The following is a 1,153,433-nucleotide window of genomic DNA, read 5'->3' on the forward strand; positions in this document are numbered from 1 at the left end:
TCTATCAGAGAGACAAAATTGTGTGTGATGCACATATGGCTCATTTAGGCAATTCATCTCCCTCAGAAATGGGGCAGGGTAGGGGGATGGGAAGGAAAATGACATTGTTTTGTTGTCTATATGGAGAGTTCACTTTAAGCATGTCATCTGTGTAGCGGTGGGATGAGAGGGCCCACCTGTTCTTCCATCATGTGAATGGAATTCTACTCAGTTTGTGTATCTGAACTGGGCCTTTTTAAAACACACGCACACACACACATCAACACTGGTTTGGGGAAAATACGACAGCAAAAGATTCACTAAGTTACTTAAGCTCAAGGAGAGATTTTGGCTCAAGGAGATGTAGGGTCAAAAAAGACAAAACTGACGATGCAATGGAGCACATCTGGACAAACTTTGACATGAAAGAAGTGTTCAGATGAGAACCCAGGGATGGTTTTGCCAGGTAGCTGCTCCAAATTTAATGGGCACACTAGAACGTGGATGACTGGCTGTTTGCCTGTGCAATGTGAACCACCTTGCCCATATTTAATGATGCCAAATCAGTTTTCATTTGACAGGGATCATTTTTCACTGCAGCCCTCTAGTTTAGAAGCCCTTGCCAAACAGCGTTAAGTTCCTCAGCGCATTTGGGAACAGAGTTCCTGAAGCAGCTTTTGATAAACAGAGAGAATAATGAAGGGAGATAATTCTGCAAAACTTTTTCCTTTACAAAAATGAAAAGAAAAGTGAGGAAATATTAACCATCCAGTGCAGATAGCCCTATTTTTTTTATAATAAGGCACGCTAGTGTTTTGCCTCATGCCTGCTTTGTTTATGCATCACAGTAAAATAAAATTATTAATGCGCTTTGTGCAATGTACAGTTCTTAGCTGGATAATACTAAAATTGTAAACGTTGCTTCATTAACAACAAATAACTGTTACAACTATAGGAGAATTATCCAGGTCAAAGGCTTTCCTTTTTTGTGAATTATCCTAGAAATCCACACACAGAGAGATACTCAGAGGCCTCAACAATTTCATATTTAACAAGTACTGTTATCTTGCAAGGCACAGCCTTGGACTAGCTCTCATTTGTGAACACTGGTTTATAATCACATTATATAGCCTAACATGGTTTCTCACATGTGCACTAACCATGAGCATGGGAAGTAAATAAAGTAAATAAAAAAGTAAACAGAGCAACAAAATAAATAGCTCACTGATGACACGTGCAGACCAGACAAGGCATCTTACTCAGCATGGAGTACAGGCGGGCCCCGCTTATATGGCAGGTTCCGTTCCGGACCCCCGCCGTAAAGCGGAAATCGCCATAAAGCATAACCCCATTGAGTATAATGGGGCACGTCGTGTGAAAATTCTGCAAAAGCGGCTTTAAAATGGGGAATGAAAGCCGCCGCATTAGCAGCATGCCGGTAAGTGAAGCGCCAGTAAGTGGGGCCCTACTGTATCTTCCACAAGAGCAATCTGCCAGATCTGGGGACTTATAGACAAAGTGGGAAGTACAGCCCATAAGATGGTGACACACAAGTGCTGGTCAGAGACAGAGGAAGGATGGCTGCCTGTTCCATGGTTTTTTTTAATTGCACAGTCTTATTATATAGCCACAAGAGTGGCATAATAATAGAGCCAGTGTGGATTTTTTGCATTCTGCAATGTTAAATGGAAAATACCCCCATGCCATTCTGATGCTTCCCATAAGTTCATTTCAAAACAAAACCTTACAAAACTTATAGTCCTGAACTCAGAAACGCATGCTTAACAACCCTCTAAATTTTCATGGCGATACACAAAACAGTCAGAGAGAATCGAGAGTTCAAAATCTAAAAAGAGAGAAAAAAACCCAAGAGCCCTTTTGGACTTTTTTCTCTCAGAGTTCTCATAATTTGTTGAAATTAATTAAAAATCAGCATGTTCACAGAGTACCTGTAATCCTATTACTGACCTTTCTGACCTTCATCTTCTGCAATTTAAAAGTTTAAAAAATGCCTGGCTGATTTTTAATTAATTTAAGAAACTTTGGCTTGAACTCAATGATAGTATCGGGCATGCTCAGTAAGAACCAACTGTCAGTGTTCTAAAAGCCAGACACCCAGCTGCTGGGCTTACTAATCATGGGGCCACACCAGAACTTGGAAAAGTAACTTTTTAAAACTACAACACCCATCAGTCCCAGCCAGCATGGCCACTGGATTGGGCTGATGGGAATTGTAGTTCAAAAAAGTAACTTTTCCAAGCTCTGGGCCACACCCACACCAGACTTTGATTTCATGTGAGACAGACGGTCATGACTTCCCCCAAAGAATCCTGGGAAGTGTAGTTTGTGAAGGGTGCTGAGAGGAGACTCCTATTTCCCTGACAGAGATCCAGTGGCCAGAGGGGTTTAACAGTGAGCCATTCTGATTGAAGGTCTGTGAGAGGAACAGGGCATCTCGTAGCAACTCTCAGCACCCTTCACTAACTACACTTCCCAGGATTCTTTCAGAGAAGCTATGGCTGTCTAAAGTGAAATAAAGGCCTGGTGTGGATGTGGCCAGGGACAGCTTTGGTTTAAATTTGGGTGGGAGGCTTCTTATTCTTCTTACTTTGTTTCTTTTGCTTCTGTTTCTGTGAATATGTGAAACAGAGCAACACTTTGCAAAATATACACTAAAAAACTCCAAAAACAATTGTGGAATAATAGCATTCACTATTCTGCAGAATAGTCTCCAGTGGACATCAGGAGTGTTTGCACAAGATAAAACAGAGGGAGGTGAAATATACCATAGGAAATTTCTAAGTGTGCTCTATGCCATTGACCATGCCCACCTTTCCTTAAATGAAGTGGTTTAAACATAGCAGGCTGAAAACATGCATCTTGGACAGGCCAAGTTTGTTTTTTTCAACAGCTAGAGTAATTGCTGAAGTAGCAACATATTGTAATCAGTCTGATTTTACATCAAACTGCAGTTTCAGATTCAACTGTTAATGTGCCCAAAATAGAAATAGAACATAACCTCCAGTTTGAAACACAAAAGGCTGTCATCACCATCATATAACATTGACCAATAAAAAGGCTTTGAAATTAATAAAAATAAATTTGACACAGTTTTCTAGGATAAATAATGAGGGAAATAAAATTTTCTAGATTAGATTCTCTGTAAAAACAATAGTAACATGGGAAAGAAGCAAATTAAGAACACCAACAAATATACAAAAATGTAATTCTCCAACTTTGAAGATGGCAGGTGTTGCCACCACTCAACCTATGGTCAGAGGCACGTTACCAAATTCTTCCAAGCTACACAGGAAGTAGATTGGACTGTGAAAGACCAACCTGAACTGTGTTTGCATTTTACCAAATTTGTAGGGCAGTCCAATATCTCAGAGAGGAAGTCAGATCTCCTGCTCCCCTGGTGCATTCATTATAGCTGCCCAATTTCCCTGCTTTTTAAAGTTTGAGAGAAATATCTGTGGGCTATAGGTACGTTCTTAAACCGCAAGGTTTTTTGCCTATTACTGAATATGCATATTTACTTAGATGTAACTTCGTCTTTGTCCAGTGGGGCTTATTCCCATATAAATGTGCATCCTGCTCTTTGGATATGGGCTGGACAAGGCAGCAACAATAACAGACACTAAGCAAAACAGATGAATGAAAAAATATACTGAACAAATAATAAATAAAAAATAACTACAAGAAAAGCAACTTAGCTGAATACTTCAATAGAATAGTCAGGAGACTGCTCCACATCAGAGAGCCTGAAAAGCTGTCTGAAATAAACTGCTTTAGCTTGCTGCCATAAAGCCAATGAAGGAAGCTGTGGCAGGGAACAAACTTCCTCATAATGCCAGTTGCTGCTGCTGCTGCTTTATCAATGAAGCTGGGGTAAAGTGCCAGTACTGGCCTCTGCATGCTAAGTTGTTCTTGTTAAATATTCCTCATCTGCTAGGATGTAGGCATGAAGTACAGGCAAAGGCATAATTAAAATCACAGTATTGGCAGATACACCTGCTACTGCAAAAGCAGGATTAACTGAAACTGTGGGGAAGGTGATGAAAATCAGTGACATTTATCAAACTGAGAAAAGCAAATAAGGAAGAAATCATCATCAGTCTACGTTTCTCTTTCTGGCCTATTTAGTTATATTACTTCAACATTCAATCAGATAAAATTCTCTGTCTCTTCATTCTAACTTTTAATCTTAGTTTCCCCCAGTTTTATCCTCCAGATAACTAAAAAGTTTTCATTTAGAAACCTGCTTCTGTCCATGTAGTGCCTACAAGTGGATCAGTAGGGAAGTCTTTTGCTACTTAAAAAGCAGATTTGGTCAAGAATTGGCAACTGTGGATATATTTGTGCTCACAAAAGTTCCAAAACGTTTGTGGGATACCTTGAAAATATTAGATACAGACTTTGGGCACTTCCAGACAGTTGCTATTTTTGAGTGGGATTCAATCACACACCAGCAAATTCAGCTTGCACAATTAAGAGTTGATTAGGAGGCCTTGCACAACAAGCCTGCTGCCCCCCTCCAAATATTGGATTTTTTTGCAATAAGGAAAATGCACTGGAAAGTGCAGGATGACACTTGCTTGACTCAACGTTGTCTAACCTCTCTACAAACAAATCAGGATGAACGCTTAACACGCAGGTCATTTGGAAGTGCACTTTGTCTCCCACTAATGGAAGGGATCCTTGATCCAGTGGATGAGCCCTGCGAGTGGACCAGGGGAGGTAATTTTGATGGATTCCCACCTCCCCATGCAGCCTTTGTATCCTCTGAAATCTGTTCTGAAAGGTTGTGATACCTCCTGCTCTTTCTGCTGGCAGGAGTGTCATGAGGAAAATACTATTCAGAGAATATTCCAGCTGTTGGGAACAAACTCTGAATCCAACCCTATAATTTCCCCTCCCCTTCTCCGGATTTCCTTTTCCCAAAGGTAAAAGTAAAAACATAGGGTAAAGTAACTTCTATAGAGATGGAATAAATTCCTCTCTTTATAGCCTCTTATTTAAGGTTTAAATTCTATGCTGTTGTTTTAATAACCATGCAGAAATGTTTAGCAGGACATATTCCATCCTAATTATTATCTTTGCAAATAAAAATTCAAATTACTTTTATAAGGATTCTAAGAATTTTTGGAGAGGTTCAGTGATTTGTTTCCTTCAAGAAAAGTAGTGAGTTTATTTTTACTTGAAGCATCATTTTGAGACATCCCCCTGTTTCGTGAGTGATGGCAAATTAGTGGGATTCCCCATTACTTGCTTGGCTGAGTTTACAGAGGGCTGCGAAAATGCCAGGTCTTCTACAGATCCATTTGTAAGATGGGAATGGACATTTTTCTTTGCAAATTGAGGAGCATAACTCATAATAGTCAAACTACATTTGTAAATCATGGCCTTAAAATATGATTTTAATAATTAGTAAGGATGAGTGACAACAACAGCTCAAGTTCCTCCTTTAAAATGCTATTTATTTATTTTTAAAGCTCTCCAGATTTAGTGCCTTTTCATCAGCTGGAAGTATATTTCCTCAGTCATTTGGCAAAAGACCTTTTTTGCAGCTAAGCACAAGCTGTAAATTGTCCCATATCTGCTTTCTTTTCAATGCTCAAATAAAGGCCTTTGCCTGCTTTGCTCTTATTAGGACCACATAAATCAAAGTCTATTAAAGGGCAACTTTGGTAATCTGAGAACACAGCTTGCACAGTCTCCACATCGGAATTGCTGCGCACATTTGCCTTTGTGCTGGGCTCAAATAAAGTAAAACTTCAGAAAAAAGTTTCTATGGAATCCTCCGCCAAGAGCCAGGAGACAATTTTGTACATGAAAAATGCCACCTTAATTATATTATTTACGTTGCAATCCTTAACATATTGGCAGAGAATTAATGGGAACAGCTAATAATTAAATTTGATTATGATCAGGGTGTACATTGTCCTCTCTCTCAATGCATTGGCGCTTTTGTGTGGGTCAATTACATATTGCTTTTGTGAGCAATTAGTCATGCATTTGGCACTACAGTTTGAAAGTGCACTGGTACCCACGTGCAACTGAGCCAGAGTACCCATGCAGCACAACACCTGATAAGGTGCTGCTCCTGGGGATCTGCATGCCTTCAGGAGATGCACTGCTCTTACATTATGCCTTGCTTGCAAGGCACAAAATATATCACAACCTTTCTGCAGACATGGCTTCATGATCCTGTTTATCCGAGAGAGAGAGAGAGAGAGAGAGAGAGAGAGAGAGAGAGAGAGAGAGAGAGGATTCACATTTGCAAACACGGGCAGTCTGGGCAGTCTAAGTAACTTATTAATATGGTGCTCCCCAATACATCTCACAGGTGGCAGAGCCCTTTGGCATGTCAGCACCTCTTGACATCAAACATGGTTCTGTGAATAATAAGAGTCCCTGCAAAACCTTCTTCTGCCCTCCTCCCTCCAGCAACCCAGTACAGTGAACATTTGCCCATTATCCAGCATATCACACATTGCTACCACTCCATTGTTTTTATATCATCTCACACACAGTGGCTTTTTTAATGCCATCAGCTCACATGTTAATCGCAGAGTAAGCAAGAGGTGACAAATCAAGGGGTATAAATGCATGTGGGGACCAGTCCTTGACCAATGTTGCCTTGGAAGAATCTGTTGTATTACAGGGGGGCAGGGCTCAGGCCCAGGGCCCAATTCTCTCCATTTGGCTCTCAGGACTCTTCCCAAGCCGCACACCTTCCCCAGCCACATCCTCTTTCCACCCCTCCCCCCTTGCTGGTCTTGCTTCACATTCTCCTCGAGCGTTTTTGCCAGGTTGGAATGTGTCCTGAACTCTGGTAACGCCCCTAGCTTGGAAGACAGAGAGGAGTATGTGAGTGTGTGTAGAAACTAGCCTATTGTACAATGTAAAATGTAGGAACACAGGAAGCTGCCTTATGCTGAGTGAGACCATCGGTCCATCTAGCTCAGTATTGTACACTGACTGGCAGCAGCTCTTCAGGGTTTTAGGCAGGAGTCTCTCCCAGCTCTACCTGGAGATGCCAGGGATTGAACCGGGGCCCTTCTGCATACAAGGCAGATGATCTACCCCTGAGCTATGGCCCCTCCCCAAATTCATATTTGTTGCTCCACCCACTTTTTGCCTCTTGCCATATGGCCCTAGGGCAGAAAAAGGTTCCTCATCCCATCATTACAGGTAAAACTATTACTCTTTTCTTTGTGATCAGAGTTCACAGTATACCATAATGTTTACTAGAAAAGCAGGGGTGGGGAGTCTTTCTTGGGGGGGGTGGCAGAATTCTCTTGAGAGCAATCAGTCAGGGGCGACAAGTGGTGTCTCTCTCTGCCTTCCCACTCACATTCAATTAGGCCAAGGACAGTACAAACATCACTTAGCTTCTGCAAATGAAGCCCCACGGAGCATTCTATAACTGCCACTTTGGTAACAGCATTTGCATGGTAGCAGCTGATGAAGGTGGAAGCCGAAACGTTTTGCTAGTAAAAGAAAAACCTCTGTTTTGTGAATCACAATTACATATTTTATATATAACTTGGGCACTGTATAATCAAATGTTCAGTCCTAATTGCTAGTTTTCATTTCCTGGAAGGGCACCTTAGCCACTATTAGTTCCTCTCTTTTTAACACTGCAGTTGCTGCTGAGTTCTCTTTGGGGAATTAGTAGTCATTCACAGTGATCTCAAAGACTCCTGACACCCCAAATTAAGCCACTCTTTGAACTCCAGCCTGCAACAACTGGCCTCTCTGCTTGAGCAACTTGCTTCTGTCACATTATTTGAACTTCTCAAAATTCCGAAGTCAACAAACAGCAAGGTAAATATATAATTAACTGTTTGGCTTAGGAACCTCAGCATCACTTTCAGAAAAACGTCCCCACTTGATGTCTTAGCTCCAAAGTTCTTTGTTGCTGAAAGTTAATTTGACAGGAATTCCTTTTCAAAAGAATCAGACCAGGTTCTTTCACATCTTTAAAAAGGCAACCTGCAATGTAAACAAAACATAACAAAACAGTCAGCCCTGGTACAGTAAAAGTTTTTTTTAAAAAAACAGACACCAACCACATCCAAAACGTCACTGTTTTCCATACCATATTGTCTAGTGAACAATGCAGAAAAGTCCTCTTATCACTTACCAGGGGGAAAATGACCCCAGATTGAACTTCTCAAAGAAAGTTTATTTTCCCCCTTTAATTTGTTCCAAATATTATTTTCAACATATGACCTGTTATTCACTGGGTTCAACATAACATTTTCTAGTAAAATAAATTAGATAAGGAGGTTCTGACTCCAAATGTAAATAATGTCACTTGTGTGGCAACATAGCTTTTACACACTTTGCAAACTGCACTATAAAGCACAAAGAACATTTTGTCTTGAGTTAACACGTTTCACTTTGGAACTTAATAAGCCTTGAAGAATCTGGATTACTATATCGAAGCAGACCTTGCAGGAGATGCCTAGATGAGAATTTACAAATAAATGAGAAATCTTAATTATCTACTGCTTTAATCTTAAAAGCATGGAAACAAAGCATTTTCATATTTTTAATTTTAGCACCAAGTTGATCAGTTTAATAAATGTATTTCCGTCCTTTCCACTATAAAACACCCTTGGTTTACCAAACAACGAACATAACACACACTCAACTGCAATAATTAGAACAAAAATCTCTCTCAAAGCAGTCAAAGCTGATGAATGCTAATTGCAGTTAATAGTGTAGGCAGACAAGATAAGACTGCAGCATTGCCAGAGAGCATCAGCTTGCCTTCATGTTGTCCCCACATCTCTCATTTTATAGTAAAAGTCTTACTCTATGACAGGCAACTGGCAAGAACAAAAAAGGATGTGTTTGCAGGACTAGTTGCCAACCAATCTCTTTTGACATGGACAAGAGAGGATCTAGCCAGTAGCGCTGGCAAGACTGCATGAATTGGGCTGTGTTGCCCTCCTGGCTTTGCAACACCCTGCACTGCTGTCGGGATGCAGTGAGAGGGAGACAGTCTAGGCAGCAGGGGGTTCAGCATGGTGTGGCACAGCAGTGGAACCAATCCATTGTTTTGTGAGGGGGCAGTATGTAAATTCTTTTATAAATAATTTTCTAATGCTCCCAAAGCTGCGCCAGCACTCTGCTCAGCTTCCTGCTGCCTTACCCCTCTCCCTCTTGGTAACTGGCAGAGGCGCATGGTGTTGGGAAGCCGGGAGAGCCATGCAGCTCCACTTGCACAGCCCTGCTGGCCTCTACTGATTCCGGTCCTCTTTGCTTCAGGCTAAGGAGGTCTTGGACTCACAAAAGCCAAGGTCCCCCCTCCACCTCCTAATGAAATCAGAACACCAGCTTGCTACTCTTTAACTGATAACTGAGAGGTCTGAGCTCTTGTGTGACTTTCCAAAAAATATATATTCACACACATCCAGATTCAAGTATTCAGACAAGCAGAGACAGTCAACCCAACCCTTTTGGTCACCTGCAAATTCTTCTTTCAGTTGCTACCCTAGTTTTTGTTTTCTGCAATTGCTCTGGACTTTGTTCTTTTTTGTTTGGGAGAATCCCTTTTGGTATCCACATTGCCCTCAACTCTCTCTCTCTGCCCTGAAGATCTCAGCCAAGGTGCATGCTGTACTGTCCTTTTCTGGACTGTGTCCACTCCTTGAATATGGCCTGACTGGAATCTACTCTGCCTGATATGCTCTGGGGGGCCCTGGCCTGGGTGCCTGGTTTTACATGCTCACATGCCACTATAACTGCTCAAGAAAGATTTGTTGCGGCTTTGAACACCCAAATCCTGCTTTGCATTTTACCTTGACACTGGGGATATCTGTTCCCCGTGACAGTTCATAAAGAAAGGATTGGTAATAATTACATCCCTCTCTTTTTCTCACTCTAAACCTCTCTCTCATCAGCTTCCTATGCTCCCTTTTCTTCTCCCCCAAGCGCGTAAGGATCATCCTACAGCTGCCTGTCGCTCACTGCTACCTTCACTTCTCTCTCCCTCCTCCTTCCCATTGGAACAGCCTTAAATAATTCAAGTTGCAATTTATCGTCTAATTTACCTTTATCTACAAAAAACCCTGTCTTGGAAAACCTCTGGCCTCGCCTCCATTCCTTCTTCTTGGGTACCTTACACGGCACTCCATTACCAAGTTTCTTACGTTGCCCACAGTGTTCCTATGCATTTAGTAAAGCATGCCAGTTCCCAAGCCAGAATGGAGCCAGAGGGAAGAAGAGATGTAACCTAGCACCAGATCAAAATTATCCCCAGTCATTTGTGTTCCTGAACACGGAAAAGTAAAGTTTCAGATGTTAACAGAGATCTCTCTCCTAAGCAAGAGCAAGTGTGGTAATACAGTCAGGTGCCTCACTGACAATAATAATAGGACTAGGCAAATGAGTATGGAGAGAGAGCACCACAGCCAGGGTGCTCTTCACCAGTAGCCATCTATCTAAACTCGGAAGGGGGTGAGCTTGAAAAAGGACCTCAGAAGATCTCAACTGACAGGCAGTTTCATATTGTACAGTGAACAAGGAGGGAGGGAAGCATGGGCACACTGGAGAAGGACAAGCCTGTCTTTGAGAACAGTTTGGGAGTTTAAGCAGCAACAGATTCATTCGTTCTTTTACACTTATATCCTGGCCTTTTCCCATCATGGAACATAAGGTGGTGTGCATGCGGTTCCCTATCCAGGCACTGACCAGACCCAGACCTGCTTATCCTCAGCAAGGTGATGGACTTGCGTGCCTCCAGACCATACCATGAAATAGCCTGGATCCTAACAAGCCTGGGCATATTTCAAAAGCACTGTAGAATCAACCAGGTTGGGTTGGCTTTGCTCTCCTGAGCAAACTTGGCAGAGATTGGATGTGATGGATTTTTCCATTCCATTTCACTGGAGTTTCATGCTTTTGGGATCAACCGTGGATCTACTAAAGAGGGCAGGTGATAAATCTATATAAATAAATAATATCACAGAAGGGGGTGAAATAATTGATTGCGCTTTGAAGAGATTACCAAAACTACAAGGGGGAAAAGAATCAGAAGAATAGTTCTAGGGCTGTAGCAACACAGCAGGAAAAGCTTCATTACATGGAGTGTGACCTTTCCCCCTTCTCCCCTTGTGATCTTTGGAGCAGCGATGTGTCATCTGCACAGGCAATTACAGACCTAATACTACCCTGCATCACAGAAAGTTTATAGCCCCTATGCCAATGTTATTCTAAATTGCCACTGAGCGTGCTGGGAAGCTCCACATGTCCTGGGTGTTATTAAGTGCCTCTATAAATCGTGGAGAAGAAAGCAAAAGAGGACACTAACTGAAGGAATGCTTTGCTCAGATTTTACTCCACAAAATCCTATAGGGCAACTTGTGGTCTTCTAGATGCTGTTGGACTTAGACTCCTGTCAGCAACTGTGCCAATGACGACCTCTACCAGTGCCTGCAAGGCCTCTACACTTCCCCACCTTTTCTCTCTTCTCAGCTTTAAAAATTACATAAAAGTGAGAGAGAAAGCAAGAAGGGTATTACTCTTTCCTATTTGTCTTAATTCTGTGAATTCTTCCTGCCTTCTGTGATCTGGCCACACCCATTATGGCAGCCATTTTGTGAATGAGGATACTGCCCACTCTGGCAGCTACATGATTCAAACTGCGACCATGGGTCTAGAAAGGTTAGCAGCCCCAGTGGCATAAGAACACAAGGAGCTGCCTTGCATCTAGTCAGACCATTGGTCCATCTAATTCATTATTGTCTACACTGAATTGTAATGGCTTTTCATGGCTTCAGAGAGAGCCCTCTTCAAGTCCTACCTGGAGATGCCAGGGACTGAACTGTCTACATTCAAAGTCATGACTCCTCCCCTATTATATTAAGAACAATACTTCAAATTCCAATATATGTTAAGTGGGGTCATGATTTCCCCCAGATAAGTCTTACCAAGTTATTACTGGCATACCAGTGTTAAGTAAAGGCTTCCTAAGTAAAACCTGGTCCACACCACTATGACATTCAAAATGGAGATCCACTCAATCCTAGATCTCTGATGAAATCTGTGTTTCCAAGCACATGGTTGTCTCACTCATGGGGTACAAAGTGCCCCTAATTCAATCTTCAGAACCAAAGGGGAAGAAAATGACACTTATATCCACAACTTAGCAAAATATAAGCAAAATTCTATTACAATTAAGTACCTCCTCCTTATCATCTTAAAAGCAAGTTCCTTCAGCTCATAGTTATCCTTGATAGCCTATTCATTTGACAATGCAGTGATGACACTACTTTCCCAAGACTTTTATAACACCTAATGCTCTGCTAAGGCTGCAATTCACAACCATCACCCCAAACAAATACAAAAACACAGATGTCAAAGAGCACAGCATTTTGTGTATCCCAGAAGAGCTCCACTGGTATGAGGTCAAGTAGAGTGCAATTCACTTTTTGGGGTAGATATTAGTAAAAACATAAGATATACACACATAGCAGAGAAGTCCTAGGCTGCTCTCATTAGGAGAACAAATCCTATAAAAGAGCTGGAACAGTGTGATAAATATAAATGATAGTGCTGGGATCTAGGTCTATAGGGTGGTAGTTCTGAAGGGGATAGCTGGAGGTGTTAGCTAATATAGCACAGGGCTATTGCATAGGACACAGATGGGGATCCTTTCGCTTTAAGGCCTCGAGCATTAAAAATCGAATGGCTAGGAGTACCAAACAGAGCAAAGAGGAAACTTTTGGAGAGTATACTGAGGATTTCCTAAAGCCTTTTCACTATTGTGTTTTCTTCATCTATTATGTACTTCTCCTTGTGTAGAATTAAAAATATATATCTTTATTTTAATTTTCTTATACAGTACATAACACAGCAACATGTGATTTCATTTACTTAATATGTTCCTTATAAATTCCAAATATTTAAAATAGATCATATACAAGTTTTATAAATAGTGCATACATAACAAATAATTATTAAACAGATAATGTTTCATATTTAAACCTCTCTGAATAAAATTGACACATTTCATTGTTTTACCTGCTACATTATAAAACCAGATGATGACCCACCCCATCCTCAGTTATTCCTAACTCCTTCCTGTTGCATTCCTGTCCTTCATTTGTTCAATCTTTCTTTATAATCCCCTTGCTTCTTTAACACTGTTGATGTGACTATTGACATTTGTTCCTATAAACATCGAATTAACTCTTTTCTACTAGGCTTACATTCTTCTTTCCATTACTTTTGAGTACATAAACCTGGCTAAAGTTAATAAGGCCAAGTTTGAATGTTTTATGACTGTCCATGTAATTCAAAACAGATAAATGATCAATCTTGTCTTAAAAATTTCATTTATGACTTATAATATCATCTTCCAATATTGTTTCACCTTCCAATATCCCCACAATCCTGTGCGTTTAAGGTCATAAGCATTAATAAAGGTTAAGGGTACCAAATAGGCAAAGAGGAAACTTTCTGGGAGGATACATATTATTTCCTAAAGCCTTTTTACTATTCTGTGTTTACATCATCTGTTATGTCATTCTCCTTATGCTTCATTATAGTTTGTGGAGAGAGATAGTCCACCAGCAATAACATGCGTTTCTGCAGGACCCATTACATTTTGTTAATAGGCAGAATGTTTTGTCAGAACACATATGATTAAATGAACTTGCTTTATACCAAGGCAGACCATTCAATCTGTCTAATCCTGTTTTGTTTCATCTACTCCATCTGGCTGTAGCTTTCCAGGGTCTCAAACAGAGATCCTTCCCAACCATGCTATCTCAGATAGTTTAACTGGTAATGCTACTGACTGAATCTCTACCATTGAGCACATGCCCCAACCCATAATGCAAATTTTCAGAATTATGTAGCAGCCTGTTCCTGGCTGCTTTCACCTACTGGTGACCACCAGTTCCAAACAAGTAGTGGATCTCTCAAGTCAGAAGGGGTAGCCAACTAGGACCACATTCATACCATACATTTATTCCACTTCACTCATGGCTTCCCCCTAGGAAATTCCAGGAAGTGTAGTTTGTGAAGGGTGCTGACAGTTGTTAGGAGACAACAACAGGAGTGGTTGGCATCCAAAGACAGCAGGAGAAAAAAGGAGGGGGAACCCCAAGATGCCGAAGAAATTGATTTCTTGAATTTATTTATTTATTATTTATTTTGTTTCATTTATAAACCGCCCATAGCTAATAGCTCTCTGGGCGGTGTACAAAACAGGATAAAATACAGGAATATTACAATAAAATCAGATAACAAATAATTAACACAATCAACAAAATACAACATAGAATGTAAACATTAAAACATTAAAATGCCTGGGAGCATAACCAGGTCTTAACCTGGCGCCTAAAAGAAAGCAGCGTAGGCGCCAGGCGTATCTCTTCAGGGAGGCTATTCCACAATTCGGGGGCCACCACAGAAAAGGCCCTAGATCTAGTAACGGTCCTCCGGGCTTCACAATAAGTTGGTACCCGGAGGAGGGCCTTATTTACTGAGCGAAGTGTACGGGTAGGTTCATAGCGGGAGAGGCGTTCCACAAGGTATTGCGGTCCCACACCGTGTAAGGCTTTGTAGGTCAAAACCAGCACCTTGAATCTAGCTCGGAAACGGATAGGAAGCCAGTGCAAATGAGCCAGCACAGGTGTTATATGCGCGGACCGGCTGGTCCTCGTCAACATCCTGGCCGCTGCATTTTGCACTAGCTGAAGTTTCCGAACTGTCTTCAAGGGCAGCCCTACGTAGAGTGCATTACAGTAATCCAGTCTAGAAGTTACCAGAGCATGAACAACTGAGGCGAGGTCATCTCTTTGAATGGAAAATCAAATAGATTTTATTAAAAAGGAAGAAGCCCAATGCGTTTCGGCCACTCGAGCCCTGTGAGAAGAATAGGAGTCTTCTAACAATTCTCAACAACCTTCACAAACTACACTTCCCAGGATTCTCTGGGAGAAACCACAACTGAAGTAGAATAATAGTGGTATAAATGTGGCCTGTGTGTCCTCCAGATGTTGATTGTCTCTAACTCCCATCAACCCCAGTCAGTACAGCCAATGGTCAGGGATGATGGGAGTTGTAGTCCAGCAACATCTGGAGGACACCACGTTGGCTTGGCTACCCCTGTTCTAGGGAGATCCTCTGTTTGTTTGGAATTGGCTACAAAATTTAATGATTGTATTTAAGCTTTAAAGAGACTATCTCCAGTGTTTTCCACAACACTCTGACCCAGGCTTGTATGCCTGTGGTTTCCAACTAGACAGTTTAGTCATCTGGCAAGATCTACTCATATTCACTTTACAATCTTCTGATCGATAAAGGGGATAACTATCTTCAGAGGCTGCTAATTGGTGGAAGTAATCTGGCATTTTAGCAGCAAAACAAAATAGCTGGGGCTATTTGAGTGGGAAGGATAGGAAGGCTGTCCCAAAAAACATATAAAACTTCTAAGGTGAAATCCATTTATAATCCCTGATAGTAAAACTTTGCAAGCTGATAGCTTTTCTAAGCACAAGCTATAATGGCTAAGAAACAAAAGCTTATACTTGACAGGCAATGTGTTTTAAGAAAACAAGGCCTTCCAAGTTCGACGTACAAAAACTATTCTGTGGAGTTGGCAATAGAGATACTTAGATACAAGAAATGAATGAGAAGGTGAGGAAAAGCTCAAAGTCAAAGAAGAAGTCAAAGTTTTGAACAGTTGTGGCAAATAGAATGCCTGGCTTGAATGAGATAAAAGAAACGGATTTATTTTTCAACACTGCCTTCTTGCCTAGGAAAAGGGCAAGCAATTCAACATGAGACACATGAAGACTTGACATTAGTCACATGCTTCTTTCCAAAGTGGCAAAAAAATGAAGCTTCGAAGGCAGGCATGAACAATTAGCTAAATAAGTTGCTTCTGAATAGCTCCTAAAATATATGTATTTTTTCAAAGTACAAGAAAGGAAGAGGCTGAAGCAGAGGGGCTCACATTACTGATTTACCTGGCCTTTCAAAATGCAAATCCTTCCATAGCAGCTCATCTCAATAAATATAGCTTAAAATCAAACAATAAACCTCTGCAGGATAAAATCACACACATACACACACAGCAGAATTTCTTCCTAAAAAAGCCTTGAGAAAGAAGAAATTCTGCAGTGCCCTTTGAAAAGCAGCGAAAGAGGAGTTATGATGTAGCTCTTACAGAAAGCAGCTCCATAAATAGGCTACCCCTAAAAAAAGTTGTGTCCTTGATACACACCAGTATGATCTTCCCAACTGGAGGTCTTCTGGGCTTCTGCGGCAGTTAAGGTCCTGGTAGGTTCATTATGAAATGCCCACACCCCACTTCAAATATTCTATTGTCTGTCAGTAAGAAAGCAATCTTAACTGAACTATACCTTAACCAACAATCAGGCAGACTGTGGTAGGGAACCTGTGGCCTTTCAGATGTTTCTGGACAATTCCCATCCACCCCAGCTAACATGGCCAATAGTCATCTGGATCCCTGTCATCTCCAGTTAAGAAGAATCTCAAGCAGGAGAGCTGGGAAAGGCCTCTGCCTGAAAACTTTGGAGAACTGCTGCTGGTCAAAGTAAACACTACTAGGCTAGGTGGAACTATTTAACTCAGCATGTGACAGCATCATATAATATTATTCTTTTCTTTTTCAAAGTTAAGTCTATAAGTTAAGTCACTCTGGTTTTTCTTTTACCATCTGTTGAAGGGTACTAGTTTTCTAATACTACCCTAGGCAGTCGATATGAAGCAGAGGTAAACACAAAATAGAGAATGGTGTTCCTTTGAAGATCAATAGTTGCACAAGTTTACTTTAAGCTGCCTTCTTTGCTAATGTATCATAAGCATGCCGAGACATGACCAAGCTTCAGAAGTAAAGACAAAATGCAAATAGCTACTGACTCAAATGGGATGACAGAAAGCCTTTCAAAAATACACTACAGGTTTCCTAAAGGTAGATACTACTTTAATGTACTGATGTGTAAAAAAAACTTTTTCCGCTTTTCTCTTCCATGGTCTTATTTTTTTTTAATTGTTTTTAATACACTTGTTAGCTGTTTCTCAAAAAGCAGGTAAGAATACAATGAGCAGACTAAAAAAAACAGGTACACTGAGACCAGCTACCTAACCTACCACAAAAACTCTGCAGGATGCCTGGGATATCCTTGCCTTGAGGACCTATGATAGCTGTAATACACATCCAAATAATATCCAAATATGGGTATCACCTAACTACATCACTTCCAATTGGACTGTGCAATTCATTTGTGCAAGAGTTTCTATATTTAGCCACTGTTTTGACCCCTTCAAACAGACTGTGCAAGAATTTATGCTTCCAGGTGTCAAACATTGCTTATTCCAGATGAAAAGGAGTATCGGATAACGACATAAGAACAGCACTAAGGGAGAACTACAATATTTGGCTTGGAAACTGAACTTGTGCAATTAAACAAAGCACCCTTGTTTAAAGCTTTAAAGGTGTATGAAAAAATGAACAAAAGATTTCTTGGAAACAAGACATTGAATGGCTATATTAAAACTGCATTTCATTCAGTATGTATGCATATATCTTACGAATCTTCAGTTAGATAAAACAAACAGGTTACTGACAATAAGCCAATCAAAGGAAGAGTTGGTTAAAGAACATGACACACCCCAGAATGTGATTAAGGGGCTACAACAAAGTGCAGAAAACCAGTGTAATTTGAGAGAAGAAAATAAGAGACTGAAGAACACAGCCCATATTTTAGAAGAGAAACTGAAGTCCCATGAACAGGAACATAAAAATATGGTTGATAGTTTCATGAGAGAAATCAAAAGCAAGGAGAAGGAACACAAGCTTGAACAAATCCAAACAATGGAGAAAGAGCACAAGCTACTAATAGAAAAGAAAGATGTGGAGATTTTAGAATTAACTAAACAACTTTTAAGTTCAAGAAAAGGAAAAACAGAATGAGATAATGAAATTGCAAATTGAGGTATGCACTAGAAAAGCTCACAGACAGAAGCCAGAAGAGAGAAGATTGTTGGGTCTATTTTATAAGGAAGCATATACAAATCAAAGTACAAATAGGAAGTATAGCTTTGTATGGGGAACCTAGCCTGTTATACTGGGCAATTTGTAAGAGCCTTACCTCAGGGCCTCAGGCTGTTGTTCTACAGTACCTGGGGAGTAATTTCTGCTGAAATTAATGGGATGTATTCGAAGTAAATGAGTTTTAGGTTATGGTAGTAGAACTATATTGCTCATATTTGTGTTTCCTTGCCCATTATATTTCTGAAAACTCAGTGTGAGAAAAATATTTGAGTTGTTTTGTGTCTAGTAGCACTGAGAATGTTTATTCATATTTAGAGTGTTTTACTATCCTGTTTTATCACAGGACTGCAATTTTTCTTCATTGCCTCATATGATTTCAGTTATAAACTTCAGAAAAGATGTAATCCAGCCAATTAACATTATTAATTAATAATTTATTTATATTACATTTAAGAACATATATTTATTTAAATTACCTTTTAAAAACGTGTTTTTAAATTTGTATATTTGTTTTCAATGTTTTCAATTGTTGTAAGCTGCCAAGAGAGCTTCGGCTATGGGGCAGTATACAAAGGCAATAAACAAACTAACAAATATTCCTTGAAAAAATGGAAATGGACTGCCTTCAAGTCGATCCCGACTTATGGCTACCCTAGGAATAGGGTTTTCATGGTAAGTGGCATTTAGAGGGGGGTTTACCATTGCCTCCCTCTGAGGCTAGTCCTCCCCAGTTGGTTAGGGCCTGCTCAGCTTGCCACAGCTGCACAAGCCAGCCCCTTCCTTGTCCGCAACTGCCAGCTGGGGGGCAACTGGGTCCTTGGGACTATGCAGCTTGCCCACGGCTGCACAGGTGGCAGGGCAAGTAACCCCTGAGCCACTCACTGTAGGGGTGATCTTTAGCTGGCCCTTGACACCCAGGAGATACGTGTGGGAATTTGAACTCACAGACTCTGGACTCTCAGCCAGGCTCTCCTGCCCACTGTGCTATACCAGCTGTCAGCTTATGAACATATCATTCTGTATTTTCAGAGCATGAATGACAAAGACCTACAAGGGAATGTAAAGAGGCCTATCCAGAGCTAGCCTTGCCACAGACATGATGTGACAGATTACACAGGAGCACCATTTTTCTGCCTCTAACTTTCACTTGTGTAACATTAAAACAAAGGAACAGTAGGAGAGTGCATCCATTTGACTTTTCATCTCAGGTGCAACCTTGTCTAGGTCTGGTCACTGGGGTTGCCTTCAAGAATACTGCCAGCGTTCTATAGCAATTAACACTGATATATATTTAAAAAACTAGACTTCAAAAAGCACCCACAGAATTCCAGATTTTCCTAGTCAATACCAGCTGGTTTGCTTTTGCAGTATGGCAATTACTGCAAAGATCTGCATGCCTCAGCTAATGAAGCTAACTAAGCAGCACATATTTTCTGCATGAAGTGATTTAAACCACAGTAGACAAAAAAGAGAAAAAGATGCCTGTGTGTGCATGTGGGGGGGGGGGCTGGAAAGACAAATTTAACTAATGCTCCACTGGGTCCCTCACAGGTAACAGCCCTCCTGCTTCTTATTCAGCTGCCGCCTTCTGTTTTGGTTGCCCTAGAAGTAGATGACAAAGCAGAATGGCTGGTTCCATCTTTCAATGACAGCAAAAGGTGGCACTTTGGCTTCTGTTGTAGTGTTCCAACAGTATTGGAATGGCATTAGAAAACATTAAACTTCGGCCCTCTAGACATTGTTGGACTGCAGCTCTCCTCAGCATTGTCTACTGGCCACACTGGTTGGAGGCTGATGGGAGTTGCAGTTCAACAACATCTGGAGGGCCACAGCTACCCCATCCCTGCATTAAGTGCAGCGGGACGGGGAAGGAACAGAAGGCCAAGATATTTATTTCAGAAAAAAGAAATTATATGTGGACCTATATTAACTAAAATGAAATAAAACAGAAAAGTAAATTTGCAGCCCAGATGATCTCTTGTATTGGAACTGGTTAGGCATCTGCGTTATCTAGGCCCCAGAAGGCACCAATCTGTTCCCTGGAGCACATGTGAAATGCAATCAACAAACTGCTAGCAACAACTTTCTGCGCCAAATTCAAAGTGCTACTTTTAACCTACAAAGCCTTATATGGCTTGGGACTTCATCAGCGTGTGGAATGTCTTTGCCCAGTATGGTGTAGTGGTTAGAGTGCTGGACTATGACCTAGGAGAACAGCCATGAAGCTCACTGGGTGACCTTGGGCCAGTTACTTCCTCTCAGCCTCAGAGGAAGGCAATGGCAAACCACCTCTGAATACGGCTTACCGTGAAAATCCTATTCATAGGGTCGCCATAGGTCGGGATCAACTTGAAGGCAGTCCATTTCCATTTTGCCCATATGAACCTGCCCAGACCCTCAGGTCATCTTTGCAGGCCCTTATCCAAGTACCCCCCTCTAAGGGAGGTGCAGAAGATAGATGCCCGAGAAAAGGCCTCTTCTGCAGCGGCTCCTGTCTTTGAAACACTCTCCCAGGGAAGTGTGCCTGGTTCTGCTCTTAAGTCTAACATCTTTTCAGTGTCAGACAAAGATCGCTCTATGCATCCAAGCATTTGAATGTTGATATCTGTCTCTAAATCACTCAGTGGATGGTATTTAGCTGCTTGCTGTTTTATGGAGATCACATAGTAATTTTATGGCATGAAATGTGTACGTTTATGTGCTTCTTGTGCGGAAAACTGAAAGACCTCTTGAATGTATCCTGTTCCATATTAGTTGTAGCCTTGGGAAATGTTTCCCTTAAAAAAATTACCTATAATTAGCAAGAATTGATGCACACTAGGAAAGACAAATATAGACGCTGAAGAGGTGAGGCATTAGCAGCCAAAGATTAATTAATAATCCTATTAGAGCTATCTACACCAAGAGACTCTGGAACTCTTCCTTAAGCTTGCCTTGTCACAAAAGGAAAGCAAAATCATTTTTCATGGTTAAGTAGGTCGGACAAAGAATTTCCAAAAAAATGGGGGTGCGAGAGAAGCAGATTTTAGGGACAAATTGTTCCCATGTATTAAAGCAACATAAAGCTTGTATGCTCGTTTTTTAAACACTTTTCTTGCCCTGTTTCTGTGCAAACAATGCTGCTCTCTACGATTATTGCTGAATTCACCCACACAATTCCTGTACCCTCCCCTCTGGAGGGCCATAGCCCAAAACACACAGAGACTCGAACACACGTTCAGCTTGCTTTACTTCCATGTTACACTGTGAGAAAGGGGCTCACTCACAGCACAGAACAAGAGCTGGCTGGAAAAGCAGTGTGCTCTGTTCTGGCTTTGCCAGCTTGATCTTCAGTGGCCAGTATGGAGGCAAACTGGGCTTGCAAAGCAGAAAGAATGCTCCGCTCCATCATCAGCCCAACTACTAGAGTATAGATGGTGAGGAGTGTGGCCTGGAGTGTGCCTGGCAATCTGCATTTGGCTGATGGGCAGGAGGTTTCCCACTTCTCTCTTTAGTCTGAAATGGTACAATCCATTCTACCATTGCTGCATTCTGCCACTTTTTCCTCCTCGTGTAAACCCTGCTTCTCTCACAACAAAGATGTGTTTTTAAATTAGTATATTTGTTTTTAATGTTTTTAGTTATTGTAAACCGCCCAGAGAGCTTTGGCTATGGGGCGGTATGTAAATACAATAAATAAATAAATAAAAGGGGAGAGGAAAAGGCAAAGTAGGCTATGAGCATCTTCACGTGCAGTTTCTCCCAATCCGCTAGGTTCACTCTCTCAATAGTTATTATGTAAGGTAATAGGGGGAAACATGGAGAGACTGATTAGTCTAAGGCCATGCAATGCAGAATTGGCAGAGATGAGACCAGAATCCTTCTTCAGTTCATCTTTCCTTACAGAATTGAAGAACGGCCTCCGCCAGTGCAACAAAGGCACATTTACTAAATATTTCCATACAATTTATTTTCACAAATAAATATTGATTTCAAATACAGAATTAAAGTTTATTTTCTCCTCCCCTGCTATAGACTTCACATAACTGGGACTGTAAAGTACAATTTCCTCCTACTGTGCTTACGATCTATTGATTACAACATCTACAGATTTTAGTTGATTTTAGACAAGGGGAGTGGGCAGCAGAACTGGGTAAGGGTCCAAGCAAAACCTGGGAGATGGGAAGAGAAGAGATGGGTTATTAATCATTATATTTGATGATGTTCAGGCATTTCTTTCTAAGTTAGCTCAGACAAGCCTGCTGTCACCAAACTAGCTCAGCCTTTGCTTTTTCTAAAGTCACTGAAAATATATTTCAGAAAGTGCTTTTTAAAAAAACATCAACCATGGAATTTTATTTTGAAATAAAGTTAAAGTTAAAAATACAAGCAACAAAAAGGAAGAATACATAGCCAGTCATTGCCTCCCAGCCTACCCTATCTCACAGGGTTGTTGTGGGGATTAATTGACGAGGGGGAGAACCATGTATGCCACCTTGAGCTCCTTGGAGAAAAGGTGGGATATAAATGCAATAAATAAATAGCAATACAATAAGATAGCTAATGAAGAGAGAGGGGAAACTCACCAATTACATTATATCATGAGGTAACTTTGGGTGAAATTAGAATTAGCCTAAGGAGAAGCTCAAGAACTGTCGAGAGAATGTTTGGGTAATTTATGCATCTAAATTTGATGGGAATGTCATCAGAAGCTTGCTGTACACTGCTACCCAAAGGCATCAAGAAGCACAGAGCATATAGTAGGTACAAGCAGTTAGATATGTATCATTTCCTTCGCATTTATGTTCTAACAGATTTACATTTTCAATAAAAACATTGGGGAGGGGGAAGGCATGAACCAACACAGACTTTAAGCAGCAGGAATGAAATTAAATTAGTTCATTGCTAGAAGCATGAACCGTTAATGAAATGTAACTGGAGAACTTTCTCCAACATTTATTTGGTGTAATTAAATTCTTTTATTCAAAATCTAGACTTAGCCAAGCATAAAATATTGCCCCATCATAATAACTGCACAGTGTACTCAAGAACTGAACTATAAGCATCTCATTCCTTTTCATAGCAGACTGAAGGCGTTAAATCACTTACACTGTTTGAAGTATATTCCAAAGGAAAGATGAAAAAGAACCTGCTTTAACCAGCTACTAGAGTTCCTAATTCATTTTTATTTCTTTTTAAGAAAGCCATCAGTCTGAAAGCTCTCATTGAATGCCTTTATGCAAAGGCTGTTAGCAATAACCTTTATGCTACCACCTACTGTTCCCTGGAGTCCCTAAAACCCATGAATGGGAAAGATCAAAGACTTTATATGCAAAGTCTCCTGTGGTACTGGAAGCTTTGCACCTCCATCAACAGCGGTAGGGTTTCAGGAAGGAGTTCCTGCAGCACAGGGAGATGCTACAGCTCATGTTTTGCATGCATATAGATTCAAAGTTCAAACTCTGTAATTTCTAATTTAGAAAAGGAAATCAAACAACAGGACCAGCGCAGCCCTGAGACTCAAGAGGCCAATCAGTAAAATACTAGATAGTTCTTTCTCAGTATAAGGAGAATCCTTATTACAGAAGTGTGGCTCTGTAGTTAGGCATTCTTGCTAAAAGCCACAACATTTCTATTCCTAATAAAACTGAGACAATTTCTCCTGACTCTATTCATTTTATGCCAATTATCTCAACTTTTACAGTGTTAAATATTGCAAACATTAGTCTAAAGAGCCAGACATGCTTGCCATATACAGTGCAAATCAGGCCCAAATCAGAACTTTTTTTTTAGTTACTAATTTTAAGTAACCTTTGGGTATAAGAGGATCTAATATCCTGCTATAAAATATTTTAAAAATGGTAACTCTAAGCAGGATACTAACTATAATTCTTAAAAACAAGAGAAACATCTCCTAATGGAATATATCCCCAGGACACCCAGGAGCAGGCACCTGCAATTAATTGAAGAAGTCAGTAGCTCCCACTTTGCAACAGAGCCAAATTCAGCTGAAAGCGCACTTACTAACTGTGGCTATAAAAAAATGTGACTTGAAGCAGGAGGGTTGTGCTTTGTTTCTGTCTGTTCAGCAGGATTCTTTACTCTTTACTTTCAAAGCACATCGCTGATTTCATATATATGGAAAAAAGGAACCATATTATTTCTCTGTATGGTCTTCTGTATTCCGTGTTCCTTTCTCCTTTAAAAGGGAGGTAAACACCCCGCATGAATATTAAAAAGAAAATAAAAAAAGAACTTAAAACAGAAGTTATAGCCATTACTTTATCTGTTCAGTGCATTACTATGTGTCACATTATAGGAAACCTCCTTGATAATACAACTCCACAATCCTATCATGCATTATGAACCAAAGAATTGCAAACAGCAATGTGTCACTCCAGAAAAGCAGCTGTAGGAAGATGATGATGAGAACAAACAGAAGAATATATTCCAATATAGCATTACTACACATTACATACAGGTTCGGTGATTTTCTTCTTTTGCTTTTTTTTTTTTTTTAAACCAAGCTGTGAATCAGGATACACACAGAGAGAGAAGTTGATTAACACTTTCCCTTCTGATCATTGTGAAGGTCAAAACCAGTGTCCACATGCTGCCTTTTCACTCACAAAGGAAGTTGGGGGGGGAAGCTGATGGAAAGCTGCCTTATACTAAATCAGACCATTGATCTATCTAGATCAGTACTGTCCACACTGACTGGCAGCAGCTCTCCAGGGATTTAGGCAAGGGACATTCCCAGCCCTACCTGGAGATGCCAATGACTGAACCTGGGCCCTTCTGCAGGCAAGGCAGATGCTCTTCCATGGAGCTACGGTTCTTCCCTATCTTTTTCCCTCTGGGAGACAAAGCAACATTAGGGAAGGGCAATTTTAAGCATCCTTTCTCCTTCCAGACTTCCTTGCCACAACTCACAACCTGTGTCCAGGCAAGATTTTATTTTTAACAAGTAAACAGAATGGTACAAAATTTGGCTTGAGCTCTATATGGAAAATAATAAAATCTGAAACCAGCTATACACAGTGACCCAAGAGAATCAGAATTCTGTTACAAAAAGGTTTATCTTGCATTCCAGCAATAATGGTGGAAGGGAGCAGAAAGATCAGATTTCTTCTCCAGTGTATAACAGGATGAACGAATATGTGGGACCAGACCTTTTCAATTGCAGAGCCATGACTTTGGAACTCCCAAAAGAGGCCCAGTTGTTTCCTGTCACCAATGATTTTTAGCCAGGCAATTAAAACTTTTTTTAAAAAATGGACAAGCCTCTCACTCATTTCAAATGCTTCCTTGCTATTTGTTCTCTTGCTCCACTCTAACAGTCTCTGTATTTAGTTTTGGTATTGTATCATTTTAATGTGCAAAACCTACTGGGGGTCCTTTTGCAAAGTGGAAGGTGGGGTAGAAATAATCTCATAAGCAAACAAACACAAAAAGCAGCAATAAACAGCAGTTGATCTCCTCTGCCTGCCCTCTAAATGAATTCTGCTTGGGGGAAGTGGTTACTCAGAACTAAGCATCCATAACAACTTTGCTGCTGCCCCTCTCCTCCTTAGCCTTGCACATGGGATGAAGGTAAAGACAGTCACAATTGGGCATATTCTTTTACCCCCACCCCAGATTGGCCCCACAGAACCTGCCACCTTATATCTAGCTATGTGGTGGGACATCCTTCTGCTCTATAGTGAGCACACCAAATTCCTGTGTGTTGTCAATTTACACAGCACACTTGCTTTCAGTGATTATGGGTCTAATAGGCTATAACTGTCTCAGGGGATAATTAATGAGTTAAAAAGAGGTGGCTTGATTGGAACATGACTTCAACACCACTACTGATATGATGAGATGAAGGGCTTTAATATCAGAGTGCAGACAACTTGTACGGATCTGACAGAAACCATCTTGAAGGAAAGGCTGGGACACACTGAAAAACACCTCCTACACTTCAAATGGCAAATACAAGACAAGCTTAATAACTTCTCCACTCTAGTGCACTTCATCACATCCAAATTGCTTTTCTGTTTCACAACCACATCTTGTAATGTGCAGCAAGCCCGGTAATTTTGTACATTTCCTCTCTGAAGAGATGTCAGTGTCACTTGGCTTCCCTACAACCAGATGATCATCTCTTAAATTTGCTCTGAATGGGTTGCTGAGCAAATGTGTTGATACAGTAAAGGAGTTTTATCTGTTAAAAATAACTTTCCAAGTGGGTCATGCCCCCTCTTTTGAAATCTCTAGTATTTTCAACAGTATCTACCCAACTATGAAAATACAGTTGGAGTTCAATAAATCTGTATCCTTGTACATCATACATGCATTTCATTGTTTAGATCAGAGCTGGTTAACCTCCAGATGCTGCTGATCTAGGAGCCCTGTCAGTCTCAGTCAGCATGGCCAGAAGCTGATGGAAGTTGTAGTTCAGTAGCATCTTGGGGGGGGGCACAGGTTGGCCAGTCCTACTGAATATGCATGATGAATATTAACATACAGTATTCTTTAATACCATATTGTACACTTTTTATGGGTGTTGCAAAATTCATACAACAATTTTTACTTAAAAGGAAGGATATCTATTCTTATGTTACAAATGACTTGCAATTTCCCAGAAGCCATAGTTAGCACTTTTGTTTGTGGAAATTCACTCTAATACTCAAGCAAACTTTGGCAACTCTATTTACTCATCTGAAAGCACAGTGAAAGCATATGTAGACAGATCTTGTTCTTTACAATTGGAAAGCTTTTGGTACCTTCCAGGTATCATCATCAAATTTTAGTTAAGAAACATTCTTCTGTTCAAAATAGACAAAATTACAGAAACCTACAAGTTCTATTAATCAGCCCTATGCACGTTTAATAAGCTGCTGGGTTCCTTAGTGTAAGATGATGGTCCAAGAGAGCTGCGTTTTAGTGCTTATGCACAAAATCAATTACAAAGAGATGCTTTAAGTGACACACAATCTCTACTGATATTTTGTTAGCATTATCTTGACTTTTTTTATATCTAGGAACACAGGAAGAAAAGAAAAAAAACTCCAAGCCACACAAGACACTGAATCTTTATGATGATTCATTAGGCCATTTACCACATTTCTCTCAGGGCTGCTGTTGCAGAAAAAGCAAATATTTTACTTTAATATCCATCAGACATCAACTCTGAAGGCTACAAAGTAAAACAGGGATTGCTGGAGTTAAACAGACCATACTGTAGTTACTTTCTTTTATGGGTACATGAAATGGGGGAGGGGGAGAGAAGAGGAGATTGTGTTCTATAGACTCTAGTTTTCATTACTCTCTTTCAAGCATGGAACTTACATGTGTATTAAGTCCTTCAAGCGAGAAATATGAAGCCAATGCAATCAAAGGTTAACCTTCACTTAATATATTAGATTATAGTGAGCAGCGTTGCTCCCAGAGTAAATACTGTATCGAAATGTATTGTACTGGATTTTACTTTTAAAGACACACAACTCTTTTAGGGGAAGAAAACAAAAAATATTGCCCTAGCTGAAATTTATAGACTGCATATGCTGCTTTCCTACTTTCCCAGTCTTCAAAGTGGCTCACAACAATAAAGTATTAGTAAAAAGGTAGCAAGAAGGTTTTAGTCCTAAAACTGCAAAACAGGGACAGATAAAAGCAAAAGAGTAAAGAAACAACCAGCATTAACACCATTAAATTATCCACTAAAACTTTTTGAATAAATATGTTTCAGCTTAGCATCTAAGTTGCCAATACTGGTGCCTCTCTAAATTCTTTGGGGAGAACATTCCATAGACAGGGCACTATCACTTAGAAGGGCCTTTTCCCCAGATGCCAACCTCCTTGTCTCCTGAAGATAAGGACAGCTGGAAAAGGGTCTCCTCCTCAGATCTCACAGACCCACCCTCATGCAACCTACACATCAAAACAAAGTGCATTTCTTTACTAATATATTACAATACCCAGTCATCTGCATTATGTGTGGAAAGAAAACACTAAAGTTGGAAAGCACTCTGCACATGCATGAGTCACTGACGTAAACAAGGCTAGGAATGGCAGAGCACATTATTTGATTGATTAAATTTATATCCCGCCCTTCCTTGCAGAAGGAGCCCAGGGTGGGATTGAGGATCACCGCTTATGATGTTCAATGCAATATTGGAAGGAGAGTGATCAAGCAATGCAAACTGTTGATGCTGATGCTGGCTGGAGTTTAGGCTTAAGTTTTGCTGTTTTCATAATGAATGCATGATTTTATTGTGTTTTATTTTAACATGCAATCTGAAGTTAAATTTTTGTTTTAAAATTGCTGATCTTATGTATAGTTTGGTAAAATTATGTCAACTTGTTTTTAATGTTTTGATTTTATCAATAGTTTTAATGAATATTTTATATTGTTCTGTGTAAACTGTTTTGAGCTTTTACAAATTAATAATATAGGTTATATTATTGTTTATATTGGCTGTTGTATTGTAAGCCACCCTATGCTCTGATCTGGAAGAAGGATGGGGTATAAAAATGATTTTTATTTATTTATTTAGAAAGAAAGCCTTCACACTGTAGGGTTATAGATTATAACTCAGGATGACTTTTAAATATATATATACATATATATATTTAAAAGAACAAGATTATCTTTCTGCTTCTTGTCAGATGGACTAACTAAAAGCTTTATTTGGGCTAGAACTTAACCTTGGATTTCTCAAACAGCATTCCCCCATGTCTCATGAGAAATTTCCATTGTATAGCGCTTGGGGCACTGAAGCTTTTGGCACTGGCTGGCTGACATGACATCATAGAATGTTTGTTAACATACCAAGTACCCAGGAAACAAAACCATCAGAATATTTGTGCAATCCTATTCTGTGCAAAAAGGCCAATGTTCCCATTTGAGATTACAAGTACACATAATCCTTGGGATAAGAATGGCTCTGTGGGACAGTTTTAGGATTTGAAAAAGATCCCAAGAGGTAACGAAGCTAAAGAATATTGAACCAACAGGAAGGCTGAAGGAAAGATACAAAGTAGGAAACAGAACAGGACCACAGGAAGGTGAAGAAAAAGTAAGCTTGAGGAAAAGAGGAAACAAGAAATACAAAAAGGCTAGTAAGAGAAGGGATGGCTGGGTTTGAATTTCACACATTGATTTGGACTAAATGTATAAGTATATTCATGCTGGTGGCATACCGCCCTGGTATCCATAAGGGTGAAGGACAGTTTGGAAAGGTTTTCAGTGAATAAATTCTAGCTGCTCTTGAAATTTGTGGATATTTTAAAAAATAGTTTGAAATATAGGATGGCGGAGGTGGTCTGCTGTTAGAAGAAAGAACTTCACGGAGGTCACGCTATTTGGATCCCAGCCACTTCCAACTGTGTTTTAGCCAAAACAGACACAAATCCCCCTTGTGGAATTATGTATTAATACACACTTATATATCAGCTTTCTGTATATGGCCAAGGGCAAAAGTAACAATGAAATAGCTAAACACTGCAGTTAAGAGGAAGGGCTGTAACTTAGTGGCAGTGTATGCTTTGCATGCAGAAGTTGTCACACACCATCTCTGGCACCTCTATGTAGGGATGGGAATGCCCCCTCCCCTGGTCAGAAACTGTGGAAAGCTGCTGCCAGTCAGAGTAAACAATGTGGAGACAGATGGACCAATGGTCTTACTCAATATAAGGCCGCTTTCTGCGAATTATCTAGAAACTAGCAATTTAACAGGTGATAGCAGGGAAGTGCTTCACACACAGCAATAGAAGAGAACATTATATTCCTTGCTAAGTACCTCCCTATATCAAGGTAAGGCCAAAAGAGGCCACCCATTACAAAGCCCTACTAGACAGTCACATAAAAATATCCCCCAAAATTGATTATATTCACATTGCTTCTTAATCCCCAATAGACTAGGGCGATCTTATCTATGCTTGGAACAGTAAACACATTCATCTTGAATCACATAAATGGAATGCTCACCATATACTAAAGACCAATACATAGACACAATTTTTTTCATACTTGGTATGTTATAAGGTGATCTTGTTCTGCAGACAAGCAATATATATCTCAGTTCCATTAATTAGGAAGTACAGCCTAGTAACGATCCCCCTTATATCCATGTCCACAATTAACAGCTCTGCTTAAATACACAGCACAGATTGCTATCCACTTGAAAATCTCTTAACACCCAGTGTGCCTGGAGATGTATGTGGTATGTATGCAAGCTCAACTGCTGTTCAGGGCTGAAAAAAAACAAGCTATTTTTTTCTTGGTTTTATCTGTTTGCATTTTTTAACTTATTTATTGAAAGTCGCCCAGAGAACGTTATGTTATCAGGTGGCATATTAAAAAAAACCAATAAATACAATTAGCCTCCAAATAATGAAGGAAAGCCGACTTACTTGTCCCACTTGCTCATCTCACCAGTACAGTTTCCCCCCAGTAAACGTTTTCCTGGAAGTCTCTCCATGGACAGCGCTGAGGCCCTTGTTCCAGCCCAAAATTGGAAAGTGGTCTGCAACAGCACCCTTCAACCTTGGATCCCCAGATGTTGTTGGACCACAACTCCCGTCATCCCTGACCATTGCCTAAACTGGCTGGGGAATATGGGGACTAGTCCAACATCTGAGGACCCAGGGTTAAAAAACACTGCTCTGCAGGATTGGTGGGTGTCTCTAGCGACTGGACATAGCCAAGCTATACTGTGAACTCTGACACTAGGAAAAGAGAGCTGCAACAGCAGGAAGGAGGGCAAGCAGATGGAGACTGCTACTCATCTGCTCACTTCAAGACAAAGACATTAAAAAAAGGTATAAAAAACTGCCAGACTACAGGTGCATCTAATTTAGTAATGCTCACTTGGAGCAACTCTCCAATGTCTTGAAGGTTTAGCTTTTTCCAAGCCTAGCTACCCAAGGTACCAGGGACTGATTATTATTATTTACATATATAAGGCCATCTAGGTACATGCCTGTTCTTTGTAAAGTGCCATGACAGGTCTCTGCCTCTAAAGGGGCTTACAATCTAAAATAAACATAGGGAAACGGAAGAGAGGAAATGAAGGTATAGGCAAGCAGATGTGATCCTTTATATTACAGGCACTTTGGCTTAATCATAATAAGGTACAGGAATTAGAGGGATGATTCAAAGGCTTCCAGGAAAAGGCATGATGGATGGACTTAAAGGAAATAAGGGATGGTGGAGGTTACACACAGTGTTCTGAGAGGCAGTCCAAGGCATAAGGTGAAATGAGCAGAACCATTGCAGGGAGACCTAGTAGCTTCAGAGATCAATGAAAGAAAAGATCATGGGCTAGCTGAGGAAACAACAGTTGCAGAAAAAAACAGGACAAGGAAAGCAGGGGATACAGTTTGGAGGTAGAGGGCCACAATATTTTCAGCAGGTATAATCAGGAGCTCAAGCAGTCAAGACACACACTAACACAGGTTCTACAGGAGCTTTTGGCAATTGCTAGAGCTGTTAAGATGCGATTAGCCACAGAAGAGCCACATGGGCCAAGAAGTCAAACCCAAGCAGTCCTGATTCACACCTTACACAGGCAAAGCGAGTGCTTTACTGCTGAATTATGTGCCTTTCTCTCATATGCCAAGTGGAGCAAGTAAAAATGGTAACACTAAGATGACACAAATATTATTCAACTTGAGTTGCTATACATTGCCACATCTTCAGTGAAGATGTGATCCACTATTTTTATCTTGGTGATTTATCTTTAATAGCATCTAGCTCAGATTCTATCAATTTAATCTTTTTCCAGCCTATTTGTATTCAGAGCAGCGCTTCCCACCATCTTTACTGCACCAGTATTGCACCAATCTACCCCTCCTTCCCCCAAACAAATGAGTTTATATTTTTCACTTTTGATAGCAAAAGTCACCACATGGTGATATTTTCCCATCGTGTTCATCTGACGAGGCTTTCTTCTGAAAGTCAGCTTTATATTGCATGAGGATTTAAATTACATTCACAGAGGTACACAATTATTTCAAAATACAAATCTCACTATGTTGTACTGGTGTTTTCACAATAGAATTCAACCACAGGAGAATGTCAGAAAAAAGTTACAGCGTGGAGTTCTGCCTGCCAAACAAATGACTGAATAAACATATCTGAAGAATAGAAATGGCAAATGATTGCATGTACTTGCCCTCAGTTCACTGAACTGTAGTTATATTGCAAGCAGCGTGAACCATATCTTATTTCTAAGACAACTTACTCATGAATTTCTTGTCTCTCTCTTTCACCTGGGCTTGTAATATGTCATGACCCACTTGCCAGAACCTAACAATCTATCCATATGGTTTTACTGAGTCTCTGATGCATCCCAACATGTAACTTTAAGTCATGGCAACATCTCTTGAGACCTTATTTTAAATGCAGTTTACATTAAGCTCAGTTTTAAATTGGGACAAACCTCTGTTTCAAAGTCTGTAACAGCAATTTTTTTCTGCATAAATTTGACAAAAGCAACACTCTAAGGCACAATTCAGAAGAAATGACAAATCATGATTTGTCATTATGTGTGAGAGCTATGGTGGGCCTCAGGCTCATTCATTCATTTCTGTTCACCATTTGTAACAAACCACAGTTTTCTACTTCATCCATGTAAGGGAAACTATGGTTTGTACAAACTATACTTACTTAAGAAACGAGATGATCAAACAAGGACCAAACTGTGGTTTGATATTCAGGTTTGTTAACCTTTGGTTTTGGACAATTATTGGATTCTCTGTTTTTGTAACATTAGCTGTATTATAGGAAAGACCATAATTTTTTTACCTGGAAAGAATTCATCCAACGAAGGGAAGGTGGCAATGAAATGTTACTCCGAGACAGTATCAGCAGCAGTTCCAAGCAGGTTTTTAATGGAAATGTTAGAGAATGTACTCCCATATCACTTTTCCATGCATCAGCTAGGCTGGAAAGCAAGCAGAACTCCTGTTTAATTATGTGGGAAATTCAGAGTTCCAATAAATAAATTACTGTACAGAACATGTTTTGCTTATAAACATGCTACAATATGTAGCGCTGCTGGGATTAACATAACATGCACCTCTTAAAATCTCCTATTGATTACATGGCAAAGTGACATCATAATAATAGTCTTGCTAGACCAGACCAAAGATCCATCTAATGTAGCATTCTGTTTGCAGCAGCAGCCAACCAGATGCTTCTGAAAATTCACAAGATTGGAATGAAGAGGTTTGCCATCTTCTGTCTGTCCTCAGTACCTGGCCAGTATCATTCCAAGTCTGCAAATGACAGCAACTCAAAACGGTGTGGTACAGCAGACAGAGAAGGGGGTAGCCAACGTAGTCCAGTGGAATATAGGAAGCTGCCTTATACTGAGTAAGACCATTGGTCCATCTAGCTAGGTACTGTCTACACTGAATAGCAGTGTGTCTCCAGGGTTTCAGGCAGGAGTCTCTCCCAACCCTACCTGGAGATGCCAGGGGCTGAACATGGGACCTTCTGCATGCAAGGCAGATGTTCTATCACCGAGCCATGTCCCTTCCTCTCCTGATGTTTTGGACTACAACTCCCATCAGCCCCATACACCATGGCCAATGGTAGGACTGATGGGAGTTTTAGCCCATAATCTCTGGAGGACATAATATTCGCTATCCCTGGGAATAGACTGTGGGGCTTAAAGTAAAACATTTTTGGTTCAAATCCTCATTAAGACATGAAGCTTGCTGTCTCATAGCCTAATCCAGCACTCCCCAACTTGGTCCTCTTCCGAAGTTTTGGTCTAGAACTCCCATCAGCCTCAGCCAGCATGGTTGCGATGAGAGTTGTAGTTCAAAACATCTGGATGGGACTAGATTGGAAAGGCTGGCCTACAACTAATCCACATTGTTCTTGGTAAGCAAGGAAGCATAACTTCATGTACACTATCCTGAACATTTTAGGGGAAGGGGGGGAGAGACTAATGTGATAAGCAATAATATCTCCAACTCAGCTGTTTCACGATTTGTGGTCTAAGTTGTTCATTACAACGGAATGTGCCACAGATAACTTCTCATGTGTGTGTGTGTGCATGTATCAAGAGGCCCAATTATCATCACCATTTCTCACTTACACAGGAAGTCAGGTTTTTTTTTATAGTGTGTAGCCTCACAATGAGGAGCATCCCCCACCCACCCACCCTTATCCACAGTAGTGGGAAACCCACTCAGCTACCATTACTGAGAGCTGCTGAATCATTTGTGGCAATGACTGATAATGGGAGGACCTGGAAGTGGAGAAACAGGATACCTGGCATGACCATTAGGGCGAGGAGAAGGGAGAGGAACAGATAAGGTCAGATGAAGGTTTGGGGAAAAGTAAAGAGAAATGAAAAGACTGGGCAGAGCAGCCTAAAGAGGGGAGAAAAAAGCACTGAAATGTTGGGAAGATGACTCCCGTGAAAAAAAGAGTGGCCTCAAAAGAAGGTAGAGGGAGATTGCAAAGGTCTTGGAGATGGGCCAAGGAGAAGGGGAGAGGACTCCTTTGAAGAGGCAACTATTTTAGGAAACCCATCCATAACCAATGCCCAGCAAAACTCATTGTCCTGGGGGCAGGAGAAGCTACCTGCAAAGAGATGAGCCTGAAGGGGAAGAAACTTGAGGGGAAAAGTCAGAGACTTCAAAGATGACATGATTGCTTGAGTAAAGGATATTAATCGCCGACTTCTTTTACTGAGCGGTATGAAGGAAGAATCCAAGGTTCGGCTGCCCCCAAACCTTATGACACGGATTACCTTTCTTGTTCTTGCAGTAGCTCTGGGTCAAGAAGGCCATCACTTCTCTCATTTTACAAACAGGCAACAGAGACATTAACTTGCTCAAAGGGCACTGAGCAAGCATGTGCGTGAGCTGAGATTCAAGTTTTCATATCCACTCCATCACTAAATTGTAGTCACCTATCTCTAAAGCATTTTCTAATTCCTCAATAAGGTGATAACCACTTTCAAGTAGCCACTACACAGTTAATAACAAAACATCCCATGATGTTCTTTAAAACATTGCTTACAATCCTCCCCACAAGCTGTCATTAGAACTGCTTGTGGCTTTACTGTTTTAGCCCAAAATATGTTCCTAATACTTTTTAAAATGCTCTGTTATACATCAAAAGTGCTAATACAGTAATTATGTGGACAAGAAATGTGCAAGTTACAAGTAGATGGCTGGCACATATAAGTAACCTGAGAAGTAATTTGAACCCAGATCTTCCAAGTCCAAAACTTACTATATTACATGGACTCCCAAAGACCTGACTGTCTGCTCAAAGACTCCCCTCCTCTTTGCAGCTCTACACCCAGGTTAAGGTGCAAAGATCATATTTTATAAATTCGGTGACTTTTGATATGGTGATTCTGTTCAGAATGGAGAAGCAAAGGTGCAGCTCCTACTGAAGCACAGAGAGAAGCTGGCTGCAGTTGCTTATTAATACCTAGTGAATGCAAAAAGTTAGCTATGCAGGTCCAGAGCATGATATAATCTACAACATCTCAGCAGTGAGTCAGAGACTGTCTCATTAAAAGAGACTAAATAGCTCTCAGAAAAAAATGGCTTGCAAGTGCTTGAAAAGGGTTTTTCTTTCATTTTTAATTGCTCTGTTCACTGAACAAAGGCCAGGTCTATTGCACTTCAACTGCATCTTCATGAAATTGATATCCTAATGAAAGACAGAAGGATGGTGGATAAAACAAGAGTGATAAACACAGATTACTTAGAATCTCAGCCGCTGCAAAGAGAAGCAAACGCAAGGCATTTGGATCAGTTGCTTGAGGTGTGAGCACCTGCATGTTAGCTAGAAATAAGGAACAGGTTAACAATGCACCCCACTTTTGACTACCAGAGTTAACATCAATCATATATAACATTTGTCTTCCAAGTAGCATTTCTGCAAGGCACTGCAATAGCTATGGACAAGAAAATGAACATAAAGCATTAGGTAATTGGCACACTCATTGTTGGTGAAGTGTAGAAACCAAGAACATTAGCTGTGAGAAAGTCATCCCTAGTTCAAATTTCCACTAAGAAACAAATTCAGTAGGTGGCTTCACGCAAGCCACTATTTCTCTGTCTCAGCCCCAATCTGTAATGTGGAAATAAATATAATAGCCTAACTTAAGGAAGGATCACTAAGGAAATGTTATGGTGACTGTTAAGTATGTTTGAGAGCAGCCCTATATAAATAGCAATATTTTATTCCCAGTATATATACAGCCCGTTGGAAACGCTTCAGGCTTACTAGAGAGTGTGTGGGGACAACTGACCAACCCATTCTTCCCCATAGCTCCTGCATGCACTATAACCTCAAGCCACTAGACTGTCATGGCAGTCACATATACCAGTCTTAAGCCTGCCTTAGGAGAGGGTGATAAACATTACAACAGCAAGAGGCGGATGGCCAGCCTCCTGTCATGTGCACAGAAGACAGCCACAACTTCTTGTAGCTATGAGACAACTATATCCCATGATCCTCTGGGGTCACACAGACCTACACCAACAACTGCTGCTGCAGCAACTTTATGCTTCTGCCAAATGAGATTCTTTAGGAGATGTTTTAAAGACTTTTTTCACCAATTTGTATTTGAAATATTTTATGGAGCTGTGTTCTAGCACATGTTTATCTGCTGCTGTTATTTTAACGTTTGTGTTTTCAGCTATTTTATAATTTGGAACTTTTGTTATTGTATCTTTATTGTGTACATATGCACCATAACTTCATATGTAGCTCACCTTATGAGGGGAGATACCTTGAAAGGCAGTATAGGAATCGATATAATAATAATAATAATAATACTTCTGTCAGTCTAGATAGTTTTATGAGTTTATATGCTGGAGCATTTGACTGAAGTTTAGCCACTAAGCAATGACTATGTTCTTGTATTCCTTACACTCTGGCTGCCTGTATATACAATTCCCTACTGAATGATGTATGCTGAAGAATATCACATCTTTCAATATAAACTCACTGTATCACCTTTCAGAGGATGCAATATGAAAACACTGATGAATAGGGCTCCATTATAGGAGATGTGCTGTGGGTTTGTTTTTTGGGGTGTGCGCGTGTTAAAGCACCATCACAGACATAGAAGCAGTGGTTGAAAATAGGCTAACACTGACTTCATGAAATTACCTCTTCTGGAGACGTTTGTAGTCTAAAGGGATTTCCAACAACTGTGCAGTATTATGGATTTTTCCTTCTTTGCCTACTGAGCTGAACCTTTCAGCTTCAGCTCTCAACAATTCTTGATTGTTGCTTGGTCTCTTAAATTAAATCTTTTCAAAGCTAGTAAATAAAAATTGCAGATAGTCATACTGGTCTATGAGAAGAAAATCCCAAAGTAACACTAAGGCAATAAGACCATTATTAGGGGCAATTAAGCTATCACAACATAATGAGCAGCTTTTAAGTACCCCAGAACTATTTTTCAAGCTGGATGTTAAACAAGCAAGCAAACAAACAGGTGGGGGAAAGGAAAAAATAGGGGCATGGTGGAAGATGCCCACAGTCTGCAGGAGATGCACTTCAAACCAGGGTGACTGATTCTAGTTTGCTGGTGAATCACAAACCATAGTTAGCTGATTCAGACTCATGCAAAAAAAACATATTTAAGCTTCCTTAATAATAATGTTTTGGTGCCATGTCAGAGCTGAGCCATAGCTTGACCAGGGCTGCATAGAGAGTGGAAGGTGTGGGTATATGGCACCTTTTTATATAGGGGCCATAGGATAACATCTGTATTATTTCTTCCCTTTCCTTCAAGAAAGAGAAAAGAACAACATATCCTTTTGTAGCTTTTCCTTTCAACACAGTTAGATAGCCTTTTTCAGAGCTTATCGTGTTTCCAACATTACTTTCTTGAGTGGAAGTTGCTCGTTCAATACCCAATGCTGTATGAGCGTAATGGGGGCAATTTTTCTTAATGCACATCACTTTTCACTTATCAGAACTCACTATTTCCTGGCAGGGGAAAAAAGTTATCTCTTCAACAAACCTCTCTAATCTAGAGAAATAACCTTAGAAACCTGGGATGTGTTGTCACAGTTAACACTTATCTTGGCAAAATACATTCAGCACAGAAGGAAAATCTCCTCTCCTTGATTCCAGTTTCCCTCTGTCAAATCTTATTTACTCCCAAACAACAGTACAGCCTCTGAAAAAGGAGCTTTACATTACCTGACTAATCTTGGTGGGGGGGCTTTTCGTCTTTAATAAGAGCTTAAGAAAAATAATTCCAAATCCCAGTGGGCCTCATTAAAGTTGCCTCATAAAATTTTTACACTCATATATGAGTTTGGAGAGGAAAAAATGTCAACCTAGCAGTTTGAGCTCATGCTGACTAATGTCACCTTAGGGAAGAGATTGTCGAAATTCATGTGCCTAGCTATTTCAAATGGATGTAAAGCAGCCAATTATGATAAATCATTGCAGGCTTTGGCAAATGACAGATTATTTTCAGACATAATCATCTCATTTTTACGTAAACAAAATTACAAAGGCAATGTCCGACTATCAGGGAGCTTAGCCATTTCATTTATGTGAACTGCAATTGCATTTTTCTCATCTCTGAGGCAAATAAACCTCAACACAGTTTTATAATGTGGAGGATATAAACTTCTCTCATCCTGTAACATTCAGCCCATTGATCATAGGTAACAAAATACCAAAGGGCCAGTAAACATTCCAGTAGTTTAGCTTTCAGGGACTGAACCACTTCAGTTTGTGGGGACAGGGTGGGAGAGAGCACATGCCTGAATGTTCATGTTCATACAAAGTCAGACAGACACCCCTCTCCCCCTTCCTGCTACGTTCAGCCTAGCCTTTTCATCAATACTGCAGATAGATTACTGTAATGTGATGTATGTGGGGCTGCCCTTGAAGACATCTGAAAGCTGCTGCTGGTTCAAAATGTGGCAGCCAGGCTGTTAACTGCGACTGAGCACCATAACCATATTATACCAGAATAGAAGATCTTCACTAACTGTCAGTTTATTTTGGGGCTCAGTCCAAAGTGATGGTTTTGGCTTCAAAGGCCTAAATTGCCTACGGCTGGGGCATCTTAAGAGTTGCCTTCTCTCACCTCTTCAACAGAGGCCCTTTTCCAGCTGTCCCCATTTTCTGCGATTGAAAGAAAGGAGAGAGAGGGCTTTCAGTATTGGCTCCAAACCCATGCAAGAGATTTTTTCCTATTCTTCATGCCTGCCCCTGAAAAATGCTGAGTCAGGGCTACCAGGAAAGGAACTGACTTGCTTGAACAAATAAAGATGGCACTTCCTGTTTGAGGGGGATCACTGGCATGGACTGTGGCATTTAGAGTGTGCTTTAACACTTAAGTCCCTTTGCCATGCCCCTGCCCTTGGATGCCCAACAATAAATAAATAAGCATGTGTGGGGAAGAGAAACCCCTCTGACTTCTGTGGGGTTGGAATGTAGTTACTGTCTTGTCACATCTGTTTCTCTATTCACTTTTTCACTTGGCCCTACCCAGCACTGGCATATGGTGCCTCAGAAGGTTCGCCACAAGAAAAGCAGCCTTCAAGCTGAAAAAGATTCCCCCATCTCTGCAGTAGCCTGATGTGGTGTAATCCAAGTAAATAATAACCTAAAATCCCCCTCTCTCCAGGCAGCCCTCTCACCCCACACTGATCGGGAGGCACCTTTCAACACTCCAGTGAGGTTTGTCAGGGATACAGGTAGCTGCAGGATGTTGGTGACAAACTTTCATCCTGTGAACTTCCTCAAGTTTACTCCTCTTAGGATCCAAGCACAACTGTTAATTGAGCACTTACCAAAGTGAACACATTTTTCAGGCGACCGGTATAAATGCAACACAGTTTTAGGCTACTACCACAGAAGCCACTAAGGAGGTATTCTTTACCTAGGTGGTGTTCTCACAAAATGTATGCGCAGCAGACAGCACAGCCCCTGCACTTTCTCCAAAAGAACTTCCAGGCTCAGCAAAGTTACAAGAAAATACACACTTCTCCCCTCTCGAGAGAGGTCATCCTTTCAGCGGTGCGTATTAGGAAAGGGGTTGAGCCAGAAGCAAATCTTCCCTCAGCTGTTAAGTTCACAGTAGATGATCCTGGACCAGTCACCATTTCTCAATGTAACCTTCTTTGCAAAGATAAAATGAAGAGGACGAGGGACCATGCATGCTACCCTGAGACCCTTGGAGGAAGGATGTGATCACAGTGTAGCAAAGTAAATAAAATTTAAATTAGCAAAACAGGGCAAGAGAGGAGTCCTATAATGGCGGAACATTTTTTTCTTTACCACATTTATATCCCACCTTCCCCCCCCCAAGGAGCTCAAGGTGGCATACATGGTTCTCCCCCTCCCCATTTTATCCTCACAACAATCCTGTGAGGTAGGCTAGGTTGAGAGATAGCAAGAGGCCTCTGGTCACCCAGTCAGCTTTGCAGCTGAATAGGAATTTGAATCCTGGTCTTCCAGATCCTAGTCCACCACAATGTTCTACAAACGTAATAAATTGTTGAGTAACGCATCACTGCTCCCCACAACTTTTTATTTTTATTAAAAAGATACCCAATGGTCAATCTTCACTGTTAATATTTAACAAAACTAACAAGACACAAATCTTGTGTCTAGAGCAGCTAGCTGGGGCTGATGGGAGTTGCAGTCCAACAACATCTGGGGTCCCAAAGGTTGGGAAAGGCTGGTCTACAGCTAGCTTTCAACTGCAGTGAGGGAAGTGGTCTGCCATGTACAAAACTCCAGAAAACTAACTTAACTTTTTCTTGTCCTTGTGTATTTTGTACTTGTCCAGTCATTATATCCTAAGTCTGTCCTTGTTGAGCATTTGCAATGAAAATGAAAATGATTTTTAAAAAATTTCTAGCAGCTACTTTATTGAGGGATTTATTATTCCACCAATACCCAAGAGATGTCCTGTCTTGTGATTCCTACTAATGGTGAAAGAAAATTTGACACTATAAAAAGGGGATTTGGGGGGGGGGGAACTCTGACTTGTACTGCTTTCTGTATTACAGAAGCAAAAAGAGAATATCAGAACTCTAATTAGAGTATCTAATTCTGTCTTTTGAATACATAATATTTCAGGAGATCAATAATGCCTTTCAACCGATTAAGTGCTTGATATATGAAATCCTCAATAATATTTCAAATTACAAAAAGTTCTTACTAATTGCTGGAAGATTTACCAACACCAAAAAAAAAACACCAACACACTTTTTAATAACTTCGCTTGATAAAAATGAGCAATAAATGTAACATTTGTCATTGAGTTTTATGGTATGCAGTACTGAAAAAAAAAAGTCTCTGGAAGCACCTTCATTATAGGCAAATATTTGTGTAGTAAGAGAACCAACCTTAAAGGCAAGTCCCTACTTCCCTCATCATGCAGAAACAGAATGCCCATATTGCAGGGATCTTCCTTTCCACATATTTGCAGGGTGTAATCCAGAAATGCAGAACCTATGGCCCTCCAGATGTTGTTGGATACCAATTCCTATCACCCGTGGTCAGGGATGATGGGCACTGTTGTCTGGAGGACCACAGATTCCCTATCCCTGTCAGTTCTTTATGTCCATGAGATTGATACAAAAGGGTTGTGACTAGCCAACTGGTGAAGCTATTCTACAAGCTTTAGAGAGATCTCTCACAAGACTACCAACAAAAGGAAGCAACCCTCAATATTCAAAATAACTGGGAGAAACCATTATGGGGAAAGTGATACTGTCTTGCTGGCTCTCCTTAGCCTGCAGAATGAGTCAAAGCAACCAATGTTATCAGAACTAGGCCTCAGCCCAAAGAAGGTGAAGCTGATTTTGTGACTACTTTCAGAAATCTTTTAACAGATCACTGCAAAGAGAAAAAAATACGTTTGCCTCTATAGTGAGCATTGCCCTGAATAGGCTCTCTGATTGGCTAGGGTAATTCAGGACATCTTGTCTTCACCTAACTTCATTCATTTTTAGTGTGTCAGCATGTAGACAGGTATAATTTACTAACTTGTGCAGCCTTCCACAACCTGGAGCCCTCCAGATGTTGTTGGACTCCAACTCCCATCAACCCCAGACACATGGCCAGTGATCAGGGATGATGGGTTGTAGTCCAACAACATCCAGAGGGTACCAGGTCAAGGAAGCCTGAGCTAGTATCTCAACACCACTATCTTCACTATATGATCCCTCATTGGCTGAGATAAGTCTATGAAGGAGAAAAAGTCTTAAGAAAAGGAAAATAGTGCAGCTTGATTAAAGCAGGAACCCACTCAGAGAATGGTCTAAAGGCACACACCATAGTTCCACTTCTAAATCCAAGCAACTCTGAACTCAGGAACAACCTAGGTAGGAGATTTCCTGACAGCCTTATGTTAACCATTCTGAGCTCTTTGGAGGAAGAGCAAGGTACAAGCAACTGATAAAGATTAAAAAATGGGTAGCTTTGTTCCTAACATAGTTCCACAGGCAACGTTGGGTCTGAAGGTAATGAGTCGTTGAGGGTGCAACACTTCCTCCCGACGTAAGTCTACCATCAATCAGTGAGCTCCATTGAAGTGAACACAACAGCAAGCTTAGAACAATCTGCATGTGAGCATGGGGCACTTGGCCCACTTTGCAGAAAGAACAACATGCCACATAAAAGGCTATTGTGGGCAAATTTAAGCACATGATTCTAAACACATTATATGGAAGTCCAGTTGATTTCAATGCAATTTACTTCTGAAAGCAGGTGCCAAGGATTGTAGTCCAAAACTACTTAGGATAAAGAGAATCCAGAGCAGTTCCTGAGCTAGGACTGAATACTCAAAATCAGATTCAACAGCGAAGTAAATAATTTTGTGAAGCAGCAGACTGACAGCAAGTGTAAATTACCCAGAAGTACTGGGCTGATATACAAAGAGCCTGCTGCATGACAGAAAATAAATTGTCTTGGTGGGACCAAGCTTTACCTCATACTGGTTTTGTTTTGAGTTTTTTTGCATAGCTTGGAGCAATATTCTGATAGAGCTCAGATGTTCTCAGTTGGATATGGGTACTGGGTACAATAGTTAGCTAACCCATCACCCAGTAGGATCCAACTGAGTACATCTGGGGTCCACCAAAATATAACAGATAAAGAAAGAGGAACAAGATCATACAGCCATGAGACTATAGTCAGCCTGGATTTTTCACATTCCACCATGTGAAATTGAAAATACCCCCATGCCATTCTGCTGCTTCCCATAAGCTCATTTCAAAACAAAATCTTACAAAACTTATAGTCCTGAACTCAGAAATGCTTAACAACCCTCTAAGTTTTCATGGTGATATACAAAACACTCAGAGAGACTCTAGAGTTCAAGATGTAAAACAAGAGAAAAAAAACCCAGACCTCTGTTGGACATTTTTTGTCAGTGGTCTCATAATTTGTTAAAATTAATTAAAAAGCAGCCATGTTCACAGAGTATCTGTACTCCTGTTACTGCCCCTGGCCCATACTCTGACCTTCATCTTCTGCAGATTAAAAGTTAAAGAAATGCATAGTTGATTTTTAATTAATTTAAGAAATTAAGCATTGAACTCAATGACAAGGCCGGGCATGCTCAGTAAGAAACAACTGTCAGTGTTCTAAAAGCCAGACTAACAGCTGTTTGGCTTGGCTAATCAGGGGGCCACACTCACAGCAGACTTTATTCCACTTTAAACAGTCATGGCTTCCCCCAAAGAATTCTGGGAAGTGTAGTTTGTGAAGGGTACTGAGAGTTATTAGGAGGCTCTATTCTCTGTCAGGGGAATAGGAGTCTTCTAACAACTCTCAGTACCTTTCACAAACTACACTTCCCAGGATCCTTTGCGGGAAGCCACTGTTTAAAGTGGAATAAATATCTGGTGTGAGTGTGACCAGGGACAGCTTTGATTTAAATTTGAGTGGGAGACTACATGTGTCTGCTGTAGAATATAAATGTGTGTGTGTGGGAAATAATGAGATTTTTAACAATATTTTCCTTTTAGAAAGGAAAGGGACTTTCCCTCTGCCCACCCAATCTCCCCTTCCCCTTCCTTCCTACCTCTACCCTTCCTCCTCTCCTCCCTGCACCTTCCCCAGGTCAGTTTTACCTATCCTAAGCATGATTGCACAGGAGTAAATCCCATTGAATCAGCAATCAGCAGTCTTGATTGCTGGTGTTGCCACCACTCACCATATGCTCAGAGGCACGTTACCAAATTCTTCTGAGCTACACAGGAAGTGGATTCGACTGTGAAAGACCAAACGGAATTGTGTTGCATTTTGACAAATTTGTAGGGCAGTACAATATCTGAGAGAGGAGGTCAGGTCTCCTGCTCCCCTGGTACATTCACTATAGTTGTCCAATTTCCCTGCTTTTAAAGTTTGATAGAAATGTCTGTTGGCTATAATAATAAATAATAATAAAATTTTATTTGTTAGTCACCCATCTGTCTGACTTAACAGACACTCTGGGCGACTTACACAATATAAAACACAATTTAAAACATATTCATACAACAGTAAACCACCTGTTAGTAATAGCCTAACCCACCCCAGAAATCCCATAGGCCTGCCTGAATAACAAGGTCTTTAAGGCTCGACGAAAAACCATCGGTAAGTATGTTCTTAAACTGCAAGGTTTTTTGCTTATTAGTGAATTATAGCTTTAAATGCTACCACATTAAGGTATATGCTGTATGACCGAAAATAAATTAAAATGGTTCTAAATCTAAACCTTCCTTTAGATGACTAGAGAAATCTGGAATTAATTTGGGCTTCTCGGCTTTAACAGCAAAAAATGTACAAGGTCACAAGAAAAAAATCAATCAAGAGCAAACAGAGGATTCCGTTTAACACCTTCTACACCTGAGAACTTAAGATATCATTTTTCTGCTCAGAAGGGAATACTGCGCAAAGCTGTTGACAGCAATAGATTCAATGCATCGCAAATAAATGCCCCAAACATAAGAAGTGTTTTGCCTCGGTTTCTTTGAGTCACTGTTCTTGCTTAGGTCCTGTTCAAACAAGTTGGAAACATTACTGACGGTTTGCCTTGTAATGTAGGCTAACCTGAGCATGTGAGAATGTTCCATGATCATTTGGTGAGCTTCATAGATAAGTCAGGATTTGAATTAGAGCTTGCCATATCGAACCTCATCGCTCTAGTCTAGCCCTACCACACTAGCTACATAGCAGTAGCTTTCTGCCTTGTGCCATAGTCCAGTTTCTCAGATAAGCCAGAAATGTCCTCGTGATTATGTGCATCAAGCCAATATACCCACCCATCTCTTTAAAAATGCAAAGAAAGCAAACTGTTTGGGGCATCATGTCCCACATAAACCTATTATGAATGTCCCTTAAAAGTAAAAACAAACAAAAAAGAGCTAGAAAGTATTTCGTCTAGGGAATTCATGTAGGAGTTGTGCTTATTAAAAACAACAACACTATCAATCAACAGTCCTGCAATGGACAAATTTAAAGACATTATCCTTCTTCTGCTTCCAGAGGTACAAAAAGGATTACTGTGTAAATTGTTCTTTACAACAAAATAAGTGTGACATACAAGAAAGAGAAACAGTATCTCTTCCAGGCTGGGAAATGCATACATGCTAGGTTTAACCAAGAACCACACAGAGAAAATTAAAATCCAGCAAGACTTGTGCCCTAGCAATAGCAACACTTTCACCCAGTTAGGGCTTCTGTGCCTTTCGTAAAAAAAAGTTAACAATACGAGAAGGGGGGAGGAGAGAGAACCCAAAACACAAAATTAAGAAGTAAAAGGAACGCTTCAGAGGGGTAGCCATATCTTTCTCTTGCAGCAAAACCAGAAATCTTCTATAATAATAATAATAATAATAATATCCCACCCTTCCTCCCAGCAGGAGCCCAGGGCGGCAAACAAAAGCAGTAAAAACACTTTAAAACATAAAAACAGACCTTAAAATACATTAAAACAAAACAACTTTAAAAACTTTCTTTAAAAAAGCTTTAAAAACATCTTTTAAAAAAAGGGTTAAAAACATATTGTTTAGAAAAAAAAATGTTTTAAAAAAAACATATTAAAAGCAATTCCAACACAGACGCAGGCTGGGATAGGTCTTAAAAGGCTTGTTGAAAGAGGAAAGTCTTCAATAGATGCCAAAAAGATAACAGAGATGGGGCCTGCCTAATATTTAAGGGGAGAGAATTCCACAGGGTAGGAGCCACCACACTAACGGTCTGTTTCCTATGTTGTGCAGAACAGACCTCCTGATAAGATGGTATCTGCAGGAGGCCCTCACCTGCAGAGCGCAGTGATCGACTGGGTATGTAAGGGGTAAGACGGTCTTTCAGGTATCCTGGTCCCAAGCTGTATAGGGCAGCCTTTCCCAACTAGTGGGCCACCAGATGTTGTTGGACCAAAATTCCCATCTTTCCTGACCATTGGCAATGCTGGCTGAGGCTGATGGGAGTTGTGGTCTGTGATGTTCCTATATTAATGTATATATGGTAAGTGTTGGTTGTTTAGAAGATACATGGTAAGTGGAGTGAAAGAGGAGGGGGAGTGAATGGGCAGTAGAATGCTAGATGATTGGCTGAGTGTTTAAAATGGCTGAACGTATAAAAGAAAGAGTGAGAGTGGAATCTGGGGGGAGAAGAGAAAGAGTGGGTTGTTTGGTGGGTTTGAGAGAGTGGTTTACCAGGAGAGAGTGGAGAAGGAGGGGGGTGGAGTTCGGATTAGTATTGAGTAAAACCATATGCTTATGTGCCTTAAGAAGAAATCTTGTTAATCTTGTTAGCTTTGTTATCTTTAATAAATACTTAATTTGGTTTACCAAAGGCCTGATCCTTGGCTGGGGTTTCACAGACCAGAAGGGAGGGTAAGGTACTGACCAAGGCTGAAGGGAAACTGTAACAAATGGTGGCAGCGGTGAAGAGAATAACAATACCAGTATTCAGAGTCTCTGGGAATACTAGTATTAGGACGTGACTGGTGGTTGCCTAGCAGGGGGATCTGTTGAGATCTGTGCTAGAGCGGGGAGAGAAACAATAAAAAGGGACAGTCCAGACTGGTGGAGTCCCTGGTGGTGCCTAGTGACAGGCAGTAGCCACGCGCAGGTAGGAACCTGACAGGGAGAGCCAGGGAAGGGCGTCACATGGTCCAACAACATCTGGTGGCCCACTAGTTGGGAAAGGCTGGTATAGGGCTTTGTACACCAAAACTAGAACCTTGAACTGGCCCGGTAGCAAATGGGCAGCCAGTGCAATTCTTTCAGCAGCGGGGTGACATGTTGGCAATACTCTGCCACAGTGAGCAGTCTCGCCACCATATTTTGCACCTGCTGCAACTTCCGGACCAACTTCAAGGGCAGCCCCACATAGAGCGCATTACAGTAATTCAGCCTGGAGGCTACCAGTGTGTGGACAACAGTGGTCAGGCTATCCCGGTCCAGAAACGGCCGCAGCTGTCTTATCAGCCAAAGCTGGTAAAAGGCACTCCTAGCCATGAAGGTCACCTGGGCCTCTAGCGACAAAGATGGATTCAGGAGCACCCCCAGACTATGAACCTGCTCTTCCAGAGGGAGTACGACCCCATCCAAAGCAGGCAACTGACCAATCATCCAAACTCGGGAACCACCAATCCAAGGCACCTCTGTCTTGCTAGGATTCAGACTCAGTTTATTGGCCCTCATCCAGACCACCACTGAGTCCAGGCACCGGTCCAGGGCTTGCACGGCCTCTCCTGATTCAGATGTTATGGAGAAAGCTGGGTATAGTCAGCATACTGCTGACACCTCGCTCCAAATCTCCTGATGACTGCTCCCAAGGGCTTCATATAGATGTTAAACAGCATGGGGGACAAGATGGTACCCTGAGGCACCCCACAGCACAACTGCCAGGGGGCTGAAAGATAGTCAACCAATGCTATTCTCTGAGAGTGACCTTTGAGATAAGATCAGAACCACTGTAAAACTGTGCCTCCAATACCCATCTCACCAAGTCGGCCCAGAAGGATACCATGGTTAATGGTATCAACAGCCGCTGAGAGATCAAGTAAGAATAACAGGGTCGCACTCCCCCTGTCCTTCTCCTGATAAAGGTCATCCATCAGGGCGACCAAGGCCGATTTAGTCCCATAACCAGGCCTGAACCCTTCTAGCACCTTAAACAGCCTTCTAGCACCTTAAACAGACAAAAGAAAGTACTTCACACAGTCCATTGTTAAACTATGGAATTTACTCCCATAAGATGTAGTGATGGCCATTAACTTGGATGGATTTCAAGAAGATTAGACAAGTTCATGGAGGGAAAGGCTATCAATGGCTACTAGACACAATGGCTATGTTCTACCTCCACTGCTGGAGGCAGTATGCCTCTGGATACCAGTTGCTGGAAAGCACTCAGGTTTGGTTTGTGGGCTCTTTGCAGGCATCTGGTTGGCCACTGTTGAACAGAGTGCTGGACTAGATAGGCTTTTGACCTGATCCAGTGGAGCTGCTCTTAGGTTCTTAAAACTGATTATGGTGCAACCTAGGAGTAAAGCAAAACTGTGATTAAGATGCCAATTACTTAAAACTCAATTGCAGTTAAAAAAACCCTTTTACCTCTAAATCCATGGGCTTCTTTAGATTTTACTTTTCTTCCACAGTGACCACTTTTGAATTTTCATAGAACTCTCATGTTCTGTTCTTCTGAACATGCTAACAATAACTATCTGTAATGTAAAATTAATCAACTTGCTTGTGTTGTTGTTGTTGTTATGTGCCTTCAAGTCGATTACGACTTATAGCGACCCTATGAATCAGCGACCTCCAAGAGCATCTGTCATGAACCACCCTGTTCAGATCTTGTAAGTTCAGGTCTGTGGCTTCCTTGATGGAATCAATCCATCTCTTGTTTGGCCTTCCGCTTTTTCTACTCCCTTCTGTTTTTCCCAGCATTATTGTCTTTTCTAGTGAATCATATCTTCTCATTATGTGTCCAAAGTATGATAACCTTAGTTTCAACATTTTACCTTCAAGTGATAGTTCTGGTTTAATTTGATCTAACACCCAATTATTTGTCTTTTTCGCAGTCCATGGTATGCGCAAAGCTCTCCTCCAGCACCACATTTCAAATGATTTTTCTCTTATCTGCCTTTTTCACTGTCCAACTTTCACATCCATACATAGAGATCAGAAATACCATGGTCTGAATGATCCTGACTTTCGTGTTCATTGATACATCTTTGCATTTGAGGATCTTTTCCAGTTCTCTCACAGCTGCCCTACCCAGTCCCAGCCTTCTTCTGATTTCTTGACAATTGTCTCCATTTTGGTAAATGACTGTGCCGAGGTATTGATAATCCTTGACAAGTTCAATGTCCTCATTGTCAACTGTAAAGTTACATAAATCTTCTGTTGTCATTAGTCTTCTTGACATTCAGCTGTAGTCCTGCTTTTGTGCTTTCCTCTTTAACTTTCATCAGCATTCATTTCAAATCATTACTGGTTTCTGCTAAGAGTATGGTATCGTCTGCATATCTTAAATTATTGATGTTTCTCCCTCCAATTTTCACACCTCCTTCATCTTGGTCCAATCCCGCTTTCCGTATGATATGTTTTGCGTACAGATTAAACAATTAGGGTGATAAAATACACCCCTGTCTCACACCCTTTCTGATGGGGAACCAATCGGTTTCTCCATATTCTGTCCTTACAGTAGCCTCTTGTGCAGAGTATAGGTTGCGCATCAGGACAATCAGATGCTGTGGCACTCCCATTTCTTTTAAAGCACTCCATAGTTTTTCATGATCTACACAGTCAAAGGCTTTGCTGTAACCTATAAAGCACAGGGTGATTTTCTTCTGAAATTCCTTGCTCCGTTCCATTATCCAACGTATGTTTGTAATATGATCTCTGGTGCCTCTTCCCCTTCTAAATCCAGCTTGGACATCTGGCATTTCTCGCTCCATATATGGTAAGAGCCTTTGTTGTAGAATCTTGAGCATTACTTTACTTGAATGGGATATTAAGGCAATAGTTCGGTAATAACTGCATTCTCTGGGATCCCCTTTCTTTGGAAGTGGGATATATATTGAACACTTCCAGTCTGCGGGCCATTGTTTAGTTTTCCATATTTCTTGAGAAATTCTTGTCAAACTTTGGACAGTTTCAGTCTCAGTAGCTTGTAGCAACTCTATTGGTATGCCGTCTATTCCTGGTGATTTGTTTCTTCCAAGAATTTTAAGAGCAGCTTTCACCTCACATTCTAAAATTTCTGGTTCTTCATTATATGGTTCCTCCATGAATGAATCTGTCATCCTGGCATCTCTTTTATAGAGTTCTTAAGTGTATTGCTTCCATCTTCCTTTTATTTCATCTCGGTCAGTCAGTGTGTTCCCCTGTTGATTATTCAACATCCCTACTCGTGGTTTAAATTTCCCTTTCATTTCTCTAATCTTTTGGAATAGGGCTGTTCTTCCCATTTTGTTGTCCTTTTCTATTTCTATACAATAACTATTGTAATAGTTTTCTTTGTCCCTACGTATTAGTTGTATAGTTGCATTTAGGGTTCTGACCGTGTTTCTATCTCCTTTTGCTTTCCTTCTCTCTTTAACCATTTGAAGAGTTTGTTCAGTCATCCATTGAGGTCTTTCTCTCTTTTTAACAAGAGGTATTGTCTTTTTGCATTCTTCCCTGCTCATGAGTCTGACTTCAGTCCATAGTTCTTCTGGTTCTCTGTCAACTAAGTTTAAAGCCTCAAACCTGTTCCTTATTTGATCTTTATATGCTTCTGGGATGTTACTTAAATTGTATTTTGGCGTTATGAGCACTTTGTTGTTCTTCTTTAGCTTCACTCTGATTTTCGATACAATCAGTTCATGATCTGTACCGCAGTCTGCTCCTGGTCTTGTTTTTGCAGAAAGTATAGAACTTCTCCATCTTGTTTCCAATTATATAATCAATTTGATTCCTATATTGACCATCTGGTGATGTCCACATGTACAGTCATCTTTCTGGTTGCTCAAAAACTTGCTTGTACTCTAGTATAAACCTGGGCAGACAGCAAACTATTAGAAGCTATTGTCCTCTTAAACTATCACAGCAATTGAAATAAAAGGTATAAAAATGACTTTCATGTTCACAGGTGGGGAACTTGTGATCCTCCAAGTGTTTCAGGATTACATTTCCCACCATTTCAGACCAATGGCTGTCGTAGCTAGGGCTGATTGGAAGTGAGAGCCCAACAATATCTGGAGGGCCACAGGTTCCCCATCCCTGTCTTAGTCCATCTTGGTCTAGTCCCAGTGAAATCAGAAGTGCTCAGCTTTGGCTGGTTCACACCCTGCATGAACTTCCATTCAGGCACTGACAAGGCCCAGACCTCCTTAGCTTTAATAATGTTATTACATCTTGTGTCCTTAAGCCATTGCTTATTTCATAACTAAATAAGGATGCTTTTTGTTACTCCAGTAGTGAAGCCATTTTCTACCTATTTCAAGAATGCTAAATTCTGGATTCTTGGACACTGCATTAGAAAGATTTTCATTCCCAGTAATGAAACTTTTGACTGCCAGTGAGAAGGACAATTAAACACTTCCAATAACACAACACAGTCCTACACACGTCTCTTCAGAAGTTAGTCCCATTTTGTTTGTATAGGACTGCATTCTAAATCTATTATTACAAGGGTCCAGATGTTGCCAAGGTGTTACCCTATAGAATGAATGTCAGAAAATACACACAGAGTAGCCCCTATTGGACCAAATGGAGGGTTCATCCAAACATTGATGGGTTTTCTCCCCATTTTCGTTGGGGTATTTAACCCCTGATCCATGTCTTTTCCGATTTACTGGGTTTTCTGCCACAACACTAGACACCACTGTTAAAAAATTATACAGTTACATGATTTATTGCAATATGGATTTTTTAATTATAAGTGGTATTAATATTCCACCTGTCCTCCATGCCTGCTCACATCTTCCTGCAAACACATAAATGGGGGTGCTGGGGCAGATTGTGCTTTCAACAACTCAGAGAGGGGAAAGCCTCTGTGAATCAGCAGAAAGGAAGGAAGAGTAGCCAAGGTGATTAGAAAAGGCAAAGTTGGCATGCTGATCAATTTCAAGCTCCTAGTCTGGGAGCTAGGAACTCCTCCTCTTGAGGCTTGACGAGCCTAAAAGTCAGCAGCCAGACAATTGCATTGTCTTTTTTCAGCTTGTCAGATAGCACTCAGATAGCATTTGCATTTTGTCAATGAAAGAAAGGCAGATCTCCAGGGATGGACAAGTTCTGATATACTACTTTGTGAGGTAGGGGAGCCAAATAAAGTCCAAGGACATTTTCGGAAATAGATGGATGTATACTTAGCAGCTTAGTTTTTTTTTTAGTAGCTTACATTTTTAAAGGAATTCCAACCTACAGAAAAGCAGATGATAGGTATAAATCTGAAGAGTGATTAAAAAAAATAGAATAAAACCAGGAGTCTAAAATACTAGCTTGCCAAAACAGAAGATATCCCATGTGCTCTATGTTTATGGGAGGTGCATCTTGAAATTCTAAACACTGCAATTGGGACTGACATTCAGGGGTCCATCCAACCTAGAACTGGAGCCCTGTAGAGCTCCATGTTTCTCAAGGGGGGTGGAACATTTTTAGAAAGGAAAAATAATTTAAGTCAGCGTTGCTCCTTGCATAGAGGAGTTCTGACAAAACTGAGGTACTGCTCGTGGGAGACAAGGGAAGGTTAGGGGATTTGGACCTGGCGCTCAATGGGGTACAACTGTGCCTGAAAGACCAGGTCCGCAGCCTCGGGATCATTCTTGATTCCCAGCTGTCCATTGAGGCTCAGGTCTCAGCTGTGAGCCGGGCAGCACTGTATCAACTCCATTTGATACAGAGGCTGCGCCCCTACCTTCCCAGTCACCTGCTCCCATCGGTGGTACATGCCCTGGTCTCCTCTTGCCTAGACTACTGTAATGCGTTCTACGTGGGACTACACTTGAAAACGGTCTGGAAGCTGGAACTGGTACAGAATGCGGCAGCACGCCTGATTAAAGGCAGCCGCCAGCAAGATCACATAACTCCAGTGCTAAAAGAGTTGCACTGGCTACCAGTTGCTTGCCAGGCCCAATTCAAGGTATTGGTTTTGACCTTTAAATCCCTATACGATTTCAGCCCAGTCTATCTGAAGGAGCGCCTCCAGCATCATCAGCTATGCCGTCCAACAAGATCAGCCTCAAAAGACCTTCTCTCTATCCCATCAGTCAAAACAGCCAGATTGGTGAGGACTAGAGAGAGGGTTTTTTCAATTGTGGCCCCCACCCTGTGGAACTCCCTCTCAAATGATCTCTGCCATGCCCCCTCTATAATGAGTTTCCACCGGGCCATGAAGACCTGGCTCTTCAGGCAAGCTTTTGGGGTGGGCTAGATTTTATTATCTTGTGTCCAGATTTTTAATGTTTATTGTATCTGTATGCTTATTTTGTACATCACCCAGAGTGGCTGGATAGCCAGCCAGATGGGCGACCAAGAAATTCAATAAATAAATAGAGGAGTTCTGCAAACACTAGTATTTCACACGCCAGCTGAATGCATGGACTGTTGGAGGAAATGACTGCAGTGCACAATGGTAGCAGGGGAGAGGCTAGCCCATACATACCCTCATCTTGTACCACATGCCACTAGCCTCAGCTCACCATTAGAGGGAATTACAGATATGAAACACCCACCAACATGCACACTGAAAACAGGTTTTCAGAACCTCAGATTGCTTACATATTGCCATGTAAAAGCCAGAATCAGGAACATAGACAAAAAAAGCAAATACACCACAGGCAGACATATTCCTTAAACTGTGTAACTACCAAAGCAATTAAATGATGTTCTATCAGTTAAATGCCTCAGCAGAAAATAATAATAATTTATATATATCCTATAATATATTGTTTCAGCCGAACAGTATGTTGGCAAAGATACAGTTTGCTGTGTTCAATTTGAAAGGTAGCTGAAATAAAAGATTTCATTGGCTTACTTTTTAAAAAAATAACCGCAGGCACCACATTTCATAACTGCCAAATACTGGGTGATCTGAACAATGGCAATAAAAGAACATAACCTACAACAGAGTTTTTATGGAAGGTACACACACAGCTGATACTTACTCCTTATTTCTGCTTTTAACACAGGGATGGTAAAGGACCTTAACAGCCTTTCGAATCTCTAACAGCCTCAAATTGGATGATGTATCATGTTCAAGCACTGTAAAATTATTGCTGGAGGCCAGGTTTCCCAAAGACTCCACCAACAGTGAGTCAGAATTCAGCAGCCACATCTGTGGATGAAGAGACAATCCTAGAAGTTGCTTAAGGAAAAAAAAGCACAACTGTGGCCTAGTCAGTTTAGGAACACAAGAGCATCCCTGCTGGGTCAGACCAAAGGCCCATGTGGTCCAGATGCTGTTCTCACAGCAGCCAACTCTTCCCATTTATGTACCAAATCAACTGGTATTTCGAGGCATACTGTCTCCGATACAGACATCATGTCACAGTTCTGTGACTTACCAAGATGTAGATTGTCCCATCAGTTCCTTTTATGGTGAATCTAAATGTGTTTTTAGCAGAAGAAAGCTCTTCAAGGCACTGGGCTACAATGCTCTGTATGAAGGGAGACCTGTTTTTGAAAAGGAAAGAGATTCATATGAAGTATCCACAACTGCCGTTGTGTGAAAAGCAAATGAGTATATGGGGGGGGGGGGGAATCAAGGTAATTCACATGGAAAGGCAAGGCAAGGGTAGAGGTGCCACTAGAAAATGCAAATGTCCTACTAAATATTTTTGTAGGAGCTGGAGGCTTTAGACTAGCCTTTCCCAACCGGTGTGCCTCCAGATGTTGTTGGACCACAACTCCCATCAGCCTCAACCATTGGCAAGGCTGGCTGAGGCTGATGGGAGTTGTGGTCCAAAAACATCTGGAGGCACACTGGTTGGGAAAGGCTGCTTTAGACAGTAGCAGCTGTGAACGTAGTAAAAATGACAGGAAGAAGCAGCAAAGCATGATGGGTGCAGCTAGTTGGACAGAGAAAGGAACAGGCATAAAGCAGAGTCCTGTTCAAATCACCTTGTTGGGGTAAAGCTCACTCATTTAACATGTAGTGCCACTAACTGTTCTGCAGTCCAGAAACAAAAGCAGTTTGGAGTTTTTAGTAACAAACCTGCTCTCCCCGCCACTCCATCCTCACCCTTCTTCCTCAGCAACAATTCCACCCCCCTACCTTATAATAAATGGTCACACCTAATCTAATCTTGTACTATGTCTCAGAAAGTCCAAGACAAGGGGATTTAGATGAATGAAAACAAACTCCAGCATCTTACTATGTGAGCCTGCTGTATATACATGGCAGACCCACAATTTGATGGAAGCCAGACCCCAACTCCCTCCAACAGAGCTTATGACCCCCTCAGAACTAACATATATAGAACTATGATGTCTCTTCAATGCACCCTTATCCTCTTGTATCTCTAACTTTCTGATTCCAGCATGCAAAACATGAGCTAACCTTTCCCCCCTACTTCTTTATAAACAGAAAAGCTAATTTGTATCATCACCACCACCAGAACACAAGGTGGGTTGCAGTATGCTGTATTTTATGGTAGTTGCAGCATAGGTACAGTTGCAGATTGTTTGAAAATCTTTTATTTAAAAGGCATCCTTCCAATTAAAAAATGGAAGAAAGCTTTAATTGAAACAGAGAGCTGTGCAGGTTAGAAAAAGATGACCAAGTATTAGCTTGTAATTGGCAATTATATCTTTCATGGCAGAAATTAATTAAAGTAACTTTTAAGTTTGCATAATTTGCTGTTGATTAACCCTAAGACTTGCCACAACAGCAAATGAAAGCTCAGGTTGGGAATTATTAATACTGTTGTAAGTACATCACAAACAGTGCTGTTACAAGGGCAATGCAAGGATGTTAAGAATGATTTTGAAGGACAGGGTAACCAGTAGAAACATTTGGGGTTGTAGTAAAAAAAACCTGAAGTCTTAACAGTACTGGTGAAATTGTTAATTTGGCTTTACAATATGTTTTCTGGTTTTATTTTGATGGAGTAGAACAGGTGTGGGGAACCTCTGGCAATCCAGATGTTCTGAACTGCAACTCCCACATCCTTGGTCATTAGCCATGCTTGCTGGGGCTGATGGGAGCTGTAGTTCAGCAGGATCTGGAGGGCCAAAGGTTCCCCACACCTGGTGCAGAAGAGCAATAGCTAAGGAAATACATAGATTAGCATGCAATCTGAAGATATAAATTCAACATCAATAATGATGAATGGCTCCGATCCAGAAAAGTAAACACACATGAAAAAGAGAAGACATTCAACACAAAATCCAGTCTAAGAGCTTGAGCAGCATGCAAACAACCATAGTCATCACATATCTTATACCACATATCACATCTGCTTAGGACAGCATTTCCCAACTAGTGGGCCACCAGATGTTGTTGGACCACAATTCCCATCTTTCCTGACCATTGGCAATGTTGGCTGAGGCTGATGGGAGTTGTGGTCCAACAACATCTGGTGGCCCACTAGTTGGGAAAGGCTGGCTTAGGAGAACAGAGGGAAAGCATAGGGGAGGATTAAAGTATCTCCTGAACAGATTATTCATACACAATCATATATAGCTCAGGCTCCTGGAGTGGACTTTCACTTTAATATCATGCAGATTTTCTTCTGTTAAGATAAAATAGTTATATTTTAAAAAGTTATCACATCTGATGGCTACAAAGAACCACAGAATCTGGCATACCTTAATCAGCCATATAAGTCATCTGAATGATTTATAAGATTCAGATGACTTTTGACTTCAGTCATTCCATCTACTAAAGCCACAATTTAATTACACTTCTGAGCAGGAAAAAGAACAGAAAAAGCAATACATGCACTTAGTTAACATGGACACAAATAGTGTTAAATATTTTTACATTTCATGAGATGTTTAGAAGAAAAGTGCAATAAAGGTTTAAATATTTAATGAGCAACACCACTGAATTTTTTTTTAATTGCACAAAGCTCTATCACCTTGGTATCACGCCAAACCTGACTTTCGAAGGCTGAACAAACAATTCGGTGAAATAGTATTTTGTGGCACCTAGAAGCAAAAATATATCAAAGTAAGTGTATTATATAATCAAAATGAAACTTACAATTGAAGTCTTACTGAGTCATGTAAATGGGACAAAGCACTAATACATAAATTACACACAGACCACAGGAATAAAGAGAGTATTCAAACGGGGTGGGGGCTTCAAATGTGAACTCCCCTCCTGTTTAAAAAGTTGCGACCATTTCAAGTCTGTCCATGGATCGTGATCAAGACTCAACACAGCGCTTGCTTGCTACTCTCCCTTACCTGCTGAATTTCTCCACCGCTCTTCACAAGCACATCCACACCACCCATACTCACACCATTTTGCAAAACAGAAGCAACTGGCACTCAAAGGGAGTCTTAGCCTGACCAGCCTGCTGTTCTAACTGATCCAAGAAGTTGAAAAGACAATTCTGCTTGAAACATAGCAAGAAGTGAGATTTCCTGCCAGGGGTTTGCAGTTTTCAAGACATTCAGTGATGATGATGACTACGTAGACCTTCAGATGCAATATGTCACTAAATACCAGATCCTATGGAACAACAATGGGAAAGACCTGTTGGACTCATGTTGTGCTTGTGGGCTTCCCAGAAGCACTTTTTGGCCACTGTTGGGACCAGGATGCTGGACTCAATGACCCTTAAGCCCGATCCACCCGGTCTTCTCTCCCTGCCACAAGTATTACTTTACTTTATTGATCAACAAGGTTCCATTTCGTACCTTTTCATGGCATAGAAGTAAGTGACTTTGAGGTGGTGGTGGAATCTTTACCCGATAATGTTTCTACATGTCAAAGGACAGGAGTAAGGCTAACTAAAAACACATGCCAATTACCCTTATTGACCAGCCCCTTTTCCCACTGAGCATTTCAAGCTATTTATTGGAAATATTTACAATGCACCTCACGCACCTCTCATTTCTCAATAACGCTAACCCCAGAGTAAAACTAAAAAGATCAGAAATCAAAACAGTCTTCAAAAGCTGAACAATCACATTTAAAACAAGTAACAAATTATATATCTAAAGGAGTCTTATGTTCCATATATTCTTCTAAGCCAATGGGGCCGTTGTGGATGTCAGCAGCCATTTGAAATGTTGTAAATTTGTTTTTAAGTAGAGCCGAACCACTTCATACTCCATATGCTTCTCAACAATTGCAGGATCTGTCGACCTGTGGTGTCTCACCATTGCTCACTTTTCAATCTATCTAGCTATCAAATATGTTTAACCTACTATGCTATAAAGCAGTGGTTCCCAACCTGGGGGCCGGGCCCCCCAGGGGGGCCGCGAAGTAATCCAGAGGGGGCCGTGAACAGTAAAGAAATGAATTATTTATTATTTTTTAAAGAAGTCTTCACTCCCTCGACACTGTATGCTTCCCACTGCCGCTGCAGATGACGCCTCCCCCTTGCTCCAAACAAGAGGGGAGGCCTTTTGCTGAAGCACCAGAGCGTCTTTCAGGCGCACTACGGGCAGGCATCTGCCTATAAAATACATGGCAGATGCCAAAGGAGGCTGAGGGTGGAGCTACCAGGAAGAAGAGGGGATTACTATCACTGATACCCGTCTCCTTGCACTGCTGCTACTGACAGCACCCTTACTTAGAATGAGAGGAGAGGGCTTTTTGTGAAGCAAAAAGAAGCAAGGCTGCACAGAAAGGCTGCTTTCCCCCTTCCTTCCTGGCAGCCAGCCTGCCTCCCTGGGGGGAGGGGGTCATAATTTTTTTCAGCTTATAAAGGGGGTCCTGTGCTCATAAAGGTTGGGAACCACTGCTATAAAGGATCCAATTTAGCCTACTGAAATGAATAGAAATTGGGGTTCATTTTGAACTCATTAAGTTCATCACTAGCAAGGACATTAAAAAGGTCTACTGGACTCCAAATAGCAGATTGGTACCATTGAAAAAGAATGGTGTGCGAACATCAAAGGCCTCCGTAAGTGGTGTCTAATATAACGCAAGCAGGAGTCTGCTCATGCAGCTGGGTGTCTCCTTTGCGTCATCCCCCCCCGCCCCAAACTTTCTGCATGCCCCTGGAATCTGCTCCAGAGAGTTGGGGGAGCCTCAAGAGAAGATTTTGGGGAGCACAGAGAAGGAAGAGAAGAGAAACTAAAGGTGCCATTGTGCACGTAGACTGTTAATGTGCAAGTGGGAACACATCGCTAGATGTCAGTGTTTTTGTAACTGGTGTCATGAATAAAATCCCCAACCCACAAGTGATTAGAGTGGCCTACGAAGGTTTGGTTTGCATACTCCATACCTGAGGGGACACCCTCTCCCAACAATGCCTTGCAGCGCCTGCAAAGGACTCTGCTGTCTGCCGTTGAATTCTGTAGGGTAAAGTAGTAACATTTCAAAGACTTTCAGAAAAAGCTGGATATAAAACATGTTAAATATGCCACAACCCAAACAAAGAGTTAAATCTGTTGGAACAATTTCACTCAAATTCTTCTTGGTTTTACTTTGCATCCCAGAACGAATGGCTTCATTTCTATTTCAAACTCATTTATCATTTTCACATTAAGGAAGATTATTACCGTTCCAGAAAGACTCATCATTCTAGTCAACCTTTTAAAAATTATTGCACCTGGTCCCAGCCGTTACAATTTGTGTCAAGATCATCTAAAATACAGAGCAGTGGTGATCAGCTGTTAAATACATTGGAAGCACTGGATGATAAAAATATGTAATTGGCAGGGAACGCTTTATCAGATGGCGGGCATAGGGATATAATCTCTCGCTGTGTACATCTGAAGACTTCTGCATGGATTGTGTAGGACAAATACCGATTGTTGTAATGTAAAATGATTGGACTTATATGAAGCTTTACATATGAGAAAAGGATGAATAGTAAATAATTATATAGTGCTTCCTTAAATATTCATAGCACTTCACATACATTAAGGCTGCAATTCTAACTCCACTTAACTGGGCGTAAGCCCAAGTGAATTCAATAAGACTTATTTCTAAGTAGACAAGGTTAAGAATATGCTACAATTCAGTAACTTTCACAGCAGTTCTGTAAGACAGGAATAATAATGCTGACCTATATTTTATTTATATGCTGCCTTTCCTCCAGTGAAGGCTGCATATAGGGTTCTTTTCCGCATCTTTTATCTTCGCAGCAACCCTGGGAGGTGGGCTAGGCTGAGAGATGGTGACTGGCTCAAGGTGACCCCAGTGAGTTTCATGTGATTTGAACCCTCATCTCCTAGATCTTAGTCCGATACTCTAACCACTATACCACACTGGCTCTCCAACTTTCTTATATTGCAGCACCTTTAAAAGAAAGAGGCTGTAGTTCCGTGGGGGAAGATATGCTTTGCAGGCAGAAGATCCCATGACCAATCGCTAGCCACCCAGTGTATGTTTTCTTTCTACTTCAAACCATATATAGTGGCAGAAGAGCAACGGACTGAGACTTCAGTGTTTTCACTGGTTTGAACAGAAGTGGCAATACCTTTTTTGCCACACAAATTAAATCAATGTATCTTGTGTTGATAACTTTCAGCTCCTGGAAATCTCTACTCTCTTAACATCTTTTTTTGTGCTTCTACTCCAAAAGGTCCTTGACACAGAACAAAAGTACTTCCCCCTAGAGATAATTGCTAGAATGCTGTGGGGTGGTTAAAATTTGTATTAAATGATGATGTGCAGAAGAGTTGCTTTGCTGAGGCTAGACAGAAAGAGTCAAGAAAGAAAGAAAATAAGGCCGTTATCAGCTGTTATTTGGGCTGTTTAAGCACTCAAGTGCATAACTCAACAACTCATTCATCAAGAGCATATCACATGTTGAGTCTCTGCAGAATGCGTAAACTGCTCCACTGGAAAGTACTGCTTCAGGTTGTTACAAAAGATTTAGAAGATCAAGCCAAGCTCTCTGCACTATGGTTGTTTCACACATCAAGTTACTGCTTGACATTACCATTACTAACGCAGTACTTGCCTGACACATGAAGGGTTAAAGCAGGAAAGCTGCTCTTCAGAACTTTGCAAGATTAGCACAAAGATCTGGTGTTGAGAAATCTTCCCGTAAAACTTGGCTCACTCAGGGTTTCCAACCATAGCAACATTTTAAGCACATTCCATCGAACCCACTTTAAAAAAACAACACCACTTTTAGAATCTGGTGCTAATCTCACAAAGATGTAAAGAGCAGCTGGGGCACCTGGGGATGTTGGAGGCAGGATGTGCACGGGTGCATCTGCCTCCAGCCCCAGTTTAACCCTTCACGTGTTCAGCTGAACATCTCAACATGGCTCAAGTGATGAAAACAATGCACCAGCCCTCCCTAAAAGTTATGAGAAATAGATTTCCAAAGAAATGCAAATCATTGAAGAGGTGTGGGACTGGGTGGAGCAAGAAACCTCTTGCACTTTCAGACACGGCACTTATTATATGAACATTATATTTTAAATTCTTCTTTTGAGAGATGCTTTTGTGTGGGTGGGGAGGGGAGGGAAGGTCTGTATTAGAGCTGAAAAGTTTTTATAAACAAACGTTTTTTAAAGAAGTCATTTCAGCTCCCCCAAGAGGCTCCTTTTTGTTTGCTTCCACCTTGCCTGTGCTCCAATTCCAATGCCTATCTCCATATGCAAAGGATCCCCCCCCCAAAAAAAGGTACAGATACACAGGTTGGCTCAAAGGGACCTCTCAGCAGGAAAAGCATGATACTGGGAGTCACTTTAAGCAACTGCATGGTATATTCTGCAAGACAGTTATATGAAATCATATGAGCGTATCTATATTAACAAAACGAGGCCGCCTTATACAGAGTCAGACAACTGGTCCTTCTAGGTCAGCATGATCTCCTCTGACAGCTATTGGGTCTCCAAAGTCTCTAGCAATCCTTTTAACTCATGCATGGCCTGCAATCCTTTCATTTCAAGAGTGGGCAAAGAAGAAGAAAACAAAGGACAAAAAAGGAAGTAGCTCCACCCACTTGGGGAAAATGACCCTGTCTATTGCTTGCTTCGGCCCAGACAACGGCCACCATACAGCCCCCCTCCCCCAACAAATTACCCCCAAGGCAAGGATGGGGAACCTGTGGCCCTCTGGATGTTGTTCAACTCCCATCACCCCAGCCAGCATGGCCAATGGTTAGGCACAACTGGAGCTGTAGTTCAACAACACGTATAAGGCTGCAGCTTCCCCATCTCTCCCCTATGGGAACCAAGCCCTTGACAGAAAATGCTGGCCTGCTCCTGTTTTAACTGGAGTTACTGGAGAAACAAACCTGGGTCCTTATACATGCTCTTTACCAATCCTGCAAAATAAAAACAAATATAAAATGTAGGCTTATTCATCATTCCATGTCCAGTGTACTCACCGTGACAGAACTACTGCCTCTAGAAGTAGCATCCTGGGACTCTGAATGAGGAATTTTAGATTCTGGCCCAGGTGACTCACTTCCTGAGTTAACCAGGAAGTAGTTGTGTCCAAGGAAACAGTCTCCATTTTGTGGGTGAAACATGCTATCATTGAAGGGATTGGGGTGACAGCACCATTCCTCCACCAAATCACTCCAGTCCTCACCGGGAAGAGAAAGAACTCTGAGAAATGTCCTAAGAAAGATGAAAGAGATTGTTGTTATGACAGGGACAACTTAGTGTGTAGTCAAGCCATTTCCAGAGAGCAGGAGTTGCCAATATGGTGCCCACCAGATCCTGCTGGTCCCTTCTCCTTGGACCATTGGCCATCCTGCTGGAATTGATGGGAGGTGGAATCCAACAACATCTGGAGGGCACCAGGTTCCCAAACCCTGTCCTAGGCTAACCCAGCTAAGAGGAAAGTCGAGGGTGACTCGACAGGCTAGTAAGCAGCTTCTGGTTGAGAATCCACATCACTCCAGAGGGGAAAGCGAATAGGAGAAGAGAAAAACAGCCCGTATTGAATTTGGCAGGCAGAGAAACATACGGGCCCAAACCCCCATGGTTTTTTGAAATTAATGGCAAATTCTTGAAGTGCTGCTGTGGGAAACTGAGACTTACACCATCCTTTTCCTTTGAAAGAGCTGCCCACTATGTTCATGCAGACAAGTTTATATGTATGCACCAAAAACTTAAATAACAAAAAACTTAACTGTTTGAGGAAGCTGAGGGAGAGAGGGTGGAAGACAGAAGCATATTAATTTTCACTAGTAATGTCACAGCCAATAGACACCTCATGCAATACTACATATATTTATTCCCACAGCATCTATTGCACTATTAGGAGCTTGTGTTGATTTTTTTTAAAAAAACACACAAAACCAGTTAGTCCAGCAACCACTGTGGGGAAGGGGGGAAAATGGGGGAAATGTAAACATTGCAAGCAATGGCAGCTCTCTCATATCACCTCTATCACCCTGATCTTCTGTTAAACGAAGAAAATTGCCTTCCTTCCAACAGCCTAAGAAAACATATGAACATTTAAAAAACTAACCAAATGGGCAGTTAAGGTAGGATGAAAAATCAGTTGTAAACATTTATGTACCCATATATAAGTGACTACATCTCATCCTAAAAGTAAAAATACTGAGGTCTTATCTGCACCATATATTTAGAGCAGTGGTACACCACTTTAAACAGTTGTGACTTCCCCTAAAGAATCCTGGGGACTATAGTTTGGTAAGGGTGCTGAGAGTCATTAGGAGATTCCTATTCCCCTCACACAGCTACATTTCCCAGAGTCCCCTGGGTTAACTATGGTTAAAGTAAAATGTTGGGTTTCCACGTAATGCCAAATCATAGTTAAAACAAATCAAGGTTTGTATGCCAACAAATGAACCATGCCTTTGGTTTGTGGTTTGACAACAGTAAACAATCCATAGGGAAGCTTCTGGGCAGGGTTTGCACCCAACACTTAAGCAATGATTTGGTAAAGCATAGCTTAATAAAACACAGATTAGAGTTATGTGCCACTGAATGGCTTGATAAGGTCTCAGATTCCATGCTATATGGACTGAGCCTGGCAAGAGTGCAATTATTTGGTGGATATTCAGTAAAGAGTCAACATAACATTGTCTGGAGCAAATTTCCCCCTTTTGATGTCCACTGTCCCATGTACAATCACATAAAAAGGTAGGAAGATGCCCATGACACAAGTCAGACCAGACAATATCAGCCCTAGGAAAGTACCTTATGAGACTACCAAGAAATACCTTTTTTTAAAAAACAGAGCTACATTTGCGAAATATTTATTTCAGTGTATTTTGTTGAATCCCTTCTGTATCTAGTTCTATAAGCCTGTGTCATTTTTATTTTTGCAAAAGGAATATACAAATCCAGTTTTGTAAGAAAGAAAGAAAATACAGCAGACGCTCAATCCCATGACTGTGCTAGGAGCAATATATTTTCCTAGCGTAATAACCCAAGCCTTCTATGTATGCTAGGAAATTAATACTCAACACATAAGCTGAAGCTTAAACAGATGACACCTTCTGCATTTCATTTTTCAGCATACCTGTATTGCAAATGTGCAGTGATATTTGGAATTAATGGGGAAGGGTCAACGTCAGAAAAGTTAGTGGAGGCAAATTAGTTTAAATACCACTCTGCTCATTTCTCCAAGAGCAGCTCTGAAAAGCACTGTTCTCTCCCCCCCCCCATTTGTCATGTATCAAAGAAGCCTCTGCAGCACCTGATTAGGAAAAATCACTCATGGCCTCCCACCAAGATAGATACGAGGGAGGGAGGGAGAAATCTCGCTTACGACCAAGGTAACAAAAGAGCCACGGAACGCACACACACAGGTAGCAAACAAAACAATGCCGGTCACTGTGCGTGCTCACTGCAAAACAACCCAGGAAAAGTATCATTATAAAAATTCCCTTATTAAGATCAACTAAAAAAAAAATCACAAAACAGTAAGCTAGCTTTCCAACTAAACAGAGCCATTCCTCAGGCTTGATGATGATTTTCTTTTATTTGGAAATATTAATATCCCGCCCTTCAGCCAGAAGGCTCTGAGAGAGGCAGAGGATAATTTAAAATGTAGCAAACAAAAAGAAATGGTGTTAAATGAAAACAAAGGTGGTGGCAGGTGAGGAAGAAGGCAGAAAGGGAAAAATATTCACAATGGATGCAGATGAGTAGAACAAAAGGTAGTTAAGTTGTTAGACCTCAAATTCTCTGAAGGGAATTCTAACTTAAGAGTGAGGAAACTTTTTCAGCTTGAGGGCCGCATTCCTTTCTGGACAATCTTCCAGGGGCCACATGCCAGAGGTGGGTGGGGTCAGAAGCTGGAGCCATGAATGTAAATGTTACCGGTACAGTAGACTAGTTTCTACACATACCCTTCTCTATCCTCCATCCAGACAAGCAAGCAACCTTATTCAAAAACACATTCTAGCCAGGAAAAAGAACTTTGGGTACAACGCAAGGCCAGTGAGGGGTATGGCCTAGGGAGAGAGGTCCAAGGGCCAGAGAGGCCTGGAGGGATGCATAACTCCTTATCCAATTATTATTATTTTTTTACCACCACAGCTTTACACTTTGCTTCCTCTCCTGGTCAATACAAACTACATTTCCTGGAGTTCAAGCTTTCCCTAGGAAGGCTTCATATGTTCAATTTCAGCATGATGCAAAAATATTTATCCACGGGCAAGCTTTAATGGGAGTACCACACTTACCGGTCCTTTAGTACACTCTCACCACATGACTGGCAGTAAAAGGTACAACTCTTCTTGGGTTTGAGGACGTCACCCACAGCTGGTATTAGTTCTGAAAACATATTGAAGAACATGACCCACATTAGCCTAAGCATTACAAAGCAAGCAATATTACCCTCACATTCACGCCAGAAGACATTCAGGACCCACAGGATTCACAAGAAAAATACAACACATTTTATTTTATTTATTTATTTGTTTCATTTTTAAACCGCCCATAGCGAGTGGCTCTCTGGGCAGTGTACAAAAGATTAAAATACAGAATATAACAATAAAATCAACCTACCAACAGTAAACATAAACAGCAAACAAAAAAGATATTTATTTTAAGGTTCAAAGCAGTCCATGCATATTGCTCAGTTATGATACAATGGGCCTGAATGGTGAGCTCATATTATTATTGTCGTACAACACACAGTGGTTTGAAACTAACAAGAATAATGGCCACTTATCAAGTTCGTAGTAGAGACAAACCAGCTGTTACAATGTCTGGGGCTTTTTAGTTTAGAGAAAAGGCATGTAAGAGGAGACATGATAAAATTATATATGGGCCACATTCATACCATACATTTATTCCACTATTTCCCCCACATTAAACCATCATGGCTTTCCCCAAAGAATCATGGAAAGTTTGGTAGTTTAAGGATAATACGAGTTTTTAGCAGATCCCTAATCCCATCACACAGCAACGGTTCTCAGAGTTCCCTGGGAAGAGGGATTGATTGTTCAATTACTCTGGGAACTGTAGTTCTGCAAAGGGAATAGGGGCCTCCTAATAACTCTCAGTATCCTTAACAAACTTCACTTCCCAGCAGGGCTGTGGAGTCGGAGTCGTGCTGTCGGAAGCAATTTTGGGTGGAGTCGGAAGAAATGTACCGACTCCAACTTCAAAATAAAATAATATTTTTATTTATTAATATTAATAAGTTAATATACATTTGCCATTTATGAAGGAGTCAGAGTCGGAGTTGGACAGTAGAAAAATAGAGGAGTCAGAGTTGAAGGTTTGACGTTCCAACTCCACAGCCCTGCTTCCCAGGATTCTTTAGGGGAAACCATGACTGCTTAACACAGAATAATTGTGGAATAAATGCATGGTGTGAATGTGGCCATGATGTGGAGAAAGTGGACAAAGAAAGGTTTTCCAGCTATTGGGAATTGCAAGTGGGGAGAGCAATATTGCACTGAGGTTCTGCTTGTAGGCATGTGGTTGGCTGCTGTGTGAACAAGATGCTAGAATAGTTTGGCTGATCCAACAGGACTCTTCTTCTGTTCAGAGATGTGGCTTGTCATTCAGTCATTTAGCTATTACCCTTACCCTTCTCACATGGACAACAAATGGGATAGTCTCAAGTCATATTTGACAATTATGCATGATTTTCTTCATAACAATGCCTCAAGTAAGCACTGATTTTGCTGAAGACATAATTTTTCTACTACTGAAACTTTTTGTAAAGGTTCCCCCCCCCAGGTCTTGTTAAAAGGTAATCTTTAAAAAGTTCCATTAATATACGACTGACTAACAAGATAGATCATTAGAAATAATCTGCCATTCCAGGGAGCTTTAAATATAATAAGCACAACTCTAATCAAAGAGCAATATAAAAGAATTTTATCCATCTTAGAATATTATGCTAGGGATGGGGGCTGCTATCTCCAGAATTCTTAGGCAAGCTAACATGAAGCTCTTATTTTAATGCTGCAAGACTACTTTGTCATGCATTTATTCTGCTTGTAAAGGGAGATTTGTTACTAACTTTTTTTTCTTTAGGATACACCATAGGAAGTAAATCTAATTAAATCCAAGCTGGGGTTAATGAAAGAAAGAAAAGGAAGCTGTGCACACTATGAAGTCCATTCAGGCAACTCTCACAGCTAAAAGTTAAACCATCCCCACATTGCTAGTAATAATAATAATAAAGTCATTCTTACTTGTATTCAAACCTGCTTGAACTAGCAGTCTCATATGTAAGCCATCCCCAAGCACATACTGCAGTCCTCGACAGGAAGAAGGAACAATCCTGACCTCTGGTGGAAAGTTGATTGTTGTGCATTCTTTAACGTTTTTTAGCTCTATGGATGATGGCCTCACAGTAATATCCACTGGCCAGCTTTCTGGCTTTAATTTGCTAAAGATATTTAAGACAGACCATTTATGTTCCATTCCAAAGAGCATTGCAATGACAAATTGACAGAACTGGGCAAGTCTGAAAAGAACAACTTTTATTTATTTAAGGTGTTTTTAATGTACTGCCCTTCATAAATATTTACAATGCAAATTAAAAACAGGAAAACAATGGGTAATATCCAACATTACCTGAACAGGCTTCCCCAAGTGTGACAGGCCTTTCCCTCCTTCTCCTTCCCCCCCTCCCCGCCAGCCCACCATGCCCTTGCCAAATCTCTGGAGGATTCCCCAACTTTCCAGAGCAGTTGGGGGAGGGATCTGTTCTACAAATGATGTCTGCCATGCTGACAGATAACTGTTGAAAATTGCCCAATTTATAATAAATCAACAAAACAATGAAAATCAACAACATGCACACAATTAAACAACAATCAACTGGAACAGCAAAGTAAAAAACTCCACTGCCAGTGTTTAACATGCAACATGCTGCCATTCCCATTAAAATGCCTGAGAATAAAAATGTCTTAACTCAAGGTATTAATGAGAAATATTGACTGCAGATTGCACATCAAAGAGACACATCAATGCTGACAATATTTATCTCAAAATCTTTTTCACTTGCTGTTTTTCAGTTGCTATTTATGCATGTGTGGACAAAGAGTTGGAGAAAGCCACTAAATACACATTCTGGTCAATGTTAAGTATTATCGCGTTGCAGATCAATTTAAGCAGACAAGCCCTGTTCATAAAACTTTCTCCACAAACAGGGCTACTGTGTAGAGTGGGAGAAAACTTCTTTATCCTGCCCCCAGACATCCTGCTGCCCCTACCTCCCATCTACATGCTGAAAGCAGACGCTACAAAGAGGTGGCTACTCAAGGTCAACCACGCTCCAAGGAGATGTTACACATCAGGCTTAAATAAAACTTTTTAAAAGTTCTGTTCCAGATAAACATACATAGGTGCTCCATGTGATCAGGACCTCTGTGTGAATGGGGATATTTTTGCCATATGCTTGGAGAATTTCTAAACCACGGCTCCATATAAGCCTAGCATGCGACATCACCATGGGATATGTGTACAAGACAAACCTAGACTTGTTTTAATCCAGTTCAACTATCGTGGCTTCCTTCAAAGAACTCCAGCATTTTCCAAAATTCTATGTAATATCATAGCTGTAAATCTCTTTTGATTTTGTTAGGATGGAGGGACTACAGAAGTTAAACTGCTTACATTTATAGTGCAGTCCACACCCAAGAATGTTCTGAAGAGCCAAGTGAACCTAAAATGAAATCCTACTCTAGGTTCTCCCACCTACTTATGCAGGTTATTTTCTTAGTATATTGTCTGCTTTTACATTAAGTTGTAGTTAAATGAAATGAATTTTTTTATTGTATTGTTTAAATGTTGTTGCTCTCTCTCAGATTGTGTGAACGTTTAAGAGTGGATTACAAATAAATAAATTTCCGTGTTTTTAAGTATATGGAGCCTTCAGAGGCCTTTCATTTATGGCACCACCATTATTGAATGCCTCTCCTACGACTGTTAAAGGAAGGCTTCAGTGGAAGGTAGAGATATTTCTACGTGAAATATATTTGCTGCAAACGGTGACTGACTTTTATCTTTGCTCCTGCTGCTGTGCTATTTTTTTTATCAGAAAAAAATACAGCTTGCTGGATATTAACATATTTTCAGTATTGTGCTATTCTTATTTGTACTTTATTATGACATTAACAAAATAATAATAATGTGAATCAACTGCTTGATTTATAGAATCTACTATTTTAGCATTTAGTACCTGCACACTTTTCCCTCTTAAGCCACAAAATAAGAACAGCAGCATTGGTGCATATTAAGTATTAATTCCCAATAAACGCTATCAACTCAGTCGAACACTACCAGAAGGTATTCACCAGTGTCACAATCATTTATATGAAGTACCATAAGACCATTTAGGATTCCATCGCAAGTAAGTTTCTACAACCACATGACAAATTCTAATTGGTGTAACCAAGTTAGTATCTTGCAGTACAATTCACAGCTGAAAAACTACCACATCTATTGTGTCATATACTTGTATGGTTTGGAGCCTACTTCACTATATTTAGGAACTACAATCCTGACGGCAAATATATATACACACATGGGACGTGGAGGTGGGATATAGAGATGAGCTCAGAGGGAAAATGCAAAAGAACAATAATGATTACTTGAAAGCAAAATAGTTATAGGGACCAATTAGCAATAGTTAGTCAATGGTTTCTGATTTTAATGTTTACATGGTTTTACTGTGTGTGTGCATATATAGGCATATGATGGTTGTAAACCGCTTTGATTTTTTATGAATAGCAGTATATAAATATTTTTCATAAATAAAACAAGAAAATGTATGCCATAATAGATTTAAGTATTTTCCACAAGTCCTTTTGCTATATTTACTACAACAGAACACAGCTACCCTTCCAGCAATTTAAGAAAAAATTCCACAGCCATCTTTAAAGGGAGGAGGGAATACAGGATTATAAAAGCAGGAAGAAACGTTATGTGGGAAGGAAAGACTTATAAAGAAATGTGAGGAGTTTGAGTATGCGTCCCTGTTTATTGAGGATTGAAGTCTTAACCTCCCTTCCCCTACATAGATGGCAGGGTTCTCTGGGTTTATCATGGAAGGGGGAAAAGCTTTACATATGCCTCCTCAGAAGTAAACCAATACGACTTGCTACTGGGTAAATGTGAATAGGACTGCAGCCTTCATGCCCTGTGTTTAGCCCGAGCTCACAGGGGTTAGTTTGCAGAACTCAAGAGCAGTCCTATGACTTGCTGTAATGTTCGAAGATACCGTGCTTTCTGCCTTCTCTGAATGTACAAGCACCCATGCATTTGTGGAATTTCATCGGTAGGATTTCAGAAAACAAAGGCTCCTTTCCCTGCAACTTTTCCTGTTCTCCAAAAAGTTATTCTTGGATTTTAAAGGCGTTGCAAGGCAATGTTCTCCAAAGGGTATCACATGTGTCTTGTTTTTTATTACAGGACACACACATCCTCCAATCCAAAGCCTTTGTTTTTGTTCTCTTGTTCATTCTGATGTCCGGAAGCGGATAAATGGGACACCGTCTGTAGAGAGATCGTGTAGCAACCCAAACCGAAGCCAATTTACCTTTAGCCACTGCCTGGAGAAGAGATTGTATGGGAACCCTAAGGAAGTCACCTCAATTTCCATAATAGAAAAGTGGGCTATAAGTGACAAACGATTTATGTTCATTATACTTCTCCCAAAACAGGAACGGAGAAGGGGCCAGTTAGAAAGAGTTAAAATAAGTACCGGATGATCAGCAGCCCGCTCTGCGTCCTCTGCCTAATCTCCAAATACAATGCAGCAGCGTCCATTACGGCAGCGTTCGCCCCAGAGATCCCAGGCCGAGGGAAAGGAATCGAAATACCCGCGGTGAGATTCAGAACTGCCCAGGGAACGGATCCACGTGGGGAGGAGGAGAACGACCAAGCTCAGCCCAGGAAGCGCTTAAACACCATCGGACTCGGCCGGCCAAGAGAGAGCCCAGATCTCTGCCACAGCGCCCTCTGCGTCGCCAATCAGCCAAGGGCTCGGTTTCAGGTGGCTCCGCCTCTACCGTTCGGAAAGAGAAGAGCCGCCCTCTCTTCTTCCCACGCGCAAACCTGTGGCTGCGGTAGCGAATCCTCCGGTTGCTCTGAAGAAAGAATATCTCACTTTTTCTACGGCTTCGATTTAAACGGGTCCAGCAGGGCTGCGTTTTTACGAAAGGGTTCCGCCTGTTGGAATCGTTTGTAGTCCACGTGGTTTGAGCTAAGGCTAATAAGCCGCTTGAAATGGTTTTGGGGTTTTTTTTTTTGTCCGGCTCCCCCGCAATCGCTCCATCTTACAATCAGAAGAGGCTTTTTATTTAGTGGTTTAAAAGGTTCGCCGCCCGATCATATGCATCTACTCAGAAATGTCCTATTGTGATAACAGGGTGTATTAGCACACACGGGATCGCAGGTTTACAGCACAATCCTGTACATAGGGAAAGAGCTGTAGCTCAGTGGTAAAGCGTCTGCAGAAGGTCCCAAGTTCAATCCTCTGCATCTCCCAAGTAAGACTTTGAGAGACTCCTGCCTGAAACCCTGGAGTCAATGTAGACAGTCCTCAGCTAGATAGACCAATGGTCTGACTTGGTATAAGGCAGCATGTCTCCTCAGAAGTAAGCCCCATTGAGCTCAACAAGACAGTCCCAGGTGGGCATATAGGATTGCAGCCTAAATGGAAATACAGTATAGATAGAGTAGTGCATCATGCCCCTAACCATTGGGTTCATAGGAGCTGGACACATGGAGGGCCACAGATTCTCCATCACTGAGGTAGAGCCTCCATATTTATTATATTATTATTATTATTTAAATTTCCATACTGCCCCATAGCCAAAGCTTTCTGGGCGGTTTACAACATAAAAATCAATGTACAATATATAATATACAATTCATATTTGGTACAATTAAAAGGAAAAACAATACATCACATTTTAAATAAACATAAGTAAACAATAAATCTCAACAATACACATAACAGAATAACAGAATAAATAAAACAAACCAAACATAGCAATTATAACAATATCTACAACATATTCTCCAATGTCCCACTGTGCTTCTCCTCACCTAACCCCATCTTCCATAACCAATAGCACTATCTATAAACATTTCTTCCATTGTCTTCTTTCTCCAAAACAACCCCGATGATGCTAAGTGTGCACTTAGTATCACACTTGGCACGATGCCAAGGTGCTGCCTCAGGCAGCTCTTCCCCTTCATATACCTGGAGCAGAAGACACAATATGAAGGCAGGGTAGGTGGCTACAGCTACAGCAGCACTCAGAGTCCTTCCAAATACACACACAGATGATTACCGGTAGTTAAAGGCAAACAGGGAAAAGCTTTCACTTTTATGCCTTGCTTATTAGCTTCTAGAGGTATGTGGTTAGCTGCTGTTGGAAACATATAATTTTAATTGGATCTTATGAGACAATTCCTATGTAACTTAGGCACACTCTTGCACGCGCGCTCACAGTGCAAGGATTGCCTTGGGCAGGTATAAAAGGCGACTCAAAAGTATGACTTCCTACTGAATGAGCCATCTACTAGATTACGCAAGTGGAGGTCTATCTATAGGATTGCAGCCTAGAAGAATGCACATTCAGCGGAGAATGAACGCACGACCGCTTAGGACTAACACCCGAGACAGCCTGCGGGCTTTGGCGAGTTCGCCTAAGTTCCGGCAGGGGGCGCTGTAGCGCTAGGAGTAGCGTCTTGGAGGGAGGGCGGAAGGAAGCCGCACTGCATCCTGGGAGCTGTCAGTGCCCTCTCCGGTGTGTTTAGGCGGCGGGGCTCTTCCGGCTTGGGGCGCCAAGGTAACCCTTTTTCCCTGTGACATTCTCGCTTCCCCCTTTCTCCTCCCTTTTCTTTCCCCTGCAGCTTTTGTTCTTCTCTGGTGCTGGGCTGTGATGGGGACGGGGAATAGTTATGGGAAGGATTTTAGGCGGTGGGGGGCTGCTGTTGGAGTGTCTTCTCCCTGGGGGGAGATCCAGAAGTATAGGAAAATTAGAAGGATGGAGATGTGCACTTATCCTTATCTCTCTGAAGATGCTTATGAAACAATTCTCTTGCCTGCCATCGCTGTTCTCTCATTCCCATTCCATTGTGACCCCTCCTATTGGAAGGTTTTAAATAAAGGGGGGCAGCAGAAAAAGACTTTCAGATTATTATTATTATTATTTTATATCAGTAACTTGTACCACTCTAGTTCGTTTCCTACCTTCATCAGATCCACTTGCAAGATGCACCAAATAAGGGTTAGTTAACCTGTCTCTTCCAGGTTACCACTTTTTAGGTACCCTGATTGCATGAATATAAGGGAATTTCACTTCCCCACCAGTTCCTTCTTCTAAAGCAAGAATTCAAAATCTGCTTGTTATACAGACATTACACCTTTGTACTTTGTGCTGATTGATTTAAAATAACTGCCAGTTGTGGTTTTTTACACACCTTAGGTTCCTGTTCAATGAACCTAATAAAAAGTCATTCATTTATTACTCAGCATCTGTTAAATGATAAACTAATCCACTCTGCAGTCATGAATCTTCACCCCCTAGTAACTGGAATAAAAGACAGGAATTTATGGTTTTTTGGTTTAGCTGTTGGAGCATAACAATGTGATATTGTCATAGTTGGTATTTTGCATTGTTTACTTTTACTCATTCAAGCTGCATACTTAAAAAGGAAAAAGCTCTGTTAAGAACATAAGAACATAAGAAGAGCCTGCTGGATCAGGCCAGTGGCCCATCTAGTCCAGCATCCTGTTCTCACAGTGGCCAGCCAGGTGCCTGGGGGAAGCCCGCAAGCAGGACCCGAGTGCAAGAACACTCTCCCCTCCTGAGGCTTCCAGCAACTGGTTTTCAGAAGCATGCTGCCTCTGACTAGGGTGGCACAGCACAGCCATCACGGCTAGTAGCCATTGATAGCCCTGTCCTCCATGAATTTGTCTAATCTTCTTTTAAAGCCATCCAAGCTGGTGGCCATTACTGCATCTTGTGGGAGCAAATTCCATAGTTTAACTATGCGCTGAGTAAAGAAGTACTTCCTTTTGTCTGTCCTGAATCTTCCAACATTCAGCTTCTTTGAATGTCCACGAGTTCTAGTATTATGAGAGAGGGAGAAGAACCTTTCTCTATCCACTTTCTCAATGCCATGCATAATTTTATATACTTCTATCATGTCTCCTCTGACCCGCCTTTTCTCTAAACTAAAAAGCCCCAAATGCTGCAACCTTTCCTCGTAAGGGAGTTGCTCCATCCCCTTGATCATTCTGGTTGCCCTCTTCTGAACCTTTTCCAACTCTATAATATCCTTTTTGAGATGAGGTGACCAGAACTGTACACAGTATTCCAAATGCGGCCGCACCATAGATTTATACAACGGCATTATGATATCGGCTGTTTTATTTTCAATACCTTTCCTAATTATCGCTAGCATGGAATTTGCCTTTTTCACAGCTGCTGCACACTGGGTCGACATTTTCATCGTGCTGTCCACTACAACCCCGAGGTCTCTCTCCTGGTCGGTCACCGCCAGTTCAGACCCCATGAGTGTAGTGGGATGTATTTCTAAGTAAACAGCATAGGATTGTATAGGTGCTCGCTTTTTTCTTCATGCCCTTCTTCAAATTCAGTCTGCTGCTGTTGTGTGGTTTTTATAGCACATACGGCAACACAGATTAGTAACACCTATATGTATTTTCGCTGAAAGTCCATTTGGAAATGAGGAATTGACTTTCCTTCTGTTCTCTCAGTTGACTTGCCTTCTGTTCTCTCTGTGCTATGTTCATGTGGATGATGTCTACAGAAGCATGTGGAAGTCCTTGTGGGTTAATCTGCATTACATTGTATAAACACTGTATTAGTATTCTTTTTTCTCTATGTCTCTTTTCTGCCCTTTCTCCACTGCCAAATATGTGACCTAGTTGATTCCATATACATTTATATCAGACACTGGGAGGATTTTTTAAAGGCATTCCTAGCTCTGGCTTTGCTGTTAAAAGAAAGTACTGTAGTGTTTTTTTTGTGTGGGTAAATATTTCCCTTATTGTGAACAGAGTAAAATGTTTTCAGCTCTATCCTAAACATCTTTAAGTGAAAGTAAGTCCCACTGTATTCTTACCCATCAGCAAATATGCTCAGGATTGCAACTGTCATCTCTGATTTTGCATGCATTGATTTTTCCAAAGAGGGGACCATAGAATAAACACTCTTTTGTTGAGTTGCCAGAAAATTCAGTAGCATTTGAGCTTCAGATCACACAGTGTAATGAAGAATTTCTTTATGGTAGATCCTGTCTGTAAAGGATGTTTCTGGGTATGGGGTAAGCTGTGGTTTTAATGGACTGTGCTGAAAAGATGTGTTTATAGGATTAATATATTCAAAGGAGTGACCTTCAGTAGTAGAAAACCAATGCAAAGAACAGATCCTGACAAGGGATGTAATATATAATCTCCATTTGCTGAAACCTCAGAATCAATAATAAACAATAGCTGTGACACCGCATGGGGACATTTGAGATAATCCGTAATCTTTGTTTTAGGGAAAGTATCAACTTTGTTAGTGAACTCTCTTCAGCAGCTTGTTTTGTCTCCTGATTTTTTTTTTTTTGTTAAGTTCAGTAACGATAAAGTTAGAGAGAGGATGTCCAGAGAAACTTGAATGTTCCTTTTCTGGTTTCTGTAAATTTTTGTTTTAACACTGCAATCAAACACATGTTTACTTGAGAGTAAGCACAATTGAACTCTGTGGGGATTGCTTGTGAGAAAACCTGATTTGCAACATGCTATGCATGTTTGAATTGTGCCCATGTATTTTCTTATCAAGAAAGAATCCAGTCTGGCTCTTGTAAAGTGCAGTTGTTGGCAGGTGTTTCTACCTTCCAACCCAATGAGGCACTGGATGCTCATGTAATACTGTGAATAGATAGTGGGTTGTGGACCTGGATCTTAAACAGATTACTATCTCTCACAGTGCAATCTCTGCATTGTGTTTGATGGGGCTTACTCCTAGGTAAGTGCACATAGGAATGCAGCTTCAGTCTTTTATATATACAAAGAAAATAACAAAGCCACAAACCCATTGGATGCTGAATAACACATTGTGTGAGTGTTTTATCAGCAATTCATCAGAATTATTAGGTTTCTACAATTTCAAAAGTGTGTGTCTTCCCCCCCCCTTTCCCCCCAGAAAGGTTGTTGCTGGCACAAGTAAATGAGGGATGAGCTATATGCAGAGCTTGGAAGATTACTTTTAAAAAGTAATAAATAACAGTTACAATTACATGGCCCAAAAAAGTAGTAATTACCGTTACAATTACAATTGCTCCGAAAGTAACTGATTACTTTTTTTCAAAAGTAATCACTACAATTACATTTCAGTTACTTTTTTAAAAAAACGCCTACAAAGTGCTGGCCTTGGCTGCTGCACATCTAAGTACAGTAGGGCCCCATTCATACTGTGGGTTACATTCCAGACCCCTGCCGAAAAGCAAAACTCGCGGAATAGTGGAACTCCGTAAATAATATGGCACCTGATGCTCAGCTGCTGAGTGCGTCATGCCGAAAAACACTGTAAAAACAGAACAAGTGGCGTATGAGTGGGGCCTTACTCTAATTGAAAACTGCCATATTAGCAGAATGCCGAAAAGCGGGGCCCTACTGTAGCCTAAAACAACATTAAAAATAAACACACACATACAGAGGTAGTAGAATAATTCTTTTTATCCATAAGATAGCAATGGTGGTCTCTCCGCTGGTAAGGGAGGTGGGGAGGGAGGCTGAGGCCACTACTCAGATCTTTGCACATCAAACCAAGTACAACCTCTTCCCCCACTCAGCCAGCAAGCATAATTGCTCTCACTTAACCACCTCCTGGACCCTGCCCTGCCATCAACTAACGGGCATACCCAAGCAAACATTTTCCCCTGAGATGCAAAAAAGTTAAAATACTGCAAATGCAGCACAGTAGCCAGAGAAGGTGGTGGAGGCCACTTTGCGTACCAAGTGCAAACACAGTTCGTTCTCTCTCTCTTGCACGCATGCATGCACACACACACACACACACACACACACACACGTTGTCATCTTTCACCTCCACAGTTCTTTATCTCTATGCTGCTGCTGCTGCCTCCTTCTCCTCCTTTATCCATGTTCTTGACCTCCGGCTCCTTTTTCCCTCCACTCCATTCTTCACCACCACCATCCATTTTTTTAAACAATTGTTTTCTCTACCTCCTCCCTCGTCGCCTCCTACCCACCCACAGAGCACGAGGGAAGAGCAACGCTGCGCAGAAGCCCAGTTTGAGGCACATGATTTTCATCCACAAATCAGAGGAGCAGAAGACTTCTCCTGCTTCCTCCGCCCCCAAGTAATGCCCTAAAGTAATGCTGGAAACATTACAATTACTCCACAAAAGTAATAAAATTACTCTTAGTTCTATTACAATCAAAATGTAAAGAATTTACCCACTCGTTCCTCAAAAAATAATGAATTCCAAGTAATTCGTTACTTGTAACAAATTACTTCCAAGCTCTGGCTATAAGTAGTGAAGAGTTACAATGAAGACCCCTTACTGGGATTTAGAAAAAAAATCTGGTTATTTGCCTAAGAAATAATAGCTCTAAAACCCTTGAAGGGCCATCTCTCAGTAGTAAAACCATCTTCTTCCTTTGCATGCAGAAGGTACCAGCTTTCAGTCCTTGGTGTCTCCAGATAGGGCCAGGAAAGACCCCTACCTGAAATCCTGGAGAACTGTTGCCAGTACTGAGCTAGGTGGACCAATGATCTGACTCAATATAAGGCAGCTTCCTATGTCTCTATGTGAAGATAGATGAATAAATTGTACTGCCTTATACTGAAGCCGACCATTGTTGTTGTATTCTGACTCCCATTAGCCATGACCAGGCCCACAGGTTCCATCTCTAGTCTCTCATTGGCAGTGCCTCTCCAGGGTCACAGGGAAAGGTCTTTCCCATCTCCTGATGCCTGATCTATCTTACCTAAAAATGCTGGGAATTAAGTCGTTGCACAGACATCCTGTACCCCTGCTAAAGACTTGTCTTGTCTCTCTTACAATATCTGTCCCCCTTTCAATATATCATAGTTGAAACATTAAATAAATTGAAAGAATCAATTTCACAATCTCTATTTTTTCTTGCATCTTCATGGAAATAGATAACCTAGTTTACTTTTCCCTCTCTGTGCACCCTGTCAGATTAAGAAGCATTCAGGATTTAATTCAGCTTCCTTGGTGTCTTCAGCAATTCTACTCTGGAATGTCCTTATGTGCCACAGATTTTTTTTAAAAAAACCCCAAGAAGCAGCATTTGAAAAATACTCATAATCAGATAAGATTTTTTTGGGAGGGGGGGTGTAGGATGATATTTCTGGTGGAACAGATCCCAAGCCTGTCATTCTGCACGTTATTCTATATAAAAACAAAAACTCTCTTGGATAACCTAATTGTTTCTACTATCTTAAAATCAGCAAATTTTACCAGAATTCTACAACGCTCATTACCCGTTTCAACTATGATATATTGAAAGGGGGACAGATATTGTAAGAGAGACCATTACAGCTTTTGTCATTAGAGCTGCTATTTATTTTTAAATTTCTAGAGACCTATGATGGCCTCTGTTTGAACTGAGTAAGGACTGACACAAAGAGCTTTTCCCAATATGGAAAGCCACAGACGCTTTGGCACAGTCCCCCTTATATACACCTCTGTTCCCTACTGCTAGGTGCCTGTATCTTGACTCCAATGGGGGATATGAGTGGCTGAAGTGCACCAAGGGAAAATTCCAAAAGAGCCCCAATTAGGAAATCAAAGAGCCTCTTCCTTGGGTCTCAGCATAGGGAAAAATACAGCTGAGGTGGGCAGCCGCACATGGGTGTATCCTTTTGTAGCTTCTGCCTAGTGAGGAGGTTTTGCAAGGGAGGAGCAGGGGGTGGTGTGTGTTTCTAGGAATTCCCCACCCACCCCAGTTGCACTGATGCTGTGCCCAGCACAAGACACAGCCTGGTGCCGTTTTGTAAGATTGACAATATGCCTCCCTTGTGTTGCTGCCAGCTATTAAAAGAAATTACTGGAGGCTTTCCATTGTTAAATTTCTGGTCACTATTGGTGATCCTGTTTGTGGACCCTTATCCCACCTTTGGAGTTTATGGTGGAATTTGTCTTTGATTTTTTTTTTAAAGATGAGTGAAAGAAAGCATGTTATCCTTCCAACTTGTGTTATAAATAGGTGTGTGTGTGATTGTAGTAATATTTGAGGGAACTGGCATAATTGCAGTGAAGCTGTAAGTGTGACAAAATGTTACTCTCTCTTGTATCCATCTAATGAGCACCCAGGACAGAGTTTTAGTATGGTAGCATTCACACTTTGGAATATTGTTGCGCGCCTCCCCCAATCTCCGAGTGGTGAGATTTCAGGGGGTCCCTGCGCCCATCCAGGGTTTGGTTTCCTTTGGGAAGAAGGCCAGCGGAGACTGCAGTGTCTTTATGAAATATGGTTTATTTATGTACACACATTCCAACCTGAGCTTAGGATGGAGGGGTTCAAGGCATCAGCAGTCTAATATCCAGCTTTTCCATCCGGGTGCAGGGGCATCCTATTGCCACGATGCAGGGAGCCAGCCTCTGCACATGCCTGCCACCCTAGTTCTCTAGTACACCCACTTCCAGTTCCAAACACACTTCTCCCCGCCCAGGAGTGGGGGGGAGACTCTCCTCCAGTAGAGTTTAAAATGACAAAAAGGATCTTCCTAGCCCCTTTCACCAGTTGCCGGGGCAACTAAATAGGACCATTAACTACCTAGCCACTCTATTTGATTAACAAAGGAGATTCATCTGGCTAGCAAAGCCAGCCTCCCAGGCATAGGATTCCAAAATCAGAGGCTGGAAAGGTGACCCACAGAAACCATCCATTCCAGCCCCCCCCCATGCTCATAACACTACACCCTTCTCTGAAAGAGGTCTGTCCCAGACCTGCAAACAAATCACAGAATAACAACTTTTCCTACAAGAAATAACAGATACAGGTTAGCAAGACATTGCAATATACATCATTAAAAGCATAGTCATATTACAGTCTCATTTCCATACAAGTACAAAAACAGTCCATTCCCTTACAGCACCTTTTCCCATTAATTACTCTCTCTTTGGGCTTCCTCTTATTTCTTGGAGCTCCCAGTCACAGTTCTGCATCCAACAGCTTACCCAGTCCTCATAACTTGGCAGTTGCCTGAGTTCCTGACATGTTTAAGCATGCCCTCAACCACATGTACATTTACTCCTTGCTCCCCCAAACAGTTGTACATACACCCACAATCCAAGTCACAGAATAACAAATCCTAAACATTAAAATCTTATTACAAAAAAAAACCCCTATCAGCATGATTCCTAAAAAAACCCATTAAACTGCTCATATCCCCACCAGCATGCAGAAAGGCACAAATCAACAGCATTACACAGTCCCATAAGCACAACCCCCACCCCGAAGCCATGCGGTCGCCAACATGGCCCTTTGTCTTGGGGCTTCATGGCGTTCCCAGTCCAAGCTGATCCCTGCTGCTGCCTGCAGGGGGTTGGGACTCCTTTCCAGGAACAGATTTGTTTCCTCCCCAGCACATGGCAGGCTGTAGCCATGTTCTTGCCACTCTCTGCTCTGGGAAAAGTCTTCAAGCCAGTCCACTTGGTCTCCTGCCCCAAACGCCAAATCAAACTTCTGCCACAAGTCTTTATCCGGGGGGATCTTCTTAAAGATTAGCTGGCCTAGTCCACCCAGGCTGGCAGAAAGAAATCTTCTCTGTCCTCCCTCACAATCTCCAGTATGAAACATGGGCCCAAACAGAGGCAGGAAACCCTCCCAGTGTCTCTTACCCTCCAAACTCACTGGGTACTGGGTGCCTCTCACCGCTGGAATTCGCCCAAGGACTGCACCCATCATAGGAGCTGCATCCCACCCCACAAGACCATTATGGGGCACCCAAGGGACGAAGTCACTTGGGGATTTTATCTCACCCATCTCTCCAGGCGCTGGGAGCTTCTCTTGGACTTGACCTCTTGGACTTGGAGCAGGTTTCTCCTGCTGCACCTTTTCTTTCACAGCCATTTCTCCAGGCTCTGGCAGCTCCTCTCCAGCCTCTAGTTCACCTTTGTCTGAAGCTTTTCTTCCTCCTGCACTTTCTCTTTCACATTCCCCCTGGAAATTAGGATGGGGCCAACAATTTGTTATTTTAGGTGCCTTCTTAAGACTTTTTTAAATTCACCCAGTCTTTTTAAGGTTAGCATTGATTTTACATAAGGCTTTCATGCATTCTTAATGTTTTAACTTTGTGTTTTGTTTTTTTGGGGGGGGGGTTGTATACCACCGCAATATTTTTGAATGGTGAGCAGTTTATAAATTATTTCAATTAATATTTTACAAAGAAAGAATTGATAGAAAGCAAACCTTAAATATCTCCTAATTTAGAAAAATAATTATATTGCTGTCAGAACAGGAGATGCTGCGCCAGCTTCCTTAGAATGGGAGTACACAAGAGCTGATTATTGTGTGATTAACAGCAATTAGAATAAACAAATGTGTTGTTAAATCGGTAGCGTTGTTGATAGTAAAGGGGATGGGCTATGAGCTGTTATATTTAAAGATTAAAGGCATACTATCCACTCATATTTATAGTGGAAAATATCGCCCTACTGGGTACAGAAAGTTGATTGTTTGATCTTGCATTCCGATTTTTTGAAAAACCCTTTTGTCTCCATGTTCCTTCTATATTCATTTGAAGAATATAGTATTGTTTGCCTTTAGCTGATAAGGAAGGCACAGTGACCAAAGCTGTTTTAGTTTTCATGTATAAAATTTTGTGCTATTAGATGCTTTAATAACTAGTTATCCACGTACTCTTACAGTACATTGTAATCTGATAAGACCCCGGTGTGAATCTAATGTGGTTTTAGGCAAGCTATTTTCTCTCAGCATAAACCTTCCATCTTCAATTTGGGAATAACAGTACTAACCTACTTTACATGATTGCTCTAAGGATTACTCAGATAATGTATGTAACGCTACAGTCCTATACCCACTTACTCCTAGATAAGCCCCACTAAAGTCAATAGGATTTACGTCTTGGTAGACATGTATTGGATTGCACTGCCAAATGTTTTGATACTCAGAGGTACTTATAAATACTGCAAATATTATTTTATTCCACACCCAACATTCATAAAGATGATTGATGCAATAAACTCTTAGGAAGTGATACTCTTTGACGTTCCCTTCTTAGCAGAATGTTTGTCTTTTCTCAGGAAGTTTGTGAGTTTATAGAAGACTTTACCTACCCACTTACTTACTAACTAGATGGCAGTTTACAAGGGAATGAAAGCATGACCATGAAATATACAAACACAAACTAGAAAAAGTATAATTATAGTGAAAATCATAGTATCAGGCAAATGAGAACTTGTACATAAGCACTGTAATTAGGATTTAAAGCATTTTGCCTGAAAATTAGGCTGTTAATAGTTTCCTGCACAATTGGATATGGCTGTACAGTCCACTAAGAGCAGGTCTGTCGTTGGACCTTGAGTCTGGCAGAAGATAATAATCAGAAATAGAATCATGGTAAGAAAAAGAAGTAAAAAGTTGGATCAAGAGACTTATAGCGCATCTTTTGATGTCTACTCAGAAGTCCAATTGAATTAAGTGGGGTTACTCCTAGGTAAGTGGGGATAGGTTTGCAGCCTTAGTCGTGCTTAGAGCAGACCCACTGAAAAATATGAATGTAAGTTCATCATGATTAACTTAAGCCTCATTGATTTAATTGGGTCTTCTCTAACCATGACTAAGGCTGGATCTAAACCTATATTGTTCAGCTTTAAGAAAGCACTGCTCCAGAGGGATGTGGGAGATGCCCCAAGCACAAATAGCCTGGCTAATGACTTGCATGGAGCTAATACGATTTTTGAGACTTAACATTCAGAGCATGAGTCAAGTCACAGTTGAAAATGGGCCAATGATGATGATAAAAATGGGCCAATATGGATTCCTGGACAGCCTTGACATAGTCAAGAGTTCAAATATTGCTTTTGATTGCTTAATGTGTTAGGATGCTGCCTTGGAGCAGGCAGCCCATTTGTACAGCCTCATAACTATTACCATTACCTGTCTAGAAAAAGACACATTATTAATCCAAACTAACAATGCATCTGAATTTTCTTCAGTTTTCTCTTTGTCAACCACTGCATTTTAGTCTGTCACCAAACAGAACTTCTCTTGCTGAAATGAGAAAGTTTTGTATTTTTGAATCTTTTCTTTGAATGCTGCATCCAGGGTACAAGACTTGCTTTATGCTACTCGATAGTCCTTAAGGTCAGTAGAATGTTCTTTACAGAAAGAAAAGTGGATTTTCCAGGGTAGGCTTTGAAATGACAAACAGAAAAATTAATTTTCCAGGACCTTTGGTAAGGTGACAGTGAAAGCATTTTTTTCCAGCTGGCAAGCCATGAAGAAGATAATACCATGTAGTTTATCTTTGATACCCAATATTTGAAAAAGTGCAGAACCATTGTTATTTTAATTGTCTCTATTATGTATTCCCACAGGTGTGATAAAGTTACCTTCTCCACATACATCTTTCTTTTGCTGAATATTTATTTTATTTTTTAGGTAGCTACTGAAAGACAAGTTGGAAGACCTGTTTCTGTGCTCGATACTTCTATTCATGCTTTCATTTTTCAAAGATTATTATAGTTCCTTTCTTTTCAAGACGATGTTCTGTAGTAGTAAACAGTGACATACCGTCTCTGAGCTTTGAAGGTCGATATGACTATCAGGGCTAATGGCCAGTGATGGACTTATTGGTCCATGGATCTATCTAAACCCCCTTTTAAAGCCATCCAAGTCAGTGACCATTACATCATATTGGGGCAGGGAATTCCACAAAGCAGTTATGCAAAGTGTGAAAAAATACTTCCTTTTGTCTGTCCTGACAAAATTGACAACTGCCAATCAGTTTCAGGGTGCGGCAGAGGTGGTGAAATCTGCTTTTTACTCTAGAAACTGGGATCCCCCAGGGCCAAGGATCAGGTTTCCTCACCATGCTAATAAAATCCCTAAATGTGTGCTTTTACTCTCTCTCATAATAAGCAAATACTTGCATTTATTTCTAGGGAGGGTGGGTAGAGTGCTGCACTTGGAGGCAGTTTTGTGATATGGGTTAAACCTGCCCACGACTCATGATGTCAGGTGGCCAATTCATCACTAAGAGGAGCCTGAGTGAGAAATGCCCCATTGCTGAAGGTAGATCCAGAGTTATGAGTAGGAATGATATGTTCTTCCCCCTGTCCCAACTAAAAGTGCTGTTCAGGGTGGAAGGAAATACAAAGTGTTGAGGAACTTCCTACAGCATGGGATTAGTCACCTCAGTGACCAAATTCTGAATGCCCTCAGGCAGAAATGATTAAGCAAGGGGTCTTCAACTTTTTTGGGCCTGTGGGCAGAATTGCAAACCAGAGAAATTGTTGAAGGCACCACTCACCACAAGCAACCATTCACTCTAACCTTGTATATTGGTACAGTAGAATGCTTTTTCAAGCCTAATTTCAGGTGTGTGAGGGAACCCTCCAGGCTCTGGGGAAGGTTCTACAGGCACATATGTACCTGTGGGTGACCTGTTTATTTAAGCTGTTGGAGTGCCAGCCAAGACATTCCATACAGGTGTTGTAGCTAGTCTAAAATAAAGCTATGATCTATAGTGTCAACAGTGTTGATAAGCTTTGTTTTTTAAAATGCTTCTTTAACAGCTCAGCCCTATTTGTGTCTACTTTGAAGTCCCACTGAGTTCAGTGGGCCTTGCTCCTTGGTCAGTGGTATAGAATTGCAACGATCATGTTAAACTATATGCTGAATAATACCAGTTGGAATTGTACTTACCCAAAAGTGAAAATGAATTATTTGTGAATCTAGTTCTAGGATTCAGTTTGCTAGCTATCTCCAGTGTTTGCAGTGCTCTTCCATCCTAAGGCCTCATGCTTTTTATGCAGTCATCCTCTTTGACTGAACTGCATATTTTAGTTCTAGCCAACTATGGCATAACTCAGTGGTGGAGCATCTGCCTTACATGCACAATGTTCTAGCCTCAATCCCTGGGTAGAGTTGGGAAGGACTCCTGCCTGGAGAGCCATTTCCAGTCAATGTAGACAATACTGAGTTAGATGGGCCTATGGTCTGACTTTCAGTGTAAGGCAGCTTCTTTTGTTTATCAGCTATGTGTATCAGCTATTTTGCATCTTTCATAGTTCCCTTGACTTTGTGTGATCATTTTTATCACAATTGAATGAAGGTTTTGTACTTCACCTACATTGGTGCAGTCCTATATATATATGTTTGTGTGTGAGACAGAGACTTTTTGCTCTTCATAATTACAGAATAAAGTCTGTTTCGCACTTTCCAGATGCTAAATCTGAGTATGATTACCAAGGTTTAAAATTAGTTTTTGCAGTATCTATTTTGAAAGTGTGTGTGTGTGTTTTGGTTGCACCTATATCTTGGGATAAAAGGTTGCATCATCTAACTTGTATAATTTTGAAGGGGTTTTGCAAACATAGATTTGATTGGCTGAGTTGGCCATGTGAGCACACATTCCCCTTGGGCATCTGACTTTAGCACATGTTTGCACAACTTGTGACCCATGGAGCAAAATTCAGTGCCTAAGCCATTGAGGGTTGCCCACAAGAGGTGTGATAAGAATTTGTCAAGCAGCTGACACACCACAATATGTCAATCACAAATTGTGTATACCTAACTTAGAATTGTATAAAATTAACGAGATTCTCTTCATGCTCAATGTAGATTATTTTTCTGCTTGGAGAATTTGATCATTATCTATGAAGCCAATGAGATTTGTTTTTCGTTTGCTTTTGCTTTTCACAATAAACTTCACTAGCTTACAAATATGATAATAGTTTTACACACTCCATGTTACTTGTGTCTCTAACATAGCCATATATATTTTTGGTTAATTTTCTGAATCCAACAGTAGTTAAAAGTTATGGATTTGGGAAAACCTGTTAAATCTTTTTCAGCTCACAACTTTACATGAATTGCAAGCTGGTCTCTAGTGGGACTCTGCGGGAGGATGAATGCGGAGGAGCTGGAGCTAATGGGTGATTCCAAGTACAGGAACTATGCAGCAGCTGTTGACAAGGCTCTGAAAAGCTTTGAGTACTCCAGTGAGTGGGCTGATTTAATCTCATCACTTGGAAAGCTAAATAAGGTATGATGGAGATGCTCTCCGAAGAATTAGAAGGATTGGGTGAAATGCATGCAAAGCTTTGAGGGGGGATTGAAATTGATTTAATTTAGTACGGTATACAACATTTAGAATCTAGATTTCCCCCCACACACACACAAATTGGAAAAAGAGTGGGCTGGCAGATAATTTTAAGCATCAAGTTAAGGTAGTGGGAGTCAGAATTCTGACATGATGAACTCTTCTGTTAGGCAGATACTTTCTTCTCGCCTGCACACCAGAAAAAGGCTGTGCTTGTGTTTGGAATGAGTTATTGTGAAAGAAACCAGCCTAGGGGAGCTTTGGGTTCATCCTCCAGTAATGAGGAGATCAAAAGCTTTCATTTCAGCCATAGCATGCCGTATCCTCTAAACCCAACAAATTGTAGTTAATGTTAACCATGGTTTATTTGAAACAAACCAACTTCCAACCATGGGTTAGGAAGCTGGCTTATTCCAGCAAACCATAGTTAATATTAATCACAGTTTACATGCAACATTGGGTCATATCCCGTTCTGCAGCTCCATTGGTGTGACAGACTTCCATTCGCACCCTTGAAATCTGCTTTGGAGGGTTGGAGCGCATGGGTGGATGAGAGGAAAAAGAAGTCCCATTGTCCCAGTTGAACTATTCACATGGAGCATTGGAAACAACCCATTAAACTGTGGCAAAAACGTACAGTCTCACGGCCATGCCAGACAAAGGGAGAAGCATGCAAGCCCAAGGCTTCTCTAGTCTCATTCCTATCACAATAATTTATTAGAGCGGTTACTACAGTAAGAGCAATGCAGATATTCAGAGAGTCCATGAGTGCCCCATCCTCCCTGTATGCCCTTACTGTGAAGAAGATGGTAGGTGGGTGAGCCAGGACTTTGGCTTTCTTGGGACAGAATGGTGTAGCCTGTAGGGAAAGATCAGCTAAGCAGAAAATGAGCTTAATATCCTAGTTTTGGGTGAGCAGTGGAAGCACCTATCACAGGCTGCCATGAGAGATTATTGTTGTTGGAAGAAATGACTGAGCTGATGTTACAGACACATACAATGGACAGGCAACATGTTATAGTCAGCTATGATACCTCTACTGATTAGCATTTGGTGAAAGATTTAAGCAGTCTAAATAGGACATTATTATTGGTGTGCGAATTCCAGGACAGACATCACTCTAAAACTTGATTTAAATGGAGATTTGGATATGGTATCTTTATTACAAGAATATGTTTGTGTTTTCTTTGGTTAAAAAAACAACTCCTGGTCGTGATCATGAATTTCATATTAGTTTTCTATTTATTCTTTTTTGTATGCTGCTGTGGATGCTTATTGTAGAAGAGCAGAAAATAAATACAAAATAACGATAAACCATGGCTTCATGTGACCTCTGAATATTGGTGTTCTTTCATCTGCATTATCTTTATAATTCCAAAAGGAAAGCTTGTGTACATAATGAGCAGATGGGCCTTTTTCCTCCACTCATGCCAAGAATATAAATTAAAAAGCTAGAATTCTACCTGGGCCATTTCATAGCAACACTCAATAGTGAACTGTAGCTGATCCTGGCTTTCTGACTGGTATGTCTATAGCAGGGTGGGGCCACCCACCTGATGTCAAGTGGCTGATAGCTGTCAAAGTTCAGAGAAGGTTGCTGTAATCACCAATCAGCTGATTGGTGGTTAGAGCAATTCCTTTAAAGATGCACTTCCAGTATCAATCAGCTGATTGGAGGTGGGAGTGCACCTTCATTGAAGCTTATTCTGGAGAGAGAAAATGCTACAGAGAAAGCAATTTGGTACATATATAAATAATTGTGTAATTGTATGAATATCATTAATAGACAAAAAAAGCCCTTGCGGTTTAAGAACGTAGCATAGTCAACAGATATTTCTATCAAACTTTAAAAAGGAGGGAAATTGGGCACCTATAGTGAATGCACCAGGAGAGCAGGAGACCTGACCTCCTCTCTGAGATACTGGACTGCCCTACAAATTTGTCAAAATGCGAACACAATTTGGGTTGGTCTTTCACAGTCCAATCCACTTCCTGTGTAGCTCAGAAGAATTTGGCAGCTTGTGCCTCTGAGAATATGGTAAGTGGTGGTCCAGGAGGTAAGAAATAGGATCCTGTGCAAGCTTGCTGAGAATGGATTGATCATTGGCATGCTTATTGAGTGCAGTAGGATTTACTCTGGTGCAATCATGCTAAGGATAGGTGAAACTGACCATGGGGGAGGAGTGGGAGAGGTGAGGGAGGGTATTGGGAGGGGAGGGGAGGGCAGGTGTGATAATTTGCTTGCTTATTGAGTTCAATGGGATTTACTCCCATGCAATCATGCTTAGGATAAGTAAAACTGACTATGGGGGAAGAGTGGGAGGGGATTGAAGTGGGAGGGGATTGAAGTGGGAGGGGATTGAAGTGGGTGGGAGGGGCAAAGGAATGGGGAGGGAAGGGGCAAAGGAATGGGGAGGGAAGGGGCAAAGGAATGGGGAGGGAAGGGGCAAGAGGGAGGGGATAGGAAGGAGGAGGAGGAGAGGACAGGTTTGAACCTTTGCATGCTTTTTGAATTTCCTGTGCAATCATGCTTAGGAGAGGTGAAACTGACCTGGGGGAGGGGCAGGGAGGGGAGGAGGAGGGCAGAAATGGAAGGGGGAGGGGAGGAGATTGGATGGGTGGGCACTGGGCAGAGGGGAAGTGTCAGGTTTTCACTGAGACAGCAACGTCGGTGGGGGTGCAGGCAGGGCTGGAAATTCCTTGGTAATTGCCAGGCTGTAAGTCCTCAGCTGACAGCTTGGCTATAAATCTGCCAGACTAGCAAGGAGAAAGCAAGATAAGGGCAGGGGCCGTTCCAAGCTTACATGCCAAGCCAGAAATCCAGAAGAGATGTCAGTGAAGCTCCGGGTCCAGTTTGCCGAGAGATCAGTCCGAGTCAAGGTTCAGGGGATAGGAAGACACACAGTGGTCACACCTGATGTTGTAGTCAGCAACACGCTGAAGCCAGGGTCTGTCTTTTAAAGAACACCTCTGCAGATAGGTGGGAACAATCACCCCTCTGCCTTCTGCAAGCGTGCCGGCCTTAAGCGGACAGGCCAGCCCCTCTGCTGCTTTCTGTCGTCTTCGCTCTGTAGGTGGGAGAGGAGCCTCCTGGTCACTGTCTGACTCTGGCTGAAGAGCTTCAGCTGCGTCTTGGACGCTCTCCAGCTGAGGGGGAGTAGGAGCTGCATTCTCAGGAGTTTCCTCTGTTTCCCATTCTGGGTCTGTGGCTGTTACTCCCGAGTCATCCTCGTCTGACAAGTCCTCCGAAGGGGCCATGACAGGAAGCCCCTTTCCTTTCCTAAAGGAAAACATTGTGAACAGTATCAATGTTTTTCAGGATTTCCCCTACCTTTTTATTCTACATCAGGCACTTTTAGTCTCCCACCAAAATTCAAACCAAAGCTGTCCCTGGCCACATCCACACCAGACCTTTATTTCACTATAAAGAGCCTTGGCTTCCCCCAAAGAATCCTGGGAAGTGTAGTTTGTGACGGGTGCTGAGAGTTGCTAGGATATGCTCTATTCCCCTCACAGAGCTACAGTCCCCAGAAGACAGGCTGACTGTTCAACCACTCTGGCCCCTGGAGCTCTGTCACGAATAGGAGTCTCCTAACAACTCTCAGCACCCTTCACAAACTACACTTCCCATGACTCTTTGGAGAAGCCATGACTGTCCAAAGTGAAATAAATGTCTGGTGTGGTTGTGGCCCTCTGATTAGCCAAGAGCCAAACAGCCGTCAGTCTGGCTTTTAGAACAGTGACAGCTGGTTTTTACTGAGCATGACCATGCTTATAATTGACTTCAATGTTAAATTTCTTAAATTAAAAATCAGCCAGGCATTTTTTAACTTTTAAATTGCAGAAGCATGGGGCAAGGTCAGTAATAGGATTACAGGTACTCTGTGAACATGGCTGATTTTTAATTAATTTCAACAAATTATGAGACCACTGAGAAAACAGTCCAACAGGATTCTGGACTTTTTTCTGTTATTTTACACGTTGAACTCTCAATTCTCTCTAAGTGTTTTGTGTATTGCCATGAAAACTTAGAGGGTAGTTAAGCAAGTATTTCTGAGTTCAGGACTATAAGTTTTGTAAGGTTTTGATTTGAAATGAGCTTATGGGAAGCAGCAGAATGGCATGGGGGAGTATTTTCAATTTAACATTTTGGAATGCAAAAAATCTATACTTGCTATAGTATAGAGCCGCTCTCATGGCTATATAATATTTAAACAAAAGTTCCCCATGACTACCCCTGAAAGACTTCATCCCTACTGATTCCAATAACAGAAGTTTAGTTTATGCCACATGATGAACTGCTATGCATGTCTGTCTATATCTGTTTTGATATGTAAAATATGGCATAAGGGTCTCAAAAATAAAGAGCCTTTAACTCAGGGATGGGGAACTTGTGACCCTCCCAATGTTGTTAGACTTCATCACCCATCAGCCACATCCAACCTGGCCAGTGGTCAAGGTTGATGGGAGTTGGAGCCCAGCAACACTGCAAGGGCTACAGGGTCCCAACCCCTGCTTTAACCAGTTATGGCTTACTGTGAGTGCATTTTATAATATAAAGAAGGCAAAAAGTTAACAAAACAAGCCACTTTGTTAAATTGGAGGGTTGGGCATCTGTATGGGAGACAATTTTCCTAATGCATCATGACTTACTAAGTAGAACAGATTCAGAAATTTAAAACTGATCAATTCTGTACTTTCTGTCTGAAATTAGCTTTAAAATGTTTTGCAATGTTTCCTGTCAGGTTCTCCAAAACAACGCAAAGTACCAAGTAGTACCAAAAAAGCTGACCATAGGAAAGCGCCTAGCACAATGCCTTCATCCTGCCTTGCCAGGTGGGGTGCACCGAAAGGCACTGGAGACATATGAGATTATCTTCAAAATCATTGGGCCCAAGCGTCTGGCCAAAGACCTTTTCCTATACAGGTAAAAATAATGACCTTTGTATTGTACTCTAAGCATTAGCTTGCCTTAATCAAACATTGTTTTTATTAGAGTAAGCTCACAGTGTATATCTTACAAGCTTTTGTAAATCCTGCAAAGTATTTCACACATGTCAGAATGTGGATAAATTTAGCAATGTGAACTGCCACTCATACTATAGTAGAAAATTCAAGGCAAATTAACATGCAATGCACTCCTAACGCCCAGATCAGCACTGCTGGAAGGGGGTTAGGATTTGGGGTAGGTGTTACTCCACCAGGCTCTGCTGCCATGGAGGCTTGCACTGTGCACATCGAAAAAGAGGGCAGTTGAGAAGCCACACCAGGCGTGTTCCCACCTGCAGTAGCCAGCATAAGGCCCCAAAATGCGGTGTATCAGGGTAGAAGTAAAACAACTATGAATCCACCAGATCCAAAGCTCCTCCATCTCCCTTAGAAGGGCCAGATTTGGGCTCCTCTGCTGTGCTAGTCTGGAGCTGGTGCAGCAAAAAATAAGGAAAAAAAACACACTACCAACTTTCACCTTTGCTAGAACAACTGGCAGAGGTTTGGATGTGATAGTGGCCCCTCTGCCATCCAGCTCCATTTAGGATCGCTTTGCCCATTCTCTTCTGTAGGAGGGCAGTTTTTTTAAAACAAACAAGCAGTGCAGAAACAGATACTTTGCATATTAAAAGTTTTCCCAGTCCGTTTAGAAAGGTGATTTGTATTTGCCTAGAACAACTGTGTAATTAGAAATCTTCTTTGATACTGAGAGTTAGAAGAGAGATCAGAAGGTCAGTGCAAGATGTTCTTTTATAACACAGAAAGAATAACATCAGTGAAAATATTTGAGATACATAACCCATTCCTTTTGTCATAATCCAATAATAAGTATGAGTGTTAGAGCAGAATGCTAAGATCAATTGTTTGGATATTCTTATCTTGGCAAAAAGAAAGAAGGGGGAGGGGAAATCAGAACAAAACAACCTAACTTCCTTTTATGTTCCTCTGCAATGACCTTTTCCAGTATTAAACTAATTAGTTTTGGCTGTTAGCAGATGGATATTGAAACTATTTTCTTTGGTAGAAGAAATAATAAAAATCAAAGAGTGGTTGGAGAATGTGACATGGTTGTAGAGAGATTCATAGGGTACCAACATATTATGCAACTTGTTATCAGTTTAGAATAGTGGAAAAATAATTGTTTTTCTGAACACAGTGAAACGCATACTCACATAAGCTATAATAAAGTGAAAACCATGAGATGGGTGTAACTTTGAAACCTCTTACCGGTTGGTTATGAGGATTTGGTTACCAAATAAGATGGGCATGAAGGGAGATTAAAACCTGCTCTGACCCTAATTTTGTCTTTTATCTCTTGGTTATACTGCACATCTGCTCTGTCTGCCCTCCTAGAGGGCAGGAGCACAGAAACCTGCTAATGCCCGCAGACAGAAGAGAGAGAGAGTTGCTCAGTTTGAATGGAGTGGCAACAGCATGCTTATTAATAAAGACATCAATAATTTTCAGCTTTTTAAAAAATGGAAAGAAATTGGCTTTGTTGTTAAAGTGTAGCTTTGTGCTTGCATGTTTCACAGGATGATCTCCACAAATGTGACACATTTCATTATCAAATGCAGAGCATCTCATTCAAAACAAGCCTTTGTGCTTGCTTGGATATCCCCAGAAATTGTGATATTTTCGAGAAAACTTACTGGGACTGTGGATTGGATCCAGAGTTTTTAGATTGGAGAGCCATTCTTTCTATTATTGGTTATCCTCATATGGTGAACTTTATCCATATAAAGCAGTCCATCCTCTTGATAAATGCCATATTGGCCTCTTGTATCTATAGTTTGTGGTGTTTTTTTTTTTTTAACAGTTCTGGGCTTTTCCCTCTTCTCGCCAATGCTGCTATGTCTGTCAAACCAGCATTACTCAGTCTGTATGAAGTTTATTATCTTCCTTTGGGCAAAACCTTGAAACCAGGCCTGCAAGGGTTATTAACTGGGATACTTCCAGGCTTGGAGGAGGGTTCCGAGTATTACGAGAGGTAAGGCTATAGGTTAATGTCATGTTACCTTTATAACATCCTTATGTGTTGTGAAATGTTCAGAGATGCTAATCTTAACGGGCTATCCCTGGATACAAACACTATAGGAAGGGCGTACTAGAGATGGAGTCACTTGGAACATTCAGGAGGATATAGTCCAACAAACTAGAAATACCCAGAGGGGCAGACTCCTCCACAGAATCATTGTGGGTGGTGGTACCAGACCCTAAGAATACTCTGAGGATGTGCTATTGTCCCGTGACCAAAATGTCTAGGGTGATCTTCAGACCAAGAGCAAAAACAAGGAGACACCCAAAGGAGGAGGTGCTATAGTAATGGATGACTTCACTTGTCCTCACTTAGATTGGGTGCATGCATCTTCCAGTCACAGCAGAGGCGAAATTTCTAGATACCCTAAATGACTGTGCCCTAGAACATGGCCTAGTCGTGAAACTGACTAGCGGAATAGTGACCCCTGTGCTTAATCTTACAAAAGATGACAAAAATCATTACAAAACAAACGCTAAAAACTAAAACTGGTATAAGCACAACAGTGCAAACAATTTAAAACCAGTATGCAAACAGCAGAAAAGAAACTTGGTGCAAATATTTAATGTAGCGGGCATATCTTTGACCAAGTTGGTGGGTTTTTTTATGGCCTTGGGTTTTAATTGGTGAAAATCAGGTGTACTGAACCAGATTTCTGAGCCTTCCAGATTTATTTGCTTGTTTGCTTAATTACTCACACAACCCCTTGTTGCTCATGCCACAGAACCAACACGCTATTGGAGAAGGTAGCTGCCGCAGTGGACCAATCGGCTTTCTACAGTGCATTGTGGGGCAGTCTTCTTACTAGTCCTGCTGTTCGGTTGCCCGGAATTACTTATGTCCTCTCCCATCTAAACAGGAAGCTTTCCATGGAAGACCAGCTTTATATAATAGGCAGTGACATTGAACTGATGGTAAGAGTCAATAAAGCTTAATTTATGTTATAGCCCAGGCCCAGGTATTTGTCTTCATCACTTTTTGAAATACTTGTTGCTTTCTAGCAGCAGATGAATTGCAAAGAATCTGCATGTTATGTGGTATTAAACAGTATTTTTAAAATGCTGATATAAATTCTGTGAATGCTTTTAAAAGTGTGGTATTTTGTTGCTCATCAGACTAAATCAGAGGGCATACTTTAATGAAGCACTTTTTAAAGTTACTCTGATTTCAGTGAGAGGATTAAGCTTTTCTCATTGAAATCAGACTTAAAAGAGGTTAACTTTAGCTGGCGTTGCCCAGGAGACTTGCCCAAAGAGCCAAGTAATCCTTGATACTTTTAAAGTAACTTTGCACTTATGATATCAGCATTCTAAAAATCGTCTATCTGAAAGATGATATTTTGTTTTGTAAAACAGTATTTAACATGTAAAGTGTTTACAACATAGCTACTGCCAAGTATATCTAAATATGTATTTCGTTATGGAGTATGCATGGGCAAATAGTTACATAACATATTCTAGTATTTTCTGTATGAGATATTCACTGTGTGAAATAACATGGTATTATAGGACTGAGTATCTAATAATATATATATATAACTGGGCCACAATTTAAAGGAGTCTGTGAAGCTTGTGTACATATATGTAAAATATATATATAACTGGGCCACAATTTAAAGGAGTCTGAAGCTTGTGTACATATATGTAAAAATAAGCAAGGCAACGCTACTGACTGTGCTTGTTCTTAATGTCAAATTTATTTCAGGTGGAAGCAGTAAGCACTTCAGTGCAGGATTCCAGTGTATTAGTACAGAGAAGCACACTGGACCTGATACTTTTCTGTTTTCCATTCCACATGAGTCAGGTAAAATGCTATTCAGCAAAATACCCTGTTGTATATACATATTACCCATGTGTGCAAGATTCAACCAACTTTTCTTAAAAGATTCCCCAAGGTCTGAATAATAATAATATATAAGAGACTAGCAGAGCAATCCAACTTGTTGGAGGCTGGAGGAGCGAAACCGGCGGAGGCTGAGCTTGTGGAAGGGGCCGCGACAACCGGCTGCTGCTCTGAGGCCTTGTGGAGGGGAGGATGCCGGCTGCACCGGCAGGGCACAGGGCAAGGAATCAAAATGCATGTTTTCTTCCCTGGCACCTTTTCCCCTTGGCCATCCTCTGACATGGCCCTTACACATGGCTCGGCTTCCCTGGAAGACCTCTGGCTGAGCCAGGTTGAGGGGCTTATGCTGGCGTAGTGTGGCTGAGCTGGGACTCAGCCAGAGGTCTGCTACATCCAACTTCCCTTGGCTCGGCATTAATAGCAGTTGGATTGTGCCCTAACTCTCCAGCCAAAATATCTCCATATCTCTTAAAATATTTTCAATATTTTGGCTGGGTCCAGAGGATCCACTACATACATATAAACATACATATAAACTGCAATATCCCATTTTTCTTTCTGGTGGTAATTACTCATGTCTTAAGGAATCCTGAAAGGTTCCCTAGATTTCGGCAGTGGGTTTTTGCCCAACGTAACAAGCCGCTGGAAAGGAGAGAATGAAAAGACTATGTGTGTGTCTTTTGTCCTGGCCCTTTTGATGATAGTCATGGCCATCATGCTGATCAATCATGTTTTAAAATAATAAAATGAGTTTGTTCTTTGATCAAGAATGCTACTGGGAATTTTCAAATTCACTGTCTTTCAAGTCCACTAATTGTTTTGAGCCATTGCTATTGACCCACAGCTTGCATGCAGTGTAACATGTATGAAAGATTCACATGCAAATTGAAATGTGCATCAGAGCTATTGCTCCAAGAAGAGATTACCAGAGCAGGCCAGTCAGGTTCAGATAACGCCATGCATTGTATCAGCATCTATTAGGATTACCTTACTGAAATAGCAACATGCATTAAATTGTTTTAAATGTTTAAATTGTGTTTTAAATTGTTTTTAAAAGATGTGTTTTAAATTTGTATATGTGTTTTTAATGTTTTTAGGTACTGTAAACCGCCCAGAGAGCTTCGGCTATGGGGCGGTATATAAATGCAATAAATGAATGAATGAATGAATAAATAAATAAATGAATAAATGAATAAAATTTTTACAAGCAAGAGTAGCATTATTTGGCAGTGAGTAAAACTTAGTAATTAGCTGGCATATATTCTGTGTCAACTAGAGAAAAAGCACATTTTAAAAATTGATAATCATTTCCTAGAGAACAGGACTGGCACCAAATTGCAGAAGACCTTGTGCAACGGACTACAGCAGGCCTTTGAAGGTGGTGACGCAGCAGTACTACCACTGTGGGCTTAAATAGGCCCAGTTGCATTAGTGTGTTAGCATGCTGCATGTGCACGCCTGCCATCACTCAAGATGGCAGGGGTGTGTTCATACCCCCATCGCCATCTTGGGTGATGGTAAGCATGTGTGTGCTGATGTGGCAATGTGGAAAGTGGCACAGCCAGCCTGCTCTGGCAGTGTGGGTGGTGTTGCGAGAGTGGCTCACACTCTGAAATCTGCACCAGTCACGGGGCACATGATTCGCGACCTGCTGCTAGCACGGATCGTGGAGTGGAAGCTGCAGTCACCCAACCCCAGCAGGAGGGGCTCCTGTCAACTGCAGGGACCCTCAGACAGTGCCCAACCTAGCCAACCACTGACTCCGGGCCTGCTAGAGAGCATCTTCATAAGTGTAACCAACTGATTTTTAATTTGTCTTAAAAACAGATTGGCGATTCTGCTTCAGTATTGTTTCTTTAATATGCAGGAACTTATAGGAGATCAATATAATCATCAGCATTTAACTGTGCTTTAAAATAGTGTTTTAAGGAGAAAACCTTAATTCTTTTCCCCCTGGTGATTATTTTTATTGCATTGTAAGTAGGGTTTGCTTTCAATGTTCTTAATCAGATTAAATTGCCTAAAGCTAGGTGTGGGTTGAGAGCCAGTGTGGTGTAGTGGTTAAGGTGTCGGACTACGATCTGGGAGACCAGGGTTCCAATCCTCGCACAGCCGTGAAGCTCACTGGGTGACCTTGGGCCAGTCACTGCCTCTCAGCCTCAGAGGAAGGCAATGGTAAACCATCTCTGAATACCGCTTACCATGAAAACCCTATTCATAGGGTCGCCATAAGTAAGGATTGACTTGAAGGCAATCCATTTCCATTTCAGGCGTGGGTTGCAAGGAGTGATGTGGTTATTGTCTGCTGATGCCTGCAGAAGCACAAGCCACTTAGAAGGCACTGATAAAAATAAGACACACTTGATTTTTGTCAGGCTGTAGATCCCGCCTGTATGAATTCTCAAGTACTGAGGTGTTGATTAAAGTCTCCATTTTCCTCCTATACAACAAAACGCTTGAATGTGACACCTGTTGCTGTTTGTTGTTTAAATGTAACATTCCCAATTTTAGGCAACACGCCCAGACATGATCAGAATTCTATCAGCATCTCTTCACGTAGTCCTACGCAGAGATATGTCACTCAATAGAAGGCTTTATGCTTGGCTTCTAGGTAGGTGCAGGATTTATATTCTTATAAAATCAGCTAGTACTTAACAGTAGTTAGACCATAAGTGAATTAGATTGACTTATTATGTTTATCATTATATTTCCCCCCATTATATACATTTTATGTATTTTAGTATGTGCAATTTTATTTTGGTCTAATGCCTGGTAAAAAACATTTTGAATGTTCTGAATCTATTGAAATTGTATGATGGCTGCCTAAAGATACAATCAATTTACAATATATTTGTAATTTATAATATGCATTGCAGTTCACAAGAATTCTTAAAGCAGGGAACTTTAAAAAAAACTAAAAATACAATTTAAAACATCAAGAGTAATAAAAGAATAACAGAAACTGATCCAGTAGCTTTTGTCCACCAGAAGAAAAAAATAAAATACAGGCCAAATAAACTCCTATCATATTAGACAATAAAACTTAGTGCTGGAGAATGGCTGCTCACCTCTTGGGATTTGTCCTGTGTAGTCTGCAAAGTTCTGTACTGCCTCACACCCTCATTACATTTGTCATTTTGGGATGAGGTATTGTTAGTATTCTTGGCTCTATTTCTCCTTGTCAAACTCAGTGCAGAGAAGATGGGGATGTTAATGGCGTTCCCCCCCCCTCCGGGGGTAGTATGCCATCAGGAGGGTTATAGCGCTGCCTAGCATCCGAAGACAGGAATGCACAGGACTACTCTTTCCAGTCCCTGTTCCAGTCCATTCCTGCCTTCCTCTGTGGCGGATCTCTTCAGCTTAGGGTTTGCTCTTCATGAGTTTGTGTGTGACAGGGATTGTCTATGTGCGTGAGCTTGTTGGATGAGTGTGTGACACCTGGGTTGTGAGGTCCGTGGCAGCTGCTGCTCAAGTGTGGGTCCTAAGGAGGATTTGGGTGTGTAGTTTTGGGATGCTGCTGGACTCAACATTGCCCCTGGTTTTCAGGAGCAGTCTTTTATCAGCTGGTTTGACAACTATAGCTGCAAATAGCAAAAGACAGCTTGCCTATTACAACGTGCCTTGGTAACCTCCAGGCTAGACTGTAATGTACTTTATCTGGGACTACCTTTAAAGATTATTTGGCCATGGGGCAGGATATAAGTAATAAATAAATTATCAAGTTATTCAACTTGAACTGGATAGTATATCTAAAGCAACTATATAAGATAATGTGCATATTATTATTATTATTACCTGCTCTTTATTCTAAGGACCCAGGGCAGCTTCCAACATATAAGAATCATCCAACTTTAGACTGTTTCCTTGGTGTTAAAATAAAATTCAGGTTGAATTACATATGCAGAAGCTAGACTGACTTTTCATCGGCAACAAGGTTTCCACTCTTTTGAGAGACACTGGCTGAAGACTTTTTGGTAAAATGCTTAACAATGCAGCCCTATGCAGGTTTACTCAGCTTAGTGCTACTGTGTTCAGTGGGGCTCACCCCAAGGAATGTATGTTTGGAATTGCAGCCTAACAGACTAAACTGTGAACCAGGAACTCCTTAGTTCAAATCTCATCCAAACTCTGAACTTATTAAGTGATCTTAGGCATGCCACTTCTCTGTCTCAGCAATGCATGCTAAGTTATCTCACAGGATGATTGTATGTAGTAGGACAAGATAACACGTGAAGCACTTTCAACACTCAGGTGCTATGTGTTAAGTAGTGTTGTTGTAGAATTTTGATCTTAATTCTTGTGAAATATAAATACATATTTTCCCCCTGGGGAAGCACATATTTGGCATTCATCATCATCCGGAATGCCAGGAATTCCTATAGTAGTGAAAATATTCTGATATTTTGCTCTTAATCCTACAAGTTGCCTTTTATTAAATAAAATTTAAAATGGTCTTTCCTCTTGCCAACAATATTTGGACGGCAAAATGGTAAGTTATCAGAACGAAGCCATTGTTGTCACTGTTTGTTGTTCTTTACCAGTTTATTTAAGCATTGTATAAATTTGCCATGTACTTTTCTTTGCTTGAAGGTTTTGATAACAATGGTGCCATTATAGGACCTAGAAGCACAAGACATAGCAATCCTGAAGAACATGCTACATACTACTTCGATACTTTCTCTAAGGAAATGTTAGTTCAGGTAGTCATGCTTTTAATGTGTTTGTGTAATTTTGGGTATGTTTCGGGGGGAGGGAGACTATGTATAGTATCAACCTGCGCTTTTTTATTTATTATTGTTATTTGTTTATTAAATTTATATCCTGCCCTTTCTCTCAGAAGGAGCCCAGCTGCTCTTATGCCATTAATTAAATACTATCTGTCTATAGATATAGAGAGATAGATATGGGTATTTTTGTATGTTGGCCCTACCTAATTTTTTGCCCTCCAGATGTTTTGGGAGACAGCTTCCATCAGCCCCAGCATACCCCAGGAATACACTTGACAGAAGTTCCATGGATTGGATCAAAAGTGTCCCTTCCACAAATTGAAGGGCCTCTTACAATGGAAAGGACTGAGATCCAGTGGATGTTCCCATTGAAGAAAGTGTGTGTGGCAGTTCTTGCCAATTTACCCCCCTTTTCCCAGCCAGTTTCACACTGTTCTGTAGGGGCCCCAACCCTCTGAAGCAACTTTTTAGGGGCATAGAGAACTGCAAAGGAAGGAAGAATCACACATGCACACACTTATTCTTCCAGTAGGAATATCCATGAGCAGAATCCTTTGCATGGGAACTCTGGATCCAGCCCCATGTCCTAACAAGCTTAGCTGATGTCAGTAATTGGTGGCAGGCAAGGGTAAGGACTGCTGTATGAATTTGCTATTTTTCATGACAAAATTAACCTGATAGGGAGCTTGCTGTACTACTCTTTATTAAATAAATTAATGTGAACAGATAGTTGACCTTGTACCACCAACCTTACTACTGCCACTATTACTATCTACTAGCAACATATCCTCAAGGGAGGGGATCAGATTATAAAAGATAAGGGTCTGTATGTAGAAGGCTAGCATTCTAGGCACTGTTTGTAGACAAGGCTGGCTCCAGACTGCAGCAGACCCTTGAGCACCAGACTGCAGGGGCCTTGAAGGCGGCAGTGGCAACATGGCTGCACTACCGCAGCCGGAGGCTTAAATTGGCCCTTCTGTGTCAGTGCACTGTGTTCATACACCTGCCAACACTTCTGTTGATGCCCCTGCTGCCATCTTGGGTGATGGCAAGCATGCATGTGACACAGAGATGTGGCCAGCCCATGGTGACGGTGGTGTTGCCTGGGAGGGTGGCTCCCGCTCCGCGATCTGTGCCAGCATCAAGTCGCAGGGTGCATGTTCCATGACCTGATGCTAATGTGGATTGCTACATCCACCCAGCCCCAGCAACAGGAGCCCTTGGCCAGTGCCCAACGTGGTTGTTTGCTGGCGCCAGGCCTCTTTGTAGAAATGGGGTATATCACCGTGAGTCGTTCCTTACTTGCGCTGTGTTCACTGTCTCCTAAACTCTTTGTCTCTTATTTTTTAATTCTAAATTCTCATCTTTTACAGGCAATGGTGGGGATTTTGCAGATCAATGTGCATGGAGAGGAGAGTACATTGATGCAGGACTTAAAGCCATTTCGGATTCTTATCAGTTTACTGGACAAACCTGAGCTAGGTAACTATATGAATGTTCTTAGATGCTAACATGTTTTGTCTATGTGTGTATATATGTATGTATTTGATTGACTGTTATTGTATAAGGAACAGTCCATACAGTGGTAATAGCAGGCAAAAAACCATCCAGGCATTCTGAAGTACATTTATGATGGTAATGAAGACCTGAAATGTAGGTTAAAAAAGTAGCCTTGATCTTTTCATTCTTTCGTACGCCCTCTTGCCATTTGAATGACTGTGATGAGGCTTACTCAGCAACATTTTAAGCAGCGGTCTGTGATCAGCAGATGGGATAGAACCTTGTAGCTGTACCTCTGTTCCCTTGTCCTAAAAGTTGTCTGCTATTCCATTCACACAGATCTTTGGCAATGCAATGTTGCACTACCATTGGAGGGGGAGGGAGTGCTGCTTTGCTGGTGCTAGAAGGTACCAGGGAGTGGTAAGAACTGCACTTTTGCAGAATATAACAGCTAGCTTATATTTCAAGGGTGTTAGTGCAGTGTTGCAGCTAGATATGTTAGCTGGCAGGCTTGGGGTTAGGTTGAAAGTAAAAAATCTCATAATTCTGACCACCAGAAACCAATTGAGCAACAATGTTTTTGAAAGAAAAAAATCTCTTTTTTTCTTTTTATAAGTGGGCTTCGTCTTTTTTCAGTTGCGGCTGAAAGTTCAGCTGCAGTTTTACACAGTCTTATGATGCTTTTCAGATTAAGATCACAGCCTAAATTTTTAAATACAGTGTGTCCACATTAAGGTTAATGAAATCAATGCAGCCATAGGTACTGTGTTAGTATGTTGCACTGGTAGTGCCAAGAGATCGTATTACTTCTGAAGTTAATGGTACCAATGTCATCCTTTCCAACAGTTTTCAGAGCACTTTAACCTATTTTAAGGTAACAATGTATGAACAGTTTTACTTGGTTCATAAATTCTGTGCTTCCGTAATGTAAATGCACAATTCAAATGCAGGTAAACACTTTGCAAAGGTGCCTATAATCCTTTCCAGCTAATAATATTTTCATGCAAAAAATGCATAGTAGTTGTTCACCTGTTAGGCGGTATCCAGAGAGTTTTCCTCCAGGTAATGCAACATTATGTCTCCAGGAAAGAGAAATCCACCCTCCTTCCCAGCACATATATAGTGATTTTAAGTAGGAGTTGGAATAATTGTGGAAGTGTGTGTGTGTGTGTATTGGCTATTAGAAGCTTTCTTTGTCATTCACAGGTGAAAGACAATGCAGCTGCCACAAATGGTTGTGACATTTTGTGATTTATTTGTAGTTTCTCCAGTGGGCACCATGACACCCCCAAGTGGGTATTGTCTTCCTCTCCTGTTGCTTCAGGCAGGAAAGAGTTAACACTTCAAAGGACTCTCACCACGGAGTATTAGTTTTCTTGCCTCACTTGAGCAGTACTGTTTTTGCCTTGCTCTTCAGTGTGGCTGGCTTATATCCTGATTTAAAATCTCAAATCTGTCTTTGTTTTGATCTCTTGTTTCTGAATGCCATTTTGAGTGTTGCTTACAGAAATGTTCTAATGAATATGTGTGTGTGTAACTGTTATGTGTCTGTTGATCAGTTTATTATATTGTGAAATTAATTGTCCTAAGCACTTGATTCCCTAAATTAATTAACTTGATAATTAGCTGAGGGGTTCAAATTAATTCCATTTTCATTTAATGAATTTCCTGGGTTGATTCAACTGGTTACTGAGCAGTAGGTTCCTGTCATTAAAAAACAACTACTATTTTTGTTAGAGGCAAAATGCCTAAGGATCAAACTAAAGGTACATCAGAGCACTCTAAAAAATTAAAAACAGTGCAAAAAGCAACAAGAGCAGTTGGCACGGTAGCTGAAGTAAGAGCCCTTTGGAGTGTTAACTGTTTCCTGCCTCAAGCAATGGGAGAGAAAGACAACTACCCTGGTGTCCTCAGAGAAACACCTTTCTGGTGAGTAAAACGGTTCCTTTTAGTTTCTTTAAAGATAGCATACACTGAACATTGTGCCACTCCAGCACAGAAGTGCTCATCAAGCTCTTTAATAAAAACAAATATAAGCTGGGTTGTCTCTTTTCCTACCAGGTATGGAAAACCTTTTTTGCTCCACCCTGCAGGCCAACTTTGACAAGTGGGCGGGACACCCCACCTTCCAATTGCATGCCATCATTATAACATTACGTGTTTGATAGATGGGTCGTCATGCCCACCTGTCAATCCCATACCGGCTAGCCTGCCAAGTGCTAGGGAGTACAGCACGAGGGGTGTTGTCAGCCCTATCCTCAGCACTGTGGGAAGTACCAAACAAAGCACTTTTTTCTTCAGCTGATAGGGAGGGAAGAAAAAAGGCTGCTATTTGCAAGCATTGGCTGCAGGCAGGAATCCGCTTGCAGCCAATGCTTGTAAAAGTTGGGTCCCTCTCACAGTCAATACCTGCAAAAAAACTTGGTTGCTTGCTTTGGCTGAGCATGCCTTTTCCCAGCAGGGAATAGGTGGGTGCAGCTAAATCAGGTGGGATTTAACCCTCACCCCTGCTCATCAGCTGCAGCTGAGGCAGAATTGATCCATGGCCACCAGCTGATGTTGGGGAAAATGGCTTGTGGGCTAAGATTGGCCCACGTGCTGAGGTTCCCCACCTCTGTCCCACAGCAATGTGTTACTTCACATATAACATATAAAAGTTATTTCACCTATTATTGAACTACTTCTGCTTCTTATATATTGTGTTTTATGAAGGGTTCATGATCCCTCTCCCATGCTAGAGCACAGCAAGTAGGGTTAGCTTACAAAGGAAGGGTTTGGCATCTCCAGGTAGGGCTGGGGAAAGACTCCTCTCTGAATCCATGGAAAAATGCTCCCAGTTTATCTTACATTGTATGTTCCAGTATTCCTGCATCTTGAAATTTAGCTTTGAAAGCATGTATTTCTGTCCATCTATAGTATTTGCATAGCCAAATGTAATAAGAAAGCAAGAAGACAGTTGCAAGTTGAGTGTCTTTTTTGTACATTATCTAATTGTACAATTGGGATTAAACTGTAGGTATAATGAAATGGACCAATTCAGACAGAAGCCAGTGGAATTCTTAATCTATATAATTGCAGTTCTTTCTCTTGTTTCTTTTAGGACCTGTAATATTAGAGGATGTATTGATTGAAGTGTTTAGGACATTGTATACACAATGCAAAGCAGAGCTGGATCTTCAAGTAGAATCCTCCTTCACCAAGGACCATGCCCAGCTAAGCAGGTGATTATCCAGAAAAGAAAAAAAGAGAAATCACTTCCTGTAGCCCACATTCAAAGAGTCCATGTCCCCAAGGCTGCTGTAGACATGTGCTTCTTAAACAGCAGCCTTCCATGCTGCTTGGCAAAGGAATTTTGAGAATGTGGGAAGTTGCAAAATTGATTTGATATGTCATAGAGGTGGAGGAGTGCATCAGCTATTCAAAGAAAAAAGGTCAAAAATTCCACTAGGTGAAAAAGACAACTCTTCAGGCCAGCCTAAAATTGTGGTTTGGATCCCAGCCAGTATTGTTAAAGAGAACATTCTCAAAATATTAAAATGGTTAGCAAAAATTGTTATTTATTTATTATTAAATTTATATCCCACCTTCCAAGGAGTTGAAGGCAGCATACACGGTTCTCCCTCTCCCCATATTATCCTCATAACACTGTGAGGTATGTTAGCCTGAGTAATGAGGAGTGGACCAAGGTTACCTCTCAGTAAACTTCATGGCTAAGTGGGGATTTCTATCCTGGGGTTGAATTCAAAGTGGCGCTAAAGAGATTGTTCTGTCAGTGCAGGAATTTCTGCTTCCCTGATGTTACGATATCCTCTCTCCTCCCCCCGCATGCTCCCAACCCTCTGGAGCAGATTTGGGAGTGGGAGAGGGCGGAAGGCCTATCACACTAGCGGGAATCCTTGCCTTGGCTTCCATTAGTGCACCAAGTTAGTTGAATACAACCCCTATTCTCCTCAGTTATAGTACAACACTCTAACAACTACAGGACACTGTCACGTCTTATTAGTGATAAACTGGTGTGACAAATAGAGCACATTCTATCAGTGAAAATCACTGAATACATGGTAAGCCAATAAAAGCAGATAACTCTTATTGAAAAGGGAATCCAAGTGAGTGTTGAAGTAGAGGAGGCTGAGGAAGCAGGCCTTTTTTCCTTTCTGCGGTAGATGCGAGTGCCTATCCTGGGGATGGAAATAGAGATCACAATTCAATAGTTATGTCAGTTCACAGAGCTTTTCCTGTAGTTAACCTTGGAAAGGTTTGTGCTCAAAGGCATTTACACTGCAGAGCCATATGTAGGTCCTCCTGGTTTGGAAGCCAGCAAGTGTGTCCTTAACAATGGATGCCCTTCTCATTTACTTCTCTGTAATTCATTCAGAGCAGCTTCAGCTGATAAGTTATACCGATAAGGATAAATGGTTACCTCCCTGAGGAAGCTTGTGATGGGCAGTTCAGCAGCATCATACTCTTATCTTGTCTACCGTTTGGAATGCTTCCTGGTTTTGAAGAGGCAGTAGGGCTTTGCCTCTGGCAGTGATGGCAAGGAGCAAACGAGACAACAGGACTGGAGGAGGGGGAAAGAAGGTGGGAAAGGGGGAGATAGTAGTGAGGAAAAACAGAAAATAAGGTTAGAGTAAGACTGCAAATAGAGGAATACTTCTGTCCTTAATACTGCTCTTGCATTTTTCTTTCAGTAAATTGAGGGAAAATAAGAAAACAGCAGAGCTGATTAAAACTGCCAATCTTCTGTTCAATTCCTTTGAGCCTTACTATATGTGGGATTACATTGCCCATTGGTTTGAAGAATGTTGTAGGTAAGTTATATTTCATGGGAGATGTTTTGCCTTTTTATGTGTCCTGGTGGGGAATGTCATTAGTTTAATATACTTCTGATTTTTAAAAATCATATAATTCTAAGTTTTCAAAGTGTGTAATAACTTTTTTTTAGAAAGAAGAATCTGTACAGATATTATTACTTTATTCTTGGAGCCACTTTTCATGTCTATGTGCATCACATCATTATTCAAATTATTGCACTAGATGTCTGTGGTAATTCATCAAGTTCATGGACGGGGAATTTGTGGCCCTCCAGATTTTGCTGAATGACTGTTCCCATCATCCTTGGTCATGCTAGCTGAGGATCATGGGAGTTGTAGCCCAACAATTTCTGCAGGGCTACAAATCCTCCAGCCCTAATCTAGTTCTGTATAAGTATTTGGTTCTAACTGTGTGAAGAAGACTGTGGCAACGCATGGGGCTAGCCCCATTCCTTCTATGATGATGTGTGCATTGCCCATGCCACAAACTGATACATGATCAGTGTTCAACTGAAGGAAGTTGTTTCTATATGCACAGAATTTCCAAGATTAGAACAGGAGCCCTGATCATGCATCATCTGGGATGCATGGCTGGTGCACATGTTGTTGATTAGACAGGTAGGGCTGAGGCCAAGGACAAGATGGTGCCCCCTCTCCATTCCATGTACAGCAACCAACTGGATTGGCAGGTGAAACTTCAGCACTAGTGACAGCGTAGCATCCTCCACTTCATCTCATTCAGCAGGTCAGATTAAGGAGCCCAGGACAAGCCATGTGACAACAGAGGAAAATGGTGGTGGTGGTGGTGGGCTCAGAAGGAACAGTTGGGGCTGTTGCTGCTGCTCCCCCCAGCATCTGCCACCTGAGACAATTGCCTCACTCTGTCTAATGGTAGGGCCAGCCCTATGGACAGGGATACTCCTACATGTTCCCATAGAACCCTTCATATGATGGTCCATTCAGACATGCAATTCATTACTTGATGCAATAGTGAACATGTGCTTCTTTCATTTGCTAACTTGCAGCCTATGAATCCTTAATTTCCCTGATATTTTAGATTTAGGTTCTTTTTAAATTACCTGTTTTCCACAACTGTTACTTTCACTAGTTTATTTTTTAGAAAATACTCTTACATTATACAGCCTGTTAATACTACTAGTTACACAGTTGTGCTGCTACTGACAAAAAAACCCCTGTACTTTGAATTCATAGGAGGACATTGCATGCCCGACTACAGACTGTGCCTGGAGGTGGTAGTGAGCCCGCTGAACTCCCCCTTACCAATTTCTGCCTACTAGTTGACTTTTTGTTGGATATAGTATCATTGGTAAGATTTCCATTACTCGCAGTGCAGTACTTGTACTCCTGCTGCTACTCTGTGATTTTGTAAAATAGGTAACAATCCAGGTGGTGTGTTGGGGGGGGTGTCTTTAATCCAATTAGATGAGTAAGCATTGCTTTAAAAGTGATTATAAGATAGGGATGGGGGAACCTTAGGCCTGGGAGCCAAATGCAGCACACCAGGCCTCTTTGTCTTGCCCTTGCAACTCTCGATAGACCACGCCCCCTCCCGAGCCACTCCCCTCACCAGTTGTGCTCCACCCCCCTTTGTGTGTTTTTGCCTGGCTGTAAATGTGACCTTGAATACTGATGATGACTATTCCTGATGGAGAATTGAGAGGGATGGGTGAGTGTGTGTATAGAAACTAGCCTACCCGTGCAAAGCTAAACATTAATTGCTCTTCCTCTTTTGGCCTCTGGCCATGCCCACCACTAGCGTGTGGCCCTGGGAAGGTTGCCCAGAGGGAATATGGCCCTTGGACTGAAAAAGGTTCCACAACCCTGTGGTAGGGTCTGAGTTTAAAGAATGATTGTATCACCCAGAGATCAGTCTATTTTATTTGAATACAGGATCTGTCTCCTTTCTTTCTCTTTGGAATTTGTTGCCACCCTCCTCCTTTTTCTGTTATTATGCTGGCTGACAGTAGATGTTTCAGTGTGATTTTGTTAAACCTGTTAAATAGCAGTAGTTCTTTATGCATGTTGCAATCATATGTTTTCTAAACATTGTATAGCTTAATGAAGGCTCTTAGAAATGCTTTCCCCTGCTGTTATTTCTCTCTTTTGTCTTCAAATTCTTTGCTTTCTCATTTCAAAGCCTACTAGAAGTATGAGAGTGCTCTGTCAGGTATGACATTCAGACTGTTTTCCTCTTTTAATTCAAAGTGATCTTTTTACATGTTTGGGTAACATTAGAAGTGAGAGAATTGTGAATATTTTATTACCCTCTATGCGATTCTAGAGTTATTATCAGTTTGTAGTTTTAGAGTGTTTTCACATGACAATTTTTTTGCATAATAAATGCCCATTTCCACAGCAGTCATATCAGGTTGCGCTTCTCTTGATAATATATCACCTCAGAAGCTTAATCTGGGAAAATGCAATTCTCCAGATAATGCTTTCTTCGCTATTATAACAACTTTGTAGAATGTAGATTCAACAGGAGGGGGCAAAACATGTAGCCCTCACTCCTGAAATACTTTAAAGACTGTGCTGCTTCCTCTCCTGTGCTTGAATACATGTGCAACCTATTTGCTCATAAACACCCACAAACACACGTTACATAGATATAGCCACAGACATAGATCTAGATATACACAATGATCTGTATTTAGGAAACAGCAGCACTGTTCTCTAACAATCTCAATAAAGCCAGCTACCCACAGCAAGACCTCCCCTGCATATTGTGACTTTACTTAACAAATTATCAGTATTTAATATTATAAGTACATCTGTTTAGTGTGAGTGATATCCAAAGTTGTGCAAATGGATTTCTCCTTCCTCTCCTCCCTTTGCAGCCCTCCACGTTCTCCCCCCATCTGCTTGAGAGGGTCCTCCAACTGTCCAAAGCAGATTTGGTGGGCACCCAGGGGCTGAGGAGGGGGAGGAGAAGGCCCATTGCACAAGTAGAAGTCCATTCCACTAGTGGACAAGCACAACTGGATGTCACACTATGTGTTTAAAAAGGTGTTTGTTTGTTTTGAGTCTTGTTTTTTTTAACTTTAATATAAATGGAACTATTGAAAGTTGTAGCTACAATTCATTGAAAGGGTAAAGTATAGAAATCATTTATATCAGTGCTAATTATATTTTGTTATTAGGAGACCTATATTGAAATACAAACTGAACATCTGCCTCAGCTGTTACTCAGGATGATCTCTGCACTGACGAGCCACCTCCAGAGTTTACACTTGTCTGAGCTAACAGATTCCTTGAAACTCTGCTCAAAGATTCTTAGCAAGGTCCAGCCCCCGCTGTTATCCGCTGGTTCTGATGGAGCCTTGCAGCTTCCCAGTAGGCATAGTGCTATCAAAGAATGGGAAGACAAAAAGGTAATGCATAAAATATTGTTCTGGTTTTATTTAAAAATAAAGCCTCAACTTTTGAAATGGTTGCTATGAGCTTAATTCTCATTCTGTTGCTTGAAAACCTGTGACCTACTTCAAGAATGGACTGATTGCTACATGCAGGTTTTATATTATAAAAGATAACTTAGTGTGCCATGTGCAGCAGGAATACAGAAAGGTTTAAGCAGCTGGGAGTATGTATGCATGTTTTTCCTTGGTAGTGTAAAAGACCTGGTCCTTAATATTAGAGGCTCTGCTCTGTGCCCCCCCCCCTCCCAAGTGAAGTGTGGCCAGGGAAGGTATCTTCTTGGTGATGACACCCTGGTTGTGGAAAAGCCTCCCCAGAGAGGCTTGCCTGGCACCTTCTTTATTGTCTCTTCAGGCCCAGTTCAAGATCTGTCAGGGACGTCTAAATGACTAGCTTTTTAAACAAAATCTGAGCTCTTATTTTCTAAGCTGTGCTTTATTTAATTGAGCTGCTAAAAATGTTTTATGCTGCATTTTATTGCTTTTTTATTATGGTTTTAATTATTACCTTGTATTTTATTCTTTACACTGTAGGTTTCCCAGGGAACATTTGTTGATGGGTGGTCATATAAATCTAGTAATGAATAGAATTTTTTAAAAAAAGAATAAAGGAGAAATAAGATCACTGGTAGCTGTAGCTTGTGGCTAAAGGTACTGGGTCTCTACTATTGGCAACAGGGTGGATTGTTTTAAATCAAAGTGATTTAGATCAATGATTTTAAATCAGTAAGAAAAAAGACTAAGGCCACATTCACACCATACATTTATTCCACTATTATTTCACTTTAAACAGGCATGACTTCCCCCAAAGAATCCTGGGAAATGTAATTTGTGAAGAGAGCTGTTAGGAGACTCCTGTTTTTCTCACAGAGCTGCAATTGTCAGAGGAGTATAACAGTCAGCCCCTTTTCCCAGAGAACTCTGAGAATTGTAGCTCTGTGTCTCATAACCACTCTCAGCAGCCTTCACAAACTATACTTCCCAGGATTCTTTAGGGGGAAGCCATGCCTGGTTAAAGTGGAATAATAGTGGAATAAATGTATAGTGTGGATGCGGCCTGATTTAAATTGTTGCTTTTTCATTGATACTACTTTGTATACATGCTCAAGAATGGTGTAAATCTGACTATTAAACCATGTTGATTTACAATTAGAGGATTATTTACAGTTTAGTGCTTTCTACCAGGCTTTCCATCTCTTTTTGTCACTATGGCCCATTTTCATAGTGCTAAACTATAGTTTATTTAACAAATTACTAGTTGTTCCACAGATGATCAAATAAACCATGGCTTGTTTCTCCAAAGTTCTGGTTTGTTTTCCATCTGCTCTTGCCTTGAGTTTTGTAGTTTGGTGAGTATCTGAGGTGGACTGGCCAAACAAACCATAGTTAAGGAACGGTGCTGGGTTCATATGAAACTTCAAGCTATAGTTAAAACAAACCATAGTTTGTGAGCCAACAAGAAACTATGGCTTGAGATTGTGGTTTGTTGGCAGTAAACAAATCATAGTTAAGTACTTAGCATTGTGAGTAAATCAGGGCCATTGTATACATTTTGCATTCTTTCATTGTTTACCTAGAGCGAGAATGACTTTTAAAGTACTGTCATAGAGGCGTTCGTACAACCAGCACCCTTGATAGGCTGCGAGGCTAATAGCATAATCCTACACAGGTCTACTTGGAAGTTCCATTGAGTTCAATGGGACTTACTCCCAGGCAAGTGGATGTAGGATTGCAGCCTGAGTATAGCGGTTCAGGATCATGCACGCCGGACAGTTTTGTTTTTCTTCCAGTGTTGTTCATTTCTGCTTTGTTCAGCATTGGCTCAGTCCCACCCTCACAAAAACAAAATAGCAAACAAAAAATAGGAAATGCTGATGACTGATAGGCAGGGTGGCCGGGTGAAGAAGAGGACAGGCTGTAGCACCTTTCACAGTTGTGTAGAAGAAGTCATTTCAACAGGTTTAGATTCCATGACCCCACAAGGGGTCAGAATACTTTTTGATAGTACACATAGGAAGCTGCCTTATACTGGGTCAGACCAGTGGTCCATCTAGCTCAGTCTTGTCTACTCTACACTGACTGACAGCACCTCCCCAGGGTTTCAAACATGAGGTTTTTCCCCCACCCCCACCTGGAGGTGCCAGGGACTGAGCCTGGGACCTTCTGCATGCTGAGCAGAAATTACTGCCTGTAGTTACTGAACATACTAGAGTAGTTTATTTTCGTTAGATGAAAATGAAATGCCTGTGTTTGGTAGTATAACTAATTAATATTTGAGAAGTGATCAAATTGGCTCTTCATTTACATAGAAAAGCTGAAAAGCCTCCTTTACTGGTAGAGGTATTGATTCAGTTTAGAACTTATTTTTATTTTCAGTACCAAGTATTGTTTTAACAACTTGTCATCCTTGCAAAATTTACATAACGCACCACTCAAATGTAGCTATAACATCTAAGTAATAACGTGAACCTCGATGGATTCCACCCAGTTTTTCAAATTTTTCCACATGAAATTGGCTGTGCTCATCATCCTTCATACAAGCCCCGATATCCAAAAAGTCCATCATGCTGTATGGGATCCCTTCAAATATCAATTCCAAAAAATGCCATGAGTTGTGGAAACTGGTTTTCTGAACTCCCCTCCCCCGACGATTAGCAAACAAATGCAGTGCGTTTGCCTCAATTAGATGCCGCTGGTTTCTGTGGAGAACCCTGGGGATGTGTTCGAAGATGGTGAAAATCCTCCAAGCAGTCGGTCATCTGAAAGTGGCTTTACAGAGTTTGTACAGTACCAGGCAGATACGGCCGATGAGCTTGACAGGATATTGAGTGGGGGACCTGGAACAACTGCCATACCCGTTATAGGCAGCACCTCTTCAGAGACGGAGACTGCCTCCACCGTGGGGTCTGAGGAAACCATTGTTCAGCCTTCTTTCCAGACGACCCAGGGGACAGGATTGCGAAGTGGGAAGACGACAACTGTTCAAAAGACTGCAATGCAGTGCTGTTTGGAGTATGTCCAGCAGTTTTTAACCAGATTTATCAACCTGTACATCATTCCAAGCAACTCCTTGCCTCGGCCTTTGGCGGCTGAACTTCAGGAGGACCTCGCTAGAGGGAAAGGAGAGGCTGCACAGTGCACTAGAGAGTCACAAGGGGATGCAGTTAAAGGGAAAAAACCCACTAAGAAGACATCACCAAAAGAATACCTCTCTGCCTTTATTGCTGCATGTCAGCTCTTCCTTGAGTGTTCAAGTTTTCCAGTTTACATTGCAGAGGGAAACCACACATCAGAAATACATGCTGAGCAGACAGATGTTGGTAAGTCATTTCCTACATTGTTAATCCCCTCCCAACTAAAATTGCTTTCGGGTTTCATCTTCAAACACACTTTTTGTAAAACCAGATTTGGCTACATTACTTTTGATTTCCTGTGTTTCCTAGTAAAAAGGTTTGGTGGGAGATATGCTAGGGCTTGATTTGGGTAATCTGTTAGAATGGATCTTGCTACAGACTTAAGAATTTAGCAACATTTGTGTCTGTCAGTGTTCAGTATAACATTAGAATGCATCAGATGTGGACTTACTCACTTCCAGTGTATTTTATGTGTATTTTTAGCTTATTCTCATGCTTCATGTGACATCTGCTGAAATGTTATTACTATTTGCAGCTGATAAGCTCCTGTATTGAGTATCTAATACATAGAGAACTTCATGGCTCTGTTGACATATGCCAAATATAGGATCACATCTTTCAAAGAAAGGTGGTGGTGAGGATAGTAGTATGTTTTTTCATTAGTCTCAAAGAATAGGCATTCATTTCCTGTGGGGCTTCTGAAAAGTTTATGTTCTGAGATCTTCTAGGCTCTTGTAAATTGCTATAGTTTCCCCCCCAAATCATATGGATGTGTGAAGCTGACTTATAGTCAGATTATTTGTCTGTCAAGTTAAGTGTTGTCTACTCTGACTGGCAGTGGGTGTCCAGAGTCTCAGGTGTAGATGGGCATATCCTATGACTGGCTACTTGGTTCTCTTAACTGGGAAAGCCAGGGATAGAACCTGGAACCTTCTGCATGCAAAGCATACGCTCTATCCCTGAGCTTCTTTTGTCAAGGCATCGTCTTTTAGGGCCCTCTTCTGAAGCAGTTCTATATTGTCTGTGTGAGGTTACTGACCTGTGACTTCAACAGCCAACTTGAAGTTTCCTTAGTTGAAATAATAGCCAGATCATTAAAGTAGCTCCATTCCAGTGATGACAACATTGTGGTGCTGCTAGTCCATCTTCTCTAAGTGCTTAGCCTTCCCAACCATTTGGGTTTTATTTTATTGATATATTCCAGGTGTAGCCAAAATGGTACTCTCCAGATGTTGTTGTATTACAACTCCCATCATCCCTAATTGTCGGCCTTGCTGGCTGGGACTGATGGGAGTTGTAATCTAATAACAGCTGAAGGGTGTGACATCGATCGCCCCTGCTATACTCTGCCACCTTTTTGATGTTCTTTTCCAGTTCAGTTTTTGAACACCAAGTCTGGTTCTTTGGAGGCATGACAGCTAAAGTACCAGGATGCTGCATACTGATAAAAAAGCAGGAATAGAATTGAGTTATTTTGGAAGGTGGTTGGTTAATGGTTGGAAGGCAGTTAATTCATAATTCCCCCCCCCCCATCAATACGGCTAATTCATACAAGCTTAGGAATTCTGATGTGTGTACCGGACCAGTGAACCTACCACCTGTACTTTCAATGGAATCTACAGATCAGCATTCACGTTCAGATCTGATGTCTCCATTGAAATAAATGGAATCTGTCACAGATTGTAGCAAACTAAGTAATACATAGGGTAGACCCATTGAAATCAGTGGACTTAAGTGAGTCATGCCTACTGATTTCAGTAAGCCTACTCTGAATACTAGTTGGATACAACCCCTTGTGTGTAAATCAAATGCACATCCTAGCTCTAAGTTGGGGCCCATATTTTTATTGCTGTCTGTGCTCATTCTCTTTCTTTTTTAGACTGCAAGTAATCTCTCATTCCCTCTGTTTAACATTATCTGTGTAGTATTATTGCTTGTCATAATCCCTTGAGATAGGATCCATTCCAAATCTAAATAATGGCCATGATCCAGAGAGGTATTTTTCAGGTATGCCCAAGTGCCTGCTGCATGTGCATCAGGATTTTTTTTTTTAACATTTTAAACAGCAGCTCCTTCATACTAAGCTGATTTTGAACACTGACTTTCAAAAACAGCTTTCCTGTTTGGGGCAGAAAAGGGCTGGTCTGCTGTATGAAAACAGTCCATCGAAAGTCCAGCTACACATTATTTATTTATTTATTTATTAGATTTATATCCTGCCATTCCTCCCAGTAGGAGCCCATGTAGAACACAATACATTTCAGTAAACTGCATTCTGTTGCTCATCTTACTTTTTTATTCGAGTTTTACCTGTTTGGAAGTAGCTGATGGAGATATAGTAGATATCAACTAGAAGCCTAACAGAAGCTTTTTTTTCCTTTCAGACTGCGAGCAAGAGCAGCCCCCTTTGTGGCTCCAAACTCTTATGGGTGCTTGCAGACAAGCAAATGATTTTAGCATCCAAGGTGTCACCATTTCGTTAATAATGGACTTGGTTGGATTGACTCAGTCAGTTGCTGTTGTCACTGGAGAAAATCTGAATAGTGTGGAAGCAGCACAGCCACTTAGTCCAAACCAGGGAAGAGTGGCTGTTGTCATCAGGCCTCCTCTCACTCAAGGCAACCTCCGATATATGGCTGAAAAGACAGATTTTTTCAAGGTACAGTGAAATAGCCATATGGCTTCTGAAATTTATTATTTATTATTTGATTTATATCCCGCCATTCTTCCCAGCAGGAGCCCAGGGCAGCAAACAAAAGCACTGAAAACACTTTAAAACATCATGAAAACAGACTTTAAAATACATTAAAACAAAACAACTTTAAGGTTAAAAAGCATATTATTTTTTTTAAAAAAAGGTTTAAAAGCATATTAAAAAGCAATTCCAACACAGAAGTAGACTGGGATAAGGTCTCAATTTAAAAGGCTTGTTGGAAGAGGAAGGTCTTCAATAGGCTCTGAAAAGATAGCACAGATGGCACCTGTCTAATATTTAAGGGGAGAGAATTCCACAGGGTAGGTGCCACCACACTAAAGGTCCGTTTCCTATGTTGTGCAGAACGAACCTCCTGATAAGACGGTATCTGCAGGAGGCCCTCACCTGCAGAGTGCAGTGATCAACTGGGTATATAAGGGGTAAGACGGTCTTTCAGGTATCCTGGTCCCAAGCTGTATAGGGCTTTGTACACCAGAACTAGAACCTTGAACTTGGCCTGGTAGCACATGGGCAGCCAGTGCAATTCTTTCAGCAGTGGGGTGACATGTTGGCGATACCCTGCCCCAGTGAGCAGACTCGCTGCCACATTTTGCACCAGCTGCTGCTTCTGGACCAATCTCAAGGGCAGCCCCACAGAGAGCACATTACAGTAATCCAGCCTGGAGGTGACTAGTGCATGGACAGCAGTGGTCAGGCTATCCCGGTCCAGAAAGGGCCGCAGCTGTCTTACCAGCCGAAGCTGTTGCAGACTTACCAGGAATATGATTTAAAGCAAGTTCTGGCTAGTTAAACACAGTTTGAAGTGGGCTTGTCTAGAAACTGTTCTTTGATTTTTTAAAAGAAATCATATTTGGATGAGGGATGTGTCCTTAAATTGGTAGGACTTAAGTAGAAGCAGCTTACCACGTGGGGCAGCCCTGCTGCGCTAGCATCCTGGCAGGTGGGTCGCTGTTACTTATTAGGAGTCAGAGGGGTGAGGCGGTGGGGAGGGCATTGCAATACAAATATACTGGCAGAGCCAATCTGGTGCTTCTGTTGGTGTATTTACACTACGCCAACCTTCCCACTCCCTCATTCCTCCCTCTCTTTCTCCCGGAAAGCAACAGTGCTCCACCTACTAGGAAGCTTAGTGTAGCTGGTCTACCCCACCTGGCTAGTCACTTCTGGACTTAAGCAGTACTTAATTTCTCAGGACTGCACCCAAACCTTTGTCCTTAGAGAAGCTGTTACCACTATTTCAGATTTAATGAAATTTATTACATTACTCATTTGCTAAAAACATTTTACCTGCGATCCTGATATAAATATTTGAGCTTAGTTGATTCCTCTGCAAATACAGCAGGCAGATTCTGTAGACAACAGTGAAAAGACAAAGAGGCCAAGGCAGCAAAGATTAAATATTTAATTGTTTAAAATATCATTAGTAATCTCTGGTAAATTATCTAGTTCAGGAAACTGTGTTTTATAATCTGTCCCTCCCCTGGCCGAGGTTCTGAGTCATTGCAGGAAACGTGGCAGTATTATGGTGCTCATGTTGGGCTTTATAGTGAAACAGAGTACTCCCATTCGTTTACGTTGTTTGTTTCTTCCATAATGATCCGGTGCTGTCCCTCTCAACCGCTGCACAGTATTATTAAAATAGTTTATTGTTGGGACATTTCTATCATTATTGTTCATGACCTTGTAAGAAATTCTCAATGTAAGGGAATAACTAACTGAAAGTACCATTATATTCCTATAGAATTAAAGCTAGTGACTCTGTGTTAGTAAGCTTAATTTTGTAGCAATATTTTGGTGTTATCATAGAGCTGCAACGTATCTTGCAGGTAATCTAGTCCAGCACCTTGCTCAGTGCAGGATGAAATTATAGTATCCCTGACAGATGGTCTGTTTGTTTAATCCACACAAGCAGAAGTTCAGAGGCTGATGTTAAACTTTTCTGAAATTTCTTTTTGGGCCTTATGAAGACTTTGATCCAAAACCATGAGTGGAACTCTGCTTGCTCAATGGGCTCTTTCATGCCCTCCTCTGCACACAGCCCCTGAAAAGTCACTTCTGAGGGTTGGAGAACTCTATGGAACAATGCAGGAAGTTGGGAGGCAGAGCTGGAAGCAGAAGGAGAGACTTGGCAGAAATCAGGGCAACCACCTTGTGCAAATCCTTCCCATTGTACAGGAGCACCTTTGGATCCAACCCAAAGTGTTTTGCAACTTTTCCGGCAGCAGAGGCCAACTTTTGCATATCCCCTACAATATCCTCTAGCTGTTCACTCTGATAAGGCAGATTCTTTCCTAATATGTAATATTCTCTCTCTCCTGTGTTCCTTTCCAAAGCATGTGGCATTAACTCTGTGGGACCAGTTGGGGGATGGAACTCCTCAACATCACCAGAAGAGCGTAGAGCTTTTTTTCCAGTTGCACAACCTAGTTCCATCATCCAGCATTTGTGAGGATGTTATCAGTCAACAGTTGACCCACAGAGACAAGGTAAATATTGCTTCAAACATATTGTGCACTTTGAGGTATGCTAAATATGGGAATTGAGCCGGTAAAGATATTTTAGAATCCTATATTGTCACTGAAGATGGTGCAGGTAAAATGCAAGCTATGAGAGCTTCATAGTATTGGCGGTGAATGTGGTGGTGAGCAGTGCCATCTAATGCAGACAATCTTCCTTCCTTGCAGTAGTGTCTTAATTAAAAATAATAATGAAAATCCGAGTCCATTTTAACCTTTTCCACTCTTGCCTTCTTTCTAATGTGATTTGTTTTACAACAAGACTTGTTCTTCTTCCAGTTTTCTTCAGCTTCTTACATGGCACTATAGAAATAAATAACAAGCTTCATATCACTCTGTCATCTTATTTTTGCTTTCTCCTTCCCAGTCTATGCTCAAATTGACTAGTGTTTTTTGTTACTTGTATCATTATATGTTCACTATGAAATGGCTAAAAAAATAGATGGCACTGTTACTTCATTATATCTTATTCTCTTTAAATGTGAGAATCTCATATTTCATATAAAACAATAAGTATCTATGTTTTGGATAGAAATGTTCCAAGTGGGACTTTCATAAGCAACATCTTAGGCTGAGATCCTAGATGCACTTGCTTGGAAGTAAGACCCATTGGACTCAGTGGGACTTTCTTCTGAGCAAGCCTACTTAGGCTTGCATTGTAATGTAAAAGAGAAATGTTCTGTCTACATTTTTCATCTTCTGTTGGCCAATTCTAACTCATGATCTCTGACAACTTGCTTTGTCATGCTGGTATTCCAACTTATTTTTAGTCAAACATAGTAAGCTTTCTCCCACTGATCTTTTATTATTTATCCTTTACCTTTTCTTGCCATTTCTGAAATCTTAGGGTTTTATGTGTGTTCTATCTTTTGGAAATTTACGTCTCTGCCTTCCTTTTCTGTGATTTGCCTCTCTTTTGGACCACCTGTCAAATCTATTTCTTCACAGTTACGGTTGTCTTGCTAAATTGCTCATTCAGACAGTGTCAGCTGTTTCTCCCCCCCCCCTTTAATGTCTTCAAGGACCTAGTATAGTCTTGCCCTCCTTTTTTTCTGGACACAATTCCATTTTCATCTTGTTTTCAACTTTCTGCTTTTTTCTTTCTAAATGTTAATGTGTTGCAGATCTCAGATTTCAAATAGCATCACTGCATGCTGGGTTTGCAACTGTATTTTTCATATCTTATGCCAGTAGTCATGTCATATTTTTAGTATGTTCCATTTCTTTAATTATCTAGAACACTTATGCTTTGCTTGTATTGGTTCCATCCCATAATAATAGTTCATAATTTGCTAGCTCAAATTGTCTTATGCTTGAGAAACCATGTGTCTAAATGATAACTCTATAGAAACGTGATGCAGTACAATAACCCTGACCAAGCATTTTATGTATTAATTACATGTCATTATAATAGTGATTTTATTTAATGATTTGCCTATAGATGTTTTTTTATGGATAATGTTGAAAAACTTAATAGCTGACTCAACAAATAAATCTGATCTGATATTGTACTGGGGAAAGGAACAAAAAAAGCATTATGAACCAAAAGCCAGCCTCTGTTTTCATTTATGCTTTAACCACATTAATAATTTGATTATATTATTTTGATGTGTTCTGGCTCTGATCTAGGTTACTACTTTTTTTTACTGCTTTCCCTAAGGAATTTATTAAACATGGATTCATCTGTCCTTTTATTCTGCAGAACATCAGGATGGAGGCTCATGCAAAGTTTGCAGTACTCTGGCATCTCACCAGAGACCTTCATATTAACAAGTCCTCCTCATATGGTCGTTCATTTGACAGGTTGGTGAGATTCATAGATAGGTACAGTACAAAAATAAATGTTCAAACTTTAGTTGTCTCCATAGAAATCCTGTTCCAACAGCGTAATTTGGAAATCCCTTATGTGTTTTTTGTTTGTTTGTATTTGACAAGGGCTGCATTTTAAGCACAATTGGTGCCTGTTACCAAGATTTCTAGGTAACTTTTTTGTTTTTTGTGGGTTTTTTTGGAAGAGTGGGGTGTGAAATGACAGTGACTTGGATCCAAAAGTGTTTTGTGTAAGAAGAAAGGTACTTGCACAAGACAATCTCTCTAAAGTTTCCTATCCCATACTGTTTCAGAGTGTTCCTCTTCCTTCAGTAGGGTATTAGGGGAGGGGTAAGAGAGAGCAGGGTTGGCCCAAGATATTTTGTTGCCTGAGGAAAAGGACAAGATAATTTCCCTTCCCTTTCCATACATAGAAGCTGACTAGACTGCCAGTTGAATCTTACTTCAACGCTAGTGACTGGACAGTGTCTTCCACTGCACCCAAAGCCAGCAGTCTCACTTAGGGGATATAGGGCAGGCTGTGGGGCACACATGGTTCTGTCTTCCAACATCCTATCCCCACTCTCTACCCCCCCCGATCCATCACCTGAGGCAGCGACCTCACTCTGCCTAATGGTAGGGCTGGCACTGGTGGGGAGGAGCCAGGAAAGCCCTATTGCCCAAGTGGAGTTCCACATGCATAATTTATGGTCTTGCACCAAAAATGAGTTGCAAATACATACAAAATGCAACAATATATATATATGCATGGTATGGAGAAAGTGGATGGAGAAAAGTTTTTCTCTCTCATAAACACTAGAACCTGTGGACATCCAATGAAGTTGAACATTGGGAGATTCAGGACAGACAAAAGAAAGTGCTTCTTCTTGCAGCGCATAGTTAAACTACAAAATTTACTTTCACAGGAGGCAGTGATGGTCACCAACTGCCCATTGTTACAACCATTGGACAGTATCCAACTACCATGTTCCACCAGCAGAAGGATATTGGTTTCCACAATGGAACTTTCCCCCTCTCCACATGACCCCCTTAAATCTGTTCTGGGAGTCCCCCAACCCTCCAAAGCACTTTTGGTGAGGATGTGGGGTACGCATGGGAAGAGGAGAGAAGAAGTTCCATTATACAAGTGGATATCCTTGCGCTGATAAAACAATTACTTAGCGCTACATTAGATGCAGCCCACAGGAATTTTTTGGCTTATTGTAGATACAAGATACATTCTTTAATTTGGATTTTTTTTGTCCTCAGGTCCTTGTTTATCATGCTAGACAGCCTTAACAGTTTAGATGGCTCTACCTGGTCAGTTGGTCAGGCCTGGTTAAATCAAGTACTCCAACGTCATGACATTGCAAGAGTTCTTGAACCTTTGCTTCTGCTGCTTCTCCACCCCAAAACTCAACGCATTTCTGTTCAAAGGGTGCAAGCTGAATGCTACTGGAATAAGTCGTCTTGTTATCCTGAAGATGAAAATGAAAAGAATTTTATGCAGAAATTTAATTGTGGTGGTTGTAAGTGCTGTGTTAAAAACCCTAATTTCATATATAGACCTTAATGTTATATTTTTATAATATGTAACATGCTTCCATATGGGGTCATATCATGAAATCTAGCTTACTAGAAGCTTTGCCCCTGTGTGCTTTGTACACCAACCCCACATACGCATACAAGCACACACAGAGAGGAACTCCCAATCACACACACACAAAGGGACTCCCAAGCATGCGCCACAGGGACTCCCAAACACACACACACGCAAACAACTCCCCAAACATCCCTCCACCCACCTACAGGCTACCCCCAAAACGTGTCCACACACACACACCCCGTTGGTAACTCATCAACCCCTGATGCTGGGCCACTTGCCCCCTGATGCCTGCCTGCCTGCCATTCTTGCTTCCAGGGCTGTGGAGTTGGTACGCCAGACCTTCGACTCCGACTCCTCTATTTTTCTACTGTCCGACTCCGACTCCTTCATAAATGGCAAATGTATATTAACTAGTAATAACAAATTTACTGTAGTAAAATGGTAGCACAAGGCATTTCATCACCACCACGTGAATCCAGAGCTTGGAAAAGTTACTTTTTTGAACTACAACTCCCATCAGCCCCAGGGATTGGACTCATGGGAGTTGTAGTTTAAAAAAGTAACTTTTCCAAGCTCTGGATTCACGTGGTGGTGATGAAATGCCTTGTGCTACCATTTTACTACAGTAAATTTGTTATTACTAGTTAATATACATTTGCCATTTATGAAGAAGTCGGAATCAGAGTCGGAGTCGGTACATTTCTACTGACTCCGACTCCACCCAAAATTGCTCCCGACTCCACAACTCCGACTCCACAGCCCTGCTTGCTTCAGTTGCTCCCTTGCCTCCAGTGGCTCATTTGCTTGCCATCCCCCAGGCATCCACAGTCCCCAACCCAACCAACTTGCCTTGGTTGCTGCTCCCCTGCCGCCACCCCAGAGACCCTGCACCTAGTCAGCCATGTTTGTGTCTTGCCACCCTGCTGCCGTGCCCCACCCCGAAGTCATATTGTGTGATGCCATGACAGCGTAACTTCTTGCTTTTTTATTATATAGTAAGATAAGAAGAATATTAATAAATTGGTAGCTGAGCCAATGTTATGCAAGTCATTACTTATCTTGGAGGGGATGGTGCAAAGTCTACAATGGTATGATAGAAAAATAGAGTCCCGTGGTAGTATCCTATGCAGATAAAATTTTCTTGCAGCGTCTAAATTTAGTCAACATATAAGTTCAGATGGGCCGTTCACACTGCACTCATCAATAATGATAATATTACCACAACCAGATAGTGTCTTTTCTAACCATTATTTTCCTCCTATTATGTGGGCTGCCATCTGGTCAAAGAGTTTTAGCTTATTTAATGTATAGACACTTTGGATTATTGTTTGGTCATTCTAAGCTCGCTTACTAAGAGGAACTTTGTCCAAGTATACAAGTTATGAATTGGGAAGTTAGTTACATTTTATACTGGATTCTTGATAATCTGATTATCAGGATTTAATTTGTATACTTTACTAAACTAACCCTTTTATTTGATTCTGGTATGGATTGTTTTCCATTTATTACTCATCTGTAAATGTGACTTTTAATTTGTTCTCTATCTTTATATGGAATTCTTGTGGTGCCAAATGAGAACTTATTTAAGGCATAAACCAAGTAGAATGTCTATCTTTTTTCATAAATTATCTTTTGGTATGCTATCTATTACAGCTGGCAAAGCCACCAGCAGCATTTAATTAGTAGTCAAACATTTTGTTTTTCAGATTTAAAGCATTTAAAAAATATGTCTGAGTCCTTTTTCTACTTCCATTAGGTAATCACTGGTCCAAAGCTTTGTTGGGGTTCTAATGTCTCTACAGAGATTTTTTTGTGACCAGGGCATTCCTTTCATTTCATTGTTGGACAATACTTTCATCCTTATCACAGCTTGTGAGTTTGTGGTGGAGCATTTAGACCAGGCTAAAGTATGCTACTTAAATGTAATTCATACAGACTCAGAATTAGAGTCTTGTGCACATAAACTGTCAAGAGCAGTCTCTAAAGTCCATTTGCAGCTAGAGAATGTTATGTGATTTATGTTAATCATAGAATAGTAGAGTTGGAAGAGGCCTATAAGACCATCGAGTCCAACCCCCTCCTTAATGTAGGAATCCAACTTAAAGCATGCCCATCAGATATGCTTACTCCGTGTCTGTCCAAATAGGAAAAAAAATCTGCTAATTTTGCTTTTTGTTTTAAGCATTTACCCACATTCCGGCAAGTCAAGAACAAGACATTTCCGCTAAAGAGAACAATGAAAAGCAACTTGTCATGGATGAAATGGAGAATTTCAGTCTTACTGTCAACCCATTAAGTGACAGGATTTCCCTACTGAGTACTAGCAGTGAAACTCTTCCTATGGCTGCGTCTGATTTTGATCTTCCTGACAATCAGATAGAAATAATGCAGAGTTCCGACTCTGGCTGTTCCCAGTCATCTGCTGGGGATAACCTAAGCTATGAGGTGGAAGGTGAAAGCCTGATGGCAACAGATAGTTCTCAGCATTTGAGGGGAGATTCACCAGATGAGATTGTCCAGCAGGTGGTCACTGACTTGATTTGCAAGGTTGTCAGTGGGCTTGGCGAAGATACCGAACCAGTTAAATGCTATCTTTATCCAGACGATACCTCCACCAAGCTAAATACTTTGGATCCCTCTGAAGAGGTGACTAAAATTGAAGACCCAAACATTCAAGACAGTCAGAGCAGTTTGCTTAGCAATGACAGCTCTCAGTTGCTTTCTGCCTCAACTGAGACAGGACTTGACAGCATTTCCAATGAAATCTCTCGAAACAATTCCTCTCCTTGCATCTCAGTAAGTCAGCAGAGTCCCGGTGAGCCAACATCAATGGAAGCCAAGTCTCGGCAGAGAAGTCACAGCAGCATCCAGTTCAGCTTCAAAGGGAAACTGCCTGAAAAAGTGTCTGAGAAGGAAACCATCGTGAAAGAGTCTGGTAAGCAGCCAGGAGCAAAGCCCAAAGTCAAAATAGCCAAGAGGAAAGATGAAGAGAAGAAGAAAGCACAAGCTGAGAAACTTAAGCAAACCAGTGTTTTCTTCACTGATGGCCTTGACTTGGAAAACTGGTACAGCTGTGGAGAGGGAGAGATCTCAGAAATTGAGAGTGATGCAGGATCACCAGGAATGCGAAAGTCGCCTCACTTTAATATACATCCTTTATACCAGCATGTACTGCTGTATCTTCAGGTGTATGACTCCTCAAGGACGCTCTATGCTTTTTCTGCAATTAAAGCCATCTTGAAAACAAATCCTTCTGCTTTTGTGAACGCCATCTCTACCACCAGCGTCAACAATGCCTATACCCCCCAGCTTTCCTTACTTCAGAATCTTTTGGCTAGACATCGCATATCTGTTATGGGCAAAGACTTCTATAGCCATATCCCAGTGGACTCTAATCATAATTTTCGAAGCTCCATGTACATAGAGATCCTTATTTCTTTGTGCTTATACTATATGCGGAGCCACTATCCAACCCACGTGAAAGTCTCCTCGCAAGACCTAATAGGGAACCGTAACATGCAGATGATGAGCATAGAAATCTTGACTCTTCTCTTTGCTGAGCTAGCAAAAGTGGCAGAGAGTTCCACAAAAGGCTTTCCCAGCTTCATATCGGATATGCTGTCTAAGTGCAAGGTCCAGAAGGTGGTCCTGCACTGTTTGCTGTCCTCCATCTTCAGCGTCCAGAAGTGGCACAGCGAGAAGGTTGCTGGCAAAAACATAGTGTTCATTGAGGAAGGCTTCTCCGAAGACAGTCTCATTAACTTCTCTGAGGACGAGTTTGACAACGGCAGCACCCTCCAATCGCAGCTCTTAAAAGTCCTTCAGCGGCTCATTGTTCTGGAGCATAGAGTAATGACTGTTCCAGAGGAGAACGAGGCAGGCTTTGACTTTGTCATAACTGACTTGGAACACATCAACCCCCAGCAGCCAATGACTTCCCTTCAGTATTTACATTCTCAGCCAATAACCTCCCAAGGCATGTTTCTCTGTGCCGTGATAAGAGCATTACACCAGCACTGTGCCTGTAAAATGCATCCCCAGTGGATAGGCCTAATTACCGCTTCTCTACCTTACATGGGGAAAGTGCTCCAAAGGGTGGTGGTTTCTGTGACCCTCCAGCTTTGCCGGAACCTGGATAACCTGATTCAACAATACAAATATGAAATGGGATTGTCTGACAGTAGGCATGTGTCTCTTTCTTTTCCTCTTGGTAAATTTTACCTTTTAAAAAAAGTGTTTAATTTATTCCTTGCAAAATTGCAACAAATTCAATGTTGTATTTTAGGCCCCTTTGGATGGCATCAGTTACTCCACCAGATATGATGCTGACTCTTTTGGAAGGCATTACAACTGTCATTCACTACTGCCTACTTGACCCATCTGCACAGTATCATCAAGTAAGCATGTTCAAGGATTTAACTACATCAGGTATAGCCAAAATGGTGCCCTCCAGATGTTATTGGACTACAGTTCCCATCTTCATTAACTATTGGCCATGTTGGCAACGGCTGGTGGGAGATGGCGTCCAACAACATCTGGAGGACACCATGTTGGCTACCCCTAGACTATGTTTTTGCCCGAGTATTTATGTGTGTTAATAATCTTATCTCTGTGTGTCATTTGAAGGAGAAGAAACCTCTATTGAGCTGAATATACCTCTTGATGCTCTTTGCTTTGCTATGACGACAGTTTAGGAGGCCATAATTTGGTATCTTCTGGTGGCGCCAACTAAGTCTGTATGTTGGGTAGTTTCCCTACATCTAATGTACATTGGACTGGTTTACAGCAATGAGTTTACTAACTCAGGGTACAGACCGCAGGGCCATCCCAACACATTTGCTGCTTGAGGCAGAACAGCAGATGGCACCCACCCAAAGTCAAGGTACATAGCACCCATGGCTATCAAGTTATTTTGGCACCTGAGGCAGAAAATGCCACAAGTGTCTCCCCTCATTCCCTCCCTGGAAGTAAGATTACTATAATAATAAACTAAATAACTGACGATTGACTGCCCTTTTTTGTCACCTGGAATTAGCTGTCTAAGGCAACCAACTCTGTTCAATAGTAGGGCCAGGGCTGGTAGGAACGTTGGAAGCTATTAATGCTATGTCTGCATTTTTTACGTTGTAAGCATTCAACTCATTGCAGACATAACACTAATGAAAAGCAGAAAGGAGAAAGAGGGAAGACTTCAAGGGAGAAAAGGGATGAGTGTGCAGGCCCAGCAGAGGAGGAGGAGGAGGAGGTGGTAGGGGGTTTCCTGTTCACAAATATCACTGAGAGTAATTGAGAGCTTTTTTTCTTCTTTATTGGTACCAGCTTCTAGTAAATGTAGACCAAAAGCACATGTACGAAGCACGCAGTGGGATCTTGTCCATCCTTCACATGATCATGTCATCTGTGACTCTTCTGTGGAGCATTCTGCATCAGGCAGACTCTTCAGAGAAAACACGTGCAGCAGCTGCTGCATCTGTTACCACAATTAATCTTGGATCAACAAAGGTCAGAACATCAGTGGTTCTGTGTGTGTCTGTGTACTGTGTGTATGACTTTGTCAAACTAGATAGACTTGTATTCCTTTATATGTAACCTGCAAATTGTTTAGTAGATCACTAACATAGTGTCAGAAGAACTGCTGGAGGTGAACTGAATCTTAAATGTTCAAAGGGAACCCAAATGAAAAGACCAGAGCAAAACTCTTGAAATGCTTTCCGGAATACCAAGAATGTACATGTTACTGTTAACAGGTGCAAGCCTTGCCTTGTCTGTAAACTCTTCAGCATTACTAGCAGGGGTGTAGTTGTCTGAGGTCTCTGAGGGTCTTAGATCCCCTACTTTTTTAGGAGCAGGGTCCCAGCAGGGTCCCTGTGTCTCCAGCATCCTACGAGCCAACCACCATGAAAAAGAAGTGTGTTAGACACTGAGAAGAGTCTTTTAACATGCTTCCTTGTCCTTTCCTGCTGATTGGAGCCAATCAAAGTGAAAGGAGGTGAGTCAGCCACTGAGAAGACTCTTCTCAGTAGCTAACTCTGTCATGCTTTTTGGCTCCTAGGGATGTCTGTTGTTGTGGGAGAAGGCATTAACAAGGATCCCATTCTCAACCGCACAGCAAAAAAAAAAAGGTGGTGCAGCTGTGACTAACATGAAGGGACCTGCACTTCTGAATGTGCCACTATACTACTGATTACTAGTAGTTCAAAATGAGCCCCACATTAGTTTTCACTAAGCAATCCTGTAGGTCACAGGTGGGGAACCTCTGGCCCCAGGTCAAATTCCCCATGGGAACTCAAATGCACAGCTGATCCCTGAGGAAACCATCTTTGCCAGCCCTATGTACAGTGCTGAGGATCCACCTTGTGCAGCTCTTCCTAAACATCTGATAGCAGCTAGTTTGCTGGGCATTCGTAAAGCCCTTTGTGCTATAGTTCACAAGCATCCGGCAACCAGCTGCTATCAAGTGCTGCACAAGGTGGATGGGACAACCTATCTATCGGTCATCTGGTTTCATAATGACATCATGTGATTGATGGGCAGATTGTCCTGCCTAGCAGTCAGAGTTGGCGAGACAGGGTGGGGACCTGACCAGAAAGGTTCCCCACCCCTGCTCTAGGTTAACAAAGGGTGAACCTGTAACTTCCAGTTCCTCTTAAAATTGCCCTGTATCCAACCTTAGTTCCCAGTACCAAATATCCACAGAATTTGTTTCTTCTATTTACAAGGGGAATGATTTGCCTGCATGCCCCATTTCATTTTAGATGTGTTGATATCTAAAATGTATCTCCAGCACTTAATTCAGACAAGAAAACTTGTTCAAGAATTGTTAGTTGAAGGTAAATCTTTATGATGGAAGCAACATAGTTAACAAAGAAACAAATTCTCTATTTTTCACTGTAATTTTAATGTTAAAGATTTAGCCCTTAACTTATGTCTTGTTAGCACTTGCAGTGCTTGAACAGCCAACACTAACGTTCACAGAAAAAATTCAGAAGATAATCGAGGAGTGTCTCTTCTCTCTGTTTTGTGTCTGTGCATAGGAGCGCCATTATCCCACCAGACGCTTAGTTGTAGTTATTTCAGTTCCTAGATAATTGTAACATAGAGTTTCTTACAATAACTCACATGATTGGTAATGAAAGAATATCCAAAGAGTACATAGTATCTGCATTTTGTGCCCAATGTCCCTGCTACTAGGTGGTCTGTCTTAAAGCTTAGGTTACAAGTCTTATGTATCGTGTATTGTTACAAAATTATCTAAATTCTATTTTTTAAAATCTGAGTTCATATTTCAAGGACTGCAGGAGGAAGAGTGCACAGATACAAAGTCAGTATGGACATCACACAAATCATAGCTTGCAGTACCTATGGTTTAGAACTGTTTGTTTTCGTTTTCCTTTATTTATTTATTATTTGATTTATATCCCGCTCTTCCTCCCAGCAGGAACCTATCTGCTCAGCACTCTCATTTCTAATGTGTGGAACTAGGGTGGTTATCCTAGAGCCGCATTCATCACCCGCTGAGTCTTTTTTTTTGTGGACCCCAACCCCAAATTTGTAATTTTTTAAAAATTTGAAATTTTGTTTAAAAAACAACGTTTTGTTACTGACTGTGATACTGATGCAAAAGCGTTTTATGAGCCCACCACACAAAATCCCCAAATTTGTCCTTTATTTTTAAAAAACTAAAAAAAATTGGCCATACCTGCTTTGACATGTGACACCCCCTCACCCCTGAAGGATTGACCACGGGTCAATATAGCCCTCTGCGTGAAAAAGGTTAGCCACTTGAAGCATAGAGGCTTTGAGAGGTGGAGCAACAACTGCAGCTATGGTTTGTCTTTCCAGGCAGAATGCCAAACTGTAGTTGGTGCAAACCATGGTTTCCAGACCCATATGAGTCCATGATTTCTGATTCTGGTTTTCTTTTTCACTGAGCCAATGAGTTGTTCAGACGTGAGGTAGCAGTGAAGAATTTAAAACACCATGAAAGCTTCCACACAGCAACATCGTGTCATGCTATTCCTCTGGACACAATCCACTAAAAAAAGAAAATGTTTAAGTTACATTTCCCTTTATTTACTGTCTTCTCACAATAGCAAAATAGCTGGGTGCATAATTATTGTTTTTTCAATTTCAGAATCTGAGGCAGCAGATTCTTGAATTGCTGGGTCCTATTTCAATGAATCATGGTGTTCATTTTATGGCAGCTATTGCATTTGTGTGGAATGAAAGGAGACTACACAAACACACTTCAAGGACTAAGGTATGTTAGCCAATGCAGCCATTTGAAAATAGTTCCCATCTTATTTCTGTTAAATGCGCTTAAAGGATTAACGTCTAGATTGAGGTCTTAAGTGCCCAATGCTTTCTACCCCTGGGCATGCAAGTTAGGAGCCTGTCAATCTCGCTGGTTTCACTGATAAGGTGGGCCAGAGCAGGGGAAGAGAATATTTTTGGCCTAAGGGTCATGTTCTCTTGTGGTTAGCTATCTGGGGACTGCATGTCAGAGGTGGGTGGGGCTAATGCAAAAAGTAGATGGAGACAATGAAAAAGTGGGCAGGGCTGCAACTATCCCCCCACTATAACCTTTGCACCCTTGCCCCAACATGTACCAGACTGGAGCTTTTTTGAGCCTACTTGCTGGGAAGGGATCTTGTTGGAGATTGCAATGCATGGGGAAGGTTAACCCTTCCCTTCTCAGCTGCAAATCCCTGAAAATTTCCCTCTGTGCAGAAATTAGGTTTTGGAACCATTCTACCAAGGAAATAGTGTTTTTAAAATTGACTTGTAATTCTCAGCCTGAACTGAATTCTCAGCCTGTTTAAAAGAGTTTAGGATGCTAATAGTGCAGTCCTATACAGGCTTCCCCTTAAATAAATGTTTGTATAAGAAAGCCGCATAAGTCACTAGTGTAATTTTGAAATGATTAGGACTTACTGCTGGACTCAACAGTATATGTATACTTTTCAGGTCATTCCTACTCCCAGTGAAGAGCAGCTCCTGTTAGTGGAGCTGGTTCGTTCTATCAGTGTTATGAGAACTGAGACTGTTATGCAGACAGTGAAAGAAGTCTTAAAACAGCCACCAGCAATAGCCAAGGACAAGGTATCAAAACAACAACATTGCTGTGCATTTAAAGTGATTATTACATTTTTCAAAAAATATATTTGGGGTAAGATGGTTGTGCTGTAATAGACAGTGGTGATAACAGCATTCCTTCCAGTTAGATCAAGGATGACTTGTTTAACATAAGTTTGTTGAGTTTTTAGAAAAATAAAATTTAAAAAATATTCAATAAATGGATTTCAGTTAAAACAGGTCAAACGTGTCAGATTGCTACCGCTTTATAGGGTAACTAAATTCATCTGTATGTTTGATTTCTGAAGTTCAGGCTAGATGATCAGTTGTGGATAAAACCTCATTTGAATTTTGGAAAGAAAATGGATATCAATTCTGAATTTAAAAGATATGAAAACTTTAGATTGTATCCATACTTGGAGTATACCCATTGAAAATCCATTGATTTCAGTGGGTCTGCTCTGAGTATAACTCACGTGGATGCAACACTTTGATAGGAGCATTGTTTTATGCATTTCGTTCAGCATCCAGTAAAAGTCCCCTTCTATTGGTGGCTCTGTATCCCCCCCTTTCTCACAAATACCAGGAGCAACGGCAACTTTTCTGAAATGGGCTGAGTTCCAAACCCACCTCCCTTTATCATAGATTACCACAACTGGCATTCCAAGCTCCAGTTAAGGTTAGAAAGATCTTTAAGAAAAACATTAAGAAATACTATGCTTTAACTCCTTGCCACCTCACCATAGGACTTCTTGAAATTATGTTGCCCAGAAATCACGATGTGTTGATTTTAGCAAGGTTTGCATTAATTTTTTTATTCCTTGCTTTGTAGTCACTTTGGGGCCTTGGGAAAAAATGCAACCTTTCTCTTCTAACACTGGATGTTTTAAACTCTTTCTAGAAGCATCTTTCATTGGAAGTCTGCATGTTGCAGTTTTTCTTTGCATACATTCAGAGGTAAGCCAGCAAGGTTATGGCTAATTTTCTTATCTCATTCAGTGTCATCAAGTGAGATGTTTTCAAAAGGACATGTTTTGTTGCAACAGTTCTGAGAAATGTTTACGCTGGTTTTGAGAACTTGTGGCAGAAGAGGAGCTGAAACCTATGTCCAACTTCTTTGGAATTAGGCTTCTTTCCAGTTAGGCTCGCTCAAGTTTGAAAATCAACAGGATCGCTCTCTGACTTCTGGTGACATATTTCCTTCAGTGTTCTGTCTTATCTGTAGAGCCATTCATTGAGAGAAAACACCACTTTTAGATTGCAGCATTTTTCCAATTTGCTTGAGACTAGACTACAGTATGAAGAAGCACTCTAATGACCTTTGGATACACATATGACCCTCTGTCTCCTCCCCTGCCTTGCAGAATCCCGGTGTCCAACATTGTAGACAGCTGGGCATCATTACTGCTTCTTCTGAAGGATTCTGTACAACTTGGCCTTCCAGCTCCAGGGCAATTTCTCATACTTGGGTGAGTCAGTTTGTTTGCATGAGCACCGTCATTTTTTCCTTTTGAAAAATACCAAGATGGAGGGGAAATAATCTATTTTCTGAAGCACCCTTGATGAGGAATAGGGAGTACCCATTATGGCTTTTGGAGAAATGTTGTTTTCCCTATGAGTCCGGCCAGCTAAAACCCGTTGTGATGTCCGTCCTCATAGGAAAATCACCCTTCAGGTGAGACCAATGGTCCAATCTCTCTTGTCTTTGGGGACTGTGTGTGTTGCTACTTCATATTTGGCAAGTTTGTTTGGCCTTTTTAAGTAAGGCTGAACTCCAGCTGATGGCACATATAACCCAACCCCTATAATTGACTCTAAAACCACCAGCACAGCCCTTACATAGGTGACAGTGAGCAAACCCTGGCTGCACCCACAGTAAGTACTTAGGGCCTGATCCCATGAAGTTCAGTGGGAGAGTTAAGTTCTCTCGACTCAGAGAGGAGAGAGAAATCCAAAATGGTGCAAGCTAATTATGGAGTGCAATGCAGTTTGAACTAGAGCTCTTTTTTAGAGGAGTAATTTTTATTGAAAGATAAATAACCTTTATCAAACTGCACCTGGGCATCAGAATTCACAAGCTCAGAGAACAGGTCTTGTCTTTTGATAAAAATGGTTCCTCTTAATATGAACCTTGGCTGAAAATGCATCAAGCTTGCCCCATTTTGGATTCTTCCTCCCCCATCCCTTTTGTGCATGTGTCATTGTGCTTGATCTGTTTTTACTTAATGGCTTAGATCTCTCCCACTGAAATCAACAGAACTTAAACATGCTTTATTTTGCCATGTTCCTGTCCTAAGTAAATGGGTACATGCAAAATGAGTGACTGACAGTACAATCTTCTATATGACTACTCAGAAGTAAGTCCCACAATGGGGCTTAATCCCAGATAAGTGGATATAGGATTGCAGTGTTAGGGCACAATCCACCTGGTAGATACGCCAGGCTGAGGGGCTTCAGGATGCAGCGGAGGAGGAGGAAGGGTGTGGTCACAGCTGGGTTCCACCAACAGAAGACCCTCACCCAGGCACAGCTGTGGCGAAGTCAGGGAACTCTGCCACCACCCGAGCACAGCCGGGGCCCAGTTGGCTCAGTTGAGACCTGCACAGGTGGAGCCGGTAGAAATCCCGAAAAAGTGACGTTCTGGAGTACGTGTGTTGGGAGCGGAACTGAGAGGAGGGGACTTCTACCACATCCTGAGCCTGTTTGGCTCGGTCCTGTGGCCTTCTGTCCCGGCAGCCGATACACTGGGAAAGGGGGTGGCCGAAGGAAACATGCATTGCATTTTCTTCTTCTGCACCTTGCCGGTACAGGCAGCATCCTCCCCTCTCAGCGGTGCCGGAGTGGAGGTTGGATGTGGTGGCCCCTTCTGCCAGCTCTGCTGCTGCCAGCCTCTTTGAGTTGGCATGCACCCTAAGTCACACTGGCTTAACAAGGCACCTAACAAGGCACAGAACTGTTGCTAATCTTTATTAATTTGTCCCCATTTCACTGATACAGCAAATATATTAAAAATGTGTAGTGTCACACTTGGACCTGGGAGACCAGGGTTTGAATCCCCACTCATTTACAAAGCTCACTGGGTAATCTTAGGCCAGTCACTGCCTCTCAGACTAACTTACGTTATAGGGCTGTTTTGGGGATTAAATGAGGAGGGGGAGAACCATGTACACCACCTTGAACTTCTTGGAGAAAAAGGTGGGATATAAATGCAATAAATAAATCTTGATTCCATTATGCTGAGCCATCTAGAACCACCCTCTATACTTTCACATTGTCAAAAGGACTATATATTTTCCTAATTTATGCATAATATTAGGAAGCAGCATCTATAAATCATAGGTAGGGTGGCCATTTAATTACATGTTAATTTATTTTGATGTATTGAAGCATCAGTTTATTATGTAATCTGGACTTGGCTTATATTCTATTTTTAAAAAATTATATTTTTATTTATTAACAAATATATATAATACCAGAGTTCTCTGACAGGCTTGCATTAAAAATATTAAAATACAATCCAAACAAAAATACAGCATTAAATTAAGCAACAGAGAATAAATCAATAAAATCAATTGGAAACATCAGAATTCTCAGGCAACACAGGCAGAACTTTGAAACTTTGGGATTTTAAATCCTGCAACCCTTAAAGACCATCAAGCTCTTAAAAGCCTTTAAAACTCCCATGATGATGATCAGGTCTGTGACACAAAAAACATCTGTCATCCATGACTTGATACTGGATGAGCGCGCAGACATGGTGTGTATTACGGAAACTTGGTTGGACGAGGCCTCAGCTCCCATCCTTGAGGCCATGTGTCCACCAGGTTTCCATTATGCGCAGCAACCGAGGGTAGGAAGGCGGGGAGGTGGTGTGGCAGTCATCTATTGGGAGTCTTTGATTTTCACCAGACCCCTGCTTCCTAAGACCAAGTTTGTTGATTGCATGTACTGGAGGTTGGGCTCGAAGGGCAGTTTGGGGATTCTGCTTGTGTACCGCCCGCCCCGCTGCACGGCAGACTCCCTGACCGAGGTGCTAGAGGTGGTCTCGGATGTACGACTGCTCTCCCCAGAACTGTTAGTGTTGGGGGACTTTAACGTGCATGCTGAGACCACTCTCACCGGAGCCCCTCGGGATTTCCTCAAAACCATGGCTTCTTGGGAACTGCACCTTAGTAACACTGAGCCCACCCATGTAGCCGGTCATGCCCTTGACCTTGTATTTGTCTTGGGAATAGCGGGGAGTGTTCTGAAGTTGGGGGCTATTTCTTTTACCCCCGTGTCATGGTCAGGTCACTATCTGGTGAACCTTGACCTCTCATTGCCACACACCCTCTGCAGGGGTAAAGGACCTATTAGAATGGTCCGCCCTAGGTGCCTGATGGATCCGGATGGATTCCTGACTGTGCTTGGGGAATTGGAACCTGCTGAAGGTCGCCCGGTCGAAACCCTGGTGATGGAGTGGAATGAGGAAATCACCAGGGCATTAGACCAGGTGGCTCCGAAACGTCCTCTCCCCCTGAACAGAACTCAGACCGCACCGTGGTACACACCCCAGTTGCGAAGTCTGAGACAGGAGGTGAGACGACTAGAACGCCGGTGGTGGAAATCCCGCTCTGAAGATGTTCGGACACAGGTTAGAGCAGCAATAGCTGCCTACCAGGTGGCAATAAAGGCAACAAAGGATTTCTTTGCTGCCTCTATTGCATCTGCAGAGTGCTGTCCCAGGAAGCTGTTCCAAGTGGTCCGAAGCCTGGTCGGTCCAGTTGCTCAGGAACCCTTGGAGCATTCAAGTTTATCAGATGGAGCGCCTCCAGCGCCACCAACCATGCCGCCCAACAAGATCAGCCACACAGGACCTTCTCTCAATCCCGCCAACTGAAACAGCTAGGTTGGCGGGGACAAGAGAGAGGGCATTTTCAGTGGCGGCCCCCACTCTCTGGAACTCCCTCCCGTATGACCTTCGACATGCCCCTTCCCTGAATGTATTCCGCCAAGCTTTGAAGACCTGGCTCTTCAGACAGGCCTTTGGGACTTACGGGGAGGGTTAAATTTTTACGACGAATAGCCTACTACTCTGTACTGGAACTGTTTTATTGTTTTATTGTTATATTGTATTTTATGATGTATTTTATTATGATGTAATGTATTGTTGTTAAATTGTACGTCGCCTAGAGTGGCCATTGGCCAGATAGGCGACCCACAAATTAAATTATTATTTTATTATTATTTCCTGTGACAAATTGGCAAAGCACTTTGCCGATAAAATCGAACACCTGAAGAACTCGATCCGTACGCTGTGGATGCAGTAGAAGATCCAGAGTTGACCAATTGCAATCCGGTTCAGTGGGATTGGTTCCGGCCTCTTCCTTCTGAGGATCTGGACAAGGTACTTTCAACGGTGAAGCCTACCACCTGTCTGACTGATCCTTGCCCATCATGGTTCCTTATGAATTGTAAGGAGAAATTGGGCGAAGGGATCAGGGCGGTGGTAAATGCATCCTTGAAAGAGGGTGTACTGCCACCGGCCCTCAAGGAGGCAGTTATAAAACCCATTTTGAAAAAACCCTCCTTGGATCCCCAAATCTTGAACAACTTTCGCCCCATTTCGAATTTGCCATTTTTGGGCAAGATCATTGAGCGAGTGGTGGCTAGCCAGTTGTCAGCACACTTGGATGAAACGGATTATTTGGATCCATACCAATCGGGTTTCAGGACTGGACATGGTACTGAAACAGCCTTGGTCGCTCTGGTGGATGATATGAGGAGGGCATTAGACAGGGGAGAATTCACCTTTCTTGTCCTCCTGGATCTCTCAGCGGCCTTTGATACCGTCGACCACGGTATCCTGTTAGATCGCCTGGAAGGACTGGGAATAGGAGGCACTGTTTTACAGTGGTTCCGTTCCTTTCTCTCTGACAGGCATCAACAGGTAGCATTGGGAGATGAGGTTTCAGACCCTTGGCCCCTCACTTGTGGAGTGCCACAGGGTTCTATCCTCTCTCCTATGCTATTTAACATCTATATAAAACCGCTGGGAGCTATCATCAGGAGTTTTGGGCTGCGATGTCACCAATATGTTGATGACACGCAGCTCTACCTCTCTTTTAAATCTTCACCGGAGTTGGCTGTGGAGACCTTGTCCAAGTGCCTGGAATCCGTGAGTGGGTGGATGGGAAGGAACAGGCTGAAGCTCAATCCTGATAAGACCGAGGTGCTGCTTGTGGAAGAGGAAGAGGAAGGTTGGGTGTTGTTGACCTGAGGCTTAATGGGGTGAGTTTACCCCTGAAGGATCAGGTCCGCAGCCTCGGGGTTGTTCTTGATTCCAGGCTGTCCATGGAGGCTCAGATTTCGGCAGTGAGCCGGGCAGCTTGGTATCAACTACACCTCATACGGAGGCTGCAACCCTACCTCCCTATTCATCAGCTCCCCCTAGTAGTACATGCCCTGGTCACCTCTCGATTAGACTACTGCAATGCGCTCTACGTGGGGTTACCCTTGAAAACGGTACGGAAACTACAATTGGTGCAGAACGCGGCGGCTCGGTTGCTTACTAACAGCCGCCACCATGATCACATCACACCAGTGTTATTTCATCTACATTGGCTTCCAGTTGTTTTCCGGGCCCAATTCAAGGTGTTGGTGTTAACCTTTAAATCCCTATACGGTCTCGGCCCAGTTTACCTGAAGGAGCACCTCCAGTACCACAAATTAAGCCGCCCGACTAGATCAGCCACGCAGGGTCTTCTCTCAGTCCCACCAACGAAAACAGCTAGGTTGGTGGGGACTAGAGAGAGGGCATTTTCAGTGGCGGCCCCCACTCTCTGGAACTCCCTCCCGTTTGATCTTCGCCATGCCCCTTCCCTAGATACATTTCGCCGAGCCTTAAAAACTTGGCTCTTTTTACAGGCCTTTGGGACCTCCGGGGTGGGCTAATTTTTCTGTGATTGTTTATTGTCTTTGTGAAAACTGTTACTGATTGCCCTACATAGTTTTATGCCTGCATTAGTGTTGACTGCATTGTATTTTATTCTGTACTTATTGTATTTTACTGAATTTTAATATGTACGTCGCCTAGAGTGGCTTCGGCCAGATAGGCGACACAAAAATTAAATTTATTATTATTATTATTATTATTATTATTATTATTATTATTATTATTATAGTAGTTAGTCTTCACTTGCTTCTGAAAAGAATACTGGGCAGGTGTAGGGCAAGCCTCATTTGGGGAGGGGGTGGATTTCATAACCGAGGTGCTATCACTAAGAAAGTCCTCTTTAAAGTATTGTGTGTAATTCAAAGAATTAATTTCACAGATCTAAACCCTTATGCCATCTTGACTGCCTGTAGTATCTTCTTAACCTCGTGCTATACCAGCGTGCAGTCATGTTATGTTTCATTGCATTGGATATAGTAGATGATAGCCACAACCTAAGTATTTGCTGCTATGGAAAGTATTAATAGTCACTTGTTCAGTCATTCCAATAAATGCATTGAGTAGAATCCCAAGTGCTACATAAGGATCTTTTGCTTAGTAATGGGATCTTTGAGGTCTTCCCTTTTCCCTTCAGAAGCCCCTCTGCTAAGCCAAAAGTTGGGTGACCCTCTGGAGTTCAGTGTAACATGAGAGAGCTGCAGTCTTAATGGGAAATTTGCGCTCCTTCCTCTTTGCATATAGACATTCTTGAGGATGCATGTGGATTTCTGCTATTGTTGTCCCTTTGGTTTTAAATATTTGATCTCTCTATTTTATGCAAGACTTTATATGAACGTTTACTTCTTTTTTTAAAAGCATTTTAAATGAGTTTATTATGAAAAACCCAAATCTGGATAATAAGAAAGACCAGCGAGATCTCCAGGTAAGAGACTTATGTCATCAGTTGCTTCTGAGTACAAGTGTGCTATCTTTTTTAATTGAAAGCACCAATCTGGTTGCAGTATTTTGTTCAGCAGTACCGTATCTTTATTGTGCGCTGAAAGTAAGCATTTCTTCACAACAGATGTGCTTGCTTAGTTATGCTGTTTAGATTCCTGGCAAACTGAGCTAACTGGGTCCTACTTCTTAAATCATTGATGGGAGTGGCTTATACTCTGGGTTGAAAAATTTCATCCAGTGACTCATACTCCTGCAATTAATAATTTTAAAAAATGAAGAAGTAGTACAGCACGGCATAGTGAGGCAACAAGTCCATCAAATGCAAGATGCACATCTTAACCTTCAAGTATGAAACTCACAGCACCCACTTCTAGGAAATTAAGTGTACATAAATCTCATTGAAATCAGAGGTAAAAGTGTTTTAACTGTTCATTAATCAAAATGATCCCCTCTGAAGAATAGTCTATTCTGTAGAGGCAACATGTGCAATTAACAATGAATCAGACTACTGCTAGGATAGCATTAGAAAAAGAAAGCCACTGTTCATGGTTGCCGTTGGGAAAGCAACCCAGGTAAGCCACAGCCTTTCACTGTCTGCGCACCATATTTGTGCCATTCAAGGATCATGCCCACAGCCATCTAAAGCTTTTTCTCCTAGCTTTTTCCCTTTCAAAACAAGGTCTTCGGGATGCACTTGCATGCAAGCACTGCTCTGTGCCATTGAAAACACTGGAGCACATCAGACTAGTTCTCACTTGATCAGTCTGTGTCTGGCCTGTACCATTTCAGGCAGCAGATGGAGGCTCTCATGAGAGAATGTTCCTTCATACAAGAGCACTCTGTGCACAGAGAAAACTAGCATGTTAGGCTAGACTAGAACTCTTTCCCCTGAAATGTAGTTTTCCACGTGAGGGATGAAAGCAATGATGATTTTGCACTGCGCAACACTGAGACGTGCGAGTCTTCAGCCATCATTGTACAGGTTCTCACCAAAATGGTAAATCCTATCCTAAAAGCAGTGAGTTTCCACACATCTGCCACTCTCCTACGCTACAGAAGAGAAGTGAAGGTGTAAACAGCAGTTTAGCAACTCTTCCACCCCCGGCTTGCGGGCTGGCACACTAGGCGGGCAGGTAGGTGGACTCCTCAGCCACTGCCAAGAGCTTTGCCAGCCAAGAGTTCTCGTTGAGAAAGAGCCAAGCAAATGGGCGGGAGAGCAAGTCGCGAAGGAGAGCCAGTTGGGTGGCGCACAGGCACTCTCCAGCCCGTCTGATGCCACGCTGGCTCTTTTGCCTCAGGTGGTAGGGCAGTCACTCAGTGCCCCCTGATCCCGTTGCTTACAATCTGCTTGCCTCAATGTATCAAAATCCTTTTGCATTTTATCATTGCACAGGTCTCCTCTGGAGCGTTTCTGACACTTTTAATCTTTGCACCATCAACATTTATAGTTTTAAATATAAACTCTGAGCACTCTGAATGCCAGCGATCAGCTGTTCATGACATCTCATACAAGGGCACCGCCTTTTTGGGTGCTATCCACTGCCCTTGTATAGAAATAGATATTGCAAGAAAAAAATGATTTTTTTTCTTCTCTTATACCCAAGAATCTTTTCGGTGTCTGTGTTTCTTCTCCCTCCCACCCCCTCGCCCCTAGGATGTAACCCACAAAATAGTGGATGCCATTGGAGCAATTGCTGGCTCATCCCTGGAACAGACTACATGGCTCAGGCGAAACTTGGAGGTTAAACCGTCCCCCAAGATAATGGTTGATGGAAACAACTTGGAGTCTGATGTTGAAGGTGATTTTGTCTCTCCTCCTCCATCCAGAATATCTAATGAGCATCTGAAATTCCTTTTATTGACTATAATAGTAGAGCAGAGATGGTGAACCACTTTGGGCCTGAGGGCCTCTGGGAGCCACATTTCTATAGTGGGCAGGCTGTTTTGGGCAAGCCACACCCGCCCGTCTATCACCAGAGGGACAGGTGAGCATGGCTTGCCCAAAACAGCCTAGTGGCCTAGTTAGGCATGTAGCCTGGAGGTTCTTTACTGCTGCAGTAGAGAAAGACACCTGTTACCTAAATTCATGTTAAATCTACCTGAGGGCTACGCACTTCTACCTGCATATCCCTACCTGCATAAGAAACCGCGTGTGCAAACAGCTTCTGTGTGCATGGTTTCCTTGCCCAATCCAGCAGCCAGGGTCGTGCTCACTGAGCCCGTTTAAAAAAAAATCTATGAAATACCTCCCCAACACTTGCCAAACAGCTAAAATGACAGGATTTTATGGTTTCCTTGGAGCAAAACAGACCACGAGTGTTGAGTCAAACGTAATACTAAGCCAGCCAGCCACTCTGTACTTTGCTTTCTTGCTGGGGGAAAAGAGGAGCATAGTGGGAGAGCTCAAGCCGCGCCCACTAGCATGCAGCACATGCATAGACTACTCTGCTTAACCATCGCTTATAGCTTGGCGTTGTGTCCAGTGTACCTGCATTTTCTTAACCATGATTTACGGCAGGGGTAGGGAACCTCTGATCTGCTGCAGGCCAAGTTAGGTTCAGCATGTGTCCTAAATTGGTCTGAGAGGCCGTTTGCTCCAAACTACATCCTCCTGCCCCACTCCTGACGTCATACGTGACACCAGGTGGCAGGCAGATAAAGGTGTGACCTTCACTTTAAAGTGTGTTTTGAAGTAGTTTCAGTAGAGACAACTTGGAAACTCACTACAAAATATGTGCTGGGAGAGCACTTTGAGGTGCGTTTTGAAGTGATTTCTATTGAAAGAGCTTGAAAATACAGTTCAAAAGCATTGTCACCTGATGTCATTATGGTATCAAGTGATTGACAGGTGCGTGTCCCCACCCACCTGTCGGTCTGCGGGGTTTGGATCTTGGCTTGTCTGGTAGAAAAGTTCCCCACCCTGGGTTTATGGCTGAGGGTACAATCCTGCCTCCCCCAAACGGGTCTTTGCAGAATGGTGGGGCCACCACTGCATCCACAGTCCGGCTACTCAAGGCCACGGCCAAAAGCAAGAGGAGCAGTACAGCCAGCCCGAGTGCCTTTGCACGATGGCAGTGAGACTGGCTCAGGATCCCACCTGTATGTTTGGCAGCAAGCTGGCGTAGCCAAGAGACCCGGCTGAAGGAACACCACCTTTTTTTCCTCCCCCCTCCAAAGAACAGGGCTTGGATGGCTTGTTGTGTCTGAATGCAGCCTACGTAAACTCTGATTTCATAATAATTCTTTATTTTAATGGAGCTCTAAGCATCCGTTCTAAGCAAAAAATTAGACAACTTTTGAGGTTTTTAGTTTAACTTTAAAAATGTGGTATTTTGCAGGATTAAAAATGTCCATAGTTGAATGCAAATATGACACACTTCGCTTTGGTCACATTTCAGGTGTTTGAATAAATCTGGTGAAATTTGATCTTGTAGCATACATTCTAGTGTTTATGTTAGATTATTTCATAATTAAAAACCTGTGTTTTCTTTTTTAAAATGCCTTAATAGATATTAACACTTTTGGCTTTATTTTTAGCTGTTGTTTTTTTCTCCCAAAATTTATTTAGATATGTTGTCTCCAGCTTTGGAAACCTCAAGCATAACTCCATCAGTTTTTAGCGTTCATGCCTTAACGCTGCTATCAGAAGTAAGTTTCTCCCTTTTAAGTAGGCTTTATCTACGCTTCTTTGTTTTATATATAACTATGTACGGCCACATAGAACGTTAAACAAAATTATTGCACTGCCCTAAGGGTTCTCAAATTTTACTATAGTCATTTTGGTAGTAAATGGATGTTGAGGACTTGGACCACCTCTTGCTGAGGAGACACCCTGACTTCTCAAGATATTCAGAGACAGTGTTGACTACCAGACAGAACAGTTCCCTGATACTTTCATAGACATGAGGTTGTCTTCTCTGACTTCTGTTTGCTATAGAACAGGGGTACCTAACCTATGGCCCGTGAGCTTCATTCACGTGCTCCGCGGCCTGTCCTCATTAAATACTCCTATTGGTTTTTTAATGGAATTTGTGTTCTTTCTTTTATTTCTTACATTGTATTTTATCATATGACAATTTGAATTCTATAGAATGCTACTATACAATACAACACAAGAAATAAAAGAAGCAATATAAATGCAATGAAGAATCATACAGCACCTAGCACAGCCCATTACAATTGCTACAACAGACAGCAAAAGCATAAAGCGGATCGCCAAGACCCTCAGCAATTTTCAAGTGGTCCGTGGGGAAAAATGTTAGGGTACCACTGCTATAGAAGATTATGCTTCTTTTTTCCTCATTAGATTTAGCCTTATCTCTTGGAGCAGGTTCATTTTCTATTTTTAATGTTTTATGGAAGGAAAACAGAGATTGGATCCAAACTTCATCACTGCTCCCAGTAGACCCATAAAGTTGATTCCTGTGGTGGATTTGTACCAGTGCAGGGGTGTGGAACCCTTTTCAGCCCAAAGGCTGCATTCCCTTTTGGGCAGGGCCAGACGCAAAAGTGGGTGGAGCCATGCATGCAAATTTTACCTTGGCACAGTAAGCTAGTTTCTACCGTCACTCATGCATCCCTCTCTGTCCTCCACCCAGGGAAGAAGAGTTGTAATCACAGTTCAGGGACACATGCCAGCCTGGCAAAAACACCCAAGGAGGGTACAAAGCAGGGCCAGTAAGGGATGTGACTTGGGATGGGTGTGGCCTGGCAGAATCCCAAGAGCCAGATGGAGAGACTTGGAAGGCTGCATCTGATTCCCAGGGCTGAGGGCACCTGATTTTCAGAGATCTCTCTTATCCAGTGCAGGCTCCTGTGCCACCCAAAAGCTTCTCAAGATTGGGGGACCCTGTGGAACAATATGGGACATGGTATAGATGGCTGCAATTGGTGGGAGGAGGAATGGGGTGCTGCTTTAGACCAGTAGAAGCATTTTAACTAGCACAAAGCCACTGGTGGATGCCACCCACTGAACCAATGGAACTTAATTTTGGCGTGGCTGACTGGAGTCCCATTGATTTCAGTGGTCTACTCAATCAAGCATGCCTAAGGCTGCTATCCTAACCCCACATAAGTGAGAGTAAGCTCCACTGAATTCAGTAGAACGTCTGCATAGACATGGTTAGCATTGTGCTGTATGTTTGAATCCAACCCCATGTCTCTGGAGAGTAGAAAAGGAAGTGTGTGTTGACAAAAGCACATGCTTGGACTGTTTTTCCCCCTTTGGAGAGGAATGAAATTGAGCAGAAGGATGATATTGTATGTGTGTTTTTTGCAAAAGCACAGATCACACCCAGAGGTCAGTGAGAACTCTGCCCCATAGTTTTGGTTATAAAATGGTCATGTTTATGTGCACAGTGTGGGCCAGGATTTCTGTGGGTCAGTGCTAGTGTCATGCATTCTTAAGAGGAGAATGAAACAAAATCATCTTTACTGTCATTTGTATACTTAGACTTTGTGGATTTATTGAAACAACCATTTGATTTAGATAGGTAGGGATATTTCCAAGAGAGCTTGTTAAATCATGTTGTCTTCATGACATTTTGAAAATGCTAAATATAGTTGGAAATTGGGCAGTCATCCATTGAAAGGATATTAAATTTTTATTTATGTTATATAAATATTTTTAAATCTTTTAAGCAGAAGACCTGGGCTGACAAAGATTATGCTTGTAAGAAACCCCCCCCAAGATTTTCAGTATTTCTCTTCTCTTGTAGGTCTTGGCTCATCTTTTGGACATGGTTTTCTATAGTGATGAAAAAGAGAGAGTTATTCCACTTCTTGTAAATATAATGCACTATGTTGTGCCTTATCTTCGCAATCACAGGTACCTCCATAATTACATGTACAACTTAGCTTAACTATAATGTACACTTTCAGTGAAGTTACTGTTAGAGTTTACATACCATACCCTCTGGATGAGTTTCCCAAGCCAAGAAACAATGGTTGTTGGCTTCAGAACAAGCCAAGATATTAAGCCAACTCCAAGCCATGGCTTAATATCCTGATTGTTCCAGAGCTGTCAGCCATCATTTCCTGGTTTGGACAAAGCAGGCAAGTATAATTACCTAGAAACATCCTGATTTGTGTGCTGACTCTTGTGAAAAAGCTGTATGTGTTGCCAAAAGGCTCATTCATCTCTCAGCCTATTAAGAGGAGATGCCACTGTTTGAACATGGTCCCCCTGTACAGTCTTGAAATGGGCAGCTAATATTTGTTGTAAACAACCTTCTTTGCTTGCTTACTGACCTTCAGGAGTGGCTTTTGGAGGGGTACAGTGGGTGGAAGTAGGCCAAGATCTGATGTTTGGATCCAAGCAAGAATCAGCTTGAATGAATGTAAAGGTGGTATGTTCAGATTACTTTTGGACAGGAAGTTTTGAGCACAGTGTTTGAAACCTTTTCAAATTGGATTGATTTTCTTCTTCTAGTGCTCATAATGCACCCAGTTATCGAGCCTGTGTCCAACTGTTGAGCAGCCTGAGTGGATATCAGTACACAAGGAGAGCATGGAAAAAGGAAGCTTTTGACCTCTTCATGGATTCCAGTTTCTTTCAAATGGATGCTTCCTGCGTTAATCAGTAAGGGGTTTTGTTGCTTCTCTTTGATATTAGTCCTTGGCAAAAAAGAGAGTGAAAGTGAGAGTGGTTTCCCCAAAACAGGGATTGTCAGCATGGGGCTTCCAGATATTGTTGGACTCTAACTCCATCAGCCAGCAAGGCCAAAGGTCAATGATGCTGGAAGCTGTAGTCCAGCAGTATCTAGAGGCCACCATGTAAGCTACCCAGTCCTAAGACATATATAGACAAAATTCTGGCAATCACTTCCCAGATGACTAGTTATTCCCATCCACTCATATAATCTTCTACTGGCTGCAACATAATAGGAATCTAGCTAGGTACTGTATTGTCTATGCTAACAAGCAGTAGGGATTCAGAGATCTTTCCCCAAGTTGTTAGTTCCACACATACCCTGCCTTTGCTTGATTCCATACACATCTCCTCTAGGTGGTGGTTCGTAGCTTACATAGTGTGGTTTCTGATGTTGATTCCAAGACCAGGGTGGTTCATACAAAAGCTACTGGTTTACTAAGAGCTTTTGAAACAGCTTTGATCAAACCTGAACCAAGGCTATGTTCTACCTCCACTGTCGGAGGCATTATGCCTTTTAATACCAGTTGCTGGGAATCCCAAGTGGGGAGAGGGCTGTTGCACTCAGGTCCTGCTTGTGGGCTTCCCATAGGCATCTGGTTGGCCGCTATGAGAATGGGACACTGGACGAGATGGGCTTTTCGTCTGATCCAGCAGGGTTTTTCTTACTTTCTTGCCTCTTGCTTTCTTTTCCTCTCCCAGATTCCCCCCATCAGCAGAAACAGTAGCCTGGTTCTTAAGGACCTGCAACTTTCAAACATTTCGGTCTCAGATTCTGGTTTACAGAGCAAAATTGTGAAAGGGTTACCGCACTGACACTCTCTTTTTTATTTAAACCAAAGTAAAATACCATGCTTTTTTAACATCGTTTTTTAAATTCTTTTTTAGTTGGAGAGCAATCATGGACAATTTGATGACACATGACAAAACCACATTTAGAGATTTGATGAGTGAGTCCTGGCTTTTTACTCTTTGTGTAAGATTTACAGTCACTTGCATGTTTGAAAATCATTCTAATAATATTACCTACTGAAGTGTAAAGGTTGATTCTTCTAATGCTTGCATAATAGACCAAATCACAAGAGCAAACTGCTCTGCAACCCACAAAAAAGTGCATCTTAATCCAGACTGTATTATATCCCTTTTAAAAAATCACTTAAAAAATATCTTGAGAGAACATGCTTAATCTTAGAGTGCTGTAGACCAAGACTTGTTTTGACTGCACTGACCGCTGAACTACAAATTGTGCCAGGTCTATCCTGCAGACGCCCCCAGGCTAATGATGGGGATCAACAGCAGGAGAGCACTATTGCCCTCATGACCTGCTTGTACTTCCCCGGTTGATCACTGTGTGAAACTAGATGCTGGACCAGGCGGGCCTTTGGTTTGAACCAGCATGGCCCTTATGAGAAATGCACACAAATATTGCAGTTAACTCTTGAAACATGTGTTTCTTTCTTAGATAGGATCCTCGTAGAGTACATTGTATCTGGCATATGTGCTTAAAGTACAAAATAGAATCTAGACATTGACCTAAGGAATTCCGATTAGTGACTTTAATAACATATCTTAAATTATCTTATAGACAAGAAGTTTGTCCTCACTAAAAGCATCTTCTGTGCTGCATGATTCCTCCTTTAGCGCGTGTGGCTGTAGCTCAGAGCAGTTCACTCAATCTGTTTGCCAATCGGGATGTCGAACTGGAACAGCGAGCAATGCTTCTGAAGAGACTGGCGTTTGCCATTTTTAGCAGCGAAGTGGACCAATACCAGAAATATCTTCCAGATATACAAGGTGAGTAAGAACTTTTATCATTTCCCCAGGGGAAAAATATAATATGTGCCCTATAGTAAGATATTATCAGTGCTTTATCAGTTTCCATTTAAATCCAGGATGGGGAACCTGTGGCTCTCTAGATGTTGTTGGACTACGACTCCCACAATCCCTTGCCATTAACCATTCTGGCTGAGACTTATGGCACTTAGTGTCCAAAAACATCTAGAGGGTCATAGGCTCAAAGTAAAACAAAAAAGTCTAGGATAACAAACTTAAATAAGTTATTTATTCACTCTACATGTACAAAACATCAAATGTCTAAAATTCCCATAAATATATCTATAAAATTTATTGCATAAAAATTGGGTTCTACTTTATAACTTCAAAAGGACATCAAGAAACAAAAATACAAAAAAACACAAAAAACACCAAACCAGAAGGATGATATTGATAGGCTCCCCATCCATCCCTGTTCTGTGTGTTGTCATATATTTGGTCCCTGCCCAACAAAGTAGAAAAAAAAATCCTGCTAACCTCGATCATACCATTGACTTTACTACTGTTATGTCTCTGAAAGCGCACTATGAACTGTTTTGCTTTTCAAAAACTGGTACATCTCTAATATATATTCTACAGTGGGGGAAGGGCTGTGCACAAACACCCACGTAGTTGAGATTAGCTTAATCTCTTAATCACTTAAATTTTTCTTCAGTTGGGTTGCAGCCCTCCTAATCAGCAGTTGTTTGAGCTAAGAGATCCGTGCTGACTTTTCTGTTTCAGAAAGACTGGTAGAAAGTCTCCGTTTGCCCCAAGTGCCCACCCTTCACTCCCAAGTGTTCCTCTTTTTCCGAGTTTTGCTTTTAAGAATGTCTCCCCAGCACCTTACCTCTCTTTGGCCTACCATGATCACAGAACTGGTGAGTTGCAGTTGGCATTCATGATTGTGTGTGTGTGTGTGTGAAAGCTACTAATTCTTCAATATGTGTATAAGCCAAGGATACCCAACCTGATGCCCTCCGTATGTTGCTAGAATACAACTCCCGCCAGCCCCACCAGCATGGGCACCTTCTGGCTAGTTGGCTATTCATGGCATAAGCTCTTCTTCCATCAGAAATTTTAAATGTAGCAGGCTCCAGTGGACAGGATGGATTACACTTTTCCCAAGACACCATTCCATGTGGTGGATTAGATCTTATTTAAGCCACAGAAAACACTTTTTGTCTTTCCGTTTGATGTGGAAATAGTGTTGCTCCTTGCTTGGCTTCCCTCTCAATGCAGATTTTCACAGCCTTCTCTGCTCTAGTTTCCATTGCACTCCATTTCTGTCTGATTAAATGTAGAAGAAAAAGGTAACCTGATAATAACAACTGAAGCTATTGTTAATTCTACCCATTGTATCCATGTCAGCTGTAAGAGTTAAAGCACTGTATCACTTTACTGTTTGCCAGCGTAAGTTTGCTCAGTTTTTGCTTTCCTTGCACCTGGGCTTTGCCATCTCCCCCGTTACAGGATCTAATAACTGCGTATGACTGTGAGTGTCAAGGATGGGTTTGTCCTTCTCTTTTTTATGAAGAGGGGAAAAAACGCCAAAGCCCTCGTGGTTCCAAGGGAAATCCTAAAAGCTGGAGCTGGAGGATTGCAGATTCTAGTGTTTGGGGGGGGAAGAGTGGTTTCCTCACTCAGCAGAATTCATAGCCTCTGTGTCACTTGTCCCTGCTTACACAGTTTGTAAAAAGACAAAAGGAAGTGCAATGAGAATTAAGCACGGAGAGTAACTTAAAAGCGCACAGTTCTGCTCACTGTTAATACCTCTTGCTGGCTTTTAAAAAAATAAGTGGAGGGATTTATTTGTGCTTAGACAAAGAAACAATAGTGATTTTGAGCAGTCTGAACTTCCCTGTGTGGACCAGTTCAACCCTGGCCATGAGCAGTTGAGTTCCCAAAGCCTTGTCTCACCTGCTTCTGATCTTACTGAGGACATGAAGTATGGCGCAGCAGGGAGGAGGCTCTCCATCCCGCATCACGCTTTCTTGGGAGAATGACCCTAATGACCATTTGCGTCAACTGATATCAGCATGGAGGCTTTCTGTTGTGGCCTCTCCTTTTTATCAGCTTGTCTTCCCATCACTAGCCCTGCTCTGCCGTCTTCTTGAGTGGCTGGAATGTGTCCGTGAATTGTGATGTTTCTTGCTTACCTGGATAAGGAGATGGGGGGGGGGAGACGGGAGTGTGTAGAAACCTCTGACTTCTGCACAGCTGAAATGTAGTCTACTGCACATAGGTAAAAGTCTTATGTGTTTCCCTGTCCGCATTTGCCTCTGGCCCCATCCACTACTGGGATGTGGCCTGTCGTTGTGCCAACACCCTGCCTGGAACAGGAAGAGATACTAAGGGTTTGCATCTTGGAGGTTTCTAAATTTGTTGAAGAATAGTTTTCTACTGCTTTATGTTCTCTGTTCCTCTAGGGTCTTGTATTCCATGCAGAGCTACCATTGGGGAGTGGTGTGTGCCACTAAATTCCATGTGCTGCATCATGCATGAGGATACTGGGGTTGCACGGATTGGGCCAATTGCATGGCTCTTTCCCACCCGATTATCAGCCTGGAGGGAGGACAGTAATGAGGTGGGAAAGACCAGGTGTTTGCCACCCCTCAGCCCATGCGATTGCACTGTTTACATGCATGCTGCCCCTGCATGGAATAAAAGACTCCACATTGCTGTAGATGCTGATGGGGCCTGATTGCTGACAGTTGGTATGAACATTGGCTTTTCTTTCTTTGCCTGGTGGGTTCTCATCAGGCCTGCTTAAGTTGCATTCCCTCTGCATTTGGAAATGAAAGACGTTTAGAAATGGGATCTGGCACATCTATTTATGAAGAATCTTGTTAAAACATGTTTGCTTGTTTTTACCTTTAGGTCCAAGTATTTTTACTGATGGAACAGGAACTTACAGCTGATGAAGATATCTCAAGGTAAATATCAGTTTCTGTTTCCTTGTTCATCTAGTTGCATAGCAGTTAAAATACCATTGGATAGATTTATTGTAGATAAAAATCACCTTATTACTCATTTGAAAGATTTTTTCCCCAGTCATGCTATCCAAACAAGAACATAATCTGTGATGATGATCAGGGCCGGCTCCAGGCATGTGGGGGCCCTTGGGCATCAGCTTGCCCTGGCCCCCCAGTGGGTGGGTGTGCGCACCCATATGTGTGTCCGTGCCCCCCCCCACAGCCCCCATACCTGTCTGGGCATTAGCATTGCCCTTAATGAAGGTCTGTTTTAGCATTGCCCTTAATGAAGATGGTGGCCGTGGCTTCCCTAAGGGGAATGAAGCCTCTGCCACCATCTTTGTTGATGGCACACGTGCGTGCTACTCGCACACATCTCTGCCATCAACTAAGATGGCGGCAGCAGCTTCAGTACCTTAAGGAAGCTGTGGCTGCCATCTTCATTAAGGGCAATGCTAAAAAGCCGGCTGACAGGTAAGTGGGGCCGTGGGGGGGCACGGATCACGTGGGGATGGGGCGGAGGGCCCCTCAGGGGCCCCTGTAGCTCTGGGGCCCTCAGGCCAGTGCCCACCCTGGCTGCCCTTTAGAACCGGCCCTGATGATGATAATAATAAAAAACAGGAGTAAGCAAATTATTCATTTCACTTCATGCATATCTAACACTTAATATGTGATCAAGTTACTCAGGCAGGGCTCTCCATTGTAAAAGGAACATAACAGAAATAAGTAAGTAAAATCAGACATAGTTACATATTAAAGTTGTGATACTTGCTGAAAGACACAAAAGCAAAAAATAAAGCCCTCCAATACTGCATACCTCCCTTTCCTTCTGTCTTGGGCACTGTTCTGCAGGTGGAGTGCAGATCTCTCCTTGCTGATTCACTGCACATGGAGCGCTTGAGGCTCAGCTGGGAGCTTTCTCTTTGTCAGAGCCTGCTTAGCTCTGTTCGCATCAGACTTTGCTCTTGCTTCTCTGCATCCCTGTCTTTTTCCCTCGATAGACAATTATTGCAGGCACACACACAACATGGACTCCTGATGCCAGCTCTTTCATCAAACTACCACAGAATTGCTGAGACTTTTGGGATGTATTGAAATACTGGTTTTGGGGGGGGGAACATGCTGATATAGAACCATCAGTTCTTTTTAAGCTACATTATCAAGCAAGCTGTAAACAGAATCTGGAGGTACTGCTTGCAACTTGCATGGGGAACTTCTGTCCTCTGTACCAGTCATGACCCTTCAGGCAATCCCATTTAGTCCCCAAGGGCATTTTCCCCAAACCACACCCATCAGATGATGTCATTAGTGACATCAGCTGATGGGTAGGAGGACAGGGTTTAATCCTGCCTTGACTGTATTCCCCAAAAAGATTTCCCACCCCTGGTTTACATCATGTTTCCAGAAGATGTAAACTTAATCTGCTTGAAATGAATTTGAGGCTTCTCCAAGTAATCAGCATTGATTAATAAAGTGTGGATATATCTGATTAAGAATAACCTGTAAATGCATTGCATTCGAATTGTAGGACTTCAGGACCATCAGTTGCTGGTTTGGAAACTACGTACACAGGAGGCAATGGATTCTCAACATCCTACAACAGCCAGAGATGGTTAAATCTTTATTTGTCAGCTTGTAAATTTCTGGATTTAGCGCTAGCATTGCCCTCTGAAAATCTTCCTCAGTTTCAGATGTAAGTAAAATTGGTCTGATTCAAATCCTAGTGTGAGAAAAACTATCACGTTAAGAGTGATGCTTCTCTGTGGGGAGGTATATTTCTTTGTTGGCTTCCAAGGAGGGCATTCTGCCTTCCATTTGTCACCTTACCTTTGTGTTTTAGTAATCACAATGTGGCATAGGGTAGCACAGCTCCCTATCAGAGAAATGCCCTCCCCCTGGTGTTGGCAAAATTTGGCAGAAGCAACTTTGCTGTGTTCCTCTCCCGCATAGTCCACCATCAGCCCATGTGCTATGAAGTATCACAGGATGCTTCTGTAACTGTATAAGGCTGCTTTCTAATAACTACTGGAGGCCTGCGGTTTACAGCCATTTGGCAAAAAATACAAAAAGAAATCAAAAGGTGAGAGGCTGAGTAGAACAAAGCAAATGATGCTGTGGAAATATTCCTCCTTAAAAGCGGCTTCTGTGGAACATTTTGCTTTCCACCCTTTTATGAATCTGATTTTACTCCTTGTTAGAAATCAGTGTATTAGAATGGCAGCTTAAACAACATGCCTGGATACATACATGGGTATAAAATGCCTCAGCCAGCCAAGGATAGGTGTTATTGCCAAAGCTGGCTTACTGAATATGCAAATAAGAGTGGTGAGCATCCAATTCGATATGTAGAAAAAGGGGGTCAAAGACCAGAATGCTGAAGTATTTTATAGAAAACTGGTTTTATTGCGAGATTTTTTTCAAAGAAGCCCAACGCGTTTCAGCCTGTAATCACAGGCCTTCATCAGGGGATAATGAACTTTTACAATGGTTAACCAAACAATTTTGGTCAAAATATTCTGCAATAAAACCATTTTGGTCTTTGACCCCCTTTTTCTACTTACTGAATATGCAAACCATTGTCAGTAGTAAATTTGCCCTACTTTTTTTAAAACAGGTATCGGTGGGCTTTTATTCCAGAAGCTTCAGATGATTCAGGGTTGGAGGTGCGAAGACAAGGTACATACCAAAGGGAATTCAAACCATATGTGGTGCGATTAGCAAAACTGCTACGAAAGAGAGCAAAGGTATTTCAATTTTTGTCTTTTCATAAATTATAACTGGAGATATATAGTCTCCATTATTCAAACTTGTACATAAGGAATGCATATTTTGCATCACTGCATCACTGCATCAATCATAAACTTAAGCTCTGATCCAACAGGGCAAACGTGTGTGTATGCCCAAACAGGTGCTGCATGTGTGGCTTTCTAGGCTGAAACATTCACTTAGGTTAAGCTGCAGTCACACCAATCATTTCTTGTCGGAGGCAAGGGGTTTGGTTTCAGACTTCAAGACAGCGTGACTCAGTTTGCGCACATACAGTTCCCAGCCTCTTGATCCAATTTTTCAACCCTGGGAAATGCACAGACAAGACCCCTTTATAGCCATGTCTTGTCTGCTGGATCAAGTGCATTAAGGTGCGGTTTTCCCCAAGGTTAGAAATCCAGGGATGAACTGATCTGGCTATTTTTATACCCCTCTGTTGAGTAACTCCATTTTTGCCCACCCTTGGGGTTTCTTGACCAAAGCGTCCCAGATAAGCTGTTGTGATTTGGACTCTGCTAAGAACCTAGAATAAACTTACTAAAAATGGGATTTAATAACTAAGTTTCTGTTGGAAAAACATAGTTTATCTATACAATGTTGCATTATGCTTTTGGGTGCTAGTGGCTACCAGCAGTTAGATGGAACTTGGAGCTGTGGTGACCAGCAACATGTACTAAAACTACATTTCCATATTTGAAAGGCCTTTTAGCAAAATATACTTCTGTCTTAATAGATTGCAGCTTAATAGATTGCAGCTGGTACAAAATGCGGCAGCACGCTTGATAAAGCAGAGCCGTCGCTGGGATCATATCACCCCAGTGTTGATCGATCTACACTGGTTACCAGTTGCTTACCGGGCCCAATTCAAGGTGTTGGTATTGACCTTTAAAACCCTATACGGTTTCGGCCCAGTTTATCTGAAGGAACGCCTCCAGTATCACCAATTATGCCGCCTAACAAGATCAGCCTCACAAGACCTTCTCTCGGTCCCCCCGGTTGAAAACAGCTAGGCTGGTGCGGACCAGAGAGAGGGCATTTTCGGTTGTGGCCCCCACCCTCTGGAACTCGCTTCCTTTTGACCTCCGACATGCCCCCTCCCTGATGGGTTTTCGCCGAGCCTTAAAGACCTGGCTATTCAGGCAGGCCTATGGTCTTCCTGAGGGGGATTAGTTTTTATGGTATCTTAACTGAAGATGGTTTTAGTTGAATTGATGATGATGTTGTGTTTTACTGATTTATATATTATTTTATATTGTATTGAATTGTTGTTGTGTTTTGTTCTACGTCGCCCAGAGTGTCCGTTAATTCGGACAGATGGGCGACTAATAAATAAAATTTTATTATTATTTGTTATTATTAATATCCCCCCCCCCCGTATTTACAGAAAAATCCAGAGGATGACAGCTCAGGTAAAACACTAAACTGGGAACCTGGTACCTTGCTCCTGACCATCTGTGCTGTCCGCAGCATTGAACAGCTTCTGCCTTTCTTCAATGTTCTGAGCCAAGTGTTTAACAGCAAAATCACCAGCAGAAGCATTGGTCATTCCGGGAGCCCCATACTTTATCCAAATTCTTTCCCTACCAAGGACATGAAAATAGAGAACCAAAAGACATTGTCTAGCAAAGCAAGACAGAAAATTGAAGAGATGGTTGAGAAGGACTTTCTGGAAGGTGTCATAAAAACATGAGGTGTATGTGGCAAAATATTTAACTTGAGTAATGTAACTTCAGATGAAACCACGCCATCCTTCCAGCGTGTATAGTTTTCTTTTTCATACTTTGTATGTAATGTATACTTCAGGATGTATTTAATTTAGATACCTGTAAATAAGTTCTGGATGTGGCCTGAATCAAGTTAAATATCGCTGGCTCATATGGATTATGGTGCCTAATATTTATGGTACATTTTGTTTTTGTCATCTTGACGTCTGTCTTTAAGAAAATCTACCAATACAAGTTGCACATTTTTCTAGCTGTGTCTTTTTTTCTGCATAGACAGGATAAAATCTTATTCATTGTGTTAAATTTTTCATGCTACCTTTAAGACCAACTTTGACCCTTCTGTTTACATTGAATCAGCCCTGCTCTCAAACATCCACTCCTCTAAATACTATTTCTGGCATGGCAACTACCTCTTGCCCATTTTCAAACAGGTATTTGAATTAGCTGACTTTTGTATGGAGTGCAGATCTACATGTGTGTGAATCTGAATGTTACAGCTGTACATAATTCAGTGTGCAATAGACATGCTTCCATTTACTCTTGTACATTGTGACCTCTAATACTGTTTGGGTTCAGAGCTGTTTGCTGTCACATTACAAACTGACCGAAGTAAGGTTGTGATTGATTTAATGTAGCAGCTCTTCAGTTTAGTCACTAGAGGGGAAATACTGATTACACCTATTGAGCACAACGCACTTAAATGGTGTAAAGGATTTTAACAGAGCCCTGTGAATCCCCCCTTTCTTTCCTGCTACATGTTGTTTATTGACAAATACACTCTTGCAGAGGGGCAATTGAGGCAACCTCTGTATTTAAAGCACTTTAAAGACTGCAGCCTAAATTTAGAAAAATAAGTCGTTACTGTTGTCCAACAATATGATTGTCAAAATTCAATTTTATTATCTTCTATTTGACAAATAGTCGGGTTTAAAACAGCAGTGATCCGATAAAGTTCACAGAAAGGACAGTAAGCAGCTAACCCACGTCTAAAGGAACCTTTTTTAAATAATCAACATTAATTTGGAGTCACTTAGTAAAGGTTTATATGGCAAAGGGGTGGTTAAAGATTGAGCTTGAAGATTTGTGCTTCATCATACTACAGCCTTGGGCTGTTCTCCAACTCCCCCAGCTAAGTGGTAGACAGCCAGGCTGACTTCGTGTGCAAGTTTATCTGCATTTTCCTGAAAAGAAGAACGATTACAGCATGAAGATTGAAACTCAAGGGAACAGTCAATCATGTCTTCCTAGTGTGACAAATGCTTTGGTCAGCTGTACTCAAAAACCGAGCCTGCCAACAGTGACCATATTTTAAAGTACCTCTCACACCACTTGTTGAGTTCAGTTCAGATTAACATTTTTTCTCCCAGCTACAACAGAGCAGGTCCCAATAATTATACCAAGGAGGGTTTCTTCCCAACACAGTTTCAAAGAGCAGTTCTTGCCAAGACTGCAGAAGGGTTACAAAGATCCAGGCAAGCTACTGCAACCGTCATAATTAAGACTTCCCCACAAGTGGCTACTATTTGCATTTAGAAAACAGCATGCAAGTTAAGTGCGCATGAAATGCATTTAATATCAAGTTTAATTTGGCCCACAGACACTTTGAAAGTAAAAATAAAAAAAGGGGGGGAGGGATGGAAGATGTGCAAGCAGATTTCTTCCCAGCAAACTACTCTGGTCCTCCCTGTTTTGTTTTCTTGAGATTTCCCCCAACACACACAACTTAGAAAGCAAAAGGACACAAGATCTCTTCTGCCTGCCCTTTTCTGTCACTCCCCTCTTGCTTCTTCCAGCTGTTTTGAAGCAGGGGAAAGGAGGAGGAAGAGAGGAGCACACACAAAATCTTATAACCCAAACTATGGAAAGTCGGGGAGGGGTTGTTCAGAAGAGGGTGCACAAAGAATAAATTTCATATGTCTCCCCAAAAAAAGAAGCCCCAGGGAAGAGGACAGTTGGTGAGCAAACTGGGGGAGGGAGGGAGGGAGGAAGTTGCATTGAGTCTCTGAGCTGCTAGATGCTGAACTGTTTGCCTGTATTTCCCTCCCAAAGATTCCTGGGAAGAGGGACTGACTGCTAAACCAATCTGGGAATTGTAGCTCAGTGAGAGGAATAGGAACCCTTCTAACAACTCTCAGCACCCTTCACAAACTACAGTTGCCAGGCTTTTTGGAGGGAAGCCATGACTGTTTAAAGTGGAAGAATACTGCTTTAAATGGATGGTGCAGATGGGACCTACATTTAGTAACAGTTTAAACGATGATAAAACTACTTTAATGTTAGCAGCTGGGGGGGGGGCAAGTGGAAATCTACCACCTGCACTCAAAATTCTTCATCCCCACACTGCACTATGGATCTGCATTCCTTCAGTTCTGACCTGTGTGTCAGCTTCAGCATAGACTCTGACAATGTCTTCCGTTCCAGATGGGCGAACAAAAGCTCGAGCCAATTTAAACGTCTTGGCAAGGGTATCAATTTTCTCTTGCAGCCCTGGGGGTGTGACTGCTCGTCTTTCAGCATCCGTAGTGTCAATTATGCATCTGTCAGCAACCTACAAGTCCAAGAAAAGAAAGTGACATAATCTGGCTGGTTAAAATGCTAATGGGACCTGTAGACTTTGCAACAATAGGAGGAGGAAGAATTGTTCAGCAGGAAAGAGCTAGGACTCAGAGCTGGGCTTTAATCTGGATTTGACGGGAGAGCTCTACAAGACCCTTAAGATACTGTCAGTTCTGCACAAACTTCCACTTACATTTCTCAGTCTTTGGTTATCAATGGCTATATCCTCCCACTCACATGTTCCTAGACCTAATCCACTTTTTATTTTTGTCCATCACTGAATCTGCTCGACTGTTACAAGGTTTCTATCTCAACATCCCAGATCTGGGTTTTTTGACAGGTGCACAAGTCAACTCACACAGTATTAACATATGCATAACAGCTTAGCAAGGGGGTGGGGTGGGGTAAATCCACAAGCTAAATTGTTGTGATTGTTTTTATTATTCTTCCAAAGGAAAGGGAGAAATGTTTTCCCCAGGTAGCATGCCATCACATGGGTAATTGCGCCATCTAGCACCCAAAGGCAAGAATGCACTAACGTCAAGATCCGGGGCAACCATGCCCCTCCCACTCCAGTTCATTCTCGCCTTCGTCCGAGGCTAGTCATATCTTTAGCGTGAGGAATTCGTTTAGGAGTTCTAAGGACACATGGTTGGCTAGTCAACATCGAAAAGAGTCATCTCAAGCCAACTCAGCGGCTGCAACATCTGGGAGCAATATTGGACACTGCGCAGGCCATGGTCTTCCTGTCTCCCAAGCATATCACAACCATCCGAGACATGGCAACTTGGCTGATGCAACATTCAAAGACGGATGTAATGCTTCTGGCAAAAGTTCTTGGGACGTTAGTCTCCACCATTCATATCATACCGTGGGCTCGTCATCACACCCGACCACTGCAGTGGGCCCTATTGCCATTCCAGGCGGACATTGCCAACTCCAACCATCACGTGATACCCTTGAATCCATCACTGCGTGCGTCTTTCCGCTGGTGGGTGACCACTCAACGCCTCAGCAGGGGTACTCCGTTCCGGGAGCCAGACAAAACTATAATAACCACAGACGCCAGCCTGACTGGCTGGGGGCCCCACTGCAACTCTCTATTGGTCCAGGGGGTGTGGTCCAGAGGGGAGCAATGTCTGAACATCAACTGGCTGGAACTAAGAGCTGTCCATCTTGCCCTTCGGCATTTCCAGTCAATCTTGAAGTTGGAGCATGTGCTAATCCAGACGGACAACACGTGTAAAATCACATTTGAACAGGCAAGGGAGAACCAGGTCTCAAGTCGTCCAGATAGAGGCGACTCGACTCTTCGACTGGGCCGAGAATCATCTTTCGTCACTCAGGGCAGAGCATCTCAGCGGGGTTCTGAACGTAGTGGCGGACTGGCTCAGCAAGCAGCAAGTGAGCCCGGGAGAGTGGAAACTTCGTCCAGCTGTGTTCGCCCTTCTTCAGCGTCAGTTCGGCACTCTCTCGGTGGACCTCTTCGCATCGAGTCACAATTCCCAGCCGCCCCACTACTTCTTGAGGTATCTGGACTTGACAGCAGAATCAGTGGATGCACTGTTAACTCCCTGGCCGGACGGTCTGTTGTACGCTTTCCCTCCAATACCTCTTCTGGCCAGGACACTGAGGAAACTGTGCCGCGAAGGGGCTCAAGTGGTACTGTTAGCCCCCTACTGGCCTCGCCGACCGTGGTTTTTGGACCTTCTCTCTCTGTCAATAGCAGAACCCCTGAGGTTGCCTGTCGGACCGGACCTTCTCTCACAGGGACCGATCTGGCATCCGGATCCCGACTGGCTGTGTTTGATGGCTTGATGTTTGAACGGAAGCAGCTGAGTTCCACAGGGCTACCTCAGGGGGTGGTTGATACCATTCTGGCATCTAGGAGGCCTTCAACAAATCGTATATACCAGAGTACTTGGCTGGCGTTTTCCAACAGGTGCACGTCCCAGGGCCTCTTACCTTCTTGAGTCACAGTACAACAGGTTCTGCAGTTTCTGTATAGAGGGCTGAAAATGGGACTGAAAGGGAACACACTGCGTCGACATGCCCCTACTATCTCCTCAGTTCTGCCAGTCTTTTCGTCTGCTGTACCCTTGGGCTCGCATCCGCTTATCAAACATTTTTTGAGAGGGGCTGCTCTCCTTTCTCCGGCCGTGCATCACCATTTCCCCTCTTGGAGTCTGCCAAAGGTTCTACAAGCCCTGCAGCACCCTCCATTTGAACCTCTTGCTTCAGTTCCACTGTGTCTGTTATCCTTCAAGGTTCTGTTTTTGGTGGCAATTACATTGGCGAGAAGAGTCTCAGAGTTGGGAGCCTTGTCACTGGCCTGCCATCTCTACATTTTTCATAAGGACTCAGTAGTATTGAGGCCAGATCCATCTTTTTGTCCCAAGGTCAGCTCAGTCTTCCATTGCAACCAGGACATTGTTCTTCCATCATTCTGTCCAAAACCCGTACATCCATTGGAGAAGGCCTGGCACTCGCTAGATATTTGCAGAGCTCTTAAGCTCTATCTATCTCGAACCCAGGACATAAGACTAACGGAATCACTATTTGTATCCTTTCACCCAAGGACCCTAGGAAAAAAGGTCGCTAAATCCACTTTGTCGTGTTGGTTGCACACCTGTATTACTCTAGCTCAGCCTTTCCCAACCAGTGTGCCTCAGCCAGCATTGCCAATGGTCAGGAAGATGGGAGTTGTGGTCCAACAACATCTGGAGGCACACTGGTTGGGAAAGGCTGCTCTAGCTTATGAGTCACTTAGCCTTCCAGTGCCTACTAAGATAACGGCACATTCCACCAGGTCAGCCGCTACTACGGCTGCCTTCGCAACCAACGCACCTCTTGCAGACATCTGTAGAGCGGCTGTATGGTCTACTCCAGATTCCTTTATTAAGCATTATAAGATAGACCGCTACGCTTCTGCTGACGCCTCTTTTGGGAAGCGTGTTCTGCAACAGGTTATTTCTCATGAATAATCAGTGGGTGGTCCCTCCCTATAAGGGCTGCTTTGGTACATCCCACGTGATGGCATGCTACCTGGGGAAAATGGACCATTGGTCTCACCTGAAGGGTGATTTTCACAGGTAGCATGCCATCACAGCCCTCCCTGTTGGAGGATTTGGGGTGTTTTTTAACATTATTTAACGGATTACTATTCCCTGTTTTTTATACATTAGGTCAAGATCCTTTGTTATGTTAGGAATGTACTTGTTCCTGTATTTTCCTTGCTAGTAGGCCAGTTGGTCATTATATTCTTTCAGATATCCCACTTTGGACTCGTCGCGAATGAACTGGAGTGGGAGGGGCACGGTTGCCCTGGATCTTGACTTTAGTGCATTCTTGCCTTCGGAGCCTAGATGGCGCAATTACCCACGTGATGGCATGCTACCTGTGAAAATCACCCTTCATGTGAGACCAATGGTCCATTTTACTGGTATAGGAGACAAAGCATATTTCCAGCTTTAGTGGGAAATGGCTGCAAGGACCAACACACCAAAGCACAGGATGAAAATCTGTCCCCAATTTCAAGGCAGAGAAGATGACAAATTCTGCAGGTTTTGGTGCACTGGAAGAAGTGTGGCAATGAATTTAGCTTTTTGCCATCCAGCATAACTATTTCCAGACATGCATGCTCATCACAGAAGGGCTTCCAGGTACGATTATGTGATTAGAGCTAATTCCTACTGCAACATTTAAAATTACTGCATCGTCTCCTGCTATAGGAAATGCCCTTGAGCAGCCATGCGCTGTTTCATACCAGGGCCAGAGCCAGTAAGTTGAAGAGTTATCATTACAGTGCATAGTATGTGGTGTGGTGTTTTTTTAAGGTATCCTACTTTTTTAAGTATTTGCCTAACAAACAAGGAAGACCCGGAGAGTGTGAAAAGTCTCCTAGTGTGCAATACAACAGTCATTTGTGTTCATATGCAGATGAGAAAGCAAGGTAGCAGGTTACTGGAATGAGCCATTGCCGTAAGCGACAGCATCTCTGACCAGCACAGGTTTCCCAACACTGTTTTCCCACTAACCTTCACTTTGAGTTGCCGGTTGGGAAGATCTGTGTACATGGCATCCCACTGTTGTACCGTGAAGTTCTTCAGAGCCAAGATGGCTTCAATCACTAGCATGTCTGAGATAGCATCACCAACAGTCTAGTGTATACAAAAAAAAAAGGGGGGGTGAACAAAACCAGTAAAGAAAAGCAGTATGGCAGAGTCAGCTTTGATTCCAGATGATAATCTAGATTCTCACACTAGGTGAGCCTAAAAACTGACACCTATTGGATATTTTTTTCTATATGTAGGCCTTGCACCGCCTCTTCTGGAAAAAAGATGCTGGTTTTTCATAGCAATAAGAAAACCTTAAGGAGTTTGGGTGTGCAAGAATGCAGTTTATTATTATTAACATTATTATTCTTATTTACTTATTTATTACTACTAGTACAACTACATTTATATCCTGCCTTTCCTGCAAGGAGCTCAAGGTGGTGTACGTGGATCTCCCCTCTCATTTTATCTTGACAACAATCTTTTTACGTACAACAGCCTGAAAGAAGGTGACCAGCCCAAGGTCAGCCAGTGAGCTTCATGGATGAGTGGGGATTTGAAGCCTGGTCTCTCAGGCCCTAGTCCAACACTTCAATCACTACCATCATGCTGGCTATCAATGTGCCATTTCAATGTCACAGTAAACTGTGATTTGAATGAGCCACAGCAAGCCTCAGGGCTCACATGTTTCCTCATCCCTATTCCTCCCTCTGCCATGGCCACAAGGTTCCATTTTTGATTAACCAAAGTTTAGCATAATGCCTGAATCTTAACTATGTGAATCTTAACTACGTTTTATTGAATTAAGTCAAATTCACAACACATGGTTTGATGTTTTGTTTCAAACAAAGTAAAGCCACCGTTTATTAGATTTAGACAAAGTGACGAGCTGTCGTTAATCAAAAACAGACATGAGAGCTTCCAAACTTCTTCCAGGTGGAGTGAAGGTGAAGAGAGCAGTGTGTGAGTCCAAGGCTCACTGCAGATCACTCCCATCACAATAAACCGTGGTTTATTGTGACTTCTGAACTCAGTATTATTTATTTATTTATTATTTGATTTATATTCCTCCCAGCAGGAGCCCTGCATAAGCATGGCCTAATGGACTGCCTTCAAGTCGATTCCGACTTATGGCGACTCTATGAATAGTGTTTTCATGGTAAGTGGTATTCAGAGGGGGTTTACCATTGCCCTCCTCTGAGGCTGAGAGGCAGTGACTGGCCCACGGTCACCCAGTGAGCTTCGTGGCTGTGTGGGGATTGGAACCCTGGTCTCCCGGGCTGTAGTCCAACACCTTAACCACTACACCACACACTGGCTTTCATATAAGCAGAGGCTGGTTTAAAATTTATTTGTGTAAAAGAACTAGAAAAGAGATTCAGCAGACATCCAAGACCTGTGCGCTCCGTTTGCAAAAATATTGGATACCCATTAATTAACTGAAGTGCAAATGTTTTGTATCGTGGAAAACTGACCTAGTAAATAGTAGGCATTTTGACTATCCAAAAGCTGAGGTGATAGAATTGCTTGGTTTGTGCCTGGCAATCTGGTCCCATCAGGAACGATTTCCAGGACTGAGATCATCCGGCAGTCTAAACTGACTCTGTTCACCATCTGTGTGCTACAATGCCCTAAAGGAGCTGAGAAATGTCAAGCAGCACTGTGTGAGGCAGGATTACTTAAGTAGGAACAGACAGCAGCAGGTGCAAACCTTTTCAAGATCTGACCCAGCACAGCGCGAGTGAGCACCATACGCCCACATGCAGGGTGAAGCCCTTATTTTTAATTTAAGAGCATAGTCCTAGGGAATGTGAAAGCACCTTTGAGCATGTGCATAGTTCCCTCCCCCCGACCAACCACACCGGGTATCAATATATCTGGCATCTGAACAAGAACTCTTCAGTAGGTCTTTAGAAATCAAGTTTTGGCAACGGGTGTAAATGCAGCCACAGCACATCTGTAAATTTGGGGACTAACAGAACACCTCTCTGTTTCATTGCCTTTGGCAACCCATTTGCCACCCTGGGCTCCTGCTGGGAGGAAGGGCGGGATACAAATTAAATAAATAATAATAAATAATAATAAATAATAATTCCTTGTTGACCCAAAACGATACTTATATGGCAACCTGTGGCTCTTCAAAGGTTGTTGGGCTCCAACTCTCATCAGCCCCAGACAACATGGCCAATGGTGAGGGGAGTTGTAGTCCAACAACATCTGGAGGGCCACCAGTTCCTGTCCTCTACTATAGGCCCACAAAACGTTGATCCTGTCTCCAGTTTATTTCCAAAGTGAGAATGATCGCTAACCACCATCAAAACTAGCTTTGGTTATTTTTCATAACGTTTTCATTGAGCCAAGGAAGCCAATTCTCATCAGAATCTCTGACATTAAAAATGTCTTGCAGATAGCAGACCCTCACACTCATGGAAAAAAATCATCACTGGATGTCAAGCTCACATAGTCACTCTTGTCCACTCCTCCTACTTTGTAACCTGTAAAATCCTACAACAGACTCTAAAAATAAGTTCACTCCTCCTTTCTTTTAGATGAAAAAAAAGGGGGCAGAAAGTTTTGAAATGGAGATCATTACAAATAAACCACCATGGAAAGCTGTGATTTTATATTGGCCAAAAGGCAGAGCCCATGATTCTGTAGTACCGTGAATTGACCCAATAGTCTCTAGAACAGCTGAATGCTTAAAACAGAGGGGGGAGGAATATCCTCCACAATCTCCCAGTCAAACGTCATAGGTAAAGCAAAGCAATTTGGGAAAACAAATATATTATTGGGCTATTGGGAACTATATAAAATATAAATCACCACAGTCATTCAATTTCTCAAGGATCAAGAGGCTAAACGCCAAACCTTTATCATCAGATTCAAGTCGCTACCAGGGATAGAGTGAGCATTCAAAGCAAAGGTTCTTGACTACGTGAGCACTCTTGCTAACTGTAACAGGCAAATCAAAGCAGACCACTTGGACTCCATTGGTACTCCCTCCCCCAAGGACGCCTCCTCAGCAAAGACTGGAGAGTCCAAGGGGACAGCTCATCCAGTGGCAAATGACACAAAATGACATTCTTCTATCAGGGGATCATGGTCCCACCCATTACATATGGATTCCAGATCATCAACTTCCTAAAAAAATATAATTTACTCCGCCGACATGTGCTACTGTCTTTTCAAACCAGAGATGTCTTGTAGCATCTTTGAAACTCTTAGCATTAACAACGTAAAGGCAAACTTGAGCTCTGCGTCAACATTCCTACCTGATTTATCAAGTCAATCATGTTTTCAAGCATCTTTGCAGCTTCTCTTTTTTGGTTGTTTTTTTCCTCTTTCGCCTGGTATCTAATCTTCTCTTCTGCAGCTTTACTGAACAGTACCTGGAAGGAACAGCATCTACAATCACCTGAAGCATGGCCATTACCACCTGCATCTTCCAGTTAACACAAAGGATGGGTTTTCGCCAGCTGTGTCATGGTGGCTTTGAAAGGAAGGCTGCTGCTCCCGCCCCCGCCCAAATGGCGAGTCCATAACGATAGTGATATGGAAACATGTGAGTGTGCTAGGTTTTATTCACATCCTATGAGAAGGATCCTATCCCAAAAAAGAACTGCCAAGATCACAGCAAAGCTCCATGCAGTCCAGCTCCCATTTCTGACACCAGATATATTGATGGGAAGCTCACAAACAAGGGCAAGAGGTCCCCCAGACTTCCTCTAGTGTCTGACCCTGGAATCTTGTACTCAGGTTCTAGACACAAGGCAGTTATTTTCAGTGGAACTTTGATTGCCACCCACTGGAGGCAACAACCTTTTCATTGGTTACATCAAGGGTGGGCAACTTGCCTCTGCCTAACTGTATGCAGCCTTCAGGCTCATTTCAACAGCACTCTGCAAATGAGTGATCCAGATCTCTGGCAAATAGTAGCCTTCTGGGCTAGGAGGAAGAAGGGGGCATAAAGAGATAGATAGATTAGACAGAGAAAGAGAGCAGGTGGTATAATGGGTTAAGAACTTAACAAGGCCCATCTAGATGAGCATCTTGTTCTCAGTGACCAACCCAAAGCCTATGGAAAGCCCACAAGCAAGACCTGAACCCAACAGTGCTCTCCCCACTTGTGATTCCCAGCAACTAGTATTCAAAAGCATCCTGCCTCCAAGAGTGTAGGTAGAACATAGCCACTGCGGCTAGTAGCCATCGGTAGCCTTATCCTCCATGAATTTATCTAAATCTTTTAAAGAAAGAGGCTGCAGAAGAGGGAGAAAAGGGATATGCCCATATGCACTGCTGGCGTTGGTCTCACTCACCATCCGCATGTGGCCCAGACAGAAAAAAAGCTTGCCCATCCCAAGGTTACATACTCTCTTATCCCCATTAAGCAAAAGCCAGGCAGAAACCACTACTGAGACTGCCAAGCTCTTAACTCACTCCAGCCTCTGGTTTACTTCTTGGCAAACAAATTAGGGGAAAAACTGGGATGAGATCTAGGATACAACAGCATTGGATACAGGAGACAAGAAAAGGAAGGATTCATGGACGTTATGGTGGTGTGGTGGGGAACAAGAGAAAATCCATTTTACCTGTTAAGACAGGGTGCAAAGCAAGGTTTGTTCTCTTTTACTCTTGGGACTTCGAGATGACGCTTATAACAAAAGGTGGGCAAAGGGGGGAGAGAGAGAGACTGTGAGCCCGAAATACTTACTGTGCCGTGACCGTTTGCCTCAAAATAAACTCCAATGTCAAATTCCTGAGCCTTGTGATGCAGGTACTTCACTCCTGTTTTGGCACAGTGGACAGGCACCTAGGAGAGGAAGACCAGGGGAACTGTCTGTGTGCGCCACCGGAGAGGGGGGTGGAGGGAGACCTCCAGTGTCGCACTTAAAAACCAAGATCTGGGACCAAGGGAAACGCTGGAAGTTATGAGCCCAGGACAAGTGTAAGTGCTGCAATTCCATTTGAAAAAGCTTTTATTTTTTAATGTGAGGCCAGCTCATAAGGACAAAGTTGGAGAAGGTGGCTGCTTGAACAACGTCCAGGAGCGCACTACAGCAACACGATTGCTTCCCTCCCCAAAAAGAGACACAGCAAAGAACTTTCCTGGTTGTTCCTGGTGAAACGATCAAGCAAGCAGCACACATCTTTTGGCCAGCGTCTCCAAGTGTGCTTTCTGGGACATTCAGAGGGATACCTTGGAAAATGGAACAAGAGAATCTCTCTGTTCCGCTTGGCAAACGGTTCTCCTGACTACTAGGGCACAGCAGCACAGGACTACGCTATTGTTCCTGACTCTCAGGCTGCCCAGAGAATATTGGAGGTTGGGATACAGCTTCAACAAAAGTATCAAGAAAGTTACAAGTTGTCCACTGCCAGGAGAATAGCTTCTTCTACTTGTACCAAAACTAAAATCTCATGCCTGCCATAAAACCTGCAGGAATGTTAATGCAAAAAATGTTTTAAACAATAGCAGAGTTAGGTAATGTTAGATTTTGGACTTAATGGTCACATGCAGGGAGGGGGGCCCTTAAGATGGCAATATTACTTCACTTACTTCAAAATCAGGGAAACCAATCCTGCTGCACTTGGGGACCCTTCTTCTCATTCTCCTGAGTGGAGCCCTGGACTTCTGTCGCAAAGTCCTGCACTCATAGCACCACTGGTTATAGACAGGGTCACCTATTTCACCAAACTAATCGCCATGAAATCCAAGACCCTGAATATGAGGGCCAGGATCAATTCTGATTTTAATTATTATTTTGGAGAAAAAGGTGGAATTCAGTAGCATCTCCTCCTCAAGTCTTGGTTATAAAAAGATTTACTTGTGCTGTATGTGCACGTATGATTAAGCTTAGATAATTTCTAGATTACTTTTAAGCAAAGACACAAACGAGATGGTATGGCATGGCAAGGCAGAGGTAAATTAGTACCTTCATGGTTTCTTCCAAATAACGCGTAGAGCTCCCATTGGCATAGGCTGTTTGTATGACTGCAAACGATAAGGTCTGCCCAGCCTAAAGGAACAGAGACGCACAATTTTCACAATCAGATACGCATCTTCATGAAAACACTGGACAAAATAACAATATGCCTTGGACGTTTATACATCCCAGTTGACAAATATGTGATAACACTTCACATTGGGACAGGATGTGTTCTTCACTTGAGCTTTCAGAACTTGAAAACAGGGCAAGAATGCTATTGGCAAAGGGCGAGAGTACATTTGTTGCAGAACTTGGAAAAGTTACTTTTTTTGAACTACAACTCCCATCAGCTCAATCCAGCGGCCATGCTGGCTGGGGCTGATGGGAGTTGTAGTTTTAAAAAGTAACTTCCCCAAGCTCTGATCTATGGTCATCAATTTTGGGTTGGCATGTCACGTATTCCACAAGGCTTGAAGAATCGCCTTGCTTTCTACTTAAAGGCAACTAACTGCCTTTAATGAGTAATTTTAAGGAGTTGTTGTTACTTTGTTTTATTCTGATCTAATTTCTTTTCAAAAAATTAACTATATGCTGACCTGCTGTTGAAAAACAAAAACAAAGAGCTGTTCAGTGAAACACTGTTAAAAACTGTAATAATTAATTACATTTTCAATTGTTAATTTCGTTGATTCACAATAACAGTTATGGCTGCAAGGCTATGCACAGGTACCTGTAAATAACCCCCACTGACCACATCAGGACTTATCAGTAATATGGCAGAGGTCACACTTCCAGGACATGCCTCAAGATTATAAAGAGTTTTAGAAAATTGTTGGTGCCATCAAGAATGTGACAGGCTTTGAGCGTGTGTGGGACTGTGAGTTAGGTTTTTTTGCTTTCTGAAATCCATAGTCCTTCCATGTACAGAAATGGACTTACAGCAAGGATGTCTATCAGTCACAAATGCAAAGAACAAAAAAGGAAAAAGCAGGATCAGCCCTTTAGCAGCGATTAACTGTGCAGAGTTTGGGACATTGTATCCGTCTTCTGGATCATGCAAACTTTCTTAGAGGTGAAGCAGACATTCAGTGCACTGGAAAATGGAGCCGATCTGTGACATTTCAGAACAAAGTGCACCAGGTTCTCCAGTTATTATGGTAATTAATGTAGGATGAAAACTTCTTATACAACTTGGATTGTAAATATCCTAGTGAATTATACAATACCTTTTGCAACATTATTATTACTGCTAGCTTTTGTATCTTTTTAAATTATGGGAAGAGTGTGGAATTGGATCAGTCACAGCAAATAGTTGCCCCTATTTGCCTGTACCGATCAGCACTTTTACACCCTTCTAATATAAACATTTTTATATATAAATAAAGACTAAAGAAAACATTCACAGGATTGTAATTAGCATAATCAGCAAACCGTTTCTCTGTTTTTGTCCACCGTTATTTCCCTGGCCAGCTGACCAGATGGGTCAAATGTCTGACACTGATGCAATACCATACACAGTGTCTGCTTTTCAATGTTGGGAAGTCATGTAAGATTTTTTAATATTATTGTATATTCTATAGGCCACAGGTTTTTTAACTCTTCAGTATCTATGTAACAACAAGACATAAAGGTTGCTTATGTAGGTTCTCCCCTTCCACCTCCTAGCGTCTCTCCCTTCCAAAATCAAAACAGTAACTGGGATCCCCTATCCAGGCAAAGGTAGAGCAGGAGGTGGGAAGAACCACCACCACTGAGCCTCACGGCAGGTGAATTTGCTCTTTTTGCTGAAAATACTGATCAAGCAAACTGCTTTTAGACTGAACCATGGCTTGCCCTCTTCAGCAGTAGCAAACAACAGCAAAGCTCCAAATGCACACAGCCCATTCTCTCCTTAAACTCATCCTGAAGGACCCTCTGGCAATGATGTCTGTTAACATCCTTGCAGGCTGATCACCAGCATGAACTTGTCAGCAGAGGGGCACAAAATGTCTTCTTGTACAACCACACAGTGCTTGGGAACAGCCGCTCCAGGGCATTTTCTACTGTACAGATGTACTTCCAAAGCGGTTTAACCTAGCATTGTGAATAAACCCCTCAAAGCTACCAGCTTGCAAGATGCTTTTTTTCTTTTTTCTCACTTGCTTTTTACTCATAATAGGGGCTGGTAGTGGATGAATAGATCACTTCTTTCAATCTTTGCCAACTGGCTATAATTTTTTTTAAAAGATTGCAGGCTAGACACACCGCAGGCAGCGTACTCAATGCCTCCTCCAAGAAACGACTTGGTTTCTAAGCTGAGCACACAGGAAACATGTGCACAGTTCAGAAACCAAGTGGTGTGATAGAAGAGGCAAAGGTTCACCACTCCTGCATCTCCAGCATAGGACTGGAGGAACAGAGCAATACATCCTTCCTTTGCCAGCCTGCTACATTTCTGTGTTGGCCACAGGGGAAGGCTCTTTGCTTCTTCCGCAGCCAGCACAGAAGCCGTGAACTAATGAAGAAGGAAGAGAGTATTGCACCCCTCTTTTGCTAGCTCGCACATTCACCTAGATAGAATTCTATACACTCACCTGCCTGAAATTCTGGGTCACCTATGGCGACCAGGTAAATAATTAAATACAGGGCTGGTTTAAGGTCTTCCATTTTTTTGGCCACACTATTGCAACAGCAGTAGGTATTCTTGAAAAACATACATAGTTCTCACTACGGAATTCCATGGCTCTTTCTATATTGAGAACAAACCAAGTACATACGAGTGTGTGCTCATGGTAGATCAGGCAAAATTTACTCTTTAACCATCCAGCAGACTAGAGTAATACCCTTAACTGAAATAATTTGTTTACCCTGACCAGAAGTTCTTTAAGGAAAGTGCTGATTAGAGTTGCTATTTTATCTCCATCGAGAAGATGAAAATGGCCAGCAGCATCGTTGTAGTAGTAAACAATTCGGTCAGCGTCACCATCAAATGAGCAGCATCTCTCACTAGGCTTCATTTCCAATCCTAACAATTGGGGGGGGGAACAGAGTTGTTCAACAGCAAAAACACTGGTGCTTAAGGTTAAGACATTCTGTGTTCTGAATACTTTTCAGACCAACCTACAGACTAAGCAGAGGATAGGAGATAGCTAGAAATGAACTACTGGTTTTGTGAGGATTTCCTTGCAATGCAAGTTGCCAAAGTCTACATTTCTCAAAGAGGCATAATACTAATGATACAGGGCTCAACTGTGAATAGCGTATGCATATAGGCATGGAGAAAACATCCTTGAAGAAGATCCACATTAAGACTGTTTCCTGAGGATAATGAGAGGGAACAGAGGATTGTAAGAAATAAAATGGAGAAGGGGACAGAGAGTTGTTGTAGAGAGGATTAGTGAGAGAGAGTGAAATCAAATGGAAAATTTAAAACTCTACAGCAGGGGTTCCCAAACTGTGATCCATGGTTTTCATTCAGGTGGTCTGCAGCATGTCAGCAGTACACATTCATATTGATTTTTAATTGTATTTTTATTGCTTGCTTAATTTCTTACAAATGGAATGTATATTGTAATACAATGAAATCAAATAAATGATTTTTTTAAACAATATGTTTTAACCTTTTTTAAAAAAGATGTCTTGAAAGCTTTTTTAAAAAAATGTTTTAATGTATTTTAAAGTCTGTTTTTGTGATGTTTTAAAGTGTTTTTAGTGTTTCTGTTTGCCGCCCTGGGCTCCTGCTGGGAGGAAGGGCGGGATCTAAATCAAATAATAAATGAATAATAAAATAAATAAAAAGGCAATAAAAATACAATTAAAAATCATACAGCATCTAACACAGCATATTATAATCGCTACAAGTTGCAGAAAAAGCAACAAGTGGTCGGCTAAGACCCTCAGCCATTGTCGGGTGGTCCGTGAGGGAAAAAAAGGTTGGGACCCACTGCTCTGCAGTACAAACCTGTTCATTAGCAGGCACTATCCAATGTTAATCATATTCATAGCAGATCCATTAAAATAATGGTCCTGGCTAACTTGTCCATTGGTTTCAATGGGCCTACTCCAACTATGATTTAGCCGGTTATCACCCAGTGTTACCAGACTCATAACAAGCAATGGCCAAAAAAAGAATGCTTGAAGGAACTTAGGAAGTTGCCTTATATAGAGTCAGATTATTGGCCCATCTAGCTCAGTATGGTCTACACTGATTGGCACTGGCTCTCCAGGGTTTCAGAAAGGTGACTTTCCCAGCCCTAGGAGATGCCTGGGATTAAACCAGGGATCTTCTGCATGCAAAGAATGTGCTCTGCCACTGAGCTTCCTCACTAATATGGAGCATTAAAGTTTTAAAGTATTCAGTAGTATTAAAAGTATTAAAACTAATGAGCTGAGTGTGGATAGTTTCAATTCCAAACAGCAAGAATGGTCATCACACTAACCATAATGCCAATAGGCTACAATAATAGCAATCAAGAGCTTTGTCAAAAAGAAAAATAAACCTTTTGCATAATAGCCTAATGTGCAAAGTAGAAAAGGTATATTTAAAATGGAAAAAAAGTTTTTTGGTCAAATTAAAATACAAAAGCTAAAGTTAACTTTGTGGTCCAAATAGAAATGTCACATGTCAGCCTGCCCTACATTTCACTAAGCTAAAGCTGATGGAAGTTGGCCCAGCATGAAAATGGGGAATTTCAAAACATACTTCACAAATCCCAAAGCTCTATCTGCAATATGGTCTCATCTACTCTTAGCTGGACAGAAAGAATTAGAAAAATCTGGCCTGCTAAAAGAGGATATATTCATATGCCTCACCCAAAGCATGTTCAGTTATAATTAAAGAAACTCTTATCCCTTGGTATCTAAGCAAATATTTTTGAACACCTCTATCATCAAAGAGAAGTGAACTCCTATCTGCCAAGTAAGGTGAGATGGGCTTCATCTAAGAGAGCCGCTGGCCTGAGGAAACTGAGAAACTTGAATACGTCAATAACTCTCATATTTGACAACTTCCAGACGCAACTAGACTTGCCTGATAAGACTGAATATATTAGTAGAAAAGAATGGTCTTTTGAGGTGACATCCATCATCCATTTTGGGGCTCTCTGCTTTTTTATATTTGAAAGAATTATTAAGAAATATACACTTCTAACTACATACCCACAGGAGGTTTCTGATGAACTTTTACAAAATCGGCACCACATAGGTGATTGAGTTCCCCTTTAGTGCCATCATTGTCGATGTGCATTACGAAGCAGCCTGGAAGATAGCGTTCCATTTCTTTGAGTTTGAGAGCCCCTATGCCGTTTGCACAATCTATCTTCAGAGACATATGGCCATCCCTTTGGCTGGTAGCCTGCAGAAAAGAAAGCCCCAAAAATGGTCCTTAAACAGCTGCCAGCTCCCACCACCTGCTCAATGCAACACTGTGTTCTGAAGCAGACAGCCAACCAACCAAAAAGAGAGAGGCCTCAAATTGGTACTAAAAAAAAATCTGGAAGTTGTGAGTTGTAATATTCCCACCATGTTTAAATCAGGGGTGGCTGGTGCTCATTGGGACTAGTATGCAGGGAGACCGATCACAAGTGGGGCCACAGCCAATGAGAGGCAGAGCCAATGCATTCTAGTCTTGTCCATATCCTCCTGCCTGCTACATTCTATAAGAGCCACAATGAGGTTAAGGAGGAGGAAACTGACAGGCAGTGATACCCCCTGGACCAAATGTAAGTAAGGAGGCAGGCGGGGGGGGGGGCTGGCTGAGGGCAGGCTGTGGTTGGTGGGGCAGTGCTCCACTTGTTCGAACGTTTCATCTTCCTCAGAAGCAAAACACATCTCACTCTCTCCTGTTACAATGACAGCAGCTCTGACACATAATAGCCATTTTTTTTAGTGCTGGTTTTAGGCCTGCCTCTTTCCCCCCCTTTTTCCTTAAAACCTGTGTTGCTACCTCTCATTTCTTTCTCCTAAAACGGGAGAGGCATTCCATCAGGTATTGTGGTCCCACCCATGTAAGGCTTTATAGGTTAAACCCAGCACTTTGAATCGAGCTTAGAAACATACAGGCAGCCAATGCAAGCGGGCCAGAATCGGTTTTATATGTTCGAACCGTCTGGTCCCTGTTACCAATCTGGCCGCTGCATTTTGCACAAGCTGCAGTTTCCGAACCATCTTCAAAGGCAGCCCCACATAGAGTGCATTGCAGTAATCTAATTTGGAGGTTACCAGAGGATGGACAACTGAAGCCAGGTTATCCCTGTCCAGATAGGAACGTAGTTGGGCCACCAACCAAAGTTGGTAGAAGGCACTCCGTGCCACCAAGGCTACCTGAGCCTCAAGTGACAGAGATGGTTCTAGGAGAACCCCCAAGCTACGAACCTGCTCCTTCAGGGGGAGTGCAACCCCATCCAGGACAGGTTGGACATCCACCATCTGGTCTGAAGAACCACCCACTAACAGCATCTCAGTCTTGTCTGGATTGAGCCTCAGTTTATTAGCCCTCATCCAGTCCATTGTCGCAGCCAGGCACCAGTTCAGCACATTGACAACCACACCTGAAGAAGATGAAAAGGAGAAATAGAGCTGTGTGTCATCAGCATACTGATGGCAAAGCACTCCAAAGCTCTGGATGACCGCACCCAACTGTTTCATGTAGATGTTGAAGAGCATGGGGGACAGAACTGACCCCTGCGGAACCCCATACTGGAGAGTCCAGGGTGCCAAGCAATGTTCCCCAAACACCACCTTCTGGAGGCGACCTGCCAAGTAGGAGCGGAACCACCGCCATGCAGTCCCTCCCACTCCCAATTCAGCCAGTCTTCCCAGAAGGATACCATGGTCGATGGTATCAAAAGCCACTGAGAGATCAAGGAGAATCAACAGAGTCACACTCCCCCTGTCTCTCTCCCGACAGAGGTCATCATACAGGGCGACCAAGTCTGTTTCTGTGCCAAAACCAGGCCTGAAACCCGACTGAAATGGATCCAGATAATCGGTCTCATCCGAGTGTCTGGAGCTGGCCTGCCACCACTTGTTCAAGGACCTTGCCCAGGAATGGAACATTTGTACTGGCCTAAAGTCATTAAGATTTTCTGGGTCCAAGGAAGGTCTCTTCAGGAGTGGTCTCACTACCGCCTCTTTCAGGCAGCCAGGGACCACTTCGGTTGGTAGCCCAGCTACGTCCCTATTTGAGTAAGGAGGACCTCACATCAGTTGTACATGTTCTGGTAACCTCGCGTTTGGACTACTGCAACGCGCTCTACGTAGGGCTACCTTTGAAGACAGTTCGGAAGCTACAGCTAGTGCAAAATGCGGCAGCCAGATTGCTAACTAGGACCAAGCGGTTCGAGCATATAACACCTGTTCTGGCTCGCCTGCACTGGCTCCCAATATGCTTCTGGGCCAGATTCAAAGTGTTAGTATTGACCTATAAAGCCCTATACGGTGCGGGACCACGATACCTGTCGGAACGCCTCTCCCGGTATGAACCGGCCCGTACACTACGGTCTTCTACGAAGGCCCTCCTCCGGGTCCCGACTCATAAGGAGGCCCGGAGGGTGGTGACAAGATCTAGGGCCTTCTCAGTGGTGGCCCCCGAACTGTGGAATAGTCTCCCCGAGGAGGTGTGCTTGGCGCCGACACTATTATCCTTTTGGCGCCGAGTTAAAACCTTCCTCTTCTCTGAGGCATTTTAATCTCAATTTAAGTTAATCTCAATTTAAGTTAATTCAATTTTAAATATGTTGTAATTGATTTTAGTTTGTGTTGTTTTTATATGCTCTGTTGTATTGTACTGTGTGATTTTATTGTACTTGTGATTTTATTGTACTTGTGTTCACCGCCCAGAGAGCTATTGCTAGTCGGGCGGTATAAAAGCTGAATAAATAATAAATAATATAATAATTAATCACTTCCCTGGCCCAGCCGGCTGTTCCTTCCCTGCTAGCTTTTATTAGCCAAGAAGGGCAAGGATCCAGCACAGAAGTGGTTGCACGAACCTGTCCAAGCACCTTGTCAACGTTCTCAAGCTTACCAACTGAAACTCATCCAAGAAATCAGGACAAGACTGTGCTCTGGATACCTCGCTTGATTCACCTGCTATAACACTGGAGTCTAGATCACGTTTAGCTTCTATGGTTTAAACAAAAAGGCCCAGCAACAACAACTAGGGCAGGAGTTCAAACAGAAGCTGAGCCACCACTATAAAGGCCCTGTTCTTTGTCCATAGCACTGTAATATCATATAGAGTTGGCAGTCAGAGCAAAGCCTCTGCTGCTGTTCTTAATGGGAGGTTTGTATGCACAGAGGCACTCCTCTAAGGGCGTAAGCAAGGATATGTAAGAATGTAAGCCAGAAGTGCAACTCTTTCACCTGCTTTGTAAGCTCCACAAAAGCCTTGGAGAGTTTTTGGTAGTAACCTTCAACTGTCGCAGCCCCATAACTCCCACAAGTGTTTCGACAGCAGACCATGTAGTGTAGCTGTGGTGTTGTTAACAAGCTGTAATCTAGTTTCAAACAAACACATAAGTCAAGGATTAATGCTATTCAGCTTTGGAGACATATTTCAGAACATTACATATGCTCAGATAAAGGAGCAGAAAAGAGAAATAAGAAGATTTATGCTTTCACTGAAATACTTCATAACTGATCTGTTTCCTATCAGCCACTATGAACCAGAAGAAAAAGTCATTAATGTTCAGATGAGCTACTAATCAAGAGAGCAACAGGGCGTACCTTGGTAATGACCTCCAAGAACAGACACGCCAACAGTTACCAATTGCGAAAGTTTCTTACTGCTAGGTCTGGATGCAAGACACAGAAATAAGGTTACTTTTGTTGAAATATTAAGTAAGCACACAAGCTTCCTCCAATTCATTCTTGGCATATGAACTCAGATGGAACACATCATCATGTAGGCCACAATCCACAGCCTGCCGAAGCAGCCCAAATGAGATCTACACCTTCAGAGGAGTAAATCACGGTAGTCCAAGAGATAGGAAAGTTCCTGGCACAACTAAAGAGGCCCAACGTGCCACATCTTAAATAAAAAAAAAGAATTATCCCTAATTGTAAAATATTTTATTTATACTATATTTATCATTATTTTTGTTTAGTATGTTTATATCCTATCTTTCTTCCATCTTAGAACTTGCCTTACACGAGTCTCCCTTCCAGACACTGACCAGACCCAGACCTGCTTAGCTTCAGCCAGATGGCTGCATCATATACCTGAGATGCAGATTTAACATATTAACAGTTCAACGATAGAAACATATAAGATGTTGCATGCAGATTCTCCATAAAAGTGCTTTTGGCCCTGATAGGTACCATTAGATTGGCAGGCATGCAACATGCAAGACAGGGCCTTTTCTGAAATGGTCCCACGCTCGTGGAATTCCCTCTTTTAAGGAGCTACATACAGCCTCTACTCTATTAGCTTTTAAACAGACCCTATAACATTTTTATTTCAAATTGCATTTCAGTAACTGCTGTTTTAATGCTCTAATGTTTTAATATCTTAGTTTTATATTGTGGTTTAATTCATATGTTGGCCTTGCCCTGAGAGGCAGTGTAGACTTTTTGAAAAACAAACAAACAAATAAATAAGAATGAATGTGCTTATTACGCCCAGAGATGTCTATCAGGTTTAAATTACCTGGTGTCTCTACCAATAACAACGAAGGCATCTTGCTGAAGGTCCACACCTTCCTTCTGGCAGATGTCAGTCAGCACACACTGCAATTCATGTTCTTCTGCGTTGGCTAAGCGTGTCGCATGTGCTTCCCAAGTAGGTGCCAACATTTCACCCAAGGGATCAATCAACTTTGCACCATTGTCTTCCTTGGGAGAAAGCAAGATATTATAAATAAAGGGCCTTTGGTATGTTAAAATAATAAATATAAGCTTCTCTTTCCAGAGGAGTAGCCATGTTAGTCTGCTGCGGCAAAAAAGCACACACAAAAAGTCTTGTAGCACCTTAAAAGTTAACAAATTATGGCACAAGCTTTCATGGACTACAATCTACTTTATCAAATCTGAAAGCTTACACCATAATAAATGTGTTAGCCTTTAAGGTGTCACAATACTCTTTGTACTTTAACTGTCTCTGAAGACTTAACAGGAGGCGGAAATCAAAGGTATAGGAGGAAAAACTGAAGGAACAAGGTAGTGTAACTCACAAAAAAAATCACCCTTGACAATATGCAAATAGCTAACAATATCAAAAACTGCAAATATAAAAAAGGATGTCAAGAAGAAAGAGTGGGATTACTTCCTCTTATCCAGAGGAAAGAGGATTTAAGGCTGCAGTCCTATACACACTTACTTGGAAGTAAGCCCCATTGAACTCATTGGGACTTTCTTCTGAGTAAACATTCACAGGATTGCACCGTAGGGACAGCAGGGAAAGATTCAGTCTACATGTTACCAACTAAACCCCTCTTCCGGTTAAGAATATTGGGTGCACTTAAAAAGAGCCTAATTTCTTTGGACTGGCCCCCAATCATAAGGTCAGTCCAGCAATAGAACATCATGTCTAGTGAAGTTCCTACTTTGGTGCCGTTGATGAAAAAGGCTTCTTTAAACACAGACGATCTTGACTTAGGAACAGAGGAACTGGCCTAGCTGACCCACTTAGTACTACAGATCTAAAAACATATGGTTAATATTAAAGTCATAGTTTCCATATGGCCCCTCTTCCTTTGTAACTCAACCTCTTTCTCCCATCTGAAATACTCGCTCTCTTACTTCAGGGTTGTGAGAGGCTGTAACCATAACACCAATGGTGGATTTTTTTTGCTTGGACCTCAACACAGCCAGCAAGCCCATGCGAAACATCGTGTGATCAAGGTTCTCTGCTTTAGTACGGAAACCAGCTGTTCCATACTGAAGGGACAGTCCTGGAGGTTTGGCATGCAGCTTTGAGTACTTCGAAATTGCTTCAAAATCCATCTCTGTAAGAGGTAAAATAAAGTGTTATTACTATTAATATTACAGGTGAGCATATTATAAATAGCTAAACCAAGAAAAAAGGGGGTGGTGGAACAGGACTTTATTCACATCAGAACAAGACATACGAGATGAAGCCGTTTAAAAATACATTTTTTAAAACCAGAAGTACAATTATTTTTTTACACCATAGCCAATGTGGTTTCTTCAGACACTGTGAACTCCATCAGCCCAAACAACATGGCCAATGACCAGGGATTATGGGAGTTGCAGTCCGAACTTCACATTGGTTTGCTCCTGGTTTACACAAGGCTAGCACACTAAATTAACAATCTCACTATCTCAGACTATGTAAATAAGCTTTTAGACCTGTCTAGAGTATCATGGAATGGAAGAAATGGATTAAAGGCATTCACACACCCATTTTTATACTACATATGCCATCATGTGCACTCCAACACAGATTATTTCAGTGATAAATTGAAGCTGTGTTGATTTTAGAAGGTGCCTTTGCTTGAATTGTGGGTCAGGAGGCAGCTTTGCACCTTGATCCCATACTACTGCTGCTTTTTTCCAAGCTAAAAACAGTCAAGCACTGTAACCTTTCCTCGTAGGGGGAATTGCTCCTACCCCTTGATCATTTTGGCTGCCGATTTCTGAACCTTTTCCCAGCACTACAATATCCTTTTTGAGATGTGGCAACCAGAACTGTACACAGTATTCCAACTGCGATCATATCATAGACATCTATAATGGCATTATGATATCAGCGGTTTTATTCCTTTTTATTGTGTTTTAATTCTTTTTAATATTGCATTTTACATTGTGTAACCTGCCCTGGGACCTATTGGTGAAGAGCAGACAATAAACTATCACTATTATTGTTGTTATTATAACAACAACTTTCAGCCCGTTTCCTAAATGTTCCTAAAATGCTATTCATCTTTTGTCAATCACTGCATAGTGAGTGAACATTCTCACTGAGTTATCCACCACCACCACCAAATCCCTTTCCTGGACAATCACCGCCAACTACGTGAAGTTAGGATTTATTTATTTATCTTACCCTAATGTGCATCATTTTACTGATGCTTAAGTTGAACCACATTTACCCTTTTAATACACATTCACTCACTTTGGAGAGGTCCTTTTGGAGCTCCTCACAATCCCCGTTTGTTTTTACCACCCGGAACCCCCACCCTGCAACACTACCCACCTACAGATGTGCATTTCCCTACGGCTCTGCAAGCGGACGTGGCTCTATCCAGCAAAGCCTCCAACGCGCCCTTCCGGGATCCGCGAGAAACTAGCCTAGTACACACGCGCGCTCTTTCTCGGTTGCACCAATCACAGCGCCGAAAGTCCCAGGGACGGAACGTTGGGCGTCGCGGCGTTCCACGGAGGCAGGCCGTTCCCCGGGCGGGGCAAACAATTCCTCTGCCTTGCAGAACAAGGTGCCGCTCGATCGCAACACGCGTCCCTTCGGAAGTAAGCCTTTCATTCGGGTTGAGTGGGCCTCCTCTCAGGTCAGCGTGCAGCCAGGGAAGGCGGGGTGGCTCTGCCCACGAGCCTCTTGTTAAAGCACAGACTTACGTAGTCATCACATAACAACTGCCCAGTTTGCAGAGACAAAAACACAATATGCGGTAGGATTAGTTTAGAAATAGAATTATCAATGGAATATCAAGTAATGTGTCTTTGATGAACGGAGGCAGGGAGGGCGGGACTTGTTCACACATTACACTGAACTGAAGCTGTCTCTACACGTTTTCTCTAGGTGCTTTTGTGTGAAAGTGTACACGACCATTTGTACACCTTAACTGTTGTGTACGCAGTCAACACTAGTTGAATGAGGTGTATAAGAGTGTACATCTCAACCAGTTGCGTATACAGGTACACAGGTTGTCTTCTTGTTTAATCTAACATGAACACCCCTTGAATTGCTGTGCAATGAGGGAGGTTCTGACAACACTATCCCCTGGCGAACAAATGAGTGAAGGGTGTGTATGTCATATAGGGTTGCCAGGTCAGAAGCATCCCAAAACCTGAGATTTTAGGGGCGGGCCCGAGTGATGTCATTAACCATGATACATTAAGCATCAGCCACAGTTGCTTGGAGCATACAATTAAAAAAAAATCTGACTGGAAATTAAGCTAGACATTTTAGCTAAAAGATTGAGCCTGGGTAGGGAACATTTAATCTAGCCTACTTGCTTTCGGCAAGAAGGATTTAAGTGCTTTCAGGCCAGGCCAGTCACCAGAAGGCCACTTTAGGAAGAAAGGAGCCTAGTGTTGTGGAGATATTAGATGGGAGCATACAGGAGTAAAGATGGATGCCTCTGAAGGCTGCAGTTCTAAACACATGTACTAAGGGACTAAGCCCCCATAGAACTCAATAGGACTTACTTCTGAGTAGATATAGTTTGGATTGTGCAGTCGGTAAAGCTTGACTAGGGATCCTCTGCGAAGATATCCATATCCAAGCAGGGTTGGCAGCCCCCTGCCTGGAATGCCCTGCCTCTACCTTTTTACATGGCTGCTCCAAACTTCTTTACAGATTTGACCCTTCACTTCAGAAAGAGGTCTGAGAAATGAGTAAGAGTAAGAAGATTCTCTACCCGCAGTGGCATCTCATAGAGGACACCCTCCCCTTTCATGGGGTGTATGATTTGTCCTGGCCCAGAACAGATTTTGGGGTGGGCACCCCCAGGTACTTATTTTTCCTGTATGTCTTTTTCTGCGTTGATTTTGTATAGATGCTCTCTTCTGTGCCCTGCGCCCAGCAGAAGCTCTGGGGCAGGTGGGACGCAGTGGCATCTCATAGAGGACACCCTCCCCTTTCCTGGGGTATATGATTTGTGCTGTCCCAGAGCAGATTTCGGGGTGGGTACCCCCAGTTACTTATTTTTTTCTATGTGTTTTTGTCCATTTTGATTTTGCATTGATTCCCCCGTGCATGCCCGGCACCCAGCAGAAGCTCTGGGCTGGATGGGATGCACTGGCATTTCGTAGAGGACACCCTCCCCTTTCCTGGGATATATGATTTGTCCTGGCCCAGAGCAGATTTTGGGGTGGGCACCCCCAGTTACTTATTTTTTCCTGTATGTTTTTGTCCATTTTGATTTTGCATAGATGCCCTCATCCTTCCCCTGCGCGCAGCAGAAGCTCTGGGCCAGGCGGGACGCAGTGACATCTCATAGAGGACACCCTCCCCTTTCATGGGGTGTATGATTTGTGCTGTCCCAGAGCAGATTTTGGGGTGGGCACCCCCAGTTACTTATTTTTTATGATTTTATGACATCATTATGTATTTATGATAATATCAGAAGCCTGATGATTTTGATTGCATAAATGTATTGTTATTCTTGACGGGGAGAGTCCCCCGATCACAGTGATATATCATACAGGGTACCCCAACATATATTTTGGGGTTCAGAGACATGTTAAGTTTGGTTTGAAGTTGCTGTAGTTGTCAACTCTTCTTTTTTAGTGTTTTGAACTTTCATGCAAATAAGGAACTGGGAGCTAGGAACCAACTTCAGTGTCGTATCAGTTAAATAAATTAAACAGTCGCAGGGTGGCGGCTGACGTTTTGGTGCATATCTTGGGAACCAGACCCCCTAGAAACTTAATTTCTTTTTTAAATTGAAGCTGAGAGTCCGGAGATTAAGGGTGGAGAGTCAGAGGGCCCCCCAAAACCTGGAGACTCTGGCCAAAAACCAGAGACCTGGTAACTCTAATGTCATAGAACCATGTGGGCTAGCCCTGCCTGTAAACGTGTCTGGAAGCCATGCCCCTTAATGTCCGCACAGGGAACCAGTGGGTGAAGAGGCTCTGTGCGGTCAAACTTGCTGACAGTGGGTTGTGTCAGGGACTAGCGTACACAGCTTCCCTTATGTGCTGTCTTAATATATGGTGTGTTTGTTGTATGACACACAGCCCTTTTGATGACTTGTCGCTGAATGTGCCAACTAACTGCACTGAAAAGGCCATATAACTGTAACGTATCTGCTACCATGATGCTCTCTTCACAGACAGACGCCATCACTAAATGTTGTAGTCATCTAGTGAGGAATGAGTTTTAACTAGTTTTTGTAAGCTGCTTTGGGAGAGCTTTATTCCTTAGATAAATAAACATGCATCTGAACCAGCTTTCTAAGCAATGAGAGCTTTATAACTGACATGACATTAGTATGTGAGTATCTTTGCCACTAGCCAGTTTGTTGCACATGAAGCTGCTCTGAGTGTCAGTTTGGATTATTTATTTGCTAATACTGCTTGATGGCCAAGGAGGCTTCTTGGGCGACCAGGATGGCAGCGTGGTGGGGCTGTGCTGCTCATCTGGCCTCCCTCTGGCTGCTGCGTCCCAATGCACTGGCAGGAGCTCCTTCAGGGGGGTCAAGTACAAGCCCTGGTATAACAGACTGCCTTGGCATGACTTTTCCAAACTAAGACCGTGCCTTGAACTTTTTCATAAGATCTTATGCAATATGAAGTGGAACGCTTGATTTAAGTGGCTGGACTTTATCCTGCTGTTCTCTGCACTGCAAGATAATTCAGGAGCAGCAATAACTAGCAGTCTGTACTCCATATTAATCCGCCCCATCTAAGTGCTAATTGTTCCAGGTGTGCTCACAATGGCGTTGGAGATAATATGAAAGAAAATTAAATAATAACGGAAGGACTTTTTTGTGTGTGCAATTACTTGTCTTCATGGTTTCTCCTTCTAATAGATTGCCTTTGATAGGCAGCTAATGGCAGCTGCTCCCTAGATTTCCTTTCACCAAGGTCTGAAAGTGTTTCACACACTCAGCTCTACTGCTTTGACTTAGTAGAAGGTGCTGCTTGGAAGGCAGTAACCAAAGGATTATTACTCTATAGGTCACAAATCGGGAGAAGAGTGAAGACAGAAAACTGTGCCTGAGCATTCCTGTATAATGTCAGACCCATGTTGATTCTGTTCCCAAGATCTTTAAGGTGACTTTGTTTTTTTTGTAAGCTGCTTTGAGAATTGCTTGGGCCTGTAAGATATAATGTCTAAATAAATAAATAATCTGTTGGTGTAAAAAGAAGCATGTAGAATCACATAGATAAGGAATAGACACCGTCCAGGAACTTTGTAGAAGAAGAACATTTATTTGCTGCACACAAATATCGTTCTAGGCATAGACTGATCAAACAAACATACGTTGCAATACAAACAACATAGACTCCTTCGCCCCCACACAGACTGCTGCCTGTCACCCACACTTATAGGCCCTAAAACAATTACAGACAAAACTCCTGCAGCCCTGTGATATCTTGCAGCTGAGCCATTACTGCAGGCTCTGCTCATTTAACCATTTAATCCCCTGTTTTCCTCGGGGATTGAAAAAACAAACTGCAAGTCATAACCAACATAATCTCCTATACCATGTGTATGCAAGAGGGGCAAGGGAAGAGTTTCCCCTTTGAGTTTCTCCGAGCACAAGCATCTTCATGAGGGTACAGGGAATTGTATGAAAATAAATATCTCTCTCAGAGATGAAGTGGAGTACTCTGAATTGGAACCCAGCACATGTGTTAGACAGCTGACCTGATACGTGACTGAAAGCAGTACAAAAATAATGGAACAAAATGGCAGATGTTAGCAAGGCTGTGGCGAGTGTGAGGTCTAAGAAGGAGGTGAAGACATTGCACTGGGCTTTGTGAGACCTCTGGTTGGCCACAAGCAGAGACAGTTTTAGATCAGGTTGGGGAACATGTGGCCTTCCAGATTGGACCAAACTCCCACCACCCCTGACCATTGTCTGGGGCCACACATTCCCTATTCCTGGGTTAGATGGACTTTTGACCTGTCTCAGAAGGGCAATTCTTATGTTTTTAAATTACAACTGGAACTGCCACAGGGAAACATGATACCATAAGCCCATGCCATTTTGGAAAACAATTGCTGACTAAAACAAGTGGCACAACAAGTGACTAAAACAACTCTTGCCTACCTTCCATAGAACTTCTGCCTACTATGCGATGATGTGATTGCATCACAAGTCACTGGGTGGGATTTGTAAAGGGAAAGTGAAGAGTCATCACCATAACCATATGTGACAGCATGACAAAATTGTGTCATATGTGACTTGACAGACCTCTAGTTGAGTCTCTATGGAACATTCATAGTTTGTATTAAACTCTCAACAAATGTGAGTAGCTTACAACACATTACAGAGGAGTCAGGGTCTGTTGGTTGAGGCTCCATGAGTGCCTCCACAGAGTGCCTTCTATCAGCTTAGACTGGTGGTCCAACTGTGACCCTGTCTGGACAGGGATAACTTGGCTACAGTAATCTACGTTCTGGTAACCTCAAGGTTGGATTATTGCAATGCCCTTTATAGTTTGGAAGCTTCTATTTGTGTAAAATGCAGGTGCCTGATTGTTGACAGGATCAAGGTGAGCAGATTATATAACACCAATTCTGTTCCAGTTACGCTAGCTTCTGAGCTCAATTCAAAGTGCTGGTTTTGACCTGTAAAGCTCTTTATGGCTCAGGACTGCAATATCTTTTGGAATGCCTCTCTTGATAGCAACCTACTCAGGCCCTTAGACCTTCTCCTGAGGCCCTTCTCTAGGTCCTCCCTCCGAGGGAGGATCGGAGAGTGGTGACAAGGGAAAGGGCCTTTTCAGCTGTGGCTCCCCATCTGTGGAATACGTTCCCCAGTGAATTCCGCCTGGTACCTTCATTGACATACTTTTGGCTCCAAATAAACATTGATCTTTTCCCCCAGCATTTGATAGACTAAAATGATGTATTAGTGTGCTGCCCAAGGTTTCTGTGACTGTAAGGGGTGATGGTTGTTCTGTTACTTTGTTTTAATTATTTTGGTTTTTAACAATGTTGTAAGTCACTTGGAGACCTTTAGGTAACAAGCGACTAATAAATAATAAGTATCAGTCCAAAAATGAATACTTTTTGGCATTGATCTTTGGTCCCTTTCCGGACAGCAGAGACTTCTGAGAATATTCGAGGCAAGGCAGTAGAGCTGAATGCTAGAACTCATTCAGCCCTTGATAAAGGCAAGATTTCCCATGCTGGCAGATGCAAGAAACAAGGCAGCCACCTGATATAAACAACAGAGAAAGCCAGCCTATGGCTTAGTGGTACTGCATGAGTGTGTAGGCTCCCAGAGAGGAGCTTGCAGCTCCTTTGCTCCTCCCTGGCCCTTTTTACTGCCACACCACTGGCTTAGCATGTCATCTGAACCAGAACTTGTGGTTACGCTCTCTCCTCGCTAACCAAAGGCTGTAGCCAAGGTTTGTTCCCTGAGAACAAAAATGATCAGGAAGAAGTAAAGTGACTGCAAGTTCCTCTCCTTCACACAGTCCTAGTAAGCCATAGTTTAGCTTACCATGTCATGCGAACAGGCCAGCAACTGCCATTAGCTGTTAGACAAGGGCAATATATTGGGATGAGAAAACAATCAGTGACACTCCTTCAGGTACAATGTTATTGCTCACCATACCAACAGAATCCTCAGGTTACTTTGCATGGACACGATTTTCATTGACGAAACTGGATAAATGTTAATGATAGTAATTTTATGACCCATGCAAAGTTGAATGCGTGAATCAATACTATTATTACCACTAGGCTTTCAATAGCCTCCACATCTTGTTGGGATTCTTCATATCCATTGTAATTCACTTCATGTGTTTCTTAATGTTTGGATTGAATACATTTATGTATGGCCTTGATTTTACCCATGTAAATACTGTAGTCTCTTTGAACTCCTTAAGACCCAAAAGCTAAATCTGCTTGAGTATTATAGGTTTCATAAACTACAGGGGTGTTTCATATTATGAAAAGGATTTCATTCTGTCTAGTCAGATTTTTATCAATTACTTTACAGTCTATATTTGAGTGAGGGGGAAAGTATTGGGAAGTATATGAACAACTTTGTGGAATTGGTTTCTCCCATCTCCAGGCGGCTGACTTCACATCTGTAACAATGGCTGACATAATAAAAGAAAGGATTGAACTTCAAATGGCAGAATTAGAAATGCTTTTTTCTATGTTTCCTAATAAAGGAGAAATAACTCTTCAAGATGAAAATACTCTCCTTAATGTTCAGAAATACCTGAACAATGCAAGTGAAAATCTGCCACATAACATTGAATACTCTGTTGCTGTTGCTGTTGATGAACCAAAGGTGAGATCTGCTTTGAGCTGGGGTGTTTTTCTTTGCCATATTGTCTCTTGAAAAGCTGATGGTCTTTTTACTTGATCACTTAGTATTTGTGCAAGCACATCCACCTTCAACAAAATACTAACTTGAGCCAATATACCTTATGGTATATGAAGCCTTGTGGTAAAGGGCAGGTAAGAAATCTAATAAATAAACTGTATTGCATGCTCACAGTTGGACTTTGCCTCAGCCATTCATGCTTTATTTAGTTGCTGCTAGGTTACTTTACTATAATGCATTGCATGTAGAGCTGTTCTAGAAGACTGTCTAGAAACCTCAGTCGCTCAGCTTCAGTGGGTGTCAGTTCATTTACAGGCTCAATTTAACGTGCTTGTTTTGAGCTTTAAATGGTCTGGACCCAACCTATATTAAGACTGTTTCCTCCTGTATGAGCCTACCTGAGAACTTAATGGTCAATATAGGAATCAAATTGATTATGTAATTGGTAACAGAAGATGGAGAAGTTCCATACTTTCTGCAAAAACAAGACCAGGAGCAGACTGCAGTACAGATCATGACCTGGTCATATCGAAAATCAGAGTAAAGCTAAGGAAGAACAACAAAGCAATCATAATGCCAAAATACAATTTAAATAACATCCCAGAAGAATATAAAGATCAAATAAGGAACAGGTTTGAGGCTTTAAACTTAGTTGACAGAGAACCAGAAGAACTATGGAGTGAAGTAAGAGACATTATCAGGGAAGAATGCAAAAAGAAAATACCTCTAGTTAAAAAAAGAGAAAGATCTCAATGGATGACTGAGGAAACTCTTACAATGGTTAAAAAAAAGAAGGAAAGCAAAAGCAAAAGGAGATAGAAACATGGTCAGAACCCTAAATGCAACAATACAGCGACTAGTACGTAGGGACAAAGAGAACGATTACAATAGTTATTGTATAGAAATAGAAGAAGACAACAAAATGGGAAGAATAAGAGCCCTAATCCAAAAGATTAGAGAAATGAAAGGGAAATTTAAACCACGACTAGGGATGTTGAATAATCAACAGGGGAACACACTGACTGACTGAGATGAAATAAAAGATGGAAGCAATACACTGAAGAACTCTATAAAAGAGATGCCAGGATGACAGATTCATTCACGGAGGAACCATATGATGAAGAACCAGAAATTTTAGAATGTGAGGTAAAAGCTGCTCTTAAAATACTTGGAAGAAACAAATCAGCAGGAACAGATGGCATACCAATAGAGTTGCTACAAGTTACTGAGACTGTATCTGTCCAAATTTTGACAAAAATTTGTCAAGAAACATGGAAAACTAAACAATGGCCCACAGACTGGAAGCATTCAATATATATCCCAATTCCAAAGAAAGGGGAACTCAGAGAATGCAGTAATTATCGAACTATTGCCTTAATATCCCATGCAAGTAAAGTAATGCTCAAGATTCTACAACAAAGGCTCTTGCCATATATGGAGCGAGAAATGCCAGATGTCCAAGCTGGATTTAGAAAGGGAAGAGGCATCAGAGATCATATTGCAAACATACGTTGTATAATGGAACAGAGCAAGGAATTTCAGAAGAAAATCACCCTGTGCTTTATAGATTACAGCAAAGCCTTTGACTGTGTAGATCATGAAAAACTATGGAATGCTTTAAAAGAAATGGGGGTGCCACAACATCTGATTGTCCTGATGTGCAACCTATTATCCGGACAAAAGGCTACTGTAAGGACAGAATATGGAGAAACTGATTGGTTCCCAATAGGAAAGGGTGTGAGACAGGGATGTATTTTATCACCCTATTTGTTTAATCTATACGCAGAACATATCATATGGAAAGCGGGATTGGACCAAGATGAAGGAAGTGTGAAAATTGGAGGGAGAAATATCAATAATTTAAGATATGCAGACGATACCATACTACTAGCAGAAACCAGTAATGATTTGAAACAAATGCCCACTCACGCCAAGTATTGTAATGTTGATATGTTCCATTTCTTGCTTGACAATTTCTAACTTTCCCTGTGTGCATCATACAACTCCGGACTCTCCTTTTGCATCTGTGCACATCAGTGTCTGGTCTTCCTTTCGGCTTTGACCCAGCTGCGTCATTAGTCACAGTGCTACTCGTACTTGTCCTTTGTTCTTCCCCAGTAGCTCGGTGAGTGCCTTCTGACCTGGGGGTCTCATCTTCCAGCACTATCTTGTGTTGCATTTTGGATACTCTGTTCATAGGGTTTTTGTGGTAAGAGAGATTCAGAGGTGGTTTACCATTGCCTTCCTCTGAGTTTGGATGCATCTTAGTCTGGTGTCTCAGCTTTGACCATTCCGCCATGGGTGCCCCTGCTAGGAGTCTAGCCTCTTGGTCTAGACTCCTGACGGCATGGCTCTCAGCTTCTTCAACACTCTCAAACCCCTCACCACATTCTAAAGGGGGATACAAAGGGTATAACCAAATAAATGAAGACATAATGCTAAAACTAGTACGTAACAAACTTACCAATTCACTAGCGCTGCTGCTACAATGAACATATATAAATGTTTGCAGTCCTTTTATAAGGCATCAGAATGTAAGCCTAAATAAACATTAATGATAATGGTGTAATATAGATTAGAAAGGTAGTAAAAATATAATTCTCTCTCTCTCATACACACCACACACACACACACACACACACACACCAAATTAGCAAACCTATAAAAACTCACCCACCGGTCAAACTGAAAGTAAAATAAACTCATAAATATATGCAAGCACTCAGGAATACATGTACAATACATACACAAAATGAACCACAGCTGGAACAAATCCCACACCCCTCTACAAGAGCTTCATTCTGTCCATACTTGAGTGGTTCATTTTGTGTTACATCATTGTTGTGCTGCATGCTGACTCATGATAGATAGATAGATATAGACCAGCCCTTCTTTCAACATGTATTGCTGAGGGGACTGGGCATCTTGTTAAAACTGAAGGAAGAATGGATGGAGCAAAATACAGGGAAACACTGCAAGAGAAACTGCTTCAGTCCACTAAAAAACTGAAGCTTGGGAGGAAATTCACTTTTCAGCAGGACAATGATCCCAAGCACAAGGCCAAAGCAACACTGGAGTGGCTCATGAACAAAAAGGTGAATGTCCTCCAGTGGCCCAGTCAAAGTCCTGATCTCAGCTCCATTGAGAATCTGTGGTGCTCTTTGAGAATTGCAGTCCACAAGCAACGTCCAACCAACCTGAACGATCTGGAGCGAATCTGCCAAGAATGGGCCAAAATCCCTCCGACACTGTGTGCAAAGCTGGTACATACCTACCTCCAAAAGGCTCACAGCTGTTATTGCAGCAAAAGGTGGCTCTACCAAATATTAATGTGTGGAGGTTGAGTACTGACGCAAGCAACATGTTTGTTTTTTATGTTTCTTACAAACATTTCCCAACATAAAACCAATGTCATCTTACAGTAATTTATTTTGAGTTTCAGTGTTTCAAAAGAAAATATCATATGGAATGAAATTACAACGTACCATTTGTAATTCAGTAATATGAGAGCATTGGTCAGGGGTCTGAGTACTTTTGCAAGGCACTGTATTGTATGCGTATCACAAGGAGCACCCAATTGTGGGATATGTTTTTGATCCTGTACAGATAATGTAGGTGTCTACTTGTAATATGCCCAAGGTGATTATGTGAAGGCCGTAGTCGGTGTTATCAACTGGTCCTAGCTTTCACTGAAATGAATGGAAAACTTTTGAGTTACTTTGAATTGGGTTCCAGGCGGGTAGAATAAATGTTTCTGAAAGTTTAACTACCAAATATTACATTGCGAGTGGTAATCTACATTTTATGAATATATATTTGCTTTTTTATTTTTAGGAAAAAGTAAATTTGCAGGTAGCTTTGCCTCATGACTACCCCCAGGTGCCACCACATCTTTTTGCAAGATCAAATGCTCTAGACAGACAGCAACAACTGCAGCTCAACAAGGATCTCACTTCTTTTATTGCTTCTTTGGAGCCAGGAGAACTTTGCATATGTACAGCTATGCAATGGTTGGGAGACAACAGTGCACGCTACTTACAAAATAGTAAATCCCACTGTGAAAGTGCACCAAAAGAGAGAGTACTTAAAACGGTATTTAACTGCATGTGGATTTACAGCCACCACATATATAGACAAGAACTAAGAAAAAAGATTTTTGATTGCGCAAATAAATTAAATCTCACTGGTTTCTGCCTAACTGGCAAGCCTGGGATCATTTGTGTGGAAGGTGTCAAAGAAAGCTGTGAAGAGTTTTGGCACGTTATAAGATATCCCAACTGGAAACACATTTCCTGCAAACATGTTGAGAATAGAGAAACTGATGGAAATGGGGATAATTTACGTCTCTTTCAGACTTTTGAAGATTTACAGTTCCAAGCCCATGGAGATTATGGCCTGAGGAATGACTATCACATGGACCTTGGTCAGTTCCTAGACTTCCTTAAGGCGCATCAAAGTGAACATGTATTTCAGATCTTGTTTGGCATTGAAGGCAAATGTTCTGACAATTAACAAATAAACTGTTTTTAATTTACTTGTCTCTGTTAATAGAAACTAAATCCATCCATGAATCTGCCACAATAAAATAAAAGTATGGATGTAGTGAATGTGACAAGTAACTTAAAAGGTCAAGCATGGAATCTTTGTTTAATATTTGAACAGTATGCACATCAAAGTTTATAATTTTGTTCAGAGTAGAACTAAAATTGAGCAATGGCTGCAAGAACATGGAGAACTAATTTGTACCAAGTCAGACAAAAGTTGCATTTAATTCCAGTCCTTACAGGCAGTTCCCTACAAACCAAGTTCTCTAGGGAAGGAGTGGACATTTTTGAGGTCAAGGGAACAGTAGTTGGAACTTTATACTGGCAGTAGGCAGTGCCAAAGTTGGGAACATCCCTTTTCTCTCCTTATCCATCCTCAATTCTCTTCTTTTTCTCTCTCTCGCAAACATTCATCCACATCACAGCAATCTGCCCACTCCCTATTCCCCCTGCATCTGCATCCTCCCCATTAATACACCTTCCATCCAGCTTTCCTTCCTTGGTGGATGAGGGGGGGCTTTTTTCTCCCTACCTAGAAGGGAAGGGTAGCAAGCTGCTAAGGCAGGAACTGAGTAATCTGTTTCTCCACTGATAGCTCACTTTTCTTTCCATGCTGAACAGCACTTGATCAAACCAAAATTCAAGGATAACAAGGATGCATTGAAAGCCACATTATGTGAGGGCAAGGGCTGCACGTAGACTGCAGGTTGCCCATCTATGCTGTAGGGCCTCAAGTTTAAGTCACTTTCAGCACCATTAACAGAAGCTTGCAGAGGTTCAAGCTCAGCTACTAAGCCACAGATCCTCAAAACAAATATTTTTGTTATCTCAAGCCCAAACTGTACAAAGGCGGTCTTTTAGAAAATACAGGAGCACCTCTTTCAGATATTGCCACAATAGTGGCTATATGGTTTACTTGTTCATCCACTTGCTACTAAGCCTTGTAATGTCTAAGCTGGAACAAGTGTGATGATGGCATTCTGTGTTATTTTTGTGTGATGCAGCCACTAATACCTTGTTTGCCTTTTTTCATAGTTTATACACTCAGAAGAAGGTTCTGGTTTGCTTTTAGTAATCTCAACAAAACTCAGAAGAGATGCCAGTGTCTTTAAATTAGGCTTTCCATTGTGCCCAGAAATCTTTGTGGAGTACAAGCGTTATGTTCCTTCATGCCCCTCCCCTATGTAGTACACCATCAGTGGCAGTCATGAAGGGCATCCCAACACAATTATCTGCCCATAGTTATGAGTCCTGTGCTTAAGTAGTAAAGGAAATGGTGGCAGGCTTTGTACCTGTTGGAATTGGTGAAAGCCATTCCGGATCCCCACTGCAGCATTAAGCACCAGGGACAGCAGTGGATCCAAGGAGAAGCTCAACCCTGTAAATCTCAGTGACCAGGAAGGCTGAAATCTATTGTGGTGGCAGTATTCATTACCTTCTCTTTGTAAGGCCAACCAACATTATCACATTCCTTTTTAATTCTGCTTCAGGTGGGGGTGGGAAGCTGTGGCCCTCCAGATGTTGGATTCTAACCCCTTCAGCCGTAGACAGCATGGGCAATGGTCAGGGACAATGGAAGTTGTAGTCCAGCAACATCTGGATGGCCACAGGTTTCCAACCCTGGCCTATTGAATCCAGGACCTCACAACAGCCAGACCATGGATGACTATCGAGACTGCAGCATCTCAATCTGTTTTGAAAAGGAGGCACAGCAATGGGCACTATCAACATGTAAATAGCAACTTGGGGTTGTATCCAACTAAGTTCTACTCAGAGTAGTCTCACTGAAATGGAGACCTAAGTTAGTAATTCCCATTCATTTCAGTGGCCTACTCTGAGTAGAACTTAGTTGGCTACTACTTCTTCACCTCTCGTTCAGCTCTCTGTTATATACATTGAACAGTAGTGGCAGCAGAAAGAATCTCTGTGGGTTCTTATGGGTGCCAGAGTGACAATGAGAAAACATGCATTACTACTTTTACAGACAGAATCACTCAAGAGCATCCCATCCCAGCATCAACAGTATCAAAACGTCTGAAAGATTACAATTATACCTAATAACCTCTTCGTCAATATTTTTCAAACTGATTCTAAAGAAAGTTCCTCAGATAGAGTATCAGCAATACCTGACAAGTTTTCCTGAAAAAGCTATCTCACCCACGGAGAAAAGGCGGGATAAAAATTTAATAAATAAATAATAAACAAATCACTACTGATCTTCAACATTGTGGAGCCTCAGGAATTTCGGGTGTATCTTAAGGTACACTCTCAGTTTGTACAAGGCAATTATTATGCCCAATGTGCCCAAAATCTAGAATGAATGGATATGGCTCGAGAGTGCACCTTGGGACATGCCCCCCAAGGTTTGTGTGGTAGACAAGTTGATGAAGAAGCTCTTAAATGAAAGAGTGAAAATCAGTGCTATACGTGAGCATCACTAACCAAATACACAAATGCAGTCTCCTCTGGATTTCTGTGGTCTTTATAACTATCTCAGTATTAGTTTACATGAGTCTGAAGGGCTGAAAATGTTTAATTAGATCATGACCTATCTAATATGACTTGCAGTATTTGTATAACTAGTTGCATATTCTCTGGGAAATAAAAACCCCTTCTGAATACACTTTCAGCAGAATGGAAGCCACTTCTGAGTGGTGCTATGCCATGCTGCATTGTGCCATGTGGATAACATGAACACATCTTTCTCACACAATCAGTACCATCAGGCAGGTGCATTTAATATTTCTGATATTTCAGAAAGTATTTTAAACAGTCCCAAAATTAAATGTGTGAGCTCTTACCTCAAATAAGGGAGGTTTCTTTGCTACTTGTTATTTAGTAAAATTCTCCTTGGATGGGAGTCTTGTGGGTTTTGTTATGTATGTTAATGAATTACTGATTCATTAGTTATATAAATAAAAGAAAATATACTCCTAAGGGATCCAAGCACCAATGCTTATGTGGCCTGCTAAGCAGATGGCTGTCAATTTGTCTCTACAAACCATTAAATCATCAAATGTTATATTCACTGAAGTTTAATATTGACCTTATGTATAATGTAAGAGTGTTTAGAAAGATCTTTAGACAGATTTGGAAGAAATAAAAAACTAGATCTTGCTTTGTGTAGTGAATTATGTGCAAGATTGTGTGTGTGTTTTTAAAAGCAACGGATATAAAAAGTTATATAAATTAGTGTTACAGCATTTTAACTCACAGCATTTTACAAGTGCAAAACTGGTTGACCATGCATATTAAACATGTTCTATACTCTTGTTTGCTAAAGTGAGTACTGAAAACTAAACTGAGAATGTCAGCAAGCATTGAATGTGTACCTAGAAGTGATCTACTAGACACTGTGCATGGTTGCTCACAAAATGCTCCTGAGTACACTTAGATGGGTCATCTCATGGATTCAGGGGTAGCTAAATTGGTACCCCTCCAATTGTTTTGGATTATACCTCCCATCATCCACAGCAAGCATGGCCAATGGCCAGGGATGAGGAGAGTTATAGTCTAGAATATCTGGAGGGCACCAGATTGGCCACCACTGGATTACTGGTTAAAGAACAAGAAACTAATAATAAGAGTAGATGGGAAGTTTTTATAATAAAAGTAAGTAAGCAGTGGGGTCCACAACAGCAATTGGTGCTATTTGTGTTATTTGTAAACACAGATCTGACATTTGTGGTAAGCAGCAAGATAGTGAAATTTGCAGGGGACACCAAATTTCAGGATCCTGAAAACCCAAGCAGATGCTGAGTTCTAAAAAGACCTAACCTGGTAAATGGACAACGAAGTGGCAAACAAAATTCAGTGTAAGTAAATGTGAATTAGTGCCGCCCCCCCCCCCAAAAAATTCACATATATACTAATGGAATCTGAACTTACTGTGACTCTCCAGCAAAGAGATTATGAAATTGTAATGGAGAACTTAATGGAAAATGTCAACTCTGTAGTAGTAGTACAAAAGGGAAAATCTGTGTGCAGATTTTTTAGGAAAAGCACTGAATATAAAACTTAACAGTATTATAATATCTTTAAATAAATCTATGGTATCACCACATTTAGAATAGTTCACAGTTCTAGTTTCTGTGTGTCAAAATTATATTTTAGAGCTGGAAATGATGCAGAATGGACCATTGGTCTCACCTGAAAGGTGGTTTTCCCAGGTGTCATACCATCAGGTGGGTAGTAGATCCGCCTAGTGTCCAAAGGCAGGAATTCATGAGAGTCAAGACTTCGGCTGCTCCTTCCAACTTGACCCCATTCCATTCCGGACTAAATGTGCACCGGATCCGGACATCTCTCCTCAGACAGAACACTCTCAGCCAGACATTAACATAATGAGGCAGACAATAATAAAAGGAGCAGCAAACATAATAATACCCAGCTAGACACCGTACAGGAAATGTGCACAAACAGTGAACAACTGTAATTCCAGCAAGAACAGCCTTAGCAGTAAATGTAATATAATTTAAAATAAACTGTATTTATTTGAAACACATGGAAGAGTTATTAAAGAATGGACAAAATTAACACCAGAAAAAGCTAGGCTGCCCCCCTCAACAGGGAGCACCCTGATGGTATGATACCTGGGAAAACCACCTTTCAAGTGAAACCAACAGTCCATTTTCCCCAGGTAGCATACCATCAGGTGGGATGTACCAAAGCAGTCCCAGTAGGGTGTGCCCAGGCTGCCTAAAATGAAGATAATACGTGTTGTAGAACTCGCCTACCAATGAGACATCTGCTAAAGCGTAACAATCCACTTTATAGTGTCTAATAAAGGAATTTGGTGTGGACCATACAGCCACCTTACAAATATCTGCAGTGGGTGCATTGGTTGTGAAGACAGCCATAGTGGTCGCCAACCTTGTAGAATGGGCTGTGATGTTCTGAGGCACTGGTATCCAAAGAGACTCATAGGCCAGGGTAATGCAAGCCCGCAGCCAACAAGAAAGTGCTGAGCTGGTGACCTTCTTCCCCAATGCCCTCAGATGAAATGAGACGAAAAGTGACTCAGATAGACAAATGTCCCAGGTCCTGGTTAGGTAGATCTTCAGGGCTCAACATACGTACAGGAAGTGCCTGGCCATCTCCAGAGGATGAGTCGGCTGAGGGCAAAAGGAAGGCAAGACGATATCCTGACTACAGTGAAAGATGGAAGAAACGTGAGGTCGAAAAGCAACTTCACAGAGTCTGTGTGGAAGACGCAGAACTGGCAGGCAATGGACAAGGCTGCCAGATCTGATACCCTCTGGGCTGAAGTAACTGCCACAAGAAACAGACCTTTGTACGAGAGCAAACGTAATGATATAGACTTGAAAGTCTCAAAAGGAGGATGCCTGAAGAACTTTTGGAAGGCTCCAAGAGGGAAATCGATGAACTACATGCGGTGGCAAGAGAGAAGGCCCTCAGGAAATGCTTGACCAAGGGGTGTGTTCCAAAAGAAGGCTGGTCCGATCGTGTGGACAATATGGATGAGACAGCTGAGGCCTGCCTGCATAGAGTATTACACTTCAGTCCCATTGAGAGACCTGCATGGAGAAAATCAAGTAGGTGATTAACCTTAGCCCTGGACGGACGGATTTGCTGTTTAAAACACCATGCAGCAAAGGCTGACCATGTGGCTTGTTATATGCAGACTGTGGAAGGACTTCTAGAGGCCAAAATGGTAGCTACAAAGTCCTTAGAGAACCCCGAACACCTCAAGTAAGACCGCTCAACACCCAGGCTGTCAGACTAAGCCAGCCAGGGTCCAGATGGCGAACTGGACCCTGAGATAGCAGGTCTGGTGACGATGGTAGACACCACCATTCCTGGGTCGAGAGAGCCAGCAGATCCAATAAACATGGCCTGCGTTGCTAGTAAGGGCCCAGGAGAACAATTTGAGCACGTTCCTGACGAATCTTCCTGATCATGCGTCCCAGCAGCAGAACTGGAGAGAAGACATAGAGTATTCCTCTTAGCCAAGTAGTTGACAATGCATCGATTGCTTCAGCGCCAGCACCTTGTTGATGATAATTGGGTGAAAAATGTTATAAGTTGGGCATTCTGAGATGAGGCGAAGATATCCACAAAGAGACCGAATCAAAGGTGCAGTTGATGGAATACCCTGGGATGCAGTTTCTACTCCCAAGAAAGAACCTGTTGTCTGCTGAGCCAGTCTGCTACTATATTGAAGTCGCTGCTGAGATGCTCCACTCTCAAAGAATGTCGGTGACGTTCAGCCCAGTTGAAGATGAGAGCTGATTGCGCCTGGAGGGCCCTCAACCGTTTGCCCCTTTGACGGTTCAAATGCGCCTTCACACTGACTTTGTCAGTATGAATGAGAATGTCGATCAGATGGAATCTTGTATGAAAGTGGAGGATGGCCCGATGCACTGCTTGCAACTCCAGCAAATTTATGCAGAGGCGTTGCTCAGAAACCATCCACTGGCCTTGAACAAAGAGGGAATTGCAATGGGCACCCCACCCGAGGAGACTGGCATTGGTTGTAATCAGGGTTTCTCTGAAGGGAGGGTCTGTCGGGTTCTCTGAAGGGAGTTCCTTTCTGAAGATTTCTGGCTACCATCTACCAATGAAACGACGCCCTCAGACGAGGTGAGAGATGCACCCTCCTGTGTCTGGAATTGGCGATGTCCAGCTGAAAAGGTAACAAAGGTATGGTGGTGAGCCCAAGGGACAATGTGAATGGAAGAAATGAGGAGTCCCAGGGCCTTGGATAGAATCATCACATCCTCCATCCTTCTGGTCATCAGATGGCAAACGGTGCAAATGGTGGCAGCTATTCTCTCGGGGACAGAAACATCGTCGCACGAGATGTGTCCACAATGGTGCCCAGGTGAAGACACTGCGTCGGAATCAGGTGGCTCTTCTCCAAGTTCACAAGGAAATCATGGTCCCTCAACGTCGAGGGTGAGACATACGTGGATGGATGCCTGAGACATGGAGTGTGCCCTCACCAGGAGGTCGTCCAGGTAGGGGTAAATGTGGATCCCCTGGAGCCAAGGTATGCCACCAGAGCAACCATCAGCTTCATGAACACCCTCAGAGCTGACGAGAGACCAAACAGAAGGGCCCGATATTGGAAGTGAGCCCGGTCATAGATGAACCTCAGGAATTTTTGATCGTTGGGCAGGATAGGAACATGCTGGTAGGTTTCCTTCAGATCAATGAAGACGTCCAATCACATCACACACGTATAGACTGCAGGGTGCGGTGGAAAAGCAATCCACACATGCACAGGTAGAGGGGTGTAGTGGATTGAGTGAGGCCAGTAGAACATACCCACAGTACAGGGGAGCAGTATGACCTCAGAGCAGCCAACTCCTTCCTTTTTCTTCTTCCCAGTAATCTGGTGGTTGCTCCCCTGCTAGGATTAGATTCCGATGACCTGGTGGCCCTTCCAGACAGAAACTTAAGGGACCCTAGAGTAAATCAGGCTGGCCGAGCTTTCTTTAAGCTCCTGTTTAAATATCAATTGTTTATATGCAACGGATCGAACCTAAGCCGTGCCACTGATACATATACCTATACGGGACTTAAGGGCAGAAGTGTCATCGATTACATGGCCCTATCACAGCCTCTTATTCCAATCATAAAATCCTTCGAGGTAATACCGCGACCCGAGAATGACCACATGCCTTTACATGCCAGCTTCTCCCTCCCACTACATCCCCCCTATACTAACATCATTCCTCCCGAGACACTAGTAGTCCAGGGGGGAAGAAGGCTACGGTGGAATGGGAAGCTGCATGATGAAGTTGTATCTCTTTTAAATCTGCCACTGCTTCTGTCACTGAGAGCCCACCTCCTTGCTGACCCTGACCCCATTGGTTCTTATGAATCCATTGTGAGGCTGTTAAAACCCCTGCTAACTAGCTCCCAACTAGGCAAACCGAAAAGTAGGGGCTGGTTTGACTCTCTGTAAACTCGAAACGCAAACTCGGACAGTCCATTAGGGCCCTTAGAAAGGCTGATACACACGAAAAATTTTCTAGATTCCTGGACCAAAGACGGGCCTACAAAAAACTGTTATCCAAAAAAAACCTTGATCATACTTAACTCCTATGTAGAGAGTTGGGTCTTGCTGTTGGGGAAAAAAATACGTCCAAATTCTGGGAGCTGGGAGCCGGCGACCTAAGGGGAGAGTGCTCTCATACTGACAACCAAATTACATCAGACCAATGGGCCAAATATTTTTCATTGCTCTATAAAAATCCCTCGCCCCTCACACAGGCCATCCCTCTAGACCTTATTGGAACCCTACAACTCTGCCCTGTGTGGAGCCCGGTCTCAAAAGAGGAGGTAGCCTCTCTGATTCAATCGCTTCCGCATAATAAAGCACCAGGCGAAGATATGCTCCCCTCAGAGCTTTTCAAGTCCAACTCTGAATGGTGGGCTCCTGTCTTAGCCAAAGTGTTTTCTCATATACATGCTTCTGGCCAAGTTCCGAAGGGTTGGGGAACAAGCATAGTTATTCCGCTTTACAAGAGTGGAGCCAAGTCTGATCCAAAAAACTTCAGACCCATTTCATTGCTGGACATTTATCCAAACTATACTCAAAATATCTGCTAGCGAAATTGGATAGATGGGCCAGTGAGAATGGCATAATTGTTAAGGAGCAGGCTGGATTCGTTAAAGGCAAATCCACAATAGATCAATGCTTTGTACTGCTGCATTTAATCCAGAAATAAGCATTCTATAAAGGGAAAGAACTTTTTATCACATTTGTAGACTTCACATCGGCTTTTGACACGGTAGATAGAGATCGACTTTGGTCCTTGTACTCAGCCTCTCAATCAACCTTTTCAATATGGTATCCCTGGTATAAAACCACCTTTATCATGGAACCATATCTCTCATTCTTAACAATACCCTCCTTGAGGAGATTATTCACGGCCCTTCGATTACAAACAATGGCCACTTCCTTCCTCGAAGGACGCTACGCCAATACCCCCTATCACGCACGAGTTTGTATATGTCAGATGGGGGAGGTCGAAGACCTGGCCCATTACCTCTTGAGATGTCCCCTTTATGCGGACTTGAGATCGAAAACTATATCACCTATAATTTCCCCCATGGTGGATAGGGCCATTCCAGAACAGATTGCCATCCTCTTGGCTGGCACAGATATTTATACAACTTCCAGGGTCGCCAACTTTGCATCGGTCGCATACAAGATACGGGCCAAATGTGCTAAACTGCACAAACCAGCATAACTCTGTTTAATCTGTCCCTACCTGTAGTCCCCCGGACAAAAATGCAACCTCCCAGTTCACTCCTCATACTCTCCATTATGACCCTTTTGTAACGGTGGTCAATAATATTTCCTTGAAGTGTCCAACAGTTTTAAAAATGTTAGTTAGTTTTAAAGGACAAGACTACGCGGCACATCCGGACGCCTCGTTACTAAACAGTTGGCAGGGATTTGTCATAGGGCTAGGGTCACCCCATGCACTGGAGTAACGGGTAGTGTAAATTCTATGTATAATTTTTGTGATTTTGTTATATGTGCCTTACTTGCGAATTACCCATGCTCATGTTTTTTTATTCCCGGATTGTGATGGCCTATGGCTGTAAACAATAAAGTATTTTACCTTTACCTTCTTCTATCTTCCCTTATTTTATTTTATTTTTGTAATATATGAATTCCTTATTACTTCCCTCATTACTTCTTCCCCTTCTCTGTTGCCTCCGCTTCCGTGCTTGTCTCTGTAATTCCTTATTATTTCTCCCCTTTCCACTCTATTGCCTCCTTTTCCATGCTTGCTCCTTGTCTAAGAAGGGGAGTAAACAGGAGGAGGCCAGGAATGGATAGGCCCTGGTGACTGAGGTGAAGAAAAAAGGCAGAAAAAGGACAGCCAAAATGGTGGACAGAGAAAAAGAGCAGGAAAACAGCAACACAAAATGGCAGCTCTATAGCACCTATGAGGAAGATGGCAAAAATGGTGGGAACCATAAAATGGCTCTATAGCGCCTATGAGGGAGAGGACATGCAAAAAAATGGTGTAAAGCAGTAGCTGCAAGCTTCTAAAGGCAGTCTGGGGAGGGAGAAGAGAAGCTGCCACTTGCCAGCTCCGAGGGTGGTGAATGGTGTGGAAAATAGAGAAGACTTGAAAAGACAACGTAAAAAAGGAGAAAGAAATGAGGAGAGCAATAACAAAGAAGACTCACTGACAGGGAGCTAAGGCTGAAGGATCCCCCAGGACAAAGGCAGGAATGGAATGTGGTCAAGCCGGAAGGAGCAGCCGACGTCTTAACTCTCATGCATTCCTGCCTTTGGACACTAAGCAGCGCTACTACCCACCAGATGGCATGCTACCTGGGGAAAATAGGGCTGTTTTGTTGTGGGGGCAAGTTGACATGATAAGGGTTTATGAATCCTGTGTAGAAAGAAGATGAAGGTAAGTTTCTCCCTTGCGGTAGAAGTCAGAGTCATCCAATAAAACTGATCATCAGTCGATTGTCAGGACAGAAAAAGAACACAAGAAGAACCCTGCAAGACCAGACTAAAAACTCATCTAGTCCATCATCCTGTTCTCACAATGGCCTACCAGATGCCTATGGGAAGAAAAAATACTTCTTCATACACGGAATAATTAATTTATGAAATTCATTATCACGACATATGGTTATAGCTCTTGGTTTAGGTAACTTTCAAAAGTGATTGGACATAAGTCTCTCAGCAGTTACTAACTATGAGAGCTACATGCAAGTTCCACATATAGGCAGTGTACTGCTGAATACCAGTTGCTAGGAGGCAAAGAATGGGAGAGAGTGGTTGCTTTCATGCACTGACTATGGGTTTCCCAGAAAAATTTGGTTGGTCACTGTTGGAAAAAGGATGCTAGACTGGAAGGTCTTGTCCTCTGTGCTCTTAAAATAAATTCTAACTTTGCTGAGAGAAAAGGAAATATATGTACCTATTCTAACAAAAATTAGGGCCATAACTCAGTGGTAGAGCATCTGCCTTGCATGCAGAAGGTCCAAGTTCAAGCCTGGGCATCTCGTAGGATTGGGAATGTCCCCTGCTGAAACCTTGGACAGCAGCTGCCAGTCAGTATAGACAATACAGAACTAGACTAAGAAAAGCACAGCATTTGCTATCCTGTTCATAAACTATTGTTTGATTTGTGATGAACAGCCAAGACTCTCAGACTAAGGCATAGGAGAGTTTTATTACAGACCATCTCTTTTTTATTGGTTTGCCAGCTTGCTTCACTGTGAAAGCCCTGCAGCAAGCTGCTAGCTGAATACTACTCTTGATAGAACTCACATTACTTTTTCTTGACTAGGAGTGCTTGATCTGACATCAGAAAGCTTCTGGTTAGAGATACTTAGCTTGTTATCATGCCATTGCTATAGGTGTCCCCATAACAAAATATTAAAACAAATAGCTGAGCCACATTTTAAATGAAGATATATTCCTTTGTCATTTGGTTGCAATATTTCTTCATCTGAACTTAATAGCAAAACTGAAATATAGGACCATAAAGAGTACATTTCTTCTGCACTTCCACAGTATTGTACTGTCTGTAGTGAATGTAGCAGTGCCCCTTTAAAAGAAATGATCAAAAAACTTGTGTCTAAATTAATTTTTATTCTCTTCTGTTTGCACTATTTAGCTTAATTAGCTTCACATGGAAGAACTATAACATTTCTAACCAAACTTTCATGGCTTTAAAAAGTATTCAATGCTGTTAAAAAGGAAAACAAATATATCCTTCCTGACAGATTGCGTTATGATTTAACAAGATGAAAACTACCAAAGATCTGAGTGCTTCCCGTATTGTTGCAGTGCAGCTGTCTTTCTGTTAAAAGTTTCCAGTCTGTATTTTCATGGCTTCTTGGGGCCAGGTATAATAGTCTGTCAGAAAGTTTTCATAGTCAATGCTATAAACCTGGGAGCGGATGAATGCTTCCTTGTCTTTTGGCTCAGGGTAGAAAGTGGCTGTCTTGTTGCTGTAGGCATCCTCTACAATCTGAGAGAACAAGACAAATCCTTCATTGTTAGAATTTTGCATTGATTTGAGAGATAGCATGGTATACAGTGAAGTTCAACATTTAATATCAGGTCTCACATTCTCATCAGATTCTTCACAAATGAAGCTATAATCTGGCCAAGTAAACATTAAAAAAGGCAGCCAATTTTCTGGAAGAGATCACCAATATATACATTTTGAAATGAATTCTGCTACCAGCTCATATCAGTCATAATCAATCATCAGTGTTTGTTTCACTGACATATTAATTATGGGCAGATCTGATTATATTATGGAAACTATTTGGGGCTTAGATGCCAAAATCTGTTCATAGTTTCAGTCTTCTGATGTCAGTACAATACAACAACTTTTAGCTTGCCATCACTAATGGTGTTGGTCTCAATACACTACATTAAGCAAAATCCTATGCAAGTTACTTGGAAAATAGGATGGGCAAGTGATTCTATTCCTAGTCCATGTCACTTTCACTTTTATTCACCCATAAAACTATTCCATCCCATTTCTGCATTAATTTGTGATATATATTTTAATCCATATGAAAATTTGCATTTATTATATACATTTCTAAACATATTGGGTTATAGCCAGCTACGTTTACTCATAATAGATATTGAAATGAATGGACTTTATCACACCCACTAATTTTATTGGATCTACTCTGACTATGAATAATGTTGAATACAATCAATTTTCTCTCAAAATATGCATTTTAACCTATTTTTATACACATGTTGGAATGTTCACAAAGTGCAATAACTCATGGATAACTAAATAACTAAACAAATCTGCTCAGGAGGGTTGGGGGAACCCATAGGACAGATTTAGGGGGTGCGCAGGGGAGTGGGGGACGGACCGCTATGCAAGCAGAAAACCTTGCACCGATAGGACTGTGGCTTAATGTTGCTTTGGATCCAGCCCATAACATGTGAAGTGGCTCTTATAGCCCAGTTCTCACCATCCCTGCCAGTGGAAGTAATTGTAACTGATTTTCTTGGGACTTATTTCTAAATGAGTATACGTAAGAGTATGCCTACATCCATGAAAAAATACAATGTGTAAGGCACATGTTTCTCTGTAAATAAGGGGCACATTTGGATTTATTACAAGTACTTTTTAAAAAAGTAGCAGAGATCAAAATTTTCCTTTCCTCCTACAGCTAAGTATGAAATAATCCAATGCTGTACAACTAGAAAAATTTACTAAAGCACGTTTATCATTGCCAAAATGATTTTGGAAAGCCTAAGAACCCAAACACATTTCATCCTTGCTTTTTCAAAATGAAAAGTATGAGCTGACTTAGAGAAAATCTCCATTCCTGTCACAGCCATTCATAAACTGTCTGTGGAAATGTGGTATAAAGTAAACTGACTATGAACCCAACACATCCTGAGCTGAAATTTGCTTTCAAAATAAATTGGAACTAAATTTATATAGAAGTAAATTGCTTCCCCTTGATATAGCACCTACACTCTAGATTAGAAATACTGATAGGAATTTTGTTATATATTCATTTCTTTTCCTGAAAAGTTCATTATATATGTTGATAAACATTCCTTAAGAGTGGAATGTATTGCTATAAATGTACAATTACTCAATGTATTTGAAGGCGGTTTTCAAACATGTCTGTGTTTTTTGTGTACATCTTCTTGCTTTATGGGGTGTGGGAGCACTACAGGTTAAATATTTTCAGTTTGGATGTCCAGAAGCTAGACTAATAATAAAATCCCATCAATCGTATATCATATCTGACTTAAACACAATTAATATTGCTATAATGAAACAAAGAAGCCTTCTAGAGGGATTCTAAAAAGGTTTTGCCACACACAGAGTGCTAGATTTCAACCAGAGAAGTCTGCATAAATGTGTTTTGACATCTATAAGATATATGTATTATGAACTTGAAGAGAAATAAAATATGACAACTCTTTCTACATGGAATCAATTACTACATAACCCTGAAGGAGTGAGTTCATGAATAGAAGCTTACTGACAACAAAAACTGATCTTTACATGAGAGATTATCTCTATCCAGCTCAGCAATAAAAATATGACACCCTATTGGGAGATAAAGAAGGAAATGAAGTTCATGGAGTAAGAACCATGGGCCTAGATATAAGAGATTCAGCCTTGGTCTCCTGTCCCTTTATATTTTAGGGAATTTGGACTGGGATAACAGCGCTCGAGAAAGAACTTTTTTCCCCCAGTACCATTTTTCCAATGAGTGCGCGCACACGCACACGCACGCACGCACACAGAGCTACCATATGCCCCACCAGGGAAAACCTACATGCCACGTAGTGTAATGGAATATTGGACTAGGACTGGGAAGACCTAGGTTCAACTAACTCCTCAACAGAAAATATCAAAAGGTAATTTCTAAACAATAAGCAACTAGGAAGAAAGACAAATGCAAAAACAATAAAAATGAAAATGTGAAGTAGCAACATCAGTCATTACTAACACTAATGATCATTATCCATCCATAGAGTGCTTCATATATGTCTTACTCAAAACAAGTACTCATAAAAATGTTAATTCCCCTGCCATCTGTAACCCTGTATTCTACCAATTCCTATAGCAGTCAGGAAGGAAATCGGTAAAATACATTCTTGACCAGTTGGGCTAGATTTGGAGAATCTTTGGATATTCCTATTGGCAGGGGAACCCAAAATTTTCTGAGTGTTCTTTTTCAATATGGATGGATAATTATTATTAGTGTTAGCCATGACTAGTGTTACTTCACTTTAAAAAAAAAATGGAATCTATCTTTCTTCCTAACTACTTAAAGTTTAAAAATGATCTTTTTATAATTTGAATTCCTGCTAAACTGTGGACCACTGAAAACTGAAATTCATTTGGTCTAGGTTTCATACTCTATAGTTTTTAAATGTTTATTAAGTTACAGTGTTTCAGGTTTTTAAGTTAGCAACTGTAATGTCAATGATGTTTTTTTATTTGAATTTGTCATATAAAATCATTTTAATAGATTCAGTGTCTGAGCACAACCATTACAATTGTCCTGTCTGTTGGGGTAGAATTCCTTTGTGCTCAACTTTCAACTCACCACTGAGCCATTGGGCTCCTGCTGGGAGGAAGGGTGGGATATAAATCAAATAATAAATAAATAATATAATAAAATAAATGAAGCTGAACAGGTGACTGTGTGCCAGGCACTGCTCTTAGTTTAACCTTTTAGGATTATTTTGAGGATAAAAGGGGGAGGAGAGACAGGGTAAAAAACCATGATTAGTACCTTAAGATCCTGGGAGGAAAGGAAGAACATAAATGTAATGAATACGTAACTCTGCTTTGGGTAAAGAAACTTTGTTTAGGCAAAAACCATTTCAAAAGAGTTAAAAACAATAACAGATTCACAACAAATTAATTTCATGAAAGTGACCAGCAGGTGACACAACCCAGGATGCAGATAAATTCTACTGATGTGCTGCAAGACCTAGTATGCTGTAATTGTTTTGAGGCAATTTTAAAAACGTTTTTGATAGCAAAAAAAAAACACAAAATATGCCATCAATATATTAGAGCCTTTAACAAATAACATTAAGCCTATTTTTAATCAGGAACTGCAAAATAAACTTACTTTCACAGCTATTTTCAGAGAGACATCTCGAATTGCAGCTAGTGGTGGATACAAGCGGCCCTCCTCTAAATGTTTCTTTGAGACCTGTTGACATATGACCTAGGAACAAAATGTAAAAGTTTTACTTTTAGGCTCTCATTATGCCAATAACCTCATCTGGAAAACCACTGCCTGCAAGTGGATGTATGCAACCATTTTTCTACAACAAAGTAGTCAGGGCCAGCATCAACATCCGCATCCTTGGGCATCCCAGGACCTTAACTAGCAACCACCACCACCTTTTCATTTTTTTCAGCCTAGTACTCTGAGCCTCTATTTTAATTTCCCACAATTGTCCTGACAGTATTGCTCCAGGGCACTATGGGAATTTTAAATGGCAGCAAGATCCAGCCACTCTGCATTGCTGGGCACACTGCTACTGCTGTCTGCTGGCACCACCAAGGAAGCCCATCAGGACCCACCAATGGAGGAAGGAGCCTACCAGATGACAGTCTCTCCAGGGCCTCCTCAAATCTGTTTTAGGGCAGCTTTTTCCTATTTCAGACAAACATTTACACAGGAATAAATCTCTGGACTTGTCAAGTGCCACTTCTCCTATGCTCCATTTCATTACAGAAGTCAAGCAGAACCATGCTCATCACCTTCCCGAGCATGGCTCGTTCAAAAAAGTTCTCTGTTTCTTTCTCTGCACATGAAGAAAAAGATGGACCTAGCAAATAATTAGTCACAGACATGAAGAGTTAAAAAGCAAACATTCTTAGCCTTAGCATTTATACAGCAATTTCCCTTAGCATGCAAAGCTTCTCAGTAATGCAGGGAATCTAAATTTGAAAAATCTATTAGAAAGTTAAAAGGAACTAAGTTTGAGACACAAAAGAGTGCTGATGAATGGAGGGCCACTGTCTTGAACCTCCAATTCTGCTGTAATTCCAGCTATATGGTACTGGTTAATAGTGGACAGCAGAGGAATTATATTTGTCACAGTTATTTATATAGATAGGACTCAGCTAATAATACAACGATAGCAAGGCACTTTGGACACTGAAAGTATAGTGGGAAATCATTAACAACAACAAATATGCACACAGTGACTGGAATCTGCTTGACAGTAACGTTCATTGGAATGCTCGACCCCTCTGGTTAAATAGGGCTATAAAAGGGAGGCAATCTCATCTATTTTACTTCTAATCTGTGACTCCCAAGGCACTGGAAGAGCCACTTTGCCTTTGAGGCAAGTGGTTATGATACTCCATACATGACCGTACAAGAGATGTCAAGAACACTGAGTGGCAAAATAAGAGCTACATGAAGGCTTCACAAGCTATGAGACGGTTAGTGCTGGAAGTTAAAAATAAGTTTTATTCAAAAAGATATGGATTGATTGTTTTATGATCCTGATTTCCATACACTGTTGTTTTTTCAGGGATAGTACTTTTGATATTTTCTTTCTCAAGGCCTAATCCATCACTACCCTCACAAGCAGTAGAATTTTTACTCGCGTAAAATAATTACCTCTGAGCGTAATATCTTTCTTTTTTCATGCTTAACACAATCTTGTAGCCTGGCAGCCATAGGCAACAAGGAACTGTATGCAGGTGAGTGAGGCAGAGAACTCTGTTCCTCCTCTGTATCCAGCATAGAAGCCAAGGTGGCTGCCAGAGGAGAAAAGACCTCTGCACTGTATCCAACTTAGAAACGTAGCAGGCTGCTGCAGGACATATGGGGCTCTTTTGTTTCTCCTCTGCGAGATCCCAGCAGGCTGGTAATGCTTATTTATTTATTTTTGCAGGCGAATAACTTTTGTGGAGTAATTTACAAGGCTGGCTTAACATGAAAGAAAGATTTCATATCTTTTTTTTTTTAAGGACAGTATTAAAATAACTACAGACAGCTATTGTAATAATTTTTTATTTTTGTACATTAGAATCCACAAGAGGGAGCCACAGTAAAAGGAAATGTAATCCTGCCATTTGTTTTTGGTGAATCAACAGGCTAGCTATTGCTTTTTCCTGGGATTCATTACCCCTTGCAGGTCAAGCACAGTTATGTCTACAAACTGATGAGAAAGGATTCATGCTGTGATGTGGCCTGTCCTGATTTTTATTAAGTTCTGTTGAGGCCTCAAAACATGGCAATGTCAGCTGCAGTATAATTCAACACAAGGATGCTATCTGCTCTGTGACAGGGTTGAATAATAATATCTGAAATGGAAAGAGATTTTCCCTACCTTTCTTACATTATAAACAAGCTGTTTAAAAGAAGTAGAAGGTTAGAGGCAGGGGCTAAAAAGCTACATAGGCTCATGCAAAGAATGGATGTGAGGCAAGTGGAATTACTGACCTCCTCTACCCCCATTCCCTATCAAAAACCACTTTTGAAACGTCCCCTCCTCACTTCCAAAGCAATTTGCCATGCAGCATGTAGGCCTACTTGTACTTGAAGAAGTATAAAACACCCTTAGAACTAATTGTAAGGATCCTTGGATCCTGGCCAGAGTTTCAAGTGCTCAGCCATACTTTTTTAAAGGAAATGCAGACAAATATTAAAAGGGAACAGAAAACACTCTTCTTACAGTGTCCCCCAAGAATACGTTCAATAGTAGGCTACATCATGGTCAATGCAACTAGTCTTTAAATTATAAATATGTTAATTTGTCATGTTAACATTACTATGAAGAGAAACTATCTCCTAGATTTTTACAGACACCAATTTAAGAGTGAGCAGCTTGCCCTTTTGATAATATATTTTTCTCTAACTGAAAAGCTAACAAAATTATCTCTGGAATGACTGAAGCATAAGCATGGACAGTTGCACTAATTATTCATTAGCTCACAATTCTCTGGCATTTTAGTTCTGCTTGGTCAGGCTTAGAAGAATGCCGCTTGTCATCACCATGAAATTGCCTACAATTATGGCATTATAGCTTACAGGGCCCTAGATTTATAATCCCGAAATCAAAGCTGAACTCTACTCGGCATGAAAGTAAAAACACCTGAGCACAGGACTTGCTAGTCTTACAATGACTAAACTGTTTCTCTTATCAGCTTTAACTGAACAGGTGACAAATTAACAGACCCATAGTTAGAAACATGTAGCCATGTTCAAACTTTTCTCCATCTGGCAAGCCATGGCAAGAGATTATCTTTCCGACACCTTCTCATTTCCCTGGTTAAGATCTATTGTACAGGATGACTTTTATCTCCAGGTTCTCCATATTTTTGCCAGTGGATTGGATCCAGTCTAAGTAAGTCATGCTTTAGTTTAATTAAAATGAAAGGGATAAATTAGTCATGACTAACTTAGGTCCCATTAAATGGAGTTAAAATATATCTAACTTAGTCTGCATCTGATCACATATGTCTAACCCTGCAATCCTATCTATATTTGTTCAGGAGTAAGCACCACTGTGCTCAATGGAGCTTATGGCTAGGTTAGTATGCACAGGATGCAGCCTAAGACTCTGAATTTCTACAGTGTGGAAGTTGACAGACCCAGAATACTATTGTTTTTGTTGGCAGTCACCTTTTAACAACAAACGTAAAAATTGCCTTACTGGATCTGATCAATGTCCATCTGGTTTTGCTATTCTGTTTCCAACTGTGTCCAGCCAGATTACTTGGGGAAGCTCCGAAGTTGGCCATGATGTAATAGCCATGCCCTCTTCGCCTCGCAGCAACAACAAATCAGAGGTACACTGCTTCTAAGCATACAGGATATGTTTAGATATTTTGATTGGATTGTCACAGCTAATATCCTTTTAAAATTATTATTAATTAAATTTGTTAGCATGGTTTATTCTAAAGTGCGGCTAGCCACATTTTATGCAATGTCAAAAAATTGTGCAGTGTGAAATAAGTTTTTCTCTGCAGTTGAGCAGATGGTAGGTAGTTTCTAAAAAAGAAATAGATGAGAAAAGATAAAAAGAAATAGAAAATGAAAGTATATACTGGTTCCTTTCAAACCTTCATAACCTTATACTACTAGTCAGTGCTTTTTTGGTAAAAAAAAAAAAAAAGAGGTGCCAATACTTATATCTTGATAAAGGTACTGAGGATGCCAGTGCAAAATGGCCGGCATGGATGGCAAAAAAAAAAAAAAGGTGCTGATACTCCATAACGGCAAGTACTGTCACAGAAAAAAGCCCTGCTAACAGTGTATTATCGGACTTGTTAGTTGGAATAGTTGGGGGACAGGCAGTATGCTGGTTGCTTGCGCAATAGAAAAAATTTAGAATAAACCTTGTTAGTCAGTTGATTCAAAAGGTCTTCAAGCAGTGTACAACATATTGAAAACATAAACATAAAAACACATTCACAGAAAAACACACAGTTCAAAAAAATACACAAAGCGCCGCTGCCCCAGCAGCTGCCCATTACATTATATGTTGTGGTAAGGAATTCTCTTAAATTATTTATTTATTTAGAATACTTATATTCTGCTTCATAGCCTGGAAAGGCGCCTGAAGTGGCTTACAAAAGGTTCTGACAATAAAAATTACATTCACGTCTGGAATTAGGAATAGAAATAACAGTGTTCCTACGGTGCTAGGATTATTCAGGTGGCATTTCCTGCCCCCAATTATGTGTTGTGTGGAGAACTAAAATGCTTCCTTCTTCCCAGATCAGACATAATTAGTCAAGCCAATTCAACATCCAAATGTGCTGTTGTCTCCTTGTTAGTTTCTACAACGATTGGAACCACACAAAAGTGCTCTTACAGCTGCATTATGACTGTGAATTGAACTTCAAGTCATCAAGAGAGTCTGTGCATCGCAAAGATGTGTGTACATTAATCTTATGCAAGCCTACATAGAAATAAATCCCACTGAATTTAATGGGACTCATTCACAGGTAAATGTATAGAGGATTTCAGACTGAACAAATAACCTAGATGGCAAAATTAGGACTCCATGCAGCCATCAACAGATAGCATCTGTCTTAAGTTATTTCAAAATATCTCTAATTTTTCTAGTACTTTTTCCTGCTAAAATTGTCTGTAAAGAAAACCAATTTTTGCTGACTTCCTCTCAAGTTTCACATTTGAGAGGCTTTGCATGGCCCACCTTTCATTTAGGGAGTTTCCAAATCATTTTACAAATTAAACATAAATTGCTTCGCCAAACCAATCTGAGCACATTCTAGAATTTTTTAAAAGGCATGTATTTTATAATAGACATGGCAGTTTAGGACAGAGAAGCAAGAGTGCCATATAGAACTGAAATTACAGGGATAGGTTTCAGCATGGAGGATAAAATTAACCAACTTCTTACTTGATGGAGCATTGCCCATCTTCGCTGGTCAAAGCCAGTGGAGAGAATCTGGACCTGTTACTGGTTTTTGCATATGGTAGGTGTCATTCACAAAGTTAAAACAATGTGGCAAAAGCTTTTCTGGACTAGAATCCACTTCATCAGATGGAAGATGTGTCATCCTGAGTTACTTGTGGGTGGGTGGGGGGGCAACCTCTGACTTGTGTGGTTGGAATGTAGTTTACTGTACAAAGGGCTCATCTACATGGGAGAATTTCTTTGTAGCAAATACACTGCTTTTATGTTTGTGATAGATTTGCACCATCAGTGGTTCCTGCTCAATGTTAGCTGCCAACTGGTTTTTCCATTTTCCCTATGAGTCCGGCCATCACAACGGGATTTAGCTCCACCTATCGTGCGAAGGCAAGAATGTCTTTGAAGTCAAGACTAGGGGCGTCAGGCCCCTCCCACTCTCTAGTTCATTCTTGCCCTCGTACGAACAAGATTGGAATTTCACATAGCATTTAGCTAAGTCTCGTATTTGTTTGTGTATTTGATTTTAAAACCTTTTTTCTGTTTTGTGTTTAGCCTCTGAGGGTTCCCTCAGAGACCGTGGCTGCGGCTTTCTTTACCCTTCCCTCAGAGCTATTCAATCTATTTTATTTCCTTGACTGGGGGCTCCCTCTGAGACCGCGGCTGCGGCTCTCTTCGTTTTGGCAGTTTCTAGCCCCCCCCCGCTCTGTTGTATCCTTAGCCTGGGGGCTCCCTCAGTGACCGCGGCTGCGGTTCTCCTTTTTTGATCGCTTCTGATCGCTTTTGACCTCCCTCCCCCCCCTGATCTGTTGCCGCGGCTGCGGCTTATCCGATCTCAGCGGGAGCTTGCAGCTGCGGCTCCCGCCGTTAACCCTCTGCCTCAGATCGCCCTCGCTACGTGGCTTAAATTCCACTGCGAAGGGCTTTACAGACCGCGACGGCGGCTCTCTCTGCGGCGGCTGCCGTTTTTTTCCCTACCTGTTTTCTCCGGGGATTTTCTAGAGCCGCTACTGCGGCTTTCGGCGAGACCGTGCTGGGCAGCCCTTCCCCCAGTTCGCCTCCGACGGCTGCCATTGCTTCTTCCCTCTCCGCGCTCTTTTTTTCCGGGCGCCATTTTTTCTTTTTGATTTTAATTTCCCGCCTTTTTTGTTCCCCTTATTATCGGATACCTCCCCTGCAGGCTATCTATCCGTACGTTTGTGTATATGTGCTGCTGACAAATTTACACACGGCTGATTTACACACATCACTGTGGCTGTAATCATAGTGGCTGAATTATATTATCAAGGCTGGAGCTCCAATCCTAGTGGGCTGGATTGTATTATCAAGGCTGGAGCTTTAATCCTAGTGGCTGGATTACATTATCAAGGCTGGAGCTTTAATCCTAGTGGCTGGATTACATTATCAAGGCTGGAGCTTTAATATCAGTGGCTGACTTGTATTAAATCTGATTTACATTGTATATCCTGCCCCCTCTGGGGCCGTGAACAAGCCAAAAACCCAGCCTACAGCACTAATCTGAGTGTGCCAACTCTAAAACAGCCTATATTATATTAACGCTGATACCTCAGTGCATTCTGCCCCCTCTGTGGCAGTGCATTTCGCCATCTGCCAGTGTATCCTACCCCCTCCGTGGTAGTACGCTGTGCCAGTTCGGGTCTTTACATCCTGCCCCCTCCGTGGCAGTGTACTGCACCCAGGTTTATATAAGATGGCAGAACAGCCAGGCATGTCACCATCAACACACATGGTGCCAGATCAGCCAGACATGCCACAATCAGCCAAGCCACAACATCCTAACACGTCTAAGATCAGACATGCCAAAGCACTGGCTAAGACAAAACATCTTTCCAGCCATAGTAAACCAAAGCGCCCTCGTTATGTCTCTGTGCCAACCACCACCACAGCACAGACACACATAAGTGATATTTTCCATTCTCCTGCTACTGCCTCTGACGAGGAGGAGTTTGTTGGCTTTCCCCCTCACTGTTCGCCTAACGAACCTACCTCTGGCTTACCGCCTCAGACATCTGTTCCAATAGTTCACCAGGCACATACATCTCCCACATCTGGTCTGCAGCTGTCTCCTGATTTCCTCTCCCAACTCCAAGCCATGCTGGCTTTTTTCACACGAATGCAGTCACTACCACAAGTTCCTGCCATACCCCCACTCAACATGGACCAACGTGCGTTCCATGATGCTCATCCTTCCTGCTCACCAGATCCCTTTGATGTAGCCAGAGGCAGATGTACGGACGAAGCCTCGTATGCGGAGGAGTCAACTTTCACTGACCATGTTGAAGGAGACGACTGGAGCGACTATTCAGATCATGAGGAGGATACATCGTATCGCTGGTTCGATACCTCAGATTATCAACCCCTAGCACGTAGGGTACTTCATACCCTTGGTCTCCAGACTGCGCCTTCAACTTCGTCCGCCCCAGCTATCAAAGGGGCCAAGGTCCTCAAATCCCCTGCACCTACTGAACACTACATCCCGGTGCCGGACCCAATTGCCAAATTAGCCTCCGAAGAATGGGCCCACCCACTCAAAGCTCGACGCTTCAAGAACCTGGCTGACAGACTTTACGCCCTAGCCCCAGACTTTGCCACCAAGTTAGATGACCCTGGCATAGATGAACCAATCGCTCGCCTCGTTTCACGATCTCTTTTGCCCAGGGAAGGGGAATCCCACCTAAAAGATACTACTGAGCGTCGAATAGACTTCGCCCTCCGCAAGAATCACGAGGCCACTGCCCTAGCCATGCGTGCCTCCGCTTCAGCCTCCATCTTCTCCAGAGCATCTATGATGTGGATGGATGACCTTCTAGAGGATGCTAACCCTGATCCTGTCGCCTTCAAAAGAGCACTATTGAAATTACGTAAGACAGCAGCTTTTGTGGCCGATGCCACTTTGGATGCCACCCAATTAGGGGCACGAGCCATGACGACTCAAATTGTTGCTCGTCGCACCCTCTGGCTTCGCCACTGGCAAGCTGATTCGGCGGCCAGACTGAACCTGTCCAAGGCTCCCTACTCCGGATCTCTACTCTTCGGCGAGGAAGCTCTAAAGGCAGTGCTGGTTGATCCAAAAGATGCACACAAACCGGTTCTGGCCACAGTCAAGAACATCGACCACAGGCCCTTCAGGCGATTTTCCTCCTTTCGTTCCAACCAGTCCTTTCGAGGAACGCGGCCAGGAGGACGAGGCTGCGACTTCAGACCCTATGACCCCAACGTATTCAGGGGCTTCTGGAACCGACGCTCCCAAGGCAGAGGTCAGTACCAAGGGCGCAGGGGCAACTCATCGTCCTCATATAAGGGAGGCCCCCGCCTACTCAAGTAGTATTAACGTACTCCCCATAGGCGGCAGATTACTTAATTTTGGAGATCGATGGTTGCGCCTTACTACGGTCTCCTGGATCAGGGACCTTTTCACTCATGGCTATAACACAGAGTTCTGGGCAACCCCACCAGACAGATTCCATCTTTCTCCTTGCCCAAGGACACCAGCCAGGCACAACATCATGCAGACAGCTATACATCACCTCTTGGACATAGCGGCGATAGAGCCAGTTCCCACAACTGAGAGGTCGGAAGGGGTATACTCCCTCCTATTTGCTGTGCCAAAACGAGATTTATCTTGGAGGGCAGTATTGGACCTCAAGTTTGTCAACCATTTTGTAACATATCGCAGGTTCAAAATGGAATCTCTCCATTCCATTACCGAGAGTCTGCATGAAGGAGACTTCCTGGCTTCTATCGACCTTAAGGAAGCATATCTCCATGTGCCCATTCGCATAGCCCACAGAAAGTTTCTTCGGTTTGCCTTTGGCCACCAACACTTTCAATATAGAGCGATGCCATTTGGCCTCTCCTCTGCTCCAAGAGTGTTTACCAAGGTGCTACTCATCCTAGTGGCTTACCTTCGGACCCAAGGGGTTCATATCTACCCATATTTGGATGATCTGCTAATACGGTCCAAGTCTGAAGAGCTGGCTCAGCATCATTTAATGATCACCCTCAATGTTTTGCAGACCTACGGCTGGCTTGTCAACTTCGACAAGAGTCAGCTCCAACCAACCCAACGCCTACTACATCTTGGAGCAATGTTGGACACCCTGCAGGCAATGGTCTTCCTGGCTCCAGATCGCATCACTGCCATCACAAGCATTGCAAGGTCCCTGATGCAACAAACATCCGCAGACGTCATGCTTCTCGCCAGAGCGCTCGGGATGTTTATCTCCACAATCCACATTGTGCCCTGGGCTCGAGCCCACACTCGGCCCCTTCAGTGGACTCTGTTGCCTTTTCAAAAAGACATTGCCAGCTCCAAACATCGCAAAGTTCGTTTGAGCCCCGCACTGCGCCTCTCCTTCCGCTGGTGGACCAAGGTGCAACACCTCTCCAAGGGCACGTCGTTCAGAGAACCCCGCAGAACCGTTGTAACCACAGATGCCAGCCTCATAGGTTGGGGAGCCCACTGCAACTCCCAGTACGTTCAGGGGCTTTGGTCCAACGCAGAGCAATCTCAAAGCATCAACTGGCTGGAACTAAAGGCTGTCCAATTAGCTCTATGTCATTTTCAGTCTCTGTCCCCTTTGCATCATGTGCTCATTCGAACAGACAACACGTGTGTAAAATCACATTTGAACAGACGGGGGCACCAGGTCTCGTCCTCTGCAGGACTTAGCCTCCCTCATTTTTGTCTGGGCAGAACAACATCTACAATCCCTGAAAGCAGAACACCTCAGAGGGATTTGGAATGTGACAGCAGACTGGCTCAGCAGACAACAGGTCTTTCCGGGAGAATGGAAACTTCATCCAGCCATTTTCCATCGTCTCCAGTGTCGGTTCGGCGCCCTCTCAGTCGACCTGTTTGCTTCCAGTCGCAATTGCCAGCTTCCCAGGTACTTTGCCCGATACCTGGACTCAACAGCAGAAGCAGTGGATGCTCTAACAACACCGTGGCCAGACGGTCTATTGTACGCCTTTCCCCCCATACCATTGTTAGCCAAGACCTTGAGGAAGGCGCGAACCGAAAGGGCACAGCTGGTTCTGATAGCACCATTTTGGCCACGCCGACCGTGGTTCTCAGATCTTCTGGCAATGTCAATGATGGATCCTTGGACACTTCCAGTAACGCCAGACCTCCTATCCCAGGGTCCAGTACTGCACCAGGACCCTACTTGGCTCAATCTAACAGCTTGGCGTTTGAACGGAGACATTTGAGGTCAGCTGGACTGTCTGACGCTGTGATTGATATTATTTTGGCCTCAAGAAGACCATCTACCACTCGCATTTATCAACATACCTGGGCGGCTTTCTCCAAGTGGTGTCAGTCCCACCACCACGATCCATCCCAGACCAATGTACATCAGGTGCTCCAATTTCTCCATAGTGGCTTTATGATGGGACTTCGACCCAACACTCTACGTCGACATGCGTCTACTCTGTCATCCATTCTCTCAGTGTCCTCTCCTGGAGATCATATTTCCTCACATCCGTTCATCAAACGTTTTTTGAAGGGAGTCTCCCTACGCTCTCCGGCTGTTGTCCATCGGTTCCCCTCATGGAGTTTGCCTAAAGTTCTGCAGGCTTTGCAACGCCCTCCATTTGAACCAATCAGGACTGTGCCCCTACGTATACTGTCCTTCAAGGTCCTGTTTCTGATCGCAATCACATCTGCCAGGCGCGTTTCGGAGTTGGGCGCATTGTCTTCTGCTTGACACCTCTGCGTCTTCCATAAGGACTCTGTTGTGCTGAAGACTGATCCTTCCTTTCATCCCAAGGTTGATTCAGTTTTTCATTGCAACCAGGACATTGTGTTGCCTTCCTTTTGCCCAAATCCTACCCATCTTCTTGAAAAGGCTTGGCATTCGTTAGATGTCCGGAGGGCTCTCAAGACCTACTTGTCCAGGACCCAAGAGATTTGACGAACGGAGTCTCTGTTTGTATCCTTTCATCCAAGGTCTATGGGGCACAAGGTTTCCAATCCTACTTTATCCTGTTGGTTAAGGGCATGTATCACTTTAGCTTATGAGTCTCTGAACATGTCAGTTCCAGCTAGTATAACGGCTCATTCTACCAGGTCAGCGGCCACTTCGGCTGCCTTTGCCACTAATGCTCCTGTTGCCGATATTTGTAGGGCTGCAGTCTGGTCTACCCCTCACTCGTTTATAAGGCATTATAAAATTGATCGCTATGCCTCTGCTGACGCATCTTTTGGCAGACGAGTGTTGCAACAGGTTCTTAATGAGGATTAACACGTGGGTGGTCCCTCCCTGTATGGGCTGCTGTGGTACATCCCGTTGTGATGGCCGGACTCATAGGGAAAATGGACCATTGGTCTCACCTGAAGGGTGATTTTCCTATGAGGACGGACATCACGACCCTCCCAGTTGGAGGATGATTATATATTTTCTAATGTGTTATATATTACTGTTACGCTATTATATTTAAATTCAAAAGTGAAGTCAAGACTTCTAGTTCTGTTATACAGCTATGTTGCAGTCATGTTACTATGCATGGTACTATTGTGTTATTTTCCTGCTGCCAGGCCGGTTGGCCTTGTTTTTGTATGTTTAGATCTTTATCCTGAGACTCGCTGCGAATGAACTGGAGAGTGGGAGGGGCCTGACGCCCCTAGTCTTGACTTCAAAGACATTCTTGCCTTCGCACGATAGGTGGAGCTAAATCCCGTTGTGATGTCCATCCTCATAGGAAAATCACCCTTCAGGTGAGACCAATGGTCCAATTCACACAATTAGGCGTCCCTCTGGGAAGTATTAATCTCATTGTTTCCTTGTATCCCCGCCCTCTAATTATACATTTCCACTCCCTCTGGTCGCTAGGTGACCGAGCATGCTCAGTCTGTTCTATCAGCTGAAGTACGTTCCTTTAAAAAAACCCTGGAAGTGCAAGTATCTGTTTTCTGTGCCTACAGGTGGTAGGATACAGCTGAAACACAAATCTTTGTTTGAGCTATGTTATGCTTTTGTGCACAAGTTAGGGGGGAAAGAAAACAAAAGCACCATTTGCAGCAGCATAAAAAAGCCAGCAGAACAGAGGAGAGCAGCCAGAAGTTGCTTGTCAGCCCACAGGAAACAAAATGAAAGCAGGAAGGTAGAGATAGCGAGTATGGAGAAGGGAACAATGGACTCACCCACCTAAAAGCATTGGAGCAAAACATTTGCAAGCACTAGAGAAACTGAGTGGGGACTATTTTCCCCACTTTTCGTATTATCAGTGGATTGGGTTAGTACGGATTTACAGGGGGGGAACTGCGTGATAGTTTCTGTTTGCTACATCATGTGAACTATGCAAATTTAAAGGAGATGTGAGTACCACCAAAAACACAGTAAACCACTGGGCCCAAAGACATCTATTGTTCCACTTACTTTTACCTCTGGCCACTCCCACTTTTAACCCCTGGCCATATGTACTTTCCCTCTAGCCCTGTCAATCTGTGACCCTCCCCCAGAAGTTTTCCCAAGAGAGAATGCAGCCCTCAGACTGAAAAAAGGTCCTCATCCCTGCTGTAGATAATGACTTAGAAGGGTTCTGTTATGTTTCTGTATTGAAGTAGCTGCGTTGATGGTACTGGCAATGCTTCCAAACTTCCCTTAAGCTGAAGGCTCCTCCAGGCAACCTATTTATTGAGCATTATTCAGATTTGCTTGTACAAAGCTTATGTGGAAGATTATAACCAGCATTTATTGAGCATGCATTCTGATTTGCTGGTGGGGTGTTTGCACATGTTCCCATTAGGCATTCATTTTTTCCCACACTTTTCACTGAATTTCTGCATCCCTTTCCAAACTGCAGAAAGTTCAGGGTTATTTTTTTAAAAAAGCAGATTTGTTGTGCTAGGGCAACAGAGCACTGCAATCCACTTTAAATGCACAGACCTAAAGCTTTAACATGCAACTGAATCACTCCTGCAAAATACTGACAGCCTAGTGGTGCCCAAATTTATCTCTGGATTTTGGAATTCCAAATTACTTGGTTTTGTTTCTGAAGTGGAAGGAACAAAATGGAAAATTTGGTCATTCTGTGGTATGACCTTGGCTTTGGTAAATTACTTTACACTATCCCTGCTTAGTTTTATTGTTGTTTTAGATTAAAGAACAGATGCCTTGATTCCCCCCCCCCCCGATTATTATGTCATTATCACATTGGTGGGAACAGATGCATTTATACTGAAGGGATTATTGGCAGGATACTGAACAGGTTTTATTACACATTCTGGATAGTACATATAATAAACCATTAGAAAATGGTTTCTAAGTTGTCATTGGCTGCATTCAATCATGTTTTGGCTTAATAAGCTGAGATATAAACAAGCCTTTTATCTGTGCAGCCCCTTTGTTCCTTCCTTCATAGCATGCGCAAACAAACCAGAAAGTCTTCAATTAATCATAGTTCTCATTCCATCCAAACTGGCAAACTATAGTTACTAGAACAAACCAGAATACTGGTGAGGAGCTGGTTTAATATCCTGCCTTGTTCTAAAGTTGGTAACCATGGTTTCCAGGTTTGGACAAAAACAAGTAACTATTGTAAATTAGAAGCTTTCTGGTTAATTGTAGCTTCCATGAACAGGCTGTGTTAGCAGGGGAGAAGCTCATTCACATTTCGGCTTTTTAAGCTAAGATACTATTGTACAAACCAGCTCATTATATTGTATAACAGTGCAGTCTGTACAATAACTAAGCACTCTATTCTGGGAAAACTATGCAAAACTAGTTGAGTCATGACTACATTGCAGCCAGTTAGCAACAGCTTTTCACTGGCCAAATAAAGGCAAAGGAAGCCCTGTGTGTGTTGTGGGGCATGTCTATTTAAGCATAAGAGATTATACTCAGGTATATAAAGAACTGCTAGTACCTCTGCAGTCATGAGGAAAATTTCTTCACTTATATGTCTTATTCCACATGAAACAACTCCAAGGGCAACTCCTGGAAACACATAAGCATTGTTACCCTGTCCAGGAAAAAATGTGCGACCATCTGGAAGAGTAACATGATCAAAAGGACTTCCGCTTGCAAAAATGCCACGCCCCTGAAACAAACAAATGTTTTGCAAATGTTATTGGCTGGCCTGGAGGAAAATCAGAACATGCGTTTGTATCTAGAAATCAGTATATCCATAAAATAACTATCACAGAAATGAATAAAAAGCCATATCACAAGGAATTTTTGCTATTCTTAATATGTACTGTTAACTAAGTATCTCTCCAGCGCACTCTCAGTATTAAGGCAATTTCCAAACCAATGTGGAGCTAGTAGACACCTTTATCGTGATGTCTGTCCGTGTCCACTCTCATGGTGGAATTACAGAACGGATTTATGTCTGTTTCATATGCGTTCTATTACTTTATTTTTCAGTTTAGGAAGAATTGGAATTTACTATCTTCAGACTAGGTTCAGCCATCCATATAAATTCAAGTCCACAAAATTGAGACTAAAATTATGACTGTGTAATAGCATGTATAAAAATACTCTCTTCTTCCAGGAAGGACCAGAATGATTTCCAATGATGCCATCTAAAACTCTAACGCTGTTTATGGCCGTAATCCCCATCTGCTAGGGTAAAAAGTGGCATGAAAGAAACACAAACCCAACATCTATCTGACTAACTTGCTGTCTGCTGCGATCCAAGTGTAACAAGACAACAGATAGTCCTGTATGCATAGAACTTCCAGTGTTGGAACATAAGCTCTAAAATACTTGTCACCCTTCTTAAAATGATTTACAATGCAATCCTATGTGTGTCTCCTCAGAAGTAAGTCTGTTGGCAATCAGTTAGACTTACTCCCAGGAAGGGGGTATAGGATTACAGCCTTCATGATTAAATTTAACTTTTAAATATAAGGATGCTTGTTTAATTTAGAGAACTTGAAATATTTATTTATTTATTACATTTGTATACTGCCCCATAGCCGAAGCTCTCTGGGCAGTTTACAACAATTAAAAACATTAAAAATAAATATACAAATATACAAATTTAAAAACACATTTTTTAAAAAACAATTTAAAAACACATGCTAAAATGCCTGGGAAAAGAGGAAAGTCTTGGCCTGGTGCCGAAAAGATAACAGTGCTGGTGCCACGTGCACCTCATCACAGAGATCATTCCATAATTTGGGGGCCACCGCGAAGGCCCTCTCCCTTGTTGCCAGCCTCTCAGCTTCCCTTGGAGTAGGCACCCGGAGGAGGGCCTTGGATGTTGAGCGTAGTGTACAGGTGAGTTCATGTCGGGAGAGGTGTTCCATCAGATATTGTGGTCCCAAGCCATGTAAGGCTTTATAGGTTAAAACCAGTACTTTGAATTGAGCTCAGAAACATACAGGCAGCCAATGCAAGAGGGCCAGAATTGGTTTTATATGTTCGAACCGTCTGGTCCCTGTTATTATTTATTTATTTATTTATTAAATTTATATACCGCCCGACTAGCAATAGCTCTCTGGGCAGTGAACATAAAACAGCATAAAAATACAATAAATAACAAAACAATACTAAAATACAAGCAACAATCCAACACAATAAACATTTTTAAAATTAAATCAGTGTAACTTAAAATGCTTCAGAGAATAGGAAGGTTTTGACCTGGCGCCGGAAGGAGAGCAAAGTCGGCGCCAGGCGTACTTCCTCAGGGAGACTGTTCCATAGTTCGGGGGCCACCACAGAGAAGGCCCTAGATCTTGTCATCACCCTCCGGGCCTCCCTGTGAGTTGGAACCCGGAGGAGGGCCTTCGTAGCAGAACGTTAACAGACTGTTAACAGTCTGGCCGCTGCATTTTGCACAAGCTGCAGTTTCCGAACCATCTTCAAAGGCAGCCCCACATAGAGTGCATTGCAGTAACCTAACTTGGAGGTTACCAGAGCATGGACAACTGAAGCCAGGTTATCCCTGTCCAGATAGGGGTGTAGCTGGGCCACCAACCAAAGTTGGTAGAAGGCACTTTGTACCACCGAGGCTACCTGATCCTCAAGTGACAGAGATGGTTCTAGGAGAACCCCCAAGCTATGAACCTGCATGGTACACAAACAAGAACAGTATCTAGTTATTCAAAACAGTAGCTTGGTGTCATGTAGATTTATAATGGCCTCCTCAATATATTTTGTTGGACGATTAAATATTTCAGTATATCTTTAGCCTGGTTACCAGATGGAACTGCCCATTATAACCATACTTTTAAAATATTTGCATTCCTATTTCATTCATGCATTCACTCTAATGTGGCCTTTTCAGTAGGAAACTAGGATATGCTTAACATTTGTTTCTATAGGATTATAGAGCTATCCTGAATCAGTAGAGAAATTCAAGGGGAAAGTGTATGACACCAAAGAGAAAATAAAAAGTCTGCAATTGACATGCGGTAGTATTTAGCATTTTAATTATATGTCATTTTATTCCTGCTACATCCTCCAAGTCATTGGACCAAAAACAAACTAGATGTCTTACAGCCTAATCCTATTCCACTTCTCCATGTTGATGGCTAAAGAGAATTAGGATGGTATATTGGTGCCTCTCCTCCAGCAGAGAGAAACACCATCAGTAGCAGGGAGCTTTGCTATGATGGAGGGCCCAACTGAAACCAGGTGGCAGCCCCAGCCCCCCCATGAGGTCTTGGAGGGAGCAATGGTAGCTTTGGATCCACTGGATTGAAAGTCCCTTGCCTCCACCCAGCTATGCCAACCTTCAATCCACATTTTGTTCAGCTTTTTAGAATCCTCCAAGAGGCTGCTCCACATCTCTCTTTTCAAGTCTGCTTCAACCCCAGATGCCTGAAAAAGCTTAGTTGAACTTACCCTTGTATCCTCCTTCTGTCTTCCTCCTTCTCAACTATATTTGTTGTTTTCTCTGAGATTAATCTGCCCCCTTGCAGGGGGCACAAGCCAGTATTATGCAAAAGAAAGCCTTTTGGATAGCAAAAGGAGGGTTATTAGGAGGGTTCTCAGAACCCAAGGTGGTATTCAGAATTGGCTTGAGGGCTGCCTTATTGGCTACTGAGCCTAATGGTACCTTAGTGAGAGAGTGTCAACTTACTAGCCTCTCTGCATCTGAGTAGACCAGCCACTCACTCTTCATTAAACTGCCACAAACCTCAGACCCAGCCATGACTGTGCACCTGCAGCTCACAGTGAAACTTGGGAGACCACTTCACTTTATTCTCTCTGTTCCCCAGGACAGGAAATTATTAGCATTCTTCCTTCATATCTCTCCCTTTCTCATTTCCCTAATCTCCCTGTCTCTGAATCCTCAGCATCAGTCCAAACCCATCATTTGCATTCAAGTTGCCTCCCAGCGCATTTAGGCCTCCACTGCCTTGTTTAGTTTCCTAAGGTAATTTCTCTACTTATCTCCATCTCTGTAGTAAAAAGTGTTTAAACTTAAGGCCCAGGCAATGTCTGTTTGAGTAATCTGTGATATTTTTTAACAACTACCCATCTGACTATTTCGTATTTCTGCACCGGCACTTTTTAGGTGCACAATCATTTTGTTCATTGTCCACCATGTTGTGTAAAACTATATTCATTTATATTGGCATTTGTTGGTTCTTGATAATTCTGTCAAGTATGCAAGACAATGCTAGTATTTCCAGAATATTAATTCAACTAACAATCTTTAGGTGTGCAATTGTCTCCAGTAAAGATCCCCAAAGTGATAGTTCCATGATCACATGTAAGAAATGAGTTCACAAGTACATGTATACAGACGTGCAAGCAAATCTGGTAACAATTCCTTTTTCTACTGCATGTCATTTCGGATCTTCTACATTGATAATCATTTTGAATTTATTCTCAGATTGTTAGAGAAGTAATGTGCTTTCATTTAGTTCAAGAAGTACAGTACACAGACATAAGAGACTCAAGAACTATGCACTTTAACATGAATATCAGGGGTGGCAAACCCATGGCCCACATCAGGCCAACCAAACTGTTGCCAACAGCCAGTTTACTTGTAGGAATTTACTAGGAGGTCCTTCCCCGATATGCTCATTAAGATTGCGAGGGGGAAATCACAGTGCTAGACTGGGTGGTTTAACCTCTCCGCCCAATTCTGCACTGAGATAGAGATTTGAATAAATCACCTACCTACTCTGCTCATCAGACTGATCATCTGATGAGTGTGGAGGGCATCTGCATGGATCAGCTGAGGAGGGGATGCTGTGCGTATATGTGTGCATGTCTCCTCTCTGTTTATGTATCTCCTGTATGTGTGCTGATGTGTGCATGCAAGAGTGTGTGGGTTTGTCACCTCTAGGGATGTACAAATGTGCCTCAACTGGACATTCATTTGCACTTTCATCTGTTATTTTCCATTCAGCTGCAATTGGTTTATTTTGCACAAGTCTTTCTTCCAGTTCATAATCTGCAGGTGTGGAAATATACATTTTAATGTATTTTTAAACATATTGTAGCACACACAATAGCCATGCATATCTTAGCCAACCACAGATATTTACAAATCAATTACCTTCCTTGTGGGTTACCTTTCAAAGAGAATGAATTTCCAGAGGTAGCCCTTTTAGTCTTTTGCAGCAAAACCAACCAAGTTTTATAGCATCTTAAAGTGGCTAATGGCCCATCACAAAGCCATCTATGGCTGCAATCCTAACTATATCCACTCAGAAGTAAGTCCCTTTTAACTCAGTGGGGCTTACTCCCAGGTAAATGAAGTTAGGTTTGTGGTCTATATCATCAGCTTGATTTCACAGTTCAAGTCATTCTGTCTTGTTTCCTTCATTGAGGCATCAGAGAGGGAGGATAGGAACAAAGCAAGGACACTTTTTAAAACAAAGATTGGGGTGGTCAAAAATGAACAGTAAAATCCAGATGGATCTTTCAATTTTGACAAGGCTTGGACTAACTTAAAAGCCCAGATACTAAGTCCACAGGTAACAAAACAAAAATCACTTCTTTCCATGCAAAAAGAACAATAACTAACAATGTATTTTATTGGTTTTTAAAATTCACAGTAGGAAGTGAATTATGGTTGCAGTCCTAACGTAATAACCTAGAAGGAAGCCGAGTGAATTCACTGAAACTTACTTCTGAGTAGATATAATTAGGATTGCAGCCTTTATGGATATATAGTCTGCAGCTGTATTTAATTTGTTTTAAAAATATCTTTTTATTGTGTTATTGCTTGTTGTTTGCCGTCCTGGGCTCCTTTGAGAGGAAGGGCAGGCTATTAAATAAATAAATATATAAAACATAGGCTACCTCTAGCAACAACAAACACTACTTCAGAAGAAAAAAAAACAAGCAATGAGGCAACTATTAGGGCAGCGGCAATTATAAGTCAATGAATGCATACATAATGCCTATTGCAAAGCAGTTTAAGTATCTATTTATGTAAAATGTGTGCTTGTTTTTTTAAAAAAACTTTTGTTGTAGAGAACTAAGGCAAAAGCATTCATATCAAGAGACTGTGGCTTGATACAGGTCAAAGGGACAGACTGAAGGAAATCTGCTTGGTAGTCATTTTCAATGGATTCCTCCAACATCCCTAGCTACTTGTGGGTGGCTACACAAACTATTAACATGTGCCCCTGGGAAAGTTGGCCAAAAAGGGTTATCTACCCCTAATCTATACAAGCTGCTGGGTGAGGTTTATCAGATGGTTTGAAGCAAGATGTCATCAGCACAAACAAACAAGTTCTGTTTCGAAATCCTACCTGCAAAACATGAGGGCTTTTACCTGGCTGTCAAAATAAAATTCATTAAGAGTAAGTAAAATTAAGCATAAATTAGCTTTCCCTACTTCAGTTAGATGGTAGCAGTCCTCAGCGGAGCATTCTGCTTTGCTGGTTGGGTTACTCAGCGCAAAAATAATTGGCCTCTTGTTGAAGGAAGCCATATCCTTGATAACCTTTTTTGTAAATGCACCACCAATGGCAGCAACTCCTAAAGAAGACAGAAGTATAACAGACTGTTATGAAATATACAATCTTTTCTCCCCAATACTGCTGTGCAAAAAGTGTCACAAAACTTCAAAATGATTTTTACAGTAGCATATTTTTTTCCTTCTATCTGGTTGGCACATAAAATTAAATAAATTAATAACTATTGAGATAATTATGGTAACAGTCTAATGCTAATATTTGATTAACTGAAATTAGTAAGGTGCACTGGGAGCAGAACTACACAATACAGGTGACATGAAGATGCTGCCTAAACAGCTCACACTCGCAACATTATCATATGTGTTTCCCACCCATGCCAGGCAAGGATGTGGAGTAGAAATAGGGAATGAACAACATGGGTAAGTATACAGAAAGGGGCAACTTTGACACAGGGGGCAGTATTCAACTAAATTCTTGCACTAGTGGAATAACTTTAACTAGCACAGCAGGATTTCCTTCCCCCACACCATCCTCAAATCTGCTCTGGAAGGTTGGGAGAAAATCCAGAACAGATTTAAGGGGCACAGAGGAGAAGAATGTTCTGTTGTGCAAGGAAAAATCCTTGCGCTGACCGAATGTTTGACTTAGCACTACGCTGACTTTCAACCCAGGGCTGCCATTTTTGACAGCATCTTCACGTTGGCTGCACCTTAGAATTCCTCATGATAAGTATTTATTTATTGAATTTATATCTCACCCTTCCTCCCCAAGGAGCCCAGGGCGGCAAACATAAAAACCAAACAATTTAGCAAGGACAAAAAATACATAATATAAAACATCATGTGGCAAGTCAGTTTACAGGAAATAACTGTGCATTGCCCTATAGTCTTGTATAAATGTTGTATCTTCCCTAATGAATTGCAGATATCTATAAATCAAAACCAAATTCTTTGAATTTGTTCCTTCACTTAAGATGTTTCATATAACACAGCAATTCTCCCACTTAGAAAGTATGGGAATTATCCCAGTGAACAGTCAAAAAGAAGTATACTCTGTTTCTTGCTTTGCAAAGAGAATGATTCCTGACACACTAGATTTAGAAGACTTGTTTTGGAATTTTGGTTTTTAAGAATATTAACAGTGTGGTCATCTCCAACACTTTGTAGAAATTTCAGAAGGCCCTTACCCTTAGATTTCTTTTGCTGGCATGAAGTGCTTAGAATCAAAATACCAACACCAATACCAATTTCACAAAATGAGCTTTTACACAGACTTGCAGCAATATTGCACCAGTATTCAGGCAACTGCAATGGCCAAAAGTTTACAGTTATGGGTCCAATGGCTCTTTCAAACCTTTTTATTTCAATTTACCTATGCCATATATTTACACAAAGAATCAAATTTATTTTGAATGGTGAAAGTAATCCCGAATATCTCACTGTTATATGCATAATTGCCCTTATTTGACCTAACAACCTTCGTATAGCTTCCACTTTTGTTTCAGCAAATGGGGACTTTGGATGAAATAATTTGTTTTGATAATTCACTCACAGGAAAAAGGCACAATCCACTAGAACTTCTCTTGTGTATGTTGTGCTGATATGCATGGATAATGTACCATTGGGAAAATTTCATTTCATTTTAATGAAACTGATGCTGGAGATGTTTCCAGGGGGCCATGCCGGGAATGAGAAGCTTCAGGATCTTAAATAGTTGACATTTTGACTCATGTTAAATTAAGCTATATGAACAGGTTCTACAGTCCTGAAAACTGTAGGCCCAGCCAAATTACCGCCAGCTTAAACATATATTCTTCCAGTTTGTTTGTTTTGCTCTGACATCTTAGGCCTCTAAAACAAAAATGCATTTCAAAGACTGGCTCCCAGAATTTTTAAAGGTTAATTGGGCTAAACAAAAGATACTGTCACTTGCTCTACATTACGTGTATTTTGCTTCTAGACAGTTAATGGAAAGAATGACAACTTTTTCCAGCCAAATGGGTAAAATAAACTAGAAGGCATAATTTCTAAATGGATACATTTATTGTCTTATTAAAATAATTGTTTCTGTTCCTGGTCCAACAATAACAAGTCCTCTTCCTGAGCAGAGTCTAGCAAGACTCCATATATAGCATTTGCTGAGATTTGTTTTAATGAAAACCTTGGGGAAAAATCAGACAACTAAGCAACTCCAGCCATACATGGAGATTTTTAACAGTTGATCATTCAAATAGGAAAAACAATCTCAAATTTGATCATTCTTTCTTGCTTACACAGCACATACACATAAACATGACATTTAAAAAAATGTATTCTTTTCACATACTGAATGGCATACAGCATAGGGCACAGAATAATCTGCTAAATTTCATTCACTGCAAAACAATGTCACTATATTCAGGTTAATTTTATTCAACATGAAGTTATTCATGCAGAATTTGAAAGCGGGGAAAGGATAAATTACAGACTATTCTGATTATATTATGCCTCAGGTAGAAACAGAAGATCAAGATTACCCAAGGAATGGATTAATATGTATACCCAAGTGTACCAAAAGTTATGAGTTCTTCCTGATGTAAGGTATTATCTGTCACTTATAGTACAGTTCAGAAGTTTCCTAGATTCAGCCATTGAAGGAAACGAAACAAGTTATTTTATAATTGCTAACATAACTTCCTGAGTTTTTTTGGACCAGAGGTTAGAGACATTACTCATAGGTAATCAAAACCTATTTTTGTAATCACACACATATCCACAGTGTATATATCAAGTAATGGATGAACTGGCAAAGGTTATGTGGATGGAGAAACAAACAGAGATGTAGATGTTACCTATAAGAACAGTTGGCCTTATACTGTTTACAATATCTTCTAAATTTTTCATCTCATCGTGTTGATGGGCAAAGCGCTGTTTCTCAGACGTTAGTGAGGCACGGCCCTAAGTTAAAGAAGAGGATTAGCTTATTAAAATATATAGATTTGTATTTGTGTTTTCGGTCTCAATGAAAGGATACAACTTTTCTTCAAAAACACACCTATTCTGTCACCTTACCAGTCAACCTGACAATATCTACACCACATGCCAATCTTCCTACAACCATTATCTGAGAGGGCATTAAAGTTCTTCCAGACACAGGCAGAGCGGTTTAACTAAGCATTTCTGTAGATTTTTGGAAGAATAGATTCGATTAATGAGGGAGACATGCCCACACAACGGCTGGAAAAAATTCTCACAGACTTGTATGAGAAAAACTTACAAAGGTAGCAGTGGCATCACTAGGGTTGGTGTCACCCGGTGCGGTAAGTCATGGTGTCACCCCCATGGACCTCCTCCCGTACCAGACCTAGGGTGCCTAGGGGCAGGACAGCTCTGGGTTAGGGTTGCCATATTCCAGTTCCACAAATCCGGCAGGCTAATTTGCATATTATGCAAATTATTTGCATATTAATATTTGGATTGTCCAGTTGTTTTGTTTTTGTGCCTAGGAATTACCACCAAAAACTGGGGAAAGATGTGAGAAATCTTTTTTTTAAAAAAAACTTAACATTTTCAGCCTTAAATGCCTAGACTCTAGTTTCCAACACTATGGAATGCTGATTGTTTAAGAGGATTTATATCCTGCCCTTCTGCTGTTAAAAACAGAGCTCAGCACAGCTTACAAATATAATAAAAACAATAAAAATGCACAATCAATATAAAAACATAATAAAAACACAAAATAGCAACAAACATAAAGTAAGTCAGGGCAGCAGTACGGTTAACCATTACATATACGATATATTTCAGAGATGTGGTAGGTGGAGAAAAACAAGCCAAAATGTTAGGAAAAGGAGTCTTTCACGCCACATGCTCAGTTCTAAATACTGTTGCAGCAAGTTTTACAAGTTTCTCCAGTATTCCACTGGTGCAGGCACTCAGACATTCAAAGTATCTGTATGTTTCTTAGGTTTTATAAAAGCAGAGCTTTGCTTAACTCAAAATTTCTTCTCCCTTTGATCAACCACATCTACACAGGTTCCACCTCCATACTCAAAATGAAACTGGGCCTGGAAGTGTGCAACAACCCCACACATACCTTGCTAATTCGATTACCAATGCCAGGATGTCTGTTATCGACTACTCTCCTGCTCCCCCCCCCCCACCGGACATCATGAAAGACCCAGTCCTGGGCTCAGAAAGAAAATAAATATCTGGTCCTCTTCAAAGTACTCATAAGCCTCTTGTTTTAATTAAAATAATAAGTATAAGTTCTTGCTCTTATCACTAATGGGAGTTAATTATTTTGCATATGCTGCTGTTGCTTCTATGGCTGTAACGGAGTGAGGTTAAAGACAAGTGAAATGCAAATAGGAAAAAAAAACAGAAGGCAGTAACACTTTCCTAAATGTAATACCATACCAACCACAACAAGATTCCTATGAGTAAGGCAGAAAACTAAGCATCTCACAACCAGTCAGGATTCCTAACCAAAAATATGATAAATGAAGAAATATTTATATAAGCATGACTATCAAATATATTTATTATTTACACAAACTGTAAAGATATTTATAGTGCAATCCTAGGTTTATTTATTCAGAAGCAAGTCCCAGCGTATTCAGTGGGGCTTACTCAAACAGGGACAGAACTGCAACCTCAAGTGATAAGCAACTTCATTCACACAACCCAAAATTCTGAATCATGCCACTTTACGCTGTTTTGCAACTGTTTATACTTGTTTTTATGGTTATTGGATTTTAAATGGCTTTATTTCTTGTTGTGAGCTACCTTGGTTTCTAACCCTACCTCACAGGGTTGTTGGAAAGACTACACACACACACACACACACACACACACACTGCAGATGTATAAATACATACAGCCCATATAATAGTTTATTGTCAAACCAGTTGGTCATTGCAGAAAAATCAGTATTAGTTTCCTAAAGAATAAAAACTGTAATGCTTAAGTAAGCCCTGCCTACTTGCTTTAAAATAGGACTGGGGGGGGGGGGACAGAAAGAGAACACAAACACAATTCTTTTTTACATTCACTCCAAAGTCCCACTGATTTTCAGCACATTCATAACCATGTCTACTCAAAAGTAAATCCTATTGAATTCAATGGGATTTACTCTGGACATATGGGATTAGCAATGCTTTTACCCCCACAAAAGCAAGTATTGGGAAGGTTTTCAAAACACTGCCCAGGATCTGACTCCTACACACAAGAGAGGAAAAAACTGAAATGTATATACTTACCCAATTTATGAGATTTTCAGATAAACAGGGGGGGAAACCACCATTGTCTGGCCTTGCAATGAGGTTTACTAGACACTGCCACAGGTCAACCAAACACTTCACTGATTGGCTGCAATCCTGAACGGGCGGGGTTAAAGCTACGAAGTGCTATACAGTAATTTAAAAAAAGATTTAACGGGGGGGCTGACGTTTTTATGTATATTTCGAGAACCGGACCACCTAGAAACTTTTTTTTTTTAATTAAAGCTGAGAATCCGGGCCAGCTAAGGGACTAAACGGGCACTGGGTGGCATGCAAAGAATCCAGGTAAAACCCGGCTAACCAGGCAATATGGCAGCCCTACTCTGGGTGACACCCCCCTCTCATGGTGTCACCCTGGTGCGGTCCGCACTCCCCGCACCCGGCTAGTGACGCCACTGAAAGGTAGTTGTATCTCTCATTTTCCGAAAACTCCAAATCTTCTGACCAAAATCCGTAAGAAAAGCCATCCTGAGTTGGCTTAACTTGTGTAAATGTCTCACCTGCTTGGTGATCATGTAACACAACTACCTTAAGTGGTTGTGAATGGATATCTCCATTTGTCCCCAGTAGAAACTATTGACAAAAGAAAAGAGCAAACTGACTCTTGTATTCATTGCATTGATTGAAAAGCTTGGCACTTGGCCCCCAAAATCAATTCACGAACGTAGTGGAGGACCAGAAATACCTTGCTACTCTCTGATAATTAAGTATAAGAGACTTGTCTATTCCTTTCAAAACCTAGAGAAAACAGTATGGAATTCAGAAAAAGGCAGTCTGAAAATTGGCACACACATACAAATCTAGCATATCTAGTAGCAGGCTAGAAACATCCCTATTATGTACACAGTTGATTATATTCCTATTCCACTATTTATGCCACGCTTATTAAGAGCTATGTACCTCAAAAATCTTAAAACCCACCTCCCTGCTTACTGTCTCTCTCAGAAAACAAAATTTAATTATTTATTAAATTGGTTAGTGTATTTATTTATTTATTTATTTATTTATTATTTATTTATTTATTAACATTTTTATCCCGCCCTTCCTCCCAGTAGAAGTCCAGGGCTGCAAACAAAAACACTAAACATATCATAAAAACAGGGTTTAAAATATATTAAAACAAAACATCTTTAAAACCGTATTAAAACAAAATATCTTTAAAAAGATGTTTAAAAAATATTAAAAAGCTTAAAAAATATATTAAAAAGCAATTCCAACAAAGACGCAGACTGGGATAAGGTCTTTACTCAAAAAGCTTGGTGAAAGAGGGTCTTCAGGAGGTGCCGAAAAGGTAACAGAGATGGCACCTGTCTAATATTTAAGGGGAGGAAATTCCAAAGGGTAGGTGCCACAATACTAAAGGGCTGCTTCCTATGTTGTGCAGAACGGACCTCCTGATAAGATAGTATCTTCAGGAGGTCCTCACCTGCACAGCATAGTGGATATATAAGGCGTAAGACGATCTTTCAAGTACCCTGGTCCAAAGCTGTATCGGGGTTTGTACACCAAAACCAGAACCTTGCCTGGTAAGTAATGGGCAGCCAATGCAATTCTTTCAGCAGTGGGGTGACATGTTGGCGATACCCTGTCCCACTGAGCAGTCGCATTGACGCATTTTGCACCAGCTGCAGCTTCCAGACCAACTTCAAGGGCAGCCCCACATAGAGCGCATTACAGTAATCCAGCCTGGAGCTTCCAGTGCATGGACAGCAGTCATGCTGTGGAACAGCGAAGCACATCGGGCTGTTGACACAGTTGCAGCTGAGCACCCTCTCTAGTATTATGGAGTTTGGTTTGCACCTTGATACACGAGTGAGCTAAGGGCAATGAAAAAGACTGGACGACAGCTAGACCACCAGTGGCAAAAGACACGCTGTGAGGCTGATTGGGCACACGTAAAACATCATAACCGTGCCTACTGTGTGGCATTGAGGGTGGCGAAGAAGGCCCACTTCTCCGCCTCCATCGCATCCTCAAGCAGCTGTCTGGTGGAGCTTTTCCATATTGTCAGTGGTCTGTTGACATCAACTCCAGGAAATGGAGTTTTAGACCCTTCGGAGGCCCACTGTGAATTGTTTGCAAGGCACTTTGAGGGTAAAGTTGCTCGCCTCTGTAGCAGTCTTGATGCCCCCTCTACATCTACTGTAGTCCCCAATGAGGTGTTCAGTGCAATGTCTGCTGCAACTTCTTGGGAACAGTTTCAGTTGATGCGGCCTGTTGACGTAGACAAGGTGTTTCCGTTGATGCGGCCAGCAACGTGTCCTCTCAACTCTTGCCCTTCTTGGCTTATTAAAGTTTGTGGAAGGGGTTTGACTGAGTGGATCCAGGGTGTGGTCAATGCATCATTGTGGGAGGGAGTGGTTCTAGCTGCCTTGAAAGAGGCGGTGATCCGACTGCTCCTGAAAAAGCCCACCCTGGACCCATTGGTTTGTGACAACTACCAACCAGTCGCAAATACCCCCTTCTTAGAGAAGGTGATTGAGAGGGTTGTGACGCAGCAATTGCAAGTACTCGTGGATGAAACAGATTATCTTGACCCGTTCCAGTCTGGGTTCAGGCCTGGTTATGGGACTGAATCTGCCTTGGTCGCCCTGATGGATGACCTTTATCGGGAGAAGGACAGGGGGAGTGTGACCCTGTTATTCTTACTTGATTTCTCAATGGCTTTTGATACCATTGACCATGGTATCCTTCTGGGCCGACTTGGTGAGATGAGTATTGGAGGCACTGTTTTACAGTGGTTCCGATCCTAACTCCAGGGTTGTTTTCAGAAAATAGCACTGGGTGATTGTCTTTCAGTCCCTTGGCAGTTGTGCTACGGGGTGCCACAGGGTACCATCTTGTCCCTGATGCTGTTTCACATCTATATGAAGCCCCTGGGAGCAGTCATCAGGAGATTTGGGGATGAGGTGTCAGCAGTACAGTGATGATACCCAGCTCTATTTCTCTGTAACATCTGAATCGGGAGAGGCCATGCAAGCCCTGGACTGCGGCTTGGACTTGGTGGTGGGCTGGATGAGGGCCAATAAATTGAGTCTGAATCCTAGCAAGATGGAGACGCTGTGGGTTGGTGGTTCCCGAGTTCGGATAATTGGTCAGTTGCCTGCTTTGAATGAGGTCATACCCCCTCTGGAAGGGCAGGTCTGTAGATTGTGGATGCTCCTGGATCCATCTTTGTTGCTAGAGGCCCAGGTGACCTCCATGGCTAGAAGTGCCTTTTACCAGCTTCAACTGGTAAAACAGCTGTAGCTGTTCCTGGGCCAGGATAGCCTGAGCACTGTTTCCAGGCACTGCTAACGTCCAGGCTGGATTACTGTAATGTGCTGCATGTGGGGATACCCTTTAGGTTGGTCCGGAAGCTGCAGCTGGTGCAAAATACGGCGGCAAGACTGCACACTGCGGCAGGGTATAGCCAACATGTCACCCCATTGCTGAAAAAATTGCACCAGCTACCTATGAGCTACCCGGCTAAGTTCAAGGTTCTGGTTTTGGTGTACAAAGCCCTATACAGCTTGGGACCAGGATACCTGAAAGATTGTCTTATCCCTTATATACCCAGTCGATCACTGCACTCTGCAGGTGAGGGTCTCCTGCAGATTACATCTTATCAGGAGGTCCGTTCTGCACAACATAGGAAACAGACCTTTAGTGTAGTGGCACCAACCCTTTGGAATTCCCTCCCCTTAAATATTAGACAGGCACCATCTCTGTTATCTTTTTGGTACCTACTGAAGACCATCCTCTTTCAACAAGCCTTTTAAGTAGAGACCTTATCCCAGTCTGTCTGTGTTGGAATTGCTTTTTAATATATTTTTAAACCTTTTTTTTAAAAAAAAAGATGTTTTTAAGGTTTTTTTAAAAATGTTTTTAAGGTTTTTTTAAAAATGTTTTTAAAGATTTTTTGTTTTAATATGTTTTTAATGGTTGTTTTGTTTTAACATATTTTAAAGTCTATTTTTATGATGCGTTAAAGTGTTTTTAGTGTTTTTGTTTGCTGCACTGGACTCTGCTGGGAGAAAGGGCAGAAGATAAATCTAATAAATAAATAAGACTGCTACAGAAGCGAGCAACTTTACCCTCAAAGTGCCTTGCAAACAATTCACAGTGGGCCTCCAAGGAGTCTAAAACTACATTTCTTGGAATTGATATCAACAGACCCTTGACAATATGGAAAAACTCCACTGAACAGCTACTTGAGGATGCGATGGTGGCAGAGAAGTGGACCTTCTTCGCCACCCTCAGTGCCACACAGTAGGCAAGGTTATCATGTTCTATTTGTGCCCAATCAAGCTCACATCACGTCTTTCACCACTTGCGCTTTAGCCATCGTCCAACTTGCTTCATTGCCCTTAGTTCACGGTGTACCAAGGTGCAAACCGGGCTCCACAATGCCAGAGAGAATGCTCAAGGGCAGCTGTGTTAAGAACCCGACAAGTCTTCCTGTTCCACAGCATGACGGGGTTTCAATAGGATCACCTGCTCTATCTACTGGGAACATGTCAAATGGCTGTTTTTAAGGTTTTGGGGGATGGTGTGTGGTGAGGGTGGGTTAAGACCCACCACTCTCCTACAAAACAGATCTAGCAAAAGTATATAATGTATATCTTATATACATGGACATGTAATTCCATAATGCTATTCAGAGAACAAGACTTTAAAGAGCTGCCATTAACCCAACTACATTTTTTAGTTTAAAAAACCTATTATAAACACACACATGTTCCCAGGTTTGTGCTTTGGTGCAAATTACCTCACTGCATTTGTTCTCTTTCTTCTTCTCTTCCCTGGTCAGTAACCACAATCTGGGTATTTATATAATGGAAAGCAATATATTATCATCATCAGTAAATGGTTCCAGGGAGACCTCAAGACATTGCATAGATCTGTCATGTGGCTAGCAATAAATATCTTGCTGTATGCTAAAATATGCAAGCTTTTTTCAACTCAACCCTGATTTATGGGGAGGACAGCTATCATTTATCCCCCCTCTTCTCTTCTAAAGATTTCTTTAGAGACTGAATTACTGGGTTTTCAGGTGATATAAATATGTCCTCATGCAATTAATATGGGATTATAACCATTTTCCTAGAATTGCTACCACAGAACTATTCCAAGATACTTGCACCTGGTCTCCTTTGTGACCAGAATGAAAAATTCATAGCCCTTCCAGACCACAATACCTTTGGTCACTTTTTTGCATACTCAAGAAGGCCAATTTCAGTGCTAAATAAGTGGGCTACTAACAGTGTTGTTTTTAAATATTCCAGCAGGTGTCACTGGGATTTTAAGGAAACACATAAAACATGTTTTTTTTTTTTTTAAAAAACCACAATATAAAAATAAATTACCTTATAAAAACAAAAATGCAAAAAATGTCTCTTTTCTAGTTATAATATAGATAGGTAATATAAGTTAGCACATGTATTACAATGCAAAATATTTTTTAAAATTTTAAACTGCTAAAGCATTTTATCCATTTATATGCACATGTATATGTATATCTCCTGACATATTTCTCAGGTGAAATCCACTTGTTCTTTTATAATATTGCTAAGTTCCACCCATTTCTGATTACTTTTATGCAAAGAAACTTCTCCAACCATACCACTTTGGCTCATGCCTTATAGTGAAATCCAATACATGTCTACTCAGAAGTGAGCTCCATTGGGTTCAATGCAACCTACTTCCAGGTAAATGTGTACTGGATCCCAGTTTTTTAAAAAATTACAATTCCCCATTCCACTCCACACCGATTCCTTTATAATCTGTTTAAAAACATGCAACTGGTCTGCAAACAACCTGGCCACAAAGTGCAGTCCAAAGAAACTCAGACATATCTAAGCCTCTGACAGGTCTGTTTGGATTATTCTCATCCCTTTCCCTGAAAACTGAGTTCAAATGGGTTGGAAGGCAAAATTCTCCAAATAGCATATGTTTAGGAGCCACATCCAACTTCATTGAAAAGTCATTCAATTTGATTCTCGAAGGTGCTGGTGTTACTTTTTTTAAACACCCGTCCACATCTTGCCTGTCCAAATCTCTACAGTTCCCTTGCCACTGTCTCTAACTGCCAGCTCTGCCCCAACAGTTCTAAATTGCTTACCTCCTGAATCCCCTTTTCACACAAACTATTGCTTGTCCTCCAAAATAATCTCATATGCCAAAAACAGCTGTCTCTGCACATCTTACCAGCCTAAATATCCCTGTTTTTTCAGTCTCCTCCTCCACTGGCAACAGGTCATCAACATCCACCCTAAATCCACATCCTTCCCTTGGCTACAGGTGATGGCAAACCGCATTCAACATACACTCTGCATTCTAAAACAAACTGGGTTGATGCTGTTCCATGTAGCAGCAGTCATTGGAAGGCAGGCCAATCTCTTTGCCTTACTAAGGGTATCTATCTCTTCCTCAGCCTGAAGATGGTTGCCTAGTTTGCATGGATTGTGGTAGGGGTACAATGGGCCACAGTAGGGATCTCAAAGGGCCCAATAAGAACCAGAGTCTTACATATGACATCCCTGTTCATCACATGGAAAGTCTGGGACCATTCCCTTAGTATAAAATGACTGAATGGGAAAGATCTCATAGCATATGTAATAGTATCTCTGAACGCCTACACGATGTAGTGCATTGCAGGTTGAATTTGGGAAGGACTAATTTGGCTTCAATTCCATGCTCAGCCATAATGTTGACCGAGTATAACTCAGCTTATACTACCTGACAAGTTTGTTGTGAGGATAAAATGGGATCAACCTATGTATGCCACCTTAAGAAATTTGGAGAAAAGGCAAGATACAAATTAGAAAGATTGTCTGTCTGTCTGATACATCCAATACTTTCTGCTTCCTTTAAATTAAAAATGATCTGGAGAAAAATAAATTAGGAGGAAAGAATTTTATCTGCTGGAATTTCTTGTACTTACATGCTGCTCTTTGGAAGACATATGCACCAGACAAGGTCCATTCTTTGGAAGAGATATGGACCAGGTAATATAATTATTGCATCAAAGTAAGGTGCAAACAACAACAAACATTACCCTCCTCTTTGGACAGACAGAGACTCATCAAACTTCAGTGAGATTATAGTAACATTATCATGAAATGTCATCAATCTAGCAACAAGTTATAGTGATTACACAAAACCAATTCACACAATCTCAATGACTACGTGAAGCCAATGACAGCAAATCTGCAGGCAGAGTTCCTCAAGTGCACCATAAAGCATCTTTCATTTTAATAGTTATATGTGAAAGTAAGCCCTATCTCACGTCTCACTATCCTAACCCAGCAATTGTTAAAGACCCAAGAGAGTGACATGCATTCATACACATGTGATGACAACAGAAAGGCATCAGTTGATTTTGTGAATTGGTGCCTAAACATTGTGAGGGAAGAATGAGAATACAATAGGAAATCAAATTTTCTTTTCACCAAAAGTTACCATAAAAATTCTGTATACACACAACATATGAAGAAGCTGCATAAGTCAGTTGTATTATCTTGTTGTCATCGTTAATTTTAAGAACCTCAAAATGATTATATAAATTACCAGTTTTATTTTGGTACTTGAAATATACATATAGTTTTTCTTAGTTCTGGTAAGGGGAAGAAATAAGAATAACTGATGAAATCTCTCAGCAGCTTTGAATTTCTAACCACAGCATGTAGGAAGGCCATGGTCTCCTCTCTATCACTATGCAACAGAGTTATTTGAGGCAACACAGCTGAAGTTTATATAGAATTCTGGCAAACATAAAGGAAAATATCAGCAGGAAAATATCTCTTATATCAGCATTTCTTTTCTCATTTTGATAAATAACTTTGTTCACTGTAAACCCAAGGGATTGTATCCAACTAAGTTCTGCTCTGACTAGACCCACTGAAATGAATGGACCTAAGTTAGTCATGCCTATTAATTTTAATGGGTCTGCTCTGAGTAGCACTAACATTGCATACAACCTAAGATGATTTAGACCGCTGAATACACTCACATACACTGATGTTTTTATGGAAGATGCAACACAAAGTTAAACATCCACCTTAGTGTTCATTTTAGATAGCCTGCTGAAAAAGTCCAAATAATGCCAAAAGCACTACAGTGATGGTCAAAGAGCATCATCTAAGGTAATTATGGGGATAACTATATTTCTAAAAACACTGACTCAGTGACACTTTTACTGGGTCATGCATCCAGTTCTTACACATACAAGTGCAAGGACATGAAGACATCACTGAGGCCTAAGTACATCTAGATTGCAGCCAATATATTTTCCTTCCACCAATATTGTAGAGAATAAGTAGAATACTTTAAACATGTGTTTACAGAGTTAGAAAAAAACTGCATTACCTTTACAATTAATCCTTTGGAATCAACCATCCATATCTTTTTGATGGTGTCCTCTTTAGGTGTCCCTTCTTTTTCCATGGCCATGAGAATCAGATTGGCTATCCCCAGCGCTGCCTTAATAAGAGAAAAAAGGGGTGGGGGAAAACTAGGGCATAAAACTAAAGTTCACAACTCAAGGTATGTGGCTTATCTTTACCCTTTTGGTACCCATTAGCCACAATAACAATGTTAACTGCAGGAATATACAGATGTAATAATTACTGATTTTTCACAATACAGTAGGAATGGAATGATCTGTCAATTTCAGTTCTCTCCCTTTCTCATTTTTCCAACCTTAAATTCAGTTCTCCACATTTCTGCAGCAATTTGCGATTTTTTTGGGGGGGGGAAATCCTCATGAAAATTCTTCAGTATTTTAGTGCAAATTTTTCCTAATAAATACATTCTTGTATGCAGTTTTGACTAATATACACATTTTTGCAAGCAATTATTTTGCAAGCAATATAATGCATTTTGTATGTTATTTTCACCCATATCTTCTTTTTGTGCACACTTTCCCCTAATGTATGCATTTGTGTAAACATTGCTTGGTTGGAAAACTGCAACAAAATGTGGATAAGTGCAAATTTTGAAGGATGGCTGTGTTTCAATTCTCATATTGTTTTGGAAAGTGTGAATCTGATAAATTTGGCTTTAAATGCTAACTGAATTAAATTTCTCCCACATCCCTATCATACAGTACTGATAGCTGCTGTGGTACCACATAAATTCAGTGGTGTTTGCACATTGTACAAGCATTATTTCATCACATCATTTCAGCCCCTAGGATCCTCTAGTCAACCCTTTTCCTACTCCCTCCCCACGCTAAATATTTACATTGTGGTAACAGAGGATCAAAGGGGGAGGGGGAGGAGCATAGAGAATCTAGCACAGCACGAGGTCCTCTAGTTGCTCTGGCCAACTAATTTACAGAAGACCTTTTATTCTTTTCTCAAGAGCAAATCCCTGCACCACACAGGTTTGAGGACACGGGCTATGCGACATTTTCATATTATGCAACTATAAATCAGTTTTATCTTGTACAACATTAAGGTATCACAGACTGAGAGACATCAAAACAACCCAATCACAAACATTTTTAATCAGAAGTAAGCCCTATTAGATTTACTGGGGCATTCATAATGTGGATTTTTGCAAATGATTCTCAACTTTCACCAGACCATCTCCCTCCAGTTCTTGAATGACTTCTATAGATTGAATCCAGAAACACCATGCTCCAAAACCCTTTTAAACTAGCCATACAGCAAAGCCCTTTTTAAAAGAGACAATGTTTGAGAAAGGTTTGGGACAACTGTCTTGCTTCAGTGGATACTAGTTTTACTCTTCATTTTTGACGATAAATTAAAATGAAAACAGAAGTGCAAAAATGCAGTCAGAAATAGCAGCAACAATGTATGTCCAGTTAGAAACCAGGATTTGGTCTTACCTAACCTTAGAAAATAATGTGATTATTAGGATAACTACACTATATATTTCCACTACAGCCTTATGATGACTTCTTTGGAACAGTTGGAGTTAATAATGTATCAGATCTTATTGAACTTCTGTGCCTATTTCTTACATGACTTTGTAACATTTACAAGTACTGATGTTGAAGTTTTTAGTATGGCCTCATTTAGAATCCTTTGGCTCTAAGTTCTGTTGTTATTTTTCTACAGCTTCACACATTTCAACTCTGACCATTTCAAAATAGACATGGAACACTTCATGCACCAATTCTTTGGCAGTGAACTTTCCTGTAATTCTTGGGGAAGGTTCCAACAGCCAACAAAGCTGCTTTGGTTGAAGCAATAGTGGTAGTTATTAAAGATAACACTTCTTCCAAGCGCTCTTAGGGCTCAGCTACACACTATGCAGGAGACTTGTGACTGGATCTTCCAACATTTTCTTTTCTAAATTAAATGTTCATTTCCCCCCCCCATTTTTCTCCCATGTTGAGCAACTTTGGGACGACCATTTTGTTCTGGAAAATGGTAGAGGGGAAGGGTTAAGCACCTCCATCACTACTCCAATCAAATTAGCAGCCCCAATGGCTGTTCTCCATTTTAAAAAATAAAGCACCAGGGGATCTAATCATAGATCTCTCTAATGCATTTTTGGCTTGTCACTGATAAAGACAAACATAACCAGTTTCCAGCTAAGACCACTTCATCTATACCAGGGGTGGAGAATCTCATATGGGAGAGCCAAAAACAGCCCTCCAGGCCTCTGTCCTGTCCGAAGCCGAGAGATGCAGATGCACACAGTTCTGTGAGGTTTTCTCTTTTTATGAAGGCTACACATATGTCAAAAGCTTTCCGAGACATTCACCTAGCTATGCTTTCTAGGAACTAATTCCCTCTCTATCACTGACTAAGCATGTCTTCGCGGCCACAGATGTTGATGCAGCAACTTCCCCCCCTTCAGCAGGTTTCTCTTTTGTGCTATGACGATGGCTCCTCCTTAATTCCAACTGTTGCTGTTTGTGCCTCTGAAGCCGCTGGGAACATGGGGGGGAATGGGGTGGGACCTCAGCTTCCCCCTCCAAGTGATACTGTGGCTTTCAATTAGAGTAAGGCCCCACTCATACGGTGCCCAAAAAACACTGTAAAAGCGGAACAAGCATCATATGAGTGGGGCCTTACTCTAATTGAAAGCCACAGTATTAGTGGACCGCCGAAAAGCGGGGCCCTACTGTACTTTCTCCCACACCATGTAGTTGCACTCGGCATGTGTCAGCATTCTGGAGAAGTAAGCACAGAGTCGCAAGCCCCCCCCCTTTCTGGGCTGGCTGCAATAACACCGCTCCAATAGCGATGTCTGATGCATCACTCTCCACCACGAAAGGAGTCAGCGTGCTGAAGTACTGGTTCTGAGGTGAACATCTGCTTCGAACACTTGTTGCACAGAGTCAGTCCAATGAAAGGGTCCCAAACCCTTTAAACAGTCAGTAAGGCAGGCTATGATGAAACGGCAGTAGTAGTTAGCAAACCGCAAAAAGCGCTGGAGGTCCTTCTTTGTTTTAGGGGAATGCCATGACAGCACATAGCACACCACCTCTGGATCCATCTCGACTCTGTGGGGGAGATGTGATAGCCCAAGAAATCCAGAGTGGTCAGGTCAAACCTGCACTTCTCCAGCTTGGCGTGTAGGTGAGTCTTTGAGTCTTTGAGTCTCTGGAGCACAGCCCTCATAGCGGGATGGCGTTCCCACCAGATGCTTGCTTCAAGGGGCTGGCTGGGATTGGGTGACTCCCTGCACCTGCTGCATAGGGAGTCCCTGGGTCACCAACTGAGTCATTTGAAGAGCAGGCCTTGATTCTCGGCTCAAAGAGACTGGGTTTCAGTTCGAAGGCTCTGGACTTTGGTTAACATGGCTTGGTGAAGGTCCTCCCATGCTCCGCTGCTCGCTGCCATGCTGTCAGTCATGGTGGCGTCAGAGGGAGAAGGATGCGGCTGCGTCAAACTGTCCTACCAAAGCCGAGAGATGCAGACGCACACGGTTCTGTGAGGTTTTCTCTTTTTATAAAGGTTACAGTTATATCGAAAGCTTTCTAGGAACTAATTCCCTCTCTATCAGTGACTAAGCATGTCTTTGCAGCCAGATGTTCACACAGCAACTCCCCCCTTCATTGCCCACTTAAGTAGGTTTCTCTTTTGTGCAAAGATGATGGCTCCTCCTCAACCCCAACCACTGCTGTTCGCGGCTCTGAAGCTGCCGGGAATGGGGGGAACGGGGTGGTACCTCAGCTTTCCCCTCCGAATGATGGGAGCTAACAGTCTGTTCAGGCGTGGGAAGCGGCTGGGTGCCTGGTTGGGGTTCAGCAAGTTGGTAAGGCACCACTTCAGGAGTGGGCAAGGGGGGAGTGTCCAAAGGAGTAGCCTCTGACAGCCCAGGCTGCACTTCTGCATGTCCTGCCCAGAGACGAAGGAACCAGACTGAGGCGAGGTTTGTTCTGTTTCTCATTTTATTAATGTGATGGTCACATCCAAAGCAGTGCACTTCATAAACCTGTCTACCCTGACTCACTACTTCCCCTAACTATTCCACCTAAACAGTCTCTGCAGCATGGGAAGAGTTGACTCAGCACTAGAGTCTGGGAGGGCACGTGCTTAAGTAGGGAAGGTTTTCACACGTAAACGACAGCTCTGACAGAGTTCCACCCTCTGAAAGTCTCTCTTCTTGTGCCTCCTTGTGCGGGGCAAGCCTCCAATGGCCCATCCGACAGCAGGGCTTTGCTAGGTGACAGCGCAGGCTCTGGAAGCGGGATGCTGGTTGCCAGGGAAGTATCTGAAGTGCCAGGTGGGGATTCCTGCATGGGCAGGGTTGGCATGCGCAGAGGATCAGTTCCCAACGGTTCGGGCAAGGAACTCACCGGCAGGACTAGATCTGCCTCAATGGGGGTGCCAACCGGGGAAGTCTGTGGGCTGTCAGAGCCCCCCCTCCAACGCCCCCAGGGACCTCATCCTCGTCTGTCTTCTCTCCGTGATTTAACTCTCCTTGCGCCTAGGGCACAACACTGCAGAGGGGCCAGGTGACTGGGCATGCTGCAAGCCCTCCTCCCTCAAGTCATCTCCCCAGTCCTCAAAGTGAGAGTCTCCCTCTTCACCCCCCCCCATCCTGGGTCATAACAGCCTCTCTATCTGGTCCTTGGGACTCAGACCACACCTCTTCCCCAGGCTACAACCTCCCCAGCCCTGCTCTGCACCCTCTTCAAGTGCTTTTGCCTGGCTGGAATACGTCCTTAAACAGTGATGATGCCTCTTGCTTGTCTGGATGGAGGACAGAGACATAACGTTTGCATGACTAGAAGGTAGCTTACTGTATAAATGTGTTGCATCCATTGCTCCAACCACATTTTGCTTCTGGTCCCATCCACACTAGCATGTGGCCCTGGAAGGTTGCTCACCAGGGAATGTGGACCTCAGGCGGAAAACATTTCCCCACCCCTAATCTGTACCAAATATTAATTCATTACTGTAGCCAGGTTCTCGGTCTTGCTGGATTGCCTGTCAGTTAGCTTCATAGTAATAATAGTCATAATTATTAAAAGCTCTTAGCATATAGTGTTTTTTGAGTGTTCACAGTACCTCACATACATTATCTCAGTAATCTTTGTAAGGTGGTTGGGTGAGAGGGGGCTGGGGCTAAAAGGCATGGCTTGTTTAAGGACAAGTAGTTCATGGCTAAAATGACATTTGAGCTAGGGAATTCATGGCTTATAATTCACATTCTTAGCCACTACTGTTTAAATAGTGGCCAGGGCATCATCCCTCTGGGCCCAGAACAAACTTGCAACACGAGTCATGCCCCCCATTCCTTTCCTTTCCCAACCACACAAAAGGGCTTGTCTGTTTTGAGAAAACTGGTGGATTAATTGGTATCCTTTAACCTCTTCTTTGTTTAAGCTTCTTATGCTTTCGGTTTCCTGATTTGTATTTATAGTCAGACAAGGCAGTATGGCATTCAGACATATTAATGACAAATATGCTTTTGACATTGTCCCTAAGTTCTAGTGTCGTTTCTGCTATCCATTCTGGAGATCTACCCCACTTACTGTCAGTCATATGCTGCCAGTCAAATTCCACACACCCTGTTGAATTTTCCTGCCTGTGCATAGAAAACAGCAGCAGTAGCCAAGGGACCCCGAGGTATAGTTCTTGAGAGGTCATGTAACGCAGGGAGGGACACATCTCTCAAACTACAAGTCTTAAGAGTATCCTCTCTCTTTCTCTCTCTTTTAGAAGAAGGCATGAACTGGTAGCAACTACAACAGAATGTGATAGGGTGAAGTGATAGCTGCACCCTCCTGTTGGCAGCAGCACTGTGTTCACAGGAATGGGGTGAGATGGCAGTGAGGTCGGGGAAGTTCCAGGTTGGCAGCACCACTACCACCACAGGTGTGGATATATCTGTGTGGCTGTTGCCACCAACCCACAGCACTCCCAACCTCACCACTGCATCTTCCCACTTCATCCCAGCAAATAGTAGTACACACTGCTCCTGCTTCCCCTGTTCACATGCCGCTGATGCTATGCCAGCAGTTCATGGTTCCAAACATTGCTTGTTCTGTTCTACCACTGCTTCTTCTACCACATCGCACAAGATATTACAAAATCCAAAACACCAATACATGCATATGAGAATAACTTTGCATAAACATTTACAGATGTGATTTACAACATTTTCCTCATGGTAATGGACTTGCAGCTCAAGCCAGGGCCCTCTGTACCTCCGGACTCAGATAAAGTGTCCCCTTCCACCCCCCACCAATGTTTGGGCCCAAATTCAACCCAAACAACTCCCTTGCCTGAAGCTATTGGGTCTTCCCCAAGAAATATAGGAAAAAATATGTCTCACGAACAGAGAGAGAGAGAAACATGGTGCATGAAATGTTCCGTATCTGTTTAGTTGTGAGACAACAACTTGCAGTCTCTCTGATTCTATGAAATAGGCATTCTATGAAATAGGCATCTCTCTGAGACTTGCTAGAAAGTGATCATGTAAATTACGACAGAAAGCTGGACTAGCCAAAAACACATTTCTTTGAACAGATGTCCTTGAATAACTGTGACATGGCATCCAATGGACCTCCTCCTACAACTTTCTAAAAGGTTATGTGAAATGTACACAGCAAGCTCCAAAAATCCCAAAGGATGAATACAACTTTAAATACTACAAGTAGCCATAAACAAGCTCTAATGAATCATAAAAGCTCCTAGTCTATTAAAAGGTAAGAGTAGCATCTATACATGTACATATAACAGTGGGGCTCAAAAGCAAAGAGTCATCTAGTTTCCATGCTGCATACAGTTCTTGATCATAACAAAAAATGCTCGGACACAGGAAAAGGAAAATCAGGACCGAGTGCTTTGGATAGTACTGATATGTAAAGGGTACAAGACTGCTTATATGTAGGGACAGGGACATTAGTTTACTTAATATACAGGATTACATTGCAAATGACAGAATTTGGCTTTCCAAAGTATCCAGTATATAAGTCAGTATCCTGACATGAAATATATTACCTTTCACAACAAAGTGTTTAGTTATCATAGCTGGTACTATAGCAAAGTAAATTGGCTCCTGTGGCAGGAGATACCATGGTCATAATCCACTTTGCACCACAGGTGCAACTCCTACACATATATTTATAAAGCCCTATTTTACCCTATCTATGCTAACAAGTTGTAACACACAAGGGAGGACTAAATAGGGACAAGAGTGGCATACACAGACCTCCCATCCCCATCAACATCCCATCAACTGTCTGTGCCTAAGTACACACACGTGTATGGAGGGGAGGAGCAGGGTTCTGTTGAACCATAACAAAATTCTCTGCATGTAAGTCCCTATGAATGTAACATGGCTTTTCACAGTGTTCCCAACTTCTATAAAGATGACACTGGATTACCAATTACTGTAGCCCAGTAATTGTTGCTATTTATTTATTTATCTATTTATCATTTATTGACCTTCCATTGGTTTAATAAATTGCTACTATGTCTTTTGGGCAATAGTCTAAAATCTCATGTAGGGGTGATCTGAAGGTACCTACAGGGATGTGCACTGTAAGTAAATGTGAAACAGAAAAAAACTTAATAGACACAGTGTACAAGTTTAAAATGGAAGTTATTTTCATATACACAAAATAAAATGGTTGTTTTTTTTTTTTAAAAAAGGGGGATAGTAAGGGTCAAAATGCTTGTTTAATCGTTAATCTGCAACAAGGAAATCTTGCCATGGAGCCTTTTGGGTTTCATGTACTGGCCAGACAAATTATTATTACATGTATACTGTCCCTTATTTTCATCATGGGGTTCCAACCCAGGCAATCTATCCAGGTACTGGACCCACTCAGACCTGCTTAGCTTCAAGAAGGTAACTATATTAGGTGATGAATAGTTTTAGTGAAGATATATGTATCTTCAGGCAAACACCAAAAGATAAGAAACAGGAAGGAAAACAATTGGGCAATCAAGGATTACAATATTATACCTCTCCCGCTCCCTGGAACAGTACTGTATGATCTGAAAGTTTGTTGCCAGTAATCCGTAGAGCAGCAAGAAGCCCTGCAACAGCCACTGATGCTGTTCCTGAAATATAAAATGGAACTTATTTTATTACACTTTAAATTGACTTGTGTCATCACTAGTGAAGTCCCCACTCCTTTGTGTACTTTAAAAACAAAATTCTGTCCTTGGTGGCTCTATTAATCTCTGCTATTAAGCTGCAGCACATGAGTACTCATCCTGTGCTATTTTTTTTTAAATCAAAACACAGCAAGGTTAAACTCACGTTTGTTTAATTATACTACTCCGATGTAATAACAATCTGAAATCATATATTATGCTTCCTCTTAAAGACCACTTTATTAGATTTCAATAGCACACCTGTTGAAATGAGAAGAGGTTTCCTTATGACACAATACATACAGAACTTGCCTTACACAGGCTACAGAATTATAATAATGGCAATAAAATGTTCATTTGGCATTCAGTGTAGAATAACATTACATAATGGAATATAAATAATGCTAGAGGGTACATATACTGGAAAGTTATTATATATAAGAAGTAGTTTCAATGTGGCCAGACTCATAAAATAATAGTAATTCCATTGTGAAACAGTATCTTATTGCAAAAGCAGTGGGGGAAACACGCTGTTTTGATAAGAATTAAATGAAAAAGTAACCTGTAACTGAGTACAAATGCATTTAAAGTAAGATCTCACTCCCCCTCAAATTGAATGATTATTTCATTTATTTCTAGAATTATGTATTTTAAATATTATGATTATTAAATTATACTGGTTCCATATTATTCTCACAAGGCTAGTGTCCACATCAAAAGAACACCTTAAATAAAATATGACTAAATGTGTCCTTAAATAAGGTTATGGAACTATATAATCTGTAAGAGAAAGAATTCTATAAACCACATATCAGAAAGAAATTAGACTTCTAGTCACAAGCCTCATTTTTTCTCCATCTTTAGAGATGGCAGGTGTAGCCACCACTCACCATATGCTCAGAGGCACATGTTATCAAATTCTTCCAAGCTACACAGCAAGTGGATTGGACTGTGAAAGACCAACCCAAATTGTGTTTGCATTTTGACAAATTTGTAGGGCAGAGATGAGGTCAGGTCTCCTGCTCCCCTGGTGCATTCACTATAGCTGCCCAATTTCCCTGATTTTTAAAGTTTTATAGAAATATCTGTGGGCTATAGGTACATTCTTAAACCGCAAGCTCTTTTGCCTATTAGTGAATTTCCATCCTTTTTAGTCCGGGAGGTAAGAAATGGGGTCCTGTGCAAGTTTGCTGAGAACGGATTGATCATTTGCATGTTTATTGAGTTCAGTGGGATTTACTCCCCTGCAATCACGCTTAGGATAGGTGAAACTGACCATGGGGAGGGAAGCCTGGAGTGGGCAGGGGAGGAGGAAGGGAGAGGAGAGGGGAAGGAGGGGAAGGCTAGGTCTGATCATTTGCATGGTTATTGAGTTCAATGAGATTTACTCCTGTGCAGTCATGGCTAGGATAGGTAAAACTGACCATGGGGGAGGAGGAGGGGGAGAGTAGAGTAGAGGGAAGGGAGCAAAGGGGAGCAGAAGGATGGGGAGGGGGAAGGAGGGGATTGGGAAGGGGAGGGGAGGGGTGAAGGGAGGGGGAGGGAAGCAGCAAACGGAGGTGATGGGAGGGAGGAGGGGAGGGCAGGTTTGATCATTTGCATACTTATTGAGTTCAATGGGATTTATTCCCGTGCAATCATGCTTGAAAATGAAATGGACTGGCTTCAGGTCGATTCTGACTTATGGTAACCCTATGAATAGGGTTTTCTTGGTAAGCGGTATTCAGAGGTGGTTTACTCTCTGAGGCTGAGAGGCAGTGACTGGCCCAAGGTCACCCAGTGAGCTTCATGACTGTGTGGAGATTTGAACCGTGGTTTCCCAGGTCGTAGTCCTAGGATAGATAAAACTGACCGCGGGGGAGAAGGAGGGGGAGAGTGGAGGGGAGGGGGGGAACAGGAGGAGGGGTAAGGAGGGGATTGGAAGAGGATGGGAGAGGGGAAGGGAGGGGTAAAGAAAGGGAGAGGGAAGGGGCAAGAGGGAAGGGATAGGAGGGTGGAGGAGGGGAGGGCAGGGTTGATCATGTGCATGTTTTTTGAGTTCAGTGGGATTTATTCGTGAGCAATCATGCTTAGATTAGGTAAAACTGAGGGAGAGGGAGGGGAGGGGAGGAGATTGGGTGGATGGGTAGGCACTGGGCAGAGGGGAAGCCCCTTTTCTTTCCAAAAGGAAAATTTTCAGGGTTTCCCTACCTTTTTATTCTATAGCAGGCACATGTAGCCTCCCACCCAAATTTAAACCAAAGCTCTCCCTGGCCACATCCATACCAGACTTCACTTTAGGCAGTCATGGCTTCCCCCAAAGAATCCTGGGAAGTGTAGTTAGTGAAGGGTGCTGAGAGCTGCTAGGAGATGCCCTGTTTCACTCACAGAGCTTCAATCAGAGTGGCTGACTGTTAAACCAGTCTGGCCACTGGAGCTCTGTCAGGGGAATAGGAGTCTCCTCTCAGCACCCTTCAAAACTACACTTCTCAGGATTCTCTGGGGGAAACCATGACTGTCTCAAGTGAAATCAAAGTCTGGTGTGGTTGTGGCCCCCTGATTAGGCAAGCCAAACAACTGTGAGTCTAGCTTTTAGGACACTGACAGATGGTTCTTACTGAGCATGCCCGGGCTTATCCTTGACTGCAATGCTAAATTTCTTAAATTAATTAAAAATCAGCCTTGCAAACTTGCCCGGACCAGACACTGTCATTCAGCACTTCATGAATACCAGGAGGGATAGACTGGAATCATCAGTTATCTCCAGATAACAAATTGAATATTGAAGCAGTCAAGGGCTGCCTTCTCCATATTTTAGATGGAGCCAAGATGACTTGTTGAATTACAACCAACACTACCTCTACCAAATACCTATACTGCAGCCCCTCCAACAGACACAAATATGCAAATGAAGAGAAGAATATTTGAGGCAGAGGTGAGAAGAAGTTGCCAGCACCAATATGGGATCAAATACACATAGCTGTTTCTGCTGTCAATGTAGCATTCAAGTCTACTCTTAGATATAAGAAGTTATTTTTTCTGTTGTATTTTTCAGTTTTCAAAGTTGCTGAGTAATACTTATTCACACAAGAACCCTGAGAAACAAGTTATGCTGTGAGATAGCAATTTGCCCGAGCTTTGCTCAGTAAGCAGGGATGGGTCTCCCATCTCCAAAACAAATCACTCCAGAAACTTTTACATGCATTTGCAGCCATATGGGAGACATTTCCCTATGGTAAGAGATTCCATGCTACTGAGGAGGGTGCACAGCTACTACAACTCTGTGAGCAGTATCCCACATGGGATTCCCCCCCCCAGCTTTTGAAAGATCCACATGATTGGCACTCCTCAAAGGATTGCAATATTCATATGTGCTGCCCAACAGCATGGGAAATGCAGTGTATGTGTATACTTTAGATGATCTCTGTCTCCAGCACAATCTGGGGCCTTTAACAGGGTTGTATTCAACTAAATCACTACATGCGTGGAACAACTTCCACAAGCACAACCAAACATTCCCTCCCTCTCTCCTCACCATGCACCACCCCCAAATCTGCTCCAAAGGGTTGGGGGAAACCTCAGAATGGAGTGGTGGTTTATACATGGGAAGGAGAACTTCCACTGCAATTGTAGAAGTTGTTCCACATGCACAATTATTTAGTTGGATACAATCCACAGTTTCCAGTGTTTCAGGTGTGGGAAATTCCAACTCAAATTTGGAGTTGAAGTCTGCATGCAGGAGGGGAGATAGAGAGAGAATCCTCCAGCTGGCTAGGCTGGCTATCTTTACTTATGCTCATCTACCTGTCTTCCTTCCAGAGCTTGGAAAAGTTACTTTTTTGAACTACAACTCCCATCAGCCCCAGCCAGCACCATGCTGGCTGGGGCTGATGGGAGTTGTAGTTCAAAAAAGTAACTTTTCCAAGCTCTGCTTCGCTCTACGTAAACGGATACTCTTAGGGAAGCTGACCACTGCTTCCAAACTCTCCTTCCTCCTTCTCCGATCAGCCGAGGGACAAGAGACATATTCCCTTTGTCTTTCTCTTCTCTAGCATGGGGTCAATGACAAAGCCTGGCTGTTGCTCCAACTTAAGAACTAAATTGCCTTCCCTATCAACTATGCGTTTCTATGTATAACATAGTTTTTCTTATTTTAACAAAGTCTGTAAGTCTCAGCGATTCAAAGCAAGGAAAAGGCTGCTACTTTCAGAAAAATCACACACATATGCTGCTGAGACTGCTGCTGATGCTGCATTACAGCTAATCTCTGCAAAATAATATTCAACAAAAGGTTATGGGCCCAGAGCTATTCAAGCTGCATGTGCTAAATCCTCTAAACAGGTTTTGCCGGAGAAACAAAAGGAAAGTGGCTGAAGAATCAATATTCAAACTGGTCTCAGAAAGCTAGAAGAAAATAACTACCCGCTCTGGAGCATTCAGAGAGCCTACCTAAAATGAGCAGATTTATGGCAAGTCGTGACTCAGAACCATTCTGTAGCCGGAGAGCAAGATGCAGTAGCTCGCTGGACACGTGAGAATTCACAAACCCAAAGCATACTTATAACTTGTTTGTCTGAAAAGGAACCAAATGCTTGTCTAGATTGCCAAAATGCTAAACAGATCTGGGAGAAACTGAAAAAAGTGCATGGAAAATCTGTTGGGTAACCTAATTAGATACATATTGTCTTTACATACAAAATTATTAAGTTGACAGTTTCTTCTCTATAAGCAGCATTAGGTATAATTCATTACCTTGAATGTCATCATTGAAAGTGCAGTATAGGTTGCGATATTTATTCAGAAGACGGAATGCATTTGCATTAGCAAAATCCTCAAACTGAATGAGACAGTTTCTGCCATACCTAGGGATACAAAATATCATAAACTTAAAATAGAAATAACATTAAGTTATATTAATTACATAACATGCTGGTCACCTGTCTTATGGTATTGCTGAGTAAGGGCCTTCTCGTGATGGTTCACTGTTTGCGAAATACCTTCCCTGTTGAATTTGTCTCCCTCATTACAAACTTTCATGGGGTACATTCCTGTTTCCCCAGGCCTTTGATGGCTGAAAGATATAGTTCCTGGCAACCTTGAAATTATTTGTTGTGAGTGTACGTGACTGTTTTATGCATTTGTAGATGTTCTTAATGTTTTTAAATGTTTTATATGTGCTTAATTATTTTTAAATGTTTTAAATATGTTTTGTTTTATTTCACACTGTACTTTGGTGTTTGCTGCCCTGGGATTCTTTGGGAGGAAGGGCAAGACAGAAATGTAGACAGAAATTTTAATTATCAATCAATCTTGTTGGCTTCCAGGTAGTATAGCAAAATTCTCTGCTGAATTCAGTGGTATGGTAGCTAGTTATGAAGCTGAATGAGCTGACTGAACTGATTAGCCAAGGGAAAACATATACAAAGAAATGTGATAGCATACCCAGAAAGAACAATGACATCAACTTAAAAATATATCACTGCTTTGATTGTAATTTGAAATGTGGGAGGCAATTCAGTATTTCATCACAAAAGCATTCAATCAAGTGGTATTATGTTTGAAAGAAACAGGTCATATAGCAAACCAGAATTCTGAACATTAGTAATTAGATCTTCGAACATCTGTGAAAGAAAGGAAACAAAACTAGTACTGTAAAGTGTGAAATGAATAGCAAAGATGAGGTAGTGTTAATCAAATTTAGCATATGATACATACAACAGATGACTTAGATGGCCAAAATCCAGCAAGGAGCTATCCAAACATGGAAACAGTTTCTTGTGCATGAATTTGCCCTTTTGTATGCACAAGTGTAGTCTGGGAAGGTGCAAAATCTTGTGCATGCATCAGTCATGAAGATCTGTTCCTGATGTTAACAAGCCATTCCATACATTCTGCGGTGCTCACAGAAATCACACTTTGCCAACTCTTCAATTAAATGAAAACACAGCTCAGACAGTTCCATCTCTTTGACTGAATAGCACTTGTGGATCTATGGGCTGGGCTGAGATTTATACATGACTTGAGAACAGACAAACATGGAAAAATTTGGTGGAGCAGAGAAGTTACCCAGTTTTAAACTGGTTATACAAAGCTTCTAAATGTCACTGCCACAAGGAATTATAAAAGGTCAAGAAGTTAAGAAATATTTGTACATTTAATTGTATAAAGAAAACATGAATCAGACAGTATCATGCTTCAGGACACAAGGCAACTTGTACCTGATGGGATTAAGAAGTAATTCCCTAAATAGCTTTTTAAAACATTGTATTTTAAAACTTCTTACACCTTCCTCTAGGTGATAATCTGTACCTGTGATAAGCAGGATATAGCAATTTAGATGCAGCTAGATCTATTTGAAAATCACTATTAACAAATTCTATTATTGCTTATACTGATTGGATTAAAAGTATAATTAATTGTCCGTATTAATCATTTACATTTTTAAAATGATCTACAGGGATTTTTTTCTGTGTAGGAACAATCTAGGCTAATGTATTACAGTTATATAGATGGGAATCAAAGATGAGAGATTAAAGCCTAGGATATACAGTCACCTCAATTAACAGCTATGTAGCTATGAAACATGAACACTTACACAGTCTGATTATGCCTGCAGCATTATATCCTAACAATCCTTCTGACTCAAAACATTTGATGGGGGGATTTTACAACTTGCCTGCACATACATCGTGATGACACACATTACATTGTATACATGATGAAAGTGTACAAGAGGATGTTTGGGTAGAGACACACTTGCAGTTGTGCTGGCTTTAGAGAGTCTCCAGCTCCGTTTTCTGAAGATGGAGACACACAACACTAGTCTTTTTACTCCAAAACTTGGGGAAATGCAGCTCTAGCGCACTACTCTGTGAAATCAGCTTGAACCTGGCAGGCTTTTGGGGTGGGTTAGGTTTTTACTGTTATGGTTTTAAATTTTAACGTTTTAATGTATTGTTTTTTATCTTGTACGTCGCCCAGAGTGGCTGGACAACCAGCCAGATGGGCGACTAATAAATTTAATAAATAAATAAATAAATAAAAACCTGAAATCAAAACGGTTTGGTAGATCAACTCATTGATGTTCCAGCGTGTGTCCCATGGAAACACTTTGCTGTAGGTTGGGCAGAGACAGCAACTACCCCAAAGTTTTGCTCTGGGCAGTCCTAAAAGGTCTGAGATCAGCAGTGGGGAAGGGAAATGTGTCCCTTCCAGAGAAAACAGTCTGGCTGCTTTTGAAGCAACTAGTATGTCTGCAGCCTTTGAATTTGATTGGAGAGATCCAGATTCAAATCTCACTTGCCATGATGAGAACTATTACATTACCCTGAGCAACTTAGGCTACAATCCAATCCCCCACAATGCCAGGCTGGAGGGGGTGGTTGGAGTGAGCAGAGGCATTCATCCGTTCACTTTTGCCAGCTTAGCTGGCCTCCCACCAGTACAGACCTCCCCCACCACCACCAAATGGGGCATTTCAAGGGTGGGGCTGAGCCAGCCTGGGAACTAAGCTGGCACATGGATAGGTTGTAGTTTGCCTGCCCCCCATTCTGCAGCTGTAAGTGGTCAGGCTGCAATTTTGGTGGTAATTCCATCTCAGCAGTGGCAGCAAGCAATGTAAATTGCAGGCTTACTCTTTTAGTCTAACCTACCTTACAGGTTTGTTGATGATAAAATGGAAGGGGGGAAGAGAGAGACCTGCCACCCTCCGTTCTTTAGAAGATGGGTGGGATAATGACAATACTCTTTTCCCACAATGCTTATGGCAGAACCACTTCCATAGCATATGAACTCAGCCAGTGACCTGCTACGGCTAACTAGGACTATCTTTATCAGTTTATGATGAAGCCAGTGTACAATCTACATTGACCAGAATGTACATTCCAATTCCAGTAGCTTCTCTTCTGCTTTCCACATTGAAAACAATCACATTGACATAAACAGCAAGAGAGAGCCTTAGTTGGGCATTCATGATGGGCTTATCTAAAGACATGAGGAGGTGAAAGAGTGCACGTGCACTAGCTCCGTCCCCTGTCCCAATCTCCCTCCATGTTTTCAAAGGGAAATATCTGCAGTGGGGAACTTTCCTATACTCACTGAGGCTTTTGCATGTTGTAGAACCCTGTAAAATCAGGGTTCTAAAAATCATGAGGATTCCCCACTGCAGAGAGTTACCTTTGAACATTGAGAGGGTGAAAAGGATGGGGCAGAGCTAGCATGCTCATGCATGCTATCCTTCCTGTTGCGTTTTTAGTTCAATCCATTATGAAAGCCTGAGCAGGGCTGGAGTGAGAAAGCCTGACATTTGACTTAAACTGCTTATAGATTCTTGCCCTCCCAGCGCTATATTAGCCTATGGAGCAAGAGTCCCATAACAACTTGTAGACTTAGTAGTTGAGTATGGCATGAGCTTCCCATAGGCAAGAGGACTTCTTTTTCAGTGGCTATGATATCTTTTAGTGTATCACCAAATACAGATGTTTGTATCTTCGCTCTGCTTTTGGAGGCATGCTTCCTAGCACCCACACATTAAAAAAAAAACACCACTGCCCTATCCAAAGCTTCTCTTTGAGTGATTTATCACCCAACTGTAGCTTCTTAAGATTTCATAAAGAATGAGTTTACAGTTGGATAACACATGGCAAATTCTTTGAACAGAATGGCAGACACAATTTAATCATGAATCCAATGTCATCATGAATCCAATGTCAACATTCTGATTTTTTTTAAAAAGGAATATTCCACTTTTATTTCCAGATGTTTGCAAGCTCTGTACTACTATTTCATATCGTACTAAATCTGAAATCCACATTAGGGCAATATCTTTATTTAGTCAACCAAAATGTCACTGAATTGTGTGACAGCTTTTGAGTTCTCCAGAACTCTTCATCAGGCTAGTCCAGTCTTTCCCAAAGTGGAGTCCTCCAAATGTTTTGTACTACAAGTACCCTCAGCTCTAGCCACTAGATGGCCCTTGATGGTAAAAAAAAGGTAAAAAAAGTTAAAAAGAAAGAAAGGTGAAGCTCTTTCTGCAGCTTCTAACAAGCTGCCTTTTGTTTTTTCTGTTACTTTGAAAATACCAAATTTAGCTGTCTAACAGGAGGGAACATTCACTTTAACTACTATGTAAAGCTACCCAATTTAGCTTCTACTAACCTTTTTTACCTAGCGCTCCATGTAAAATTAATCTCAACTCTTATTAAGGCAAGGTCTACCTTGGAGTTGCACTATATGTTAAAAATATACGTCCCTGCACAGAAATATAGGAAGATGAGCTTGGTAGCTCCACTGAGAGTACCTGGATTAAAATTAATGGGGCAAATAATAAAAGGAATGTGGTGCTTGGACCACCCAATCAAGGAGAAGACGAGAATATAACTTTTGAAAAGAAAATTGCCAATGTTTCGAGGAGGCATGATTAGTAGTAATGGGGGACTTCAATTATCTTGATATCTGTTGGGAGACAAATTCTGCCAAACATGGCCCCTCCAAGAAATTTCTGACTTGTGTTGGAGATAATTTTCTCCTACAGAAAGTGGAGGAAGCAACCAGAGGATCAGCTATCCTGAACTTGATTCTAACCAATAGAGATGATTTGGTGGATGAAGTGGCAGTTACAGGAACTCTGGGGGAAAGTGACCACACCATACTTGAATTCTTGATTTTAACAGAAGCAAAAGCTGAGAGTAGCCATACACGCATCCTGGACTTCAGGAAAGCTGATTTTAATAAACTCAGAACAATTGTAAGTACAGTTCCATGGCAAGCCACCCTAATGAGAAAAGGAGTCCAAGATGGGTGGGAGTTTCTAAAAAAGGAAATTCTAAAAGCGCAATGGCAAGCAATTCCAACAAGGAAAAAAGGGGGGAAACAACAGAAGAAGCCAATATGGCTTCACAAAAAGCTTAGAGATGACCTGAAAACAAAAAAGGACACATACAGGAAGTGGAAAGAAGGCCAGGCCATAAAGGAAGAGTAAAGGAAGGTATCATGGAATTTCAGGGATGGAGTCAGGAAGGCTAAAGCTGAGAATGAGCTGAGGTTAGTGAGCGATGCTAAAAGCAACAGAAAAGCTTTCTTCAAATACATCCATAGTAAAAGACAGAGAAAAGAAATAGTGGCACACTACTCAATGAGGATGGCAAAATGATAACAGATGACAAAGAAAAGGCAGAAGTGCTCAATTCTTACTTTGGCTCAGTCTTCTCCCAAAAAAGGATCTATGACTCTCCTGGGAAACATGGGCAGGATTGGAGCTTGAGATTGATAGACAAATTGTCAGGGAATACCTAATCACTTTGAACAAGTTCAAATCGGCAGGGCCTGATGAACTGCATCCTAGAGTATTGAAGGAACTGGCTGAAGGGAGTCAAAGGTGTACTAAAGAACGATAAGGAGATTGCAGAGAAGCTAAATGAATCCTTTGCATCTGTCTTCACAGTGGAAGATATAGGGCAGATCCCTGAACCTGAACTAACATTTGCAGGAAGGGATTCTGAGGAACTGAGACAAATAGTGGTAATGAGAGAGGAAGTTCTAGGCTTAATGGACAATATAAAAACTGACAAATCACCGGGCCCGGATGGCATCCACCCGAGAGTTCTCAAAGAACTCAAAGGTGAAATTGCTGATCTGCTAACTAAAATATGTAACTTGTCCCTCGGGTCCTCCTCCGTGCCTGAGGACTGGAAAGTGGCCAATGTAACACCAATCTTCAAAAAGGGATCCAGAGGGGATCCCGGAAATTACAGGCCAGTTAGCTTAACTTCTGTCCCTGGAAAACTGGTAGGAAGTATTATTAAAGCTAGATTAACTAAGCACATAGAAGAACAAGCTTTACTGAAGCAGAGGCAGCATGGCTTCTGCAAGGGAAAGTCCTGTCTCAGTAACCTATTAGAATTCTTTGAGAGTGTCAACAAGCATATAGATAGAGGTGATCCAGTGGACATAGTGTACTTAGACTTTCAAAAAGCTTTTGACAAGGTACCTCACCAAAGACTTCTGAGGAAGCTTAGCAGTCATGGAATAAGAGGAGAGATCCTCTTGTGGATAAGGAATTGGTTAAGAAGCAGAAAGCAGAGAGTAGGAATAAACGGACAGTTCTTCCAATGGAGGGCTGTAGAAAGTGGAGTCCCTCAAGGATCAGTATTGGGACCTGTACTTTTCAACTTGTTCATTTATGAGGATTAGGAGTGAGCAGTGGCCAAGTTTGCTGACGACACTAAATTGTTCAGGGTTGTTAAAACAAAAAGGGATTGTGAAGAGCTCCAGAAAAACCTCTCCAAACTGAGTGAATGGGCAGAAAAATGGCAAATGCAATTCAATATAAACAAGTGTAAAATTATGCATATTGGAGCAAAAAATCTTAATTTCACATATACGCTCATGGGGTCTGAACTGGCGGTGACCGACCAGGAGAGAGACCTTGGGGTTGTAGTGGACAGCACGATGAAAATGTCGACCCAGTGTGCAGCAGCTGTGAAAAAGGCAAATTCCATGCTAGCGATAATTAGGAAAGGTATTGAAAATAAAACAGCCGGTATCATAATGCCGTTGTATAAATCTATGGTACGGCCGCATTTGGAATACTGTGTACAGTTCTGGTCGCCTCATCTCAAAAAGGATATTATAGAGTTGGAAAAGGTTCAGAAGAGGGCAACCAGAATGATCAAGGGGATGGAGCAACTCCCTTACGAGGAAAGGTTGCAGCATTTGGGGCTTTTTAGTTTAGAGAAAAGGCGGGTCAGAGGAGACATGATAGAAGTGTATAAAATTATGCATGGCATTGAGAAAGTGGATAGAGAAAAGTTCTTCTCCCTCTCTCATAATACTAGAACTCGTGGACATTCAAAGAAGCCAAATGTTGGAAGATTCAGGACAGACAAAAGGAAGTACTTCTTTACTCAGCGCATAGTTAAACTATGGAATTTGCTCCCACAAGATGCAGTAATGGCCACCAGCTTGGATGGCTTTAAAAGAAGATTAGACAAATTCATGGAGGACACGGCTATCAATGGCTACTAGCTATGATGGCTGTGCTCTGCCACCCTAGTCAAAGGCAGCACGCTTCTGAAAACCAGTTGCCAGAAGCCTCAGGAGGGGAGAGTGTTCTTGCACTCGGGTCCTGCTTGCGGGCTTCTCCCAGGCACCTGGTTGGCCACTGTGAGGACAGGATGCTGGACTAGATGGGCCACTGGCCTGATTCAGCAGGCTCTTCTTATGTTCTTACGTTCATAAGAACTCTCAGAATTGCTGTCTATTTTCTTTGTGAAATCATGGAGGACTGGTAAAGCGCTGGATGACTGGAGGAAAGCTAATGTTGTCCCCATCTTCAAAAAGGGCAAAAAGGAGGAACCAGGGAACTACAGACCAGTCAGCCTAGCATCAATCCCTGGAAAACCTCTGGAACAGATTATAAAACAGTCAGTCTGTAAGCACCTTGAAAACAGTGCAGTGATTACTAGGAGCCAACATGGATTTATGAAGAACAAACCCTGCCAAACTAATCTGATCTCATTTTTTGATCGAGTAACCTCCCTTATAGACTGTGGGAATGCTGTGGACATAATATATCTCGACTTCAGCAAAGCTTTGGACAAAGTGCCCTATGATATTCTGATTAGCAAGATAGCTAAATGTGGGCTGGATGGAACAACTATCAGGTAGATCCACAGTTGGCTCCAGAATCGTACTCAAAGAGTGCTTATCAATGGTTTCTTCTCAAACTGGGTGGAAGTAACGAGTGGGGTACCACAGGGCTCAGTCTTTGGCCCAGTGCTCTTCAACATTTTTATTAATCACTTGGACAAGGAGCTACAGAGCATGCTTATCAAATTTGTAGATGATACAAAATTGGGGGCACAGCAAACACCATGGAAGACAGAAATAAAATTCAAAGGGACCTTGATAGGCTGGAGCATTGGGCTGAAAACAACAGAATTAAATTCAACAGGGATAAATGGAAAATTCTACACCTAGGAAAAAGAAACCAAATGCACAGTTATAAGATGGGGGATACTTGGCTCAGCAATACGACGAATTACCTAGAGAGATAGTGGGCTCTCCAACACTGGAGGCATTCAAGAGGCAGCTGGACCGCCATCTGTCGGGAATGCTTTGATTTGGATTCCTGCATTGAGCAGGGGGTTGGACTTGATGGCCTTATAGGCCCCTTCCATCTCTACTATTCTATGATTCTATGTGAGAAGGATCTTGGGATTGTCATTGATCACAAGCTGAATATGAACCAACAATGCGATGTGGCTGCGAAAAAGGCAAATGCTATATTAGGCTGCATTAACAGAAGTATAGTTTCCAAATCGCGTGAAGTATTAGTCCCCCTCTATTCAGCACTGGATAGGCCTCATCTTGACTACTGTGTCCAGTTCTGGTCTCCACAATTCAAGAAGGATGCAGACAAACTGGAACAGGTCCAGAGGAGGGCAACAAGGATGATCAGGGCACTGGAAACAAAGCCCAGAGGAGAGACTGAAAGAACTGGGCATGTTTAGCCTGGAGAAGAGAAGACTGAGAGGAGATACGATAGTACTCTTCAAGTATATGAAAGGTTGTCACAAAGAGGAGGACCGGGATCTCCTCAATCGTCCCAGAGTGCAGGAGACGGAATAATGGGCTCAAGTTGCAGGAAGCCAGATTTCGACTGAACATCAGGAAAAACTTCCTAACTGTTAGAGGCATACGACAATGGAACCAATTACCTAGAGAGGTAGTGGGCTCTCCGACACTGACATTCAAGAGGCAGCTGGAAAGCCATCTGTCGGGAATGCTTTGATTTGGATTCCTGGATTGAGCAGGGGGTTGGACTTGATGACCTTATAGGACCGTTCCAATTCTACTATTCTATGATTCTATACCTTGTATCTCTCTTTTCCTGTTGTTCACATACAAAGGAAGCTGAATGTTTTGCCCAACGGTGGAGGAAGATAGACCTGGGTAACAGGTTATTTATGTATTTGCACAGATAGAGGAAAGTCATTGTACATTTGTACTAGCCCAATTAAAGAGTTCTGGAGAACACAAATGCTTGCACACAATTGTTTTGGATGGCCAAATAATGGTATTGCCCTAGTATGGATTTATGGATTTCTCTTGTAGGCCAAGCTACCTTTACTTTTTACACTAAATCTGAGACAGCTAAGAGAAATTCCATTAATTATGTAACAGTACTCTTTCTGTAACCACATTATCCAATTACGCGCGAAATCTAAAAACATCTGGATTTCTGCCTTTAACCCGTGGATTCTCTGTCAGCTTTTTGAATAACACCATGAAAACTGGCACCCTTGTTAAGCAAGCAATTCTGAGTTGAACGGTATGATTTTTGAGAGGATTCCTTGTGAATTGTGCTTATACAGACCACCAGAATGGTGGTGGTGATGGAACTGCAGTTCTAAGAGGAGAGAGAAAATGCCATTTTTGACTTCAACCTGTGGATTCTCTCTGTTCTTTGAATAACTCCATGAAAACTGGCAGGTTTGTAAACAAAACATTTGTAAGTTGAACAGTATAATTTTTATAAGTTTTCATTGTGAATTGCACTTATGTGAACCCCCAGAAGGGCAGGGTGGGGGTAATTGCAGTTTTAACCTGATTGAAGAAGAGGAAGGGGCTGTCTGTAGTTTGCTACCCTCTAATGAAATCACCATGAGAGCTAGTGTGGTGTAGTGGTTAAGGTGCAGGACTATGTCCTGAGAGACCAGGGTTCGAATCCCCACAGAGCGATGAAGCTCACTGGGTGACCTTGGGCCAGTTTCAGCCTCAGAGGAAGGCAATGGTAACCCCCCTCTGAATATCGCTTACCATGAAAACCCTATTCATAGGGTCGCCATAAGTCGGAATCGACTTGAAAGCAGTCCATTTTCCATTTCAATGAAGTCATTTTAAAGCCTCATCAAGCTGAAACTTTTAAATATCTCATACAAAGTAATACTACAGTAATTAGTTTATTACTAATTGAATAAGCATTTAGCAATGTTTAATGCAAGCCGCATTTAGTACTGGGTTGAAAAGGGGTGTGTATAAATTGACTAAGGGGAGGGAGGGAAACCCTTATTTGGGCTAATTCATCACACCTACTCTGAGGGAGAAAGTAGCTCAGTGGTTTTAAAGCATCAGATTAAGGTTCCAGCCTCTTCAGAAGCATGAATTTGAATTCCAGTGCTGCCAGTTGCCCTTTTCCCCTATACTTAAGTTATTTGATTGATTTTTTCATATTTTTGTGGAAAAGAGGAAGAGGATACTAGTCCATTTGTTGATTTTTTTTTGAAAAAAGAATTTATTGGGAAGAAGAGGAAAGGGACCTTCCCTCAATTTGCAGGGGTTGCCTGCTTTTACTGCCCTCTAATAATGTCACTTGAAACCCTCAAGAAGCTGAAACAGGCCTGTGCAGCTGTCTTTATATTCTGGGTAAATGTCTATCATTGAGCACCTTTGAAACATCTTGAGTTTATGTTTATTTTAAAAATCTTCCTTTCTGGAGCCTATATACAATAGTGATATGCAGGGCCAGATTATCCATTAGGCTTAGTAGGCTGAAGTCTACGGGCCCGGAGCTCTGGGGGCCCGCGATCTGCAGAAGCAGGACAGGAGCCGCGGATCGCAGGACAAGAGCTTCCAAACTGCCCGCCATCCCCCCACTTCACTTACCTTTTTCTCCGATGTTTTTTGCAGTTTGCCATCAATCAAGATGGCGGCCGAGGTTTCCCTAAGGGGCTGAAGCCTCTGCCACCATCTTGGTTGATGGCACACATGCGTGCTACACGCGACCATTGCTGCCATCAACCAAGATGGCAGCAGAGGCTTCAGCCCCTTAGGGAAACCTCGGCCGCCATCTTGATTGATGGCAAACCTGTGCGGGCAGCCGCAAAAAAAGTGGAAAGGTAGGTGAAGCAGGAGGGATGGGATGGGATGGGACGGTGGGCGGCTCAGAATCAGCCTAGGGGCCCTCCTCAGCTTAATCCGGCCCTGGTGATATGGCAAAGTGTTCTACCATGTTAAATTGAAATTAAGCCCCCCATGCACTTCTGGCAGTTTGCATAAGCACAATTGGCAACAGAAAACAACACAGATTGTACTGCCGACTCAGAAATGCTTGCTTAACAAGTGTGCCAATTTTTGTGGTGATATTCAGAGAATCCAGAGGTTAAAATAAAAAAAATCTGTCTGAGACAACCCGGTACTGCAATGCACTTTTTCTCCAAGCTGTTTTTGCCAAAGTTTTTCACCTCAGTTAAAAAACAAATGATGGCAGGTACAGCACTGGTAGTCATCCCATTTGATAGCCCCATCATGGGAGGTATGCCTTCTGGGGGTTTGAAGTAAAAAAAAATGCAAGGGTTGATTTTTAGTTAATTTTAAAAAATTAACATGGGACTCGACTATGCATCTCATCCACAGATTGACCTGCTCCACACCCTCCCCCTAAAAAGCATTCTAAACACATATACAAAACAGCTGCCATGCCAAAAACCTCTGGGTTCCTGTCTTCAACCTGTGGATTCTTCGTCAGTTTTTTCGAATAACACCATGAAAATTGACACCCTTGTTAAGGAAGCAATTCTGAGTTGAATAGTTTTAAACGGAGATCTCTTAAGAATTGTAACATTATGATGGAAACACCTGTAGCATGCTGAATTAACAAATCTTTCTGCTCTGTCTCACTGAGGCAGATTGTTAAAAAGATAAATCTGCCAGATTTCCTGCAGTTATAAAATTGCCCTTTAAAATCAATGATCAGATTAATCAATGGTTAAATAAAAATTACTAATAGAAAATTAGTATGGATTTAATAGTTATTGCCCATATTTATTTTATTCTCTTTTTATATCCTGTCCTTCAAAAGCATCGTAGAAGTAGTATAACGTCTTCAAATGCAAACTGCTTTTTCATTGTGACTTTGGTAGACATCATTATATATATGGCTATATAGTAGATAAACGTATATGAGCTAGTGTGGTTTTTAGTGGATAGACTTGGATTTGGACAGGGAAGACTTGGGTTCAAATCATTATTCTGTTATGGATAAGTCACTTTTTCGCAGGCTGACCTACCATCTAGGGTGGTTGTGAGAGAAAATCATGTTTATAGTCACATATTTTATATGTTGATGGTAATTGTTTTACTTGTGTTTTTTTTGAAAAATACTGAGCTGATGTTTTCAATATACTCGACTACAGTTGCAATCAGTAGAGTTATTTATAAACATTAAAAACAAATCAATAAGAATGCTAATAAGCAGGTTGTGCAAAACATGTTGCAGTGTGGAGTTTTCCTGTTCAGGATTCCAGTCACTCCATCCAATATCCCATCCAATACTGGGAGTTACCACATGCATACCAATACCTTCCTTTTGTACATAGTTGTTGCCATATGATTATGACTATTTGTTGTTGTTGTAGCAGTAGTAGTAGTAGTATTTTTTCACAAAAGTGTCTCAAAGTAACTTACAACGTAAAAGCAAAACATTAAAACCAGGTATAAGAACAAGTGGAGCAGAATGGTAAGCGGCGGTAACACAGCCGAAGCTCTGCTCACGGCCGGAGTTCGATTCCAACGGAAGGAGGAAGTCGAATTTCCAGTAAAAGGGGTAGAGGTCCACTCAGCCTTCCATCCATCCGTGGTCGGTAAAATGAGTACCTGGCATATGCTGGGGGGTAAAGAAAGGCCAGGGAAGGAACTGGCAATCCCACCCCATATATACGGTCTGCCTAGTAAACGTTGCAAGACGTCACCCTAAGAGTCGGAAATGACTCACACTATAAGTGCGGGGACACCTTTACCTTTTTATAAGAACAAGAATAAAATAAGAACCTAAAATGCTCATCCATAAATATATATAAAATGGCAGATCCCACCCAACTCAGTCCACTAAAAAGATGAGCACAAAAAGAGGCCACAACAAATCTAAGAACCCTCCAAATTAAGGAAAGTTTGAATTTAGTAGATTCAGACTTGAAATGTGAACTGAATTGAAATTCTCACCCATTCCTATACCTTGCCTGTTCTGGTTGGGGTTATACTTCCTCAGAAGGAGCAGGGGTATAGCTTGGAAGTACTTCTGGGTCTACTACTGTCATATGAGGATCAGGACTGCATGAAGTGCCTTGCAGCAGCTTTGGTTTGGGGCCCAGCTATGACCCTATCTGGATAAGGATAGCCTAACTTCTGTTGTTTATGCTCTGGTTACATCTCGGTTAGATTACTGCAATGTGTTATATGTGGGCTGCCTTTGAAAATGGTTCAGAAACTGCAGCTGGTGCAGAATTCAGCAGCCAGATTGCTGACAGAGCCAGATGGATGGTCAGAGCATATAGCACCAATCCAGGCACAACTGTACGAGTCATATCAACAGGAAAATGCCCCAGAGCCACCAGGAAACAAAATGGATCCATCAGCCTCCAAGGGTGAACAATACTAATTTTGACTACTTAAGTGACAGCACTCAGAGAATGGAATCAGAATTAAAATACAGGATGATATGCCACCTTGAAGAATTCCAAAGAATGTGATAGATAAATGCACACTATTTAATATTACTTTTACATGCAGAGAGAGATGATGATTTTATATAAAGGGAGAAAAAGGAAGAGGTCATACATTCACCAGATTATATACATATTTATATTCCAGTTCATTCATCCACAATACTATAAAGATGATTTAGGGAATAGCACAATCTAATTAGTGCTGCATCCTTGTAGGTCTTAGAGAAGTTAATAAATCTCACACAGTATCAACAATCAGAAGATTGAATTCTAGTGCTACAATCCACTATTGGTATGAGTACTTTCCCTATGGAGCTAACAACCACAAGACATTTAACTTTTCTTTTAATTGATATCTATATAAGGCAGCCTTCAAATTAATATATGGACAGGTCCCCCCCCCCAAAAAAAACCTTTACATAGCTCTCCAATTGTCAGGCCATTTCAGCACTTCTGAACAAAATATCCTCATTTATTTTCTCCATTTTGCTATGCTTTTCAACCCTCATCATTAAATAAAATGGTACTACCAAATAATGAAATTAGCATGAAGCCTGGAGCAGTACACCTGCACTTTCCAACACTTACTTACACGTACACTACGTTCTGCTACGAAGACCCTCCTCCGGGTCCCGACTCATAGAGAGGCCCAGAGGGTGGTGACAAGATCTAGGGCCTTCTCAGTGGTGGCCCCCGAACTGTGGAACAGTCTCCCTGAGGAGGTTCGCTTGGCGCCGACATTGTTATCCTTTCGGCGCCAAGTTAAAACCTTCCTCTTTCCCAAAGCATTTTAACTTTTGCATTTTTAACTTAATTTAATTTATTTCTTGTTATGTTTGCTGTTATTGATTTTTGATTGCTTTATTGTTATTGTATTATATTGTTCATTTTATTGTATTTTGTTGTTCACCGCCCAGAGAGCTATGGCTAGTCGGGCGGTATATAAGTTTAATAAATAATAATAATAATAATAATAATAATAATAATAATAATAATAATAATAATAATAATAATAATAATTACTTACACTATAATGAAGAGACAGAAATATATTTTATAATGAAGAGATGGAAAGAACTGAAAGACTTCACTGTGACTGTTAAAAATTTGCAGCACGATGGCTTCTCGGGAGTGTCAAGCCAAAAAAGTTAAATGTATTCCAGGAATATGAAAGGCACTCTATAATTTTACTATTATTTGAGAATGTTGGGGAGAAAAAATGTCACATAATCTTTAAAAATACCTGGGGCGGTCATGTGGTGGTTATGTAATCCAGATCTTTTAACATTACTAATGTGAATTGTTCCTTGAAATAAAAGTGTGGGAGTTATTAAATCACCAGCAGGCTTGTACCTGGCATTGCTCAAGAATTTTAAGAAACCAAAAAATAAGTGCAGTTTTGAAATCACTGTTTAAAATCAGTGCAATTTTTTTGAAAGTTTCAAATTGATTCAAAATGGTGATGTACTGTATCCAAACACAGACAAAAAACTACTTGATCTCAGGAGCCATGATGCAAAATTTGATTATAATATCTTAATAGCTGCCCACATGCATTGAGAACAGACAGACAACATGGGTCGGCCAACAACAAAAATGTTTTCCATGCAAGTACTGCTGTAGGCAGCTACCAATAATTGGATTCCTGCTGCCCCAAAGCGTGGGAAGCAACATGAGTCACAGAACATCTGGACCGCCTGATCCTCACTGCTGCTTAGTCATAATTGTTGTCCACATTCCCATCTGGTGCTGTGATCTCTTTATTTCTTCAGGTCCACTGAGAGTCCAGTGAATCCAGTTTTGGCCCACCACCAAAGGGGACACCCATGTTTTGAGGGGCTTTGTTATTACTTTAAAGAATCTCAGTAATAAAGGTCCACCATATTTCTCCTCTGTTATTTCCACTGTTTTCAATGCAGGGACTTCATTCATCTGATTCTCTTTTTGTTAAGTCCTAGAACCCTTATACTAAAAATAACCCATCTTTTCTCTCCTAACCATATGTAGCTGCTTAATACCACGTCAAATAATTGATCCATCAAGTCCAGTACTATATTCTCCAGAGTCTCATGCAGAAACCTTTCCCAAACTTATTAATATTTATAATGAGGTGATCATAGCTATATAGCTGTATACCATTTACATGGTATGCTTTTAACTAGAGATATCCAACACAGAAAAGAGTGTGTGTGCCATCAACAAGCTATACCCAGAACTGTTTTATAACTTTCTTGTATTTTATTCTTAATCTTATAGTTTTAAGTCTGAATGTATTAGAGGTGTGCACCAATCAAATTATTTTGTTTGAACCCCGATTCAGTGCTTTGGGATTCAGTCCGCCACAGTACAAAGTGCTATGTAGTAGGGAAAGATCTGTCAATATTGCTTCTCTCAGTTTCTCATTTTTCCAACCTTAAATTCAGTTCTCCATATTTCTACAGCAATTTGCATTTTTTGAAAAAAATCCTCATGAAAATTCTCCAGCATTTTAGTGCACATTTGTCCTAATAAACACATTTTATAGGCAATTGTGACAAATGTACATTTTTGCAAGCAATTTCTCATCATATAATGTGTTTTGCATGTTATTTTCATTCATATATTCATTTTTATGCAGACTTTCCCTTAACATACGCATTTTTATAAACATTGTTTGGCGAACTGCACTGCAAAATTTGAATAAATGCACATTTTGAAGAATGACTGTCTCAGTTGTCAAATTGTTTCAGAAAGCGCAAATTTGATAAAGTTGGCTTGAAATATGAACTGAATCAAATTTCTCACCCATGCCTACTTTGTAGGCTGCCTGATTCAGCCTGGAGTCTGTCCAAGTCTGCTTTACTTCTTCTCCTTCTCATTCACTCTTGGGAAATTTAAAAACATCTATAACTATTTTTTTTCCTTTTGGCACCAGTAGATTTATTTATTTATTTATTAAACTTGTATACCACCCCCTAGCCGAAGCTCTCTGGGCGGTTTACAATAACTAAAAACAAATACAATTTAAAATACATCTTTTAAAAAACAATTTGCATTAAATTTGCTAAGAGCTGTGCCAGTGTGGATAAATCTACCAAATTACAGGCAAATAGGTCTAGGACAGTAAATACAGTTTTGTGGCTGGTGAAATAAGAATCACTAATCTATCCTAGTGTTTTATGGGAAACTAATCTGAAAATTGCAGATTTTAGAGAAGTGGCCCTATGTAACAAACCTGCCAAACTGCAGACAAATAGATCTAGGTGCTTTTGTGGTAGGCACCTTTAAAGTTGATTTTGGGATGGGCAGAACTAAAAGAGATTCATTTTCGAGGTAAAATCATTCCCTCTGATTACACGCTAGACCTGTAGGCCATCCTGGCATTTTCCTTATGCTTACAGAAACAAGTTTTGCTCTGTTCACTAACAGGCAAAAAACCTTGCGGTTTAAGAATGTACCTATAGCCCACAGATATTTCTATCAAACTTTACAAAGCACGGAAACTGGGCAGCTATAGTGAATGCACCAGGGGAGCAGGAGACCTGAACTCCTCTCTGAGATATTGGACTGCCCTACAAGTTTGTCAAAATGCAAACATAATTTGAGTTGGTCTTTCACAGTCCAAACCACTTCCTGTGTAGCTTGGAAGAATTTGGTAACGTGTGCCTCTGAGCATATGGTGAGTGGTGGCAACACCTGCCATCTCCAAAGATGGAGAATTATATTTTTGTATGTTGGTTGGTGTTCTTCTTACTTTGCTTCTTTCCTGTGTTTGTACAGAGAATCTAAACTATAATATTTTATTTCCCTCATTATTCATCCTAGAAATCTGTGTCAAATTTATTTTTATTAATTTCAAAGCCTTTTTATTGGTCAATGTCGTATGATGGTGAAGACAGCCTTTTGTGTTTCAAATTGGAGGTTACGTTCTATTTCTATTTTGGGCGCATTAACAGTTGAATCTGAAACTGCAGTAGACTGATTACAATATGGTGCTACTTCAGCAATTACCCTAGCTGTTGGAAAAAAGAGGGTGCATGTTTTCAGCCTGCTATGTTTAAACCACTTTATTTAAGGCAAGGTGGGCATGGTCAATTAAAAACATAGAGCACACTGTGATGTTCCTGTATTAATGTAAATATGGTAAGTGCTGTTTATATAGAAGACATATGGTAAGTGGAGTGAAAGAGGAGGGGGGAGTACATGAGCAGTAGAATGCTGGATGACTGGCTGAGCGTTTGAATGGCTGGGAGTATAAATGGAAGAATGACAGTTGAATCTGTGTGGATGTTAGGAGGTGGATGTTGGTAGTTGGTGGATGTTAGTAGAAGGTGGATGTTAGAAGGTGGGAAGTCAGTTGGTGAATGTGAGAGAAAGAAGGTGTTTGGTAGTGGATGTTAGGAGAGTGTGGAGAAAGAGGGAATTGGAGTTCTAGTTAATAATAAGACAAGTATCACAGGAATAGATGAAACCATATGCTTATGTACCATTATAAAAGTAATCTTGTTATTTCTGATATTTAATAATACTATTTTGGTTTACCGAAGGCCTGATCCTTGGCTGGGGAATATACAGACCAGAAGGGAGGGCAAGGTAATTACCAAGGCTGAAGGGAAACAGTAACGAATGGTGGCAGCGGTGAAGGGAGGAATAATAACATTTCAAGTATCCAGAGCAACCCAGAGTTATATGTGTAATCTATATAGATACAAAAGGGGTTGGGGACAGCATACGCATGCAGTCACAAAAGTAACCAGATAGAGAGAGACTCAGGCAAAGTCTCTGGGAATATTGGTTACAGGACGTGACTGGTGGTGCTGCCTAGCAGGGGGATCTAGTGAGATCCGTGCTAGAGCGGAGAGAGAAACCATATAAAGGACAGTCCGGACTGGTGGAGTCCCTGGTGGTGCCTAGTGAAAGGCAGTAGCCACGAGCAGGTAGGAACCTGACAGGGAGAGCCAGGGAAGGGCATCACACACGCCTATAATTTTGCTAGAATATATTTCACCTCCCACTGTTTTATCTTGTGCAAATTGAGACACTCCTGAGCTCCACTGGAGAATATTCTGCAGAACAGTCAGTGTCATTATTCCACAATTATGTTTGGAGTTTTTTAGTGTAAATTTTGCCAAGTGTTGCTGTACTTCACATATTCACAGAAATAGAAACAAAATAAAATGATTTCCTATAGGAAACTTCACTAAAATTGCAAAGGAAATCAGATATATTGAAAGTGACCATCTGAACTATATCAACTGTCTTAATAATGTTGCTTCCTCCCTGCTAAAACAAGATCAGCACAGCACATGTCTTCTTCCTATTATTTGGGCTGATTGCAGGTACAGGTTCAGAGGAAGGCAACAAGGATGATCGGGGACTGGAAACAAAGCCCTATGAGAGACAAAGAACTGCACATATTTAGCCTTGAGAAGAGAAGACTGAGGGGAGATATGATAGCACTCTTCAAGTACTTGAAAAGTTGTCACGCAGAGGAGGGCCAGGATCTTTTCTCGATTGTCCCAGAGCGCAGGACACAGCATACTGGACTGAAGTTACAGGAAGCCAGATTTCAGCTGACCATAAGGAAAAACTTCTTAACTGTTAGAGCAGTACGAGAAGGGAACCAATTGCCTAGGGTGGTGGTGGGCTCTCCAACACTGGAGGCATTCAAGAGGCAGCTGGATAGCCACATGTTGGATATGTTTTAATTTGGATTCCTGCATTGAGCAGAATGTTGGACTCGATGGCCTTATAGGACCCTTCCAACTCTACTATTCTATTATTCTAATTTATAAATTTTTCTAGGATTCCATTAATTCTCCATGCCTTCCTCCCTCACCCCTGACTTGGCAGAGTTGTTGTAGAGCCATTTTCCTGCAACGTCAATGGAAAGTAAAGAAGGTAGACACCTTACTGAGCTCAATCCTAAAAAATGACTTTGTTATTGGTATGAATTTTACAGTATTGCCATAATGTTTTTTTAAACACTCCTGGATGCTAACAGTTATGTCAGCTCTGAATAAGCCACAGTCAGAGTTACTTAAAAAAAAAAAACTTTAGTCAACTTAAGGTTGTGCTTATCAACCTGTGCATTTGCCTTCTTGTATTCTGCAAGGCCAGAAGACCTCATAAAGGGTGGCTTAGCTGCACCTTGGCATATCGCAGTGGGACTAAACAGAAGACTTGGCAGACTTTGGCATGAGACTGCCAAAGTCAGCTACGGTGACATCCAAAGTTGAAGACTGGAATTAAATGTCTCAAAATATGAGATAAAACTATAGGCTTAGACTGTGGTCCCAAATTAAAAATATCAGCCATAATGGCCAGCTGATGCCATTCCTCTTTGATTTCTGATATGCTATCTACAAGAATTTAAAACACTGGAAAAGATGCACTCTTGTCCCAGATATTATGGATCAAATTGTTACTTAAGGATCTTGCTTCAAGTTTGCTACCTAATAAATATTGTTCTTTGAAGATGAAGCTCCTCTTACTTATACATTATTTATTTTAAAATAAAATGGGCCTGTAATGGATAAAGGGTGATATCCAATGGTAAAATACTCATTCAAATGAATGGGCCTACTCTGAGTCTGACATAGTTGGATATCACCCCAAAGTGTTTGTTTATTTTAGATCAATAGCCATCCATATTTAGAAAACTATTGAGTTTTAACTTCTGACTCAGGCATTTCTTATGAACATAAGTGTTTGAGACTATCAGAGCAGGATAAAAATACGTTTCTCCAGTATATGTTTCTGGACCTAAGCCAACATATCCACATCTTGCATGGAGACTGTGAATGTTACGATTGTTTTTAAAAGTGTGGATTAGTAAATCAAAACTTTCCCTCTCATTTTGATACATGAAATATTTCTTAGAAGTCATCATAGATACTTCAGTATTTAACCAAAATTTGTCACACACAAAGGGGGGGAGAAACACAACTCAGGTACTTTTCCCAAGTACAACCACTCTTGCATCCATCTTGCATCCAGCCCAGTGTTCTGGAGGCAATACAAGATCAATGTATGTAAAGCATCTCCTCTCCTTCCAAAAGTAAGCCTCATTTCCTGGTGTTAGCTATGAAGTACCATTATGTCTGTACCATAGTTAGCTTTAAACAGGGTTCTACAAAATGTACTTATAAGGACAGACCATCCTTCTCCCCCTTGGTCACCATCCTTGCTGCAGACTCCTATCCCAGACTCCACCCCCTGGCATGAATTCTCTGTGAACTGCAGAGTTCTTGCAAAACAGGAGAGGAGGTATGTTTTTGCTGTCTCAGTGCTAGAATTCTCTAGAGGCAATAAGGCACAGAAGTCCAGTGCAATGACAAAGAAAACACCCTTCCTCTATGTTCAGGGTAACCTGAGGAGAAAATGAGTGTTTTCTTGCCCTTCCTGCTTTTATAGAAAGCAGAAACGTGCCTTATTGCCTACTGCAAAAAATGCAGCACAAAGGCACAGAAAACAATTCTCTCTCACGTCAAGCTCTTTACCCATGCTACAGGAAATGGAGAGGGGTTGTCAGTGACATCCATAAATAATGCCTAGCTATTAAGCTAAGCCAAAATTTGTTGACTCCATGGCCTTTCATCCAGAGCTTGGAAAAGTTACTTTTTTAAAACTACAACTCCCATCAGCCCCAGCCAGCATGGCCACAGCATGGCCACTGCCCTTGAAAGCAGCTTCATGGGTAACACTGAAGGGAAAGGGAGGGGTTCGTGTGAGAAGGGGATGAACCCTTGAAGGGTTCTTTATGAAGGGTGTTGCATTTACGCAAGGCCTACTGAATTGGGAAATAATGGAAACAAGTTAGTATTTGGAAATCAGGAATTCTGAGAGAAAACATGTGTATGGACCATGTGTTAAAATCAGAACATCATGCCATCTCTACTTCATGAAGTCTAGCATCTTGGATCCATTTTATACAATGATAATATATCTTAAATAATACAAGTCCATCTTATCCCTTATATACCCAGTCAATCACTGTGCTCTAAAGGTGAGGACCTACTGCAAATACCATCTTATCAGGAGGTCCATTCCGCACAACTGGTCGGAAACAAACCTTTAGTGTAGTGGCATCTACCCTTTGGAATTCCCTCCCTTTAAATATTAGACAGGCACCATCTCTGTTATCTTTTCGGCACCTACTGAAGACCTTCCTCTTTCAACAAGCCTTTTAAGTAGAGACCTTATCCCAGTCTGTGGCTTTGTTGGAATTGCTTTTTAATATGCTTTTAAACCTTTTTTCTTTTAAATATGTTTTTAAAGCTTTTTAAAATGTTTTTAAAGATGTTTTGTTTTAATATATTTTAAAGTCTGTTTTTATGATGTTTTAAAGTGTTTTTAGTGCTTTTGGTTGCCGCCCTGGGCTCCTACTGGGAGGAACAGCGGGAAATACAGTGCCTTGCAAAAGTAATCAGACCCCTGACCAATGCTCTCATACTACTGAATTACAAGTGGTACATTGTAATTTTGGTCTGTATGATATTTTATTTTGAAACACTGAAACTCAAAATCAGTTATTGTTAAGGTGACATTGGTTTTATGTTGGGAAATGTTCAGGATCAGGACTTTGACTGGGCCACTGTAGGACATTCACCTTTTTGTTCTTGAGCCACTCCAATGTTGCTTTGGCCTTGTGCTTGGGATCGTTGTCCTGCTGAAAAGTGAATTTCCTCCCAAGCTTCAGTTTTTAGTGGACTGAAGGAGATTCTCTTGCAGTATTTCCCTGTATTTTGCTCCATCCATTCTTCCTTCAATTCTAACAAGATGCCCAGTCCTTGCTGATGAGAAGCATCCCCACATCATAATACAACTTACGCAAGCAACACGTTTCAGTTTTTTATGTTTCCTACAAACATTTCCCAACATAAAACCAATGTCACCTTACAATAATTGATTTTCAGTTTCAGTGTTTCAAAATAAAATACCATACAGACCAAAATTACAATATACCATTTGTAATTTAATAACATGAGATCATTGGTCAGGAGTCTGATTACTTTTGCAAGGCACTGTAAATCAAATAAATAAAATCAAGCAATGTTTATATACATAACAGTAAAAACATAATTGTGTGTCTAATTACAAGCACATGTGACTTCACTGTACAGTAGGGCCCCACTCATACGGCAGGTTAGGTTCCAGACCCCCGCCGGAAAGCGCGGAGGTCTGGAACCTAACCCGCTGATCGCACCAGAGGAGGAGAAGATCAGATCTTACACCCTCCGGTGCAATCAGCTGGAGTGCAGGAGTCTGACCGCCCCCGAGGAGAAGATCAGCTGTAGCATGCCGCAGCTGATCTTCCCCTCCTCCTGCACAATCAACTCAAGCGGGGGAGTCTGATCACACCAGAAGAGGAGAAGATCAGCTGTAGCACACTACAGCTGATCTTCCCCTCCTCCGGCACAATCAGCTGGAGTGCGGGGAGCTCCAGCCCCCCTCCCTCTGATCGCCCCGCTGGCGCCATATTAACGCAATGCTGAAAAGCAGGCGCCAAGAAGCAGGGCCCTACTGTATCAAGCAATATCATTAAGAGGTGCAGATATGGAGTTAGAAATCACAGCAACCCAGTTTCCTTTTGTCCTATGAAAATAGGGTGAGGGTGAGCACCATTACAACTGCATAAAAAAATTAATAGTTTCTGGGGATGCTCTATTACAAAATGTTTATGGAATACATTTTTCCAAAATGACTGAAAACATACTATTATTCTATGCCTCTTTGTTTTTAAAATTATGAAAACAGATTCTCCCTCCTGGACCATGGTAGTATTTGAAATCCTTTGTTTCTGAAGATGAAATTATCATCAGGTCAGAACTTTCTAGCAGTACCGTTCAGTGAACCTATTACTGAAGATATTAGGTTATGCACTTTGCCACCAGAATCCTAATACTATGCAATAATTTACTCAATTTCAGATGAACTTTACAATCATATCAATGCACACACATAATTACTTTGTTTCCCCCAGATGTTTTGATCTGCAGCAAAAAAACCTTTGCCTATCCTATCTTCCTCTCTTTTATTTTGTTTATAGAGGCAAAGCAAAAAGACATTCACAACACAATCCTAAAGCTTTTTTTCTAAGAAGGAAGTCCTAGGGCATTCAATGGGACTTACTTCCAGGAAAGAGTGTATGAGGTTACAGCCTTTGCTAATTTTAATCTGTTTAAAATGTACCACTGTTCTAAATGCTGGTTCAAAAAACACTGGTAAGAAAACACCTTGATTAAAATACCTCTTCCGTATTGTGGTCTGGAAAGATGTGTAGTAATTGTATCTATCTGTTCAGAAAGACTTGTCCTTGGGGATTGAGTTAATGAGATCTTGGAAATGCATTCAGTCTAGTAGATGCAAAAATCTTCCAACACTGTTCAGGTAGAACAATTTTACAGACATGCAATTCTACTCAGTATCTCATGCTTTATTACTTTTCAATGCAGAACTAGGAATCTAGCCAATTTTATATTGTTGAAATTGTTGTGCCTTCACCTAGAAACTATTTAAACATCCCTCTGTTTCTGGCACTGAATGAAAGTACCAATAATTACTGGGTATTATTAGAATTTGTATGCTTCCTCACAAACCCAAAACCAACAGACCAAGGGCCTGAAATATTTGTTAGTATAGAACAGAAATTGTCTAAAAACCTGGACAGTGACACATGCCTAAAAATCAACTCACATGTCAGGGATATGGCTAAACTAACTTGGGCTTGTGGCAAAACAGTTCTGGGGGTGCCTGCTCAGCCTAAGATTACTGCACTGCAGGTTCTGTAGATGTAGGATGTAATCTATGAAAATGGATTCTCAAATCTGCTCCATGCTGCTACCACAAGCTAAAGTTAGTCCAGGTATGTACATTTTGTCCACATCTGATATAAATTTGTCTTAAGGTTTCACTGATTCAAAGGGACTATAGAAATGTCTATACTATAATATGGTTCAATCATAATGTGAAGCCATGGTTTTCTGCCATGTGATTGAGCCTTGGGGGCCACATGCACAAGCTCTGGGGGATTATATACTCCTCCCTCTATTTCAAGCACCAAAGGAAGAGACTAAAAGCTTCCACCTTCTCTTTTAAACTACCCACACTTTAAACTCAGGGAAGTGAGTGAGAACAAGCCCAGAGTTCATATGTCATAAGGAAATGTGTTTATTTTAAAATCTGCATCATGAAAGAGGAGGAAAGGGGAACACATGAGCCCAAAGTTTTGCAGGGTTGTTTGCACCACAGGAAACCATGATTTCCTGTTTCATCTGACCTGGGGTTAACTGTGCAGAAGATTACACCTTATATGAGCAGCTGTGAAATTCTATAGACAGACATTCATTTAATGCTGTGTTTATAAAACTACATTCCTAAAGAATTTTGAACAGCCGTATTTTTGTCTAATATTTCAGATCACAGATATAAACTTAAAAACTCACTATTCTTCTTCCCAAAAAGTGATGCAAAATTGGCAATGTGTATGAAACTATGCAGGTTCTGAGTTATATGGATATCATCCTGGCATTAAGTAAGAAGCAACTAGCAACAAAGGTTCTTAAAGGTGTTACATGATTTAAGGGTTTGTCTTTTAGTTCTTGACTCCATGGTATATAATCAGCATTTGTTATTTCAGGGCAGTAAATCCCTATGGAACATAACAGATATTCTTTATTTAAGAATGCAATCGCCAGCTGAGCACCCGTTTTTAAGATTTTACATTTTATAGACTCTTGTTTTTAACATTTTGCTCCAGCAGCCCCATTTTTCAAAATGTGATAGTGGTCAAAAAATCAGAGCTTGGAAAAGTTACTTTTTTGAACTACAACTCCCATCAGCCCCAGCCAGCATGGCCACTAGATTGTGCTGATGGGAGTTGTAGTTCAAAAAAGTAACTTTTCCAAGCTCTGAAAAAGATAGGTAAAGTGCTGCTACCTTGGATCTCTTCTGGACAAAGCTGTGCAGCCTCAGAGCTGTCCAAATTGTGGGTTTTGACTAAAAATTTATTTCTCTAAAGAAGAGATGATATTTTGCAATTGACAGCCCTTCAGCACTTATCCTTGGCAGGCACTACAATCATACAATATTATTAGAAATCTCTCACAATATTATCAATGTTTGGCTAAATGAAATACTGTTAATGACAGATCCAAACGAGGAAAAATAAATGTAATGAGGGCAAATAAGTTTGAATACCCTGAACTAAATTTTGGATCAGTTTGGATACCCTGAACTAAATTTAAATTTAAATACTGTACTTGCCTTGGGCAATTGTATCTGAAAGTTGCCCAGCAGTGTTAATACAAAATCTACTGGTTCAGATACGTAGAGGTAATACAATCTGGCATTAGAAAGCAGTAGTAAAAAGAGGAAATCAGAAAAAAGGAATAAAACACATTGAATAGCTATGACTACATGACAACAATTCATGGGGTCAATTCTCTCACAGACAAGACTCTGTTGGAACTTTTAAGTAAGACAATTTAGTTACATTAAAGAGTTAAAGTAGAGCTACAAAAATTCTCAAGGGTTTCATTATACGTTTTTCTATTGCTAGCTTTTACCAAAAAAATCACTTGTCAACTAAACACGAGACACAGGGAAGAAACAAGCAGAAAAGTAGTGTAGGAGCAATTCTTTGGACAGCAGGGTATGTGGCTATAGATCTGAGTCAGAACCACCATACAGTGGGGTTTTTTTTAGTTATCTTGCAGTATTTAAATTATAAACAGATGTCTGTTGAAAGAAGTCTGGCCTTCTCTTTCTCACATGCAATGTATTAATCACTTCACTCTAAAATAAACTACCAAGATAACATCTTGCTGAATCCTTCATATTCAGCCAATTATGTTTTTTTCACTTCTGTATTATTCTGGGGTCATCTCAAATCAGGAATAAAAACAAAAGATTTCATGAACTAGTTTCAGACACATTTTCATTTAAACTTTGCTCTGACATCCTCCTTTCGCACATTTTTCACTTCCTCATGTTGCAGGATGCCCGTTAGAACCAAAGCAGCATCCAGGACCTACTGTAACATCTTGGGTCAGTTCCTGTACTACTGGCCAGAAGGGAGAGGATAGTTAGAACAAACTGAAACGTTCAAGACTACAACATACCAGACATGCTTACTGCTCTTAAAATCTTCCACCCTCTAGGGAAGAAAAACTTCACAGTGAGATTGTGTATATAAATCTTCAGTGACATCTAAAGCTTTCATCTAGAGACTCAGGAATTACACTAAGTTAAGGGGAAGAAATACAGTTGTGTTTTCATTCTACCATTACATTTTTACCATTGCCTGGTGAAATCAAAATTTCTTCTTGAAAAACTGAATGGATGTTGTTCTCTTTTTGTTATCTGGTTTCTTTCCCTTAGAAACTCTAGGCAGTATCTAGCAAGTACATCTTCTATGCTTGCCCTATTGAAATGAAGGACAAAGTTCTTCAAACACTTACTGCAATATTGCATCTCCCAGTCAACTCTGCAAAATTATGCCAAAACCCACCCATCTCATAGAAGCTTGAGGCCACCAGGGACATGAGCCAGTTTTACCCATGAAACCAATTGTCAATCTCCCCCAGAGTCTTTAGCAAACCATCATCATAAATTGTTTTTATATTGTTTTAAATTTTAAAATTGTGTTTTAAATTGTTTTTAAAATATGTGTTTTAAATTGTATATTTGTTTTAATGTTTTTGATTGCTGTAAACCGCCCAGAGAGCTTCGGCTGGGCGGTATACAAGTGCAATCAATCAATCAATGAAAAAAACAATATACAAGAGACATTTAAGAACACATTAATTGCCTCACTGGATCAGACTTGTTCATTTGCTCTAATGTTCTGTCTTCAACAGTGGTTAGCCAAAAGGCTCTGGAAGCTCACAAGCAAGGCATGAAGTTTATGGTCATTCGCTGACTTTTGTCCTTAGCTTTTAATAATGAGAATACACAGTTTAGAGATAACACAGGCTCTAAACATGGAAGATCCATTTTGATGTGGCTAATGGCCATTTGTCTAATCTTTTTTTAAAGTAATCTACGGTAGTGAAAAAGGGATTCATCAAATTATGCATCTGTTTTCATTAGGGATTCTGAAGTCATTATTGTTCCAATTCATGATTTACAACAAATTAGAATACAAAAAGAAAGAAAAGTGATGCTTGAATTATTATTTTATAGGAAACTTTCAGCTCTGGAAGCAAGCAACCAAATATATTTAACACTGATGGGAGTTCTCCAGGGTCTTGCCAATTCAGAACTGATCCATTTAAAAACATGGTTTGAATCTAGATGTACTCCGCTAGGGGTAGAAACACACTCACAGTTCTGCTGGTTCTAGTGTGTCTCCACCTCTCTCTTCTGAAAATGGGGGCAAACACGAGTCAAACTGTGCCCATTTTTACTGTAAAACCTGGTGGGAGTAGCTTGAGTGCTTTTTTAAAAAGTTCAGCTTCAAAGAGATTTCACAACTGATTGGCAGATCAACGCATTCCACCTCCAAGTGTGGTTAATGGAAATGCTTTGCTCTGGCAACTAGTGTGTTCATAGCCTAGACATTCAATAGGTTAATATTTTTGTCCTTTGGATCACTTCTGAATAGAACATGGGGGAGGGTCTTCCTATTAACAAGAGCAAAACACTTTTTCCCCCAGCATGTAATAAATACTAGATAAAACACAAAGTACCCGCCCACAACATTGTATGAACAGCAAATAGTCAAAAAACTCTGACACCATAGTTGTTCCTCTAAATATGCCAAATAGCCTACACACAGAGAGAAAAAATGCACAATTGAATGCATAATATGCAATGTAGGATCTCGTTACCATACTTCAAACGATAAGGAGGCCACATAACAGACTTTAGTCTCAATGTTTCTCTCACAGTTCATTTCACTTTTTGTGGCACATTCTAAATCAGAGCTGGGAACAGAGAGGACAGGCGCTTTTAAGATTTCCATGCTTTTATACCGTTTGATGTTTTGTTTTGTTTTGAAGTACACTAAGGAGAGCATGGGAGCTATTCGTTCTGACACCATCTTCATTTTTATCCTCATTTGAATGAATATAGCCTCAATATGTAATTAATGCAATCACCATTAGGGTGATAAATATAGAAGATGACAGTCAAATGTGAAGCAAAACAGTAAAGAGAAAGAACTTGAGAATCAAATTCTTGGACTAAGACAAATATAGATCATTATGTAGTGATCATGTCCAGCCTATCCTCGTCTCATGGAAGGCATCCGTCAGCAGAGGGAAGAGGGAGGACATTTTTGGTGATTCCCCTCCCTCTGTGCCAGCCCTCAATATGTTCCTTGTTAATCAGTTGTATTAAAGAAAGCCTAATTTTAGATATTCCATACATCCTGTACTACTCTCAGAATATTACAGTTCTACTAACTCCTTAAAAAGAGATTGAACAGCTAAATGTAAACACATATTTTCCCCATGAACGCTACAGCATTACAACATGAACAGATTCTCCTACATAAAAGTGGCAGTATTTAGCAACTTAAAAGGGCATGCTTTCTCAAGATGAGTCTTCCACTCAATTAAAAACCTGAACAAAATCCCACACCCTTCAAATGTTTTTTTACAATTTTTTTTTGTATTATAAGCTATCACAGCACCCATTTAAAACTAAAACTAATCTTTGCAGTTTTCTTTGGAGCACAGGCTATTTTCAGTTTCTAAAATCTATTTCATCATGCCATGTGATGTGAAATACAGTTATTTGACTCAGCCTCTGTTGTTTTACTTAAATCATCTGCCAACAAATCTCAACTGAGCAAACATATAAGCTGAAAGTAACTTTTTAAACTATTTTAGCCAAACACTTATTAACCCCATGGTGCCAGTAACTAGTGCCTTCCGAGCATCCGTAGCTGTTAATAGGACATGGAATGGAAAATATTTGCACTTAGCATGCCGCTAACAATGCTACTTCAACATGAATCAATTTAGAATTCAACCAAAATTTAGTTGGATTCTGTAAATGCCTTGGTTATTTCTGTCTTGTAATCACTATAGTGTTTATCACATGAATGTGGCTAATCAGAAACACCAATCAGATGTGTGGCATTGACTCACAAAGTACAAGCTGATTTGTGCCACAGATGCACAGCCAGTCCTGGATGTTCAAGCTGCCAGAGCACCCACCTTGTGTTTACATAAAACCCAGCTTTACAATCAGTGTATCACCTAACCATTATACTAGTAGAGCTGTGGAGCCCCTCACTTTCTCTACTTGAACAGTGATAGGAATTACACAAAGGAAAAGCCACTGAAACATACCATCTACCATAGCTTCCTAGAAGAAACAAATACAAAAGAAGGACCAGTTCCACAGCCAAGAGCAGATGTGACTCTAGCTCTACAACTACAGATGACAACTTACCATATGGTTAATACGTGTAAGTTTGTTTGCTTATTTAATGTGTTCTATAGTGATAAACTGAAGCAATTCAGACAATCATGGCTGGTTTTGTCTTTGGGTAGAGACATACTTACTATTCTGCTGGTTCCAGTGCATTTCCACCTTACTTTTCTGAAAACGGGGGCACATGACACTAGGCAACCCCTTTTTACTGTGACTGGTAGAATCAGTTCAAGTATGTTTTTTAAATTCAGCTGCAAACAGATTTTGCAACTGATCAGCAGATCAACCCACTGCCCCACCATGTGTGGCCAATGGAAAAATGGAAATTTTACTCACCGTGAATTTCTATTTGTAGATAGTGCTGGAGGACATTCCTCAGTAGGGATGACTCCTCCTACTGGTCGTGACAGGCAGGGTCTCTAAGCTTCTTTGTAGCCTCTCCTGTGGGAGGAGTCGTCCCTCTCTCCAGACCGAACTGACAGAGCCAGGAACCCTCCTCAGGCCCCATATCCACATCTTCCCAGACGTCCCTAGAGTGGAAGCCTATACCAGGAGAAGCTGAAGAAAAGCGACAGACCAACACGGAACCAACGTGCTGGAAGACAGGTCACACATGAAGGGAAACACACAATACTAAACAACGTGTGCAAATGTAAGGCGCTGGCAGAAGCCCCAACTCCCCCACTCCCCCTCCCGCTCCAGAAGGTTGAAGCAGAGGAATGAGAGGTGGGTGGAATGTCCTCCAGCACTATCTACAAATAGAAATTCACGGTGAGTAAAATTTCCATTTTTGCTAGATAGTGCTGGAGGACATTCCTCAGTAGGGATATGAGAGAGCAGTGTACTAGGACTCCGGGTGGGATTCCTCTAGCTAGGAGACAACACCTTCTGGAGCACCTTCCTGCCAAATGCAGCATCAGCTGATGAGAATGAGTCCATTTTATAGTGCCTGATAAAAGTGTGTGGAGAAGCCCATGTAGCCACCCTACAGATATCCATTATGGGGAACCCCCCCTAAACGCTGCTGAAGCCGCTGCCCCCCTAATTGAGTGTGCTGTGGTACCCAATGGAGGTTCCCTACCCAGAGCTTCATATGCATGTGCTATAGCCGCTCTGAGCCAGCGTGAGATAGAGTAGGTTGTTACCTTACACCCCTTTGATTTCCCAGAGAAGGCCACAAAGAGGGCCTCAGACCTCCTGAACTCTAAGGTACGATCCAGGTAGAAACGAAGAGCCCTCCTCACATCAAGTGAGTGCCACCTACGTTCCTGGGCACAAGAGGGAGCGGGGCAGAATGGAGAACCACTTTCTGCGACCTATGGAAAACAGAATTGATTTTAGGTAGGAATGCCGGGTCTGGTCGGAGGACCACCTTGTCCTGGTGGAACACGTACAGTTGAGGGTCCAAAGATAATGCCCCCAACTCGGAAACTCTGCGGGCCAATGTAATGGAAACCAGAAAAACTGTTTTGAATGTCAAGAGGTTCAGAGAGCAGGTAGCCATCGGTTCAAATGGCGGTCCTGTCAACGCCGTCAGCACCCAGGTAAGGTTCCAGTTTGGAAACCTGTGAATCATTGATGGGGAAACCAGCGTCACCCCTCTTAAAAAAAAACATTTAAGGAATGGGTTGGAGGAAAGCGGGGGCCCCCCAGGCATAACAAAATGCTACTAAGAGCTGCAGCTTGTCTCTTGATTGTGGTCGCGCTCAGACCCTTATCTAGGCCCGACTGGAGGAACCCTAGGGGACCCCTGATGTCTCGAGACCAAGGTTCCACTGTATTTGCAGAGCACCAGGACAAGAAAACCTTCCACGTGGACGAGTAAACCCAGTTCGTGGACTGTCTACGCGAGGCCAGTAGCGTGTCGAGCACTTTCCCCTTAAAGCCCTTACCGCTCAACCACAACCGCTCAGTCTCCAAGCTGTTAGCCGGAACAGCTCTGGTCGAGGATGGCAGACTGGTCCCTGAATCAGAAGATCCGTTCGAGAGGGTACCTGCCAGGGTGTCTTGACTGACATGTTCAGTAGGTCCGGAAACCAGGGACGTTGAGGCCAATGGGGTGTCACTATAATAAATTCTGCCTTCAAGGTCCAAACCCGCTGGATCGTGCGTTGTATCAGCCCAAACAGAGGAAAGGCGTACAGGAGGCCTTGTGGCCACGGTGTGACTAGTGCGTTTGTGCCGAGCCTGGTGACACGGATTTCTTGTGAAGAACCTGTCTAGCTGTGTGTTTGCGGGTGTGGCAAAGAGATCCACTACTGGTTCTCCCCACCTGCGCACCACCTGTTGGAAAACTTCTGGGTTCAGTTGCCATTCTGCCTCCTTGCTGGCTGTCCTGCTGAGCCAGTCGGGTACAAAGTTGTTTGTGCCCGCCAGGTGTTCGGCCTTCAGCGAGGCAAGATGCCTCTACGTCCATTTGAACAGGCGCTCCGCCTCGAGCATTAGGCCCTTCAATCTCGTGCCCCCTTGTCTGTGGACATAAGATTTTGCCGATGAGTTGTCGGTGCGTATGAGGAGATGCTTCCCCTTGATCTCTGTGGCAAAGACCTGTAGCCCCAGTCTGATGGCCTGTAACTCCAGTATATTTATATTGAGCTCCGCCTCCATTGCAGACCATGTCCCCAGGGCTACACTGTGGTCCAGGTGAGCCCCCCATCCGTACAAGCTCGCATCTGAGCTCATGATTATGCGTGGAGGATCTTCCAGGCTGACTCCGTGGGCCAACCTCTGAGGTTCCAGCCACCACCGGAGCTCTGTCCGTACTGTTGGAGGCACGGAGACCGAGCGTCTGTGTCGTAGGAGAATTGCCTCCTGGTAGGGCAGAAGGATCTGTTGTAGAGCTCTTGAGTGAAACTGGGCCCACTGAACTAGGTCGTATGCCGACACCATGGACCCCAAAAGCCGAGCTAGCCTCATCAGGTCCAATGCTGGTGCAGCAACTGCTTCCTGAAGCAACAGCTGAAGTCTCAAAGCCCTATCTTCGGTGAGCCTCATGCGGAAAAGTTGCATGTCCAGGATCGCCCCCAAGAGCGGAATAGTTTGGGATGGGGTCAGCATGCTCTGCTCCAAGTTCACTATGAAGCCCAGCCCTTGGAGCCATGATACAGTGAGATGGGTACCTGTGTGTAACTGGTCCCAGGATGGTGCTCTCACCAAGATGTCATCCAGATAGGGATGCACGCATATCCCCATTGTTCTGAGATGTGCCACCAGAACCCCCAGTACCTTGGTGAAAACCCTTGGTGCTGAGGAAAGGCCGAACGGCAAGGCCCTGTACTAGAAGTGTCTGTTGTTGTCTGCAGATTGGAATGTGTAGATACGCCTCGGAGAGGTCCACAGAGGTCAGCCATTCCTTTTGTCGACTAAGAAAAAAAAATTGAATATACCCCTGAGTTCCTCTCTGAGGGAACTACTGGCTCTATTGCCCGGATGTTCAGCAGGTGCTGGATAGCTTCCAGGTAGCGCAGGTGCTTCTCCGGCCTTCGAGACCTTGGGGTGGGTCGAAACCGGTTGTGTGGAATGCGAAGAAACTCTATAGCATATCACATGGACACCGTGTCCAGCACCCATTTGTCTGAGGTGATGCCTCTCCAGCGGGGGGCAAACTCTAGAAGCCTTGCTCCCGCTCCGCGAGAGGCCTCTGGCAACCGCCAGTCAGGAGGAGGAGCCCTTTTGGACTCCCTTCTGGTTCCTCCCTGAGGAGAATGGGGTGCCTCCCGGTTTAGAGGAGGAAGCGTGTCCACCCCCTTTGTCTTGTCTGCCCCAGCGAAGCCTGTTGGAATGCTGACTGCAAAATCTAGAGAGCTGTTTTGAGGAACAAAAAAACTGGTTCTGCCTGCCCTTCCGTTCCTCTCTTCTGGCCATAGGGAGTGCTTTCTTCTTGTCCCTAGGTTCCACCAGGTGGGCCTCTAGAGGCTCCCCAAACAGCTTAGAACCTGAAAAAGGTAGGGCAGTGAGGCGGGTCTGTGACTCTGAGTCCACAGGCCACTGCCTGAGCCAAATGTTATGCCGTGCCACAGTGGAGGCAGCCATAGAGCGCGCTGCAAACTGTAGGGCATCCATGGATGCGTCGGCTGACAGGGCCGAGGCGTACGCCATTTTCTTTAACCCATCCTTTACAAATTTTGGGACATCGTCCCATGCCCCAAACTCTTCAGCCCACATAAAAACCGCTCTGGAGAAAACTGAGGAAGTGGCTGCGGCTCTGAAGCCTACTGCATCTGCCTCAAAGCTCCTGCGAAGAGCCCCTTCGACTCGCTTGTCGCACTGGTCCTTAGGCCCCCCCTCCCCTTCTGTTGGGATCACTGCAGAGCTAGCAAGAGCAGCAATAGGCGGGTCCACTGTGGGAAAAAGCAGTCTTGCTATGATCCTGTCGGCAAAGACGTAATGTTTCTTTGCCCACTTGGCAGGTGGCTTTGGTTTGCATGGTGATGACCATTCAGCATCCCACACGTCATCAAACGCCTGGGGAAAGGGAACTGAAACCTGCTTAGTGTCCATGGAGGGGAAGGCCTTTTTTGCACCTGCCGAGGCTGACTGAGCGGGTGCATCGCCACCCGCCTCAGCCTCTGGCAGTTGTAGCACTCTGCGGGCCTTGGAAAGGAGCGGCTGAAAAACCTCTGGAGGAAAGAGTCTGGGTTGCATCTGGGTGACTTCTATTTCCTCACCCGAAAGCTCCCCCTCTTCCCTGTCCTGCTCAAGTAGTTCTTCAGAATCTGATAGTACCACCTGTGGCACAGGAGCCTGCCTGGGCAACTGTGCCTGTGCCTGCCGATCCCGAACCATTGAGGATGAGGGACCTGCATGAGTCTGTGGGGAGGAACGCCTTGCTACCCCCCCCAACGCACTATGACTCAGGTGCTCCTTGTCACCCCTGGGTATATCCTTAGCTGGCTCACTGTGTAAAATGTAGGAGGGTGGGGGCGAGCCCCCCCGCCTCATGTCTTGATTGGAAAGGGAAGAGGACCTGGAGTGGCTGTCTCTTAAAGATGAGCTGCCATGCCTGTCCTCCCTGCTGGAGCCTGTGGAGGAGGATAAGCGCCTCCGCTTTCCCCTGTGGGGACGCTTCCTCAAATGTTTGCGCTTCTTACTTTTACGTGCGTGTGAGAGAGAGCCACTGACTTCAGAAGCAATGAGCTCTTTAACCCAGGTCATAAATTTGGGAAACAGAGTGGGGGGGAAAAACATCCATACCTTCATCTAGGAGATTCATCCCCCCGCTGTCTACGCTCTGGGACGGAGAGAAGACTGATTGCTGTGAGTCCTCTAGGTCCCTTGCCTCCCCCACGTGGCAGGGCTCTTGGCGGGAAGGCGGAGAGGAAGCGGGTGAGGCCATAATATGGCGGCCTTGACTCCCTGATGCTGAGGGAAAAGCGTGGGAATCACTTTACAGGCGAAGCCGCGTTAGCAGGCGCCGCTCAACCCCCTGCTGAGACGTTCTCCCACGACGAGGCAAGCCTTTGGTGAAGTGGGGGGGGGAGCCAGGAGCCGCGATCCCGCTGAACGCGAGGGTTGCAGAAATGCGGCTCCGCGGAGCGAGGCGACAGACTCCCGTCTGGGCGGCTGCTGCTCTGCTGGTATGCTGCAGCTAGCCGCGCTCCGCCCTTCTTCGGCCTCCTTTCCGACGTCTGTGAACCCAGCCGGGTTCAGCCTAGCCTCACAAACCCCAGCCCCACGGAGTGAAGGTAGGGAAGGAGAAGGAAACAGGCAGGGAGGAATAAAACCAACGTAAGGAGAGGAGAAAATTAGCATAAGAAAAAACGCTAAGAGGAAGAATCAGAAAGCGAAAGAAAGAAGCTCTAATAGAGAGGAGAGATTAACTCTAGACCTTCACTGACCGCAGGGCCGGTCTGGAGAGAGGGACGACTCCTCCCACAGGAGAGGCTACAAAGAAGCTTAGAGACCCTGCCTGTCACGACCAGTAGGAGGAGTCATCCCTACTGAGGAATGTCCTCCAGCACTATCTAGCAAATATTTTGCTGTAGGCTGTTCACAGCCTTATTATGTGATTGCTGTAGTTCACCTCTTGTTTTAATGCTATGAAGACCTATCCGGCCATGAATTACTGCAGTGTTTTGCCAATACTCTCTCATTCCTTGTGTAGGGGAGTAGGTGATTTTAAAACACATTATTTCACTCTAAAAAAATTATTCACAGAGCTGGTTCACATGTTAACACTAGGACAAACTATGGCTTAGCATGAATGTGTGAGTATGCAGCTTCTGGAGAGGAGGCCTGCAACCGCTTTGCTCCTCTTCCAGTCCTGCTGCTGCTCTGCTGCTGTGAGCTAAACTGTGGTTTGGGTTGTTTGATTTCAGATCCATAGCTTGTCTTGCTCCAGACAAACCCTGAGCTGTAACCAAAGTTTGTTCTTGCTTTGCAACTCATGGTTTGTCTGAAGCCGGACGAACTACAAGCCTGGGTTGAGAAAGCACACTAAGCCAAACCATGCCTTAGCTGGTAGCAGCAAAGCAACAAAAACACAGAGAAAAGGCTGCAATCTCCTCTCCAGAAACCCTCTCACTTGGATCTTCACACTAAGCCATGGTTGAGCTGTGTTACATGTGAACCAGCTCGTACTGATCATGGTGCTGTTGCAAAGAGTTAAACAGAAGATTTCCCTCCACTCTTCTGAATGATTTCCCTCTTTCACCTCAGCCCCCCACAATACTACAGCCTGCCCCATCCAGAAGAGGCTTTTGGGAGGCGCTTTTGACAATCTATTTCTCCAGTGCTTTCTGGGGTCCTAGCCAAAATTGGCAAACATTTAAATCATTCCAAATAGATAACACATGGCCTAGAAATCTGAAAACCATGAAGAAAACACAGGACAGATGAGATGATCCTTAAAAGATAACATCAACCAAGAGATTCTGTAACTCAGTGGAGTTCCTCGCTCAACGCCACTTGTCACGGTTTTCTAATACAGATGACTCAAAGTGGGTAAGAAAAAATATAATGTAATACCACACTTTCATCAACAGAGACTACTGAGCAAATCCACAGTAAAACACTTTATCACTTGGTGAGTTAGGCACCTGCACTAGGCCCATGATCTGTAAAACAGACACTGGAACACATACTCCCTCTGCCTCTCTCTTCACCTGTTCAGCATGAATTCCCTCCCCCCTTCACTTATAAGCCTTAGCCGTGTTGTAATATTACATTTTTACCTGTTATAGCCATATTTAATCAAATTACCCAGTCAAACAGTTTGCACATATGCTTTAACCCTAATTGCTGGTAAAGATGGGAACCCAGGTTAATGTCAGCATGAATGCTAACTCACACTTAAGGTCAAGACGATTAACAGAGCAATCCAACTCAGGGAAAGCTGGCACAAGAGGTGCCAGAGTATGAGAAGCTGGTATAAATTCCACCACATCCAACTGCTCTTCAGAAGCCTCTGGGTTGACTGAACGGTGGCTCAGCTGGCAGAGCTACATACAAGGACCAGAAAGTAAAAGCCTGCTCTCCCAAATACCCCTACCAGGGAGTAAGCCAGATCCAGCAAGCTCTTTTGGAGAGGTGGGGGCAGGGCTGGCTGGTGAGCCTGGGCTGATCTGTGTGGACTGGGCCCTCTCCATTGACTTCTATTGTATTTATTTTCTTAGACCAACCTTTTTTCCTGGCATAAACTTTGCCTGAATTAGAACCTGAAGGAGCACTCCAAACACGCGTTAGATGCGGCATAAGTCCCTCACCTCACCTCGGCCCCTCCCATGACATGCCCCCTTGTCAGGACCTATGCTAGTTTATGCCAGCTTCATATACACCAGTCTTGGCTGAGCCCTGAATGAGCCAGGCTGAGGGACTTATGCAGCATAGCCCAGCTAAGCCAGAGATCCGCACATCCAACTCCCCTCAGCCCGGCATAAATGCAAGTTGGATTGCACCCTATGGCTGTAATATATGCTGGAGATGAGAAGAAACAAGTTCCTGAGATGGGTTCCAATTTGCAAACCAGGTTTCTGGAAGTCAGCCTTGCCTGTGCACCAGCTGCAGGCATATGTAGGTAGAATGGTTACTAGTCCCATCTTAATATATCAAACCATGTTACTTCTCAGCTCACTGGAGTTACACTCATTACAAAGACCTCATATGGAATTAAACAAATTGAAATAAAGCTGCTTCTTCATTGATCATTTCCTGAGCCTATAATGTAAATAGTAATCCTATTGCAAGCTTAATTGACTAAGGTTAAATGAAAGTCACCATTTGTTCCTTTCAAATAATATCACCTTGCAAATGAAAGAGCAAGTTATAGGTTATGTATAAAGTCATTATTACAGAACAAAGTTAAAAGTAAAGCTGATTTATGACATAGTGCCTTGCAAAAGTATTCAGACCCCTGACCAATGCTCTCATATTACTGAATTACAAATGGTACATTGTCATTTTTTTCTGTATGGTATTTTATTTCGAAACAATGAAACTCAAAATCAATTATTGTTAAGGTGACATTGGTTTTATGTTGGGAAATGTTTGTAAGAAACATAAAAAACTGAAACATATTGCTTGCATAAGTATTCAACTCCTGTGCTGTGGAAACTCCCAGTTTACACAGGTGAAAGAAATCGCCCTATTGGGGACACAATTACCTTACCATTGGCATCCACTGTGAACCATTAAAGTTGCTGTCACATTGTCAGGATAAAAACCCCACTGCTAAAGGATCATTGGTCAGGCTGTGGATATGAAGGAAAATGAAGACCAAAGACCATTATACAAAAGTGAGAGATAATGTAATACAAATGCATAGATTAAGAAAAGGGTGCAAAATAATATCCAAGTGTTTGGATATCCCAGTGAGCACAGTTGGATCAATAAACAGGAAGTGGAAGCTGCATCACACCATCCAGCCACTGGAAAGAAAATGCCGTCCCTCAAAACTCAGCGCTCGAACAAGAAAGAGACTTGTGAGAGAAGCCACAGAAAGGCCAACAATCACTTAGAAGTAGCTACAGAGTTCAGTGGATGGGAGTAATGGTGCACAAGTCAACCATATCAAGAGCTCTGCATAACATTGGCCTGTATGGGAGGATGGCAAGAAAGAAGCCGTTACTCAAAAAGTACTATCTGAAAGCACATCTGGAGTTTGCCAGAAAGCATGAGAGTGCCCCAGATGCAATGTGGGAAAAGGTTTTGTGGTCAGATGAGACCAAGATAGAGCTTTCTGGCCAAAACTCAAAGCACTATGTGTGGTGCAAACCTAACACTCCCCATCCCTCAAGATACACCATCCCTATAGTAATGTATGGTGGTAGCAGCATCATGCTGTGGGGATGCTTCTCATCAGCAGGGACTGGGCATCTTGTTAAAACTGAAGGAAGAATGGATGGAGCAAAATACAGGGAAATACTGCAAGAGAACCTGTTTCAGTCCACTAAAAAATTGAACGATGGGAGGAAATTCACTTTTCAGCAGGACAATGATCCCAAGCACAAGGCCAAAGCAACATTGGAGTGGCTCACAAACAAAAAGGTGAATGTCTTACAGGGCCCAGTCAAAATGTCAATCCCATTGAGAATCTGTGGCGCTCTTTGAAAATTGCGATCCACAAGTGACGCCCAACCAACCTGAAAGACCTGGAGCGAATTTGCCAAAAAGAATGGGCCACAATCCCTCCGACACTGTGTGCAAAGCTGGTACATACCTACTCCCAAAGATTTAAAGCTGTTATTGCAGCTCTACCAAATATTAACATATGGGGGTTGAACACTTATGCAAGCAACATGTTTCAGTTTTTTATATTTCTTACAAACATTTCCCAACATAAAACCAATGTCACCTTACAAGAATTGATTTTGAGTTTGTGTTTCAAAATAAAATATAATACAGAACAAAATACATATAATAATAAATATAAATATACAGCAATCAATCTTTAAGCACTTTGAAAACAATGCAGTGATTCCTAGGAGCCAACATGGGTTTATGAAGAACAAATCCTACCAAACTAATCTTATCTCGTTTTTTGATCGAGTAGCCTCCCTTGTAAACTATGGGAATGCTGTGGACATAATATATCTCGACTTCAGCAAAGCTTTGGACAAAGTGCCCCATGATATTCTGATTAACAAGCTAGCTAAATGTGGGCTGGATGGAACAACTATCAGGTGGATCCACAGTTGGCTCCAGAATCGTACTCAAAGAGTGCTTATCAATGGTTCCTTCCCAAACTGGGAGGAAGTAACAAGTGGGGTACCACAGGGCTTGGTCCTGGGCCCAGTGCTCTTCAACATTTTTATTAACGACTTGGATGAGGAGGTACAGAGCATGCTTATCAAATTTGCAGAAGATACAAAATTGGGGAGCACAGCTAATACAGTGGAAGACAGAAACAAAATTCAAAGGGACCTTGATAGGCTGGAGCACTGGCATGAAAACAACAGAATGAAATTCAACAGGAATAAATGCAAAGTTCTACACTTAGGAAAAAGAAACCAAATGCATAGTTATAAGATGGTGGATTACTTGGCTCAGCAATACATGTGAGAAGGATCCTGGAATTGTAGTTGATCACAAGCTGAATATGAACCAACAGTGTGATGTGGCTGCAAAAAAGGCAAATGCTATATTAGGTTGCATTAACAGAAGTATAGTTTCCAAATTGCGTGAAGTATTAGTTCCCCTCTATTCAGCACTGGTTAGGCCTCATCTTGAGTAAAGCATCCAGTTCTGGTCTCCGCACTTCAAGAAGGATGCAGACAAACTGGAACAGGTTCAGAGGAGGGCAACAAGGATGATCAGGGGACTGGAAACAAAGCCCTATGAGGAGAGACTGAAAGAACTGGGCATGTTTAGCCTGGAGAAGAGAAGACTGAGGAGAGATATGATAGCACTTTTGAAGTACGTGAAAGGCTGTCACACAGAGGAGGGCCTGGATCTCTTCTCGATTGTCCCAGACTACAGGAAACTGAATAATGGGCTCAAGTTGCAGGAAGCCAGATTTCGACTGAACATCAGGAAAAACTTCCTAACTGTTAGAGCCATACGACAATGGAACCAATTACCTAGAGAGGTAGTGGGCTCTCTGACACTGGAGGCATTCAACAGGCAGTTGGGCAGCCATCTGTTGGGAATGCTTTGATTTGGATTCCTGCATTGAGCAGGGGGTTGGACTTGATGGCCTTATAGGCCCGTTCCTACTCTACTAGTCTATGATTCTATGAAAATTACAATGTACCATTTGTAATTCAGTAATATGAGAGCATTGGTCCTGAGTCTGAATACTGTTGCAAGGCACTGTACATGGCTTATTTATGTTTTTTACAGTAGACATTGGTGAATGCTCATGGAAAAAAATTAATTTCAGAGCCAAAATAAAGTTCACCCTTGGAAATAAAATAATTTTTGGGAAAGCTCTTTCTCATATCAATGAGATTCTTGCGAATATTTTATATGCATGATTAAATATGCTTGCTGTTATGTGGTTGTTAAGAAAATACAGCTAATCAGTTAAGAGAAACTGGTTAACTGTTTATCATGAAAAAAGCAAACTGTATTCAGTGCACAGTAGTACTCATTCAGGTCACAATAAGGCTTTGATCTTAAATTGAACTTTCAGATTACACTCATTTATTATAATATAGAGCCAAATTAAAGGAAAAGATTTAACTCCATGAAATATTATTTACTTATTTGTTTTCTTTGGCAAAGCCCTGAATTTGTACCCTATCACTTCTATAGAATGTCAAAGTTAGAATATCACTAAAGTATATATTTTTGCTGGCATTTGGATTATTTTACTACAAGTGGTCAAGTATTTAAGCTCACTTTCCACTGGAATTATTTTGGAAAGCTCAAGTAAAGATCAACCTTATCCAGAACTGGTAAGGAACTGAGAAGGAACAATGGCAGACATGCTTGAAGCATTGCATAACCTATTTCTTTCCAAATTGCTCATTCCTGTTTCTGATCGGATAGCTCACTAGAAGCAGCCCAGGTTGTAGTATTCTAGTACGTGAACTACTATTCTACATATACATAGACACAAAGTTCCTGTGTTAGGGTGCAAGTTAGTCAAATGACCATACAGATCTTGCAAGACCCCACAATTCCGATTCTGTGTTATGTCAACCAAGATGCAGGTTCTTTTGTCTTCTCAGCTTGGTGCTCCATGTAAAAGATCTGACCAACTTGCATTATTGGGTAAAAATACACTGGCTAGATATGCCATAAGGGTCCTAAGCAGTTTAATGGAATGACACAGTTAACCTAGTAGAACAGACATTAATGAACATGTGAAGAGGGCATTCCAATGCAAGGTAACTCAACTGCATTCTCATGAGATTTGTATACTTAGCAAAAAGGAACATGGTAAGGTACCTATGCATTTGTAATGCAAAATATTGTAAAGTTCAACTTACCACTGACTCCAGACTAATGCCTACTGTCCCCAGCGTATAATAAGTCAGGAAGCCAGTTTAGGACTTTTGACATAATGTTGGTATGTCAGCTAATTGCAAAATGCAAGCAGCTGGATCATATTTTAAAATCTGATTTGGAAATTATAGCAAAACAGCTGCCCTTGGTAAATTTAGTCTGCAAATACTGTCCTTTAAAAATATTTTCCATCCATAATTTACAGCTTCTGTGGTCTTCTGGCAAGCTCTTCAAAAAAAAATAAAATCCCCCCAAAAAACAACCACCCCCACTGCTGAGTAGTCAGTTTGGCTTCAGACCAGAAGATGCTAACCCTTTACCAGTATGATGTCTAGTATTGCTCTGAAAAAGAAGTTGGGGACTCTGAAACACTGCAATGGGCAAGCAGCCTTGACTCATTTTATACAGCAAAAATAGCAATGTCAGCATGTGTGATGTCTTCTTCCTCCCAGTATTATCCTGATAATCATCCTGAAGTCTACTATAGGTGCAGCCAAGGCCTGCCTTTCTCTATAAAGTTGCTTTACATAGGGAAAAGCAGCACTTTGTTTTTATTCATCTATCATTTTACTTTTCTTTTATTATTTCAAATATGATTGAGAATAACAAGTAACAGTTTACACACTGATATCTTATCCACATAAATCATCTTACAAAAAATATTAAAACAAAACAGTGAAAATGATAATGAAAGACATAAAATAAAATAAAGCAGCAACAACCAACACAACAGTGTACTAGTAATTTAAAGAATACAATCTAAAAATGACTGTATCACTACTGCCAGTAGGATAACTAATTTTTGACATTTTAAAATTATCTCCAAATAATATGCCATCATTAAGGTTCATAGAACATGGGCATGCTGTGTCATGTACTCTGTCAAGTCTAGCACTGAATTTAAAAAACCTCAGTTTCTCAATGAATATTTTGTATTGCTTTCTAAGAACATAAGAAGAGCCTGCTGGATCAGGCCAGTGGCCCATCTAGTCCAGCATCCTGTTCTCATAGTGACCAACCAGGTGCCTGGGAGAAGCCCGCAAGCAGGACCTGAGTGCAAGAACACTCTCCCCTCCTGAGGCTTCCGGCAACTGGTTTTCAGAAGCATGCTGCCTCTGACTAGGGGGGCAGAGCACAGCCATCATGGCCATTGATAGCCCTGTCCTCCATGAATTTGTCTAATCTTCTTTTAAAGCCATCCAAGCTGGTGGCCATTACTGCGTCTTGTGGGAGCAAATTCCATAGTTTAACTATGTGCTGAGTAAAGAAGTACTTCCTTTCGTCCGTCCTGAATCTTCCAACATTCAGCTTCTTTGAATGTCCACGAGTTCTAGTATTATGAGAGAGGGAGAAAAACTTTTCTCTATCCACTTTCTCAATGCCATGCATAATTTTATACACTTCTATCACGTCTCCTCTGACCTGCCTTTTCTCTAAACTAAAAAGCCCCAAGTGCTGCAACCCTTCCTCGTAAGGGAGTCGCTCCATCCCCTTGATCATTCTGGTTGCCCTCTTCTGAACCTTTTCCAACTCTATAATATCCTTTTTGAGATGAGGCGACCAGAACTGTACACAGTATTCCAAATGCGGCCGCACCATAGATTTATACAACGGCATTATGATATCGGCTGTTTTATTTTCAATACCTTTCCTAATTATCGCTAGCATGGAATTTGCCTTTTCACAGCTGCCGCACACTGGGTCGACATTTTCATCGTGCTGTCCACTACAACCCCGAGGTCTCTCTCCTGGTCGGTCACTGCCAGTTCAGACCTCATGAGCGTATATGTGAAATTAAGATTTTTTAATCCAATATGCATAATTTTACACTTGTTTATATTGAATTGCATTTGCCATTTTTCCACCCTTTCACTCAGTTTGGAGAGGTCTTTTTGGAACTCTTCGCAATCCCTTTTTGTTTTAACAACCCTGAACAATTTAGTGTCGTCAGCAAACTTGGCCACTTCACTGCTCACTCCTAATTCTAGGTCATTAATGAACAAGTTGAAAAGTACAGGTCCCAATACTGATCCTCAAAGGACTCCACCTTCTAGAGCCCTCCATTGGAAGAACTGTCCATTTATTCCTACTCTCTGCTTTCTGCTTCTTAACCAATTCCTTATCCACAAGAGGATCTCTCCTCTTATTCCATGACTGCTAAGCTTCCTCAGAAGTCTTTGGTGAGGTACCTTGTCAAAAGCTTTTTGAAAGTCTAAGTACACTATGTCCACTGGATCACCTCTATCTATATGCTTGTTGACACTCTCAAAGAATTCTAATAGGTTACTGAGACAGGACTTTCCCTTGCAGAAGCCATGCTGCCTCTGCTTCAGCAAGGCTTGTTCTTCTATGTGCTTAGTTAATCTAGCTTTAATAATACTTTCTACCAGTTTTCCAGGGACAGAAGTTAAGCTAACTGGCCTGTAATTTCCGGGATCCCCTCTGGATCCCTTTTTGAAGATTGGCGTTACATTGGCCACTTTCCAGTCCTCAGGCACGGAGGAGGAACTGAGGGACAAGTTACATATTTTAGTTAGCAGATCAGCAATTTCACATTTGAGTTCTTTGAGAACTCTCGGGTGGATGCCATCCGGGCCCGGTGATTTATCAGTTTTTATATTGTCTATTAAGCCTAGAACTTCCTCTCTCATTACCACTATTTGTCTCAGTCCCTCAGAATCCCCTCCTGCAAATGTTAGTTCAGGTTCAGGGATCTGCCCTATATCTTCCACTGTGAAGACAGATGCAAAAAATGCATTTAGCTTCTCTGCAATCTCCTTATCGTTCTTTAGTACACCTTTGACTCCCTTATCATCCAAGGGTCCAATCGCCTCCCTAGATGGTCTCCTGCTTTGAATGTATTTATAGAATTGTTTGTTGTTGGTTTTTATGTTCTTAGTAATGTGCTCCTCAAATTCTTTTTTGGCATCCCTTATTGTCTTTTTGCATTTCTTTTACCAGAGTTTGTGTTTCTTTTTATTTTCTTCATTCGGACAAGACTTCCATTTTCTGAAGGAAGACTTTTTGCCTCTAAGAGCTTCCTTGACTTTGCTCGTTAACCATGCTGGCATCTAGTTGGCCCTGGCGGTACCTTTTCTGATCTGCAGTATGCACTCCAGTTGAGCTTCTAATATAGTGTTTTTAAACAACTTCCAAGCATTTTCAAGTGATGTGACCCTCTGGACTTTGTTTTTCAGCTTTCTTTTTACCAATCCCCTCATTTTTGTGAAGTTTCCTCTTTTGAAGTCAAATGTGACCGTGTTGGATTTTCTTGGCAATTGGCCAGTTACACGTATGTTTAATTTAATAGCACTATGGTCACTGCTCCCAATCGGTTCAACAACACTTACATCTCGCACCAGGTCCTGGTCCCCACTGAGGATTAAGTCCAGGGTTGCCGTGCCTCTGGTCGGTTCCATGACCAACTGGTCTAGGGCATAGTCATTTAGAATATCTAGAAATTTTGCTTCTTTGTCGTGACTGGAACACATATGCGGCCAGTCTATGTCCGGATAGTTGAAGTCACCCATTACTACCACATTTCCTAGTTTGGATGCTTCCTCAATTTCGTATCTCATCTCCAGGTCTCCCTGAGCATTTTGATCAGGGGGACGATAGATCGTTCCCAGTATTAAATCCCTCCTGGGGCATGGTATCACCACCCACAACGATTCTGTGGAGGAGTCCGCCTCTTTTGGGGTTTCGAGCTTGCTGGATTCAATGCCTTCTTTCACATATAGAGCGACACCGCCACCAATATGTCCTTCCGATATAGTTTACATCCAGGGATAACCATATCCCACTGGTTTTCTCCATTCCACCAGCTCTCTGTTATGCTCACTATATCAATGCTCTCCTCTAAGACCAAGCACTCCAGTTCTCCCATCTTGGTTCGCAGGCTCCTAGCATTAGCGTACAGGCACTTGTAAGCAGTGTCTCTCTTCAAGTGTCTTTGGCACTTGTGGTTTGGCCTATGGTAATTTTGCCCTTCTGAATTGATATCCTGTGCCCCTGCTCTCATAATGCCTACTTCTAGGCCTACCCCTTTTAAAATTTCATCATTTCTTTGGTCTTTATCCCAGGGGGGAGGTTTATTCCGAACTGGACCTTCCTCAGCTCCTGTCGCGTTTTCCCCCTCAGTCAGTTTAAAAGCTGCTCTGCCACCTTTTTAATTTTAAGTGCCAGCAGTCTGGTTCCATTCCGGTTCAAGTGGAGCCCGTCCCTTTTGTACAGGCCTGGCTTGTCCCAAAGTGTTCCCCAGTGCCTAACAAATCCAACCCCCCCTCCCGACACCATCGTCTCATCCACGCATTGAGACTACAAAGCTGTGCCTGTCTGGCTGGTCCTGCGCGTGAAACCGGTAGCATTTCAGAGAAAGCCACCTTGGAGGTCCTGGCTTTCAGCATCCTACCTAGCAACCTAAATTTTGCTTCCAGGACCTCACAGCTGCATTTCCCCATGTCATTGGTGCCAACGTGCACCACGACCACTGACTCCTCCCCAGCACTGTCTACCAAACTATCTAAACGACGGGCGATATGTTAGAATGCTGAGACATGATGTATTCCAAAAGACATGGACAGAGTTAAGACAGGGTTAAACAGCACACTCTGGGGCTCAAGGACAGAGAGCAGACCGAAGGCTGCAGGTGGCTGGGCAGGAAAGCTGCCAAGGCTATATAACTCCATAGAAACAGCTCAGGGTGTGGGGGGTGCATTTGATGTATGTGAAGGAGAGAGCTCGTGTATCTGTGTATCTGAACTAAGCTATTGAATCAGTAAAAGTTTCATCTTCACCACTTCTAGTGTTCTGTCTCTATTCATTCCTGTCATACGCAGTGGCATTGCCCTGACAGGCAAGCCGCAATTCCAACAAAGGGTTATGGGCTCAGAGACAGGAAAGGAATAGAGCATAAGCAGAGTGCAGTGAAGAAAGAAAGGCAGCAGAGCTGAGCCGACATACGACGGCAGCACGGACGGTGACAGGAGCCAGTGGAAGCCGGTGCAGAACGTAAAAGAGGCCTGGAGCAGATACGGTGAAGCTGTAAAAAGAGGTTTCGTTTCTCCAAAGTGATGCAAGGAAACTGTGAAAAATGGCAGTTCCACTTTCGCAAGGGATGCCATTGGAGCGTCTGAACGAAACTGATTACTTGAATTGGAGAATGAGGATGCAGGCGTTTCTAACAAAGGAAGACTTATGGACTGTTGTAACAGAGGATCCCCCGTCTGATCCCCCACCGGCACCGTGGATAAGGCTGGATGAGCGTGCGAGATCGTATATTATCCTGGCAGTAAGTGACTCTCAATTGCTATACGTGCAGGATAAAGAAACAGCTAAATTAACCTGGCAAGCTCTGAATGAGATCCATGTCCGAAAAGCAGCAAGCAATAAAATAAGTTTAACAAGAAGATTGTACCAGCTCAAGTACACGGATAATGTCACGATGGCTGAACATTTGTTTAAAATTTCAAAGCTGTTTGCTGAGTTACAAGAAAGAAATGTAATATATCCGGACACACAAAAATATATATATAATCCTGGCAACATTAGATTCATCATGGGACAATCTTATCAGTTCACTCGAAGCGCTCCCTGAAGAAGATTTATCGCTCCCTTACGTGACAGGCAAGTTGATACAGCAGTGGGAGAGACGTCAGGAGGCTTCTGAACAGGAGAAGGAAAGAAAGTCGGAAGGAAAAAGTGAAAAGACTGAGATTAATGGCAGGTCGTTTGGCAGGTCGTTTGGAACAAAGGCATGCTATCGTTGTGGGTCATTAACTCATCTTCAGAGAGACTGTGAGTTGCGGCAGAGAAAACAGAGAAGGAATTCGTCACAAGTGCAGCTAGTGAAAGCTGAAGGTAAAGACAGAGACTATAAAATTAAAGGAACCTGGCTTCTTGATTCAGGGGCTACACACACCCTAATCAATGACAAATCTATGTTCAGGACTATGGTTCCAGCGACTTCACACGTGGTGCTAGCTGATGGAACACAGAAACAGGTACAAGCTATGGGTACTGTGACTTTAAGTGCTTTAAATACAATTATTACTGACATTTTGTACGTGCCCGACATTCAATGTAACATTTTATCTGTATCCAAACTGTGTGCAATGGGGTTCACAGTTACATTCAGAAACAGAACATGTGAGATAGTGAAGGGAAATAAGACATGTTTGAAAGGTTTCATTAAGCAGTCTTTGTTTCATGTGACACTCACTGCAGTTACAGGTACTCAAGTAGTGGAGGAAAAAGTGCAAGCACTGCCACAAATAAAAGCCTCATTAGCGTTGTGCGAGGAACGTCCCTCGTGGATTGAGGGAGGCACAAAGAGAGATCCAGGGGATATAAATGAGATTAAACAAATGTCTCCGGATGAGCAAGCCAAATGGCAAAAGGCCATGCAGGATGAATTAGAGGCAATGGATAGCAATAAAACGTGGACATTGGAGCCATTGCCTCCTGGCAAGTCAACGATAGGGTGCAAGTGGGTATTTAAACATAAAAGAACAAACACAGGTGAAATACATAGAGCATGTCTGGTTGCCAAAGGGTTCTTACAGAAACAGGGCACAGATTATGATGTCGTCTTTGCACCGGTAATCAGACATGAGTCTGTTTGTCTCCTATTGAAGGTGGCAGCTGTAAGAGGCTTAAAGGTATATCATTATGATATCAAGACTGCATTTCTCTATGGAGATTTAACAGAAGAGATCTATATGCAGCCTCCACCAGGGTGTGTAACACCACCAGGAATGGCATGCAGGTTACACAAATCTATATATGGCCTGAAACAAAGTGCAAGATGTTGGAACATCAAGTTGGATGAGGTTTTAAAGGCCATGGGGTTTCAACGTTGCGTAGCAGATCCATGTGTCTATATTAAACAAGGAAAAGAAATCTCTTACTGTCTAGTTTATGTAGACGATATCCTATATATGCATAACAATGAGAGGGAGGAACAGGAATTTGCCTCTGGTTTGAAACAATACATGCAAACAAAATGCTTAGGGCCCGTACAAGAGTATCTGGGTATGCATGTAATTCATGATGATAATGGTGGTTTCATCCTACATCAAGGAAGCAAAATAGAGCAGCTATTAGCTGACAGTAAGATGGCAGATTGCAATGAAACGAAAACACCCATGTCAGTGTCATTTCAAAACGAAACAGAAGGTGACTACTTTACTGACCCAGACCTGTATAGACAAATCATAGGTAAACTACAGTATTTAGCCAAAGTGACACGCCCGGATATAGCTAATGCTGTTAGCATACTGTGTAGAAAAGTAGAAAAGCCCACTGAGAAAGATTGGCGTGGGGTTAAACGTGTAGTTAGATATCTCAAGGGTACAGTGAATTATGGACTCGCTCTATCTGCTGTAGCAACAGGAAATCTAGCATGTTATGTAGATGCAGACCATGCTGGAGACAAAAATAACCGTAAATCAACAGCGGGTGTGTTGATTATGTTTCATGGGTCTACAATAGACTGGTTCAGCAGAAAGCAAACGCTTGTGGCAACATCTAGTACTGAAGCAGAATACATCAGCCTGTCCATGGCATGTCACGAATTAAATTGGTATGAACTCTTAATGGAGGAAGCACAGATAAAAATCCAAAAGCCAATAAGAGTATATGAGGATAATCAGTCGTGCATACGTTTGGCTGAATCAGAAGCCAACAATAGGCGCACTAAACACGTGAGTGTGCGGTTTCACCACGTTAGAGACTGTGTACAAAGCAAATTGATTGAACTGAGCTATGTGAACACTAAAGAAATGCTTGCTGATGTATTAACAAAACCATTGACTGAAGAAATGCATGACAGGTTAATAAACAAAATGGGCATGTGTATAGTAAAAGATTAACAATGAATGCAATGTAACAATAAAACAATAACAAGCAACAGAAAAAAAGAAAACTGTAAATAACTGAACTGTAATTGTGGTATGTGTAAGATGAAATATCATAATCTGTAAAATGTAAAATGTATAAAAAGCCATGTCTGTTTGGAAGGTGGGGGCTTGTTAGAATGCTGAGACATGATGTATTCCAAAAGACATGGACAGAGTTAAGACAGGGTTAAACAGCACATTCTGGGGCTCAAGGACAGAGAGCAGACCGAAGGCTGCAGGTGGCTGGGCAGGAAAGCTGCCAAGGCTATATAACTCCATAGAAACAGCTCAGGGTGTGGGGGGTGCATTTGATGTATGTGAAGGAGAAAGCTCGTGTATCTGTGTATCTGAACTAAGCTATTGAATCAGTAAAAGATTCATCTTCACCACTTCTAGCGTTCTGTCTCTATTCATTCCTGTCATACGCAGTGGCATTGCCCTGACAGGCAAGCCGCAATTCCAACACGATATCCGCAACCTTCGCACCAGGCAGGCAAATCACCTTGCAGTCTGCACGTCCATCACACACCCCACTGTCTATGTTCCTAATGATCGAATCGCCCACTACAAGGATCCCTCCACCCCCCGCAGATATATCCTCAGCACGAGAGGATAGCTGCTCATCCCCCAAGGAATGGGTCCCTTCTAAGGGATCGTTTCCCTGTTCCTCGGCTGGATACTCTCCTTCCCCGAGACCATCGTTCTCCATGATAGCAGAAGAGCTATCATCCTTGGAGTGGGACACAGCTATAATGTCCCTGAAGGCCTCATCCACACACCTCTCTGCCTCTCTCAGCTTTTCCCGGTCAGCCACCTTGGCCTCAAGGAAATGAAGTCGTTCCAGGACAGCCAGGAGCTCATTGCACTGAGAGCACACCCACGACTTCTGTCCAACAGGCAGATAGTCGTACATGCTGCAGGCAGTGCAAAACACTGGAAAGCCCCCACACCCCTGCTGGCTTCTTACCTGCATAGTTTTGTTTTAAGGTTTATTAAGTTAATGGGTTGGAAACTGCGGTTTAGTTGAGGTCAGGGAACAGACAGGCAGAATGGGGGGCCCTGGCCTCCTCGCCCTGCTGCCGAACTCGCTCTGCTGCTTAACTCGCCTTGACGCTTTGTCAGCTAGGGCCTTGACGCTTTGTCAGCTGGGGGCTCCCTCTAGCTCGTGGTGCAGGCTCCCTCGCTAGGGTGCTCTGAATTTATATGTGTGGCTGGTCCCTCCCAGCTACTGCTGCCAGCCAATGATGTGTTAATTGAGGCTGATGGCTGAACTGTCAACTGGGGCTTAACTCCTTAGATTATCTCAGGCTTCCTTCCTTTGAAGGCAGGAAGGCAGGCTTCCTTCCTTAGAGGGGGGGCTGTTTAAAGACTTTGACTAGTGGTACTAAGAAAGGTTAACTAGCTTTTACTCTATTTTTATTTTATTTGCTGACAACAACCACTTTTATCAGTGCAAGTTCTCCTGTAGTTTTAAGTGGTGCCTTGCACTCTGGCCTGGACAAACTAGACTAGCTTTTGGCTGCTTTTAATATAAGTAGGGGGCTGGGACTTCCAGGCGAGTCTTTTTTGTTTTCCCGCCTAGAACAGCCTGACCATTTTTTAACCTAGTGAAACAGAGCTTGTGGTTGTGTTTAAGGAAGGCTAAAGCTGCCCTTTATAGCAAAAACTGAGCTGACTCTCTCCCTGTATGTATTGGTGGAGTTTCCTTTTCCCCTTCTCTCAAACTGGAATTTAGCCTTGTTTACAGTGTCCCCTGAAGCTTTCATGCTAGGGTGGTGTTGAAAACTAGTTTTCTATAGGCTTCCTACCCCTAGGATCTGTCCTAGCTCACGGTGACCCTAGGCTGCCCTTATTACTTATTACTCTGAGCTGTTTTAATTCAATTAAATAATGAAATAAATGGGTGTTACTTACCCTCTTCTTGCTCTGCTGCTTAACTCGCCTTGATGCTTTGTCAGCTGGGGCCTTGATGCTTTGTCAGATGGGGGCTCCCTCTAGCTTGTGGAGCAGGCTCCCTCACTAGGGTGCTCTGAATTTATATGTGTGGCTGGTCCCTCCCAGCTACTCTCTCCTTTCTCTATCATGTTTATGAGTTTTGAGTAGGCCATATCTCATGCTTTCAAACACCAGCCACGTACAGAGGGTGGATATGTCTTCCTTCATTTATGATTGATATAGTCAGTTGTGCTCTTATTAATAGAATCACCATCTCCACATCCTCTTGTAAAGTGTTGCCCTTTATAAATCCTAATAAAATAACAATTGAGTCCAGTGACAAATCACTGCCCATACTTTTATTGATTTCCATCACGATGGAGACCTCAAACTGTCTACTTTTAGGGTAAGCCCAAAATATGAGAGATATATTGGCTCTGTTGGAATTGCACTTCCAAGACGTGTCTTTCAATTAAGAATATATTTGACTATGTGATGTCAGATGCTATCTGAACATTCTCCTTTATAGTTACACACAGAATTGACGTTAGGATATGCAGCACTTTTGCTATGCAAAGGCAGCTGAAAAAAGCCTTTTCCTTTCCAGAACTGAATTAGCCTAATATACACATGCAAACAACAGGGTGATGGGCTCATTCAAAGACAACCATGTGAAGGCAGCTCCATACTTGATGGTTTGGTGAAAACAGTAACACTTTGTAGCAGTCATTCCAGCAGGCTGCCTCAGTGGGAGACAACTCATTTTGTCTGCTGAAAGACCAGCACCATCAGATGCTTCCGCCCCTGAACTGTTTCAGCTGGTCATTGTAAAAACTACTATTTAACTTTAGGAACTGGGGCCTGCGTTTGTTTTCCTCTTCCCTTCCTGTCCCTTTTTCCTTGTGTCATGTCTTCTAGATTATAAACCTGTGGGCAGGGACTATCTAAACTGTTCATTGTACCTAAGCCACTCTTGAGCCTTTTTTTGGCTTAAGAGCAGGGTACAAACACTCTATAAAACAAACAGTCATTATAGGAAGCTGCTTCATGCAAACACCATACCACATGGAGTTGCTTCAACATAACTGCATTTTGAGTAGCCATCATGCTGTTCTTTTACATGTGGATTTGTGCTCCATAAGGAATCTGACTTGTTCTAGCCAAGCTTAATTGTTCAAAAATGACAAGAGGATGATGGCCTGTCAAAACTTCCCTATCACTGGAATCTTAGGCTTCTCTTCATCTCCCCCTGCCATCATATATAAAACAGAGGATGACCAGGGAAAGAGACTTTTCAATTATTTTATGCTGTCCACTGAAAGCTCTTCGCAAGAAAACTCACCTGGAACCCACCCGATTGCCTGGCATCAGAATAATAGACTTCTTTACTTCCCAAGGCATTTTTCAGTGCAACCCACTGCCACTTCCAAAGCCTCACCCCTTCACACTGGCCGCGCTGGAGTTATAGTCTTCTTTCCCATGCAGATCTGCTGCTATTTTTTAATCCTCCTCAATTGGTTCAAATGGAGGGATTAGCTACAACAACTCCAGGCAGATGTGGTATGAGGAACTGAATCTGACACCAATGAACCAAACGGATCTAGTGCAGCCACTTCCATCCCACCACTGTCCCACCCCTGGAATTTTGAGGCCTAATACAGACTTTGTTGTTGTTGTTATATGCCTTAATAATAATAATAATTTAATTTATCTGTCGCCTATCTGGCCAATGGCCACTCTAGGCGACGTACAATTCAAGTGCAATAAATGCATCACCATAAAATACATATAACAGTAAAACTATGAATAAAGAACAATAACAGTTCAGAGTAATAGGCAACATTAACCCTCCCCGGAAGTCCCAAAGGCCTGTCTGAAGAGCCAGGTCTTCAAGGCTTTGCGGAATACATTCAGGGAAGGGGCATGCCGAAGATCATACGGGAGGGAGTTCCAGAGAGTGGGGGCCACCACTGAAAATGCCCTCTCCCTAGTCCCCACCAACCTAGCTGTTTTAGTTGGTGGGACTGAGAGAAGGCCCTGAGTGGCTGATCTTGCCTTCAAGTCAATTACAACTTATGGCAACCTTATGAATCTTTTGGATATATTCATAGGGTTTTCATGGTAAGAGATATTCACAGGTGGTTTACCATTGCCTTCCTCTCAGCCTACGGCACCCGGTATTCCCAGGCGGTCTCCCATCCAAGTACTAACCAGGCCTGACCCTGCTTAGCTTCTGAGATCAGATGAGATCGGGCACGTTCAGGGTAGTATGGCCATAGGCCTAATACAGACTACTACCAGCAAAAGATCCACAAACAGTATGCCCATGGTGCTATCCACAGGTATCGCAAGAGGTTTTGCAGCAGGTGCGTCCCTTTGCTGGCAAAACTCTTCAGTGGAGAGGCACCTCCGCTCTGACTTAACTGTCACCAACCAGTGAATCTAGTGGTTAGGATTGCTTTGCTCTTTCTTTTTAAGCTGTGTTCCAGTTTCCAACTGGAAGCCCTTTTATCCTTTGGTTGCAATATACCATGTTTTAGTTAGTTGCTGTATTTCTATTTTATTAGTCATTGTACAATGCATTGGGAATACTAGCTAGTATTGAAAGTTAGGATATAAATCCCAAAAATAATAAATTTAAAAGACACACAAAGTATCACCATAAAAAGAAAGGCTATCAAAAGCTGCAAGATTCACAGAAAAAGACCAGCTCCATTAACATGTATTTTTAAACATGCTAACCACTACAGAGCCATACTAATATGCAGAAAGAGATGGATTTTCTATGCAGCTGGAAGTGCAAGAGAAGATGAAAGTCGTAATGGACATGCTATCAGAGGCACCTGCATGATTTTCAGGACTCTTATGTATCAGGTGAAATTTGGCTTTAGTGCCTAGGGCAGGGGTCACCAACAGGATAGGATGCCTGTAGGCACGCATGCATCCACAGGCCATCGCTGGCATCTGTAGGGCCACCTTCTCCCACTGAAATTAGGCTTAAAGGAAGCATTGTTTTGCAGCCAGTAGAACAGGTTGTGGTGTGTGCTTGGTCACAGTGTTTGTATGGTGCCCACAACAGTTTCTCCATTTTGCAAATGTGCCCATGGGTCCAAACAGGTTGCCAACCCCTGGTCTAGGTTCTACTCAAACTGTGAATTGGGATGCCATGGGAGGAGGGTTGCAAATAGTGGGCCACTGAGGGTAATTTACTACTAATGGATGATGAGCAGTGGGGATGGGGGCTGTCCTTGTATCTTTTCTCCATCAGTAGTTAAAAAGGAGGTTGTTGAGGGTGAAAGCAGCCTAAGGAGAAAGGTATATTTGTCTGTATCTCTGTATTTGTCCTTTTTCAAACTGCATCCTTTTTACAAATTGCATTGTTTAAAATAATAATCCATCCTTTTAAAAAATAATGGAACTACAACTTTATTTTTCAAAATAAAAGTAGTTTAAAAATGATGAACCTTATCAGTTTTCTTATGCAAGCGGCTATGCCAGGCATGGACAAAGTAGGAACTTCATGATCACAGGCACAGAAATTATAACGTAACGAAGCAATTTAAATTGTATAGCACTCTTTGATTCATTTCTAAAAAGAATATTTTGGTTTTTCCAGATGGATTTGCTTTGCCAAGTACTTCCATATGTCCTCTACTCTTAATTACTTGCTTTCTTATTGAAAACTGTGTAGATCCCATACCAACTGCAAAACTCACTTTTATAGTTGCCACTCAAAAGTGTGATAAAATTGGCAATGGGAAAATGCTAATAACAGTGTTAAAATAATGTAGGCAGTTTTAGGTGAGGATTCTGTTATTTTCAATGCATACAAACTTAAGCGCCTTTTAAAAACTAAATACAATACTTGGTTTCATACAGGGGATAGCACACTAATACTGCATTTCTCTCTGGTAGGATCAATTAAATAATAAGAAACAAAATTATTCAAATGGCTGTATGGAATCATTGGGATTATAAAGGAAAAAATGTAGGAGACACTGCACCAGTGTCATGGAGCCCAAATCAGTTTTACTGAACCATTTCACCTTTCACTTTTCTTGTTCACTTGCAATTTTACATGCAGACAGAGCTATTAAGTAACTGCTACTGAAAATGCTGAGAAAAGACAACGTAGATAAATTTGTTTGAAGCAGAAGCTATACTGCCTGTCTTGTAACCACAAGATATTGGAAGCAGTATATGAGCTTGGTTGCTCCTGCATTTGCTCTGGTTTGAATCCTCTTTTAATTTTCTAATCTGCTTTCAATATGATGTAGCATTAAACCTACACCACCAATAATAGCGGTCAGTCTGGACTAGGTACTATCTTAACCAGGGTTGGCAAATCCATTTCAAATCCTAGTTAAGATAAGGACATTGAAGTCTATAGCTAATTTCTTAACAGTGCAGTGTTAAGCGTGTACCAGTCCTATGCAATTCTGTTTACTCAAAAGTAAGTTCAGTGGAACTACTGAGTTCAATGAAACTTACTCCCTAGTAAGCTTGTTTTGGATTACAGCCTAAGAAACTTTATACTATGGAACCAGAAGGCTTTATTTATGAAACACAATAGCTAGAGACAGTATGTGTGCCTTTTATAGATTTAACTTAGAGCTGGCTTCAATGTGGATGTCAAATGAAGTGTCAGTTACTCAAATTTGTATAGTGTAGCATGTATGATGATAACTACAGTTCATTTTCCAGTGTTTCAGATCTAATCTTCTTTACAGTTGTGCATAAATCACAGTGATTATAAATGCAGAAGCAGGGAATGATGTATGGATTTTCTGAAAAGTGTCATGAATATTACAGATGCCAAACACAGCTAGGGAATAAATCAGTCAAATAATTAACTCTTGCAGTTCAGAAATCAAATTATATTTTCTTAGCCAAGTAATTATCTGACCTATTAGAAGAAAGACTCAGCATCACTACTAAGGCTGCCTGGTAACTGAATTTAAACAAATCTACTGCTCTATCTTCTGAAGAACTGGTGACAGCCTTTCTTCATCCTCACAAGGTAGCAAGTTCCTCCTCCTGCCATCTTCTACACCAGGGGCAGGCAGAACATCAGTCAAGACCTACTGACAGCTCTCAGAGCCATTTGCAGTAGATCAGCAAGGGTTTCTCACTTGTTTAACCATGGCAACAAAAAGGCTGGTTCCTCCCTAAATTAAGCTGCTGAAATAAACAAAACTAGAGAGAGAAACCATAATTTGTGTGTGAAACTAGAAAGTCAGTTCTGGTACTTAAAATAAATTCCTGATCTGAACATGTATGTAAGTCATCCTAATCGTGTATGGCTCATAGGTGACAATAGATAATTGACACTGCCTCTTAAACTGCCATTATGCACCTGTTTTATATACCTCTAGGCCTCTAGGCCACTCTTTTGCACCTGGTTCCAGTTGATGGGCCTTGAGGCTCTAGTTAAAAAAAATTGATGTCATAAACCTGAAGTCTGCCCACCCGTTTCTCACAGCTATTAAATGTAAAGGAACCCCATCACCACACAATCTGCCATTTTTCAAGGATTAGCACTCTTTGAGTGTGAATGATCCAGTTACTTAGACATTCAATTAGTTCTCAATAATTATTTCTCTGCTTGCACTTTTAAAAATCACTAGCTGGAACCTTCACTAGGCAGAGCAAAAATACAGCTATATTTGTCAAAGACCAAATATTATACAACTGCTAGGCTTGTTCATCACAAGCTACACAGCTTGGGGATGTTAGGCATACTGAGAAAGATGTTCTGTACATTTTTTTTGCTGTGCTAGCCATTTTGTAAATTGCCATGTATGCTCCTTGTCATTCCTTTATGATAAATGCCTTCCTTGGTTGCAAAAGGATACATAAAGACTAAAACAAATAACTTTGAGAGATGCAGGGAACACAAATGAAAAACCTAGTCTTATGAGTCAGAAATAATAATGTGACATATTATAGTTGCTGTAATGAGAAACCAATTTCATAAATTAGGATCATAGACACTGCTTGTGTTCAATTTGATAGCAAAAATCAGAATCCACTCATTATTAATCTGATTATTCCCTTCTCCTTAACTATGATCAACTCTCAAATTACTTAGAGCCTATGTTGTGAGAAATTGTCGTCATGAAGTGATTTTACCACACCAGTGTCACACAGAAAATACTTTGTTGAAATAGGAAAGACAGAGACCTATGGGACATGAACAAATAATACTATGTTACAGCTTAAGTTTTCATAAATGAATGCCCACTGTCAGTATCAGATGAAATGGACAGAGGTATATTTGCAACTCCTGATGCATACCAGACTAGTTTTCTTCAGAACTGCTTTAGTTTTCACAGGCATCACATTTTACCTTGAACTTCTATTCTTGGACAATTTTATCCCATTCATGAATTCTCACCATATTCATGATGGCTAATTGGCACTGGCTCTTCCCAAACAGTAATTATAATCAAAGGAGTAACTTGCAGGAAAATTCCTCAAGTAAAAATCAGTCCATTGGACTTGGTTGTAACCATAAATCCAGATTCCAGACTGGCCCCAAGATCTGATTAAACAAAGACGTCTAAAATGTAATAGTATTTAAATATCACTTTTGAAAGTGCTGTGCAGCCCAGCCACTCTTTCATGATTTCCAGTAAGAGACACGTTTATCTGACTTTTTGCCAATATATCTCCTTGCCAAAGAAAAAGACTGTGCCAAATGAATAAATTAATGGCAAGTCCTCTAATAATTCTAAAGAAATGTTAAACAAAAACATCATGCTGAAATCTGTACATTTTTATTTAATGTATGTGCCTACAGGGTAGACTTGTCAAGTAAAAAGAAGAAAATAATCCAGTGTTGCATTATACACTTCCCTTCAGTCTGAAAACACGGTGGATAAAGATGTTACGTTTAAGTCTTCCAATTATCTTGAGGAAGAACACTGCAAAGTAATGGCGGACAATCTTTTCAACTAATGAGTATCAAATATTCAAACATGATGTTGAAACCAGAAGGCTAACTTAAGAAAAAATCTAAAAAGAAAACAATTGTCTGTCCTAGAGATCTGTACTGTTTTATTATCCTAAATCCTGAAACATTATAGAACCTTTATGCCGGTTCTGAATTCAAGTTCAGTTTCTGAGCCTGTGAACAGATCATACCCCAAGATTACTTTTCCATGGGATTTGCACTAACACTCTCTTGGATGAGACCGATTATCTGGATCCATTTCAATCGGGTTTCCGGCCCGGTTTTGGCACGGAGACGGCCTTGGTCGCCCTGTATGATGACCTTTGTCGGGAGAAAGACAGAGGGAGTGTAACCCTGTTGATTCTCCTTGATCTCTCAGCGGCTTTTGATACCATCGACCATGGTATCCTTCTGGAGAGGCTTGCAGATTTGGGAGTTGGAGGTACTGCTTGGCAGTGGTTCCGCTCCTATCTAGCAGGTCATCTCCAGAAAGTAGTGCTTGGGGAGCATTACTTGACGCCCTGGGCGCTCCAATATGGAGTTCCGCAGGGATCAGTTCTGTCCCCCATGCTCTTTAACATCTGTATGAAGCCGCTGGGTGATGTCATCAGGAGTTTTGGAGTGCGTTCGCATCAGTATGCTGATGATACGCAGCTCTACTTCTCCTTTTCATCTTCTTCAGGTGAGGCCGTCAAGGTGCTAAACCGATGCTTGGCCGCGATAATGGACTGGATGAGAGCGAACAAATTGAAGCTCAATCCAGACAAGACTGAGATGCTGTTAGTGAATGGATCCCCTGACCAGATGATGGATGTTCGACCTGTTCTGGATGAGGTTACACTCCCCCTGAAGGAGCAGGTGCGCAGCTTGGGAGTCCTTTTGGACCCGTCCTTGTCACTTGAGGCACAGGTGGCCTCAGTGGCACGGAGTGCTTTTCACCAACTTAGGCTGGTGGCCCAGCTACGCCCATATCTGGACAGGGAACATCTTACTTCAGTTGTTCATGCTCTGGTAACCTCGAAATTGGACTATTGCAATGCACTATACGTGGGGCTGCCCTTGAAGACGGTTTGGAAACTGCAGCTCGTGCAGAATGCAGCGGCCAGATTAATAACTGGGACCAAGCGGTCGGAGCACATAACACCGATTCTGGCCCGCTTGCACTGGCTGCCTATATGTTTCCGGGCCCGATTCAAAGTGCTGGTTTTAACCTATAAAGCCTTACATGGCACGGGCCCGCAATACATGATGAAACGTCTCTCCCGATATGAACCTACCCGTACACTGCGCTCAACAGCGAAGGCCCTCCTCCGGGTGCCTACTTATAGAGACCCCCGGAAGGCGATTACAAGAAAGAGGGCCTTCTCGGTGGTGCCCCCAACTTTGGAACACCCTTCCTGACGAGGTTCGCCTGGCGCCTACAGTACTATCCTTTCGGCGCCAGGTGAAAACCTTCCTCTTTGCCCAGGCATTTTAACATGTTAATATTTTTTAACATTTTTAAAATTTTAGTATTTTGTACTTAATGTTCTAACAGACAGTTAAATTGTAATCTGATGACCAGGTTGTTTTTAAATTGTATTTGCTGTGTTTTTACTTGATGTGCACCGCCCAGAGAGCTTGCTATGGGCGGTATAGAAATTGAATCAAATAAATAAAAATAAATAAATTTGATTTTAATTGTACCTTCTGGGTTCAACCATTGCTCAGAGATGAGCACAGAACTAGGCTACCAGAAGCTGTTGCTATGGGCAGCACTATCTGCTGCAGCTAATCATGGCAGACAATCCTGGAAACAGGTTAGGAATGCTAGTGCTGGCTAAAAAGGCCTGCAAGGAAACCAGTGAGCACATTTCAATGTGAGTTGGTTAGCTAAGCATTTCCAACCCATCAAGCCTAAAATCAGGTGTCACTGGAAGATTCAAGAAGAAGGGATATGGGGAGCTTCTGCTGTAGAAATGAGGCCCATGTGATTACCTGTCCCATTTAAACTGGTGCTACAGTGAGATGTAGGTTTGAGACATTTTCATACTTTGCCTAAGGTTGGATCTATCATGTGGTTGTGCGACTCTGCCAGTGTCTGACTGTCCTTTACTCATAGTTTGCACAAGAAGCCACATCAATTAGATGAACTAATTTAATTATTTTGAGATTAATCTACATACAAGCCTATGCCACATGATCTGTGGCATAGAATGGAAACCATCACCTTGATCACCAGAGCCCATCAAATTTAAGGAAAAATTATTTTGCACGTATTATATTCATATAATGTCAGCACAACTGAAGTTTGAACACTTAAACAGATGTAGAAATCACAACTCAGACTGATGTTAAAGAGTAATAATGCAAAATAGTAATTCAAGTTGTAATACAGTCTCACTGAACAGTAGGGATTTGAGAAAGGTGTATGGAGTAGGCATGTATGTTTCTTATATCAAATGAGGAACACAGTATATACATAGTTGCATGTATCTTTATCCAATATTTTCTTTAAAAACAACAATAATGTAAAAAAATAACAGAAAGCATCCTCTAAGGCTATGAGTTTCAGTGGAAGGACTACTTAACCCTTTTTCTTCTGGCCATTTTCCCACTTAAACTCCCCCTCCCCTTCAAAAACTGTTTTTCATCCTGGAGGTTTCTGTTTGAAAGAAGAAGAAAAATGCTGGAGAAAAGATACACATGGCTGCATATAATGTGTACTTTGGCCCTGATTCAAGGGAAGTAAAACAGAGAAACTTTGTTTAACTATCATATTTTCATTTTATGCAGTCCTGCTTAAAACAACTTTGCATTTTTATCCTTTTATGAAAGAATAGGTACAATAAATGAAATATCACATACTTAAAAGATTAGAAACTAAAATTGTGATCAATTTACAATGTCACTTCCAGATTGCAGAGTAAGTGCCACAGTGTGGGACCATATATAAGCTTAGGCTTTGTGTTTGAACAATTTTGAACCCCCTCAGTTAAGCATGAACTATGTCCTAACAATTCCAGGCCAAAGATCATAATATTTCTACTCATGAGCAATTTTATTTTATTTTTTACTTTTTTCCATGTAGCATGTGCATGACTGAGCCATCTGGTTTTTACAAAATGTGTCTGTTGTGCTATGGGCAGCTTTAGTCTATTATGGTACACTGTCATGTTTGAGGTTGGAAATTAATAATCCTGTCTCAAAGTGGAGAGGTTTTGCAAGATGAATTTTGTATCTCTTTTAACCTTTATCTGCTCCAAACACAAATCAACAATATGTTTTTTTCACCTGTTTTTAAGAACTCTTTTCATACTATCGAAAAGGTACAACAAAAGACCTACAGGGCATGTTGTTTGTTTGTTACATTTATATCCTGCCCTTCCTCCCAGTAGGGGCCTAGGGCAGCAAACAAAAACACTAAAAACACTCTAAGCAACTTCATTTCATAATTTTAGGTTTTCTTTACATCAAGCAGGTATGTCTTATTCTTGACTCAAGGAAGAAATGTAGTCCGCAGCAATTACACTTGCATATTAAATCACTATGGCCCTCCTTTCATGCTCCAGTCCACACATTCAATTGGTGTAAGGAAGAGGTGAGATTGCAGCCTCTGCCCCTGCCCCTGATCTCTCTGTGTCTGCTGGCTTTGCACCTGACCTCTGTATATTTAGAGGAACACAGAACAGCCTCTGAACAACTGTATGCATGACCAAAAATCTTGTAACCAGGCTGACCTATTTGTTAGTGTAGATCATATCATACACAGAGCCCATTCTCATGTTCTAATCTACCAAATGCATGGGGCTCAAAGGGTGGCACTAGCACCTGGAATTCTGGTCCCTTCATACACTGACTGAATGCACAGGCTGAAGCATGTGAAGGCGGGCTTTGATGCAAACACTACAACTGGATCTTTTAAATTTTCAGCACAAGCCCAATGGAGTTAATTCACACATTCAATGGTGAATCGTTAGTTGTATAGTAAACAATTCATGTATATGTTCATGAACCAGACCCATTTGCTGTCCTCCGACATTAACTAGTTTCCTCACAATCCAATATATGCATGTAATCATAATAATGCCGAGAGGAACCTGTGCCAACTAAGCTACAGAAGCACTGTATAAGTCAAGTTCATCCTGGCCTACCATGCTGCCTGTCAGTGACAGGTATGTAAGGTTTGCAGGTGTCTCCGAGGTCGCTGTGTAAATGAAAACCAATTCAGCTACCAGTTGGCTCCTGCTACGATTTCCCTATTTGTGCCACTTTCACTCTACATCTGGTAATCATGCCTACTGAAATTACAGTAGCACTGATTAAGGCTCACTAATAATTTCAGCCAATCACCCCCAGGCCACTTACAGGGGGAGGGGTGAAAAGAAATTACCCTCAGAAATTGGGGGAAAGGGGACACATTTCAATTTACAGAAGCCTAGGAGTTTGGGGCTTACTTTAATTATGTTATGAGGTGGCCAAGGGTTGTGTTCTCAGTTTTTAAAAACAAATCCTTATGCGGTGCTCTACAGCCTTCCTGGCTGCCTTCACTTGCTTGAATATCCATGGGAAGATGTCAAAGCATGGACGGCTGCGGAGGCTGCTTGTGGAGCAGCTGAGAGCAGCACAGTTAAAAAAAAAGTTAAAAGGAATTATCATGAGATAAATTTATGATGTAATGTCCTTCTACAGGTATTCCAGGAATCAAGGGCAGCTGGAGTGCCACACAAATATTGTGGGGTTTTTTTTAAGTTAGCAAGGAAGGACACAACTTGTACTGTTATTAAGCACTAAACCCCAACACTCATGTAAATTTCCGGCTCCCACCACCCCCACAGAAAAGGCAGAATTCTTTGTTGGAGAGCAAAGTGATACCTGAAATGTTTGGGCAGGGTATGACACAGCTCTAGTATTGACCCAGCTGCTGAAACTGTGTACTGTTAGGATTGTTCTATAGCACTGGTATAGCACTCTTTCACCTACAGACCTAGGCTGAAATCCAGTACATACTTACGTGGGAGTAAGTCTAATTGAACGCAATGGAACTTACTTCTGAGTAGATATGTATTGATTGCAGCCTTAGTTATGCACCATCTGCTTTAAAAAAATAAGCTCTAGAAGAGGCTTCTGGGTAGTTATAGGGAACCTGTATGTAGATCTTAACATGTAATGGCTGAACATTTATTTATTTGCTATGTGTGTATATGCAGGCAAAGCTGCTTCAGCCATGAATTCCCTAGTGTAGGTATATCCTGCTACTACATAATAAAAATCTCCACATGTACATCCATCTCTCATTGTGATTTACATATGGTTTCCCCACAAATCCTTACATAAAAATGCTTTCCAGGAACTTTGTAACATGAAATAGTCCTTTTTTGCTTTTGCAGCACTTCATAGGATCTGGCCATTACACATAACAAGTCTCCCAGTTCTATAGCACTGTAGCAATGTTATTCTCCATAAAGGCTGCCTTGCCTCATTCTGGTTTTCTTCAATGTAAATGAGTATTTACTTTAAGATTTTTCCTAATGTAGTAAGAATAGCTATGCTTTCCCAACTTCTTTTTGTTATCCTGCACAATTAAATTTATGACAGCTCAACATTATAAATGACGTTTATAGCATGCAGTTGATAGTTTGAGCCTTAAAGAACTGTAAAAAGGAAAAAAAACATGTTATCTCTTTTTAGTTGGTTGCTTAGTCCTCCTTTCCTCCCTCTGAGTAAGATGAAATTCAGAGACATTCAACAATGTAAAAAGTACAAATAAAATCAGTTACCAGGAAGTCACAGCATGCATAAATTCATCTAGAAGATCATCATAAGCTTGGCCTCTGATTCGTTTATGTTTCAATCCAATATACAAAGGATCTTTTAGCAACTCCTGTTAAAAAAGATAAGAAAAGAAGATATACTGGGCAAGTTATCATATGGCTCATTCTAATCCAAAGACAGGAACCGTGTGTGCATATCTCTAAACTGGAGATGCAGGGAATAGTTGTAAGGTCCCTGGGAGGTTGTCCCAGAGGTCACAGGCCTTCGTGGAGCTTCCTCACCATGGGTGAAGGAGATATGTGGGCAGAACAGGAGGTACAACCCCAAAAGCCTCCTTGTTGCAGCCACAGAAGCCTCCATGGCTCTCTCTTCTGCTGTCATCGTTACAACAGTAGAAAGAAAGGAGCAGGAGGAAAAGTATGCTAGCCCTGGAGTCATCCTTGGGGCTTTGCAACCCATTGCAGGGGGGAACATCTAGAAGGAAGATAAAACACCACCCCTACACACACACACACCTGCCCTGCCAGTGCAATCTCAGCAAGGGTTTGGATTTGGCAGTTTGCCTACCTTCAAGTCTTCCTCTCCTAATCAGTGAGGGTTGCTTTCCCTAAATAGCTTAGGGAATAGTCCTTCCAGAAAACCATGAGGAGAGCCTGATCCCTATTGAGAATTCTCAGCACTTCATCAAATTACAATTCCCAGGATTCTTTGTGGGAAGCTTTACAGTTAAAACTGATATAGCTTTGTAGCACAGACATGCCAGTAGAATGAGAATGGTGCAGGGTTTAAATATAAACAGGATTAGAGTAGACAGACAGACATTTATTTATTTAAATGTAAAGACTTAAGACAAAATTACTGAAAGCATAATGCATGGGATCCTTTTCTGTTATTCCTAGATGAAGCACTAAAAGTTAAATTCACTAAATTATAAAGTCAAATTTTGTAGATCAGAAACGCCTTTCCCATAGTGGAGGAGGGAAAAATGAAGATACAATTACAGAGTACATATTACATTCTTTTTTGAGCATAAACATTGGCTTTGAATTTCAGATGTTAAATCATACCTTATAATTTTCAGATCCCAATTATGCGCAGTACCAAGCATTAACAAAAAAAGGTTTAACAAGCCTGTCTCTGCCCACATCAAAACTGAGCTAAAGTCAAAACTGAATTAGCAAAGAGTACTGAAAGAAGCCAACACATTTTCTGTTGCAGCATTTTACTGTTAAACCACCAATAAATACAGATGCATTATAAAGTTATTTCAAACTTCACTTTCAACTTCAGGAACAGGTTGGTGACAATCTCTTCTCATGATAGAGATATACCCATCTTCCATAAAAATAGCAGTGGTTATTTCCATTCCCCAAACCCTCCAAACTGCAGCAGACCAAGTTGTGTTTCATGCTTCCAAGAAATATTCCCCCAGCAGCAGAGAGCAATGTACAAATGCCAACACAGGTGGCCTTCCTCTCAACCTAGCAAAAGCTGCAATGTTGCATACCAGAGCCACATACAATGATCTGTCCTTCATTACTGGATCCACTGTAGAGGCTAGTGTGCCTAACGACTTAGGAGTTTCCTGTTCAAGCAGGGTAAGGAAGCTGTCTCACAAGGAGCTTGGAACTACAAGGCTAAATCAGTAGGTAGCTTTTGGAGCTGTCACATCAGCAATGAGCAGTCATCAAACACTGTTTCTTAGAGGACCTAATGGCCCTGCCTCTTCCTGCAGCTGCTGAGGACCTTAGGAACTGAAGGCCTTGGACTGCTAGTTAGGCATGAGCAAATGTGAGCTTCAGCCCCAGGGGTGGTCATACTTTGTTGTGAGCCCTTGTGCAAAATACATTGTGAGGGGGCTCCCAATTCCATTTGTGGATGAGAGAGAGCACACACAAAGCAAATTGATCTGTCAGTTAACTCCACTCTGCTAACAGCGGAGCTTATATACAGTATCCCAGTGTTTCTGGAAACATCCACAAAGTGGCACTTTGGAGCGTTTCAGTGATTATTTGAAAAACAATAATAAACAAAAAGCACACACCAGCAGTGGGACAGCTTTTACATAACCACTCTGCTTTTAAACCTGGTAGTCAGAGCGAGAGAGAGAGAGAGAGAGAGAGAGAGAGCTCTCAGCCTGCATTCCCCACTATCTCCAAAAACATAAGGTTGAGACCTTACATTTGGCAAAAGAACATCTTGTTAATCCTAACTCACACCAAATTCTTGGAAATCTTGGAAAAGATATAGCCTGCGATCAAAGACAAAACTAGAGAGTTGTCCCACAAAGCCCAATTCTATAATAAGTAATAAAATAACTGATTTTTAAATCAAGTCTCTCAATGTTTAAATATGAAGTCTTGCACAATTAATTTCTTTAATTTAAATATATGTTTCTAGACTACAAGTAGGTATAATATACATAAGCCTCATGTCATTTTTCATTAACTTAAAACAACCATCAAGAAATGTTCAACAAATATTTCAAAAATACTTCATAACAAGATTATGTGTCCTAACTTTTTAACTTAACCCTATTAAATTGGCTGAGTTATAAACTCATAAAACCAAGATTGTCAGAACAAACCTTGATCGGCATTTAAGAATATAGATTAATTGCAAAAGCAGTGACCACTTTCAGCCATCACATTTAGATGTTCAGTCTGACCATCCAACAAAAAAACAAAAATCAAGTATCGGACTAACCGTATCCACTGAACACACAGGCTATTTGCACATAATGCCAAGTAGGAGATGAGCATACATAAGCCTTGGATATTTCCTCCTCTTACACAGAAGCTGGAATCTTCTGGTCTCAGTTTTCAGCAAACTATCATTTGCCCTTTCTTCCAAACATGGCAAAATAATGGTTTGTGCAGCAAACCATGCTTGCCTACAAGCCAGTAAAACCACAATTTTTACATGGTTTGCCATCCTGGTTTGTGGGCAGACTATAATCTGCTGTGCAAATGGTAAATTTGCTGGGTTTGGGGGCAAGGGCAAATGATGGTTTACTGCAATCAGAGAAAGTTTCCAGTCTCAACCATCACAAAATTCATTCTCATTACAGCAAACCATAGTTTGGGAATATATTTCAAGAGCTTCATATTCTCAAAATGAAAAGTAAAATGCTAAATTACAAGTAAAAATTAGTTCAAAGTTTCTGTACCTTCAATATGTGTACAATTATTCAGGAGCATTTTTTGTGTGAAAGTCTAACATTTACCAGGAACATTAAAGACGGTACTGAAGCAATACTGGGCACCCACAATCAGACCACTCTGTGTGCTCTGAATAACTAGATATCAACAATACACTTCCTACTGTCATGACTCTCCATCCTCAGAAGAAAATTATTCAGAGGTTATCTTGGACCAGGAGAAGCTACATGTTGTTTGCAAGGAGATTCCTAACACTAACCTCAAATGAATGTAATAATTAATGTGGATGGCTGCTTTAGTAAAATCTCCCCCAATCTTTGGAAAACATTTATTATAACATTTTAATTAAAAAGTTTTATCATTTCACACTGTTTAATCTAACAAAACTCTTTTAAAACATTTACTTTTTTTTTTTTAAAGTGACTCCACAAACTGTGTAAGTCAGCCTTTCCCAACTAGTGGGCCACCAGATGTTGTTGGACCACAATTCCCATCTTTCCTGACCATTGGCAATGTTGGCTGAGGCTGATGGGAGTTGTGGTCCAACATCTGGTGGCCCACTAGTTGGGAAAGGCTGGTGTAAGTAGACTATCATCAAAAAAGAAAAGTGCATTTTCTAGCATTATATTATCTAAATCTAAATCTAAAACAAATTTTCTACAGAAACATTTCCAAAGCTTCTTGGTTGACTACATCTAGGCTGTACAGTGTCACTGCTACTGGAAGAGGTGGTTTCAGTATAACAAAGGAAGTCACCAGTTTCTATAGCAGCCCCAAACATCTGGAGGGCACCAAATTGGCAAAGGCTGTTCCACAGTATGTACTTACACATTTTGCCTCTGCCCCATGCTTGAACCTAATGCCTAGCAGCCAAACAGAGCAATCCAATCTAGAAAGGCCTACATGCATGAGACACTCATCCAAATGTGTTTGGTTCATCAATGTTTAGAATAGTACCAAGGCCCGCTTGTGGAAACAAGGAAGAGATATTCACTGGCAGCATGCTGACATCACATTAAACCATTGTTTAGCATGATAGGAAAAAATGTACACAAGCAATGAAAATTGTGTATTTTCCCCACCATCTGCCCTTCTATGGCCACAAGGATTTCACTTCCACTTTAAGTTCAGCTTGTTGTGTCATCAAGCCAATGAACTATGTTAACTACGATACTGGTTTTTCTTTTTTCCAATCTCAAGTTCATTTCTCCCAATTTCCTTGTGCATTTCATCTAATATATATACATTTGTACACAATTTTGCGTAACATAGGCATTTTTGCACATTTCCACTAATATCAAACATTTTTGTTCTCACTTTCTCCTAATATATACTTCTCTACACTTTTTGTTGTTGGAGAATTCAGAGAAGTGCAAATTTCAAAGGATAGCTGGGTTTCAGTTTGCATTATTTGTTCAGGAAGTATGAATTAGGTAGGTTCACATTAATATGAGAATCAAACTGATTTCTCCATACTTATATACAGTAACATTAAATACGAGTGAGATGCATCCACTTCTTCCATTTTGTTTAAATTAGTTTATATTCTGTTTCACAAACATGCCATTTTGAACAAACAAGGGAAATGCTACCTGTGCATTTAATGCATGATGCTCATTATACAATATTCAGTGGGGCTTACACCCACATAAGAGTATAGGATTGCAGGTTAAATCTCTTTTACACACACACACATCACTGAATATCCAGTTCCTAATTATCCCTTTTGAAAAACTTACAGAAAGACATCAGAACCTCTGGCAAAATCAATTCTAGGAAAATCAAAGTCTGTCTGTCTGTTATGATTATTAGTATTTGTGCTGATGTGCCCAAGTAACCTTAATTTTAGAACTTAGGAAATATTCCAAAACCACATTGTAAAAGGCTTTAAAACTTTCTTTAAATTGGTTTGGCAAACTGACAGACTGCTAAAGTTGCTTTCTGAATATATCATGAACAAATATCCATTCCTTTGTTCTCTACTGGCTTGGCAGCCACCTTTCCAGACATACATTGCTGATTAACGATATATTCAGATTCCCTCCTCTCCTCAATTGTGCTGGAAATTCACTCAAAGTTTGTTCTTAACACATTTTAGCTACTGGAGGTAAGGAATTTCCCGATTGTACTGGAAATTCACTCAAAAGTTGGTTTTTAACACTTTTTAGCTACTTGAGGCAAGTCTCATCTCCAATCCTTAAGTCATCACTAGCCAGACATAATGCTGGGAAGCCAGCCACCCTTAGCCCCAATCCAGGAAATACTTTCCCATTTAAGGCAGAACAAAAAAGTTAGGCCATTTGTCTGTATTTGCCTTGAGTGACCCTAGGTGGATCATGCTTCCCACCTCCCCAGTCTTCTGATTTTTCACACCGTGCCTTATCTCCTGACGCCAAAGAAAATTTCAGACCTTGCAATTTGTCTGACTGCTAGAAAGTAATGAAGCGTTGTGCCATGGTCCAAGGACAGGTAAACCAAAATCTGGGGACCAGCTAGACCCATTTACCTTATTTTATCTTTTCTCTCTAATATTCTGTGCCTGATATGCTGTTTTCAAACATTATTATGTATCATCATCATTTGATTTATTAGACTCTCGTTACAAAGTCTCCTTGCGACTTACATTTTAAAACACTGTAAATGGGTAATTTGCAGCAGAGTTTTTTAAATTATTGGATTTTTCCCAGAAAGGGTAAATTCAGATTAAATTCAGGGGGTAAATACATCTAGTTGGGGCAAGAGGTATTTTTAGTGTCTATTCAAAGGCTCTGGAACTCCCTCACAAGGAAGGTTTGTATTGCTCATGGACATTGTTAGGGGGTATTATTATTATTTAGACATATTAGTTGCTTATTACCTAAAAGGTATCCAAGCAACTGACATTTAAAAACCTAAACATACATACATTATACCATTAAAAATCAATGTAAAACATTAGCATTCCCATACAAACATCTACAATTCATAGAAATGCACATATATATCACCACCACCCAGTAAGAGCCACAGGAAACTTTGGCAGCAAACTAACAGCAGAACAAAATCAGCTCAGTCCATCAAAAGTCTGGGAATAAACATGTCTTTATCTGGCACTGAAAAGATGTCAGCAAAGGCTCCAGGCAGACCTTACCAGGGAGAGCATTCCACAGATGGTAAGCCATCCTCAGAGGAGAGACCCAGAGAAGGGCTTCAAAAGAAGATCTAAGGTTCCAGGTAGGTTCATATCAGGAGAGGGATTCCACAAGATATTGGAATCTTGAGCCACAACGAGCTTAATAGATCAAACCAGCTATTTGAATTGGACTCAGAAACATACCGGCAGTCAGTGTAGCTAAAATAGAATTGGTGTTTATATGATCTGTTCACCTCAAACCTGTTAACAGTCAGGCAGGCTCATTCTGCTCTTCTGAACCATTTTCAGAAGCAGCCCCCCCAAAAGCACATTAAAATAGTCCAATTTTGAAATTACCAGAGCACAGATTACTGTAGTCAAGTTACCCCTGTCCAGATAGGGTTGCAGTTGGGCTACCACCTAAGCCGTTGGAATACACTCCGCATCACCAAGACCACCTGTGCTTCAAGTGGCACCAATGGATTCAAGAGAACCCCCATCTATGAACATGATCCTTCACAGGGTGTGTGACTCCTATCTAGAGCAGGCCACACATCACTCAGCCAGACAGAGGAACCACCCACTAGATTTCATAACCCATGAGGGGCCAAGGGCCAAGACACAAGTGGTGGCATGAACCCAGCCAAGAACTTTGTCCACGCTCAGGCTATAACAATTGAAACTCATCAAATAACACTGTACAAGAAAACACTCCAGACATTTCACCAGGATCATCAGTATCAATGATGTAGTGCAATCTTGGCAATTTTATCCTTAAAATTCTTAGTTAGCATGTCACAGTGGGCTTTCATTGACTCTAACACCTCCCGAGGGGCCAGTATGTAATAAACCAACTGTTATTGTTTAAAAATAAATACTACTTGGTTTGTATTCAATGTAATGCTAAGGAGATTGTTCCATCACCGCAAGCATTTCTACTTGAATGATGGAACAATCTCTCCTCTCCTCCCCCATGCGCCGTTCTGGGGATTCTCCTGGCCCTCTGGAGTACGTGGGGGTGCAGGGAAGAGGGGATGAAGTCCCACTGAGCTAGTGGGAATCCTTGCACTAGCTTCCACTAGCACAATGATTTAGTTGAATACAACCCCTATGTTTATGTTAGTTGATTTAAGTATGTGCCATAATTCTTTAGGATTTATGTTCTACCATAGAAACTGACAGATAGCCCAGAAGTGCCCTCAAGAATCATAAACCTTTCTACCCAAGACGATTAGCCCTATTGTATGTTTTACACATCTCCCTCTTACCAATAGACATCATAAATATAATGAAAAATACAAAAAAAGAATGAGATTTCATTATTCCTATAACTCCCAAATCATCAAATTGGTAGTAAGAGAGAACTGCACTAGATCATCCCTGTCTTTAAAGATACCTTATTGATCTCTTGCATATACTTAGATAAGTATTCATGCTGAATTTCCTCTACTTAAGACACATTGCCTCCCCCACAACTTCAACTAATGGAAATCCACATTTTCTAAAGCTTGTTTTTAGCTATATGATTACAACTTTGTTTAAGTATTTCACCAAGATCATGATCGTTCCCGTTTCAGAAAGAGATCTAGAGAATACCAAACACAGAATATGAATTTTAAAAAACAATACAAAGACACAAATTTTGATGATCTAGCACAGCCTTGTCCAACCTTTGGGCCACAGATGTTGCTGGACTACAGTTTCCATAATTCCTGACCATTGGCCATGCTGGCTGGGGCTGATGGGAGTTGCAGTCCAGCAACATCTGTGGCCCAAAGGTTGGACAAGGCTGATCTAGCAGATACTATTTAAGTAAAAACACTTCCTCTTCAATTTAACTAAGACCAGTCAGCTTATGAAGGCACAAACATGCATTCTCTCCCAGTTCATAGTTTCAACATTCATGGCAGTATCTGTTGCTGTATTCAGTACAGGATGTCTGGCTCAGGTACAGAGTTAGGTTTTACATTTGTGGGTCTTGTCTCTAATAAATTTGCTTGTCAAAAATCTAAAGCTGCAAGCAGCTACTATTTCAGAGTGAGACTTTACCGTAACTAACAAAGGCTCTCTATCTATTGCTCTTGTTTAAAGTTGAATAATTGAAAATATGTGGTGTGCTTTGAACTGAAACAGAAATGGCCAGCAAATATTGATAGTAGTAATCTGAGCCAAACATTGTCAAAATATTCTTCCTCCTCTGAACCTGTATCATGGATTTACAAGGTCACATAACTCCAATATCTTCTGCCAACAATATCAAATTCTCATTTGTCCTCAACTTCTCATACTACTTAAATTCATGATTCCTACTATATGTTGGGATATCAGTATAGTATCTTCTCTAGGTAAGCATTCTGTAAGTATCCCTTCCCCTTTCAGAAGTCTGCCACTGCATATCATCTGATGGCTGTTGTAGTGACCTCACCTAGCCCAGCAATGTTCTGTAAGTTCCTGGTTCTTGGCCCCCTCCAAGACGTGACAGCAATGAAGACACTCAGGATGTCAATGTTAATTAGGCCATACTGTCCCAGGTTTCAGATATTCCTATTACTGAGCCGGCTGCTACAGCTGCCACTTTCTTGCTGCCCTTAGCAGAGCTTGGAAAAGTTACTTTTTTGAACTACAACTCCCATCAGCCCCAGCCAGCATGGCCACTGGATTGGGTTGATGGGAGTTGTAGTTCAAAAAAGTAACTTTTCCAAGCTCTGCCCTTAAGAGGCATTCAGTAAGTACCCTGTCCTCTGGATGTCTGCTGCTGCATTTACTCTGGGGTGGATGTCATATATTTTAAAGTCTGTTTTTTTTATGAAGTTTTAGAGTGGTTTTAGTACTTTTGTTTGCCGCCCTGGGCTCCTACTGGGAGAAAGGGTAGGATATAAATCAAATAATAACTTAAATAAATAAATACATAAATCTAACAAACAAACAAACAACCTCGTGAAGATTACGCCTACCTAGCCTAGTAACATTCCTGCAGGTTTTCTAGCTCTTTACTCCGAGTAGCAGCAACACACACAGCTGCAGAGCCAGGGTTACTTAGAAGTCCTACTCCAAGAATTCCTACTACAAAGCTCTCTGCTTCTACTCTACTTTTGCTCTAAGATTATAGTGCATGTTAATACAGAAATGAGGTGGGTTTCCGGTTCCGGGCTGATGGCGATGGGTGAGCTTTTTTCGCAGCTGTCTTAGATCTGTTAATATATGATATATTTATCATATAATTAGTACATGTTAGTACTTTCATCCTACCGGTTGCAGCCGGAGGTTTAGTGTTCTGTTCCAATCTGTACTGCTTATTTAATTTGTTGGCAAAAACAAGAGATAATTTGAAAGAGTCCTTGAACGTATGATAACGGGCCGACAGCCAAGAGTTACTACCTAATCTACTTCCACGTTTTAATGAGCACAAGAACTGCAGGCCGAAATGGTGTTAACAAGAAATGAGAGGAAAACTTTAGGTCTGCCCCCTCTTCCTTTAGAAAGCTTGCCAGAAAAGGGAAAGAGGGGAAAAAAAAAAAAAAGATCGGAGAAGGCCCAAGATGAAGTACCTCACACTCAAAAACATTCTGGCAGTATAACAAGTGAACAAGGGGGACAGTTGAAAATTACGAATTTCTTTCCAACTGTATCACAATAACAAATTGTAAATGACTACTGGCAGGCTACATCTTTGCCCTCCGATTGGTCCCTTCCCCTTAAGGGTTTCTCACACAGCTCATGGGAGGCACCTTCTGCTATGAATTTAGCTGAAGAAATTGTGATGGCTGACAGTCAAACTTTAAATAACAAAAGCTCCTCATATGGATCTCTTCCAACTGATCCCGCTGTTCTCCCCGCAGATAATTTTCCTCAAGAGGCAAATGATTTACAATATATACCCCCCCCCAAAGCAGAGCGATTGTACACAACAACCTATGGCTTCGAATTCCCTTATGGACCGGTCTGTATCACCAGAAGGCTTCCAAAGAACTGATACAGACACGGATTTTATACAGCCTTCCCCAAAGGATGATTCTCCTGGACATACCCTATCACTTAAAAACTGGCTGTTTTTGATTACGACCGAGCTGGAGCATGTTAAAGTATACTTAAACAAATGTAATCTGCTGTTGACAACTTTGGTGGAGCTACATCGAAATTCACAGGTCCCTCAGTCTCACGTTGCTTCCGTTAATTCGACAAAGCCTTCTGTGGTGGTAGTGCCTCCTCAAACAAAGCCTTTCCGCACAAAGAAAAAAAGACGTCCGATACTTTACACACAGAAGAGTTAAAAACCAAAAGGCACGTAAACCCCCACGAAGAAATGGGATGAATTTTAAGAGACTCTTTAATCTGCTGGATAATTTATCAACTGGGTCCCGAATGAAGCCAAGATCGACCCTGGCACAGTCCCCAACACGGACCTGTCCTTCTACACCTACTAAAGGCAGTATAAGACCCTGTAACCCTCCTCCTGCCGAAGCGAAGCCAAGAAATGTCTGCATCAGGAGCCCAGCCGGCTTCATCCCACATCAGGATCCTTGGTTGGATGCATTAGCTGGGGCAAAGACAAAACAAAATACATCTCCACGAGCTCCATTAGCGCGATGGAACCTAGTTTTGAATAGGCGCAAGTTGGCTTTTACAAATTATCCCAAGCCCTGGGGCTATATTTCATCTGTCGCCAGAAAACGTCATTTTCTGAATACTGTAGGGAAAGAGACGCCAGGGCTTCTCAATATAAAAGACATTGTGCAAGTAGAATTCCTTTATTATAATGGAAGGCGGGCCCGAGCAGTGGTCACCTTCACCTCTCAGGAGGTAGTCAATCAACTATGGCTCGCTAAAGAATCTCTGGCCAAGGAGGGAATTGCTACCCTAAGATATTTTGAAAATCTAGTACCACCATTGGGACTTATGCCCCCTTTGTATCTACTCCAAAAATCTGCGTATGTGGAGAAACAGCTCAAGCAAGATCTACTGATTGACTTGGAATCGCAGGATTCAATTGATCAAAGATTGGACTCCCCCAAAGTGCCTGAAACCACTATTTTGGACGAGGACTTTACTTCCTGCCTATATTTTCAACAACTTGACCCGCGACAGATAGTGTCAACTAACGAGCTCTCCCAGAAGGCGTCGTCACAGGAAGGAGACTCTACCCCTAGACAGCCTTTGGGCCATGGCCACCCATTACCCCCGGAGGAGTCTCTCAGGGAAGGGAGATTTAATGATTCGCTGGGAAAGGAGGAACAATCGCTGCTTCAATCCTTTGGATCATTACCAGTGATCGACCGAGAGGAAATTTTAGATAGACTTGTACAACTTTCCTTACGTCTATCTGTTATCCATGAACAATCTAATGGAGATCAGTATATTCCTCTAGCAAGTAAATATGAGGGGGGAAATGCACAAAAGGAACAATACATAAAGGAACAAAATTCAATTCAGGTTCTGACTAATTTTTCTTCGCAGTACGTGCCGGACCGAACAAGCTCCTCATCTGGACTAACACCCTATGAACAAACTAAATCAGCTAGCAATTGCCCCGCTATGATGTCAGATACAAGTACCCATGACTGACAGTTTACGATTCTATCTTGGAACATAATGGGCTGGTCCAATAAATTTAGGGAGGCTGACCCATCCCCCTTTCTGAGTAAATTCAAGATCATATGTCTCCAAGAAACTTGGGCAATGCCAGATGTCCCGGTGTTTTTAAGTGGCTTCCAAGCTTTTACGCTGCCAGCGATTAAATATAATATAAATGGCAGAGGCAGTGGTGGCCTTTGCATTTTTATTTCTGCAGATCTGCCTGTAGATATCCAAGCTCTGCATCCAAATTGTGAGCATTATGTGCAAGGGGTGATGATTTCTGGCCTTTCTATAGGTCCCCTTATTATTATTAACGTCTATTTCCCCCCTCTTATGGCTAGAAAGCTTTCGCCAGGTAATATATGGGACCAACTATCAGAGTTCCTATCTCATTTGGAATTTCAATTCCCCCTATCCAGGGTAATACTCTGCGGGGATTTTAATGCCAGGTTGGGTCCAGGCTGGATTGAAGGGCCCTCATCAAATCAGGGCCCGGCTTTTGATATTCCCGTTTCCTTGGAAGTCGCAAGATCAGACAGCAAACAAACAAGGTTATAGATTAATAGAACTTATCCAATTACACCATTTGGAGTGCTTGCATGGCTCTACCGTTGATCAGTCCAACGGAGCACTGACATTTCTCTCATCAAGGGGAGCTAGTGCGATAGACTTCACGTTTATCTCAAGATCACTATTCCCAGAGGTTTGTGTTTTCAGGGTTTTAGATAGAGTCGATAGTGATCACTTCCCTACCATGACTGCTCTGTGCCTCTCACTCCCTCAGCCTCCTGCTGTTTTACCATCCCTGGATGGCTTGCAAGTTGCCGATCGCAGAGCTCGATGGTCTCCCAACCTCTGCACATCTGCCTCACAATTCTTGGGCAGTAACACTCTGCTTCTATTTAGGCAAGAAGCAATGGAGCCCAGGTCAGATGCCCTCATTTCTTACCAACGCATTATTTTACTTCTTAAACCTAAGTTGATTCTGAAGGGCCCCCCTAAAGCTGCTCGCTTTGCGAGCTCTAGGTGGTTTGACCTTGAATGTAAAATTGCTAAACGCCATTTAGTTTCCTATGGACGTAGATCAATAAGAGACCCAACAACATTCTGCCATGATCAGCTTGTCCTCCTTCGCTCATCATATAAGGCCTTGTTAAAACAAAAAAAGGCCCTATTTGTGGAATCACAATGGCAACAACTTAATCAAGCGTTGCTGTCAAACAATGAGCGTCTATTCTGGGAATTGGTAGCGGTCGGAACAGGATCATATAAGCAGTTTATATCTGGCCAAATAACTGCCCCCATTTGGCATGATCACTTTACCAAGCTCTACACCGCTCCAGTTGATAAATCCGTCCTTCTCCCACTCACTAAGGAGATGACCCTCCCCATCTGGCCTCCAGTTACGATACCCCAAATAAGGGTTCTTATCTCATTAAAAAGGGGAAAGGCACCGGGGGAAGATATGATTCCCCCTGAACTTTTTATTAACTTTCCAGACTGGTGGGCCCCCATTTTGGCAAGATTATTTACTCAGATAAATCATACGGGTATTGTACCAGAGGGATGGAAGCTGAGTGTCGTCATCCCTATCTTTAAAAAAGGTGAGAGACAAGAGCCAAATAACTATCGGCCTATTAGTCTCTTGGATATTGGTGCAAAGTTGTATAGTAAATTTCTTTTGCTTAAACTAGAGGAGTGGGAAACGGCCAATAGTGTTATCTGCCCTGAACAAGCAGGGTTCCGGAAAGGGCAGAGCACGGTTGACCATTGTCTCACCCTCTACTTTATAGCTAAACGTTTGGTGCTTGGACCCACAAAACATTTGTATGCCGCCTTTGTTGATCTGGCGGCCGCTTTTGATTCAATTGACAGAAGCCGTCTATGGGCCAAGCTCACCTGCACCAATATAGATAAGCGCCTTCTATACTTAATCAAAGAATTGTACTCTAATAATAACATAAGAATTAGAGTGGGAAATAACCTAACAGACCCAATTCTGGCTAATAAGGGGGTAAAACAAGGATGCCTCCTTGCACCTACCCTTTTTAATCTGTACTTGAACAATATTGTAGCAGAGCTGATGGGTCCAAATTTTTTTCCGCCTACAGTGGGCAGTAGGAAGGTTACAATGCTACTATACGCGGATGACATGGTACTTTTATCTCTTACCTCTATTGGCCTTAGGAAACTCTTGGCATCCCTAGAAGCATATTGTAATAAAGAACAATTACAAGTTAATTACCAAAAAACTAAAATAATGGTCTTTGGGAAAAGACATCATAAACATAAATGGACCATTGGTACACACCCAATTGAACAATGTTGTTCTTTTAAATACCTAGGGATTCTGTTCCAAGAAACCCTTTCATGGAAAAATCATATAGCTGCTACTAAACTTGCAGCCACTAGGTCAGCTGGGGTAATTCTTAAATTTTATAGAACCAAGGGGGGCCATTGCGTGCCCCCCCCCCTTGAAAATTTATCAGAGCAAGGTTCTACCGCAGATTGTCTATGGGGCAGCTGTCTGGGGTTGGGAGCAAACATCTTTCCCTAGTTTAGAAGCTATTCAAAACAATTTCCTCAGACAGCTTCTGCGTCTCCCCCCCCGGCACCCCTGCTGCGTTTATGCGTGCTGAATCTGGTTTACTTCCTGTTAGCACCCGAATTCATAATACCCTGCTGGCATTCTGGGTCTCGCTAACAGATGCACCAGCCAAAATCCTATTGAAGTCTTGCTTCAACCAGATAGCGGCAGATAGTTTTTGGATTCTTAAAATATCAAATATATGTCATCTATATCATATTTCAACACAGCCTAATATACCTCACAAGAGGATTAAAATTAAAGAACAGATTGAGTGGCACTGTGCTTGGATGGATAAATTGGCTATTGCCAATTCTAAGTTTTCACGGTGGTACGGTTTAATTAAAAATGACCATCTTAGGGCAAATTATCTATCTTACCCCTTTTCTGTACACCTAAGACATGCATTTACGGCGCTTAGATTCAAGACAATGCCTAGTGCTATTATGTCTCGCCGTTTCCTTCAGATACCATGGGTCCAACGCCTATGTATTTGCCAAGCGGGAAAGGTGGACGATTTACCCCATTATCTGCTTGATTGCCCTCTTTATGCCCACCCAAGAAATAAATTTCTTGACATTCTGATCAAGCACTTGGATCCTAGTCGGGAGGAGCAAATAGTATCCTATCTTTTAGCAGATAATGACTCTAGGGTCACCACCAGAGTGGCTCTTTTCGCCCTTGCAGCCCAAAAGTTGAGAGCAAAGTATTTAATAGATCTGGGGTCCATGGAACAATAGAGGCTGAAGGTGCCTCAACCCCATGGTCTCATTTTAGGATTTTAGGATTTTAATAAGTCCGAACTCATAGGTTTTAGGATTTTTATATGTCAGAGTTTATGGTTATGTTTTAAATGTATTGATTTCAAATTTTAAATGTTGCATGACTTTATGATGGCCTACGGCCCGGCAAATAAACTTTGATGATGAATACAGAAATGACTAAAAGCACAGCCAACATGTGGGTAGCAGGCACTACTCACTACTTATTCCTCATCTCTGAACAGAGGCACTTTTTATAACTTTTGTGCCCACATCTTTGGGACTGATCTTCATTCTGACTTGTGGAGCTTCACACTTTATCCCTGCCATTGTGAACAGCAATTTCTCACAAGCAATGTAAGCACTGCTATGGAGGAGGCAAAAACCTGCCCACTCAGTGCTCACATGCTACTTTCCTTTCCTAAGAACTTTTTAGTGTGCCTATTTCTTTTGCAATAAAATGCCAGGGTTTCCAAAAAGTCAGATATCTTGATACTACAGGAATGCACAGCAAGGCAAGGCAAGAACAGGCACTGGCAAAGTAACTATAGCAAGTGAGGGTCAGGATCACAGTTCAAAGCCAGTCAGAAAGGGCAAGGAACTAGGAACATTAGTTCCTTTTCTACCCATGTAGCTTCTCTAGTCTTCTCTTTGTTAAATGGTAAGGAGTAACTTGTCTAGAGAAAAAAGAAATGGCATTAAAGCCAAGCTTCATAAAGTTCCAGGAAAGAGTTTAGGAAATGTACTCATTTAGTCACTCTAAAGTGTTGACATCTTTCTGGTTTAGACTCTTAAAAGCTAACCTTGCACATATTTAGTGAATAGCAGTCCCATTGATCTCAGTGGTTCATATCCTAAATAGTGTTTGTAACCAATAGGACTATGTGTTTTCAGGATAGCCAGTTTACAGTCCAGCTGAGACTCCTGCCAGGTATAAGTACTTGATAAGTAGCTGGACTTGAATTTAGTAGTGGAGACTTCCAACATTTACTGTACATTGCCTGTAAAGTATTGCCAAAGTAACTGAAGCAGCATGAGTACTCTTGTTGTTTCTGTAGAAAACCTGAGAACACAAGTTCCCTTTGAATCTTCTCATGAAAGCTGCCAATGTTTCAGTGTTGTGTTGATGTGAAGTGAACTCTTTCCAACACCCACTGCAAACCAGTGGCTCAGCACAGGCACAACTTCCAAATTTCTACATCCATCTATCTGCACCCCTAATGTTGTATCACTACTCAGATGCTCAAACTCTGGGGGTTCTGGTGAACGCAAACAGCTCACCAAAATGTGCACATTTCTGGTGAACGCTAGATACTTCTGGGCAGGCACATTCCATTCACAACCTTGCTGCAATCATGACACAATGAAGCACACGTCTATTGGAGAGCTCAGTATAAGGTATGCAAGTAGAGGAACATCCAGGTTTCTGTGCATATTGTGTTCTACACAATGCAGATTGGACATTCCCCAATATAACCACTGAAGCCATCTATACACACACCACACCACACCACATATACATCCTGGGCAGAAGCCAAGATGCTCCCATACACACACAAGCCTCACAGACTTTTGCTTTTCCCACTACTATATGAATCCTCATTGGGCAGACATATCAGAGATGGCATTATGTACACCATCAAGATTACAGCCTGTGCACAGCAGAACAAAAATGTCACCAGCTGATGAGTATCTATAGGCATACAGATTGTCCCCCACCGCACACTGCCTGGCTCAAGATTACCAGATTTAGGAATTTACTAGCCCAAGTCAAGTATTGGACATAACACAGGGGTATGTGCCTGTGAGTGCACACACACACACTTACACTTCTTTTACACTAATTACTTTCCATTTACTGGAGGAAGCAGATATATTTTAATTGTTTCAAATGTTTTCCATTTTATATGCATTTTCCCTATCCTATGATTTACAAGGAGGGCTTTTAGTTGGACATATTTATTATTATCATTATTATTTTAAAAAGGGAAGCATGTAGACAAATACAATATTTCTTCTCATTAACAAAACCTAAGTAAAACATCTTATTTGTCCAAAGCCGCCCAGAGACCTGTAAGGCTTAATAGATACTTGAAACAGAGTGTCTGACCTTCTATGCCACTCTAGTCATTGCACTATACCAGCCCTTGCAATGAAAACAGGTTCACTAGTCTAAAATGGTGACATCTTTTTTAATGTTTATGTAAGCTGCAGCAGCATGCAGAAAAAACAAGAGCACATATGCTATACATGTTGTTGTTATGTGCCTCCAAGTCGACTATGACTTATGGCAACCCTATGGATCAGTGACCTCCAATAGCATCTGTCATGAACCACCCCGTTCAGATATTGTAAGTTCAGGTCTGTGGTTTCCTTTATGGAATCAATCCATCTCTTGTTTGGCCTTCCTCTTTTTCTACTCCCTTCTGTTTTTCCCAGCATTATTATCTTTTCTAATGAATCATGTCTTCTCATTATGTGTCCAAAGTATGATAACCTCAGTTTCATCATTTTAGCTTCTAGTGATAGTTCTGGTTTAATTTGTTCTAACACCCAGTTATTTGTCTTTTTCGCGGTCCATGGTATCTGCAAAGCTCTTCTCCAACACAACATTTCAAATGAGTTGATTTTTCTCTTATCCGCTTTTTTCACTGTCCAACTTTCACATCCATACATAGAGATCGGAAATACCATGGTCTGAATGATCCTGACTTTTGTGTTCAGTAATACATCTTTGCATTTGAGGACCTTTTCTAGTTCTCTCACAGCTGCCCTCCCCAGTCCTAGCCTTCTTCTGATTTCTTGACTATTGTCTCAATTTTGGTTAATGACTTTGCAAAGGTATTGATAATCGTTGACAAGTTCAATGTCCTCATTGTCAACTGTAAAGTTGCATAAATCTTGTCATGACTTTAGTCTTTTTGATGTTCAGCTGTAGTCCTGCTTTTGTGCTTTCTTCTTGAACTTTCGTCAGCATTTGTTTCAAATCATTACTAGTTTCTGCTTAGTAGTATGGTATCATCTGCATATTTTAAATTATTGATATTTCTCCCTCCAGTTTTCACACCTCTTTCATCTTGGTCCAATCCTGGTTTCCGTATGGTGTGTTCTGCGTATAGATTAAATGAATAGGGTGATAAAATACACCCCTGTCTCACACCCTTTCCAATGGGGAACCAATTGGTTTCTCCATATTCTGTCCTTACAATCAGGGCTGGTTCTAAAGGGAGGCCAGGTGGGGCACTGGCCCGACGGCCCCTGGAGCTACAGGGGGGCCCTCAGCCACCCCTCCCCTTCCACAGTCTGCGGCCCCTCCATGCCCCCCACCTACCTGTCTGCTGTCTTTTACCATTGCCCTTAACAAAGATGGCAGCCGCGGTTTCCCTAAGGTACTGAAGCCCCTGCCGCCATCTTAGTTGATGGCAGAAATGCACACGCATAGCACACACGTGTGCCATCAACAAAGATGGCAGCAGAGGCGTCATCCCCTTAGGGAAACCACGGCCACCATCTTCGTTAAGAATGCTGTGGCACCCCCATTCCTTTTAAAGCATTCCATAGTTTTTCATGATCTACACAGTCAAAGGCTTTGCTGTAATCTATAAAGCACAGCGTGATTTTCTTCTGAAATTCCTTGCTCCGTTCCATTATCCAACGTATGTTTGCAATATGATCTCTGGTACCTCTTCCCTTTCTAAATCTAGCTTGGACATCTGGCATTTCTCGCTCCATATATGACATGAGCCTTTACTGTAGAATCTTGAGCATGACTTTACTTGCATGGGATATTAAGGCAATAGTTTGATAATTACTGCATTCCCTGGGATTCCCTTTCTTTGGAATTGGGATGTATATGGAACGCTTCCGGTCTGTGGGCCATTGTTTACTTTTCCATATTTCTTGACAGATTTTTGTCAAAATTTGGACAGATTCAGTCTCAGTAGCTTGTAGCAACTCTATTGGTATGCCATCTATTCCTGGTGATTTGTTTCTGAGATGGAGAAGTTGCATACTCTCTGCTTTCTGTTTAGAAAAGCCTCCATTTGGCCTTGTTGTTTGATACTTTTGAGTTGCAGCCTAGAGGGTCTGCCCTTTTAATCTCTTCCACACCATTTCTTATCTCAGTCAGATATTAATCCTTTTTCTATAGCTGTTTGATCATCTTCATCTATAAGTTGTTTGTTGTTCAGATAGTGTTCAAGTTATTAATAAAGTTGAAGACTGAGTGTAGAACTTTGCATTTATCCCTGTTGAATTTCATTCTGTTGTTTTCAGGCCAATGCTCCAGCCTATCAAGGTCCCTTTGAATTTTGTTTCTGTCCACCATTTGTATCATTTGCAAATTTGATAAGCATGCTCTATACCTCCTCATCCAAGTGCCCCCATTTGTATCATCTGCAAATTTGATAAGCATGCTCTGTACCTCCTCATCCAAGTCGTTAATAAAAATGTTGAAGAGCACTGGGCCCAGGACCAGGCTCAGTGAAAAATCAGAACATGCTTAGGGGAACCAAATGTCTGTAGAAAAAAATCTTTAGGGGTAAAAAAGCCCCAAACCCTAAGGGGTAAAAAGCCCCCAAAGCTATTCAGTGAGGAATGAACATGCTCAGTGACCACAGAATGATGAATAATGGGGGGGGAGAGGGAATGGAGCAGGGGTGAGGAACTTTCAGACCACGTGCCAACCTTGATCCAGCAGGAGGTCCAAGCTGGCTTGTGATGCCATATCCCCAAACCACATGCACCTATCAATCACCTGACATCACTGAGTGAAAGCAATTAGAAATGCTAATTATATATATATATATATATATATATAATGAATTGCAACATCCACCGAGCCTCCATTCTGTCTAGAGAAAACCTCCTCCATCATACTGAGGTGTCAAAGAGCAGTGAGCAACGGATTTCATTTGTGGTAGATTTCCATCCAGCATCTCCTAACTATCACCGAGCAATCAAGGAGAGCTACCCATTGCTGGCAAACTCTGAACATCTTACCAGAGCCATCAGCAGGCCTCCTGTTATAGCATTTCGCCAACCTAATTTGCGCAGACTGTTGGTGAGAGCTGTGCTTAAGCCACCTATCACCAATCCAGGGTCTCATCCTTGTCACTCCAAACGCTGTATCACCTGTGTGAGCCACTTTTACAAGCACTAGGACAGGCAGGACATATTACATCAAACAGAACATCACCTGCAGGTCCTGCAATATAGTTTACATCATCGAGTGCAAAAGACCAGGATGTCATATCCAATACGTAGGAAAGACCACAACTGACCTACGCACGCGCTTCCGGAACCACAAGTCAGCAATTTTGACAAAAAAAGTGGAGCAACCAGTTGCAAAGCATTTTAACATTGAGGGTCACAGCCTGTTGGACTTTCCATTACAGCGATAGAGATGCCAACAGATCCAGCAGCATTGACCAAAAGGGAGAACTTTTGGATTTACTCTCTGGACACATTGGCACCACATGGCCTGAACCTGGAGGACAGTACCACCACTACTTAGCTTCTGCAAATGAATGAGCATTCCATCCTCAAAGCTCTATAACTGCCACCTTGGTAACAGCATTTGTATGTTGGCAGCTGATGAAGGTGGAAGCTGAAACGTTTTGTTAATATAATAAAAACCTCTGCTTGGTTAATCACAATTATGTTTATATATATATATATATATATATATATATATATATATATATATATATAGTGTATGTATTATATACATATATATAGTCTTAAATAAATAAACATCAGCTGATGGGCAGGGTTCAGTTCTGCATTGGCAACATCTGCCAGTTCCCTGCAGCCAAAGCAACACGATTAATCCTCTAGCTGATGAGCCATGGGTGGGGAATCCTGCTCAGACCACTGCAGGGAACAGGCTGAATCCACCACTTGTCAGATGATGAGCAGAGTGTTCAGTCCTGCTGGGCGCTGCTTTGACAGCATATTTCATTCAGAGCACATGCTGGTAAAGAAAAAAAAAACCCTCAATTTTGACAAGTGGGTGGGACTGCTCACCTATCAGCCACCTGACAATCATGATGTCAGATGATTGACAAGTGGGTGATGCTGTTCAACTTCTCAAAGTTGGCCCTTCGGGTGGGGGGGAGATGGAGATCTAGCCAGCCAGGCCAAAAAGGTTCCCCCTCCTGGAATGTAGTATCCTGGAAGAGCAAAACCTAGCTGGCTGGAGCCTTTTCCAGGAACGACGTTTTGTTGTAGATCCTTATTACTACTACTATTAATATATATAGCACCATCACCATTCATGGCTCTTTACAAAGCACAAGAAAATGTCCCTACTCCTAGACGCTTACAATCTGTAATTCCATACAGGGGACATCGGAAGAAAAAAAGTGAAATTATGGCAAGGGTAAACAGGAAGACAGTTCTGATAATTTAAATACGGATCTTGTGACCTACGATTTATACAGCTTGTCATCCTTGACAGTATAATTATAATTTGGTTAATGTTGCTTTAAAACAGCAGGATCTGTTCCTATTTGACTTTTCCATCCAGAGATTTGTAGTTTTAGTTATTTGCGCTTTTCTGTTTGATTGCTTTTCATATACTTTAGCAAGAGTGCACTGTAAGTTATATTAGACTTACAGCAGTTGAGAAGATGAAAGCTATGAATTCATAGAGCAAACGTTGATGCTTTAAAAAACTAAGGCAAACCAGAACTTGGTCAAAGACTGTTTTCAATGCTACATTTTTGCTCATAAAAGACTGGCTGTTATAGTAAAATTAACATGAAATTGATACATGCTCATATTGTTTAATCTAGATTTATCATTAAACTTCTAAGTTCTCGGTAGCCCTAAGCTAAAAGGGAGGACAGAAATAACCATTTCCTGCATTACAGATCTGAATGTTTGAGTGCTCTTCAAAAAAGACTGCAATTAAATAAGAGATGAATAAAAGTAGAAAAGAATTTGTGAAATCTGTCAGTTTACTGTAAAAAATCAACTTCCAAGTTATTGGCAAACAAAGCAAGTCAGCTAAAGATTTTCTATGTTAACAACAAATAGTGTTAGCATAATGTAGACAATGCAAATGAAAGTCAAGAAACTCCTATCAGTTTTGTCACTATTCTGGCATGTGGCAAATACAAATAAATGCTTGTACAGAGTAGGCCTGGTCTGCACATACAGGAAAATTAAATGGGAATGAGGTGGCAGAAGGAACTGCACCACTTCATCCAGCACAGGAGGGAGAAAGGTTCTATTCCAGCTCTTTGCAGTTATTATGGTGGCCATGTGACCTACTTCGCAGAGGATAGTCACCTATTTGAGGGACGGTTTGGTCCAAGTTGACTTTAAAAATAAAAAAGCATACAAAGAGAGACCAGGGGGCCATCCACATTTACCAGCTGGAAAGCAGACTGAGCAGGCACACAGGTAACCTGGCCACAGCCTTCCCCACTATGGTGAGATGTATTGTGCTTCTATTTAAATTACAGGAATTATTTATGAATTTACACCTATGTACAAATTAGATTTGTAAATTCTACGCAAATCTGTGACTTCTTTTGTACTTTTTTTAAAGTGATGCATTTTCACCTTTTGGGGTGATGCATAAATAGCCACCTTGTTTGCAGCTGTGCTGGTTTTCTATGTGCAGCAAGTTTCTAAGAGAGGAGCATTCAGTGTTCACCTATAAATGGCACGATCCATTCAACAACCTCAGCCCTCTTACACCTCAATCTGCTACATATGAACCCCAGGCCATAGTGATAATATGTTACTACAGTAATTTGAGAGCCGATATAGCACAGTGGTTAAATTTGAAGCAAAAATTGGGAAACTCCTGGTTCAAATGTTATCTCAGCTATCAACTCATTATGTGGTTCTCTCAAGCCTCTATTTTCCAAACCTCTGTCCACCAAACCCTATCCACAATATGAAAATATTAGCTTACCTTGCAGACCTGTTGTACAGATTACTGAGATACTGTTATGTACTACTGCTATATAAATGGCAAGTTCTATTAGCTAAAAAATGGAGAAGGCTCCTGTATCATAGTTTTTGATATAGTACGTTTTTCTACAAAAACTAGATACTGTCCATTTTGTTCCATTTGTACTTAATAAAGAGGAAGATTTTCAGAGAGGGAATGCTTAAAGATTTGCAATGCATTCTTCATAGCTAAGCTAACTTTGATAAATTCTGTGAAGGTATTGACAATCTGAAAAATGGTAATGATAACTGGAAACTATTTGTTCCATATTAGACCAGGTGGTTTACCTTGCATGTGCCAGATGACATTTTGATGTATTTTGATATTTGCTCTTTGACTAACAAGAAAAGGAATCAATAACAAAATGTGGGTGGAGAGTGATAACTAAAGTATGACATTTTCAAATGACAACTAAAGGAGGGACACTGAGCAGCTCAGAAGCGGTGTGCCTCTGGCTCTTCATTTTAGAGGTCTCTGTGATAGGTTCCTGCTCCAATCTCTAGAATACTGCAGCATCTGTGCGTGGAAATGGTGATGCCTCATACTACAGCAGCCTTCTGCCTTTTATCCTTTTAAAGGCTCCTCAATATAAAATGTTTCAAGCAGCCGCATCCAATAACTGAGTTAAGCTAAAAGTATTGTGTTAAACTGGTCTAACAGAAGACGTCTGCACCCACAAATGACAGCATGGAAGTGGCATACCCATATGATTCCATGGATATACCTGTACTTTATTTCAAAACTGCAGTCATGCCTACAGATATGAGGTTTTGCCATCAGGATGCAAGTCCCACAATGTGTAGGAGAAGAGCAGAGGGTAAATGAAATTCACACATTCTATTTTCCTCATTTCAGATATTTAAATAACTGGAGTCTAAGATGAGCATCTGTAGATAATTTCTAAGCATCATCCTGTATAAATAAAATAATCACAGTAATCCAAGAGGAAAATAAATAGTAAAAAAAGACACAGCAGGGAAGTATTTAAAGTTTAGAATTCCCTGTTTCACAAATGTGTAATAAAACACAGTCCAGGTGATATGTATTCATGTGCTATTGTACTCAGTACATTCACAACTGAAACATACCCACTGGAATTTTATATCCTTTTTTTCCTTCTGGAAAGATTCACTCTTGGATTTATGAACACTCTGACCTAATTTGATGTAAAAAAATTTGGGTATACATGGTAGGACTATATTGCATTAATGTGTTCCAAAATATGCAAAATTCAATTTAAATAAACATATCCACATTATAAAGAACATTAATTGTATCTATCAATCCCACAAGGAACCAACAGTGGGCACATCTGGACATCACCATAACACACAGTTAATGGTTTACCATGAGTGCACTATCACACCCACGCTGCTTCTCCCTGATAGTGTGTGGGAGAAAAACCACAGTTCATGGCTTAGAACTACATCCAATCCAGGGATCATAGTTTGTTTCGTTCAGTCAGTAAGCCAAGAAAAAGCCTTATCATGGTTCGCTTGGAGATAAACAATCCATGATTCCTGATTCACACATAATACCAGAGATTGTGGCTTGATCTCTACCTAGTGCTACTGGGAAGAAGCAAAGTAGGCACAATCAACACATTCATAGCACTCCATTAACCATGGCGAATCCTGCCAGTATTAGAATCCTAAAGCCTTTCTTTTTTTAACTTTTAGAGGAGCAGCCTCTGGAGCAGAGGGGAAATTGGGAGAAGACTACCAGCATAAGGACGAGGAAGAGGGAGTGCTTCTGCACCACAGTAGAACCAAAAAGTTATGGCCATGTTTAATCCACACTCTTGTCTCATGGTGTTCATTACTCCCAGGTAACATGCCTAGATGATCCTGGAGGACTATCATCTCTACTCCCTATTGAAAAAAACTGTTTGAGTGTTTCTCCCCACCCTCCACCATACAAACCACATGGGCTTAGTACAACTGGTCCCTCATGTCTCATGAATTATGCCTATTCATGACTTACACATAATCAATAAATACCATTAAGATCAGAATGAGAAGTTCTTAATTGTGAAATTAATTTTAGAGTGAAATCAATTCCCACATAGGTGCATGCAATATAAAGTCAAATTTTGGTTTGATCTGTAAAATACACACACACACACACACACACACACTATATCTTGAGATTACTGTTGACAAGTCAAGACTGTTTCTCAAATGCCTTCTGACTGAAACCCCCAAGTTCAATCAAAATAGTTGGCTGAACAAAGTGATGCCATTGGCTAAACATGCCCATTTGACATTCCATTTAATTGTATGTTAACTTGGCTGTAATGCCCCATTTCATTCCAGCTGAGATACTGGAATGAAATTTGGTACACTCAGTCACAACCCAATTCTATGTTTCAAATTTTAATACCAGCTCAGCCCTCACACTTTCAAGGGGCCCCAAGAAAAAGGTAACACACATGGCAAAACCTCTCCCTTGAGCACTGAGACATCAAAATGAATTTCTTCATTTAAAGCTGAAATGCATATTTGATCCCTATATCAATATTCAAGGAGCGAAGATGAAAAACTGATTGTAATGAAGTATCTGAAGTAAGACACTGTGCTTTGCTAGTATATAATAACCCTTTCAAATTATCCCTTATGACTGGGAGTAGAAAAAGAATAGTGCATTACACTTGAATCCTAAAGTCCCTTGTGGTTATGATTTTCTCCAAGTTACCCTGGGATGAAAGGAGAACAGATGTACAGTTGCTTCCTGACCTCAAATCTTGCTGGCTGCATCCACACAGAAATACTTCTGATTTGGAGCATTAGCTCCAAATCCAAAGTTCAGGAAGCAGGACTGGGCTGACCTTCAACATTTTCACACATAATTACACCCTCTGTTCACACACCCTGTCCACCCTAGCCTGAAACTAATACAATGAAACCGAGGTTGGAGGCAAATGAATGTTTCCTCTTCTATAATCTACCATGAAAAGCAGGTGATTCATGCATGTCCAGCCCTAGCTGGAAGCTCCTGCACAGAAACTTTTTTGCCTCTGCTAAAAGAACAATTGAGAGCCAGTGTGGTGTAGCGGTTAAGGTGTTGGACAACAACCTGGGAGACCAGGATTCGAACCCCCAATAGCCATGAAGCTTACCGGGCAGCCTTGGGCCAGTCACTGCCTCTTAGCCTCATGAAAACCCTATTCATAGGATCGCCATAAGTCAAAATCGACTTGAAGGCAGTACATTTACATTTTTAAAAAGAACAATGGCAGTGTGGACTTGTCTGTGATGTAAGAAGATCTAATAAACTAATCTGAACCCTGTGAAAGAACTGTCTAGGAACAACCTTGCAGCTTGCAGCTTTCAACCAGGAACTGAAGAGCTCTGTCTGACACTGGAAGTTCCATTTCACAGTATAATAAGATCACAACATTCTAGTTTCAATGAAACATTGTATTTAAAGAAAATCAAAATAGTTTCCATTAGGAAATTCCCAACAAGCCTTAATACAATCGGCCTTTTCTAACACTATGTGCTTCAGGGACAGCGGGCTGACATATTGTACTTATCTGTTCCATGTTTCAAATTGAATTCCAAGATTTTCTCTGTCTTAATGGCTGGTAAATCCACTCTGCGTGTAATTTTGTTTTCCCCCCCTTATTTTCTGGAACAATGACAGTAAATGGTCAGATCTACTTTCAAAAGCATTTGATGTTTTTGCATTCCTTTTCATCACTACAGTTTAAACCATCCAAAATATTTTCATCACATCCCCTTTTCGTTATTCTTCTTGTAGAGTGGAATATAATAAAATAACATAATACAAATCATTTCCATAAGTTTTGCTCTGCAATAATGCGCCTCATTCCCACACTGTATGTTTTATAGAAATATCCATGTGCCCAGGCATTCCTAATCATAGCAGGTAAAGATGTTTCGCATTTATTTGACGAAATCTACGAATCTTCTTTTTAATGGGTACAATAATGAGGACAGATTTTAATATTAAGAGTCCCTCTCATAAAAGGTCATTATTCTTAAGCATCAGTAATATACTGTTACAGTATATATACTGTGGGTATAAACAGTTAATGCAAGCTATACACAGCTAACCAAATCAATGACGTAGGAACACTGTAGTAGGTTGATTTCCACTTAGTCTGAAAGTACACATTGGAGAAGGATGACTGTTCCCTTGATATGGCTTTTATGAAATTAAAACATCAAATCAATTCAACAAGCTTCACAGACTGGAGAACCCCCCAATGATGTATTTTGATGTATCAGGATTTCAAAGATATTGGGTAACATTTATAAAGTACATGGTATGTCACTACAATTGTCAGCCCCCCTAGACCAGCTTCCAAAAGGCTCATGATAGCAGCCATTGCTGCTTCATCATTGCTTGGGCTGCTGGATTCTTGGTCATTGTCTATCATACCAATCCCTATATGTGAATTTTCCCTAAGGATGGAAGAATTGTCAGAATATGAGTAGCCTGGATTGTCTTGTATCTGGCCAGATAGTAAACGGGCAGGAGGAATGTCTGGATTTCCACCATTCAAAATTGTGTTGCCTCCTGGTGAAGAAGTATCAGGGAAAGGTCATGTTCAATGGGCTGAGCCACAGCTTAAAAGTGAAGAGCCTCTTATCCTTTGAATCTTCATAATTTCTTCAGCAATCATTCTGCCAATTTTACTGGCTCCTGCTCTTGTTCCACCTGCAATATCAGGCACTGTTGGAAGGGACCTTTTGGGACCACCTTCTCCTGCTTGTATGCACTGTCCATGCTGTGTGGTGAAGCTGCAAGCTGTGGAAAAGTTGCATCTCCACCATCGAGTACACTGGCAGACACCACTGGGTTAGCTGTGACAATATTTTCTACTTCTTTGGTCAAAGGGTCCATGAAACTGAACCAACAACTCCTCAGTGTAATAAAAGATCCATATTTGACTTCAAACCTGTAACAATTAGTAGTACATTTTCTCTCTCAGCTGTAAAACTTGACAATGACATTCTTCAAGATGACCTATATCATCTTGAAGAAAATATTCATAATACAAAGTATCTAGAAGTTCCTGTGACAAATATGCCAATATTGCAGTTGTCCTCTGGTCTACAAATACAAATTTCCCATCATCTGCTGCCCTAAGAATAAGTTGTTTTAATTCATCATCTGACAAAAAAGCAGCTTTGTAGCTTGCTTCACTATATGAATTTGTGGCACCTTGAAATATCTTCATGTGCTGAATAGCCATTCTCAGTACTGTTAAGTATAACTAGTTTTCTGGCCATAGCATTGCATGTTGGCACTAAAGAGGCCAATTCTTCAATAAAACTGTTCATCTTATCACGACACTGTTTTTCAATCTGACTGTGAGCCTCCCTTGCACTTTCTTATTCTGCCTTGCTGGTGTGTATATTCCCATCTTCCATATTGATCATCCTTATCTGTATCCATACCTTCATCAAAAGAAAAGCTATTGAGTTGATAATCAGTAGAACTGCCTTTCCTTTTGCTATTACAATCCATTCCTGAAGAGTTAAGAGAACTAGATTAGGTCAGTGAAGCTGGGTGACATAAAATCACTGACTGTAGAAGAAATGTCCATCATTGGTCAGCCATTGGATTGTCTGTATTCTTGATCTCTAGAATCCTAGATCTACTCTGCAAGTATGTACACTCCTGCTGCTGCCAGTGCCAAAGCAGCCAATCACCTTAAGCCTCCTTTTATTTCCTCCAGCCTTGTTATTCAACAGCTTTAAAGTTCTATTTTATAAGGGTGGGGGTGGGTCACGGTAGGCAGCCCCCACAACTGTGCACTGTATAGCAAAAAAAGAAGAGACTATACAGTGGTTCATATCCAGTAAAACCTGGATATGAACCTGAATAGTTCTGCTTGTGCTAAGGGGATGACTCCGATTTCCACCAATCTCCCTATTCTATCACAGTTTTCAACGCACCACACTGAATGCTGTTCTAGAGACATTCCCTGATCTTCAGGTGTAACATTTTAGAGTGGTCAATAGAAAATGGCAGGAAAATTCCATTATGTGAGCTGAACTCTTTTTGCACTTCTTAGGATCCAAGCCAATAACTCCTAATGGGTTGCACATAAAGTTATACATACATAGAAAATACCACCAATAACTAAAACATTTATGTTCAGTATAGGAACCCAATCCTATACCGATAGAAGTATAGCATAGAAGGTGGTGCTGCTGTCCTAGCACTTGCAAGAGACATTGCAGGCCCAGGAGCTAGGCCCATCCCATATTCTAGTGTATTAAACAATAGCAGGAACATTATGCACAGAATATGTTATAGGTGTGCCACCACCAGTCCCAGCATCTCATCCTAGAGTCATGTGACCTTGACTAAAAGTTGTATCAATGGATCTTTCTTTGTGTCAAGCTTTGTCCCACATGCTTTACTCAGGACACTCTAGTCGTTGTTCAGAGCTTGGAAAAGTTACTTTTTTGAACTACAATGCCCATCAGCCCAATCCAGTGGCCATGCTGGCTGGGGCTGATGGGAGTTGTAGTTCAAAAAAGTAACTTTTCCAAGCTCTGTCGTTGTTGCAACACAAGCCTGAGCTTTTGCTAGAGCATTGTTCTTCAGCCTTGAGTCCCTAGTTGTAGGACTACAACCCCAGCCAGCTTAGCCAATGGTGAGGCATGATTGGAATTGTAATCCAACAACACTGAGACCCAAGTTTGAATAACACTGTGATAGGGGATGAAACTAGACCATAACACAGCATTAAAAATACACACCAGAACTACTGTCATGAAACACGATAGGTTTTTCTTCCTAGAAGAGAATGTTAAACACACCTTTTAGCTGAACAGGAAATACTATTGCACAGTTTTGTCAGTCTCTCCCATGAAATATATTAAATGTTCATGACAGTATGAAACAACAGTTACCTCATTGTCAGTTCCCACATCAAGCATAACAGGCAGACACTCCTGGGGCTTCATTCCTCCACATGCTGTGTAAAGTGCTAGTTTGCCCACTGGGATGCCCATTCCATAACAACCAAGGTCTCCAAGGCCAAGAATACGTTCTCCATCAGTCACCACAATAGCCTAGAGAGAAAGTATTATAAGCAGTGTAAAATTGGAAATGTATCCTGAGATGTTTACATTCATTTGTAAACACATTGATTCTAATTCTCTTTTCTTTCTTCCAGAAAAGTGGCAAAGCATTCCATACAGTTTCAAATATTTTTGCTAGAGCCATTATCTAAGTAAATAAATATTTTAACTGCATGATTTCTACTTGATTAATATATCAATATCTATTTTAATATAAGAAACAAATAGTTGTAAAGCAAAAAAGTATACTGGGTTATGCATGTTTAGATCTGATCAGTGTCTAGAAGGGAGGCTGTCATGGAATGATGTATGCTGCACTAAGTGCCATGATTTCAAAAAAGGTGGGATAGAAATGTAGTAAATAAATAAATAATGTCCTGCCATTCATTGGAAGAGTCTTTGATCTAGCAGAGGTTTCCATAAAATGTAAGGGGGCAGAGGCATTTTTCACCAATTTCCCTTCCCCTGCAGCCCCCCTCAGGCCACTTTTATGTTATTCCAGAGGGTTCCTCACTCCCCCAGAGCAGATGGAAGGGGCTCAGCAGTCTGCAAGTGCAACTAGTAAAAATCACCTCCTCCATTTCTGCTTGCAGAAGCCTCCAATAGATCAGAAGTGCTTCTGTGAATGAAAGTAAACCATTGGATAAAATTTCTCTATATTTTTAGGAGGTGCAGCTATGTATTGCAGCAGGCTTCATACTAGAAAAGGCCAATGTCTTTCACACAAAAGGCAATGTCTCTTTTAAGACAGCACTTACCATCTGCAGTTCGTATTTAAAAAATCCAATACTTGTACTTAAAAAAAAAACCTGCTGCCTAATTAATTGGTGCAACTTTTTTTAGTTCAACAGGTTCTGTTAAATGCCACATAATCTAATTAATTAATTGCTTAAACATTGCAGCTGGATTAGCTTCTGTAACTGAAATAGAATGAAAGCCTAGCACCTTGATCCTAAACACCAGCACCCATGCAACACATCTGACTAAGATATTGTTATATTATTAGAGTGGCCGTTGATTCAGCCAGATAGGCGACTCAGAAATAAAATTTATTATTATTATTATTATTATTAATATTAATAATGACAATATACTGGTCTAGCAACTCATATTCTCCAATTTAAGGATTCATTTGCTGGCAAAGCACATCTTGGGATCAGGTTGTTAAAAGACCTAGAGGGCTCATCTTCTGGCCAAACCTTAAAAAAAAACTGTACAAGATGGTGGAAACAAGAAAATAACTTAAATCTCAGAAAAGCCATGTTCATAAATCCTGCAAACAATTCAGCTGCTGTCTGGCAGACTATTTCTTAACAAGCTCACTGGGTGACCTTGGGTCAGTCACTGCCTCTCAGCCTCATGAAAACCCTATTCATAAGGTCGCCATTAAGTCGGAATCGACTTGAAGGCAGTCCATTTACATTTAGCACATTACAAGTTATTACTGGCGAAAGAGGAGACCAGGCACATCAAGACTCAGGAAGCTAAATTCTCTACACTCTTTGTCTACGGTCTTATGTATTATAGCTTCAGTTTCTTTTAATGGGCTTTTCTACTGCTAATCCTTTGGGAATGCAACCATTGTTATTTAAAAATTAGGTATTCAGTGCTGCATTCCATAGAGAATTTTCTGTTCTGTTCTGGTTCACAAGGAAAAATCCGTCAATTGGGAAGAGATGTAAGACCCATTTGGCTGTTATCACTACATCCTCCCAAACAGCCAGAATGTGGAAGGAAGCGTTGGCTCTGGCAATGGTGCAGCAAGTAATTTTCCACCTGCCCTTCCAATTCTACACCTGAAAGAACAGCCAGTCTGGAGAGCATACATTCCACTGTTGCAGAGATGGTGCATAACCAGCATCATAACAACACGTTTCAGCACCACCATCACATCCCACTGAATCTGCAGTAACTTCTTAATAAAGTAACAAGACTGTTTTGGCAAGAAACCTGGATTTTAAGCCTCAATAAACAGTTAACTTTTTAAGACTCAAAAGGGGGAAAAATAAAATAACATTAGGATTAAAAAGTACAAGTATACTTAATCCTATCACTCTAATTCATTCACAACCCTTAAACACTAAAATAAAGTTCTTAGAAAGATAAGAGTGCTATATTAATAAAATAAAGAAAAGAATTACTTTGAGCAATTTCTCTATATTGGACTTGATGGCGTTATAGGCCCCTTCCAACTCTACTATTCTAAGCCTGGTTTGAGGACCAAATTGGCCTTGGTTACCCTTGGATATCCTTTACTAGAAGAGGGACAGGAGAACAATGACAATGTTGCTTCTCCTTGATCTCCCTGTAATTTTTAATGTCACTGAGCATAGAAGCTTATTGTATTGGCACTGCTGGTTGCTGGTGGGAGGCACAGCTGATTGAGGATGGAAGGTACTGCCTTCCAGTGGGTTCATTCTTATCTACAAGACCGGTTCCAAAAAATGACATTGGGAGACTGCACCTCAGCTCCCAAATAGTTATGCCATGGGGTGCTGCAGGGTTCCATCTTGTCCCCTCGTGGTGTTCAATGTCTATATGAAGCCACTGAGAGCAGTCATTAGGGGTCTGGGAGTGAGGTGCCACCAATATGCAGATGACACTTAGCTCTATTTTTTCTGTTAACACGTGAGTCAGCTATTCAGATCCTAGATTAGTGCTCGGACACAGTGATGGGCTGGATAAGGGCCAGTAAGCTGAATCTGAATCCTGACAAAACAAGAGGCCTTGTGGGTGGACAGTTCCAGGTACAGAATTTAGACAGGTTGCCTGTTCTCAGTGGGGTTGCACTCCCTCTGAAGGAGCAAAAGCATATAATCTGGGGGTGCTCACAGATCCATCACTGATGCTGAAGGCACAAGTGGCTAGGAGCACATTTTACCAGCTTTGGATGGTATGTGACCTACTACTGTTCCTGGACTAGGACAACCTAACTACAATGACTTATACATTGGTAAACCTCAAGAATGCACAACAATAATGTATTCTATGCACAGCTGCCCTTGAAGCTGTGAAGTTCAGAATGCAGCAGCTAAGCTCCTGAGTGGAGTAGCCTATGATGATCTTATTACACTAAACCTGAAGGGACTGCACTGGCTGCCAATTTGCTGCCAAGCCAAATTTAGGGTGATTTTGCTGACACATAAAGCCCTGAACCACTCAGGCCTGGATATGTGAGGAACACCTGCTCCCATACAGACCTGACAGTATGTTGAGATCTTCGTCGGAGGCTCTTCTGGTTGTGCCGCTGCCTGCTGAGGCAAAATGTGCAGGATTCTGGACAGAGGGTGTTTTCCATGGTGACATCTAGCCTGTGGAATCCCCTCCCCTCTAAAATAAGCCAGGTGCCACTCTGAAGAGTGTTTGGTGCCTGCTTAATTCATCTGTTCACCAGGGTGTTGCTGACTTTTAATTTTTTGCTTGGTTGTAATGAACTATTGGCTACAGTAGTTGAATTTTATTGTGTTTTAAAGTATTTTAATATGTGGATTTTATTGTATTAGGGGTATATATTGTGAACCACTCTAATATCATTTAGGTGAAGAGTACAGAAATGTTTTAAATATATAAAATAATTTGTTAGTCATATATAAATACTACAGTGACCTCAAGTCCAATAGCTAAAGGGGGAAAAGACATTGAGAGAGGTTAAAAATTGTTATGGAAATATGTATATGCAGAGATTCTCACAGGTCTAAGCTGTGTGTGTGTCAGTATGTGTATTTTACCTTAGCAGGCTTTTACCCTGCATTTAGATCACCGAGACTTAAGACTTAATAAAATAAAAAAGCTATTTAATTTATAGAAATACACAGTAGATAGGAAAGGCATACCTAGTTCTAACTAAATTGGAGGTGCAATGCCCAGATTTGGGTATCACCCTCATGGCTCAGGAGAAAAAGCAAAGACAAAGATGTCTCCTCTCTCCTCGGACAGTCAAAGAAGAAGACATAGGAAGGAGGGGCGGGTCAGCTTCCCTGAGTGTATCAGTTTACAATGGAAGGAAGTTAGGTAGAGAACAGCACAGGTAAAGGTAGGCAAGCCTAGTCACCTGGAGGACCTTAACTCTGTCTTTCTTCTGGAGTACAGACAAAAGAACCCAAACAAGAGTTGCTCTTGCCCCACTTTCAACAAAATTAAAGATTTAAGCCATTAAAAAAAACAGCAAAGTGACTATCGTAGGAACTAGTATCATGCATAGATCAGTAACTATGTATTATTTGATGTTGTAACAGTTCATGTGTAGTAGCAATAGACTTGTGTTCATTGCCTGGTAGAATTAGAATTCCAATTTACTTTCAGTGATTAACAACATAGGATTAGATTAACACTGCTTGCACTGTGGTAGACAAAGTGCCTTTAGGTTGTCCTTAATCATAGTCCCTTCATGCTGTCTTCCACCACTCCAATCACCAATACTATGTCATGCAAAGAGCTTTGCCATATTCCAGCAGAATCATATGGTGAAGCTCTTCCTGGGTTGCACCTTTTCGACAGGTGAAAGGCCACATTTTTGAATATTTTCACATTTTTCAAAAAAAACCCAACCTCCCTGCATATAGACACTACCATATTAGAAAAAGGTTCTAGCCTCATTTTTTTATATGATGGTGTTCTACCCACTCACAGACTATAGCAGATCATTCTGCTAATTGTATAGTTCATCTCTGACTTACATTGTCATTTCAGTCACCTAGAGACATGACACTCGCATATTGGCTACAATTAAAGAACCTACCTTGATGACAGTTTCAGGCCACGATTTAAGCAACGTTGCAATGTGTCCTCGATCGTGGGGCGTGATGAAGAGTCCTCTGTAAGAAAATAATATACATTTTCAGGCATGAAGCTTCTTTTTTTAAGAAAAAAACAAAAACCTCAGTGGTATCATATGTATATATATGGTAGAAATGCAAACACAAAACAGGACCCAGGAGAGGGCTATGCAGTGGTAGGGGCTACAGCATATAACCAGAGGCATGGAGTGAATTTAGAAAGAGGTGTCCATTTTGTTTCTCCCATGTAAGTGCATGATTGCCACTCACTCCTATGTGGAAAAGCCAAACACTGCAAGCAGGGACACTGTTGCAGTGAGGGCAATACCCACCTCCCCATCCCTAATATTGGGTGCCCAACCCTACACTGTTAGGGATTCTATAGCAAGGACATTGCGACTCAGTGCAGATCACACTGAAATAGACTTCATATCTCCACAGATTATTAGAGTATACGTGGGGAGGTATTCAACTAAAAAACTGTGTTACTTCAAGGAATAGTGTTAGCACAACAGGAATTCCCCTCCTTTTCGCCCCCTGTGCACACCCCATGCTATCCCCAAATCTGCTCTGGAGGGTTGGGCAAACTCCCAGAACAGATTTAAGGGGCAAGCGACAGGAGGAGGGAGGGAGAATGTTCTGTTGAGCAAAAAGGAATCCTTGCACTGACAGAACTACCAATTTAGCACTATGTTGAATTCAAGCATGTTCTGGGGGCTACACCCATGCTTGCTTTGCTTGCCAACCCCACCTCCTTGCTAAACCCCCACCCAATTCCCTCCACCTTGATGCCACCCCCACATATTCCCTTCATCTCCCCTCCCCCATCAGTGGTGGTGGTGGCAGTACCACCAATGACAGTGGCACAAAGGCAAGCAAGACTTTATCGCATTTGTATCAATACATTGCCAGTGGTGGTGGCAGCAACAGCAGCAGCAATGGCGGGGGGGGGGACCAAGGGAAGAAAGACTTCTTCTCTTTCATTTTCCCCCTGGTAGCAGTAGCTGGGAAATGAAGGAGAGACACATCATTCCTCCAACAGCAGTGGCAACAGCTGCCGGGGGGGGGGAGCGTTCTACCTTTTGACCTTGCCAGTGGTGGCAGCAGCAGAGCAACAGTTGGATGAAGGAAAAAAGGCTTTCTCTCCTTCATCCCCACCCGCTCCACCGGTGGTGGCAGCAGCAGAGAAACCAAAGGGAGAAAGACTTAGACTTTCCTCTTTTGCCAGGTTGGCCAGGGAGGAGGAAAGCAGCCAGTACCAGCACCAGCCTATTGTCATACTGTAGTTCACAGCACTATCTGTCAGCAGCCATGCAAATTACAGTGTGTCGGCAGCCTTTTACACACACACACACACACACACACACACACACACACACACCTCATGACAGGCATAATATTAGTTTCCAACATTCCATCCCACAGCATGACCAAGAAATGGAACCCAGGATAAGGGTATACAGACTGGGGCTGACATTATTTTCTGTGGCTCCCGTTGAGTTCCATGGGACAACATAAAACAAACTGCAGCCTGAGATACAGTTAAATGGGGGTGTGGGGGACCTGCTTCTCACTTCACACACTGGGATTTCCAGAAGAGAAATAGGTTCAGGCCCTACCCCTTTACTTTTACACATGTGAATGGCCATCATTTATTTGTCTAAGAAAAAACAATGTGCTGCACTTGGGGACAACATTGTTACAAGAGCAAAGCAGCTCAGGGCACTTGGTGGCATGGAACACATCTGAAAGAGCCAATACATTTCTAAACAAAAATAGGATCTGGATTTGGGAGTGGCAAGAAGTGAGGAATGCAATGCTGCACACAGTGAGCAGGGCCAGGTTTGGAACAACAGGCCTGGCTAGCTCTGCTCTCCGTGATAAGCTGAAGATTCAGAAGTAATAGGGAAGAGTGAAAAGAGGAACTATTTTTTCATCCCCCACCCAAACTGGCATGAAATAAATGCAAGGTATCATTTAAAACTTCCAACTCTTATCTTTCTTTTTTTTTTTAAAAGTCCACAGATTGTAAACAAGTGTGACAAACAGAACTCTTAAAGAGTAACCTGGAAACATATTATGTGAGCAAAACTAATAATAGTTTACAGTACTATTGAAATGCAGCTATAGTTAGGATAGGGAGGGTTCCAACTTTATCAATGTTAAAAACTAAGGTTAGAAGGGATTTTAATGTGATATGCAAAAGTTGGTGGATTTTATACTCCCAGAAAATACAAGGGGACTACTGTACTGTGGCAGAAAAGACCATGACTTCAGTTAACCTAGTGTTTTGATACAAAACTTTATCCAATAGATAAACATATCAAAGGATTGATGCATATAGAAAATATGGGATCCATCTCTAAATTTAAATGGAAGGCAAAATGTAGGGATTTATACAAGAATCCCACACATATTTCCACAAACATGAATTCTGCAACACAATAAAAAGCTGAAGTGCTATCCTGAATGCATCTACTCAGAAGCCCCACTGGCTTCAAATGGACTTCCTCCTAGGCAAATGAGTATAGGATTGCAGCCAAAATATTATTTTTAGCAAGGTTCCTTTAGATATGGATAGCCTATCAGAATTTGACCTGATTACACTCATTCAATTTATTTATTTAAGCTATTTATAGACATTTATCAGGAGAGAGATGGGGGATGCTACCCTGTTGATTCTCGCTGTGGCTTTTGATATCATTGACTATGCTATCCTCCTGGAACAGGACTGGAGGTTGGAGGCACTGTACTGCAGTAGTTCCACTGACATTACCAGAGAATAGCATTGAAGTAGTACTGTTCAGATCCATGGTTTTTATGTTATTGGGTCCCCCAGGGATTTATCTTGTCCCCCATGCTGTTTAGCATCTATATGGAGCTGTTGGTAACTGTTACTCGGGGATTTGGAGTACAGTGTCATTTATATGCAGATGACACTCAGCTCAATCTCTCAATTCCATCTTAATCAGGAGAGGCTGTTCAGGTGTTGAATCGCTGTCTGGATGGGCTGGATGAGGGCCAATAAACTAAATCCTGACAAGTCTGAAGTTCTGGGGGCAATGACTCTCAGATTCAGGAATTGGGTTGTCAACCTATTCTAGGAGGGACAGCACCTCTTCTGAGAGAGCAGGTCTGTAGTTTGAGGGTACTCCTGGATTCCAAACCGTTGTTGGAGGCACGGGTGGGGGAGAGGACAATTTATGCCCAGCTACAGCTGGTTTGACTGACAGAGTTTGGCTTCAGTGAGCCATGCTTTAATAACCTCCAGATACATTACTGCAATGCACTCTACATAGAGCTACCTTCGAAAACAGTCCAGAAGCCAAAGCTAGTGTAGAACAATGTGGCATCAGCAGATTATATAACCTCCTGTCCTCAGGGCACTACACTAGCTGCCTGTCTGCTACCAGGCCCAATTCAAAGTATGAGTACTAGTGTATAAAGCCCTCAATGATTGGGACCCAAGTACTTGAAAGAGCGCCTTCTCCAGTACCTTCTCACCCATCATTTGTGATCTGAGGAATGAGATCCCATCAGCAGGAACAGGACAAAGAACAGGGGCCCAAGACAAAGCATTCTCAGTGGCGGCACTCCAGTTATAGAACTCCCTTCTAAGGGAAATCAGGCAGTTCACCTTTTTATCTGCATTCAAGATGCATGCAGACCTTTTTTAATTCATCCAGGCTTCTGGATACATTTTTTAAAATATATTTATAAAACATATTTATAGACCACCCCCTGGCAAAATGTACAAAATATGTAGGTACAATAAAATATGAAATGAAGTTTTTATTTTGCTGGTCTTAACTGCTGTCTGTAATATATTATGTCATTTTTTAATGTTGTGACCTGCCATGGACTTCCTTTGGGGAGAAAGGGCAGGTTATACATTTGAAATAAATAAAGTATATAGTAAATAAGCCAGTCTTGTACTTTAACAACTTGCCTGGCAGCCATTACCACACACATCACCGCACAGGCAAATGCATGGAATTCCACACAGGTGAGTGAACAGGCTGAGAGATGAAGGACCAGTTGTTCTGTCTATCTTCTCCAGTCTACCTGGGTTTTGTGCTATCTGCAGAGGAAGGAGATCTTTCTTCACTGCAACCATCATAGAAATGCAATGGGCTGGCAGAGCAAAGATGGAAGGAGCAACCAAGTTCCTCCCCTAACAGTCCACTTGGTAGAAGGCATTTTTCCATTAGTCTGTTCAGCAAACAGAAGCCTGCGTTTCCAGGCTTCCTTTGTGTCCAGGATGGAAACACTAGCTACTAGTCTCTTAGTAGGCTAGTGCCATTTGGGGAGGAGAAGATGCAGGGTACTAACTTTTGCAGACTTATTTCTGCAGAAGCAGAGAGCCCTAACAAAATTGGGCTATGTTTGTGTTTAAGATATTCTTGTGTGGATATTCCCATGGCATCTCATTAGGCAGTCTAAGTCACAGCAATAAATATAACTTTATCACTACCTCGTCATAACGCATTTACTACATGATCTTCTAAAATTCCTAACATTTTCTTGGGTATTAAACATCAAACCTCTCATGACTTTTAGATTTTCAACACAAGTTGTTAGCATGAAATTATTTGGCCTGGCATTTCTGGAACTAGGAAAATATTCTCACTGCACAGGCACCATTGAGGCCTTATATGAAATACAATGTACTGTTTGGGTACTCCAGTTTAAGAAAGATGAATTCAAAGTAAAATAAGTAAAAAGTAAAGGAAAACCTCCTTTATTCCATGTAATATATTAAATATATCCTCACAGTAATGGATAATCTATTTTATGAAAAGAGGTTAAAACAATGTTGCCCACTTAGGTAGGGAGAAAAAAACAAGCTGGCAGTGGGATTAAAATGTGCCAAAGGTGGGATGATCATTGGGCAGAGCAATCCAGACTATAAGAAGCCAGTGTAATTTATGCTGGGGTTATTTATTTGTTTATTTAATATTCCGCCCTTCCTCTCAGGAGGAGCCCAGGATGGCCAACAAGTGATAAAACACAAAGAACATCTTTATTATGGCAGTGTGACTTACGCCTATTACTTACTCCATTCAGGAGTGGGGCTACTGAGCCAGCTCGAGCTTGGCAGAGGGGAAACCAGCCTTCAAAATAGGGGTTGACTTACACTGCCCTTTTTGCCAATGTAACTTTCTGCTAGCCTACGGCCATACCACCCTAAACACGCCCAATATCGTCTGATCTCGGAAGCTAAGCAGGGTCAGGCCTGGTTAGTATTTGGATGGGAGACCGCCTGGGAATACCGGGTGCCATAGGCTTAGAGGAAGGCCATGGTAAACCACCTCTGAATACCTCTTACCATGAAAACTCTATGAATATATCCATAATCAACCTGAAGGCATATAACAACAACAACAACAACTTTCTGCTGGGTTGCTAGGTCACATGACCAAGCTGAACAGAGTTTGCAATGTGATAAATCTCCCCTTGCCCACCACTCCCCCGCAATGCCCCTTTTTTAGGACTTACCCCAGACACCACTCAACCAGCTAAACCCCAGCTGAAGTGACTAAGTCCCAGCTAAGCTGGGATGGAGGACTCATTCCAATGCATCTCTGGCAGATGTGGGATGAGAAACTTCAGTCGGTGTAGCCCAGGCTCAGTTAGAGAGGTCCCTATTCCAAATTCTGCTTATCCCACCGGATCTTGGATTTTGAATTGCCCCCTAAGTTACAACATTCCAGAGATCACAAAAATGATCCCCATACAATGTTCAACAAGAAGTTTAGTTTGGATGCCAAAGGGGGGGCAATTAACCATTACACATGTACAATTTTTAAATGCCTGTAGAATAGTTGTGAAAGGCAAGGAAGCCATAACTCAGTGATGGCAGGGCAACTGCTTCGCATGCAGAAGACCCCAGATTTAATACCCAGAACCTCTAAGTAAGGCTAGGAAAAACTTCTGTCTGTGGACAAGACTGAGCTAGATATATCAGTCATCTGACTTGATATAAGGCAGTTTCCTATGTTCCTAAAGTACTTAATAGTTTCCAAAAGACAGTAGGATGGTTTTAATTTATAGCCTCCATTAGGGGGAGGAGGGTTAAGAGTTTTCTGGATCAAAAATTGCCATAGTATTATAATAACTGCTTTGGAAAGGTTTGTATCAAACATGCACTAAAGCAGCACAATTGTTAAGACACATTTTCTTCCATACACAAATTCTTCTCCTTGTAATCCATTTCTATTGCTAACTCCTAAATTGGAGATTATATGTATATAAAATGCACCAACTGATAAAATTTCATGCTTCTTGCAAAAAGAATTCTAGTTCACAAAAACATGCCATAACAAACTTGTTAACCTTTAAGGTGCTACAGGATCCTTTGTTGTTTTTATATTATTCTCAGAATATTTCACTGGAAGAAAACCTGTTGTTCTGTCCTCTAGACTAACAAATTGGGAAAGTGGAGGATCCCAGAAGCCTCCTAGCAAGTTTTAGCCAGTGTTAGCCTTTAAAGTAATCTTTAAATTCCCTGCTAACAAGTAATCCTACCCCAGAGAAGATCTTTTGGACAGGAGGTTTTTTTTTCTTAAAAAAAAAAAGAATCAAGTCTTTTTTATGAATTTACAAGGAAGGTGATGGTGAAAAGTCATCTTGTTCCAGCCATTCATAATAATACTTTTATGGTATGGTTGTGGTCACTAGTGGTTATTTGTGCTTGTCAGAAGATTACTGTAATCAATTCATTTTGTTGTGAGAAAATACTATCTTGGCCTAGAAAGAAAATAGGAACTGCAGCATAAGCTGCAAGTGTAGTTAAGCAGATTTGCTAATACAAAAATGGAACTAAAGAGGCACAAGCCATCAGTGCTGTTGAAATATCTTTGGAACCATCTCTTTCTGGCACCTATAGAACTCAGGGCTGATTTATACATTACCAGGAAGGCAATACTGCTGTGAGAAGCAACAAAATAATCTGCCTGTTCCATCTGGCTCCTACATTACCACTGCAGCATATAATCAAATCATAAACAAATGGCTCCTACAATGCAATAAAAATGAACAGATCAGTCCTTTGAATCCTGAGCAATGATGGTCTACTTGACAGTAAATATGCACAGGACAGGGCTACTAGCCTGCATTTCTAAAGATATTTACTCAGAAACCTGTTCCACTGAACTCTTGAGAATAATATATATATATTTTAGAACTGAGCCAAACCAAGAATTGAAAACACCCCTGTAAAATAGTATGTTCAGATCCAATGGTCGAACTATATTTTGTCTCCAAATCAGAAATCAAAACCCATTTCAGAGTATGATTTCCAATTTTGGTTCAGCAGCAGTGGCCATTGTGGTGGAGCAGAGTGGTGGAACTGGCCTCCCATGGCAAGTTCGGGGCTGTGCAGATGCATCAGCACAGCCAATATGGTACTCCTGCCAGGGTGTCCATGCAATTCCTATCTCGCTGCTGCCCTGCCCTGCCCTGCTTCAGCACTGTTCAGGTAAGTTGTAGTGTTACTGGTGTCAGGGGGTAGGTTTGCGGCTCCTCCCCACCACACCAGCTGCTACTAGTTTAGAGGCAAGATACAGTTTGTACAAAACACAGAATGTCTGAATAATTAAGTGAGAGAAGGAACAGGAGTGGCAGGGGGAGAGTAGTATAGCGTGCATGGCCAACTCATGGTTTGTCTATTACATCTAAAACAGGGCAGTGAAATACACAAAAATGAGGGCTGTAATTGTATTGATGCTAAATTCTGCAAAAATGTTAGCATTGTTGTTAAAAGCAGATCATCCATATCTGCTGAAGATACCGATGGTGACTGAGAATGCACTTCAGAGAAATAATCAGCACCATTCAAGAGTTGGCTGACCATCTAGGAAAAAATGCATTCCAACCTGAGTGCTCAGGGCATTCCAAGATTTGATCTTCAGCGAAGCAGAAGGGGAAAAATGTATTCCAAATTGTTGCCTGATGTAAGTCAGGGTTATTTGTATTGTTACATCATTGTGAAAGTAACTCAGGATCAGAGTTTATTCAAAGACAGAAAACAAAACAAGCTACTTTGCAACTTTAAGTAAAAGCATATTTTGAAGTATAATTTAGAAATAAAATCTGAGCTTCAAGATTTAACAAGTATGATCATTTTTAGTCTAAACACTGCTATTACATGTAGCATCAGACTTGGACACTAGACGCTTTGTGCTCCACTATTTTTTACATTGCCAGTCAGTGGTATGTGACATAATTATAAGGGAGGTTTAGAACAATCAATCTCTTTCGTTTGCTCAGCAGCAGTAATAAACAAGATAGACACAGAGGCGAAGTATTTGAACCCCTAAGCGATACTGGAAACCCCAATCTGTTTCAAAATAGTAAACTTAGTATGAGGAAAAGCACAAAAATAGTGAAAAATAATAATTCCATCTTAACTGGCCAAGCCCTTCAATGCAATGCTGGACAAAGTCAGGTAATCTGTTTCCAATGGAAAGATATTAAAATATGAGCTCCCAGACACAAAGAGTAGGGTGCTTGTGGCTGGCTGGAGATGAAGGAAACCACAGGCAGACTGTGGTACAAGGGCTTCCTTGGCCCATCCAGGCTCATGCTAATACGGGAAACCATCTCTCTCTCTCTCTCTCTCTCTCTCTCTCTCTCTCTCTCTCTCTCTCTCTCTCTCTCTCACACACACACACACACACACACACACACACACACACACACACACACACACACCCTCTGATGCTTGCCTTCCTAGAAAGGAGACATGAGAGGCTGTAGGAACTAGTGCTGACAGGTCTTGGGAGTTTGGCCCAGAATACCAAGGCCTTTCGGTGCTACAGAGGCTCACTGGAAATCTTCCAAGCTGCTGAGGACCTGAGGCAATCCTGGATTGAGGGTCTGAGAATGTGTTGACAGCTGAATCCAGGACTCTATGTACTGCTGAGGACTTGAGTGGATAATCTTGGAAGTTAGGGACAGTACCAGAAAGCTGAACAGGGAGAGCTGAAACACCCTACAGGCAAATGAGAATAGTGGGATGGAAAAGCATATAAATGACCCAAGAACAGCATCCTGTTGAATTGGCTCTCCCTCCTGTATAATGGTACAAGCTGCAGCAATCATATAAGGAAAGAAATTACCCGAGACTAAAAAAGGATGGAGGCTCTCTGGCCTCTGCCACTAATGGCAAGAGGAACAAGGGCTGCTGGGTGGCTTTGTAAAATTGTAAAATGGCCTTGGAGATCATTTGAGTGAAAGGCACAGTATAAATCTTCCAAATAAATAATAAAATAATAAAACTTCACCCTATGGAAGGAAAGAAATTATATGAAAAAAGTAAGTTATATTCTGTCATAATGACAATTTATGCAAGCATGCATAATAAAAAAAATACTAGAACACATGAAAAATTAATCTGAATTGCAAATCTCAGATTATGAAACACATTTAACTTGAATTGCCTTGATTAGCCTCCAGTAATTTCAATTGAAATACTTGCAATGCTAGAAGCTAAAACACATGTAGAACTGTCTGGTTTGCTCAAAGTTCACTCCCTCTCAAATGGAATCCAATTCTATTGAATTAGACAGGCATCACAAATACTATTAATGCCAGCAGCAGCATATCCCATTGCAAGAGAAGGACACATTACACTGTATATTTATGTAAGAAACCAAAACACAGTTTAGGAGAAAAGCACCTAGTGCAACTGTAGTATTTTTATACTTCCTTTTGACCACAAGGTCTCCAAGGTGGCTTACACATCAAGGCATTAAACCCAATAATGAACTAGTCTTATTTTAAGTATATTCATTGATTTAAATAACTTACTAAAATATATTTCATTATTTTATGGCACTTTCATTGTTGCTGGTGCCCAGAAAGATGCAAGCATAGCCAACCACCTTAGCTCCACCTGCTGCCTCCGCTACTTGTTCTAGCCCAGCCTGACAGAAGAGAGGGGCAGGCTAAGGAAGAGCTTCTTCCATGGATTGCCTAACAGCTGAAGTATTAATAACAGATTTGACAACAGCATGGATGGGCTAAAAAATAAAGCACTTTGTGTATTTTAAAATGTTATAAAAATCAATCAAGTATCTATTCCTAAGCTTTCTACTTGCCAGGGTTAACAGCATCATAGCCCATGACAACATATTATTACAGAGACAATACGTCAGATTGGCAGGTAAATATGTCAGGACAAAAACATTTACTTTTGTCTGCATTCACAGACAATATTCAACTGATATTTCTGTCCTATCAGTTGCCTTCATTTTGTCTTAAACTCATAGGAAAATTGGTAATCTATGCAGAATGCCATTCACCAACTATTGCTCCTTCAGAGGCATTTATAAAGCACAGTTCAGTCCTCTGGAATCACATTGAACCACGGATGAATATTCAAGAATTGAATTGTGGTCCTGCTTCCTCCACATAATGCACCTTATCCATCCAATATTTATAAGGGGAGCAGGTAGAAAAGTCTAGAAATGGCATGTTGTTGTTATGTGCCTTCAATTACGACTTATGGTGACCCTATGAATCAATGACCTCCATCTGTCGTGAACCACCCTGTTCAGATCTTGTAAGTTCAGGTCTGTGGCTTCCTTTATGGAATCAATCCATCTCTTGTTTGGCCTTCCTCTTTTTCTACTCCCTTCTGTTTTTCCCAGCATTAGGGTCTTTTCTAGTGAATCAGATCTTCTCATGATGTGTCCAAAGTACGATAACCTCAGTTTCATCATTTTAGCTTCTAGTGATAGTTCTGGTTTAATTTGTTTTAACACCCAATTATTTCTCTTTTTCGGAGTCCACAGTATGAGCAAATCTCTCCTCCAACACCACATTTCAAATGAGTTGATTTTTCTCTTATCCGCTTTTTTCTCTGTCCAACTTTCACATCCATACATAGAGATTGCGAATACCTTGGTCTGAATGATCCTGACTTTAGTGTTCAGTGAAATGGCATAAAATATTTCATTTTATTACTAATTCTCATGTTGGCTATTGCACAAAGTATATTTTAATTCTGATTTAATTAAAATATATTAGTAAGTCACTGACCTAATAGAAGACTGTCAAACCTTGCCATGGAAATTAAAGAAGAAATTGGATGAATTCCTAAGGTAACATTTGAAAGGACTAAGCATCTGGACTTTATATGGCCCAGCATCAATAAAAAATCAACCCTATTTCATTAGAAAATTCTTATACTTTTGCACTACTCCAAATAAATTTCCAAACTTTATATATAGTCTTCATTTGTGACCTACCAAAAAACATTTGGTACAAAATTGAAAAATATCAAGCTACCCATCATGTGTATCTAGATGCAACAAAATATTAGAAAACAAAAAGAGAAATAATAATAGCACTGAAATAAGAAAACTGTGGCCCTCCAAATGTAGCCGTAGTCAACATGGTCTATTGTTAGGGATGATGATAATTATAGTCCGATATCTGGAGGGCCATACGTTCTGACCCCTTTTATAGAGAACCGTCATGCAGCATTTTTGCTGGTTTGCAACACTATAACACTGCAATCCTAAGCAGCACCGCCACTTGTTCACATTAAACTGTAGTTTATTTTAAGAACAGTTTAATGTGAGATGCAAACCAGTCTTACATACTTTGATGCAATAACTTATGCAAAACATACAGACATTCTCAGATTGCCTTTTTTGGGGGGGGGGGAGGAGGAAAAGATCCAGCAGTCAGACACATTCCAGAAGTCACACCTTAAGTCAGGCTTTTCAAAATATACAATAACATCCAATTATGTTTGCCTGCTTGTGCAACAGAAATCCACTTGCACAATGGGACTTTCCAGTTCTCTAGTTTCTTTTTTTCCCCTACCAGTTCCCCATGTGACCCCAAAATCTGCTTCAGGGTCCTCAGCCCTCCAGAGCTGATAGAGGGGCAAGTGGGGGACTGCAGTAGGCCTGTTACATTAACAGACACAACTTTACATAACACTACATTGGATCTCACCCACTGGCAACTATATTTTAGGCAAGACAACATAGGTCAAGCCTAATAGACTTTATTGCACCATCCATCCAAGACTCAATCCTCCCTCACTTTTGTGTGCAGTAAGATCAGGAACATGTATCAAACATCACCACCATGTATAGAAGGTGATTTCCAAACTCGAATACGACAGAATTTGGACGAAGGGAAGGAGTATAATCCCAACAGGCCCTAATGCTGGTTTACAATCTACAGATCCACATTCAGAGCAGGAATCACTTAAAATATAAAAGTTAAGGATTATTCTAAGCTGGAATGTATTTTCTTAAAGTTTCATATCCAAATGTTTGTTTTTTTCTGGTGATGTCCAATTACAGCTCAAGATTGGGTTGTTGCAAATAGTTGAACTTGCTTTCCATATTTCGAACGGAAATGCAGTCCTAATGTTTAACCTCCTCACTTTCAAAAGTTTCCAAAGAAATGGAATAATTGGTTATGATTTCCCCTCATACTGAGCTTGCTAATAAACCCGAAACACCTGGGTGTTCCACAGACTGGACAAAGAAGTTATTTTTGGCATCCTAACTAAAAATTTCCATTGAACTTTCCCACATCTAAACTTGCAGATTAAAGGTGGGGGGAGTACCTGAAAGAGCTGCTATTTCACAGGGGATTCTCTCTTTTTAATTAAAAATCTATTTATGGCAAAGATCACCTCTTAATAAAGCAACAAGAATTGTCCCACACATTTCTTAAATTAATGAACTTGAGAAATTTCAGTTACAACGGCTAATATCATGCTTCTCACCAGATACATGGTTCAACACAGTTCCTTCTCTTCTATCCGCTGCACGCTTGAACTATGCCACAATTCTACAGCAGCAATATCATACACGTGCAACAAAAGGGGGTGCCCCATTTTTCAGTGTATATTAAAATGTTGCAATGTGGAGTGCTTCTGTAGTGTTTCAATTCAACCAGCCATGCCCTTTTCCTGAATGTGACATTCCTTTTCTCTAATTCTTCAGTTTTCAGCTTCTCCTCCCACCCCTTCCCAACAGTCAGACAGCATTCTGTGGCCACAGTGCTTGCTCAGTTCTTATTGGCCATTTTGGGGGTTTCCTCCCCTTATTTTCCCCCTAAAGATTTTTGTACTTCTGCAAACTCATGAGTTCCGTGAAGCCTGCTGATGCCCTCCCTCTTACACACAGATCGTGCCATTTTGGCTAAATAAGCAATACACTCACACTCAGTGATGAGTTCACAATTTGTATGTAGGAATCTAATACTCCTCTTGTAAGCATCCTATGATCATGATCCCTGAAACTAGCTGTGATTGGACATTGAGTCAGAAGCTGCAGGAGCCTCAGGCATGGAGTTGGGTCAGGGCTCAGAGCTGACTACTGAAGACAGGGAGACCATTGCACTCGAGGCTTTGGACAGGAATCCCCAGAGGATCCTTGCAGACCACTAGGACCTATAGAGCTAGAGTACAGACTCTCACAGTCACCTTTCCCTGAGCATGAAGAACCAGATGCCTCCCACTACACATTAACAGTCCGGTAGCACAGGGAGACAAGTGGGAGATGCATCCCACTGCACATTACCAGTCCGGTTGCACAGGGGGCACACTAGGCTATAGAACAGAGGAGGAGTGCCCATCTTCATAGAATCATAGATTCATAGAGTTGGAAGGGGCCTATAAGGCCATCGAGTCCAACCCCCTGCTCAATGCACGTATCCAAATTAAAGGATACCTCAGTTCAGGAATCCAAATTAAAGCATTCAGGCCAGAGGGTTGGCCCTGTAGGGCTCTGGAGTTCTCTATAAGGGGGTAGAGCCTGGGGGAGGTGATCCAGAGACAGAGGCTTAAAAGACCTCAGTCTGCTCCCAACTCTCATTGGAGCAACTTGCTCACTTGGAGATCTGGCAGCCCAGCTCCATTCTCTGTGGGAACTGGCACTGGACAAGAACATGACACCTATGTTCAACAGAGGACACAGCACAGTATCTCCTCTGGGGTTCTTTGGTACCGATGTCAGAAACTGGTTGTGAGGAATCACCCCAGCTATTTACATACAGAAATTCAACTAAGAGACAAATACTGTTCATTTGCTCCACAGTGTTCAGGTACACAAGATATGCGCCACTATTCATTGAACCAGTTGAGCTTGCAAAAATCATGCTGTGTAGATCATCACATTTTACTGGCATATCAAGTTCAATAAAGTCATCCCTTCACAAGAATAAGTACTGGTGTAGAAGCATGCTAAGTTTTCCTCAGTCAAAATATTGTTGCGCACCACCCCAATCTCCAAGCAGTGAGATTTCCAGGGGGCCCTGTGCTCGCCCAAGGTTTGGTTTCCTTGGAAAGAAGGTCAGCAGAGACTGTGGTGTCGTTATGAAATATGGTTTGTTTATTTACACACATTCCAAACTGAGCTTAGCCTGGAGAGGTTCCAGGCATCAGCAGACTAATATCCAGCTTTTCCATCAGGGTTACAGGAGGCACCCCAAAGCCATGGTGCAGAGAGCCAGTCTCTCTGCCTGCCTCCAGTTCCCAGCCTTTCTCAGGCGCAACTCAAAACACAAGCCTCTCCTCGGCCCTGGGAGGGTGGGAGGGTACAGTCTCCTGAAGAGTTTCAATGACAAAAGGATCTCCCTGGCCCATTCACCAGTTGATGGGCACTTGATAGACCCATTAACCCACCTGGCCACTGTGTTAGATTAACAAAAGAAACTCATCTGACCAGCGGAGCGAGTTTCTCACCTTCAGGTGCAAGTCTCCAAATCAGAGGCTGGAAGGGGACTCATATGAATTATCCATTTCAACCCCCACACTCACAACACTACCCCCTTCCCTGACAAAGGTCCGTCCCAGACCTGCAAACAAACTACAGAATAACAGCTTTTCCTACAAAGAAAAAACACATACAGGTTAGTAAGACATTGAAATCTACATCATTCAAAGCATAGTCACCAGCTGGTATAGCACAGTGGGGAGCAGAGCCTGGCTGGGAGTCCAGAGTCTATGAGTTCAAAACTCCGCTAATGTCTCCTGGGTGTCAAGGGGCAGCTAAAGATCACTCCCACAGGGAGTGGCTCAGGGGTTACGTGCCCTGCCACCTGTGGGCAAGCTGCATAGTCCAAAGGAGTCCAGTTGCCCCCCAGCTGGCAGTTGCAGACAAGGAAGGGGCTGGCTTGTGCAGCTGTGTCAAGCTGAGCAGGCCTTAGCCAGCTGGGGAGGACTAGCCTCAGAGGGAGGCAATGGTTAAACCCCCCTGAATACCACTCACGATGAAAACCCTATTCATAGGGTCGCCGGAAGTCAGGATCGACTTGAAGGCACTCAAAAATAAAAGCATAGTCATATTACAGTCATATTTCCACACAAGTACAAAAACAGTCCATCCCTTTCAGCACGTTCTCAATCAATTACTCTCTCTTTAGGCTTCCTCTTCTTTCTTAGAGCTCCCAATCACAGTTCTGCATCCAAACTGCTTACCCAGTCCTCATACTTGGCAGTGCCCAAGACAGTGAGTTCCCGACATGTTTAAGCAATATTACAGCCTCAGTACTGGAGCTCTTTTGTCCTGCCTTGTGCCACTGCAGCACAGCAGCCCTCAACCACATGCACACTTTTCCTTGCTCCCCCAAACACTTGTACACACACCCACAACCTAACAGACACAGAATGGTAAATCTTAAACATTAAAATCTTACTGCAAAAAACCTATCAGCATAATTTCTAAAAAATCATTAAACAGCTCATATCCGCACAAGCATGCAAACAGCATAACTCAACAGCATTTCAAAAGGCAATGCTAAAACCATCAGAAGAATTCCTACAGCAAATCAGTACACAGTCCCATAAGCACAACCCCCATCCCAAAACCATGCAGTTGCCCACATGGCCCTTTGTCTCGGGGCTTCATGGAGTTCCCAGTCCAAGCTGCTCCCTGATGCTGCCTGCAGGGTCTTGGGACTCATCTCCAGGAACAGATTTGTTTCCTCATCAGCACACGGCAGACTGTAGCCACTTTCCTCCCACTCTCTGCTCTGGGAAAAGTCTTTAAGCCAGTCCACTTCATCCCCTACCCCAAACTCCAAATCAAAGGCCTGCCACAAGTCCTTATCTGGAGGCATCTTCTTCAGGACTAGCCGGACTAGCCCACCCAGGTTGGCAGAAAGAAATCTTCTCTGTTCTCCCTCGCCATTTCCAGTGTGAATCATGGGCCCAAACAGAGGCAGGTAACCCTCCCAGTTTCTCTTGCCCTTAAAAGTCACAGGGTGCTGGGTGCCTCTCACTGCTGAAATTTGCTCAGGGACTGCACCCATCATAGGAGCTGCATCCCATCCTATAAGGCCATTATGGGGCACCCAAGGGGTAAAGTCACTTGAGGATTTTATCTCATCCATCTCTCCAGGCGCTGGGAGCTCCTCTTGGACTTGCACTCCCACCTCAGACTTCTCTTCCTGCACTTTTTCTTGCATAGCCATTTCTCCAGGCGCTGACAGCTCCTCTCACACACACGCCTCCAACTTTTCCTCCTGCACTTTCTCTTCCACAGCTGGCACACACAGGGCGAAGAAATCTATCAACAGCTGCTCTTCTCCAGCCTGTAGTTCCCCTTTCTCCAAGGCCCTTTCTCCCTCCTGCACTACTTCTTCAACAGCAGGTTCACCTGGAGCAGAGAACTCTATGAGCAACATCTCTTCTCCAGCCTCTACCCCACTTTCTTCCGAGGCCTCTTCCTCTTCATTTTCCAGCATGTCCTCCTTCAACTCTTGGGGCTTTACTTCCAGTTTTCTGGACTCTTCCCCCAGGCAGGCTCCTGGACAATCAAAGCTTCTTCTTCCTTCTCCGCTACTGACTGGAACTCCTCACAGTCCAAGCCCTCCTGCTACCCATCCACTTTCTGGATCTCTTTAGCCACCCCAGGCTGGGTGTTCTGCAGCTGGACTCCTACATCACTCTCGATCCCTTGTAACGGCTCATCAGGCAGGACTCTCACTTCCTCACATGGGGTCTCCTTTTTCTCTCCAAAGAAGCTTCCTAAAATCTCCTCCATTCGTTGCCAGTGCTCCCATTCCTCTTGGCGCTCTCGTTGCCTTTGCTGCCAGTCCTGGTGCCTTTGCTGCTGGCCCTCCTGGTGATATTTCTCAATCCATTCTGCTTGCTGCTGCAACATCAATTTCATCTGTTCCCGGAGGGTTGCTGTTTGTCCCTCCATTTTAACTCAGGCACACCTTGCTCCCAAGGCTTCTTCCAGGAAACTCAATCCCACCCCTGGCACCAGTGTTGTGCACCACCCCAATCTCCAAGCGGTGAGATTTCCAGGGGGCCCTGTGCTCATCCAGGGTTTGGTTTCCTTGGAAAGAAGGTCAGCAGAGACTGTGGTGTCATTATGAAATATGGTTTGTTTATTTACACACATTCCAACCTGAGCTTAGGCTGGAGGGGTTCAAGGCATCAGCAGTCCAATATCCAGCTTTTCCATCAGGGTTACAGGAGGCACCCCAAAGCCATGGTGCAGAGAGCCAGTCTCTCTGCCTGCCTCCAGTTCCCAGCCTTTCTCAGGCGCAACTCAAAACACAAGCCTCTCCTCGGCCCCAGGAGGGTGGGAGGGAACGCTCTCCTGAAGAGTTTCATGACAAAAGGATCTCCCTGGCCCATTCACCAGTTGATGGGCACCTGATAGACCCATTAACCCACCTGGCCACTGTATTAGATTAAGAAAAGAAACTCATCTGACCAGCAGAGTGAGATTCTCACCTCCAGGTGAAAGTCTCCAAATCAGAGTCTGGAAGGGAACTCGTAGGGATTATCCATCTCAACCCCCAAACTCACAACAATATCTACAGTTATGTGTAGAGTAAAGGTGATTACAGTGGCAAAGGTGTTACAGTACTCACTTCAGAAAGAAATGCTCACTCACAAGTTATTCAAATTGATCTTGCCCATCATCAAAACTTTCCCCAAAGAACTGCAGAAGAAACTCTATAGGCCTCCTTCCTCCTGACCTCTATCAGCAAGAGCTTTTAAATTACATAAATGGAGAACAGAAGCGGGACCATTTTACCGAATGGAAGCATGGAAACTTTGGGGGGGGGAGAATAGCTCAACTTGTAGGCACTTAAAAAATGTTTAGATAGTACACATGATGTAAGCTACTTATCCTTAAGTGCATGCTTCAGAGAATAAACAACCTACAACCCAGTAACTGATGGATATAGGGTTGCTACCATCTTCCATTTTATATCATAGAAATCATCACAACCAAATATGGTTGTTGGTTGTGATGATTTCTATCATATAAAATTACTGAGCTTCTATATTACATCATGTGAGCATGGACTCAGGAACAGCAAGGATAAGCACAGATGAAGTAACATTTGAAATTGACACTGACCCATAGCCTTGAATTACACATGGCCCAATTTCAGCTCATAAGGCAGACCACCTGCAAAAGCTCAATAGCCCCAAAGTGTTGTTCATCTATCTTGATCTACACTTTGCCATGCAGAATACTCTTAACATGCTGCTACACTAGTCTTTTTTCTTTTGTTTTAATACTGGTATAAGACTGGGGATAAATTACCAGAAAATATTTGTTTAAACAACAAAAAACAGGCTTATATTTCTCAAAGTTGATGAGACTGTATTTTAAGTTTGCTGCCCTTTTTCTTTCTCTCTTTTGTACTACTGAGGTTAGAAAGTGTAGTTTTCTATTACATTAGCATCAATGTATAGACACAAAGGTTACTTTGTTTGACAGGTGCATACTAACACTTTGGTGTTAATCTTCTTTAAATGAATCATGTAGAACTTTAGTTGGAACAAAAACAGTTATGTGTGGTTGTAAAATATCCAAGTTGTTCTATGAAAGCTCAAGTTCACAGTGAGAAAAAGAGCCCATGAGATTTCATGAAGGTAGTTTGTAACTAGAGAACTATTCTGTACTTTTTTAATCATGTCATTATTGACAATCAAGATGCTGAAACCTACAGCTGTGGAAATTCTATATAGTAGACCACACACAGAAAAAGAGGCAGTACATTGAATGCTGGGGGGGGGGGAGTTTGTACTGTTGAACTTACGAGTTATGAGAACTTTTAGGGCTGCTGACCTGTTGTGGTATCATGTAGTATCTACCTAGTAATTATCAGTGAGAGCATTCACATTGAAAGATGCTTTCAAAGTAAAAACAGAATTGACAAAATACAAGGACCTACAGTGGGGAGGCCCCAATCAGGTATCAACATTAAGAGTTCTCCCACAATACACAGAAAGCTGAAATGTGGTTCATAAATAGCCCAAGATACCATAAAGAAATTTTTTTTGAAAGCAAGACATTTTATACCTTTTATTCAAAACTTGGAACACAAAATCTATCTCACAATAACAGCCAGTACTCTGGCAGAGAACAAATAAAAAGTTACACATGAGGAAATGGAGGACTCTGGGATTTCTTTGTTCTCACAGCAGGCTCAGAGGATGATGCAAGGGGAAAGATGGATTTGCAGCAGTCAGGAATGCATTCATGCTTGAGGAAACCAAGCCGTGTTTGCTAGTAAACTATAGAGGCACCTTATAACGGAATACACAGAAATACACAGGCAGGGGATAAAGTTAAACATTTCAGTAGTGTACAGTCACAGCCATGCAAGTACAGACAGAGTTTGAAAGAATTCCACTGCTACTGGTCTGGATTATGCCTTCAGTCAAACACATGAGCGTATCTTAGCAACTAGAAAAATCACAATAAAAGAAGGCTGTTTCTGATCTTACATTTCATTGCTTAACATGAGAAGGGAACAGGAGAGGAAAACACACCTGGAAGTGTCCTGCCAAACTCCAATACACGGATCTTCAAAATGCAGTTATTATCAGTATATTTTACGTTAAAGGTACTTTAATTCATTGGATATTGTACAACAGTAATCATAGCCCTACTTGCAGGCTTACAATTTTTTTAAAAAGCTAATTATGGGATAATAATGTTAGAACTGTCCTATAAGCATCCTTTGCAGTGTTAAACTAAATCTATATAATAAAATATACACACTACATTGTGAACAAAACAAAGGAAATTGGCCTTCTATGATGAACATATTTGCATGTTTCATATTGAGGACCCTAGCCTTCACTGCCATTTGAGAGCATAAAATAGGCATTATATCCCAAAGCGTGAGATTCAAAGAACCTAGTGAAGTAGTAATGTTGTTGTCTGCATCTGTTGTTTTGTTCTTCAGCAGCTTTGAAGAGTTATGTTAGGAAACTATAAATTTATTTGTAAGGATGCTTAATTCAGCTAAGTGTTATGCCTAGGTATTTAAACTATTTGACAAGAACTACTGAGTACCTGTGTATGGAAGGGATCTTATGGGACATAAGAGAGGCTTGTTTTCCCTCTTCATCATGTGAAGGCACTCAGTGCACTACAGTATTTACAGGGAATGGGATGCATATGGATGTCTTCCATATTCCACCATAGGGTGGCTATGCATCTTACTTTACAGAGGACAGCCCTCCATTTGAATGGGCAGCCTGGTTTAACAATAAAGAACCATAAGTAGGGCCTTGAAGTTGCCATCAAGCTTTTTTTAAAAGATTTTTTAAAGCTTTTTAAAAAAGATGTTTTAAAAGATCTTTTGTTTTAATATATTTTAAAGTCTGTTTCTATGATGTTTTAAAGTGTTTTTAGTGCTTTTGTTTGTTTCCCTGGGCTCCTACTGAGAGGAAGGGCAGGATATAAATCTAATAAATCATCAACAACAGTTAGCACATGGACAGTAGACAGAGCAGTCACACAGGTCACTTGGTCACATTCTTCCCCAATATGGTGAGATGTACTTCTGTTTAAATTATAGTAATTATTTCTAAATGCTCCCCTATACATATAAATTAGCATGTGTGAATCTGTGTGTATGCATAATTTATGTAAATCTTTTTTGGTTATGCATTTTCTCTTATTTTAATGATGCGTATTTGCCCACTCTAATAGCAACCCCTCTGCTTGTTCAAGGAACAAGAGGCTGGAGCAGGCTTCTTATTCCTTGTAATGGCCTGTCACAGTGGTGGCATGCACACTGAGAATGAAGAAAGGAAAACAGGGCTCTGTTGCTCCTGCATGGGAAAATATTGTGTCCTACAAATGTAATAAAAAAGAGCTTCCTTAGCAGATTTAATTTCTCATTATCACAACTCATACTGCATTTCCTCCAGATCTCAGATTAACAACATCAACATTGTAAAAGTTCACTAATATGGCCTAACATTTTTTTAAGAATAGTTTAAGAAGCAGGGGAAGGTATTGTAACTAAAGCCTCATGTAACATTACACCTGCAATTAAGCTCTCTTGTCATTTGTTGGGTTTGGAAAATCCCACTCAAAACACAGTACATGCTATGTAGTTATTGAAATTGTAATTATGCATATATGAAAAAACCCTATGTTTATTACCAATTTGTGATATAATCATTTTTAAATGAAACACAGGAAAAGCAAGAATTTATCTCTGTATCGGATAAACTACCAATGCAAAGTTCTATAAAGCTTTATAGATCTACTGAGATACTAATACCAGAAATGCCACAGCAATCCTCAAGTTAGTGGCTTTCTAACCACATAATTATGTTATTCCATCATTTTTATACTATGTTCTTGAAATACTAATAAAGAAAGGAAACAGCTTATGTTTCCACTGTAGGAATATGGGGTTTCCCTGTTTCAAATTTTATTTCCTCCTTCAAGTAAGACTTTTAAGAAAAACTCAAACAACCTATTGTGCCAATTTGGTAACATCATTTTACCCTATTCTGGAGCAGTAATACTGACAGAGGGACTCCAGTCTTAATTATACTAGTGGATGGGATAGGTGGTTTAACAGGTTCATGAGAAAAAACAAAACAAGGATTAAAAAAACCCTTTTGTTAAGGGTGTGAGGCAAAAGCTGAAAACAAATTGCACCATGTCAAAAGCTCAGTGATCAGGGACATGTTGGAAATTAACCTGTATTTCAGTCGAGAACTACATGTATAGTTTCATCCACATTTTACTTCCTCTTTCAACAAGCTTTTGAAGCAGATACCTTATCCCAGTCTGCACATGTATTAGAATTGTTTTTGAGATTTTTTTAAAAATGTTTGTAGTATTTTATTACATGTTGTTTCCTGCCCTGGACTCCCTTTGGGAGGAAGGGGTACAAATATTATTGTTGTTATTTTCAATGACATGCCACACCATGATGCCATCACAACTCAATGCACAACAGTAACACTATTGTTGGATCTGCGCTGCATGCTGCCCATGATCTAAGTACAAGAGGAAAATCCCCCTCTCCAATTGCTCTGTTGCCTCTTAGAAATATACTGTCATACTCTGTCCTAGTCACCTCAGATAATGAACCTTAAGCCTAGAAGATAGGGTGGCTTAAATACTTATGTTTGCCTTAGCTCTTCTAACTCTTCCACGAACTCCCAAGGTTAAATTAGATTAGATGTCAAATATATCTAGCTGTACCATCCTTATTTATTAAAAGCAAGCAAAAGTTCAATTCATATTGGGACTGCAGCACTGGTGGTAGTAGTGGGAGTCATTTCTTTCACAGAGCACTGTTTACCTAACTTATACTCTCTCACTCCAAGCTGCTAGTTTGCCCCATTCAAGAAAACATTTAATTTTTGCCCAATAAGGCAAGCAGCATAAGGAGGTGGGGAGATTATTTACATTGGAAAAGAGTTAATCATCATGCCCAGTTTTGAAGTCCTGATCTGAATCCTCCTCTCCATCTGCTTTTTAAAGGTGCAGAAAACCAACTCATGGATCTCCATCTCATTTAGGTTAGCCCTCACTTACTAAAAATGTATCTATCTATATCTGAGCACCTGTCCCACAGCAGTCTCTTCCCTACAGCAGAAAGTACAGTCTTTTGCAATGACTGGGTCATCTCTCACTTAAGAAAAAGAATACCCAGAAGTCCTTTTCCCATTAATTCTATGGGTTTGAGTTCTATGCAAGTGAAAGACTGGGGGTTTACCCTGAAATATTTTGTCTCTATGCAAGTCAAAATAATGGTGAAGGTATTACAGAGTTCAATTACTGATCTCTTACTTCAAACTATTACAAACGTTTGCACATGAGAACAGAAAATACTTGTGTACTAGTTCCAGAGTAACTTAAAGGGAATGACCTCCCTAATCTATAAAGGTCTCTTGTCAGCTCGCTTTGGGATGGCTCTTGATTTGAAGTCACTGAAAGTAGATAATATTGGAAAACAAACAGACACCAGTATCTGGAATGGTAAATAGTGGAGACCTCCCTTCTGCACCATTTCAGCATGGTTGAAGAAATCTCTGTTGAAAGTAGTATTTAGACGGTGCTGTACTTTGAAATTACACCAAATCAATCTGACTTTTACTCCTGACTGTTGGCAGGGTTGCCACGATTGGAAAACATATTTCCATATGGGGTGGTTGTGGTAGAATTTGGACTAGGATGTTTCAGAAAATATCTGCCATAGTGGTTCAAATTGTGCCTTCGAACTCAAAAATGGCTTTGCTGTCTATCACACCACAGGAAATGAAAAGTTTGTTGTATAAAAATTTGACTTTCTTTCTGCTCGCAGTGGCTAAGTTGATAATGACACAACGCTGGAGCGCCAATATGCCCTTTACAACTGAAAACTGAAAACTGGTGGCAAAAGGTTTGACATCTAGCTCTTCTGGGGCATTTACCACATCAGATCAGGGTATCCCAAAGAAATATACCTTTGAAGGCACACGGAGACCGCCTTTTGCCAACAGTGATTAGTGTTTCCGTATCTGCCATCTGCCTTCTGGATGCGTATATTTCAGGTGTGACAACATTTGAAGGCATTTTGCCTCTTCGATGTTGTTAGGTACTATTATTAAACTTGTGTTGTACTGTGCACCTCGGGCACTTTGTTACTCAAAGCTCTTTTTTTCTTTTCCAGACACTTGTTACTGTTTTCTTTTACTTTCTTGATGTTGTTCTTGTTTGTGTGTCATTACAAAATTCAATAAAACATATTTTTTTAAAAAAGGAACAAAACAAAACTGACCAGGATGAATATGTTGGTATGTGCAGCAAATCCAATTACTTGGTAAATGATCGTAAAGGGCCACTCTGTACCAGTTTTCTTACTTCCCACAAGCACTGGACCAAAATCTAATTAAAAAAAGACAAATCTGGCTACGTGATTTGACACCTCCAGATCATAAAAGCTAACTCTGTTAACATACCTTTGCATATGCCTGTTGCCGGGGGGGGGGTAACCTAACACAATAAAGTTCCATGGCATTGTTCGTCTTATTATTAAATTTATATCCCACCCTTCCTCCCAAAAGGAACCCAGCACGGCAAACAGGTGATAAAACACTAAGAACATCTATAAAACATCTTCAAGAACATCTCAGATGGAACAGATGAAACAGGACAGTGCTTCCTCCTGCCAATAATGTAAGGGATGTTAGAAGCCTGCCACTTCCAGAAACACAGCTTTGCAGAGCTGATCTGGATCTTGGCTTTCATTTCTCTTGATCAGTGATATGGAGCAGAAAAAAGTCCCAAATCAGAACATTTTCTAGTGCTTTTCTGTGGAAAATTTCCATTTCATAAGTTCATTAGTAATAATGAATGGATACCAAATGCAAATACAATATTAGGGAAGTTTAGCAGTTTCAACTTTTTTTTTTGCTTTGTTTACTAAATACAAATGAAATAAGCATGCTAAATTAGATCATTCTCTAGGGCAAAAGAAAAGTTTCCCCAATGCACATTATACAAATTATGCTAATCTGCAAAAAAAAAATCTAATTCAAAATCTTCTGGAACACTGCTCTTGATACTTGGTCCTAGGAATCTATGGTTCTTCCTCTTCGTGACTCCTGACTCAACTATTCTCTTCCTCATTCACCTCCCCCTTCCAGGCAAAACCCGAGCTTTATTTCTGTGTCTGAGGACCCTACCCTATTAAGTCCTGACTGTTCAGTTAACCATTAAGTTTCCTGTTTTCTCCTTGTCCTAGTCAGTTCTCTTTCCCTTTTCCTTGCTCTGCCTGTTGAGTCATTTGCTCTCCAGCGCTTAGGCTGTGGTCCCATGAAGATTTCATTGTGCCCTCACCCACCCACCCAATCAAATTATTGCTATAGCAGCATTCATAACAAGAATACACATTTATCCAGGAGAAAATAATTTGGACAAGATCAAAGATGAACACTATAATATCAAAGACATCAACAGAAGAAACTTGATTCAGGTTGCCAAGCAAAGACATTAAAGTGAAAGGATGCTTTGTAGGGTTGTATCCTTCATTTTTCTAGTATTACTACAATAATGATTGTAAAACATTGCTTAGAACAAAGGCTCTAAAATGATAGTGATTCTCTGCTACAATTATGGATTCACTACTTTCTAAAAGTGATTACCAATTTATCTTTCCTATTAAGCTGAAGTCTAAATATATTGACTTGTTAGCATTTCATAATTGTGTAGCTCAAACATTTCAATTATGGAGTTTATAGCCTGTTAAAAGAGAACCAGGGGAATCACTGTAAACACTGATACCATATAAATATACTATGAGAAAACACTGATAAAATGCAAGGAAAAAAAGTTGACTACCAACACAAGTGGAAGAAAAATAAATGTGAGCTGCAGAGGCTGCCTGATGTTGCCAAGAGTAATAACAGCTTAAAGAGATTTTAAAAGTTCTATTTGAACATTTTTACAGAAAAATAAATTATGAAATATAATTCTGACATTTTTCTTCTGTAACTGTAACTGACCTTTCTGATTTACAAAGCTAATATATTTCAAATTGTTTAATGAAGGTTGGATATTTTTTCTTTCTTCTTTTTTACCTTTTATTAACATGCAATATTGCTCCTTCAGTAAGTCTAGTTCAATCAGGCAGGGTTAAAAAAAATAGCAATGATTAAAACAGTGAAGTACCAGTTTATTTCTGTAGTGCAATACAGTTTAGTTAGACTAAAAGTATACTTAATGTAGTTTGAATTATCCTAATTATTGCAGTTTTGAATTACACTCAACTATGCTGGGGGGGGGGAAGCAGAAATCTGCCAAGAAGAAGAAAGATACAATTACTTGTATGTGAAGTATAACCTTACATACCTTGGCCTCCGAAATGCTATACCATATTGTTGGCATGCCAGACCCACAGTGGGAGTATAAACAATAGGCATAAATCTTTCAATGTCAGAAGTTAGCACTTTATAGAATAGTTTTTCATTTCGATCCTGAAGGCCCATCAGCAGAATATATCTGTGAAAAATGAATTATAAAATTAGACAGTCACCCATAAATAGAATGGAAGTGAATTAAATATAAATAGGTATTTTTTTCAATTAAAGATATTTTTTATCTCAGGAAAGACGTTAAGTTCAAGGCACTTAAATATCTCCATATCGCCACCAGTCTTGAAATAAAAAAATTGAAATAAAAGTCTCAGCAAACATGACATTATGTGCTGTAACTATATTTTACTATTTTTATTATTTTATTTTAATTCCCCTTATAACTGTGATGAGAGGATGGGTAGGAATAATAAATATTCAGGAAATGGATTATAACACTAGGCTGTATGCAAATTGTAATGCAATTCTAGAATATAATAAACCAGAGTTGTCTAACCTGTGGATCTCCAAATGTTGCTATACTCCAGCTCCCATCATTCCTGACCCACTAACCACGTTGGCTGGGGATTACAGCAGCTGGAGTCCCACAACATCTGGAGGGCCACAGGTTAGCCATTATTATCATCATTTATTTATACAGTGTCATCAAATGCACATGGCACTGTACATAAAATAAAACAATACACTGTAATTTATCCATGTCTACTGCTTTTTTAAGCGTAGGAAAGTCCCTAAGGTGACTTTGGTATCTTCTGTATTTTTATTTTTACCCCCTCGCCTCTTTAAATCTGTCCAGTTTCAAACAGATTTTTTCTGAGAGGTAGGGAGACACAATTTAAAAAATTGTTCCACAGATTCCAGTGCACTCGCAAGCACATTTTAGTACTCACAATGAGGCTTCCACTTTCCTCCCCACTTGTATTACAATTCTTCATGCTGCAGGAGAAGTTACTCCTTTTTGAGCTTTGAAAGTAACTTATTAGCAATGCTTGGGGGAAATGATCAAAGGGGAAATCTCTAAAGCTCCCTTTTCATTTGTTTCATTCACTGATTCCATTTTTCTCCCACCTTTCCTCATGAGAACTCAAGGTGGAATACATAGGCTTCTCAGGTGGTCTCCATCAGACACTGATCAGACCCAAACCTGTTTATGTTCAGCAAGGATGAATATAATCCTGACCCGTTACAGATGCAGAAGCTCCTTATGCCATTCTTTGGACCCTGGCCAGATGTGTCAGATAATAAAGGTATATAGCTGCAGTGTACAATTTCAATTATAAACATTTTATCTGTCAAATGGGAAAATAAATAACATTTTACATATTCATTTTCACTAGTTATTTCCAGAACTGTTTGCCAGATGGGCATTATTTCACGGCCAAAGAATATTTTTACCTCCCCTCCCCTCCATCTCTGTCTTAGACACACTTGAAATCCAGGAGGGATTCCCTCTCTAAACTAAGCAAGTTCATAATCCTTCATTCTGAATGATATACAGTTTTGCTCGATGAACCTTTTAGAGATACAACATTTCATTTCCATAGGAAAGTGACAGGTGGATAATGTATTAAGCATAACCTAACGCAGACTATGCCAGACAGTTCAGGCACGCATGGCAGCCAGAGGACTGAAACATAGTCTTTTTCTGAACAGTTGCCATTTTCTTTTTAAATCTTCATTTTCCAAAACCAGCTGCTTTTATTTAAACCCTCAATAATCTTTCATTCTCCTATTCATTTATTTGGAGAAAATCCTGGACTGCAGATTCTGCAAAAGTGATCTTTTGGGCAAGGTATGTGGAAAAGCGGTGAAATCTTTTTAGGGAATACCCTTTAAAAATATACATGCAAAAAGCTTGGTGTGTTGTCCCATGTCTTAACTGCCATCAAACAGAAAACAAACAAACAAACAAACAAACAAAGTTAGATCCAGACTAACATTAGCACAAGACGTTTGAGAGCTGAAATTGTTGTGAAAGCGGATGAGCAAATAGTAATATAAGAGGTTGCACACAAAGTGAACATTTTATTTATTTATTTAATTAATTAATTAATTTGTATCCCACCCTTCCTCCCAGCAGGAGCCCAGGGTGGCAAACAAAGCGCTAAAAACACTTTAAAACATCATAAAAACAGATCTTAAAGTACATTAAAACAAAATAGCATTAAAAACATTAAAAAAACAACTTTAAAAAAGCATTAAAAACATTATTAAAAAACATATTAAGCAATTCTAACACAGACACAGACTGGGATAGGTCTCAACTTAAAAGTCTTGTTGAAAGAGGAAAGTCTTCAAAAGGCGCCAAAAAGATAGCAGAGATGGCGCCTGCCTAATATTCAAAGGGAAGGAATTCCACAGGGTAGGTGCTGCCACACTAAAGGTCCGTTTCCTATATTGTGCAGAACAAACCTCCTGATAAGATGGTATCTGCAGGAGGCCCTCACCTGCAGAGCGCAATGATTGACTGCGTATATAAGGGGTAAGACGGTATTTCAGGTATCCTGGTCCTGAGCTGTGTAGGGCTTTGTACACCAAAACTAGAACCTTGAACTTGGCCCGGTAGCAAATGGGCAGCCAGTGGTTAGTTAACATGGTTAACTTTCACCATGTATAATAATAGCAGTTGTACTGGGGATTGCGAAACATCTTTCACAAGTGCAAAATGCCCACTGGGTTCAGCTGGTGCACTACACTAAGAACGGGGATCCTCTTAGTGAAATCACTGTTACGCAAGCAGACTACCACAGCTGGATATCACCCATGGTCATACATGTTAAAAACAAAAGAAAGTATGATTGTAAATTAAATGGTTCAATTTTGGTATTGTGAAACTGTCATGCACATGCCATATTAGTAAAGTTGGTGCCCTGCATGGAGAAATCAGGGAGGGGTCCAGGAGGGCTTTCCTACTCCTGGTGGGGGACAGGGGAATTGTGGGAAAGAACATTCCCTTCAAAACATACACCCTACAGAAACCAGTAGTTACATGTGCACGTTGCTCCTACACTACTAGCAAACAATGGCAGCAGAAGCAGCAAGCAGGTAAGTGCAAAGCAGGTGTCAACTGAACTTAAGGAAAGGAACAACTAAGTATCAGGGAACATGGATGCATGTGAAGGAGTGAACCAAACTGGAACTGTGGCATGAGGGAAGAGGACTTTAATCCCTATGCTGCTGCTTTTTGCAATGGGAAGACAACTCTCATTAGAGGGGGATTACAATCAGAACCACATTGGGAGCAAACGTTAAAGCCTCACAATTCCAAACCAACTTGGAGCACCCCATGTCAGCTATTTGTTAAAGAAAAAATCACTCAAGGGCAAATCTTTGAGTGGATTTGGTCCACTCTAGCTTGGTCTTCCAAATCCAACTCTCACCCGACATAGAATCAGACAGAGTAAATATAATACACTTCCATACCTGTTGTGGATGCTGTATCTGCCCTGCACTGCTTTCAATAAAATGTGCACTCATATGTGCATCCAAATGCATATTCCATTAAAAGCATAGCAGTGCAAACAAACCCTATCCACTCTGGAGTATGCATTTGGACTGCTGGGAGGAAGGGTGGGATATAAATCAAATAATAAATAAATAAAGATTTTACATATCTATACTTGTTACATTTATATTAGCAATATAGAAAACATTCCAGACGTGCCACCAGTCATTTTTATACCGTAATTATTTCAAGAATGTATCGACTTGAAGGCAGTCCATTTCCATTTTTCAATAAAGTGGTGCTTTCACTTAAATTTTTAACAAAAACACTCAGCAATTCTGTCAACTGTTAAACAAAATTAACAACGTTTACACTTAAGTTACCTGAGTGAACTCAGGTGTTGAGATGAGCACCCAAGAAATTTTATCAAACCTTGTTTAGTTATGTTGGCAAAAGAAAAACTTTTTATAAATGTGTTGTGCAGAAAGCAAAGGCTTCCTTTAACTGATAACGACTTCTACCCCACTCATCATACCCACACAAAGGCAATGCTAAAAACTCTAAAGCAAAAAGCTACTGGAACCCATTTAATAGAAGCAAAAGTATCAGTGGCTTCTCTCTCAATCTGAGAGTGAGGTGAGGACGAGGAGAATAGGAAAAGAGTGGAAATTGTGAGAATATGACCATGCTCCTAGGCTCCTACTGGCAGAAAGGGCTGGATATCAATATTATTATTACAGTATGTTATATAATATAATTATATAATGATTTTATAATCATCATCAAGAGGAAATCTTTGTACAAACTATAAGCAAAGGGTGTGATCACACAGTTGCACCCAAGGCAAATGTGGATAGCAGAAATTTAAAAAAATAGTGCAACAGCAACCTTATTCAACATGAAGAAAAGTGTAATTGGTTAGCACCTGACACATTAACCTTGAAAGTACTTTTTTTAAAAAACACTCTGAACCTCTTAAAAAGGATTCAAGTTCAAGACTTTACCTGTCCAGGTCAGATGTTTGTCTTTCAAAGTTTCTAAGAACCCTTAGAACTTGGACTTCATGACTAAGAAAACAAGGAGGTAGCAGGCCATGAATATTCAGCTGTTGTCTTTCTTCCAAGGTGAAAGCCAGTCCCTTATAGGAAAAAAGAAGTGTTCAGTGAAATGAACATACATTTAAAATGCTATGAGAGACCCACAGTACAGAGCACACATAAACCTCTAAACACATACTCCAAGTTTTAAAACTTTCAGTCTGACAACTTTTAAAGCATTGTTAGATTTGCTTCACAATATGAGTATAACATACATCCCTCCAAAAGTATATTCCCCAACACAGAACACCATAGTTTGCAGTGTAATGACCTTACTCTTTCTGTTGTACAGCAGACAATAATGTTGTACAACAGACAGAAACTGTCAAGGTACCATGATAAAGTGATGAGCAGAAATAGCATACAACTCCTAGACTGCCTTCACTATATAAAGCTGCAGTACTTATGCATAATTGACATGTTGTATGGTTGCTACTTGTCAAGCTCCAATTTAGAACTGAATTCACTCACATGCATCATTCACATTGTTTCTAGAGCACAAGAAATAACAAAGTATTGATGGCAATGTTATTTTCCATAATAAGGGAGGAAAGATTCTGAAGTATACAGAGGAGTTTCTGTGCAACAGGATGAAAACATGGATAATTCTCATCTACACCATTTACTAAAGAAAATTCTGTACTCTACAGGCAGGAAGTGACCTAGGGCTCCTATCTATCTATCTATCTATCTATCTATCTATCTATCTATCTATCTATCTATCTATCTATTTATTTATTGCACTTGTATACCGCCCCATAGCCGAAGCTCTCTGGGCGGTTTACAGCAATCAAAAACATTAAAACAAATATACAATTTAAAACACATATTTTAAAAACAATTTAAAACACAATTTTAAAATTTAAAACAATATAAAAACAATTTAAAACACATGCTAAAATGCCTGGGAGAAGAGGAAAGTCTTGACCTGGTGCCGAAAAGATACCACTGTCGGCGCCAGGTGCACCTCGTCACAAACATTGTTCCATAATTTGGGGGCCCCCACTGAGAAGGCCCTCTCCCTTGTTGCCACCCTCCGAGCTTCCCTTGGAGTAGGCACCCGGAGGAGGGCCTTTGATCTTGAAAGTAGTGTATGGGTGGGTTCGTATCGGGAGAGGCGTTCCATCAGGTATTGTGGTCCCAAGCCATGTAAGGCTTTATAGGTCAAAACCAGCACCTTGAATTGAGCTCGGAAACATACAGGCAGCCAATGCAAGCGGGCCAGAATCGGTTTTATATGTTCGGACCGTCTGGTCCCTGTTACCAATCTGGCCGCTGCATTTTGCACAAGCTGCAGTTGCCGAACCATCTACAAAGGTAGCCCCACGTAGAGTGCATTGCAGTAATCTAATTTGGAGGTTACCAGAGCGTGGACAACTGAAGCCAGGTTATCCCTGTCCAGATAGGGACGTAGTTGGGCTACCAACCGAAGTTAGTAGAAGCCACTCCATGCCACTGAGGCATTCTAAACAGCTCTGCTGGGCAATTCACTGAGGATGCAACAGAGGCTGAAAGATAAGTGCTCTTTGCTGCCACTGATGCCATCTGTTTGTATCTCCGGTCAGATTCATGACGTGACTTGCGTCACCTGCACTCTAGCCAACATCCAGCCTGCTTCATCTCCTGGAGCTCCTCAGTAAACCAAGGAGCCTCCTAGATTCCCCCTGGCCAGAAAGCATGCTTAGAAGTGATTGTATTTACGGCCCTTTCCATATCACCATTCCACAGTGAAACTAGGTCTTCGTCAAGAGCACCAGCCATGCTACCTGGAAAATCCCCCAGAGAATTCAGGAATTCCCTCAAATTTCATCAGTCTCTGGGGTGGACCCATCTAACTGGTCCAAACCTCACCAGTGCATGATCTGTCCATGACAATAGGGCAATATTAATCCCCCCGATAACCAGGATACAAGTTACAAAATGGCTGTTACGAGGGCATTGCATGACACAAAATGGCTGCTGTGGAGCTTAGCACAACACAAATTAGCCGTCTATATTTAAAGGAGCAGAAAAAGAGGCAGGACCACAAAATGGTGCAGGTATTGTCTCCTAACAATGGGAATAGGCACTTACATCGCCACCACCACACCGACTCAGAGACTCTTTGCATACCCCTCTGCTCAGAATGGAGTGAGGATGTTATCAATGAAGGAGAAGCTAATCTAGTGCAAAGAAGAACTGAGCAGGAAGATATTTCCCATAACTTTTCATGGGTGCCACAGGAGGTACTGGTGGGCAAAGTGGCATCTGTGACCACCATGTTGGTGACACGTGGTGTAAGGTATATGTGAAGAGACATGTGATCAGATCTCCTGATGTCTTTTACATAGTCTTTTTATATGGGTTCATGGTGCTGGGGGAAGAGGGTTTTTTAATGCTACCCTTGCCAGCGTGCCCATCCCAATTGCTCCCCCACAAGATGTTAAGAGTGACAGAGACAGGGGAAGGCAGGCAGCCATCTTGTATCTGTGTTCCCTCTGTAGCTAATATCAGACTTGGGGAAGAAGTTTAAGTGGGGGAAATAGTAAGGGGCTAAACTTCCTCCATCCTCAGTAACATGGCTGACCCTGGGCACCCTACCAGGGGCACTCTGGAGTTGCTTTTAAAGAAAACAACAGATGCTGGGAAAATGATCACAGAACTACCAAAGCACATGAAGTAGGTCCTTGGTGTTACATGCAAAGATAGTGGTTCCCAAGTGGTGGTGCCTGGTAGCCAGCAACAATGCTAGTGAGTGCCTGATGTGTGTTGGTAACCCACATTGGTGACAGGGAACCACTGGTGGCACTGTGCCGAAGGCCCACTCAAACATGAAGCTGACCTTGGCCACAGTGCTGGGGATTTAGCTCAGCAAACAAAATACTCTTCTGCTATGCCAGAGAGAGAGAGATTGAAGGCAATGGCTGTTCCTTGCAGCTAGGAGCAGCCATAGTCTTCACACTATAGCTTAGCATTTCTTTTCCTCAGCAGCAAGGATGGAGCCAAGTGATAGTTGTCCCTGCCTCTGATTGCTCATCTGCTGTCTCCTTTGGGGAGCCTCTGCCTTCTTGCCTATCCTCTCACCTTATATAGTGCAGCTGGAAAGATTGGGGCTAATTGGTCCATCCAGAGCCTCTGAGGAAGGGAGAGAAAAGTGGGGGGTCCTGTTAGCCATCACTTCTGCCTCATAGTTGCGCTGTGGAAGGGAGACAGAAGGTGAATGAAAGGATGAGGGAGCTGCTCCTTCCAAATCTCTATAGCAGATGGCCAATATGGCGCTCTCCAAATGCTGCTCAACTTCAACTTCCATCAGCCCCAGCCAGTATGGCCAATGGTCAGGGATGATGGGAGCTGTAGTCCAACAACATATGGAGGGCGCCACGTTGGCTACCCCGGCCTAAAGAGACAGAGAAGGCGGGGTTAGTGAAGAGGCAGTGGCTACAGCTCGTGGCTTATGTCTAAGCAGCATCACAGGCCCAGTCTTCCTCGTCTCGGTGCCCACAGAAGGTGAGCCAGAAGGATTAGCAGCCTGGGCTTTCTCTTGGCTACATTCTGCTAGAGACAGCGCTCACAGGTGCGGGCCTGCAGGGGGAATTTCCAAAGGGGCTTCCAAGCTATGGGGTGAGGAGATCGTTGCCCCCACTTTTCCCCCAGCCTCTGTTGCAGGATAGAAGAGACTGCTATTTACTCTTTAGCGTCTGGTGTCCTTACCAGCAACAGCTCTCGATTCCCACTAAAAATAACAGGCCTAAAAAAAAAAAAAAAAAAGCAACGCCTGCTTACGGCGGCCAGGAGCAGCCGGGCACACCTTCCGTCATTCACCCCAATTTGCTTACACAGATGTATTATTTCCAGTTTATTGAGCATTTGTTCTGATTTGTTTATGAAGAGGTTATACAAAAATGAGTATTCAACCTGCATTTATCCTGATTTGGTTGTGGGGTGTTCATGTATCTTCCCATTCGTCATTTGTTCATTGCACACTTTTCAATGCATTTCCTCCTCGTGTTTTGCCTCAACCAGCAAAAAGTCAACTTCTTTTTTAAAGTGGATTTGTTGCATTGGGGCAACAAATCAACATGAACCTAAGTTCTGGTATGCGCTTGAATCCCTCCTGTAAAATGAGGACGGTCTGGAGCACCCCTAAACCTTAAGACCTTTAATTCAGTGGTTTTCAACATTTCCAGTTGTAGGATTTAACCCAGTCTGGAACATGGGCTCTCTTAAAATAATGTAGATCAGAGTTTCTCAGATAGAGAGCTGGGACCAGATGGCCTCAGTGCCACAGCCTGCCCAGTGTATCCTAAGGTGCCTGCCCCCTCCCCCTAGCTGTCCCACAGCCTATTGGTTGGACGAAAGCCAGCACCAGGAACTCCTTGCATGCTGAATAAAGAAGGCCAAGAAATTGGAGGGTGGCAATAAGGAAGGTCTCTCTCCTCTAAGGGGAAAACGGAGGAAGCGTTCAAGGAAATTAGAGATATAGGAGGTTAATCTTTATTATTAATCACAATAATTCACAAAAAATGAGAATAGAATGAAATAAGAAAAGAAAGCACTTACAGGAGGAAGTGAATGTAAAAAGACAAGAGGGAAGGGATGAAATAAACTGGCAGGTTTTGGGGGGGGACAAGATACAAGTTGAGTGTGAAAGGAGAATGAGAAAAGAAATGACAGGAGATGGGTAAAAATACTTTCGAGAGACATGTAAGGTTGGGAAGGGGAAAACATAAAACAAGGCTCTGGTTCAACAAATTCTGGCTAAAACTAAGAGGCTGTCACAATACCTCCAGAACAAATGTCTGTACCTAGCTTCATGAAACTTGGTCTATGAAACTCCTTGCCACACCAAAAACACTGTGGCAAAGAACTTAGCAATTTCCAAAGATGGAAAATGTTGTCAGTAACTGCCAGCAGAGTATGCCAAACTCTGCCTCCATCTGCCACCATTTTGTGACTGGTGGGCCTCTGTAATTTTCATCTCTCTTAAGTGGGCCCTGGGAATAGAAAATATGGAAAAACTTGATGTAGATAGAAATAATAACGTTAAGAGTAACAATGATGATGATGTTTCTCTCTCTCTCTCTTTTTCTTCTTTTTGAGAAGACTAGCCTGCTGGTGAGATCCACCTTAAGTAAGGTCACAACCTTTGTATGTTGCTGAAGACTAATGATCTCAAGCAGGATACATTTTTTAAAAAATCATCATTTTGGATTAAGCTATTGGCTTGAGGCTGCTGTGGCAAGGCAACTAATAAAAGCAGTCATGTTATCATAAAACATCTAGAATGTTAAAGTAGTTTTCTTATATTTTGACTTTGTTTTTTCCAAGTGTCCCAAAGAAGACTAAATGTTGAAAAATGAGAGAATGTGAAAATTTCAGGTTCTAAAATTATTAAGCCGTTTTCGTAAGCAAAGAAATATTGCTTTTTAGAAAAGTAAATTTTAACTTACACAGTATGATAAAAGTTCGCACCGCAGGCAGCCAAATTGTGTTATTAAACAATTTTCATCTCAGAGATGAACATTTTTCCACATATCACTAGAGTTTGTATGTCAAGTGTTCATTTCTTTCAGCCAGCTCCAGACAGGTTTTAAATCTACATACTGTATATGGAAGAACAAAGGACAAGTACGACTAGCGCTGTAACTAATGACACAGCTGGGTCAAAGCCGAAAGGAAGCCCAGACGCACAGATGCAATAAGAGAGTCTGGAGTTGTACAACTTACACAATAGAACATGGAATGTGGGAAGCATGAACCAGCAAAAGTTAGAAACTGTCAAGCAAGAAATGGAACGTATCAAGATTACTTGGCATGAGTGAATTAAAATGGACAAGAATGGGACATTTTCAATCAGACCACTACAAAATATTTTATGCAGGAAATGAGAACTTAAGAAGAAATGGGGTTGCTTTAATAGTGAGAAGTGATGTAGCAAAAGAAATTAGGAGCTACAATGCAAGGTCTGAGTGAGTAATATCAATGAGATTAGATGGGAAACCTATTAACACAACTATCATCCAAATCTATGCTCCAATGGCAAATGCAGAAGAGGAATTGGAGAGATTTTACACAGAAGTACAGGAGGAAATTGATCACACACCAAAACAAGATATGATGATAACCATGGGGGACTGGAATGCAAAAGTAGCGAACAGAGAAGAACTAGGAATTGTGGAGAAATGGGGCTTAGGAGACAGAAATGAAGCAGGAGAAAGACTTATTGAATTCTGTGAAGCCAATAATTTGTTTCTTGCCAACACATTTTTTGGACAACCAAAAAGAAGACTAAACACGTGGACATCACCAAATGGTCAATATAGGAATCAAATTGATTATATAATTGGTAGCAGAAGATGGAGAAGTTCCATACTTTCTGCAAAAACAAGACCAGGAGCAGACTGCGGTACAGGTCATGAACTGGTTGTATGGAAAATCAGAGTAAAGCTAAAGAACAACAAAGCAGTCAAAATGCCAAAATACAATTTAAATAACATCCCAGAAGAATATAAAGATCAAATAAGGAACAGGTTTGAGGCTTTAAACTTAGTTGACAGAGAACCAGAAGAACTATGGAGTGAAGTAAGAGACATTATCAGGGCAGAATGCAAAAAGACAATACCTCTAGTTAAAAAGAGAGAAAGACCTCAATGGATCACTGACAAAACTCTTAAAATGGTTAAAGAGATAAGGAAAGCAAAAGCAAGAGATAGAAACATGGTCAGAACCCTAAATACAACAATACAGCGACTAGTACATAGGGACAAAGAGAACTATTACAATAGTTATTGTATAGAAATAGAAGAGGACAACAAAAAGCGAAGAACAAGAGCTCTACTCCAAAACATTAGAGAAAGGGAAATTTAAACCAAGAGTAGGGATGTTGAATAATCAACAGGGGAACACACTGACTGACCAAGATGAAATAAAAGGAAGATGGAAGCAATACACTGAAGAACTCTATAAAAGAGATGACAGGATGACAGATTCATTCACAGAAGAACTGTTTGATGAAGAACCAGGAATTTTAGAACGTGAGGTGAAAGCTGCACTTTAAATACTTGGAAGAAACAAATCACCAGGAATAGATGACATACCAATAGAGTTGCTACAAGCTACTGAGACTGAATCTGTCCAAATTTTGACAAAAATCTTTCAAGAAATATGGAAAAGTAAACAATGGCCCACAGACTGGAAGCGTTCAATATATATCCCAATTCCAAACAAAGAGGATCCCAGGGAATGCAGTATAGTAAAGCCCACAGACAAATGAGAGAATATATGACAAAGGTTGCATCCCAGAAATTTCTCTTTTCATTTCCATTTTCAGCAAAGTTTGCACAAGAGCAGTATTTTACAAATTATAACCAAATTTAGCCTGTCAGGATGCCTCTGGGTCCTGTTATGCCAAGGCCATCTGATGACAAGTAGTTGGTGGGAGCTGCAACCTTGGCCAGTGCTTCGCAGCATACCTGCTGCTATAATAAAAATGGCAAAAGGGGGTGGGTGGTATTCAACCAAATAATTGTGCAAGTGGAACAATTTCCACTTGTACAACAACACTTATCCCTCTGCTCCCTCCATGCCCTCCCACACCATACTGCAATCTGATCCAGAGTGTTGGAGGAAACCCCAGAACAGAGTTAGGGTGTATGTTGCAGAAGGACAGGGAGAACATTCCATTTTGCAAGGAGAAATCCTTGCACTGACAGAATGTTTGCCTTAGTGCTATGTTGAACACAACCCAAGGCCTGCTGCCCACCACCACCTGTAACCTAGAGAGACGCTAAGGTGATGCAGAAAGCCCATCAGGTTGGTGAAGGATTTCCTCAGAAGGCATCTTGCCTAGTGCCTCCTCAAACCTAGCTTTGGCCCTGTTAGAGACCAACTACATATATATTACACTGGGTTTGTAAAAAATACTACTAAACATATCCCCACTGCCATTTCTTGTCCTTTTAAAAGCATCATTTTAATATAGCAATTCTTGACATATGCACTTTTCTGAAAAAGACCATTGCAATTATGTTCTTTCTCTAATCCAACTATTCTTTTCCAGTTCTACTTCCCATAAGACTGAATTGGTCAATGTGTGGGCTTCGTATATTCCAAGCCACCTACATGGTACACAAATTAGAATTGGTCAGCAGCTAAAGAAAAATACTTGTGAATTTCTTCTAGTAAACAAATACTGATTAACCAATTATTATCCAACTATTCAAAGGTGACTTGTATAACATTCGTAAATCACTAGAAGCATGCAACTATAAATTGTACAGAACCATCTGCAGCACAACCACCTACTTATGTTTTTTTCCAAAGCCACATATTCAATCTTATTTTATAAAATATTTTTCCTAATATAAGCATCAAGATTAATTTCATGTTCAAAATTAGCAAAAAATACATAAAAATCTGCCAATTATGGTTGGTTAAGGTTTAAAGCAAGATAGATTATTGAGCTCAAAGACAAAAATCTTCCAACAGTCTTTCCAAGAATACAGCATACAAAACAAAGGATAACGGGGTGGATTTAGACTAATTTAGCTCCCACTGAAATCGATTGGGCAAGTCACTTAATGACTAACTTGTCCCATTTATCTCAATAGGATTTAAATGCAACTAATTTAGTCTGGATCCAAACCTGTATCTCCTAGTACCTCAAAAGGAAGTGGGAGGGGGGAACCTTCCAGATCAATGCTTTTGTTCTTAATCCACTTTGTAAAAAAAATTAAAAGTCTGTCCTTGATTTCTTTTGCCCAGATATGAGACTTTTTGGTTCAAGGTGTTGAACTTCAGGGTCAGGGGAAAAAATTGTAACAACCATCTAAATTTCCTTCTTTCAGGCCATTTTCACACAAGACATAAAATGTGTTTGGGTTATAACAAGGTATAACTTTAATTGGTCGAAACATACATTTAATATTAAAATCGCTCTTTTCCACTTTTCTGCATTAATAACAGTCGCACATGTTACAGAGGCTGAGATTTTTTTTTGTACTTTCTATAGTGGAAAATACTTCAGATTTTCAAATATTAGCCAGGTTTACAACCATTGCTGCAACTGCTGTAGTGTTTAGATTAAAGTTACAGAGTAGAAAACCGGAATAAGTATAGTTTGTGGGATATCTGACATCCAAAGCCTGATAAAAGATAAGTTTCACAATTAGATTAAACAAAGGAGGATAAATTTATCATTAAAAGTGTACAAAACATTTGGGGTGGGAGGGGGAGATCCATGTAAAAAACAAAGTATTTTTTGTAGAATTATCCAAAAATAATGGGTTGAATCCAAAGGTTTTGTTGTTTGAATGGAAGGAGCTTCCAATCACAGAAGCAAAGTTTTGCTCACAGAAAGACGCCTTTCATGAACTAATTTTTTTACATTCACAGAACAAAATGTTTGGATCCAACCCAATAATGTTCAACTGAGAAGTCCAGGAAGAGTGTTTCTTTAATTTTATTCTGACCAGAACAAAATGTAAAATTTTCAACAGTTTTTTTCTTTGCTAAACAAAGTGATCTTACTGGCCAGCTATAGTTGGCACAAAGTACTTTACAATTTAGCTCTATGTCACAAAAGAGGGGGAACAAATGAGAAAGCACACTGCCTTTGGAGAGACTACAGCTACAATCAGGATGTTTTTTACCCTCATCAATTGTAATTCTAGATTATGCAAAACACTGGCAAGTCTGTCATGGATTTCTATGGACTTCTTTTCACTAACTACAATAACACTGTCACTGCCATACACTATACATATTCTCTACCACTCTAAATTCTAATATATATAATAATCTACACACCTGACACTGATTTAGAACTGATACCTCCTGAAAATGCAAAATAGTTTTGATACTACTGATAATACACATCATCATCATCATCAATTACCTGCTCTTCACCCAAAGGTCCCAGGGTGGTTACACAATTTTAAAATACAACATTAAAAACAATTTAAAATAGGGTCACATGATCCAAAATCAGAATCAGAATTTTAGCAGTGGCAGTCTGCAGCACTTGAAATTTACAGGGGATCTTCAGGGACAGCCCCAGGTAAAACCCTTTACAGTAGGCCAGCCACAGTGTAATTAATGTATGTGCAACCATGGCCAGATCCTACTGTGCCAGGAATGTACCTCTTTTGTGTCTAAGATTGACAAAACAGAGGGCCAGGTGGCAATGGATTTCTCTCTGAGAGCTTCTCAGAGGAAAACATTATAGAAATCAATAATATCTATCAATCAGTAATATCTATCAACAATAGATATAGTTGGACTCCCAACTCCCAATGGTCCAGGGTTGATGGGAGTTGTTGTCCAACAATATCTGGAGGGCCAATGGTTTCTCACCCTACTTAGAGGTAAAGTAGAATATATTTCACTTGAGACAGCCCCTTCTTTTGAACAAGGCAATGCGCTCTCCATGAGGCTGCCATTGAAGATGACTTGGAAACTTCAACTAGACCAAAATGCAGCACCCAGATTACTGGCTGGAATGGGTTTTAGAACCCCTGTTCTAAAACAGTTACAGTGGTTGTCTGTTCGTTTCCAGACTCAATCTAAAGTATTCTCACTAGTGTTTAAAGCCCTAAACGACTTAAGTCCCAAATATCTGAGAGACCGCCTCCTTCCCTACAGACCCTCTTGGGTGTTAAGATCAGAATATGGAGCCTTCTTGGACATTCCACCACCCTCAGAAGTGAACTCTTCTCTGGGAGCCAGCACATTCATATAGCCGCAGTAAGCCATAGTTTGACATACCATGATGTATGAACAAGGCTAATGAGTCTTCTTATGAATATACATGCAAAGGATAGCATTGTAAAAATATCAATAGATGAAATTTAAAATACAGAGGTGAAGCTAGTTTTTTTAATAAGCATCCATTCAATACCTGAAGTATTTGCTAAAGATAAACCTGCTGTTTCTGAGATGTAGCTAGACAGCAAAAATTACAGACTATGGAAACTATTTGGGACTCTGCAATACTTTCCAAGTACCAAAAGAAAGCATTTAACTTTTTGCCCTCCAAATCTATCTGCATATGTACACAGTTCCAAGTCTCTTCTTACAAATGTGCAGGTTTAAAAATTACTAACTAATGATTAGTCAAGGTTAATCCAAATTAGATAAAAACCCAGTGATAACTCTCCTATCCACAGTGGATTCATCTATGAAGAGACAGAACTGCAGCACAATAATTAAAATTCCATGTGACAGCGTGGATTCTTTTAAAATAATGCCATAAAGATGGCATCTTAATGCTCCATTTTTAATGTCTTGTTACAATACTTTAAATTTTTTAAACTCACAATTCTTTAAAGATGCACATAAACAATTCATTAAACATACACAGTGTATGTACTAGTGTGGTACAATGTTTGAGATATGCAATAATGAGCCATATTATTGATTATGGCTGCTAGCAAGGCTGCTGTATGTGCAGACACATATTTAATTTATTTAGTTTGAAAATCTAGTGATTTTCAATATAAAAGAATGCACATTGGAAATGTGGTTTGTATTTCCTTTCGTCAGCAATTTAAGGAAAAGGAGTAAGCTGGGGATATATTTTCTGGGAGTATCTAGTTTAGAAAAGAAAAGAAAAGAAAAGAAAAAAGAAAAACCCATCAGATCAAGACACCTTTCCATTGATCAATACAACTTTACCATGTAGCTATTCTAAAGTTGTGCTGCCACAGAGTTAAAATTATGTTAAGTAGCAGCTAGTTTTAGAGAATGGTTCTGGGCTTAAGCTTGAGCATGTCATCATGAAGCCACTGCCTCTGACCATAAAGCCATGCTCTTACATGTAGGAGTGAGCTATACAGAGTTGGTAATATGGGAAAGACACATTGCACAAAATGCTCGTTAGCATTTCACATGTCCCAGGTCTTCGCCATGGTCTTCGCCATGGTATTGAAAACAGGTTCTGGACTAGGCCTTGGTGATCTCGGAAAGATGTGTTACCCATACATGAAGTTTTTTTGGAACCACTGGTGGTGAATGTTTTTCAAGACCAGAGATTTTTGCAGCCTGCCAACAACAAAGGGACAAAATGCAAACACCAGTTGGTGTGTGACATTCTTCAAGTCTGGAGCATGCAACCCTCTTTCCTGAAATCTGCTTCCCCACTGTCACACCATCTACGAACAGTGGTTCTGGATTAGGTAACATGTTGAAATATGGCTCAGCTTGCCATTTGAAACTCAGAATTTTCAAACATGCAAATACTCACCTTGTTTCTTTTAAGTTTGTTTGCTGTAATAGGAGAGAAGAATGAAAGGGAGGAACAAAATAAGGTTATATTTGAATGAAAATGGAGAACTGCCTTGATAATAATTTAACTCCCAATGTGAATTAAGGGTCACTCAATTGAACAAATAAATACTGTCATGTATCTAGGCTTAACATTCCAATCTACTGGATCATGGCAAATGCAGATCAAGGCAACGATCTCGAATGCTAAAAAAACGCTGAAAGCCCTGTTATCATATTTTTTCAATAAAGGGGGACAGCTTATTATTCCAGCAATTAAAGTATTCACTGCTAAAGTAATTTCTCAACTACTCTATGGAATACAAGTCACCACCCATGAGAACTTTTCTGCTTTGGAATCGTTACAAAATTCTTTTTTGAGGACTATATTTGCGGTCCCTAAGTGTATTCCTAGCTTTATTCTTAGACTCGAGGCTGGATTACCAACTATAGAATCTAAGATCTGGACTTTGAGAATTTCCACTTGGCTGAAATTGAAATTTGATCCCACTGGGCTTTCTCCCCAAATTCTTCAAGATAATTTTCAATCTCCTTGGGAGAAGTTGATAATAGATAAAATTCAGAATCTGGGCTTTTCTATCCCTGCGATCCAAGAAATGGGCTATTTAAAAGCCAAGATGAATATCTCACAAAGAATTAAAGATATTGATTACCAACACCACCTAATGCAAGTCAGGAAACATAGACATAACCCAAGTTTTTTATCCCCAATGCCATATTTGTCCAATCTCACCATTCCCAGTCACCGCAGAGCATTTTCCCTCGCAAGAATGAATATACTGCCATCAATGCTCCTTGATGGCAGATATAATAAAATCCCATATTGTGACAGGAAATGTCCCTGCGGTGAGGACGAGGTAGAAACTATTGCCCATGTCCTACTACGTTGCTCTTACTACCATGATTCCAGAAATCAAATAATTAAACCTATCCTAGACCTTATACCTGGTAGAAGTGAGGATAAGCGTTTGGAATATCTACTTGGAGATCATCAACAATTTATTACAGAGAAAGTTGCTAAATTTTGTGTAATTGCAATTTTATCTAGGAGGATCCGGGTAAATGACTCTCGAAATTAAGTTCTCTTTGGCTCTCCTTGTTTACTTTTAAATTCTCGGGATGAGTTTTAGCAATTTTAATTAATATGCTTTATTCTATATTAATATTATGATTTGTATTCTTATAATATTTAGCCTTATATTATAACAAATAATAATGAATAATGAATGAATAATGAATATTTTATTTAGATCTGGAAACTAATTCCTGATTAGTGTTTTAAATTTGAATGTCCCTATCTTAATAATTGTTTTATGATGTTTGTTTTACTTTTATATTGGTCTTTGGCCGTAATAAAACTTGATTCTGATTCTGAACTCCCAATGTGGGGCCTCTCTCTCCTCTTCAGTAAATATTCAAGAGAAGAGTATATTTTACTTATTTCAGGGTTTTACCCACCCATCCACAAGGAGTGCAGGACAGTTTAAAACAACCACATTTAAATATTCAATATTCTAAATATCAATGTTTAAGAGAAGCAGTTGCCGCTTAGTATTCTGACACACAATGTCCTAGTTGCTTATCCTTAGCTATGAAATTCCTGCATGCCAAATAAGGTCTTTGCAACAGTTTCAAAAGGCCTGAAAGTATGAACTCAAACACACCTTAATCTAAAGGGAATTCTGCAATTAGAAGCCCATCACTGATAAAGCCAATCTGTGGTATCTTTAGCAAAGTATCTATGCAGAATTTAGAGTTCTCATAGCAATAAGCACTTTAAGTATAATCTCCACATCCAGCATATTGACAGGGGAGGGACAGATCATTCTTGCTGAAGGTCTGAACTGATTGTAGAGATGTTTTGAAATTAGGCCAAGGGCTTCATGAAATTAAGCAGGGGGCTACATGCAGTGCTAGGGCCCAGAAAAGTATTTTGAGGGAGCAAAGGGATGACAGACCATTCTTACGGGAGCAAGAATTTAAACTCTGCAGTATAAGACTGTAATATACTGTGACTGAAAGCTGGGGTGGAATCATTTCTGCATGATGTAAAAACAAGGCCCTGCCTTTCCCCCAAACCCTCTGTGCAAGTTTCATTTTTTGCAGAGCTGTTGAAGAGCAGAAGGTAAAAGCTGCAAGTCTTTGGTGCTGATTTTGCCCTCCTAAAGCAAAGAAAAGGGGAGGCTGCTTGAAATGGAGCGCAAGGAGAGAGACTGTTGCTATTGGCAACCTGACAAGGGAAGCTGTGGAGCCCCACAAAAATGATTCCAGCACCTGAGGGATTGTTTCCTGAGGTACTAAAAAAGCTTGACTTCTAAGTTGCTTTAAGAAGAACATTTGGAGATCACTTTCGAACATGTTTCTATTAAACAAAGCAGAGAAAACTACCTGCCAAGGCCACATATACCCATATATGTTACACAGTAAGAAACAGATTTGTAGACTTGCCATATTTTGTGGAGAAAGTTTGCACTTTTGCATCCAGAAAATCATGTTCAACAATAAATATTTCTACATATCACAAGCCATTGTAAAACTCACCAGTGAGAACATCATCCTCCAAGTAACATTACACTTGGGGTTATTTGCTTTATATGTGCAACAAGGTTCCAGATGTGAAGTTGAAATGTAATACAAAGCTTATACAATTACTAGCCTAGAAAAGATTATACTCGTTGGGGAGCACAGGTATATCTCATAAATCTAACAAATAGCAGCATTTGATTTGGTGGCCTGGAGTCTACCGTGTCAAGAATTTGCAAATGAAACTAATCTTATCATTGTTCCAATATCAATTTTCTGTTTCATAATTATGGTATAGTCTCTCACTTCCAAGGTAGCTGCTGCTATTATGTATTATCAGGTACAATCTGGGAAACATATATATGTATGTGTGTACATGTGTATGGATGTATATGTGTTTGTTACATACACACGTGCCAGACTGAAAGCTGTACAACTGGTCAGGCTGAAGGTCTGTTCTAATAAAAGCCTTGGTAGGCTATATACAGATGGCAGAGTCACATTTATGTATCATATTTACAGAGTTTCATTTAATTTCAGAGCACAAGATGGAATGTGAGGGCAAATAATATTAATGTAAGGCTACAGTAATATGAGAAAAGTTATCTGTAAAGATATGAAAAATTAATATCATTTGCTTATTTTATCTGTTTTTCATCTTATTAATGTAAGCAACCTAAACATTTATAAAGGGCATATAGTACAAGTCCAAAAACTGAAGTGAAGGTCACAAAAGAAATTAAGTTCCCTGTCTTCCACTTCTCAGATCGCATCCAACTAATAAACATCTTATCCAACACATGTGGTGATAGAAAGGGTTATTTGCAGGCATCCCTCAGGAGCTGCTTACAGACTAGTGCCAGACATGTTTTAAAAGCCAAAACTGCTGTACGTTCACGCTAATAATATCCATGTATAATACTTTTGTTTTGAAATCAAATCCGCTGATGCACTATTTTCACAATTATTTCCTGATTTTCTTCTCATTGGAGAAGCCAAGGCCTATAATAAAATATATCAACAATAGAGGTCAGAAATAATGAACATATACCAACTACCATGAATTTCCAAGCATCTTGTAAAGATACTTGGAATGCAGAGTAACTACAATGATGTTTCTCAAATGTGCACAAGTCATATGGCTACATTCCAGTGCTAAATAAATAAAAATTTGAACTAGCTTGCTCACAGTGGCCTGGTTTGCATGTAACACTAAGCCTAACTATGGCTAAACATAAACAAATAAGTTGTGCTGATGCCTGGAACAAAAATTATGGCTGCATCACTCCTTTCCTGCTCCTGCTAACATATGGCTTGCCTTAGCATTAAATGCAAACCTGGACTCTTGGCTTACAGCTTTGTTTGTTTTGGGGGAGAGAGCCACAAGCCTGGGTTCAGTCGTAAGACTAAGCCAAATCATGGCTTAGCTCCTGCTAGCACAGCAGCAGCAGGAACAGGTTAGGAACAAAGTGGCTGCAATTTTCATTCTGGGCATCAAGCCATGCTGCTTCCACAGAAAGTGAGGTCAAACTCCATGCAGCCATTTCTTCTTCCTACTTGACAGTATCTAACAGAAGCTGCTTGAAATATCAGGCCTTCTACACAGGGTGCTCCTTATGTAGAACTCTTGACAGATTGCATGTTTATGAACCTCTTTACACTACAGGGGTTTGCATGATGATCTGGTTCACACATAATAGTAAACCAAGGGGTAGCTTAGTATGAGCAAGCAAAAATGTGGATTCAGGATTCCTGGGAAGGAGATTGCGGAAGCTGTGCTCCTCTCCCGGTCCTCCTGCTGCTGCACTACCCAGGGCTAAGCCATGGTTTGACTTAGCGTTATGTGCAAACTGAGTAAGAGGGAAAGCAAGAAAGTGGCCTGGTTCACACATCATGATAAACTAAACCCTGGGTTGGCATGAACATGCAAATATGTGGGCTTTAGGGGAAGAGATCACAGGCTCATTGCTACTCCTCAGTTGTTCTGCTGCTGTGCTGAGCTAAGCTATAGCTTGGCTTGCCGTGTCATCCAAGCCCAGTTTACCTCTCTCCAGACTAACCATGAGCTATTACCATTGTTTGATCTACTGTTTACAGCTTGTAGTTTGTTTGGGAAAGCTAAACCATGAGTCTGGGTTTAGACAACACAAATCATGGCTTAGCTCAGTGCAGCAGCAGAATGACCAGCGAGGAGCAAAATGGCTTCAATCTCTTCTCTGGGAGCCTTGATGTTTGTGCTAAGCCATGGTTTGTGCTCAGCCTGATGTGCAAATCAAGCCACTATGTTTCAGGCCAGCCATGGTTATAAGCATTGAGTCAGCACCAAACCACAGCAAACTTTTCATTTAATACCTTCCCATTTTCTGTTGGTGTCTGATCTTCAACTTAATACACAAAGCACACAGGAACTAGTTACGGGCAATTAGTACAAATGTTTATTTCCATTCTGATGTTTTAAAATGGTAAAATAAGAGCAGAGATAAGCAGGAAAGTATAAACTAGCAGCAGGTTGGAAAGGTAATTGTGATTATGCAGCTTTTCTAATTTGAGCCTATACTAATTGGATTTATTGTCTGTTCTGTTAGATCAGATTAAAACCTTACTTAACAGCATTCTCTCAGTATGCCTTCCTGTATTAGGATGCAAAGTACTGAACATATATTAAAAGCATCACCAAAAGTTAAACTGCACATCCAGTATGTCAAACATTTACATATGTAAGAAATGTTTTTTGTTTTATTGGCCTGGCTAACACCTTACGAAATGCCTTGATGGAGAAGGAATTGTAAGTCTCTTATAAAGGCCTTAACAACTAAGCCTCAGGGGGTCTAGAAATCTGTATGGTTGACACCTAATCAGGCAAGGAACCAAGATATATTTTGGGATATGCAGTATGAAAAACTGAGGAACTCCATTGTTAGAGCAGCTCTTTCAGCAGTTTCACATAAAACTATCCTGAAAAGTATGTTTAAAACTGGTAGGGAAAATCTCTGCTGCATCATTTCCTTCCAGTTTAGGGTTGCCAGGTCTCCGGTTTTCTGCCGGAGTCTCCAGCAAAAGTGGGCCGTCTCCGGCCTCCAGCCATATTTGGTGCGAAGAGGCTGATCTCCGGCTTTTGGACGTCCCCCTCAGGCACGCATGCATGATTGACACGCATGGCTGCTGGGTGGGAGGAGCAGCCGCGATGGGCGTTTCTGACTGCGGTTTGCATCGCGGCCGATAGAGCAGTTTGGAATCTCGTTTGGAAGCAGAAGGCTGCGGGTGGCAGGAGCTGGAGCAGGTTGGACTGCAGCTGATTGCAGAGAGAGAGAGAGAGAGAGAGAGGCCTCAGAGAGAGAGAGAGAGGCCTGAGAGAGAGAGAGGCCTGAGAGAGAGAGAGAGGGGGGGGCTGAGAGACAGAGAGAGAGACCTGAGAGAAGAGAGGCCTGAGAGAGAGAGAGGCCTGAGAGGCCAGAGAGAGAGAGAGAGGCCTGAGAGGCCAGAGAGAGAGAGAGAGGCCTGAGGCCAGAGAGAGAGAGGCCTGAGAGAGAGGGGGGGCTGAGAGAGAGAGAGAGAGAGGCCTGAGAGAAGAGAGGCCTGAGAGAGAGAGAGGCCTGAGAGGCCAGAGAGAGAGAGAGAGAGAGGCCTGAGAGAGAGAGAGAGAGAGGCCTGAGAGAGAGAGAGAGAGGTCTCTGGCCATCACCACACTTTGGGGGAGGAAATTCCATCACACACACTCTCACACCCTGCCCCCCCTCTTCCTTTTCTGATTGTGGAAAGCTGGTGGTTCCATGTCTGCCACTGCTCCTTAGATTGTTGAAAACCAAATGTTTAAATAAGCAAAATGTATAGCAGGATGAGGTTGCCATGTGATTTTTCCAGCTGGGTTTGTGTGTGTATGGAACTTCAGCAGGTGAACAGGCCCGTCCCCTCATCTCTGTGACAATGAAAGTTCTACGTCTTGAATTTCTGGCTGCCACCCAAAGAAAGCTGGCAGCCCCGGGAACAGGTGGGTGCAGAGTGGGTCTTAAAATAAAGAAATAATCTTGCAGATGGAAGGCAGGGAAAACCAGGCCAGGTTCCCCAGGAACAATGTCTGTTTCCTAATCCCTGTCCCTGATAAATCACAGTTTCCATTTTAAGCATCACTTGTGTTGGAATTGTGGAAATGCAACTCGATTTGGGTGTTTCCATGTCTGGAGGGAGACAGAGAGGAGACCTCCAGGTTGCTAGGCTGTGCCTTTCCTTTGGTCATATGCTCATCTTCCTTCCTGAAAACTGATACCTCTTAGGAATGCTGACCACACCTTCCAACTCTCTCCTTCCTGCTTCTTCGCTGTCTCTTGAAGAGAAGAGATGTCTTTGCTTTGTCTTTCTCACCTGCAGCATGAGGGCAAAGGCCGTGTCAGGTCCATGAACCTCCAATGCAGGTAGTTTACTAGAACTAGAATCCCTTTCCTATCTATTGTGTATTTCCTTCAATGAAGCAAGCTGTTCCTTATTTTACTAACTCTGAATCCTCAGTTACTGCTGCAGCGTAAAAGTCTGCTACTTCACAGGGAAAGTCTCTCTCTCTCTCACTCTCTCTCTCTCTCTCTCACACACACACACATACACACACACACACACACATCAGCGCTGGGTCTGCTCTTGATCCCAAACCTAACTCTGCTAACAAGTTTCTAGTCTTTTTTCAGCATTGAGTTGCCTCCACTCAAGACTCTGGAAGTTAAACCTCTCAGTGTGCGTGCAAAGCCCCCCGCAGCAGAGTAGGAAGCCTCTTTTTGTCTGTCAAGAGCCATTGACCACCAGCAGCCAAATCAACCTGAGGCCCCAGCTGGCTTTGTCTGTGGGTCAGTGGCCTGAGGAGATGCCTTGGGTCAGCTGCCAGCTTGCCCAATGTGCACTTTCAAAATTCTCCTCAAGCAGAGACTGCCCAGTGCTGAACACCCTCCCGCCTGAGAAGAGCCTGTGGAGCAGGTGATATTGGGGGACCTGCAGGCCAGAGCCCGTCCCCCCCTTTTAAATCAAGGGAAGATGGCCGTAACTCAGTGGTAGAGAACATGGACAGTCGCTGCCAGTCGCTGTAGACAGTGCTGATGCTGAACCAGATGGACCAATGGCCTAACTCAGTATAAAGCAGCTCCCTGTTTAAATCACCCTTCATTCAGAACCATAAGGACTAGAATCTTACTTTATTTTTAGGAAAACTGTTGCACATGCAGAAGGGCCCAGGTTCAGTCCTCAGCGGCATCTCCAGGTAGGGCTGAGAGACACCCCTGCCTGAAGCCCTGAGAGCCGCTGCCAGTGCAGACAGCACTGGGCTAGAGAGCACCCATGGGTCTGCATCCAACATTACTGGGTAAATGAAGCAGATCCTCGCATCTGGTCCAATCCTGCCTCAGGCCAGGGCTCGGAGTCTTAGTTTGCCTTGGCCACCCTGCTTCATCTGCCCATGCTGGGAGCTGCACAGCAGGAGTTGGGCCCATCTGTTCTCCTGGTACCTTTCAGTAGTTTTCAGGTTCCCTTAAGGACATAAGAACATCTAGTTCCTCACCCCAACCGTAATAGGAAGCCTGCAAGCAGGACCCTTCAGGGAGGAAGGGCGGGATATCAGTTTAATAGATAAATAAAATAAATAAGCGCAACTGGCCTTCAGAGGCATATTGCCTCCAAATGTTAATGCAGCTTCAAATAGCATTTGCCTTTTTTGCAGCCACATCACACTGTTGGCTCATATTCAGCTTGTGATCAACAACAATCCCAACATCCTTCTTGCATGTAGTATTGCTGAGCCAAGTATCCCCCATCTTAATAACTGCATTTGGTTTCTTTTTCCTAGGTGTAGAACTTTACACTTATCCCTGTTAAATTTCATTCTGCTGTTTTTAGCCCAATGCTCCAGCCTATTAAGATCCCTTTGAATTTTGTTTCTGTCTTCCAGGGAATTAGGTATTCCTCCAAATTTTGCATCATCTACAAGTTTGATAAGCATTCCCTGCCCCTCCTCATCCAAGTCATTAATAAAAATGTTGAAGAGCACTGGGTCCAAGACCAAGCCCTATAGTAGCCCGCTAGTTACCCCCCCCAGGTTGAGAAGAAACCATTGATTAGCACTCTGAATATGATTGTGTAGCCAACTGTGGATCCACCCAATAGCTGTTCCATCCAGTCCACATTCAGCTAGCTTGCTAATCAGAATATCATGTGGCATTTTGTCAAAAGCTTTGCTAAAGTTGAAATATATTGTGTCCACAGCATTCCCACAGTCTATCAGGGAGGTTTGTTGTTGTTGTTATGTGCCTTCAAGTCGATTATAACTTATAGCGACCCTATGAATCAGTGACCTCCAAGAGCATCTGTCATGAACCACCCTGTTCACATCTTGTAAATTCAGGTGTGTGGCTTCCTGTATGGAATCAATCCATCTCTTGTTTGGCCTTCCTCTTTTTCTACTCCCTTGTTTTTCCCAGCATTGTTGTCTTTTCTAGTGAATCATGTCTTCTCATGATGTGTCCAAAGTATGATAACCTCAGTTTCATCATTTTAGCTTCTAGTGATAGTTCTGGTTTAATTTGTTCTGACACCCAATTATTTGTCTGTTTTGCCTAGAATGCCCTCCCTTGTCCTTAACATGGCTGCAACCATATCTACTCAGAAGTAAGTCCTATTGAGTTCTATGGGGCTTAGTTCCTTAATAAGCATGCTTACAGTTGCTGCCTTCAGGGGCATCTATCTGTGCTCCCATCTAACGTCTCTGCAACACTAAGCTCCTTTCTTCCAATAATGGGCTGGCCTGAGGGCACGTAAACCCTTCTTCCCAGAAGCAAGTAAGCTAGATTAAATGTTCCCTAAAGGCGTTGAACTGTGACCTGGCAGACCAGGGTTTGAATCCCCACACAGCCGTGAAGCTCCCTGGGTGACCTTGGGCCAGTCACTGCCTCTCAGACTCAGAGGAAGGCAATAGTAAACGACCTCTGTCTGAGTACTGCTTACCATGAAGACCCTATCTGGGATCAACTTGAAGGCAGTCCATTTCCATTTTGCATCACCCTAAGCTTGTGAGAAAGAATGACCTTGTCACTTCAGATGGACCTAGGAACACCCTATTTTAGGTAAGATTTCTATTTTAATCTCCAGAGAATTTTTTTTGAATGGTATGCTCCAAGCAACTGTGGTTGATACAATGTATCATGTTTAATGATATCACTAGGGCCCGCCCCCTGACATCACTAGGGCCCGCCCCCTGACATCACTAGGGCCCGCCCCCATTTTCTCAGGTTTTTGGATGGTTCCGACCTGGCAACCCTATTCCAGTTACACATACTCTTCTCTGAATTGGTTTTACTCTTAAATCAAAAGTTTATTTATTCATGACCATACAACAGAATCTCAAAAAAGTTAAAACAGGCAATACACTTCAATGAGAACATTACATATAAAAATACAGTACCTTGTAAAAGTACTCAGACCCGACCAGTGCTCTCATATTACTGAATTACAAACAATACATTGTCATTTCATTCTGCATGATATTTTATTTTGAAACACTGAAACTCAAAATCAATTATTGTAAGGTGGCAATGGTTTTATGTTGGGAAATGTATGTAAAAAACAAAAAACTGAAACATGTTGTTTGCATAAGTATTCAACCCCTGTGCTATGGAAGCTCTCAATTTACACAGATGAAAGAAATTGCCCCATCGGGGACACAATTACCTTACCATTGGCCACCACCTGTGAACCATTAAAAGTTGCTGTCACATGGTCAGGATAAAAATCCCCACTATTGAAGGACCACTGGTCAGGCTGTGGATCTGAAGGAAAATGAAGACCAAAGAGAAGTGAGAGTTAACAGAATACAAATGCAAAGATTAGGAAAAGGTTACAAAATAATATCCAAGTGTTTGGATATCCCAGTGAGCACAGTTGGATCAGTAATCAGGAAGTGGAAGCTGCATCACACCACCCAGGCACTGCAAAGAAAAGGCAGTCCCTCAAAACTCAGCACTCAAAGGAGGAGACTTTTGAGATAAGCCACAGAGAGGCCAACAATCACTCGGAAGGAGCTACAGAGTTCAGTGGATGGGAGTAATGGTGCACAAGTCAACCATATCAAGAGCTCTGCATAATACTGGCCTGTATGGGAGGATGGCAAGAATGAAGCCGTTACTCAAAAAGAACTATCTCAAAGCACATCTGGAGTTTGCCAGAAAGCATGAGAGTGCCCCAGATGCAATGTGGGAAAAGGTTTTGTGGTCAGATGAGACCAAGATAGAGCTTTCTGGCCAAAACTCAAAGCACTATGTGTGGTGCAAACCTAACACTGCCCATCCCTCAAGATACACCATACCTATAGTAACGTATGGTGGTGGCAGCATCATGCTGTGGGGATGCTTCTCATCAGCAGGGACTGGGCATCTTGTTAAAATTGAAGGAAGAATGGATGGAGCAAAATACAGGGAAATACTGCAAGAGAACCTGCTTCAGCGCTTGGGAGGAAATTCACTTTTCAGCAGGACAACAATCCCAAGCACACGGCCAAAGCAACATTGGAGTGGCTCACGAACGAAAAAGTGAATATCTTACAGGGCCCAGTCAAAGTCCTGATCTCAATCCCATAGAGAATCTGTGGTGCTCTTTGAAAATTGCGATCCACAAGCGACGTCCAAGCAACCTGAACAACCTGGAGCGAATCTGCCAAGAAGAATGAGCCAAAATCCCTCCAACACCATGTGCAAAGCTGGTACATACCTACCCCAAAAGACTTAAAGCTGTTATTGCAGCAAAAGGTGGCTCTACCAAATATTCATGTGTGGGGGTTGAATACTTATGCAAGCAACATGTTTCAGTTTTTTATGTTTCTTACATACATTTCCCAACATAAAACCAATGTCACATTACAAGAATTGAGTTTGAGTTTCAGTCGTTTCAAAATAAAATATCATACAGAATGAAATTACAATGTACCATTTGTAATTCAGTAATATAAGAGCATTGGTCAAGGGTCTGAGTACTTTTATATTGTACTCAGCACTGTATATTCAAAAATTAGGTAATCAACTGGACCACCAGAGTTGATCACAGAGTACTCAAACTTGTCTTTCCCAACAACCTAAGCATAATCACCAGTAAAAAGTATAAGCTATGATTTCACAACAATAGCAATAGAGATGTTTACGATCAAAGGCCTGAGAGAAAAGTCTTTGCGAGAGAAAAGATATTAAATACAGAAGTCAAGCAAACTTCTTTGGAGAGAGCATTCCTTAAGTGGGGAGGGCACCACTGAGAAGGCCCTCTCTTTTCACATATACTAAACACCTTCAATCGTTCCTTTTCTATTCCACCTACAGAAAGCATTGTATTGCTATTTGGGTAGGAAAACAGTAAACAAATCCCACTTCCAACATTGACAAATTCCCATTTAGGGAATATGGTATGCATCATTCATAGGATTGTGTCTCACTTAAGATATATGCATAAAATAATAGAAGGCAGTGTAGCTGACAGACTAGAACGTGGACCAGGATTGAAATTCCACCTTAGCCATAAATCCTTTGGATGGTCTGGCCAAGTCATGCTCTCGGTCTCTGATCTCCATCTGTAAAAAGAGAATAAAAGGCTTGCCATGAAGATGAATAAGAACAGCCGAGAAGGCTGATAATAATTCATTCTTCTGAACTGACAGTGGCAAAAATGCCAATTGCCATGGATTGGGATAAAATAGCACATCCACTTTGTGAACGTTTTCATAGGACTTGGGACAGCTGTAATGCATAACTCACATATTATATCTGGGCCTGGGAAACTTTTATTCATGAAAATCAGTTTGTTAGGAAATGATCAATATTATTTCACTCCTGGGATAATAAATTTAGTGATGTGAAGTTCTATCTTGTTAATTTAAGAAACTTGTAAAAAATAATGACATACAATAATTCATGCTCCTCAGATTGAGACTGTAATGTAATATGTTGTGATGACATCATAATTTTTCTACGTGCATAGGAGTGGGAGGATGAAATATCCAAGTGAATATAAGAACAGCCTTGGTTTTTCTCATTTGTTTTCCCCATGTTTAAAACAGTATTACCTAAGTGGCGAGGAATTTGTTCTATGTGATTGTAGGCTGACCTAGATTCCCTATGGATGCACCTCAACCAGGCTCCTTCTTTTCATAATCTTGATGCTGTTCATAGATGCCATTTGAATCTTTATTATAGTAAATCATATGAGATATAAAATGGCTGAGACGCTATATTCCAACAAGTCACAACTACCACTTACAAAGGTATAAATGTAACAGATTATTCCAACTGGTGAATAATCTACCCAATTTAATATTATTTAGCCCCCATGAAGGGGTTACCATTAAAGTGATTTGGCACGTATACTATGTAGCTAGTCTGTTTCTCTACACATTGCAACCACTACATGTTTACAGAAATGGGAAGTCCCTCTAAATCAAAGATAGCCAACAGGGTGCCCACCGCATGTTGTTGGACTCCCATCAGGCCCAGCCAGCATGGTCAGGGATAATGAAAGTTGTAGTCCTTGCACTATGTTAACAACTTATACTATAAAAAAATATAACACATCTGACTGGTTGGATAGCGACACCTTCAAAGATCGCTGTTTGGCTACAATCAAACTTTTTATCCCCCGCCCCCGGTGACAGTTTCTAACAGTACCTGTTTATAAACTTTTCTTTGAAAACATCTGTTTGTTTCACAGAAATACTAAACACTTGCATAAGAAAACTTTTCCTATTTGAAACATCAGAACTGAAGGATATGTTCATCTGCATTTAAGAGCCCTGGAAAAAATAGCTAAATAATATTTTATAAGCTGAAGACACGCAATTTAGATTAACTAGTCTATTATTTATTTAGTTATTTAACTATATAGAAAGCTTATATCCTGCCTTTCCACTACAAAGAAGTGCCAAAGTGCTCTCAAAGTTGGCGGGAAACATTTGTTCAAAATAAAGGCTTTCAACGTATTTTTAGTTCTTTGTCAACTCTCAGAAGAAATCATAGGCTGAGCAGGACTGATTTAGCTTTAAGATATTCCGGCGCCTGCTTGCCTTACATGGTCTGACTGAGAAAGGCTGGACTGGGAGATTTAAAGAGTCATACATTTGGAACAGATTCAATACCATCGAGTCTGATCCCCTTTTGTGATATAAACATTGACCATACTGACAGTAACTGGCTTTAATGAGCTACACCAAAATAACGGTCAGAAAATGTCAGAACCAAGGATTGCAAGTATGGTAAAAACAAAGCAAAACACTGTGGGGTATAATAAAAGACTAAATGTTCAACCAAGAGCAAAAGATAAACATAGGAAATGGATTGACTAAGGAGGAAAAAAAGACTGGATTACATTTGTTGTCAACAAAATATTTCACAAATTGTAAACGGAATACAGATTTATCTAGTCATTTCTTCACTCATGCCACAGTTACTTCCACGTGGTTAGTTTCCATCTGACAATAGTGAATAAAACACTAAGCTACACTGCTGGGATTCTTATAGGTTGTTTTATGCAAGACATTCTCTCAGCCTTATTCCACCAATAGGGGGATAATAATACTGACCTAACCTTACAGAGATGTTCCAAATTCTAAATAAAGCATTATCATGTGATTTCCTTGTTCCATGTCAATGGTGGCCAGTGGTGGGGGTGGAGAAACCTGTGTGATCCTGCTGCACCATATAGATATAATTAATATCTACTTATGTGTATATCGTAAGTTACTTTTTCAGAAAGGTGAACTCAAAAGAGATTTATAAAAACAAACATTAAAAACAAGTGTAAAAAGAAGAATAAAACAACTTAAGATACCCCAATCATATATTAAGACCAGATCCAAGTCATTCCTACCCCATTAAAAGATAAGCTGAAAATTAAGATCCAAAAGCCTGAGTGAATAAGAATAGTTTTGCCTGGCACCTAAAAACAGATAGTGATGGTGCCAGGCAAGCCTCCCTGGGGAGATCATTCCATAAAAGGGAGCCATAACTGAGAAGACACTTCTCATGTCACCATCTCCCACATTTCCCTCAGAAGGGGTACACAGAGAAGGGCCTCAGATCATGAATGAAGGGTCCTGGTGTGTCCATGTGGGGTGGTCCTTGAAGTATTGGGGTCCTAAGCCACATAGGGCTATTTTATAGATCAAAACCAGCATCTCCAACTGGGTCCAGAAATTAATTGGTAGCCAATGCAGCCATGCCAGGATTGGTTATATTACGATTAGAGAGATAACATTTCCAGAAATTTTGAAGCCATGGAAAAAAACTGGTTTTCTGGGTTTTTTCAGAAAAAATGGAAATTTTCAGAGAAATTGAAAAAATGCAATATTAGCACTCTTTACAGATCGAAAGTCACTTTGTTACTTCAGGAACATCTAATGTAATTATGTACACGTTGGTTTGGCATAAAATTATCACATTTGGTATATTAAAAGTACATTTTATTCAAACAATTATTACAAATTGAATTTACTTTTTAAAATATTTACTTTTTTTGTAACAAATGGATCTACAAGATGCTGAACTGTAAGGAACACCTGAACTGTAAGGAACCTCTTTCGTTTTGCCAGTTTATGAGGAGCAGGCAAAAAACAATTAAAAAACAGAAGAAACCACCAACATTAATAACAAAAAAATATATTTATGTCTCCGCTAGTCCTCCACAGTGTCAAGTAGACATAAAGCATCCATTCCCATAAAAAGAAATGAGAAAAAGGGGGGACCTAGATTCAATTACACATTTTATTCATCATGCTAAAATGAAACATTCCATAATCCATTTTTTCTTCATTTTTTCAATTTTTTCATTTTTTTGGAAAAAACAAACAAAAAGGCTTCAGAAAAAAACAGAAAAAATGGGTTTTTCCACATTTTTCTGGGTTTTTTCCGGGCCTTCACATCTCTAATTACAAGGTAGGATTGAAGATAGAGAGGACTAAAATTGCAGTTTCTTGGCAATATGGTCTTTGATAGTGTTTAGGCAGATGACCAGTAGAGTTGCTACAAGCTACTGAGACTGAATCTGTCCAAATTTTGACAAAAATTGGTCAACAAATATGGAAAACTAAACAATGCCCCACAGACTGGAAGCGTTCAATATACATCCCAATTCCAAAGAAAGGGGATCCCAGGGAATGCAGTAATTATCGAACTCTTATCGTAATATCCCATGCAAGTAAAGTAAGATTCTACAACAATGGCTCTTACCAAATATATGGAGCAAGAAATGCCAGACGTCCAAGCTGGATTTAGAAAGGGAAGAGGAATCAGAGATCATATTGCAAACATACGTTGTATAATGGAACGGAGCAAGGAATTTCAGAAGAAAATCACCCTCTGCTTTATAGATTACAGCAAAGCCTTTGACTGTGTAGATCATGAAAAACTATGGAATGCTTTAAAAGAAATGGGGGTGCCACAGCATCTGATTGTCCTGATGTGCAATCTATACTCTGGACAAGAGGCTACTGTAAGCACAGAATATGGAGAAACCAAATGGTTCCCAATAGGAAAGGGTGTGAGACAGAGGTGTATTTTATCACCCTACTTGTTTAATCTATATGCAGAACATATCATATGGAAAGCAGGATTGGACCAAGATGAAGGTGTGAAAATTGGAGGGAGAAATATCAATAAGATATGCAGACGATACCATACTACCACCAGAAATCAGTAATGATTTGAAACAAATGCTGATGAAAGTTAAAGAGGAAAGCACAAAAGCAGAACTACAGCTGAACTTCAAGAAGACTAAAGTAATGACAACAGAAGATTTATGTAACGTTAAAGTTGACAATGAGGACATTGAACTTGTCAAGGATTTTCAATACCTTGGCACAGTCATTAACTAAAATGGAGACAATACTCAAGAAATCAGAAGAAGGCTAGGAGTGGGGAGGGCAGCTATGAGGGAACTAGAAAAGATCCTCAAATGCAAAGATGTATCATTGAACATTAAAGTCAGGATCATTCAGACCATGGTATTCCCGATCTCTATGTAAGGATGTGAAAGTTGGACATTAAAAAAAGCGGATAAGAGAAAAATCTATTCATTTGAAATGTGGTGTTGGAGGAGAGCTTTGTGCATACCATGGACTGCAAAAAAGACAAATAATTGGGTGTTAGAACAAATTAAATCAGAACTATCACTAGAAGCTAAAATGATGAAACTGAGGTTATCATACTTTGGACACATAATGAGAAGACATGATTCACTAGAAAAGACAATAATGCTGGGAAAAACAGAAGGTAGTAGAAAAAGAGGAAGTCCAAACAAAAGATGGATTGATTCCATAAAGGAAGCCACAGACCTGAGCTTACAAGATCTGAACAGGGTGGTTCACAACAGATACTATTGGAGGTCGCTGATTCATAGGGTCGCCGTAAGTCATAATCGACTGGAAGGCACATAACAACAGTAACAACAAGGCAAAGAAAAGTAATTATTTTATGCTATTTAAGAAACCTGGAAGGTTGGGTTTGTTGCCTCAACTTTCTCTCGATCCCACACAATGTTGGAACTAACATAAAACATGCACACTGTCCATCCAAAGTTTTTGTCTTTGGTACTCCTGCTCCAACAAAAAATAAGTGTAAATAACATTTTCAAGAGAAACATAAAATAAGCATTCGCCTCCAAAGAAAACAGAACCCACAATACCACCTCAATAGCATTTTATTAAAGTAGTATCACTATGCTTTCCTGTTATTACCACAAGAAAATAGAGTTGGCCTTGAATATGTTCTATCTTAAGGAATTACTGAAGGTTGGACTCCCTTCCTGCCTAAAGAAGCATTAGCTAGCATATCTAAAATTTAGATTTCCCCTGAAAAATAGGGATTTTACAAAGAGGTTAAGAAGATTAGGTCCCACTGTGCAGGCCTTTCAGACTACATACTGACGTTCTGTCTACAACTGGGATTGTCAGAGTCTGTAAGCCTTCCTAGAATTAAAAAACAAATTGGTCATATCTCCACCTTAACTTCAGCCAAGGGCCACTGTTCATGTTACTTTAGTACACAGATACACACTACTGTATCTTAAACTGTGTGCAAGCATAATGAATGCAGATTATCGTCTCACCTTTCTTATGCATGTACATCATAAAGTATGGACACTCGCATCCTCCGTTGTAAAAAATTGTAAATTTGGAAGCAATCTTAAAGCAATATTACAGACAAAAGGTAGAAAAATTGTTTATCTCACTTTTATTCTCAACCTGGCATCTAGCAAATAAAACAGAGTAAGCAGAGGTGTAGCAGTATATTAAGAATACCTAATCACTTTGAACAAGTTCAAATCAGCAGGGCCTGATAAACTGCATCCTAGAGTATTGAAGGAACTGGCTGAAGAACTCTCAGAACCACTGTCTATTATCTATGCAAAATCGTGGAGGACTGGTGAAGTGCCGGATGACTGGAGGAGAACTAATGTTGTCCCTATCTTCAAAAAGGGCAAAAAGGAGGAACCGGGGAACTACAGACCAGTCAGCCTAACATCAATCCTTGGAGCAGATTATAAAGCAGTCAATCTGTAACCACCTTGAAAGCAATGCAGTGATTACTAGGAGCCAACATAGATTTATGAAGAACAAATCCTGCCAAACTAATCTGATCTCATTTTTTGATAGGGTAACCTCCGTTGTAGACTGTGGGAATGCTGTGGACGTAATATATCTTGACTTCAGCAAAGCTTTGGACAAAGTGCCCCATGATAATCTGATTAGCAAGATAGCTAAATGTGGGCTGGATGGAACAACTATCAGGTGGGTCCACAGCTGGCTCCAGAATCGTACTCAAAGAGTGTTTATCCATGGTTCCTTCTCAAACTGGGTGGAAGTAACAAGTGGACCACAGGGCTTGGTCCTGGGCCCAGTGCTCTTCAACATTTTTATTAACAACTTGGATGAGGAGGTACGGAGCATGCTTATCAAATTTGCAGATGATATAAAATTGGGAGGGATAGCTAATACCGTGGAAGACAGAAACAAAATTCAAAGGGATCTTGATAGGCCGGAGCATTGGCCTGAAAACAACAGAATGAAATTCAACAGGGATAAATGCAAAGTTCTACACTTAGGAAAAAGAAACCAAATGCACAGTTATAAGATGGGGGATACTTGGCTCAGCCATACGACATGTGAGAAATATCTTGGAATTGTTGTTGATCACAAGCTGAATATGAGTCAACAGTGTGATATCGCTGCAAAAAAGGCAAACGCTATATTAGGCTGCATTAACAGAAGTATAGTTTCCAAATTGCGTGAAGTATTAGTTCCCCTCTATTCAGCACTAGTTAGGCCTCATCTTGAATACTGCAGTTCTAGTCTCCGCCCTTCAAGAAGGATGCAGACAAACTGGAACAGGTTCAGAGGAGGGCAACAAGGATGATCAGGGGACTAGAAACCAAGACCTATGAGGAGCGACTGAAAGAACTGGGCATGTTTAGCCTGGAAAAGAGAAGACTGAGGGGAGATATGATAGCACTCTTCAAGTACATGAAAGGTTGTCACAGAGGAGGGCCGGGATCTCTTCTCAATCATCCCAGAGTGCAGGACACGGAATAATGGGCTCAAGTTGCAGGAAGCCAGATTTCGACTGGACATCAGGAAAAACTTCCTAACTGTTAGAGCCATACAACAATGGAACGAATTACCTAGAGAGGTAGTGGGCTCTCCGACACTGAAGGCATTCAAGAGACAGCTGGACAGCCATCTGTCAAGAATGCTTTGATTTGGATTCCTGCATTGAGCAGGGGGTTGGACTTGATGGCCTTAAAGGCCTCTTCCAACTCTACTATTCTATGATTCTATGAAGATCCTGGGATGGGCATATTATAATTATATATAATTATATAATAATTATATTAAGGAAACACACCTACATTCTTAATTGCCCCCTCCAAGCCACTCTGTAGTGGAAAATCAGCCTTCTAGCTAATATTATTTATGGTTACTTTGAATATATCATTTGGTCCCAAATAATGGAGCCTACAAACAGATGGCCATATACTAGTCCAATAGAAGATCATTTGCAGGTTAATGTGGAATTGACAGTAAGTGGACACATCAATTGCTTTCCATTTTAGGGAAACATTTGAATAGGAAATTTTCACATCATGAAGTTCAAATGCACATGTAACTCATATATCTCATGTTAGGAAACTGCACATGTCTACTTTTCCTACTTCCTTTAGATATTATAATGGTAGATTTGCATGTGTTACTCATGCTTCCACTGTCCCTGATTACTATTCAAGACTGGTATTAGATATTACAGCATAGTGGCGAAAGTCAGGAAAGCACTTACCCCTATGGAGTACTTCAGCATATATGCTGCCAACTTTAGAATATATTAAGACTTAATAATAATAATAATAATAATAATAATAATAATAAAATTTATACCCCGCCTTATGGCCAAAAGGCCCACAAGGCGGCTTACAAAAAACACATGAATATAACAATACATCAATAGAACATAATACATCAATTAAATAATATAATTCTCAAAATTAAATAACAAATAACATTATTAAAAGCAAATAATCATGGTGTGACAGAAAGCAGCCAATAGTCACTGGAAATACAGGAAAGAAAGTGAAAGACTTGCCATTTTAAAAGAAATAACTAATCAGCCATCCCCAGCTTTGGGAGCTGAATTTTTTCCAAATGCTATACATGATAAGAGATCCCCTACAATTCACAAAAAAATCCTTTTGGGGAAAATTATGTTATGCCAGTTAAACAACTTTAAGGCAATATGTAGCCCATAAATATGGTTGATGGCCGTTCTCACAGAACGGCAATAATCTACTGAAATCTAACAGCACATGAGCTCCTTTCCACTGATTATGCATAAATCTGTACACAGAACACAGATACAGTGAAATCCCAACACTTTGCTGTCCTCCCCTGTATCCCCCCGCCACTCCGAAGAGTCTCCCAGCCCTCTGAAAGCAGATTTTGAAGTGGAGGGCTTCAGGAGAGAAGAGGAGAAGAAAGAGAAGACCAATTGCATGAGTAGAAGTCCATTCTACTTGTGCATGGACACCACTGGATTTCACCCATACTTTGCATTCACATCATGATAGGCCCATTTTGTGACAGAACTTTTTAAATGTTGATGTGAAGGAACACAACTTTTGGAAGCTTTAATGTGTAAAATTGGATAACAGCAGCAGAAGATGGCTACTTTTAAACTGGCTGTCTCAATATGCAACCAAAATGCTTATATGTCAAAATGAACCAGTAAGCACTACCTCATAACATTTCTGATACTTTTTCAACAAAACATCTCAGAAGAGCACTTCCAAAAGGGCTGCCAATGTTCTCAGGTAGTTTAGAATAATTAATCTTTTTCTTCTTATCTGTGTCCTCTGAGGACTGGCCTTACAAAACTTTCATACATCATACAAAACTTCAATTTTGACATGATCATTAGAATTGCCTTTTGAATTCATAACTCATCTCTTCATCATTGAGATTTTTATTCTTTTTTTATCTCCAACCAGTGAAAAAAGCAGGTAAATGTGTTCTTAATTTGGATATACCAAATGTCTAATAAAATTCAACTGTTCATTTAAAAATGATTTTGTGCACATATCAGAGAAATAATGTCTACAAATAAAAACTAAACAGTGCCCAGAATTTTATAACAGTCCTCCAATCTAGCACATCAACTCTGCAGGGGTGCCCTTCACAAAGACTTTCAGTTGGAATGACTCTCCTTCATACAGAAGCTACCCTTATCAGAATGCATGAGTATCATTTCATTTTACTTCTGAGATCAGGAGATATAACACTAACTGCTTTGGGGGGTGAATTTTTTAAACAGCAGGTTTTCTTCAATTTTCTACTGGGAATTGGTTTCTTATTTCAACTTTTCCCTAAAAAATTTCTCCGACAGGGCTACATGACTGGCAGCTCATGATCTTCTTCGGACCAACCAATATCTTGCCCTTGTTCGGAGCTAATAAACCCACAACAAAGAGCCAAAATATCTATGCAGTGCATTGAAGGTAGGTAAAGAACTTCCTGGAAAGGGAAGCTATCTTGTCATTGCTATTGTTTTAAGGGAAGATGTGCACTGCCCCCACACATATAAACAACATAGAAAAGATGCACAGAGTTTATCAAATGGCACAGATTTTGAATGGGATAGACTGTCATTCATTTCCAGTGATGATATGGGCACTACTGAATTGCACAACCACATCCTACACAGCACCTACTTAGAAGAGGCATGCCTGTGGGAAGGGTAATGGTGATAAAACTCCTGTTTTCAGTCAAAAAAATGAAATTTGAGAGGAAATGCTAAAAGTCATGAATTAATTTCATGACAGAACAGCTGTCATGAATGACTCCAGGTAGTACTAAATTTCATTTCCATCACTGTAGTTTATAAGGTTATTCAGTTCATCCTCTAGCTTGGTACCTATACACAAACCTTTTTCATGTGTTTTATCTTCCCTCTCTCAAGTGCTGAATCCTGGAGAAGAGCAGAGTAATTTTTACCGAGGAATTTAAAAAACTTAAAACAATAAGATACCTTCTTTCTATGGTTTTTATCTCCTCTGGCTGCCTGACTTGTTTCAGCTATGTGGGAGCTGTTTGCGGAGTAAGAGTGTAATCAACTTAAATTCACTTTTGGCCTTGGAAAAGGAAAAACGAGTTTGTGAGAGGGAAAAAGAGAGTTTGTTTGGTGGAGGACTTACTCAAATGCCAAGATATATGCTCTACTGGGACTGCTGCTATTTTGCAAGCCTGTACTCACTGCTTATCTGAGCTCAAGAGTAATTGGATAAATAAAAACCAAGCAGCTCATATGGGACAGTGAAGAGAAAAATACTTATATAGGTCTTCAAGTAAGGAACTACAGTGTCCACGAGAAGAAGAAAAAGGACACGAGACGAAAATCAGCTAACCAAAGTAAGCTCTCTAATTATTTCCCCCATAAATTAAACCTCAAGAAGAAAAGCTCCTGAAAATAAATTTAGAGCAGAGTAGTTCTCACCAGAGAGCTGTTTGGCTTAACTGATGTACTAATGGTCTGATTCAGTACAAGACAGCTTCCTATGTTCCTATGTGTCACTGCTGCTTACCTGGATGGGGCTGAAGTGGAATGGTCAGGACCACATGGTTGCATCAGTAGGTCAGCCTGATTGGCCAGCAACGGTCCTGTCACTGCAGCTAGAGAGCCCCAGTCTCACTACCCACACCTCCATCCCAGCAAACTGCAGCGATGGATGGTTCCACCCTACCACATGTGCTGTTACTGGCTCCACATCAGTACCTGAGCCAGCATGAGCATGCCAAGGTCCACAGAGGATGACACTGGTCACCACAACATTTTTTTCTTTTTTAAATTTTACAGTCAGCAGCTGACCAGACAGACATGTACATGGTTATAGATGCTCATTTTATTATTTCTACTTTAAATATGTATTATTTTCTACAACAAAATGACACATATTCCAAAGTGAATGTGTTTAGCATCAAGACAGCAGAAGCACCTTCTATTTTATTCCTGTGTTAATGATGGTGCTATGATTTAAGTGAGTTTAAAATGCCAAAATGCACATGCTCAGGGTATTTCTTTTTTAAGTGTTTGTTTTTGTCTAACACATCTGGAAAAAATGTTAAAGCAGTTATAAAGCATGGAATGGAGGTAGGGGGAGAAGAGAAATGTGTGCTTCACAACTAATACTGCAATCCATACAAGTCAAACCATTAAGCCCACCTAGCTCACTACTCTCTATTCTAACTGGCAGCAGCTCTCCTGAGTTTCAGGCAGGAGACATTCCCAGCCCTACATGAGACACCAGGGAACTTCAGGCCTTCAGCATGAAAAGCAGATCCTCTACCACTGAGCTCCAGTCCTTCCAAAACCATGAATACAGATTGACGTCTAAAAGTGGGGTGGGGGGTGAGGAAAAAAGACCATTAACTTGAGAATCTAAAATTACCTAGCCAACTACTTTCTGTGCAGATATGCACAGGATATACTAACAATCCTACTTCTCACCACCTTGAGGTACTGCAAAAATGGGCTCCAAGATAGCTGCCTTATGTACTATACCAGATACTTCTATTCAATATGGAGATATTTCTTTTCTTCTTCACCACTTATTTTACAATCCATCATGTACTGTTACCCACCTTTTCTAGAGTAATAATTTCCTTCATGGTAGTTCTAAATGTTTTATGAAAGCCATGATAAGAGTCTTCCCTTCACACCCACACACCCACCAAGAAACAGAAAGGATATGGCATTGTCCAGCACAATCTCCCTTTAGTGAACTCATTCAATTCCATCCACCTCATAAACCTTTGAAAAAAATTCTCTCTTGTCATCATTTGTTCAGTTTGGAGCCTTACCCTCCAACTATGACCATTCATCTCCAATAGGCTGGTGAAGCTGGTGCTGTGGTAGAGAATGTTGCCTGGAAAGCAGCAGATTGTGGAGACAAATGGCACAGGGTTTTTGAGTGCCCCTTCAAATAAGGTGCCCTGATTCTGGGAAGGCAGTGGCACCACTTGATCATGACAGATGCACTCACTGATCTTGCTGAAAGATATTTTTGCTGGCAGGAAAAAAGGGTTGACCACAGCCAAACTACTGCTGGCCATGCAGAGATCACGCTGTGGTCAGCGGCCCTAAGAGCTCGGATGCAGGAAGGGAGTTGGATGTACGTGGAGTAAGCGTTCGTCAAAGCAGACACCTCCTTTGTAAGGCTGTTAATATTTGAAATGGTTGCCCCTTGAACAGCAGTCTGATCTGCAACAATTAGCTGGCGATAAACCTGTGCAGTGAAAAGCTTCACCTGCTGACTGCAACACTTATCAAAACCTCTGTCAAAGTCAGAGGAACAGGCTGGGACGGTTTCTTTTTGACCATCTAGTAACCCTCTCTCTCTCTGTGTGTGAGAGAGAGAGAGAGACTGACAACTACTCACCCACCCCCAGTATGTTGTCTTTTAAACTGAGGAGAGAGGAGTAAGCTTTTCTCCAGCAACGAAGAACTAAAGAGCTTGATATAAAACTCCTCGAGAGAACACGGCGTGCGTTTAGGTTTGTGTGTAGGGTTGACTTTTTTCCCCCCTCTTTCTTTTCCTACCGCTGACTGAAAGGGCGAGAGCTGGGGCGGAGCCAAGGCAGAAAATATCACCGGGATCGGTTACGATCGGGGAGCGTGGAAAAAATAAATAAATAGAACTCCACCGGCGAGAACTAAGGCTGCAAACCCTAAAGCCTGGCCTGAAAGTCCAGGCCACTGAAGCAAAAGCAAGTTACTTCCGAGGAAAACCCCGGTTGTAGGGGGATGTGCAAGCCGGGAAGTAGGACCGCTCACGGCGTAGCTGGCACATACTCTTGATTCTCTTGCGCTCGTACCCAAAACCGATCCTACCCAGACTGACTCCATTATGCCCTTCGCTGCCGGGCTTTCTCCCCCCGCCCTACCCGTACCTTATTGAGAGATGGGTCGCGCATCAGGTTGTAGCCTCTCTTCAGGGTCCATGCGAGGGGCTGGTCGCTCCCCCCACAGGAGGGACTCCTAGCGGTAGCAGCGGCGGCTTCCATTAGTGGCCGGTCAGTCAGCCGCGCGAGGGGGAAAGACAGTTGGACGGTGCGAGTCTGTTGGTGACGCCTGTTGTTGATGTTTGGCACTTGTGGCTGTTGGTCCTGCTGCGGCCGCCTCTTGGGAGAACAAACTGGTTGGGGGAGGAGGAGGAGGAAGGAAGGAAAAGAAGCGCCTTGACAAGCCTCCTCGCAGGGTCAGCAGGGCACGAAAGGCGCTGAGTCATTCTGGAGGAGGCGCTGGAGCCTCGTTGGCAGAGGTATGAAATGCGAGGAGGGGTATGCTATTCTCAGGGGTAGGTCACTCAATGAGGCCATAGAGACGATCATGTCACACCACACACCCACCAGCATCTGTGAGGGTATATGGTAAAATCCTCACCCGCTTGCGAGGATATGACACACACACGGAGCTTGGACTTGTCACGGAATCAAGTAGTAAGGCCTCTCCGAAATTAACCCATCTCAGGCGGGGGAAAGGGGCTACATGTTTGAGAGAAAACACACAAAAAAGCATGCCCTGGAAACATGCTTTGCCTGCCAAAGGTTCCAGGTTCAATGCCTGCCCCGGTATGTCTACGTAAGGCTAGGAGAAACCCTATCGCAAACTTACCTGGAGAGGCAGATCTTGTGGACTAGTATTTCTTGTGGATCAGTGGACCTCCTGTACTCAAGTGTTTTGTGGTTGGGGTTTTTTGGCAGCATCCATATGACGTAAGTATCAAAATGCTAGCCTGCATGTTCCCTCCATTTATTCTGGATTTACCCTTCCAGTAGGAAATCCAATAAGGTTAAAAACCTGTTGCCAACATCTAGTTTGCAATGTCTGGTTGATCTGTTGCAATATTGGAGGCTTCCACACAGGAGTTTAATATTATAAAGGATTATTCAGATATCACAAATAAATAATTGGGAAAAGTTTTTTTAAATTACCAGATTTTTCCCTGAAAGGCTAAATCCAAATTAAATGGGCCGAATATTAGTTAGTATTATATCAGCAGTGTCATGTGGACACTGCAAAATGAAAAAAATGCATGCATGAGCTCACCCATCCCACAATAAACTTCTCAGTTGTGATTGCCAGCGCCTGGTATTCAGAGGCAAACTGCTTCCAACAGTGGAGACAGAACATAGCCATCATGTCTGGCAACTAATCACTGATAGAATTTCCTTCCATGAATTTAACTAAACTTTTTCTAAAGCCATCCAAATTGGTGGCTATTGCTACATCTTGTGGGAGCAAATTCCATAATTTAACTATGAACTATGCAAAGAAGTACTTTCTTTTGACTGTCCTGAATCTTCCAACATTCATCTTGGCAGTATTTCGAGGCTGAGAATGTACTTGATTATCATTAACTGGATTTTGTTCACAACCTGCATATGTTGGTTCTTAGCACATGTGAGTTTATCAATGCCTGCAAATGTTCTTTCATAACAGTAAAGTGATGTTTCTGTGTAGATCTAATTGGCATTTGTTGAAGGAAATTATAGTATTGAGCATTTCCACTGTGTAAGTTTACATTTTTGTAAAGTATGTTATCTTTTAGGCAGCTTTCTAAAGAGAATAGCAGCAGCTGAGAGGCTAAGAATGCTTGGAGAGGGCCGCTTCTCCCAGTGATGGTGCTTTTGCAAGTGGCAGACAAGCTTAATCGGCGAGCCTGACACCTTCAGGCCACACAAGGGCAGTTTCAGTATCCACCCTCAACATTGCTGTCTGTACACTGACAATAGCAACTACTTATTTTGTATCTGCAGCATGAGGGAAGCAGGAAACAGCTGGAAGCAACCTTGTGCAACCACCAGATACAATAGGTCATTGAATCTTGTGCTCCACGGATGTGATATCTGTGGCCCTCCTGATGTTCTTGGACTCCAGTTCCCATCAGCCCTAGCCAACATGGCCAAAGGTCAAGGAATGATGGGATTTGTAGTCCAGCAACATCTGGAGAGCTACAAGCTCCCACCCCTGCTGTACCCTGAACTGTTGTGCCAAGTCCCAGCAGCACAGGGACGCCTCAGTCTTTGAGCCATGAAAATCAAAGGTAGCTGACCCCATCAGGTTGTGGAATGCTGTTGTCCATATGCCAGCAAACGTTCCCTGCATCAGCACATTGTACAGACTTTAACCTTCAGGTATAATAAACCAAATGTTTTCTCATTCTTTTTTATGACAGTGTTTTCAGATAATATTGCCCCAGTCTTGCACAAATAAATCTGTAGGGCCAGACTATTGCTGTCCTGAGCAGCCCCTTCAGTATTCAGTGAAGTTCTTAATAGGTCCAGGCATTTCCCTGCATAATTTCATCTAAAGAATTGGCATCTACATTATTAATCCTGCAGTGTCAATTCTATTATAATATATAATAGCAATAAAAACTAATCTTCCCCAGGAGAGCTAATATTAACAAGTGGCTACACAGCACTGTGTAATTTAATATTAATGTGAAGCCAGTTTCCTGAGAATGAAAGGTTTAGTGGGGCTTACTTAATAGTGTGAGAGACAAGTGCATTATGAAGAAGTAGCACTAAATTTCATGGTAAACCACTTAAATATACAAAACAAATTGCCAGCAAAGGTAAAAAAGTTTAATGTTGTCAGTTTGACTAGTATTTAAGAATAAGTCTGCCTTGTAAAAATATACATGTAAGAAGTAATAGTAGGAACTACATATAACAATTTCCTATTTGCCAGGTCGTGTTTGACACTCACAATAAATCCTGTGAAATAAATTCCTGTTATTCCCATTTTACAGATAAGAAACTGAGGCTGATAGTGAATTGCCCACGGTGATGGCAGTAGTAGGATTTGAACCTATATTTCCACACACACTTTTCTCTCTCTCTATTGGCCCACACTGTTTCTTTATAAGAAGAAGAACTATACTACCTACTTTAACTGAAGGTAGTCATGAGACGTGCACTGTTGGACAAAATCCAGACCCCCCCTCTAGTCCAGCATCCTGTTTCCAACAGCAGCCAGATGGATCCAGGAAGCCACAAGCAGGCTGTAGACATCTGTCCTCACACTGTTTTTCTTCCAGCAACAGGTATCTAGAGGTATATGCTGAACATGACGGCTACATTTAGCTGTCATTGCCAATAGGGTTGAGAGTCTTTGTCTAATCCTATTTTAAAGTCATCTAAGCCCGTGGCCATCACCATACATTGTAGCAGAAAATACCATACACTATTTATCCTGTGAAGTTTATTTTTTCCATCCTGAATCTACTGTCAATCAATTTCATTGGGAGTCTCCAAGTACTAGTATTATGGAAGGAAGAAAATTTATCTCTACCCACTTTTATAAACCTCTACTTTGTCTCCCCTTCACCTTTTTTCTAAACAAAAAATAAATGCGTTTAAAAAAACTGTCTTATAGGGAAGGTAATCCAGCCCCTGAACTTCTGTCCACAAGCAATTTAACACAGAAGACATGGATTTCAAGTATTTTAGTCCCAAATGAAACAGCCCAATTTATGAACTTAAATGCTAACATGTATTTAGGACTGGCACAACAAATGGTGAACCAGGGCGGCAGGTATCAAAAGTCAGAACCCATGACATCATTCATGACAGAGTCAAAACGAAGTTGAGAGCAATGACCAAAATCACCAAATGCCCTCTAAGGGTGCTATGTTAAACTGCTGCAAGCACAGAATTAGGGGCACAAATGACATGGCAGGAGCTGGAATGGAGACCCCCTGGATCACCTATAATGCACCACCAACAAGGCACCTTGAAGACACTTTAGCCATGAGAAAGTCAGACAAGTTGGCACATTTGTAAGGCTGAACTCCTATATATGCTATCTGGGAGTAAGTCCTACTGAACTCCATCAGGCGTATTTCTAAGTAGGCATGTTTAGGATTGCACTGTAAATCTTCCATGTCTAAAAACTTGATTAAAAGGGTTTTTTGAATAATAGGATTCTATCTGGCAGTTAGTTTAGCATGGCAGACATGTAAAAATGACAAATAAAGGATACTGCTACAGCTATACCTGACCTTTCCCAGATGTTAGAACAAAGTTATGGAAAGGAAAGCAGATGTTCCCAGCACTTCCACCTACATTGTAGGAAAATAGCACTTTTCCAGGACTCAAAACACACTTCTATAGTGACTGCCTACAAGGGTCCCCTGATATTAAATTATTATTTTCTCCTATTTTTTCTCTCACACAGAGAAAAAATTGGCTATCCCATATGATCTTGGCCTAAATATTTTCAGACCATGTCTCCTGTGTGAGTCCCTATGGCAGCTGCAGGTGAGGCCTTGCTCCAAGTGCCTTTGCTATAGTCATATTACCACTTTTCCTGCAACTTTTTCTGAGAGGCAGAATATAAATGTCTTAAATAAATAAAGCAAATGTGTTACATGTGAAATGGCCGCTTTAAGATACTAATTCATATGTCTTCTGTCTCTTAAGAGCAAGATTTGTAGAAGATCTTTGCAACTCAAGATACATTCCCTTGGTCTTCTAATTTGAGCAGTGTTAAATTTATTTCATCTTTCTCTGTGGACCTCATTATGTCAGTGAAGGTGAAAGTCTATACTTACTAAAATATAAACTTTCATAATGAAGCAAGTCAGGTTTGCATTTGTTGTATCAAGAATAAACACTTGAAAAGAAATAAAGTTGCATGGAGGCTACTAAAAATAGACATTATTTATCTTACTTTACCCTAGAAGTGTTTTAATGAAATAATAATTTATATTTCAACCTTAAAAACCATTTGCAAAGAAGACCTGAGCTCAATTGGATTTACTTCCAAATTAAGCAAATCCAGCCATAGAGACTTAGATCTCCCCCACCTTTTGTTGTTGTTGTTTGTTATTGTTTGGGATTTGTTTGTCTTGAGGTTTGGGGTTTGTTTTGTTGTGACGTTATCTCATTTCATAGTTGTAAGGAATCCAATGAATTAAAACTAAAAGTCATTCTTATGCAATCCTGAGGCTGCTCAGTCAAGTCTGTTGCCTTCCTCTGCCAAATAGCTGTGCTGGTTCATCTTGTTCGCCTTGTTTTGAAACACCTGTTTATGACTACCTCCAGCTAGAAACAGGATTACCAGCTGACTTGAAAAAAATGGCTTCTCTTGCTTCTGTGTCAAATGTCAATACAATTTCCATTATATGCAGCAAGATAAAAATAGGTCCCTAAAAATGGTTACAGATAACCATTTACCCCCATAGTTACTTAATGGTTTCTTCGGCATGTGGTTTCCAGTGGCATCCACCATGTGCTAAGGAGCATTTTACGACACACCTGGTTTCTGTATTTTGCTTGGGTGCAAATATGTGATAAAAATCATCCTACCATATGGTTGGATGCTAGAGATGATGGCTTCTCATATAGGTTCATGAACATCATAGTAAATTGCTATAGGATAATTGCTGTAGTCACTCAATATAATGACCTGCTTTTGTAAACAGCAAAATTAAAATTAACTGAGTGAATGGGCGGAAAAATGGCAAATGCAATTCAGTATAAACAAGTGTAAAATTATGCATATTGGAGCAAAAAATCTGAATTTCACATATACGCTCATGGGGTCTGAACTGGCGGTGACCAACCAGGAGAGAGACCTCGGGGTTGTAGTGGACAGCACGATGAAAAAGTCGACCCAGTGTACAGCAGCTGTGAAAAAGGCAAATTCCATGCCAGCGATAATTAGGAAAGGTATTGAAAATAAAACAGGCGATATCATAATGCCGTTGTATAAATCTATGGTGCGGGCCGCATTTGGAATACTGTGTACAGTTCTGGTCGCCTCATCTCAAAAAGGATATTATAGAGTTGGAAAAGGTTCAGAAGAGGGCAACCAGAATGATCAAGGGGATGGAGCGACTCGCTTATGAGGAAAGGTTGCAGCATTTGGGGGGGTTTAGTTTAGAGAAAAGGCGGGTCAAAGGAGACATGATAGAAGTGTATAAAATTATGCATGGCATTGAGAAAGTGGATAGAGAAAATTTTTTCTCCCTCTCTCATAATACTAGAACTCGTGGACATTCAAAGAAGCTGAATGTCGGAAGATTCAGGACAGACAAAAGGAAGTACTTCTGTACTCAGCGCATAGTTAATAATAATAAAATAATAATAATAATAAAATTTTATTTAGCAGACGCCCATCTGTCCGACTGAACGGACACTATGGGCGACGTACAATATAAAATACAATATAAAATACAACCTGCTCATATACATAATCATCACATTATTAATATCATAACATCTCATCTGAAGACCATCTTACATTAATACAGTGTAAAACCTAACCCACCCCAGAGATCCCATAGGCCTGCCTGAAGAGCCAGGTCTTCAAGGCTCGGCGAAAAGTCAACAGGGAGGGGGCATGCCGAAGGTCAAAGGGAAGTAAGTTCCAGAGGGTGGGGGCCACGATCGAAAAAGCCCTCTCCCTGGTCCGCACCAACCTAGCTGTCTTAGTCGGTGGGACCGAGAGAAGGTCCTGTGAGGCTGATCTTGTTTGGCGGCATATTTGGTGATACTGGAGGCGCTCCTTCAGATAAACTGGGCCGGAACCGTATAGAGTTTTAAAGGTTAAAACCAACACCTTGAATTGGGCCCGGTATACAACTGGCAACCAGTGTAATTCAATCAACACTGGGGTGATATGATCGCGGCGGCGGGTCTGCTTTATTAAGCGTGCCGCCGCGTTTTGTACCAGCTGGAGTTTCCGGACCGTCTTCAAGGGTAACCCCACGTAGAGCGCATTACAGTAGTCTAATCGAGAGGAGATCAGGGCATGTATCACTCGTGGGAGCAGATGTATGGGAAGATAGGGTCGCAGCCTCTGTACTAGATGAAGTTGGTACCAAGCTGCCCGGCTCACTGCAGAAACCTGAGCCTCCATAGACAGCTGGGAGTCCAAGATGACCCCGAGACTGCGGACCTGGTCCTTCAGGGGCAAACTCACCCCATTAAGTATCAGGTCAAAATCACCCAACCTTCCCTTGTCCCCCACTAGTAATACCTCAGTCTTATCGGGGTTCAGCTTCAGCCTGTTCTCTCCCATCTATCCACTTACGGACTCCAGGCACTTGGACAAGGTATCCACAGCCAACTCTGGTGAAGATTTAAATGAGAGATAGAGCTCTCATAGTTAAACTATGGAATTTGCTCCCACAAGACGCAGTAATGGCCACCAGCTTGGATGGCTTTAAAAGAAGATTAGACAAATTCATGGAGGACAGGGCTATCAATGGCTACTAGCCATGATGGCTGTGCTCTGCCCCCCTAGTCAGAGGCAGCATGCTTCTGAAAACCAGTTGCTAGAAGCCTCAGGAGGGGAGAATGTTCTTGCACTCGGGTCCTGCTTGCGGGCTTCCCCCAGGCACCTGATTGGCCACTGTGAGAACAGGATGCTGGACTAGATGGGCCACTGGCCTGATCCAGCAGGCTCTTCTTATGTTCTTATGTTAACTTTGGCCCTTTCTGTGTTCCAGAACAGCATCAGCTAACAAATATCACAGCTGAGAGATCTTCTTTGAATTACTAGTGCTAGTCATGCCATACATTGCTTATGAAATTTAATATATTTGCTAATCATAAACTGATTAACCTGGTTCACTCTTTGATACAGAATGTAGATTACCAAGTGATGTGTAAACTAGCACCTACAGAAAAATAATACTCAATATACCTATACCAATAGATGCCATTTATAAGAACATAAAAAAGCCCTACTGGATCAGACCAAAAGCCCATCTAGTCAGCTTCCTGTTTTCACAGTGGCTAACTAGATGCCTATGGAATACCCAAAAGCAGGACATCAGCAAAACAGCACTGATTCCACTTGTGCTCCCCAGCAACTGGTGTTCAGAAGCATACTGCCTCCGACAGTGGAAGTAGAATACAGCTATCATGCTAGCAGTGATTGAATTTCTCTAATCCTTTTTAGAGCCATCCAAGTTGGTGGCCATTACTATATCTTGTGGTAGTGAATTTCATAGTATTAACTATGCACTGTGTGCAGATTTACTTCCTTTGTTCTGTCCTGAATCTTCCAACATTCAGCTTCATTGAATGACCGCAGGTTCTAGTACTGAGGGAAGGGGGAGATGGCATGAGGGACTTTCTCCACACCTTGCATAATTTTATATACCTCTATTATATTCCCTTTTAATCATTTTTAATTTCAAAATGTTGTAACATTCCCTCAAAGGGAAGTTGTTCCCTCAAAGGGAAGTTGTTCCAGCCCTATGGTTGTTCCAGCCCTATGGTTGCCCTTTTCTGAACCATTTCAAGCTCTACAGTATCTTTTTTGAGGTGTGGAAAATAGAACTGTACAAGTGTGATCATATATAGATCTGTATGACATCATTATGATATTGGCAGTTTTATTTTTAATTCCTTTCCTAATGATCCCTAACATGGAATTCACCTTTTTCACAGCTGCTGCACACTGGGTCAACATATTTGAGCTATCCACTGTGACCCCAAGATTTCTTTTCTGATCAAATCACTGCCACTGCTTGCATTTCTTGTGCCAAAGTCTGTGTTTCTTTCTTTCTACTTTGGACAAGGCTTCCATTTTCTGAAGGAAACCTTGCCTCTGATAGCTTCCTTAACTCTGTTTGATAACAGCACAGGCATCCTCTTGGCCTTGTTGGTGTTGGCTTGTGTGCGTTGTTGTGTGAAACAGCATACATTACATTGGAGTTAAGTTGAGCAAGAAACTTCTTCAGAGCATGTTAAGAGTCTTTATTGAAATACATTAAGGCCAGAGGCTTAAGAGTAAATACATGTAGAGATTCTTCAGTCACCCCCCTTCTGGTACATCTCTCTCCATAGATAAACACAAAAGACAGCCTCTCAGCTCAGAGGCATAATTCAGAAAAACAACAACACATAGACTCTGTTAGAACTTTCCCAGTCGCTATCAGATGGCTACCATAGCAACGGCCCTGGCCGTCCGTTCCCAGACAGGGCATAGACATAACTCCCCCTTAACCACAGTTACGTCTTCACACTTGCAGGCTTCATGGAAAACTACTAGAGACAGTAATGCCTACTGGTCACCAGCCCAACAGCCTCCCTTTTTCCCATTAAGACTGCAAAATACACATGAAATACATCTCCATAATACATAGTCATACAGTCATACATTTCTACAATACCTCTTGCAATACATTTCAGTACATTGCATTTTCAGTTCAGTACAGTTCAAACTTACATCTCAGTACAGTTCAAAACTTTATTCACTCAAACTTTGGTTCAACACATGTCAAATAAAGTGTCTCAGGATCCATGTCTACAACTTTATTCATTCCAGGACTTGTTATTAATCCCACAGTAAATCTGTCAGGCGGTTTGCCTAAATTCGCTCTCGTGGAGCGTCTTAAAGGAACCAGAGCCTCGGCTCTCTCTGCCCCCCCATTTGTGCTTGTGCTTGGCACAACCTGCGCAGGAGCTTCCATTTCCTCAGCTTTTCGTTTCTTTGATCTGCGTTTTCCAGAAATGAGCTCATGCAAAGCATCTCTGAGAGGAATTTGTGTACCTTCCACTTTAATGTTAACATCTGGCTGACATTTCTGTGATTGTGTTCGTGTTTGTGTTTGTGTGTCATTTGTTCCTGTAAGAAGGACTGTCTCCCTTTGATCCCAAGGCTTTTCTGAGACTTTAATGCTTCTGCTCAGAATTAACTGCTGTGTTTCTGGACACCAAACTCTGTAATATGCATTCTGAAATCCCAAAACAAAACCTTGCTGTGCTCTGGGCGCAAGCTTGCCCCTCCTTTTTCCCTGTGGAATGTGGATCCAGCACCTTGCCCCGAATTTTTGAATGTGTTGTATTCTAGGCTTTCTGCCAGTAAGTTTCTCATAAGGAGACATTCCAATAGCACTGTGTAACACCCTGTTGTGAATGTAATTTGCATAAAGAATTGCTTCTGCCCAGAAAGAATTCCCTAAACTGCAATCCAGCAGCATGGCTCTCATTGCTTCCCCAAGCACCCTATTTTTTTCTCTCAGCAGTTCCATTGGAAAATGGGCTGTGTGGAGCAGTGAAATTCTGGTTTATTCCCTTACTCTCCAGAAAGTCACTCAATGCTTTACTCGTAAATTCCCCACCTTGGTCCGAGCGTATAGCCCCTACCGTGACCAAGTGTTGAGTTTCGATTCTCTTAATGAACAGTTTCAGCTTCTGCTCAGCTTCACTTTTATGCTTTAACAGAAAAACATGACAAAACCTTGAAAAATCATCTACCAGTACCATGTAGAATTTCGCACCTCCTCGTGAAGCATTTATTGGCCCTGCTAAATCAACATGAACTAGCTGGTAGGGAGCTGTTGTGGTTCTCTCAGCCTCCCGGTTTATTGGTGCAATAGTCATTTTAGCTTGATTACAAGAATCACAATCCATTAACTGTCCACAATCTTTTAAACGCATGTCTTCACTGTGCAAAGGGGTTTTCCTTATCGTGTCAAGGTTTGCATGCCCCAGCCTTTTATGCCATTCATGGACGCAGCCCTGATGTACCTGTGCCTCAGCGTTTAACACAGCACACCCTGCTTGACTGCTCTTTATTACAAACTGTGAATCATTAAGGCTTCCCTGCATGCACACTTCATCTCCCCTCATTATAAAACATTGGTCTTTGTGGAACAAAATTGAATAATTACAACTTACCAGTTTGCTAACTGATAAAATATTATGAGCCAATTCCGGAACAAACAAACAGTCTGACATTAGTCCAAGTTTGTCAAACTTAACCAGACCTTTAGCTTTTACGGATTTCCGTGATCCATCAGCAAGTAAAACAAAGTCTTTCACTTCTTCTGAAACGTAAAACAAACGTCTGTCTTTAATTAATATATGGCTTGCTCCGCTGTCGACAATAAAGTTAATTTGTTCCAAGTCTTTAGACTTCTGTTTACAAACAAAGTTCACACTTCCCTGCTTCAAGCCTCCGTCCCTGGAGTTTCGCTTGATTGCACAATCTTTACGGAGATGCCCACAAGCCCCACTGGCAAAACAAGACTTCAGCCGCTGCTGCTCTCGCTTGTTTTCCTGTCTGCTTTCGACAGCCTGCTCCAGTTCGGCACATTTCTCCTCCTTGCTTCTGACAGCCTCCACCGGCTGGGCTCTCTGCGCCTCCTGCCTCCGCTGCCATTCCTGGGACAAATCCTGCAACGCGTCCCAGATCTGTTTAGCCGACGGCTCATCTCTCACACACATCAGTTGAGAATCCGATAGAGCCAAGATTATAAACGCCCGCGCCCTCTGGTCTCGACGCTTCCAGGCCGCAGTCAGTACCGCCGGGGTTTTTTCCTCAATCACGTCCCATAAATCCTCTGTTATCAGCAAAGCCCGCATCCTCGGCTTCCAGCTGCCATAATTCTTTTCATTAAGTCGTTCCATCGGCAAGCCTCCCCCAGACAGGTTTACAGCCATGTTGCTCACCTCCGTCTGGTTCAATCAATCAAGCTGCCCTCTCTGGAACTCCGTCTGCCGTTCAGACCAGCAACTTACTCCGGTGTAATGCGCTGTGGAGCGTAACCATCCTCTGCTACCACTGTTGGCTTGTGTGCGTTGTTGTGTGAAACAGCATACATTACATTGGAGTTAAGTTGAGCAAGAAACTTCTTCAGAGCATGTTAAGAGTCTTTATTGAAAGACATTAAAGCCAGAGGCTTAAGAGTAAATACATGTAGAGATTCTTCAGTCACCCCCCTTCTGGTACATCTCTCTCCATAGATAAACACAAAAGACAGCCTCTCAGCTCAGAGGCATAATTCAGAAAAACAACAACACATAGACTCTGTTAGAACTTTCCCAGTCGCTATCAGATGGCTACCATAGCAACGGCCCTGGCCGTCCGTTCCCAGACAGGGCATAGACATAACTCCCCCTTAACCACAGTTACGTCTTCACACTTGCAGGCTTCATGGAAAACTACTAGAGACAGTAATGCCTACTGGTCACCAGCCCAACAGTTGGTACTTTTCCTGATCTGTGGTATACATTCTGCTGAGCTTCTATTATTGTGGTTTTGAATAACCCCAAGCCTTCTGCAGGGATATGGCTCTCTGGACTTTCCATTTCAACTTCTTTTCCAGTCCCCTCATTTTGGGGAAGTTTGCTCTTCAAAGTCAAATGTGACCACTGAATATTCTTGGTAATTGTCCACTTATATAGATGTTGAATTTGATAGTGCTGTGATCACTGCTTCCAGTTGGTTCAACAAACATCTCACACCAGTTCCTGGGTGCCACTTAGTCCAGAGTCACCTCCCCTCTGGTCAGTTCAAAGGCACAGTCATTTAGGCTATCTAGAAATTTTACCTCTTTGTTGTGACTGGAGGATGCTAGTACATGGTCTATGCAAGGGTAACTGAAGTTACCCATTACTACAGCACTTCCTCCTTTATATGTCTCCTTGATTTCATTCTTCATCTCAAGATCATCCTAGACATTTTGGTCAGGGAATGATAGCACATCCCCAGTGCTTCTTCTTAGGGTCCGGTACCACCATCTGCAGTGATTCTGTGGAGGAGTCTGCCCCTTTGGAGATTTCTAGTTTACTGGGCTACATCCTCTTTGATATACAGAATGACATAACCTTCTAGAAAGGTTACCTCTTTGTCATGACTGGAACACACATTTACCCAGTCTATGTGAGGGTAACTAAATCACTACTACAATATTTCTTCCTTTTGATGTCTCCTTGATTTTATTCTCCATTTTAATATTAGAAATATGTTTTTCTTTCCCAATGTTATGGATTTGAGGGTTGAGCTAAGTTATCTTTTGGGGTCTCCCTAACCCCTATGATTCTTGTTGGAATAGCTGGTTCTGGAAAAGGAGAGAATTGCTAAACTAATCAGATTAGTTTCTTTTGTTAAGTAAACGGCCTGGCCAGGTCTGTTACTTATCTCTTTTGTTATGTAAGCTAGAGGCAGTATGTTGCCACATAAACTAAACAGCTAGTGATAGCTTAGAAAAGGAAGAGCCAATATGGCAAAAGAAGGCATGTCTTCTCCACTCCTGGGACTGGAGGCCATGTCATAGGTGTTTGCTTGTAAAGAAAAAGAAAAATAGATTGCAGTTTTGGAGGTAGAGACAGGGAGAGAGCTGAGTTTTAGATTCTAGAAGCTAACAGCATTTTGAGGGCTGTATGTGTCCCCAGGGCTGACACAGACTCACTAAGGGAGTGGGGTCTATGAAGGATTTCTTGCTTCAGGGCCCTTCAAACATGGAGCCAACCATGTATGTTCCCCCAGAAATCTGATGGGGAAGCAGTGAACTTTGGGACATCTGTTGGAGTTAGGTATTGTCATCTGCACTCACTCGTAAATGTGTACAAATAAACCATACATCACAAAAATAATCCCCCAGTGACCTCATTCCAAAGGAAACAGTGTTGTTACATGTTGAGCCACTAAAGTTCTCTTCACTCAGAGATCTGAGGCAAGCATAACAATACAACTTTTTTTCTTTTTCCTCTATAGGACTCCTGCCTTTAATACTGTATGCACTGCTTTTTTATGGTTTATTCTACAGTGAATTTTGTTCCCAGAATCTTGTACACCCAAAGGCAAGGCAACTACCTCCTCCATTCCCTCTTCTTAGTGAATGTCCACCTGAAATGGTTCTAGGCTATGGTCTGAAGGCACATAAAGCCAGCTCCTTGCTGAAGCTAAGCAGGGTCAGGCCTGGTGAGTGCCTGGATGGGGACCGCCTGGGAAAAATATGTAAGCCGTCTTGGGTTTCATGAAAAGAAAGGCGGGGTATAAATGTAATAAATAAATAAATAAATATTGGTGGAATATGGACCCTGGGCTTGCGTTATCCCAGAAACAACGCAAGACAGAAGGGGATTTCACCTGGATTATTTCATACTGGACCTGATTACTTTCCAAGGAACTCACACATACTGAGTAAATGTGCATAGGATCTAGCTGCAGAAGTTATAGGAGTTTAAACACAGATTAATGTGAAAGAGTTTGAAAGAATAAACAGAATTATTTTTAAAAAGAATGAGAAATGGGAGGAAACCAGAAGGGGGAATCCCCACCCCATGTGCCTTAGTTTTGGATTAGATTAGGAATCAGAACTAAATGTGGTAAATTTAGAGAAGTTAATGAAGCAATTTAATACTGGAATAGAATAGGATCTCAATAACATTACCATGCCTGTGGAGGAGATAAATAAGCTGAATCAGGTATAATAAGCAATTTAAAAATTAATGCTCAATAACACTGCCTCCGTTGAAATCATACTTGAGTTAATTGTGTTGATTACAGTGAGTCTGTTCAGAGTATGATTTACTTGGATAACACTTTAAGTTTACTAGTTCCAGTGTCTTTACCAAATAATTCATTTAGACTTGGGGTTATTAGTCCATTGGTCCACAGCTACTACTGAGATGTTATCCTGGAATGGGATTGAGGATGTCTTGATAATGTGCTCTAAAAAGCACACTTTGCTCTATCTTGTGTGTAACTTATGAATATTGTTCTTAATCTTTCCTTTCCATTCAGAAACCAGGAATAGTGCAATAACTATCATTAAACAGCCACATCTAGGCTCTGGCTACACTGAGCCCAGTTTTGTCTGAAAGAGCAAAGAGGTGGAGCACATGCTTTGCGTGCCAAAGGTCCCAAGTTATATCACTGACATCTCTAGGTACCACTGGTAAATCATAGGAAGCTGCTGCCAATGAGTGTAAAGAATACCAGAAAATATCAATGGTCTACCTAGGTATAATACAGCTTCCTACATTCCTCGTACAGTAGGGCCCCGCTTACCGGTGGTTCGCATTCCGGCATTCCGCTAATGCGGTGGCTGGAAATTTCCCTTTTTAAAGCCGATTTTGCGATTTTACAGCATTTTGTGTCATTTCTGCGTGGCGGCCCCATTATAGTCTATGGGTTCCGCTTTACGGCAGGGGCCTGGTCCCTAACCCGCCGTATAAGTGGCGCCCTACTGTATCATCAAACATTTAGGGCAGGGATAGGAAACCTGTGACTCTCCAGAGCAGTAGTGTAGTGGCAAATTTAGAAGTTCAAGGTCCCTTTAGGCCACCCCCACTTGCAGCCTCTCTCTCTCTCTCACACACACACACACACACTACAGATTTGCCACCGCTGATTTCCCCTCCCCCTCACCACCATGCAGAAGGAGGAGGCAGGAGAGCACATACCCCGGGCGAACGATAGAGTGCCAGGAGGGACACAAATCCCCAAGAAGCCCTGAGCCGTAATAATGCTGCTGGGGGGGACAGACGCGCGCGCATCAGCCAGCCAAGCCCCTTTTCCTTATCTTTTGCCAGAGGAGATTCCCACCAGGTATGCTCTCTACTGACAGCTTGTCCCCACCCTCTCATGTGTCCAATCCTGTCTTGGTTGCCGCTGTCTCTTTGGGGTGGGATGTAGGCAGGAGCAAGCAGTGCAGCCGGCAAGTGAGGCAGATAGACACCGGTGGCAGGTCTCTATCATGCAGACACATACCGGTGGCAGGCAGCGGCTACAGCAATAGCCTCCCCAGCAGTGCTAGACTGTGGAGGAGGAATAAGAAGGCACAATGAGTCAAGAGACAGGCTGTAGACTGGAGTGGGCAAATATCTGCTTAATTCTGACTCCCTGCCTGTTTCTTGCCTCCTTTTCCTGTTCCTCCTCCATGGCCATCTATACATCTAACAAGCTAACAAACAAGTTTCATAATATCCCTGTTGATATCTCTCCAACAGATATCAACGAGTAGCGTTGGGGGATGAGGTTTCAGACCCTTGGCCCCTTAATTGTGGTGTGCCACAGGGCTCTATGCTCGCTCCCATGCTATTCAACATTTATATGAAACCTCTGGGAGCTATCATCAGGAGTTTTGGGCTGCAGTGTCACCAGTATGCGGATGACACGCAGCTCTATCTCTCATTTAAATCCTCACCAGAGTTGGCTGTGGAAACCTTGTCCAATTGCCTGGAGTCCGTAAGTGGATGGATGGGAGAGAACAGGCTGAAGCTGAACCCCAACAAGACCGAGGTGTTACTGGTGGGGGATAAGGGAAGGTTGGGAAACTTTGACCTGGTGCTTAATGGGGTGAGATTGCCCCTAAAGGACCAGGTCCGCAGCCTGGGGGTCATTTTGGACTCTCAACTGTCCATGGAGCCCCAGGTAGCTGCAGTAAGTCGGGCAGCCTGGTACCAACTTCATCTGGTACAGAGGCTGCGACCCTACCTTCCTATACATCTGCTTCCACGAGTGATACATGCCCTGGTCTCCTCTCGATTAGACTACTGTAATGCGCTCTACGTGGGGTTACCCTTGAAGACGGTCCGGAAATTGCAGCTGGTACAGAATGCGGCGGCACGCTTAATAAAGCAAAGCCGTCGCCGGGATCATGTCACCCCAGTGTTGATGGAGCTACACTGGTTGCCAGTTGTATACCGGGCCCAATTCAAGGTGTTGGTATTAACCTTTAAATCCCTAAACGGTTTTGGCCCAGTTTATCTGAAGGAACGCCTCCAGTATCACCAAATATGCCGCCAAACAAGATCGGCCTCACAAGACCTTCTCTCGGTCCCACCAGTGAAAACAGCTAGGCTGGTGCGTACCAGAGAGAGGGCCTTCTCGGTCGTGGCCCCCACCCTCTGGAACTTGCTTCCTTTTGACCTTCGACATGTGTCCTCCCTGATGGCTTTTCGTCGAGCCTTAAAGACCTTGTTATTCAGGCAGGCCTATGGGATTTCTGGGGTGGGTTAGGCTATTACTAACAGGTGGTTTACTGTTGTATGAATATGTTTTAAATTGTGTTTTATATTGTGTAAGTCGCCCAGAGTGTCTGTTAAGTCAGACAGATGGGCGACTAACAAATAAAATTTTATTATTATTATTATAAAGTATTTCATCTGTAGTTCCCTTGTGTAGGCAATCAGAAGAAGCCTACATGACCAGAGTGGTGCACGCGATCCACCAAAAAACCTGAGGCACAGGAAATATTGTTACTTTAATTTCCCAAAATAAGAAACTTCTGACTGAACATGAACTAAATGCAGCAACCTGCCAACTTTTCATCAATAAATGCATGTATCAAATTCCTGGGCTGATCATGAGGCATGTGGTCTACTCTCTTAATTGAGGGTCAGAATGTCAGTTTTAAGATGCATTCTTGTTTGTTCAGAAAGGATTCTTTCTGTTCTTTCTTGTGTTTCTCCTAGTTTTCTCTCATTTCTTTTTAAAGTCTTTTAATTTTTTTTTATAGGATGGCCTAGTGAAAAAGAAGAGGGCTATACTACATTTTCACCTTCTTCTATGCTTAAACAACATCTACATAGTCTGCAATTTGATCCTCTGCATATTTTACTCAGAAGTAAGTCCCACAGAGGTCAGTGGTAAATGTGCATAAGCTAGCAACTGTAAATTCCTAGTAATCCCATAGACTTGCCCAGTTTTCTTTTTTAAAACCAGAATCTGCTCCTCTGCTTTTAAAAGTAACGTGATTTGGAGACATTAGCAGTCTGGGAAAAGCTTCACACACCAGCTGAATTGAACTGAGCAGGTTAACAGTGTTGCAATAACAATGAACATAACTATGATTATACAGTACAAGACCTTATTTAACCTAACAATTTGCTCTTGCCTAACAGTGTTTGAAGTCTTTCACGAACACAAAGCAATTAATTCCATAGTGGGTGGTGATTTCTTATACAATTCATGTTACAACTCAGAGAAATAAGGATGATCTATATCTATCCCAGAAAATGTTAATCTTGTTCAACTCTTTCCAGAGCTGCCCTTTGGAGGCTACACCCAGGATTAAAGATACAAGAGATGTTTAGGTGCTGAGTGCAATGTAGAAGCACAAGCTTGAACCATAAAGTTATTTTTGGCATTTCCCTATTAGTAGTTTCCACAGCAGACACCCAAACTGCTGAGTTTTAAAAAGATGTTTAGCATGAGGCCTGCTTATCAGAAAACAGCCTCTGGGTATAAAAAGTGTCATCTAATGCTAGGAGCCTCCGAACCAAGATGGGAGAACTGGAGTGCTTCGTCTTAGAGAAGAGCATTGATATAGTGAGCATAACGGAGACCTGGTGGAATGGAGAAAACCAGTGGGATACTGTTATCCCTGGATATAAGCTATATCGGAAGGACAGGGAAGCACATATTGGTGGCGGAAAGAAGGCATTGAATCCAGCAAGCTCGAAACCCCAAAAGCGGCGGACTCCTCCACAGAATCATTGTGGGTGGTGATACCATGCCCCAGGAGGGATTTAATACTGGGAACGATCTATCGTCCCCCTGATCAAAATGCTCAGGGAGACCTGGAGATGAGATATGAAATTGAGGAAGCATCCAAACTAGGAAATGTGGCAGTAATGGGTGACTTCAACTACCCAGACATAGACTGGCTGCATATGTGTTCCAGTCATGACAAAGAAGCAAAATTTCTAGATATTCTTTTTTTTGTTGTTTTTACAATAATTTTTATTCAAATTTTCATAAAACATACAAAACAAAATCATAAAACATTCAAAGACAAAAAACAAAACAAAACAAAAATGATTAAACAAAAAAATAAAATGTTGACTTCCCATTTGTCGCAGATCAAATCAGTTATAGGTCTACAATATATAACAATCCTGTCTCTTAAATTATATTATAAAATCACTTTCCTCCAGTAGTTATCTTAATTAATCATCAAATCTCATAAACATTACTTTATTCTTTCCACAAAAAGTCAAAGAGAGGTTTCAGTTCTTTAAGAAATATATCTATCAATTTTTCTCCTAATAAACATGTCGATTAATCCATCTCGTTAATAATAATAATAATCTTATTGTCATAACCATAGTCCAAATAAACATATCAATTAATCCATCTCATCAAAATCTGTTAGGTCCAATAATTTCAATAGCCATTATTCCATTATCCATATTAATTCCATCTTCCATCTTCAATAGTCCTGTTAAGTCCAGTAATTTCAGTGTCCAATCTTCCATTATCAGTATTCCATAATAATCTTGCTGTCATAACCATAGTCATATAATAAGAGTCTGATGGGAATTTCCTCTATCCCAAATATTTTCTTCCCATCAATTCTGAATAAGTTGCTGAAATATTGTTGTAAAGTCATATCTCTGTTCTTCTTTTTTACAAAATGCACTGGCTCATCTCTTGAGAGTTTTTCCATTGTCACATGGCTGCAGTTAATTCCATAGATTTTCTCTATATCAAGCTCCATCACGTCATTCCAAAATTTCTAGATATTCTAAATGACTATTCCCTAGACCAGTTGGTCATGGAACCGACCAGAGGGACGGCAACCCTGGACTTAATCCTCAGTGGGGACCGGGACCTGGTGCGAGATGTAAGTGTTGTGGAACCGATTGGGAGCAGTGACCGTAGTGCTATTAAATTAAACATACATGTAAATGGTCAATTACCAATAAAATCCAACGCGGTCACATTTGACTTCAAAAGAGGAAACTTCACAAAAATGAGAGGATTGGTAAAAAGAACGCTGAAAAACAAAGTCCAGAGGGTCACATCACTCAAAAATGCTTGGAAGTTGTTTAAAAACACTATATTAGAAGCTCAACTGGACTGCATACCGCAGATCAGAAAAGGTACCGCCAGGGCCAAGAAGATGCCAGCATGGTTAACGAGCAAAGTCAAGGAAGCTCTTAGAGGCAAAAAGACTTCCTTCAGAAAATGGAAGTCTTGTCCAACTGAAGAAAATAAAAAAGAACACAAACTCTGGCAAAAGAAATGCAAGAAGACAATAAGGGATGCTAAAAAAGAATTTGAGGAGTACATTGCTAAGAACATGAAAACCAACAACAAAAAATTCTATAAATACATTCAAAGCAGGAGACCATCTAGGGAGGCAATTGGACCCTTGGATGATAAGGGAGTCAAAGGTGTACTAAAGAATGATAAGGAGATTGCAGAGAAGCTAAATGAATTCTTTGCATCTGTCTTCACAGTGGAAGATATGGGGCAGATCCCTGAACCTGAACTAACATTTGCAAGAAGGGATTCTGAGGAACTGAGACAAATAGTGGTAACAAGAGAGGAAGTTCTAGGCTTAATGGACAATATAAAAACTGACAAATCACCAGGCCCGGATGGCATCCACCTGAGAGTTCTCAAAGAACTCAAATGTGAAATTGCTGATCTGCTAACTAAAATATGTAACTTGTCCCTCGGGTCCTCCTCCGTGCCTGAGGACTGGAAAGTGGCCAATGTAACGCCAATATTCAAAAAGGGATCCAGAGGGGATCCCGGAAATTACAGGCCAATTAGCTTAACTTCTGTCCCTGGAAAACTGGTAGAAAGTATTGTTAAAGCTAGATTAACTAAGCACATAGAAGAACAAGCCTTGCTGAAGCAGAGGCAGCGTGGCTTCTGCAAGGGAAAGTCCTGTCTCAGTAACCTATTAGAATTCTTTGAGAGTGTCAACAAGCATATAGATAGAGGTGATCCAGTGGACATAGTGTACTTAGACTTTCAAAAAGCTTTTGACAAGGTACCTCACCAAAGACTTCTGAGGAAGCTTAGCAGTCATGGAATAAGAGGAGAGGTCCTCTTGTGGATAAGGAATTGGTTAAGAAGCAGAAAGCAGAGAGTAGGAATAAATGGACAGTTCTCCCAATGGAGGGCTGGAGAAAGTGGAGTCCCTCAAGGATCGGTATTGGGACCTGTACTTTTCAACTTGTTCATTAATGACCTAGAATTAGGAGTGAGCAGTGAAGTGGCCAAGTTTGCTGACGACACTAAATTGTTCAGGGTTGTTAAAACAAAAAGGGATTGCGAAGAGTTCCAAAAAGACCTCTCCAAACTGAGTGAATGGGCGGAAAAATGGCAAATGCAATTCAATATAAACAAGTGTAAAATTATGCATATTGGAGCAAAAAAACTGAATTTCACATATACGCTCATGGGGTCTGAACTGGCGGTGACCGACCAGGAGAGAGACCTCGGGGTTGTAGTGGACAGCACGATGAAAATGTCGACCCAGTGTGCGGCAGCTGTGAAAAGGGCAAATTCCATGCTAGCGATAATTAGGAAAGGTATTGAAAATAAAACAGCCGATATCATAATGCCGTTGTATAAATCTATGGTGCGGCCACATTTGGAATACTGTGTACAGTTCTGGTCGCCTCATCTCAAAAAGGATATTATAGAGTTGGAAAAGGTTCAGAAGAGGGCAACCAGAATGATCAAGGGGATGGAGCGACTCCCTTACGAGGAAAGGTTGCAGCATTTGGGGCTTTTTAGTTTAGAGAAAAGGCGGGTCAGAGGAGACATGATAGAAGTGTATAAAATTATGCATGGCATTGAGAAAGTGGATAGAGAAAAGTTCTTCTTCCTCATAATACTAGAACTCGTGGACATTCAAAGAAGCTGAATGTTGAAAGATTCAGGACAGACAAAAGGAAGTACTTCTTTACTCAGCGCATAGTTAAACTATGGAATTTGCTCCCACAAGATGCAGTAATGGCCACCAGCTTGGATGGCTTTAAAAGAAGATTAGACAAATTCATGGAGGACAGGGCTATCAATGGCTACTAGCTATGATGGCTGTGCTCTGCCACCCTAGTCAGAGGCAGCATGCTTCTGAAAACCAGTTGCCGGAAGCCTCAGGAGGGGAGAGTGTTCTTGCACTCAGGTCCTGCTTGCGGGCTTCCCCCAGGCACCTGATTGGCCACTGTGAGAACAGGATGCTGGACTAGATGGGCCACTGGCCTAATCCAGCAGGCTCTTCTTATGTTCTTATGTTCTTATCTCAGTGCATTTTCCTACAGGGGCATTGCTAGATACTTAGGGCATTACTAGGTGCTCAAAGGATGTCGGGTACAGGCCTGTGACACAAATTGCATATGCTAGTTTATATGCACAGATATTTCTGGGCAAATTAAGATGGCAGGTGGCTGGGTTTTAAAGGGTTCCTCTAAACCTGTTTATTCAGCATTCATCCTGATTTCCTTGCACAAAGCTTACGTGATAGTAGACTAGGGGTACATCCAACCGATCCGTTTTTGCAGGAGCGATTCAAGCATACACCAGAACGTTAGATTTGTGCAATTAAAGTGTTTGTCACGCTAGTGCAACAAATCCAGTTAAAAAAATAAATGGTCTTTTTGCAGCTAGGAATGTAACTGGGAACTGCTTTGAAAAGTGTGGGATGAACAGGAAGACATGTAAACACCCCACAAGCAAATCAGAATGAATGCTCACTGTCATATAACTTCCCTGCAAACAAATCAAAATGTATGCTCAATATAGACTAGATATTATCTAACCTTTGTATAAGCAAATTGGGGTGAATGGTCAATGAACAGGGCATCTGGAGGAGTCCTATGTCTGGTCTTTATTCTTTATTTTTACAGGACAGTTATTGACAATGAGCATTTATCCTGATTTGCTTGCATAGTATCCATGTATTACCCAGTTCACACTAATGTTTCTTCATGCAGTTGTTCATACTTATGAGGCCGATGCCATTTGATTGTAGAAAAATGGCAAACTGGCCCCCAAGTGATCGAACAAACTGCCTCATTATACCAAGTACAGTGACTTCATCGTGAATTAGCCCGTAGTTCACAGAGCTACAGCAAACAATATCTCTGGAGTTTTAAAATGTACCCCAGAGATTACAGAATATGCCGCCACTGTTGAGATTCACACCCTATCACTTCAAACTGTGTATTGTAAACATAATACTCTTGCAACTGAAAGATGTAGACCAAGCTAATGAGCGAAGTGGCTGAAATAAATTTCATTGCAATGGAATTTCAACTTCAAAGACAGTCAAAGGCCCCAATCCAGAGAATACATTAACACTTGTTGAGATAACTTTCAGTTCTTAGGAAGCCCAGGAGAAAGTATTAGTGAGGCTCTAAACATAACAAATCAGAAGTTGGCCAAGATAAAGTGTGTGGAAACCTCTAAAGCTGTCCAATATTTGTACATATGTGTAACAACAGGAAAGCAAGGAAGGAAGCACCCAAAAACATTTGAACCAAAAAGAGGGGGACCCTCAAGATGCCACACCAGCAAACGACCAGAGGTTAAAAATAGGAAAAATTATTTATTGAAGCCCAATGCACTTTGCATGATAACACTACCCTTTGTAAAGGGCAATCTGCAAATATATATGTAAACAACATCAAAATCAGTTATAGAGTGAATTCTAAAATATAAAAAAACCTTGATATATATATCTGCTCAAAGTAAATATGAGTAATTTATAACAACACCCTACAGAATGTAGGCCAGATGTTAAAATTAGTAAGGAAGGGGCAACCAAAATGAAACATGATTTAAACATAAATACAGAAACCTTCCAAAAGCTAAAACTGGTTACACATAAACTAAACAAACAAAATTTAAAGAGAACTACTAACTCAGGTAGGGTAAACAATAACACATAAAACAGAAAATAAGAAATGAGTAAAACAGATGACTCAGGATACCTTGTACAAATATCAATCTGGTTTCTCATAAGTATAGCAAACTGAGTTCACCTGGCTGTCCTGTACTCCCTAAACATTCCTGTGGGAGCCATGAGAAAGTCGAGGCATGAAAAATACATGAAGGGGAGATTCAGACATGGATTCAAGTATGGGGGAACCATAGTCATACACCATTACTATTCTCATAATCACAAAGGTCTTCTGGATGTCCCACTACAACTGAAAACTGGCATGGGACAACCCAGCTGAAATGAGGTTCTTCCAACAAAATAATTCTTATCGGTAGGGCATCCATTTTTGTTGTTTGCATTCAGTACACATAGCAAGCTGCAATAGTGCCAACTCACAGCTGAATCCTAACCATGCCTACACAGAAGTAAGTGTAGACATTTAGGGGATTGCACTGTTAATGGAGCATCTGCAAGACAAATTACCATAACAAATAAACCACTACAGTGGTTTAAGCATATAAGAGCTCAGATCAACTGTTGCTGAGACAGAATACCATGTTAATGCAAGCCAAGTGGATAATTTTGGTACCTGCAGAATGAAGTGGACAAAAAAGGGGATGAAATATGTATTATCATTTTTATTATTTGTAAAACACAGAGTAAAACATTTTCTAAGTGCTCTACACAGATTAAAAAGCAAAGTAGCTCTGTATGCAAGCTTACTATCTCAAAGACATGACACAAAAAGAAAAAGGGATGGAGTGAAATGAAGAAATCAAGGAAACCCAGGCACCAATTCTTAAAGTTACATAGTGGTTCTTATTCAGCAGTGGGGAATCTCTGGCCCAACAGCCTAATTATACCTGGTAGGGGCTCTAATCTGACCTGCAAATCATGCCCACCTGCCACATGCCTGATATTGTAAGTGGCATCAGGTGTGGACCAGGTAAACCCATGGCTGCAAAGGAACAATCGGGAACTTAAAGTGCACTCCTATTTTATCCTTAACAAGTGGGGCTTGCTGACAGTCAGCTGATTGGTACTGACAGCAAGCCACTTTAAAGCTGTCTGTTTACAGAAGTGGTTTGGATTTAAACCACACCTGGAAATGGACATTTTTCCTCTGCTGACTGACTTTGAATTTGGCAAAGGAAAAATGTCTATTTGCAGGTGCGGTTTGAATCCAAGAGATGGATTGATTCCATAAAGGAAGCCACAGGCCTGAACTTACAAGATCTGAACAGGGTTTACGACAGTTGGAGGTCGATGATTCATAGGGTCACCATAAGTTGTAGTCGACTTGAAGGCACATAACAACAACAACAATTCTTTTCCCTATCATGCAGCTCCCTTCCCCCTGCACAACTTTTAAAGATACAGAAGACTTCTTGGAGGCCAGGCCTGGCAACCAAGAGGTCTTCTGTATCTTTAAAAGTTGTGCAGGGCAGGGGGAAGGGAGAATTCCACCCTGTGGTTTTTCTCATTACAGTGTTGCAAGAACACCTGCACTTGGCTGACTTTCTCTTCTCTTAAAGATATAGGATCAGTCTCAGGCCATGGACCTGGCAACCCTATTACTGGGTAGTAAATCCCACTGAATTCAGTAGGATTTACTTCTGCGTAGATATCCATAGGATTGCACTATTAATCAATTAGAGCTACTAGTTAATATATTAAAACTTGTCACCATAGAAATGACATAACTAGCTGCAAGATGTCCTCTGTCTTGAAAGGGGTGGGGGTGGGGGCTACTAAATGGGCATGCTAGTTCTGTGATCACAAACCTCTCACTGACAGAGGATTGCACACAGACATTCCTCCCAGAGGCCCTACAACATCAGTGCTGGAAAATTTACTGAGACTTTTTATGAGACACAAGATATGTCCAATTTTGTATTAAGGAGGTGAAATGTGATGTGATAATTTTCTGAACGTACTTTATTTGTTAACACAGTTATGACTCAGCTCTGTTGGCAAAACAACAAAGGAAGAGCTCTCCTCAATATTCATGGCCAGCTGTTTGGCTCCACAGTCCAGACTCTAACGCAAATGACTCATGAGGGCAGAATTAGGCATATCTGAAATTCTTCCTAGGGCAAGAGCTGGAGTTTCCACAGAGTATGGGGAACTTAGGATTTCTACCTGCGTTAGCCTTTATTCAGCACAGACAGGAATCTTACTATGAACACTTACTTTGGCTTTCCAAATTATCACAGTAACTGCAAGTGCTAATGCACAGGCAGTAAACATGTAAAATTCCAGCAACCAGCACCCAACAATCAGGAATATTGTAGACCTCCCCCCCCTCCGATTATTGATACAACAGACTCTGAACAAAAGCTGTGATGGAACAAATCAGCTTATGCCTTCTCTCCAACCTAACATATTATTGGTTTTGTGAAAAGTTCCTTCCATAGAAACAGCTGGCTGTGGGGGTGAGGGTGGAGATAAGCAGATGTTTGGACTAACTCAGCTGTTGAAAGTTTTCATATTTTTTATATTGTATTTGTCCTTTTTTGATTGTGGTTTATAGTTTTGAATGGGGTTAAGTAATTTACAAACAATAAGAATAAATAACATACATTAATAATAATGTGTTCTATTATTTATGTCACACAGCAGTGTTGATTTTGTTACATTTCATTAAAAATGACTGTGTTCACTCTTAAAAATTATGTTGTCCACAAAATTGTTAAAACATCCATTTCATGCTGATCTAATTCCATTGCATTTGACCTAGCTGTGATGAAAACTACAGTATGACATTGTTCAGAATGTAGGATTAGATTCTTTTCTTTCTTCATTATGCACGTGGGAGAGAAAGGAATGTGTATAAACAACCTTCTCTTATACACTGGAATTCATTTAATCTAAGTCCTTGTCTCCTAATTTACAGCTATAAAGGAATTATGAGAGAAATTCTAAATAACAAGCCCCACAGGAAACATTAACTGTACATGGGGTGGTCCACCAATATGGTTCTCAAGCCTCTGTTTTTAAATGTTAAGAGGCTGATCTAGCCTATTTTGCTTTGATCAAAGAAATTCATAGTTAAAACAAGCAACTGTTAATCTTTCATTAAAGATTAAGTATTAAAACTACTAATACTGGAAGGATCCGACTGATTTCAGTAGCGCTATTCTGAAGTTAGATACCTGTCCCCTCTCCCCACAGATGTACCCACTTAGGATATAACTAGGCACGTCTGATCCTGTTCATGCCTGGGTCTAGCTTCAGTCACTCATTAGGGTTATACATGAGGAGTGTTCTGGTGTTCATGTTAATGTGACTGCTTAAAGTGTGGATGTTCTTGCGCCCGTCAAGCTCCCCTTAGTCCCTGACCTCCGTGTTGCATGGGGAAGATCTGCAGGGGGCTTCTACTCACATTCACTTCAACACGACTAAACCCTCCACACAGCTGGGAACACTGATACAGCAGGATGCCCAACTGCATGGAGACATTTTCTCACATTCATGCAAACATGAGAAGCCTACTACAAGGTCAGGAACTGAAGGGAGGAATGATGTGTAGTTGGGGCTTGTGTTACGTATCCCTGTCCTGTCCATACTTTGTGTTTGCATGTTCAGCTCAAATAAACCACTATCGGATCTTTTTCATTCCTGCCCGTTTTCAGGTGTCTTTGTTTTATTGGACTGTATTTTTATTAATGTATTAGGAGTTTTGCCCCTGCCCACTTCCCCCCTCCGGCACTCTGAAACCACCCTCTCAGGCACCACACTCACCAGCCACCACTCACAATATCCCAGTGCCTCCAGGCATTGGTGCACACCAGCCACCATGGGCCCACTTACACTCCTCTCCTGTTCCTACATTGCTGCCTCCACCACTGACCTGCACCATTGCCCCTTCTTGACAAACACCACTGTGCAGTGCACCTGGGCCACCACCCCACCCAGGCTGCTTACCGGTCTCCTGCCCAGGCTGCTGTTGCTACCGTGCAGCGCATCTAGACTGTTTACCAGTCTCCCTTCCTCCCCCAAGGCCTAGAGCAAAGGGAGGCCATTTGGTAGTGACACCGAGGCCTCCCATTAAGTGGGTCCACAGGTTGATCAGGCTGCAGCTTCCCACATGCTCTCCCACTGTCTGCTTGAACTTGCCCCCCCTCCAAGCCCAGCATTGCTCGGTCATGCTGCAATTCGCATTGCCACCTGTCTGTGGTGAAGCAAACTGCAAAGTGATGGGGTAGGGGCTTACATTTTTATGTGTATATATATTTAATTATAATCTATCATGAAGGTTGGTATAAAAATATCTAGCTGAAAGTAAAAGAATTGCTTCTGAGTAGGTGCCCTATACCACAATCCTATTCGTGTCTACTTAAAGTACTACAGAGTTCAGTGGGGCATACTCCCCAGAAACTGGGTATAGGATTACAGCCCTAGCCTGTTATTTCAAGGGGAAAGCAGGAACATCTGTACACAAATACATCTATTATTATTATTAGCATTAGCATTTGTACATAAGAACACAAGAAGAGTCTATGTGGATCAGACCAAAAGCCCATCTAGTCCAGCATCCTGTTTTCACAGTGGCCAACCTGATGCCTATGGGAAGCCTGCAAGCAGGACGAAAACACAGTATTCTCTTGGGATTCCCAGCATTTAAAGGGACACCTTCTGATCCTGTATATTATTCCAACGGTTGAGGAACTCTTTGCAAGCTAGCGCTGCTATTTGAATGTTATATTGTAATCTATATGTTGGTCCAATTGGGATGTTTGAAAGCTCCTTGAGGAGAGTTTACAAGAGTATGGGCAAAATGAGCTTTATAAATATATCCATAAGTTAATAATAGGCCCCATGTTGCAGGTTCTAATTTTTAAATCTGCTTCACAGTAAGCTTTTAAGGTGCCCTGTAAGTCCCATTATTAATTAAGACAAGATCTTCCAGCTTGAATCCTCTTTTTGAAACTAACTTGCTACCTGCTATTCTACGTATCATTACATCACCCAATGGTAAAGATACTTTTCCTCAGTCAGATGGGTGAAATAGTACCAAAAAAGAACTAAACTCAATTGCCTAAATAGCCAACACTGCTTTATATTCCCTCACTCGAACATCTATTGTGAGATACATGAGTTGCATCAAAAGAAGACATGTGCAATGAACAATGGACTATATTTTTCCTACTGTTACCAATCAGCCATATGAAAACACAATGGATTCAGTTTGAAAGAAGTGGGCCACTAAAGGTTCTTGGGTAAACATATAACACATAAAGAAAAAGAAACCCTAGACGGTATATAATTTCTTTAACACAGTACAAAGCATTCGAATTACTTATGCTATAAGTCTCAAAACAAATTTCTTCACAGTAGTCCCATTGAAGCTAATGGGACCTGTCTGACATTAAGTAGTTCAAAGATTGCAGTTAGGAAGGCTAATATTCAAAATCCTTCTACTGCAAAAAATAAAAATAAAAAAGCCCCAATGGAAATGTCATTTGTAATATAAAAGCAGAAGTTTAAGTTGGGACATGTCAGGTAACTAAATATGTTATTAAATTAAATGTATACCCCGCCCTTCCTCCCAAAGCAGTTACAGTTTGATTTTTATTAAAAGCCAATATTAGATTCCTATATATCATCAGATATTTAAAAGGGTCTCAGAAAGGAGGTACAATCCTGTCTAACTGATTGGCATCCTCCACTAAGATCAAAAATATCTTTCCCTCATGCAAATACTAAATGTGGAATTCTGGGCTGGATTAGGACTACAGGCTAAATTGATTTATTCCTATGTACATGCAGCAATTTCACCAATTTGTTTTATTTAATATCACAACATGACATTCAACTAAACTGACAGCATTAGACCTAGGACAATGCTGCATTTTTGAGATCCTGAACACTTGACGGTATTGAGAAGCTGGACTGCATGAACTACCAAAACATATTCTAATTCTAGGGTGAGTTGTATCCAATGGTTGTATGAGTGGAAGGCAGCTCACACAATCAATCTTTCTCTTCCTTACTGGCACAAAATTCAGCTGATTGCCCCCTCTCCTCTGCCCAACTGCAGCACCATATGACACTGCCCCCACTCAGAACCCCATCCTCTGAAGAGTGTTTTCAGGGAATACAGGGGCAAGGGAAGAGGAAGATAGGTTGCTCAAGCTGCTTTTTGTTCACACAGCCATTGGATATACAACCCCAAATATGCAAGTATAATAATAGGAAAACGGCATGTTAAATTTTTAAGACTTCAGCATCCTTTAAGGAGGCATACCGACCATAACTCTTCCATGGGAACAATTTGCAGTAGCTGTCTTTACATCAGCATGCTGCTTGAAACTGCTGCTCTGACAGGCCAAGTGTATAAATCAGGTACCGCTGTTACATTTCAGATAATTCCTCAATGCAGCCATTAAAGTTTTGTGTAACACACCATCGGCACCGGAACCCATGCTGTCAAGCTGTATTTTGTTTGTTTTAGAAGAGGGGTGTTGCACTTTATACAAGTTATATTGTATTGCAAGCAAGCAAATACAAGCAAGGCATATAAAGAAGAGAATTACAAGGTAAAAGGCAAATGTGTGACAGCATGACATGAGCATCTTAATATAGCTGCACTATTGAATTATCACAGACAGCTTCTGTAACTTCACTGGCTGTAATCCTACATCCACTAATTTGAGAGTAAGCCCCAATGATCACAACAGCACTTACTTTTAAAGGAAACATGCATAGGATTGAGCTGACAATTTGAATGGCCTCCCCAATAGCTGCTCTCCTGTCCATTAAACTATTCAGACATCCTGCTTCTGTTCTGGCTCATCTTTCCATTTCCATTAAATCAAGTAGGCAAGCCTTCTCAACCTGGTGCCCTCTAGCTGTTTTGGGCTAGAGCTCTCTGACCGTTGGCCCTGCTGGCTGGTGCTGATGTGGTCCAAAACATCTGGAAGGTGCATGGTTGAGAAAGGCTGAAGTAGTAAATGAAGCGGGACCTTCTCTGTAACAGGACCTGTCTTACGCAGCTCTGTTACTGAGCAAGCCTGCCAGTTCAGATATTTTAAAGCACGTTTAGTGAGCCTGTATGATATATTGAGATTATTGACCGTTTACTATTTTTGCAAATTTTGTTATTCTTTATATGCCTATAATGCACTTCAATTTGTTAAGAAAATGGCAGGATGTTTCTCATGCACATCAGCCTTGGAGTCTTTTCTCTGGGTCCCCACATTTGTTGAAATAGGGTACTGATGGGGAATATAAGTGTTTTTAGTAATGGCATTCCAGCTTTAGAATGTGCTTCCCAAAGTAAGTCACTTGGCTCTGAGTCTGATGTCTTTTTGGAACCAGGTCAATATTTATTTATTTTATTCTATTTACCAAAATTTATATACCGCTTGTTTGTGTAAAAAAAACCCCACCCTCTAAGCTGTTCACAAGAAAATATAAAAGTATATTTTTACTTGTCCAGACATTTAAGCTGTTAGATGTTTAGGCAGCCGTCGTACACACATTTACCTGGGAGTAGGAATGGGTGAGAATTCCAATAAATCCAGATTTTTCAGTGGTCTGCATATTCTCCATCTTTGTGAAGTGAGCCTGTTTGCTCTGAACTTCAGCGGCTTTCCCCCAACACCAGATTTTTTCCCTTGAATATTCCCTCAAATATATTGTTCTTTTATTGATTTTATTCACAGCACAGCAGTACAGCTTTCTCTCTCTCTCTCTCTCTCTGCCACCCCTCCTCCACTCGAATAATCCAATCCTATAATAGCAGAGGTGGAGGATGCAAAGCTACTGTTCTTTCAAAATATTGAATTTCGTTCAAGATACAGATAACTCCTTTCAAAATACCAATATCTTCTTTCAAAATTTTGATATTAATATTGATATTTTTGGGAGGAAAAAATTAGACCAGTAAAAAGAACGGATAGCAGACAAAGAACGAACTCAAATTGGTACTGCCCGTTTGGTTGATGGAGTGCTTTTGAAATGGTACCAGGCAATGGATCCCAACTCTACCTGGGAGTAATGTTTTTGAACACAGTGAAACTTAATTCTGAGTACACATGCATAGGATTGCACAGGGTTTTTAAAAAGAAATGTACATATTTTTGCTCTTCCACCATTTTATTCATTTTTATGTTTTATTGTTTTTAGAAAAACCTTTTCTGTAAACCACTCTGACAGTTCTTTGGATTAAAGAGCAATATATAAATACTTTAAGACCACAATCCTAAATACATTACATAGTATTATTATTTATTTATTTGATTGATTGATTTGTTGCCTAATACCAAACATCTCTAGGTGAATTAAATACACACTTAAAAACAACCATGAAGTTTAACAATAATACAAGAAAATATAACACAGAAACAGCAATAAGCACTAATCAAATAATGATTAAAAACAAAATAGGAAAGTGGTAACTAAATATGCAAACCAAATATTCACATGTTGGTTGAAACCAAGAACTATAATATGCTGTGGGTTTTGTAGCATATGTTATTCTAACATGAATTTCAACATGAGCAGGTCCCAAGCAATAAACAGAAGAATGTTAAGTGCCTAGTTTTTTTAAGTGAAGTGTTTGGTTGTTTTTCATTAATTAATCTGAAAAGACTGTCAGCATGCGTAAATTTTTATTTATTGATTGACTGATTTATTTATTTATTTATTATGAGATTTGTTAGTCACCCATCTGGTCAGTGGCCACTCTGGGCGACATACACAATAAAACAGTATATAAAACAGTTAAAAGTTTAAAACACAGTAAAATTAGCTCGTTCCAAACACCTGCCTAAAAAACCAGGTCTTCAGGGTCCGGCGGAAGCTCATTATAGACGGGGCATGGCGTAAATCACCTGGGAGAGAATTCCACAGGGTGGGGGCCACAATTGAGAAGACCCTCTCTCAAGTCCTCACCAGTCTAGCTGTTTTGACTGGTGGGATCCAGAGAAGGCCTTCTGAGGCTAATCTTGTTGAGCGGCATCCCCGTCGATGCTGGAGGTTCTCCTTCAGATTTTATTTCTATCCTGACCTTCCTCCTGGCAGGAGCCCAGGGTGGCAAACAAAAGCACTAAAAACTTTAAAACATCATAAAAACAAACTTTAAAACACATTAAAACAAAACATCTTTAAAAACATTTCTTAAAAAAAGCTTTCAAAACATCATCAAATATTAAAAACATTTTAAAAAAGGTTTAAGAGTATATTAAAAAGCAATTCCAACACAGAAGCAGACTGGGATAGGTCTCAACTTAAAAGACTTGTTGAAAGAGGAAGGTCTTCAATAGGCACCGAAAAGATAACAGAGATGGCGCCTCTCTAATATTTAAGAGGAGGGAATTCCACAGGGTAGGTGCTGCCATACTAAAGGTCCATTTCCTATGTTGTGCAGAACGTACCTCCTGATAAGATGGTATCTGCAGGAGGCCCTCACCTGCAGAGCACAATGATTGACTGCGTATATAAGGGATAATACGGTCTTTCATAAATGCACTACAAAGCAAATATCTGATTATTAGTAGACGGTGTCAGATCAATTTCAGGGAGTACCTTAAAATAGCACCAAGGTTCATTCAGTTTCTAATGAGATAAAATTACTTTTGAAGGATTACATTTGGATACTGGAAGGATTCCAGCAGCAATTAGGTATTTATAGCAAGCAATACTTGCATATTCCTGATGGAACCAGAATACAAAAGCATTCCCCTGTATTTGATAGCTTTTTAAGGCCCAATAAGAGGTATGGAACTGTTAACAGGGGCAACAGAGATGTGGGTGTCACATACTCGTCTCATATGTAGCAAATTTCCACTACCATAATGTCTTAGGGCCATGTCACACATCACTGAATTTGTGATGATCCAACATGAGTTTCTTGATGTATATCTATGCAGTGAATGGTCATTACATGACAGCATGTAAATCAATACCTAATTGCATAGGTATAGGGCTTTATATGTTAAAATCATATCAGCACATCAAATTAAAATCATTAGATATCATGCCTTCTCTCTGACATCCAAACTAGATGTTACATATGTGTGTAACATTTCCCTGTCCACTTGAACCAAAAGCAACCTCAGGAGGTTAATTACAATTGGATGAACACTGTGAGGGAAACTGATGCTTAACCATTTCCATGCTCACCATTTTGTTGCTTTCTCCTGGAGGAATTCTAAGCATGTGGCTGTGGGAACACAAGTCGCTTGAAAAGCAGCCAGAATGATTTTTTTGAAGTGACACTACCCTCTGATGGCCACACCTTTCCCCACAGCTGCCTTCAGACCTTTCAGGACCGCCCACAGTAAAGCATTGGGCCGATCACTGTCTGTGCCTGACCCTACAGCAAAGCGTTTCCATTGGCCACACCTGGAAGACAAAGGGGTCAATCTACCAATCAGTTGTGAAACCTCCTTGAAGCTGAATTTTTTAAAAAAACTACTGGACCTGATCTGAGGAGGTTTTAAGTGTAAAGGGTTAGTGCTCCTGTTTTGAGAAAAGGGAGGTAGAGCCAGCACAACAGTAAACATGTCTCTACCCTGTGTTTGTCCTAGCACCCCCTCTGGAAGCAGCCTTAGGTAAAAAAGGAGAGTATGGTGTGCAGGAAATGTGACACTACTTTGGCCCCAAGGAAACCTGGGAGTTATAGTTCTCTGAGAGTACCCAAGACCCTATCAAAAACATTCATAAATACTTCAAACGATTACAGTTCCTAGAGTTCTCTGGAAGATGCCATGGCAGTTAAATTGGCATAAAGCTAATTGTAAGACAGTAGTGTAGATATGACCTGTACTCTGATATATTTTTAGCAAGGATCTGACTACAGATTTGTACCCCTAAAAACCTTTTGGAATACCTCTCTGTGGTTTGCTCTTTTAATCTATTACTGTCAATTCCAAGCCTTTGGGAAGATGGGTTATCAAAACAAATAAATAAATTACTAGTTCCTGACCCATAGCATTCAAGGATAAGGATGACCACACTCTTAGGTACTTTTCATGCATCACAAAAATGTCACATCTCACAAACAAAAGTCCTTCCCTGCCTCTATGGAACTTACTTCTGATAAGACATTATAAGATTGCTTCTATGCCAGCCAAGGCTATGGAAATGGAAGTATTAGACACTGGCAGACTGACCAAGATGCCTCTGGATAGCAGGAAACTTTATAATGCACTGTATTATGAAAATTGAAAGACTGTACAATATTGCAGTTACATTTAATACAATTGTCTATAGCTGTAATTACATTGCATGCAGGGATGTGTCTGCTCTTCTGTAAAGGTGTTATCAATGCACTATATTTCCATTTAAATAACCAGTTTTATAATGGAAACTTATATAAGTCTTATGGCACTCAAATGCATGAAAAATATCTGAGCTTGACTTAGAAGAATGACTCATTATGAACTCTTGTATCATGAGTAAAGAGATGTTAACCAAAAAATGTCAATAACCCACAACTGCAATAACAAAACACAGCAGATACTTCCAAAACACAACCGCTTGTTTTAACAAGTTTTATTTTCTCTTCCTGTTTGTGCTGGCCTAATTTAAACTGGAATAAGATACCCCTATTTCAAATTCCTTTCAGGGTTGGTGCTACTGCTGGCCAAGCTAGCCCCTGGCCTAGAATGGGGGGGGGAGGCCTTTAACAGAGTTTGATTTTCACCACCTTTTTTACCAGTGTAGTGTCCACAGGGTTGCTAGATCCTATGACCAAGCTGAAATGAGTTTGGAATAGGAGTAAGTCTCCGCTGACCTGACCTGACCGCCCCCCCCCGAATGTTCCTTTTTCCAGACTTACCCTGGGCCTTGACTGAGCCGGGATGGAGGACTGTAGCCCTCAACTGGAGACCCACCTATTCCAAACCCCCTTCATAGGCAGATCATGGGTTTGCATTGCTCCCCAAATGGCTCTTGTAGTGGGCTGGATTGGGTTAACATCTACTTGCTGGGATAAGGAAAACCTGGGGAACATTCCCTGAAGAGGCTGCTTCTGCATCATTTGCCTACAGTATTGCCTACTTGATGATGGTGGTTTTGGAGGAGGGGGCCTTGGCAATAAATGCAAAACTTGCCCCGCACAAAATGGCGCCCCCTTTTTTTCAGGCGCCACGCACGTGTCCCACATACGCCTCCCCTCATTAGAGTGGACGGGCGCGACAGGAGCCAGCCCCGCCTTTGCCTTGCCCCCCACCCCTTTTGGTATGAGAGGAATGTGCCCCTTTCATCCATCCCCGTTCTTCTTCCCGGACAACTGCTGCCCCTTCGCGGATCGCGGTCACACCATGTCCCCTCGAACCAACTCTTCCTCCCGCCCGCGCCAACTCTCAGGGATGCCTTTCTTTCCCCTCCTTTGGCGCGTCCCCATCCCCGCCCACCCCGCAGGGAAGGAAAGACCCTGGCGGTTCTCTCTCCGCCTGCTGCAGTAGCTTCCTCCAAGGCTTCGAGGCTGCTGCCACCGCTACCTCAGCCCCCTGTTTCGTATGGCTGAAAGGGTCGTTTCTAGCGTATTGGGCATCGTGTTTTCTGCTTGTGTTTTAACGAGAAGGACCACTTCAGGTTTAGCTGGTGAGGAGCACAGGCGTGGCGAGCGGCGGAGCCGTGGCGCGAGGTATGAGGACAATGACGACCCAGACTTAGTTTCAGGGATGTGTTGCCCGTTTAGCACCTAAAAACCGAGGGAACGACTCGCTGGTTTGGAATCAAGCACTTTTCTAAGGCTTCGGTCTCCAAGAAATACTTATCAGGAAGGAACTGACACTGAGCTAAATATGTGTTAATGTGTATGTTGTCTCTGTTGGCGCTAATGATAGCTGAGTTGTCGATTTTCTTTAAGCCAGTGACGAAACACATATTTAATAAAAGGTGGGGAAATCTTGGTCTTCTGTGGATGGGAAGTATACGTGAAATTGCAAATCAGCAAATGATTTAAGCTACAATCCCATCCACATTTCCGAGTAAGTGCCGTCGAACTCAGTAAATGTGCAAAGGATGAAACTGTTAATCTAAACACTTAATAGTTTTATTAATAGGTCAGGTTAATAGGTTAATCAAAATCCCCGTGTTTCAAAGACTCATCAGTGTTTGAAATTATGGTAGCATTAAGAGTTTAGAAAGACTGGTGTGAGCTTGACATAATTCCCTTATGTTTAGAAGATGCTGGACAGCTTTCTAGGAACGGAGAGCATCTCGACTCCTAAAGGGGTGATGGTGAGGAGAATGAGAGGATTTAAACGTTTGCGTTTAGAGTGCAGAAAGGGGAAGCTTGGGAGCATATATGTTGAGATTTGCTCATAAGTAGAGTTTATACATATGGGAAGAGAGAAAGACTAACTTTGTTAATATTGGTTTTGCACAGTTGGCAGACAAGCTAAAAGGCTTAATTTAAGTGTCTACTTAGATTCTGTACAACTTTGTCAGTGCAAGCGATTTTGCTGCTGTGGAACAGCCAGCATTCAGAACCAGCCACAGAACCAGCCATGTCTTTCCTTTTTGGAAAACTGACACTAATTTTATCCAGATTGCCTCTTCTAGCATTGACAAGCTGTGTGTTGGAATCACAAAAGTTTCTTGACCGAGGTTACTTATTTGATTTTCAGCCTCGGAAGCCTTGTTTAAATAAATGAAATGAGCTCAGGAGAAAGTGGCAGAGAAGTTGAAAGAGGGTGAATAAACCCTAAAGAGTGGTTACACTTAAATAAAAATGACAAGGGGATTGTGATTAGCCTGTAACAGAGAGTAAATGTGGGGCTGTGTTTTCCCACAAAGCTCTTGACCAGAAAGACTTGTGGTTTCTGCTTAGTTCAAAGAACACTAAGCAGAATGAATTATATGAAGTGGTAAAGCCAATTTTCAACTATTTCAGCTTTCTTGCTCGGTCGTTCTTATATCCCTGGTCCTTAGGAGTTGATACCCTGAGTTATGGTTATGCCATTCCAAAAGTTGAACAAATCCTCAAAAACGGTTCAGTTGTGGATTGCTGTTTCCTATATTTTATTCTATACAATAGGCAAAGCTGATAATAATTCTCTACAAATGAGTACATAATTATATACAAATGAGCATTGGGAGCTTAAAGAACTCAACAACTACTCATCTGTTTGTTACTTCCAATGGACCAAGGTCGAAGAACTCAGAAGGGAAAGTCACTTAGTAACCTATGAAGGGTGTTCCTTTGAGACTTCATCACAACGTCTTACATTGCAAAGTGTAAGAAGGTTAGTGCTGACAGCACTACCCTTAAAAAGTCAACCAAGCTGTCACCAGCAACAGAGAAATAACAGTTTCTTTGCCAATTGTAACTCTTTCTCTCCTTGCAGTGGTTTTATTCTTTTTGGGGGATCCACTAGTGGAAATGTGTCTTCCCTTTGGGAGCCACCTATCAACTGCATACTCAAGAGTTTGGTAACAATTTCCATGCCCACCCCTTCAAATTCAATGTATAATTCTCTCACATTTATAACTGGGACTCTGATAACCCATGAACGAAGTTGTTGTGACTTATGAGCCACTGTTTTGGAAACACACCATTCTAGTGTATGTAGAAAATAAGGGGGGGTTGGGGGGGACTTCTGAACTTACCTGAAGGTGAATAAGATCCTGGAATTACTTGCAAATAACCTAAACTATCAAAAGTACACCTTCTGATAAGACTATGGTGTTTAATGCTTCCCCTCTCAAACGTGCCATGAAGTGTAATTTAGCAGTACAGTATGGGTATGCCTGTCAACAGAGTGGTTGTCTGATGACAGTTAGTGTTCTGCTGATTCTTTAAAATAATTGCATGTGTCCAAATTTGCCTTCATATATAGGTGGCATGTGACTGACTAGAACTCCGGTGCCTACAACCCATTATCTTCCTGTCGACAGTTTGGTGTCCTTTTGAGGCTGGTTTGGAAAGTGGACATCAAGGTTAATTTGCAGAAATAATATATTGGCTCCATTTGCACATTACACTGAGCCAATTGATGGCTTGGCAAGAGTGAGCAAGCAAGCAAGTGTGTACCCTGAAAGAAAATTCCAGCCACTTCACTCCTCGCCTCGTCCTGCTACTGCCACACTACCCAGAGCTAAGTCATGTTTGGCTTAGCATTTCATGCAAACCTGGGTTTGAGGTTTGTTTCTCCCAACCATGAGCAGTAAACCAAGGACAAATCTTGGTTACAGCCCATGATTTGTTGGGAGCAAGACAAGCCTAGGCTCACACGTAACTAAGGCAAACCATGGGTTAGCTCTTGGTAGCATAGCAGCAGCAGGACCAGGAAAGGAGTGCAGCGACTGCAGTTTTCACTTTGGTTGCCTATACACTTGTTTGCTCTTGCTAAGTCATAGGCTGGCTTAGTGTTGTGTTCAAGCCAGGCCATTATATAGTCTCGTCCTATTATGAGAGTGGTTTTTATTATGGTTAGGCTACTGGAGTGACTCATTATAGTAGGCAGTACATACATTTTTTATCAATAAACACACTTTTTTGAAAGCTAAAGGACCACTCCTCGCTGTATGTTCATGGGTGTTTTTTATGTACCATGATGGGTGTGTTCCTGGAGGAAGTACCAATTCCTCAAATTAGAACAGACATGATAATAGGATCAAGGAAACATGATAGCAGTCTTTAACCTATAGAAGCCCATTTGAGCTGGAGCCTTTCCATGTTGAAGGCACTTTAAGACTTGATCTTAATGTTTATTTATTTAACAAAATTTATATACCGCTTGAATATAAAGACCTCTAAGTGGTTTACAAAATATTAGTAGCTAGTGTTAAGGGAAAATAAGACTTTGTTGGTATTGTTTTAATTTAATGATAGCTGGTATAGCACAGTGGGGAGGAGAGCCTGCCAGGGAGTCCAGAGTCTATGAGTTCAAATCCCCACTTATGTCTCCTGGGTGTCAAGGGCCAGCTAAAGATCACCCCCATAGTGAGTGGCTCAGGGGTTACATGCCCTGCCACCTGTGCAGCTGTGGCCAAGCTACATAGTCCCAAGGAGCCCAGTTGCCCCCCAGCTAGCAGTTGTGGACAAGGAAGGGGCTGGCTTGTGCAGCTGTGGCAAGCTGAGCAGGCCCTAGCCAGCTGAGGAGGACTAGCTTCAGAGGGAGGCAATGGTAAACCCCCTCTGAATACCGTTTACCATGAAAACCCAATGCATAGGGTTGCCATAAGTCGGGATCGACTTGAAGGCAGTCTATTTCCATTTTGGTATTGTTTTTAGTTAATTCTGTCACCCTTGATTGTAAAACTTTGTATGGGTTGCTATGAGCCACTAAATTAGCAATATAAACATCAAATAATCAGATAAAAAATCAAATAACAATAAAAATAATGGGTGCACATAAATCCAATTAAAAATCAATATAAGTGTAAAATGTGTACAAGGTTTCAGATACATGTCTCCTATCCTCAGAACTGCAAGCTCTCCACTAAGCTTCGTGGCTCTAGTAGAACTGATGATCTGTTAGAGGTGGAAAAAACTAAGTGTCTTGACTTAGGAGTGACATTTGATGAGTGCACCTGTGCTCATAGCATGAGTCTTTGGAATGGAATAGTGTCATGCATGCAGCTCAAGGCCTAGATGCAGCAATTCTGCACTCCCCTACTGGGCGATTCCTAGGCTTTTGTGGTTAGGAAGATTCACCCTCAAAACCTTTTTCTGTGTGTTGATCATCATTCCCCTCTGGATTATAGGGATTAAAATTAAAAATGAAATCCAGGGAAAGTACTGGGAGGTGATTGTCATGCTATAGCATTATTATGGTATATTTCTGAAAAATAAGACAGTACTTTCTTTAAAAAACATGTTGTACTTTGAAATATTAAGTATTTAACAAAAAGGTAAAATAAGGAAATGTACCACTGCAACCCCCAAATTAAGATAGCAAGGAGCAAGGTATATCGAGCAAGAAGTTACCTTTCACCAAGTAAGACCATTCTTAACTGGCAGCAGTTTTCTAAGCCCACAGGTTAGCCTTGCTGCCAGTGGAGTTCCAGGACTGAATGGGGGATGCAGTATATGCAAGCATGTTCTACCATTGAACTATGGCTGCACAGCATATGTCAATAATAGTATACCTAAATTAAGCACAGTTTGAGTTTAATAACCCCAGCCTTCTAGGGATTGCATTATAAAGTGCATTATTGGATATGTCTAGATTTTTCTGCCCCCTAGTGGCTGTATCACAAGTATACTTGCATGGTGTTTTAAAAGATGAAAGGAAAGTTAGAATGAAGAAAAGCAGTATTTATTTACTTTAAGTTTAATTCATTGTCAGCTCAGCCTCCAGAGTGGGTCAAAGACAGTAGAAATAGACCAAACAGCAAATATAAAATATACTATTAAATTTATAATCCAATTAAACAGTTTATTTTAAAATTTATAATCCAATTAACCATTAGCAGCCTCCTCTCAGTTTATCTCCAGGGCAATCTACCTTATATAGGAGTCCTGTCGTGTTTCCAAATAATGATTCTCAAAGGAGGACAAGTTCCATAAATACTTTTTAATAATAACCTTTTTAATAATAAATATGTATTAGCATTCATTTGATTTCAGTGTCTTAAGTTGTTTCACCTGGAACACATGATGATAGCACATCACCTATTTTCTATCCATGATCATGCCCTCACCACCCATATGGGCTTTCTAGATGCTTCCCCATCAAAAAAACAAAACACCCACAACTGGGCAATAATAAATGTTTGACCCCTTTTAAGGAGCTGTGCATTCCTCTAATTAGGGTGGCTACTGACGCATTGCCAAAAGAAAGGAAAGGCATCACCAAAAAAGTGGAGACAATTTGCATATTACATATGCTTTTTTTTATAATAATTTTTTATTATTCAAATTTTTATAAAAGCAAATACAAATACAACAAAAACAATACAACAGAAAAAAAATAAAAAGAAAAACTTGACTTCCGATTTGTTACAGATCAGCTATAGTATATAATATATATCAAACCTGTCTCCTAGAACATACGAAATTCACTTTTTTCCAAAGTCTATCTTAATTAATCGTCAAATCCCATTATCATCATTTCATTTTTTTCTTTCACCAAAAAGTCCAAAAGAGGCTTCCATTCCTTAAGAAATGTATCTGTCGTTTTTTCTCTAATAAGACATGTCAATTTGTCCATCTCAACTAAGTCCATTAATTTCAATAGCCATTCTTCCATTGTTGGTATCGTTTCCATTTTCCACTTTTGTACATATAGTAATCTTGCTGCCGTGATCATATATAATATTATTCTTCCATATTTCTTTTCCTTTTGTTTATCCATAAAACCCAATAAAAAAAATTCTGGTTTTGACTGAATATTTATCTTTAAGATTTTTTGCATCATCCTACCTATCTGTGCCCAAAATAATTTTGCCTGTTTACACAACCACCACGCATATTACATATGCTGATTTATATGTGTAGATTCAAAATTAGAAATAATGAGTATCATTTAGAAATAATGACTATAATAAGTAGAAATATGGTACATTTCACCATAATGGGGAAGACTATGGCAAGGTGACCTGTATGCCTGATTTATTTATTGATTTATTGATTTATTGTATTTATATACCGCCCCATAGCCGAAGCTCTCTGGGCGGTTTACAATAACTAATTGATCAGCCTGCTGTTGAGGTTCTCAATGTTGATGGGCAATTTTAAGACCCCTGGTCTCTTTTCTTAGGTGAGTTCTTTATGTTTAAACCAGACTTGAACTGGACAACCCGTCAAACAGAGCAGGTGTGGGAAATCTTTGGCCCTGCAGATGTTGTTGAACTTCAGCTTCCCTCTTCCTTGGCCATCCTCCTGGGGCTGTTGGGAGTTATTATACAGCCACAAGAGTGGCTGTATACTATAGCCAGCGTGGATTTTTCACATTCTGCAATGTTAAATTGAAAATACCCCCCATGCCATTCTGATGCTTCCCATAAGCTCATTTCAAAACAAAACCTTACAAAACTTATAGTCCTGAACTCAGAAATGCTTGCTTAATAACCCTCTCAATTTTCATGGTAATACACAAAACAAAGAGAATAGATAGTTCAAAGTGTAAAAAGAGAGAAACACCAGAGCCCTTTTGGACCTTTTTCTCTGAGAGTTCTCATAATCTGTTGAAATTCATTAAAAATCAGCCATGTTCGAGTACCTGTAATCCTAATACTGACCTTGCCCCATTCTCTGACCTTCATCCTCTGCAGTTTAAAAGTTAAAAAAATGCCTGGCTGATTTTTAATTAATTTAAGAAATTTTGGCTGAAACCCTATGATAACAATGGGCATGCTCAGTAAGAACCAACTGTCAGAGTTCTAAAAGACAGACTCACAGCTGCTGGGCTTGCCTAATCAGGGGGCCACACCCACACTAGACTTTGATTTCACGTGAGACAGTCATGGCTTCCCCCCAAAAATCCTGGGAGGTATACTTTGTGAAGGGGGCTGAGAGGAGACTCCTGTTCCCCTGAGGGAGCTCCAGCGGCCAGACTGGTTTAACAGTCAGCCATTCTGATTGAAGGTCTGTGAGGGGAACAGGGTGTCTCCTAGCAACTCTCAGCACCCTTCACTAACTACACTTCCAGGATTCTTTGAGAGAAGCCATGACTGTCCAAAGTGAACTAAAGGCCTGGTGTGGATGTGGCCAGGGACAGCTTTGCTTTAAATTTGGGTGGGAGGCTACATGTGCCTGATGTAGAATAAAAAGGTGGGGGAAATGCTGAAAAGCAATGATACTGTTCACAATGTTTTCCTTTTGAAAAGGAAAGGGGCTTCCCTTCTGCCCAGTTCCCACCCACCCAATCTCCTCCCGCTCCCCTTCCCCTGTCTGCCCCTCCCCCAGGTAAGTGTTGAACTATGACCTGGGAGACCAAGGTTTGAATCCCCACACAGCCATGAAGCTGACTGGGTGACCTTGGGTCAGTCACTGCCTCTCAGCCTCAGAGGAAGGCAATGGTAAAACCACATCTGAATACCATTTACCATGAAATCTATATTCAAAGGGTCGCCATAATTCTGGTCGACTTGAAGGCAGTCCATTTCCATTTTCAAACATGATTGCACAGAAGTAAATCTCTCAAAAAGTATGCAAATGATCAAACCCACCTTCCCTTCTCCTCCCTCCTATCCCCTCCCTCTTGCCCTTCCCTCCCCCTTCCTTTGCCCCTCCATCCCCATTCCCTTCCAATCTCCTCCTCCCCCTCCCCTTCCTCCTCCCCATGGTCAGTTTTACCTATCTTAAGCATGATTGCACGGAAGTAAATACCATTGAACTCTATAAGCATGCAAATGATCAAACCTGCCCTCCCCTCGCCCTTCCTTGACCCTCCTCCAATATGCTCCTTCCCCCTCCCCCTCTTCCTCCCCCATGGCCAGTTTTTCCTATCCTAACCATGATTGCATAGGAGTAAACTCAATAAGCATGCAAATGATCAGACCTGCTTTTCCCATCTTTCCTCTCTCCCTTCCTCCTCCCCTCCCCTCTTCTTTCTTCCTCCTCCCCTGTCCACTCGAGCCCTCCATTCCTTCCCTCCCGGTCAGTTTTACCTAACCTAACCATGACTGCACGGGAGTAAATCACACTGAATTCAATAAATGTGCAAATGATCAAACCTGTCCTTCTCCTCCCCTCCCCGTCCTGCCTGCTCCCATCCCAGTCCTCCCTTCTGTGTTTCCTCCCCTCCCTCCTCCCCATCCCCTGTGGTCAGTTTCACCTATCCTAAGCATGATTGCAGGGGATTGCACTGAACTCAATAAGCATGCAAATGATCAATCCATTCTCAGCAAACTTGCACAGCATCCCATTTCTTACCTCCCAGATTAAAAAGCAAAGAAATTCACTAATAGGGAAAAAGCCTTGTGGTTTAAGAATGTACCTATAGCCCACAGATATTCTATCCAACTTTAAAAAGCAGGGAAATTGGGCAGCTATAGTGAATGCACCAGGGGAGCAGGAGACCTGACCTCCTCTCTGAGATATTGGACTGCCCTACAAATTGGTCAAAAAGCAAACACAATTGGGGTTGGTCTTTCACAGTCCAATCCACTTCCTGTGTAGCTTGGAAGAATTTGGTAACGTGCCTCTGAGCATATGGTGAGTGGTGGCAGCACCTGCAATCAGCCCAAATAATAGAAAGAAGACGTGCTGTGCTGATCTTGTTTTAGCAGGGAGGAAGCAACATTATTAAGATAGTTAATATAGTTCAGATGGTCATTTTAAATATGTCTGTTTTACTTTGCAATTTTAGTGAAGTTTCCTATAGGAAATCATTTCCTTTTGTTTCTATTTCTGTGAAGATGTGAAGTACAGCAACACTTTGCAAAATTTACACTAAAAAAACTCCAAACATAATTGTGTGAATATGTGAAGTAGAGCAAAATTTGCACTAAAAAAACTCCAAACATAATTGTGGAATAATGGCACTAAATTCTGCAGAATAGTCTCCAGTGGAGCTCAGGAGTGCTTCAATTTGCACAAGATAAAACAGTGGGAGGTGAAATATATTCTAGCAAAATTCTAGGTGTGCTCTATGTTTTTAATTGACCATGCCCACCTTGCCTTAAATAAAGTGGTTTAAACATAACAGGCTGAAAACATGCATCCTCTTTTTTCCAACAGCTAGAGTCATTGCTGAAGGAGCAACATATTGTAATCAGTCTTTTACATCAAACTGCAGTTTCAGAGTCCACTATTAATGCACCCAAAATGGAAATAAAACATAACCTCCAATTTGAAACACAAAAGGCTGTCTTCACCATCATATGACATTGACCAATAAAAAGACTTTGAAATTAATAAAAATAAATTTGACACAGATTTCTAGGATGAATAATGAGGGAAATAGAATTTTCTAGATTAGATTCTCTGTAGAAACATTAGTAACACAGGAAAGAAGGAAAGTAAGAAGAACACAACAAACATACAAAAATATAATTCTCTGTCTTTGGAGATGGCAGGTGCTGCCACCACTCACCATATGCTCAGAGGCACATGTTACCAAATTCTTCCAAGCTACACAGGAAGTGGATTGGACTGTGAAAGACCAACCCAAATTGTGTTTGCATTTTGACCAATTTGTAGGGCAGTCCAATATCTCAGAGAGGAGGTCAGGTCTCCTGCTCCCCTGGTGCATTCACTATAGCTGCCCAATTTCCGTGCTTTTTAAAGTTGGATAGAAATATCTATGGGCTATAGGTACATTCTTAAACCGCAAGGTTTTTTGCCTATTAGTGAATAGTATAGCAATATCTGGAGAGCCAAAGGTTCTCCACACCCGAAATAGAGGTTGCCTTGAAAAAGAGGACTGTACTTTGGCAGCCCTGTTTAATACAGGACTGTGCTCCAGTAGAGGACATAACCATCCTACTTCTGCTCCGGAGTCTAGTGAGTGACTGGGTGAGCTCTCACCCTGTTACGATGGCAGCAAGGATGCAACCCCACCTACTGAAAGTCTAGGAGGTTCAGCAAGAACCTAAGGAACTCCCACAAGATTGTGCTGGTGACAGCATTATGTATTGCAGATGTGGGTGGGAGGTAGGAGAAGAGACAGCTCAGGCCTTTGCTCTGCTTCTGCAAGACAAGGCTAAGCAAGAGGAGGAACATTGTGCATATTAATCCCCTCCCCTCCATTCCTTAGGCCAAGGGAAGAAGAATCTGAGAGGGCCAAAGACGAAGGAAGGCCCAGGACCTACTGCTGGAGTGGAGCACTAGAGTTCATTAGATCACATGTACCAAAGAGGCAGAAGTTAATTATAAGCTACCTTTCTGAGTTTGTTGTTAGCAGGGAATATATATTTAACAGACCACATTGCAATACAAGAAGATGATGTGGTCTTTGTGGCAGTATTAGGGCTGGTTTCAAAAAGCTGCAACACTCTGTTCTACTATATAAATCTTCTGAGGAAAGAGAAGCCATTAATAACCCTAATCAAATAGGATTTCTCTTATTGGAAAGACATCGGAGGTAGTTCAGAAGTTTAAAACTGTTCTGTGTGATGCAGGCCAGCTGCTCTTCCAGCTGGATGGAGAATGCAACATCTAACCTGGTATTTCCCAAGCCTTGCTGCTGCTTCTGGGTGGCAGTTTGCATGAGGATATTGGCATATGTTTTTTCTTCCACTATGCTTATGAATTGCTTACCTCAAATGGCACCCATAGCCACAGATAGGGCACGTTAGATGTTATTTCTTCATGTGCCTGAGACTGGGCCAGTCTTTGTGTAGCAGTTTGTAAGTGTCTCACTGGCCCTTAGTTGGATGGGTTTCTGTGGACTGCAAGAAACATAATTCCGGTTCTCATGGGAAGTCTTTCATATATTTCAGGACTATGGCTGATGTGCCTTCAGGTCCTCACCTGCGACTCCTTACTCCTCCATGTCATTTTCTGCACTGATACTTCCTCACAGACAAGGCAAGAGTAGGGGGAAGAACTCAAACTAGGCACTTTCTTTGCCCACAACTTCTTCTTTGCCATTAAATAGTGACTGACACAATAGTGACTGACAAAGGACCTCAGTCAAGCAACTCACAGTGGAGTCTTCAGTAGGACAATGGAGAGAAGGGGGGCATCTGTTCCATGTCTCCTACCGTGCCTAATATTCAGGGATCCCTAACCGAACTGGGGAAAAGATGCTGAGGTTGTTCCCTTCCCCTGGACAGCTGTGTGGGTTCCCACACATACACCTACAGATCTACCTGCAGAAGCCTGTTTTGTCCTGTGGATCACTTAAACAAAAGGGCTTATTGTTTTAAAGTTATGTGCATCCTGATTCACAAAACAAGATCCTTATATTTGCTGCACCAACAGATATATTTCTATGAAAGAGTGCTATCACAAGCCATTTTTGGATTGTACTGATATTTCAGGCAAATAGTCCAGGTGATTTAAAAGCCATAGAATTAAATTATCAAACCACACATTTCAGCTTAACTAGATAATAGCCACTATCTTCTTCTTTTTCTCTTTTTTTACTTTGAGAACTTGAGCCATTTGCTATTTTGCATCCTTTGCACCTTTTCTTTAGCCTTTAATTTCAACGTAATATTTTTTTTACTTTAATGTGGACTGTTTGAACTGATCTGCACTTTAATTACAATATTGAAGCATAGTGTCTAACCAGATGCATGTCCTTAAATGCCTAACTTTGAAGAGATAATTAGAGGTGCTGTCTTTTCCACACATGTCTGAGGTTTCCATACTGCTGCATTTATAAAGTGGGAGAGGAAAGCAAGCTCTGCTCTCCAAATGGCAGGAGTAACTGCATTTGTCAATATCATAAAGCACTGGACTTAACTTGCCAGAGGCAATGCTTTTGGTTTACATGGTTCGCTGATATTCAGAAGACTTAAGCTTGATTCCTTGTGTAGATTTGCTATAGGATTTTAAGAAAGTTACTTAACTTATTGATACCTCATCAGTTTACTCACTCCTTAAGTTCCTTGGGATATCTAGCCCAGGGTTGCAAATAGTTACTCATCTGGTTGCTTATGATAAGAATTGCATTCAAGTGCCCAGTCAGGGAAGTTTTTTTAAAAACAAATTCCTTTATTTTTATATCACAAATTACTAGTGCTCCTTCTTGACTAAAAATAAGATTGTTGGCTAGGATTTTGTTTTGTGCGTGCCATCATTTTCAAGGTTGTCCTAGTCAAAAACTTGCATTAAAGTATTTATATAAGTTGCTCGGAGCCTTCAGGATGGCTCCAGAATATAAATGCAAAATAACAAATTAAACTATGTAGTCTGACAGCCACAATAAAAATATAAAATCACCATTTAAGTTGACAACTCTAGGCACTGCCAATAGTGTATATTAATATCAAAGACTGTTGTTCTATGGCCCAGTTCTCTTTTCATTCCATAAATTTATGTACTAACTACTATGCTAGCATACCTTATTGCGAAACATCCCATCTTTCATTTATGTGTGTGATGTTCTAGTCCACATATGGGCTGTTCTCTGTAGGCTCACCAAGCTGCAGGGAACCTTGTCCACTTTTTCCCACCGCCCAGATGATTAGCCATCCCTTCCAATGCTGGCAGGTAGCATGAGTATAGCTGTTTGAGCTGCATTGGGATTGCTAGAGAGTACCCATTAAAATCTGCACTCTCCACCACTGCCAATGCAGCTGTGGAGGGGGCAGGTTAAAGTGGGGCAGGAGATGCTGACTCTGCTGTGCCTCCCCCAGCCAGGTCCTTTCCCACCTACTGACATGCAGCCTCTGACTGCCAGCCAAACTGCCATATGTGGCCCCTGGGGGCAAAAAGCTTATCCACTCCTTTTCTAGTACATGAACAGACTTGGAACAGTCTCAACTATTGCATTATGTCTAAAATTTATATCCTGCTCTTCATCATAAAATGATCTCAGGGTAGGTTACAAAATATAAAATTAAAAATAATCAATAAAATCACACACAGTTTTAACTTTGCTCCATCATCCTGGCCAATGCCGTACACTCAGTAAAAGTCATGGTAGAAAGGAAATGTTTTCATGTGGCACCTGAAAGTAATCAATGCTAATGTGATAGAAAAAGAAAAGGTTTCCATAAGAAGCATTGTGCATGTATATAAAGGGAGGAGGCAATAGGATTCCAGAAGCCTGTCCTATGTAAGTGAATGGCAACGCCTGTATGAACTTAACTTATCCACTTAGTTGATCATCAGATGGGGTCCTGCATTGACTGTCCAGAATTTCTGAGGTGTGGAAAGTGATTATAAGAAGACCCCTTCAGCAGCCAAGACACTGCTCTGTGGAACATCCTGCATAAGCAAATGCAATAAGCTAAGCTTCTTTTCTCCTGCTTTTAGGAAGTGGATTATACAGCCACAAGGGTGGCTGTATACTATAGCCAGCATTTATTTTTTGCATTCCGTAATGTTAAATTGAAAATACCCCTCATGCCATTCCAGTGCTTCCCATAAGCTCATTTCAAAACAAAACCTTACAGAACGTATAGTCCTGGACTCAGAAACGCTTGGTCAACAACCCCCTAAGTTTTTATGGCAATACACAAAACAGTCAGAGAGAATCAAGAGTTCATAGTGTAAGAACAGAGAAAAACCAGACAACTGTTGGACTTTTTTCTGCCAGTGTTCTCATAATTTGTTGAAATTCATTAAATATTAGCCATGTTCACAGAGTACCTGTAATCCTATTACTAACCTTGCTCCATACTCTGACCTTCATCTTCCTCAGTTTAAAAGTTAAAAAAATGCCTGGCTGATTTTTAATTAATTTACAAAATTTAGCATTGCAATGATAAGCCTGGGCATGCTCAGTAAGAACCAACTATCAGTGTTCTGAAAGCCAGACTCACAGCTGCTTGGCTTCCCTAATTGGGGCCACATCCACGCCAGACATTTATTTCATTTTAGACAGTCATTGCTTCCCCCAAAAAATCCTGGGAAGTGTAGTTTGTGAAGGGTGCTGAGAGGAGACTCCTATTCCCCTGAGAGATCTCCAATGGCCAGAGAGGTTTAACAGTCAGCCACTCTGATTAAAGCTCAACAGGGCATCTCCTAGCAACTCTTATCACCCTTCACTAACTACACTTCCCAGGATTCTCTGGGAGAAACCATGACTGCCTAAAGTGAAATAAAGGTCTGGTGTGGATGTGGCCGGGGACAGCTTTAGTTTAAATGTGGGTGGGAGACTATATGTGCTTGCTGCAGAATAAAAGGTGGGGGAAACCCAGAAAAACAATTACTGTTCACAGTGTTTTCCTAAGGAAAGGAAAGGGAAGAGACTTTCCCTCTGCTCAGTGCCCGCCCATTCAATCTCCTCCCCTCCCCCTTCCTCCACTTCCCCTCCTCCTCTCCTCCTTGTTCCTCCGCCAGGTCAGTTTCACCTATCCTAAGCATAATTGCACAGGAGTAAATACCATTAAACTCAAAAAGCATGCAAATGATCAAACCTGCCCTCCTCCCTCCTATCCCTCCTCTTGCCTCTTCCTTCCTCCTCCCTTTGCCCCTTCCTCCTCATCCCCTTCCAATCTCCTCCTTCCCCTCCTTCCTCTCCCCTCTCCCGACCCTTCCTCATTCCTTCTCCTCTTCCTTCCCCTCCCTCCTCCCCCATGGTCAGTTTTACCTATCCTAACCATGATTGCACAGGAGTAAATCCCACTGAACTGAGTAAGCATGCAAATGATCAGACAGAAGCAAAAGAAAAAGATTTATTATAGGAAACTTCACTAAAATTGCAAAGTAAATCAAATATATTTGAAGTGACTATCTGAACTATAACAACTGTTTTAATATTGTTGCTTCCTTCCTGCTAAAACAAGATCAGCACAGCACATGTCTTGTTTCTGCTATTTGGGCTGATTGCAGGTGTTGCCACCACTTACCATATGCTCAGAGGCACATGTTACCAAATTCTTCCAAGCTATACAGGAAGTGGATTGGACTGTGAAAGACCAACCCAAATTGTGTTTGCATTTTGAAAAAATTGTAGGGCAGTACAATATCTCAGAGAGGAGGTCAGGTCTCCTGCTCCTCTGGTGCATTCACTATAGCTGTCCAATTTCCCTGCTTTTTAAAATTTGATAGAAATATCTGTCGGCTATAGGTACATTCTTAAACCACAAGTTTTTTTTTTGCCTATTAGTGAATTTCTTTCTATTCTGTAAAGCCTTTGAAAATATATGCTAGTAAAACAAAGGAAAAACAGCATAAGTTCTTTGATATTGTTGATGTTGTCACCATTATACAAATCAGTAGCAATGGTATCTTTCAAAGCCCATCCACTCCCAGAAATAACAAAGAAAGCTTCAGACTCCTAACTAAAGCATCCAAGTGTAGAAAAAGGAAAAGAAGTAAAATGGGAGGAGGCTATGCACAGAAGGGGTGACTTCAAGGAGTCATTGCTCGAAAATCATGTCAGATGGAAGTAAAGATTATAACAGGGGTATCTCTTCCTGTGAAAAGCAATTCCTATTCCTTTGGCACACAGATGAAGCATGTTATTGATCCCCAGAAGGCAATATATGATTTTCTTAAGGTTAAACTAGATGCAACACAGGAACTGTGTGGCATGTTTCCTGATGGTTATTGTTCCTATTTTGATGCAGCTGTGAAGGTGTTCCGAATTTGATCAGAGCACCAGCACACAAAGAGAACATGCATAGCCATTGCTCTACTGGACATTGCTTTGATTAAAATCGCCCTGGGACACAAGGTGCTTTTATTCCTGCAGTGGAAAAGATACCTGAACCTGGTACCTTTTCCCATTGTTGGGTTACTGCCAAAACTTTAGATGGGTGAGACTCAAGTCTGTCCACTTGAATCATGTGCCTAGACAAGGGTGGAAATCAGCAATTCTTAGTAGATCTGGGGCAGAGCCCAACACAAAACCTATTTATTCATCTAAGACGGGTAGCCAACATGATGCCCTCCAGATGTTGTTGGACAACAACTCCCATCATCCTTGACCATTGGCCCAGCTGGCTGGGGATGATGGGAGTTGAACAACATCTGAAGGGCACCATATTGGCCACCCTCGATATATAGTATACAGCCAAAGGGGGGACAAGAAGGGAAATAGTCCGGCCTCTTGCTTTTCTGGCAACTGACCAGAAACAAAAAACAAAACAAACACACAGTCATTTTTTTCACACCTCAGCTACCAACCTTCATTCATTCATTCATTGAGTTTGTCCATCTACAGGCTGAATTAGATGAGATGAAGATTTGTAAATTATCTCCTGGTCTCTCTAAAAGCAGCCAGGAAGGGTCCCAAACTGGAATGGAACCATGGGGAGCAGAAGTTAACTCCTTTCCACAGTGTGAGCTCCTCCCTCTTAATTGCTGTTTTCCCCGTTAGAAGAAATACACATATTTCATGAGGAAAGGGGAAGGTTAATCCCTCCTTTCCCAGAATAGTCCATTTTGTCCCCCCCCCCACCAGTGCTTTTAAATTAAATTTAATGTGACAGATCATCAAGTGGCATCTTACCTAGTTTGGTCCTTAGATAGGTAGAAGTACAGTGCAGAGCTGCATAGTAGCTATGTTTTGAGTCTGTCATTTTCAGACAACATGCAGAGTATTTTTTTAGGTGTGCACCCTAGATAAATTATGACTGGGGGTGTAACCAGAACCACATAGTTCCATATATCCTTTTATAACAAACGATTAAAGGCACCCAATATGAAGGTTCCCCTGCCCCAATGGATTTCTGTATTGGCTCTTAAATACATTGGTGCTGTGCATTCCACCTAAACTTCTCGTTGTTTAAAAGTCTAGGCCACCATGTGGTTAAAAGCAGAGTGAAGAACAGAAAGAAAAATATTTTCATGAATCTTTCTGGCTTTTCACAGCCAAATGAGTGACAATGTGGTTAAATATTTATATAATTAAACACAGGACAAAATTGCAAAGACCTAAAATTAGAGGAAGTTCCTGAAGGTTGCATTAGTACCTTATTTTATTCTGTTTCTAGGAGTGCTGATGCTATTTTTAAGTATCTTGACCATGCTACAAAAATAGTACAATACTTATGTTATCCTTTAAATGGAAACTTCTCCAAAGCTGCAGTATTTAAACAAACACTTGTGCTTTTTTTTAAAACAGAAAACAAAGATACAAGATGGCCCATGTTCTTCTGTTACTGCTGTTTTCCACTCCTGCCTTGAGTCTCATTAATGGAATAGATGTAGAACAAGATTTCAGCTGGCAGTTAAAAAAAGTACCACAGATTGTGAAAGAAAAAACTTTCCCCCTCGACACTCCTAAATTTGAAGCAAATGCCAAATTGGAGCTGAGTGGAGTATGTGGGATTGAATGCCAAAGGACACTCCCGGTGCCACGCTTGTCTGACTTGAAAGAGCTCCTCTCCTATGAGACTGTCTTTGAGAACGGCACACGGACTCTGACTGAGGTGAACGTCCTGGGGGTGGAGTTTGATCCAGTGGCCAACGCCACCACCAGAGTGCTCTCAAGAAGAAAGAGGCAAGTCTACGGCACAGACAGCAGGTTCAGCATTTCAGACACCCGCTTTCTGACCAATTTCCCTTTCAGCACTGCTGTAAAGATCTCCACAGGGTGCAGTGGCATCCTGATATCCCCAAAGCACGTCCTCACTGCTGCTCACTGTGTGCACGATGGCAAAGACTACATCAAAGGCAGCAAGAAGCTGAGAGTGGGGCTGCTGAGGCTGAAATCCAAAGGCAGTGGCAAGAGACACAGGGGAGCCAGAAGGAGTAAGAGGGAAGTGTCAGAGGTCGAAGAACACCGTGTGGATGCCAAACAGCTGAAACAAAGCTCCAGCAACAGAGGTGGCAGAAAACAAAAGGCATTGGGGTTGAATGAGAAGAAATCTGAGCGTAAGCCCTCCTTCCAATGGACCAGAGTTAAAAGTACACAAATCCCCAAAGGCTGGCTGAAAGGCGTAACTGGAGATGTTGCAGTGGATTATGACTATGCAGTCCTGGAGCTCAAGCGTCCCCACAAGAAGAAATACATGGAGCTGGGCATCAGCCCAGCTAGCAAAATGATGCCTGGAAACATGATCCACTTTTCCGGATATGATGCTGACCGGTCTGGCCAGCTGGTCTATCGGTTTTGCAGCATATCTGAGGAATCCAGTGATCTTTTCTACCAATATTGTGATGCCGAGTCTGGGTCTGCCGGATCAGGAATCTACCTTCGACTTAAAGAGCCAGACATGAAGAAATGGAAGCGCAAAATTATTGCCATTTATTCTGGTCATCAGTGGGTGGATGTCAATGGGGAACAGCAGGATTACAATGTAGCAGTTCGAATTACTCCCCTCAAATATGCCCAGATTTGCCTCTGGATACATGGGAACAATGAGAACTGTGCACAGGGCTAATGACAGCTGACACAAGATCAACCTAGTATCTGACAGTGCTATATAGTAAAGACCTGCAAAAATAAAAACTGAAAGTACGTTGACCTGGGTCTGATTTTATTTGAACTTGAAACCAACAAGTACCTTTTGATACGCTGAAAAAAATCAAAAACATTTACAGAGCATTTAGCACAATTTTCCCACTGGGTTGCTTTAAATTGACCATAGACGTGACGTGCATTTACAATCCCAAATTGTATTACTGTATTTATTGTTTTTAAATTGTGGTAAATTTGAGTCATTTGTATTACACAACAAAAATTAATGGCTCCTTCTGTTTGCTTGCATTTTTAAAGAGAAGCATCTTGTCTTTTAACTGGTACTATTAAAATATGTGATTGTTTTGTTTTCAACTTAATTTACTTGTCTCAGGGTTCTGCTCCAGTAAACATTTTTCTGTTAATGCAGGTTGCATGCTCATTATTGTATAGTATCTGCAGGACAATCCAATTGTGAAACACTGTGATAAGATAAGAAACAAAACTCTCCCATAATCATTATTGTAGAGGAGACAATACCTTTTCACACTGATGCCTCTGCCAAGTTAGCTTAGGTTAGGTCATATGTAAAACCCACAAATTCCTTTTCCTTGAATTCTAAAGTAGCAAACCAGAGTTTAATGAATGTAGCATGTCTAGCTTTGGGGGCAAAAGAAACCATATGAGTATAATTTAATGCCTGCAAAGATATGCAAAACTGGGATGATTTTGTTTCAACCAGTCACTATTTTGAACAAATCGCTGCCTTGAAAAAAAATTCCTGTGATGATTCATTTGTCAAAGAGGCAACGGTGACAACTACTAATTCAAGTTTTAAAACAATATATACAGAGTTAAACATACCAGAAATGAATAGGGTTGTCTTTAAAAAAAAAAGTTCTGCCTTCAGAGCTAGGAGATTATAGGCCAAGAGTCCATGTGCACTAAAGGGTGCCCCCATTCATCTGGAGAGGAAGGCAGCTCTGTTCTCTCAATGGCAAAAAATTCATTGACGTGAATTGGGAAGCCCTTTCAACAAGGGGAACACATTGCTAAGATAAGATGACTGAGTTGTAGTAGGATTTATAAGTCAACAGACTATGAGCTCATCTACACGGTGTTTTAATGTGTGTTTGGTGCTACTCACACCTCCTTTTAATCCTCATGGTCCACATGACATTACTGTCAAACAGAAGCTATCACGCTGTTTCCCCCCTGTAAATCCATACTAACCCAGTCCTCTGATAATACGAAAAGGGAAGGAAAAAATGTCTTCACTTCGTATCTCTAGTACTTTTAGGTGGACGTGTCAATCGTTTCCCTCTCCATGCTCACTCCCTCCTCCTTCATTCATTTTATTTCCAGTAGGCTAAAAAGCAACTTCCAGCTGCTGTCCCCCATTCTGCTAGCTTTTTTTATGTTGCTGCAAACAATGCCTTATTTTTCTTTTCCCTTTGTGTGCAAAAGCTTAGCACTGCTCAGATAAAGATTTGTATTTCAGCTGTATCCAACCAGGGAAAACACATATATTCACACTTCTGGTTGTTTTCTTTTTTTAAGGAACCCACTGAAGCATACTTGGTTGCCAAGCAACCAGAGGGAGTGGAAATGTTAAATTAGAGGGTGTGATCATTAGGAAACTGGATGATTGATCCTTCCCCTCAGTGTGAATAGAAAACACAATGTTTGCAGCTGGCTTTGAGCCCTTACTATGGACGGTGCAAATAGAAAACGGAGATAAAAACAGCATCTTTAGTATGAAGTATTTCTCCCATGAGGATAAGCCCTACCTTTCCTCTGATGGTTTGTGGAATGGGTAGTTGTGATTCTCAGCATCAAAAATTGCCAAAGCAGATCACACTTTGCTGAGTTATGTTTCAGTGTTATGGAAAAAGTAGATTAACTTTTTATGTAAATATATTAGGTGACTTATTATATAGCAATAAACCTATTGGGTTTGTTTCCATTTTTAAACCACATCTTTTACTAGAAAAGTATTTAATGTGAGCTTGAGTACTGAAAATTTACATATTTCAGTAGCTTTTTAAAAATTATATCAGATGAGCTTCTTGCTTAAAATGTATTCATGTATGTGAAAAACCTTTGTGACAAGCAAGATTGTTAGGATGCTATTTAACATGTAACATTAAGATGCATACTCCAGGCCCATATAAGCTTGGTTTTCATTAGCATCACAGTAATTCAGTGTTTAACATGCATTGATCAACTTTTCAATATATATAGATGGACAAAACCTTTAAAAGGACCTCTTATGTGTGAATGAGGTATTATTAAAAATACAATTTTTCAAAGATATTGAATCTGGCACTGACTTGCCAAGACATTTTTATTCTGTTACCAAAATGTGCATTTGAAATTATCCCAGACAAAATTAACATTTGTTATCAAAGTATACAGCAAGTATGTAATTTAAATTCATTTTTTAAAAACTATAAATTCTTCATTCTGAAAGAAGCAAAATACACAGATAAAAGTAGCTGAATACAGCTACTTTTTTAGAAGCAGGACATCAATTAGATAAATTATTTTAAAAGGTACAACAATAGCAATCGTTTAGAGAGAAAAGTATTTATTTTATTATGCTGAATAAACCAATACTTCAATATTAAAATAATTTAAAACAACCTCTACTGAGCTTTTTCATATTTTCTTTACACTTAAGGCCTTAAGTATTGCGAAAGAAGCTGATCATATTGTTTAATTGTTAAATAACCCAGTTTTGTTGCATGATATGAAGTCTTTTCAATTAGCTAACAGCTGTACACAGAAAGTAAATGTAGTTGCCTTGACCCATAAAAAAATCCAAAATCCATATTCATCAGCCAGTATCTTCATTAGGTCAACCAAAATATGGCAAAATAGCGTGCAAGCTTTTGAATTCTTCAGAACTTTTTATTAGACTAGATGGTTAACAGAGCAATGGGGAGGGGAGGGGACAGGAGAAAGCGAAAAATTCTGGCTGATGTTGAAGCCATGGAGTCTGCATCTGGTCCTAGTCTTAAGAAGGAATTGGGAAGAAGGTATCAGACAATGAAATTTTGAGTTCTGTGTGGATATCAGGTTGCACCAAGGCCTGCTGGAGAAAAAGAAGCATTTCACAATTACTGATTCCTATGCTTTGAAAACATAAGCAGGGGCAGTTACACAGGTCTAGGAATGGTCAAATCTGTCAATTTCAGTTTCTTCCAGTTTCTCATTTTTCCAATCTTACATATGTTCTTCCAGATTTCCTATCAGTCTGAATTAAAAATTCATCAGCATTTTAGTATGGGGTTTGTGTGGTGTGTACACACATATATGCATTTTTATGCACACTTTGCCTAGTATATGCCGTTTTATACACATTACTTGGTTGGAGAACTGCACTGCAAAATTCAGAGAACTGTGGATTTTAAAAGATAATTGCATTTTGGTTCACATATTGTTTCAAGAAATGTGAATCATGTAGATTTGCATTTAAATCCAAACCAAACCAAATTTCTCCTCCCATGCCTACACAGGTCTGTCTGCATTCAAGGTGAAACACATAGGTTTCTTGGTAGGTAAAAAGCAGGAATCATAAGAAACTAGCAGTCCATATATTAGCATTTAAAGTTGGTACATCTACACAGTTTGGAAAGCTGTCTACATGTCAAAATGAAAAGGCGTTTTTTAATTTCTTTATCTTATATTTTGTGCTTGGCATGTAAATACATTCAAGCCAGTAGAAGGGATATTTGGAAACACAGTATAGTATAGGCTTCATATATTAAAAAGTAAGTGCAGCTTCATATGGTAACGGAGAACTTTGCTCTAATTATCCTGAGCAGGGAATTGCATCTCTTGCCTGCATTGGGAACAGCCACAAGCCAAAAGTGAGCCATGAACTGTAGGGTTCTTGCCTCTGCTGTGATTCACAATTTCTGTGTCTTGCATTGTAGGAGAAGCAATCAAACCAGTGTGAACCAGGTTGTGATGGCTTGCAACTTTGGTGAAGATTAAAGGTGCATGTTTACAGGCAACTGGTGGCAGTGCATGCCATCGCTGAAGTGGCAGCCAGGCTTTGTTCTCAGCTGATAAGCTGCTGCCGCCGCCAAGTGGAAGAGAATGATTGCACATCCACTGCACAAACATGAGCTAATGAGGTCACATCACAAACTCTGAAAACCTCCACTAAAGGAAGAATAAATCCTGGACCTACTAATAAGTGGGATTGAACAGGGTAAAAAATGAAGTCCTTTATCTACAAAGTTAAACTATAGTCATTGCAGACATTTCTCAAATATTTGACAAATACAATTCAATTTCACACTAAGGTACTCATTCCTGCTAGGTCAGTGGGGTGTAGATCATTAGTACTGTCACCGTCTTAAAACATCAAGCATCCCATTTTATCAAAACCTGTAAGTTGGTCAAAAGTAAGGCTGAGCTTAAAGATCTCTAACTTTTTTCTTGAAAGGACAGCAGAAGTTTGATGAAAGTTCCTTTTGATCGTCTTTTTAATAGGTTTGCAATCTCTGCACAGTCCTGGTGGTGGCAACTACTCCCTGCTCTTGCTGGGTGCCTTTTTTAACCTGCAAGTTGCCAGAATAAGGACATGGAGCATTGCCCTCACTCTGAATTGGCTTCAGATACTACCACTTTACTAAAGTGCTGTTCGCTCCTCTGGGTTATTTATTTATTTATTTCATTTATATCCCGCTCTTCCTCCCGGCAGGAGTGGGTTGCAGTCTTTTGAGACAGCTGAAGTCTCTGGTAAGTGCTGCAAGGACTGGGACCCCGTGCCTGACCCTTGCTTCAGAGAGAGGCTGTAGTTAATTGTGCATCCTCTTGCATCAGCTCCTGGCTGGGTCAGGAGGCATAAAAGCCCGGCTGCCCTTGGGCGGCAGGACTGCCACCAACAGGGTTGCCACCAAAGGGGAGCCCCTTAGGGAGTCCTGAGGGTGAGGGCGCTACCCTCTTCTGTTTCTTTCTTACTCTCTTTTCCCCTAACCAATCTGGAGGAGATTGGTAGTGGGGAGGGCGTATGGCTCATGTATAGTACGTGTGCAGGGTCAGAACCTGTGCAGTGAACTGAATGATAGGAGAAAGTGCCAAATGCCTTCAGAGTGAAAGTCCGTAACTGGCAGAAGGCTGGCCCTCCCCAAGTGTGAGATGGGGGGGAATAGATGTGCCCTGTGTGAAAGATATTGAGGGGGTCTGACTGTTCCTAATTCTTTCAGAGGCCTACTGGGATAATTGGCTCAGTTAGGCTTTGCTGGTGGGCTCTTGTTGGATCCATATCAGGTGTTTAGGAGGCGTCTTAGTTAAGGAGGGACATGGGTGATGCCACACCAATTTTTGTGATCACGGGTAGAGGGAAGTATAGCCATGGGGGGTGAATTACCATAGAAGACGAGGACAAGGCTATCTACGCCTTGTTTCTCCCTCCCACTCCTCTCATGGATGGGTTCCTCATTGCTCATCTGCTGTCCCCACTGGCCTGTGTGTAGTGTTGTTTAATGCCAGATCAGTACACCATAAGACTACACTCATCCATGATTTGATCATGGATGCAGGTGCCGATTTGGTGTGCATTAGCAAGACCTGGGTGGGTGTGCTGGGAGGAGTTGATCTGAACTCAGAAGTGCTTGCTTAACAACCCTCTACTTTTGCATGGCAATACACACAACAGTCAGAGAGAACAGAGAGTTCAAAGTATAAAACAAGAGGAAAAAATCCAGACCCCTTCTGGACCATTTTCTGTCACAGTTCTCATAATCTGTTGAAATTAATTAAAAAGCAGCCATGTTCACAGAGTACCTGTAATCCTATTACTGACCTTGACCCATACTCTGATCTTCATCTTCTGCAGTTTCAAAGTTAAAAAAAATGTCTGGCTGATTTTTAATTACAGAAATTTTGGTTTGAACTCAATGATAATGTCGGGCATGCTCAGTAAGAACCAACTATCAGTGTTCTAAAAGCCAGACTCACAGCTGCTTGGCTTGCCTAATCAGGGACCACATCCACACCAGACTTTATTTATTTATTTATTTATTATTTCAATTTATATACCGCCCTTAGCAGAATAGCTCTCAGGGCGGTGAACAAACAAGATAAAATACAATATATCATAGTAAAAAATCACAAAAACATGTACAAACAAACAACAGAAAGCACAACAAAAACGAAATACAACACAAATTAAGAAGGATACATGTTAAAAGTAGAAAGATTAAGAAAATTAAAAGATTAAAATGCCTGGGAGCATAAAAAGGTCTTTACCTGGTGCCGGAAAGATAGAAGTGTAGGCGCCAGGCGTACCTCTTCGGGGAGGCTGTTCCACAACTCAGGGGCCACCACAGAAAAGGCCCTAGATCTAGTAACCACCCTCCGGGCTTCCCGATGAGCTGGTACCCGGAGGAGGGCCTTAGATTCTGAACGAAATGAACGGGTAGGTTCATAGCGAGAGAGCCGTTCCACAAGGTATTGAGGTCCCACGCCATGTAAGGCTTTATAGGTCAAAACCAGCACCTTGAATCTCGCCCGGAAGCAAATAGGGAGCCAGTGCAGATGCGCCAGAATAGGTGTTATATGCGAAGACCGACTGGTCCTCGTCAATAGTCTGGCAGCCGCGTTCTGCACCAGCTGAAGCTTCCGAACTGTCTTCAAGGGCAGCCCTATGTAGAGTGCATTACAGTAATCCAATCTTGAAGTTACCAGAGCATGAACAACGGAGGCGAGGTCGTCCCTGTCCAGATAGGGGCGTAGTTGGGCTACCAGACGAAGATGGTAAAATGCATTCCGTGCCACTGAGGCTACTTGGGCCTCGAGAGACAAGGAAGAATCGAAAAGAACCCCCAAACTACGTACCTGTTCTTTCAGGGGGAGTGTAACCCCATCCTGAACAGGGTGAACATCCACCATCTGAGCAGGGAAGGCGTTCACCAGCAGTGTCTCGGTCTTGTCTGGATTGAGTCTCAGTTTATTAGCTCTCATCCAGTCCATTATCGCGGTCAGGCAACGGTTCAGCACATCAACAGACTCACCTGAAGAAGATGAAAAGGAGAAATAGAGCTGCGTGTCATCAGCATATTGATGGCAACGCACTCCAAAACTCCTGATGACCGCACCCAGATGTGAGACAGTCATGGCTTCCCCCAGAGAATTCTGGGAAGTATAGTTTGTAAAGGGTGCCTAGAGGAGACTCCTATTCTCCTGACAGAGCTCCAGTGGCCAGAGGGGTTTAACAGTCAGCCACTCTGATTAAAGCTCTGTGAGGGGGACATGTGCTCAGAGACACATGTTACCAAATTCTTCCAAGCTACACAGGAAGTGGATTGGACTGTGAAAGACCAACCCAAATTACGTTTGCATTTTGACAAATTTATAGGGCAGTCCAATATCTCAGAGAGGAGGTCAGGTCTCCTGCTCCCCTAGTGCATTCACTATAGCTGCCCAATTTCCCTGCTTTTTAAAGGTTGATAGAAATATCTGTTGTCTATAGGTACATTCTGAAACCGCAAGGTTTTTTGCCTATTAGTGAGTAAATATTAGAATGCATGGCTAAATACTGTTGACTTAACCTGTTTAGACAGGGGGTTGGGTACATCTTATGCATATTTTTATTGTACAGTTTTAATTTTGCACCAAAAACTGTAGTCTTGGTCTTCAAATTATACAATAGAGGTGTGTGTTTGTGTTTTGTATGAATCAATGGGTGGAAGTTTAAATGCTGAATTCCTGCCTGTCATATAGCTGTTAGATTCACAGTAAAAAGAATGGCAGCCCTCTGACATTAACTATCCTTTACCCTGCCTGCTCTCCTTTGAGCTTGCTGGATTTGGCAGTGGGAAACAGGAGATATTTTGGAACTATGTGTTGATTAACCAGTTTTGTAAGTAGCAGTACACAGAAAGTCTACTCTGACCTCATAAATGCTCAAAAGGAGTGGCTTCAAACTGACTAGTTTTTTCCTCCTAGATTTACATTAATCCTGTGAAAACTTCTGTATAGAAGGCACTTGCCAAAGGCTGCTCTCGATTATATTCACTGAAGCCTACTCCCCATCTGGATTTCATTTTGAGGAGTTATTAAAAGAAAGAAAACTTGGCATATATTGTAAAAGAAGCTAAACAAATTCCAGAAGAGGCATTAAATGGCAGCCATTCATTTCTATATTCCACGAAAATGCCTCAGGCTTCAAACCTTGATACTGCCACAAGCTTGCACAGCCGTGTCCAGATATATTAGGAAGCATGGGAAATGTAGTTTCATGCTTCCTAGTGCCCCTGGACACAACTGTGGATTCTTACGGCAACATCCTGAGGCTCTATGATTGCCATGAGCCCTCCCTGCTACTCCACTCATTTAAGTAGGATTGAGGGAAATAGCATGACAGGAGGGCTTGCAGCAGGGAGGCCCCTGGACCACACTGTGATCTCAGTAACGTAACTGGGAATACAACAGATCTCTATTTGGAAAAGGTACCAAAATAAAAATGGATTAATTTCATACATCCAAGGGTCATTCTTCAAAAGAACCTACTTTAACTGACTCCATTTCAAATCAGATGGGGGTATGCTCATTCATCACTGCAAAATAAATGACTACCACTACATACGAATAATCGGAATGTGTTATGTCTAAGTTTCCTTGGATGGCCAAATATATACAAAAGGTTTCTTACTGTGTTTTCTTAGTACTCAGGAATTGGGCAGAGTCAAACAGGAGGGCCCATTTTCACAAACGTTTCTGTGCACATCTCAAGTTTGGCAATGTTTGTTGAGGAGGTTTCAAACCGGCAAGAAAATATGCACAAATTTTCAAGTTAAACAGGAGATCAAATATGGTATATCTTACTAGGAGTTTCTTTTGCCTCAAGTCAACCTCATGAAACTGTCAGTCTTTGCCCATAGAAATCCCCTTAGCCAAGCTGGGGCTGTGCAGTGCACTGCACTGCAGACTCCTTTAGTGAGGAAACAAGGAGAAGTGTCACACTTTGATTTAGTCACTCTGCAGTTATTACTACAGGTGCAGAGCCAGCTTTCCACCATGCCCTGCTTGCCTGTATTTTCAAACTTCTGCCCTAACGAGAGAGATGATTAGTTGGCTTCATTCAGCCTTCCATTCCCACAGCTTGCATTGGTTGCCACCCTTTCCCAGCAACTTTCCTGACAGTTTTCATTTGGAAGGACCCCAGTGCGACATCATCCAGGCCCCAGGGCCAGCCCAAGGCATTTTGCTGCTCAAAGCTGAGCCCAAATGGTGCTTCCCTCCCCTGTCTGGCTTTTAAAAAGTATTGCTGCACCATCCAGACATCTTCATCTATTCCACATTATATCACCATGTGTCACCCTTCTGCATGGCAGGGCTTGGCAATCCTCTGCTGAAAGGCTATGGTTACTGAGAAAGAAGCGGGATGAGAACTGCACAATGACACTTAGGCTGGAGGGGAAACAATCAGTTGAGAAATCTGTTTGAAGCCAAATTTTAAAAATTGCACTCGAGAGGATCCCACCAGGTTTCACAGTCAAAAGGGGTGGGGTTTGACTAGTGTTGTGTGTCCCTGTTTTCAGAAAAGAGAGGTGGAGACGCTAGAACCGGCAGAACAGTGAGTGCCTCTCTCCCCGTAGGCCTCTTCTAGACCACTTGTTTATTGAGCATTAGTCCGGATTTGTTTACACAAAAGTTTGCAGGAGATATAACATCGGCTATTGAGCATTCATTCTGATTTGTTTGCAGGGAAGTAAGATGATTTTGCGTCAAGTAAATGCTATCTCACGATTTCCAGTGCATTTTCCTGCCACTTTACTTATTACAAAAAGTCTGATTTGGGGAGGGGGCAGGGGAGTAGACTTGTTGCACAAGAGCTCCCCATCAGCTTTAATTGTGCAGCCTGAATTAGCTGGTATGTGACTGAATCTCACCCAGTGCTGGTGCCAGGCTATTTTGCGCCCTAGGCAAGGCTAACTACCTGCACCCCCCAAAAAAAATTGCTAACTTCAATTTTCAAAAATTCTTGCACATCTTCAGTAGATTTTTTGTTGATACTGTATATATCATACAGGAAGCCAAATAGGGAATTATATTGTTGTAGCTGTTGGAATCTCGCTTCAACAGATTGTATGGCCGTGTCTAAGACAGCATAGTAGAAACCTACTTTGAATTTCTGTTTTGGATCTTGCGGTGCCTTTTCTTGGGCCTCATACTCAAACTGCTGTTTCTTTCTCCTTTTTCTAACCTGTTCTGTCTCAAAGTTTGGTAGTATTTCTAGCTCCTTTGCAATCTCAGTAGCATCTATCAAAACTTGTTGAAAACCCTCATCGCACCTGCAGCCCACAAAGTAATTCTTGGTCACTTGCAATTGGCTTGTAGCTGAATTTAAATCAGCTTCCTTATTTTGTAGTAGCTTGCTTGTAAGATTGACTTCAAAAGGGATGCTGTACCATGTAACAAGGGATACCACAAACTTGAACTTACAAATTGCATCAGCAAGGGCCTTAGCTTCAATTTGGGAAGTATTTCCAGATAAACCTTTTAGGCTTGTGTCATCCAACATCTCTATTAAAGCATCATATATACTACCAAGATGATATCTCAGTGGTTTCAAAGCATAAATCCGACTCTCCCATCTTGTTTCACTCAATGGCTTAACAGTTATGCCTAAGTCTGATACATGGCTAGTTAGAATTTGCCAACACTGAGTCGATGCAGAGAAATAATTATAGATCTGTTGAACCAAACTGAAGAAACTACAGGAATACCCCGCATTTACATACGCAATGGGTCCAGAGCGAGTACGTAAACCGAAAATGTACTTAAAGTGAAGCACTACCTTTTTTCACTTGCGCCACCACTGTGCCACCTCTCCTTCACGCGGAGCCTCAAAGCCCCGTGCTAAAGCCTCTGCTGCTGCGCTACCATGCCTCTCAGCTGATCGCAATCACGCCTCCCAGCTGATTCGCAGTTGGCGCGGTCGCATCTCTTTCCACACCCCCACGCACCAAAAGAACAGGCCACAACCAAAGGTTAAGTGTCTGTTCTTGCAAAGCAAGCGCATGTAAACAGGGGAATGGTGCTACTGTAAGTATGTCTGTACTCGCGAGTGTCCTTAAAGTGAAGGTCCGTATAGCGGGGTATTCCTGTAGTTGCTTCCAGACAACACTTAGTGGCATCATTGACTACCAAGTTTAAAGGGTGTGCATTGCAGGGCACAAAAAAGGCATGTGGTTTATGTCCAGGACTCTCTTTTGTATGCCATTTTCTTTGCCTTTCATGTTACTCCCATTATCGTAACCTTGACCACGGAAATTCTCAATTGGTAATCCCATTTGCTCAAGCTGTCCAAGAAGAATGTTCTCTTATGATAACCTCAGGCTCAGACATCTCATTAACTGATAGTTTGATTACATCAACATAACGTACAATCATTGTCATTTGTTCAATATGACTAACATCAGGTGTGCAGTCCAGAATAATTGAGTAGTATTTGGCTGAGTTTGTATGTGCTAAACTTTTCTGCTTTATAGCACCTGCTAGAAGCTGTATAAGCTCATTTTGGATATCTTTTCCTAGGTAGTGAACCATTGTTTCTTGATCTTTAACTCTGCACAAAAGTTCATTCATGATAGGATCAAAAAGGGCTAGATATTCTACAAACTTCAAAAAAATTTCCATTGCTAGCACTGTACAACTTTTCAGTTGTACCGCGGAATGCCAAGTTTTGTATGCCAAGAACTATGACCAAAGCAATCAAGCGTTCCAAGATTTGTTGCCAATATTCTTCTTCTTGCCTAATTTTCTCCTGGTTAATATCATCAATTGTTTTTCCTTTCGATAAGCGCAATTCAAGTTCTCTCCAGGTCTGATAGTTTTCTAAATGGTCAGTATTCCTAAAATTGCACAAACATGCTGTTACTCACTCGAGTATAAAAAGAATAAATACAGTAGGGCCCCACTCATACGGTGGGTTACATTCCAGACCCCCGCTGAAAAGCGAAAACTGCTGAAAAGCGGAACTCATTGAATAATATGGCGCGATGCTCGAAAACCACCGTAAAAGTGGAACAAGGGCCGTATGAATGGGGCTTTAGTCTAATTGTGTCTAAGTGAGACCGCTGTATTAGCAAAGCACTGTAAAGTGAAGCGCCGTAAAGTGGGGCCCTACTGTAAAAAACAGATTATAGACATTTTTTATAAGACTTTATAATTAATTATATTCCATAGCACTGTTGTGGTATTTATCTTAAAATAAAAAATATAAATTGTCAGTTACATTTTTACAAGGGTTTAAAAAACTAATCTGTATAAACCTGTGCCCCTCAAAGGTCAGTACTGCGCCCCTCTGAGGTCTGCACCCTAGGCGGCTGTCTAGTTGGCCTAATGATAGCACCGGCCCTGGAAGGAGATGTCTCTTCTGGGCAGCAGTCAGATCACTTCCCAATAGTTTATGGCTTCCTTTACGGTAATCTTGAGGTAGGGGCACTGCCTGGAACTGTCACACCACATTGTCAGACAGCTTTGCCTCATTTCCAGCTACACCTTCATCATGTGAAGCGTAACAGATTGTACCAGAAAGATATGGACTAGCTCTGAGCAGCATTAATAGCTTACAGATTCCACAAGACTTATATTTAACATCTTAATTTCAAGAGGAACGGCTGTTTTGCAATACTGGGATTTAGCGAACTAGGCTATTGGCTAGTGGGTCTTAAGGGTCTTGCCCCAGGGAACCTCAGGGTTGTATGTGCAGAGGTAAAATGGGTGCCTTCTACTGAGGGAACTATATGGTGTTGTGACTGTTACTCTATCAATAGAAGTTAGTGTAGTCGAAGAAATCCCAGTCTTGTAAGAGAGTTATTTTTGCATGAGAAAGAAGGAAGGAGCACATGAGCCCACAAGGCTCTCCCTGTCACCCAACTATGGTTTGGTGATCAGGCAGCATTATATCTGTACCAAGTCAGGAAAGCTATTCGGATGACAGCAGATTGCAGTACTCTTCCCAAACTGGAAAAACCAGCGTTTAATTTTAACATGCAAGGTGGAGACAACATTGTAAGCACATGACAGCTTGCTAAGTCTAAGAGGGCCTTGCGTCTGCCCTTTTAACCACATCAGTTACAGAGTGCTGCTTTGGACTGAAATGACATGGCTTTCTAACAGCTGGGTGCAGCCATGTACTTTGCTTGTGTCAAGACCACAGTGGATAGTTTTTCTGAGGAGCTGCAAGCTGGCAAAGCGACATCTGCCAAACTGGGGGCCAGCTTTGTTTTGGAGTCTATTTTTTCAGCTAAATTTGGAGGCCAACTTTGCTGCTAGAATCTGGAACTATGGACATCCTGATAGACAATGTAATTTTAAAAAAGAATATGTTAAGTGATACAACTGAATGCACAGCAAGCAATTTTCAGAAAGCATGATCTGTTGCTAGATTTATAGCCGTGGGTTCCTTTTCCTATGATCTGAACTCTATTTAGATCCAGCAATTACTTTCAAGGAATGTGCCTGAACAATCTTTCTTCATAAACAACATTATTTACACCAATCCACCCCCATTTTTTTTAAGGATGAAGTGATACCAGAGTGCACTCACATAACTGACATATAAGCAACATCCATAAGCATTATAGCCCGAAGCTCCCCAGAATTCCAAGGAGCGAATTGGACTCCACAGTGCCAGAGAGGACTCTCAGGAGCCCATCTCATTTTACCATTCTACAGTGAGTTGAGGGCTTTGACATAGGATAGTGAGCTTTCTCCACTAGAAATCCCCCAGAACATTCAGGAGTTCATTGTTCAGGGGCAGATCCAGGGCCCACATCTTTGCAGGGGGAAATTGCTGCCACCAACCCAAATTTCACCAGATGGTGATCTGACCATGACAATGGGAAGCATGGTATTAGATCAAGAATGTAAACCACCGTTTGGTCTTTGGGTGAAGAGTGGTATAGATATATTTTAATAATAAAAATATAAATCTGAGTGTGTATTGAAGCCCTCAAACATACGTCCAGGTAATTACATTATTTTAATCAATCCACTTTGCCATGTTCATTTCAACATAATTTAGGGCTGGTTCTTAATGTTACTTTAGAAGCATGATAGATACATTTTTGTGATGTACATCTTTTATGTTGTAAACCATCCTGTGGCACACTTTGACAATGGGAGATATATAAGTTTATTAATAAATCAATAAATAAATGTCCCACATGCTAACTTCTCACCTTGTTCAGGTTTATTGTGACAGGAAGACTAGCATATGGTATGTTTGCTATATCACTGGCCTATGTATTTTGAATCCTCTAGTTTTTACCCATACATGCTTGTTTGTATAGCTATACTGATTCCATGGACTGGAACAGTTTATCCCAGCCATAAAAAAAATGAATAATGGGTTGTTTTCTAAGAACTTCTCCTGCTTGTTCTGGAAGCAAATGCTGTGAATCTTCACTAAGTATTGTTAACTATGCAAATAACATTGAAACAGCAGCAACAATGTGCAAACACTGAAACACAGAATATGTTCAAAACAAAAGCCCAAAACTATGTATTCCAGTCCAGGCATGCATTCAAACATAACTTGGTATAACCTAATCAAGGTAGAACAAGTATGGAAAAACAGATATATGTATCTGTATAATGTAAATTCTCTTGTTGACACCACTCAAATATCACTGGCAATATAAAGGGTTTAAGCTACTCCTCTCTGTCTACCAAATTCCCTTTGTGTACATGAGACAGAGAGGACTATATTTGATGTGCTCACATTCCAGCAAACACGTCCATTCCCAAAAAAGACAATTATAAGCTTGTAAGTTGTATGTTGGCAAATTGCATGTGTAACAGGTTTTAAAAATACCTCAAAACAAACCTAATCCATCTTTTAGCTGTTGGCAAAGTAAAAAATTTTTTTTAAACAAATCGAAAACCACACTAAAATTACAGGGTAGGATAAAAGTAAACCATGATATTAACTTATGGAGCAAAAGGCACAAGAGGTCTAAATAATCCTGAGATAATACACAAACTGGTAAGTTCTATGGATCCTTGCCACAACACTCAACCACTTTGAAGCTGCTTGGTGAAAAATCCAATCTGCTACAACAGCTGTATCGTAGATAACTATTGAATAGGCACAGCAGATCTGATTTGTATGGCAAGTTTAACATTGGGCCAAAAACCATGACTCAAATTTTATACCTGGTTTCAGAGTCAGTTATAACTCTAAAGCCAGAGCTTGGAAAATTTACTTTTTTGAACTTCAGCTCCCATCAGCCCCAGCCAGCATGGCCACTGGATTGGGCTGATGGGAGCTGTAGTTCAAAAAAGTAACTTTTCCAAGCTCTGCAAAAACATGTTTTTGCTGAACTGTACTGGTAAATGGGCATAGCTCACCACAGATAAATGATAGCACTTGGGGGAGAGGCGGAGGTAGGAGGAGGGACCAAATATATTTATTTATACAATGTATAAGCCAGCCTTTGTAACAAGAATCTCAGCCCGACTCACGAAAACAGCTTCTCAATGTTACTGCATTTACCCTTGGAAAAATTACAACTCCCCAGGGCCATCCTTAGCAGCATGCCAGACAGGGCAGGAATAGACAGATCTGGTTCCCCTCTTTTCTCCTGTATAATGGTTGGAATGCCACTACTGCTGTTTCCACCACATCACCTGGCATGAGTTAAAGGGAAGCATGGCTTAGGAATCGGGGGCCAATGGGCAGGGAGGTGTTTTGGGGATTTGGGGAGGGTGGGTGACTTTGCTTGGGAAATATGCCAAGCTATTTCCAGCTTTTGGGGGGAAAGCTCAGCTTCTCTCTAAACTAATCTGATTCAGACTGGTGAGAGCTTATCCCCCTGTTACTTATTTTCTTATTGTACCTAATAAGAAAATCTAATGTAACTGAAAATCAGAATCATCCAGTTCATAGTGATTTTATTGTTGTTGTTGTGTGCCACCCCAATCTCCGAGCGGTGAGATTTCCAGGGGTCCCTGCGCTCGCCCAGGGTTTGGTTTCCTTGGGAAGAAGATCAGCAGAGACTGTGGTGTCATTATGAAATACGGTTTGTTTATTTACACACATTTCAATCTGGGCTTAGGCTGGAGGGGTTCAAGGCATCAGCAGTCCAATATCCAGCTTTTCCATCAGGGTTACAGGAGGCACCCCAAAGCCATGGTGCAGAGAGCCAGTCTCTCTGCCTGCCTCCAGTTCCCAGCCTTTCTCAGGCGCAACTCAAAACACAAGCCTCTCCTCAGCCTCAGGAGGGTGGGAGGGAACGCTCTCCTGAAGAGTTTCAATGACAAAAGGATCTCCCTGGCCATTCACCAGTTGATGGGCACCTGATAGACCCATTAACCCACCTGGCCACTGTATTAGATTAACAAAAGAAACTCATCTGACCAGCAAAGTGGGTTTCTCACCCCAAAGCACTGGATTCCAAATCAGAGGCTGGAAGAGGACTCATAGAAATTATCCATCTCAACCCCCAAACCCATATCATCATCATCATCATCATCATCATCATCTCTAACACAGGGCAGTTTCTAGGTGACTTACCATCAACTTTTAAAATTCCATCAAATACAGAGTCTCATCCTGGAGCCAAAAAGATGTCAGTGTCAGTGCCAAGCAGGCCTTACCTGCGAGAGCATTACACAGGTGGGGATGGGGGGCACAACCTAAAAGGGCATTTTCTTTTTGATACACATACAGAAATCTATTCCTGCATGAGCATAATCTCTAGCTGGACCAATACAAGTATGTGTGGCTCATGGATGATCTAGGTCAACCTTCTCCAGCCTGGTGTCCTTCAGATGTTATTGGACCTCAGCTTCCATCATACCTGACAATTGGCCATCCTGACTTTGGCTGATAGGAGTTGGAATCCAAAATATCTGCCAGGCAGCAGGTTGGGGAAGACTGATGTAGGTCTTCATAGGGTGAGGGAAAGACAATAATACCTCCCAGTTGATCTGCTAGACTTCTCAGAACAGGAAATATGAGAGTTAGTGCTCTTGTTTGGCATGATAACCTACTTGGAACTTTTCTTGCAGAGTACAACAAAGTAACATCTTGTCTCCAATTCTAATTTTACATTTATATACAACTACTGCATTAGAAAATGTGCTGTGTGGTACTAGGCTGAGGTGTGTGTCAAGTTAATGATAGTGGGGGCTAGTCCACTTGGGCAGATGGGGCGCTGCCCACCAACCTCAGTCTGCCCCCATCCAGTCCCCACCTGCCTGCCTTCTTATTTACAACAAATCTTATTTACAACTTCCTCCTCTTATTGTCAATGATGCCCTTGTAGAACTCATAATGGAAGAGGATGAGAACAAAACTAGAATTAGTTGGTTCTGCCTGTTATTGTCTCTGGCTCCACCTACCGTTGATCTCCCAGCATTCTGCCCTACCAGTCCCAATAGGCACCACCTACTACTGGTTAACTACATGCTTCTTTCTGAATTGTGGCCCATGAGACTCACTGAAATTCTTATGTTTTAAACTGGCATTACTTGATGTGGAAACACTTCCATTATCTTAAAGCAGGAATGAATCATTGGAAGATAACTAGATTCTCATCCATCATCCATGCATGGGCATGACTGAGAAGGTCTGATCTTAGCATCCCAAAACTAAGCTAAGTCTGTGAATATATTTATACTTATTTAGGAGGAAACGCAACTAGGCTTACTTCCAAGAAAATATGCATAGGTTCGAGTTATTATGTGCAACTTTAGTTTCATAGCAAGTTCCAGACTGCCACCTGCTGACTCCAGGATTTATTGTAACTTTAGCACTATGATCCTCCGTGGCACAGAGTGGTAAGCGGTGGTAACGCAGCCGAAGCTCTGCTCACAGCCAGAGTTCGATTCCAACGGAAGGAAGAAGTCGAATCTCCGGTAAAAGGGGTTGAGGTCCACTCAGCCTTCTATCCATCCGTGGTCGGTAAAATGAGTACCCGGCATATGCTGGGGGGTAAAGAAAGGCCAGGGATGGAACTGGCAATCCCACCCCATATATATGGTCTGCCTAGTAAACGTCGCAAGATGTCACCCTAAGAGTCGGAAACGACTTGCACTATAAGTGCGGGGACACCTTCACCTTTTTAGCACTATGAAGAAAGCTGCATGCATGCTATCATTGGTACAACTAAAGTATGGACAGAGTTGCAATATACAGGGTGCCTTCAGACTGTCACTGTTTTGCAACAGGGATTCGAGCCCACACTGGAACTTTTGGTTTGTGCAATTAAAGTAGATTAAAGCACCCTGTTTAAATCCAGTTTAAAACAAACAAAAAAAGAGACAGGAAAGTGACAGGGAATTCACCAAGAAGTGTGCGATGAACAGAAGATTAACAGGATGACATTTGAACATCCCACAAGCAAGTCAGAATGAATGCTCTGTATGACTGCCTGTAAATAAATCAGAACAATGTTCAATAAAGACTTGCCGTGGGCTTGTCCACACTGGAGTTTAATGTGGATTTGAAGCAGCTTGTGTGTATTTTTTGCATCCACATGATGTCCTCCTTATTCAACTGGCAGCTCACACTTTCCCCTACTAAATTCAGATTTTCCCGATCTGTGGATAATTCAATAAGGGAAAAAATCCAATATAAAAGCACATGTCATCTGACTGTAGATGCACTGAAGTACATAGTATGTGTGGTGGGGTTAGTATCACCACACCCCCTACTTCCATTTTTGTTTCCATCAGCCCAAAGGAAAGGGTGCAGCCTGCCTTTTCCCACCGGCTGTTGCTGAAGGTGCATTTGCAGTGCGCACGCACACACACATATTTTTGATTGCTTGTTTGTGCAAATGTGGCATATTCAAAAATTTAAGAAAGGTGTATGCACACATATAAATAAATACCTGCCCACATTGGATGTCAGGTTTCCTGACTTGGAGCAACACACATATTTCTAAATTATTTCTCCCTGCTTTTTTCTACAGATCCGTTAGACAGAAAACTTATAAATACATTCCATCAATCACATCTCACTAGTGTGGATAGGAAACTTTGAGATAGATTATGGAGGCATAAAATTGAAAGTGCTTGTGTAGATAAAGACAAGCAAGCACACAGAAGCAGCAACCCACATACCCTTGTCTAACTATCACAAAAGCTCTTGTCTATCATAAAAGCTTTGCTCAAGCAAATCAGGATGAATGTTGAACAAGGGCTGTCTAGCGTGTGACGTTAGTTTGCTGGAAAGATTAACTCCTTAGTAACTGGTTAAAGAAATAAGCTGCTCTCTGTTTGGGACATTGAAAATTGAAGGAGTTTTGTTCCTTTGGTTTTAAGAATGACAATTAAGAAGATCATGGATGTACAAGAAGGGACTTTATCTCTAGACATGTTTCAGAAAATAATGAATGGGATTAACTCAATAAAACAAGAACTGAGAAATAATAGACAAGCGTGGAGAATTGAATTTCACGAAATGAGACAGGAGCTGAAAGAAACTCAGGATTCTATGAGAAAGGAGAATAAAGATAGATCTGGAAAACAAAAAAAGGATGGAAGAGAAATTAAAGGCAAGGTTCAAACTATGGAGATTGGCTTAATTATGGACATGAAAAAAGATTTGGATTTTCTGGCTGTGATGGATCCTGGAGACAAATATTACAGTTTGGAATTCAGCGCTGTCTCTGAAGGAATTGAAGAGATTGGAGATAAAGATATTATCGGTTCAAGAAAATTCTTGGACTGGAAGGATTTGATGGAACTTGAAATGGAGAAAGTTAACAGAATTAATCCCTGTTTTGTGTCAATGGAAAAACCTTCAAGAGATGTACTAGTGTATCATGTGGAAAAGAGGAACAGAGATGTGGCTTTGCAACAACACTTCAGTGATACGTTTGGATTTGATGGTAAGAAAACATCTGTGATGGAGGAAATTCCTATCAGACTTTTATTATATGACTATGACAGCAAGATTTTTGGGTGCGTAAAGATGGAAGATGGACCCAATATGGATAATGACAGAAGAGCGATTTAAAATTACTGGACTTAGTAGATTTGATGAGTTGGATTAATTGGCATGTTTATTTAGAAAAAAAATTGATTGACATATATCTCAAGGATTGGAAACTTCTCTTTGACTTTTTGTGGAAGATTAAAATGATATGATGTTAATGAGATTTGAAACCAACTAAGATAACCGTTGGAGGAAGGTGATTTTATAATCTATTAAGAGATAGGTTTGTTATATATTATAGATTTATAGCTGAACTATGACAAATCGGAAGTCAATATTCTTTCTTTTTTTATATATATATATATATATATTCTTTCTTTTTGTATTGTACTAGTTATTGATTTGTGTTGTTTTCTTTTGTATTGTTTTGGTTTTGAAAATTGGAATAAAAATTAATTGAAAAAAAAAAAGGATGAATGTTGGAACAAACAAAAATCCATAGGCGCTCCTCACGTATTTTTATTATATATCCAGCAGAGGGCAGGCTTATCCAAAAGTCTGTTTTCCAGCCATCATTTCTCAAACATTTTGAAGGGGAGCACTTGTAAAGGAACTCCATTTTCAAGTCCTGTTTTTATCCTTTACAACAGAAAATGCAGTAACATCACATCAGTCACTGTTTATATTTCGTATTTCATATTTAATGTTTATAGGCAGTATTTTAATAAAATTTAAGTGTTACATACAAGGAAGGAAAAGAGGGAGGGAGCCAGTTTTCTAAAAGGGTGTCACAACTGCAATGGCTTTCTGTCGGCCAGGCGAGAGAGAAAAAAGGCCCTAATTGCATGACTGAACCAGGAACACACTGGGACCCAGAGAGACTTTTAGAAGCACTGCTCAAGCTGAATCCTGAAAACTTGTCTCAAGATTAAAATAGCAGTATGCTAAGAGGTTCTGCTCTCATACCTTTGCAGTAACTCCAGATAGTGTAACCTAGACATGTTCAAACTTGACCATGGGGATTAACACAAAAATATTCAAGAACTCTACAATATTCTCCCTCTTACTCTTGCCTTTGATTTTTACATAGCTCAGCTCAGCTCAGCAGTAGTACAGAATTAGTTAGAAAAATCATGATTAAGGTGTCAATCATAGGTATCGGTACATAGAAACCAAGGCTTGCTAAAATTAAGAGGATTTGTTTCTGAACAGGCTTTTTTCATTTAGAGCATTAAACTAAGTCTTGAAGGCTCAAAATTGTTTCATATCCCCAAACTGCTTGCTTGAAAATACCATCAGGCCGATCCCTGGTGATTGCTGATCCCATCCCTTCTTCAAGAATTCTGCTTTACTGTACAGCCTGGACTCTGGGTTTCTTAACACAGCCTTGAGAATCTCCTTGCTCACTGACTCTTCCATAACTATCTATGACTTGGCTCTAAACAGCGAAAACATCTGCAACACTACAGTGACCAATCGCTACTCAAGTGACTCACACAGAAAATCCATTGGGGCAATAGTAAGGGCGCAGTTCTCCGAGGATGTGCCTCATACATAGTGCAATATCATACATAGCAGCAGCATGTTGAGTGTATTCTCTAACAGAATTTCTGCTTTAACCCCCCTCCCCTCATCAAGGATGTCCAGTGTTCATGTGCATACACCAATTCTTACATTCCTCAGGAAAATAGGAAACTGCAATTTGACTGCCGAGCCCAGCACTGTTTTCTTTGACTGGCAGTGGCTCTCCAAGGTCTCAGGCAGAGGTCTTTTAGTTGACTTTAATATTGTATTTTTATAGTGTGGGACCTTATGGAGAAGGGTGGGTAACAAATCCGATAAATAAAATACATTAAAAAAATCTGCTACCTGATCCTTTTAAAATAGAAATGGCAGGGATTGAACCTGGGACCATCTTCATGCAAAGCATGTGCTCTGTAACTGAGCTACGCCTCTTCCTTTGATCCTCAATAAGGGGTGAAGGAAAACAAACAACTGGAATTTGGTGCATTGTATCTGCACACGCATCTGACACATACCACAATGTATGTTCACTGTAAGGCAAACACAGGGCTACTCCTACCATCTGAACTGCAATTTTTACTTTTCCATGAGAACTGATCCCAGAGTTCACAAGATTCAATCTAACCTGAATCTATCATTCATGGCCAATTCATTCTTTAGCATGACTACAGTTATCACTTATCTGACATGTGAGAAACTACCATCAACCATGGGCTACTGACTCTTACCATATCAACAAATTTCTCTACATTACAGCAAACCAAATCAAATGTACATGTTTGTATCGTGACTAGCTGTCTTTCAGTACTTACATAGAAATGTGTAAAATCTCATCTATACTATATAATGAATTTCACATTTGAGAATGGGTTGCTGTATCAGTCACTTACCTAGAAATTAAATTCTACTCAAAGCCAGATAATTTGATTGAACACAATCGTGGTTTCAATGCTACATTCTCATCTGCACCAGAGGATTGGAAAGCAGCCAATTTTTAAAAAGGGATCCAGAAAATTACAGGCCAGTTTGCACAATGCCTGCTCTGGGTAAATTGGTGGAAAGTGTTATTTAAGATAAAATGATCAAGCAGCAGCAACATGTCTTCTGCAAAGTTAAGGGCTGCCTCACAAATCTCTGAGAGTGTCAACAAGCATATGCATAAGACTGATCTGGTTGACATTGTTTACTTGGAGTTTTGACTATTCAGAAGTCATGGGATTAAAAAAACAAAGAGGTTTTCTTATGAAAGTGTAACTTGTTAAAGAATCAGAGAGTAAGAATAAATGGCCAGTCATCACAATAGAGGGAAGAAAGAAGTGGGATCCATATTGGAAGGACTACTTTTTTCCCCTTCATATTCTGGAGTTAAGAGATGAGCAATAAGGTGGCGAAGTTTGCCTATGACATCAAATTATTTAGGTTGATAAAAACAAAGAGGAATAGCAAAGAGCTCCAAAAGGTTCTGCCCAAACAAATGTAAAGTGATGCACACAGAGGCAACCCCCTCACCTACCCACTCACCCACCCACCCACAGAGAGAGAGAGAGAGAGAGAGAGTCTGAACAGTGAAACTAACCACGAAAGGGTTGTTGCTCAATGAAAGTCTCAACCCAATGTGCAGCTGCTGTAAAAAAAAACACAAGGTGAATTCCATGTTGGGGCTCATTAGGAAAGGGTATTGCTCAGAATGCTTTTATAATATATATATTTATAATATAAATATATGGTGTCTGCACTTGGAATACTAAAAAAGATATTGTAGGCTGGAAAAGGCATAGAAAAAGACAATCAAAATAACTAAGGGGCTCAAGCAACTCCCCTTTGAGGAGGTTTTAGTTTAGAAAAAAGGTTAAGTAAAAGAGGACATGATCAAGATGTATAAAATTATGCATGGCATGGAGAGAGCGGTTGTTCATCCCCAACCCCCAGTACTAGAACTCTGAATCATTCAGTTAACCTGAATGGTGGGGGATTTAAAGGAAGTATCTCTTCATACATAGCTAAACTATGAAATTCACTAACCCCATGATGTAGCGATGGCTGCTAACTTTAAAGAGGCAACTACACCATTTATTTATTTGTTAAATTTATATCCCGCCCTTCCTCCCAGAAAGAGCCCAGGGCGGCAAACAAAACACTAAAAACACTCTAAAACATCTTTAAAAAAAGAGTTTAAAATGTATTAAAACATCTTTAAAAACATATTGAGATAAAACATCTTTAAAAATATCTTTTTTTAACAAAAAGCTTTAAAAACATCTTAAACAGCAATTCTAACACAGATGCAAACTGGGATAAGGTCTCTACTTAAAAGGCTTGTTGACAGAGGAAGGTCTTCAGTAGGCACCGAAAAGATAACAGAGATGGCGCCTGTCTAGTATTTAAGGGGAGTGAATTCCACAGGGTAGGTGCCACTACACTAAAGGTCTGCTCCCTATGTTGTGTGGAATGGATGTTCTGATAAGATGGTATCTGCAAAAGGCCCTCACCTGCAGAGCACTGTGTTTGACTGGGTATATAAGGGATAAGACAATCTTTCAGTTATCCTGGTCCCAAACTGTATAGGGCATCGTACACCAAACCCAGAACCTTGAACTTGGCCGGGTAGCTTATGGGCAGCCAGTGCAATTCTTTCAACAGCAGGGTGACATGTTGGAGATGCCCTGCCCCAGTGAGCAGTCTTGCCGCTGCATTTTGCACCAGTTGCAGCTTCCGGACCAACAAGGGCAGTCCACATAGAACACATTACAGTAATCCAGCTTGGAGGTTCATGGAGAATAAGGCTATTGATGGCTGCTTGTATGATGGCTATTACCTCCAGTATCAGATGCATACTGCCTCTGAATACCAGTTGCTGGGGATCGTGAGCAAGAAAGTGCCACTGCGCTTGTGTCCTGCTTGTGGGCTTCCATAGGCATCTGGTTGGCTACTGTGAGAGAGAGGATACTGGACTAGGCAAGTCTTTGGTTTGATCCAACAGGGCTTGTATGTTCTTATGAGGTTGAGATGAAGGCATGGATTAGTGTCTGAATGAGGTAGCAAAACATCTAAAATCATTGGATAGGGAATCTGGGTTCCTCCAAACATTGGCGGAGTCCACTCCTATCAGACTCAGCCAGCATGGGACAACAGTCAGGGATGATGAGAGTTGGAGATCAACAACGTCTGAAGGGATACAGGCTTTCCATCTCTGTTTAAAAGTATTGACTCGGGGGGGGGGAGGGAAAGCACTATTTAGACTCTATTTCTGACAGTTAAATCTCTTGGGCCAGCACTGAAATTAGCTTTGGATTTAAAAAACCAACAAATTTGTGGTTTTCATTAATAGCTTGAAGATGAGCACTATTTTTTTCAGAATTCTGGTATTATAGAACCAGGTTGCTGTTGGCCTATGAGACTCTTTTTTTTTTTTTTGCGCCAGACTGGGTTGGGGACAGACCCAGTCACCAAATGTAACATTACAGAGGTTTGTTTTTTTAAATTAAGTTTTAAACGAGCAAGACTAGGCAGGCCTGGCACCAGCAGGAGCCTAGGTCAGGCATGGGCCTGAGGGTGCCTGCAGCAGGGTCCCTCCTCAGACTGAGAGGGTGGAACTCCCGTTCCACAATCTGTGGCAGCATCAGATTGCAGGACATGATTTGCAGCCAGGCTGATGCTGCCACAGATCACAGAGCTGGATCTCCACCCTCCGAAGCAACACCCCACAAAGCAGCTGGTGTGAGCTTAATTAGGCCCAGCAGCCCCACCTCCTGCATTGCCGCATCAGTGCATGCACACCTAATGGGGAATTTTTATATAGAAAAAGGAGGCAAAATATATATTTTTACAAATCTATAGGATTTATACTATTTTAATAATTTAAGAGTGTAGTAGGCCAGCTAAACATCCTTTCCTTGGTCTGCTGTCTTCCCTCTGCCTGGTACGCACATGTAGCCATGGTAACAAGGAATGCATGGTACAGCCTAGCCCAGAAGACAAGATAAGGGGAGCAGAACACTTGCACTGGATGTCCCGGTACTCTCCAAGGCCTGACAAGAGTCAGCATTGGAATGCATGAGCACATAGTAGAAATGTGCTGGTAACCTCTATGTAATGCTTATGTGCAACTCCCTGATTGGGGAATGCTAATGTCTTTGTCCTGGAATGTATAAAAACCCCAGGCAAACAGTGCCATGTTGCAGCTCTCCACCCACTCAAGGGAGACTGACCATGCACACATAACCAATAAAGGCCTACCTTTGATGCAAGTCTGTGTTCAATTTCCTTAAGGACCCCCAGTCCAATGAATCCCAATATTCCCTTTCACATCTGCCATCACCCAGGACATGGCGACACCAAAGGTGAGGCTGCCAGGCATATTTAATCCCAAACTAGCTGCTTGTGTGCAGGGAGGGGGGTATTGGGGAAAAGCATGACAAACCAGGCCCACAGCCCAGGCATGCCTGGAGCCAGCCCTGAGACTAGTGGCTAGGGTATGATGCTTGCTTGCTTACTGTCTTGCAGCCCCTCAACCTCATACTTTCCCCTTCTCTCTCTCTCAACATAATATACACACACACCATTCATCTGTTTCTCATACACACACCCTCCATCCACTTACCTGTTGCTGGCTCACTTTCCTGGGAGTAAACTTCACTGAATACAGTGAGATGAATGTGAGTTAATATGCATAGGATTACATTGCCAGTCAGACTGCTGTAACCGTTTGGAGAATTCTCTAGCAGCTCAGTGAGATTTAAAATGCAAGCAGACTCAAAGAGCAAGATCTCCCCAGCTGTTAACAAGCATGTCAAAACTGTAGTCGGCAGCTGTTGTGTCCCTACTAGAAACACAAAGTTCTGAGCAACAATCAAAGGACACGATTTTTGTGTTTGAATTTACTTTGATCAAGGTGTTTTATTGCATCTCAGAAAGTACACATGCACTGGGTTTTTCTCAAAACAAAATACAAAGAAAACCCACTTTGAAATTCTCTCTCTAACTCTCTGTCATTACAGTGTATGTTATCCCCACAATAAGTTCAGATACACCCACTTTTTAAAAAATGGTACCATATATTGATTAAATAGTTAATTTGAAAGACTCAGGTGAACATCTTTCCAACCGAATATGCTTTTACAAAGAGCTGCTAAGCCACTTGTAACACTGATCAACAGTGACCTTATTAAGGAGTCAAAAATCTTAAGCCAAGCCATCAGCACAAACAGTATGAGAGAATGAACTAAAACGTTTAAAGGAGCACATTTTTTCCTGTTTGCAGTAAAGGGTGCAGTTCTCCAGTTTAGTGTGACCTCTAATCACAGACAGTACAGAAAATACACAGTGGTTTATGGAGAAACACTACTAGTCTAAGGCATATACAGAGAAGCACCAAACTAACAGATGTACAGAAAAGCTAAATAAAAAATAAAATAATTTGTGATTTGCCAACAGGCACAATGAGTGACCTAATTAATCTGACAATCTTTGAAATGTTTGCCCAGCTATGGTTGTTTTTTCTTCAACTGCATGGCAAGGAACTTACCCTTTACTTATTTTCAGTGCATTTAAAATAAGAGCTGATAAATAAGCTGCTTTTTAAAATAAAAAAGAAGACCCTTCAATATTTTAAAAATAATTGTTAAGGTATGTTCAATGTTTTTTAATTCATTGCAAAGCAACTTGAAAGAAGATGCATTAAATGGGAATTCTCTTTTATATTACTTTAGCTTAACATGTACAGTGCCACAAAAATAAAACATATCCCACAACTAATTGAGAATCCTGCATTTGGGGAAAAATGTATTCCACAGTGCTTTTCTTACTACCCAATGTCATCACACTATTATTTTGTATAACAGATATACAAGAGAAACTGGACTTCAAAAGGGAAAAATTTGGAAGTTTGCCCAAGTTATTTACATTGAGACCTCCAGAAACACAGACACATCGCTCCAAATGGCTCACCACAAAACAGCTGCATAATCTGTCCCTATTTGATAGGTTCAGAAAAGCACTAAGAAGGCATCAGAAACATACATCCATTGTTTAAAGTTGTAAAACACATAAATAATAACCCAAGTACACAAACTGAGAAAGAGAGAGAGAGAAGGGATAACAACTAAGATATTACACATTCCTAATGTTCACTTTCACAGCTGTGATACACGTTTTGGAAGTAGGAGAGAAATCTGAGTAAGCACTGGGTTTGGTAGTGGTGGCTCACTTGGACAACTCTGAGCAACAAAATTCTTGTTTGTAGATTCCAAACTTGCATCTTCAGTTATCCTGTCAGAAAACTACAGCTGTGAAAGAGGGGGCAGGGAAGAGAGAGAAAGAATTAGAAAAATCAAGCAACAGGTATTTGAATTTGTTTCATGATCTGACTTTACCAAATAGCTTAGAAGATGGAGAAGGACAAAGATGCTAGATAGGAACACATATTTAATTCCCTCAATTGCCTTTAAGTTTCTCTCTTCCAGGTGATAGATTATAACCAGAGAAATTTGCAATCTTATTTGAAATCAGATTTTCCTCCACACATACTAAATAGAGGGGTCTGATACTCTCTCTTGTGAAAACTATTTTCCATCTAGGCAGTAGCAAAACTGTGATCTGGTTATTCATTTACTTTCTCACCCTGGGCTCCTACTGGGAGAAAGGGCAGGATATAAATCTAATAAATACATAAAATAAATAAATACAATTACATCCCACCTTTCTTCCATCACGGAACCCAAGGTGGCATACATGTGGTTACCTGGAGGTCTCCCATTCAGGCAGTAATCAGGCACAGACCAACTTAGCTTCAGCAAAACGATCATGTCATGCTCAGTAGCGGATGGCACGGTGGGGCTGTGACGCTCACCAGACATCTGTCCAGCTGAGTCGCTGTGGTATACTGGGACAGAGTGGGGATGGGGCAAGGAGGTGAGGTGCAAACATACCAGCAGAAGTGCTGGTTTGGCTCTGCCAGTGTGTTTGCACTGTGCTGGACTTGCCCCTCTGGGTATGCAGCAGAAACCCAGATGGAGGGAAGTCAACTGAGTGATACAGCCCTACCATGCTAGCTGCTGCTGTTCATTCCCTAGTTAAGATGTTTAACACATTGGCTACTGTAGTGGAGGTAGTGTACCTTGCTTGGTCATTTTATTTATTTAAAACATTTCTGTACCACCCTTCATGAAAATAGGTTCCAAGGCAGTATAGATAATAAATGAATTAAAACCTTAAACGCTAAAATTGGTAATTTATAATAAAAGCTAGAAAATAAAAATTACAAAGCAGACTGAGGGATTATACAATGCCTGGATAAATATAAATGTCTTAACTTGGTGCTGAAAAGATTGTAAAGTAGGCACCAAGCATATATTTTTGGCCATCGCCAAGAAACCCCTCTCCTTTGGAATTATGCAACACTTCCCATAAGGAAGGTGGAATAGGGCCTCAGTGAAAGAACATAAGACACAGGTAAACTGGTATAATACTTGATGTCTCATACAGCCTTCTGCCTGTGCATATGATGAATTTTTGCAACCCCCTTTTCCCCCTCTTTTGAGGGGGTGAGGAGATGACTTTCCAGTGCCAGATGAAGACCTCTTTATGTGACCTGGACTCTTTAAAGCTCTTATTGGTTTATGCTGAGACTCTTGTTGTACAAACACTTTTACAGATGTGTTCTATTATATTAATTTAATCCTCTTACCAAATTAATCTTATAGACTTTTTTAATTGGAGATATTTATCAGTTCCTTTTCTTTTATTGCAAAGTATAGAATAATAACTAAAACAAACAGATGTTATGACATTTGTGTACTTTCATGGATTTTGTTTTTTGAAAATTGTTAGCTGCTGTCCAGGGCTCCTAGGATTAAATAGCAGAATATTTATTGCCAGGGGTTTTAGGATTAAAAAAACAGAATGTCTTTATTTAATTAAAAATTGCATGATTCTGAACACACAGGTGCCTGCATCACATATTATGGTTAGGGACGGACAAGAATTCAGCTGAATTCAGATTTAGCACTGGATTTTCCAATGGTCCACATATTCTTCAATTTGTGGAGTGATCCTGTTTGCCCCAAACTTCAGTGGCTTTTCTCCAACACCAGACTTCCCCCCTTGAATATTCCCTCAAATATAGTGTCCTTTTATTGATTTTACTCACAGCACAGCAGTACAGCGCTCTCTCTCTGCCTCCCACCCCTTCCACTCAAATAATCCAAGCGGGCAGAAAGCAAGCCAAGCCTATAATCGCACAGGAGGAAGAGAAGGAGAAGCTGCTCTTTGTCTGAAAATATTGATATTTCCTTTCAAAATATCAATATTAATACTGATATTTGGGGGGCAAATCAGACGGGTTAAATCAATGAATAGTGTGGCAAGCAGCACTGGCCAACCGTTCCCATCCCTACCTAAGGTTTAAGCACTTACTGTCTCTGTCCCAGGCTTAAGCCTTTCTTATAACCCACAATGGCTCACACTGCTAGTACTTGGAACACTTATTATTAGTAATTTAATCGTTAATTGGAATGCCTTTTGGAATGTAACGGCACCTCTGCAATGAGACCCAGCAAAACAAAGTGCATTGGAATTACTGCTACCAGTGGAGAATAGCTATACAAGCATAAACAGAAGGGAAGCTATAGGTTTGGAGGAAAGAACAGCAAGGCCAACATACGCCAGGTATGGGTTAAGTATCCTTAGGAGGAGATCTAGCGAAAGAAAGCTCTGCCCTTCCACACAAGAAGCAAGTCTATAAAAAATCATACAATCTGAAGTCATTTAAATTGTGTTACACAGGTGTCTAAATGATGTGCTGTTCATATAGTCTTTCTAATCACATATAAGCATTCTCAGAAGTGATACCTATTCTTCATTTTTTTGCATTTTCTGTATTTTACAAGTACACTGGAAAGCATTGTTGTTCCCAGTGCCCTTTTGAGTTAAAAACAACAGTGGCTGTGTACCCATTACCAGCTTAAAATGCAGCTAAGTTGTTCTTTTCCTTAATTCAGATTGAAGCTGGTTTGGGGAAACATGCATCCATAGGCAGTATACAACATGATAAATATGGATTGTGCCTAATGTTCTGTGTACTGGGCTCCTGCTGGGAGGAAGGGCAGGATATAAATCAAATAAATCAAATAAATAAATAAATACACCACTTCTCAAACCAGCAGTGGGTGTGCACTGGATGCAGAGTAAATGGGAGCGTGTGCATCCAGAAGAGATATAAGCTAGCACTCAGACAGGGCATTTCACAACAATTTTCATTTCTTATAAAATGCATACCCTCCTGCAATTTTTTACTGCCCCCCCCCAACAAAACTGTGAAACTGTTTGCAAAGGGGCAGGGGAGAAGGGAGAAGAGAACATAGCCTTGTTACTGAGGTAACCAGGCTAAAAGTAATGCAGTATGGAGGAACAAAACTGATCCATATCACAATGCAGGAAATGGGATGCATTTCTTCTTCTCTCCCCACCACAAGCAGCAGCACATCAGGGAGAACAATGGCTGCAAACAGGTATGGAAAAATGTGTGTGTGTGTGTGTGTGTGTGTGTGTGAGAATGGAAGGTAGGATTTCTTTAATAAACATTTTTCACATAAGTGCAGCACAGTACTAAAAGCTTCCAAACTAAAAAAAATGTGCTATTTGAGTCACCTGAGAAAATGCCAGACAGGAAAGTGAAATAGGTTTTGCTTATATTCCAATGAAGGATGTAAGGAGGCAATTCCATACCTTAAATAGTTCATAGGAAATCCTTGATGTTAAGATCTGCTAATGGGTCCTTTGTTGGAAGTTTTTTGGGACTCTGAGTGGCAGGTGTAGGGCTTGGAGAGAGCTTAATAGGTTTCCCATCAGTCATATAGAGCACGAAACACAGAACAAAAAAAAGAAAAAGAAAACAGACAGAAATATAAGGACAAGGGCAAGATAAATACTAGAATCCTATTACAAATAAATATTAGGATGGAATAGGTAATCTGAAGATGAAAATTGTTGCAACTTTACACCCTGTTCCACAGATGTAATTTAACTATTTTAGAAGCATTGTCAGTTAAGCACATCCAGGGGTGGAACATACTGTAGTACATGTGCTTCCACAGTGGCAGGTAAGTTAGAAGACAAATGTGGAGATAGTTGCTTATATCAAAAGAAGAACTTTATATTTTACCCAGCTGCTGGGATTCAAGATCCTGCTTTAGTGTTCCCTTGTAATGGAACTTGGATCTGGGTAAATGGCAGGGCCCTTTCTATTATGGCACCTGCCTTATGGATCTCCCAGCCCAGGAAGGCTGTTTCCTGTAGAAAGGAACTTGATCATTTTCAGTTTGATGATGTTGAATACTAACTCAGGCATTTTACTATATTATTTTAGCTTGATGATTTATTTATGGCTAACTCTATTGTGAACATCAACTACAACAAAGCAAAATGAGTTCTGTAGAAGCCATTTCTGTTTCAGCTAAATGGCATGCAAGTGTTTTATATTAATAACGAAATGCAACTTCTTTGTAATATATACATGCATGGAAGCCACAGTCTTTTGGAATAATGGTTTAAATATTTAAAATGTTTGAAGGAGTTAAAAAGGTGAATTGCTGAAAATATAGAGGGCCATAGGACAAAACAGGAGGAAAAAAAGCTTCCAAAAGCCTTACTAGAAATTGTTAGCTCTTACTTGTGCACCTGGCCCTGCAGCTGCTCCAAATGGTGGCCTCATCATAGGTTGTCCATACATAACTGGCTGCTGTGGCATCATTGGAACACCTGCTCCAGGGGGTTGCTGGAAAATATTACAGATCAATTAATGAAGTCTTAAATATAAACAAGACAAGCTCATGGCTTAGCTGGCTGGGGCTCTGACAAGATCTTGGCAAAAACAAGATCTTGTTATGCTCTAATTGTTTGGGTATGCACAGCCCAATTTGTATGCCAGAATACTGTACAAAAATCAAATTCTATCACCAGCAAATGCTATCATTTCAAGTAGACTGTATATCCTATGTGAGTGGTCTTCAACTTTTTCAGATCCAGAATACACCTTTAACCCAAACAAGGCATTTCTTAATTTTTCACTATCTATTTATATGGTGGTAGTGCTGCTGTTGTGATCCATCTTAGATTCAGCCATGACCCAATACTGGGTCCTGACCCACCAGCGGAAGACCAACACCCTATGTAATCTGCTAGCAAACCCCAGCAAACTCCACATGCAGTGAGTGCATTGTGCATTCTGCAGTGGCAAGCATAGATCTTGGTGTTGGGTACTTAATTTAGCATCAAGATTGTATCGTGCTTGAAAACAGCATGCTTGTTGCCCTCAAGGTTCAAAAGACAAGCTGGCAAACATCTGATGAAAACCGAGAAGCTTGGACCAAGGAAAAATTCCAGGAGAGCTTCATTGTACTGCACAGCCCTGCCCCTCCCCCATTTCCAGAAGCATGCAAAAATATCAAAGTTAAGCAAGCTTGCACGTAAGTAACATGAGGTGACTTCTGCTTTTCCTCATGCAGAATGCTGACTTCTATTATTATTTAAAGCCTGAATACAAAGACTTGGACATAAGCAACTCAAAAATGAAGCAAAGGTCGAGTGGCAGCTGGTGGTTATCCTTCCTGTCATTGAACTTAATCAGTTCTTTTCTTTAAAAATAAAATAAAAAGAGTTATTAAATTTTACTCACCATGCCAAATCCTGACCCAGGCTGTACAGGGGGTGCACCAGATGTAGGAGGGACAGCACCAGCAGGAGACACAGATCCTGTCTAGAAACCAGAATAATAAAGAAACACCACACGCTGATCACAGTTTAAACAAATGCAACACTTAAACCCACACTCATCCCAAGATAAAGTTAGTGTTCACTCATTACTGAAGTCCATTCTGCCATTTTCTTATCGTGCCTAAGTCAAGGCAACATAGAACAAATCAGTTGTGTTAAATGCTGTTACACAGCAAAACAACAATTCTCCTTTCACAGAAGTTTCAAGACAATTTACAATTAAAAAACCTAACATACAATAATCAATTAATTTTGTTAAATGTTGCAATACTGACCCACCAAACTGGAGGGGTTTTGGGTAGAGTGAAAGTGTCCTTCTGGCCCAGGCCTACATGGATGGGTGAAGCCACCACTGGCAGCATCCCCACCAGCTGCAACTTCCAGACCAACCTCAAGGGCAGCCCCACATAGAGTACATTACAGTAATCCAGACTGGAGGTTACCAGTGCATGGACAACAGTGGTCAGGCTATTCCATGCCAGAAATGGCTGCAGTTGTCTTATCAGCTCAAGCTGGTAAAGGCACTCCTAGCCACAGAGGTCACCTGGGCCTCTAGCGACAAAGATGGATCCAGGAGCACCCCCAGACTACGAACCTGCTCTTTCAGAGGGAGTACGACCCCATCCAAGGCAGGCAACCGACCTATCATCCGATCTCAGGAACCACCAACGCACAGTGCCTCCGTCTTGCTAGGATTCAGGCACCAGTCCAGGACTTGCACGGCCTCTCCCAATTCAGATGTTATGCAGAAATACAGCTGGGTATCATCAGCATACTGCTGATACCTCACCCCAAATCTCCTGATGATCGCTCCCAAGGGCTTCATATAGAGGTTATACAGCATGGGGGACAAGAGGGTACTCTGAGGCACGCCACAACACAACTGCCAGGGGGCCGAAAGACAGTCACCCAATGCTATTCTCTGAGAGAGACCTTGGAGATAGGATCTGAACCACTGTGAAACAGTTCCTCCAATACCCATCTCACCAAGTTGTCCCAAAAGGATACCATGGTCAACGGTATCAAAAGCTGCTGAGAGATCAAGCAAGAATAACAGGGTCGCACTCCCCCTGTACTTCTCCCAATAAAGGTCATCCATCAGGGCAACCAAGGCCGCTTCAATCCCATAACCAGGACTGAACCCAGACTGGGATGGGTCAAGATAATCTGTTTCATCCAAGAGTACTTGCAATTGCTGCACCACAACCCTCTCAATCGCCTTCCCTAAAAAGGGGGAATTTGCAACCAGTCGGTAGTTGTCACAAATCAACGGGTGCAGGGTGGGCTTTTTCAGGAGTGGTCGGATCACCACCTCTTTCAAGGCGGCTGGAACCACTCCCTCCCGCAATGATGCATTGACCACACTCTGGATCCACTCAGTCAAACCCCCTCTGCAAGCTTTAATAAACCAGGAAGGGCAAGGGTCAAGAGGACACATTGCTGGCCGCATCATCACAAGCACCTTGTCTACGTCATCAGGCTGCATCAACTGAAACCGTTCCCAAGAAGTTGCAGCAGACGTTGCACTGGATACCTCATTGAGGATTACAGTAGATGTGGAGGGGGCATCACGACTGATACAGAGGCGGGCAACTTTACCCTCAAAGTGCCTTGCAAACAATTCACAGTGGGCCTCCAAAGGGTCTAAAACTCCATTTCCTGGAGTTGATGTCAAGAGACTCCTGACAATATGGAAAAGCTCCTCCGGGCGGCTATTTGAGGATGTGATGGAGGCAGAGAAGTGGGCCTTGTTCACCGCCCTCACCACCACACAGTAGGCACGGTTATGATGTTTTACTCGTGCCTGATCAGCCTCACAGCACATCTTTCGCCACTTGTGCTCTAGCCATCGTCCAGCCTGTTTCATTGCCCTTAGCTCACTGGTGTACCAAGGTGCAAACCGGGCTCCACAATGCTGGAGAAGGAGCTCAGGGGCAATCGTGTCAAGAGCCCGACGTGCCTCGCTGTTCCACAGCGTGACAAGGGCTTCAACAGGGTCACCTGCTCTATCTACTGAGAACTCCCTCAGGGCATTCAGGAATCCTGTGGATTCCATTCGGCTCCAGGGGCGGACCATCTTAATCTGTCCACCACCCCTGCAGGGAAGGATCGGAACCATAAGTCTAAATTTCACCAGGAAGTGATCTGACCATGACAATGGGGTGACATCCACCCCCCCATCTCCAGACCACCCCTTCCTCCACCTGGACCAAAAACAAGTCGAGGGTGTGCCCTGCCCTATGCGTTGGGCCAGTGACAACTTGAGACAACCCCATGGTTGTCATGGAGGCCATGAAGTCCCAAGCCGGAACACCAGAGGCAGCCTCAGCATGGACATTGAAATCACCCAGGACTACTGTTCTGGGCTGCTCCAAAACCACAGCCGAGACAGCCTCCGCCAGCTCAGTCAGAGAAGCTGTCGGGCAGCAGGGTGGACGGTACACCAGCAGCAACCCTAGCTTACTGTCTCCTCAGCCCGACACCAGGTACAGGCCCTCACAGCCAGCTCCAAGACAGAGTGGTTTCCTGGTGACAGAGATGGAAGTTCTGTAGACCACAGCAACTCCTCCCTCCCCTGTCACTGCAGCCTGTGCTGGTGTTGCACCGAGTATCTAGGTGGGCAAAGCTGGGTCAGATCAACTCCTCCCAGCTCACCCACCCACGTCTCAGTAACACACACTAAATCAGCACCTTCATCCACAATCAAATCATGGATGAGTATGGTCTTATTGTGTACCAATCTGGCGTTAAACAACAACACACACAGGCCAGTGGACACAGCAGATGAGCAACAAGGAACCCATCCATGAGAGGAGTGGCAGCAAGGAACAAGGCACATTTACACATTTACAATTTACACATTTACAAAAATTTACGGTATTGGCAACAATAGTATATCTTTTTCTTAGAAATACTCTTGCTTGTGTAGAGATTTTTTTTAAACAATGTTCAGTGACTGACATTTTGCTGTACCATTATTAGTGGTGACTCTAACCTAATCCTGTAGCTTCTCCTGGACCTACAGCAGAATTTTCATACCACTAACTATTTTAGGTTTCTGGGCCATCTCAAGGGGATGGGAACGTATTTATTTATTACATTTATATTCTGCCCTTCCTTCCAAAGGAGGAGGGGGCACTGTGTTGAGGTTGCTTAGCTCATTCCTGAGAGACAGGACTCAGAAGATGGTTCTGGGGAATTACTGCTCTGCCCTCTTGGCCAGTAGCCTATGGGGATCTGCAGGGTTCCACTTAACCCACTGCTGTTCAACATCTACATGGAACCACTGGGTAAAATCATCTGGAGATTTCATTGCCGCAGGTTTGAACTGCAGAGTCATCAGTATGCAGATGACACCCAGTGTGTGCTCTCTCATTTTCATCTGATCCTAGGGAGGCAACAGAGATACTGAATTTCTGTTTGGTAGCTGTGAAGGACTGAATGGGGCACAACACATTGAAAAACTTAATTCAGTTGAAACAGAAGTACTATTGGGAGGTGGTCCATCTGAGTGTGCAGTGTGTCTTGGAGAGGACTGCACTCCCCCTAAAAAGATCAAGTTCATAGTCTGGAGTAGGATGGGATTTGTCCCCTGCTGATCCAATCTGCCCTGCCAACCCCCTGGCATCATGGAGGAAGTGGAGGCTGGAGAGAAGAGGCCATCACCAGGTGGAAGGATAGAGCAGCGGCCACAGCATAAAACCTTCCAGAGCAGGACCAGACTGCAGAGGAGGAACAGGAAGAAGAGGTGCCACAGCGCAGGGCAAGCAACAGGCTGCAGGCTAGGGTGGGCAAAAAAATCCACTTAATTCCGACTGTGTGTGTGTGTGTGTGGGGATTAAGCAGATATTCTGCCATGGCAGCCTGTCACTTTCCCCACAGTGTGGTGCCTCCTCTTCCTGTTCTTCTTCCTCCTCTGTTGTCAGGGTCTGCTTGGTGTTGGAAGTGTGGCAAGAGCAACTCCTATTCGGTTCTCTTTGCATGCCTAAGGGGAGATAGAGAGAGGGTCCTCCAGCTGGCTAGACTGCCTATCCTTACTGTGTTCCTCTACTTGTTTTCCTTCCATTGTAAACTGATACTCTCAGGGAGCTGACCTCACTTCCAAACTCTCCTCCCTCCTCCTTCTCGGACCAGACGAGGGAGAGCAGACATCTTTGTCTCCCTCTCCCTGAATCATGAGGGCAATGCCAAGCCTGGCCATGGCACCTCCACCTTAGTTAGCTAGAACGAGAGCCGTTCCTATCAAGTATGTATTTCTTTTAATAAAGTACTCTTTTCTTATTTTAAGTCTAAAGTCTCGGTGATTCAAAGCAAGGTAAAAGCTTGCTTTCTCTCAGGTAAGCTACACACACTCACTCTGCACAGAAACACTGAGCAAGCTACACTAAGCTAAACACTGCTAATTTACCAATACTCTAACACTAGGGAGGGAGGCTTTCCCCATGACTGCTGCTCTATCCTTCCACCTGAGGGGGCCCCTGGGGGTGAGTGGATGGAGCAGATGGGGGTAGAATCCCATCCCTAGTCTGGAGGTTCTCCTCGACACCTCCCCCAGCACTCCTTTTGCATGTGCAGGTGGTGGGGTAGCCAAGGGGTGCCTTTCCCCAGGTTTGGCTAGTTTGCCAACTATAACTCTTCCTGTCAAAGTGGGATCCTGCCATGGTCATTCATGTCCTACTTAACTTCAGAATGGGCTACTGCAATAAGCTGTATGCAGAGCTGTCCTTGAAATGTGTTCAGAAATTACAACTGGTGCAAAACGCAGCACTAGGGTGCTGGAGCCAGGCATTTTGATCACATTGTGCTTATCTTGTTTGATCTGCACTGGTTGCCACTTTATTTCCTGGCTCAATTCAAGGTACTGGTGTTAACTTTTAAAACCTTAAATAACCTGGGTATCTTAAGGAACAGTTTCTTCCATAGGTTCCTCCCCATAGGTTCCAATCATCATTGGAGGCTCTGCTTTGAATTACTCAACCCTGTGAGTATAGCCAGGTAGCTACCAGAGAAACAGCTTTCCCCGCTCCGCGCCCGGGACTTACCAGGCGAAGGGGAGTGTTTGTGGCCGCAGCCGAAGCGAGCCGCCATCTTGGGTGAAGGGGCATGTGTGCAGCGCGCGGGCGCGCTGACGTAGCATGCAGGAGGGGGGCGGGGCGGCAGACAGCCATTTAAGGCCGCGCCGCCAGCCGTCCACCCACACTGGAAATTCGGCAGCGTTTTTGAAAGCGGCGGCGTTTTTGAAAGTGGCGGCTCCAGCAGCAGCGGTGTGACTCGCTCGCCTACGCACATGGCTTCTCCTGGCTCGTTCGGGCCGGGCCTGGTGCGGCGGGGCCGACGGGAGGCGCAGTCGGCAAGGCTCGGGCGCAGCGCGGTGTGGCGAGGGCGGCGGCAGCGAGGCCCTGGCTCTGTGGCGCTGCAGCAGGGAGCAATAGGCCACGGGAGGCCCTCCATCGGTGGCAGCGACTCCGCACAGCGGCAGGATGGCCTAGCGGCAGCAGCAGTATCAAATCACAGGCGAGGCGGCCGGGAGCCCCTCCATCGGCGGCAGCAACCCGGCACGGCGGCGGCATGGCGACAGCACAGCCTAGCGGCAGCAGCAGCAGCGGGTCACAGGCGAGGCGGCCCTGTGGCCGCGTTCCTTTTGGGGATTTCACTCGGGGGATCCCTGTGGGAGGGTGGGAAGGTTCTCCGCCCCTCACCCACCCCATAGCAAGGGAATAGGGTTCCAGTCCCAGCACGCACACCCCCATTGGCCCTTGGGGGCCCAGGTAGCCGGGATTGTGCAGCTAGACAAAGGGGCCTCTCGGCAGGGGCTTGGGGTGTGCAGTGTGAGCAGGGGGCACAGTCTGGCGGGGCTGCGAGGGTGCTGGTCCCCCTCTTAGGCTGTCCACCTCTCATTTCTGCAGGAGACACCCCCCTCTTGCTTCTGCAACGGGCATAGCCCTTGGGGGGTCGTTAGTTGTAGGATAGACCCGGCTACGCTCTAGCTCAGGATGCCACCCAAAAAAGGTCAAGGTGGGCCAAAAGGGAAGGGAAGGGCCCCCAGGGCGGAGGGCAAATGCCCACCCCCAATGGCGGAGTATGGGGGACAGGGGGAAGGCATACCATGGACCGCTATACTGGCTAGGTTAGAAGCCCTGGAGAGGGGCTCAGGCCAGCCTGGGGGGTCGCGGGCCCTGCCAGCACCTGGGAGAACAAAGGAACCACCCCCCAAGCGGCCCCGGGAGAAAGTGCAACATCCAGTCGCTGGGGCTAACGCTGCGGCTATTACTTCCATCCTAGCGCGACTGGACGCGCTGGAGGCAGGGCCTAGCAGGGCCGCAGCGAGAGCAGAAGCGGGAACAGCGTCGTCTTCACAGGCAGCCCCAGGACCACAGCCCACGCAAGGGCCTGCAGCAGACAACATAGCGGGTGAGTCTCCCTGGGCAGCGCAACCACAGGGGCAGCCCCAGTGGAGCTGGCCTCCGTGGGGGTTCCCATACTGGCCCTTTTCCCCACCAGCTGAAACCAAGCGGTATGGGCAAGCTGGGAACCCCATGGGGGAGGGGCATGGCACGCCACAACAACAGCCTCCCCTGGGGTTGGCCTGTGAGCAGGTCTGGCAGTCCGCTGCCAGGACAGTAATGGGATTGGGGGCTCAGCCCTCCTGGTTGGCAACCCCTCCTGCGGGGGACACTGACCCCCTGGGCTCAGTCAGGGACGGGGCTATACAGTTCGGGGAGACATCAGCCCCACTGGGCTTTCACCTGCTGCCCGCTACAAAGGAGAGAATATGGAAAGGGGAGTACATCAACTTATTCTCACTTCTATACAGGGAGCCAGTCAGGAGGGAGAAGGATAAGGGCGAAGAGACAGAACCTGACAAGCCCAAGAGGCGGCGCATAGAGCGCACTTGGGCTAATTGGTTGCCTGCATTTCTGACATACATGGGGGTGGTGATGCAGAAGCAGCCACAGCGGGGCAAGGTTTTGGTTACCCTATAGCTGCAAGCAGGCTTTGCCTGGATCAGCAGAATCCTCCCGCACTCGATTTTCCCTCTGCAAGTTCATTTATTATAATTGACTCTGTTTCAATAAAGTGGCCCATTATTTAACCCAGTCAATGGTGTCTGTGTTTATTTCGGCAGTAGGCCACAATCCTGTAGCGCTGCCTACCCTTTGGAATGCTCTGTCAACTGAGGTTTGCAAGGCCCCATCACTTTAATGTTTTAAGAGACAGTTATTTATGAAGGTCTTTGTTGGCTGAATATTTTCCCATTTAATTTGGAAGCTTTTTAATTTTAGATACAACCAACAACATTATTACTGCTATGGTGATTTTTTAAAATTGCTTTAGCTTGATTCGTTAACAGATTGGATTGCTTTTTGAACCAAGCTTGGGTATACATTTTTTAAAAATAATAAAATCCTGAAAAAAAGAGCTTCTACCAATGATTCAGTAGGCATAAACTCAAAACATACTTTCATTTGAGCCCTAAGGACATATTATGCTGCTAGTACAAGTGATAAGATAACAACAGCATTTGAACAATAGCAGGATGGGATATACATTTCCTAACATTTTCTATCATCAATAAGAACAGACTTCAGTTTTTGCAGCTCGCAATCCAGCTAAAAATATTGCATTTCTGGGGTGACAAAGCTCTTGGCAGAGTGTATTGCAATAACAGTTTTCCAATACAGCAATTCATATGCAGTTCTCCACAGACATGAGGTATCAGTAACTCTACGTACCAATGGACCACTTGGAGGAACGCCAGTTGACCATGTCGCAGGTGCTACTTTTGGTTGCCAATTGGCTCCTCCTGTTAACTTCCTCTCCCCTGCATTCCACTGAAGATCTCCCCTAAGACAGACAATGATTTTGAACGCTACAATTAATCTACTAAGGGGTATATGGAAATAGTGCAATGTTTGGGGCTGAAACCTAACTAGAAAATTTAGATTTGTCTACTACTGTGTTAGATTAAAAATAGAAAAAGAAGGTTCCTTAATCTTCACTATGCAGAAGAAAATACAGCAATTTATAAAGCTTTCATGTAAAAATTATGGAGAGAAGTACTGGCATTCTATTTGTTGCATTAGAGTGTTTAGAATTTTGCTGAAAAGGCCTTTTTTTAAAACCTTTTTGGAAATTGGATTTGAAAAAACACATAGCCACTGAAATTATACAGTGGCTGTATACTATAGCCAGTGTGGATTTTTCGCATTCCAAAATGTTAAATTGAAAACATCCCCCTATGCCATCCTGCTGCCACCACAAGCACATTTAAAAACAAAACCTTACAAAACATATAGTACTGAACTCAGAAGTGCTTGCTTAACAACCCTGTAAATTTTCATGGTGATACACAAAACAGTCAGAGAGAATCGAGAGTTCAAAGTGTAAAACAAGAGGAAAAAGTCCAGACCCTGTTGCACTTTTTTCTGTCAGTGGTCTCATAATTTGTTGACATTAATTAAAAATCAGCCATGTTCACAGAGTACCTGTAATTCTATTACTAATCTTACCTCATACTCTGACCTTCATCTTCTGCAGTTTAAAAGTTAAAAAAAATGCATGGCTGATTTTTAATTAATTTAAGAAATTTAACATTGAAGTCTATTATAATGTTGGGCATGCACAGCAAGAACCAACTCTCAGTGTTCTAAAAGCCAGACTCATAGCTGCTTGGCTTGGCTAATCAGGGCGCCATACCCATGCTAGACCTTTATTTCACTTTAGACAGTCATAGTTTCCCCCAAAGAATCCTGGGACGTATAGTTTGTGAAGGGTGCTGAGAGTTGTTAGGAGATTCCTATTCCCCCGACAGACCTCCAGTGGCCACAGTGGTTGAAGAGTCGGCCCCTCTTCTGGAGACTGTAGCTCTGTGAAGGGAATAGGGCCTCTCCTAGCAACTCTCAGAACTCTTCACAAACTACACTTCCCAGGATTGTTTGGGGGATGCCAGGCCAGTTTAAAGTAGAATAAAGATCTGGTGTGGATGTAGCCAGTGACAACTTTGGTTTAAATTTGGGTGGGAGACTACATGTGCCTGCTGTAGAATAAAAAGATGGGGGAAAGCCTGAAAAACAATCATACTGTTCACAATGTTTTCCTTTTGGAAAGGAAAGGGGCGTTTCCTCTGCCCAGTGCTAGCCCACCCAATCTCCTCCCCTCCCCCCTCCTTCTCTCCTCTCCCTTCCTCCCCTCCCCCCAAGTTAGTTTCACCTAACCCAACCATGATTGTACAGGAGTAAATCCCACTGAACTCAAAAAACATGCAAATGATCAAACCTGCTTTCCCCTCCTCCTCCTATCCCCTCCCTTTTGCCCCTTCCCTCCCCTTCTTTCATGCCTCCCTCCCCCTTCCAATCCCCTCCCCCTCCTCACTTCTTCCTTCCCTCTTCTCCTTCTCCATGGTCAGTTTTACCTATCCTAAGCAGGACTGCATGGGTGTAAATATCACTGAACTCATAAGCATGCCAATGGTCAGACCTGCCTTTCCCCTCCTCCTCTCTCCTCTCCTTCCTCTCTCCTCTCCCTTCCTTCTTCCTCCCCTCTCCCCTTCCTTCTTTCTACTCCCCTGCCCACTCTAACCCTCCCTCCCTCCTCTTCCCCACAGCCAGTTTCACTTATCCAAAGCATGATTGCATGGGAGTAAATCCCACTGAACTCAATGCAAATAATCAAACCTGCCCTCCTTCTCCCCTCCCCCTCCCACCTGCTCCCCTCCCCCTCCTGCCCTCTGCCCTTCTTCCTCCCCTCCCACCTCCTCCCCTCTTCATCCCCCCGTGTTCAGTTTCACCTATCCTAAGCATGATTGCAGGGGAGTAAATCTGATTGAACTCAATAAGCATGCAAATGATCAATCCATTCTCAGTAAACTTGCACAGGGTCCCATTTCTTACCTCCCTGATTAAAAAGCAGAGAAATTCACTAATAGGCAAAAAATCTTGCAGTTTAAGAACGTACCTATAGCCAACAGATATTTCTTTCAAACTTTAAAAAGCAGGGAAATTAAAAAGCAGGGAAACTTTAAAAAGCAGGGCAGCTATAGTGAATGCACTAGGGGAGCAGGAGACCTGACCTCCTCTCTGAGATATTATACTGCCCTACAAATTTGTCAAAATGCAAACACAATTTGGGTTGGTCTTTCACAGTCCAATCCACTTCCTGTGTAGCTTGGAAGAATTTGGTAACATGTGCCTCTGAGCATATGGTGAGTGGTGGCAACACCTGCAATCAGCCCAAATAACAGAAACAAGACATATGCTGTGCTGATCTTGTTTTAGCAGGGAGGAAGCAACATTATTAAGACAATTGATATAGTTCAGATAGTCACTTTAAATATGATTAATTTACTTTGCAATTTTAGTATGTTTGATTTACTTTGCAGTTTTCCTGTAGTAAATCATTTTCTTTTGCTTTTTTTTCTGTGAATATGTGAAGTACAGCACTTTGCAACACTAAAAAAATTCCTGACTATTCTGCAGAATAGTTTCCAATGGACATGAGGAGTGTTTCAGTTTGCACAAGATAAAACAGAGGGAGGTGAAACATTTTCTATCAGATTTCTAGGTATGCTCTATGTTTTTAATTGACTATGCCCACCTTTCCTTAAGTGGAGTGGTTTAAGCATAGCAAGCTGAAAACTTGCATCTTGGGCAGGCCAAGTTTGTTTTTTCCAACAGCTAGAGTCATTGTTTCAGTAGCAACATATTGTAATCAGTCTGATTTTACATCAAACTGAAGTTTCAGATTCAACTGTTAATGCACCCAAAATACAAATAGAATATAACTTCCAGTTTGAAACACAAAAGGCTGTCTTCACCATCATATGACACCGACCAATAAATAAAAAGGCTTTGAAATTAATAAAAATAAATTTGACACAGATTTCTAGGTTGAATAATGAGAGAAATAGAATTTTCTAGGTTAGATTCTCTGTAGAAACAATAGTAACATAGAAAAGAAGCAAAGTAAGAAGAACACCAACAAACATACAAAAATGTAATTCTCCATCTTTGGAGATGGCAGGTGTTGCCACCACTCACCCTATGCTCAGAAGCACATGTTACCACATTCTTCCAAGCTACACAGGAAGTGGATTGAACTGTGAAAGACCAACCCAAATTGTGTTTGCATTTTGACCAATTTGTAGGGCAGTCCAATATCTCAGAGAGGAGGTCAGATCTCCTGCTCCCCTGATGCATTTACTATAGCTGCCCAATTTCCCTGCTTTTTAAAGTTTGATAAAAATATCTGTTGGCTATAGGCAGGGCCGGCCCTGGCACATGCATGCACACACGCACACCCCACCTACTTACCTACCAGGCGGGCAGAGGAGAGGGAGTTCAGTCAGGTGAGTGAGCAAGCAGGCAGGGGGTGCGTGGGCGGGTGGGCGAGCGAGCGAGAGGTGGGGGTGGGTGGCTGGGCAAGCGAGCAAGTGGGGTGTGGTAGGATGGCAGGTGAGTGAGTGGGGGGTGGGATGGGGGCGGGTGAGTGGGGAAGGTGGGATGTCGGGCAGATGAGCGAGCAGGGGGAGAGGGCGAGTGAGCAGGTGGGGGGAGGGCAAGAGGGACAGTGAGGGAGCCAGCGGGTGGACAGTGAGGGAGCCAGCGGGTGGATAGTGAGCGAGGGAGTGGGTGTGTGGGGGCGGGCGGGTGAGCAGCTCCCTCCCTGCAATCCGTGGCAGGGAGCTTGCCATGGAAGGGGACCGCTACTTCCCCACCATAACGAGGGGCCCTTCAGGTGCCCCTGTGGGCTGCAGGGCCCTTGGCCAGGACCCCACCTGGCCACCCTTTGGAGCTGACCCTGGCTATAGGTATGTTCTTAAATCACAAGGTTTTTTTGCCTGTTGGTGAATACCATCTATAGGGAAGCAGAACTTTCATTGAAAAATGGTAACTACAATATTATGCTAGGAGCATTGCAGATGCAAAGTCGGTGACTGAAATGTGTACTAATATTAGAAATGTTGATTTTACTAGCTACTTACTTCTTTGATGTACTACCAGAAATTCCAAGATCTGCAAAGATGAATAAGATACTTCAAAGACTTGTTATATGAAATATACAACTTCATTATTTGCCCATTTCACATATAAACATATCTGTCAACATCTGTTTCAACAGTTCTTGCCTGACCACTTAATACACAGGAACATGGTATAAAACAGCTTAATGAGTCAGACTGTTACTCCATCTAGTTCAGCTGCGATCTGGCAGAGGTTCTGGGGAACTGGTGCCCCCCCAGATGTTGATGGACTCCCATCATTTCCAGGCATCATGACCAATAGTCAGGAATGATGGGAATTAGATTCCAACAACATCTGGAGGGCCACAAGTTCTGCATTCCTGACTTAATGAAACCTTTGACTACTGACTTAAGCAGCATTTATTTAGCTAACAAAAAAAGTGAAGAAAATGAAAGCAACACACAACATATCAGAAAAGTTTCCTATACTATTCAGTCATGGATGCAACACAAAACTTTCATTTCTTAATCCTACCTGTTCTGGGCATCTTCATACAAACACATGTCCTTGATCAACACTCAGATGAAAGTAATCTCTGAAGGTACAGCCAGAAAGCAAGGCTTATTTAAGTAGCATCTGCTGGCCATATATGCAATCATGAATTAATTTGCTGGACTTCTCATTTTAAATGCCACTCTTAGAAATGCAAGTTATTTTATTTGGATTACTAATTCCATGATTTGCTAACTGATTTTCAAAAATGTCTTTAAATGAGACATCTAACTTGTGGTATAATGGAAGCTCACTCAGCAATATAAAAAAAGCTACGCTTCAGTGTTAAAGTTCAGGATGAGAACAGGAAGTTCCTGTCATGTGATAAATGAAAACCTTATTACTTTGTCTTCCTATGGGGAACAAACACATTCTTCGACAATAGCTATCAAAGAGACACAGATATCTCAAAAGAGACATATTGAGTGAAAAACAGTTCAAACTGACTAGTATAATACATCACAGGTCACCAAAATACAAAACAAAACATGCTTTCAAGCCCATCAGTTTCCCAACTTACTTCCTACTAAGTTTGCAAGAGATGAATCAAGATCACTTCCAATGCCTTTGGTTGCAGCTGATGTAGAAGTAGCGGCTGTTCCTGAAGCAGTAAGTGGTTGACCAGATGACATCATAGTTGGCATAAGGAGGTCACCTAAGCCATCAAACACTGAAGATTTAAAAAGAACAGTAGTTTAGGGCATTAATCTTTCATAAAGATCATGTTAAGGAAACTGATAGCTAAAATGGTCAAACCATGAACTTTGTAACACAAACAATCACTACAGATCTTAGTACCATCACAAAGATTGAATGTCAATGTAATGCCAACGGAAGGCATGCATACTATTTGGCTAACACACTGAAACGTACACTAATCTGATACATAATTTATTCTAAGGAATACTCCAACAAGACCTAAACAATCACTAACATTTTACCTTGAAAACCTCTTAAGAAGTTGCATATCTTTACATTTTCCACATTAGTAACTATATAAGCTTCCCAAGCTGTTACCATTCACACTAAAATAAAATGAAGTTGTGTGTTGTTGTCAATGTTGCCTTTGTTTTGTTTTTGAACACTTATCAAGATGAGAGCAGGTTCACATGTTATTGTACCACAAGAATCTTCTATGGGGTCTTTGTTACCTTCTGAAATGTCAAACAAAAGTTCTGTCTGGACACTGTTTTCCCCCAGGATAGTCCTTGGGAGAGGTTAGGAGTAGGCCCCAAGCTTGCACACTATGTCCTTTCATTTTCCCTGTGGTGGGAAAAACAACTGAACTAGATGATATACCACTATTCACATATGAATTCAAGGTATCACACTGTTAGCTTTCTAAGAACAGGAAAGAAAGTATGGAGCCAGGTAATTAGGGAAATGAATCATGATTGCTGCTGAATTGCAGATGTGGAAGGTGTTGTCATCATTTTAGAGGGAGATGGAGAAAGAGAATCTTCTTTTACATTAGCGAATCTTTTCATAAACAATTTCCATACTCACCAACTATGGGATCTACAAGCTTAAATACCTACAGCCTGTTTCTTATCTGTCCCTCTTGAAAAACATCTGAACCATCCCACAGCTAGCTTTTACAGAAGGTAAAGAGGAAGTTATGGATACCATATGGTCATAATTCTATTTGCTTCCGGCAAACAAACTTGGGAAATTCAGTATATCTCCCTGGACTTTAGCAATCTCAGCATACTTTATGGCACACACCTGGGCAATTTTTTTTTGGATTGTCTAGGTGCTTCTTGCAACAGGATGCATTAATCGTGTCAGACAGAATGGATGGTTGTAAATTCAGAGAAAATTTTCTCCAGCTGGAGAATATAACATCTGCTCAAGTTAAGCAAGGGTAAGAAAGCCAAAGAAGATATCTTGTAGTAAGAATTCTGAAGACAGAAGTGTAAATAAGCCTATAACCTTTACAATTAGAGGTTTGTTTGTTTTTTAAAAAAACACCTCTTTACAAATGTATTCTTGTGAAGTCCACTGGAAAACAGAAGTGTTTCATTTCTGGCTTCTACAAGCTAGGATAATGGATTGTATTTTTTTCCTAAAGAAGTTTTGCTTAAGAAGTTTTCAGAAAGAATCCAATATTCACATGGATTAGCAGCGCAAGTATCACCTTTGCAAAAAATATACCAGAACCTAGCTAATCTCACCCTTAATTAGATAGACATTTCTAAGGGAGACCAATGTTGCATGGTAAATACATCTATTCACATCAGATGTGCATGCTAATGTTAGTACGCAGAGTTGCACTACGCTCTGGCAAGCAATCAAATAAAGCAAAGCAATACTAAAATATATGATTTTTACTCATTTTGTTGCAGAACTCACCCAAATTGCAAATTTGTAGCAAGGCCCCAGCATGGAAGTATAGAATGAAAGAGATACAAACAGAAACGACAGAGCAGTGATGAAATAAGCTTTATGTCAAGGGAAGAACACCCCGGAACTCCATTATATTTAACTTTTGGTGCCATGCATGCTTAGGAAAGGTTCAGTGACAATAGCAAGACCACACACCCATACATTGAATAAAGTGTCTGTGATCTTATTAGTTTCTTTTAAACAAGCATGCATATAGAGCACATGCATAAAGAGAGGACTTTGGTTTGATCCATGTTTAAACCCTACAAAAGTTAACAGAATGGACTGAACTTTCCTTCAATTTGTACATTAAAACTAATGCACTAAACATTTACCCATTTCAGAGGAACACAAGGCAAAAAGATGTTTAAACCTTCAACGAACTCCTGAATGCCCTTTGCTCATCAGGTAAGAGTTGTATTAGCATCTCATCTTAAAAATGAAAGCAGCATTTTGTTCTGGAAATTCACAGGAAATCTTAACTCACCTGAGGGATCAAAGGAAGTGCCACCAGGAGAAGGTGAAGGTGATACTCCAAAAGCGGCTTCAAAATTGGGCTGTAGTATATTAGCCTGAGCTGGTGTAACAGGGGAAGGTGATGGAGATGGAGCAATCAAAGAACCTCCAAAACCTTTTAACAAGGGAAAGAGATCAAAATGAGAAAGCAATTAGATGAAGACTAAAAGATGACCAACACACACAGGCCTGAACAACATTGCAGGTAGCATGGAAAAACACAACTTATTGCCTATCCTAGCCCCAGTCCAATCTGTGAATACAAGCATGCTGACTGGACCAGGGACAGGTTACTAGCCTGCCTCTCCATCACCACGTAACTTTCACTTATATGCCATTAATCGTGGGTCTCCCAGCACTTATGTGGCTTTGGAGAGGAGATAAATACCAGGGATATCTAAAAACACATCTCTTTATCCTGGCCTTTGGCACTTGAGATGTTATGTTTTCAGGACCCACCCTATTCCTGTGAATGTAATGTGTTTTAATTATTTTTAATATGGTATTTTAAATTTCTGTAACCCACCCCGGGACCTTCTGGTAAAGGACAGGCAGTAGTAGTAGTAGTAGTAGTAGTAGTAGTAGTAGTAGTAGTAGTAGTAGTAGTAGTAGTAGTAGTAGTAGGAACAACACTCTTTTACTGTTTGAATAGCAGAGGCTGACTATGAGGCTGTCTAAATACTTTCTGCCCTGAAGAACTCCGAAGTCAAGCTACACAGACACACAGGTCTATCTCTTGAACAGCAGGTGAAGCACTAATGCTGGCAAAGTAGTTATAAAAACACAGTGCTGTACAAGAATTTCGGCTTGATAGTGATCGTTTTGAATAGATTAACAATCAAAATGTACTCCCTACTCATGTTCCATTTTCTACAATGAAGTAGAAAGCAATTTCTTTTTAAAAGTTGCAAAACAATTTTTAGAAAACTAATTTGTGAACCATTCAGAAACAGGTCCATTACTTTTCCACGTTAAATAGGGCCAAACTAGATATTACACATAGTGCATTCCAGTGGCGTCGCTAGCAGGAGTGCGGGGGGGTGCGGACCTCCGGTGCGCACCCTCCCAGGGGCATGAATGAGGTGGCTGGGCTTGCGTGTGCGCACCTGTGCGCGCGCACGCAAGGCCAGCCACCCTGTCTATGCCCCTGGGAGGACGTGCGCCGGAGGGGCACCCAGCCCCAGAAGGCCTGGGAACGCCGGCGCGCCTCCCTCGCCCCGCCGACGCTGCTCCCGCTCCCGTCCGCCCACCTCCGAGGAGTCGGTGCAGCCTTGCTGGGCAACGGCACAGGGTGGGGTGGCTCTGGGTGTCACCCCCCTCATGGTGACACCCAGGTGTGGGCTGCACCCTCCGCACCCCGGTAGGGACGCCCCTGGTGCATTCATAGCCTTTCTTCCATGGGACTCAAGGGGGCATATAGTTCTGAAGTGGCCCCCAGTTTGGGCATTGACCAGATCTAAACCAGATCAGCAAGACTGATGCTTCATATGCCTAGAGACCATGCCTTCAAAGTAGGGAAATGTGTATATTTCTCCTGAGCCATTTTCCTGCTCTCCTCGACTCTCATCTTGTTACATTATCCAGACCAGGGATTGTAGTTTGCAACAAACTCTGATCAGTTTCAAAGCAAGCCAAGTTATAAACCATGAGCCCTAGTCTGGATGACACAACACATCAAGCTATGATTCAGGGAAATGATATGAAATTGCTGCCAAAGTCTTCCATCCAGTTGCACCAATACTATGTCAATACTAAGAGGAAGAAACAACATTCCTCAGGATTCTTGTGTTAATTGGCTCAGGTCTCAGAGAGCAGCTTTCTGCCCTGCTCACCCTTTCAGATCTGATGAAGAGGTAACAACTAACCATAGTTTAGGAATCAGGCCACTGCAATTTCGAGTTCAGATGTACTCAATCAGGATTGGCAGTGGTTAGATGTACTGCTAGACCAATTCAGTCAAATAGAAGGAATTCATGTGCTGGAAGAGAGGGAGCACACAATCTTGCAATCCAAACCTTAAATTATAGTTATAGGTTATATCTGCACCAGCCTTTAGTAATCTTTTGTATCTACTCTATAAAGCTAGGTGCTGTTATTATCCCCATACTACAGATAGGGAGAGGGAATTACTTTTGACTGTTTGTTATGCCTAGATTATAGGGAAAAACCTCTAAGATAATTCTCTGCAAAATATATGTATTAGCTTTACACCCTTTTTAGAGCCTGCAACTGTCCCAAGCTAAGAATAATGTAGTGAAAGGTATATGATCCGATGAGAAACAATATAAATAATCTAATGCTCCTCCAGATTTTGCTTCCAGTTCCTTTTACTGTCTTTCTAGAATACTGTTTCTGAGAAACTAAGAGGTAAAACTGTAAATATCTTCGTCTTCATGGTGGTCATAAATTCATTACCAATCTTCTTAGTTGGAAAGTAAACCACATGCTCATTTCAATTACAAACCCTGTTTTCACTCATTACATTAATTTGAGCAAAACCACCTGTAGCAGCAGATTTAAAGAAAAAGGCTTAAGCAGTAACATGTTTTTGATTATAATGCAAAACAACACAGTTAAAAAGGCTATGCAAAGTCACTCTTATTACCACCAAATGTCTGACAACCATAAAAACCTTCCAGAAATGGAAGTCAAACACAGATTATTTAAGGCAGGGTAGGGAACCTTCTTCAGCCCAAAGACCATGTTCCCATCTGGTCAACCTTCCGGGTGACACTTGCCGGCAGTAGGTAGAACAATAAATGTAAATTTTACCTTTGTACAGTAGGCTAGTTTCTGCACACAACTCACACACCTCTGTCCTCCACCCAGGCAAGCAAGAGACATTATCAGAGTTCAAGGACACAAATCCAGCCACATACACAAAAAAATACTCAAGTAGGATACAGATCAGGTCCACCAACAGTTGTAACCTGGGGGGAGGCCTGAAGGGCTATCTTCAGCCCCAGGGTCTGAAGTTCCCCACACTCATTTTAAAGTGAGGAATGGTTTAAATTTCCAATGTTTTACTTCTGTCACTGCATAAATCAAGAACAAAATGCTTGACAGCCAGCCTTTCATGCTTTAAAATCTCTTAGGCCTAACCTGCCTCACAGGGTATTGTGAGGATAAAATGGGGAGAGAAGGAACTACGTTTATACGCCTTTTACTTCTTGGAGGAAAGGTGGCATATAATAAATAAATAAAAAGTTTGCCTTTCCTTAGTTATTGCTGAAGCCCAATCAGATTCACTTTGCCAAAAAACAAAAACACAAGCAAGCACAATTACATATACTTTGTAAACACACTGCTTATTAAAAACATTGTTACTAATTGTAACATTGTAACAGAGAGCATTGTAGGCAGTTTTGACTAATGTACACATTTCTGCAAGCAATTTCTCATCATATAATGCATTTTTGAATGTTATTTTCAGTCATTTTTATGCACTTTCCCCTAACATATGCATTTTTGTGAACACTGGTTGGCAAACAGGATTGCAACATTTGAATACATGTGAATTTCTAAGGATGGTTGTGTTTTCTCGTATTGTTTTGGAAAGTGTAAATTTGATAGATTCAGCTTCAAATGCAAACTGAATCAAATGTCTCACCCATCCCTATCCACAACTAAACTTTCAGCAGTGAAGAATGGCTTCATTTTTCCCCTATGAGTACTGAGTGGAAAGCCCTTGCCCAGCACACAGCAATGAAATGCAAGCTACGATGTTTGTACAGGGATGTGTGTGTGAGAAATATAATGAAAGAGAAACGGTTTGTGTGGTTTGGCCCCACCCACTTTGGACAGGCAGTTCCCATACACTTCCGTCCTCCTGAAGGAATTCAACTCTCAGAGGGTTCCCTACCCTGGCTTAGAATCATGATTTCAAATGCAGCAAATTGAGTGAAGCCTGTTGCTTCTGTGAGTAGACATCCAATATCTGTGCCCAAGTACAGAAATACTGGCTTATGCCAAGAAATACAGCTATATAAAAAAACTAAACATAATTACCAGCCAATAGGTCAGCAGAAGCAGAGGAACTAGAAGCCGCTTGGGTTGCAGGCTGGGGTTCAGGTGCACTACTTCCAAAAGCATCTACAGGCATTTCCATGAGGCAGCAATATAAAGCAAGAGGGTTTAAATAATGAATATATTAATGTACAAGTTAGAAGGAAAGCACACAACCAAGAACTACCAACAAGACAATATAATTATCATTTTTCATGGCTGGAGAAAAACAACCATCATTGAAATAGAAAAGCACAGCCTCAAGCATATTAGCAAATTTTGATCAAGGGAAAGGAAATATCCATACAGACCATTTTACAAAGTGTGTAAAGTGATCATTTGTCATTGCATGTAAATCACTTGGTAAGCCAGTGGTCATCTATATTGACCTGCCAAGAAGACAGTACTGCTTTAATTCAGAAATCCAAGGAAGGAAAAAGTTCTTCTCTAGACTTGGCAAGGCAATAGAAATGACAACCTTACTTGAAGTTTACATGTATACTTGACATACGTCAAGTTACCGCTTGCTACAAAGGTCCTCTGGATTCACCTAAGCTCCCCTTTTATAATACAGAAAGTTTTCCCTTTCTGTTGCCCCGCTTTCCCCCCACAAAAAAACCTGCATGTGCAACCTCCTACCACTGTTTGCAACAGAAGCTTACACAGTAAAAGCTTCAGACTAAAAACTGTTCTGTACTTAATAATGGATAAATTCTCTACTGAATTACCCCTTTGCAGCTGCTGATCTCAAGCAAATTACTTTGGTAGAGTCTACCTGAGGGACAGTGGAAGCTTGTGGCCCTTCAGATGTTGCTGGACTCCAGCTCCCCACAACCCTAGCCAGAATGGCCAATAGACAGGGATGATGGGAGCTGTAGTCCAACAACATCTGGAGGGTCACAGGTTCTCCATTCCTAGTCTAAACAGAGGCTCAACTTTTAATGCCCCCAGCTCAGCCAACCCACTGAAATCTTGACCTTATAAAAAAATAACCATGTATATGCTAATATTTTGGAGGGAAAGATTTCAGACATTTTTATTTTTGATATTTTGAATGCACAATAGTGTAACAACTTAAGGATCAGCCAAATTCATAGTCTCAAATCTAGAGTCATTTTGGGACAGGTTTTCACAATGTTTGCCCTTTTATATTGAATTCCTTAGAAGTGGAATCAACTCGACCATGCCTCCCATCTGAAAGCAGATCTATAAGAGCTTCTCAGCTCCATTCCTTAGCTACACCATAGCTACTTATAGACATTAGGCAGCAGATAAGAAAAATCACACACATAATATAAAAGCATCACTGCAAAGCACTCTAATTATACACTGTAGTGCAAGAATGTAATAATCCAAGTTACTTGAGAAAGAAAGTAATTCCATGCATGAAATGTTGATGAAAATAAGACAGATGACAGAATTTTAAAAAATCCTAATGCTTTATTCTGTAACAAACAGTTAAAAAGCATATTTAGTGACAAAAATGCATGAACAAAACTATTATGAAATTTTAATTGCTAGTGAAGAAAAATGAAATGGAACTGAAATGAAATGTGAAGTTCTCTAATGGTGAGAAGGAGCAATACCCACCACCAAACAGGTCAATCACACCTGAAGACTCCACTTTAGCTGGGGAGGCAGTGGGCAGGGATGATGGTGCTGCAAATGCATCCACTGCAGTAAGCATGATATAGTTAGTATAAGCAAATCAGGAGTGATAAGACCCAGCTACCTCAAATCCATGACAACATACTATTTATTTATTTATTTTACTACATTTATATACCACCCCATAGCCGAAGCTCTCTGGGTGGTTTACAGCAATATATATTCACTTTAGAGATACTAGCACACAAGTTCCCTTTACATTTTTCATACAGCATCCAAAATTTAGTCCTTTGCACTATATATTACAGCAACATGTTGCAAGCAGTCTTCCAGTTAACACACACAGTCATTGGACCATTTCTGCTTATATATTTATTTATGCAAACTTTCACTTGATACCCACATGGATGTTTAACATTTTATCACTCTGCCAGCTGATTAACCCTTCATGCTTTTGATGAAGTGGGCTATACCATGAAAGTTGATGCCATAATGTGGCAATTCAGAAACAGTAAACCCACAGTGCTCTGCTATTCTCTGGCACATGCCAGCAGAGAGTTCAAAACGCTTCCACTTCTACTTTTAAACTAACCAGAGTTCCCCTTTACATAGACACTCTGGGACCTCTAGCTAGTTCAAACATGCCAGGATCAAACTGTGGACTGTAATTCAGTAGTAGAACTGCACTGCATGCAGAAAATCCCAGTTTCAATCCCTATCATCTCTGGGTAGGACAGGGAAAAGCTCCTGCCTGAAATCCTGGATAGCCACAGTCAGTGTTGACAATACTGAGCTAGATGGATCAATGGTTTTGACTTGGTATAGGAGTTTATACAAATCAGAGTTCCTTGACTTGGCATGTAATGGGGAATTTTGGTTTGTTAAAAGCAGAAACTTCTGGTCTCCTCTAGCATGCCATAGAGCAGTGTTCTTCAACCTTGGGCCCCCATGTGGTGGTGGACTACAATTCCCATCAGCCCCAGCCAGTTTAGCCAATGATCAAGAAGTTGTACTCCAACAACAAATGTGGTCCCAAGGCTGAAGAACACATATCTAGAAGAGGAGCCCAAGGTTTCAGCAGACTACTTCATATAGCATTAAGCTATAGTTTAGTGGCATTTCTGAACTAGCCAAATAAATTTGCAAGTCTTTAGGGTGCCACAAATCTCTTTTCTATTCTACTTAAGCCCACTTCACATATTAACATGCAATATGTGATTACCTATTAGTCACATTACTCGTGATTAAAGGGGAGTGCGGTAGCGCCTGTCCTCACTCCATTTGTTAAGCAAAGCTCTGAAGGGGAAGTTGACCTTACCAACTATATAGAGGAGTCTCTATGAGTACATCTGCCTCTCCCTTTATTTACTTTATTTAAAAAAAATTATATAAGGCTTGATTCTAACAAAATCTCTGACCGGTTTACAAGACCTTCAATTCAACAGTGAGGTCAGGAAACAGAGTGAGGAGGATGGGCACGATGTCACGGACACTGCCAGCATTGCAATTTCACTCCTCTGTAATCACATGGAGCTCCTCTATGCAAACAATTTGTGACAGAGGCTTCAATTTCAGTTATCGGTGCTTGATGCCATCATCAACCTGATGCTGTTTAAGCAGCAGGATTTGTTTCAAGTTCCAACCAAGCACAGTCCTCTTACTGTCATAATGAATATTTCTACCATCTTTTAAAAGGTGGGGTAGGGAGAAAAAATAACTCATAGCTCTCCATTTAAGTAGTAGAGATGTGGTTTGTAAATTGGTCAGGACCTAGACATGAACCTTAGGTATGATTTGGCAACCCTTCTCCCTTTTCAGGTGCCATTCAGGGTACTGGTGGAAATATGTAATGCTCTCAGTTGAAGTCTCACTAGACTCTAGTTGCGAGATGGAGGGGCTCATCCCATCTTGACTTGTCCTAGTTTTAAACACTACTGTTAAAAATGCACGCACCACCACTGAGTAGGCTAACTTAAATTTATTTATTGTGCCAATTTATTTTCTGAAAAGACATTTAAAAACTATTAAGTTACAAATCATGAAGCAGCTTTAGCTTTCCAACACAACAGAAACAACACTTTCCCCCACAAACCCGTCTGTGGAGCTTGCAGACTTTGCAACGGTACTGATCGACACTGAGATAGATAAATGTCACATTTGTGGCCAATTCAAACAAAACTTCAAGACATGGCTTAAATCTACAAGCTGCAGAGGAGAGTAACAATGTGTGAACTTGCCCATGGAAACACCTTGTGATAGGTCACTGATTCATAGGGTCGCCATAAGTCGTAATCGACTTGAAGGCACATAACAACAACAACAACAACAACCCCAAAAGTACTTTACTTCACAGGGGGAAATTTCCATATGCAAGTTTTCCAGATCTTCTCTGTATCTACCAAGTCATACTACTATTAGTAGTAGCAGTAGTAGTAATAACAACACACCCGCAATATGACCTTAAGCATGCTCACTAAAACAGTTCTAAGTCTCTACTGAGTGTGCTTAGCATTGCTGCTTCTAGTTTTCCAGACTACCTTGGACACTATTTCTTGCCTTTACCCTCCCTGATAGGCTCTAGCAGCTCTTGTTAGCATAAAAGCTTGAGAGATAGCATCTTGCCAAAAGTGACAAGTAGCAGGTAGTAAGATTCAATCCCAATGGGACCTCTTGAAAATAATCTTCCAAATCCTCTGGGAAATGTTGTGTAAGTTGGTTCAAACTTTGAAGAAAAATGTATACTCAAGAGACATTTCAGACATCACCTTTATAATGATAAAAATAGTCAAATGTTCATCAGCTCAAGAGTATTTTGGTTGTGATAAGTAACAAGCACTCACCAGATAACAGATCACCAGTGAGAGAACTCTCAGGCACAGGAGAAGCTCCAGCTGGTGGAGAAGAAAAAGCATCTTGCAGAAGACAAAAGAAAAACCAAGCAGAAAGTAAGTGAAGATTGGAAACAGAGAGAGATGTTTACAGTTCACACAAAACTCTGATCAAAACAGAAAAGCAATTAAGAGAGGAAGGAGTTTGAGTTTTTAAGGGAAAGGATAGTGCTATTCTTTACCTGTACCAAACAGGTCTATGCTAGGAGTAGCATCTGACTTAGGTGCTGCAGGGGCATCGGCAGGTGCAGACTCAAACAAATCTAAGATCAAGAACATACATGTCTTTAATTCATTTCTGGGAGACAAGGCTTAGCAGTTTTTGAAGTTCCAGGATGCGGATTTTGTTTCCTTGCAATTATCACATACAGTATATGTGCAAATGTCTATTTGCATGTACTGTACAACAAAGATCAATTCAGCCAGAAACATTTTTAACTGAAAAAAAAAGAGTTAAAAACAAATTACCACCAAAGATATCTAGAGCAGGAGGAGGAGCGGAGGTGATGGTGGTAGTGGTAGTAGCAGACGTGGTAGCAGTAGTGGTAGTGGCCGTAGTAGTAGCAGTAGTAGCAGGGGCTGGAAGGGCCACGGAAGCAGCTGGAGTAGGAGTAGTTGCGGGCACTGGAGTGGCTGCACTAGTTGTAGGGGTAACTACAGGAACGCTGGTCTCAGTTGGCTTCATAGCAAAGAGGTCCAGCTCTGGAGCAGCCTCTGCACTGCCTTCAGATGGGGCAAAGGGGTCTTGTAAAAAGGAAAGGGCAGAATATATAGATGGAATCAGTAGGGAAGGAGATGGGGAAAAACCACAAAGATTGTGGAATAAACACACACAGAGTGACATAGTATATTATGCACGCACACAAACACAAACAAGAGATTTTTAGCTAATCCTTCACCATCTCTACTAAGGGATAACACAGTTTACCCCTCCCCTAAAATTCAGTGTTCTGTTTGATCAAGGCTTCTGAAGCTTTAGTAACCCCATTATAACAAGATGGAATCAACTGTAGAAAAAACCCACCGACTAACCTGCAACATTCAGCATTGTTAGCATTATTCAGTTAAAAAAGGACTTCGGGAAAAATCAATCACATTTTCTCTACACATGCTCTGGGGTCTAAAGATGTGTGGGGTTTGCTTGATAGATCAGAACTACATCCTCCCAAACTCTTGGAGAAAATATTAAGGGGGGAAAAAGACAAACATACTGCCATGTAGTTTATTTTAATAGGACGACAAACATGACAATGACGGACTAGCTAATGAGATGGAACCCACCATTTCCTGAACATGCATCAAGAGCTGCTGCTACAGGGGTTGGGGTAGCTGGTGCTGCTGCCCCTTCAGCTGCTGCAGGGGCTTCACCAGGAGAAGCTGCAAAGGCATCTTGAGTGCAGTTTTAGAAATAGAAATTAAGAAGAATTAAAGAAGAAGAAAATATAATAAAAAGAACCAGGTTAAAATGGCATAGAAAAGATTCCCTTATACAAACTGAAGGGCAGAGTGTTTTGGGGGTTGTTTGGGCATTTTGCTTTTGCAGATATCAGCACTTTTTAAAAAATCATCAACCAATGTTTGTTCAATCAACTTATACTATGTGAGTTTACAGAGACAGCCTGAGGGTTACAGGCAAGATATGCAGGATAGCAAACAGTGATAAGATGCTCATTGTATAAGGGTTCTGAATAGCATGCTCATGTAACAACCAAAAGAAAAACAACCAAAGTAATGGACTCTATAAAACTATGAGGATTAAAAAAATTGTAATTAAGACACTAACATTGTGCTATTCTGTTAGACTCAGATACAGATCTCAACAGCAATTTCTAAGTTTAGGGCATTTCCTGTGATTTACAAACTACATTATGTCAATAACTTCAACTTTTTGTACCCTTCCTCATTTTATGGCAACCAAAATGGCAACAGTGACATCCACTTGTACTAAATAGCTCTTGTACTGTGATTTGAATTACACTGATATCTGAACAGTTTAACAGCTTACTCCCTAAGAAGGCAAATTACTGGAGAAAAAACCAAGCATACAGCATCTGCTTAGAATTATATAAAATTCTGAGATACTAGATTTGAGTTATGCAGCGCTAAGCAAATTTACACCCTTTTCTCTCACAAAGCCACCTCAATGACAGATATTATCCATATAACATAGACTCACAGAATATCTGCTAAGAGTGCTTTTGCACAATCATGAAAATTATTCTGTAAACTTTTCCACAATCATCCAGAAGTAGTGCCGGATTTTCTAGCCCAAGCCAGCTTGCATTAACAGGATAAAGCTGATATGGGGAACTTAACTCTTTGCAAGCAGAACCACTCATGCCTTTTTACCCCACACAAGTGGAGAACAGCTGCGACTATTAGCTCTGCCCCCAATGCTGACTAGCCCTACCCCTTGGCATCTACACATACAGCATAAATGCCTGCAGAACAGAGCCTTCATGCATACAGGTGTGCGTATGTGAAGGCTTCCATGTGGTCAGGTTCCCTGTATAATCACAACAGAGCATCCCTGTCAACGGTGCTAATTCCATATGGAGGTGACAATGGTGGCGGTGGGGAGAGACACACCATTTAGTCAGCCTTTATAAACATCACCACTGCTGCTGCTGGCATGCAGAATGAATGAAGATAGGGGACAAGTCCTGTTTTAATTTTTTTATTTTCATTAAAGTCTTGGCACAAACCAAAGGTCAAGATTTCCATTGTACGACTAGTTTCGATTTGATACCTAGTGCCTCTAAACAGAAGGAAGGAGCGGCTTCCCACTTCCCCCCACTCATGCTACATTACTTTCTGTAGCTTGCTGCATGGCAATATAATAGTTCTCTCTAATCTACCACCTGTAATAGGTGGGTGAAGAGATTGGGGGGGGGAGAAGGGGAACTGAAGACACCATGGCTGTGGGGACTTTAAATAGGAGGGTTCTGAATTGAAAACTAGCAGTCCTAACCCTGGATGCTATGCAACCCCTACAAAGAAAGAAATGTTTTAAGTTACAATTTATCCAAACACAGAAAGCTTTACATGCTGTTAAACTTAAGGAATTACATTTTCATGTTAAAAATATACACCCTGATACACAAAAATACTGATGTCAGCTATTCTAAAAAGCTCACACTGACATGCATCTGAACTGCAACAGAACAAGTTAAAGCTGAGTTTAGATTTACTGAAGAGCAAAATGAAAATGGAGTCTGCTGAGTTCTCATTGCCCTGAAGTTGAGTATTCTTATAAGTGTAGCTTTTTAAAGTTCTTGACACATTATAGCAAACTGTATGGCAGTTGTCTATTTCAATTTCAAAAACTCTGAGCTGACAAAGTAAATAGGAAACATTATTTTAAAGCCACATTAAAATATTGAAAGTGGACTCTGAAAATGGAACACAGTTTCCTAGTTATGGAATGGGTGACATTTTGCTTACCTGAGCAATCTCCTAATCAGCTGTATGATCCTTTTGCAGTATGCTTTTTGGTGGTGGTGGGGGCCGACTATTTTTTCTGAAAACCTTATTTTTAATTTTGTTGTTAAAAGCACTACAACTGTGGCAAAAATAGCTTGGCAAAATGGGGCAGGAGAATGCCTAAGCCTCCCTCGCACTGCAAGGACATACCAAATACACCTCTCCTTCAGTGCAAGCATGTTACACAGCAAGAAACCTATCCTCTGTCAAGACTAGGGGGTGATCACTAGGATTACAACACTAGCAGTGGCAGCTGTTGCTGTGCCACCAGTTTGCCTGTGGCAGAGTCCCAAAGAAGGAAAGCCTGTGCAATGTTCACCATGTAGTCAATGCTTATAGCAACCATTTTCAGTGTTATCACTTCCCCTTCACTCCCCAGACTTCATTCATACGGTACAGCGGCTATATGCTGGCAACCAATGGAGCATCCCTCCCATTGAAAATAGCAGCTTCAGAGGTGGGGTGGTTTATGTCAGGACCACAGAATGGAGAAAAAGGTTAAATCCTCCTCAAAGGTCCTGATTTCCCTCCCTTCCCATGGCTATTTGCAGACAGAGATTCATGAAACAATGTGATGATTTGTCATCACCTGTAACTTAGCCCCCTCAATATTTCCATGGGGATCACTCACAAAAGCAGCCTCACATTTGGAAAACTCAACATGTGGATTGACCTTTCTTGAAGCTTCCAAATACCATAAGTATTACATTTTGTCAATTCTGTCACAAGCCTATGAAAATCAGTTAGTGAGTTATAACAGTTTTCTCCCTTCTTTTTTGAGTTGAGGAGTGTGTGTGTGTGTGTGTGTGTGTGTGTGAGAGAGAGAGAGTAAGTGTGTGTGGGGGAGAGGGGAGAGAAAGTGTGCTAAGTGACCAAACTAACCTCCAAAGAGATCCACTTCAGCAGCTGTAGCAGAAGTAACAGTTGTAACTGTAGCACTTGCTATTTCAGTAGTTGCAGCAGTAGCAGCTTGGGTGGGCTCTGTTGCAAATGGATCTGAAATCTGTGGCTCAGAAGTAACACCGGAAAGTGCAGCCAAACTGTCTACATGTCCATATATGAAGATCAAAAAGAAAAAGTGAGCAGAAGAGAGATGGGGGGGAACCCCAACTACATTGCAAAAAAAAGAATGAAGAGGCAGGATTGGCTAATTGCATATTAACAATATGGAGGAATGGGGTTAGAAATTAAGCATTACTCACCCTCTCCCAAGAGGTCTGCAACATTGTCCATTACAAGATAGCAATGTAAAGAAATAAGAGTTAATAATAACTGCCAGAGTCAACATGCATGCTATCCAGAAGTCATTCTCTGCCAGCGTTGGGCTATTTCAAATCAACAGGATGCTGATCTAATTCCAGACATGTCACAGGTACCTTGCATATGGTTTTATATGATGCAGTCTGCTTTCTTTTTCCAAAGCTCCTAAAAACAAAGACTTAAGTGACTGAGACTTCTCTGAACCCATTTCTGCTTCATCCAACCACATTCATCTTTAAAATAATCCGGACTCATTTGATGCATTCCATCCCTAGGCAAGCACAATTTTATTTTTCAACCCCACTAGGAAAGGAAGATTAATACCATGTCACCCTACTATAGTGCATTCAAAGGGTCCATCGGCAACAGATTTCACAATCCAATTGGCGGCAAATGTTTAAGTGCTGATCAAGCCAAATGCAATATATATAAACAAGACTGACAGAGTAGTTTTTGGTTGATCCCCCTTGAAGAATCACCTCCCAACCTGCAAACCCACTTCTTTATGCCATAATCTGTAGATACCATAATTAGTAGCTAAACAACTTTAAAAGATTCAAACTGGATATGACCCTTTCTCTATTCTGAATGCACGAAGTTGATAGATGGGATTATTGCTCTTAGTTGCAGCTTAGGGTTAGTGAGGAAAGAGTTGAAGAATGAGCCCTGGTTCATAGGATATGCTAAGCCAAACCCTGGCTTAGTTTGGCACAGCACGCACAAAAGATTACTCCTCTGGGTGAGTGTCAGCTACAGTATATCCCCTCAGAACATGAGCCATGAGTGGAGAGAGACAACTATATAAAAAAGGTAAGTGGAGACAGCAGGAGAGGGAAGCCTCCCTGGGAGAGAAACTGAGGTCTGTTTGCTCCATCCCCACCCCCCAATTCCTAATTCAGGCAATCCCAAATCAGAGTAGATTTGAAATCAATTTGACCAGAAACCATAAGCAGTTTCTGTTTTCATTAATTACACATGTAAGGGAGACCTTTTTTAAAAACGTTATGTAAACTCTTTTATTGTAGTTTACAACTTTGAAATCATTTGGAAAATGCTTTGGGCATTAGAAGAGTTGGGAAGTCATTATCTAATAAGCCCCTGTGACATTAGAGAGCTGTGCTGTTCCTGGGCACAGTTTGAAACACCACAAAAATCAGCAGAAATTGTTTCATCTGAGACCTAAGGTGGAACACAAAAATACCATAGGCTTTCACTATTCTACCTGTGGTAAGAATCCCCCATCTGTAGTAGATTTATTGTCAACAGCCTAGAGAATCTCATGTAATGGGGTTACATACAAATGCTATAAATAAATAAATAAACAAACAGTGAAGTTGTCCAAGTCTCCACACTATCCACTCTCATGTGTCTTCTTGTATTAAACTACGTACCAAAATGATGTTACAATTCTAAGTTTGTTTTTACATCACTTACAACAACAAGAACTGTACAATCAATTTTGAGTTTCCTCCAGTTAGGTATATGTACTAGGAAAAGTCAACTCCAGCATGTTATTGCTAGTAAAATGAGACTTCCTTTCCAGCTACTATGATAATGGTCATTACTGCTAGGGATGGGGAAAGGTGCTTGTGGCATTTTCTGCCTCAGATGCTCAAATAGCCTGCCTTGGATATTATGTACATTCACTGCTGTGTGTGTATGTGTTGGGCTTTGCTGTTCTGCACTTTAGCTACAATGACTACGAATGCGTGGAATTCTCTTGTGACATTCACCCTCCAGAGGGCACCACATCAACAGAAGAAAACATGCTGCTGACAACACATGTCTCTTCTCCCCGCTCCAATCCCTCTCCAAATACTGCAGAAGGCAGAAAGACTGATGTAGAGAAAAGCTTGTGAGGAGACTATTCATATACCTAAAAAACAAGCACTGCCAGTGATTTGCTCTTATTTCCTACTTCTCTCCTAACTAGCTATAAGAAGCACAAAGAAGAAGGTTAACAAGAGGTCACATGATCCACCACTGTAAGAAATCCAACAAGTGAACACAGACCACCAGCCATATATTATCTGTCAGGTGTTTCACAGAAACACTGTTTTTGGATCCTAGGCAAGCAGCAAAAACAACCGCAGAGAATACTGTACTCTCAGTTGGCAACAATGCATGTCTGTTGGACTGTCATAGGCATTCTGAGCCATAAATTGTGCAGCGCTGACTTTGGGTGAAAATTAATTGTGGGGAAACGGCTGTACTTTAAATGCTTAAACATCTTAGGCAGTATGCCATACTTCCTCTCTCAACCCAACTCCCCCTACATCCCTAAAATCTGCTCTGGAGGGTCTCGCAGCCTTCTGGAGATTTGGGGGCACAGGGACGTTGTGGGAGGGGGACAGAAAGCTAGTGTTCAACATTAATTATTAATTTACCCAATTAAAAAAGTTATATTATAAATCTATATTCAGATGGTACCTACAGTATTTTCTGCATCTCCTGCCTATTTTGTGTTTTTATATATCCCAAAGCTTAATACTCTCAGTAAGTGTCAGAAAGTTTTCTCAGTTCTGGCAGCGTCCACTGTGGTTCCAGAGTACTGCATATTTAATGACAATTAAAGGTAGTCGAGTTTTAAATGTCACATTCCTTCTTCAGAAGGAGAAAATTAAAGCCCAGCACAGTTAGGGATACAGTGCTTTTCTTACAGGGCAAGTCAAACATAAAACGAGAACATAAAACGAGCTTTTTTTTTAGGGGACAGCAGAAGCATACTTCCTAGTAGCAACAGCTGCTACCATGGAGCAACAGTCAAGTAGGAGGGCAGCCCCCATACCTTTTCCAGTAGACATAATGTGCTGACAACTGCATGTGCAGACCTCATGGATTCCATACCCAATGATGGCACAAGACCTGTCTATGACGGCTGGTCAATTGTGGTAAAGGCCTTTTACTTACATCCCATTGTGTGTGTGTGTGTGTTATGTGCCTTCAAGTCAATTATGACTTATGGCGACCCTATGAATCAGTGACCTCCAAGAGCATCTGTCATGAACCACCCCGTTCAGATCTTGTAAGTTCCGGTCTGTGGCTTCCTTTATGGAATCAAGCCATCTCTTCTTTGGCCTTCCTCTTTTTCTACTCCCTTCTGTTTTTCCCAGCATTATGGTCTTTTCTAGTGAATCCTGTCTTTTCATTATGTGTCCAAAGTATGATAACCTCAGTTTCATCATTTTAGCTTCTAGTGATAGTTCTGGTTTAATTTGTTCTAACACCCAATTATTTGTCTTTTTCACAGTCAATGGTACTCTCCTCCAACACCTCATTTCAAATGAGTTGATTTTTCTCTTATCCACTTTTTTCACTGTCCAACTTTCACATCCATACATAGAGATTGGGAATACCATGGACTGAATGATCCTGACTTTAGTGTACAGTGATACATCTTTGCATTTGAGGATCTTTCTTGTTCTTTCATAGCTGCCCTCCCCAGGCCTGGCCTTCTTCTAATTTCTTGACTATTGTCTCCATTATGGTTAATGACTGTGCCAAGGTATTGATAATCCTTGACAAGTTAAATGTCCTCATTGTCAACTTTGAAGTTACATAAATCTTCTGTTGTCATTACTTTAGTCTTCTTGACATTCAGCTGTTGTCCTGCTTTTGTGCTTTCCTCTTTAACTTTCATCAGCATTCATTTCACATCATTACTGGTTTCTGCTAGTAGTATGGTATCATCTGCATATCTTAAACTATTGATATTTCTCCCTCCAATTTTCATACCTCCTTCATCTTGGTCCGATCCTGCCTTCTGTATATGTTCAGCATATAGATTAAACAAATAGGATGATAAAATACACCCGTCTCACATTCCTTCCGATGGGGAACCAGTCAGTTTCTCCATATTCTGTCCTTACAGTAGCCTCTTGTGTAGTGTATAGGTTGAGCATCAGGACAATCGAATGCTGTGGCACCCCCATTTCTTTTAAAGCATTCCATAGTTTTTCGTGATCTACACAATCAAAGGCTTTGCTGTAATCTATAAAGCACAGGGTGATTTTCTTCTGAAATTCCTTGCTCCGTTCCATTATCCGACGTATGTCTGCAATATGATCTCTGGTGCCTCTTCCCTTTCTAAATCCAGCTTGGACATCTGGCATTTCCCACTCCATATATGGTAAGAGCCTTTGTTGTAGAATCTTGAGCATTCCTTTATTTGTATGCAATATTAATGCCATAGTTCGATAATTACTGCATTCCCTGGGATCCCCTTTCTTTGCAATTGGGATGTATATTGAATGCTTTCAATCTGTGGGCCATTGTTTTATTCTCCATATTTGTTGACAAATTTTTGTCAACATTTGGACAGATTCCATCTCAGTAGATTATAGCAACTGAGTTGGTATGCCATCTGTTCCTGGTGATTTGTTTCTTCCAAGTATTTTAAGTGTAGCTTTCACCTCACATTCTAAAATTTCTCATTCTTCTTCAAATGGTTCCTCCATGAATGAATCTGTCATCCTTGCATCTCTTTGATATAATTCTTCAGTGTATTGCTTCCATCTTCCTTTTATTTCATCTCGGTCAGTTAGTGTGTTCCCCTAATAATGTTGATTATTCAACATCCCTACTCTTGGTTTGCATTTCCTTTTGATTTTTCTAATCTTTTGGAATAGTGTTCTTGTTCTACCTTTTTATTATCCTCTTCTATTTCTATACAATAATGATTGTAGTACAGTAGGGCCCCGCTTATACGGCGGGTTAGGGACCAGGCCCCCACCGTAATGTGGAAATCGCCGTAAAGTGTAACCCCATTGATTATAATGGGGCGTGTTGTGTGAAAATGCTGCAAAATCGGCTTTAAAATGGGGAATTTCCCGCTGCCGCATTAGCGGAACACTGGAATGTGAAGCGCCGGTAAGTGGGGCCCTACTATAATTCTCTTTGTCCCTACGTACTAGTCACTGTATTACTGCATTCAGGGTTCTAGCCATGTTTCTCTCTCCTTTTGCTTTTGCTTTCCTCCGATCTTTAGTCATTTTAAGTGTTTCATCATTCATTCATTGAGGTCTTTCTCTTTTTAACTACAGGTATGTTCTTTTTGCATTCTTCCCTGATAATGTCTCATCTTCCAGCACTATCTCGTGTTGCATTTTGGATAGTCTATTCATAGGGTTTTTATGGTAAGCAGTATTCAGAGGTGGTTTACCATTGCCTTCCTCTGAGTCTGGATGCATCTTAGTCTGGTGTCTCAGCTTTGACCATTCCACCTTGGGTGACCCTGCCAGGAGTCTAGCCTCTTTGTCTAGACCTGATGGCATTGCTCTCAGCTTCTTTGATACTCTCAAGCCCTCTCCCCCCACATTAAGGTGTGCATCCTAGAGGGAGACATCCCAATGGCACTGCTGATATTTCCACATGCCATGAGATCAGGCTGGAACTGGTTTAACACAGAAGCTTTGGAAACTATTCCACCCCCCACCCCCTAGTGACATGCAATATCAAAGTTGAAACCTGTAGAACTTCCCAGGAGGCTCCCTCCGCCTGTGCTGCCTCTGAGACGGGCTCCCGTCTTGGATGAAACTTATGCAGTTTTAAATTCAGTCAGAAGGGTTTTTTCTGACTGGGGATGATTTCTTCCGGATAAGGAAGAAGCGTGAGATCTGCCACATAGTTTTGTTTTGATTGTTGGAGCCTGGAATTCGTCAGAATTGTCTGTCTTCCAGCAGTTCAGACAGAGCGAGGATTTTATGCTAGCTCAGCTGGATAAGTGACCCGTTTTTTTTTTAACGGACTAGCAGGCAAACCTCCTGTCTACATTTATCATTTTCTTATCTATATAGCTGAAGAGATTTGTCAAAGTAACAGCAATTAAGATAACCTAGATGAGGTAAGACTTTCCTTCTTTATTTACGGAACTAAGGGGGAAGAAAATATAAATAGCTTATCTTTTTTTTTTTATTACTGCAAAAAGCTGACATGGAAAATTGTGTTTTAAAGATTACAATGGATGAGAGCTTTCTGATTGGGAGAGATAAGAAATCTTTTTGATTTACAAGACTTTTGTGTAATATATATAAGGGACTATTTTTTCTGATCTACTTTTTTTGTTGTTGTTGACGAATCTGCTCATTCTCTCTGCTACTAGTTATTTGAACGCTGTGAACTAAAAGCTGTTTTTGCACTTCTGGACATTTAAGAGATAAGGACTGTCTAGCGTGTGACGTTGGTTGGAAAGATTAACTCCTTTGTAACTGGATAAAGAAATAAACTGCTCTTTGCTTGGGACATTGAAAATTGAAGGAGTTTTGTTCTTTTGGTTTTAAGAATGGCAATTAAGAAGATCATGGATGTACAAGAAGGGACTTTATTTCTAGACATGCTTCAGAAAATAATGGATGGGATTAACTCAATAAAACAAGAACTGAGAAATAATAGACAAGCGTGGAGAACTGAATTTCATGAAATGAGACAGGAGCTGAAAGAAACTCAGGATTCTATGAGAAAGGAGAATAAAGATAGATCTGGAAAACAAAAAAAGGATGAAAGAGAAATTAAAGGCAAGGTTCAATCTATGGAGATTGGCTTAAATATGGACATGAAAAAAGATTTGGATTTCCTGGTTGTGACGGATCCTGGAGATAAATATTACAGTTTGGAATACAGCGCTGTCTCTGAAGGAATTGAAGAGATTGGAGATAAAGATATTATCGGTTCAAAAAAATTCCTGGACTGGAAGGATTTGATGGAACTTGAAATGGAGAAAGTTAATAGAATTAATCCCTGTTTTGTGTCAATGGAAAAACCTTCAAGAAATGTACTAGTGTATCATGTGGAAAAGAGGAGCAGAGATGCGGCTTTGAAACAATACTTCAGTGTTACGTTTGGATTTGATGGTAAGAAAATATCTGTGATGGAGGAAATTCCTATCAGACTTTTATTATATGACTATGACAGCAAGATTTTTGGGTGCGTAAAGATGGAAGATGGACCCAATATGGATAATGACAGAAGAGCGATTTGAAACTACTGGACTCAGTAGATTTGATGAGTTGGATTAATTGACATGTTTATTTAGAAAAAAAAATTGATTGACATATATCTCAAGGATTGGAAACTTCTCTTTGACTTTTTGTGGAAGATTAAAATGATATGATGTTAATGAGATTTGAAACCAACTAAGATAACTGCTGGAGGAAGGTGATTTTATAATCTATTAAGAGATAGGTCTGTTATATATTATAGATTTATAGTTGAATTATAGTGTTTTGAAATTACTGGATTTAGTAGATTTGATGAGCTGGATTAATTGGCATGTTTATTTAGAAAAAAAATTGATTGATATATATCTCAAGGATTGGAAACTTCTCTTTGACTTTTTGTGGAATATTAAAATGATATGATGTTAATGAGATTTGAAACCAACTAAGATAACCGCTGGAGGAAGGTGATTTTATAATCTATTAAGAGATAGGTTTGTTATATATTATAGATTTATAGCTGAACAATGACAAATCAGAAGTCAATATTTTTATATATATGTATTTTTTTTGTATTGTATTAGTTATTGATTTGTGTTGTTTTCTTTTTGTATTATTTTGGTTTTGAAAATTAGAATAAAAATTAATTGAAAAAAAAAAAGTTGAAACCTGTAGGAGGAGGAGTAAGTGTTTGGTAATTCAGAAGGATGGAAAATTAATGGTGCCTCTGCCCACTCTTAACATAAGATTTTTTAACACACACCAGTCAGAAACCTTACACTGGCTAGTTCAAAGAAGGATTCTGCCACAAATGGAAATACAACCAGGAACTCTTCCCTAGTTATTCTGAAATCTTTCCTAGTAAACAGCGGCTTAGCATTTTTTCAGAACAGCTGTGCCTAGTTTACAATGCTGCTTAAACATACACCATGAAAGATGAACTGATACAGAGAGCTTACAGGATAACCAACAACCACAGCAAAAAATAAAACCAAGTAGAATAATGAGATAGATAGAATTAAAGGTTGCATACACATGTCATACTGAACCATGGTTTAACATAATGCCCCGGAGCTGGAGGAAGCCTTGGGCTTGTGCACTTCCCTTCCCATGTATGCAAGATGACAATTTTGGAGGCATTTGTTTCCACTGGAGTTGGCTTGTTGTTGCCTGAAAATCCAAGATTATGGTTGACAGCAGTGTTCCCTACCCTGGTAACCTCCAGTTGTTGTTGGGCAACAACTTTCATCACTTCTGACCATTGGCTACAGTGGCTGGGGCTGATGGGAGTTACAGTCCAGCAATGTGAAGGCACCAGATTGGAAAAGGCTGGTTTACATTAAGGTTGGTTTAAGCATGCCAGCTTCACAACCAATGCTTTGACTTTTCCTTGTTTGAAATTGACTGGAAAATGACCAGAACAGTGATACATCATGATCCAGGTTCACATGCAATGACAACCCAACCTTGAAGAAAACTGAAAGGAAATGCTACTGAGGCCCTCCTCCTAGCTGTGTGGAAAGGAGGGGGGGAGAGCCTGTTCCACCTCATGCACAGCTTGCCAAATCATGGTTTAGCATGATGCATGAACATAGTGTAGTAAACACTCAGGTCCAGCATTATTCTAAAAGGAGGTTTCAGAAGTCATAAAGTCTTTACCTCCCCATGAAGTTGCTCCAGCAGGAGCTGCTGAAGCTGCTTGTGCAGTAGTAGATGGGAAGTCTGGCTGAAGGTCTAGAAGATCACTGGAGGGTTTGGAAGCACTATTATAAAGATAAGACAAAAAGTATTTTAAGATAAATGCTATATAGTTTTGAAAGACAATAAGTAGTTGGAACTAAGGACTTAACAACTGTGAAACACTGTAACTCATCAACAGCCCACCTGTTACAAGTAGCACAGGCTTTATGGCACACCTACAAGCAGGAGGTCTGGGAACTGCTACTTTCCTTTCCTGTCTGTCTGTCCTGATCAGTGCCTCATGCAACTAGAAGCAAGGCATAGGGGGTAGTGCTATGTGCGTGCACGTTTTAAGAGTTGTGCATACTCATAGTCTGGATACTCTGACACCTTTGGAAATAAGTTGCCCACAATCCTCTTAAGAAGATATTTCAAACGGCATAAAAGTAGAAGCAAATTCATAAAATATATTTAGAAAATGGCAATTTCTCCTGTATTACCTTTTAACCCCTGGTGTTTTTTTTTAAATGAGAACATATTTTTATTTATTTCCTAACAAACCTGACTGGAGCCGCTGTTGAAGATGTTGCAAAGAGATCAACTGGAGGAGATGTATCAATACTTTTTGCCGGGGTGGAATTAGGAGACGTAACAGTTGTGGCTGGAGAAGACTGAACAAAAAGAGCTCATATATACACAGTATACAAAGTAAGTCCACTTAATTTTTCAGGAGCTACTACCTTAAAAAGCACCTTTAGCATTTTAATGTAAAGAGGTTAACAGTGCAATCCTATGCATGTCTATGCAGAAGTCAACCCCATTAAGTTCAATGGCACTTACTCCTAGGTAAGTGTGAACAGGATTGCAGCCTAACATGATTCCCTCCCCCATTTATAAAAAATTGCATCCCTAACTTTCACTTTCTCTCTAATTAATAGCTCTTCCAGGATAATTCTGGTGCTTCATGGGCGTCCCCACCCCTTTTGAAACCATGAACATTATATATGGAAACAGTGTTGTATCCAATGCTAGGCCTATTCTGAGCAGACCCACTGAAATGAATTGACAAGGCTAACTTAGATTCAATAATATCAATGGATCTACTCTAAGTAGAACTTAGCTGCATACAACACACGGTTATTGCATACTCTTTTCAATAGTGAAGGGCTAAAAGTTGAAGGGAGTTAAGTTTATTTTATTTGTTTGTTTAATGAGATTTATAATCCCTTCCTCCCAGTAGGAGCTCTTTAGGTTGAACAAGAGTGACTGCATTGCTAATTTCTGACAATGCAGGGATCAGGGCAATTTAAAATACAGCATGGGTACAGATGAGGGGTTGCTGTTGAAGAAAGGGCAGGTGAGGTGTTGGCCACCCTTATCCCACTTGCCCATGCCTGTGCATCAACACCACCCTTCCCCTTTATAACAATTTTCAGCACGGTTTATATTCTGAGGCACAAATCATGTCTCTATAACATTTAGTTTTCATCTAAGTGGCATCCTTTCCTGTCTGTCCTGATCAGTGCCTCATGCAACTAAAAGCAAGACACAGGGGGTAGTGCTATGTGCGTGCACGTTTTCAGAGTTGTAACGTAGCAATGTAGTACAAACCCCCATTTTCATTTACTAATATTTTCCACAGCTGCTGAAAAGCCTTGCATTTTTAAACTGCTTAATTGCTTTGGCTAGCCCATAATAAAGAGGCTTATGGTAAAAAGGCAAGTGTCACATCAGGGAGATCAAGAAGTTACTGTATTAACAGCAAGTTAAAAGGCTTCTCTGAGCATTTCCTTTGAATTTTAGGCCTTTAGTTTACAGCAGCTCAATATTATCTGGGGATCAGTGGCTAAGCAAGATCTCAGATTTCCTTGCCATGACAGTAACTGGAAGCTTGCCAACATCCACCTTGAAAAAGATCCCATCAGTATATCTGTAAGATGAGGGTATTCCTCTGTTGTAGAAGGCCAGTTTTAAAGGCGACCCCCCGTGACAAGTTTTTACTTATATTATTATACGTTTACTAAATTTATATCCCACCCTTTCTCCCAGAAAAAAAATGTGTATATTCAGTCTAGGGGAAACTCATATAGGGGGCCTGAACACTAGGTACCCTATTTGAAGGCTTACAAATTAATTTAAAATAAGTTCACTTCATAACAAGCAGAGGAAACTAAACTCCCATATGGATCCCTGCAGAAAAACATCATTATTTTCCATGTTCACATTGAGAACGCGACAGACCCATGCATATGAAACAGTGCCTATATCAGATAGCTCTGGATATAGATAGTCGTTATAGGTAAAGCTCAGTAATTCCTTTTTGTATTTGTTCATTCTTTGAGATTAGGCATATGGTTTCAAGCAAAGACAGAATGGGCTTTTGCCACTGGAGATTTAAATAAAATAAATAAAAGCAAGATTTATGTATTGTATGAAATGGACACTATTCTGTAACTGCATAAATGTTCAGGTTGCAAAGGTAGTGTTTTTGTATCTGATAAATAACTGTGCTGTGAATCAGTCATAAAATTTACTAAGAGTGGAGGCAATCCTAGCCTTAATCACAGTTAATGGTTTATTGTGTATGAACCAATCACAGCCATTTCACTCCTTCCCATTAGTTCTGAGGATAAACCACCCATGATCCTTGCCCTAGTATTACATCTAAACCAGAGGTTGTAGTTTGTTTCACTCAAACAAGCCACAATAAATAGGCTAAGAACAAGCATTGGATACAAACTATTTTTGGGGAGCAAAATGAATCATTATCCCTGGACGCAGTGCTTAAGCCAGGGATCATGGTTTGTTTCTTCCCAGTGTAGACGTAAAGCTACATTATAACTCGAAGATGTTAAAGACTGAATCGCCGAATGCATCCCGAGGGTCATCTCTGCCAAGAACCCTTTCCGAAGAATCCAAGTTGTATGGTATGAAAGATACTGCCATGCCTCCTACCTACAGCAAAGCTAAAACTTTACTTCCTCCCCAACCCCCACCTATCCCATCAGGTAGAGATTTCTTGTTCATGCTGTACCTCTTGCTTTCATCCTTTCCATCATGTGTAGATCTTAGATCCAGATTCTGTTTCATAGTTTAATAAACCATTCTGATTGATATGATCATGGTCATCAACATTTAAAACACACTGACACCTGAAGTTTATGAACTATTGAGTAAAGCTTATTGCTGCTAATATTTATTGGATACAACTTTCCTGTACATCTGAACATACCTGTTACACCTTAAAGATGCTATCTGATCCCTCATTCTTTTCTGATTAATTTCTTATTATTATAAACTTTATTTCACCAAATGTAAGTAACTTTCTCTACTTTGTTTACCTTTATTTCAGTGGCTTTGAAATTATGTGACTGAGCATAAATGTGACTCATTCTGCTGCATATTTACCTGGTTCACATGACACTGTAAGCCAAACTATGGTTTACCAGATTTGCATAACTATAAGGGCTCCCAGAGATAAGTTGCCAGTTACTTTGCTCCTCCCTCGTCCTTTTTGCTTCCATGCTGTGCTAAGCCAAGGTTTGGCTCAGAGTGTTGTCTGAACTGGGACTCATGGTTAAACTCTTTCCACACTGACCATAAGCTGTAACCAAGGTTTGTTCTTGAATGTGGTTCTTATCTCAAAACAACAATAAAAATTTGCCCCTTTCTGTTCTCCATTCTCCTGTGAGTGTAAGATGTCCTTAGGTGGGACTTGAGCTCTCCCTAGTGCTTGAAGGCAGGAATGCTGTTCCTTCAAAGAAAGTTTCTGGATTTATCTCCATCTGAAGCATCAGTTTGTTCCTGCCTTCACTTGAAGCACATGTCTTCTACTACTCAGGCATGTGCATTGTTGGATGTTTTTTTGTCGTTGGTGTTCACCTAACAAGTGTTTTGTGTTGTAACCATCTTTGTCTGTGGTTGTTACCTATTCTTTTGAGACTTGTGATTTACTTAGTTTTCTCTTCAGTATGGTTTTTACTCAGCCTTTTACCTCCTCCCCAACAGATACTTTGTTCACTCTTTGTCTCTACTTGGTTATTGCCTGTGAAAGTGTCATAGATCATTTTCTTCTCCCTCCTATGTTGCCTTTCTTTTTTTTAAAAAAAGCTGCCCTGTTTGTTCTTTCCTCCATTGCTCATTTCATCTCGTTGTCTCCCATGTCAGTCCACCTGCTCATCTCGTTGTCTCCCATGTCAGTCCAATAGCTGCAACAGCAATGAGCAAAATATGAAAATCCAGACCACCACATCCAACGCATGTGTGCTACTGGTGCCTGCCTCACAATCTCTGTCCTCATCAGTAGCTGCGGCTAGACCATCTTTTTCCCCACATGCGGGATCTGGTCCAGCACTTATCAGGACTCAAAGGAGTCTTTTATCTCCCTGTGTGGTAGCAGCCACTGTTCGCAAGCAGAACGTAATGATGCAATGGGAGACCAAGATGTAAGCATTGGAGGGGAGACAATAATGGCTGCTAGTGAGTGTACTTTGAATTTTGGAGAGGAGAGCGCTGACAGCATGGGCCACCAGAGGGCAGAAGGAATGGCTGCCTGCTTGGTGCTAAGAGAAATGAGGGTGGAGGAGAAACTGTCTGATGATGATGAGGGATGCCAAATTAGTAAAGCAATTGGTGCTTTAATTGGGCCCAAGTTTTCTTTGGAAGAGGAATTCCTGAGGTTTGAAGCTTCCCCAGTACAGCCTTTGCCAAGGGTAGCCACCTTGCAAAGCATACTACTACTCTGTCTGTTCCAGCTGCAGCCAAATGCTGAAATGCTACAATAAGTAAAGGAGGCACCATTGTCAGACTTATCTAAAGAATTGTCTGGAACTCTGCATAAAGCTCTGCAATCTACTTCTGTTCCTATTTCCTTATGCGGCCAGGGCCCTGCTCCTCTTTTAGCTCAGCCACAGTCAGTGCCTGCTATGACCACTCCCTCTGGCCCTGATTCGTTGTTGCAGCAACAAAGGCTGGTCAGAGATGACAGCTTTCCTGACCCTCATGCAGCTCCCAGAGGTGTGGTTCATAAAAAGTGTACCTCACTGTCAGCAGTTGGAGGGCAATGAGATGGCTACTCCAGATCTCATTGAGTTAGATGATGAGTGGAGCGAGAGTTCTGATACTCAGGAAGTAATGTCAAATAGACTTTTTCAGGAATCTCTTTACTTTTCAGTGCAGTGGCAGGTTTGGATCTCAAGATTCTTTCCCCCGACGCATCCTGGGGTTTTTCATTTCTACCAGATCCAAAGCCTGTGTCCTGCCTGGACTTGAAGAACTCAGACTCAGACATGGCCGTTACTGGCTGCAGTGGGGCATCGGGTACCTGGTAGGGATTCAGTGGCTCTTCTGGGGTTAGCAATGAATAGTGGAACACTGGGTTCATGGAGGTGTGCAAGCATAGACCAAGTTAATCTGTGCCTCTACTTTGAAGGACCCCACCCTCTTAGCCTCTAGTTTATGACTAGGCGCATTCATTGGCAAATTCCTGGGCAAGGTCCTTGAACGAGTAGTTGTGGGCCAGTTCCAAACACTCTTGGATGAGACCAATTATCTGGATCCATTTCAGTCGGGTTTCAGGCCTGGTTTTGTCATGGAAACAGCATTGGTTGCCCTGTACGATGACCTTTGTCGGGAGAGAGATGGGGGAGTGTGACTCTGTTGATTCTCCTTGATCTCCCAGTGGCTTTTGATACCATCAACCATGGTATCCTTCTGGAAAGACTGGCTGAGCTGGGAGTGGGACGGACTGCATGGCGGTGGTTCCGCTCCTGCTTGGCAGGTCGCCTCCAGAAGGTGGTGCTTGGGGAACATTGCTCGGCACCCTGGACTCTCCAGTATGGGGTTCTGCAGAGGTCAGTTCTGTCCCCCATGCTGTTCAACATCTACATGAAACTGTTGGGTGCAGTCATCCAGAGCTCTGGCGTGCGTTGCCATCAGTATGCTGATGACACGCAGCTCTATTTCTCCTTTTCATCTTCTTCAGGTGAACCTGTCAATGTGCTGAACTGGTACCTGACTGCGACAATGGACTGGATGAGGGCTAATAAACTGAGGCTCAATCCAGACAAGACTGAGATGCTGCTAGTGGGTGGTTCTTCTGACCAGATGGTGGATGTCCAACCTGTCCTGGATGGGGTTGCACTCCCCCTGAAGGAGCAGGTTCATAGCTTGGGGTTCTAGAACCATCTCTGTCACTTGAGGCTCAGGTAGCCTCGGTGGCACGGAGTGCCTTCTACCAACTTCGGTTGGTGGCCCAACTACGTCCCTATCTGAACAGGGATAACCTGGCTTCAGTTGTCCATGTTCTGGTAACCTCCAAATTAGATTACTGCAATGTACTCTATGTGGGGCTGCCTTTGAAGACGGTTCGGAAACTGCAGCTTGTGCAAAATGCAGTGGCCAGATTGGTAACAGGAACCCGACAGTCCAAACATATAAAAGCGATTCTGGCCCACTTGCATTGGCTGCCTTTATGTTTCCGAGCTCGATTCAAGGTGCTGGTTTTGACCTATAAAGCCTTACACGGTTTGGGACCACAATACCTGGTGGAACGCCTCTCCCGATACGAACCCACCCATACACTACGTTCAAGATCAAAGGCCCTCCTCCGGGTGCCTACTCTGAGGGAAGCTGGGAGTCTGGCAACAAGGGAGAGGGCCTTCTCAGTGGTGGCCCCAAATTATGGAATGATCTTCTTGACGAGGTGTGCCTGGCGCCAACACTGTTATCTTTTTGGCGCCAGGACAAGACTTCCCTCTTCTCCCCGGCATTTTAGTGTGTTTTTAAAATTGTTTTAAATTTTTAAATTGTGTTTTAAATTGTTTTTAAAAGATGTGTTTTTAAATTTGTATACGGTATTTGTTTTAATATTTTTAGTTACTGTAAACCGCCCAGAGAGCTTCAGCTATGGGGCGGTATATAAGTACAATCAATCAATCAATAAGAGAGGAGCTAAACAGGTGCAATTAACTTGTGAATGCTAAAACGATTAACTATAGTTTACCATAATGCCCTAATGCACCCAATGTGTATTTTAAATGGGACGTTGTCCAAGGAGTCCAACATATTCACATTTTAGAAGAAACTTTCTATAAATGAGAGAATTAGTAAAAATGGAGTGTCAGGAGAGTCAGAATATTTACAACCTTAAAAAACATGATATGGAAGGCTGTAACAATACAAATATGTTCAAGAGAATGTCAGTGCAGTGCAGCAAGCAGAGTCAAGAAAGTTATCAAAGGCAGGAAACCTTACTTTAAATAATGAAGGTCTGCCCAAACAACACAAAGAGCATGAAGTCTGCTCAAAAACAAAATAAAATCAGGCAAGCATATCTTGCTAAAAGCATCAAGACAAAATAATAAAATAATACAAATGTCTTTAAAAAGAAGCAAGAAACCAATGAGGGGTGCAGATGACAATGGTATGAAAGTACTATTAGAAAAGGATAGGCATATTGAAGAGAAACTGGATGAATTGTTTGCATTGGTCTTCAGTGTAGCAGATATCAGAGAGATTATACCTATGAACTGCTTTTCTCAGTTAAAGAGTCTCAAAAACTGAGTGAACTAGAGATGACAAAAGGATTAAATTCTAGGGCTAATTGACAAATTAAAAATTAACAAGTTACCAGGGCTGGCAAACAATCGAGGGTGCTTAAAGAACTCTGATACGAAGTTGCTAAACTTCTCCACAATAATGTGAAAAGTGTCACTAAAATGAGCCTCCTAACTAGAGAATGCTAAAACAACCAGTCTAATCCCAGTTTTAAATAAGAAATGGGGAACCTAAGAAGTTGCTGGGTCATTACCTGCCCTGGATAAATTGGTAGAAAGGATTATTAATATGCATACAACTGGGTAGCCATCATAGTGCCCTCCATATGTTGTTGGACTACAATACTGATCATCCCTGATGATTCTCCATTCTTGTTGGGGCTGATGAGAGTTGGAGTCAAACTATATTTGGAAGGCACCATGCTGGTTACCCCTATCACAGAAGAACAAGTCTTGTTGACAAAGAATCAGCATGGATTCAGCAAAGGGATGTTCTGCATTGCTAACATTTCGGAAATCTTCAAGTGCCCACAAGCATGTAGATGAGGCTGATTGGCATATATCATATACTTTGTGTTCTAATATATTTTTTATAAGTCCCTCACCAAAAGCTGCTGGGTATCATGGGATAGACAGAGGCTCCTCTTAATAATCAGTAAGTAGTTAAAGAATAGGAACATGACAGTAGGAATAAACACATAGGGTTGTATCCAACATTGCACATGGAATTCTGCTCACACAGTGGGAATTCCCCTTCCTTTCCTCTCCCTGCATGCTCTCAAAATCTGCTCTGGAGGATCCTCCAACCCTCTGGAACAGATTTTGAGGATGCCTGGAGGACTGGAGGGGAAAGTTCCATCGTGCATGTAGAAGTCAGCTGCGCTAGTGGAACAGCAGCACTAGAGATGGCCCACTCTGTCCTCACAGTGGAGGGAGCTAAGAATCTATATTGGGGCCATTGCTATTTAGTTTATTCATAAATGATCTGAAGTCAGAAATGGGCCTCCATTATAACACCAAACTATTCAGCAGAGTAAAAAATCTAAGCAATCTGTGCAAACTCTAAAAGACTCTCTAAAAACTGGGTGAATAGTCAACAAAATGGCAAATGAGGTTCACAGTAACTTCAAAATAAGTGTAATGTGATGAACAGTGGGGGGGGAGCAGTAATCTCAACTTCATTTATAGTAACCTGAAAAGATGATTTATTGGGGTCTCAAAGAATGCTAGCTTACTATGACATGGGGTGAAAAAGGCAAATTCTACATTAAGGTGATATCAGGAAAGGGACTGAAAATGAGACAACCAGTACTCTAATTCCTATGATGCAGCTACATTTGGAATATCATATATAGTTTTGGTCACCCCATCTTAAAAAGGGTTACTTCACAGCTGGGAAAAGCACAGAAAGGGGCAACCAAAATCATCAGTGGGGTTGAAACATTTCCTACAAAGAAAGGCTAAAATTTCAGCATTTGGGGTTTTTAAAAAAATAAAAAAATAATTGGGGGAGGGATAGAAGAGAGAAGACATGAGAGGGGTTTATAAAATTATGCACAGTTTGTGGGATGTAATTTTTTCCTTGCTCTCATATGACAATGACAACTTGGAGATACCCAATGAAATTAATTTGTGATAGGATCAGGAGAACATACAAACAACTTATGGTATTTGCTGCTACAAGATGCGATGACAGGCAATGGCTTTTAGAAAGAGATTCAACAAATTCATGGAGAATTAGTTATCAACAGCTATCAACAATGATAGCTAAAGGAAACCACTATAATCAGAAGCATATGCCACTATATGCTAGTTGCTTGCTAGGTGGCAGACTACTGGACAGACCTTTGGACCTATCCAGCAGGGTTCTTGTGCCCTTCCACAGATTCAAGGAGAGTCTCGTCTTTGTACACACTCGCTAGAACTGTAGCCAATCACAAATCTATGATCAGGTACTGGTAAGTTACATGAATTTGCAAAAGTGTGCTTGTGGCATTTAAAGCTTTTATATTTTTAGGTACGTATCTAAAAATGTAGTTGTGTAAATTGATAAGGATTGGCAAGAGAGTCAATTTTTCAAAATTTCAACATGTTTATAACTATATATACACTAGAAGAGTGTTTCGCAACCTGTGTGTCATGACTCACAAGTGGGTTACAAATACCTATGCAAGTGGGTTACAATACCTATGCAAGTGGGCCATGGGCTTTATAAGTAATCCCAAATTATTGCTTTTAATCCCAACCTGGTATGATGAATATATGTTACAACTTTTTATTTTGGTGGCATAGTATAATGCTGTGTTGACACTTGTAACTGAACACTGGAAAGGCTCAAGTCTTAAATTTCAACACTTAGTAACTGCTCTCTGGCAACTAGGGGCAGGTACCCATAAAGGGAGTTGTTCTGAGTGACTATTACAGGTCCTCTCTAATGTTTAGGCACTGAAAATCCACATTAATAGGTGTTTTAAGTAAATTTTTGCTTGGATGACTCAAATAATAATTATAAAATAGGCAAACCTGCAGTTTAAATGCATGAAGCAGACAGGTGTCAAAGACCTAAGGTCCAAAATTCATGTGAAAATAAATCAATGGGTCACTGTACCAAGTAAATTTGGATTTGTGGGTTGCCATACCAAAAAGATTGGAAACCATTTACTAGCCCACATGTTGAGGCACACTTTGGTAAGATTCAACCAGAACAAAGAGGAAACAAATAAGAGAAATGCATGCAATGACTATAAGTTAAGATGTGCTCAATGAAAACAGATTTGTATACACTACCGATGTAGATTTCTTGACTGAATCATGCAGACTTATTTATTTATTATTTGATTTATATCCCACCCATCCTCCCAGTAGGAGCCCAGTTTTGGTATAATGACTCATACCCATTTCACCACCCAGCCCTCAGTTGCTTCAAAACTAATCTTGTTTTCAGTTGCATACACCTGTATTAAACAATACTAAAAATCCTAAAGAGCTGTATTATCCAAAGCTACATGTAAACATGAAGAAATCCAGATTATACAATTTCCCTCTTCAAAATATGTTTTACAATGCATTGCCTTTTTCATGCAGTTGTGATATATTGCAAGTGTCTTTCGAAAGCTCACACATGTGACTTCATTATGTAATGACCTAAACCTAGTTTTTAATGTTTTCCCAGGAACTAGTGATTTGTGAATTCACTATGCACTGAACATTCGCAACATAATTTCAGCATGCTAAGAACAAATGAAAATTGCCCTCTGGCCTTGTTTTAATTAGGATAACCTGTGTAGCACTTTAGTATGCCGTCCCATATGAACCTGCATGGGAACTACATTTTACATCAGAGGCCATGCTTTGTCTTTTCATCAAAAGATGCACAATGGTTTTTTTCAGAGATGGCACCAAGATTATGTCTTGTCACCTTTATTTTGTCCACTTTTAGGCAGGCTGTGAAAGCAATTTCGTTTCAGCAGGCTCTTTTACCAGGCTGCTGCCTTAAAACTATTTTGCTGTTTTATTGTTCTTAACTATGTTTGACATTACTGTTTTAATTCTCTATATTTTAAGACAGGAAGGTAGGATATAAACTATAGTAAATAAATGTAAAATGCCAATTTTGTAAATACCTATAAAAGCAAGTGACTTTTCTTTACGACATGGTTCTAACAAATATGAAAAAAGTGTTACGACTTAACTTTGTGGGGCAGAGATAGCATGTAGTCATAGGTGTGTGGCTTTAAATAATAATTCATGTAAAAACCTCCTGCACACAGAATTAACACGTCAACCAACATACAGTTGGGCTTTCGACTAATCTTTTACATTTACACACTTATCTCAAGACAGTCATCTTAACTAGCAATTAAAACATTAAAATGTTTACCTTGCTCAAGGGTGAAGGAGCGCCAGAGCTAAAAGAATTAATGTAAGAAGTTTTTCAAATTAAATACACTAGGAATATCTTAAGCAGGCTTGAGTATAATGCCACAATCTACAGCAAAGAACAATAATTAAGAAATCTGTGTATTGCTATACCTCCTACTCCAAAAGCATGGAATAAAATGGACCTTTAGGTCCACAAAACTTCAGTTGAAGATTACATTTGATATCCCTGACAAATATTAACCAATCAATGAAATGTACAAGGAGAGGCCACGGCTCAGTGCTTGAGCACATCCTTTGGATATAGGAAGTCCCAGGTTCGTTCAGTTAAAAAATATCAGAAAGTAGAGCCAAACACCACTACTTGACCCTTAGGAAGCTGCTGGCTGTCAAAAAAGACATAAATGAGCAACATTGGCTATCGATCTGCCTCTGTAAATAAGATGACATCTTATTATGTTTCAGTATTACTGTAGAAATATATATAAAAAAATTTATAGCATAGCCACAGTTGCTTGTGTGCATATTACTATATGTAGTTATATTGCTAAAGCTGACATTGAAAAATGTGGTTTAGGGACAGAAGTTCTTTTGATCATTAACTTGAGATATGACAGACCCCTTCATGGAAGTTCTTTTTAGCTTTCTGCAAAATGTCTAGAGATTGTTCACCTAAATCCTCCAAATTAATCTAAGCAGATTTTATCAGAAACTAATTAACGACCAGAGCCACCACTGAAGAATTTAGCAGACTAGCAACATGATAGTCAATAAATTTGCACTCATAAAACTTCAATGAGTAGATTTTGAACAATAAAAATAACAGAATTTAACAAAAGTGATTACTCTGTTAAAAAGCAGTACAATATTTGTTACTTTTTTATTCCTAGTACAACACACCAGAACCATCATTATTTTATAAAATAAAACGTGTCCCTAATTCAGTTTGCCCTTCTTGAATAAAACTGAACCCACATCAAACACAGCTTTAAGTGAAAACATATAGTTTACTATGATTTTAGAAAAGAAATGCATTTTTTAAAAAAAATAGTAAAAATCAAAGTGTTTCCATTTTGTTTCACTAGTGTAATTCATAGACATTTCATTTTGTGAACACAGTTCTGTATATAGAAAAAAACTAGCATCTATAGAAGTAAAATTAGGTAAGGCCTATCCCTTTACTGAGAAATGCTAAAATATATACATTCATAAACATTAGTGTGTATATTTACTTACCCTTCACTAAGTTGCAGATCAGCCATGTACATAAACAAAAGGGAGGCAACATGTAAAGAAAGATTTGTGAATTACAGCTTAATCTTATTTCTTCCTAAAGTTATAAATAAGTAGCCTAGATACTTAACTGGGCAAGAATCCAGGAACCTTCTACTGAACATGCATCGTATACATACAATCAATAAATATTTATATGTTCAGTAATTTTTTATTTCATTTATTATTACATTTATATCCCACCTTTCCTCTAAGGAGCTCAAGGTGGAGAACATGGTTCTACCCTTCCCCACTTTATCCTCACAACAACCCTGTGAGGTAGGTTAGGCTAAGAAAGAGTGACCGGTCCAAGATTGCCTAGTGAATGTCATGGCTTCCAGGTCCTAGCCCAACAGAAGTGGTGCCCATAACAAACATGCAGCCCAACCCTAAGCACGTGCACTCAGAAGCCCTACCAAGTTCAACTGGACTTACTCCAAAGTTTGTGTAGTATTGTAATCTTAATCAAATTTAACTGGATTGCATTATATTTTCATGATGAAATTTAGAATTACAAATTTCATCTATGTTCTGCTTCAGAAGAGCCACTGTGCAATGCTACTCATCAAGAGTACATGCTGGAGACCATGTTTCCAATGTAGACCACAGATAACATAAATTTTGGCAGACACAAAAGATTTAGACACAAAGATGTCTAAAAAAAGATAATTTCTATTAATGTTGTATAGCACAGTTCTTCAGATAAAAGGCTTATTTTAAAAAATGTAATTTGTATATGCATGTGTACGGGTACATTACATACACATATATACATACACATACATACCCCAGAACTAGCAGATTTTAAGATAGGTGAAATGACTGAGGAACTGTTCTTGTTAATTTGTTACAGCCCAAATACAGACTGACTGAAGTAAATCACTGCCGCTATATGACACAAGCAAGATGCTAACTCAGAAAGATTAGTTTGAAACCACTGCTTCATAATCTTGTGCTTGGAAATGCCACATCAAGGGTCACTACCAGCAACTGTCAGAGTGCAAAATTTCACGTCTACTCTGTGGCTGCTGTAAAACAGGCAACTCTTTTGCTAGGCACTTTGTGGCAAAAAGTTGCTCACCTCTGCATTGACCTGTCGTTGCTATATCAAATCTCATACGGATGTCCAATGCACTGTATGACTAAATCCGGAATGAGTTTTAGTTGATGCGGCCTGATGACATAGACAAGATGTTTGCAAATAGGCAGACAATCACATGCTCTTTGGACCCCTGCTCCCCATGGCTCATAAGAACTAGCTGGGGGATGGGAGTTGGCTTGGTGTATCCAGGGTGTGGTGACTGAATGTGTCTTTATGCTGTGGAGCAGTCCCTACTGCCTTAAAAGAGGCAGCAGTGTGCCCACTCTTTTGAAAACCCTTCCTGCATTCAATGGTATCTGACAAGTTGTGCCCAGTATATAATGCCCATTTTGGGGGGGAGGAGGTTGAGAACATAGTAGTGGCAGCTGCAGGAACTTTTCTATGATACATATTCTGATCCACTCTAACCTGGGTTTGGAATTATGCTGGCCTGAGAGATGACCTTTATCAAGAATGATACAGGGGGAGTGGGATCCTGTTGCTGTCACTTGATCTCTTGGCAGCTTTTGATACCACTGATCATGGTATCCTCCTGGATCAGCTCCACTACACTCTGTTGCAGTGGTTCCTTGTGCACTATCACAAGGGTCAGCTTTTGAGAGTGGCATTGGGCATCTCTCTTGGTCTCCACTCAAGTGTCCTGTGGGGTGCTACTGAACACCATCTTGTCCCCAATGCTGTTTAACATGTATATGAAGTTATTCTGTGCAGTCATTAGGGAACCTGGAGCAAGGTGTAACCAGAATGTCAATGACACCCACACCTATTTCTCTGTCAACAACTGACTCAGGCAAGGTTGTGCTAGTCTTAAACTGGTGCCTGGATGCAGTAGTGGCCTGAAGTTGAAATTCTGCCAAGACCGAGGCCTTGTAGGTGTGTGATTCCAGGTCCAGGAGATAGCCCAGTTGCCTGTTCTTGATGGAGTTGTACTTCCCTAAAAGATAAGGTGAATAGTTCTGGGGCACTCCTGGATTCATCTTTGTCACTAGAGGCCCAAGTAGCATCAGCAGCTCCGAGTACCTTCCACCAGCTTTGGCTTGTATGCCAGCTGTGACCATTCCTGGACAGGGATAGTTTGGCCATGGTGGTCCATGCATTGTAACCTCGAGGTTGGATTACTGCAATGCACTCCATGCACAACTGCTCTTAAGGTTGGTCTGGAAGCTGCAACTGATGCAAAATGGCATGGCTAGGCTGCCATTAAATGTGACCTACCGCTAGCATGTAACCCCACTGTTACAGGATTTATACTGGCTGCCAATTAGCTACAGGCCAAGTTTAAGGTTTGACTGCTGGTGTATGAAGCATTAAAACAGACTAGGATCTGCCTACCCAAGAGACTGCCTTTCCTCACATCATCATGCTCAAATGCTTAGATTATCAGGTGTAGTGCTCTTGTGATGTGGTTGCATCCACACTTTCAAAAATGTTTCCCCTTGATATTAGGAGAGCACCAACCATTTGTTTTTTGGTGCCTTATTATTTATTTAATTAGGCTTTTTCAAGGTACCATTGGTGGATACTGTTCCTGTTGGTTTGGTTTTACATATGGATTTAATGCATTCTTATTGTTTTAAATGTTGCATTCTCTTTTTTCTTTGTATACCACCACAATATTTTCAAATGGTGAGGTTATAAATTCTTTAAATAAAATAAAAATGTATCAATTTATGAGTGCAAAATTGCCGCCCGCTTTGCTTGTTACTGGAATTTACAATAATTGCACTCATACGTGATTGTGTGTTGACCAAATTTATGCTTGGTATCTCCTTGATTGCGGCACTCTTTTTTTCCAGCTAGGAAGAGCACTCCCATGCTATTCCTGCTGCCTGTCCCCTGGTAAGCAGTTGAGATGGTCCAGCTTCACACCTCTTCCCAGCAAGTAAACAGCAACCTAGCATTATGACACATTTATGCACAACCTATTCTGAAAGAATATGTGCATGTACTGATTCAGGGGTCAACCCTGGGTGCTTTAACCCAACCACACCCTCCTCTGGTGTGGTTTTATGTTGGGGCTATCCCAACCAACTCTCTCCACATAGTTGGGCTAAGCACCAGGAACAGCACTAGAGTGGTGGCAGTCAGAATAGCAAGCATGGGTGAGTCTTATACTCTGGATGCTCTGTTTGCTAGGCGATAATAAATGTATCAATGTTCCCTCTTATGAGGAAGAACCAGGTGCTGGTTTTGGTGCAGTCTGAAGATGTTAAGTGTGCTTAGATACCAATACCCAAGTTGGTACACTTCTGCTTGCAGTGTAGCACTTTAACATACAGATCTATAACAATTTCTGCATACCTGTTTCCAGGTTTCTTTCCTTCCAAACTGTTTAGATGCTGTTCAAGAGTCTCCATAAGACTACTGGGAGCCTAAAATAGATAAGGAAAACAAATTATACATTTACAATTAAAGAAGAAGGGGAAAAGAAGTACATCTGGAAGTCCAACATCACTCCATATCTTCTCTGAACTAGTCATAACCCATTATGTGCATGCTCATGCCATCACCTTAATTTCATAATACCATTTTGAAAAAGGAACACCACTTCCATACTGCTACTCAAACTGTATTCTTTGATTAGAGTACATTTATTTTTTTGTTATTTGTGAGAAAACAAAAAGATTGGTTACCGTGCATTAGAAATTAACAACAGCACAGGTATTCACAGGTCAAAATTGTCAATAAATCTAGAACAGGTATTTTCATGCATAACAAGAGTTTGCGCATTCAACCTAATTAGCTTGACCAATTTTTCTGTTCTCCGCATTAGTAGGACTGTAACACAGGGCAGAACTACATATTATAAAAGGGACAAAAAGTGCTGCTGTTCCATCTTTGATCTCTTGCTTCTGTAACATTAACATAATGCATGAAATGTTGTCATTTTGCCACATCTCTCCCTCAACATTGACCAGTGAGATGAGGAAGGAATACATGGCCCAATGACATATGTTGTATTGTATTAGACATTACAGGGAAATGGCATGCAATTTAATTGATTACCCTTTTTAATTTCTTGTTTTTTTTAAAAAAATTTTTTCCCAAACATGCTCTTGCTGTTGTTACAATAGGAAAGGAAAGTTAGGTACAGTAGGAAGAACTAACAGTGTCCTTAGCTCTCCCAAAATAAAAAATAGTGCCTAGATAAGCAGATTTCCACAAACTCAGTGATCAAAGAAGAAAGCTTCAGAAGTAGAGAAATAGATACAAGTTATATTTTATCAAGATTACCGGTTCATCAATTGTATAGTCTTTAAAAGGAGACTTTTCATTATCATCACTGTTTTTCAGATCACAGAGAACTCTGGTCAGCAACACCTAAGGTTTTATTCATACATGAAATAGATTTACACTGTGATTAAGCATGTTACCTGTAACAATTTATTTATTTATTTATTTATTAGATTTATACCACCCTTCCTCCCAGTAGAAGCCCAGGCCGGCAAACAAAAGCACTAAAAACACTAAAGCTCACCCCTCCTTATATCTAGCTTTTGTTGACTTTAGCGCGGCTTTCGACTCAGTGGACAAGGGGCTTTTATGGCAAAAACTGGCCAATTCAAACATAGATAAAAGATTGTACTGGCTGATTAGGGCTCTCTACCAATCCAACGTAGCCCAGGTACGCCAAAGCAACACGGGCTCCTTGTCAACTAAAATCCCAGTCCTCAGGGGGGTTAAACAAGGCTGCCTATTGGCTCCTTTCTTATTCACTTCCTTTATTAATGATCTTGTTGAAGCACTTACATCACCTGCCTTTTCCCACCCCTCTATTGGAGACAAAAAGATCAGTACCCTCTTATATGCTGACGACGTGGTATTATGCTCCCAAATAAAAATGCGGCTCAGACGCATGATACACAAATTGAAAGAGTACTGCGATTCCCAAAATCTCAAAATTAATCAGTCCAAATCAAAAGTCATGATCTGCGGCAAATTTAGGAAAGCCAAAAACAGCTGGCTTTTAAATGGGGCCACTCTTGAACAAGTTCCCACTTTTAAATATCTGGGTGTACATCTGTCCAATAGTTTATCTTGGATCCCACAAATCAAGGCAGCGGCCCTAGCCGGTTCCTGTGCATTAGGACAAACCAAAAAGTTCTTTTTTACATGGGGGGGTCAGCTTATCCCCCTGCTGATAAAAATATTTAAAGCAAAAATACTCCCCAAAATCTTATATGGAGTTGAACTCTGGGGAAATACGGCCAGAACTAAACTTGAGTCCATCCAGAACATATTCATGAGGCAATTGTTAGGTCTCCCACAGCGGACCCCGGCAGCCCATCTTACAGCTGAACTGGGACTGCCGTCAATAATGGCACGCATAGACTTAGTTCTTCTAAGATACCGGCTTTGACTCAATAATATGGACAACGCAGCTTTGGCCAAACAGTGTTGGCAAGAACAATTGCAGTCGATCGAGGGAATCTCAGAATGGCTGACAATTCTTTCCAAATATGACCTCTCTCCAGCTAAACTTATGGAGCTCAGTAACATCGCCCTTCGCAATTGTATCCTTGACCATGATGCTGCACAGGACCGTGCATCCATTGAGATGGCCCCCTTCTCAAGATGGTACCCTTGCATCAAACTCAATCACCATATCTCAAACTATTTAGAAGCCATAGATAGACCCCCCATTAGAAGAGCCTTTACGGCTCTCCGTTTCCAAGTCATGCCTACGGCCTATCTTGAAGGACGGTTTCGGGGTATTCCTGTGAACCAGCGCCAATGCATTTATGGTTGCAAGGCCATCGAGGACATTGTGCACTATTTACTCCACTGCCCACTTTTTGATGACCCCAGACAAAAATTTCTTTCTCCCTTTTAAAATTTCTTAGGTCCTTGCTCTGACAGCAAAAGAGTTTACGCGCTTCTATCCGATGTTTTTAGTTTAGTGACCTTTGCAACTGCCAATTTTGCGGTTGCAGCTCAAAAACTGAGAGAGTCCTTTGCCACAGAGACAAATGCCCTGCCAAGTCCCACACGAAATGCTTGGACATGATGTGTTAATTTTATACCTTTTAATGTTTTACCTGTTTGTATCTTGCATATGGCCTATGGCTAATTCTGCAATAAAGATTCATCATCATCATAAAAACACTTTAGAACATCATAAAAATACTTTAATATATGTTAAAACAAAACATATTAAAAAAATTTTTTTAAAAGCTTTGAAAACATCTTTAAAAAAAGATTTAAAAACATATTAAAACCAACACAGACACAGATGGGATAAGGTCTCTACTTAAAAGGCTTGTTGAAAAAAGAAGGTCTTCAGTAGGTGCTGAAAAGATAACAGAGATGGCACCTGTCTAATATTTAAGGGGAGGGAATTCCAAAGTGCAGGTGCCATAACACTAAAGGTCCACTTCCTATGTCGTGCAGAATGGACCTCCTGATAAGATGTTATCTGCAGAAGACCCTCTCCTGCCGAGCACAGTGATCGACTGGGTATATAAGGGATAAGATGGTCTTTCAGGTATCCTGGTCCCAAGCTGTATAGGACTTTATATACCAAAACAAGAACCTTGAACTTAGTCCGGTAGCTAATAGGTAGCCAGTGCAATTCTTTCAGCAGTGGGCGATACCCTGCCCCAGTGAGCAGTCTCACTGCCGCATTCTGCACCAACTGCTGCTTCTGGGCCAACCTCAAGGGTAGCCCCACATACAGCACATTACAGTAATCCAGCCTAGAGGTTACTACTGCATGGACAACAGTGGTGAGGTTATCCCTGCCCAGAAACGGCCGCAGCTGTCTTATGCCACCACATTTTGCACCAGCTGCAGCTTCCGGACCAACATCAAAGGCAGCCCTACCAGTACATGGACAACATTGGTCAGGCTATCCCGGTCCAGAAACGGCCACAGCTGTCTTACCAGCTAAAGCTGGTAAAAGGCACTACCAGCCACTGAGGTCACCTGGGTCTCTAGCAACAAAGACGGATCCAGGAGCACTCCCAGACCACGAACCTGCTCTTTCAGAGGGAGTACAACCCCCATCCAAAGCAGGCAAATGACCAATTATCCAAACTCGGGAACCACAACCCACAGCGCTTCTGTCTTGATAGGATTCAGACTCAGTTTACTGTACCTCATCCAGACCACCACTGAGTCCAGGCAGTGGTCCAAGGCTTGCACAGCCTCTCCCGATCCAGATGTTACAAAGAAATAGAGCTGTTATCATCAATGCACTGCAGACACCTCACCCCAAATGTCCTGATAATCACTCCCAAGGGCTTCATATAGATGTTAAACAGCATAGGGGACAAGATGGTACCCTGAGGCACCCCACAGCATAACTGCAAAGGGACCGAAAGACAATCACCCAGTGCTATTCTCTGAAAATGACCTTGGAGATAGGATCGCAACCACTGTAAAACAGTGCCTCCGATACCAATCTCACCAAGTCGGCCTAGAAGGATACCATAGTCTATAGTATCAAAAGCCACTGAGAGATCAAGTAAGAGTAACAGGGTCGCACTCCCCCGTCCTTCTCCCAATAAAGGTCATCCATCAGGGCAACCAAGGCCAATTCAGTCCCATAACCAGGCTTAAATCCAGACTAGAATGGGTCAAGATAATCTGTTTCATCCAAGTGTACTTGCAATTGCTGTGCCATGGCCTTCTTAATCACCTTTCCTAAGAAGGGGGTATTTGCAACCAGGCAGTAGTTGTCGCAAATCAATGGGTCCAGGGTGGGCTTTTTCAGGAGTGGTTGGATCACCACCTCTTTCAGGGCAGCTGGAACCACTCCCTCCTGCAACAATGCACACAATCCACACCCTGGATCCACTTCGTCAACCCCCCTCGGCAAGCTTTAATAAGCCAAGAAGGGCAAGGATTGAGAGGACATGTTCCTGGCCGCATTGTCACAAGCACCTTGTCCACATCATCAGGCCACATCAACCGATCCCAAGAAGATGAAGCAGACGTTGCACTGGACACCTCATGGGGACTACTGTAGATGTGGATGGTGCATCAAAATTGCTACGGAGGTGAACAACTTTACTCACAAAGTGCCTTGCAAACAATTCACAGTGGGCCTCTGAAGGGTCTAAAACTCAATTTTCTGGAGTTGATGTCAACAGACCCCTCACAATACGGAAAATCTCCATGGATGGCTATTTGAGGATGCGATGGTGGCAAAGAAGTGAGCCTTCTTCACCGCCCTCACCACAGCACAGTAGGCATGGTTATGATGTTTTACTCGTACCCATCAGCCTCACAGCACATCTTTCGCCATTTGTGCTTTAACCATTGTCCAGACCATTTCATTGCCCTTACCTCAAGGTGTACCAAGGTGAAAACCAGGCTCCACATTGCTGGAAATGTGCTCGGGGGCAACCGTGTTAAGAGCCTGACACACCTTGCTGTTCCACAATGCGACAAGGGCTTCAACGGGGTCATCTGCTCTATCTACTGGGAACTCCCGCAGGGCATTCAGGAAACCAGCGGATTCCATTAGTGTCCAGGGTGGACCATGTTAATCTGTCCACCACCCTGCAGGGGAAGATCAGAGCCATAAGTCTAAACTTCACTAGGAAGTGGTCTGACCATAACAATGGGGTGACATCCACCCCCCCATCTCCAGACCACCCCTTCCTCTATCTGCAGCAAAAAACCAAGTCAAGGGTTGTGCCCTGCCCTATGTGTGAGGCCGGTGACAACTTGAGATAGCCTCATGGTCGTCATGGAGACCATGAAGTCCTGAGCCAGAACACTACAGGCAGCCTCAGCATGGACTGAAATCACCCAGGGTTATCATTCGGGGCTCCTCCAATATCACAGCTGAGATAGCCTCCATCAGCTCGGTCGGAGAAGCTGCTGGGCAGCAGGGTGGACAGTACACCAGCAGCAACCCTATTTGCTCTCCTTGGCCCAACACCAGGTGCCTCACAGGCAGCTCCAAGACAGAGTGGTTTCCTGGTGACAGAGATGGAAGTTCTGTAGACCACAGCAACTCCTTCCCCTCTGTTCCTGCAGCCTGTGCTGGTGTTCATCTGAGTATCCAGGTGGGCAAAGCTGGGTCAGATCAATTTCTCCCTGCTCACCCACCCACATCTCAGTAATGCACACCAAATTGGCACCTTCATCCACCATCAAATCATGAAAGAGTGTGGTCCTATTGTGTACTGATTTGGTGTTAAACAACACACACAGGCCAGTGGGCACAGCAGATGAGCAACGAGGAACCCATCCATGAGAGGAGTGGCAGCAAGAAACAAGGCATTGATAGACTTGCCCTCGTCTTCTATGGTAGTTCACCACCACCCATGGCTATACCTCCCTTTACCCATGATCACTGAAACTGGGGTGGCATCACCCATGTTCCTCCTTACGAAGACTCCTCCTAAGCACCTGCTATGGACCCAACAAGAGCCCCCCAACAAAACATACCTGTAGGCCTCTGAGAGAATTGCCAGACCCACTCAATATTTTTCACACGGGGCACATCTACTCCCCCGTCTCATACTCAGAGAGGGCCAGCCTTCTGCCAGTTGCAGACTCTCACTCTGAAGGCATCTGGCGAATTTCTCCTATCATTCAGTTCACTGCACAGGCTCTCACTCTGTGCAGGAACTACACATGTGCCATACGCCCTTCCCCACTACCTATCTCTAGATTTGTTAAAAATATAGAAGGGGTAGCACCCTCCCTGTTGGGACTCCCCAAGGGGCTCTTCCCTTCAGTGTTGCCCCTTTGGTGGTGATCCCACTGGTGGCAAACCCGCCGCCCAAGGGCAACAGGGCTTTTATGCCCCCTGGCCTAGCCAGGAGCTGATGCAAGAGGCTGCAAGATTGACCACAGCCTCTCTCTGGAGTCAGGGTCAGGCAGGGGGTCCCAGTCTTTGCAGCACTTACCAGGGACTTCAGCTGTCTCAGGAGACAGCAACGAGCTAGCAAGCACCCAGACGCTCAGATACTCACTCCCCTGGCACAATGTGCAAAGCTTACAGTTTGGACTAAATTAGCAATGCACAGATTCCTTCCAACAGTCTTAACCCCTGCTAGAACTAGAGGCTTCTACAATGTGACAGATCACTTGTTTCATAGGAGAATGAATGGAAATTGACTGCCTTCAGTCGATCCCGACTTATGGCTACCCTTTGAATAGGGTTTTCATGGTAAGCGGTATTCAGAGGGGGTTTACCATTGCCTCCCTCTGAGGCTAGTCGTCCCCAGCTGGCCAGGACCTGCTCAGCTGGCCACAGCTGCGCAAGCCAGCCCCTTCCTTGTCTGCAACTGCCAGCTGGGGGGCAACTGGGTCGTTGGGACTATGCAGCTTGCCCACGGCTGCACAGGTGGCAGGGCACGTAACCCCTGAGCCACTCACTGTGGGGGTGATCTTTAGCTGGCCCTTGACACCGAGGAGACACGACTGGGAATTGAACTCACAGACTCTGGACTCCCAGCCAGGCTCTCCTCCCCACCGTGCTATACTTTAGTTTAAAAGCAGTGTCCCAGACCTCTAAACTCAACTTCTCATGTTGCAAGAAGAAAAGAAAAGTGGAGGTATGCTAACTAATTTAGCATCTACCTGCTTCTAACCTGTAACATGTGAAGCAACATTATTGGTCCTGGCTTCCTAACAGTGTTCCTGTGATGTACATTTAAAAAAAAAAAAAGACAGAGAGAGTAGGATATAGCTGCCTTACAAATAGAAATGTTGGAGGATTCTGACAAAAACATTAACAAGAACAGAAATTGCCAAAGTCTGCCTATCTGACCCATATCTGGAACAGAAATCAATCCAGAAAATACAATCGGTATTCGCTGTTGCTTTCAGTCCACAAATGATATGCATTGAGTTACCTGTTGGACTGTTACATTTTAGAATAATTTAGTTTTTTATTGATGTAATGATTTGCATTTTTGTTCTGTTGCGAGCCGCTTTGAGCATGTTTATATGGAAAAGTGGCATATACATTTAAATAAACAAATAATTTGTTACATCCCCCTCGCCGTTACATTGAAATGGATGGGGTGGAATAATGTAATGAACAATGTAACAGAATTTTGCCACAGCAAACAGTGAAAGGAATAGCATAGTTTTGGCAGAAGACAAATTACAGTGGAATGGAAACTGTGCTATCTGCAATGAATACAGGCCGGAATGGAAAGCAATGCCTTCTTACATCCCTGCTTATAAATACTAACAAGCCTAGGCTAATTTTTAAAACATACAGCGCCCTTCTACTGTTAACATATGAAATACCCTTAACAATCTTATTATGACATATGAAATTAAAGGGGCTTACACTCAAGCTGCAGGTCCTAGCTTTGATCCTCAGGCTCTCTGGTAGCACTGCTGGGAAAGGCGTTTGCCAAAATTGGAGAAACAATGCCTAGAATTGTCATAGCTGGGCTAGGGGCACCAATGGTCTGACTCAATACATGGTACTTTCACTTGTTTACCCTTCCAATCCATAAGGTTTTGTCTATTATCTGAGACAGGTTCTACTTGCTGTTCCTAACCCTTACAGGTATTCAAAAATAGGCAGAAAGAATGAACACCTCCTTTTCTCACTTTTTACAGCCTCCTCTAAAATTGTTTTTAGAACAGCAGTGCCACTTAAAATGCATTGTAGTAATCAATCCCTGGGTTCCTCATTGTGTTAATGACAACAAGTACAAATCTCAAATCATGTATTTGATAGCAAGTACAAATATTCCTCTTAAGAAGAGTAGTTAATTAATATTTCTGGCTACCACCATAAACGGAATGCAGTTAAAATATCAGGGAACGCCCTTAGGATGCAGACTACAAAACCATAAATGTGTTCCTCATCTCTCTGAACAAAGTAAATTATTTAGAATCACCAAGAAGGCAGAATGATTTAATATTAAGTTTTCCTATTCATCTATTTTTGAACAAGCATGCAGAATGAATTGATTGCTATAAACAATTAAAATGTCTCTATTTGCAACCACATCAGGTCTTTATACTACCATGGAGCACAATCCAAAACTTCTGGGTCCTGAAGTCCATGTGTTGTTTGCAGGACAGTAGAGATTGGCTAACCTATGGCTCCAATACATCGTTGGGACTCCAACTCCCTTCAGCCCCAGCCAGCAATACCAGCGAATCCAATATCCGGAAGCTACAGGTTAGCCATCTCCTCTGTTTTCTCTACACAACATATAAAGATTTCAAGGCAAACCACCTAGATATTTTCAGAGTCAAGGGCTGGCAGTTAATTGGGAAGAGCAGTGCTTTTTCACTACATGGAAAATAAATAATCACGCTGATTTGGTAGCATTACTAACAGACTCTCTAGCTTCTGACTTCCTTGCAAGATAGAACTGCTGCTCTTCATGTCTTTACACATGGGTAGCACTATACCGCTTACCCTTTAAAAAACCACCTAGGCCTGTGAAAGGAAGAAACCCAAGAATTACTGTTTTGCAGAGATCTGGGTGGGCAGGCAGAGCAACACACTTAGCAAATTCTTGCCTGCTTACAGGCAGCCAGCATGCAAGGAATGGTTCTCCCCAGTACTTCTCCCTGACAGTGCAGCAGGGACAAGTGGCTAACAGAAAATGCGTGAATCTATGTCTTATGACTAGGTGTAATGCCAACTGGCTCCAGAGTTCCCAATTATAAAAGTTTATTTAAACCAGGGAAAGGGAACTTGTAGCCTTCCAATATATCCTTGGACCCCCATCAGCTTCAGCATGGTCAATGCTCTGGGATGATGGGAGCTGGGAGTTCAGCAAGATATGGGAAGACCATAAATTCTCATCCCTGACTTAAAGGCCCTTAATGGGATGGGGGAGAAATTCAATTTTGCTTGCAATTTAATGAGAAACTACCTAATACACACTTTTCAAACCTATATGTGAACCGAAACCCAACTATCCTTCAAAATTTGCACTTTGAACTTTATGATGTAGTTATCCATATAAAGGATAAAATGCTAGTGAAGATAACATATAAAATGTATTATATTAGGGAAATTGCTTGCAAAAATGTGTCTATTACTCAAAACTGCATACAAAATGTATATTTTAAGAGAAATTCACACTAAAATGCTGATGAATTTCCATGAGGATTAAAAAAAATCATAGACTGCTGCTGAAATGTAGAGAGTTGAATTCAGGATTAGGAAAATGAGAAACTAAGAGAAACTGAAATTGACAGATTTGTCCATGCCTAATTAAGGGAGAAATGAGGAAACTGCATACACATATATAATAATTTGTACGCCTAACACTATACATACAACAAACAATAATTCCTAACTGATCCTTTATGAGTACAATTTTAAATTGATGTCCTGACTCCCAACCACAGACACTGACTCAGGACTCAGTCTCTGGTTTTTTTAATGAGCTTTATTCTAGAAGTCAGTACAGGAACACAGCATTAGGCATTTGAGGCATGATTCAGGATACATAACAGAAGCAGACTAGATATATCTAGTTTATTTAAGCATCCCTCTTAAATAGGCTAGGCATATCTCAGGATACAAACTAGGCAGGTGAAAGCAACAGCAGACTACATATCTCAGGATACAAATTAAGATATGCGGGCAACAGCAGACTGTTGTTGCTATGCCCTAATCTCATTCACCCATCCTAAATATAAGAGAGGTGGGCGGGCACATGCTTGTCCAAGCATTCACTGGAACCTTCTTGCTTCTGCTGCAAGGTGAACATTTTTCCTAGAAGCACAGAACATTTTATTCTTTAATCATTGTGGCCTTGATGAAAGGATAAACTCAGGCTCTGAAAGATTGCTTTCACTTTCCTCTTTCTGGAAGACTCCAGGTTGTTCATTGATTGTTATCTGTTTGACAGCTAGGTGCCAGTGAGGGAATCTCGTCAGTCATCAGAGACAATGGTTGATTGATTGATTGATTGCATTTGTATACCACCCCATAGCCGAAGCTCTCTGGGCGGTTTACAACGATTAAAAACATTAAAAACAAATATACAAATTTAAAAACACATTTTCAAAAAGCAATTTAAATGGTATTTTATGCAGGGCTATTTTATGCCAGAATATGGATAGAGATGTACGTTTTAACGTGCATTCAGTGTGCATCCTACTGAATGCAATTATATTTATATTATTACATTATGGCTTATTTATGTACTGTTTTTTGGCCCAAAGACCCCAAAGCAGTGAACAGAATATTAATACAAAAAGATACAGTAAATCAATCAAAACAATAAAATTTTAGCTGCAGTAGTAGGTAATACTGGAACTGAATTTAACTCTTAGGATCAGGCTACACAATATACAGGCTAGACACAGCAACACAGATAAAGAGCACGCGCAACCATTCTCATGTACATTTGGATGAACATCCTATTTATGTCTTAATTCCTAATCCAACAAGTGATACATGCACAAAAATCTGAAATATCACTATACTTATATTGAAAGATGCAACCTGAATGCCCATTTGCTTGTCTGGAAAACAAGCTCTGACTCTGACTGTGTAGACACATTTGTCTCATTTCCTGTTCCCTACCCTTTCACAAGGTTCTTTTCCTTTTCCTAGGTTACTGTGTCAGCTGTCTCTAAATACCCAGTAGAGTAGGGCCCCACTCATACGGCAGGTTAGGTTCCAGACCCCCGCCAAAAAGCAACAACCGCCAAAAAGCAGATCAGCTGTAGCGTGGGGGTCTGGAACCTAACCTGCTGATCGCACCAGAGGAGAAGATCAGATCTTCCCCTCCTCGGGCGCGATCAGCTCGAGCGGGAGTCTGATCACACCAGAAGAGGAGATCAGCCGTAGCACACTACAGCTGTTCTTCCACTCCTCCAGTGCTATCAGCTGGAGTGCGGAGAGCTCCAGCCACCCTCCAGCTGATTGCCCCGCTGGCGCCGTATTAGCAGAACGCCAAAAAGTAGGGCGCCAAGAAGTGGGGCTCTACTGTACTAAGGAACAGTAGCAGAAAAGGGCTATTCCCCTCAAGTCCTGCTTGAAGTCTGCCACTGAGGGAAATAGCATGCTGAACTAGATAGGCTTTTGGCTGGAACCAGCAGGACTCTTATGTTCTTACCATGTAATTAAAAAGTAATTATAACTTATTTAAACATATGACTTTACTGCCTCGGGCAGTGAAGAGGAACTTCTGGCTACGGGCCTAAAAAGGTCCAGCAGGCCTTCCATTTGGTCTGTGAGGCCCTTCCAGCCAAGCAAAGCAGATAAAGATACAGGCTGGGCTGAAAGGGGAGCTGCAGGTACCAAGGATCAGCTAATCAGTGGCACCTGCAAAACTGTTCGTCAAGGCTTGCAAACTGCATGGTGGAGGCGATGGGCTACATTAGCCTCACTAAACTCACAGTCACCAATGGCTTCTGCAAGTATCTTCCCCAGGATTTCCCTAGCTCCTTCCCCAACATCTGAAACCCACTCTTCCTTCTCCCAAACTTGCCAAATGTTCTCTTTGGGTCCCATGATGGATTATTTTCCGAACCTACTTGACAATATCCCTTCTTATGCGTAATGGCATGTATGGATCTCAGCTGCACAATAGAAAGAAATTGTCAGGCAGACAATGCAGGTTGAAAACTAGCAGTCTTTATGCTGTACTCCTGGAAGGCATGGGTTGGCATGGGGGAAAAGCAGGGGACCAATCAGCGAAGGTTCTTTAGCAGGTCAGATTCCTCACATTCACAAGAATGGAAATACTTAAACAAATTGCTGAGTTCATGAAAGTAACTTTAAAAGATGTCCCTGAAGAAAATGTTTCTCTTCCTCCATGCTGGATGGGAGGAAAATGTATACCAGCAAAACAACTCAGTGCCTACATGCTGGGATACTTAGGGGGATCACAGACAAGAAGTCTTCCATGTTTTGTGGGATGGAAGGAAACAGTCCATGGTGAAGAAGGAATTTTTAAGGGTGGGAGGGAGAAGGGTTTCTAAGGAGGAGAGGGAGAATATTTAAGGCTATCACAGGTTGAGAGTCTAAACAGTCACGTTTTGCACAGTAATACAAGACCAATTACTGTATATTATAATACTTCACCTCAAAAATCATGCTTTGCTTCCAATTCATTCTTTTACATAGAAAAGCATGTTTAACAATTGCCAGGTTTGCACATTACACTAAACTAGGGCTTGGTTGGCCAGAGCGTTGTATATTTGACAGTCTAAGCCCAGCCCAGGAACCTAACCATGCTTTGTTTTTTGGCAACAAACCACAATGTGAAACCATGGTTTGTTGTTGGCTTACAAACCATGGCTTTCTGAAACTATGATTCGACATTATGTCTGAACCCAAGAACCTTGTTTAGCCATAGTAATATTACACAGGTGCCATCTCTGTTATCTTTTCGGAGCCTACTGAAGACCTTCCTCTTTCAACAAGCCTTTTAAGTAGAGACCTTATCCCAGTCTGCATCTGTGTTGGAATTGTTTTTTAAGATGTTTTTAAAGCTTTTTATAAAGGATGTTTTAAAAGATGGTTTGTTTTAACATATTTTAAAGTCTGTTTTTAGGATGTTCTGGAGTGTTGGGCTCCTTCTGAGAGGAAGGGCAGGATATAAATTTAATAAATAATAATAATTTCAGCCTTAAAATGTTAAAGACTGTCAGCAATGTGACAAATAAAGCAGGCCAAGTGCAATGAGAAAAGAAATCCTGATATTTTACTGAGGGAAATTGTACAAGAACAGGGTATAACTTGAGAAACAAATAGGTTTTTTGTCTTATTAGGTCAGGCCTAGTTCATAGCAGAAATATATTCAACTAAAACATATAGGGGGAAAACTCCCTCAAAATTACACAGCCAATCAGAAAGGATCAAGCCATTCTGACTGGTTGCTAAGCAATACACACACCCTTGACTAAGTGTAAACAGAGTTAACCCTTAGGTTAATAAATGAATGATTTCTGCTGTTGTACTTCCAACAAAGACCAGCTCTTGAATTTGAGCCCAGAAACAAATTGGTAGCTAGCAGAGCTGAATCAGCAAATGTGACGCACTGGGCTCCTGCTGGGAGGAAGGGCAGGATATAATAATAATAATAATAATAATAATAATAATGCTGTGATGGCTTAAAAAATTAATGGATTCTTATCCACTATTTTCGAAGTAGGTAGGCCGGCCCATGCTCTTTAATTTGGCTTTGCTTCAATTTAGCTTGATTGGATTCCCTATATGCACTCGTTTGTCACGGCCCATCACTATTGAAGGAGAGAGACTGTCAAGACAAGCTAGGTGACTACACTTGATATGAACTCTCTACACAAAAATATTGCCTAGGACTACAGATTCTGAATTCTGTTCATCACTTCCTTGTGAACTTTTGTACAGCATCATACAACCAACATATTCACCCCACACACTCCCACCCCTAGGAAACTCCCGTCAGCGACTGAGCAAAACCACTGGAGATTAGTTGTTTGAGTACATGAGACCCATACAACTTATAATCAAGACTATCAAGAAGACTCATAAACAGCAACTAAATACCACTTCCCTATCTTCAGACACAGATAACTAGTGACTGGAACTGGAAATTGTGCCTGTGTGAGTGCACTGTTTGAAACTAGCTTAGGATAGAACTAGAAATCAATGTGATCCAGGTTCATCTTAAGCTGCAATGATCAAGCTTCCTCAAAAAGCGAAAGCAGTAAGAGAAAAGATGCAGGTAACTGGTTCCTAGAAAATGGCCTGAATTTAATGTTTTCTAGCATTTGCCTTCACAAGAAGAAGCCGATAACTGGCAAAATTTCCCAGTTCTCTCAACAATCTAGCCACAAATGAGAATGTTATGGTTTTAATTTGAAATTGCATCACCCTTCCAGTCATGAACCCTCTTTGAACAGGACAAGACATCCCAAAATAAATAGGAGACTTCTAGATTAGAGTTGCCAAGTCTCTGTTTTTTGCCTGGAGACTCCTGATTTTGGGGCTAGTCTCCAGGTGAGTCACCTTAATCTCCGGACTCTCAGATTCCCTTAAACAAAAATTAAGCTGCTAGGTGGTCTGTTTCATGAGATATACACCAAAACATCAGCTGCCCCCCCCGCAACTTCTGTGAAATGATATCTTAGGTGGCTGCTCTAACCTCTCCCTTTCAAGTTTGTAGTCAATAAGTAAAGTCAGGGTTGTGATTTGTTGACCTCCAGGCAGTGCCTAGACCCCATTGGAACATCAGAAAATGGTTGTTTTTCCCCAGCTTATTTGAAAATCTCATAAATTGAGCTCTCAGTTTTTTTCTCTCTTGTGTGCAGGAATCAAACAATTTTTAAATTTTCCTGGGCTGTTAGAGGGCAGTGTTTTGAAAACCTTCCCATTATGAAGCTTTAATCCAATTCTTGCTTTTCTGGGAGTAAAGCTGCAATGCTAATCCCACATACCCAGTGTAAACTGCATTGAATTCAATAGGACTTACTTTTGAGTAGACATGGTTAGGATTGTGCTGTAAATTAATAGGACTTTTGAGTGAACATAGCAAAGAATTGTGTCAAATCTTTCTCTCTCCAATCCTATTTTTAAAGCAATTAGGCAAGGCTTACTTAGGTATCACAGTTTTTATTATCTAGGAAACTAATATTGATTTTTAGAAAATGTTCTGCAATGACCAATTGGCTTCACAATAAACTATTATATGGGGTGCATGCATTTTTAAATCTGTAGTAAGTGTATGGAGTCTTTCCAACAACCTGTGAGGTAGGGTTGATGATTGGAAACCAAGGCAGCTCACAAGAAATAAATCCCTTTAAAATTCAATAACCATAAAAACAAGTATAAATGGCAAAACAGCTTAAAGTGGCACGATTCTGAATTTTGGGTGGGGGGAATGAAGCTCCTTATCACTTGAGGTTGCAGTTCTGTGCACACTTCCCTGTTTGAGCAAGCCCCACTGAATACATTGCAACTTGCCTCTGAGTAAACAAACAGGATTGAAGTATAAATATCTTTGGAGGTTGTGTAAATAATAAACGTCTTTGACATTCATTCTTATATAAATATTTCTTCATACTGTGTCCCAATAAGTATTTGATTTCACATTATAGTTTTAGATTATTAATTCCTCTACATTTTAAGTGTGCCCTTCTTCCTTGGGGTGGTCATGGTTCCCTTCTGTTGTTTTCATCCTGAGGGGCAGATAGGCTGAGAGATGGTGAGTAGCCCATGGTCACACAGTACACTTTATAGTTCATTTCCATTTTGAAAAAATTAATTAAAACAATTTACATGCAAGCAAAGTTTATGAAGTAGATCCACACAATACATTTAAAGCACATTAAGTGCATGACTTCCCCTAAAGGATCCTGGGAAGTGTAGTTTCCCCCTAAATTATAGTTCTTACCACCCTTAACAAACTAGAGTTCCCATGATTCTGTGGTGGGAGTCACATGCTTCAAATGTGTGTTGAATGTGCTTTAAATGAATGGTGTGGATCTGCCCTAGGCATGATGTGCATTCATTAGTGAACGGAAAAGAACAATTTTAAAAGATTTTTTTTAAAACAGGGGAAGGGTTGTAGCTCAGTAGTAGGGCATATGCTTTGCATGCAAAGGTCCAAAATTCAGTTTCTGGAAAAGACTATTGCCTAGAATCTTGGAGAGCCAATGCTAGTCCATGTCATCAGTACTGAGCTAGACGGTACCAAATGGCCTGAGTCAGTATAAGGCAAATTCCTTTGTTCCTAAAAGTGGAAAGAGATCCAAGGGCCACAGTGACTTCAAAATGTATTTATGTATTTAATTTACAACATTTATATACCGCCTTATTGTAAAAAATCTCAAAGCGGTTTACAGAAGGAATTAAAACAATAAAATTATTGGCAAAAACAGTTAAAGACAGGTATTGAAAAACATTCAAAATAATAAAACCAACAATGAATTAAAAACAGATAAAAAACAGAATAGTTTCTACATGCCTGGATGCGCTTGCCTAAACAAAAATTATTTTAGCAGGTGCTGAAAAGAGTACAATGAAAGCGTATGCCTAACGTCAATAGGCAGGGAGTTCCAAAATGTAGGTGCTGCCACACTAAAGGGCTGATTTCTTACAAGAGCAGAACAAGTACTATGTGGAACACATAACATGGAAAGCACACCTTGAACTTGGCCTGGTAGCTCTTCAAATTCAAATTTATTGTGCGGTCAGAGACCCGAACTACAAACAGTAAAAACAAAATTAAAAAACAGGGAAGGTTAAAAAGGTTGGCATCGTAGAGATTGAGCTGTGTGCAGGAACTTGGCAGTCACATGGGATATATACTCGTCCGTCCCTTTTAGAAGAAACTGTAGTTTGTCTAAAAATGAGCTGGATTGAGGCAATTTGGCAATCAGGGGATTTAGAAACTTAATTCGAGGCGTGTGAAAAAAGGGACAGATAAAAAGAACATGCACAAGAGATTCGATTTCATTGGGGCTGCAGGCGCAGGATCAGTTGGTATATGGGATGTCCCTGAAGCGGCCTTCGAGAAGGGCTGACTTTAGGCAATTAAACCTGGCCCTTGAGAAGACTAGTCTGTAGCATGGAAGGTCTAGAAAAGCCAGGTACGGGGCAGGGAAAGGGGATGAAAAGCTCAGACCAAAATGAAAAGGGGAACAGGAGGTGGAGGCCTTAGCTGTGTCCATTTGTAGATCAATATCCTTAAGTCTTCTGTTGATAGAGACCTTAGTTGTAATTGGGTCTAAACTAGTTACGGATAGCAGTGGGAGGCCGATGGAGGAGAATTTGAGTTGGACTGCTTTAGCCCAGGAGCTGGTAAAGAAATCCTGTTGGATGTAAGTAGCGTAATCTGACTTAAGGTTAGGAGAGGCCAGCTTGGACCAAAAGCATGGGGTGCGGGACCAGGACTGGCATTCCAAGGACGTGAGCCCTGCCTCTAACCTTAGGACTGCATTGGGGACGCATCGGGGAATGCCGAAAATAGAACGGAGAAAGTTAGAGAGAACCGCCTCCACTTTGGAGCAGAAATGGCTGATCCATATTGGGCTTCCATAAAGGAGCTGTGGGGCGATTTTAGCAGCAAAAACTTTGATGGCAGCTGGTATGAATTGACCCCCTTTTGAGAAAAAATAACGGAGTAGCACTTGGGCCGTAGCCTGGGCCGTGGACACAGAGGAGTGAATATGAGAAGACCATGAAAGTGAAGAATGAAATATTACCCCTAAATATTTGTATTCCCTGACCTGGGAGATTTTCTGGCCATTGGTAGTCCATACCGGAATAGAGCGCCGAGGGGAAAACACCAAAATCTTTGTTTTTGAATAATTAATGGACAGGAAATTCTGATCGCAGTAGGCCATGTAAGAGCGGAATAGCCTTCTGAGGCCTATTTTGGATAGGGAGAGTAGAGCCGTATCATCGGCATATAGTAATAGAGGGCATGCATGTTCACCAATTTTGGGAGGGTGGAAGTTAACTGCTTGACAGTATGTGCTCAGGTCGTTTAGGTAAAGGTTGAATAGAGTAGGGGCCAGTACGCAGCCCTGTCTCACCCCCCTATTGACTAGAATAGGGTTGGTAACTGAACCATCAGTTCTACAATGAACCCGAAGGGTGGAGGGCTGATAGAGTTGGAAGATAAGAAAAAGGAGTCTTTTATCTATAGATGTTTGAAGGAGCTTTGACCAAAGACTATCTCTGGGTATCGAATCAAAGGACGATTTAAGGTCTATGAAAGCCACGTAGAGCCCATTCCCGTGGAGACTAGAATATTTTTCGGCCAGATGGAGTAACAGGGCACAATGGTCAAGAGTGGATCTCAGTTTTCTAAAGCCCGCCTGTTCCGGCCCGAGGATGGACTTCTCCTCGATCCAGGTGGTCAGCCTACCGTTCAAGTATTTGGCATAAAGTTTCCCAACGATAGATAGTAAGCTGATGGGTCTGAAGTTGTTGGGATCCTCTTGTGGCCCTTTTTTATAGATGGGGATCACGATGGCATCCAGCCATGTTCTTGGGATACTGCCGTGGGTATTTATTGAGGTGAAAAGATTGGAGAGAAGAGGGGACCACCATGCAGCTTGCACCTTCAGAAGGTCAGCTGGAGTTGCGTCAGGCCCTGGAGCCTTTCCGGGCTTCAGGCTATGGATTAGTGACATAATCTCCGCTTGGGATACTGGAGGCCAGAGGGGTAGATCTGAGGGTCTTGAGGGGAGTAGCTTTTCGGTAAGAGAAAGTGTGGGCTCCTTGAAAAGGTCTGAAAAATGTTTTTCCCATTCTTGGGGGGGAATATGGCAAGTAACTGGATTCGAGGAAGAGAGGGTGTCCGTGACCAGGGCCCAAAAGATCTTGGAATCGTTGAGTTTGGCCGCATTGATTAGTGACTTCCAGCCGGCCTGAATAGCTAGCCTCTTCTTAGAAGTCAGGAGTGCTTTGTATTGACGTTTGGTAGTGTAATATGTGGGAGGGAGTTGATTGGAATTGAGCATCCTATATGTCATATAAATCTTCCTCAGATTTCTCTTAGCGGCCATGCAGTCTTTATCGAACCAGCGGGCAGAGTGGGCAGGGCCTCGGGAATTAGGTTTGTGGGAGTTATTTTTTAGTATAGGTTGCAAAGCAAGGATCAGGTCCGAGTATGCAGCAAGTTTGGTTTGCGGGTCTGACTCCATCAGAATATTTTCTCTGATCTCCTTGGCCAGGGTGGAGTCCAGAAAGGATGATATTCTAGAAGAGATATTTGGGGACCATTTGACCTTTGCGTGTCTGAGCTTAACAGAGTTGTGATTAAATGTAGAAATGGTTTTTAAATGGATCGGATCTCGGGTTGAAACTGATAAGATTAATGGGAGATGGTCGCTGTCGAGTCTTGTGCCCACTGCAAAGTGGGCAATAGCACTGGATAAGGGAGAGGAAACCAGTGCGTAATCTACCAAGCTGCTGCCTCGGCCCGAGATGAAGGTGAATTCCGCACAGCCATCATGTTTGTGGTGGCCATTCAGTATTGAGAGGTTGAAGCAACCGGCCAATTGCAGCAAGCGGGTGCCGGCGTAGTTCGACTTTAGGTCTTTTGAAGACCATTCTTGGGAAATCCATTGTTGGATAAGATCAGTGGAATCCCAGAGGTTGGAGGAGAGGAGGGCGGTGCTGTTTGGGCCTATCCTGGCATTGAAATCTCCCAATATGACAAACGGAGTGCATGGATGACGTATTTCAATGTCCAGGATATAGTACTCCAGAGTCTCCCAAGCCTCGGAGATTTCTCTTCTAGATGGCAAGGGGGGAATGTAGGCATTAATCACTACAAAAGACAGGTCTACAAAAGACAGTTCTATCAAAGCAGCCATGGCCATAGAACCGCAAGAAAGGAGTTTGGGAAATGTTGCAGTTAGAGAAGTTGAAAAAAGAATAGCCAGGCCTGCGCTGGGTCTATCTTTGCCTTTGGGGGGAACTGCTGAAAGCATAATTGAAGAAAAGCCTGCCAGTGTGATTGCGTCCATTGCCCACGTTTCTTGTAATAGTATCACATCGAAGTTGTGCAGGAATGATAGAAGATCGGGTGAATTGGTTTTAGATGTCCAACCTGCTATGTTCCAGGATAGGAGACTGAGTGAAGGGAGGGACCTATTGGAACTAGGATGGGGAAAAAAGGAGAAGTCAAATGGAGGGAGGTAACGGGGTTTAGGTTGTCAGTGCGAGGGTTCTGGGGTGTTATAATTAGGAAGGTCAAATAAAGGGAATAGAGAGAACGAGGCATGGGGGGTTGTTTCTCTGGACACATGGAGTTCGATAGGGGCGGAGTCAGACTCTGTAGTTTGTCTAGTTTTCTCAGGTTCGCCCGCTTTAAAGATATTTAATAAATGGTCCTTAAAACGTTCTAGTCTGAGAAGAATATCTAGTTGATGTTGGGGGGGGAGTGTGGCAAAGGAGCGAGAGGCCAAAGCCTCATCTCCGTTAGGAAATCCCTCTAGCATGCTAAGAGAAGAGGCGTTGGCTACGGAGTCATTTGATAGACTTAGTTGGCTTGGGGGAGAAGTAGAGATAGCTGGCTCTGGGAAGGGAGCAGACAGAGGCTTGTCTAGGGGAGTAGGACTATTGGTGATCCTGGTTTCTAGCCTCGGGGCTCCTTTAAAACGACTCTGATGGGGGGGAGATTGCAGGAGGCTAGGGGGAATAACTGTAGGGGAGTCTGGGATAGTAGCATAGAAGGGAATTAGTGGACTTGGGGGGGAATTGTTTAAAAAATAACGTTGAAGCAAGATGCCTTGGTCCTGAAGCTTATCTCTTACTTTGTAAATCCAGTTTGTCAGTTGGACTGAGTGAAATGTTATAAGTCTCCATGAGCGTGGGTGAGAAGATAAGTTGGTCGTATAGTTAATATAGCTCTTTCGTTGGCTATCCAAGCGGGCCCGGCTAAAACAGGAATCCAGAAAGGGAATACTCGGGGGCAGATACCAAGAATCAAAGTCCTGGTATAATCCGGTGGCAGCAAGATTACGAGGTTGTAGCTCTAGATTCCATGGGGGGGAATCAGGGAGTGCGCATGGAGATATGGAAGAGGAGGATTTCGTTTTAGTGCTGAGAGTAGATACTGGTTTCTTCGTTCCATTGTTAACAGAAAGTGGAAACAGTGAGTTCTTAGTAGAATGTAGGGGGTTCCCTCTGGGCTCTTCAGGTTTGGAAAGTTGTCTATCAGATGAACGGTTGGACTTACATAAAGATCTCTGTTGATTGGCATCTTTATGAGGGATGTCAAGTTGAGGATGTGAAGTCATCGAGAGGGGACGGGGGGGGGAACCCAGAAGGTTAAACAGGGGTTTGAAGTTCATTTTCTTACCTGGGTTAAATTTAACATTCTTGACGTTCTTGGGTTTTTTTGTTCCTTGAGCGGCTGTCTTGAGTGACTTGTTAGCTTTAGAGCTATTCTTGAGGGCCATTTTAGATGGAAGATTACCGGAGGGCAGAGTAGGGAGCTGGTTATTAACACTGGATTTATTACTTAGTAATTGTCCCATAGCTTGTACCAGTGTTGTCAGTAAGCTGTTGGTCTCCGCGATATACACTTTGATCGAGGCTAATTCTTCCAGCACTATATCGTCTCTGGCCCGGGGGAGAGAGCGTGAGTCAGCAGTGGACTTTAGGGAGTGTGTTTCAAGAGGAGAGTGTGTCATTAAAGATGGAGTAATGGGATCCTGAGTTTCATGAAGAGAGTCTATTGTTATCAGTTCGGTGGGAATATCTCCCTCTGCTGAGTACTGAAAGCCAGCGTCTTGAAGCTCCTCAGCCAAGTTTTTAGAGTGTGTGTGGTCTTTTCCCATACGGATGGGAAGTTGTAGATCTAGCGACCAATCAAGCGGAGTTTCTGGCTGAGAGTTTGGATTAGGCTTGGGGGAGAAAAGTCAGTAATTGTAGATTGGTGAAGCTTCTCGTCCTCTTCTATTAGTCCCATTTCTCTGTGTTTCTGCCGTGTGACGACCATTTCAGGGACTACCGCACTTGAATGGCTCAACCCAGCAGGGAGCTTTAATGGTTTAATGATTTAATTTCTCTTAGTGAAACAGAAAGCTTGAGAGACTATCGTAAATCCTGTCATAGTCCCTTGTTACAGTTCGGGGGGGGGTAGCCAGTTCCGGCTTCTGCAGTAATCCGAGCCGTGAAGCCAAGAAGGAGGGTGAGAGTGGGATTTGGAAGCAGAAGGAAATTGAAATATGAACTGGCAGTCTTTCTTAAGTCCCAGAGAAAGTAAGCGCTCAGCAACGGGTTCATGGGAGACGAAGAGGAGAGGGAAAGACGGGAGCAAGTTTGAGCACTTCTTACCCTGGTCGAAGCGGAACCGGAAATCTGGCCTGGTAGCAAATAGGCAACCAGTGCAGATTTCAGAGCAGAGATGTTATGTGCTGGTAGGGTCTCACTCATGTCAGCAACCATGCTACAGCATTCTGCACTATCTGCAGCCCCTAGGTCAGGTTGTGCTGCATGGGGATTTCTGTGACCTTGGTTGACTGGCTGCCAGGATTTTTTTAGTTTGGGGTTTTGATTATGAATCCTGACTGGTTGTGAGATGCTGCGTTTTCTGCCTTACTCATAGGAATCTTGTTGTGGTTGGTATGGTATTGCATTTAGGAAATCATCACTGACTTTTGTTTTTCTTTTCTATTTGCATTTCATTTATCTTTAACCTTACTTCTTTACATCCATAGAAGCAACAATAGTGGTTCCATGCACTCAGCTCAACCCCCTTAAACCCACTGAAGATGCACCTTGTTGGGTTTCATGATGGTTTGTTTCTTGCCCAGTAGTAGTAAAAGAGAATTCACATACTGGGAAATGTGGCTACAATTGTTGTTCCCAAGCTGCTGCCTGTGAAGGTAGACCAAACCATGTGTGTTTTCTCTCTGTCAATGTTTACTCACTGGAATTGGGTTGGCTGTCAAAGTGAGTTTATAGCACCCCATAGGGTAGACAGAAAAGGGTAGAGAATCTTCGTACTCTTACTCATTTCTCAGACCTCTTTCTGAACTGAAGGGACAAATCTGTAAAGAAGTTTGGAGCAGCCATGTTAAAAGGTAGGGGCAGGGCATTCCATGTAGGGGGTTGCCAACCCTCTTTGGATATGGATATCTTTGCAGAGGATCCCTAGTCTACCTAGTTTACCAACAGCACAATCTAAACTATCTACTCAGAAATAAGTCCAGTTGAGTTCTATGGGGCTTAGTCCCTTAGTAAGTGTGTTTAGAATTGCAGCCTTCAGGGGCATCCATCTTTACTCCTGAGTGCTCCCATCTAACATCTCTACAACACTAGGCTCCTTTCTTTCTATAATGGCCTTCTGGTCTGGCCTGGCCTGAGGACACTTAAACCCTTTTTGCCAGAAGCAAGTAGGCTAGATTAAATGTTCCCTACCCAGGCTCCATCTTTTAGCTAAGATTTCCATCTTAATTTCCAGTCAGAGAAATGTTTTTGTTTGAATTGTATGGTCCAAGCAACTGTGGTTGATGCTTAATATATCATGCTTAATGACATCACTTGGGCCCACCCCGTGACATCACTCAGGCCTGCCCCCGAAATCTCAGGTTTGGGATGCTCCTGACCTGGCAACCCTACTCTAGGTAGTATTCCCAATTTCATAATGATTAATCATTAGCTTCAATCTACATGTGGCCTTAAAGTGTGTTTTATCTAGAGATCTGAAGACCCGAAAAAAAATCTGTGTGTATGCGTGTGTGTGTGGGAAAACCGATTTTTTCCCTTTTTTCTGAAGCCTTTTTTTTCTGAAAAATAAAACAAACAGAAAACAACTGTTTCCCCCCAAACTTTGTTTTTCCCCAGGCTTTCACATCTCTAATTCTGTCCTTGAGTGCAGGGATCTCTCACCCCCCTATAAATTGCCACCGGGGGGGAAATACAGGAACCCTAGTGTGATGTTGGGGGGCTTCAATGATTTGTCCCACTCTGGTCTCATTCTGGATTGGACCCCTACACTGCAATTTGTATTGCAAAACAGGCCCTGTTCATTTCAGTGGGATTTGTTGCAATACAAACAGCAGGCACATGGGGGGGGATCAAGATCATAGTGTGGGACAAGGGATTAAAATGCTATGTCCTGACACTGGTAATTTGAGAAAAATTAAATCCTGCACTCAAGGGGAGAAATACATGGTCAATGTCAAAGGTAATTTGGCCTCAAGTGTGTATTTTCAAACTATGTATCGCTTGTTGGTATTTCTTTCTTCCTTTTATTTATTTATTTACAAAACATAAAAAGTAAAAAAGCAGGATGATGGGAGATGAAAGGTACTAGGTATTCATTTAATTGAGATGGACTAAATGTGCATCTCAGTATCATTTTCATGGAGAAACCAACTAATGTTAACTACCACAAAAGTTCTCAAAGCACTCACACATGATTGGGCAACCTGTATATTTTCTGTTTTATCCAAGGACACATCACCTGAGCATGTTTAGGAGCAAAACACCTTAGAGGGGAAATTAAATCAGGTGAATAGGTTCAGGGGTTGGTTATCATCTGCAGATGGAAAACTGTAAAAACAACAACAACCCCACTCTCTATAAAAACAGTGCTAAGCAAGAGACCTTTGGTATGCAGGAAGACATTATCAAGATACACCCTGTACTGAGCTATATTCAAAGAAGTTGGGCAAGGATTTCCTCTTGTGCAATGGAACCTCTCCCCTCTCCTCTCACCCCATAGATCTATTCTAGGTTTCCCCCCAATGCTTTGGAGCAGATCTGAGTTGTGGGGTCTGGGGTGGAGAGGAGAGGAAGTTCCATTGAGCAAGTGGAAATCCTTGCACTAGCAGATCTATTTAGCTGGATGCTGCCCTTCCCCATCCCAGCCTTGGATATAAAAGCTGATTTTCCATCAGAAAGACAAACTGAGAAACATGCTAATCTTATCCCATGTTGGGGAATGAGTTTCCATCATCTTCAACAGAACTTCATAAAAATATATGTATTTCTGTTGGCCAACTGCTTCATCATGCACCCATTTTAATGAGGATGGCTGGGTACTAGTCACTATAGTACTTTCTCTAAGTGGTCACACAACAGTGTACAGTAGGGCCCCGCTTATACGGCGGGTTAGGGACGAGGCCCCTGCCGTAAAGCGGAAATCGCCGTAAAGCAGAACCCATAGACTATAATGGGGCTGTTGCGTGAAAATGACGTGAAAATGTTGCAACATGCCGCAAAATCGGCTTTAAAAAGGGGAATTTCCCACCACCGCATTAGCGGAAAGCCGGAATGCGAAGCGCTGGTAAGCGGGGCCCTACTGTATGCAACATTGTATTTAGATCAACTGTGTTGCAAAGATGCATAACTTGTAAGGTCTGTTGTACGTAAAACTTCAAAAGATAACAAGAGTTAAAAAGCAATAGCAGCCCGATACAGTGCTCATACTTCCGTATAATTTTGTATCGTTATGTAAAATGTTGATTACTTTTCCAAACAAAATTTGAAGGCTACATAAAAATGTTCACGAGTAAATACTAATCAGGTTAAGACTCAGTAATCAGGCACCCTTACATTTTCATAAGGTCTGAACAAAGAATAGTTGAATACTGCTGAAGAACTTATTACCCAAAGAGTTTACAGCAACATCTCTACTGTGACCTTTACAGCAGTTATTCCATTTGCCTTGAATTTCAGTGCTATTTTACAGGCACTGAGACATGCAAACATTGTTATCAGCATCTCATTCTACCTTAGGATTTCTAACTCAATGAGCTTTCTTTCAAGTAATGAAGGTCATCCAGCTAGGCAACTGAAGGTAAAGCAATCTCATTTATTTGCAAAAGTCTTAATGAATATACTGAAGGGCAAGGATGCCACAATAATATTTTTAAGTGTTTGATCCTTCAGTTAAATTTCTGTGAAACTAAACTTTAATACAACACACTTGCTAGGCCTTTAAAATGTGGTCACATATATTCTCACATAATTGTTTACAGCAGTTCTGTACAATATGCCAATACTACTCCACATTACAGATGGGAGCTGAGAGATAGTGGCTTGCATATGGTCACCCGGGGAGCAGAATTTTAACTCATATTTTGATCACTACATTAGCCCTCTGGGTTCTGATAATTTATCCCTTTACCTAGACTTTGGTCATATTATGGCAACCTTAAACTCATCTCCTGTCTAGAGACAAAACGTAACCTAGCACAGGTGATGTCATGGGTTAGGTCAAAGCATGGATTCAATACTTCAGAATTTTGTCTCCCAGATGCACTAACTCAGACTCTCTGATTCTGGGCTCAATCTGCACCTCTGGAAGGGAGATGAAATGTCCAGTCTTTTCATTACTTATCTCTCAATTAAACATGGCCTAAAAAATGAAGTCCTCTTTGGGGAACAAAAAAATGGATCGACATCCATCAAAATGGTTGCTGATTTCAGGAAGCATATCCTGATGTTTAAAATGTTGTAAGAGTAATGCCATTAGGTTGCATGCTAAACGAAGAGAACTCATTTTTGCTACTGTTACCCATCACCAAGCTAAATGAAACTTAGGAACTTACTTGTGTGAGATCAGGTATGTCTCCTTTGTCAATTCCAACTTGCTGTGGATAATGAAAGAAAAAAATCAGATTAAAAAATATTTCACATGTCTTGGAAGGCTGGCTAACTTAGTTTGACTATTGTGTCTGAAAGGGGATTTCATCTTTGAAGCTCTAGTTGTAAGCTCTATCCTTTTCTCACATGCTGATGCTTTAAAATTGCTGCATGTTTCTAGAAGGATACGACACATTATTTGCCTGACAGAACAGCAACTCTGGAGAACTAGTCTCAAACACAAACACATCCTACAAATCACTTATCCTCAGAGCAGGTCCCAGGCTTGTGTCCTTCCTACCTACTCCATGAATAAAAGTGAATAACTGAAATAGGAGAACTAACATTTATTTAATGATGGGTTTTCCTCTAGCTTTGGATATTAAAATTGCTGTTCTATCAGAAATACAAGCAGGAGCAGAAAAATGCAAATCTAATTTCATGTTGGGGAAGGAGAAAAGTAACAAGCTACCACTTTTGCATCCTTTTCAAATAATTTCATTTTTTCAAACCCAAAATACATTCCCTTACCTGCTGCTGAAAAAAGCAGCAGATGAGCAGAGACTGAGGGCTGGTTCACACAGAGATTTAATGTGAGATGGGTGCCACCTGCACCCCCATTTAATTTGCACAGTTTACATGACGCTGCAGAGAAAGGGAATGTGGTTGCTGCTTTTCCCTTTAAATCCAAATCAAACACACACACCTACCTCATTTTTTAAAAAAGGGTTTCACTGATCAAATCAGTTTCCTGTCAATTGTACCCCCCTCTGGCTTCCGCGCAATTGACAAGAAATGATGAAACTGACAAAAAAACCACCTTCCCTTCTCTATTAGCAGGACCCATACTCCAGAGGGACTAAGCATGTAAAATGGGGTGTGCATGTGTGTGAATTTTGTCAAATCCCATCTCTTATCTCCCCCACTACAGATGCCAGCATTGCATCTTACACATCACACAAGCCCTCCCACACATCATCCATCAGGTGCAGCTCTGACAGGTGCAAGAGGCTGTTTTATGGAAGTTGCACAAGTGGAACTCTGAGGTTCTTTGGAGCCAAGCCACTATTGCTTGCCAGTTTGTGGTTAGTAATCAAAAGTTTTCCAGAGCAATATTCCATCCCCACCCTGCTGTGTCTGCTTCTTTTCCACCATACCTGCTATCTCATATTACTCATAAAAATATACTGATGACTTGCAAATAAATATATGAACTAACTGCAGCCCTCCACTTCATATTCCATTGCCAGTAAGCAGGTAAGGTGTTTTTTAGTCTACTCTGGAAAAAAGAAAGGTATTTCAGAGAGAAAATATCTAGCATTTATATGCATGGCATTTCAAGATGCTTCACATTATGTTGATCTCTCAGTAATCCTTGCAACAATCCTGTATGTGGAAGACTTGGGGCTGAGACACATTATGGAGACTTAAGACACACACACATACAGGCTGAACAAGTCAGATTGCTATCTGGTAGAGAACTGTGGGGAAAATCATATGCCTACATAGCAATGATCATGTTTCTAAGCCAGAGTGAAGATTCACTTACCTCTGCAACTTTGAGGAATTCTGATACTCTTGTCATTCTGGTCAGAAACCTTTTGTAAATTTCAAGAGCATCTTTGCATTGTCCCTTCTTCATTTCAAAAAATTTCTCTGGAAGAAATTATAACTTTTTTAAGCCTCAGAATATTAGCACTCTTCATTAGCAGGTCTTCAAAGCACTTCTGCTTATGCATGGCAGCCCTTCTCAATTCCTCCAGCTTCCCTGTCCTGCAACTCCCCAGGCCCCATCCCACATTGTTCCAGAAGAAGTGTTGATGCTCCCAAACTTGGGGGGATGTCAAGGAGGCTGTAGCTAGAGAATCCCCATTGCACGTCAACCAAACTTCTCTGGAGCCAACCCTGAAAACTTAAGGGAAAAATAAATGTCCTCATTATTCCTAGCATTACAAAAATGTTGCCTATTGGAGAAGGGTCATAGCTCAGTGGTAGAGCCTCTGTTTGGCATGCAGATGGTGCTCAGCATATACAGGTAGGGCTGGGAGTGTCCCTTCTCTGACAATCCTGAGAGCTACTGCCAGTCAGTGTAGACTATGCTGAGCTAGATGGACCAATTTAGTATAAGGCAGCTTCTCCTGCTGCCAAATCATTGGTTCTGCAACTCCCCAAGGGAGTTTATGGAAGTTACCATTTTCATGCTTCGACATGTGCAATACACACATCCAAAAGATAGTCTTTTAAACATATCATACTAAAGCTTAAATGCCATTTCTCTTTTTCCTCCTACCTCAACTAAAAACCCATTTACAAGATAAACCATTCAAAATGAACCTCATGAAAAAAAGTTAGACTATCCAATCCAATGCGCCTTGGACTGTTTGGCTGGCAATAGTCCCTTCGAGATAGGAGCTATTTATTTTCGTGATGGGACAAGAAGCATGATATCATCCCTTGTAAAAACCACCACAGTGATAAATTCACAAAGATGTACACATGAAGCAGTTAGCTAAACATGATTAAATGAAGCACAATCTTTGTGAAAATATTTTGCCAAGTGTGGGCTTTAAGTCCTAAAAGAGTGGGTGGATTAAAGAACCAGGAACGGCCACTGAATCACTTTGGATCAATGATACTATTAAGTATATAATCAATGTTTGAGAGGGGAAACTATGAATAAAAAGGAGAATTTTTTAAAAACCACTTAACAGAGTCATTACAGTGTTCATTTTATTCATCAGGTAGAATATACAAAAACCTAGAGTTTAACTTGAGCTTATTCAAAGGCTGCATTCAGACAGCAGTTTGTTCCATTTCCCTGATGATTTCTAACGTGATAATTTCTGCATTTTATTTGATCTTTCACATGACATAAAAGCCACTTCTGGAAATCTAGCACAGTATAGTGGAAGTTAAGTGCTCATTTCAGTTGTTAACTGCTTCCAGAAAAAAATCTATTTGCAACCCCATTAACACAGTAAATTGAAGAGTAAACTGATGAAATCTGTGGCAGTATTATTTATTTATTACATTTATATCTCACCCTTCCTCCCAGCAGAGCCCAGGGTGGCAAACAAAAACACTAAAAACAAGATAAAACCTCATAAAAGGAGACTTTAAAAGATATTAAAACAAAATATCTTTAAAAACATGTTAAAACAAAACCATTAAAAACATCTTTTTTTAAAAAAAAAAGCTTTAAAAACATCTTAAAAAGTAATTGCAACACGGATGCAGACTGGGATAAGGTCTCTACTTAAAAGGCTTGTTGAAAGAGGAAGGTCTTCAGTAAAAGATAACAGAGATGGGGCTTGTCTAATATTTAAGGGAAGGGAATTTCTAAGCGTAGGTGCCACTACATTAAACATATCCTTCCTATGTTGTGCAGAATGGACCTCCTGATAAGATGGTATCTGTAGGAGGCCCTCACCTCCAAAGTGTAGTGATCGAATGGGAATATAAGGGGTAAGGCAATCTTTCAGGTATCTTTCAGGGCTTTGTACACCAAAACCAACACCTTGAACGTAGCCCAGTAGCTAATGGCAGCCAGTGCTTTCAGCAACTGGATGATGTGTTGGTGATACCCTGCCCCAGTGAGCAGTCAAGACGAATTTTGCACCAGCTGCAGCTTCCGCACCAACATCAAGGGCAGGCCCACATAGAGAGCATTACAGTAATCCAGCCCGGAAGTTATCAGTGCTCGGACAACAGTGCTCAGGCTATCCCACTCCAGAAACAGCTGCAGCTGTCTTACCAGCTAAAGATGGTAAAAGGCACTACCAGCCACTGAGGTCACCTGGCCTCTAGCAACAAAGATGGATCCAGGAGGACCCCCAGACTGCGAACCTGCTCTTTCAGAGGGAGTACAAACCCCTTCCAAAGCAGGCAACTGACCAATTATCCAAACTTGGAAACCACCAGCCCACAGCGCCTCCGTCTTGCTAGGATTCAGACTCAGTTTATTGGCCCTCATCCAGCCCACCACTGGGTCCAGGCAGCAGTCCAGGGCTTGCATAGCCTCTCCTGATTCAGATGTTACAAAGACGTAGAGCTGTTATCATAAGCATGCTGCTGACACCTCACCCCAGATCTCCTGATGATCGCTCCCAAGGGCTTCATATAGTTGTTAAACAGCATCAGGTACAAGATGGTACCCTGCGGCACCCCACAACACAACTGCCAGGGGGCTGAAAGACAATCACCCAACGCTATACTCTGAAAACAACCCTGGAGGTTAGGATCTGAACCACAGTAAAACAGTGCCTCCAATACCCATCTCACCAAGTCAGCCCAGAAGGATACCATGGTCAATGCTATCAAAAGCCTCTGAGATCAAGTAAGAACAACAGAGTCGCACTCCCCCTGTCCTTCACCCATAAAGATCATCCATCAGGGTGGCCAGGGCCGATTCAGTCCCATAACCAAGCCTGAACCCAGACTGGGATGAGTCAAAATAATCCAAGAGTACTTGCAACTGCTGCACTACAACCCTCTCAATCACCTTCCCTAAAAAGGCTGTATTTGCAACCGGGCTGTAGTTGTGTTTTAACCAGTGGATCCAGGGTGGGCTTCTTCAGGAGCGGTTAGATAACTACCTCTTTCAAGGTGGCTGGAGCTACTCCCTCCTCCAATGACGTGTTGACCACACCCTAGATCCACTCCGTCAACCCCCCTCGGCAAGCTTTAATAAACCAAGAAGGGCAAAGGTTGAGAGGACACATGGCTGGCTGCATCATTGCAAACACCTGTCCACATCGTCAGGCGGTATCAGCTGAAACCAATCCCAAGAAGTTGAAGCAGACATTGCACTGGACACGTCACTGCAGACTGGAGTAGATGTGGATGGGGCATCAAGTCTGCTACAGAGGCGAGCAACCTCAAAGTGCCTTGCAAACAATTCACAGTGGGCCTCCGAAGGGTCTAAAACTTCATTTTCTAGAGTTGATGTCAACAGACCCCTGACAATATGGAAAAGCTCCATGGACGGCTACTTGAGGATGCAATGGTGGCAGAGAAGCAGGCCTTCTTCGCCACCCTCACCACTACACAGTAGGCAGCTATGATGTTTTACTCGTGTCCGATCAACCTCATAGCATGTCTGTAAACCAGCATACAGTTCTTTCCTGCCATTTTCTTGTGGGTACAGAAGTGTGAGTGTGCGGAAAGGCTGGGGGGGGTAGCAATATGCCCAATTACATTCACTGTTGAGTCACACCACCCACACTGTTATGACAACATGGTGGTATATCAGCAGAAAAGCCACAGTTCCATAATTCAGTAATTTAGGTACTGCAGTGTGAAAGGAATGTTAGAAATCAGGACCATTATAATCAGTAAAACTAACACAATAAACCCCATGTCGGAATGCAGCCAAAGACTACCTGGAAATGCGCTAGGGCAGTTTATCAGTTAAGTTACTTTCATCTCAACCCAGTAACCAGTACTATCAAAATACTCTGTGCTTGGTATATGTAGGAAAGAACACAAGTGAATATGTGAGAGAATCAAAGGCTTGTGAATTAAGATGGTTTCTTTCTCTAATGAGATTAATCTGCAGAACTATTATTCTGTCAAGAGCCATGTAAATTTAAAAACATGCCACATCAAGTTACTTACCTAATAAGTTAATAACTCCATCATTGTAGCAAGCAAAAAGTTTGATGAGATCTTTGAACAGAAGCATAAATGCAGCATTTATAACACCATTTGTCAGTTCATTTGGATGAACCTACATAAAAATCAGAACCCGTGGTTGTTAATTGTGATTTACTTGTAGCTATGTCATGTTTCAACATGAATTTAAGTACTATTGAATATTAACAGTCATGTATATTATTTAGGCACACTCAGAACTGAACATTAAGTCTGTTGCATGCATATAAACAGAATATAGAAATTATGCCTGAAATGCAGACAGATCTGCAACAAATTTAAAGTACAAGGAGCTCATCTCATTTCAGGGAGACAACAGAGCTGGAGTGGAAACTTTATTTTTAGTCCCTAGACTTTCTTCACTGTGGAACGCAAAATTGAAACTGGATGGTGCAAGCAGAATCTTGCACAATGATGCACAATGCACATTATTTTGATTTTTGCATGCCACTAGTCAGGCTCGCCCTTAGCATGTGTGGGGCCCGGGGCAAAAGCATAGTTGGGGGGGCACATTCTTTCCTGGGCATCTCTATGGGGGACTAGTACAGGTGCGCCTATCTGAAATCCTAGACAGCTGCTGCCAAACAGTATAGGTCATTGGCCTTCAAATAGTGGGCCAGGATCCACCCAGGTCACGGTCTGATCCAAGGTGGGTCACAGTTGCAGCACTACCACCATACCAATATATGGGGGAAAAATAAGAAAAAGGTCCTCAAATGCATATTTGGTTTGTACATGGGTCCCAGGCCAGAAAAACATTGGAAGACTACCAATGTACACAAAGATGGACCAAGGACCTGACACAATGTAAGTCAACTTCCTATGTACCCAAGGCAAACATGCATAGAATCAGACTGTGCACAGACTGCCAGTTATTAAAAAATAAACCTGAAACACATTTTAATTTTGATTGTTGTTATACACACTACACTATTTAAAAAACCATATATGCACACTATATAAAAACACAAAAATAATAATAATTCTCAGAATACTGATATACATTGGCGCATATATACATTTCTCATATATTTATGCTTCAAGAGAGGAAAAATACACTTCCTACAGGCTACAGCAGTTTCTAAAAGGTATTATGATAGCCACTTTTTTCCCCCTTGGGCAGGCTCCTACACCTTTAACACTGTAGCAGGCAAAACTTCAACAGGGAAGTCTTTCTCCATCACCAAGTTGGGAAAAGCCTCATCTGTTGAATTAGATTGCATAGTTAATGTGTTCCTTCAAAATGCACCCTTCATTAGGATTCCAAAATGATATTAAAACAGACCCAATATTCCAAAAAGTAAAATAAAGCTTCCCTCCCTCCCTCACCATTTTAGTTTGACTGGGGCATTTGTTGGGGGGGGTTGTTTTTCCTTCCCCCTCCTTAGTCTCTTTGTTTGGGGGTGTGGCGGCTGCCGTTTCCCCGGCGGGCTCAGCCGTCTCTTGCAGACGTTTTTTAGCTGGGTGCTTGCAGCTGCAGCTTCCCTTTGCAGCCTTAAAGCCTGTCCCAGCAGCCAGTTTCATTTCTCAGGCGGTGGTGGCAGCTTGTACTTTGACGGCTGGGAGCTGCTGTGGCTTCTCTTTACACACAGCTCCTCTTACAGCCTTAAGCTCCAGGTAGCGGTGGCGGCTTGTAGTTTTCCATGGTTGGAGCTCACTCCCCTTACGAGCTCCCTATTACAGCCACTTTGGCTCCCCAACCACCTCATGAAAACAGGCTTTCCGCACTCGCTCGCTTGCTCGCACATCTTAAACATAAACAGATCGCCAAGCATGGGGCCCCCCCAAAGTGCGGGGCCAGGGGCAACTGCCCCCCTTCCTGGTGCCTAGGGGTGGTACTGCCACTAGTGATAGGAAGACTAATCTCTATCATGGACCTACAGTTGAATGCAAAAATAGTCTTTAGTGTACTTCAATACACCATTTTTTGCTGCTTATTATTTCTGCAGCTTGGACAAGCTGGCAAAAAGAAATAAAAAGTTAGTAAAAGTTCAACTGCTTGAAGTCTCGTTTCTACCAAGATCCACAGTGGGAAGTGTTTTCCTTTTATAATAAAAGACTTAAGAAAAAAGTAAATACATACATCAAATTCAAGAAGTGCATCTATTTGTCCCTGTAATATAGGCATGCTCTTCAGTAATTTTTCTGGAACCATTGTCCTCATTACACCATCAGCACTGCAAAAAAACAAAAACAAATCCAAAATGCACTCCAAAATCCACCTCACAGGCATTATTGAGTAACCAATAATTAAACCAAAGGTTTAGAATGGAGATTGACATTCAGATTAAAGTAGTCAATTTAAAAGGTTTAATAAGCAAGCTCCTTACCACCTAATGAAAGAAACATGCAGTTGCTGAAAAAAAAGATATCAATGTAGTAAAAAATCCTGATCTCAGTCAGCAAAATCATGTTTATATATATATCAACTGTAGCTCCAGTATTTCTTTGATAGCACTCACTTTTCAAGAAAGTGCACTTTTCAACTTCTCAGCTATTTACCCGAAGTATCAAAGCATTATTAAGGTCAAACATCTATGTGACTTATTAAATCAAACATGTGTCATGTTTTACACTATGATTTCACTGTGGGGAGGATAATGCACTAATTTTAATTTTTTTATTAATCCACTGTAGTGGGCAAACATACTGTATAGTAGAGCATCCAATTATGAAAGTCTGCCCCGTGTTTCAGACTAAAAGGTACACAGGGCAGCATTCAACTTTTTGTGCTAGTGCAAGGGGATTTCGCCCCTCTCCTCTTCCTGCACATGCCCTGCACCACCCCCAGATCTGCTCCAGAAAGTTGGGGGGAAGCCCAGGACAGATTTAGGGGGTGTGCAGGGGGAGGAGAGGGGGGAGATTGTTCCATGGCACAAGGAGGAATCCTTGCTCTGATAGAACCTTAGCCATAGTGCTGTTTTGACTACAATCCACCGTTCTAATGTTTATATTTTCTCTCTATTATATTGAAGATGTATTCTTTACATAGACCATAAAAAGATTCTGCATTTAACAGGATATAACAGAGGAGGGGAAAAGCAGAGTTCCATAAATCCCACAATTTAGCACATGTTTATGAGATGTTCAAGGTTTTAATCCAGTAAAGTGTACACACTTAGACTAAAGGCAATATGGAAACTGTATGGCTACTGCTGCAAGGAGCAATCCCACATATCCACCTTCTCTCCATTATAAAAACAGGATGAAACTAGAGAGGGAAGGGGTAAGGCATCGAGCTGCTGTTTTCAGAAGTAGCTACATGTTCTTTATTATCTAGCTCTACTCTAATATCCTCGAGTTAAATACAAGCATCTCACTTATGTACAAGGCTCCAAAAGGCACAGAAGTAGGAAAAACATTTTCCAGTTTAGACAGTTTGGCCCATATCCCACACAGCAGCTCCACAGATGCAAAAGACTTCCATGCATGCAATAGAGCTCCCTCTCCCTCTCCTGTCCCTTCCAACCCCTGCACACCCTCAAAAATCAGCTCAGGAGGGTTGGGGACCTTCCAGAGCAGATTGTGGGGGCACACAGTGGAAGGAGATGAAATGAAAGTTGTATTACTCCAGCAGAACTATGCACTTGAAGCATGGGGTACAACCCATCATTTTTTAGCCCAGATTATTCTACAAGGTTTAAATACAGAATATTCCCTATAACAGTGGCTCCAACTGCACTGGGCCAATCACTGCACTTCTTCTCATGTTCAGTTGCATTTGGAAATTAACAAATTACAACACAAAAACAGCCTACTGGATCAGACCAGTGGTTCAACTAGTCCAGTATCCTATTCTCACAGTAGCCTATGGCAGCCCACAAGCAGGACCTGAGCACAAGAGCACTTTCTCCTCCGACCATCGAGAGAAAGCACTGCCATCATGGCTAATAGCCATGGATAGCCTTATTCACCATGAATTTGTCTAATTCTCTTTTAAAGCCATCCAAGTTAGTGGCCGTAATTGCCTCTTGTGGGAATTTAACTATGCACTCCATGAAGTACTTTCTTTTGTCTGCCCTGAACCTTCCAACATTCAGCTTCATTGAATGTCCACAAATTCTAGTGTTCTGAGAGAGGGAGAAAAACTTTCCTCTATCCACATTCTCCATGCATGCATAATTTAATGCACTTTTGTCATGTCACCTCTTATTTTATTCATTTTACAATTACATTATACAATTTATACAGCAGTTTTCACATTTTCAAATACTATTACTAGTATTATGTGAAGGGCTTATGAATAGATCCTAAGCAACTTTTGAACCAGCACAGGCATCCACTAATGTAAGAGAATGGGAAGTGATTTTCTCCAGTTCCTTCTTAACCTGCTCTGGAGGTTCCCCAAACTTCTGGAAAAGATTTTCAGAGGACTGCAGGGAGAAGCAGGAAACAGCAAATATCAATTTCACTATTTTTACATTAGCAGATGCGTCTGCAAGATCAAAAGCAAACACTGTGGAATAGTATGTGTAGAACTGCAGCACTGGATTTCACCCACTGATAAGAAGTAGAAATAGTTTGATTTTTTCAGTTAAAGATCCTACAGCAGATTTGCAGAATCTAACAAACTAACTACTTGCACACTAGAACACTCCCTTCATAGATTTTCATTCTGCAATTCCATTCTTAAACCACTTTCATGAATAAGCGATAGTAATAATTACAACATGATATGGACTATTATATTGGAACCAACAGTACTTGTAGGAACCAAGAATATTTGTATTAGACAAGGACAACTTACCCTTTCTTCACTCTTGCAAAATCAAATGCCATTTGTCTGTAGGAAAATGCTTTTTCATTTAAGTATCTACTGTAGCGCCTGATAAATGTGGACATGTCATATCCTAGGAGGGGGGGGGGAGATAACACAATTCATTGGATAGTTTATTGAACATTTACTCTTTTAACAATGGATAGCAGTTGCAAATGCTGTATTTACTTTGATGATTAAGTTTATTGAATGATGAGAATCCGATGGGTTTCAGTGACACTTTTAAAAATAAGTTATCTTACTCAGACCTATATAAAAGAATCCCTACATATACCTGCCTCTCTATGTGTACACCTTACCAAGAGTTAGCCATTGCTTATATGACAAGGTTAGTGTTATTTACACTGACATACAAGTTTGGTTCTATTTGGATGACTGAAAACTACATTTCAGTTATTATCAAACTGACCTCTTGTCAAATATAGTAGGATGCATTGATAAACCACAGAGGCCAATAGTATACTTTGTTTATTCATTTATTTTACTCCTCTACTTATCTTGTCATCTTCCATTACCATGTTATTCTGCCATCATTTTGAAGCTACGACTAGTTTTGATAAACAGACTGCAAGACACTTTAAAAGAACATCTTTATAAACAAACATTCATAGGCATCCTAATACAGTTAAGCTGAAGTACTTGGATTCAAGGACATTTTAGTCTATTGGATGCCAATGGCATCAAATCAACTAACATGTTTTATGGGGCTGTGCTGAAAAGTAAGTAATAGACAGATACATGTTACCCAAATCTGCTTTGTAGTCTGACAGAATAGAGAAGCATCTTTCAGTTTTAATGTATTCTATAATACTGTGCAAACTGAGCTAGAAAAGAAGCAAAGTAAACATGTGGAGACATTTGGAGAATAAATTTCTAGTAAGGCTGAACACATCTCAAGGCTAAAATACCTCCTAAAACTTGATACTAAAATCTGAATATATATATAAATTTCAAGAAAGTTTCAGCCTTGAATCTCATCCATACCCTCTCCCTATACTTTGTATGCAAAGGATACACATACCCTGTGTCTACATAGCTTTCTTCCATTGCTCTCAGAATTGTCAGTCCTAGGACTTTTAAGAATATTCTTTGACCCATTCAGTTTTTAAAAATCACCCTTTGTATCAAGTTCCGTCTTTCTAGGCTCACTAAGAACAGAGTCACATAATCTTTACCACCCACATGTGATTATTGCCATTATCACATAACACATTTGAAAGCTTTCATCATATGCAAGTAGAACTCATTAGTGCAACGGAAATTTGCCCACAAAAAGCTATTTATTATTTATATGGCACCATCACTGTACATGATGTCTTACAGAGGCAACACAGACAGGTCCCTGTCCACAATCTAAAACAGACATGAGGAGACACATCCAAAAAGTGAGATGGGCAGCCAGAGGAAAGGATGCAGGCAAATGAAGTTACATAACTTGGTTGCATTTGTACCCCCAACCCCAACCTCCGAACATTACAATTCATATAGTACCACACCATCAATAAAAGGATTAGGAAGAAAGCAATAGTTTAAGTTTAATGTTCACTGAAAGTTCCACTGTAAAGCCTTCAAGACATTGATTTGCCAATTCTGAGCTTTTGGTGTGAAAAGCTGTAAGCCTCAGTTCTACTTTAGGCCAAGTTAGCTTTATGATAGAGAAGCCAAGAAAAAAAATGGGGAAAAAGATATTCTGGATGAGGACATATCCTTGGAGAGAAGAGAGCTAGCAACTGGCTGCTGTTCCTACAAAATTTTGCCTAAGTATAATATAACTCTTAAGAGTGCTTTTAAGAATTGAGTTTTGGCTCGAGATGATGCAAGAAATTAGAGAGAAGACTTAGAAAGCAGTAAACAGTATTAGGAGCTTCGTGCTTAAGTGCATGGCTCCAGGCTTTCAAGTACACAATCCCAATACAAGGTTTCTTGTGACAGGTTTCTTGAGAAAAGAGCAAAATATTGACATTTCAGCCTTCAGTACTACCTTGCTTTCCATGACACCCCCCATTTAAAATGGCTTGCCTATTTTTGAGGCATATTTTTCATTTAAAGTTAGCAAAGAAGTACCCTCTCATGTTGCTTAGAAGTTGTACATTAAAATCTTTAGGTGGGAAATACATCAATGCAGATGAGGAGTCAGGAATTAGTCTGGGCTTCATCATACAAGTTCTTGATAAATTGTTTGGTTTGATCCAATTAATATATACCATATTCCACAAAGGGCAGGGTCACATATTTGCCTAAGTGATAAAATCTTGGACAGATACTAGCAGAACATTATCTATAAAGTGCATGGTTCTTACCATGTGATCCACTTTTGTCCAAAAAATTGCTGAGATTGAAAAGTGTGTTTCTAGATGCCAAATACTGAATAAACCTCTAGAAGGGAGGGGAAAAGGATAAGATTAGTTACATTTGTCCTTCAACATTGCCCTCTCATTATTTCAGGAAAAACTCACAAGCATGTTTCCTTCTAAGTGATTATAAATTATTATATTATAATAAATGCCATAGATTACACATCTCTTGCCAGTTTGAATGATTTTGAACATGAATTTACATTTTGCATTGCTGTGCCAGCTACTGTTGGTACATCCTACCAAACAGTCCAGTAAGGCTTCATGTCTTATATGAACTGCGGAATCAGTAAAGCAGAATATGAATGAAGCCATGTAATCAGGGAAATAAAAGCAGAGTAAAAAAATCAAAACCTATAGTCACAGACCCAAAGCTCCAAATGGGTAAGCTGGTTAGCCAAGTACAATACTGCAAAAATAAATAAATAGTGGCTTGAATACAAGTCGCATTATACCAAGATCACCACCCCCACAAGTCACATTATACCAAGATCACCATCTAGTTATAGATTAGATTTCTATCACTAGTTGAACAAGTACTGACCATATACAGCCAATGGATTCCCCCCAGCCCTTCCCCTTATGCAGAGATTGCAATTAAAATTCTATTTAAGTAGCTCCAAACATCATAGTTGCATTAAAAGTTTTATGTAGAAACGCCCTTGGGCAATAACAAGATACCAGGTTTAAAAAAGTATAAATATAAATAACATACAAACAAATATAAAGCTACAATGGTTGTCTGTTGCTGGATATCCCAAAGTAAGGATTTAGAATTCCATCTGGAAGCCAGGGATAACAAGAATTCACAGAAATATGTCAAGTATGGTGCCTCCTATTGCATCAGGAAGCAGAGTCAAGTTCTTGCATTAGCTTCTCCAAAGAAAGGAGCTTGCCTGCCATGCTAGATGGAACAGGGAAGCAGAAGAAATCCTTCAGCCCATGAACTGTAACACCACCAAAAAAAGAAGTGAAAGCATCAACCAGAACAGACTGTGAAGTAGACATAAGGAAGACAAAGAGAGGACAAGATAGTCCCATGAGACCCTGCCTAAACACATTGAGGCAGAAGCCTTAAGGCAAACTAGTCCTATGCAGCAAACACATTTATTTTCTCTCCTCTGGCTCCTGGAAGGCATTCGGAATACATCAAAATACAAAAAAGAAGTTCCCTTCCAAACCATGATAGATTCCTAGCTAGACATGGAGTCTTGTGATATCAATATCCTCTGAAACACTCTCCCCACCCCCCTGAAAACGGCAGCATCTCCAGAGAAAAATACATAGATTTTTGTGGTGTCCACAAAGGCAGAAGCCTAACAACAGCTCTACTAACCTCCTCAGAGGGGAATCTATCCCCTCCCCACAATGACACATAGGTGGCATGGAATTTGTGATAATCCCTTCCTGAGGTTGTTTGCTCAGGCTAAAATCATACAGACCCTAATCCATATGGAGATGCCAAGCCCTTCAAAACAATTCCCTGGATAAGAGAGGATACAAACAAGGCCTCTTACTTCTCAATAGCAAAGCAACTATCTACTCAAGCAAAAGACTTTCTACCCTGCTTGTGTGCCAGTGCTCTTCTGGCTGATAAATCAGTACCAGGGAAAAGGGCAGCAAAGTTATGCAGCCTACAAAATATAGTTTACCTTGGGCATAGTCTTGGGGGCAAGTCTACATACCACTTTGTCCTCATGGAATATCCACAGAGTGCAGCCAGTTTTGAAACTCTCCTGGTTGAATAGGTTGCTATAAAACCCAATTTTAATGCCAAAATCTTAAGCAATACCCTATCATAGGTCCATAGGAAAGGCTAAATCAAGAAATGAAGACCCAAACCAGATTTCATATAGGAAACTTGTGTTCTGCAAGGATGTTAAGGATGCTCCTTTTAAAAATCTATGAATGTGTGTATAGTTAGAAATAAACCATTTCCACAGCATTTTGGAGTAGCAGTTCAGAGATGCCACTTATATTCGGTTTTTCTGAGATCTTTCTACAGAAAATTCTGTATATCCTAAAGGCATCTGTTCACCCGGAACTAGGGTTTGTGGGAATTTCAATTCAGTTTGCATTTCAAGCTGAATCAATTAAATTCACACTTTCCAAAACCATATGAGAACTGAAACACAGCCATACTTCAAAATTCGCACATTTGAATTTTGTGATGCACTTTGTTAATGAAACAATATTTACAGAAATGCATATGTTAAAGGAAAGTGTGCATAAACATGAATATATGAAAATAACATACAAAAATGCATTATATGATGAGAAATGGCTTGCAAAATGTGTACATTAGTCAAAACAGCCTACAAAAATGTGTTTATTAAGATAAATTTGCACTAAAATGCTGGAAAATTTTCCTGAGGTTTTTTTTTAAAAAAATATCACAAATTCCAGCAGAAATCTGAGAGTACCGAAACTGACAGATCATTCCATCCCTACCTGGAACCCTACCATTACTTCAACACTATGCAAAATATACAGTGCCTTTTTGTGGTCAGGTGAGACCAAGATAGAGCTTTTTGGCCAAAACACAAAACTCTATGTGTGGTGCAAACATAACACTGCCCATGCCTCAAGACACACCATCCCTACAGTGAAGTATGGTGGTGGCAGCATCGTGCCATGGGGATGCTTCTCATCAGCAGGGACTGGGCATCTTGTTAAAACTGAAGGAAGAATGGATGGAGCAAAATACAGGGAAATACTGCAAGAGAACCTGCTTCAGTCCACTAAAAAACTGAAGCTTGGGAGGAAATTCACTTTTCAGCAGGACAATGATCGCAAGCACAAGGCCAGAGCAACAAAAAAGTGAATGTCCTACAGTGGCTCCCCTATCCTGTGCCTGCCACTCCTCTACAACATCTCTTTTTGGGGAATTACCCTGGCCTTGGCTAAGCCAGCTGAGTCTTGCCTGAGTCAGGATGGAAGACGTATGCTGGGGATCTTTGGCTGAGCCAGATGAAGGACTTCAGCCAGCTCAGATGGAGAGCCACCTTTCCAAATTCCACTCATCCCAATGGATCTTAGGCTTGGATTGCTCCCTAAGCTGCTAGATGAAACCTGAGAAAACAGCCCTCATGAATTTGGAAGTTTCACATGGACACTGTTATCAAGAAGACCAAAAGCATCATGACCAGTGTGGTGCCATCAGGATAATATCTATTACCAGAATTAGTGAAGTTGGCAGGAAGGCATATGCATCTATGTGCAATTGTTCCTATCATGTTCCACCCAGCAGTATCTTGTCATTAGCCTTGACACTATGTGTTTTCTGTATCAAGAGTGCAGCCAGATTCCTTGACTTGTGTTTTGCAGAGCCAGTCCACCAGAATGTTAATGGATACCACTAGATGCTCTTCCCTTTCAGTTGATGTAGTTTTTTTCAGATACATTGCCTATCCTTACAAGAACATAACAGCTTCTAATCTGATCCTGGAAGAAAAGTAAAGCTTGCTTGGTGGTCCAAAGCTCAAAGCAGACAATGCTTTCTGAAGAATCCAACTGTGACTACATCCCCTGAGCAGTTCAGTTCCTGAAATGAGCATTGATCACATACGTGGTGAACAAAGTTACAATGAACATGGAAAGACTTACACAACAGGATAAGCACTCTGGAGCCTATTATCATTCTAGAGAATGATAAAGATCACAGAAAGCCAAATCTGTGATGGGAGGGTGTTCCATAGTTCAAGTGCCACTAATGAGAATGCTCTCTGGTGTCATCACATATTGCACTGTCTGTAAGCGCAGCATTGTTAAGAGTTCATCTCCACTTGATTGCAAAGAGCAGGGTTGTGTACAAGGAGTAGGTGGTCCAACAAATAACTAGGACTTTATATATCAACACAAACATCTTGAACTTGGCTCCGTAGCTGATTGGTAGCTGGTGCAGTTCCTTTAGAAGTGGCATTATACATTTGCTGTTACCCACCCCACTCCCTAAACTTGTGCTGGTGTTCTGCAAACTGTAGCTTCCAAACCAAACCCAAAGCCATTCACATGTAGAGTGCACTGGAGTAATTTCGAAATCATGAACTTACTAGTGCATGGCCAACCATGTAAACCGCCCAGAGAGCTTAAGTTGTGCCTCCATCAACAACATGCAACCATCTAGGAGCACACCTAGACTATGGATTTGCTCTTTAAGGGGGCGTGCAACACCATCCAGAACAGGCAACCCACCTAACTTCCAAGCCTTACTAGAAACCCTACTTTCTGGCAGTAGACAGATCTGCTCTGGGAGGGCGGGGAAGGCCCTTTCTTAAGTGGGACTTAATACAACTATTTGGTTTTGCCTCCTGATCAAAGTAAAGGTACTCTCCCAAAAGACTACAATCCTCCAGAAGCCAATGAGAAATGCCATTTTTTTTAATAACTGAAAAAAAATAGTATTTAATACTAGGGGCTTAGCTTGCCAACTCCACCTACCATTTACAAAGCTTCCCCCTTCCCTCCCCTGAGGGGCGCCAAATCTCCCCCCTTCCTTCACCCCATGGGGTTGCTGAAGCTCCCCCGTCCTCCCCCCCCCGTAAGTTGCCAAGCCTGCCGGCTGGCCTACTCCAAATCCCAGCTGGCCCCCCTTTCACTGCTGAGGTTTGCCTCACATTGCCTGCCTTGCCTGTGTCATGCTATCCACGAAAGGTTCAGTGCAAGCTCACGCCTGGGCAGAAGCATTCACAGGTAGTGCGACACTTACAAAAATATAATATAGTAAGACATTAAGAGCAAAGATATATTTAGTTTAAATCTACATTTCTACTACTTGAATGAAGGATTGCTTTGTGAACACTTTGTGTGCTTACCTCATTGCCATGAACCATTAGATGATGTGTTGTAACTAAGGCTTTGAACACAACCACCCAACTACTGTTTGTTGCTCTCTCAAAGAGTGTATCAGCCATTTGGGGAATATTGACATTTGTCTCATTCGTGGCTTGGATGAGATCTATATTAGGAAAGGGAGAATGATTATAGTAAATAGAGAGGCATTTTTATTTATTTATTTATTTATTTATTGCACTTGTATACCGCCCCATAGCTGAGCTCTCTGGGCAGTTTACAGCAATCAAAAACATTAAAACAAATACACAATTTAAAACACAATTTTAAAATTTAAAACAATATAAAAACAATTTAAAACACATGCTAAAATGCCTGGGAGAAGAGGAAAGTCTTGACCTGGCGCCGGAAAGATAACAGTGTTGGCGCCAGGTGCACCTCGTCAGGGAGATCATTCCATAATTTGGGGGCCACCACTGAGAAGGCCCTCTCCCTTGTTGCCACCCTCTGAGCTTCCCTTGGAGTAGGCACCCGGAGGAGGGCCTTTGATCATGAATGTAGTGTACGGGTGGGTTCGTATCGGGAGAGGCGTTCCATCAGGTATTGTGGTCCCAAGCCATGTAAGGCTTTATAGGTCAAAACTAGCACCTTGAATTGAGTTCGGAAACATACAGGCAGCCAATGCAAGCGGGCCAGAATCGGTTTTATATATTTGGACCGTCTGGTCCCTGTTACCAATCTGGCCGCTGCATTTTGCACAAGCTGCAGTTTCTGAACTGTCTTCAAAGGCAGCCCCATGTAGAGTGCATTGCAGTAATCTAATTTGGAGGGTTTTTTGTTGTTGTTAAAGACCATGTCATTATAGTCACTGCAGTTTAGTGACCTAACAGGCGCACCAAATATCACTATTATAATTGGACTTTATTTAGAGCAACCTCCTAAATAATTAACCACCTTTCACATGCAATTTTCACAAGGTGATTTACAAACATACCATAAAAGCAGCTAAAAATAGTTTATAAACCAACTGAAGACAGGTTTAAACACAATACAAAATGAACACTTAAGGCAGAGACTTTTTTAATCCAGCTAGAAAAGCTTGTCAAAACAAAAATATTTTCAATTAGAGTTCTGGCTCCATGTCAATCACTACAGAAACACCTGAAACAAAGTAGGAAACCAACTTTCCTTTTTGATTGCCTCTTACTGCTTGCTAGAAGCTACCATGGGAGTGCTTATTTACAAGTCTGATCTGTGCCGGAAAGAGGAACACATCTATTCACAATTCAAATCATGAAATAATATAATAGTTGAAACTTAAAAGAAATACACAAGTTACTTTTCTGCAATCTTGGCACTTCCAAGGTTTCCCTCCTGTTCCCTCTATTTGTGGTGGATATACCCTCTTATTTATTTTGAGGGGTCTCAAACCTGTATGTGCAAGAGAAGTGTTATTTAACCCTTTCCCTTGTGTACTTTCCACCAGTCACTTTTACTCACTTGTCCAGCATGTCTTTCCACTTTCGTAATATATGAGGACATACCCCTTCCTCCACCATTGCCTTCATTTACTTGCTTTTGAAAGACAAGTCTCAGCTGTGATGGACATAAAACATTGTTCTTCACGTTTATCCCCACCTTCGCTCACAATTATCTTCCCTCCTTGTACTACGTGCCACAGAGGGATGGAGTAGATGGGAATTCATTGCTGGAGGTTCTCTGTCTCAGAATTATACATGTATCTTTCTTGGACCTCAGATTTGGGCAAGAATAAAAAAATTAAAAGACATTATTTTGAAGCTTGTTTAAAATTAAACTTATTATTAACATTAATAATATTTATAACTCTCACATCCAAACAGAAGAATATTTTAAAACAATTTTAAAAAAAAAAAAATTCCAATTTTTTTTAGTCAAAAGTCTTATATTTGCTACACTTTGGGCAACTTTACTCATGCAATGGATACTATAACATTAGCCATTTTTAGTATTTTATTCTATCAATGTACTGTTTATTTTTCTCTCTTTCAAGCTGCCCTGTGTCCCAATCACCAGAAGAGGGGGGCTGAAGCAACAAAGTATATATACTCCTGTAAAAAGCAATTTAAGTTATTGCTGATTTATGCTAATTGCTATGCCTATATTGATCCCTGCGCTCACCACATTTCCTCTAACCTATTGAAGCACAAATTATTGCATCTACAGGACTGATCATTTAAATGGCGTTAGTATTACCAACTGGATTTTTTAGTAACCCTTAGGGTGAAACCTTCACCCTTAGTGGGCAGCAGCAGGGCTTAAGGGGTCAGCGGAGCCACCACTGAATCCAGAGCCCCACTGACTATACCAGACAGGGTGGAAAGGAGTATGGGAGGCGAGAAAACTCTGCATATTTTTGGCACTACCTGCATGCTGGCACAGCAAACAGGCATGGATTGGGCCTCACCATAACTCAGTTATAGCTAGACCTCCTTCTTGCTCCCGAAATGCTGTTTTGGGGGCTGGGCTGGCTACTGCCAGCGGGGATACCACGATGGTAGCTTCCGCACCTCCATGTTTCTATTGAAGTGGAAACCTTCATGATGGCAAAGCCTCCCTGCTGTGTACCCTAGCATAGCTGGGCAGAGTTCATCCAAACCCCCATCAGTGCAGCAGATCACTCTGGATTGCTTTGTTAGTCAATCCTCCTGCTAGAATTGCCTGGCTTGTAAAGCTCCTAGGCCTCTACAATAGTATGGTGTGCACAAGGATCAATACGGTTCTAGCATATTGGTCTATACTAATTGCCAACAATGATAATTTCAAGGGAAGCAGCCAACACACACTTCTGCCTACCAGTCCCTTGAACTGGAAACGCAATTTAGTTTCTGGTCATGGAATGGCACAGTAAGTCCTGCAACCACGGTAATCGATTTGTATGAATTCTTTAAATATGCTTATGACCAAGTCAGATGGATTCATTGCAGCACACAGCAACATACTAAGTAGTAGTGAATGTTTTCTAACACTTCAAACCTAATGTGCAACATTTCTTGCCATTTTAAAAATACAAAGTAGCCAGGTATATTTTCAAAAGAACATCTTACAAAACCAAGAACAGAACACAGTCCACTGATTCTACAGCATCAATGGATCAAGGTTATAGCCTCATTATTCATAGTAAAGCCACCACATTGCCATTTGACTGGGTTCTGTGGCATTAGAGGTGGAAAAACAAGGGCAGTATCTAAAAGGGGAAAATCATAGAACAGTAGAGTTGGAAAGGTCCTACAGGGCCATCGAGTCCAACCCCCTGCTCAATGCAGGAATCCAACTTAAAACATACCTGACAAGGGGCTGTCCAAATTTCTCTTGAATGTTGGACAGTCCATCACCTCCCTAGGTAATTGGTTTCATCAGTACCGCCCCTAGGCACTGGGAAGCAGGGCAGTTGCCCCAGGCCCCTATAGAGTGAGTCTGGTTTCAAATGGGGTGTGTGTGTGTTTGTCCCTTCTGAGCCTGACTGGGGTGGCGCTCGTGACCTCGCTTACCTGGGAGTAAGCCCTGTGGACGTCAAGAGGGCTTACTTCCGAGTAGGCACGGTTGGGGTGGGGTGGTCTCCCTCGAATTAAGAGTTGGGAAATGTGTGATCGGCCGCGGGCTGGCCTCCAGGAAAGTTCTACTCTAGAGGAGACCCACTGAAACTAATGGAGCCCAGCCGTACCTGTTGATTTCAGCGGTCCTACTCTGGCCAAGGTTGGGTCCAGTCCTGCTTTTGACTGCATGAAGCGCTTAGGCATTATTTTCCCCAGGAAATTTATGCTCGAAAGAGTTTTGTACTGCCTGGATCCGCTGCATCATTACTCTAAAGTAAGCCCCGCAGCGTGGGGGCTTCTTCACTCCCAGGCAAAGCCCGGTGGGAATTGCCTTTACTCAGAAGTAAAGAAGGCCCCCCTCACCTCCCAAGGTGAACTTTCCACATTGGCTCATTCCGTTAGCAGCCCAGCTCTCTGCACGTTTACTCGGAGGTAAGTGGGATGCCCCACCCCAGACGCTTAGGATTTTGCAGCCTACTCAGAAGGAAGCCCTGCTGTGTTAAAGGGCGGTTACTTCCAAGTAAAGGTGCGTGGGATCCTGGCCGTGAAGCTCTGGGCAGGCTGCTTTTAATAGCTAAACTTACTTTGAGGCCGGGTGTGTTACTTGAGCTGTGCACACCACGCCCCGACTAATTTTTATAAGAAGATTTTGGGGGGGGCAGTGTGAATTCACAGTCCCCCCCCACTTCCCCATGGATATGATTCATTGCTGCAGAAACAACACTGGCGTTCATTTTCTTCTATTGGAAATTTAGAGTAATAATCATTATCTTATCTCCTTTTTGATGCTGTTTCTCAGAAATCCTATACTATAGAGGGTGGGGGCCCTTTCCAGGTCTTCTCTCCTCTCCCCAAATCTATAAACCCCTCCTTTTGTTTTCTCTTCCTTTTTTAAAAATCTTCTTTTAAAAAAAATATATGAAAAAGATTGTGGTTGGATAAAGGTTTTTTTTTTAACTTAAGGGTTTTTTGGGGGGGAGAGAACCATGACCTCCACCCTTCTTCCCAGCTTGTGTTGTGTTGTTTCTCTGGGATGGGATGTGGAAGCAGATTTTTGTTTAAGGCCTTTGGTGTTTTGAGAAATGGAAAAGTTCCCTGCAGCTGACTACAAATGTTTAGCAAAAAAAAGGGGGGGATAGGAGGTATTATGTATGTTTTCCTCCCCTCCATCCCTTGAATGTCCAACCCTGTTGCTAGCTGGGGAGGGGTCATCTCTCTCTCTCTCTCTCTCTAAATGTATATATAGAGAGAAAGAATGTGGGGGGCAACTATGCTTTTGCCCCAGGACCTGCACATGCTAAGGGCGGGCCTGGGTTTCATTGTCATACTGCTCTAACAGTTAGGACATTTTTTCTTGATGTTCAGCTGAAATTTGGCTTCCTGTAACCTAAAAGTATTACTTCCTACTTGAAAACACTCATCTGTCAGTGATTCTATTGAGCCAATATTTACTCGATAGAATTCATTGTTGTCAAAAATAAATAAATAAGAAATCAAGTAAGTACCTATTCTGCAGTTTATGCATTATGCTCAACTGTGTGATCAGGCAAAGACATTTATTAATGATTAAAAGCAGGAACATCTGCCAGTTTGTGTTATGTGGAGAACTTGACATCAGTATGTTACTACCCAAAGAGGAACTATGTGAGGCAAATGAAGTAATTCATGAGCAAATTAACACAAAAGAACCCCAACAGACAACCTCTCCACAGGTAGTTTTCGCATCATAAATAGAAGTAGAAAGCTCAGCAATTCAGTTAAAAAAAGGTGGCCTATTATACAGCTTACTTACTCTAAGTGCAAGGGTTGTAATTCAATGTCGTGCTAAGCAGAATGCTCTGTCAGTAGCAAGGTTTTCTCCTTGCGCAGTGGAATGATCTCCTCCCCCTCAACTTCCTAAATTTGTTCTGAGGGTTTCCCCAACCCTCTAGAGCAGATTTTTGGGTAGTGCAGGGCACATACAGTGGGAAGAAAGGGAATTCCCACTACCCTGGTACAACTTTTTTGTTGAACACTGTCGTGAAGTGGAAGGGTGGGGAATAAAAACTCTAAAATAAACAACAGATATTTTAAGGACATTATTTAGCACCACATATAAATTTACAATATTTTCTGCTTTTTTTCTCCCCTTCCCTCCATTCTCAACACCAGATAATCTCTCCTGGTCCCACTCTGCATCAGCTGGGCTTTGAAGACATGAATAGCAGACAGTTCTACGCTTACAGCTAGGGCAAAGCCACAGCCCCATAAAAACTATTATAATCTCAAAGAAAAACAACTGGATCCCTGTGATTCATGTGTAAAGCCCACACATCTACCAGACTATTTTATTTGTAAGTTATTTATCTGTTGTGCAAATGCCCAGTTAACTGCATTAATAATTTTATGCCTTTTTACATGTTCTCTTTTCCCAATCTATATCTGACAGCAACAATAAAATCCAAAACTTCAAATTCTTGCTATACATTGATCTAGATATGCCAGGTAGTGACAGTCTGAACATGCAAACATTTAAAAAGCCAAAGGGAAATGATACCGTATTGCCCGCATGACAGTCCCTCCAGGCCACAAAGGGCAGTGAGCCTTGGGCTAGAAACACACTCACTGTTCTACCAGTTCCACTGCATCTCCATCTCTCTTGTCTGAAAAAGGGGGCATGAAGTGGTTACATCCTGCCCCCTTTTACTGTACAACTTGGTGGGATCAGCTCGAGTGCCTTTTTTAAAATTCAGCTTCAAAGAGATTTTGCAACTGATCAGCAGATCAACCATTCCACCTGCAGGTGTGGCTAATGGAAACACTTTGCTATAGGTGACTACTGTGTTCACAGCCATGATGTGGTAATGCTGCAAGAATCTCTCTTGCAGTTTGTCCCCCTTGGTAGTCTCTCCCCCTACCAAACCATCAACTGAGATGGCTTTAAAAGAGGATTAGACAAATTCATGGAGGATAATATCCTCCATGAATTCGTCTAATCTTCTTTTAAAAGGCTACTAAGCATGATGGCTACGCTCTGCCTCCACAGTCTGCTGAAAATAGCTCATTTTCTCTTTGACCTCAGATCTATTCAGATGCTGTGCTTTTTATGAATATAGGAACTTCAGTGCTTTTTATGAGCGTTGGAACATTATTTCAGTATTTTCTCTCTCTCCTTCCCAAGTAAAGCACTTGAGTCACATGCCCTTCCTCTTCTCCTTCTGCACAGCCAAATGGAAGATTTCTGCTGAATTTGTTTTTACTTTTAAAGAATCTAGGTTTAGCATTGCATTTAAACCAGGGATCAAATAAACAAAGGTTTAATAAGGCACCTTCATATCCCATGGTTTGAAGAGTTTGTTTTAAACCAGGATCCCCTGTGCAGACACGATATCAGCCCAAGATTCTTTATAAGTGAAACTAAACTTGGCAGAAGTCCTTCACCTGGCTGTGCATATGAGCCTGACACTTTGGCCCTTTCCTTGGTCTCATGCATCCCACTGGTTGTCCAATGTCAATGAATATATCCCCCACATCCACTGCTGCTTTCCCCACTGCTGAAGTCAATTTGTTGCTGCCCATTGCAGTCATGCTCCTCCAGCCTGCCAAACAACAGGGAGAAGGTGCACAGATGCTGCACATCTTCGTTTCCATGTAAATCATGCTCCTATTAACCCTATCGAACAGCTGTTTCATGGGCTGCAGGCAGCACAGTTGCTCTCCTAGCATGGAGACAGAATGGCCTGGTTCACACATAAAGCTAAGCCATGTTACCGCTAAGCCATGTTTTGTTTAACCATGAGTTGTCCCACAGTCAAACCAACCAACCATGACTTACTTCTCCAAAGTTTGGTTTATTTGGCAGCTGTTCCTGCCTCATGCCTTTGTAGCTTGGTAAGCATCTGGGATGAGGTACTCAAGCCATGGTTAGGGAAGGGTGCTGGGGGTTCTCACATAACAATAAAACACTGTTAAACAAACAAGGTTCATAAGCCACCACCAATTGTTTTGTATTGTTGTTTGTTGGCAGTAAAGAAACCATAGTTAAGCCACATAATGCTAAGTCATGGTCTAATAAACTATGGCTTACCATTATGTGCTATTAACCAGACTTTTGAAAATGCTGGATACTTTGAAAGTCTATATGCATGTGTGTACATGTATCCGGGCCATGTCTACATCACTCACAGAAGGCTCCCACTGCTGCATGTGGCTATTGGGGGGGGGGAGACTGCATAGGAATAGCCATTAGAAATTTACCTCCCTAGTAAAAATGATGGCTGAGATCATTTCACTGAAAACGTTGCTTCTCATATGGAGACTTAAAAGTACTTAAACTTCAAATGTTGATTGGCAACACATTTTTAAAAATCTTTACGACACCTTTTCAGCCGCCTTTAATCAAAGTTTTTTATTAATTCATCTCATGAGTCAACTACATGTTGCAGCCCTAGTGAAAACAAACCTTGCAACTTAAATTCTTCTGTTCAGTTGCAAGGTATTCCATACTAAAAACTAACAAAATTGGTAGCAAACATTGAGAATTTGAGAAAGGCTTGTGAGTTAGTAATTTGTGCCAACAACATGATACTATTGAATGAAAGTCAGCTGGCACTAAGGTTTGCACTAACTTGAATACAGCATAGATAACACCACTCTTTTTGGCTCTGGTTAAACTTCATTTTAGGATGCTATGTTCTGTTCTGGCATCAAATTTAAGGACCCCAATCAACTGAAGAGAAATGTGGGGAATCACCAGAGTGAGGACACATGATGTAACGAGAGAAGAACCGAATATTCTTTGGTTGGGAAACAAAAATTAACAGTGATATGCTAATCATTTAGACACATCCCAAAGGCTGGCCACAGTTACCCATGCCCTGGAAAACTCCCCTTTCGATTAATGCAGCATGATGGACATGGGGGCTGTCTCTTTGAAAATGGCCCAGAAACTTCAGTTGATCCAAAACAGGGTGGAAAGACTATTGTAACAAGACCGGGCAATTTGATCCTATTATGCCAGGGCTTTATCATCTGCAATGGCTGCCAGTCTATTCCAGGTCCCATTCAGTGCTAGCTTTATGCTTTGATGCCCTTTACAGTTTGGAACCAACTGTAACAATCACCCTCTTCCATATTTACCTACTCAAACTCTGAGCTCCCCTTCATAGACTTTGCTTCAGGTGACCCTGTCAAGTCAAGTGAGGTGGGAGACTACCAGACAGAGGACCCTGGGTTGTAGAATGCCCTCCCCAAAGAGGGTCAGCTGGCATCTTCTTTATGGTAATTCTGAGACATTTCCTTCTCCCAGGCCTTTTAAAAAGAAATTGATCTCACTGTTTTGAACCACTTTGTTTGTGTGTTCTGCAATTAGTCAGTAATCTGGCTTTAGTTGTCTCTAATTTTTAAGCTGCAAGTATATTTAACAATGTTATTTTATTATGCATTTTAACTGCATTATCAGTTTGTGTGTGTGATGCACAAACTACATGTCATCTGATGGCTCTATAGTAAATACAGTAAATTTAAAAAGTAGATAAACAGGAAAGTAACTGTTTACTAGGAGCCTTGCTAAAGAAGAAAAAGAAGTTGCAACACAGCAGATTTAAATTTTGTTTATTTATTTATTAAATGTATATCTGCCCTTCCTCCCAGTAGGGGCTCAGGATGGCAGAAATGAAATATAAAAGTATACTGATAACCTAATTGTTACGAACTAGGCAAAAAACACAATCTTGATAAACAGGAATTAACATAAGGTATATCTTTATAGCTGTGATGTAATTCTAAGGACACTTGGTAGTACCTGGAGCTAAAAAAAGGTGACTTACATCTTTTTCCCTATATTAATATGTGTCTTAATTACATAGTATCAAATGGCTTTTTTTTTTAGTTCTTTAAAAAGACATTCTGTTCCACTGCAGTTTCTTGGCTAACGGTGATGAAATATTATGCCATCTACTCTAAATGTGATTGTATTACCATCATTACCAAGGGTTTACATAATCTGTATGGAAGATTTAAGAAAGTAAGGCCTCTCTCATGGTTGTACTCATAGCTTAATAACAACTCTTGAAGTCCTTGGAGGCATGCTGTCTTATTAAGTCAGCCACAGGAGCTGTCCACTGTATTAAGTTCTGAATTTTAAAAGAGCAGATAGTTCACCAGCTACTAGGAGATGCCACCAGCTAGCCAAAGACAGTACTCACAGAGGGCCTCTTGCAGCGAATGGTTGGTTCATTCTCACAATCAAATTCTACATAAACTTCTTTAAAGCAGAAGGAAATAGTGCAAACTTCAGCTGTGGCAGTTATTATGAGAGTATCTGTGATAAAGCAACAGCAGTGTGGGGGTGGGCAGGTATGGAAGGAAATGAGAGGCCTCGAGGCTCAAACCTTTATATCAAACCCCTAATTGGAGTAGAGTGGTACTTTAAACACCTATATGGGTTAACTTAGGAAATTTAAGGCAGAACACCATTTAATTGGACATGTAATGTATACTTTAGTAAAAGCAAATAACTACCTGCCTTTTGAAGAAATTATATTTTGGGTTTCCTGTATGGACAATATTTGCTTTAGTTATTCATACTCAAGGTACCGCAAGAAAAGGCTCTTACCATATATGGAGCAAGAAATGCCAGATGTCCAAGCTGGATTTAGAAAGGGAAGAGGTAACAGAGTTCATATTGCAAACATAATGGAATGGAATGGACCAAGGAATTTCAGAAGGAAATCACCCTGTGCTTTATAGATAACAGCAAAGCCTTTGATTGTGTACATCATGAAAAACTATGGAATGCTTTAAAAGAAATGGGGATGCCACAGCATCCGATTGTCCTGATGCGCAACCTATACTCTGGACAAGAGGCTACTGTAAGGACAGAATATGGAGAAAAAAATTGGTTCCCAATTGGAAAGGGTGTGAGACAGGGGTGTATTTTATCACCCTGTTTGTTCAATCTATATGCAGAACATATTATATGGAAAGTTGGATTGGACCAAGATGAAGGAGGCATGAAAACTGGAGGGTGAAATGAGGACATTGAAGTTGTCAAGGATTATCTTGGCACAATCATTGACCAAAGGTCAATAGTCAAGAAATCAGAAGAAGGCTAGGGCTGGGGAGGGCAGCTGTGAGAGAACTAGAAAAGGTTCTCAAATGCAAAGATATATCACTGAACGCCAAAGTCAGAATCATTCAGACCATGGTATTCCCGATCTCTATGTATGGATGTGAAAGTTGGACAAAAGTGGATAAGAGAAAAATGAACTCATTTGAAATGTGTTGGAGGAGAGCTTTGCAGATACCATGGACTGTGAAAAAGACAAATGATTGGGTGTTAGAACAAATTAAACCAGAACTATCATTAGAAGCTAAAATGATGAAACTGAGGTTATCGTACTTTGGACAGATAATGAGAAGACAGGATTCACTAGAAAAGACAATAATGCTGGGAAAAACAGCAGGGAGTAGAAAAAGAGGAAGGCCAAACAAGAGATGGATTGATTCCTTAAAGGAAGCCATAGACCTGAACTTGCAGGATCTGAACAGGGTGGTTTACAACAGATGCTACTGGAGGTTGCTGATTCATAGGGTCACCGTAAGTCGTAAACGACTTGAAGGCACATAACATACATAACATAATGCATGTAGCTTAGGTATTTTTAAAAACACTGTATAGGTAAACTTCTGGAAATAGTGTAGCATGTTTACTCTAATGGTTTTTGACAAACAATACTTCCATTTTTAGCATTGGCATTTGTTTTCATTCTATTTTTGTTCAGGATAGTTAACACACTGCATATGTAGATAACAACTTTTGGTAAAATAGCTAATTAGGTAAACTATGGGACCTATAATGAAGCATTCTTTTCACCTGAAAATTGGTGCACCCTTTCATAGTTACTGAAAAACATTTGTAGCAAGATCCAGGGGCTACATAAACAACAAATTATGCTTGGAGAAGAACACAGTGCAGATGTTCTGGGGGCAGAACAGTTAAATCTCCCACAGCCAGCCACTAATTGGCTGTCAGTTCTCTGAGTCATGCCTGTTGTTGTGTAAATTTGTATAAATGTTAGCAGAGTAACTCAGAGGTCAGAAATGCGTGTGTGCCAGTGAGTGCATTTACCTAAGTAGCAGGCTCTTACCCTGCGTTGAGATCACTGAGACTTAAGACTTACTAAAATAAGAAAAGCTACTTTATTTATAGAAATACATAGTAGATAGAAAGACACACCTAGTTCTAACTAATTAACTAAGTTGGAGGTGCAACGGCCAGGCTTGGGAGTTGCCCTCATGGCTAGGAGAGAGAAAGCAGAGACAAAGGTGTCGAAGAGGAGAAGAGAAGGAAAGGGCGGAAGGAGGAGGGGCAGATAAGCTTCCCTAAGACGTATCAGTCTAACACTGGAAGGAAATCAGTCAGAGCATCACAGGTAAAGGTAATCAAGCCTACCCATCTGGAGGACCCCAACTCTATCTCCCTTCTGGAACATAAACAAAAGAACAAAATAGGAGTTGCTCTTGCCCTACTTCCAACATTGCTGTACTTCACATATTCACAGAAAGAGAAACAAAAGAAAATGATTTCCTATAGGAAACTTCACTAAAATTGCAAAGTAAATCAGACATATTTAAAGTGACCATCTGAACTATGTCAACTGTCTTAATGTTGCTTCCTCCCTGCTAAAACAGCACATGTCTTGTTTCTATTATTTGGGCTGATTGCAGGTGTTGCCACCACTCACCATATGCTCAGAGGCACATTACTAAATTATTCCAAGCTACACAGGAAGTGGATTGGACTGTGAAAGACCAACCCAAATTGTGTTTGTATTTTGACAAATTTTCAGGGCAGTACAATATCTCAGAGAGGAGATCAGGTCTCCTGCTCCCCTGGTGCCTTGCTATTATTTCACTGATAGTTTCCAAACATAATGGTGTCCCATTTTCAAGTTTAGAAGGTCTATGTAAAACAACCATTAGCCAGTTAAAGAAGAGTCCACCTTTAGAGCTGTAAACTGGTGTGGTAGTGTAAAAACAACAAAAACCCACTGTGAGCCACATAGTTTCCAGTTCAGATCTCATCTGAGCAATGAAAATCAGTTTATACAATCAGCAGAATGAGATGGTAATGCTTTTCCTAGACAGTCCCAAATTCAGATTGCAAGTTGAGAGAGAGGGAAGAGATTCATGACGCTGGCTCCCCCTGCATATAGAAAATGTACACACCAGTAGAAGGGGTTCAGCACAACTTTCATGAAGATACAGTATTTTTCTGACATGCAGAGACTTTCTTCCTCTGAGAGAAGCATCCACACATGCCACCTCAGAAAAAGTACACTCCACTTCACCACTTGCTTCTGCTGATTGTACAAAAGGTAAAGGTGTCCCCACACTTATAGTGCGAGTCGTTTCCGACTCTTAGGGTGACGTCTTGCAACGTTTACTTGGCAGACCGTATATATGGGGTGGGATTGCCAGTTCCTTCCCCGGCCTTTCTTTACCCCCCAGCATATGCCGGGTACTGATTTTACCAACCACGGATGGATGGAAGGATGAGTGGACCTCGACCCCTTTTACTGGAGATTCGACTTCCTCCTTCTGTTGGAATCGAACTCCAGCCATGAGCAGAGCTTTGGCTGCATTACCGCTGCTTACCACTATGCGCCACGGAGGATCTTATGCTGATTGTACAAGCTGGCCCTTATTAGTTAACATTAGTATCACAGAATCCCTCCCTCTCTGTAATATATATATGATAATACCAGCCTACCTTACAGGGTAAATGTAAAAAAAATATTGAGAACTTGTGTGAAGTACTTCCAGCACTGCGTGTTTTTATTGCCTAATCTCCAAAATAAGTAGTATTATTTGATTGGAGCATTTGACAAAAGCAAGATTAGGGAAACACTAATATGTATTAGAACTAACTTGGGTTAGGGTGCCATCTTGTCCCCATGCTGTTTAACATCTATATGAAGCCCTTGGGAGTTGTCATCAGGAGATTTGTGGTGAGGCGTCAGCAATATGCTGATGATACCCAGCTCTATTCCTCTGTAAGATCTGAATTGGGAGAGGCCATGCGAGCCCTGGACTGGTGCTGGGTTGGATGAGGGCCAGTAAACTAAATCTAAATTCTAGCAAAATGGAGACACTGTGGGTTGGTGGTTCCTGAGTTTGGATAATTGGTCAGTTGCCTGCTTTGGATGGGGTTGTACTCTCTCTGAAAGAGCAGGTCCGTAGTCTGGGGGTGCTCCTAGATCCATCTTTGCCACCACACCAAAGAAGACTCACGACACAGTTATGGATTAATGTTATATTTATTTAAAATATAACAATTATAGATTAAAGCCAATTCTTCCAATCAAAATAAACCTACTTCGGGCAGGTGAAGATACCTAGCTGTGAGGGTTTTATCCCTCCTGTTCCCTGGGCGTGTCAGTCTCTACAGACCATGACTCCCTAGCAAAGTATGTGGGTGAAATTATCCCTCCTTGCCAGTAGAGTCAATGACATGTTTCCAACCTCTGCATCCCGGCCCCGCCGTACAGGCGTTCACCCTGATGCACAAGTTGGTCCCCCAAGGGCACCCCCAAGATCCCCACCATCCATGCTTGACTGGCAGTTCCCAAGTGAGTGCCCTTTAATACAATGCCTCAGTCACCTATTTTGTACCCCATTTTCCTCAACTGCCCGAAATCCATGCCAGCCAAAGCGAAACACTCACATCCTCCCCTATTTAGCTAATTGAATCAAATCCCAGCAGTATGGAGTAGGCAAAACAAAAGGGATTCTGAAATCAGAATCCCCCCCCCAAAATTCCTACTCCAGCTGGCGACTAGCAAAGCCCATACTGACCAGGGAGGGGTGGGTGGGTGTCGCAAGGCAAAGAAAGGCACGATTCAAGGGAGGAGCTGGCTTATATGCCCTGCTCCTCCCTTACTCAGATTGGCCCAGAGGCCCCATGTGGACTAATTTGAAACCCTTCAGAAATGTTCCCGAGTCTTCCTGAAAGGTGGGGTGGCGGCAAACACGCCCCCGCTTTGGCGGGAACACCATTGTCACTAGAGGCCCAAATAACCTCAGTGGCTAGGAGTGCCTTTTACCAGCTTTGGCCATTTCCGGACAGAGATAGCCTGACCACTGTTGTGCACTCTGTGTGGGGCTGCCCTTGAGGTTGGTCTGGAAGCTGCAGCTGATGCAAAATCTGGAGGTGCAACTGCTCACTGGGGCAGGGTATCGCCAACATTTCACCCCCTGCTGAAAGAATTGCACTGGCTGCTCATTAGCTACCGGGTTCAATTTCAAGGTTCTGGTTTTGGTGTACAAAGCCCTATATAGCCTGGGACCAGGATACCTGAAAGATAGTCTAACCCCTTATATACCCAGTCAATCAATGTGTGCTGCAGGTGAGAGCTTCCTGCAGATACCATCTTTTCAGGAGGTCCATTTCACACAACATAGGAAGCGGTCCTTTAGTGTTGTGGCAACTACCCATTGCGGTTCCCTCCCTTTAAATATTAGACAAGTACCATCTGTTATTTTTTCGGTGCCTACTGAAGACCTTCCACTTTCAACAAGTAGAGACCTCATCCCAGGCTGCATCTGTGTTGGAATTGCTTTTTAAGATTTTTTAAAAGCTTTTTTTTAGAGAGGTTTTAAAAATGTTTGTTTTAATATGTTTTTAAATGTGTTTTATTTTAATATATTTTAAAGTCTTTTTTTAAGATGTTTTAGAGTGTTTTTAGTGTTTTGTTTGCTGCCCTGGGAAGAAGGGCAGGATATAAATTTAATAAATAGATAAATAACTTTGGTGGAACAAGGATGGCTTCTTTAAGGATATCCACAAATATGCAACTGAAGCCAGATCAGAAAGTCTATGCCTTTACAGTCATAGTCAAAAAGTGGATTTGCTATAATGCCAATTATTTAGCATATGATGACACCTCCAACTAGCAGGCAGACCATTTCCTCTCTCTAAAATTAATCTGGCAACATTCCACCATGTTATAATGTGAGAAGCAATAAGCTTACAATGATCAAAACCTCTACTCTGGTAGCAGTCTAGTTTCTCCAGAGGCCTTGTGGCCATCCGCAGCCAGGAGAGCTTTGTACATGATGAATAGGTCATTTGACCATATTATACAGGAGACCCTGACATTAACACATTACAGGTGCACTTTTTCCACCAATGTGTTCTCTCTTCAGTGAAACCAACTAACACTAACTGGGTTTACCTGTACTTCCACTGGAGGGGAGAGAGACTCTGTTGCCATCAGGGGAGGCTGCTTCCACGTGCCTTGCCCCACCCTCCAGCCTTCAAAAGGGAGCTGCCTCAGGAGGACTATGAGGGGAGAAAGACTCTGTTGCTATCAGGGGAGGCTGTTTCCACCTGCCTTGCCCCACCCTACAGCCTTCAAACGCAGCTTCTTTAGGAGGACTTTCTGATCTTTGGGTTGGGCTGTGTGGGCTTCTACTTTGTTGTTTAGTTTTATTGCTTGTTTTTTGATGTTTATATACTTTTATGTTTGATGTTTATATGCCTTTATTTTTTACATCGCTCAGAGTGGCTGGGTTTCCAGCCAGATGGGCGACTAATAAATCGAATAAAAGAAAAATAAATAAATAAATAAATCTAAAATCAAACTACATAACTCGAATATCTTTTTAGCAAGCTATGGAAATCAGATGAAGTTCAGTGGTAGAGCACATACTTCACAAGGCGTTACAGGTATTGACTGACAGAGCTCAGAAAAAATACCATGAGACCATTGCCATTAAATGGTCTGCCATCACCACTTATAATTCTGAGCAGCAGACCCAGGTCTAGACATAAATGATACTCATTTTTAATGTTTTGAATGAAGGAGCTTTGCTCAAAGCATGTCAGAGTTGAGATACTTGCAAACAAGTTATGAAGTCAAAGAGCTCATAAACATTCATTCAAGGAGCAGTAGTCCACTACCTACATTACATGCTGGACACTACTCATTCTGTTCCCTCCCTAGGTTCTACCATTGAAGCCAGAAGAGTGGGTGAGGGAGCACAGTTTGCATTTCCACAATGCAGTGCAATGCCACACAGTGCATTGCAGCAGTTGTTCTCTCAGCCCTGTCTCCCTTTGAGCCTTTCAGTTCTGAAACTGGAAAAGAAATGAAACAACCACACTTGTATATACAAGAACAGAGCACAGCATTCTGGGGGGGAGGGACTTACTGACAAATGTCAGTCATCCTCCTCCTCTTCATAACTTATTTTTAACTGGCCTTTTAATACCTGTTCCTCCTTCTGGGAAGAAAGGAGGGATATAAATTAAATTAATAAACTGTTCGTGTCACTGCATGTGCCAGTTTTGATTATTTTTAGATAGTATTCATGGTGTTTTTATAATAGTGTGAGTTGCCTTGGGAGGTCTATTCTCACCCAACATAAAACATAAAACAATGAGGCAATTGGCTAACTGCAAAATCTAACTTAGCTGGCCTGATTAATGATACTACTACTAACAATGCTACTCCACCTGTTCTAGGTCTACATGATAGAAATTAAAGTTAATCCATTTGATGACTAAATTATAGATTGTAAGCATCTTGGGAGTAGTTCAGAAATACAAAATGTTGATATGCATACACAGCCACAAAATAGGAGAAGTGAAGTATTTGGCTCCATATAAAAACACTAGAAGCATACTGTTCCCCTGCTTGTTGGAGAGAAATGAACGGTTAAATTACTGTAGCATAAGCAGTATTTAAGCTAAATTGGGCTTCTGCATGCCTGAACACAGGAAAACCATTTTGGAATCCTTATAGGAGTTTACTTAATCCCAAAGTTACCTGATTTAAAGTTCTGTCAACAGAGGGGTATTTCCAAATCAACAGAACCTTCACCATTTAGGGCTTTAATGCCACAACTGGCACCATGCATTGCACCTAAAAGCACAGAAATTTGGCAATTAAAGCTTCAAACCATACCTCCTAATGGCAACTTACCTGTAGACACTTTTCATTGGCAACCCAATGTAGGACATATCACAGCTGTCTACTCCTAACATTGCCAGGTTATCAAACGATTGTTGCCTGATTCAACACAAGACGAAAACTATTGCACCTTCCTCCGTTCTTGTTCATTCCTAGAAGTCACCACTATCTTACTTGTTAGTTCAATCTCCAGATTTTGTTTAAAAATTTCAGCATAACTAAAATTCCTTTTCCTAGTACCTAGAAAGGGTTTATTGGGATATTTAGCAGTTTCAGGCAAAATAATTCTGGAGGAGGAAGCTGTTAGCACCATTCAGGAACCCATTTTGCAATTATTTTGGAGCCCATTCATAGCAATTTGTCATGGTGATGGCAACTATTAAGTGATAGTTTGGGTGTAAAGAATGCATCACTTGCGGATAGTACACTTAACTATGATTTAAGCCTTGCTAGCAGTTGTCTCATGGTGCATCTGTACTGTTATTATGGATTATGAAGCATTCACACAAGAAGTTCCAGAAAAACTGGAGAAGTTGAAGAGTTTCCCAAATGGTCCACCGGTTTTGTACTGAATAGATGGGGAAAGGGATGCCCAAGAAACAATGGTTTTGGACTGACACTAAGTGCAAACATTATTTAAGCATTGGATGTATTTTATCTCCAACCATTTTGTGTTATCCAAATAACCCTACCATGCAGATTCACAGTGAACAAATTAACTTGTAAAATTTAAATTTCTCCCTAGTCTCACCATTCTTGTATCCAACTTGTAGTGTTACATAGGGAAAGGAGTAGTATTGGCAAAAAATTACCCAAGTTTTTAAAGTTCTCTCTGCCCTACTTCCAGAGACTGCTTTCTGCACTGTGGAACTTAATTGTAAATCCCAATGTAGAACAGGGGAAACTTCTTTAAGAGAATGCACAAGATTTCTTCATGCTGAGCCTTGCTTTGGTCTTGAGCTGAACTGCCAGGAAAGCTGTTCAAGAAAACCAGTTTAAAAGCTTGCACCATGTTAAGATTTCACCCATTTCCTCCCCTTACTTTGTATACTCTACAATCAGGAAGATGCAACTGGACCTGGCTCGCTAGTCCATACTTCCATATTTGCATACTGAAAGAAGGAGATGTCACCTATTATTAGCAGGTGCACGCACATAGGTATACATTAAAATGTAACAATTAAGACTATGACATCTGAAGCAAGCTTTCAAATGCTAATAAGGACTCAATAGACTTTTTAGTTGTCAAAAACAGCTTCCCAGATATTCTCTACTCAAGTTTTCTTCCCAGATGTCAGATTTCATATGTCTGAGTGACAACAGTCTTCTATCACGGCTTAGGCTGTCATGACTGAAACTTTCCTTGAACCCCAAAGACAAGGTACTTATATTGCAAGGAAGCTGCCCATTCTATGTTAAACCACCAGGGAAAGCTAGGAGTTAAGATGCAAACAAAAATCCCACAATATTTCTCTAGACATCCTTATTCTTTCGTACCAAAATGGTTACAGCTTTATGACCACAATCCAGGAGTGCCTTTATTTTATTTGCCTGTTCAAATTCAGGGCAGGTAACAATAAACAGCAACACATATGAAAAATATTAAAAACCAGCACAAGCCAGTTTTAACCCTTGTCACCAAATGCCAGTCAAAATACCAGCAAAGATCTTGAAAATAACAAAGACCTTGCACTGAATAGAAAGGATTATTAAATTTCAGTGATTCAGAAAAAGGGCTCTTAGAGCTATGCCAGCAACCACAGGGATCTATGTGCAGGCAATATAACTTGGTTCATTCTGTTATGTAGCTCCTAACGCCAGGGACAGCCAAGCTCCCTTCTCAGTAACCACTTGTTTAGCAAAACCTTTCCTGAACCTTCTTACACTGACCTTTCCTGCCCACTGCATTATTCATGTATCAATCCTATGCCCTCTTTTTGATTGACAACCTGTAGGCCACCTCTTCAACTAGGATGGCTTCTCACACGACATTTTACACTTTTGGCACAAATGATTAAAACTTTTAAGCCAGTTTTTGGTCCCTTCTGGAAATTCAACATCTATGCGCTGCATTCAGCCACAGGAGAACCAAAGCAAAAGGTAGTCCTGTGTACAGATGTGAAGATCTGGGGTGGAATGGAATTTTCTCCTCCCCCCAAAAAAAAACCCAGGAAAATTTGGGGGGAAACCAATTTTGCCAGGCCTTCACATCTCTAGTCTTCTGAAATGAAAATGTGAACAACCCATGAAAAACCCATCATTTAAAATGAAGGGAGCAGACAGCTACCGAAGGATATCAACTATATTGCAGGCACCCTGGGATGAGCACTATGCTCCTGCATGTCACATCACACACATGTGTGTAGGGGACTTATCCATAGAGGCCTGGTTGCCCAATGTCAGAGGATAGTAGGTTTTGTCACCCTTACAACAGTATCTAATTGCAGTGCTTTACAGGAATGAATATTAATCATGGGGAGAAAGGTAAAAGGTGCAAATTATTGAGCTAGCTCCTGCTGGAAATGTCCATACCATCTACTGGAACAATTTACTCTCCTCCTACTACTAACACACCAGAACTGTAACCTGGGCTGCTGTTTTATTTTATTTTCAACAGAATTCAGTGGCTGTCTATATCTCTTGTGCATGTGTATTGTCCTTGCATTACCCCTTCCCTCCTTCCTTCTCCATGTGCTACAGTTAACCACAGTTTCATGTTATGTCTGAACTATGAAACTATGCTTGCCAGGACTGAAACAAACCAGGATCTTATTATCCAACTTGAAAACATGATTTGAGGTCCTGAATTATTCCGACCCTGGTAAACATGGTTTCCAAACTCAAACCTAACAGGAAACTGTGGTCATACATCTTGCTGCTTACCAAGCCCAGATATACTCCAAAACAGGGCAATAGATACTGTTTAGAACTGACTCTAGAACTGCATAGCCGAACCCTTGACTCTTCTTGGTCACACTCCACTGTGACAAAGACTGAACCCAGGAACTAGGCTTCATTTATCTGTACAAACCTCTAAAATATGTCAAATCTAACTTGAATTACCTCAAAATCTTGCGAGTTTAGTCAATCTGTATAAATTTACATAATACTGCAAAATTCAAAATTCAGATTAGCAGTAAACACAATTTTAAGTTTGTGCTTAAGCACAGAGTATATACCATTCCCCATCATCACTGCCGGAAAGAGTTCTTTATACATGGTGAATTTCAGCTGCAATCCTAAACCCACTAACTAGAAAGCAAGTCCTATTGAGTGCAGTAGAACTTATGTGTGAGTAAACATGCTTAGAACAGCACTTTCAGCTTTACAAATTCTCTTAGAACATTAAAGTTCAGACCCTAGTCTAGCAAGTTTGTGTGTGTGTGCACATGTAAGAACTCATGAGCTTGAATGGACACAAGTAGTTCTTGTTTCACCACAATCTGGCTCCTTTTAAAACAACAACAACAACAACCAAAAGCCTTTCTCATACGGTTTCTGAAGTTCTATGGACTAGACGTACTGGGGGGGGCGGCGCACGTCCAAACAGTTTTGAGATGTTCCATTGCATGTATGCATATATATTTTTTGCAAGTGTATCTGGATCCAGACCAACAAATAGTTCACTATGCTAAATGTATTTCAGAATTATGGGAGCACCCCCAGAATACCACATTTCTGAAGTTACATGTATCCCTGGAATTATGCCACCTTCTTCCATGTTAAAATAGTCATACTGCAATTAAAATAAACCAAGTCCACTTCCTTGTTTCTTCTCCCAGACAGGGTACAGAGAAAGAATGCAGATGATCATTCACCAAGTGATATCTGAATCACTGATCTTTATCTGTTCATACTGCTTCAGTAGCCAATTCAATAATTTAGGCCTAACCAAATATCCCATCAAGCAATCTGAATCCAGCATCTATAAAAAAAACTATTGTTCACTCTACCACCTCCATTTTAAAGTCCAGGGCCAAGCTTATGACTGCTCCTGAAGATAGCAGTTAAGAAATCATTACTATGCAGAAGACATGACAAGCCATAAACAAGCAGGATGCTAATGCATGTTGCTGAATCCCTCCTACTACACTCCTCCTCTAGCACAAACAGGAGCAACAAACCACAAGTCTTGCTTTACCATGATGTTCAGACCAGTGTCCATAGTTTGCTTCTCCCAAAATCAGGAAGCCAGGAACAAACCTTAGCTTCAGATTGTGATTTATTTGGAGAGAAACAAATCACATCACATTAGACATCACAACAAGCTCATGGTTTGTTGCTTCCACTTGCAGTAGGAGAGGAACAAACAGGGAATGATTCAATAGTATGCACTACTTGTTCACAGTAAGCCATGGCCATGCCATGCTATCTTCTCATCTAGAAGAAGGGTATATATTATGGCTATCTGCTTCCTCACCTGAGCAAAAATTTGCATCTTCCACTTCAGGACATCACAGCAAGCCATTCATAAAATGTTATCCTCAGTGGCCTATTTACTTTGCACTCATTTCTTTCCTCTACAGAAGGGAAGTGGAGCTCTCTGGAGAATTTCTGTAGAGGGTACACCACTGGGACTTCTATCACATGTGCCTTCATTCTATTATTGACTTGCCTTCTCCAACATCAACAGCTAATTACAATTAAAATTAAACTTTTAATAAAGTATTATTTTCTGAGAAACATGTTCCAACCAGTGGACTGCACACACAAAAACTAGGACGCACATTAAAAAGGAAGTACAGGCTGCAAACTACTATATGCACTTTTAGAACCTTGCTTGTGTGCATTTGTTTTTATAAGTAGTAATGCAAGTCTCAGAGTTTTTGCCCACCACTATGTGTATGTTTAAACATTTATGTCCCAATTGCTTCAGTACTTTTCTGAAGTACCACGCTCAGCCACTGTCCCCATTAAAATATGAGAAAAGATGCAATATAGCCTCGTTACTAAAAAGACAAGTACCTTTAAAAAAATTCCCCATAGTTTTAAAAACATATATTTTGAGAAGCTCCATTATGCATACTGTGGCAGGAAAGATGTTGCTCAGACATCTAGAAGTGGAAGATGCCACATTCTAATTATTAGAATATCTGGGTCTACCTCCCCTTTGGATTCAGATATATAGGAGAGTGCATTCACAGTACCTGGAACCTTCCCCTTCTGTTTTGCTAGTAAAAGCAGAACCAAGTTTCTTTACTGGCCCACCACCCTACCCTTTAAGGTAAGTGCCACAAGCTGCACATGCTCATAGAGACATCATTCTCTTTGTGAGGCATCCTGGGGTTCTGAGAAGCATCACCTGTGGCCCCATCACCTCAGCAATGTGGTAACTAGCCAGGACTACTTCATCCCCATCCTACTTCTCGGTGCTGTACTGTGCCCTGCTCCTTGCAGCTGTGCCCATCTAAGCCCCCAGTTGTTCCCACCAATTTACTGTTATTAGGAAAGCAGGGGTTGCCAACATTATTCTTCAAATTGTTCTCCCTATTCCTTCTCCTTTTTGTTATTATAGAACATGAGGTTTATTTAAGAGCATGATTTCCCCGTAACTTGATTACAATTCTGTCTTGTGCTTCTTATCCACTGAATTAATCTCGTTTATATTAAAGTGTATTGCTCCCCTTTCCAAAACCCACATGCCCAACATCTGCAGTACTAATTGATTACTTGAATCTTCAGTACATATTTCATTTCTTCAATGCATACAAAGTGGAAATACAAAGGTCAACAGCATTGTAACTGACCACCCATCTGGCCCAGTATTTCTAAGGCCACATATCTAGGCATGATGACTCCAAATTGTAATTGAAGTAAATAGAATTTATTTCCAATTAAAGATCACGGTGGACATGTGCGAATGCTGTGAGGGAATAGTTTATTATCTTCACATATGAGACTACAAAAGATGTGGGATAGAAACGTAATAACCTCACATGTTATTATGTGTTCACTAACTTTTGCATGTTTATATTTTAAAAATACTAAAAAAGTCACAATACTAAGACTAGAGTCATTTGAAAGATGATAAAGTTACCCTTGCTCTCTGATTTCCTAGTATACAATAGCTACTATAAAATGTGGTCTAATGGGTCAGACGATAACAAGAAAGGCTAAGGCTCAAAGCATTACTCACTGACAGTAAGGTTGTCAAGCTTGCAACATCCGTTACCTCTGTCCCTAAACAGATCTGCAGGTACAAAAGAGGATACAGTCACAGCTTCTCCCCTCCCACTATTTTTGGAGGTCTAATATTTGATGTTTTTATGCAATGCCAGGCTAATTATTAAACCATGTGGTTTTTCTTTGCAGAGTGATTACAGCAAAAGAACTACACAAAACCTATAGCGCAACCCTATTCTCACTTGTATCTACTAAGTGGGGATAGGATTGCTATAAAATTCTGCTGCACCAAGAGAAGCAATGCTACATCAGAGTAGTGAATTTACACACGCATAAACCCTTATAGTGCAAGGAAATAGTCTGGGTGCAGTCGGGGGCATGGTGGGAGGTGCTATGCTATTCCAGGAAGTTCAGGTCCAATGCTTTCTCAGAACTGGTCTCACTCTTAAGGACTTCATTATGTCATGATTGCCACAAATACACATTCCTATTGGAGAGCCAGTGGAGGCTCACAAATGACTCACAATCTTACCCTGCCCCTTTCCCTACCCCATGCCACATTAGAGAACAGAATTCTGATCACAAGGTCCCAGGACACAGGGAAGAGCTACAGCTCAGCGATAAAGCACATGCCTTGCACACAGAACCCTGCCATATCCAGGCAGGGCTGGAAAAGGCTCCTGCTGGAAACCCTGGAGAGCCACTTCTAGTCAGCGTAGACAATATGGAGCTAAATGGACCAACGGGTCTGACTTGGTATAAGGCAACTTCCTACATATCAAAAGCCCAGTAACTCGGAGCAGGGCTTTCCCTGTGCTGTAGAATAGCATTCCTGTCTGTAAACAAGTGAAGACCTTTTTGTTCTGACAAGCTTTACCAGATGGATGAATACATCTCTGCCATTGGGTATCTACTTTGTACTGTTTTAAAATTAATCTTCTGTTATTTATATGCCCTGGTGTATACTGATAGGTGCCTTCTGTGCATGGGTTCTGTGGAGGCACTGATGTGCAACATCATGATTGGTGGGTGATGGCAGGAGTTTGTAGGGACCTTGTACAGGTGGCTATCTTCTCATTTCTGCTGGTATTGTTTAGGTTTCTACTTCGCTGCTAATAGTACATATGATCCGAACAATCCTATCTTTTGCTGCTAGCAGTGTTCGGGATTACACCTGAATATGAGAGTCATAGGTACAATTGGCCTCCCTAACCATGGCCTAGCCATTTTGACTACCACTCCATGGAATGTAGAATGAAATCCAAACCAGAACATAGAATGAAGATCTGACAGAAGGAGTTGAGAATGGTTGTGCAAAAGTAACACAACCAACAGTACTACAGAAATTTAGCTTGGGCCAAGTCCATCTCATCATGAAGTGTCATATGATGCATTTCGTATATGACAAACTATTGAAGAATTATTTGAGTTGTGGTGCAGTCAAATATTCCTCAGCCTTGATCTCTTCATTTTTCCTACCCAACACCCCCAATACACAACTGAATCCTTACAGTGACCAAGAATCATTCAGTTTCACCACAAGCAAATCAATCTCTCCAGAGAGTTAGTCTTCACGTTTCAGCAATTCAGGGCAACATTTACTATTGTTGAAACTCATTGTCCACAGCAGGACTAGAATACTTTTACTGTTTCTTAGCATTCACAAGCTTTCTAATCTCTGTAATATATGCACCTATCCCTAAAACCTGAAGGCCAAAATGAAGAAAAAGAAAGTGACTGCATATAGTTTATGAGGTTTATTATCGCTACAATAAAAAGTTCATTTTCTTGAGCATCTCATTTCATTCTTATGAGAGGAGAAACTGATTACCCAAAAGGCAGAGCAAAAGAGTAGAGAACCCTACAGCTTCCTTCCCCCCTCCTCCTCCTCCCCCGAACCACTTACAGTCCAGGTGTTTTTTCTTGGGCCCCATCACTTCATGTGTGGTTGCTTTGCAGACGGCTCTAGCTACAGCTGATCCTGTAACGCTGTACTGAGCAGCTGCGATGCGATCTGTCAGCGTCTGACCGGACATCTTCGACTAATAGGATTGCTACCGTTTCTACAAGGGGAGGGGGGGGAAACAGCAACTGAAAGGAGAATTTAAAAGAGAGAGAAAAAAGAAAGAAAAATATTCTTCGAATATTTAACTACTGAAAGCCTGTTTGTAAATCCTGGCTCATTCCAAGTTCAGTCATTTTGCCCACCCCCCTCTGTTGTGTAAGTGTTTGCATTGCAACAATATCTGAGAGCAAATGCTGGAGGCATTTTAGACGGAGAGGAAATATGGCCACATACACAAAAATATATGGGTGGGGGAGAACAGACACGTTTTCCTTGCCTGGAACCTGCGTCCCTGCCTGGATCACTATGATGGCGGTTAGTGGTTTGCAGAATCTGTCTCGTCTCGTCTCTCTTGTTTATTCTCCCCCCCCCACAATCACCCAGGCAGGGCCTTCCTGACAGAGCCCCAAGAGGGCCCGGAGAATGAATTAAATAGCGAGTCTCCGACGGGGCCCCTATCATCACCGCTTCCTCCTCCTCCTCCTCCTCCTCCTGGCGATGTTTCTACTGCAGCAACGAAATTCTCTCTCGGCTTCCTCCCTGCGTTTCTACCGCTCTCGCTCGCTCTCTGGTCTGGTGGGAGATTATCATATCATTGCGCCATGTTATGCCCTCTCGGTGCCTTTCCCCAGTCCCTGGCAAGCTCCTCCTTGAAGACAACCGCAGGCCACCGGTTGTCAATCGCCAACCCCACCCCGGCATCTCACGCCCCACCCCCACCCCACTTTCCTCTCTTTCTAATCTGGCCCTATTCCCTACCCTATGCAACACCCTTTCCTCCTTCTTCTCGCCCTCTGCAATGCAATTCTCCCGTTTTTCTAGTGCGGAGGGAAGTATAGCAGCGCTTGCTGCGTTCGGTTATTCTTTCACATCAGCGCCTCTCCCACACCCCCGGTGATGAAGATTACCAAACGCCCAGCCAGGCCTCCCCGTCCCCGACTGTGGAAGCGCCCAAGGCAGCAGCAGACCTGTCAGTGCGCCCGCGTCCTTCTGTAGCCACTGCCGCACCTCTGTTCTCCTCCTCGCGGTGCTGGCGCTGCCTCTGCTCACGAGGAGGCCACCGTCTCTCCTCGCTCCCGCCCGCTCCCTCGTTTGGCTGCCCTCTTGCAGCTGCGCCGAACCCCCCTCCCCCGTTTTCACCGGCCGCCTTGCTCCAGTGCGCGGGAAGGCGCGCCTGAGGCGCACTGGCTGCTCCCTCAGGTGCAGAGATGGGGTGGCGGAAGAGAAGAGATGCGCTAAGGCTGCAGCAGCTCTGTGGGAGTTCTCCACGCCCGGGAGCTGTCGCTGCTGCTGCCGCTATTTCTAGTCTAATCCCCCGAGCGGCCACAAACCTTCCCTGTGGTGTCACGGCTAGGATGGATGCATACGTGCAATACACAACCCCCGGCGCGCGCGCGCACACACCTCGCTCTCTTTTCTTTTGCTAGCTCTTCTTGTTCGTTCCTCAAGGGCCTCGCAGGTTTGTGGCTTCTTCAGAGTCAGGTGACTCAGAGCGGCCGAACCGGACAGCCCTCTAGGGGGCCGTAAGAACTGGAGAAAGCCCCCGTACTCTTAAAGGGGCACCCCTCGCAGCTAGCAGTGGGAATTCCCACCCTTACCCGCCTTGAAAGGAATCGCGGGCTGAGGTTGCTGGAAAAATAGTGCTCGGTGGTTCCATGGTGGAAGGTGCCGTCCTTTCCCCGTTACAGTTTTCCTTTCCCCTTCTGTTTTCTTGAGCATATTCCTAATTCTGTCTTTGTCTTAAACCTTTCACTATAATTTGTGAAAACGTAAAATGATTCCCCCTTTTATGTTACAATGTTGTTAAATCATTTTGTAAAAAACTAATAATAACTGATGTGCTTCATGTTATTGAATGTGATATCTGTATGCTTAAGCTTCATTACTATAAAAATGTAAATGTACTGCCTTCAAGTCGATTCCGACTTATGATGACCCTATGAATAGGGTTTTCATGAGGCTGAGAGGCAGTGACTGAGTGCCCAAGGTCACCCAGTGAGCTTCATGGCTATGTGGGGATTTGAACCCTGGTCTCCCAAATAGTGGAATGACTACAATAAGGCTGCAGTCCTGTGTGCTGTCTACTATAAGATCCATTGAGCACAATGGGATTTATTTCAGACTGAGTATACATGCTTAGGACTGCACTGCAAGGATGTTTATAAACAGTTCTCATATAAAACATCTCTGGATTTTAACTACCAACACTTCTATAAAGGTTTTCCAACCACATTTAAATTGTACTTCAATATAATAATGTACTTCATTATAATGGTATTAGAATAATGGTAGTGATCCTCTTTATCCTCAGACATCTTTGCTTTTGTAATCACCTGTAATTGTAGTTAAGCTCACAAAATTGCCATATTTTAAGAAATCAGAAACTGAAATTGCAGTATAATGATGCTTTATTTTGTCTTTGCCCATAATAACAAACTGAGCAACAATGAGTGCTCATAAGTAATGAATGAAACAGTGCAGAGGACATGTTGGAAAGATGTTGATGTACTTAATTAGTCATACTATTAAGTAGACTTGAGTCAGTCTAGTACTAGTTGCAATGGTTTATATTTGCTGACTGTTTATGAGCGCTGTTTTCAAACCACTTTTCTTGGATAGGCCCCTAATGATTATATATTGACAATCAGAAAAAAATTGTTCTTGAATAGTCACTCTGAATTTAATCCTGAAATTATTTCTTTCAGCTGTCATGTTCTAGAGTTCTTGGTACCAGGATTTATAGTTTGCTTATTAGATATGTTACAATTACAGTAAATATTGAATCATTTTTACAATTGCAGTCATGTTGTATGGCATCATATTTTTACAGACTAGCACAATTCCAGTCCTTATAATAGGCAGTAGGGCTGTGAGAGGTGAAATCCTATTGCATGCATAGAAGTGGAGACGGATCTCTCGGTGTTGAGATAGGAAATACAGGTTTTCCCACTACCGCAAATAGGTTAGGTTTGGTTTATTAAATTTATATATTGCATCCCACTGCAACAGTCCAGAAGAGATTTACAACTAGAGTAAAAATACAATATTAAAAATACATAAGTAAGTTAACAACATAGTAAGAAAACAAAACATCCAATCAATTAAGTCCCTGAGTGCTACTCTTGCCTTCTCACCTCTGGCAGGAGTGAATTGTTGTTGATAATAATAATTGCATTTATTAGTCACTTTTTTCAGAAGAATGACCCCAAATGACTAACAAATAATACAAATGTTAAAACTAAGTATAAAAACCAGAACAAATTGAAACCTAAAAACGCATCCATAATATATATATAAAAAGCAGGTCTAACACAAGTCACATCACTATAGGATCAGCAATAAATGAGCCACAAGTACACCTAATACCCTCCAAATTAAGGACAAAAAGCCTGGGTGAAAAGAAATGTTTTTGCCTGGCACCGAAAAATAAATAATGATGGCAGCAGGCATGCATCCCTGGGAAGAGGCAGCTATTTTATTTGTTTGTTGATATAAGAAAGTACATGCATGCATCTGGGAACATAAACTGTAGATGGATTTTTTTTCATCTAAACATTTTAAAGGTTTTGCTTCAGTTCCATTATGGGACATGCTATAGTGTCACTTGCTGTTACTTATAGGAGACATCTTGAGGACTGTAATGGTAACCACTTATTATGTTCTTGGAATTTTGATTTGAGTATATGTATTAGCAGTGATAAAAATGATAGTTATAAATGGGATCTACACCAAAATGTTGCAGTGTGGAGTACTCATGTTCATGGTTCAGCCAGCCATGCTATGCATAAGAAGAGCTCGGCTGGATGAGACCAGAAGGCCAATTAGTCTAGCAGCCTGTTCTCATAGTGCCCAGCCAGATGCCTATGGGAAACCCAAAAGCAGGACATGAGGGCAATAGCACTCTTTCTGCTGCTCCATGGCAACTTATATTCAGAGGCATACTGTGTCTTATCATAGAGGTATTATTATAGACATTGTGAGTAGTAACCATTGATAGACTTATCCTCCATAATTTTTTCCAATCCCCTTTTATTATTTTATTTATTTATTTATTATTTGATTTATATCCCGCCCTTCCTCCCAGCAGGAGCCCAGGGTGGCAAACAGAAGTGCTAAAAACACTTTAAAACACCATAAAAACAAACCTTAAAATATATTAAAACAAAACATTAAAAAGATTTTTAAAAAGCTTTAAAAACATCTTTTAAAAAGGGTTAAAATATTATTAAAAAATATATTAACAAGCAATTCTGACACAGATGCAGACTGGGATAGGTCTCAACTTAAAAGGCTTGTTGAAAGAGGAAAGTCTTCAAAAGGCGCTGGAAAGATAGCAGAGATGGCGCCTGCCTAATATCCAAGGGGAGGGAATTCCACAGGGTGGGTGCCACCACACTAAAGGTCCGTTTCCTATATTGTGCAGAACAAACCTCCTGATAAGATGATATCTGCAGGAGGCCCTCGCCTGCAGAGCGCAGTGATCAACTGGGTATATAAGGGGTAAGATGGTCTTTCAGGTATCCTGGTCCTGAGCTGTATAAATGCTTTTAAATGCATTTAAATTGGAAGCTGGTGCCACATATTGTGGAAGCAAATTCCATCATTTAACTTTCTTTGTCTGTCCTGAAACTTCCACCGTTCAGCTTCATTGAGTGACCCATATTCATGTGTGTGTGAAAGGGGGGGGGGGAGAGAGAGATGTCTCTGATTCCTTCATGCCATATATAATTTTGTACACTTTTAGCATTTTACTCATCTTTTGCCTTTTTTCTAAACTAAAATGCTCCACCCTGGATAATTTGTTGTCATCAGCAAACTGGACCACCTCACTGCTTGCCTGTAACTTCAATTTTTTTACAAACAAGTAAAAAAGCAGAGATTCCCAATACAGATCATTGGGAAGTGCCGCTTCTTGTATCTTTCATTATAAGAACTAATATTTATTCTTATTCTCTGATCCCAGTTCCTTAACTATTGTGCCATGACTGCTAGGTTTGCGCAGGAACCTTTGGTGAGATTTTGGTGAACACTTCTATTTAGATTATAGTAATTACTTTATATGTATATATACAAATTTAGAAATTACAATATGCAAATTTTATGTAATTCTTTGATCTCTTTTATGGTGAGGAGGTACCCACCCAATTCTCTTTAGATTCTCCACCCAGGCAAGTCTCCATCCCTGCCAGCTAGCACTCATTTCTTTCCTTCCTCTTCCTGCAAACTGCATTTACTCATGCTTCTCCTAAAGGCCTATGTGAGTTTTTTTCTGTAGTCAAATGAAGCTCGTACTTACCTCTTTGAAGCTGCAATATGTATTTATTTATATGCATTTATTACTTACCTTTCTAATCTGCCCTTCATTGATTTAGGTAACACATGAAACGTGTGCAACAGACCAAATTGCAAACATATTACAATATAAACATTAAAACATCAAATAATATTTTTTTAAATACTGCTTTATCAGTGCATAGCTGATCACATTGCATTAATCCTTACAAAGGCTCCAATAAAGAGATATGTCTTCAGCTGGTATTAAAATGTGAATGTTGGTACTAGCTGTTACTCAGAAGGGAAGGCATTCCGTAGAGATGGTGCTGCACTGGAGAGGGCCCTGTGTAATCAATCTACATATTATCATATTCATCCGAAGCTGTTAAAATGCTCATTAACATGCCATGTAATCACAGCAGCTCAGCCAGTGGCAGAAAAGAACATGGGGCAATTCACACAAGCAGGCAGGTAAATCTATATGAAGATGCTTTGCACTGTACACTTGGAAGTCTGGCCATTATCTGAGGGGGCTTTTCTGGTAACCCTTGTGTAATAAAACTGCAATGATTTTTGTATGGGGAACCCTATAGTTAATGAGAGCTGCTTATCAACAGAATTGCATTTTTAATTGCTTTTGATTATGTTAAATGAACAAAAGGAAGACTTCTAAATGTACCTTGAATATATTTAGTTTTGAAGCATCTTTTATGAAGATCAGGGTGGGAGTGGGGAACACTTCTTTCCCACTCAAAAGGCATGTTGGGAAACCATGGAAATTGTCTTCAGAGGTCTATGTCAGCAAACATATACTATTGTTCATGAGGGCCCACTTCCAATGTCTATTCAAATATGCAAATTCAAACATGCAAATGATAATCAATTTGACATATTTCTGATCTTCCTGAAAATTGGTGTAGCTTCAAGCCAGTATTTCACCTTAACATGTAGTTATAACCTGAACTTGTGTATCACACTTCATTGTGATATCTCAAGGTTCAGGTTATTGCATTATAAGCAAACAAATGTTACAACCAAACAGAATGCCAAATGAGTGAGTTAAACCAAATGCCTCTCTGCTTGGCCAGTAATGGGAATTGTTTTTGTCATAGACTGATGTAACCAAATTATTAGACAATCCATTATTTGCAGTGGGAAAGGCAGAAGGATTGTTACTATTTTTCTTGGCTTTTGTAATATTTTAGCATAGCGTATGGACTTACAACTGCAACTAATTAGATTCCTGTTTGCTTCTGTTACAAATTAACAGTATTCTGAAGTAACTGAAGTAATTAATATTATCAGATGACAGCCTATTCCTGTACTCTGCACCACCAAAGGATAATACTTCTGCTCCATTTCTGTGGCTAGTAGCAAAACCTGTGTGCAAATTGCCTTACAAAATTCTCCATCCTGTTTTTGGGTAGAGAAATTTTACCAAATGTCTCCAGGGGGTAGATGAATTCTCCCAACATTTTCTCAGGGGCTGGGTTTGGCTCACCATTAGTAGCAGTGCGGCAGTACCTTCTTTCTTTTTTCCTAAGTGACAAATGGCAACAACAGCAAGTGTGTTGGCTGCCTGGCCACCATTTTGTATCTTCCACAATGCACTGAACCTAGCATTGTTTTAGGGCATTGTGGGGAGGAAATGGTAGCCACCATTAAAAAATCATGGGAGTTGTATCCAAAGTAGCACTAAATATTATACCATCAGCACAGAGATTTCTGCTTGTGTAATGGGGCTTTCCTCCTCACCCATCTACCCCTTAAATCTGTTCTAGGGGTTCCCACAACCCAAGGGGCACATGTGGTGGGGAGGAGAAGGGAGAAAGTCCCATTGTGCAAACAGAAATCCTTGCGCTGACAGGGTGAATGAGTTGGATACCACCCATGGAGGCATTTGGAGAAAAATATCTTCAAAGATGAGGGGTGGTAAGAATAGGGATGAGGTTCACTGCATGGTGCTGATCCACATGCATTCGATAGTCCATTGTTTCTGTTCATCCTTTTTTTGTTTCCGCTTTCTCTGGTGATTGCCTGTTCGATCTGCTGTGTGCGGTTTTGAGCGATTCAATCCGCAGGTTTTTTTTTCTGGTTTGCAAAAATTACATAATTGTTTTTAGATACTTATGTAAATGACAGCATTCCACATCGTTTTTGGGCAGTGGAGAAAAACATTACATAATTTTTAGGTCGCTTATGTGAATGATCACAATGTTCCACATGGTTTTTTGGCAGAGGGGAAAAACATTGCATAATTTTTAGGTTGCTGAAGTGAATGAATGATCACAGCATTTCACGTGGTTTTTTTCAGTCACACAGTGACACACACACACACACACACATTTAGCAGAGAGAGAGCTTAGTTAGCTCAGGATAGCAGCAATGAAAGAGGGGCAGGGGCAGGGCAAGGTAGGTAGCATGGGTCAGTCTCAGCATTGTAATGTTTCCCACTCAAGAGATTCAGAATGCTCTGAGATATCTTGTTTGAAAAACATGACATTGCAGGATGATTTGAAAATTAACATTGAAGACATATATAGACATTTTTTGCATTATATTGCGATAATAACAAAAAATTGTAATATATAATGGACAAATGGAAATTCTGTGGTTGACACAACATCTGAATTACAAAAAAAAAACGTAAAATAGGGGGAGGATTTTTTGGGGAAAATTTTACCGATTGCAGTCATGGCTGCAAAATCCGTGCTGATTACAGCTGCAGCCCGCCGCAATAGATTGGTGCTGCTCCAAAGGCATAGCGAATTAGCGAATACAGTCGGGATCCGGTAACAGGTTCAATTTTGTCAGATATTCTCCCCCATCCCTAAGTGAGAAAAAGGAAAGAAAATCACTGATAATTCTCAGAAAAATGTCTTCTGAGAACTTTCAGCTTGAAAATTGTTGCCCTTGTACTGAGAAAATACAAAAGTGCCATTCAGTGGGCTTTTGATGGAAGGAAGAAGGCAAATTACCCACAATCCCTAGCACAATATCTATGAGGGTACCAATGTGATCCTGTCTCTCAAATTTGTTAAAAGGATGGGATTTGTAGAGGTCAATGTGGCAGAAATGGTTTTATTGGTTGTTTTTAGAACTTGGACTTTTGTATTTTATTTCATTTTTATCTTGCTATATGCGGCTTTGATGGCTTTAGGCTGTGAAGCAGTTTATACATTTGTAAAATGATACTGATGCCAATAACAGTAATAATAATAAAAAAATTAGTCCTGCAATCCTGTAGTCCGTGGGGGGGGCATCCCGGAGGCCATAGGAAGCATCAAATCTCCCTTTCTGACAGCAAAGAGAAAGGGGATCCAACTTTGGATGCCCCTCTTTGCTGCTATAGAAACTTCCATGACCCTTGCCCTATGAACATGCACTTCTTGCTGAAATAGGAGAGGCCCCATAGGTACTGGCATTTTGCCGGCTTTTGAAGATGCACCTGTTTACACAGGAGTTGCTTTGATCTCTCAACCTGAGTATCCTTTTTCTGAATGCTGTGTTGTTTTAATAATGGGATAATCTTATTGCATATTTTAATTGTGGATGTTTATGGTTTAATGTTTAATGGGATTGTGTCAGTTTTTCCCACCCTAAAGTCCCAGCAGTCCTCAGAACTCCAGGTGAGTCTCTTCCTTGCAGAGAACCTCCTGGTGAGGGCGTTGCTCTAAGCATTCAGTTACCCCTTTTCATCACTAGATACCCCTCTGTATGTTTGTTATTTAGCATTTCTGCCAGTTCTGTCTTTCCTTCCCCTTTTCCATACACAATGTCTATTCCTGTCAATTCTTTCTCTGTCTCTGTCTTACTGGCCTGCTATGGGATTAGGAGCTCCACACCAACTTTTTACTCCTTATCTTTCTTTTTCCCTACATCCAATACTCCCTTTGAGACAGCTTTGTTTCCCTTTGTGGATTGTCTCATCCACTGTGCCTCTTCCTTTGTCTCCCCTCATGCCTCTCTCCTTGCTCTCATTTTCTTCTTGTTTCCTGTGTATTCCTTCTGCTTTGCTCCTGTCTCCCTCCTCTTTCAGCTTTCTCTTGGGAACAAGAGTGAACACTCCTGGCCGCTGCCTTTTAATACGCTCTGGAACATTCTCAGTGTCCTGACACCCAATGTGTCTGCACAATCCCACTTCTAGGTCCAACGCCTCCACTCTGCATCAGGCCAGTTGAAGAGCTGCGCAGAAGTGTCAGTCAGTGCCCAGCAGAATCCCCTCACTTACTTATTATTTAGGCAATTTCTATACCACTTAATATATATAAAAAATATCTCTAAGTGGTGTACAGAAGGGTAAAACAACAAATATTATAAAAATATACAGTACTAGGGGCTTTGCCCTTGTGCACTTTGTGCACCAACTCCTCCCCAGGGATGGACACACACACACACACACACACACACACACACACACACAGAGACTCCCAACCTCCCCCCACACTCCCAAACAAACACACATACAGGGACTCCCAACCTGCCCAGGCACTCCCAAACACACACACACACACACACTCGGAGACTCCCAAATACCCACCCCCACAGACACACCAGGCACTCCCAAACACGCCCCTGAAAACTGCTTCCCACCTCCCAGGCAACTCCCAAAATCACCCCCACTCCTCAGGCAACTCTCAAAACACCCCCATACCCAGGCAACTCTCCAAACTGCCCTCAGGAACTTGCTGCTGCCCCATTTAGGCAGCTTACTAGCTTTCTGTCTGCCCAGGTCCTGCCACTGCTGCCCCATCTCAACCGCTTACCTGCCTCCCGTATTGTCCCTGCCACCCACTCACTTGCTCCTGCACTTGCTTGTCCCTATGCCTGCTCCCCCTGTGCTCGCTCACCTACCCTTGCACTCGTTTACCCCCATGCTCACTCACCCCTGCCTGCACGTGCCTGCCATTCTTGCCTCTCTCACCTCCCTTGGTTGCTGTCCTGCTGCCACACCCCTCCCCCATGCATGACAGCTTACAAAAATATTATATAGTTAGAAAACCATAATACAAATACCTGCATAATACAGAATACAAATTAAAAAATAAATGCCAAAACAAGTCCCGCATACTTCCCCACTCAGCATCTCTCAATGTCCTGCCCCTCACCCAGGACTCCACCTATCCACACTGGCTCTTATCCAGAGCTCAAAAAACACAAATCACCCTGAAAGTCTCACAAGAAAGAAGAACCTTGGACAGCTCCTTAAAACTTCGAACTAAAACCTGAAGGGGATTCCACTACCCCACTGACACAGAGTCACCAGCCCCCACTGGCGGTGGTGCTAATTGCTTTTTAAAATTTCACTGCCATCAAAGTCAATGGGATTTTTCCTGTGGCACATCTGGTGGGGTAAGTGAAAAGTTGTGACATTGACAGGAACATGGCTGAGGTTTGAAGGAGGACAGGATGCAGCACCAATGTGCTTCCTCCATCCTGCCTGTGTCTCTGCCCTATTTTGGTCATTCCTCTGGTATATCTTTGCCAGTGGAATGGCTTTTCCAGTGGAGTGTTTCACTGGCATATTGGTAGAATTCCACCAGTGTAGCTGCCTTGCCAGCAGCCGAACTGCTCAGGTGTGTCAGAGCTCCTGCAAAACCCTAAATACCCTGTGCTAACATCTCCAGTATAGATTGTGCCCTTAGTCACTAATAACTGTACATGTTAATCATTTGTAGGAAAAGGTCACCTAAATCGCAGTCAACAGAGACTGGACATGTATGTTGTAAAATGCGACGTTGATGACGAGTTGTATTGTGTTGATGCACCATCATGCTATTTTGAGATTCCTTTGTCCCCCCTCCTTCCCAGTTATGGGAGAACAAATTTTCAATTATTAAGGCTTGCCAGGTAGCTCCCGCCTCAAATAAGTAGCACCTGCTCACTTCAGCTGGCAGGATTTGGGAGAGGGGGGTGTTACAAGAGAAGGAACTGCAGTAGCATCTGGCAAGAATCTCTGCAAAATATGTCGCTGCCACTGAATTCAGTTAGAGCAACAAGTTCAGCATCTGGGAACCAGAGCTGGGAACTCTTGTTATCATTTTTCATCTTATCTAGAATTGCACAAGATGGGTTCTGTTTAATTTTGTCAGGAACAGAAAGTCTGGTTAATTTTTACACAGAATGACTGGGCATTTCCTGAGCATATGGGATAAATCTACAGCCAGAAACAGATTCTGATTCCATGAAATCTCTGTTAAACTGGTACACCTTTCAATTACATCTTTCATTTCATATTGTACTGCTGTTATGATTGTTATATGTATTATTCATTTTCTGTTAAGTTCAACAGAAAGCTTGGTTGTGCAGTTCCAAGTGTTTATGTCTTGGATATCAAAATGCTATAGCCCACTCTACTGCTTCTTTACACCATGCTATAATGTGCCCTCTGATGTAATCTGCCCCCCCTCCCCAGTTAAAATGCAGATAAACTCATGAATGGAGACAGGCTCAGTGAGTAAAGTCATTTGGAGACACAAATGACATTAAACAGCTAAATCCTGCATGATTTACTTCACCAGTTGGATGAAGAGACAGGCAATGGCAAAAGTGCAATGTTCTACTTAAGCCCAGCTGTCAGTTTAAAAAGCTGTCCCATCTGACACATATTTAAGCAACCAGACTTTGATGCTAGGACAAAGGTGATATCAAGATTCAATTAATAACCAGCAAGAGAATCATTTTAGTATTGTCATTTACATTTCATCTGGATTTATTTCATTTTCTTTTTTTCTTTCCCACCTAAACCCTTTGTTGTTGTTATGTGCCTCCAAGTCGACTATGACTTATGGCGACCCTATGAATCAGTGACCTCCAATAGCATCTGTCATGAACCACCTTGTTCAAATCTTGTAAGTTCAGGTCTGTGGCTTCCTTGATGGAGTCAATCCATCTCTTGTTTGGCCTTCCTCTTTTTCTATTCCCTTCTGTTTTTCCCAGCATTATTGTTTTTTCTAGTGAACCTAAACTCTACTACTGTATATTCCTTGCAAATCTTGTAACAGTTGCTTGTGATAAACAAGAATGGAGCGAAGGCTATTTATTCCAAAGACACATGCACAGTCTGTGGTGGTATCTCAGTCGACAAAGTCATGCTGAATGTTCAGACAGAATCCTCTAGGAAAAGCTCTTACTTAACAGGTTATCAGTGAGGAATACATTTACATTCACCCCTTGAAAGAGCAAGTGTAGGTGGCAAGTACCACAAAGATTGCAGCCAAAATGGAGAAAGAAGAGGGAAATATCACCATGCTTGGGAGTTGGAAATGGAAAATGGAAAAATGGTCTACTTGGAGAGAACGGCTGGTTAGAACCCTGAGCAGGAGCTCTGCAGGGAGGATGCACTGCAATATTGTGTTGCAGGTCTCACTTGTTCATATTATACATGGAAAGGAAAGCTTTGAGAACTGTGAGGCCATAGATCAGAATGATTCTGAAACTGAATGGCTGGGAGAGCAAGGAAAACGACTGTATGCTAAAATAGATAAATAAATAAGATTAAATGGAAAAGTGATTCTGGGTCCCATATGTACCATGCCTTTAATAAAAAGGGTCTAATGATTAACTGGAAAACCTCTACAATTTGAACACTGAGTAGGAAATAGTTCAGGGTTCATATATTCCTTAGTATCACGGATGGATTTGAAAGTTTCTGTTTTGGTGATACATCTTGCATGAAAGAAAAACAATGATGCAGAAATTGCATCCTTTTACTAAGGTGGGTAGACTCCATTTGCATCGGCCAAGTGTTTGGCTTTGTGAAGGACTGACTTCAGAGCAGAGAGAGAGAGGCACAGACTTAAGTCACCAGGAATATTTTCTCACCTTGCTGGGTAGTACACTTAAACAGCCATTGCTCCACCCACTGTTTGCTTTTGGAGCCACCCACCAGTGGCATGCAGCCCCCAAAAGGTTGTCCATGAAGGAATGCGCCCCTTGAGCTGAAAATGTGGAGGGAATGGTGTAAAATGGGGATGACAAACAGGTAACATGTGGACTGCATCGTACACTAGGCTACATTGTCCTCCCTAGCATAATACTGGAGGATCTGGAGGCCTTGATATCATGCCTTGGGCCTGTGGATTAGCTTCTTCTGTATGACATCACATTTGCTATTTTAGGCCTGTTTAGGCCTGTCAGTGCAGCTTCCCAAGTAACTTTGCTGGGAAAAACAATGATGTAGTAGACTGTGTCTGGCTTAACTAGAGCTCTTCCCAATGTGAAAGCTCAGGGCTTTTTGTGTGTGACAGTATTCATCAGAAGGGAGTACTGGTACCTCTTTTTTTGCTGCTTATGTCAGCCATGGTATTTTTATCAAGATACGAGTACCAGCACTTCATTTTTTTCCAAAAAAGCACTCTGAAAGTAAGGTAAGCTCTATACCCTTACTCTTTTTACCCCCTCCTAAAATAATTTTGAATTAGTCTTAGGACAATTCACAAGACCAAAACAAGCAGATGGTGACTTTAGGGAAAGTGAATGTGTGTTACATAGCCATAGTGAGTGATGAAGTGGTTGTTTATCATTCTGTGAATGACTTGCTCTCACAGCCCTTCTACTGAAATACTAGCTGGATAAGTAGCAGAGTGATCATATGACTCCTTCACTATTTATTCAGCTGTAATGCATGTTCAGTTACCTTAAGACCACCATTAGCCAAATGTCTCATTTTTTATGTGTGAGTTGGCCCAGTTGGCTTACTTCAGATCCTATTTAATCATTGGTGTCATTGATTTAAAATGTACGTATTTTCAAGTAAATGTTCTCAGGTCCAAGGTATAAAAGTGCTTCTGCATGTCTTGTCAGGAGGGCTAAATATTTTCCAGACATGGATATTCTGAGATGAGAAAAGCTTCACCGGCCAAACTTATGTCCACTGTGTTAAAAGGCATACGTGTAAGCAGGTAAGAGAGCTGGCCAACCCACTGGTCAAGTATAATCTAGCCCTGAGACAACCTCAAATGGTCCCAGTTTGGAAGCTGATATTTTGAAGCCAAGGTTGGTTATTAGTTTAGGCTTTACTCTCACAGCATTTTTTAAAAAATTATTATTATTAATTAATTAATTTATTTAATTATTGGATTTCTTAGGCGCCCATCTGGCTAGCTAACCAGTCACTCTGGGCGACGTACAAAATAAGCAAAATAGCACAAAATGACACATCAATACAATAACATTAAAATCTAAAAGCAATGATGTTAAAATCTAGCCCACCCCAAACGCCTGCCTGAAGAGCCAGGTCTTCACGGCCCGGCGGAAACTCATTGTAGAGGGGGCCTGGGGGAGATCATTTGGAAGGGAGTTCCATAGGGTGTGGGCCACAATTGAAAAAGCCCTTTCTCAAGTCCTCACCAGTCTAGCTGTTTTGACTGGTGGGATAGAGAGAAGGTCTTTTGAGGCCGATCTTGTTAGGCGGCATAGCTGATGATGCTGGAGGTGCTCCTTCAGATAGACTGGGCCGAAACCGTGTAGGAATTTAAAGGTCAAAACCAACACCTTGAATTGGGCCTGGCAAGCAACTGGTAGCCAGTGCAACTCTTTGAGCACTGGAGTTACTTGATCTCACCGGTGGCTGCCTTTAATCAGGTGCACCGCTGCATTCTGTACCAGTTGCAGCTTCCGGACTGTTTTCAAGGGTAGCCCTACGTAGAGCACATTACAGTAGTCAAGGCGAGAGGAGACCAGGGCATGTACCACCGATGGGAGCAGATGATTGGGAAGGTAGGGGCGTAGCCTCCATATCAGATGGAGTTGATACAGTGCTGCCCGGCTTACAGCTGAAACCTGAACTTCCATGGACAGCTAGGAGTCAAGAATGACCCCAAGGCTGCGGACCTGGTCTTTTAGGGGCAGTCGTACCCCATTCAGCACCAGGTCCAAGTCTCCTAACCTTCCCTGGTCTCCCACAAACAGTACCTCAGTTTTGTTAGCGTTCAGTTTCAGCATATTCCTTCCCATCCAGGCACTCACCGACTCCAGGCACTCGGACAGGGTTTCTACAGCCAACCTCGGTGAAGATTTAAATGAGAGACAGAGCTGCGTGTCATCCGCATATTGGTGACACTGCAGCCCAAATCTCCTGATGATAGCCCCCAGTGGCTTTGTATAGATGTTAAATAGCATCGGGGAAAGGATGGAGCCCTGCGGCACCCCACAGGTGAGAAGCCAAAGGTCCGAAACCTCATCCCCCAGTGCTACTCTTTGGTACCTATCAGACAGGAAGGAACGGAACCACTGCAAAACAGTGCCCCCTATGCCTGACCCCTCCAATCGATCCAAAAGGATACCATGGTCAACGGTATCAAAAGCCACTGGGAGATCTAGGAGGATGAGGAAGGTGCATTCACCCCTATCCAATGCTCTCCTCATATCATCCACCAAGGCGACCAAGGCTGTTTCAGTCCCATGTCCAGGCCTGAAGCCCGACTGAAATGGATCCAGATAATCTGCTTCCTCCAAGTGCACTTGCAACTGCTTCACCACCACCCGCTCAACCGCCTTGCCCAAGAATGGTAAGTCTGAGATTGGGCGAAAGTAGTTCAAATTTTGGGGATCCAAGGAGGGCTTCTTTAAGATTGGTTTTATTACTGCCTCCTTGAGAGCTGATCGCATCATGCCCTCTTCGAAGGACGCATTTACCACCGCCTTGACTCCCTCGCCCAGTCTATTCTTGCAGTTCATGATGAACCATGATGGGCAGGGATCGAGTAGGCAGGTGGTTGGCCTTAAGGTTGCAAGCACCTTGTCCACTTCATCAGAAGGAAGAAGCTGGAACTGATCCCACATCACCAGAAAACCACTGGCCGACTCTGACTCACTCACTGTATCCACAGCGTGCGGAGTCGTACTCTTTAGACGATAGATTTTATCTGCAAAGTGCTTTGGAAACTCATCACAGGAGGTCTTAGAATGTCCCATCAGTTCCGAAGCAATTGGACCGACCAGGCTTCAGACCACTTGGAACAGCCTCCTGGGACAGCACTCTGTGGATGCAATAGAGGCAGCAAAAAGATCCTTTTTCGCTGCCCTTATTGCCACATGGCGTTCTAGCCGTCTCACCTCCCGCCTCAGAGTTCGCAACCGTGGAGTATACCATGGTGCTGTCTGAGTCCTATTCAGGGGGAGAGGGCGTTTCGGAGCCACCCGGTCTAATGCCCCGGCAATCCCCTCATTCCACTCCTTCACCAGGGATTCGGCTGAGTGCCCATCTGCAGACTCCATAAAATCCCCAAGCGCATTCAGGAATCCATCTGGACCCATCAAACGCCTGGGGCGGACCATCCTAATGGGTCCTTTATATCCTTCCCTTCCTCCCAGAAGGAGCCCAGGGTGGCAAACAAAAACACTAAAAGCACTTTAAAAAATCTTAAAAGCAAAATACTTTAAAACATATTAAAACAAAATATCTTAAAAAATCTTTTAAAAAAACTTTAAAAACATCTAAAAAGCAATTAGATATAATCTAACCCCTGCCCCAAATCCCCTCCTTTCCACAATCCCCTCCCTCATAACACACATCAATTCAGATCATTTGAGCACTTTAGCTTTCCTAAAGATCATTATTATTATTATTATAGCTCTTTTTGTGCATTTTGTTTGTGCTGTTTTTTTAAATGTGATTTGATATTTTGTTGTGTTGTTTTATTTGTGTTTTCATTTCTGTTTACTAGCCCTCACCTACATAAATGTATATAATCAATGGAATAAGGCTCTGCAGGAGTCTGCGCTGGGCCTGGTCAGAGCACCATTCCTATTAATAGTTCGGCAGAGGAGTGAGCAGCTTGCTTATCAAATTTGTTAAAACGTCAAATGCAGTTTGGGTTTCAAACCTTGGGTGGATAATACTACCACCACTGGAATGGAATTGGTTAGCTTGGATTCCTAAATCTGAATACAATATATATATATATAATTCTGCAAAGAAAAATATATAGCATTAAACTCATAATGTCATGCTTTTATTGTAGTTGTTCTTAACTTGAACATCACCCAAAGAGTCTTGTCTCTGAAGAGTGGCTTATAAATTGGTTAAATAAATATACATATCAATGACAAAATAAAAACAAAATGTACAAGTTGGAAAAAGGGCATAAGTGGCTTAGAAAGTTCTGGAGTGAGTGAGGCTGAGGCTGTGAGCACACTAATTGCCTACAGCAAAGCGTTTCCATTGACCACATCTGGATGGGCAGCAAGTTGATCTGCCAATCAATTTCAAAATCTCTTTGAAGGTGATTTTTTTTAAAATGCACTTAAGCTGCTTTCACCAGGTTTTAGGGTAAAATGGGGTGGGTTTGACTAGCATTGCATGACCCTGTTTTCAGAACAGAGTGGGGAAGACACACTGGAACCGGCAGAACATTGAGTGTGAAGCCATTAAGGACAACACTAATGGTTCTGTAGTAATAGGCAATGACAGAGTATTGTTTCCATTTATTATGGGTTGGGGCTAAGACTCCACTTTTAGTTTGTTCTTGTGGTTACTTTTATTTTCCTATGCAGTTATGTGTCAGCCTGTTCATCAATATACAGCCTCTGATTCTGGACCCACAAAAGTGAGTAATCCTATCTTATATTTAATGAAAACATATATGCTTAAGTTCTTATTAAATATAAGGAAGGATTATGCTCATGCGGAAAGCAGGATTGGACCAAGATGAAGGAGGTGTGAAAATTAGAGGGAGAAATATCAAAGATATGCAGACGGTACCATGCTCTTAGCAGAAACCAGTAATGATTTGAAAAGAATGCTGTTGAAAGTTAAAGAGGAAAGCACAAAAGCAGTACTACAGCTGAACATAAAGAAGACTAAAGTAATGACAACAGAAGATTTATGTAACTTTAAAGTTGACAATGAGGACATTGAACTTGTCAAGGATTATCAATACCTTGGCACAGTCATTAACCAAAATGGAGACAATAGCCAAGGAATTAGAAGAAGGTTAGGACTGGGTAGGGCAGCTATGAGAGAACTAGAAAAGGTCCTCAAATGCAGAGATGTATCACTGAACACTAAAGTCAGGATCATTCAGACCATGGTATTCCCAATCTCTATGTATGGATGTGAAAGTTGGACAGTGAAAAAAGGAGATAAGAGAAAAATCAACTCATTTGAAATGTGGTGTTGGAGGAGAACTTTGTGGTCTGAGAAAAAGACAAATAATTGGGTGTTAGAACAAATTAAACCAGAACTATCATTAGAAGCTAAAATGATGAAACTGAGGTTATCATACTTGGGACATATCATGAGAAGACATGATTCACTAGAAAAGACAATAATGCTGGGAAAAACAGGAGTAGAAAAAGAGGAAGACCAAACAAGAGATGGATTGATTCCCTAAAGGAAGCCACAGACCTGAACTTACAAGATCTGAACAGGGTGGTTTATGATAGATGCTATTGGAGGTCACTGATTCATAGTGTCGCCATAAGTCGTAATTGACTTGAAGGCACATAACAAGGACAACAACAGATACGCTATTTCAGTTCAGAAAACACAGATTATTCCATCATCTACATCATTCCACTGAACATTCACATTATCTGCTGCTTATTTTGCCTTATTCATCTTATTTCTCACACTTTATACTGCCTATTGTCTAAAGAACCATAGATGGGGTTCAGCATGATACTTGTGGTGTGCATATATTCACTAACAGAAAAAAACCCTAGCAGTTTATATCCAACAGATACTTCAATCAAACTTGAAAAAGCAGGGAAATTGGGCAGCTATAGTGAATGCACCAGGGCAGCAGGAGACCTGACCTCCTCTCTGAGAGATTGTACTGCCCTACAAATTTGTCAAAATGCAAACACAATTTGGGTTGGTCTTTCACAATCCAATCCACTTCCTGTGTAGCTTGGAAGAATTTGGTAACATGTGCATATTGTGAGTGGTGGTGACACCTGTAATCAGGACTACATCTCCAGAGATGAAAAATTACGTTTTTATATGTTTGTTGGTATTCTTCTTACTTTGCTTCTTTCCTGTGTTACTATTGTTTCTACAGAAAGTCTAACCTAGAAAATCATATTTCTCTCATTATTCATCCTAGAAATCTGTGTCTAATTCATTTTTATTAATATCAAATCCTTTTTATTGGTTAATGTCATATGATAGCGAAGACAGCCTTTTGTGTCTCAAACTGGAGGTTATGTTCTATTTCTATTTTGGGTGCATTAACATTTGAATCTGAAACTGCAGTTTGAAGTAAAATCAGACTGATTACAATATGTTGCTACTTAAGCAATGACTAAAGCTGTTGGAAAAAACAAACTTGGCCTACCCAAGATGCATGTTTTCAGCCTGTTATGCTTAAACCATCCCACTTAAGGAATGGTGGGCATGGTCAATTAAAAACATAGAGCACACCTAGAAATTTTCTAGAATATATTTCACCTCCCACTGTTTTATCTTGTGCAAATTGAGACATTCCGCATGTCCATTGGAGACTATTCCGCAGAATAGTCAGTGCCATTATTCCACAACTGTTTCTGGAGTATTTTTAATGTAAATTGTGCAAAGTATATTCACATATTCACAGAAACAGAAGCAAAAGAAAATGATTTACTATAGGAAACGTCTCTAAAATTGCAAAGTAAATCAAACATATTTAAAGTGACCATCTTAAATATATCAACTATCTTCATATTGTTGCTTCCCCCCTGTAAAACAAGATCAGCACAGCACATGTCTTGTTTCTGTTGTTTGGGCTGATTGCAGGTGTTGCCACCACTCACCATATGCTCAGAGGCGCATGTTACCAAATTCATCCAAGCTACACAGGAAATGGATTGGACTTTGAAAAACAGACCCAAATTGTGTTTGTATTTTGACAAATTTGTAGGGCAGTACAGGATCTCAGAGAGAAGGTCAGGTTTTCAGAGCTTGGAAAAGTTACTTTTTTGAACTACAACTCCCATCAGCCCCAGCCAGCATGGCCACTGGATTGGGCTGATGGGAACTGTAGTTCAAAAAAGTAACTTTTCCAAGCTCTGTTCCTGATGCCCTGGTGCATTCACTATAGCTGCCCAATTTCCATGCTTTTTAAAGTTTGATAGAGTTATCTGTTGGCTATAAGTACATTCTTAAACTGCAATCTTTTTTTTAGTGAATTTCTCTGCTTTTTAATCAGGGAGGTAAGAACTGGGACCTTTGCAAGTTTGCTGAGAATGGATTGATCATTTGCATGCTTATTGAGTTCAATGGGATTTATTTCCCTGCAGTCATGTTTAGGATAGGTGAAACTGACCACGGGGGGGGGGAGAGGAGGAAGGATGGGGAAGAGAGGGGATGGGAGCAGGTGGGGAGAGGGGACAAGGAGGGCAGGTTTGATCATTTGCTTGCTTATTGAGTTCGCCAGGATTTACTCTTGTGCAATCATGCTTAGGATTGGTGAACTGACCATGAGGGAGGGAGGGCTGGAGGGGAGAAGGAAGGAGGAAGAAGGGAGAAGGTGGGGAGAGGAGGGTAGAGAAGGAGAGAGGGGGAAGGAGAGGGGAAGGGGAAAGGCAGGCCTGATTATTTGCATTCTTACTGGGTTGAATGGGATTTACTGTGCAATCTTGCTTAGAATACGTAAAACTGACCATGGAGGAGGAGGAGGGGACAGGAGAGGGAAGGAGGAGGGGAGGAGGCAGGAGAGGTGAAGGGAGGGGGAGGGAAGGGGCAAGAGGAAGGGGATAGGAGGAAGGAGGGCAGGTTTGATCATTTGTGTGCTTTTTTAGTTCAGTGGGATTTACTCCTGTACAATCATGCTTAGGATAGGTGAAACTAACCTGGAGGAGGGGCAGATGGGGGAGGGGAGGAAGGGAAAGAGTAGGGAGTAAGGGGGAGGGGAGGACATTGGGCACTGGGTAGATGGAAAGCCCCTTTCCTTTCCAAAAAGAAAACATTATGAACTGTATCATTCTTTTTCAGGGTTTCCCCCACCTTTTTATTCTACAGCAGGCACATGTAGTCTCCCACCCAAATTTAAACCAAAGCTTTCCCTGGCCACATCCACACCAGGCCTTTATTCCATTTTAGACAGTCATGGCTTTCCCCAAAGAACCCTGGGAAGTGTAGTTTGTGAAGGGTGCTGGGAGTTGCTAGGAAATGCCCTATTCCCCTCACAGAGTTACAATCCCCAGAAGAGGGGCTGACTGTTCAACCACTGTGGCCACCTGATTAGTCTGGCTTTTAGAACACTGGCAGTTGGTTCTTACTGAGCATGCCTGCGCTTTTAATTGACTCCAGTGTTAAATTTCTTAAATTAATTAAAAATCAGCTAGGCATTTTTAAACTGCAGAAGATGAAGGTCAGAGTATGGGGCAAGGTCAGTAATAGGATTAGAGGTACACTGTGAACATGACATTTTTAATTAATTTCAACAAATTATGAGACCACTGACAGCAGGGCCGGCTCCAGGCATGCGGGGGCCCTTGGGCATCAGCTTGCTCTGGCCCCCTGGTGTGTGTGTGTGTGCGTGCATACGTGTGTGCGCGTGGCCCCCCCGCATGCGCCCTCACAGCCCCCCTACCTGTCTAATCTTTACCATTGCCCTTAATGAAGATGGCGGCCGCGGTTTCCCTATGGGGAATGAAGCCTCCGCCGCCATCTTTGTTGATGGCACACATGGCTTAGGGAAGCTGCGGCCGCCATCTTCATTAAGGGCAATGCTAAAAAGCTGGCTGACAGGTAAGTGGGGGTGTGGGGGGCACGGATCGTGGAAGGGGAGCGGAGGGCCCCTCAGAGGCTCCTGTAGCTCCGGGGCCCTTGGGCCAGTGCCCAACCTGGCCGCCCTTTAGAACCGGCCCTGACTGACAGGTGCCTGGATTTTTCCGCCTCTTGCTTTACACTTTGAACTCTCGATTCTCTCTGAGTGTTTTGTGTATCTCCATGAAATCTTAGAGGGTTGATAAGCAAGCATTTCTGAGTTCAGGACTATAAGGTTTTGCTTTGAATTGAATTTATGGGAAGCAGCAGAATGGCATGGAGGATATTTTCAATTTAACATTGCACAATGTGAAAAATCCATGCTGGCTATAGTATTCAGCCAATCTCGTGGCTGTATAATACAGTAACAATGACAGAGGCACTGAATACAGGACATTTTTATTGTTTTTACCACAGGGTTCTAAAATTGCAACATCACATTGAACTTTTTCCAGGCATGGATATTAAAGTGATCAGCACCTTTTCTGTGCTTGCTATATAACCACAATTTATCCTTCTCTCTGGACTGAGGGAAAGCTTAGGCACAGTGTTTGTGTGTGTGCACGTGCGCTTCAACAGGGATGGGGAACCTATAGTCCTTCAGATGTTGTTGGACTCCAACTCTCATGAGCCTGCTCCAGCATGGCCAAAGGTCAGGGTTATGGGAACTGGAGTCCAACAACATCAGGAGAGCAACAACTTCTCCATACTTGCCTTACAACCTTTGAGAGAGGAGACAAGCCCAAATGTATGGCTGTTTTCCCAGCAGTGAACTATATTGTGGCATAATTACAGTGGATATTGTAATTATCATGATAACGGTGATTTCTGAAGTCAGAACTGCTCAACTGTACTGAAGCACATCTGTGTAGCCTGTTCTAATTGTAAAACATTTGTGACAAATAACTCCAGAACCAAATCATTACTGGCTATATAAGTCAGCTGATGTAGAAGTTATTTAACACTTCCTTCTCTAAATTTCAGGAAAAAAGAGGGGAAATTACCATAAATGTTGGCATAATTCATTATCTTTAAAAGAAATGCTTACACAACATTAGAGCCATAATGTGAGTGCTGCAGGAGCAGGCCATCATCAGCAAAGACAAACAGGACTAATAAACTGGATGATTCCAGACTGCTTGTTATGACTGCATCTTTGTCAGGAAGCCAAGTGAAATGATAGATCCTTCTGCTTCAGCACTGTTGACTATTGCTTTAAATTCAGATACTGGCATACTTGTAAAGCTGAATTTAAAAACTTTACCAGCAGAAAAGCTGCTGGCTATCGACTAATTTACTTTAATAAAATCATGTTTAAATGTTAAATATCTGCAAATGTGCTCTCCCCCCCCCTCTTTTGACAGAGAGGACAAATCCACTGCACATAAGAAGGCTTCTTCATTCACAGTAACACCTTCCAGAGGTAGGTCATTTGAAATACTTCATGTACTAAAGAAAGCCCATGTCTAAAGTGGAAGGTAGTTCCTTGTGCTGTGGTTTGTTTGTACTTGGAATGGAAATACAGCCCCATCTGCACTATACATTTAAAGCAGTATCATACCACTTTAAACAGTCATGGCTTTCCCCAAACAGTCCTGGGAACTGTAGATTTTGAAGGGTGCTGAGAGTTGTTGGGAGACCCCTGTTCCTCTCACAGAGCTACAGTTTCCTGAGTGATTTAACAGGGAAATCTGAGAACTCTCAGCAAGTAGCACTGCACTTAATGCAACTTGCTCCTGGGTAAATGTGCATAGGTTTGCAACCTAAAATTCAGTTTTTCAAAATGCCACCCTTCCAAAAAATGTCTTAGGATGCACTCCTATACATTGGGGAAAGGAGCCCTTTTCAGCCCAAAGGCCACAATCCGTTCTAGGGGCTACATGCCAGTGGTGGGCAGGGCCAGTAGCAAATGTAGGTGGAGCCACAAATGTTAATTTACTCATACATCTCTCTCCTCTATCCAGGCAAGCAAGAAAGTATCAGAATTCAAGGATACATTCTAACCTGGCAAAATCACTCAAAGCAGGGTCCTTGAGGGGTGGGGTAAGAATGCGGCTGGGGAGGGTGTGTGGCCTGGGGAGAGTCCCAAGGGTCAGATGGGGGCATGGAGAGCTGCATTCAGCCTCCAGGCCGAAGCTTCCTGGCCTCTGCTATGCACCCTTACCTATGAAGAGTGAGTCCCATGGAACTCTTCCGAGTAGGCATGCATAGGGTTGTGTTGTTAAGGAAGTTTTGACACTGTTTATGTATTCTGTAATGCAACTGCAAGATGCACACTGATTAGAAAATATATTCTAATTCAAAAGGTTCTCTTTTCCTTTCTGCCTTGTCTTATAATGTCATATTGTTAAGCAGCAGTTAAATGTATGCCCTTAGCAGCACTCTTTTCTTGAGGCTCTGCCTATAATGGGCCTTTCCATTCAGATTCCTTTAAGGCTTGTAAAGGGGCAAAAACAGCCATTCTGAGGCTCTGGAGCCACAGATGGAAGTTCTGGCAGGCTGAATTTGACTGGTCATATCCCATATCTCAGCATCTCACCTTCTGTAAGGGAGATGACAAACCATTGAACTACTGTCCCCTGCTAGTTCTATTTTACCATTCCTATGATATATTTTCCTTCTGAAGGCCACTTCCTTCGGACTCAAAGATTTCTACCCCCTCCCCAGCCACAGGGCCACCTCAAGACATTTTAGTGCCTAAGGTGAAGAAGAACAAGATGGCACCCTGACTGGACTGGCAATTGGATCATAATTTAATGCTGTTTAAAAAATTAACAAAATTTATATACCGCTTGACAGTAATAAAACTTCTAAGTGGTTTACTAGTGATAGAACAGTGCCCTCCACCACAACTGAAGCAGTAGATCAGATTTGGGAACCCAGGACAAGTCATGTGGGAACAGAGGGGAATGGGGTAATACTTGAGGGCTGCTGCTGCCCACCAGCATCTGCCGCCTGAGCAGGTTACCTCACTTTGCTTAATGGTAGGGCTGGCCATGTAATCACAGATGTACTGCTTAAGTGATTCAAGCTTTCCTTCTTCCATTCTCCATTGCACTTCCCTCGCTTTTCACTCATGCACTCACACAGAACTAATGTAGTGCTTTTTCTTGCTGTGTTCATACCTTACAGTTTGAAGCAATAATGATTTTTTAAAGTCCAGACACTTTATGCAACTTGCATAGCATATAAGCCTTTTAATTATAATCCATCATGTGCATAAGTTTTTGTGCCAAATGTCTCCCTCTTGCTGTGTTGTATGCTGGTTTTAATTGTTTTAGATGCTACATTATGTGCTGGCTTTAGTTGGATTTTTTTTTTTGCTGTTTTCTTTTGTGATTTAATTTGTTTTGGTTCTAGTGTTTTTATTGTGAATTGTATTTTATACTTTAATGTTTATGTAAAATACCCTGAGATACATCAGTGGTATACAAGTGCAATCAATGAATAATAAACCTTCATACATTTATGTTGTTTTGGTGGTCACCACATGTACCATTATCTGATGTTTATAGCATATCTTTACATGTCAGTTTTCAAAGGTCTTCTCACCTATTCTGTCAAAAACATGGGTGATAACAATGTGGGTCTTTAAGCATTTCAAAAAACAACACTCTTGCTCAATTATTTACCTTTTTGATTTATATCATTTTCTGCTAGTATGGATGCACAAAGAGCTGTCCAGCAATAAAGCAGACCTTATGGTATATCTTTTGATCCAGTTTAGTGACCTTTGGTATATGATTTCTAAAAGATACCATGGATGGACTGCCATCAAGTCGATCCCAACTTACGGGTGACCCTATGGATAGGGTTTTCATGGTAAGCGGTATTCAGAGGGGGTTTACCATTGCCTCCCTCTGAGGCTGAGAGGCCGTGACTGGCCCAAGGTCACCCAGTGAGCTTCATGGCTGTGTGAGGATTCGAACCCTGGTCTCCCAGGTCGTAGTCCAGCACCTTAACCACTACTACACCATACTAGCTGCATGTAATTTACAGCAAAAGGAAACTGTTTTGTTATCAGGCTATAGATGGCGCCAAATGACTATTAGAGAAATCACATCCTTTGGAGCTGAATATTTCAAATTGAGTGTGTATGTATTTAAGTCACATCATCACTATTTAGATCTAAGCTGCAGTTACATGTATTAAAATACCAGTTATCATAAATCTTCTGAAGTCATTGGAATGTTCTACATTTTGACATGTTTTTAATTTTACATTATCTGATTCATGTCTCCCCCAGTATATTCACCAAAGTCAGGAGTCTTAGCAGTCATGGGATATGAGGAGAGATCCTCTTGCGGATCGGGATTTGGTGAAGTAGCAGGAAGCAGAGTACGAATAAATGGACAGTTCTCTTAATGGAGGGCTGTAGAAAGTGGAGTCCCCCAAGGATCGGTACTGGAACCTGTGCTTTTCAACTTGTTGAAAAATGATCTAGAGTCAGAGTACTGCTATGGGAGCCAAGTTTGCTGATGATACTAAATTGTTTGGGGTTGTTAAAACAAAAAGGGATCGCAAAGATCTCCAAAAGGACCTCTGTAAACTGAGTGAATGGTTGGCAAATGCAATTCAATGTAAACAAGTGTAAAGTTATGCATATTGGAGCAAAAAAATCTTAATTTCGCATATACGCTCATGGGGTCTAAACTGATGGTGACTGACTGGGAATGAGACCTTGAGGTTGTAGTTGAGAGCTCAATGAAGATGTCGATGACCCAGTGTGCAGCAGCTGTGAAAAAGGCAGATTCCATGCTAGGGATCATTAGGAGAGGTACTGAAAATGAAATTGCTGATATCATAATGCCTTTATATAAATCTATGACGTGGCTATATTTGGAATACTGTATAGAGTTTTAGTTGCCACACCTAAAAAAGATATTGTACAGCTGGAAAAGGTTCAGAAAAGGGCAACCAAAATGATCAAGGGGATGAAGCGACTCCCCTATGAGAAAAGGGTGCAGCATTTAGGGCTTTTTAGGTAAGATAAAAGGCGAATAAGAGGTGATATTATAAAAGTTTATAAAATTATGCATGGATGGAGAAGTGGATAGATAAAAGTTTTCCTCCCTCTCTCATAACACTAGAATTCCTGGGCATCCAATGAAGCTGAATGTTGGAAGATTCAGGGAAAACAAAAGAAAATAATTCTTCACACAGTGCATAGTTAACCTATGGAATTCACTCCCATAAGAAGCAGTGATAGCCACCAACTTGGATGGATTAAGAGAGGATTAGACAAATTCATGGAGGAAAAGGCTATTAGTGGCTACTAGCCATGATGGCTATGGTCTGCCTCCATAGTTAGAGGCAGTATGCTTCCAAAAACCAGTTGCTGGAAACTGCAGGAGGGGAGAGTGCCATTTGCCCACCTGTTGATGGGTTTTCCACGGGCAACTGGTTGGCCACTATGAGAACATGTGCTGGAATAGATGGGCCACTGGCCTGATCCAGGAGGCTCTTATGTACTAAACTATTTTATGCATTTTTATTAGCATCTTCTTCCCTAATACAAAATGTTGCTTGCTGTTGTTTTTCTGCTTAGAATAACTGCCGAGAGGCCAACTAGACTACAAGATATTTTCCCTGACCATTAGCCACGCTGGCTGGGACTGCTGGAAGTTGGAGTCCTGCAACGCCTGGAAGGCACCAGAGCAGGGAGGGCTGCTTCTGAGCCACTCCCTTAACCCCTTCTCCTCATCTGTCCCCCCATTCCCCTAACCCTTCCGCCTTTTCAAGCCCCTACCTCTTCCTCCTAAATCTGGCTGTCCCCTGTTGGGATCAAAGGAATGCAGTTAGTGGCAGCCATAGACCACCCGGACTGCTTTTTGCCACTGTGACATTTGCTTAACTCAGCCAGTCCACAGTGCCTAGTGCAGGGGTCACCAACCTTTTTGGGTCTGTGGGCACATTTGCAAAGAGGAGAAGCTGTTGTGGGCACCATACACATGCCTCAACCAAGCACACACCACAGCCTGTTCTATTGGGCATAAGAGAATTTCGCATATATTGGCTTCCCCAAGGCACCTGGTTGGCCACTGTGAGAACAGGATGCTGGACTAGATGGGCCACTGGCCTGATCCAGCAGGCTCTTCTTATGTTCTTAGAATGCTTCTTTCAAATCTAATGTAATGGGGGGAGGGGACCCTGGGGCACCAGGAAAAGTCTCTGTGGGCGCGTATGCACATGTGGGCACAAGGCTGATGTCCATTGCCCTAGTACAATCACAATACAGATTGTAGAGCAGGATGAGGAACCTCAGGCCTGGGAGTTGAATGTGGCCCTCCTGGCCTATCTGTCCGGCCCTCAGAACTCTGCTCAAGCCATACCACTCAACAGTTCTGTGTTGCCCCTTCGAGTGTTTTTGCCTGGCTAGAATGTCCTTGAGCGTTACTCTTGCTTGCCTGAATAGAGGGTAGAGAGAGGTGTGGGAGTGTGTGTAGAAACTAGTTGACTGTACAAATGTAAAATTTGCATTTCTTTCTGAGCCTGCTTTTGACTTTGGCCCTGGCATATGGCCTTCAGAAGATTGCCCAGAAAGGAACGTGGCCCTTGAGCTGAAAAAGGTTCCCCACTCCTGTTGTAGAGCTTTTTGTAGTGGTTGTTCTCCCTAGCTTAGCTTCCCTCGCCGCTTCCAGAAGAACTGCCCATGCTCAAAAGAATCTCAGAAATAGCAGTTGTTTTGTTTGTTTACAAAAAAATTCTGTTACCCACTGGAGAATTAGATGTCTTTTGGTTTCTTCTCTGAAGCACCAGTCTTTCCTCTGTATTTATGTAAAGAAAGGGGCTTGCAGCCTTTTCTTCCCTTTAGAAAACAGCGCTGACAGATCCCGCTATTAAACTTCACACAGTTTGATGGTGTTGCCATGCATTTGCTGTGTCTCATATTCAGTCTGCCTTCTCTGTTCTGGTTTCCCCACAGAGCCAAAGCTATTACTCATTGTGGCTGTAATGCCAGTCAAACTTAGCTTATATTTTCCTGCTCCTTCCCCTGGAGATGCCTAGCAGCACGTATCTCAGCAGCAGCAGCACTATTGGTCTTGAAAGCTCACTACACTATAGACATTAATTACCAGGCCTTTTGTTTTCCTATCTACAACACTATAACTAGATTTATTGGAATAGGTTATTTAAATCTCCGAGACGATCTAAATGTCTTAGTCAACTACAGTTGGGCAATACTACTGATACATTTTCCCGGAATAAATTGCTCCATGATGCTTAGAATTATCAATACACATTAGATTTCAGAACTCATTTGATTCTCTGTCATTTAGTGATTTTTATTTGACCTGCAGTTGCACATTTTTCAGTTGCTCCTTTTCTTCTCACATTGATACAGTTTCCTCCAAATCACCAAAAGAAGTGGAAAGGGGAGGTAACAAATTCCTATTTGACAAACTTTGTGTCATAATTAAAATTACATTCACTGTGTCCTCTTATCTATCTCATTTCTAACGACCAGATTCTTCAGTCACAAAAAGTGGTGAGAAACAGAGTTGCATGATATCTGCACAGCAGTTTTGCTGACTTCAGCTGATGTCACGTGTAGGGTTGCCAGGTCGGAACCATCCGAAAAGCTGAGAAAATGGGGGTGGGGCCCTAGTGACGTTATGGGGTGGACCCTAGTGATGTCATTGGGTGGACCCTAGTGACATCATGGGGGCTGGCCCTAGTGACATCACAGGAGCGGGCCCTAGTGATGTCATTAAAGATGATACATTAAGTATCAACCACAGCTGCTTGGACCATACCATTAAAAAAAAATTCTCTGATTGGAAATTAAGATAGAAATCTTACCTAAAAGAGGGTGTTCCCAGATCCAGCTGAAGTGACAAGGTCATTCCTTCTCACCGGCTTAGGGAGCATGGATGGAAAATGGAAATGAACTGCCTTCAAGTCAATCCCGACTTATGGCAACCCTATGAATAGCGTTTTCCTGGTAAGCGGTATTCAGAGGGGGTTTACCATTGCCTCCCTGTGAGGCTGAGAGGCAGTGACTGGCCCAAGGTCGCCCAGAGAGCTTCATGGCTGTGTGGGGATTTGAACCCTGGTCTCTCAGGTCGTAGTCCAACACCTTTAGGGAACATTTAATCTAGCCTACTTGCTTCTTGCAAGAAGGGTTTATGTGCCCTCAGGCCAGGCCAATTACCAGAAGGCCATTGTAGGAAGAAAGGAGCTTAGTGTTGCAGAGATGTTAGATGGGACCACAGATGGATGCCCCTGAAGGCAGCAATTCTAAACATGCTTATGAAGGAACTAAGCCCCATAGAACTCAATAAGACCTACTTCTGAGTAGATAGGGTTGCAGCCGTGTTAAGCACAAGGGAGGGCATTCTAGGCAAGCAGTTAGCAACTACCTGTTAGCATTGTGCTGTTGCTAAGACTTGACTGGGGAACTTCCACAAAGTTATCCATAGGCCACTGCAACTTTATGTGTTGGCTACTGTTCTATCAGTCTCTATTCAAACAAATGGAACAATCACAATTACACAATTACCTCTAGTATTAAGGTAAAGGTAAAAAAGTGAGGAGAGAGAAATAAAACCAGTAGCACCAGGTTAAAAACAAACTTAATCCCAGATTAGTCACAGTCTTCAGAAGGCTATTGCTGATGGCAACAGCACCATACATTTACTATAGTATTATACCACTTTAAACAGTCATTGTTATGTGCCTTCAAGTCCATTACGACTTGTGGTGACCCTATGAATCAGCGACCTCCAAGAGCATCCATCGTGAACCACCCTGTTCAGATCTTGTATGTTCAAGTCTGTGGCTTCCTTTATGAAATCAATCCATCTCTTATTTGGCCTTCCTCTTTTTCTACTTCCTTCTGTTTTTCCCAGCATTATTGTCTTTTCTAATGAATCATGAATCAATATATCTATATTTGTTACCTATAATTAGTAATAAAGTTGAATGATGTATGTAAAGCATTTTTTCTTTTTCCCTTTTCATATTTATTATTTTAGTACTACTTTGTAATGTTCTTTTCCTTAATAAACATTATTTAAAAAATATTATTAATAATAATGATAATTAATTAATTCTGCACAAGCCTCTATCACAAAATTGCTGGGGGGGGGCATGGATGGTTTGAAATGGGTTTACTTGGAAGGAAGGAACTATTTGGAACAAACTTCCCCTGCCAGCAACTAAGGCACTTGCGGGGCTTGCCTGCCCAAGGGAGGAGGGGAGGGGAGGAAGACACAGGCCACCACTCAGCTGTACTGCTTGCCATCCAGGCTCACCACTCACAGACGGAGCAAGTAGCCACGAAGGGTGGGGGAAACAGATTCTTCTCCCGCTCAATGCAAGCACGCACACCCACACCCTCTCAGCTAGCAACCATCGAGGTTCACCAAGCACAGATGGAGCAAGTAGCCACAGAGGGCAGCAGACAAGAAAGTACACACACACACATCGTCACTCACCTCCACTGTTCCACCTCCTTCTTCGTCGCCTGGCTGGGCAAAAGCTGGAGATTCAGGGACATGGGGGTGATTCTGGCCGGAGGCCAGGAAAGCAAGCTGGAATCTGCTGGAGAACTGGCAACCCTAGTCACGTGGGAGAGACTTAAAATACTTTTGAGCATAGTTCCATTTACAGAATATAATGTTGCACACCATCCCAATCTCCGAGTGGTGAGAGATTTCCAGGGGTCCGTGCGCTCGCCCAGGGTTTGGTTTCCTTGGGAAGAAGGTCAGCGGAGGCTGTGGTGTCTTTATGAAATATGGTTTATTTATTTACACACATTCCAACCTGAGCTTAGAATGGAGGGGTTCAAGGTATCAGCAGCAGATCTTGCATTTTCCCTCAGGCTTACAGGAGGCACCCCAAAGCCATGGTGCAGAGAGCCAGTCTCTCTGACTGCCACCAATTTCCAGCCTGTCCCAGACACAACTGAAAACACAAACCTCTCCTAGGCCTCAGGAATGGGGGGAAGGCTCTCCTGAAGAGTTTCAATAGCAAGAGGATCTCCCTGGCCCATTCACCAGTTAATGGGCACTTGATAGACCCATTAACCCACCTGGCCACTCTATTAGATTAACAAAAGAAGCTCATCTGACCAGCAGAGTGGGTTTCTCACCCCCAGGTGCAAGGCTCCAAATCAGACGCTGGAAGGGGGCTCATAGAAATCATCCATCTCAACCCCAAACCCATAACAATAACTACCATGGGCATGCTCCATGCATGGCTCTGCAGATAGAAAAAAATGTGTATCTCCTGGCAGAGACATGTGGATGTGAAACCCACACTAAATAGTTAAGAAAACATTCCCTATCATATGTAGGATGTGTCAAGCTTTGGTTCCCTGCACATGTGAAGAAAGGAGGACATAACCAACAATGAGACAAAGAAAAAAAGGAGGGTGGGGAGGGGAGGACAAAGAAAAGAGGATTAGGAACAAGGGAAAACAATTTTTTGAAATAAGAGATCTAGTAACTATTGCCCCTGTGGAAGAATTCTATGTTGGGCAGTGTGTACTTCTTGTAGAAACATCTCTATCAGCAACTGTCTGAGGTGTGCTTTATTGGCGTACACATGACCATGAATATGTATAATGGAATAGAGTTCAGTGGATCCACCGACCCATCTATACAGCTTACTCTGTGTCATGGCCCAAGAGTCAATCCCTCCTACTATTAGAGGAGCGGTCTGAGGATACCGACTTTAATCATTATTTATTTATTAGATTTATATCCCGCCCTTTCTCCCAGTAAGAGATCTGGTTGAAAACTAGTCTGTTGATGTGAAAGAACAGGAGGAGATTATGAGTCTTATGAACAGTAGTGTAGCCGCAAACTCAGAAGTGCAGGGTGCCTTCATGATAGTCATGTCACACTGCCTCACAGCCATGCCCTCTTTTCCACTTTCCCTTGTCTCCCTTGCTCTCCCTGTCGTTTTGCAAGTCCACACTCCACTATAACAGATAATCACCATGAGGGGGGAGGCTGTGTGTTAGCTAATGAGAAGAGTCTTCTTAGTGGTTGACTCGCTCCTTTCACTCTGATTGGCTCCAACCAGCACAAAAGGACAAGGACTCTTCTCAGTGGCTAACACCCTCTTTTTTCATACTGTTTGGATCATACACAGGGACCTGGCTGGGACCCTGTTCCCCCAAAAAGGGAGACCAGGGTTCAAATCCCCATTCGGCCATGAAGCACACTGGATGACCTTGGGCCCCTCACTCTCAGCCTAACCTACCTCACAGGGTTGTTGTGAGGGGGAGAACCATGTATGCCACTTTGAGTTCCTTGGAGGAAAAGTGGGATATAAATGCAATAATAAATAAATAACAGGTCTACAACACCCCCTCACAACCCTGGATGACTACACCCCTGCTTTATCAATAAAGCTTGAAAAATTACACACATAGTTCTAGATAACCTGAAATTCAATTGCTAGCATATTATCCATGTACTATCATTCTTTGGGCATCTGAACTATTCAGGTGTGCCATTACTTTGCCAGAGAATCAAAGATGTGCTAACTCAGAAAAGGTATGTACTATCAGTAACCTTTGCATGTAACTGTAGAGTATTGCCGCCTTTGAGGGGCTCCTCTGTCATCACCTGGACATATAGTGGGGGCCCACTCATCAGAATCTACCCCCAGACAGTAACAGATTTCCTAGTTATTCACTGATAAAATGGGAAAACATTAGCACAGTGCTGTAATGTGGGCACATTCATATCTAAACCAAGTTGTTGTTGAGCATCAGAACAATTCTTGCACCAAGAAATATAGATATGCATTTTTGTTTGTTCTTCATTAATGAGTCATTATTCATAGATCCTCCGTGGCGCAGAGTGGTAAGCGGCGGTAACGCAGCCGAAAGCTCTGCTCACGGCCAGAGTTCGATTCCAATGGAAGGAGGAAGTCGAATCTCCAGTAAAACGGGTCGAGGTCCACTCAGCCTTCCATCCATCCGTGGTCGGTAAAATGAGTAAGGCCAGGGAAGGAACTGGCAATCCCACCCCATATATATGGTCTGCCTAGTAAACGTCGCAAGACGTCACCCTAAGAGTCGGAAATGACTCGCATTACAAGTGTGGGGACACCTTTACCTTTTATTCATAGAGATATTAAGGAATGAAAAAATCCATTGTGTTTAATAATGGTTTATTATCTATATATTTATATAATAACAATTTGTAAATGCTATTCCTTTCACCAGAGTACTGCGAGGTGTATGTGTGAAACCTGACAATGCATAATACAAAGAATTTGTCATAGGCAAATAAGGAACATGTTAGACTATTGAGATATCTCCTAGAGTTTCTAGAAATCTCATTTCCCTTGATCTTTTTAACAATACTTGTGAAAAATATCTTATTCACTATGTAGCTCAACTTGAATCCCTAAAACGTTGGGTAGGTTTTAAAATTAAGAGGTGTACAATTGCTCTTAGTGAGCTGATGAGAACAAAAGAAGACTGTTTTTGTTGGGTGTCCAAAGTGAGCGTTCAGTAGATCATGCTAAATATTTGTATTGGGATGGGAAAGATAAATGAGTTGCCTCTCATTTTATACGCAAATCAGGTAGCTGGAGGCACAGAAAAGGCATCCTATAAAACTCTACTAGAAGTTAAGAACAATATCTGTGTTAATCTGCTGTAACAAAAACAAGAAAGAGGCATGGGGAATATAAGCAGAAGTTAATGCTGACTTCATTTTTTTAAGTTAAAGGGAAAGGGGACACACACAATATACATTTGCATAAATATAAAGTGGGAAATACAAAGGTGTCCATCCTCCAGTGGATTGCCTCCCCCTCACACATACCCCCAAATTAGTTGCAGAGGGTTGGAGTACTCTCTGGAACAGATGGGGGAGCTGGAAGGGGGAAGAAAGGAAGGGGAAGTCTCATTACACAAGTAGAAGTTGTCGATGTTTCACAAAGAATTCCAATCTAGTTGACACAGATGTTGATTCCAATATTAAATGAAAGTATTCTACTTTGTAAGAAAGTCAGTCCAATCTATCAGTCAATTTATCTGATATTTCTGGAACCTGCTCTCTTTCATGATATAGCTACTCTTTCATTGTCAGAAGAAGAGCCTTTTTTCCCAGTAGTGAGTCAGAGTTATTTTGACTTCAACAATAAGGTTTACTTTTCACAATTTTGCCAATCTTTGGGATATTCTGCCCACAAAAGTCAAACATAACTGTCAAAGCATTTTGTTTCAGCCTCCATCCCATCATCTGCTATATTAGCAAGATTACTTGTTCCAACATTGAACTTTCTGATACTGCTACAAAACATCTGCACCATTAACACTGCATTTCCAGAATTTACAAAAGAATTGACCACACATACTTTAAATAAAGGATGAGAGCTGGCTTCGTTATGAATGTCAGTAACTACTTTCTATTTGAATGACAAACAATTATTAATTCATTTAGGCTGTAATCTTAACACCATTTACCTAGGAGTAAGCCCCACCAAATTCAATAGGACTTAGTTCTGAGTAGACATGGTTAGGACTGTGCCATTGTTTATTAAATTTATATGCCACCCATTAACAAGTATTCCCTGGGTAGTTCACAAACAAGGCAATGTTAAAAATACACTGGAATGTAGAAAGCTACCTTATATCAACTCAGACGGTTGCTCCATCTAACTCAGTATTGTCTACACTGACTGGCAGCAGTTCTCTGGGATTTCAGATTGGGGACATTCCTAAACCCACCTGCAGCTCCGCCCTGTAGCAATGGAGATTGGTATTGATCAAGGAAGAGGAAAAGGGAAGGGCAGGATAAGATCACATTGCGAAACACAAAGGCTTCATTTTCCAAAGAGAAGCAAAGGGGAATGAAAGCTAGACCAAATGAATACTCTGAACCTAAATAAGTTTCCTCAAAAATCAGCTGCATTTGTACGTACTTCCAAGGAAGTATGCTTATGATTGCAGCCAGTGATGCCTGCCAGAGCAGGACTTTGTGGCACTTCTGCTCACTCAGCAGAATGAATAGCAGAGCCCCAGTTGTAGCAGGGATGGGTTACTACACTCTGAAGTAAGTGAATTGCCACACAACCATCCATAAGATCATGAACCCTTGAGTCTAAAACAACCTAATTGCACCACTGATTGTATTTTAAGATTGTAATCCTGTGCCCAGTTGGGCTTCCTAAATCTCACTGGCTTCAGTGGGTGCAGGATTATAGTCAAAACCAGTCGCTGAATGCCACCAAAAGCCACATGATTCTAAAAGTCATTATTGCCTTGAAAGCTTATAAGGAAAGGCAGTGCCAAAAATATGATGAACTGATTCTGATTTGTACCAGTTAGCATATTATTGCAGAACCACAGGACATCTACCATGCCTCATTAACAAACTGATATTTCTTTACCTATCTGTTTTCAAGCAACTGTGTTATTCTTGGTCATGCAAATGGCAGTGAAGTTAAAATGACATACTGGTGGAAATGAGCTCTTTTTAGGTGTCAGCTTTCCTATGACCAATGCATAATCTAAATGCATTATATATGTTCATTTGTGATAAGCTTCCACACATCAGTATCTATATTAGATTTATATCCTGCCTTTTCTCCCAGTAAGATCCTAGGGTATTTCAAATCTCCTCATGGCTTTGTACAGCAGGCTACTTTCCAGCAATGGAAAAATCAGAAGTTTCTACATATACATGCCTTTCTATCCTCCCTTGCCAATGCTGTGGAGTGCACAGGTCACCTTGGTACTCTAGTGACCTGCATATGAGGAAACAGGAAGGTTGGTGGCTGGAGCGCAGGTGGTGCAAATCCTGATCTGAACCTGACTGAACATGCATTATTCTGCCTACCATGTAGCAGTGATGGCAGTGAAGAACATGTCCACAAATAGCCTTTTGGCAGAGCTTTTCCATGTGGTGAATGGGCCAGGGTGCAATGCCGTGATTCTCTCAGCTGCCTGCTGTGACAATTTTGCTGTTTGTCTTTTTGTCTGATTAGCTTGTGTTTAATGGTTTGTTATTTATAGTACTTGCTTTATTGGTTTTTTTAAACTGTATGTTTGTGATGTACGGAAACTGCCTTAAGATCTGTGATCAAATAGTTCCATTACTAAAATATCATCATTGAAAGGATCCCAGGATAGGAAAATATGAAAAGTGTGCCTGTGTCAAATGAACAGGTTACTTAACTTTAATTATATCAACAATTCTATTAATGAAGGGCAGAGTACAATTTTCTCAAATAAGAAATGTAATCAACACTATCTGATTAGAAACATTTCCTGGCCATTGGAATGAGGGCAATGGGGGGGAAATTAAACTGTCATTTTTATTTGTACTTTGAAATTTTCATCTGTAATGAAACAAGATCCTTGCTTGTTCAGAGTTAAGGGAGATATGTTAATTGTTAGTGAGCTGGGGTTATACTCCTTGAGAGGTAGGAATCTTTTTTTGACTCACACTGCCTTTCAAATTGAGGCTGCCATCCTAAACAAGCACACTTACAACAAAGTCATTGAAACTCAGCGGGACTTGTTTTTCTTTTACAAGTAATTGTACCCATTAAAATACATGCTCAAGGCAGCTTGCAAACTTATTATCAGCATGTTTGGGTTTGTTGTTGTTATGTGCCTCCAAGTCGACTACGACTTATGGCGACCCTATGAATCAGTGACCTCCAAGAGCATCTGTCATGAACCACATGTTTGGGTTAGTTGTATCTTAGCAATCTTGGACAGGTTTCACTTGTTTTATTAGTTGTTGGTTCTAGAATTTTACTTATGGGTATTTTGCACTAATCTTCTGTGTTTAATTGGATGTTTTATATCTTATAGTTATGGATGATATCCAACGTTGTGCAAGCAGACTTCCTTAGGTGCAGGAAGACTCCCCCCCTCCCTCCAGCCTCCTGCACCCCTTCCAAATTGCTCCAGAGAGTTTACCAACCCTCCAGAACAGATTTGAGGGGTGCATGGGATGCTGCAGGGGGCAAGGAGAGAGGAGGGGGAACTGCTGTTGCGCATGCTGACGTTTGTTCCACTGGCAGCTGGACACAATTGCATGTCACCCTATACATTTGTTTAACTAGTATATTCTTGTTTGCTACCTTATAAGTTTCTAAGAGGCAGAAAAGAAAGTTATTGAGCAAATTAAATAAATAAATATTAAAAATAACAATAAAACACAAAGCAATCAACAACAACAAAAAACAGAGAAGAGACAACAGATAAAATGCTTCCATTAACAAATCGAGATTAAAATTAACACCTTGACAGGCCAAACATCTGCTGGAAAAGAAATGTCTTTGCACAGGGACAGAAGGCCATCTGAGAAGGGGGGCACAGGCCTCCGCTGGCAGGGTGTGCCTAAGCCTAGGCATAGTCACAGAAAATGTCCTTTTCCACATCTCAGCCAAATGCAATTCAGATGCTGGTGGGATGTGAATGAGTACCTCCGAAGAAGATCTGAACTGGCAGACAAGTTTTCTTACTTCTGAATAGACATTCATAGGCTCATGCTGTGATGCTGTAAATCTGGCTACCTATTAGCTTCCAGGCTAAGTTCAAGGTTCTGGTTTTGGTGTACAAAGCCCTATACAGCTTGGGACCAGGAATTACCCCTTATACACCCAGTCAATCACTGCGCTTTGCAGGTGAGGGCCTCCTGTAGATATCATCTTATCAGGAGGTCTGTTCCACATAACCTAGGAAATGGACCTTTAGTTTAGTGGCACCAACCCTTTCGGATTCTCTCTCCTTAAATATTAGACAGTCGCCATCTCTGTTATTTTTTCAGCGCCTACTGAAGACCTTCCTCTTTCAACAAGCCTTTTAAGTAGAGACCTTATACCAGTCTATGTCTGTGTTGGAATTGCTTTTTAATACGTTTTTAAAACTTTTTTTAAAAAAATGTTTTTAAAGATGTTATATTAAAACAAAATGTTAACAACGTATTAAGTTTTTAAGGATGTTTTGTTTTAATATGTTTTAAAGTCTGTTTTTATGATGTTTTAGAATGTTTTTAGTGCTTTTGTTTGCCGCTCTGGGCTCTTGCTGGGAGGAGGGGCTGGATATAAATCTAATAAATAAAATAAATAATAAATTCCAGGATAGTTGGTGTGCATGTACATTATATACAAGAAGGGATTGTTGCACTATGTAATTATATTTTCTAAAATATATTTTATATATTTTCTCCAATGAATTTTATCACACTGTTGTTCCATTGGAAATATGATTTTAAAAGGACTTGTTAGTTTTGAAACAAATTGCATGCATGTGTGTTCATTTATTACATGAGATTTGTTTCACAAATGATAAGTCCTTTTAAAAATCATATTTCCAATGGAACAACAGTGTGACAGAACTTATTTTTCATTCCAAATATTTCCTCTCTGCTTAAAGTACCTTTAATGAAGTAAAATTAGTTTGATGATATTTTTTTTTAAAAAAGGATAGTGTTTCATAGTTTCCCCCCACACAAGGATTCATCATCTTCACTTAATAATCCAAAATCCTACCTTGTATTGAAACAGAAAATCAGTATATTTTGATTAAAATTCTAATTTCTATGTTTATACATTGAATAATCAAATTGTTTTGTTCATCTAAATTATGTTCATACTCAACAGTACCCAGAAACATGCAGCTCATCCTATGTAAATTTACTCAGAAGTAACTTGCATTATGACCCTCCGTGGCGCAGAGTGGTAAGCGACGGTAATGCAGCCGAAGCTCTGCTCACGGCCGGAGTTCGATTCCAACGAAAGAAGGAAGTCAAATCTCCGGTAAAAGCGGTCGAGGTCCACTCAGCCTTCCATCCATCCGTGGACGGTAAAATGAGTACCCGGCATACGCTGGGGGGTAAAGAAAGGCCGGGGAAGGAACTGGCAATCCCACCCCATATATACGGTCTGCTTATAAACGTCGCAAGACGTCACCCTAAGAGTCGGAAACGACTTGCACTATAAGTGTGGGGACACCTTTACCTTTTTTAACTTGCATTAAATTCCAATGGATTTTTTTTTCTAGGTAAATGTTCATAGGACGGCAGTCTAAATCTGAAATCCAGCCACCTGAATCATACATAAAAATACAGTGAAAAAACTACTATTGAGATGATTACTAAATCTGAGTTCTCTTCCTTTGTAATGTTCTTTTTCTCTTTAACATCTGATGGTACTGCTGCTGCAATGAACAGTGACTGCAATGTGCCAAAATATTAGAGGACAGGGAATAGTTGCACCCATTTCCCAGGCCATTTGTGAGAGATTAATACACAGTGAAATTATATACCTGACCAGCATCCTATACGCAGAGTCACTATAGTTGTCATTATAATGAAATGGATCTATAATCAGTTACATCTGGCATCAATCCCCATAATTCCAATAACTTTTTTTCCCTAGTGATGAACTGCTTTATGCAATCACACTTATGTCTAAATCACATAGTAATGCTATTTCCAACACGGATGAGCTTTCTCTGTTGGAAATGACTCCCGTTTGTAATAGGCCTATGTGCCCAAATTCCAAGTCATCATGTGTTAACAATTCAGAAGACCACCTCAAGCTAATATATATTGGATGAATAAACTCAGATTGACTGCTTCATGTTAAAAAAAGGGGGGGAGATCATGTGGACTGGTCCTGACTTGAAAATGACCACTTATCAAGACCGTGGAATCTCCTGTAATAAAAGGTTCTCAACCTCAGAAAGTCATCAGCGATAAAGAGGTGACAAACCAATTACCTTGGGTGTTTTCCTGCCATCCTTAGTGAAGCAAAGCAGGACCCTGGCTGTAAATGTGAGATCTATAACACACACCAAGCCCTTAACACTGCATATGTAAAATGGACGTATAGTTTGTTTATTGTTTACAGATAGAAGGTTCACAATGCAACATGTTCTAGTGATCGCAAGAGCTCTGTTCAAACTTTGTTCATTCAGAGGCAAATATGAAGTGAGTGGAATGTTTTCCATCCAGATATTCCCATGTAAAAGTGCCATTAGCACCATCCTGCCAGATCTCACCCTGAGCCATCTGTGGGCACACTCCTTGTTTGGAATAACACACTTAAATCTGCCCAGATCTCAGTGCTTGTGCTTGTGTGTCTATGCAGACTACTTCATAGTCTTCCAGTATTGAAATGTAGACAATGAAAACATTTCCCAAGACGATTTCAGTTCCAATTCTTGGTTCCTTGAGTTATAAAGCTAAATGTCTCCTAAATGCAGGGTGGGTGGGGTGTTTATATCTATTTCTTTGAAAAAATGGAAATAGACTGCCTTCAAGTTGATCCCGACTTATGGCGACCCTATGAATAGGGTTTTCATGGTAAGCGGTATTCAGAGGGAGTTCACAATTGCCTTCCTCTGAGGCTGAGAGGCAGTGACTGGCCCAAGGTCACCCAGTGAGCTTCATGGGTGTGTGGGGATTTGAACCCTGGTCTCCCAGGTTGTACAGGCGGGCCCCGCTTATACGACAGGTTCCGTTCTGGACCTCTGCCGTAAAGCGGAAATCGCCGTAAAGCGGAACCCCATTGAGTATAATGAGGCTCATTGCGCGAAAATGCTGCAAAATCGGCTTTAAAATGGGGAATGAAAGCTGCCGCATTAGCAGAACGCTGGGAAGCGAAGCGCTGGTAAGCAGGGCCCTACTGTAGTCCAGCACCTTAACCACTACATCACGCTGGCTCTCATCTATTTCTTTAGACATTTACAAAATGTATCTGTAACTGTCAACTTTGGTATTTGTGAATGTCAGTGCTCATTTAACTTTGGAGATAAACTGCAAGCATATGCACACAAAGAGGATGACAAACAGAATTCATAATTTTTATATACTTAGTAATGTTCTGGATGAGTATTAACTTATATATGGTAATTGGATATTATAGCAGAACTGCAGTACTGGATATTATAGCAGAACTGTCATAAGGTGTAAAACTATAAATGAACATTTCAAAACCCATAAAGTATCTAGTTCCCAATATTTTGACCCACTGCAGTGCGATCAAGGCACAGGTGGGGCTAGGAAGGAGAAAGGGAAGGGTTGATGCTAAACTGGGGTTACGAGGGAGTTGGGGCAGGATGACTTTTGTCCCCACCCCAACAGCAGCCCTAAGTCTGCCTCTTTTGTTTCTTACATATAAATTAATGGCTGCCATTTACTCCTAAGGGAAAAAAGTAAAGCACTGGACTAGGTAAAAGTAATGCACTGCCTTAATCATTTAACCTCCATTTAGACTTTGGACAGCCCTGGCATCATCGATAGGGTGTAATGGTGGGTTTCCATATGGAAGGCATGTAGGGATGCATTGCTTAAACCAGTGCTGCCTGCAATAGAAAAGGAAAAGGAAAAAACTGTCAGGGTGGGACTTAGGGTTGCCAGGTTCAGGGCCTGAGACTGATCCTGTATCTTTAGGAGAAGAGAAAGTCAGCCAAGTGCAGGTGTTCTTGCAACACTGTAATGGGAAAAACCACAAGGTGGAATTCTCCCTTCCCCTTATGCAACTTTTAAAGATACAGAAGATCTCTTGGAGGCTGGGCCTGGCAGTGAAGAGGTCTTCTGTATCTTTAAAAGTTGTGCAAGGGGAAGGGAGAATTCTACCTTTCATGTTGATTATCTCATAGGATGCTGGAGACAGAGGGACCCTGCTGGAACCCTGCTACTAATACTGTGAAGTATTAGTTCCCCTCTATTCAGCACTAGTTAGGCCTCATCTTAAGTACTGTGTCCAGTTCTGGTCTCCGCACTTCAAGAAGGATGCAGACAAACTGGAACAGGTTCAGAGGAGGGCAACAAGGATGGTCAGGGGCCTGGAAACAAAGCCCTATAAGGAGGGACTGAATGAACTGGGCATGTTTAGCCTGGAGAAGAGAAGACTGAGGGGAGATATGATAGCACTCTTCAAGTACGTGAAAGGTTGTCATACAGAGGAGGGCCGGGATCTCTTCTCAGTCGTCCCAGAGTGCAGGACATGCAATAATGGGCTCAAGTTGCAGGAAGCCAGATTTCGACTGAACATCAGGAAAAACTTCCTGTTAGAGCTATACGACAATGGAACTAATTACCTAGAGAGGTAGTGGGCTCTCTGACACTGGAGGCATTCAAGAGGCAGCTGGACAGCCATCTGTCGGGAATGCTTTAATTTGGATTCCTGCATTGAGCAGGGGGTTGGACTTGATGGCCTTGTAGGCCTCTTCCAACTCTACTATTCTATGATTCTATGATTCTATGCTCCCCAAAATGTAAAGGGTCTAAGACACACACACCCCGAGTCCCCAGATGACTACACCCCTGGAAGTGTGACCCTATTAATTCTACTGGATCGTTCAGTGGTTCATAGCATCCTTCACTGTTTTTCCAGGTTGATAGCACCATGCTCTGGCATATTCTAGCATAGTATTCCCCTCACCCCACTTTTCAACATCTATATTAAACCACTGACTAAGGTTATGCAGAGAATTGAGGTTAAGTGTTTCTAGCATCCAGTTGACATCCAGCTGTATTTCTCCTAACCCAGATGGTGCAGTGGTCATGGTGAACAGGTCTGAAGTCAACAATTGGCTGGATGAGGGATAGTATACTGAAGCTCAATCCAGATGTTGTTCACCTGGCAAGGGAGTAGGGAATTTATCCTTTTTTACTTGGGGTTGCACTCCCCCTTCAATTTTTATTCTGCCCTATCTTCAGGGAGCTTAGGGTGGTTTTCATGGTTAGGCTGAAAGACAGGGACTGGCCAAAGGTCACACAATGAGTGAGTTTCATGGCTGAGTGGGGATTTGAACCTGGGACTCTCTAGTCTTAGTCTAACACTCTAGCCACTGTGATACTAGATCTCTAAAAAACCAAGTTCAAAGCTTGAAGGTGCTTTTCGATTCAGCTCTATCTCTGGGGCCCGTGTAGCATCTATGGCTTAAAGTGCCTTTTACCAAATTTAGTTGGTATGGCACCTACAGCCCTTTTTGGATAGGAATCACCTTGTTAGTTATCCATCCCCTGGTTACATCTTAGTTAGTTTAGTGGAAGCTAAGCTGGTTGATCAGCAACATTTCAAAATTCAACTGGGCAATATCTTTATTAGGACCAACTAAAATGCCACAAAAAAGTAATGCACCTTTGAAGGCAATTTGAAAATGCCAATTGGTCGACTCCACAATATGGCAGTGAAACTGTTGACTGAGACACCTCTGAAAGGAACATAGTGCACCTATTTGGCAAAATTCACATTGGCTTCCAATGGATGTCCAAATGTAATTCAGGATGCAGGTGTTGATCTTTAAAGGCCTCAGTGGTCTGACCTGAGGGTTTCTCAAGGACTTCTTGAATGAATTGGTATTGTGGCTTGCTTTGGGTAGTGTTATACTATGTTGGACTATTGTTGGGTGTTTGTTTAAAGTCTTTTAAACAATGTTTATATATAATAATATTTAAAAAGATGTAGATGTTTTAAATCATTTTTTTATAACTTATGAACTGCTTTGGGATTTTTTTTAAAAAAAGTGGTATGCACATTTGTTAAACAAACAAATAAATAAATTCCTATATCCCCCTCTGCTCACTCACTGCCTTTCTTTGGGTCTCCTGTCCTTCTGAGATGAAAAGGATTTCTGTGGAGATACGTCTTCCCTGTTGTGGCACCACACCCTCTATGGCAGATGTTTGACTACAACTGTCACGTATTCCCTTACCATTGGCCATGCTAGCTAGAACTGATGGGACTTGGGAGTTCAACAACATCTGATGGGTCACAGCTTCCCCTTCCTATACATCTCTACTAAAACATGTCCTGTTAAGTTCAATCGGACTTACTTCTAGCCAAATGGATATAGGATTGCAGCCTCTGTCACTGACCTACAACTTGGTTTTTAAGGCTATAATCCTATGTCAATATAAAGTGGTGCTCTGCAGATGTTGTTGGACTGCAACATCCATCAGTCCCAGCCAGCATGGCCAATGGTCAGGGATGATAAGAACGGTAGTCCAAAACCATCTGGAGAGCACAAGCTTGGCTAACCCTGATCCAGAGGGCCACAGGTTCCCGCCCTTACTCTAGGAGATTTGCTTGGCCTTCCTTGTCAGTATTTAGATGTCAAGGGAAAACCTATTTATTACAGCATGCCTTCGGGTGGTTTAGCTGTTTTGTCTTGGCTTCTTATTGCTCTTGCTGTTATAAATTGTTATATATTGTTATTTTTATTGTTTAATTATATATATATACATACTATTGTTTAGTTCTATAGTTATTTTCATAGGTTAAATCTGATAGTTTAATTATTGTTTTGACCACAGTTTTTGGAAAAGTGGGATATATAAACATTTGCATATGCTAATTAATCAATATAGAGAGAGGAATTTTGAAGTGGCCATTCCTCCCAACAAAACACACACATGCCAACGCTAGAGAGTCCCTGGCTTTCTCACGCTGGACACTTTGCAGCTAGAGCCCAAGCGTGGGCTTCCCCTCTTAATGACAACAGCCATGTGTCTGCTCAAGTGTGATTAACACTCACTTGCCAAATCTCTCCCTGGGCCATTTGGGGCTCGCACGCGTCCACGCTCCTTGTTTACCCTGATGCGGCTTTCACGCGCAGCCTTTTTGTTTACCTCTCCGGCAAATGAGATGAGGCGGCTGGGAGACTGCGTAGCAGTCATTATAAAAACCCCACGGGCGACAGCCGATCCAGAGCCCAGTCCCGGAGAAATCTCCGAAGAGGCGAGACGAGGAGGAAGCAGCATCTGTGGCACTTGAGCTGGGTTGACTGCGGCGAGGGACGGAGCATGGAGAGTTCGCCAGTCTGCCTCTGCGGTTCTCCTCCCCATGGAGCTCGGAGCCCCCGGATTTGCTGCAAGGGACAAGCAAGGTACCCGCGCTTTCCTTCGGTCCAGCGCGACCAGCGCGCGGGCCTTAGAACTCGTAGGCAGCCGCCTCTTGAAATCAGAGGCTTTGTGTTGCTTTTCTCCATCCTCCTTTCCAGCCATCCCTCCCTCGCGCTCTCAGTCTTTCTTACCATGCGGGGCAGCCCAGCTAAGGCAAAACTGCATTTTGTTCCCTTGATTCTGCAGGTCCGAAGGATTCTGGAGACCTTGGATTCCCACCCACAAAGATGCAGAAAGGCAGCACAGGCAAAACCACAGGGCGGTGAGTGCGTCCATTCTGACAGAAGCGACAACAATCCCACGTGGGGTTATGGTAGTGTGGAGTTGTGTACTGACTGGGCTGGCTCTTTACTTCCTACCTCTATGTGCATGGAAGAGTGCGAATGACGATGTCATCATTTCCTTTTTAGTCTATCAGTTAAAAACAATACAGAGGCATATTGGGGCATGATGATATCACCATCGTCAGTAGTGGCCCCCGAACTATGGAACACCCTTTCTGACGAGGTACGCCTGGCGCCTACTTTACTATCCTTTCGGTGCCAGGTGAAAACCTTCCTCTTTGCCCAGGCATTTTAATATTTTTAATATTTTAGTATTTCAGTATTTGTATTTAATGTTGTATTTGTTAGTTATATGTTTTATTTGTTTGTTTAATTGTTGATTTGAGAATTAGATGGTTTTTAATATTGAAATGTAAAGATATATTTTTATTTGTTGTACACCGCCCTGAGAGCTTTGCTGTGGGCGGTATAAAAATTGAACTAAATAAATAAATAAATATCCCACCCTTCCTCCCAAAAGAGTCCATGGAGGCAACAGCAAGGGCTACTTTGTCCTTCTTTTGATGACACATTTTAATTAAATTGGAAAATCTATATACATTTTGGCAAAAGTTCCTAACGGTTTTACAGAAATTATAAACTACAAATAAAGATCAGAATCCAATAAATGCATTACAAAAATTCCATCATTTAAAACAGCAAGTCAACAGCTGAACAGTAGAGCTCTCTTATTTGTTAGCCAGGATCTTGATCCTAAATAGGCTTACCTTGCTTTCTCAAGTGATACCTAAATCAATGTGTGTGCATTTCATGCCTGTAACACAGAGCCCCTCCAGATACTGTTGTTGGACTCCAGTTTTCATCAGCCCCAGCTAGCATGGCCAATGGTCAGAGATTATGGGAGTTGTAGGCTTAAATGAAACTGGCTCTCTTCCCATTTTATCAGGATTACGTTCCATTACCAAGTGACACATTCCAGAGGTGTTTTTACATTGCTTTTGATATTGCCCTTAATCTACACCAGTGGTTCTTAACCTGGGCTGCACACATCCGTGGGAGTGCGAGACACTTTTTCTAGGGGTGTGAGGCGTTGTTCAAGGGAACAACCAACAATTTAGGAAAACTGTCGTTTATCTTAGCTAAGTTAGGCTAAAACACACATTAAAATAAAAAAAAATGATATTTTTTCAGGGGGTGCGAGAGCATATTTTGGAAATCCAAGGGGTGCTGACAATGGAAAAGGTTAAGAACCACTGATCTACACTGTTAACCATTCTGTTTTTGACCTGTGTCTCATGCTTATGCTCCTAGTTGTGCAGCCTTTCTGAGACTACAGAAGACTCAGCAAAACTCACACAGTATATACACCCAGTCAGGTAAGGTGTAAGCACTGATATTATTTAAACCTAATAGGGGCTATATTTTCTGTTTGTTTGTTTTTTCCTAGCAGGGCTTCTGTATCATTAACCTAGTGGGAAGAATACCATCCAGTGAAGGCATTTATGGTGCAGTACAGGGGACTCTTTGACTGCTTAATTTCAGGACTCAGAGAGAAGCAGAATATCCCTCTGATCTGCTGCCCCACAGGGCTGTTGCCTATATGAGGTTTCTGCCTGTACTGTGCACCTGCTTTTCCTGGTGGCCAGATGGGCATAGAATAGCATGTGGCCCACCTATTCAACAACAGGGTTCCTATGAGGTATATTATGTTGGGCTTCAGTGACTGGACCAATGCATTGCCACATGGAATTCCCCCCCTCCGTCCTGGGTGTGTTCGATCACTGCACCAGATAACTGTGGACTGCACAGTTTGCATGGAAGGAAGAGATGAGTGTGGAAAACTCTGTGCCATATTGTATATTTTTTCTCAGTTCTGTAACTTTTCCTGCAGTTTCCCCCACCAGAATGAGGAAGTGAACTGTTATAGGAACCAGCTGAACTGGTCAAACTAGTTCATTTGTTTTGGTAATGGGTCTGGCCAAGTCTGTCAGATACGTCCATTAACATGTCTAAAGATTTGGTCAAGAACAGATGTGTTGCCATAGGAACAAATGGCTGGTGATGCTCTTTCAAGGGGGTAGGCCCTCTCACCTGACAAGGGCCAGGAGGTAGCCTCTCTCGCTGTGTGTGGTGTGTTTTAGTTTGATGTTCAGCTGGGAGCTGCAAAGACACTCTGGGGTCTGTGCTGATTCCAAGGCCATTGCTTTGGGATCCCTCCCTGAAAACCTAATGGGGAAGCAAGATCTGTTGGAGTGTTAATGTTGTGAGCCCCTTCCATCTTATGCTCATATTGTATATCTTTGTAAAGAAATATAAATATATCATAAAGACACCACAGTCTCCAGCCGCCTTTGTTCCAGGGAACCCAATCCCTGAGTAAGCGCTGGAGCCCCTTGAAGTCTCTCACTGCTCAGAGACTGGGGTGCGTGCAACAGTACTGTGCAGAGATGTCTGTAGCGAGATCATGGCAGAGTTCCCACTGCAGAGCTAAACTTACTTGTATGTATATAAGTCCTATTGACTTTTATAGAATCTTTAAGTGCCCAGGAACATTCATAACTCCATCCTGAAATTTCCCATTAGATGCCATTAAATCATTTTTGCCTGACCTTGTATAACAGCAATTGTATTTGAGCGGTTATATATCTTTCATTTTATTAGTTATTAGCTTATGTAGAATGTATATTTAAGTATTTTGGCCAAGAAGAAGAAATTTTCACTAGGGAAACAAGGCTGCAGACTGAGAAGTGATGGGCCCACTAGACATTCATGGTAGATTCCAAGTTCAAACAGCCCCAGTTTGGGTGGTGACATCTCCGAGAATGCAGTACACTTATGTATGTGCATTATGAGAGCTGAACTATTACCAGAACTAAACTATTCAAGAAAGGTTTTCTTTTGGATTGTTATAAGCATCATTTAATATTTCAGCCTGGGGAAACTTTGTGAAATGCCCCTAAGGCGTAAGCATGGTTTATTTTCTCATTAAACTTCTTTTTTCTTGACTTTTGTAGCTCTAGTAAATAGAACATCAGAATGGGACTACATATTATAGTTCCTAGCTCTGGTTTGTATGCAAAGGTACCACTGCGTGAGAAGAAAGCAATTCTACTCATGTAAGGTGAAGTCTCTAATTTTCACTAGTCCTTCCTAACCACTACAACCCCCTACACCTCCTCAGCATTGCTCCTAAGGACTGGGGGACACAGCTTGCCCTCATAAGTCATAATCTACTTGAAAGCACATAACAACAAGCCCTGTTATCCAGACGCAGAACTAAATGATTAGTTCAAACAAGCTAGCTTCGGTAGCTATGATATGAAGTTGTCTTGTTTGACCATAACCATAATTAATGTTAACCACAGTTGGTCAGTATGGATGAGACAACATACCACAGTTAAGGTTAGGTTTTATTATCATTGGTTGAGATTTTTTAATGCTCTAATTTAAATTGTATGTTTTTATGTTGTACATCGCCCAGAGTGGCTGGATAACCAGCCAGATGGGCGACTAATAAATTTAATAAATAAATAAATAAATAAATAAATAAATAAAAGCAAAAACAAAAACTTCTGAATGCCTCCCAGCAGTGCAGCACAAGAGAGGAGAGGGAAGAGTGTCCAGGTCCTACTCTTTCACATTGCAGTAACCAGGGATGAGGAACCTGTGGCTCTAGATGTTGCTGGACTATAACATCCATCATCCCTCACTGTTGTCTGTGCTAGATGGGGCTGATAGGAGTTGGAGTCCAACAATATCTGGAAGGCCACAGGTTAGCCACTTCTGTGCTAAACTATGCTTTTTTTCCCTGGCATGTAAACATGACCAGTGTGTAGTTCTGCAGTAAATGAGCTTCTTAATGACTTCTTGCCTATGTGCAGTTTTTGTGGTCATTTAAAAATTCCTCCAGGTTTAAAAAGCAGCTTCTGCTGTTGGGATAGGAGCTGAAGCTACAGCTGTTTCTGAAAAAGTTAAAACAGTCCTGTTTGTATGTGCCCAAGTGAAGGTGCTCACTGTTGAGGTCATAGAAATGAACATAATTCAGGGGCCAGAGGCTGCTTTTGCATCCCTAATGCTGATTGTACTGCATGGATTCCAACATTGATATTTGTGTTTAACTAGTTTGGACATTTCATATAACTATATGCTATAATTAGCATTTCATATAACAAACTTCAGAACATTTTGTGACAGATTTATGATAGATTTTGAGGCAAGTTCTGAATATCAAATTGATTTTCATGCTGTTTTTAACAAACTGAAAAACATTTAGCTGTCTTGAGAGCATAAAAGAAATCTTTCAACATAAGGTGCCTTATACTGAGTCAGATCATTGGTCCATCTAACTCAATATTGTTTACCCTGACTGGCAGCAATTATTTGGGATTTCAGGCAGGGCATACTTTCCAGCCTTACCTGGAGATGTCAGGGATTGAATCTGGGGCATTCTGTGTGCAAAACATCACTTGCCATAGCTCAGTGATTCCCATAGCTCATATCTATACATATGCATTGACCCAGTAGATCTTTCACATTTTTTAAAGAAAAAGATATCCTGTTAGTTGGGTGTATTTGACTTATTCGACTTTATTTATTCGACTTATTAGTCGCTTATCTGGCTGAATTGTCAGCCACTCTAAGCGATGTACAAAGCAGAACATGTAAACTTCAAAACATTAAGAGACTAACAATAAAAACTAACAATAACGTAAAAGCAACAAGTTCCAAAAATAATAGGGCTTCTCTCCTGTATAGTCCGGAGGTGTAACTACCGATGGAGGTTCCTGGTGTAAGCATCGAACCAGTGTGGCAATAGTTCATTTGCAAGATGTAAAAAAACATCCTCCCTGATCTTAACATCCAGCAACTCCAAGAAAGAGAGGGGCGGGACAAGAGAGGGTAGTCTTGTTACCATCGTGAACATCTCTAAAAATTAAAGAAGTAATTCAGTGAATTTAATTTCATGTTAACTAGACTGGAGTGAAGCCCAAGGTACGTGATCCTTTAATCATCCTTTAAATATTAAATGAACAGAACATGTTTTATATTCGTTATAGGTTATTCTGGCCCAAATCAAGGTGCTTTGACTACTTGTATCAAGAAGCTGAAGCACTTCTGAGGAACTTTCCTGTCCAAGCTACAATTTCCTTTTATGAAGATTCCGAGAATGAAGATAGTGATGACTTGGAACATGATTCTGGAGCAGAATTGGATTCTTAATTATAATGAGTGTTAATATCACTGTTTATTTTCATTAATTTAATATTAATATCAATATGCTCATAGTATTTTAAGCTAATTTATATGTAAATTATTTTAAATTAAAATCAAACGTTTCACATTTTTATAACTTCAGTAGTTTATTTTGTACCTTCCACATACCCACCCACCCTCCATTATTCTGAAAACAGTAACCTTGTTATGCTAGTAGCATATAGCACTAAATCAATAGCAATAAAATTAATAGAATTATAGCTGCGAGATGGATGGAGGAACTGTGGCAGGGGTGGGGGTGAGACTGTATATTGGAATCTGGAGAACTACATGTTTTTTCCTTAAAAAGGAAATTTTAGCATTTTTATTTTTTATATCTGATTCTAAACATATTTATTAGGAAGAAGCCCTATTGATTTCAGTGGGAGTTATGTTCATGTAGACATGCTTAGGATCTCAGCCTTGTAATGTTTTTCAGGGTGACAAATGGGAAGGTGTGTCACACATACCAGCATGAAGGAGAAATATGATTTTCTGGGTTCCATGTTACACATCATCATGTATGAAAATATTGTCTTTCTGGATGCTGCTCTTAGAAAAGGGCAACTCAATCTTGTTATTTCATTCCCAAATCAATAAAGAATCTAAGCCCATAATCCTATTCTTTTCTGGACAACCCATTGTAAGAATGTTTAGGTATAGGATTGCACTGTAGGGCTGACTTGAGTGCACACTTACTTGAGAGTAGGGTGGCCAGATGCAAAAGAGGAGAGAGCTTCTGCACCTTCACTAGTGGTGCAGAAGAGAGAATTTCAGCAGGTGTGGCGTGTATAGTATTCCTCTGAATACAAGTTGATGTGGAATACAAACAAGGAGAATGCGGCTGCAGGCTTCACATAGGCATCCTGAACGCCTCCCTGCAGTGCAGGAGGAGATGAGAGTCTTATCTGCTTGGCTGGACTAGATGGGCCTTTGCTCTGATGCAGCAGGACTCTTCTTGGTAGATTTATTTGAAAGTTAAAAGTCAGGGTTGCAGTCATCCAGGGTCTTAGGGGATCTTTGACCCCTTCCTTTTTTTGGAAGCAGGGTCTCAGCAGGGTCCATATGTCTCCGGCATCTTATGAGCCAATCAGCATAAACGGGGAGTGTATTAGCCACTGAGAAGAGTCTTCTAACATGCTTCCTTATCCTTTCCTGCTGATTGGAGCCAATCAGAGTGAAGTCAGCTACTGAGAAGACTCTTCTCAGCTACTGAGAAGATTTCTTCTCAACGCTCTCTCCTTTCATGTTCATCGGCTCCTAGGGATGTCTGTTGCTGTGGGAGAAGGCATTAATAAGGATCTAATTCTCAACTGAGCAGCAAAAAATGGGGGGATGTAGGTGTGACTAACATGAAGGGACCCTGCACTTCTGAATTTGTCACTAATATAATAATGTATTGCCTTCAAGTCGATTCCGACTTATGGCGACCCTATGAATAGGGTTTTCATGAGGCTGAGAGGCAGTGACTGGCCCAAGGTCACCCAGTGAGCTTCATGGCCATGTGGGGATTCGAACCCTGGTCTCCCAGCTTGTAGTCCAACACCTTAACCACTACACCACACTGGCTCTCAGATTTGTCACTACACAACTGTTAAAAGTGTACATTTTATTATGTATTCTAAAATACATTTTATTATGTACTATAGCCAGAGTGGATTTTTCACATTCCGCAATGTTAAATTGAAAATACCCCCATGCCATTCTGATGCTTCCCATAAGCACATTTCAAAACAAAACCTTATAAAAGTTATAGTCCTGAACTAAGAAAGGTTGCTTAACAACACTCTCAATTTTCATGGTGATACACAAAACAGTGAGAGAGAAAAAACTCAGACCCCTTTTGCACCTTTTTTTCTGAGAGTTCTCATAACCTGTTGAAATTCATTAAAAATCAGCCATGTTCACAAAGGACCTGTTACTGACTGTGCCCCATACGCTGACCTTCATCTTCTGCAGTTTAAAAGTTAAAAACATGTCTGGCTAATTTTTAATTAATTTAATAAATTTTGGCTTGAACTCAATGATGTCGGGCATGCTCAATAAGAACCAACTGTCAGGGTTCTAAAAGCCAGACTCACAGCTGCTGGGCTTGCCTAATCCAGGGCCCACACCAGACTTTGATTTCAGGGAGACAGTCATGGCTTCCCTCAGAGAATCCTGGGAAGTGTCATTTGTGAAGGGTAGTGAGAGGAAACTCCTATTCCCCTGATAGAGCTCCAGTGGCCAGAGTGGTTTAATAGTCAGCCGCTCTGATTGAAGCTCTGGGAGGAGAACAGAGAACAGAGAGCATCTCCTAACAACTCTGAGCACCCTTCACTAACTACACTTCCCAGGATTCTTTGGGAGAAGCCATGACTGTCCAAAGTGAAATAAAGGTCTGGTGTGGATGTGGCCAGGGACAGCTTTGGTTTAATTTTGGGTGGGAGACTACATGTGCCTGCTGTAGAATAAAAAGGTGGGGGAAACTCTGAAAAGCAGTGATACTATTTACAATGTTTTCCTTTTGGAAAGGAAAGAGTTTTCCTCTCTGCCCAGTGCCCACTCACCCACTCTTCTAATCTCCTCTCCTCCCCCTCCTCCTATCCTCCCTGACCCTCCCCCAGGTCAGTGTTGGACTACAACCTGGGAGATCAGGGTTTGAATCCCCACACAGCCATGAAGCTCACTGGGTGACCTTGGGCCAATCACTGCCTCTCAGCCTCAGAGGAAGGCCATGGTAAAACCTCCTCTGAATACTGTTTACCGTGAAAACCCTATTCACAGGGTTGCCATAAGTCGGGATTGACTTGAAGGCAGCCCCTTTCCATTTTCAAACATGATTATACAGAAATACATAATCCCATTGAACTCAAAAAGTATGCAACTGATGAAATCTACCCTCCCTTCTCCTCCCTCCTATCCCCTCCCCCTGGCCACTTCCCCCCTCCCCATGGTCAGTTTTACCTATCTTAAGCATGATTGCACAGGAGTAAATACCACTGAACTCAATAGGCATGCAAATGATCAAACCTCCCCTCCCCTGCCTCTTCCTTTGCCCCTCCCCTTCCCAGAGCTTGGAATATTACTTTTAAAAAGTAATAAGTTACAGTTACAGTTACATGGCCCAAAAAGTAGTAATTACAGTTACAATTGCAATTGCTCTGTAAGTAACTGATTACTTTTACTCAAAAGTAATTGCTACAATTATATTTTAGTTACTTTAAAAAAAAATTGCCTACAAGGTGCTGGCCTTGGCTGCTGCACATCTAAGTAGCCTAAAGCAACATTAAAAATAAGCACACACACACAGAGGGTAGTAGAATATTTTTTTTATCTGTAAGATTAACAGAATGGCATAATAGAATCTCACATCCACCCCCCCACCCCCACCCCCACCCCCACCCCCACCAGCAGTGATGATACACCAACACACATATTTTTGTATATATATATTGCCTCCGGCTCTTTTCTCCTTCCACTCCTGTCCATTTTTAAACAATTGTTTTCTCTACCCCGTGTTGCTCGCCACCTCCTCCCCCATCACCTCCTAAGCACCTATGGAACATGAAGGAAGAGCAACGCTGCACAAAAGCCCAATTTGAAGCGCATGATTTTTATTCACAAATCAGAGGAGCAGAAGACTTCCCCTGCTTCCCCCCCCCAAGTAATGCACAAAAGTAATGCTGGAAACATTACAATTACTCCTCAAAAGTAATGAAGTTACTACTCGTTCTATTACCAGCAAAATGTAATGAAGTTACGCACTCGTTACTCAAAAAAGTAATAAATTACAAGTAATTCATTACTTGTAACTAGTTACTTCCAAGCTCTGCCCTTTCCAATTCCCTCCTTCCCCCTCCCTTTCTCCTTCCCTCTCCTCTCCACTCCCCCATGGTCAGTTTTACCTATCCCAACCATGATTACATAGGAATAAATCCCATTGAAAACCCAGGCCCAGCCTCCAGGAGGTCTTCTGTATCTTTAAAAGTTGTGCAGGGGAAAGGGAGAATTCCACCTTGTGGTTTTTGCCATTACAATGTTGCAAGAACACCTGCATTTGGCTGACTTTCTCTTCTTCTAAAGATACAGGATCGGTCTCAGGCCCTGAACCTGGCAACCCTAATCACCACTGTAGTGGTATTAGAAATCTTTGATAGCCTGAGCAGAATTAGGTACTGCAGAGTCCATTGTTTTACTGAGTTATCTGTTTGTTAATGAAGCAGTTAAATGCCAGATAATGTTCATTCTGCACTTGCAAAGAATTGCAGTGTGGCAGCACCTACACTCTGGAACTCCCTGTCCACTGTTGTTAGGCAGGAGCCTTCATTGTACTGTTTTTTGGTGCCTGTTTAAGACTTTTTTGTATAGGCAAGACCCACACATGTAAACTTGATGGCTATTTTAATATGCAATATTATGTCATCATTTATCCTTAATTTGTTATTATTGTAGGATTCCCCATGCCTCCATAAACCACTTTGAACATTTGTTACTCGAGAAGCAGGATACACATTTTTAAAGAAAAACAATACATGTCCCCCTAAAAGAGCGAAACAGCACAGGCAAGTGCGAAAAACTTGAAGCTCCTTCCGGCCCGCCCCTCTTTGCAGACTGTCAATCAATACTGGTGGGTGGTACCTAAGCACAAGCGCGCGCCCGACCCGGGTTCGAGATCTGTCGACAGAGAAGAGCGCTCAACCTTCGATTTCAATCTCACGCCTGCGCAGTACGCCCTTTAAAAAAAATAATCTCCGGCTTTCTTTCAACTGTTGGCTAAGGCACAAGGCCGAACCCGGAAGCAGAGTTTTCTTTCTACTTGCAGTTTCCGAGGAAGAGGAGACGAGGCGAGGCGACTGTCTGTGGCAGCAGGATGCTCAACGCTCCTTCTCAGGCTTTTCCTGCCCCAGGCTCCCAGCAGCGGGTGGCCCTGGGAGGGCGAAGCAAGGTGAGGGGGCTGGGAGGGGTTTTGTGATTTTACTTGCCACTGGAATCCTACAGCCGGCTGGTGGTGCGATGGGTTGTTTTGCGGATTGGCACCTGCAGAGGCTGAATTAGGGTTAACGTATCTTTTGCTTGTTTAAGGTAGGGCTCCGGTATCTTGAACCAGCTGTGTTACAGGCGGAAACTCCGCAGGTGAAGTCTTCCCTGGCCTGGAGATGTATACGACGGGGGAAACTATACCTGTTTCATTTCTGCCTATTATGCAACTCTTAAAGGTACAAGATTCCTGTCCGGCGAGAGAATGGTGTCAGTGCTGAAGTGAATGAGGTTTAGAAGTGCCTGTACATTCAGAGCAGTTGGGCTGCCCTTTCTTCGTGTGTGTGTGTTGTAATGCAGATGCATTTGCCTGTTTCCTCTTTTTGAGGATTTGGAACTGTTGTATAATTCTGGGTACCTAACTTCTAAAATAGAATGGAGTTCTAGGGTTCTTGCTTGCTTTCAAAATACACTCAATATCCTGGAGGTCCTAATCTGACACTTGCATCGTCTGAATGTAGTTCTTCAGGGCTGTGGAAAGACAATCTACGTATGTGTTGGTGTACAGGCTCATCGCCAGATGAAAAGTTCCTGGAGGGCACAAAAAAAAGGGGGGGGAGAGAGAGAAATCTATAATAAATTTAATTATTTATTTGTAAAAAAAAATAGGGGGGCAGAAATTTTTGGGGGGCAAGGTTCCCCCAGCCCACCCCTGGCCTACAAGTCTGTTGGTGCCTTTTATCCTTTCACGTGTCTAGGGTGGGGGAGTGAGAGAAGGCTGGTGAAAGACTATGAGGAACTTGGCACTTTTCTGTGCCCGGTTAAAAATATAATAGTGTGGGGAATAAGTGCATGGGGGAAGATGAGTTTTTGACTTTTCTGATTGATGTGATTATGAAACCCACATGTGGGAGTTGGTTAAGCTATGTGGCAACAGTGTCTATGTCAGCTGATTCCTGTTATGTTTCCTGGGGAAATTGTGGAACCCTCAACAAGTAGCGTTGATGAATTTTTCATATGCGGTTCTTTGATGGGCAGTGCTGTTTGAACCTTGCTAAAAGAGGGAAGAAGCTAGAATCAGAAGTTCTTTGGCTACTTCCAGTTATAGGGACATCAGCAGGGATGAAGTCGTCCAGGCTTTCAAGGGGTCTTAGGCCCATTACTTTTTTGGGAGCTAGGGCCCAGGCAGTGTCCATATGTCTCCAGAGTCCTACGAGCCGATTGGCATGAAAGGGGAGTGTGTTAGCCATTGAGAAGAGTCTTCTCACTTGCTTCCTTGTAGTTTTCTCACGATAGGAGCCAATCAGAGTGAAAGGAGGTTCCTACTTCAAAAAGCCAAGTTGTGGAGAGTGAGAATTATGTAATTGCAAAAGAAGAGATAGTGAATCCTGATGATAGCATCCCACCACATCATCAAGCAGTTTGGCAGCAGCAGGAGATACACATGTAGGCACTGAACTCAGTAATAGCTCTGACAGTGAGAGAGGACAGTCAAATGGTGACAGTAATAGAGAAGCAGAAAGCAGTATTCAAGCCTGGCCAGATTATTCTATAATCTTAGAAGGTTGTATAATCTTAGAAGGGTGTGTGTCTGTGAGTAAGTGTGGCTGTTACTATTATGAAGGGACCTTGCACTTCTGAATTTGCCGCTACACAATTAGACATCAGTACTTGTATCGCCTGATCTTCTGGGAGTGGTAACCGCTACTGAGAAAGCCCTCTCTCTTGTTGCCATCCTCCGAGCTTCCCTCGGAGTAGGCATCTGGAGGAGGGCCTTGGATGTTGAGCGTAGTGTACGGGTGGGTTTGTGTCCGGAAAGGGGTTCCATCAGGTATAGTGGTCTTCGTAGGCTTTATAGGTTAAAACCAGCACTTTGAATTGAGCTTGGAAACATTTGACTTCCAGATCCTAGATTGTTTGGAAGCTATTAGCCATAATTCCTGGTTCAGACATAACAGGAAACTGTAGTGTGGTGTAGTGGTTAGAGTGTTGTACTCTGACCTGGGAGACAAGGGTTTGAATCCCCACACAGCTATGAAGCTCACTGGATGACCTGGGGCCAGTCACTGCCTCTCAGCCTCAGAGGAAGGCAATGGTAAAACCACCTCTGAATACCGTTTACCATGAAAACCCTACTCATAGGGTCGCCATAAGTCAGGATCGACTTGAAGGCAGTTCATTTTTCATAGTTAACTGTGGCTTCCTGGCTTGCTTCCAGGGAAGAATTAAGCAAGAGCCAAGAGCTGCATGTAGGTATATGAAGCTCAATCATATCTCAGCTTACAAAACCAAGATTTGATCATGCAGTTGCAGTTGTATATGTCAGTTGTATGAAACATGAATGGTTGTGGTATGGGCAGTGGCTCTAGGAATACTATGACTGCACAGTTGTCTGTCATCTAATGCAACTGGGGTTCATCCACCACAAAACTGGACTAAAAGATCACTTTAATGCAATTACTGCTATGCAGGTAAATCTTGCTATACTAGACTCAATGGAAGCTTGTGTGGAGGTGGTCAAAGTAGCACACCCAAACTGGTTCAAGATGTTTCGTTTGTTGCTTCACTTATTTCCTGTTAGTAATATCCGGACTGGAAGGTTTATCTTGCTATGTGATACGTGAATGCTGGGAAGCTGAATTGGCTCTTGGTGCACATCAAGAGCCAAACCAATCAAATATTTCTGTATTAATACTTGTGTATGAAAATATCATCCTTAAAGTGAACTCAGCTTGACAGGGGCATTGCCATCTAACATATTAAAGCATTTCACTTATATCATTACACGTATTCATAGTACATCTCAAGTACTAATTGTTTTATTTGTATCTTTCTCCCCTTAAAATGCCAGTGACAAAAAAAAAAGAAATATTATGGATGACTGGCCACTGTTTGTCTGTGGTGTTAAGCTGGTGGAATAAACAAGAAGCTTTTTGGATAAGAAAGCACTATAAGGATTCCTGTAAGGAATTTGGTTGGAATTATTTCACCCCCCAATCCTTCTAATTAGTAGATTAGTTATTCTCATTGACCTCAGAAGGGATCTTGCATACTACATTTCCTCGCTATTGCCTTCTGTCTCTCTGTCTGAATGTTAATTATTTTGTGCTGCTGTATATAGCTTTGCTAACTTACGCCATAATTAAACAGAATTTATTTTTGTTTACCATAGAGTATGGCAAGACTCCAATCTACTTTTACTTACCTTTTTTGTTGTTAATTAATTAATAGACTCTCCTCTCGCTCCTCATCCATTTCTAGGTACCTTTGAAACCAGGTCGAAGTCTTATGGACTGGATTCGATTAACTAAAAGTGGGAAAGACCTAACTGGTCTAAAAGGAAGATTGGTAGAGGTGACTGAAGAAGAGCTTTCCAAGCACAATAAGAAGGATGACTGCTGGATATGTATAAGAGGTGGGTTGTTCTATTGATAGTCCAAAGATATAAACACTCAGGCGGTATCCAATGAAGTAGTTCTTTTAGCACAAGGGCTTATTCCCCTCCTTCTCCTCTTCCCTAAATCTCTTCTGGGGGTTCCCCCAACTGTCTGGAGCAGATTTGCAGAGGGTGTGCGGGGAGAGGAGTGGGAGAGAAAGTCTTGTTGTGCAACTGGAAATCCTTGCGCTAATAGAACTTATTTCTTTGGATACCACCCTCAATTACCAACAAATAAGATTTCTTTCTGATTTGGCTTCCAAGTACAACACTGCTAATAGATGAATATAACATTATTTGTTTCAGTGTTGTTTAAGCATTAAATCTTTTAAATCAAATACATAAAAATTGTGTTTTTCTTATTACGCTAAAATATGTGAAACTGAATTTAGGAAATGGGATTAGTTAATAGCAATGTCATTTGGTTTTTTGATAGTAACAAGTGAACACCAGTAACTGTACTATCAAATATTTACCTTTGAACACATTCCTTTTTTCATTTGCCTTCCAAAAAGGTATCCTCATCCATTTGTTTTGGAAATAGCAATGACATATTCTTTCTTAAATGGAGCACTAATGGATTTGTGGAAATTCCAGGGGAGATGCAGAGAGTGAGATGGTGGTGCCTTTGTTTCCCCATCCAAAGCTTTTGAAGTTTAATACCTTCTAAGGGGAGTGGGGAAATGATGCATCCTCAGTAAAGACACTAGACCAGGGTGGACCACCTGTGGATTGCTAGAAGTTGCTGGATTGCAGCTCCCATCATCTCTAACAATTGGTGCTACCTGGGACTAATAGGAGTCCAGCAACATCCCAAGAGCCACAGGTTCCCCATCCCTGCTTTAGAGTTACCTTAATTTCTCCCCTTAGTAATAATCTATTTGCATGTTAGGTTTGAGATCATAACTAATATTTAGGCTAATATGTAGAAATTTACAACATGCTTTGTGGGTTTCTAGCTTCCTCTAATCTCCTGATGGCAACAGTCAAATTGAATTGTTTCTTCTTTATGTTTGGGAAAAATAGTTTTGGTTCAGGTTTGAGTCCTTGCTTTTGATATGTGTGAAATGAGAGTATCAAAAAGAAGTTGAATCAAAATCAGACAGAACTCCAGTATTTAAATTATGATATTACAGTACGTAATATAAATTATAGTATAATTATGTTTTGTAGTATTTTCTATGGTTTGTGTTCATTGGATCCAAATATTATGCAGTGTGAGTTTAAGCAAAACTTTTAGGTCTCAACTTAACTTCTTTGAGCCCTGGTCTGACTTACTAAGTGCTGCTTTACCACAGTCTAGTTTTTTGAAAAAAGAATATGGGGAATATAAATCTCTTAAAGAGAGGTACAGGCTCCATGCACTTGCACTTCATGAATAGTAAAAACCGTTGTTTTTCTAGAGCTGTTAAAATGCTGCATTTGTCATCCTTCCTTTCTTACACCACACTGTATCTCTTATTTTGCATTGGGCTTGTGTTAGAACTTTTGCTGATTGAGTATTGCTGCAGGGTTTGTTGAGCCAAATAATTGTCTTGCTGGAGCAAACTAAGGGTCAGTATTTTGTTTCTAGCAGAGGGAAGTTATATGGCTCTGAAAGTAGAGGTATAGTGCTTCTGTACATGGTGGCTGCATACATCTATCGTAGTGAATCTATCGTGCTGCTTGCATGAATGTAAATAATCCCCTTTCAGATTTCCCTGGAAGACTTTCCCATACATGTTGCCTTGAACTAACCTCTCGATTTTCTACCAGCCTAATTTCTTTCACTAGGCCTTGAACTTAACGAACTGAATTTAACAAACATTGTAAACAACTTAGTTCTGTTTTCATTATTTGTTTATTCATTTTGTGTTCTTGAATACCACTTTTCATTTTTAAAAAAGGGAGACCTTTAATGCCCCAGAAAGTATTAATTATTTATCTATAACACATTATACTTTGCCAAGGGGTGTATATGTAAGGCACAGTAACAGCTATAATTGCTTCCTTTTGAGGGAGGGACGAAATACAAAGGCAGTATTGCTTGTTGCAGTTCTTAGTTGGTACATGAATAAGGACTCTTAATGTACCAAAATAATCAGAGTTGCATGACTATAAACAGTACAGTATATTTTACACACACTAATAAAATGCTACTGTGCAACTGACATTCCTAACTTTCCCCCCAATAATTCTTAACATTTTATGTAAGTGATAGCATTTGCATATATTGATTTACTGGCATCACCTGCATTTTCTCTGGGACACATGGTGTGAGGCAGAAGAGCATTTCCATGTATTATGAAAAAATAGTCTCCTCTGCATGATCTCATCTGTGTTGTGTTAGGCTTAGAATGAATGGCGCTCCCACCATGCAGAGTGGTGAAGTATGGTGGCCTGCTTTTTAGTGATAATGATATAAATTCACTTGTCTGCCCAGGATACCCTCAAAGATAAAAAAGAACATAAAAGTGAATGAAACTGCTTACAGAGTTGAAACATATCACTTGGAATGAGTTTCTCCATATGCAGTGCTCAGCACCTGACACTAGATGGCATTCTTAGTGCTATAAGATAAAAGGCTTTCCAAATACAACCATTCTCTGTTACATCTGCGTTGAGCTAGGATATGTGGACAAATGGTCCATGGGGCACTAAAGCATTGTTATATGTGTGTTATGGTACTGCTTAATGGCTAATGTTAAACAAAAGCAGTTTTAGGGCACCTTTAATGCCTAATAGATTTCTTGCAGCATAAGCTGGTGTTGATACTAGCTTTCTAGCTTTGCTAACTTGATGTCTGTAGTAAGAAAGAATCCCACAGTCCTGATTAAGAATAGATTTTGCTACTAAATGGGCTGCAGTGGCCATTTTGGATCTCTTGTCTTTACAACTGTAGAACAATTTACAACACTGGATGCAATATTTGGCCTATAATCATTCTAGTTTAGTAGTGAGTTTGGAAAAGAAATATATTTCTTTTCAGATACGCTTTTCCTGGTTTCTTGCATTTTCCAGCATGCACATAGCTCTTCCACCTTCCCCACTGATTAGTGGATAGCCATGCACATGAAAGAGGAGGTGTCCTTGGATGTACTACTTCCTCTGAACTAAGCATATATGTGGCTCTGGATTTTATGTTAAAAACAGTTCTGTAATCTTTAAACAATTCAGTGCAGGTGCTTAGTCACCAGAACATAAGCTCTTGTGTATTAAAACTGTACCTGATGTTAGTTCTTCCCAGCCTGCCATTCCTACTTTTTTTGTAAGTAGCATTTAATCAGTATATTGTGTTGTATTCATTGTATATAACTTCCTGTTTCAATGGAATACTTTTTTGCCAAAATCATAAAATGCCAATTCACATATATTCAACATTTTTCATAGAGGTGAGGCTGCATGTTTTAATTGGAGACATTTTAAATATATATATATATATTACTTTAATTTGTAGGTCTTGTATATAATATCACACCATATATGGAATATCACCCTGGTGGCGAGGATGAGTTAATGAAAGCGGCAGGAGCTGATGGCACAGATCTTTTTGATCAGGTAAAAAGAGTACAGATGACATTCAGCTCATCAAAACTTAACTGAAAAGCTGCTCACGAGAAGAAACTGCTATTCTATCATTTACTTTTTTTAAAAAAAAAAGTGTATTATGTGTTCAGACATCATAATTAACTATAGCTTTTTGTAATGTCATTGAGCTGGAAGATGTCTTGTTTCGAAACTGACCATAGTGTCAAACCATAATCTATGATCTGAATGAAACAGGAAGCTTTGGTTAGTTAAAAGTGAAAGGAGAAGCTTCCAAAGTCTTCCTTCTGGCCACGTGGGAGAAGAGGGAAGAGAGGAGTACATGAGTTCCAAGGTTTCCTGTGGCTTGTGAATAGATTGTTGCACCTATAGTGTCAGAAAATAGGACCAAACTTAATTAAAACATGAATTTAAATCTACTATTTTATCACTCGCTCCAAAATGAAACTGAAAATTACTATAGATCACATTTAATTCATTTATATCCTGTCCTTGCTGAAGAAATTGATAAGAATTCAGCAGGAGACCCTCTTAAACAGCTAAATCAGAAGCTAAAGTGCTAGTAAATGTAGTAGTTGCACTTTTCCTATTTTGAATATACCAATACATGTTTTAAAAGGAAAATAATATATTACTCTAGTTAGTATCTCTGTCGTCAAAGGGCTTGCTGGGTAAGTAAAATGGTGGATTAAGACCTACCTCTGTTTATGTTTGTATTTTCATTTGGTAGTTCTATGTAACAAGCTTGCTTAACCTTTTGGTTTTTACTATAGTTCTACCATTGCTTAGAAGCAAGTATTGTTATATGTGCTTAAATCTACTAAAAATAGTACTGCTTTCTTCCATGCAGGTTCATCGCTGGGTTAATTATGAATCTATGCTAAAGGAGTGTATGGTTGGAAGAATGGCACTCAAACCTTTTGCTGCTTTGAAAGGTATACACCTATATAATAATTCGTAAAAGAAACTTGGGCTGCAGCCCTAGCCCCAGTTACATTGCAATTAGCCCCATCAAATGCAATAGAGCTTACTTCTAAGTAGATGTGGTCAGGAGTGAACTTTTAATTATTTTGTTGCTGGCAGTTGCATGATTTTGAATTATTTCTCTGAAACCAGTATGAGTAGATTTGCATATGTGTAGTAAATCAGACACTGATACTTGTAGGTTTGTTGTACACATTCCGTGGCAAAGTCATTTTCCCCTTGTAGTGTAACGTGACAGAGAGCTGTAGCCAATTCTGGCTTTGTGTATGATAACTGGATTTGAAAACACATTGTTTTCACACTTTGCATTGTATTCCTAAGTGATCTTGTGTAGGCCCTTAATGTTGTCCATTTGAGAGGCTGAGCTTGGGTGCCATGCTAAGCCACCGTAATTGTTAACCAAACCAATGCGAGCTGCCTGCTAGTGCTCCCAGCTGAAGTGTGCCCACGTTGCTTTCCCTTTTCTCCTGCAGAGAGACAAGCCACAGAGCTGACTTAGCATTATGTCCAAACCAGTGTTTGTCATTTGTTTTGCTCCAAACAAACCATGATAAGTGGGGAAAGGTATATGACGTTAATAAGTTTATCTTTTAACTACCACCTCAGCTGAAAGGAAAACTAGATTGATAAAGAGAACTGAGAATCTGCCATGTGCAATTTCTACTGTAGGATTTACGTCTTTTTCTAAATGACTAAGCATATGATTCTGCATCCTAGGATACTTTATTTCAGTGATCTTGTCAATTCTTCAGTACAAGAATTGGCTAACCTCAATGTGCAAAATCCAGCCTTCATTCTTTCGCCCTTGCCGTCTCCTGTGGATCACCATATTACAATGCTATAATTGCCATAGTTTTCCTGTCAGCCCTATGCTTCCTGGTCTCTCTGTGTGCCTATTACCTTCCTGTCCACACCACACAAATCCAGTCCCACTTTACTTTTGCCCCAGTCCTCCTCCTCTTTTCTTCAGTGCTTTCTCCACCATTGTTCCTCATAGGTTCCTGCTTTTCAGGCTGTGCCTGCTGTATACTTCTTTCTTTACTGTAGCAATGCTTTTCCTTTTCTTCCCTGAGACCTCTTCTCATCTTGGGTACCATGAAGCTTATTTAGAACCTCTGATTGCCTAGTCCTCTGCATCCTTTGTCCCCTTTTACCTCATCTTAATTCTCCACTTACCCTTCTGTTAGATTTTTCTTTCTTAGTCTCTTGTCTACTCTGCACTATTTCTTTAACTTCCTTGCTTCTTGATTTTCTACTTTGCATCCTTTTCCTGTTCCCTAGCCTTTTTCCTGTGCATGGTTTAACCCTAGCCAGAATTGACTACCTTCCCTTCCTTCACTGAAACTGTACTTCAGACTATTTAGTTCTATGAGCACACTGAACGTTCCATGCTTTTTAGCCAATATCTGTCAAAGGTTTCACCGTAACACAATATAGATAATTCTCATCCAGGACAAACTTAAAACTAGAAAATAATGTGAATGGTTGTATTGGCTTGACAGAATTGAAATAAATATATACACAGCACAAAAAGCATCGTTTATCCTTAAACAAAGTCTGATAATATGAGCACCCATATAGATTTGTCTTGGTCTTTTTACCGCATGTTGTTACTGAGAAGATTAGTTCAACTAGAACTCTGCACATGGTCTGGAATTGTGTGTGTGATTTGCCTTTGCTTTGCACAATAGAGCATCAATGTGGTCAACAGGTAAAGCCCTGTGGCACCGGTGTAAGCTGAAGATACATGTCAGTTACAAGCAGGAGGTTATGCTCTGACCTGATTAATTCCAGAATACAATGCTAAATCTAATGCAAGTTTCTAATCTTCCATTATGAGTACATGGTTCTTAGCTGGCAAACGTACCCCCCTTAATTTAATTAAGTACCATCTTTGCATTGCCTGAGATGTCTGAGCCCATTCCCTTTCAGCAACAACAAGCACACCTTGCTGAAAAACAGGTCTGTGTAGGTGGAGACAGCCCTATGGTTGGGCTTCCACCTTGTGACATAATACCCAATTAACTCAATGCAGGGTATCCCAGGAGCTCTCCACGTATGCCTTTTGTTATATAGCAGCATTAATGTCCTGAGCGCAGACCCCTTGTGAAACAGCCCTTTCAGATTCAGGAAGAGGTTGCCTGGTGGTGGTTCAGTTTTTGGAGACACTTCGAGGAAGCTGATCCATGACATTCTTTTTCAGTATGTGCTACCCCCATGACATACTGCAAAGAAGTACCCAGAGATGTTTCTCTGCCTATTTTTAACCTAATACAAGGGATTTTACAAGAAGGATAAAACAAATAGGAGAGGAGGCTAGTTATGGGAAGGAGGCATTCTTGCTGGCCTTTCCATAGATTACTAGATGATTTGGCTCTTGCAGGTAAAAGGGAGACTGCTGTTTCCATCTCCATTGGTGTATGGGGTTGTCAAGTTCTGCCAGAATTCTTTAAAAGAGGATTCAAGGAGGATAAGGCTATCAGCGGCTACTAGGCATAATGGCTGTGCTCAGCTTCCATGGTTGGAAGCAATATGCTTCTGAATACCAGTTGCTGGAAACTGCAGGAGGGGAGACTGCTCTTGTGCCCAGGTCCTGCTTGTGGGCTTCCCATAGGCATTGGGTTGGGCGCTGTGAGAACGGGATGATGGACTAGATGGACCACTGCCCTGACCCAGCAGGCATCTTATGAAATCATAACCTGTCTTATTGTGGACGGCTATCCTATTCATGGTGGTGCATTTCTAAGTTAGGGTGAAGAAACGCAGCCTTCTTTCTCCTCCTCCTCCTAGAACCAAATAAATAATATTTGCGTTCTAACTTTCCTCCTGCTCCCTGTCTCTTTTATCTCCCCGCTCTCTTGCCTTCCTCTAACTCTTGTGAGACAGGAAAGCTGCTGCTTTGCATGTAATCTCCCTTCCCCTTTTCTGGTTCTTTGACTGTTCGCATAGGAAAGACAGGACTCCAAAATTGCTTCATAATTCTTTATTAGGCAGGTCTCCTATCCTCTCTATCTCTCTTATAGTAACTAAGTATATAGTCCAGGTAATATGTTAGCCTCTGTACAGTGTTATTAACCCTTTTCATTCTGTATATTTCTGCAATGACATTTCAAGCTGCAAAGCTGTTTTGTTGCTTATATATCACTTTATAATAACTTACCTGGCAGGGGAGATAAAATGATCATGAAGGTGGTTTTCTTAGGATGAGGCTAATCTAGTGCACTCTGGGTGTGCTGACTCCTGCGGGAAACACGACTGCATAATTCGACCATGAATGTTACAATTGCAGCAACAGTGTGGTTATTGCTGGCTCTCTGGAGCCAGCACACTAATATTGGTCCATGCTAAATTCCCCAAATTAAGCAAGGTTATGATAACCAACATGGATCTGTCTCTGTGTGTGCAATTGTTTCCAGTAAAGATTCCAAGAGTAGTACAGCTAATCCCCCAAATTAGTGTTTGTGAATACATGTGTAAGATGTGTGTTCACATAAATGCCTGCTCTGCTGCACAAGCAGATCTGGTAACAACGGGCAAAGGAAAGCTGTCTTTTTTCATCACTGACATGTCCCTATTTGTGAGCAAGAACTTACTTTTCTATTGGTTTGATGAATTTGGCTCATTTTTATAGATGGAAAATTGAAAAAGCAATGGGGGAATGTCCTTTACAATTTCTATACAACAAACACAGTATTCATAAATCATATGAGATACTCTCAGAACAGTCATTCAAAACACTGATAAGTGTTTGCTGGAACCTTAATTGGGTGGAAGCTGTCTTCTGCAAGGTAGTGTGAAAATTCTGGATAAGTTTTGTTTGTCTTTGGAAGTTCTTATTAGAGTTCTTTGGACTTAATACAAGCCCTTACATTAATTCTGAATTTTAAGATGCAACTCTGAAATTCTGCTCAAAATCATACTATGTTTTTAAAATAATAGACCTCAAAAGTTTGGAAACTGTAGAGGTTTTTTGGCATGACAGACCCATTCACTTAATTGACACTTGCTATGGCAGCAGTGGTGGTACACTGAATTCTGGATGTATAAAACTAGATCATTGTTATCTCTGCAGAGCAGTTTTTCCCCTTTAATACGTACTTTTAAGTAACACACTTTTTATTAATATTAATATTTAATGCTTAGTGTTAGATGCATTTTAAAAAGTACTATTCTAGATTCTTCTTTTAATTCACGTTGTGTCAACACTACCCGGGAGACCGGGTTTTATTGTTGCTAGGTAGCTGACACAATTGTTATACTAGGATACTGCCCTGTATAAATGTAACCAAGCAGGGTAGTCTTCTAGTTGAACAGCATATGTAGAAGCTAAATTGGCTAAGCTGTCTTTGAAGTACAAAAAAGGGTTTTAAAACAAATGGTCTTTGTCCAGGTTTATAACTTTCATGTGATAAAAATAACATTATAGGACGGGGTACCCTCAATTTTCAGGTTTTGAGTGATGCATAAGGTGGTTGTTTTTTTCCCAGTCAAGCCCTGCCAGTTCTCTCTCCATTTAATAGCTTTGCTCTGCTTCTCCTGCTTGCTCCAGGGCAGTTTGTGCAGTCTTTTGACTTTGTGACTTGCGATCTTGCTGACTTGTGTGATGCTGAAAGCTTGTTTTTCCTCCCTCTGATTTGTGCGGTATATAATGATCTTGAACTCCTGGGTTCAACAAGGAAGTAGAGGTTATTTGGAATGCCTTAAAAAACAGGGTATTGATCCATGTCTATTATATTTAAAAGGCAGTTTTCACAGTACTCCTTGTCACTTTTTAATGATATTAAGTATCCTCTCCAGTGCAGCCTTTCAAAAGTTACATTAATAGTTATATTTCTTTAACTTAGTGTTCTCTGTCGTTAGCTGCTTGGTCTTTCCTAACTCCAAGAACATATAGTAGCAATTGCAAACAGGGAACAACGATCTTAAGAAAAGAAAAAGCTAAAATAAATTTTGGATGCAATCTCTAGAGCAGTGGTTCTCAACCTTTTTTGCTCCATTCACCCCTTTCACCATTGTTCAGAATATAATTCCCCCCTTCCCAAGATAGTCTCTCATAGCGTGTTGACGTTTCGTGAGTGATGGTGGTGTTTCTCGTGAGAGAAAAATTTCTTAGTTTATATTATAACAGAATTTCTTGGAGCACTTTCTGGTCTTTAAATAATAACTTAATTTTGCAAATGAAAATAATGCTTCATGTTCAAGAACCAATTTTAATCTGTGACATTCAATAAACTTTATTGAATGTCGCAGATTAAATTAAAAACAAACTACAATTTTACAGATTGTACATAATCCACAGGACATCACACTTTGCTGAATAGTGGTCCCAATTCCCCCCCTGGAACCCTAAAATTCCCCCCCCGGGGGGGAATTCCCCCCTTGTTGAGAACCCATGCTCTAGAGGTCCTTGCGTGCCCAAGGGCTTACATATACACCACATGGGGCTTGTGTCGTTTCATGAAAAGATGAGGTCCTGCCACTAACCACTACTTTTGAAACTCATCAAAATTTTAAAAGCAGTTTTTATGTAGCAGAGATGGTTGCAGTCTGAAAAACACAAGCCTATAAAGCACAACTAGGGACATCAAGGTAGTTGTGCAGTCATTGGTTTGTGCCCATAGTCTGCGATTTAGTTGCCTTTTGGTAAGTTTATATTTAGAGTGAAGACTGTCTATATTGTTTGAGTTTCTGTTCTCCTTATGAAAAATTATCTGGTATGTAAAAGACTCTGTTGTAGCCGAGGTTCAAAAAACAGGGCAAAGTATTTGAAGCTTTCAGGATTACATATGGAGATCTTTCTGGATCAGTTATTTTTCTAAAAGTGTCTAATAATAAGACATTGGTTGTTTTTATGTATGCAAAGCACTAGATATTTCTGGAGGCCTGGCTTATTTCTTTTGAATGTTTGTCATCAATAATGAAATGTTTAATGTTAAAATGTATTATCAGTCATTGAAGTTGGTATACATTTTTATTTAAATTTCCTGCAGTTTACTTGCAGATGTGAGGGGCAGCAGTTGCTGCCACTGGAAAAGTGATAGTTTGTGTGGTCATATTTGCCTGTAATGTCAAGTTTTGCAGATACATCTATTTGAGGCATCACTGATACAGCAAGTCCTAGGGTTAGTGCACATGAATGGGTGCCATATAAAGCTTGCTTTAAACAGCTGCTGGTGGCAGCTGCTTCTCATGGCAAGCAGTGGCTTACCTTACCAGCTGGAGGACATTGCTCCACACCACTGCAGATGTGGCATGGAGAAAAACATCTTAAGTATCTGCACATAAATGGTTTGGCATAAGGAGGCAGTTCAATACAGCCTTCATAGTGATTATAGCAGATATTTGTGTCATTAGCAATACAGCATCATACATATTGGGAGCATAATGGTAATACGTTATTTATGCTGAAATTGCTTACAAATACATTTTTAATTTGTCACTTTGAAATATTATACAAGAAGTTTAACTGGATTGGAGAAAATATGGTTTTAAATTAGTTATTCCTAAGGATGTACTCACTTTTTCATATGTTTCAAAAATAGATATGCCAGTAGCTCATAGAATAATTACATTTTTGTACAATCACATAAGTTACTCTCTTCAATTCAGTGTGTTTCATATTTTTGTTTGCATGGTTACTATCTTCTCTCTTCAGCTTAGTTGACCTTATTTATTTTTCCCGGATAAATATTTTTTTGTCCAGAGTGTTTGCGTATTGTTTCACAACTTGTGCAAGTTCTCTGCTCTCATCATCACTGCACTCTTCTTGAATACTTGCAGAGACTTGCCCCACTGTATCTGAAGAAAACAGAATCTTAAATGGTAAGTATGTGTGCTACTAATATCCCATGTCATTTGTGAAAAAGACTCAGAGAGAGAGAGAGAAAGAGATCGAGAGAGAGAGAGAGAGAGAGAGAGATCTATCTATATATCTATCTTCCATATATATATGGAAGGTCACATAGATAGGTTTCCTGACTAAGTGAAGGACCACCCATTTTCAGTCCAAGAACTGCCTCTATCTGAGTTGGACTGTGCAACCCAAACCGCCATGTACCACAGGCAGAAAGAAGATAGGATAGTAGAAAATTATCCAGAGAAGAACACAGAGCCAGAGAACTTAACTAAGAGAACTGTAGGAGAATAAAAATGTGCCCCTTGCCCTCAATCTGCAGCCAAGACTTATAAAGGAGTTTGTTGGAAAACTTTCTCTTACGGTTCTGCAGAAATGCTTAAACCCAGGAAACCACAACTGGCAACCTGTTCTTTCACCATCCTGTTTGTTCTAGCATCGAGTTAATTTTTTTCCACTATAAATACTGCTATATAAAGAGAGATCTCGAATTCTTCCTCTTTGCTCTTAAAAAACAAAAAACCTCTGTTCCTGTACTCCTTATCTTCATGGTGCAGTTCTTGAGTTCCCTTCTTGCTTCTGCTTTCACATTATCATCCCTGAATGTCTTATATATTGAAGCCCGCTTGAAGATTGATTTTTAGAGGGGTGGCGGGAGAACTAAGTTGGAGAAAATTAATATACAAAAATATATATTTATTACATTTATATCCTAGCCTTCCTCCCAAATGGAGCCCCAAAATATGGTGCTTATATGCACAAATGTGACACTGGATGGTTCCAGCAGGTGAGGTTTTTCATAGTTGATTGTTGCAGAAGAAATCATAATTGTAGAAGTCTTTGGCTGAGTTGAGATGTAACACTAAACTATAGTGCCTACATCTCAGGTTCAGGGAGGGGAAGGGCTGTAGCTCAGTGGTAGAGCATCTGCTTTGCATGCAGAAGATCCCAGGTTCAACCTCTGGCATCTCCAGGTAGCTCTCCCTGGAGAGCTGCTGCCAGTTAGTGTAGACAGTACTGAGCTAGGTGGACCAATGGTCTGACTCGGGATAAGGCAGCTTCCTATATTCTCCAATGTGGTCATGAGGAGGAGATTGGAAGCTTTCACTTCAGTTTTCACTAACTGTGGGATTTTATGTCTGAATCTAGAACTTCATTAGTGTATACTGTGGCTTAGGGGAACAGACTAGGATCAGAGACTGCAGTTTGAGGTTAGGCCATACTTAAGCCATATCAGTTTCTCAAGAGTTTGGGCATGGTGACAAACTGCTGTTAATTGGAAATGGAAGCAAAAGCTTTGCCAGAGGGGGAAGAAGCATTTGAGTCTTAAGTGCCCCCCTCCCATTGATGATACCCCTTGTTTATTATTGTGTGTGGGTTTACTTTGTTGGTTTGTTTTATATTGTACTTAGATTACAAGGATACTTCCACTAGTCAGAAATGACTTTTCAGTTTGACAGTCCAAGCCCGCGGCACCAATTTACTTGTTACTGAACTAGATGGTAGATTTCGCTGTTAAAAATAGAGTAATTTATCAAGAAGCATACCAATGTAGTTATTCCAAAATATGGATTCTCATTTCAGAGTACTGTAAAAGAGGTAAAGGTGTCCCCGCACTTGCAGTGCGAGTCATTTCTGACTCTTAGGGTGACATCTTGTGACATTTACTAGGCAGACCATATATATGGGGTGGGATTGCCAGTTCCTTCCCCGGCCTTTCTTTATCCCCCAGCATATACCGGGTACTTTTACTGACCACGGATGGATGGAAGGCTGAGTGGACCTCGACCCCTTTTACCGGAGATTCGACTTCCTCCTTTCGTTGGAATCGAACTTCAGCTGTAAGCAGAGCTTCGGCTGCGTTACTGCCGCTTACCACTCTGCACCACGGAGGATCTTTTACAGTACTGTAGAGAAGAATAAAAAAGATAATGAACTGGTTGTTTCTCCCCCCCCCCCCCGTGTATGTACTTCAGCATAATGCTAATCAACTAAAACCATTCACTGAGATATTATAAGAAATAACTGCTTATTCTGTCTACTGAGAATGAGGGAATATACACTAGAAGGATGTTGGATGATATGAGTGTTGCTACTCTTAAACTGTTGCTTTGGAGAAATACCTATTGAATGTATACTTATTACAACTAGTGACAGTTATATCCAGCTGGAAATAATAGCTAATTATAATATACTATCATTTGCTTATCTTTGAAAGGCTTAATGGGTGGCTGAATTGAACAGGTACTCAGGAAAAAGTCACCAGTAAAATCTGCTTGAATAGCCTGTTTCATTAGCAGATGAACATTGATAAACAATACAAGAGTCAGTCTACTCGGCATGTGAAAGTGGATGGAATTAGACATGTACTGCACATAGATGTGGGCAGATATAGGTAAGAGCTGCAAAATAACCCTTAGTCATCCATGTTGTGAAAATAAGACCTCTGACTCAACTCCTTCTCATCTGTCTCTCTTTATAGAGCAAAGCTACTAAGGCTGTCTCATTTGTTTTAATACAGGGGAACACTCTTTATTCACAAATGTCTGCTCCATTAGACAAACATGTATTTGAGTGCCTGGCTCCATGCCATGTTTGTTTTTGTACAGCGCATCTCTTTGATATATGATTTTCTTTCTCTAATTCTCAACATATAAAAAATCTTTTTTAAAAAATGAAAGTAAATAACATGGGATTGGATTCTAAGATGTTAACTTAAAGTTCACAGGAGGAATGTTTCCCATTCTGCACGAAGGAGGGCAGAATGACTCAGGAAATTTTCTTTCTGTTACCTTACACAAGTTATCTTAGATCCAAGCTATAGTTAATATGTTGTGTCTGACTAAGTCCTGGGCCACCCAGATAGATGTTTTTGCCTCCAAACAGGTAGACTTCAGTTTTAGCTGTTCTGGCTACAATTGTTTCCCATCATGAGGAGGTGGTTAGTGGAAAATGTTGTTTTAAATATCTAAGATTTTATTATAGTTATTGGTAGACTACCTTAGGTTTAAAAACTACTGCCATATAGTGGAACAAGGAAGGTATTTTCCGTTTTTTAAAATCATTGTCAGTGTTCCATTTTTTTTTCTTGGTATTGGTTTTTGACTCATTTCCTGTTTGGAGTCATTCGATTAGATAACACCTGGGAATCTTAAGGTCAGCATTCTTGAATAGCATTTCCCTTACCAATATTTTTTCAGATAACAAGAACTATATTTAGATTGTAGAGTTTAGGTGGAATGCCTAATAATATGGGTAGCATGGATTTTAATTTGAGTATATGGATTTTCCCCCTCACCTCTTACGGTTTTTACTTGAATACTAAGTGTCCATTCCGTCCACAGAAGAGCTTTCAATCTAGCGGAGGCGCCCATTAACAGATTCTCAGTTTCCCCTCCTCCCTGCAATCTCTCATGCCACCTCCACACTGTTCAAGAATCCCCCAATCCTCTGAAAAAGATTTGGGGAAGGCACAGGAGGCTGCAGAGGGGAAACAGAATAGGTGAAAATAATATCTCCTACCTTCCATCAACAGCTGGTGTAGCACAGTGGGGAGCAGAGCTTGGCTGGGAGTCCAGAGTCTGTGAGTTCAAATCCCCGCTTGTGTCTCCTGGGCGTAAAGGGCCAGCTAAAGATGACCCCCACAGTGAGTGGCTCAGGGGTTAGATGCCTTGCCACTTGTGCAGCCGTGGGCAAGCAGCATAGTCCCAAGGAGCCCAGTTGCCTCCCAGCTGGCAGTTCATCTTTTTTCTTAATTTCAGTTGATCTACTCTTAGTAGGACTAGCATTGGCTAGTCATTATTTTGGTTGGTCTCAGACACAGAAGATCCAAATCCAGAGAAAGTCAGTTGTTCCTAAGTTCCATCTAAAACAATAGGGCAAGTTGAAAATGGAAATGGACTGCCTTCAAGTCGATCCTGACTTATGGCGACCCTATGAATAGGGTTTTCATGGTAAGTGGTATTCAGAGGGGGTTTACCGTTGCCAGTCCTCCCCAGCTGGCTAGGGGCTGCTCAGCTTGCCACAGCTGCACAAGCCAGCCCCTTCCTTGTCCGCAACTGCCAGCTGGGGGGCAACTGGGCTCCTTGGGACTATGCAGCTTGCCCACAGCTGCACAGGTGGCAGGGCAAGTAACCCCTGAGCCACTCACTGTAGGGGTGATCTTTAGCTGGCCCTTGACACCCAGGAGACACGAGCAGGGATTTGAACTCACAGACTCTGGACTCCCAGCCAGGCTCTCCTCCCCACTGTGCTATACCTAGCTGTGATAAATTTATGTCTCATATATTTCAGTGGACCTTTAGCGGATCTGACTTTTTTGGGTTTAGTTGCCCCTGTTCTTTTGCTGTTTCTCAAGGTATTGCAAAGCTATTCTGGCAGACAATGTTACTGTCTCCTGTATCATATAATTTAGGTCAGTAGATCCAGCATTCATTTTGATCCTTTAAATCAGGGGTCATGAACCTGTGATCTGTGAGCTGGATCAAGCTTTCCAAGTCCTTAAATGCGTTCTGCCACTCTTCTTCCTCCCCTTCACAGAGCTTGCCTCCACCAAGAATGAAGAACCCACTGTGGTGGGTGGAAATAGCTATCTCTGACCTGGAAATATTGCTGCCTTAGTGCTGGGCTAAGAGGATATGGTTAAATCACTCCACCAAGCCTAATGCTGTGATGGGGAAATTGCAGTGTTTGTATAATGTGTGCCTGGAATATTTGCACACAACACTCACTCACACACACACACACACACACACACACACATATACAGAGAGAGAGAGAGAATGAATATGTGTGTTTAGATAGAAAGTGTGTAGTGAGTGTGGTGTGTGCATGCAAGAGCAAGTGCATGTTCAGAGACTGCTTTGACCACAGTCATCACAGGCATGTGGCCCCAGAGGGTTGGTCAGTCTTGAATGCAGCCCTCAGGCTGAAAAAAGTTACTCACTCCTACATTTAAATACAGTTTTGTGAAAGTAGGAGTCATTGATTTCAATGGAATTCACCTCTATGGACTGTAGTACTCCACTTCAATTGTGTGCATAGGCTTCCACTGCAACATTGCGAACCAATGGCTTCTGTTGATGAAGTGAAATAGCCCTATAACTGACAAGTGGAACAGGCCCAAAGGCAGCAGGTATTCTGGGATTGAGGTGAGGTGTCCCTGGGGTGAAGTTGAGTACTTCACAGAGGCTTTTCCTCCTATCCATGCAACCAAAAATACAGACTCAAGGAGTATTTCATGGTACTCTGAATTGTACTGATCTGAGAGCTGTCTAGAATAGTTTTGCTTTCACATGCAGCGCACTCAAGGAGAACTGTTGTGTGATCAAACAGGTAATAGTTCTGGCTGTGTTTTATAATTTTATGCTGTACATTACTTTAGATTTTTTTAAAAATATAAAGCTGTATACACATATTTTTAAATATATAAAGCCGAACAGTACAAATGCATCCAAATGCTGTTCTGCAAAAATCAATGTTGCGAAAGTTGCTCTTGAGCAATGTCATCTTCAGGGGCATGTGCAGTTGTTAGCAGAGTGTCCAGCAACTGTGGAACTCCTCTCCAGCCTTATATGGTAGCTGGTTTCTTTGTGACCTTGATATGTTGTATGTGTATGTGTGCTGTATTTATTTTAAAATTAAAATTATTTATACATTTTAAAATTGCATCACGCCAGCATGATAATCATAGAGATACTGACAATAACCACATCTGAGCTCAAAACAAATGACTTAAGTCCAGGATTCCATCCATCATATTTTGCTCTTGATAAGTGATATGTGGTTGCATTTCCCCCCTGCTCTTTGATTGGGCTGTGTCTATGCATGAAACATTATAGAGTTACACTTGGGAAGGCATGAACCATGTGCTCTGAGATGTTATGCTTAGGTATTTTAAGTACCAAAGAAGTACCAAGTCTGAACTGAACGTTCTGAACTAATTTTAGCAAATGTCAGGTAAATCCCAATGGGGCAGTGTGCTTTATTTGAACTAATTATTATTACTACATTTTTATCTTGTCCTTCCTCTAAGAAACTCAGAGCAGGATACATGTTCCACCTCATTTATCATCACCACAACACTGACAGATAGGTTAGGCTGATACCTCTCTAGTGTTTATGTAACAACATGAAACCAAGGTTATACAGTATCTGCATACTTTGGTTTCATGTTGAGTATCCCTTCCACGAAAGTCTTCCATTCATGGAGCTGATCTAGTGGAGGCTGTCGCTGTAGAAAGAGGAGGGCAGTGGTTTTTGCATAACTTCCCACATTGTTCTTGAGGGTCCTCTAATCCTCTAGCTTTGCAGGGGGAAGGAGTCAGTGAGAATTTTATTCCACAGGAACATCTCATTCTGCCCATGGGAACTCTGGACCTAAGCCAGTTTGTTTATCTACTGAAAAACATTTGCTTTTCAGATCTCCTCTATATGTTAAATCACATTTATATGATTTCTCTCTTTTTTCAGGTTTGTCTTCTAAAAATAAAGTATTGGATAACTGTTCCAAAGAAGTAGTTCCCAGGTACCATTCTAATTCAGCATCTTCTATTTGTTTATCTTTGTTGGGCTCCCTTTTAAGGGCTGAACACAAATTTAATAGCCATGTGTTACGTAATTGTTTACTGATTTTTAAAAAAATCAACCACTTGACCAAAGCCGGTATTGTAGAACAGAAACGTTTTTTCAACATAATGTAGTCTTATTGTCTCTAGATCTCCTACTTAGAGGATGAAACAAGAAAAAATATATTTGTTTTTGGATGTACATGGTATACTGCTCTTGACTGAAAAAAACCAAAGCTTCAGTAACAACTGACAGCTCCTAGATGCCTCATCATGAAATAGCTGCTGTACTGTGACTATTGATACACTGTTTTAATAGCATTAATGGCTATTCAAGAATGTTGAGGGGCCTAAGATACTTCATTACTGTACAGGAGATTGGGGTAGGATGGGAAATGGGTAGCTAAATTCATCTGATTTATAAAGATAAATAAAATGAAATAACTCAACATTTGTCTCACATGATGGCCTTTCAGATTACGGTAAACTAAGATGATAGCCATGTTATACTTTTGAGATTGCCAGAGTTTTGCCTTAGTCTGACCATTATAAATTTTGGTAATTTAGGGTGTTTTCAAGTGCGTCGCTTCTTTTAGGCATATTTCTTCAGCGCACACATAAAGAAAGACCAATATCAGTGTATATATATTTGCATGTATTGTTTGTTTCAAAAAGATTAATAGTTTGTCTCAATATATTTCAGCTACGATTGGTTCCAGACAGATGGTTCAGTCACCGTGGTCATATATGCTAAACAAAAGGTAAGAGAATTACATTTGATATTAAAGAATTTGATAACTATGGACTTGTTTGCCAATATATCCCTATTTATTTATTAGCTCCATTTGTATCTTGCTTTTCCCATAAAGAGCTCAAAGTAGTATACTTGGGTTTTCTCTACCTACAACCCCGCCACCCTTTCATCCTCACAACAACCCTCCAAGAACTCCTGCATGATGCCACTTTCTCTCTTTATGTCCCATCTTAAAATGCAGCTTTTTTGTGAAACTTTTGTCACAATCCTCATGTCCTCATTTTGTTTCAGAACAAAGTGCTGTGTTAATAATAATAATAATAAACAATGCATTCTTTTTAACAACCACCTTGAAATGGCTCAATTTTCCTTCTCTAAGGATATGGACTCTGAATTGGTGATAGCTGATCTTCAACAAGGTAGACTGAGAGGAGAGCTAATTGTGAAAGACTACTCGTATCTTTTACATCTTGGTAAGGACTTGACTGGTAAATTCTTTACTGCTGATATGTGTGTGTAATACTAATACACATACTTATACATAAATGCAGTTCAGCTACATTGAAATCTCCCAGTGATGTCAGTGGAATGCGGATAGTACCTAAGCTATGGTATACCACAATTGCTTTGTACTTGGTCAGCATGGCCAATGGCCAGGGATCATATAAGTTGTCATCCTACAACATCTGGAGGGCACGGGGTTGGGAAAGTCTGGTATACCGTGTGCTTGGAAATGACATCTATATTTTAAGACTAGAATCCAAAGATGTAAAGTGTGTGTGGAGATGTATGTGCAGTTGGAGATTTGTTCTTGCGTACAGTTGTTCCTTTTCCTTGTGAGTAGGTAGCAGCCTTTTTAAAAAGCAGCTTCCCTCTGTGGCAGGGCAAATAGCTAAGTGAAAACTCAGGTGATAGACTTTGGGCACCATTAAAGGGCAGCAAGTTGTCAGATATTAAACTTAGTGAAACACAATAACTGGATGCAACTGCAAGATGCCATTTCATTTTTCTGCTTCAGACACAAATATGTCTTGGACCAGCTCTGGGAACAGGTGTGAAGAAAGCAGTGGTTTAAAACATAGGCAACTCTCCTATATCCATTCAGACTATTGCTTTATCTAGCTCAGAATTGTCTCCACTGAGTGATAGTGGCTGTCCTAGCTTTCTCACAGGAGCTTTTCCCAGCTGTCCCTGGAGATCTTGGGGACACTGTGCATGTAATGCATGTGTTCTACCATTGAGCTTCTTTCCATTAATGGAAAGAAGCTCCAGTTGTGTGCACATGTCAGTTAAATGGATCCTAATTTAAGTCTTTGTGGCTCAATTAAAATATAACACCAGTGATTTGGCGCTACATGAAAAGAGCTTTGAATTCACATGCGCCATTTCTGCTTCCCTCATGTGCTACAGTTTCTTCTCTCACTTTCTGTTTGTCTCCAAAACCAAGTATGGTGTTGCAGATTTCTGACTCTGGTTTAAAGGCAAACTGTGCTTAGTGCAAAGGGGAGGAATTGCAGCATGCCAAGGAAAGAGGGAGTACACAAATCCAAGGCTTAATTATGTGCTGCCATGCCTACATGTTAATGTATAAGAACTTTGCTGTGCAACTTCATTTAAACAATGAAATCCAATACTTTATGCTTGAATAGCTTATTTTCTCTACACCTTTGCATGTAATAACTATTGCTACTACATAATAATGTAGAGAGACACTTGATTTTTATTAAATCAAAATATATGCTTCTGTTTTAGAATTGAGTTATGCAGTTCATGAGGATATGATAGGTAAGTAAGCACACCTTCTCATGATGAAAACGGGTTTTCTGCTCTGTCTGGTTAGCATACTCAGTAGCTGTTAATTTTTGTTTGCAATACGACGACTACTCAGTGCTGTTTTGAAAATCTGATGAAATGCAGGGAATGTAACATTTTTCTTGTATTTTTATGTTGTCATGGCGTATATTAATTATTTCATTCTGATTGCTAGAGACACTTAAATAAGAATCTTCTGTAGTATAGTGGCCCTGTGTGAAATGTTTTCCCTGTTGATCAAACATCATGTTAGCTGTTGTGCTAATAATGCAACTGATAGGTCCAAGCTTTAGCATTTATTTGTTGATGTAGCAATTTGTATGATTGGACTACAGTCCTAGCATTAACCAAAATGGAGACAATAGTCAAGAAATCAGACGAAGGCTAGGACTGGGGAGGGCAGCTATGAGAGAACTAGAAAAGGTCCTCAAATGCAAAGATGTATCACTGAACACCAAAGTCAGGATCATTCAGACCATTTCTATGTATGGATGTGAAAGTTGAACAGTGAAAAAAGGGGATAAGAGAAAAATAAACTCATTTGAAATGTGGTGCTGGAGGAGAGCTTTGCGCATACCATGGACTGCAAAAAAGACAAATAATTGGGTGTTGGAACAAATTAAACCAGAACTGTCACTAGAAGCTAAAATGATGAAACTGAGCTTATCATACTTTGGACACATCATGAGAAGACATGATTCATTAGAAAAGACAATAATGCTGGGAAAAACAGAAGGGAGTAGAAAAAGAGGAAGGCCAAACAAGAGATGGATTGATTCCATAAAGGAAGCCACAGACCTGAACTTACAAGATCTGAACGGGGTGGTTCACGACAGATGCTATTGCAGGTCGCTGATTCATAGGGTCGCCATAAGTCGTAGTCGACTTGGAGGCACATAACAACAACAAAATATAAAAATGATTTTATGTACATGCAGTGTACCATTAAGTTAAACTGTGAAATGAAAATGGTCTGTTGTCATAGTAGCATGTTATTTATAGAACTGAAAGCATCATTTTGGATCATGTTCTTTTCAAAGCTTCCATTTTTGTTAGCTACTTTATTCATTGTAATACATGCATATCTACCAATATTCTTGAATTATTGTATCTTGATGCCTTTTAAGTCTTTTGAGCTTTTTCTATGTGAGCAGTTCCAAATGATTGCTTTTCAGCTAATACAAGAATGTTCACTCTGCTGATTTGTTTAAACAGTAGACTCCTACGCCACATTAAAAATTACTTTTGAAATTCCCTTTATTTTAAAAGCAGCTTGTCATGCTGCACGAGAGTTGCTGTTCAAGGCAAACAAGTCAAAATCCTCCTTACAGCTGTATATTGTGTCCCATAACAAGCATCTGCTGTACTTTGAATATATTTTTATCCTGACTGTCTATATCAATGTCTTGTTAGACATTCATCTGCTCTGTTGTTGTTGTTGTTATGTGCCTTCAAGTCGATTACGACTTATGGCGACCCTATGAATCAGCGACCTCCAAGAGCATCTGTCATGAACTACCCTGTTCAGATCTTGTACGTTCGGGTCTGTGGCTTCCTTTATGGAATCAATCCATCTCTTGTTTGGCCTTCCTCTTTTTCTACTCCCTGCTGTTTTTCCCAGCATTATTGTCTTTTCTAGTGAATCATGTCTTCTCATGATGTGTCCAAAGTATGATAACCTCAGTTTCATCATTTTAGCTTCTAGTGACAGTTCTGGTTTAATTTCATCTGCTCTATTATCATTTAAACAAAAAAAGGGAGGTGTAGTTTTTAATCAGATGCTTTCCATGTTCTATATCACATATTTATATTCTACCTTCTATCGTGCAAAAGCATTGACCAGATCTAGACTGGCTTAACTTCAGGAAAGTTGCTGCATTTTGTGTTTTCAGCTGATGCCCTGCAATTTTATTAAGTTTCTGAGTGGCTGTCATACTTGAAGTAAACCCACTGAAATGATGGACATTGATTTTCAGTGGGTCTGCTGAGTATGACTAACATTAAATATCTCCCAATTATATATTAGTACAGTAGTTAGTTCATTTCAGGGAGGCTTCTGTGGGCTTACACTTCCTTTTTAATAAACTGAATAGGATTGCAACTCTGTTTATATTTTTTGTACAAAACTTTGTGTATATATTAGTATAGAACAACACTACATATATTTTTAGTACAGGTCTCTGAAAAAGTGGGAAAGGTGGAATTTGTCCTGAAGAAGAAAGAAACTTTGTCTTGGAAAAAACTTGGGCAGCCATTGGAGAGTCATAACTCTTTTGTCAAACGCACAGAGAGAGGTAATTAGTTTTGCAGCCAGACCCAAGGCTGATCTTCGCCACCTCCAAACTTTAGGGAACAAAATCAAACTGCTGTTCACAGTTTCTGCAATTTGATGAATGACTATGTGTAAAGATGTATTAGTTTTAGCAGCAGCATTGTGCGCATCTATATATAATATGGTGGCTTTGTGTATCCATTGTACATGTAAAATTTCTTGTGTATGATGCTAAAATCCCTGTTTATCCCCTTTTCTTCTCAACCATGTACACATTTTATGCAAAGGGCAAAGCATCTCAAAACTATTTCAGATTGTTATATAACTGAATTGGAAACCAGAATTACAAAATTTCAATAATACAGCCTTTAATGATACCTTTACATTGGACTACATATCATAGTTGAGATTTAGTATTAACAGGAATCTATTGTTGCTGTTGCTATATTAATAGCAGAGGCCAGGCTCAATGTTCTTGTGTTAATTCACAAAGACCTAAATAATAACCCAAAAGTACCTTATTCCTTAGGATCTGCCTTGACCGCTGACATCTTCTCATGGGACACTGTTGGTGGTCCCACATGCTCTTGAGGTTTGGCTGGCCTTTACCAGGAGCTAAACCTTTAGTGCGGCTGGCCTTGCCCCATGAAACTTCTTTCCAATAGAGGTTCAGCAGGAGTTATCTGTGGTTGCTTTTAGACACCTTCTAGAAATTGTATTATTCAGACAGGCCTTTGAAATCTGAGATTCCTGGCTAATTAAAGATCTCTTATGTGTTTTATGTTTTTGTTTCTTATTGCAATACTGTGTTTTTTGTCTGTATGCCACCTTGTGATATTTTATATGAAAGTGCAGTTTCTGAATATTTTAAATAACAATTAAGACTACTAATGGTACAAGAATAAGGTGCTAGCATACTGTACTTTTGAAGCAATGAAGGGGTGTGTAGACACTTTGCATAACATTGTTTTGGATCTAAGATTTTTGTTCCATCCATAGAAGAGAGTTCTGCTCATAATAGAAGTATCTCTTTAGATCCATGGAATGTGAATATTTGAGTAGTGTAAATTGAATTAATTACAGTTTCCATATTTTTAAGGTCTGTTTTACAGAAAATGCAGATTGCTCTCAAAGACAAATGTCAGTCATGACACTAGACTCTTCTGTTTAATGTTACCACCGGGAACTCATCTCCAGATTCCAGTTGGGCACCACCTTTACCTCAAACAAACAATTACAGGTAATAAGGTGAAAAATATTGTTTTCTTCTAGAATTTGTCTTAATTCTGTTTTTTTTTTAAGGAAATGCACACAAAAGTCCAGGCAAGTTTATAATTTGATTCTTCTTAAATGAGCAAGAAATGCGCAGATGTTTCGAGTTTTGAAAGGGAAGTACATACTGTGGACCTAAAACTCTCTTTTAAAGTTCCTTTAGCAGTATTTTTGTGTTCAAAAATGTACACTACTTTACACCACACCATAAATAATTTGAAGTGGCCATTCAGTTAATTTGCATTACAATACAGGGTTATATCTCACTGTGTCCCTCCACTTATAGAGGATTCTTAGCTTCAGCATAGGTAAACCTCCCACACTGCTGTTCCAAAGGTTCCCCCAACCTTCTGGAGCAGTTTGGTGAGGGTGCAGGGGGTTGCTCTGGGAAGGGGGAATCAATAAAAATAGTTCTCCCTCCCAGCCTGTTTTCAAAAGCCTCCGCTGGATTGAAAAGGGTGAGTGGAGAAGCACGATTGGATAAAGTGCAATCTAAAAACTAAATGCAAAGCAATGCTGAAGCAGCTAGAAATCTTTTAAAATTTTTACCATGGTGAGACTATTGTACCATTGTATACTTATTCAAAAGTAGAAATTGTTTGTCATTTGGAATGGTGTATAGAGAATTGCAGAACAATTGAAAAATGTGGGAGGGAGGGAGCCATTCTAACCTCCCTAGGAAAGAAGTTCCAGAGCCTGGGGGCAGCCACCATGTAGGCTCTTCTTCTGGTTTGACATTAATGATTGGCTCCTTGGTTCTACTAAAAGTGATTATTAATGTATATACTTAATGTTAAGTTTTCTTCCACTTCCTTCCCTTAGGCACAGAGATAGTAAAGCCATATACACCAGTATCATCTTTCTTGGTATCAACATTCAAAACCACCTCCCATGATGATAAGATGCATATATTTTTCATGATCAAAATTTACCCAAGCGGACTATTCACACCAGTACTTGACACCCTACAAATAGGTAAGTGTTTGCTTCTCTCTCTCTCTCAGGGTTTTCTAAATCAGAATTTGGTACTATATTATTTATTTATTATTACGTTTATATACCTCCCCATAGCCAATGTCTGGGCGGTTTACAGCAATTAAAAACAATAAAAACAAATATACAAATTTTAAAACACAAAAAAACAATTTAAAAACACAATTTAAAAAAAAATTAAAAACAATTTAAAAACACATGCTAAAATGCCTGGGAGAAGAGGATATAAATCATGTGAGACTTTCTCTTCTGAATTCTTAAAATGGTTTGAACATATGTTTAATAGAAAATAGAAAAAAATGAATAACCTGGTGATTGTAGAGGGTTTTATCCAGAAATATGGCTGCACACCATTCATGAACATTATTTTTTGTTTTTCAATCTTTTCCTAAAATATGATAGGTGTATTCTGTTCGTTCCTGTATAAAATATGAACTAATGCAAACTTAGGTTTATTTGGGTAGGTGGATGTTAAGAGCACCCTTATTTTCATCTCTCCAACATTTATTGCACTACTCATTTTGTCTTCTACAGGGCAACATATTTTTGTCAGTAATCCCGAGGGTAACTTCATGAAATCACAAACTGAAGATGTAGAGGATCTATTTTTATTGGCAGGAGGCACAGGATTCACACCAATGATTAAACTGCTCAAGTATGCTTTGACCAGTAGCAATAGTCTCAGGTATCTTTCTTTTGACTAGGGGCTCCAATTTGTGTGTGCCATAATGTAAGCATTATAATTGACAAGAAAAGTAGTTTTAAGTATTTCTTGTGTTGGCTGTGTGTAATTTGTGTGCTTAATTTAGTTTAAAGCAGCACCACAGCAGCAGAGTAACAGCAGATGTTGCAATGCGAGTGTGCCAGCGTGTGTGTGCATTTACCTAAGAAAGCAGGCTTTTACCCTGCATCAGCAGGATCAGTGAGACTGGAGACTAAGTAAAAAAAGAAAAGCTACTTTATTTATAGAAATGCATTGTAGATAGAAAGGCAAACCTAGTTCTAACTAACTAAGTTGGAGGCATAACGCCCAGGTGCGGGAGTTAGCCCCATGCTAGGGGAGAGAGCAGAGACAAAGGGATGTCTCCTCTCTCCCGGACAGTCGGAGAAGGAAAGAGGGGAAATGGCGGAAGGAGGAGGGGCAGGTAAGCTTCCCTAAAGATGTCACAGTCTAGCGACAGAAGGAAGTCAGTCAGAGCATCACAGGAAAAGGTAAACAAGCCTATCCATCTGGAGGACCCTAGCTCTATCTCCCTTCTGGAACACAAACGAAAGAACAAAACAGGAGTTGCTCTTGCCCCACTTCCAACATCTTGCTCTGGATGTGTGCTCTGGATGTGTGTTTAGGTAGTAAGATGATTTTGAAATACTGTTCAGATATTCTTCAGCAATAGAAACAAAGTAGTCTTTTGTGGTAACTACTTGGACTTTATAGTAAAGAAAGGTTTTGACAACACTAAACAACAGAAATTGCTGGAAGCAGCCTGTGTTTCTGTTTAAAACATTCTTGCTGTCTTGTTTTGAGCATCTCTCAACTCTATAATGGGAACAGTTGAGATAAGTTTAGAGGTGTCTAAGGCTGCAATTTTATACCACTTTCCTTGGAGTTATCGGCATGGAACTCAGTGAGACTTGTATGTAGCCAGGAAGTGGGCCAAGGAAGTGATTAATGCCTCTTTACGAGAGGGAGTGGTCCCTGGCTGTCTGAAAGAGGCGGCAGTGAGACCACTCCTGAAAAAACCTTCCTTGGACCCAGAGGATTTCAGCAGCTACAGACCAGTAGCCAATGTTCCGTTCCTGGGCAAGATCCTGGAACGTGTGGTTGCTGACCAGCTCCAGGCGCTATTGGATGAAACCGATTATCTAGATCCATTTCAATCGGGGTTCAGGCCTGGTTTTGGCACTGAGACTGCCTTGGTCGCCCTGTTTGATGACCTATGTCGGGAGAGAGACAGAGGGAGTGTAACTCTGTTGATTCTCCTTGACCTCTCAGCGGCTTTTGATACCATCGACCATGGTATCCTTCTGGAGAGGCTTGCGGAATTGGGAGTTGGAGGCACTGCTTGGCAGTGGTTCCGCTCCTACTTAGCAGGTCGTCTCCAGAAGATAGTGCTTGGGGAACATTGCTCGACACCGTGGGTTCTCCAATGTGGGGTCCCGCAGGGTTCGGTTCTGTCTCCCATGCTTTTTAACATTTATACGAAGCCGCTGGGGGCGGTCATCAGGAGTTTTGGAGTGCGTTGTCATCAGTATGCTGATGACACGCAGCTCTACTTCTCCTTTACATCTTCTTCAGGTGAGGCAGTCGACGTGCTGAACCGTTGCCTGGCTGCGACAATGGACTGGATGAGAACTAACAAACTGAGACTCAATCCTGACAAGACAGATGCTGTTGGTGGATGGTTTCTCTGATCGGATGGTGGATATATACCCTGTTCTGGATGGGGTTACACTCCCCCTAAAGGAACAGGTGCGTAGTCTGGGAGTCATCTTAGACTCTTCCCTCACACTTGAGGCTCATGTAGCCTCGGTGGCCCGGAATGCGTTCTACCAACTTCGGTTGGTAGCCTAGCTACGTCCCTATCTGAGTAAGGAGGACCTCACATCAGTGGTACATGCTATGGTAACCTCGCATCTGGACTACTGCAATGCGCTTTACGTAGGGCTACCTTTGAAGACGATTCGGAAGCTACAGCTAGTGCAAAATGCGGCGGCCAGACTGCTAACAAGAACTAAGCGGTCTGAGCATATAACACCTGTGCTAGCCCGTTTGCACTGGCTTCCAATATGCTTCCGGGCCAGATTCAAAGTGTTGGTACTTACCTATAAAGCCTTATACGGCGCGGGACCACGATATCTGTCGGAACGCCTCTCCCGATATGAACCGGCCCGTACACTACGGTCTACTACGAAGGCCCTCCTCCGGGTTCCGACTCATAGGGAAGCCCGGAGAGTGGTGACAAGATCTAGGGCCTTCTCAGTGGTGGCCCCCGAACTATGGAATGGTCTCCCCGAGGAGGTGCGCCTGGCGCCGACACTATCATCTTTTCGGTGCCAGGTTAAAACCTTTCTCTTCTCTGAGGCATTTTAATTCCTGTTAATTCTAAATTATTATATTTTGATTTTAGACTGTACAGTTTTTTGTACAGTTTTGTATTGTGATATACTGTATTGTGTTATTTTTATTGTATTTTTAATGTTCACCGCCCAGAGAGCTGTTGCTAGTCGGGCGGTATATAAGCTTAATTAAATTAATAAAATAAAATAAAATAAAAATGTACAGGATTGTACTGTAAGACTTCCGCAAGTGTCACATGGCAGAGCGGTGCTTTCTTTGGCATGGTTTTAACTTTGCCCAAACCACATGGGCACAGGTTCTCATAAGCAGGTTATGGTGTGAGGTTGGACTTCCTCATGGTAATTAAACTACCTGGGATCCTGTTGATTCCATTTCCACCATTGATTTCCTGTGACTACCATTATTGCAATGGAATGGGATCACTCATGGAAAAGGTAGGAGTTTCTGCATACTCAAGGAACTCCCCAGCTATGTAGAAAAATGTTTTTTTTAAATTAAACACCCACCCACGCAGTATATAATAACCAGTTTCCAGTGTTCTAGTCTTTAACATATCAGAGCAAGATGGAACTACTGGACTCGCCCAAATTTCAGTGAATAAGAAATTGAAACGGGTGGGTGAATTTAGGTAAGCTTAGCTCGCTGAAATGGGGATTTTTGTCAGGGGAATAGACAACAGGGGATGATTAAGTGTGGAATGAGTTCAGCAGCATGGCAAGGAAGTTACAGCAGACTACTCTACCCTTCCCTTCTTTGACATAACGGATCCCAAGCTTCCAAGTAAGTTAACTTAATAAACTACAAAAAGAGAGATGCAGGTAGAAAGCCAGCAGAGTGTATGGAGGCTTTCCAGTGATAAAACTATGACTGGATGGACAGAAGCTGAGGCTGTGTGCTCAGTGTAATGAACCCCTGACCTTCAGGGAACTAGTTAATTTCCTTGAGGCCAAGATGACTAACCTGCAGAGTGAGAGAGGTTGGTGAGCAAGGCCTTTGGGGATGTGTAAGTTTTGATGTGCTACCATAGTTATAGCTCCCCTGCTGTCATGGAGGACTAGGGTCTCGGGGAAGGAAGGCATCACTCTGAGGAAGAGGGAAACGATCCCTTAGAAGGGACCCATTACTTGAAGGTTTAGCAGTTATCTTATGCCAAGTATACTCCTCAGGATGGGAATCCTGGTAGTGGGTGATTCAATTTTAAGGAGCATAAATAGCTGAGTATGTAGTAAGTGTTCTGGCTGCATGGTGACTTGTCTCAGGTCCTGTGTGTAGGCTTCCCATAATCATCTGGTTGGCCACTGTGAGAATAGGATGCTGGACTAGATGGGACTTTAACCTCATCTGGCAGAGCTGCTCTTATGTTGCAAACTGATTGGGGAAAGTAGGAGGTGGCAACAATGGTCTTAGGGGAGCTGAATGGTAACATCTGTATAATCTAACATCTATATAAAGTTAGTGGGTACAGTCATCTTGAGTTTTGGAGTGAGATGTCTTCAGTATGCTGATGACACTGAACTCTTTTTCTCCAAGCCATCAGAAATGAATACTGGTGTTGGATCAGTGTCTGGAGGTGATAATAGTCTGGATAAGGGCAAACAAACTGAAGCTGAATCCTGGCAAGACAGAGGCACTGTGAACTAGTGGTTCCTGTATCTAGGAATTAGTTAAGAGACTGTTCTAGACAGGATTGCGCTCCCTCTGAAAGATCAGGTCCTTGCCTGGGAGTGCTCCTGGGTTTCACCTTGTCATTGGAGATCCAGGTGTCTTCATTGGCAAGAGTGCCTATATCCAGCCCCAGTTGATCCACTGACTACAGTCATTCTTTGACAGGGATAGCTTGGTACTATGTTCCATGCTCAAGTAACTTCCCATGTGGATGAAATGCGATGTGTTGCAATGTACTTTACATGGTGCTGCCTTTGAACACAGTTCAGAAGCTGCAGCTAGAGCAAAATGCGGCTGTGAGAGTCCTTCAAGGCCTCTCACTTAGGGTATATATAAAACTGGCCTGGAAGCTTGAGGAGTGATAATCTGATAGCAAGCCATCTCGACTATAGCACCCCAGCTATGAAGTGTAGTTCCCTTGGAGATTTGGTTGGCGCCAACCTTGCTTAGTTTTAGGTGCCTATAGTGGAAGGGAGAAAGGACGTTTTTCTCCCTTTTTTCCACAACTTGCCCATCTGGGTAGGCTGATTGTGCCAGAGGCTCTCATGTACGCTGCCACCACATTCTCTTAGGTTCTGTCTACCACCACCCCGTCCCCAGACAATAGTGATTTGGTGATCCAAAGCAATTACTTATGAAGAGGAGCAGAGAGGGCGTGTATCTCCCTGAAGCCCAAGGTAGCTTGCTTTTCTCTGTCAAACATATGTAGAATGGACCAAGTATATCTAGGCACAGGAGGGGGTGGACTAACCCTTTGAGTCTGGCACAAAGCTACAAATGAACCTCAGCCACTACTTTTAAGTAGTTTATTTTGGAAGAGGTAAGAGGACAAAGGTAAAAGAATGGAACTTACAAAAATAAAAATAAAGAGAACATTTAGTTCTAGTGTTATGTGTCCTGTAGCAGCTACTTACAAACAGGCTTCTGGTTTTGTCACTCATAATGTAGCACTGTAGATAGTCAAGTGGCAGGACAAAGGACTGTTTGACAGTAGTAATATTTTAAAGAGTCCCAAACCCAGGTGGGTCTTGATTAACAGGTGGCACTTAATTAGCCACTCTCAAGGCAATATCGTAGCCAGGAAAATGCCCAGGGACTAATGGATAAAGCAAGCCAGGTGACAATAAATGGGCAGAGAGGGGGGCTATCACAGCATTAACTACCCAAATTTTTCCATCTGCCTGCTAGACAATCTTAAAGTGCCAGGCAGCCATAGGGAAGACCTGCATTACAGTGCAAACTGAAAATGTGCATTTTGACTTACCATGTGCGTGGACCACAGAATGTAGTTAATTGATGGTTTTAAAGTGATTTATAATATTTGTTTTTCTTGTTGCAACCTGCCCTGAGGTCTGCAGACAAATGATAGGGTATAAGCTATAAAAATTTGAGCAGTGGTAGAAGCACAGTGTGGATATCCTTGGTGGGAGGGCAAAAGCATTTCAGGAACAAGCGAAGAAAGAGGGGCCAGAATCTTCCCTTCCCCCCACTGTGCATCAATAACATTTCATGGATCTTTCACTGGTGTTAAATTACACAATGTGGCATAGTTAAAAAACTGTTGCGAGTTCTTACCAAGGAGTACCAGGGTATTAAATTGTTGCATTATTCAATGAGTTCTGCATGTGTGCAGTATTTCTAACAGCTGTGATTTTAAATATTGAAGCTGTAATTTCTTTTTAAGGGCAGTGAAATTTATGTTCTTCAACAAAACAGAAGATGACATACTTTGGCGAAATCAGCTGGAGCAGCTTGCCCGTAATGATTCAAGGTAGTCAAGCAGACCTTGCAACTCGGCATTCAGAAAAGAACCATAACATTCCTTCTGGAGGAAAGTGGTGACTTGTTCCTAGAGATGTGAAGGTCTGGGGGGGGGGCGGAATTGAAAAATTCTTGGGGGAAAGTGTGTTTGTTTTTCAAGTTTTCCAGGTTTTTTTTCCAGGCCTTCACATCTCTACAAGTTGTTCTCCTCTTCCCTTGCAGCAGGTATCTCCTCAGTCCCAGCAATCTAAAAATACCAAAGATAAATATGTGACTATTGCAAGAATAAACTATCAATGCAATGTATATAAATACAGCCTTATTGGGCAGTACTGGTCAGCTCTGAACAACATATATCTTGTATAGGGATATGTGCACAGGAAGTATTGTGGTGGTGAGCAAATTGTTTGAAGTGTGTCCATCATTCGGTATTTGCACTCTTTTTCTTACATTTAAGCTTTGTCTGAAATTGCATTACTGTATCCTGCAAGGCTTTTTTGTTTAATCTTCCAGATTACTTTCTGAATCATTAATGAGGTGGACGTGGCTGTGTTGAGTAATTATTCATCTTGTTTAAAGTACTCAGCTCTATATAGCCAACGTCATACTAAGCAATTTACTGTTTTTGTTACGGAGAGGGATGTTTAAAAAGCTTTTATTTCTGTCATTTATCTGCCTCATAAATTGTATACTGTAGGAAAAAGTGACTTTCTACATTATTTTAACAGTGAAATCACAAGGAAATTATTTTTCTTACTGATTTTGACAAATATAAGAATCCTATTTCTGCCTATGGTGATGTTTTCCCATCACTTCATTGAGCCTTTCCTTGTTCAGAGTTGCTGGTACAATTCCTATTTTATCAGTTTTCTAAAGTCTAGAGTATGAGAAAATCTGAAGGCACCATGACTTTCAAATTGTCCAAATACAATGAAGACCGATACTGTAGGGAATAGATTTTAGTTTTATCTCTGTATCCCACTCATTGTTGCAAAATTATGCAAAATTCGATACGCTAATGCAAAAATACATAGGATCATGATGTTAGTTCCAGTTTCTGTTATGGGACTTACATTAATGTATTTAAATAAATAATCTGGGTGAAGCTAATAAACTAGTATGAATAGATTCCAAATATACAAAATAGCATGTGCATGTTAAACTCCTGTGCCTTACTTGTTCTCTTTTTCAGATTTGACATTCAATTTGTTCTCTCGGAGCCAAAAAAAGGCTGGACAGGCAAACAAGGAAAAATTTCTTTCTCTTTCCTTTCTCAATTTGTAAAAAGAAGTAAATATGATTCTAAGATTCTTATATGTATCTGTGGTCCATTGTCTTTCACAGAGCAAGGAATGGGGTAAGTGAAAGAGGAAATATTTGTTGCATGTTTACTTCACATGCTTTTAATGTAATGTTTTAAAACAGATTTTCATTCCTTTAGTCTTTCTGTGAGCTGCTTTTGAACATAAATATGGAAATAATGTATATCTTGGACATTTCTAGGGAAAAATATTTATATAGGCACCAGCTTAAGCCCACTTTTGAGTTGTTTGGAAAGTCTTTTTGTATGTGTATTGGAGATAGAAAGACACCAGCATACAGCAAACTAGAGAAAACCAGGCTGCAGCAATTATTCCAACACAAGATATGGCAGGAATTCTGCCCACATGCACTGGCAGCATGCAGCCTAAATGCCAGAGCGAAAATGCCTATTTCAACAAGCCTTTTAAGTTGAGACCTTATCCCAGTCTGCATCTGTGTTGGAATTGCTTTTTAATATGTTTTTAAACCTTTTTTTAACAATGTTTTTAACCTTTTTTTAAAAAAGATGTCTTGAAAGCTTTAAAAAATGTTTTTAAAGGTTTTTTGTTTTAATGCATTTTAAAGTCTGTTTTTATGATGTTTTAAAGTGTTTTCAGTGCTTTTGTTTGCTGCCCTGAGCTGCTGCTGGGAGGAAGGGTGGGATATAAATCAAATAATAAATAAATAAGATGAGCCAAGCTGGTGCATATGTCGTCATGTGATTGCTGCCACTGCTTATGGCTGCAGCTTATCATTTCCAGAGAAGAGAAAGAGAAGGGGGGAACCCCCAAATGCTACAAAAATATTTTATTTATAATCCAAGCCCAACGCGTTTCAGCCTGTGTGTATTTAGGCCTTTGTCAGGGCCTAAAGCTTTGCAGCTTTGCTCATAGAAAGATACTTCACACCAGCTGTTGTTCCCCTGATGAAGGCCTAAATACACACAGGCTGAAATGCGTTCAGCTTGGATTATGAATAAAATATTTTTCTAGCATTTTGGGGTTCCCCCCTTCTTTTTCTCTTCTCTGGTTTTAGATGCTAGCCAGTTTTAGCTGTTGCTTATCATTTCCAGACAGGTTTTTTGTGGTGGTGGTGGGGAGGGGGGGATAAAAACTTCAGTGTGATTAACCAACCTTAATTTGTATGTGAACCATGCAATTTAAGACTTCATTGTGGAGATCTAGCAGTGGGGAAGGTTTTCAGCAACTAGTGTGGTGTAGTGGTTAAGGTGTTGGACTATGACCTGGGAGACCAGGGTTCGAATCCCCACATAGCCATGAAGCTCACTGGGTGACCTTGGGCCAATCACTGCCTCTCAGCCTCATGAAAACCCTATTCATAGGGTCGCCATAAGTCGGAATCGACTTGAAGGCTGTACATTTACATTTATTGCATCATTAAGGGTGCAGTTCTAACCCCACTTACCTTGGAGTAAATGCCATTGAATTCAGTAGACTTGCTTCTGAATAGACATGGTTAGGATTGAGCTGTAGAGCAATGTATGAATTGGACCTTGGCTGGAATGGAGTTTATTTTAAAGATTTTTATGCTGCCTGTCAAAACAAAAGTTTCCCAGAGCAGATTGCAATTAGTATCTTAAAAACAAATTATCTAAAATTTTAAAACTAAAGCAGCAGCATAACACAGGTCTTAATCTAGTTTGAAACAAAGAAACTGTAACTTAGTTGAGTGCTATGATCTATTCTGGATTTATGTTGAAAGTCCGCACTTAAATAAATGCATGGAACAATTGTAGATAGTGGAAAATAATTGGACAAAGGGGTTTTCTTTTTCTCCCTGAACCCTAAGAATGGCCATGCCTGGGAAATTTAGTGATGGCCATCTAAGGCATACTTGGAGTAATCCATTGTGTTTGGTAGGTCTTCTTTGGTTATGACTAACATTGGATACCACTCCTAGCTTGTGGGTTGGTCATAAGCTCTGTAGCATCAACAGACCACTCCAGTTTTACAACAGGAATACACTGTTGTCGTTGTTGTTTTTAAAAACACGATTACTACTCCTTTCCCTCTGTACATTACTATTTGTGTGTGTGTTTGTTCAACTCCAGGCTTCTGCAAGATCTTGGGCACTCCTGTAAAGAAATGCACTGCTTTACAGCCTAAAGAGACAACATTAAGATCAGTTTGCACACTTCAGAAACATTTTTTTAAATTCTGAGAAGAAAACTTTATGCATGACTACCTTGTTCTTTTTAATGTGATTACTTGAATTTTTGTTATATTTGGGGGTTTACTTTTATATTCTGCTGTTTTGAAATTGTATTTATTTTTGCTACTATATAAAACTTAGCTAGAATATTTTAGAGGTAAGTAAACTAACACGTGTGTATCGAACAGATACAAACTTTGTCCTCCATCAGGTAAGACTTAGTAGCATCCTTTGCACTGATTACTTTGGTTACATAAGCACTAGAGACCTTCTTTTAAATTATAACTTCATTATTTGTAAAATGTCTTAGCAATATAGTATGAAATTTTGTTACCTGGTTAACTCAGGAAAACAATCTGTTTCATTACAATCTTATTGATATAATGCTGAAGTATTGTAAATATTGGGTGTGTTCTTATAATTTATACATAAAATATCAGTTTTATATACTAAATTACTTTTTGTATAAGACTAATAAAAACAAGACTGTTGCATTAAAATAAATACATTCATTATTAAACAGAATCCCATTTAATATGATTATACTACTTAGTGCTTTGCACTGCCTCATCTAGATTGTCTGCTAAACTTCTCACCTTACAATTGCCTGACATACCATATTTTTTGAAGGGTGGTCCCTATCTAAAGAAGCTCAATCTCTCTCAGATAAAATGGCTGTTTCCTGTTTTAATAAGCTGAGGTTCCAAAGTACTGTTTGTTCCTGTATTTAAAATGCTGAGGTTCCAAAGTACTGCTTGTTGTGGGGATCTTGATCTGGTGACTTTTTATTTATTGTCTGAACGTGAGGCAATCAAGGCGCAGTGCCTAACAGGATCAAAACCAAAATCATTTAAAAGTGCCACACATTTTTAAAAATGCTACAAATTAAGCAAAACAGAAGGCAGACAATAGTAAAAATTTCATAAAAAAGAAACAAAGGATCAGGCAAATATCATCAAACACGGGTATAGGGGCAAAAGTGATCTACTTGCAGGACTAGGGAGTTGGATCATGTGCCAGTTTCTGAGAGTGTGTTTTTGCCACAAGATCCTCTGCTCTGTCTGTCTGTCTTTCTCTCTCCCCCCCCCCCATACAACCTGCTAAGAAGAAATTATAAGGATGTCTTCCAAGCAGCTACAGGATGTCTGGAAGGGGAGTGGGGCTATGATAAGCAGCAGCCTTGGAATTTCCTCAGCCTGTGCTGAGCTACAGTACCAATCATTGTGCTAACAGACTTGTGAATTAATACAGTCCAGGTTCTTCTTACATGAGTGTACTCCATTTATTTATTTATATGCCACGCTTATATGCTGCTCAATAACAACGCTTGGTGGGTTACTTACAGCACCAATAAAATATTATGCAACAATCAAGCATAAAACAAAAGAGCAAATTCAACATTTTAAGTGTGCATTCCTGTAGAAACTGTTTACTGTCAACCCATGCACACTTAGTTGCTGCTATGGCAACATTATTGCAGTCTCTGTACATAAGGTTTTTCAAATGAATCCTGCCCAATGGCTCGTTCCCTGCTTTAAACTAGGAAAGGATATATTTTATGCAATTGTCACTGTACTATCTATATAGTTTAAGTGGCTATCCATGCTCCTCATCCTTATGACTACTATCAACCTATATTAATACCTTATTTTAGGCACAGGTCTGTAACAGTAACTTCTTTCTGCTTTTCAAATAAGCAACATACACTTAAAGACACTGCCTTAAATTAAACATTGACAAGTTAAATGCCTTGATTGGAATTTGAAGTGCTAACATCTGGCTTTAATGCAGAGGAGATTGCAGCCTAAATCAGGAGAAACAACACACATAACAGAAAACCAAGAGAAAGGTTAGCTCACTTGGTTGTTTTCTAAAGTGCTCTCTCTCTTGCTCTGTGTATGGGGGGGGGAAGGAAGTGATGACTTACCTCTGGTGGTAGACTATGCTACTCCACTAAAGGGTTAAGAGACTTCACTAGATTCTGTGTGCCTGTGCAATCTCAGATCACTTAGAAATGGGTTCTGCTTATGTAAAGGGTAGGGGGCTATTCCTGAGAAATAATTATTACAGCTTCCTCTTTTGGCACACTACATAACTAGATGAACTTTCATAAAACAAAAAGCAGATAGTCCAGGGATCATCACAAACATTTATGCCATCCTGATGATCCTACCTGGACAACAGCAAATGCAGACAAAGCTTAACTGATGATCAGGAGTGGCAGTCCTATTGGCCCCAAAGAAGAGAACATACATTACTTTCCCAACACTGATTTTGCATAATTCTGCTAACCATGGAGAGGCAGGCACAAGGAACTATTGAGGACCCAGCTTCTAGAGCAGTGGACATCTTGCTAAATTTTCTCCCCTGCTTCTGAAACTTCATCAGACATTACCTATGTGCTTTCAAGATTCTCAGTCATAAAGGTTAGAAACTCAGGGAGTTTTTTTAAGTGAAAGCTAAGATTTTCAGACTGCTAAATATTATGCCTAATACCAATTTCCAGAATGTACATTATCTGCCTGCAGCTTCTCCTTTCTGAGGCCAAAACATAAGATAGTTTCATCATCTTTGCATCTACAGTAAACCTGTGGAGTTTGCTGCTACACAGTAAGGTGATGGCACTGGCTTAGGTGGATTTAAAAGGGCATTAGACAAATTAATGGAAGACAGGTCTCAATGGTTGTTAGCAATACACAGATAAAGGGAACCTTCATGTTCAGAGGCAATCTACCACTGAATACCAAATGCTGAGGAGCAGACAAGGGGGTCGAGAACAGCTCTGCCTTTATGCTAGGTTTGTGGGCTTCCTGATGGCGTCTGACTGGCCATTGTATGAAACAGGATGCTGGACTAGATGGCTCTTTGATCTGATCCAGTAGATAGGTAGGTCTCTTCAAAATGTCCTCATCCCTGATCATCCTCTTTAAAAAAAAAATGGAATTGCTACAAGCAAAACATCTAGCTGTGGAGTCTCCTGTCAGTGTTGTCATAGTAACATGGGCACACTTAAACCTAGGGAAAGCACACTCCTGAAGGATGATGATGTTTTGTTCTGCACTTGGAGATGACGAGGGTCACAACTTCCTCCTCACTGGGCCAGGCAAAATGAGATAACAGCACTGAATGAGTCAAAGTCAGATTCATGTTCACATGGGAACATCACTTAGAACAAAATCAGAGTAAAGTTTTCCACAGACAATACACTAAAACATTTATTTTAGAGATGCAGGCAGCTTCCACTATATTTGCTTTTTCCCTCTTGAGTAATCAACTGAGTATTTTACAGGGATTTTTTATACTTGCAAGAGGGAATTTGTGGGCTTTTTAGCATTTCATGATATGGAACCAACAGACTGGAAAATGGTGGTAGAAAGTCCATAATTTATTGACCATGCTAGAAATTTCCCTTAGTGAACCCTTTCTAAACTATTAGAAGTGTGAACATAGCAAACACTTTTTAAAAAAATAAGTGAAGAGAGAAATGGTTGGAGTTGTAAGTGTACAAGGTAGAAAATCAGCAGAACAGAACTCTGGTGAAAAGATTGTCCCCTTATAGGAGGCAACAGAGAGAAAACATTATTTTTCTCAAGAGTTACTGTTCAACAAAATAAAAAGCACCTTGTCCTTCATTAATTGTCAGCAGAAGGTGTGAGGATATTACTACTGTCTCACCTGATTTGGAGGCATGGTTGTTAATCGTGTGGAATCCTTTTTTCTCTTGCCCAACACCCTCTCCACACCTTCACCCTCCCCTCTGTCGACCAACCAGTAAAACTGACATGGTAGGGGAGAGCCTTACTTTCAACTGGCTTTAATCCTCCCCCACCCCACAAAAACCCCTTGCTGTGGACACCAGTGTGCCCTTTAAAATGCAGCAACAAACGATACTTTCTCGGAAAAGCCCTGTGCCATGACATGGAGAAAAGTGGTGAGTCCAGACTGAAAAAAAGAAAGAGAGAGGCAGAGTTGCAGCTGGTGACAGGAGCAGCCCATCCACCAGCTTTCCTCTGCAAAGTGTTGAGCCTAGCGGAGCCACTGAGCTCATTCCAAAGGCAAGCTCTGAGTCAAGCGACCAGCACAGGACCTACTCTGCTTCTGCCACACAGCCATATCCTTAACTGATATTGGAACTGTTTCTAATGAGTCTGTTGTGCAAAGGAATATGTGTGTGTTTTGGCATCCAGGTGGGGTCAGGCAGTCGTGTGGTTGCCCTCTTTCATCCAGTGTGTGTAACCCCAGCTCTAATGCCCAGGGCAATATGCTTCAAAATGACAGCAAACAAAGGGATGAAATAATTGCAAGTCTACAGGACAGAGCTAGAATTAATACAGCATCAACGAAAACATTTCTGCTTTTTGTTGTTGTCTGGAAGCAAGTGAACCCAACAGCATAAGAAATGTGGTGGGACAAGTGTGGCATTTATAATTTGTGATGATATACCTTGATTTTCTCCCTCCTAGTATTTTTCTTCTCTGAGAGACTGAGGATGAATGGTTATTTAAAAAACAAATAATGGACATGTAGAGCTAGCTTAGGGCATAATATTATTTTCTTTTATATTTTAATAGCTGTATGTCTATCAGCTACCTATTGTGAAGCCCAATCCTGTGCATGTTTACTAGGAAGCAAGTCCCTCTGCATTCAGTGGGTTGATATATATATATATTGGTGCTGTGTGTGTCTTTCCCAAGGCAGTGCAGCTTTACAGCATAATCTGCTTGGATTCCAAATACATCTTTTTTCTACAAATGTTAGAACAGTTATTCCTAAAGAAGTGTTCCTCTTTCAGCTAGGAGCAGGAGTAGTCTTCCTTTTATTAGTGTCAACTAAAGCATCACAAAATTAATCTGCAAGCTTTCAAGGTCATCAGAACTCTTCTTCATACAGGATATTAAGCAAAATAAAAAGGTGGCCCATGGGGGGGAGGAGAAGTATATTGTTGAGGACCATGAAAAAGCCCCTGCTTGCAGTTTGTAATAGTCTTATGATGGAGTGAAGTTGTTATGCAAAATTAGCTTCAACTCTGCCTGGAGCAAAAAAGATGTTCAGTTCTCTCCTTCGGAAAATAAAAACTAGCAGTTTTTGGATTTGTCCCTTGGATCTGGTTTTGATGGATCAAGACAATTCCTTACATTTCCTTTTCAAATGATCACTGATGTGTTCAAATATCTAGGAACTCCTCTGCTTGCACAGGCTGCCGAGTTCTGCTCTCAGATAATTTCTATGTAGTATGAAATTAAGCAAATGCCTACTCATGGAATTACAGCCTAAACAAAGACTTAATGGAGCAAGAGCAGAATTTATTTCTTCCATAGGCTTGATAATAGGCAGAGCTTGGAAAAGTTCCTTTTTTGAACTACAACTCCCATCAGCCCAATCCAGTGACCATGCTGGCTGGTGCTGATGGGAGCTGTAGTTCAAAAAAGTAACTTTTCCAAGCTCTGATAATAGGTACATAGGAGGGCATTGACTATTTTCAGAAAAATAAATGTTGACCCATTTTGATCCATGTGGGGAGGGTGGCTACCTTCAAATCACTTGGGAGGATGAGCATGTCTAGCAAGCAATCCAGAGAAGCAAGGGAATGCTAAATTATTGTCATCACTTCATAGGACTCCAGATCAACAAACAGGTGGTTAAGGGCACTGTCAGAAATTTATATTAGGCGCACTTGCTCCAGCAGAGAGTTGACTTGCAGCTTGCAGGTCCTGCTGTTCCTATTCCTCACCATTACCTCCTGCTTAGCTGCCCTCTTCTTTTGATTCACAGGGAGCAGCAATTATAGAAATGTATTTTATTTAATGTAAATATTAAATATATAGCAGCTTTGTACCTAGTGTTGATTGGGAATTCTAAGAAACTAAAGAATCAATGCAGTTTTGACAGGTTCAGTCCACCATCTTGACTCCAAATGGCATCCAATTGCATCTAAACATAGACAAAAATCTTTTCCTTGATCTCGGGAACCATCATGGAAAATTTGGTTACGATAACTTACAAAGTGTCCCAACGTATAGCAAACAAACAACTTTCCAAAATATATAGTAGATAGCCTCCTGCCAGCAGCATCACTACAGCTTACTGGGAGGGTGAGGGGTCAGGGCTGTTTGGATGCATTGGTGGGAGTACCAGATTGGCTCTGCTGGTGCACCATACAACTCCCACCTTGCCCTTCACTCTCATAGTAAGCAGCAGTGATGCAGCTGCTGGGAGGCTATTGCTGCGGCTTTGCCCAACCTGCTTTTGCTTATACCAAGTGAGACCATTACCCCATTTACCTCTGTATTATTGACACTGATTGGTAATGGCTCTCCAGGGTTCCAGGCAAGACTTTTTCCCAGCCTTATCTGGAGACGCCGGGGATTGAACTTGGAATGTTTTGCATGCAACACATGTGTTCTACTGCTGAACTACAGCTCCTCCCCATTTATATTCCTCTACATTAATGTTTCCCCTCTTCAAGCACAAAGGGCTCTAAGAAGAGCTAACAATCAAAAGTAATAGCTTTAAAACCACCCATCAATAATAAACTATTTTTAAAAAGAGCAGAATTCAACAACAGGTAGATGTTAAAACCGCACAAGACAGGTCATAGTGGTAAAAAACCAAGAGCCAGGGAGGAGAAACCTGTGACCCTCTGGATGTTGTTGGAATCCCACCTCCATCAGCCCCAGCTAGTATGGCCAAAACTAAAGGATTATGGGAGCTGTAGTTCTAGCAATATCTGGAGGAGGGTCACAGGTTCCCCAGTCCCATCCCTCCACAAACTTTAAAGATCTTTACCTAATGCTGAAAAAATAAAATCGGTGCCAGGCAAGCATCTCTGTGGAGTATATTCCAGAGGCAGGATGCCACGATCAAGAAATCTCTGTCCTGGGTCACTCCCCTCTAATCTCAACAGCAGGGGAACAGAAGAAGGCTAACCGCAGACAATCGAAGAGACTTTCTTGGCTTGGGGGGCGGGCCATGGTTTAGTGGTGGAGAATCTACTTTGCATGCAGAAGGTCCCAGGTTCAATCCCTGGCATCTCCAGGTAGGTCTGGGAGAGACTCCTGCCTGAAACTCTGGAGAGACACTGCCAGTCAGTGTAATCAGTACTGAGCTAGATGGACCAATGGTCTCACTCAGGATAAGGCAGCTTCCTATGTTCCTATGATTATCTGGGTAGATTCAGAAAGAGTCAATGGTGCTTGAGGTACTCTGGTCTTAATCAATGTAGGGCTTTAAAGGTCAAAACCAGCACTTTGAATTGTGCCTGGAAGTGGACTGGTAATCAGTGCACTTATTTCAAAACTGGCAAGATGTCAAAATGTCCAGCCCCAATCAATCTAGCTGCAGTATTTTGTACCAGCTGAAGCTTATAAAGTTTTGAAAGGAACACCTGTATGTAATACTAACTAATCCCAAATGTACATTCTGGCATTTTTGAAAAGTGTCCCGCTTCTATAAAAATGGACTTGCTGCCTTTGTACATTGTTTGGCCTCAGCAAAGATCAGGCTCCAAGTGGTTGGGTTCCAGTTTAGCGGCCAGAAACAGGTGCTACATAGTCCAAAGAGGTTGAATTCCAGAGAAGAACTTCAGGTTAGGACACAAGCCCTTAAGCAGCCAATGTCTTCAAGCTGATGCAAGACTTTATCGGCTCTGGTGGGCAGAGGTTGCCCCTTGGAGTCAGCTTGCTGGTACTCATGTAAGATGGCTGCCTTAAGGCACAGAGCTCAGCCTCTCAACTCAGGCTTGCAGTGGAATTACTGCTGGTGATGCGGGAGCTAAGGTGCTACAGCTGACTGTTGGAAGTGCTTCTTCAACCCCTGTCTCTGCTGCTTTAGAGGCATGTAACAGGCAGCGCTGAGATGCCGTCTTGAAAAGCTGTTCTGCAGGATTTAGGAAATGGAGTAGCATCCATTTTCAGTAAGCATCTGATTTCCAATGTGAAGGTAACCTTTAGAAAATGAAGCCCAGCACATTCGGGGCATCAGACTGTAATCTGTAGAGTTGAGGCAATCATACACTGAACATTTCCCTCGAGCACAATAGACTCTTCAGAATGGATATGAAACGTGTGATTGGAATGGCAGGCAGATAACAGACGGCTCCTGCACCTTTTCTTTCACAGTGTTTGATAACCTAGAAGCTTTATTTCTCACCTAATTCAAAGCACACATGATACATCAATCTATCAAAAATGAGTGACAAATTTGGCTTGTGAAACGGGTGCTCTCTAGATTCATGGCACTTAGCACAGTTCAGTTTAAATTTTGATATGTAACAACAATTCAGTTTACCACTGCACTGATTTCAAATAATGTTTGAATCTCAGTGACTGTAAGAATGGAAACTGGAAAACAGCCTCATGCATCAATTTAAGCCAGGGGCAGGGAACCTCAGCCCTGGTGGCCAAGGTGGCCTCCCCACACCGCTCTATCTGGCCTTTGGGAGTCTCTCCAGCCCACAGCCCCGCAACAGGCTAATACCCATCACCCGCCCTGCTGGAATCTGAACTCTGATAAAGCCTCCGGCTTACTTGGATGATGATGGAGGAGGAGGAGGAGGTGTGTGTGTATGTATAGAAATTAGCCTATGGTAGAAAGGTAAAATTCACATTCATTGCTCTGAACACATTTGACTCTGGCCCTGTCAACCACTGGCACATGCCCCCCCCAAAGGTTACCCACAAGATAATGTGGTCCCCAGGCGGAAAGAGATTCCCCACCCCGATTTAAACAAAAAGAGGTTTCCCCACTATTATGTATTGCCATGTGACAATTAGGCTTGAAAAAAGTCTATCCCCAAAAGCCAGTGGGAGGCCTTTTCCAAGCCTAGTTGTTCCATGGGGGTGGGTAGGGCATGCACTGGACATTCTCCAACACTGGAGATATTCAAGGGACAGTTGGACAGCCATCTGTCAGTGATGCTTTAACTTGGATTCCTGCATTGAGCAGGGGGTTGGATGTGATGGCCTTATAGGCCCCTTCCATCTCTACTATTCTACGATTCCCCACCCCTGGTATAGATGCTCTTTATTAGACAGTAGTTTGCATTGCCAGCTATATACATATCCTATATAAATCTCTTGCTTTCCCTGTATTCACCTATGCATAACCAGAGCTTGGAAAAGTTACTTTTTTAAACTACAACTCCCATCAGCCCCAGCCAGCTAAAAAAAAAAAAAACTTTTCCAAGCTCTGTGCATAACTAAGCTTTAAGACAGGTATAAATGCTGGCCTCTATTTTGCATATTAGGAAAGGCTTTGGTAAGGTGCTAGATGCTTATCATAATAATAAGAGTAGTGTGCGGGGTGTATGTGTGTGAATGGAATTTCTCTTTAGGTACCAGGCATGAGACTGTGGGAGAAACTAATTACAGGTGTGAAGGCCATGATGTTTATAAAAGAAGAGGATGTTGTAGAACACTTTGCCATAACAATAGCAATAAAGGATCAGTCTGGGCCCCCTTGAGCTATCGCAAAAGAATAGATACCCCATGACCAATATTCCTGATTTGTAACAGTGAAGGCGAAGAGCAGATGAGTGAAGATGACGGCTTATTTTTATTGACATATTCAGGACTTTGTTGGAATATCCTGGCTGATGGGAGAGGAGGTCCATTGAAGACATCAAATGGGTTCTTGGGTATAAAAGCACCCCAAATCCAGAGGCAAGTCAGAGAAGCACCCACAGCTACCACTGAGATAGCACCATGCACCTACATTTCTCCAGCCTCTTCTACCATGTTACAACTCTCCCTGGCCAGGTGGGCTTGCATGAATGTGAATATGCATGACATAGGGATATTGGCATTCTATCTAAGACATTGCTAAACTGCTTCTCATACCATCCCCTCCCCACAAGCCCACGTTCCTGGTTCTCACTAAGAAATCATACCCCTTCCATCTCTTTGCTCCCATTCATTACATTTTTTCCCTGGAGGAGGAGGCAATCCCTTCAAATTCTCATCACCCTCACTAAACACAAGTTCTAGGAGTCTATGGGAGAATCTACTACCAATAAATTGATATAAAACCACTGCAGATTTGTAGTGGAGAGAGAGATGTCTCTCCTCTAAAACACTGGAATCAACTGCAATCCTTCACATGCTTCTACTAAATATGTCCCTAAATAATCAGGAGCCTCAGGCATCCTTCTTTGGCAGTAGATCTTCTCAACATCCCAAAGAAGAAACATACAGGGAGAAATTTTGATCACTAGTCTTTTTTGTTTTAAGACGAAAAGCTTTAAAGCTATCAGTTCAACTTGATCGGTAATTTTGGAAGAAGAATGCAATTTTAGTTTCAAAGCTGTGCAAAGGAAAATCTACATCCCATTACCCTAGTTTGATTACAGGTGCTACTGAGTAAATGTGGTCAATATTTTCAACAGCAGTAAAGGGAGTTCAGTCACTTGGATTTTTATTTTTATTAGCTACCAAATGCCACCCTGTGAAGACAAATTGTTTTTCCTTTTAAAATAAATAAGGAGTCTGGGTAGCTTGTGGGACCATGACAGTTCAGAGCATACGATCTGCCAGCTTAAGGTCATTCAAAATGGAGTTTTTCCATCTGCACTGTACATGAATTTTTATTTGGGGCACATTATTTACTGTTTACAAACTTAAGGGGGTATCCCATGCTCCCTGGGAGGCAGGTGAAGGTCCATAAGATGTTGCAAGCCATCAGGGACATGCTTGGAGAAATCTCTTCTAGATGGTTGTTCTGCAATTTCAGAGCTACAAGTGAAAAAGCCATGGGCCTTGCTGGGGTCATCTTGACCCAATTGTGGGGAAACATACAGTATGAGCTTTGTAGATGTTTAGGTCTCAAACTGTTGAGGTTGAAACTAGCACCATGATTTGGCTTCTACTTCCCCACGTTGTCTAGGAGATGGGCTCAAGAGTTTTGCAACATGAAAGGTTTTGAGTGGGACTTTGAGGTAACACCATGTAGAATGGGCTACCAAGTAGCAGATGAGGGTGGCAAAATATTTCTATAAGAAGGGGAGCTGCCTACCAAAAAAAAAATTATAAAAGGTGATCCTGGGAACTGCCAGCACTTGTACCTTCAGGTATAGTAGCACTAGGTCCAAGAGCATTTGCACGCTAGAGACACCCCACTAACCTCAGGCAAAATCACCCCTTTGAGAACATCCCATCTCCCCAGCAACATTACTTCAGTATTGCCTGGATTCAGCTTCAACCACGTGTGCTTTATCATCATCTCCAACCACTAATTCAGCTCCTGGCTGTTTAGTTAATGAAATATAGAGCTGTGTGTCATCAGAAAACCCTGGGAGTTTTTATCATCTATTACCCTGTGTGATATTGCAAAGGAACTGCTCATTAGTGACCTCAATAATGCCACCCACCTTAAGATAGTTAAGTTATCTGAGCAAGATGTTATGATTTAGTGTCAAACCATCTGAATGTAGAAACACCAACAACGAAGAACCCCACATTCCCCACCCCACATCACAGCCGTCAGATGCAGAACATCCACCAGGGCTACAAAGGCTATTTTGGTGGCATAGCCAGGTTGAAACAAATGTTTCATGCTTGTAATTCTCTTCTGATTAGCACAATGATAAATAAGCATTTACTTATTTATGACAAACTCTTATGACAATCAGTTTTGATTGGCTGGCTGGGTCATATCTTCTGTGCTTGTCACAGCATTTAGATAGGGATGATGCTTCCTCTGGGCATCTGAAGCCCTCTATGCTGAGCATTGGTTAAAGTATTTTACTCATTGCCATTTCTGATTGGGAGAAGTATCCACTGGGGCTGTGAGCATTCACCACTCCTTTCTGCTCTTTTGATTGAACCCTTTGCTGAAGTAGTAAGCAATAAACCATTAACTACATTTGCTGATGACACAGTTTTCCATGCTGTTTTGGGGTTTTCACTCCCACAGTTACAAAAAGAAATTGAACAATTTGGCTTGATATCTAGTGGAGGACTGATTACAGCAAATCAGAAATTATAGCTGTATGCGTCCCATTTTATGTTAGGTATCGTATTTCTGATAAATTTTCCTATGATTGGATCCAAGGTACTTGGGAGCATTTGGGTGTCAATCTCACTTTTTTAACAGCACTGATCTAGTGATGCTTAATTATCTGAGAGTAATCCATAGTTCCAACAATGGGAGAAATTAAATCTTTTGTGATTACACAGGGTAAGTGTGTTAAACATGACAGCTCTTCCCCAGCTTCTATTCTTCTTTCAAAGAGGGCCTATCCACATACACTGAAAGGTTTTGAAATCTTGACAAACCGCGTCTAATCATTTCATTTGGCTTGGTAAAAGGCCTAGATTTGTAAGAGACAGAGAGAGACTATGATGGCCTTATCTCCTACAGTTTGAGGTGTTGTGCTATTGCATGCCAACTAAAATGTGTTCTGTTATAGAATTTTCATTTAGGGGAAAAAACACCAGCTGGGTTTTCAGCAGCTACATTCAGGGCAGTAGGAAATCTTATGGCTCCAAACAAACAAATCCAAACCCAAACCGTTATCAATGGACCTCAGTATGAATTTGTTTCCAAGGCACACTTTTTTATTTTAGCCTTGTAGGTGCCACAAGACACTTTGTTGCTTCGGCTTCAAAAGACTAACACAGTCTGGAACAACAAGTAACCTCAGTCTCCCAAAAGCAACACTTGCAAGATTGCCTCCTGTCAAATCCCGACAAAAACCCTGTAACTATTTTTTCCTGAAACTGTTTGCAGACTCAGGGATTGATTATTCATTTATTTATTTTAGTGGGGATGGATATGTTTATCTGAAAAGTTATGAGATAATGTGGAAGTGTCTTTGATAAAATATTTTTGGATTAAATACTCTGATTTGTAATGGGAAAAGTTCAGTTTATTGAGTTGTAGTAGTGTTGTTATTTAACATAAGAGGTATGTTTAATGTGCATATTATAATCTCTTCAGAAAACTTTTGTAATTTTAAAAAACTCTTCCTATATTCTTTTGTAAATTGGCATCTTGAGTAGTGAAATTATTTAATTTTTTAAATAACACAAGCTAGTTTTAAAACAGTCCTTTTTGAACTTTTTGCACTCTGCTGAGATGATTAAGCAATGATCTGAGAGCTTCCTCTCTTTCAACTGCAACTGGGGCCATGGCCAAGAGCCCCCTGGCTACTGCTCCTCCTCATGTTTACCACTAGCTTGCTTGCTCTCCCATTCCCTCTGGCCCAGAAGGGGGCAAGTGATGGCAGCAAGAAGGCCAGCAATCTCCCCAGGAAGGGAGCAGGTGATGGTGATGAAGAAGCCCAACACCAACAGCTGGGAGCAAGGAGGAGGTAGTAATCTTGTGGTGCCTGTCGGCCCTCCAGAACATGGAGCTGGCACTAGCAGTTGGAAGGGAACATTGGCATCAAGTCTGGAAAGTAATGAATGACATTGTGGATTCATTGATCCCAAAGGACCCAGTAGCACTTTGATTCAATTATCTTGAAATTGCTTCTTTTACACACAAAATTCACATGCACATGCACTGCAGAGCAACCCACCCAGCATGTGAATTGAGCGTTCAGGAAACATCCATGGTCATTAAAGGGACATTAGGTTCTTTTGTCAAATCCTTGACTTCAGGTAAAACCATGGTGACAGACCCATTCACGATAGTCAGTGCACAATAGGTATATATCCAGACCCTTTGTAACTGGTTGCTACGGAATCATGTGGGGCTGTAAAAATGAACACGTTTATTATGGCATAAGCTTTTGTCAACTAGCATCTACTTCATCAGATGCATTCAAAGTTGGTACATGTTTTTGCTAAATGGTGGCACAGAGAAAAGTAAAAGTAAAATATTTAAAACTTCCATAGTATAATATTTCAGCCTCCATCCAATGAGTGGAACAAAAAGTTACTCAGAGAAGGCCCAACAAAACAAATTAACCTTCTGAAAACCCTGGATGGAGTGAAGGTGCCGGCAGCTCTGTTGGGAGTGATTTCCAAAGGTGTGCAGCTACCACAGAAAAGTCTGTCTCTCATGGTCACCTGCCTCACAGATCTAGGGGGTGGACGCACCATGAGGACCTATGAGTGGGATCTCAGTGTGTGGGCATGATGGTACAGATGGTGGGCACATTTTGACCCAGCAAAGGTTTCTGGACAGTCTTTAAAGGCAGAGCCACATACAGCACATTACAGTAGTCTAGTGTGTGTGTGACCAGAGCATGGATGACTCTGGTTAGGACTACCCTTTCCAGAGAGGGACGCCAAAGCTGACAGAACACCCTCCTGGCTACCATCACCACATGGGCTTCCCCAGCCAGTTCCAAATTCAGGAGCCCTCCCAAACTGTGGATGGTCTTTTAGGGGAAGTGCTGTCTGATCTAGTACCAGTTGTAGTCCTTCTGGAGCTGGGGATTTCCCAGCCTGTAGCATCTCTGTCTTGCTCAGATTCAGGCATCAGTTTAGGGTTTCAACAGTTTCTCTGGTATGAAAAGATGGAAAAGAAAGATAGAGGTGTGTGCCATCACCATATTGGTGACACGGCAGCCCAAACCCTTGGATGACTTTCCCCAGTGGTTTCATGTCGATGTTAAAAAGCACAGGGAACAACACAGAGCCCTGTGGCACCCCATAAGGAAAAGGCCACAGGCCAGAGAAAATGTCCCCCAGTACCACCATCTGAATACACCCATCCGGGAAGGACTGGAACTACTGTCCACTCCTTGAGCCCCTTATGCTCAGCCCCAAGAGATTATGCAGAAGGATGCCATAGGCAATGGTTTCAATGCTGCTGAGAGGTCCAGGAGAACTAACACTGTAACAAATACACACACATCCATTATCTGGCATCAGTCATCCACCAGGGCACCCAAGGCTGTTTCCATCCCATAACTGAAGCCAGACTGAAACTGATCTAAACAGCACCACCTGGAGTTGCGAGGCCACCACCAGCTCCTATTCCTTGTTCAAAAATGGCACATTGGAGACTCAGCAGCAATTGTCCAATGCCACAGGATCCAAGTCTGGCTTTTTAAGGAGTGGCTTCACTAACACCATCTTGAGGCTATCAGGAACCGCTCCCTCCCTCAAGGAGGCATTAACTCTCCAATGATGCTGGCAGATACCACATTGAAAGATGAACACGTGAATAAATCCTTGATGTTGTGGCTGGCATTATTTGGTCCTGTAATAAGTGTTGCCTAAGTAGCTATTGGGACAGAGTTTTTGAAGGACCTGTAAGAGGGAAGTATCTGCAATGATCCTGCGCTATGACAAAGAGGACTCTAGCCCACAAACGCTTGTGCCATAATAAATGTGTTAAAATCCTTAAGGGGCCATAGCTTTCTTTATTGTTTGTTGCAGCAACAGACTTACACAGCTACCCCTCTGGAAATGCTTGGTCTGGGTTGTACAGCCATCTTTTCCCCATGGATTTTATTTTGTTCAGCAGGCAGGGATGGTCACAACATTGATGAGATTCTATCACCTGGTGAAAATGTATTTGTTCTCCAAAACGTTTGAAGATTTTTGTTTAGGCTGCTCTGAACTTGGATATTTCTGTACTGTACTTTGATTTGTGATGTTTCAATTGTGTTTTATAACATAATGTTTTGTTAGATATATTGGAAACCACTTTGTGGACAACCATGTGACAAACGCAGTCTATATTACACAATCAATCAATCAATCAATCAGTAATTAGATTCTACAGTATTGGCTCTGGAACACATATACTGAGTCGGACTGTTGATCCATCTAGCTCAATATTGTTGACGCTGACAGGCAGCAGCTCTCCAGGGTTTCAGACAGGGGTATCTGCCAACCTGGAGATGCCATGAATTGAACTTGGGACTTTCTGCATGCAAAGCAGATACTCTGCCACTGAGCTATGACCCTTCCACTGACATGAAGAGGAGCAGCAACATCCCTGTTTAAAGAGTGAGAAGACTGCATTGATAGCATTCCTAAGTACCGACACTATGCCAGGCCTTATTTGAAGAGCAGGTGCATACATCTTGTTCACACTGCACATAGCCTGTGAGTCCGATGTGCAATGCACCTGTGACTTCATAGCTGAGATGAAATCTAATCCAGGGAAGTCACAGCTCATAGCTCATTCTTTGAACACTGCCTGTGTTTTGACATGAATGATGACTGCTAATTTGCTGTATAACGGTTGGGGGCTACAGGTCAGCATCTCACATTCATTTCAATTTCTCTACCTCCCAACTATCTAAAAGGGCACTTAAAAAAACAAACTGTTTTTATTAGATCCCCCCCAAAATGTATATAGAATACATCAAACAGTAAAAATCAGAACAAAGGGAGGTATAAGGATTATTAAATACATCAGCCTTTTTAACAATTCCACTTTAGCTGGTTCAGGGAATCATTACATAATAAGCCACAAGTTAGTTGGTGGTGGTCTCGGAGCTGTGTTTGAATTGTTTACATAAGATATAAAGCCAAAGCATATTGCATCATAGCGAAAAGGGCACATTGCCATACAACTTGTCTCTAGCTTCACCACAACTCTGTGAGGTTTGCTGGGCTGAAAGATAGTGGCATGTCAAAGAAAGGAATTCCCCAGTGTTGAGTATGAGAAGGGATAGCAGTGTATGTATTAGTATAGCGAGTGAAAGACAAATACAGCTCTCTGATTGCAATTGCCTTTGCATAATACTAAGAGAATGAGCTCTGAATCAGGAAGTCCTCTGTTTGAATCACCATGAACTTTCTAGGTGGCCATAGCTCGGGTTCTCTCTGTCTCTCAGCCTCAGTTCCCCTTTTCCACAATGACCATAACAACAACCACCACCTGACAGACTGTAGCTAGATAATGTACGTGAAGCACTTTATAATACTTAAAAGCACCAAAAAATGTCAAGTATTTCTATCACCCACAATAAGGTGGATGTTTTATGGGATTGTTTGCTGTATGTGGAACACAGAGAGCCTGTCCTTCATGGGTTTAGTGATTTGAGGTTTACGGACTTGTCAGTGGGGGCTGTCCTTTGGGACAAAAATATTTGGGGTGTGGTGTGGATACAAGGCTTCATGAAAGACTGTGAGTGAAAAGCGATAATCCTTTTGCCAGCAAGTGACAGAATTCTGGACTGTGCCGCTTCACACTGGAGGTGTTTTTGACTATGATGGGGTCATATTTTTGAGGGACCTACCAGACCCCAACATGTAAAAGGTTCCTGTAGGTAACAAACAGTTTGTGACCCAGGTCCTTGAAGGAGTGCCTATTCCAGAATCACCCTTCCCATGCCCTAAGATCTTCCAAGGAGACTCCTCTCTGTGTACCATCTTTGGGAGAGATTCATCGTATGGCAACCCAACAGAGAACATAAGATGACCCTTGCTGGATCAGGCCAGATCCAGAAGGACAGCAGAGAGGAAGCCAGTCTAATCTTCCTAGGAACGGAGTTCCAGAGCATGGGGGCAGCCACTAAGAAGGCCCTCTGCCATGGTTCTACCAGATAGGCCTGGTGGCGGGGTGAGGGTGGTAGGACTGAGAGGCAGGCCTCCCCCGATGGTCTCAGAATTCGGACAAGCTCATTTGGGAAGATACAGTCCTCCAGAGAGCCTGGACATCCAGATAGCTGGTTATGAAATACTCCTCCCTTAGAGGAATGCTCAGCACCACCATTAATGTCATTTCAGTACCAAATAAAGACTTATTTGTTTGCTCAGGTCTTTTTAAGGGGTTACGAGTGAAATGGTAAGAGCTTGCTTTGTGGTGTTAATCGTAATTTAGTTGCTCCAGTTGTTTTAATGAGTTTTGCAGAATTCATATTTTATTGTTTTAAGTGATTGTATGCATTTTAGTTTGTACCTGACTAGCCTAAATAAAATAAAATAGGGTTCTCCCACTGATCTCCCATACATGCTAGTTTTCTACATGCAGCGGGTAGTCAGTCAGTCAGTCAGTCAGATTTATTTACGGTCAAAGACCCAAAATTAAAAACTGTACATGTAGTATCCATAACACAGTATTAGAGAAAAACATAAGATAAACTAAATAAAGCAAGTAATAGAAGTACGTTTCTGCTGAGCTGCATACACAAATTTGGCTACTTGAGTGGTAATTTCTTTGTCAATACCAGAAAGCAAATGGACAATAATATCTTCAGACGATTTATGGGATACTTTCGACAGTATGTTATTAAGAAACTTGTAACGAATCTGAGCATACAGGGAACAAAAAAGGAAGCTATGCTGGAGGGTTTCAATGATGCCAGCACCGCAGGGGCAAACATGCTGTTCATAGGGGACCCCCCTAAACCTCCCTTCCAAAACCGCTGACTGTAAGGAATTAAACCTGGCTTTAGAAAAAGCTAGTCGTAACTTAGGGATTGTAAGCAGCTCTAGATAACAATTTGGCTTCCCAAGTTGAAAGCCTAATTTCGAATACGAAGGAGAGCATGCTTTATTGGCCAAGGTAATTAAGGTCTGATAATCAATATCCTTAAATCGCGAACGAATTAAGGTTAAGGCATCACTTGGTGTATGGGATGCTAGGAAATCCCTAGAAAGACCCATTTGCAACAGCTTCAATTCCAATTTTTTATTCCAAATAGAGGGCCAATTATCTTTCCAGAATAAGGATAAGAATCCGTTCATACTATTGGATGATATTTTAACCCAAAAATTTGCAGTCGTCAGCCAGGCCTGGCATTCCATTGAGATAAATCCACATTCTAATCTGAGCGCCGCCAAGGGCACACAACGAGGGACACCTACCAAACGGCGTAAAAAAAGAGAAAGAACAGCTTCCACTGAGGTATCCAGGGAGTGAATCCATATTGGGACTCCGTATAAGATTTGGGGAATAATTTTATTTTTAAAAATCTGGATAATCGCGGGTATATTCCAGTGTTGCTGTTTTCTAACATCCCAGGCTATGGTCTGAAGGCACAAGAGACCAGCACCCTGCTGAAGCTAAGCAGGGTCAAGTATGGCCAGTGCCTGGTTGGGAGACCGCTTGGGAAATGTATGTAAGCCGCCTTGGGTTTCTATCATGAAAAGAAAGACGGGGTATAAATGTAATAAATAAATAAAAACCTGGAATATAACCACTACTCACTGTTTGTAAAACCCAACATTCTTATCCCCTTCTCCTCCGGGAAGCATAAAGAAGGCCCAGCTGTTCCACCCATCCCTTTCCTCCAATGGCTTCGGCGCTTTTCGGAACTCGATGTCACGTGACCAAAGTCTTTCCCCTGGCTCTGCTGGCCTCAGCAATTGTCGGGCCGCGAGGGAGAGGGGAGGGAGCTTGAGCACATTCATTCAGGATGCTGACCGAGGAGGAGGGGCCTGCCTGCCGGTGCATCACTGCGGCGCGCGCCGCATCTTATGAATGAAAGCGGCTTGCCCACTGTTTGGAGCGGAGAAGGCGCGCCTGACAAGTGGATTGAGAGGAGGGAGACGCGGACCGGTAAAGGTACATTATGAACACGGGGGAGCAGTTCTGGGCGTTTGTTCATCCGCTTCCTCGCCTTGCAAACTCAAGGGAGTTTGGGGGGTCTTTTGATGGGATGGCTGGAGGGGGGGGTTCAGAGGACGAGATGCTCAGTCTCGCCAATGCCCTTGGATCTGTTTAATCGGGAGCAGGTCCCAGTACTCGTCGGAGCGGCGTTCTGTTTCATCTGAACTTAACCATGTTTTTACTCGGCAACAACTCCTACTGACGGATTGATTCCCCAACGCGTGTATTTATATCTCAGCCACATCTTCCAGGAACGAAGCTTTGAAAGCCCCGTTTGTTTCCTTGTTTTAAAGGCACCTCGTGGCACTGACATATGGCTACGAAGCTCAGTATAAACTCCCCGCCGAGGCTATAGGGCGAGGTAGGTGAGTGGATGCGGAGATGCCATCTGAAATCGAATAGATCTGATTTTAAAAGGATCTCATCCGTCCGACTCAAAGCGGGAGTGGTTCTCGGGTGGGATGCAACACTATTCAGTTGAGAATAGGATAAGAGATAGGTGTGTGTTGGGGGCGAATTTCTTTTCCTCGCTCTGCTGTTATCATCTTGATCGCTGCTGGTGCCAAGGGACAGATTTATTTACAGCCGTTTTCGCTTATAACCCGCCTTCGCTGCTGATCATACGTCTAGGCAAAGCAGCTGGCAGAAAGGGTATTTATGTATTTAGAGCATTTCGTATACTGAGCTTTTTGTCCCAAAAGGGATTCCCAAAGAGATATTTAAACACAATAAAAAATAAAAGAGAATGATAAAACGGAAGAACAGCAGCTTTTTACTAAACGGTAAGGGGGAGGAAAGATAAGAGGCTACGGATTTTAAAAGGTCAAGGAAATAAAAAGGTCGGCATCACAGTCGGTCCCAGGGGAGCTTGCCTATAGAGAGCATTCCAGAGCCAGGTTGCCACAAGAAAATGCTTACCTGTGAAGGAAGAGAGATCTGGAACTCTGAGTGTTAAGGTCTTAACACTCTGGCAGGATTGTGCAAGGAAGGTGGTCTTTCAGGTATCTGCGTTCCAAGCCATTTAGGACTTAAAGGTTACATTGTGTTCAGAATGGAAGTTGTTTTAAGACTGGTGAGGGGTATTCCATACACATGGGCCTCAGCTACCTACTCTGTTTTGCACCAGCTGAAGATTCCAAACAGTCTTCAAGGGCAGCCCATGTATATTGTGTTGTATAGTAGTCCAAATGGAAGTTAGGACAGCATGGCTAGCTGCCACCTGGCTAGCTCTATCGAGGAGAGACTAACTGGAACACCAGCCATACACAGATGGCGGCAGATGCTTTGTGCTCCAGATGTCAGTCCCACCCCCCAAAGGTGATTATGTAGGGAGAGGGCAATCACACCCACCAACAGCATCTCCATCTTGTCTAGACTTAGCTTTAATTTGTTGTTCCTCATCCAGATCACTTCTAATTCCAGAATTTGATGCAAAATACGTTTTTGGATCTTTCTGTGTATGTTTCACTCTTGGGGTTTTTTTAATATAGAAAGGCACCATCTGAACTGTTTTTAGCATTTTTATTTTTGATTGAAGTATTGAAGACATTCTTAAAACTAATGTCAAAAATATGAAATGTTCTGCACAACCAAAAGGATAGTATCCGAAGGCACTGTAGAAGATGTGCTGCATTTTCTTTTAAGAAGTGGCCTGACTAATGTGTTTTATTATATTTATTTCTTTATAAGATTTCTATCCTGCCCCAAATCACATATGATCTCATGTATTCTACAGCTCCTTTTCAAGGGTATTTTCCTTTTGCAGCTCTGTCTGAAGAGAGCAGCTCCTCTTTTCCCTACTTCTGCTCTGTCAGACAAAATGGGTGATAAAAGCAAACGAGCCAACAGCTTAAAATGTTTGCGGTGTAAATCTCCTTTTGATATTTTCCTCTTATTTTTGCTGCAGATTGGTACAGCAGTTTCATATCTGTGAGAAGCTGCAGATGTTGTGTCGAGATGCTGGTCAGCAACTCTGCCCAAAAGGAAGATATAGCAGATACAGAAAAGCAAATTTAAGATGATTTGTCATAATTTTGAATGATGACTTCTTTTTCTGCTTTCTTTAGTACAGTGGTGGGGAGCAGTGGCCCACTAGATGTTGCTATACTTCATCTCCCATCGACCCCAGCCAGCATGGCCAATGGTCATGGATCATGGCAACTGTAGTCCAGCAAGAGCTGGAGGGCCACAGGTTTCCCATCCCTGATGCTGAAGTTCTGGGAAAGAGTACCAGATATAAGGAAAGCAGGTGAGGAACGGGTGAGGTGCTGGTGGAGACTTATTGGGAAATAAGAGAACAGTAGGATGGGACAAAGCTGACAAACTTCAGAGGACAAGGAAGGCATTTGTTACTTTATTTACAATAGCAAAGAAGCAACACAAATTTATTTAGTGATTTTATTTAACATATTTGTATGGCACCTTTCGATCGATGCGGGTTTCCAAGGCAACAAGGAACAATAGGACGAACGCTTCATCGAAGGCTCCTCCAAACATTGTACTATCAGCTTTTGTCTGCTATTATCACTTGCCTCTATTAGCCTATCCCCTCCCCTTTGGGAAATGGCTCCCAGAAAGAAAGTAGGAACGGGCAGCAGAACACAGTTATGACCTCATCAGTGGAAATGTCCACCCCTGATGATAGGTGGTGGCCCAAGCAAGAGGGAGGTCAGTAGTCCCAGGGTTCCAGGCAGACAGGCAGACAAGGTGAGGTAGGATCAGCCCCAATTTTTTCTCCTCAGAAGTGAGTTCCCACTGAATTCAATGAGATTTACTCAAAAGTGTGTGCTTAGGATTGCAATCTTGGGGACATTTCACTATTTATTTATCTAGTTTATAATCCATCTCATGGCTTTGCCTCAAGGCTTTGCCTTTTAAAAAAATATAGTGGAACACTGGTGGCAAACATGCATTTCTCACCATGAGCATGGTTAGATCTCTGGAGTGCATACTTTTCTGATAATTGTGGGTGGAACACACACTATTTATTTACTATTAAACTTATATCCTGCCCTTCCTCCTAGAAAGTGTGGCAAACAAAAACACTAAAAACACTTTAAAGCATCTTAAAAACACTGCTCCAGGGCCTGATAATATACCCCCTGAAACAATTAAATCTAACCCAGAGTGGTGGGTTCAGGTCCTGGCAGCCTTATTTACCAGTATCGACCAAACTGTTTGCATCCCCAAGGACTGGGGCCTTGCCACTATTATTCCGATCTACAAAAAAGGTAGCTGTGCAGACCCAGCCAACTATAGACCTATTAGCTTGCTGAATATAGTCAGCAAGCTATATGCAAGTCACTTATTTACAAAATTACAAACTTGGATGGAACAGGAAAATATTTTGGAGGAGGAGCAAGCCGGCTTCAGAGCGAGTCGCTCCCCATTGGATCATGGCTTCGTCCTCCAACATCTTGTTGAAAAATACACTTCCAAGGCAGGCGGCACCCTCTATGCTGCTTTCATCGACTTTAAGTCAGCATTCAATCTCATTCCAAGAGATAGACTTTGGCCAAAACTCGAATCCACCAATATTGATAGATGCCTGTTAGCATTGATTCATGGGTTATACCGGAATACCTAGGTTTGCATAATATTTAACAATGCTGGCAACCTGTCTAAGCCCATTGCCACCCAAAAGAGAGTATTTTAGCCCCTACATTGTTCAACCTATATATCAACTCCCTAATTAAAAGCTTGGCGTTGTGCCCCTCACATCATCCTACCCTGTCAAACAGGCTTCTTTCTATCCCATTATATGCATGTGACGCCGTTCTTTTGTCCCTCACAAGTACTGGCCTCCAATGCCTGCTCAGAGCCCTTGCCAGTTACTGTAATAGAGAACAGTTGGTTATTAACCACAACAAATCAAAGGTCGTAATATTTACTAGGAAGAGAGTGAAACATCGATGGCGATTAAACAGTACCCATATAGACCAAGTATCATCATATAGGTACCTTGGGATAACCCTTCACTCCTCGGGAGCATGGCATCTACAGGCAAAAATTGCCAGGGCAAACACTATGAGGAGCACAAAGGCGCTTCTCTCCCTTTTTTACACGAAGAGTGGGCAACACGTTCCATCTGCGCTACAGGTATTTAGCGCCAAAGTCATCTCTCAATTACTTTATGGTGCCCAGATAAGTGTGTATGCCAAACTCACCTCCTTCGAAACTAACCAAACTAAGTTTCTAAGGAACATACTGGGCACCCCCCTATGTGTATCGAATGCCAACTTACATCTTGAAGTCGGGCTGCCTACGATCGAGGCTCGTATGTGGGTGCTCAAGTTTAAGTACTGGTTTAAACTGATCTTTCTACCAGTTGGTTTGGGTCCACTAGTGTTATCTGATGCGTTTCAGTCAAAATGGAAGAAATCACTACTCACCAAACTCTCAGCTTTAGGCTTTTCTCCTGCTAGTGTCCTCTCGGGTGGTTTTTTCAAAGAGAAATCGGCTATCACCCAGAGAATATTCGATATAGAATTGCAAAACCATTTGCCTCTTGCCATCTCCGACTCTTGCCTTTCTACAAAAACCTTTACTCCTGTGCAATTATCTGGCCTTCCTATACATCCCCAGACTTAGGAAAGCCTTCACGCTGGCCAAGCACAATGCCCTACCATCGGCACTTTTAGAGGGCAGATACCAAAAAATCCCATTTGCAGAACGTTACTGCCCATGCGATGTTGGTGCAGTAGAGACCGTGAGCCACGTTTTATTAGAATGTTGTCTTTAGCATGTCCTCCGATGCCGATGAATTACCCCCATACTGCAGAAATTCCCAGGTAGAGATGCTGTTTTCTACATACATTATCTTCTAGCTGATAAAAATCCTTTAGTTACAACTAAGGTCACGAGCTTTTGTGATGCAGCCATTAAATACCGAAAAATGTGCCAACCCAACGACTGTTATAGCTTACAGATTGGTTTTAGATTGACCATGTGTCAGTATACAGTCTATTGTACTGTTAACTTTTTATACAGTTTTTTTGCACTGTTAACTTCTTATGATGTTTTATATTCTGTACTTTGGTCTCTGCTGGTCTTTGACTGTAATAAAGCAATCAATCAATCAATCTTAAAAACAACAGACTTTAAAACATATTAAAACAAAGCATCTTTAAAAGAAAAAGCTTTAAAAACATCTCAAAAAATAATTTCAGCACAGACGCAGACTGGGATAAGGTCTCTACTTAAAAGGCTTGTTGAAAGAGGAAGGTCTTCAGTAGGCACTGAAAAGATAACAGAGCTGGCGCCTGTCTAATATTTAAAGGGGAGGGAATTCCAAAGGGTAGGTGCCACAACACTAAAGGTTCGCTTCCTATGTTGTGAGGAATGGACCTCCTAATAAGATGGTATCTGCAGGAGGCCCTCACCTGCAGAGTGCAGTGATCAACTGGGTATATAAGGCATTAGACAATCTTTCAGGTATTCTGGTTCCAAGCTGCATAGGGCTTTGTACACCAAAATTAGAACCTTGAATTTGGCCCGGTGTTCAAATCATGAACACATTATAGATTTAGGGGTTTATGTAAAATATTTTGTGTGTACCTGTTTTTTAAAAAAGTGAAGCAGCTTGAAGGCTGTTAGTAATGTGATAATCTGTTACAGCTAGAAACAGTATATGTTACAAACGTGGGTGAGGATTAATCATACATTACTGTCATGCTTTCATGGAGAAATCAACAAATGATTTTTCATCAGTGAGTGCATAATAGCTTTGAGCTGTCTTCTCTGGCAGAGCCAGAGAGTGAGTTTTTCCAGGAAGCTTAAAAACAAAGAGAAGAAAACCCCAGAACATGTTGAATTGCTTCAACAGGCATTAGTTTGGAAACATAATTGATATGGTTCTAAAAACATGCTGATGTCAGATTGGAAAGGACAGAAACAAGGTGTAATGTACAATAATCCTTAAACATTTGTGGTTGCCTGCACACCTGTAGACGTTAATAGCTGAAAAATAGTTTTGGGAAAGAGACTTGACACAGTACAGGTGTGGGGAACCTTTGGCCCTCCAGCTGTTGCTGAACTACAACTCCCATCCTCCCTGACCTTTGGCCATGCTTGCTGAAGCTGATGGGAGATGAAGTATAGCCAAAGGTTCCCCAAACCTGATTTAGTATAATCTCTTATGTGTTGCACTTGTTTCTGTTGTTATACAATAATGAAAATTATTTAGTTATTAGCAAATCTACTCAATAATAATGAAAATGAGCAATATGAATATGCATGATTAATCTATCCATTCTAAATATATTTTATACAAACCGAGATTCTGAGGTTATTTTCTTGGCTGTTTGAGGACCCACCAGGCAATGTGGCAGGGTATAAATACAACACAATAAATCAAAACTTTCCTTGGATAACAATCTCTGACTACATCAGGGATGGGAAACCATTGTGGCCCAGGGGGTCAACCTTTTACCTGTACTCACCCCATGGGTCAGCTTTGACAGATGGGTGAGTCAACCCACCTGTCAGTCACCTGAGATCAGATGATTGACAGGTGGGTTGTTTCACCCACCTGTCAAAGTGTTAATTGAAACCACTGCTAAAACACAGCTTCCCCCCTCTGTTTTATCAGCAGTTTCAATGCAAACTGCTTTGTACCCCTGGGCCAACGTATGCTCCTACTGCCCATAGCAGAAACTGCTGTTAAAACTGGGGGTGGGGGAAGCTCCATTTTAGCAGTGGAGTCAGTAAAAACCACTTTGTGCTCCCACCACTCATCATCTAATGGGAAGTAGGAGTGTGGCTAGTTCCAGCAAAGGAGCAGTCAGGAGCTCACTTGAAGATTGTTCCTTTGTAGCCATGTGAGCTACCTTCCCCATGCCTGGTGTCATGCCAGGTGAGTGTTGTCTGTGAGAAATGGCCTTATGGGCCTGGTCCTCATTGTCAACCATCCTCAGTCTCTCTCTCTCCCCACCTCCCACTCTCTTTTTCATTTGGGTGTCACTTCTGTTCCTGTGCAACTGTGAACTGCAGATTACTGATTTTTGTAAATCACTTTGAGAGCCTTTGGGGCTAATGGGCAGGGTATAAATGCTGTAAATAAATACTAATAAATAACACTTGCTGTTAGTTTAATTATCCTCTAACCCAGGGGTAGGCAACATGGTGCCTTCCGAATACTGCTGGATTCCAACTCCCATCATCCCCGGCCAACAACACCAGTGGCCAGGAATATGGAAGTTGTAGTCCAACAACCATATGGAGGGCACACATTGGCTACCCCACTTTATCCTATGCTAAAATGGAGGCATATTGAGCACTTTGTCTCACTAAAGGTTGCAGATTCTGTTTCAAGTTACTCGTATTTGCAACATCAACTGGCAAAATCCAGAAGTCTCAGCAGATCAGTGGAGGGGATTTTTCAGTGCTTCAGCAACTTTACCACCAGTTGGCCCCTGAATCTTATCTACAGGTCTCCTGCCACTTTCCCCTAGACTCTAGCTAATCTGGCCGTGTCTCTACCTGCCCCACACATATGAAGTCAGGTGTGGGGCAGGTAGGTGTGGTCTCGGGGAAATGGCCTTGCAAATTTGGCCCATGGACTGAAGATTCTCCACCCCTGCTCTAGAGGAAAGAGCCTGAAACCTTGACTATGAGCACAATCCTAAACTCCAGATCTGCTGGCCTGAGAGGGTTAGGATGGGCAAAGGTGCCCCTCCACTGGCAGAGAGGAGCTTCATGCACATTGGGGAGGGGACTGCAGTGACTCCTACTGTGTTAATGGAAAGCTCTGTGGGCAAAGATGTGTTGCTGGTGGTGTTTTTTCTGGTGCTGCACATTCCTTTTATCCAAAGCCCATTGATTTCTATGACAGGATTGGGCCTGTTACCTTTACCAGCCCAAAACTGGCATAGTTAATTCCTTCCCCTGTTTGTTTCAATAGGTGTGGGGAGGGACTATGGAAGGCAAAAGTTTGCCAGGTGAGAATAATAGGAAGCAGTGCCCCTCTCCTATCCTGGCTGGCATAAGCTGGTAGGGGTTTGGAAGTGGCAGACAATCTGCCACTTTATCTCTACCCCACCCCAATTCCACTTAGGATCGCTCTGCCCATCATCAGGGGGCAGAGACCACATGACTCTGACATACAGGTCCTCAGGTATTGTTGTTCGAATGATATATTTGCAGGCATTTTTGTTATAAGTCGGTGTGGAGGCATTCTAGGCTGAAAAGTGGGAAATAAATAAATAAATGCAGACAATAACCTGGGCAGAACTTAGTTCAGGGGTTATTATCACTTGATATTTGTTCACGCAAGCAACCCCCCATAGTCTTGTTTTGAAAACTGGCTCAGTCTCATAGTGTGCTTTTGGTAACCCTCTGAAAAATGGTGTAAGTGGACACAATTAGAAAATAAAATATAATGTTAAGGGTGGGTTTTTTCCCATTCTAAATGTCCTCCCCTCCATCCCCCCCCCAAATAATATCTTAAAGGCTGGAGTGATGGTAATTATGAGAATGCTGTAGATTAACTGAACTGTAATATAGAATATCCCCCTTTAGGATGCACACCTTAATGTGGTGAGGGGGTTTGAAAGTGTTGAAGAAGCTGAGAGCAATGCCGTCAGGAGTCTAGACCAAGAGGCTAGACTCCTAGCAGGGGCACCCATGGCGGAATGGTCAAAGCTGAGACACCAGACTAAGATGCATCCAAACTCAGAGAAAGGCAATGGTAAACCACCTCTAAATACCTCTTACCATGAAAACCCTATGAACAGAGTATCCAAATGCAACACAAGATAGTGCTAGAAGATGAGACCCCTAGGTCAGAAGGCACTCACCGAGCTACTGGGAAAGAACAAAGGACAAGTACGAGTAGCACTGTGACTAATGATGCAGCTGGGTCAAAGCCGAAAGGAAGACCAGATGCTGATGTGCACAGATGCAAAAGGAGAGTCTGGAGTTGTACAACGCACACAATAGGAACATGGAATGTGAGAAGCATGAACCAGGGAAAGTTAGAAATTGTCAAGCAAGAAATGGAGCGTATCAACATTACAATACTTGGCATGAGTGAATTAAAATGGACTGGAGTGGGACATTTTCAATCAGGCAACTACAAAATATTTTATGCAGGAAATGAGAAATCAAGAAGAAACGGGGTTGTTTTAATAGTGAGAAGTGATGTAGCAAAAGCAATTAGGAGCTACAATGCAAGGTCTGAGTGAGTTATATCAATGAGATTAAATGGGAAACCTATTAACATAACCATCATCCAAGTCTACGCTCCAACATCAAACACAGAAGAAGAGGAATTGGAGAGATTTTACGCAGAAGTACAGGAGGAAATTGATCACACACCAAAACAAGATATGATGATAATCATAGGGGACTGGAATGCAAAAGCAGGGAACAGAGAAGAACTAGGAATTGTGGGGAAATGGGGCTTAGGTGACAGAAATGAAGCAGGAGAAAGACTTATTGAATTCTGTGAAGCCAATGATTTGTTTCTTGCGAACACATTTTTTCAGCAACCAAAAAGACGACTGTACACATGGACATCACAAAATGGTCAATACAGGAATCAAATTGATTATATAATTGGAAACAGAAGATGGAGAAGTTCCATACTTTCTGCAAAAACAAGACCAGGAGCAGACTGCGGTACAGATCATGAACTGATTGTATCGAAAATCAGGGTAAAGCTAAAGAAGAACAACAAAGCACTCATAATGCCAAAATACAATTTAAATAACATCCCGGAAGAATATAAAGATCAAATAAGGAACAGGTTTGAGGCTTTAAACTTAGTTGACAGAGAACCAGAAGAACTATGGACTGAAGTCAGAGACATTATCAGGAAAGAATGCAAAAAGACAATACCTCTTGTTAAAAAGAGAGAAAGACCTCAATGGATGACTGAAGAAACTCTTCAAATGGTTAAAGAGAGAAGGAAAGCAAAAGCAAAAGGAGATAGAAACATGGTCAGAACCCTAAATGCAACTATACAACAACTAGTACATAGGGACAAAGAAAACTATTACAATAGATATTGTATAGAAATAGAAAAGTACAACAAAATGGGAAGAACAAGAGCCCTGTTCCAAAAGATTAGAGAAATGAAAGGGAAATTTAAACCACGAGTAGGGATGTTGGATAATCAACAGGGAAACACATTGACTGACTGAGATGAAATAAAAGGAAGATGGAAGCAATACACTGAAGAACTCTATAAAAGAGATGACAGGATGACAGATTCATTCATGGAGGAACCATATGATGAAGAACCGGAAATGTTAGAATATGAGGTGAAAGCTGCTCTTAAAATTCTTGGAAGAAACAAATCATCAGGAATAGATGGCATACCAATAGAGTTGCTACAAGCTACTGAGACAGAATCTGTTCAAATTTTGACAAACATTTGTCAAGAAATATGGAAAACTAAACAATGGCCCACAGACTGGAAGCGTTCAATATATATCCCACTTTGAAAGAAAGGGGATCCCAGGGAATGCAGTAATTATCGAACTATTGCCTTAATATCCCATGCAAGTAAAGTAATGCTCAAGATTCTACAACAAAGGCTCTTACCGTATATGGAGCGAGAAATGCCAGACGTCCAAGCTGGATTTAGAAAGGGAAGAAGCACCAGAGATCATATTGCAAACATACTTTGGATAATGGAATGGAGCAAGGAATTTCAGAAGAAAATCACCCTCTGCTTTATAGACTACAGCAAAGCCTTTGACTGTGTAGATCATGAAAAACTATGGAATGCTTTAAAAGTAATGGGGGTGCCACAGCATCTGATTGTCCTGATGCGCAACCTATACTCTGGACAAGAGCCTACTGTAAGGACAGAATATGGAGAAACCGATTGGTTCCCCATTGGAAAGGGTGTGAGACAGGGGTGTATTTTATCACCCTATTTGTTTAATCTGTACGCAGAACATATCATACGGAATGTGGGATTGGACCAAGATGAAGGAGGTGTGAAAATTGGAGGGAGAAACATCAATAATTTAAGATATGCAGACAATACCATACTCTTAGCAGAAACCAGTAATGATTTGAAACGAATGCTGATGAAAGTTAAAGAGGAAAGCTCAAAAGCAGGACTACAGCTGAACGTCAAAAAGACTAAAGTAATGACAACAGAAGATTTATGTAACTTTACAGTTGACAATGAGGACATTGAACTTGTCAAGGATTATCAATACCTCGGCACAGTCATTACCCAAAATGGAGACAATTGTCAAGAAATCAGAAGAAGGCTAGGACTGGGTAGGGCAGCTGTGAGAGAACTTAGAAAAGGTCCTCAAATGCAAAGATGTATCACTGAACACAAAAGTCAGGATCATTCAGGGCATGGTATTCCCAATTTCTATGTATGGATGTGAAAGTTGGACAGTGAAAAAGGTGGATAAAAGCAAAATCAACTCATTTGAAATGTGGTGCTGGAGGAGAGCTTTGCGCATACCATGGACTGCGAAAAAGACAAATAATTGGGTGTTAGAACAAATTAAACCAGAACTGTCACTAGAAGCTAAAATGATGAAACTGAGGTTATCATACTTTGGACACATCATGAGAAGACAGGATTCACTAGTAAAGACAATAATGCTGGGGAAAACAGCAGGGAATAGAAAAAGAGGAAGGCCAAACAAATGGATTGATTCCATAAAGTAAGCCACAGACCTGAACTTACAAGATCTGAACAGGGTGGTTCATGACAGATGCTCTTGGAGGTTGCTGATTCATAGGGTTGCCATAAGTCATAATCGACTTGAAGGCACATAACAACAACAACAACAATATAGAATATAATGATTGTGAATATGATTGCGAATATGCTTCCAGGAGCACAGTTTAAAATGTAAAAAACACCCATCTTTCTTGAGGTTCAATCAATTCTGTGGGTAAAAAGATGGTTGAAATATGTTAAGGGAAAGTACTCTGCAACAGATGGTCTTGAAAATGTGGTGGGGAGCGCAGTAGGGTTACTCTGATGTGTCATTGATGGGGTGAACAGAAGTCTGCTATTTATTCTGGAGCTGTTAATCCACATCCGAGAACAAAAAACATTTGAGATTGTATGCTTAGAGCAGGTTTCTTATGGTTGCATCTACTGTGTTTGGTGACTGTGGTCTAAACTTATAATTGGTTTGCAGAGAGAAAAGATGGGTCAAGATGGTATGAACAGTATGTGACCAGACAGACATGAATTTGGTTGAACAGAGACATCTTGCCAAAGGATAGGGAAAGTTACGAAAGCCTGCAAGAGAAGCATGTGCTGTAGTTCTCTGCTTTTCTGGCTGTTGGGAATACAGCAATTCTGTTCTGCAGAAGAGAACACTGTACTAGTCTGACTGATGCTTTTGATCCTCTGTTGTCAAGCTATGGATATTAAAATTCTCCCAAGTTAATAGTAAACAGGCTCTTGTTGATTCTCCAAGAAGAATGCAACCCCTCCCCTGCCAAGTGAAGGGAGAAAGCTATGCTTTTCCAGAGATGTAGTCATCCAGGGCCTTGGGGAGTCTTAGACCCCTTACTTTTTGAGGAGCTGGTCCCTATGTTTCCAGCATCTTACAAGCCAATCAGCATGAAAGGAGAGTGTGTTTGTCACTGAGAAGAGTCTTCTAACATGCTTCCTTGTCCTTTCCTGCTGATTGGAGGTGATCGGAGTGAAAAGAGGTAGGTCAGCCACTGAGAAGACTCTTCTCAGTAGCAAACACCCTCCTTTCATGCTGATTGGCTCCTAGAGATGTCTGTTGTGGCTGGAGAAGGCATTAATACGGATCTCATTCTCAACCTAGCATCCAAAAAGGGTGTGTGTGGCTGTCATTATCATGAAGCGATCCTGCACCTCTGAATTTGCCACTATACTACTGTGATTTTGACAACAAATTTATTAGCATTTTTTTGGGGGGGGGATAGCTTCAGTGTTGATGTGCAGCAATCTTTATTTTTCTTCTTTTATCAACACACCAGGGGTAGCCAATGTGGTGCCCTCCAGAAGTTCTTGGACTCCAGCTCCCATCAGCCAGCATAGGAAATGGTCAAGGATGATGGGCATTGTAGTCCAGCAACATCAGGAGGGCCACAGATTCCCTATCTCTGAAATACACCATTTCCTTACTGCATTGAGGATTTTATATTTTACCCTTGCTAGATGTCTAATTCTGGCATTTTGTTTATTAATTAAAAGAAAACCTCTCCCTTAAAATTAAAAGAAATTTAATTATAAGAAAATTTCCAGCGAATACCCTGGAAGACAGAAGCAAAATTCAAAGGGATCTTGATAGGCTGGAGCACTGGGCTGAAAACAGAATGAAATTTAACAGGGGTAAGTACAAAGTTCTACACCTAGGAAAAAGAAACCAAATGCACAGTTATAAGATGGGGGATACATAGTTTCCAAATCATGAAGTACTAGTTCCCCTCTATTTGGCACTGGTTAGGCCTCATCTTGAGTACAGGGTCTAGTTCTGGACACCACACTTTAAGAAGGATGCAGACAAACAAACAGGTTCAGAGGAAGGCAGCTAGGATGATCAGGGGACTGGAAACAAAGGCCTATGAAGACTGAGGAGAGATATGATAGCACTCTCCAAGTACTTGAAAGGTTGTCACACAGAGGAGGGCCAGGATCTCTTCTGGATCATCCCTGAGTGCAGGACATGGAATAATGGGCTCAAGTTACAGGAAGCCAGATTTCGACTGAACATCAGGAAAAATATACTATCTGTCCTAACTGTTAGAGTACTATAACAATGGAACCCATTACCTAGGGAGGTGGTGGGCTCTCCAATACTGTAGGCCTTCAAGGGGCAGCTGGGCAGCCACCTGTTGGGTATGCTTTAACTTGGATTCCTGCATTGAGCAGGGGGTTGGACTCAATGGCCTTATAGGCCCCTTCCAACTCTACTATTCTATGATTCTAGACTTCTGATATTGTAAGCCAGTAGATAGATGTAGGTGGGCACAAAGATGGTCACAACAACAAGAAATGGCAGAATGTCACCACTGGTTCCTGCAACATTCTGTGATAAATTCACCTAATATTTGCTCTAACTGATCACATTTAATTGATACATCCCTTCAACTGATGTGTTCAGGGGTAGCATTATAGTAATATATTAATAATTAACAGGGGTTCCCAAACTGTGGTCTGTGGAGCACTAGTGGTCCAGGAGCTTAATTCAGGTGGTCCATGGCATGTCTATGTGGAGCAGGACCAGTGGCTGCTCCACACAGAACAAGTGACTGATGGGAGGAAGGGGGGAGGCAGGAGGATTAGGAGCCAGAAACACATTGCATTACAATTTGAAATCTTGGGAAACGCAGAAACCGTACAGTATCAGGCACAGCACATGACCTTTGCTACAACAGGCAAAAAAAATCGAGTGGTCCTCCAAGAGCTGTAGCATTTTCAAGTGGGCCGTGGGGAAAAAAATGTTTGGCTTCACTGTACTAATATAACTATAAGGGGGAGGCTGAGAGACTGTGACCCAGTCAGCTTTGTGGCTGTATGGTGATTTGAACCCAGGTCTTCCCAGTCTTAAGTCCAGCATTTAGTCTACTTATGCCACACTTCTTTCTTTGAGATTTTGTTTTCAATATGGTTGGGGGTAAGTGCTAGATAAGTATTTGATGGGGGGGGGAAGAGTATGAGGAAGAAGGGAGCTGAAGGGACTGCTTTTGGGGTTGCCCCAGGAGCCTGGTGAAAACACCAAGACAGAAATAAAAGGCTGCATATTGCACCCATATCCTCCAATTCAAACTGTAACCTTCGCCATCAACCATTCCTGCAGGCGGTTTCCAAATACGTTGTATTGCTGCTTGCCATAAGGCAGAGATAATTTATTTCCCAGCTAGCAGATCATATTATGTCCCCAAACGTAAACATCTTGACTGAGTCATCTCCAGTGAAGGGTTTGATAAAGGCAGGGAGATTTGTACGGTTGCTGGCAAGATCTTTTTTTTTTCTTCCCCTGTTGTGCCTGGATACAGACTGCACCAAAAAACTCTCTTTAGGCCTTGGTGCTAATTGTGCAAAGGTCTGATGAGCAGCTTGTCCCCAGTGTTACAGCTTGAACATGGCTACTGTCCCACCCATATCTGTCAGTAGTTGAACAGAGGGAGACTCTAGTCCTTACTTTTGAATTGCCCAATGGGAGGTACAAACATGAGGATAGGAAAGGACCTTTCCTCTGCTTTTTTCTGGGGCAGGGGAAGGAACTTGATGGGAGAGGGGCTGAGGGAATGGTCTCTTTTCTTCCACTCTCTGCCTTTTCTTACTGTAGCGTAGCAGGGATCAGGCTCCTCAGGCCCATGTGTCAGTTCTGGACTTTCCCTTCCTTTCTGCCATCCTTTGTGCATTTCCTTTAGGACCTCTGTTAATTCTGTCCAGCGCAGGTTAAGGTGTGTTTCTAAGGGCAACACAGTTCTGGCTCAGAAGGTTTCCCAGAAAAATGCATTCTGAGAGACACAATATGCAGCCTTCCTGCGTGCAAAGATGCACATCAGTCTGAGGAACACAGAAGATTGGGGAGGCAAATGTCTGAGGAACACAACAGATCTGTACCCTATGTAATACTGCAACCACAAGCCAAATTAAAATTATCCATGAGCCTACCTCCTGTTCAAAATATTCCGTGATCCTGGGCAAAATTATTAAAGTTCATTGTTTTGTGGTCTTCCTTTTAGCATCCTGGGAGGAAATGCTGGCATCAACACTTCCTATGCTAGAGTAGACAGTCTGTGGCCCTCCAGTTTCCATCATCCCTGAGTGTTGGGCTATGCTGGTGAGGAATGATGACAGTTGGAGTCCAATGACATTGGGAACGCCATGCTCCTGCTGGCCCTGTGTGATGGCACCAGCCCATCTGAATAAGTCACTTCAGTACTTTATCACAGTACAGCCACATGGAATCTCTGCCACCAGCCCTTTTTTTTTTGTTTAGTGTGAGTCATGGCCACTTGAAGAACGAATTAAATGGACTTAAATTTCTATCTTCATGGGTAACTTGCAGTGTATTCTGCCAGGTGTTTGCTTACGTATTTAACTACATATAACATGCCTTTCAGGATCCAAATCCTTCTAAAGTGCCTTAAAATCAAAATCAAAATACAGTAATACAACTGCAATATGACAAAATGGAAACATACCTCATCAGGATCCTTCTCAGGAGGCAGTTGGTGGCAGCTATCCCTGTGGTGCAGGAGAAGCAGTCCAGCTGGTGTCGTCTTCTTCTGCCTCTCTATCCTGTTCCTCCCCACAGGGCAGTTGGTGGCAGTTGGCTCTGTGTTGAGGAGAGGTTGGAGGCGTCGGTTCTTAATTAATTAGTGTAATGGGCACCAATCAGTTGTTGCTCCATGTTCTCTTCTCAAAAGTTATATTTCTGTCTTTAGACAAAGTGAATTAAGTTTTATGGAGATTTTGTTGTTGAAATATCAGACTATACTAACTCTAAGAACTGCACAGGATAAAGCAAGAGTGGGCCAAAGCCTCAAAAAACATGAACAGAAGGCTTTAGTCAGATCTGAATATTATTTCTGAGTCCTAAAGTATGCTGGAGGTAGTCTGCAGGGGAAGTGCAGATTGTGGACCAAGTCAGCAAAAGGATGGACATGTAACGGCTGTAATAATAGAGTTCTCTGGCTAACGTGAGAGTTCAGTCAAGCCAAATCTTGTTTCACTGTAACGTGAATAGGTATTATTAATTAAACTGTCTACAGTCTAAGATTGTTTCTTTTAAACATTAAAACTAAAGAAAAAAGAGCTACCGGTCTAAGCTTAGAAGCATGGTGGATGCATTAAGTGGTGTAGAGTACTTTCTCTAATGTAGAGGAAGGGGCCAGTTTAGCTACAATTTAGTTTCCCCACCTCCTAACAGTATGGAAAAGATGACTGGGGAGCTTTTAATGGAGCAAGTAAAATGTGGCTGTTTTTCTTTATGCGATGAAGTGCCTCTTCAATGGTTTCTCTGTTATGGGCCCAGATAGTACAGGACAGTGGCTTACTTCCCTCCCTTGACCTTCTGCTTATGATGTGACAAAATGGCTGCTCAGTTTTTGAAACTGCCTGTATAGCTGCAGGAGGCAGCTGATGAGGTTATGGGGAGTGGAAAGTAGGGAAAGCATAGATTCTCCAGCCCCCCATTTTGCTACAGTTAGACTTGTAGTAAGACTATAAAACCTCCTTTGGCCAGAATGATCATTGCAATGACATATTCTTCATCTTTGCATTCTCTTCCTTGTGTACACTGGTCAGACGGTGAGAAAAAGGCAATGTAAATGTGAAAATTCTTTAGGTAAAGAAATAGTCTGATCTGGCATATGCCAGACAAAAGAATGAGGAGCAATGATGGAAATTGAGAAAGTAGGAGCATAGGTCTACCACAAACCTGCTCCTTCAACCTGTTTGACAACCTGTTTGGAAAGATCAGGGATTCTGAGGGCCAGCTTTATCATTAGGCAGAGTGAGGCAGCTGCCTCAGGCACCAGATTCTGAGGAGCAGCAGTGGCAGCCATTCCGACTGTTCCTTCTGAGTGGCCCCAGCCACCTCCTCTGCGAGAGAGAACCGGGTCTCCTATACAAGCAGCCTGCTCTGTATCCCGAAACTAGACTGCTGCTTATTGGTGGAGGATGCTCTCTCATCGCCACTGTCAAAGTGAGATTTATTTACCAGTCCAGTCAGCTTCTGTATGTGGACTGGTGAAGGGCGCCATCTGGTCCTTTGGGTCAGGCAGTAAAATCTCATGGGCCAGCCCTGGGGATAGGTTGGGGTCAACAAGATCTGCTCCGTCTCCCAAAGGCCATGATTACCCTCTGGCTCTGTTGCTGGGCTGCCTGCAGGTCCCTAGTGGTAGAGCAGTTTCTGGAAACAGAAGATTCTGGTTTAAGGCCAGTCCAGCAAGATATGAAGTATATGAGTAAAATTAAAGTGTAAATGCTCATTACTGGAGGATGCAGAGATTTATTTAGTGGAGTTATTTGGTTGACTCTGACGCAAGCAACATTTCCAACGTGTGTGGGACAGACCATTCGAGAAATAATGCAGAAAGGCAAATCTGCTCACCAGCTATCTTATTTGGATAGTTTTGATGGCTTCCTGACTACCATTTTTCAAACATTTCCCCAGTTTCTGTGTTGTAACAAAAATAGATTAAAACAACAACAACATGTAGCCTACAAAGGGTGCATTTGTGCAGGCCTTTTAAAGCCTTTGAGAGGTCTAGAGGCTGAATGTTAATTTAAGCCCCCCACTTCCTTATTACTGCGCTGTATATCAATGTAGATCCATGCATGAGACCTGACCATGTATGAGGCCTGGAGCAATTGTTCCCCTCCCTAAACACAGTATGCATTTGCGTCTTGGACTTGTATAGCTGCATGATTGCTGGAATAGAGGCTATAACTGTGTGCTGGGAAATCCCAGTTCTGATCTTGTATCTTTCACAAATTCATTAGGTGGCTATTGAAAACAGAAAAGGGCCCTGTGGGCATTGGACAGGTAGGATCAGATGAGAGGGGGTGGTCCTTCAAATATTCTGGCCCCAAACCGTGTAGGGTTTGATAGGTAAGAACCAGCATTTTGAATTGTATCCAGAAATGAACTGGAAGCTGGTGCAGATAAAATAAAGCCGGGGTGATATGATTAGCAGAGTGGGCTCCAGAAATCAATTTGGCCACTATATTTTGCACCAGCTGAAGTTTCTGAATGCTTTTCAGAGGCATCTTAAAAAACACACAATGACCTTATTATAATAATCCAAGCTGAGTCATTGTTCATGAAGTTTACAGCACCAGTGCCTCCCCTTCCTCTTGTAAACATGCCCCCCCTACACTGGCACAATGGATGTTTTTATCATTGTTTTTAGTTATGTTTTTAATTGTCATGTTTTGTATGTTGTAATGCCTGCTTGATACATGTTTATGAAAAGTCCTCTCTAGCCATTTATGGCTGGTTACTAAGAGGCTTGTGGTCTTTGTATAAACTCTTTTTATAAGAGAATGGCTGGAACACTGGTTGTAATTTGGGGCAGCTATTGTGGGAGGTCACTTTTGTGTTCTTTCTGTGTTTGACCCGCTGTTGTCTTGTTATAGTAATTACTACATTCAAGCAAACCTAGTTATTCCCCTCTTTGTCTTGCTTCCTAACATTACTGGATCTTTTGGAGGAGAAGCATGCCAAACTCTCAATACATATCTGGGTTATGTTTGGAAGCGCTGGGATTTAATAAACAGTGTTAATTTTAATGTAGCTCCAGACAGTGAGCGTAACAGCATAGGAAGATGTGGATAATTTGTTCACCCCAAGGGGCATTATGTGAATATGTGACTTATGTGAATATCTTATTTGGTCTTAATAAGCCACATACTTTTTTTATGATAAAGCAACCTCAGACTCCACATGTGGCTTGCTCTTCTGCACTATTATGTACTATTGGCCATCTAAGAAGGCAGTGAGCTATATGTAACCTTGATAGTGTCAGGCCAATTCCTATTGACACTGGGCTCCTTGGGTCAAGGGAAACATGATTAACTGGTCCTTGTGCTCTCTTTCCCGCATACAGCAAGGGAAAGGTGGGCACGGGCACTGACTGCTGCTGCTGCTCCCATAAGAAGAGCCCTGCTGAATCAGGCCAGTGGCCTGTCTAGTCCAGCATCCTGTTCTCACAGTGGCCAACCACAATTGCTGTAAACCGCCCAGAGAGCTTCGGCTATGGGGCGGTATATAAATGTAACAAATAGATAAATAAGTAATAACCAGACAGCTATAGAAACACTCAGGCTCTGCTTGCAGGCTAACAGCATTATCCTCGCTTGTGATGCTCAGCAACTGGCATTCACAGGCATACTCCAACAGCAGAGGTAGTAAGAATTTTGGACCAAAACCTCCATGCTCTAAGAAAAGCCATCATGATGACAGTGAAAACGGGGGGGGGCATTGATGGGGCAGCAGTAGTGTAGAGGCAAATTCAGAAGAGCAGGCTCCCTTCATGTTAGTCACAGTCACGTCCCCTCCCCCCTTTTTTGCTGAGGGGTTCAGAATGATATCCTTGTTAGTGCCTTCTTCTACAGCAACAGACATCCCTAGGAGCCAATAAGCATGAAAAAGGAGAGTGTTAGCTACTGAGAAGAGTCTTCTCAGTGGCTGACTCACCTCCTTTCACTTTGATTGGCTTCAATCAGCAGAAAAGGACAAGGAAGACTCTTCTCAGTGGCTAACACACTCCCCTTTCGTGCTGATTGGCTTGTAGGATGCTGGAGTCATAGGGACCCTGTTCCCAGTAAAGTAAGGGGTTTTAGACCCCTGAGACCCTGGATGACTACACCCCTATGGGATAGGGAAATGGGGGATCATACCTTTTGTGACTAATTGGAGTCACAAGTATTAAGATCCTTAACTGCTGTCTAAGCTTTATTTTCTGCTTTCTAGCAGCAGCCCTTGTTAATGAATGTTTATCAAAACTACTTTGCTTTCTGGGAGGCTATATTAGCTTTCTTGGAGCCCATGATTGTAGATGAGTAATCTCCGTGGTTTTTCTTAAAGCTCATTACTTTGCATTTTGGCCATGCTTCATTTCATCTGCCTGATCGCTCAGTCATTTAGCAAGAACCCACATGGGCATAAAGTCTCCCAGTCACACTGATAGACTTCTTTCCTCGTGGGATGTAGTTCTAAGTTTTTAAAGCATAGGAACTCTGTATGTGCATGGGGTGTGTGTGTTTAGGGGCAAGGCTTCAGGGATTGCACATTGTGGGTGCCGTTAAGTGCAGCAGAAAAGAAGATGGGGAGATCTGATCTATTGAGCACAATCTACCAGGAAGCTCTATTGTACAAACCTCCCTGAAATGGGTGTGAGTTACAGAAGATCTGTGTGTGTGCTGAGCTAAGGCCATAATCTCATGAACCATTCCTGTTTATGTCAATGTGGTTTCAGCAGGAGAACTTCTCAGAGGAATGTGCTACTGCCACATGTTACTTAGTGGAGAGACTAGCAGTATGCCAGTTTGATTTCCCACCTCAAATACCGAAATGTGTCTGGCCAGTCCTCTGTGTGGGTTGGGGTGGATATTATACAGCCACAAGAGTCCTTCTAAAGGACAAAGAGTCTATTGCACTGTGTTGGAAAGAGCATTACCACGACCTCTTTAATCGTAATTCTATTGTGGCTGATGAGGTCTTCTCACAAATCCCACAACAACAAATTAGAGATGAGCTTTCAGTATCCACTAATTTGGATGAAGTCAGTAAAGCCATTAATCAAATGAAGAATAACAAAGCTAGCGGACCTGATGGGATTCCTGCTGAAGTCTTTAAAGAAGGTGGGCCTGAATTTACACAACAACTTCATAAGCTCATCGAAAAAATCTGGATGAGGGAGGAGATCCCAGAAGACTTTAGGGATGCCATAAATATCACTCTTTTCAAGAAGGGTGATAGAACAGATTGTGGGAATTACTGAGGCATCTCTTTTCTTGCTACCGCAGGTAAAATCCTCGCAAGGATCCTCGCAAATCGCTTCCTACCTATCTCAGAAAACATCCTCCCTGAGTCCCAAAATGGTTTCCACCCTTCCAGGGAGACAGTCGACATGATCTTCACTGCATGACAGCTTCAAGAAAAATGCAGGGAGCAAAACCGACCTCTGTATATGGCGTTTATTGATCTGACTAAGGCCTTTGATACTGTAAATCGAACTGCTCTCTGGACCATCCTTCTGAAAATTGGATGCCCTGATAAATTTGTGAATGTTTTGTGACTCCTCCATGACAACATGATGGCAACATTTTTGGATAACAATGGCTCTCAAAGTGATCCATTCAAAGTGGGATCAGGCATAAACAGGGATGTGTCATTGCTCCAACCTTATTTGCTATTTTCATCGCCATGATTCTACGCCTTGTTGAGGGGAAACTTCCCACTGGCGTGGAAATCACATATCGAACAGATGGAAAGGTTTTTAATCTCAGTAGGCTGAAAGCAAAAAGTAAGGTAATTACAACCTCTGTCATAGAACTTCAATATGCCGATGATAATGTAGTCTCTGCACATTCAGAGGAAGATCTTCAAACTATCCTAAATGTCTTTGCAGAAGCATATGAAAAGCTTGGCCTCTCGCTTAACATCAAAAAACCAAAGTGCTTCATCAGCAAGTGCGAACCAATCCCTCTGTAGCACCATCAATCCAGCTTAATGGTGCAATGCTGGAGAATGTCGATCACTTTTCTTATCTTGGCAGCCATCTCTCTGTAAAAGCTGACATCGACACTGAAATTCAGCATTGTCTGAGCTCTGTGAGTGCTGCATTCTCCCAAATGAAGCGTAGAGTGTTCGAGGATCGGGATATTCGTAGGGAGACCAAAATGCTTATTTACAAAGCCATTGTACTACCGGCCTTACTATGTGCCTGTGAAACATGGACCATCTATAAACGCCACTCCCAACTTCTTGAAAGATTCCACCAACGCTGCCTCCGGAAAATTCTGCAAATTACTTGGGAAGATAGGCGGACTAATGTTAGCGTATTGGAAGAAGCAAAGACCACCAGTGTTGAAACAATGATCCTCCAACATCAACTTCACTGGACCAGCCATGTTGTTCGAATGCTAGATCACTGTCTTCCAAAGCAGCTACTTTATTCCCAACTTAAGGATGGAAAACAGAATATCGGTGGACAGCAAAAGAGTTTTAAAGATGTTCTCAAAGCTAATATAAAAAAAATGTAACATAAGCATCAAGAACTGGGAAGCCTTGGCCCATGAGCGTCCTAATTGGATGTCGGCCATTATCAAAGGTGCTATGGACTTTGAAGAAGCACGAGTACAGGGTGAAAGGGATAAACGAGCTAAGCGGAAGGCACGTCAAGCAAATCCTCATTGCAACCATCTTCCATCTGGAAACCTATGTCCTCGCTGTAGGAGGCTGTTGGCCAGAATTGGCCTCCACAGTCACTTATGGACCCACTGTTAAAGACTTTATCTTGGAAGACAATCTTACTTGGCTACGAGTGATCGCCAGTGAATGAAATGACAAATGTATACTATAGCCAGCATGGATTTTTTGCATGCCGCAATGTTAAATTGAAAATACCCCCCTTCCCATTCTGATGCTTCCCATAAGCTCATTTCAAAACAAAACCTTACAAAACTTATAGTCCTTAACTCATAAACGCTTGCTTAACAACCTTCTAAATTTTTATGGTGATACACAAAACAGAGAGAATCAAGAGGAAAGATGGCCCAGTGCCCAACCACCCAATCTCCCCTCCCTGCCCATCCCCAGGTCAGTTTCACCTATCCTAAGCATGATTGCAGAGGAGTAAATCACACTGAACTCAAAAAGCATGCAAATGATCAAACCTGCCTTCCTTTCCTCCTCCCTCCCATCACCTTACTTTTGCCCCTTCCCTCCCAGCACCCTTCACAAACTACACTTCCCAGGATTCTTTGGGGGAAGCCATGACTGTGTCAAGTGAAATAAAGGTATGGTGTGGGTGTGGCCCCCTGATTAGCAGTGAGTCTGGCTTTTAGAACACTGACAGTTGGTTCTTACTGAGCATGGTTGATGCTATCATTGAGTTCAATGTAAAATTTCTTTAATTAAAAATCAGCTAGGCATTTTTTAAACTTTTAAACTGCAGAAGATGAAGGTCAGAGTATGGGGCAAGGTCTTTCCTCCCAGCAGGGGCCAAGGGAGGCAAACAAAAGCAGTAAAAACACTTTAAAACATCATAAAAACAAACTTTAAAATACATTAAAACAAAACATCTTTAAAAACATTTTTATGCCTCCTGACCCAGCCAGGAGTTGATGCAAGAGGCTGAGCGATTAACTGCAGCCTCTCTCTGGAGCCAGGGTCAGGCAGGGGGTCCCAGTCCTTGCAGCACTTACCAGGTTCAGCTGTCTCAAAAGACAGCAACCCAAAGAAGCAAGCAGCAAGCACCCAGATGCTCAGATACTCACTCCCAGGACAGGTCTTCTTCAGTCCCCCTAGTGCTGCAGCTGTTCCAGCTGTTCAGGAAATGATTAGACCCTCAGATGTTGATGGACTACAACTACTGTCATCCCTGACTATGAACTAAGGTGGCTAGGGATGATGGGAGTTATTGTCCCACAGTATCTGGGGACCCACGATTGAAGAAGACTGCCCTAGACCGTAGAGACTTGAGGCATTGACTAGTAGTTGATCTCTTGTTAAAGCATACTGTGTTAGCATTTATGTTTATAGCCTAAAAATACACTGCTACTGTGCCCCGCAGCTGGCAGTTGCAGACAAGGAAGGGGCTGGCTTGTGCTGCTGTGGCAGGCTGAGCAGGCCTTAGCCAGCTGGGGAGGACTAGCCTCAGAGGGAGGCAATGGTAAGACCCCTCTGAATACCGCTTACCATGAAAACCCTACTCCTAGGGTAGCCATAAATTGGGATCGACTTGAAGGCAGTCCATTTCCATTTCTGAAAGGTCACAGGCTTAAGAATGAGCAGGGAAAATGGGAAGGAAAGGGGTGGAGAGGACTACTGACCAAATGTGAGAGATGACAAAAATGGGACCATTGTGGCATATTTATTTATTTTACATTTATTTATATCCACTTCCTCAAATGTCCTTGCTCCTTGTGAAGTGTATTGGTTGGGCATGCCAGCAACCCTCCATGTTATTTGCTTTGTGGAGTTGATATGATGAAGGTGGCAACTCAAAAATGTTTGTATGCTCAATAATGCTTTAATCACAATGGACAAACATTTGTATGCACCCACTGAACATAAAACAGGAGTTTCATTGTACCTCAGAGTTATTTGATGTGAGATATTAGGAAATGATTAGACAGTGTGAGCCAATTTGACAGTGCCTATACTTAAAAATGGAAAGTATGGATTGAGGCTCTGGAACTGGGAGTGCTAAGCACATGCCTTTTGTCTCTAATGTTTTTAAGCAAGAGATGAAAGAAATGAAGTAGTATGGATATCACCATTTTTAAAAAGTATACTGCTAGTAATCTGTTTTAGAATCAACTCAATTAACTTCAGGTTGATTGGAGTGTATGTTGTTATTGAAACTGTGCAGAACTTATTACAAACTGTCTATCAAAAGGAATACCTCAGTTATTTTTAAAACTTTACACCTGCAGAGTGTTGCTTCCCCCCATGACAGGTATGCCTGGCAATTCAGGATGGAGAGAGAATATCAAATAGCCTCTACTGCACAGAATAGTCTCAATATGTGTGCCCACATTTTTCAGAGTTCTCATTCCGCTAAAATGGCTCCCTGTTTGTGGAATGCTTTTCCCTGTCAGGTGTGTCTGTCTCTGTCACTCACTGTTCACTTTCAGGAAGAATTTGAGAACGTTCCTGTTTACCCAGGCATTAGATAGCTGAAGGGGACAGTTCCTGGCAACCCAAAGATCACTGACGGAAGAAAGTTTTTAACTGTGATTGTTTTAGAATGCTTTAAACTGTTTTTAGAATGCTTTTCTTTCTTTTTTTTGTTAAATTCTTTTGTGGATATGTTTGCAGCCCAAGGCTCCTTTGGGAGGAAGGGTGGAATATACATTGAATGAATGAATGAATGAATAATAAAATAGAAATAGTTATGAGGCTTAGGAGAACGATTAAAATTTAAACTACATTTAAGGTTTCTAATAAATGTGTAAACATACATTTATAAACTATATAAATGTAACATGGGGTCTCATAATAAATGTACACTCTCTGAACAGATATTGTCAAAGTATTATGTTACTTTTAGATGTGTACAACTGGTTCACATCACATCACTTAAAATGTATGAGTCCCAGAGAGCCAGTGTGGTTGGAGCGTTGGGCTAGGGCCTGGGAGACCAATTTAAATCCCCACTCAGCCATGAAGCTCTCTGGGTAGGTGACCTTGGGCCAGTCACTGTCTCTCAGCCTAACCTACCTCACATGGCTGTTTTAAGAATAAAATTAAGAGGGGAATAATCTTGTATGCCACCTTCAACTCTTCGGAGGAAAGGTGGAATATAAATGTAGCGGCAATAGTCGTAGCAATAGTAATCAAATAAAATCAGCCCGCAAATGGCCTTGTGTTCAGCTACTTCACTGCTGATTTTAGCCATCCATCAATAAGCTGTGGTAGATGGAAATGAATGCCAATCTTTCATGAAAAAAGCTGCTGCTATTCAGATGTGAATGGGGAGTAGTAAGCTGAGAGTTGGGGGGGGGGAGACATGGTTTAGATGGCTTTTTCCTGCTAAAGTTTGTTGTCTTCGTATTTCTATATTGATGCAGGTTGGAGATGGCTGGACCTAGATTTATTTCCAACAGAACATCCCAGCACACTTTATTATCGAATTCTGATTATACTTGGGAGTATGAATATTATGAATATGGGCCAGTTTCCTTTGAAGGCCTCAAGGCTCATAAATGTAAGTCTTAATCTGGAAGCTCACTTTTTTAGTTGTTTTAATTGCCAAAACTCCTCTCTGTTCATTTTCCGTTTCTGTTCATTGGGAATTGTGTGTGCATTACTAAACCCCCATGTGTGCACGCACATACACACTTCCTTAGTTTGGTAGTATCATTATGTTACCCAGTGTAGTTTTCTTTAATTATTTTAACCACAGTTTGAGATTATAGGTAAAAATGTCCCTAGATTTAATTCAAAAAGATTGCATTAGCTGCTCAAATAGATATTGGAACCCAGCAGTGAGACATGGGTTTAAGGAGGAGGGAAGCAGTGACTGAGGGAAAGGTGAAGCATTTCTCCATCTGCTGCTATTCTCCAAATGCCTCCCTATATTGGGGGGCAAATGGGGTTGGGTATTCAGTGTTTGCCACGTAGCATCTGCTTCTGTCTGTGATCTTAAGCACCATGGTGCCAGAAGTCTTGCAGACAAGTCGGACAGAACGATAGGATTGTCATATATTCCCATACAGTGAAAGAAGGGGACAGATGGGACTGATCAGCTAAAAAGCATTTTGACCAAGTTTGTTAGGTAACTTTTCCCGATCGTCGGCAACTAAAAAATAAAGTTCTGGTTCAGCCTTACAGGGAACCAAAGTTTGCTGCTAAGTGAATGACTCTGCCCAAGAGTTTGGCACTCTGGGCTGTATTCTACTAAACGTTTCATTAGCACAAGGGTTAGTGGTTCTAGCTCAGTGGGATTCCCTCATCTCTTCTCCCCCCCCCACACCCTGTGCCATCCCTGGACCTGCTGTGGAGGGTTGGAGAAATGTGGGGAGAGAAGAGGGGGACACCATTCTGTTGCGCAAGGAGAAATCCTTTTGCTGAAGGAATGATCTGCTATGTGGAATACAATCCAATACTTCCTCCTCATCTTTTGCATGCTAGAAGAGATTTTTAACTTTAAAATAACCATGACTCATCATGACATCCAAACTCAGGGAACTAGGGGTTGCTTAAACAATGTTTAGTGAGACAAACCAGGATCAAACATCTGTTTAAAATCTTGGCTTGTTTTTAAACTGTCAGAGTTCCCCAAATGTGGACAGGGAACTGTGGTTAGTTTCAAAGTAGAAATTAATTTTTTTTAATCTGCTCTGGCACGCAAAAGGAAGGGGGTGTGTGTGAGCCTGAGTGTCAGGCAGGCTTGTTCATGTAGCAGAAACCTACGCTTTCCTTTTGCATCTGAACAAGGACTCATTTATAAATACAGTATATAAAGAATACAAGCAACAATCACTGAGTGTCAGCTTTGTATTTCTCAAGAGAGAACAGGGGTAGATAATCTGTTCTCTGGTTAGTCTTGAGCTGAAATACTGTGAACTACTCTGTGGGTGAAGATGCACATAAGGTTTTAGGGCAAAGAGGCTGGCTTGGAAGCACCCTTGCTGCATTCAGGCTGATTGTATCTATTCTCTAGGGTTGAGCTCGGGGCGGGGAAGGGCTTATTAAGTTTGAAGCTGGAAATTGACTCTGTAAAGTGATGTATGGCTGTTGTCTCCATCTCTCTCCCCTATGATGTCAACAAGAAACCTCTTCCAAGTCTCAGAAAATGTTTGTACTTTGAAAAACATTAATAAGGAACAATAGTGTAGTGGAGGGGGAGCGCAGTGGAGTTCAGTTTCTGGGCTTTTTTTCAGAGCAGGACCACATTATCATCTGCTAGTAATTGATGGATTCTCTTTGCTCTGGTAAGTGAATGAGGTGATAATGAAGCTTTCAAGTTTGCTTTAGTTTTGCAAGGTTTAGTTTAAAAGCTAAAAGTGTAAATAAAGGCACTGTTTGAGCTGGCTGAAGTTGAACCTATGCAGTCAGAAGTGAGCACTGCTGAGTTCAGTGGGGCTTACTTCCTGGAAATGATGCAGGCAAGCTGATCTTAATGAACTGGAAATATATAGTTGGATCAACACAGCTGCCTACATTGCTGGACTGCCCTTGGAAGCATGGCTAATGTGGACTGTCATGAGCACCTCCTGCACTTAAAAATTTACCAGTACACCACTGATAAGTGACAAATGAATGGATAAACACATGAATATTCATATGGTACATCAATTTTTTTTAAAAGGTCAGGCAGCTACATGAAGTATGGGGGAGGGACAAAACTAATGTTTTGAGCATTTGCTTTGCTTTTATGCACAGCTGTCATTTCAGGTTCACTCCATGCCTCAGGGGTGCATGGTGAGTTTCTTTTTGATGCCAGCTCATCCTGTGTTTCATGGACATGCAGTCCATGATCATGCAGCCTGTTTGTTCCTGTGATCAGAGCTGCTGTTCAGAACATGCAGCCAGAACTCTTGTAATGAAAGCTATGATGCCCTTAATGATCGGATGCTCATCTTTCCAAATGGAATTTGCTGAAGTATGCAAAACCTCAGATAGAAGCAGAGCATTTTGAAGCTGCAATCAGCCTTAATTATAAGCTGCTTTGCTGTGCTGTAATTGTTCTTTTTACTGTTTGAAAATTATATAGCTAACAAAAAGTAGCTTTTAATATCTTACTTCTGTGTTCTTGGCATCATTTTGGCTTTCATTCCCTGCTGGTGTTAAATTCAGCCACAGGAATATTGGAAAGAAATGCCAGAAAATATGTAACAGAGACCAGACAGGCTGTTTTCCATGTTACACATGCGCTAGGGGAATATTTCCAAAGGAGTGCACACAGGGCCGGCACTGGACTGCAGCAGCCCTTCGAAGGTGGCAGTGGCGTGGTGGCACTACTGCTGCCACCTTAAATAGGCCTGGCGGTGTCAGCATGCTGCACGTGCATGCCTGCCATCAACCAAGATGGCAGTGGGGGGCTGTTGATGTCTCTGCAGCCATCTTGGGTGATGGAAAGCATGCACAGGCAGCACGCTGACACAGTGGCATGGCCAGCCTATGACAGCAGCAGGGTGTGTGTGTTGGTCTGGGAGGATGGCTCCCGCGCTGTGATCTGTGCCAGCATCCTGATGCTAGTGTGGATTGCAGAGCAGGAGCTACAGCTGCCTAGCCCCAGAAGCAGTGGCTCCTGTCAGCTGCAGGGGCCCTTGGCCATTGCCCAACCTGGCCACCCACTGGTGCTGGGCCTGAGTGCACAGGTTTTCCTTGCCCCATTACTCTGACAATAGGGATTAGCATCATTTTAGTACTCAGTCAATAAAAATACAAGTCTCTGGTCCCAATCTAGAAATCTTGACACACAGCACTAGGCTGTTTGAAACATCTCTGGTGCCAAACAAATTAAAGGCAATGTTGGCTCTAACAGTGTTGATCACCAATTATAAGTTAGAGAGAGAGGTGGGGAGAGGAATTTAGACACCTCACCCTGCTCACAAGCAGGTTTTCAGCTTTGTTAACAGCTGACATTGCCAGTTATATATTTGGAGATTGTACATGTGCATGTGGGTGATAAATGCAGAGTGTATATGGGCTCTGTATCTGGAAGGACAATATGTGTACCATTTTTTTCTGCTCAAAGAAGATTCTTTCTGGATTGGGCTGAGCAAATGCTCAGGTACAGCAAGCATAATCAGCCAAGAACTGGATAAAAAGTGGTCCTTTTATTAATTAAAGTTTATTACATAGTACATTTATTTCCATGCTCCCCCCTTCACATCAACAGATTAATCTGCCTCCTGCTCTTCTTCTCTTACAGATTCCATTGTGATTGGGTTTTGGGTTGGCCTTGCTGTCTTTGTTATTTTTATGTTCTTTGTACTGACCTTGTTGACAAAGACGGGAGCACCACACCAAGAGTAAGTACCATCAGGCCGAAGTCTAAAGCATAGAATCATCAGCACCTCTACTACAGCAGTTCTTTTGAATTCATTCAGAAATGGAATAGCTTGTGCCTTGGCCCCTATGGGATCTCTGTTACTTACCTGTTCTGAAAAGACAGTGTTCGCTCTATCATGTTGATGAGGAAATTGCCGGTCTTTTAATTGAATAAAAGGGTACAAGATGCTGGCTTATGACAGGAACAGTCAAGGCTTGAGAGGCAGGGGAAAGATTGACAGGGCAGAGGCCTGAGCCTCCCCCACCTACCCCAGACCAGGAGATCTGGAGAGAAGTCTGATAGTATACAGGCATACCCCGCTTTAACGGTCGCAATTGGACCGGAGAGTATACTTTAAGCGAAAATAAACTTTAAGTGAAGCAATTGTCTTCACTTGTACTGCACGCGAACACCACTAGATGGCAGCGGCGTCATGCCAATAAAGTGTACGTTATTTTATTTTTATTTATTTTTTATTTTATTCAGCTTATATCCCGCCCGACTAGCAAACAGCTCTTTGGGCGGCAAACATAGAAACATATACAATAATAAAATTACAAGATCAATATAACAAATATAAAAGTACATCATCTAAAATACCAATTACAACATTTACATAAATAACTTAGATTAAAATGCCTCAGAGAAGAGAAAGGTTTTAACCTGGCGCCGAAAAGATAATAGTGTCGGCGCCAGGCGTACCTCCTCGGGGAGACTATTCCACAATTCGGGGGCCACCACTGAGAAGGCCCTAGATCTTGTTACTACCCTCCGGGCCTCCCTATGGGTCGGGACCCGGAGGAGGGCCTTTGTAGTAGATGGTAGTGTACGAGCCGGTTCATAACGGGAGAGGCGTTCCTGCAGGTATCGTGGTCCCGCGCCGTATAAGGCTTTATAGGTTAATACCAACACTTTGAATCTGGCCCGGTAGCATATTGGAAGCCAGTGCAGGCGAGCCAGAACAGGTGTTATATGCTCAGACCGCTTAGTTCTTGTTAGCAGTCTGGCCGCCGTATTTTGCACTAGCTGTAGCTTCCGAACCGTCTTCAGAGGTAGCCCTACGTAGAGCGCGTTGCAGTAGTCCAAACGTGAGGTTACCAGAGCATGAACCACTGATGTAAGGTCCTCCTTACTCAGATAGGGACGTAGCTGGGCTACCAACCGAAGTTGGTAGAACGCATTCCGTGCCACCGAGGCTACATGGGCCTCGAGTGATAGGGAAGAGTCTAAAACGACTCCCAAACTACGAACCTGTTCCTTTAGGGGGAGTGTAACCCCATCCAGGACAGGGTATGTATCCACGCAAACTTTAAGCGGGGTATGGGGACATATGGAGCATGTGCATTATAGCGAGGCAACGTTAAGTGAAGCGACGTTAAGCGGGGTATGCCTGTATTGAATATTTGGGCTGTGAATACAGAACATCCAAATTCTAAGAGATGAGCATCTGCTGGCTTTGTAGTAGACAGAGTCGATCCATCACAAGCCTTTTCTGCTCGATTTGTACCAAGATGATTTTATCCATTCTTTGAGTGTTAAGAGAGCCAGGGTGGTGTAGTGGTCAGTGTTAGACTACGACCTGGGAGATCAGGGTTTGAATTCCCACACAGCGATGAAGCTCACTGGGTGACCTTGGGCCAGTCACTGCCTCTCAGCCTCAGAGGAAGGCAGTGGTAAACCCCCTCTGAATACCGCTTACCATGAAAACCCTATTTGTAGGGACACCGTAAGTTGGAATTGACCTGAAGGCAGGCCATTTCCATTTGAGTGTTAGAGTCCTTCCTTGGAAGAATAAAACTGCATGAAAAGAAGAATGATTTTATTAAATAAATAAAATGAGCCAGGATTTATTTTTTTAAAATGAAAATTACAATTATGGGAAAAGGTTCAGTTTGTCAGAGAAATTGTTCAGCTGCTTTTTTTATTCTTGAAAACCCAAAATTAGTCAAAATTCCTCATTTAAGAATATCTAGAGAGAACATGCATTTCCATTCAGTTGCTGTCTTAAGTATATGTGTGTTTTCATTGGAACTTGTTTGTATATTAATCACAAAGATGATTTTTTGGTGTGCAAATGGTGCAATGAACTTCACAGAACTTACAGCAGTTAAGAGTTGATTCAGACATGCATGTACCTCACAAGTACTTTTTGCTTGATTATTGTCAATAGGATAAGGGCATGCAGTTGACTGAAGAGATTCTGGGGTAGTAGTGAGGGTTTGTGTTTTTTTGGCCATCCTGTCTCCCCATTCGAGTTCCAAAGAGTTAAGGTACATCTGAGCTCCCACAATGTGCCTGAATGCCACTGTGCCCAATTTCTCACCCACAATTCCTCTCCTTTCTTTCCTAGGACTACTGACTCTTCTGAAAAAAGACTTTGCATGAACAACTTTGTGGCAGACTTTGGTAGGCCACTGAATTCCGACAGAATCTTTTCTCAGCAGGCTGCTGAAGAGTCCAGGCTGCTCTTCCACTGCTACATCCATGAATACGAGAACATGGACAGGATCAAACAATGCCAGAAAGTGCCAGTTATGGACAGTAACATCCACTTCCAGGAAGTAATTCGGAGCAGTGAGATACTGGAGGAGGAGCTGAATAGCCACACAAAATTCAACATCCCCAACTTTGTGAACACTGATCAGAATTCTTCGCTGGGTGAAGATGATCTGCTGATTTCAGAGCCACCTATTATTTTACAGAGCAAACCAGTGCGTCAAGCCTCTCACCAGATTCTTAACTGAAGAAACTTGAGCAAAATATTCTATTAAAACATTTTTTCTTTAATTTCCATCCTATCTTTCATTTGTGGGTACAGGACTACATTGGTTGAATATGCTTTGGTACCCAGCTTACAATTGTTTTATGCTGTCTTTTCCCGTGTTTGCTGAAACTGAAAGCTGTTACGTTGCTTGTCATTTTGTTTTTATTTTTAAAAGATGTACAGGGCATCTGTCTAATAAAGAAGTGATCCATCCTGGAATGAGATGGGACATGAGAATCTGTTGAATTTTGTACAAGGGAACCCCCTGAGCGTGTTTGAAGGTCACAAAACTTTTAAGCCAGTGGGGCTGGTATTTAAGCAGGCTAACAACCCAACCCAAAAAATTTAATCCAGAGGGTCGATTGTGCCCAAGTGTTGAAATAAATGGGATCACAACTGATAAAAGCCTTGTTGAAATCAAAGGGACAAGCACCATAAGCATGAGCAGCTAACTCTGCATTGTAGTCAATGGCTATACAGTGAGGCTAACTTGTATTTCTACTTAATTTAGATGTAGTTGGACATTCTGTGATGAAAGTCTTAGGACCACTTCCTGTATTACAGGAATTTGTGGACATACATGTGTTGTATATGTGCTTTGTAATCCTCGCAATGTGCAAGAACAGTGCTTTTGTGTTTGAAAATATATGTACCATGTGTCTTATGGTGGGATCCTGGGACTGATTGTCTAGCAAGTTTCTTGAATGCTTGCAAGACGCTGTGTATACATCTTGTTCAGATAAGTAACTGCTACTCCTGTGAGCTTTCCCATATGGGTTGGTTTTACAGAAAAGGTAAACTAAAAGCAAATGAGGCGATACTTTTATTGGTTTCAGTGTGATGAGCAAGTTTTTTTGTTCTTACTCCAGGACTGTATTTTTTAGGTGTACATTCTTCCTCCAGTTTTTGTGGCTCAAAGTGTACTGGGTTGTCGGTTGCTGTTTTTTTAAACAAGGTCTGCATCCTGCGGACCATCTTTGTACTGAAGTACCATTATTGGGCCAAGTAATATTTAGGGTTAAACAAGCATTTGAATTGCACTGCACTTGGAAGTAAGGAAACAAGTACTAACCGAGCCATCCCAACCCCCTTTATGCCAGGCCTCCTGCTGGCTACCACCTATGGACTGAAACCAGCATCACTCTGCTGCCGCAGAGCTCCCCCTTTCACTGGCTGTGCATACAGGCAGACAAAAGTGCTGCTAGTGGGATCTCTGCTGGTAGCAACCAACAGAAAGCCCCCAAATGGGGCTTTGAGGGGGTGGCACTGAGCTGCCCCAGAATCCATTGGAACCCAAGCTGGCCCCATTGCAATAATCAGGCCTAATTTGAACATGTTGACTGAGATAGCTGGCACAGCAATCAGCCGGTCCCACCTTCGGTCCGTGACAGGGCAGCAAGTGTGGCAGTAGTCCTGCCTCTCTGTAAAGGCCTGCTGGGACATGGGGGAGAGGACTTTTGCTTGCTCACTAAGACTCTGTTCTACTAGAGAAGATACCCCATCTAGATAGTTTGAAAAAGAAATGTCAGTACATCAGAAGGAAGATTGTGACAGCCAGCTGTATCGAGGCCCTGAGTAAGTCTGAATATTATGAGCCTTCCCTCTTATGAGAGGGCATGACACCAAACACCCTGACCACTTAATAAATACCACCACATTTCATCGGAACTGACACTTGACATAGCATGCTTGACAAATATGTTTCCAGCTCTGGCAATGGAAGTAGCTTTTTGCTTTCTCTTTTTCTCCACTTTACAAAGGTTCTGTGAGGCTAGAAGAGAATCTTGCTGATTTTTGTTTGTGCTGATCCTTCCCACAAAGCTAGGCCATTTGAAAGCATAGTATCTCCTGAAATAGCCCTTGTTTTCTTTAATGAATCTGAAATTCATATTTAGCAATGTTTGTTTTGAGCATCCTTTGCCCAAAGAGCTTTCGCTACCTCAAAAGCTTCTAGCATTTTAAGTCAACTTGTAGTTTAAAAAGGTGGACCTCATCTGGATGTTAGAGCAGCTACCGTTCAACCTTCACTAGCTTGCCCTGCCCTTACTTCATTTAATCGTCGGGTGAGAGATGGATTACATGATGTAATGTGGCAGTGTTGATATCACATAAACCTTTATACCATGCATATTCTTTGATTCCATGCAACCTTAAGGAGCCACAAGTGCACTGCTATCAGCAAACTTAGGTATCCCTAATTGTGAAGGATTGAGCTGCAGGAATGTTGATAAACTGCACTAGTGTTAATACTAGCTATGAGAATTTACATGAACAAATATTGTTTCAGTTTGTTATAGCTTCATTGGTACTGGGAGTGGATAGAATTTTCATGACCAAATAGAGTTGCACATCATTTGTGGAAAGAATGCCATTAATGTTCACACAAATCTAACAAGTACTCTCTTCTGGGAATTCCAGAGCTGAGTGGAATAGAAACAGATCATTAGCCCCTTGACAAAGGACCAGAGGAAATGGTTTCTAGGGCAGATGGTGTGACTTTTACAAGGACTTGAGGACATCACCTTCCCTGTAGCTAATTTTAGCTGGCTTTGATATCCAAAAGTGTCCTTAATGGGTAATGGTCCTACTGTTGTTGCTCAAGATCTGCTAGCACCAGTCCACTAATAATTGGTGATGTCACCAATTTCACAGCATCACTTATTTTTAAATAAACTTTTCTATTATACTTAAAACTATTTTAACTAGCATTTTGCCAGCATTCACTGATGTGGAAAGCAATTAGAACTGATGTCATTTGGAAAGCTTCATTCAGTTCATGTGATTAGTAATTGCCTCAGAGATGGCTGAGAACTACCTGTTCCCCTCTGTCTGCCTTTATTTTTGACAAATTACAACAGCTTTAGGAGACGGAAGTGTGCAGCCATTTATTACCTGCACCAATGCTACAACTGTAATTTCTCTGTGGTGTTAGAGCCTACACTTTGTATTTATTTACTGTGATAGCAGGGCAACGTGCAGCAATAGCACATAAAGTATAATTAAAAACAGTACAAAACAATATTAAAACGACTGGCCAATCAAACGTTCAAACAGCTGCATAGGCCTACTGGCATAAAAAAGCCTTCAAGATGCCTGAAAATCAAAATCGATGATGGGCTCTTTTGGGAGGCAGGACAGGATATAAATTCAATAAATAATGAATAGCAATCTTAGTACTATAAACACTATGTGTGCATACTTATTTGTGAATATATATATATTCAAACTATATGTATATAGTTATATAACAAGACTTCATCTTGTGGCACATGAGAAATGTATATTATCTCAATTTGTCTGAAATAGCATTTTTCCACAACTAGATTTTTTTTAAAAAGCACCCCAAGAATTTCATCAGCTATTCTTTCACAGTTGTTTAAGCAAAGACTAGAACTGGAAGCTGAAGACAGAATGGAACTTAACTTACGTTTATGAGAACAGCCTTGATAGTTTGATCTATCAGTCTAGTCCAGCATTCTGTCACCAGCTGTAGCAAGCTCTGTCATGAAGAGCATAGGCAGAGCAAGGAAGTGACAGCATGCTTTTCCTTACTACCTCTTCCTAACCCCCCCCCCGTTTGCTTCTAAGAGCTGCTAATCAGAGGGGCTAATAACTATTGATATTTGTCTGACTTTGAACTATGATTGCTTGAGATAAGATCTTATGGGGATCACATTAGTAATAGAATTGAAATCTACAGCAGTCCAAGCTGAATAATGGAGGACTCTTGCTGATCAAAATCACTGTAACAAAAAGACCTGTCTGTTTTCACCCTCAGGACTTAAAGAGGCAGAAGCTTAGCTAAGGAACATGTTTTGTTTTATTTTGTGCTTTGTCTGAAACAAGGGCAACTTCAAGGCATGCTTAGTCAGAAATAGAGCATGAATAAGTCCTGGGAGAGAGTTTCAAGAATAGGCGGATATGAATGGGGAGGGGAATATTTAGAGAAGAGGAACTTCTGGTGTTAATACAGGCTGTTGACGGATAAGGTATAAAGGTAGGATTGGATCACAAAATGGAAGGGTAAAGGTGTGATGGTCAGGTAAATGTAGTCATTCATACTGGAAGCTAAGCAAAACAGTGGTTAGATATGATCAAACTGGCTACTGTGGCTGAGAATTCTGGTGCTAGAATAAGGAGAGATAGATGGGATGGTAAAATAGCAAAAGATAGCACTAATTAAACGAAACAACCAAGGTATGGAACAAGATATTAGCTATAAGGGCAGTTACAAAGTGCTGTATTGAGAAGTTATTTAACATCAGCAAAATCCAGAAGGTATATTTACCATTTTTAATGTTTAATCTTTCTAGTCTTTCAGCTCTTAAAGATTGGAAACACAATAATTTTTTATAATTTAATTTATATTAACAATATTTGGCCACAATCCAACACACAAGTTAAAGATGGACTGAAGCCAAATTCTAGGTTGGATCCACACTTAGGGACCCATTGATTTCAAAGAGATTTAAATTCAACTAACTCAGTCTGGATCTAACCCATTGGTGTTAGTAGTCTTACCTTTGCTGGACTGTGATTTCAAACTCAGGTCTAGCTACGCTACAGTAAGCTGACACAGCTTTGATACCTGGCATTTAGCAGTAGACAGAAATCCATAATTGAAAGACTTGAAACAGTTGCTTCCAAAATTGGAAGAAGCTCCTTTATTCATGCAGGCTCAGGATGAATGAAAATGGCACTTTGCTGACACCTCCTTCCCCCAAAAAGGAGAAAGACCTGGTGAAAGTGAATATTATATTGCACTTATGGTACCAATTGCCCAGTCACCAATTGTTGAATAGGTCTGGTCCCATCAACAAAGTAGTCTTGTAGGGACTGGAGTGTGGCAGTGAGTTTACTATAGTAGGCAAATCTAACACATCCAGCCTTAAAACCATTGAATTTGCGAAAGAAAAAAACAGGTTCAACACTCCTAAGTTGCATGTAGTATTATTTAATATATACAATAAAAACAAATCAGCAAGAATTGGGATAGGTTTATACAGTAGAAACCTGGGCACAATACTAAAAATTAAAATGAATGACCTTTATGGAATGCTTTCAGCGTATTTCTGTCTTTATTAAAACTGTTCCTCTGATTAAGTAAGGTGCTTTCAAATCTTCCAGTAACTTTCAGGTATGTTTGAGCCAACTGCTGGAATGATAACACCCTGTTTCTGCAGTTGCCGTAAAACATCCAACATTGAATCCAGTTCGATGCGAAATTTCTCAAGCTCTTGATTCTTCAACAGGGCAAGCTTCCGCCATTTCTCAGTTTCCTGGATTTGCTCAACTTCTGCAATATACCGTGTTTGCTGAATTACCTGGGCAGCAAGCAGGTTCACAGATGAGAAACTGCAACTTAATTTCTAAATCTGACTGTTTCATTATCACAACATTTACAAAAGTGTTAATTCATGCTTGGTTTAAAAAAATTTTGGGAGGTGATTCTACAAAGACAATACAGACTAAATAAGGCTGCATGTCTATGAAGGGTGATTACACATAAATGCTCTTTCAAAGTTACAGACAAGGCATGGTTGACTGATACTGCAAATGTGCACACAGATTTCTTCCCATTACCCATAATCCTAATTTAACAGTGCTCATTAGCACTTGTGGAGAGAGGGAGAAAAAGAAGCTATTTGCAAGCTTGCTATAATTCACAGGTTTGTTAAAAACAGAATTCATGACTCTGATCCAAGGGCTGTTAGATTGAGCAATTTAAATAAAAATAAGATGCTCCATGTGTTGAAGAAGGAAGCAGAAAAAAGGACAGATCCAGTATAGAATGAAAAGGATAAAGCAAACAATGTTGCAAGATCTCAGTGCCACCCTCCTGTTGAGTTCTGAACGTGTTCTCTGAAGCTCAGCTAGTGATTCAATGTTAGGGAGTAATCAATTGATGCTTTCCTTTTTGTATTGCAGACAATCAACACTACTTGAACACTAATATTGAGTCACAGAATCAAGAAACTAGTAGGCCATCCAGCCCAACCCTCCGCAAGGAAGCAGGACCATCCATCAATGTGCCCCATTTTTAATGTTGCAAAATCCAAACTGTACTCTAATAAATAAGCACCAGACTACTGCCTGGTTTGGAGACTGCTAGGGACAGAATACATATTACAAGGGAGAAAGAAACAGGTGGACTTTGAAGTTAGTTTTTATTTTTGTTCCACAAGTCCAATATTTATTATAACTTGTCGCTCCATGTACAATTCTCATATTTTTAATTAAATTCTCTTCTGGAAGCTGCTCAGGGAACTTGGCTTATCAGGTGGGAAAGGTCCTAAATAATATATTAAATTAACCGTACTACTATCATAACAGCTATAAATCTTAAGTTAGAGGGTACTTTCCAAAATGAAGTTCTAACTTGTAGTACAGAAGGGTAACAACAGCAAGCAGCTTGTAAAAAGTCTTTCAATGATGTCTTTTTCAGAGAAGAATTCATTTTATTTACCTGCTGAACTTCTTGCTCTTTTTGGTCATATCTGGCTTCCAATTGTTTGATCTTCCTTTCTAGACATACAAAACGTTTCATCTCTGGTGTCTGGCTCTCTCTTGCCTCTCCAAGTTCTTCTAACAATTTTGCCATCTAAAATTTGAAGAGGTGAAATTGCCTGTTTTGATAGGTTCTTCTATGCATACCAATCACTTTAGCAACAATGGATGTGACTACATATATATTACTCGAGACAGGAGTTTCCCAAAAGGAAAACACACCATCCTCACTGATTTCAGTACAGGATACAGCACACTGGAATTTAATAAATTCATTTGCTTCAATAAGAAATGTCAGGAATATTTTAATAAAGCAAATACAAGTTATCTGTAAATCTGTTTAGGATTGCAGTACATGTCAGTAATGGGTTTTATCCAATGGTGTCGCTCAGCTGATGGTTAGTTGGGTGACTCTCCATACCAGATGCTGGTATATGTATGGGTGTGTGCAGGAGATAGGGCTTCCTGGCTTATTAAATGTGCCAGAGGGGGCCTAACCGAGTGGGTGAAAGAAGTGGTCAATGCCTCCCTACAAGGCAGAGTTCCAATGTGCCTAAAGGAGGCAGTTGTAAGGCCTTTGTTGAAAAAGCCCTCCCTGGACCCCTCTATTATGGATAATTATCGGCCAGTGTCTAATATCCCATTCCTGGGCAAGGCAATAGAGCGTGTGGTGGCCTCCCAACTACAGGCATTCCTGGATGAAATGGATTATCTTGATCCATTTCAGTCTGGTTTCAGACCTGGTTATGGGACGGAGACGGCTTTGGTCGCCTTGGTAGATGACCTACGCAGAGAACTGGACAGGGGGAGTGTGTCCCTGTTGTTTCTGTTGGACCTCTCAGCGGCTTTCGATACCATCAACCATGGTATCCTTCTGGGTTGCCTTACCGGGATGGGACTTGGGGGCACCGTTTTACGATGGCTCTGTTCCTTCCTGGACGGTCGAACCCAGAAGGTGGTGCTGGGGGATTCCTGTTCGACTCCTTGGCCGTTGGCCTGTGGGGTCCCTCAGGATTCAATTTTGTCCCCCATGCTATTTAATATCTACATGAAACCGCTGGGAGAGGTTGTCTGGAGATTTGGGGTTCGGTGCCATCAGTATGCAGATGACACCCAACTCTACTTCTCCTTTCCACCTAATTCCAAGGAAACTGTCTCGGTTCTAAACCAGTGTCTGACAGCAGTGGTGGACTGGATGAGGGTGAACAAGCTGAAGCTTAATCCAGACAAGACAGAGGTGCTCCTAGTCAGTCGAAAGGCGGATCAGGGAATAGGGGTTCAGCCTGTGCTGGATGGGGTTACACTCCCCCTGAAGACGCAGGTTCGCAGTTTGGGTGTGCTCCTGGACTCAGCCTTAAACCTGGAGGCCCAGGTTTCTGCGGTGGCCAGGAATGCTTTTGCAGAGTTAAGATTAGTGCGCCAACTGTGCCCGTTCCTGGAGTCGCCTGATCTGGCTATGGTGACACATGCCTTAGTTACATCCCGCTTAGACTACTGTAATGTGCTCTACGTGGGACTGCCTTTGAAGACTGTTCAGAAACTTCAGTTGGTGCAACGAGCTGCAGCCAGAATGTTAACTGGGCCTGGTTACAGGGACCATACAACTCCCCTGCTGCAACAGCTCCACTGGCTGCCAGTCTGTTTCCAGACACAATTCAAAGTGCTGGTTATGACCTATAAAGCCCTATACGGCTTAGGTCCAGGCTATCTGTCAGACCGTATCTTCCTATATGAACCTGCCCGGGCCCTGAGATCTTCAGGAGAGACCCTTCTCACGATCGCAACACCTTCACAAGTGCGACTGGTGGGGACACGAGATAGGGCCTTTTTGGTGGCTGCCCCTAGGCTCTGGAATTCCCTCCCTAGGGAGGCAAGAATGGCCTCCTCTGTGCAGCCTTTCCGCCGACAGCTAAAGACTTTTTTCTTCCAGCAGGCCTTTGGAACTGAAGGTTTTAAGGGTAGTGACTGAAGAGGATGCTGTATGTTATTGTGTTACTTGTATGCTCCTAAACTGGGTTGCAGTATTTTAAGAGTAATTGGTTTTAATATCTTAATAGTTTAATCCTGTTTTAATGCTGATTTTATATGTTTATATGTTTTATATTTTATAGGTTCTTAATGATATGTACTTATTTTTATCTGGAAGCCGCCTTGAGTTCCAGTTTGGAAAAAGGGCAGGGTATAAATAAAGATGATAATAATAATAATAATAATAGTAATAATACGGAGAACTGCTTAACATTGCTTTCCTTCCTGTTCCACAATAGCCCTTCTGTCAACTGAGCAACACCATTGGATACAAACCTAATATACAGTTGTGTTAGTCAATGTCTAGAAAATTATCTCTAATTTCTGGTTTGATATCTTAGTTTGGAGTTCAAGATTATACCACATTTTCCCATTTCAAATGCAATGGAAAACTCTGGCTTAAAAATCACCATGGTACAAGGACCAAAACTGATGTGCAAGTTGTGGAGAAGAGGAAGAGGGCCACAGTCATGTTTGGTTTAAAAAACCATGGTCCTTTGTATCAAATGCTCATGCTAGCTGTGGCGTCTTCACAGTCAAATTGCTATAATGGTTATCAAATCCCATGAATGGCCATTTACCTCTTTCTGAAGAATTTCCTCCCGCTTTCGTGAAACTGAAAGGGCTTCTTGATCTCCCTGCAACTCACAAACTTGTTGTTGAAGATGTTTAATAAGAACCTATGGAAAGATTTTAACATTCTCAGTTACTTGACGTTTCCAACAAAGTATTTATTGAATTCTACTATAAGCAGATTTGGTGGAGTTCTGGTTTAACAACTTGAACCACTGTTAACTAAAGCTGCATTAAGGTCATTGGGATTTACATCTGACTAAACATTTAAGATCAGCTATGCTAGAAGAAAGGAGAGTTGCGAACTTCATCTTAAATGAATACACATTATAACTATTACTATACAGGAACACCTCCGTGATATATTTAGATCTACTTTCTGTCTTCCATACGGAATAATTCTTGGAAGCACCTTATCTTTCACAATCTACAAAACCCACAGAAATTTGGGGATAACACAGGCACAAAGCAAATCACAAAAAAGGATGTACTCTATGCTCTGGAGAAGAATGTTATGTTTTTAGGCAGTATTCAGTGAAATGCTCTAGTGCAAGGATTAGCGCTAGTGCAACAGGATTTCCCCCTTCTCTTTCACCCCATGTGTGCCCTGCGCCATCACCAAATCTGCTCTGGAGAATTGGGGAAATGCCCAGCACAGATTTATGGGGTGTGCGGGTAGAAGGGGGGGGGAGAACGCTTTGTTGTGCAAGAAGAGCCCTGCATAGTGCTTTAAAGTGCCCAAGGCTTCAGCTTCAGCTTCCTGCAGGCATTGACTACGTTAGCGAGTTTCCTGATGTCTGGCTTCCGCTCTACTGCCCATCACCTGATAGGCAATGGAGCCAAAGCCTGCTTTCCCTTGCCAATGCACAATTGGGTGCACACTTCAAGGCTCCCAATTGTGCATTGGCAGCTGCATCTCTACCTGCCCCACACTTGATGCCCCAAGTCTGGCCAATGAGCTGGAGGTTCCCCACTCCTGCTTTAAAGTCTGGAGGAAATGTAGGCTTGAAGGGTGCAGCACAGAAGCTTTGGTCGGCCCTTAAGAGTTTGTGCTTAATCCTTCCATCACCCACCAGTTTCCTCCCATAATTCTTCCAATGTAGACTGGGGGAAAAGGTGGCAGGGGATGTTGCAAGGAAAAACAACAAGCAAGGAAGGGCTAAGCACTGCTAAGCACTCATCCTCCAAGTCCAGATTTTCACAGATACATTTGCCAGATTTAACAATATTAAGTTGAAGGCAAAAATATCCCATTTTGCCCTAAATAAGGAATCAGAGCCTGAGGTTTCCACATTCAAAACCAAGCACACTACACACCAAGCTGGCCCAGCAGCACAATTTGGCTATTACAACATCTTGCATCAATAAATTCCAGGAACCATGGCATTAAAATATCTAATTTTACTGCCTGCAATGTTCTGGAAAATGCTCTTGAGTATTTTTATATGGAGAGCAGGGAACTGTTATTTTATCTGAAGTTTATTCACACAGTTGATCTTTGTGTTATCTTCTCAGTGGCTTTCTTTCTAAACTGAAGGCAAAAAATGTCAAGGGTTTTTTTTGGTGTGTGGACAATCAGAGAGAAAGAGTTTAGGGAAGGAGATGAAAGAGTGGATGAGGCACTGATTATCACATGGGAGGGTGCTGTAGCAGTTGAAATGATTGTGCTTCATGAGAATATAACCCAGGGAACTTTTGCTTGAGAAGCTGGAAGAAGCTGCACAGAGAATAAAAGGGAGCAGCTTTGGTTCCAGGAAAGCTGTAGATCACAGGGGAGCCAAAATAGGAGGGCCTGTGCTACCCTGAAGGGGGGTGCACCAAGCTAGCCTTGTAAGTAAGCACACAACAGTTACTAGCTTACAAAAATGGTTACTAGCCCCACTTGCTGTAGCTTGCTTGGTCTCTGTGCTAGGCACAGGGGAGGCATGGAACACTTTGTTCCTCCTCTGCTAGCCAGCTTACTCATCTACATAGAATTCTATGCACTCGTCTGCATGCAGTTCCTTGTCACCGGTGACTAGCAGGCTAGTTCTTCAATGCAAGACTGCTAATGAGACAGATAGCTAGTCTAAGTGCATTGTTTATTTGGACTTGCAGCAATCTTTGTGGTCTCTTTCCCAGCACTGCTGTCTGCCATCTTATTAAGTCGAGATGCCAAGGAATGAACCTGGAAAGTACAGTTGCAGTGCTATCATTGAGCAAGGGTTCTCTCCATATTTGTGCTCACAATCAAACACAGAAACACTCAAGTTATGAAAGGTGTGCTGGAAGAACATTGTCTTGAAGATAGCATCCTAATAAGGACGCAAGACCTGTGAGACCTCTTTTTTTTTTTAAATCAACTTGCTAACTTCAGCATTTTATCCACCTACTGTTTCAAAAAGTCACAAAACTGGTCTTGCAGATAGTACAGAAGCATTGTGGCCTCTAACACAGGGCAAAGGAGAGTAAAGATGGCAGTAGAAGAACAGAAAAGAAGTTGTTACTATAATGTTACAGAATATTTGCCAGTTCAGCAGAGGAGTCAGATCAGACCTTTGGTCTCACCTGAAAGGTGGTTTATCCAGGTATCATGCCATCATGTGGGTTATAGCGCCATCTAGCGTCCAAAATCAAGAATGTACAGGAGTCAAGACTTGGCTGCTCATTCTGTCCCTACTCCAGTTCATTCATGAGAAGGCGAAACTTAGACATCTGAACAGCAGTCATACACAGAACCAGTAGACCAGCAAAGATAAGAGGCACTGCCCAAACGAAGGAACAGCAATAGCCAGAACATATACAAATGGTCTTGACTCAATCACACATTAAAACTTATTGAATTTGTAACCTTACCTCTAAAAACATATATGAAAAAATGATACAGTATAATTCACCCAGGCAGGCTCCATCAGGGAGGGCCGTGATTGCATGATACCTGGGAATGCCACCTTTCAGGTGAGACCAACGGTCCATTTTCCCCAGGCAGCATGCCATCATGTGGGATGTATCAAAGCAGCCCTAGTAGGGAGGGACTACCCACTGCCTAAATGTGAGAAACAACCTGTTGCAGAACACGCCTCCCGAAAGAAGCATCAGCAGAGGTATAGAGGTCTATCTTATAGTGTCTAATGAATGAATCTGGAGTAGACCATACCACCACCCTGCAAATATCTGCCAAAGGTGCATTTGTTGTGAACGCAGCCATGGTAGTTGAGGAGCTGGTAGAACGCACCATGATATTGTGAGGCACTGGAAGCTTGGGTGACTCATAGGCCAAGGCAATACAGGTACGCAACCAACAGGATAAGATAAATTTCACCACTTTCTTCCCCAAAATTCTTGGAAGATACAAATAGGATTCCATTAGCCATATGTCTTGGGTACAGCGAAGGTATACCTTGAGGGCTCTCTGAATGTTGAGAGAATGCCAGGCTTTCTTGAGCAGGTGAACAGGATGGAAAGTACAATATCCTGGTTACAATGAAACACAGAGCTTACTTTGGGTCGGAAAGATAGGTCTGGACTTAAGATTACTGAGTCCTTATGAAAAGTGCAGAGATGTCAGGCCGATGAGAGTGCTCCCAACTCTAAGACCTGTCTAGCCAAAGTAACAGCCACTAGAAAAAGGACCTTAAAGGAAGCACCCACAAGAACATGGTGCTGAGGGGCTCAAATGGAGGGTGCTGCAGTGCTTGAAGCACCTTTTGTAAACTCCATGATGGAAAACAACGATACACTGTCGGAGTGAGTGCTGCGGCTCCCTTCAAAAAATGTTTAATCAGAGGATGAGAACCCATGGGGATTCTTGATGAAGTGACAGCCAAGACAGAAGATATAGTAGAGACTTGGTGCCACGAAGTATTTGGCTTCAGTCCCATCTTCAAACCCCTGAAAAGGAACTGTAAGACCTGTTGGACCATGGCTTTAGAAGGTTGTAGACCCCGAGAGACACACCAGATGGAAAATGCTGACCGCATACTCTGGTAAATTCGATTAGTCGACGACCGTCTAGAGGCCAGAATGGTGTCAATAACCTCCTGTGATAGGCTAGTGCAGATCAACTGTGTCCGCTCAAACACCAAGCTGTCAAATTCAGCCAGTCGGGATCCGGATGCCAGATTGGTCCCTGTGAGAGAAGATCCGGCCTTACTGGCAGTCTCCAAGGATCTGCTATTGACAAGGCTAGGAGATCTGAGAACCACAGGCGTTGTGGCCAGTACAGAACTAACTGTGCCTGTTCAGACCAAAGTTTCCTCAGTGTTCTGTGTGATGTTCCTATATTAATGTATATATGGTAAGTGTTGCTGTTTTAGAAGATACATGGTAAGTGGAGTGAAAGAGGAGGGGGAGTGAATGGGCAGTAGAATGCGAGATGATTGGCTGAGTGTTTAAAATGGCTGAATGTATAAAAGGAGGAGTGAGAGTGGAATCAGGGGGGAGAAGAGAACTGAGTGGATTGCTTGGTGGGGTTTAGAGAGTTGTTTACCAGGAGGGAGGTGGAGTTCGGATTAGTATTGAGTAAAACCATATGCTTATGTGCCTTAAGAAGAAATCTTGTTAATCTTGTTAGCTTTGTTATCTGTAATAAATACTTAATTTGGTTTACCAAAGGCCTGATCCTTGGCTGGGTTTCACAGACCAGAAGGGAGGGTAAGGTAATGACCAAGGCTGAAGGGGAACTGTAACAAATGGTGGCAGCGGTGAAGAGAATAACAATACCAGTATTCAGAGTCTCTGGGAATACTAGTATTGGGACGTTACTGGTGGTTGCCTAGCAGGGGGATCTGTTGAGATCTGTGCTAGAGCGGATAGGTAAACCATAAGAGAGTGCGGTCCGGACTGGTGGAGTCCCTGGTGGTGCCTAGAGACAGGCAGTAACCACGAGCAGGTAGGAACCTGACAGGGAGAGCCAGGGAAGGACGCATCACATTCTGCCTAGCAGGGAAACAGGTGGAAACGCATATAGGAGGCTGTTGGGTCAAGGAGACCGAAGGGTGTCCACCTACTTTGCCTTTGTCTATAGGAATCTTGAGAAGAACCGGGGAACCTGAGAGTTGTTGCTCAAGGCAAATAGATCCACAGTCAAAGTGCCGAAGTGTTGCTGGAGAAGACGGAACACTGCCGGATGTAACATCCACTCCCCCGGAATCACTTGCTGTCTGCTTAGCCAGTCCACAGTGACATTCAACATCCTGCTGACATGCTCTGCTCTCAGAGACAGCAGGTGTTTCTCGGCTCAAATGAATATCAGAGTGGTCTCCGCCTGCACCATTCGAGATCTGGTGCCCCCTTGCCAGTTCAAGTGAGATTTCACACATGTATTGTCTGTACGGATCAGGACACGAGTAAAATGAAAAGTTGTCTGGAAGTGATGAAGGGCCAGATGGACTGCTCGCAGCTCCCGCCAATTTGTGTTGTGATGCCTCTCTGACATGGACCAGGTGCCTTGCATAAAGCAGGATCTGCAGTGGGCCCTCAAGCAGATCAGACTGGTGTCTGTTGTAAGAACAGTCCTGTCCGGCTCTCTGAATGGAGCCCCCTGTTGATGATTCTGAGTTAAAGACCACCACTGGAAGGAAGACCCCAGTGAGAGGGACAGATGAATCTCTCAATGGGTGAAATTGGCAATGCCCGACTGAACAGCAATAAGGCCTATTGGAGTGGATGGGTATGATGTCGAGCCCAGGGACAATATGAATAGTTGATACAAGCATGCCCAGGACCTTTGCCAGTAACATTACATCTGCTGATGAACAGTGCATCAGGAGCTGTGCCATATCCTTGATCACTGAGATTCAATCCAGCGATAAAAAAACCTATTGCTTGAGCTCTGTCCAGAACAGCTCCCAAGTGCTGAAGTCTTTGAGTAGGTGACAGATGACATTTCTCGAGACTGACTAGGAACCCGTAGTCCCTGAAGGCAGCAAGAGTATGACAAAGGTGAAGTAAAGCCTGCTCCCTGGATTCTGCCCAGACCAAAAGGCTGGCCAGATATGGATAAATGTGGACACCCTGGAGACGGAGGTGGGCATCCAGGATGACCATCACCTTTGTGAACACTCATGGAGCCGATGAGAGACCGAACAGGAGGGCCTGACCAAACACTCACTTACTCCCTACACACACAGACAACTCACAACATGTAGGTAAGAAGAACTGCCTCGGACGAAGGCAAGAATGAACTAGAGTGGGGTCGGAAGGAGCAGCCCGGGTCTTGACTCCTGTACATTCTTGCCTTCAGACACTAGATGGCGCTATAACCCACGTGATGGCATTCTACCTGGGGAATATTTATTTACTGAACTTGTGCTTTCCTCCCATTAGCACGTGATATGTTTTCTCACGTAACCTTACATTTCCAAATGTCTGTGGCTGTCTTGCATTCTTCATTATACATGATACCTGGTTACATTTGAGAGGAAAGCCTACAGTACAAAATGCTGAAAAATGGTAAACATTGCCAGTCTTCTGAAGCACTGAGGCAGACAACACATCTACTTCACCTCCTGTGCTGAAATTTTGCTATTTAATCCAGCTACTTTGGAAGTAGAATGCTCCATAGCATACTGACAAAGAACCTTCTCTAATTCCTTTTGATGTGATGCTTTAAGGGCTGCGATATATTCTTCTGAATCTTCCATTGCCCTGTAAAGGTAATACAAAATGAAATGTTTGTTGTGGCTTTTTGAAACTTCAGAAAACAGCAAACACCCAATTTCCCTAAAAATGAGACACATACTCTTTTAGATCTGCATGGCTCTCCAACTGTAGCTGCATTCATTCCTTTTTTGCCCATGGTTCTTCCTCCACAACATTTCTTTGCCCCCTCTACCAAAATGAGGGGCAAAGGATGAGAATGCAAAAGATATATTAATTTTGGGGCAAAGCCGGCAAGACATTATGCATGTCTTTAGCCTTGGCATGGTTGCCTTTTAAAAATATAAATAGTTGGTATGGGCCCTTCCCAGATGGATAGGGACAAGGGGCTTTAAACCGTTGTCCCCACTGCAAATATCCCCCCTCTGCTATTAATGAGAGAAAATAGTGCCAATGTAAGACTTTCTCCCATTGTGAATAGTAGGCCTGGCGGGAACTCTAATCACACAAAAAAGCAAGAATGCCAGGACTAAGATATGAATAACATCAAGTCTACTTTGGCCCTTAGGGAAGAACAGTTGCCTTGGCACCAAACTACACATTATGTTTAACACACGGTCACATTAAATGCATCTCTGTATTGTTGTTTTAGAAAATAGCCATGAGGGGGCTGGATCAAGAATGGCACATAGGCAGGATTTTTAAATCTCTTCTTATGTACTGGGGTCCCAATGAAATTACACGTGTCAGCCACATGAGCAGGTTGCAACAAGGTTTGCATCAAGGCTGAGCTCACACAAAGATGCAAAAAATAAAGAAAAATGTACATGCCACAAAGATGTTAAAGTGACTACTCGCTTGCCTGCCTATGCCATACTGGACCCTTCTGAATGGCACATTTGGTTTTATGTGCACTCTGTCATTTTATCCAGGTACAAGATTTTTTCATTGCTGGGCAAACATCAGCTTGTATGTGTATTTACATACATATACTATTTGACTGGGGGGGGGAAGTACAGGGGGAAAAGATTAAACACCTCCTTTCTCCTCCACCCCGCCACTACCTCAAATAAAATGGCAGCCTTCTACAGCTGCATTAAACACACACACACACATCACTGTTCTCCACACAGTCTGTAATTTGGCCCTAAGATTTCTATTGTTCAACGAGCAGGGTTTCAGTGCTATGAATAAATCCTTGACCCTTCCCATGATTGATGGATGCAGAATACATCATGCCAAATTATCTGTGTGGTTTTTCTGGTCCACAGTTTGTGGGGGTTTATTAGAAGAGAGTACCTGCATCAGGGGTAGGGAATCTGTAGCCAGCCAGATATTGGTGAATTCCACCTCCATCAGCCCCAGCCAGCGTGGCCAATGATCAGAGTTGATGGGAGTTGTAGTCCGAAACATCTGCAGGCCACCAGGTTCCCTACTCCTATCCTAAGCCAAAGAGTGCCCTAGACAACCATATTTTAAAAAATGCTCAGCAATAAATGTATTACCTTCTTACAAGACTTTCAGAATTTGTCAGTGCAGCTTGAGATTTTAGCTTTTCTTTGCTTAGTTCTAGAGTCAACTTTTCTACCTCATCCTTCAGTTGGCTGTTTTGTTGCAGAACTTCTGAAACATGAGAATCAGCAAAGGTGTCGGGTTGGTATATTTTGTCATCAAGTGTGCCAGGAAAGAACTCTTCATTTATGGGGTTCATTTGACTAGGTTTGACAATATGCTTTTTCAAGATTCCTGGAGGCTTTTCTTTTTCGACAGTTTTGCTGGATGAATCCTTATCAGAGAGCATAATTCTCCTCTCTTTCTGAAGCCTTTCTACAGTTTTTGTGAGGTCTTGTATCTCTCTGTTCTTGGCAATCATTTCCTGATTTAGTCTTACCAACCTAGCTTTAGTGTGAGCTTGCTCCACCTGGTACTCTAGTGATTGAAGGTCTCCATCTTCTGTTGTTTTCTTCTGGAGCTCTAGCTGAGCTATCTGGTTTTTAAGAGAATCAATTTCAGCTTGAAGATTTTTTACTGTGATCTGGTGGGCTTCTTTTACACTACAAAGTTCTTGTTCAAAAGCCTCAAGGCTGGCTGCCTTGTCTTGAAGTTTTTGTGGTTCGTTCAGCAGCTTATATGCCAGCAGCTGTTCAAGCTCACCAATCCTCTTCTCATACTGAAGCTGCAAAGACAGATCATATGACGTGAAACTTCATTGGTAAATTTCATTTGATTTGCATCATACATTTACCACAATGGGTTGTATCCAGACTAACCATGAATAGAGTTCTACTCACGGGATGCTTTGTGGAAAGGGAGGGGAAGGAAACAGGTGATTTTTGTGATTCCCCCTTATGTCCCCCAAAAAAGCTGCTCAAGGAAGGGGTAAAAAGGGCTCTGGAAATGCTGCACCCTAATCCAGCAAGATCTGCACATGTAAGCAGCCTTCCACACACCTTGCTAATATGGAAGCAGATGTACATCTGGACACATATCCCCACTACGGTACTTGTCTGAGTCTAATGAACTAGCTGGGGACATCTTTCGATACAAACATGCATATGAATCTGCACTGGAGCCAGCAGTTGTGGGCGATTGCTCGTCCACGAATACAGCTGCATTGGGGCATGTCTATAATTTAAAAAGTGCTAAAATTCTGATGCTAGGATATGAATTTTTACAGAATATCTACCAGGTAGATATTCTTTAATTCAAACAATGTCTCACTCGATGGCTCCCTACCAGAGGATTCAGCCAACATTTGGGAGTGCCTAGAAGCAGCGTAAGCTACTTGTGGGGAAAAAAAGAAACAAACAATCCTGCTGAGAAGCATAGCACAATTTAAATCACCTTTATTTTTTGAAACTGCTGCTCCATAGCACGGAGACTTTTTTTGGCTTCATCATCTTTACCCTCAAGTTCGGCTTCTAACTTCTTAACTCTTCTTTCAAGAAAATCCACTGTATTCGTTTTTGCTGAAGGATCACCATCTCCCGCAGAAGCTCCTGTGGCTGTAGCAGCAGCATATATCAAAGCTGGCAAAGAATTTGGGTGTCTTCGTTTCAGTATCCCTTCCATTTCTTTGACCTGTCAAGAAATAGGGCAACAAGTTAAAACGTAGTTACTGAAACAAGTGTAAACTGGCTTAAAGAAAAATAATATGAACTGTATTTTTTCAGTGACAGAGAATACATTTGCCACTAATTAAGATCAAGGGTGTAATCTTACCTTAAGGCTAAGGGTTATACATTTACCTGGGAGAAGAACAAACCTGTATAGGATTGCAGTGTAAATGTTTTAAAAAGAGCATTTTAAATTTAGAAGCATTATTAACAATGAGATACGGCTGGGATCTAGAAGAGTACAATAAGGTGTTGCTAAAGGTTTGGGCATGCAAAAGACCCAGTGCTTTATCACTAACGAAAAGGGTTTGCTAAGTGGTAGGAGATGTGTACACTGCAGTTGATTGAAAACAAGGAAAGAGTCATAGTCCAGTCCTAGAGCTCTGGATGAAGAAGACACCAGGTTCAATCTCTGGCATCCTAATTTTAAATTTATTAGGCAGTAGGTGATGGAGAAGACCTTTGGCAAAGTTCCTTAAGAGCCACTGGCAGCCAGAGGAGAGGATACTGGGCTAGACGGACAAATGATCTGATGCATGATAAGGCAACTTCCTATGTTCTTGGTCCACAAGCCCAAAGTTCCCCTGGGGGTCTGGAACTAGTTAGGAACATAGGAAGCTGCCTTATATAGTACTGTGTACACTGACTGGCAGCAGCTCTCCAGGATTTCAGACTGCACGCAAAACAATCTACCACTGAGTTATGGCAGTTCCCTAAAGTGGTTGATGCTTTGTCACACCCATATACATACAAGAAAATTGTTATGTGCCTTCAAGTCGATTACAACTTATGGCGACCCTATGAATCAGTGACCTCCATGAGCACCTGTTGTGAACCACCCTGTTCAGATCTTGTAAGTTCAGAACTGTTGCTTCCTTTATGGAATCACATATCTTGTTTGGTCTTCCTCCCAGCATTACTATCTTTTCTAGTGAATCCTGTCTTCTCATGATGTGTCCAAAGTATGATAACCTCAGTTTCATCATTTTAGCTTCTAGTGACAGTTCTGGTTTAATTTGTTCTGACACACAATTATTTGTCTTTTTTGCAGTCCATGGTATGCGCAAAGTTCTTCTCCCACACCACATTTCAAATGAGTTGATTTTTCTCTTATCCGCCTTTTTCACTGTCCAACTTTCACATCCATACATAGAGATTGGGAATACCATGGTCTGAAAGATCCTGACTTTAGTGTTCAGTGATACATCCTTGCATTTGAGGACCTTTTCTAGTTCTCTCCCCAGTCCTAGCCTTCTGATTTCTTGACTATTGTCTCCATTTTGGTTAATGACTGTGCCGAGGTATTGATAATTCCTGACAAGTTCAATGTCCTCATTGTCAACTTTAAAGTTACATAAATCTTCTGTTGTCATTACTTTAGTCTTTTTGACGTTCAGCTGTAGTACTGCTTTTGTGCTTTCCTCTTTAACTTTCATTAGCATTCTTTTCAAATCATTACTGGTTTCTGCTAGTAGTATGGTATCGTCTGCATATCTTAAATTATTGATATTTTCCCCTCCAATTTTCACACCTCCTTCTTCTTGGTCCAATCCCGCTTTCGATATATGTTCTGCATATAGATTAAACAAATAGGGTGATAAAATACATCCCTGTCTCACACCCTTTCTGATGGGGAACCAATCGGTTTCTCCATATTCTGTCCTTATAGTAGCCTCTTGTCCAGAGTATAGACTGCGCATCAGGACTATCAGATGCTGTGGCACCCCCATTTCTTTTAAAGCATTCCATAGTTTTTCATGATATACACAGTCAAAGGCTTTGTTGTAATCTATAAAGCACAGGGTGATTTTCTTCTGAAATTCCTTGCTCCATTCCATTATCCAACGTATGTTTGTGATATGATCTCTGGTGCCTCTTCCCTTTCTAAATCCAGCTTGGACGTCTGGCATTTCTCGCTTCATATACGGTAAGAGCCTTTGTTGTAGAATCTTGAGCATTACTTTACTTGCATGGGATATTAAGATAAGAGTTTGATAATTACTGCATTCCCTGGGATCCCCTTTCTTTGGAATTGGGATGTATATTGAACGCTTCTAGTCTGTGGGGCATTGTTTAGTTTTCCATATTTGTTGACAATTTTTTTGTCAAAATTTGGACAGATTCAGTCTCAGTAGCTTCTAACAACTACTTTGGTGTGCCATCTGTTCCTGGTGATTTCTTTCTTCCAAGTATTTTAAGAGCAGCTTTCACCTCAAATTCTAAAATTTCTGGTTCTTCATCATACAGTTCTTCCACGAATGACTCTGTCATCCTGTCATCTCTTTTATAGAGTTCTTCAGTGTATTGCTTCCATCTTCCTTTTATTTCATCTCGGTCAGTCAGTGTGTTCCCCTGTTGATTATTCAACATCCCTACTCTTGGTTTAAATTTCCCTTTCATTTCTCTAATCTTTTGGAATAGGGCTCTTGTTCTTATCTTTTTGTTGTCCTCTTCTATTTCTATACAATATCTATTGTAACATTTCTTTGTCTCTACATACTAGTCGCTGCATTGATGCATTTAGGGTTCTGACTGTGTTTCTATCTCCTTTTGCTTTCCTTCTTTCTTTAACCATTTTAAGAGTTTCTTCAGTCATCCATTGAGGTCTTTCTTTTTAACTAGAGGTATTGTCTTTTTGCATTCTTCCTGATAATGTCTCTGACTTCACTCCAAAGTTCTTCTGGTTCTCTGTCAACTACATTTACTGGAGGTTGGGCCCTAAGGGCAGTTTAGGGATTCTGCTTGTGTACCGCCCACCCCGCTGCACAGCTGACTCCCTGACCGAGGTGCTCGAGGTTGTCTCGGGCATGCGGGTTCTCTCCCCCAACCTTTTGGTTTTGGGGGACTTTAACCTGCATGCCGAGGCGGCTCTCATAGGAGCTCCTCGGGATTTCATGGAAACCATGACTTCCTGGGAACTGCACCTTAGTAATTTTGGGCCCACCCATGTAGCCGGTCATGCTCTTGACCTTGTATTTGTCTCGGGAGGGGGAGGAAGTGCTCTGAAAATAGGGGCTGTTTCTTTGAACCCCATGTCATGGTCAGATCACTATCTGGTGAACATGGACCTCTCATTGCCGCACACCCTCCGCAGGGGAAAGGGACCTATTAGGATGGTCCGTCCCAGACGCCTGATGGAGCCAAAGGGATTCCTGAATGCGCTGGGAGATTTGGAGCCGTCAGAAGGTCGCCCGGTCGAAACCCTGGTGGCAGAGTGGAGTAGGAAGATCACCAGGGCAATAGACCGGGTGGCTCCGAAACATCCTCTCCCCCTGAATAGAACTCAGATTGCACCCTGGTATACACCACGCTTACGGAGTCTGAGCCAGGAGGTGAGACGACTAGAGCGCCGGTGGCGGAAATCTCGCTCTGAAGACGATCGGACACTGGTTATTTTATTTTTATTTATTAATTTATTATTAAATTTGTTAGTCGCCCATCTGGCTGGTTGTCCAGCCACTCTGGGCGACGTACAAGATAAAACAGTATATAAAACAATTACAATTTAAAAACAGTAGAAAACTAGCCCATCTCAAACGCCCGCCTAAAAAGCCAAGTCTTCAGGGTCCTGCGGAAGCTCATTATAGATGGGGCATGGCGTAGGTCACTAGGGAGAGAGTTCCAAAGGGCGGGGGCCACTATTGAGAAGGCCCTCTCTCGAGTCCTCACCAGCCTAGCTGTTTTGACTGGTGGGATCCAGAGAAGGCCCTCTGAGGTTGATCTTGTTGAGCGGCATCCCTGGAAGCGCTCCTTCAGATAGGCTGGGCCACAACCGTATAGGGTTTTAAAGGTTAAAACCAACACCTTGAATTGGGTTCGGTACACAACCAGTAACCAATGCAACTCCTTCAACACAGGAGTGATGTGATCTCTACGGCGGCTGCCTGCAATCAGACGCGCCGCTGCATTCTGTACCAATTGTAACTTCCGAACCGTTTTCAAGAGTAACCCCACATAGAGCGCATTACAGTAGTCTAGGCGAGTGGTGATCAGGGCATGTACCACCGGTGGGAGCAGATGATTGGGAAGGTAGGGGCGTAGCCTCCGTATCAGATGGAGTTGATACAGAGCTGCCCGGCTTACAGCTGAAACTTGAGCCTCCATAGACAGCTGGGAGTCAAGAATGACCCCCAGGCTACGGACCTGGTCTTTCAAGGGCAATCGTACCCCGTTAAGCACCAGGTCTATATCTCCCAACCTTCCCTTGTCTCCCACAAACAGCACCTTGGTTTTGTCGGGGTTCAGTTTCAGCCTATTACCTCAGGTTTTGGCAGTGAGCCGGGCAGCTTGGTATCAATTACATCTGATACAGAGGCTGCGACCCTACCTTCCCAACCATCTGCTCCCACCGGTGGTACATGCCCTGGTCTCCTCTCGCTTAGACTACTGTAATGCGCTCTACGTTGGGTTACCCTTGAAGACGGTCTGGAAACTACAGCTGGTACAGAATGCAGTGGCACGGTTGATTAAGAACAGCCGCCGCCATGATCACATCACTCCAGTACTAGTAGACCTACACTGGTTACCAGTTGTTTACCGGGCCCAATTCAAGGTGTTGGTGTTAACCTTTAAAGCCCTACACGGTTTCAGTCCAGTTTATCTAAAGGAGCGCCTCTAGCATCACTAAATATGCCGCCTGACGAGATCAGCCTCTCAAGACCTTCTCTCGGTCCCACCAGTTAAAACAGCTAGGCTGGTACGGACCAGAGAAAGGGCATTCTCGATTGTGGCCCCCACCCTCTGGAATTCTCTGCCATATGACCTTCGCCATGCCCCCTCCCTGGCAGGTTTCCGCCGAGAATTGAAAACCTGGCTGTTTAGGCGGGCCTACGGGACTCCTGGGTAATCTAGTTTTATTTTGTAAAGATGTGGATGGGTTTGATTAATTAGAGGTTGATGTTGTAATTGTACTTATATGTTGTATCTTAATTTTTATGTACGCCGCCTAGAGTGGCCGTTAAGTCGGCCAGATAGGCGGCTTAGAAATAAAATTTTATTATTTTATTATTATTATTAAAGCCTCAAATCTGTTCCTTATTTGATCTTTATATTCTTCTGGGATGTTATTTAAATTGTATTTTGGCATTATGAATGCTTTGTTCTTCTTCTTTAGCTTTACTCTGATTTTTGATATGACCAGTTCATGATCTGTACTGCAGTCTGCTCCTGGTCTTGTTTTTGCAGAAAGTATGGAACATTTCCATCTTCTGCTACCAATTATATAATCAATTTGTTTCAAGAAAATAGAATACAGGAAAATTATAGTTTACAAAGGCACAGCTAAATAACACAAATCAGCTATTTCATTTGCAAAATAATCTCTGATTTCTCACAACAGTATCTGTAAGACCATATCTGAAGCCTGTATTGTAGCTCCTTCTCCAACATTCAAAAGGCCCTCACTTATCTGGAATTCAGCACCCCATGCTTGGATACAATGCTCTTTTTAAAATACGTGTTTTCTTTTACAATATATTATTTGTAAGATATGCAGGGACAAGTATTTCAGTATCATTTTCCTCCTAAAGCACAGATGGGGAAACACTTGACCCAGAACATCTGGAGGGCCACAAGTCTTCACCATGACCACTTGCCATGCTGGCTGAAGCTGATGGGAGCTGGAGTCCACTAACATCTGGGAGGCCATTGGTTCCCCATCCCTGCCCTAAAGCACTCTGAGTTACCTCACTGTATCCAGCATAAGTGCTTAGAGAACCCATAGCTGGATTTCAATCATGATGATGTATTGGGTTTCACTACAAATTATAAAAACCAGGAGAAATTTTACTGTGTTACATGCCTGTCGCTCAAGGTCTTGAATTCGTTTAGCGTCTGCTGCCCTGTCCTTCAACCGCTTCTTTTGTTGTGCAGACTGATTCCCAGCTTCACTTCTAAGCTTATCAACCTACACAATACACACAAAAGTACATTTGAGGAGTGGTGTAAACATCCATTTTATCATTAGCTTGACATAAAAACAAGTTTTTTTTAACCATGAAACACTTTTCTGTGCATGGACAAGTACAATAAGACACAGAAGTTGGTTACCACAGTGCATAAGAAATGATACCTTCAATTTTATTTACAATACTTGTAATTTGAACAGCAGGCACAAATCAACATCCAACATGGCAAATGAATGGGTAGCTGAGTTAGTGCCAAACTACATGTGCTGAATGTTCTAACCCACACATGCAGGAATGGAAAGAGTTCAAATGAATTAAAGCATAGACAATGACCTACCATGAAGCTTGGGGAAGCTTTTGGCTACTTAGTCATGTTTTTGGCTACTTTATGACAGAAGAATCTGAAATCCTAATGTGCAAGCAGAAGAGCGTTATCCCAGGGTTTGAGCCCAAAATATCTGGCAGCTTGAAGCATGTCAGGAGGGATTCAGCCCAAGTGCGACTACCCAGCTCCTGCCAATGAAGGAATTGCAGCAAGCATCTTACATCAACAGAGAAGAGAAAGCCTTCTCAGGGCAGAGCAGGTGATATATTATTTCCTGACCTATATAAAAGCTCTTGGTCAGTCTTGCTTGCTTGTCTGAGAGATTGCCGTTCCAATGCAAACCTTCTGAAACTTCCAATATTAAACTGAAGTATCTACAATTCTAACTGTGTAACCACAGACATGCAAGGGTACATCATCACTCTTGGGTGGCCATAGAAAGTCATGACCAATGGCAGCTTTCAATTAACATGCACTCTATAATTTTATTCTAGCGTTTTTGCTTATCTCTATGGGAACAACTAAGGACTTGCTGGCTGACCACACATAGCCTTTGCTTTGCACCCTTTCAGCGGCACAGGCATGAAGTGTGACACTGCAATCACCTCTAGCTTCAGCTTATCAATCTCTTCTTTAGCTCCTCTAAGACAAGCTGCATCTTTATCCAAGAGCTCCTGATTTTCTGCATACCACTGGAGCCTTTTCTGCAAACGACCAATTTCGGCTTTGTAGGATTCTTCCATAATCTTCATCTCATATGATTTTTCAGCTAGGAGGTAAATGTTCCATTTAAAATGTATGACAAAGCATATTTAACTCATGTCTAACCTTATTTTGGGCATTTCTGTGATTTTTTTCCTCTGCTATTTTTTTAAAAAATTGAGTCTTAGTAATTTCTACAAAGCATTAATTAGCACTAAATTGAAAGTCAACAACAAAGTGCAATGCTAAAGCAAAAGCTATAGCAAAGCTACTTGGATTTCCTCTTTGTGGCAAAAAAAAAATACTCGTGTAAAGAAGCCATAAATCATTATTTTAACGTTTGACGATAGGTGGTGGTGGGGTGATGGTGGTTAGCTCTTTTTGGGGTGGTGCTATCCTAATATACATGCCTCAAGGTAGAGAACTCACACAAGCAAGCACTGTGGAGGAGCACACCGCTCACACGTAGGTAGGAAGGGTAGGTAGAGGATGGAGGACAGCTGTCAATGTATAAATTGGGGCTCTTTCCCCCCCATCTCTCTTGATTACCTCACTCTTCCCCTGTGTGTTAATGCAAGACAATACCACAAACACAGTATAAAAGATTAATAGGAACATAGATTTAAAATCTTACTACTAGATTTATTATGTAGATCTTATTATTAACCTGAGCGGTAGCCTGTTCAAAGCCAGTGCTTTACCTGAAGTGGAAGCAATCTGCGTTCTTGCCAAATCTCGTTCCTTCTTCACCTTCACCAAATCTACTTCAAGGGCTTGTTTATCTTGTCTTAAACGCTTCCTCTCTTCAAGCAAATTGGTTTCTACAGCCTTCATTTCCCCCCAAGAAAAGAAAAGGGGGGGGTTTAAAGAAAACAATCCAGGAGGATACAGCCTGTTCTAAACCACCGAACTGAACTGAGAATCACAGATGCCTAGATATAGTGACAGATTTTCAGGCACAGATCTGCTGTGCAAGGGACACACCATGGGAAAATAGGCTCCATATCCAGAAAGTGGCTTGCGTAGCAGAGGGGCAAAAGTTTTTATTCCCTCCTCCCCACCACAACAGAGACAATGGGATGCAGATCATAGTGTGTCGTTTAGTAGTGGAAAGCTAAGTTCAAATGAACTTGGAAGTTCATTGTACAGTCTTAGACAAGTCACTATCACTCACCAAATGTCAAAGAGCTGTGAATATAAAATCAACTCCCTTTACACTTGAGCTCCTTGGAGGAAGTTCAGGATATCAACATGAGAAAGATTGGCACTGCACAACCTAGCAAAGTACTGATGAGCTACTAAGGGAAGTAGAAGAGAGAAGAGGGTACCAAGACACAAATTGTGCCTGCTTCCCTCTTCTTGACAGGTGATTGGGTCTTTGTGGGGCTTCACCAAGAAGCCCTTACAGTGCTGATTTGTTGTTTGAGGGCAGGTGGGAACATGATGCCCACGTGGTGTGGGGGAACGAGACAGCTGATCAAGCTCATAAGAGGCCTCTGCTTTCCCTTCTTATCTCAGATATCTGAGCACAACAAATGCAGCAATAGCTGTGCAGCCTTCTCAACTCAGGACTAGGGCAGAGCATGATGATGGAATTATGCTGCCATCTTACTTATCTGTCACACTGGCTGTATTGCAAGTTATACCATTCATACAGCAGAAATCTGTGAGACGTAAGCATTTTTAACTTTCTCTGGGTTGTGTTCAATGGGCACCAACCCCTGACATGAACCAAGGGGCTCATAACCCACACTGTATGTGTGTTATGGTGCTTTTCATTGCAGACACTGAATATCCTCCTGGTCATAAAAGTGGAAAGTACTGTACATATGCAAACATGCACCTTGGATCTCACACAGCAATATATCTTAAACAGTTCAATACTAGTTTTTGTTATTTGAAAGAAAAAGAAAAATAGAAAAACTGTAGCAGGAGCAAGCGTAAGCGAAGTCAGAATCTTGTTGGTAAAATTAATATTTAAGTATTAAGCAAATAATTAAGCAAACTAGTCTAAGGAAATAGAATAAGTACTTACCTTGGCTGCTCGAAGTTCTAAAAGCAAGTCAGTGAAACTCTGATTCCCAGCTGATTCAGCAATCTGTGCTCCACATGATAAAATGTTATTTTTATCCCTTTCTTCTCTAATTTTGAAATAAAAAAGAGGTTTAATAATTTTATACAGTTTGTGGTTTGCTAAAGTAGTTCTTTTTATATATCCACAGTGCTTGCTAATGTCAACTCTGGTGCTAATTCTTTGCCAAGAACACACACTAGGCCTGGTTCACACATCACATTAAGCCACCGTTAAACGTAAACACATTAAATGTTTAATGCAAATGTTTGTTCTTGAGCAGTTTGGAGAGAAACAAATCACAGGTCCAGGTTCTAATGGCGTAAGTGAAGACTTGTCTGCTGCTCCCACAGCAGCATGGTGGGGAGTGAAGTGGGAACTTTTAAGCAGCATGCACAAGCATACTGCTCATTCACATTAAACCACAGTTGAACATTACCTATGTTTTAAGTACAGCCACTGTTGCCAGAATGCTTTTGCTTATAGATACCTCTTCAATGACAATGAACTTTAATTGCTGTAAACCACCCAGAGAGCTTCGGCTATGGGGCGGTATATAAATGTAATAAATAAATAAATAAACTTTATGAACCTCTACAGTCCATGTTTTTAAGACCTTTTCATTTTCTTGCTCATTCTCAATTCCACACAAAAAATCTGTCTTGCTATTTAGATCAACCAGATCTACAATGTAAGCCAATTATCTTGGATTCCATAAAATATACTATCTGGCAGTTTAAACCAACCTGATACATAATGTAAGCCAATTGATTTCTGCAGAAAAATAACTTTCAGGTAGATTCTGACTACAACAATCCTTTTTATGTTATTAACTCAAATCGCAAATCCACCAACATATGTTGTTATCCATTTAATAATTTTACAACTGCCAAGTTTGTATGGTATGTATCTCTTACACATCTGTTACCTCTTATCAAATGGAGGGTGTGATGTAGCCAAAGCTAAGCTTGATTAAGCCCACTGATTTCAATTAGAGAGTTATATTTAACTCCCTTCAACAACAAAAATGGGACAAGCAGTGCAATCCTATGTATGTTTACTTGGAAGGATGTCCCATTGTACTCAATGAGACTTACTTCCAGGTAAGTGAGTAGCTTCCTCTTTATCCTTACATTACTTAAAGTCATCACATCAGATGTTATTCATTCATTTATAAAAATATTTGTATACCACTATTGTGTTAAAAACATCAAAGTGGTTTACAACATATTTAAAAACACAACTATAGATTTTTTAAAAAAATATATCATTAAAAATACAATAAAAACAAAGGTCAATTGTTGTGAACTTAAACATATTCTTAATTGTCTGTATCAGCCTGGTGAAACAGAAAGGTTTTCAGTAGGCTCTTAAAAGTTAAAACAGAAGGTGCCTGCTGAATCTTTGTTGGCAGAGCATTCCAGAGAACTTCTGACCAGCTTTGCTCCATCTCTCTGGCTTCCAGCACTGGACACAACATGACATTTTCCTCTCTGTCTATCATAGTAAACAGCTAGATACGTTCAAATAAACTCACCGTAAGGATGCCAGTTCAGACATCAAACGCTGGTTCTCTTTAAACATATTTTCCTCATTTTTCTTGTTACTTAGCTGTAGCTCTTTTACTTGCTTATATAATCTTTCATTTTCCTTAATTAAAATATTAAGAATTCACTTAATTATCATGTATTCATGTGGGATGACGCATATTAGAAACTGCTCTTTACAAATTCCAGGATAGCATTTTCTTCCCTCTCCATGTGAATAAGTACCTCACTGAACATACACTAACCAACTCACAACACCTCCGCTCATAAGTGGACAAGCATCTTTCAGTGTTCCTCATGCCAGCAACTTCCAGCTCCTCTGCCTTCATTCTTTTATCTACTGTCCTCAGATATTAATGTCCTTTCATATCTAGGAGTGAAGAGCATTGCTTTTGACCTTGCACTTTGACCAAATGCTTTTGATCAATTGTGGTCAATTCACAATCCAGCTTCTCTTGGCACCATTTGTACACTGCATTAATGTTATTGACCTGGATGCAACCTGGTGGTAGTAGAGTTCTAACTGTGAAATCAGCTGGCTTATAAAGCAAGCTGCTTTGGAAAGCAAGCTGCAACCCAAGAGCTTATGGGAGATGTGAGAAAGTAGGCTGTATCAAAGAGTGAAATAACGAATACTCACAAAGCCATTTTCAATGATACCCTGTTCATGTCCTTTTCTGTCATGACCCCTGAATCCAGCAGCAATCCAGACACGGAGTCAGAGGCTGCAGAGGCACCAGCTAAGGAGCTGGATCAAGTTCAGGGCTCTGAGCCAGCTGCTGGAGATCAGGAGACCACTTCCTGAGGCTCTCTGACAGGAACCTCCAGAAGAAACTCCCAGACCACCAGGGCCTGTAGGGCCAGAATCCGGACTCTCACAGATGCCTTTCCCTGTGCATGAGGAATCAGATGCCTCCCATCACACTTCACCGGTGCAGGGACTGCCCACAAAGGGAGGCTATGGAATTGAGGAGGAATGCCTGTCTACAGGCCAGAGGGCTGACCCTTTAAGGCTCTGAAGGTCTCCACAAGGGGTGGTGGTGGAGCCTAGAAGAGGTCGGATGGAGACAGAGGCTTAAAAGACCTCAGTCTGCTCCCAACCTTTGTCAGGGCAAGTTACTCACTTGTTTACCCAGCACGTTTCTTTATCTGAAATGAGCCTCAAGCTGACACAGTGCTTCAAAAAGTGGGCAGATAATGTGATAAAAATATCTTCCAACTATTTTCAAAATCCTACATGCTCGATAAGAAAGCACAGGCTTGAAACTGAGCAATACTTTAGCCTTGTGGTTGGCAGTGCATGGTCCATCGGCTGTGCTCTGTCAGCAAGGCATTTTATGCACCAACTTACTTTTTGTTCAAAATCCTGCCGCTTCATTGTATTTTTTCTCTCAGCGAGCACACAGCTCCTAGGAATGCAGTAGGAATACAGCTTTTTTTAAAGCTGGCTGTATGAATGAGTTATATGTTCTACCTGGCAGAGTTACAAAATTAAGTGTTTCTACCTGTTGATATCCTTGAAGAAGAGTCTCCTGATTTTCAATTTCTTTTTGGATTTCTTTCAGCATTTCTCCATCATCAGGAATTCTTTCCAAAACTTGTGACCACTTTGTTCCCTTGTTCAGGTCCTCTCTATTGTTCAGCTGAGAAAACATGTATACCTTATAAAATGGCTAAACAGGAAGAGGTCTTATTAACAGATTCCTCTACATATAACAGGATGTTATCTTTAATAATCATATTTATATCATGCCCGTCTCCTTGCAATACGGCAAAACAAATACAGTTGGGGGGGAGCAGCTTGTTTGGCTATCCGCTAAATTATCGTTCTTCTAAAAGCAAAAGGTCACTTCTTGTGAGTGGTCTCATCAGCTACGAAAATTTTATATACTGCATGCAATGCATTACAATGTGATTTGATCAGAACTAAAGTGACAGAAACAGTAAATGATGTATTGTGAACAGTATCAAAGGAGAGACTATTTCTTTTATTGAACAGGGAAGGATATAACTAGGTATGATACCTGCGTTTGAAGAACATAATTTTCTTGGTTTAGCTGAAAAAGGTCTTCATCTTGTTGCATTTTCATTTCTAGGATCTTTGTCTCCAGTTCCTTCTCCTTTTGCAAACATGTGGCTTTTAGATTCTGAATCAAATCATGGGCTGCAGCCAATTTTTCCTCAGCTTCCTGAACTCTTTTTAGTAAATACAGCTCCCTCCCACTATTTTGGGAGGGAAGATATGAGGCAATCTGCTGGGAAAAATAAGTATATTAGCCTGATAGTTCATCACAGAACTAAGATTAATGGACCATTTTCTTTCATTTCTGTAGTATAAACTGGAAGCTTTAATATTTTCCAATATATTTTCAGTTTTCTGTGAACCATTCAGTATTTTAGAGTTCATCTAAAGATCATCTAAAGATCAGTGCAAGTCACAAAGTGTCAGCTTCAAGGTTAGCTTGTTTCAAGTGCATGGTAGCTGCAGCCACACAAGAAAACTTCATGCAGATACATTAAAAATGTTTAGAGAAAATGCACTTCGTGAAGTCAATGGTTTGGAAGCACCCAGTGCTGCAGCGCTGATCTAGATCTGATCAAAGGCATAGATGGGGAACTAATGGAACCCCACGTAAGCTGCTCTGAACATTCTAAAGGAAAAACAGACTATGAAGTGATATAAATATTATTTATTTATGGTTTGGGTCCAATGCAGTCCTCCCACAAATGGAAAAGGACTTCTTCTGTTTACAGAAGAGGCTGTTTGAAGTGAAGGCTTACACGAATGAGATGGGGCAGGGAACAGGAAGAGAGGTGATTTTTGCCAATTCCCATTGTCCCCTGCAGCATCCAGCATCACCTCTCGTGCTGTTGTAGAATATTCTTCAGCCCTCCAGAGCAGAGTTTTGGGTGCTGAACAGGCATGAAGAGGAGAAATGGTGAAATTTGCCTCCTTCCACTTCCATGAGCAGAAATCCACTCATGGATGCTTTCTGCAGACACTACTCTATTAAACTGAAAGGAAGGTAGCACCCTTTTGTAACCCAAACAAGACCTCTGGTGCTGCATGAACTTCTTGTGCAGACGTTCAGAGTGACATTATAGCCTCAGTGTAGATCAGCTGACAGATTAGAACAGGGAAGAGCTGTGTGTGCGTTCTCTTCTCTCTTTTTTTTCTTTTGTTAGATTATTTTTTATCGTCGCTTCTCTAATTTCTGAGGACAGACAATCTGCGTGATACTGAGACACTCCAGGATAGCAGGGATTCCTAGGATTCCACAAAAAGCATGCATCCGTTCCAGTACCGCTATTCTCTGGCATCTCTCCTGAAAGCAGTCTAGAAGCAATGACTCCATGGCTTACATTGTGGGTCTGTATGCAAGAGCCACTTTCTTTAGTTGGTTGTTGAAGACTACTTGCAGATGACTGTCCAGGTGTAGCACAGTAATTTCTCTTTGTAGAAACTAGATTGTTTGTTGTCTGCATTGTCATAGTTCCAGAAAATGTTTCTTTGATAAGAAAAAAAATAATAATTAGTGGGTGCTGTATCTTAACAGCACTAGCTGTAAGCACTGTGTAAAATTTATATGAAGACCTAGGGTTGTATTCAATGTAGTAGTAAGTAGATTACTCCATCAGCACAAGGATTTCCCCTTGTGCAATGGAATAATCTCCCCCTCTCCTCCCCCTTCCCGTGTGCCCTCTACATATGTTCTGGGGGTTCCCCTCAACCCTTCAGAGCAGATTTGGGGATGGCACAGGGCACAAACGGGGAGAGGAGAAGGGGAAAATCTCCTTGCACTAGCCCTAAAATGGAGTTGAATACCGCCCCTAATATTTCTTTGAGCAATTCATCATACAAGGTACAAGGAGGAAAATTACTACTACTGGGTGAAATCCAGTGGTGCCTGTCCACTAGTGGAACAGACCTTTGGTCGCACAACTCCTTCCTCTCCTCCCTGCTTGCAGTCCCCTCTCAAAAATATGCTGTGACATGTTGGAGAACCTCCAGAGCAAATGGGGCTGGGGAAGTCCACTCACTTGACATTAAATGATGCCCACTGTCTTTGTTTTCCTACTTTACATATACAGCCTGAATATATCTGCCATAAATCCAAATACCTTTCCACAGGCCGCGGTCCTGTACTCTGTAGCCCATTACCTCCCTATGCTTTTAAAATGGCAAGTAACATTCTCTTACAGTTCTCAGGAAAAGACGCACTTTAAACAAGGATCAGTTATATAAGGAAATGTGCAGGTTAAAACAATGCACTTGTATCTTTATACAGCCTCACCCCTCCCTTTATTCCTGTGCTTTCATACTGTGATACATCACCTTCTACCACCATTCCTTTCTCAGCTACCCAAAGGTCTCCTGCTCTTAACAAATCCCATTGTCCCTTGGCACTTTTTATGTCTAGAGTTCTTTTGCAGAAAACCAATATGGTGGGTGTCACCTTTCTCCTTTCACATCCCTCTCCAAAGTATGTTCCTTGCATACGTTCTTTGGCTTAATGTTGTGCAACCTAATCCTGTGCATATCTGCACAGACTGTCTTTGCCACAACCTCCCTTCATTTTTTTCGACTCCTCCCCCACTTACCTAAATTTGGATTGTAAGCCATTTGGGAGAGTGACCTGTCTTTTACAGAATGCCTTAAGTAAAGCACCATGTACACTAACCCTAAGGACACTAATAACAAATAGATCTTCACTTTCTTGTTTTGACTGTGGCTTTTCATTTTTCATCCAGGAGGTGGTCTAAAGTGGTTCCTGTGTCTGAGAAACTGGTCAAATGCCTGCCCTGAATGTGGTTTCGCTCTCCTGAAGGAGCATGTATGCAGGCTCGGGGTGCTTCTGGACCCAGCTTTGTCACTAGAGGCCTAGGTAACCTCAGTGGCTTGAAGCGCTTTTATCAGCTTTGCCTGGTACGACAGTTACAACCACTCCTGGACTGGGAGAGTTTGACCACAGTAGTTCAGGCACTGGAACCTTCAACACTGGAATACTGCAGCATACTCTATGTGGGGCTTGCCGTGCGCTTCTTCCAGAAACTGCAGTTAGTGCAGAACACTGCAGCAAGCTTGCTGCAGTGAGACCCTGTCAGCATACAACACCTCTTCTCAGAAATCTGCACTGGTTGCTGATTTGTTACTGCTCACGTTCAAGGTGTTACTATTGATATATAAAGCCCTTAACAGCTTGGGATCAGCTTACTTGTGTGCCCACTTGACTGAAGAACTGGCACTGTTACAGATGTCACATAATACTTGTTCTGCACTTGGCCTTTCCAGACACAGATGTTAATGTGTTTTAATCTCTTTTTTGTCTACTGTTATTTTAATTGTTTTTAAATCTTTTTAATTACTTGTTTTTACCAGTTTTATTTCTTGTAAACCCCTTGCAGGTGGTTTTTTTTAAGCAATCAAGCAGTATATACACATTTTGTTAAATAAAAAATAAAGTGGCATGCTTTCTCCCGCATGCTTTTTCAGAGGCCCTCCCCTGGAATCATCAGACTGCTCAATTGTCTATCCCCACCTTCCAAAAGCAATTCAGAAAACATGCACAAGAGCGCTTCATAATGGGAATCCTAGTAGAAAGACCATGCACATAGACTTGGGTGGTATTTCCCTTTGGATGAGCTTAAGACCACAAAATGGGCTCCTTAACAGATGAATACTGAACTAGGATCTCTCAGAACAAAGGCCAACTCTTGGGACTCAAGATTAATGATATTGCTGAACAATTTGCTGGACATATTTTGACAAACCTGAAAGGCAGTTAACTAGTTTGAAATTCCTTGCGTAAATCACATTTCTATGTTGAGCCCTAGTAAGTTTATAAAAAAAACATTTAGACCAAAAACCATGTTTCTATGTACAGAAACGTTCCATGTTTTTAAACAGTATTACTATCTTGCAAGAAACAGTAGGCAGTAATGTAATAATCTTGAGGAATCGTACTCTTGACATTTTCCCTCCATTAAAATAAACACATTTGCATTAGAGACACATTAAAAAATCAATTACCTTTTTGCCTTGGAGGCGATTTTGCTTTTAAAGCTGGCTTTTTGATGTTTTCCTTTAATGTCTTCTCATTAATTGTGGGAATGTGCTTTAATGGAGAACTGGATTTTCCATATCCAGAACTCCTAACAGAGCTATGAGGTCCACCTAAATATTTCTTTCTATGTACAGTGTTTTTGGCATTCTTGAACATTACTTGTTTGTTCATCACTGAAGTTAGACCATCTTTATTCCAAGTGCTAGAGTGACGAATCTGGAGATAACATTATATATTAGTAAATCAACCAGCTTGGTTTTGAATGTAAAGTAACAGTTGGGGCTGAATGGGTCATTCTGGCATTCCTATTGGTATACCTGTGCAACCCTGACCCTGCCACTGCCCTGCCACATCCAGGCAAGCTACAGCAACGCTGCTGTTGGGAGAGTGATTTTGCCTCACCATATGGGCACCTATTGATATGGGGGGGTATAAACAAAGATGAAGGCTGCGTTCTTAAAATGACTTACTTGGAAAGAAGTCCCACTGAAATCAATCAAACACTGATAAGCATGGGCTGGAAAGGGGTCTAATTTAATAGAAATTGCTCATTAATGTTGACAATGACGTTTTAAAGGTCTGGACTCAACTGACTAACACTAGGCTGCTTAGTCACAGAAGCCAAGGCACCTTTGCCTTCAAAGCCCCATAATCAGAGGAGTATCTAACAACCTCAAGAGAAGAGAGATAGGAAAAAGGCAAGGAGGAAACTGTAAGACTGAGGTTAGAGGAAAAAATGGGAGTACAATACCAGAGGTTCAACAACAGAGATTTTCTTTAGCTTAGCCCAGGCTCTTGAGCTTCTTTTCTAAGGAGGCTAATTTAGTCCCCTCTCTCAGGCCTTTCTTCTGATAGGCGAAGGCTTGTTTAGACTGCTCTTTGGTTTGGTGAGTTGATTTGTTCCTCTGCTGCTGACTGTTGCTTTCAGTTAGCTGCAGCTTTTATCTGTTCTTGTTTTTATTTATAACTATTTTATTATCATATTGTTATTGTCACTGTATATTCTATATTACTGTTGTTAGCTGCACTGGCTGCTTGGTGAGGAAAGATGGGATAAAATATTAAATAAGAAATAATCTTTTAATCCTTGTTGTACCCAAGGGCCTTCAACCAGTGTGTATTGTGTACAATCTGCTTGTAAAACAAAAAAACCTATGACCAGTTGGTTCTGCTCATATTCCAAGTATATGATTTAGTCCAGGATTCAAAGCTAGTTTGAACTAACAGAGCGATTTTGCATAAATTCATACACAATCTATTTTCTTTGTGTATAAAATGAAACAATGTCAACGCCCTCAAGCGACTAATGATGTTCTGTGCATAGTTGATCTTTATACTTGTACAATTCACTTTAAGACATCTAGATGCTGCTTACCTGGTTAGTTTTGTTGTCTTGATGCAACACTGAAGAATTTGGAAGATTATTTTTTCTCAACATATTACATTTGATCTTATCAGCCAGTTTCTCCTTGCCAGCCGTTTGATAAGTTCTAAATTCACTATCTTCTTCTGCAACAGGCTGAACAGAAACAGTCACTTGTTCACTATGCTGCTCCGACAAACCGCCAATGTTTTGCTTTTTCTGAGAATTATCATTTTGATCCTCTTTCAACGTTAAATGGCTCACTAATTCATCTGTGCCGTTGTGTGTTGCTTTCACAGAACTATAGAAGGAAAGAAAACAAGGCATAACCAAAATATTACATGCATTGGATACTGGTTTACACATTGCTATTACATAATTGTTAATGAAGTACATTAGATATATAGCCCAATCTTGCAGGATGGGCTTCAAGAAACAGTAGATTGTGCTGCTGCAGCAGCAAAAAGGGCCAAGTGCAATATTCCCTGTTTAACAGCATCTCCAGGTAGAGCTGGGAATGTCCCCGACTGAAACCCTGGAGAGCCACTACCAGCCAGTGTAGACAATACTGAGCTAGATGGACCAATGGACTGACTTATTATAAGTCAGCTTCCTAAGTTAGAACAGACTGGGTTTGGTCTACAGCTGGTGCAAAGAGGGGAGTTGTCCACTCATGCTGGAAATTGTGCCCAATTATAGCAGCTGTTCTCTTAGTTTAGCAGTTCACAGGACTGAACCATTAGATTCTCTTTCAAGTGTACATCAGCATGCTAGCTTGAAGGTGAAGCCAATACCTTTATTAAGTGTGTACTGGCAGTGCAGGAGGAATTTCAAGATTAGGTTATAAGAACCAACCTGTTCCAACTACAAAATACATACTGCAAACTAAGACAGAATCCCAAATCATTTAGACAGAGGTGGAAGGAGTGAGGAAAACAACACCCACAGAGACTAAGGGCATACAATGATTAATTGGCTTAAAACTGTTTATTTTCTGGAATGAATACCTTGCAGGATCCCTGGCAAAATATGAATCAGCTCTGATAGGTTTCATCAGTTCTTCTATAGTGGGCAGATCTAAGTAGATGAAATGACAACATTCTAGATCAACATATGGTGGCAGAATACTTTCAAATAAACCTCACCCACTGATTCTGTGTGTGTGCATGCATATGTGTATCCAGTATGCCTCATAGAAGCTTTGGCTATAAGGAGTCTTAATTTTCCCTTTCTACGACATAGCGTTCTTTTTGTAACAGCACCATTCCTTTTGAGAGCTAATTCTTAATCTCCCAGGACTATTTTCAAACCAATGAATCTTCACTCTTATATTTGTCTTTATTTTAATTATTAATGTATCTATTTCTCTGCCGTTGTTTTCCTGTTTTTAACTGTCTCACAATCAGACCAATTCTCCATATACAGTTTAAAAAAAATGAGAGCACAGTTTGTGATTTTTTGGTCAACTTTCAAGTTACTAAATGAAGCTATTGAACAGTATCTGATTAAGGACATATCACTCTAAAAATGCAAATTAGATCAACAGTGTTCCAAATCTACTGCGATGCTGTGTCAGCATCTGAGCCAGCGGCAGAGACACAGAAGAGTAGTCTATTGGGCACAGCAAACTGTTGAGAGCCAACGGGGCTAACAGCCACTTACGAAAACTGTATGCTAAGCATCTGGCATTTGACAGTTAAAGTATTTTGTTTCATGGGGCCCACCTCTTTTCCTGAATTAATGCTGCTCCATTTGGAACAATTTTATGTGTTTTATAACTGTTATTACTTTATTTGTTTTTATAATTATATATTCTCTTAGCCCACTCTAGGACCTTGTAGTAAAGTGCAGGAAACAAATCTTATAAATAAATGAATAATGGGGGAGAATGATGGACGGTGGACTGAGTAAAATGAAGAATCAGCAGTGAGGGATCTTCTTGGAAACCAAAATAGCATCCTAAGAACTGGGGAAGACCTCATAAGCATCCAAGTATCAGGCTCTGTGTTCCAATGCAGCAGATCGCAGGATGAGCAATCATGAAATAAAACTGTCACTTTATTGTGTCCTCAGCCTGGGTCAGATAGTGCTCTTGAAGTAACGCATACACTGGAAGACAGATTGCATTAGCAATTATGTTTGCCTCAGCTGCACATTGTTGAAAATCTTTAACTAAACTGTGGTTTGGTGATAGCGTAGCCACAGCCTACTAAACAGGAGCACCGCCTGTTGGAGATGTGGAAATAGTGGCTGGAGAGGAAGGATAAAATAAATGGCTCCAAGAAAATCCAGGGACTCCAAAACCTCCACCCCCAGGTCACCAGTACTGGTATAAGCTTGGGCCAGATGTAATGATAAATGAGAATTTTCCTAGAGAGTTTTACATACAGACTTCATTCCCCTAGATGAAGAATGTTAATATAGAATTCTTTCAAATGCTTTCCTTAAATTCCCCCCCCAAAAAATATGTTTTGTCATCTTTTTCATTTCATTTGTTATACAAGTATAATATGCAAAGAGGTATAAAGTTCTTAAAATGTCTCACATTCTGCAAACAGAACTAGCTGCAGTCAGGAACACTGAGGACAAGACACTTGCTGTAAATTCAAGCTTGAGATTTTCATAGGATTTAATAGGCCCTGGGACAGAGATAATCTTTAGAGCAGGATTATATAAGGCAGCAGTGGGGAATCCCTGGCCTGCTGCCAGTCCTCTCCATCTGGCCCACCAGGATTCTTCCCCCATGCCATGTCCACTATCCATCATTGTTACTCACCATCAGTCACACAAATGCTTCTTACCAGTTTTGCAAGTCCTATTCTCTGCCTCCTCCTAGAATTTATGCAGCAGCAAGATGGGGCAAATGCCAAAATGAGTGTCTGAGGCTAATGCACAGTCATTACATGGCTTAAAAAATGATGCCTTCCTGCATTTTCACCACCTTTTGGCTTTCAGTGTGCAATTAGGAACTATTGGTCGTTTCTGGGATGACTGCATCACCACCTTCCCTGCAGTCAGGCAGTATCAGCAGTTTTCAAAGTACTCCGAGGAGGAAAGCAGTGCTAAAACTCCTTTTGAAGCTGGTCTCAACTAAACAATTGATAGTGAAAAGGGTGAGTGAGTGATTTTGTGATTTACAATGTACGGCTGTGTGTGCAATTTTTCTGCACCAGAAGAGGCTTTTTGAAGTTAAGATTACACAAAGGAAACATTAAGGCTGTCTGGGATCTGATGCATGATGGAACGATTTTACCTGGATACATCCAAAAGGGAATGTTTGTGCATGTGTGTGCGTTGATATTCTAGCCTGGATTTCATTGCAAGTTGGGCATGGGTAGTGGAGGAGAGAACTATGTCCTGGAATTGCTGAAAAGTGTATGAAGACTTGGATTTATTGCTCTGCCTTCTTTTGGCTTTGGCTCCATTCACTTTAGCATGCCCCCTCCAAAGTTTGGTTATAAAAAGGTGTACCACCACTGGCATGAATATTCAAGAAAATGAATTACTGATCCTATCTGCATGTACTCACAACAGGGGGAGGGGGGGCGTCGGTTCGCTCTGATGTTATCATGAGTGAATGAATAATGGAAGTGCATGAGCGAGGCCAATCACATGTATCTTTCCCATCCAATCACAGCTTGCCCTCCTTCCTAAGTAGATGATGATCAGGCAGGAAAGACTCATGCAATTCTCCTCACCCAAACAATTCTGGTAATGCAGTGGCCGATACATTGAAAGGAAGTGGTTTCCATACCTCTGCAGGCGCATGTGAATGGAGCCACTGGTAATAGAGAAACACAAAAATAGCAGTGGAAAATTCTACAATTTACATGAAAGGAGAAATACTCATATTCTTCTTTTTGCTATTGCTGTTCTATCCAAACACAAAAATGCATCTTTTATGTACATATGATATAACAAATAAGTATTGAGAAGTTCCAGTATATACCAGAATCAGTAGTGGAGGTATGTTTGGGACAGCCATCTGTATTCTGTGAAACATCTTTGATCAAGTTCTCTTCTATTTTACCAGCATGAATTCTTTGCTCATCAGAATCTCCCAAGGACTGCTCAATATGGCAGTAGGCCTGATGCAAAGCTTCAATATCACTATTGGTTTGCCCACAGGAAATACCTAAGGAGGGAAAGGTGGAAAAGTCAATCAAAATGGAGTCTACTGAAGTGACAAGTCAGTAGAGTAATAGCACTGGTAACATAAAGAGACTAATAGTACAATCATGTCTACTGAGAAATATGTTCCACTGAGTTCAATGTGGCTTACTCCCAGGTAAGTGGGTAAAACTTCACACTTACCCAAGGGTAAATCTCACCAAGTTCACTTGTTTACTTCCAAGTAAACATGCCTAGACTGCAGTGTAAGGCTGTAGTTCACAACCATTACAATACATTGCCACCAATGACAATAAAATGTAAATTGCATCCTGTGGCTGAAATTCAATTCATGTCTACTCAGAAGAAAGCTCCATTGGGTTCAATGGGACTTACTACCAGGTAAGTGTGTAGTGGGTTGCAGCCTTAGCCATTAAATAAAACTCAGTAACTAGTGGGAAGAAAACAAAGCAAATGAATCCTAAATTTTTACTTCTCTTCCCCTTCTCCAAATCAGAACTAGAATTTTGAGACTTAGGACTTGTCTACACAATTCCTTACCTTGAGAAAACATTAAGCAATGAGGGCACAAGCAGGAGCAGCTCACTTGGTAGGGGGGAGCTGCAGCAACAGCCTCTCAGCAGCAGCAGTACCGCTGCTTCATGAGAGAGTAAAGTGGTGGTGGTAACGTCAGAGCTGTGTGGCCTACCAGCAAAGCCAATGAGGGCCCCATGGCAGTGTGCCTGCAGAGCTCCGATACTGATGTTGCCTCACCCCTAGCCCTCCTGGTAAGTAACAGCGATGGTGCTGCCTGGAAGCTATTGCTCCACCTCAGTGGGTGAGCCACTCCTGGGCACTGCTATAGTTATGAACTCCTACGTCTCTCGGATTGGAAATGCTTACTTCTCTCCCTCAGAAATCAATAGGACTTCAAAGAGTTTAATTTGGCTGGAAGGGGCCTCAAATGTTTACACGATCAAAGGGTAACTGGAGCAAAGAGAGCTGGAACAGACCAAGGCAGACCACTCTTGTCTTGCTTCTGTTTCCAGAATGGCAAACAGATGAGGAAATAATAAAAAAGCAGCCCTACCGGTTCCATTCATTTCATCTGCAGTGGTTTCTTGAGCTACAGGATGGTCCGTCACGTCTGCACCCTGCTGTTCACTGGCTTTTTGAGTTTCCAGAATTGAGTCTTGGGAATCAAGAAGGACAACTAAAAAGAAAATAGGGAAGACAGAGAACACTGCCACATAACAGGATTATATCTCCTAGACTAGACTATGTGAAAGCTGCCCAACTCCAGCCTTTGCTCTCCCACTCTTCTCAATATAACCTTTTAAAGTGTCCATCCAAGCCATACCAGCTGTCTCTAGCAGCTCCTGAAAAGCATGTAAGGGGGCAATCCAAACTCCTGGCTGGTAGCAAAAGGGCTCATTAGAGCAGCATAGCCACAATCATACCCACAGCCCTGCCACTTGTGCTTTCCAGGATGGGGGGCAGGGGAGGAGGAAAAATACCCCTTCACTGTGCCAGCCCTCAGATTGGCTGTGTTGCTTCATGTGATGGCAGCTGATCCTGCCTCATTCCCAAAATGCCTTGTTTTTTTGGGTGGGTGGGTGGATTCTGCTAGGCACTGCCAGTGGTAACTTCTGTCTGCCTGCCATTTGGAGGGCTCCTTGCTGGTGGGGCTCCCCCACCGGTGGAGGCTGGGGCCCAGGCAGAGCTGAGTGGAGGGACACCTCTGCCTCATCCAAGCCCCTTCTTGCACGGACTAGGGGCTCGGGTTTCTCTGTCTGGGTAGTAAGTGGGGCTAGAGCAATAGGTTAGAATACGTTTCAAAAGTGGAAGAGGCATTAATGCCAACCTTGGGAGAAGGGAGAAAGTGATAACAGGTTTTTCAATATAATAAACAATTCACCATAATGATTTTTGAAGTATGAACTACAACAGTGGCTCTTTGCTGTTGGGCAATTGCTCCTAGCCCTGGCTAGATTGGTCTCAGCTTCCCCAAAGCATGGTATAATTTTCATGGCTGAAGCTGAAACATTAGGCACCCTTATCTGGAAGAAAGCCACAGTGAATTCAGTGGGGCTTACTTCTGAGCAAACATGCATACAGTTGGGTGGCACATTTCTTGTAGTAAATCAGGTTGGAAAGACAGCAGGGCAAATGAGCTTTCCTTTGTTGACAGATGGACTGCAGTCCAATACTAAAGTATCTATGTTAAACCTAATATACATTCATTAATTTACTGGGATTGTTTTAAAATTATTGTTAAAAACTAAGGTGAAAACTTCGGGCAGCAACATAGATCTGCCTTCCCCAGCTTATTTTGGATTACTCTTATCATTCCTGACCATTGACCACACTGCCTGGCGTTGATGGGAGCTCAATTCCAACAACAACTGGGGGTTACCACACTGGGGAAGGCTGGTTTACATTAGCTAGCATAAGCACAATTTGCACATCTGAACTAGTTCTCAAAATGACCCCGGGGAAAATTAAACCCAAGAATAACAGTGTGTGCTGGCTACTGTTACTAATGATAGATATGATACCAGACCTTGCCAAAATCTTCCCAGATAAAAACAGGGATTAATAAGGATCCATACTGGTCACTCCTCTCATGAGACACTGCCACCAGACAAAACAGGGAAGTGATATTTGTCGATTCCTCCTTCCCCTTGTAGAACCCTATATTCCTTGTAAAGGTGCTCCAAGGGTTGGGGGACTCTCTAGAATGATGTAGAAGGGGAACTGATGAACATTTGACTTCCTCATTCCCCCAGTAAGAGCTCTACTGGATTTCACTCCCTTCCACCAATGGAAGGAGATTGTCAGTTTGCAGAAAGGACACTCTAGATTCCAAAGGGAAGTCTAACTAGTCCAGGTCCAATTGTAAGCATCAACTTGGAATAAAAGGAAGACCCTTTATCTCTATAGGTATCCATATAGCACATTTGGCCAGCACCATCTGTATACCTTCAGGGTTGTTTTGGATTACCAGAGATGAGATGCAGACAAGAGGTTTGCTTACAAAGAGTTAAAATTTATTGAGTAACTTACAGCATTCAGCCAAGTATTCCCAATAAAAGTGGATCAGTCCCACCGCTCCGCAGTAGCGGAGGTCAGAGACTGAACACTCATGCTGGGCACAGATCATGCTTATATAGTATAAATCTTGGCACATATCATTGGCATACACATGGAGTTACATACATGATTAATGAGATTATACACTTTGAAGTAATATATGTTGCATATAATTGGCAGTTCTGACCTTTTCACAGAACACCTTCAAAGCAGACTAATTGCTAAAAACTATAATATCTTTCTTGGAGCACCTTGACATCTTCTTTTGGCAAACTATATGGCTACCATCTTTATCTTCATCTTTACTAACAAGCAAAGTTCTCTTTGACCGTTACTTGACTCGTGTCATTGACCGTCCTTCGACCCATCCATTGAATCTATGCCTATCAGGACTCTCTGAAGTCTAACAAGGTGCTTTCCAACACCATACTAGGCAAGCCAACTATAAACTGCCTACTAATAAACATATACTTGAACCTATGCCTAATTGAGCTCCTTTGATGCCTTTACACTTAACAAGATACATTCCCAGCATCATACTGGGCAAGCCTTCATATTCTCATTAAAACACCTAGATTAGACTGCAGGTGGCTATGAGGTGATCTGACATACCCAAAGATGCTGGGGCCTGAAAGGGGAATACAAGCCTCCAGGCTTTGCTAACAAATACATATTGAATATATATTGATTAACTTAAGGCTATAACAGCTTGCTTTAGGCCTCTACTTGCTGGCTGGAAATACCAAATTGGTACAGGGTATACACCATCAGAGCCCACATTGAAATCTGTGTAAAAACTTAAGCCTATGGATGATTTCTGACTCCTTTCCACCAAAATCTGAGTGCAGCAAAGCTAACCACAAAAATCAATCCATGTGCTATATTTTTAAAACGTGTTTTTACAGCTTTTGAATTTTTTGTACCTTTAGCCAGCATGCCAGTCTTTTCCTCCTAAAAAGTTAGAGAATATGTATAAATATGCATGGATCTGAAAAATATGTATTTCAATTGCTAAAAAGGAAATCGTTTTGAAATAATTTACATTTTTAACTATGTGGTTGCATAACTTTGTACACTAAGGACTTGTAATCTTTCCCTTGTGTAAAGTTTGACTGGGACTACATCAGAAGATTTATACTACCGAAAATTACAGTAACAACTTTGAGCTTAGAAGAACAATACAAACCAGAGCACTACTTGCAAATAGAAAAAAAATCTGAACATTTCTTCTTAAGAGAAATTTCTTATCAGAAGATATGACAGCATTACATACACATACAAATTGCCCTGATCAAATAAGGTGAAAATGATCCAGCAATTCTTTTCTGGGCGTGGGAGCTTGAATGTACACAGGGAATTCTTGCCACCCAAAATGACTTCCTGGTTAATTTTGATGGAGGGAGCCAATCTATGAGCACAGTGCTCTGCATGGTAAATCAGTCCCTTTCACTGAAGAGAATAAGAGCTCCCTATGCACAAAGGAAGTGCCTGTACACAGCAGAGTGTGTGTAGAAATCTAGGACAAAGAAAATAACTGAGAACCTAAGCTTGCTTAAACATCTAATATTTATTTATTTATCTTATTATTTATTTTATTATTTATTATTTAATTTGTATCCCGGCCTTCCTCCCAGCAGGAGCCCAGGGCGGCAAACAAAGCGCTAAAAACACTTTAAAACATCATAAAAACAGATCTTAATATACAAAGCAGCGTTAAAAACATTTTTAAAAAAACTAATATTAATTTTAGTACAATAAATGAGCAGCTCTCCAAAAAGCAATCTCTTACACAGTATATATATCCACCCCACCCCATTTCTACAGCCATTGCTACTATAATTGCTAAAAGAATATGGGGATTCCCCTGTCACCAGGCACTGCTTGTTTTATGATAAGCAATATGTTTACTTGCCCATTTGGACATTTTCTTAAAATATATCACTGATTATTTTGAATGCTTCAGATGGTGAGCATACCACTGCTATACAACTACAGCACAAGAACACCAATGCCTTTATTAAAACAATTAATATTATTTTAATAAATATTTACTATTTACTGTTTTACATAATTACTATTTTACTATTGATTACACACTCATATATGCAGATTACTCTCTCTCTTTTTTTCCTATCACTGCCAAACCTTTATATATATTGTTTTCTGACAGAGAAAGATGCCTGGTAATGTTACTTTCTTTTTGATCATGTGCCTTGTTATCTCCTAATCTTTTTCTGCATTCATATTGCTCCTGGTCCCTTTTTTTTAAGAAGTCTGTGGCTGTTCTGAGATTGCATTAACATTTGACACATTTATTGTACTGAGATTCTATTCCAGAACTGTAAACCACCCTGAGAGTTCCAAATGGGACTGAAGGGCAGGATATTAAATATTATAAACCAGTATTTCCATCCTTAGCCTAAATAGCAAATATACTAACTAAATATCATTCATTATGTCTGGATTGGATGCCACACTATTGCCTTTGAATCAAGACATCTACAGCTACTTTGCATGCATTCATTGCAGCTGCAATGCTATGCATTCCCTTGGGAGCAAGTCCCAGTGAAGCTGGTGGGTCTTACTTATGTATAGGATTACACTGTCAATGTCTGGAATAGTCCTTTGTTGTATACAAAAACCACAGAATTACAAGTAATGTTTAAAATATTCAGTGGTTATACTTGTACAAAATGCTTACATTAACTTCTGACACAACAGCATGCTTAACTTTATTCTCTTCATTAGATTCAGAATCTTCTTCAAAATCCTCATTGTAATCACCTGCAGTGTGTGAAACAAAGGATGTGGTTAATTCTTTGTAAGAAATAGGCAGGAACAGCCCTACGATTTTCCTGTACAAAGCTCTATGTAGCCGTTCCTTGGATCAGATCAAATGACCAGGAAGATCGAGAGACAAGACACAGACTGAAAATGTACCATTGGTCTCACCTGAAAGGTGATTTTCATAGGAAGGGGCCATCACTGTGGGTAACAGTTCCACCTATCGTGCGAAGGCAAGAATGTTTTTGAAGTCAAGACTAGGGACGTCATGCCCCTCCCACTCTCCAGTTCATTCGTAGCGAGTCTAAAAGAGATATCTAAAAATACAAGAAGAAGGCCAACAGGCCCGCCAGGAAAATAACATAATAGTCACATGCATAACAACATGACTCTAACCTAACTACATAACATAACAGAACTAAAAGTCTTGACTTCACTCTTACATTTAAATATAATATGGAAACAATAACATATAACCCATTGATAAAATCACTAGTCATCCTCCAACTGGGAGGGTCGTGATGGCCCCTTCCTATGAAAATCACCTTTCAGGTGAGACCAATGGTACATTTTCCATAGGAAGTGGGCCATCACTGTGGGATGTACCAAAGCAACCCATATAGGGAGGGACCACCCACATGTTAATCCTCATTAAGAACCTGTTGCAACACTCGTCTGCCAAAAGAAGCATCAGCAGAGGCATAACGATCAATTTTATAATGTCTTATAAACGAGTGTGGGGAAGACCAGACTGCGGCCCTACAAATATCGGCAACAGGAGCATTAGTAGCAAAAGCAGCCGAAGTGGCAGCTGACCTAGTAGAATGAGCTGTTATACTAGCAGGAACTGGCAACTTCAGGGACTCATATGCTAAGGTAATGCATGCCCTTAACCAACGGGATAAGGTAGGATTGGATACTTTATGCCCCATAGACCCTGGATGAAAGGATACAAACAGAGACTCCGTTCGTCGAATCTCTTGGGTCCTAGACAGGTAGGTCTTGAGAGCCCTCCGGACATCCAACGAATGCCAAGCCTTCTCGAGAGGATGGGTAGGATTCGGGCAAAAGGAAGGCAAAACAATGTCCTGGTTGCAATGAAAAACTGAATCGACCTTGGGACGAAAGGAAGGGTCAGTCTTCAGCACAACAGAGTCCTTATGGAAGACGCAGAGGTGTCTAGCGGAAGACAATGCGCCCAACTCCGAAACGCGTCTGGCAGATGTGATTGCAATCAGAAACAGGACCTTGAAGGACAGTATACGTAGGGGCACAGTTCTGATGGGTTCAAACGGAGGGCGTTGCAAAGCCTGCAGAACTTTCGGCAAACTCCATGAGGGGAACCGATGGACGACAGCCGGAGAGCGTAGGGCGACTCCCCTCAAAAAACGTTTGATGAACGGATGTGAGGAAATATGATCTCCAGGAGAGGACACTGAGAGAATGGATGACAGAGTAGACGCATGTCGACGTAGAGTGTTGGGTCGAAGTCCCATCATAAAGCCACTATGGAGAAATTGGAGCACCTGGTGCACATTGGCCTGGGATGGATCGTGGTGGTGGGACTGACACCACTTGGAGAAAGCCACCCAGGTATGTTGATAAATGCGAGTGGTAGATGGTCTTCTCGAGGCCAAAATAATATCAATCACAGCGTCAGACAGTCCAGCTGACCTCAAGTGTCTCCGTTCAAACGCCACGCTGTTAGATTGAGCCAAGTAGGGTCCTGGTGCAGTACTGGACCCTGGGATAAGAGGTCTGGCGTTACTGGAAGTGTCCAAGGGTCCATCATTGACATTGCCAGAAGATCTGAGAACCACGGACGGCGTGGCCAAAATGGTGCTATCAGAACCAGCTGTGCCCTTTCGGTTCGCGCCTTCCTCAAGGTTTTGGCTAACAATGGTATGGGAGGAAAGGCGTACAATAGACCGTCTGGCCACGGTGTTGTCAGAGCATCCACTGCTTCTGCTGTTGAGTCCAGGTATCGGGCAAAGTACCTGGGAAGCTGGCAATTGTGACTGGAAGCAAACAGGTCGACTGAGAGGGTGCCGAACCGACACTGGAGACGATGGAAAATGGCTGGATGAAGTTTCCATTCTCCCGGGAAGACCTGTTGTCTGCTGAGCCAGTCTGCTGTCACATTCAAAATCCCTTTGAGGTGCTCTGCTTTCAGGGATTGTAGATGTTGTTCTGCCCAGACAAAGATGAGGGAGGCTAAGTCCTGCAGAGGACGAGACCTGGTGCCCCCTTGTCTGTTCAAATGTGATTTTACACACGTGTTGTCTGTTCGAATGAGCACATGATGCAAAGGGAACAGAGACTGAAAATGACATAGAGCCAAGTGGACAGCCTTTAGTTCCAGCCAGTTGATGCTTCGAGCTCGCTCTGCGTTGGGCCAAACCCCCTGAACATACTGGGAGTTGCAGTGGGCTCCCCAACCTATGAGGCTGGCGTCTGTGGTCACGACGGTTCTGCGGGGTTCTCTGAACGACGTGCCCTTGGAGAGGTGTTGAACCTTGGTCCACCAGCGGAAGGAGAGGCGCAGAGCGGGGCTCAAACGAACTTTGCGATGGTTGGAGCTGGCAATGTCTTTTTGAAAAGGCAACAGAGTCCACTGAAGGGGCCGAGTGTGAGCTCGAGCCCAGGGTACAATGTGGATTGTGGAGATAAACATCCCGAGCGCTCTGGCGAGAAGCATGACGTCTGCGGATGTTTGTTGCATCAGGGACCTTGCGATGCTTGTGATGGCAGTGATGCGATCTGGAGACAGGAAGACCATTGCCTGCAGGGTGTCCAACATTGCCCCAAGATGTAGTAGGCGTTGGGTTGGTTGGAGATGGCTTTTGTCGAAGTTGACCAGCCAGCCGTAGGTCTGCAAAACATTGAGGGTGATCATTAAATGATGATGAGCCAGCTCTTCAGATTTGGCCCGTATAAGCAGATCGTCCAAATATGGGTAGATATGAACCCCTTGGGTCCGAAGGTAAGCCACTAGGATGAGTAGCACCTTGGAAAATATTCTTGGAGCAGAGGAGAGGCCAAATGGCATCGCTCTGTATTGAAAATGTTGGTGGCCAAAGGCAAACCGAAGAAACTTTCTGTGGGCTATGCAAATGGGTACATGGAGATACGCTTCCTTAAGGTCGATAGAAGCCAGGAAGTCTCCTTCATGCAGACTCTCGGTAATGGAATGGAGAGATTCCATTTTGAACCTGCGGTATGTTACAAAACGGTTGACAAACTTGAGGTCCAATACCGCCCTCCAAGATAAATCTCGTTTTGGCACAGCAAATAGGAGGGAGTACACCCCTTCCGATCTCTCAGTTGTGGGAACTGGCTCTATTGCTGCTATGTGCAAGAGGTGATGTATAGCTGTCTGCATGATGTTGTGCCTGGCTGGTGCCCTTGGGCAAGGAGACGGGTGGAATCTGTCTGACGGGGTTGCCCAGAACTCTATGGTATAGCCATAAGTGAAGAGGTCCCTGATCCAGGGGACCGTAGTAAGGCGCAGCCATCGATCTCCAAAATTAAGTAATCTGCCACCTATGGGGATGGCGTTAATACTACTTGTGTAGGCGAGGACCTCCCCTATATGAGGACGATGAGTTGCCCCTGCGCCCTTGGTACTGACCTCTGCCCTGGGGGCGTCGGTTCCAGGAGCCCCTGAATGCGTTGGAATCATAGGGTCTGAAATCGCGGCCTCGTCCTCCTGGTCGCGTTCCTCGAAAGGGCTGGTTAGAACGAAAGGAGGGAAATCGCCTGAGGGGCCTGTGGTCGATGTTCTTGATTGTGGCTAGAACCGGTTTGTGGGCGCCTTTTGGATCAACCAGAACTGCCTTTAGAGCTTCCTCACCGAAGAGTAGAGATCCGGAGTAAGGAGCCTTGGACAGGTTCAATCTAGCCGCTGAATCAGCTTGCCAGTGGCGAAGCCAGAGGGTGCGACGAGCGACTATTTGAGTCGTCATGGCTCGTGCCCCTAATTGGGTGGCATCCAAAGTGGCATCGGCCACAAAGGCTGCTGTCTTACGTAACTTCAATAGTGCTCTTTTGAAGGCGACAGGATCAGGGTTATCGTCCTCTAGAAGGTCATCCAGCCACATCATAGATGCTCTGGAGAAGATGGAGGCTGAGGCAGAGGCACGCATGGCTAGGGCAGTGGCCTCGTGGTTCTTGCGGAGGGCGAAGTCTATTCGACGTTCAGTAGTATCTTTTAGGTGGGATTCCCCTTCCCTGGGCAAGATAGATCGTGAAACGAGGCGAGCGATCGGTTCATCTATGCCAGGGACATCTAACTTGGTGGCGAAGTCTGGGGCTAGGGCGTAAAGTCTGTCAGCCATGTTCTTGAAGCGTCGAGCTTTGAGCGGGTGGGCCCATTCTTCGGAAGCTAATTTGGCAATTGGGTCCGGCACCGGGATGTAGTGTTCAGTAGGTGCAGGGGATTTGAGGACCTTGGCCCCTTTGAGAGTTGGAGCGGACGAAGTTGAGGGCGCAGTCTGGAGACCAAGGGTATGAAGTACCCTACGTGCGAGCGGTTGGTAATCTGAGGTATTGAACAAGCGATACGATGTATCCTCCTCATGATCTGAATAGTCGCTCCAGTCGTCTCCTTCAACATGGTCAGTGAAAGTTAACTCCTCCGCATACGAGGCTTCGTCCGTACATCTGCCTCTGGCTAAATCGAAGGGATCTGGCGAGCAGGAAGGATGAGCAGCATGGAACGCGCGTTGGTCCATGTTGAGTGGGGGTCTGGCAGGAACCTGTGGTAGTGACTGCATTTGTGTGAAATAAGCCAGCATGGCTTGGAGTTGGGAGAGGAAATCAGGAGACAGCTGCAGACCAGATGTGTGAGATGTATGTGCCTGGTGGGCTATTGGAACAGATGTCTGAGGCGGTAAGCCAGAGGTAGGTTCGTTAGGCGAACCGTGAGGGGGAAAGCCAACAAACTCTTCCTCGTCAGAGGCAGGAGCAGGAGAATGGAAAATATCACTTATGTGTGTCTGTGCTGTGGTGGTTGTTGGCACAGAGACATAACGAGGGCGCTTTGGTTTACTATGGCTGGAAAGATGTTTTGTCTTAGCCAGTGCTTTGGCATGTCTGGTCTTAGACGTGTTAGTATGTTGTGGCTTGGCTGATTGTGGCATGTCTGGCTGATCTGGCACCATGTGTGTTGATGGTGACATGCCTGGCTGTTCTGCCATCTTATATGAACCTGGGTGCAGTACACTGCCACGGAGGGGGCAGGATGTAAAGACCCGAACTGGCACAGCGTACTACCACGGAGGGGGTAGGATACACTGGCAGATGGCGAATGCACTGCCACAGAGGGGGCAGAATGCACAGAGGTATCAATGTTAATATAATATAGGCTGTTTTAGAGTTGGCACACTCAGATTAGTGCTGTAGGCTGGGTTTTTGGCTTGTTCACGGCCCCATAGGGGGCAGGATATGTAATGTAAATCAGATTTAGTACAAGTCAGCCACTGATATTAAAGCTCCAGCCTTGATAATGTAATCCAGCCACTAGGATTAAAGCTCCAGCCTTGATAATGTAATCCAGCCACTAGGATTAAAACTCCAGCCTTGATAATGTAATCCAGCCACTAGGATTAAAGCTCCAGCCTTGATAATACAATCCAGCCCACTAGGATTGGAGCTCCAGCCTTAATAATACAATTCAGCCACTATGATTACAGCCACAGTAAAAATGTGTGTAAATCAGCCTTGTGTAAATTTGTCAGCAGCACATATACACAAACATACAGATAGATAGCCTGCAGGGGAGGTATCCGATGCTTAAAAAATGGTAACGAAAAAGGCGGGAATTTTGAATTTCAAAAAATGGCGCCCAGAAAAACGGGCGGGAAAAAAACGATCAAAAGGGGGCTGAGGAAGAAGGAGCAATGGCGGCCGTCGGAAGCGAACTGGGAGAAGGGCTGCCCAGCACGGACTCGCCGAAAGCCGCAGTAGCGGCTCTGGAAAAACTCTGGAAGGGCAGGTAGAGGCAAAAAACGGCAGCCGCCGCAGAGAGAGCCGCAATAGCGGTCTGTAAAGCCCTTCGCAGTGGGATTTAAGCCACGTAGCGAGGGCGATCTGCGGTAAGGAGTAAGAGCGGGAGCCGCAGCTGCAAGCTCCCGCTGAGATCGGATCAGCCGCAGCCGCGGCAACGATCGGGGGGGGGAAGGAGGGTGGATTCCCCTTCCCTCACAAGCGATCAAGAGATCGGATCAGCCGCAGCCGTGGTAACGATCGGGGGGGGGGAGGGAGGGGGATTCCCCTTCCCTCACAAGCGATCAAAAGCGATCAAAAAGAGAACCGCAGCCGCGGTCACTGAGGGAGCCCCCTGGCTACGGATACGACAGAGCCGGGGGGGGGGAGGGGGCTTGAAACTGCCGAAACAAAGAGAGCCGCAGCCGCGGTCTCAGAGGGAGCCCCCAGTCAAGGAAATAAAAGAAATTAAATAGCCTTGAGGAAAGGGGGAAGAGAGCCGCAGCCGCGGTCTCTGAGGGGATCCTCAGTAGGCTAGACACAAAAAACGGAAAAAAGGAAAAAAGGTTTTAAAGAGAGATAGACTTAGCTAAATGCTACGTGAAATTCCAATCTTGTTCGTACGAAGGCAAGAATGAACTGGAGAGTGGGAGGGGCATGACGTCCCTAGTCTTGACTTCAAAAACATTCTTGCCTTCGCACGATAGGTGGAACTGTTACCCACAGTGATGGCCCACTTCCTATGGAAAACCTTCAATCAGCACACTTACTCATGAGTAAGCACTCCAGCCTCCTCCTTTAAGCAGGCTGCAAACAGCACAGATCTAAGGAGTGGAAAAATGTTCCAGGAGGAGGGATCATCTCTTGTCCCTCCATCTAGAGCAGAAAGAACCTAGATGGTATGAACAAATCCCAATACTTAAACCCTTGCTCTTTCAATGTCTGTTGAGTTCCACTCCAAAGTGCACACTCTGCTCTGAAACAGCTGATATTTGGCAATAAGGACTGAAAATGTTGTTCAGCACTCCTCACTTCTGTAATGTTTCCTACATGTACCATTAGAACATAAGAACAAGCTTCCTGGATCAGACTAAAAGGTATATCTCAGAGGTGGAGAAACTCAGGCCTGAATGCTACTTTCCAGGCCTTTCTATATATCTGGCCCCAGGACTCTCTACTGGCAATATCGCTCCCTGGGCCACACCCCTTCTTCCCAGGACCCACCCCTCAGCAGCCCTGTTCTCTGCCCTCTTTGAGTGCTTTTGCATGACTGGAATTTATCCTTGACCTGTGACAAATACCTCTGGTTTACCTGGACTGAGAGAGGTGTGCGTACAACCTCTGACCTGAATGGCTGGAATGTAGCCTACTGTACAAGGGCAAAAGGTGTCCACTCACTTTTGCCTCTGGGCCTGCCCACAACTGGCATGCAGCCCCTAAAAGGCTGCTTATGAGACAATGTGGCCCTCAGACTGGAAAGGGTTCCTCCTGGTATATCTGTTTCAGCAGTCTGTTGCCAACAGTGGACAGAAATATACTGTTGTCTGTCACTAGTAAAATGGAAATGGACAAGTCAATTCCGACTTATGGCAACCCTATGAATAGGGTTTCCATGGTAAGTGGTATTCAGAGGTGGTTTACCATTGCCTCCCTCTGAGGCTGAGAGCCAGTGGCTGGCCCAAGGTCACCCAGTGAGCTTCATGGCTGTGTGGGGATTTGAACCCTGGTCTCCCAGGTCTTAGTCTAACACTCTAACCACTATGCTACACTGGCTCTCTACAGCTTTATAGGCTCTGAATATGAAGGCTCCACTTTAAGCTCACAAAACCAGTGGACGCTGAGTAATCAATCCTCCATGAATTTGCTTATTAGAACTACTCATTTTAAAGAACACTGCCAACTCATTTTGCAAATTATTGTTCAAAAATGTTGCCTATAAAGCAAATTATCCATAAATACAGAAGTACAGGTACCAGATTTTTCATGATTCTTAGCTTCATCTTCATTTCCTTCTTCTATCAGTTTTACTTCCGAGAGGTTTCTGTAAAATATTTTTATTTATTTATTTATTTGATTTGTATCCCATCCTTCCTCCCAGCAGGAGCCCAGGGGGGCAAACAAAAGTACTAAAAACACTCCAAAACATCATAAAAAGAGTTTAAAATATATTAAAACAAAACATTGTTAAAAACATATTAAAACAAAACTTCTTTAAAAACATCTTTAAAAACAAAGTTTTTACTGCAATGCACTCTACGTGGGGCTGCCTTTGAAGACAGTTCGGAAACTGCAGCTTGTGCAAAATGCAGTGGCCAGATTGGTAACAGGGACCAGACGGTCCGAACATATAAAACCGATTCTGGCCCACTTGCATTGGCTGCCTGTATGTTTCCGAGCTTAATTCAAGGTGCTGGTATTGACCTATAAAGCCTTACACGGCTTGGGACCACAATACCTGATGGAACGCCTCTCCCGATACGAACCCACCCGTACACTACATTCAAGATCAAAGGGTCTCCTCCGGGTGCCTACTCCAAGGGAAGCTCGGAGGGTGGCAACAAGGAGAGGTCCTTCTCAGTGGTGGCCCCCAAATTATGGAATGATTTCCGTGACGAGGTGCGCCTGGCGCAAACACTGTTATCTTTTCGGCGCCAGGTCAAGACTTTCCTCTTCTCCCAGGCATTTTAGCATGTGTTCTATATTGTTTAAAATTTTTTAATTGTGTTTTAAATTGTTTTTTAAAAGATGTATTTTAAATTGTATTTGTTTTTAGTTATTGTAAACCGCCCAGAGAGCTTCGGCTATGGGGCGGTATACAAGTTTAATTAATTAATTAATTAATTAATTTTAAAAAGCATCTTTTAAAAAAAGTTTTAAAAACATCTTAAAAAGCAATTCTAGCACAGACTCAGACTGGGATAAGGTCTCTACTTAAAAGGCTTATTCAAAGGTTTTCAGTAGGTGCCAAAAAGATAACAGAGATGGCACCTGTCTAATATTTAAGAGAAGGGAATTCCAAGGGGTGCCAGTACACTAAAGGACTGCTTTCTACGTTGTGCGGAATGGACCTCCTGATAAGATGGTATCTGTAGAAGGCCGTCACTTGCAGATCATAGTGATCAACTGGGTATATAAGGGGTAGGATGATCTTTCATGTATTCTGGTCCCAAGCTGCATAGGGCTAAAACCAGAACCTACACTAAAACCAGAACCTTGAATGTAGCCAGGTAGCTAATAGACAGCCAGTGCAATTATTTCAGCAGCAGGGTGACATGCTGGCGATATCCTGCCCCAGTGAGTCTCGCAGCTGCATTTTGCACCAGCTGCAGCTTCTGAATCAACCTTAAGGGCAGCCCCACATAGAGAGCATTACGGTAATCCATCCTGGAGGTTACCAGTGCATGGACACCTGTGGTAAGGCTATCCCAGTCCAGAAAGAGTCACAGCTGTCATACCAGTTGAAGCTGGTAAAAGGCACACCTAGCCAATGAGGTCATCTGGGCCTCTAGCAACCAAGATGGATCCAGGAGCACCCCCAGATTATGAACTTCCTCTTTCAGAGGGAGTACTACCCGATCCAAACCAGGCAACTGACCAATTATCCAAACTTGGGAACCACCAACCCACAGTGCCTCTGTCTTGCTAGGATTCAGGCTCAGTTTATTGACCCTCACCCAGCCCACCACTGAGTCCAGGCAGTGGTCCAGGGTTTGCATGGTCTCTCCCAATTCAGATGGTACAGAGAAACAGAGCTGGTTATCGACAGCATACTGCTGATACCATGTCCCAAATCTCCTGATGACTGTTCCCGAGGGCTTCATATAGATGTTAAACAGCATGGGGGACAAGATGGTACCTTGTAGCACCCCACAGCACAACTGCCAGGGGACCAAAAGACAATCACCCAATACTATTATCTGAAAACGGCCCTGGAGGTAATATTGGAACCACTGTAAAACAGTGCCTCTGATACCCATCTCACCAAGTAAACACAGAAGGATGGTCAATGGTATCAAAAGCCACCGAGAGATCAAGAATAACAGGGTTGCACTCCCCCTGTCCTTCTCTTGATAAAGGTCATCCATCAGGGCAACCAAGGCTTATTTAGTCCCATAACCAGGCCTGAACCCAAAATGGAATGGGTCAAGATAATCTGTTTCATCCAAGAGTACTTGTAATTGCTGCGCCACAACCCTCTCAATCACCTTCCCTAAGAAGGGGGTATTTGCGACCGGGGGGTAGTTGTCACAAACCAATGGATCCAGGCTGGGCTTTTTCAGGAGAGGTCGGATCACCACCTCTTTCAGGGCAGATGGAACCACTTCCTCCCACAACAATGCGTTGACCACACCCTGGATCCACTCAATCAAACCCTCTTGGCAAGCTTTAATAAGCCAAGAAGGGCAAGGGTCAAGAGGACATGTTGCTGGCTGCATCGTCGCAAGCACCTTGTCCATGTCAGCAGGTTGCCTCAACTGAAACCAATCCCAAGAAGTTGCAGCAGACCTTGCACTGGACACCTCACTGGGGGCTACAGTAGATGTGGAGGAGGCATCAAGATTGCTATGGAGGCGAGCAATTTTACCCTCAAAATGCCTTGCAAACAATTCACAGTGGGCCACCGAAGGATCCAAAACTCCATTTCCTGGAGCTGATGTCAACCGACTCCTGACAATATGGAAAAGCTCCACTGGACAGCTGCTTGAGGATGCGATGGTGGCAAAGAAGTGAGCCTTCTTCGTCGCCCTCACTGCCACACAGTAGGCACAGTTATGATGTTTTACTCGTGCCTGATCAGCCTCACATGTCTTTCGCCACTCTAGCCATCATCCAGCCTATTTAATTGCCCTTAGTCCACTGGTGTACCAAGGTGCAAACTGGGCTCCACAATGCCAGAGCGGACGCTCAGGGGCAACTATGTTAAGAGCCCAATGCACCTCACTGTTCCACAGCGTGACAAGGGCTTCAACAGGGTCACCAGCTCTATCTACTGGGAACTCCCCCAGGGCATTCAGAAATCCAGTGGATTCCATTAGTCTCCAGAGGTGGACCATCTTAATCTGTCCACCACCCCTGCAGGGGAGGATCAGAGCCATAAGTCTAAACTTCACCGGAAGTGTCTGACCATGACAATGGGGTGACATCCACCCCCTCATCTCCAGACCACCCCTTCCTCCATCTGGAGAAAAAACCCAGTCAAGGGTGTGCCCTGCCCTATGCGTCGGGCCAGTGACAACTTGAGACAGCCACACGGTCATCATGGAGGCCATGAAGTCCCGAGCTGGAACACAGCGTTGATACTGAAATCACCCAGCACTATCGTTCTGGGCTCCTCCTATATGACAGCCAAGATGGCCTCTGCCAGCTCAGTCACAGAAGCTGCCAGGCTAACGACAGCTTGAGACAGCCCCATGGTCGTCATGGAGCCCATGAAATCCCAAGCCGAAACACTAGAGGCAGCCTCAGCATAGACATTGATCATTCTGGGCTCTTTCAATACCATAGCCAAGATGGCCTCCACCAGCTAAGTCAGAGAAGCTCTTGGCAGCAGGGTGAACCAGCAGCAACTCTAGTTTACTGTCTCCTTGGCCAGCCACCAGGTCCAGGCCCTCACAGCCAGCTCCAAGACACAGTGGATTCCTGGTGACAGAGACAGAAGTTCTGTAGACCACAGCAACTCTTCCCCCCTGTCCCTGCACCAACTATCCAGGTGGGCAAAGCTGGGTCAGATCAACCCTTCCCAGGTCACCCACCCATGTCTTGGTAATGCACACCAAATTGGCACCCTCATCCATTAAATCATATTGTGTACTGATCTGGTGTTAAACAACAACACACAAGAGGCCAGTGGGCACAGCAGATGAGCAATGAAGAATCAATCCATGAGAGGAGTGGAAGCAAGGAACAAAGCATAGATAGCCTTGCCCTCATCTCCTATGGTAGCTCATCACCTTCCTATGGCTATACTTCCCTCTACCCATGATCACTAAAATTGGGGTGGCATCATTCATGTTTCTCCTTACTAGACTCCTCCTAAGCACTTGATATGGACCCAACAAGAGCCCTCCAACAAAACCTACCTGAACCAGTTATCCCAGTAGGCCTCTGAGAGAACTGGGAACAGTCAGACCCACTCAATATCTTTCACACAGGGCACATCTACTCTCCCCCATCTCACTCCCAGGGAGGGCCAGCCTTCTGCCAGTTGCAGACTGTCATTCTGAAGGCATCTGGTGACTTTCTCCTGTCATTCAGTTCACTGCACAGGCTCTCACCCTGCGCAGGAACTACACTTGTGCCATACGACCTCCCCACTACCAATCTCCTGCAGATTGGTTGAAAAAGAAATATAGAAGGGGGTAGCATCCTTGCCCTCAGGCTCCCCAAGGGATGACCCTCTTTGGTGTTGCCCCCCCCGCCAGTGGCAGACCCAAGGGCAACTGGGCTTTTATGCCCCCTGAGCCAGGAGCCGATGCAAGAGTCTGCAAGATTGACTGCAGCCTCTATCTGGCGTCAGGGTCAGGCAGGGGGTCCTAGTCCTTGCAGCACTTACCTGGGACCTCAGCTGTCTGATGAGACAGCAACCCAGGGGAGTGAGCAAGAAAGCACCCAGATGCTCAGGTACTCACTATGCTAGTATTACTTCTAACAAAATTTATCTCAGTATTTGACTGAACCAATAATTTTTCATGCTCATAGTTTAAACTGCTCTTCTTATTTGGTAACTAACAGCATCTCTTTCTAAAAATTAAGAGATTCTGAACTATACACAACAGACAACTTTACATATAGTATTGACGTCTCCACATCATTCTGTCTTGTAACTCTTTAGTAATACCATCTCCACAGACACAATGAACTGGTTTGTGTGTCATTCTGAGCCCTACTTTGCTTTAAACCATGGGTTAATAGTGAACATGCCTCCACTCACATGTGCAGCACAAACAGTCCATAGTATTATTGGCTTATTTCTCTCACACTGTTTGTTTGTGTTAAACTATGATCTGGACCTGAATGACATGACAATCCACACTGTGGCTTGTCTATGTTGGGTGTAGCACCTGTGGGGGCAGGAGGAAGCCACAGGGAGGGTGGGAAGGCACATTTACAATTAAGCCATATTTTAAAACAGGGATGAGGAACTTGTGGTCCTTCAGATATTGTTGGACTACAACTCCCATCATCTCTGACCGCTGGAGGGTGACAGGTTAGTCACTTCTGGTTTAAAACAGACTTTAGCTCAGGGTGACATGCAAACCAGCTCAGTGATGGAGACAGAGGTGTGCTGCATGGAATGAAAGAAGTTATTATATTCTTATTGTCTTTATTTATACCCCGCCATTTCCCCAAAACTAGAACTCACAGCGGCTTCCAGATAAAAATAAATATAATTAAGAACATACAAAGTCTACATTAAAATAAGATTAAACTATTTCCAATATTAAAACCATACACACATATAGCTAAGAGTTCAAACTAGTTTAAAAATAATATAATAGACATTAGCAATGCAGCACCCTTCACGCCCTATCCTTAACAGCCTTCAAGTCCAAAGGCTTGTTGGAATAAGAAGGTCTTTGCTTGTCGGCGGAAAGACTGCAGGGAGGGGGTCATTCTTACCTCCCTAGGAAGGGAATTCCAAAGCCTAGGGGCAGCCACCACGCATTCCCACTAGTACTTGAGAAGATGTGGGCATTGAGAGAAGGGCCTCTCCTGAGGATCTCAGGGCCCGGCCAGGCTCATACAGGGAGATACAGTCTGATAAATAGCCTGGACCTAAGCCGTATAGGGCTTTATAGGTCATCACCAGCACTTTGAATTGTGTCCGGAAACAGACTGGCAACCAGTGGAGCTTTTGTAACGGGGAGTCGTATGGTCCCTCTAACCAGACCCAGTTAACGTTCTGGCTGCAGCACGTTGTACCAACTGAAGTTTCCAAACAGTCTTCAGAGGCAGCCCCACGTACAGCACGTTACAGTAATCTAAACGGGATGTAACTAAGGCATGTGTCACCATGGCCAGATCAGATGGCTCAAGGAAAGGGCACAGTTGGTGCACTAATCTTAACTGTGCAAAAGCACTCCTGGCCACTGCAGAAACCTGGGACTCCAAATTTAACGCTGAGTCCAGGAGCACACCCAAACTGTGAACCTGTGTCTTCAGGGGGAGTGTAACCCCATCCAGCACAGGCTGTATCCCTATTCCCTGATTCGCCTTATGATTGACCAGGAGTACCTCTGTCTTGTCTGGATTAAGCTTCAATTTGTTCACCCTCATCCAGTCCACCACTGATGCCAGACAGTGGTTTAAAACCGAGACAGCTTCCTTGGAATTAGGTGGAAAGAAGAAATAGAGTTGGCCATCTGAACTGATGATGGAATTTAGGAATCCAAAGCAAAGTAAATACATTTCGCAAGGGTAAATAGGATTCAGATCTATAGGGAAATTTTATCATAGCATACCACGGGTCCATCATTACTGGACCCAAGCAATGGATAAATGACTGTATATACCAATCTTAATTTTTTCCTTCTTTTGCAACTCCAAGGTTCCTTCCATGAAAAAGATTCTCTATAATCTTATATACTTTAGGTGATTCTCTTAGCTTGGGTATCTTATTCAAAAGCTTGCTTGAATTTATTCTAATATCCTTGGGTAGTTTTCCTAACATAAGCAATGGAGTTTAATTCAATAGATACAACAAATTCAGTTGAAACTTCATCTTGACAGGCAAAATTTCTGTCTTAATCTCAACAGCACAACAGGAGTGCCTTTTGGGGCTCCTATAACAGACCGTAACATTTTTTCAGATGTAACATAAGAACTGTATAATTCTGATCCATAAAGCACGTGATGTTTCTGATCCAGAAAACATAAGGCACAGCAGAATTTGCATGCAGCTGTAAGTCTCCAGATCTTAAACAAAACAAAAAACAAAATAAAATGGGGATCTTTGCTGAATCAAAAGGACTTTTCCAAGGACTAGAATGAGTAAAGAAATTCCCAATGTATTGATGGGACCAAACGTGCTCAGTTTGGTCCACGTATCACATGCAAATGGTGGATTTATATCCAAAGGCAAGTACTTTTGTTTTTACTTAGTCAACACATTACTGCTACAGTTGTAACACAGGGTAGCTGTCTCCACAATCCAACTTTTATTTAAAGCACTCTTGTAGTTTGTATACTTTTTCAATTTTTAAATAATTGTGTTATGCCTCACAGTTTAATACAACAAATAAAAGAAAAACAAAAAGTTCTTTAAGGCACGCTGCACATAGTATGACTGTACATGATCTATGCATATCTATGTGCATTAAACCATGCAATTTCAGGAATCCAACAAAGCTTATTCTGGAACTCAGAAACATTTATTAAAAACAAAATGAGAATTAGCAAATTACCAGCAACTTTGGTCTATTTGTGTTTATGGATGATAGCTTCATAGTATACTAAAGGGTCTGTTAGCTCTGTTAATGTCTGGACCAAACCAAAGCTCTGTCTAGTACTCTGTTTCTTTACAGTAGTCAGTCCGATTTTTCCTACATAAAGTGTGTCGCAGACTGCCAGCATTTGGAAGTGGGTGGCAACTGCACCCAAATATGGAGGCTCCATTTTTAATTATTATGGCTAACGGCCATTATTAACATTTCAGCTATATAGATGATCCTCCAAAAAGTCTGGAAGTCGCACTTCTATTCCATGTAGAAACCTCTGCCTTCCTCCCACTCCTAGTCTCACTCTTTTGCTCATTTACTTCTGTTATCTAGTGCGTCTTCTCCTTTAACAAAGCAAGCTCCATTCTAACTTTAACTGTCGCAAAACCACACATTTTGCAACCAGATTCATCAGTATAAATTTGCTGTAACATGAATATTTAATTTGCACAGGTTACTCTGAGCAAAGAATTGAGGTTTCATTGTTTCAAAACATGAGCTGGTATTCAACTAAGTCCTACTCATAGTAGACATATTAAAATTAAATGAATCAAAACTAGTCATGCCTATTAACTTCAATGGGTCTACTCTCAGTAGGAGTAGCACTGAATACCACCCTTGGACATTTCTCTATCCATTAAGTCTAGCTTAAGAATCTCTTACTGAAATTATCACAAGCATGTTCCAAACTTTAGAGTTCTGAACTACTGGTTTTTATTTTAACCTTACCGTAGAAATGCTTGTAATACTTCAGAATCATTGGAATCCAGTTCCTTATTTAATTTTGAATAGTCTATGGTAGATGATGCTTCTTTCTCAAGGTCAGCAAAGAACTTCTCCTTTTCTTCTTGTTCTTCCAAAGTATCCAATCCAGCTCCCAAAAAATTCTCATTAGGGCCAGAAGCCACAACTGAATCTAAAATTTTAAAGCATCAGAATATAAATAGTAATACAAGAATATAAAATCAATAGAATAAATTGTGCATCTATTTTCAGCAGAGGGTAATTGCAGGGGGAAACTGACTAATATCCAGACACTGCCAAGTAAGGAATCAAGAAAATACAGACTGCATCAGCAAAAGTGTAGGTGGAATCTAACATGACACTCTCTTGTTCCGTCAGCACAAGGAATTCCGCTTGAGCAATGGAATGTTCTCCTCCTCTCCTCCCCCCCATGAGCCCCTTAAATCTCTTCTAGAGCAGATTTTGGGAGTGCACGGGGCCCACACAGAAGGAAGTACTACTGCGCAAGTGGAAATCCCTGTGCTGATGGGACACAGTAGTTGAATACCGCCCTATGACTTGATCTTAAACATATTCATTCCAAAATACGAGAGTGTCACAGGCACTCCACAGATGTGTATGTGCAATTGTGCGTGGTTTTTTCAATAGACAAAGCCAACCTAGGACTACAAAGGAATATGTGCACAAACTGGCCCTCTTGACAGAAACCCGTTAAGGAAGATGTTCTGGGTAGGAGTGCATGTCCATCAGAGCTCCTATGTTTGGAACAGGCTGCTGGACTGAGGTAAATTGTAATAAGAGCAATTGAGAGAAAACTAAAGCCCTACTGATTTCAATAGGATTGAACTGTGCTATAATCTCCAAATCAATCCCAGCATGTCTTAAATTGTGGTAATGGCACAAAAATAAATATAATATTGTTTTAAGGAGATCAGTTCAGAATTCTTAATAATTCAACATATCTACCCGTTTAAAAACCCACAATACTGTACCTATAATTGGTTAGTTACTAATCAGCAAAAACATAGCAGGCTCAGGAAGGAGGTGCGAGTGTCTTAACCACTTTTACCATTAGTTTCCAGGCTATCTTTGCTTAAAGAACCAGAAACCCCATGAGTCTGCTGGAGCTGAATGCCTCCTGCATGATCTTCATCCACTTCCACGATAGCATGAGAAGGCCTTCGTGACTTCAGGAAGCTACCACTTGTACCGCGGATTCCTTAAAACACAAGGGTAAAGAAAAGATTGAAGTAAAAGTCTATACCGGAACACATGAATATGTATTTATTTACAGATTTCATATAGGTTGGTTACCCCATAGCATGGTTTCTTGGCGGCTCATAAACATAAAAGAGTAAAATACAGTATCATAAAACCAATGGTAGCTTTAAAAAAGTGTCAGCACGGACAGAGATAAAACCAGTTTCAGAGCATGGCTAAAAAATTCACATGTCAACAGTGGTTTACAATTTTTTAAAATCAAAATTTTTTAAAGGTCTGTCAAAATTAGAAAAGTCTTCATCTGACACCAAAATGACCATAAACAGCCAGAAGAGGAGAGGTTTGCAGAGCTAGAGAAAGAATTGTGAGTGCAGGAATGCTCTGTTTGCCATCCCTGGGACCCCCTAGGAAACTCATCAAACCCAACCTGCTGTATTCTGGAACTGGGTGTGTAAAAAGCAGCAGAATGAGACATAGCTGTGGGTAGGCTGAGGAAGCTTCCATCAACCTGGGTGCCTGCCCATAAAAAGCAAGCCCAGAATGAGAGACCAAGGTGATGACAGCAAGCTCCAGGAATCCTCTGCGCTGTCAGATCTGGGGGGTGATCTGTGCATCTGTTTGGGCCCTGGGTGAGAGCCAGGGTCGATGGGTGGAGTCCTGGGTGAAAGCCAGGAACCTGAGAGATGTCAAGTGGGGAGATATGTCAGAAGGAGAAGGAATTATTATTCATTTATTTATTCATTCAATTTGTATGCTGCTTTTCCACACAAATGCACTCAAAGCAGCTCACAACACAAAAGAAAGACTGCACATCAATATAACATTACAGTAACAGTTCAATGTCCATTCAAACACAATATCACAAATGAAACAAATAATTAATTTTGATAATATAAATGTTATAACATTTAAAATACATTGTAAATAAGCTATCAGAACATATGAATCAGGAAATTACTACTATCTGTATATATTTATTAGTAATTTATACTAATGGTTTGTTTATTTTTGTAACAATTGTTTTTTCATTTTCTCTACACTGCTTAGAGAGAGTCTTCTTTGTTAAGCAGTATTGTTGTTATGTGCCTCCAAGTCAATTACGACTTATGGGGACCCTATGAATCAGCGACCTCCAACAGCATCTGTTATAAACCACCCTGTTCAGGTCTTGGCTTCTTTTATGGAATCAAACCATCTCGTTTGGCCTTCCCCTTTTTCTACTCCCTTCTGTTTTTCCCAGCATTATTGTCTTTTCTAGTGAATCATGTCTTCTCATTATGTGACCAAAGTATGATAACCTCAGTTTCATCATTTTAGCTTCTAGTGACAGTTCTGACACACAATTATTTGTCTTTTTCGCAGTCCATGGTATGCCCAAAGCTCTCATTCAACACCACATTTCAAATGAGTTGATTTTGCTCTTATCCACTTTTTTCACTGTCCAACTTTCACATCCACACATAGAGATTTGGAATACCATGGTCTGAATGATCCTGACTTTGGTGTTCAGTGATACATCTTTGCATTTGAGGATCTTTTCTAGTTCTCTCATAGCTGCCCTCCCCAGTCCTAGTCTTCTTCTGATTTCCTGACTATTGTCTCCATTTTGGTTAATGACTGTGCCGAGGTATTGATAATCCTTGACAAGTTCAATGTCCTTATTGTTAACTTTAAAGTTACATAAATCTTCTGTTGTCATTACTTTAGTCTTCTTGATGTTCAGCTGTAGTCCTGCTTTTGTGCTTTCCTCTTTAACTTTCATCAGCATTCGTTTCAGATCATTACTGGTTTCTGCTAGTAGTATGGTCTGCATATCTTAAATTATTGATATGTCTCCCTCTAATTTTCACACCTCCTTCATCTTGGTCCAATCCCGCTTCCCGTATGATATGTTCTGCATATAGATTAAACAAATGGACTGCCTTCAAATTGATTCTGAATTATGGCGACCCTATGAATAGGGCTTTCGTGGTAAGCGGTATTCAGAGGGGGTTTACCACTGCCTTCCTCTGAGAGACAGTGCCTGGCCGAAGGTCACCCAGTGAACTTCATGGCTGTGTGAGGATTCGAACCCTGGTCTCCCAAGTCATAGTCCAACACCGTAACCACTACGTCACACTGGCTCTCAGATAGGGTGATAAAATACACCCATCTCACACCCTTTCTGATGGGGAACCAGTCTGTTTCTCCATATTCTGTCCTTATAGTAGCCTCTTGTCCAGAGTATAGGATGCGCATCAGGACAATCAGATGCTGTGGTACTCCCATTTCTTTTAAAGCATTCCATAGTTTTTCATGATCTACACAATCAAAGGCTTTGCTGTAATCTATAAAGCACAGGGTGATTTTCTTCTGAAATTCCTTGCTCCGTTCCATTATCCAACATATGTTTGCGATATGATCTCTGGTACCTCTTCCTTTTCTAAATCCAGCTTGGACATCTGGCATTTCTCGCTCCATATATGGTAAGAGCCTTTGTTGTAGAATCTTGAGCATTACTTTACTTGCATGAGATATTAGGCAATAGTTCAATAATTACTGCATTCCCTGGGACCCCTTTGTTTGGAATTGAGATATATATTGAACACTTCCAGTCTGTGGACTATTGTTAAGTTTTCCATATTTGTTGACAATTTTTTGTCAAAATCTGGACAGATTCAGTCTCAGTAACTTGTAGCAACTCTATTGGTATGCCATCTGTTCCTGATGATTTGTTTCTTGCAAGCATTTTAAGAGCTTTCACCTCACATTCTAAAATTTCTGGTTCTTCATCATACGGTTCCTCCGTGAATGAATCTGTCACCTTTGCATCTCTTTTATATAGTTCTTCAGTATATTGCTTCCATCTTCCTTTTATGTCATCTTGGTCAGTCAGTGTGTTCCCGTTGATTATTCAACATCCCTACTCTTGGTTTAATAGATATGGTCCAAATAGATAAATAATAGACCAGGTGAGCTCTCTAGGGGGGCGGTCATACAGCCAGGTGTAACTGCTGAGAAAGTCCTTCCTCTGGAGCCACCTGCCTCACTTTACTTGGTGATGGCACCCAGAGCAAGGTTTGAACAGATAAACGTGGCTGAAAGTGATATTTATTTTGGATGAGAAACAAAAGCATACTGTATGACTATGGTCTCTCAGAGCACTTCATTGGTCAATACAGTTCCTATATATTTTTTAAAATATTAAGAGATGTTTTGTTTTAAAGATGTTTTAGAGTTTGTTGTTTGCTGCCCTGGGTTCCTTCTGGGAGAAAGGGTGAGATAAATTTTAAAAAAACTGCCTGGGATCTAAAAGCTTCATGAGCATTGCAACTGGAAAAGATAACCAATATGCTCCCAATGTATTCTGCTGGTGCATGGGATTCTCTGGATCCCAGCCATTGATCTTTGCTTCACAATTCTATTGTATGCCAGCACAATGATCTAGCAACTTCACCTTCCAGGTTATTGCTAAAGATGGCATGCATTTCATCCCTGTTAGCGCCAACGCCACTGACTAATATCTGATAGCTAAGTACCGCTAATGTTTGAAAATTCTATAAATAAATGGTTGAAAGAGTAAAAAAACTAGGATACTTGTGAAGTTGCAAAATGAATAACTAGATTCATACATAGGCCATAACTTTTGCAATGGCTTGCTTTAATTTTTTGTATTTTAAGAACATCGTCTTCAAAATTGAAAATCACTCAGTGAAAGACATGAACTGCAGTAATTCTATTAGTAAAAAAATAATAATAAAGAGCAGCTTTTGAACACAAAAGGCCTGATTGCCACCATGTGGCCACAAATAGTAAAGACAAGAATCAAATAGTAAAGACACAGAATCAAACAGAATTCACTACCATCATTCGAATCATCCTCAGATAGCCACCATGGCACAGAATTCTTCTTCATTTCCTTGTTTGTGGCCTGCCCCAAAGTATCAGGAATGCTGGATTTTTTCTTTTGCTCATTTCCAAACGAATCATCTGAAAGAGACTGAATCAGAAGCTGAATTACTTGTGCTGTTATGGTTTATTTTTCTTGTGTCTCCATAAAATAGGGCATGATCCATCCAAAGCTAAGCACTTTTAAGCCCTGCCAATTTCAAGGAGAATTAAGAATGTGCTAAAAATTCAATGGGTAATTCAGTAATTAATTTGGACTTGATCATCCCCATAGTAATTTGGTGGAAGACCAGAATACCAAAGTGCAGTATTTGTGCTTGAGCATCTCTTCTATTTTGGCTCACTGATTCATCTCCGATTGCTCTCCAGTATACCACATTGCTGCCATTCCTAGCAATGGAAAGAAAGTGCCCATTTCCCCTTTGCACTACATATATGCTGCCATCTGTAGGCTAGAACAGGCACTGTGGTTGAGAATATCTGTACAAACTCAACAAAGAGACTTATGACACATTAAAGTCTAACATATTTGTTAAGGCATAAGCTTTTGTGGACTAGTCCATTTCATCAGATGTGTGAAGTGTTATCCTTAGCTGACAAGTACATATAAACCCTGGGTATAGAGGGGGTAAATGATAAACAGAAGAGTTAAGTGGCAATGAAATGCAAAAACAGTCTGTCACAATTCTATGCAAAGCTTAAAGTGACCATTCACAACAGCAGTAATTAATAATACACAAATCATTCCATCCTTGCTAAGTTTCCATTAATATCTGTTGTGCAATCATCTCAACTGAAGCAAACTTCGTGGTAAATTCTAATTCAGCTGTGTCACAATGTTGTCTCCCTCTGAAATTCCTGCCCAGAAGAATGCCAACTTTCAGGTCAGCAGTAGAGTGTCCTGGGAGACCTAATGTTCTCCCACCAATTTCTTAGAAGCCAGCTGTGATTTGCCATTCTAACCTTTTTTAAATTTTGTTGTCATTTTAACTTAAGAAAACTTTAAATATTCCCTAGGAAAGACATAGCAATATCTTCAATTTTTCTAATACTGATGTCCAATTATGTCTCATAGGAATCACAAATATTATTTATGTTACAATAAATCATGTAATCAGGTTAATAGTTTTTTTCTTCTTCAACAATATTACAAGAAGTTGGGTATAGTTGTTAATTTATCTTAACACACACTTTGAAATGAAAAGTTCTACACTGATCTTTCTCAGCTTACATAACTGTAGCAGAACCTGCATATATACTCTGAGGATGTTGTGTCTAACTATTGCCAGGACACTAGTTACCCAAAGGACTGCCTGCCCCTGCATAGACCTGTAAGAGTACTTAGACTTATCTGGGGAAATGTTACTCATGGCACAGCACCCAACAGAATATCATATGGCAAACCTCAAAATAGGCATTCTCAGCTGTTGTCCCTACACTTTGGAATGTCTTTCCTTCTGCCATACTTGAAACACTATCAATTGTTTGCTTTAGAAGTCTTCTAAACATACACCTTTTTGTGCAGGTTTTCCCTGATGTGCAAGGTTGAGCCCCAAACGACTGGATTTCTGTTTTTATTATATTGTTTCATTGTGTTTTTTTGTGCTGCTTGTACACTGGTTAGTAATTTCAAAAATATAAAGCGGTTTAGAAATACTTTTTTCAGTCAATAAATATTAAAGTGTAAGCTCAGATGAGGAAAAGTGAACTGCTACCAATATGTACTATACAATGCATTTAGTCTTACTGCAATATGACACAGTAAGTTCACAAATTTGAAGTTATTGTTCGTAGGTTAATGGAACCTTATCACAGCTAAGCTTTCCTATACAGTGAAGCTTTCCTATCACAGGGAAGGCCATTGGACAACACACCAAAACAACTAGCTCATTGCATAACTGTGTGAGTTAAGAGGTTAAACTCCCTAAAATAAAATAAAAATAACTTCCTAATCTCCATCATTTTAAAGAAGTGAATAGACGAGAACTACAAAGCCAGGCTTGCAAATAGCTGCTTTTCTAATCACCTGGATTGACTAAGAATTGCTTTCAGGCAATAAGCATCTGTAATCTGGAAGAATTTTGTTCTCTCCCTTTCAAGCCTGTTGGTGCACAATAAATTACTTAACATTTTTTTATATCAGTGGCTTACAGTTCTGATGTAACAACCAACCATGGTTGTAATGAAATCTGTACCAATGACAAATAACCAGTTATGGTTTGTGAGTGGGCAGGATCATAAACCATGATTTGAAGTTGTATCTTGGTGTTGCATGCCAACTGACAAATCATGGTATGGATATCATTCTACCCTTGGAGGCCAATGTTTCGGACAGCATCCATGGTTTCTCATGGAAAGTGGGAGAGAAGGAACTTACATAAACCAAGGGTTACCTATATGTCTGGAACACAAACCAAGGTATGGAATCTAAATTACGGTTAGTGTAAACCATTGTTTGGTTTTACATCTGAACCAATCATGCAAGTTGTATACTTTTTCTAGACATTCTATGTAGTGAAACACAGTATATGAAGCAGCCCTTAAGTAGTGAAGACAAAACAGCATTTATTTTTACTCTTCTAAACTATTGAATTATCCAGAGAAAACAGATTTATGTTTTTAATACAATTTTAATACATAGCACATAAATAACAAAGTCAAAGTTATGTTCTGCTATTTAAGGCAGAGAACAAGTATTAATGCAATACCAATGCCGCAAAACAATTGAGTTGGGAACTACTGACAGGTGCTTGATGCAACTTCTGTTATCACTCGCTATTTCTTTTGTGACTAACTGCATCCACTGCTCAGCAAGTAGAACCTGGATGATGCTGATACCCCTCAGAGTATTGTCACTGAAGAAATTGAAACCTCCCCAGATGTTGCAACTGAGATCTGGAAACCTTCCACGTCCAGCCATCTTGTCAACTTCAAAAACAGCAGAGAAACAGCTGGGAAAGAAAACACTTACAGAAAAATTGCCATTACAGGTCCCTGATATATCAATTGCCTCATCACAACCATAAAGAGAAATATTGAAAAAGAAAGTAATTCCCCAAGCCTTTCTAAGTGTACCTTCTCAACACTGGTCTGACAAACAAGAAAACTCTATATGGGCACGCAAAAACATGGTATACACAAAGCCGCTGGAGAGAGTCAGCTGTGCGATTTAGATCTAAACAATGGTTCTTACCGGTAAGCTAACACACAGCATGAGAGTGCCATTTAAAAACTGGCATACAGTATTAACTAAATCAGGTTGCCTCATGAATGATGTGCACCATTAAGCATTTTACAGAACATAAAAGTTGCATCCAAGTCATACTCAGAGTAGACCCAATGCCATTAATAGACATTAAGTTTATTAGGTCTACTCTGAGTAGGCCTTAGTTGAATACAACCCTGTATGGGTAAAAAGGAGTGCTGTGTTACCACCTTTCCTCATGCTGTACATAGAAGAGTAAAATCCACAGAGGCAAATTCATCCTCTCACACAAACACATAACCTTCCTTCTCCTTGTCCCTACTGTGCACCCACTGGCTGCAATTACTGGAGGCTGGTCCATTGGGGAGAACGAGGCACTGCCCCACCAACCTCAGTCTGTGCTCAGCCAGCTCCCATATGCCACCTTCCTACTTAAAACCACTCCAGGGGGGTGGCCTGCTTGCCAGCTGCCTCCTCCTCTGTAGCCTCAGTGTTGCCCTTGCAGAACTCAGCAGGAAGGAGGATGGGGACAAACTAGAATTAGTTGGTTCTGTCTCCACTTCCTGTTGGTCTTCCTGCCTTCCATTCTGCTGGCACCAGCCACCACTGGCTGCCATAACATCCCAAAAGAACTCTAAATGTACGGGCACCAACATTCAAAGGAAAGGGAAAAAAATAGGATCAGGTAGCTTGGAGAACAACAAGCGCCTGCCTCTGCCCCACACAAATAACCATTCTACCTTTCAAACACTTTTTTCTAAGATTAATAACAGTATGGGGGGCAATTTTCACCAGGGTTGTGGGATTGGGAAACACCTGAAGTGGTAAAAAGAAGGCTGGACATCAGAAAAAAATTACTGGAGCCCCATCCCTTCTTCCAGCTGCTTGTTTGATCAGTGGGAGAATACGCTGTGGGGCGACCTAACATTCGGCAGTGGTCCAGAAGCAGTAGATTGGGCCAGAAGCAAGGGGCACAGATTGCACACTACTGAACTAAATATAGAAAAAGAGGACATGCTTCTTCAAACCATGCATACTGACCAGGGTACATGCTTATTATCCAGAGAATGTACAAGGTCTGTTGCAATTATGTATATTGAGACTGGGAAATGTGCACAGTTCCACCTTCATGGACCGATTATGCGCAAAATCTCCATGAAGCCTGGTGAATGTGCAGAATGGCTGACTCTTGTGCAGATTAATTGCTCAACTTACATTACCCCTAACATATATGCAATGGTTACAATGTATACACAGCAATTGCCAGGTTCTTTTTTCTTCTGATGTCCCCTTTTTCTCCTCCTCCCACTTGAAAGGAAGCAACAGGATCCCCTCTATGGCTGCTCAATACTTGCTCCAGCTTTCATGTCTTCACATTCAATAAAGAATGGTAACTAAAGAACAGTCTTACTGACCCATCATCCATGGTCACAGACCTCACAGTGACTAGCTTCAAATCCTTTAGTTTGGAGGAAGTATGTAACAGTCAAAGGTGGTAATAAAAAACACAGATTCCATGATCTCTTTAGCTTATTTCTAATTTTTACAAAGATGCATATTTTGCTCTCTCTCACAAAAGAGACTGAAAGCCCTGTCTTCCATGATTTAATTACATTAATCTAAAGTCACAGTTTATACGTCAGTCATAGGAGCTACTAAGTTTAGAGTTTTGATATAGGATACACATACAGACCACATTTCTCCAGATAGTTACTTTTGGGGGGGAAAAGCAGTTCTGTACTAACTCTGTTTTAAGATCATACTCCAGCCACAATTATGAAATCACCCTGACTGTGAATGTAAAAAGTTAATTCAAGTGCATTAAACGATAACTAACCTGTATAGGAAAAGGAAATGGACTGCCTTCAAGTCGATTCTGACTTATGGCAACCCTATGAATAGGGTTTTCATGGTAAGCGGTATTCAGAGGTGGTTTACCATTGCCTTCCTCTGAGGCTGAGAGGCAGTGACTGGCCCAAGGTCATCCAGTGAGCTTCATGGCTGTGTGGGGATTCGAACCCTGGTCTCTCAGGTCGTAGTCCAACACCTTTTAACCACTACACCACACTATACAGCCTCAGAATAACAGCTTGGTTCACAACATATTTGAGCTAAAATATTGAGATTTAGGATGGTTTAGGCCTACTGACAAATTGGATTATAACTGTTATCCTATCCACATTTACTGCAATGCAAATCCTACAAACGCTTTCATGAAGAAGAATTCCATCATCAGAATTTTCATTCCACATAAACACTAAGGATGGAGGCATAACTTAAATAATAGGCAATATAGCACATTTTAAGTGTTCAACAACAACAACAATTTCCATCTAAATTATCTCATTAAGTAGTTTGTGTAGTAACAAAATACACACATTCTGGAGTTTGGATTCATGTAAAAAGGTATAGCGTGTTGGTAATGGATGGCCTGAGCTATAGTTTTTTAGCAAATGGCTACACTGACAACCAGTGCAAGGCAAATGGGACACTTGTAAGCAGCTAAACATAATAAGAAACCCTCTTCTTACAACTGCTGGCCAAGAGAAGATTCGGTTGATATTAAGCCCTGGGGACTCTCTATAAGCTCTTAGAAAGAGGCACAAGGCGCAAGTATATCAATGGAGCTATACACTTAAAAGAAAAAACATAATCATACCTCTCTTAAAAAATGTTCAAACTGTTCGTCTATGTCTTCTTTCGAAAACCGGTGAGCCATGGCCAGGAACTGAGGTTAAACTTCCAAATCATTGAAATGACTAAGTAGATACTACAATGAAAACAAGAACAAAGCATAAATTTAATTATTGCAGCCAAATATTGGAATTATCAGTTTACAATTCTCCAGTCTGCTCTCAGCTTACATTGTCTGACACATGACCTATAACAAACCATTCATATTCAAATATGTCACCTGTTCCATGTTGTGGAACAATCTTCTGGCAGAGATTCTGCAGGCATCTTCATTTTTGACTTTCAGGCATCTCTTCAAGACTTTCTTTGTGCTGACAGGTCTAAGCAGCCGTTTAAAAATTTTTTTGAGTAGCCAGCCAGTCATTTTAATGATTGTTTGTATTGTTTCTAAGTGCTTTTATATTGTTGTTTTGTGAGAGGGTGGAATATAAATACTTTTATAAATAAATATATATAAAGATCTGGATAGCCATTTCACTTAAATTGCATATATTCTGTGGACTTAATGCTTGAACTTAAACTTAAAAGATTCAGCCTCTGCGGGATGGGACATGACCATAATCCATCTAATGCCTCATATAAGAACTATAGGTAACTTTGTGGAGGATAACCAGTGACTACTAGAAATGATGATTATATACTACCTCCAGTGTTGGAGGCAGTATGTCAGTGATTACCAATTATTGTGAATCACAAGTGGGGAGAGTGTTGTTGCTCAAGTGTTGCTTGTGTTGCTGGTTGGCCATTGTGAGAACAAGATGCTGGACTAGATGGTCCAATCTAGCAGATATTTTCTTATGTTCTTTTACATTCCAGTTCAGAAACCATGTACTTCAAGTGCTTATGCATAGGACTGCAGCCTTAAAATGATGGCTCTTCTCAGCTAAGGTTCTGTCCTTGGAATAGACTGCAATCTTGCTGGAATGCAAACCTGTATTTTGTTTGCACTACTCGGTAAAACACCTCGAATGCTGGTGACCCCATATGAATAAACAAGCAAACAAAACAGATATACTCAAAGTCACTCTCTCCATCAAACCAATACTACAGAAAAGGTTCAGAGATTGAAATAATTCTAGGCGCCTTATTTTGCTACATTGGGCAACTTGATTATCTTAGTTACTTTCTAGCCATATGATTGTCTTATTTTTCCACAGCTCAGTAAATAATGAAAATATTTCCCAAAATTTAGTTAAAGCAATACAACAAGCACATTGGCAAGCTTACCTTCCAACAAAATTCCCTTCCAGAGCCAATACAGATGGATAACAGACCTTTGAAACCCTTACTTAAAGTAATTGAGGATCCATGAATACATATCATATTTATAAAAAGTAATAAAGTGTCCAGATTAGGATCTAATGTTACATTTAAAAAACTCTTTACACATGACAACTACATACACAAAATAAAACAAACCCAGTTTAGGCAGTATACCAGTAAGCTCACTGCATATCTTACTCATGGCCCATCTGAAATCTAGACTACACTTTGGGAGCACAGTATAAAACAAAAATGACTGCAGACAGTTCAAAGCAACATGATACTGTTATGTAGGCACATGGAAAAAGTCTCAGAAAACATGGTAAGAAGATTACAAATGCCACCTCTCATGACACATAACCTGATCTCTTTTTGAAAGGCACAAGAAATAATTTTGTAGCACTTTACTGACAATCTGTGCAATTAAGTACAAGTAAATTTTATTTCAGCCTTTTGTAAAAATAAAAAATTCAATTTCTTCATAAAATGTACCAGCCATTTAGCTGCATTTATCGTTATACAAATTTAACAACACATCTAACAAAAGCTTTCAGTGCAATCATATACATGTCTGCTCGGAATAAAGCCCTGTGAGCGCAATAGTGCTTACTCCCAGGCAAGTGTGTATAGGGCTGCAACATCAGCCCAGCTGCATGTGTGACCCAGCTATCCTACTATGCCTAATTTTCCCCCAATGAAATCGGTAAAGCCAATTTCACCAGCATGGGCCAATCGTATGCAGACTTTACATACATTGATCAGTGTTAACTATGGGTGAAGAGACCTGCCATGCTTGATCAGATCACAGATCTTTCTAGCCCAGCATTCTGTTTCTAATGTCGGCCAGCCAGATGCCTCTCTAGGGAGTTTACAACAAGGATATGAAGTCGAGTGTCCCTCATCTCCGGTTTTCTGCAAAAGGGGGCCGTCTCCGCGCTCCGGCCATACTTTCATTAAACAGGTGGATCTCCGGCTTTTCAGCGGCCCCCTCAGCCACGCATGCGTGATTGACACACGCATACGTTGGGATGTGGCTGGCCGCCTTCCAGCCCTTTCTCAGTGAGGCAGGGTACTGGCGGAGGCCTCGGGCTACTTCCGCGCCATGTTCGGCGGCGGGAGGCGCGAGCGGCGCGGGTGTGGCTGCACGGCGTGGAGCCCGAGTGCCTGGCACTGCTGCTGGACTTCGCCTACACGGGCCGGGTGACGCCGCCGGGAGGGCCGGAGCTGGCCGAGCGCCTCCTGCGCGCCGCCGACCTGCTCCAGTTCCCGGCCGTCAAGGAGGCGTGCGGCGCCTGGCTGGCGGCGCGCCTGGAGCCGACAGCCGCCCTGGACCTACAGGAGTTTGGCGAGGCCTTCGCCTGCGCGCCGCTGGCTGCCGCCGCCGCCGCGTCCTGCGCCACGCCGCCGAGGGCGAGCTGGCCGCCCAGTTGGAGCGCCTCCCTCTGCCGCGGCTCCTCTCCTACCTGCGCTACGCGTCCCCAAGGAGGAGGCGGCCTTCGCCCTGGCCCTGCGCTGGGTGCGCGCCGAGCCGCCCGCCAGCGCCCCACTCCTGTCCCAGCTGCTGGCCCACGTCCGCCTGCCCGTCGTCCACCGCTTCGCCCTCCTGGCGCACGTGGAGGGCGAGCCGCTGGCGGCGCGCTCTGAGGCCTGCCTGCGCCTGGTGGCCGAGGCGCGCCTCTTCCAGGCCGGCCGCCTGGACCGCCACGACCGCGGGCCCTGCGCCCGCCTCCGCCCGCGCCCCTCCACTGGCCTGGCCCAGATCCTCGGCCTCCTCGGCGGCTGCGACCGCGACTGCGACGAGCTCGTCACCGTCGACTGCTTCAACCCGCGCACCGGGCACTGGCGGTACCTGGCCGAGTTCCCCGAGCACCTCGGCGGCGGCTACAGCGCCGTTGCCCTTGGCAACGACGTCTATGTCACCGGTGAGAGTCGGCGGCCCTGGCTCTGACTGCTGGCTGCTGCCCTCGCCTGCTGCTTGAGGGACTCCCTGGGTGGAGGGATTCCCGTTGGCTCGCCCTTCCTCCCCTTGGGGGGACAAAAACCAGAGCTTGGAAAAGTTACTTTTTTGAACTACAACTCCCATCAGTCCAATCCAGTGGCCATGGTGGCTGGGGCTGATGGGAGTTGTAGTTCAAAAAAAGTAACTTTTCCAAGCTCTGACAAAAACACACCAGCCTCTGAACAGCCAAGCCAGCATAGCTGCTGCTGGGGCTAAAGAGAGCCTGATGGTGCTTGCCTGCTCTTGAAGGCGAGGGGGCCACCACAGGAAAGGCAGTACCCTGGCCGGACTTGGCAGGCTGTGCTACAGCGGGGAGGGACCCGGTCCCCACTGGATGCTGTTGGGACTCCTGCCCTCCCAAAGATGATGTCCCTTTTGCTTTGACCCCCTGCTGGAGGAGGAGGAGGCTGGTGCAAGGGTGTGTGTGTTTGGCCTCCCCAGTGTCCGCTTTGCATTACAGCCAGTTATTTATAGGCCCAGCAATAGCAGCTCGAGAGGGAAACGCCTGGCCGAGCCTCTGCTCATCTGAACCCCAGCAGCACAGCCCAGGGAGTAGGAGGGGGTGCGGGGGTGCCTCGTGGGACTTTTTTGCACAGGGGTCAAAAGGCATTGAGAGCCAGTGTGGTGTAGTGGTTAAGATGTTGGACTAGGACCTGAGAGACAAAGGTTCGAATCCCCCACAGCCATGAAGCTCACTTCATGAGAGTCCTCTAAGGGTAGCATTATATATAAAGAATTAGCATTTATATAGAACACTGAGTGTTTAGTGCTCTTTGAGTACATTAACTCGGCAATCTTCACAATAAATAAGTAAAAAAAAAAGACAGTATTATCTCCGCTTTCCAGATGGGTGACTGAGAGTTTCCTTTGAGCGAGTGCTGTGGGCACCACTACTTCTGGTCCCTTCTACTCCCCCTCAAATCAGCGTGCCCCCTCAACGCACAGAAAAATAAAGTAATCTGGATAAAAGCAATCTGGATAAAAGTCGGATCCCGTAGATTCAATAGGAGCCTTGAAAAACATATTGAGATGAAAGAGGAATTAGAAAAGAGTGTTGTTCTTTCAGCTTCCTCCTTCAGCTCTATGTACTTCTCAAGGGAGGAAAAGGTAACCAACCTGGCCATCTCATGTCATGACCGAGGGGTGACGAGTGTGGAGGGGGAAGCTCAACTTGGAATCACCCAATGAGACTGATAGGGAAGATTTTCAGGACAAACAAAAAGAAGGACCTCTTCACACCACACACAGTTGACTTATGGAACTCATTGCCACAAGGTGCGGTGGAGGGATTGCATTTAAATGATAGCAAAGGGGCGTTGGTGGTCCTGCTCACCTCCAGGATCTGCACAGAAAACCCAGGAAGCGGCCTTATACTGATTCAGGCCCTTGGCTCATCTGGCTCAGTGTAGTCCACACTGACTGGCAATGGCTGTCTAGGGTTTCAGCCAAGGGGCCTCTCCCAGCGCTACTGGAGATGTTGGGGACTGAAGCTGGGAATTTCTGCATGCAAAGCAGATGCTCTGCCACCAAGCTTACAGCCCTTTGCCATAAAACAAAACAAAATAAAGATTCCAGACCTCATTGTTCTGAATTGAAGGCTGGTTTAAGTAGGAACGTAGAGCGCTGCTTTATACAGAATCAGACCCTGGCTGCATCTAACTCAGTATTGTCTACACTGACTGGCAGTGGCTCTCCAGGGTTTCAGGCAGGGGTCTCTCCCAGCCCTACCTGGAGATGCTGCCAAGGATTGAACCCGGGACCTTTTGAATGCAAAGCAGATGCTCTGCTACTGAGCTACAGCCCTTTCCTCTTGTTTCCTTTAACTAATTTAAACTCCATTCTCTCCCTCCACCCGTTCTCTTAAAAGGTTGCAAAATCCAGAAGTGTATTGTGGCCTGTTTCTGTGGAGGTCGCGAGGGAGGAGGTGATTTTTAACTTTTTTTTTTTAAGCGTCTGATAGGGATTCTGAACTGGTGGGCTTGAAAAGCAGGGAATAGGAACCACAAACGCTGATTAAAAATAGATCTGAATCATTCTGTCTGACCTGAGGGGGATCAACAGCTTCGGGTTTGACTTTTCTGATCTGAAATCTGCTAAATGTTTCTATGGTGATTTGGTCCCTCTCTGGGGCTAAATCAAACATTTTTTTTAAGCCAGATGAAAACCCTGCAGAGTGTGTGTGAGAGAGAGAGAAAAAGAAGAGTTGCAAAATGAATTATTCAAGCAGTCTCTTGGTTATGTTTCTGGCACAGAGACCTGAGCAAGCCTGTGTTATGGAGCCATGAAATCAGGTGGATTTGGTTTGAAAACTGGGGTCAGGAGGCAGCAAATTAATTTACACCCGTCTTGTGCACCCAGATGTCTAAACGCTTCCTGTTTAGTGCGAGTTAGCTGGTCCCACAGTTGAGAGAATGAGCTAAGTCTCTAGTTTAAAGCTTTGCCTCAATCACAGGTGATCTCAAGGCAAAACATGGTCTTTCTGCTTTGGACCACCATACTGGGAATATTGGGAATGTTGCTTGGTCTCCTATGGCGAGTCAGGTTCCCCCCCCCCCAGGCAATCAGGTAATCAGTGATGATGTTGTTCTTATGTGCCTTCAAGTCGATTACCATTTATGGCGACCCTATGAATCAGTGGTCTCCAAGAGCATCTGTCGTAAACCACCCTGTTCAGATTTTGTAAGTTCAGGTCTGTGGCTTCCTTTCTGGAATCAAGCCATCTCTTGTTTGGCCTTCCTCTTTTTCTACTCCCTTGTTTTTCCCAGCATTGTTGTCTTTTCTAGTGAATCATGTCTTCTCATGATGTGTCCAAAGTATGATAACCTCAGTTTCACCATTTTAGCTTCTAGTGATAGTTCTGGTTTAATTTAACATGGCTGCAACCATATCTACTCAGAAGTAACTCCTATTGAGTTCTATGGGCTTAGTTCCTTAATAAGCATGTTTAGAATTGCTGCCTTCAGGGGCATCCATCTGTGCTCCCATCTAACATCTCTGCAACACTAGGCTCCTTTCTTCCAATAATGGCCTGGCCTGAGGGCACGTAAACCCTTCTTGCCAGAAGCAAGTAAGCGAGATTAAATGTTCCCTAAAGGCATTGAACTGTGACCTGGCAGACCAGGGTTTGAATCCTCACACAGCCATGAAGCTCCCTGGGTGACCTTGGGCCAGTCACTGCCTCTCAGACTCAGAGGAAGGCAATAGTAAACCACCTCTGTCTGAATACTGCTTACCATGAAGACCCTATCTGGGATCAACTTGAAGGCAGTCCATTTCCATTTTGCATCACCCTAAGCTTGTGAGAAAGAATGACCTTGTCACTTCAGATGGACCTAGGAACACCCTATTTTAGGTAAGATTTCTATTTTAATCTCCAGATAATTTTTTTTTGAATGGTATGCTCCAAGCAACTGTGGTTGATACAATGTATCATGTTTAATGATGCCACTAGGGCCCGCCCTATGATGTCACTAGGGCCCACCCCCATTTTCTCAGGTTTTTGGATGGTTCCAACCTGGCAACCCTAAGTCAGAATTGATACACAGAGGCAGCGGTTCCACAAGCTGCTATACCTGTGGATAGGTCTACGCTTTGTGAATCTGCCTGTTTCCTTTTAAAGTTCCCATAAATTGCCAGGAGCCAACGAAGGCACACATCGCCCACTCCGGCATGCCTGAGAGGCCTCAAGGCTATGCTGTCTATTTTTTCCTCATCCTCCCCCGGGATTTGAGAAGGCGAAGGTAAGACTCGCTTCTAAATGTCCTCCCGGGACTTCACCTGGCGAGGCGGGACTCTCCATGGAACGATCCACGGAACAACTTGGTCCCGTTCGTGCCAAGCGTCAGCAGTGGTTTCCTAGGAAACAAACCGAATCCGCTGGGCCACCGTAGCGCAAGCACCAACTACGGCGATTAGCTATGCGATGGTCACATGAAGCAGCCCCTATTGGCGAGGAAAATCTGGGGGGTGGGAGAAGAGATTAGTCTTTTTTTCCCCGCTGTCACATGGAACAAACGATTCCTCTTCCTTTCACTCCTCTCACGCACACTTAAAAATAAAACCCACATTTTCTCTCAGCAGGGCTCCACGTGAGATCACATGACTGCATGGTGATAAGGGGGAATAGGATACATAGATAAGAAAAATAGAATCGTGTGTTTGGGGCGATTTCTGAGATCACCCAAGAGACGCCATTTCAAAATGCCCCCTCACCCCGCGGAAGTGAAAAGCATCCTCAGAAATCAATGTATGTCTTCTAAGACTTTCTCCTACCCCAAATCCAGCGCTCACTTGCATCCAGAAGCCTCTGCTCCACTGACTTGCATGCAGACACGCTGCACTTTTACATGTTTTAAAAATCCAATTTTTCACACAAGGTAGTAAGGCCTATCTCTTTGCTATCACCTTTCATTTGGGAGGTAGACACGCTGATGCTCAGTCACGAACTATGGTAAAATCTTGGGTTTCTCCATTGATTTCTATAATACGCTTTTACGTAAAACAGCCCGGAACTGTGACTTCCCAGCGAGCCAGATCTCCCAAATTCACCAATCCCACATGACTACATGGGATGCATGCAATAAGACACAAAACTTCCACGAAAACCATGTTCGGATACCCGTTCTGGGCTATAATACGCTTTTACGTAAAACAGCCCGGAACGGCGACTTTCCAATGAGCCAGACCTACCAAATTCACTAACCGCACATGTTGCTGCCTCTCCTTTTGTTGGGAAATGAGAGATAACAGGATGACCCAGGAACCACTGGGGTGATCAGCAATACCCTTTCTTGCTGTTTATAAGTCCACTAAGCAGCACTATTGGTGCTGCTACCAGGTTGCGAATGGCTGGTGAATTGGGGAGAGAGAGAGAGATTGGAGAGGCAAGTTGGCCGGCTTTTACTCATGACTTTTCTGCTGTAAGTAATGAGAGAAGACGCTACTTGCTGTCACTGAGCCACCTCCACAGTATAAATATAGCATACCTGGGCTGCTGCCTTTTTTGTCTGAAAAAAGAAGGGACCATCCTGTCTCTGCAGAGACCAACAGTTCTTATAGTGCCCCTGTGGGAAGAAGAGTAAACTGCAGCTATTCTCTAGCACCAAAAGCTATCTGTAATTGCATTCAATACTAGTACAGTAGGGCCCCACTTATACGGCGGGTCCGCCGTCAAGTGGAAAACGCCGTAAAGCGGAACCCCATTGACTTTAATGGGCTGCGTCGCGCAAAAACGGCACAAAATGTTGCAAAAGGGGAAAAAACCCTTTAAAATGGAAAATGAAAGCCGCCGTATCAGCGGAACGCCTTAAAGCGGAACACTGTAAAGCGGGGCCCTACTGTATAGCTTACTACAAAAACCTTGCTAGGAAAGAAAAACAACAATGTACTATATTGTTTTCACACACATACCTCATTAATCATTACTAGAGCTGCCAACTAAGTAATATTTATTGGAGCAATTTGTTTTGCAGTTAAATTTGCATACTATCAACATTTCATTCAGGATGTTTTGTGTAGATGACTGTATAATTTATAAATAAACACTACCGCTCGTTGGAATGAAAGGTCATCTTTAATATATATTACAGTAACATAAGAGAATCAAAGTATTCACAAAAATACAGAAGTGTGCCCTTAACTTTCAGCAGTACCAATTTAAATTTGACATCAAATGAAATTTGTCTCTGTTGTTAAATTAACTGAAGTTATATTTGGCTATATAACATTGAAAACAATTGAAGCGCATAGCACAAATCTTTGCTTGTGTGTATGCAAGTGAAAGTGGTTGCTGAGAAAGCTTGTGGCCCAGAAAATTGACTCACACAGTTATGCATGACTGGTGCATTTGATTGACTTGGCTGGTTCAGATGTAGTTCTGGGCTCTGTTCAGAAAGATGTATTATTGCATGGAACGTGGCTTATGTGGAAGTTTTGTTTCTTATTGCATGTATCCCATGTAGTCATGTGGGACTGGTGAATTTGAGAGGTCTGGCTCATTGGGAAGTCGCCGTTCCGGGCTGTTTTATGTAAAATCGTATTATAGCCTGGAACGGGTATCGGAACGTGGTTTTCGTGGAAGTTTTGTGTCTTATTGCATGCATCCCATGTAGTCACGTGGGACTGGCGAATTTCGGAGGTCTGGCTCGCTGGGAAGTCACCGTTCTGGGCTGTTTTACGTAAAAGCGTATTATAGCCCAGAACGGGTATCGGAACATGGTTTTCGTGGAAGTTTTGTGTCTTATTGCATGCATCCCATGTAGTCATGTGGGACTGGCGAATTTCGGAGGTCTGGCTTGCTGGGAAGTCGCCGTTCCGGGCTGTTTTACGTAAAAGCGTATTATAGCCCAGAACGGGTATCGGAACATGGTTTTCGTGGAAGTTTTGTGTCTTATTGCATGCATCCCATGTAGTCACGTGGGACTGCCGAATTTCAGAGGTCTGGCTCGCTGGGAAGTCGCCGTTCCGGGCTGTTTCATTCTGGAGGGCATTTTGGTTGTTAAAGGGTTAATAAAATCCTATCGGAATGGTTTTTGTTCCTAAATGTTGTTCTCAAGTGTCTCTAACACATCCCAGTGTTTTTGGCATCAATTTCATTTATAAAGGGCTCGTTCCGGCCTGTTCCTTTCCGTTCTGGCTTTTACACCGTCCCCCAAAAATGAAAAGATTGCTTTGTTTTCAACTTTCCTCTTGCAGCAGTTTGCTGCTGGGTGTGTCGATGACATCATCATCATAAAAATATTCCGCGAACGTTGTTGCCTCTCATTGTGTCACATTCACTTGAAAACTCTGGTTTTTTTACTTCCATCGAAGTGTTTAGGATTGAAGACGATTCTATTATGCCTCCAGCTGTAGAGAACATACCAGGAATGCATTATCTCATGCTTCCAGAGGGGGGCAATGCAGTTCACACTGCTATAAAGAAAGTAACGGAAGAATGAATAAAAATAGTTGTGGTAGAAAAATATGGTGGCAGCCTGTTTGTGAAAGTTCCAGGTTTAAATTTGGGAGCAAGTCTTCTTTGAGCAAAATGGGGCTTCCTTTTAAGGAAGCGTGTGTAGACTTTGGTTTAAGTTTTGTGAACGAACAAACAAACAAACTGCTGGTTTAAGATCAGCTTTAAGGCTTTCTCATGTTGGCTCAGGCTTCACAAATCGGAAAGTAAGGATGGCGGCTTAACAGACGCGCCTTGTAATCAACATTGATAACGTGGAGTAGCAGAGACTGCCTGCTTACAATTTATCATCCATGTGCTCACGCTTTTAATCAGTCCTTCGGTATGGGAGTTCAGTGTGGGTAAGGGAATGTAGGGGTGTTTCTGTGTGGAGTGGGATGTTTCTGTGTGGAGCGTTTCAACGTGAAGTGGAGGGTGTTTCAGTGTGGAACCTTTCCTTCTCATGGTTTTTGGTGAACCCATAAGTTAGGTGGCATGTACAGCAGTAGCTGCCCAACTGAATAGGGTGAGGGCCTGCACTCATCATGATCCACCACTCCCTTGCCTGCTTGCTCACCTATACACTGCTGTGCATGAAGGAAGATTTGCTTTGTAGTAACAAGACTCTGAAACCAAAGGCGGACTGGACATTTTCCAGAGGTGAAGTGAAGAATTTGGAATATAGTAGCGGTTTGAAATTCCTTTAGTCTTTGTTATTGGTTTGTAGCTGACTCTTAATGGGAAGAAGGTAAAAGTCAAGAGGCAGATACAAAGGTGTTTGCTTCAAGCAGCAAGGGTGGATAGCCAGCAGCTGCACAATCCTATGTATTTTTGCTTGAACATAAATCCTGTATGTTCAGTTGGGCTTATTTCCTAGGAATTGTGTTCAGGATTGCAGCCTATATCTCACATAATGGTTTACAACAGAGGTAGGGAAGCTGTGGCTCTCCAGATGTTACTGAACTCCAACTCTCATCCTCCCTGATCATTTGTTATGCTGACTGGAGCTGATGGGACTTGGAGTCCAACCACATCTGGAAGGCCACAGGTTCCCCCTTCCCTCTTTACAATCTAAGGCACTCTATAATGAAGCATGGATGTTAGAGTATTTGACTGAAACTGAAGTAAGCTGATAGGGTGTTACATTGGCAACAACATAAAAAAAGCAAGTGACAACATTTTAGAACTACAATATGTTTTTTGGCATGGATACTCAGTGTCACTGCTCAATATGACTTCATCTGTCTCTGCTTTGTTCAGCAGGGATTGAGCTGGTGGTCCTCTGGCAAATTTATGACTAGGTTGCTTAAAGCCTGAGGCTACAACTGAGCAGCAGCAGTGAAGATACAAGACGTGGCTTTGTTTTTCATTCTACAACAGGCTGCTTTTTCTAAGTATAGAACACTGAAATCTCTATTTACTCATCCCAATGCTATAGCAAATCAACATGGCAGTTAATTCAATTTAATGTATTTCTCCTGTGAGGTCTTCTAGATAGACTTACTTTATTTTCATTCAGGTTACTTTCTGGAGCTGAAGAAATACCTTCTATAACTGACTTCTTCATATGGATAATGTCTGCAGCACTCTTCACTGTGCAAAATATTTGCAGCTCTTACTCATTTTCATAACAACCCTCTGAGGCTGGGAGGTAGTTCCTTGCCCTGGTCACTTAGTGAACTTCATGCTGAGAGGGATTTGGCCCAGGGCCTCCTGTGACCAACCCCGATGCTACATTTTGTGAGATATTGTTGTCTCACTTGAAAAATTACTTTGCTAGCATTTGCATTTGATAAGTAGACCCTATACATAACATGCATGATTGCTATAGGGCATCAGGTGGCATTCACTGACATGAAGCCTGATCCATCCTAAATACATTTCCCAGAAGAAAGTCTCACTATGCTCAGTGTGGCTAACTCTCAAGTAAGCATGCACATGATTGCATCCTTGATTATTGTGGCAACCTCTGAATAGAAAAAATAGACAAATCCATTCAATGATGGTGCCTTTTGGTTGTAATTCTATCAGAGCATGCTACCTTTTGGATGCATGGATTGTGTGGATGGAAAATACGTTTTTGTAGTAGCTGAACTGCCTTTAAGATGTCTGATGTGGATTCATTGCTCTTTGCCTCCTTGACCATACTATCTCTCAAATATCTTCAGAAAATAGCACTCTCAGGCGTGTGTGTGATCAGGATGTTTGTTGTGAGGGGCACACGGCTTTAGAATACTGCACCACTGTTCAATTAAACTGTTCTGCTGAAGAGGTCAAATGCCTTGTTCATATGCCTATGTCCTCATCTGAAAACATCAACACAGTTTGTCAGACCCTACAGGAACCACTGTTGAAGATTCAGGTTTGGAATTCTGTTTCTCCATTTCCTGGGATTCCATTGGCCCCCAGGTTTCACTTATATACATAATTAGGCCTATTTTCAAATTAGTAGGAATATATGTAGAATAAAAGGGCAACAAGTGACCTATATATAATCTGGTCCAACCTCTGAACACACACTATTCTGGCCCGCTTGCACTGACTTCCAATTTGCTTCCGGGCCAGATTCAAAGTGCTGGTCTTGACCTATAAAGCCTTATACGGCACGGGACCACAATACGTGTTGGAACGCCTCTCCCAATATGAACCTGCCTGTACACTACGTTCTACATCGAAGGCCCTCCTGCGAGCTCCGACCCACAGAGAGGCTCGGAGGGTGGTAACACGAACTAGGGCCTTCTCAGTGGTGGCCCCCGAACTGTGGAATAGCCTCCCTGACGAGGTGCGCTTGGCGCCGACGCTGCTGTCCTTTCGGCACCAGGTTAAAACCTTCCTCTTTTCCAGTGCTTTTAATCTAACTTAATTCAGTTTTAAAGTGTGCTGTAATTGTTTTTTAGATCTTTCATTCTCTGTACATTTGCTCTATGTTATTATTGGATTTTATGTATTTATTGTATTGTTTTGTTGTTCACCGCCCAGAGAGCTATGCTAGTGGGGCGGTATAAAAATTTAATAAATAAATAAATAAATATAGTCTCACACATTAGAGTAGTAACACTAGTATCAGCAGTCCAGTCTTAACGGCATTGGACCGCAATACCTGGTGGAACGCCTCTCCCACTATGTACCTGCCCGTTCACTGCGCTTGACGTCGAAGGCCCTTCTCCGGGTTCCAACGCATACGGAGGCCCGGAGAGTAATAACTAGAGCTAGGGCCTTCTCAGTGGTGGCCCCCGAGTTATGGAACGCCCTCCCTGATGAGATACGCCTGGCGCCTTCTTTGTTATCTTTTCGGCGCCAGGTAAAGACCTACCTCTTTGCCCAGGCGTTTTAAAATTTTAAAATTTTAATTTTAATTTGTTTTTGTCTTAATTTTGTTTATATTTTCTTTATACCGTACTGTTCTCATGTTTACTTGTATTTTAATCTGTTTTTACGTTTTTGTACACCGCCCTGAGAGCTTGTTGCTATAGGGCGGTTTAGAAATGTAATAAAATAAATAAATAAATAAATAATAGTTAATATACATTGCCAGATGTGAATCTGGAAGAAAAGAGTTTAGCCTTTGCACTGGACAGGGCTGCTTGAAACTGTCTATAGTCCTAAACCCCCGCTGCAAGCTGACAGCATAGAAACAGTGATAGGTGTAGGAGCAACTGACTGCTGCAACAAAACTCAGTGACTAAGGCTTTGATACGTAACCATTACTATTGTATGCTGATTGGGAGAGGGTATAGAGGAAATCTTAGATGTGTGTTTTCCTTTAATAATAAAGCCTTTGAGTGCTTGAATCCACTGCAGCTGATGCTTTGTTTAGCCCACAAAAGTTTATGTATGCCATAATAAAGTTGCTAGTCTTCAAGGTGCCATGGGACTGTTTGCCTATTACATGTCTACTCTGGAATTTGTCTTCAAGTTATGCTTGACAATGTGCCACATTCACACATAAGCTAAACCATGGTTTTGTGCTCTCTCGATAAGCTTAAACAAGCCCAAGTGAAGTGTTGGACTTACACACTCCCCTCTCCTTCTGACTTCTGCTGGATTTATTTATTTTAATCTCATTTTAGTCTCACATTTGAACTAGGAATCCCAATTTAAAACAAAATTGGATCAGTTTCATAATTAGCCTAACTCAAACCATGGGTTAGGAAGCTGATTTAATATGAAACTGACTAGAATTTGTTGTAAACCAGAATCCCTGGCTTGAATTCCTGAAACTAAACTTGGACGTTGTTGTTCTTTTGGCCACTCAGGAGAGGGAGAGGGAAGGAGGAGTGTGTAAGCCTGATAATTTGTTAGGGCTCATTAAGGATTGTCCACGCGGTGTTAAACCATGGTGTGATTTGGCAACTGTTCTGCTGATTTGTAACTATTCCCAAAGCCTATGAAACAACATTTTCAAATTTGCTTTTTGTGAGGGCTGCAAATAACACAGTGATGTATACCAACGTTGCAACAAAACCAGAACTCTTAAAAATGCCAAAAAGGGAGCCAATTGTCAAATAATATACACCACTTTTGGGCATTTTCTTCAAGATTTGTTAAACAATATGTTTTGTGTTAGAACATTGCAGCAGTAATGAAGTCCTACATATTTTGCTGATATTTACACTGCTTATTTTCTGTATGTTTAATTTTCAGAACAGTAATGTGCCCAAGCAGTGATGAGGCTTTAAAACAGAGAAATTGGGAAAGACTGCTGAGGCATCTGATTAGATAGTATTTCAGGACTGAACTTGCAAATATGTGAAATGAGATATTATGATAATAAATCTTGGGCCATTATCAAAGCCATGGTTTTTTTTTTAAAAAAAGGTTAGAAGTTTCATTGGGATGAAAAGCAAACAAACAACAGTAAATGGATAGTTTTCATTTAACTGTGTTCTCTGTTTGTGGCCACTGCTGCTACTTCCTTACATGATTATGCAATAAAAATAACACACAGCATCTGCATCCAAAAAGAAAGAAAAAAGAGTTTACCTCATATATACAAGTCATATAGAGCTCAGAATTATCATTAGCTTCATGGGAGGCATTCAGTTTTTTTTATAAAAATGAAAAATCTGTAAATTCAATAAATGTTATTCTCATATCTTAACGCTGGCTCTTATGGTGGTGACGGTGAAGGGATTTGTTCCAAACGTGAAAGAAGTGCACTCCCCAGGACATGCTTGTGTGAATTGATTCCCCCCCCCCACAATATAAGAGGCAAGTTATATAAGCAGTAGACCCCCTCCGTCCCCAGAATAAATCCTTTCAGGGCCAGCATCGGCCTTGTATAATGGCTGCTTCTGATTAAATTTCCAATCTTGCATCTTGAAAATGAAAAGAAAGTAGCCAGAAAATGTCTATAAACACTCTCATACAGCAGTATATGAGTATGAGATGTGTGGAATGCAGTTCCTGAGTTTGGAAAGACTTAACATATTTATATTTGTCCAATATTACAAAATTTTAAAATATGGCATGTGCTTATGTCCAGAAAATTGTGGCTGCATCAAAAATGAGACCAAAAATTCTGGTCTTCTGATTGCAAACAGGGATTGCCTGTTTTTATTGATTTTTGTGCAGAGCTTAGATGTAGGTGCTAAACTATATTATAATAGTTACTGCTTCCAAATCACTGTGCTTAACAAAGGTTTCATTCTAAAAGCAGTAAACTATATGCGAATCTTATGAGCTCGAATCCAGTCCTTCCTCACCTTTAAGTGGAAAATGCTTCCACAGGCACCTGACAGGGAGGGGTGGTATTTCCTTCTGGCAGTGCCTCATGAGGTACCACTGCAGAAGGGCACTGATCTTGTGGGGCTTCAGGACTGCAAGGAGAGCTGAAGCCCTATGGCATGTGCAGAACACTGTGTATGGGTACTTCAGTCCCAGTCCATAAAATCCAGTCTGTTTCAAGACAGCTTGTAGACAATAGCTGTAGTCCATGACCAGAGTAGTGCATTCACTGCATGGCATCTTACACTCTCTCTCTCTCTCTCTCTCTCTCTCTCTGCATGTATAGAATCTTGGTGTCTCCATCAATTGGTTGTATTCATAATAAGACTTGGAACCAGTACATATGGTGACTGGGTACATGAGGTTTTTCAGAAAGTGCTTGAAAATCCTCCGTGTGCTAGCTCTAGAGCAGTCCATGGTCAGCCAGACTTTTGTTGTGCCCAGCATTCAACATGTCACTGCAAATACTCAAAAAGCATGATTTTGGAGGGGAAAGTGAACAATTCTTTGCCTCTGTCTTCACTACAGAACATGTAGGGCAGATTCCTGTGCCTGAACTTTCTCAGGAAGGGAGTTTGAGGAAGTGTGACAAGAGATGTGTTTCTGGGTCTTATTGACAAATTGAAAACAAACAAATCATTGAATCCAGATGGCATCCACCTGAGAATTCTTAAAGAACTCAAATATAAATTGCTGGTATTCTAACAAAACTATGTAACTTGTCCCTAAGATTACCCTCCATACCTGAGGACTGGAAAGTGGACAATGTTACACCAATTTTTTAAAAAGGTGATCCAGCTGGGGTGTGTGTGAGGGGAGGGTTGGATCTGGGAAATTATAGGTCAGTTAGCATACAGAACAACATATCTTGCTAATGAAGAACCAGCATGGCTTCCACAAATTTGTGGCGTGACTGCATTTGAAATACTGTGTACAGTTCTGGTCACCCTAAAAGGATTTTGTAGAGTTGGAAAGTTCAGAAAAGGATAAAGAAAACTATAAAGGGCCTGGAACAACTTTCCTATGACAAAAGGTTATAACATTTAGGGCTTTTTAGCTGGATGGCTTTAAAAGGGGTTAGACAAATTCGTGGAGGATAAGGCTACTAGCCATGATGACTGCATTCTGCCTCCAGTGCTGGAGGCTGCATGTCTCTGAATAGCAGTTGCTGGAGAGTACAAGTGGGGAGAATGCTGTTGCTTTCAGATTCTGCTTTCAGACTTCCCATAGGCATCTGGTTGACCACTGTGAGAACAGGATGCTGGACTGGATGGGCCATTGGTCTGATCCAGCAGGCTCTTCTTATATTCTTATGTTGTGGCGTGATTGCCACAAACTGAATTCTAATCAAGTAACAGATACAATATTCAGCGTGGGTTGGGACCTGGTACACGTAGGTTGTTTTTTGTTTTTTTTAAAAAAACCATTATATGTCCAGTTCATGTGGCTAGGCTCTGAATTGGAACAAGTGCCATTCAAGTCAAATTAATCTTTCGAAAGAGAATGTTTAACAACTCATAATGGAAGACTATGCTTCCTAATAAAGTGCAATTGGCCTCCCTGGTCATGGGGGGAGGAAGGACTGTAGCTCAGAGATAGAGCATATGCTTTGCATGCAGAAAGTCCCAAATTCAATCCCTGGAATCTCCAGGTGGGGCTGCGAGCAGTGGAGGTTGGTGGTTCCAATGTCAGTGGGGCAGTGAATCCACTCCGGGATTTAGTTTAAACTTTCAATGAGCTGTCTAAGGTGCTGACCCTCAGCACTTTGGACAGCTCATGGAAAGTTTGGTCTAAACCATGGAGCAGATTCACTGCCCCACTGGCATTGGAGCCACCCGCCTCTACTGGCTGGGAGAGATTATTGTCTGAAATTCTGGAGAGCTTCTGCCAGTTATTGTTGACCAGGCATTCCCAAACTTGTGGATCACCAGTGGTCCTTAAGCTTCATTCAGATGCTCTGCAGTATGTCTGAAAAAATACAATTAAAAATCATGCAGCATCTAACATGGTGCATTATGACTGCTGCAAGAGGCAGAAACATCATTAAGTAGTCCACTAAAACCCTCAGCAATTTTCAAGTGGCCCATGGGGGGAAAGATTTGGGAAACACTGGTGTGGACAATTTTGAGCTATATGGACCAATGGTCTGACTACTAATACAACTTTACCTGTACAGTAACTCCCTACTCTGTTCTCCACCATGTCAATACAGAAGCTAAGCATTGAGCCTTGTCTGTTGTAGGGAATCATTTCTGAATTCTAACCGGGTTGCTTCAAAATGCTGGCAGAGATTTCAGCCTTCCATTTCAGATTTTTGTTTGGTTATTTTTAGTTCTTCTGAAGCCTGGGAAATCAGAACTATAACCACTTTGAACAGTCTAAAGAGCCAACTATAGCAGAGGCTCTGAATCTAATTAGATTAAACAACAAAGAGGTTCTGTTAGGGCAGAAGCAGGAAGAACTGAGGTGGGTGGCAGTATCTGTCATAACTCAGGGGAAATGTAGCCTCAAAGCACTCAAAAGTGGGTGTAAAAATAACATAAGCAATAGACAACTTTCCCACATCTTGAGGTCACTCTTCAGCCTGAATAAAAAAAACATTCTTTGCGCTCACTTTTTTTGTACTTTTAAAGTATAATAAACAGTACATGAATGGGTGTGTTTCTTCTGAGAATCTTAGGGAAGAGACCGTCATCAGTCTTCAGGGAAAAAAAATCTATCTTCAGGACTAAAGAATCCCACCACGATTGCACTTGTTATGGGATCAGAACTGCAGAATCAAGTTTATGTGCAAATCTCTCCACTAAGTTTATTTATTTGAAATTAAATATGTGATGCATCAGTAGGATTATCACATAATCCCATTTAAGAGTAATCCCTCAGTTTAAGAGAATGTCCATCACTAAAGAATATCACTGCTCCATATAGAACGTGTCAGACATTTCTTACCTCTGAATATTCACAGGGCTGTAATTCAGTGGTAAAACATTTGCTTTGCATGCAGAAAGTCCCCAATATCCCTGACATCTCCAGGTAGGGCTGAAAGAGAACCATGTCTGAAATCCTGGAAGCTGCCGCCGGTTATTGTAGACAATGCTGGGCTAGATAGATCTGTGGTCTGCTGTAGTGTACTGGCAAATTCAGAAGTGCAGGGCCCCTTCATGATAGTCACAGCCATGCCCTCTCACAGCCACACCCCCTTTTAAGATTATACAACCTTCTAAGATTATGGAATAATCTGGCCAGGTTTGAATACTGCTTTCTGTCACTGTCTCCATTTGACTGTCCTTTCTCACTGTCAGAGATTTTGCTTGAATTACTGAATTCAGTGTCTACAAGTTTATTTTTTGCTGCTACCAAACTGCTTGATGATGTAGATGGAATGTTGTTATCAGGATTCACTGTCTTTTCTGAAATTATAGAATTCTTGTTCTCCACAACTTGTCCTGGTTTTATGAAGTAGGAACTAATAAAGACTTGCTTGCATTTGATACTCATTGAGGCCTAAATAACTAACTCAGAAACCCTACAGCAGTAAAGAAAAACCCAAACTTTTAAAAATTGCTGTGTGTATTGGCTCCCCCACACTTTCTTGGGGGACTTTTTGCTGCTGGGTTAAGGCAAAGCCTATTTCTCAAAGTTTGTTATGAGTTTGATTTTGAAATATGTTGGAATATGTGGTTCAACTCCAACTTTTGGGTTGAGGGTGCATGGGGTTAAAAAGGGTAGCTAGAGAGGAAACCTCTTGGTTCTAGGATATGCTGATGCTGACTGGGCTGGAGACACCAAAGATCGCAAGTCAACCAGTGGAAATTTGTTCTACTATGGGCAGTCACTTATCTGCTGGAAAAGTCGAAAGCAAGAGAATGTAGTACACTCATCTACTGAGGCAAAGTACGTATCAGCTGATGTGGCATGCAAGGAAATGCTGTGGCTATGCAAGCTTCTTCAAGATTTGGGGATATCTGAACCAGAGCCTATCACAATACTTGAGGACAATCAAGCTTGCATAAGACTTGTGGAATCAGAAGGGCAAAGTTGTCACATGAAGCACATTGATGTGATGTTCCACTACCTAAAGGACATAAGGGAGAAAGGACTTCTAGAGATGATCTACTGTCCAACAGAAGAGATGACAGCTGATGCTTTGATCAAACCATTGGGCAAAGTCCGACACCAGAAGCTACGAGGCAAGATGCACCTTGTAGAATGAACCAAATTCTCGTTGAGAAGGGGTGTTGGAATATGTGGTTCAACTCCTACTTTTGGGTTGAGGGTGCATGGGGTTAAGAAGGGTAGCTGGAGAGGAGACCTCTTGGTTGCTGGGCTTTGATCTCCTGCTATCTCTTCCTTCCTGCTAGATTGATATGCAAAGGATGTTGATCACAGTTCCTTCCCTTCTTCTTACTTCTTTCTCTCGTCTGGGAGAGCAGACATATTCCTTTGTCTCTCCCTCTCCTCCAAGCATGAGAGCAAGCACTGGGCTCATTGTTTGCGGCTCCAACTTAGCTAGTTAGCTAGATATAGGACTCTTTCCTATCAAGTATGTACTTCCAGAATAAAGTAGTTATTTCTTATCTTAAAGCTTAAAGTCTCTGTCTGACTAATTTGCAGGGAAAGTATAATCTTTAGCAAGGATTCAAACACACACATAAGCTCGCTCAGAACTCTCTGTTCCCAGCATCACGACTCTCCAACAAAATATGTCTGAACCTAGACTCTTACCTCAGCCTGGAATGAAATTAGCTCCTAACAAGTGTGACCAATGAAGGCATTCGCTCATTGAAACACTATAATAACTCAGCAATGTTTTATCTGCTTGAGATCGAGTAACCATAACTCCCCCCCACCTGCTTTCACATTTCCATCACTCCTGTTGTCCCTTCTCAATTCTTATGTCTAGTGGATGTATGTGTGCACACTGCACACAGTCTCTCAGGGGCTTGTAGTCACAAACTCCAACTATGTGCACATCTGGTCATTCTTGCCACTTGTTGAGCCCAGTGTTACCACATGCCCTGCTTCTTTGCAAGGGCATTTCATTTCTTTATTTAAAAGATTTATCTGCTGCTTTTCTATTCAAGTAGCATACAAAGCTGCTTTCAAAGTAAAAAGAAGAAGCAATAATAGAAAGAATTTGAAGCCAGCAGTAAATAAATACATAAATAAATATTTAATATGTAAACGTAATAAAGATAAATCAGTATAAAATCAATATAGGAGCAGGAGTACACCATAATCAGAAAAATCACTAAAGCCGCAAAAGCCTGAGAGAACAGAAGTGTCATAACTTGTCTTCAAAATGATAAAGTGGTGATGCCAGCCATGGAATGCCTGCTGATGTAGTGTAGTCATATCCCATAGAGGTCACTGTCTTTCCATGCAGTGATTAGTTAGAGCTGTGAAACTGGACTTTTGTATTGGAGACTCATGGGCTGGCTGTTTGACAACAGAGGCACGATCCAGCTTTAAGTGTAGAGTCAGAGTGCCAGCCAGGACCAGATCACCTGGTGGGACAGAGCTGCAGCAATAGCCTGCCAGCAGCAGCATCACAGCTGCTTATTGGGAGAGGAAGGGTGGAGGCAAGGCAGTGGTGAGGTCAGGGCTGTGTGGGTGCACCAGTGGAAGTGCTCATCTCTTCCTCTTCTGGTAAGTCACAGTGATGCTGCTGCCAAGAGAGGAAACTATTGCTGCCGCTCCACCCCACTAGGTGAGCTGCTCCTGGCACCAGCCCACCACCACAGCCCACATCGAAGGGCTGTCTTAATAGAGCCTACATGTATGATCTTACACAAATAGGCCGATTTTTTGCTCAATTTTTAAAATTTTATCTGGAGAATCAATTGTGCAATTTTGGGCTATGCATATGCATGTAGGATTAAATATGACCAGGCCCCATTCAGATGGGCAGTGAAGGCACAGGCAGCAAACATGTTCTAGCACAGAATGCTGGACCGGGTCTGTGAAGCATCATCAAAAACAATCCACTATACTATTATTATTATTATTATTATTATTATTGCCACAAGAATGGCTGTATACTATAGCCAGCATGGATTTTTCACATTCCACAATGTTAAATTGAAAATACCCCCCATGCCATTCGGCTTCCCATAAGCTCATTTCAAAACGAAACCTTACAAAAAGTAGTCCTGAACTCAGAAACATTTGCTTAACAACGTTCTCAATTTTCATGACGATAAACAAAACAGTCAGAAAGGATCAAGGGTTCAGAGTCTAAAAAGAGAGAAAAAAACCGAGAACCCTTTTGGACTTTTTTCTGTCAGAGTTCTCATAATCTGTTAAAATTCATTAAAAATCAGCCATGTTCACAGAGTACCTGTAATCCTGTTACTGACCTTGCACCATACTCTGACCTTCATCTTCTACAGTTTAAAAGTTAAAAAAAATGCCTGGCTGATTTTTAATTAATTTAAGAAATTTTGCATTGAACTGAATGATAATGTCGGGCATGCTCAGTAAAAACCAACTGTCAGTGTGTTCTAAAAGCCAGACTCACAGCTGCTTGGTTTGCCTAATCAGGGGGCCGCACCCACACCAGACCTTTATTTCACTTTAAACAGTCATGGCTTCCCCCAGAGAATCCTGGGAAATGTAGTTTGTGAAGGGTGCTGAGAGGAGATTCCTATTCCCCTGACCGAGCTCCAGTGGCCAGACTGGTTTAACAGCCAGCCACTCTGATTGAAGCTATGTGAGTGTAACAGGGCATCTCCAAGCAACTCTCAACAGCCTTCACTAACTACACTTCCCAGGATTCTTTGAGAGAAGCCATGACTGTCCAAAGTGAAATAAAGGTCTGGTGTGGATATGGCCAGGGACAGCTTTGGTTTAAATTTTGGTGGCAGGCTACATGTGCCTGCTGTAGAATAAAAAGGTGGGGGAAACCCTGAAAAGCAATGAAACTGTTCACAATGTTTTCCTTTTAGAAAGGAAAGGGGCTTCCCCTCTGCCCAGTGCCCACCCAATTCCCTCCCCTCCCTCTCCTCCTACCCTCCCGGCCCCTCCCCCAGGTCAGTGTTGGACTACGACCTGGGAGACCAGGATTTGAATCCCCCCACAGCCATGAAGCTCACTGGGTGACCTTGGGCCAGTCAGTGCCTCTCAGCTTCAGAGCAAGGCAATCGTAAAACCACCTCTGAATACCATTTACCATGAAAACTCTGTTCATAGGGTCACCATAACTCGGGATCAACTTGAAGGCCATCCATTTCCATTTTCAAACATGATTGCACAGAAATAAATCCCATTGAATTCAAAAAGTATGCAAATGATCAAACACACCCTCCCTTCTCCCTCCTATACCCTCCCTCTTGCCCCTTCCCTCCCCTCCCCCCTCCTCCTCTCCATGGTCAGTTTTACCTATCTTAAGTATGATTGCATGGAAGTAAATACCATTGAACTCAATAAGCATGCAAATGAGCAAACATATCCTCCCCTGCTCCTTCCTTCGCCCCTCCTCCTCCAATCCCCTCCTTCCCCCTCCCCCTCCTTCCACTCCCCTCTCCCCTCTCCCTGCTCCTCCCCATGGTCAGTTTTACCTATCCTAACCATGATTACATAGGAGTAAATCCCATTGAACTCAATAAGCATGCAAATTATCAGACCTGCCTTTCCCCTCCTTCCCCTCTCTTCCTCCTCCCCTCTCTTCCTTCTCCCCTCCCCTCTTCCTTCTTCCTCCTTCCCTGCCCACTCCAGCCGTCCCTTCCTCCCCCAGTCAGTTTTACCTATCCTAAGCATGATTGCACAGGAGTAAATCCCATTGAACTCAATAAACATGCAAATAATCAAACCTGTCCTTCTCCCCTCCTCCTCCTCCCCTCTGCCCTTCCTTCCCTGCCTCCTCCTCCTGTCCCCATCCCCTGTGGTCAGTTTCACCTATCCTAAGCATGATTGCAGGGGAGTAAATCCCACTGAACTCAATAAACATGCAAATTATCAATCTATTCTCAGTGAACTTGCACAAGATCCCTTTTCATACCTCCCAGATTAAAAAGCAAAGAAATTCACTAATAGGCAAAAAAACCTTGCGGTTTAAGAATGTACCAATAGCCCACAGATATTTGTATCCAACTTTAAAAAGCAGGAAAATTGTGCAGCTATAGCGAATGCACCAGGGGAGCAGGAGACCTGACCTCCTCTCTGAGATATTGGACTGCCCTACAAATTTGTCAAAATGCAAATACAATTTAGGTTGGTCTTTCACAGTCCAATCCACTTCCTGTGTAGCTTGGAAGAATTTGGTAACGTGCCTCTGAGCGTATGGTGAGTGGTGGCAATACCTGCCATCTCTAAAGATGGAGAATTACATTTTTGTATGTTTGTTGGTGTTCTTACTTTGCTTCATTCCTGTGTTATTATTGTTTCTACAGAGAATCTAATCTAGAAAATTATGTTTTTCTCATTATTTATCCTAGAAACCTGTGTCAAATTTATTTTTATTAATTTCAAAGCCTTTTTATTGGTCAGTGTCATATGATGGTGAAGACAACCTTTTGTGTTTCAAATTGGAGGTTATGTTCTATTTCTATTTTGGGTGCATTAAAAGTTGAATCTGAAACTGCAGTTTGATGTAAAATCAGACTGATTACAATATGTTACTACTTTAGCCATGAATCTAGCTGTTGGGAAAAAATCAGGATCGACTTGAAAGCAGTCCATTTCCATTTTTCAACAAACCTGAATTTGCCCTGCATAAAAGTAAGCAAAGGAATATCGGAAGCTGCCTTATACCAAATCAAGCCTTAACTAGTTACACAGTTTATTATCTTCAGTGACCGGCGCAGCTCTCCAGGTTTCAGACAGAGACCTCTTGCAGACCTACCTGAAGATGACAGGGAATGAACCAGGGACCTTTTGCATGAAAAGCAAATGCTCTACCAATGAGCTATAGCCTGTTCCGAAAGGACTGAAACCAGTTTCCTCCATCAATGCCAAAAAAGAATACTTTCAACAAGGGATTCAGTGCATTCAATGGATGGTTGGGAGTTCTAAGATCCATTTTTATTTTAAAGGAGCAAACTTCTAGCTATCCCAGCTGTGGTAATAAGCTTGAAAAAGCAATCTGTCAGTGTTTTTGCTCAGGACTTTACACCTGATGTTAACTGAGTTGCTTGCAATTACATTGTTTTGTGTCTTTATTTAATTACAGATGCAATGGGGAGATATTAATTGGGACCACAGAATGCAGGGATGTTGATTTCATTTAGCCCTTTCCTCCACCGTGATCACAACAAATATCAATCCCTGCCTGCCTTGCAGTAATGCTTAGAAGCAAAGATGAAATGAGAAAGAGACTCTAAACTGGACAATCCCTCATCCATACTCTGCATTCTATCCTGCCTTTTCCTCACAAGAGTGTTGAGGCCACCATATAGCATGTAGGTTGCAAGCTGAAGTTTGGAGGGTTCTGTCTTATGATGCTACTTGCAGAAGGGGGGTTATTAATAGGCCTGGACCACATATTATCTAACTAGTATTTGCCTCAAAATCCATCACTACAAATCAGGGAAAGCAAGCCTCAGGCCTGGGGGCTGAATGCACCCCTCCAGGTCTCTCTGCCCAGCCCTTCCCCACCTCAGGCCACACCCCTCACTTAGGGTTGCCAGGTCACAAACATCCCAAATCCTGAGATTTCAGGGGTGGGCCCTAGTGACATCACTGGTGGGCCCTAGTAAAGTCACAGGGTGGGCTCTAATGACGGCACTCCCCTCGCACCTTCCTACGCATCCCACCCTGCTCACTCCCCCAACCCCAGTCCACTCACTCCACCCCACTCACTCATCCCCACTCCACTCATTCACTCCCACCCCACCCCACCCCACTCATTCTCCCATCCACTCACTAACATTCCCCAGGTGCATTCCTTCCCCTACTGCCTATCTCCTGCTCAACCTTTGGGAAGGCCTGGGCTTGCTCGCTCACTGGTGCTGCCATTGCTCCGGGCAGGTGAGGGGTCGAGGTCATGGGGTCACGTGTGAGGTTATACATTGGGTCCCGTGACCTCTCGCTTGTCTGAAGATTGGGATGAATCCCCTATAGACCCTGGGAGGACCCCCCAAAACAGAAGTCTCCGGGTTAAATCCAGAGACCTGAGAATGCTCCCCTCACTGGCCCTGCTCCACACCCCTCCCGGAGTGTTTTTTGCCTGGCTGGAATGTGTTCTTTGACTCTTGCTAGCCTGGATGGAGAAATCTGGGAGTGTGTGTAGAAACCTCTGATATTTGCATGGCTGGAATGTAGCCTATAATATAAAGGCAAGAGTCACATCTATTGCTCCACCCACATTTGCTTCTGGGACAGCCCATCACTGGCATGAGGCCCCCAGAAGGTTCCCCTTGTGAGAATGTAGCCCTTGGGCTAAAAAAGGTCTTCCAACGCTGCTATAAATAAAGCCAGATGAACAACTGAGAAATGTTCACTTTTCCCAAATGTTTGTGTTGTATCTGCGCTGTATGGTGCCCTTTTGTTTCTGTGGCTGCTGGTTCACAGGAACATTTTCCTTCTTCACCATCTTTAGAAGACAAAGCGAACAGCACCAATAAGAGCACTAAAAAAAAAAAGTATGTTCACATTTCATAAATTGTTGAAAATGGGAGGCGCCTTTTGACAGTCATGAGAACAAGCAGAAAATGGGGAATGCAGTTTTGGCTCAACTCTTCTTAATGATACTCTGCTTTCTTCTACTTGTATGAATTCTGCTCCCATGATAGCTTTTCAGATTACTCAGAGCATAAACTATATTTAATATATTATACCTTAGGTATTAAACTCCTGAAACTCATTGAGCATATGCCTTTCCTTGAGATACATACTAACATGGACAATTTTGTGATTTTTAAAAAACATGTATTATAATTTAGTTTTTTAAGAAATATTTTTGTTTTGTATTGTTTGCACTTTGTTATTTGATTTGGCTTAGGGGCAGGTCACACAATATATGCCTTTGTAAATCGCAAATTCCTCAAGGTTAAGGAAAACACAGCTTTGAAGCTTTGGGGTGTAGCTTTTGGCACTGAGTTTGTGACGAATGAAAAATACTCTGCAGCTTTGCATGAAAATGTGTACAATAATTATCATGGCAATGACATGATGTCTGACTCATCCTCGGTGGTTTGGATTGCATGTGTGGGATTGTGTTTTGGACAGAGCACTCCAGAATAGCAACACTCCATCAAAAAACACAGCAGTACACCTGTATTCCAAATGGCTGCATAAGGCAAAACACATGTCACCTGAACACTGCAAATGAAATTTAACAGGAAAAGCTGCAGAGGAATAAAGGCAAGGACCATAACACTAGTGTGTTTGAGGATTTGTTTCTCTCTCCAGCTCCCTGGGATGATTTATTCATCACTAAACCTCTGTTCACAAGCCATGTTTGATTTCACTTGATGCCGACAAAGTCGCTGCAACCGGATCTTGTGGAAAGCAGTGCCAAAGAATGTTTGATCCAGATAGATAGGTTACAATAGCAGGCATAATTTACAATGAAAAGCCAGCACTGCTTCTACCCCTAACTTGTGATGTGGTTTTAAAACACTTACAGGCCTGATTCTTATTTACACAAAGTCTTCTTTGCACTACTCAGATGTAGGGTTACCATCATTTTGTCATTTCAAAAAGAGTACATTTGGCTTCGATAAGTGAAAAGTAAGAGTATGCTGTTGCACCATCTCAAAAAGAGTACATGTACTCTTAGAGTACGGTTGGTAACCCTACTCAGATGGGAGGGTTAGCAACATTTATGTATTTTTTTTAATTACTTTTATATGTCACTTTCCCTCCAAGGAGCTCAAGGCAACATACACAATCTCCCCCATTATTATTCTCACAACATCCCTTTGAAGAAGGTTAGGTTGAAAAGTAGTGACTTGCTCAAGGTCACTCTTGGCTGAATGGGGATTTGAACCTGGATCTTCCCAGTCCTGGTCTGATTCTCTAGTTTAGAACCAGGTATTTTTCACTGGTACACATTTAGCGCATGTGTACACTACAAATGTAAAACCATTTAAAGCTTTAAAAATATATATATATAAACATATATTTAAGTAAAAGTCAAAAAAGAAAGCACACATGCAGCCAAATGTAAGAAAGGTGTATTATTCTAATATGCTCTGCATTGTTTGCTAGAGGGGGAAAAGATCATAAAAGTGGGAAAAGGTTATTCATTATAATGCTCTGTTTTGAATTCCAAGAGACTCTAAAATATTTTACATTCTTCAACTGTCAAACGGTTTCATTGGCACAGCTTTCTATATATTTTGTGATAGGGGCCGCTAGGCAAAGTCTTAGCACTCTCCAAAAAATACATTTCCTTGGCTGAAAGGAGTAATGTCAGTTAAATCAGATTAAAATCTCTTTAAGGCCATAATCCAGCCTTCCTGAACAGATGCAAAGAAATGAAATCACATACAGCTGTCCTTGGTCACCCTATGCAAGAGCTGTGGCTGCAGTGGAAGAAAATAGCAGCATCTCATTGTAGATGCCACTGGTGCAGTCAACCTACTCTTGTAAGGAACTTTTACTGGATCACTGTGCATATTGGCCAGTCCCTCATTTACTGAGAAATTTGGTTCAGGTGAAGCTCTGTACGTGCCCTCAAATGGTTGTGGCTTTTGGTAAATTTGCTTTGGCTTTTGGCAAAAGAATAGAGAAAACATTGGTTCAAGCAAGATATTCTCTCACAGTAGTAGCTGTGCATAGAATGAATCCCCAGAATGTTTGCCATATTTAATGCAAGCATACACCCTTATTCCTCCAGCAAGCATCTTTGACTGGTAATTTGCATTAATTCTAAATTTGCATTTCCTGAGGAAGTGCCACTGACTTTTTCCTCCAAGCGACACCTCAGCCACCTGCCTGTGAATTTTGATTGGCCACAGACTCCTTGTGACGTGCCCCCCTTGCCTATAGTGAGAAAAATATGTTGATGTTTGGTAATGACTCAGTATTTTAGTTAATCAGCATTCAATGGCCTTTCCCATCTAACCCTGTCATTAAGATAATCACCCTCTGACTACCTTGCATCACCCTTCAAAAAATATCTATAACTGGACACCTTGCAGTTCCCCAAACTGTTCAGCTTTGTGGATGATCAAGAGGCTGGTCCACACTTCTCCTTTTTCTAAGCCTCCTGTGATGCTGTGGGTGCCTCCTAGGGCCCAGCCCCCAAGAGGTCTTCTGTATCTTTAAAAGTTGGGCAGGGGGAAGGGAGAATTCCACCTTGTGGTTTTTCTCATTACAGTGTTGCAAGAACACCTGCACTTGGCTGACTTTCTCTTTTCCTAAAGATACAGGATCAGTCTCAGGCCATGAACCTGGCAACCCTAGTGCCTGCAGGCATGGGTGCAGTCATCCAGGGTCACAGGGGTCATAGACGCATTACTTGTTTGGGAGCAGTGTCCCAGCCAGGTCCCAATCAGCATGAGAAAGGAGTGTGTTAGCCACTGAAAAGAGTCCTTGTCATACTGATTAGAGCCAATCAGAGTGAAAAGAGGTAAGTCAGTCACTCTTCTCTTCTCAGTAGCTACTCTTCTCAGTAGCTAATACACAGCCTGCCCCTTCATGCTGATTGGCTCCTAGGAACATCTGTTGTAGTGGAGTGTGGACTCTTGAGATAACAGGGAGAGCAGGGGAGCTGAGGGAAAGTGGAAAAGGGTATGTAGCTGTGACAGGGTGTGGCATGACTATCATGAAGGGGTCCTGTATTGCTGAATTTGCCACGGCACTACTGCCTCTAGGAGCATGACTTCTTCTCCAGATGTAGCTAGATCATTATTCTTGCCTTTTCTCCATGCCTCTCAACCATATTTGCATTAGTCAGGATCCTTGTGGAACGCACAACCCAGTGTTGTTGCAAAAGGAAGCTTTTTCCTAATTTTTTTTGCAACTACGTTTGAAGAATGGTGAGAATCAGGCTTGGCTTGAGGGCACCTTGTTGGCCACCCTGCCCTTACCTGAGCCTGCCAGGTGTACTTTCAGAAAGCAGAAGCAACTAGGAACCACCACCCAATCAACTGACTTGCTGGCATGAACTAAACACAGGTCATGATGAAACTTCTCTTTACCTGCCCATCCTTGCTTCTCCTTCCTGTCTCTCTTTCACATTTCTCTAATCTCACTGTCCCTCAGCCTGGGTGTTGTCCAAATACCCGTCATTTGCATTCAAGCTTATCCTCCTGGTGTACTGAGGCTTCCACTGCCATTCTGTCAGTTCCCTAGAGCCTGCCTACATTCCATATAAGGCAAACTCTCCTCCCTTCATTTACCCCTCTCTCTGTAATCGAAATAGTTTAAACTTATGGTTCAGGCAGAGTGGGTTTAGGTAACCTGTGTAACTTATACCACTTAACCATCTTGCTATTTTCTGTTTCTGAACTGGCACTTGAAGCTGCAAAGCCATTTCTCTCATTATCTGCCTTTTTGCATTAAAAATATTTTAATTATAGTGACTTTAGTGGTTCTTGCTAATTTCCTCAAACAAGCAAGGCAGGATTGGCATTTCTAAATTGGTAGTAAGCTATTGAGATAACCACCGTGGTATGCAGTTTGCTCTTGATCAAAGATCCTCCAAATTGTACTTCTGTGAACACGTGAATAGGATACGGAGTCACATGTATAAGTGAACATTCAAGTGAACAAATCTGTTAACACCCACCCACCGAGCATGGAGAATTTTGAAAAAGATGGAGGGTCAGACCTTTTGCAGGCCAATGCTGAGGCACCCACTGAACTACAGAAAGACCTACTTTATAGTTCTGTGTTTCGGCAATTCCACTGTATAGCACCACTGTACCATCGGGGACATCCAGAACATCTGGACAGGGTCACACTCCCCTTGAAGGAGCAGATGTGCAGTTTGGGAGCACTTCTGGATCCATTATTGTTATTAGAGCTACAAGTTGACTCCGTGATGTGGAGTGCCTTCCATTAGCTTCAGCTGGTGAACCATCTGCAATCCTATCTGTATGGGGATAGCCTAGCTGTTCTCTGTGTGCCTCCTCTGAGGGAGGTGCCAAGAATGGCAACAAGAGAATGGGCCTTTTCAGTGCTGCCCCCTGGCTGTGGAATGCTGTCCCCGAGGAGGCTCACCTGCCTTCAGCATTGTCAACTTTTAGGTGCTACTCAAAGACATTCCTGATCCCCCAGGCTTTTAGATCTTGATCTGGTTTGAATTGTGGCCTGATCTGGGGTCCATCTTTTTGCAGGGTGGGGAAGGATATTTTTCCTTCTAATTCTCTGTTGGTGGAATACAATCTGGAGACTTCAGTTGGTCCAAAACAGAAGTGTCAGGCTACTGATGGGGACCGCTAAGTAATGTCATATCCTGCCAGTGCTACATCACTTGCACTAACTTCCAGCTTGTTTCCAGGCCCAATTTGAAGTGTTGATTTTAACTTTTAAAGCCCTAACTTGCTTGAGACCAGGATACTTAGATACCTTTCCCCTATATTCCCACCCAGGCCTTAATGTCTTCATCAGAGGCCCATCTTCAGGTTCCTATGCGTAATCTGTGGTAAGGTAGATGGCTACCAAGGGAAGGCCTTTTTGGTGGTGATGCCCTATCTATGGAATGCCTTTCCCCCAGAGGCTTGCCTGGTTCCTACTCTATTGTCAGTTAGGTGCCAGTTGAAGACCTTTCTGCTCTCCAAGGCCTTTTAAAGTTTTGTTTTTAAATAATATTTTTCAATAAAGTACTAAAGTTGTCCCTGTAGACTTTGCGCTGGTGCTAATTTTTTCAGATAGCTACTCTATACTGTTTTGAATGTTCTGGGAATTTGTATATTGGTAAAAAAAATGTTCTGGGTTTAATGTGCTTTGAACTGCTTATAGTACACAGTTGGATAGGTGGAATATAAGTATAACTAAGAAATAAATTAATGAATAAAAATGACAATTTCTATCCAATTGCTTTACTTTAAGCTAAACATGTCTCTATTTTTTACTCCTCATATTAGCCCATTTTTTTCATCTTTGATGTTCTCATCTCAGTATTCATCACATTGTCTCTGCACAGTATCTACTTGGTGTTTTTTTAATCTGCTGCTATTTTCAGTATTGTTTTAAACTGTTTTCAGCTGGTTTTGTTGCATTTATACATCTCCTTGAGACATGCAGAAGGTGAGTAATAAATAAATAATAGCATTTCTAAAATGGATAAAAAATTCTAGTTCAGCTTCTTTGGATACTATTACAGAGGAGAAAAATGGGGGCAGAGAGTTATATTAAACACTCAGAAGATATTTATCCCATTGAAGGGCCACATACACACATATGGTGCCTAAAGAGCTCCAGTAGATGGATATTTAAATGTGTGCTGCTACTCAAGTTTTACTAGAGGTCAGTATTATCCACTGATGCGCCCTTTGTTTTCTCATGCCAAAATATTAAAACGATACCTTGAATATTTCAAATTTCACGGTGAATCGCGTCCACTGGGACGACAAATGTAAACGTAACCCTTCAGGCATATGTCAGTGTGATGAGCCAAACTGCCAGCAGCGAGGGAGCGCACATATGGTATTGTTTGTGTTCCAAAGTACGAAGGAACGAAACAAGTTTAACAAATACAGATGGTTAAGATCAGTAAGGGTGTTTAATGAAAACAAACAAAGGACGGCTGCATATAAACCAGAACCCGTTTGCCTTTTGCTCCTTTTGACCAGTGGTGAAGGGCTGTTTTCTGAGTCCACAGCAACCCTTTCCTTGTGATAAATGTCTCATGAGGGTGCATGTCATCTTCTTTTGGGGTCTTCATCCTCCACAGATGCTGACTGTTGCTTGTTCTTTCATGCTTACTCATCTCATGGATTAACAGTTCTCTCCCCCCCCCCAGTGATTTACACAGTATGCATGTAGCAAGAAAATTGGAATGGAAAACTGTTATTTCATCACACAGGATAAATCATTATCAATTTTTTGTATTTTATTATTGTTATGTAAACAGTTTCTATGCAACATAAAATGTGTAGCATAAAATCAAAAGGAGAAAAATAAGAAAGAACATAAATTACAATAAAAATGGGGGAGGGGAGGGAAGCCATAGAACAGACCCAGTAAAACAACTGTAAAAAACTTTAGCAGAAAAAAGTATCGTCCAGCAAATTTTTACCTGGCGCCAAAAGGATGTTAATAAGGGTGCTGGGTAGACCTCACATATGACACTTTATGTTTTTAAAAAAATATTTTTCAGTGTGTTTTCTGCTGTAAATTGCTTTAACTGATGTTAATCTTGTCATTTATTGTATCATCGTAACTTGTCCTTGGGACCTTGGAGTGAAGATGGAGAAGAAATTCTATTAATCAATCAATCTTCTCTGTATTATGCAGAACTCAAAAGCAGCTTGCATATGGTCCCTAAGCCTTTCCAGGCCACGCTTATAGCCAATTCTAGGGCATAGCCTGAAGGCACATGGTGTAGCAACCTTGTTGAAACTAAGCAGGTCTGGGCTTGGCCAGTGCCTGAATGAGAGACCACTTGAGGCACCCACATAAAGCACCTTAAGTTCTACAGAAAAAAGATGGGGGGTACATGAAGAAATAACTTCCTGAGCAAAACTGCAACTTAATCAGATCTCACAGAGATGAAACGACAGAGATGGCCAACAATCTGGTGAGGAACAGACAGGCAATGCCTCATGGATGCTAACCATAATATATAACTATCAATGAATGTAGGACTAGGCCATTTGTAGTGTGATCAGCAGCATAAAACAACTTTTACTTGTAGAAGAACCAAATCCACAATTTACAATGAGAAGCCGAGTATGAATTTATAGAATTAGCAGGCTATTGACAAAAACTCTGGTATAGCACGGGGCGTGTCATACCAAAGTCTAATCTTGCTATTGCAATTGAGATGGCCAACCAAGTGGGTTCTGGGACAAATAACAGAAGTGAGAAAGAGCAGACTCCCATAGAAAATGAACTAATAATTGGAAGGAGCTGAGTTCTTTAAAAATGTTTCGAGGAGGGACACAAGACGATTGCTATGGTTGATTTGGCAGATCCCTGTGCCTTTAACAGCTGTACAAAAGGCAGAAATTCAACAGGCATATCTCCATGCTATAAACCCTTCACCTGTTGAATTTCTGCCTGAAGAGAGAAGTGGGCACACAAAATTCTGATCATGGAACAGATTGTGAAGTGTAGTTAAACGCTTACAATAAAAGGCTCAGTATTAAAAATTGCTTTTGTCCCTCTGTAGTTTAATCATCTCCAACCAAAGAAACTATTTACCAGCCTCAGATTTTCAAAAGTGTAACTTAATATTTTTTTCTTTCTTTATCTGAACCTGAGCATTTCTTGCCTGAAATGTGAACCTGAGTTGCAAAACACACATAATAATAGGTTGGCACAACAAAGTTAGGAAGGCAGATGCAAAGTAGGACAGGATTTGTAATTATTGTGCAGGAGGGTAAATTTCAATTTAATCAAGAGGTGCTTATCTCACACCTACATGATAAGCCACATCAGTTGAAATTCTCAAATCTACACAATTCTTAAAAAGTATAGGATCCTCCCCTGTGACTAGTCTCTCACATGGCTAATTCAATACAGAAATTCTTCTTTGAAAACACTAACTCTTTCAGCATTTAAATGTATCTCACCTGCTTTTTGTTAACCTTGCTACACACAAATAGAGATTAGGGATAAATTTGCTGCAGTGTGCAGTTTAGAACAAATCTACCTAATTCAAACTTTCTGAAACAAACTGAAACACAGCCACCCTTTGAAATTGACTTCTCCAAATTTTGCAGCGTAGTTCTCCAGCTAAATAATATATACAAAAATGCATATATTGCGGTCGTGTGCATAAAAATAACATTTAAAAATACTGTATTAGGGGAAATGGCTTTGCAAAAATGGGTATATTAGCCAAAATTGCATACAATTGTGTATATTAGGAGAAACTGGCACTAAAATGCTGATGAATTTTCAGGACTTTTTTTAAAAAAAATTACAACCTGATGTGGAAATGTAGAAAATAGAATCTATGATTGAAAAAATGAGGAACTGAGAGAAACTGAAACTGACAGATTCATCCATCCATCCACAAACAGGTATAACACTAAAAACATACAAAAACGAAACCCACTTTAAAGGGTTGAAAACAGGCAAGCTTTCAGCAGTGGCTTGTGTGTGTGCAAAGGAAGCACTGCATGGGAGTGTGTGCAGCATTTTATATCTCTTCCATGCAGTTTTGGAGGAGACAGGGCTGTCTTATGTTGCAGAGGAGTATGTTTACTATGTTGCAGGAACAAAGAACACTTTTCAAGTTGCTGTTGTCATTCAGTCTCTCAGGAAACACTGAACTGAGGGCATAAGTGTTATGCGTTAGCAGAGAATTACGCTGTGATGCAGCTTATGCTCATTGGAGTCAGGCTATGTGCGCCATGTGATTTACTTGAAAGTAGCAGGCTTTTATCTTGCATTAAAATCATGGAGATGTTAGACTTTGTAAAATAAGAAAAGCTACTTTAGCTATAGAAATACATAGTTCACAGGAAAGGCATAACTAGTTCTAACTGTAATGTTTGTAATTTGATTTTAGCCTTTGCTGTTTTTAGATTGTGAAATTTGATTTTAGACTGATGTTTTTTTATTATATTGTATTTTATTGTATCTATGTTCACCGCCCAGAGAGCTATTGCTAGTCGGGCGGTATATAAGTTTTAAAAATAAATAAAAATAAAATAAATAATAAATAACTAATTGACTAAGTTGGAGGCGCAATAGTCCTCATGCTTCTGGACAGAGAAACAAAGACAAAGATTCACTAATAGGCAAAAAACCTTGTGGTTTAAGAACGTACCTATAGCCAACAGATATTTTTGTCAAACTTTAAAAAGCAGGGAAATTGGACAACTATAGTGAATGCAACAGGGGAGCAGGAGACCTGAACTCCTCTCTGAGATATTGGACTGTCCTACAAATTTGTCAAAATGCAAACACCATTTGGGTTGGTCTTTCACAGCCCAATCCACTTCCTGTGTAGCTTGGAATAATTTGGTAACATGTGCCTCTGAGCATATGGTGAGTGGTGGCAACACCTGCCATCTCCAAAGATGGAGAATCACATTTTTGTATGTTTGCTGGTGTTCTTCTTACTTTGCTTCTTTTCTGTGTTACTATTGCTTCTACAGAGAATCTAATCTAGAAAATTTCATTGCCCTCATTATTCATCCTAGAAACTTGTATCAAATTTATTTTTATTAATTTCAAAGCCTTTTTATTGGTCAATGTCATATGATGGTGAGGACAGCCTTTTGTGTTTCAAATTGGAGATTATGTTCTATTTCTATTTTGGGTGCATTAACAGTTGAATCTGAAACTGCAGTTTGATATAAAATCAGCCTGATTACAATATGTTGCTACTTAAGCCATGACTCTAGCTGTTGGAAAAACCAAACTTGGCTTCCCCAGGGTGGATGTTTTCAGTCTGCTATGCTTAAACCACTGCATTTAAGGAAAGGTGGGCATGGTCAATTAAAAACATAGAGCACACCTAGAAATTTGCTAGAATAGGTGGGTGAGCACTGGGCAGAGCGGAAGCCCCTTTCCCTTCCAAAAGGAAAACATTGTGAATAGTATCATTGCTTTTCAGCATTTCCCCCACCTTTTTATTCTACAGCAAGCACGTGTAGCCTCCCACCCAAATTTAAAGCAAAGCTGTCCCTGGCCACAGCCACACCAGACCTTTATTTCACTTTAGACACTCATGGCTTTTCTCAAAGAATCCTGGGAAGTGTAGTTAGTGAAAGGTGCTGCGAGTTGCTGGGAGACGCCTTGTTACCCTCACAGAGCTTCAGTCAGAGTGGCTGACTGTTAAACCAGTCTGGCCACTGGAGCTCGGTCAGGGGAATAGGAGTCTCCTCTCAGCACCCTTCACAAACTACACTTCCCAGGATTCTTTGGGGGAAACCTGACTGTCTCAAGTGAAATAAAGGTCTGGTGTGGGTGTGGCCCCCTGATTAGGCAAGCTAAGCAGCTGTGAGTCTGGCTTTTAGAACACACTGACAGTTGGTTCTTACTGAGCATGCCCGACATTATCATTGAGTTCAATGTATAATTTCTTAAATTAATTAAAAATCAGCCAGGCATTTAACTTTTAAACTGCAGAAAATGGAGGTCAGAGTATGGTGCAAGGTCAGTAATAGGATTACAGGTACTCTGTGAACATGGCTGATTTTTAATGAATTTCAACAGATTATGAGAACTGTGACAGAAAAAAGTCCAAAAGGGTTCTTGGTTTCCTGCCCTCTTTTTACACTTTGAACTCTCAATTCTCTTTGACTGTTTTGTGTATTGCCATGAAAATTTAGAGGGTTGTTAAGCAAGCGTTTCTGAGTTAAGTACTATTAGTTTTGTAAGGTTTTGTTTTGAAATGAGCTTATGGGAATCATCAGAATGGCATGGGGGTATTTTTAATTTAACATGGTGGAATGCAAAAAACCCACGCTGGCTATAGTATACAGCTCTCACGGCTGTATAATATCTCCTCTCTCTTGGCTGGATGGAGGAGTAAACAGGAAAGAGTGTTAGAGGCGAGAGTACCAGTTTCCTGAGAGTATCAGTTTACATGGAAGGAAGACAGGTAAGATGAATACAGGCTACCTTGGAGGGGTATCCCTCTATCTCCCCTCAGGCAGGCAAAGAGAACCAAATGGGAGTTGCTCTTGCCATACTTCCAACAATAAGAACAAAAGAAGAGCATAAAACATAGGACCTGTATTATACTGAGTCAGACCATTGGTCCATCTAACTCACTGTGGAGCCTGGTTTGCACCTTGGTACACCAGTGAACTAAGGGCAATGAAACAGGCTGAATGATGGCTAGAGCGCTAATGGCAAAAAACACACTCTGAGGTTGATTGGGCATGAGTAAAATATCATAGCCATGCCTACTGTGTGGCGGTGAGGCCAACAAAGAAGAAGCCCCACTTCTCTGCCACCATTGCATCTTCAAGTAGCCATCCGATTGAGCTTTTCTGCATTGTCAGGGGTCTGCTGACATCAACTCCAGGAAATGGAGTTTTAGACCCTTCAGGGCCCCACTGTGAATTGTTTGCAAGGCACTTTGAGGGTAAAGTTGCTTGCCTCTGTAGCAATCTTGATGCCCCATCCACATGTACTGTAGTCCCCACAGTGAGGTGTCCAGTGCAACATCTGCTGCAGCTTCTTGGGATTGGTTTCAGTTGGCCTGATCATGTGGACAAGATGCTTGTGCTGATGCGGCCAGCAACATGCCCTCTGGACCCTTGTCCTTCGTGGCTTATTAAAGCTTGCTGAGGGGGTATGACTGAGTGGATCAAGGGTGTGGTCAACAAACCTTGTAAGCAGAGACTTTATCCCAATCTGTGCGTGTTGGAATTGCTGTTAAATATGTTTGAAAGCTTTTTAAAGATGTTTTCTTTTAATATATTTTAAAATCTGTTTTTAAGATGTTTTAGAGTGTTTTTTGTGTTTTTGTTTGCTGTCCTGGGCTCCTACTGGAAGGAAGGGCAGGATATCAATCAATCTATCAATCAAATAAATAAATAAAGTATAGTCTAACCTGACTGCCAGCAGGTCTCCAGGTTTTCACATGAGGGGTGTTCCCAATGCTACCTACCTGTTCCATACTTTAAGGTTATATGCAGTGCTGCCCTCTACAAATGCAGCACTACATACCAACACAGCATCTACCTGGACCACAGATCCCTGGTATGCTAACACAGTAGATGTAGAGGAGATTGATCAGATTTAAATTCCACACAGGTAAGCTTTTTTTTTTTAAAAAAAATAGAGACACAAACATCCAGTGCTATGTTTGATTTCTGTGTTGGCATATTTACCTTTGTGTCTTTGCTGCCCCTGTATCCTTGCAGTATTGTTATAAAATTGTAGAATAAGTCTCTAAACACAAGTCTTCCATTTTAGGTAAGGGCTAAGCCTGTGTGGATTCATGAAATCTTAACCCCCTATTTGGCTTTAGCCCTCGGGAACAGAGGGGAAATGTAAACCAGTATCTGGTAGCAATGTCGCACCCTCCAGCAACGCTTAAAACAAAACTCAGAAATCAGTGTCAGGGGATTTTTTTTGTTCTTGTTTAATGAGGCATTTATCATATCACTTCGGGGTTAATCTCTTGAGCCAGCACTAGGTTGGATGAGGTAATATCTGCACATGTCAAGGATAAGATAGAAAAGAAATGGATGGGTGGGAGAATGGGATGGTAGCATGCCGTGAAGATTTTGAGCCTGTTGGCTGAAATAAGTATGAGCTGTGACTGACTCGTAATGTGTGAAAATGCCAGATTAGAATGGCTTTCACAGAGAATGTGATGCCCTCTGAAACATCAGTTTTGCATAGAGTGTGCTGCAAAGAGGGGGGCTTGCAGGAGTAACAAGATAAGTAATTGGGAGTTTGACATAATCCCGGAGAAAACAGTTCAGGGAGCCAACACATTTAGTGGCTAAACTTCAAGTCTCAGTCTTATTGATGTACTTAGGGGTGTCAGCAACTAACTCCCATGGAGTGTTGGAAGTCTGAAGACAGAGCCAAGTTAATGCTGTTTCTATGTACAGGAAGGGAATGTGGCAGTGAGTCATATGGTTGCTACATTGCCTGTTATTTATATTAAAGGGAACTATGTGAGTGTTTAAGTGCATGGCTTTGCTACATTAAATGCACACATCCTAAAGTCTGTTTGAAGAATTCCATTAGCTCTCCCTGAGCATGTTCTTAGTGAAAGTAAAGCTCATCCAGATATTTCAATATAATTTGCTTTGGCCCAAGATTGGTGGTGCTTAATGAGCATTCAAAAGTAACTAACGTGGAGCAAGCATGACTCTAGATATGAAGCTGGGGGGAAGGGGGCATCCTATTTAATCTTCAAATTCAAGGCTAATCAGCTTGTCTTTGGCATGTTTTCACTATGAAGGGAAATTTCTGCTGTCAAATGTATGTCATAGCCAAAGCTTTCTGATGTTTCAGTACAATCGTAATCCGACACACAAGGAGCGTGCATGGACTCCCAGATAATATTTCAGAATGCACTCCACATTTCCTTAGGGCTATAAAGAAGAGGCTGCAAAAACTTGGCAGGTCTGTTTGTGTTTGAGCTGTGGCTGCTTTGAGGAGCAGGAAAAGGAAGAGGATGTGTGGTGAAAAGTATTTTTGAGGTATGTACACCCGCTTTGGTGCAAGACATGTGGCAACCTTGTTGGGATGAATATCCACATGCCAAGTGTTAGCCAATAGTGGGAATGTTATTCTGGGAGTCCTGCTTTCCTCCACAATTTCAATATGGCATCTGAAAGAATATCAAGACTGCTTTGGTTCTTTTAGGGCACAAGTGTGTTACTGAAGAACACATTTCCCACACATATGAGAACTCATCAGCATGAAACTGCCTTTTGTAAGTCTCCCTAGGAAAGGGGGGAAAGTCCACTGGGTAGCTGATCTTCCAGTGAAGTACATCCACAATCCATAAAAATATGAGGAGAGAAGATCCATAGGCACATTTCATTCAGTTTGAACAACTGCACAGGTTGCAAAGGCAGCTCTTGATGCAGCATGGGAAAACTGTTGCTCACAAAGGAAATTAAAATTGCTACTTTATGTAAATGTGTGTGCGTGCGCATGTGTGTTAAGGATTCTGATGGATCAGGACCTAAGGCTCATCTGTTTTGAAAAGATGATGTCCAGGACAGGCTGAACACCAGGACAAGCTTGGAGATGCTACTAAATCCAGCCCAACTATTGGATATTCAAGCTGAATCCTTGGCCTGAAACAGCTTCCAAGAGCAGAAGGTGGCAAGCATCCAACAGCAAAAGAAACGAAAAAAAAGGGGGGGAACCCAAGATGCTTGAAAAAGATATGATTTATTGTAACAAAAGCCCAATGTGTTTTGGCAACTCGGTAGTTTGGCCTTTGTCAGTGTTGGAAGTGGGGCAAGAGCAACTCCTGTTTTGTTCTTTTGTTTATGTTCCAGAAGTGAGATAGAGTTAGGGTCCTCCAGATGGATAGGCTTGTTTACCTTTACCTGTGATGCTCTGACTGACTTCCTTCCAGCTACTAGACTGACACGTCTTTAGGGAAGCTTACCTACCCCTCCTCCTTCTGCCCTCTCCCTTCTCTTCTCCGACTGTCCCGGGAGAGAGGAGACACCTTTTGTCTCTGCTCTCTCTCTCCTAGCCGTCAACTTCCACACGTGGGTGTTGCACCTTCAACTTAGTTAGTTAGAACTAGGTATGCCTTTCTATCTACTGTGTATTTCTATAAATAAAGTAGCTTTTCTTATTTTACTAAGTGTCCAGTCTCAGTGATGCTGATGCCTGCTTTCTTAGGTAAACGCACGCACACGCTGGCACACTCGCATTTCAAACCGCTGTTACTTTCTGCTGTGCTGCTTAACTAATTTAGCAACCAGCAACAGTCAGGGGATGAACTGGTCTAAAATATTCCTCTCTAGCAAATTTGCTCAAAATAATAATGACCGCCAATTATTATTTTGAGCATATTTGCTAGAGAGGAATATTTTAGACCAGTTCATCCCCTGACGAAGGCCAAACTACCAAGTGGCCAAAACGTGTTGGGCTTTTGTTACAATAAATCATATTTTTTCAAGCATCCTGAAACAGCTTCCACCAGTTGAGCCTGGCGTGCCAGCTGCAGCCCCTCCAGGACAAAGGTAGCCTGGGCACAGTTATCCATGCTCTGGACTACTAAAATGTGATATATGTGAAGTTGCTTTTGAAGACTGCCTGGAAATTTTAGTTGGTTTCAAATATAGCAACTAGATTAGTGACTGAGAATGGGTGTATAGAGTATATCTCATCAGTTTTCAAACACTGGCTCATGGTCTGTTTCTAAGCATGATTTAAAGTGCTGATTTTAACCTCTAAAGTCCTAAATGATTTGGTTTCTGGGTACCTATGGACTGCCATTATTGTTATTGTTATTATTATTAGTGGTGGTGGTGGTGGTGGTGGTGGTAGTAGTAGTAGTAGTAGTAGTAAGAGTTTAAATTTATATCCCACCCTTCCTCCCAGGAGGAGCCCACATGAACCTCCCTCAGGGGACCCCTTGCCTTTAGAGTTAAAGAAAATGATGGCCATGAACAGGGTCTTTTTGGTTGTGGTTCCCAGCTGTGGAATCTTCTGCAATGAGGCTTGCTTGGGACTGAGGCTGGTGTGCTTTTGGTACCCTCTGGATACTTTTTCATTTGTCTGGACTTTTTAGAAAGGGGATGCTTTCAGGTGGGAGCTTAATATTGGAAACAGATCGGGGTTTTTTTTCTTTTAACCTTCTAGATTTTCCAGGGAAAGGGTAAGTCCAGTTTAAATGGGAAAAAGTACAGGATGGCATTTTGATGCTGATGAAGTTGTGTGGATGCTGTAAAAAACTTGTGTGATCCAACATTAAACATCTGCATGGAAGCACTCCTTCTCAGATGCTGTATTAATGCTCATACATGGTAGTTGCGTGACAGTTTTTAATGAGCTGTTTTATTGGATTTTACTTTCTTTTAAAGCAAGCTGTGATCATATTTTGAGATTGAAGAGTGGGATATTAATAAGACCTTTGCTATAATACTTCTGGAGAAAATATGACTTTGAAGTACGTCATTTTGATTTTCTCTTTTGCAGGTTTGCCACACGATAGGCTGTATAACTTCATTACCACCCATGCTCTTATTTAAGCATTTATTTTTAATTTTTATGTATTTGATTTATTGGCTGCCTTTCTGTGCACAATCCGCTCAAGGTAACTTACACAGCATAAAAACACAGTACAAAAATGTACAATAGCAGCAACATTAACAATCATTTTAAAACATAGGTCAGTTAAAACAAGTAAAACAATCATATCTTTCTGAACATGACTTTGCTTACTGCACTTTGTCTGAGGTGACCTTGCACACCTAGATTTTACCTAATGAGCTTACACTGAAGTATGTCTGCTACAGCTTCCTTCTTGTGAGCCTCAGGCCTCCACAGAAGAGGATACTGGGAAATGCTGGAGGCATTGTCTTAGTTCACAGTGACTGAAGGTGAGGCCTCTGCAACACACGAGGATTCTGTGCTACACCTACACACAGTTCTTTGTTAGATATGGATATGAGGACTGTTTCCTGAAGGTAGATAGTTTGAAAAACACTGTGCTCTTCCTATGAGTATTAGCTATCAATACTGTCAAAATGCTGCTGCAGCTACTGCTACTGCTACTACAACTTCTTCTTCTTATTATTATTATTATTCTTATTATTGTTGTTATTGTTATTGTTATTAAATGTATTAATCACTTGTCACCTAAAAAGTCTCCCAGAAAGTGACATATAAAAACATAAACATGTCATAAAAGAATTCATATAAAATATTAACATTTCATAGAGCATGATCAAATAATACAAAACTATCAATGATCAGATATCAAACAATGAAATCAAATATCGTTATTAGAAGTCAACTTGGATTTATCAAGAATAAATCCTGCCAGACTAATTCTATCTCATTTTTTTGATTGGGTAACCTCCCTGCTAGACTGTGGGAATGCTGTGGACATAATACATCTCAACTTCAACAAAGCTTTTGACAAAGTGCCCCATGATATTCTGATTAGCAAGATAGCTAAATATGGGCTGGATGGAACAACTATCAGGTGGATCCACAGTTGGCTCCAGAATCATACTCAAAGAGTGCTTATCAATGGTTCCTTCTCAAATTGGGGGAAAGTAATGAGCGGGATACCACAGGCTCTGTCCTGGGCTCAGTGCTCTTCAACATTTTTATTAATGACTTGGATGAGGAGGTGCAGGGAATGCTTATCAAATTTGCAGATGATACAAAATTGGGAGGGATACCTACTATCTTGGAAGATAGAAACAAAATTCAAAGTGATCTTTATAGGCTGAAGCATTGGGCTGAAAACAACAGAATTAAATTTAACAGAGATAAGTGTAAAATTCTACACTTAGGAAAAAGAAACCAAATGCACAGTTATAAGATGGGGAATACTTGGCTCAGCAATACTACAAGTGAGAAGGATCTTGGGATTGCTGTTGATCACAAGCTGAACATGAGCCAACAGTGTGATGTGGCTGCAAAAAAGGCAAATGCTATTTTTGGCTGCATTAACAGAAGCATAGTTTCCAAATCATGTGAAGTATTGGTTCCCCTCTATTGTGCGCTGATTAGGCCTCATCTTGAGTACTGCATCCAGTTCTGGACACCACAGTTTAAGAACGATGCAGACAAACTGGGATGGGTTCAGAGGAGGGCAACAGGGATAATGAGGGGACTGGAAACAAAGCCCTATGAGGCGAGAATGAAAGAAATGGGCACATTTAGCCTGGAGAAGAGAATAGTGAGGGGAGATATGACAGCACTCTTTAAGTACTTGAAAGGTTGCCACACAGAGGAGGGCCAGGATCTCTTCTTGATCATCCCAGAGTGCAGGACACGGAATAATGGGCTCAAGTTATGGAAGCCAGATTTCAACTGAACATCAGGAAAAACTTCCTGTTAGAGCGGTACGACAATGGAACCAATCGTCAACACTGGAGGCATTCAACAGGAAGCTGGACAGCCACCTGTCAGGTATGCTTTAATTTGGATTCCTGCATTGAGCAGGAGGTTGGACCTGAAGGCCCCTTCCAACTCTATGATTCTATGATTGGATGTCAAATGTAGATTCCTAACATCTGGAGAATATGTTCATTTTCTGAGGAAAGTGACTGGAAAGTATATATCACACACACATTGAGAAACGAGAATTTTGAGGAGAGTTTTTTTGAGGGAGGGGAATGCAATTCAAATTTGCACAACTAAAAGAAAGTAAGTGGTGTGGTTGAGACATGATTATCTTGGTCCAGTAAACTATACTTTTTCAATCCAGAAACAAACATGGTGCCCACACACTCTCCCTTCCACTGGTATGATCTGCTTTGAGCCTTGTTTTAAAATCCTAGTTTGTAGTTCCATATTATATTAATATTTCCCAGTTGAGATTTAATAAGAAAGTGTAGTTTAATATCCCCCTAAAGTTTTGAATTAAATCACAAGAGAAAGGAGAGGAGTGGAGGCGAGGAAGAAGTGCTTATCCTAATCTTTGGGAGCTTGAGTCTTGCAGGAGAAATGGGCACAATCTGGCAGGTCAAGCCAGGCTGGGCCAAGTCCATTCAAAATCAGTAAAGGAATATCAAATCCAATCAATTCAGTAAGGCAAAGTCAAGGCAGATACAGAAGTTATTTCAGTCAAGGCAGAAATCAGGACCCTGGACAGCTCCCAGTGGACCTGATGCAACAATGCTAATCACTAGAGAGCTGAGGTCTTATAAAAGCAGACAAGGACTGTTCTGTGTTAGGCCCCACCCCCTTGAATGATGCAGTTGGCCTTTGCCTGAATCTGTATCCTTTGGCTTCTGCGGGGTCCAGGAGATGACGGGGCTGCTGGGAGCTTGTCCTCTGAATCCAAAAATGTTGGTAAGGCCACATTCTATGGATGGAGGGCAGAGGAGAAGGTCCTGAAGGCTCTCTCCTCAGAATAGTGGCCTGATCACCATCTTCATCCAAATCTTCCTCTGAGCACAGTGGGATCCCAGGGCCAGGGACCATGATAATTTTGGGCATAATTGTTCTTCATTCCATTTTTAAATATTCAATAAAAAACATAAATAAGAGAAAGACCATTTTTGGTTCAACACATGCACATGTCTCTCTATACAATCAGAAAAAAAGAATGTCAATGATCTTCCTACCGCAACATTGAATGTCCCTACCTTCTATGGCTTCTTCCAGAACACATTTTCCAAATTCTGAAGAAAAAGAGAAGAAAAAGTCCCTCCATGCTGGCAACAAGCTGCAACTCCAGAACATCAAGTATTCAACCAAACTCACTTCTGTATCACTGGAGGAGCTTGATGCCGGTGCAGATCATGAAAAGACTGAATAAATCTGTGCCATATTACATAAAACTTCTCAGGTTCTTCCTTGCTTCTCAATACCTTTACGTGGTTGGTCAGTCTTTCAGCTAGAGCTATAGTCCATAAGTTGCAATACCACAAGTCTAGATCTAGTCCCTCGAGCATAATAATTCTTCTTCTCGGTCCCAAAACCCACGATTTATTGGACTATGATCTTTACATTTGAACTGGACCAAAGTGGCATGAACATGTGAAAAAGGGACATGGTAACCATGAGAGAGAGGATGAGAATGCAAAAACAAGACCACTACCATGCTACGACAACATGGTATTGCGTCTGCAATGTGAGGGAATGCCAGAAACAGACTTCATTTTCTCTGTCTGTGTGTACATCCCACAAGTTTTTTTGAGCAAGAATATGTTCCCTGCTCTGTGAGTGAATTAAGAGATGATCCTTCATCCTACCAAATTTCCCCCCAAAATGACATCACTGTGCACCTAATTTATCATTTATTTATTTGTTAGATATATATCCCATCATTTCTCCCAGCAGGAGCCTAGGAGTAGATTAATGTGATGGAACTACTAAATGCAGAGCTAGAGGGCTGGGCACCTAGATGGGCTGAGAGAGCTTCCCTTCACTCCCTCTGCAGGCTGGTGGCCTTTGTTACTCTCTTGAAAGTATCTGGCAGGATCTTTCCTACTACTCTCCTTGTTTAAATATCTCAGTCTTGAGGCATGTTTGAATTAATGGAAGGCCCTTTTAAATTTGCATGAGGCATTTACCCAAAGTAGTTTAGCTCAATGTGCTACTAGTTTTAGGATGTGTGTGTGTGTGTGTATAATTTCCTAAAGACAGGATTTACCCAGCAACATCTGACCTTTAAACAAACTTATTTTTCACAACAGTCAGATCATGTAAGGAAAAGGCATGCTAATTATAAGACAATTGTGTGGGAATGGTTGATGTGAGTTGATACAAATAATAAGAAATAATATCCCCACCCCTCCCATCAAACAAAACATGAAAATTCTGGATAGAATTGTTTCATTCTTTGAATATGCAATTCAAACAATATTTGATCTACTGAAGGGAAGTTCCAGGCGGAATCTTTCCCCCCTCAACTTTGCTTTGCTAACTCCTAACAAGAAAATGGAAATGGACTGCCTTCAAGTCGATCCCGACTTACAGCGACCCTATGAATAGGGTGTTCATGGTAAGCGGTATTCAGAGGGGGTTTACCATTGCCTCCCTCTGAGGCTAGTCCTTCCCAGCTGGCTAGGGCCTGCTCAGCTTGCCACAGCTGCACAAGCCAGCCCCTTCCTTGTCCGCAACTGCCAGCTGGGGGGCTCCTAACAAGAGGAACTGTAATAATTAGTAGATCTGTACTAACATAAAGCTAAGTGGCACAATCAACAATACAGATCCCTTCAATAGTATTTGAACTTCATGCACATAGCATGCTTTCTCCCCTAAATGTGGAGGACTGTGGCACCAGTATTTTTGTATCCCACCAGCTGCCACCAATACTCTCACAGAGGGTCTGCTGTAGTTTATTCTTCCTGACATTGTATTATTATATGCAGGATCCTTCCCATATATGGAACAGTCTCCCTGAGGAAGTACGCCTGGCGCCGACTCTGCTCTCCTTCCGGCGCCAGGTCAAAACCTTCCTATTCTCTGAAGCATTTTAAGTTACACTGATTTAATTTTAAAAATGTTTATTGTGTTGGATTGTTGCTTGTATTTTAGTATTGTTTTGTTATTTATTGTATTTTTATGCTGTTTTATGTTCACCGCCCAGAGAGCTATTGCTAGTCGGGCGGTATATAAATTTAATAAATAATAATAATAATAATAATATATACCATATATTAATAGTACATGCTTTTGTTATCCCTTTGGATTCAAACAAATAATAATCCCTTTGTACACCTTATCTTTAAGATATGCAGATGATACCATACTACTAGCAGAAACCAGTAATGATTTGAAATGAATGCTGATGAAAGTTAAAGAGGAAAGCACAAAAGCAGGACTACCGCTGAACGTCAAGAAGACTAAAGTAATGACAACAGAAGATTTATGTAACTTTAAAGTTGACAACGAGGACATTGAACTTGTCAAGGATTATCAATACCTTGGCACAGTCATTAACCAAAATGGAGACAATAGTCAAGAAATCAGAAGAAGGCTAGGACTGGGTAGGGCAGCTGTGAGAGAACTAGAAAAGGTCCTCAAATGCAAAGATGTGTTACTGAACACTAAAGTCAGGATCATTCAGACCATGGTATTCCCAATCTTTATGTATGGATGTGAAAGCAGGCAGGGAATCATAGAATAGTAGAAGGGGCCTATAAGGCCATCGAGTCCAACCCCCTGCTCAATGCAGGAATCCAACCTGAAATCTTCTCTCTGATCAAGTTCTTTTCCCTATGGTTACCTTATAGGCTTTACCAGAAGTCTTGTCCTCTGATCTAGGACTCACAGTTTCTTCAGGGTAACTGCCAGATGCTGACACACTGGCCTCAATGCTTCCTGAAGGACTGTTGCTGGAGACTTCTCTTTGCCGAACTCCCTAGCTTCTGCCTTCACTGATTTCAGCTTTAAGACATTGGTTTGCTTCTCTTCATCAGCTGCCAGCCACCACCAGGTTTCCTCAGATCTTTGCCCCTCTCTGGAGCTTAGCTGCTCTCCCTGGCTGCTGCTCCTTCTAGCTTTATATTTATATATGTGATGAATATATATCCCAAAGGAGCCCAGGGTGGAAATCTTAGGCTTGTCTCATGCCTGTCTTTGGAGTCTTTGTGATATCTTCTGAAGTCTCTCACTGAACCTCTCCACAGTCTCCCAAAGACTGCCTGACTGTCCAGTCTGACACTCTGACCTGATTGACCTTGCAGTGTGAAATGCCCTCCCCTTGGAAGTATGCGTAGCACTGATACTTCTATCATTGTGGCACCAAGTAAAAACTTGCTTGTTTGCTCAGGCATTTGTAGGTTATTAAGGTAGGCTCTGATGAAGCATAAGTACTTTTAGAAGCCTGCATTTGTAGTCACATGGGAGTCCTAATGTTTTTAGTTGCTCTTATTGTCATGTTGATTTATAGTTGATTGCTTTAACTCATTTTTATGTAATTTATGTATAGTAATTGTATGTTCTACCCAGCCCAGGAATCCATTATGATGAAGAGTGGGTTAGAAATACTCTGGGTCAACAAATAATAATTAAAGTTAAGCTCTTTTAAGACCCATTGATTTTAGTGTATGATATTTACATATGTATTTAAGGCTGCTGTGCAAAGCATGTCTACTTTGCTTTCAGCGGGACTTATTTCCATGTGTCTAGTAGCAATAAGAACATAAGAACATAGGAAGAGCCTGCTGGATCAGGCCAGTGGCCCACCTAGTCCAGCATCCTGTTCTCACAGTGGCCAACCAGGTGCCTGGGGGAAGCCCGCAAGCAGGACCCGAGTGCAAGAACACTCTCCCCTCCTGAGGCTTCCGGCAACTGGTTTTCAGAAGCATGCTGCCTCTGACTAGGGTGGCAGAGCACAGCCATCATGGCTAGTAGCCATTGATAGCCCTGTCCTCCATGAATTTGTCTAATCTTCTTTTAAAGCCGCCCAAGCTGGTGGCCATTACTGCATCTTGTGGGAGCAAATTCCATAGTTTAACTATGCGCTGAGTAAAGAAGTACTTCCTTTTGTCTGTCCTGAATCTTCCAACATTCAGCTTCTTTGAATGTCCACGAGTTCTAGTATTATGAGAGAGGGAGAAGAACTTTTCTCTATCCACTTTCTCAATGCCATGCATAATTTTATACACTTCTATCATGTCTCCTCTGACCCGCCTTTTCTCTAAACTAAAAAGCCCCAAATGCTGCAACCTTTCCTCGTAAGGGAGTCGCTCCATCCCCTTGATCATTCTGGTTGCCCTCTTCTGAACCTTTTCCAACTCTATAATATCCTTTTTGAGATGAGGCGACCAGAACTGTACACAGTATTCCAAATGCGGCCGCACCATAGATTTATACAACGGCATTATGATATCGGCTGTTTTATTTTCAATACCTTTCCTAATTATCGCTAGCATGGAATTTGCCTTTTTCACAGCTGCCGCACACTGGGTCGACATTTTCATTGTGCTGTCCACTACAACCCCGAGGTCTCTCTCCTGGTCGGTCACCGCCAGTTCAGACCCCATGAGCGTATATGTGAAATTAAGATTTTTTGCTCCAATATGCATAATTTTACACTTGTTTATATTGAATTGCATTTGCCATTTTTCCGCCCATTCACTCAGTTTGGAGAGGTCTTTTTGGAGCTCTTCGCAATCCCTTTTTGTTTTAACAACCCTGAACAATTTAGTGTCATCAGCAAACTTGGCCACTTCACTGCTCACTCCTAATTCTAGGTCATTAATGAACAAGTTGAAAAGTACAGGTCCCAATACCGATCCTTGAGGGACTCCACTTTCTACAGCCCTCCATTGGGAGAACTGTCCGTTTATTCCTACTCTCTGCTTTCTGCTTCTTAACCAATTTCTTATCCACAAGAGGACCTCTCCTCTTATTCCATGACTGCTAAGCTTCCTCAGAAGCCTTTGGTGAGGTACCTTGTCAAACGCTTTTTGAAAGTCTAAGTACACTATGTCCACTGGATCACCTCTATCTATATGCTTGTTGACACTCTCAAAGAATTCTAATAGGTTACTGAGACAGGACTTTCCCTTGCAGAAGCCATGCTGGCTCTGCTTCAGCAAGGCTTGTTCTTTTATGTGCTTAGTTAATCTAGCTTTAATAATACTTTCTACCAGTTTTCCAGGGACAGAAGTTAAGCTAACTGGCCTGTAATTTCCGGGATCCCCTCTGGATCCCTTTTTGAAGATTGGCGTTACATTTGCCACTTTCCAGTCCTCAGGCACGGAGGAGGACCTGAGGGACAAGTTACATATTTTAGTTAGCAGATCAGCAATTTCACATTTGAGTTCTTTGAGAACTCTCGGGTGGATGCCATCCGGGCCCGGTGATTTGTCAGTTTTTATATTGTCCATTAAGCTTAGAACTTCCTCTCTCGTTACCACTATTTGTCTCAGTTCCTCAGAATCCCTTCCTGCAAATGTTAGTTCAGGTTCAGGGATCTGCCCTATATCTTCCACTGTGAAGACAGATGCAAAGAATTCATTTAGCTTCTCTGCAATCTCCTTATCGTTCTTTAGTACACCTTTGACTCCCTTATCATCCAAGGGTCCAATCGCCTCCCTAGATGGTCTCCTGCTTTGAATGTATTTATAGAATTTTTTGTTGTTGGTTTTTATGTTCTTAGCAATGTGCTCCTCAAATTCTTTTTTAGCATCCCTTATTGTCTTCTTGCATTTCTTTTGCCAGAGTTTGTGTTCTTTTTTATTTTCTTCATTCGGACAAGACTTCCATTTTTTGAAGGAAGACTTTTTGCCTCTAAGAGCTTCCTTGACTTTGCTCGTTAACCATGCTGGCATCTTCTTGGCCCTGGCGGCACCTTTTCTGATCTGCGGTATGCACTCCAGTTGAGCTTCTAATATAGTGTTTTTAAACAACTTCCAAGCATTTTCGAGTGATGTGACCCTCTGGACTTTGTTTTTCAGCTTTCTTTTTACCAATCCCCTCATTTTTGTGAAGTTTCCTCTTTTGAAGTCAAATGTGACCGTGTTGGATTTTCTTGGCAATTGGCCAGTTATATGTATGCTTAATTTAATAGCACTGTGGTCACTGCTCCCAATCGGTTCAACAACACTTACATCTCGCACCAGGTCCCGGTCCCCACTGAGGATTAAGTCCAGGGTTGCTGTCCCTCTGGTCGGTTCCATGACCAACTGGTATAGGGAATAGTCATTTAGAATATCTAGAAACTTTGCTTCTTTGTCATGACTGGAACACATATGCAGCCAGTCTATGTCCGGGTAGTTGAAGTCACCCATTACTACCACATTTCCTAGTTTGGATGCTTCCTCAATTTCATATCTCATCTCAAGGTCTCCCTGAGCATTTTGATCAGGGGGACGATAGATCGTTCCCAGTATTAAGTCCCTCCTGGGGCATGGTATCACCACCCACAACGATTCTGTGGAGGAGTCTGCCTCTTTTGGGGTTTCGAGCTTGCTGGATTCAATGCCTTCTTTCACGTATAGAGCGACTCCGCCACCAATACGTCCTTCCCTGTCCTTCCGATATAGTTTATATCCAGGGATAACCGTATCCCACTGGTTTTCTCCATTCCACCAGGTCTCCGTTATGCTCACTATATCAATGCTCTCCTCTAAGACCAAGCACTCCAGTTCTCCCATCTTGGTTCGCAGGCTCCTAGCATTAGCGTACAGGCACTTGTAAGCAGTGTCTCTCTTCAAGTGTCTTTGGCACTTGTGGTTAGGCCTGTGGTAATTTTGCTCTTCTGAATTTATATCCTGTGCCCCTGCTCTCACAATGCCTACTTCTAGGCCTACCCCTTTTAAAATTTCATCATTTCTTTGGTTTTTATCCCAGGGGGGAAGTTTATTCCGAACCGGACCTTTCTCAGCTCCTGTCGGGTTTCCCCCCTCAGTCAGTTTAAAAGCTGCTCTGCCACCTTTTTAATTTTAAGTGCCAGCAGTCTGGTTCCATTCTGGTTCAAGTGGAGCCCGTCCCTTTTGTACAGGCCCGGATTGTCCCAAAATGTTCTCCAGTACCTAACAAATCCAAACCCTTCCACCCGACACCATCGTCTCATCCACGCATTGAGACTGCGAAGCTGGGCCTGTCTGGCTGGTCCTGCGCGTGGAACTGGTAGCATTTCAGAGAAAGCCACCTTGGAGGTCCTGGCTTTCAGCATCCTACCTAGCAACCTAAATTTTGCTTCCAGGACCTCACGGCTGCATTTCCCCATGTCGTTGGTGCCAACATGCACCACGACCACTGACTCCTTCCCAGCACTGTCTACCAAACTATCTAAACGACGGGCGATATCCGCAACCTTCGCATCAGGCAGGCAAAACACCTTGCGGTCTACACGCCCATCACACACCCCACTGTCTATGTTCCTAATGATCGAATCACCCACTACAAGGATCCCTCCACCCCCTGGAGATATATCCTCGGCACGAGAGGATAGCTGCTCATCCCCCAAGGAATGGGTCCCTTCTAAGGGTTCGTTTCCCTCTTCCTCAGCTGGATGCTCTCCTTCCCCGAGACCATCGTTCTCCATGATAGCAGGAGAGCTATCATCCTTGGAGTGGGACACAGCTATAACGTCCCTGAAGGCCTCCTCCACACACCTCTCTGCCTCTCTCAGCTTTTCCAGGTCCGCCACCTTGGCCTCAAGGAAATGAAGTCGTTCCCGGAGAGCCAGGAGCTCATTGCACCGAGAGCATACCCACGACTTCTGTCCAACAGGCAGATAGTCGTACATGCTGCAGCCGGTGCAAAACACTGGAAAGCCCCCACACCCCTGCTGGCTTCTTACCTGCATAGTTTTGTTTAAGGTTTATTACATCAATGGGTTGGAGACTGCGGTTTAGTTGAGGTCAGGGAACAGACGGGCAGAGTGGGGGGCCCTGGCCTCCTCGCCCTGCTGCCGAACTCGCTCTGCTGCTTAACTCGCCTTGATGCTTTGTCAGCTGGGGCCTTGATGCTTCCTTAGCTGGGGCTCCCTCTAGCTCGTGGAGTAGGCTCCCTCGCTAGGGTGCTCTGACTTTATATGTGTGGCTGGTTCCTCCCAGCTACTGCTGCCAGCCAATGATGTGTTACTTGAGGCTGATGGCTATCAGCTGGGGCTTAACTCTTTAGTATTCTCTCAGGCTTCCTTCCTGAGCAAGGGGCGGGGCTGTTTAAGCTTTTGGCTGCTTTTAATCTCAGCAAGGGGCTGCGCCTTCCAGGCAAGTCTTTTGTGTTTGTTGTTTCCCACCTAGAACAGCCTGACCTTTCTTTAACCTAGGGAAACAGAGCTTGTGGTTGTGTTTCAGGAAGGCTGAAGCTGCCCTTTTTAGCAAGGACTGAGCTGACTCTCTCCCTGTATGTATCGGTGGAGTTTCCTTTTCCCCCTTCTCTCCGACTGGAATTTAGCCTTGTTTACAGTGTCCCCTGAAGCTTTCCTGCTAGGGTGGTGTTGAAAACTAGCTTTCTATACGCTTCCTTCTCCTAGGATCTGTCTCCTAAGATATAGGTTCTTTCAGGATTTGGCTCCTAGCTCAGGGTGACCTTGGGCTGCCCTTATTAGTTATTGCTCTGAGCTGTTTTACTTCAATTAAATAATGGAATAAATGGGAGCTACTTACCCTCTTTTCGCTCTGCTGCTTAACTCGCCTTGATGCTTTGTCAATGCTTGTGATGGAGCGCAGCTGTGGAGTTATCCTCCCGAAATTGGTGTCGCTGCTGCTTACCAGGATGTAGGGAAGCTGGAAAATTCTGTCAGAAAAAGAAGTGGAAATTGCTGATGTTCACTTATTTGACCTATGTCTGGAATGGAAATCAATCCAGCAAATATAATTGGTATTCATTGTTGTTGTTTTCAGTCCACAAACAGTATGTAATTGATGACATTCCTCCCCTATTTGCATTGTTTCATTTGCATCAAAATTAAAGGCCTTTGAATGGAAATGAATGGTGTGGAATATTGTAATGGTGAAGTAATTAATTGCATAAAATCCCACTGCAGTGGACAGTGAGACAATGTAGTTTTTGTCAGCAGCTGAACTGCAGCAGAACAGAAACAGTGCTGCTAATTAACAAAGATTCATTGCCAATTATATCCCTACCTGGACATAGCTAGAGCAGGGTGTCAGTGAGGTGAAGGCTGCACAGGTGCATCAGGTGCAAAATGGTGCTCCTTCCAGGCCACTCACACAGCCCTGACCTTGCCATAACCTACCGTGCCCCATCCAGGGAATCAGTAGTGACACCAGTGTTGGGAGGGCAGCTCTGCCCCACCACACATGCTGCCACTGCAGGTTAGATATCTGAATAAACAGACTCACACAGTGTAACTCTCGAACAGAAATCAGTGGGATTTGAAAAGGCTGAACTTTGGTTAAATTGTACCCAGTGATTGTACTGCATGATCATGAAGCAATTCTAGATTTAGGTTTTGTATACACACTCCTAATTGGGGGCATGTCAAGGTTCAGAAACAACTGTTGAGATTGAGCTGGCATTGGGCACAGGACAAGATGTTACTACTTTTTTTAAACAAGTTTTTAATTGACTTAGGGCAAGAAAGATTTAATATACATGAAAACCATCCATCAGAATGGGATTGTTAATATGTTTATTAAAAACAACACAGTTCAAAATAACCCTTGAATATGCATAGTTTTTTTGCATTGCAATTTTAAAAAAATATATTCAACATTATCTTTAGACATGTACTTTATTATATCAGTTCAGGCTACTTTTTATACTGTTTCCAATGGTGTAAATAATTTTACTTTTTAAAAATTCAAGGAGGTCCAGAAAATTCATGGTAGTGCTAGTTTATTTCAAGTACTGTAAACTAGTACTGTACTCTATTGATTTGGTGTTTGAAGAACAGATGCTTCATATTTGGTTTTACCGACAAAAATGAAAGAAGAGGTAATTTCTTTTGGTGTACTGTGTATAGGCAAATTAATTCCCAATAAAGTATTCAATAATGAGATATGAGACCAATCTATGCTTACCCTGAGTAGTGCTAGTGCATCTCTGTTCTTCTACTTTAGCAGGATCCTCATTAGCTTTTTCTTTGAATAATAATGCTTAAGCAGCCAATAATGGGCTTTTACTATTTCCCTCACCACCACCTCTAATGATTTTGAAATAAAGCCCAGGCTGATTAAACTTGCCTGACTTTTTTTTTTTTGCTTTTTCTTATTTTTCTCATTTTACTTTTCTCTTCTGTGCTCTAGACTTGTATTTGTACTCCATTATGTTAATTTCACCTTAAAAGAATTCCAAAACACATGTAGACATGTTCCAATGTGTTTTAGTCACAGCCCAACTAATAATAAGATATGACACATACTCCCATGTATTAGCTTTCTCTTAATTTGCTGCTATGGTGTATGGTTCATTTAAGAGAACTATAGGAAATGCTTGTTGAGCAAATATGAACTGGGGCCTAGTAATTCTGTGGACTGTAAACTGGGGCTACTACTGGAGCCTAATAGTTCTGTATACTGAACTGGGGCCAACATCTGGAGCCCAGTAGTTCTGTAAACTGAACTGGGGTATACTACTGGGGCCTAGTAGCTCTGAGATTTAGCAATAGACATTATAGCCACTCTGTGATCTATTGAGATACCAAACATTATTTTGAAAAATAATGTTTGTTTTTTCACGGTTTAGGCCCCCAAAGGCCAGGAATTTTGCCCCCCTGCCCAGCCCTGACTGGGTGCACTGCACAGCTGATGGAATGTTTGCATACAACTCTTTGTTGTCTTGAGCTGCCACTCAGGCAACAAACCAAGGAGACTGATATGATCCACTCAGAAAGCCAGTTCTCAGAAGCCACATCTCAGACAAGCAAAAACTTTAATGGATGAAAACTGATGACACTCAAATCCTGGGGCTTGACATTATGTCCGTGTTTCATTGTACTTTATTTTCTTGTGTACCGACACTTGAACTAAAGTAGAATCAATGGGCTATATTGTCAGGTAGGTGTGTATCCTATGGATGGAGCCTAAATGGTGTTCAAAATATTAGTGAACAAAGGAGTTGCTGATGTATTGATTCTCTAGTGAGAATCAGCTGGAACATCCTGATGTGGCCTTGGTTTTCTCATTGCATTAAGGGCCATGTTTTTCATGTGCTTATGAAGAGCTGTGTTAAAACAACAACAAACTTTTCCAGCTTCTGATTCAGAAGTTTCCTTATGTGCTCACTGTGCTCGAAAACATACTTTGTTATTCCCATATCCTTATTCTCAAAGAGCCACATCATCTGCTTGCCTGTTTTTCAATAGGCAAAATGTTGGCAAATAAGTGCTTTTTGTTGGTTTCACTGTCAATGGACATTTCTACACAGGGCGGAGCAGGGGTGGGGAGAGAGGTATGAAAGAGCCGATGTGTAGTCACTGAGCTAGCAGAATGGTGTCATTCTTACAAGCCGTTATTCAACTACTAAACAGAAGATGAAGAGTCATGTGACCATGGTTGTCTTAAATGCCTGGCAGCTGCAAAAAACATCACAGTTCCTGCAAAGTACATTTCCACTGATCAAGTTACTACCAGGGAGGACTTCAACAATCTTCTCCCCTACTTTTAACCAACAACAATTAGTATTAGCAAATGGTGTAGGCCATTGCCTGGAATCACATATGATTTTTATTCAAGTAAGACAAAAATCTTATTCAAACCAGATCTATAAGCTCAACACAAGTTACTCTGCTTAAAATAAGGACTCTGAAGTAGTTCCCATCCTTCATTTTCTAAACTCCACAAAAAACATGTTCACATTTATTTGAAATCAAGTCTCTCTCCCCCCCCCCGGCCTTTTGCCAGCCATCTGGAAATGGGAGGTTGGGTTTGGGCATACACTTCATTCTGAAAACCATTATTCATTGTGCCTTTATGAATCCATTGTCTCTCTGTTATAACCAATCGTCACCCTAGCTTTGAAAACAGAGGATAGTCTGGTTGTGGTAGTGATGGAGGAGGAGAAACAAGAAGACACATGGTGTATTTTCTTCTAGCTGATTTATAATGTATTTCACAGACAAAACTGTGTCTTTTGTGGGAGGGGGAAGATGGGGGGAAATCATACACCAATTTTAGGTCATTCAGGTTCATTCTCCAAATCAATACAGGCACAAAGAGATTATTCTTCAAAAATCATGCATGCCGTGTATTTATGGAATATAAAAAAATCTGTTTTGATTTTCAGCACCTGGCAAGTTCAGGATGTAGTTCCTTTACCACATACTTCATGATCTAAAGGGGGGGAATGCACGGGGGGGTGATGCCGAAGAAAAATATTGGCTTATCTAAGCTTTTTTCTCTCCTCTCACATGAAAGGACTTGAAAATCTATCCTCTTGCTGGCTGCTGTAAGTAGTTAAAGGGTTTAAGCATAAACCTTATTCTCTGTGGATACAAATCAGGAAGTACAAATACTTAGACACTTCACTGTAGCAAGTTCAACCCTCACAATGGGATATGTGAAAATAGCTTATTAGCCACAACTTTTGCAAATGTATCAAGAATGTTTTTGTTCAGGGAGTGGAATATCTGCAAGAGAGAGAGAGTTAATTTAATCTCAATATGGGGTTCCACAGATGTACATGTGGCAGGTAAAACTGGACAATATATGCTAAATAATATAATAAAAGTCAGGAGGGCAGCTCTCCCACTCAGACTAGTTCATCTCCTAGGCCTGCAAAGTTCTAGGGGGTCCTTCCACACCAGAAGCAAAAAGCACAACTGAGTTCATACACTATTTCCAACATGTCTGGCTCTCCACATGATTTGAGAGTGAGCTTCATCCATTGATTCAGTTGCATAGAGCAGGGGTGAACTCCCATCATTCCTGACCATTGGCCATCCAGGTTGGGACTGATGGAAGTTGGAGTCCAACAATGTCCAGAGGGCTACGGGTTAGCCAACCCTGACATAGAGGCTTCTGTGGCATATTCTCAGATTATGTAGAGATGTCCTTGCTGTGCCTCATTTTATAATAATAATAATAATTTAATTTGTGGGTCGCCTATCTGGCCAATGGCCACTCTAGGCGACGTACAATTGAACAACAATACATTACATCATAATAAAATACATCATAAAATACAATAAAACAATAAAACAATTCCAGTACAGAGTAGTAGGCTATTCGTCGTAAAAATTTAACCCTCCCCGGAAGACCCAAAGGCCTGTCTGAAGAGCCAGGTCTTCAAAGCTTGGCGGAATACATTCAGGGAAGGGGCATGCCGAAGGTCATATGGGAGGGAGTTCCAGAGAGTGGGGGCCGCCACTGAAAATGCCCTCTCTCTTGTCCCCGCCAACCTAGCTGTTTTAGTTGGCGGGATTGAGAGAAGGTCCTGTGTGGCTGATCTTGTTGGGCGGCATGGTTGGTGGCGCTGGAGGCGCTCCATCAGGTAAACTGGGCCGAGACCGTATAGGGATTTAAAGGTTAATACCAACACCTTGAATTGGGCCCGGAAAATAACTGGAAGCCAGTGTAGGTCGAACAACACTGGAGTGATGTGTTCCCGGCGGCGACAGTTTGTAAGTAGTCGAGCCGCAGCATTTTGTATAAGTTGTAATTTCCGGACCATTTTCAAGGGTAACCCCACGTAGAGTGCATTACAGTAATCCAACCGAGAGGTGACCAGGGCATGTACCACCAGTGGGAGCTGATGAGCAGGAAGGTAGGGCTGCAGTCTACGAATGAGGTGTAATTGATACCAAGCTGCCCGGCTCACTGCCGAAATCTGAGCCTCCATGGACAGCTTGGAATCAAGAACAACCCCAAGGCTGCGCACCTGGTCCTTCAGGGGCAATTTCACCCCATCGAACACCAGGTCAACATCTCCCAACCTTCCCTTGTCTCCCACGAGTAGCACCTCAGTCTTATCAGGATTCAACTTCAGCCTGTTCCTTCCCATCCATCCACTCACGGATTCCAGGCACTTGGACATGGTCTCCACAGCTGACTCTGGTGAAGATTTAAACGAGAGATAGAGCTGAGTGTCATCCGCATATTGGTGACACTGCAGCCCAAATCTCCTGATGATTAAGGTGGCAAAGCCTCCTCAAGCTGAGAAGATCTGTACACAAAAGAAAGCCCACACTTCTACAATGCCAATACGACTTCTTTCTTAAGGATTTTCTAAGAGAATGTCTACACAAGGATTCTTTTGAAGGGTGGTTGCATGCACTTTGCTCTACCACATGTAGGGTCTCAGATTCGTGACTTTGGTAGAAGGCCTAGCCTTCCAGTGTTGGTGATGAAGATAATGGCATAGCTTTGTGTAAGACAAAGCACATGTCATCTGCCATCTGAAGCGGGGCCAGCCCAAGACATTTTACTGCCTGAGAGGAAGAACAAGATGGTGACACAAAGCTGATTGGACTGGCAGTTGAATCTTACTTCAGTACTGGTGATGGGACAACACCCCCACCAGACATGGTAAGGATATGCAGCCATATCACTCACACCAGCCAGGGCAGAAGGTAGGGCAAGGGGGCAGGCAAATGATTGTGCCAGCCGCCACATTGATCAGGTTTGGATCTGGCCTGATGCCATCAAGTGGATGTCCAACGTTGGGGTTTTCTGTGGGCTACTGCCAGTGGGATCTGGTACTTCTCCCCAACCATTTGGGGAGTAGAATGGGGAGCAGAGGCCAATGGAGGCATCAAGGGAGTTTGGACTCCAGCCTAAGGCCTTAAAAAAGTCAATAAGATGCAATATATATTCCCCTAACATCGGAATTGACTTAGGACCTTCAGAGAATAATAACTGAATAATTAATAAATTATTGATTATGGTATTGATAATGTAAAGATAAGGAGCAGAACAACCTCTGAGAATGCTGGAGATGACTGGCAAAGCAGCCAGTCACTGGAAGCCAGACTGATTGCCTCCTCCTCCCATGGGCTAATAATACCTACCCAATCTGCATAATATCCAAAGGGCTCAGACTGAGCACATTTGCTGTTGTAAGGACTGCTGATTCCAACTGGAAGAAGCCTGAACAAGAATAATAGTCCACAGATTTTCTTTTTTAAAAACTCCTCAAAAATAAAAAGAAAAGAACCTAGAAAAACGAACCTCTATCTTCTTTGGTGGAGTATAAGTCTCCCTCTGGTAAAAGCAAATAAATTTATGTCAAAACCAGCTTAGGCAGAACAACCAAATGTAAAATACAAAAAGCAAACACCTGCTGTCTACCTCCCAAGAAAACCAAACCAACATGCCTTCAAAATCCAGACAAGAATCTGGGAGAGCATAAGCAAAAGGCAGCAAGTCGCAGAGCTTGGAAAAGTTACTTTTTTGAACTACAACTCCCATCAGCCCAATCCAGTGGCCATGGTGGCTGGGGCTGATGGGAGTTATAGTTCAAAAAAGTAACTTTTCCAAGCTCTGAAAGTGATACCAGAAAAAACAACAGAAGAGTTCTAGTCCCCTTTCTTTGAACACCCCAGTATAAACCTTTTCTCTTCTCCCCCCCAACCCCCCCCCGGAAAACGTTCCTATACTTCTATTGGTTATTCATGACTTCATTCCCTTAAACATCACTATTCTTCATTAAGACTTGTTTTAGATTGATTGAGAGCCAGTGTGGTGTAGTGGTTAAGATGTTGGACTACGACCCGGGAGACCAGGGTTTGAATCCCCACACAGCCATGAAGCTCACTGGGTGACTTTGGACCAGTCACTGGCTCTCAGCCTCAGAGGAAGGCAATGGTAAACCCCCTCTGAATGCCGCTTACCAGGAAAACCCTAGGTTCACCATAAGTCGGAATCGACTTGAAGGCAGTACATTTACATTTTTAGATTGATTGATTAATATACAAGTCGAGAGCCTTTGCAACGAATGTTGTGTTCGATGTTACAGAGATAATTGGAAGAAACAACAAGAATAACCCTAGTAAGAGCTGTATCTATACACCCAGAATTTAGTTCTACTAACAGAGCAATCCAACTCAGGGAAAGCCAGCAGAAGGAATGCCAGTGGAGGAACCGGTGGGACGCTCCGCAGCATCCATTTGCCATTTGGGAGCTGCTGGGCCAGCGGAATGTCAGCTTAGCTAGGAGCTATGCACATGCAAGGAAAAGAAAAAGCCAGCTCTCACAAATGCCCCTACTAGCAAGTAAGTGCTCCCCATTGACTTCTATTATAATTATTTTCTGAGATGATTTTTTAGGCAATGAGTGAATATTTCTGTATGTTAGCGCACAGATATGATATATCTTCCCTCAAAGCTCTGCTGCTGTTGGAGTAACACATTTCTCCAGCATCAAAGTGCAGTATTTTGTACCATGCTATACTTGTGCTCTCGATTGTTCTGAAAAATATGAAACTGTGAGTGTCCATTTGATATTGAATGTGATGTGACTAATAACTGGTGACACAGCTCATTACTTTGCTTGCATGTATACACATCTTCTATACGATCCCAGGCCATGATCATTAATGGCCTGTTATCATTAATAATTGGAAAATATTTAGAGGGTGAGCCTCCTGACTCAATGCCCAGCCATTTTGCAAAACTTTAGTGCATAGCCTGTGTCTGCATACTTGGTTGGAGGTAAGTCCCACTGGGTACATTCTCATGTACTGATAAACCAGGGCTCTTGGCTTTTTGGGATTAAATAGCATGCTGGGTGCACACTGTCTAATATTTCCTACTTTGTTCCTGCCCTGGTGCAAGCAGGAGAAACAAAGCAGGTTTCCTGCTACATTCAAGCCCAGGATGGTGATTTGTTGGTCCCTAAGAAATCATGATCGATAAGTTAACAACAAACCTTGGATAAAAGATGGCTAATGACTGCCACTTGTTAGGGATAAACAAGTCACGATTCTGGATTCTGATGTAACAAGAAGCCAGTTCTTCCTGGTTTGTTTCTACTGTTTGTGTGAGAGGAGAAGGGATGTGGGAGTTATCCTGAGAAAACCATAATAAACGAGAAACCCTGGCTTCTTGTTATGTGCAAACATGCCCCCTATGTTCAATGGGACTTATTCCTTAGTAAGTATACTCTGCATTTTTATTCAGAAATAAACACCAATGATTTCAATGGATCTTAATCCCAGGTAAGTGTTCCTTGGATTCAGGGCCAGGCCTAACATTAGGCATACTGAAGCCGCTGCTTCAGGCAGCAAATGCTAAGGGACAGCAGCAAGGTATTGGAAGGCACAAGGCTGTGTGCACCACATACTCTGTCCTATACTCCCTTAAACTAGCCTGAAGACGGCAGGTACAATGGACATACTGTCTCATCACAAGTGTTTCAGTAAGATTCAACTGCCAATCAAGTTATCTTTGATATATGGAATGGAGAGTGGCATCTCATCCTTTCCCTCAGGCAGCAAAATGTTTTGGGTTGGCCCTCCTAAGATTCCAGTTTAGTTTTATTATATTTCTTTCTTTCTTTCTTTCTTTCTTTCTTTCTTTCTTTCTTTCTTTCTTTCTTTCCTTCTGCATTTATATCCTACTTTTCATCCAAGAAGCTCAAGGTTCTCCTCTCCAATTTATCCTCACAACAACCATGTGAGGTAGGTTAGACTGACTGGCCCAAGGTCACCCAGTGAGCTTTATGGCCGAGTGGGGATTTGAACCCTGGTCTCCCAGGTCATAGTCCAACCCCCCCTTTGGCTTTGCCACATTGGCTCTCTTTTATTATATTTATATCCCCCCCTTCCTCCCAAAGGAGCCCAGGTGGCAAACATTTAAAAACAAAATAAAAACATATTTAAAACATTTAAAAACAATTAAAAAATCTAAAAACAATGAAACACAATAAAACATGCAACCATGCCACCCTGGGCTCCTGCTGGGAGGAAGGGCGGGATTAGGTTTGCCAGGATCAGGGCCTGAGAATGATTCTGTATCTTTAAGAGAAGAGAAAATTCAGCCAAGTGCAGGTTTTCTTGCAACACTGTAATGAGAAAACCACAAGGTGGAATTCTCCCTTCCCCCTGCACAACCTTTAAAGATACAGAAGACCTCTTGGTTGCCAGGCCCGCCTCCAAGAGGTCTTCGGTGTCTTTAAAAGTTGGGGAGGGGGGAGGGAGAATTCCACCTTGTGGCTTTTCCCATTACAGTGTTGCAAGAACACCTGCCCTTGGCTGACTTTCTCTTCTCCTAAAGATACAGGATCAGTCTCAGGCCCTGAGCCTGGCAAGCCTAGGTGTGATATAAATCATTTCTTAAAAGGATTTAAGATTTTGTAAAAGGAGCACTGTAGCAATGACCCCTCTCCTAGGTTGAGCCCATCCTTTCCATATAAGAAATGAGTGTGCACCACAAGGGTGGAAAACCTCAGGCCTGGGGGGCCTGTGGCCCTTCAAACCTCACTATCTAGCCCACCCCAGGCCACACCCTTCCACAGCCACACCCCTTACTGGACCAGCTTTGCACCTTCCTTCAGTGTTTTTGCTTGGCTGGGATTTGTCTTTGACGGCTAATAATGCCTCTTGCTTTCCTGGATGGAGGGCAGAGACGGGTGTTTGAGTGTGTGTAGAAACCACCCCACTGTGCTAAGGTAAAATCTACACTCATTGCTCCACTCATGGATGGCTCTGACTCTACCCACCACAGCAAGGTTGTCCCCAGAAGGTTGCCTGGAAGAGAATGTGACCCTTGGATTAAAAAAGGTTCCCCATCTTGGGTGAACAACATGGAAACTCTCTCATATTATCTTCAGCTCTCCTTAAACAACTTGCTTTCTATAGCCTTAGATTGCTATTACTGTTGAGGTGCTAGAAATCCTTTCATTTATACCATCACATCCCAGCAGTTCTTCTCAGCCAAGAAAATGAGATCACTCAGGTTACTAATTTGCCCTGCCCATCTCATTTCCCAGAATGCACCTTGAAAGCCTTCCCATTCACAAGCAGCTTTGGGCAGAGACCACACTGAGCTGCTAATTTTCACACCTAATCATCCACAAGAGATCTCAGCTGTAAGGTTGCTATTAACATTGGTCTTCAGAGCAATCAGCAGGGGGTGCTCCAGTAGCAGGATTGCCTGGCTCACTCTGACACTGGCCATGTGATAATTTTCGAGGCACGTAAGAAGATGGAAGCATTGGTTTATATAAATTACTAACTCCAGCACTCTGACAGGCTCACATCTGTAGATATTTTATGTAAAAGACAAGTAATGGGAGAAGGTGAGATCTTCAAAGTGTCTTGTAACTCAAGAAGGCCTGTATTATACAAGCACAGAAGGCAGCAAGGGATTATGATAAGTTGTGTTTGGGCTACAGGGTTGAGCCTCGGCTCTTAGGTCTCTTGTTTGGTTCATGGTGCCAGTGAAGCCCTTTGTGAGCATTCCGTTTCCAAGCCTGAGTATACAAAGGAATTCCAAAGGGAGTTCTGTCATTTCCCCCACTTTTGGATGGGAAAGTCAAGCCACTGAAAATGTGCTGGCGTAGCCAGATTCCATGGAGTCTGGGGACACACACACACTCATATATGTGCGCATGTGCATCCACATGCATGTATAAATAGTAAAGAGAAGGCTGCATGGTGTGAGAAGTATTTTAGAGTTGCTATTAATGTAGAAAATCTGTTGCCAAGAAGGAGCTGCAAAAGACAGATAAAGGAAAGCAGGAAAAATAGTAATGCATGGGTGAAAAAAGAAAATAATTGCTTTGCCGGATCAGATCACAATGGATGCAGCCCAGCATTCTGTCTCTAAAAGCCGGCCTTTCAGGAAAAAAAAAAAGCCTCTAGTTGTAGTAGTAAATTCTGTAAATTAACTGTGTTGAGTGCCAATCAATTTCACTGAATGATCCTGAGTGTGTGTTTGTGTATTATTAACTTTATACCCTATCCTTCCTCCTAGAAGGAGCTCAGGGCAGCAAACAAATGATAAAACACTAAAAACATATTTAAAAACATGTAAAATGCAAAACATATAAAAAAATTAAAATGTCCCTAAAACATCTTAAAAACAATTCAAATACAGTGTTACATTTCCTGCTCAAAATACTGTCTTCAGCCACTTTCCCCAATCTAATATAAATCTTATAAATCTCTATCAGGCCATTCCTCCTCCACCTGACTTTGTCACATTTTCCCCTCCTTCTGAATAAGAAGCTCTTTAGTCTTCCATCAGATGGAAATTGTTCCAGCACCTTGATAATGTTAGTTTCCCCAGCTACATAGGCTCCCATAAAACGTTTTGCATAGTCAGTTATATGTGGCACATGAAAGCCTCTGCTTATTTGCCATAACACCAGTTCCTAAAGTGATAAATCACAAATCATTCACTAAGCCATCCATGTTACTCTCTCTCTCTCTCTCTCTCTCTGGGCAGCTAGTTTAGGAAACCTTGTACAAAAACTGAGTTGGGTTCCTATGGTGTCATTGTGTACCAATTTAAGAGGCAGCATGGATGCTGCACAATCATTTTGTTCTGAATCTTTGTCTTTCTCTACTGTACCAGTAGGGATGCATGGAACAGTTTGTTCTGGTCCGTGTCAATTTTGCATGTCCTAATTTTGCCATTAATCTATGATTTTTTTAAAAATCCATTTGTTTTTAAATATGCATTTAAATATGTATTTTATTGTAAAATGCATATTCAAATACATTTTTCCATGTATGCATTACTCAAGTGTGTTTTAATCTAAAATGTTTATTTTTACTCATTTGGTATGATTTTTTGAGCCAACAAGTGTATAGCAAAATTCAAGAGCAGTGCAAACTCCAAAGGGTAATTACGTTTGTGATACATATTAATCCAGGAGGTGCAAATTAGGCCAATTTGGGTCAAAAAGGTAGATTGAACAGTATTCTCCTTCACGACTATATACCAGGCAACAAGCTGTGATGGGCGTAGAGTGAAGGAGGAGCAACTAAAGAGAGTAAAGAGGCCATAATATAATTTAGTTTAGGTTTGTTTTTAAAAGTGTTACTAATTTTATCTTTTTAAAACAGTTTTGTGGTTTTTAGCTTGGTTTTATTGATAATTTTATTATGTATACAGCTCATGGAGTTTTGTAATTAAGCAGCCTATAAAGCTTTCTAAATAAAATAAATATGGTTTTCTGTTGCTAAAAGTGTTCCACAGCCGAAAGCTGTATGTTCTCCCTTCAATGTGCTCTATGGTTATGTAGACTTGTCAAAGCCTCTGGTTTGGATGTGGTTTCAAGACAAATCTCTAATTCTGCATAAGAGCCAGATCTCTGTGGGATGCAGGCTACAGAGCAACATGCAAATCAACCAACCATATATTTCTGATATATCCTCAGGGTCTTAAGATACCTTTTGCTCTTGAAACACAATAATCACAGTAATCGATTTCTGCAGCATCAGGGTGGAAATACAACTGATTGAGCTAACAGAATTCAATTCAATTGTTCTCTCAGTGATATCTCATCCCAAATACCTTTTTCATCTAAACAACAGTGTCCTGGCACTTATGCAAGGACCCCCTGTAATCAGTTAGCAGGCGTTATAATTCTCTTCTATGGATCTGCTTTTTTGATCACCATCCCTATTATGGTCAACAGGTATGTGGTCTTAAGCAGATAAAATCTATCTTATCTAGACGTTTATTAAAGATCTCATAAGACGAAATCATGGCATCACTGGAACCGATAGTAAATGTCCTGTGTAACATACTGAGAATGTAATTGCATCATTTTAAAAAAGAATCAGTAAAACAAACAAACATATTTAAATCTTTCGTATTGGAATAAAGAGGTCTTTATCTAGTTTTCATACTGATGTATGCACCAATAACTCGCACTATGTAACAGGAACAAAACTATTTTCAACTTTTGGTGGAAGACTTTTGTTTTTAACCAAAAGGAGAAAGCTGCCTTTGCCCACAATATCCATTGCTAATGGCAAGCCCTGGCAGAAGAGTGCCTTTCCAAAACACAGACTTCTGTCCACAACTAAAAATAACAATCAGATGGTTAATTCATGCCTAAGACATAACAGCTATTGTTTACATCCTACATTCCTTGGATATCTTTATCAGCGACACTATTAGCTTGTCCTGCCTTCAAACAACTGCAAAGCAGAGCACTTCCCTAGACTGTACCTCCATTGAATATTTCATTATCAAAGTAAGCCACACTATTTCGTTAATAACATTTTTATACTGCATAATATACACAATCCCTAAGCAGCTGATTTGATGTTGTTTTTTGTTTCTTGAACACTATATTGATACAATAAAAAGGAACTTAACAAAACCTGGTGGTTGTCCTTTCCAAGTTGTACTCAGCCAGTAATTTGTCCAGGATGAAGTTTCCACCATAGTAGTTTCTAATTTTAGTTTGTAGGTAACTATTGACTATAATAAAACATACATAAATAAAATTAGGATAACTGAAACAATTCTCCATTAATATATTTTGTATTTACCTTGTAAAAAATTGGCGTGTCTTGAATAGTCCTTCAATCACACTTAAAGGACCATGTAATCCCTGATATAAGTAAATGTAGCTTAATACTGAAATAAATGTTACTATGAAGGAAATATGGGGATGTTGTTGCTGCTGCTACTATGGAGATCACACTCATTATAGTTATATATCTTGCTCTACAGCCAAAAGTCCTCAGGTCAGCTCCCAACAATAAACAATCAGTCCAATATCTAAAAACTGATTGACTAATTAGTTTTACTTAAAATTAATCTAAAGCAACCTCCATATTAAGAATCTACAAAAGACAGAAGGAGAGACAGGATCACTACCCCCAAATCCCTCCTAGAAAGGAAAAAATGATTTTTAAAAAATAAAATGCTACTTGGGCCTAACAGCATGGCATGAGATTGGAGAGGATTACTGAAGCATACATGTATGAAAACACTTTTAACACTTGAAAAGCTCCATGTAAATGCTACTTAATATTATGGCAAGCACTGTAGTTATTAGGACTACTGTATTAGAAAATAAGAAATACAATGTTTCTTATTCAGTACTGCTGTGGTATAGTGGCTAAGACAGGGATAGGGAAACTTTGGCCCTCCAGATGCTGTTGGACTCCAACTCCGATTATCTTTGACCATTGGCATGTTGGTTGGGGCTGATGGGAGCTAGAGTCGAACAACATCTGGATAATGGGCCATAGGTTCATCATCCCTGGAGATAAGAGCTATATATTAGGACAGCCTTTCCCAACCAGTGTGCCTCCTGATGTTGTTGGACCACAATTCCCATCTTTCCTGACCATTGGCAATGCTGGCTGAGGCTGATGGGAGTTGTGGTCCAACAACATCTGGAGGCACACTGGTTGGGAAAGGCTGTATTAGGATATACCCACTGTGACTCTTATTTCCACCATGAACCCACTAGGTCAGCAGCAGGGATGAAATCCTCTCCTTTTTTACGTTTATTTTCTAAGTGTGACCCTCTGGTGGTAGTTAACGATCTGATTCCTTTTCCTTCATAATCTTGTCCTTTTTCCGATCTGCTCCAATAATTATTATTATTTGCTTTGCAGAAAATTATCGATATTATAATAACTGCAGACTGCCTGGCTTTTTGTGGGATTTGCAGGTCTCGAGTCATGTGCCTGGGAGAGAGGACTCAGAGCCAAGTGGGGAAACTTGAGGGGGCCCCAATTAGTGTAGTGATGTGTAGAGGGAGATATGGCATTGTGAGGAGGACTTGCCAGGTAAGTGGAACGCGGCCCAGGCAGTTAATGACTGTGCCTTGTTCCTGTCCTCCCCACACCCACAGGTTTGTTGGTTGCCCTATCAGCCAGCTCTCAGACCTCCAGATGCTGCTCCTAAATGCCAGATCAGTGCATAATAAGATCTCCCTCATTCATGATTTAATTGTGCATGAGGCAGCCGAACTGGCATGTATAACCGAGACCTAGGTGGCTGAGCAGGGGGGAGTCAGTCTCTCCCAGCTATGTCCACCAGGGTACCTGGTCCAGCATCAGGGTAGACCTGAGGGTTGGGGAGGGGGTTGCTGTGGTCTATAGGAGCTTCATCTCCCTCTGCAAACACCCTGTCCATGTGACTACTGGTCTGGAATGTTTGCATCTTGCGTTGGGTCAGCGGGACAGACTGGGGATTCTGTTGGTGTCCCGCCCACCCACTGCCCAACAGACTCCCTAGCTGAGCTGACGGAGGTGGTCTTGGGTGTTCTGTTGAGATCCCCCAGACTGTTGGTTCTGGGGGATGTCAACATCCATGCCGAGGCCACCTTACCCGGGGTGGCTCAGGATTTCATGGTCTCCATGACAACTATGGGACTGTCCCAATATGCCATTGGCCCAACACATGTAGCAGGGCATACTCTAGACTTGGTTTTTGCAACTGGACATAAAGATGGTGATCTGAATGTGGGGGGCCTTACATCAGTCCTTCTGCCATGGACAGATCACTGCTTGCTAAAGTTTAGACTTAAAGCAGCTTTTCCCCTCTGCAAGGGTGGGGGACCTATTAAGTTGGTCTGCCCCCAGAGACTAATGGATCCAGATGGTTTCCAAAGGGCTCTGGGGAGTTTTCCGGCTGATAGGGCTGGCGCTCCTGTCGAAACCCTGGTTGAACTGTGGAATACAGAAATGACCCGGGTGGTTGACATGATTGCTCCTGAGCACCCTCTGCTATGTAGCGCTCATACAGCTCCATGGTATACCCCAGAGCTGAGAGCGATGAAACAATATAGGAGATGGCTTGAGTGAACATGGAGACGAACTCCTGGTGGATGCAATTACACTCTGGTAAGTGCTTATGATAAGCTGTATTTAGGGGCAATGAGGGCGGCAAAAAAACCAGTATTTTGCTGACACTATCAAATCATCAATCTGCCACCCAGCGGAGCTCTTCAGAATTGTCTGGGGGCTATTACACACTGGCCCCAAGGACATGGTAGAACCATCTGACGCCCGCTGTAATGAATTTGCTAGGCACTTCCAGGATATAATCTTTAGCATCCGCCAGGACTTAGACTCCAGTGTTATAGCAGGTGAATCAAGCGAGGTATCCAGAGCACAGCCTTGTCCTGATTTCTTGGATGAGTTTCAGTTGGTGCAGCTTGAAGACGTTGACAAGGTGCTTGGACAGATTCATGCAACCACTTCTGTGCTGGATCCTTGCCCTTCTTGGCTAATAAAAGCTAGCAGGGACGGAACAGCTGGCTGGGCCAGGGAAGTGATTAATGCCTCTCTGCGAGAGGGGGTGGTCCCTGGCTGCCTGAAAGAGGCAGTAGTGAGACCACTCCTGAAGAGACCCTCCCTGGACCCAGAAAATTTTAATAACTATAGGCCGGTGGCAAATGTTCCATTCCTGGGCAAGGTCCTTGAACAAGTGGTAGCAGGCCAGCTCCAGATACTCTTGGATGAGACCGATTATCTGGATCCATGTCAGTCGGGTTTCAGGCCTGGTTTTGACATGGAAACATCCTTGGTCGCCTTGTATGATGACCTCTGTCGGGAGAGAGACAGGGGGAGTGTGACTCTGTTGATTCTCCGTGATCTCTCAGAAGTTTTCGATACCATCGACCATGGTATCCTTCTGGAAAGACTGGCTGAGTTGGGAGTGGGAAGGACTGCATGGCGGTGGTTCCGCTCCTACTTGGTGGGTTGGCTCCAGAAGGTGGTGCTTGGGGAGCATTGCTCGGCACCCTGGACTCTCCAGTATGGGGTTCCGCAGGGGTCAGTTCTGTCCCCCATGCTGTTCAACATCTACATGTAGCCGTTGGAGTTTTGGAGTGCGTTGCCATCAGTATGCTGATGGCACGCAGCTCTATTTCTCCTTTTCATCTTCTTCAGGTGAGGCTGTCAATGTGCTGCACCTGTGCCTAGCTGCGACAATGGACTGGATGAGGGCTAATAAACTGATGCTTAATCCAGACAAAACTGAGATGGGTGGTTCTTCTGACCAGATGGTGGATGTCCAACCTGTCCTGGATAGGGTTGCACTCCCCCTGAAGGAGCAGGTCCGTAGCTTGGGGGTTCTCCTAGAACCATCTTTGTCACTTGAGGCTCAGGTAACCTCGGTGGCATGGAGTGCCTTCTACCAACTTTGGTTGGTGGCCCAGCTACGCCCCTATCTGGACAGAGATAACCTAGCTTCATTTGTCCATGCTCTGGTAACCTCCAAGTTAGATTACTGCAATGCATTCTACCTGGGGCTGCCTTTGAAGACAGTTCAGAAACTGCAGCTTGTGCAAAATGCAGCGGCCAGATTGGTAACAGGGACCAGACGGTTTGAACATATAAAACTGAATCTGGCCCTCTTGCATTGGCTGCCTGTATGTTTCCGAGCTCGATTCAAGGTGGTGGTTTTAACCTATAAAGCCTTACACAGCTTAGGACCACAATACCTGATGAAACGCCTCTCCTGACACGAACCCACCCATACACTATGCTCAATATCCAAGGCCCTCCTCCGAGTGCCTACTCCAAGGGAAGCTGGGAGTCTGGCAACAAGGGAGAGGGCCTTCTCAGTGGTGCCCCCCAAATTATGGAATGATCTCTCTGTTATCTTTTCAGCGCCAGGTCAAGACTTTCCTCTTCTCCCAGGCATTTTAGCATGTGTTTTTAAATTGCTTTTTAAAAAATGTGTTGTATATTTGTTTTTAATGTTTTAATTGTTGAAAACTGCCCAGACAGCTTCAGCATTCATATAAATGCAGTAACAATAACAATATATTCATGAGTTTCCACTGGTATCAATCTTTATTCTGAAATCTGTAATGATTGCCTGTTTACATTCCTTTTCAATTGCAAATTAGGCACATAATTGCCCATCATCAAGTCAGTGTCTCCTCCCCCCCGCTTTCTGTCTGTCAGTTTCCTAAGATATTCATTGAAAAACTCTTACCCCTGCAATTAAATTACTGCAGACACTGAGTCCATCCTAGCGCACGCACACACACACACACACGCTGAGGAGGAAAAGGGAAAAAGCAAGCGAGGCACCCTCAATTCAGCAGGTTATATGAATGGGTAAGCAGGAGCCAATCCTCCACCCGCCTGGGAACAAGCAAGCCATATAGGCGTTCAAAAGTTGATCTGCACCATCATGCACATCAGGAGGGAGGGAGGCGGAGGGAAGTTAGCTTGGCTCAGGTGATCCTTCCCTTTTCTATCTCTTTAGGACAGCAGCAGTGGCTGGCCTCTTACCCTTTTTGAAGCTGGCTGCCTTGGATCTGGGATCCTTTCTAGCACACTCAGCCTCAGATACTGACCACTTTACAAGGATTTTGTCGGGTTTACAACAGGGCTATGGATTAGAGATCCAAGTGGCATGAAAATAGTCACTTGCTTTGTTCTGTGAGTTTCTGCAAGACTTCATACAGTCATATAGTAAGTAGGTTCTATAAATGTTCTCATGCTTCTGCTTGTGCAAGAGGTTGTAAGAGCAGATGATTTTTTTTGCATTTAGTTTTAGGAACAAACAAAGCATACCATGATTAGCAGCAGGTTTGCAGGGTCTCAGGCACAGAGTTCTTTCTCATCAACTACTTAAGAACATAAGAACATAAGAAGAGCCTGCTGGATCAGGCCAGTGGCCCATCTAGTCCAGCATCCTGTTCTCACAGTGGCCAACCAGGTGCCTGGGGGAAGCCCGCAAGCAGGACCCGAGTGCAAGAACACTCTCCCCTCCTGAGGCTTCCGGCAACTGGTTTTCAGAAGCATGCTGCCTCTGACTAGGGTGGCACAGCACAGCCATCACAGCTAGTAGCCATTGATAGCCCTGTCCTCCATGAATTTGTCTAATCTTCTTTTAAAGCCGCCCAAGCTAGTGGCCATTACTGCATCTTATGGGAGCAAATTCCATAGTTTAACTATGCGCTGAGTAAAGAAGTACTTCCTTTTGTCTGTCCTGAATCTTCCAACATTCAGCTTCTTTGAATGTCCACGAGTTCTAGTATTATGAGAGAGGGAGAAGAACTTTTCTCTATCCACTTTCTCAATGCCATGCATAATTTTATACACTTCTATCATGTCTCCTCTGACCCGCCTTTTCTCTAAACTAAAAAGCCCCAAATGCTGCAACCTTTCCTCGTAAGGGAGTCGCTCCATCCCCTTGATCATTCTGGTTGCCCTCTTCTGAACCTTTTCCAACTCTATAATATCCTTTTTGAGATGAGGCGACCAGAACTGTACACAGTATTCCAAATGCGGCCGCACCATAGATTTATACAACGGCATTATGATATCGGCTGTTTTATTTTCAATACCTTTCCTAATTATCGCTAGCATGGAATTTGCCTTTTTCACAGCTGCCGCACACTGGGTCGACATTTTCATCGTGCTGTCCACTACAACCCCGAGGTCTCTCTCCTGGTCGGTCACCGCCAGTTCAGACCCCATGAGCGTATATGTGAAATTAAGATTTTTTGCTCCAATATGCATAATTTTACACTTGTTTATATTGAATTGCATTTGCCATTTTTCCGCCCATTCACTCAGTTTGGAGAGATCTTTTTGGAGCTCTTCACAATCCCTTTTTGTTTTAACAACCCTGAACAATTTAGTGTCGTCAGCAAACTTGGCCACTTCACTGCTCACTCCTAATTCTAGGTCATTAATGAACAAGTTGAAAAGTACAGGTCCCAATACCGATCCTTGAGGGACTCCACTTTCTACAGCCCTCCATTGGGAGAACTGCCCGTTTATTCCTACTCTCTGCTTTCTGCTTCTTAACCAATTCCTTCTCCACAAGAGGACCTCTCCTCTTATTCCATGACTGCTAAGCTTCCTCAGACGTCTTTGGTGAGGTACCTTGTCAAACGCTTTTTGAAAGTCTAAGTACACTATGTCCACTGGATCACCTCTATCTATATACTTGTTGACACTCTCAAAGAATTCTAATAGGTTACTGAGACAGGACTTTCCCTTGCAGAAGCCATGCTGGCTCTGCTTCAGCAAGGCTTGTTCTTCTATGTGCTTAGTTAATCTAGCTTTAATAATACTTTCTACCAGTTTTCCAGGGACAGAAGTTAAGCTAACTGGCCTGTAATTTCCGGGATCCCCTCTGGATCCCTTTTTGAAGATTGGCGTTACATTTGCCACTTTCCAGTCCTCAGGCACGGAGGAGGACCCGAGGGACAAGTTACATATTTTAGTTAGCAGATCAGCAATTTCACATTTGAGTTCTTTGAGAACTCTCGGGTGGATGCCATCCGGGCCCGGTGATTTGTCAGTTTTTATATTGTCCATTAAGCTTAGAACTTCCTCTCTCGTTACCACTATTTGTCTCAGTTCCTCAGAATCCCTTCCTGCAAATGTTAGTTCAGGTTCAGGGATCTGCCCTATATCTTCCACTGTGAAGACAGATGCAAAGAATTCATTTAGCTTCTCTGCAATCTCCTTATCGTTCTTTAGTACACCTTTGACTCCCTTATCATCCAAGGGTCCAATCGCCTCCCTAGATGGTCTCCTGCTTTGAATGTATTTATAGAATTTTTTGTTGTTGGTTTTTATGTTCTTAGCAATGTGCTCCTCAAATTCTTTTTTAGCATCCCTTATTGTCTTCTTGCATTTCTTTTGCCAGAGTTTGTGTTCTTTTTTATTTTCTTCATTCGGACAAGACTTCCATTTTCTGAAGGAAGACTTTTTGCCTCTAAGAGCTTCCTTGACTTTGCTTGTTAACCATGCTGGCATCTTCTTGGCCCTGGCGGTACCTTTTCTGATCTGCGGTATGCACTCCAGTTGAGCTTCTAATATAGTGTTTTTAAACAACTTCCAAGCATTTTCGAGTGATGTGACCCTCTGGACTTTGTTTTTCAGCTTTCTTTTTACCAATCCCCTCATTTTTGTGAAGTTTCCTCTTTTGAAGTCAAATGTGACCGTGTTGGATTTTCTTGGCAATTGGCCATTTACATGTATGTTTAATTTAATAGCACTGTGGTCACTGCTCCCAATCGGTTCGACAACACTTACATCTCGCACCAGGTCCCGGTCCCCACTGAGGATTAAGTCCAGGGTTGCCGTCCCTCTGGTCGGTTCCATGACCAACTGGTCTAGGGAATAGTCATTTAGAATATCTAGAAACTTTGCTTCTTTGTCATGACTGGAACACATATGCGGCCAGTCTATGTCCGGGTAGTTGAAGTCACCCATTACTACCCTAGAGATGCCAGGGATCAAATCTGGGAACTTCTGCATTTAAAGCATGTGCTCTTCCCCATTGCACTGCCTCCCTTCCTCCCTTTTCTGATTCTAGAACAGGTCTTCTGTGTCCAGAAGAGGCATTCTGCATGCAGAAGGGCATCTTTAGATCCAACCCTGCCATGTGAAATGCTTTAAATTATATAAACATTCAAACTATGCAAAAGTCTGCGTCAAAGTAAGTAAGCCAATCCAAGGAAATGCAAAAAAAACCCCAAACCCTACAAAACTTTAACAAAATATTTAAAAATTTGAAGAACAGTTTAATAGTGAGCTTTAATAGGATCAAGTGATTAAACGCATTGAGTGAATTCCAGGAGATGGCTTGGGGCCGAACCCTTTAGACCAGCCCAACCCCAAACCTGATGTCCTCCATATGTTTTAGACTACAACTTCCACCAGTTCCAGCCAGCATGGCTGATTAGCTAGGGCAATTAGCTGTTCACATACAATTGCTGGATGCCCTGGATGACCCATCAAGCTGAACACAGCCCATCAGCCAGATATAGCTCCTCACCAGAAAGCATTATGAGCCTCCCATCTGTGAGGCCTTACTGGAACCGTTGTTAAGCACATGCATAAGTTCAGCACTGCATGATTAAAAGCAACAAATCAAAAGCAAAATGCCAACCTTCACCACCAAGACACTCCAGAAAAAGAAAGAAAACAAATCGTTCTATAAAAAATATCATATTTATTTGTTTCTTAAACTAAATTAATACCTTCATCAGTTAGATTTCTTTCAAAGAAATCTTTCAAGGAAAGAACTTCAATTTCATTTCATTTTTAGCTTAAGAGGATGGGAAAAATCCCTGTTTCTTTTTAATCATATCCCATTGGTGGTAGAAATACAATTGCAGACTTCAAGCATACAGGTATATAAAGATCCAACTCCAAAAATACAAATTCCAACTTTCTATGTCTCTGTAAGTCCATAGCCTCTGGTCATACACAGAATGCTGAGCATGAAAAGTGCATATTCTGCACATTCTCTTTCTATAACCGCCATTTGCAGGACTAGCAAGGACCAGTAGGAGCCAAACAGACAACCATATCCAGGTCTGCTAAGTTTCAGCAAGATTGCTATATCACAGGGCAGGGAAATCTGTGGCCCTCCAGATGCTATTTGACTCCAACCATCATCCCCAACCTGCATGGCCAGTGATCAGGAATGATGGGAGTTATAGTCAAACAATATCTGGAGGGCCAGTGTTTCCCCACTTGTGCTACATCATGTGTCTTCAGACTAAGTGTTGAGATGGCATTGAGCTTCTCTATCTGCCTTATTTATTTATTTAAATATTGTGTACAACATAAAAATACTTCAGCAATAATAACACTGGTAAAAACATCAGCAACAAGTAAATAAAAATTGGTTAGTTAAAAACAATTTGAATCCCAAAAGCCTGTCTAAACAGGTCAGTTTTAAAATGACATCTAAAACAAAGCAGGAATGACTCTTGCCAGACTTCTTTTGGCAGGGAGTTCCAAGGGCAGGATTGGCCACACAAAAAATCAGCTTTTGGTAAAGGTTGACTGAACGTCAGGGGATGGGAGACCACCAAAAGTGACCCATCAGAAGATCTCAGTGATCGAGGTGGAGCCTAAGGAATCAGGTGGTCCTTATTGGTTGGAGGGAGGTGAGTGGGTACTACAAGATCTCAGATAATAAGAGTACTGAGGGGGCCACATTAATTTGTGTGCTACAGTGTTCCCTCTGTTGTAAATACTTCCCTTATTAAATGATGGAGCCCAGCTTAGGCCTCATCTGCACTACACATTTAAAGCGATATCATACTACTTTAAACAGGCATACCTTCCCTCAGAGAAGCCTGGGAGCTGTAGTTTCCCAGTGTGGTTTAACAACCAGCCCTTCTTCCCAAGGAACTCTGGGATTATAGCTCTGTGATGGGAACAGGGGATCTCCTAACAACTCTCAGCGCCCTTATTTATTTATTTATTAAATGTATATACCGCCCCGTAGCCGAAGCTCCCTGGGCGGTTCACAACAGTCAGTATCAAAATACAATAAAACACATATTTAAAACAATTCAAACAACATTAAAATGGGCTTCCTTAAAAATTTTTAAATTTAAAACGTTTATAACACATATTAAAACACATATTAAAATGCCTGGGAGAAGAGGAAGGTTTTAACCTGGTGCCGAAAAGATAGTAATGTTGGTGTCAGGCAACATCATCAGGAAGGCTATTCCATAGTTTGGGGGCCACCACTGAGAAGGCCTTTTTTCTTGTTGCCACCCTCCGAGCTTCCCTTTGAGTAGGCACCCGGAGGAGGGTCTTCGATGTTGAGCGTAGTGTACGGGTAGGTTCATAACAACCTATCCAAGATTCCTTGGGGGAACCATCCCTGTGTAAAGTGGTATGATACTACTTTAAATGTATAGTGCAGATGGGGACTTAATTCCTAGTTCCAAAACAAGGCCTTGCATTCTCCTTGCATCATGAGTGCTGCCAGTTCATCTCACAGCTCACCACCTATCCACTGCCCCACGCTGGTCCCCAGGGTAGTCTGCCTTGCATGCAGAAAGTCCCAGGTTCAATCCCTGGTATTTCTGCAGGTAGGGCAGGGCCTCGAAGATTGTGTACCATTTTGCTTTCTAAAACCGAAGCCTCTTCTTACTTTATACATTACACGGCACCTTAGTTCACAACTCACTTGTCAGATCCAGAAAAGATCCACGATCGCTCTTTAATGTAGAACAGCTTATTTTCCCCTAGAGTTTTTAGGAAATGGCACTTCTGCTCTTCCTTAGCCTTAATGAGACCTGGGGGCATACAGCTGATTCAGTGGAATCTAATAGTCAGAATTTAAATATGCTCTGATGACAGCTGACTTTACTTCATAGAGTAGTTGCGAAAAGAAAAGAATGAAAAAGAGCTTTGCTGATGACAAAAGCAGATGGATAAGGAGGAGGAAAACAATGTTTGAACGTGTGAGAGGGGAAAGGTCAGGATGAACTAGCCAAGAGATTTCCTGTGGCCTGGGCTGTTTCGTACTACATGTTATAAGAGGGAAATGGAAATGGACAGCCTTCAAGTCAATCCTGACTTATGGCAACCCTATGCATTGGGTTTTCATGGTAAACAGTATTCAGAGGGGGTTTACCATTGCCTCCCTCTAAGGCTAGTCCTCCCCAGCTGGCAAGGGCCTGCTCAGCTTGCCGCAGCTGCACAAGCCAACCCCTTCCTTGTCCACAACTGCCAGCTGGGGGGCAACTGGGTCCTTGGGACTATGCAGCTTGCCCACGGCTGCACAAGTGGCAGGGCACGTAACCCCTGAGCCACTCGCTGTGGGGGTGATCTTTAGCTGGCCCTTTACACCCAGGAGACACGAGCGGGGATTTGAACTCACAGACTCTGGACTCCCAGCCAGGCTCTCCTCCCCACTGTGCTATACCAGCTGTTTGGAATTGTGTTTAATTAAGTAATTAATACTTCTCTATTTTCAGTGGCAAAACTAAAGTGGAAAATTTCAGACTGTTTTGCATTTACATAAGGCAAATCTAACACAATGGCTTGGTCTAAAATTCTTCGTTATTAATTGGAGTTTTCAATTTTCCTTTTTGGCAATCTGGGGTCATGTTTTAGGAGGATGTTTTGGTGACTGGGCTGCTGACTTGGCTTGGAAAGGTGTGACAACTATAGGAACATAGGAAGTTGCTTTATCCTGAATCAGACCATTGGTCCATCTAGCTCAGTATTGTCTACTCTGACTTGCAGCAGCTCTCCAGGGTTTCAGAAAGGTCTTTCCCTGCCCTACCTGCAGGTGCGGGGAAATGAACCTGGAACTTTCTCCATGCGACGCAGATATTCTACCACTGAGCTACAGTCCTTCCCAATCTATCTTTTTGACAGAACAGTACAGGGGTGTAGACATCTGGGGTCTCAGGGGGCCTTAGACCCCTTACCTTTCGGGGAGCAGGGTCCCAATGTCTCCAGAATCCTACGAGCCAATCAGTATGAAGGGGGAGTGTGTCATTCATTGAGAAGAGTCTTCCAACATGCTTTCCTGTCCTTTCCTGCTAATTGGAGCCAATCTGAGTGAAAGGAGATGATTCAGCCGTTGCAAAGATTCTTTTCAATAGCTAGCATTCCCCCCTTTCATGCTTATTTGTTCCTAGGGGATGTCTGTTGTTGTGGGAGAAAGTGTTAACAAGGATTTTATTCTCAATGCAGCAGCAAAAAAGGGTGATGGTGGCAGTGACTGTCATGAAGGGACCCTGCTCTTCTGAATTTGCCTCTACACTACTGGAACAGCACCTTATACCACATTTGGTCTTATTAAAAGGAATGGCAGCAGAAGCAAACGTATTAGTATCCAACTAAGATGCACTCATACGAGACACCCAAATCTTAAACTGCTGAATCAGGGCCAGGTTAAAATTGTTTTATTTGCCTATTGCTGTATTTTTAGCTGGCTGAATAATTTTTATTTCTCTGAATGTTCTTGTATTTTTGTGTAATGGTTTATATTGTTTACATTAACAGTGAATTGTAGGCTTTAATTTTGTACATGCATCTTCCTGCAATTGATATTTGGATAAAGGTGTGATATATCAATTCTGAAAATAAATAAATAGAAAGCATTGTTTAAATAGGGGCTGAGTGTAATTTTAATTTCTTTTTTCTTACAACATGAGGTTAGCAAATATGTAAGCTGTGCAGGCAAACATGTAGACTTATTTTAGAGATCTGGGTTGTGAAACAAAACCAGGCACATGGAGGACTATGCATATATTTACCATTCAGAAAGATGTCACTCTGAACTTTAAAATGCTCTCTACATCTCTAGAAGCAGATTCAGTGGAACTTTTCTTAGCGCTTGCCATTGTGCATGTAGTAACCACCACCCACCATGCATCTCACCATGCGTCCCTTTGTACAGCTCTTGAATCAATTGCCCCAAAGTGTCCTTTGTACTTAAGGGAGTTTAAAGAGTGGAAAGTCACTTTCTGCAAGCATTCCAGTCCTAGTCAATGTCACCATCTGGATGTTTTGTACATAATTGTCCAAGTAAGCCCCAGAATTCTCCTAATTCCTCTGTGTGTGGTGACTTTCCTCATGATGTCCCAGCTTCAGAGCTTGGAAGTAACTAGTTACAAGTAACAAATTACTTGTAATTCATTACTTTTTTGAGTAACGAGTGGGTAATTCCTTTACATTTTGATTGTAATAGAACTAGGAGTAATTTTACTACTTTTGTGGAGTAATTGTAACTTTTCCAGAATTACTTTTGGGCATTACTTGGGGGGGAGCAGGGGAAGTCTTCTGCTCCTCTGATTTGTGGATGAAAATCATGTGCCTCAAACTGGGCTTCTGTGCAGCGTCGCTCTTCCCTCATGCTCTGTGGATGGGCTGGAGGCGACGAGGGAGGAGGCGGAGAGTGAGACGAGGTGGAGTGGAGAAAACAATTATTTTAAAAAATGGATAGTGGTGGTGAAGAATGGAGTGGAGGGAAAAAGGATCTGGAGGTCAAGAACATGGATAAAGGAGGAGAAGGAGGCAGCAGCAGAATGGAGATAAAGAACTGTGGAGGTGAAAGATGACGTGTGTGTGTGTGAGAGAGAGAGAGAGAAGGAGGGAGGGAGGGAGGGAGGGAGAGAATATTGTGTTTGCGCTTGGCACACAAAGTGGCCTCCACTACCCTTTCTGGTTACTGTGCTGCATTTGCAGTATTTTAATTTTTTTGTATGTCAGGGGAAAATGTTCGCTTGAGTGAGTGGCAGGGCAGGGTCTGGGAGGTGATTAAGTGAGAGAGATTATGCTGGCTGGCTGAGTGGGGGGGTTGCCCTTGGTTTGGCGTGCAAAGATCTGAGTACTGGCCTCAGCCTCCCTCCCCACCACCCTTATCAGCGGAGAGACCACCATTGCTATCTTATGAATAAAAATAATTATTCTACTACCTCTGTATGTGTTTGTTTATTTTTAATGTTGTTTTAGGCTATTCAGATGTGCAGCAGCCAAGGCCAGCACCTTGTAAGCATTTTTTAAAAAGTAACTGAAATGTAATTGTAGTGATTACTTTGGAGGAAAAGTAAAGTAATCAGTTACTTTCAGAGCAATTGTAATTGTAACGGTAATTACTACTTTTTGGGCCATGTAACTGTAACTGTAATTTATTACTTTTTAAAAGTAATCTTCCAAGCTCTGCCCAGCTTGGATAGAAATTGATTGCCTTTACGTGCTTGTAGTACAGAAGTGCTTAGAGCTGGGTGTGCCAAAACATATGTCACAAAATGTGCTGGCATCTTACTAGGTATTCCCATGAAAGTTGTAGATAGCCTGATCAAAGTCAGAATTTAATTAATTTAAACCCAAGTAAGCTCCCACCTCACCCCGAGGAATCTCTTCTACCACTCTGCTGGCTAGCCTTCCTCAATGCTGCTTCAGTGGTGGGGTAACTATATTATTCATTCATTCATTTATAGATTTATATCCTCCCCTTCCTCCCAGCAGGAGCCCAAGGTGGCATAGAAACTATAGAAACATAATGAAGAAAACAGGTGGCCAAACTCTGTATACAGAGTTTGCTGTGGGCAGAAAAATGAGATATCCATGTGCTGTGGGCAGTGATGCTGTTCCCAACACTCTGAAAATGTCCCTTCTGTACAGTTCTATATCTGCCTCCCTAACTGTTTTATTACCATACAAGGCTGCAAGAGAACAATACATTCTGTACCCTATTTGACATTATTTAGCAGTGATTAGATTCTGTGCAACCACACCAATGAAAATGTAAAAATGCTACAAAACCAGTTATTAATTAAGCAAAGAAAGACTTCAGAAACCAGGAATGTAACAATTATAAACACTTCCTGAAATGCCCTCTACAGTTATGCACATGTAAATTCTAGAGAAACCAAAGGGATATAGAACTGAAGGGAGGACTGTAGACCATGTATATGAGTCACAAAAGGGACTATTCTTAAAGTACATCTGGAAGTGTATTTGGCATCTGTTTCACACTGAGTCAATTTAATATCTTAATTGTATATTTAGTGATTGTAACTTAAAATGAAACAAATTAGTCCAGCCAGCATTTAATCTTATGGTGAGGAAGGCAGAGAAGTAACTGGAGGCCATTTCTTCTTGGAAGTCACATTTCTGATCTGGAAACACCTCCACCTAATGTCAAGATATGTAAGGCTTGGTTTTGATTACAGGTGAAGGAGAGGCTTTCTGCACATGCTCAAAGAGACTCTAATGTATTATTTTAATTATTTCATACGTTCTAAGGCTGAGTCTTGGAACTAACAAGGGTTCTGGCCTGAGCCTTGGTGACCCAGCAACAAAAGAAGCAATATTGATAGTAACAATGTCCGCAGTGATGTTTTAAATTATGTACGGAGAATAGTGCAAAGGCATATGACACACTTCTGCTGCTGAAGCTAATCAGATCTGGCCCTGTAAGCTGCCAGGAATGATGGGTGACCACCTGGGAAGCACATGTCAGCAGCTCTGAAGTCAAATAAATAGACACAGTCTATTTGCTTTTTCCATGGAAGGGTAAATGCAATACAGCTCAGCAGACAAAAATATGGCACGTAAGGTGCAAAGGGTTGTGCTCTCTGACTACAGACGTAATTGGGGGGAGGCCCAGTTCTGGGGACAGCCCCTCACCAGGTGTGAGGAACAGAAGAAGGGGAACAGAAATAGGGCCTTCAAAGTGGTGGCTTCAGTTCTCTGGAATTCCTTTCTTAGGGAGGCTCATCATTGCTTAGCTTGGCTTGCTTCTTTTACATTTATGTTCATATTTATTGTTACTCTGATTTTGTGCCAAAGGCCTTCAAAGTAGCATGTAAAAAAAATGTAAAATACATAAGAAAAACATGGTAAAACTCCAAGCCAGCAAATCTAGAGACAGCAATAAGATCAAATATCAAAATAAAAAGGCAAACTGCAGGTGCAGGGGGAAGTGGTGGTGGATTTCAGTCAGGAGTACAGCAGGAGCAAAGGGTTAAAGTCTCCCTCCCCCTGCTGTGATCCTGAACCAGCTAATTTCCCCCCGTGCCAGCTACTTAGTCCCCCCCCCCAAAAAAAGCTACACAGCACCAAATTTTGAGACAAACGTTACATCTGGTTTCTTGGATAATTGTCCACAAGGAGGGAACCAGATGTGCCTCCTGGGACAAGGAGTTCCAGGGTCTTTTAGGAGGCAGAAAAACAAGCTTTCAGTTCCCCATAAGTTGAATGTTATTTGGCTCTGCTTTTATTGATCTGGGTTTGTGGTTTTATTGCATTGTGTGTTTATGTGTGCGTGTGTTCTATAAATAACAATGTATATTTTAATAACTAGAAGCCCTGATTTCATGAAAGAAGCAGCGAGACAATGTAAAATAAATAAGTGAATGAATGAATACTATACTAGTGTGGATTAGTGGTCAGCATATTGGATTTATGACTAAGGATGTTGGAGAATTCAATTGGAAATGAATCCACCGGGACCTTGACTCCAACATTGTTGCAGTTGAACCCAATGAGGTGTCCGGAGCACAGTCCTGTCCTGTTTTATTGGATGAATTTCAGTTGGTACAGCTCGAGGATGTGGACAAAGTGCTTGGACAGGTGCGGGCGACCACTTCTGCTCTGGATCCTTGCCCCTCGTGGCTAATAAAAGCTAGCAGAAATGGAACAGCCGGCTGGGCCAAGGAGGTGATTAATGCCTCTTTACGAGACGGAGTGGTCCCACTATGCCTAAAGCAGGCGGTGGTAAGACCGCTCCTAAAAAAACCCTCCTTGGACCCCGACAATCTTGACAACTATAGACCGGTAGCAAATGTTCCTTTTCTGGGCAAGGTTCTAGAGCGTGTGGTCGCTCGCCAGCTCCAGGCTCTCTTGGATGAAACTGATTATCTGGATCCATTTCAATCGGGCTTTCGGCCGGGGTTTGGTACAGAAACGGCCTTGGTCGCCCTGTATGATGACCTCTGTCGGGAGAAGGACAGAGGGAGTGTAACTCTGTTGGTTCTCCTTGATCTCTCAGTGGCTTTTGATACCATTGACCATGGTATCCTTCTGGGGCGACTTGCGGATTTGGGAGTTGGAGGCACTGCTTGGCAGTGACTGTGCTCCTACCTCAAGAACCGTCTCCAGAAGGTGGTGCTTGGGGAGCATTACTCGAGGCCCTGGGTACTCCAATATGGGGTCCCGCAGGGCTCAGTTCTGTCCCCCATGCTCTTTAATAACTATATGAAGCCGCTGGGTGAGGTCATTAGGAGTTTTGGAGTGCGTTTTCAGCAATATGCTGATGATACGCAGCTCTATTTCTCCTTTTCATCTTCTTCAGGTGAGGCTGTTAATGTACTAAATCGGTGCCTGGTCGCGATAATGGACTGGATGAGAGCTAATAAACTGAGACTCAATCCTGACAAGACTGAGATGCTGTTGGTGGGGGGGCCCTCTGCCCAGATGGTTGATGTCCAACCTACCCTAGATGGGGTTACACTCCCCCTAAAGGAGCAGGTCCGTAGTTTGGGGGTCTTATTAGATCCGCTCCTGTCTCTGGAGGCTCAGGTAGCCTCGGTGGCACGGAATGCGTTCTACCAGCTTCGGCTGGTAGCCCAACTACGACCCTATCTGGACAGGAGAACCTTGCCTCAGTTATCCATGCTCTGGTAACCTCTAGATTGGACTACTGTAATGCACTCTACGTAGGGTTACCTTTGAAGACGGTTCAGAAACTTCAGCTGGTGCAGAATGCTGCGGCCAGAGTTCTCACTCGGACTAAAAGATCTGATCATATAGCACCTGTCCTGGCCCAACTGCACTGGCTACCAATACGTTTCCGGGCCAGATTCAAAGTGTTTGTTCTTACCTATAAAGCCCTTAACGGCACCGGACCGCAATACCTGATGGAACGCCTCTCCCACTATTAACCTACCCATTCGCTGCGCTCGACGTCGAAGGCCCTTCTCCGGGTTCCAACTCACAAGGAGGCCCAGAGAGCAATAACGAGATCTAGGGCCTTCTCAGTGGTGGCCCCCGAATTATGGAATGCCCTCCCTGACGAGATACACCTGGCGCCTTCTTTTATATCTTTTTGGCGCCAGGTAAAGACCTACCTCTTTGCCCAGGCATTTTAATCTTAGTTTTAATTTTAATTTTATAGTTAATTAATCATAATCTCTATTAATTTTGTCTTAATCTGTTTTTAATGTGTTTTATATCTATATGTTGTAATCCACATTCGCTGGTTTTTAAATGTGGTTTTATTCTGTTGTACACCGCCCTGAGAGCCTGTTGCTAAAGGGCGGTTTAAAAGTGCAATAAATAAATAAAATAAATAAATAAAAATAAATGGAATTGGGAGCAGAAATTGCTATAATTTGCATGTTCGCTAGGGAATCATGCAAGTGAATACGAGTAGTATTCATTTTAATTGTTTTCTTTAGTCTGAGAATTAAATAATTTTGTTATGTTCTGCATTGTTTTTTATGTTTCCCTTCCACTGAAATGCATTGACATTAATTACCTGATTAATTATCTAATTAATTACAATAGTTTTGGCCATAGTGGATAGTCAGACAAACAATGTAAGTTTTAGCGGCAGTTGAATTGTTGCAGAATGGAAACAGTGCTGCTTGTAATGAACAGGAGAGGATAGAAATTTTTTCCTCCTTATACCCTGCTTGCGACTGGGGAGGCTTGGGTACAAATCCCCACAGAGCCAAATAAAACTCACTTGGAGACTGTAGGTACTCACTCTTAGTTTAACCTAACTTGTTCTGAGGAAAAAGGAAGACCATGTATGCTTCCTTGAGTTCTTTTGAACAAAGGGTGGGATAAAAATAACATAAAAATGAGCTTTTTATAAGCCCTTTACCTGTATGCACCTATGCACATGCTGTTGTGAGGGATAGAGGAGAAATTCAATTCAATGTACATTTAAAGGCAAACCTAACAAATCCAGAATTTCCAAAACACCACACAACGCAAAACACAGCCATCCTTCAAATTTGCACTTCTCTGAATTTTGCATTGTTGTTCTCCAGTCAAGTAATGTGTACATAATGGGCTCCTACTGGGAGGAAGGACGGGATATTAATTAATTAATTAATACCTAATGCATATACTAGGGTAATGTATGCATAAAACACATGTATTAATGAAAATAATATGTAAAAATGCACATTAGAGAATATTGCTTTGTAAAAATTGCATTAAAATGTGCACATTAGGAGAAATTTGCCCTAAGATGCTGATCAATTTTTGTGAGGGCTATACAAAAATCACAAACTGATGTAGAGATATGAAGAACTGCACTTAAGACTGGAAAAATGAGAGACTGAGAAAACCCAAATGGATAGATTCACCCATCCCTTGTTGTTGGATAAGCAAACTATTCATCTCAGCAGCCCTGCTGGGTAATTTGAAATCCTGAACGTAGTGGTCTTCCTGGGTTGGAGAGGAGACAGCATTAGACGGTACTTCAGTTGTGAAGCACACAGTGAACATTCGTCTTCACCTTACCTCCCTTCCCTGACTATGACAACAGACATGAAAAGTTCTATCTACTTTTTGCACAACTCATTCTTTGAAAGGAATAAAACATCTTTATTGCTGATAGCCCTTGCCTGAAAAATCCAAGCACTGATTCAGTCCCCAGCGTTGGGTGACATTCACCAATGTCGTGTGATGTGACATAAGCAAGCAATAAAATCAAAAGAAAACAATTCAAACAAATATGACCATATGAGAGTAATTATGACATTGGTTTGGGCATGAGGCAGTGTTCACATGTAAATGCCTATACTTCAAACAATATTTCTCAGCACCACCTCCGCTGACTTTGTTTCTGACATATGATGTCAATGGACCCCATACAGTTCATGCAGTTTATAGCTTGCTATTGAAGGGAGAGACCAAATCGACATTTAGAAAGACTCTCTCTCTCTCTCCTCTCTCTCTCTCTCTCTCTCTCTCTCTCCCTCCCTTTCTTTCTCTCTCATTATTAGGTTTGGGATTGTTTCTTGGAACCCCTACAGTGATGGTGTGGATTTGTTTGATAAGGTTGCCACCTTCTGCTTTGGCAGATTATAAAACAATCCTTGAACCTGTTGGTGAGCAGGATTAAGGGAATTGTAATTACAATGTACAATTTAATTTATTCAATAAGAAGTTGGAAAATGCATAATGACTGTTTTAGCCACTAGTGTCCCGACAAAACAATGTCAGTTTTTATAGTGGATATGCCAGACAAACTAATGTGATGCGTTCAGTTAAACAAACTGAAACACAGACATCCTTTGAAATTTGCACTTCTTTGAATTTTGCAGTGCAGTTCTCCAGTGAAGTAATTTGTACAAAAATGAATATACTCAGGAAAAGTATGCATAAAAACACAGACATTGGTGCACATAACATTGACAAGTCTTTGTTTGTTTGTTTATTTATTTATTAGATTGGTTAGTCACTTGTTATCTGAAGGTCTCCATGTGACTTACAACACTGTTAAAAAACACAAATAAATATATCATACCAGTAAAACAAAACAAAATGACAACTGCCATAACAGTCGCAATTCTATTAGGGAGAATTGCTTTGCAAAAAAGTGTATATTAGGGAAATTGCATACAGCTGTGTGAATTTAGGATGAATTTAGAGTGAATTTAAACTCGCTGATTGATTTTCCTGACAATTTTTTTAAAAAAATTGCAAACTGATATGCAAATGTGGAAAACTGAGCTTAAGATATGAAAAATGAGAAACTGAAAGGGACAGATCCACCTTTTTCTAGGGGTAGCATATCTAGATTATATCCAACTAACTAAGTAGGTCGATTGGTTTCAGTGAGTTGGAGCAGGGCTAAGAGTGGTCTCACCCTCTATCAATAAAGTGGAGGTTTTGTTCGTTGGCTCCTCCATGTGGGAGTGAAATGTGCTGCTGAGTCTGTAGCCCTCTTGGGGAGAAATTGTTTCTCATGAATGATGTCTTCACAGGACTGGAGCCCAGCTGTGAGCCCTGCAGAAGCCCACAAGTGTTCCTCCTGAGGTGCTTGCGCAGGAGCCATCACAAATAATGAACCTGCCCTGTGTACCATTAAGAGAATGATCAAACAAAAAAACCCAAAGGATTCACAGCTCCAAAATCTCTAGAATCAACACTCTGCATCAGACATTTTGTAAGGTATTTCTCTGGTATCTTTTATTTATTGACTAAACATATTACCCTAGCATTTTTTTTTGTAAAAGAGAAAAGCCAAGAACTCATGTGGATTGAAATTTAACTCAGTATAAAGTTTGTTCATTGTAATCTAAACTTCACATAAAATACATGATGTGGACAGCAGGGCACATATACACAAGAACTTTATAGGCTATTAACAAAAAATGAGATTTGGTGAAAGTTACAAACAAAAGGGAAATATGCTTTTGATTGCGTGTATTGTCATGAAAACTGCCTTCTTGCATGTGGGTTAATTTCATTTTAATGGCATATTTTCTTCATTATATTAAATCAATTTTTAGAAATATTTTGTTTATGTGAGACAAGTATTTGAATTGGGTAATAGATATCTGAAGGCATGTTGTTCTTATACATATTTTATATCTAATCATGTCAGGCTGAACAAGTGGAACAAAAAGTCATGACCAGGGGGGGCAATACTTCATTGTGGGCCCTTGTGTGAAAAGCATTGTGGGGCCCCACCTAATTTATTTTGATTATATTCCAGGATCCAGTTGCATCTGATCAAACCAAGTTTAATTAAGTACTAAGTGCATGTCTTCAGAATGTGTATAAACTACAGATGCAACATTATGCATAATAGTAATTGAAATTCCGGACTTGTATTGGAGAAGGTGGAGGCAGCAACTAGAGGATGAAGCTATCCTTGACTTGATTCTAACCACTAGAGATGAGTTAGTGGATGAAGTGGCAGTTACAGGAACTCTGGAGGAAAGTGACCATATTATACGAGTTCTTGATTTTAAAGGAAGCAAAAGCTGAGAGTAGCCATACGCATACCCTGGACTCCAGGAAAACTGATTTTAATAAACTCAGAACAATTATAAATAAGGTCCCATGGCAAGCAACCCTAATGAGAAAAGGAGTTCACAATGGGTGGGACTTTCTAAAAAAGGAAATTCGAAAGGCACAATGGCAAACAATTCCATCAAGGAAAAAAGGAGGAAGACAGCAGAAGCAGCCAATGTGGCTTCACAAAAAGCTTAGAGATGACCTGAAAACAAAAAAGGACACATATAGGAAGTGGAAGGAAGGCCAGACCACATAGAAAGAGTACAGACAGGCAGCAGAATTGCAGGGATGGCATCAGGAAGGCTAAAGCTAAGAATGAGCTGAGGTTAGCAAGGGACTCTAAAAGCAACACAAAAGCTTTCTTCAGGTATGTCCATAGTAAAAGACAGAGAAAATAAATGGTGGCACAGCTACTCAATGAGGATGGCAAAATGATAACAGGTGATAAAGAAAAGGCACAGGCACTCAGTTCCTACTTTAGCTCAATCTTCTCCCAAAAGAGGGTCTATGACCCTCCTGGCAAATGTGAAGGTAAAAGGGCAGGATTGCAGCTTGAGATTAATAGATAAATGGTCAAAAAATACTTAATCGCTTTGAACGAGTCCAAATCTGCAGGGTCCAAAGAACTGAATCTAGAGTATTGAAGGAACTGACTGAAGAACTCTCAGAACCATGGTCTATTATCTTTGTGAAATTGTGGAGGATGGGTGAAGTGCTGGACGACTGGAGGAGGGCTAATGTTGTCCCAGTCTTCAAAAAGGGCAAAAAGGAGGAACCTGGGAACTACAGACCAGTCAGCCTCGATCCCTGGGAAAATTATGGAGCAGATTATAAGGCGATCATTGCTGTCAATGGGTGAAATAATACACAGACAACAGCAGCCATGGTTGAATAAAGGGCCACTTTATTAAATTCAAACAAAACTTTAAAGCGACCTGCAGAGGTGAAACCTAAGTGCGGGAACTAACTATAGGCAATCATCTTGCCCTACAGCTCTTGGGCGACCAGCCCCTGCTGGAGCCAAGGGCAAGCCCCTTTTGCTTACCCCTGCCCCAGCCACACCTTGTAGGTGAGTAGGGAGGCCTTCCCACGTCACCAACCCCCCGGGGCCGTAGAACCCTCGGGTGGATGAGGTAAGTTGGCCCCAAAATCAGCCCATATCCTGTCTTTGGGCCGTAAAACCCTGAGAGACAGGCATCCGGAACCACCCTTCACCTCTAAAGGTGCCTAAGGGGGCCACCTAGCTGTCATTACTAATTTCCCCTCCCGCACTTTACTGAACCCGTATGCCAAACATGTGCCCCTTAATATTTTGATTTCAACCAAATTAGCCAAAATAAACCTATTGATCACGACACCCCCTAACCCATTTCCCTCCATCCCCAAAAATGTCCCCAAAAATGTGGAGTAGGCAAAAAACCTGCCTGCCAACAAGGGTGGTCAGGATAAAAATTCCTACTCGGCCCCAAAGCGACCATGGGCACACCGTAAAAGAGGGAGGGTGGGGTGGGTGTCGCGAGCCAAGAGGAGGTCGGAGGGGGCGGTGCAGGCTTAAATAGGCCCATTGGCTCCACCCCCTTCGTGCACCACGCCGCGCGTCATCTCGGTGGGACGAGCGACATTGCCCTTACCTCCAATGGGTTCTGCGGCTTCACCCTGGGCTGCAATTGTTCTGCCGCCTCCCAGGGCTTCCAGGTAAGCGGAGCTACATATCTGCAAGCACCTTAAAAGCAATGCAGTGATTATGAGAAGCCGACATGGAGTTATCAAGAACAAATCCTGCCAGACTAATCTTATCTCATATTTTGATCAGTTAACCTCCCTGCTAGACTGGGAATGCTGTGGACATAATATATCTCGACTTCAGCAAAGCGTTTGACAAAGTGCCCCATGATATTCTGATTAGCAAGCTAGCTAAATGGGGGCTGAATGAAACAACTATCAGGTGGATCCACAGTTGGCTCCAGAATCATACTCGGAGTGCTTATCAATGGTTCCTTCCCAAACTAGGGGAAGGTAACGAGTGGAGTACTGCAGGGCTCTGTCCTGGGCTCAGTGCTCTTCAACATTTTTATTAATGACTTGAGGAAGTGCAGGGAATGCTTATCAGATTTGCAGATGATACAAAATTGGGAGGGATAGCTACTATCTTGGAAGATAGAAACAAAATCCAAAGTGATCTTGATAGGCTGGAGCATTGGGCTGAAAACAACAGAATGAAATTTAACAGGGATAAGTGCAAATTTCTGCACCTAGGAAAAAGAAACCAAGTGCACAGTTATAAGATGGGGGATACTGGGCTCAGCAATGCTACATGTGAGAAGGATCTTGGGATTGTTGTTGGTTGTTGATCACAAGCTGAATATGAGCCAACAGTGTGATGTGGCTGCAAAAAAGGCAAATGCTATTTAAGCCTGCATTAAGAGAAGTATTGTTTCCAAATTTCATGAAATACTAGTTTCCCTCTATTTGGCACTGGTTAGGCCTCACCTTGAGTACTGCATCCAGTTCTGGACACCACATTTTAAGAATGATGCAGACAAACTGGAACGGGTTCAGAGGAGGGCAACAAGGATGATCAGGAGCCTAGAAACAAAGCCCAATGAGGAGAGACTGAAAGAACTGGACGTGTTTAGCCTTGAGAAGAGAAGACTCGGGGGAGACATGAAAGCACTCTTCAAGTACATGACAGGTTGTCAACACAGAGGAGGGCCAGGCCAGGACTTCTTCTCAATTATCCCAGAGTGCAGGACACGGAATAATGGGCTCAAGTTACAGAAAGCCTGATTTTGGCGGAATATCAGGAAAAACTTTGTAACTGTTAGAACATGACAACAATGGAACCAATTACCTAGAGAGATAGTGGGTTCTCCAATACTGGAGGTGTTCAAGAGGCAGCTGGACAGCCACCTGTCGGGTATGCCTTAATTTGAATTCCTGCATTGAGCAGGGGGTTGACTCAGTGGCCTTACCGGTGCCTTCCAGCTCTATTATTGTATGATTCTATGACATGACAAAGCTATTATTAGAATATTATCAGAAGAAAAAAGAAACCAAAATTATTGTACAACCGTAGCATATAACAAAATGATCATATAGGATAATATGAGAAGTTTTCTGGGTTTGGTGGGTTCCAGTAGCAGTCGGTGGGGCACTGAAGGAGGACTGGCATTGCATACCAGCATTCTGGGCACCAAGCTTTGCTGCTACTTACCAATGGGAAGGTGCAAGGTGCGGGGAGTGAGGAGCAGCGTAGGTGCAGTGGCACGGCAGCAGGAGTGGATTGGCTCTGCCACTGTATCGGTACCCTGCCTTGCTCCCCATGCCTCTCTCCTCCTGCTTCTTGTAAGCAGCAACAACCCTTGGCATCTTGGAAGACAGGCACATAATACTGCCCTGCTTTCACTGCCCCACTGACTACTAGTGGTGATCCCCCTAGAGCCTGCAGAACCTCAAGCTCTGCACACCTTACATGATGACCCCTGCCAGGACTGATTGAGCCATTATTGCCACCCCGATTGCAGCCTCTTCCTGTGTTCCAGGAGTTGGGAGTAGGGATGGGATCCACTGACTGGTGCCAGTTCGAAAGCATTCAGTCGACCTAAGAGGCTGGTATCGATTCGAGTTTGTTCTTTGTCTCCTGACTGGGGCTTTTACCTACCCATTTTTCCCCTTATAAACAATACAGATATTAAGATCATTGTTAAGGGAAATGTCAATATTTTGAAATGAACTATCAACAAAATTATCATTCTTAATATAAATATTTTAGAAAAAGCCAAGGGGAATCGCTACATAAAAATCTGATCCTGCAGCAATAGAGAATAAGAGAATTATTGGGAAATTCTGTACCAGATCTGAACTGGGTGGCATTCTAGCATATCCGGAGTCAGGGGTAACCTTTAAATACTCCTATCATGTGCTATGGGTGTAAATGTATGGAATATGGGGCGTCTCAAGAGCTATGAATGCTCTAGGCATTTCAGGTGTATAAGTAGGGGCAATAATAATAATAATGGGCTCCTGCTGGGAGGAAGGGCGGGATATAAATCAAATAATAAACAAACAAACAAATAAATCAATCAATAATGCATAACTCCTTGCTGTACAGATTGCAATTTCTTTTGGTGGCAGTCACAGCTGGGAAATTGAAGTTGGCCATCATACTGCTCAATTGAAAGGTCTGTTTTCATTTCTGTAACAATGATGTTCATAGGTCCAACAGTTATTTTAACTTCACAAATTAAAAAAAAACACCCTACCTGTGTTGAAAGCTTTCTAAGTCCTAACCCATTTTACCTTGGAGTAAGCCCCATTGAATTTCAATAGGACTTCTGAGTAGACATGCTTAAGATTGTGTATAGTCAAAATTAAGTGTTAAATGTTTGTCCAGATCCAAAAATAATATCATTATCCAGCTAATTCATTCATTCATTCATTCATTCATTAGCGCTCACTCGTGGCCGAGTAAGATTGTCTTCCAAGATAAGGTCTTTAACAGTGGGTCCGTAACTGACCATGGAGGCCAATTCTGGATCCACACAGCCTCCCACAGTGAGGACATAGGTTTCCAGATGGAAGATGGTCGCGATGAGGATCAAGTTCCTGATATATCAAGCTGATGTCCTGCATATTTCATGTTGAAATTGCAATGACCATGGTGGCTATTCAATAAAAATGTTTCATTCTCATTCCCTCAAAACACAATTTTTCCATAGGGCTCAATTAAGCCCTTTCCACCCTCTCTCCCCATTCCCTCTGTGATCTCTAGTGCTCTGAAATTTATACTGGGAAGATTCTTGCAATAGCAAAATGAAACCCAGGACAATATTTGGATCAGCCATAATTAAAGACAGATATAATTCATTCAACTTTTCTTAGCAACGAAAGATTAATTCTTCTACAGTGATAATGGCTGTGCATACTCAGCAAACATTTTGGCAAAACAGTCTCAAACAGGTCCAGTCCAAGGGGATTTGATGTTTTATGTGGAATTGCGAGGGTGATCATTGTTCCTTAAATTGATGTATACGTCCTGTGGGTTGCAGATGTGGTTCGGCGAGTGCTTCTTTAACATGGGCTGAGAGACAGAAAGTGAGTGAAAAAACACCTCCTGGAAAGCATCCCAAAAGAAGTCTGAATCCAGACTTGCCATGCTGTAATCTGACATGTGTTGAGTCATTCACAAGACCCAGTTAAACAAAGGCTGTCACCTTTAATCAATAGCTGGTGCAGTTAATCAGTTAAAGGGCTTCCTACTAATTAAATGAAAATCTTTGATGAACTGAAGGTGTGTCTTACAATTTGGAAGAATCACAAGGCGAGGATACTCCCGAATGTTTCTTCCTGGGTCTTTTCTCCTCCTCCCCCCCGCACCTGTTGAAACAGACCCAAAGTAACACACAAGGGAACATTTGGGGATGATGCTGACACAAGGCAAGGCAGTTCACTTATCTGCTTGCTAGGGGAAGAAAAAAATTACTGAACCAAAGGATCCATTGGGAAACACTGACAAGACAGATGGTACTCTGGCGCATAATAGTGTGATCTGAGGCAATCACCACCATAGCAAACATATGCATATATTTCCATTACACATGTGGCTGCATACGTTACACATTATGACTCCATATGTTGAAAATAGCAAGGTTTTCTTACTTTCCCTGCCTGAAACGAAGACCAACATTAACTCCAGAAGCAAAGTAAATGAATGTCACAAAGTGAACCTCTGGCTGCCGAGGTGGAGAAGCACGGACAGACTGAGGGAAGAAGGCTAAGCTGGCCTTAATTTCCTAAAAGCACACTTGTGAAAGCTTGTTACTAAGTAGGGGTTCCGTAGGAGCAGAGGGCAAGTGACCAGGAAGCCCTCAGTATATGGAACTCAGCTGGGATCATAGGAAGAGAGAGACCACCTGGCATGAAAGAAAGAGTGAGTTAGAGAGATCAGACCTGACACCCAGATGCAGGATGGATTCTCATCTAGGAAAGAAAAACAAGAACTATTATGGAAGGGGAAAGAAAGTGGGGAGGGGAGAGAGAGAGAGAAGCTTGGAGAAGAGCCATATACTTGGGGTGGGGAATTGACCTTACAGACCAGGCTTTGTTTAGGATCTAAGAAAAAAAAGAGATCACTTCTGAAGTGTACCATTTGGCACAGCCTGTATCAGGATGGGAAGAAGCAGCAGGAATCCCTCCCCGTTCCCCCTGCCGTCAGGAGGTTCAGTTGTGTCCTTAGAATGGACGTTCATTCTCTTTCCAGACCAGCTGCCTGCTATGGGCTTCTTCTTCCCCATCCCAGCAATTGGCAGGCAAGGAAAGGAGAGTGGGGAGAATCTGGAGAGCTATGATCAGGCAGGAGAAACTGAGAGCTGCTTCACTCCTGTTTGCTCCTTGTAGCTCCTACCTAATCATTTGGGGAAACCAAAGAAGGAATTCCAGTTTCAGGTCTAGTCCTCACAGTTGATTTCTATGTCAGTTCTGTTGATGTAGATTCTGATTTTGTTCTTCCATTCATTTATCAAATGTTTATTTTAATCTAAAGCTCTGGAAACTTTTATGAACAGATGAAGGAAGGAAGGAATATTCTTTATTACAGTCATATCACATAACACATTCAAACTGGGCACAAATAAATAGCAAGAAGGAAAATATGGAAACCATATAATTTGTCCAGTTGGACTCTTTTAAACACAATAATTAGAGATTTTTTTCCTCTAAGGGGACCTGCAGTGAGAGCTAACAGAGCATGAGCAGGCATCAGTTTGTCTTTCTTATTCCTCCGCTTCCTCCCGCAGCTCTCAGTGCACCCCTAAAATCTGCTCCAAAGGATTGGGGGAACTCTCTGGAACAGATTTTGGCAGCATGGGGGAGGGTTGGAAAGGAGATAAGAAAAATGGGAACTTCCATTGCGCAAGTGGATTTCCATTGCACAAGCAGGTGGGCATCATTGGATGTTGCCCCATGCCTTCCTTAGACTGAGTCATGCCATTGGCCCATCTAACTCAGTATTGTCTATACTGACTGGCAGCAGCTCTTCAGGATTTTCAAATGGGGGTCACTCCCAGCCTTACCTGGAGATGCTGAGGACTGATCCTGAGATTTTCTGTATGCAGAGCAGATACTCTGCAGTAAGCAGAGCTTGGAAAAGTTACTTTTTTGAACTACAACTCCCATCAGCCCCAGCCAGCATGGCCACTGGATTGGGCTGATGGGAGTTGTAGTTCAAAAAAGTAACTTTTCCAAGCTCTGCGTAAGCTATGGTCCTTCTGTAGATAACAGAATGTAAGCAGAGAAATCTTACTGTATGCTGGGAGCAGCACAGCCACCTTTATTTATTTACATTTAATCTCATCCACTGGTTGCTTGTGGGAGCTCTGATGTTCATCTCGAGACCCCCAGTCTTTGAGGCCTTGTCCATTAATTTTAGTGGAAAGAGGATGACCTGTGCAGTGAGCTTATTCCTGTGTGTTTGCAGGTTACCTCCCTTCATTTTGAGAATGGGCTAGCAGCCCACATAAGAACATAAGAACCCCTAGATCAGTGGCCCATCTTGTCCAACATCCTGTTCTCACAGTGGCCAACCAGATGCCTATGGGAAGCCAGCAAACACATGCACAATCACTCTTTGCATTTTTAGAGGATACACCAAACTTCAGATTGGGGCTCAAGAATTGATGTGACCTGTGGCTGACTAATTAAGAGTGAGGGTAAGTAACAGTCCCTTTTTAAAATGTTGCCATTTTCATTGGCTCTGCTTCTCAGCCCTATGATGTTGACAAGAAAATGCCCAATTCACTCAAATGGGTTGTTTTTGAAAAGTGGTACAGAGGGATGTGGTCTTTACAGTGCAGTCCTTGAGCAAAGTTTGCACTGTGTTGCATTTGTAATAAGCCCTTTGCACCTTGAAATGAAAACTGTAAAACCTTTGGTGTTTAAGGCTTTCTGACTCCAAGTTAATTGTTCTCCAGAACAGAGTAAAACATATTAAAAATAGACTCTCAAAGCATATAATTGTGCTTCCGTCTCTCTAAAGCATATATAAAAATATATATATTCACATTGTGGAAATAAAAAATTTAGCCAGTTTTTGTTTTAAAATACTAGAGGTGGCTGAGCACTTACGCCTCTATATGTTCTTTGAGTCTTCTAAAACCTCTAGCCTGGCGAGGACTCCCCCCGCCTCAGATGATTTTCATTTTCAAAACATTCACATCCAATAAACTACACAAAACATAGTATGAGAGAGAAAGGGGGAGAAGAAATGGCTCTGTTGCATGGTAATTACATCCTATTGCCTGTGGGTTGCTTTGTTATGAGTTTTAACTATGTAAATATGACGTATATCGCATCAGAATTTAATCAAAAGCCACTAGGTAGGAGTTAGAGTGTGACTTTGTTGTTAGGGCTAAAGGCAACTGGGTGTTGACAGGTCTCCAAAGTCATCAGGTTTAAGCTTAAAAAGGAAAAGCCCAGCCTGATAAGCTGTTCCTTGACTGACAACTTCAGGCATGACTGAAAGCATTGAAAACAGTTGGGCAAATGGAAAGAGGAGGGGGGAGTTTTATTTCGTAGGAAACTCAGAAGGATTTATACACTGATGTAGCTTCCAAATCTAAGAAAAACAGGTGTGGGGTTTTGAAAAATCTGGAGAATAGAAAAGGACATGGTCCATGAATGATTTCTCCCAATTATAGTGCAATTAATCTCATCAAAAGTGATATCAAGATGGTGGTAGGAGCAGCTCTTCTGTTTCTCCTTCCCTCCCTCGTCGCTTGGGGTGACGTGGCCGCCTGCCCTTTGCGCCCTGGACGCGCTGTTGTGCCTGGCTCCGCTGCTCCGTTGTATGGCGTTGGCACAGGCAGTCTGGACCTCTTGGCTCAATGTGTCGTGGAAGATGCCCGGCAGCAACCAGAGTGGCTGGAGCGCTGGCGAGAATGGCGTCTATGGGCAGGACTTGCCCCTGTGGCTGTTGGCCGGCATGCTGGTGCTGCTGGAGGGGCTCAATGCCGTCAATGCCTGCAACCCCCTCACCAACTTCAGTGTCCCGGCTGCTGCTGCTGCTGTTGCAGGTACACCGTGGCTCGCCCTCATCCAGTGGGGCGGCGGGTGCACCTTCTCAGAGAAGATCTATGTGGCTGCCAAGTGGGGGGCCGCCACCGCCATTTACAACTATGGTGGCGGGATGGGGAACGACATCCAGGCCATGACCCACCCTGCTTCTGCAGGACTGGCTGGTGCTGGGAAAAGCTTACTCGTATTTCGCCATCAGAGAAGCTGATCAGAAGTTCAGCTGAAGGTGTCGGACTTGCAAGCATAGAAGGAAAGAGAGAGAACCAACTCACAGCTTTGTTGGGGGCAATCTGAGATGTTTCTGCTGCTCCAGGTGCCTGCACCACCCTGTATTTTCACTGGAAGTTGTAATCGCTGTTTTTTAAAACAATGTAGTTTGTTATTTAATTTTTGTAAATTGTATTGTTTTATTGATATATTTCTATATTTGTGTTTTTTTTGTAAGCTGCCTTGAGGGCCTTTTGACCATAAGGCGGGGTATAAATAAACTATATTAATATTAATATTAATATTAATATAATATTAATATTATTGAAGATGATGATGATGATAATAATAAAAAAAGCTTCTATGGAAAAAAAGAATGCTGAAATTGGAGGGGGGCTGCACTAGCTCTGATATTCAACAAATCCTATGTCATCAGCATAAAACCGTCATTGCTCCCCACCCCCCAAAAAAGGAGAAAAGGAAAAAAAGAATTAAAAATAAACAAGGCAGAAGGTATAAGAAGGACTGCTGTGGAAAATACAGCACACACAGGAAAATAATGTGCCTTTTCATCTTTCTATGAAGTCAAACCAAATTTTGGCACTGTAAAAAAAACCCTGTTATGTAGACAGTAAAAGAAGCACAGTTTAAAGTAGCAATTGAGGACTGATTGACGTGTTATGATAGCCTCACATGCTATATCTTCTCAAACAGCACCCATAAGGAAATATTCAATTCATTGTGTGCCATTATTGGACTATGTGCATCATAACTTTTTATGGCTTGTTATGGAAGACGACTTTTGCCAACTTTCCCCCACCCTTTTCACGATATTGCATCATCTTTGTTGAGATAGAAAACATATTTTAATATGGTAAAGTGTTAAAGAAATTTAATACCCTGGGGCTAAATCAAAATGCTAAGGTTCATCTGGATAAGAAAAAAACACCCCACAATTTATGAATGCACTATTCATTTCCTGAAGTGGACATAAGTGAAAAGCTCATATGAAATTTAAAACCGAAATCCTGGCCTTTTCTAGCTTCCTTAGTGTAACTCAGTGCGATGTACAGTGGAGTGTTGCTGAAACCACATCTGGGGGGGGAATACTTTCAGATGGAGCTCTTAGTGGAACTATATCAGTTCAGGCTGTAACTGAAAGTCTAAAATACCAGGTTACATTAATATATCTGCGAAGATAGCGTGTAAAATCTCATCAGGCTAACTGGTTAGCAATTTGACAGAAGATCAATAATATCTCAGTGAAACATGGCACCTCTACGGCTTAGGTTGCCAGCTCAAAAGAAAAAAAGTCATATTTTGGATGGAATCCAACATTACAGTGAGATTTCCCCTCGTGCAATGGGACTTCCCCTTCCTCTCCATTCCCCTGCACCCACAACATACCCCCCAAATCTTCTCTGGAGCAAATGTTGGGGATGTGTAGGGGGCTAAAGGGGGGAGGAGAGGAGAGGAAGGACAAGTCGCATTGCATGAGTGGAAATCTGTTCCACTCACACGTAGATCGCATCAGATTCAACCGTGTTTTTTCTCCTTGATACCTCTTCCAAGAGATGAATACGTTTTTTTTAAAAAATAACAACAAAACACTCCACTTTTTCCCCTACAAAGGAGATGTCCAAACCAGCTTACCAAAAAAGAGAGCGCAAATATAAAAGCAACAATAACCCAACCATTAAAACACAAATTAATAAACTAGAAACAGAGGGGAGAGGCAAGGCAGCAGGAAGTGAGGCATGAGCGCATTGATGGGACATCAGATTGGCTCCACTGCTGTGCTGCACCAGGTTGAGCTCCCACTGCCTTGAGCCTCCCCCTCTCAGTAACCAGCAGTGATGCAGAGTGTTGGGAAGCTGGAAGAGTAATGCAGCCCCACCTGCACAGCCCTGCCAACCACTATTGATACTTATGCAAATGAATCTGATACTCGCTTTAGCTATTTATTGCATAGTAGCCTGCTTTTCTCTATGGAGCTCAAGGCAGCATACATGGTAGAATACATGCTTCTTTCCCATTTTATCTATACAACAGCCTTGTGGAGTAGGTTAGGTTGGGAGATGGTGACTGGCCCAAAGTCACTCAGAGAGCTTTGTGACTAAGCAGGGATTTGAACTTGGATCTCTTTGTACCACGTAATGTGCTATGCAAGTAAGCAATATATTATGCATGCAGTTCTATAACAAAAATTTGGGATGAGAGTTAAACTGATGATATACCCTTTTCGGGCACTTTGATACATATGTCAAATTTCACTTTTCAGTTTCAGTATAATTTAACCATTAGACATGTTGTAATTGGTCCCATCAAATGCAATTTCCTTAAATAAATTCAGCAAGGGCCAATAGATGAGGAAGTAATCTTGAAATGTCAATCTTTTAAGCTTTGGATAAGTTTTAAATAACATAACAGGCATTCCAAAGGTTTGATTTGAAAGCTACAATAATATTTCCAAACATAGGCCAATTTTAAAAATCAGATCCCTGAAAGACTAAAAATAATGTCCAAAACGGGATTAAATTGGTTTTCCTGTCAGTGAAAGTGCAGGGATTTTTTTTAAAAAAATTAATTAGACAGTGCTGGGACATTTCAGTTGAGAGTGACAAAAAAGTACAAAAACATTTCCCCTGTTGTTGCCATTTGAGGGTCACAATTTTTCTCCTGATAATCAGAAATGTACCCAACATCATCAGAAAACACTACTGTGCCATTAACCATTTCATGTGCTGAACATCTCAAGCAGATACTACAAAATAATGTTGAGTCTTGAGGATTCCCTTCTTTGAACAAGCTCCCCAGTTAACTTACTCCATTATAAGCACATAACACAATGTAATTTGTTGTTGTTGTTATGTGCCTTGAAGTCGAATATGACTTATGGCGACCCTATGAATCACCAACCTCCAATAGCATCTGTTACAAACCACCCTGTTCAGATCTTGTAAATTCAAGTCTGTGGCTTCCTTTATGGAATCAATCCATCTTAGCATCAAGAAAATTAACTTCTATGAGTTGGACAAGAGACAGAGCATATAATATTATAATATCTATTCATATTTTTTTACTTGGTAGTGGTGGGTCTCTGGGCCACAAATGAGGCATCTGTTACCAGATAAGACAAAAAAGTTATTGGGTTGTACCCAGTGCTGTACAAGCAAAAGGCAGCTCATGCAAATAACTTTTCTCTTTCACTCCTCCTCCTACAGCCCCTCCAAAAAATCTCCCCAGAGGGTTGGGGGTACCTACCAGACATTGTGCTGATGACACTCAGCTCTGTCTCTCCCTACCACCTGATTGCAGGGAGGGAGTGCTCATCCTAAACCAGTGTCTGGAGGCTGTGAAGGGCTGGATGTGGGCTAACAAACTGAAACTTAATCTAGACAAGACGGAAGTACTGCTGGTAGGGTTACCATCATTTTGTCATTTCAAAAAGAGTACATTTGGCTTTGATCAGTGAAAAGTAAGAGTATGCTGTTGCACCATCTCAAAAAGAGTACATGTACTCTTAAAAGAGTACGGTTGGTAACCCTAACTGCTGGTCAAGGGAAAAAACTGCACCAGGGACAGGGTTGCAACCTGCTCTGGATGGAGTTGCACTCCCCTTGAAGGAGCAGGTCTGCAGTTTGGGAGTCCTCCTGGATCCTGCCCTGCTGCTTGACTATCAGGTGGCTGTGGTAGCCAGGAGTGCTTTTGGCCAACTCAAACTGGTCTACCAGCTGTGTCCATTCCTGGAGGCAGTTGACTTGGCCACAGTGACACATGCATTGGTGACATCGAGGCTTGATTACTGTAACACACTCTATGTGGGGCTGCCTTTGAAAACGGTTCGGAAATTACAGTCGGTTCAAAATGCAGCAGCCAGAATATTAACTGGAGCACGGCACAGGGAGCATATCACCCCTGTGCTTTATCGACTCCACTGGCTCCCAATTTGCTTCCGGGCCTTGGGCCAATGTACCTAAGGAACCGCTTACATCCATATGTAGCTGCCCGAGATTTAAGATCATCTGCCTCTGGTCTCCTCTGTGTGCCTGGAGTAAAAGACGTTAGACTGACAGGCACGTGGGAGAGAGCTTTTTCAGCTGTGGCCCCCAAGCTTTGGAACACCCTACTCCAAGAAGTCTGCTCTGCTCCCTCCCTGATGGTTTTCCAGAGACTTCTGAAAACGATCTTGTTCCGAAGAACCTTTGGGAGGAACTGAAGGTAGAGCCTGACACTGATTTTATGCCTTCTACGTTAAATTTTACCCTTATAGTCCCCTTTAGTAAAATTCCCTGTGTGTGTGTGTGTGTGTAGTATTTTATGTATTTTAATGTTTTTGTGATTTTATTGTTTACAATTTTATTATGTACATGTTTGATTTTATTTTTGTAAGCAGCCCTGAGTGCCCTATTATAGGGTAGAAGGGCGGGATAGAAATATTTTAAATAAATAAATTGTGGGCTGCAATGGGAGGAATGAATCATCCGAAATCAGGTGGGGAAATCTTGCACTTCTTGTGCATAGTTCCCAGTTTGGGGCATTTTCCCCTCCCATGTCAGTCCCAGAAAACACATCCCACACAATGTTCGATAGATTTCCCCATTGCACAATATGTGGGGCTTCCCTTGTGCTTGACCCAGAAACTGCACTTAGTCCAGAATGCTGCAGCAAGGTTGCTGACAGGAGTGAGACCCTCTGCCCTGAAGTCTGCATTGGTTGACGATTTGTTACCAGGCCAAGTTTAAGGTGTTATTTTTGGTATATAAAGCCCTTAACAGCTTGGGAGCAGTTAACTGTTGTACCCCATATGTGCCCACTTGACCACTTCAATCTGTAGAACTTGCATGTTACAGATGCCACATAATACTCATTCCACACTTGTAAGAAATCAATATTTGAGTGTGACAGCATCCACATTTTGGAACTCCCTGCCTATTGACACCAGACAGGAGCCTTTGGTGTATTCTTTTTGGTGCCTGCTTAAAACATTTCTGTTTAGGCAAGCCATTCCAGACATACAGATATTGATGTGTTTCAGTTTCTTTTTAGTTTGCCGCTGATTTTGCCTTTTAAATGTTTTTAATTACTTGTTTTATTGATAATTTTAATATTCTTTGTAAACTGTGTAGAGGTTTTGTTTCACTCAAGTGGTATATAAATTGTATAAAATTAAATATATAAACAAACAAACCATCTGGAGAGGATTTTTGGGATGCAGGAGGAAGGAGGAGGGGACGGGAAAGACTGAGTGCACAATGTTGGATACAGTCCAGCAGAAACTCAGCCCTAGCCAGCATGACCAATGGTCAGGTTTAAATTAGAGTTGTAGCTAGAGATGGGGGAGAAATTTGATTCAGTTGCATTTAAAGACCAATCTAACAAATTCACATTTTCCAAAATAATATGAGAACTGAAACACAACCATCCTTCAAAATTGACACATATGTATTTTGTGATGCAGTTCTCCAACCAAAGTTTACAAAAATGCGTATTGTTATTGTCTGCCCTTCACCCTAAGGTCCCAGGAATTTTAAAATACAGCATTAAAAATAATTTAAAAGCAACATAAAATCCTAAAATAAGGTGGGTTGTAAGAATATACGTCTCATGTGTCAAAGGACAGGGTAAAGACAAATGCATCTTCAGCATTTGTCTAAAACATTACAATGTAGTTGCCACAGGCACCTTAGGAGCCACCACAGAGAATGTATTCTCCTGGGCCGCCACCCCTGAACTTCCAAGGGTGGCAGAACTACCAAAAGAGCCCTCTCTGCTGATCTCAACACCTGAGAGGGTCTATAGGGAAAGACTGAGGTGGTCTTTCAGATATTTAGGACTTAAGTCATTTAGGGCTTTAAACACTAGTGTGAGCACCTTGAATTGGGCCCAGAAACGAACGGACAAATGTAGCTGTTTTAAAATGGGTTATATGATATCTAAAGGGAACCCCACCCAGTAATCTGGCTGCTGCAGTTTGGACCCGCTGAAGTTTCCAAGTTGTTTTCAAGGCAGACCCACATAGGGTACATTGCAATAATCCAATCCGGATGGAATACTGTAGCCAACTCAACTCTGTCCAAAAGTGGCTGAAGCTAGTGAACTAGCTGGCCCTGGAAAGGCACTCCTAGCCGCTCAGGCCACCTGAGCCTCCAGTGGCAGTGATGGATCCAGGACTTTCCCCAAGCTGCGGACCTGCACCTTCCAGGGGAGTTCAACCCCCTCCAGAACAGGCAGTCTTATTTCCTCCCAGACATGAGAACTCTGGACACATCTGTCTTTTCAGGATTTCATCTCAGTTTATTAGGGAAAAGTGTGCATTATTATTTATTAGAGGAAAATGTACATAAAAATGAATATGTAAGTGAAAATAATATACAAAATGAACTATATTAGCAGGTTGCTTGCAAAGATGTGTACGTTAGTCAAAACTGTATACAATAATGTGTGTATTAGGAGAAATTTGTACTAAAATGCTGAAGGATTTTCATGAGGATTTTTTTAAAAATTGCAGATTGCTATATAAATGCAGAGAAATGAATTTAAGATTAGAAAAATGAGAAACCAAGAGAACCGAAACGGACAAATCCTTCTATCCCTAGTTGTAGCCTAATCACATCCAGAGGGCCACTGGTTCCCCACCCCTGTAGTGAGATATGAAATAATAAACATTATTATTATTATTATTATTATTATTTATTAAATGTATTAGTTGCCCATCTGGCTGGTTGTCCAGCCACTCTGGGCGACGTACAAGATAAAACAATACATTAAAACATTAAAATTTAAAACCATAATCAGTAAAAAACCTAACCCACCCCAAAAGCCTGCCTGAAGAGCCAGGTCTTCAAGGCCCGGCGGAAGCTTATCATAGAAGGGGCATGGCGGAGATCATTTGGGAGAGAGTTCCACAGGGTGGGGGCCACTATTGAAAAAGCCCTCTCTCTAGTCCTCACCATTCTAACTGTTTTAACCGGTGGGATCGAGAGAAGGTCTTCTGAGGCTGATCTTGTTGAGCGGCATCCCTGACGATGCTGGAGGCGCTCCTTCAGATAGACTGGGCTAAAACCGTATAGGGTTTTAAAGGTCAAAACCAACACCTTGAATTGGGCTCAGTAAACAACCGGTAGCCAGTGCAACTCCTTCAGCATCTTTGACTCCTGGCTACTGAATGTCTGATCCTCTTAATTTTCCACATTTATATGGAAATGAAAGGGGGGGCAGAAGCTTATGTTTAGGGAGTAAAGTGGGAATTGCAACAGAAGCTTATAGGCTACATTAAAACACTACGAGGGCTTTATGTTCATCATTATCATCCATTCCTCAAGTTGTAGCCCTCTGAGGCCATTACTACAAATTCTTGCATTTTGTTACCCAGATGTGTTGCAGTTACAGATGTGTAAGAAAGTATGCTTTTGATATCTGTATGAAAGGTTAAATGGTTGTTTTAAAACCTTGTTATAACCACCTTCTTCAAATACCACTAGTTCATAATAACATCTAGAGCTCCAGGCTCGCATGCGCTGAGCTATGATGAAAGTAGACGACAATATATTTATAACAAGAGTAGATCAACGGTCCTAGGGTAGTTTCCTATTATGGAAAGGATAAAATAACAAAAACCAATAAATCTACAGATCATAAATGTAGCTACAGTCTGGTAAGGTTGGGAAAATTATTAGCAGAACCTCACGATGTCTGGATATTGTAGCTTGTAAATTTCTTCACACATATGTGTGTGGTTATGTACATGATTGCTATTCATCCCCTTCAGAATTCCTTAAAAACACTCAGTGGAATGTGCATTTGATTCTCCTTTCATTTTTTTTTAAAAAGATAATAGGGCATTCCCAAAATGCATTACTTTCTGCTATTGTATTGTTTAAAAATCATTTGCAATTCACTCCGCATTCCAAAAACAAAAAACAACCCAACAACACAGCTACAAATACAGAGAAGAATGGACTGCCTTCAAGTTGATTCCGACTTATGGCGACCCTAGGCTTTTCATGGTAAGCGGTATTCAGAGATGGTTTACCGTTGCCTTCCTCTGAGGCTGAGAGGCAGTGACTGGCCCAAGGTCACCCAGTGAGCTTCATGGCTGTGTGGGGATTCGAACCCTGGTCTCCCAGGTCGTAACCAACACTCTAACCACTACACCACACTGGCTCTCCTCAGAGAGGAATACAACAAACAAATTAAAAACTGGTCTCAAAATGCACTATCCAAAATGCTTGTTTGATACTAGGAATTATTATTGGTTGATTGATTTAGCCCTAAGAACACTCATTTAGAAGCTAGTTCTGTTGAAATCCATTGATTTCAATGGGATTCTCTGCCTACTCACACAGCCTTCTTGCACTTTTAGCATCACTGCCACCAAATGTCAGTCATGTGATTACTTTCCACATATGCCATTGGCACCTGGACACAATCACAATGTTGTACCTCTGTAAATTTTGTCTAAGCCATACCCAAACTTACAGCTAAGGCAGTACTGGGAAGTGCCTTCCATTAGGCTCTGATAGACACAAAAGGCTCCTAGGGTGCTACAAAGCAGGGTCAAAAATAGCCCCACATCTTTCTCCCTTGATTGTACTTCTGTCAGGGCCAATGCCTTCATATAGGGTGGCCACTTAATGCATTGCCAAAAAGTGGACAAAAGAGGCAACAGATTTGTGTGCTGGTGTGGTCTGCTGTCCAGATGCTAACTGTCAACAGGCCGGCAACTGTCAAGGTCCCTCCTGCTCTCTCTTCTTAAGGTTCTTCATCTTTAATCTGGTGTTGGACCAGACAGCCTTTCAAAGAGAGGATTCCTTGAAATAGAGGATCATCCTCTGATAGTCCTTCAAATTGAGGAGAGCCCCTCTGTAAAGTATGACACATGTCCATTCAAGCTTCATGTGGCACTATTCTGAGGGCACACCAGACAAGGAGCTGAACAGAATGGTGTTTGGTTCAGCTTCTGGCACTATAGCCCTGTTCATATATTAGGCCCCATTCTGAACTATACCTTTAAAGCAGTATGATACCACTTTAAACAGTTACGGTTTTCCCCAAAGCATCCTGGAAACTGTAGTTTGTTAAGGGTTCTGAGAGTTGTTACTAGACTCCTATTCCCCTCACACGGCTACAGTTCCCAGAGTTTCCTAGGAAGAGGGATTAATTGTTAACCCCATTTGAGAATTGTAGCTCTGTACAATCAGGTGTTTTGATTGTGCTGTGCTCCTAATTGTGAACTGCAGCCCACAGGTTGTGTGTAAGAAGATGTGGCGTGGGTGGGGCTGACAAGGCTTAAAGTGTGGCCCAGCTCCTTTCGCTACCCATTTGTGCCTTGCACATGAGTAATGTATGAATAGGGCTAAGGCTACTAGCACTTCAGCACTGGCATTAGGCACCTGTGAAGCAGCCCTTAAACGTGGCCTATGAGCTTCTATGCCAGCACAACTCTTCACAGGTTTTGGTAAAATGTCACCAAAAGACCTCAATACAAACAGGATACAAAATGGACACTTTACATATGCTAATTATTTGGCATTCTATCGTCATGGGATATTTTAACAAAGTTTTAGTGAATGGTTATTTCTGTGTTCTGGAGTTTGGTGGAATAGTTGCTTGTTTGTTTCCTAATACAATTTATGTTCCAAACATTTGTCAGTTACCCTGTTTTTTTATATATATATTTAAAAATCAAACTTAGCTGTTCTAAAAGAACCAATGAGTAAGCAAAGAATACCCCAAATTAATATAAAATAAAGCAAGGAAGAGATGCCAAGGAAGTTATGAGTAAATGAAAGAAAACAGTGTTCATGTTCAGAGGCCAGCTCAGTGTTCTCAATAGTTGCAGAAAGATTTATTAAGCCTTTCAATGATATTACACAGCAACAGAGAAATGTTGCTATTAGACACAGCATTTTAGCAGGCTCTTACTTCAGCAGGTCAGTCAGGCCTACACACTAGAGTGGACAGGAGAGAACTGCAATAGACCACTTTGAAATTGGGATGGATGATGCTTTTAAAGATCAGAGGGTAACGATAAACACAAAGGAATTCCTTTCTCTCTCACAAATGCTACTTTCCGGGATTGTTAGCATGTTCACACACACAGCTTACATCACCTGTGGAAGCTCCTCAGCACTAGCCTTTGAGCCTCTCCTGATTGTTCATGCACAAGAGGAAATGGAAGAGAAGCACTTTTTAAATGTGGTTTTCAAGTATAGGTTTTTACATGAAACCACCAGAAGCAAGGGCTACTTTCAGCCTTAGGTGTGAAAATGCCAGAGCTTGGAAAAGTTACTTTTTAAAAACTACAACTCCCATCAGCCCCAGCCAGTATGGCCACTGGATTGAGCTGATGGGAGTTGTAGTTCAAAAAAGTAACTTTTCCAAGCTCTGGAAAATGCCCACTGACTCCACAACAGTGACAATGTATGATTTGGAGCAGGGCCGGCTCTACCATTAGGCAGTGTGAAACAATAACTTCAGACAGCATATGCTGGGCAGGGGAGGCAGGAATGTGAGTCCCCCCACAACTATCCCTCTTGAATATCTCAGCCATTCCCCACTGTCAGAGATCAGAGCTATGTATTCTCCAGATTTGTCCTTTACTCCCTACATTTGCCTGCTGCCTTCTGGTGCACTGGAGGATGCTGTCCCATTGCCAGTGTTGAAGATTAAATAGTGAGTCCAAATAGCTTCTGCACATTAAATGCAGGGGGCCACCATCTTGTCCTTTGCCTCAGGCACCAAAATGTCTTGGGCTGGCCCTGATTTGGAGGCTTGGTCAACTTATCTTGACTTAGTTTTTAAAAGGGGGTTTACATTACTCAACATATATTTTGTTATAGGTTAGACTATGTTTGTGAAAATGTCTGTGTGGATTACCATTTGCTCTCAGGCTTTGACATGCCAATTAAAAGTGGAAACTATTGCACTCAGGCCACATTCAAACCATTCATTTATTCCACTATTACTCTACTTTAAACAGGCATGGCTTCCCCCAAGGAATCCTGGGTAGTTTGTGAAGGGTGCTGAGAGCTGTTAGGAGCCCCCCTTTCCCCTCACAGAACTAGAGTTCCCAAAGTTCTCTGGGAAGAGGGACTGACTGTTAAACCACTCAATTTATTAGTATTATTACTAAATAATAATAATAATAATAATAATTTAGAAACTGATTGATCTTGGTAAATCAAACAAGTGAATTGATTTCCCAACTAACAATAGGTGAACTTGGCATTTGTAACACAGCTATATCCTAGCCAGACTGTGCTCTTACTGATTTAAGAACTCTGTGTGTGCAGAACATTTGTGGAGATAAAGTTAAGACTGAAAAAATATATGAAAGGTCCTGAGTTCTTCTGAATGGTAAAGCTCTTATAGAAAACCAGAGGTGAGAATGAAGTTTTATATACTGAACATATTGAAAAAAGCTAAGCTAGTAGCAAATTACAGGATACATGCAAACAATTTTTTGTTGTACTAAATATAGCAGCTACTGGAGAGAGGTTTTAGTTCTGAAACAGCAATAAACAATCTTTTAAAACAGAAGTAGACTAATTCATTTGTTTAATGTTAAAAGAAACTGCAGAATCTGGTTCTGAAGATTTGAGTTCCATTATGTTGTAATATTGATGTTGCTATGAGATTTAAAACTACATATACTGTAAATGCTACTTACACTACAATTTGAATTTGAAATATCTGCTTATCCTATATCTTTCTATAATGGTTTCATTGCAAGCCCTCTAGTTGGATTCTTTTTTACTGTTTTCTTACTTTCCAACTAACAGGTAAGGGTGGGGAAACACTATGAATAATATAGTGATTTTAAGTTTAAATTGTTCCATTTGCTGTACAATTTGTAATAGGTTTCTCATTGATAAAATAGGATACGACGTTAATCTCTTGCGACTTCTTATAGGTTATGAACCCTAAAATTGAAAGCACTTCCAGTGACCAGGGCCGACTTATCCATTAGGCACAGTAGACACAATGCCTAGGGCCCACAATACTTTTAGAGGCCCACAAAAATGTTTTAATTTCTTTTAAAATCAGAAGAAAATGAACTTTTAGGGTCGAAGACAATCTTTTAATTTTTTTCTCACATCAGAAAAAAATGAAATTTTAGGGCACATGAAAATCTATTAAATTTTGCCTAAAACAGAAAAAAATGTTGAAGTATCTAAACATATCAAAAATAATTTTTAATATTGATATTATTATGGAGGAAGGGGCCCACAAAGGCAAAAGTGCCTAGGGCCCACGAAAGTCATAATGTGGCCCTGCCAGTGACATGGGAGGGAGAATGCCAGTACGTTTGAAATATGCTGCTGTAATAATGGTGACTAAATTGGGTTATATGTTATAGATATAAAATTAAGCAGATTTTGTAGGGCAATATTAACCTGAGATGTAAATATTGCTTGAAAAATTAGTCAATTTATCCTTGGAACATACAGACCACTGAAACTGGAGAACTAAGATCCAGAAAATTAGTATACCTCCCTATAATTTTATAACAACAGAATAAAACTGTCCAGATAATTGCCAAGTAAAAATTATGGCTAGGCACATACAGTTCAGCAAATTGTGCAGAGACAGCTTTATGATGTCCAAATTATGCTCATGTTTTCATACAGAGTCTTGTGAAATTTAACAGTCAGTGTTAATGGAGATGGAATGGCTGTTTCAAAACAACTCTGGCACAATTCAATAGCTTCAGTTAAATGTTCACAATTCTTCACCTTGAAAACAGTATACTAGTACTACTACTATATCCAACCTGCTAGTTCATTAGCATTATGGTAAATTAATAGAAAGTTTTTGAGAAAAAATGCTGGACAATAGTAAGAGGTGATAGAAGAGTAGACACAGTTCACATATTTGACAAGCATTCATTGGCGATCACAAGGCAAGTAAAGCCAAATATATTTGAACACTTAAAGAAGGATAAATATGAGATTTGCGAAAAAGTTTTAAAAAGTGAGAACTGAACAAATGCCTATGTATTTCACAAAAAAAGTATGCTTTTTTTTAAAAAAATGCTGTCTCTTTTCCTAGTTTTAAATTATCCTTGTTTTATTATAATTTCAATTTGGATGTTAGCTGCTTTGAGTGCTAATTTATAGTGGAACTGTGGGATCTAAGTTATATGAATAAATTGTAATATTAGTATTACTATTAACTAATACGTTATACTAATAAATACTAATAAATAAATCAATAATATGAAATATGCACACCCCACTTCGTGCAAATTCCCCTTGGAAGCGCAAAAAGGGGAGCAAGGCACAGTTGCATACTCACAGTTTGCTAACCCTTTCCAGAGTGTTAGTCACTGTTCCTTGTTTTCTTGCTCTGTTCATATTTGAAATGCCATCAACCAAGCTGCAAAGGTGCAGAGCTGAAGTCTGGCCCTGTGTTGGAAACAGCAATCACTAAAAGTTCCATACAGGTTATTAAAAATTCTGCTTCCTTTACAGTGGTCTGTGAACAGCTCTAATGACTTTAACATGTGCAGCCGATTGACTTTTAAGTAGCATTTTATGGAAGTAGCGGACGTGGTTATTAGGCAGTAAGATTTACGCTTCATTTTCAGTCCTGAATCTGGAAATCTTGTAAAGGAAAAGACATAATGATGATGATGATGATGGTGATGGAAGGTATATCTTGCGGGATGTCTGAAGAGGAAATGACAACACATGAAAATGAAGGATCCGAGTGAAGTTTGGAGACAACATCTTTTTCATTAGTAGAAAATTAAATCAGACTCCTACAGTTGTGTCTTGACAACTATTGAACCGCATAATTATTGAGCCATTTCTCCCAAGTATCAACTTTGTATGATCGGATTTAAATGTGACACCAGATGGGGAAACAATTGGTCATCTATTAAGTTATCCACATTGTTCGCTTCATGTTTACATTAAGCTGTCACCTGTCTAGCATTAGAAAGCTAGGAGATCTGTGACTCTGATGGGAGTGGTGCTAGCATGCTAATATAACACATTCCTAGATTTGTGGAACTACTTTCACAGAGAAACTTGCCTGGTGCCTATCTGTTTTGGTTTCTCTTAGTTTCTCAGTTTTTCAGTCTGAAATTCAGCTCTCTACATTTCCACAATAATTTGCAATTTATTTGTTTATTTAAAAAAATACCTATGAAAATTTATCAGAATTTTAGTGCAGATTTCTCCTAATAAACACATTTTTGTATGTGGTTTTGACTAATGTACATATTTTTGCAAACCATTTCCCCTAATATAATCCACATTTGTTATGTTATTTTTATGAATATATGCATTTTAATGCACAGTTTCCCCTAATATATGTATATTTGTACACATTGTTCAGAGAACCGCATCATAAAATTCAGAGAAGCACACATTTAAAAAGACGGCTGTGTTTCAGTTTGCATATTGGTTTGAGAAGTGTGAATTACATAGTTTCTCATTAAAATGCAAACTAAATCAAAATCACCCTATCCCTTCTTGTTATCTTTAAAGTGCCAAAGAATTTTTTAAAAACACATTATTATATTTACATCCTACATTTCCCCCAAGGAGCTCAAGGTGGCATACACGGTTCTTCTCCTCCCCATTCTATTCTCACAACAACCCTGTGAGGTGGTTTAGGCTAAGAGATGGCGACAGGCTCCAACTGCTATGCATATATAGGCAGTAAGATGTACCTTTCGAGAAGGCTGCAGCAGAGAAGGCAACTTTCATGTGCACACTCAGGCTTCTTAGATGAGTGGATGTTTGCCCTTCTTGCTGCATTGCTGCTCTTCTGGTTTGTTGCTCCTGTGATTTTGTTTAGCTTTGTGGTTTTAATTTATGGTTTTAATGAATTGTATATTGTTTTATATTGTTATGTCTTATGTGGCCTGCACTGGGATCATTTGGTGAAGGGCAGGCTATAAGCATGAATGAATTAATGAATGAACGCATAAAACATCAGTTTTCTATTAAAAAAAAGACACTGGGAAATTCTTCATGATCAGTCAGAGCACATTTCCAGACATTAAGGCATATTTTTCTTTTTTCATGTGAGTATCTGTCAATAGAACAATACCTTGTATGACTAAAATAATGGGCCATGTTGAGTGAGATGCTTTACACCTGGTAATTGTTTCAGGGGAAAAAAATCAAAGGGGAATAGTAATGGAGAGTGAGACTTCAAAGAACTTTTATTTTAAATGTAAGCGTTGCAAAATGGCAATGCAGTGGAGAGGAAAGTAGCCTTGCTAAGGAGAGAGCTGTTGCACTCATGTTCTGCTAGGGGGCATCTGATAGCCATTCGACTGAGCACTGTGAGATCAGGATGCTGGACTAGTTGTGCCTTTGGTCTGATCCAGCAAGGCTCTTCCTATATGATTTCCACTTTTTAAAAAGGGTTACAGAGCATTTCAATACTTAACCGGTGTGGTGGGGGAATGCTCAGCCTCCTTAGAAGTAAATTACTACGACGACGACAGCTTTGAGTCAGAAAAAGCACAGTTGTAGCATTGAGTAGTGTGTTTTGTTACAGACAATGTACATCAGGTTCTATCCATGCTTGCAAACTTACACATCACATTCATAATGAAAATGGATGTGCTAGACAGTGACAAAATAGCATGTTTTCAATTATTTTAAAAAATGGCAGTTTGAATGCTGTGATATCCCTGCAACTAGACTGCACAAACCTTAATGGGATTTCTGTGGTGGAAGATTTGTCCAGCAAGCTCCAGGATACAGCATTTTGCCCAAAATCTGACCCCCTGGGATGGGAACAATTTAAGATATTCCTAGACTGGTTACTAGATAGGAGATGTCATCAAGACAGTGTGGTTCCAAGATGGCAGCACACATAAAGCAATCATACAGCATCTTAGATGCACTCCTTTCTCTCAGACATTTGGAAGAAATTTGATTCAGTTCACATTTAAAGCTGAATCCTATCAAATTCATACTTTACAAAACAATATGAGAAACATAACACAGCCCTCCTTCAAACTTCACACACTTATCTGAATTTTGCGATGCTGTTATCCAACCAACCAATGTCTACTAAAGGCATATATTGGGGAAAAGTGTGCATAAAAATGAATATATACAAAATGCATTATATTAGGAGATATTGCTTACAAAAGTGTATACATTAGTCAGAAATACATATAAAGATGTGTTTAGTAGGATAAATTTGCACTAAAATTCTGATGCATTTTCATGAGATTTTTTTTAAAATCTGGAAATTGCTAAAGAAATGTGGAAAACTGAATTTAAAATGGGAAAAATGTGAGTCTGAGATTACTGAAATTGACCTATCCTTCCATCCCTGCTCTGTTCCTGCTACTGTTGTTGCAGGCAAGTTTTACTCATAGATTTAGAGTTGCCTATGGGACCATCTGCCAAATACTATATTCACTTATGCCTGTGTCTACCCCAAAAAACATTTTGGTCCAATCCAACAACAAAGAAGTATCAACTGAGCTTTTCATCATGTGGGAGGATGGTCATCTTGACCTTGTGGGAAACAGTCACAAACCTGTAGAAGAACAGAACCATTTTGCAAAGACAGTGTAGCCTTATGGGACTGGTTCCTCTTTCCTAGAACTGTAAGTGCTGGCAGGGGTAAGAAAACAAAGGACCTAATATTGCTGGAAATCTGGAGTAAAAATCCAGTTGTGGTGTAGCCTGATCCTGATCCTGAAACGCTGTGGGTGTATAAAGTAGAGCTGGACTGCAGTGGCATGCTTCATTTCTCAGCCATTTCACCCATCTCAGAATTGGCTGGTTGTTTTGATAAAATTTGGGGGTGGGGTAAACATCAGAATGCCTATGCTTTTGTTTCCTCCAGAAAGCCTTGTTCTGAAGTCCATTCTGAATTTTGGTAAATTTAAAATGGCTGCGACCAAACAAATGGCTGGCTTATTTGCTTCTCACTCAGAGTCGGAGTTATAGGGGCTGCAGTTGAATACAGAGAAACACACGCTTATATCGAGTGGGCAGATCATTTCTCCAGAAACGAATGCTATTCAAGAGGTGCAGTGTGAAATACTACCCCAAAGAAAATAAAGTGATTAAAGCAGGCGTGCTATAATTATAAAGTCATATGTAACCCTGTTTTTAATCCTGAAGTACTAAGATTTTTTTAATGTTTGGAGGTTTTTAAATGCAAGAATGTCTTGCAATATGATTTAGACAAAGATTTAAAAGGTGTTCCGTGCTTTGCTTGGAGGAGGGGAATTGAAGATTAACTATCCAGTCCTATGCATGTTTAATTTGAAGTAAGCTCAGAGTTTACTTTCTCCAAAGTAAATATACTGAAGAATCAGTGAAATGATTTGTGGAAACAAAATTGGGGGTGAAGCAATTTCACCAGTTTATCCTTAAACTCCTGGATCAATTTCATAAATTTTTGGTCAAATCACTGTTTCTCCCCCACCTTAGTGCATAGGACTGGTGATATGAGGTGCCACAGTTTTCTCTACAGCTGCAGAAATGCTGCTCTCTTAGACTTATAGCCGAACCTGACTTGGACAAAGTGTTGCAATTCACTGCCTTAAATTTCATGACAGAACGTCCCACAAAATGGGAAAGGTTGGTGAAGTGAATTTTGCCTTTGAGATAGTTAGTATGGAAATTTAGAGCCTGCATTTTAATAACTATGGCAAACTGAATTAGTTTTGACTTTTTAAAAAAAATTTTTTTTTAATATTATTTTTAAACTTTGCATTTTGAAGGCAAGGTGGCCTGGTGGAAGATAGGGATGGATTTTCTTTAACATCTCTCTGCTGAGTTTATCTGTGCAGATTTTTTTCTAATTCCCATCTCACTACTTAATCTTGATGAGAAACAAGGGTTTTTTTTACGGGGACTGCTAAAAATATGAACAATTCATACATTCCATATGCATTGTTATACCAGTTATTATACGTACATATTATATACATATACGCTCTAGGTTTCCTGAAGTAAGCAGCACATAAACAGATGCATACAACAATACATATAACTATTTGTTTATTAATACTAACAAAATTATGCAGCAGATATATAGTACTCCATGGGGATTGATTCTTTTATATGTATTATATATATAAGGATTTATATTATGCATAATATGAGGATTTTTCCTTGTGTTACAGAATATCCTCCCTCTCTCCCCTGCACCCCCTAAATCTGTTCTGGGTTTCCCCCCAACCCTCTGGAGCAGACTTATGGACTGCACAGGACACATGCAGGGGGAGATGGGGAGAAATCCCCTTGCGCTAGTTGCAAGGATTTAGTTGAATACTGCCTTGCATTTCTTACACATATTTTTGTACATCATTAGGCCCTTTTTAAAAAAGCAAAACCCCAATGCACACTCACCTTAGACGTAAGTGGGCCCTCGATGCAAGCAAAGCTTGAACTGCCAAATTCTGTGTATAAGTCTGTTTACCCCTGTCCACAGTGGAGGGGCCTAGTGGACAGTGGAGGGGCCTCAATTTTGCATCTGTAAAGTGCAAATCACTTCTAAAGATGTTGGTCACTCTGCCTGAAAGCCTGTGCACGTTTAACACTGAGGAAGAATAGTTAAACTCAGGGAGACTTGCTTCTGAGTTAAATATGCATAAGGATTGAGTTGTAACAATATGATAGAAATGATGCAAACTAATTGTGAAAATAAATTATTATTTCCACTATTTGTAACCTTTATTTAATGACATTATATGTTGCCTATAGCACATATCATAGAAGTATCTTAGACCTTGCCCCAAGAGGGGTTGCAATCTATAATAAAGAGGATGGAGGATGTTAGAGATTGATGCTACAGCTCATCCAAAATTTGTCAAATGACATTTTTCTAAGATTTGTGAGATTTTTCTTTTTCTCATCCCATTGGAAAAGGAAAACCACTTTGCAGATTTCCCTCTGGATATTCACCTATTATTAACATTATTTTTAGTGGCAGCTACAGCCCCTCCCCCCATGTCCTGGAACAATGCTAGGTCTACGGCAAGGATTGGCAACATGACACCCATGGGTACCAGTGTGCCTGCCAGTACTTCTGAACACAGAACATGCCCCATTAAACACACCCACATTTCATAATTTGAATGAAGAATCATTCAATCATTCTTCTGTGAGCACTTTATAATATGCAGCAGCAACTGTAGCATATTGGTATACTCACTGCTTGCCCAGGTCTCAACATTTCCTCCTTTCTGGATTACAGTCTTCCAAGTCACAACCATTAGGTTGAATTTATATGACTAAGTGCTCACAGAAGAATCAAAGGAGATTAACAGGAATATTTTCCTGAAAGTAAAAAAGAATAAATTCAGGCACTAAAGGGGATTTATGGCTGCCATCTATGAATGATTCTCCATTCAAATTCAAACGAAACCAAATAAAATCCTTGAGATTGTTCTTCATTTGTATTGTTTGGAGAACTTCTTTGTAAACAAATTATGGTTTGAGAATTTGTATTTGCATTTTGTAAATTTGTATTCTGTATACATATATCTACACTTGTTCATATATATAATTGTTCATGTTCTTATATTTATTTTTTATACTCATTTTCATTTGGGTTCCTGTGACTTTGTCTTTTGTTACTCATATTTGGGGACCATCTCCTTATTTTTTTTGTTTTTTGCTATTCACATTTCATTGGATGCCAAGATTTGATACCCACCCTCCTTTCTATTTCGAATAAATAAGATGTACAAATAGCTTTTCTCTGTAAGCACAGCGGTGACAGGTGTAGGTTTCTTTTCTCCATTGTTGGGAGAGTAAAGCTCACACCATTTTGTGGTCTCTTTTTCTGTTCTATTGATGTGGCAGCCATTTTGTGCTATCCCTTACAGCCCATGACAGCCATTTTGTGATGGTTGCCCATGACACTTTATCAAAATTTCAAATATGCCCACTGGACCAGAAAGGCTGGCAACTCCAAGGGAAGATATAAAATGGTGGTCAGGCTGCCTCCAGCCCTGCTGCTGCTACTGGCTCTTACTGGGAGGAAGGGTGGGATATAAATCAAATAAATAAATAAATAAATAAATACTGTCACTTAACAGCAGCAAAGAACCTCCAAACCCCCAAATGCCCCACAAAACAACCCTTAAAAAGAAGGAAGCTGTGCTGCTGCCTCTGTAAATGATGAGGTCCACCCCCCAAAAAAAAGTTTGGAGAAGTTATCCTCCTCTCGGAAAAATGTATTAAAATTCTCCTCCAGTTTCTCTGCTTTGAATTATGGTAGAGAATTTTAAGAGGTCATGTATGCCCAGGTTGAATTGGCACATAAGTAGTACAAATAGAACAGGACACAGTGGGATGTCGTTGTGCAGGTGAAGGTAAATGCTAGAGTCAGTAGGTTTAGAAAGATTAGTAAGGGGAACTGGAATTCAACAGATTGTGAAGAGACCACTGTTCCAAAATGAGGAGGGTCTTTAGGAGGGCAACAGGAGATATGTTTGTATACAGCAGAAGGAACAAAAAGATTATTATTATTATTATTATTATTATTATTATTATTTACATTTGTATACCCCATAGCCGAAGCTCTCTGGGCGGTTTACAACAACTAAAACATTAAAAACAAATATACAAATTTAAAAACACTTTTTAAAAAAACAATTTAAAAACACATCCTAAAATGCCTGGGAGAAGAGGAAAGTCTTGACGTGGTGCTGAAAAGATAACAGTGTTGGCACCAGGCCTACATAGTCAGGGAGATCATTCCATAGGAGAATATATTATATAGGGCTTCTCTGCAAATGACACCCTGTACATGGAGGCAACATGAAGCAATCTCCTTACAAGATTGCACCTGAGACATTAAATTATACTATGTATGCATTTACCATTATGATGTTGAAAGTCTTCATGACAGTTTTCAAAAATTCCTAGCAGTGTCTGGCAGTGGCTTTTGGGCCCTACATGAGATGGCAGCAACAGCAGCTTCCCATTACTTGCCACATGGAGGCTGTTTCCTTATTAACCAACACTAAGCAGGGGTAGAGAGGATGAATGTTCTAAAAGGGAGAACTGCTAGCGCTACGTCCAAGGCAGGGTGGGGCAGCAGATACCAGGGGTCTCAGAGCGGTGGCAAGGTCTTGGAGGACAGAGCAGTGTGCGCCATGCATGACCTGCCTTACACCCCCCCCTAAACTGACTTGTTACCCTCAGAGCATGGTGGAAGAAGCTATCATGTCAGCTGTGTGGAAGTAAGATACATCGGCTGATCCAATCAACTTCTTGTCACCATCCTGTCTTTTGCCTCAGGCAGCAAAATGTTTTGGGCCACTCCTGGCTAGCACTAAGAACGCATACTGAGATTCCTATGCAAAAACAGTTCCTGTCTTGTGATTAATGACAGAACTGTTTGGACTTCATGAATCATCACTTCAAAGTTTTAGAGGACATTGGAGAGCTCTTGACTTTTGTCGTTAATCGATGCACTCTTTGGATCTACTTTTTATCCCCAAAACATGGTGGCTTCGATCCTATCATGTTTTCAGCATTGTGATAAGATGTTCTTGGACATTTATGGTAAAAGACATTTTGATTACAAACCACTAGCTGGTCTTGACCCACTTGAATTCTTTTCTTTTCTTGTGAGGCAGTCTTTTCTTCTTCATCTCATTACCAACATCTGACCTGATGGAGTATGATTGTCTATCAGCCCCCAGGCTCATATTGTTAACATTGCAGCTCTGCAGAGGCCTTGAGAATGATACTAATATATTCACAACAGGAGGAAACTGCCAACAGAAACAGATCCTGAATTTGTTCCCAAACAGGATGATAAAAAAAAAGAAATTCGTTCAGACCACACACAAATTTTCTGGCTTGCATGTGGAGCCTGTAGCACACACTTGCTTTGCCCTTGCTATATAAACAGCAGGCACAGAGCTCTTTACATGGGTATACAAGGCATTATTCCTTATAGCTTTTTAACTCCACAGTGTGTCAGTATTAGTAGGAAAAAAAAGTGTGTGTGTGTGTGTGTGTGAGAGAGAGAGAGCGAGAGCGAGAGAGCAAGCAAATTTTAACCTTTATTTTTAAAAGCGACAACATTTTGCTGCACACTGATAGCACAGATTAATTTAAAGTTACAAAAACATAAAAATAAAAATACAGACTTGCATCCAATGTTATAAGGCTTCCATCAGCAGAATATGGAGGGAAACCATTTTTGGTGATTCCTCCTTCCCCCTGCAGTCCCTAACCCCCTATATCTGTCCAGAGGACAGGGAGACTCTTCAGAGCAGATTTGGGGACCACATTTGGGGGTGGGGTTGCAGGAGGAAAGGGAAATTGCTGAAAATTGTTTCCCTCCTCATTCCATGATGGATGCCTCCCCATCAGCTGAATAACACTGTTGGACACAATGCTAAGGGCCCCTCCAGACTGGCATGTTTATTGTGGGCCGGTACTCCAACATGTCATTGACGCAATAATAGTGCATTAGCGATGGATTTATACAGGACCATCCACACATCCTTCCACTTTGTTAGCTGTTCTGCAGTGCTTCCCCAATTTTATTGTACTTTTGCTGCCTGGAGGGACACTCCTGTGCTGTAGTGCAATAAAAATGGGACTGTGCCCTAGCCCCCGGAACATTTGTAGTATGAAAAGTTATAGGATTTCAGCAGGAAGCTGTGGGGCATGCTCTGATGGGAAATGAAGCAGTATGCCTGACCCCAAAATTTTGCAGGCACAGTATTGAAAGTGAGATCACATATAACCACTCTGATAAACATCACGAGCACAAATAATCATGAATGCACAATAAAAAAGACATCTGGAGGGGTCCTAAGTGAATCAAACTTCGTTGTCATTCAGTTCTTCCCCCCATCTTTAGTACAAGAAATACATTTTCAATGCAATTGAATTAACGTGGCTGTGATCCTAAGCACATGCTGCACAGCTGTGCAAAATGTAGAAGTTTCAGTCCAGAATGCCAAGTAAAATACTTAATACTAAGGAAGCTTATTTAATTGTAAAAGTGCTTCAAAATGAACTACGGAAAGAAAGCTTGCTGTAGGCTGAAAGTGAATGCCTTTTATAAAAACCAAAGACAATGTAAAGACTCTTAGGAAGACTTTTCCAAAGCTGACTAATAGTGTAGCCCAACACCTTTAATAAAATCAAGGTGACAGACCATGAAAATATTTACTTCACTCCTATAAGCAAATCTGATACTGTTGCTGAAAGATGGCCTCAGGCATCTGCGCAAGCCTTCAACAGAAGTGGCCATGGTGCTATTTAGATGACGGGACTGAAAACTCCTTATGGACAATTGGAATACCTCTGATATTTTAAACAGTTAGAAAAAAAGCTGAACTCAAATATTTACAGAGGTCACATGACAGACTGTGCCATTTAAAAGGAACATTTATTTCCTCATTAAATAAATTAGAGCATTTTTGCTCTAAGATTCTAAGAAGAATGTGGTTTCATAAATTAACACTGGAGGCACATGAAGGAAACGAAAGAACAAGCATGAAATTATTTAATGCTGCATTTCATATCTTGCACTTCATTAAACATTATCATAACCAGACGCACAGAGAGTGGATGGGATGCAATTGCACATCCAAGTCACAAATAGATCATTAAATAATATTTGTTACTTTTCATTGTTGAGTTCCATAAAACAGCTAGAACTACTTTTGTAGCTCCCTGGATAGGTACTAGGTAGCAATAAAGCTAAACATATATATATATATTTTAAAGTTATTTTGGAAGGGGAGGTGACAAAACTTAAGTAAATTAAAATCAAAAGGCTTGAATTTGTTAAAATTTCATTCATTTAATATTATTGAATGATCAGATTTTCTAAAGAAAACCACAACGCGCTATTCTTTTCTAAATGCTATTTCTATTGTAACAGTGCAGCAGAGTTTCTGTTTTATGATTGAACTAGGGGAAGAAAAGATATCAGTAGGATGAGGGTAAGTTATTTACGTCCATTGATTTCAATGGGTCTACTAAGACTATTACTAACACTGGTTATCAGCCAAAGGTAGCAAAGATCCATATTGGTCAGTCACTCTTGGTTTAAAAACAGCACCCGGCTTTGCAGCCTTGGCACATCCATGTAGTACAGAATGCCATTCAAACTTTTTTATGGCAATCACTCGGTGTGTAGGACCAGTGTAGTCCTCTTCAGGTGCTTGCCTGAACCCGTGAGGATTAAAAGTGTGTGGAGGGGTGGGGTGTGCACAGAAGCCCTGCTGCAAGGTTTCCAGGCTCAACAGCTCCTCTCATACCTTCAGTCTCTCAGAAGACTGAAAGGTTTCTCTGTACAAACTCACTTCACACAACCAGGGAACCTGATACAGCAGGCTTACTGACAGCACAGAGGCTTCTGTATGTGTTTAACTGAATGCGCATAGAAGGTCTGATAGGAGCAAACATTCTGGAGGACATTTGGGGCAGGGTCTGAGTGTGCCCTCCCCACTCCTCCACACACATTTAACTCTCATGAATTCAGGCAAATACTTGAAGAGGGTTTGTGCTGGCCTGAAAGAAGGTAGTCTTCTGAAGGGTAATCATATATACACTAGGGATGGAATGATCTGCCAGTTTCAGTTCTCTCAGTTTCTCATTTTTCTATCTTGAATTCAGTTCTCCACATTTCTGTAGCAATTTGTGATTTAAAAAAAAATTCCTCATGAAAATTCTTCAGCATTTCAGTGCAAATTTCTCCTACATTTGTGTATGCAGTCACTCCTTCAAAAAGATCATCAGCATTGAGTATGAGTTTCCCTAGCTGCCTTTTCCATTGACATAAAGGCGGAGCCTGATTTGCACAGAAGCTCTGTGTATGCATTGGAGCACCTGTGAAGTTCTGAATAAAATTATTCATTGCAGCTTAGAGCATGAATGCCATTATGGACACATCCTTGCCTGTGCACAGAGGCATCCCCATAGGACATAACCCCCTTCTCCTCTTCCCATGGCACATGTGCACAAGCATGCACACAGGCATCACACCAGGCCATTATGGAGACGAGGAAGCCTTTGTACACCTCCTGTATCCCTATAGAGCTCACAAGCTCACGCAGCTGAGGCACATGAGATTGTCAATCGTATTTAGTGACCAAGGGGGAAATTGGACAGGTGTATGTCAGGAGTGCACAGGCTTGCAGTTTTACATAACTTGGCTTAGTTGGTACATGCCAAGAAGAGGGGAAAGGGCAAAACACCTCTCTGTAATGCCCTATGGGGCATCGACTGTGTGTAGGCACTACACCTGAATGAAGAAGGATCTTGCTCTAGACTTTTGTCCAGTCTGTTCTGTACTGTGTATAGAAGATTTATCTCTTATTGACCATAATTAACTCAAAGTAAGAAGAATTGTACTATATGTTAAGGTTACAGCTACACCATACACTGCTTTCCTTATAATTTCCTGGGAAATGTAATTTGTTAAAGGTGCCGGGATTTGTAGCTCTGTGAGGGGGTAAACTACAGTTCCAGGAATTGTCAGGAGAAGCTGTGTGCTTTAAATGTATGGTGTATGTGTGACCTGAGTGTGGTTTTATTCTTAAAGACTTTTAACATTTTTTACACAAAATGTATAGTTTTCAGGGCTGCCTAAGATATTTTTCTGCCTGAGGTGAAGGACAAGATGGTGCTCTCCTCCTGTGCCACATACAGAAGCCAGCCTAGTGGCAGCTGAATCTTACTTCAACACTAGCGACAGGAAAGCGTTTTCTTCTGTACCCGAGGAGGCAGGTCATGTTAGGAGCTCCGGGACAGACCATGTGGCATACACAATTCTGTGCTTCGCCAGAGGAGAATGGCTGGAGGGAGGCTCAGCAGGAAGTTGCCATTGCTGCCTCCTAGCATCTGCCTCCTGAAGCGCTTGCTGCATTCTGTCTAATTGTAGGTCCAGCCTTGGCACTTGCAGCCTAAAAGAGATTATATGACATGGTTGTTTATACATGCAAGGATGACTTCTACAAGTTGTGATTCGTTGTTTTTCTCACTGTTAGTTTTTGGAAACCTGCAGGAAAGATGTGAATCTTGTAGTCTGTCCCACAACTTGAAATATTTAAAACAAAGAGATAAATAAATGAGGTAATCCATATTTTTATTGTCTTAATTCAACAGTAAGAATGTAGTCTGGAAAAAAAATGTTTACTTTTCCTGTTGCTGCAAACCTTTTGTGCCATTATTGTCTTTTGTTTCTTTTAGGTTTGCTTACATAAACAAAAAAATGCCAACAGTATAAGCCCAGTTTTTCACTTGGGCATTTTGTCTCCTACATTGCTCATGTTTTGCCTGTTTGGAAAGAGTGACTTTTAACTACAAGTGACGGAGGTCATCTCTGAATGTTTTGTGATGTTGATGGCTGCATTCTGGTGTACAGAGAGTGGAGAAATAAAGATCAGAATGCAAAGGGCCCTTACTTTGTGTATAAGACATCACTTTTGATATAACATGCCTGTCCCAAATTTTCAACTTTTTAATTTAGATTTTAAAAAAAGGAAAGGAAAACCAGAACTTCCAATGTAATCAAAACTGGTAGGTTGGTTCACACATTTCTCCAGCATGACCAATAGTCAGGGATGGCAATAGTTGCAGCCCAACAATATCTGGAGGGCACAGCTTCCCATCCCTGTTTAAAAGAGCTTCGGGCAGCATATACAACCCATTCTATTCTCACAACAACCCTGTGAGGTCATTTAAGTTGAGAGACAGTGACTGCTCCAAAGCTTCATGGCTGAGTGGGGTTTTTGAATTCTAACCACTACACCACACTGGCATAGTAGTGTGACATAGTGCAGCACAACAGTTGCATATTCAATAGTATCAAGTGAAGGCTTGCATGTGTGAATCAGCCTTCTCCAGAGGCAGAACTTTCAGCTGACCTGATGTCAACTGAGACATTTCATCATGTGATAAGTCATTGGCTTGAGGCATCAAGCAATGATTATGTTGACATGAATCAACTTGAGTCACTGCCATGGCTCACTCAGAAACTGCCATGTACTGTTAAAGAAATTCTTGAACTTTTTAATGACACAATAATATTGGAAATGAGGTCTTGAAATGTCAGCATTTGCGTAATAAGATACACACATGATCATGAAGAGCAATAGGAGGTATTGGAACATTTGACAAACAACACTCAGTAAACTTTTAACTTTCTCTAAAAAATTTAAATGTGCTTCATAACAATCTCTCATTATAGGAGTGCATAAACAAAGAAAGTCCCCTCACCCCTAAATGCTAACATAATGTGAAATAGACAAGTTTAATATCCAAAATATTTTTCAGAGACAGAAACATTGATCTTGTTGACCTTGTCAAATCCCCAAAGATGTGTGTGGTTGTGTGGTTATAAACCAGGGGATATCAAGATGTGTAGTGTTTGATTCTAATCTCCCTTACACTAGGTTTCACTGAGTTCTATGGAGATATCCATTATTGTGCCACTATAAATGAGACTGGTGTCAGGTCACTCCTTGACATCGTAATGTTAAAACTCCAGGCCAAGTTCAAGTTGAAATGAAGTTACTGCTTATATTGAGGAAAGAAAGCATCTGGAGCTTATATAATCAGAGATACTGAAGATACACTTTCCTTCATCAGGGAGACTTGTAGCTAGGGATGGGTGTACCTGTCAATTTCACTTTCTCATTTTCCCAATTTAAGTTCAGTTTTCCACATTTCTTCATCAGTTTGCAATTTTCTTAAAGTTCTCATGAAAATTTAGCAGCATTTTAGTGCAAATTTCTCTTGTTGGCGTATACAAAATTGCATACCAACATACAGATGTTGGCAGAGCTTGGAAAAGTTACTTTTTAAAACTACAACTCCCATCAGCCCCAGCCAGCATGGCCACTGGATTGGGCTGATAGGAGTTGTAGTTCAAAAAAGTAACTTTTCCAAGCTCTGGATGTTGGTATGCAATTTTGATTAATATGCACATTTTTGCAAAGCTATCTCCCCTAAAATACTGCATTTTTGTATATTATTTTCATGAATGTGTGCATTTTCATGTACACTTTACCCTAGTATATGCATTTTTTGCATAAATCTCCAGGTTGGAAAACTACATTGCAAAATCTAGAGAATGCAAATGTTGGTGCATGGCTGTGTTTTGGTTCTCATATTGTTTTAGAAAGTGTGAATTAAGTTGTTTTTCCTTTAAATGTGTACTGAGTTAAATTTCTGTTCCATACTTGTAGCCTATACTCCTTACAGCCATGACAGGCCCAGGTCATAGTTTTCAAAAACTGGGGCAATGCATGGACATCAATGAAAAGAGGAGGCAAGTCAAATATGACTCAGGAGGCCAGGCCTGGCAACCAAGAGGTCTTCTGTATCTTTAAAAGTTGTGCAGGGGGAAGGGAGAATTCCAGCTTGTGGTTTTTCCCATTACAGGGTTGCAGGAACACCTGCACTTGGCTGACTTTCTCTTCTCCTAAAGATACAGGATAAGTCTGAGGCCCTGAGCCTGGCAACCCTAACTGGGAGGAAGGGTGGGATATAAATCTAAGAAAGAAAGAAAGAAAGAAAGAAAGAAAGAAAGAAAGATTAAATTATTTTATTAACAATGATTTATTAGGAGTTAACAGTGCAATCTAACCATATCTACTTAGAAGTAAGTATGGCTGAATTCAGTGGGGTTTACTACCAGGTAAGTGGGTTTAGGGTTGCAGCCTTAGCTATTTAATGACAAACCAGTGTTTTTTGAGTATGGGATAAATTGCTTGGTTTACTTCCTATAGTCATCTCAACCTCTCTGCTCTATAGTCCCCCTCAAACATGTTGCCTTATACCAAGGTTAGCCAATGTAGTGCCCTCCACATATTTTGGACTACAGCTCCCAACAGCTACAGCATGCATGGCCAATGATCAGGGATTATGGGATTTGTAGTCCATAACACCTACATTATACATACCTGCTCTTTGCTTGTGATGCACTGTGATATATGAGCTGCATATATTTATCTCTGGGGATATGTACAAATAATTCTTCTTTAGATTGGAGATCAGTGACCTTTCCACTTCCAGCCCCTCTACAGAAAAATTATGATATAATCCACATTAAACTCTCTTCATTTGGAATGGTAAGCATGCTTGCCTAGTAAGACTTAAAGGAACTTAAAAAATACCAGATTATGTTCCTACCCATCTTCTTTCTCTGAAAGTTTCCTACACCAATTTGCTCTATGCAGGTTATCAAAACAGGAATGGAAAAGCACAGGTTTTTTTGCACTAAAAAAGCTGGTGTATGTTAAAAAAATAAATAAATCCTGAAACTTTCTTGAAGGGATGATTATAACATCCAGTCTCTTAGAAAAGTATCTCAGCTGGTTTCATTGTTTTTTTTAGATAAAAGTTCATAACAATGCATTTCTACTTTACTAGCAGTACATCAAATTTAGCCACTATCAATTACAAAACATACGAAATACTAAATATTTAGTATTACTACTAAGTTCTAAATAATAATAAAATATGTATTTATATAGCCCTATTACTGTGGACAAAGCTGTGGTGAATAACACACACTAAAAATTGGTCCTTTCCTCTAGGAGTTTATAATCCAAATTTTAAAAAATGAAAAAATTCTACAGGGAAGGATAGAGAGGGGAAATAACTATAGATAGGGAGAGGTGAGAGTAATGAGGAGTTTCATGAACAAATGCAGTTAGACATATTTAAGGCTTAGTTGACAAAGCCATAGGTACAGCCTGGGAAGCATGTGCAAACGGTATCTAAATTTGTGGGTGATCACCATGCCACACATAATAGCACTTAAATTATGTGTAATAACACTCATGCAATAGGTTGACACAGATCGTGCAAGCTGAGCCACATTATAAACGACAAACTTGCGTTCATTTATGAAAAATCCAGTTTTATAATGAACAGAAGCGTTTAGAAACTTTTTCCAGCAGAGAAGCAACTAGATATACTTTCAAACACCCATAAAAGTGCAAGAAGGGTAGGGATGGGCAGATCTGTCAATTTTGGTTTCTCTTAGTTTCTCATTTTTCCACTCTTAAACTTATGAAAAGTCATCTCAGTGTGAATTTCTCCTAATGTACATGTTTGCATGCAATTTTGCCTAATATGCACATTTTGGCAAAATAATTTCCCCTTAAATAATGCATTTTTGTATGTTATCTTCACAAATGTATGTGTTTTTATGAACACTTTACCCTCGTATATGCATTATTTGTACACATTACTTGACTGGAGAAATGCATTACAAAATTCAGAGAAGTGCAAATTTCAGTCTGCTTATTGTTCCAGAAACTACAAATTAGGTAGGTTAATCTTTAAACAAGAATGAAATCTAATGCCTCCGCCATCCCTACAGAAGAGTCAACATACAAAGAGCATGTTGCAACAGAGATTCCCAGTTATACACACTGGAAGAAAAACAAGTACTCCTAGCCCTTTCACTGGAGTCACCAGGGGGTGGCAGCCTAAGGCATGCTTTTGCTGGGCATCCCTGTGTTTTCTGTGAAAGCAGGAAACAGATGTCCTGTTTTCTCAGATGTTGGTGCTGAGGTCTTTGCCCAATGCTAATCACAATCAATTTACAGCAAACTGTTTTCCTATTTTAAACAACAACAAAATTAGGATAAGGCCTTTTATAAAAAGAACTAAGATTATAAATGCAGATGGAAATAATAGCAGTTTCATTTTTCAGCAAACCCAATATTTCAGCAAACTTCATCTTCTGTTACAGTTTTCTTGAATTAATGGCTCAATCCCTGATATCATTGCATGCTGCTAGTCTATTCCACAGCTTTGTTTGATGCTGTGCTGAGGGATAACATAAGAGAGAATCTAAACTGGCAGAAGAAAAGATGGATTTGAATTATGAATGCATCTGAGTTATCAAGAAAATGATGATGTTACAGTAGAATTGCTAATAATTATGTTCATACGAAGCAATTCAAAATGAAATAAATAAATAATATAAAATTCATAAAATAATTTATATTGCAGGAAAGGTTGACTTGGATAACTTGTGTCAACACTATATGGTTCTAACGGTCTATTACATTGTTAGGAGAAACTTTCTATAATTAAGAGTAAGTTCTGAACGAAACAAGATACCTATGAAGACTATGGGATCTCTTCCCTCAAGGATGCCTTAGGTTTAAGGTTTCTTGTCTCAGGAAAGGAAACTTTATTAAATGGCCAGAGGGCTTCCTTTCAACAAAAAGGGTTAGCTCACATGGTCAAAACGGCCTCCATGTGAGGCATCAAAACAGCTTACAGCAATGCAACTGTGTGAGAACAAAATGAGTGACCCAGCTGATCTGCATCCACTTTGACCCAGCTGCGATTTCTTTAAGTAGAAATTGCTGCAGTTGTCTTAGCAGATGGGCCAGTGTACACATTATATCCTGCATGCAGTTATGTAAAGCAGTGTACTCAGTCTGCACCACATAGTGCCAGTTTTGACCACATAACTGTCCCTAAGACTAACTACAGCTGCACCAGTAGCATCATTCTCTTGCAAGCAGAGTTGGGATACCGCAGGCATGAGAGAGTGTGCTTCAGCACCACTTAAGCCTTCTGAGCAGTCAAGCAAAGTTTTTAAAATGTGACATCCCCTTCCCTTTAATCACTCCCTGTCTCTAGTTTAGGAATGCGGAAACTTTTTTAATCTGGACGCCACATGCCAGGTGTAGATAGAGTCAGAGCCAAAAGTGATGGAGCAAAAAAAAAAAGTGATTCTTACTTTTATACAGTAGGCTTTTCCAGCCATGCAAAAGCCAGAGGTTTCTACTGTGCCACATTCCCTGCCCCCCCCAGCTCTGTCCTTCATCCAGTCAAGCAAGGCCTTATCACAGTTCTCACTCAAAGAAAGCATAGAATGGGGTTGGTAATGGGTATGGCCAGGAGAGAAGAGGTGTGGCGTAGGGAAAGTCCTGAAAGCTAGATGGGCCTGGAGGGCAGCTTTTGGCCTTTGGGGCAGAAGTTTTCCAGCCCTGTTTTAGAATGTAAAACGTAGGTATTTGGCTAATGGCACACTGAAGTGCTGTTTTAGAGTCCACCCATTCTCTTGCCCAGTGGCTTTGAGTCTTAGTTCTTGGAGACTTGAGACTGAGGGAGAGCACTTTTAACTATGTTCATGGCTCAAAGTTCCATGGGAACGACACAGATTCAACTGCCAATTCACTTAACACAAAAAGCTGAGTTCTAGAAACTCTGAGCAAGTCTCACTCTAGCTTTCTTACTAGATGGTTTCTGCTTCCTAGGATCCTTTTACCTGGAGATGCCAGGTTTTAAACTTAGGGCTTCTGCATGGAAGGCATGCGGTATACCACTGAACTTTGGCTCCTCTTTAAACTTGGCAAAGTCCCGACATTGAAAGTGCTTCTATGTCAGAAGAATGTGGGAAAGCCACACCTTGATTGTTATGTGTGATGATCACCCATGATTGTACTTTGCTGCCCATCATGACTTTCCAACGTGTGCACACCATGTATTCACAACAAAGTAAAATAAACATTCATGTCATTATTATGCAAGACAATCGAAATGCAATTTGCAGACTATTTACTGCTTGAAAGCACTTTATGTTAATACATTTTGCCATGTTTGAAGCACCTGTTACTTGTGAGATTCTTCCACATCCAGTAATAAGTATCAAGGATCTGTTAATTTTGGCTCTCCTAGTCCCTCATTTTCCCAGTCTTAAATTCATTTCTCTCATTGTTTCAGCAATGTATGATTTTTAAAAAAAATCTTCATAAAAATTGTTTTAGTGAATACAGAATCCTCTGAACGAAACCTCAGAGTGGGTTGGAATGGTGAAAACTGCCTTTGAGAAGATCTCTTGAATTCATTTCTTTTTCAAGAACTGTGGCAGCAAAGAAACACAACCTTGTAGTAGGGAAGGAGAAGAATTTTATTTGATTTACATTTTAAAATGAACCAGCCTAATTCATGCCACTGGTCAAAACACAGATCAAAACTTATTCTTTGGATTTCACACTTCTCTGAATTTTGTAATATAGTTCTCACAAAACAATAACAAAATGTGATAAAATGATATTTTTAGGATAAACTACATTTAGAAATGTATATGTTAAGGGAAAGTAACTTGAGTGGTTAATGTGCATCATAACTGGCCATTGCGCCCATTCATCAAGCCTCATGGAGAATGTGTACATGAACCTTCCATGAGGATGGAACAGTGCACATTTCCCGGTCAGTGCTCATAATCTCCAACAGGCCTTGGGGAATGTGCATATATCACCTGATCAGTGAGAGGGTATTTGTTGTGGAACTTTCAAGATTAGACAGTGGGCCTGAAGCAACCAAGGGTGCACAGAATGCACACTTCTGAACAAGAGATAGAGAAAAGGGCATGTTTCTTGGAGACTATTGACTGGAGAATGTGCATATTGCCTGGGCAATGTACAAAATGCAGTTAAGATATGTACATTCCCCAAGGAGATTATTCATAATGGCCAGAGAATGTGTGAAATTCAGGTGATATATCACATTCCCCAAAGCCTGTTGTGGATTGTGCATAATGGCTAAACAAAGTACATAAATCATGTGATATATGCACATTCTCCCAGGCCTGTTGGAGATTATGTACACTGACTGGGAAATGTGCACAATTCCCTCCTCATCAAAGGTTAATGTGCACATTCTCTGTGAGGCTTGGTGAATGTGCACAATGGCCAGGTATTATGCACATTAATTGCTCAATTTACATTCCCCTAAACATATACATGTATGCATATTTTGTGATAATGTGCATTCAAATATGAATTTTTGTATAGATTTCTAAAAATACAGATTGTTGAAGAAATAGAATGAAACAGACTTATGAACGATATATCGGAAACTGACATGGGCTGGAAATAGAGTGATCCATCCATCTTTACTTTATAGCCATCACTCAAGATCAGGACAAACATGTTCACTTATCCAAAAATGGGTCCAGTGAAACTAAACTGGATCTTGGAAAGAAAAACACACTCATCTGTTGGAACTGTGACGTGACTAATGAAATCTTTATGAATCTCATAACTTGCTCTGAGTTTGTTTTTGTATCAGAACCCAGGTTTCATGTTGCACATTTTGCATAACTAGAATGTAAACTCCTTTCTGACTGCCCATCCATCTGTGTGTGCCTGTCACTTTAGTGAAATGAATGACACCATATTGTCCAAACCCAATATGAACTGGTGCATATAAAGGATTTATTTGGATTATGTTACAGCCTTTCACTGCCCACCTGGCCCAAAGAATATGGATTTTCTAGGTGGGTTCTAATACTTTCAGCATTATCACACTCTACTGATAGTAATCACTTGTTTTATGGCTTCTTTTCCAGGTGCCTTTTGGATTAACTACAATACCTTTGGGTTGAGTTTTTAATATCCTGAAAGTCTAAGGTCTAAGTGAGAACTGATATATAGCAATGTATATTTTCCCCTTGTTCCCTGGGCTGCAGATTCTAACATTCAGTGCATCCTATGTTGGATCAAAGTGTGAAGTTACATCTGTTCTCCAGCCTGGCTTGTGATATCACCCCAAAGAGAAAAGTAAAAGAAAGAACAATACCAGCAGAAATGGTGTAGATTAATATCTGCTGGGATGTGATGTAAATTCTTTGGACTGACCACAAATGTCTGAAGATCTCTCATTCATACTAGGATACAATGGAATTGGAAATGGGATCAGGAACACCTGAAAAAGCCACACACCCAGAATGAAAGGGTTAAAGGAAGAAAACATTTGTTCTGAAGGGATGGTAAATGTACACTCTCAAGACAGCTGCTTCCGGATTTGAAACAAAGTTCTTAAAGACACAGCTTAAACTAAAACAAAATAGTTTCCCCCTCTCTCCTTAAAAATGGCATGTTTACTAACTCTTGTCATTTTTCCTATGGAGAGAAAGAACTAAAAAATATGAGTCTGACCCCACTTCAACATTAAATAGACTTTAAAAAAAACCCACCTCCCATCTGACATCTGAGTCAGTGTGGCATAATCCATAAATGTGTTGGATTTGCTCTGGGGAGACTTAGCAAATTCTTGCTAAGCTATTTGACTCAGTGGGTGGAACTACCTCTCTACCAGAGTTGTTGCTATGGCAAATGGAAAGGTCACCCCAAGCTCCATGGAAGAGAAATGCAGCGGTTGTCCCAGATAGTGGGGGTGTTAATGCTTGCTTTTGCTTGCTGTATTATTAAGTATCACATACCAGTTATTGTTGTTTCTAAAGTGCCAACACTCTAAAGTCTTCTGATAAACTTTCAAGCAACAAAATATTTGACTGCAAATTAAAAAGTCAGAGGCTTGTTGTTATTGTGGCTTCATTAAAGTGTATTTTTTCTGTCTGCTTTCACCACAGCTGTCAGCAGGATACCTACTTGCTATAATTGTCACAAGGGTGCATCCCCAAATTCGCCTACATTGTTTTGATCTGTAAATCTGTGTTCATCATCACTAAGAGAGGTGAGACAAACAACTCTCATCCTGAAGTTTATGAGAATCAGCTACAGGCAAATCAGCTAGAAAGGCTTTTACAATTACTGTTTTGAAATTATCTTTCACATAACAGGAACATGAGTGGGGAGGGACATTTTATTTATTTATTTATTTATTTATACCCCACCCTTCCTCCCAGTAGGACCCGAGGGTGGCAAACATTGTCTCCTATACCTGTGCATCTCTGTGTGTATACACATACACACCCACCCTTAGGAATAGGTGAGCCAACATCAGAACTTCAATCCAACCAAAGAATCACTCATTAGGGAGCATCACGATTTATTATTCATAAATTATTTATATTTTTATTTATAGAAGTGTTTATATACCACCTTCTCATAAAATATCACAGTGGTGTACAGCAATATAAAACCATTAAAAAGAAATCCCACTAAAAGCAGTGCGGAACAATCATTAAAATGACTGGCTATTCAAGAAACAACTGTATAGGCCTGCTGGCATAAATAAGTCTTCAAGAGATGCCTGAAAGTCAAAAGTGAGGATGTCTGCCAAATCTCTGCTGGAAAAGTGTTTGACGGTATGGGGCTAGTGACAAAAAATGCCCAGCTTCTGGATGAGGCCAGTTGGGCCTCAGTAAGACAGGGGACAACTAATAGTGCTCCTCCCAATGATCTCAGTTTTGTGACACTGATATTCATTAGGAACTGATAAAAAGGATCATATCAAACCTTAGATGCAGTACACATTTCCAGAGCTTGGAAAAGTTACTTTTTTTAAACTACAACTCCCATCAGCCCCAGCCAGCATGGCCACTGGATTGGGCTGATGGGAGCTGTAGTTCAAAAAAGTAACTGCTCCAAGCTCTGCACATTACACTGAAGCCCATGTGCAAACTTGGATATGAATTTGGATCGTTCAAGATCGCAGTGGAGCCCGTGATCAATGTGCGCCTTCAATAATGTGCAACAAACAAAGCTGATGCATTCCCAGGCTGATGTTGTCCTGACAACGCGGAGTGCTCTCAGACAAACAGCAAAGAAATAGGAAGGTTTAAATAAATTGTGTTAATATGATTGTGAACTATCAGGCATTTGATGGAGAGACCCAGTTTCATAATGCCGCATAATCAAGATAGTCAAAAACGTTTTAACAGGATGTAGGAACAATATAAAAAAGCTATCTGCTTGTAAGGCATCTTGCCATTTCCAGTACTGTCGAGTTTCATGAGACCCTTTTAAGATAGAGAATAGATATAATGCAAACAGACTAGCCATTATATTAGCAGAGCTGAAGGTAGATAGGAAAAGCATATAGAGTTGGGTATGCACTAGCAAACATCTATGGGGAAATGTGTACATTTATTCTTTTGCAGGTGAATAGAATTAGAGGACTGTCTCCTGTAGTTAAAAACAAAACAGTGCTTTAAAATCTAGAGTTTTTGTTTTTTATGCGAGGATAGCTGTTATTGTAGTTCTTTTGTAGTTGATTGCTTCTTGGGTTTGTATACAAATCCTGAGCTGCAGAACATTATATAAGGTAGTAAAATGTGAGAAGAAATTGTTAGCAACATTGGGTGGTATGCAATGCTAGTCCTACTCAGAGTAGGCTCAGTGAAGTTGATAGACATGACTAACTCAGGTTCATTAATTTCAGTGAGTAGGGCTTAGTTGAATACAAACTATTACTGGCCAAATCTGTGAAAATCCAGGTTTACTGCTTCAGAGCTATCTACAAGTGTTCCATGAACCTTGTTCTATATCCTGTGACATTTGTCAAAGTATATGGTAGCCTCCTTCTCTGCTAGACCAGTGGCTGCCATTTGCCTTCACCTTGACTATTATTTCTTCTTCAGCTGTCTATAGGCTGAGTGTGGGGATCTGTTGCCATGCACCCAGTCAATGTCTTCCTTCTTCCCAGAAAAGGAGCAAACTAATAGGGCACGCCTGTACAACATTCCTAAATGGCCTTTTCTTTTGTGCATCTCACTGCTGAGTTACTGAGTTGGGTTTAGGATAAAGACATTGTGTGACTTGCTGCATGTTGTGATGCCAGTGTGGGTGAACTGACTGACTTTTGTAAGTACTCCAAGAGGGAGAACAATGTTGTGGGTCCTGATGTATGGTAGTCTAAGTCTTAGGAGTTGCATGCACACCTTAAATTCTCTAACCATTTGACATATACGATGCATCATCCATCAGTTGCTTCAGATATCTTGTAAAGATACATCTTTTTTGCCCAGGCTTTATCTGACCCATAAGACTGGGGCCTGTTAGTACCGAATTCCTGTTTTTATCTTTTTTAAAAAATGTTGTAGCTCTGTTTTTATGAAGTTATTTTTATATTATTTTTGTATGCCATTTACAGATGTTTAAATATTAAGCAGTTTAGAAATGGTTTAAAATAAATAAATAAACCAAGCAATCTTCACACACCAAACAAAATTGTGAGGAGTCTGAAATATTTGAAGATCTGAAGACAGATGTACCACAATCCCTTACAAGAATGTTCACACCTTCTGTGGTTCAAGGGGAAGTGGAACCCTTGAAGGGCCCCAGATTATGGAATGACCTCATCTCTAAGGTGTATTTTGTGCTATCATTATTTGCTCTTCAATGATTGATCAGGAAGTGATGCCCCCCAGGTTGTGGAATGACCTCCTCTCTAAGATGCATCTTGCGCCATCATTGTATTTTACAACATTTGGTCAAGGCACATCTCTTTACTGCGGGTTGAGTGCATCTTTTCTGTTGCATTTAGTTTTGTGGTTTTATGTTATAATTTTAATAATTTGTACCTGTTTTAATTATGTTTTTTTGTAAAATTCCCTGGGACTATTCAATGAAGGATGGGCTAACAGTACAAATAATGATAACGATAATTATTATCATATATGGATCATTTTTCACTATGTTTCTGTTTAAATCAAGACTGAGTTCAGCTTGTTACCTTAACTCACTACATATGGTTTGTGAGTGATTTACCTACAACAAGTTCTTTCGTTCCTCCCCCCTTTCTCCCACCCATCCCAGTGTAAATATTTTGTCTCTGCATCTAATCTTCCAAATCACAAATTATTATGGAGGCAAAGACTTGCCTTGTTATTTATCTGGAACGTTTGCATTTTGTAGCATCTCAGCCTGTCAGAAAAGCCCATTAAATACTTTGAGACCTTGAGTGTTTGGCTACCCTGCTCTAAATCAAATAAATTGGGCCAGTTATATTTTGAGCTGAAAGAGCCCTTAGGGATGAAGTTATTAGAGAGGAAACCCTATATCCCAGAAACAAGAAGGGGGGGGGGAAGGGAGGACAAATGTGGATAAAATACAGGTAAGGGCCAACAAGGAACCATCAAATGTAGTACAATTGTATAGCCTTGATCCACAACCCACTTAAGCTGAAGTATCTGGATTTAAACCTATGCAGTCCCATTAACTTTAATGATACTAAATTGGTTTAAACCCAAGTACTTCACTTTAATTTTGCTGGAGACTGAGCAGGCATTTAACTAGGTTATAGAAGAATAAACAATAATAAAATGTTATTGCATTAAAAAAAACTAGTAACTAGTAACATGCACACTGCACCAGCTAGAACGTATGGAGGATTTCAGTGTCCTTAATAAAGCTCTAACATATTGTAAATTTGGTCATCTTAGTTACTGAGAATATATCTATCACAGTGAATGGACAACGGATGAATGTTGAGGGACTATAAACAAAGAACTTTAATGTTCTTAAATGGTGGTGGTGGTGTTTTGATTATGGCCAAGATACTCACTCTTAATCTTCAGAAGAGCGCACCCTCAAGCTAGAGGGAGGAACAGAGAAACAGTTTTGGAAACTGAATATAGGGAGGGGCAGAGAAATAAGTATTTAACTGGAGTTAGCGAAAACTAGGGTGTAGCCTTGGCAAGGTGGGTGTTAAACAGCAGCTCTCTGGAACTCTGATTCAGGATTTGCACCTGTTTTTAGGAATGCTCTTGATTCTAGATAGGCTTTGTATATTTAACAGTAAAACAAATATTGCTAAGGCACCATATGTTTCCAGTGCTCTCTCAGCCAAAGAAAAATTCAGTGCTTTCCCTGGACTTTTCATTGCTTGGGGAAATGGGAATGCTTAACAAAAGGGATAATTGATGAAATGACAGTAATTAGTAGTAGCCTCTGTCATGCATCCCTCCATGCTTAGGTTAAATTTGCTGATGTCCATGCATTAACCTGATAGCTGGAACTGTTCATACATAGATCCTCCACACACATCATGGATACTGATCATGCAGGGTTCACACAGAGTGTCAGTGCATTTGTAGACATAATAAATGCATGGATCAGCAGGAGGGGTCAGAGTAACATCAGGGGCAGGAATGATGGTGATCACTTCCCCTCAATGCCTTGAACCTACAAGTGGAGGAATGCATGAAAGGGATGAGTGAGACAATGTAAAGGATATTCTATAGTCTTTCAAGCCCACAAGGTTTCACTTTCCCTTCCAGAGGGGTAGTCATGTTAAGTATCTTGCAGCAAGACCAACAAAGAGTCTTGTAGCATCAAAAGCCTGACAAATGTATTATGGCACAAGTTTTTCATGACCTACAGTGCATCAGATGCATGAACTGTTATTCTGAGTTACAGGAACATATATAGATGATTGAAGGGAAGAGATCATTGTAAACAGTGAGGTCAGAAGGAAATGAAATGCAGAACAGCCCCAATGTTGATAATTACTTAGCTTATTAACAGTGGATATTCACACAAAAAAGTTGATAACACGAACATCCTGACATTAGTAAGCCAATTTACACATGCAGAGTGATAAAAATCCATTGTGCCAATTCAGCTCCCAGTTATACCAATGAAATGTATAATCATTTATTTACAGCCCAGTTTGGACAATGATACTTCCCTCACACAGACCTTGCGTGACAAGCCATACTTGATTCCATACAGCCCCCAACCTAACACAGCTACTCACCAGTAACAACAGGTTACAGCACAGGGATGCAGACACAGGGGCCAGACCCTGTGGCAGACCCATGTGCATCTATACCTGAAACTCAGGATACATCATCATGCATCTGGTGAAGTGAACTGTTGCCCATGAATGTCTGTGCCATAATAATCTTGTTAGGCTTTAAGATGCCACAAGACTCTTTGCTGTTTTTACTTCCATGGAAGAAAGCAGCACAAATCTGTGAAGTGTCATGATCTGCTACCTAGGATGATGATAATGATCATTTACTTTCCCTTCACCCTGACATCCTAGGGTGGATTACAACAGTTTGATATATATTCTTAAAAACAATTTAAAATAATTTAAAATTTAAAAAATCACAAAAATAGGTTGTATCCTAAAAATATACAACTCCAGCAGACTAGGGTAAAGAGGTGCATCTTCAGCATTTGCCAAAAACTGTATAGTGAAGTTACCAAATGCACTTCTGAGAGGAGGGAGTTACGCAACTTAGGGCTGCCAAAGAGAATGCCCTCTCCTGGGCCACACCCCGGACTTCTGAACTACCAAGATCATCTGGTGATCTTAATGCCTAAGAAGGTCTGTAGGGAAGGAAGCGATCTTTCAGTTATTTGGGGCCTAAGCTGTTTAGCGCTTTAAACATTAATGTGAGTATCTTGAATTGGGCCTGGAAATGAATGGGCAACCGATGCAGCTGTTTGAAAGCAGGGTTTATGTGAGTTCTAAACAAAATCCCAGCCAGTAATTTATCCATTGCATTTTGGACCAGTTGAAGTTTCTGAGTTGTCTGCCAGGGCAGCTCCACATCGAGTACATTGCAATAACCCAGTCTGGAAGTTACCAGAGCATTGAGTACAGTGCATAATTCACACATTCCAAAACAATATGAAAACCAAAACACACCTATTCTTTAAAATCCACACTTCTCTGAATTTTGTGATGCAGTTCTCCAATCACATGATGTGTAAATGAGAAACTGTGCATAAAATTTATTTTATTATTTATTACAGTGTACAGTTATTTGTTATTTATTTATAAATTTTATATCCTACCCTTCCTCCCAGTAGGAGCCCAGGGTGACAAACAAAAACACTAAAACATCATAAAAACATGCATATATTAGTGAAAATAAGATATGAAATGGATATTAGGGAAAATTACTTGCAAAAATATGTATATTGGGAGAAATTTGATAAAAATACAAAGCATCATTTTAGGAGATAGCGACATCTGCACAGTTGGTCCCTCTCTCTCTCTCTCTCTCTCTGTGTGTGTGTATGTGTGTGTGTGTGTGTAATTTGGGAAAATGTGATTCATCATGGTGGCAGATCCCAATTATGGGGTGGAGGAGAGGTGAAGTTTTTATCTTGCATTAACATATAGGTCCTTTAAGAGGAAGGGTGGAATATAAATGTAATATATTTATTTATTTAACTTATATTTCACCCTTCCTCCCAAAGGAACTCAGGATGGCAAACACACCAGTGATAAAATAATACAATTAAAATATGTAAATACAGTGCCAATACTGATGTAGACTGGGACAAAAGAAAGAGTTCTTGAAACAGGAAAGTCTTCAGTAAGCACTTCGGTAGAGTTCTTGAAACAGGAAAGTCTTCAGTAGGCACTGAAAAGACAATGGAGATGGTGCCCATCTGATATTTAATGGAAAGAAGTTGCACCGAGTAGGTGCCACCACACTAAAAGCTTAATTCCTGTATTGTATGGAACAGATCTCCTCATAAGATGATATGGCATAGAAACAGCTATACATGTTGACAGTATTGGTCTGTTGCGTGAAACCAAGTACACTCCCAACTTCACCCAGCACCTGAACCCATCTGGCCAGATAAAATTCATGGTCACTTCTGCATTCCTCTGGTGACACTGTCACATCCAGATAGGAAGGTTTCCCTGTAAAAACATTTATTTATTTATTTATTTTAAAATAAATAAATAAATAAATAAAAATATTTGGGGACAGCATTTCACCATACAACGCCCTACTTACTTTTTTGAGTGAAACAGTCCAAATGTGGCTACACACACCATAATTCTGTATGTATAGTTCTGTCCTTATTTTCCCATTCTGGTAACAAATCCAGTTCAGTCAAGAATTTACAGACGTGAGGATCAGATTTGTTGCATTAGTATTGTGACAATCACTACTGCTTCTTCCAGGTGCAAATTACTGACTTAGACATATAAGAAATAAGCTACCCACACAACATGCCAGGTTTTTAGGGCTGTCTCTTTACTGGGTTAGTTTATTTCTCATTACATTCATGCCTAGATCTGTGCAAATAAGCAAACTTTAGTTTCCTGGGGAAAATGATGCTTACATAGCACTTATAATTCTCAAAGAACCACTGTTCAATGGGCACACAAATGTGGTTTCACAAGAAGGCAGAGATTATTTTATTGCCCCAGGATGCCAGGAAATTTTCATTTGACTTCCTCTGATCTTTGGGATAAAAGTGGGACAGTGAGAAAGAATTCCCTTTGCTGGCTTATATTTCTGTTTTCAGGAAAATATGTTATGTTTTCTATGATCTGATACTCTGCTGTTTATTTTTAGCCTACCATCAGTATTATTTTACATTTTACCTCCTCTGGTGTTTTCCCCCCATTCAAATTCATGCAAAGGAATAATTTGTCCTCTCTAACTTCCCTTTTTTGGCTGCCTAATAAGGACTGCACACGTAAAACTGATTATACCTTTCACATGTCTTAATATATGCTTCCACACCTTGTAAAAACCAAGGTTACCATCATAGACAGTAGCTGTCTTTTTTATTAGAGGATTTTGTTGAGGAAATTATTTGTCAATAATTTACAGTCAATTTCATTCTTCTTATTTTAGCCAGTCTGTAATCCATACAGACATCTTTTGAAGTAAATCCCATTGAAATCAATGAAACCTATCTCTGAGTAAACATGATTGGGATAATTGGGCTCTTATTGTGACATAAAGTGGACTTCCCTAGATTTCTGGTCTCTTTTCTTTCAAAGCTCTCTCTCTCTCCCTCTTCCACTCTCCTCTCTTTCTTTAAGATTTCCCTTCAGAGCTCTGGTCAGACCCCAGATAAAATATCAAAAGCACCAAAATTTTACTTAATAAAACAAAATTCTGAATTGTGGTTTAGTTGTGTAAGCAATATTTGATAATGTTCTGTGACTATATGATTGGACACATGCTGCTGAATTATTATTTTTCTTGTGTTAACTCAGGACTCTCCAGGAATATTACTAATTTTAATATTAGCATTCCATTAACCAATTGACTCTCCCTTGATTTAGCCTAGATTAAGATAGAGATAGGCTATTATTAAATGTAGCTCATGAATAAACTGTGCTCTCATTCAGTAAGCAAGATAATCCTGAATTTTGTAGAATGCCTTTGCGTTCTTCATCATGGACCCAGCTATAATATGCAAGCAAGTTCCACTGATTTCATTAGAACTTGTTTCTATATGTGTACTGATTTGAATTATCTATCAGGTATCTATACAGAAGTAGGAAGACTTAGTATATAGACAGCTTATAAATAAGCTGTTTTAGTTTCATAAAACTTGTAATTATTAGTGTGCAAATCCAATACATTTAACGTTTGCTAATCACCGAGGCAAAAATTAATATAACAGTTACAGTTAAATCACATACTAGATCATTAAAACAGAGTGAATTCCCAGTGACATCTGTACCATTATATTACGTTTCAGTCTGGTATTTAACTATTATAATATGCTAGCCATATTCAGAATTCTACATTTAACACTGCAGTCACCTTGACATTTGTCTGGATAAAGACTATTTTACTATGAACCAGGCTGTTGAAAGTGAACACGGCTCTTCAAAGACTTTGTCTGGAATGATCCATGCCACACCTTTCATCCCAATATCCTGCTATCTAAACAGTGCAGAAGCTTTGAAATGGAAATAATCTCCACTAAGTAGTGTTTTTTGTTACTCCAAAGACTACAGAAGCGCTCTCTCTCTCTCTCTCTTTCTCAATTGGAGCAGCAAGCTCATCCTATATTTAAAAATGTAGGTTCTGGAGTATTCTAATCACATTTTGCTGCTAAAATTTAATTAGGAAAACTTTCAAATACTGTAATTTCTTTAATATTAACATATCAAATATTAAGGACGAGGTAAGGAACTGGTGAAGCATTCTACATCAGATAAACTGTGGTTGTAAAATACAATTAAAGTAAAATGTGTATGGAAAAAGTACCACACTGAGTCCTTAATATGTTAACACTCTATTTATTAAGATTTAACAACAATGACATGAGAAGAGCTGTCCCATACCAGATATAGCTTCACCATGAGAAAATCATGTTATTGTGATATTAAGTTTAAGTGCAGAGATCCTTTATCATAATCAAAGTTTGTTCAGGCACCTTTTGTTCCCTCCCATCAAAACATTTTTATGAATGTTTTTTTTTTTACAAATATGATTATTGTTTATACAACAGCTTTGTCTCTGCTCAAAATGATACAGCTAAATTTCATAATCTAACTGGCACATTGTAAATTTTTACACATGCACTCATCCAGATAATTACACAATTAATTTTCACTTAGTACAGCTGAAACAAGGATAATGAAATTTCCACTGGTGTACTGTTACATCCGGGGGTCAGGGGTCAGCTTCCTGTTTGGATAAGGGTAAGTTTAAAGAGGATTTCTGACAGTCTCCTTGCTTCAACTGAGTCTAAAAACATTGCAATGGAATTTCAATTTGCAGCTCACTTCAATGAAAGGAGCAGATGTTGGGAGTGTGCCACTCACATTCGGGGAACACATGAGGCACAGGTGTAGCCAGCAAGTCAATATCTCTTCCTTCCTTCCTTCTTTTTCCCATTTAAAAAAAAATTATGAGGAAAGCAATTGGGGCATGATTTGAAATCATTTTTTCTACCTCATAGGCACTGCAGCCTACAGAATATCACAGGGCAATGACCTGAAAGCAGGCATTTTCTGCCATTGCCTCTGCACTGTGGAATGCCCTTCCCTCTGCCACTGGTGAAACATCATCTATTAACAGCTTTAGACATCTTGTGAAGACATATCGTTCCCCCCCAGGCTTTCTCTGACCCATAAGATTGGACCCTGTTATTTCTAAATTCCTACTTTTACCTGTTCCCATTTTAAATCTGTTTTTATAATTCTGTTTTACTGTTTTTTTGATAGTGCCTTGATACAGTACTCATCCCAATTCAGTGTTCTTCAACCTTGGATCCCCAGATGTTGCTGGACTACAACTCCCATCAGCCTCAGACAACCTAGTCAAGCTTAGTCAATGGTTAGAGAGTTGTAGTCCAACAACATCTGGGCATCCAAGGTTGAAGAACATTATCCCAAATCACATTTAAGCTGTGGTAGCAGTGGTGGTAAAACAGTCCTATTTTTGGAACAAAAAACACACTTGTGTACATGGAACCAAACTTTGGTTACACATGGCACTTATCTCTCTGTAGCTTTTCCCCATATGGGATTTAGTTGCAGTTGAGGGGCGAAATAAAACACAGAGACATCAGCTTGGGTTGAACAAGGGCCACTTTATTAAATTACAGTAAACAAAACCCAATTTAAAGTGACCTGCAGAAGGAAACCAAGGTGCGGGAACTATCTATAAGCAAGTATCTTGCCATACAGCTCTCGGGCGACCAGCCCCTACTGGGGCAAGGGCAAGCCCATGAGCTTACCCCTTACCCCGGCCACACATTGTAGGTGAGTAGGGGGGCCTTCCCACTTCATCCCCACCCGGGGCCGGATAACCCTTGGGTAGATTAGATAAGTTGGCCCCAGAGGCAGCCCATATCCTGCCCTCGAGCCGGAAAAGCCCTGACAGACAGGCCTCCGGAACCGCCAATCACCTCCAAAGGTGCCTAAGGGGGCCACCTAGCTGTCCTTACCTATTTCCTTTCCCGCACTTTCCCATACCAGTGCTATAATGATCTGCCCACTAGGGCATTAAACTTTCAATATGTCAAATTAGCCAGATTAGCCAAAACCACCTATTGATCACAATGCCCCCTAACACGATCCCCTCCCACTCCCATAGTGTGGAGCAGGCAAAATAACCTGCCCGCCAATGAGGGTGGGCAGGATAAAAATTCCTACTCGGCCCCGAAGCGACCCCTAGGCACACCATAAAAGAGGGAGGGCAGGGTGGGCGTCGCACAAGCAAAGAGGGAAGGTAGGAGGGGCGGCTGGGCTTAAATAGGCCCATAAGCTCCGCCCCTCCATGCTGCACATCACACGTGCGTAATAGTCGCGACGCGTGACATTGCCCCATTGAAAGATGGAGGCAGCAGCTTCGCCCCCATCCGCAACTATGCCTCGCTCGTCAGCTGCACGGCAAGCGAGGCGTCATTTCTAGCCAAGCTCATTTCTAGTACTGGGGCTGAGGAGAAAAGAACCTGAGGGAGACACACTCCAACGAAGGCACCCCACATACCCTTTTTATTCTAAAAATTGGATCTTCACAGTTTGGGACCAGTTTACTTGCGAAATCGCCTTACCCTCCTGTGTGCCCATACAATCACTTTGATGTGTGGAACCGACACAAATGGCACATAATACTGTACTTGTAAGAAATCATTCTTTTAGTATGGCAGCACCTACACTTTGGAACTCCCTGCCTATTGACATCAGGCAGGCCCCTTCATTGTTTTTTTGGTTTTTTTTGCGCCTGCTTAACACATTTTTGTTTAGGCAAACTTATCCAGAGATGTAGATGTGAATGAGTTTTAATCTCTTTTCAGTTTACAGCTGGTTTAATTGTTTTTAAATGTTTTTAATTACTTGTTTTGATCTGTTTTTATTGATAATTTTAATATTTCTTATAAAACCACTTAGAGCTTCTGTTCCAATCAAGCAGAATATAAAAATTGTTACATCAATCAGTCAATAAATCTGCCACCCGCAGCTTTACGGAGGTAAAACAGGCTTTAAACAAGCTGGCCTGTGGCCATTGCAACTAATTTTGCCCTAAGCATGCTAAAGAGGCAAGCCATTTTAATAGGGAATAGAGGAAGAACCTGTGACAGACTGTCCAGGCGGGACTTTTCATTTTATATATATATAAAAAATTATTTTAGCCCTCTCCTTCTCCCCCTCTTGCAGTTTGTTTCTGTAGCAGACGTACACCATTCATAATCCCAAACATTAATTCCTGCCAACATAACATTCCATTTATTCAATGGAAAGTATTCTAATTATTGACAGCTATCTTTTTCCTGCTACCAGTGAGATGATATATAACTGCTGTCCAAGAGACTATGCATCTCATGTGTATATAAACCTACAAATGTTATATCCTCAAATAGGAGTTCCTGCACTTTGAGAATCAAGCAATAGTAGCAACTTGTGTGGTCTTCTATAACAATCCCTTACTGTGTGGCTATGTAGGGTGTGTGTGTGTGTTTAGAGTTTTTCACTATGGGTAAGTTCTCAGCAGTAGTTTGCTACAACTTTAATTCCAGCTGCAATGCCGAGAGAGGAAAGTAAATTGCTCCCCTCTGTTCTGCCCTGTCCAGTTCTTAGTGTCTGCACCTATTGGACATTGGTGTAACTGGTGACTGGGGCAGACCAGGCTTTAAACCAGCGGCAGGGAATCTTTTTCAGACTGAAGGCCACATTTCTTTCTAGGCAGCCTTCCAGGGGCCACATGCCAATGGGGAGTGGGGCCAGACACAGAAGTGGGTAGAGCAAACAAACATTAATTTATTCACACATGTCTCTCTATCCACCATCCAAGGAAGCAAAAAGCAGTATCAGAGTTCAAGGATACATTCTTGGCAGGCAAAAATGCTTAGGCAGATGCAAAATAGGGCTGCTGAAGGGTGTGGCCTGGGGAGGAGTGGCTGGTGAGGGGGTGTGGCCTGAGGGAATCCTAAGGGCTAATTAGAGAGACCTGCAAGGCTGCATTTGGCCCCCCAGGACTAAGGTTCCCCATCCCTGCTTTAAATAAAGAGGCCTGCTGCCCTCACCTCTGTTTGGGAAGGTAGATTGGAATGTATTGTGTGGAAGGAATAAGGGAATAAGAGGAAGAGAAAGAAAATAACCAATAAGAGCAGGAGGGGGAGGGAGAAGGACTAGAATTGGCCAAGTTTAAATCAAATGCAAGATCATGTGGAAAGAGGGCTTACCAAGATAAGTACAGATTTGTACTGAGTGACGCTGAAAAGTACCTAACAAGTAACAATGTGCACAAGACCAGCTTTCTGTACAGATTTCCTACAACCCAGAAAATATCTTTCATAGACAATGTGGTAGCAAAGCTGTGATATTACTCCAAGTATGATGGCATTATCTCTGCCCAGCAGATTCAACTGGAAGTTAACCCAGTACTGGGTATAATTTCACTGTGCCCCCCAAATAGGTGCAAGCTGAGCGCTGACCATGGTTTTTCAGAAACTTGAAGATGGTTTGGTGGGGTTGTTGCCCATGGTGCACACATTCATTTCCCACTACAGTGTCTGGTCCAGCCTTTCCCAACCAGTGTGCCTCCAGATGTTGTTGGACCACAATTCCCATCTTTCCTGACCATTGGCAATGCTGGCTGAGGCTGATGGGAGTTGTGGTCCAACAACATCTGGAGGCACACTGGTTGAAAAAGGCTGCTCTGTTCAAACAAGATTTGCAAGTTTTGGTAGTTCTTCAAAAATGTGCAAGGGCTGATTAACCATAGACCAAAGCAGGAAGGGCGGGATATAAATCAAATAATAAATAAATAAATAAATAAAATCAAATGTTACAGCTTAAGAAACACTTTGAGTGGCCTGTTGGGCATGGAATGGATGCGCACTAGCTTCCCATAATGGCTGTGTTTGCTGCAGTACTTATATCTTGAGAAAAGTACTTTATAAAAAGAGAGAGAGGAAGGACATGTTTTATTTAATAATTGCATTTTTTATATATATTCATGTTGTCTAATAAAAATAGAATGCCTTATTTTGATATATAGATCTTTAAATTCCTTCATGCTTTCTTACAGTATACTTTACAACTGCTGGTATTTAAGGAATATTTCAGAAATAAACAAGAACTGAGCTTTCCTTTTAATTGTCGTATTTTATATTATGGCACCACTGAATATAAGGTTCCTCAAGAAGCTGATGTAACTAATACAAGTCTTTTGCAGTAGACCACACCTGATGTTAGCAGTGCCCAGAGACCAATTTCAGACACTCTGGAGCTACAGATGGATGAACCATAAAATCCTGACCATCCCATATGCTGATATATTCACTGCAAAATAAATGGCAACTCTCCAGCAGAGAGATTTCAAAGGGAACATAGTGTAGCCTTTATTAGTCCAGGTTGGGGGCAGGGGAGAGGGGAAGAGAAGATACATATGAATTCAGTTTACCAGAGGTCCTTGGACAATTTTCAAGATTTCATGGCAGAACCAAAGGCCACTTTGACAACAAAACCACATCTTTTTGGAAAAGAAAGATGGTAAGATATTAAAGATATCAGACAATTCAAGTTATCATAGCTTTTTAGAAGTCTTGCTTAATGCCAATATATCAAGTTAGTTTTCTTTGTAGTGCATTAGCTGCCATACAAATACCAGAACTGACTTTATATAAGTAAACAGGACTATGTCTTAGATGTCATCCTTGTTAAAATTCTATAGTGTGCATGGTTCATTGAACATGGATTTACTATCAGTCCCAAAACACCAGATGGAGTGTTAGGAAAACCACATTTTCTTAATACAGTTTAAAGCATATGTCAAAACCTTCCAAAGGAACTAATCAGTCTAACTTTTGTATGCTTTTGGAGATAACCAGAACAAGTTCTGTTTGATGTTGGAGCTGATATGTAAGAATATGGGATCAAGGAAAAAAGCATTCTGTGGGCCAGGAGGTGGGGCTTCTTTATGTTTTGAAAAAGCATGAGAAAGCCACTCATAATACTAAGGCATGGGTAGAAGGAAACTGTATGCTCTGTAACTTACCTGGGGTAGATTCATTCCATATACTAGAGATTATGATAGCTTCATCTCAGCCTGCAAAATACAAATTAAGATGTATATTGATGTATTTGTATATTAATACTTGTGATAACAAACTTGTAATAAACTGTTTGCTACCTATATCTCTCTATTATTTTTGCTTGTAATTTAATTAAAAATATAAGATACTATCAAATTGATAGTTTTGATACTCATTTTGTTAACATTAAGATACTTTTTATCCTTTTAGTATGAATTTCTTTTATCATTTTGTCTTTGGTTTCGTTTATATTTATTTTATGCTACATTGTCTTAGAATATTTCACCAAGCTGTAGGATCTTTCAGTGATGGATCAATATGATTCCTAGTTTTGACCAGCTTAAGATAATTACCTTACATTATAAAATGGGCAAAGCTCCATTTTGGGGTAGTCAGCAACACTAGATTGTTCTTATGTGGATTATTTTGTCTGTTGTACATAGCACAAACCTGTCTTCCTTTTCCATCTCCTTTCCAATTTCTGTTGCATCTAGAATTGCTATGGGGAATTTCACAAGTTCCTAATCAGACTGCCCCAGAAAAAATGCAGCTACAAATTCTATCCTTTCCTGTAATCTTGGATCAAAATGTTAAATAAGTTTAAGTCTAGACAGTAAGGGCACAGTTCTATGGTCCCTGGGAAGATACTCCAGGGATCATAGGATTTTGCAGATCTCCATGAGTAGAGTGGCAGGTCCCCCCATGGAGGCCTCCTCACTGCAGATGTAGAAATCTCCAGAGCTTGGAAAAGTTACTTTTTTGAACTACAACTCCCATCAGCCCTAGGCAACATGGCCACTGGATTAGGCTGATGGGAGCTGTAGTTCAAAAAAGTAACTTTTCCAAGCTCTGGAAATCTCCACAGCTGTTCTTCCTCTGCAGTTGGTGCGCCAAAGTGGACAGAGCAAAAAAGAGCCTTCTCAGTGTGTGTGCATGTGTGTGTGCTGGGTATGGGACAGGGTGAAGCTTTGGAGTCACTGGATCCAAAGCTGTCCTATTCCCCAGGCATTTTATTTATTTGTTTCTCTGTTCATTTATTTGATTTCTTACCTGCCCTTCACCATAAGATGCCAGGGTGGGTTACAGCAATTTTAAAATCAATATTAAAATGTTTTATGACAAATTGCAGTCACAGGAATAGGGCGGGTCCTGAAAATGTCTGTCTCGTGTCAAAGGTCAAGGTAAAGAGGTGAGTCTTTAGCATATGATGGAAATTATCTAGTAAGGGTGCCAGACACAGCTCCATGAGGAGAGTTCCACAATTTAGGGGCTGCCACAAAGAATGTCCTCTACAGGACCACCTTCTGAGGATAGCAGAACTATCTTATGCTGATTTTAACACCCAAGGGGGTTTGTTGGGAAGGAGATGGTCTTTCAGATATTTGAGATAAAGGGCACTGATATCATTCCTTCAACATTGTCCCAACTGCAGCACTTTACATGAAAGTCAAAAACAACAAATCTCTTCCCCATATCATTGCATGCCACTGAAAGGAGCAGTAAAATGCTCACTGCAATGATGTTAACCATAAGGGGAGCTAAAACTGATAATATGGAGGAAACGAGAATTGCTCATCCTGGCTGTTTGTCGCCATGGGAGGCTCAACTGAGGTGGTGACTAAATCTAATCTATGATCCCTGGGGGGAGGGAGTTATGAATCCTAATCTCCAGATTCCCAGTTTTTTATTTTTAAAAAGAATAAGCTTTTAGCATTTGTAGAACATGGGATATGAAGCCAAGCGTACAGGCACTATTCTTCTCAATTTTTGTGGGAGAAGCTGGCCTGCTCCTCCCTTTCACTGGTTTACTCCCCACCCCAAGAAAAATTCCTGTGCATGCCAATGCTGGTGTTTGAGTCAAGGGGGAAGTTAAATCTCTCCCCGCCCCCTGTAGATCTGATTTCTGTCCAACTGGTTTCCATATAACAGAGGATCCCAAACTGTGGTCCATGGGCCACCAGAGGTCCACAAGCTTCATTGAGATGGTCCATGGCATGACCACATTAATTATTCATATTGATTTTTAATTGCATTCTATTTCTTATTTTATTTCTTACATTGTATTTTATTGTGTTTCGATCTGAATTGTATGGAATGCAAATTCCAATACAATGAAATGCAATACAAGAAACAAAAGAAGGGATAAAAATAAAACTAAAATTCATACAGCATCTAGCACACCACAGCACAATTGCTACAACAGGCAGAAAAATCGTTAAGTAGTCCACCAAGACCATCAGCAATTTTTAAGTGGTTTTTGGGAGAAATGTTTTGAGAACTACTCAATATAAGTTAATGAGAACCATGAACATCAACTCTCTTCCACTAGATAACCCCATCTTGTAAATTTTCTTCTCCTTTGTTTTGTTCATTAGTAGTTTTCATTTATTTCACTGAATTAACAACTGAAAGTTACCAATGGCAATTCCTAACTCTCCCTCCCCAGCCCTGCATCTGGAAGAAGTGGATATTATTCCAGCAGGTAACTAGTTGTGAGTGAAGGGGCGAAATAAGACAAGGACACATCAGCTTGGGTTGAACAAGGGCCACTTTATTAAACTATACAAAAACACCTTTTAAAGTGACCTGCAGAGGGAAACCTAGGTGCAGAACTATCTATAAGCAAGCATCTTGCCATACAGCTCACGGGCGACCAGCCCCTGCTGGGGACAAGGGCAAGCCCCATCTGCTTACCCCTTTTGCCAGCCACACCCAGTAGGTGAGTAGGGGGGCCTTCTCAGGTCACCATCCCCGGGGCCGCACAACCCTCAGGTGGATGAGTTAAGTTGGCCCCAAAAGCAGCCCATATCCTGCCCTCAAGCCGCAAAGCTCTGACAGACAGGCCTCTGGAACCGCCAATCACCTCCAAAGGTGCCTAAGGGCGCCACTGAGCTGTCCTTACCTATTTCCCTTTCCGCACCTTCCCACACCAGTGCCCCAATTATAAACTGCCCTCCTAGGGCAATTAAACTTTGACCATAACAAAATAGCCAAATTTGCCTGGCCTTAAATAGGCCCATGGCCCCACCCCTCCCTGCCGCACGTCACGCGCGCATAATGCTGCGACATGCGATGTTGCCCTTAACGAAGATGGCTGCGGCAGCATCGCTCCCTCCTCGCAACTATGCCCCACTTATCCACACTGCGCAGGTAAGTGGGACCTTATTTTTCTTACTGGCAGAAAACACAGAGAGCTAGAAACTCAGGATTTCCTGGACTACTTACTCAAGGAGTGATGAATTTTTGAACTGTGAATGCTGGTTTATGCATCTTCTACATATGGGAAATCAATATGCTTTTATAATAAGCAGGAATGCTTTGAATCTAAATAAACACCTGCAGCTTGACTTAGTGGAAGAACTGCTCATTAACTGAAGTGATTTAATCATAATTTTACTCAGTGAACCAAATGTAGTTTGACTTTTATTATTTCCACATGACATCAGATGGAAAGGTTTGAAAACAAAACCAATAAAGTCTCTTTCTCTTCAGAACACACTCTCTCCCTTCAAACTAATAAGCATGCTCCTGATATTAAAATCAAGTCAGGGCACCTATTCACTTTCACTGCATATAATTTTTACCACTTGAATCAAGTTTAATAAGGCCATAAAATGCCACTTGTGGTATCTCATAATACTTTTTATAAACTGCTTTTACAATCTGGCCTTTGTTCCAAAGTTCAAAGTGACAACTGAAATGCCAAGACTTGCCAGGAGTTCCTACTTTCTCAAATATTGAATGGCAAATACCTTAATTTTTAATATACATGTATATTTTCAAATCTTGGTAATTGGGGGGAACATTCCATTTCTATAGATGTGCCAAAGCTGATCTTTTTCAACATGTTTTAAAACAAAGAAGTCAGTTTGAAGAACTGATTTTATTTTATTATTTTGCTTTTTCTATTATTAAATGAAAATTATGCAATATTTATTCCAAAGCGATTCCAAGTTGAAACAATGTGGGTGAGTGCTATTACAATGGTGACATTATATTGTTCTTGTAATCTTTTGATTACTTCATTTGCCAGTCTGATCACTTACTTATTTCCTGGTTTAGGTAAATAGAGCTTTTGGTACACTTCCTCTCAACCCTTTCATGGAAGATAAATCAAGTTTACAGTTTAATATTGTGACAGTGTGAAAATATTTATTTCAAGCTTCACATTTGACCACAAGTTTCCAATAATGTTGTTCTTTTCACATGCTAGTTCAGACCTGAGGTTTATTAAATCCTACAGCTGCACTCAGTATTTGTTTTCATTTACTAACCTGAACATTTTAAATAACACAGGGCAAGAAGCTTATATATATATAACAAAAGGTAATTTTCACATTTCACTTAAGGTACAGAATTCTATTTAAAATTATAATAAAATGCACCAAAATACAAACTGGAGAATAATAGTCTTACAGTGAACTCCTAACTTTGGCTACTTAGAAGTAAGTCCTATTATGTTCAATGGAGTCTACCTGCAGGTTAATGGGATTAGGACTGCAGCCTTAGGCTGCAATCCAATACACACCTACCTGGGAGTAAGTCCCATTAAACCCAATGGATCTTATTTCTGAGTAGACATGTACTGGATTGCAGCCCTAGACACGAAATTTCATCCTCCAAGATCAAAAGGGCCTTATGTACACCTGATTCCTCCTCCCATCTGAAGTCACCTTTTCAGAAGTTCCCTCTACCCAAACTCCTAAAACGTTACCATTTTAAAGAAGTTTCAGGGATGGTGATTTGGCTGGATGGCTTTTCAAAGGGTAAATGGCGCAAGTGTACATAGGCTGTTCTCTCCGTCCCTTCCAGATTTCGTATTTGAAAAATGTTAATATCAAGCTCCAAATTTGTTTCTGAATTTTGGCAACTTTAAAGAGCAGTTCGGAGGTTCTGCAGGAAAGTTTCTGTCCAAGAGTTCCTCACTAGCTAAATGTAAAATAATAACAGAACTTCATATAAGAAGGAACTGCAGAACTTCTTACTCCATTCATTTCCTGGGAACGCCAGGACTATTTCTGACCTACAATTTCAAGCCACTAGACACTGGTCTAATTCTGGTAATACACTGCTTTTGTTGACCAGTCCTAGCCATGCTTCCTTTTGGCACTGCTTATTTTTATTGGCATGCTCATTAATGTAAGGAAAGCTGATTGTGGAGAGAGCTTGGAGTGAGATGTCAGTAGCTACTAGGAGCTGTAAAGAAAGGTATATGCCTGTGGTGGGGAATGTATGGCTCTCCAGAGGTTGGTGGACTCGAACTCCTATCGTCCCTGACCTTTGGCCATGGTGGAGGTGTTGGAAGATGGATTTCACAACATCTGAATGGGCCACAGTTTCCCCACCACTGTGATGATGTTTATTTTTTGTTTATTAAATTTCTATCCCGCCCCTCTTCCTAAAGGAGCCCCGGATAGCAAACAATAAGCGATAAAACAATAAAAACATATTTAATACTTCTTAAAAACCATTCTAATACAAATGCACACTGGGAAAGATCTTGTCTTAAAAGGCTTGTTTGATGAGGAAGATCTTCAGTAGGTGCACCTGTCTAATATTTAATGGGGCAGAATTCCAAAGGGTAAGTGCCAGAACATGAAAGTTCTGATTCCTATATTGTGCAGAATGGACATCATGAAAAAGTGGTATCTGCAGGAGGCCCTCACCTGGAGAGCGTAGTGATTAACTGGGTATTTTACAGAATGACTGAGATGATCTTTCATCAGATATTGATGAGAGAGAAAGAATCAAAAGTTCAGAAGACCTGATATCATCCATGGGGCAACTATTGAAACTCAGACTGCTAAAAACATACAAGCCAATTTTAATAATGGAAAATAGAGAATATAATCAAGTGTAGGTTACACTGGCAAAAGAGAGGGAGGGTCTAGCTCCCAATGTAACATCATTGTCTCTCTTTAGGGACATACATAGGATTGTCTGTTATTATGAACAGTCTATTAGTGGGCATTTTGCTTTTCTTCCACTTTCCCAGATTGTCTTTTGATTCTTTTTTTTAAATCAATGCAGAAGTACATATTTAAATGTACGTAGCCTATGTGGAAAGCTATTCCACAATCAGGATTTACCCAAGCAATAACATCTCCCGCACAAAGCATAAGAATCACACAACTTAGGTAGAAAAGAGTCACTTCTCAGCTTTTCTCCAAATGCTCTCATTAAGCAGAATAGATAAAAGCTGCAGGGGAGAAGTTAAGGCACTAGGATATACATCATCCTTGAAATCTTGATCCATATATTACAACCATAGGGGCCACATACAGAGTTAATTTCAGATTAGTTCTATCTATCATCTTTTCAAGTTTTATAGTGATAATTTTCTATGGCAGCCCATAGCCAGGAAATGAAGAGGCAAGGCAAGATGAAGTGTGGGTAAATCAAGGGCCACATTTATTCAAATAAAGCCAATTAAGTGCTTGATTGTATGATCTAGAGAGAAAAGTGCGGGACTGAACTCTTACCCAATCAGGCGAGGATACCCTGCTGTAGAAAAGAGGATGATCCAAGCTGAATCCCCTTCCCTGGGCCCCATACCCGCAGGGTGGTTAGGGAGGCCTTCCTGATCCACCCCCCCATCAGAGTCACGCAACTCTGAGTGAGTGTTACAGGTTAGCTCCAAAGGTGAGCCTTATCCTGCCAACAGGCCTCACAACCCAGAAGGCAAGCCTCAGATCCCACATATCCCCTTAAAGGGTGCCTAAGGGTGCTCACCAAACCCTACCCTGTGAAATTCCCCCACATATCTGCAACAGAAGAGGACAAGCCTCAGCTTAGTCTCTCTTCCCCCACCTGTGGCCAATAATTTCATGCAGGGCACTCTGCAGGTCTGTCAAAAACAGATCATTACCCAAGTCAGCATATGAACACTGTCTAGGGTTCAGGCTCAGGGCCTGAGAATGACCAAGAGGTCTTCTGTATCTTTAAAAGTTGTGCAGGGGGAAGGGAGAATTTCACCTTGTGGTTTTTCCCATTACAGTGTTGCAAGAAAACCTGCACTTGGCTGAATTTTCTCTTCTGTTAAAGGTACAGAATCATTCTCAGGCCCTGAGCCTGGCAATCCTAACACCATCTGGCTGGTAAAAATCAGCATTGCCACACTTCACCTCTGGAAGATGTATTACCTCACCCTTCCAATCAGCAAGAGCAGGCTGGACCTCCCTATTTACCTTGTTACGAGCAGAGCTTGGAAGTAACTCATTAGAAATAACGAGTTACTTGTAATTTATTACTTTTTTGCATAACGACTGGGTAACTTTGTTACATTTTGCTTGTAACAGAACGAGTGGTAATTTCATTACTTTTCAGCTGCAACTGTAACATTTCCTGCATTATGTTTGGACGTTACTGGGGGGGAGCATGGGAAGTCTTCTGCTGCTGTGATTGGTGGATGAAAGACATGTGCCTTATACTGGGCTTCTGCACAGAGCTGCTCTTCCCTCGTGCTCTGTGTTAGGAGGCACGAGGGAGGAAGTGGAGAGAAAGAGAAAAAATGCTTCAAGAATGAATGGTGGTGGAGAAGAAAGGAGCAGAGGGAGAAATCCTGAGGCCAAGGATAGAGGAGGCAGCAGCAGAATGGAGGTGAGGAGCTCTGTGAGTGTGAGGGTTACCAGACCTTTTCAGCTTTCAGGGGTGATCTCCGGACTCACTCCAGATGTCACTCACCCTCCCAACACCACCTGCCTGCTAGCACACTGGCCCTATCCCCCACTCACTCCCTCACTCGTCCTAACACCCACACCCCCACTCTCTTGCCCACACTCTCTCAGCCATCCCCTCTCGCTCACTCCCTCACTTGTCCTAACGTCCCTATCCCTACTCTCTTGCCCGCGCTCGCACACTCCCTCACTTGTCCTAACACCCCACTCTCTTGCCAGCGCTCGCTCAGCCATCCCCTCTCGCACACTCCCTCACTCGTCCTAACATCCCTACCCCACTCTCTTGCCTGCACTCGCACATGCCCTCATTTGTCCTGATAGCCCCACCCCCACTCTCTTGCCACTTCTCACCCCCTTCGCTCACTCACTCACTCTTCCACCCCCCACTCCCCCCTGCTCGCTCACTTTATATATATATTTAAAAAAATATGTGGTTTTTAGTTGTGGTTGTGTTGCATGAGTGCTTAGAGGGCTGCTGTTGCAAACTCAGGGAAGTAATTTTCATATCTATCTCACCCTTTTTAGTGTGTTGCATAGATCATCAAATGCATGTCAGCATTTATTTGGCTGCTGTAGAGATGGGGGGGCTGGAAACGGAATGAGACGAACAGTACCCTTTATGGTACTAATTTGAAGGGTCAGATCTTTTTGAGAGACTGTAACTACAAAGAGCTTTGTTTGATCTTGCATCGGAAGCAAAGCTGACCACTTAACAAAGTGAGAGAACTGTAGCCAGAGCTGGTCAGTTTTAGATTTAGTTGGCTTGATCTTGTATGCAGAGCTGGCTTCTTTTGCTTTAATTTCCACTTTCTTCTCTAATAATTTCTTTCCCTTCTTGGAAAGTGTTGATGCTGCTGTGTTTTCTGCACATTTTTGTTTAACTTAAAAAAGAACATTTTTTGTTTTGTTCTACAAGGATGTAATGATGCCGTATAAGCTGTCTTGCTCCCTTTAAGAAGGAAAGATTTTGTGTGAGTGTAGAATAACTGGGCATTTATCAGTCTTGCTGTAGAGGAATGAAAGGTAGCATCATACCCCAAACCATAATTTGTCCTTGGCAGCAAACTCTTGAATTACAGAAATTTTATTTATTTCTTATTTGATTTATATCCTGCCCTTCCTCCCAGCAGGAGCCCAAATGGCAGAGACAGGTTTTTTTCCTTTCTGTTTGTATATCATGGTGGCATAAACCTCCCTGGCAAAACATTCTTGGATTGTAGGCCTTGAAATGCCTTTTTCTGGATTTTTTTTATGACTTCATATAACATGAGAAAAAATAACTCCTGAAAGACTGCATGTGTATTTCCTTTTGTCCTCCTTTATATCCATCCCTCTTCAGAGACCTGTGGTGAATGCTTTAATAATTATGTTAAATGGACAAAAATAACAGATGATGTACTAATTTCAAGTTTTTGGAAACACAGTTCAGTTTAAACAGGATTACTTTTATCTAACATTAATTTAAAGTGTTTTCTGATCTGAAATATTTAACATGAAATTATTAAATTTCGTTCATATAGCTTATTAGTCTGCATCTGTGTTAGAATTGCTTTTAATGTCTTTTAATATTTTAACCTTTTTTTAAAAAAGATGTTTTTAAAGGTTTTTTTAATGTTTTTGTTTTGTTTTAATGTATTTTAAGGTCTTTTTATGATGTTTTAAAGTGTTTTTAGTGTTTCTGTTTGCCACCCTGGGCTCCTGCTGGAAGGAAGGGTGGGTATAAATAAAATAATAAATAAATAAATTAGATAGGCATAAGGTTACTTCACATAGCTAGGCTATCACTAAATAGTAACTGTCATAGGCAGAGCGTGAACAGATGTACTCATCAATGAAACTTTTCAAGGCTTAAGCTGGTAGCATGGGTCTGTAGGTAGTAAAACAGATCCAGATATTCAGGGGATGCTGCCTTATAATAAGGTAGGCTATTACTCAGCTATCATATCACATTGACTATCAGTGTATCTCCAGGATCTTAGGCAGGGGTCTTTCTCAATCTTACCTGGAGATGCTGGGTATTGAACCTAGGACCTTTCATATGCAAAACATGTGCTTGACCACTGAACTATAGCCCAGACAGTGCTCTTGTTAGAGAGCTTCAGAAGTCATTACTCAAGATTTAACAGACAAAGTAGTTCCTAAGTACAAAGAACATATTCTGTCTGTGTCACATTTGAATTGTATAGGTACATATAGTTCAACCACCTTTCTCTGGGCTGGTAATGGTTGTGGTAATCAGCATCTGCTGCACCTCAAGAGCAGCAGCCTGTTGGAGAAGCCAACATTCCACCTTTTACTAGTAAGTCTGGCTAATTCACATTCCACTGCCCCTCTCCAATCTCTTAGCTAGGAGAAAATTCAGCCACAGCCAATGATCCACATGAGGTTCCCTCACTCTCATCACACCCTCAAGGAACAAATCAAAGGAGTGACGCTCTCCTTTGGTGTTTCCCTGGGCTGGGGCTGACCTGCTGGTTACTGCCAAATAGGCTTGCCCCTTGGAAACCAGCTATAGCTGTGGCAACAGGTTGCTGTTCTTGAGGTGCAGCAAAAAAAGGTTAGGGAGGTTACAGTTGGTGTCTATCTCCCAACCAGCAATAGTCCTATTGATGTTTATGTTGTGGGTGACATTGGTAGGTCCTGCAATAGTGTTGCTAGATAAAACAGCACTGAGGACAGAACTGGCATCTGGGTCTGCCACAGGATCTGGTCCCTCCATTTATGTATCTGTTATATGGCCTGTTGTTGCTGGTAAGTAGCTGTTTAAGGTTACAGGGCTGTTTCTAAGCAAGGACAGGTGTAGCACCCAGGGCCTGCAGGAGGGGTGTATACTGTGTATTGTTTCCAGAATAGGCTGTAAATCATTGATGATATGTAGAAGTGGTTTTATGGTCACGTTGACTTCTAGCTGCCTGTAGTAAGAGGAGAACATTTTACTGTGAAGTGCTAAAGGGATCACATTTACTACTCTTCTAATTTTCTGACTGATGAGCTGTATATAAAAGCTTTTATAATTAAAATAATGTTCTGAAAGTAAATATTTGTCTTTTGTTTTAGCTTGTGTTTAAAGAGGTTTGATCCTAACTAAGGTTGTGTGTGCCTCACATTCTTTGTAACATTTTGAACTAATTGTAAGAGCACACTGAGCAATGCAAATTCATATGTGTATAGTATAGAGTTATGAAGTTAGGTCAGGAATGGATTCCATAGCTGAGATTAATTGGCTATTTTTGGCTTAGCATCTTAGTTATTATCCCTGAACTACTGATAAGTTAATATAGGACACTGTTGGAATTAATAGGCTTTGTTCTGTATTTGGGCAGTAAAGACATAGTAGCTACCTACAAAGTTTAAATAAGAGTTTCTAGAGTCATCTTTCTGAATATAACCTTTGCAGAAGGACATACAGTTCTGTTACCTTCATTAATTGTCAGCTTAAGCTCAGACCTGCCAGCACTAATACTTTGGGCCTGGTTTAGAATAAAATGGGAGCAGCAAATGTTCTAGGATACCATGAAATTGAGTTTCGAAGAATCTGTAAAAGTATTATTCTACTACCTTCTGTCTGTGTGTTTATTTTTAATGTTGTTTTAGGCTTTAGATGTGCAGCAGCCAAGGCCAGCACCTTGTAGGCGTTTTTTTTAAAAAAGTAACTGAAATGTTTTTAAAAGTAATCTTCCAGGCTCTGCCTGTTTGGGATATTTTGTTTGTATTCCAGAAGGAAGATAGAGTTAGGGTCCTCCAGCTGGCTAGACTTGCCTACCTTTACCTGTGTGCTTCTCTACCTAACTTCCTTCCGTTGTAAACTGATATGCTCAGGGAAGCTGACCTGCCCCTCCTTCCTTTGTCTTTTTCTTTGACTGTCCAAGGAGAGACATCTTTGTCTTTGCTCTCTCTCCTGAGCCATGAGGGCAATACCCAAGTCTGAGCAGTACGCCTCCAACTTAGTTAGTTAGAACTAGGTATGCCTTTCCTATCTACTGTGTATTTCTATAGAGAGCCAGTGTGGTGTAATGGTTAAGGTGTTGGACTACGACCTGGAAGACCAGGGTTCGAATTCCCACACAGCCATGAAGCTCACTGGGTGACCTTGGGCCAGTCACTGCCTCTCAGCCTCAGAGGAAGGCAATGGTAAACTCCCTCTGAATACCGCTTACCATGAAAACCCTATTCACAGGGTTGCCATGAGTCAGAATCAACTTGAAGGCAGTCCATTTCCATTTTCCATGTATTTCTATAAATAAAGTAGCTTTTCTTATTTTACTAAGCCTTAAGTTTCAGTGATTTAAGTGCAGGGTAAAAGCCTGGTTCTTAGGTAAATACACACATTGGCATACACACAGCTCAGACGTTGATTATCTCTGCATATTTCCATAACAATACTTAGTCAGACCATTGGTCCATCTAGTTCAGTAGACCAGTATCTCTCCAGCGTTTCAGGTAGGGGACATTCCCAGCCGTACCACTGAGTCATGGCCCTTCCTGAGTTCTTAGATGAGAGGACACTTGAATACCGCTTTGAGTTTCACAGAAAAGAAACCAAGATATAAATCGTTACAGGAGTGATTGTACAAGTACCTTGTGTTGTTTAACAGAGACTGAGCAGCCTGCTTTTCATTTGGGCTGTGAGGATGTATAAAGAAGAAAGGTTTGGTCTCAGCAAAGAGACCAATATGGAAGAATTAACAGGCAAGTTTAGATTAATTTAGTAATATCTGTCTTAGATAAAATTAAACTTTACCCTAGTGCCTCCTCTATCCATCCTTTAGGAGGAACCTCATCTCACTCCTAGAGGCAGACGGGAAAGACAATGGTGCCACCAATACTCAAAAAAACCTGGGAGTGTGGAGAAGATTGCTGCTTTTTTCCAAGGCAGTTGTTGAAATGAAAGGGAGAGGGCTGGTTGTGATGATGGGGAAAACTTTTTCCCCCATGAGAGATATGCTGAGGTCCCCAGTGCCATGGATGGTTCAGGACTAAAGTTCACTTTTACTTCTCCTTGCATCTTTGTTGTAAATTCCAGTAATAATTCTCCACAAGTGAGAGAACATCTCTGACATTTCTGGCAAGGTTTACCACAAGATGTGGTGATGGCCATCAACATGGGCCACATCCACAACATACATTTTAAGCACTATTATATCACTTTAACAGTCATGGCTTCCCCCCCAAAATCATGGGAACTGTAGTTTGTTAAGGGTTAGGAAATCACTATTTCCCTTCTGAAGCTGCAATTCCCAGAGTGGTTTAACAATCAATCCCTTTCCCCAGAGACCTCTGAGAATTGTAGCTCTGTGAGAGGAATAGGGGTTTCCTAACAAGTCTCAGCACTCTTAACAAAGTACAGTTCCCAGGCTTCTTTCGTGAAAGCCATAACTGTTAAAGTGGTATAGTGGTGTTTAAATATGTGGTGTGGATATGGTCTTGACGACTTTAAAAAGGAATTAAACAAATTCATGGAGGGTAAAGCTATCAGTGGTTGCTTGTCATGAGGTCTATATGCAACCTCCAGAATTAGAGGCATGATGGCTCTGAATCAGCTCTTATGGCAGTAGTGTAGTGGCAAATTCAGAAGTGCAGGGTCGCTTCATGATAGTCGCGCCATGCCCTCTCACAGCCACGCCCTCCAACTCGCTTGCTCTCCCTCATCATCTCCACACTCCTCAGTCCTTCCCCTATGTGTCTTCTCCCACAACAACAAACATCCCTAGGAGCTAATCAGCACGACAGGGGAGTGTGTTAGAGTATGCTAGCTAGTGAGAAGAGTCTTCTTAGTGGTTCACTCACCTCCTTTCACTCTCATTGGCTCCAATCAGCATGAAAGGACAAGGAAGAATGTTAGAAAGTAGCTAACATACTTCCCTTCCATGCTGATTGGCTCATAGGATGCTGGAGACATACTGGGACCCTGCTCCCAAAAAAGGAAGGGGTCCAAGACTCCTTAGACCGTGGACAACTACACCCCTGCAACCAGGGGAGCAAGCTACTGAGATCATTTTTGAGTTTTCTGCTTTTGAGTTTTCTATAGGCATCTGGTTGACCACTGTGGGAAACAGGATGCTGGATTAGAGAGGCCATTTGCTGGTCTAGCAGGTCTCTTCTTATGTTGCGCTGCAAGAGAAGAGCACCTATTTAGCCTTAAATTTATACAGGATTTCCCCCTAAAAGAGCATTTTTGCTATAAACTCATTGGCTTCAGGGCATTTAATCCAGGAAGATGTACTCTATTCCAAACTGGTTCACTTATGAAATGTCAAAAATATTGAGAACTGTGCAGAAATTTCAGATCTGAAGAAGGAGAAATGATTAAAGAGAACAGGGTGGGAGAAACTCATCCTGGGAAAACACATAATCAGCTTTCCGAAGATCTGATCTCCCTCCCACTGTCCTGCAGGAAATTCTGACTTCATGTTTATTTTTCCTTTCTTAAGATGCGAGCTTTTGAAAACAGATTCCCAGCCACAGTCTAGCTCATATTATACAAATAACAATTTGAGATTACACAGTGCAAAAGAGTCCAGTGATTTTTTTAAGGCATAACTGCTAGCAGTTACAGATAAAAAGAAACATAAATAACTATACTGTTGAAGCAATAACGTGCTTCAGTACATGCTGAATTGCAATAGTGATTGCAACAAGGAAGCCCACCATTCCCTTACAAGGTACACGGACAGGCATCCTCTGGAAGAAGTAGTGGCAGCACTTGCTGACTATAAAGATCAACACCACTCCCATGTGCCTTACATGAGTGCCTGAAATGCTTGCTCTCCGGTCCTCTTCTGCTTGTTTGAAACTCAGTTGCTTCTGGTGTCTGGGGAGAGTGTTGGATTTGATTTGCTGCATATCTCAGTAACCTGGGTCACTGTGTGAGCTCTGCCCAGTTCTCACTCCTCTCAATGGTCACCTTCAAGACTTTTTAATGTGAGTGTGCTACTGGCCTATCACACCAGATCTGCTTCCAGCTCAAAGTCCACCATTCTGTCCAGTGGAACTCTAGCATCCCTTCTCTGCAATGAGCCTCCTCTAAGCACCAGCCCTAAATGTGCAGGGCTGTAAGATCTGATAACATGCTAAAACCTGACGATCACTGCATGGAAGAATGGTTTTAAATGGTAACTGTGCTTTAGAATATTTTTAAATTGTAACTGTATTTTAGAATGCTTTTCTATTTGTTGCTGTTAAACTGTTTTGTTATGTTTGCTGCTCTGGGCTCCTTTGGGAGAAAGGGTAGGATATAAATGGAATGAATGAATGAATGCATGAATGAAGAAATAAGTTGCACATATTATAGGCCTAGCACAAATTTCCCTCTGGGATCACCAAACCGTTGCACCTCAGAGAGGCTAAAAACATAAGAAGAGCCCTGCTGAATCAGGCTAAAGACCCATCTAGTCCAGCCAGGGCTGGCACCAGACATGAATGGGCCCTTGTTAAACCCTTAGGGATGCCCTTGTCACCATCTTAGATGATGGCAGGCATGTGCATTCAGTGTGCTAGTGTGCTGACATGGCAACGTGTGAGGTAGGTGGGGTGGGCAGCCCTATTTAAGCCCATACCTCCTGCATGGGGGGATGTTTTCTGTGGGGGTGGAACTCCTGCTTTGCAGTTCATGGCAGTGTTGGGTCGCTGGGTCCAACACTGGCATGGATGGTGGAGCGGGAATTCCACCCTCACAGTGTAAGAAGGAGCTCCTCAGGGGCCCTTCTGGACCAAGTCACCTGCTAGCGCAGGGCCTGAGTCCAGCAACCTGTTTTCATAGTGGCCAATTAGGTAATCATATGACAAACCGATTAAGAAAAAAATAGGAATAGGATTGACAGTTGCCTATACTGAAATTATTTTCTGTTTGCAGCTTTCTTTTGCCAAGTTTTTACAAACACAAAGGAATATTTTTAGAATATGACAGAGCAACATTTAGGCTGCAATTCTCCTGGTAGCTATGCTGGGTCGAGCGGATTCAGAATGAGGCATAGTTGTGGAGGAGGAAAGAGGGTGTCAGCATAGCCTGGTTGCGCAGGCGGGAATCCTCCACACGGGCACAGCTGGGGAATTCCACCACTACCCAAATGCAGTTGAGGCTTGGCTGGCATAGCTAAGGCTGGTGCAAGGCCTAAAAAGGGAGAATTCTGGGGGGTTGGGGTGGAACCAAGGGGAGGAGAAGTATGCCGCATCCTGGCCCTATTTGGTGCCGTCCTGTGGCCCCCAGTCCCAACAGATGCTGCACCAGGAGAAAGAGTGGCGGGTGGAAACATACATTTGTTTTCTTCCACTGAGCTCTGTTGGCAGAGCCAGCATGATCCCTTCCCTAGGTCTGCTGAACAGAGTTAGGATGTGGCAAAACCTTACACTGCCTTCCTTTCTGCCAGCTCCACTCCTACTGGCCTCCTCCGGGTTGGATCGCTGTGTTAGAAAAAACCAGAGCTTGGAAAAGTTCAAAAAAGTTCAAAAAAGTAACTTTTCCAAGCACTGGAAAAAACAAAAGACAAAATAAAGTCAGAACAACTCCAGTCTAGTAGAATCTGGAAAGTCTGCCTGCCTGCCTCTGATGCTGAATTATTAATTGCAATCCTATGCAAACATACTTGGGAGTCAGCCACATTGAACTCAGTGGGACCTACTTCTGAGCGATATGCATGCTGTCAGTTTCTGTCTCTCTCAGTGCAAACTCTTTTTCTGTATGTCCAGCCTCTCCAATGTTATGTAAAATTATAGTTAGTTCCTACAATGTGCAAGTGTTCAAGAGAGTCTAAAATGGCACCTTTATATGAGCTACATAGTATGTTCTTTGTGAATCAGAGTGTGGGAAACTGTCCTTTGACTTGAGTTCATTTTCATGACAGAAGCACTGAACCACATTAACAAAGAAGGAAGATGTAGAAAATCTTTTTAATGGTATTGCAAGGCTGTGTTTATTCTGAGCAGGGAAGACATGGCTTCCAAACTATCCCACCCTGCAATGTGACTACAGAAGGTTAACCGCTGGGTACAATAACCAAAACGGTCTCACTTGTTGCTTGTGTTAGTCAGGATTTCTGAACATTTGTCAGACTTAATGTGCTACAGCAGACTGCAGGTCACAATGTGTCATTTCCAAAAGAACTTTGACTTTTCCCTTCATTGGGTCAAAAGCCAGTCATGTTTACCTGAGATCACCAGCATGTCACACTTCAAGACTTCTACTGGGTACTCTGAAGTTTTTTGAAGAACACTTACTAGATAAGAGTGAAAAAAGATCTAGTCATTTTAGGCAATCAAACTCTGGGAGAACAGTTTAGCAAAGGCAACAAGGAATTTCAGGTCTGTGTTTTCTAGAAAATGGGTCATGCCCTCTGATGGGAAAGTATAATTTATCAGGAGTAGTTTAAGATTTATGCAGCCTGATCCCTATGACATGCTTACTCAGAAAAAAGCTTCTGAGCATCCAGTGGGGTGTAAGTGTGCATAGGATTGCTGCCTAAGAAAATTAGAAAAGAGAGAAAATTAGGCATTTAAATAATAGTTTTTTTAATTATTGAAATTGCGTCTCTCATACAAAGCAGCAAAGAACATATGTGGACCTCCTGATAAGGTGGTATCTGCAAGAGGCCCACACCTGCAGAGTGCAGTGATTGACTAGGTGTTTAAGGGGTGAGATAATCTTTCAGGTATCCTGGAAATGCCTACATTTCTCCAACTGAAATGAATAAGAATTTAAAGTGCTTAACTTTCATATTATATAGTATATAGTCCATATTATATAGTTTAGGTATAAACAAATGGAGACCTGGGAGATAAATATGGTACCAAATGCTTTCCATATGACTCCGACTAGGGTTGCCGGGTCAGAAGGATCCCAAACCCTGAGATTTCAGGGGTGGGCTCTAGTGATGTCACAGGGGCAAGCCCTAGTGATATCACGGGGTGGGCCCTAGTGATGTCATTAAGCATGATACATTAAGCATCAACCACAGTTCCTTGGAGTCTACCACTCAAACAAAAAAATTTCTCTGTTGGCAATTAAGATAGAAATCTAAGGTAGATTGGTGTGTTCCCAGGTCCAGCCAGATCGGTACACAATAAGACCACTCTCATCCATGATTTGATTGTGGATGAAGGTGCCGATTTGGTGTGCATTACTGAGACCTGGGTGGGTGAGCTGGGAGGAGTTGATATGACCCAGCTTTACCCATCTGGATGCTCGCTGCAGCACCAGCACAGGCTGCAGGGATGGGGGGAGGTGTTGCTGTGGTCTACAGAACTTCCATCTCTGTCACCAGGAAACCACTCTGTCTTGGAGCTGGCTGTGAGGGCCTGCACCTGGTGTTGGGCTGAGGAGATAGTAACCTAGGGTTGCTGCTGGTGTATCATCCACCCTGCTGCCCGACAGCTTCTCTGACTGAGCTGGTGAAGGCCGTCTTGGCTGTGGTGTTGGAGGACCCCAGAATGTCAGGCCCAGGATGTGACTCAGGAACCAGACCAACGATTGTAGTTAATTCGTGTTTTATTAGGGTAATGTCCAAACAAAACTGCGTTTTCTCATGAAGCAATACAGGGATACAGGTCCTGTGGCATTGGGAGAAAGTTGACAGAGCAAGAGACTTCTTCCCGCCTGTTCTTTAAGAAGGGGCCAAACGGGCGCTCAATCTTTCGCTCCTCCTTAACTGCCCCTCAGGTACTGCCCGCCTTCCCCCCTTCTCTCCTGTCTTTTCAGCTGTCTGCGTGTGCGCGGTGAGGGGGGAAGCATCACCCCCTCCTCTTCTGAAGTTTCCGATTCCAGGATGGGGGATAGGGGAGGGGCTGATGGTAAACTGCCTCCCCGCTTTTCGGCTGTGAGCAGCCCTCCCTCTTTCCCCTCTTGCTCTGAGCCTGAAAGAGGGGGAGGCGTGAGAATGTCCAGGGAGGGCTCAGGCTCCCTGTTGCTAAGCGACCTTATCACTGGCAGTTCCTCTGTTTTGTCTTCGCTCCAAAGGGGGGAAGTTCCTCCCCCTTCCCTCTGCCATCCATCCGAATACACTTCTCCCAACTCTCCGGGATCCAGCTCCCCGGGATTGGGACCCCAGCTCTGCCTTCCGACACAGAATGACAGTGCTGGGTGATTTCAATGTGTGTGTTTTAAATTGTTTTTAAAATATGTGTTTCAAATTGTATATTTGTTTTAATGTTTTTGATTGCTGTAAACCACCCAGAGAGCTTCGGCTATGGGGCAGTATACAAGTGCACTAAATAAACAAATAAATAAATAATTCAATGTCCATGCGGTGGCTGCCTCTAGTGTTCCAGCTCGGGACTTCATGGCCTCTATGATGACCAAGGGGCTGTCTCAAGTTGTCAATGGCCCAACACATAGAGCAGGGCACACCCTCAACTTGGTTTTTGCTCCAGATGGAGTTGGAGTGGTCTGGGGATAGGGGGGTGGATGTCACCCCATTGTCATGGTCAGATCACTTCTTGGTGAAGTTTAGACTTATGGCTCTGATCCTTCCCTGCAGGGGTGGTGGACAGACTAAGATGGTCTGCCCATGGAGACTAATGGAATCCACAGGATTCCTGAATGCCCTGAGGGAGTTCCCAGTAGATAGAGCAGGTGACCCTGTTGAAGCCCTTGTCACGCTGTGGAACAGCGAGGGGCGTCGGGCTCTTGATGCGGTTGCCCCCGAGCGCCCTCTCTGGCATTGTGGAGCGCAGTTTGCACCTTGGTACACCAGTGAGCTAAGGGCAATGAAACAGGCTAGACGATGGCTAGAGTGCAAGTTGTGAAAGATGTGCTGTGAGGCTGATCGGGCACAAGTAAAACATCATAACCGTGCCTACTGTGTGGTGGTGAGGGTGGTGAACAAGGCCCACTTCTCTGCCTCCATTGCATCCTCAAGTAGCCATCCAGTGGAGCTTTTCCGTATTGTGAGGGGTCTGTTGACATCAACTCCAGGAAATGGAGCTTTAGACTCTTTGGAGCCCCACTGTGAATTGTTTGCAAGGCACTTTGAGGGTAAAGTTGCTTGCCTCTGTAGCAGTCTTGATGCCCCCTCCACATCTACTGTAGTCCCCAATGAGGAGCCCAGTGCAACGTCTACTGCAACTTCTTGGAACGGTTTCAGTTGATGAGGCCTGATGACGTAGACAAGGTGCTTGTGATGATGCGGCCAGCAATGTGTCCACTCGACCCTTGCCCTTTTTGGCTTATTAAAGCTTGCCGAGGGGGGTTGACTGAGTGGATCCAGGGTGTGGTCAACACATCATTGCAGGAGGGAGTGGTTCCAGCCGCCTTGAAAGAGACGGTGATCCGACCACTCCTGAAAAAGCCCACCCTGGACCCATTGGTTTGTGACAACTACCGACTGGTCGCAAATGCCCCCTTCTTAGGGAAGGTGATTGAGAGGGTTGTGGCACAGCAATTTATTTATTTTATTTATTTATTTAATTTAATTTATATACCGCCCTAAGCCCGAAGGCTCTCTGGGCAGTGTACAAAAAGATAAAAAACAAGCAAGCAATGTATAAATACAATAAATACAATAAATCAAGAAAACAAAACAAACAAACAATAAAAGAACCAAACAACATCCATTATTACTTTGTGTAAGGTGTCTGAACAGGCTGGGTAGGTAATCCAGAGCTTGCTGCTGGAGGAACTGTGCTTTGATTCAGAGGCGGAAGTTGCTCTGATGGAAGACTGTAAGCTTGAACACGACTCATCTGTGCATTTGCTGCTACCAAGTATGCATTGCTTTGAGGGTGCCCTGGATAAACCTGAGAGCCAGAAACACCAGATTGAGCCATATAATACTGTTGGTTTTGTAGTTTTGAATACATCGAATACATTGGATCCTCATTCATCAACTTGGTATATAAAGAGAGTGCCTCCATCACTTTAACAGGTACTCTTGCAGGTACTCTTGGATGAAACAGATTATCTTGACCCATCCCAGGCTGGGTTCAGGCCTGGTTATGGGACTGAATCGGCCTTGGTCGCTCTGATGGATGACCTTTATTGGGAGGACAGGGGGAGTGCGACCCTGTTATTCTTACTTGATCTCTCAGCGGCTTTTGATACCATTGACCATGGTATCCTTCTGGGCTGACTTGGTGAGATGGGTATTGGAGGCACTGTTTTACACTGGTTCCGATCCTATCTTCAGGGTCACTCTCAAATTTGGAGAAGTGCAAATTTCAAAGGAAGGCTTTGTTTTGGTTTCTGCGTTATTTCAAGAAGTGAAAATTAGATAGGTTTGCTTTTAAATGAGAGTAGAATCAAATTCCTGCCCCATCCCTATATAGGGGGAAAGGCAAAATGTTGTGCCTATTGAATCAATTGAAAAAAATAGTATATTAATATAAATAAACCCTAGCCCGTGCACACACATCAGAAACTTACTTGGACAGTGTAGGGGTGGGGCAGGGTGGTAGTGAGCTCAGGGCTGTTCAGGCACACTGGCGGATGAGCTCTGCTCCAATCTCACCGCTGCCCTGCCCAACCTTCCTGTAAGTGGCAGTGATGCCCTCAAGAGGGTCTAACTGAGCACCATTCCTTATAGTTCCAAAGAGATTAGGCATCTCAGGCTTGGCTCTGTGTCTTTGGTCAGTTTTGTTTTGCATTGTTGGAATACAAAAGTTTGGACAAAGCTAATGTTGCACTGATTTTTAATCAAATTTTGCATAATTGTTCTCAATATAAAGGAGCAGATTTTTGTCTGTGTTTGGATACAGTTGGATGCCATTTTGAATCAAGATGGCAGACCAAACCTTTCAAAGCTGTCATTCCAGAAACAGGGAACTGCCACTGAAAAAGCAATGCCAACTGGGCAGCCCTCAGTAACCACCATCAGCAAGGCTTCATCTGTCGTCCATAGGATCCGAGCTGGTTGATATTGAGGAAGATGCTCTTTTAGGTTCTTGGGTACCAAGCCATGTAGGGCTGCATATGCTAGCACTAATGCCTTGAATAGTGCCCTGCAGCTCACTGGGGACACATGGTCCCATTGGGCTGCCTCACTTACCTGCTTAGTAGCTGCATTCTGCATTAGCCTCCAGCATCCAGTCTGTCTTCAAGGGCAGCCTCACATACAACACATTACAGCAGTCCAGATGGGAGATCACTGGAGCATAGACAACTGAGGCTAGGCTCTCCCAGTCCAGGAATGACCATAGGTGGTGAAACAGCCTAAGTTGGGCAAAAGCACTTTTAGCTACAGTGTGTATATATATAAATAATATGACATTTATATGAAAGTTAAATGTTGAAGGAAAATACTTTCAAAAAATAATCTGAATTGCCACATTCCTACTTTGTAAGTATTTTGGGACACAGGAGCTTGCTAAATCAAGTTATTGTCAGTCATTGCATTGTGTTGTTAGTAAATTATTGCATGTTTTAAATATGAAGTTATTGGAAATGATGTGGAAAGAGGACTACTGTGTATTTGCCAATATGTTGTGATTTTCAGTATGTGCCAATGATTAAAAAAAAAGAATATGAGAACCCAATAAAAGTTTATATGCCATAATAATGAAACAGAAACGTGTTTTCTGGTGCCAAGTTTCTATAAAACTAGTCTTTGAAACAAAAACGTTCATTTCTATTGCATGTTGAGATTTTAAAGCAGAGCTTTACAGTGGATCTGGCATCGAACACTCTTGAATAATGAAAATGTGAATATTCAGGGCAAACCTGGCTAAAGCTTGGAGCCTTATGAGCCACATGGAATGAAGATTTCTGAAATCATACTTAGCCACACTAGGCTGAGTGGTTCCTATCCCAGTCTGGGGCCTCGGTCCCCAATTCCTGAGCCAGCATATTGTTGCGCGCCTCCCCAATCTCTGAACGGTGAGATTTCAGGGTTCCCTGTGCTCCCCAGGGTTTGCTTTCCTTTGGGAAGAAGGTCAGCGGAGACTGTGGTGTCTTTATGAAATATGGTTTATTTACACACATTCCAACCTAAGCTTAAAATGGAGGGGGTTCAAGGTGTCAGCAGTCCAATATCCAGCTTTTCCATCTGGGTTGCAAGAGGCACCCCAAATGCCAAGGTGCAGAGAGCCAGTCTCTCTGCCTGCCTTCAGTCTCCAAGCATTCTCTAGACAAAACTCAAAACTACAAGTCTCTGCTGGGCTCCAGGAAGGGAGGGGATGCTCTCCTGAAGAGTTTCAATGACAAAAGGTCTTCCTGGCCTATTCACCATTGCTGGGCAACTGATAGGCCCATTATCTTACCTGGCCAATCTATTTGGTTAAAAAAGGAGAGACTCATCTGTATTACTGAGACCTGGTTGGATGAAGCTGGGGGGGTTAATCTCTCTCAGTTTTGCCCACCAGATTTTTCTGTGCAGCAGCAGGTGAGACCTGGGGAGCGGGGAGGTGGAGTCGCAGTGGTCTATTGGGATACTATCTCCCTGACCAGGTGCCCTATCTCACAGTGTCCAGGGTGTGAGTGTGTGTATTTGAAGTTGGGTGGTCGGGACAGATTAGGGATTCTGTTTGTGTACCGCCCACCCCGCTGCTCCACAGTCTCCCTTCCCGAGCTAGCTGGGGTGGTCTCGGGGCTGATGTTGGAGTCCCCTCAGCTTGTGGTGCTGGGGGACTTCAACATCCATGCTGAGGTCGCCCTGTCGGGAGTGGCTCAGGACTTCATGGCCTCCATGACAACCATGGGTCTGTCCCAAGTAGTATCTGGCCCCACTCATGTTGCTGGCCACACCCTGGACCTTGTTTTCTGTGTGGAGGGGGATGATGGTGATCTTGGTGTGGAGGAACTTTCTGTAGTTCCTTTTATCATGGGAAGGGGGTAACAAGAGCCATAGTAGTTGACAGAAAAGAGAGATGGATGGGTCTTAGGGTTGCCAGATCTCTGGTTTTCAGCCGGAGACTTCGGCATCTGGGGAACCTCTCCGATCTCTGGCCATATTCACCCCCAAATACCTGGATCTCTGGCTTTCCAGGCTCCTGCTCAGCCACGCATGCGTGATTCATGCATACCCCAAAGGCCCCGGCTGCTCTTGCTCTCTACTTCCTGAGAAGGGGTCTGGACAGGCCGCTGCCTCCCCTCCCTCCTTCCTGTCTGCCTGTTTGTTTGTGCTGCTGGCTGGTGAGCTGTGGGGGGCTGACAGCGGCCAAACGGTGTTCAGCTCCTTCATGCACCATGTCCTGCCCCTGATGGACGGCAGTGGCGCCAGCCTAGCCCACCATGACCCCGCCACCACCCCGGGTGAGCTCGGCACTGAGGAGTGGCACTGGTACTGGCGGCTGCTACTGCTGCTGCATCCTCCCTCAGAGGAGCCAAATACACCATCAGGTCAGCTGACTTTCTTCCTGCAGCGTCTAAGAGATAAATGAGCACCGAATCTTTTCCTAGATAGCACATGGACTGAACCTCAGAGAGGAAGTTGGATGTGTGTGCATGCGGGCGCGCAAAGCTTTCCCTTCCTCGTGGGTGGAAAGGAGAGGGCAGGCAGGGACTCTTTCCTGGACTGTCTTGGTGTGGGTTGGCTTTCCCGGATTGCATCTCTCTTCAGTTGCCCATCTGAATGCTGCAGATAAAGACACAAGGGGTTGCTTTATGTCATGCAATGGGGTCAAGCCTGGTGAGGTGCTCAGCGCTTTTGTGCATCCCCAGCAGTGCATTTTGATGCCGCAGAGCGCTGTAGCGGGTGCTTCGGTGCCTAGATCAGTTCTCAGACGTGGGAGAGAGCTGGTGGCAGTATGTACTTGGAAACTGGTGGGGTCGCTGAGTGTAAAAGAATGAACATAGCTGCCTTATAACAAATCAAACCATTGGTCCATCTAGCTCAATATTGTCTACACTGACTGGCAGCGGCTGTCCAGGGTTTCAGGCAGGGGGACATTCCCAGCCCTTCCTGGAGATGCTGCCAGGGATTGAATCTGGGATGCAAAACAGATGCCCCGCTACCGAGCTACAGCCCATCCCCTGAGGACTAGGAGCATAGGAAGCTGTCTTATCCTGGGTCAGTCCATTGAAGTCCATCTGGCTCAGTATTGCCTACACTGACTGGCAGTGGCTTTCCAGGCCCTTCCTGGAGATGCTGCCAGGGATTGAATCGGGGACTTTCTGCATGCAAAACAGGTGTTCTACCACAGAGCTATGGCTGAAGGGAAAGAAAACTATTAGCCGGGATCTGTGGCTGCACAAACCAGGAGTCTGTCTACCTGAGCTGGGATTTTCTCCTGCTGTGGGACACGGTGCCTTTGGGGGTGTGCAGAGTGCCACTCACCCCAACCAGGCCTGTAGCCAGCCTAAAAGCCCTGAGGCAGCACCAAAAAAAAGTAGGGGGGGCAGAAAAAGTCATGTAATATGTAGACAGAGAGAAGAAAAAGTAAGGGGGATCCCCTCTCCTGTTACAGGCTGCCCCCCAGCTGCAGCCATCCAGGAACTGACCAGGTTGGAGCCTTCCTGCCTCCCAAGCACCTTTCTGATGTGAGATTTGGGGGAAAGGTAGCGTCAAAGTCTGGTGTTGCAAGTCACAAGAAGGTGTGACACACACAGAGCACTGGCACCCCTTCTGGGGCTAAAAGGTTAACATATAATTGTTTATTTATATATTAAATTTCTATTCCTCCCTTCCTCCCAGAAGGAGCCCAGGGGTGGCAAACAAAGACACTAGAAGCCCTCTAAAACATCTTAAAACAAAATACTTTAAAGTATATTGAAGCAAAGCATCTTTAAAAACATGTTAAAACAAAATATCTTAAAAACAGCTTTAAAAAACAACTTTAAAAACAGCTTAAAAATATTCCATCCACATGCTCTGTATTTTTACACCCAATTTCCATTCTTTATAAATCTTTCAGTTTTTTTTCAAACTATGGTCTCCCAACTGAATAGAAAAAAGTGAGTCTTTTTTCATAGCGCAGAAACCTGATTTCATAAAAGATAATTTTTGCAAACATATTCTGATGTTCCTTTCATCACTTATAAAATATGGTTCCACAAAAGCCTTCTGTTTGATTTTATCTTGATTGTCTTCATATTTCTGTAGTTTTTTCTTTACTGTTGACATTTCCTTATTTTCCACCTTTTCCTTTGTTAAAATAACTACGTATTTGGTGGCTTAATAACTGACATGGCTGGGGGGGGAGGGTCTCTGTGCATGCCCAGAGTCAACTCTCCTTCCTTATCACATCCTGTGTAACTCCCCACCTCCCCACCCCATCCCACCCTGAGTCCAGTGTCAGAGGCTGGTTGCCATAGGGAGCTGCCCCACCACTGGTGCCTGGCCTGGGTCCCTTGTAAAAAAAAACACACAAATATTCTGGCTGCTAATAAAACCAACTTACAAAACATTCAAAATAATAAAACCAACAATGAGTTAAAAACAGATTTAAAAACGCAGTAGCTTCTACATGCCTGAATAGGCTTGTCTGAAGAAAAATCATTTTAGCAGGTGCTGAAAAGAGGCGACTGCCTAATGTCAATAGGCAAGGAGTTCCAAAGTGTAGGTGCTGCCACTTTACAGGACTGATTTCTTACAAGAGCAGAACAAGTACTATGTGGCACCCATAACATGGAAAGCACAGCTTGAACTTGGCCTGGTAGCAAATCAGCAACCAATGCAGATTTCAGAGCAGAGGCATTATGCGCTGACAGGATCTCACTCAGGTCAGCAATCATGCCGCAGCATTCTGCATTAACTGACTGGCTGCAATAATTTTTTTAGTTTGGGTTTTCGGTTATGAATTCTGACTGGTTGTGGGATGTTGAGTTGTCTGCCTTACTCATAGGAATGTTGTTGTGGTTGGTATGGTATTGCATTTAGCAAAGCATCACTGTCTTTTGTTTTTCATTTTCTGTTTGCATTTCATTTACCTTTAACCTCACTCCCTTACATCCACAGCAGTGGTTGCATGTGCTCAACTCAACCCCCTAAAACCCATTTATGATGCACCTTGTTGGTTGCATGGCAGTTTGTTTCTTGCCCAATAGTGGTAAAAGAGAATTCACATATTTGAAATTGTGACTGCAATTGTTGTTCCCAAGCTGCTGTATATGGATTTCTTCGCAGAGGATCCCTAGTCAAGCTTTACCGACTGCACAATACAAACTATATCTACTCAGAAGTAAGTCCTGTTGAGTTCTATGGGGGCTTAGTCCCTTAGTACGTGTGTTTAGAACTGCAGCCTTCAGAGGCATCCATCTTTACTCCTGAATGCTCCCATCTAACATATCCACAACACTAGGCTCCTTTCTTCCTACAGTGGCCTTCTGGTGACTGGCCTGGCCTGAAGGCACTTAAACCCTTCTTGCCGAAAGCAAGTAGGCTAGATTAAATGTTCCCTACCCAGGCTACATCTTTTAGCTAAGATTTCTATCTTAATTTCCAATCAGATAATTTTTTTAATTGAATGCTCCAAGCAACTGTGATTGCTGCTTAATGTATCATGCTTAATGACATTACCAAAGATGGCCAATTGTATTTTAAAACCCATTATTTTAAAACCCATTATGCTAAATTGCATATATTTGTAAACATTTTTTTAAACAAACTAGAATGTCTACATTCTTTAGAAATCTTACTTGGAAGGAAGTTGGTAAAAAGGAGAGAGGGAGAAAAAAAACCACCCTTTAGATTTATCTTAGACATGTTCTAGATCAAATTCCTTTGCCACACAATGTCAGTAATGCCCCACGGGTAACCTTATGGGCTAACCAAGAGGTAAGTTAAAATGTGGCACCACTGGTGTGAATTAAAATACTGCAACAAAAATTCTCACACCTCAGAAATGTTTAGCTCACCCTTTAAAAATAATCAGTCTTGCCCTGAGGTGCCACATGTATTATTCTTATTAAGATGCCATTGTGCCTGTTAGCCAGCTTTCCAGCAGCTGAGTATAATATAAACCTCCAGGCTTGGAGAAGTGTTCATTGCAATTAAATAGAACTATACTTTATGGAGTCTCACATTAAGAGAAGAAAAACCTCAGCTCTTCCTTTTCTGGGCTTTACTAGTCTACCAGCCTCTGAAAAGCTGGAAAAAAAAACTCAGCTTTTTTACGTGGTGCGGTTTGGGAAAAAGCTGATGTGGGAGGGGACTGGAGGCCACAGGGAAACTTTAATAGTCATTTTTAGTGATGTTTTCTTTTAAAGATTAGAGCCTAATGAGTGCATTGCTGTGAAAGTTTGGAGATAGTTTTGGCAATATTGGTTTGCTCCAGTTGATCAGTAAGTCCCCTAACTGAAATGAACACCTCTCTCAGGCTCATGGTAAACAAACAGAGCCATTCCCACAGAACGTGGAAATGGGGATCATATTTATTTATTTGACTTTGCAGCTCCTATTCTGTTGATATAATAAATTCAGAGTATAATTTAGAAAAAATATCCTAAATAAACTGGGGATGGTTATTGAACTATGAAATCCGCCTGCTAGTACCGAATAGATCACCAACTGGAGGGGGAGGGGCTGTATTCTTTTGTTCCAAAGGGAAAATTGGAAAAGTGGGGAGGGAGGCAGAGGCCACTACTCAGATCTTTGCATGTCAAACCAAATGTAACCACCCCCACCCCCATCTAGCAAGCATAATCTCTGTCACTTAACCACCTCCCGGACCCTGCCCTGCCACCAACTAAGGGACACTCATCCAAGCAAAAATTTTACCCTGAGATGTAAAACAGTTAAAATACTGCAAATGCAGCACAGTAGCCAGAGAGTGTGGTGGAGGCCACTTTGTGTGCCAAGTGGAAACACAGTATTCTCTCTCTCTCTCTCTCTCTCTCTCTCTCTCTCTCTCATTCTCTCACACACACACATGCACACACGCTGACATCTTTCACCCCCACAGTTCTTTATCACCATTCTGCTGCTGCCTCCTTTATCCATGTTCTTGTCCTCTGGCTCCTTTTCCCCTCCACTCCATTCTTCACCATCCATTTTTTTAAACAATTGTTTTCTCCACTCCACCCTCATCACCTCCTACCTACCCACGGAGCAGGAGGGAAGAGCAAAGCTGCACAGAAGCCCAGTTTGAGGCACATGATTTTCATCCACAAATCAGAGGAGCAGAAGACTTTCCCTGCTTCCCCCCCAAGTAATGCCCAAAAGTAATGCTGGAAACATTACAATTACTCCATAAAAGTAATAAAATTACTCCTAGTTCTATTACAATCAAAATGTAAAGGAATTACCCACACGTTCCTCAAAAAAGTAATGAATTACAAGTAATTACAAGCTCTGGGCTTTGTACAGCATCAATAACACCTTGAATTGAGCCAAGTAGCACATAGGCAGCCAGTGCAGAGCTAAGAGAGGTGTTGCATGATCCCATCTCTTGGCTCTAGTCAATTGCCTGGCAGCCACCTTCTGCACTAGCTGTAGCTTCTGGGCCGTTGGCAAGGCAGCCCCATATACAGTTCCCATGTCAGAAGCATCCCAAAACCTGAGATTTCAGGGGCAGGCCCTAGTGATGTCATGGGGTGGGTCCTAGTGATATCATAGGGGTGGGTCTGAGTGATGTCACAGGGACACGCCTTAGTGATGTCACAGGGCAGGCCCTAGTGATGTCATTAAACATGATGTATTAAGAAGCATCAACCATAGTTGCTTGAAGCGTACAATTCAAACAAAAGAAAGAGAGCTTCGGCTATGGGGCGGTATATAAATGTAACAAATAATAATAATAATGAATAAATAAAAGCTTTTCTCTGACTGGAAATTAGGATGGAATGCTTAGCTAAAAGATGGAGCCTGGGTAGGGAACATTTAATCTAGCCTACGAGCTTGTGGCAAGAAGGGTTTAAGTGCCCTCAGGCCAGGCCAGTCACCAGAAGGCCATTGCAGGAAGAAAGGAACCTAGTGTTGTGGAGATGTTAGATGGGAGCACTCAGGAGTAAAGAGTAAAGCCAGCTCAATTCCAGTGAGTAATAGCTGACAGAGAGAAAACACACATGGTTTGGTCTAACTTCACAGGCAGCAGCTTGGGAACAACAATTGCAGCCACCCTTCCCGGTATGTGAGTTCTCTATTGGGCAAGGAACAAACCATCATATAACCAACAAGGGGCATCTTCAGTGGGTTTCAGGGGGTTGCACTTAGCACATGGAACCACACTTGTTGCTTCTGTGGATATAAGGGAGTGAGATTAAAGGTAAATGAAATGCAAATGGAAAAAGAAAAGTGATGATTTCCTAAGCGTAATACCACACCAACCACAACAAGATTCCTACAAGTAAAGGACAAAACTCAGCATCCCACAACCAGTCAGGATTCCTAATCGAAAACCAAAACGAAAAAAATCCTGGCAGCCAGTCAGCCAAGGTCACAGAAATCCCCATGCAGCACAACCTGACCTGGGGCTGCAGTTAGTTCAGAAGGCTGTGGCACGATTGCTGACATGAGTGGGACCTTATCAGCACATAATACCTCTGCTCTGAAATCTGCACTAGTTGTTGATCTGGTACCAGGCCAAGTTCAAGGTGTGCTTTCCATGTTATGGGTGCCACATATTACTTGTTCTGCTCTTGTAAGGAATCAGTCCTTTAATGTGGCACCACCTACATGTTGGAACTCCCTGACTATTAACATTAAGGTAGACGCCTTTGTTGTACTCTTTTCAGCACCTGCTAAAAATAGACAAACCTACTCATGAATGTAGAAGCTATTCTGTTTTTTATCCTTTTTTAACTCATTGTTGGTTTTATTATTTTGAATAACCTGTCTTTAACTGTTTTTGCAAATAATTTTGTTGTTTTAATTCCTTCTGTAAACCACTTCATTTTATTTATTTATTTATTATTTATTTAATTTGTGTCCCGCCCTTCCTCCCAGCAGGAGCCCAGGGCAGCAAACAAAGTGCTAAAAACACTTTAAAACATCATAAAAACAGGTCTTAAAATACATTAAAACAAAACAGCGTTAAAAACATTTTTTAAAAAAACAACTTTTAAAAAGGGTTAAAAACATTATTAAAAAACATATTAAGCAGTTCTAACACAGACGGAGACTGGCAGCTTTGAGATTTTTTTTAAACAATAAAGTGGTATATAAATGTAAATAAAATACATAAATAAATTTTGGAGTCACTGTAGCCCTTGGGTCTCTTTCCACTTTTAGAAAAAAAGGAATTTGCATTATACCAACTCAAGCCGTTTGGTACCATCTAGCTCAGTACTGATGACATGGACTAGCATTGTCTCTCCAGGATTCCAGGCAATAGTCTTTTCCAGAAATTGAATTTTGGACCTTTGCATGCAAAGCATATGCCTTACCACTGAGCTACAACTGTTTAAAAAAGTATCTTTAAAAATTGTTCTTTTCAATTCTGTAATGAAAACACATCATACCTAGGGCAGATCCATACCATTCATTTAAAGCACATTCAACACACATTTGAAGCACATAGAATCATAGAGTAGTAGAGTTGGAAGGGGCCTACAAGGCTATCGAGTCCAACCCCCTGCTCAATGTCAGCTCTTCACTGAGACAGCAGTGTCGGTGGGGGTGCAGGCAGGGCTGGAGATTCCTTGGTAATTGCCAGGATGTAAGTCCTCAGCGGGCAGCTTGGCTATAAATCTGCCAGGCTAGCAAGGAGGAAGCAAGATAAGGGCAGAGGCCGTTCAAAGCTTACGTGCCAAGCCAGAAATCCAGAAGAGACGTCAGTGAAGGTCCAGGTCTAGTTTGCCGAGAGATCAGTCCAAGTCAAGGTTCAGGGGATAGGAAGACACACAGTGGTCACGCCTGACATTGTAGTCAGCAACAAGCTGAAGCCACGGTTTGACTTTTAAGGAGCAGGTTTGTCAGCAGGTGTGAGCCATCAGCGTTTTGGCCTTAAGTGGACATGCCTGCCCCTCTTCTGCCTGACCTTCTGTTGTCTACGCTCTGCAGGTGAGGGGGGAGTTGTAGGCTGCTGAGGAGTCTATGTGTCTGGTTTTCCAGAAAGACAGAAATGAGAAGACGTGTAATGGGTTAACACTGTGCAGCAGCTCAAGGGCGGAGACTGCAGCTGGCATGAAACAGAACATCTATAAAGCCTTGAAAGAGAAACTACAAGGTGTGGGGTGTTAGAAGAGCTACGAAAGTATTCGTCTCTGTATCTGTGAGAGAAATCCTGTCAGTAAAGACTCTTAACAAGTAACGGTCTGTGTGTGGATATCTTTCGGCTGGTTCTATTCCTTCTGGGCACAGGGCTGGCACACGCTGTCAATACGCCGCTGCAACAGGAGTCTCCTGTTCACTGCCTGCGTCTGGCTGAAGGGCTTTAGCTATGTCTGGGGTGCTCTGCAGCTGAGGGGGAGAAGGAGCTGGGTTCTCAGGAGTTTCCTCCATTTCTCCTTCTGGGACTGCTGCTTCTGGGTCTGCTGCTGTTACTTCCAAGTCATCCTCGTCTGATGAGTCCTCTGACGGGGCCATGACACTCAATGCAGGAATCCAAATCAAAGCATTCCTGACAGATGGCTGTCTCACACCACATGGGAATCATGGGAAGTGTAGTTTGTTAAGGGTGGTGGGAACTATAACTGAGAGCAGGGCTGGCTCCAGGCATGCCAGGGCCCTTGGGCACCACCCTGCCCCTGGTCCCTCCTCTTCCGTGATTCGCAGCAGGATCGCTGTCACAGATCGCAGACAGGGAGCTTCGGAGACCCCGCCATTTCCTCATTCAACCTACCTTTCTCAGCTGTGTTTTGCAGCTAAATGCACAGTGCGTGCAGGGCTGCCCTTTACCAAGATGGCAGCTGAGGTTTCCCTAAGGGGCTGAAGCCTCTGCCGCCATCTGGGTTGATGGCACACATGCATGTAAATTGCAGCTGAGGTTTCCCTAAGGGGCTGAAGCCTCTGCTGGCTGATGGCAGGGATGCATGTAGCATGCAAAGCACAGCCACTTAGGGAAACCTCAGCTGCCATCTTGGTAAAGGGCAGCCCTGCACATGCTGTGCATGCAGCTGCAAAACACAGACAAGGAAGGTAGGTTGAATGAGGGTATGGTGGGGGCTTTGAAGCTCCTGCTCTGTGATCCGCAGCAGCGATCCTGCCATAAATCGTGGAAGGGGAGCGGACGGGCCCCTCAGGGGCCCCTGTAGCCCCAGGGCCCCTCGGCCAGGGCCCCACCTGGCCACCCTTTTGATCTGGCCCTGACTGTGAGGGGGGAACTACACTTCCACTTCCCAGGGTTCTTTGAGGGAAGTCATTGCTTTAAATGCAAGTTGCATGTGCTGGAAACGTATTGTGTGGATATACTTAATAAACTTTATCTGCACGTAAATTGTTTTAATTAATTTTTTAAAAATGGAAATGAACTATAACGTTTACTTGGTGTATACCATCTCTCAGCCTAATATGCCCCTCAGGATGAAAACAACAGAGGGGAACCATGAACACCCCAAGGAAAGAGGGCACACTTAAAATGTAGAGGAAATAATAATGTGCAACCATAGTGTGAAATCAGATACTTATCAGGACATCGTATGAAGAAATATTAATATAAGCATGACAGTCAAAGATGTTTATTATTTACACAACCAGTGAAGGTATTTATAGTGCAATCTTATGTTTGTTTACTCAGAAGCAAATCCCTATGTATTCAATGGGGCTGACTCAAACAGAGAAGCGTGCACAGAACTGCAACCTCAAGTTATAAGGAACTTCATTCACCCAATCCAAAATTCAGAATCATGCCACTTGAAGCTTTTTTGCAACTGTTTATACTTGTTTTTATGGTTATTGGATTTTAACGGGATTTATTTCTTCTTGTGAGCTGCCTTGGTTTCCAGTTGGCAACCCTACTTCATAGGGTTGTTGGGAAGACTCCATATATACGCACACACTGGAGATGTAAAAATACATACACCCCATATATTAGTTTATTGTCAGAACCAGTTGGTCATTGCAGAACTTAAAAAAAAATCAGTATTAATTTCCTACACTATAAAAGCAGTGATACCTTACTAAGTCCTGCCTAATTGCTTGAAAAGATAGGATTGGAGGGGAAGAGAAAGATTTACAACACAGACACAATTCTTTACTATGTTCACACAAAAGTCCCATTAATTTACAGCACAATCCTAACCATGTCTACTCAAAAGTAAGTCCTATTGAATTCAAAGTGGTTTACTCCAGGTATGTGGGATTAGCATTGCAGCTTTACTCCCAGAAAAGTGAGTATAGGATTAAAGCTTCATGTTGGGAAGATTTTCAAACCACTACTCTCTTCAACAGCCCAGGAAAATTTAAACTTGTTTGACTTCTGCACAAGAGAAGACTGAAAGGTATATACTTACTCAATTGATGAGATTTTCAGATCAGCAAGAAGAAAAAACAGTTTTCTGGCCTTGCAATAAGGGTCTAACTACTGCCTTGTCAATCACAACCCTGACTTCACTTATTGGCTACAAACCTGAAAGGGCGGGGTTAGAGCAGCCAGCTATGACATCATTTAACAGAAGTTGCGGGAGGGGCAGCTGATGTTTTGGTGTATATCTATTGAACCAGACCACCTAGAAACTTAATTTTTTAAGGAAAATGAAAGCTGAGGGTCTGGAGATTAAGGTGACTCACCCAGAGACCCAGAGAGGACCCCAAAAATCCAGAGTCTCTGGGCAAAAATCAGAGACCTGGCAACCCTAGCCCCATATAGTGCACATTGCTATAATCCACATGCAAGGTCACTAGTGCACGGGTTACTGATAACAGGTTATCCCAGTCTAGTAACGACTATATTTGGTTAGCCAGCCCAGCTGAAGCTGGAAATATGGACTATTTATGGACAAGGCCCCTGGTGTTCCAATGACAACAATGGATCAAGGAGCACCCCCAAGCTACATACCTACTCCATCATGGTACTCCATCCAAAATAGGCTATTGTTGCAGTTCCCAGACTGAAGAACAGCCTATCCATAGTACTTATATCTGTCTTATAGGAATTGTCATAATGTATTCATCCTTAACTAGTTCATCACTACTTCCAAGCATCAGTCCAGCATATTTACCACCTCTTCTGATTCATTTGGAATGGAGAGATAGAGCTGGGGACTCATCAGCTTACTGATGACATTTTGCTTGAAATCTTAGATAACCCCACCCAATGGTTTCAAATGGAAAAGCAAGGGAGGCAGGAGCTGATTAATGTCATATATATATTTATTTGGTCCCAGAATGTGGTCTGAAGGCACATGAGGCCACCACCTTGCTGAAGCTAAGCAGGTCTGAGTCTGGTCAGGCCTGGAAGAGAGACCATCTGGGAATCACATGTTTGCCAACTTAGGTTCCCTGATGAAAAAAGGTGGGATATAAAAGTAAGAAAATATAATATACATAAAGTGGCTTTGAAGCCTCTCAGCACAGTTACCATGAGGCTCCCTATGCTACTCTCTGGGAGCAACCCCTGGAGGTAGGAGTAGAACCACTGGAACACAGTGCCCTTGGAATCAAAACTGGGCTGGAAACCAGAGTGAAATGGAACAAGATACTTGAATCATAGTCATGCCTGGGGCAAATTGTATCCCATTGCTAGATAAGACCAGTTCAAACATTACAGTCCATATGTAAATGTTGACAAAATGGTTTCCCTCGTGTGGTATTCCATATGGAACTGGTAACACCTAAAAGCTTCTTACTGTGTTTATCGGCATTGGCCTTCACCAGCCTGGTAGCCTCCAGCTGTTTTGGACTACCACTCCCATCAACCCCAACCAGTATGATCATACTGGTCTACATATGGGGCTGGTTTCTCTGGGGTTTCCTGGTGCCAGTGTGTGAACCTTGCAAATGTCTGGGTAAGCACACTATAATAATATTTTAGACCTTACTGCTTCCACGCAAAGTGTTGCAGTGGGAAAGAGGTTTTCAGAGATAATGAATATCATGACTCATGGTTATCTTGGCTTATGAGCCATTGTGCAAAGAAAAATGCCCATTCTTGAAGCAGGAGAATGACACTGAAGTGAATTTCCCCTCTCAGTAGTGACCTGAGAACATGATCTCGTGAAAAGGTGGTAAACTACTAAACTCATCCTGAAAACTACCAGAAAACATTAGTCTTATGAACATGTCCACTGTTTGCTGGTTTCCTAGTTGTTTGGCTTAAAGTTAGGGGAGTATGTAATTTAGTTCATAATCACATGACAAAGATGTTGTAGTCTTAGAGTTGCATAAACATTAATTCATTTTTGAGTATGTCTCTTGAGGTTGCAATGCATGGATTTTGTACAGTACTCTTAAATCTTCTGTTTTTCTGATTCAGAATTAAAATGAATTTAGAAATCAATATTCAAAATTATAAACAGATTTTCTTGATGGTATGAAGGATTGCTGAGGTTACTGGAGGTAGTCTGGTACCAATGGGTTAAAATATTCTTAACCATAGGAGATACTGATATCATAGTGCTGAGTGCTAATTGCTGTGGCATTCCAAAGAGTAAGACACTGAAAATCTCATGAAGAAATATACTCCAGATTCAATAAAACCCAAACCAACTATTCACTGACTTCTGCTATAGACAAATGTTGGTTGCAAAAATATGTAGAAGTAGCATATCTTAGACCAGTGTAAGCATTACCAGTGAAATGTGTGTGTCTGTGTGTGTATGTGTGTGTGTGTGTGAGAGAGAGAGTCATTTGAAGTGCCTATTCATTCTTTCAATTCAGCTCACACAGGCTTCAAGCAAAATGTGCCACTTAGGAAAAGATTTGTATTGATAAACCTTGGTTGTGTTGTTTTTCCAAATGTTCCCTCCCTTTTGGGAATACCACACTCTGGCAAGCAAGCATGGGCTGCCCACCTCACCAAAAGCCTGCCTCTCTCCTTGCCCCGACCTAATGTTTATACTGCTGTTTACACATTTCTCTAACAAATTCTTTACAAACGGACTTTAATTACTTTCACTCCTGGTAGTACTCAGTTGAAAGCAGATTTCGGATAACTGCCAAAATGGTTGCGTTTATTTATATAACGCTGCTCCCACTCCTCTGTTCAGTGGCAGCAGTTCTTATTGGTTATTTGTAGACAGAATCTGGCTGTCAAAGCTTGGACTGTAAACAGCCAAGAAAATAAATAACATGAAGAAGGCCCCATATTTAAATAACACATAAAACCATTCACTTTGCCTCTGGGGAGGGATATGGGTGATTTGCTCTAAATCGGTTATTTATTTATTTATTTCTACTTTAATTGATTTTGAATATGAGCCTCGAAGGCCAGCTTTAGATCACTTAAGGTTTCACAATAGTTTGGATGAAATAATTGAAAAGGACCCCAGGTGTTCATTACAGAGTTATACTGTGGTGAAAGGCCCCTTGGAATGAATGGACTTTGCTTATGGGGCAGTGTTTGGTTGGACTGCCCAGGCTCGAGGCATCTTAAATTGGAACCTTCTCAGGTAAACCTAGGTCCTCTTTGTCACCTGCTGGTGCTGCCATGAGCTATTGTGCTGCATCCAGGGAAAAGGAAAGCAAAGCAGCTGGTAGGTTAACTGTAGCAGCCAGTGTGATGGGGCTGAGCTGAGGAGTCATCCTCTACACATTGTCATCACTACAGCTTAACTGGACAATACTGGGGTGGGCAGGCTGGCGATGATGTTGGCCATTTGCCAATTTGGTGGATCCAATCCGATGCTCCAGCCAGAGTGTCCTTGCTGCCCTGAACCCACTGCCACCCTCCCCTCCCCCAGTGCCATCCAGGTATGTTGTAGCAATGCAGGCGTCAGGAGGAGGCTCTGCCCTACCACAATGGATGTTACTGGCAGGAAATAAAAAATAATCTCAAGACATGCACTTTTCTTTGCAGTTGTGTGCTCTGGATGTTTAGCAACTTCATTCATTCTCTCTCCTTCCCTCCTGCTAGACCAGGTCTGAACTACACAGCCCTTAGGGCCAAATATTGACCCTTCTTGTCCTTTTCATCATCATCATCATGGTTTATTTGCATGCTGCCTTTCCATAGTAATCTATGTGCAAGGTGGCTCACAACGTTAAAAAGGTTGCATCATTTACTGTTACAAAACAAAATTCAAATAGTCAGTAAGTTAAAGAAAACGTCTTAGGAAACATATCATAAATTGAAACACCATTATATTTCCTAAAGCTCCTACTAGTTGCCCTGGGCTCCTACTGGGAGGAAGGGCAAGATATATGTGCATTCAGTTGTTGCATGTACTCAGAAGACCCCTTCAGATGTTCCCATTTAATGTGGAAAAGTCAGTGGGGTATTCAGTGTTAATTCTACTCAGAGAAGTCCCACTGAAATTAGTAGACTTGACTCTCTGTAGGACTTAGTTGTATTCAAGCCAGGGTGAAGTGAGTGGAGATGTTGGACACAAGACTGCCTGTTTTCCCTACATACTGTTTGCCAACATGCATTCTTTTGAACACATGAATGGGCTTCTCTAGATTAAGAAGAGCATAAAGGAGCTGGAAACCATTTTTGAGTCTTGCAGACTCAAACCTAGCTAGTCCACACTGCAGGGCCCATTTGCATCTGAAACTGCTAGAGAGAAAGGCTAGAGATAGGGATGGCCCAAGACATTTTGCTGCCTGGAGCAAAGGACAAAATTGCTTCACCCTCATTATATATACAGAAGCTGACTAGAATGGCAGTTGAATCTCTCTTCAATGCTGGCAGCATAACTGAGGGCAGCAGGCTCGTTATGGGGGTGCAGGACAGGCCGAGTGGCACACATAGGTCTGTTGTCTAATACAAGAATATGACCGGGGTGCTCAGAGAAGAACAGATGCGGCTGCTGGTGGGCAGACTCCACGGCATTTGCTGCCTGAGGTGGTTGCCTCACTCTGTCTAATGGTAAAGTTGGTCTTGGATAGAGATAAGGTATAGTGGAGGGGAGACTGAAACAGAGAAAAACTGCAGGAAGATAGAAAAGGGGGATAAGAGCCAAACTATTCATTAAACTCATCTGAGTGTAGAAATAACCCATTTTAGAGTGGGGAAACCTGGAATTTCTTTCTTCCCAATTGTTCCAAGGCCTTTTATATTCTTAATAAGCTGTTAGAACACAAGGGAAAAAGACAGAGTAACTGAGAAATGAAGCTGCAAAAGATATGGATAGGAAAACAGGAAAAAAAGGAGAAGAGGTAACAAATAAGGCTGTGCACTGGATTTGGCCAAATTCTGAACTGAATTGGGCTGATTTGGGGAAATCCGGGTTTGGGCCAAGTCAAGGCAAGATAGCCCTGGATTGGCCCAAATCAGGCTGGCCTGCCTGGAGCAATCTGGGGCTATCAGGGGGTTGGGCATCTGCTTTGCCAATGCATTCCCCATAGGAAATGCACTGTGGAAGCAGACCCCAGCAGGATTGACTCCTCTGCTCAGCAATTGTTTGAGCACTCTACGGGCTCCAATTCTCCAAGGGCCATTGGAGAACTCCCAATGGTCTCAGTCAGGAGGGGAGGGGAAAGAGTATTGTGGACAAAAATGCATATACTGTGGTAAAGTGTGCATAAAATTGCATATATTTATGAAAATAGCACACAAAAATACATTGTATTAGGGAAGATTGCTTTACAAAAGATGTGTATATTAGACAAAATTCTCCCACCACCTATTAAATCCATGTACTGTGTTTTTTAACTTTTTATTTGTTTTAGTTTTTTTTATATTGGTTTTAATCTTTTTATTGATTGTAAGTCGCTTTGGGTTCACTATTGTGAAGAAAAGCAACTTAATAAATGTTACTACTACACTACTACTACTACTACTACTACTAATAATAATACAAGCGTGAATATTAGAAGAAATTTGCACTAAAATACTGATGAATTTTCATGAGGACTTTCTTTTTTAAAAATGTAAATCAATGTGAAAATGTGGAGAAACTTAATAGTGGGAAATGGGAAACTGATAGAAACCAAAATTGACAGATTCATCCATCCCTAACAATACTGCCTTTATAAAGATTTACAGTTGGACAAACCAATACGTCTCCATGTTATAAGCTTTCTGTGATCACACAGAAAGAATACAGCGTTGAGAAAGAAAGGGGATACATTGTTAATTGAAATCAATCTCCTCTCCTAATGAATATAAGAAAAAACATTGTTTGAATCATTTCATCAGTACTTTGGAATGCTGAGACTTTCTGTGTTTGAAAATGTTGAATAACCTCAGTCCCCCTAACATCTTTCTTTTAATACTTATACATTTAAAGTTTGGATGTTGGTGGGGGAGGAGGATGGCCAAGATGCATTTACAGAGCAATCTATAAGCTGGTGGGAAGGGGTGCTGGCAGGAAGCTCTGCTGCGTCTATTTCCCGTTTGGGAGCCTCCGGGCTGGTAAAATGAAAAAGAATGTGCACGAATGAAAAAGAAAAAGCCGGCTCTCACGAATACCCTACTGGCTAGTAAGTGCTCCCCACTGACTTCCATTAAAATTATTTTCTTAGACCGACCTTTTTCTCATTGTAACTTTGGCCTGGATCTGGACCCACAGGAGCACTCTGAATGGGAGTTGGATGTCATGTAAGTCCCTGCCTCAGTTCCTCCTCTGACATGCCCCCAGAACACCCCTTTTTGGGGACTTACACTGGCTTCCGCCAGCATCCCTTCCACCGGGCTAGGCTTCCTTGGGGGACTCCCAGCTAAGCCGGCAAAGTCTCAGCTCTGCTACAGCAGAGGGGCTTCTGCTGGCAGAGCCTGGTGGAGCCCCAAGGAGCCAGGACTTTCCAGCTCAGCTGGGAGTCCACCATATTCAACTCCTCTCAGCCCAAGGTAAATATGAGTTGGATTGCTCCCTTAGTCAATCATAGTTATGAAATATAAAAAAAGACAAAAATCATTTTGGAAACATTGCTAGAGTCTGGTTAAATAACATCCTACTTTTTCTTTGCCACAATGATTTATCTCATAATTTGCCTTTGGTATAGCAACCTTTCACAATGGCATGATAAGTAAACTATAAAGAAGGTGGCATTAGGCAGTGATCACAAGACAGAATTACAAAAAACCATTCAGAGCATGCAGTTCATTTTGCTGCTCCTTAATATTGGTAATGTAAGTACAACGCACCAAAGGCCTAAGCAGAGATGTGAAGGCCTGGGAAAAAACTGGAAAAATGGAGGGGGGACCATTTTTCTGTTTTTTTCTGAAAAATTGGGGGAAACGGGGGAACTCTGGGTTTCCCCCAATTTTTAAATTTCTTTCCATGCTTTCACATATCTAGGCCTAATTGTTTAGTTCAGTCTTAGGGTAAAAACAGATGTAGTTTGAAAGTCTCACTGTGCCCTGAAAACACACATTTTCTGTCCTCAAGTGAGCTCTGGAAAACACACACCTAATAATTCTTTCCAGTGTATTAGAAAATTGCTGTTGGCTGGTGCCTATGACATTAGCAGCATAGTTAGGGTTGCCATATTGCCCGGTTAGTCAGGTTTTACCCGGATTCTATGCATGCCACCCGGCACCCGGCTAATTTCTTAGGTGGCCCGGATTCTCAGCTTTAATTTAAAAAAAAAATTAAGTTTCTAGGTGGTCCGGATCTCGAGATATACATAAAAACGTCAGCCGCCCACGACTGTTAAATCTTTCTTTAAACAGTACTGTATACAGTACTATAGCACTTCGTAGCTTTAACCCCGCCTGTTCAGCATTGCAGCCAATCAGGGATTGTGTTTCAGTTTCATTCACCTGAGGCAGTGTCTAGAAAACAAAATGGTGGTTTCCCCCCCTGTTTATCTGAAATCTCATAAATTGGGTAAGTATATACATTTCAGTTTCTTTTCCTCTTGTGTGCAGGAGTCAGATCTTGGGCAGTGTTTTCAAAACCTTCCCAATACTTGCTTTTGTGGGGGTAAAAGCATGCTAATCCCATATGCCCAGAGTAAATCCCATTGAATTCAATTGGACTTACTTTTGAGTAGACATGGTTATGAATGTGCTCAAAATCAATGGGACTTTGGAGTGAATGTAAAAAAGAATTGTGTTTGTGCCCTCCAGTCCTATTTTAAAGCAAGTAGGCAGGGCTTACTTAGGTATTACAGTTTTTATTCTGTAGGAAAGTAATACTGATTTTTTAAAAAACTAATACTGATTTTTCTGCAATGACCAGCTGGTTTGACAATAAACTATTATATGGGCTGTATGTATTTATACATCTGCAGTGTGTGCGTGTGCGTGTATGGAGTCTTTCCAACACCCCTGTGAGGTAGGGTTGGAAACCAAGGCAGCTCACAACAAGAAATAAAGCCATTTAAAATCCAATAACCATAAAAACAAGTATAAACAGTTGCAAAACAGCGTAAAGTGGCATGATTCGGAATTTTGGGTTGTGTGAATGAAGTTGCTTATCACTTGAGGTTGCATTTCTGTCCCTGTTTGAGTAAGCCCCACTGAATACACTGGGACTTGCTTCTGAATAAATAAACCTAGGATTGCACTATAAATATCTTTACAGTTTGTGAAAATAATAAATATATTTGATTATATAAATATTTCTTCATTTATCATACTTTTGGTTTTTGGTTAGGAATCCTGACTGGTTGTGAGACGCTTAGTTTTCTGCCTTACTCATAGGAATCTTGTTGTGGTTGGTATGGTATTACATTTAGGAAAGTGTTACTGCCTTCTGTGTTTTTTTTCCTATTTGCATTTCACTTATCTTTAACCTCACTCCGTTACAGCTATAGAAGTAACAGCAGCATATGCAAGATAATTAACTCCCATTAGTGATAAGAACAAGAATTTATAATTATTATTTCAATTAAAACAAGAGGCTTATCAATACTTTGAAGAGGACCAGATATTTATTTTCTTTCTGAGCCCAGGACTGGGTCTTTCATGATGCCCGGTTGGGGGGGGGGAGCAGGAGAGTAGTCGATAAGACAGACATCCTGGCATTGGTAATCTAATTAGCAAGGTATGTGTGGAGTTGTTGCACACTTCCAGGCCCAGTTTCATTTTGAGTATGGAGGTGGAACCTGTGTAGATGTGGTTGATCAAAGGGAAAAGAAATTTTGAGTTAAGCAAAGCTCTGCTTTTATAAAACCTAAGAAACATACAAATACTTTGAATGTCTGAGTGCCTGCACCAGTGGAATACTGGAGGAACTTGTAAAACTTGCTGCAACAGTATTTAGAACTGAGCATGTGGTGTGAAAGACTCCTTTTCCTAACATTTTGGCTTCTTGTTTTTCTCCACCCACCACATCTTTGAAATATATCGTATATGGTTAACTGTACTGCTGCCCTGACTTACTTTGTTTGTTGCTATTTTGTGTTTTTATTATGTTTTTATATTGATTGTGTATTTTTATTGTTTTTATTATATTTGTAAGCTGTGCTGAGCTCTGTTTTTAACAGCAAAAGGGCAGGATATAAATTCTCTTAATCAATCAATAAATACTCCATAGTGTTGGAAACTAGAGTCTAGGCATTTAAGGCTGAAAATGTTGCTTTTAAAAAAAAGATTTCTCACATCTTTCCCCAGTTTTTGGTGGTAATTCCTAGGCACAAAAACAAAACAACTGGACAATCCAAATTTTAACATGCAAATAATATGCAAATAATTTGCATAATATGCAACTATTTTACATAATATGCAAATTAACCTGCCCTGATTTGTGGAACTGGAATATGGCAACCCTAAGCATAGTCCCCAATTCTTTAGAAGTCATACCACTTTTTAAAAACAATTAATTACAAGTAGTGCCCAAACACAGTAGGAAAATGTCAGTTTGCAATGTGGAATTGTCTAAATAAGAAACATAGGTTTTCGATTGAGAATTGACAGTCCAAAGAATTAATTGGATTGATGCAATTGTGTATAATCTGTGTGGATTATATAAAAAAAGTCAGGCCCACCTCCTCCTCACCTATTCATGCATTCAGTTTGGCTCATGAGTAAAAAATCTGAAGTCCAGAAGTGTAAACATAGATACCTTTTTTCTCGCTATGTGCGTGGCATAACCTGCTTGCTTTTTTCAGGCCTGGGTGGTTGTTTGGTTAGTGACAAATCCTGAGTTCTGTCTTGAGGGCTATGAACATGGATCATCTTCATCAAAGAAACAACACACCCAGTTTCTATGGGTGGAGCCATCTGGAATTATCATTGGAGGAAGTCCATTCTTAACAAAAGCAACAACTCTTGGTGGGTTTCATTTGACACTGCCCAAAACAGCAATCACTTCATTTTTGAAATTGCTTAAACTGAAAGCATTGGCACAAATCACTTTAGGTTCTTATTTCAGAGACCATTTATTCATGTACAAAAATGACATCACTCATCTTGCAGAATTTATTCCCACAAGATATCTCATATTTAAAATTCAAGACATTAAACATTTATCTGTTGCGGCCAAGTAACTGTCACTCACAAGTCTTAACTATTCCACTGTCTTTCTTGCTCTGTGATATCCTCCTTATGCCTAAACCTGGGAGTCATCCTAGAAGTGGTCATTTGACCTTGCTTGGCATTTTTCTTCAGCACAAATGAACACCTTATCAAATAGTGAGGAGTAGACTAGCCAGGATGCAGGGATCATCCCACTGATCCAAGGAGGCAGGTCTAGGGAGTAATTTATCTTCCAACGTAAATGACTCCCTTCCTAACAGTTATTGTAGGCCTGTATTTCATACCTATCACCAGCATTAGGAGTGGAACGCTCTGCAGATAGATAAGTGAAACCAAATTAAGGACTGTAAAAGAATGTCTTTCCACACTGAAGAGGCAGCAGTAGTTTTGAACCATAGGTATGCTTGTGGTGCTAAAATCTAATCAGCCTGTAAATGCTATAAAAACATGAGGTAATTGCTCTTTTATGTGGAAAAAATAATGTGACTAATTGTGAATTTTTTGCATAGTAGAATATTATCAAATTTCAGCCTTGGCTCAGCACATCTTCCCAGCCTCCAATAAGTCATTAAAACAAATAGTGCTGGTCTTATTTATGAGAGTCTGGGTTTATCTTGGTTAGATACAGAGGATTTAAATAATAGTTCTTCCTTAGGAGGCTGCTGATACAGAAGAAGTGAAGTGCATATGAACTTTCCAAGTATCTCATTTATGCTCATCACCAACTATAGAACACTTAATATTCTTGATAAATGAATTATGCAAGGTAATCCGGGATATTTTCTTGCCAAAAGCTGAAAATTTATCACTATTGGTTCTACCAAAAAAAAAAAAAAAGGCTACAGGGAGAGTAAGAGGGCAAATTAATAATTGGCTACACACCTAAGCATATTTATCAGGAAAGAAGTTGTACTGGACATGATGAAGGCAACAACAACAAATGTTAGGGATTGGCTTCTAAGTTCTAACAGGGCAATCTTATGTATATCTACTCAGAAGTAAATCTCTTGGAGTTCAGTGAGACTTATTCCCAGGCAAGTGTGTACAAGATTGCAGCCTAAGGCTGCACACATATATTTGCACATTCATTTTTCTGTCAGCAATGATCAGTTATGTGAAGCATTGCAGCCTGAATCCATGGTTGACAGTGAAGCCTGGGATCAGTCCACCATTCATTCCAAATAAGTGATTGGTACTCTAAAGCCAAGCTCTCTCTGAAGTAGGGATGGGGGATAAATTTGTTTCATTTCTCATTTAAAGGCTAACCTACCTAATTCACCAAGTAATATGTACAAAAAGACATGTACTAGGATTAAGTGTGCATGTAAATGCATACATTAGTGAAAATAACATACAGAAATGCATTATATTTGTACAAATTGCTTTTCAAAAATGGGTATATTAGGCAAAATTGCATACAAAAATGTATGTATTAGTAGAAATTCACAACAGCATTTTCGTGAGGATTTTTTTAAAAAATGGGGGAGGGAAACTGATGTGGGAATATGGTGAACTGAATTTAAGATTGGAAAAATGAGAGTGAGAGAAACTGAAACGGACAGCTTTGCCCATCTCTGCTCTGATGCTGTCTGTGTTAACTCCCTGACCAATGTTGAGGGATGCATGTGCAAACTGAGTGTGGCATGCAGAAATCCATTGCAGGTAACTGTTCATGCAGCACCTTTTTCATGAAGGCCATTCTTGATCTAGTAGGGGATGTGGATACCTGGGACACACTGTAGAGCCTAGAGGCACTCCATCAGACCCAGCCCCTTTTCTGAATCTATTTTAGACCCCTGTAAGTCTAAACCTGGTCTGAAATGGATCCATAAGGTTCAGGATTGAACTGCATATTCTTGCAGACTATTGAAACATTAGAAAATAATTCCCAGGGGCCCTACAGTCTGGTGGGGTTTTTTTGCAGGAGTAATCTGCAGCATGTCATTGGTTCAATAATAGAGCATTAGTGGCAGATTTATACTGGACTGCCCACACATCATTCCACTTGATTAGTTGTTCTGTGATGCTTCCCCAGTGTTGCTATATTATTGGCATCTGGAGGGCAAAATGGGAATAAAAAAAAACCCTCCAGGATATTTTTGGTATAAAAAGAACACATCCTATACATTTAAAGCACAGTACTACCACTTTACCAGTCATGGCTTCCCCCAAACAATCCTGGGAACTGTAGTTCGTTAAGGGTGCTGAGAATGGTTAGGAGACCCTCTGGGCTCCTGCTGGGAGGAAAGGTGAGATATAAATCAAATAATAAAATAAATAAAACAAATAAATAAATATTCCCATCACAGAGCTACAATTCCCAGAGTTTCACAGGAAGAGGGATTGATTGTTAAACCACTCTAGGAACTGTATCTCTTTAAGGGGAATGGGGTCTCCTAACAACTCTTTCTGAAGGGAATAGGGGTCTTCTAACAACTTTCAGCACCTTTTACAAGCTACAGTTCCCAGGATGGTTTGGGGGAAGCCATGATTGCTAAAGTGGTGTCATTGTGCTTTAAATGTATAAGAACATAAGATCAGGCCAGTGGCCCATCTAGTCCAGCAACCTGTTCTCACAGTGGCCAACCAGGTGCCTGGGGCATAGATGTGGACAAAGTTTTAGAATTTCAGCAGGAAGTTACATGACATGCATTGATTGGAGATGAAGCTATATATTCACCGGAAAAGCCTTTGCAGACTCAAACAGGATTGAAAGTGGGATTGTGTACAGCCTTCCTGATATCATTAGCACAAATATTTTGAATGCACAATAAAAAGGACATTTGGAGGGTCCCACAGTCTCAGGTATCATATGAACAAAGACCAAATGACCATTTGTTTTATAAGGCCACTTTATAAATGATTTTTCCCCCTCATGGAAGATAATCGTAAACTGTTATTTCTGAAGAATTGTATGAGGTTTCTTAAAATTCTCTTGAGTAATAAATGTTTTGGACACGGGATGTGTACACTCATACCAAAGAAGTGTCCTAAATGTCACACATTAGAGTATACATGGATTGTCTTTCTCTGTGTGTAGGAAAATGTAACATGTGAATTGGCAGCATTGTGATGTAGGTGAATAGCAGAGCTGAAACAAAACTAATCACTGTATTTCACAGACATTTTCGGCAGTAGAGAAAAGTGCTCCACTCTTGACAACTTTTCAGTAACACCTGTGAATATGTCCACTTATGCATTACACTGATCCCTCTCCACTGGCTTTATTTGTCCTCAGTGATGTCATTATGGAGCAAAATCTGATTGGCTTCAGAGCATCTGGTTCACTACATGTTCCTCAACTGACTGGAAATATGAATATGATTCATATCATGCAGGAAGCATTGTCCTCACTTTCAGCTGAGTTGGTGATATTGTCACATAAACCAAATCTGATAAACTACACAACATCATGATATCATTCTCTTCACTAAGTGATCCCAGATTAATTAGAATCACCCAAATGACTAATTCAAAAAGAAGAAAAAAGCAGTAACTAAAAGAAAAAAATGGACCAGAACTGTCAGGAGTAGGGGCAGAATTGTAGCTAGCAGTATTATATACAGGTGAATCTTCTTCCAATTAAATGTATCTTTGTTGGAGGGTGTGTGTTTCTGTCCCACCATACTAAGCACTACTTTTAATGTGAAAACTGAATTGGAGAATATTCAGAAAGTTACTGAATATTAGCTAGTTTATTATCTGTCACATTCTAGAGTGACCAAGAAACAGGATCCGACATAGGGTTATACAGATAGAGGAGGGAGCCGTGCAAGGTGGCTGGCTCATTATCAATGACACTCTTTGAGGTAAATCAGATAAAATAAATGGGCTGAATTTCTGACTTCATTTCAATGGGGAAAAGGAAAGTGCTGCACTTGGGGATACCCATTGCAATAGGAGCAATCCCTGACACTGGATGACCCAGGGTCAACCAAGAAGAACCCCATGAGGTTCAATGAAGAAACACATTTCAGCAATCCTTGCAATATGCAGATCCTCCCATCTTTGCACATCCAGCCTAACATAACAATGGACATTTTTGAAAAACTTGTCATGTTTTTAAGCATATAGGCCTGCATTTAGGGTGCTTCCACACTGGAGTTTTTTGTCAACTGAAGCATGGGATTTCTACTCACTCTACCATCTTTGGATGAATTCTGATACATTTGTTTAGGTGTCCACAAATGGATGATATGTGCCCACATCAAAACGGAAATATTAACCCTCAACCTTTCTGAACATGCTGGTTTTGGATTAGCTCTACATTTCCTCTTAAATTTGAAAGGAAAACCAGAGCAGCACATCTGGCAATCTGATATTCAAAACTACGCGTTGTTGTGACCTTTGGCCCAAACCATTTTTAAACAGTGCTGTGGGTGGTGTAGGAACCAGAGGAATTATTTTTCATGTTGTGCTTATGGATAGGGTGGAGTTTAAAAAACCCAAAGCTCACATAGATTATGCTCCAGAAGCCATACTTTTCTGTGCTCATAAATAAACCAAGAAAAATACCAGTCTCAGTGGAGAATGTGCCTTTATGTGAAGATATTAAGGAATTCATATTAAAATGAATGCTATAATAAATCTACCCACCCCTACAAAAAGCGGGGGGGGATGCAAAGCATAGGAAAATATCTACCACTTTAATGGCACACTGAATCCCACAAATAATATTTGTGAGATTATATATCCTGTTCTTACATGGTTAACAGACCTGGTTGTTGATTACAATCATTTCTTGTTGCTCCGGGATTTTTTCCAAATTTAGCATAGGGGATGCCAGACAAAAGTGGACTATTATGCTATTGAGAAGTTTTGTAACTTCTAGCATGGCCAGGAAAATAAATTCCCAGGGAACTATGTGAAAGTGATGTTTCAGATCCTATCTACATGCTGGTGCCAGAAACCACCGTTGCCTTTATCTTGTACCTACTAACTGTCCAGATACACCAGTGTTTACATCAACAGTTCACAACTTATATAGTCACAACAAGTTTTTATTACAAATTTAACTGTGTGCTTCATTTTTGACACATTCTCTGTTAACACCCCTTTTTTCTGCATCCCATCACAGGCTCTTGTTTCTCTTTTTGTACTGCTATAGGTCTCAGTCTAAGCCTTTCTTACTCTTTGTATCCCATAGTGCCATTTAGATATTGGTGGACTACAAATCATACCTGACCATTGGCCACATTGGCTGGGGCTGATGGAAATTAGAGTCCAACAACATCAGAGAGCACCACATTGGCTGTCCTTGTATATTCTGTCTCTCTCTCTTATCTATATCTCCTTTTCAATATATTAGATATGTTATAACTGTGTTAATTGACTATATAGAAAAATGGGGAATAACCAGAGGTAGGGCAAGTTAGAGATTGTTACATAAGCTTGCATTTGTCATCTGATGCTGCTCTCTGGAGACCTTCACCATCTGAAGTTAAGGGAGCAGTGATTGGACCTTTTCAGTTGTGGCACCCCACCAACGGAGTGCCCTATCCAAGGAATCATACTTGGGCCATCTTTGACAGATCTGGGCATATTTAGCCTTGAGAAGACTGAGATATGATAGCACTCTTCAAGTACTTGAAAGATAGCCACGTGGAGGAGGGCCAGGATCTTTTCTCGACCGTCCCAGAGTGCGGGACATGGTATAATGGGCTCAAGTTGCAGGAAGCCAAATTTTAACTGAACATTAGGAAAAACTTCCTAACTGTTAGAGTAGTATGACAATGGAACCAATTACCTAAGGAGGTGCTGGACTCTCCAACACTGGAGGCATTCAAGAGGCAGCTGGACAACCACCTGTTGGGTTTGCTTTCATTTGGATTCCTGCATTGAGCAAGGGGTTGGACTCAGTGGCCTTATAGGCCCCTTCCAACTCTACTATTCTATGATTTTATGATTGTATGATGTCATTCCAGTGCCTATTGCAGACATCTTTATTGCCCGTTTTTTTAAATTTAGCAGGTTATATCAATTCACTGTACAAAGTTTAATATACTGCGCTGATTTTTTATGCTGAACTTTTTTGTTCTTGCTCTGCTGAAGTTTGTGACATTTTATATTTGATACTGGTTTTTAAAATAATCTTTACTTTATGCCATCCTGAACGTTTCCCTGAAGTGTGCTTAAAAAGCCTTCCAATAATGAAATATACATATGCATACATTCATATGTATCATCTTCATTTCTTCACATTGGTCTGAAATACCTTGTTTCTCTAGCAAACTATTTTTCACTTTTGGATTAGTAATGTTACAATAGCTTCATGAAATACCGAAATACTTTCCAGGGCTTCCTAGAAAAGGCGATACTCTGGTCTGGGGTAAGAGGAGAAATCAGACTGTTGCTGGAACAAATGCACATTTGTTTGTACACGGAGATAGTGAAGATAAGCTTGCTAATGTACCATATGTTGTCACCAGCTGGAATTCAGTCAACACTTTGTTAGATTTTTGCTTAAGTGTGTTATATAGCCAGGCTTACAGAACCCAACAGGCCCTATCAGTGACCGGGGGTCCATATGTGGTCTGCAACCCACAAAGTGAACTCCAGCAGTTGTCTTGGGAGGGAGGAGAGAGAGATTTGTTCCAGTTTTTTTTCCCTGGAGTTGTCTTGTAATAACAAGGGTTTTCTCAGTCGGTTGTCACTGTCCTCAGATACCAGTTGCAGGAAATTTCATCTCTGATAGCATCTAATCTTGCAGTGCTTGCTTGGAAACCAGTCGATGAAACCAAAATAAACGTTTTCAAAGAAAACTGAGGGAAACTGCTGGAGAGCAGCTGAAGGGAAAGTACTTGTAAAAGACACTAAGAATTCCTGATTAAGGACAGAATCTGGAATTTTGCCCATTACTAAATTTTATAATTCAGATTCTCAAGGGAGGCAAAAATAGATAGGCAGCTTGCACAAATGATGGTGAGTATGCAATGTAGTAGTCCATAATCACAGATACAAAACTGAAAATACTCATTGAAAACCTTTTATGGATATTTATTTACCAAAGGTATTAGCCTCTTCAACAAAAAGGCAGTTAATACAATTTAACAATAAATAAATACAGAAATTGTGAGAAATGTTTGCGTAATAGCATTATATAGCTGGTCTAGCTTTATACTCAAGCGTTTTGCAAACCAAGTAATGATCATGTAAAACTTATAGGGAAACAATTATGTTTAGACTGTGAAATTAGTAATGTGCTTTATATCATAAAATATTCAGCTATTTTATAAAATAAAAGTTAGCAGTAGTAAATGGGTTTATTATGTTTTGACTCCAAGAGAGGCAGGTTTTGTTGCCTGTGCATGCTTTCTGATTTTGGAATGGAGTGTCAGGAGTTTAGAATTCTTATCTTCAGTAGTGTGGCGTAATCAGTGAATAGCAACCATATTCTCCTGAAACAACAAGGATATCATGTAGCACTTTTGTACAGATAATGTGAACGTTTGGGTTGGGAAGTGTGTGCAGGGGATACCAAAGTTCAACAGCTAATTAAAGCGTTATCATTTGACAAGTAACATAACTGGATGGATGAAGTCATGGTATCTAGGGAAAAGCTTGTCATGAACTAAATTATATAGCGGTGTATGGCTGCTATCCCCAAACACTTTAGGATGGAGAATTTGGATCTGAGCCACTTCAACTCTACTGGTTTCAGTTAGACAACATTATAATAAATGCAAGGACTTTAGCTGAACTGGTTTGTGGAATGGGCCATATGTTATAAGGGTGCAGCGATATTCCCAGCAATATAATATGGCAATAATTGTACATAGGGGTTTAGTTGTCCAGGGTTGTGGGATGATCATAGACTGTTTACTTTTTTGGGAGCAGGGCCCCAGGCAGATCCCTATGTATCAGCCAATTAATATGAAAGGGGAGCATGTTCACTACTGATAAGAGTCCTAGCCCTTTTGTGCCGATTAGAGCCAATCAGAGTGAAAGGAGGTGAGTCAGCCACTGAGAAGACTCTTCGTAGTAGCTAATACACTCCCCTTTCATGCTGATTGGCTCCTGGGGATGTCTGTTGTAGTACAGCATGGACCTGGAGATGACAGGGAGAGCAAGGGAGATGAAGAAAAATGAATACTACTGATTGTACATGACTGAATTTGCTCTCTGTCTTTTATTTAGCAAAAATAAGATCGGAGCCTATATGGTGCCCAATCATATAGATAAAAGATCACAATAACTCCTAATTCTTAATTATGTGGCAATTCTGACAGCCTCTTCTATCTAATTTTATGCTGGAAGAATTGCTTCTTGCAAGCTTGAGTACCATGGCCAACTGGAGCTTGTGAAGAAGGTACATTCCATCCCTATTCCCTATAGTCCATACAAGTAGGAGATACAAATGTGGGAGGTTCAACAAACAAATGGAGCTCCACTACCAACAAAGACTTCTCAATTCATTGTGCACGCATTGTGACACATTATGCACACAGAGAATACATCCTGGCTTTGCAATTTTTAGGTAAGACCATGTATGCGCAGGAAGTTCACTGATGTGTCTGTGTATACAAAGAGTATAAATGTATAGTATAGGGCAGTGGTTTCCATCCTATATGAGTACGGGACCCCCTTTATAAGTTCAAAAAATTTCATGACCCCCTTCACCTAGGGAGGCAGGCTGGGTGCCAGGAAGGAAGGGAGAAAGCAGCTTTTCCTTGCAGCCTTGCTACTTTTTGCTTCACAAAAAGCCCTCTTCTCTCGTTCTGAGTAAGGACATCAGCAGCAGTAGTGGTGCAAGGAGACAGGAGTCGGTGACAGTAATCCCCTCTTTTTTCTGGCATCTCTACCCTCAGCCTCCTTTGGCATCTGCCATGTATTTTATAGGCAGATGCCTGCCCTTGGTGTGCCTGAAGGATGCTCTGGCACTTCAGCAAAAGTCCTCCCCTCTCATTTGGAGCAAGGGGAAGGTATCATCTGCAGTGGTAGTGGGAAGCAGACATTCCAGGGAGTTAAGACCTTTTTAAAAAAATTAATAAATAATTCATTTCTTTACTGTTCGTGGCCCCCTCTGATTACTTCGCAGCCCCCCTGGGGGTCACGGCCCCTACGTTGGGAACCACTGGTATAGGTTAAATGTATAGCTAATTCATGCTAAGCAATTTTCTCTCTGGTTATTTGACACACCTCTGAATGGTCTGGTTGGGGAGGGTGTCCAAACACTTTCTCCCATTTAAGGCAAAAATAAGAGGGTGCCCAATTATTGGCAAGCAGTTGTTTTATAACAAAAGGAAGTGTTTTTTAATACTGCACAAGTGGTACATAGTATCATAGGATGTGTGGGTTAATTAGCTGCTATTTTCTAGGATCATTAGATAATGTATTTTTAACTGCATGGCATTTTGCCTTGTACTGTTGTGCATATCCTCATTTAATGTGCTAAAACGTATTCTTTGGAGAAGATATTTGGATGAATATGATCCAAGTTGATTATTCTCACGTTGTTGAAGGGATGGTGCATAGATTGGCTCATAGCTATTAACTGGCCCTCTACAAAGCAAAAATGAGAGGAAAAGTTACCATTATAACAGTTTCAGTTTGTTTAGTGTATAGATCATAAACATCAAATACATTAAGGTTATCAAAATAATCATAGCAGAGACATGCTCTTCTTGAGTGGTCTGGTTGCATAAGCAATTAGGAGGCAATGAAGAGGACTTTGGAACTAGCATGAGAAATTATGAAGACACAATTATTAATAATGCTGGAAACAAATTCTAGCAATTTAAGCTGAGAACAGGATTATAAATGGTACCTGGAATCCTCTTTGCCCCATCATCTAGAGATGTGACCCTGAGGAGCTGGGTGTTCATACGCAATGGAGGAGGTTGATCTATAAACTCTGCTGTAAGTAAGGCATGAAAAAATATAAACAAGTCAAATTTATATGACTGGATACAATCTACATCATTACAACTAATAGAAATATAAGAGGTAGGGTTCATAACATTTACAGTATTTTTATTACATTATTGTCAGCTTGTACTCTTAGCAAAACTATCCAGCAACTGGGGAGTATTAATATGCTCTAAGGTGGAAAGTAAAAATATTGAAGAGCTGTTTTAAGTATTCTGATTTGCAAAGATTTCCATCCAATAATACAGTATAACAGACACATTACTTATTTGATTTATTGTAAAACCCATCAAAGTCAATTAGCTTTAATTAATGCAAACGAAGAACAACAACAAGGGCTCTATCAAATGTACCTACCGGTGATTAAAAATAAAATAAAGGGAGTTTGGGCTAATATATCAGCAAATGAGGAACTATAAACATGATTAATAAGCACATTAGACTTTCCTTATCACAGTTTGTTGGCAGTTTTTATCGGGTCACAGCTGAAATTCCATAGAGTTCTTTCTCCTTTTGTATAAAATACAGATTATGTGGAGACAGCAGTCTGAGCAACTGGGGTTTCATCTTGCATGGCCATTAATTTATTATTGCTACTTCAGTATTTCTTATCTATAACAGCCAAGCAATGTAGAACTGCATTTTGGTCATTTTCCAATAAGAAAACAGACTCATATGATGATGGCACCTCTTCTCTTATATAGGAAGTTAGTTCAGCAGTTCACAAGTTCATCTTGAAAATTGTATACTCGGATTCAGAAGTCCTACCATAGTAAGATGCACTTTAAATATAGTTGGAGAACCTAACATTTTTAAGATGAACATCACTTCATTAGTTATCTTTTTTTAAAAATATTGACACTTATACAAATGTTATAAAGGATTACAAGTGAGGCCCTGCAACAAAATATAGAATGCTTCTGTTCCGGGATCCAACCACTCTATTCCACTCCCTTTCCTTCATGGTTTTCCATTCCTCACAACAGTCAGTCAGCATTCTATGCCCATTAATCATTTTCAGTCCTGATTGGCCTGCTTTGGTTTTTCCTCTCTATTTGGGGGTTTGGGGAAATGGGAGTAGTGGATACACATGTGCCCAATCCCAGCTGAATTAGAATGTTTGATTGCTGCTGGCAGCTCTTACTTCTGCTTCTGGAAACAATTAAAAATATTCTTATAATATATAAAAGTATTCACTAATAGGCAAAAAACCTTGTGGTTTAAGAACGTGTCTATATCCAACAGATATTTCTGTCAAACTTTAAAAAGCAGGGAAATTGGGCAGCTGTAGTGAATGCACCAGGGGACCAGGAGACCTGACCTCCTCTCTGAGATATTGTACTGCCCTACAAATTTCTCAAAATGCAAACACCATTTGGGTTGGTCTTTCACAGTCCAATCCACTTCCTGTGTGGCTTGGAAGAATTTGGTAACATGTGCCTCTAAGCATATGGTGAGTGGTGGCAACACCTGCCATCTTACATTTTTGTATGTTTGTTGGTGTTCTTCTTACTTTGCTTCATTCTCATGTTACTATTGTTTCTACAGAGAATCTAACCTAGAAAATTATATTTCTCTCATTATTCATCCTAGAAATCTGTGTCAAATTTATTTTTATTAATTTAAAGCCTTTTTATTGGTCCATGTGATATGATGGTGAAGACAGCCTTTTGTGTTTCAAATTGGAAGTTATATTCTATTTCTATTTTGTGCACACTAACAGTTGACTCTGAAGCTGCAGTTTGATGTAAAGTCAGACTGATTACAATATGTTGCTACTTAACCAATGACTCTAGCTGTTGGAAAAAACAAACTTTGTCCTGCCCAAGATGAATGTTTCCATCCTGCTACGCTTAAACTACTCCACTTAAGGAAAGGTGGGCATGGTCAATTAAAAACATAGAGCACACCTAGAATTTTGCTAGAAAATATTTCACCTCCCACTGTTTTATCTTGTGCAAACTGGCACACTCCTCATGTCCATTGGAAACTATTCTGCAGAACAGTCAGTGCCATTATTCCACAATTGTTTTTGGAGCTCTTTTTTAGTGTTGCAAAGTGTTGCTGTACTTCACATATTCACACAAACAGAAGTAAAAGAAAATTATTTACTATAGAAAACGTCACTAAAATTGCAAAGTAAATCAAACATATTTAAAGTGACCCAGCGGAGAAGGCCTCACTGTGCCAGCCACAGCCCACGGCAGCTGGTATGGCGCAGTGGGAAGGAGAGCCTACATGGGAGTCCAGAGTCTGTGAGTTCAAATCCCCACTTGTGTCTCCTGGGTGTAAAGGGCCAGCTAAAGATCAGCCCCACAGTGAGTGGCTCAGGGCTTATGTGTGGTGCCACCTGTGCAGTCGTACGCAAGCTGTATAGTCCCAAGGAGCCCAGTTGCCCCCCAGCTGGCAGTTGTGGACAAGGAAGGGGCTGGCTTGTGCAGCTGTGGCAAGCTGAGCAGGCCCTAGCCAGCTGGAGAGGACTAGCCTCAGAGGAAGGCACTGGTAAGCCCCTCTGAATATCCCTTAACATGAAAACCCTATTCATAGGGTTGCCATAAATCAGGATCGACTTGAAAGCAGTCTATTTCCATTTTCCATCTGAACTATATCAACTGTTTTAATATTGTTGTTTCCTCCCTGCTAAAACAAGATCAGCACAGCACATGTCTTGTTTCTGTTATTTGGGCTGATTGCAGGTGTTGCCACCAGTCACCATATGCTCAGAAGCACATGTTATCAAATTCTTCCAAGCTACACAGGAAGTGGATTGGACTGTGAAAGACCAACCCAAATGGTGTTTGCATTTTGACAAATTTGTAGGGCAGTACAATATCTCAAAGAGGAGATCAGGTCTCCTGCTCCCTGGTACATTCACTATAGCCACACATTTTCCCTGCTTTTTAAAGTTTGATAGAAATATCTGTTGGCTATAGGTACATTCTTAAACCACAAGGTTTTTTTACCTATTAGTGAGTTTCTCTGCTTTTTAATCCAGGAGATAAGAAATTGGATCCTGTGCAAGTTTGCTGAGAATGGATTGATCATTTGTGAAGGATGCTGAGAGTTGCCAGGAGCCACCTTGTTCCCCTCACAGAGCTTCAATCAGAGCAGCTGACTGTTAAACCACTCTGGCTACTGGAGCTCTGTCAGGGAATGAGAGCCTTCTCTCAGCACCTTTCACAAACTACACTTCCCAGGATTTTTGGGAGAAGCTATGACTGTCTAAGGGGAGATAAAGGTATGGTGTGGGTTTGGCCACCTGATTAGGCAAGCCCAGCAGCCGTGAGTCTGGCTTTTAGAAAACTGATGGTTGGTTCTTACTGAGCATGCCCAATGTTATAATAGACTTCAATGCTAAATTTCTCAAATTAATTAAAAATCAGACAGGCATTTTTTAAACTTTTAAACTGCAGAACATAAATGTCGGAGTATGGGGCGAGGTCAATAATAGGATTACAGGTACTCTGTGAGCATGGCTGATTTTTAATTAATTTCAACAAATTATGAGAACTCTGACAGAAAAAAATCCAAAAGGTGTCTGGTTTTTCTCTCTCTCTTTTTACACTTTGGATTCTCGATTCTCTCTGACTGTTTTGTGTATCACCATGAAAATTGAAAGGGTTGTTAAACAAGCGTTTCTGAGTTCAGGACAATAGGTTTTGTAAGGTTTTGTTTTGAAATGAGCTTATGGGAAGCATTAGAATGGCATGGGGGTATTTTCAAGTTAACATTGTGGAATGCGAAAAATCCATGCTGACTATAGTATGTAGCCACTCTTGTGGCTGTATAATTATACATTATGACAATATAAAAATATAATAATAGAAGTATGTTCAGCTATAGCCATATGGGTGGGCTGTAAGTCAGTCTTGTTTATATAATTTCTTCATGAACAGAACAATTAAGTGGTTTTTTGGCAACTCAAGACCAATTATGCCGTTCCCGCTTTAAGCGGTGTCAGATTTGCTTCCACCCCCCCGTCATTAGAAAGAAGAGAGGTGGTTTTGTCCGGGGGGGGGAAGTAGAACATGCGGCCATCGCTGGCCAATCAAGGTTAGGTGGGAGCCACGCTTAAAAGCCGGCTTGGCACCCAATTGCTTCTCTTTGCGCTTTCGTGGCAGGCACAAGGAGGGTCACTGTCCAGCACTCCTGCCCCTGGGCCGATTGTGAAGCCTTCAGCATCGGGAAGTGGGGGAGTGATCTGGCCTTTGGGCTTTGTGGTGGCGGCTTTGCTGTCTGTCCTGCAGCAGTGGGGTGTGTAGCCTGCAGTCATGCCTGTGAAGAAGGCCAAATAAAAGAAAAGTGTGACTGTGGTCAAACAGGGTACCAAACATACTCCTGCATCGTCCAATGAAGAAGAAGATATGGGTATGCTTTGGGCCCTTGTGGCTAGAATTGAAGCATTGGAATGTGAGTGCCAGGTGCTTGTGGTCTCATGGGCAGGCCCAGTGATGAAATCTGCCTGAATAGCATCTAAAGCTAATTTGATATGTGATCTTGTGCCATGGTTGCAGTTTTAGAGGAGGGTGTGGTCAACAGACCCCCAGCGGATGGTTGGGAACTGACTGCTCCTGCAAATGGCGTGACAGAGGTGCCTTTGGTCCATACTAGCAGGGCACAGGTAACACCAGCAGCTCCAATCCTGAGTGGACAGCTTCCGCCATCTTCTGCCATCATTCCAGCCAGGTCTGCATTGGAGCTTTCAGCATCAACGGCGGTAGCATCTATATCCTCTCTTCCTGGTGAATCTGCTCCCACTGCTCCTACATAAGGGCTCACACCCGGAGCTTCACTGGCCCCTCAGTCAGGGCTAGCTAGTGCAGTGGACCCTACACCAATGGCCATTACAGCCCAGAACATGGTCTACACGGGTGGGGTTCTTGTCCCCACACAGCCTCAGCTCTCATGGCCATCAGCAGCCATAGCTCCTTGGCAGCCACCTTCAGCTTCACCAGTGCAGAGCTTACTTCTCTACCCTTGCCTCCTGGTGTATACCCGCAGGGCAACACCTCTCTCCTGCTTGGCAATCACCTGTTGCAGGCCATGCGGGAGAAGATATGGTGAGGTGAGTATATTGATATATTCTCACTCCTCTTCAGAGAGCCAGAGGTAAAGCCTAAGGAAGGTGTTGAGGTGAAGGATGAGGCAGTTAAAAAGAGGAGAGTGGATCGCATTTGGCCAAATTGGCTAAATGCATACACTGTGTATATGGGGGTAATGTTTCAGGCATACCTGTCCAGGGCTTTGTCTATGATAAAGTACAAGGACATTATACATAGGGCCTTTAGTGACTTCTTGGGTACTGCATGGTTGCAGTATGATGAGAACTTTAGGCAATGGGCAGCATTTGACACCACAATGTGATGGGACATTAAGCATCGGGGTCTGTGCCTATGCTGCATGACCCCGGCCAGGCCCACTGTTGGTGACTGGGCAGATAGTGGGCATCTATTGGTGCGGTCTCCAGCTCAGGCCAGGGACCACAGTGGGTTTAATCCCAACAGGTCTGCTAGGCCTTCAACAGCTCAGGCCGCTGCACCCACCATCCTTGCTGGTTCAAGCATGCCTGTGGCATCTGCGGCTCAGCACATCCCAGTGCCTCCTGTGGGATGGCCTGGCAGTCAAAACAGCAAGGTGGGGACCAGTCCCAACCCAAATGTGGCTCAAGTGGCAGAGGAGGTCTGCCTCAAAGCCAGTAGCCCCATAAAACTGGCCCCCCTGGCATGGCTAATGGACTCTTACCCCGACCGTCCAGCAACGGCAATCTTATGGTCGGGGTTTGCTGAAGGATTTAGGATTCCTTATACAGGACCTAGGGTGTCTGTTTCTTCTCCTAACCAGGCCTCAGTGAGGGATTTGGCGGCTGTGGTCTTGGCAAAGCTGGCCAAGGAAATAGCTGCGTACCAGATTTCTGGCCCTTTTTCCAGACCTCCCCTTCCTGGGTTACAAGTTTCTCCTTTGGGTGTGGTCCCGAAGAAGCATCCACAAGAAGCCGTTTCAATGGCCGCTTGCCCCTCTAGCTCCCAAGGCTCCAAAGGTGCTGTTGCATCTGCACAGAGTCAGAGGATGCACCCGGGACCAAAACCCTGAAACACTCCATCTGGAAGCGAGAGAGGGCATCAGCAAGGTCATTCTGCAAGCCCGGAACATACCTGGTCACAAATAGAATATTAAAGTATAAACATTGCAACACAAATGCTCTAACCAGTTGTATCACCCAGTTCGATCTGGAGGACTGTGCATTGACCACACACAGTTGTCTGGTTGTCACACCAGAACCGCACAGTGCAGTTCTGGAAGTCCAACGGCCAAAGATATACTTCCACAACAATTCCAAGAAAGAATTCCAAGAAAGTCAGGTCAGCCATGACCCCAGCATCCTGCCATGCCTGAGGCCAGAGCTCAGCACACCATTGATTCCTGAAAATCACCCCGAAGCCTAAACCACTGGCCACATCTGATGTTAGCTATAGCTCAGCCTCCAGGAGCAGCTCCTCCCTCCAGAAAGAAACACCACTGTACTCTTTGAGGAAGGTCATCCACATCCACAAGTCTTCCCACACAACTGAGGAAACACGGATGAAGTGAAAATGGGAGAGCACATCTTTCATGGCGGCACACAGATGCCAGAGGAACACTCTGCCAGCTGGAATTACCTTTGAGGTTAAAACCAAATGTCCAACCACCTCCTGGAGCTGGAGGAGGGTAGGTTTCCTTGCTACCAGTGCATCCCCCAAGTGTGAACGCAGCACCAAGAGTGTATTGCTAGGCAACACAGAGCATTGAGAAACAGTGTCAAGAAGAATACCAAAAAACATGAGGAAAGTTGAGGGCCCTCAGACTTTTCCAGAGCCAGAGGCAAATCCAGCTCCTCAGTAAGTCTCTCAAAGGTGCTCATGAGATGTGCACACTGTGAAGTACCTGCCGTCCCGACAAACAAGAAGTCGTCCAAGTAATGGGCTATGAGGGAAGAACCAGATCTGTCCTTCACTGTCCACTTAAGGAAGGTACTAAAGGCCTCAAAGGCCGCACAGGAAATAGAGCATCCCATGGGCATCGCTCTATCAACATAAAACTTTCCTTGAAACTTAAAACCCAACAGGTCAACATTCGATGGATGAACAGGAGGCAGGCGAAAGGCAGACTTAATGTCACATTTTGCCAACAGTGCCCCTCGCCCACCCTGCCGAACTACCCTAACCACCTCATCAAAGGATGTATATCTCACAGAAGCCTCCTGTGAAATGCCATCATTAGCTGACCCCCCTTTGGGGAAGGATAAGTTATAGATGAGGTGATATTCCCCCAGTGACTATTCTAGGCTTCTTTACAACTGATAAAAAAATCTAATAAAAGATTTTTTGCCATTTTGCCAATAAATGGCTGTCTTTCCATTTAAATAAATAGTTAGTAAAAGGATTCATGGGAGTGCATTCATTTTAATGAGTGAATTTCTCCTGCTCAAGGCATTTAAAAAAATTCTCCATCTAACTAAATCCTGTTTCACGCCTTGCCATGATTTCTCATGATTATATCATGCTAGCAAATATCTAGATATTTTATTAGGGCGTTTCTTCAACAAATAATATATTTTTATTTATTATTTATTAAGTTTTTATCCTGCCCTCCCACCCAGAAGGAGCCCAGGGTAGCAAACAAGGGACAAAACATTTAAAAAATCTTAAAACATCTCAAAAACAAAACATCTTAAAAGCTTCTTAAAAACATCTTTTATATTATCTTTAATATGCATGAAAAAAATAAACCCAACAATTCTGACTTATCTTTGATAAATTAAAAACATCTTCCAGCCCCCTTAACACTACAACTGTGGCTTCTGCCTCCTCCAGTATTAGAACATCATTTGCAAAAAGATTAATTATCACATGCCATGTACCTTTTTGTAAACCAACCATTAATTTACCAAAGCTATGGAAGATGAATGGATTAATTTAATTCATGCAATAAACCTTGCTGCAAACCCAAACTGATGCAGTGTTGAAAAGACAACTCCAATCAACCCTGTTAAAAGCTTTTTCAGCTTCTAAGAACAAAAGTCTGTAGCTTATTTTGCCTCCTAATCCTATGAATCAGATTTAAGATCTTACATATATTTGTTGTTAACTTGTAATTGTTAAGAAAGCCGGACTCATCTTCTTGAGTATATCTATTTAATATTTTGTTCTCTTGGTCAGAATATTCATTCAAGATTTTAAGCATGTCATCATAGCCTGGCTCTGTTTCTTTTTCAGCTGGGCCACCAATAATTTATCAAATTGCTGTTGCTTAAAATATCTCATTGATCTCTCAAACTGAGCACAATTTAAAGGATTCAGTTGTTTCCTTGCCCCTTCAGGTTTTCCAAATATCTTTGGAACAAGTTTTTTAAAAATTTGTTTTTTTCCCAATGTTTGTATTTGTAACTGACATTCTTTCATTTGTTTCTCTCTCTTTTTCTTTAATTGGAAAGCCCACTGATTCAGTTCTACTCAGATTACAGCTCTGAAGGCTTCCCAGACTGGAGACAATTTAAAATAACTTCTCACTATGAACCAGGAAGTGATCCATCCAATGTTATGGTTCTTTCTGCAATTTATATATCTATGTCTCTCTTCCTCTGTCTTCACTTTCCAACCATTCCATTATCCCATGCCACCTGGTTGTCAGTTTTTTTCCTGTTAGTCTCTCAACACTTCATGTAATTGAGTTCTTATGGGGCTATTTGGAGGTTCCCCCTTAGGGTTTTTTCCTAATGATTTGCATATTTTAGGGTTACTCTGTGTCTTCTGATATCTCCTTCTTGGGCATGGCTGGTGCCAATTTAGCTACATGGGAACAAGCATGGGGAGACTTGAATTGGTAATAGAAGGAATGGTAGCCTAGAGAGAAGAATTGTGAAAATATATCTCAGACTTTATTGCCACCATGCAAAGTGTTATTTTTATTAATACCTTCAAAAAGGATACAGTAGAGCTGGAAAAGATTCAGAAAAGGGAAACCCAAATGATCAAGAGGATGGAGCAACTCTCCTGTGAGGAAAAGTTATGGCATTTGGGGCTTTTTAGTTTAAAGAAAAGGCAAATAAGAGGTGACATGATAGAAAATGCATGGCATGCAGAAAGTGGATAGAGAAAAGCTTTTCTCCCTGTCATAACACTAGAATTCCTGGGCATCCAATGAGGCTGAATGTTGGAAGATTCAGGGCAGACAAAACAAAGCACTTCTTCACACAGTGCAGAGTTAAACTATGGAATTCGCCCCCACAAGAGGCAATTATGGCCACCAATTTGGCTTTAAAATAGGATTAGACAAATTCATAATTGATAAGGCTACCAATGGCTACTAGCCATGATTGTTATGCTTTGCTTCCAAATGCCAGTTGCTGGAAACCACAGGAGGGGAGGGTATGCTTTGCACTCGGGTCCTGCTTGCAGGTTTCCCATGGGAAACTGGTTGGCAACTGGTTGTGAGAACAGGATGCTGGACTATATGGGCCACTGTCCTGATTCGGCAGGCTCTTCCTATGTTCTTATGCCATGTGCTGTTGAAAAAGAAACTGGCATCCAAGCCAGCTAGGAGTGTTGTAGATGTTGTAGAGTGAAGATCCCCTGAATGCATATAGCATTTGGAACCTGGATTGTGTGCACAATTCTGTCCCTAACGTAGAGATCTGAGTGCAGCAGCAATGGAACATACTCCTTTTGCCTGCACATCATGTAAACACTAGCAAGATGCTCACCAAATGATAGGAATATATATTGACATGTGTGCTAGAAGTGGGTAGGTCTTTGCACATTTTTTTTTGCCTATGATTCTAGAGAATGTGACTCTGCCACCTCTGAGTATATACTCAGTTGTCTGTCCTTGCGACAGAGACCGGATGAGGCAATGTTTTGAAATCTGCTGTGTGACCCAGCTTGCCGTTTAGCATTCAAAAGTTTCAAACATGCCAATCAGGAAAAGGGCAGAGGGAGATGACTGGTGTACTCTGGCTGCTACTGTCAAAATAGCCCTTCAATTTACATTCAGAGAGTCTTTTCCTTACTGTTGCTGCCCCCAGGCAGATGAAACATTTGTGAGGCTCTTTCCCAAGTGAAAGCTCACTGCAGGTTCCCCAAACACAGTGTCCGTCCTTCCCTTTCAGGTGGGGGAAGGTGCCTCTTTTACCTGCATTGTTGAGGGAGGTGGATGGAGTCTCATGCCTGCAGAATCTGGAACATGATTATAAAGCTACAGGAATCACTGTGCAGTAAGTACAAACATCAGGATTCATCATATCTCTCTGCAGTGTAACATTTCCTTTCAGATGCGTGCAAAACGTGTGGAAGGGACACATATTAAGTAAAACACTGGTGCAGTTAGAAACATTGTGCCTGTTTGAAGGGTTATGAAGTCTCAAAACATCACTATGACACCTGACTCTACTGGCACTTTACCTGAGAATCTCCTGCCCTATATTTGCATCCTATCCATTTCAATCAATCAATCTTTATTGATACGGTCATAGACCAAAAGACATTTATAAATAAAACTACATACGTTTATAATAAAAGGTTACAAAGTTGCAGTCATGTTAAAACAGTAAAACAATAAAACAACAAGGAAAACAGTTACAGTTGGGTGGCGGAAGCTTCTGAAAGGATAGATGCCTTCCGAATTGATTGAGCCGCAAAAATAAATTTAGCAACTGACAAGATAGTATCCTTATTAGCTGCTGACAAAAGATGTAAAAGTAAACAGTTAAGCGGTTTGTAGGCGTATTTATTTATGATGGGGGTTATGAATTTGGTGCGAATATCGTCATATAGGGTGCACTCAAAGATGACATGAGAGAGAGTTTCTATGGCGCTGACACCACAAAGGCATAATCGGTTTGCATACGGGATACATTTAAATCTCCCTTCAAGTAAGGCAGAGATATCCATTTCAAAGACACTATATTTTCCTCCAAAGCATCTGCTACAGAAAATTGACTGGATAAGAACAGAAGAGCCCTGTTGGATCAGAACAAAGACCCATCCTGGCCTAGCATGCTGTTCTCACAGTGGCCAACCAGATGCCTGTGGCAAAGGCTACTAATCTTTTTTGGGGGCCCAGGGACACATGCGCAAATGAAAGAAATAGCTGTGGGCACAGCAGAGTAACCTGTTTTGTTGGCTACAATGAATGCTTCTTTCAAGCCTAATTTCAGTGGTGGAAGGGGACCCATATGGGCACTAGGGAAGGCCTCTGTGGGTGCATGTGTGCTCAGAGGTGCCACATTGGTGACCCCTGGCCTACGGAATCCCATAAGCAAAATTTCAGTACAACAGTGCTCTTCCCAGCACTGTGGTACTCAGCAACTGGTATTCAGAGGCACACGGCTTGTGAGAGTGGCGAGAACATAGCGCTCATGGCTAGCAACCATTGATAGCCTTATCCTCCATGACTGTCTAATTCTCTTTCAAAGTCATCCAGGTTAGTGGCCATTGCTACATCTTGTGGGAGCAGATTCCACAATGTAACTGTGCAGTGTGTGAAGAATCACTTTACTTTATCTGTCCTGCAACTTCCAAGTCAGTTTTATTGGATGGCCACGGGTCCTATTATTATGCGACTGGTATTGGCTATGAGGAAAAAAACTGTAATAGTACAAACCCATCCTGAAGGAACCAAGGCCTCTAAAATTGTGTCCTTCCTGCATTCCATCTTCCTGCTATGGACAATACTGTACTGTGTATGCCATTGTCATGACTCACAAGTCATAATAATAACACCTTACAAAATCATGTTAGAACAATATGACAGGAACATCATGACAAGTTCATATTTGTTTCACAAAAAAGTGCCTGCAGCCAAGAACCTTAAGTACACTCTATAACTATTATTTTTAATACCCACAACTTTTTAAGTTAACACATATAATTTACTAGGAACGTTATCACTCTAGCTGACTGATGGTACAAAAGTATAATGATACACCATGCAATGCAACTAATACCTAGTTTGAACAGGTTTGGGGAAATGTTTAGAATTTGTCTCCACTGCCATTTACTATGCTACTATGAACAAAAGATTGCTTTTGGTGTGAAAGTCATGCTTCATAAGTTCATCTAATTTTTATTCTTAATTTTGTGGACAAATCTGGTATATACCACCTTTCCACCAATAGAAGAAAACAATGAAATGTACTAATATTAGATTCCATGTAACCCTGATTTTAAAAATCTAACACTTAGTAGCAGGGTAGAGCTAAATGTTATACTTGACATGGGTCTACAGCTGATAACAGCAGTCCTGTTTTGAGTTCTTCCCTGCAAAGCAGGGATAAGAGAATCTGTACTCCTCCAGATGTTATTGGATTCCACCACCCATCATCCCTGACCACTGACCATGCTGACTAGAGTCCAACAACAAGCACTCTTACTTATGTTGTGGCATTGCCATGTTAGGTCATCCCTGACAGAAACAACTGATGTAGTTTGGCAGCAGGGGAATGCTGTTGCAGTCAGATCCTGATTGTGGACTTCCCATAGGTGCCTGGTTGGCCACTGTGAGAACAGGAGGCTGGACTAGATGGGCCACTGGCCTGACCAGCAGGCTATTCTTATGTTCTCGGAGTACCTTTAATCCTGTAAGCAGAAGCTGGATGTGGCTGCACATACCAGAAAAGGGTGATCAATCATTGTATTGAAACGACTTTGTCTCTCCTTAGAGCAGGCTTGCACAACCTGTGATCTGTCAAGTTGAAGGCAGCCTACCAGGGATTTCATGAACCTCCAGACTTTGTTGCCTGCCTGAACTACAAACATTGGAGGACTTCTAAAGCACCTTGAAGGCCACAGTACATGACTAGGTGTACTAGGTAGGCCACAAGTTGTGCAAACCGGGCTGAGAAACTGGCTAGAAACTGCAAAGAGAGCTGCTGTGTGTTCTGTTTTGACTTTTGAGAATGTCAGGAATACCAGAAATACTGGGAACCTTTGCCAATTAACATGACAGTTGGGTTTTCTCCTCATTATTTTCAGGAAATTGGGTACAAACAATGGACACGACATGTATGAACAATACACATAGGACATTGTGTCTCAACAAGCGCAAAACAAGTGACCATGTAGTAACCAACATGTGCCAACATACTCAGCCTGACTGTGTTAGTGGAGTCATGCAAACTGCTTTATTGTGGGTTGGGGCCAATGGTTTTACAATCATATAAAAGCCAACTTTGGGAACTAATAACTGCATTTGAGGTATTTTTTAAAGTTTCCATTTAAATAAAAGCTGTAAGGGCCCAAATCTGTCATCAGCTGTATACAGTATATGGGAATGTGTCCATATATGGCACACTACCATTTACCCCAAGATTGCTTGCAGCCCACATTATTTCCAGAAGTGGCATTAACTACCATATCCTATAGTGTGGCAGTTGAAGGCATTTGGCTCATACGATGAAAAGTGAAGGGCAGGAAATAAAGGAGGGAAAACAGAGAGAGAGAGAGAGTTGAAAGAAGAGAACATTAAAACAAAAATAAAAAAGAATGTAAACAGATTATAGATATAGAGTACTTGGGATTTTCTAATGGCTGGAATAATAGATGACAGATAAAAATGATAAGGCATGTCAGAAAGAACAAAGTCTCTGTGTATGCATCATTCAGAAGAAGGGATTAGAGTCAAAAGGTTAAGTGTGGGTAGCAATGAATATGAATAATGAGGACTAGAATAACTAAAAGGCAAGTGTTGTTCATAAATCAATTCTAGTGCAGTTTAGGCTTTGCAAAACATCTGCTGTGGCCTATAAAACAAGGAGAAACCTATGACTAGACATCACTACATCCATGTAAAATTATGTCTCTACTAAATAATTGGAGTTAAGAAGAGTCCTGCTGGATCAGACTAAAGGCCTATCTAGCCCAGCATCCTGTTCTCCTTCTTCAACTGGCAATCCCATAAGCAGGACATGAGGCCCAAAGTCCTCTCCTGATGTTGTTCTCCTGCAACTGCCCTTCAGAGGAATGCAGTCCATTCCAGAAGATTATGAATACAGTTTATGTATGCACCGAAGGGGAGGCACATGGTTCATCCTTCCCATAAACATCTATATATTTATATTGATTAAGCCAGTCCAATCCTTAATCATGCTAAACCAGAGTATTTGAAATTACCAGTTGATACACCAGTGCTAAAAACCTTTGCTCCAATCCAGTTCTCCCTTATGGGAATGGAAATGCTTAGATACACAACAGTTCTCTCTCAAATGCATGGGCTCCTCATTCACTTCAGTGAAAGGTATTCAGCATTCACAAAGAGTGCCAATGGGAAAGTACTTACATGCCATTGAACTACAGGGAAAGCTGACATGTGCTGAAGTTCCACCTGTGTTTGACTTTGAAAGTTCTCTCTCCATACAAAATCCCCCACACCAGAACTGGCCGTGCGCTCAGCTCTTTATCTAGATGGTTGCCCTTGTCAACCAGCTGCTGGCCTTGGGCAGCCTGGCTACAGCTTTCACACTGTTTAACCCTTTTGCTTCAGGTTTTGCTTTTCTTCTCTTGTTTCTCTTTCTGTGAGAAACACATAAGTCACAGTAGCCCAACAGCCCCCACCTGTTACTCACAGAAATCCCTTTTTATGTTATATTACAATTACAGTACAATATACATTTCAGTTTGCAATTTTACAATTTGTTTTTCAGTTGTTTTATACAGTTCCTTTTTCATGTTTTCTTTACATATATATTTTCTGTTGGTTTTATTTTGTAACAATTTTCTCAGACTCATTTACATTACATTCTTCAACACAACTTTTCCACATTAAATTCATTGTTTCAGCATCTATAGGCCCTTCTTTTTCCCATTCTGTGGCACAATCCTTTACCTCATTGCCATTGTATTGCATTACACCAAATGTAAACCTTTGTGGCGGTTGTCCCTTATTTACTCTTTCAGAGCGTCTCAACCTTTCAGATTCAGTCTCTTTGTTTTCACTCTCGTCTTTTATTGTTCCTGCACTTGTGCCAGCACTTGTTCCTGGCACTTCTGTATCCTGTATTACCTTGTCCTCACTTCTAATTCTCTTAATGTTACGCTTGCCACCCCAAATTAAATCTGTTAAAGCATCTCTTAAAGGCATTTGCGGTGGTGCATCTACTGTGATGTGTTTGTGTGCGTCTTCCAGATCAACAGTTTGACTGTGTTTCCATGGTTGATCTACTACTTTGATACTGCGACTGAGCACTACTTGTTGCAACTCAGGAACCCAGACTCTATAGTATGCATTTTGATACCCTAATACACGGCCTTCCTGAGCTCTTGGAGCTATTTTCCCACGTCTTTTCTGTTTAGGGACATGAACCCAACATTTTGCACCAAAACGTTCAATGTCTGTTATTCTGGGTTTTCTCCCTGTCAGCTTTTCGTAAGGAGACACTCCTATCATTCTATGCACTAGGCGATCCTGTATGTACACAGCATAAAGTATACATTCACCCCAATATGTGTTGTTTAATTCAGCGTCTTCCAACATGGCTCTCATGGATTCTTGCAAAGACCTGTTTTTTCTCTCTGCTGTCCCGTTAGAAAACGGAGAGAAGGGGGCCGTGAAATTCTGGGCTATTCCCTTCTTTTCAAGATACTCTTTTAATGCATGGCTTGTGAATTCGCCTCCCTGGTCAGATCTAATATTTCTAATAGTGACCCCATGTTGAGTCTCTATTCTCTGTATGAACATACGCAATTTGTCCTCTGCTTCACTTTTTCTGTTTAACAAGTACACGTGACTAAATCTAGTGAAATCATCCACCAATACCATGAAGAATTTAGCTCCTCCTTTAGAACATTGCATAGGTCCTGACAAATCAATATGAATAAGCTGATATGGTTCAGTGGTTGTGCTTACTGCTTTCTTATTTATGGGTGCCACTGTCATTTTGGCTTTGTAGCATGCATCACAATCAGATATATGATCACAACCTTTTAATGTTAAGTCTCTACTATGCACTGGAGTGTTTTTAATCTTTTCAAAATTGGCATGACCTAGTTTTCTATGCCATTCATGGATGCAGTTTTCATGTACCTGCTTATTTACTCTTAACCAAGCACACGTCGGATCAGTGTGCTCACTTTGTATCATAAACACTGAATCCTGTAAAACCCCTTGCATGCATATTTCATTTCCTTTCTGCACTATACATTTACCTTTGTCAAACAGCACTTTATAACCTATGTCAGTTAATTTCTTCACTGAAAGCACGTTATATTGTAATTTCGGCACTAAGAGAACGTCTGTAAGAATAGTCTTAAGTGTACTCAACCTTAATGTTCCTCGGGCAATTACGTCACGCGTCGATCCATCAGCTAAACAAATAGATTCCTGAACTGGCTTTGATGTGTGAAACAGACTCGCTTCGGTAATCAGGCAATTTGACGCTCCACTGTCCAAGAGCCATTTAGAGTTAATTGTTTTACTCTTCTCCTTAGTTACAAAGTTTACGCTTGGATTCTTCCACCCATAGTCCCTGTTTCTTCTTTTGACTATACAGTTTCTCTGGATATGACCTTGAGATCCACAAAAATAGCACGTTTTTAGTCCAAATCTGTCTTTTGAATAATTCTGTTTTGATGTTACAGTGTCTTTAGACTCAGTCCTTTTACTTTCCTGTCTTCTATTCCATTCCTGCTGCAACTTTTGTTCAACAAAGTCCATGGTTAATGTTCCATCAGGTAAAGTTTCCATAGCTGTTACAATATTATCCCATTTCTCATCAAATGAAGATAAAATGATATAAACCTTTTGAAGGTCGCTATGATCCACCCCTCGGTCCTGTAATTCGGCAAACAAATGAAATTCAGCAAGATGCTCACTCATAGTTCCTTCTTCTGTGAAACGCATTTGATATAATTTCCTCGCTAAACACAGCCGGCTCCCTGCTGTTTGCTGCACATGAGCTGCCTTCAACGTTTCCCACATGTGATGTGCAGTCGGCTCATTTCTTACGTGTAGCAGTTGTGAATCAGACAGCCCTAATGTTATGAACGCTTTCGCTTTCTCATCTCTTTTCATCCACGCTGCTGCCGGAGCTGCCGGTGGGGCACTTTCCACAACATCGAATAAATCCTCTTTGACTAGAACTGCCTTCATTCGCCACTTCCAGCTGGCATAATTAACCGCACTCAATCGTTCCAGCGGCATCCCGGTTGACAGGTTTATTGCCATGTTGCAATCACTCTTCTCTTACTTTGCTTTTCTCTTGCTGCTTCTTTTCTCTGCAGCTACGGATCGGACCAGCACCAGAACCTCTTTATGGACCGAATTCTGGGCCCATAACCCTCTGATGGCATGCGTGTAGTGTGTGAGTGTGATCCATAAATCGGTACCAATGCAGATCGGTTAGAAATGATCCAGACCAGGCAAAGTATTCCTTAAGAGTCTTTACTGACATTAAGATTCATTGAAACACAGTTCTCTCTCCATACAAAATCCCCCACACCAGAACTGGCCGTGCGCTCAGCTCTTTATCTAGATGGTTGCCCTTGTCAACCAGCTGCTGGCCTTGGGCAGCCTGGCAACAGCTTTCACATTGTTTAACCCTTTTGCTGCAGGTTTTGCTTTTCCTCTCTCTTTTTTTTTTTTAATTTATTGGTCGCCTATCTGTCCAGGTTAGTGGACACTCTAGGCGACTTACAATAACAAAAAGCTATACATGAAATACATATACAAAAACAAACCACAGTCCTAAACAATTTAAAACCAAATTCCAATTAAAACTTCATAAAATTAATCCTCCTCAATCCCACAAAAAAAAAAAAAGCAGCACACAAGAAACAAACAAAAAACAAACAAACACCCAGGCCACCCCAGCCAGCCGGCTTATGTATCCCTCCAAAGAGGGACAGGTGGTAGCAATCAGTCCCAGCTGGCTGGGTACCTGGGGCTTGGTCCTGCAGGATGCAGGTCTGCCAGGCAGAAGTCCCACAGGAAAGGGTGGTGGAGGTAGTGATCCCACAGCAGCAGCAGCAGCAGCAGACTCTCCTTCCCTGGGTGGCGATGTTCTCTTCCTGCAGGCCCTGGGTCTCCCAGGCCACCCCAGCCAGCCGGCTTATGTATCCCTCCAAAGAGGGACAGGTGGTAGCAATCAGTCCCAGCTGGCTGGGTACCTGGGGCTTGGTCCTGCAGGATGCAGGTCTGCCAGGCAGAAGTCCCACAGGGAAGGGTGGTGGAGGTGGTGATCCCGCAGCAGCAGCAGCAGCAGCAGCAGCAGCAGCAGCAGCAGCAGCAGCAGCAGCAGCAGCAGCAGCAGCAGCAGCAGCAGCAGCAGCAGCAGCAGACTCTCCTTCCCTGGGCGGCGATGTTCTCTTCCTGCAGGCCCTGGGTCTCCCAGGCCACCCCAGCCAGCCGGCTTATGTATCCCTCCAAAGAGGGACAGGTGGTAGCAATCAGTCCCAGCTGGCTGGGTACCTGGGGCCTGGTCCTGCAGGATGCAGGTCTGCCAGGCAGAAGTCCCACAGGGAAGGGTGGTGGAGGTAGTGATCCCACAGCAGCAGCAGCAGCAGCAGACTCTCCTTCCCTGGGTGGCCATGTTCTCTTCCTGCAGGCCCTGGGTCTCTTGTTTCTCTTTCTGTGAGAAACACATAAGTCACAGTAGCCCAACACAGCCTGCTCAACATAGGTGTTAAATTGTATTCTAAATACCTGTTAACTAAGGTCGAGGAGTGGGAAGCTACAAATAATGTTATTTCCCCAGAACAAGCTGGTTTTCGTAAAGGCCAAAGCACCATGGACCATTGTTTAATTTTATACTATCTTGCAAGGAAAAGCATGCATGGCCCTACGAAACATTTATATGCCGCCTTTGTGGATTTAGCAGCGGCTTTTGACTCTATAGATAGAGTAAGACTGTGGAACAAACTAGCCAATACCAACATAGATAAGCGTCTTCTCTTCCTCATCAGAGAGCTATACTCTGACAATAGTGCCAGAGTTAGGGTGGGTGCTACAGGCACGCTTACAGACCCCATTTCTATCCAAAGGGGAGTTAAGCAGGGATGTTTACTAGCCCCAATTCTCTTTAACTTTTATCTTAATGGAATAATTACAGATCTGATGGGCCCAGAATTTTTTCCTCCCGCCCTTGGTAATAGGAAAGTGTTGATATTATTGTACGCTGATGACATGATCCTATTGTCCATAACACATGTGGGTTTAAGGAGACTGCTTAATAAATGTAGCACATATTGTGCTAAAGAAAACCTCCGGATTAATTATTCCAAAACCAAAGTTATGGTTTTTGGTAAGAGGCACCGAAACTATACTTGGTCGTTAGACAGACATCCAATCGAGCACTGTCGCGCTTTTAAGTACTTAGGAATATTTTTCCAGGATAACCTCTCCTGGAAAAAACACATAAACTACACTAAATCTGTAGCTCTAAGATCTTGTGGTGCTATACTGAGCTTCCATAGGACTGCTGGAGGTAATCTTGTCCTCCCCGCTCTAAATTTTTTTGTAAATAAAGTCCTTCTTCAGATTCTAAATGGAGCTCCTATTTGGGGTTGGGAAAGGTCCACCCTGTCCAACATCGAGGCAATCCAAAATAGTTTCCTAAGAAAACTTTTGCGCTTACTCCCGGGCACACCAGCAGCATTCCTTCGAGCTAGGCCTCCCCCTAATTAGTGCTCATGCCCACTATGCTCTGTTTAACTTCTGGGAATCTTTAAAAAATGCCCCCACCAAACTATCAAAATTATGCTACGATCTGGCCATTAGAGACAGTTCCTGGAGCTCTAGAATATCCAGCCTATATCACTCGTACCATATAACACCATCGCTAAATGTCCCGAACCGACCCAAGTTGAAAGAGGCAATTTTCCAACATTGTTATTGGATCGATCGATTGGCAATTAGCAACTCCAAATTCTCAACCTGGTTCTGGGTAATTAAGACGGATCACCAGAGAGCAACATACTTGACTTTTTACCAAACCTTAGACAAGGATTTACCACATTAAGATTCCAAACAATGCCGTCTATGGTCTTGTCAGGTCGCTATACCCAAGTCCCATGGGCTCAAAGCCTATGTATCTGTGGTATGGAAGTTGTTGAAGATTTACTCCACTATTTGCTGGAATGTCCATTATACTCCCACCCTAGATCTAAATTTCTCGATGGCCTGTTGATCCCCCAGGGACCTTTGCAAGAAATTATTGTCCGTCTCTTATCGGGCCAGGACCCTTCAGTCACGCATAGGGTAGCCCTCTTTGCGCTGGCTGCACAAAAGCTTAGGGCGAAGTATGCCACAGACTTACCATTTGAACCCTAGGAGGCAATACTAAGATTTTTCTACCATTTTATGTCATGTTTTAATATAGTATGCCTATGACTTTGTTTTAACGACCGCAGTTGTTTTTCTATTAGTATATACTGTAAATTGTAAAGGCCTATGGCTTGGCAATAAAGTTTATGACTGACTATATATCCCTGCACAGAAATACAGGAAGATGACCTTGGTAGTTCCACCGAGAGTATCTGGATTAAAATTAATGGGGCAAGTAAGAAAAGGAATGTGGTGCTTGGAGTCTATTACTGACCACCCAATCAAGGAGAAAAGGGGGGAAACAACAAAAGAAGCCAATGTGGCTTCACAAAAAGCTTAGAGATGACCTGAAAACAAAAAAGGACACATACAGAAAGTGTAAAGAAGGCCAGGTCACAAAGGAAGAGTACAGGCAGGTATCATGGAATTGCATGGATGGGGTCAGGAAGGCTAAAGCTCAGAATGAGCTGAGGTTAGCGAGGGATGCTAAAAGCAACAAAAAAGCTTTCTTCAGGTACGTCCATAGTAAAAGACAGAGAAAAGAAACGGTGGCACAGCTACTCAATGAGGATGGCAAAATGATAACAGATGACATAGAAAAGGCAGAAGTGCTCAATTCCTACTTTGGCTCAGTCTTCTCTCAGAAAAGGATCTGTGACCCTCCCAGGGAATATGAAGTAGAAGGGGCAGGATTGCAGCTTGAGATTGATAGACAAATGGTCAAGGAATGCCTAATCACTTTGAACAAGTTCAAATCTTCAGGGCCTGATGAACTGCATCCTAGAGTATTGAAGGAACTGGCTGAAGAACTCTCAGAACTACTGTCTATTATCTTTGCGAAATCATGGAGGACTGCTGAAGTGCCGGATGATTGGAGGAGAGCTAATGTTGTCCCTATCTTCAAAAAAAGGAAAAAGGAGGAACCGGGGAACTACAGACCAGTCAGCCTAACATCAATCCCTGGAAAAATTCTGGAGCAGATTATAAAGCAGTCAATCTGTAATCACCTTGAAAACAATGCAGTGATTACTAGGAGCCAACATGGATTTATGAAGAACAAATCCTGCCAAACTAATCTTATCTCAATTTTTGACCTGGTAACCTCCCTTGTAGACTGTGGGAATGCTGTGGACATAATATGTCTCGACTTCAGTAAAGCTTTTGACAAAGTGCCTCATGATATTCTGATTAGCAAGCTAGCTAAATGTGGGCTGGATGGAACAACTATCAGGTGGATCCACAGTTGGCTCCAGAATCGTACTCAGAGTGCTTATCAATGGTTCCTTCCCAAACTGGGCAGAAGTAACAAGTGGGGTACCACAGGGCTCGGTCTTCAATATTTTTATTAACGACTTGGATGAGGAGATACAGAGCATGCTTATCAAATTTGCAGATGATACAAAATTGGGGGGCGTAGCTAATACCGTGGAAGATAGAAACAAACTTCAAAGGAACCTTGATAGGCTGGAGCATTGGGCTGAAAACAACAGAATGAAATTCAACAGGGATAAATGCAAAGTTCTACACTTAGGAAAAAGAAACCAAATGCGCAGTTATAAGATGGGCGATAGTTGGCTCAGCAATACGACATGTGAGAAGGATCTTGGAATTGTTCTTGATCACAAGCTGAATATGAGCCAACAGTGTGATGTGGCTGCAAAAAAGACAAATGCTATATTAGGCTGCATTAACAGAAGTATCATTTCCAAATCGCGTGAAGTATTCGTTCCCCTCTATTCAGCACTGATTAGGCCTCATCTTGAATGCTGCATCCAGTTCTGGTCTCCGCACTTCAAGAAGGATGCAGTCAAACTAGAACAGATTCAGAGGAGGGCAGCAAGGATGATCAGGGGACTGGAAACAAAGCCCTATGAGGAGAGACTGAAAGAACTGGGCATGTTTAGCCTGGAGAAGAGAAGACTGAGGGGAGAGATGATAGCACTCTTCAAGTACATGAAAGGTTGTCACATAGAGGAGGGCTGGAATCTCTTCTCGATAGTCCCAGAGTGCAGGACACGGAATAATGGGCTCAAGTTGCAGGAAGCCAGATTTTGACTGGACATGAGGAAAAATTTCCTAACTGTTAGAGCCATACGACAATGGAACCAATTACCTAGAGAGGTAGTGGGCTCTCCGACACTGGAGGCATTCAAGAGGCAGATGGACAGCCATCTGTTGGGAATGCTTTGATTTGGATTCCTGCATTGCGCAGGGGGTTGGACTTGATGGCCTTATAAACCCCTTCCAACTCTACTATTCTATGATTCTAAGCCCTTTTAAAGCCACCCAAATTGGTAGCCATTGCTCCATTGTGCACCTTTTTGCGCTTGAATACACTGAATCTCATTTAACGTTCACCCATTTTAGGAGAGATTCTTTTGGAGCTCCTCACTATCTCTTTTTATGACCCTGAATATTTAGGGTCACCAGCAAACCTGGCCACCACACTTCTCACCCCTAAAGTTAATTAGTCATTATTTGCGCTTGCAGAAACCTTCTTGGTCCCGCTGGTTGTTCTTTTATATGCTTGGTAATCTTTAACAATGCTTTCCACCAGATTTCATGGAACAAAGCTTAACCTATCTATCCTATAATTTCCTAGATCCCCCTGACCCCCCTTTTAAAAAAATGTTGTTACATTGGACACTTCCCAGTCCTCAAGTATGGAGTCTGAATTTTGGGACAAGTTACATTTTTGTGTTAGAAGATCAGCAATTTCACATTTATGTTCCTTAAGAACTCTCAGGACTAGGGTTGCCAGGTTCATGGCCTGATCCTGATCCTGTAACTTTAGGAGAAGAGAAAGTCAGCCAACGGCAGGCGGTCTTGCAACACTATAATGAGAAAAACCACAGGGTGGAATTCTCCCTTCCCCCTGCACAACTTTTAAAGATACAGAAGACCTCTTAGTTGCCATTCTGTTTTTAGAATGCTTTTCTTTTTGCTCCTGTTAATTTGTTTTGTTGTTTGCCACCAGGGCCGGCGCCAGACGGTGGCCAGGTTGGGCCCTGGCTGAGGGCCCCTGGGTCTCAGAGTGGGTGGGTAGGGTTCCCAGGCAGCCACCTACTGCCGTGCAGGCCCACGACGGCCTCCTGCAACATTCTCCGCCTATCTATCCCTTGACGTAAATGCTGGTCACCAGGGCATGCGCCAGGCATGCCAGCACCTATTGCGCTGTGGGCCCAAGCCTGCCATCAACCAAGATGGTGGCTGAGGTTTCCCTAAGGGCCAGATGCCTCTGCCACCAACTTGGCTGATGGCAGGGATGCAATGCGGATCGTGGAAGGGAACGCTACCTACCCACCCTAAGGAGGGCCCTTCAGGGAGAGGTAGGTGGGGCATGCGTGCATGCGTGCATGCATGTGCTGGGGACAAGGGCAGACTGATCCCCAAGGGCTCTGGCATGCCTGACGCCAGCCCTGTTTGCCACCCTGGGCTCCTTTGGGAGGAAGGGCAGTATATACATTTAATAAATCAAATAAATAAATCCATGCTTTTTTTCACCTGCTCACCCACAGGTGTGCCAAGGCAGCTGTTGTTATTTCCATGCTTCCCCACAAAGAGCTCCTCACAACCCCTTTTTATGACCCTTTTTATGTTTGAAAGAGTTTGGGCTCCAAAACCCAGGGAGTGCTCCCCTCTCTGACAAGAGGTGGATTAGAAAGCAACTTTTCACCCAGCCAGTGCCTCAGGGTGCTCACCAGGATAAAATATTGTTTTTCTTTCCCCCTGCCTGCACAATCTGCAACAGAGGAAGCTGACTCAAGCTTGGCAAACCTCATCCCACTTACCTACCAGTAGGTTGAATAGGCAATGCTGCAGTTCCCTGAGGGAAAAAAAACAACTTGCCAAAACTGGTGTACCCCATCATCCCTTAGAGATATTGGAAATATCCAGTGCTTCTGCTGGTGCATTTAAACCATGCTGGCCTCACTGCCATCTCATCCCTCCCTCTGCCCATCCAGGTATGCAGCAGCAGCATAGCCATAGGGAGGTCAAGTGCAGCCCCACTGTGCCATCCACTACTGCTTCTGCCTGCCTTTCCTTTCAAGGTACACAAATCTCTTTACATAGATACTAGGGATGACAGTTTCGGTTCTCTCTGTTTCTAATTTTTCCAATCTTAAATTCAGTTCTCCACAGGCAATTTGCGACTTCTTAAATAAAAAAACCTCATGAAAATTCTCCAGCACTTTAGTGCAAATTTCTCTTAATAAACACATTTTTGTAGGCAGTTTAGCCACATACATATTTTTGGAAGCCATTTCTCATCATATAATACATTTTGGTATGTTATTTTCACTCATACTCATATATTCATTTTATTCATACATTCATTTTATATGCACACTTCCCCCTGATATACACATTTTTGTAAACATTGGTTGGTTGGCGAACTGTACCACAAAATTCAAATAGGTGTGAATTTTAAAGGATGGCACTGTTTGGGTTCTGATATTATTTTGGAAAGTGTGAATTTGATAGGTTTGGCTTCAAATGTGAACTGATTTGAAATTCTCACCCATCCCTAATAGATACTACATACACTAAGAGAGAGAGAGAGAGAAAGAGAGAGAGAGAGAGATTTGCTTGCTCTTTCCTCTATGGCAGTTCTCATTGCCAAAAAGAGAGGAGCTGCAGATCATTTAGAAAAGTGGTCCCCTCTGTTTGGCGAGGAGGAATTGCTACGGTGAACATGACAAGTGACCTTCTGGCTATACTATGCAAGTCTTGCCCAAATGAGCAGCTCCCCATTTGGAACAAAGTCGTAATTTATAATAGAAATGTTTAATACTATGGAAATCAAAAATACAACATTTGGGCAAAAGTACTTAAGGGGTTTGCACAGGTCATTTTTCTATATGACTTGGAGCATTCCTTGATAAATTGAAACATTTGGTTAAGCTGCTGCTAGCTGGCGGCATTTCAGGATGTTACAGTGATAGTTGGGCAGGCACCTGTTCATGTTATTAAGACTCAGCATTATTCTTAGAATACCCCATTGGCCTGAGCTCTCCATCAAGGCTGTAAGTACTGTAGCCATTACAGGGTCAGCAGGTTACTATGCAATAATGCAGAGATTAGAACCATAAGGGTCCCAGCAGCATATTATGTTGCTTTTACATCCAATCAGAAACTGAAATTAAGATGCAATAAATCCATCAACTGTGTTTGCCATTTTTCAGCCATCAACAAGCAGTACGAGAGGAAAGAGTTTGTCAGGCACTGTTCCTTGTACTGCCAGAGTCTGCACTGAATCAACATTTTTCCTCCCATGTTACCCATTCACTCATGAGTGAATCATGTTTATTTTAATGGGGCTCAGACAGGAGCCAGTGTGCTTGGCTGTCTGGGTTGGTTTCAAGGCTTAGGACACGTCTGCACTGCAGTTAGTTTTACCTCAAAATGGGCATATGATTGGTTTGCCATCCTTACATTGCACTTGTGCCTGCTTACCTGCAATTTCACTGCTTCTTTCTCTGATGTGAATTTTCTTTGGTGTTGGCATACAATGAAATGTGTGGGCCTTCCCTATGGCTGACATGCTTGTGTCACATCAATTACTTGACAAGAAATAAGGACCAACTCTATTCCAATTTACAAGCATTTCCCTGTCTGGTCACCTGGAGACATTCTTGCTTGCCATAGGTGACTAACAGCCCAGTCATAAACATTGTATTAACTGATTTTATTTACTTAGTAATATTTGTATAATGCTAATTTAAAAGAGGCTACAGTGGTGGCTGGTGCCCATTGGGGCTGGTGGGGCAGAAGAAACGGAGCCCAACAGTAGGCAGAATCTGAGCCAATGACAGGCAGAGCCAACTCATTCTAGTTTAATCCCCATCCGCCTCCCTGTTGAGTTCTACAAGGGCAATACTGAGACTAAGGAGGAGGAAGCTGACAGACAGGGCCACTCCCTGGGCTGGATGTAAATAAGAAAGCAGGTCGGTGGGGGCTGGCAGGGAGCAGTCCGAGGTTGGTGGTGTGACACCCCATTTGCACTAATGGAGCAGCCTCTACTGCTAGTTGACAAAACAAACATTTACAAATATAAAACAAACATATCAAAATAATTTAAAACAGAGAAACCAAATCACAGACAACAGGGAAGACATGTACATGTGTACTCAGAAGTAAGTCCCAGGGGCATCACTATGCAGGTGTGGGGGGTGCCGACTGCACCCGGGTGACACCGAGAGGGGCGTGACACCCAGAGCCGCCCCTAGCTCTCCTTTTGCTGGTGGTGCCCACCACCAAGGCTTGTTTTAAAGGACAGCCAGGTTGGGCACTGGCCTGAGGGCCCCGGAGCTACAGGAGCCCCTGAGGGGCCCTCTGCTCCCCTTCTGTGATCCGCACACACCTCCGCACCCCCACACAGCCCGCCTACCTGTCTACAGTAGTCTTTACCATTGCCCTTAATTAAGATGGCGGCCGCAGTTTCCCTAAGGTACTGAAGCTGCTGCCGCCATCTTAGTTGATGGCAGAGATGTGCGTGTGTAGCACGCACATGTGCCATCAACAAAGATGGCGGCGGAGGCTTCATTCCCATTAGGGAAACTGCGTCCGCCATCTTAATTAAGGGCAATGGTAAAGACTACTGTAGAGAGGTAGGGGGGCCATGCGGGGGGTGGGGGGGCCAGGGCAAACTGATGCCCAAAGGCCCCCGCATGCCTGGAGCCGGCCCTGGGTGACACCATGAGTTATCGCACCGGGTGACACCAACCCTAGTGATGCCACTGGTAAGTCCCATTGAGTTCAGTGGGGCTTCCTCTCAGGAAAGCAGTGATAGGATTGCAAGAATATGGACAACCTGCAATACAGAAACAGTTCAGCTACATGAAAAGGAAGGTTTTTTGAAAAAAAATCAACTATTATTTATGAGTTGTTATGATGACATATTTGTATATAAGCTCTTCTTAGGTATTTGGAGGCGTATACCATGTATACAAGCTTTTAAGCAAATAACTAGCTACTCTCAACACCCTCCATCTTAAATGTGTGCATCAGCAGAGTGTTACTGGGAATCTGACATAATATCCATTGTCCATCTGGTGCTTACAAAAGAACCATGCTTGCTTGACTAAAGCTGCATTGATACAGCGTTGTAGCCACCATCTATGTCATATCCTCCTCTGTACCTAATTTTTGCCACAGGAAGTATGACAATCTTATTCTTTTTTCAAATGCTTTAATTATCCTTTTGCATATTTTCCCCATAGAGTGAGTGTTCAAAGATGAGGTGAGGTATACCCTGTGGAATGTGTTTGTATATAGATTCTAATTAATATATTTACAAGGAGTGGGGGAATGCCAACAGAGCAAAAGAAGGAAGGACACAATTGTGGTTCATTAGAAAGAAATGGATAACAGTCTTGGAATACAACAGGCTACAATTAGGCAAATTATTTTGCATCAGTAGACAGATAAAGCAGGGTGGGCAAATGGCCCACTATCTATGTTCTTATCGGCCTGAGAATCTGGCGTGGTAGCCCTTGTCACACTTGCCCTTGGACAGTATGCTTAGGCCTGAGCCTCCTGCCTAACTATGTTTGGGCACATGGTTAGTTTATGGCAGGTGCTGGCTCCTGCTGTTGCCCTACATTTGCAGGTCCATCACCCCACTCTATTACTCTGTTTCCAGGTGCATAGCCAGCCCTGGGAAGGTCTGCTGTCCCCATGCACATTGCATTAAGACAGGAGCCTTACATCAATATCAATGAGCCTTGATTTCTTCCCACACCCTCACTATTCCACCTGCTCTAAAGTTGTGATGAAGATTGAATGCCGCTAACAAGGCCTGCCTTGTTTCATCTTAAAGGTGATATCCCAAGGAAAGGGGGGAGGGAATCCATGCTCATCCCTGGCCCAAACATTCCTTCCTGAATTTATCAACAGAGCAACTAGCTGGGATAACCCTGACACTGAGGGAGGGCAGGTGGATTGCACTACCTGGTCGGTGTGAATGAGACTGAGCTATGTGGGGTAAGACCTTACATAGGCCTGCATCCTGCATCTCAAGATTTGCCTCCTCTCACAATGGCTGGGAGCTCTTGAGTTAGCATGACATCTCCCACAACTGACTGCAGGTGCTGCCGCACCACAACAGTGACTCATCTCCTCCTGCCCTGCAACTCCCAATTCCATCCACAAAGACACCACAGTGGACCGGGGGAGGGGGAGCTTCTCTTTGCCCACAGGTGATTATCAAGAGGTCCCATTTACAGATAATCTCTTCTAATGTAATTGAGTAGAATATGGTGAAGCAAAGAAATCTTCAAGGACCTATACAAACAATAATGGGAAAAGTAGCACCTACCCTTTATTAATTCCCAGAATTTGCCAGTGTAGATACTGCAGGCCAAATATGCACCAACAGCTGATTTAAATGGTTGTCATACTTGTGGTGCCTCCAAGATCATAGTAACATAAGAAGTTGCCTTGTACTGAACCAGACCATTGGCCCATCCAGCTCAGTATTGTCTATACCTTGTTCTACAACCATGGGTCTCCCATGTTGTTGGACTACAACTCCCATCAGCCTTGGTCATTGGCTAAGCTGGTTGGGGCTGATGTGAGTTGTAGACCCAAGGTTGAAGAACAGTGGTTTATACTGATTGGCAGAGTGGGTTTCAGGCAGGATTCTCTCCCAGTCCTACTAGGAGATGCCAAGAATTGAACCTGGGACTTTCTGCATGCAAGGCAGTTGCTCCACCACTGAGCTATGGCCCTTCCCCTAGTTGGAGGTCAACCAAAAAATTGCCATAGGCAGAATCTGTCGGTTTTGTACATCAATACACTGATTTATTTCTCATTTATTTTTTCATTTTAAAAAATCCAGTGTCAACACCCAAAGGTTTAAAATACTGAAGACCAATACAAGCAATACAAATGATCAATAAAAAAAGCAAACAGCAGCAAGACAATCTCAAAGTCTTCTTGAAAGCCCATGGTCTTTGAAAGTTGGGCAAGTTGAGAACTCTAAAAGTGTCAAATACACACCGAAGCCTGATAGGGCCAAACAAAGCCTCAAGCTGTGATCCTTCACATAGTTGCAAGGGATACATCACAATTATCTCAATGGAACAAGCTTTTAAGCAAATAACTAGCTACTTTCAACACCCCTCATCTTAAATGTGTGCATCAGCAGTGTCACTGAGAATCTGGCATAATATTCATTGTCCATCTGATGCTTACAAAAGAACTGTGCTTGCTTGATTAAAGCTGCATTGATACAGCATTGTAGCCACCATCTATGTTATATCCTCCTCTGTACCTAATTTTTGCCACTGGAAGTATGACAATCTTATTCTTTCTTCAAATGCTTTAATTATCCTTTTGCATATTTTTCCCATAGAGTGAGTGTTCAAAGATGAGGCGAGGTCTGGAAGTATTAGGAGAAGCAGCTTTACAGAAAAATGTGGACTTAGCAGACCAGAGAAGGTAGCAGCAGTCTGAGCAGTTCCTGACTCCATCTTGCTAGTATACTTGTGTTCAATTAGTTAGGCACATTTACTCCTCTACTGATTGTTTAGCAAACTGTGATTAGGATGCCAGTTCGGCAAGCAAATGAGTGATATATGTGTATTCTGGACCACCAAGGAAACCTATTGTATACCTGAAAGTATATATCAGATCTCAGATGGTCAACCGGCCAAAGTTGTCTCAGATCTTTTGCTGCACTTCCATTGGTCCCACTACCTAAGCTCAGTAGTAGTTAAATCAGCAATACAATGCATACATTTCAATTCCTATTTTGCTTTATTGTTATTGAGAGCGCATCTTCTTTATATTTCTCCTCCTTTTCCCCCAGAGAAACAAATGCAGTCAGAATAGAGCAATTACGAGGCTGTTGGCTCAAAACAGATGTCTAAGTTGTTAGTCTTTTGCCTGAGTAATAGCTATAAACAAGCCCCAAAGGTGGTCACCAGAAGCATATGGGAGATTGCATCAGTTGAGTGGTGCCAACATTCCTGGGATGTAGGCCAGCCCTAGAATTTCTCAGCTCTGGCCTATTGACAAATCCACACAAATAGAGATTATTCACTAATAGGCAAAAAACCTTGTGGTTTAAGAAAGTACCTATAACCTACAGACATTTCTGTCAAACTTTAAAAAGCAGGGAAATTGGGCAGCTATAGTGAATGCACCAGGGGAGCAGGAGACCTAACCTCCTCTCTGAGATATTGTACTGCCCAACAAATTTCTCAAAATGCAAACACCATTTGGGTTGGTCTTTCACATTCCAATCCATTTCCTGTGTAGCTTGGAAGAATTTGGTAATGTGCCTCTGAGCATATGGTGAGTAGTAGCAACACCTGTCATCTCCAAAGATGGAGAATTTGGGGTTCTTCTTACTTTGCTTCTTTTCTGTGTTACAGGCAGGCCCCGCTTTACAGCGCTTCGCCTTTCAGCGTTCCACTAATGTGGTGGCTTTCAAGTAGGGAAACTCCCCGCTTTAAGGCGCTTGTTCCGCTTTTACGGCAGTTTTTGCTCATTATGCACCATTTTCGTGTCATTTCCGCGCAATGCGATTATTATCTTCAATGGGTTCCGCTTTTCGGCAGTTTCCGCTTTTTGGCGGCAGTCCGGAACGGAACCGGCTGTATAAGCGTGGCCCGCCTGTACTACTGTTTCTACAGAGAATCTAACCTAGAAAATTATATTTCTCTCATTATTCATCCTAGAAATCTATGTCAAATATATTTTTTAGTAATTTCAAAGCCTTTTTATTGGTCAGTGTCATATGATGGTGAAGACAGCTTTTTGTGTTTCAAATTGGAGGTTATGTTCTATTTCTATTTTGGGTACATTAACAGTTGAATTTGAAGCTGCAGTTTGATGTAAAATCAGACTGATTACAATATGTTGCTACTTAACCAATGACTCTAGCTGTTGGAAAAAACAAACTTGGCTTGCCCAAGATGAATGTTTTCATCCTGCTATGCTTAAACTACTCCAAGTAAGGAAAGGTGGGCATGGTCAATTAAAAACATAGAATTTTGCTAGAAAATATTTCACCTCCCATTGTTTTGTCTTGTGCAAACTGAGACACTCCTCATGTCCATTGGAAACTATTCTGCAGAACAGTCAGTGCCATTATTCCACAATTGTTTTTAGAGCTTATTTTTAGTGTTGCAAAGTGTTGCTGTATTTCACATATTCACAGAAACAGAAGCAAAAGAAGATGATGTACTATAGGAAATTTCATTAAAATTGCAAAGTAAATGAAACATATTTAAAGTGACTATCTGAACTATGTCAACTGTTTTAATATTGTTGCTTCCTCCCTGCTAAAACAAAATCAGCACGGCACATGACTTGTTTCTGTTATTTGGGCTGATTGCAGATGCCACCACTCACCATATGCTCAGAGGCATGTTACCAAATTCTTCCAAGCTACACAGGAAGTGGATTGGACTGTGAGAAACTAACCCAAATGGTCTTTGCATTTTGACAAATTTGTAGGGCAGTACAATATCTCAGAGAGGAGGCCAGGTCTCCTGCTCCCCTGGTGCATTCACTATAGCTGCCCAATTTCCCTGCTTTTAAAAGTTTGATAGAAATATCTGTTGGCTATAGGTACATTCTTAAACCGCAAGGTTTTGTTTTGCCTATTATTGAATTTCTCTGCTTTTTAATCCGGGAGGTAAGAAATGGGATCCTGTGCAAGTTTGCTGAGAATGGATTGATTATTTGCATGCTTATTGAGTTTAGTGAAATTTATTCCCTTGCAATATATGCTTAGGATAGGTGACACTGACGACAGGGGATGGGGAGGGGAGGAGGGGAGGGGAGCAGGCAGGAGAGGGTGGAGGAGGGCAGGTTTGATCATTGGCATGAGTTCAGTGGGATTTACTCCGATGCAATCATGCTTAGGATAGGTAAAACTGACCATGGGGAGGGAGGCCTGGAGTGGGCAGGGGAGGAGGAAGTAGGAAGAGAGGAAGAAAGGAGGAGGAAGGGAGAGGAGAGGGGAAGGAGGGGAAAAGCAGGTCTGATCATTTGCATGCTTATTGAGTTCAGTGGGATTTACTCCAGTTCAAACATTGCTTTTTAGGGTTTCCCCCACCTTTTTATTCTATAGCAGGCACATGTAGCCTCCCACCCAAATTTAAACCAAAACTGTCCCTGGCCACATCCACACCAGGCCTTTATTTCACTTTAGACAGTCATGGCTTCTCCCAAAGAATCCTGGGAAGTGTAGTTAGTGAAGTATGCTGAGAGTTGCTACGAGATGCCCTGTTCCCTGCACAGAGCTTCAATCTGAGTGGGTGACTGTTAATCCACTCTGGCCACTGGAGCTCTGTCAGGGGAATAGGAGTCTCCTCTCAGCACCCTTCACAATCTACACTTCCCAGGATCCTTTGGGGGAAGCCATGACTGTCTAAAGTGAAATAAAGGTCTGTCGTGGGTGTGGCCCCCTGATTAGGCAAGCCCAGCAGCTATGAGTCTGGCTTTTAGAACACTGACAGTTGGTTCTTACTGAGCATGCCTGGCCTTGTCATTGAGTTCAATGCTTAATTTCTTAAATTAATTAAAAATCAGCCAGGCATTTTTTTTATCTTTTAAACTGCAGAAGATGGAGGTCAGAGTATGGAGCAATGTCAGCAATGGGATTACAGGTACTCTGTGAACATGGCTGATTTTTAATTAATTTCAATAAATTATGAGAACTCACAGAAAAAAAGTCCAAAAGAGCCCTGGTGTTTCTCTCTCTCTTTTTACACTTTGAACTCTCAGTTCTTTCTGACTGTTTTGTGTATCACCATGAAAATTGAGAGGGTTGTTAAGCAAGCATTTCTGAGTTCAGGACTATAAGTTTTGTAAGGTTTTGTTTTGAAATGAGCTCATGGGAAGCATCAAAATGGCATGGTGGTATTTTCAATTTAACATTGTGGAATGCAAAAAGTCCATGCTGACTATAGTATACAGCCACTCTCACAGCTGTATAATTAGCAGATATTCATGAAACCATCTAATGTTACTTCTCCACTCTTCAACCTCTTCCAATCGCACTGTCAGAAAATTTCATTTCAAACTGATAATTCCTCAAAACAAAACTTTCCAAAGCTTCAATAAGGTTGTTTGTGGCTTTCTGAAAGAATACAGTATAATTTTTCCAAGGCATCATCCCCCTTCCAGACGAATATTATGAACGTGGTGTGCTGTTCTTCTTTTCTTCCAACATGCTTGCCATACTGTTTTATTTTTATTTCTTGTAAAGGATGGGTGTGGGTGTACAAAGAAAGGAAACATCCCGTCGCATGTAAAAAGATTTGCCTGTGGGAAGCGCTAGGCAAAATGGGCCCTTCCACTTTAATATCAAGTTACTTTTTAATTAGATGCTAGAGTAAAAAAAGAAAGGACAATGGATTTAGGCTTAATAAACAGCAGGCTACTTAAGTATCCCAATTACAGGCTACAGAGTATCAAATAATTTATGTGCTGATAATCTCCTGGTAATCCTCAGTGTGTTGCCAGAGTGTAACCAGTGTGATTACTCTCCTGCTTCTTACGTGGATTTGCTCTCCTACTATTGCTGCGTTTTTCTCTGTTGTCCCTTCCCTCCTCATTTCCCCTCACCACCACCCCCAGTTTATGTTTGGCACAGCTCATTTAAAAAGCCACAGTTACCTTGCAGCCAAACCACTGGACCAAGTTTAGCTAAGATGAATAAGCAACAGTTCATCTGCAACAGAGCCTTTGGTGGAAGTGTGGCCAATTAGTCACACGTTTGGTGTTCTAATTAGGCAGCAGCTTGGCCTTTCGGAAAATGTGGTGTTGATTTAGGTACTTCCTCAAACAATGCTAAATTGTGTTATGTGAAATTCAATTAGTTCTCCCCCCCCTTCCTTAAATGTTTCCACATCTGTTATACTTTAAACATAAAGTGATGAGGAGAGAAAGAGAAGTGAAAAGCCAGAGTCTCCATTGGTGAAATATGTTAGGCCTCTGGGACTAGCCCTTTCTCCAGTTTTTGACCCTGAACAGTGATATACAGGAAGGAACAAAGTTGGAGAGCTATCATGGTGAAACCCTTGAAAGTAAATCATTATACAATAAATACTGCAACTGTAAGAAAACGTAATCTCTTATGATAGCCGTAAAAGTGAAGTGCTTGGAAAATGGATGGTATGAGAAAAGTATCATTAAGAAGCAAGGGATTATCTATTTAGCCTTAAGTGATAGACTATATATATATTAACTTTTTTTTAATTAATTTTTAAAAGTGCATTTGTTTCACAATAAAAAACAAGTATAATAAGGCCTTATGTCTAATGTGTAATAATTTTAATTTTGCTGTGTTTGTAAGATGTCCCATTAAAGATGGACATCTTGATAGGGAATTTGGAAATAATCATCCCCTGCCGTCCAGAAGAAGTTGCATATATTATTTTGCACTAAACCATTTTGGCATTTGATCTAATCAACAGAAGAGCTTACCCCTCCTTGAAGGATTTTCTAGTTATAGTAAAGCTTCTTATTTCCACAGTGTTGCTCTTTCTTCTTCCCAGTACCAAGAAAAAAGCATGTATGTGGCGACTTAAATGCTCCCAGGCACATACTCTGTAGTCGTCTCAATAACAGCCTCTCTTACATAGTGACTCTGGTGAAACCTGCTGCTGTCCAAAGGTGACATTGTACATGCATTCAATCCTTGTTACTGTTATCACCTTTTCACTGGCCAACTTTTCAGACCTTATCTGTTTAGCTGGCAGGCCATGCTTCAGGTTTGTCAGAGGCCGGATATACCCTGTGTGGCTTTTTGATGATATATCTTGATAAGATTTGTAGAACATTAGAGATGGAGTTGTCAGCACCATTTTATGGCAGCTCCGTACACGCCAGAAAATGAAAATATTTTCAGAAGTGATAGCATTATTTTGACTGGTGACAGAGACTTTTAGGACAATAAATCTATAAGGGCTGTTCAATTTAAACATGAGTAAAAGATTTGTCAGGATAAAGAGTGCTTAGGGGGAGAGTCAGCTCTGATTTGTGGTAGGTGCATCATTTAGCAATTACTTGAGCCTTCTAAAATGTTTCTGAAATGCTGAAAGAAAATGTAAATTTTCCATCCCTGATATAATACATTGTTAAATATCCCTAGCATTTAATGATTTTTCTCAATATTTACCTGAGGGCCTTAACATGGCATCTGAGAAAACTAAACTGCTGACCAAAATGTCTGAGAAAAAAACATTCTTGCATGTCAATCCATGAGAAGGGAAACTAGAATGTTATAAAATAACATTCATGCAAATATTTCAGGGAGAATTCCTAAGATGTCTAAATATTGAAAAGGTTGGATAATTAGGACTTAAATACAGACAGCAAAATGTGGCCCAGGAAATGCAAGAAGACATTTGGATTGTCAGGAGACTCAGATATACTGGGGTGTGTGTAATGGAGGTTTGATATTTTAAGGCTGAAATAGCTAGATACTTCTGGATATAATTTCTTTTTCACAAATGCTTGCTTATGGTTGAACCAAGTTACTTAAACAAATAACAATTTAATGGCACCATTTGTCAAAGAAGCATCAAGCAAAGATTGTTTTAAGTTTCATATACATCTAGAAATGGTATTTCCCTCTTCCAATCTTCAGATGTTCAGTGGAAGAACAGCAAGTAAAGAACGTTTCTTCATCTGTAATCCCAGAAGTTTTGTGCAGGCTTTTTTCTAATATCTGTCCCGTGTTGAACAATGTTTGACAAGATGCTGAAAAAGGAGAAAACTCAAAGCTAAATTTGGTTATTTAAAATATGCATATCCCATCTTGACATTGAGGATGGCACTGGGATGAAGCCCCATTGAACACAATGGTACTTCTGAGTAAAGATACATATGATCGCACAGTGAGACACACCAAGCCAGCTAGACTAAGGCACTGAAATCCATTAATATGGACTGGGGTTCAACCCTCTATTTGCACGTGTGAAGGGATTGGGAAGGACACAGAGGTCTTGCTGTGTACAAGTACGCCCCACATCTGGATTCCAGATGTGAACGCAGCTCATATCCAGCTTCCAGGAGCTATGGGATCTGAAGTCGTCAGGTACTTAACATCTTTAAAAAAGCAAATAAGGGTATAATTAAATTAGTAAAACATTGATACTTGAATATTGACATTTGAAATTGAATTTTATTTATTTATTATTTGTTCGATTTATATCCCCCCTTCCTCCCAGAAGCAGCATTTGTATTTTTAGTTATGAGGAGCCCAAAGGTTAATGCCTCATGGGTTAATGGTTTAGAAGGACTTCAGTTTATTGGGATGCTTTTTGAGCAGCGTGTGGAAGCTGCCACCAGAAGCAAGAAACTGAAACACCCTCATGCATGAGCAGAATACTATGAATGGTTTTATGGATCTTGTCAATAAATTAATGTTTTCTTTAAAAAGGAGGGACAAACTTAAACACAGAGATTGTATCCAGCTAAATTCTACTTGGGATAAATCCACTGAAATTAGTAGTCCTAATTTAATCATGTCCATACATTTCAGTGGGTCAACTCTAAATGACTAATGTCGGATATAACTCAGATAGCTGAATTAGCTTGGGAATTGAAAAACAAAGAAGAATCTCAAATTAATAACTGGCTCAAATGAATCTGGGATATAGTGGAAATGATTTTGTAATATTTAGGCTGAAATCCTGTGCATACTTTCCTGGGAGTAACCCCAACTGAACATGATGGAACTTATTTCCAGCTAGCAATGGGGAGAAATTCAATCCAGTTCACATTTAAAGCTGAATCATTTGAAGTAGATTGACACTTTCCGAAACAATATGAGAACTGAAACGCAGTTGCCCTTCAAAATGCACACTTATTCAAATTTTGCGATGCAGTCCTCCCACCAAACAATGTTTACAAAACTGCATAGATTAAAGTGTTCATAAAAATGAATGCCTCAGTGAAGATAACATAAACAAATGCATTGTATTAGGAGAAATGGCTTGCAAAGTGTGTATATTAGCAAAAACTGCATACAAAAATATGTTTATTAGGATAAATTTGCACTAAAATGCTGAAGAATTTTCAAGAGGATTTTTTTTAGAAAAATTGCAAATTACTGCCATAATGTGGAGAATTTAAGTGACCTAAACCCTTTATGTATTCTTATATGTACTTTCCAAATTATTATTTCTCTTAATGTTTTGTTACTTGTGTGTTTATTTATTTTATTTATTAATTTAATTTAATTTATATACCGCCCTAAGCCCAAGGGCTCTCTGGGCGGTGTACATAAAATAAAACAGTCAGGAATATATAAATACAATAATACAATAAAATCAAGCCAACAAAGGTAAACAAAAATAATCAAACAGCAGCAAAATACAACAATACATATAATAAAACGCATTAAAATGCCTGGGAATATAAAAAGGTTTTCACCTGGCGTCGAAAAGATAGCAGCGTCGGCGCCAGGCGCACCTCATCGGGGAGACCATTCCATAGTTCGGGAGCCACAACCGAAAAGGCCCTATTTCTAGTCACCACCCTCCGAGCTTCTCGATGGGATGGTACTCGGAGGAGGGCCTTAGATGTTGAGCGCAGTGTACGGGTAGTTTCATATTGGGAGAGGCGCTCCACCAGGTATTGCGGTCCCATGCCATGTAAGGCTTTATAGGTCAAAACCAGCACTTTGAATTTAGCCCGGAAACAAATAGGAAGCCGGTGCAGACGAGCCAGAACAGGTGTAATATGAGCGGACCTTCTTGTCCGCGTCAACAATCTGGCCGCTGCATTCTGGACTAACTGTAGTTTCCGAACTGTCTTCAAGGACAGCCCAACATAGAGCGCATTGCAGTAGTCTAATCTAGAAGTTACCAGAGCATGAACAACTGAGGCGAGGTCGTCACTGTCCAGATAGGGACGTAGCTGGGCTACCAATCGGAGATGGTAGAAAGCATTCCTTGCCACTGAGGCTACCTGAGCCAAAGAGACAAGGAAGAGTCGATAAGAACTCCCAAGCTACGAACCTGTTCTTTCAAGGGGAGTGTAACCCCGTCCAGAACAGGGTGAACATCCACCATCTGGGCAGAGAAGGCACTCACTAACAGCGTCTCAGTCTTGTCTGGATTAAGCTTCAGTCTGTTAGCTCCCATCCAATCCATTATTGCGGCCAGGCAACGGTTTAGTACGTTAACAGCCTCACCTGAAGAAGATGAAAAGGAGAAATAGAGTTGCGTGTCATCAGCGTACTGGTGACAACGCACTCCAAAACTCCTGATGACTGCGCCCAGCGGCTTCATGTAGATGTTGAAAAGCATGGGGGACAGAACCGATCCCTGCGGGACTCCACAATGGAGAGTCCAGGGTATCGAGCAATGTTTCCCAAGCACTACCTTCTGGTGGCGACCCACCAAGTAGGAGCGGAGCCACTGCCAAGCAGTACCCCCAACTCCCAACTCCGTGAGTCTTCCCAGAAGGATACCATGGTCGATGGTATCAAAAGCAGCTGAGAGATCAAGGAGAATCAACAGGGTCACACTCCCCCTGTCCCTCTCCCGACAAAGGTCATCATACAGGGCGACCAAGGCTGTTTCGGTACCAAACCCAGGCCTAAAACCGGATTGAAACGGATCGAGATAATCAGTGTCATCCAAGAGCCCCTGGAGCTGGCCGGCCACCACCCGCTCCAGAACCTTGCCCAGGAACGGAACATTCGCCACAGGTCTATAGTTGTTCAAGTTATCTGGGTCCAAGGAGGGTTTCTTCAGGAGTGGTCTCACTACCGCCGTTTTTAGGCAGTCAGGGACCACTCCCTCTCGCAAAGAGGCATTGATTACCTCCTTGGCCCAGTCGGCGGTTCCGGTCCTACCAGCTTTCACCAGCCAAGAGGGGCAAGGATCCAGCACCGACGTGGTCGCCCGCACCAGTCCAAGGATCTTGTCAACATCCTCAAGCTGCACAGACTGAAACTCATCCAATAAATAAGGACAAGACCGTGTTCTGGATGCTTCATTGAATCCAGCTGCTATAATATTGGAGTCTAAGTCCCGACGAATGCTAGTGATCTTGTCCTGGAAGTGTCCAGTGAACTCATCACAGCGGGCTACAGATGAATCTATAGTATCCCGAGGGCCAAGATGTAAAAGCCCTCGTACAGTTTTTAAAAGCTCCGCTGGGCGGGAGAGTGATGCCTTAATACTGGCAGCAAAATATCTCTTTTTTGCTGCCCTCACCGCTGCTGTATATCGCTTAGAGCAGGCACTTACCAAGGCATAATTGCATTCGTCGGGAGTCTGCCTCCATCTGCACTCAAGCCTCCTCCTCTCTTGCTTCATCACTCTCAGCTCCGGGGTATACCATGGGGCTGCATGAGCTCTACATAGAAGGGGCGCATGGGAGCGATCGTGTCAACCGCCCGGGTCATCTCTGTATTCCACAGTTCAACCAGAGCTTCAACAGGAGCGCCAGTCTTCTCAGTCGGAAAATCCCCCAGAGCCCTTTGGAAACCCTCAGGATCCATTAATCTCTGGGGGTGGACCAGTTTAATAGGTCCCCCACCCTTGCAGAGGGAAAGGGTCGCCGTGAGCCTAGACCTCAGCAAGCGGTGATCTGTCCATGACAATGGGGTAGATGAAAAACCCCCAACCTCCAGATCACCATCTCCCTGCCCAGTGGCGAAGATCAAGTCAAGGGTATGTCCCGACACATGCATCGGGCCAGTAACAAACTGAGACAGCCCCATGGTTGTCATGGACGCCATGAAGTCCTGAGCCGCCCCAGATAAAGCAGTCTCGGCATGGACGTTGAAGTCCCCCAGTACCAGCAGTCTAGGGGACTGCAACAATACCTCCGAGACTACCTCTGTCAGCTCAGTTAGGGAATTTGTTGAGCAGCAGGGCGGGCGGTACACCAACAAAATTCCCAGCCTGTCTCTCTGGCCCAGCGCAAGGTGGAGACCCTCCTGTCTCCTGGCACCTGGTTGGCCACTGTGAGAACAGGATGCTGGACTAGATGGGCCACTGGCCTGATCCAGCAGGCTCTTCTTATGTTCTTATGTTCTTATGTTCAATCCAGTCGTCACCTGTACAGGGTGCTCGGTGAGTGAGAAAGAGCTCCTATAGACTATGGCGACCCCGCCTCCCCGACCTTCGGCTCTACCATGATGCTGAACCGTATACCCAGGTGGGCAAAGCTGGGAAAGAGCAACTCCTCCTGTATCACCCACCCAGGTCTCGGTTATGCATGCCAGGTCAGCCGCCTCGTCCACAATTAAATCATGAACAAGGGAGATCTTATGCTGGAGCGACCTGGCGTTCAACAACAGCATATGGAGATCCGAAGGCTGACTGATAGGACAACCAGCAGTCCTGGGGATATGAGGAGAACCGGAACGGGTCACAGACACTACTTGTCTGGGACGGGTTCCCCTTACCTGGCAAGTCCTCCTCACAACACCATACCTCCCATTACCCGTCACTACGCTAATTGGGGCCCCCGAAGGTCTCCCCGGTTGGTGTATAATACATTCTCCCAGGCACATATTAAAACAGATAAAAGCACCAATACACAGACACCGAGTCACATTCACACGAATAATAAAACACACAAAACACACACACACACACTTGATCATTAATACAAATACAGTAAACATACACAAAATACACTCAAATAATATTAAATCGTTCCAACACATTCCAACTAAAGACACATAAACACTAACAGCTCAATCATTCACAAAAAAAAACCATAATACACATTCAGCATATGTATTACATCCAGGTGGCAGCAATGAGTTAAAATGTTGCAGTCTCAGAGTCGCACCTAGGTTAACAACACTGATCGTTCATTATATTTTATGTATTTGCACTGAAAAACTCAAATAATTCTTTTAAAAAAAGAGAACTGAATTTAAGTTTGGAAAAATGAGAAATGGAGAGGACTGAAACTGACAGATCTTTTCATCCCTACTTCCAAGGAAACATGCATGAGATTGCACTGCACAAGAAGCAAAGAAAGCAGAACAGTTGTATGCATTATAAGAATAAAAAGATTTTGTGTATGGTAGTACAAGAATAAATTAGAATATTTCAATCACCAGTTTACCATTTTGAATTAATGCCAAGTGTCTTATCTCTCTGTATCCTATCTTAATTATTATGAGCTGAGTATTGTAATTTAACAAAAATGTTATCGTTATATTGTTCCATGATAGATTTTTTAAAAAGTACTAGTATGTTCCACTGAAAAAGTATATATTTTCATGAGCAAATAGTTAAAGGGGGATTTTAAACCTGTTTTTCTTACATCTAAAAGGGATGAAGTAATATAGCTTTATAAAGTGGCTGTTTTGCAAAAGATTAGGGGAAAAACAATCACATTATCTCTCATTTGAACAAGACAACCTGGCCTTTCTTCAAAGTTGGCTTAAGAACATAAGATATTACATTTAATTCAGGAAGGCATATACTATAGGCCAGGCCAAAAAAAAAATATGAATGAAAGAATAATAACATGATTGGTTACCGAAGCTTTCAGCAGCCTGACAACTTTGCTGAGAATGTAGTCTTCTTGTACTACCATGGTATAATGGTCAGATATAATGCTGAAGTCACAGCTAAGCTCATCTCACAATTATTGCCTCCCACCAGTGTTGATTGAATGACCTGCTTACCCATAGAAAATGCCCTATTCTTAAACTTTTCACTCAGAATAAAAAAACCTATCAATCTGCATTTCCAACAAGCATATCTACATTCTTAATTCAGCCTACTTAAGAACTCAGACTCCCTTAAGTGTGGGAGTAGCTCTGTTTCTTGGAACTGGCCTTTAATGGGAAAAAGAGCAGCCAGAGGAGATTCTGGTTTTCATCTTCCGTATAATAAAGGGCTGCCCATCCAAGAGAAGAACATTTTATTCTCTCTCTCTCTCTCTCTCTCTCTCTCTCTCTCTCTCACACACACACACACACACACACACACCCTTTAGGATGGGTAAGGCTATATTTCAAATTATTTCATCTGCTATCTTTTATAGCCCCTTCATTATTACCCTTTCTAGTTGTGCTTATGATCATTCAAGGAGTTAGATTATTTTGGCTTTAATTTTATCATTCATTTTTCTTCCACAAACCCATATTCCTTCTGTATTGACTCATAATCTGATTTCACAATCTTTTATTAATTAATTAAATTAATTAATTATTAATTAATTTTATTATAATCTTATAAACGATTATTAATCTTTTTAGAAACCTAAATCTTTTAGGTTTCTAAAATACATATACAATGCAGTGAGGCAGCTCCATCTCTTGGTCAGCACTGAGAAGCCACAAGGCCTGAGCCCAGTGCCCCCTTTCATCTCCGAAACTCCCCCACCACCAGCAGCCCGGCAAATGCTGCTGATGTGTGACTGATGGTGAAGTGTCCCTGTGTGTATATTTCGTTTTGCCTAGGGGTGGATGAATCTGTCCTTTTTGGTGCTGTCAGTTTCTCATTTTCCCAATTTTAAATTCAGCTTTCCACATTTCTGCATCAATCTGCCCCCCAAAAAACTCATGAAAATTCATCAGCGTTTTAGTGTGATTTTCTTCTAATATACACAATTTTGTAAACAGTTTTGACTGTCATACACTTTTTTTGCAAGCAAGCTTTCCAAACAAAATTGATTTTAGTATGTGATTTTCACAAATGTGTGGATTTTTATGCATACTTCCCCCTAATACATGCACTTTTGTGCACATGGGTTGATTGGAGAACTGCTTCACAATATTTGGAGATGTGCTAATTTTGAAGGCTAGCTGTGTTTCTGTTCACGTATTGGTTCAAAATGTGCAAATTAGGTAGTTTCTCATTAAAGCACACATAAAACCACCCAAATTTCTCCCTCATCCCTGGAGTTTTGCTCCAGCCATTCTTGAGAGATTCTTCATGGGCCAGGTTCCATAAGATCTCTTGTGTGGGGAAGGCAGTGGGAGGGAAGATGATTTGGAGATTGGGACCATCAGGCACCTGCTGAGGTCCATCCCCCAGGAAAGGGCCAAGGGCTGCCCCTCAAATCCCCTTAGCTTTGTTCCTCATCCTCTGTGCTTTTGCTGCCAGGTCAATGGCCTCTCTAAGCATGTGAACAGTAACAAGAACAAAGAGAACAAGAAAAAAAATTGTACTTGTTCCGCTTTGCCTTTTTCTGGCAGTGGTGCTGATTGGGCTCAGAAGGAACAGGACAGTGGTGAAGCAGTGGAGCCATTCAGGGAGGGTGTCCCACTGAAGGCATCATGCCCATGTCCCCCCCCCCCAATCTTGACTCTACCCTGATGGTATATTTCCTGTATTTAGGTCTATGGACACTGCATCTAGACGAAGTGACAGCTTCTCCTGTGTCTTTTCTAGGAAGCTAAATCAGCCTGGACATGTGCTGTTTACTTTTCTGAGCCCAAGCAAGAGATTTGTCTTGATTGCCTTTTGGGAAGAGATATTCTCCAGCTGCTCCAAACTTTCCCTTGGAGAGAAGAGGGGAAAGTCTGGTCTCCTCTGCATGCCTGGAATAAAAGATGTTAGACTGACAGGCACGCGGGACAGAGCTTTTTCAGATGTGGCCCCCAAGCTTTGGAATACCCTACCCCAAGAATTCCTCTCTGCTCCCTCCCTGTTGGTTTTCCGGAGACTTCTGAAAACAATCTTGTTCCGGAGAGCCTTTGGGAGGGACTGAAGGTAGAACCTGTCACTGATTTTATGCCTTCTATGTTAAATTTTACCTTTGTAGTCCCTTTAGTACCAATCCCTATATATATGTATATATTTTTATTTTAATGTTTTTGTGATTTTACTGTTTACAATTTTATTATGTATGTGTTTGATTTTATTTTTGTAAGCTACACTGAGTGCCTTATTATAGGGTAGAAGGGCAAGATAGAAATATTTTAAAATAAATAAAAGTTCTCAACTAACCAGAAAACACACACCAAAACATGACATGTTCTGTTGTTGTTGTTGTATGTGTTTAAATTTTCATAGGTATTAATTTTATATAATTTAATTGATGTATATAGGGTAACATTCAATGGTGTCAGACTGCACAAGGGATTTCTGCTTGTGTAATGGGATTTTCCCTTCCTCTTCTCTCCCCTGTACCCCTGCCCCATGCTCCCAAATTCTATTCCTTCCAGAACAGATTTTTGGGGCACAGAGGACTGCAATGGGGAGGAGAGGAAAGGGAAGTCCTGTTGTGCAAATGAGGGCCGCTAGTGTGGTGTTGGATGTCAATGGTACTTCAATGTACAATGGTACAAAGCATCTTCCACATATGTGCATAGTGCGCACATTTTGTTATCTGTATAGATATCAAAAGCTATACATGGGACAAATGGAGGACTGCTGACATCATTTTTGAGCTTGTGATTATCTGAGTCTGAAACTTAAAACTGAGGCTGGTTGAATTCACATCAGCTGTCATTGTAAAAGCTCTTCATTAAACTATCTGACAACCATGGTGGCATGTTTCCTATGTACAATACATAACTCTTCTCTATTATCTTTCTATAAATACAACTTTTCTACAATGTGAGTCTAAAGATAGCACTTTGAACTGGTAACTCAGAGCTTCAGAACATGTATTATTCAGTAGTGCTGGAACATTATTATTTAATATTTTTAAAATCCTCAGTACAAATGATTTCCATGTATTTTTTGTCCACATGATGCAGAATTATATGCAGTGAACATGATATAAATGTAATGCTTCAGATAATCCATCATTTCTGCAGAACATTAGTGATTATGTTATATAACACAGAATTAATAAAGTCCAATAAAAACTCACTACATCATTGTCTACATTGTCACCTCATTTCTCCATTCTTCCTTTAATCTATATATCTCATGTATAAGGTCTTCATTTATCTTCCAAAAATAATCCCAGCCTAACATATTCCTGATACTCTTTTAGTTTTACTCAATGACTTAAAAATGAAACAACTCCTTCTGAAAAATTAGGATTGGGAATACAGTACTTTGTAAACTGGCTCAGCTAAGAGTTCTCCAATTATTTCTGCTTCTGAGTGAGTTAGGAAAGCCAAAAGGTTGGCTGACAACTTCAGCCACAATTTATAAATGCAGAATGGTGTGGATGTAAAACTAAATTTTGTTTTTAAAAACTCTGAACTTTTTCTTAAAATTAAGCCTTATGCTCAGGTTGACCCCAAGCATGCTTATCAGAAAGGTAAGTTCCATGGGACTGGATCCAGACTTAGTCATGTTTAGAGCAGACCTATTGGAATCAATGGGATTTAAGTTCGCCATGACTAATTTAAGTTCCACTGATTTTAATGGGTCTTTTCTAAGCATAGATAAATCTGATCCAACTTCATGGATTTCAGTAGGATATTGCTACAGTAAATGTGTTAGGTATTGGGCCACCAGGTTGATGTACAATGTGAAAATAATCATATAACTAGAATGGTTAGAGTGTAGAAACAATTATCAAAAGCATTTATACAGAAATAATAATGTTGCTTCTAAGCAGAAGTTATTTGCATAGCACATGAAGGGAGGGCTCCCATTCCCTGCAGTGTTGCCTGCCTCGTACCATTGTGCTTGTGTTGGTGGTAGGGGGCACAAGGGAAACAGGGCTCCAATGAATCCCTTGGGACTCCTTCCATAGATTGAGCAGGCGGATGGAGCTCTCCTTTTTTCCCCTCAGCTGAAGTATATTGTTCACTATTTAATTTGATTTTAGAAAATAAAAAGGGAGCATGAATTCAGAAGCATGCTCGATGATGATGATGATGATGATGTTTATTTATACCCCGCCTTATGGCAAAAAGGCTCTCAAGGCGGCTTACAGGAAAAACACAAATACATCAATAAAACAATACAATTTACAAAAATTAAATAACAAAGCTCAATGTAATATTTTAACATCATCCATGATATTAGGCTATCTTAATGGATATGCCCAAGATGCAAGGGGATTAAGCAAATTCATGGAGGATAAGGCTATCAATGGCTGCTAGTCATGATAGCTCTGTACTAGCGTTAGGCTCAGAACCAGCTGCCTCTGTGTATCACGGGGAGTTTGCTGAAAAAGATCTTCCAATTGCACAAATTCCCCATTAGAACATGCCACACCATTTTTTTTTTAAAAAAGGAGGGGATAGCCCTCAGCTCCTTCTGGGAGGAAGGGCAGAATACACATTTAATAAACAAGAAAGTAAGCAAACACAATGCGTGCTTTGTTTCTTGCTTAAACACCCTGTATCAGTGGTGGTTTTTACATAGGAGTCAGCAGCTCTTCTCTACTGCACAGTGATGATTCATTTGTCAATCTGCCTTAGTTCATTCACTAAGAACTTAGGGATGTTTGTAAGGATGGTGAATTACGTATGTTAGCCAAATGCTATGTAGAGTGTCCTGTGGATAGGGAATGGCTATTAAACCAGTCTAAGTATGCCCTAATCATTTTGATTAATAAATGCTTACTGGTTATATTGAACTTGCCCATGAATCTGTTCATAATATTTTGCAAACTATATGCAATAAACTACAAAAATTAACAACTTTCCTGTTCCCAAGGACAAAAACAATTCTATTGCTGCTGAACAAAAACATGCATCTTATTTTAACATCTTAAATAATAAGCTTAAATAAGCTTAATGACATCTGACTCCAAAAGAAAACTGACAAGTCTGAAAGCTTTAATTATCCTGGATGGATGGGCTGCAATGTTAGCTGTTTCTAGGAACTGCTACATCATTTTATCATCCTGTTAAGGCCCAAAGGTTCCTTGAGGACTACAAAAAGTTGTTCATACACAATGTTATTCCCAAAGCAGGAGCTGTTGTTCTAATAAAATAGCCATTCATTCAGTCCAGAAGTGTTCATCTGGGTCTTCCACAACTAGGGCTTATAATTCACTACCTGTATTATCCCACCATTGATCATGATGACCTAAGCAGTAATGTAAAAGCTGACTTAAGTATGCATGCACAATGTTATATTAAGTGAGCTTAATTGGAAGTACATTCAACTGAAACTCGGGGGATTTATTTCCAAAATGGAATGGGATGTGGAGGGGTAAAGGAATTTCTGTAATGGTGGGGAGTGGAATTTGTCAACAACTTATAAAGGCCTGCTCTTGGATATATCAACATTAAATTGAACTAAACTGTGTATTTTATTTTAAGAGCATGTGTTGTGAGTACTTTTTAACCCCTGATCATAGCCATAGCAATGTTATGAACAGAGGTATCACAAAAAGAATGTGTGTTTTTGACATGGATAAATATTTAGTACTATGGTCTGTGTCCATGCTCACTCCACTCACCAGCCTCCCCCACCTCCTGCACATTAACCCCCACAGCTTCCCCTTCCCACCCCATGCAACTACTAAATGCAACTACTAACCTTTCTTTTTACTTTCCCCATTTCTGAAGCCTCTTCTCTTTTATTCTGCAGCCTCCCATTTTCACCTTTACCACCATGTCTATGCCCCCTCTTCTCTCCTTTTGTGTGATTTCCCCTTGGACACAGACCACTCCCATGGTAACCTCCACACATGGTAACTACTAAGAACCCTTTTCACATTTCACTCACTTATGAAGCCACCATCCCCTCCTACTCTGCAGCCCCTCTCATACCCCCACATTCATCTTCACCCGCATTCCCATGCCTACTACGCCCTACTTTTTTGCAATCCTCCTTTGCACCCCATTTCATATTTATCCCCATTGTACTCCTTCCTCCTTCTTTCTCTCAATTCCCCTTGCACATAGACCACCATTTCCATGCCTCCTCCCCTCTTTCCTATTGTGCAGCTCTCCTATGCAGATCCACCCCATTTTTACCTCCACCCCTTTCCCGCCTCCTTGTCTCAACTCCTTTGCACTTAGACCACCCACATTTCCATGCCTCCTTTCCCCTCCTATTCTTCAGCTCCCTTTGCATGCATGCACCCACCCACCCACACATACACTTTGATTACTGATTCTTTAAGATTAATAGAATTTTAAGAATAAACCTGTTTAGTTAGAGTTCAGTTAATTGATGTGGTACATATATGGTGTTTGCTTGTTAATAAAATACCTGTTCTAAGTTACTACATTGAATCTGGAACTTCATGTTGAAGACAGCATATGGCAGCAGGAGATAAAGGGAAAGGGCCATAGCTCAGAGGTAGAGCATCTGCCTTGCATGCAGAAGGTCCCAGGTTCAATCCCTGACATCCCCAGGTAGGACTAGGAGAGACTCCTGTCTGAAATTCTGGAGAGCTACTACTAGTCAGTATACCTTTTGGAGTATTCAAACATCTCCTGCTCCATTATTAAGTACTGTGACACATATATTTCCACGAACACTTAATGAGTGTAGGAACAGGCAGAGGTTTATGGAGGATTGAAATGGCAGTTACGGACCACATGTCATGATGGTGTTACTGAGCCTGGAAGTTGCTTTCCATTCCTCTAGCAATTCATGTTGTCTTTTTAAAAAGAAGTGGGTTGGGGAGACAAACACAAACCAGCAATGTGGCTGACAAAATCAAGACCATTTCCACCTCCACCATAACATGTTGCCTAAATATTGATCTATTGCAGGTATACAAGACTATTGCACAAATAGTAAAATGCAGTTGGAGCATGCTTTGTACAACAGACAATTGTTCCTTTGAGCATAGATGCTCCTGTTTACCTACCATCATACATTTAAGTTGTACTTAATATGAGAGTTGCATGCAGAGTTGTAGCCAGAAATTTTGCAGGGTGCGTACCAGTGTGTTTGTGTTTGTGCATGTGAATGAGTGAAATTAATGCAGAATAGCCAGAAGCAGCCTAATAGGTTTGAAATTGTTTCACTGTATTAATTTTATTACATTAATTATAACAAAATTTAAATGTACATGCCTTCTGCTTCTCAGTCATCGCATTGGTCAGAATATTATAAGAACCAGGTTTACTTTTTACTGAGCAAATACTGCTTCTACAGTTCTCCTTATATCTACACAAATAAGTACAGTAGGGCCCTGCTTTACAGCGCTTCGCTTTACAGCGATTCGCTAATACAGCGGTATCCATTAGACGCAATTAGACTAAAGCCCTACTCATATGGCGCTTGTTCCGCTTTTACGGCAGTTTTCAGGCATTGTGCGCCATTCTATTCAATGAGTTCCGCTTTACAGCGGTTTTCACTTTACAGTGGGGGTCCGGAACGTAACCCGCCATATGAGTGGGGCCCTACTGTACATGTGGATGTTTGTTTGAAACAAAAGTAGAAAGTTTAGGTCTTGGAATGTTCCTAAGAGGACAAGATCCCAGATTCCCCCACTCATTGCTACAATCAGAGCTTGGAAAAGTTACTTTTTTGAACTACAACTCCCGTCAGCCCAATCCAGTGGCCATGCTGGCTGGAGCTGATGGGAGCTGTAGTTCAGAAAAGTAACTTTTCCAAGCTCTGCTACAGCTCTAGTCATGTCTATAAAAATATTCCGAAGTGTCATTAAATATAAGAGAGCTGACATCATAACCTTCTCTCACACTTAGAATAACCATCATGTTGTGCTAATTTGGCAACCTGTTATCCTCAAAAGGCTCTCCTAGTCTTCAGCTTAATTTCATACATTTATTTTCACAGTCCAGGAATTATTGACTAGAAAACAGTTCTTTGTTTCTTGCTTTCCCATATTTAGCTAAAAGCACAATCTGCTACAGAAAGACTGTCTCTCTTCCTTCATACATACGGGTTTGTTATTGCTGTTTTGAAGTGCACATTGAAGTGACAGGAGGGCTGAAGGGGTGGTAGTAGATAAATCTAAGCTTTAATATCTTCATCTCAAGACTACACTAATAGCCCCAAGAATTTCCCCCCCTCTTTGCTGCACTTCAGATAAGAGCGGTGAGCCCATAAATTCATTAGCAAGTAATGGAACTTCACTTTATCTCTGTCTTTTCACAGACCTAAGGTTTTCATTCAGTGCCAGGAGTCATACATCACACTCAACATGTTCGTCTCCAGAGCCAACTGAGAGAAAGTGCAGAAAAACTACTGTTAACAAGGGAGTAATTACATTCAGCATAAATTAATTATTGGTCACTCTGGACTGGTGGGAAAGGGCCACACAGACTCAGTCTGACTGAGTTCTCACCTTTGAGGAAAGAAATATTCAAATATGAATCATAAGATAGTCTGAGTGGATAGGGCCTTTCTGGTCTACTGGTTTTTAGCTTCACATATTTGCTAACGTGACATGTGGCTTATTTGCTTTAACACTATAGGTACATTGTATTTTTTATTTTAGGGCAATCATGAATAATAGTCATTTGGGACAAAGGTCATTTGATGGCAACCAGCACTAGGTCCAGCAAAGGGAAGCTGGAAGGGGGGGTGGGATTTAAAAATATAATTCCACCAAAAGAACAGGACATGGATCAGTGAGCAGGTGATGGAAGGTGTTCATGAGGAATTTAGATTACCACATAGTGCAAATAAACTTGGAGAGACTGAGAAAGAACAAGGAGACCTGGAAAATGAACAGGCCCAACAGACCGGTGAATTGTACCTTGAACTTTCAGCGGGAAAGAACTTCTTCTAATGTAACATTTAAATATGTGCACAAATATGTTTGCTAGAAATCATGGATTCTTGCACTATAGATGTTTTAAACACTATTAATGTGTTATCCAAATACCCTGTATCTTTGCCCTAAAAAAAAAAAGAAAAAAAGGAGAGGAGGAGACACTGGATGCTAACATTTTTATAATGGTGACTGCAACTGAAAAATATTACCTGGCAAGTTGACAACTATTCAGAGAAACTGGAAAAGAGACATTGATCAGATGATTCAAAGTGCATAGCTACACTGGCGGCAGGAGCAGGTAGCTATATAACTTACATTATGCTTTGTCCATTGCAAGCATTCACATTTATTTAGTGTAAACATACTAGACAACCCAGCTTTTGCCACCACACCCACAAAGAAGACTCAGAGACATAATATTGGTGTAATGTTATATTTATTCAAATTTAACAAACCTCCTTTGGAGGAAGTGCAGTCAATTTGAGCAAACTGAGCAAATTGAAACAGATCAAACCAATTCAAACCAAATTCAAACCGCTTGGGCAGGTGAGGGCTAAACTCTGTCTAGTAGGGCAGAATCCCTCCAGTCCCCTGGGCATGTCAGCAGCCATCGGCTGTGGCTCTCTAGCCAGGGATGGGGAAGCAATTCCAGCCCTCCTTGCTGGCTGAGTCTTGGGTATGCATCCCACCTCCACATCGTGGCCCCACCATTCTGGCATTCACCCCGATGTAGAAGTCAAGGGCACCCCCAGTTCCCCCCCATGCAGCAAGCAGTGGTTGTTCCCTAAAAGGTGCCCTTCACCCAATAATGCCTCAGTATACCTGCTGTTTACCCCCGTCTTCTTCACCTGCCAGAACTCCATGCCACAAGAGGCAATCAGCTTCAGCTTGATCACCTCTCACCCCACATAAACAGTTCAGAGAGACCTAACTACAGGTCCTCCAAAAAGAAATCACAACCCTGTATCAAAAGGTGAACCCCGGCATCCTTAAACAAATGGGGAGAATCATAACATATCTGACCATGTGGTATGTAGGTCCACCCCATAGCCAAAACTATTTTCCAGACCATCCTATTCACCCAATGCTGAGCCCTGTCAATCTTGCTAGGATGAATAGCTCCATGCCAAACCCTACACTCAAGCATCTCTGACCGCACAATGAACAGGTCAGGAAAACTATCCTTAATCCATTGAAAATCATGGGTAACCCTATGCAGCAGGTCCATACCTGAATGCTGCACAAGTCATTCTCCCCCAAATGTACAACTAAAACATGTGGTACTGGGCCAACAGACATTTTTAACACGGTCAGAATAAATTATCCCTGTAACATTCCCTGTTTAGCCACCCACCACACTGTAGTCTAAGCCGAAAAGTGCAACTGTGTCCCCACTGTAGAAGAACTGGCCCAGAAGAGGATAAAGTGGCCACAGAGAACCACATGGGCTGGGTCCAGTAGATGCCTGAAACCGGCAAGAACAGAAAACAAGGAAACAGAACAACTTAATCCATCGCAGCTGAATATAAGCCTTAAATGCAGCAGACCACCATCTGCCTATGGCTTGAATGTCTTCCAGGGGAAGGCCCACTAGTACCATGGCAGTAGCTTCCCCAGTCCAGAAGGAATGCAATGCAAATGCTCCAGGGTCTTGCCCACCAGCCAACAAAGCTCTCCAAACAATGGACCAGAACTGAAACTGTGTCAGGTCAAACCCATTGAGGTGGGTGAACAAATAACCTTGGCCCGCTGGCCTGACAGGAAGAAAAACCTTTAGGGCTGTAACTGGGCATAAAGTAATCAAAGGGCAACAGCCCAGGACAACAGGCCTCCCCTTGCCACTCTGGTCAGTTTTGACCTCCACAAGATCAGATGGACCGCGGCATTGGCGACCATGCAATCCCCAACACACAAGGCCCTGATTGATGTGTCGAGCCTAGAGCTCTCCAAGAATTCACTTGGGCAGAAAGTGGTGAAGGCCGCAGCCACAAATAAAATAGCCTCATGAACAGAGGATGAACAGAGCTGATGGAAATCCTATACCATCTGAAGGAGAAAAACAGGGGTGAAAGGCTTCTGCTTATCAGGAACCACAGGTCATGAATGTCCCCAACCTTTTAAAATCTTCCGTATCCTAAAATCTGAAGTATACTCAGAGAGGCCACTGGCCTTGGATACAAATGATAATGCAGAAAGGTGGTGAAAGGCGATGGTACTAACTGCCTTGCCTTTGGCCCGCAGGGATAACATAAATTGCATGAGGTGACCCACCAAGATGGGCCATTCCTGAGACAAGCCCTGTGCCATCTGGAAGCCCTGAAAATGGGAACAACAGTGGTGATAGGCCCTCACAGTACTGGGAGCCAAAGCAGAAATTATGGCTGCTCCTGCCTCTAATTCCCAAGGTTCCACAAATTGGGTGGCATCCGGACTGGATCGTGTGCTGTGCCCTGGGCCAACTCCCTAAAACGCTCCATCTGGAATTGAGACGAGACATCAGCAATGCAGTCCTGCAAACCCAGAACATGCCACGCAACAAACGAGCGCAGACACTGCAAAACAAATGCCTGGACCAGATTAATCACACAAACTGACAGCGAAGTCTATGAATTCACCATGCAGACCATGCAACTACGATTGGGAAAAACTCGAGGAACTCATGTCAGCAGTAAGCCCCAACTCCCTCCAAGCATCAGGCCACCTCTCCGCACACCACTGATGGCAGAAACCCCAGCCCGCCTGCTGCGTCCGACATCACCTGAAGCTCAGCCTCCAAGAGCAATTCATCCCTCCAAAAGGAAAGACCATTGAATTCCTCGAGGAACGTAAGCCACATCTGCAAGTCTGCATGCATACCAGCAGACACCAGTATGCAATGGAGACGAGAACGCACCCCCTTCATTGCATCAAAAGGTGTGTCAAAAATGCCCTGCCTGGTGCTACCACCTTGGATGCAAAAACCAGGTGACTGACCAGCTCTTGGAGTTGCAAGAGGGTGAGCTTTTTTGGCCGACACAGCCATCTGCAACCTGTCCCTCAAAGCAGAGAGCTTGTCCTCTGGCAGTCTAGAAGACTGAAACACAGTGTCAAGCTTAATGCCCAGAAAGGTGAGACTAATCACCGGGCCCTCAGACTTCTTGGGTGCTAGTGGCACCGCAAGCTCAGGGGTCAAATTGGCAAAAGCATTGACCAGGCGCTGACAACAACAGGTGCCAGAGGGCCTGACAAACAGAAAATCATCCAAGTAATGGACAGTGAGGGACAGCCAGGACTTGACCCTAACCGCCTATTGCAGGAAGGTACTACAAGCCTTGAAGGCAGAGCAAGCGATGGAACAACTCATTGGCATTGCCCTGTCAACGTAATACTGTCCCTGAAACATAAAACCCAATATGTCAACATTGTCTGGGTGCACTGGCAGCAAGCAAAAGGCCAACTTGATGTCACACTTTGCTAATAAAGCCCCTTGCCTACCTTTCCTTATTACCCTCACTACCTCATCATGGGAAGTATACCTCACAGGCTGTGTTTCAGGGCATGCCTTGTTTTGGAAATAGTGCATTAGGTAAGTTTGCTTTAAATACGAACTGAATTGAATTTCTCAACCATGCCTAGATGTACATGAGGGGAACCTGGAGGGTTTTACCACCTTCCTTCTGTAACATGCATCCCCCTCCCATATGCAAAACTACAAAAATTTTAAACGACTCTCTAACTACTAGGAGTTGCCATTACATCAAATGAGAATGCTATTGTCTTGACACAACCAATCCTATAACCAAATGGGACTGTCAATATCTAGGATGTTTTTCAGTGTTATTAGGAAACTGGACCAATTTACTAGGATTGCTTCCAGATTAACTGGCTATTGAGCATTCACCCTGATTTAATTTAATTGTTCAACCTGAATTTACCAGAATGCAGCTGAATCCCACCTGCAAAATAGTGACATTTGGAAAGCAGCCCAACTTTTTTTCCTGTAACAACATACACTTTTGCCACAGTATCACAGAAGATCAGTTTGACTTACGGTGAGCAATACGTTAAACCTTATTCAAAGCAATCATATATTTAAAAGAACTGTTATCTGAAGACCAAGATAAGAGCATGATTCTTTGATGCAGGAATAAAAGCAAAATATTCATGATTAAGTCTTATGTATTTAGGGCATATTCCACCCCCAAAATTGGGAGACTGAGACAGGGCTTAATGGTGCTTGCTTTCATCACTCTACAGTTCACTGGCCATTATTTTCAGTGAGAGACTGGTGAATGTTGGTCTTTTTACAATAGCACGAAGAAGGATATCTTATTTAAGTTCTAGGTTCCAAATAACCACTCTCTTCCGGCTGGTTCCTCTGACTTGGTCTGTCAGTAGGTGTGGCCCCCAGACTGAAGATATGTCTCCAACTGAAGTCTCTCTGAGCAGAAACAGACCTTCCTTACTGGACAGAAAACCTGGTTTTCTGAAGGAGCCAAAGGTTAAAACAATGGACTCTAGTCTTCATGTTTGGCTCAATTTGAGAATTTTCAATCAAAATGCAATAGCAGAAGTTATCCTATTGTTTGAGATAGATTCTAATAAGTATTTTATTAAAATTTAGCCCAGTGCTATATCAGAAGACATCACTGACAATAACTGTGAGAAGCTTCTGGTGTTTGCAGTTCTATGCAGCTGGGATGTGTCTTATGAGTCTGATCTACTGGGCATAACAAGGAAAACATAAATGTATAATTCTGATTAATAATTGATTTAGTTAATGTCTATACCACTTCATATTTCAACAGAAATCTTTAACAGCAAGATCATTGTAAACATACAGTTCAAATCCCACATTCAGAACCAAATAATATTAATATTAATAATTTCACACTTTAAGTAAGATCAGACAATAAATATCTCTAAACAATATACACAATGTACATAAGAACCATGAAAGCAGATAATGTAGAAAACATTAAAATGCAAGATAATTACAGTATATATCATCATGAAAATCTCATAAATATTACAAAAAGAAACATATATAATAATGGAAATGAAAATGGACTGCCTTCCAATTGATTCCGACTTATGGCAACTCTATGAGCAGTGCTTTCATGGTAAGCGGTATTCAGAGGGGGTTTACCATTGCCTTCCTCTGAGGCTGAGAGGCAGTGACTGGCCAGAGGTCACCCAGTGTGCTTCATGGCTGTGTGGGGATTCGAACCCTAGTCTCCCAGGTCATAGTCCAACACCTTAACCACTACACCACACATATAATAATACAATCACCAAAATCATCTATATACATATAGATGCACTGAACTTATCTTAAAATGGGGCAAACATGGGAGTTCAAAATATGTATTCAGCCAATTTGAAAGGACTCCCTCATTTCAAATTAGTTCCAGACCCTCCAAATTTGGGTCTAGCTCAAAATTCTCACCGAGTTGTTTTGAGAAAATGGAGGGGGGAACTAGCGGGTAAAGCAGCTGTCTTGGCATTTCCCCATCAAAACCTCACCTATGAGAAGTGAATAAAGATATCCAATGGTGAAGGTGGCTCGCTAGGGACAGGAAGGACCAGCAAGGAAACTTGAAATGATATTCCTAAACACTAGGGATGGGTGAAAATTTTGATTCAGTTTACATTTCATGCTGAATTTATCAAATTCACATTTTCCGAAACAACAGGAGAACCGAAACACAGGCTGCTTTCACACTGCACGTCATCCCAATATTCTGATGATTCTTACTTGGTAATTTGTGCATTATATTTGATCTTTCACACAATGTACAAGCTAGTTCTGGAATTCTAGTGGCATATAGTGCAAGTTTAGGGCAATTTTTCATGATAAATTATACCATAAATAATCTGTTTGCAAGGTTGGGAGCCCACAAAATTGAGGGATTTTTTTTGCTAGCTGCAGCTGCTCACGTGACAGGTATCCCAGCAGGTAGTGTGTTCCCACCCTTTAGGTGTGCTTTTTTGTTGCCTGATGAAAATTGTACCGGTATTCTGGCGTAGGCGCAGGTAGTAGCAGCATGGCGACAGGATGAGATCCTAGACCTCCTACACAGGGGAGAATTACAGTGCTCATGTGTAGAACAGGTGAGGGACTAAAACAAGACATTGTTTATTGCAGCCGTGTGAAAGACATTTGCACGAAATGCCGGTATATCGGCTGAAAAAGCTAGTGTTCTTTAACGCAACAGGTACTTCGGTGTGGAAGGGATTTTAGAAATCAGGACATAAGCATTACCAGTTTAATCCATTAAACTAACGCAATAATCCCCATGTCTGAAAGCAGTCACTGCCATCCTTCAAAATCCACACTCATTTGAATTTTGCGATGCAGTTCAACAACCAACCAATGTTTACAAAAATGCAAATATTAGGGGAAAGTGTGCATAAAATAAGTGTGAAAATAACACGCAAAAATGACTTTAAAAATATGTACCTTAGTCAAAACTCCCTAGAAAAGTGTGTTTATTAAGAGAAATTTGCACTAAAATGCTGGAGAATTTTCATGAGGATTTTAAAAAAAACCACACAAATTGCTGCAGAAATGTGAGAACTAAACTTAAGATTGGAAAAATGACAAACTGACAGATCTTTCCATTCCTGCTGAACCCACTCAGGAAGTGTGTCACTTCCTGCCAAGAACAAGATTTTCCTCTGCCTCCAAAACTGAATTGTGAGGAAAAGAAAGTATACATTTCATGCTCCCTTGCTCTCATTTCCTATCTGGGAGAAAGCAATTCTATTTCTCCAGCTGGATTATTCTAATGCACTCTAAGTGAGGCTGCCCTTGAGGTTGGTCTGGAAGGTGCAGCTGGTGCAAAATGCGGGGGCAAGACTGCTCACTGGGGCAGGATATTGCCCTGTTGTTGATAGAATTACACTGGCTGCCCATTAGCTACCAGACTAAGTTCAAGATGTTGGTTGTGATGTATAAAACCCTATACAGGTTGGGACCAGGATACCTGTAAGATTGTCTTATCCCTTATATACCGAGTTGATCACTGCACTTTGTGGGTGAGGGACTCCGGTAGATACCATCTCGTCTGGAAGTCTATTCCACACAACGTATGAGGTAGACCTTTAGCGTTGTGGCACCTAGCCTTTGGAATTCCTTCCCCTTAAATATTAGACAGGAGCCATCTCTGTTGCCTTTTGGGCAGCTACTGAAGACCTTCCTCTGTTAACAAGCTTTTTAAGTAGAGAGCTTATTTCATTCTGCATCTATATTGTAATTGTTTTTAAAATGTTTTTAAATATTTTTTTCCAAAATTTAAGTTGTTTTGTTTTTAAGATGTTTGTTAAAATGTTTTGTTTTTAAAATGCTTTATAGGTGTTTTTAGTGTTGTGTGGTTTGTTTGCTGCCCTGGGCTCCTTCTGGGAGGAAAGGTGGGATGTAAATTTAATAAACAAACAAACAAATAAAGGGTCTAGAAGAAGGATGGGAAACCTGTGACCTCCAGTTGCTGTTGGACTCCAACTCCCATCAACCCAGTCAGCATGGCAGTGGTCAGGGATGATTGGAGTTGTAGTTCAATAACATCTGGAGGGTTCCTAGTTCCTAGCCTTGAAGTTGTATAAGGAACTGTTGCCTCTTGAAAATACTGTTGATTTAAAAAAAAACTTTGCTGGAACAAATTCAAACGGCTTTTCTAGAAGCATTGTATGAGAAAATGAAAGTTATTGATCTCTCCTAAGGGCTTTCATGAAAAAAGCATGCAAGTTGAAAGAACAGTTTAATTTAAAACTATTGCTAGAAAATTGGATCATAGTCGAATACAAGTAAACTTTTTTGACTTTCCCAAATCCCTGACACAAGCAGAGATCGTTTCTTTTTTTTGGTGGTGGTGGGGGAAATCCTCTGCAATTTCAACATTCAGTTCCTGGAGCCAAGAATCTGACAAGACCCCACAGATATTAAAGTCAATAAATCAAAGTGAGAGAGATTCTGTAGGTACAATTGGACAGCTTTTACATTTTTTTCTGCACTCAGAATGTTAAAAGTTGTTCTTTTACCTCACCTACCATGGGTATCTTAAAAAACAGGGAGAGCACTCCAGGGACTCTGAAAGTTTTATTATATATAATTATAGTGCCTTACTTTTAGAAATTTAAAAGTGGGTCTTAATGGCATAGGCAGTTACTATGACAGTGCTTTATGTGTTTGATTGACATAAAACATGCATTAACATTAAACATCCCCTAGAACTTCAGAAAAATTGGGTCATATTTGCAACTCCCCTCTGCTATATGTATACACTTCAGATAAAGCAAATAGTTGTCCTCAGTCATATCACTGCCTGTTTTTCTTCTAGGGATGACTATTCTGGTTGTTCAAATTGTTCATCTCCTGAAGGATTTCAAGTATGCCAGCCTTTGTCAAGCTGGTGCCCTCTAGAAGTTGTGGACTACTATTCCCATCAGCCTCAGTCAGCACTGACCCTATAAGCTAGGACAATTTATGAGATGTGCCCCAAATAAGGCTAAATCCTATGTATGTTTACTTGGATGTAAGTTCCACTATGTTCAGTTGGGTTTACTCTCAGGTAAATGTGTATAGGACCAGCCTGAATCTCAACAAACTGTTCGACTTTCTTAAAAAGTAATAAGCATTGAATCCTGGTTAATATGGGATTAAAGCATGTTCTAAGAAGCTTCTTTGTTCTCTGGGAATATGGTTAAAACCTTGTACACATATTATACAGCCACAAGAGTGGCTATATACTATAGCTAGCATGGATTTTTTGCATTCCACAATGTTAAATTGAAAATACCCCCATGCCATTCTGATGCTTCCCATAAGCTCATTTCAAAACAGAACCGTACAAAACGTATAGTCCTGAACTCAGAAACACTTGCTTAACAACCCTCTAAGTTTTCATGGCGATACACAAAACAGTCATAGAGAATCGAGAGTTCAACGTGTAAAAAGACAAAGAGAAAAAAGACCCCTTTTGGATTTTTTTCTGTCAGAGTTCTCATAATTTGTTGAAATTAATTAAAAATAAGCTATGTTCCCAGAGTACCTGTAATCCTATTACTGACCTTGCCCCATACTCTGCAGTTTAAAAGTTTAAAAAATGCCTGTCTGATTTTTAATTCATTTAAGAAATTTAGCATTGAAGTCAATGATAAACCACCTTTTGGTGCGAGTGTAAGATGGGGATTAGGAGCCCACTCTGGCCTAGGCTTTCTTGCAGATTTCTCCTCACATTTCCTTTGCTTGACAAGAGCTGGGTGGTGATATCTAGACTACATTCCTGCCTGACATTTTTATGCCCTTGGGTTCAGGACTTATAATATTGTTTATGTGAGGTTCAGGGGATATGCATACTCATCCCAAAAAACTATCCTCAGAGTAAGAAATAAGAATGAACAGAATTAATTAATAGCACCAAAGAATTAATAGAACAAGAACCTTTATTCCACCTACACCACAGCCTACAACATGGCTGACTGATAGAGTCAAGCCATGAAGGAAGACACAGTCATTCAGGTGGGACACAAAGTGGGCTTTTTAAAGCCACACACCTATTTATTTATGCATGTGTTTATTTATGCAATTTTTAAACCACTTTTCTCCCTATATAATATTTGTACTAGGCTGTCGTCATGCTGTGATGACAGTCTGTGCCACTAGCGGGTGCAAGGTGCACACAGACTGAGCCAAGACTTGGAAAAACATTGCAGGAATCTACCTCAGAGCCTGAATGGGTCGCCTCAGGAGGAGGAGGATAGGATGGGGAGGCACCACCAAGGAGCTCCCTTCCCTCCCTCTCTTGCTACATGGCACTGAGGGAGGCTTTTTCTGGTAGGAGAGAAGAAGGAAGGAAGGAAGGAAGGAAGGAAATTGGGGAGGGGAGGTGTCATTTTTAGGGTTGCCAGGTCCATGGCCTGAGACTGATCCTGTATCTTTAGGAGAAGAGAAGGTCAGCCAAGTGCAGGTATTTTTGCAACTCTGTAATGGGAAAAAACCACAAGGTGGAATTCTGTCTCCTCTCTCCACAACTTTTAAAGATACAGAAGACGTCTTGGAGGCAGGACCTGGCAACTAAGAGGTCTTCTGTATCTTTAAAAGTTGGGCAGGGGGAGGGAGAATTCCACCCTGTGGTTTTTCTCATTACAGAGTTACAAGAACACCTGCACTTGGCTGACTTTCTCTTCTCCTAAAGATACAGGTTGAGTCTCAGGCCAAGAACCTGGAAACCCTAGTCATTGTCCTTTTTGGTGGGAAGTTGTGGGTAGGAGAGAAGGTGGTCTGGGGAGTGGGGAGAGATATTATGGCCTTTTTATAGTGTTGGGCGCTAAGGAAGAAAGAAAACATTGTGGTTTTGGAGAAGGAAACCCTGGAGAGAGAAACTGAGGCAGGTAGCAGCTATAGTCCTGAGGGTAAACCGAGGCAGGGAAAGGGAATATGTTGTCGTCTAGGAAGAGGGAAATTTTGTGGGGGGAAAACTGAAGCAGAGGGCATCACCTAGTCTTCAGTAAGAACCCAGAGCTGGTTTACAGAAATAAAATCAATATAATATTAAAAATTGAAAACTATTCCATTTAAAATCACATCATCAATCCATCACTAAAGTATAGCAACAAAGGACACAATTACATTGACCCAGAACACCTCAATTTGTCTGAATGTGTTGGATGAACAAATGTGTGTTGAAACAGCACTGAAAAGTCAATACTGTCAAATGTGAGGGTTCACAGAGGCAAGCAGCTAATTAACAGATACCAGCCTCAGGCCAGACCATAAATCTGCCAGGCAGTGTGTCACTGTTTGGGAGGTGCCGAAAGGGAATGTAGAGAGTCGAGTCCTTAAGGTAGTCCAATGTCCATAAATCAAGAGATTCCGATCAGGCAGGGCAGTGTCCAAGGGTATGGGTTGACAGAAGAGCTGGAGTAATGTCTGCAGCAAGGCTTGACATTGACTCTAGCAAGGACTCTCCCTTTCCTTCCAGTCTTTTATATTCTGCGTTCTGGCCCAGGTACTTACAATCAGCCTGTGTTCTTGTGAGCTCTACCACTCCTTAATTGCGCTGATTGCCTTCGTTGCTGCAACACCTGTTGGTGTCTTGTCTCTGCTGGGGAAGTGACAGCCTCCTGGTCACTTTCTGACTCTGACAGTGGACTCCCTCAGGGGCTTGTCCCTGGTCTGGCGAAGGGTCGTGGGCTGTCTCCCTGCTTGTCCAGTCTCCTGGGTCTGTGGTCTCCCATTCCTCTTTTTTCTTGAATGAGTCATCTGAGGGGGATATGACACTATCCCCCGCCCCAGGCCCCTCCCCCCCGACCCTCCGGCCCAGGTTTGGCCAGGTAACAAAGGTGGAACCAGCAGACCAGACGGGGTGCATGCACCTGAGAAGCATCTTCCCAGGATCTTTCATCCGGGCCATACCCTTTCCTGTCTATCAGATACTGGAGCCAGCCCTGATGTCTGCGGTAGTTCAGGATCTGGGACACTTCAACTCCTCCTCCCCATCAACATTGATGGGGGATGGAGGCTGCAGCTGAGTACTCAAGTGGTAAGGTGGGTGAGCCGGACTGAGCAACAACTGGTGGAACACCAGATGGATACGCAGGGATGCCAGGAGCTTCAACTGGAAAGCCACCAGGTTGATCTGGCGGGTGATCAGGAAGGGGCCGATGTGTCGCACATCTAGCTTCCAGGATGGCCCTTGGGGCTGCAAGTACCTGGTGGAGAACCACACCCGGTCCCCTACTTTCAATGGAGGGCCAGGCTGGTGATGACGGTCCGCAAAGCGTTTGTATGTTTCCTTTGCCTGGTCTAATTAGTTTTTCAGGACTGCCTGGATGGCCCATAATTCTTGCAGCATGAGATCTGCGGCAGGGACTGGCAAGGGAGGAGAGACTGATGAGAAAAACTGGGGGTGATAGACAAATCACAAAGAAGGGGTTTGTTGCGTGGATGCATGCAGAGAGTTGTTATATCCAAATTCCGACAAGCTGGTATAGCATCATAAGTATTGCTCCACTGTAGCATTTGTGCGTTCCGTCTGACCATCTGTTTGAGGATGATGGGCCGAGGACAAATGAAGCTGGACATCTAGGGTTCAAAACAGGACTTGCCAAAATCGGGAGGTAACTGGACTCCTCGGTCCAATATCAGATGATCTGGAAGGCTGTGCAGATGGAATACCTGGGCAAGAAACATCTGGGTGGTCTTGGGAGCTGAAGGAAGTCCGGTACATGGGAGGAAGTGGGCCATCTTAGTAAACAGGTCTACCACTACCAGGATAGTAGTCATTTCCCTGGAGGCAGGGAAATCTGTGATGAAATCCAGGGAGACTGACTGCCAGGATCCTGGGGGTCAGGCGTAGAAGCAGGGGCCCCGGTGGTTTCCCGGGGTGGCCCTTTGCCCGCTGGCAGGTATCGCAGGCAGCTATGTAGTCCTTGATGTCCGCATGGACTCAGGGCTACCAGAACTCTTACAACACTAGGTGGAAGGTCTTCTGGTCCCAAAGTGCCCAGCTGGCCAGCTGTCATGGCATAGGACCCCCGGGGGCATGTATAACCAGTTCCGGTGGTACAAGGCACCATGGTGTAGCGAGAGTGGACTATCAGTGGCTGGGGCTCCTGACGCAAGGTCTTGCAGGTGCTTCCATGCATACAGGTCCTTATGCTGGTGTTCTCTCACCCGGTCTAGTAGGGACTGGGGTTACTGGGTGGCTGCAAAATTTTCTGGATGTAGGGTGGGGCACAGGGGAACCTGGCTTGACTCAGTCTGGTACTCTGCTTTGTGGGAGAGCGCATCCACTTGTTTGCTCTGATGGCCAGGAAAGTAGGAGATGGTGAAACTGAACCAGGAAAAGAAAAGGGGCCACTGAATCTGGCGCTGATTCAACCGTTGGACAGTCTGCAACTACTCTAGTTCCGATGATCAGTCTGTACTTGCACCGGAAGACGTGCCTCTTCTAGATGGTGACACCACATCTTGAAAGCCACCTTGATTGCTAGCAGCTCTTTTCCCCAAATAGTATAGTTTTTCTCTGAGGAGTTGAATTTCCGGGAATGAAACCCACATGGGAGCAGAGTCTGTCCCTTGTCTGCTGGCTGCAGCAGTACTGCAGCTATGACTTTGTCTGACGCATTGGCTTCCACAATGAAGGGCCTAGCAGGGTTGGGCTGCTGGAGGATGGGTTCCAAGGTAAAAGCTTCCTTGAGGTGATGGAATGCCTGCTGAGCCGCATCAGTCCAGTGGAACTTATCTTTGGACTGGAGCAGATCTGAAATGGGTGCAGTTAGCTCGGAGAAGTGAGAGATAAACTGGCGGTAGTAATTGGCAAAGTCCAATAAGCATTGCACATCCTTGATACAGCATGGGGGCTGCCATTGTAGTATGGTCTCTACCTTTGCCGGGTCCATCTGAATACCATAGGGGGAGATCTGGTGGTCTAGGAAGTTGACAGTGGTCAGATCAAATTCACACTTTTCTAACTTGGTGAACAGGTGGTGTTCCCTCAGATGCTGCAACACTGCTCAGACGTGTTGCTAGTGTTCTTGGAGGTTTCGGGAGTAGATGAGGATGTTGTCCAGGTAAATCACCAGGAAGAGGTCAAGGATGTCCCAGAAGACATCATTCATAAAATGCTGGAAGACTGCTGGCGCATTGCATAGACCAAACAGCATCATGGTATACTCGAAATGCTATATCTGATGTGGAAGGCTGTCTTCCATTCATCCTCCTCCCGAATGTGCACTAGGTTGTAGGCCCCCCACAAATCCAACGTTGTAAAGATTTGGGCCTCACGTAACCGCTCCAGGAGTTCTGGGATCAGAGGCAAAAGGTACTAGTTCCAAACAGTGATCCAGTTAAGGGCCTGGTAATCATTGCAAAGCTGGAGCTCTCCACGCTTCTTCTTTACAAACAACACCGGGGCACCAGCTGGCGAAGTAGAGGGTTGGATAAAACCTCGGCGCAGGTTCTTATCAATGAACTCCCATAGGGCCGCCAATTCAGGTTCAGATAAGGAATAAATCTTCCCCATGGGAATCTTGGCCCCAGGTATCAACTCAATTGGGCAGTCATATGGGCGATGAGGGGTAGCCGATCTGCCTCCCACTTCCCAAACACCTCATGGAACTCCTGTACTTGTTCCGCAGTTTGTCCTGTTCAGGGACCTCTTCTAAGGTACTCATAGCCCGCTCCGTCTGGACCTGACAAGCTGTTCGGCATGGTGGGGAAGGAAAGGATATCTGGCCCGTTGACTACTGAATGCAAGGATTGTGTTGCTTGAGCCACACCAGACCAAGCACTATCAAGAAGTGAGGGACTGCTGCCAGGTAAAATTGGATGTGTTCCTGGTGTTCTGCCAAGGTCATCTCTAAAGGCGCAGTCTCTTGCACCACTGGTCCTGAGGTCAGGAGCCACCCATCAATGGTTTCCATCAGCACAGGCTGGGTGGTAGGCTGTTGTGGGATGTGGTGCAGGGTGGCAAAGAAAATGTCCATAAAATTGCTAGTGGAGCCTGAATCCACTTGCAGGATCCCATTCAAGGATCTTCAGGGTGACCAACACAGTCAGTTGCTGGGCTGGGGAGGGGGCTGAGTTGACAGCCCCTCTTGAGGGTGACATCACCCCAGCCTAGGGGTGTGTTGCGGCTGGGGTGCTGCCATTACCCGGGGTTGCTGGTGGTGGGCTCTTCACTGGACACCAAGCTGCAAAATGGCCCGGGTCCCCACAGTACAGACAGAGGCCACATTGCCTGCGCCGCTACTTCTCTTCCAGGGAAAGGTGCGGTTGAGCCCTGCCCAGCTGCATGGCTTCCTTGGGTGGTGTTGGGTCCGTGGGCCAGGGACCTAGGTTGATTGGTGTGGAGACAGGGCTGTCTCCCTGCTTGTCCCCTCTCCTGGGTCTGCAGTCTCCCATTCCTCTTCCTCCTCGGATGAGTCCTCTGAGGGGGACATGACAAATACTGAGATCTTGAGCATCTCACTTCTTGGGGAAGGGAATCTATCTCACAGATAGGGTGTCATCTATGAGAAAGCCCTATCTCATGTCACTGTATATTAGGGTATGCCAGAGGTCACCAATGTAGTGCACATATGTATATGGGACCTCAGAGGCCTTCCTTGGCACTCTGCCCCACCTCTGCTGAAATTAGGCTTAAAAGAAACATTATATTGTAGCCAATAGAACAGGTTGTGATGTGTGTGTGTGTGTGTGTGTCAGGTCCAGGATGAGACTGAGGGACCAGACCAGTGGGTGAAAGCAATTCAGTTTTTATTAGAGTGACATCCACACAAACGCTGCGCCTTCTCATAAAGCGCCAATGACTTACAGATCCTGCGACATGGAAAGATAGTTGACAGAGCGAAGTGCACTTTCCCGCCCAACTCTTAAGTAGGACCCAAACGGGCGCGAAGCCTTTCACTCCGCCTCAATCCACCCTCAGGGGCCACCTGTCTCCCCCTCCCCCTTTCTTGTCTCTTCATTCGTCGTCGAGTACGCGGTGAGGGGGGAAGCGCCGGCCCCTCCCCTTCTGAAGATTCCGACTCCAGTATGGGCGTAAGGGGAGGTCCGGGCAGAGGGGGAGGCGTGTGAACTTTCAAGGTTGGCTCTGAGACTCTGGCGCTCCCAGGATCGTTGCTGGGCAACCCTATCTCTGGACATTCCTCTCCTTCTCCTTCGCTCAAGTCTGACAGGGGGCTCCCCTCCCCCTCGTCTTCTGACTCTAAATCCATGGGACCCCAATTCCGTGTCCCGACATCATCCCCTCTTCCAGGCTGAGCCCCCCCCACCTGGCTTGGGACAGTGGGGAAATAACTCATGAAACCGTTTCAATAACTCTGGAGCATGCACATCAACTTCATTTTCCCAACTCCTATCTGCAGACCCGTACCCTTTCCAATGGATCAAATACTGCAATTTCTTGCGTCTTATTTGGGAGTCCAAGATGTCCTCAACTTCGTACTCCGTCTGCTCATTTACCCTGATTGGAGCCCCTGGAGGTTCCACTGGCCGCAACTCACTGGGGGGGGCTGCTTTGGTGAGCAGAGATTGATGAAACACAGGGTGTACTTTGAATGAATCGGGTAACTTCAGCCGGTACGCCACCAGATTAATTTGAGTCTCTATTTCAAAAGGCCCCACCCTCTTATCTTGCAGTTTTCTGCATTTGCCTGGCATGGGGAGGAAACGAGTGGACAACCATACCTGGTCTCCTGCTTGAAGGGGGGGGCTTCTCTCCGGTGTAAATCGGCAGCTCGCTTGTACTCCGTCTTGGCTTGGTCCAGTTGTTGTTTCAGGGTCTGTTGGATGGCTTGTAACTCCTGTAGAAATTCTTCAGCGGCGGGCACCAACACTCCCTCCGAACTGCTAGGAAAGGCTTTAGGATGAAATCCATAATTTGCGAAGAATGGGGTTTGCTGAGTGCTGGAGTGTAAGGCATTGTTGTAGGCAAACTCTGCAAAATGTAAATACGAAGTCCAGTCAGTTTGTTGATAAGAAACGTAACAGCGTAAATATTTCTCCAAAACGGCATTCAAGCGTTCCGTCTGACCGTCTGTCTGGGGGTGATGGGCAGACGAGAGTTTTAACTCCGTCTGCAGCTGCTTCCAGAGCGCCCTCCAAAACTTAGCCGTAAACTGAGTCCCTCGGTCTGAGACCACACTGTCGGGCAATCCATGCAACCGGTAAACCTCCTTGATGAATAATTTGGCCGTTTCTTTCGCTTCTAAGGGCCCCGGGCAAGGGAGAAAATGTGCCATCTTGGTAAGTAGATCTACCACAACTAGAACGGCAGTCATCCCTTGTGACTTTGGTAGATCAGTTATAAAGTCCATGGAAAGGTCCTTCCAAGGCTCACTGGGGACCCTTAGCGGTTGTAACAACCCTGCCGGTATTCCCGTTTGATGTTTAGCTCGCATACAAACCGAACAGGATTTCACATAGTCCTCAACGTCCCGGCGCATCTTCGGCCACCGAAAGTCTTTAGCTATATTCTGAATGGTTTTGTAAATCCCGAAGTGTCCTGCAGTGACAGAGTCATGGCACTGGCGTAGAATTTTGAGACTTAAGTCTCCCTCTGGCACGACCCTGGCCGTTTTAAACCACAACAACCCATCTCTCCAGTAGAAATTCACCTCTGAGTCTGGATCCTGCCCCGCCTCGTGAATGTACTGCTGCATGCCCGTCCCTTCCCGTTGCGCTCTTTTGAGCTCTTCCTCCCATGAAGGTTGGCATGATCCTAGTGTTAATTTCTCTGGTGGGATCACGTACTGTGGCTGGTCCTGGGGCTCACTCTCCTTAAATTGCGGCTGCCTGGACAAGGCGTCGGCTCTCTGATTCTTGGCTTGGGTGTGATACGTAATCCTGAAGTTGAACCGGGCGAAGAACTGGGACCATCTGATCTGCCTCTGGTTCAGCTTTCTGGCCGTTTGCAGACTTTCCAGGTTCTTGTGGTCGGAACGCACTTCAATTTGATGGGAGGCTCCCTCCAAATACTGCCTCCAGTTCTCAAAAGAGTCCTTAATGGCCAGTAACTCCTTCTCCCAGACCGTGTAGTTCTTCTCTGCAGGCTTTAACTTCATGGAGAAGTATGCGCAGGGGTACAACTCCTTTCCCTCGGGATCTCCTTGTAGCAACCCCCCCCGATGGCAAAGTCCGAGGCATCAGCTTCCACTATGAAGGGACAGTTTGGATCAGCGAAGCGCAAAATGGGTTCGGTAGCGAATTTCTCTTTTAACTCCTCAAAAGCCTTCGTAGCGTGCTCCGTCCATTGGAACTTTTTCTTTCCCCTTAAACAGTCGGTCAGGGGAGCCGTTAGTTTGGAAAACCCCGGGATGAATTTCCTGTAGAAGTTAGCAAACCCTAGAAACCATTGCACATCCTTTTTCGTGACGGGTTGCCCCCAGTCCTTTATGCAACTCACTTTCCCTGGGTCCATCTCCACTCCTCCCGCTGAGATTCGATACCCCAGGAAGTCCAAAGACTCGAGGTCAAACCCACATTTCTCCAACTTAGCATACAGGTGGTTTTCTCTCAGTCTCTTTAACACGGTTCTTACGTGTCGGTCGTGATCCTCTTGATTCTCCGAAAACACCAGGATATCATCTAAGTAACAAATTACATACGTGTCCAGTAAGTCTCTAAATACATCGTTCATGAATTTTTGAAAAATTCCTGGACTTCCCGAAAGCCCAAATGGCATGACAAGGTATTCAAATTGACCGTAACACGTGAGGAACCCCGTTTTCCATTCATGTCCCTCCTTCATTCTGATTAGATTGTAGGCTCCCCGCAAGTCCAACTTCGTGAAAATCTTGGCTGAACGTAGCCGATCTAGCAACTCTGAGATTAAAGGCAGTGGATAGCTGTTAGGCGTGGTGATCTGATTCAGTGCGCGGTAATCATTACACGGCCTGAGCTCCCCCCCTTCTTCTTCACGAACAACAAAGGCGCCCCGGCCAGAGACTGTGACGGGCGAATGAATCCTCGCTTCAGGTTCTTTTCCAAGAACTCTTTCAGAGCCACCCTTTCAGTCTCTGTGAGCGAGTAAATCCTTCCCGCCGGTATGCTGGCCCCTGGCACGAGATCGATCGTACAGTCGTAAGGACGGTGGGGGGGGGGTAAGGTTTCCGTTTCCTTTTCGTCAAACACATCTTTGAATTCCTCATACTTCGGAGAGAGCATCGCTGGCGTGCCCTCTTGTATGGCTCCCACTAAGGTGTTCTTGATTCCTTCTGGTTGGCAGTTCTCCTGACAGTACTGAGACGTGAACCACACCACCGCCTCCTTCCAACTTATTTTAGGCTCGTGCATGGCGAGCCAGGGCATTCCCAGAATCACCTCAAAGCTTGAAAGATCTGACACGTACAGTGAGATGAGCTCTTCATGTCCGGGAATTTGAAGCTTCAATTCCTCCGTGGCTTGCGTTACCCCCCCTGACTTCAGGGGTCTCCCGTCAATGGTCTCCACGGAAAGGGGGATGTCCAGTGTCCAGCTAGAGATGCCATAACGCTTGGCCAGCTTTGCGTCGATGAAGTTGGTGGAGGCTCCACTGTCGATTAAGGCAGTGGAATTGAACATCACTCCTCTGGCAGTTGTAATCCGCACAGGTAGAACCAGCACTCCTTTGGAGGGAGGCTGGGTCATCGGGGGGCCTTTGTACAATGCTGCCCCCAGTCCACCGGCCTTCACGTGGACTGGGTGTTCTAGTTTTCCGACGGCTCCGTCTTCCCCTTCTTTAGCCCACAATCTCGGGCCATATGACCCGGTTTGGAACAATAGAAACATAAGCGTTCTCGGCATCGTCTCTCTTTCTCTTCTTCTGAGAGCCTTGGTCTGCCCCCCCCTGCCCTTCGGTCGCGCTATCTGTCGTTCCCGAAGTGGAGGGATTCTTGCTGTGAGGCGCCGAGGCGGAGTATCTAGGGGCCTCCTGTCTCTTCTCCAGGCGTCTCCCCTCCAGTCGGTGATCGATCTACAGGCACAGCCGAATAAGTTCTGGCAGGTTGGTGGAGGGGGCGGTCCTGGCCAGTTCATCCAGGATCTCCGCGTTCAGTCTGCTCCAGTACATGAACATCAGGGCTGCCTCATTATAGCCAGTCTCTTGGGATAAAATTTTAAACGCATTAGTATACTCGGAAACAGTTCCTTTTTCTTGTTTCAGGGCGCCTAGCTGCCACGCTACAGTTTCCGCTCTTTGCGGGTCTTGAAACTTCTCGGTCATTTCTTGTATGAATCCTCTGTACCTTCCTAGGAGAGCATCCTTTCTCACCAGGTACGGAGTCACCCACTTTGCAGCTTCTCCCTCCAGGAGGCTGATCACGAATGCCACTTTAGCCCCATCACCCGGAAATTCTGCATTCCTGACATCCAAGTATAGTTCACATTGAGCCACGAAGGTTGCCAACTGATCACTTTGTCCCGCATACTTTGGGGGTAATCCAATGGGCACCTTTACTGCAGCGGCTGGTGGGGCGGTTCGCATCCGATCGATCGTGGCTTTCAAGGCCTGATTATCCGTTTTCAGCGCCTTGACTGCTGCCAGGAAGGATTGAACATCCGTCTGTAAATCAGCCACATTAGTCCTCAAGAGTCTCATTTCTTCCGTCTCAGAAGTGGGATTTGTTCCTCCCTCTGCTCCCTTTGACATCTTGTCCTCGTCCCGTGGAGAGAGCGTTGAGAGCGATTTAGGGGGCTCTGTCAAGCTGTCAGGTCCAGGATGAGACTGAGGGACCAGACCAGTGGGTGAAAGCAATTCAGTTTTTATTAGAGTGACATCCACACAAACACTGCGCCTTCTCATAAAGCGCCAATGACTTACAGATCCTGTGACATGGAAAGATAGTTGACAGAGCGAAGTGCACTTTCCCGCCCAACTCTTAAGTAGGACCCAAACGGGCGCGAAGCCTTTCACTCCGCCTCAATCCACCCTCAGGGGCCACCTGTCTCCCCCTCCCCCTTTCTTGTCTCTTCATTCGTCGTCGAGTACGCGGTGAGGGGGGAAGCGCCGGCCCCTCCCCTTCTGAAGATTCCGACTCCAGTATGGGCGTAAGGGGAGGTCCGGGCGGAGGGGGAGGCGTGTGAACTTTCAAGGTTGGCTCTGAGACTCTGGCGCTCCCAGGATCTCCATTGCTGGGCAACCCTATCTCTGGACATTCCTCTCCTTCTCCTTCGCTCAAGTCTGACAGGGGGCTCCCCTCCCCCTCGTCTTCTGACTCTAAATCCACGGGACCCCAATTCCGCATCCCGACAGGATGCAAGCATGCATGTGTGCATGGTGCCTATGATAGTTTCTCCAGTTTGCAAATATATCCACGGGCCCAAAAAGGTTGGTAACCCCTGGGTTATGCCCATCTTTGGGACCATGAAAAGAGCCTTTCAAGCAGACCTTAAAGCAAAGGCTCGTCGATATTGGGAGATATACTTCTTCAAGTATCTTTCAATATATTACATCCCACTTCACTATGCTGGACCCTCCCATTCAATTAATCACAAGTTTGTCAGAGATGTGGAGTCAGGTTGCCAGTACATGACTCACCATTCGGTCTTTATCTTGGCAGAAAACATAATCTTTGAACTTAGAACACCAATCCACTATGCCTGGTTCATGCAGCTCCATTCTCAGGATATGTTGGGCTCATTCACACGGGAGCTAAAAGAGGTAGTAAAGACGCAGCTTTTGCCATCACGATAGATTTGCCAGGTTCACACTTCCTACCTTCAAATCTGCTGTTTTCCATTCACACTAGTCGGCTTTAAAAAAAAAAAGCTTTAAAACGTCTTTAAAAAAGGGTTTTAAAAATATTGTTAAAAAACATATTAAAAGCAATTCCAAAACAGACGCAGACTGGGATAGGTCTCTACTTAAAAGGCTTGTTCAAAGAGGAAAGTCTTCAAAAGGCACCAATAACATAACAAAGATGGCGCCTGCCTAATTTTTAAGGGGAAGGAATTCCACAGGTTAGGTGACACCACACTAAAGGTCTGTTTCCTATGTTGTGCAGAATGGACCTCCTGATAAGATGGTGTCTGCAGGAGGCCCTTGTGACGCCCTTCCCTGGCTCTCCCTGTCAGGTTCCTACCTGCTCGTGGCTACTGCCTGTCACTAGGCACCACCAGGGACTCCACCAGTCCGGACTGTCCTTTTTTATGGTTTCTCTCTCCGCTCTAGCATAGACCTCACCAGATCCCCCTGCTAGGCAGCACCACCAGTCACGTCCTATAACCAGTATCCCCAGAGACTCTGCCTGAGTGTCTCTCAATCAGGTTACCTCTGTGACTGCGTGCTTAAGCTGTCCCCAACCCCCTTGTATCACTGCAGATAACTCATAACTCAGGGTTGCTCTAGATACTTATGAATGTTCGAAGAAGAAGAACTTTATTGCTTCTAGCCATAGGCCATTGCAAAACATACTATAAAAATATAAAACAACATTTTAAAACAGCATTTTATGTATACAGAAGATCTCAGAATTATTCAAAGTTTGTCACTATTGGGATTGACAAAATGAATTCTAATGTGTTTTGCCGCCAGCGCAAAATTTGCGATGGCTAAGGTAACCTCTTTGATATTGTCAGCCAATAAATCTGCTATTAGAATGTCAGGGCTAAAAACCTCCCTGGGCATTATAAACTGTTGTAAGAATTTGTGTCTCGGCGCATTGTAGAGTGGGCAATACAGTAAATAATGGGGGAGGTCCTCTATCTCCCCGGTTCCACAAATGCAAAAGCGTTGATGTTTCGGAACGCCCCTGTATCGTCCTTCTAAAACTGCTGTCGTCATTGTCTGAAATCTCAGTTCAGTAAAAACTCTACGTTTCATAGGAGAATGTAAAATAGTAAAATCACATGATTTGTTTTAAAGAGAGGGAACCAATATGAATACGGAGAAGCCGTTATGCGGCACCTATCTTGGGCCTTGTCCTGGTTAAAGACCCAATTGCATAACTCCTTGGGAGAGAAGATTTTTAAGTTGCTATCGGTAAGGTTATAGTGTTCCAATAGAGCCATAGTATATTGGGCCCAACCACCTTTTTGTAGTTGTTCATGCCAGCAACTTTTGAGGACTGATGAATTATCAAGCAGCAAAATCTTCCTCATAAATCTTAAAACTGCCAAATCAATTTTGGCAGACAATGAGTGGATACCCAGTTCGAACCTTACGTGGGCAGAAGGAGTAGTCCGCGGGAGTCCCAGAAGCTGTTTCAAGAAGGCATTTTGCAGGGGCTCCAAGGATGCTTTAAGAGAGGAACCCCACATTTCAGCCCCATAGAGTAATTTAGATAGGACTTTGGCTGCGTAAATTTTCAACATTGGAGCAATCAAATGGCCTCCTCGAGTGTAAAAAAAAATTTTTTTTAGTTGGTCAAGTAATCTGGAGCCTGCAAGTTTGGTATCCTCAGTCTGGGATTTCATGAAAGTGTATGGGAGAAGTTTATACCCAGATATTTATAAGACTGGACTTGTTCTAAAGTTATTCCGTTCAAAGTCCAGACATTTTTGGCCTTCCTGTGATTTCCACAGACCATAATTACTCACTACGCTGGTTCATGCTATGGGTCTCAAGATAACGGAGAAGGATGAGACATCAACTTCTGAAATGTCTAACGTTGTTCCCATAAGTAAAGTCAATGTTACAAAGAGAACTTCCTTACTACAGCCTGATCCCAAACGAATTAAAAAGACAGAAAAGCCTAAAAATACTAAAAAGCCTAAAAATATCAAGAATTCTCATTCAAAAAAATCCAAGAATTTTAATTTTAAACCATTATTTAAGGTGCTGGATTCCCAAACAAGCTCCAAACACTTAAAGCATAATGGGAAAGGCAAGAGATCTAAACATTCTTCTAAGCAAGCAATTATAGCTCTTGACACAAAAAGTGAAAGTTCAAATAATGATTTTTCTAATGAAGAAGTTATTGCTCCAACTCCTCCAACATCAATATCAACGCAAACAGATCCCAGAATCGACACACATTTGGGTAGTTTCAAATCCCACTTCTCTTCTTGGAATCTTGTGCTTCAACCTACTAAACTAGTTATTTCCTACATGCGCTCATTCCAAGGAACTAAACTCTATTTTCCAAGTATTTCTTATCTGGACAAATATTTTGGTAGAGCACTTCAGCATGACTCTAGAATAAACTACATAAAGTCAATGAAGAATATATCCATCAATTCCTATGAATGGCGTCTCATATTGACTCTACATTCCCAGCATTACGCCACACAAATCTTCCAAGTAAAAGACTATCTCCTAAGGAAATACAATTTCACCATACAAAGATATTACATCAACATGACCACCCCTGGACCACTAGTTACGACTTCTGCTTTCAATACATTTGGAAAACATTATATTAATCATACTATAGTTGACTCTGATATCGCTGTCAGTCTTTGCCACTTGACTCAACTATCCCAGGATACATCAACACCTTACTCTGGCACAGTCGCTGATGCTACACCATTGTCATGTTGCCTGAAAGAGCTGGAACCGGAGGGAAATCAGCTTACTCAACTCTACACACAACTACCAGATGCAGAACGTCAAATTCTCATCAACAAATTTAATAGATTGATTAAACACCTCAAAGGCACCTCAACAGAGGCGGATCACTCCAAGGTGATTTCAGATCACAGCTTATTGGAGAACCGACACCTAAACATCTCGCTCCCTGGGCTGAGGAATTCCCATCTAAATCTTAATAAGACTACATCCCAAAATCCAATTATGGTTGGGGATAAATGGGACAAAGCGCAATTTCTTTACCCAAAAGAACTTGGCTCTCCGTCCTGCTCTAGCGAGGTATCCCAGTGGAATATTAATATCAAAAGTCCCGCAACAAAAAGAGGATTACCATTGCACGAAGCAGACTTCAGTAAAGATTCTTCTGTAGATGTATCTCCCATTCAACCTGCCAAAAAAGCCCTATGTGATTCTTGTTTTTCGAAGATTGCTACAATACCATCAGATGTTCGTGAAATAACAGTTGCGCCTAGGTCAGATAATTGATATATGCTCCACCTCGACAGATTTCCCCTCTGCCAGTATTGTTCCCTACTAATCAAAGGAGTGAATCTCTTTCTCCTCATTCCCTAAAACATTCTACCGTTGGAAAGTCGGACTTAACGTGTCTTTCATGGAACATTGCCGGCTGGAATAACAAAGCCAAAGACCCAGATTTTTCAAACTTTATTCAATCTTTTGATATTCTATGTCTACAAGAGACCTGGATTAGTGATCACAATCCATTCATTTTCCAAGGCTTTAGAACCTGGTCTAAGCTGGCCACTAAGAGTGCAGCAAGAGGACGAGCTAGCGGGGGAATTGCTACATTAATTGACACCACGCTTGAAGTTTTGGTAACAACTCCTTCTGTTCCCCCACCTGATTTCTGCTTAGCGTTAATAATATCGTTTCCTAACGACCTTTCTATTATTTGTATAAATGTCTATTTCCCCCCCTCTCATCCCCATACTTGCCTCCTTAATTGGTTATTACTGAGTAACTACTTAGAAAAGCTCGCTCTTGCTTACCCATCACACTTGCTTTTAATTGGTGGTGATCTAAATGCAAGATTGGGCCAGAACTACCCTTTAGTGGGTGATCTTGCGGGAGTTACTCTAGATGACCTCCCATTACTACCTAGAGACTCAAGAGATAAGTCTATAAATCAAAATGGGAAATCCTTGTTCAAACTAATGATTAGCCACCAATTAATTTGTTTTAATGGTACATTCCTTGACTCTTCTCAAGGATTCTACTCCTTTATATCATCTAGGGGTGTTAGTGTGCTAGACTACTTTATAGGTTCCCCTTCCTTACTCCCGCTGGTCAAAGACATGACGATAATAAATAGAGCAGATAGTGACCATCTTCCCCTTTGTTTAAATATAAGTGTACCTAGCCTAAACATCCGCCCCAGTGACTTTAACCCTATTTTGGACAACTTTCCAGGTACCAGGCGCATTAAGTGGTCAACCGACACTGCAGCCTCAGTAAAACAATTTTTAGAAACACCTTTATTAGTAGACCTTCGTAATCAGGCTACCTCTAACCCTGAGGACATCCTGGCAATTTATGAGAAAGTGTCCGTAGCCCTCAAACAGCAGGTAACATCTAGCATTTCTCGAAGACCAAATAGAGGTTCTAATTCCTGGTTTGATCGAGAATGCAGAGCCAAGAGGAGGGAGCTATCCTCATATATTAAATCTTTACGCCGCAATCATTCAAATGAAGCTACTCACCATCTATTGTTATTGAAGAGAGCTTATAAAAAACTCCTAAAGGAAAAAAAACAATTTTTTTATGTAAATAACTGGAGAGAGCTAGAAAAGGCTCTCCAACTGGGAAACGATAATGTCTTTTGGAAACTCGTACAGGGAGGTTTTGCTCAGTCTGATTTAGTCTCCATCCCTCCTATTCTCCCTGAAGCTTGGGTTGCTAATTTTACTACCATTTTTGGTCCTGTATCACCAGCCCCTCCACCCTCCCCAGCTAGGTGTTCTGATATGCCCCAGTGGCCCCCAGTTAGCTGTGCCAAGATTGCCGACTTGATACTGATGCTCCATGCAAATAAAGCCCCAGGAGAAGACATGTTACCACCGGAGATTTTCCTTGAATAAATCCCTTGGTGGGCTCCTCTACTCGCTCCCCTCTTCACCCATATTAACAACACGGGAGATTTTCCACAAGGCTGGCACACCAGTATAATTATCCCCATCTTTAAGAAAGGTGATTCATCTGAGCCTCGTAACTATAGGCCCATTAGTCTCCTTGACATCTCTGCTAAACTGTATGGACGTTTTTTATTAAATAAACTGGTGGATTGGGATATAAAGAACTCGATTATACATCAAGAACAGGCAGGATTTAGAAAGGGAAGAAGCATATTAGACCAAGCATACATCCTTCACCATCTTATAAATAAAGCCATTAAAGGCCTGTCTTCATCGGTCTATGTAGCTTTTATAGATTTTGCGGCAGCTTTCGATTCGGTAAATAGAGAGCTTCTATGGCACAAACTAGCCCAATCCAATATAGATAAAAGACTGAGATGGCTCATTAAATCACTTCACCAGTCAAACCTTACAAGAGTACGTCTTGGTAGAAATGGGGCCCTTTCTCGTACTATCCCAACCTCTAAAGGTGTGAAGCAAGGCTGCATATTGGCTCCTTTCCTATTTAACTATTTTATTAATGATATAATCCCTACTCTGTCCTCTCTCAAGTTTTCCCCCCCTTCTGTTGGATTGGATAAAATTTCAGTTTTATTATACGCAGATGATTTGGTACTTTTTTCTTTAAACAAGATTGGCCTTAAAAGAATGCTAGCAAGTTTAGAAGGATATTGTAAAGTAAATCACCTCCAGGTCAATCATTCAAAATCAAAAATGACTTATGAATGTTATAATCTCCTCTTCACCGCTGCCACCATTTGTTACTGTTTCCCTTCAGCCTTGGTCATTACCTTACCCTCCCTTCTGGTCTGTGAAACCCCAGCCAAGGATCAGGCCTTTGGTAAACCAAATATAGTTTTTATTAAATAACAGAGATAACAAGATTACTTTTCTAATGGTACTTAAGCATATGGTTTCATCTATTTCTGTGATACTTGACTTATCATGAACTAGAACTCCCACTCTCTCTTTCTCCACACGCTCCTGACATCCACCTCCAAACACCACCAAACACTTCTCAAACAACCCAGCAACGTCCACCCAGATTCACCACAGATTCTCCACCCAGATTCAACTGTCATTCTTCCATTTATACTCCCAGCCATTCAAACACTCAGCCAATCATCCAGCATTCTACTGCTTATTTACTCCCCCCTCCTCTTTCATTCCACTTACCATGTATCTTCTATACAAACAGCACTTACCATATATACTTTAATACAGGAACATCACAGCCCTCATCTGTACAGTGCAGTGATTGACTGGGTATATAAGGGATAAGATGGCCTTTCAGGTATCCTGGTCCCAAGCTGCATAGGGCTTTGTACACCAAAACTAGAACCTTGAACTTGGCCCGGTAGCAAACGGGCAGCCAGTGCATTTCTTTCAACAGCAGGATGACATGTTGGCGATACTCTGCCCCAGTGAGCAGTCTCGCCACTGCATTTTGCACCAGCTGCAGCTTCCGGACCAACATCAAGGGCAGCCCCACATAGAGAGCATTACAGTAATCCAGCCTGGAGGTTACCAGTGCATGGACAACAGTGGTCAGGCTATCCCGGTCCAGAAATGGCCACAGCTGTCTTACCTGCCAAAGCTGGTAAAAGGCACTCCTAGCCATGGAGGTCACCTGGGCCTCTAGCGACAAAGATGGATCCAGGAGCACCCCCAGACTACGGACCTGCTCTTTCAGAGGGAGTACGACCCCATCCAAAGCAGCCAACTGACCAATTATCCAAACTCGGGAACCACCAACCCACAGTGCCTCCATCTAGCTAGGATTCAGATTCAACTTATTGGCCCTCATCCAGCCCACCACCAAGTCCAGGCAGTGGTCAAGGGCTTGCACAGCCTCTCCGGATTCAGATGTTACGGAGAAATAGAGCTGGGTATCATAAGCATACTGCTGACACCTCACCCCAAAGCTCCTGATGACTGCTCCCAAGGGCTTCATATAGATGTTAAACAGCATGGAAGACAAGATGGTACCCTGCAGCACCCCACAGCACAACTGCTAGGGGTCCAAAAGACAGTCACCCAATGCTATTCTCTGAGAGTGACCCTGGAGATAGGATCGGAACCACTGTAAAACAGTGCCTCCAATACCCATCTCACCAAGTCAGCCCAGAAGGATACCATGGTCAATGGTATCAAAAGCCGCTGAGAGATCAAGTAAGAATAACAGGGTCACACTCCCCCTCTCCTTCTCCTGATAAAGGTCATCCATCATGGCAACCAAGGCCGATTCGGTCCCATAACCAGGCCAAAACCCAGACTGGGACGGGTCAAGATGATTTGTTTCATCCAAGAGTACTTGCAACTGCTGCGCCACAACCCTCTCAATCACCTTCCCTAAAAAGGGGGTATTTGCAACCGGTCGGTAGTTGTCACAAACCAATGGGTCCAGGGTGGGCTTTTTCAGGAGTGGTTGGATCACCACCTCTTTCTTGTCAATTGCATGCCTTTCCCAGCTGAAGCCCAGAGCATCTGGGTGCAATTGACATGATACTGATTAGAGGGGGGGGAGATGGTTTTCTTTGTCAGTTTCAGTTTTTCTTTTATCAATTGTGCAGCTCTCCCAGCAATTAACACAAAACTGATTAGAGCGGGGGGGGGGAAGGAAGGCTATAGCAAACTCTGATGTCAGCAACCGGAAATAAAATGGAATTCATGGAGAGTTTAGTGGGTGGAGAAAGGGGAGTATCTGAAAGTGAGGATCCACCCACCCAGCAAGAAATGTTGAAGCAAAGCGCCTACATGGAGTAATGCTGAGAAGCGGAGATGGTTTTTCTTTCACTTTTTGCATTATCCATGGATTGTTTTAATGCAGATTTAAAGGGAAAAACTGCATCCTAGCTTCTCTTTGCCTGCAATGTCATGTGAACCATGTGAATTAAATGGGGGTGCAAGTAACATCAATCTCCCAGTATGTCGTCATGTGAATGGGCCCGGTGTCTCACTCTTTTGTTTTTTGCTTTAGCCCTGTTATAAAGTTATCTATTACTGTCTCCTCATCAAACATCTGCTGTTGAAACTGTACCTTTCCAAAATTGGCTTTTTTCTTGGTTCACAGTAATCTGTAAAAGCTTTCAGGGCTTCTACAAGGGATCTGCACAAATTATTTGCAAATTTGAATAGCCCAATTTTCTTGAGCCATTCGTTGTTGTTTTGGGGTAGTATCTGTGTGAAACAAAGATCCCAGAAGATCAGAATAGGAGAAATGTCATATCAGTTGGCATTCCAGGACATTGACAGGGAGGTTGCAGGTAGCTTTGTGCTGCCTTTTTTAAGTTTAAAAAGCAAGAAAAAATCTTCCCCTCAGCCACCTTATAAAATTAAGTACATAAACAGCCACCCCTCTAAACATTTCAGGGAAATTTCTCCCATCTCCCGAAATCAGAAGTATCCCCTCTTTCTGAGGAGGGGGGCAATGGACCCAAACTGTGAGGTGGGGCAATTTTTGGCCTGCCTTTATTACAAATGCAATAGATACAATGCAATAGAGCATTATAGCAATTTTCAATACTTCAGACTGAGAATTGGCTTTTCTGCATATGAAGGTTCTATGCCCACCTCTCATAGTTTTCACCAAGGCTCCTGTTAAGCATAATAGTTCAGTCAGTAAGGCACACAGACTTTCGTTTTGGCGGCTGCTGCTGCTGTGTTGAGAAAGACAGCTTATTCTAAAAGCCAGGAATCCGGCAGAGGCACCAAAGCCTTCATACAACAGCAACCTCTATTCCAAATGCAACATAGCCTAGATTAGAATATGGCTAACTGAGAGAGTCAAATGGTAAGAGCTACATCCCGAGAGAGTCAGGAAGGACAGGAAGTGGGATTATTAAAGAGGTACTCACATACAGTATATCACAGGGCTTTGGTAGCTGGTGTCTACTGGGGCTAGTGCGGCAGAAGGCAAGGAGTCCAAGAGTAAGTGAATCCAGAGCCAATGACAGGCAGAGCCAACAAATGCTGGTTTTGCCCTCATCTTCCTCTCTGCCGGATTCTACAAGGGCAACCCTGAGTCTGAGGAGGAAGCTGACAGGCAGTGCCCCCCCACAAACTGGTTGTTGTAAATAAGAAGGCAGGCAAGTGGGTCTGGCTGAGTCTGAGACGCAGACTGAGGCTGCTGGGGCAGCACCCCATGTGCCCTCATGGACCAGTATCCACTATCACAAGGCCTATTGTAGCCTTAAACCCTTACAATCAGGGAATTAATTACCCTTCATTTTCACCAAATATCAGCTACTGTGATCAACTGCCTGGGTGGGCATGTCAGTAGAGTCAATGTCAGCACTGCTTCTGGGCCATCCTGGTCACACTGCCTTTAGTTCTTTGTAGTTCTAAGTAGGCCACTAGTTCCTTGGGTTCTAAGCAGACCACAGGCCACCATGCAGCAAGATTGGGCAAATACACTGGTTACACATGTGGGAGGGCACTGCTTCTAAAGCCTCCCATCAAGACTCCTTGGTGGTCACAACTGCAACTTCCATATTTATTTTCCCAAAATGCAAAGTGCTGGAAATTCTGGTTCCACTGCAGTGTGGATGAAAAAGCAACAACATAGCTGCCACCCAAACACTGTGGTGAACTATAGTTGCAACTGTGGCTGCTTAGGGAACGAGCCACTTAGATGCCCTGGTAGAAGTGATCCAGGTCAGCACCCTGACAAGGGCCCCAAGCCAGTGTGATGGAAAACTTTAAATTAAGATATAGAGGTCTGGTTTCTGCTCTTCTTCAGCTCCCTCTAACTGTGAGGTGTGCATCTCAGGAACCCTGGCACATGTGAACATATTCTCACATAATGCTTTCTGCCATATTAAGAGTGACTTGTAGTTGAACTGCTGACATGGTATCTGGCCTATGAGAAAGAGTCATTATGCTTTATTGATGTACCATTAAAATTGGATTGCTCAGATATAGTGCCAATGTTGAGAAAATACAGAGTGTGTTATAATGTATAATAGAAATGGATTACAGCCACATCGAAGGTCCAAAGACTTCAGGGAACTGATTACAATGTACTGAGTTAAGGATAAAGAAACTAGCTGGAAGTTCTGGTTTATCTTGTGTATGCAGATGTAATGGGCAAATAGCCAAACGGTGGCACATCTTGTCTTTCGTTTCCTGTGTTAAAATGCTTGAGCTGTGTAACTTTTTATTGCCACATAGCATTGAGATAAGGTATAAAACAAGGCCTGTTCAGTAATATGGCAGGCAGCTTACTTTATGCATGAGCGGTGAGTGTGTCTCTATTCTGCAGAATAAATTTGGGTTGAACCCTCGACTGACTGACTTCTCATTCTTAGAGGTAAATCAGAAAAAGCCTACCAAGGGGAACGAACAGCAATATTTGCAACACCAAGAGTTGTGAATTATCTATTTTTTGAGAGTACTAGTTGATATTTCTATTTAGAAATTATAGGCATGCTGTACTTCCTCCTTTAATGAAACCCTTTTTTTGCAACCCCACACTCTTCAGTGGAACTTGGTGGTGATGGTGGTGAGGAAGTATGTCACAGTTAAAGTAATCAGTATGCAGTTAATGGGGGGATTAATAGCAACTCAGTGGCAGAGCTTGGAATGTAAATGAGAATTAAAATGCTCAACATTTCTGACCTGTCAGCAAAAGTTGTGTAAAGCTGGTGTCGAAGGACCCTGCCTTATTTGCTGCATATATGTGAGCATGGAGGACTTGGGTTGGGACGACTCATTTCAATTTAATCTCATAAAAACAAAAGCGCTGAAGCAAAGCTTGTTTCTGCCACACAGAATTATCTGTTTTACTGGGCTCATGAGGTAGGTCATTCAACAAGCCAATTTCCACAAACACTTCCTGTGACATTTCTTGGAAAACTCTTTCCCGGATATATAATACCTCCTTGATAGCATTGGTGTTTACAAATGGAGACAATAGCCAAGAAATCAGAAGAAGGCTAGGACTGGGGAGGGCAGCTATGAGAGACCTAGAAAAGGTCCTCAGATGAAAAGATGTATTGCTGAACACCAAAGTCAGGATCATTCAGACCATGGTATTCCCAATCTTTATGTATGGATGTGAAAGTTGGACAGTGAAAAAAGCGGATAAGAGCAAAATCAACTCATTTGAAATGTGGTGCTGGAGGACAGCTTTGCGCATACCATGGACTGCAAAAAAGACCAATAATTGGGTGTTAGAACAAATTAAACCAGAACTGTCACTAGAAGCTAAAATGATGAAACTGAGGTTATCATACTTTGGACACATCATGAGAAGACATGATTCACTAGAAAAGACAATAATGCTGGGAAAAACAGAAGGGAGTAGAAAAAGAGGAAGGCCAAACAAGTGATGGATTGATTCCATAAAGGAAGCCACAGACCTGAACTTACAAGATCTGAACAGGGTGGTTCATGACAGATGCTCTTGGAGGTCACTGATTCATAGGGTCACCATAAGTCTTAATCCACTTGAAAGCACATAACAACAACAACAAAAGCATGACAAACATGATGATTAGATAAACTCATGGAGGATAAGGTTCTCAGTGGCTATTGGCCATGATGGCTGTGCTGTCCTTCCACTGTCAGAGGCAGACTGTATACCTCAAAAAAGCAGTTGCTGGGAGTCACAAGTGGCGAGAGTAGTGCTGCAGTCAAATCCAACTTGCTAGACTTCCATAGGCATCTAGTTGGCCAGGATGCTGGACTAGATGGACCTTCTGTCTGATCCTCCAGGGCTTTTCTAATGTTTTTATGTTCTTCTCATTGGTTGAAACTGATGTAACCACTCATGCATCTACATTTTTGTCATCTGTATTCCCTTCGGAATTTTTATTTCTGATATAAATGGAAGATGTGTCTTGCTCCTTTTTTACCCCATATTGCCAGTGTCAACAGCCACCACCCCAACTTCCATGAATTTCAGTGAACTTGGGGAATGGAAGGGTCAACTTCTCACTTTGGGCTGGCTTTGCAAAGGGCAGAGTGGTACAAAAGAGTTCTGCTGCTTCTGTTAAAAATCTTGCACAAAATGAAACGACCAAAACTTTCCTCCAAGTCCTCTAACACATACAGAGGACTTGAGAGAAGGGAGAGAGGGTCTTTCCTCTTACCTCCTGTCAAACTTCAGAGAGTGAAAGACATCTGGATCCCATGTCTAAAACAGGACATAGGCTGCAATCCTATGCATAATTACCTGGGAGTAGTGATGGAAGGATCTGTCAATTTTACTTCTCTCAATTACCCATTTTCAAATCTTACATTAAGTTCTGCAGGAATTTGCAAATAACAATAATATCCTCATGAAAAGTCTTCAGCATTTTAATACAAATTTCTTCTAATAAATACATGCTTGCATGCAGTTTTGACTGAGTACACTTTTTGCAAACATTTTGCCTAATATAATGCATTTTTGCATGTTATTTTTGCCAATATATTCATTTTATACACACTTTCCTCTAATATAAGTAGTTTTTGTGAACATTCTTTGGATGGAAAACTGCATCACAAAATTCAGATAAGTGCGAATTTTGAAGGATGGGCTGTATTTCGGTTCTCATATTGTTTCAGAAAGTGCAAATTTGATAGATTCACCTTTAAATGCAAACTGAATCAAATTTCTCCCCCATCCCAAGCTGGGCATAATTTAATTGAACCCTGTAGAACTTGTTTGTAAGGAAACATATATAGTTATGCTGTCAGGTAGTAGTTTGAAGGATTATTAAGGCTTGCTGCCTTTTTTTTCAGGATATTTCCCAGTGGGATCGGTTTTATGAAGCTTTTAATCTATTGCCTCAATGTTCTCTGCAGCCATTTGTTTTGGCCAAGAGAGTTCAGACATGACCATGGTGTTTCACAATCTGCAATGACCTTCCCAATTTTCTCACCATGGAGGAATGGATCTATATGAGGCATGTGCATTCATCTGCAAACATTAACCTGCCCCTGCTATTAAGACGAATGGGGAAGTCCAGAACACGATCAGTGGTCAGATGCAAATCACCCAAGCTTCAGATTGAATACTCTATGCCTTTTTAGGTGGCATCCAGGAAGTTGAGGTTCTATTGCAGGGGTTGCCAACCTTTCTGGGCCAGTGGACACATTTGGAATTTTGAGAAAGTGCTTTGGGTGCCAGTCACAAAATGGCTACCATGGGGATGTAGCATAACACAAATTGGTTGCCACATCTAAAAGAGGAGACAGAACCACAAATGGTCCAGGCATGCCTCACTATCACCCTTCATCAATGGGGGAAAAGGCACAAACATTAGCCTCTGTTGTACTCACATATAAGCAGAAGTTCTTTGCACCTTTCCTCTGTCCAGAAAAGAAGGGAAAGTGGATGCCTAATTCTGGAATTTAAGAAATGTGTGTACGTTCAATGTAAGAGAGGCCAAGCTACTGCAAACAGGGACTGAGCAACAAGAGGAAATAATTTCTCATGCATTGTGGATTTTTGAGGTGATATTTGCTGAGATATTTCACGGGCATAACAGGAGGTACTGATGAGCATATTGTCACCAATGTGTGTAGTGCTGGCAACACATGTTCTACTGTATTTGATTCATGTGGTCTTTAAAACACCAGAGAGAATCAGATATATTGGTTAGGTAGTCTTCCTGAACCTTGCACAGATACACTACCATAGCTACAACCCAGTTTCATTTTTAAACCTCTCATAAGTTAACACAGCTCAGAAAGCAGAATTCTCATATAGAAGAGACAAAGGATAAATGTATATCTGCTGCAAAGTCTATGCAGCCAGACTAATTTTGTACCATAGCCTGTGCATCTGTCATCACAAGAGCACCCTGACAATTCCACTCATGCAGGGATATATATCATGCAGTGTGTATAAATGCATTCTTGGCACACACAGAGGACATATGTGAGTAGGTATGCTTAAAGATGAAAGCAAAGACGAAACCAGTTACATTCCCTATCTTTCAGAAATGCACATTCTGTTGAAATTGAGATGAATTAGTATTCTTTCTTCCCTTTCTAATGGACTTTCACAAGCATCTTGATGCCTTCTGTTGGAAGAAGACTCAATGAACGTATAATTCCAGGTTAGGACTGGGTCTCCTTTGAGCAACAACCGACACGTGGCGAAGAGGCTTAAACAGCACCATTTATTCTGAGCTGCCACAATGCAATCTGTGGCAAGCATTTAATTTGTTTTAGAATGTGATTCCTAATATTTATTAAAAGGCCAGCAATATGATTTGTGTCTGTCTCAATAACACACGTATTTGCTATTCCATCATTGAACATGTGTAGCTTCATACACAAGCTTATAATGTGTGTTTCATTTCAATAAGCTGAGAAAGCTATAAATTTAAGGTCTGAGTAACAGTTGTTTTATGTGGCTGCCAACCTGCCTAGTAACATTCTTAATTACTGCCAGGAAACCAAGTGTTTTCCAACCATGTGTTCGGCATTTGAGGGTAGTATGTCTTGTCAGCCCTCTCAGCTGGACTGATGGACAACCTGGTAATGCTGATCTATGCAAAGACTTCTCTTTTGATGGGTGGCTTCTTTGCAGCAGCGTCACTAGCGGGAGTGCAGGGGGGTGCGGACCTCTGGCGCGTGCCCTCCCGCGTGCGCACACACCCTCCAGGCTGGAGGTGGAAGGCCCGTCCCGGCTTCACCGCCAGCGAACGGGTGCCTGCTTTCCGTCTCGCGTCGCCCGCCTGCCTCCGAGGAGGAGCTGGCTGCGCCGACCCGGAGCGCTTCTTGGCTCCTTTGCTGGGCAACGGGGCAGGGCGGCTCTGGGTGTCACCCCCCTCAGGGTGTCACCCGGTTGCAGTCCGCACCCTCCGCACCCCGGTAGTGACGCCCCTGCTTCTTTACGGACTAGCAGGGTCACTAATGTTAGGATGAGTGTGGGTAAACACAGGAGTGGCTGACTTCAACAGGTAGATACTGTATGTTTGATATAATGTACAAATGGGGAAACCTATGGTCCTCCAAATGTTGCTGGACTCTAACTCCCATCATCCCTGATCATTGGCTATTGGCTATGCTAGCGGGAGCTGATGAGAGCTGGAGTGCAGGAACCGGGGGGGGGGCACACATGCCTGATTTAATGTTTAAGTCAGCTTATCAGAGAGCTACATCTTTAAAAGGCCCACACCGTGAAATATTCTTTTCTTTTGCTTCTATATTTCCTAGCATAACTGTTCATGGGCTGTGAATAGGAATGGAGAATTAATTTGTTTGGTCCATTTTTTGCAGTGGCCTGACCCAATCCAACACTTCCAAACTTACTTGCAGATTGGAACGCAACTTCCAGTTGAATTATGCCCTTCTCTGGGATTTGCTAGTCTCGGTTTGGTCAGAAAGTGTGGACAAAAATACATGTTTGACATTTTTAAAATGTGTACAGAAAGTGTATTTTGCCAAAACCACATTGAAAAATGTGTATTTTACATAAAAAGTACAAAATGTGTACAATTTAAATGAGGACTTTTTGTGTGTCCTTTCAAAAAAATATGCACAAAACAGGATGGAACGGATCTATGATTGAGCACCAGCGAAGCTGAAATGGGACAGTATTGGATAGCTTGGTCCATCCCCAGCTGTGACTGTATAATTAAACCTCTCCCAATAGTCACTCAGTAGCCTCCTTGAGTTAGTGTTGTCTCTGTTCTGATCCAAATTCTCTCCATCATTATGTAGCATCATCCCTCTTGGAGCATTCTGTCCCAAATGAGAAAGGAACACTGATGGACTCCTGAGGGCAGCCTAGCCCCTGCTTGAAGTAGAGGCACAGTTGCTGCTGCTGCTGCTTCTAAAATGAAAAAAAGGAGAAACCCACTCCCACCTAAATGTTCTTATAATTCACTCACCCCTCTAAAAGGTGCTGATATCCCCCACACCTTCAGGGGGATAAACAGTCCTGCAAGAATGTGGGGGATATTTGGTCTGGCCTTAGCTCTGATGAACAGTGTGGCTTAGCAGGCAAAAACATCTTGGTTTCAAATGACATGATTGGTTTGGCTTAGATTTTGCGACGACGCTTAGAGACAGGGCAGCCTAGTACTCAAGAAGATCAGTAAGATCTTGGAATAGGAATCCTAGAGTCAATGACCAACTTCAATTAAAATTAATGGGCAGAACAATTCATCTTTGTTTCCTCCTCCCCACACAAATTGGCCCCCCAAAAATGTTTGGCTGAATTCACTCAAGCCCAAACTGAATTGCATCACTACAACACAGTACAAGAAGAATGAGTGCAATGACCTATAAGATTGCATCAAGGTTGTTTCTCTGTAATGTTTTAACAGTGTACATCTACAACAGATTTTGGATTTCTGGGTGGTGTGGAAGTGCCATTTCTATTTCATAAAAAAGAACATATAAATATTAATAATTATTAGAAAATTCTTAATTCTTAATAATATTTTGGGACACATTTTATTGGACCCTGCATTTTGAGGACAAGATGTACAAATATCCTCTTTCAATGTTTTCTAGTAACTAGAGTGACTTCCAATGTATTTAGCAAATTTCAGCTTCCTAGATCAGTGGTTCCCAACCTTTATGAGTACAGGACCCCCTCTGTAAGCTCAAAACATTTTGTGACCCCCCCATTAATTGCAATTTTAGTCTCTGTTAATTGAAGAAATGGTGCATGGCAAAATCACATCTCCAAATATCCCTTTCCATAAAAAGCTCCCTGCAGACATGGAGCTGTTGCTTTCTTTTCTTAATGCAAAGGTCCAATCACATTGGGATCCCCCCCACACACAGATGTACAGTCCTGCCTCCCAACACCAGTGGGTTACAGTGTTGGACTAATATCCAGGTTCAAATCTCCACCCAGCCATGAAGCCCACTGGGTTACCTTGGGCCAGACAGTCTCTCACCCTGACCTTATCTCACAGGGCTAGTGTAAGGATAAAATGGAAGAGGGGGGGGATCATGTGCAGCACCTTGAGGAACTTGGGAGGAAAGGTGGGATAGAAATGCAATAATAATTACATAAACAAATACATATGCGGATGACACGCAGCTCTATCTCTCATTTAAATCCTCACCAGAGTTGGCTGTGGATACCTTGTCCAATTGCCTGGAGTCCGTAAGTGGATGGATGGGAGAGAACAGGTTGAAGCTGAAACCCGACAAAACCGAGGTGTTGCTGGTGGGAGATAAGAGGAGGTTGGGTAATTTTGACCTGGTGCTTAATGGGGTGAGATTGCCCGTGAAGGACCAGGTCCGCAGTCTCGGGGTCATTTTGGACTCCCAGCTGTCTATGGAGGCTCAGGTTTCTGCAGTGAGCCGGGCAGCCTGGTACCAACTTCTTCTGGTACAGAGGCTGCGACCCTATCTTCCTATACATCTGCTCCCATGGGTAATACATGCTCTGGTCTCCTCTCGATTAGACTACTGTAATGCGCTCTACGTGGGGTTACCCTTGAAGACGGTCCGGAAACTCCAGCTGGTACAGAATGCGGCGGCACGCTTAATAAAGCAGAGCCGTCGCCGGGACCATATCACCCCAGTGTTGCTCGAGCTACACTGGCTGCCAGTTGTATACCGGGCCCAATTCAAGGTGTTGGAATAAACCTTTAAAACCCTATACGGTTCCGGCCCAGTTTATCTGAAGGAACGCCTCCAGTATCATCAAATATGCCGCCAAACAAGATCAGTCTCTCAAGACCTTCTCTCGGTCCCACCGGTGAAAACAGCTAGGCTGGTGCGGACCAGGGAGAGGGCTTTTTCGATCATGGCCCCCACCCTTCGGAATTTGCTTCCCTTTGACCTTCGGCATGCCCCCTCCCTGATGACTTTTCTAAGGTCTGAGTCCTAAAGACCTGGCTTTTCAGGCAGGCCTACGGGATCTCCGGGGTGGGTTAGGTTTTATACTGTACTAGCGTAGGATGGTTTAGATGATTTGATATTATATTGTGATTGTTATGTATATGTGGATATTGTATTTTATATTGTGTACGTCGCCCAGAGTGTTCGTTAAGTCGGACAGATGGGCGACTAATAAATAAAAGTTTATTTATTATTATTATTATGCTAGATTGTGAAGACAAAAGGATAGATAAATTGAGGAGAGGAGTTAGTGCTTTCAGGCCTTGGGATGATAATCAGAACTGATGTCTTGGTTAGTGCACACTTGGGGAATGAGAATGTATTAGAAGACAGATCAGCGCATGCACACAAACACACCTGCCCCTCCCACAAGCATCTGCAGGCGTCCATGCATTTGGGCACATGGGAGTGGGGAAGCCCTCAACTGCTGTAGCATCTTGGAGAGAGATGTTGGGGTGCAGAATGTAGGTGGAAGAAAGGGGGGACGCTGGCACACACAGCCTCAGAAATGGAGGGTGGGCAAGTCCTGAGCTTCCTTACTACTCCCTGGCTCTGTCTAGGCTGAAGACGACATCTAGGCGGCCTTGCAAATAAGAATAATTTTTAAAAGGAGGTGGCAGCGAAGCAGGAGCCAAGAAAGGCAGGCCAGCAGACTGCCAAGAAGGAAGGAGGAAAGCAGCCTTTCCTTGCAGCCTTGCTTCGTTTTGCTTCCTCTCGTTCTGAGCAAGGGCGTCATCAGCAGCAGTATTGCAAGGAGACAGGAGCTGGTGATAGTAGTCCCATCTTCTTCCTGGTAGCTCCACCCTCAGCCTCCTTCGGCGTCTGCCACATGTTTTATTATTTATTATTATTTATTTATTTATTATATTTATATCCTACCTTTCCTCCAAGGAGCTCAAGGTGGTGCATATGGTTCTCCTCCCTCTCTATTTTATCCTCACAACAACCCTGTGAGGTAGGTTAGACTGAGTGGCTGTGACTGGCCCAAGGTTACGCAGCAAGCTTCATGGCAGAGTGGGGATTTGAACTCTGGTCTCCCAGGTCCCAGTCCAGCCCTCTGACCACTACACCACACTGCCAGATGCCTGCCTTCGAAGCACCTGCAAGACACTCTGCCGCTTCAGCAAAAGTCCTCCCCTCTTGTTCGGAGCAAGGGGGTGGTGTCATCTGCAGTGACAGTGGGGAGCATCCAGCATCCAGGGAGTGAAGATTTTTGTAAAAAAAAATTAAAAAATAATTTATTGCTTTACTGTTTACTGTTTACTGGATTACTTTGTTGGCCCCCTGGGGGTCACGGCCCCCAGGTTGGGAACCACTGTCCTAGATCAAGTGCCCTAACTATTTTAATACTTCCATGAATGAGATCCCTGCATATGTACATGTATATATCATACACACATAAAAAGCAAAATATCTATTTTTTAAAAAATAGACATTGTTTCTCTCATGCTTTCTGGGGTGGGGTGGAGAGTAAAGAAGAATGATAATTTTAGACATTCTCATTAAGCTGGATGTTTTGAAGGACCTCTTTAGTCTTCTTTCCCTCATTATTTTTTATATTCCTTTGTTTTGCACAGAGGGATTAATATATGAATCATTATTCTTATTTTGGCTTGAGAGATGCAACATGGTGCTTTTATCTCTCTCCCAAGAGTGCACATTGGCATCATAGCAGAGGACATGGAGGAAACAATTTTTCAAAGAAGCAGATGTAGGAACTTCAAGAGCATCCGCACTGGTCGTTTGCGAGGAGGGGATTTCTACTAACTATTTTCCATCTATCCCAAGTCGTTCCTGCACGTTTCTGCCACTTTGAATCAGAACAGCATGATGACATGTCATTTTAAAGGGACACATGCCATTTTCATTAAGGGTTTTTCATCTCTACCACAAAAGAGGCCAATTTCCTTCAAAGTATCCAATGCCACTGCTGAAGATAGAATTTTTGTGTAGGGGCCGAGAAAGAAATCCAAGTGAACAAGTCGAAGAATCAGAAGGACCCCATGAGAGGCATGAATGAAGCAATGGTCCAAAGTGACTCAAAGAAGCTACCTGATATGTACTGTGAAAGAGTGGATTAAGTGGATGCTATGCTGTAGCATCATGCTTACAATCCAAGCTGGTGCCTCAACTGTAATATTTATGTGTTCTAGGCAGAACTTAGCATCCTTTGGGGTTTTAACTATATGCATGGAAAAGGATATGATCCCAAGTTTATTTTATTTATTATTTATATTTTATTTTATTTCTTATTTATATTCCAAAGGGGATTTAAATAAAGAGAACAACACAGTATAATGAAAGAATACCATGTAAGTGAGTGGACATGGTCCAGAAAGGTGGCCCATAAATATTTAAAATAAATAATTAAAAATACTAAAAAAAACAATAAATCAAACTACACATTATTAAACAGCAGCAATAAAAACATTTGTAAAAAAATTAGTATCAAGAGGCAGGACTCCTAAACGTTTATCAAGGACATCATGAAAGAGCAAAGATCCTGATATTTTTTTAACCATCTGTATAAAGATGTGAAGAGAGGGAGGATGGTGAATCTCCACTAGGATGGAGTTCCATAGTTATGCTACCACTACAGAGAAGGCCACATCTCTTGCACTCAAAGCATGGCAACAGTTGGTGGCTGGTGTAGCATGGTGATTGATAGCCCAAGCTAGCAGAGGCATGTATGGTGGGGTGGGGGCATTCTCCTGACGTTGGCGTTGTTGCTGGACCAGGTTGGAGCCACACTGAGCCACACGGTTGAACTGGCAGGATAGCTGCCAGCAATCCAATGCTCCTACCAGTGCACCCATTCAATTCCAATCCCGCTGCTACCATTCAGTTAGGCTGTGAGCACACCTTCAGCAAAGTGTTTCCATTGGTCACACCTGCAAGGGCAATGGGTTGACTTGCTGCAAAATCTCAAAAAAGCGAATGTTTAAAAAATGCACTCAAGCTGATCCCACCAGGTTTTACAGTAAAAAGGGGTAGGGTTTGACTAGCATCAAGTGCCCCCATTTTCAGAAAAGAGTGATTGAGACACACTGGAATTGGCAGAACAGTGAGTATGTCTCTACCCTTAAGCAGTAGCAACACCGGTTTGGGGTGGGCAGCTCCACCCCATCACACATGCTGCTACTGGCATGAACTCTGAACAGGTCAAACTGTGGCTCAAAACTTAGTTGAGCCATGCATTCAGTAGGGAGGAGGCCACTGTCTCTCAGACTCTTATCTGTAGTAAGGAGGGGGTAAAAAGTAGGACCCCCCCGTGATGTGCCTGTATATAGATATTACTGTAAATATGGTAAGTGCAGATTTATTAAAGTATATATGGTAAGTGGACTGAGTGAGAGGGGGGAGTACATGGACTAGAATGCTGGAGAATGCTGTATGATGATTGGCTGAGCATTTGAGTGGCTGAAGGTATAAATGAGAGGATGACAGTTGAGAGAGGGTTGTTGTTTTGGGTTGTGAGGAGTTGAGGGAGTTGTGGGTTGGACTGCATTAGGCTGGTATTGAGGCAGATTATATATGACTAGAAACATAAAGAGTAACACAATATATGAAACCATATGCTTGTTAAATATACCTTAAGTAATCTTGTTATTTCCTGGTGTTTATAAATAAATATTTTCTTGGTTTACCAAAAGCCTAATCCTTGGCTGGGGCTTTCACAGACCAGAAAGGTGGGCAGGGTATTTACCAAGGTGGAGAAACAGTATCAATGGTGGCAGCGGTGAAGAGATAGTGTAACATCAAGTATCTAGAGCAACCCAGGGCTGTATGCTTTATAGACACAAAGATACAGGGGGGTTGTGGCCTGCAAGTGCACCCAGACACAAAGTAACAATAAGTCAGAAGGAGACTAAGGCAAAGTCTCAAGGCAATATTGTGAAATAGGGAGTGGCTGATGGTGCTGCCTAGCAGTGGGATCTTGTGAGATCTGTGCTAGAGCCGGTGAGAGAACAAATAAAAACCAGGATCTTGACTGGTGGTGACCAGAGCTGGGGCACACAAGATGGGACCTGACAGGTGGTGGCAGCAGGAGGGATCCTGACACCCCCCCAATCTGATTCATGAGCCTGATTTCTAAATCCAGATTGGACCCAATTTAGTCTGAGCCAATTCAGACCCAATTCTGACTGCCATAGATCCAGATTGCGATATGGAAAATACAAACTTCAGAAATCCCATTGACTTGCACTGGGAAGCCAAAACAGCCATAATATTCTTGTTTTTTTCACACAGGGCTGTATAATGTTCAGATATGCTAGCCCCTACCCAGCCAACTTGCTGACAGATAGCTCCAAGTGTTTTCATGCTAGCCACCTTTTAAGTTTAAATGTTTTAAAATTAAAACAAACATAACATTGTTGTTTTTTCACATAGGGGCATGACACTGGGGACATGATAGCTTCTAAGAAGGGATTAATTCTGCCACTTTGCAGACAGGTAACGCCACTGGCTTTTGTGCAAGCTACCTTTAAAATTTGCTTTTTTCAAAAGGTTTTAAAAAAGACTGTATTGCACGGATGTATGTAATGTTCCACTGTTATGTATGCTGCTTGTATACTGACTGTGTACAATACACTGGACTGTGTACAATGTACGCACAAGACTTACTGACATTGGCACACAACCAAGACAAAGTAATAAGACAGACCCAGAAAATAGAACATAGATGTAAATAAACCTTACCAAAACCTAGAGCCAAGATTTCGGGGGGGGGGGGGAGGAGGACACTAAGACACAAACTTGGTTTTGTGGGATTGATTGGAAAAGGATGGAAAACAAACAGGTATAAGGCTGGAGAGGGTGCTGTGAAGGAAACAAAACACAAACCAAACAAATGCCAGCAAGCTCCACTGAACTCTTCCTAAGAGACAGAACTTACAAAAGAGTTCTGCATTTTAAGACTTCACCATCCCTCTTCCCCACCCCAGCACTGGGACTGGAGAGTGTTGAGGCAGGAGGGTGAGATTCTAGTCCTGCAGCTTTCACTAAGGAAAGTCCAAGTCCCCTCTTTGCCTTCTCCTCACCCTGGTGTTCTCCTCATATGGTGGTACTGTAATTAACAATTGCAACAGTTTGGAGACAATCTGCTGCTTCCTTTGAGATTGGTTTGAGCTACAGATTGACACAAATCAATTTGGGCGACTACTCTGTAGGGAGTCATAGCTGCCTCAACATGAGCCAGACAGGGCATAGATTGGCCTGATTGAGTTTGGAATTTGCCCCAATGGGGTGCACAGCCCTAGAGAAAAGCAGTATTTACCTAGCTTGCAGGATTGCCGTAGGGATTATCGAGGACATTCTCAGAGAAGAGTTTTGAGTAGAATTTTGGGGACCAAATTAATTTCGCCTCTAGAATACACATAGAGGTAACTCATAATGGCAAGTAAGTTCACTAAGATATCTTACACGGTGAAAAATATTCAGGACATGTTCATGAAAAGTATGACTTTTAACAGATAGAATAACGACTTTGGTATTTTTCACTCAAGGGGCAGACAATTCACTCTGTATCACCTATCACTCTTACCGCTTTCAGTTTGCCATTGGGTGTTAATGAAATGCTACCCCGCATTCAAGTCACTATGATGTAACGGTTTTTATCAAATAATGTTTTTGCAAATGTATATTTGTGGTTTAAATAGGCAAGTTTGATTTCTGTCCTTATCCTTACAGCACTGGTAAAATTGAACAGTGAACGTGAATATAGTTTGCAAAGCTTGTTTTGAAGAATTAAGGAAAAAATTAACTTCACAATTCAGAGGACTCTTGTTGCCTTGAAATCCTATTTCCACACTCAACAGCTTTGGAATGTCATGTTGAGAGTGATGACAGCAGGCAGTGAAGTGAATACTGCATTGTCACCACCTGTGATTGGTGGCAAAGTGCAGTCGCCTTTGTCTACCTCATACTGACTCTTTAAGCATGGGCAGCCTAATACAAACAATAACAGCAGGTCAGGTTGCTGAAATGCAACATTACAGGAAGGCCTCTGAATGCCCTAGGAGCTTGGAGAGAAAGGCAATACCTATGTTTCTGTGATGATAGCAGGTCAGTTCCTTCTGGAACAAGCATTCTAGATAACCAACAAGAGCTGCTCCACTCAGAGCTGTGCTCTTTCAAATGGGAGGTATGCACAGGCAGTCTGATCCTGTTTGAACCAGAACTTTTTGAGAAGAGGAAACATGAGGCATGAGGCTCACCTCCTTCAAGCAGTTTGGGTTATGTATAAAGTAACACAAACTCTTTTACTACCACCTGGATTTATAGCCATTCTCACAGCAGGACTGACATTTTCAATTTCAGTAAAGGGAGGCAAGTTTCAACAATGTCACATACGGCCCATGCAATTATTTATAACACTGGGCATTCAGTGGTTTAGTCAAAGATTCAGGTTCGTCTGAGGGGCAGTCATATGTAGTCTGAAACATAGGGAACAGCACTGCTCTCCCTTCATCCCTTAAATGTCCCAGGGAGAGATCAAGTGCAGACCTTGAGCTTGCATGTTTCCCACCATCCCCATGACCACATACTCCACTCATTACACTGGCGAGAGAAGTGAAGGACCAGACAGGAGGTACAGAATTCAAAGAACAGCAGGGGAGAAAAGAGCAGTGCATGAGCTCCAATAACCCCTGGCTCTACTCCTGATTTCTTCCTGGGCATAGATTCTTAATGGAAGTGAGAGAATTCCTGAATGGCCCTTAATGACCAAGCATCCTGCCTGATGATTGCTATCTCTGCTCTCTTGCACTCCTTCCGTCCCTCACTATCCCCCAGGAAACTGTATGCCAGAGGCAGAAGTTTCAACTATCTCTTTAAGGGGTACAATTTCAAGGTATTGATGCTGATGTATGCTATTGACTAGGGATGCCGATCAACAGTGGTGAAGAACCCTCCACTATTATTGCTCCTTGGATGTGGCTAGTGATATGCTCAAGCAGGTAATTATGCTATGTACACACACCATATATTTGTAGCACCCCCCCCAGGATCATGGGAACTGTAGCTTGTTAAGCATGCTGGGAATTATAGCTCTGTGAGGGGGAAATTACAGCTTCCTGGGTACTTTTGGTGTGTGTGTGTGCTTTGAATGTATAGTGTGTTCTCCAAAATGGAAGCAAGAAACAGGGTGACCTAATTTTTAGTGCCCTGAACCTAAGCAAACCAGAGAGGCTGTCAGATGCCATATAGATGCAGAGAGCTATTATACAGATAAGAGTAAAATGTTGCTCTTAGGTTTCTCATCCTTATACAATGCAGAAACGTCCTGAAACGTGTTTCTTCAGACTTTTACAGTATTTGGGGTATTTTTTGCATTGCCAGAATAAAATGTCATAGCAATTCTAATTTTTATTTAAAACAA

The 1,153,433-nt window shown here is 41.8% G+C and overlaps 13 protein-coding genes, 5 long non-coding RNA genes, 1 other non-coding gene and 5 pseudogenes across 50 annotated transcripts; 13 read left to right on the forward strand and 11 right to left on the reverse strand.

Moving 5' to 3' along the window:
- Positions 1-5,445: 5,445 nt before the first annotated feature.
- On the reverse strand, positions 5,446-72,788 carry UBE3D (ubiquitin protein ligase E3D). Of its 5 annotated transcripts, none has more exons than XM_061623226.1 (10): positions 71,202-71,584; positions 67,684-67,880; positions 65,713-65,803; positions 62,431-62,665; positions 59,362-59,431; positions 57,037-57,106; positions 54,520-54,628; positions 54,121-54,290; positions 32,802-32,940; positions 5,446-7,980 (listed from the first exon to the last, which is right to left on the reverse strand). In XM_061623226.1, exons 1-10 carry the CDS (start codon positions 71,264-71,266, stop codon positions 7,960-7,962), a joined length of 1,167 nt encoding a protein of 388 aa, XP_061479210.1. In that variant the 5' UTR covers positions 71,267-71,584; the 3' UTR covers positions 5,446-7,959. The 5 variants fall into 5 exon arrangements, with proteins under 5 accessions (XP_061479210.1, XP_061479212.1, XP_061479209.1 ...); XM_061623225.1 differs by lacking the exon at positions 5,446-7,980 and adding an exon at positions 21,961-22,179 and having other exon boundaries at positions 71,202-71,590; XM_061623228.1 differs by lacking the exon at positions 32,802-32,940 and having other exon boundaries at positions 71,202-71,589.
- On the forward strand, positions 17,516-19,111 carry LOC133384092 (coiled-coil domain-containing protein 152-like; annotated as a pseudogene).
- Positions 71,759-155,061, forward strand: DOP1A (DOP1 leucine zipper like protein A). Of its 3 annotated transcripts, none has more exons than XM_061623221.1 (38): positions 71,759-71,814; positions 86,567-86,757; positions 91,560-91,741; positions 93,623-93,793; positions 94,566-94,755; positions 95,546-95,644; positions 98,195-98,294; positions 100,274-100,383; positions 101,784-101,892; positions 105,011-105,131; positions 106,602-106,721; positions 107,937-108,051; positions 108,883-108,912; positions 109,886-110,116; positions 112,845-113,478; positions 115,677-115,951; positions 118,342-118,494; positions 120,227-120,327; positions 121,603-121,862; positions 124,122-126,123; positions 126,225-126,336; positions 127,259-127,441; positions 130,074-130,199; positions 130,907-131,041; positions 131,916-131,971; positions 132,379-132,483; positions 138,804-138,870; positions 140,542-140,686; positions 142,456-142,535; positions 144,605-144,714; positions 145,318-145,467; positions 146,425-146,486; positions 147,178-147,330; positions 148,093-148,229; positions 150,229-150,284; positions 151,852-152,016; positions 152,938-153,067; positions 154,474-155,061. In XM_061623221.1, exons 2-38 carry the CDS (start codon positions 86,620-86,622, stop codon positions 154,777-154,779), a joined length of 7,419 nt encoding a protein of 2,472 aa, XP_061479205.1. In that variant the 5' UTR covers positions 71,759-71,814; positions 86,567-86,619; the 3' UTR covers positions 154,780-155,061. The 3 variants fall into 3 exon arrangements, with proteins under 3 accessions (XP_061479205.1, XP_061479204.1, XP_061479206.1); XM_061623220.1 differs by lacking the exon at positions 71,759-71,814 and adding an exon at positions 73,200-73,299; XM_061623222.1 differs by lacking the exons at positions 71,759-71,814; positions 108,883-108,912 and adding an exon at positions 73,200-73,299.
- Positions 155,062-155,690: 629 nt separating this feature from the next.
- PGM3 (phosphoglucomutase 3) lies at positions 155,691-179,670 on the reverse strand. Of its 2 annotated transcripts, none has more exons than XM_061623223.1 (13): positions 179,488-179,670; positions 178,071-178,276; positions 176,980-177,164; positions 176,058-176,125; positions 175,695-175,828; positions 172,488-172,683; positions 170,198-170,355; positions 167,358-167,441; positions 166,136-166,234; positions 164,697-164,813; positions 161,407-161,529; positions 157,188-157,361; positions 155,691-155,994 (listed from the first exon to the last, which is right to left on the reverse strand). In XM_061623223.1, the coding sequence occupies exons 2-13, from the start codon at positions 178,272-178,274 to the stop codon at positions 155,905-155,907; spliced, it is 1,632 nt and encodes a 543-aa protein (XP_061479207.1). In that variant the 5' UTR covers positions 178,275-178,276; positions 179,488-179,670; the 3' UTR covers positions 155,691-155,904. The 2 variants fall into 2 exon arrangements, with proteins under 2 accessions (XP_061479207.1, XP_061479208.1); XM_061623224.1 differs by having other exon boundaries at positions 179,407-179,494.
- RWDD2A (RWD domain containing 2A) lies at positions 179,548-191,024 on the forward strand. 8 transcript variants are annotated; one of them, XM_061623230.1, is made up of 5 exons: positions 179,676-179,759; positions 180,829-180,981; positions 183,153-183,248; positions 186,230-186,454; positions 190,325-191,024. In XM_061623230.1, the coding sequence occupies exons 4-5, from the start codon at positions 186,254-186,256 to the stop codon at positions 191,000-191,002; spliced, it is 879 nt and encodes a 292-aa protein (XP_061479214.1). In that variant the 5' UTR covers positions 179,676-179,759; positions 180,829-180,981; positions 183,153-183,248; positions 186,230-186,253; the 3' UTR covers positions 191,003-191,024. The 8 variants fall into 8 exon arrangements, with proteins under 8 accessions (XP_061479221.1, XP_061479220.1, XP_061479222.1 ...); XM_061623236.1 differs by lacking the exons at positions 180,829-180,981; positions 183,153-183,248 and adding an exon at positions 181,028-181,154 and having other exon boundaries at positions 179,607-179,759; XM_061623233.1 differs by lacking the exon at positions 180,829-180,981 and having other exon boundaries at positions 179,670-179,759.
- Positions 191,025-202,599: 11,575 nt separating this feature from the next.
- ME1 (malic enzyme 1) lies at positions 202,600-422,030 on the reverse strand. Of its 3 annotated transcripts, none has more exons than XM_061623241.1 (15): positions 421,290-421,618; positions 387,083-387,194; positions 383,927-384,060; positions 379,455-379,604; positions 353,307-353,382; positions 348,398-348,559; positions 318,343-318,446; positions 253,290-253,399; positions 248,425-248,522; positions 240,388-240,501; positions 229,609-229,714; positions 226,697-226,839; positions 220,811-220,984; positions 206,641-206,739; positions 202,601-203,021 (listed from the first exon to the last, which is right to left on the reverse strand). In XM_061623241.1, the coding sequence occupies exons 2-15, from the start codon at positions 387,122-387,124 to the stop codon at positions 202,854-202,856; spliced, it is 1,680 nt and encodes a 559-aa protein (XP_061479225.1). In that variant the 5' UTR covers positions 387,125-387,194; positions 421,290-421,618; the 3' UTR covers positions 202,601-202,853. The 3 variants fall into 3 exon arrangements, with proteins under 3 accessions (XP_061479223.1, XP_061479225.1, XP_061479224.1); XM_061623240.1 differs by lacking the exon at positions 387,083-387,194 and adding an exon at positions 422,014-422,030 and having other exon boundaries at positions 202,602-203,021; positions 421,290-421,534; XM_061623239.1 differs by lacking the exons at positions 387,083-387,194; positions 421,290-421,618 and adding an exon at positions 420,201-420,467 and having other exon boundaries at positions 202,600-203,021.
- On the forward strand, positions 207,743-230,980 carry LOC133383135 (uncharacterized). Of its 2 annotated transcripts, none has more exons than XR_009762185.1 (3): positions 207,743-207,971; positions 210,248-210,329; positions 230,792-230,980. It is a non-coding gene; the product is annotated as an uncharacterized LOC133383135 (long non-coding RNA). The 2 variants fall into 2 exon arrangements; XR_009762184.1 differs by having other exon boundaries at positions 207,746-207,971; positions 210,252-210,329.
- On the forward strand, positions 214,320-217,753 carry LOC133383133 (uncharacterized). Its single transcript, XM_061623243.1, has 2 exons — positions 214,320-215,199; positions 215,959-217,753. Exons 1-2 carry the CDS (start codon positions 215,017-215,019, stop codon positions 217,648-217,650), a joined length of 1,875 nt encoding a protein of 624 aa, XP_061479227.1. The 5' UTR covers positions 214,320-215,016; the 3' UTR covers positions 217,651-217,753.
- Positions 307,791-307,909, reverse strand: LOC133384729 (5S ribosomal RNA). The gene has a single exon (XR_009762662.1). It is a non-coding gene; the product is annotated as a 5S ribosomal RNA (ribosomal RNA).
- Positions 345,537-347,079, reverse strand: LOC133384342 (basic helix-loop-helix ARNT-like protein 1; annotated as a pseudogene).
- Positions 358,513-358,631, forward strand: LOC133384618 (5S ribosomal RNA; annotated as a pseudogene).
- On the forward strand, positions 421,399-478,188 carry PRSS35 (serine protease 35). Of its 2 annotated transcripts, XM_061623245.1 has the most exons (3): positions 421,399-421,660; positions 438,620-438,727; positions 474,334-478,188. In XM_061623245.1, exon 3 carries the CDS (start codon positions 474,350-474,352, stop codon positions 475,592-475,594), a length of 1,245 nt encoding a protein of 414 aa, XP_061479229.1. In that variant the 5' UTR covers positions 421,399-421,660; positions 438,620-438,727; positions 474,334-474,349; the 3' UTR covers positions 475,595-478,188. The 2 variants fall into 2 exon arrangements, with proteins under 2 accessions (XP_061479229.1, XP_061479228.1); XM_061623244.1 differs by lacking the exons at positions 421,399-421,660; positions 438,620-438,727 and adding an exon at positions 457,198-457,391.
- Positions 478,189-501,915: 23,727 nt separating this feature from the next.
- SNAP91 (synaptosome associated protein 91) lies at positions 501,916-633,474 on the reverse strand. 2 transcript variants are annotated; one of them, XM_061623247.1, is made up of 30 exons: positions 633,118-633,474; positions 631,991-632,175; positions 606,452-606,594; positions 601,584-601,659; positions 599,254-599,356; positions 596,590-596,683; positions 594,471-594,582; positions 590,404-590,510; positions 588,821-588,862; positions 563,135-563,221; positions 562,202-562,272; positions 557,528-557,555; positions 546,653-546,762; positions 546,071-546,174; positions 537,422-537,436; positions 537,102-537,263; positions 534,018-534,125; positions 533,205-533,480; positions 532,919-532,999; positions 532,689-532,760; positions 529,831-529,914; positions 528,244-528,327; positions 524,207-524,350; positions 521,855-522,004; positions 520,803-520,833; positions 516,556-516,667; positions 508,725-508,805; positions 507,720-507,824; positions 506,777-506,879; positions 501,916-503,337 (listed from the first exon to the last, which is right to left on the reverse strand). In XM_061623247.1, exons 2-29 carry the CDS (start codon positions 632,118-632,120, stop codon positions 506,787-506,789), a joined length of 2,805 nt encoding a protein of 934 aa, XP_061479231.1. In that variant the 5' UTR covers positions 632,121-632,175; positions 633,118-633,474; the 3' UTR covers positions 501,916-503,337; positions 506,777-506,786. The 2 variants fall into 2 exon arrangements, with proteins under 2 accessions (XP_061479231.1, XP_061479230.1); XM_061623246.1 differs by lacking the exons at positions 501,916-503,337; positions 506,777-506,879; positions 507,720-507,824; ... (15 more) ...; positions 557,528-557,555; positions 563,135-563,221 and adding an exon at positions 560,706-560,834.
- LOC133383137 (uncharacterized) lies at positions 632,371-662,985 on the forward strand. 3 transcript variants are annotated; one of them, XR_009762186.1, is made up of 4 exons: positions 632,371-632,464; positions 655,481-655,539; positions 657,839-657,938; positions 659,665-662,985. It is a non-coding gene; the product is annotated as an uncharacterized LOC133383137 (long non-coding RNA). The 3 variants fall into 3 exon arrangements; XR_009762187.1 differs by lacking the exon at positions 632,371-632,464 and adding an exon at positions 643,569-643,627; XR_009762188.1 differs by lacking the exon at positions 632,371-632,464 and adding an exon at positions 646,245-646,326.
- Positions 662,986-677,585: 14,600 nt separating this feature from the next.
- On the forward strand, positions 677,586-684,058 carry RIPPLY2 (ripply transcriptional repressor 2). The gene is made up of 4 exons (XM_061626254.1): positions 677,586-677,946; positions 678,149-678,224; positions 679,558-679,622; positions 683,304-684,058. Exons 1-4 carry the CDS (start codon positions 677,864-677,866, stop codon positions 683,464-683,466), a joined length of 387 nt encoding a protein of 128 aa, XP_061482238.1. The 5' UTR covers positions 677,586-677,863; the 3' UTR covers positions 683,467-684,058.
- Positions 684,059-688,100: 4,042 nt separating this feature from the next.
- On the forward strand, positions 688,101-727,387 carry LOC133383138 (cytochrome b5 reductase 4). 3 transcript variants are annotated; one of them, XM_061623250.1, is made up of 17 exons: positions 688,350-688,426; positions 688,564-688,697; positions 691,720-691,873; positions 695,331-695,431; positions 696,270-696,354; positions 703,184-703,225; positions 709,728-709,782; positions 710,526-710,583; positions 710,956-711,049; positions 712,329-712,361; positions 714,560-714,682; positions 715,760-715,900; positions 716,755-716,907; positions 717,460-717,610; positions 723,354-723,440; positions 724,623-724,787; positions 726,804-727,387. In XM_061623250.1, the coding sequence occupies exons 2-17, from the start codon at positions 688,638-688,640 to the stop codon at positions 726,856-726,858; spliced, it is 1,557 nt and encodes a 518-aa protein (XP_061479234.1). In that variant the 5' UTR covers positions 688,350-688,426; positions 688,564-688,637; the 3' UTR covers positions 726,859-727,387. The 3 variants fall into 3 exon arrangements, with proteins under 3 accessions (XP_061479233.1, XP_061479235.1, XP_061479234.1); XM_061623249.1 differs by lacking the exon at positions 688,564-688,697 and having other exon boundaries at positions 688,101-688,426; positions 726,804-727,385; XM_061623251.1 differs by lacking the exons at positions 688,564-688,697; positions 703,184-703,225 and having other exon boundaries at positions 688,102-688,426; positions 726,804-727,385.
- Positions 699,556-699,672, forward strand: LOC133384720 (U1 spliceosomal RNA; annotated as a pseudogene).
- On the reverse strand, positions 722,462-746,149 carry LOC133383140 (uncharacterized). Its single transcript, XR_009762189.1, has 3 exons — positions 745,964-746,149; positions 726,158-726,285; positions 722,462-723,677 (listed from the first exon to the last, which is right to left on the reverse strand). It is a non-coding gene; the product is annotated as an uncharacterized LOC133383140 (long non-coding RNA).
- Positions 746,117-780,102, forward strand: MRAP2 (melanocortin 2 receptor accessory protein 2). 5 transcript variants are annotated; one of them, XM_061623254.1, is made up of 6 exons: positions 746,249-746,320; positions 746,659-746,730; positions 748,432-748,613; positions 772,596-772,732; positions 776,408-776,507; positions 778,878-780,102. In XM_061623254.1, the coding sequence occupies exons 3-6, from the start codon at positions 748,519-748,521 to the stop codon at positions 779,269-779,271; spliced, it is 726 nt and encodes a 241-aa protein (XP_061479238.1). In that variant the 5' UTR covers positions 746,249-746,320; positions 746,659-746,730; positions 748,432-748,518; the 3' UTR covers positions 779,272-780,102. The 5 variants fall into 5 exon arrangements, with proteins under 5 accessions (XP_061479236.1, XP_061479240.1, XP_061479238.1 ...); XM_061623253.1 differs by having other exon boundaries at positions 746,659-746,726; XM_061623252.1 differs by lacking the exon at positions 746,659-746,730 and having other exon boundaries at positions 746,117-746,320.
- A 4,138-nt stretch (positions 780,103-784,240) lies between these two features.
- On the reverse strand, positions 784,241-856,384 carry CEP162 (centrosomal protein 162). 5 transcript variants are annotated; one of them, XM_061623262.1, is made up of 27 exons: positions 856,347-856,384; positions 853,200-853,310; positions 847,291-847,426; positions 843,296-843,445; positions 842,212-842,398; positions 834,019-834,086; positions 825,978-826,060; positions 824,200-824,227; positions 821,274-821,396; positions 820,023-820,208; positions 817,081-817,150; positions 816,086-816,374; positions 814,677-814,926; positions 812,009-812,154; positions 810,670-810,897; positions 810,151-810,288; positions 808,636-808,748; positions 807,063-807,168; positions 805,729-805,855; positions 804,931-805,094; positions 803,895-803,999; positions 797,823-798,059; positions 796,484-797,154; positions 794,885-795,026; positions 788,408-788,506; positions 785,758-785,892; positions 784,241-784,615 (listed from the first exon to the last, which is right to left on the reverse strand). In XM_061623262.1, exons 2-27 carry the CDS (start codon positions 853,257-853,259, stop codon positions 784,406-784,408), a joined length of 4,251 nt encoding a protein of 1,416 aa, XP_061479246.1. In that variant the 5' UTR covers positions 853,260-853,310; positions 856,347-856,384; the 3' UTR covers positions 784,241-784,405. The 5 variants fall into 5 exon arrangements, with proteins under 5 accessions (XP_061479246.1, XP_061479245.1, XP_061479242.1 ...); XM_061623261.1 differs by lacking the exon at positions 856,347-856,384 and adding an exon at positions 856,248-856,325; XM_061623258.1 differs by lacking the exon at positions 856,347-856,384 and adding an exon at positions 855,961-856,229.
- On the reverse strand, positions 826,077-832,277 carry LOC133383142 (uncharacterized). The gene is made up of 2 exons (XM_061623263.1): positions 829,692-832,277; positions 826,077-828,932 (listed from the first exon to the last, which is right to left on the reverse strand). Exons 1-2 carry the CDS (start codon positions 831,256-831,258, stop codon positions 826,702-826,704), a joined length of 3,798 nt encoding a protein of 1,265 aa, XP_061479247.1. The 5' UTR covers positions 831,259-832,277; the 3' UTR covers positions 826,077-826,701.
- LOC133384146 (kelch-like protein 21) lies at positions 853,779-860,646 on the forward strand (annotated as a pseudogene).
- Positions 860,647-977,950: 117,304 nt separating this feature from the next.
- On the reverse strand, positions 977,951-983,240 carry LOC133384345 (uncharacterized). Its single transcript, XR_009762522.1, has 3 exons — positions 983,181-983,240; positions 981,005-981,121; positions 977,951-978,001 (listed from the first exon to the last, which is right to left on the reverse strand). It is a non-coding gene; the product is annotated as an uncharacterized LOC133384345 (long non-coding RNA).
- A 70,256-nt stretch (positions 983,241-1,053,496) lies between these two features.
- On the reverse strand, positions 1,053,497-1,091,183 carry LOC133384346 (uncharacterized). The gene is made up of 3 exons (XR_009762523.1): positions 1,091,023-1,091,183; positions 1,056,185-1,056,274; positions 1,053,497-1,055,919 (listed from the first exon to the last, which is right to left on the reverse strand). It is a non-coding gene; the product is annotated as an uncharacterized LOC133384346 (long non-coding RNA).
- Positions 1,091,184-1,153,433: the final 62,250 nt, after the last annotated feature.

The sequence above is a fragment of the Rhineura floridana genome, chromosome 4 (genome assembly GCF_030035675.1).
Source record: "Rhineura floridana isolate rRhiFlo1 chromosome 4, rRhiFlo1.hap2, whole genome shotgun sequence".
Taxonomy (NCBI): domain Eukaryota; kingdom Metazoa; phylum Chordata; class Lepidosauria; order Squamata; family Rhineuridae; genus Rhineura; species Rhineura floridana.

Bases quoted from the DNA above. Each gene is read 5' to 3' on its own strand.
- LOC133383142 (XM_061623263.1), bottom strand. From the start codon at position 831,258: ATGGCAGAACAGCCAGGCATGTCACCATCAACACACATGGTGCCAGAT. The intron at 828,933-829,691 runs GTCAGTACCAAG...AATGTTTTGCAG, and splicing joins CCGACGCCCCCAGGGCAGAG to ACCTACGGCTGGCTGGTCAA.
- RIPPLY2 (XM_061626254.1), top strand. From the start codon at position 677,864: ATGGAGAGTTCGCCAGTCTGCCTCTGCGGTTCTCCTCCCCATGGAGCT. The intron at 678,225-679,557 runs GTGAGTGCGTCC...TTATGCTCCTAG, and splicing joins ACAGGCAAAACCACAGGGCG to TTGTGCAGCCTTTCTGAGAC. The intron at 679,623-683,303 runs GTAAGGTGTAAG...TATTCGTTATAG, and splicing joins CAGTATATACACCCAGTCAG to GTTATTCTGGCCCAAATCAA.
- PGM3 (XM_061623223.1), bottom strand. From the start codon at position 178,274: ATGGATTTTGAAGCAATTTCGAAGTACTCAAAGCTGCATGCCAAACCT. The intron at 170,356-172,487 runs GTATGTAGTTAG...CCCAATTGTTAG, and splicing joins TCATCAGAAACCTCCTGTGG to GATTGGAAATGAAGCCTAGT. The intron at 166,235-167,357 runs GTACTAATTTAC...TTCCTCTCCTAG, and splicing joins ATTTGGAAGAAACCATGAAG to GTGCCTGTCCACTGTGCCAA.
- CEP162 (XM_061623262.1), bottom strand. From the start codon at position 853,259: ATGGCTCACCGGTTTTCGAAAGAAGACATAGACGAACAGTTTGAACAT. The intron at 810,898-812,008 runs GTAAGCCATGGA...TTTTCCCAGCAG, and splicing joins CTTGCATACAGACCCACAAT to ATTGCCTCATATCTTCCCTC. The intron at 784,616-785,757 runs GTAAATAAAATG...CTTGCTGCCCAG, and splicing joins AAGAGCAAGAAGTTCAGCAG to GTAATTCAGCAAACACGGTA.
- ME1 (XM_061623239.1), bottom strand. From the start codon at position 420,452: ATGGCCAGCAGTAGTTTGGCTGTGGTCAACCCTTTTTTCCTGCCAGCA. The intron at 384,061-420,200 runs GTAAGGCTCCAA...TTTTCCTATAAG, and splicing joins TGAATGGTCATAGTTGGAGG to GGACTGGCTTTCACCTTGGA. The intron at 226,840-229,608 runs GTAACATCTACA...TGTCTTCTTTAG, and splicing joins AAGGCCAACTGTTCTTATAG to GAGTTGCTGCCATTGGTGGT.
- LOC133383133 (XM_061623243.1), top strand. From the start codon at position 215,017: ATGCACACAAACCGGTTCTGGCCACAGTCAAGAACATCGACCACAGGC. The intron at 215,200-215,958 runs GTCAGTACCAAG...AATGTTTTGCAG, and splicing joins CCGACGCTCCCAAGGCAGAG to ACCTACGGCTGGCTTGTCAA.
- UBE3D (XM_061623225.1), bottom strand. From the start codon at position 71,266: ATGGACGCTGCTGCATTGTATTTGGAGATTAGGCAGAGGACGCAGAGC. The intron at 59,432-62,430 runs GTGAGTACACTG...TTTACCCTACAG, and splicing joins GAGGCAGTAGTTCTGTCACG to AATTCAACGGCAGACAGCAG. The intron at 54,291-54,519 runs GTAAGTCACAGA...CTTCATCCACAG, and splicing joins ATGGGACAATCTACATCTTG to ATGTGGCTGCTGAATTCTGA.
- RWDD2A (XM_061623237.1), top strand. From the start codon at position 186,254: ATGGCTGACATAATAAAAGAAAGGATTGAACTTCAAATGGCAGAATTA. The intron at 186,455-190,324 runs GTGAGATCTGCT...TTTTATTTTTAG, and splicing joins TTGCTGTTGATGAACCAAAG to GAAAAAGTAAATTTGCAGGT.
- MRAP2 (XM_061623252.1), top strand. From the start codon at position 746,237: ATGAAAGCGGCTTGCCCACTGTTTGGAGCGGAGAAGGCGCGCCTGACA. The intron at 746,321-748,431 runs GTACATTATGAA...TGCTTTCTTTAG, and splicing joins GGAGACGCGGACCGGTAAAG to TACAGTGGTGGGGAGCAGTG. The intron at 748,614-772,595 runs GTGAGGAACGGG...ATATTGATGCAG, and splicing joins ACCAGATATAAGGAAAGCAG to GTTGGAGATGGCTGGACCTA.
- SNAP91 (XM_061623247.1), bottom strand. From the start codon at position 632,120: ATGTCCGGTCAGACGCTGACAGATCGCATCGCAGCTGCTCAGTACAGC. The intron at 596,684-599,253 runs GTAAGTTGTCCT...GTTTTTTTGCAG, and splicing joins TTTGCAAGAGTGAAGAAAGG to TGCTGATGGTGTAATGAGGA. The intron at 506,880-507,719 runs GTAAGAGCTAAC...AAACCTATTAAG, and splicing joins CTGCAGGGCCAGGTGCACAA to CTCTCTCCAAGCCCTACACC.
- PRSS35 (XM_061623244.1), top strand. From the start codon at position 457,264: ATGGCTGAAAGGGTCGTTTCTAGCGTATTGGGCATCGTGTTTTCTGCT. The intron at 457,392-474,333 runs GTATGAGGACAA...TTTTTAAAACAG, and splicing joins CGGCGGAGCCGTGGCGCGAG to AAAACAAAGATACAAGATGG.
- DOP1A (XM_061623221.1), top strand. From the start codon at position 86,620: ATGAATGCGGAGGAGCTGGAGCTAATGGGTGATTCCAAGTACAGGAAC. The intron at 120,328-121,602 runs GTTGGTGAGATT...TTTTGTCCTCAG, and splicing joins TATGGTCGTTCATTTGACAG to GTCCTTGTTTATCATGCTAG. The intron at 142,536-144,604 runs GTAAGTTTCTCC...CTTCTCTTGTAG, and splicing joins CCTTAACGCTGCTATCAGAA to GTCTTGGCTCATCTTTTGGA.
- LOC133383138 (XM_061623249.1), top strand. From the start codon at position 688,352: ATGCTCAACGCTCCTTCTCAGGCTTTTCCTGCCCCAGGCTCCCAGCAG. The intron at 688,427-691,719 runs GTGAGGGGGCTG...ATCCATTTCTAG, and splicing joins CCCTGGGAGGGCGAAGCAAG to GTACCTTTGAAACCAGGTCG. The intron at 714,683-715,759 runs GTAATTAGTTTT...CATATTTTTAAG, and splicing joins TGTCAAACGCACAGAGAGAG to GTCTGTTTTACAGAAAATGC.